Below are 833,576 nucleotides of genomic sequence, written 5' to 3' on the forward strand. Positions count from 1 at the left end.
GTGTCTCTTTTGCTGTCTTGCATACAGGGTTATCATTACCATCTTTCTAAATTCCATATATATGCGTTAGTATACTGTATTGGTGTTTTTTTCTGGCTTACTTCACTCTGTATAATCGGCTCCAGTTTCATCCACCTCATTAGAAGTGATTCAAATGTATTCTTTTTAATGGCTGAGTAATACTCCATTGTGTATATGTACCCCAGCTTTCTTATCCATTCATCTGCTGATGGACATCTAGTATATCAATTATATAGGTTCTTTCCAAGAACAATATCTTTTCATTTGTCAGATCATGTGCTATGCCCTTCAATATGATTTTCCTTTTTTGTTAAATTTATTCTTAGTATTTTATAATTGTGAACAGGTAATACATTAATAAGGTTCAAAATTCAATTTAAAATTATAAAAAATAGTTAATTTACCCTTCCATTGCTGTTTCCTCTCTACCCAATTATTCTCTCTTCCAGAGTTACTTTATGTATATGTGAGCAAATACATATACCTATTTATTTCAACTGTTAATGGAATACTTTTGTTGTTGTTTCTAGTTGATTATTGCTGGAATAGAAAAAAGCTATTGATTTTTGTACATTTATCTTTTATTCAGACACTTACCAAATTTCCACATTAATGCTAATAGGTTTTACTTAGAGCCTCTTAGATTTCCTAAACACACAGTCACATATCAGCAAAACAATTTATTATTTTCCAATACATATACCAATTATTCACTTTTATTGCCTAATTATTTTCAACTGAATTTTCAAATCAATGTTGACTGTTATTTCAGACTTTAATATTTACTATTGGTTTTTGATGAACAGTTTCTTTTCCTTTTACTTGGAGGTTTATCAAATCACACTTAAAGCTGTAAAATTCTGTCAAATGCTTTTTCAGTACATACTGATTAAATGTTTCTCATTTAAAAAATTTCATTCTGAAATAATTTTAGACTTATAGAAAAGCTGCAGAAACAATACAAAGAATTCCTGTATACCCTTCACTGATTTCCTCAGTGAGAATACTTGTGTTTAATTGCTCTGTATTTTTTTTTATGAGTGTAGGTGGCTCTGTGGTAAAGAATCTGGCTGCCCATGCAGGACACTCGGGTTTGATCCTTGGGTCAGGAAGATCCCCTGGTGAAGGGAGTGGCAACCCATTCTAGTATTCTTGCCTGGAAAATTCCATGGATGGAAGAGCCTGGCAGGGGGTCACAAAGAGCTGAACACGACTGAACGACTTAGCACACACACTTGTATACATACATATGTGTATGTATATAATTTAGTTTCTTGAAACATTTGCCAATTGTCTTTATCTTTAAATATTTCAATGTGTATTTTCTAAAAACAAGGATATCTTCATAAGAAATATTATCAAAATAAGAAAATGTTAATCTACAGACATTTAAATAATATTCATGTTCTTGAGATTAATATATTAGTAATATTTCCTGATATAGAAGCTTGTATTACCTTATGTAATAATGTTAATAATGTTAAAATAAACCTTATGTAATCATGTTATAAAGTTCAACTTAATTTTATTTGGAATTTTTACACCTATAGTCATAGATGAGATTACACTATGGCATTCTTTTTTGGCAGTTTATCGGGTTTGAGTATTAATACTACACTGCACTTTAAAAATCAACTGAGCATCTTTTAATCTTTTCCAATGATCTGAAGCAGTTTATACAGTAATTAAAAATCACACTGATATATTTTTTGGGTTGGGTTATGGCTAGTGTTATTAACTTTGTGATAATTCACTGAATTGCATAACTGTGATTTGTATACTTTTCCATATAAATTTTAAATAAAAAGTTTAAAGAGGAATCTTTTAAAAGGGTAAAATTGCAATCACTTTTCCAATTTCTTCTTTTGGTAATTAATTGGCTTATTCAAACTATATCTTGGGTTAGTATTTGCTAGGAAATGATCTATCTGCTCTGTTTTCAAAATTGTGGCCACAAGACTTACCTTAAAATTATTTAAAACTCTTCCATATATATGATTATGTCTGATGTTGTCCCCCTCCACTTTTCCCCTTTATCAGACTGAGAAAATCTATTTTATTGGTGTTTTCAAAAAGAATCATTTTCTACTGATCCTTTTTTTTTTTTTTTTTTTGCATTTCTACTTAACTTCAGGTTTTATCTTTTCTCCTATGGTTTAAATGTTTTTTTTTTTCTAAATTCCTAAAACAATCACTAAGCACCTTTGAATTTTTCCTTTTGAACAATGAAGGTATTTTACTTCCAAGTCCAGCCTCATGTATTTCTAGATACTCAGTAAGGTGTCTGGGGTCTTACTTTGCCCTCTCCTCTCAAGTTCTGCTGCCTGGCCACAAGCACATGACAAATGTTCGCTCCACGAACATAGGATACTGTTGTGTCCTGGGCCTCACTGTGAAGATCCGTGCTTGCTGCAGGGCCTACCCATCCATCCAAACACCTGGAGCAGCCATCATGTGAAGGCTCTGTGCCAGCTTCTATGAACAGGACAGTCAGTAGAACTGGGTATCTGCCCTCGTGGATCTTACACTCTAATGACAAAGGCAAACACAGAACAAGTAATGCAACTGAGCTAAGTCCTGTCGAGGATGCTGTGAAAGTATAAGGCAGGCGTCCAACACCACCTACAAGGCCCAGCTGAGTCTCTAGAAGTGATATTCAAGCTTCTTAGAATCGGAGGTCTACTCTGTCCCTTATTCTCTTCTCAGAAAGGTAGTCATTGGGTTTTCCTGTATAAAAGCTATCTGGTTTTCAGTTGTATGTCTGCTGGTCCTGGCCACAGCTGACTGAACCAAGAGACGGACAGCTGGGCATAAGAACTTTATCCAACAGGAGTGCTCTACACAGGATGGTCACTGACTGACTTAATTAGAGCCTCTATGGGAGTCTGAACAGAAAACAGAATGAGAGAAGAAACAGAAATAGCAGGAGAGGAAGAAGCAGAGAATGAATCGTAAAGTGCTAATAATAACGGCAAGCCCTGTGGTGTGGGGTTAGACTTGTAGGCATCAATATGGACTCATGGTTTTTAATAATATACAGATGGACAGATTAGTAATAAATTCAGCTGTGTGTGACACATGTGTTAACATATACACATATATTTATTTCCTAGCTTTGTGTGCTGAAAAGGCCTAGAAGCAATGATACTCCAGGAGCAATGAATATACCACCTTGGTTTCTAAGTACCATTCTCAAATAAGAGGCATCAGGAGTTGCTTAGAGAAATGGCTGAAGTCAGGGCTGGGACAAGAAAAGTGTAAGTAACCTTGGAACACCTTGTGGTGCCAGAAAATAAGGTAATACTAAAAAAATGATGGGGCAACATTGAAACAACACAGGAGCCAACTCAAGAGCTCCCAATGGCCAAATCTAGGCCATATGAGCAATGAAATAAATTCTATTAGTACTATTAGTAGGCTACAACCCATAGACTAAAACAAGTATTCATTAGTTTTTACTTATAGGTAAATTATTGAATAAATAAATGGGAGAAAACAGACAGCTGTTCCTTACAGAAGAATACCAATTAATACATATAGATGGAATAAGAAAACAATGTCATCATTAGGCAAATATAATATTAATGTTTGTTAAAAGCAAGAGCCGGTTGGGAAAATCCCCTGGAGAAGGAAATGGCAACCCACTCCAGTATTCTTGCTTGGAGAATCCCAAGGACATAGGAGCCTGGCAGGCTACAGTCCATGGGGTCACAAAGAGTTGGACATGACTGAGTGACTAACGCGTTTACATTTACATGATGGATGCTAAAATCAACGGGCAAAATTCTATGGATAAATAAGACATCTGTACAGTTTCTATCTTTCCATGAGATTCTTATTCATTTCAAAGAGAAAATTAGTAATCTTACAGTGGAGAACTGGTATACACAACCTCAGCAGGTATCACCTGCTCTGAGTTATAAGGATGGGCACAGCATCACTTGAGGGCTAGTCTTGCCCAAAATGGAGACCCTCAATCTAGCATGTGAAAACAGCAGACAAACTCAGATTAAGGGACACTCTACAAATTTAACTGACCTGGAGGTTTCAAAAGTGTCAAGATCATAAAATGCAAAGAAGGATGGAGGAACTGTCACAGGTTGAAGGAGATAAAGGAAACGCAACAAGACGCAACACGGGATCCTCGACTGGATTCTGGACCAGGAAAAGGACATCAGTGGGAAAAACGGCAAAATCTGAGTGCCTAGAGATGAGCTAGTAGTACCATATCTTGTTAATTTCCTGGTTTTAATAATTATAATTTAATAATTTTTAACAGATGGTTGATGAAGGGTGCATGGAATTCTACTATTGTGTGGTAATTTCCTGTAAGTCTAAAATTATTTCAGAACAAGCAGTAAAACAACAACAAAAAAAACTGCTACTAATAAATAAACAAAGAGTGGCAGTCACTGAGGTACAAAGCGGCAGACAGCTCCTTGAGGGGCTGGATGGTGCCTGTTGCAGCATCTGCTGGAGCCCATGTTCCAGCTTCCGGCTGCCCCCCACCCGCCGTGTCATGATATTCCTCCACCACTCGGGGGACTGTGATTCCTGTCCCCATTTTCTGCTTCCTGGAAGAGACTTTCTGACACCAAAGGAGGGTTTCCAAAGTGGCCCTTCAGGGGAGGCTGATGGCATGGTCCTCAATGGTGGCTACTGCAGATGGTTCCCAAGGATGTACGTACCAAGCCTTGCTGTGCCCTGCTAATTAAGCTGAGGCCGAACACGCCTGGTGTGTGGAAAGCCTTGGGGGATGGTGTGCAGTCCTCTGCTTAGTGACTAGCATGCAGACTGCATGAGGGAGCTGTCTATCCCATGTTCACTTAGCTAGGACCACAGTATAGATGGGGCTGAGGCAGACTCCATGGCCATCTGGGTACAGCCCAACCCAAGGATCCCTCCCCTTACAGTTCTCCACTGTCTATGTTGTTGGTCTCCTGCAAGAGGCCCTGCAGAGTTAAGCTTGCTTGGTCATTTGGTGCTTCTGTCCAGGCCCCGTGTAGGGTAGGGTAGTACCCAGCCTTCTTCCTAAAGATGCCCAATGCTGGCCTAGTTCCAAGGCTGGAGAGACGTGGTCTGGTCTGACCCCTGAACGTGGGGCAGGGAGGAATAGTAGCTACGACAGAGCAGTGGAAGGGGGAAGGGTTCCGAGAGTCCCTTCCCCTTGGAATTCTAGGGCATGGGAAAGAGGAAGCAATGGCTTAAATGCAGAAGCTCTGTGTCTGGGCCTCTGACTTCTCTGCTCCCTGTGGAGACATTCTGGGGACTCAGTAGCATGAGAGCCAGCAGAGGGTAGCAGGTCACAGCCTGGTCCCTGTCTTCTTCCAGCCAGATCTGTTCTCAGCTGCCATACTTCTGAGCTTCCAGAAAACATGATAAAGTTCCAGAGGCTCTGGGACATGAGGATCACGCTGAAGGACAGGGATGAGGGAACTCCCTCTTCTCCCTGCCATAAAGCAGACAGAGGAGCAGCTCCCCTCCCAGAGACCTAGGAGCACATGTGGGCCCCACAATGAAGGGGCTAGGGTGGGGCTGAGAAGGCATCTTCCAGGGGCTGTGAGGAGGTAACAGGCCTTAGGCTAGATGCAGAGGGGTGAGAAGCAGGAGGGGAAGGTAGGTCGGTCACCATGCCACAGCCAAGGGGGCTTTATTAGGTGTTGAGGGCACGTATGGGCAGGTAGGTAGACGCTAGAGGGTGTGGCACACCTTCTCAGGGTGGAGTGGTGCCTGGATGTCCAATTTGTGGGTCTTGCTGTCCTTATCGATGATCTCCAGCCGCAGCTTGGGGGGACGCCTCTCGGCCTGGGATGAGGACAGTTCAGGACTCCTGAGCAGCTGCTTGTCCGAGTCCTCCACAGTGATGCGCAGGGTGCAGCCCCCCGGCAGCAGGTCCTGCTCATAGGCAGCCGCCAGCTGGTTCACCACTCGGCGCTCCACCTGCAGGCGGTAGGGGAAGCTGTCGTCACTGCCAAAGCCTGGAGGCCCAGCTCTGTTACTTGCTGCCTGGGCAAGAACTTACTCAAAGCTTCAGTTTTTTCATCTGCAAAGGGCTAACAACATGAGCTTGCAGGATAGTACTAACAAGTCAGTAGTCAGTTTCTGAGGTTCCTAGCCCCAGTTCCCTGACGCTGGTAGGAGTTCAAACTCATTTCCCCTCTTGGACAGGGGTTTTACTTGATTATATTGTTTTTGGTTCTGAAGGGGCATCTGCTCTGGGTAAGGACAACCCCAGGCTGGGAGCCCAGCGAATGGGTCTAGGAGCAACAGAGAGGGAGGTGTGGAGGTCCTCTCAGGACTCACCTCATGCTTGATGGAGCGGGCGCCATAGTGCACATTGTAGCCTTCGACCAACACGTCTGCCACCTCACGGTCCCAGAGCAGAGTGATGTTGTGCCTTTGCTTAGCCTGGGACAGGTCAGACAGCAGCATGTCTGCATGTGGCCCAGGGCTTTCTAGATGTTCCGCCCCCACCCATGGGCAGTCCCTGCTCTTACTCTTTTGGCCCAGAAATTCAACTCCTTGTTGACGAGCTGGATGAGCTCCGAGTGGCAGAAGGGGAGGAAGTAGACGATCTCATTGATTCGTCCCAGAAACTCATCTCTCCGGAAGTGAGCCTGCAGGGCCAGGTTAGGGATGTGAGCTTAGTGACCCAGAGTGGGTAACGGAATTAGTGGACCCTACTGGGGAAGATATGGATGGGAGGGCTTCCACATCTTCACGATGGCTAAGGTGATCCCCTCCAACTCGAGGCTCCAGCGGGAAGGACAAGGAACTCTTACTTTTAGGATGGGGCGAATCACGTTTTCCTTGAAGTTCTTTGAGATGGTGATCTTGTCACTGATCTGGACGTCCCCTGTGGAGACAGAAACATAAACTGCCTGCTCCCTACACCTGGGACCTTTGGGAGCTGTGCTGCACCTTGGCTCCATGACAAGAGCCTGCTCTTGCCCCTGACAGTCTGTATGATCCTGGTCAACATCTTGTGCCCTCTGGGCTTCAGCCTTCTCATCACCTGCACAATCAGAGGACTGGACTGCATACTTCCCAGGCCCTTCCAGTGCTCATGTGCAGTAGGAATTACATGAAGGAGCGGAGGGGAGAGGAGAAGAGTCAGGACTGAGACTTGAGTCCTGAGTTGTAAGAAGGGGGCTGGAGAGTTCAATCCTAGACAGAAGGCTGATAGAAGCAGTGTCCACCCTGACACACTCCCCTTTCCAGCACTTTCCAGGGCCCACCCGTGCCCACCTCCAGGTTTCTGATCTGCCAGCCCCTTGCTGCACCAAAGTGTCCCTCCCTGTTAAGTGCACATCTCTTTAGTCCCCTGAGACCCTGGCCCTCCTCCTGGCCCCACACCTTGGGGTGGCTCTGTCCCTGCCTCTGTCTGGAGCCCTCCTGTTACCCGAGAGGCCTGGGGCTTTCTTGAGGAAGTAGGGGCACTGTTTGTTGGCCTCCCTCCACTATCTAGTTGGGTGCTTGGTATCTAGTCAGGGCCAGTGAGGGAGAGATGCCAGCCACGACCTTCATCTGACCCTGGGACCCCGATTCCATCCTTCCCCCGGAGCAGCGTGGCAGCCGTGTCACTTGACTGTTTGCCAAGAAAACGTGGGCCACGTGCCATACCAAGGTTCTCGGCAATCCGGTTACGGCTCATCTCCAAAGCTTCCTGCCTCAGCTGCAGCGCATGCTGTGCTATCTCGTCACTGGCCACGTTTGAGGTCATGATGAAGATGGCGTCCTTGCAGTCGATGGTCTTGCCTTTTCCATCTGTCAGCCGGCCCTGGGAAGGAATAGCAACTGCGTGGTCAGGGAGTGGTAAGGCCGGGCACCGCTTCCAGGAGGTCTCTCCAGAACCCTCTCCCCCTGGCAGTTAGCGCTCCCTCCTCTGGGGTGTCTGAGCACTGTTCTCACACCTTGGTTTCAGTGCTCACCTGCTGGGAGAGCCACCAGCTGAGACTGCATCTGCTGCCTGGCATCTCTCAGGGCACCCAGAAGCCAGTCTGACTGTATAAGCAGCCATCCAACACACTCTCCTGGAGGCCTGCTGTGGGTGGAGCTCTGTGTTGGGGCACTGGGGACTCACTGAGCCTGACAGCTCCAGTCTAGAGGAGTGAGGCCAGGAAACAAGCAGTTAGAATTCAGTGGGTTAGGCATTATGATAAAGGGAAGGCCAGGCTGCTATAGGAGGTCACAGCGTATTCTACAGGGCCACTGTGCAGACCAGATAAATGAACTGAAACAGGTATCATCTCTGCATCTTCAGAGCCATCCTCTGGCCTAAGATAAAAAATAATGTTCTTCCTTTAATCAACATGGGAAGTTGCCTTGGAATCTTTCGTTTTTTTCTAGAAGTGACACAGAAGAAAGCATCTTTACTAGACGCAAATGCACCAAGGAAAGAGAAAAGGGGCAACAATAAAGGGAAGAGACAGAAGAACTAGAAAAGTGTAGTTGTCCGGGGCCGTTCAGCTTAAGAGCGAGGAACTCCGCCCACTCAGCAAACCTCAAGGCTCTCATGGTACAACAGCACTTTGCAGTCATTTGTAAAGAAGCACAGGGGCTTTCCTAGTGGCTCAGTGGTAAAGAATCCACCTGCCAACACAGGAGATGTGAGTTTGATCTGGGTTGGGAAGATTCCTTGGAAAGAAAATGGCAACCCACTCGAGTATTCTTGCCTGGGAAATCCCATGGACAGAGGAGCCTGGTGGGCCACAGTCCACAGGGTTGCCAAAGTGTTGGACACGACTTAGCAACTAAAGAACAACAATGACATATAAAAGCAATAATCAATGCCCTGCTGAGAGGAACTGGTGGAGTCTGCTGTGATGGGCACCCACAGCCACCCCCAGGGCCCTACTCGGTACCTCTGTGAGGGCAGGGGCTGGGTCTTGTTCTCACTGGGTCTTAGAACAGTGCCTGGCATAGAGCAGCCCTCAGCACTTGCTTGCAGACTGTTTGAATCCTCACCACCCCTACAAAGAAACTAAGGCTCCAAGAGCTTAGTTTGTACAAGGTCTCAGAGCTGGAACACAGTCCAGCTGAGACTCTACTGAACAGGCTCACCCCAGCACCCCTGTCTTTCACTGTACACCAGGCTCCTGGGGCCATACCAACAATGTGGGATAAAGGAGGCTTTGTGAAATTTTCTTTCCTAAATAAAAACTTCTCAGAGTTCTTCTAAATTCAGTTTGCATCCTTTGATCCTGACTGGAGAGAAGCTAAGCTACTGGGTCAGGTGTGGGGAGAGGTAGACCTTCTTAGGAATTCACTGGGGCTGCAGACAAAGCATAGCTCCTGCCAATTCTGAGAGCATGGCTCCAGGGAGAGGTCACTGACAGCCTGAGGGGCCCTGCCCCAGGCCAGTGATGCGGGGCCCTACCCCAGCCTCAGGCAACCATTCCTTCTTAAGTATGTTCCTTTCCCTGGCTGCGAGGGCCTCACTCACGGTCAGCCCTTGCTTCTAAAGCAGATGCAAAGGCAGACTAGCCCTAGCTCTCAGAGGTAAAAGAAGAAAGGCATGTGCATTAACTGAGCACCTACTGTGTACTGGGCATGGTACCAAGTGCTCTTCTGCCTCACTTTACGCTGGCCCGTGGCACAGGCCTCTCAGGAAGTGTTAGCTCCAAGGGCGTCTATTCAAAGGGGACCTTGAGATCCAGTCGTGGTCATTCCCCCGTCCCAGCCTTGAGTGGGAAGAGGAGAAGGAAGGGTACAAGCAGATGTCCCTGAGCTTGGCCATTAGCTCCCCACTTCACCCCCTGCCTACGAGTTACGACACGACAGATCCACTGAGGGCAGTTCTAGTTTTGGGGACCAGGTCTGCGTGTGCGTGGATGACCCCGCTGTGTTCACAGTGCTCGTCCCTGAGGACTGAGTGCACACACGGCTATACTGGCCAGAGCAATAACCCGCGGCCATTCCGTTCTGAGAGATCAAAGCTCTGCTCATAACGGGGCCTGGGGATGGGTCCCTGGCGGGCCAGGGGAGCAGGTGCAGTGCATGACTGGCCCAAGGGTGACTTTCAGTGTTTGTGCCTCCTCCTCAGAGTCCTTGGCAATAAAATGTGTCCCAAAGAGGGAGCTGTGGCTGACCCGCCTCCCAACTGGAGTGCACGCATGCGGGTGAGGTGTGAATGCTCACTGCAGGGTCACAGGGGCTGCTTCCCCACTGGCCCCCCATTTCTGTCCTCGAAGGGAGGCACAGAGAGTGGGCTTCCTGGGACTTGTGCCCTGTGCTGTAGGTCTGGGGTCAACTGGGAAGTGAGCTGCATTAGCTCTGCTTGGTGACAGCTTTGCTAGGGCTCCCACTTTTCTGGGCCTAAGCTTGGGGGATCTGGGATGGGTGGATCTGGGGTGGGGGGCGCGAGTCTCTATGCCCCTTAGTCCTACTGATCCTAGGGCAGCACTCACCACAGTGGCTGAACTGCTTTTTGCTGCCTGTCTCCCCCTCACTCCCGAGCACTGAGGCAGGGGCTGTGTCTGTTCTGCCTGTTTCCCCTCTGCCTGCCTGCACTAAACCACACTCTTCTAATTTGCCTCCTACTCTCTGGCAATTCCCTCTGGGTCTTTGCGGAGAGGTCGCAAGCCTCGTCTCTGCTTACCAGACTCTCACCAGGTGAGAGCGCTCGTCCATTCCTGTGGCTTGTGACTCTTTCTGTGCTGAAGCACTCCTGAGTCTATTCCAGCACAGACCTCTCTTGCACTCCAGACAAGCAACTTCCTGGACATCTCCATCTGGCTGTATCCCAGGTATTTCATTTTCAACACTTCTGAACCTTAGCTCCTCACCTTCCTCAATCTGTTGCTCACATCTCTGTGTTCCCTGCCTCTGATAGGGGCAGAACCCATGGGTCAGGCCAGAGACACTTCCACTGGTCACCCTTGTCACCTCCCTGTCTCCTCACTTGGGAGTTCTCTCCATCCAATGGCCCTGCTGTAGAGCACGTCTCCCCAGCCCTCACTAGGACTCTTCAACAGTCTCCTCGCTGGTCCCTCTTCTTCCTTCTAGTCCATTTACTCACTGCTGCCTACAGGAGCTTTATAAAAGGAAAATTCAATCATGCTTTTCCCTTGCCTCAAGTCTTTGAAAGCTTCTTACTCTCCAGCAAATAAATCCACGCTCCTTTGCCTGAGATTCTAATCTGCCCCTGTCTATCTCACCCATCTACCTCCACCATTCTGTTCTCACCTTCCCTCGCAGTCGGGCAATTACTGAAAGGCTGCAGTCCTCTGGATGAAGCAGGCTGCCTCACGCCTCTCTGTGCCTACACACAAGGTGTCTACTGCCAACCCTAACATACTGAATTAAGTTAGTTGACGGGGTGTTTCCCCTGGTGCTGGGGGCTCTGAGAATGCCTGGAAAGACTAGGTACCTGGGAGTTATTATTTAAGCTGTGGGTTCTAGGAACTGGAGTGCCTGGGTTCAAACCCTCGATTTTCTCTTCCCAGCTGTGTGACCATGGATGAATCAGTTATCTCACTGTATCTCAGTTTCTACATTTGCCACACTGAGGTAGTAATAATGACTATCTTCATATGGTTATCGGGAAGATTAAAGGAGTTCATAAAACAGTGCCTTGCACATAAAGTACAAAAATGCCAACTTGATCGCATCCCTTTTCTACCTGATAGGGCAGGTTTGGGTCTCGTCCATAAGCTGTGTACCTGAATCCTATTAACAGTCTAGAATGGAGTTGGGGGAGTATCAGAGCACAGGTGTTGGAAACAGAATATGTGACCCTTGAAGGACTGGCCTTCATTCCTCAGTAGGAGTTCTCAGGATAGGGAGCAGATAAGAGCCTAGGAGGAGGGCAATAAAACTGGGGCAGCCAAGGATGCTGGGCTCGGAGGGGAAGCCAGTGAGTGGGCAGCTGTGGGGACACTTGGATCTGGCTCTGGCTGGCTTGGTACCTGGTGTGCTATTTGGTCCAGGGGTATCCATTCCTGTATCTCATCAGCGAACCTGTGAGATTTTGAGAAGCAAACCCCTTTCCATTTTCCCAGGGCTGGATGGGGCTGAGTGGAAAGGCGGGCTGGACTCGGTCTGCCCATGTGCTGGCTAACACAGCCTCTGCATGGGAGCAGAAGGAAGGCCTCACCTGGAACAGGTGGATGTCAGCCCCTCCCCTGACAGTAAGCCCTCCCTCCCCTGCTCAAGATAAGGAGAGGTAGAGCGGGGAGACCTGGGCTCTGGGACCAGATGTATCTTGAGACCATTTATGGCTCCTCTGGCCTTGTGCTCTGTGGCCTTGTGCAAGTCATTTACAACCTCTTGAACTTGTTTCTACATCTGTTATAAAAGGTTACTACCTTGCCTGGCTATTGTGATGATTAGCAATAAAGTCTGTAACATCTTTAGCACAAGCCTACTGCATAGACTGCTGAATAAAAGGAAGCTGTTCTCATCTAGAGCTCACTCGGTCAGTTGAGAGGGAGACTGTTCTCGTTTGTGATGAGCCGGGAGCTGTTCAGAAGAAGAACACTCCATAAGCCAGGGCACCACCATTCCATCATCACTGCAATGGTCACAGACAGCAGTAACATTACTAACATTTTAAAGAACTGGTGAAGATGATGGAAGGAAGGAGCAGGAGCCGTCTGAGTGAGATTCTTGGAGCTTACTGGATCCAGCCTCCCTGTTTTTCACATGAGGTTCCTAGAGATGGAGCTGAGCTGGAACTAAAAATTCAGGTCTCACTCTCTCCTGGCACTTCTGCCCCATTCTCTCTTTAAAAGGGACCTGGGCAGCCACAACATTTCAACTTTTGGGCCCTGCTTGTTTTTCCTAGAGTGCCCAGTCTGGGCCCTGGTCCAGAGAAGGGGTGAAGCCACATCTGCTAACTGAGAAGCAGGAACTTGATGAACGACTGACTCCGGATCCACAGGTCCTGCTGCTCATAGCCCCCTCATACCTACAGGTGTCCCCCAGCCAAACCCAGCCCCATGACTCACCTCATCAAACAGCTGCAGCATGATGGTGAGCACATCTGGGTGGGCTTTGTCTACCTCATCAAAGAGCACCACGGCGTTGGGGCACTGCTTCAGCTTCTTGGTCAGCTGGCCACCCTCCTCGTGGCCAATGTAGCCTGGTGGGGACCCGATGAACTTGGCTACCTGGCGGAAGGAGAGAATTAAGTTAGGCAGGCCTTTCCATCCTTTCAGTTTCCAATACGGGGCATGCACGGTAAGCTGGCTTTGTATACTGTTAAGACTGCCTGTTTCAACAAGGTGAGGTTATCTCTTGGGGTGGAAGGAATCTTGCTGTGATAGGAGAGCAGTTGGATCTCTTCTATGTTTATTCTTCAGAGCAAATCCTATGCAAAACAGATGGACCCCATTGTGTACATATGTCCCCAAAGGACAAATTCCAAGGCTGCTGTAATTATCTCAGGCTTGAATGACAAGTCACATCAAAATACCCAGGCAGAGTCATGTTGACAGGCTTTCCAAACCAGACTTCCCCAAGGACTCTCACTCACCTCATGCCGCTCCTGGAACTCAGACATGTCTAGCCTGATGAAACCCTGTGTGGAAACAAGCACGAGTCCATTTGAAGGTAGGAAGGCAGAGGGAAGGGCGGAGGAGGAGAGCATCTCAAATATCTTCTGGGCTTTCAAGCCACACCAAGCCAAGATCTTCTATCACGTTCTCATGACAGTGTTTTCTGGCTCCTTGTCTCCTTTTCTGTCCACTCATCCCCTAAATGATTCCCTCACTCCCTACCTTAATAAATCCAAGTCACGTCCCTGCCCTTAAACTGGCCTGGAAAGTCTTTTTTTTCCAGGCTTCTACTAGGCCTGATCACCGCATCATCCACTTATCACACATTTCCTGAAGGCGTCCTGTGTGTGCTGAGCACTAGAGCTATGTATGTCTCTGTCCTCTAGGAGCACCGGAGTGGGACAGGCTGACATAGACAAAGTCAGCCACCACCAGCGTGGACCATGATGAGATGGAGGGGAGCAACAAACACCCAGACAGCTCCATGGTGTCCTCCACTCTGCAAGTCTACATAGGCACAAGTCCCTTTGCTTTAGTTTTCTTCTATTTTTCAAAGAGTATAGTTGATTTGCAAAGCTGTTAGTTTCAAGGGTACAGCAAAGTGACTCAGTTATACCCACACACAAAGACACACATATATTCTTTTTCAGATTCTTGTCCATTACAGGTTATTACAAGACATTGAATATGGTTCCCTGTGCTATACAGTAGGTCCTTATTGTTTATCTTTTTTATGCATAGTAGTGTGTATCTGTGGAGAAGGCAATGGCACCCCACTCCAGTACTCTTGCCTGGAAAATCCCATGGACGGAGGAGCCTGGTGGGTTACTGTCCATGGGGTCACGAAGAGTCGGACACGACTGAGTGGCTTCACTTTGACTTTTCACTTTCATGCATTTGAGAAGGAAATGGCAACCCACTCCAGTGTTCTTGCCTGGAGAATCCCAGGGACGGGGAAGCCTGATGGGCTGCCGTCTACGGGGTCGCACAGAGTTGGACACGACTGAAGCGACTTAGCAGCAGCAGCAGCAGTGTATATCTGTTAATTAACTGTTAATTTATCTGCTCCCCATTTCCCCTTTGGTAACTACAAGTTTGTTTTCTGCCTGTGAATCTATTTCTATTGTGTAAATAAGGTCATTTGTATCACTTTTTAGGCTGCACAGATAAATGATATCACATGATTTTTGTCTTTCTCTGACTTACTTTATATAGTTTGATAATTTCTAGGTCTATCCATGTTGCTGCAAATGGCATTATTTCATTCTTTTTGATGGCTTAATAATATTCCAACCTCCCTCCCCATCCATTCCTCCACTGATGGACATTTAGGTTGTTACCATGTCCTGGCTATTGTAAGTACTGCTGCTATGAACACTGGGGTACATGTATCTTTTTGAATTAGAATTTTCATCATCTTCAGATATATGCCCAAGAGTAGGACTGCTGGATTATATAACTCTAGCTTTTTTTAAAAAAAAGAATCACCATACTGTTTTCTAGAGTGGCTGCACCAATTTACATTCCCACCAACAATGAAGGAGGGTTCCCTTTTCTCTACACCCTAGTTTACTTTTCTTTTAAACTAATAAATCTGATTTATTTACATGTTTCCACGTCATTCAAGTGCTCTCCACAACACTGCTTGCAGCCCTTCTCTCTCCACGGTTGGGCCTAGGGGTGCTTTCCAAGGGAGGTGGCCTCCTGGGTGAGGCCCTACCATAATCAGGCCCAGGGATAGAATACTGTCTCGAGTGGGATTTGCGAGTTAACACAAGCAGAATGCCTTCTCCTTTTTATGAAGAGCTTAGGTTTTTTGAACCTAAGGGTTTTATGAACACCCTATAACTTAGGGTGTTATAAGGGGATTCAGAGGTACCCTGTCTCTCCACCCAGATAAGGGTTCCCCAGAGACTCCTCAGGTTCCTCTCCTACTGGCACCCACTGACTACACTTCTCTTGAGAGCTGAGGAACAGCGGGTGCCAAGACCTGAGAGGGAGGTATTAATGGCTATATCTGAAATGCAGGCCATACTGCAGTTCAGCTGCTGGTCAGAAATTCAGTCTGTGAAGTATTCTAGTTTTCTCTGTCCTGTCACTCTGTATCTGAGGTATAGGGCGGCAGAAAGAGCCCTGGACTCGGCTTCCAACCCCAGTTCTCCACTGTCTGTGGCCTTGACCAGGCTGCCTCCCCTTTTAGAGGTGCTGTTTCTTCACCCTACGTCCTCTCCCTGTTTCACCAGAGGCCTGAGGACAGGCCCTAACCCAAGAGGTGGGAAAGACCCCGGAGAAATTCTTAAGGCCATGTGGGGTGATCACTGCTATCAAGGATGAAGCATTAGCCAGTAAGCATCTTCACAGGGCCCCAGGCAGCTTGGCCAAGAGAGACATAGGCTTCAGGGAGGGTAGGAAGAGAGACATGCGGAAGCTGGGAGTGCTGGAAGCAATGGGCTGGAAGCCATGAGATGGGCATCTGATAACAGCTGAGACTCACTGAGTGCTTACTATGTGTTTGGCAATGTTCTAAGCAAGCTAGAACCCACGTTCTAAAGGGCTTAGAACATGAGTAAGTCTAAGAGATAAGTACTATTACCATCCCCACCTTATAGATGAGAAGACTGTCACGGATTAAAGTAATTTGCCCAGGGTCTCAAACAGACAATCTGGCTCCAAGTCTGTGCTCTTAGCCTCTATACTCTGTTGTTTCATATGTCCCACTCCCTCAATCAGCTGGGCTTTTGGCATCTTCATCTTAAGGGTTCTGAGTTTTGTGCCCAGAACCAGTGTCAATCAATGTCCTACGATAAGAGGGAGTATAGACTTCAGTGCTTACTTACTCTTATGTCAAGTTACTAAGTTCTTCTACTGATTTGCTAAATAACTCTGAACAAATCTCAGGGCTTGATTTTCTTAGCAGGAATAATTTTGGTTTCACATGATCTTAGCTTAGGGTTATCTAGAAGTGAGGCAACAATAATAACAACAGTGAAAGTGAAAGTGAAGTTGCTCAGTCCTGTCGAACTCTTTGCAACCCCATGGACTGTAGCCTACCAGGCTCCTAAGTCCATGGGATTTTCCAGGCAAGAATACTGGAGTGGGTTGTCATTTCCTTCTCCAGGGGATCTTTCAGACCCAGGGATCGAACCCGGGTCTCCAGCATTGCAGTCAGACGCTTTACCGTCTGAGCTACCAAGGAAGCCAGTAATAATAATGGTATCCAACATGTATTGATTGCTTACTAATGTGCCAAGAATAGTGTACAGCATTTTACATCATTATCTCACTTAACCTTCATGATAATTCACTGAGATAGGTACCATTATTGCACCCATTTTACAGATGAGGAAACTGATGTAAACAGAGATCTCAGCCAACTCCACAGAGTAGTTTAGAGCTGAACTCAGATCCCTGCTCTTGATCCCTTCATCATACTATAACTGTGGTCTTTAGAGCTCCACCACCCTATCTCAGGATGAAATCACAGGATGCAGTTAAGGTTTTTTTCTCAAGGATTATTAACTCTAATAATGGAAGTTAACAAAGCTGCTCAATTTGGGAAAAACAGTGGAGTTTAATAAGAGGAAAAACAAAAACAAAAAACTCATAGGAGGTCTGATAAAGAAATTATAAAAATGTGCAAACAGGGATTTCTCTGGCAGTCCAGTGGTTAAGACTTCATATATCCACTGCAGGGGGGCATGGGATCAATTCCTGGTTAGAGAACAAATATCCCATATGCTGTGTGGTGTTGCCGAAACAAGAAAAAAGTGCAAACAAGTCTTTGTGAGGTAGCCAAGTCTGGAGGTATCAGTGACTCTTTTCAAATGAGGAAACTAAGGTACAAGAAAGCCAGAGCTTGAATTCAAGTCCCTGACTCCCAGGCCAGTGCTTGTTCACTGAGTGAGCCCTCCTTTACACTGGGGCCTGTAGATGACACTCCCCACACATCAGTCCTTGGATCCTGGCAACATCAGGTATCCTGGTTAGACAAGCTTACAGTTCAGAACCCTCAGATTATAAAGGCATGTTTCAAACATGCCTGTTACATGGCCAGATAATGTCCGTGCTAAACACAGATGTTGTAATGAGTTGATCCACAGGGCTGGTCAAAGTAGGAGTTTTATAAAAGTACCAACTCTGATTTAAAAATATATGGATGATTATATTCTCACGCCCCTCGTCTCCCTATGTGACACAAGGACAAGAAGGACAGGTTTATAATCTAGTCTTCTCTTGCAGCAGAGAACAGTTTTGAGAGAATAGCTGACAGACTGGATTCTCATTTTACTTCTTCGCCTAATAGGAGCCCTTAACGTTGCAGGGTCTCAGTATTCTCATCTGAAAAGTGGTTCTAATTTGGCATTTAAGCTATTTTCCTTGTAAAATCAAATAAGACAGTAGATGGGAGTGCTGTGAAAGGATGGAGTGATGGATAAATATGAGACAAGGGATCAGGTACTTGATGGGTGTTAGAGCCTGAGCTCGCTGTGATTCACAGTATTTCACTTGATGCTCACAGTAATCTTAGACACAGGACTGATTAGCTTTATTTGAGGCAATAGCTGAAACTTGGAGGGGTAAAGCAACATGCCTAGGGCCAGCAGAACCTGCGCCAAGGAATGGCTGACTCCAGAGCCTGGATCACCCAGCCCACTATCTCCAAGGGGAGAGGGTGGTAGGCACTTCCGTCTCCTGGGTGAAGCATGCACTGAAGGATGCCATCGTCAGCTTTCAGGACACCCTTCACAAGTTGAAATCTGCCTCTCGTTTAGATGCTCCAACTGAAAAAAGACTTGCATCGTCCATCTTTTATCAAGCCCTTTCTCCTTTCTACACCAGCAAGTCAGCAGATACTTTCCTTCTACTTCCACTGTTTATGAAGACATATTAAGACAGCTTGGATAAGGAGATTATAATTTGTAATTAAATATTAACCTTTCTGACAGTATTAAAATTAAACCACTCAGAATTCTTCATCCCTAATCAGGTGGTTCCTGCCCGTAACTACATCTTCTCTAATAGTCTCACTAGTTTATGGCCCTTTCCAGAGTGCTAATTGTTTCAATCGCTGCCAACCTGATGAATTGGCCTAAAAAAGCCGTTTCAGTTGGAACATATTAGCATGCCGTGTGCTGCTTCTTGCCTGCCTGCCTGCCTGTCGAGTGGGTCTGCCCTGGCTTTGGGTGAGGCAGCTCATAGCTACTGGCACAGTCAGCAGAAGGGACCATGGACACAGCTCAGGAGGACACAGCCTCAGCTACCTTGTTTTCTGTGGCTGCCAGGCCCTCAGAGAGGTGGTGAAGGGGGAGCCAGGCCACAACAGGACAGGAGTTGGCCAGGACTCTGTTGCTGGCAGAGTTCTAGGCAGTTCCTTATTGCCTCAGCTAGGGAGGCTTTCCACAGAAATTAGGCAAGGGTACCCAGGGTTGTGGGCAACCTGCAACGCCTCCAGACTGGGAAGCTAGGAGGAAGAGAAATGTCTGGTTTTAAGTTGAAATGTTTCTACAGTCTCCAAGGACTGCTCTGACATTTTTCTCTGTGTGAAACAATTTCTTGTCAGCCTTAGTAAGTCAAACTGAGCAGGTCTCGGAAAGCCAGAGTCTGAACAAGGGGATGGACACTTTGCGAGCTCTCCATGGCCTGCCAATTGCGCCTAGTTCCAGCCCTTACCTTTTTGGCATCTTTGTGCATATATTTAGCTGTCTGCTTGGCCAGTTCTGTTTTTCCTAGTAGAAGGAAAAGAGAAGTATTGGGTTAGGAGATGACTATCTCCTGGAATGAAAGAATATTAGAAATATTAGAATATTAGAAATGCATGGATGCTGGAAATAATACATGTTATAGAAGGGAACAGAACAGAAAGGGTGACTCTCAAAGTCACCAAGGGAAAACTGATGGTAAATCTGGGACCAGAATCAGAGTCTGCATTGTATCTTGATTTTTCTGTTGGTGGGGACTGAAACTTTTTCTCTATGGTAGCATCTAAAAGTGGGAGGTTGTCTCATACAATCCAGAGCCATCTTGTCCTTCGAATCCCAGCACAAACCTTGCTTTCCCTAGAAGCACCTTGACTCCCTGGCTCATTGTACTGTCTCTCTCTGGACTTCCATGGTCCTGCCATCTAAGCTAGGCCCTGGAGCCACAAGGCCAAAGAGAGGCTGGGAGAGGATAGAAGCCACCCCTCCCTGGCTTTACAGCTTTATTTTGTAACATAAAGAAAGGATGACGATACCAAAGTGATGGCTCTGAAGGGCCATTTGGTATGATGGTCAAGTCTTTGGAAGTCACTGCCTGTCTAGTATGGCTCAAGGTCTATGGTATAGTGTGAAGTGATGGTAACCCTTTGGGACCCTACATCAGAGGCAGCATCCATGAAGATGCTGAGGGGGAAGAGGAAGCTACAAATGCATGTAATTCCCCATAAAGACAATGGGAGGGCAGCGATGTGGGACTGTGAGGGTGGAGAGTGAGAGGGTGAGAACACTTCAGATAATCCAGCCCAACTGGCTATAAAAATCCCCAACCAACTTCACTGCAACCAGTTCTGCTATGCACTTAACACTGTGCTGACCATCAGTGGCTTTCTTTAGCTTCCTAGAGGGTTCTGGCCCAGGCTACACTAGATAAGGCTGGTGCCCTGGGCAGTGGAGGTAGTTCAACTACTCCTACAGGGCAGCGTCTGGGGTTGCAGAGTGGCTGGACCAGGACTAACAGGCCCCCAAGGGCCTAGCCCTCCTGGTGAATCAGGCCCTGCACCACAGCTTCCAGAGGGAGAGGCATAATTCCAGCTGTTTCAACGTGACAGATGATCCTCTGCTGGCTCTGTAATTCGAAGGCAGTTGTTTTGGGAACTGGAGTTGAACTAGAAGAGGGTCGTGTGACTCTGGCCCATAGCAGCTGGGGCTCCCCCAGCTCTCTTCCCCACAGGCTGATCTACTCCCTGTTACCTATTCCAGATGATCCCAAGAAGAGGAAGACCAGGGGGTGTTCTTCGTCGTACCAGCCATTCTCCTTCCTCCGGATCGCTATGGCCAAACACACAAGACGGGAGGACAGGGAGGGAGGCAGATAAATCAATGACACAAAAGGCAGGATAATTATCACTAAGTATACAATATGTTTTACTGCTCTGCGCCCACTCAAAGTCCTCACTACCATTAGTGCTGCCTAATCTGATTAGCTGGCAAGGCCCCTAGAGACACCTAATCAGGTTAGCATGGATTTGGAAAGCTGCCCAGAGCAGATTTCGGATAAAGTTTTCCAGGATGAGCACTCAGCGTTGCCAGGGAAACTGAAAGGCTGGTGGATGGTGAATGGAGGTGAAGGGGGTGGGGGACTGACTGGTGAAGGAGAATTGGAGAGGAACTTTAGATTCCGGCTGGTAACCCATCTACTCACAACTGGTTGGCGGCTGAGCCTCCCCCTATGCAAATGGGAGAGGCAGAGGCCCATGGCAGGGCCTTGGGGACTGGGGTGTGAGCTCTGAACTCTTTCCCATTTGGGGGAAGTAAGGTCTGCTGTTAGGAAATATAGCCAAATGCACTTTCTGGAAGCCAGTCAAGGGTACTGTGGAGCTCAGGGCAAGGAAGGGTGAGCCACTTGCTAGCACCTCCACAACCATGGCCTCCAATGGACAGAGGTGCGGGAGGGGAACAGACATGTACCAAGTTTCTTGGGGCTCAGCTCTGTTACAGTAAGCGCTGACCTCTCCTCTCCAGGAGGAAATATATAATCAAGGGCTCTGCATGCCACACAGAGTGGGAGAACCAGGCTCAGAAGCATCACCCAAGTATAAGAGTAAGGAGCAGAATGAGGCAGAACCATCTGAAGAATTATTTATTTAATAAATGATTAAATAAATGTTATCTCCTAGGCCCAATGGAAAAATCGCCAACATTTTATTACTCAAGACCCATTCAGATAACCCTGAGTAGAAAATATTATTTTCAATTCCATCAGATTGAACAGGAAACTGAAACAAGAGATAAAGATATCTGCCCAAGTCACAACAACTAGTAGGTTACCAGCTGACTGGTGGAGATGGTAGAGTTGCATTGCTAAACCTGTCTTCTATTTTGGTCACATATGGTTATAAAAAGTGGATTAATTTGGGTTGCATAAATGGAAACACGCACTCAGAAGCAGGAAGGGGTAAGAGCACTGTGCAATGTCAAGGTTGGTCTGCAGATGGAACAACATCTATGGTCTGCTCCTCAGAGAGCTGAGGGGAGATGAGCAAAGGGATATATGTTGGAGGACAAGGCCTGGAAACCAAGTCAATGGAGGAGGAGTTGACAGTCTTAGGGAAGCGTCTTCAGTTCTGAGGTGCAAAGATCATCCATACTACACACTGTGTGGTATAATCTGTGTCTCTGGGTTTCATGGAAGTGGCTGGGGAGGTCAGGGAAGGCCTTCAGAAGAAGTGGAAATGATGACAGATCAGACTAGGCAGGATCTGAAGGGGAAGAAGTGGCAGTATGACAGAGGTTGTGGGGGGGACAGGAATGAACAGGAGTAGCTGTGGGTGGGATCAGACCACAGAGGTCTCGAATGCCTGTCTCAGGAGTACATGTCCACACTGTGGGCTTTCTCACCTCAATCTCTAATGCTTCTTCCTAAGATACTTTCTAGTTCTGGCCTCAGAAGAAACAGAAACTGTCCGTGGACACCGGACAAGCCACTCTGCTTGCCTGGATTCTCTCCCTGAGATTTCTGAGAGGAGTCTGAGAAACCACTCAGTCTAACCTCTCCCTTGGGTTAGGCTGAGATCATCTCTGAACTGACTGGCTTGGTCCTCTGGAAGAATGGCCACGAGGGGAACCCACAGGCCTCGCAGGTATCCGGAGGCTAGGCATGAAGACAAAGAAGCCCTAGCCTGGCGAGAGGGGAGGCCCCAGTGTTCTGACAGAAGCAACACCCTGTGGGTGAGGGTGTTTGGGAAGGTAGAGACCTATAAAAGGACAAAGGCTAGACTTCTGTGAATATATGTGTAGGATGTGTGCTGAGGTAAAGGTGAGAATGGGGGCTTATCTGAAAGGAGTCACACTTCTCCAAAAGTTGAATAAGTTGAGAATCTAGGTTTGAAAGAAGCTGAACATAAACTAGATTCAGGCTTCATGGGGGTATCTGGGGAGGCCAAAGTACCCAGGCATCACTCAAATGGGGAGCCCGGGGAGAAGAGTTCCCCAGGTGTTGTGAACCTTGGGTTCTGATCTTGACTTCTCTTTCACGAAGCTTCCCAGCCCACCAAGAGCTACATGCCTCTGGGCTAAACAGTTCAAAAACACCATGGAGAACATGGAATTGGATTACGCCTGGGGCCATCTTTCCCCCCTTCTTTTCTAATAATGCACCTGAGAGAGAGCTCTTTATAATGCCAAGCAGACTCCACTGCACAGCTGTCCCTGGTCAATTCTGCTGGACTCAGGGCATGAGTCTGGGGTGGGCTCAATCTGGGCCCCCCGTGAAACAGGCAAAATGCCAACCATTAAACAATTACAACTCTGGATATTTCTAATAATATCTGAAGAGAAAAACGGCCAAGCAGATGGTGTCCGACAGAATGAAAAATGGAAGTAGCTAGAAAAGACTGAAGAAGGCGGGCCCCCGGGTGTGTGGTTGGTAGGGCGGCTGAGGGCTAAGACTGGGAACCTTAGGGTCCTGTCAGGCTGGGGCAGAGGCTGGGACAGAGACCTGGCTGGGTCCACTTGGGATGTGGCCACAGATATTCGTGCTCTCACTGTGGACAAGCAAATGCAGCAACTTCCTCTGCTAGCACTTCAGAGCCTATAAAGAACTTCTGTAGACATAACTTCATTTGAGGCTGGTTACAAACCCATGAGGCAGGCAGGGCACGTAACTTGATTCCCATTTTACAGATGAGATCATACATATAAAGAAGTGAGGTGACCTGCTCAAGGTTACACAGGTAGATAAATGGACCTGGGCTTTACCCCTCGTGCTGGCCAGCTCTTGAACCTGAACTGGTGGTTCAGGAGTTTAGAGGGAGGAGCTGGCTGTTTCCCACACAGCACCCCCTCATTCCCTCACCTCACCTGGAAAGTTGCTCCTCTGTAGTCTTTCAGTCTGGCTGCCTCAGTCACTCCATACATGGTCTCAGGAGCCCCTGCCCCTGACCATCTCTTGACCAGTGCTCTCTGGTCTCAAGGTCCCCTGAGCAGGAAGCTCAGCCCATCTGGCCTGTCCCATCTCTGGGGCTCCAACAGGCTTGGCAGCCTCTCCATATGCTGGACCAGTGACAGGGTCCCCTTGCTGGGTCTTCTGGCCATGTGGACCACTACCACTCATCCTACATCTCTCCTGCAACAACTCTTCCAGCTGACTCCATATCACACCTGCCCCAATAACCCCCGTGTTCATCGACGGGGCGGTGCGGTAGGGAGGGCAGGAGCCACAGGATCTAGTTTGGGGTCCCGGCTCTGTCACTTATTAGCTGACTTTGAGCTCAACACTTACTCCTTTAGAAGCCTGGTTTCTTCATCTCTAAAATGGGACTAGCCATACGTGCTCAGTCGGCCCCTCATGAAGATTAAAATGAGTTAATGGTTATGAAAGTGATTTGTAAGTTGCAAAAAAAAAAAAAAAAAGAATAAGAATAAAAATAACAGTAGTCATAGCAGCAGTGGGGGCACAAGCCATTAGCCGTGCTATTTTACAGATAGCCCTTTCATCCTTACAATACTTCAGAGAAGTAAGGAGTATCTCTCCATGTTACAGAGGATGAGGCTGAGGTTCAGAGAGGGACAATGGGAAGGTTTCATCTGTGCACCCTCATATCAGGGGGAGGGTAAGTCCCGATTTGATTGTGTATTTCGTGGGTGCATGTCCTAGGCCTATTTCCTGAGGGACTTTTGCAAAACACTGGTATAATGTGTGCTGACTAAATGAATTAATTGTTGGTCTTCCTGGAATCACAAGGGGCAAAGAACAGATATTTCAGCTCCCATTTTACAGAGAAGAGTGATGCCTGGATCCAAGAGTCTCTTACAGCTCCAAGTGGTTACTACTACCCTTGGGTAAAGAAGGCTTCAATTCTCTTCTTAACTTCCCTCCAGGGAGTCTTATCCATTTGTTCAGCAAAAAAGTTCTGTGTCGAGTGCTGGGGCACCTACAAAGAAACCGAGAACAGGTCTGCACCTCTTGGCTGAACGCTGCTATGAAAACTGTGAGCGCCAAGTGGTATGGAGTACTATGAAAAGTGTGGGAAACGCTATCTGTTTCTGACTGTGACTTGGGGGCCAAAGCACAAGGGGGAGATGGCTAGGCAGCCTGGATATGATGGGACATTCCAGGAGGAAAGCTCTGGTGTGCAAAACCCAAGTGAGACAAAAGAACTGCCTCCTCCTCCCATGCCAGGCCTTTGCCTCCATCTAGCTCAAGGTTTGGGGGAGTCTGGGTAGGCTGACTCATCTCTCCTGATAAGTTCTATTGATGCAGCAGATTTTTTTTTAACCTAACCTGAAACAGTTTGCCCCATGCTTGTGCCACCTCCTAGGGGAACCTATCCTTCACAGGAATTCCACAGTTCAGTCACCTAAATGTCTATTAGTATCTTCTGTCTAAGCTTACAGGTTCAAGGGGCATAGCTCAACAAATGCCTGCTTCTGGTGCCCTGGGTTTGGTGGATGATGAGAGAAAAGCTCTTTCTAGTCTGTCAGGAGTATTCTTTCTGAAGGCAAACTATTGCTACCAAGGAGTTAACGTACTAAAATTGCAAATAGCTTTTGTTGAGCCCACCCACTGTGTGTGAAAGCCTCGCAGGCTATGGTTAGGTTAAGGTTAGGGACCCTATGGGTTAGGGACCACTGGAGGGAAGACTGACACCCTTCCAGAAAGAGGTTGAGATCAGAATCTGTGCTCAGGGGAGGCAGAACCTCAAGACGTGTTTAGACTTTGTTCATCTGAGTTTACTTGAGTTCAACAACCTTTTACATACCTGTGTGCCAACTCTGGGGAAACAGACCTGAAAGAGAGGTAGTTTCTGACTTTTGCAGGGAGAAAGACATACAAACTGATACTACGTGGTAAGCGCAACAAAAAAAAAAGTGTCCACAGGAAGTGCATAGAAAGGCCCTGCACCAGGTGGAGAGTTAAGGAAAGCTTCCTGGATAAGGCAAGGGTCAGGTCCTGGCAGGCGAGCAGAAGGGCAGAGCAGTCCAGACAATAAGAGCAGGGGCACAGGAGGGACTCCTGAAGTGGGGAGGTGGAACTTAAGAAGTTTTCTAAATTAATCACTACCTCTCTACAACTCAGCGACGATCTAGATGTATTTCTCAGATTACAAACAAGACTCCAAGGGAGGGTCCAGAAAGCTAGCTGCAGCACTCAGGAAGATTACATTTCTGGATTAGTCAAAGAGGGAGGTGGAGTATGAGATAGGATGGTGCACCTACTGTGCGTATATGGGTGATATTAAAGTTCTGAATTCGGGTCAGAGCCAGGCTTAGAAGAGAGGTCAAGGTGGTAGAGCTTCCCTGGGGAGTTCACAGGCTTCAGAGTCAATGGGGACCAGACGCAATGGGCTTCAGGCATAGGCCTCTGGTCAGAGGGAGCCACTGCGAAGCCTCCACGGGTGCAGGCTGCCCAGAAGAGGCTTCTTGGAGCAGGTCTGGGGAAAGGGATGTCACTTCAAAGGGTCAAAGGCTGACTAGTATGGGTGTTGTAAACAACGATTTTGCTACACTCACATTCTTAGTGTGCTTGTGAACAACTAGGAAGCAGGCTTAACAGCTTCTCTTCTTTCCTCAGAGCACATCACAGAGATGGACAAAGGGCCATAACCAAAGTAATTAATGTGACAAACTGCACTAAGCATCCACCTCGACTGGAGGGCTGCGCCAGGAACTGCGAAAACAAAAATGATTCAGTCAGGGTCTCTGCCCTCAGGAGTCTACAGTCTATTGCTCCTGAAATATAAAAACCAGCCCGAGGGTGGGAGACGGTCAGGGCTAGGGTGGGGAAGGGGCCAGAAGAAAGGAGTTTCAACCAGAGATGGCAGCATCAACAAATATAGGCAGGAGATCAACGCAGCATGTGCAGGGCGGCAGAAATAGCCATTGGGTGCAGTGGGGGAGGGGGGACAGCTGGGGAAGTGGGGGAGGGCAGCAGGGGTGGGCCCTAATGCCAGGCCAGGGCATTAGAAACTCAAGAATTTTACACAGGTTTTTTTTGTTTTGTTTTTACACTGTACAAAGCTGACTCCAGCTAGGGAGAAGTGGTTATAGGGGAAGAAAAGGAGGCAGAGAGACCAACAAGGAGACCACCACTAGGTTCAGACAGAAGACACTGAGGTCCTGAGCTGGAGGTCCTCAGTGGTATTAGGAATGGGGGGAGAGGCTAGGTGTGAGATCTATTTAAGAGGTAAAATGATAGAACCTGAAGGGCTTTAAGGGGAAGGAAGAGCCAAGGAAATATCTACACTTCTACTCAGGAGACCAGGGAATGGTGGGGCCTTTACTGAGACAGGAACATGGGAGGTGACCAGGTGGAGGAGGGGAGCAGAGTCTAGATCTGAACAGACAGCTGGCTGCCTTTCTGAGGATGGTGGGCACAGAGGTTCTGAGCTCCCACTAGAACAGGCATCCTCCCCTTCCCCATGATCAAGAACAGCTTGGGATTCTGGAAGAAGAACCTCACACTTGATGTCAGTGCTCTGGCTTGTGGTCTGCATGTTGGCCCTGCTTTGGCTCCAGTGACCCGAGAAGACCAGAGAGGCCATGGGGGCCTGGGCTGTGGGGTCGGTGCTTCATCTCCCCCATTTGTAAGATGGTAACTGTGCGCCAGCCTTGCTAGAAGCCCTGCAGCTGGGGATCACACTGATAAATTCACTGTATTACTTTGCACAAATCAATATCCCAGCACTTACCAGGGGTTGATGTGACCGAAATTGGTTTCAGCCAATTCGTGAGGGTAATAAATGGCCATTTATCAAATCAATTCATTCTGCGGCACTTCTTTGGCTGCCCACCCTCATGGTACCTCTGGGGTGCCAGGTTCCACCCAGCCAGCACACATCTGACACTAGCTGAGAGCACCCTAGCCTGCCCTCTAGATCCGCCCCACTCTCCTGCACCTGCTTCAGTGCTGAGGCCCTGCCACAGATTCCGACCCAGAGAGTGCCTCATGCTTCATGGGAGCTGGAAGCTGAACACACTCTGACTGTTATGAGTGTGATCCCTGGCTGCAGGGCTTCTAACAAGGTGGGCAAAAAGTTACCACCTTATAAATGGAAGGGAATGTACTAACCCCACAGCCCAGGCCCCCACACCCTCTGTGTCTTTTCCAGCAGCACTGGAGGCATAGCAGAGTCACCCTACACACCACAGGACAAGGAGGAAAGCGTTCCAGATCTGAGGCAGAGTGTGGGTGACAGATGGAGCTATGGGTAGGACAAGGCACTTGGCAGACATTCTGACAGCCCCTAGGAGGTGGGAAGTGGAACCATCTACTCCTGCTCTGGGCTGGCAGCAGGGAGAGACAAGGAGAAGGACCAGGGGAAGACGCCAGTCTGGGGCTGGGACTAGGGGTCAGTCTTGGATTGATGGAAACAACTGAGGGCCTGACCTATGGAGCACAGTGCCCAACGCTGGACAGTAAACATCTAGAGGAGGGGGACTGGGTTTTATTGAGAACTGTCTGGTACACACTGGAGATAGCATATGCTTTACAGTCCTATAGTCCTGAGTCTGGATCCCTGGTACAAAGGTGAGGAAACTGATGCTCAAAGAAACTGAGTGACCAGCCTGAGCTGCATAGCTGGTAAGTGGCCCACCTGCCATTTGAGCCCTGGCTGACTGAATTCTTTCCACTTTAATGTCCTCCTCCCTCCCCTAACTACTTCTGGAAGTCTCACAACTTATGGGCTTGAGAAGCTGGTGAGAAACAGGAGATCAGAGGAGTGGGCAACATGTGAAGAAACGGCTGTGTAAGAAGTGGAGGGTAAATACCATGATGGCATCTATAGTTCTGGCCCAAGTGGACATGAAACTCTAGTAGAACCTGCTTCTCACGTCTTGGCTCAGTCACTGGTCTCTCCAATGGGCTCCTCCTCCTCTCTTTGACCCAAGAGCTCCCAAGGTCTCCTCTCCTTTTACCTCAGACATGGCCTTGGCAAAGAAGTGGGGGGTTGCCACCTCCAAGCTGAGGGTGGCTGTCTGTATTCAGACCCAAAAGGGCAGCCTGATGAGGTTTGGGCCTGAGTAGTGGGGACCTGTGTCTTCACAGAAGCTTTCCCTGGCTCCTGGGTGTGCCTGCAGGTAGTCTCTGCCCTCCAGCTGCTGAGGCAGATCTGGTCTATGGGCTCCTTTTAACTGCTGATGGTCAGGTCATGACCTGATCATGAGTCCCACTGGTGTGTGAGGAGGATGGAGACGGGCTGGGCCCAGTGTGTCACAGGGATGACTGCCTTCACTGTGCACTGACTCCTCTGGGACTCCACAATTTCAGCTTCATGTCTCCTTTCACAAGTGAGAGAGTTTGGTGCTGGGCGTGGCGGCTGCTGGGCTGCATGTGGTAGGACTAGAGGCGGCACTGGATGCACCTGACCAAGACATCGCAGGGAAGAGGCTTTTAAAGCTGAGCTGAGCATTGGCTCACCGAAGGGCCCACAGGTCTGGGATCAGATCTACATTCTAACAAGTTCCCAGAGGATGCTGATGCTGCTGGTCCAGAGACCACTTTGAGAACCACTGCCTTGGGGGATACTCCCTTGTCTAAGTCAGAAATAGGGTTCCCTTGCCCTTGCCTCATCTGTCTTGAGGTTACCCTCAGGGAGCCATGCACCTCAGGAGAACAATGGTGAGGCCACCATCCTGAGCACAACCCCAGTTTTATCTCTCTCCACTGGAGATGCATGCACAGGAAGGTCAGGAGATGAGGGGTGATATCAGCAGACGGTCTAGATCCCAAGGTGGCATAAGCGCTTATGAGGTAGAGAAGAAGGCACTCAAGACTTGCACGGGATGTTTTCCATAGAATTGAGCCAGCCTCCAACAAATTATATTGAAGGATGGCACAGTCCCCGCCGGGAGACAGGAGACCAAAGCTCTAGTTCTGGCTCAGTTATGACAATACTAGTGATGGGAAAGCTCTTGTTCTTCTCTGGGTCTCAGTTTCTCCACCTGAAAAGCGGGGGTGGGGTGGGGTCAGTAGATCAGATGAACGTCAGAGTTAAATTCAAAGCACAGAAAGAAGCCTTGACCAAATTACTCAAGTGTTCTGCCTCAACTTCCTCATCTGTAACATGGGGATTCAATGGGACCAACCTCATAGGATTGTAAGGATTAAATGACGTGGCATATGCAAAGAGCTTAGAACACTGCCTGGTACACAGGAAGCACTTCACAAATGCTATGCTGTAACAATAACAGCCCCTTCTCCTCAGCTTGGAGATGGCAGGACCACACCTCACTGCAGCAGACCACAAACTTCTACGCCCTCTTCGGTGTGTGTGTACTCACCTGCGCCCACTGTGGCGATGGCGCTCTCCTGGCCAATGATGTGCTCCTTCAGCCGCTGCTCCAGGGGAAAGCGGCGCCGCTCCTCGGCCTCCCGCTTCCGCTGCTTCTCTTGGTACTGTGGAGAGAGACGAGATGGAAGGCGGCTCAGGAGCGCCGGACCCAGGAGGACCCTCGTTTCATTCTATCCCCCCAACCCAGGGGGAAAAAGCAGAGGGTCTGGGCCTCTGGGGGTTCTGATGGACAGCTCTGGCTCGTTCTTTTCCCAGCCCCTCGTCTGAGTCCTCACCTCATTTCCCTACCTTGGTGGCCACTGCTCAGGGGTCCTGGCTCACCCTGCTGGTAAAATAAGTACTGCTAGTATTGGATTGGCCAAACGATTCTTATGGTGTTCACATAAGATCTTATGAACTTTTTTGCCAACTCATTAGATTAACTCTTGAGTCTGGAGTCTGACAGAAGACTTGGTTTGAATCCCAGCTCTCTCACTTAATAAGATGTGATTACCTGGAGCAAGTTACTATGCTCAGTTTTCTCCTCTGCAAATTGGGGATTAAATATGATGTTGTATACAGAATGTGTCTAGTGCTATGGCTAGTAAGCACTAAGTGCTTACAAATAGATAGGTTCCTTTCATTTTCTGCTTACCCTCACCAGAGCTACGAACACCCTTCAAGTCAATGATACTGCATTTTTCAATTAAACACAACTATTCAGCAATTGCTAAATTCCTGGCACTGTGTATGCCATGATGGAAAGGTGGGGAAGGGGCAAAGAGGAAGACTGGCCCCTGGCAGGTTTAGATGATGCTGAGTGCCTGGCAGGTGTCTGGCCTCTGGCTTGGTCCATTTCAGAAAAGACAGAGGCAGGAGGCTTGAGCTTTGTCCCACTGAAAGGGAGGGGAGAAGAGCCAGGTCTTGCTTTCAAAGAGCTCTATCTAAGTCAGGCAGGGGAGGCGAGGCAGGGTGTGTACATGAATACTTCTCAGGCAGGATCAGCCGTTTCCCTTGTGGTTCTAAAGCATGTGTGCCTACACCTAGCCCTGTATCTATCACTGAAAAAAGCTACTTGAAAATGAGTTTGCTGCATATTTGTGATTGTGTCTTACAAATCAACTATGAGCCCCATTTTACTCACTGCTATTTCTGGCATGGGTCCTGGCACAGTGGACGCAGCTGGTGAAAGTTTACAAAAATGAAGCTGATGACAGATACAAAGAGGAATTAACAGCTAGATTGGGTGGTGTAGGAGTACAGAGAAGGGAAGGATACATAAAACATAAAACATTTCTGGGAGGTGAGAGACTTGAAGGAGCTGGAATATTGGGCTAGTTGGGAGCTGTGGCACTATCTGGAGACTGGGTTGGGGGGTGAGTGCATGGGTCTGATGATAAAGCATCGATGGAGGCCAGGCGCTGGGGGCAGGAAGCAGGCCTTAAAGTGAGACAGAAAGACCTGGGTCTTCCGGGGGCTTCTCTTCCCTAGGGCTCCTGTAACACTGACAGCTTTCTAGAAAGCGAGCTGCCAAGGTAAGGCCTTGTCACAAAAGTGGTGGCTGCAGATTGCTCTTGCGGGCAGAGTGGATGAAGAATACCTGCTACTTGGGCAGTGTTTTCCTGTTATGGTAGTGACCTTGACAGAAGTTAAAAAAAATAAATAGCAAACAATCCAATTTTGGCTGTTGCTATCAGTCTGTAACTGAAAGCTCCCATCAGTCCTGGGGTTTCATATGGAGCAATAATTCGGCACCAATCCCAGCGGAGCAACGCTTGCCGGTTGGAATCCAGCACGTCACTGTGCAGCTCCCTCAGGCACCACATACATCACCTGGCTCTGCCGACTCCAGCCATATATCTGCCTCCTCCTCCTCCCTATCCACCTAGCCCCTCTCAGCACTTGGGTCCACTGGGCTGAAAGGCTCTGATGGAGAGATGCACACATACAGGCCGGTACAGCACCAGCCAGTGGCCTGGCCCGCTTGCAGTCAGGCAGGATGCAGAAGGAACCTGGCCTCCGAGAGTTTGTGAGGTCTGTCTGTTAGGTCACTTCCCCTCAGGGATGGGTATTCCCACCTCTGGGCCTTTTGTCCACACTGCTCCCTCAGCACATAAGTCTTCTCTATTCCCACCCATCTCTAAGTGATCTTAGCTTAAATACCAAATTGTCTAAAGAGCCTGTTGCCCTGGCACCTCCAGAGCACTTGTTTAACTGCCTGTTTCTATCTCTTTACTCCACACATGAGGAAGTAGTGACAAAGACCATGCTCTATTCATCCCTGTAACTCCAGCACCTAGCACAGGGCCTGGATCACAGAAGGATTCAATTTGTGCTGCCAAGTGAATGAGGTGACTGCCGTCTGTGAGATGGCTGCTGTGTGCCGGGCATGGTAATCCGAACTTTCTGTGTAGTGTCTTACTGACTTCTTACAGCAGTCCCCATATGAAGTTTGATACCTTTCTGGCTCATAGTGAGGCACATCGTGTGGCACAAAGAAGCCAGCTTTGCCCCAGAAAGACCTGAATTTAAACCTCACCTAATCTACTTGGGCTTCCCAGGTGGCTTAGTGGTAAAGAATCCACCTGCCAATGCAGGAGACATGGGTTTGATCCCTGGGTAGGGAAGATCCTCTGGAGAAGGGAATGGCAACCCTCTCCAGTGTTCTTGCCTGGGAAATCCCATGGACAGAGGAGCCTGGGGGGCTACAGTCCATGGGGTCAAAAAAGATTGGACACGACTTAGTGACTAAACAACAACAACAAATCTACTTAACAGTAAGCTCACCTTGGGGAGTTAATTCAACTCCCTGAATTTCAGTTCCTCATCTCTAGCATGGCAATGGTACTCATTGTGGGATGCTGGTGAGAATTAAGTGAGATGATGCATATGAAGCACTGGGCAGGTCTCTGGCACACAGCGAATGTATATGCAGAAGTAGCTGTGTGAGAGACTCAGTGGCCAACACAGTATCTGGCCTGTGCAGGCCTTTGATAAACTTTGCTAACTACTTCTTTACTGCATTTTGATAACTAATTTTCTAACCCAGTGCCTTTGTTTTTATTTTGGTGCTAGAACTAATTTAATCTGCATGGAGCCCCACAGATAAGAGGAAGAAGTGCTCTGGCTTAAGCAGAAGCCAGGAGTTAGGTCCATTAGGATGCCCCCATGGACCCAGTGTGGCTCCTGAGACTTCTCCCAGGAACCCTGAGTCTGCTGGGCAGTCTCAACACCAACTGAGCTCTCAGGACACCTCCACTGCCTGGGGTGTCTCAGCTGTGCCTGTCAATTTCCCTTACATGGTAGAGAACTCCTCCTCTAGGTGCTTTCCATCCACTGGTTTGTGGGGCCTCACAAAACACACCTTTTTTTCCTTTGCTGCAAGCAAAGCTTAACAGGAGTTTCCCCACCACTCTGTTGGTTTGGGTACCACCATCATGGCCTCCCTGAGCCTTCTCCAGGGCAACATTTCTACCTTTTGCAACTCTTCTTCAGTGTCATGATTTTAGGTTATCTTAGTATTGTTATTTTCTTAAGCAATGGGAAAGGGTTCTGGACTTCTATGGGGGTGAGTGTCAGGTTTCTCAGGAGCTCTCTAAATAGTACTGGGAAAGAGTCAACCTATGGCCTAAATTTGAGCACACCCTGATTCGAGTACAATCCCCTCTACGCCTGGAGCCGTATACAGCTCTTCAGAGAAACTTCTGAAACTGGACCAGACTTTTTGATAAAAATGTACAGGACAATGGGATTAAACCACGTATGAGGTTATTACTTCATGCTCTTTCCCAAATGCTTAGCACAGAGCTTATATTAAAAAAATGTTGAGGACTTCCCTGGTGGTCCAGTGGTTAAGAATCTGCCTGCCAATGCAGGGATTTGATCCCTGGTCTGGGAAGATTCCACATGCCAAGGGAAGCCCGTGCACCCCAACAAGAGAAGCCACCACAGTGAGAAGCCCACACAAGCAATGAAGAGTAGCTCCCACTCGCTGCAACTAGAGAAAGCTCACACGCAGCAGTGAAGACTCAGGCAGCCAAAATTTTAAAAAAAAATGGTGAATGAATGAATGACTTTTTAATAGTGTGAGCTATGAGTTCAGGCTTGTGGAGAGCTAACCAGTGGAAGAACCTAGGGAAGGAAACTACTTGGTCTGTATGTATTTTCTTTGGGAGGAAAGAGAAGGCCCCTGGTAAGGGTCCATGAATGTGGGCTATTGTTGTTCCTGGCTTCTGAGGAAATGGGGAAGAAGACTACAGGGAATGAGGTCAAGGCTCTGCTTCAACAGGGTTCCAGTAGAGGAGGGGACAGGGTAGGTGACCCAGCTTGCAGAAGCAGAGGACACTGGGTGGAGATGCAATAGAAGGAAGCCACCAGGAGAGCAGGAGAGGGAGAGTGATCATCTTCTTAATAAAAGCCACATGCAATTAGTTTCAGAAGCCCTCACCTGGAGCCAGCAGCAACCAGCTTCCTATGCTGCATCTCGGCTGGATAATCGCAGCCACTGGTTTTCATCATTCTTGATTTAATATGGCACCCCTCCTGGCTCTGAGTGCATTTACAGGAAAGGGCTGGGAGGCCGAGGCGAAGCCTAGCTGGGCTCTTGTTAGGAGGTGGGTGGCTGGGCAGAGCAGCTCTGTGGGTGAGAGTTACAGGGAGAAGGGTATGGCAGCACCCCTGCTGCTGGGCATCACTCAGGGAACAAATCTGATAATAAACCTAGCGATGTGTTTACTGAGAGGGGGGCTGGGGCAGGGGTGGTCGGCAGGAGACCCTGGGGAAAAAACAGGAAAAGTGTGGCAGAGGGAAGAAAAGAGAGTCCAAGATGCAGCTTGCCTTTAGAGGGAAGTCAGGGCACACAGCCCCCTGGTTTCTCACAGACTCAGATATGCCCCATCCTCCTGACTTCCTAGATCCACCCCAACTCACATCATAGTCAGGGCTTCTACCATGTCCTGAAGCTGGGGGAGGCAGAGAGGCCTGGGTGGGGAGGTCAACAAAGTGGGCAGAAGATGAGACTCAGGGGGCAGGTGTGGGACGATGGGAGAGTCCTGAGAAGAGGGAGTGATGACAAGAGGAGCACAGGGGGTCCAACAAAGGAGGCTGGGAAACGTCGAGCAGACAGGAGGGGAGGATGGGGGATGAGAGGGGCACCTAAGGGACTTCAAAGTCTCCTGAACTAGCTCAGAGTCCACATCCGTATTGAGGAAAGCTGGGTACAGTGCCAGCATCAGTCCCATGAAGACTTGGTGACCGCTATGTCAGCATCCCAGGGTCCATTCTTTCCTCCACCTGATCCTCCTTTTGCCGCCAGATCAGTATTTTTAACATGTTAACTGGATCACGTTGCTCCTCTGCAAATAGCTGGGTTGCCCCAGAGACAAGAATGGCAAGACGGTTAAGAGGGGCAAAGAGGGGCTGAGGTGAGAAAATGGGTTGTATGCTCCTCAGTGTGTCACATCAGGAGGTACGTGATGATGATGTACCTGTGACTGGGGATGTTAGTTTTGATCATCTGATTAAGGTGGGCTGTGCCAAGTTTCTCCACCATCATCTTCCCCTTATGTAATTAACACGTGTCTTGTAGGGTGGGACTTAGAGATTACATAAATACCCTGTTACTCCTCAAACTTCCACTCCTTAGTCTGAGTATGAACTGATGAATCTTGCCTGATTTGGGACCAGCTGTTCTACCCTCACAGCCCTAAGGAGGTCAGAGGATCTCCTCCCTCATCATCCAGAGAGGAAGTAATTAAAGCAGGGCCCCACTGGTAGCAAGTAATAAAGGCAGAACACTAACTCCTGCAGTCTGACTCCAGTGCCTGCACCTTCCACCCTGGAGATAAGAAAAGACCCGTTCTTGCCTTTAGGGAGTTCAGAGCCTATTTAGGGAAAGGAGATTTAAAACACAAATTTCATATTCCTACTTTTAGCATGGGGATACCTAATGAATTTATTGAAAATAAACACCAGAGGGTGTTCTTGCCAGAAATGCACAGCCTGAATTGAATCATAAAGAAACATTAGACAAACCCAAATTGAGGACAGTCTACAAAATAGCCAGCCTGTACTTGTTAGAATGTCAAGAAAGACTGAGGAACTGTTTCAGATTAAAGGAGACTAAATAGACGTGACAACTGAATCCAACTTTGGATCCAAAATTTTTTTTCCTTGTAAAACGAACTATTGGGACAACTGGTGAGATGTGAATAACATCTGTAGATTAGTTAATATTAATGCTCTGATTCTGAGAATTGTATTGAGGTTATATAGAAAATGTCCTTTATTTTTTAGGACCTTCATACAAGTATTTGGGGGTAAAGGGGATCATGTATATACAACTCGCAAATAGTTCAGAAAAATTATATATCTTTATATTATTCATCTCTACATAATAAAGCAAGTATGATAAAATGTTAACAACCAGTAATATAGGTGGAAGTTTATGGGAATTTGCTGTACTATTTTTGAAGTTTTGTAAAAATAAAAGTGAAATAAATCAGGACAATGCTTACCCTTGAGGGACAGATAGTGACTGGAAGGGAGTATGATACAAATGAATGCTTGTAATAGTCTACTTCTTGATTAGGTATATTCAGTTTGTGAAATTAACAGTGAGCTGTATAGTTATGAGTACGTTATACAAATATATTTCAACAAACGATTTTTTAAAAGTTAAAAGAGAAAGAATGCAAAGGTGTATCCCCATAAAGCATGGAGTGCTCTGTCTGGCCCATGGAGAACCTATAACGAAGGTCAGATGGTGTTGTCTGGGCCAAGCACAGAGCCAGGCATGCAGCACACCAGCACTTGAAATGAGATGCAAAGCAGGGAGCAGGCTCGGTGAGGCAGGGAAGGGGGTTTCTCTTCATCCTAAGCCAGGCGGAACATAACCCTCTACGTTCCTGTATACCTCACCCCTTCTCTCCTGATGGCTTCCTCCAGATCTGATGGGAGCACCCAGGCGTGCAGCCTGGAATGCGGGGCCCAGGGGAGCCCTGCATCCCCAGCTACCCCTGCAGCAAATGAAAAAATACACAGACAGGAAATGTGCTTGTGATTCTGTCACTGGGATATGCAAATAAAATATATATGATAGACCTATCTGCCTAATATTCCTGCCAATTCATTCTCTGGGTGTGATTAAAATGAGCAATAAATTCCTCGTGAGTCTCGGTGGAGTGAGGATCTGGGAGTGGAGATGCGGGCTGCCACCAGCACGTCCCCCTCAGCTGAATATTCATCATGGAATAGCTTCCCATATTTTTGTTTTATCTGCCATCATGTGCGCAGAGATATATTTCCACCTCTCTGTTGTCTCTTAGTTAAGATGTGAAAATGGTCTAAGCTTTAAGTATTAAACCCTTCAGCTTGTGAAATCCTTCAAAGTGAGATCACAGGTTACCTTCTCTGTGAAGCCTGCCCTGCTCATTCTGCCTGGAGGTGATCCATGCTTTCTTAGAACCCCCACAAGCTCTGTGTGGACCCCTCCTAAGGCACAAGTCAGCCTGTGAGTATCAGAGCTAAGAGTGCCTGCATCTCCCCATCTTCCTCTCCTGATACCCAGCTCAGGAGACAGGAGCTGGGCTTCATCCACCTCTCGATCTTAGGGGGCCTAGGAGGCTTCCACACACACAGACTGCTGAGAGAACTAAGCAAATAAGCCATGAGAAACAAATCATTTAGGCCACTTAAAGTGACAGAGATTCTTAGATAAGTGACATATTTTAAAAGGCAGAATAAAATTAAAAATTAGGCTTATGGATAATTCTAAAATGGGAAAACCATGAAGAAATAATAAGTGAAAAAACATAGATTCCAAACATGGAACTAGGGTCATAACTCAAATACCTTCAGGACCAAGAAGGAAATATAAATGCCTGACAGGTAAGCACATAACACGATAGGAAACAGATACCTGTGGCTGGAGAGTCCACATTACAACCTCTAAGGCATTACACTCACATTTAAAAAAAACTCTGAACTGGCAAAATAAAAGGTGGCTGCCAGTTTGAGGCCCATGGTTTATACAGTAGGCTATCAACCAGGCTAAGAAAAAAACCCACTTATGTATAGATATGGTCCAGAAAAGGTAAATGTAGTATCATAAGAGGAATGGTCTGATTCGTATCTCAATAGCTGCTTATAATAGCCTGATTTTCAAAAGTCACGTTTTATTTTACCTTCAGTTTTCTCACCTATAAAAGGGGGGGAAATAAGAGCTACCTCATAGCTTTGTTACAGCATTAGAAAAATTATATATTCGAGACCTGGCAGAGTGCCTAGATGCACTTGATAAATGGTACCTACTATGACTATAAATAATTAAAAACATTAATAATAGTTATGTACAGATAGTAGGGCTAAAATGCTTTTAAGTGAGAGTCAGTTCAGTTGACATCTCTTTCAGGTAGCCTTCCTTGATCTCCTAGGCAGGATTAGAAGCCACCATGGGTTGCCACAGTCCCTGGGCTTCCCTGGGACTGATGACTCAGTGATGTCACACTTTACTTGTCTGTTTCCTCACCAGACTGTGAGCTCCTTGAGGGGTTCACCCAGATATCTTCTTCCCACCTAGCCCAGAACCTGGCATACAGATGTCATTTATAAATATGCACTGACTTATTTAATTATCTTCATTTTATACTGTCCAGATTTTCCATAATGGGAAAGATGACTTTTATAATTACAGATTTTCTATAAAGAGTACATATTTGACTATAGAGAGGCAAGTAAAGGCGGAAGAGGCTGAGCTGGATGGCAGGGAGATGCCGGATGGACAGAAGGGGAGGAAGATAAGATCAGAGTGGTGGTAATCCGTGTCTAGACAAAGAGCCAGGACATGAGGTCTGAGGCTGGAGCCTCAGCACCCTCCAGGCCTGAATCATTATGTCACTGACATAGGGCCTGAACTCGAGAGCTGAGCAGCTGATACTTACTTCCTGGCAGAGGGTGACATAACCCAATCTAAAGCAGTGTTTCCCCCCTGAAACTCTTCCTCACAGTTTTGAAGAGGTAGTTTTTTTTGCAACCTGGAGAAAAAGAGCAGAGCAGAAAGAATGGGAGACCATGGAGATGCTGAGCAACTGAGAGAAAGACAATGCTGCTGATGTCCAGGGAGAGCTGAGGGTGGTTCACGTGGGTAGAATCTGAGGGGACCCCAGAGCAATCAGGTGGAGGTGCTCAGCAGACAGCTGAACATTACAGAAGAGGAAATCCAGCCTGTGTAAAGGGATCAAATGCAGAGAGGTGATGACAGAGAAAGAGTCTTCATGTTGAGAGGTGACAAAACCCCTGGCTGGCTCTGAGTGGTCTTCTAGCCTCAAAAGGCAGCCCCTGCCCTGGCTCACAGCTCTGTGAGGGGGCTCCTTCTGGAAGCAGCCACCCATTAAGCCTGGCTCTGTCCTAGCCCTGGCACTGAATCCATTTCCTCTCTCCCCTCCTCCTCACAGCCGTCTCTGTGCCCACGTGCTGTCTCTCCTTTCCCGGCCAGATGCCCCACTGCCTTCAGCCTTTTCTCATGGCACAGTTCTGCTTGCCTGCCTGCTGCCCACCTCTGCACAGATTCTGAGAGCTCACTCTACTCAGAAGGTAGCCCTCTGTGGTCTAGAAGGATCTGACTGGCACAGAGGCAGCAACTGCCACTTACTCATTTGGGACACTGACTTTGTATTGATATGGCTGACATCAAGACATTTCCTGGGCAGCCAAATTTCATTAGGGTCCCTCAGCAGCCCTAACCCTTCCATCCCTGCTGATATGAAGAGGTCTGTTCTCCTGCTTTACGTGACCAGACCAGTGCTGGCCCTATGTCACACGACCTGACAAAACAGGAGTAATTTTGGCCAAGGGCAGCGCTGGCTCTCAGGGGACAGTGGCTTGGCCTCAAAGGGGAGATAATGACAGGGATGCAGTCCCTGAGGTGATGTGAAACAGTCCTCAGAGATTTCCTTAGAGAATAGGGGAAGCAGACCCAACTCTAGGGCAGGAACATGGGATTAGCTGTGTCCAATAAGTTGTGAGTGGAAGTAAAGGGTCCTACTTCCAGGCTGAGCATGTAGCTGCCAGTGGGAGGCCCTCCAGGGTACTCTCTTCCAGAGGGCGGCTGCTCTGCAGTGAGGTCCCTCAGCATCGCGGATGAGCAGAGCCCACCTCTGCTGACCCATGATGGATGATGGACGTGTAGCATGAGGTAAAAATGAATCTTTGTTGTTTTAAGCCACTGAAATTTGGGGTTGTTACAAGAGCATGACCTAGTTTATCCTGATGCTACACAGACCAGCGGTATATTGAATGGAACCACAGAAACCATTCAGTCACAGTGTTTTCATTTCACAGAGGTAAACTGAGCTTCAGGAGCAGAAGCCCTTGCCCGAGGTCAGTCAGTCAGTGAGGGGGTGAGATCACAACCCCAGCTGAGTGCTCAGTCAGGTGACCTAACCTAAGTGCTCTTACTCAAGACACACAGAGTGTCTGCCACTAGGTGGGACCTGCCACTCTTAATCATCTCAAAGTACTGCAGCCAATTTGCCAGAGAAAGATTCCACGAAGCTGGAAAAAGCCCAAGACTGACAGTCAGAAACCAAGCTTCCAGTTCCTGTCCTGCCAGTGAACCTACCACGGGATCTTAGTAACAGTTTTGATGTTAACTCGCTCTGGGACCAAGAGCAAGTCACAACACACCCCTGGGCTCCAGTTTCCCCAGGAAGAAAAGAAATCATTTGATCGAGGTTTCAGAGATTTAAAATGTGTGCCCCATAGCACAGCTTCCATGGAGGCTACCCAGGGGGGAAGGATAGGCTCTCCTTCAACCAGAACAGCTCTATTTTCCTCTGACTTATTTATTTTACTTTGATAAGATTTCCCATCTACTGGACTTGATGGTTTCTCAGGTCCCAGCTCTGACATTTGTGACTCTAGTTCTTAGATTCTGCCAAGTACTTTCTAAGTTATAGCTGGGTGGCTGAGAGGAACAGAAGGCAGCCTGTTTTTAGAAGGTTCAAAGTCTGGATGAGAAAATCAAATTAAGATGAAGATTGTTTTGCCTCATACTCTACATAAGGATCTCTGGAGTGTATATGGAGGGAAGGGCTGAGGGAAAAGTTCTAGAAGGAGAGATGATGGAAAAGAGTTACTTGATGAGGCTGCAGAGTGCATGAGACCTGAGGAAATAGTACTGAGGCGAAGATTTTGTCCTGCTATCCCCTCTCCTTCATGGAAGGAGCTGGAAGGCTCACTACCTCAGAAACTGAATTTAAAAGTTAGTCCTCAGAAGCCAGAAGTGGCCCAGGCTGCTTCTTGGTCAGTAAAGGGGATGCCTCCTATTCTTGATAAGAGGAGGCTGGATTTGTATTTAAATAGACAATAATCCTCTAAGGAGAAGTGGCCTTTGGTGTAGAGTCTGACATAATTTAATGAGTGAAAGATGAAATGAAGCATGGAGTGCCCACAGGCCTTCTCCTTTCTTTGAGACTTACCTTGGTCTCAGAAGTCCTTAAAAGCTTCATCACCTCCCCTTCTCGGGCATAATCCAAGGGTGTGTGTCCCATTTCATTCCTCTGCAAGGGATTGGCTCCTGACAGGAGGAGAAGGAGAAACAGAGCCTCTGTGAGTGATCAGTGGACCCTCAGCCTTCCCTGGGAGGTGGCATAGGCCTTGACTTCAGTGTAAGGAATACTCACAGAAATATGGAGCAACAAAACCTAAGAGATTGAAACACATGTCAAGTTACTCTGAGAGAGGAGCTCTAGGTCTTCTCTGACACAGAAGTAAGGGTATTAAGGCTCCTACATGTGCATGCATACATGCAAAAACTCACTACCCACAGAGAGTTGCCACACACACAGATGTGCTATACACACACATAGGTGTGCTGTGCCCACAAAAATATACACAGCTGAACATGCTAACAAATATACCAATACACAGATTAATACACCCCAACTCCAATGCATTCTTCATTAAAATGGCTGCATTATCAAATTTGTTTGTATACAGATGAATATTCATTCACAAAAATCATATAGAAATCTAAAGCACAGAGTATCCCAGGTAATGACAAGGCCCCTTCTTTCTGCTCTCTGCCTCTCCCTCTGCTTAATGCTTCTTTTCCCTGCTCACTTCCTGCCTGCTAGAGTCAGCTGAGCTCTGGCCATCATCAGCAACCCCACTGTGCCAGCCCTCACCTGTGCTACTTGTTGCTGCGTGTGCACTCAGGCAGGCATCTCCTCCAGTCATTGGTTCCCATGATTCAAAGACAAAGAACTTGAAGTATAACAAAAAGAAGAGGCTTACTTGGGGCCATGTATCTACCTTCTCTCACTTATAAGTGCCGGCAGCTAGGCAGCTGATGAGCCTGTGTAAAGTGTCTGCTTGGTGTAGAGCTTTGACAGTCATGGAAGATAGGCTACTTTAACCCCCACACTGTCAGAATCTCCTCCCCAAAGCCCAGATCTGGGCACCTCACTCTTCTCTTCGAAAACTGACCATTCCATTCAATCTGTCCAACCCTGAATGAGCTGGGACTCAGGACATGGAAGAATCAGATCTGGTCCTGGCCCAAAGCACCCCTCTCAAGAACTATGTGTTAAATGGAACATTAAAGTAACAAACAAACAAATACTCCTTGACCTTTATTGCTAAGGAAGTGCGTTGTCTATACTTCAATAAGGGTTAAGACACAGTCCCTGCCATGAGGATGTAGTAAGTTGGCCAGGGACACTAAACGCACAGGAAAGGCTGCGTCACCATGAGGCCTGGCTCAGAGGGGATATTCAGGCACTGTTTGCTGATGGACAGTAAAAATCAGTGTTTCTCAATCCCAGGCTGAGGCAGCATTCATATCACGATATAAAACCATTCCAATTGAAACTCTCTGCTTCTTTAAGGACTATAAACTCATCAACGATGATAGTCATTTATTAAGCATTTACATATGGCTGTCTGCCGTGGCTGCAGAGGAAGAAGCATGGGAGGAGGAGGGGAAAGGAGCAGAGAGCGTGAAGCATGACCCAGACCAAGGAAGCTTATTATCAGTAAGAAAAATTAATACTTTTTTACATGATTCTATTTTCTAATAGGAAGCTAGTACAAAATAAAATATTTAGATAACTTTTAATCACAATTCACATACCTTTCAAGGTACACAATTCAGTAGTTTTAAATACACTTCCATCATCATGTAAGCCTCACCAGTATCTAATTCCAGATCATTTTAATCATCTTGAAAAGAAACCCCATCACCATTATCAGAGACACTCGCCACTTCCCCCAACCCCAGAAACCATTAGTCTGCTTTTTGTCCCTATATGTGCCTACGCTTGACATTTCACATAAATGGTGTGGTCTTTTGCATCTGGCTTAATTTACCATGTTTTCAAGGTTCATCCATGATGTAGCACATGTCATTCATGCCACAACATGAATGTAGGAATATAGCATGTACTTCATTCTTTTATGGCTGAATAATAGTGCATCCTGTGGACATACCTTATTTTGTTATTCATCAAGCTCATATGCATTTGATTTGCTTTCCCCTTTTGGCTATTATGAATATGCTATGAATATTTGTGTACAAGTCTGTCTGAGTGGATGTATTTTTCTATGTCTCTTGAGTATGTATCTAGAAGTGGTGATGATAAAAATAATAGCCACTAGTGTTTACTATGTACTCTGTATTTTATATATATTATCAACCATCCTGAGGGGTAGAAATTAAAATTCCTGTGCTATAGATGTGGAAACTCAAAGGAGATAACTAGCCCAAGGTCACAAAGCTGGTGATTTGCTTGGCTCAGGAGTCAAACCTACTCCAGGTTTTTTTAACTACAATTCTTCACACTTCAACCAGGGCAGCCACAATACACCCCTGGTGAAAAATCATTCCATGGTTTTCACTGCTTATAGGATAAAATGCAACCTCCCTAATGAGAAGAGTGTCTTCCTAACTAGCAGGCAAGTCCTCAAAGCTCAATTGGAGCCTTATTCTTTCTTTCAATTCTGTTGGTGCTTGCTTACTGGGCACTGTGTATCAGGGCCCTGTACATAGGGAGATGGGAGACTGCCAAAGCCAATGAATAGTTTTTGGGTTTTTTTTTTAATATTTCTTGATCACTCTGCAGCAACCAATACCTTGGCCACTCTCTCCTTTGAGTTATATAAACCACTTTTCAGGTTTTCCTCACACCCCTGAGACCATTCCTTCTCTGTCTCTTCTGCAGGCTCCTGGTCCCATCTTTTAGATTAGGTGCTATCTAGAGTCTAGGCACAGTTCCAGCTCTCCAGAAGCTAAAAGGGACGAGAGACGACCATGCAACAACAACTCAGGCCGAGAGTGATCAGTGTGCCGAAGGAGGGACAGCGGGCCTGTAGAGAGAGGTGCAAGAAGACCACAGTGCTAAGGGGCTTGTTCACCTGACCCAGTTTCCCAGCCAGCCCTGTTCTGTCTGGCGCTCAGCACTCAAGGCTTGAGAGGCAGGGGCAGACAGCATCGTCCCTTTCCTCAAAGCTCCTGGACCACAGCTAGGGCTGGAAGAGAGCTACAATCACTCAGTGGAAAGGCCTCTCCTCTCTGAGGCAGCCTCAAGGGGAGCTCTGTCACTGAATATGGGCTAGAGTGGCAGGAGGGTGTGGGAGAGACCTCTGGAAGGGAAAGAAAAGAAGAGCAAAGAGAAGAAGAGAACTGGGTAAGAGAGGAAAAAATAGGAGAGAGAAGGGGAGGGGGAGAAGGAGAGAGGTGAGAGAGGAAGACAGTGGAAGAAAGAACAGAGGGTGAGATTAGCTGCTTCAAACAAGTGCTGTCAGTGATCTATATTTGCTTACAGAATGAAAAATGTGTGCCATAAACATTGGCCACTGAGTAATTTCTAGTAGGAGTTGTGTCACTTCTCATAAAGGATGGGATGGGACAGGTAGGACATTTCTGCACTGGGCCAGCCAGCACAGGGATGCCGTTTAAAGCAGTGCTCGGTCTGTCTCCAGCCCAAGAGCTCTCACCCAGATTCACCCCAGCCACCCCGAGGCGGGAAGCCAGCCAGGCTCCCCAAGGTTCTGGAGCCTCGGGTCAGCATGTCTGCTCCCAGTTTAGGAAAGCTGAGGCTGGGGCGCCATGGGTAATGTCCATCTAATATTAGTCCCTCAGCCCCCGAACCCTTGCTCTGATGTTCTGACTTGACTAATTGCTGTAATAATTGATAGAACCTGACTTCTACAACTGATCGATTTCACCTCCACGACCAACGGCCACAAACCATTACACTCCAATAAATAACCACGTTGGGCCTCACCCGGCTGTCCTCTCCAGGGGCATCAGGATGGCCCATGCCCTGGCCTGACCTCACCATGCCTCCCACCCAGGGCCCCTCCGGGCCAAGCAGCTGGTCTAGAGGGTCAGGCTCCTGGGAGTAAGTCAGAGGGCTGGGCGGAGGTGGGGAGAGCTAATCGCAGGCCATCCGTCACCTCCCACTGGCTGTCTGGGGCTGGGGCCAACACCTGGAGCACCCCAGGCAGTATAGTGCAGGACTCCTCCCCTGCTCCAGATTAGTGTGTCTCAGCTTATAATATTTGATAAATAGCAGACTGGCTTCTTGGCAGCACTGCTGCGGCTGCGCCTGCCCGCTACAGCTGTGGAAGGTCACTCATTGGGGAAATATGTTTCTGTCAGTGGTATTGAAAAAAGTTCAGTGGAGTGACAGGCCTCAATTTTTCAAATTTTATTAACTCCATCCTCTTAACCATTTGTCTTGAATTCCTTCAGATTCTGGGGGATCTGTCAATAGGGCTCGGGCCAGGAAAGTAGGATGGGGGTGGATGGTCATGGACAGGTCCTGGCTGGTGCCAGTGACAGGCTGGGGTCTCAACAAGGCAGGGTAAGGGAGTGGAGCTGGTGTTGACGGGAGAGAGGGCCTGGCCCACGGGGGCCCAGGGAGCCTGCTACTCTTCTTTGGTACAGCACCTGCCTTAGGTTTGACAGCCTTATAGGCTTTCTGAGGCAAAATAGACCTTAATGGTGAGTTCTTCCAATTCCCTAAGAAGTGACCCGCCTCGACTACATTCGGAACAGGTGAGTCACCCTGACTTCCTCAAGCATGTCCAGAGCCCCATTCCAAGCTCATTGCCTGCCAAGGGGTTTCCCGCACTAAACTGAGGGCAGATTCTTTTTGCATGAGCCCCAACCTCTCTCTCTAACCCCACTCTCACCTTGGACTTCTTATAAATACCCATTCATCTTTTAAGACTCAGTTCAGGCTTCTTCTCCAGGAAACCTTCCTTATTTCCCTCTCACCCCAGATTTGGTGCGATCCTTTGTGCTCCATGAGCCTTTCTGCTTCTTTCCTACTACATTGTTCACTATGTTATAACAGTCTGTCTCCATACAGGACTGAGAACTCTCAGAAGTCAGGGTCCATGGCTGATCCACTGCTATATCCTGACTACCTAGCACAGGGGCCAACACAGAACACATGTTCAGTAAGATTTACCAAATGAATGGACTTCTTTCCAGGTGTTATCTTCCAGAGCCACACACAACATGGCCATTCTTCCTGCCCCAGAAAGGCCCTTCTCATAGCAAGTGAAGTATGTGACCATGTTCCTTATCCCAGTGGACCAAAGTCCTCAGTCTCTTTGTTAGTTCTAAACCTCTTCGTCTAGGTGGCAGGTCAGGTCAAGACCCAACACTCTCTATCTATCTCTGTGGTGGGAAGTGGGGAGGAAGTGGTTGCAGAGAGAGGCCCACTTGCCCTTCCTGGGGAGAGTGTGGAACCAGAGTGAGAGATGGGATTCAGGTCTCCTGACAGCAAGGGGCTGACAGCAAGTCTGGGGTGGCAGAGGCGAAAAGGCACATTACTCCCTCCTCCCTTGACACCACTCTGTTCTGACTTTCTGCTACCTCTGTGAATATCAAAGACAAGACAATGATGCAAAATGCAAAGAAGAAAGCTTAAAAAAAAAACAAAACCAAAAAAACCAAACCCAGTAACTGCCCTAAACAAATGTGTGAGCCTATATTATCAATAATATTGACAGGCTCCCCCACTCCCTCCCACCCCTGCAGTCCTATTGGCCATCCTGGCCTTTGAGGGATCCGGATCTACCACACCTGGTTTTCATGACTTGCCCTTTTCTCCACCTGCAGCTACCTCCCTGTCCCCGAAGAGTACACAGCCTGGAAGCCAGCACGGACGGGGGTTACTGCTCCCTGGTTGTGACTAGGGTCTTGCTTCACTTCTCTGGTGGTCATGAGCACAGCCCTGCCTACCTCAAGGGGTTCTATTTGGACTGAATAAGATGTGTAAAAAGTGTAAAAAGATAAAAAGCTGGGGGGAGAAAAGACTGTACAAACTGTACAATGTTTGTAATAACTTATACATTCATTCTTCCAAATATTTCCATGTTTTTTTTGAACCACACCACTCAGTTTGTGGATCCCCAACCGAGGAAGCACAGTCTCAACCACTGGACCACCAGAGAAGTCCCATTTTTACTGCTGACTCCTTTAGCACCTTCATCCTAATTTTTACTATTTCAACAGTCTGTTTACTATCTCCAATTAGAAGTTACTATTGAATAAGGGAAATTTCCCCCATGATCAGAGGTATCAGTGTGGAGTGATTCATTCTCTTTGGCTGTGAGCTCCCCATCAAGGACACATTCTGAGATGGGGTGGCCACACGAGAGAAGCCATGCGCCTGCCCCGTCTCCATACTCACCTTCACTCACCTCCACACTACTGTCCGGGCAACTCCTCAGGCCTAGTACCCTGGTCCCTCGTCTCCCTGACTATCCAGACCCTACCCCTTCTTCAGGGCCCCTTCTCCGGGGAGCCTCTCCACCCCTCCAACTCTCAGTGCTTATCATCCATGGGCTCCTATTATCTTCCCACTCCTCCCATTTCTAGGAGTCCACCTGTCTAGTCTTCCCAGGTAATCTGTGTGTAGCTCCTCAGGTCAGAGATGCACTGATTCTCTGTGTGTTCCCAGAGGTTGAAGGTAAAAGAGAGGAGCCCTGTCCAGGATGCTGCAGGAAGCACAGCAGTACTGGGAATAGAGCTGTGGTTCCTGAACTTTTCCCTTAGACCACACTAACCATTTCCAACAGAATCTGTATACATACGTACATGCGCACCTGAAGATATGCCTCCCAGGTAACCAAGAACTTTTACTAAGCACTGACTATATGCCATACACAGTGCTGACTACTTCCTCCTATTTAATTCTTAACAAGAATTTGATATGGCTTTCCTGGTGGCTCAGATGGTAAAGAATCTGCCTGCAATGCAGGAAACTCAGGTTTGATCCCTGGGTTGGGAATATCCCCTGGAAAAGGAAATGGCAACCCACTCCAGTGTTCTTGCCTGAAAAATCCCATGGAGAGAGGAGCCTAGCAGGGCTATAGTCCATGGGGTTGCAAAGAGTCGGACACAACTGAGCGTCTAACACACAAGAATTTGATGAAGAAAGTAGGAGAGGTATTATTTTTTCCATTTTACAAATGATTTAACTGAGTGTGGTAGAAGAGCAAGGTGAAAGACAAGCTAACATGTGTTGGGTGTTAAGGCCTTTATATGCAGTTATTCACCATACAAAGACTCCTAAGAAAATAGAGGCTTAGAGAGCTAAAATAATTTGCCCATGGTCATTCAGCAGATAAACAGTAAATCTGGGACTTATTATACTATTCTCTTTTTGAGAGAAATATATGTTTGAAATTTTACATAATAAAATGTTGATTTCTTTTTTTAAAAGAAGCCATCTGGTTTTTCCACCACATTGTGCTACTTTCCAAAGGTCCGATGACTCAAAAAGAGGGACAAATCATCTTTCCTCTTCCCTACCAACATGCTCAGATGCTCCAAAGCCAAGTTTGGGGGGTGTTTCCAGAGGCAGGTTTGGGGTAGACAGTTTTGTTGAAAGGGTACAAAATGGAACTCCTTTTCTTCCGAGTCAGGACGCCCCTCTCCAGGGTGAATGATGATCCACATAAGTTGGTCCCCAGGTCATTTGGAAGTCTGAACCCTCTGACACACACTCTGGTGGATCCCTTGTCTTCAGGGAGGTGGATTTCTGAAGTTCATGGAAGAGAGCTTTTGCCTCCTGGCTGGACCCAGCCCTCATTAATCACTGATTACTGACTTTGAGGCAGGAATGGCCACACACAGCGGAATCTGACTGGTTCTTGTCCAGAGGGAGAACCCAGATTGGTAGGAGACAGATAGGGACAGAAACAATGACAATATAGTATGGTGTCAGGGGGACAAGGAGAAAAGGATGATGAATCCCCTCCCCCATTACAAGGGAGACGTATCCTGGGGTGTCTCGGGACAATCCTGAGCACACAATGGAGAAATGTGGGCCGACTGCCATTCCGTGTGGAGGGTTCGTGAGTGACAGTGGACTAACCAGACCCACAGGGCAGGGCGGAGCGACGGACAGATCAGAGGTCACAGAAGAAAGTTTCCAATGGCAGCAAAAAGGCTTGGTCCTGGTTCAGTATGTTCACCCCTGATATGGGGATGGCCTAGTCACCAAATCTATCTAGACTTCAGATTTGCGTGGGAAGAGGTCCAAATACATGTAGAAGACGGACATTAAGAGCTAAACAAACGAGATGAAAATGAATGGCAATAAATGGGAAGTCATGGATTTGGAATGACAAAGTAGAGATTGTTCTGGAAGAGTGACTGAGATAGGAAATGGTTTAGAAGCCACGTGGAAAAACGTGGTTTAAGGAACTGGAGGTTTAGGCTAGAGGCAAGATAGCTCAGGAAAACATGCCTGCATTTTCAGGTATTTGAAGGGCCATCATGTGCAACAGGGACTAGATTTATTCTACATGGACCCAACAGTAAAACTTTAAGACCCTTGCAAGCAAATTTTGGCTCAATATTTGAAACTGCTAAGCATCAGAAAATCCAAAGATAGAATGTGAGCAACCTCAGGAACAAATGCGATTCCCCCTGCACTGGAAGTGTTCAAGCACTGAATGGATGACTGTGTGGCAGGTCTACTATTTACACATCCGTTTACAGAGGTTTTATCAAGATTGTTAATTTGTGTTTCTGCATTCATTCAGAGATACTTCTGGAGAGCGCTCTATGTGTCTGGCCCAGTGCCAGGTGCTGGGGACACAAAAGTGAATAAGATGACCCTGTCCTTGCCCTCAGGGAGTTCCTGGTTCTGTTGAGAGCAGATGGACAAGTTTATTCCAACAGTAACTTGTGTTCTGATTACAGGCCTCAGCATAGGGGAGGCTGGCTTTGGCTTAGGTTAAATCAAAGAGTTTCTGTGGAAATTCAAACACGTTTGGTTACCAAAGGCCATGGTTTTATCAAGGTCAAATCACTTCTGTAAACCTACTATTGGCTGTGGAAACAGAAGTATACACTGAAGCACAGTCTGTGAAGTTTTGTGCCCGATGTCTTGCTCTCAAGAGCCCCAAATAAGTCGCTTCACATGTCTGACTCTGTGTGACCCCATGGACTGTAGCCTGCCAGGCCCCTCTGTCCATGGGATTCTCCAGGAAAGAATGCTGGAGTGGAGTGGGTTGGCATGCCCTCCTCCAGGGGATCTTTCCGACACAGGGATGGAACCCATGTCTCTTATGTCTCCTGCACTAGCAGGCAGGTTCTTCAGCACTAGCGCCACCTGGGAAGCCCAAAATTTGGTTTTTGGCTGGGACTGTTTATGTGCCTACAGATTGTCTTACAAGTGGCTGTGGTGTCAGGGTGAAGTGATTTAGTCAGAGGCCTACCCAACTCTCCATTTCTTACCCACCCTATGGGGACTGCTTCAGCACAGACATAAACATGCTCCTGCCGTTACCTTATTGCACTCGTCACATGGGGAGGCTAGAAGGCTTGATTCAGGGATATGATTGGATTTTAAATCCCAGTCTCCCAGGATTTTAATTACTGGTCTGGGGCAGCAGGGCTAGGCGCTGGCTGCCTTTGGATGGAGGAGGTCGATACGCCACTCCACAACATATTGAGCCACAATGCCTGCAGACTCTATTGCTCTATTTAATCATCTTTTGCAAAATTTACAGTGGAACAGGAGGGATCAATACAGAATTTATCACATTCTCTTGTAAATATGAGCTGGGAAAGAGTTCCAGGCAGTTTGTTACTGAGTGGGAGGGAACATGTCTGTGTACAGCTGGGCATTAGGAGATGAGACAAAATCCATACTTCTTGGCATAAGCTACAGATGCTCAGCCAGTCTCTCTGAAGCCTGAAGACAAGCTCAATGGGAAGAATACTGATTCATTCACTCATGTGATCAACCAACCAACATTCCAGAGCACCTATTTCATGCTGAATCCTGTATAAGGTCGAGGAACACAAATGGAGTTCTGCTCTTGAGATCAAAATCACAGATTCCACAGTGGCTCTGCCACTTACTAGTGGTGGAATATGGAATATGGAATAAACAACAAGTTACTTAACAGCCTAATGCCTCTGTGCATGCATATGGAAAACATAGGTAATAAGAGTGTTAAACTTGCAAAGATATTTTAAGTATTGAAAGAGATAAAGCCTTAGTTCAGAGCTTGGTACAAAGTTAGAACTCAATAAATTACAGCTATTGTTATTTTTACTACAATTATCATTATTAAGTACCCCTTCCTATAAAGTGTCTCACTAATGGTATATGTGCAGAGATGGAGGTGTTGAGCAGGGGGCCAGCCCCCCTTTCTCTTTAGTAGACAGAAGGGAGACTGAGTGGCCTTCCATAGGTTAGAGACCTAGTTAGGGCTCTACTGGCAGCAGAATCAGAAGAACAGAGGGAAGAGAGAATAAGAGGAGACGCATGCTAAGCTCTGTTTTTTGAAACTTCAGTTGTAATCTCTAAAACAATAAAATAGCTTCCGAGGGAATTTCCTCGTGGTCCAGTGGTTTGGGTTCCACACTTCCACTGCAGGGGGCATGGGTTCCATCACTGGTGGGAGAACTATGATCTCACATGCTGCACAGTATGGCCAGAAAAGAAAAAAAGGCTTCCTAAAACTGCTGTGGGGTAACAGCATGAGAAGCGATTCACTTTACGTGAGCAAACCAGGAAAAGCGACAAGAAGAGACATAAATGAGTTGGTTCTTGAAGGCTAAGTGGGGGTTTGATAGGTGGAGAAGTGGGGAAAGGGCATTCCAGTGACAGAAAAGTAAGCAAGCAAAGGTCTGGAGGCAGGAAAGACTCCCTTCAGGGAATGAGGAGCTGACTGGGCCTATGGCAGAGACAGCTCCTGTGTGCCCAGGCCCACCTGGCTGCAGACAGGGCCCTGGTTAGCCTATCAAGTGCTGGTCCCAATCCTGAAGCAATCATCCCCAGCTGCTCTTGGAGATAGGGTGGAAGAAGATTCCCAGTGGACCGCAGAGAGATGTGCATGCTAAATTAGACATCTGAGCGTTATCTCACAAGCATAAGAAATTACTGCAGGTTTCCAAACAGTGCAGTAGTGGGGTTTTGCAGGGTAAAGGTTGGTTTGGAAAGGAGCCTAGAGGTAGGGAGACCAAGAAGTCTTTTCCAACAGTCTAGGTGAGAGGGACAAAGTCTGAACCAGAGTATGGGGACAGAGGGGAGAAGATGCACTTGAGAGAAAACTCTAAGAAAGATGAGTGTGGTAAAAAGTGAGGGCAAAGTCATCAGACACTTTAAAATCCTTTTTTGTTTGGGTGACAGGTATTGATGATGCCATTCACCAACTAGGAAATATGGAAGAAAGTCTGGGGGACAGGGCTGGGTTTGGTTCATTGAGTATGAGAGGTCTACAGAATATGAAGCATCACAAACTAGTAGAGACACAAAAATGCCTGATTTGTTCTATGGCAAATGTGTAGGCTGGTCTGGTTAGAAAACAGGTGGTACAAAAACATGGAGATGAACATTCAAATGTATTTCACATATGGAGTTAGGTGAGCAAAAGGGCAAAAAGCAAAAACTCCTGCCAAGAATTTCTGCTCAAGGCAACCCTAAGGCAAGCGTTTTCTAGATGAGGGATAAAGAAGGCTGAGCGCTGAAGAATTGATGCTTTCACTGTGGTGTTGGAGAAGACTCTTGAGAGGACCTTGGACTGCAAGAAGATCAAACCAGTCAATCCTAAAGGAAATCAATCCTAAAAAGCCATTGGAAGGACTGATGCTGAAGCGCCAAACTCTGGCCACCTGATGCGAAGAGCCAACTCATTAGAAAAGACCCAGATGCTGGGAAAGCTTGAAGGCAGGAGGGGAAGGGAACAGAGGACGAGATGGTTGGATGGTATCACCAACTCAATGGACATGAGTTTCAGCAAGCTCTGGGAGACAGTGAAGGACAAGGAAGCCTGGCATGCTGCAGTCCATGGGGTCACAAAAAGCTGGACACGACTGAGCAATTGGAACAACAAGAGATGAATAGCACGTGATGTAAGTGTTGGAAGTAGGGGGATCCTTAGCTCATTTTCATTTGGGGTGAGTTTCCTGGAAGTTGTGGGCTTTCAGGAGGTCAGCCTCATTTCCCACTCTCCCCATAATCCAGCACAGACTATCCTCAGAGGTGGCAGGAGGTTCTGTGACCAGAAAGCAGCTGGGAGCAATTGTCAGTAGGGAGGGAAAGACTCTGGATAAAGCCGAGTTCAAAGTGGACTATAATAAGAGCTCGGGTCCCCAGGCTTCAGCACCCCTCCTCCCCCTTCTGCAAAGACAGCTGAGACCAAGGCAGCCGAGCCTGGGGTCTGGGCTGAATTTAGCAGTCATAATTATACTGCTGACGTCTGGGGCACAGCCACAGTCTCTGCAGAAGGCAGCAGCTTTTGTTCATGCGCTAAAAACACACCATCCTCAAACATGCTAATCGCATGTCTGCTTCCATCTAACAGCATTGAAGGGAGGCTGAGGAAAGGGCACACAATGCCCACACATCTGGCTAATTCAGTTATGAGGCCAATCAATCTTGATGGGTTGTCTATAAAACACCAACCACCCCAAAGGACTGAACTGACCAGATGTTTAAGCTTCTGTTGACCAATCCCAGCCTAATGTCCATAGCAGGGAAGAGGGGTTATCAAGAGATGGCTTATGCTTCCACTCACAGGTCTATTGCCAAAGCTAAGTAAAGCCTCTGCTTGAATGAGAAGCATTAGTACATCAGAGCGGTGGTTGAGCCAGGCTCACTGGCATGAAATACACTCAAATATACAGACCTTTACTCTAACCTTAAGGAAAACAGGAGGCCTTATTTACAGTTGGCTTTGAGAACAACCACAGAAACAGAAACTGATGAAACAGTCTGCTAACTGCACTTCCCAGCAGGAAGAGAATCAGGAGTACAGAGGCAAGTACCTTTAACTATGACATTAAACATCACAGGTTGCAGTTCTGGGCACAGGAACTGTGTGTTCATCACTGATGTCTGCTTTTCACCACCACCACCACCACCCCGGCATCAAGTTTGATAGGAATTACTTATCTCCCTCATAAAATTGTTGCTTGGAAAAAAAAAAATCAGAAGCCACTGCCAAAAGGAGTCTTCCAGTTAATATTATGCCCAACCACAGTCACCAGGCAACAATCACCAAAAATAAAAGTGGAAGGGTAGTGGGGAGATTAGGAAAAGGAGAAGACAGGGAATAGACTTGAAATCTATACCAAGAAAACCATTTCAACCCAGAGCTTCTTGCTGGTGCTAATGATTCCATTTTTTCTCAAAGGGGCTTTTCCCTAATCAATTCTAAGGACTTGACCAAATCTGTCTCAGAGTCTAGGCTTTATGGCAAACCAGATGGATGAACATAGGTAAAGGAAACTTACAACTTTTTTTAGAAAGTGATGAGAGAAGCACAAATTAAAAATGAGGATTTGTTATGATAGCCCATGACCAGAACAGCACTTGGCATCCAGTAGGAGTTTAATAAATATTTTCTGATTGAATAACTGTAACAGTTATGATAAACCTTTGTCTCCTTTGCAGGTTCCTAGTCACTCTTCTGTCCCGTCATGGGTGACACTCAAGGTTGAGTACTCAGCCCTTGTCCCTTTCTGTCTGCATCCATTCTCTTTTAGAAAAAAAATTGTTCCAATCTTTACAAACTATCCCAGTGGTTCTCAATCCTGGCTGTACATTTAGGATTATATGAGAAGCATTAAAACTGTATCAATACAAAACTGAAGAAAATATTTGTAACATATATCAGAAAAATAGCTAATATCCTTAACTTGCAAAGAACTTTTAAAAATCAAGAGAAAAACAAAACCCAAAAGTCCTAGAAAAAAATAGGCAAAAGACATTTTGGCAGACAATTGAAAAAAGGAGAAAAATGATTCTTAAACATTTGAAATGGTGCCCATTTCACTCGCAGTAAGAGAATCAAACTAAAACTATACCAGAGTACTCTATTTCACCTATTAGATTGGTAAAAGTTCAAAAGGTTGGCAATATACAATGCTGGCAAGGCTGTGAGAACACAGCCACTTTCACACAATATAAGTAGAAATGCAAAAGGCACAACTTTTATGGAGGAGAAATTTGCAATACCTAACCAAGGGCATACATTTACCCTTTGACCTAGCAATAGCGCTTGTAGAACTCTGCTGTAGAGACGCACCTCCCATTATTCCAAAATGTACCTGTCAGATGCTATTCACTTAGCATTATTTGTAACTACCAAAGCACAGCATATATAGTCCATACACACAATGGATTACTATGTGACTACAAAAAATAAGGACGATCTCTGTGAAATGATTACCGAGTGACTTCTAGAAAATATGGTTAAGTGAAAACAAGCAACTGCAAAGAGCATGTATAATACATTATCTTTTATGTAGGAAAAAGGAGAAATAAGAAAACATATATATATTGGCTTAGACAACGAAATACAGGAAGGACAAACTAGAAAACAATCAAAATTGGTTATCTATTACACAAGGGGTCAGGGCTTACTGAGGAGAGCAGGAAAAGGTTGAAAGCAACACACAGGAGGGAGTTTTACTTCTCTGACTATACCTTTTTGTACAGTTTTTAGAAAAAGATTAATGGTCTATATATTCAAACAACAAAACTAAAACAAGGAAAGGTAGAGGAGAAAAACCCTAAAACTGAAAGCGCATTGAAAAAATTAACCCAACTGCATTTCAAATTAACAACATAAACACCCTGAAAGGAAAAACACCCACCTAAATAACCAAGGAACTAGTATTTGACTATATACCCTCAGCCTTGGATGGAGTAGCTGGGCCAACTATAAACATATCCTGACCTGAACTCTTTTAGTAGTTCGTTTTCTATAGTGGTTTGGCTGAAGAAGGTCTGAAGACTTTTTGGATATATTATAGGATTAAACAAATGAGTTGTGTATCAGTGCTATTTGGAGTCAGAATTCTCACTACAGAAGAAGGGACACAGAAATGTGAAATGTGTGAGGACAAGGAAGAACCCTGTAATGATGGACTGGAATGGGAGGTATTGGTATTCTCAGGACTTCTAAAATAGGTACGTGCATATGCATATAATATGCATATACATAATAGTGTGTATATGCATATGCGTGTGTGTAATAAGTACACCTAGTACTCATGTTTTGGTCTCCAATACAATTGCCCACTAAAAAAGTCTTAGGACTCTCAGAGAAATGGCTGATTCCAGGGCAATGGCAAGGTGGATATAAGGTAAGATCGAAACATCTAGTTATGCAAGAAAATATGGAAATTAAAAAAAAAAAAAAAAGATGCAGGTATGGCACTCTGGCCAAATCTGAGATAATTTTAGCACCAATATAACCACTAAGGGCAGTAATACATTATAGAACCCTAAAGCAATAGTATCCATAAGCACACATAACAATAAATAAATAAGTGAGAGAGAAGGAATTCTTGTTGATCACAGAAATGCCAGTTGCTGGTCAATTGTGGAGTGAGCGCTCACCCTTTTGAATTTTGTACTGTGTACAAATTAACTATTCAAAAACAGGAAGAAAAATAAAACATTTATAAAATATCTCTGACAGTGCAGCAGGCAGAATAATGACCTCTAATGATGTCCATGTTTGAATCCCTGGAACCTGAGAATATATTAGTTCCTCAGCAAAAGGGAATTAAGGTTTTTCATCAGCTGACTTTGAGATGCAAAGATTACCCTGGATTATCTAGGTGGGCTCAACATAATCACAAGAGTCCTTACAAGTAAACGAAGAAGGCAGAAGAGTCAGTGTCAGAGTAGTGGAACGTGGGAAAGACTTGAGGGATTGTGCTAGCTTGGGGATGGAAGGGGCCAAGATAAGGAATGTCTGAGACAAGGCAGCCTTGAGAAGCAGCAAATGGCAATAAAACAGATACTCCCTGAGTCTCCAAAAAGGAACACAACTCTGATGACACTTTGATTTTTGTCCAATGAGACCATTTTAGACTTATCCCCAGAACCATAAGTTACTAAATTTGGGTGGCTTTAAGCTGCTAAGTTTGTGATCATCTGTTTGCCGCAGCAATAGGGAGGCTACCTAAGGAAAGCTACAGTGGCTGCTTCTGAGGGGGACCAGGGGTGTGGAATGGAGATTTCCTTTTCACTACACATCCCCTGGTACTGCTTGAAATGTTGATTTTTTTCCCCCCACATTTTTTAAAGTAAAAATCACTGCAGCGCTAAACAAGCCAACAATAGACAATCACTTCAGGGACTCTCTACTGGCTTCAGAGTTGAGCACAAGTCCTCAGGCTCACCCCAAGGTCCTCCATGCTCCGGCCTTCCCCTACTCACCATCTGACAGGTGGCCAGTTTCCTCCAGGTCTCAAACATGCAAGGCTCATTTCTGCTCCTCCCACACCTGAAAAGCTTCCCTCCTCCCTCTGCTGATCTATTCTGCCTGTCCTTCAGGATCTGCCTCCAGGCCCTCTCCTCCACGAAGCCTTCTACAATGCTAACACTGATCTTCCCCTCCTCACCTCATTTATTACATTCACTGGTTTTTTTGCTTCCTGGCCTTTGTTTATTAGAGTTTCATTACCTACTGTCATGGTGTTCTCAGTGTGCTTTGTGTTTGGGCCTTTTCACTGAACCAGCGCTCTACAGTGTGCAGTCTGAAGGAAGGGCCTGTATCTTTCTTTCTACTCCTGCAACGCCTGGTGCGCATTTATAAATAAACTCAGTCAGCAAACATTCACTGAGCATCTATCATGTGCTAAGGATAGTGCAAGGTGCTAGGGATATAAGTCCTGCAGATCCAGACCCTAACCTGTGTAATGAAGGCAAGATCTATTAATCAGATAACTGAATAGCTATTTGCTGTGTTAAGAGTGATAAAGAAATTATACAGGCTGCTTTAAGAGCAGAGTAACCTTTCTAGGAACCTCTTCTAAGGGATGCTGGTGGTCAGCTGCAGGAAATTAATTAATAGCTGCTGAATAAATGTGAATATTTAGATTTGCAATTAAATCAGAGGGCAATTATTCATTCAGAATTACAAAATACGAAAATTAAAAGGAGCTTTGAGACTGCAATCCAACTAACTTTATAGGTGGGGAAAACGAAGCCCAGTGAGGAGGAAGGGACTTACTCAAGGTTCCATCCACTGCAAGGCCAAGTTAGTGTAGGTCACATTAGTGCTGCATAGGGTTCATTACTAAGGGAGTTTCTGAAGGATTCCTGAAGTGGCAGACTCCTTTCTTTGGCTGCACTTAAAAGAATTTTTCATTTCCAAAATGATGTTCAGGCAGAAGACTGTGGGATCAGCCTACAGAGAGCATTTCTGCTGTGTTCTCCGTGGGACGCTGCTAGGCCTCTGTGTAACACAGCAGAGTATATGAAAGCTAGATGTGAACTCGTTTTGGGAAGGGAACTTTGGTTCTGACCCATCTTACCCTGGGATGGACCTCCGCTGCTATTTTGCAGGTCCTGACCTCTATGGACTAAGGTTCTCCTTCTTAAAACCCGTGCTGCCCTTTCTCTCTGCATTCTACCCAAGAGCACACTCACTGGATGGGCACGAGTGGGCTGACAAAGGGCAGCCAACCCTGCCATGGGAAACTGGAATCCTACTCAGATGTTTCCAGGCCCAGTGCAGGTGGAGGAGAACACAGAACAGACCTGGCCCAACAAACGCTGACCTCTCCCTCACCCAAGGGAGGCTTGGCCTCCAGCTGCCACTCTTGGTGATGAGCTCATGCCGGATACCAGCCAGGCTCATCTGAGGACTGCCTGGAGCCGATTAAAGCCTTGATGAAATGCGGGTGCCTGGTGGCGGGTGGCTCTGGAGAGCTGGGGCTCTGGCGCCCAGGCACTCTCATCTCTAACTCAACTAAAGCAGCGACTCCTCTACGTCCACAGATCTGGGATACAGAAACACCCTTCCCTAGGGACAGCTCATCATTCTGCACTGCCCAGGCCAAAGGCAGAGGACAGGCCTTGGGGTCACTAAGGACCCTCTTTAGCCCTGACCTACTATGTGAACTGCAATGGCATCACTACAGAATCCCTCCGTTCCCCACTGTGCCCCTGACTGGACGGCTGCGTCTCTCTGGATGACTAATGGCTGTCACTCTCCACAGGCTTTCCTCAAGTTAAGTGACCGGTTGACATCTACACTTCAGGTTTCCATGTTTATACCATTTGCTCAGGGAAGACCTCCCTCATCTGCTTCAGACTAGCTTAGGCCTCCATTACACTCCTACCACTTTCTACTTTTCCTTAATACTACTTCTCTCAGTGGTAATTAGCTAATAATTTTGTGATTATTTGCCTAGATGTCTATACCCTGCCAGACTAAGCTTCATTAAGAATGAATAATTTGGGAATTCCCTGGTGGTCCAGTGGCTAGTTAGGATTCCATGCTTTTTCACTGCAAGGGTGTGGGTTCAATCCGTGGTTGGGGAACTAAGATCCCGCAAGCCGTGTGCCTCAGCCAAAAAAAAAAAGAATGGGGTGTGCTATACTTGTTAAATTAGTAACTGGAAACCGATAAAAATACCAGTATGGGTAAGAGAAAGTTTTTCAGGTAACTTTTTAATAGTATTCTTTAAAAAGAAACTTTTCTTTCAGAGGGTCCCCTCCTATACAGCACATTAGCTATGGGACCAACTAGTCCAAGGCTACAACCAGGCACCATCCAAGCCAATCTTTTCTGGTTTTGAGTAGCACAGAGGATTTTATCACTTTCCTTTTTTTTTTAATAGCTTTACATACCATAAAGTTCACCCATTTAAAGTATACAGTTTAATGGTTTTTTTTTAAGTATATTTACAGAGTTGTATAACCATAATCTAATTTTAGAATACTTTTATCATCCCCCAAAGAAACCTAGCACCCATTAGAAGTCACTCTCTATCCCTCCACAGAAAATTGCTGGCATGGAGGGTTTTTAGTTCTGTATCCAAAATAACCAGAAGAAAACTTTAGCATCCAGTAATCTGATATGATTTCTTCATCATACAGATGAAAAAAGTGATTCCACAGAGAGGCTGTGATCTGCTGGAGGTCCTCCTGGGATGAGATGGTGGCAGAGCTGGGGCAGACCACGGTCTCCAGTTCCTGCATCCTAATGGTACTGCTTTGATCTCTCTACCACGTAATGTGTCTGTGTATCCCAAACTGCTTACCCCTCTGGACTTTAAGCAACTTGAGGGCAGAGGCTATATTCAGCTCATCCGTCTTCCCCTCTTGCCCAGGAGTACCGTTAGAGCAATGATGCTTGAAGTGCAGTCCACATATTGGTGCTGGTCTGTGAACTTTGTTACCAGTCATCGATGAGATAAGCACAGTAAGTACGAGTAAGTGTCCAGAAACTTTTATACCAACTTATGAGTAATTTCGCCTGTTGAACCTGATGACAAATTTGGGCCTGTATTTTGTATGCCCTTTAAAATATAATTTTTCTAAAATGTTTAAAAAAAATAAAACTTGCAGAAGACAGGTTTTTCAGATAGTTGGAGCATCACTGCAACCCCTCCCCAACTCTCTTTTCCTTCTCCTTTCTCCCGTTTCCTTGAATCTCCTGCACTGACTCCTCTTCTTATGTGCTCACACCTGAAATGTAGGCTCTCTCAGTTGTGTTCTTGGGCCTCTTTAGCTCTACAACTCTTCACGGACAACTCAGTGTCCACCACCCTCAAGAGACTGACAACTCTCAAATCTTCATATTTAACTTATAGTCCTTTCTCTCCTGAGCTTCAGACTCATTTGTCCAACTGCCCACTACACATCTCTACAAGTGTGTCCCACAGGTCCCCCAGCTGGTCAACAGCTATTTGTAACTCACATACCATCTGCCAGCTGTGAGGTTTTTTCCTTAAGAACTGTGAATATGGCAGTAAAATAAAGAGACAAGGTCTCTGTGATGGTAAGGCTTTCATCCTAGTAGGGGGGAGAGACCGATGATAAACATACAAACAAACATGATCACTTCAGGGACTGATAAGTACCACAAAGAATATAAAATAAGGTAATAACGATGCAAAGTAACTGGAGGAGCTACTTTACTATGGTGGCCAAGAAGGTCTCTGAGGAAGGGAATTTGAGTTGAGACCTGAATTCCCAAGGGGAGAGTGTTCCCATCACTGGGAGAGATTGGTACAGAGACCCCGAGATGGGAAGGAGCTCAGTGTGGCTGAGGGATGAAAGAAGGCCTGTGTCACTGGAGAGGAGTGAACACCGTGGGTGAGGGAGTGACTAGAGATGAGGTCACAGAAGGCAGGAAGGGTCTAGACTACGTAGAGCCTTGCAGGCTATGGTAAGGAATTTGGATTTTATGCTGGTTTCACTGGTATGCCAACGGAAGATTTTAAACACAGAAAGACAGGGTTTACGTTTTAAAAAGATTCTCCTGGCAGTTATGTGGAAAATGGATTCAGGGAGACAAAAGTGGAAATGGTGAGACTAGTTAGGAAACTGTGGTGATTATCCAGGAGAACTGGATCGTCCTGCACTGGGACTAGAGTTACAGCAATGGGAATGGCAGAAAGGGGATGGTTCCAGATTACTTTAGAGGCACAGATGACAAGACTTACTGAACAACTTGACAGGTACTGTAAATGAGAAAGAGAACTCAAACATGACTAAAATTTGTGGCCTGAAAACTAGATAGATGATTATATCATTTACTGGGATGGGGAAGACTTGGGGAATATCAATTTTGGGGGAAAAAACAGAAGTATATTTTGGCCATGGTGACACTGAGACTGAGGAAAGAACTGGAGCCAGGCAAGTGAATTCAGTGGTTAGCAATAATTTTTTTTGAGGACTTTTAACTGTGAAGGGATGCAGAGAAGTGAGGCAGCAGATGGAGGTAGATATGGGGGTCAAGGAAGTTTTTAGTTTGCTTTGTTGTTTAAGATGGGTGATATTAAGGCATGTTTTCATGATGATGGGAATGAGCCAGCAGAGAGGAGAAAACAGACAATGCAGGAAAGATGGGATCATTGGAGGAACGAAGTAATTGAGAAAGCAAGTGGAAATAGAAGCCTGAGCAGAAAGCAGAGCTGAAATTGGGAACATCTTCCATTGTAGAGGTAGGATGGCAACACACGGGAGTACAGAGGCAGGGAGGCTGGTGAAGTGATGGTGGGATGGTAAGGTAGTTCTCTTATGACTGCAATTCATTTTCTCTATGAAGTGTGAGGTGAGATCATTAGTTTGGGAGTCAGGGAAGGAGACTGCTGGACGTCTGAGGAGAAAGAAGGTATATGAAAGTTGTCTCGGTCCAGAACAAGACTGTGATTTTACTCAAGAAGTATAGTGGGGTGGTTGGCAGTATTGAGTGTCTGAAATTCATGAACATAAATGTAAAGTGAGTCCAGTTAGCATGGTTTATGATTTTTTTTTTTTCCTGAAGCAATATTCAGCTCTTCAGATACAGAATGAAGTAAAAAGAAATTGGGTTTAAGTAGGGTTAGTGTTTCATCAAGTTGAGTACAAAGAAGGAAGAAAGAAGCAAAGGAATAGTTAGAACACTGGACCGTGGAATCTGAAAGTGTGAGGGAGGGAGGAGGAAAATGTTCAAAGCAGAACTAGTCACTCCTCTGCACCTCAATTCCACCCATACCTCCTTCTAGTATTCATTACCTCAGCACAGGCACATACCATCTACCGGCCATCTGGTCCAGAATCTGGACCAATCTTGACCGCTCCTTTTCTCTCACCATCTGATCCAACTGATGCTACTCCTAAATCTTTCTGGGACCAGTCCTCCTCTCCCACTGCAACTGCCTTGCTTCAGGCTCCACCTAGACAATTAAAATAGCTTAAAAAAAAATCACTCTATTTATTTGGCTGTGCCAGGTCCCAGCATGGTCCATCTTTAGTTATGGCATATGAACACTTAGTTGCAACATGTGGGTTCAAGTTCCCTGGCCAGGGATCAAACCTGGGCCCCCTGCATTGGGAGCATGGGGTCTTAGCCACTGGACCACCAAGGAAGTCCCTAATACAGCTTTCAAATGAAATCATTTTCCTTTCTTCAACCCTGCTCCTCCTAATCAATTTCTTCCCCTATTTTTCTCTAACCTTTCTTTCAAGTCTAATGTATATACACAAAAGTATAAAAAGTGCATAAGGATACAGGTCAAAGAATTTTCCCAAGGTGGAAGTATAACCAGTATCTAGATAAAGAGGCAGAACATTAAACACTTCTGAAGTCCCTGTGTGTCCTTCCCCAGTCACTATCTGCCCTCTTGAGGGTAACTGCCATATTGACTTCTTACACGCGATGGTTTGTCTATTTTGAACTTTCCCATTGGAGGAAAAGTTCTATTTTCTTAGCATATCTTATGTTACAGGCCTTCATTACTGGCTCTTGCTTTCCATTCTTCAATCCACACCCTACAAATTCAGCTCTTCTGAATTCAGCATGCTGCTTCCTACTCCATACCTCTGAACATGCTGGTCCCTCTGCACCTTTCTCCCTCTACCTGGTAAACTCACACTCATCCTTTAAGACTTCATGTAAACTCCATCTCCTATAGCATGCTCTCCCTGCTCTCTTCAGAGATTTAAATGGTCTTTTGTGTTCCACTAGTACCTTCTATACACCTCCATTAATACACCAGATGAAAAAAAAAAAAAAAGAAAAAAAAAAATACACCAGATGGCAATTTTTGGCTAAAATGTCTGATTTCCTCACCGACCTATGAGCTCTTTAAGGGCAAAGACCATGTCTGGATCATCTTTACTTCCCAGGTGCTGAGGGTGAGTCGTGACAGGAGAGATGCTCAGTTAAGTGTTTGAAAAATGAACGAGAAGACTCACCCAGGGAGCTGGAAGAGGTCCTTGTAATCAGCTACCCTAATCTCTCTATTTTACTATGGAGGAGAAAGGACTTGCCTAAAGGAGAGAGGGTTTGCTGGTGGCAGAGCCAGAACATCTGATCTTCACCCAGGGCTCATTCCCCTTCCCTGTACTGCTGGCAAGAATCAGAGGATGACATTTCCAGAGAGCACAGCCTGAGGCAAAACCAATCCCTTCCACATCGGGCAACGCAGCCAGATGGGCAGACACTGAAGTGGAACAAGAAACAGAGCTTTAAGTTTTTAGCCCCAACAACAAACTAACAGGCTGTTAAAGGGAAGATACCAGCACTGGAAAGGTTCCTTGCCTCAGGCAGTGATGGTGGGAATTTAAGGACGGCTGGTTAACACTAACAACTGAGCCCTATACTTGGACAGAGGGACGAGGAAGAGCCAAGAAAGTAAGTAGGAAAGAGGCTAAGGAAGCACTGGGGAAGGTATCATTAGGTGTCAGAAAGCCCGGCATTTCTGAGGTGATGCACACTGGTGGCTGAAAAGGCAGGGGAGGGGCACTGTGACTAAGACAGCTTCATACGTGAAGCTCTAGAAAGTCAGATATATTATGACACTAAAGCAAGTGGCCCAGGAATCAAAGACACCACATCTCCAGTGGTATCCAATCTACAGTGGCTTTGGAGGTTCTGGCGCATCCAAATAGGTATTGAACTATGGGCGGGGCACTGTGGCAAAGAAGGCAGGGAAAGTAACACACAGTCTTCGTCCTCAATCAACCTCAGTGCAGTAGAGGGGGGCTGGGCCCAAATCCCAGGGAACAGGGCAGACCTTAGAAGGCAGGCAGCATGAGAGGTGGGTACTGGCTGGTAGAAACCATTCTGCTAGGCTGAGAAACAAAGTCTTGAAGGGAAAGAAGAGGCAGAAAGACCTGCAAGGGTAAAGGCACTGAGGTGGGAACACGGAACAGACATTATAATGGTGTAACTGGAGCCATTAGGGCAGCAGTGGGAAAAAAGTTAAGTGAGGGTCAGACTGCTGCTGCTGCTGCTGCTAAGTCGCTTCAGTCGTGTCTGACTCTGTGCGACCCCATAGATGGCAGCCCACCAGGCTCCACCATCCCTGGGATTCTCCAGGCAAGAACACTGGAGTGGGTTGCCATTTCCTTCTCCAATGCATGAAAGTGAAAAGTGAAAGTGAAGTTGCTTAGTCGAGTACGACTCTTAGCGACCCTATGGACTGCAGCCTACCAGGATTCTCCATCCACGGGATTTTCCAGGCAAGTAGAACAACTCTAAAACCAGGTTAACAAATTAGGATGGGTAGGATTCCCTTTAAAAAAAATATGTAAGTGCTGGGTGTTTTGAAGTTAGTAACACATTGTATGTAGAGTGCCTACTCTGCGGAACCTACACATGCCCAATCCTGACAAAACCTTAAAGGGTAGGTGGCACACTCTTATTCCAGATGAGGAAAGAGGACTTCAGAGTGGTCACAGCTTCCCCAGGACAGATGGCTATTAAGTGGCAGGGCTGTATTCAGATCCTGACTCCACAGTTTATGCTCCTTCCTTGCAGCCTTTCTCATCTGGGGCTTCTCCTCTGAACCACAACTGGGAAATTATTTGAGTAATGATTTTTTCAATTCTCCCAGGAATAGCACATAACTTGTACCACTTCAGATAGGAGAGAAATTAATAACCCTGTGTATAACAGATGCCTGAGAGCATTAGAGTTTAATTTTCCAGAGGAACCCTGGATGAGAAAGGCTGCATGGTAAGAGATACGTTTTAGGAAAATGGATCTGTGAAAGTAGGATCACATTCCTGGGACGAAAAAGCTGTGAAAGCACCTTAACGGCCTTGGAACCACAGGGATGAGTCAGCTCCAGGGGCTTGAGGAAGGAGGCTCCCCACCTTCTCAAATAACTCGTCTTTTCAGCAGTCCTGCCTTTCCTTCCTTCCTCTAACCTTTTCCTGTATGTGGCAGTCAAGTGCTGAAAACAGGCCTTTCTGCTCATAAGACAGCGACCCACGAAGAAGCAGCATTTTTCAAGAGGAAAACCACAGAAGCCAGTGGATCCACTTTTCTGTGGAGGCTGGGGGTATAAAGCTGGCACCGGACTCAGAACTCTTGCACACAAATCCATCTGGCAAACTCTCACTGCCCTCCCCGACAAGGCTGAAGCAAGCCATCCTCTGAGAAGCGTTCTGTAACTGACCCTACCTCCTTGCTCACCAGGCAGAAGCAGGTATTTCCTCCTTGGTCTCCCCAGAGCCCTTTGTCCAGAACCCTGCTGGGGCACGCGCCTGCCGTCACTGCCTGTTTCCATATCTGTCTCCTCCACCAGTCTGCGCCTCTCTCAGGACAGTTTGCCAGATCCACCTTAGATGCCCTGAGGTCAAAGGTGACAACTGGTTTACCCAGAGTCACACTAAAGAGCTGAGATTTAAACCCAAGTCTGTCTGATCCCCAATTTTGTGTTCTTCTCACTATGTTATGGGGCCTCCTGAAGATGAAGTGGCCTTTCTGTGCTAAGCACCCATTGCGACAGTGAAATGTTCAGAGGCAGCACTGTCAGAGCAGACCAGACCACCTGGAGAGGCTTCCTTAGAGGATCTAAGCTGAGAAGAGAGGGAGTATGATGGTGTTTTGGGCAGGGTGGAGAAGCTGTAGGCAGAAACAGAATTAAGAAGTCTTAGATAGGAGTACAGATTTCATGGGGAAGGAATGGGATTATAGCTGCCAGGGTGAGCATTTGATTTCTTTACACAATCATGGAGAATCTATCTGTACTTGGGACCTTTACAGACGTCATCACTAATCCTCATGCCCACTAATCCCTGTGATGCTTCCCAGATGTTATTTACTCATTTGGCTGTGGTGGGTCTTCACTACTGCATGCAGGCTTTCTCTAACTGTGGTGGGCAGGGGCTACTCTTTGTTGCAGTGTGGGGGCTTCTCACCACAGTGGCTTCTCTCATAGAGCACGGGCTCTAGGTGTGTGGGCTTCAGTAGTTGCAGTTCAGGGGCTCTAGAGTGCTGGTTAAGCAGCTGTGGTGCATGGGCTTAGTTGCTCCACAGTACATGGGATCTTCCTGACCCAGGGATCAAACCCATGTCCTCTGCATTGCAAGGTGGATTCTTAACCACTGGACCCCAGGAAAGCCCCTCCCAGCTGTTATTTTACAGACAAGAAAACTGAGGCTTAGAGAGATAAGGTAATATGTCTAAGCCAACAGAGCTAGTAGGTGGGGGAGCTGGGATTCAAACTCAGGCTGGCCTGACTCTAAAGCCCTGTTTATTACTCCATGCTGCCTCTTAAGGGGTCAGAGAACCTCCCACATTACCAGACTGCTGCTGCTGCCTGGACCTCCCCCAGCTCTCATGTGGGGACTGCTGATCAGAGGGCGAGTGCGGCTGCCCCCTCTAGCTCCAACCCTCTAAGATCTGGGGGCCCTAAATCCTTGTGGACTGAGCAATTTTAAGGACAAGAGTTGTGTGTGGATCCCACGAGCACAGGCTGGCCCCATGTCTAGGCCTGCTTTGGGTCTCACAGAGAAAGTCTCTAAGGTGCTGCAGCAAAGCCAGTGGCAAATATAGGCTGAAAAAGCTGGACGGTCAGGAAATCAGGGGCTGCCCTCCCTGAAACCTTCTGGAGGTCAGCTGAGGTCAGAAACTTTGGAAATGTTACTGGCAAGAGCCCCTAGGACAAGGGAACAGGATCCTGCCTCTCGGTTGGCTGGTCACACACACAAGCAGACCAAGAGAGGTCAAGGGGGGAGGGAGGTCAGAAGTTGGCAAGCCTGCAGGCCCTGAGGGATGGCCACTTGTTCAGGTCGGAAAGGGAGAAATCAGTGGGTTAATGGTTTTGGCCCTTGAGGCTGGGAGGCTAGGGCAGGGGGTGTAAATGGATTCTGGGTAAAAAGGCAGGTGGGTGAAGTGTAAAGATGGGGGCTAAGGGCATCTGTTCCAAGTCAACAGGCAGGAACCATGCCCCTGGAACGGCTCAAATGGCCAGCCTTGGCCTGGGGGGTAAGGGTGGGGTGTTTCATAAAAGGCCCGTGCTTCTTCATTTTAAAGGTGTTCAATCTGCAAGGCTGGGGAGAGGGACTCTTTTTAAAATGAGTTTCTTGTCCATTTAGGGGCTGATGGGAAGTGGGGAATGTAAACCACTGGACAATAGCTGGGGGTATTGATTGATTTTAAGGCATGGCAGAGAGAAGCCCCATAGTGAACGTTCTAATTCTTAGCTACAAATGTCTCTCTTTGGAGAGCTTTCCAAAGGACAAAGTGAGTAGCATGTTACTTGGGGACGTTTTCTAAGTCTCTGCTCCTGTAAACAGTGAGTTCTTGCTCCAAAAGCACCAGTCATCCTAGATGCTGTCACCATATCCGTGAGCAGTGCTGCCCCTCGCAGTGTTCATTCCCAGACCAAGGTGCACACTGGCTGCACTGGGGCAGGTCCCTTGTAGGCTGTGGCTATGGGCCAGGCCTGGGTCTTAAGTCAGTGTGACTGTGGTGGATGGAAGGTGGTAGGACTTGAGGATTACTGGGAAACCCTTCCAGTCCAATCACAAACACTAGAAGATGATATGGGGACACTGGGCTAGAGAGGCGAAGATTCTAGGGCTGAAAGTACTTTATTTGAAGATGGGGTTTTGAAACAGTGATTGACTGCAGAGGACAGCTGGCAGAAGATACTAAGAAAATCATACCTACTTAAAAGAATCTATTTAAACCAGTCACAGCAGAATTAAAATGGAATGGGCTCCCAGGGAAGAAGGAGGGTTCCCTCAGTCTCTGAGAGACTTCAAAGAAAGACCAGCCAGCTAGCTGCTGGAGAGGTTTCTGCCAGGAGGTGAGAGGGCGGGCAATCAGGTAGACTGGAGGACTTCCAAAGATCCTTCGAGCTCCCAGGTTCTATGAAGAATGACCACTGACAAGGAATGCCTTGGTGTCCAGGCCCAAGAGAGGGTCCCTAAACCTTCAAAAAGTGCAGTGAAGGCATAAAACAGGAAGTCAGTGCCATAGTGCCATACCAACTCAGGGGCCTGGGCACCATGCATCCTGGCAGGATGCTTTCCTCACTCTCCAAAGGAGAGGCTGGAGTAAGATAAGGGCAAGTGACTGCCTGGGAGGCCTCTGGCAGGTACCAGATCTGGACAGGACCAGACCAGCCTGAGTATGGGGATGGTATGTATTATCCCTCCAATACATCAGTGCTCTCCAAAAGAAGGGTAGTCAAACATTTGATAAAGATTTATTGAGTGTTTACTGTGTGTTAGGTACTATGTCAGGTGCTAGAATGAATCAGCCATAGTTCTCGCCCTCAGAGAGCTCAGAGTCAAGTTAGGGAGAAGGCTACTGAACAAACACACAAAATTCAAGATTGCAACAAGTGCAACCATGGAAAAAGAATAGGGTGCAATGAACCAGAGTGATGGAAGAGGCCTGATTTAGACTGGGGTGGGGCAGGGGGATCAAGGTGGATGTCTTTTGAGTCTGAGGTTAGTAGAGATTTGAAGGCTCTCCCCCCTTGGTCCACCAGTCCTGCTCTGGAGGACACAGGGTAGAAGAGAGGATACTTTTGGGGAACGCAACAAGCAAAACTCAGAGCATGAACGTTCAGGAAGGATGGCATGGTACACCACACAACCGTAGGCAAAGAACACACTCCAGCCACATGAGGGTGAATCCCGCATGCACGTGGCCACTGTCACAGAGTACAGGCAGCTTTGAGGCTTTCCAGTCTGGGAGGGCAACACAGCTTTGGGGAAGCTTGGCATTCCTGGAGGAGAGAGGCAGCTAAGTCCACACTTCCTGCCGACTAAGCCCTCCGCCCCACTCACCCATGCTCTCACCTCCATCAAGCAGCTCCTTGACGGTCCGGTAGTCATCAGCGAGGACAGCGTAGTGTAGGGCTGTGCAACCCTTGAAGCTGGCGCGGTTGTTCAGCCGGTTGTTGAAGTCATCCTCTCGGGTGACCAGGACTAGGGGGACAGCAACACAAACCCTTTCATTAGCAACAAATGCCAAGAGCCACCAATTTCACTTTCTTCCTCTTGGCATTTTTATTCCCTCATTCACTCATCTACTTCCTTAATAAACAAATAATGGCACCTACTATGTGCCTGGCCATCTGTGCTGGGAAAGAGGAAGTAAAACAGAGCCCGGTTAATTCCACATAGGTTTACTGACATCTATTATGTGATAAGATTCGTTTGGGGACATAGAAATGAATCAGATATGGTCCCTAACCTAACCTGACAAAGGAGGCAGACAATAAACTGATGTTTACAGTATTGCCTGAGATAAATGCTATTATATAACAGGATGATATAAAAAGCCAGAAGGGAGCTTAGCTCAATTTGGGCATAAAGAAAGGATCTCAAAAGATGAGAGTCTTGAAGGGTGAAGAAAAGCAGGCAAGGGCAAGACAGAGGGCAAGTCAGGAGGCAGACAGAGGGTGTTCTTAGCAGAACAGTAACATGCCTCCTCTGTGCTCTGAAGATGTTTACAATCTAATATTTAATATTTTGTAAAGGATTTTTAAACTTATAAAAGCCATTAAGAATTTGAAACTACAGGAAAGTATAAAGGAGAAAAAGCATGATTATCTCAGCAATTTGAGAAATGGCATTTAATATTCTGGTATATGTCCTCTGATATCTATATCGATATTGATATGGACATTAGTAGATAGAAGATACCTGCATATATATCCTACATGTATATCTTACAAATTTGGAATTAATATATTGCAATTTTGTAATCTGCCTTTTTTCCCTTAATAAAATGTACTATGAGCATTTTTTAAAGGCAGAAAGAACAAGTATTGCATGTGTCAAAGAACCAAAAACCCCTAGGCTCACTCAAGTGTTTTTATTAGTGACTCTCTCTCTCTAAATTGATACAAAAGAACCTAAAATCAGTTTCATCACTTTACAGGACCCTCTGGGTTACTGATCACACATGTGCCTGTTCATCGGGATAGTCACGACTTATGCTTGCTGTCCTCAACAGTCCCAGTATGGACAATATTTGGAAGGCTACTTAAATTCTGGGGCCTTTCCTTGGGAACTAAGACCCTACAGAACAATATCTATCCTGTGAAGGTGATGGGGTTTCTTTCTGCCTCATGTAGAAATTATCAGTGTACTTGCCGTATGTTCCTTCCTGAGCTTAGTTCACTGGAGGTGGAATTTGGGTCCTACCTACTTGTACCTGCTCCTCCCTGAGTCCACGGCACAGGGCCTGCAGAGGGCAGGCTCCTCCTACTTCCTACTGGATAAAGGCATGTAATTCAGTCAAGAGAGAACCTTGCCTGTGTAGTCAAAAGCACCAGACAATTCTTAAGCCATTCTTTTCCAAGATGTCTTGGAACGGAGTTTATGCATTTCCCCCTCCTACAAAACTGAACTTCTATTGAAAAGCCAGCAGACTGTCACGCTTCTTCCTAAACCTAACAGAGATTTCACCTAGATCACTTCATGGCAAATAGATGGGAAACAATGGAAACAGTGACAATTTTCTTGGGCTCCAAAATCACTGCAGATGGTGACCACAGCCATGAAATTAAAAGATGCTTGCTCCTTGGAAGAAAAGCAACAACAAACCTAGACAGTGTATTAAAAAGCAGAGACATTATTTCACCAACAAAGGTCCATCTAGTTAAAGCTATGATTTTTCCAGTAGTCACATATGGATATGAGTTGGACCATAAAGAAGGCTGAGTGCCAAGGAATTGATGCTTTTGAACCGTGGTGTTGGAGAAGACTCCTGAGAATCTCTTGGACTGCAAAGAGATCAAACCAGTCAATCCTAAAGGAAATCAATCCCGCATATTCATTGGAAGGATTGATGCTGAAGCTCTAATACTTTGGTCACCTGATGCAAAGAGCTGACTCGTTAGAAAAGACACTGATGCTGGGAAAAATTGAAGGCAGGAGGAGAAGGGGATGACAGAGGATGAGATGGTTGGATGGCATCACCGATTTAATAGACAGGAGTTTGAGCAAGCTCCAGAAGATGGTGAAGGACAGAGAAATCTGGCGTGCTGCAGTCCAGGGTGTCGCAAAGAGCTGGACACAAATGAACAACTGAAGAACAACAACTGACCTTCTCTGCTCTTTGGCTGACATGGTCATTTCACACAATCTATGTAATTCCCCTAACTACTTTATATAGTGCTTGTTGCTTAGCCGCTCAATCATGTTTGATTCCTTATGACCCCATGGATGTAGCCCGCCAGGCTCCTCTGTCCATGGGATTCTCCAGAGAAGAATACTGGAGTGGGTTGCCATTTTCTTCTCCAGGGGATCTTCCCAATCCAGGGATTGAACCTTGGTCTCCTGCATTGCAGGCAGATTCTTTACTGACTGAGCCACCAGGGAAACAGGCATTATAATTCTCGTTTTATAAATGAGAAAGCTAAAGTACAGAGGTTATACAGTTAATAAGTGGTTGCATGAGGATTAGAGCCCAGGTCTAATCTGAGTCCTCACGCTATTTCCCCATCACATCATGCTTTCACCCTCATTTTGCAAATGAAGGAATCAGAGCCCAGATGTTCTGGTCCTAGCCTTGGCTTACACTCTCTCTTCTTTCCCTGCTCAAGTGAAGGTGCCAGCATACTCTCTATGGAACCTGCCCTAACAGAGATCGGCCTGAGGTTTGTAGATAACACCCAGGTAAAATGGCTTAGGTGGTAGTATTTCAAATGTTTGGTCAAAATGAAGTTGTTGGAGTATGTAACTGGAGAACAGACCATACTTCCTTATGGTCTGGTGAATGAGTGGTCCATCAGCTCTTCTGCACCAGAGGCTCTCCCAACTGATGACCCCCACCCCTGGAGTGTTATCTGACCTTTCCTGGAGTAGGGTAAACAGGAAGAAGGCCTCTGATTAGCTAATATATATGTCCAATGTACAATGGTATCTGCATGTTTCTCATGCAGGACCTAACTTTAGGACCTAACTCAAAGATTAACTCAAACTCTTAGTTGAGAACAGTCTTATCAAATCATGGCAAGGGATTTTGTTTCCAGCCTACTGCAGATTAGACGAAGCAAACTAGAAGGCTGGGAAGAAGTTTTCAGAATCAAGTATGTGGATCACAGTCCAGAGCTCACCAGGCGGGGAGGGAAAATAACAGTACAACAAAAACCTGAAAGAGGAAGCCAGAGAGTACAGTACCTCAAGAGCCAGTAGGGCACCACTGAATTGCCACACAGGACATTAACTGCTAGATACAGTGATGAACATGAGGAAAAGGGATAGTTGGTTCAAGAAAGCAGGAAGGGTATAACCCATTTTACAAAGAAAAGATATCATCCATTCAAATTGTATTCTTAATGAACACCATGCATGGTGGAAGCTTCTGGAGATATACTAATGAACAAGACACCCTTCTTGACTCTAAGAAGTTAACATCTGATGCAAGAATCAGACCACTGAACGGACAAATCATAAGTGTGAGACAGAGTTATACATGGGATGCTTACCATAAAAAGCACAAGAACTCAAGGGGCACAGCTGGGCTATTTGGTTCAGGGACAAACATCAGCATAGTGGCAGTGTCACAGCCCAGCTAATAAGGAATGTCTATGAAGAGAGTCCTTGCTCCCCTCTGAGGTCTCATCTCACCATCTCCTTCCTAATGCTCTTTCTAGCCTCTGAGCTTTTGCAAATACTATTCCACTGCCTGGAACATTTCCCTCTCTCTCACGCCATCAATTGACTAACTTCAATTCACTTTTAGGCCTCTGATTAAAAGTCACTTCCTCCAGTGATTCTTGCTAAGTTTGAGGTAGTTATTCCTCCCAAGAGCTTCCCTAGCACTTCAGGCATCTCCCAATTACAGTATATATTACCCATTCCATTGCAATCACCTGATTACCTGACTATGTTACCCACTAAACCAAAAGCACAATGAGGAAAGGAAGTGTGACTGTCTTCCCCACAGTTATACCCCCAGTGTCTGGCCATAAATATATGCTTGACAAACACTTGTTGAATCAGCAAATGCATACATAATACATAATTAAGGCCCTACTATTACCTTGTTTTGGAATAATAATAATACCACCAGCCAACAGTATTTAATGGAGGAAGGAGAGTATAGCTGTTAAATAAGTGAGCTCTGGAGCCAGATCACTTGTGTTTGGGTCCCAGTTCTCACTTTACTGACTGTGTAATCTTGGGTAACTTACTTAACCTCTCTGTGCCAAGTTTCTTTACCTGTAAGTAGAGATGATTAACATGTTCTCTCATGGGATATCATAAGGATTAAATGAGACACTGTGAGTAAAGGGGCTTGGAACAGGACCTAAGAGTACGTCTTAGCCACTGTCAGTTATTATCCCTACTGTCTAGTCTTATGCTTCCAAAAGTGTACTCTCTCTACAATAAAAGGTCTGGGAATTTCTGCATACACTTTTCCCCTCCAAGAGGCACAGTTCTGAGTAAGAACCATCTATTTAATTTGATGGTGGTGTTTAGTTGCTATGTCTTTTGTGACCACATGGATTGTAGCCCACCAGGCTCCTCTGTCCATGGGATTTTCCCAGGCAAGAACATTAGAGTGGGATACCATTTCCTTCTCTAGGGGGTCTTCCTGACCCAGGGATCGAACCCACATCTCCTGCATTGGCAGGTCTATTCTTTACCACTGAGCCACCAGAGAAGCCCTAATTTGGTTATTACTCAGCAGTTTTATGTTTGGCAGCCTCTCCACCCACCCCGTTAAAATCCTGCAGCACTGGTGTTCCATGGAACACTCTGGAACTGAACAGTGCGTAACAACATATAAAGCATTCCCTTTACTTATTTACTTCAGAACGACCCTGTGAGGTGGAAGTTCACTCTCCCCATTTTACAGATGGGGAAGCTGAAATAGAGCCAGGTGCACAGCCAGTCAGTGGTGGAACTAGGACCCTGTCCAGGTTGGCTAGACCCATTTTGTGTTCTTAGCAGTAAGCTCTTTTCCCCTTGTCACCCAGCTTTAGAAGCCCTGTCCCAGGAGATCTTACTGAAACCCCCAGATCATTAGATCTCTATCAGAAAAAAAAAGTGTCTAAAGGTGGGAAAGAGGAGGTGTGTGCAGCATACGCCCTCACATTCTTACTTGCTCTTGTGGAGAAAGAGGAAGCAAACCCACAGAAGCTAAAGTGACTCATTCAGGGCCAGCTCACCAGCTGGCCACCACGGTGGTCTTTTGAGGCCCAGTGTGTACAGCTGGTCCTCAGCCAGTGAACCATCCCCTTCCCAACAAAGACATCCACCAGCCCATCTCCAGCACAGGGGGAGATGGGCTCAAGCTCCTGCTTCCCCTCCAGGCCAGCCATCCCTGTCCCTTCACCCCTGTGGCCACAGAGAGAATGACACAGTATTACTTTGTCATCCTTCTGTTCCCACCTCTGCCTTTTGAGGTGCAAAGTCTATGCTGGGGTGCTGTGGCCAGGGTCAGCCTGGGGGCCTTGGCAGGTGTGCAGCTGATGTACACACAGCAGGATTTCCTGCACTCAGCAGTGTCAAGGAGTCAGGAGAGGTGAAAGGGGTCCCCAAAGCCCTCCCTATAGCTTGACCACTAGCTGCTGCTGCTGCTGCTGCTGCTAAGTCGCTTCAGTCGTGTCCGACTCTGTGTGACCCCATAGACGGCAGCCCACCAGGCTCCCCCGTCCCTGGGATTCTCCAGGCAAGAACACTGGAGTGGGCTAGCACTGCTGAAACTGCAAAACAAAACAAGACAACGCCCCTCTGCCCCCAAATCACTGCCTCACATGATGAGAAACAGTAATCAAAGGTAAAGGACTCACACAGTCCTGAAATCTTAGATCTGCTACTTACTAAGGTCTTCTACCTGTAAAATGGGCATGACAAGCAATAATTTGAATATTAAATGAGAATCAAATCTGATAACAGATTTTAAAAAATATTACAAACATGTAGTAATGCTGCTTCCTCCCCCGGGGTCAGCACTGGGGATACAAAAGTGAATCACACATGGTTCTTGTCCTCACATTGCTAAGTCTATTGGAGGAGACTTTGAAAAAAGCTAAGTGAGGCAAAATGAGTGGTCTCCCAGTAACAAAAGCTTTACTATCATTGCCTTGTGAGGAGGAAAGGCAACGTGCCACACCCAGGAACTCATGTCATCTACTGCCATGGAGTGCCTTTAAAAATAGGAGCATATCTCCATGAGGGGGAACCTTTACGACTAACCTGATGAACATGAGGAGAACCCTTACATTTGTGCAGCACTTAAGGGTTTAGAGAGCACTTCAAGGCAATTGTCCCCTCACCCCAGGTCAGCCTAAGACAGACAGGTCAAGTACTATTCTATTGAACAGAGGAGGAGACAGAAGTAAAGAGGCTGGGTGGCCTGCCCAACTCAGATGGCTAATCGGTCCTGAGCCGGCCTGGCTCCATCTTCCATATTGCACAGCTTCTGCCAGTGCCCACAGGCTCAATCCTCACATACCCCAGCATCAGCCCACCTGGCATGAAGCTCAGGGACTAAGCTAAGTTCTTATTGAGAGTCTCCAGGAGGAAGCCTCTGGGCTCTCAGCTTCCTTCCCATGAGGTGTTCTGTATCTACTACCTTGCCAAATCCTCACTCCTAGTGTATCACCAAGCTGCCTCCTCAGCTTCTGCGGGCACTGTTGTGCTTGTTTTTAGCCAGGGGATGGGTCAAGAGGGGGACTCCTTGCACTGGATCACTGTTCCTGGGGCAGGAAAGGCTTTTCATTCCCTTGCCCAGCCTGGATGGCTCTCCTTCCTCTCTAAGCCCTCCCTGTTCTTCAAAGTCCAATTCAAGGCCTTATCTTCCAGGAGGTCCTGTCCCCCCAGCTCTGCTCTGGAAGCCTGTCATGCTGATCGCGTGTATCTATTTACTACTTTACTACTTGTTTGTTTATTGTCTACAACACTTTGTGTAATACCTTTTTGTGTTATAATTTCCCTTCTGACTCCCCAGTTTCCTCATGGATGACAGAAACTAGTTCATAACATTTTTTATATGTATCCCACCCAGCATCACTTCAGTATTTCATGCAGCTTCAGCCATGAGCACAGAGGAGCCCTCATTCACCCCCTGCCCTGGAGCATGCCACCACTGAGCACCTCAGCACAGTGAATGTTATGAGAGTCATGTGTGCACACGGTCTGGTGGCAGCAAAGACGGACACATGTCAGGCGGCTTGGGGAGGAATCTCCCCAGGCAGAAACTGTCTGGAGGACGAGGTAGAGAAGAGCATTCCAGGAAAGGAAGTGGTGTTTGCAAATGACAGTGGATGAAATTGCATTACCTGTCTGTACAAGAAACTGGTTCTCCAATGAACCTGGAATGCTGAATGAAGGCGGGTGGAGCAATGGGCGCAGATGAGGTTGCCCAGGCAGACAGAGGCCTGATCCTGAAAGGGGTTTGGACTCTGTTCTGAAAGCTATAGGCAGGCAACAGTTTTTGTTGACAAATTAAGCAGCATGGGGAACAGTAAGAACAAAAGACCAGGAGAAAAGTGAATTGGATTTAAAAATGGTTTCCACTAAACTTGCTATGTATTTCAATCCTTCCATGTCCCAGATTCCTTATGTTTAAAGTGAGGAGTGTTTCTCACATCCATGGTTCATAAACTTTAGTGGCATGAGAATCATGTGGGTAACTTGTAAGAAGCACTGGACTAGTCTCTGAGGGCCCTTCGCATTCTAACTCTCAGGGATGGCAGCCGGGAGGAGCTACCCCACGCCCGAGGCCCGGGGCAGCGGCTGGGAGGAGCAACCCCACGCCCGAGGCCAGGGGCAGCAGCTGGGAGGAGCAACCCCACGTCCAAGAAGCGGAGGGCCGAGAGGAGCTACTCCACATTCAAGGTCAGGAGGGGCGGCGGTGAGGAGATACCCCTCGTCCAAGGTAAGGAGCAGCGGCTGCGCTTTGCTGGAGCAGCCATGAAGAGATACCCCAAGTCCAAGGAAAGAGAAACCCAAGTAAGACTGTAGGTGTTGCGAGAGGGCATCAGAGGGCAGACACACTGAAACCATAATCACAAAAAAGATGCAAGGCTGGCCAAACCCATCCCATTTCCAAATGCCTGATTCCACTCTAGGGAAGCCAAGGATGTCTGGGCACCAGAATGTTCTTCCCAAATCCCATGTGTAGAAAGTTAAAGCAAAGCCCCCTAAGACACCAAGTCTTGGGATACTGGAGACCTCTAATGTCTCACTCAAACTGCCTCTCCCTGCCAAAATCCAACTTAAATTAGGTCTTCCTGTACCATATATTCTAGTCTGTTTCCTTGTTTATCCAGCAAAGTATTGCATACTTTCCATGGGCTGGGCCATGGCAATAAAGAGGCCCTGCCCTGAAGAGCTTACAAATGCTGCAAGTAACACTGAAAGAATCTTTTACGAAGTATCACTGAAAGGGAAGAGCTCAGAATACTGAGGTGGAAAGACCTGGATTCTAAACTTTGGTGATGCTGGAAAATTATTCCAGACCTCTGAGCTTCAAATTTCTCCCTGATAAAATGGGAGCACTAATATCTATAGATTGTATTGCTGTGAACATTGAAATGATGTGATACAGTGAAGGGTGCAGGAAGTGACTATACCTAGGAAACGGTACAAACTAACATGTAATTTTCAAACTAAAATATCCTCCCCTGTTCTGTAACCTGTAATATATCCACATTCCCCTGTTGACTTTCAGAGGCTCTCCTACCTGGTCCTAATGTCTCTAAATAAACTGTTAACTCCTCCCTTCCTGCTAGTGAGAACTCCCCACCACCATGAAAGGATCCTACCAGGGATCCTCAGTAGGCAGCACTATGTATCAGAAAGAGCATAAAGGTCAGAGTCAGTCAGACTGGTAAGCAAAACTCACTGTACAACTTTGATCAGATTAACATCTTTGAGAATCTGTTTTCTCATCTGCAAGATAGATATCATCACCCTACCTCACAAGACTGAACAGCAAAACCAATTTAAAAATGGAAAAAGAATCTGAGAAAGTATTTCTCCAAAGAAGATATACAAATGGCCTAAAAGCACATGAAAAGATGCTCAACATCATCAGTCATCAGGGAAATGCAAATCAAAACCATGAGATACCACATCACATCCACTAGAATGGTTAAAGTAAAAAAGACAGGAAGTAACAAGTGCTGCTGAGGATGTTGAGAACCTGGACCCCTCACGCATGACTGATGGAAATGTAAATGGTGCTGTCACTTTGGAAAACAGTCTTGTAGTTCTTCAAAAGGCTAAGTACTGAGTTACTATATGAGCCAGCAACCCTAGATATACACCCAAGAAAATAAAAAACACTATGTTCACACAAAAATTGGTACAAAAACATTCACAGCAGCATTATTCATGATAGTCAAAAGTCAAAACAACCAAAATGTCTCTCAATTGATAACTGGATAAACTAAATGTGGTATAGCCATCAATAGAATATTATTCAGCTATGAAGAGGAATGAAGTATTGATACATGCTACAACACGGACGAACCCTGAAAACAAGTCAAAAAGAATTCAGCTACAAAAGATCACATATTGCATGATTCCATTTATATGAATTGTAAATCTATGGAAACAGAAAGTAGATTACTGGTTGTGTAGAGCTAGAGAGCGTTAAGAGAAGTGCAGAATGACTGATAACGGGTATGAGGTTTCTTTATGGGGCGATGAAAATGTTCTAAAATTGTGGTAAGAGCAGCACAATTCTTGTGAATATACTATAAACCACAAAATTACACACTTTAAATGAGTAAACTATGTGGTATGTAAATTACTCAATAAAGCTGTTCTATTAAAAAGTGTAAGGAACTGAGCACATTGCCTGGCATGTACTGTGTGTGTGTATGAAGTCGCTCAGTCCTGTCCGACTCTTTGCGACCCCATGGACTGTACCCCGCCAGACTCCTTCTGTCCATGGGATTCTCCAGGCAAGAATACTGGAATGGGTTGCCATTTTAAGGTGCAATACATGGTAATAAATTTATTCTTGTGCCCTTTCCTCTTCTTTTTAAAAAATTTATGTATTTACCATATTTATTTTTGGTTACACTAGGCCTTTGTTGCTGTGTGTGGGCTTTCTCTAGTTGCAGCGAGCAGTGGCTATTCCTCCTTGTAGTGCTCAGGCTTCTCTCTGTGGCAGCCTCTCTTGCTGCAGGGCACAGGCTCTAGGGTATATGGGCTTCAGCAGTTGTAGCTCGTGTGCTCAGCAGGTGCAGCTCACAGGCTCTAGAGCAGGGGCTCAGCAGTTGTGGCGCACAGGCTTAGCTGTTCCACGGCGTGTAGGATCTTCTCAGAACAGGATCGAACCCATGTCTCCTGCACTGGCAGGTGGATTCTTAACTACTGTACCACCAATGCGGTCCCCCTCTCCTCTTTCTGATGCCACTCTAACCACGGCCAGAACCACCTCTTATGGTAACACTGTAGGATAGGTAAGGCTCATTGCAGAGAGCCCATTTTATACTTAGTGGAGGGTCACAGGTGAGTTCTGAAGGCTAATATCCCAGGACTAAGAGTCGTGTGTGTGTGTGTTTAAAACTCGGAGTAATAAGAAAATAATGGCCTCCATTTACTGAGCACTTACTATGTGCCAGGTACTGTGTGAGGAACTTTACAACTATTTTCCTTGAAAGAATCACACTAGGCTGTCATCATTCTTATTTAGTAAAAGAAGTTGGCACTTAGAGAGGTTATGTAGCTTATTTCTGGTCATGGTGGCAGTCAATAACCAAGCTAGTTTGTTTACCTCCAAGGCTGTTACTTTGTTCTCTATACCACAGCTTCACTATTTCTTCCTTTTGTTTATCTACAAAAGGAGATAAATGTTTTACCCATTCTTTACAACTCAAGAAGTCTGATTTTCACTGATCTCCCTCTCCTCTCTGCCTTCTAGTATTGTGCAGTCCACATCAAATTGGTTAACATTTTCTCTTACATAATCTTTTGTATTTTCAGACTGTTTCATGCATACACTCTTGAGCATTGCAGGTGTTCCATAAATACGTCTCTCCAAGTAGAAAAGAGGATCTTGAAAGACCCTGTGTCTTACAGGTCTCTTTGCCCTTCATCTAGAGAATGGTCATCTAGGCTGGTCTGTGGCTGGAGGGTTAGACCCCACTTAAAAATGGTTCTCACAAACACCATGCTCCCTGCCCACAGACTAGAAGATTTCTCCTTAAGAACAGGACCCTGTTTACCTCATTATACCTAATCATAGTGTAACATGAGACCCAACACATAGCAGAAGGTCAGAAAGGTTTGATGAATTAAAGAGAAGACTGAGCTAGCATTTACTCTACTGGAGACACGTCAAGGGCAGCCTTCCCATAGAGGGACCCCCAAGCCCATCTTCTCTCATCCCAAGGAAGAGAAGGGGGAGAGCAGGAAGGTCAGCCTGGAACCTTAAGATGAAAGGTTGCTGACTCTGCCTGTGACCCCAGACAGTCAGTGTGGCATCTTCTCTGGCCTACGACATTCATCTGACCACAGACTCAGGTAGAGCTTTCCAGAGCCCACGTCTCACCTGCACATAACCAAAATCTAAACATGGGCAAACTCTTAGGAATCTGTTACTGTTATCTGTTATACTGTTAGCTAGAGACCCACCATGGAGAAGGAAATGGCAACCCACTCTGGTGTTCTAGCCTAGAGAATCCCAGGGACGGGGGAGTGTGGGGGGCTGCCATCTCTGGGGTCACACAGAGTCAGACATGACTGAAGCGACTTAACAGCAGCAGCAGCAAAGACCCACCAACATTTCCACCACTTCCCATCTCTCCTAATCCTCCCTGGTATCCAGAGCCCTGTGATTTGTCCTATAATTACCCTGGGCTCACCATCTCCCATCCCCCTGCTCCTACGCTGATCCTGACCAAAGCAGGGTTCTTCCAGGTCTGGGGCTCCTCTGGGCAGGGCCACAATACGAGGAAGGAGCCTGTCCTCTTTGCCAGCTGTGCTACTCAGTTGGCCAAACTTGGTCCCTGTGTGCTCCTCATTTCTACACCTGCTTGCCTCTCTTCTGCCTTTTCTTCAAGATGCTAAAAACTTGCAATAAAAAACAAATACAAAATGCTGTAATTAATAGCCAATTCCAAGCCAACCCAGCATCTCTACTAATAAACCTCAACATTTGCAAAAAGAACAATAAATTCTGCATCTCTCTGGTTCTGGGGTGGTCTCTTATATACACTCGGTGTGTGTGTATGTATGTGGGTAAGTGTGTCTACATATATATTTATTTCCCTTTATTTCCCATCCAGGGAGGGGCAGAATAATGAACTGCGTGCGTCAGGGAAGATGAATCTGAGATACTAGGGAGCAGTGCAGTAAAAAGATTAAAGTGTTATTATTGTTGGTTTTTTTTCCCCCATGGTCCATTGTGACAGCTCGACCGTCATCTGTAAAAAATGTCTCAGCGAGAGATAATCATCGGAAACTCAATAAAGCGTCAGGGGGAGCCTCAGCCCCCATCAATCACTGGGTGCCTGGAAAATTTCAGCTCTCTGTCTCCCTTCCTGCTATCCATATAAATGTCTCTAATATATTTTGCGTGGTGTGTGGGACCCACCCCTGATTTGGAACTTTTGATGAAAAAACATTTATATACAAAATATGTAAATCAGTTAAAAATCACAAGACTATAGTTCTTTGCCACCCCATCCCATTTTTGCCTTATTTTTATAAATGCATCAAATTTATTATTTTTAATAAAACATGTCAACTAGTCTATCTCCTCCTAGTCAAACATATATATAGATGTGGAGGGCTAAAAGGATGGAAACAATTAACCTAACTAGCTGCTATACTTAATCCTGAAGTTGGCCAAAAGGCCTAAAGGATAGATAGTGCATTGTCCATTTGAGTGACTCTACGGGGGCTGACACTGCTGAGAAATGACATGTAGAACCACTGGTGCTGAAGGTGTGACAAGGCTCTGACAATGATGAGGAAGAGGCAGGGACGTTATTAAAAATAATAACTTGCCCAAATAGCTTTTGGCCTGGCAGATTCCCAAATTTTCCAAGACTTTGGACAAATCAGAGGTTTTGAGCCAAGTGTGGGGCACATATTGGCTGACGTTGGTGCTGGGTTCTCTAGAGAGCATGAGATGGTTCTGCTGGCATTTGACATCATCTCTCTGCCTCAGTTTCCCTCAGTGCCTACGTCACAGGGTTGCTGTGAGCATGCAATAAATTAAGTACCAATAAATGTAACCTGCTGCTGCAGCTATTATCATCACATCTTATTACCATCACTTTCCCCCTGCTTCTCCACTGTGGAAGGAGTCAGTTCCTGTAGTACCCTCTTCTCTAGGACCTGCAAGGCTCCTCTCTGCCTAAGAGGTTAACTCCAAGCATCTGGATCTGGCCCCAGCCTACTCACTTTAAAGCAGCACCTTTACTGCTCATTACCCTCTAAAATGAATCTTCTGCTGTATGGATGCTTCACCCTAACAAATTTACTTGCTGCCCCGAAATATATTTTTTCCATTTCCCACCTCTGAAAATTCTGGACATAACATAGGCCCTTCTCTGAAAAAGTGAAAGTGAAAGTCGCTCAGTCATGTCCGACTCTTTGCGACCCCGTGGACTATACAGTCCACAGAATTCTCCAGGCCAGAATACTGGAGTGGGGTAGCTGTTCCCTTCTCCAGGGGATCTTCCCAAGCCAGAGATTGAACCCAGGTTTCCCACACTGCAGTGGATTCTTTACTAGCTGAGCCATCAGGGAAGCTCACACACTTCTCTGATTATACACAATTTATACTCAGTTGCTATAAAACTCAGTTGCTCTATAAAACCTTCTTATACTTCAAGGCTCAAATACCATTTTATTTCCTGAAGCTTCAGACAGATTCTCTTCTTTGAGCTCTGATAGTCCTTGTTATCAGCATCTCTGACTGGACCCTTGTCAAACATAATCTTGGTCATGTCATCAATCTTTATTATTATTATTGCCAGCACCTTATATGTGTATGATACCTTGTATTTTCTCAAGTATTTAGTAAGTATTTTAATTTGATCTTCGTAATAAGCCTATGGTATAGAATATATTATTCTCTACAGAAGAGACAATCAAGGCTCAGAGAGATAAAGAGAATTGCCCAAGGTCACACCGGTGATGGCCAAGCCATCCCTTGAACTCGAAGATAATGTTTAGCTCTTCACAGATAACAGTTTGCTACCGCTGAAGGCTGTGGTAGAGATACTGAAGCACTGGAAGACTGTGTCAGAGACACTGAATGAAGTTTTATAAGAGTATGATGACGATAATGATGATGATATAAAAACAGAAATTTACATTAATGGAATTCCTTCTATGTTCTAGGTTTTAGGCTAAGGATAAACATACTACTTCTAACTCTCCCACTAATGTTTATTTTACATATAAGGAGACAGAGCCTCTAAGAGGTACAGAAAATTGCCCTAGGTGTCACAGCTATTAAGTGTTCTGTACACCCATAATACCATGCTTAAGCACACAGACTCTCTAAGAATGAAACTTCAAGTGAAAAAAAGAGTCTCTTCCAGGGAGAAGGTCCAGATGAATTTTTTTAAAGCAGTTCAAGCATAAATAGCCTAGATCACCTACTCAAAGAGTGCGAGCCTGTTAGAAATGCAAAATTTCAGGTCCAACCCCAGACACACTGAATTAAAATCTCAGGATCTGGGAATGGGGCAGGAATCTGTTTTTGACACACTACATCTAGGGTGTAAAAAATCTTATTCTCTATAGATGAGAAAATCAGGGCTCAGAGATATAGAGAATTGCCCAAGGTCACACAGGTGATGGCCAAGCCACTCTTTGGACTCTGAGACAGGTGATTCTTATGTCCTTACTGCTAAGTCACTTCAGTCGTGTCCGACTCTTAGTGACCCCATGGACTGCAGCCTACCAGGCTCCTCCGTCCATGGGATTTTCCAGGCAGGAGTACTGGAGTGGGGTGCCACTGCCTTCTCCGTTATGTCCTTGGAACCATTATTATTCCCATTTCAATTTGTCTCCAAGGGCACAGATTCTCTCTGCTGTGCCTGGGTAGGGCTGGGCATGCAGTGGGTGCTGGGTGTTAACTTATATTGAATAGATGAGCTAAGGTAAGACTACTCCTTAGCAATGTTCTGGGGAGAGGGAAAAATATTATAGAGAGCAGTTCCATTACCGCCAGTGGGGACTCCTAGCCATCTCCTGAACTCCAGGGCACTTGTCCACTGGTTTGTGATGTGCCAGCTTGCATCGTCCTGTCCCCCATCTGAAGACACAGAGATGGGGAGGTCAGCTGGAGCAGGCCAGGACCTGCAGCCCTTGGAGCTATGGGAAGAGAGCCACCCGGGCTGGGGGTGGGGTTAGGGTTGGCCTTGGCAGGTCCAGCGGGGCAAAGCAGGCCCCTATCCCAGGAAGGGCCCTGTGCCAACCCAGCTTCTGCACAACTCATCTTTATTTAGCCGCCACTTGGAGCTGAGAAGAGAAGCTGATTTACAGCCTGCTCTGGCTACGTTTCTGCCGTGTTTTATTGTTTTAATTGTGTATATGAGAGGCGCTCAGAGTGCTCGCGTGCATTTTTGACAGCCCCAGACACCCAAGGTTTATAACAGTTACTTACAAGCAGCCAGGGGCATCCCTGACTGGGTGACTTGTTTACTGTTACCACTAATTTACTGCCTCCTCCACCTGAGGATTGGGGCCCACACCCAGCAGCCAGCTACAAGTGGGACTCTCCTAGAGTGGGGCTCAAGGCACCGCATAGAATGTGGTCAGAATCAGGGGATGAAGTGGTAGAGAAGTAGCTGTGATCTCCAAGCTCCCCTTCATGTGTCCCCTCTGTGCCTTTGCTCAAGCGTGATCCCTGCTTAGAATATCTTTTCTTTTTTTCTCCTCTCTCCACTATCCAAAGCCTGGCTCAAATCCTACTTCAAAGTACATTACTTGCTCTGAAGATAAGCCTAAAGTTTCCAGAACCTTGGAAATCACATGGCTGACAGGAACCTGGAAGCAATATAATCTAATGACCCTTTACAGAATCCCTGATGGGCAGCCAGCCAGCCAGCCTCTGTCAGTACCCCATGAGTGGTGAGTTGCTCAGTACCTCTATGGCAAATTTCCTGCCTTTCATTGAGCAAAGACCCAACTCCACAGAGAAGTTCTTCATCATATGCTACTGTGCTTTACATGTGATTATTTCTAGTCATTCAAATGACTCTTTAGGATGGGTATTGTCATCCCTATGTTATAGATGAGAAAACCAAAATTCAAGTGGCTTAAGGTCCCATGACTGGTTGCAGAGCTTAAGTGAACCATAACTTCCTGGCTCTGAAGCCTCACTGTGCCTCTGAAGATGACATTCCGAGAGCTGAAGAGAACAGAACAGTCAGCCAATGAGGCCAACAGCCTTATTGCACTAACACCTGCACCAACAGCCCTGCTCTCTACCCTGAAACACCAACACTGACAAGAGTGGAAGACACTGTAACATGCCAGCTGAGCAGGCTTCTTGCTAGAGAAATACCAAACAGGAGAAGCAGTTCACCAGGAATGGTGAAGGAGGCAGCTGATAGCAAAGCCTCAGCAACAAAGAGGTTTCTTTTCTCTCTAGGCTCTGCCCATTCTGAGCAGGCAGGACAGACACAGAGCACCTCTCTGAGAGAAGAAAACCACGCAACTTCTCCAATACCTTTCAGTCTCCTTGCCTGGATCCTCGTTCCTCCTCCCAACACCTTAAATGCTGGTATCCTGAATGAGGGACTTGTCCTCCTATCCCTTTGCTTTAACCCCTTTCCTCAAGCAGTTTCAGTCACATTCATTATTTTAACTACCAAGCAAATGCTGCCAGATGTCTTTGAACTGCAGACCCACTCATCCAATGGTTCATCCAAAGCAGAAACCAAGGTGACAGGTGCCTCCTTTTCCATCAATTCCCACATTCCATGGAGTACTCAATATCCTCCTTTTTCAAATATCTATTTCTCTCCACTCCCAAATATTTCTTTTAGAAATCCCCAGAAGTGAGAAGTGCATTTTGAGGGAGAGGACCATGGTTTCTCAACCAGTTCTCAAAGGGATCAAAACATTAAGAACCATTGCTAACCTCTCCTCTCCAATTCATTCCCATCTCATAAGAATGGTCCATCTAAACTGCTAATGTAAACTGAGCATTCCTCTACTTGAAATCCTTCAGTGGCCTTTAGAAAACACTATGAGCTCCCTAGAATTGCCTTACAGGGTCCTTCCCACGTAGAACCCTGCCTCCCCCTATGGTCTTACTTCTAGCTGTTCTAAGTACTGTGGCAGATGATTCTACCTGCTATCACTTAGCCCTTATCTCTGCATGTGTTGTTCCTTCTGCCTGGAAAGTCCATCCTGGTTAGCCTGCCTGGCAGTCTCTGACTCAACCTTAAGACTCAATTCAAAGTCACTTACCCTGTGACACTTCCCAGACACCAGTCTGCCCTCAGGAAGAGGGCATCACTACCTATACAAGTGCTACCTATATCCTTTGTACATCCATCTACCTTTGCATTTATCAGTCTGCACTGGGATGCCTGTTCATAGGTCTGTCTTATTACTTGACTGAGAGAGCAGATCATATATATTGAGGGACTAGATCATATATATTCCTTTTAATTTATTCCCAGCATCTGGCAGAGTGCCTGGCACTCAGGAAGTACATGCTCAATTATAAATGAACCAAATTAATAAGCAGTTGTAACTGTAGAATACTTTATGATTCACACATCACATCTCTTCAACTTCATAATAATACTGAAAAAGTAGACAAGGGATATATTACAGGGGTTTAGGGAGGTCTTGCCAAAGTCAAACTGTAACTCAACACTTCCCTTCAGTACTGACCACAGGCTGAGCCCCACAGAAATATCTATTAGAAATTTAGTGAACTAGATGGCACTGACTCTATGTTCCAATACTGAAGAACTTTCCTATGAATTCGCCTGCACACACTCTGGGCAAGGGGCTTGTAACTCTTCTCCTTAACCTCCTCACATATCCCCAGGTCAGGTAGTTTCCCATGAAAAAGTCAATCCAATAAAAAAAAAAAAACCCAAAAACCAAGACTCTTGTTTTTGTCTACTTCCTCAGTGAAAATGACCCTGAGCTGGGTACAGTGACTTGCATACAGTAGGCAATCAATAAATACTGGTTGAATGGATGAATGAATGAGATATTTCTAAATGGGAAAAGGAAAGAAAAGTATGTTTATCAAGGAGCTAAAGGCTTAGGCTAGTAAGGAGAGGAGAACTCTGAGATGATTATAAAGGACCGTCACTCTCCAGGTTCCGAGTCAGAAAGCAGAGCACATGAAGTCCAAGTGCAGAGTACATCCACACTGACACACCAGGGAAATCAGAGGAACTGCCAGAAAACCACAGCCAGCAAAGGCAGCCTGGAATTCAAAATGGAGAAAAAGCTATGAGTTAGATCTTTCAAGCCACAGAGCAGTGAACTTATGAATGATTGTTGATAGTTATTGCTTAAATCTAGAATTTATTTATATTTAATGGTTCTGAAACACTTAGGTGATTACTGGGCACCAGTGTGGGTTTGCTAGGGATAATACAAAACCATGCCAGAATAACCTAACATCTTGCTGGGCAAGGATTCCTATGCAACAAATTAAGACAAATGTTAAACATGTCTTTATTTCAGCAATAAATCTGAGAGAATCTCCTACAATTTTGTGGACAAGATGGGAGAAATGGAGGCTAGAAAAGAAAGAAGTTTGGAGGATTTACAATTCTGACTGTTGAATAATGCTTCTAAATTGTCCTGATCATGAATGAGTTCCAGGGCTCTGTACTTAATAGAGTCCTTATAAACACTGTAATCAAAGACTGGCACATGAAGTGCATGATGGCAGGGACCTTGCTTGTCTTACAGTGCTGAGACCAGTCCCTGCTAGATAGGAAAATAATCAATTAAATTTTTAAAATTACTTTTGAATAAGTAAATGAGTCCATAGAAAGCCTATTCACTAAATTTGCAGATCATATAAATTAAGAGATAGTTAATATTTCAGTCTGCATTTCATGAGAGATATATTAGTCTGTTCCAATATTTCTGTTGCCTACCTACCTAGAATGTAGGCTGGCTAGCACAAGAGTTAAAAAAATTCAAAGGAGGTTGATTAAAAAGGCAAAGAAAGAGAAGGAAGCAAGGAAGGGAGGGAAGGAGGGAGGAAGGATAGGAGAGAGGATGGGAGGGAGGGAGGGAGGGAGGAAAAGAGAAAGGAAGGAGAGAAAAAAGAAAATATCTAAAACAAAGTTGGCAAACTACAGCCTATGGGCCAAATCCAGCCTGCTGCCAACTTTTGTAAATAAAGTTTTATTGGAACACATCCATGTACACTCATTTGTGTATTATGTTCTATGCTACAATGGCCAAGCTAAATAGCCACAACTGAGACCAACTGGCCCACAAAGCTTTAAAATGGTTACTATCTGGCACTTGTCAGAAAAAGTGTGCTGCCACTGATCTAGAATGCTGAACATGAGCATCATCCTGGAAAGCTGAACACCAAGGTGCATGCATGCTCAGCTGCTTCAGTCGTGTCCGACTCTTGTGATTTATGGACTGCAGCCTGCCAGGCTCCTCTGTCCATGGCATTCTCCAGGCAAGAATACTGGAGCAGGTTGCTATGCCCTTCCTTCAGGGGATCTTCCTGACCCAGGGATCGAACTCACGTCTCTCGCAACTCCTGCACTGTAGGTAGATTCTTTATCCACTGAGCCACCTGGGAAGCCCCAGAACATAAAGGTTCAAAACTTGAAATGCAGGGGTGGGGACCGGTGTGACAGCAGAGGCAGGACTAGATGGCTTCACAGTACTGAGATTCTGTGAAATCAAAAATGCTTACTGGGCGGTGTTTGGATCCCAAGAGCAGATGAGAAGGCCCCTGAATAGTTCCTTCCCTTCTACCTGGCCCTGCCCCTCAGCAAATGCTCCTCCTTGCTTTTTGGTGAAAGCACCGGAACAGAAGATAGAGCTGAAGGTAGCAATGCTGCATCTGAGTGAATGGTAGACAGCCTTTAAGCTGAGTTCCCACACATCAGGCTGCAAATATAGGGCAAGTCTGGCACTCATGAAATTCTCCTCGACTGCAAACAAAATGAATATAAGTCCCCCAGCTCAGTGAGGAATCCAAGGTGGCATAGGTCACAGCCTGCACATAGAACTGTCAGCTCACGAGGAAAGAAAAGACATATGAGCAGATCAGAGTTCAAATAACCATATAAAGGGCTAAGATTTAGAGAACATTCAAAGGAGCAGCAGAGGACAGGTTGCAGAGAAGGCTCTGTGGAGGATCGGGCTACAGCAAGGGAGCTTGACAGAGAAGGAGCAGGTTCAGAGGTGGAGAGGCAGGGGAGGGCAACTTCACATTTCACCTGGGTAGCAATGCTCTGCTGCTTTTGACATTTTTCTCATGCTACTGATATGAGAAACTTTGCTGGGGCAGCAATGACACTTCCGCCCTAGGCTACCACACACCCACGTCAGTCTGGCAGCCGTGCTGACGGTTCTGAGGGCTGAGCATACTTCTCCCCTCTGCTGAACCTCCCCTCAGGTCAATGTTCTGACCCTCGAACAGTCAGCAAGGCTGTCTCTCCTGGCATCATTGAAAACTCTAAAGCAGCCTCAGCTTAGCTGTCCTGTTGCGGGAAAGTGAGGGGAATCTCAGGCTCTGTGAGTAAGCCAGGATAATGGGTGGGCGGCGGAGTCAATCTGGACAAGCAAAGCTCAAACGTAAAATATTCATCTCTGTCTGCAGTCAGATCAACCTGCCCTCTTCTCAATTCCACTTTCGAAAAACTACTCACCAGAGGCAATTCAGACTAACTTGCCCACGTACCTTCCAACAGATGTGACCAAGCCCTGATAAATGTGCACATTGGCTCCTTCCTCTGGAGAAGTCCAAGCAATCACCCACACAATACCCCACCACGGCAATGATGACCACTCCATTTTACAAGCACAGACATCAAGGTACAGAGGAGGTCCACTCTTTGTCCTGGATCACTGAGTAAGTCGAGGGGCCAGTGCTAGAGAGAGGACTATATTCCACATACAGGAGGGGGAGAAAAAATAGTATTCAGGGTAGTGTGGAGGGACTTGTGAGGCTAAGGGAACCAGTAAAGCTGGTTTCTAGTCCTGGGGCAGGGCTAGGGAAGGCTAAGTCCGCAGGAAGTAGAGAAAGAATGAATCCACATTCCACACAGTTGCCTTAATTATCTTACGGAAACCTGCTTCATTGTCCACTCATCTGAGACGCCACAGGTTGAGGCACTTTTGGCAGAACACCAGTTAAAAGGTTTTCCTACTCCTCTCCTCAGTTACGAAATCAGGCCTCTATTTTATTCCTTAAGACGTGAAGTGACATAAATTACAGAGCTAGAGGGGGCTGTGAAGGGGATCTGCCCCAAGCCTTTGGGTTATCCATAAGTCCCCAGAGGATGAGCGACTTGCAGGCTCTCACCTGAGTTGCTGGTAGAACTGGCACGGAGAACGGCTGCTAGAAGCCGAAGGGGGGAGGGCCCGCAGAACAGCACAGTAGTCCACACTTACCTTCTAAAGAATGGATTCCCTGATCCTTGGCGGTCTTGTATACACTGCTAAAATCGTCCCCAAGGTTTGGGTCAGCACCAGCAGCAAGCAGGACCTGCACCACACTGGAAGAAATCAGACAGACATAAGTGTCACAAACAGGAAAGGTCCAGGAAGTAAAGACTGTAATTCTGAGGCATGTTTAGGGACTGGCTCTGCCTCTGTTCACCTGAGTGGTACAGTGGAAAGAACAGGAACTTTACAAGTATCGAACACAAGGGTAGCAAAGTTGGCTCTGATATGTTACTGGCTGAGAGGCTCTGGACAAGTTATCTAACACCTCCCTAAGGCTCAGGATCCACAACTATAAAATATGAAGTGTTTTTATTCAACTACTTATCAAATGCTTACTATGTTCAAGTCACTGTTCTAGGTACTAGGGTCCATGACCTCAGGGAGCTTACAGTCTCTTCAGAGAAGGACAACATTTACCATAACATTCTAGCAAAGTGTGATGGAGGCTATGATGGGAAAAGTACCATGTATGGTAGGAAACCAAGGGAGGGGATCAAGAAAGGCATCCCAGGGAATGTGATATTAAAGACGTGAAATGCTGAATAACCAGATCCAGGTTGGTGAAGTGGGAGGACCCAATGCATTCACAAATCCTGGGAGGCAAAAAAGCACGAAGTTTCATCTGAAGAAAGTGAACCTGGAGCAGAGGGTGTAAGTGGAAGAGAAGTGGGAGATGAGGTAAGCCACTGAAGGGCTGGGGAAGTGACATGGCAACACAAGCTCTTCCTCCCCACTTACATATGTATGCACACACACACACACAGTACAAATCATACTGAAATACTAAATTGAAAAATGAAAGTCTCTTATAGCCATCTCCTCAATCTAAATTCCAGGAGTAATTACTATTTATAGTTTGGTGTGTTCTCTTCTAAATCTTTGCTATTAGAAGAATCACTCCTATAGCCGTGTGAGAATGGACTGAAGGGAGATGACGACAGGCAGGAGGCTCCACAGTGAGATCAGATTAGGTGAATTTATAAAGCACCAACCACAGTGCTTGACCCAGGAAGTGCTCTTTATATGTTAGCTTCCCTTGTCTTATGTGATGTTCCTGCTAATAATTCCCCCCACTTTTTTTTCTAACAAAAAAGGTTCATGTTCACTATAAGAAATTTAGAAAATATAGCTAGTCAAAAAAAACTGTTTTAGAATATATAACATCTTTCCAGTTTTTTCCAACATATGCACATTTTTATTTACCAAAAAAAATGGGGTCAAATATAAGTTCTCCCTAAATATATACATACCTCTTCCATTTATTATATATTTGTCTATGACATTGTTTTTAATGACTGCACAGTATTCTACCATAAGGCTTGTCTATACTTCATGGAGAAGGAAATGGCAACCCACTCCAGTGTTCTTGCCTGGAGAATCCCAGGGACAGGGGAGCCTGGTGGGCTGCCATCTATGGGGTCGCACAGAGTCAGACATGACTGAAGCGACTTAGTAGCAGCATACTTCATTTAGCCAATCTCCAACTATAAAATAATTATTTTTAATATTTCTATAACAATTTCCTTTGAATAAATTCCTAAGAAATGAATTTCTAGATCAAACCTATAAACATTTTTAAGGTTTTTGATAAACGTTACTAAATTGCCTTTCAGAAAGAATGTGATTTTTATTTCTACTATCAAAAGAAGAAGGATGAGAGTAACTATTGTGCCTTCCTTTCATCATAATGTGAGTGAGTGACTGAAGGTCACTCAGTCGTGTCTGATTCTTTGCAATAGTCCATGAAATTCTCCAGGCCAGAATGTGGGTAGCTTTTCCCTTCTCCAAGGGATCTTCCCAACCCAGGAATTGAACCCAGGTCTCCACATTGCAGGTGGATTATTTACCAAATGAAGCCACAAGGGGAGCCCAAGAATACTGGAGTGGGTAGCCTATCCATTCTCTAGCAGATCTTCCCGACCCAGGAATCAAACCAGGGCAGCCTGCAATGCAGGCGAATTCTTTACTAACTGAGTTATGAGGGGAGCCCTTTCATCAAATAGGGCATTTTTTTCTTTTTAATAGTGTGTTAATCTGGACACAGAAAATGTGTTAGACAGAAAATGGAATCACATCACTGTTTCAGTTTGCATTTCTTTGATTACTAGTGAAGCTGGACTTTAAAAAAATCTTTAGCAATCAGTTGTGTTTCTTTTTTCATGAATTATAATAATCAATTGTTTTTATTCTCATGAATAATGTCCTTTGCCTATTTTTCTTTTAGTATGTTCATCTTTTGCTCACTGGACTTCAAAACTATTAATGCTTTTGAAGGCATAAATTGCAAGCATTAAAAAAAATTATGCTAGGGAATTTCCTGGTGATCCACTGGTTAGGATTTGGTACTTTCACTACCAGGGTCTGGGTTTAATCCCTGGTCAGAGAACTAAGATCCTACAAGTCATGTGGTGACATGTAGCCAAAAATAAATAAATAAAAATTTAAAAATTACTCTAATTATTGTAACTATTAAAAAGCCAAACTGTAATTTTAGATTCTCTCTGTTGTTAAGTTTTTCAGTATCTGTAGTCAGTAGTGTTGTTGGTTTTCCCTGTATTAACTGGTTTGAATTTCATAACCTTCAACAGGCACAGGACCTGGCCCAATTATCTGCTGAATGGATGAATGAATTTCAGTAACTCCCATGCACACACACACACACACATACACACAGTCCTCATAGATAAGTAACATGGTCAAGTCAGTCTCCTGACTCTAATACCCCTCACCTAAAAAGATTTTAAGAATTATCTTTTATAGGCAATTTATCCAGGCTATGAATTATGATCCTAAAGAGAAATGAGACGGGTCTCTAAGCAGCTAAAATTCACATCTAAAAGTCAGATATGTAATTCACAGCAGACACTGTCAGGTTTTTAGTTGGAGACTATTTGCCTATCAGTTCAGTTCAGTTGCTCAGTCGTGTCCCACTCTCTGCGACCCCATGGACTGCAGCACACCAGGCTTCCCTGTCCATCACCAACTCCCGGAGCTTACTCAAACTAAAGTTCATCAAGTCGGTGATGCCATCCAACCATCTCATCCTCTGTTGTCCCCTTCTCCTCCTGCCTTCAACCTTTCCTAGCATCAGGGTCTTTTCAAATGAGTCAGTTCTTCCCATCAAGTGGCCAAAGTACTGGAGTTTCAGCTTCAGCATCAGTCCTTCCAATGAATATTCAGGACTGATCTCCTTTAGAATGGACTGGTTGGATCTCCTTGCAGTCCAAGGACTCTCAAGAGTCTTCTCCAACACCACAGTTCAAAAGCGTCAATTCTTCGGTGCTCAGCTTTCTTTACAATCCAACTCTCACATCCATACATGACTACTGGGAAAACCATAGCTTTGACTAGATAGACCTTTGTTGGCAAAGTAATGTCTCTGCATTTTAATTTGCTGTCTAGGTTGGTCATAGCTTTTCTTCCAAGGAGCAACGATCTTTCAATTTTACGGCTGCAGTCACCATCTGCAGTGATTTTGGAGGCCAAGAAAATAATATCTGTCATTGTTTCTATTGTTTCCCAGTCTATTTGACATGAAGTGATGGGACTGGATGCCATGATCTTAGTTTTCTGAATGTTGAGTTTTAAGCCAACTTTTTCACTCTGCTTTTCACTTTCATTAAGAGGCTCTTTAGTTCTTCTTCGCTTTCTGCCATTAGTGTGGTGTTATCTGCATATCTGAGGTTATTGATATTTCTCCCAGCAATCTTGATTCCAGCTTGTGCTTCATCCAGCTCTGCATTTCACATGATATACTCTGCATATAAGTTAAATATGCAGGGTGACAATATACAGCCTTGATGTACTCCTTTCCCGATTTGGAACCAGTCTGCTGTTCCATGTCCAGTTCTAACTGTTGCTTCTTGACCTGAATACAGATTTCTCAGGAGCCAAGTGCGGTAGTCTGGTATTCCCATCTCTTTCAGAATTTTCCAGTTTGTTGTGATCCACACAATTAAAGGCTTTGGTGTAATCAATAAAGCAGAAGCAGATTTTTTCTGGAACTCTCTTGCTTTTTTGATGATCCAGCGGATGTTGGCAATTTGATCTCTGGTTCCTCTGCCTTTTCTAAATCCAGCTTGAATATCTGGAAGTTCTTAGTTCACATACTGTTGAAGCCTAGCTTGGAGAATTTTGAGCATTACTTTACTAGCGTGTGAGATGACTACAACTGTGTGGCATTCTTTGGCATTGCCTTTCTTTGGGATTGGAATGAAAATTGACCTTTTCCAGTCCTGTGGCCACTGCTGAGTTTTCCATATTTGCTGACATATTGAGTGCAGCACTTTCACAGCATCATCTTTTAGGATTTAAAATAGCTCAACTGGAATTCCATCACCTCTACTAGCTTTGTTCATAGTGATACTTCCTAAGGTCCATTTGACTTTGCATTCCAGGATGTCTGGCTCTAGGTGAGTAATCACACCATCGTGGTTATCTGGGTCATGAAGATCTTTTTTGTATAGTTCTTCTGTGTATTCTTACTACCTCTTCTTAATATTTTCTGCTTCTGTTAGGTCCTTACCATTTCTATCTTTTATTGTAATTTACTTATATAGTTTACAAATAATTTGGAAAGGACTGTCATTAGTCTTCCTGTTTCCCAGAAGATGAAAAGTTAAGAGGGTTCAAAAAGGCTGTTAGAGATGGGCAAACTAACTGCAGGCAGTAAGAAAAATATCTCATGGCAAAGGATGCAGTATGGCACAGTGGTTATAATGTTGGCTTTAAAATCTGAGACCATGGTACAGATGGGCTTCTCTGGGGAAAATGGAGAAGAATCTGCTCGCCAATGCAGGGGACATTGGTTCGATCCCTGGTCTCAGAAGATTCCACATGCCTCGGAGCAACTGAAGCCTGTGTGCCACAACTACGAGCCCACTTGCTGAGATTACTGAGACCAAATTCTACAACTACCAAAGCCTGCGCATCTAGAGCCCGTGCTCCACAATAAGAGAAACCACTGCAAAGAGAAACCTGTGCACAGCAATGCAACGCAATGAAGAGCAGCCCCTGCTCACTGCATCTAGAGAAAGCCCACGCAGAGCAACAAAGACCCAGTGCAACCAAAAATAAATCAATAAATAAATTTAAAAAACTCTGAGTCAATATGAACATCAACATGAATAATGACATTAACGGACTATCACCCATTGCACACTAAGATTCCAAGAGTCCACATAGTCAATGGGTGAGGGGGAAGGGAAAGCTTTATTTTTACTGTAGAATGACAACTAATAAATGTAGAACAAATGATGAAATGAGAAAATCACTCTGTATCATAATTATCAGATATTAAGAATATCTAGCTCATATGACTCTTAGTGCATAAAATGTGCTTTCATAGTATATGACACACAATAAGTGCTCAACAGACATTAGTTATTATAACTGTGTACCTGACCCTATGGTTGGGCTGTAGGCAAGTCAAGAGACTTATGAACTGACACACAAATAGGGAAGATGGTGTGACATTTTATAACAAGTAGATTTTATAACATAGTACACTATCACTTACTAACTGTGATCTTGGACAAATTATTACACTTCTGAAACTCTATTTCCTTACTAGAATAATAGGGATTATGATGCCTCCCCCTTGTAAGTTATGAGATAAAAACTCTACAGTGCCTGGCACATCAAAGGAGATTCACAAATATGAGCTCTCTTCTCTGTGTCCATATAATCTTAGTGATAATTACATAGGCTGAAGTGGGCTCCAAATCTATACCCAGCACTTGTGCTGCCATAGCACTGTGTTAAGAAGGCAGCTCTTCTATATTCTACTCAAGTTGGCTTGTTTTAAAATTTAAGTGAGGAGGGTTTGTCGATCTAAACTCAAATGGACATAATTTGGTTAATGCTCAGCTGCTATGTCCAATCACCATTCAATCACAACCCCTCCCAGGGCAGGCTGTCCCTCTAGGCATTTAGTGTCACTAACTGTGCTACCTGGGCCTCTCCAGGTTCCTGAGTATTGATTCCATCTGTCCAATTTGCAGGCTGCAAGACGTGTCCAAGCAACCAAGTATGCTACCCTTGGCCCCAGGGGGCAGACAGTGGTTTGGCAGGATGGGGAGAGAAAAGTGATGAGGCTAGGCCCTGGGGCTGCTAACCCAATCAAAAGGAATGGGCAATTCACTTCACAAACTTGGAGGACAAGGAGGGTAAGCATCCAAGCGAGTGACTCATTCTGCAACCTTGGAGAAGATTCCTTTCACTTTTCATAAATGCAAAAGGCAGCAGCCCCACGGTGGGGTAGAGCTAGGACTAAAAGAACCATGGCTGTTCTGTGGTCCAGAGTGGCACCAAACAACTTATCAGACAGCAATAAGCTTTTTGTCCAGGAGCCATCTCATACTTGAAAAGCATTTGACCCAGAGTTCCATGGGGATCAGGTCTTTTTTGGAGAAGTCAGTCCAGATCAGCCTAAAGGACTACATGACTATAGTTAGCTTTGAAGACAAAAAAGAACTTTGTGGACCTGTGATATGCAGCAGGGCAGAAACAGGGTAAGAGGCCAGCCGGGTAAGAGAAACCTAGGGCAAGGCTGGTGAGAACAGGTTTAGCAGCATGTCAGGCCCAGGGAGTGCCAAGAAGTTCATAGTCAAAACAGAGCCAAGGGCCAGAGACCAGGCAGCAGAGATGTGAGGCAGAGAGCCAAAAGCCAGGTCATATGTTAAGGACTAGAGACAGAGGGAAACAGCAGACACAAAACAAGTCAACAACCAGAAACCAAGAAACACACTAGTATGAGGCCAAGGGAAGGCAAAAGAAGCAGACACCAGGAGCAGCAATGAGGAGACTTCGGAAATGAAGAGATTTCTGTCTCTGACGTTGTTTTTGCTGAAGCCAAAACAAACCCCCAATTCAGAAATGTATCTGGGAGAAGGTGACATGTAAGGGATGGTGAGTTGGCCCACCTGCCTGACAAGGGGATTACCGGATCTGATGGTACAAAGGCAGGCAGGCACTGCTATTCAAGGTGATCCACAAAAGGATAACTGCAGCCGACTCTGTTCTGGCGCCGGCATGATGGTTGTCACTCGTGAGGTTTCGGTTTAGGTATCACTACCTTAAACGTCAACAGCTGGTGCCAAATCGGCAGTACCTAGTTCGGGCTAGGTCTTCATGCTTTTAATAGCTGGATTAAAGGGGGCAGGGTACACCATTCCACTCACTCATGTTTTTCTGTAACACACTCAAAGGAACTATGCTGACTACTCCACAGGTTCTCACTGGGCAAAGGCTTACAAACATCAGCAATTCTCCCAGCCAGCTCAGAACTTGGCCTCTGGTAGTCTGTGGAAAGACATGCCTACCAATGTCAGTATCAACTTCAAAGGCTAGAGATAATCTCCAGATACCCTACTTCCAATACTAACCCGGAAAGTCAGAGAATGTATGCAGCCCAAGAGGATGGAGGTTTAGAGTTGGCCTTTAGTGACTTGGCTCTGGTAGCAGTACATGCCTTCCTGTGTGTCCATCACAATCTATTCTGGTCTTATCTGTGCCCAAGTGAGCTGACTTACCAAAAAGACTGAGCTGTGTGAATACTGAAGGTGAAGATTGTGAGGGATAGTATCCAGCTGACAGGCTGGGAGAGGAAGAGCAACAGGACTGAGCTAGCCAGGCTGGGGGGCTGGCGGGTACTGCAGGCCTGGAAATCTGACTAGTCAGAAATGGTCAGGTATTGAAGACTGGCCTCAGGTAGGGAGGAAAACGCAGGTCCAGAACCCAAGACCTGGGTAAGAGTTATACAAGTGAGTAGGAGTAGTGAGCTCTGAGTCTAGGCTGAGAGCTGTTTTCTTTCTACTTTCTCTTACTGCCTGCTGGTATAAGTATTCAATTTCTCAAGGGTACAGTAGAGCTAAGTAGGAAGAAGACAGCGGTCTAATAATAAGAGCTAGCATCTGTATATACTTCCTACCCACCAGGCACTATTTTAAATATTAATACTTTATATATACTAACATTTAATCCTCACAACAACGCTATGAGGGAGGTTAAACAGAAACCAAGGGGTAAGTAACCTGCCCAAGGTCACTCAGTTGTAAGCTGCACAGGTAGGATTCAAACCAGGGCAGTCTGGCTACCAAGTCCATGTTCTTATCATTCAGCTATATTGCCTCTTACTTCCCTTTATGGATTCCCAGGTAGCTAACAGTCTGGAGGACTTGCCTCAATTCAAGTTTTAGCAACAAGGCAAGGATCAGGAAGTCCCACAGAAAAATGAGGCAAAAACACCCAGAAGAGGAAACAAACAAGATGATTAAGTATATGAAGAAATTCTCAAGCTCATTTGTGATTAGAGAAATGAAAAATTTTTTTAAATAAGCTAGCACTTTATTGGGAATTTGGGGTTGATATGCATACACTGCTGTATTTAAAACAGATAACCAACAAGGACTTGCTTTAAAAATAATTTAAAAATGAGATAGCACTTTAAATTCAACATACTGACAAAAGTGAGAAAGCTGAAAAATACCCAGTGTTGGTGAAGGCATGAGGATCTTGGATTCTTCAGGCACTGCCTGGGGACAGACTGATGCAGCCATTCCAGATGTCATCTTGTAATATTTGTCACACTCAAGTACCTGACCCAATAACCCAGCACTTTGCTCCTGAGTATATGTATCTCAGAGAAATTCTTACACAGGTCCAAACATGGGAGATGTCCCCACACCTTTTGTGGCAGTGGGGAGTTGCAGGCACTCAAGTGTCCATCACTGAGGAAACGAGTGAGTTAAATGTGGTCTATAAAACATGATGCAGCAGTTAGAAGCAACAGGCTGGACACAAGAATAGATGATTTTTATTTTATTTATTATTTTTTTTTTTACATGTTTTAATAATTTTTATTGGGAAACATGCTATAATAAAACTAGAAACATGTATTTTTCATACAATACAAATGAAATTATTCTTCTTATAGTTAAATTAGGAACAATTGCCTATTTCAACAAATATAAAGAAATTGAAAAAAAATCTGTTTAGTCAGAGCCATTTCTGCACACAAACAAATGGAAAGAATCACTAGTAGCACTTACTAAATCTGTAGTTCATGAGCCACAGGCTCTAAAAATTTCTTTCTGATAGAGACAACAAAAACTCTTAAGCATGTATCCAAGGATTGTAATTCAATCTCTGCTGCTGCTGCTGCTGCTAAGTCGCTTCAGTCGTGTCCGACTCTGTGCGACCCCATAGACAGCAGCCCACCAGGCTCCGCCATCCCTGGGATTCTCCAGGCAAGAACACTGGAATGGGCTGCCATTTCCTTCTCCAATGCAGGAAGGTGAAAAGTGAAAGTGAAGGTGCTCAGTCGTGTCCGACTCTTAGCGACCCCATGGACTGCAGCCTACCAGGCTCCTCCATCCATGGATTTTCCAGGCAAGAGTACTGGAGTGGGGTGCCATTGCCTTCTCCATAGATGATTTTTAAAAAAGAGTTGAGGGGTTTCCCTGGTGGCTCAGTGGTAGGTAAAAAGAATGTCTGCCAGTGCAGAAGACATGGGTTTGATCCCTGATCTGGGAAGATCCCACATGACACAGAGCAACTAAAGCCCGTGCACCACAACTACTGAGCCTGTGCTCTGGAGCCCATGAGCTGAAACCATTGAAATCTGGGTGCCTTAGAGCCTGTACTCCACAAGAAAAGAAGCCACTGCAATGAGGAGCTAAGACACCATAACTAGAGAAAAGCCTGTGCAGCAGTGAAGACCCAGCACAGCCAAAAATAAATAAAATTACTAAAAAAACTTAAAAGGGTCGGATTTCCTGCCCTCATTTCTTCTAAAAGTTTATTCCTTCAGGGAGTCTCTCAACTGCCGAACTTCTAATTCCTATGTTGATCTAGTGATCTTGGGGGCTGAAAAATTAAGGGCCCAGTGAAATCAATGAAGTCCCTGAAGTACACCAAAGATCATCAAATATATCCCTCCTGCTAGGAGTCCCCCCCACCGCCCCACTTTCCGTTCTACTGGTTAGTGCTCACTCACCTTCAGGGCTCCTCAGTGACATAGTCATAACTCAACTGAGGCCTCTCTGACTCTCAGCCCAGGTGCACGCCCTTCCTGCTTGCACAGAACCCAATTCTCACTCAAGTGGAAGGTGCCGCTCACCATATCATATCGTGATTGCCTGTCTATTTTTATTTACCTTTCCCAGTAGACCACAGGGCAAGGGCCATGTCTCAACCTTTCCTAGCTTCTTGCCCAATGCCTATATCACAATAAGTGGTCAACAGATGCTTTCTGAATGACTGTATGAATAAATGAAATAATTCATTTGGTGAGAAACAAGGGAGAAAGGTGGAAGGCAACTGTCTTAGCCCTTCCCAGCCTTCTCCCACCTGAGGGTCCAAACTGGGTTGCAGGCAGCTTAGCTGTGGAAAACGTCCCCATCTTCCTCTCCTGAGCACCAGACCCTTCCCGACTTACACCAGGCAGTTCCCAAACAAAGATGAGGAAATGAACTGGAGGGTGGTCTCTAAGTTGCAGCTCCTGAGACTCACAGAAGTCCCTGTGGAGCAAAAGCCCCCACGAGGCATGTTTTAATTAGCTGATTAGGCTGTAATTAGATTAGAGGTGGACACACCCTTAGGAAGTTGGCTCATATGGACCTAGATGAGCTCCCATTTTCAAGACTTTTCACAAAGCTTGAGAGGGCAGTTGCATTGATTGGCTTTCTGCTCTCAGTGGCCGGAGGGGCTTTGGGTCATCACACTGTTTAGGAAAGAGGGAGGAAACCTGTGGTGTGAGCTCAGACCTAGGCTGGGCCAGGCACGTGTCAGAGACGGCTGGTGAGCAGCTGGAGCTGGTGAAGCAAGAAGGGCAGTGATCCCAGCTCCAGGTCGGCCCCACACAATGTGGAGCTTCTGGAGAGGCTCCTCTGACTCCCCCTCCCCTTTACCCCCCACATCCAAGCACAGGGTCACTGTGTCCCAAGGAGAAGACAAAGAGTTGACCTATTCTCAACTCAGCGCACACCTCAGTGAGGGGAGGAAGCAAAGAGGTCACAGTTCAGGAGGTTTGCTGGAAGTCAAATGAGCTGTGGCTCATTCAGTCTACTGGCCAGTCTATGGGAGGTCAGGAAAGCAGGGTGGCCGACCAAAGGCACGTGTTGAATCTAGAGATCCTGTGGTGGGGGGCCATGAGCTTGGGGCAGGGGCGGGTAGTGGGGAAATAGGAGGGCGGTTTTCTTTTCTTCTTTTTTGGGAGGATGGGGTGCAGTCTTCTTTTTAAAGCCAGCTTCCTTGGGAAACAAACTAAAGATTAGGTAGGAAGCTAGGTACCTGTATAGAAAATGTGTCCCAGTTTTCTTGAATGAGGATGATATTTTATTTACTTCCCTTGAAAGGCAAAGATCAATAATCATAATAAAACAGCCATAGAGGGTTGAGCACTTTACATTTACTTTTACATTTACTATTCCAGATCATTATAACCACTCGCAATGAGGTACCAGTCAATTTTATAAATGAATAAACTGAGGCTCAGCAAGATAACATGAGCTGTCCAAGTGTACATGTTTAATAAACACAGGAACCAAGATTCAAATTCATTACTATCTGGTGCACATTCCCCTAAACAACACTGGTTCTCACCCACCTGACCATCCATTAGTCTGTCCTAACATCCCATAGTTGCTGGGCCCTCACTATGCACCAGGGACAGTGATATTTTCAGACAGTCGTAAAGCTAGCTGGGTTAATAAGAGGGAATCTGATTTAGATAGACAAGGGTCAAAAATCAATAGTGGGCCCAGACAAGGTTAGATAATTTGGGCAAAGCTCAAGGAAGGCATGACATGTTAAGTGGGCCACCAAACCAAGATTATCCATTACAGGGTTTCCAGGACAATTGCAATTTCACACTCTTCACCTAGTTCCAAACACAGGTCCATACCTTTCAATCTGTGGTTCATAATACTCAGTCGCCAAACCAATGGGCCAGAGTGGTCAGGCCCTGGTTATTAGGGATTCTTTCCACAGTATGGGCTAGACCAGGCTCTCCATAGGCAAATCATCCATAAGAGCATGTTGGGGCTCCTACACTTACTATGCACTAGGCTGTCTTAAGTGCATTTTAATCTTTGCAACCACATGATGCTGAGGCAGGTGCCATTATTGTTCCTACTTTGCCGATGAGGAAACAGTTGGTAAGAGGTAGAGCTAGATTTTAAACTCAGGTCCTTTTTCCGGAGCCCTTGGCCCTCACTACTCTGTCACACACATCTAGACTGTGCTCCCTAAAGTAAGGACTGTGCCTGGCCATCTGTTCCTTTGCACACAGGGCAGAGTACAAGCCAGTAAATATTTATCAATTCACTTCTGAGGCCTTAACACTGCACTGCTGGTGCACACACTGAGGCTGCAGTCAGCTCCTGGGCTTTACTTGCCAGAACTGCTAAATTGGGTTGCCCTGGGTGTTACCATTGGTTTTGGTTTTAACTGCAGACTGAAACACTCATCCCCCCTATTAATTTTTATCACCACAGATTTAACCATTGCTCTCTCCCATTGAGTTCTTTTTTCACATTCCCAATTCTTTCACACAACATATCAGCTTTATTTAATTTGCCAATTTGTTTGTCATTTATAACTGGTCTCATTAGAATCAGTGATATGACTAGTGAATAGGACAGAACCCTGTGGTTCATAAGCACAGTCTGCTTTCTAGCCTGATATCCATTCATATATGAACAATGAACCAGATCACTCACCATTCATTAGTTTTGGCTAAACTATTTGCTACATCATATTTTATTCACGCAGATAGCATGAGAGACAGACAAAACCTTGCTGCATCCCAGGCACACTCACCGTATTTACTGATATTTACTGTGTATCCCCGAGCCACCAGCCTGGCAGCCCTAATGAGCACAGTTCATGGCACAGAGTGGGTCTGAGGTCTTTAGAGAGGAGGTGCAGGAGCGCACCACATCACAGTCCCTAGAAATGGAACACTCCTCCCCAGGCTGCTGAAGGGGATGAACACGGGGTGCTCTTTTTGTCCCAACCGATCCTCTCTGTGAAGACAGCCCTGAACACAGAACCCCAGGATGGGATACAGCGGAGGAAAAGTGGGTGGGTACCCTGAGACTGTCAGGTTAGGCAAATGAGCTGGCATCGCTTTCCCAGGAGCAGTGCCTGGGTGGCCTGAGGTCAAGGCATGCGTCTGCCAAACTAGAAACGGGTGCATGCTGGAATTGGAATATCATTACTATGAAACAGGATTATCTTGGGCAATGATTCTAAATGGGATTAGAAATGACTCTTTGTTACTCAGAGATAATCAGCCACAGCAGCAGTGGTGGGAGAGACATCAAGCACGGCACACTTTTCTTGGGGCATAGTGCTGGCATTCTGGGCACCTGGCCAGCACCCTCAGCCACCTTTCCTTGCTGGGAAATACTGGGAACTGTTCTTCACCAGGCAGGTGGCCACCTGGGACAATAGCCAGCTTCACGTCAAAATGCTCTGGTCTGGGGTCCCATGTTCTAGGCATGGCTTCTGAGATGAAAAGGAGTAGAAAAAGGATTTCCAAAGCCCTACTGCTTCTGCATCACACAAAAGAGATACTGGTGAGAGGCAAGTAATAGCGCCACCTCCCTCAAAGACAGGTCTACTTGCAGGAAATTTACTAACTTCATGAGGTCACCCACAATCAGCTGCAGCAGAGTTAGTCATAATAATAATTAAGACACTACCACTACTACTACACTGCTGCTGCTGCTGCTAAGTCGCTTCAGTCGTGTCCGACTCTGTGCGACCCCATAGACGGCAGCCCACCAGGCTCCCCCGTCCCTGGGATTCTCCAGGCAAGAACACTGGAGTGGGTTGCCATTTCCTTCTCCAATGCATGAAAGTGAAAAGTCAAAGTGAAGTCGCTCAGTCATGTCTGACTCTTAGCAACCCCATGGGCTGTAGTATACCAGGCTCCTCTGTCCATGGGATTTTCCTGGCAAGAGTACTGGAGTGGGTTGCCATTGCCTTCTACTATTAACTAAAGTAGCAAACTCTTCTCCAGTGCTTATTATGTGGCAGGCATCATTCTAAACACTTTTACATATATTTATAAACTTAAAGTAGCTCACCTTGTTATCTCTGTATCACGGTTGAGGAAACAATCACAGGTAAGTGAAAGAATTTGTCAAGATCAATAGGAGGAAGAGCCTGGATGTGAACCCCAATCTTTCAGCTCTCGAGCTCACAACTCCATCACATGCTGGATGGACAGTCTCAGCCTGAGAGGACAGTGGCCTGTGCTGGATAAGGCTTTCCTGTAAGCTCACTGGTCTCCAGATCCTGCCAGTGCCTCCTATCAACTCTGGTACATCTCTACTTTCTTACCTTTAGGAGCCTATCCTCACAATGGTCCTTATTCCAAAAATGCTGTCTTTCTACTCTCCACCTCTACCCATCAAAATCCTGTCCATCTTTCAAGGCCCACCTCATGTGAAAGGGCCTCCTTTCATGATCGCCCCCTCCCCAGCACTCTAGGCTGGTCTTCTCTGGGGTACTGACCATACTTTGCCTCATTCTACAGTTATAGGGGGCTTGTTTTATTTCTTCTCTGAGGACAAGGAGAGTAGTTTGTTGGTATTTAAATTTCTCAAAATCATCCAGCACATAGTGGGTCATCAAGAAACCTTGCCTGAGTTGACTTGACACCTGGTCCTGACATGGCTTTGATCCTGAATCTTCCCTAGGCAGTGCAGTCTAGTGGACAGAAAAAGGGTTTGGGGTTCGGAGGGACCTGGCTTCAAATCCTGGCTCCCCCTTTCACCAGTGGACAAGCTTGAGCACCTCTGAACTTCATTTTCTCTATATGTAAAACAGGGATAATAATCCATCCCTTTTAGGGTTGCAGTGAGGATCACAGCCAATACTGGAAGTATTTGACATGGGCCTGGCACACAGAAGACACCACAACCATCATCATCACTATGGTCAGGAGATGAGACAGCACAAAGCCAGCCTCTTTAGGCCAAAGGAAGCACCGTTGTGCAGCAAGCAGCCAGGCTGAGAACAGGCTAGGGATCTTGGGAAGAGGCTGGAAGCCTCCAAGACAGGCTAGACCTCCACGCTGTCAGGCCTCCTAAGGACCTAAGCTGAAGCATGGGTCCAAAGTGCTCTACCTGCTCAGCCTCTGGCCAGCCAGCAAAGAAGAGCTTCCCAAGGAGGCTGCCCTGGTCCAGCTGCAAGAGCAGCATCAGTTCTATGCTCAGAGAACACCTGCAGAGTTGTCAGCCACACAGAGAGGGCTATAAAACCTCTCCTGAGGGTCAGCAATCTGGCTTGTGCTGCTGGGTTCTTAAAGATAGGGTATAATGTCCCCCTCCCTTTAGTAAGATGGAGGGAAAATAAGCCAATGCTAAAAATAAGTGACTGCTATGAGAGGGAATTAAATGGTCTTTGGCCAAGGATGGCGGCATTTTAAAATTAACAAAGCCCAGGTACCACATCCAGGAAGGCCTTGGCAAATGCGTGTTATCCACTCATTAGCTCAGCTCCTCAGGGACCCCAGCCAAGTAGGGAAGGCAGTGCCGGGAAGCGGTCCTTCCGATGCTGATGAAATGCACTCCGGGAGAAAAAGCAGGAGGGAGGGAGACTCTTGTGGGGAATTTCAAACAGTTCTGCTGGAGCTTCCTTCTCTGTTTGGTGGACTCACCTTCTCTGAGGCAGGGGCTTTCAAAGCAACCAGCAAGCCCAAGCGGGCTCAAATCTCAATCGCCCCACCACTGCCCCACCCTTTCAGGATCCCTGGTTCCTGAAGCACCCCAATGGCCATACTATTTAGGCGGTCCTCCCTGGACAGCAGTCGAGGAACAAAGAACCCAAGAATAATATGGGATGAGGCAAGTTCCCAGTCCTGAGCCCTGCTCTTTCTCCTTGCTATGAAGAAGAACCCTATGACACTTTGTGAGCCTGCCGTATACCACTCACAAAGTGAACTGATCACTATTCATTGGTCATGTGACTCCATAAGTCTTTACTCTTCACAATTAGAACATACAGTATTGCAATGTAAGATACCACCAGCAATAAGGATTCAAAACATTCTAGGTGACCACAAACAGTATGGATTTTTTTCATTTTAACACTACAATCATGAATTCTCAGTACACCAAAGGTCACAATTAACAGTGAAAATATAGAGAAAGATGGTGGCATTTGAAAAACTTTTTTAATGTCAGCTTATTGAAGCATCTTTTACGCATAGTAAAATGCATCCTTTTAAGATGTACAATTTGATGAGTTGTATGGCCACCACCAGAATTAAGAATTAACACTCTAAAGTATTTCTGTCACCCGAAAAGTTCCTTTGTGTCCTTCCCTAAACTCCTAAATGCTACCAGCCACTAACTTGAGTTCTGTCCCTATAATATTGCCTCTTCCAGACTGTCACGTAAATGGAATTATACAGAAGGTAGCTTTTATTGTCTGGCTTTAACTTAGCATAAGACTTTCAAGATTTGACCATGTTGTTACCTGTACAAGAAGTTAGTCTTTTTTTCCCCCCCCAGTGCTGAGAGGTCCACTGTATGGATGTACTATAATTTGTCCTTTCATCAGATTATGGACATTTGGGTGATTTTGAGTTTTTGGTGATTATGAATAAAGCTACTATAAATATTTGCATACAGGTCTCTTGGTAAGATATATGTTTTTATTTTTCATGGACAAATACCTAGGAGTTGGTATTGCTGGGCTGTATGATAAATGTACATTTTACCTTTACAAGAAATTGCTAAAATATTTTCCAAAGAGGCTACTTCATTACACATTCACATCAGCAGTTATGACAATTGTTCTGCATCACTGTCATCACTTGGTACTGTCAGTTTTTAAAAATTTTGGTCATTGGAATAGGTGTTTGGTCAAATGGAATAGCATTTCACTATGATTTTAACTTGCATTTCCCTAAATGCTGAGTATTTTTCACGTACTTATTTCCCATCGATCTCTTCTGTGGTAAAGTATCTGCTCAAGTCTTTTGCCTATTTTTTAAAAACTGGGCTATCTTTTTACTACTGTTGTGTCCAAGAGTTCTTCATACTTTCTGGATAATTTTGTCATCAGACGTGTTTTCACAGCTTCTTTTTTGAGGAATCAGAAATCGTACCATTTCAATTCCAAACCACTATCCCCTGAACATACATGTTGATCAAGAAAACAGAAAAGACAAACTTTGAGTTTACAACTACCTTAGGGCCACTGGGCAAAGGGCCAAGCAGTACTCAGTACCTGTTAGAACTCACAAGATGGTCTGCACCTCCGCGATGAGCACCTGACCACCACTGGGCTTTAAAGAAAGCTACATCTGGAGAAACGGCTGTCCTATAAGGCCCCCCAGGCTCGGCACCTCCCAAAGCCCTGTTCTGGTCCGGCAGGCTCCTGGAATGGTCAACAGTTGTCACACTCCATTGCTGGCCATTGTCCACTGGGAAAGGTAGGAGGCTCCCAACCCACCCCTCAGTGAAAGAGCAAACAGTGGGGCCTGTGGCTGCCTGGACATCAAAGTAGAGCAAACAGGCCTGGCAGGCCCTGCCTCTCCGCCTACACATCCTGCAAATGCCATCTGAAGGAGCGTCCCTGAGGGGGTCATGACTTCCAGCTTGTCACCGCGCACATCAAAGTTTGCACCACACACGAACTCGGTGCATGGGTTCGAATCAAGTTGCCCAAGAGCGGATACTCTGCCATTGTGTCCAGTTTTAATCCCGTGTTTTCCCAAGTAATTAAGCCTTCTTGCTTATGAACTTGTGACTAAGTAAAGCATCACTGAGAAGTTGTAACATCAAAGTGCCTTCCACCGTCTGTCCATGTTTAGTAAAATTGGATTTCTTTCCGTTCTTAAAGAAAAACTAATTGAATTTAGCTGAAGGCTGGGTATATTTGCACGAGCCAGTAGAGGCTGTGCTAAGTTACAGTGGTCATCCTTGGACCCTGTGGCTTAGCCTTTAGCTGGGCTGGGTCAGAGTGCAACATGGAATGAGGCACCCAGATTTAGGCTAAACAAGTGCCTCTGGCATGAGGCTTATGGAGAAGGGGCCCGCCCCTGCCGACGACTCAAGGCAATACTACACCCAAGCTGTTACTAGGCTGGTGAAAGGACTGTCCTAGCAGAATGTTGGTAAATCTTTGGCAGGACGGCTACTGAAGACAATGGCCATCACAATGCTCAAGTCCTTGATGTTAGCAGTCCAAGTAAGCTTCTTAAGGCAAAGGCTGGGATGCTTACTTAGTATCTGAAGGCCCTCTAGCCCAGCACATCAGCACCTGACACAGTATAGTTTTTTTTTTAAGTTGCTGGATGCCTAACATGATAATAAAAAGGTACATCAGAACCAAGTTTCTTTCTCCTGCTGTGAAGTCACTTCAGTCATGTCCGACTCTGTGTGACCCCACAGACATCAGACCACCAGGCTCTCCTGCCCCTGGGATTCTCCAGGCAAGAAGAACCAAAATTCTCTGTATCCTTTTTTGCCTGGTCAGGAAACTTCAAACTAAATTTATACTCTATTCCACAAGTTACATGACTTACACAGAGTACATCCGGGTCCCATTTATGTAAAATTAGACACACGCAGATATAGATATATAGTGACTGGTTTCTAGACAGAGGAAATTCACCTGATGGCTCCTTGCTTCTCTATATTATTTTTACAAAAACAACAAACCTATTTCTGGAAAAGAAAATCTCAAGTTCAATCCTGATAGAATTATCTTTCCTTTTACCAATATGATTTCTGATCTTGATCCAGTTTTAACTCTCCTGTGTACATCTATGTTTGTATTTTAATTTAAGTCACCTCAAACCCTTTTTGGAAATAAACGGAGGGGCTAAATGATTTTCTTTGTTCTATAGCACTATATTTTCTATTCAAAACTAAATAACACTTTCTCCATTCTAAATTAAATAAAATAATACATACATATACATATATATGTATGTATGTATGTATATATAAAAGTTCACAAGAAGTTATCTCCTTAAGGATAGAGACTATCGTGTTCATATCCCCAAGGACTTAACACATTAAGCAGCCAGGCACTAAAGGCAGTGGAGGGTGAAACGCCTGGGCTCTTCTCAGGATATCTCCCTTGAGCTTGTGGGCTGCCAACACTGGAAAGGAGGTAAAGGCTCTCTGTTTTCTGCCTTGAATCCCAGGTTGCTGCCCCTCTACTCTTCCTTGATACAAACCCAGTTCAAAGGTAGTGGCATTTCAGGCCTCGTCAGTATGATTCCAGACAGGTTTGGTGACTGATAAGATGAGGATCAGCACACTTCTAATATGGAAAAACACCGGCAGATTGTGCTGGGATGGACACAATAATCCTTCAAGACTCCCACAGCACCTTAGGAATGTGGCCTATCCACCCTGAGCAGTATATTCCTGGCATACCAGATTCTACTTCTACTTTTTTTCCACTAGCACTTCTTATCTCCTAACATATATAGCTTGCTTGTGCACTGTATTTACTGTTTATTGTTTGTTCTGCCTCTTTCTACCCAAGGACCAGCACTTGTATAGAAATAAGCTCTTTGAGGACAGGGATATTTGTCTATCAAGAACAGTGCCTGGTAAAAAGAAGGTACCAAACAATTTTTGTGATATGAATAAATAAATCTAACCTGAGAGTATGCTGTTTTCTGTAAAAATCTGTCCTCGCTGGGTATTGGAAGGAAGAGGAGGGCACAAAATAGAAGCTTAAAACACCAATAATTAGTCCCAGGAACCAAGTAAATACAAGCCAACACTCTCACTTTGCTCAATGAGCATCACTGATTTGCTAATGGTCCTGGATAAAGACAGAGCAATCAGTTAAACCAACAACTCATTAGATTGAGAGAGAAGTGTCCTCAAAGCACATCTACTAGCTGTCTGCTCAATGATTGGCATTACTTTTAGTGTTATTTCCTATCCTGTATCAGTGCTGAAAATACCACACATAGAAGGGCTCACACCCACTCCCCTTTCTCCATCCTTGGTTATCTCTTGCAGATAGAGACACCTGCAAGCTGGGAAAGACTGGTGGAGTCTTTCTCCACTGGGGGTGGAGGCAGGAGAAGCAGGTTATCAGTGGTAGAACAAACACCACTGTGATTGTGTGTGGACAGGTCTAGCAGCAGAGAATAACTTCTCACCATTTGTAACCTGTAGCACATACATTATCTCATCTGACTCTCACAAGAATACAGTGAGAATCTATCTGCTCCACTGTCAGATTCAGTCCCCTCACGCCCTCTGCTTTGATAAAATCCTGTCCACACTGCTCTGACATCATTGATTACACTATACTCTGCTTCTCTACCTGCCTGTCTTTTCCACATAAGACTATGAGCTCCCAAGGCCTCTGATTCCGCAGTGATTAACACAGAGCCTGGCTCAGAGGAGTTATATACCAAATGTTTGCAGAAATAGTTGCTTTCAGGTGAAGAAACAAGGAATAGAATTTTGAAATTCAACCAAGGGTCGGAGCCAGGACTGGACTCTAGGCTCTGACTTGTAGAGCCAATTTACATCAAATTTTTCTTTTAAAGACTATGTGCTTGGAGCTAAAGAGGCAAATAAGGAGACAGAGTGCTGAGATCAAGTTCATGACAGAGGAGCAGAGAAGAGAGAACTAGGTCATTACAGCTAAGTCTCTCAGCCAGTCTGAGGCAGTGCCACCTCGACATGATAAAGTCCCAGTTTGGTTGATTTCTACCACCTTTATGACTCTCACAAAGGTGGTCGGTGCTGGCAGATAAAAGCCTTAAAGATCTGCTTGAAGGGAAAATGAAAATTGGCACCTCCCACGATCAATATCTGCGGCTGCTACTGAAGTGCCCAGTCTGCCTTCTTTGAAAGCATCTTTTTCTGCTTTTTCAGTCAGTTCTTTTGCACAATCACAACTAGAGACTCAAAGCATCCAGCCTGAGCCTGGGATCTGGCAGAGGGAGGCAGCATTGAGTTACAGTAAAACATAAACTCTGCAGGAAGCCAGACGAGGTTCTAAATGCTATCTGTGTGACCTCAGACAAATCACTCTGCCTCTCTGGGCTTCAGTTGTCTCAGCGGCAAAATTAATACATATCATGTGGATGGCTGTGAGTAGTAGAGCTCACTCTCTGTGCAAAGTAGACTATTTCAACCTTAACCCAACAGCTGCATGCTGGGGCACTAGGGGAGTGGGCAGGAAAATAGCAGAGCCTGCAATGAGAGGGCAGAACACCCCACCTTCCCTAATTTCTATCAGAACTTCCAAAGGAACAGCCCAAAGAAGTCCTTGCTGGGGACAGTGACTGCGGACTGCTCAACATGAAAAGACACGATGGCAGAATCATGATGATAACTTAAACATGTATACTTAACCCCTAACAACAGGCTTCTCAAACATTTTGTTGCTTTGGTAAAGCAAACAACTTGCCTAAGGTCACAATGTCAGTGAATGATGGAGCTGGGATCCAGAGCTAGAGCTTCCCACTCCACATCTCCTGAAAGTTCCATTGCACCAGGTGAAGAACAGTCCTTTAGGCTGAGGCCATTTCCCTGCCTCTGGAGAAGACAGCAGAGGGACAGGCCAAGGGTAGGAGAAGGTTCAGGATCATGGTCTGCAGATTCTGGCAAAGGGAGGGTGGAAGGAGATCTCTCACCTGTCGTTTCGGTTGATGGCTGCCACCATTAGTGCTGTCCAGCCAAGTCTGTGCCTTGCATTGACATCTGCACCTTCCGACAATAGTCTAGAGAGAGACAGAAATATTTTCAGCATATGGTTTATCATGGACATAAGAGTGGAAGACATGAAAAATCAACAGGGAGGCTAGATAGATTTGGAAATAGTTATGGACCTCTGAGAACCAAATACCCATCCCAGCTCCTCTGGTCACTATCCTCTGACCCCACGCTTCCTCTTCCTCTCTCTCTCCCCTTAAATGAGTCAGCCTCCACTCTTATCCTTCCAGCCTTCTGAGGAAAGAATGTGTCTTCCCTCCATCCAGAATGCTCTCTCTCTGACTCTCTGCCTATTTTAATCTACTTTCATGGGAAGTACAAAGTACAATCCTGGCTTGGGGGACTCTCCCCCAACAAGGCTCTCCTGACTCATCCAGTCCACAGATCTCTGTCCTTAGAATTCCTCCGTGCTTAGCACCAAATGTCCAAAGACACTTCTCATCTATGTAGCTACCAGTTTATAGAAGGATCCCATTTCTCAAGTTTATCTGTATGGTGGCTGTTTGGAATTGGAACTCTTTGAACCCAAGGAAAGATGGAAAGAGTGTTAGAAATGCTAGATTAGGTTTCTAGGAAAGTCCATGTGAACCTACTTGACTCTACATGCCAGTGCCTAGCATGTGGTAGGAGCTCAGCAGCTGTTGGATAAATGAACAAGCATGAGGTTTTAACCATACCCCTAAAAGCCTGGAGTATTTTAGGTCCTGGTAGCAGGAGACCCTATAATGTGGGGGTAGACAGAGAGAAGGGGAGTAAAGAGAACCAGCTCTTACTGAGCACCTCCCACAAGCAGGAACTGCCTGGGAACTTTGCACACATTCTCTCGTTCACGCTTCACACATGTTTAAGAAGCTGATATTAATCTCCTCTTTTCATGGATGAGGTAACAGGCTCAGTGAGGTGAAATGACTCGATAAAGGTCACAAAGCTAGGTAAGGGGCAATACTGTGACTGGAACCCAAGTCAACATGGCTCTGAAGCCTGAACCCTTCTCACCTCACCACCCCTCCTCTACATTGAACCTGGCTCCATGTAACATGGAAGACAAAAGACTAAATGGACTCCAACAAGTCAGCGTGATATGCACTTGGTCCTGTGCTGATTTCTGGAATAGGGGTGTGAGAAGACAGGGGGTTTGCCCTCGGGAATTTAGTTGTGGAGGGAAGACTCAGGATAATAGGAAACCAAAGCCTGTAGTGTGTGGTCTCCCACCAGAAGTGTTGAAGGAGGCCAGGAAAGGAGGAGACCAGCAGTCAAGAGCGTTTCACCAACAAGGCAGGAGCTGCGTACTGGGAATGGGTGTTTGGGGGAACTGGGAGGCTGCCTACTCATCAATGGGTTCCAGACAAAAGGGCACTGGCAGGGAGTCCAGATGCTTGGGGTTGAGTCCTAGCTCCATTCTTACGCCATAAACTGTAGTAGCTGCCCCTCTGGACCAAGCCAAGTCTAATGTCTGTGCTGTTGAAGTAAGCAGGTGATGAAGGCTTGGAAGGATGAACAGACACAACATGTACTCATTTATTCACTCAGCCTGCGAACTCATTTGTTCCCTGCCTTTGCAGGCAATGAGACAGGCAGGTAAAGCCTGAGGGGAGACAGACCAGCAAGCACATCACCACACATCTGACGAGTGCTTGGATGGGGGCTGCAGGTTACAAGTGTACAACCAGGGAACCTAACCAAGTCTTAATGACCCATCAGGCCTCTCAGAGGAAGTGATGAGAACTGTTAGCCAGACAAAAGAGGGCAAGGGAGGGGAGGAATGTTTCAGGCAGAGGTAAACCCTCTCGATCAGAGTAGAAGGCAGCATGGGGGATAAGAGGCCCTGAAAGAGGTCTTACAGAACTGAGGCCGAAGTGTGAGGGTAAAGTGTTGAGATAGGAGGCTGGGAAACCCTCTTCTCTCACCTCTAGTTTGAAAGGTTTCTTCTGGGCAAAATCCTTGGCCTCTTACCTTACCACTTACTGTTAAGCATCTTTTATGCAGAAACAAGTGTCCACAGTCAAAAATGTTAAAGAGGCTAAGAACCTTGGGGGTAATTTTCTGAGACAAAAATCTCTTTTTGGACAAAACCTTCCCTTGTATAGCAGGTCAAGTGGTGCCGTGGAGAGCGCAAGGTTCTGAGAACTGAGAGACTGGAGTTCTGATTTTAACTGTGATTCTGGCTGGCAGGCTTCATGTTTCTGGCCCTGTCCACAAGACTAGAAAATCAGGAAGGGCTGAAGCAAATCAGAGGTTTCTGAGGGAAAGACATGAACTCTGTCTTGAAGAACAGGAACAATTTAGGGGAGGAGGAGGAAATGCATGCCAGTCACGGCAAAAGACATAAGATACTGTTCAGAAGCAGGGGAAGCAATGAGAAGGTATACTCAAAGAGACCACCAGGCAGATCCATCCATGTGACAGTTAACAGCACAGGAACAGGCAGCTGCCAAGATATGCAGGGCCTAACAGAGGGTCTCAAAAGCCAAGCTAGGAGGACAAGGCAGTGGGCATAAACCTTTTCCAGCCATGGACTCCTCTGAGAATATGACCAAAGCTGATGATCCTTTCCAGAAAAGTGCATAGGTACACATACACTCAAAAAAAAAAACCCACAAAACTTTCTTTACATACAACATCCAGAGGTTCATAGGTCCTCAGAAAATCAATAGTGGACCCGACATTAAAAACTCAATCTAAAGGGTTGACAAACGCCTGGCATGTGGTCCTGGGCTCCTGCATCTGAGTCAGAATTCGCAAATCTCTCTTAACAGCTCTTTCCTATGGAGCCCTTGAAAGAGCCTCCGCAACACTGGCTCCAATTAGCCACCATCAATAAAAGGAAACCTATTTGCCATTCTTTAGAGGCTCACCACAGGCAAGTGTGGTTGTCACTGAAGTTTGGGGTAAAAGAAATTACAGAATTAACCTAATAGCTTAAGCAAGCTGAGTCTAAAAGAAGACAGAGTAGAAAATGGGGACAAGGAGACCACTTTGGAAGCTGCTATAACATAGACCAAGGGAGATGAGCTAACACAGGAGTTTGGACAGAAGAAACTCAATGAAGCCAGAACCCTTTATGCCTTAATTGGGTCAGTGACCCGCATTTCCCTGCCTGGGCCCTGATAATTCTGGAAGCAGCACTCTTCTGGAGGCTGCTGCTGGTGTTAAGTCACTTCAGTCGTGTCCGACTCTATGCGACCCCATAGATGGCAGCCCACCAGGCTCCCCCGTCCCTGGGATTCTCAGGCAAGAACACTGGAGTGGGTTGCCATTTCCTTCTCCAATGAGTGAAAAGTCAAAGTGAAGTCGCTCAGTCGTGCCCAACTCTTAGCGACCTCATGGACTGCAGCCTACCAGGCTCCTCTGTCCATGGGGTTCTCCAGGTAAGAGTACTGGAGTGGGGTGCCATTACCTTGTGCTGAAGAAAAAAGATTGAGATACTTCCTCTTCCTGCCCCTTAAGGGCTGAGTGTAGTGTAATAAAAAGATGAATAGAAGGCTCTGGAGTAAGTCAGACCTGGATTCAAATTCTAGTCCAGCTAGATAATGCTGAACAAATAAATTCTGAGTCTCAATTTCCTCACCTATCAAGTAGGGACAATAATCTCTGACTTGCAGGGATCCCAGCCCAGTACCTGGCATATAGCAGGTACTCATTACAGAGTGGTTTTTGCCTGCCACCCTAACCTGTTTTCATCTCTGTGATGGAACAAAGCGATCTGGCCTCAAGTTGGTAGTGGCAAATTGGCAAGTACCCAGGAATTCTAAGACAGGGTCACATAGGATGACCTGGGTAGTTTGGCCAGGCCAGCGCCAGGCACTCTTTTGTTCATTTATTCAACAAACAGGCACACACTTACTCTGTGCCTGGCTGACGCTGGCTACTGAGAAGACAAGACAGAAATCCTTTTTTTCCCAAGACCTAAGCCAAGTAGGCTTTTCTTTTTTTAATGTGCATGTGTGTATTTATTACTTTTTCCCACAAATAACTGCATTTTAAAATATGTTCACATTGCTAAGTATATAACAATTCCATTTTAAGTTGTAACTTAATTCTCCACAGCACATCCATCAGAGATATTCCCTCTCTGCTCTCCCAGGCATACCAACCCAGGTAACATCCATCTCTTGGTCATCAAAAGCAACACTCAAAGTTTAACATCCTGTTGCATATGCCCTTTTGGACCTGTGTGAGTCTTTTCTCAGGGCATGTACTCAGAGTGTGATCCCTGGGTTATGGGGTTTACACCACTTAATCTGACTAAATAGCACCAGAGTCCTCCTCAGGACAGCTGCTCCATCTACCCTCTCACCAGCAGGACAGGGGTGTTCCTGTGTATCGTGGACACTTGGCAGCAGCCAACTTCCTAATCACTGTAAGTGCAATAAGTATAAAGGGATTTCATGTTATCCTTTTAATCTGCATGTCTCTGATTAGCAACAATTTGGAGCTACTTGTTGTATGCATATTAGCATGCTGAGGTTTCCTTTTTCTGTATACTGCAGGGTTTTCTTTTAAGAGGAGGAAATGCCAGGAGAGAAGGCTTCTCCAAACTTGCTATCCTTTCAATGAACAGAGTAGAAAGAGCACAGGGCAGAAGATCTGGATTCAAGTTCTAGTTCTGCCACCTCCTGACACCCCAGGAAAGGTATATTATCCTCTAAGCCTCAGTCTCTTTACAGGCCCACTCCATGGAGAGAGCAGCCTGGTGGGCTACAGTCCACAGGGCTGCACAGGTCCAGACACAACTGAGTGCACACACACACACTCACACACACAAGTACTGCAATCTGAGGGAAAGGGTTCTGTAAACCCGAGGGATCATTCCTAGGATGTAAATTTTACTGTAACGGTCCTGGAGTCCAAAGGCTGGAGTTCAGATTCTGGTTCTGTCACTTATTAGCTGTGACACCGGGGCTATTGATCCCTACTGTGCAAGGTGGCTGTAAGGATTAAAACAGATACCACAAGGCAGAACTCCACAAGGAGTGGGGGCACCTGGTGAATCAAGGAAGGACCAGAACAAACAAAACCACAAGTGACCCCAACTCCAAACAACTTTTCCCCTTTTCAGAGCTGAGTGGGCCCCTCCCCTACTTCCCCCAGGGTGCAGGGCAGCCCCAAAAGTTAGGATTTCACAAACCCAGGTCTCCTCCATTTCATTTTGTTGCTTTGCAAGTGAATGCCCAGCGGGCAGTCATTTCAAAGTCCTGGGACAGCTGGGCGGGTGGATGCCTGCTGAGAGCAGCTGAAAGGGCCTCTGAGGCCTGAGAAAGCCACCCTTGCTCTCCCCTGTGATTTTCACCAACGGACAAAGTGCGGCAAGTGAATTAATCTCTTTTAAAAAGAGCAATGCTTGTGACAGAGCACGGTGTCTCCGAAAAGGTTAGGATTCCATCATCCCTGAGATGATGAGTGGAATGCTTAATGCAGGTTGCCACTCAGGACAGAGCAGCCTGTGGCCGGGGGCTGAGGAGTGGGGGTGGGCACCGCAGGCCTTTCTGGACGCACTCCAGACTTGTGGAAGGCCTTCCCTAATGAACTAGGTCTCCTGCTTGGCAGGGCAGTGGTGGGTGACACTAATTGGGGGTGACCCAGGGGAGATGATGGAGAGGAAACCACACACTAGCAGTCCAGAGCTGAATTCAAGCTCGTGTACAACTCCCAGGCAGCAGCGCAGGGCATGAAAATAAATGAGAGACCCCTCGGTTCACACGCAGGCTGTGGCATTTATCTTCCTGCCCCGCGCTACTGCCTGGAAGCTGTACATGAGCTGGAATTCATGGTGGGCAGCCGTGGACGAACGAGTGACTTAGCTTCTCTGAATCTCGTTTGGTCTCATCTGAGTAACAGCTCATGCTCTCTGAGCCTGTTCCACAACTGCTAAAAAAGGGAGAGGACACCACCAGCCCTTCTCCGTATGTCACGCAGGGGCACCATGAAGAAACGAGACAAAAATATATAAAAGCACTTGGTATGCAATAAAGCATTATATAAATGGAAGAACCTATTTTATTGTTATCATCATTTTCTAATGAGTATCTACCCCATTTTATGGAAGTAACAGTAAACTAGGATGATATATCCAAGGCGCACACAGAACTCAGAATATAAGTTCTCCAAATTTTCTGTGGATTTCTAGGATGGTCTCAAATTCCCAGGCAAGGGCAATGGTAGAATAAAGGTTTCCTGCTTCTTGGCAGGACAAACCTAGACAGTGTGTTGAAAAGCAGAAACATTCTGCCAATAAAGGTCCGTAGAGTCAAGGCTATGGTCTTCCCAGTGGTCATGTACAATGGTGAGAGCTGAACCATAAAGAACGCAGAACACCAAAGAATTGATGCCTTCAAACTGTGGTGCTGGAGAAGACTCTTGAGAGTCCCTTGGACAGCAAAGATATCAAACCAGTCAATCTTAAGGGAAATCAACACTGAATATTCACTGGAAGAACTGATGCTGAAGCTGAAGCTCCAGTATTTTGGTCATCTGATGTGAACTGCTGACTCATTGGAAAAGTCCCTGATGATGGGAATGATTAAGGGCAGAAGGAGAAGAGGGCATCAGAGGATGAGATGGCTGGATGGCATCACTGATGCAATGAACATGAACTTGGGCAAACTCTGGGAGATGGTGAGGGACGGGGAGGCTTGTCGTGCTGCAGTCCATGGGGTCACAAAGAGTCAGACATGACTAGGCGACTGAACATCAACAGCAGCCCCAAAGCTGATGATTTCCACAGGAGAGTAACAAATCATGAGGGGATAAAAAAGCAGCAGCTATCCCATCTATCTTCAGGAGAGTCCAGAGGCTCTGGACCAAACAGGCAGCAGCGGTTACCTCAGGTGCGGAAGGGAGTCAAACTTTCACTTCCTACTGTGAATGCTTCTCTATTGTTAGAAGTTTTGTTGCTGTATTTTTTATAACAATGAACATATTATTACTCCTTAAAAAAAAAAAAAAAAAACAACTTTCTTAGGAAAAGAAAAACTTTGGACCTAGAGACTGTTATACTGAGTGAAGCAAGTCAGACACAGAAAGATAAATATGTAATATCACTTACATGTGGGATCTAAAAAAAAAAAAAAAAGATATAAATTAACCTTTTTACAAAGCAGAAATCAGGGGCTTCCCTGGGGGCTCAGTGGTAAAAAATCCACCTGCCAATGCAGGAGACAAGGGTTTGATCCCTGGTCCGGGAAGATCCCACCTGCTTCGTGACTACTAAGTCTGTACACTACAACTACCAAGCCTGCACTCTAGAGCCCGAGAGCTGGAACCATGGACTCCCACGCTGCAGGGTGGCAACGACTGAAACCCGCACACCTAGAGCCTGTGCCTCGCAGCAGGACTAGCCACTGCTACGACAAGGCACCCCAACAAAGAGCAGCCCCTGCTCACTGCGACTAAAGAAACCAGCCTCGCATCAATAAGGACCCAGCACAACCGAAAATAGATTAAAAAAAAAAAAAAAAATAGAAATCAAGTCACAGATGTAGAAAACAAACTATGGTTACCACGGGGGAAAGGCAGTAGGGGAGGACTAAATTGGGAGCTTGAGATTGACAAACACACACTATATACAAAATAGATAACTAATAAGAGCCTATCGCATAGCACGGGGAACACTATTCAATACTTTATAGTGGCCTGTAGGGAAAGCAATCTGAAAAAATATGTATATGTACATCTGACTCACTTCGCTATACAGCAGAAACTAACACATTGTAAACCAACTACATTCCAATAAAAAAATCATTTGAAAAAAGAAATCACTTTAAAAAAGAAAAAGAAAGACTTGCCCCTTCTTCTTCCCAGAAAGCCTTGTTGGCTTATGCTAGCCCGTATCTACAGCTGTCAGTTTCCCTGTCCCACATTCCCAGTAGTCAGCATGACCCCCTAGAAATGCCTTGTTTCTTGACTCCTGGTGCTGGCACAGTGGCTCAGGGGCTGGACAAAATGCCTGTGGCATTCTACAAAGTGTCTACACAGATCTCTCCCCTATACTCATATGCCTGTCAGTTCCCAAGAACTCAGGTTCCTGATACATGTGGAAGGTATAGGTGTGGCTTCTCACTCTCAGGGCTGAGGATACTTAGACACAGGCTGGAGGCCATGGGTTTTAGTCATGGCTCTCTCAACAACTAGCTGTGTGACCTAGACAAATCTGTCTCTTTGGGCCTCACTTTTCTCTGTGGTAAAATAAAGGGAACTGAATTAAATGATTTCTCAAGTCCCTGCCAGAACTAAAATCTTAGATTTAAAATACGCACAGCATCAAAGAAGTTGAGAAGTGAACTCCTAGCAGTCAGGGGCACCAGCGTGACTTCCAAAGAAGAGAGAACTCCTCAGGTTTGCTGTCTATTGGCGGGAGTGAGGGAGTCCCAGACAGGGATACAGGGCATTTTGAGTCATTCTGGCTTGATCAGCTCTTCTACTCAGGGGAGGGAGGTACCACTTGGTTTTTCTTCCTTCCTTATGACCAATCAATACAAAGCAGCCACTGAACTTCAATCGTGCATTGTTCCATCTGGTTTCCGGACCCTTCACATGACCTGCCCTCAGCTGCAGCTGGGGAGGGGCTTGAAGGGTGGTGAGCCCTATCCCACCTGCACCAGAGGCCTGGAAGCAGTGAGCCATGCAGACGCAATCATGATTGCTATCTGGGCTACAGGGCCCTGGCTGGAGCCTCACAGAAGGTCCTGTTTACAGTAATAACAGCACCAGGCCCTGCTGTCTGAGCAGAGGCAAGGTGCCTGGGGCTAGAATCCTCCATCTGTGCCTTATCTACCCGGTAGCCGTGGGCCGGGAAGGGTGGGGCGAGGGAGGAAAGGCTGCTCTCAGAACCCGGTCGAGGTTAGGTAATTCCAGGCAGGTCCCAGGGCTACAACTCCACAGACACGGGGCCTCTCTGGCATCTTTTGCTATCAGTCCTTCAACTGAACACTCTCTTTCAAGGGCACCTCAGGGCCTTGCCCCTAGGAATCTCTCCAGATGCTCTCATTCCTGGTGAGGCGGCCCATCCCAGCACTGCCATACCTGGACTACTCCAGAGGGCAGTGGGTGGGCAGTGAGACGGGAGCACTGGCACGCAGCACTGACAACAAGGAAGGTGCACTGCGTAACGTACCTGCATGCTTCATAACCAGTTAACTTCCAATCGCATAAAGTTTTTCAGTTTCTGAATGTAAAGAAGGATGTGCTGAGATCAGTCTACCCAATCCTTTCTTTTTATAGATACACATACAGAGGCTCAGAAAGCACCAGCCTTGGAACAGCCCGATATGGACATAAGCCCACACCTGTCTCTTCCAGACTGTGTGACTGTGGGCAGGTCATGCTAACCTCTGAACCTCGGCCGTCCTACCTTATCAGTCTGGTAACCGAGGTAACCAAAAATGTACGTGCACTTCTAGTGTTAGCTATCATCATTACCACTGTTCTATGTGTTCAAAGGCACACAGCGGAGGAGCTGTATCAGAACTTCACTGAATACTGCTGGATTAAAAAAATAAAAGCCAAAGCTGGGGGGGACCATACTTTGTCCTATCTTTCTTATAGTTTCTAGCAGGAACTTGGCACATATTAAAGTGCATAGATTATTTTTTTTTAACTTTTTATTTTGAAATTATTTCAAACTCACACAGCACTTAAAAAATAGCATGCACACACACACACAAAACTCAGGTATATCCTTCACTCAGATTCTCATTACATTTTGCCTCACTCCTTTTCTGTTTTTTCCTAGACCACGTGAGAATTCATTTCAGACATCATACCCCTTTATTCCCAAATATTTCAGCACGTATTTCCTAGTATGAGGACATTCTCTTACAAAGCACTAACCAGTAATGATTAAATTTGGTACATTTTAACACTGACAAAATATTTTTATCTAATATACAACCCGTACAAATTTTCTCAATTATCCAAACAATATGCTTTAGAGCAATCCACCCTTCACCCCAGACTCAGATATAAGCCAGGATCAAAACTGGAATCACACACTGCCTGTGCCTTCAGTTTTCTTTCATCTAGAACAGTCCCTCAAACTTTCTTTGATATATATTCATGATACACACATTTTTGCAGAATAAGGCTAGTTTGTCTGTAGACTTCTTCACTTGGGATAACAATTTATTGAGGAACCACTTCCTATTATTCACCTATTCACTGCACAAACTTTTCACGAGACTGGTTATTACAGGACTGTAAGCAGGATACCGAGGACTCTGATGAATTCTACAGTGTTCTTATCTTCAAGGTATTCACTGCATAGTTATTGGCAAACAGCTAAATTACAAGCAAGCACCTTGTGAGTGTAGTGCAGAGCAAGGGCCACAGGCATGACTTCTTGGAGGCAGAGGCATGAGCCATGCCAGAAAGGATGCGCAGAAGCACAGATTCCCTTAATGCACTCCTGGGATCTTCTATGGGAGACAGCTCTGCTTCCCCAAGCAGTGTGTGCCACGGTGGGGGCTCAATAAAACACAAATCCAACAATACAAGGCCAGAAAGGGGAGGGAGTGGTCCAGGGCACCCCTATCTGGGTACCTCTATTCAGGGCTCTAAGTTAAGTCCCACTCAGCAGCTGCCGTGGTGACAAGAAGGCAAGGACTGTCTAGGCAGCTGAACTGTGGGAAAGGGCCATGAGTGCCACCTACTGGCACCACAGCAGGCCTGTAGGCTGCCACAGAGGGCAGCTGGGTGTTGCCAGGAAGCCTGTTATCCTATGGCAGTGAGACACAGAAGTAGCCCAAATTTCTAAAATTGGGTTGGCACTTGAGCTACTACTGCTAAGCTCCAGAACCCTATGAGATTTTCAGTAAAAAAATGGACTGTGCAAAGCCAACCACAGTATCTGGCCCTCTAGATAGGAACAAAATTTGGCCTTCATTAATTCAGGTTTGTCCCAGTAACAAAGTAGGCTCTTCTCCAAGTCAGGCTCTGTGTTGAGCATTGAGGGTACAGATGAATCAGACATGGATCTTGCCACAAGGAGCTCCTGGTCTGAACTGGTGGTGGGGAAATGGAACACAAATAAGTGTTTTAAGGATCACAGGTGCTCTGAAAGCTGTTTGTAGAGGGTCAGTGACCACACATCATGCTTAGCTCTTCCGGTCTTTCAAAACTCTTAAACTGTGGTGTTCAAAAGAGTCTGTGTTTCTAGAGCAGCCTACTACGCACCAGGCACTTGACATTTATAATCTTATCTGGTCCTGTGATTAGAGAAGGAGTCATAAAGAGAGAGGATAACTGACTTGCTTAAGATCAAATAGTCAGTAAGTGGCAGCCTGGGCTGGAACCCACCCTCTCTCTATGGAACCACACTGCCTTCCAGGGTATATATCCCAACTTCTTCTCTTTTTCCACACATTTAGCCTGGGATCAGCACAAATATCTGTGGGGCCGAATCAGCTGACCCTGGTGAAAAGACCCTGACGCTGGGAAAGACTGAAGGCAGGAGGGGATGACAGAGGATGAGATGGTTGAATGGCATCACCGACTCGATGGACATGAGTTTGAGCAAGCTCCAGGAGATGGTGAAGGACAAGGAAGCCTGGCATGCTGCAGTCCATGAGGTCACAAAGAGTTGGACATGACTGAGCGACTGAACAACAATCAGCTGACAGAAAATGATAAAAAAAAATAAAAAAGGAAAAGCCTTACATAGAAAGGAAGTTAAATGATGAATGGAGATACTCTGATTAGTTCTGCTGTCTAGAACCTTCTCCCTTGGAAGGGACCCCTTCTCTTAGACTGAAGATGAGAAAGGCCAGATCCCTTCATGGTAGTCTCCATAGTACCACCACTACTTTCACAGCTGCATGGCAATATAACACTGTAAAGTGGTCTTGACTTTAGGTTAAAACAACCTTGGCAAACAAACCTAATCAATAGGTCTTAGAAGTATAGGAAGTCCTAGTTCTCTGCAGACAAGCTTAACAGACTCTCAGAGTATAATGCATCTGCCGAGAAAGCTAATGCAAACTCAGGCCATGTTAACAGCCTCATAAAATCTCTAAAAAGTGGATCACTGCCCTGCTCTACACAATGATAGTCACGCCACACCAGAATTCAAATAGGGCACCAAAAACTTTGTGGCCATTTCATTACAAAATCATTAGGATGAGAGAAGAATTGAAACCACAGTTTGGAGAACCAAGGTTTATTTGGCTTGGAGCTATTAACATTCAAAAGTCTGGAACAGGGAAAGGGAGCTGTGTAGTCTTAGAGGACAGAACAAGGACCAAAGAGGCAAGCTGTAGAGAGAGCTAACTACGTAACAGCAGCCCACCAGGTGTCAAGCGCTATGCCAGGTGCTTTCATAATATTACCTTGGAATTCATCACAACATAAAGCATTTTTCTAATAACAAAGTGCTGTGTGTGCTCAGTTACTCAGTCATGTCCAACACTTTGCAACCCCAGATAGCCTGCCAGGCTCCTCTGTCCATGGAATTTTTCAGGCAAGAACACTGGAGAGGGTTGCCATTTCATCCTCCATACAGAGTGCTTATGCTTACATTACTCCAACTGCCCAGAATGTCTTTCTACCCAGCTCCTTATATCCAAATACTAACATCTCCAGGCCCAGACTGAATGCCCCTCTTGTCTATAGAGACTTAACTTTTTGTATGTACTAATTACAATTCTCTTACCAATGTTCTTTGAAAGGCAAAGGTCATCACGATACATCACGATTCAATGCTGAATGGGGCATACTGCTTATAATGGGCCTTAAGAATAAATAAATACCAAATAAAATGTACAAATGACCAAAAAAAAAACTCATGAAAAGATGTTCAACATCATTAGCCATCAAGGAAATACAAACCAAAACCACCAAGAGGTATCACTTCACACAACGGCTCTAATAAAAAGACAGTAAGAGGTGCTGGCAAAGGTGTGGAGAAATCAGAAGCCTCACATTTTATATTGCTGGTGAGAATGTTAAAATGGTATAGCTACTTTGGAAAACAGTCTGACCATTTCTCAAAATGTTAAACACAGAGTTACCACATGGAGCAGTTCTACTCCTAGGTATCTGGCCAAGATATATAAAAACATACATTCACACAAAAATTTGTACACACATGTTCATAGCAGTGTTATTCATAACGGCTGAAAAATGAAAACACAAATGTTCATCAACTGATGAATGTGTAAATAAAATGTAATATATCTATACATGGAATACTGTTCAGTCACAAAAAGGAACAAAGTACTGTACATGCTACAACAGAGGTGAACCTCGAAAACATAATAAGTGAAAGAAGCCAGTCATCAGAGGACAAATATTGTATGAGTCCATTTATATGAAATACCCGTACAGGGAAATCCAGGGGAAAAGAAAGTCAGTTAGTAGTTGCCAGAGGCCGGGAGAGCGGGGAATGGGGAGCGAATGCTGATGGGACTGGGTTTTGGTGGGGGAGGGGGGAGGTAGTGATGAAAATGTTCTGGAATTAAGACACAGAGATGGTTGCATAATCTCATGTCTATATTAAAAAGCCACTGCACTGTATCCTTTAAAAAGATGAATTTTATGATGTGTGAATTATATCTCAAAAGGAAAAAGAATAAGTGAATGAGTAAATGTTTACTCAGAGTAAGCTTATTACTCAGGAGATAGAGTATCCCTCACACCTAGAGGAGCCCAACTGCGGACTGGATGGTGCCCATCAGAGAGCCTGAACAGGAGACAAGAACACTGGAGCGGAAGTGAGGCTGAAGACAACAGTGCCCTGGGTTCTGCCTGACCCATCAGGGGCTGTACCTGAGTCCCAGTGGCCCTGGGAAGGATACTGTTCTGCCTGCTGGACTCTGACCCGTGGGGATTCCATGGGGCTCCTCCAACTATGTGTGCTTTACATTTGGTCCTGCTCACTATCTGCAAAGGCTGGTCAAATACACAGATTTCCCAGGAGGCCTGGGCGCTATCCCCACAAACAAAAGGGCATTGAGATGGAAGCCTGAGCTCAGCCTCAGAGAGGAATTCTTATGCAGCCTTCCTGGGCCTCCCATCCACATGAATGGAGGATCATGGAGACCAGTCAGTCTGCCCAGCTGCTGGACCCTGCTGGGGAAACTCTGGAGAATAAACAAGGTTTCATTCAATCAGTCAATCAACTGGTCAGACTCCATCTGTACTGTGTGCTTTCTGAGTGCCCAATCAGCCTTGTGTGAGTAGCCATGGTGGAGGCAGGAAGAGATGCTGTCCACCTGGCTGGGACAGCATGGCCTGGGTGAGGAGACACAGGCATGAAGCAACTGTGGAAAAAGACAAGGAGGTGAAGACTCAACATGATACCATCTGGCTCAGACTTTGAGGCTTTGGGAATTTTGATAAGTTAACTGCAATGAGAAAAGCATACATTTTGCATTCATGTGGAACTTGGTTTAAATCACAGCTCTAGTCCTTATCAGCTGCAGGGTATTAAACGCACAGTTGTGTCCGACTCTTTGTGACCCCATGGACTGTAGCCCGTCAAGCTCCTCTCTCCATGGGATTCTTCAGGCAAGGATACTGGAGTGGTTTGCCATTCCCTTCTTCAGGGGATCATTCCGAGCCCAGGGATTGAACCTGGGTCTCCTGCACTGCAGGCAGATTCTTTACCGTCTGAGCCACCAAGGAAGCCCATGTGGAAAATGGTCACAGCACAATCTGTTTTGCAAAACTGCAGCAAGAACTGAAGATAATACATATACAGTATCTGGTACTCTGCCTCGTGCACATACACAGAATGGGTATCTAATAAACAGCAGCTATTACTACTAGGGAAGGTGAGCTTTCTGGAAGAGAAAGGGCTTGAAGGGGGCAATAAAATATGAATTGGATCTAAATAAAAGAACATGGGTGGAGTTGGAAGCACTACAAAAGCTAACAGGTAGGAAGAAGTAAGCTGCATGTTTAGGACCAGAGAAGCCAACTCTGACTGGAATGGGGGTTCCTGGGATGGAGGGGAGTCGGGCTTGGCTGGCAGGAATGCAGGGCGGGGAAGAGGGGAGGGGCGCTGTCAATGAAGAGCAGAGTTGAGAGCAGGAGAGATTAGGGATCTAGATTTGACATTCATCTTCAGGAACCTTGTACAGTCCTAGTAAGGCAGATTGAAATGGTTCTCCCTTGAGCTACAAAACATCTCCCTAAGCCTGGAAGCTTACTCCTTGGAAGAAAAGTTATGACCAACCTAGATATAGGAAAAGGAGTACGTCAAGGCTGTATATTGTCACCCTGCTTATTTAACTTATATGCACAGTACATCATGAGAAATGCTGGGCTGGAAGAAGCACAAGCTGGAATCAAGATTGCCGGGAGAAATATCAATAACCTCCGATATGCAGATGACACCACCCTTATGGCAGAAAGTGAAGAGGAACTAAAAAGCCTCTTGATGAAAGTCTAAGTGGAGAGTGAAAAAGTTGGCTTAAAGCTCAACATTCAGAAAACAAAGATCATGGCATCTGGTCCCATCACTTCATGGGAAATAGATGGGGAAGCAGTGGAAACAGTGTCAGACTTTATTTTTCTGGGCTCCAAAATCACTGCAGATGGTGACTGCAGCCATGAAATTAAAAGATGCTTACTCCTTGGAAGGAAAGTTATGACCAACCTAGATAGCATATTCAAAAGCAGAGACATTACTTTGCCAACAAAGGTCCGTCTAGTCAAGGCTATGGTTTTTCCAGTGGTCATGTACGGATGTGAGAGTTGGACTGTGAAAAAGGCTGAGTGCCGAAGAATTGATGCTTTTGAACTGTGGTGTTGGAGAAGACTCTTGAGAGTCCCTTGGACTGCAAGGAGATCCAACCAGTCCATTCTGAAGGAGATCAGCCCTGGGATTTCTTTGGAAGGAATGATGCTAAAGCTGAAACTCCAGTCCTTTGGCCACCTCATGCGAAGAGTTGACTCATTGGAAAAGACTCTGATGCTGGGAGGGATTGGGGGCAGGAGGAGAAGGGGACAACAGAGGATGAGATGGCTGGATGGCATCACTGACTCGATGGACTTGAGTCTGGGTGAACTCCGGGAGTTGGTGATGGATAGGGAGGCCTGGCATGCTGCAATTCATGGGGTTGCAAAGAGTCGGACACGACTGAGCGACTGAACTGAACTGAACTGAGATAGCATATTCAAAAGCAGAGATACTACTTTGCCAACAAAGGTCAGTCTAGTCAAGGCTATGGTTTTTCCAGTAGTCATGTATGGATGTGAGAGTTGGACTGTGAAGAAAGCTGAGCACTGAAGAATTGATGCTTTTGAACTGTGGTGTTGGAGAAGACTCTTGAGAGTCCCTTGGACTGTAAGGAGATCCAACCAGTCCATTCTAAAGGAGATCAGTCCTGGGTGTTCTTTGGAAGGAACGATGCTAAAGCTGAAACTCCAGTACTTTGGCCACCTCATGTGAAGTGTTGACTCACTGGAAAAGACTCTGATGCTGGGAGGGATTGGGGGCAGGAGGAGAAGGGGACAACAGAGGATGAGATGGCTGGATGGCATCCCTGACTCGATGGACGTGACTGTGAGTGAATTCCAGGAGTTGGTGATGGACAGGGACGCCTGGCGTGCTGCAATTCATGAAGTCGCAAAGAGCTGGACACGACTGAGCGACTGAACTGAACTGAACTGAAACCTGGAAAAGCACTGGGAGGAAACTGTGACCCAGGCAAGCTCCATTCTCCTTCAGGCCTCACAGCATCCTCATCTATAAAATGAAGTGCTAGGATACTTCTAAGGGGGGCAACTTTAGTAAATTACTCAAGCAATCCAAATTTCTGTTTTATCATCTGTGAAATGGGGCTATACTACTTTCACAGTTGTTAAGGATTTAGTAATTTAAGTCTCATGTAATGCCTATTTTAAAAAAAGGCATTTAATAAACACCAGCCACTATTAGTAATAGTTAATGTTATTAAAACATTACTATTTTATGTATTTTAATATACACATACAAAGAATACATGTTAAAAATATACAAAATTATACTGTTAAAGTAATATGCTAGAAACATTAAATGAAACTCTGACTAAATGTGGGTTCTTAAAAAAAGTAATAAAACTAAGGTGATAGGTTGGGTGTTTTTTTGCTCCACCTTAATTCATTTACCTTGTGTTCATTAGTTCGGGTCTTTCTGAATGATCACACTAGGAGCTTAATAAAACTGTAGAGGGTAAAAACTGAATATCCAGAGAATTCTATCCATTATCTTATTTTGCTAGTTCAGGGGAAAAAACCTGGTATAATTAACAACACTCAAAAACAACCCTTACTAAGCACTGAGCACCTAGTAAATATTAGGCATAGCACTCGCTGGTTTTTCTCATTTAATTTTCTCACTGAATACTCACAGCAATGGTGTGAGGTAGGTCAATCACCATCCCACTCTGCAGATGAAGAATCTCGGGCTAGAATCTTAGCCTACTTTCCCAAGGCCACAGAAAGCTAACGAATGGCACAGCTGGGATCCAAACCCTGTCTTCTGAGACTCACCACTGGGAATCAAAGCTTGTTTCCTCAGACTCTGAATTCCTTACTGCCAGGATTCCTGCATCACTATGAACAAAGCTAGTGGAGGTGACGGAATTCCAGTTGAGCTATTCCAAATCCTGAAAGATGACACTGTGAAAGTGCTGCACTCAATATGCCAGCAAATTTGGAAAAGTTAGCAATGGCCACAGGACTGGAAAAGGTCAGTTTTCATTCCGATCCCAAAGAAAGGCAATGCCAAAGAATGTTCAAACTACCGCACAATTGCACTCATCTCACATGCTAGTAAAGTAATGCTCAAAATTCTCCAAGCCAGGCTTCAGCAATATGTGAACCGTGAACTTCCAGATGTTCAAGCTAGTTTTAGAAAAGGCAGAGGAACCAGAGATCAAATTGCCAACATCCGCTGGATCATGGAAAAAGCAAGAGAGTTCCAGAAAAACATCTACTTCTGCTTTATTGACTATGCCAAAGCCTTTGACTATGTGGATCACAATAAACTGTGGAAAATTCTGAAAGAGATGGGAATACCAGACCAACTGACCTGCCTCTTGAGAAATTTGTATGCAGGTCAGGAAGCAACAGTTAGAACTGGACATGGAACAACAGACTGGTTCCAAATAGGAAAAGGAGTACATCAAGGATGTATATTGTCACCCTGCTTATTTAACTTACATGCAGAGTACATCATGAGAAACGCTGGGCTGGAAGAAGCACAAACTGGAATCAAGATTGCCGGGAGAAATATCAATAACCTCAGATATGCAGATGACACCACCCTTATGGCAGAAAGTGAAGAGGAACTAAAAAGCCTCTTGATGAAAGTCTAAGTGGAGAGTGAAAAAGTTGGCTTAAAGCTCAACATTCAGAAAACAAAGATCATGGCATCTGGTCCCATCACTTCATGGGAAATAGATGGGGAAGCAGTGGAAACAGTGTCAGACTTTATTTTTCTGGGCTCCAAAATCACTGCAGATGGTGACTGCAGCCATGAAATTAAAAGATGCTTACTCCTTGGAAGGAAAGTTATGACCAACCTAGATGGCATATTCCAAATCAGAGACATTACTTTGCCAACAAAGGTCCGTCTAGTCAAGGCTATGGTTTTTCCAGTAGTCATGTATGGATGTGAGAGTTGACTGTGAAGAAAGCTGAACGCAAAAGAATTGATGCTTTTGAACTGTGGTGTTGGAGAAGACTCTTGAGAGTCCCTTGGACTGCAAGGAGATCCAAACAGTCCATTCTGAAGGAGATCAGCCCTGGGATTTCTTTGGAAGGAATGATGCTAAAGCTGAAACTCCAGTCCTTTGGCCACCTCATGCGAACAGTTGACTCATTGGAAAAGACTCTGATGCTGGGAGGGATTGGGGGCAGGAGGAGAAGGGGACAACAGAGGATGAGATGGCTGGATGGCATCACTGACTCGATGGACGTGAGTCTGAGTGAACTCCGGGAATTGGTGATGGACAGGGAGGCCTGGCGTACTGCGATTCATGGGGTTGCAAAAAGTCGAGCGACTGAAATGAACTGAACTGAACTGAGGATTCCTGCTAATGATATGAAAACCTCTCAGGCAGACCCACTGACAGAGGCACAAGAAGAGAACCACTTTACATGCCTTAGTAGGACTTTGGGCCTGGGACCCTTTTCCAAAAGGAGGAGAGGGAAGGAACCAGGATGTAGACAAGTTTAAGTTCAAAAGTAAGATTTTCTGAGACAGCAGAACTGTGAGGCAAACTGCTAAACTGAATACGGTAAACCCATAACATATCAGTTTGACTAATTTCAATATTCTTACATTTCTCTGTTCCTCACTGGTAGGATTTGTGTTATGGCCATGACTGAGCCGGGCCTTTGGAGAAGCAGCACTTGGGCCATAACAATGGTGGCTGGGAGACTGAGCCAGACAGCTGCCCCTGCTGGGGAGCCCTGAGGGACTGCAGTTTTGCGTCCTCACTGCCTCCGTGGCTAGATCAGTGCCCAAGAAGATGCTGACACACACAGCTGGTAGGCACTCAGAGTGGTTCCCAATGTTTCTCAGCAATCAGAATTGATGTGCAATCCCCTCCCAACCACACCAACTCAGCTGCCGCTGCTTCACACTTGCTTTGTTGTTCCTCCCGCCATGGGGCCTCTATAAACAAAAGTTTCCTCTGCCAGGAAAGCTCTTCTTGTCTTTTCACCTAAGTTAACTCCTTCACTTCCTTTGGGAATTTTTCCCTGGCCAGAGGAAATCTCTCAGAGACACTTGAGATTCTCTATATCATTCCTTTGCAGCATTTGTGACAGCTGTAATTTCATATTTACATGATTAATGTCTGACTAAGCTTTAAGCTTCATGAGACAAGGTCTGCACATTTTTGGCCTATCACGGATCCATCAGGGCTTAGCACAGTGTCAACACACTGTAGGCGTTATTTGTTGAATAAATAAATGATTGAATTAAATCACCATTTTAATTTTCTTTTTCCCTAGGGGGATGTCAATTCTTTTGTTTACAAGTTTATTATGACTGTAAATAACTACTAACATTTGCCTAACTCCTACCATTTACAAAACACTTTAAAAATACTCAATAAATATTTGTTAACTATTTACGTGAACAGTGATAAACAACACAGCAATGGTCTGCCACCTCCAAAACTCACAGTAGCGTGTGTGTGTGTGTGTGTGTGTGTGTGTGTGAAAAAGAGAGAGCGAGAGAGAGAAAGAGAGAGAAGGAAACAGATGATCCATCCCAAAAGAGGGTGATAAGTGCTATCACAGAGGAAGTATAAAAGTACTTGGAGGGCTAGGGACGGCTTCCTGGAAGACGTGACACTGATGACCCAAAGGATGAATAATTCTCTAGACCACAGGAGTTCACCCTCCTGGAATTTTCATGAGTTCCTGGGAGGGTGGCCTGGCAAGTATCTTACAGTCAGGGTTACTGAGGAAGTTAAGGGACTACCAGCTCAAGACCACACAGCCAAGAAGCAGTGGGGCCAGCACTGGAGGCTCCACCGCAGGGCTGGGCTTCCCTTCAGGGCATCCCTCCTTGCCGCAAGCCACTGCAGTAGGCCCTGGCTGTTCTTTGCTCCTGGGCTTGGCCAACAACCTGATCCTTCGGGGGTTCTCAGCAGCTGACTGGCTGTTTCCACAACTCACCTACTCATAAAGTTCTGAAAAAGCTGCTAACCCAATCTTCCCCAGTAGTTTTCTATCACCAGGGAGCAAGCAAACAGATTCTGTTTAAGTTCACACCTCAGAAAACATGCCAGACCATGGACCACTCTGCAAAATTGCTAGGCTGGTAAAGGCCCACTTGAGTAAGCCCTGGAGTTTCAGTGCATGATCTGGACCCTCCCCAAAGGGCTCAGTTTTCTCTGTAGAGTTTAACACTGAGAACTATATTTCAAAGTTCTCAGTGGGGACCTCATTAACAAGATGTTGAAACAAAGATTCGAAAAGGGAAGGTCTGTGATTTATTAAAGGCTTCTCTGGTGGCTCAAATGGTAAAGAATCTGACTGCAGTGTATGACAACTGGGTTCAATCCCCGGGTCGGGAAGATCTCCTGGAGAAGGAAATGGCTACCCACTCCAGTATTCTTGACTGGAGAACTCCATGGACACAGGAGCCTGGTGGGCTATAGTCCATAGGGTCACAAAGAGTCGAACATGACTGAGCGACTAACACTTTAATTTTTTTCATGATCTATTAAGAGTCCCAAAGACAGTAACTGTGACAGAAGTGGCACTTAGGTCTTCTAATTCTAAAATCCTTGTACTTTTTTTTTTTTTTGGTAACAGTATGCTGCCTTCCAACATCCCAGCATTCAAAAAGAAACCTGTGTAGGTTATACCCTAGCATTCAAGAAACACTCATAAGCTTCAAATTACAAGAGTGATGCCAGTGCGGCCTTGACCTTCAGTCTAAAATAAAGCTTTTGTTTCAACCTACTGCAAGCCACAAGAACATTTACATATTTACTGGTTAAGAGAGTTGGATGTTTTGGTTGCTCTCATGCCATCATTAATATTTTCCCATCCAGCCAAAGTGATACAACAATCGATAAATAGCCTCTCAGAGGCCCCGAGACAGCCAAATGTATTTACCAGCCAGGGTTTTTGTTAATTAGATAAAATCCTTGGATCAATGTGCAGAACATTTACCTATATTGGAGCTAAGTACATTCTGGACACCTTAATCCTGGCACAATGACAGCAAGTGCCTCAAGCCCCAAGCTGGGGCATCCGGGGACAAAAACCAAACCAAGCCATCAATGCAAAGCTAGAATAAATGTGTTTGGCCTCCAACAAAACTCAACCCTTTCTTCTTTCCTGTGTTGCAAATCAAATCAGACTTTTTTCCAAAGGTATCTAATAAACAAGTTTTAGCTGGTATGAAGTACTTTAATGTCTAAAACCATCAAACCAGAAATCAAAACAAGATGTCAAAACAATCTTTAGACTGATCTTTGAGGCAGCATAGCATGTACAGCAGGAAAAGTCAGAAGGTTCCATTCAACTGTCTACTTGACATCACCACTTGAATTTCTCACTGAAATGTTAAATTCAACATGTTCAAAACTGAACTCAATCTTTTCCTCCCAACCCAGTCCTCCTCCCCCAGCAGCTTCATCTCAGAGAACGGCAACAGCATCTCCACCGCTGATCAAGCCAGAAAACAGAAATTCATTCTTAACACCTTCTTCTCCCTCATCAACTATATGCAAATTCATTCATTCAAGATTCACTTACTGAGTACCTCCTACATACCAGGCACTGATACTGTTCTAAACATCACCAAGTCCTGTCTAACTTACCTCCTCCATCTCTGCTACTGACACCTTACTCCAAGTCACCACCTGCAATCATCCTTTCTGGTCTGGACTACTTCAGTCACTATCAACTGGTTTTCTTGCATCCACCACAGCTCCCTATCAATCTATTCTCCATGGAGCAGCCAGAGTGATCTTTTAAAATTACAGATCTAGATCATGTCACCACATGTCTCTCTCTCTCTTTCTATCACATACACACACCTTAAAATTCTTCAATGGCTGCCCACTGTTCTTAGTAAAAATAAAAACCATTACCATGGCCAACAGATCCAGTGTGATATGGTCCTTGCTTAACTCCCCAACCTTATTTCATGCCCTCTCCCACTTACAGTCCAGTCATTCTGGACTTCCCTCAATTCTTTTCCATCTTTTCTTGACTCAGGGCCTACTGTCCTTTTAACTCAATATTCTTCTAGCTTTCTCGTCATCCTTCAGAGTTCACTTTAACCTCACTCAGATGCTTTAGCTTACTGATAACATACCCCCACCCTCCACCCCTCTCATACTCAAGGTTAGACTCCCAAGTGTCTTGTGCTTCACTTTTTAACAAAGTTTTACTGAGATATAATTCACACACCATAAAAGACATCTATTAAAAGTGCACAACTTGTTTTTAGTAGATTCAGAGTTCTGTGATCTTGACTACCAACCCCAGAACATTTTCATTAGCCCCCCCCAAAAAAACTCAACCCATTAGCAGTCATTCCCTATTCCCTCCCAAACCCAGCCTCTCCAGTCCTTGGCAATCACCAATCTACTTTCTGTCTCTATAGATTTGTCTATTCTGGACATTTTATATAAACTGAATCATTTAATATGTGGTCTCTTGTGTCTGGCTTCTTTCACTTAGCATAATGATTTCAAGGTTCTTTAATGTAGCACACAGGCAATATTCATATTGATTAATATTCCACTGTATGCCTATATCGTACTTTTATTTACCCACTGATCAGTTAATGGACTTTGGGGCTGTTTCCCTCTTTAGGCTATTATGAATAATGCTGCTATTAACATTCTTGTACCAAGTACATCCATGTACGTTTTCATTTTTTCTGGAGTACACACCCAGGAGTAGACTTGCTGGGTCATATGTTTAATATTTTGAAGAATTGCCAATTGCTTTCCAAAGCAATTACACCATTTCACATCCCCACCAGCAATATTTAAGGGTTCCAACTTTTCCACATCCTTACCAACATTTGCTATTATTTGTCTTTCTGATTACAGTCATCCTAATGTGTGAGAAGTGGTATCTCATTGTGGCTTTGATTAGTAGTAAATATCCCCAGAGAAGGGAATAGTTGCCCACCCCAGTATTCTTGTCTGGAGAATCTCATGGACAGAAGAGCCTGGTGGGCTACAGCACATGGGGTCTCAAAGAGTCAGATATGATGGAGTGACTAAGCACAAGCACCCTAATACTAATGATGTTGAGCATCTTTTCATGTGCTTATTGGTCAATTTGAATATCTTCTTTGAAGAAACGTCTATTTGGATCCTTTGTCCACTTTTAAGTTGGGCTATCTTTTTTTGTTGTTGAGTTTCTGTATTCTTAATACAAATCTCTTACTAATTTGCAAATATTTTCTCCCTTTCTGTGGGAGAGACTTTTCACCTTCTTGAAAGTGTTCTTTGAACACAAACATTTTTACTTTTGAAGTCCAATTTATCTCATTTTCTCTCTGATTTCCTGTGCTTTTGGTGCCATATCTAAGAAGGCTTGTCTAGCCCACAGTCACAAAGATTTACTCCTATGTTTTCTTCTAAGAGTTTTATAGTTTTAATTCTTACATTTAAATCTATGATCCATTTTAAGTTAATTTTTGTGTACAGATGAGGTAGGGCTACAGTTGTATTTTTTTTACACGGCAGTATCCAGTTGTCCCAGCACCATTTGTTCAAAGGGCAAATTGTACTTCATTTTAAAGTACGTAACTGTAACTGCATAGTCCCTGGCTCCCAGTTGGACTGTAAGTATCAGGAGGGCAGGAACTGTGCCCATCCTGTTCACCACTGTATCTCCACACTCAATCCAATACCTATCTCCTAATAAGCACTCAGATATTTTGGCTGAACATAATACATTTATTATTAACAATAAACACAAACAACTCTATTATGAGTTATAGGTATTATCATTTCCACATCACTTAGGCTTACAGAAGTTGGGCAACCTGTGCCTTGTTCTGCTGGTTCTCAATTTTTGACTTAAGTATTCCCTCCTCACCTGAGAAGCGGATTAGTGAGCTCCTCAGAGCAAGGACTGCTTCTCCTTCCTCATTTTGTTGCCACCAACACAAATTCAGCTCAGGGCTAGGCAGAAGAGGCAGGCTGGACAGATGAGTGACTGAGGGACAAAGGGACAATGCTCTCCATAACCAGGTCCCTACTCATCTCCAGTGTCTCCTGGCCTCAGACCCTGATCCAGCAACACCGAACAGTGTAACAGTATACAGCTTCCCCTCCTCACCACACACGTAGGCTGTTTCTTGCCTCAGCCTCAGTGCTATCACTTACACTGTTCCTTTTGCCTAGAATGCCTTTGCCTTCTATTTGCTAAACACTCCTAATATTTTAAGACTCTGATCAGGCGTCATTTCCTCTGGGACATTTTCTCTGGTCCACCCAGTAGATGAGGGCCATATGCTGGGCTCCTGTCTCAGCACTATGAGTGGAGACAGACTAAGGACCTGCATAGTTACTGGAGAGCATGGTGTCTGTCCATGAATCCTCCAGGCAAGAACACTGGAGTGGGTAGCCATTCCCTTCTCCAGAGGATCTTCCCGACCAGGAATTGAACCTGGGTCTCCTGCACGGCAGGTGGACTCTTCATCATAAGAGCCACCAAGGAAGCCCTCCTGTCTCAGCACAGATCATGCTGCGTTACCAGTCTTCCCCAGACTCCTTAATTGAGGGCAGGAAGTGTGTCTGGTCAGTTGTCCCCGATGCCAGGTAAACCACCCAGCATGTGGCAGGTGCTCAGTAAGCTTTCATCAAACAAACAAATGAATCCTGGAGAGAAAGGGCAGGAAGTCTGAAGTTCAAGACTGATACCACCATATTTCCTTCATTTAAAAAATGTTTGTGCTGATGGAAACAACTGAGTTAAGCACTCAGCAGAGCCCTAGCTCCCTGCTGGGAAAAGGGAAGTGGGCAGGGGTATAGTCTTTCACCCAGATTTGTTCGAAAAGAAATGTGATCTCTGCGGCAAGAATAGGAGGCCTCACTACTCCCAGCCCTGACAGCTCCTCACTCGGCTCTGTCCGATCCTGGACAGATGTGCCTTCAGACTGCCCTGGGCCCTAGGTTTTGGTTGAGTGGTTCCTGAGTCCAGGAGCCAGGCGTGGGGTGGGCTGAGCCCAGGAGCAGGGCCACCTGCTCACGCTGCCGACAGGTGGGATGGGGCCTCAGGACCGGGCTCCCACTCCTGAAGAGCCACAGCTGGACCTGCAAACGATGTTTAAGTGCCTTGGGGGAAGAAGGAAACAGCTGCCACACAAAGAGAAAGGAGAGGAGGACGGGAAGGAAAAGAGATCCAGTCTCCTTCTGATATAGCCAGCTGGAGTTTGAAAATAAGACTCTGGACTGTCTGCTTCCGGTTTGCTAGAAAGTCAGTAAAAAGTAGCTTTCCCCAACTTTCACTGTACTGGAAAAGAGGATAAGACACGTGTGGAACCAGACCTTGTCCCTGCCATGGGGAGGCACACAATCCAGTGTTTAAGGTGAAGGCCAGTCCAAAGTTCCTTAATATAAAGAAGAACATGGTGAGTGGCAGAACCTTCCCTGTGGCTTTAGCCAGGCAGGCCCACACCACGAATGGTTAGCCAGCTCCACGTAAAACAGGTAACAGTGCCCACACTTCAGAGCTGTTGGTTTGATCATCTCACGCTGCCTGAGGATCCCTCATCTGTTCCTGATTTGGGCAGTGTGTGAACCACACTGGTTTTCCTGTTCATGGGCTGAGTGCCTCCTCAGTCCTGATGTTCAGCCCAGCTTCTCCCACCTGACCTCCAACTTCTCTACTAGTAAAGCAGTCTTCTCCTGCACGGCTGGCACGGCCCTTCCTAGATGACCTGACCATCAACCCCCCTCCACCCCCGCCCCCGCCCCCACGCCAGGCCAGCAGAAGGTGCAGGGCAATGGGCAGATCACACTCAGCTGGGAGGACTCTGAAGTACTTGAGCGAAGGCTGGGAGGCTTTAAGCAAAGGTGTAAGGAGCACAGTGTACACACAGCGGTCTGTGTGGAGGGCCCACACCTAGAACCCAGAAACTGCAGATTCCAGAGTATGCGTCTAGAAGATGATGAAACTCCCCACCTCCGAACAGAAGAGCTTTGGATTGCTTCCCTTCACTAGCAAGAGCTCTCCCAAGGCTCTGGGAAGGTAGGGGATCATCAAGGCAGAGGCACACACAGCCCATAACCCAGAGGGGGACAGGAGAAAAGGGAGGAAGAGACAGCATTACTCCAGGTCTGAGTTTTATTCCAAATACTGATTTGACCACACAGATCATACACGTGGTGACCCAACTGTGTATAAACTATGAGTAAATATTTTTAAAAATTGAGAATGGAATTCTATCCTGGTATTAGCAGCTCTGTTGGGTAGAGCTAAAGGCCAGGACACAGATAGGAAGAAATTAATGGTAGTGTTAAGCACCTGTGCAGAGTCTGGAATGTAAAAAGGCTAAATAAACAAGGACCTGTGGTAGGAATTCAAGGAAGTTTCCTTCAAGCAAGGGTGGTCAGGCTCCCACTTCATGTAGGTCCAGCTCTCTGAGCAGGAAGAGCTGTGATTGGCAGGTCACATGTTTGTTTCCTTGAGACCACATGATGAAGGTGAAGGGAGACTGTCAGTTCTGAGGGGCCGGGTCTGTGCCTTGCTCATCTCTGCCTCCCTCACAAGGGGTGAAGGGAGATTCTGACTGAGTCTTCATGATCAACAGGGATAGGACAAGAGGAGGCAGGAGAAAAACACACAAGAGACTGTATGTTTTTAGAGACTGGGGACATACAGGGAAATCCTTGCAGACACTAGCCACATAGGCAAGAACAAATGTTCTGAACCACACACATATCATAAATTCAATCACTTTCTGTAATTTGAGGGTGGGAGGTTTAATCGTTATTAAGAAAAATGTGTATTTGAAAGAGCTAAATCAATCAGCCCTTGGGGGTTAAGTGAAACAGGAAGGAATACGTCAAGGCTGTATATTGTCCCCCTGCTTATTTAATTTCTATGCAGAGTACATACATCATGCAAAATGCCAGGCTGGATGAAGCACAAGCTGGAATCAAGATTGCAGGAAGAAATATCAGTAACCTCAGATATGCAGATAACACCACCCTTATGGCAGAAAGTGAAGAAGAACTAAAGAGCCGCTTGACGAAGGTGAAAGAAGAGACTGAAAAAGTTGCCTTAAAATTCAACATTCAAAAAATGAAGATCATGGCATCCGGTGCCCACTTCAAACAGATGAGAAAACAATGGAAACAGTGATGGACTTTATTTTCTTGGGCTCCAAAATCCCCGCGGCTGGTGACCACAGCCATGAAATTAAAAGACGCTTGCTCCTTGGAAGAAAAGCTATGACAAATCTAGACAGCATACAGAGACATTACTTTGCTGACAAAGGTGCGTACAATCAAAGGTATGATTGGTTCTTCCAGTAGTAATATACAGATGTGAGAGTTGGACCATAAAGAAGGCTGAGCGCCGAAGAATTAATGCTTTTAAATTGCAGTGCCGGAAAAGACTCTTCAGAGTCCCTTAGACTGCAAGGAGATCAAACCACTCAATCCTAAAGGAAATCAACCCTGAATATTCATTGGAAGGACTGATGCTGAAGCTGAAGCTCCAATACTTTGGCCACCTGATGAGAAGAGCTGACTTGATGGAAAAGACCCTGAGGCTGAGAAAGACTGAAGGCAGGAAGAGAAGGGGATGACAGAGGATGAGATGGTTGGATGGCATCACCGACTCAATGGACATGAGTTTGAGCAAACTCCGGGAGATACCGGACGACAGGAAACCTGGTGTGCTGCAGTCCATGGGTTCACAAAGAGTCAGACACGACTGAGGGACTGACCAAAACAGCCTCCCCTGGTGAGAACAGATGCTTTCACAGCCCTGCTGCTCTGCACATGCATGGCCTGTCCTGGCTTGCCAGAGGAAAGCAGCAGCCTGGCAGCAGTCACCTAGCGGTCATCAACAGGTGACTAAAGGGTCAGCAAAGGCCTTAAATGAGGGGCACAGCCAGCTGCCACCCATCGTGCCACCATACTGCAGCAGAAGGAAACGATGCTCATCTGTTTCTGAGGGAATGAATATGCCAAACACTGCCTGCAATTATGAATGGCTCTTATAACAGCAAGCTGACATCTGTGCTTGGTTTTTAAGATGCATCATCGCATGTTTATTAAACTACTGCTCCATCATATTTATTTGGCTACGAAACAACTCCCAGCCCATACTTCCAAAAGTGGTTTATTAAAAACTAAGCCTTGAACATGAATACTCAAAAGCACCCTCGAGAGTCAATAGTAATATGGCAGATAAAATGAAAGGGAATCAAAGCAGTAAGTCTTGATGGGGGCTGTGGCTGCCTTTCAACACTTTCTTTCACGTTCAGGCAGTTGGAGTGGGGAGGAGCACCATGGGTGTGCGGCGCTGGGTGCGGTGATAGCCACTCCAATCACCTAATTTCCTGTCTAAAATGTGGACATGGCGGCAGGGAAGGGAGGGTGTCCCACGGCCACCTAGCTCTACACAAAAGGCAGTGGAAAAAAAAAGGCCAAAGTTCAGTAATGCCGGGCACCAAGTTTCACCAAGAATGAAGCCTATGCCCCTAACGAACAGCCCCACGTTGATGCCCCATGTCAGAGCATCCATCCAGGACAGACTCTATTCTGCCCTGGCACCTGGCTGAGGCCTGGGTCAAGTCCTGTCCCTGCGCAGGAACAAGCCTCCGATCTAACTGGCCGCTAGTGGTCGCTAGGGGAACAGATGAGCTAGGTAAGCTGGAGAAATGCAGTCAGCCCTCAGACAGGCACCCAGCACAGGCACCCAGCCCCGCAGGCAGGTGGCTCTGGCAGAAAGATCTCTTCCAGCTCCCTCCCAAACCTCCAAGTGTCTCCACTGTTGCCCACCCGCACTCCATCTGGTCAATAAGCAATTACCCGTGGCCAATCCCACAGAAACAAGAACAAAGAGGAAGATTCACCGAGGAACCCACAAGATGTAGGAGGGATCCCAAACCACGCCCTCAGAAGAACAGAACAACTGAGGGATCGGGGCTGTTTGGGGCCAGAAAAAATGACACAGGGGCTGACTCTCTACCTTAAGATACCTAAGGGCGGGGGCCAAAGGAGCCCAAGTGACTCACTGACTACAAGGAAGTGAGTTTGGTTCCCAGCTCAGTGTGAGGATTTCCTCCAAGGCATCACCACCAGAGCAAGGGCCCCACCCCACTCAGGCCTCCTGCATGGGAGGGCAAGGCCTGGGGTTCGATACTCACCTGCTGACTTCTTGGACATTGTTGGCTCGAGCAGCTTCCATCAGGGCTGCATCTGAAGAGAGAGGGGGCACCAATCAGATCCCTAGCCAACCCTCAGAGCTTCCTGGAGGGCCCAGAAAGACAGTGGAAGGGAAGGCACTTCAGATACATGGGCTTTAACAAGTAAAAAGATGCCAAGATACACAAAGAGAAAGCTAGTCCTCCCCTGTCCATGTGAAAGCCTCTGTTAACAACCTGTCTTCCACATCTTTCCATTAGAGCCCAGACTCAGAACTCTCATCACACAGGTGATCCAAGGAATGTGTTAGTACCACGTGTGGCCAACAGTAAACGTGTGTGAACGCCTTCGCCCTTCATTAGCTATAAAGCTCTGCAGGTTTATGTAACTATCATACATTATTAATCATCCCCCTACCTTGCCCCACTTTCTCTTCCAACTTCAGTTTACCAGCCTAGTTTTGAATCTTGATGTTACAGGTCACAAACCTAGGAGGAGGACAGAATAGGGAGGAGCAGGCAGGGGTGTGGACCCCTCCGAGAGTGGAGAGACCCTTGAGCAGGAGCCAGGCTCCACCACAGCCCGTCCACTGTTCACCCTGTTCTGTGGCGGCCTTTCCCCCCTCAACGCCAGCTTCCCCAACTATAAAGCAGGGGCACTAATCCCTGCCCTGCAGCCTTACAAGGATGCTAAAGAAATAATGGTTGAAAAGCCTGCAGACATCCCAGTGCCAAACCCAACGAAGGGAGAGCCAAAGTAGAGGATTCCAATCCATCCCTTAGGAGTCACCAGGCCTGGTAGAAAGGCAATGGCAAGCTTGGCCTGGCCTGGGCAGCGTGTGGGCTGCTGGCACCACCTTGTGGCCATGAGGAAAAGCTGCCAACAGCAGAGGCACATTCTCTCTCCCAGGAGGCTGCAACACTGAGCTCAGCTGGTCCTGAGCTCCCACTGATGGGCACCAGACAGACTCAGACCCAGCCTTGTCTCAGGGAGCTCTCAATCCAGCCAAGAGAATCACCAAGTGAAAGAGAGGACGCACTGGGGCAGGGTGGAAGAGCAGACCTGGGTCTAGTCTTAACTCTGCCACTTACTTGCTGTATGACCTGGCTCACTCACCTAACCTCCTGTGTACAATACCCACCTTATCAGACATATGCAAACCAGTCCTGTGGTTCAGACCGATGCATAGGCCTCCATGCCACCTCCTGCTCTAGGCTCCAGGGCCAGGTCTTCCTCGGTTCCCCAGCTGCTCCCCCAGCATACACCTAGGCATGCTTGGGCAGCCCCCAGCTGGAAGGGGAACAAGCCTTCCTCAGATACTGCAGTATTCTCTCTCCCCTCACTCTTTAAAAAAAACAGTAGCTTCTGCAAGGTCCCAGAGGGAATGAGGAATGAACTGAGATTAGAACCGGGGTCCCCTGGCTCCTAAAGGGCAGTACTGATTATGCTGCACTGAGGGCCTTGGCTCACAACTCTCAAGTCAGGAGACAAGGGAACTGGCAAGTCAGAAGCGTTGGGACTGGTCATGGTTTGGTAAACGTCATATATTTTGGTAAAAAAAAAAACCCCAGTGTCTTTTGCTGGGGTTCATATGCCACAGAGTCCAATCTGGAGCCCCCCAAAAGCTCTGAGGCAAGACCTTGGACACTTTCTCCCCATCTGTCTAAACCTGCTGGACTTGGGACATTCCCTGCTCATCAATTTTCCATGGCTTTCCATCACCTAAAGAATTTCAAACCTTCCAAACCCTCATGCCTGATATCCAGACCCTACCCCATCTGCTCTCACCTCATTTGAAAGACTTCCTCTCCTCCAACCAGGCTGGACAAACTGCTAGCCTCTAAACGTACTATGCTGACCTGAGCTTTGTTCCTGGAAACATCTGCATAGAATACAAACCATCTTGTGGAACATTTACTAAGTACCTACACTAAATACCAGGGACTATGATGGACAATGCAAAAGTATTAAGGAAAGGAACTGGCATCAACCTGAAAATATCAAGACGCACTCCCTGCTCTCAAGGAGCTCACAGTATCACTCTCCTTTTCATCTCTTGCCTTATCCTTCAGAACTCAAATTCAAATTCCCCATCCTCAAGGAAGGTCTCCAATCATTCAGGAAGGCTTTCCTGACCATGCTGGCCTTCTGATCCCCCAAAACACACTGTCAGATGACTCACCAGATGCACAGGTCTAATGGCCCGCTGCTGCTGCTGCTGCTAAGTCGCTTCAGTCGTGTCTGACTCTGTGTGACCCCATAGATGGCAGCCCACCAGGCTCCCCCGTCCCTGGGATTCTCCAGGCAAGAACACTGGAGTGGGTTGCCATTTCCTTCTCCAATGCATGAAAGTGAAAGTGAAGTCGCTCAGTCGTATCTGACTCCTAACGACCCCATGGACTACAGCCTACCAGTCTCCTCCATCCATGGGATTTTCCAGGCAAGAGTACTGGAGTGGGTTGCCATTGCCTTCTCCGATAAAGGCCCGCACCGTCCCCTTAACTGGCATTGTGTTAAGTCAGGAGTTCCACATCAAGCTTTAAAGTAGGCGCACAGAGGGTATTCATACCTCTGTGGGTGTGGAAGTAACAGAATCATAGTGTGGCTAAGCTAGAAGAACCGTTAGGAGCTCTGTTTCAACACCCTCATTTTATAGATGAGGAAACAGGACCATGAGAAAGAGCAGAAGTCCAAAGTCATGTGGCAATTAAAGGTAGACCAAAACAAGACCCCAGGTGACCTTACTCCCTGCTGAGGCTCTTCCTATACAGCTGGCCACATCCTGCTGAATAAACAAATGAATATCAAGGGCGTCCCTCCTCTTGGTCCAAAGTCTCAGAGCTTGAGATGCATGGAATCTTGAAACACCATGCCTCACTCTTCTCTCTGAGGAAGAGCTGAGAACCTGAGTAGCTGGATTCATGTAGGCTAGAAGTCTAGCTCTCTGCCTGATCTCCCATTCCCTGCTAGGCTCCATGCACCTAGGGGTGATGCCAACCTGGGTCAGCCAGCCCCCGTGGTTGCTCTGGTTCTCTAGAGAGCCACCTCCCTGTATTCCTTGTCCTGCCAACTTCCCCACATAGCAAGATCACCTCATGCCTGAGACCAGGCACAGCAGAACCCTAGGAGTCTCCCTGATGAACACACCCACACTGCCGAACTTCAAAAGGAATCAGAATAACAGCACTGTAAGAGACCTGAGAAATCACCCTTCACCTGTGGGGAAACAATCTAGAGAGCAGAGCCAAAGTTGGCACTGAAACCAAGTCTCTTCCCTTCTTAGGCCATGGACCCCAAGGACTGTAGCGTGCCAGGCTCTTCTGTCCATGGAATTTTTCAGGCAAGAATACAGAAGCTGGTTGCCATTCTCTACTCCAGGGGATCTTCCCAGACCAGGGATCAAACCCACGTCTCTTGCATCTCCTGCATTGGCAGGTGGATTCTTTACCACTGCACCACATGGGAAGCCAAACAGGTTCCCTGGAGACCTCTTAAAGGAGGAACTGAACCAGGTAGAATGGTAGAGAAATAGGCCACATGCTAATTTCAGATGTTTCGTCCAATGCTCCCATTGTACAGATGGATAAGGTGATACTCCAAGAAGAGAGGCTGACCTTTAATAACTGTATTATTACAATACAATAGTTATTATTATGGGCTTCCTAGGTGGCGCCAGTGGTAAAGAACCCACCTGCCAATGCAGGAGACACAGAAGACGCAGGTTTGATCCCTGGGTAGGGAAGATCCCCTAGAGGAGGGCATGGCAACCCACTCCAGTAGTCTTGCATGGAGAATCCCATGGACAGAGGAGCCTGGCAGGCTACTGTCCACAGGGTCCCAAACAGTAGGACACGACTGAAGCGACTAGGCACGCATGCAATTATTATTCTAATACAGTAACAGTTGCATAATTTGAGAAATTACACAACTCGGAGGCACTGAACTCCTCAGCCAAATTATGTCTGGGTCCTACCAGGACTGAAGCTCTAGTGGTCTAAATCTATAAGCAACTCCCACCTTCCAACCACATGGACTCAGGACCCACCTCCCGCCTCTCACTTGCACAAAACCAGACTGTCCCGATAATCACCCTTGCTGGACGGGCTCTTGCTGTAACAATGAACCACCAGCGCCGTGGCCAGGGCCCACACGCCCAAGCCGGCTCTGCTGAGGACTCCATTCCAGCTGTCCTGCCCAGGGAGTGTGTCTTCGGGGCTAGGAAGACGTCCCCACGTGGCAGCTGCAAGGCAGGGGGTCTCGGTACGTCCTCTCTGGCGCCCTCCAGTGGCTGCCCCTCCTCCGGTGAGTAGGGCCGGCGACGTTCCATGGCGCCCCCCGACGGCCGCCCTCAGCCACTGAGGCTCCCCGCGACCCCCGGTGGTCACACTCTGGCCGGTGGCACTTTCGTGGCTCCGGAGCGATGGGGACCTAAGCAGCTGAAGAAGGAGCCGCGGCGCCGGCGCTGTTCTCTTCGACACCAGGGACCCCAGCATCGTGACAGCTGCTTCGATAACCCTCTGGTGCCGGCCCCTGTGCTGACCACTTCCAACATGGCTGCCGCGGCGCGTTCGAAGACGCCGCGGAGTGGAATTACGCACTACCTCACGGGAGTGGTAGTCCCTAACCGCAGACCTTGACGTAGCGGGGGGAGAAATAAACTACACTGCCCAGAAGGCTGTAGAACTTGCGTCATAATGACTGCAGACTTACAGCATCCTGGGGCGTATTGGGAAATGGAGTTTGGACATGGGGGCGTGGCAAGAAGGGAAACACCTAGCAGGGCCCGGGCATTAGAGTTAAGGTGGGAGTCCCAGAGTCGTCTTCCAAGTTTAGCTAAAACATGCGATGCAATTTCTGAGTATTGTAAATTAAACGGGACTCTTCAGCAGAGGCCAGTCATGAAACTTGTGCTTCTTTTAGCCTGTATCTCTTTTTAGCCTGGGACTGCTTTTCACAAAGATAGCTAGGGTAACGGATGCACCTGAAATAGGAACTCCTTTTCTTTTCTCTCTTTTTGTTTTTTGTACACAGACATCCTTTCTGTTAAAAAGTTGATGCCTAATCTTGCTTTCCCACTTACCTAAAATATTTAAGGTGGCAGCTGAATAAGGGAAGCTGGGCTAGGACTATTATTACTGTGTACAGGGAAGGGAATTTAGGCTCAAAAATAGAAGAATTTGTCAATAAATCAATACGTAAAGCTCAAGCCTTCAACTCCAAGCCATCGCCTCTTTGATACTTGCACCCTCATCCTGCCCTCATTTCCCCTGATTGAACCCATGAGCAGGCGAAAGATGAGGTGCTTTTTTTTCTAGGTGAGAAGTGGATTTATTTAAAGAGAAGCACACTCCACAGAGCTCCAGCCTTCTCAGAAGGAAGAGCAGCCTTGGGAGAAACACACTCCACAAACTAGAATGTGGGCTGTTGCAGAGGGCATGAGTAGTCTTGAAATGCAGTATGGTTAGTTTTTATAGGCTGGGTTATTTTTCACAGGCTAATGAGAAAAGCTGTAATAAACCTAGACGGCGTATTAAAAACCAGAGACATCACTTTGCCGACAAAGATACAAATTGTCAAAGCTATGGTTTTTCCTGTAGTCATGTATGGATGTGAGAGCTGGACTATAAAGAAGGCTGAGCGCTGAAAAATTGATGCTTTCAAAGTGTGGTGTTGGAGAAGGCTCTTGAGAGTCCCCTGAACTGCAAGGAGATCAAACCAGTCAATCCTAAAAGACACAAATCCTGAATATTCAGGGAAGGACTGACGCTGGAGCTAAAGCTCCAGTACTTTGGCCACCTGATGTGAAGAACTGACTCACTGGAAAAGATCTTGATGCTGGGAAAGATTGAAGGCAGAAGGAGAAGGGGAACTGAGGACAAGATGGCTAGATGGCCTCACCGACTCAATGGACATGAGTTTGAGCAACTTCGGGAGATGATGAAGGACAGGGAAACCCGGCGTGTTGCAGAGCAACTGAACAACAGCAAGGGAGGATTATTCCCTAACTATTTTGGTGAGGGGGTAGGAGTGATTTCCAGGAATTGAGCCACTGCCCACTTTTTGGTCTTTGATTGTTGGCTTTGGGAACTGTCAAGGCACCTCTAGGTGTGTCATTTACCTTGCTGATGTACTACAATGAGTATATACTGAGGATCAAGGTCTAGTCTAAGTTGACTTATCTGCCATCTTAGGCCCATTTGATTCTAATCAGTTTATGTTGTGTCCTCGGGCTATGTCATTCTTTCAAAGATTGTGCCCTGCCTCCTTCCCTCCTGTTTCATTTGACCCTCAGATTTTACTCCATATTCTTATGGGAAGCAGAAGGGCAATGGTCTATCTTCTGTAACTGAGAAGGTTCTTTTTTATATCAGTTCTAGATCCTGTTCCTGCACTTACTTCAAAGTATCTGAACCTTCCCAGATGACTCTATTTAAATAAGCTATCTTCCTTTCCACATCTTTCTTATCCTGCCTGCTGCTGCTGCTGCTGCTGCTAAGTTGCTTCAGTCGTGTCCGACTCTGTGCGACCCCAGACACGGCAGCCCACCAGGCTCCCCCGTCCCTGGGATTCTCCAGGCAAGAACACTGGAGTGGGTTGCCATTTCCTTCTCCAATGCATGAAAGTGAAAAGTGAAAGTGAAGTCGCTCAGTCATGTCCAACTCTGAGTGACCCCATGGACTGCAGCCCACCAGGCTCCCCCGTCCATGGGATTTTTCAGGCAAGAGTACTGGAGTGGGGTGCCATTGCCTTCTCTGTTATCCTGCCTACTTGTCTTCATATCATGAAGCACTTGACATGTTGTTGTTGTTTAGTTGCTAAGTCATGTCTGACTCTTTTGTGACCCCATAGACTGTTGCCCGAAAACTCCTCTGTCCATGGGATCTACCAGACAAGAATACTGGTGTCAACTAAAAAAGATGCACAGCTTGAGAGCTTCGAGTTAAGTTTTATTTGGGGCAAAATGAGGACTGCAGCCCAGGAGGCAGCACCTCAGATAGCTCTGAGAGATAGCTCCAAAGAGGCAATCAGTTCAGTTCAGTTCAATTCAGTTGCTCAGTCACATCCAATTCTTTGCGACCCCATGGACTGCAGCATGCCAGGCCTCCCTGTCCATCACCAAGTCCCGGAGCTTACTCAAACGCATGTCCATTGAGTTGGTGATGCCAGCTAACCATCTCATCCTCTGTCGTCCCCTTCTCCTCCCACCTTAAATCTTTCCCAGCATCAGTCTCTTTTCCAATAAGTCAGCTCTTCACATCAGGTGGCCCAGGTACTGGAGTTTCAGCTTCAGCATCAGCCCTTCCAGTGAATATTCAGGACTGATTTCCTTTAGGGTGGACTGGTTGGATCTCCTTGCAGTCCAAGGGCCTCTCAAGAGTCTTCTCCAACACCACAGTTCAAAAGCATCAATTCTTCAGCTCTCAGCTTGCTTTATAGTCTAACTCTCACAGCCATACATGACTATTGGAAAACCATAGCCTTGACTAGATGGACCTTTGTTGGCAAAGTAATGTCACTGCTTTTTAATATGCTGTCTAGGTTGGTCATAACTTTTCTTCCAAGGAGTAAGTGTCTTTTAATTTCATGGCGGCACTCACCATCTGCAGTGATTTTGGAGCCCCCAAAAATAAAGTCTGCCACTGTTTCCACTGTTTCTCCACCTATTTGCCATGAAGTGATGGGAAAAGGCAGTCGGGGAAGGTCAATATATAAGATTTCAGTGAAGGGGGAAATCAATGCAATCAAGCGGTTACTTTACAAGAGGTTTTCTACTAGTCACAAGGATCTGATGTCATCATGAAGGGATTTAGTGCTTTTCTAGATATGAGGAGATGCAAGGATTGGAATCATGAAATAAGTTCTTGAAAAATATCCAACTATCTAGAGACCTGTCCCATCAGATAGATTCCCTGGAGCACAGAGTACCTCACTCCACCCTGAACTCCCTCAGAGGGTGTTAAAGGTCAACAGCTGCAGCAGCATGAGGTTCAATCTCCACAGAAAGTGAAAGTCGCTCTGCTGCTGCTGCTGCTGCTAAGTCACTTCAGTCGTGTCCGACTCTGTGCGACCCCATAGATGGCAGCCCACCAGGCTCCCCTGTCCCTGGGATTCTCCAGGCAAGAACACTGGAGTGGGAAGTCGCTCAGTCATGTCCAACTCTTTGAGAATCCATTCACTATACAGTGCATGGAATTCTCCAGGCCAGAATACTGGATTTTGTAGCCTTTCCCTTCTCCAGGGGATCTTCCCAACCCAGGAATCAAACTGGGCTCTCCTGCATTACAGGCAGATCCTTTACCAACTGAGCTATCAGGGAAGACACAGTTTCCACAGAGGCAAATGCCCCTGTTGTTTGGTTGCTGGTAATGCTCTTGTCGAGTATCAATTTGTAGTTGACACTGGAATGGGTAGCCATTTCCTTGTCCAGGGGATATTCCCGGCTCGGGAATCAAACCAAAGTCTCCTGCATTGGCTGGTGAATTCTTTACCATTGAGCCACCAGGGAAGGGCCACCTGATATACTAAATATTTGTTTTGTTTATTGTCTTTCTCCAGTAGAAGTTAGTCCCACAAGACAGGACTTTTAACATAATTGTTTTATTTTTACTGCACTGCATCTTCATTGTGGTGTGCTGGCTTCTCTTGTTGTGAAGCATGGGCTCTAGAGTGTGGAGCCCTGTACCAAAGTCAGGACAAAAATCTCTGAAACTGACTGAGCCCCATAGCAACTGTTGCTGTGAGCCTGTGGATCTAAACCGCCAGTTCCCTGGCCCTAATTAGGTAAATACTCACCCTATTAACCACCCTATAGCAGCCTAGCCAATCACCTAATGCCACCATTCTAGTAGGAATTTTCTGTTTTGAGGTTATAAAAATTGGCTACTAGCTCATGAAAGGGTAGGCTCTCTCTTGAGCTGGCCCACTGTTAGAATAGCATCTCCCACTATAATAAATTTTATTCTCCTTTCATTTTGCCTCATGTCTGGAAATTCTTTTCTAGCCTGTGCACAGGCCATGGCATAGAGCTCAAGGTTTCCATTGCCCTGAAGCATGTGGGATCCTACTTACCCAACTAGGGATCAAACCCAAGTCCCCTCCATTGCAAGGTGGATTCGTAACCACTGAACCACCAGGGAAAGAGGGGACTTTTCTTTTTTTCACTTTCACATCACTAGAACAATGTCTGGAACAAAGAGGTACTCAATACGTATTCATTCACTGAATAGCTTACTCTCACTATATTAGCATGGTCATATTAGAATATGACCTTTAGACTGAAGGCAGGCAGACCCGAATTTCAATTATGACTCTTGTGTTTACTACATGTGTAACTTTGGACAAATTTCTTTTCCTCTCTGATTTTTTTTACCTATAAATTTATTTATTTTAATTGGAGGCTAATTACTTTACAATATTGTATTGGTTTTGCCATACATCAACATGAATCTGCCACGGGTGTACACACGTTCCCCATCCTGAACCCCCCTCCCACCTCCTTCCCCATACCATCCCTCTGCGTCATCCCAGTGCACCAGCCCCAAGCATCCTGTATCATGCATCGAACCTGGACTGGCCATTCATTTCATATATGATATTATACCTGTTTCAATGCCATTTTCCCAAATCATCCCACCCTCTCCCTCACCCACAGAGTCCAAAAGACTGTTCTATACATCTGTGTCTCTTTTGCTGTCTCGCATACAGGGTTATTGTTACCATCTTTCTAAATTCCATATATATGCATTAGTATACTGTATTCAGAGAAGGCAATGGCACCCCACTCCAGTACTCTTGCCTGGAAAAATCCCATGGACAGGGGAGCCTGGTGGGCTGCAGTCCATGGGTTCAATATGAGTCGGACACAACTGAGTGACTTCACTTTCACTTTTCACTTTCATGCATTGGAGAAGGAAATGGCAACCCACTCCAGTGTTCTTGCCTGGAGAATCCCAGGGACGGGGGAGCCTGGTGGGCTGCCGTGTCTGGGGTCGCACAGAGTCGGACACGACTGAAGCGACTTAGCAGCAGCAGCATACTGTATTGGTGTTTTTCTTTCTGGCTTACTTCACTCTGTATAATAGGCTCCAGTTTCATCCACCTCATTAGAACTGATTCAAATGTATTCTTTTTAATGGCTGCGTAATACTCCATTGTGTATATGTACCACAGCTTTCTTATCCATTCATCTACTGATGGACATCTAGGTTGCTTCCATGTCCTGGCTATTATAAACAGTGCTGCAATGAACACTGGGGTATACGTGTCTCTTTCAACTCTGGTTTCCTCAGTGTGTATGCCCAGCAGTGGGATTGCTGGGTCATAATGCAGTTCTATTTCCAGTTTTTTAAGGAATCTCCACACTGTTCTCCATAGTGGTTGTGTTAGTTTGCATTCCCACCAACAGTGTAAGAGGGTTCCCTTTTCTCCACATCCTCTCCAGCATTTATTGCTTGTAGACTTTTGGATAGCAGCCATTCTGACTGGTGTGAAATGGTACCTCATTGTGGTTTTGATTTGCATTTCTCTGATAATGAGTGATGTTGAGCATCTTTTCATGTGTTTGTTAGCCATCTGTATGTCTTCTCTCTCTGATTATTAACTTCCTCATTATCATCAAAGATAATACCTACCTTCAAGGCAATTAGTTGTATTAAATGAAATAATATGTAGACCACTAATATTCCTGGCTCACAGTAAATCTTCAAGAAATGGCAGCTGTTTTATTCCCCGCTCTAGGGGTTTACTGGATCTCCTACTGTAAACTGCTTGTGGGAAGAAATGGAGTTCCTCATTTCCTCATCCCTTAGTGAAGGCACTCAGTAAATAACTGTTGAATGAATGAATATTTTAAAAGTACGCAATAGATGAAGCATTTTGACTTTCCTATTTTAAGAGATTCCCATGTTATCTGTCTTTTTAGCCACTCTATTCACTATCGCAGCTTCACCTTCCCTGTATTCTTAGAGTATCTCTGCCTCCCAGCTTAGGGTTGGTCGCAACAGGGAAAGCAGTCTCTGAATTCCATTACCAGGTGGGTCACAGAGTGAGTGTGCAGTGTTCAACTCCTCTGCTGCAGACACATTCCAAGGTCCTTCAGTTTACTTACAATTGCCTAACTTTCCAAGCACACATCCAGTTATTCTCTCATACGGTTTTCACAAATAACATCTTTGAAAGAGCAAGGCAGGGTTGAATCACTATTAGCATTTGGTAGGGAGTACTGAGAGGTTAAATGATCAATGTCTGGCTGAATGAGAAGTAGTGGAGCAGCATGGGGGAATCACCCATTAAAATCAGCCAGGACTCAGTGAATTCTAATTCTTCAACAAACAATTCAAAATCCCCTAGGTCACATTAATAACATTTAAAAAGATCTTCAGTTCAGGGACTTCCCTGGTGGTACAATGGATAGGAATCTGCCTGCCAATGCAGGGGACATGGCTTCGATCCCTGGTGCAGGAAGATTCCACATGTCTCAGAGCAGCCAAAGCCTGTGCACTACAATTACTGAGCCTGGATACTGCAACTGAAGCCCACGCATTTAGAGCCCGTGCTCTACAACAAGAGAAGCCACCACAGTAAGAAGCCCATGCACCCGACAGAGGAGGCCCAGCTCACAGCAACTAGAGAGAAAGCCTGGACACAGCAACGAAGACCTAGCACAACCTAAAATAAATAAATAATATATATTTTTTAAAAAGATCATCAGTTCATGATGACTTCCTTTTGGTCTGCTCAGAATGCAAGAATTTATTGTATCAGGTTGTACTTACCCTACCTGGGCTTCTAGCTCTTGGGTTGGAGCACAGATAACTCATTTCATTTAGTTTGCGGTGAGGTGACTAGAGATATTGGGGTTCAAGAGGAGGCAGAAAGTGGAGGATCAGTGCCATTGCTGTGGTCACTTTCCACTAGGATAAAGTTGGAAGCCATTCTGCAGGCTTCTAAGGAAAACACTTTTCCTGAAAAACAGCAACACACTCATTTTTAAACAAAATAATTAGATATGTAGGAGATAATTAAAGCTGGGTTTTTCACTGTTAGAGAAAGAAGCTATAAGTAAGAAAGAGAGAAAGCCAAAATGAACCTTGTGGCATTGGATTGGAATTAGGGGTATTCAGTATAAACTCATGGTTTTAAAATATATACAGATATATTCATAGAGAAATATCGATATGTAAGTATATATGGGTTCAGTTCAGTTCAGTCGCTCAGTCGTGTCTGACTCTTTGCAACCCCATGAATCGCAGCACGCCAGGCCTCCCTGCCCATCACCAACTCCCGGAGTTCACCGAGACTCACGTCCATCGAGTCGGTGATGCCATCCAGCCATCTCATCCTCTGTCGTCCCCTTCTCCTCCTGCCCCCAATCCCTCCCAGCATCAGAGTCTTTTCCAATGAGACAACTCTTCACATGAGGTGGCCAAAGTACTGGAGTTTCAGCTTTAGCATCATTCCTTCCCAAAGAAATCCCAGGGCTAATCTCCTTCAGAATGGACTGGTTGGATCTCCTTGCAGTCCAAGGGACTCTCAAGAGTCTTCTCCAACACCACAGTTCAAAAGCATCAATTCTTCGGTGCTCAGCCTTCTTCACAGTCCAACTCTCACATCCATACATGACCACAGGAAAAACCATAGCCTTGACTAGATGGACCTTTGTTGGCAAAGTAATGTCTCTACTTTTGAATATGCTATCTAGGTTGGTCATAACTTTCCTTCCAAGGAGTAAGCGTCTTTTAATTTCATGGCTACAATCACCATCTACAGTGATTTTGGAGCCCAAAAAAATAAAGTCTGACACTGTTTCCACCGTTTCCCCATCTATTTTCCATGAAGTGATGGGACCGGATGCCATGATCTTCATTTTCTGAATGTTTCTGAATTTTCTGAATGTTCATTTTCACTCTCCACTTTCACTTTCATCAAGAGGCTTTTGAGTTCCTCTTCACTTTCTGCCATAAGGGTGGTGTCATCTGCATATCTGAGGTTATTGATATTTCTCCCGGCAATCTTGATTCCAGCTTGTGCTTCCTCCAGCCCAGCGTTTCTCATGACGTACTCTGCATATAAGTTAAATAAGCAGGGTGACAATATACAGCCTTGACGTACTCCTTTTCCTATTTGGAACCAGTCTGTTGTTCCATGTGCAGTTCTAATTGTTGCTTCCTGACCTGCATAAAAATTTCTCAAGAAGCAGATCAGGTAGTCTGGTATTCCCACCTCTTTCAGAATTTTGCACAGTTTATTGTGATCCACACAGTCAAAGGCTTTGGCATAGTCAATAAAGCAGAAATAGATGTTTTTCTGGAACTCTCTTGCTTTTTCCATGATCCAGCGATGTTGGCAATTTGATGTATGGGTTAGTATATTCCATATATGACCTCTCTCTGTCTCCTGAGAGAGTATAGAAGCAATGACATCTTAAACACTGAATACACCACTACCCAGATCCAAACACTATCCTCCAATTAAAGGAAACAGTTCTCCTTGGAGAAATGGTTCTCTTCAGAACTGGGGTAGGAAAAATACAAAATGACACAGGACTATGTTGTGTGCCAGAAAGGAAAGAAAAACCAGATACATGCTGATCAAAAGAACACAGGAGCCAACTTGAAGGACTTACTGATGACCCAAACCAGAACACTCAGGCAAAAAATAATGACAGTATGGGTTTTTTACCCAGAGAGTAAAACAAATATCCACAAGGTCATACTGATACATATAATCAAATAAATAAATAGATAGATTGGGGGAGGAATGAGGTAAAGAGACAGCTTTTTCTTACAATAGAGACTGAATTAATATAGATAGAAGGAAGAAGGAAATAGAGATCATCATTATGCAGATATCACAGTTATAAACATTTCAGACAAAATCCTCAAACCATGCTAAAATTAGTGGGTCAAAGTTTGAGGACAAACAGGATTTGTAAAAAGACATAGTAAAACTTCCCTGGTGGTCCAGTGGTTAACAATCAACCTGCCAACGCAGGGGACATGGGTTCAATCCCTGGCACAGAACTAGGACCCCACATGCCACAGGCAACTAAGCCCATGTTCTACAACAAGACAAGCCACCCCAGTGAGAAGCTCACACTCCACAACTAGAGGGTGACCCCCTCTCACCACAAGAGACGTGTAGCAACAATGACCCAGCACAACCAAAAAAAAAAAAAAAGGAAAAAAGATATAGACATCATTAATCCTTTGATACTGGGAACACAATATCATTTTTGTGGCATTCTTGCCAAGCACATATAACCCCACTCCAGTCGTGAGGCAACATCAGACAAATCTAAATTGAGAGACAGTCTATAAATAACTGATCAATATCTGTATTAGTTTTTATTGCTATACAACAAATCACCTTACATTTAGCAGCTTGAAACAATACCTACTTAATATCACAGTTTCTGTCAGCCAGGAGTGTGGCATATTTTAACTGTGTCCTTTTTTTCAAGGCCTCACAAAAACTGAAGTCAAGGTGTTGGTCAGCAATAGCAGCATTTGTAAGTTCAACTAGAGAAAAGCACAATTCCAATCTCCTCCAGGCTGTTGGCAGAAATCATTTTCTAGCAGCTGTGGGACTAACGTTCCCATTGTCATGATGGCTCTTGTCAGATGAGGACCTCTCAGGTCTCTGCCATGTGACCACCACTTGAGACCCACTCTTATTTGCAATCTCTCTGACCTCAGAAAGGACCCTGTCATTTCTAAGGCCTCAAGTGATTAGGTCAGGTCCACCCAAGTAATCTCTCTCTTGATAAATCCATGTTAAATTATAAGAAATATAATCACAGGAGTGATAGTTCATTGAATACCTTGTGTGAACATGGATAGGATTTGGGGACCAAAAAAAAGATGTTAGTGGGAAATTGGTGAATTTCAAGTATATGCTATAGTTAATAATATTGTACAAATGTTGACTTCCTGTTCTTGATCACTGTACCATGGCTATTTAAGATGTTAAAGCTGAGAAAGTGGGATGGGGACTATAAGGAAACTCTTTGTACTATTTTTGCAATTTTTCTGTAAATCTAAAATTAATTCTTTCCCATTCTGTTGTTTTCCTCTATTCCTTTACATTGATCACTGAGGAAGGCTTTCTTATCTCTCCTTGGTATTCTTTGGAACTCTGCATTCAAATGGTTGTACCTTTCCTTTTCTCCTTTGCCTTTAGTTTCTCTTCTTTTCATAGCTGTTTGTAAGGTCTCCTCAGACAACCAATTTGCCTTTTTGCATTTCTTTTTCAGGGGGATGGTTTTGATCACTGCCTCCTGTACAATGTCATGAACCTCCATCCATAGTTCTTCAGGCACTCTGTCTATCAGATCTAATCCCTTGAATCTATTTGTCACCTCCACTGTATAGTTGTAAGGGATTTTATTTAGGTCATACCTGAATGGTCTAGTGCTTTTCCCTACTTTCTTCAATTTAAGTCTGAATTTGGTAATAAGGAGTTCATGATCTGAGCCACAGTCAGCTCTCGGTCTTGTTTTTGTTGACTGTACAGAGCTTCTCCATCTTTGGCTGCAAAGAATATAATCAATCTGATTTTGGTATTGACCATCAGGTGATGTCCATATATAGAGTCTTCTCTTGTGTTGTTGGAAGAGGGTATTTGCTATGACCAGTGCGTTCTCTTGGCAAAACTCTGTTAGCCTTTGCCCTGCTTCATTCTGTACTCAAAGGCCAAATTTGTCTGTTACTCCAGGTATTTCTTGACTTCCTACTTTTGCATTCCAGTCCCCTATAATGAAAAGGACATCTTTTTTGGGTGTTAGCTCTAGAAGGTCTTGTAGGTCTTCATAGAATGGTTAAAATTCAGCTTCTTCAGCATTATTGTTCGGGACATAGACTTGGATTACTGTGATACTGAATGGTTTGCCTTGGAAACAAACAGAGATCATTCTGTCGTTTTTGAGATTGCATCCAAGTACTGCATTTCGGACTCTTTTGTTGACTATGATGGCTACTCAATTTCTTCTAAGGGATTCTTGCCCACAGTAGTAGATATAATGGTCATCTGAGTTAAAGTCACCCATTCCAGTCCATTTTAGTTTGCTGATTCCTAAAATGTTGATGTTCATTCTTGCCATCTCCTGTTTGACCACTTCCAATTTGCCTTGTTTCATGGACCTAACATTCCAGGTTCCTATGCAATATTGCTCTTTACAGCATTGGACTTTACTTCCATCACCAGTCACATCCACAACTGGGTGTTGTTTTTGCTTTGGCTCCATCCTTTCATTCTTTCTGGAGGTATTTCTCCACTGATCTCCAGTAGCATATTGGGCACCTACTGACCTGGGGAGTTCCTCTTTCAGTGTCCTATCTTATTTTTGGGGGGGCTCCAAAATCACTGCAGATGGTGAGTGCAGCCATGAAGTTAAAAGATGCTTGCTCCTTGGAAGAAAAGCTATGACCAACCTAGACAGCTTATTAAAAAGCAGAGACATTACTTTGCCAACAAAGATCCATCTAGTCAAAGCTATGGTTTTTCCAGTACTCATGTATAGATATGAGAGATGGACTATAAAGAAAGCTGAGTGCCAAAGAAGTGATGCTTTTGAACTGTGGTGTTTGAGGAGACTCTTGAGAGTCCCTTGGACTGCAAGGAGATCCAACCAGTCCATCCTAAAGGAAATCAATCCTGAGTATTCATTGGAAGGACTGATGCTGAAGCTGAAACTCCAATACTTTGGCCACCTGATGTGAAGAACTGACTCATTGGAAAAGACCCTGATGCTGGGAAAGATTGAAGGCAGGAGGAGAAGAGGACGACAGAGGATGAGATGGCTGGATGGCATCACCAACTCAATGGACATGCGTTTGAGTAAACTCCAGGAGCTGGTGATGGACAGGGAGACCTGGCATGCTACAGTCCATAGGGTTGCAAAGAGTCAGACATGACTGAGCAACTGAACTGAACTGAACATTAATTCAAAATAAAATGTTTTTTAAAGGGGAAATGTACTCTAGTCTAATTTCAAATCAGTTGGCACTTGGGATAGGCAGGGGAAATGAAGAAGAAACTGACATGTATTAAGAGTTTACTATTAATTTATTAGTCCTTTAAACAAAATATCTGTTGAGTACCCACTCAACTCCTTGAGGATAGGGTCCATGTCTTATTTATATATCCCAAGCACATTGCACTGTGACTGGCACACAGAAGGCATGAATGTTCTTATTTAATTCTGACAATAAGTATGAAGTGGGATTCCCCATTTCATAGATGGAGAAACAGATTCAATGACTCGTCCATGTCATAAACTAGTGAGTGATGGCTCTAGGATGAGAGTCCTCTTCCTAGTGATTCCAAAGTCTCCTTCCACCACATCATGCTCCTTTCCATTTTGGGTAGGCATCATTCGGTTCAAAAAGCATTCTATGGTATGAATTCAAATACACCATTTACATGATTTGGGGCGGTGGAGATAAAATACATGAGTTCTCAAAGAAACTTCAGGCTTACATGGATAATGGTGGCTACAGTCCCAGATCCTCTTATGGTGTTCCAGTGGAAACCTTTGAAAACAATTCTTTTTCTACAAGTTATATGGTCAGTTAACAGTAGCAGAACATAAAATTTTAAAATAAGGTATTCTTTCAAATATCAAATGTGGCTGACAAATAGTTTATTTTGGTTAGCTTATTTTGGTTAGTTTCATGAGTCAAAGATCTTTTAGTTTCATGAGTCAAAGGTACAGAGCTACAGAATTAGCTCTGTACCTAGGGGTTGATGAATAGGGTCTGGAAACAATTAATTTCCTGTGGATCTTGCTGGATACTGTCATACCTCTAACTCGGTGCACACTCTCCCACAGTTCTTCTTTGAATAAGTGGATGAACAGATTTTCTAGTAATCAGTTCAGTTCAGTTCAGTTGCTCAGTCATGTCTGACTCTGCAACCCCATGAATTGCAGCATGCCAAGCCTCCCTGTCCATCACCATCTCCCAGAATTCACTCAAACTCACATCCATCGAGTCGGTGACGCCATCCAGCCATCTCATCCTCTGTCGTCCCCTTCTCCTCCCGCCCCTAATCCCTCCCAGCATCAGAGTCTTTTCCAATGAGACAACTCTTCGCATGAGGTGGCCAAAGTACTGGAGTTTCTCAGCTTTAGCATCATTCCTTCCAATGAACGCCCAGGGCTGATCTCCTTTAGAATGGACTGGTTGGATCTCCTTGCAGTCCAAGGGACTCTCAAGAGTCTTCTCCAGCACCACAGTTCAAAAGCATCAATTCTTTGGCGCTCAGCTTTCTTCACAGTCCAATTCTCGCATCCATACATGACCACTGGAAAAACCATAGCCTTGACTAGATGGACCTTTGTTGGCAAAGTAATGTCTCTGCTTTTCAATATGCTGTCTAGGTTGGTCATAACTTTTCTTCCAAGGAGTAAGCGTCTTTTAATTTCATGGCTGCAATCACCATCTGCAGTGATTTTGGAGCCCCCAAAAATAAAGTCTGACACTGTTTCCACCGTTTCCCCATCTATTTGCCATGATGTGATGGGACCAGATGCCATGATCTTCATTTTCTGAATGTTGAGCTTTAAGCCAACTTTTTCACTCTCCTCTTTCACTTTCATCAAGAGGCTTTTGAGTTCCTCTTCACTTTCTGCCATAAGGGTGGTGTCATCTGCATATCTGAGGTTATTGATACAGCACCTAAATTTTATTAAGTATTTTCTATGTTCCAACCATTGTGCCAAATAACCCACCTGCACCTGTTATTTATATAAATACTCAGATAAGTTTCCCCCAGGTTTTGCTGAGTATGTTTGTTTTTCTTTCATGCTATCTCTCTAGTCAATTAAGGCACATTACCCCAACAACAACCTGTAAGCCACATCTGAGAAATTCTGGAGAAACATATCTAAGCATTTTCCAAAAACAGAAGAAGTTAATGTGTACTGAATGCTGAGATTTATTCTGAACCCTGAGCTAATAAACACTTTATATGAGCAAATTCTCTTAATCGCTACTTTAACCCTAGAAGTTAGATACTATTAAAATTCCGAGATCTGTCTGACTCAGAGCCCAAACTTTTAGCCATTACACAGCATGCTTTCCTGAGGAACAAAATGTGTGTGTGTGTATTGTGTCTATGTGTGTAAGCATATGTGCAAAAAATGTTCTGGATTATTCTTTTCCTCAAATACATTGCCCACTTTCCTGTATTAACAAATAGAAGGTAGTGAATATAACTTAATCTTTTTCTGATGGTTGAGGTTATTGCTATCACAACAGATTTTTTTTTAATGTACCATGTTGTAAATGTAGAGATCATGAGCATTAACCACGCATGGGAAATATTTTGCAGAATAAATCTCTTATATCACCTCCTTTTCTTCTCATCTGCCTCTTTCTCATGGACTCAAAGTGAAGTATGTAGCCTCTGGGCAGAGTAACATGGTTACTTTTTACACTAAGGATGAGAAATTTGTTTATGAAAACTCTGTAGGTGAATTATTTAGTAAATGGTGTTGGGACAACTAGGGAGCCAATTGGGAAAAAAAATTGGATTTCAATCTTAACCCTTCCACCAAAATAAATGCCTACTGAATCAAAATGTTGAAATGTGAAAAAAGAAACCATAAAAATGCTAGAATACACACTATATGGTTTTTAAAATGACTTTGAAATTGAGAAGCTTTCTAAGTATGACACAAAATTCAGAACCCACAGTAGAAAAGACTGGTATATTTGACTCTATGAAATATAATTATGATGGAAAAATACCATAAACAGTGAAAAACATAAATGACAGTCTGGGAAAAATATATTCGTACCATAGTGATGAAGGGCTAAGTAATAAAAGAATGCCTATAAAATATGAAAAGACCTGCAAGAAAAGAAATAAATGGGCAGGAGAGATGCCTGTGTTAGTTTATACTACACCTTGTGCACAGTGGAGGCAGGGTCTTCCTGGGGATGAACTAGGGAAAAGGGTTCAGCAAGTCCTGTGCTGCCAGATTTCTGCTTCCACCTTTTCTATTGGCTTAGGCTTTTGAGCTGCACGTGAACTGCATATCCAATCACAGTAGCCTGGAACAAAGGACTCGACTAAAGAGCTCAGAAGAAAGAAAATTATATTTAAATACAAAAACATGCTCAACAACACCTGTGATAAGAAACGTACGAATCAAAACTATAATGATCCATATCCTGTACCATATACAAAAATGATCTCAAAATGGGTCATAGACCCAAAGGTAAAACCTAAATTCTAAAAGCTCTAGAAGAAAACAGAGAAAATCTTTGTGGCTTTGAGTAAGGCTAAGATTTCTTACATACAACACCAAAAAATTCATTAAAAAAGAGAGAGATAAATTAGACTTCATCAAAACTGAAAACTTGTACTCTGCAAAAGCCGCTGTTGAGGTTCATGCATACTCAGTCATGTCCGACTCTTTGTGATCCCATGGACTGTAGCCTGCCAGGCTCTTCTGTCCATGGAGATTCTCCAGGCAAGAATACTGGAGTGGGTTGCCATTTCTTCCTCCAGGGAATCTTCCCCACCCAGGGATTGAACCCGTGTCTCGTGCATTGGCAGGCGGATTCTTTACCACTAAACCACCTGGGAAGCCCATCATCAAGGTATCAGGATATAAAGAGAGATGGCTCAAGACACAATTGTACATTAACTGGGAGTTATATTTGGTGAGAAAGGGAAAAAACCCTAACCACTGACTATCAAAATGTTTAACTAGGGTTTCCCTGGTGTCTCAGTGGTATAGAATGTATTTGCCAATGCAGGAGACCCCAGTCCCACCCCTTATCTGGGAAAATTCCACATGCCTCAGAGCAACTAAGCCCAGACACCCTAGAGCCTTCTCTTGTTGCTCAGCAGCAAGAGAAGCCACCACAGCGAGAAACCTGCACACCACAACCACCCTGCTGGCTGCAAATAGGGAAAAACCTGCCCAGCAACGAAGACCCAGCCCAGCCAAAAAAAAAAAGTTCAACTTACAAGGAGCCAGTGCCACTCTATACTGAATTTACACGAGTTCTATAGCTGATTTCTGCAAGATCCAATGAGATAAATGAATACTGTAAATACTTTTTGTAAACTTTTTCAACTTGGTACCTCAATATCCCCACCCGTAGAACAAAAGTCTGACTTATCTACTGAGGATTATGTAATAATAATATAGGCAATTAATCAAAAGTCTTTTTAAAAGCCACAAAAGGGGAAAAATATATGAAAATCATATATTCAATAAAAGACATGTACTAGTACATACAAAGAACTCTGAAGTCTCAATAAGAAAACAACCCAATTTTAAAAAGAGAAAATATGTTGAATATTTCACACTTCATCAGAGTGAAATAAGCACATGAAAAGACCCTCAATATTATTACTCATTAGGAAAATGAAAATTAAAACCAGAATGAATTACTGTAACACTTCTGTTAGAGTGTCTAAAATTAAAAATGCTGACCCCACATATTGGTGAGAATGAAGAGCAACCAAACACTCATTCACTGCTGATAGGAATGTAAGATGGTACAATCACTTTAGAAAATAGTTTGGCAGTTTCTTTAAAAGTTCAACATACACCTATCACGTGATTCAGTCATTCCACTTCCAGGTATTTACTCAAGTAAAATAGAAACATAAATGACTTCTAAGTCACTGTCTTATTTGTGATAGTTATAAACTGGAAACAATCTAAATGTTCATCAGTATAAGAATGGATAAGCAAATTGTGGTGTATCTACACAATGGATGGATATGTCAGGCGAGTGTATGCGCCTCAGTTCTGTCTCATCACAACAAAGATTTGGAGTGACGGACATTAAAGCCCTTGGAGGGTCACAGCTCTCAGGTCTTGGACAGACCGTGTTATAACGCTCAGGTCTCGAACAGACTGTGTTATAGCTCTTGGACAAATCAGTGTTACAGCTCTATTTTATTTAGAAAATGGCGTGAGAATTCATCCTCCAGGCGTGAGGGCATGCTGACCCAAAGACGCGAAGAGAAGAACGCCCCAGTGCATGGAGGCGGGGTGGGGGTGGGTGGGAGTGGTGGGCAGGGGAGATAGAGAGAAAGAGCCCATGCACACAGGAGAGAGAGAGAAAGCACTTTGGCTCTTCCTTTTATGTTTTTTCCTCCCCCTGGGCCTGCCCTATGCAAATTGGGCTTAGCCAAGAGTGCTGTTTGTTCTACTTGAGGTCTTCACTCCGGTCCTCGGACCTTCCTTTGACCTTCCTTTGTTCTATTTTCTCGGGCTTTTCCCTTCCTTGTCTTTTAGCCACCGCCATTTTGGACTCCTTTTCCCTATTCTAACTACCTAACAGATACAACTCAGTGATAAGAAGGAATGACAGCTGCTGCTGCTAAGTCGCTTCAGTCGTGTCCGACTCTGTGAGACCCCATAGATGGCAGCCCACCAGGCTCCCCCGTCCCTGGGATTCTCCAGGCAAGAATACTGGAGTGGGTTGCCATTTCCTTCTCCAATGCATAAAAGTGAAAGTGAAGTCGCTCAGTCCTTTCCTACCCTTAGCGACCTCATGGACTGCAGCCTACCAGGCTCCTCTGTCCATGGGATTTTCCAGGCAACAGTACTGGAGTGGGGTGCCAGTGCCTTCTCCAAGGAATGACAGAGGTGCATTTAAAAATAATTATGCTGAATGAAAATCAGATTTAAAAAGTCTACATACTATATTATTCTGTTTATATAAGATCCTAGGAAATAAAAACTATAGTAACATAAAGCACTATGGTGGATGCATGGGGAGGGGGAAGAAATGTTGGTGGGAGGAAGGGATTGAAAGGATCACAAGGAAACCTTTGAGGGTGATGAGGTATGTTTATTATCTTGGTCGTGGTGATGGTTTCACATGCTAAACAGGTCAACACTAAATTTATATGCAGTTTACTGTATGTCAGTAAACAAACTTGTAGTCGAGTAAACGGTTTTTTAAAACTGTAATGAGATATGGTTCATCTATCAGATTGGCAAATATATATTTTACAGTAAATATGTTGCTGCTGCTGCTGCTAAGTCACTTTAGTCACGTCCGACTCTGTGCGACCCCATAGACGGCAGCCCACCAGGCTCCCCTGTCCCTAGGATTCTCCAGGCAAGAACACTGGAGTGGGTTGCCATTTCCTTCTCCAATGCATGAAAGTGAAAAGTGAAAGGGAAGTCGCTCAGTCATGTCCGACTCTTCACGACCCCATGGACTGCAGCCTACCAAGCTCCTCTGTCCATGGGATTTTCCAGACAAGAGTACTGGAGTGGGGTGCCGTCTATTAGGAACAGCTAAAAATATTATTATTTCCTAATAGGGTAATCTTATCTCTTTTAATGTGAATACTCTGAGTCATTTTAAGTGGAGAAAAATCAAGGCACAGAACACTTGTATACAATCACTGACGTTATTTGGGGAAAAAAAAATTTATGATTACATACTTAGGATATCTCTGGAAGGATAATAAAAATAGTTGCCCTTGAGGTAGACAAAATGGCTGGGGTGGTGGGGGGCGGTGGTGCTTAGGAAAGGAAGCAGGGAGGGAGGAAGAATTTACTTTTCACCATCAGTTCATTTCAGTTCAGTCGCTCAGTTGTGTCCGACTCTTTGCGACCCCATGAATTGCAGCACACCAGGCTTCCTTGTCCATCACCAACTTCCAGAGTTCACTCAAACTCACGTCCATCGAGTCGGTGATGCCATCCAGCCATCTCACCCTCTGTCGTCCCCTTCTCCTCCTGCCCCCAATCCTTCCCAGCATCAGAGTCTTTTCCAATGAGTCAACTCTTTGCATGAGGTGGCCAAAGTATTGGAGTTTCAGCTTTAGCATCATTCCTTCCAAAGAACACCCAGGACTGATCTCCTTTAGAATGGACTGGTTGGATCTCCTTGCAGTCCAAGGGACTCTCAAGAGTCTTCTCCAACACCACAGTTCAAAAGCATCAATTCTTTGGCACTCAGCTTTCTTCACAGTCCAACTCATTTCACCATAGACATTTTGAATTTTGTGGCATGGGCATATATCGCCTATTCAGTTAAATCAATCAATCATCTGTATATCAATATTCACTTTAAATTAATTTCTGGCATCAGTGACAGTGCCTTTCATCTCAGACTATTGCATTCCTTTATCTCAGGTAGAAACACTGACATCTTGTGGACTTTAAAGATAATGTGGCTAAATATAATCAGTGAAAGAAAATGAAAGTGTTAGTCACTCAGTCATGTCCAACTCTTTGCAACTCCATGGACAATAGATGGCCAGACTCCTCTCCTCTGTCCATGGGATTTCTCAGGCAAGAATACTGGACTGGGTTGCCATTCGTTTCTCCAGGGGATCTTCCCAACCCAGGGATCGAATCCAAGTCTCCCACATTGCTGGCAGATTTTTACCCTCTAAGCCACCATTCTACTCAATTTCACTCCCTCACTCTGCTCTTCTCAACAAATATTTGTTGAATGCTTACCCTTTTGGGTAAGCTGACCCAACCAACCCTTTAAAGCTGACACAGTTCCAATAATATTCAACCTCACTTACTGAACAGCAGTGAGGCCCAAGGTACTGAAACAGCCATCAGGGTATGGAGCTCTGGATGGAGCCCACAGTCAACAGGAAACATCAGAGCAGCATGGTACATGCTCCAGCAGAGACAACTCCGGTATCTCTGGGAGCACACAGCAGGCTGAGTGGTCAGGGAAGTGACATTGGAGCTGAGCTCTGCAGGAAGAGCCAGAATTGGCCAGAAGAAAGGGACTGCAACAGCTAGGATGGGCCGAGGGTGCTGGGAGAACAGGTTACTTTAGGTAAAGGGAAAGCTACATGCAAATCTGCAGAGACAGTAGTTTTCTTGTGTGCAATGCATGTTTGAGACACAGCATGTTCAGTGTGGCTGAGCGTGGAACAGCAGGGGCTAAGAGGTGAGAAATGTGGGTTAACCAGAGAGGTTAAGCAATTTACTAGGTTCTCTCAGCAAGTACGTGGTATTCCAAGAATTTGAAAGAAAAAAAATGAAGTTGCTCAGTTGTGTCCAACTCTTTGCGACCCCATGGACTATAGCCTACCAGGCTCCTCTGTCCATGGAATTTTCCAGGCAAGAGTACTGGAGTGGGTTGCCATTTAACTCAGAATTAAATGACTCCAGTGCTTCCTCTCATTCTCACTATGAAGATTTTGCTCTGTGAGGCTTTCCTGGGCCTTCACCTAATGCTCTGCTCTCCCCAACCAGGCCCAAAGTTGGGCCTCCCTCTGTCCCTTCTTTCCTTCCTTCCTTCTCTCCCTCCCTCTTTCCCTCCTTCTTCCTTCCCTCCATCCCACCTTCTTTCCCTCCCTCCCTCCCTCCCTTTCCTTCCTTCTTTCCTTCCCCCTCTCTCCCCCTCCTTCCCTCTTTCCACACTGCTTGTCTGCTCCTGCCTTGGTGCTGAGGAGGATAGAGGGAAGGCTCTTTGGGTGCCAAGTTGCTAACTGGTCTCAGAGGAACTGTTACTCTGGTCATGTTGATGGATAAAACAAGTCAATGAGAATGACCCCTGCAGCAGAACCTCTCTCCATCCCTCCAGCTTCTCTGGTGCTCAGGGTGGAGTGGGGCAAGCCTTGAACTTGAAAGCTGTCTCTCAGTGGTAGCCCTATGTCTGACCCTGTACAAGTCATGGGTTTACTGAATGGTATTATGAGCAAGACTCTATTTTTAGTGTTATGTGTTATGTGTCTCTTTTTAGTGTTTAACTCCAACAGCCACTTTATGAAGATAATCACGATCTTATGTCCATTTTGCAGATAAGAAAACCAAAGCGTGGAAAGATTAAGTTGATCAGAGCCACCCAGGTTGTAAATGGCAAAACTGGGGCTCTAATTGTCTGAATCTAAAGCTCAGACTTCTAACTACTACAAAATATTGGCTGGTAGGAAAAAACAGATCTATATGAAATAGACACTTCTGCTACACTTCCAGTGACTCAGTATTATTGAGTTCAGCATAATGGGTGCAGGTCTGTAAAAGAGCACTCTGAGACTTCAGGATGAGAAAATAATTGAGAGTAGGAATCTCTCTCACACATCTTTGTAATTCCCTGAACCTGGTCTGGCATCTAGCACAGAGAAGGTGCCAGAGCAGTGACATCTGTACCAGTGAGTATTGAGCCAGAAATGCTTAACTACCACACATCTAAGGTCAGGACTCACTCTACTGCCCGGTGTAAGGCTAAACATGAAGATGGGGTGAGCCTGACTTTAGAGAAGGGCTGCAGAAGCTAGAAACCAGAAAGGCTTTTATGTCTCTGGGATGTGGAAGATGGCCAATGATTACTAACTATAGATAAGCATCTATAAACAGGATGCTTATAAAAATTTACTTGGGATAGTGAAAAACAAGTCACGGTACTAGAGGTACTAGAACATTATGTGGCAGTTAAAATGATGACTCTGTAAAAATTGCAAGTGCGTATTCATGAGGAGAAATGAAAAAGGAAGCGCAGATATTAAAATAGTTTCTTTGTAAAGGGATTTTAGATGAAATTTTAAGTTAATTTTCATAATGTTGTAAATTGTAACTTTAAACGGTTAAGAGGAAAAAAGAATCCACTGAACTTTTCCCATTGTACCTAGTCAGTGAGCAGATACCTACATTCAGAACTGCTACCCATTTCAGGTTTCACCACATGCTCTCAATGGGTGAACAGTTCGTGAGTGTTTCCTCTCAATATTTTGCCTCCTCCTTTTATATCCCTTTGAAGATGAAATGAAATGGACATTTGACATGTCAAGTTTAGACAAGGATCTTGTTCCAGTGTCTTGGTGGGGGATATTTGCAGGTCTCAGGAAGAGGTGGTGGTGGTTTTAGTCGCTAAGTCATGTCCTACATCGGGCTACAGTCCCTGAACTGTAGCCAGTCAGGCTCCTCTGCCCATGGGATTTCCCAGGCAAGTATATTAGAGTGAGTTGCCATTTCCCTCTCCAGGGGATCTTCCTGATTGAGGAATCAAACCCATGTGACCTGCATTGCAGCCATATTCTTTACCACTGGGGCGCCAGGGAAGCCTAGAGACATTTTCCTCTGTCTCTTCCCCAGTTGGTTCTGGACCACCTACTTTCTCCGTACTTTTAGTCACAAAATACATCAATTAATACAAACAGATACTTGGGGAACTGCTGCCAAGTTTACACACTGATTATCTGATCAAGCTCCACTGGACAGCTCTACTACATGTAAGTTCTGGCTGACTCTAGAGCAAAGGAACGATCATAGTAGGCGGGGCTGCCACAGTACTGTTGTCCAGTATGTGCACTGCCTAACAATGCCTGGCTGAGTTGGTGAGTGAAGGTTGCTAATTCGCAGTTCAACCCCTGACTACCCGCCAAGCTGTGTACGCTTGTAGGAGCTGCCTCAGCAGTAGCACCATTTTCTTTATAAAGACATTGTCCACTTGTCAAAGCTCTTGCCCGCAGGGGCTGGGGAGGTGGAGGGCACTTTGTTTCACTTCTCCAAGTAGGAGTCTCCTTCACTCATTCAAGGCATGTACCCTTAGCAGATACCCTGAGAGTGGGCTTGGGTTACTCAGAGAAAGCTTCTTGGGAGAGAAAGATTTCCAGACAATTCTGAAGAAAGAAAGGAAGTTGGTTTTTGGAGAGAAGCCTGGAGTGCACAGACTAATTTAGAGCAGGGACAAAATACAGCAGACACTCTCAGTGCCCAGCCTGTGTCTCCCTCAGACCTCACCATCTCTGTACCTGAGGGTTGCTCCAGAACCACGGAAAGCTGTCTTGCTCACCCACACTCAGCAGGCTGGATGTGTCGGGGAGATTAGCACTCCCAGCCCTCAGCCAAAGACTGATGCAATTTGGAGGAAAATACCCCAGGTTCCCTATCTCTCAGTGAGATAATCCTGAGGTATGCTTTGTACCCTTTTCCAGAATTCTCCTGTGGAATTAAGCTCCAGTTGGCCTTCAAGCTGCAGGGCTTAGTAACACACCCTTCACTGGCTGCCTTCCGGTGTCACTTCCCTAACTCCCCTGCAGATGGCCCCTTCTCCCTCTAAATAAACTACCTACATTAGCGTCTTGCAGTCAGATTCAGAGGGAATCCACAGTAAGACACGGGTTTAGCTGGCTGGAACAGAGTTTGCTCTGAGAGAAAGACGACATATGGGTTGGACTAGGGGGCAATGTGTTTAAGGACTCAGATACCAGACTGAGAGTTTTTAGACTTGGTTTAGGAGAACATTCATGCACTGAGTGGTACATGAATATTTTTCCTACAATTTATTATTTTCACATTTGACGAGCTAGGAATTCCTAGATTTCTACATATCTTGCATTTTCCACTGACTTCTGTCTAATAAAATCTTGCCTGAAGTCAGAGATGGTAGTCTTATCTGCTTGTTGCCAGTAAAGAGAAAGTCTGAAGAGAAAATGTTTTTAAGGTATAAGAGATGGAATTCAGAGCAATGAAGCCATTCTCAAGACCTTGTTAGAGAAAGATGAAGGCTGAGAATAGTCACAAGACTATATCTTTCATGAGAGGATTTTTATTTGTATCCATCCTGTTCAATATTTTATAGCCTTTTTAAAGAGCAACTTTGTAAGGTTATCTGAAAAGTCTCCTTAAAACATGGATCTTCAAAAATTTATTATTTCCTCTGGTAGGAAACTTTGAATCTCAAAGTACTGCATAATAATTGGTTGTCATGGGAAACTGCATGACTGTAACTGGTGCCTATAATTCCTGAAGGTAATATAAATAGCCTAAATCCCTTTGTTCTGTAGAATAGTCTCAAAATTCTACATCTTACTCTTCTTATTTAGGCCCAGGATAAAATTAATAAGCTCAGTGACTCTGGCAGGTTCTTTGTCCTAAGACAACACCTTTGAGAGATTTAAATTAGAAACTTGACAAATCTATTACGTTCTCTCTGCCTTGCAGACTTAGAAATCAAGAGTGATCTTTCATAGAGGTATTTCCCTCTGCTATGCAAGTTCAGAAACGTAGAATTATCTTTTATATGTGGACTTTAATTAACCAAACTCACAGAGAATGCCTATTAAAGGAAAGGACAGAATACCAATTTGCTAATTCATACTGGAATTCTTTCTGTTCATATTCTCTGGTCAAAGCCCTTTTGACTCATAGGCAGGCTACCCAAGGGGTCAAATGATAAACAGAAATTTGTCTAGTGTGCATGAGACCAGAACAAATGGAATTTGATCATCTGAGTGGTTAATGGCTTCAGATTAACTTAGGATGACTCTCCTGTCCTGCTCTCAGGACGAGAACATTTGATGGATTTTTTAACCAGAGTCCTCTCTTCCATTGATGATATTTGAAAGGACACTGATAGTGTGTATCTTATGAGCTTCCTTTTTCTATACTCATGTCTAACCAACAAATCTTCTTTAAAAAAAAAAAATGTGTTTATTTATTTGGCTACACTGGGTCTGCGTTGCAACATATGGGATCTAGTCCATGACCAGGGATTGAATCCAGGCCCCCTGCATTGGGAGTCCAGAGTCTTAACCACTGGACCACCAGGAAAGTCCCCAAAAATCTTCTGATGGACACTTTCTATTATTAGATGTTTTTAATACCTTGAGCCACTCCAGAAAGGTATGGGTTCTTAACTATGGGTTCATGAACAGGATAATGAGGGACTCGAGCACCTGAATATTGAATACATATTTTGTATCTATATACATTTTCTCTAGAGAGGATTCATAGCTTTTGTCAGATTTTCAAAGTGATCTGCTCTCTAATATAGGTTAGGAACCAGTTATATAAGCAAAGTCGAGTCCTACTAGCCTGGATACTACTCCTTAAAATGATTTTTTATGTTTCTAATTGGACGCATTATGTGTTGTTTCAAAGCACTAACTCTTCTGGAGGATCTTTATTGTCCTTATTTCCATATTTAAGTGGATAAAGCTCTTCAATATAACCATGCAATTTTTGATTGTGAGAAATGGAAGGATATTCTACAAGGACTGATAGATGTGAGCTGAAAGAGAAGTGTCCTGTCCAACAGGAATTTAGTTTTTTTCAAAATCCTAATATACTCTATGTTATTTTGAAAGTTCTAAAATTTATTTCTTTTCGTGGCTAGCCTGTATGTAGGTCAGAATGTGTAGAGACTGTTTCATTAAAGCTGGATATCATGGTGGAAGTAGATTCTAAGTACATTAGACTGAAGAGGATGAAATATAAGTTTGAATAGGCATCATATTAACATTGGGGGTGTATTTATATGGATTCAAGCAACAGAATTTAACTTGAGCACCCACAATTAGCTTTAACAGCTTCGTTGGCTAGTTTACTGAAGCTTGGACTCAGTGGTGGCCTACAGATAATAAGGTGTTGAAGGGCCAAAATTTCAGAGAGATAAGAATCTTGGAGTGGACCTAAATGTCCAGTTTCCCCAGCCACCCTATCCATACCCTGGGAAGGGCCAGAGGATGCTACATTCCCCATATGCATAGTAATGAAAGCACCAGTGAAAAGCATGGCCAAAGTGGTAGGGGGAGATCCCACCTTAGAACCGGGCTTTCCCATTTCACTGAGACTAACGGGATTCTGGATTGGCGGAGGCCAGGTGGTGGCTCTTTACTTCACAGTCAAGGTAGGTGAATTACCATAATAGGTTCCAGGGGTAGAAAGGCTGTGGACAGGCCTAGAGGCCCTTGACTGAAGGAAAGGCTGGGTCCCTTTAAGGAAGGACCCTGCAATACAGCCATCAGTTCAGTCAGTTCAGTCGCTCAGTCGTGTCCGACTCTTTGCGACCCCATGAATCGCAGCACACCAGGCCTCCCTGTCCATCACCAACTCCCGGAGTTCACTCAGACTCATGTCCATCAAGTCAGTAATGCCATCCAGCCGTCTCATCCTCTGTCATCCCCTTCTCCTCCTGCCCCCAATCCCTCCCAGCCCCAGGGTCTTTTCCAATGAGTCAACTCTTCGCATGAGGTGGCCAAAGTACTGGAGTTTCAGCTTAGCATCATTCCTTCCAAAGAAATCCCAGGGCTGATCTCCTTCAGAATGGACTGGTTGGATCTCCTTGCAGTCCAAGGGACTCTCAAGAGTCTTCTCCAACACCACAGTTCAAAGGCATCAATTCTTCGGCACTCAGCTTTCTTCACAGTCCAACTCTCACATCTATACATGACCACTGGAAAAACCAAAGCCTTGACTAGACGGACTTTTGTTGGCAAAGTAATGTCTCTGCTTTTGAATATGCTATCTAGGTTGGTCATAACTTTTCTTCCAAGGAGTAAGCGTCTTTTAATTTCATGGCTGCATTCACCATCTGCAGTGATTTTGGAGCCCCAGAAAAATAAAGTCTGACACTGTTTCCACTGTTCCCCATCTATTTCCCATGAAGTGATGGGACCAGATGCCATGATCTTTGTTTTCTGAATGTTGAGTTTTAAGCCAACTTTTTCACTCTCCACTTTCACTTTCATCAAGAGGCTTTTGAGTTCCTCTTCACTTTCTGTCATAAGGGTGGTATCATCTGCATATCTGAGGTTATTGATATTTCTCCCAGCAATCTTGATTCCAGCTTGTGCTTCTTCCAGCCCAGCGTTTCTCATGATGTACTCCGCATATAAGTTAAATAAGCAGGGGGACAATATACAGCCTTGACACACTCCTTTTCCTATTTGGAACGAGTCTGTTGTTCCATGTCCAGTTCTAACTGTTGCTTCCTGACCTGCATACAGGTTTCTCAAGAGTATATTATAAACTTCTCCTCTAAGCCTCCCCACAGAAAGACCTGAAGCCAATTACTAGAATAACCATGCATTGGAAAGGAGAATGTCCCACACTTTTGGGAGCTATTAGATACCTTAGATACTGAGTCTGAGTTGACGCTAACCACTGGACTGCAAAATGCCACCTTGGACTACTGGTTAGAATGAAAGCTTATGAAAGTCACATGACAAACGGAGCCTTGGCCTCAGCTGTCTGCTCAGTAGGAGAGTAGGAGCACAGAGTACAGAGAGGAAGTTTTTATAATAATCTGCAATTTTGATTCTCTATGAGCCAGTCTTCTTTGAAGCTTAGGTGATACCAGCTATTTTCCCTCTTGTCCTTCAGTTGACCCCTAGAGCAATGGTTCCCACTACAGCAGCATTGATTCAGGCATTATAGGGCTCTTGGGACAGAGCATAACCTTATCAAAATTTGACATTTAAATGAGCCCACAGAATTCTCTCAACATTCAAATATTAAAATCACTGAGAAATGTCAAAGTTTGCTTTGAAAAGACTGTCAGTAAAGCTCAATGTATGGATAAGCCAGAGCTGGCTAACTCTGCATTCCCCCTTATTTTACAAATGCTTTTAAAATAAAAAGAGGGAACTTCCCTCGTGGTCCAGTGGTTAACACTCTGCACTTTCAATGCAGGGGACATGGGTTCAATCCTTAGTCAGGAAACTAAGATCCCACATGCTGTGTGGTGTGGCCAAAAATTAAATAAAATGAAATTTAAAAAAATAAAAAGAAACCAACAGAGTATAGATCTATACTCTAGGCTCTTAAGAAGAAAATAAAAGCTATTTACCAAAATACTGCAATTAGCCAGATTCTTCTGGCTGAATCCAATGTATTTAAATGAAAGATTAGACAATTTCTTTTGTTACTGTACTTAAGTCTGCTCTCACAACCAAAGTACACCTAATAAGACTTAGGAAATTCTGTACAAGGGTGAAATTTTAGCATGGGTGGAAGAAGCATTTTCCAAATGAAGACTATTAATATCTAAGTTACTGGGGAACAAAAGAGGAAAAAACAGAGTCTGGTGAGCTTGGAACAGTGACTGTACTTTGCAGATGACAAGTAAGGAGCTGAGCTAATTATTATCCAGGAGGTGTCATTAAAATATTAGCTCATGAGATGTGATTATAGAGTGCAAGCCTACACAAAGCTCCATATTTTTCTACACATTGACTTGAAAAAATTTTTAAATATTAACCTTGAAATTTTTAAAAAATGACAACAATTTTAGCTGTTTCTCCAGTAGCTGTGTTCCAGGTGGAAGCAGTGGGGCCATGATGAAATAGAAGGGGTACTCTGCTATCAAAGCCACCAAAGCGGAGAACAATGGGGCCGCCAACCATCTGCAGAAGAAAGAGTGGGCTGGTATCCCAGAATAGAGAGCAGCTGAGACAGTTTCTAGTCCAGCCAAGCTCCCAACCTTTCTGCTGTGCAGAGGGTCAGAAAGACATGCTGGGCAGGAGTCATGGACAAAACTGGAATGTGCAGCAAAGGAAAGGGTCAGGGGAGTTGGAAGAGCTGGTCCAGGCAGAGTGGTGTGGCTGTCATAGTAATCTGGGAAAATATCCAGGTGGATGAACTGAGGCAGTAGCTGTGGAGATATAGGGAGATTGGGGAACTGGTGTTCTCCAAGAGGTTATGAAAAATCAAACAGAAATTCAATTAAATAGAGTTGGGAGGCCATAGCATGGCTTCCCAGGTGGCTCAGTGGTTAAGAATCTATCTACCAATGTATGGAGTCACAGGAGATGTGGGTTTGATCCCTGGGTCAGGAAAATCCACTGGAGGAGGAAATGGCAACTCACTCCGTTATTCTTGCCCGGAAAATCCCATGGACAGAGTAGCCTGGCAGGCTACAGAACATAGGATCACAAAAAGTTGGACACAGCTGAATGACTGAGAATGAGCATGAGAGGGAGGCCATAAAGGAGTCTTTCACACACTGTGACAGTGGCAGAGGCCCACAGGAAGGAGAAAGACCTGTCTTCTTTCCTAGTAAGGACTCAACCAACAAAAAGCCATGGACTATTTGTTTTTTATAGGCATACCAACTGCCTTTTTTGTCTCTATAAAAGAGTTCTTCCCTGGTCCTGCAGGACTTGCACATGGCTTGCCATGGTTGCACACACCAAATTGCTCTTCTTTGCTCATCCTAAATAAACCCACATTTGCCAGAGAATTACCTGGCAGTCTGTTTTAGGTCAACAAGGTGTACTAGGAGGAAGAAAATGAAAGATGGACAGACTAAGGGGTATGGTCAGAAACCAGTTTAGTGGACCCTGAGACTTTACAAGTGGAGAATTTTAAGTTCTGATTAGACTCTAGGATATTTCTATAGAAGTGTACTCTGAAATTTCTTTAGATAATAGAAGCATTCTAAAAACAGAAAACAGAAACTCGGGGAGTGAGTCCAGGGGAGCTTTGAGCCTTTGCAAGGAGTTTTTACAAGCTTTTAAAATTCACATCAGGTCTTAATGGAGACCTGATAAATGGGGCGGCCGAGAAAAGATGCTACCCAGTTGGTTAGATCAAATGATTACCACCAGACACTGGTAACGAAGCCAGATTTCAACAAGAGTCAGAAAAACAATTAACATGTGAGTATAACAAATATTTCACAAAGTCCTATTGGGCAGAGAAAGAATTTGTTGCAAATAATAGAATTTCCAGGAGGTCAGAATCTTTTAGGGGTAAAGAGAGACAAGCGCAGGGGGCCCCCACGATATCAGAGGTGCTCCAGGATCCATCAGAAAAGGGCTGTCTCACAGGGAGCAGCACCCAGGGTGCCCAGGTGGCTTGGAAATGAGGACTTGCAGCCTGAAACACTGAGACCTAGAAGTGGAAGGGACTAAGTTGCCCATCAGACGTAACAGCACAACACTGAGACTTTCTTGGGTTTGAATTTCCTGAGAACAAAAGGACAATGTCCCTGGGATCTTTCTGGGTGTCTCAGAAATTCCTGTTAGGTGAAAGGGGATTCCAGCTGTGAGTCAGGAGAAGTGGACCGAAGAGCCCCTCTGCTTGAATTTTTCACCGATGTGTGTGGCTGTAAAAATCTTGAGAGGCTGACATTCTGAAGCATTTCTCCCCTTTCTTTCCTGGTCTCCTGGTCCTGCTGCTTCCTGCTGAGCAGAAGCCCTCACCTGCTTCCTGATTTTACCCTTTCTTCAGTGGAGAACAGATGTAAAAGCAACAGATGGGGGGCTGACTACTTCCTTTGTTATGGCAAGAATTAGGAAGCATTAAAAGTGGAATCTTTTCCTTAGTTCCTTGTTACTGCTTTTGTTATCCACATAGAAATTCAAATCTCCTAATTGAACTAGAAGATTATATAATCCTTTGAGAATTTCTAGCTAATCTGATGTATATTCTGTGTTTAAGTCCTTTGATGTGATTAATAACTGTATATACTGTTAGGACCAGCATTAAAGATATATGTTGGGATCACTAATAGTGTAAGTTGAAGAAATAAATGATCTATTATAATGTTTCCTCTTCTGTGATTTTAGATCACAGAAGCCTGTGATGTGTACAGGCTGTGTTAGGTCCTGGGTAGGGTTTTCCTCAGACTTAGCCGAGCCTTGAGTTTTACACAGTACTGAGATCTCACGTGGCAGGTTTTTCTCAGCTTTTCTTGATGCCCTGAATGCCCTGGTAGGACTCTGAGAATCATCCTAAACTAGCATATTTCTACTGACACTTAGGCTTAGATAATTCTTTATTGTCAGGGGGCTGTCTTAGGCACTGAATTTAGTAGCAGCCCTGGTATCTACTCACTAGATGCAGTGACACCCCCTCTACCAAGTAGTGAACAGCCAAAAATGTCTCCAGACATTGCCAGATGTCCTCTGTTGGGGGAAATCACCCTAGCTGAGAATCACTGTCTTAGTAGGTGGACATTTCCCTCCCCCACTGGACATCTAATTGGTCATAAAGTCTTGTTGGACATACCTTCTGGAATTATCTCCCAAATCTATTTCTTCTGCTCTGTTTCCAGTGTTCCTGGTCTCCCAAGGAAATGCACAGAGGTGTTTTTAAAGTTTGGATGGAACCAGGAAGGATAACCCTGGAGTAGGGGAAGATCCAAGGCTGAGGCTGCAGTAGCTGATAGTGACCAGGGGGTGGTGTCTGAGAAGTACCAACTCTGGAACTTAGGAGAGCACCTAGGGCCAGGACTGATCTAGGAGAAACTGGGCAGAACGTGGCCCAGGCCAAGTGAGTAACACTAGACAGCATCTATCTAGGAATACCCACTAGATATACACCGCAGAAGGTGCTTTACTCATGGCAGTAATAATCGTTTGTTGTCATTCAGTCACTCAATCGTGTCCGACTCTTTGTGACCCCATGAACTGCAGCACACCAGACTTCCCTGTCCTTCACCATCTCCCAGAGTCTGCTCAAACTTATGTCCATTAAGTCAGTGATGTTATCCAAACATCTCATCCTCAGTCTCGCTCTTCTCCTCCTACCCTCAATCTTTCCCAGCATCAGGGTCTTTTCCAATGAGTCGGCTCTTCGCATCAGGTGACCAAAGTATTGGAGCTTCAGCTTCAGCTTCAGCATCAGTCCTTCCAGTGAATAGTTTAGGGTTGATTTCTTATAGGATTGACGGGTTTGATCTCCTTGCAGTCCAAGGGACTCTCAAGATTCTTCTCTAAAAGCACAGTTCAGCCTTCTTTAATCATCATAATAATCATAGTTAACCATTATTGAGCATTTGCTCTATGCCAGACACTGGGTTCTGTGCAGTGCGTGAATTATCTCCTTGAATTCTCACAATAATTCCAGCAGATAGATGAGATCTCATGTTACAGACTTCATGTTATAGGTTATAAAACAGAGGTACAGAAAAGTAAAAATTAACTTTTAATTCTTCCCAAAACACTCAAGTAACTCATCTAACTATTGAGTACCTACTACGCGTCAGGCACTCTTGTATGTGTGAGCTAATATTATCAACCCAACGTCATAGGAGAGAAAGCAGATCTCAGAATGTGAGAGTCCTAGTCCAACTTTGTACAGCCTGCTGAGTCAATATTTTAACTCAGGGCATCTGTATGATTCTAGCACCTTCATTGCATCCACATTAGAATCCACAGACAGAGGGGTCTCCAGGCTGTGCCGCCTCCTGATGGGTCTGCTACATGACAAGTCTCACGCACACCTACTGTGGGTCAGGAGTTGTTCTGGGCACCTGAAGGTGAACAAGACAGGCTTCCAATAGAGGGGAAGAGGGATGGCAAGGAAGACAGCTGCTTAAAAAACTTATTCCAGAAGTCACTAAGTACATGCTGGGTACTGAAGAGGAGAAGCATAAGACTGGAAGTTGCGAAATCTTTGTAGAGGAAGCCAGCCTTGTGTAGGAAGTCAGGGCAGGCTTCACGGGGAAGGAACATTTGGGCTGACAGTTAAAGACTGAATAGCAATTAATCGAGTGGTGAGTATGGAGAAACTGTCGATTGGACTGAAAAGGACTGGAGGCTGAAAAGAACTTGGCCCTAATATCAGGAAAACACATAGTGGTGAGCAAGGAATAAATAAGGTAGTAACTCACAGAGGTAATATAACGGGTTCTAACCATTTTTGGTTACTAGCATGGACTCCGGAACCAGAGAACTTGGGTTCGAATTCTAGCTCCACTCTGTATCGACTGTGTGGCACTGGACAAGTTCCACCTTCCCTGTGCCTCTGTTTCATCTTCTGTAAAGTGGGAGTAAAAGTTTGTGTCTATCCTTTAAGGTTGTTACAGGGATTCACAAATGTAAAACACTTAGAAGAGCACTTAAGAGGTGCATGGCAAGTGCTGTTAGTTATTATCATCACTGTTATTATTGTTTGGTACATAAACATTTAAATTCTACTCTGTTCACTTTACAAGTAAACATGTCCTCATGTGATTAAAATTTTGTAACTGCACACTGTGTACGAGCACGTATGTTTGTAAGAGCTGGAAGAAAGATAAATGCCTCCCAGACCAATGATGTGGTGGTTACCTCAGAGGGGGAGGTGGCGAGACTATTCATTCTTCCTTCATACAGCTTTTTATTGCTCCTCTGGGAAAAACAGCAACAACAAAAACAGAACAAATCAACCAAAAGAATTGAATAGAAAATCCAGAAATAGACTCACACATATATTTATGTGTGGGGTTTATGACAAAGGCTCCACTCAAATTTACCAAAGGTCTTGTAAATAAATGGGTTTATTGAAAAACCAAGTTGAAAAAAATGAACTTTGACTTTTTCTTCACAACATTCAAAAATTAATTTGGGAGAAATCACAGACTTAAATGTGGATTTTAAAACAAAGCAGTAAGATTTCTAGAGGAAAATATAGATGGAAAAGCTTTCTTATTTAAAAAAAGATTGACATATTGGATTTCATTAAAATGAATAACTTTGGTTCATCAAAAGATACAATTAAGAGAGTAGAAAGGCAAGCTATACATTGGGAACAAATATTTGCAATACTTATATCTGACAAAGGAATCATATAGGATATTTAAAGAATATATATGTATATAAATATATGAAACATTAAACAATCGGGAGAACTAATCAACTACTGATATACGAAAAACAGGGATGAATCTCAAAGACATGAGGTTAAGTGAAATAAGCCAGTCATATAAAAAGATCATATTATATGATCCCATGTGTATGACATTCAAAAACTGGCAAAATGAAAGTATGGTTATGGGATCTGAAAACTGGTTACTGTAGGTGTAGGTACTGATTGGGAAGAGGTGCAAGGAGTCTTTGGGGATGCTAGAAATATTCTATATCTCGATCTGGGTGATAGTTCCACACATATACACATAAGTAAGAATTCAGTGAGCTTAAGATTTGTGCACTTTACTGATATAGTTACATTTTAATAGAAAACCCTTTTAAAGTTTAACAAATACAATTCAAAGGAAAACAATTGACTCACAGTGAAAAATAATTAACTACACACAAAAATAAGGTACCATGGACAAGAGCCTGCAGAAATGACAGCAGAAATAGATGCATAAGAAATTCCAAATGTAGAATTATCAGAGTTTATATAATACCATATTCTATAAACTTAAATGAACAGCAGAAAGTCTTTTAAACTATGTATAGGAAATAAGAAACTATAAAGAATTATAAAGCATGCATGAATAAGAAAAAAATAGACTTTCTAGAAATAAAGTCATAAAATAATTGAAATTAAAAATTCAATATATGGGAATTCCACTTCCAGGAATTTGGAGTAAGGTGTACTTTCCCCTAGTCTTTCTGTTAACTACAACTAAAACCTCTAGAAGCTATATATAAAGCAAACATAAGACTTTGAAAGATGGAAGGAAGAAGTCAGACCAGATAGGGACTTTGGGACTTAAGGAATAACACGAAGAGTTCCGTACATTTTTTTTGCCTTATATATCTCAAACTAGGAGCTGAAGAGTCCAGCAATTTAGAAATGCCAGCAGATACAGTCAAAATGACAATCCCAACAAAAGTCTATTCTTTCTAGTCAAGGGACCAGGAAAGGAACAGCATAGAAAGAGAAAACTTTTTTACAATTACAGTTGCTGCTGCTGCTGCTGCTGCTAAGTCGCTTCAGTCGTGTCTGACTCTGTGCAACCCCACAGACAGCAGCCCACCAGGCTCCCCTGTCTCTGGGATTCTCCAGGCAAGAGCACTGGAGTGGGTTGCCATTTCCTTCTCCAATGCATGAAAGTGAAAAGTGAAAGTGAAGTCACTCAGTCATGTCCGACTCTTTGCAACCCCATGGACTGCAGCCCAGCAGGCTCCTCCACCTATGGGATTTTCCAGGCAAGAGTACTGGAGTGGGGTGCCGTTGCCTTCTCCGACAATAACAGTTACACCTAGCCAAACACCAAAGAAGAAACTGTGACCTCCCACCACCACCCATGCCAGCAAAGCCTGAGTGAGGAGCGTAGATTTCTACTCTCACTTGTAGTGAGACACCCCAATCCTTCCTGCCAGGGTAATATCAAAGAAGACTGAGTAGGAAGCTGGGATTTTCATCTTGCTGGGAGATAGTAAGGCTGCCTCCCCCACTGTGATATCAGTGAAAACTGCATGGGGTCCACTCCCACCCTGTAGTAATGAGGAGCCCCCAACCTCATGTGTCAATAGAGACTGGATGGGGAACTTCCACTTCTATCCCTACCTGGCAGTAATCCCTCCCCTATTCTTGCTAGAACAGTGTCACACACACACACACACACACACACACACACACACACACACTTAACCCAGCTTAACAGAAGATTTAAATGAGATCCTGAATCTCATAACACAATACTCAAATTTTCTAGGTTTAAATAGAAAATCACTATTCATATTATACTAGTCTACTTAGGGTTTGATAACAAAACACCATAGACTGGGTGGCTTAAACAACCAGAATTTATTTCTCAAAGTGCTAGAAGCTGGGAAGTTCAAGATCAAGGTGCCAGTCAGTTCAGTTCCTAATGAGAGCCCTCTTTCTGGCTTGCACTGTACCTTCTGTGTCCTCACATAACAATATGGACAAGTTGAAAGTAAAAAGATAGAAAAAGATATATCATACAAATATTCATCAAAAGCAAGCAGAAATAACTATAATAATACCAGATAAAGTATTCTCAGAGCAAAGAAAATTGCCAGAGACGGAGGAGGAAAGGGACATCCTACAACATAGCTGACCAGTACTCTTCAAAAATATCAAGGCAATTAAAAACAAGGGCAGTCTGAGAAAGTGTCATAGCCAGTGGGATTCTGAGGAGATACAACAACCAAATGTATTGTGACATCCTGGATGGGATCCTGACTGGGAAGTCATTAGGGAAAAAATTAAAGAAATCTGAATAAATTATGGATTTCAGGTAATAATAATATATTGATATTGATGCATTAATTATAAACATGTACTGTACTAAAGTTAATAGGAGAAATTTTGTGCAGAGCATATATGAGAATTTCTGTATTATCTGCTTAATTTTTCTGTAAATTGAAACTGTTCTAAAAAGTAAAGACTATTAATTTTTAAAAAGTAACAAGTGATCTCTTGCATATTAAGAAAACTGACAGCAAACATAAAAGCAATCAATAGAAAATGTCAAAATATTATCTTTAGTTCATCAAATGGAATGTTCTTGTACCTTAAGACAAAGCAATCATATTCCTAGGTATTTGCCAGGATTCAGCTACAAGAATATGGAGAAGGAAACAACAACCCACTCCAGTTCTCTTGCCTGGAGAATCCTATGGACAGAAGAGCCTGGCAGGCTATAGTTTAAAGGGTCACAGGGAATTGGACACAACTGAGTGTCAGCACACACACATACAGGTTACAAGAATGCTTACAGCAGCAAAATTCTGGAAGTAAACAGATACCCAAAGGAGAATGGATGAATAGATATGGTATACCAATCAACAAAGACACTTCAAGAGTGGAGAATTATAAACCTGTTCCATTCATGAATACAGATGAAAAATTTTTTAATATTAGCAAATCTAATGTAAGAGTGTGTGAGAACCAATCACAACATTACTCAATTGAATTTAACTCATGTATGCCAACCTAGTTTAATAGTAGAAAATCCACAAATACAAATAATCATATTAACTAATTAAAATGAAAAAACATACCATGTCAATTGATACATAAAAAATCTTTTTATGATAAACTCCATCTCTCAGTCTTGATAAATACAGCAAAATGAGAATAAAGGAGAGAAAATCCTTGGGACTTCCCTGGTGGTCCAGTGGTCATGACGCCACACTCCCAATGCAGGGGGGCCTGGGTTCGATTCCTGGTCAGGGAACTAGATCCCACATGCTGCAACTAAAGATCTCGCATGCCGCAACTAAGACCCAGTGCACCCAAATAAATAAATTTTTTTTTTAAAAAGAGAAAATCCTCAATCTAATAAAGACTACATGCTTTATAAAAATACCTAGAGAAATCTCATCCAAAATGGGGAAACTCTGGAAACGTTCCTCTGAAATCAATAAAAAATATACAAGAAAATCCACTATCAATAATTTTATTCAATATGGTATTGGAGATTCTAGCCAATACAACAAAGAAAAAAGGACATTGAGGTACAAGGATTGGAACAAAAGACAGAAAAATACCATTGCTTGAAAACAACAAACTCAAATGGATATACATACAAATTGTTAGAAATTATTATAGCTAGTTATAAATATAAGATTACCAGTCACTTGAATTTCTATATACCAGCAGCAAACAACTATAAAATATAAATTTTCTAAAATACATTTTTTTCAGAGAAAATAAAGTCTCTAAGAGTAAATATACTGAAAGATCTTCAAAACCCCTTTAGAGAATGTTATAAAGAAATCTGTTCTTCTCAAATTGATCTGCAAATTCATTGTGATTCCAATAAATATCTCAACAGAGTTTGCATGGAACATGATAAAATGCTTCTGAAATGTATATGGAAGAGTAAAGGGCCAAGAATGGCCAGAACATCTCTGTAGCTGAAAGAAGAGATGGGTGATGCCTGGGGGAGAGAGAGAAGGGGAAGAACCAAGGATCCAGTGTCCATTCCAAGTCACCTGAGGAACTTCTCCTGTCAACTGACCAAGCTAGCAGACTTCTGGGTAGAAACAATGATAGTATTTCTCTTTATGTGGTGGAACCATTAAATAATAATTTTACTTTATACTAATTATACTTAATAATAATTTTACCCAACTAAGAAGTTGGGGAAAGAAAGAAAGAAGTCAGAAAAAAATACCATTCTACCCACAGTTCAGAGGATGCAGGCAAACCTCAGACAAGCCCAAACAACCTGCTTGTGCTTTCTGTTCTGCTGTTCTGGAGTTAAGATTTTCTGGCTGTCTATCTGTCAAAAGATTTGTGCAAGTGTGGGAGAGAGATAAAGGCTAAATCTTCAGTATTTATAACAGAAACAGCTTAGAATGTCATAAAAAAGAAACTAATTTAAATTTCGCTCTTAAGCTCAAGTATCCTATCTCAGAAACTATTTTTATTTCTTCATATTTCTTTACCGTCTTTAGATAGGCATGCAGTTTTTTGCAGAGTCATCATTTTAAAGACTTCATAATAGTTGTCTGCTCATGATTCCCCCAGCTTTAGACATTCATGTTGTTCCTGAATTTTTCACTCTTATAAATAATGCTCTATAAATATTTTGTGCAGCTACATGCTCCATCATTTCAGAAAAGGTCAGAGAGATGAGAAGTATGCAGCATTTCTAGTAATTATCTTTTCTTTCTTCCATTCAGCAAGAGGCTCTAGCCATTTCTCAGTCTCTATAGATATGATCTCTCTACTATTTATCTAATATTATCTGCATAATTAAGGACAACTCCAGTCTCTGGAATGAATCTTGGCCATTAAAGTGAAAGTGGAAAAAAAAAAAGTGAAAGTGAAACTGAAGTCGCTCAGTCGTGTCCGATTCTTTGTGGCCCCGTGGACTGTAGCCCACCGGGCTCCTCCATCTATGGATTTCTCCAGGCAAGAGTAACGGAGTGGGTTGCCATTTCCTTCTCCAGGGGATCTTCCCGACCCAGGGATCGAACCCGGGTCTCCCGCATTGTAGGCACTTTACCGTCTGAGCCACCAGGGAAGTCCAGTAGTCTGGAGATGAAACAAGCATTTATTGAGCATCGCTCATGTGATGAATGGAATACTTAAGAGGGCCCTTCCCAGGTGGATCTCTGAGTTACTTAAGGTAGAAAATATTTCCTAAACTTCTGTCTGTGATTATGTGCATTAAACTAATGATAGATTCCTTATCCCTGAAACTAAGTATGGGAGAAATAAGCCAAAGACTGATAAGCCACTCTACTGATGGAATGGCTTTGAGAGAGCAAGACCAAGGTAAATATTCTTCTTCAATGGATAAGAGTAGGGAGAGTGGAGGGTGTTATAAAGGATCCCCCCAAATATCTGAGCCCTGGTCACCTGCTGGACTGACGATACATCTATCCTACTTAAAGTCACTCTTTGATCCAATCCTTCTTCTCTAGTTCTTTTTAAGGGCCTCAAGGGAAGTTGAGGCCCATGCAACTGAGCCAGGATCAAGGATAGCCATTAACATGTGCTGACCATAGTGGAAAGATGACTGCATTTGGCCACATCAAGGTGAAGAGTAAATAAATAAGAACAGTGCATGCACCCAAAGCTCCAAGTCTTTATGGCTTTACTCTTAAATGTAAACCAATAACAAAGATAACCAGACATTTGAAGTAAGCTTGAAAAATAAAAGAGGATGACCAATATAAAATGAGAAGAGGTTGTTTTTATTTGTTTGTTAGTTTGTTTTAAGGAACAATCAGAAGCCAATAGTGAAGTCTTGGAAACTGAAAATATTTGCCAAATCTTTGAGTTCAATGGAAGAGTAGAAGATAAATTCATGTGAATCTCTCAAGGGGTAGAACAAAAATAAGAAATCATAAACTATGGAAGATAATAGAAATGAGATTAATCTAGGAGGTACAACTTCTAATTAAAAAAAAAACAAAAACCTCCTAAAGGGAAAACCAGGGACTTCCCTGGCATTCCAGTGGTTACGACTTTTACTGTAAGGTCAAGGATTCCATCCCTGGCTGGGGAACTATGATCCTGCATGCCTTCTGGTGTGGCCAAAAAAAAAAAAAAAGGAGAGAGAGAGAGGAAATCAAAGGTAAGAAATCATTGAAGAATAAAAATGAGACATTTTCCTGGATATTAAAGACTGTTGATATAAAAGATGCACAACTTGAGAGTTTCAAGTTAAGTTTTATTTAGGGCAAAATGAGGACTGCAGCCCAGGAGGCAGCATCTCAGATAGCTCTGGGAGACTGCTCCAAAGCAGCAGTGGGCGAAGATCAATATATAAGGTTTCAGTGAAGGGAGTTCAATACCATTAAGCACTCATTTTACAAAAGGTTTTTTGTTAGTCATGAGGATCTGATGTCACCATGAAGGGATTTAGTGCTTCTCTAGATATGAGGAGATGCAAGGATTGAGATCATAAAATCTGTTCTTAAAAACATCTAGCGTTCCACTAGATTCCCTGGAGCACAGAGTGCCTCCCTCCCTCTACCCTGAACTCCCTCAGGGGTTGTTGAAGGTCAACAGCTATAGCAGCATGGGGTTCAATCTCCATAGAGGCAGATGGCAAATGCCTTTGCTGTTCAGTTGTTGACAATGCTCTTGGTAAGTGCCAATTTGTAGTTGAAAGACCAAGTTTGCAGATTAAAAAGTCTTACCAAATTTTAGAGGAGAGGGTGAGTGGGGAAAATAGATGCCCTCCAAATGATGTAAATCAGACTGGCTTCAGGTTTAGATTGCTCATTAACAGTACTGGAAATTAAAGGAAAACTACATAGCAGTTCCCTCAAAGTCCTGAGGGGAAATTACTTTAAATCCATGATTTTACATCCAGCCAAACAAAATCAAGTGTGGGGTAAAATAGAAACATTTTCATACATGCAAGGAATTATGTCTCTCATGCCTCTCCTATTAGAAAACTATTTGAGAATATGCTTAAATGAAACAAATGAATTGTTCAGCCTAGGCTTCCTGAAGGCAAAGCTTGAAGTAAGGGTTTATAGATAAACTGGGAGTGCAATCCAAGGGGGCAGAAGTGAGTGACAGATAAAATGCAAAAAGGGAAACAGGAAAACCAAGGCAGGATTGCATTATTTATTTTTTTAATTGAAGTATAGTTGATTTACAATATTATCTTATTAATACTTTCTGGTGTACAGCAAAGCTTTTCAGATATATGTATGTGTGTGTGTGTGTATATATATATATTATATATATAATTCTTTTCCATTATGATTTATTACAGGATATTGAATATTGTTCCCTGTACTATACAGTAGAACCTTGCTGTTTATCTACTTAATATATAGTAGTTTGCGTCTGCTAATCCCAAATTTCTAATTTATCCTCTGCACCCCTTTGGTAACCAGTTTGTTTTCTATGTCTGTGGGTCTGTTTTATACATACATTCGTCTGTGTCATGTTTTAGATCCCACCCATAAGTGATATCATGTGATATTTGCCTTTCTCTAACTTACTTCACTTACATGACAGTCTCTAGGTCCATCCATGTTGCTACAAATGACAGTGGTCCATTCTTTCTTATGGCCCAGTAGTATTCCCTATTGTGCGTGAGTGTGTGTGCGTCATTGAGGTGGCAGCCATAAGTGCCTAGTTACTGTATCCCATGTAGAGAAACCTGATGAAATACAAATAAATTGTCGAAAGAAGAGGGAAAGAGAAAGAGGAAGAAAGGAAAGAAAGAAAGGCAATTATCTACTGAATCTTCTCTTCAATTGGTCAAAAATTCTTCCATGGAGCATAACCTTCCTTGCTCTTCTGCTTATCACATTGAGTCAGCATATGGGTTCACACAGCATGATATCAAGCCATGTATTAGACAGGAATTCAGATCATGAGCTGGAGGTGAGGTGCTGTCAGCTTTCAACTACACAAAGTCAATCAGAGTCCACAGCAGAGGCTACAGAAAGAGATGAGAACTAGAATATTGGAAAGAGTATATAAAATTTCATTGAACACTTCCAATATAGCCCTTTGAGTCTTCTCATACTTTCTGTTAACAGCAGTCCATCACAGGGTCTTTGCAGCTGCCATCTCTGCAAAGACAAGCTGCAAGAGGATTACAGAAAGAGCTACAGTTCCTGGTGCTGTAGTTGGTCCCTGAGCCATAATTGATAACCATCACCTCCCTTTAATATCCAATAATACAGTGTTATAACATTGTTTTATATAATCTGATGATAGCTTTTAGAGATGTTAAAGAAGAGAATTATAATGGCTACCCACTCCAGTACTCTTGCTTGGAAACTCCCATGGACAGAGGAGCCTGGTAGGCTGCAGTCCATGGGGTCGCAAAGAGTCGGACACGGGACATGACTGAGCGACCTCCCTTTCACTTTTCACTTTCATGCATTGGAGAAGGAAATGGCAACCCATTCCAGTGTTCTTGCCTGGAGAATCCCAGGGATGGGGGAGCCTGGTGGGCTACCGTCTGTGGGGTCGCACAGAGTCGGACACGACTGAAGCGACTTAGCAGCAGCAGCAGTCTTTTTTATTAAGCTACATGTTTACCATTTCTGATATGGGCATACTTCATTTTATTTGTGCTTTGTTTTATTGCACTCCACAGATTATGAGTTTTGTTTTGTTTTGTTTTTACAAATTTGTGCCACAGGTTTGTGGCAACTCTGGGTGGAATAAGTCTATTGGCACAATTTTCCCCACAGCATCTGCTCATTTTGTGTCTCTGTCACATTTCACTAATTCTCACCATATTTCCAACCTTTTCATCAGTATTTTATTTGTTATGGTGATCTGTAATCAGTGATCTTTGATGTTACTATTGTAATTGTTTTAGGGTGCCACACACTGTGTATTCCAACTGGTCTACTGACTAGCATGCCCCATGTCTCTCCCTCTCCTGCTGCTGCTGCTAAGTCACTTCAGTCATGCCGACTCTGTGCGACCCCATAGACGGCAGCCTACCAGGCTCCCCGGTCCCTGGGATTCTCCAGGCAAGAACACTGGAGTGGGTTGCCATTTCTCCCTATTCCTTGAGACACAATATTGAAATTAGGCCAGTTAATAACCCTACACTGGCCTCTAAGTGTTCAAGTGAGAGGAACATTTGAAAGTCTCTCGCTTTAAATCAAAAGCTAGAAATGATTATGTTTAGTGAGAAAGGTGTGTCAAAAGCTGAGACAGGCTGAAAACTAGGTCTCCTGAGTCAAACATTTAGCCATTGTGAATACAAAAGAATAGTTCTTGAAGGAAATTAAAGGTGCTGCTCCAGTGAACTCATGCATGATAAAAATACCTTATTGAGATTTGGAGAAGGCTTTAGTGGCCTGGACAGAAGAACAAACCAGCCACAACATTCTCTTAAGCCAAAGTCTAAATCAGACCCAGGCCCTGTGAAAGTGAAAGTCGCTCAGTCGTGTCTGACTCTTTGTGACCCCATGGAGTGTACAGTCCATGGAATTCTCCAGGCCAGAATACTGGAGTGGGTAGCCTTTTCCTTCTCCAGGGGATCTTCCCGACCCAGAAATTGAACCAGGGTCTCCTGCATTGCAGGCAGATTCTTTACCAACTGAGCTATAACGAAAGCCCCCTAACTCTCTTCAATTCCACAAAAGCTGGGAAAGGTGAAGAAGCTGCAGAACAAAAGTTTGAAGCTGACATAGGTTGGTTGACGGGGTTTAAGGAAAGTAGTCATTTCTATAACCCAAAAGTGCAAAGTGAAGCAGCAGATGCTAATGTAGAAGCTGCAGCAATTTATCCAGAAGATCTGGCTAAGATAATAAATGAAGGTGGTCACACTAAACAGTTTTCGATGTAGCTGCCTTATATTGGAAGAAGATGCCCCCCTAGAACTTAAATAGATAAAGAGGAGAAGTCAATGTCTGGCTTCAAAGCTTCAAAGGATAGGCTGGCTCTTGTGGTGTTAATCCTGCTGGTGACTTGAAGTTGAATCCAAAGAACATTTACCATTTCAGAAATCCTAGGCCCTTTCTGAATGCTAAATCTACTCTGCCTTGCTCTCTAAATGGAGCAACAAAGCCTGGAAGACAGCACATCTGTTTACCACATGGTTTACTGAATATTTTAAGCCCACAAGTGATATCTATTGCTCCAAAAATGATTCCTTTCAAAATATTATTGCTTGCTGAAAGTGCACCTGTCACCCAAGATCTCTGATGGAGACATACAATTAGATTAATGTTGTTTTCATACCTGCTAATACAACATCCATCCTATAACTTGTGGATCAAGGAGTAATTTTGACTTTCAACTTTTATGATTTAAGAGGGACATTTCATAAGGTTATACAGCTGCCTTACATAGTGATTCCTCTAGTGGATCTGGGCCAATTCAATTGAAAACCTTCTGGAAAGGATTCACCATTCTAAATGCCTTTAAGGACATTCCTGATTTATGAGGAAAAATCAAAATACAACATTAACAGGAGTTTGGAAGAAGTTGATTCCAACCCCTGTGGACTTGGATGAATTCAAGGTTTTAGTGGAGGAAGTAACTGCAGATGTGGTGAAAATAGCAAAAGAACTAGAATTAGAAGTGGAGCCTGAAGATATGACTGAATTGCTGTAACCTTATGATAAATCTTTAACAGATTAAGAGTTATTTCTTTTGGATGAGTAAAGAAAATGGCTCCTTGAGATGGAATCTACTTCTGGTCAAGCTGTAAAGATTGTTAAAATGACAACAAAGGATTTAGAAGAGTACTTGAACTTAGTTGATAAGGCAGGGTTTGAGAGAGTTGACTCCTCCAATTTCAAAAGAAGTTCTACTGTGAGTAAAAGGCTATCTAACAGCAGAGCAGGCTACAGAGAAATAGTCTGTGAAAGAGTCTAATGCAGTGAACTTCATCTTATTTTTTTTAATTGCCATGGCTACCCCAACCTCCTGCAACCTCCACCCTGATCACCCAGTAACCATCAATACTGAGCAAGGCAAGACCCTCTACCAGCAAAAGATATAACTCACTGAAGGCTCAGACGATGGTTAGCATTTTTTAGCAATAAAGTATTTTTATTTAAGGTATGTACATTATTTTCCAAGGCAAAATGCTATTTCACAATTAACAGACCACAGTAAAGCATAAACATAACTTTTATATGGAGCTTCCCAGGCGGCACTAGTGGTAAAGAATCCATCTGCCAATACAGGAGATGCAAAATATGTGGGTTCGATCCCTGAGTCGGGAAGATCCCCTGAAGTAGAAATTGTAACCCACTCCAGTATTCTTGCCATGGACAGAAGAATCAGGAGGGCTACAGTTCATGGGGCTGGAAAGAGTTGGACGTGACTGAGTGACTGAGCACACACAACATTCATATATATTGGAAAACCAAAAAATTCATGTGACTTGCTTTATCACAACATTCACTGTATCACAGTGTTCCAGAACCAAACCCAAATCCGCTTCCACTAATTTAACCAATATTCAGAGTATTTTTAAAAATTAAATGCTTCTCAATTTGTTGTATGCTCTTTGACCAATTTAAACAGTTTTTTGTTTGTTTATTGTTTTGTTCAATTTTGTCACTGTGTTTTGGGAAAAGAATTTGCACAGCTCCTCACCCAGCCATCCCAGAATACGAAAAAATATTTTCATAAAATAAGTAAGGGAAAGATGGAAAAATGAACAAATTTTTAAAAAGAATCTAAATTTTTATAAAACATTTGATAAAATTTTCAAGTAACTGCACACATAAGGCAAAAACCAATTCAAGATGAACAATTCTCTGCAAAATGTAAGGTCAGGGGAAAATCAGATAAATCAGCTAAACCCCAAGTAATATCTGCAAAATAAAATTGAGACATTCTCATCCGGCAATTACTAATGTTGACCACAGAAGCATAATATGGTGTATATTTATTTAAAACCTCTCACCACAGGAATATAATGTTGTCTAGGCCCCTAAATTATAATTTATATCATAATAATGGGATAGGGGAAGGGTCTGAATGATGGATCTAATGCAATCTGGGGATTGATCACACTGTAAAGACTATCCAGAGAGAGGTACTGGGCAGGAGCCCAGGTGGAACCAAGAAAGAAGACAAAAGAATAAGAACTTGACATTGTGTGTATAATTTCAATTTGTGGTCTTGAGAAATTCTTAGGTATGGGAATGCCTGCCCTTTCTCATGGCACAAAACTGACAATGCCAATAAACCAATGTAAGTAAATTTTTGGTATCTTGCCTATTTCCTATATCAGCATTATATCATGGACAGGTCCATGATCCAGACATGGAAAACCTCATTCTTTCAAAGTGCCTCTAAACTGAATTCAGAATATAGTGTATATGAAAGCATCTCCCTGTCTCTTAGTTCTGCCAAGCAGAGTGAGAAGGGTTTTAAAGATTAGTTATGGTTCAGTGGGAAATTGTGACTACAACTAACCTAATCTTATTGTTAAATCCTCCTGAACACAGTAATTTGTTCTTGAGAACACATGTCCAAAGAGAAATCACTGTTCTTTTATGAATACATTACTTTCAAATTGTGTTTCTAGTTGAGACACTAAACTGTGTCAGTATCATCTGGAGGTGCTACCGCTCGTGTTCTAAGGTTGCTTGGGAAAAGCTCTTTTGCAGTAGGAGAAAATAAAATCAATATGCAAAATTAAGTGAAACCAAGAGACGGCAATAAAGCACTGAGTGATATTTGTGTTTCTGGACCAGACATTCCTGAAGCCAAATAACCAAAGATCAGAGAAGTAGAAATAACAACAACAATATTACTTCATTTTTGCCCAGATTTTCTAAATTTGAAAATACCAGAAACACCCAGTACAGGAAAAATGTGAGGAAACTCACACTATAAGGGTCAGATTGGTACAACTTTAGTGGAAAGCTATTTAGCAGTAGATACAAAATTCTAAATACAAGATAACTTGACCTATCACTTACACTCCTATGAATTTATTCCACTGGAAAACACTTCTCATAAATGCAAATATATAAGCATTTTCATTAAGATATTATCTATAAAAAGGAGAATCAGAAGCAATCTGTTTATGAATACGTAGAAACAGAAGATTACACGCCTCATACTACATTTCCTTAAGTCTCTTTTGTCCTTTTCCTTTCCTTTACTGTTAAGTTTTAAGACTCTCAAGTCCCACCTTTTCTGTGGGCGCTAACCTCTAATAATAATATTTAGTTCTTTAAAATGGTGACCTTTCTTTTAACTGTTATGGCACCCCACTCCAGTACTCTTGCCTGGAAAATCCCATAGACAGAGAAGCCTGGTAGGCTGCAGTCCATGGGGTCACTAAGAGTCAGACATGATTGAGCGACTTCACTTTCACTTTTCACTTTCATGCATTGGAGAAGGAAATGGACACCCACTCCAGTGTTCTTGCCTGGAGAATCCCAGGGATGGGGGAGCCTGGTGGGCTGCCATCCATGGGGTCACACAGAGTTGGACACGACTGAAGTGACTTAGCAGCAGCAGCAGCAGTAAAAATAAATCTCAGAAAATTAAGGGGGAAATGTCCCTTCTTTCTATAAAAAATTAATAAACAGAAACCTCAATTAAAATAAAGTCAGAAGGTCAGAGAGGGAGTGCTCATGCCCTACAATGGTAACAGAGCCCAAGAGGAAGAACAAAAATTTCCTCTTCTTTCTTGGCAAGAGTTCAGCCAATGAGAGACTGTCACAACTCAGCCAATGAACAGCTATCGACTCTTTCTTCAAAAGAGAAAAAAGCCTCCCCAACTTCCTTATTTCCTTTATAAACAGTTCTTCTCTTCACTTCTGCTAGGAGCTTGCACTTGGCTTAACATGGTTGCAGACTTTGAATTGCAGTTCTTTCTTGATCCCAAATAAACTCATTATTTTTGCTAGAGAAATAACTGGCAGTTATTAGTTAACAAATAACTTTTGATTTAGGTACATGTCTTATAGCTACAGAAAATCAGATACTGTTCTACATCACAAAGTCAGTTTTGATAAGGTTGGAATCATTTATCAGACTATCTGTCTTACTCTCCATTGCTGTGAAGAGACATATTTTTCAGTATTTAACTGAAACTATCCCTTTCTGTTTATTGTTTAACAAATGAGTTTTCTTTTAAGATATATGGATTTAAAAGAGTGAGGTAATTCCTATAAAGCATACTTTTAATCTCAAAAGTCTTCAATCCTGGAAGTTCCCTCGTAGTCTAATGGTTAGGACTTGGTGCTATTGCTGCTGGGGCCTGGGTTCAATCCCTGGTCAGGGAACCAAGATCCCACAAGCTGTGTGGTACAGCCAAAAAAAGAAAAATGTAAGAAAAAATTGGAATCTCATAAGGCACATGCACTGAGCAGTCAGATCAGACTGCTGCTGTAAACAGTAATGCCATAGTGGCACACAGAAGGGAGGACTAGCCTTGCAATTTCTTATTAAATTTATTGCCCTCATACTGGATTGGATACTAACGTACCTCTAGAAATACAAATATTTGTGGAGGATCTTTGTTAAGTCGTAGAAGGAAAACGGACTTTCCCTTATCCCCATCGATTCCCAAAATTATATGGCTGATACATTTCTGATTTAAACTAGGAATTTTAATAAGTCTATCTCACATGCATCAAAACATTTTTAAAAGACTAATTTTTTAGAGTAGTTTTAAATTCACAGCAAAATTATAAAGAAGGTAGAGATTTCCACAGACCCTTTCCTTCCACACGTGTACAGCCTCCTCCATTATGAACACCTCCCAATAGAGTGATACATTTCTTACAATTAGTGAACCTACACTGACATAATTATCACTTCAAGTCCATACTTTACATTAGACTTCACTCTTGGTGTTGTACATTCTATGGGTTTGGATAAATGTATAATAATATGTGTCCATTATAGTATTATACAGAATATTTTTTCACAGCTTTAAAATCCTCTGTGTTCTGCCTATTCATCTCTCCTCCCATCTACCCCCAATCCCTTGCAACTGCTAATCTTTTCAACATCTCCACAGTTTTGCTTTTTCCAGAATGTCATATAGTTGGAATCATACAGTATAAATGTTTTTCACATTGACTGCTTTTACTTAATGAGAAATGGAATATTTCCTGCCGTATCAGTAAACAAGGATGTCACAGTCATCAGCCATTGTGGCCCTCCAATGTGTGCTGCTGAACCCTAAGGGCACTCAGGAAAGAGAAGAATATCTGTGATCTAGTAGCCATTAGACCACAGCTATTCCCTATGGTGAGCCCCAAGGGAGCTCAGGATGTGAAAAACACAGAATACTGGACCTGGATAGCTGAAGTGCGTATGAAAGGAATGATTTCAGTAAGCCTACACTCCTGCATCTTCCCATACATAGAAAAGCACTAAATTCCTTAACTTGGGAGACCTGGTTTTCTTTAATTAACAGTTCTATATAACCTGGCTCCTCCCTGTACCTCCTTCTCAGAGCAGTTCCCTCAGGGTTACCTGAGATGCTGAGACCCAGATGGGTCTCCTGGGCGTGAAGTCCAAAATTTCCCATTGAATAAAACATAACTCTCAACTTTTAGGTTGTGAATATTTTTAAAGTTGACACTAGTAATATGTATCTAAGGTTCCTCCATGTCTTTTCATGACTTGGTGGCTTATTTAAGGCTAAATAGATTCCACTGTCTGGATGCACCATAGTTTATTTGTCCATTTGTCTACTGAAGGACATCTTGGTTGCGTCCAAGTTTTTGCAATTATGAGCAAAACTGCTATAAACATCTGTGTGCAGGTTTTTATGGGGTTATAAGTTTTCCATCGGAGAAGGCAATGGCAACCCACTCCAGTACTCTTGCCTGGAAAATCCCATGGACGGAGGAGCCTGGTAGGCTGCAATCCATGGGGTCGCTAAGAGTCGGACACCACTGAGCGACTTCACTTTCACTTTTCACTTTCATACATTGGAGAAGGAAATGGCAACCCACTCCAGTGTTCTTGCCTGGAGAACCCAGGGACGGGGGAGCCTGGTGGGCTGCCGTCTATGGGGTCGCACAGAGTCGGACACGACTGAAGCGACTTAGCAGCAGCAGCAGCAGCAAGTTTTCCATTCCTTTGGGTAAATACCATGCAGTGTAGTCACTGCTTCTCAGTCTCTTTCTTCCTCTTAGGTGGGATACAATGGCTGTAGGGTGGTCTGGGGTTGAATATTTCCCTTCCCCCAGGTAGGTTTAAGCTCTGATTAATTTCTCTTGAGGGCAGGACTTGTCAAGAGGAATAGACTGTTCTATTTCCTTTTTTTTTTTCTCTAACCCAGAAGCAGGGGTGGGGATAGTTGTTTATCCAATATTTAGGATAAGAACCTAGTTGAGCTCCTGTAGATAAATCTCACAGTATTATGGTCCCCCCACCCCATCCCACCCTGCCCCACCAATGACTGGGTCCTGCTTGAATTTTTCACTCTTAGACTTGTCCACACTGAGTCCCCAGAAATTCATTAATTAAAATTCAGGTTTTCCTACCCTAGCACTTGTTTCCAAGGAGGTTCTTGCTTGTGAGTCTCTGCTCTGGTAAGCCAAAAATTCCCGTATTCACCTGTCTGACTCCGTAATCTTCAGGGCAGTGGTTGCCCGTGTTCTCCCCTCTCTTACAGATCCAGAACTGTTGATTTTTCAGTCTGTTCAGCTTTTTACTTTTTGTTGGGATGGAGTGGCTCCTTACATGTGGAACCAGAAATAGAAAGTGAGTCAAAATATCTTTAACAATTGGTTTTTCATTTTAACTTTCTCTACTTGGATAGGCATATGTAAAAAGGCAAAAGGAATTCTGCCTTTGGACTTGAACTGAAATTCTTCTCTGAGTCTCAGCCTATAGGTCTATATTTTGGACTGGCCAACCCTCCATAAACAAGTGAGCCAAATCTCAGTTTACATATATACCCATCTGGGTGGTTCTTTTTCTCTGGAGTGTGTGTATGTTCAGTCATGTCCAACTCTTTGTGACCCTATGGACTCTAGCCCGCCAGTCTGCTCTCTCCATGGAATTTTCCAGGCAGGAATACTGGAGTGGGTTGCCATTTCCTACTCTAGGACTGATACTTTATGAAAATGCAATAAGAACAAGTTTCTAGGAAAACAACCATATGCTTAAATATTGTGGAAATGTCAAATTGTTATAAAAGTTTCTAAATGCTTGCTTTCAATTTCCATATTTAGCTTATCTGATTGGTAGCTCCATGTTTAACTTGTCTGATTGGAAAATGTACAGGACTGAGTTCTCTGTGGAACACACACACACACACACACACACACACACGCATGCGTGCACACAAATGGAAGAAATTTGCACATTCAGGGCTCCCCCAGGTGGCGCTAGTGATAAAGAACCCACCTACCAATGCAGGAAACACAGGAGAGGTGTGTTTGATCCCTGGGTCGGGAAGATCCCCTGGAGAAAGGAATGGCACACCCCTCCAGTATTCTTGCCTGGAAAATTTCATGGGCAGAGGAGCCTGTTGGGCTACAATCCATGGGTCCACAGTCGGACATGACTGAACAACAGCATACACACAGCACACACACACACTAATTATTTCTGTTGACACAAACAAAAGCAAAATTTGATCTAACGTTGTTTCTCAAAAGAAGTTCCAGATGGTTCCAGAGATTAGCCCATTAACCTTCTTGCTAAGTAAAACCATTATTACTTAAGATTAGTTCATTAATCTTAGTGCTAAGTAAAAAAAAAAACTTATTGCTAAGTAAGAACTAATTATCACCCTGCTTATTTAACTCACATGCAGAGTTCAGTTCCGTTCAGTTCAGTTCAGTCGCTCAGTCGTGTCTGACTCTTTGCAACCCCATGAATCGCAGCACGCCAGGCCTCCCTGTCCATCACCAACTCCCGGAGTTCACCCAGACTCACGTCCATCGAGTCAGTGATGCCATCCAGCTGTCTCATCCTCTGTCGTCCCCTTCATGCAAAATACAAGGCTGCATGAAGCACAAGCTGGAATCAAGGTTGCTGGGAGAAATATTAATAACCTCAGATATGCAGATGATACCACCCTTATGGCAGAAAGCAAAGAACTAAAGAGCCTCTTGATGAAAGTGGAAGAGGAGAGTGAAAAAGTTGGCTTAAAATTCAACATTCAGAAAATTAAGATCATGGCATCTGGTCCCATCACTTCATGGCAATTAGATGGGGAACCAAAGGGAACAGTGAGAGACTTTATTTCAGGGCTCTCCAAAATCACTGCAGATGGTGACTGCAGCCATGAAGTTAAAAGATGCTTGGTCCTTGGAAGAAAAGCTATGACCAACCTAGACAGTGTGTAAAAAAGCAGAGACATTACTTTGCCAACAAAGGTCCATCTACTTAAAGCTATGATTTTTCCAGGAGTTATGTATGGATGTGAGAGTTGGACTATAAAGAAAGCTGAGCACTGAAGAATTGATGCATTTGAACTGTGGTATTGGATAAGACTCGTGAGAGTCCCTTGGACTACAAGGAGATCCAACCAGTCAATCGTAAAGGAAATCAGTTCTGAATATGCATTGGAAGGACTGATGCTGAAGCTGAAACTCCAATACTTTGGCCACCTGATGCGAAGAACTGACTCATTGGAAAAGACCCTGATGCTGGGAAAGATTGAAGGTGGGAGGAGAAGGGGATGACAGAGGATGAGATGGTTGGCTGGCATCACCAACTCAATGGACATGAGTTTGAGTAAGCTCTGGGAGTTGGTAATGGACAGGGAAGCCTGGCGTGCTGCAGTCCGTGGGGCTGCAAAGAGTCAGACATGACTGAGCAACTCAACTGAAGTAAAACCATGAATATATAGAAGAAAACAAGTGTGAATTCCTCCATAACCAAGGGGTGGAGAAAACTTTTCTAATTATGACTCAAAATCTAGAAGCAGTAAGCAACAAGGGAAAAAAGCCAAAATCCTGATATATAAAGTAAGAGACAGATGACAAACTGAGTGAAATATTTGCAAGTTACATCATAGAATTGATTTTCCTAAAACATAGAAGGCATCTAAAAATTGAAAAAGAAAAAAAAATAGCAATCCTATGGAAAAATGGGCAATAGATGCACAGTCAATTCTCAGAAGAATTACAAGTAGCCCTTAAACACATTAAAAGTCATTTAACCTTGCTATTATTTCCCCCAAACATTGGCAAAAATCCATCCCAGACATTGCAGTTCCAGTTCTAGAAGTTCAATTTGGGCCTCTTTAATAACTCTCACATTACTATTTAATGTGATTGATCCTTCCTGTAGTGTTCTGAACTTAAGAAATATAGTCATAATAACTATTTTCATGTCTTTGCTATTCTGTGTCAGTCCAACTGATTGATTTTTCTCAGCATTATGGGACATTTTTTTTCTGCTTTTTTTCATGCCAATCTTTAGTTTGATTCCAGACACTGTGATTTTTTTTTTTAACCTTATTGGATATTAGATATTTTTGTTTTCCTGCAAGTATTCTTGAGCTTTGTTCTGGAACACAGTTAAATTGTTTGAAAACAGCTTGGTTTTTCTGGGTTTTGTTTTCAGGATTTGTGAGGTGAGACCGAAGTAGCCTTTGACCCAGCACTAATTATTCTCCTCTACTGAGACAAACCTTTCTGATTCTTCTGCTGCATCAAGAAGCCGGGGCTAGGGAATTTCATTGAGAATATGCAGGTGACTGCCTGCTGATCAGACACAAGCCACCACATGGAGGTGGTAGATTGCTCCTTGGGCTTATGAGCTCTGACTCTGGGAAAGTGAAAACGCTGCAGCCCTTTTGATGGAAGCTGTAGTTTCAAAACACTCCCACAAAGGAAGTTGAGTCGCAAGATTTACAACTCTACCCTCAGGTCTTTGTCTAAGTGTCCAGGTTCTGGGAGTGAGCAGGATTATCATACCATAAAATGCCTAGGCAGCAACTGAGAAAAGCATGTTGTTTTCCTCAAAAGTTGCTTTTCTCATCACAATAGACTCTGTGATGCCTAGGCATTAATCTTTAAGGATAATTATACACACTGTCTGGACAGCAGAGCTATATCAAGCCAACTAGCAGGGTTTTAGTCACTGAGTACATGAAATATAGGAGCAACACAAAAATGCCAATCAACAGTATCATCAATAGACAAACGATAGCTTGAAATCCATTTGTTGTGGTTCAGTCAAAAAATAATCAGAGTCCTTAGATAAAGCCAACATTTTTGATTAGGTGAGATTACAGAACTCTTGTCCCCCCTAGGGCCACCTTCTATAAATTTGTCTGAACTTGTCCAGAATTTTTAATATACATGCGAAAGGCGGTGCTCTTTAAAGCGCTCATACCTCCTTTTTTGGTCAGTGAGTAATCTAAAGCTAAACAGTCATCCAAAGCCATCTGCACTACAGAATCACGTTGGGGGACTTTCCTGGTGGTCCAGTGGCTAAGACTCCACACTACCAATGCAGGGGGCCTGAGTTCCATCTCTGGTTGGAGGATTAAGATCCTGCATGCCAGGACTGTGGAGCCGAAAGTGAAAAAGAAAAAAGTCATCCCCACAGGCCACTAACTTGGGAAATAGCCTTTGTGGAGCCACGTAACATGCTCAACAATTGCAGCAACCCAAAAAATGAGCCCTGATTTCTGCCCTACCGAAGGGCTTGAAATGGATGATCGTGGAGCCCTGGGTGGTGACTGTGGGGAAGGATCCCCTCGAGTGCTGGAGGGAGGTGACCCTGTGGCTGTTGTGCTGGTGGGTGGGGGGAAGGGCGGTGACGCTGTGGTGTTGGCAGCATCCACAGCCACAGAAGGGTTCCTCCTAACAGATATTTAAACTCACTCACTCTCAGGAGGACCCATAATGTGGAATCTAATGGGTGTGTTGAAGGCAAGCAACTAAGTCAAGTGTTTAGGAGCCCCCATAGGTTGTGAGACTAGACATGTGCACGGTGGGGAGCAGCCCGTCAGTCAGAGTACTGCCTTACCCTGAGCAGCAAGCAAGGGGGCTCCGGGGTAAACACCAAGTTAAATCTGCAAAATGCCGCTCAAGGGAGTCGGCAGCAGGAAATTTAAATAAGCAGTCAAGTGCCAGGCAGTACTCACAGTCTTCATTGCCATGTCTTCCTTGATGTCATCTCTGCTATTGTGGAAGCCTCCAGAGGAAGTAGTCAGGGCTGGGCCCATGAGGGAAACACCTTGCCAATGATTGGGTGGGGCTCTTCTCCAAAACACGGGTGGCTTCCTCCACACCCAGTAAAGGTTGGAAGCCCATGGGTAGCCTCGGTTTAGAGAAAATTTAGTTATATGCTCGCAACAATTCAACGCTTGGCCCTGTATTGCCAGAGATGAGTCTGAACTGCATAAGCCTATTAGCCAATTAGAGATGAAATTGGGGCACTGAAATGGCCAGTGGCTGCAGGTCAGGACGTCGAGTGACCATTTGGGCAGGGACAGTGGCCTTTACACATATGTGCCCCTTAAGATAGAGGACTTAAATCCCTTAGCTAGTGTCTGCACCTGGTGGCGTTCTGGGCGCAGCCCCTCTATAGCTATCATCCCCCATTCTAGGGTGCCATGTTGTCCTGGTAAAGCTGGCTCCCCAAGTCCAACCCTTGGCACAGAGGGCCCAGCAGCTCGCCTCCGCAACCAGCACAAATCTAGAGGAACTCTGCTTGGCTCCGAGTGAGACAGGCTGGGACCTGAGATCTCTGCCAGAGTGCCTGCACCTGGACAAACGTCTCCTTAAGCAACAGGATACAAAACAGCCACAAGGCACAGGTGATTAAACACCTGCTCGCATGCGCCACTGGGGCAATTTTGACCGTTCTCCTACCTTCCTGGGGCAGCAGTAATGAGCTTATCCACCATGTTTGATGTGACAGGTGCAGAGATGAAGGACTGTGTATGACCCTTGCAGACGGCCCTCCACAAAGGGCGGATCCTTGCACCAGGCACCCTCAGAGGGCTGGAGAGCCCACCCAAACTACACCTCCAACCAAGCTCCCACGCCTACCCTCACCCTATTTAAGGGACCAGCTAGCTCTCTGGAGAAAAAGAGCAAGAGCACCTGCTTCCTATTGCTGCCTCCGTGTGCTGTAGCTTAAGCCCTAGCAAGTCCTTGCCCGAAATCCATGTGGCCTCATCAATTTCTATTGATTAAAGGGTCCAAGCGTCCAGGTCCGTAACACTAGGACCTGAGCCCTCGCCCTGGTCTCTGCCTGGAGGAAAAAGGCAGAGCCCTTCCATCCTGGTTAGCTCACCTTGCCAAAACATGAGGGATTTTCACATGTGACCGTAGCCCATCACCTCCAGAACTGATACCCAGGAGGGTCTCCTTTAGAGAATAATTGGAAACACACCCATCTCAGACTGGGGCCTTTAGTTGGCAACTGAGTCTCTGTAGGGAGCATCTGACCTTTTACAGCACTGATGATTTAGGGTAGGGATTTCCAGCAACCAGCAGCAACATTACTGTTAGCACTGGTTTCTTCCCACAGAGACTGAGTAGTATGGAGAGAAAGTTAGTATGCCATTCACAGCTCCAAGACATTGAATAGGGATGCAAATTGTTCCCACCATCCTATCCTCCTTGTCGCCAATTGTGTTGAGAAGAACACACTGGTATATTGAATTAAGAATGCTATGCTATGCTATGCTGAGTCACTTCAGTCGTGTCCGACTCTGTGCGACCCCATAGATGGCAGCCCACCAGGCTCCCCCGTCCCTGGGGTTCTCCAGGCAAGAACACTGGAGTGGGTTGCCATTTCCTTCTCCAATGCATGAAAGTGAAAAGTGAAAGTGAAGTTGCTCAGTCGTGTCCGACTCTTAGCGACCCCATGGATTGCAGCCTAACAGGCTCCTCCGTCCACGGGATTTTCCAAGCAAGAGTACTGGAGTGGGGTGCCATTGCCCTCTCCGTGAATTAAGAATAGGCAGATTATAACCCTGACCTGCTCAATAAGGAGGCACAAGCCATCTGCACGTGAGTGGCAGGTGGCTCCCTCAGCAACCCAGCTGTCACCTTCGGGAATTTAAACCCATGGGGGTTTGTTTGGATTGAAAACCAAGTTTCAATACACTCACGCAAAGAGGGTTGTGGTTGTTGTCTCTAATTACGTCTGACTCTTTGTGACCCATGGAGTGCAGCATGCCAGGACAAGCATTCCATGTCCTTTATTATCTCCCATTTGAGTTTGAGTTTGCTCAAACTCATGTCCACTGAGTCAGTGATGCCATCCAACCATCTCATCCTCTGTCACCCGCTTCTCCTCCTGCATTCAATCTTTCCCAGCATCAGGATCTTTTCCAATGAGTCAGTTCTTCGCATCAGGTGGCCAAAGTATTGGAGTTTCAGCTTCAGCATCAGTCCTTTCAATGAATATTCAGAACTGATATCCTTTACCATTTGACTGGTTGGATCTCCTTGCAGTCCAAGGGACTCTCAAGAGTCTTCTCCAACATCACAGTTCAAATGCATCAATTCTTTGATACTCAGCTTTCTTTATGGTCCAACTCTCACATCTACACATGACTTCTGGAAAAACCATAGGTTTGACTAGATGACTATTTTGTCAGCAAAATAATGTCTCTGCTTTTTAATATGCTGTCTAGGTTGGTCATGGGCTTCCCTTGTGGCTTAGCTGGTAAAGAATCCACCTGCAATGCGGGAGACCTGGGTTTGATCACTGGGTTGGGAAGATCCCCTGGAGAAGGGAAAGGCTACCCACTCCACTATTCTGGCCTGGAGAATTCCATGGACTGAATAGTCCATTGTGTCAAAAAGAGTCAGACACGACTGAGCGACTTTCACTTTCAGGTTGGTCATAGCTTTTCTTCTGAGGAGCAAGTGTCTTTTAATTTCATGGCTGCAATCACCATCTGCAATGATTTTGGAGCCCAAGAAAATAAAGTCTGTCACTGTTTTCATTGTTTCCCCATCTATTTGCCATGAAGTGATGGGACTGGATGCCATGATCTTAGTTTTCTTAGTTGAGTTTTAAGCCAACTTTTCCTTTCACTCTTCCACTTTCATCAAGAGGCTCCTTAGTTCCCACTATGCCAAGTTGGCTTCCTAAGCAACCTACCTCTTTTTTTTTTTTTTTTTAATTGAAGTATAGTTAGTTTGAAACTGCTAGGTGGTGTTCTGGGGGCTCTGAGGAGCTCTGGTTCTTTGTGTTTCAGCTCAGAAAGAATTCAACAAGAGGCAAAGAGATAGGCAAGAAATGATTTATTAGAATAGGATGATTTTGAGGCTTGCAAGCAGGAGGGTGAGAGGGTACTACACCCCCAAGAACTTAGTGGGCTACAGTTTACAATCAAAGAAAAAGTGGGGAGGGGGAAAAGACCACGTTCTTTCTCGCTCTTGAATGAATGCCATGCTTCCATCACAGCTTCTCCTCCATGTCAGGTGGGGAATTTTCTTGTCTGTATATGGTCAAGACAGGACTGTATTGGCACAATGGAAATGAGCCAAAAGTGGTAACATATATGCTTTGGCATATATTTCAAGTTTCAGTATAACATCACCCTTTCCTTATGTTTTTGTTTTTAATGTGTCCAGAGGAGCATGTCCTAGGAATCCTTAATTTACTGAGTTTCCTGGACAGGATGTGGGTCTCATGCCACCATTGTTTTATTGTTTGGGAGCACGTCTCACACTTCTGTTGTGTGGTTTTGTTACTAAGTAAGCCTGCTTGGCTTTGCAATTAAACAAACCCGCTTTCTTTAGTGATCATTAACTTACAGGGGTCTCCCATACTTTTTCTTTACTTACATCCCTTAGTGTGATTAACTATTTAATTAACTACTTTGTCCCTTTACTCTGTCCCTATCAGAAGTCAAAGACAAATATATCACTTATATGTGGAATTTTAAAAATTATACAAATAAACAATTACAAAACAGAAATGGACAACTCTTTTATTCAGAGAGGACTTAAAGTTACTTCTGCTTCAGGGAAAGACCACTGAATCACTCTAAATGGATCACTGTAAATGAAATTCTCAGGTTGGAGTTGGTTTTTTTTTTTTTTTGGTCATTCAAATAGCATGAAGAGGTTGTTTGGCAAGGGGTCTTCCCTGGTGTTCCAGTGGTTAAGAATCTGCCTTCCAATTCAGGGAACATTTGTTCTGTTCCTGGTTGGAGAACTAGGATCCCACATGGCTCAGAACAACTAAGTCCAAGCACCACAACTACTGAGCCGAGACGCCCCACTACTGAGCTCACATGCCACAACTAGAGAGAAGCCTGAGCATTGCAATAAAAGGTGCCAACTAAGACTGACACAGTAAAAAACAAATTAGTTTTTTTTTTAAAAAGTAGCTTTGCTTCCAAATTCTTTTTTCTTTTCTTTTTAAAAAACGCTTCCAAATTCTTGGTGGCAATGTCCTCTCCCTCCCACAGCCACAAAGGTTCAATTTTCCCTCGCTGAGGGTGCAGCCCAGCTTTCTGCAGAGAGGCTCTCCTGCAGTCTTCACTACAGGAGGCCCTCATCTCTTTTTTCCCCACAAACCATGAAGTGTGGAAACAGAGGCTCCCATTCACCTGGCCCAGCAAAAGCTTTCAGAGTGAAAGCTAGTTCCAGCACTCCACTTACCTATCTGGCTGTGTTCCCTAGACTGAGAATTCCTTTTTTTTTTTTGCCAGACGCCCAATGTTTGTAATGAAGGTACGGTTTTTTGTTTGTTTTGTCTTGTTTTTTGGTTTCTTTAAACAAATATTACCCAGGATTGATAGTTGTTGTCAGTGGATGAGTTGATCCAGGTCGTAGTCTACTATGTTCCCAAAACAGAAGTACTCACTACATTTTTCAAGAGTAAACAGTTTAGAAAAACAATGAGATTTGGAATTTTTTTCACTGAAAATAAAAAGGATGGTTGGTTTAAACCTTCCTTGTTTGTTTGTTCCAGAACAGGAACTATTCTCATTAATCAAGGTCTACAGTTACAACTCAAACACATATTTCTTTGGAAAATGCTTACCCAAACAGACAATTGTTTTGGAACTCTGAAATCCCTGAACACCATTTGAAATTAAATAACTTTATAGTTGTATAAATCACCAAAAGAAAGATACCATTGGTCAAATTGAGTTGAACTGAGTTTTTTGAACTGTGGTGTTGGAGAAGACTCTTGAGAGTCCCTTGGACTGCAAGGAGATCCAACCAGTCCATTCTGAAGGAGATCAGCCCTGGGATTTCTTTGGAAGGAATGATGCTAAAGCTGAAACTCCAGTACTTTGGCCACCTCATGTGAAGAGTTAACTCATTCGAAAAGACTCTGATGCTGTGAGGGATTGGGGGCAGGAGGGAAGGGGATGACAGAGGATGAGACGGCTGGATGGCATCACTGACTCGATGGACTTGAGTCTGAGTGAACTCCGGGAGTTGGTGATGGACAGGAAGGCCTGGCGTGCTGCGATTAATGGGGTCACAAAGAGTCGCATATGACTGAGCGACTGAGCTGAACTGAACTGAACTGATGTACCTTTCTAGGAGGATGGCATGGTATGGGGAATGAATGTGTGGGCTGAGGTGCCAGACTACATGGGTTCAAATCCCAAACCTGCCACTTACCAGCTCTGTGATTGGGGAAATTACTTAACTCTGGGTCTCAGTTTCCTCATCTCTAAAATGGAGATAATAATAATGCCTATCCTATAGGATTGTATTGAGGATTGTGTGATTTAATGTTTGTAAAGCTTTTTTTTTTTTTTTTGGTTGTGCTATGTGGTATGTGGGTGGGGTCTTAGTTCCCTGACCAGGGATCAAACCCATGACCCCTGCAGTGGAAGCTTGGAGTCTTAACCACTGGACCACCAGGGAAATCCCTTGTAGAGGATTTATATTAGTGTCTGACCCAAGATAAGCTCCACATATGCATAAAAAAAAATCCCCTATAAGGACTTCCCAATACAGGGGACCTGGGTTCTATCCCTGGTCTGAGAACTAGATCCTACATGCTGCAACTAAGACCAGGTGCAGTCAAAAAAAAAAAAAAAAATATATATATATATATATATATATATATATTAGATCTCCTATATATAAAAACAGACTAAGAGCCATGAAATTAAGAGATGCTTACTCCTTGGAAGAAAAGTTATGACCAACTTAGATAGCATATTTAAAAGCAGAGACATTACTTTGCCAACAAAGGTCCGTCTAGTCAAGGCTATGGTTTTTCCAGTGATCATGTATGAATGCGAGAGTTGGACTGTGAAGAAAGCTGAGCGCCGAAGAATTGATGCTTTTGAACTGTGGTATTGGAGAAGACTCTTGAGAGTCCCTTGGACTGCAAGGAGATCCAAACAGTCCATTCTGGAGGAAGTCAGCCCTGGGTGTTCTTTGGAAGGAATGATGCTAAAGATGAAACTCCAGTACTTTGACCACCTCATGTGAAGAGTTGACTCATTGGAAAAGACTCTGATGCTGGGAGGGATTGGGGGCAGGAGAAGGGGATGACAGAGAATGAGATGGCTGGATGGCATCACCAACTCGATGGACGTGAGTCTGAGTGAACTCCGGGAGATGGTGATGGACAGGGAGGCCTGGTGCTCTGCGATTCATGGGGTGACAGAGTTGGACATGATTGAGCAACTGAACTGAACTGAACTGAACTGAAGATTCTTTAAACAAATGATTTCTCTGTCCTTTGGTCTTCTACATCCTAGGTTTTCTGCAAGGGAATAATATCTCCATTTTGATAAGTTTCTAGTTTAAAATGCCTTACTTTTATGAGGCAAACAAAATTCTTTTGTCTCTGAATATTCTTTACTAAATGCAAAATATGTTTTATTTCTTTTGTATAGCCCATCCTCTATGCCACATTGATATAAGTATTTTGTGTAATTGTACACACACACTAAAGACTGCTTTGAAACTAATTTCCTTAAACAAAAATTATGACAATTATTTTATTATGAAATTTAATCATTCTTTTCTATCCTGAGTTAACCTGAGCAATGCATGGGTTTCACCAAGGTGTAGACTACATCTATTCCAAGGTGTAGACTTTATTTTCCTATCTAGATACATGGTTTATATCTAAAAATGAGAGCAAAAGATGGTGGAATTTCTTCAAGAACAAGTTGATTGGGTCAAAAGATAATGACACTGATAGATATTCTAAATCTATTTTGTTTTAAAGTTTGTATCCTACATGCTCATGGGTTCTGGTTATGATTTGAGAGCTTCCTATACAGAGACATTATGATCAAAGAGTTCTCAGCATTCCTAGGTGTGAAACTGAGACATAGAACAAGGTGGTTTAAAGTCATTTCAAGAGCAGTGGAAGAGAAAAAACTCGACTGGCCAGGAGATGCTTGCAGATTGTCAGGGTAGACAGATTGAGATAGTCTTAGAAGCCTGTGTTTGAAAGAGGCAGTGAGGAATGAACAATCAAAGGTTATCATGGGAATATAAATGTACAATCATTACTGTTCTCTGTAATGAACAGTATGGAGGATCCTTAAAAAAGCAAAATAAAAAGGAATGAATTTGAGTCAGCTGCACTGAAGTGGATGAATCTAGAGCCTGTTAGTACAGAGTGAAGCAAGTTAGAAAGAGAAAAACAAATGTTGTATATTAACTTGTATATATAGAAACTAGAAAAATGGTACTGATGAATCTACTTGCAGGGCAGAAAAAAAGATGCAGACATAGAGAATGGACTTGTGGACATAGTGGAGGATGGAGAGGGTGGAGTGGATTGAAAGAGAAGCACTGAAATAGATACATTACCATGTGTAAAACAGATGGCTAGTGAGCAGTTACTGTATAACACAGAGAACTCAGCTTGGTGCTCTGTAACGACCTAGAAGCGTGGGATGGGTTAGAGGCAGGAGGAACATTCAAGAAGGAGGCAATATATGTATACTTATGGCTGATTCACATTGTTGTACAGCAGAAACCAACAGAACATTGTAAAGCAATTATCTTCTAACTAAAAATAAATGAAAAAAAAGTATTGCAAAAATTACTGATAAAAATCCAGAGTTATCAGTAAATCAAACTGACAACTCTCTTATCAGAGTCACTGGTAAATCAAACTATGTTGTTGGTTCTGCATAATTTTGGAGAGTTTCCCAAAATCTCAGAATTGTGACATTTTAGAAGAAAAGGCAATCCAGTCTGTTTTACAGATGAAGAAATGGAGACCCACAGAAATGGACTGGCAGACTAGCACATTAACTCCATAGTTAGCAAGGATCTGCTCTGCCATTTCCTAAACAGTATGATTTGGGCCAAATACATAGCCATTTTGTTTAAACATTTATTTATTTATTCAGCTGCCTTGGGTCTTAGTCGATGCATGCGGATCTTTGTTGCATCATGTGGGATCTTTGCTGAGGCTCACGAACTCTCTAGTTGTGGCTTGTGGGCTTAGCTGCTCCACAGCCTGGGGGATCTTAGTTCCCTGACCAGGGATTGATTGCAAGGCAAATTCTTAACCACTGAACCACCAGGGAAATCTGGTATATAGCTTTTTTAGATCCAAGTTACTAATATGTGAAATGGGGCTGGAATGGTAAGTATTAATTGGTAGAACACATGTGAAATGTTTAGCAAAATGCCTAACATATATTACATACTATTATCATCATTGCAGGTGGCTGCGAGGAGATCCAACCAGTCCATTCTGAAGGAGATCAGCCCTGGGATTTCTTTGGAAGGAATGATGCTAAAGCTGAAACTCCAATACTTTGGCCACCTCATGTGAAGAGTTGACTCATTGGAAAAGACTCTGATGCTGGGAGGGATTGAGGGCAGGAGGAGAAGGGGATGACAGAGGATGAGATGGCTGGATGGCATCACTGACTCGATGGACGTGAGTCTGAGTGAACTCCGGGGGTTGGTGATGGACAGGGAGGCCTGGCATGCTGCGATTCATGGGGTCGCAAAGAGTCGGACACGACTGAGTGACTGATCTGATCTGATCTGATATGATTATCATCATTATTAGTACAGGACTAAAATCTGGCTTTATAATGACTTCTAATCTGGAATAGGCTTCCCAGGTGGCACTAGTGGTAAATAATTCGCCTACCAATGCTGGAGATATAACAGACGTGTGTTCAATCCCTGGGTCAGGAAGATTCCCTTGAGGAAGTTACAGCAACCCACTCCAGTATTCTTGCCTAGAAAATTCCACGGACAGAGGATCCTGGCGGGCTCTTTGTGATCTGTGGGGTCACAAAGAGTAGGACATGACTGAAGTGACTTCACCAGCGCAAGTGAGCACGTGCATGTGCACGTGTGCACACACACACACACACACACACACACACACATACACAATCTGGGATAATGAATAAGAAGACTCTAGATATTACTGAAGTTGAAGGAAATTTTATCTCATGCTTATGATCAACTTTTAAACTTGCATATAGTAGAGATAGCAGTACAGAATATTTTTCCTAATATTTTCCTCAAAGATAAATGTCTTCTTGCTAAAAGCCTTCTGTTATAGCAACGTTCAGGGAAATTCCCCAGTAAATATAATAACTACTTAAAAGACATGAAATTTGTTTCCCTATAAGTTCATAATAAATATTTATTTACCCTGGAAAATTCAGATATATTTGGTGATGTCAATCCCCTGCTTTAAAAGAAAATAAACCCAATAAAAACAAATGAAATAAAGAAAAAAAAACCCTAAAAATAGAATCATCATGTGATCTAGAGTCCTACTCCTGAGCATATATCCGGACAAAATCATAGTCCAAAAAGATACATGCACCCCATTGTTCATAGCAGCACTATTTACAACAGCCAAGACAAGGAAGCAACCTAAAGGTCTGTCAACAGATGAATAGATAAAGAAGATGTGGTACTTATATGCCATGGACTATTACTCAGTCATAAACATAATGAAATAATGCCATTTGCAACAGTATGTACGGACCTAGAGGTTATCATACTAAATAAAGTAAGTCAGACAGAAAAACAAATATCATGTAATATCACTTATATGTGGAATCTAAAAAAAAAAAATGATACAAATGAAGTTACTTAATCCTCTGGAGAAGGGCATGGCTACCCATGCCAGTGTTCTTGCCTGGAGAATTCTGTGGACAGAAGAATCTGGTGAACTACAGTGTATGGGGTCACAAAAAAAAAAAAAAAAGGAGAAACAATGTCACAGATGTAGAAAACAAATTTGGTTACGGGGTTGGGGGCAAAGGGGAAGGGAGGGATAAATTGGGAGATTGGGATTGACATATACACACTACTATGTATGAAATAGGTAACTAATAAGAACCTGCTGTACAGCACAGGGAACTCTAGTCAATACTCTGTAATATCCTATATGAGAAAGAATCTAAAAAAGAGGGGATGTGTGTGTGTGTGTGTGTGTGTGTGTAACATTCACTTCGCTGCATAGCAGAAACTAACACAACTTTGTAAATCAACTATATTTCAATAAAATTTTTTTTAAAAAAGGATATTGTAAAAGACTTCAATTTGAGTTCTTTTTTTTATTGAGGTCCTTAATGTGGTTGTTTGTGTTTTTTTTTTTTTTTACCTTTCTTAGGTACTTATGTGGGTGGCAGTCAAGGATTTGGCCTTCCTTTTATAAATGAGGGGAAACAGACTATGCTTTCCCAAAATAATTGCTCTTTGGCATAAGGATTATTTTGAGCTGATTATTTTTAAGAAACAGCAGGCACAGAGTGGAAGTTGTCGCATTGTCAGGGATGAAAATTATGACAATTACATTTATAAAGGAAATCTCCATTCGCCAACTGTCTCCCTCTCTGTACCAGGAAGACAAAGATGACTCTCAATCATGAAAGGACACACAGTGAGCCCAAACAAGCCAGAACGTTGGAGTTCGGAACAGAGGAGGCGATGGCAGGACCATGCAAGGAGACTTGGCTCAGACTCTAAAAAGCTCCCCGAAGGTTTTCAGCAAAGCAGTTTTCGGCAGGGGTGATGGCGGGGGGAGGTGGAGGAGGAGGGCAGGGGTGCGGGGCGGCGGGAGAGACAGGTAGTAGGGCACGTGGCACAGCATGTTGGATCCTAGTCCCTGACCAGGTATTGAACCAGCACCCCCTGCATTGGAAGACCGTAGTCTTAACCACTGGACCACCAGAGAAGTCCCTAGCAAAGCATTTTAAAAAGCCAGATGAGGGTGGGATGGCAGTGATGGTGTTGCAGTTCATGCACAGTTATCTGACTGGCTGATGGTGAAGTAACAGGGTGGTGTCACAGGGGTTAACATTACTAGTTCTTAGGTTCCAGGAGGCCTGGGGCTAGGTACTCAAGGTCATCATGTAATTAACATCTTCCACTGGGGGTGGGGGAGTTTACATCCGTAAAACAACTCAGGAAATGTATATTAGATACTGTTGTCTAGGTACCTCAGAGAGGTGCTAACGCAGAAGATATGGGGAAAAGGCCTGTCCTGGGAAGGCCTTGGAGAAGAAAATGGCAACCCATTCCAGTATTCTTGTCAAGAGAATCCCATGGACAGAGGAGCCTGGTGGGCTGCTGTCCATAGGGTCGCACAGAGTCGGACACGACTGAAGCAACTTAGCATGCATGCATGAATGGGAAGGTCTCATAGGGTCCTGCTCAGTTACACAGCCAGATGGAGAGACACTGGGTGATGTGGTCCAGAGGGTCCCAAGTCCAGTAACTTCTGTCCTGTGGAGCTGGAGTATACCATCTTCCTGTGACCCAGATGAGGACACCAACCTGGAAACTCTCTAAGTCTCTTTGTTCAGAGTTTTGTAACCCAAACTCTACCTTCACCTCTACCACATCATCTCTGGAGGGCAAGGAATGGGGCTGAAACTTTCATCCCACTAATCAATTAGTCTTTCTTAGCTACATCCTAAGGGACTTCATCCTTAGTTACCTCATAATTGTGATTGAAAGAGGCTTGTTATGAATAACAAAGACACTCTTATCATTCAGGAAATTCCAAGGGTTTTAGGAGCTGTTGGGTGGGAGGGTTGGGAAGGGGAAGGGAAGAATAAACACGTTTCTTATGTTATCCATGAGAAGGAAGCCACAGGGCAAATTCCAATTTTGACCCCAGTTTCATATTTTATACCAATTCCATTATCCTAAACAAATTTTAAACACCAGGGACCACAGTTGCCTTACATATATTGAGCAGAGTTAAGACTTGTCAATTGAAAGAAAAAATGCACAATGTAAGAGTTAAGTTTTATTCAGGGCCTTACTGAGGACTATAGCCCAGGAGACAGTTTTCAGCAGCACTGAGAAACTGCTCCAAAGGGATGGGGGGAGGTTAGCTTGTATATGATGTTTTGCTGGAAATACATGCAGTCAAGTATACATCTTGATAAAAGATTACTGCTAGTCACAAAGAACAGATATCTCAAGTTAATAATTTATAAAAGCACTATGCTTTTCTGTGTGTGTGGGGACATGCAAGAAGTTGGTTTCATTAAAATTCTTCCTGAGATACATCTAACTATCTATGAGGCCGCTTGCCCTAAGCACAGAGCATCCGGTTATCTTCTTCTACTTCTTTTGAAGCACAGAGTACTTCATCCTATAACACTGCTTTAATCTCTTCTGTCTGAAGCACAAAGTTGGTCAGTAATGGCAGTAGATTAGTCTCTGGTTAGCAAAATGCTATGGTGAGCAAAATGCTATTTGTTCTTCTTTTGTTTGCAGACTCCTCCCAATGTTGTTATGAGTTATATAGGAAAGATAAAATGTGGGGAGACTCAGTTTAAAATCCTTACAAGAAAAGGCAAAACTCTCCAAAATGAAGGTAAAGGAATAGTCCAACGAAATGGGAAGAACTGGAATTCAGGCAGCAGAAGAGTTGGTGTGTGTGCTTAACCCTTACACTGCACACCTCTCCACGAATCACAGGCTCTGTGCTCTTCCAGACTCCAACAAACAAACTAGATTGTTGTGGAAAATAAAAGATCACAGATAAAAGGTGAGAGTTAAAATCTGTTATTTGTTAAGAGGGACATGCAGGAAGGAATAAAGTCTGGGCTCACCAAGAAGAAGCTGGGTGGCTCTTGCTTCAAAGATCCTTGGCTCAACTTGCTAGGTATGTGGCCTGTGTTCTTAAAAAAGGAAAAATGAATTTAATTTAGGTGCAGTTAATCACAGGCAATTTGGGCCTGAGCAAGAGATTACAACATTGAAACATTTTCTGTGGTGTTGATGTAAAATCAAAGCCATATATTAGAAAATGCTGAGAACTGTTTGTCATGAAGACTAATAACTCACCTTTGAAAGGGGTCATGGTGTTTTTCTATGAGGAAAAAACGGAAAGTCTCAGTTTTGGATCCCTACTTGAAACAACAAAGCCTTTGGAATCAAAATCAGCTCCAAAACAGAGTTCCCTGTGGTAGTCCTACCCAACAGAGAGAAGAGGTAGGACCATTATATTAGCATTCCCTGCTGCCCCTGTCTTTCTCGAGTTCTGGTATGCTTCGTATTCTGCCAAGGCCAGGTCACATTTCTATGGAAAGAAACAAAACGTACTCACAATTAGGATCTTATTATTTACTAAGAGTTGGGTGAGGGAGGAAAATTCTCCTTTCTTCTCTTCTAGGTTCTTTGGCTGGCCCAATAATTAAATCGAGAAGACAGATTAACAAGGGAAAAACAAATTAAATTTTGCATGTATGGGAACCCATAAAAATATGAGACTCAGATAAGTGACCAAAGCAGGCAGTTATTAATACCTTTTAGACAAAGAAACAGTAAATTTGTAAAGAATTGGTAAGACAAGGAAGTTTGGGCTTGGGGTAGTAAAATAGTAAAGCACTGATAAGGTTTGTTTATACAGTCTTCTTGGCCATAAATTCCCTCTCTCTAGTGATAAGGATGTCTCTCTTTCTCCTGGTATAGGAAGCGTAACTTTTATTGCTCAGGGAGGCAAAGGAGGTCAGAGTGTCTTTCTTGCACTGGCTATTTCTTCAGGAAAAATAATTCAAAATAATTAATATACCTAAGTGGCATATTCTGTTCCCCTTCTGTTGCGTGAAGAAAGGACTGATGACTAACTCACCTTAACTGCTTGACTAGTCTTATTAAACATCTTTTTTTTTTATATAACCAGAAGAGGAGAGTGAAAAATAACGCCTTTGCTGGAGATATAATACATAATGAGGCAAGCTGGTCATGGTGAAAGCTTCTAACTCTAAGAAATATTTGGGGGCCCTAAATTAATCTGTGCCCTGGACTAGCAAATATCAAGAACTGCTTTTAAAGACAACTGATACCATACTTTTGAAAAGAGTCACAGTATTCATCTAAGGGGAGAAGATGAGGTTTTGGAGGGTCGATGAAATCTTATTTTTTCCTCTAACTGGTAGTCTGCGCAACAGAAAGCTGTCTGATTGGGAGGGTCACTTTTTTCATCAGGGGCCCTCTCTCAGGCTGCACCAAAGCCAGTTTCACCTAACTGGTGTGGGTAAGATTCAGACAATGGTTTCTAGGACATCAAGGTTAGTTGTTTAAGATGGAGGGGAAATTTAGGAGTCTGGAATACTACATCACAGATTTGAAATTAGGATTTGTTAGCACTAAAGAGGGGCTTCCCTGGTAGCTCAGATGGTAAAGAATCTGCCTATAATGCAGGAGACCCAGGTTCGATCCCTGGGTCAGGAAGATCAGCTGGAAAAGGGACTGGCAACCCACTATGTTGCCATTATTCTTAGTATTCTTAGTATGCCATTATTCAACCCCCTATTCATAGTATTCTTGCCTGGAGAATTCCATGGACAGACCATGGGGACAGAGATTCGGATACGACTGAGCGACTAACACAGCAACAACACTAAAGGGATTCAGGGACATATTTACAATAAAACTACATTTTCATACTTTACTTTCACAGTCTTATGTTTCTTTGCAGTCCCAACTGACCTTGAGGATGGCATCTGTTCTCGGTGCAGTGGTTCACTTTTTGATCCTAAGTTGGTGTCTAAAAGTACAGGTAACATTTCCTGCTCATGAGTCCTCATCTCTGCTGACACCTACTCTCTCATAGCAGGCCTCCAAGGATGGGCTCCATAAATTGGGCTTGTTAGAAATTGTGAATCTCAAGAATTATAAGATAAAACTGAGAAGCTAAATAAAAGCTTAAAGCTTAATTATTTCAGAATGTAATTAGTGTACAGCCATTGTGCACACATGAATGTATCATTCATGACATATGTGACCATGTCACGTGACTTGTACATCATCTGAGCAAGGAGTACATAAACTGGATAGTATGGAGTGCCAAGTACACGCCAGTTCCTCAGTCAATACGATGAGGGCATAGGGGCAGAAAATTTTTCTCTCTTCCCCTCTAGGTTCTTTGGCTGGTCTAATAATTAAACTGATATAAGACAGATTAACAGGAGAAAATCACATTTAACTATGTATATACAGTAGTCGACAAAGACATGAGACTCAAAGGAAAGTCACACAGTTGAGGCTTATATGCCATCCCAAGCTAAGAAATACGATAGGGGCCTGGGGCTTCAAAGGGGAGGAGAGTAATTCACAGGAAGATAAAAAAGAGCAGATATTCGATAATCAGTTGTTTGCCCTGGGACTTCCTTGGTGGTCCAGTGATGAGGACTTCATCTTCCAATGTAGGGAGTGTGAGTTCAACCCTTGGCTGGGGAGCTAAGATCCTACAATGCCTCAGTTCAGTTCAGTTCAGTCGCTCAGTCGTGTCCGACTCTTTGCGACCCCATGAATTGCAGCACGCCAGGCCTCCCTGTCCATCACCAACTCCCAGAGTTTACTCAAACTCATGTCCATCGAGTCGGTGATGTCATCCATCCATCTCATCCTCTGTCGTCCCCTTTTCCTCCTGTCCCCAATCCCTCCCAGCATCAGGGTCTTTTCCAATGAGTCAACTCTTCGCATGAGGTGGCCAAAGTATTGGAGTTTCAGTTTTAGCATCAGTCCTTCCAAAGAACACCCAGGACTGATCTCTAGAATGGGTTGGTCAGATCTCCTTGCAGTCCAAGGGACTCTCAAGAGTCTTCTCCAACACCACAGTTCAAAAGCATCAATTCTTCAGCACTCAGCTTTCTTCACAGTCCAACTCTCACATCTATACATAACCACTGGAAAAAGCATTGCCTTGACTAGACAGACCTTAGTTGGCAAAGTAATGTCTCTGCTTTTGAATATACTATCTAGGTTGGTCATAACTTTCCTTCCAAGGAGTAAACGTCTTTTAATTTCATGAAAATCCCAAAAAACAAAAAACAGAAGCAATATTGTAACAAATTTAATAGAGACTTTAAAAATGGTCCCCATCAAAATGTTTGCCGTGCATGTAGATGTAGGCTTTCAGATAAAAAATGTTATCTTTGGTAATAGTTCTTTCTCTGGTATAGGCCCCTTGTCTAAATTCTTTTAGGCAGTGAAGAGGGAGGTAAAATTTTTTCCTGAGTCTGCTGGTTGTTGATTGCCTTCACCTCAAAATAATCTGCATGCCAAAATGGCATGCTTGGGGGTGGCATATTCTGCTCCCCTACAGTGCCCAAGGACACTGTTCCTTCCTTATAGGTGTCTGACCAGGTTGACCTAGACATGGCTGACCATGCATTTGATGATCAGTATACGCGCTGTACTGAAGAAATGGAGGAAATGGCACCCCAGCTGCTAAAAGAACTGGAGGCAAACAAAGAATTTTCAATTGAATGGAAATGGGCATCAGAGACATGGAACGACATAAAGAACACAATGTTTCAAAGAAACTCAATGATTTTCATGGAACAGCTCTTGTAGCCTCTTCTAATGGGGACATTGTAAATTTTAATAGAGCCATAAGAGAATTCCACAGCAATTCAGACAATTTTCAATTCAAAGCCTTCCATTATTATTTGACAAGAGCTCTTCAACTTCTTAATCAAGGAGATTGTTATACAGTATATAAATGCTCTGTCCCCAGGTTTCATTACAATGGGACTGGAAATGTAAGCTTAGGGGGATTTATCGACTCAACTTTGTCTAAAAGAAGAGGTATAAGTCCTTTTATTTTGCAAAAACGGCAGTGGAACATGTTTAAAATCACCATTTGCTTGGGCGTTCCTATTAAAGAATATTCTTACTATCCACATGAAGTGGAAGTATGTTGTGTTAGTTCATTCTAGGGTATGAAGTATATCAGAAAGTAAATGTCACTGAAAAGGAAAAATACTTTGAAATTACACTTGAGAATCCCAAAAATGATAGGAGCAATTACAACTGCTTCTATCATAGCTTGAAAAATAATAGGAGTATGGACACAAACTACTCCTATAATTGGAATAGTCCGTGCCACTTCTATGAAATCTCTTCAGGTGAGTCAGGGTCTGTGCTTGAGATGGGAGTGGTGGGGCCATCGAGAGGGGAGAAGCTACCCAGAGCAGACACAGGGAGGCTTCCAGTCGACTGAGGAGCATGTGGTCCCTGAGCAGAGTACTAATGTTCTAAAACAGAAATCAAACCTCAGGCCTAGAGACCCATGGCAACTTCTAGTTTTGCTAAGTTCTCCATCTCCCTGCTGCATTAAAAGATCAGAAAGATCTGCTGGGCACCAGGGAACACGACTCATGTAAAGTACCAGAACGTGTGGTGGTGAAGTCAGGGGAGGTGGAGACCTAGTTCTAGGCAGAAATCCAGGCAAATATCCAGATGCCTGAACTGAGGCAGTGCCTATGGCGATCAAAGGAGGCCAGGGAATTGGTGTTTCTAGGAGGTGTTCCGGGAGAAAGAGGGTGAAAGCTGGACAGACAGAGGAGTGTGGTCAAAAACAAGGGTGAGGATGATGAATCTTGAGATTTCTAGTATGGAGAGTTTGCAGTTCCTGAGCAGGTTAGAAGACATTCCCAGCAAAGTAGCTGGCTAGGATGAAATGTAGGTGAATAGTGTTGGAGCTGAGATCAAAAATCTGAAAGGTTTTGCAGGAGTAGGGCCATGTAGGAGACCACACACAGGGATGGTGCCTGGCCTGATGAAGATTAGAGATAGGAAGACCAGAGGACACAAACCTCTGGGAAGGCATGTTAGGAATTGCTGGAAAGAGCAAGGGAGGGCATAGAGAAAGACTGCTGTGTCTCCATCCCCAAGATGGGTGAGAAGTGTCACCAGGATCAACCTCCAGCAACCTTCCCCAAGGGGTCCTGGCTCTCAGATTTCTGTGATTTACACTCATTGTTCCTTCTAGTCTGAAGTCTTTGATTTCATGTCATATTTCATCCAGTCTAAAACAGTATCATTTTAGTAACTGTCTTTTAAGACCTATCTCAAATATCACTTCCAATGTTGCTTTCCTTGATACTTTCAGGCAAAACTTGTGATCTATGCCACAGGTCTGGTGTCAAACAACCTCAGCGATAATTCAGGCTCAACCACCACTGGCTCTGTGACTTTGGCCAGGTTACCTTAATAACCTGTGTATCAACTGCTTCATTTACAAAATGAAGACACAAATAATAAATAGCAGATGGTAAAGAATCCACCAGCAATGTGGGAAACCTGGGTCCAATCCCTGAGTTGGGAAGATAACCTGGAGAAGGGAATGGCTACCCACACCAGTATTCTTGCCTGGAGAATTCCATGGACAGAGGAGCCTGGCAGGCTATATAGTCCATGGGGCTGCAAAGAGTCGCACATGACTGAGCTACTAAGCACAGCACAGCACAAAGTGTTTTTTAAAACTGTAATGCAATATGGTTCATCAGATTGGCAAATACCTTAAGTTATATATTACATCTACCTGCATTAGCAGGCAGGTTCTTTACCACTAGTACCACCTGGGAAGCCCCTCTGAAAAGCAAAAAAGAAAAAAGTCGAAAGTGAAGTTGCTCTGTTGTGTCCGACTCTTTGCGATCCCATGGACTGTAGTCTACCAGGCTTCTCTGTCCATGGGATTTTCCAGGCAAGAGTACTGGAGTGGGTTGCCATTTCCTTCTCCAGGGGATCTTCCTGATCCAGGGACTGAACCCAGGTCTCCTGTATTGCAGGCAGACGCTTTACCCTCTGAGCCACCAGGGAAGCCTGAAAGGCAAGAGGAGAGTCTAATTGCTGGCCAAGTATATGGATCCTCTAGAGCCTACCCCGGAGAAGGCAATGGCACCCCACTCCAGTACTCTTGCCTGGAAAATCCCATGGACGGAGGAGCCTGGTGGGCTGCAGTCCATGGGGTCGAGAAGAGTCGGACATGACTGAGCGACTTCACTTTCACTTTTCACTTTCATGCATTGGAGAAGGAAATGGCAACCCACTCCAGTATTCTTGCCTGGAGAATCCCAGGGACGGGGGAGCCTGGTGGGCTGCCATCTATGGGGTCACACAGAGTTGGACACGACTGAAGCGACTTAGCAGCAGCAGCAGCAGAGCCTACCCTCTTGGTTTTCTGAACATAATGTAAAGCTCAGGAAGCTTGAGAGGTCCACATCTTGAGCAACCCCATACGGAAACCTTTCCTTCTGTTCTGCCCCTCTGCAGGAATGAGAGAAAGTCCTAACTCCTGCTGCCACTGCCCGGCCTCCTGGTCCTGCTGCTCTTCCCTGCTGAGCTGGAATCCTCCCCTGCATGGGGCCTGGTTCTTCAGGGGTTTGTGAACAGGGCTGTTGGAGGAAGGCAGAAGGGCAGGGGGCTGACTGGCTTGCCAGCATCGGCAGTACTGTCGGACTTTTGCATCCACAGGTTCCACCAACCACGGGTTGAAAATACTGGAAAAAGAGTTCAGAAGTTCCAAAAATCAAAACTTGAATCTACCACAGATTCAGTAGCTATTTACATATAATTTACATGGTATTTACAACTATTTACATAGCATTTACATTGTATTGGGTATTATAAGGAATCTAGAGATGATTTAATGTATATGGGAGCATATGTATAGATTAAATGCAAATACTGTGTCATTTTATATAAGGGACTTGAGCATCCTTGAATTTCAGTACTCGCAGGTGATTCTGGAACAGTTTCCCCACAAATACCTTCAGACAACTGTACCGTATTAGGAAAGGTGGGACACAGGATCTTTTTCATGGCCCACGTTAGTTCTCATGTCCCCTAAGACATCTGAGGGGTCTGCTGGATCTGAGTGCAAAAGTGTGTGCTCCATCTTCAAATTTATTACCTGAAATAAATCTCAATTCTCTTGATACCTTGCTGTGATTAAAAAGCAATGTTTTTATGCACTGTCAGCAGTAACAGTCTTAAAAATGCAATTTCATTGTGATGAATGTTATAATCTAAAGAAATAAATCATTTATAATCACACCTTGCTTTTCTGTAACTGTGTATTTCTGCAGGCTGTATTATTTGCTCAAGAAATTCTCCCAAAGAATCAGACAGGATGCTGTTGAAGAGGTTGAAGAGGTTCATGTTTTATACTTGTCACAGATAGCCTTGCAGCCCTGATTGACTGAGCCAGAAATGTAAGCGCTGAGAATGGGCTATCCTCTATAGCTCAGGCTATAGGCAACTTAGTAGTTAACTTGTAGCAAAAGCGGTAGAATAGGAAGATTAAAATAAAAGAAACAGATCTAATACAGAGTCAGATTGTTCTTCCCTATTACAGGATGAGTCAATGAATGGTATTGGGATGACTGGCTCTACACATGAGAAAGATTAACAACAACAAAAAAAGAATGCCTACATTGCACCACACCTGAAAGTAATCACAAGGAAATTAAAGGTCTAAATATGAAAAATAAACCTCTAAAACTATCACCAAAGACATAGGAGTTTGTTTTTGTTTTGTTTTGTTTTAACTCAGAGAAGGAAGATATTTCTTAAAAGCAAACAAAGAAAAGATTTACTTCTTGCTTAATTCAGGCCGTAACAGAGCTCTGCTCACAGTCACACAGGGAAGCAGGATTCTGGCTCTATCACAGAACACACTGCTGTAATAGGGGGACAGCTGGAGGCTGTTTGATGAAATAAGGTTGTGATATTCTTGAGCAAAGATGCTTGTGGGAGTTTGGCCCAGTTCGTGACAGAATCTTGCTGGTTGTTGTGGACTCACCAATGGTGGCCTAGAGAGCCAGGTGGGAGAGTGAGGATGCTTTAGGTACTTACTGCTACTACTGCTTCCCAGGATGGTGAGGTACAGACACAGCTTCTTATTTATCTAGGGACAAGGTGACATCATAGTCACAAGAGTCTTAATGTTAGGATGACCTAGGGTATTGGTTATAAATCCTGGTTCATGATGATCCAGCAGCAGGGTTAAGGGGGAGCTCCAGAATGGTGTGTTTTAATAGACCTCCTTCAGCAATATGTGAACCGTGAACTTCCTGATGTTCAAGCTGGTTTTAGAAAAGGCAGAGGAACAAGAGATCAAATTGCCAACATCTGCTGGATCATGGAAAAAGCAAGAGAGTGGCAGAAAAACATCTATTTATGCTTTATTGACTATGCCAAAGCCTTTGACTGTGTGGATCACAATAATCTGTGGAAAATTCTTCAAGAGATGGGAATACTGGACCACCTGATCTGCCTCTTGAGAAATTTGTATGCAGGTCAGGAAGCAACAATTAGAACTGGACATGGAACAACAGACTCGTTCCAAATAGGAAAAGGAGTTCGTCAAGGCTATATATTGTCACCCTGTTTATTTAACTTATATGCAGAGTACATCATGAGAAACGCTGGACTGGAAGAAACACAAACTGGAATCAAGATTGCCGGGAGAAATATCAATAACCTCAGATATGCAGATGACACCACCCTTATGGCAGAAAGTGAAGAGGAACTCAAAAGCCTCTTGATGAAAGTGAAAGTGGAGAGTGAAAAAGTTGGCTTAAAGCTCAACATTCAGAAAACGAAGATCATGGCATCCGGTCCCATCACTTTATGGGAAATAGATGGGGAAACAGTGGAAACAGTGTCAGACTTTATTTTTCTGGGCTCCAAAATCACTGCAGATGGTGATTGCAGCCATGAAATTAAAAGACGCTTACTCCTTGGAAGGAAAGTTATGACCAATCTAGATAGCATATTCAAAAGTAGAGACATTACTTTACCAACAAAGGTTCATCTAGTCAAGGCTATGGTTTTTCCAGTGGTCATGTATGGATGTGAGAGTTGGACTGTGAAGAAGGCTGAGCGCCGAAGAATTGATGCTTTTGAACTGTGGTGTTGGAGAAGACTCTTGAGAGTCCCTTGGACTGCAAGGAGATCCAACCAGTCCATTCTGAAGGAGATCAGCCCTGGGATTTCTTTGGAAGGAATGATGCTAAAGCTGAAACTCCAGTACTTTGGCCACCTCATGTGAAGAGTTGACTCATTGGAAAAGACTCTGATGCTGGGAGGGATTAGGGGCAGGAGGAGAAGGGGACGACAGAGGATGAGATGGCTGGATGGCATCACCGACTCGATGGACGTGAGTCTCAGTGAACTCCGGGAGTTGGTGATGGACAGGGAGGCCTGGTGTGCTGCAATTCATGGGGTCGCAAAGAGTCGGACACGACTGAGCGACTGATCTGATCTGATCTGACCCCTCTCTCATCCCAACATTCATAGCCTCACCACCACTTTCTTCCCCAAGTATCGTAAGGACCAATCTCATTTTGCCCTTGGCCCCTGTTTATGAAGCCCAGGTCTTTCGGGTCCTCCATACAAGGCTCCACACATTCTCTATCTCACACTTCTTTACCTTCTGAAATGCTTCCACTGTGCCCCTGGAACTCATGGTGAGTGGTTAGAAACAGGTCATCAATCTCTCTCTAAATGCGGCCTTCACCCTCTGGATCTAACTTAGACACAACCTCACAAGGACATGTCAGCCTCATTCTTCCAAAGCTCAGACTAAGAAACCAGGAGTTAGCCTTGACTCCTGTCTTTGCCTCACACCCCACATCTGGGCCATGAACAAAATGTACTGTGTCTACCTTTCAATTGTATACTGAATCCAGTGCAATCACCTCTTACCACTCCACCGCTACCACCTTGGTCTCAGTCCCCACTATTTCTCACCCAGATTGTTTCAGTGATCTCTGCTGTAGATAGTAATCAGACTGTCTTTCTTAACTGCCCCCCCCCGACGCCCCGCCCATTGCTCTCCTCACTCTTGGAGAGGTTGGAAAGTTAAAAGCCACATTTCCCAGAGCCCATTGTAATTTGTTGTTGTTGTTTTGTTCCTAAGTCGTGTCCAGCTATTTTTGGACCCCAAGGACTATAGTCCACCAGGCTCCTTTGTCTATGAGATTTCCCAGGCAAGAATATTGGAGTGGGTTGCCATTTCCTTCTCCAGGGGATCTTTCCAACCCAGGGATGGAACCTGAATTGGCAGGTGGATTCTTTACTACTGAGCCACCAGGGAAGCCCCCCATTGCAATTAAGGTCTATGTATTAGTTCCTGATAATAATCACACACACAAAATACAGAAGGTGGAAATGGAATCATCTCTTTGATGATGTGAATGCTGGCAAGCAAAGGGAAACAAATAGGACTATTTTGGTGACTGGATTCTGGATCCCTTTTCCTTCCAAGGTCTCTCCACCAGCTTCATGGGTGTGAGAGCCAGTTTGGAGTATAGCAATAATTGCAGCCATCAGAATCAGCTTTCTCACAATTGGGTTTCATCACAGTGGTGAGACTTTAAAGACCAATGCCAGTGAGGACACCTGACTTCTAGTCCTTCAGCTCTTCCAACAATTCTGTAAGCTCCAAATTTCCTATATTAAATCCCTTTCTGTTTAAAACACCTGAGCAGTTTCTTTCTTTCGCAGGACCCTGACTGATACAACCTCCTAACTGATCTTCCTCCTTCTACTCTAACCCACCAGAATGACTATGAACTTAAGCCTAAACATATTGTTTCTCTGCTCAAATCCTCGGATGGCTAACAGCCAAAGTCCTTACAGTGCCCTGAAAAGGCCATATCCAATCTGCTATCCCATAACATTGTGATCTCATCTCATCTGATCTTTTGCCTCCCTGTCACAAACACTCCATCTCTCTTTCTCCTATTCTGCTTTATGCTTCCACTTAGCACTTGTCACAATTTAAATTACTGTACATGTATTTTCAATGCCATTTCATATTGCATCCTGCCCCCTCCATACTCCTGGTTCTTCTTGTCCTTCTTAGTTTTCTTTTTGCATAACAAAAAGTTACTACCTACAATCATCCAGTATCATTTGTCCATGTGTTTGTTTATTGCCTCTTTCTCATTTCTAAAACTTAAGCTCCAAGAGGACAGGGATCTGTGTATGCTTATTTCACTGATCTATCCCAGGCATTGAGAATAATGCCTGCCATGTATTAGGACCTTAGGAAAATTTTACTTCCACTTAATTTAGATTTTGGGTTATGGGGATTAAGAAATTAAATTCAAAGTCTTGCAGGAACTAAAATACCACATTTGCATTTTCATTTCCCACTGTGGTAAGATCAAGGAGAAGACCTATAGTCATCTTTTAACAGAATTCACAGTATAATTTATTTTCTCAAAGGGTTTGCCTTGACAGAAAATATTAAGGGCGCATGTATTAGAATTTAATTTCCTGGTATTTATTTACTTTTCTGTTTTATGTCTGCTTGTTTGAGAACTTTGCCTGTAAAACTCACAGTTGATAAAGGCACATTGTTACAAAGTACCTGGGGGACCAATAAGGCAGAACTCCATCTGATAAAGGATGAACACGGGCAGGATTAGATGGCTGTTCCTTCCTACTTTTTTCTTTTTTCCCTCAACTCCAAATCACAAGCAGCAGCTGATGTCAAAGCCTAATCTGTTCCATCCAGCCCCATTCTGGCCGTGAGGGCTTCTGTTACACTTGACTAAGATGAATTCCCCAACTGAGAAGGATCATATATAACGCACATTCATACCCGGAACACATTTTTTTCTCTTAAAACACAAGGATTCTCAGGGATCCATGAGGATCACAAGTCCAAGATTTCAGATTCTGGCAAGACTCTTGGTCAAACAAAACTAACGTTCAGAGAACACTGCCTAACGGTGAGGGTATGAGTTGCTGGAACAGAAGCAGTAGTTGATCCACACCACTACTGGGCATTTTTTTTTCTAAGGAGAAGCCATGCATAAATTTAGAAAAATATATAGCTCTCAGTCTCTGCTATTATCCTCTTGCTATTATCTTTATCTTAGAGTATCTGTCCACAGGGAACAAACTCCAGTTGCTCAGCTTGGGGTTCACCTACCTCCTGCCTCACCAGGGTGTTCAGTTGAATGAGGAAAAGTGAAAGAGATCCAGCCCTTATCCAGTCACTTAGGAGCTCTTGCAGGTTCTGCTGGCAACAGAACTAGTTAATTAACATTTAATACAGTAACCTGCCACTATGGGTTTAAACCCTAGACATGTGCAGCCACCAGGGGGCGTGGTGTGTACATTTACTCTGTCTTTTCTCAACACCCAGAGCATCCAACACAAGTTTTTCAACATGGATCTGAAACTCTCAGGCAGGCTGGTAGATTGTTTCCCTTGACTGGAGGGGGAGAAAAAAGATGAGTCATCAACATAAATAAGGGGAAAACACCCTTGAAGAGACTAAAACTAAGAAGTTAAAGAACATTGTCAGTGATTTATGTACACATAGTCATTTACTGGTAATGTGCTCCAGATAACTGAACAAGGGACAAATTACTTTAGAAAATGGGAAACTCTGGAAAGGAAATGAGGGAGCTTGGGGGTTCCCAACAGGAGAATTCAAATGAAGACTATGCTGAATCTCTTTGTTTTCAGTAAAATATCAGCTGGGTGGTGGTGTCATCTGTGAAAGCAGCAAAAGGAAATCCCATGATTCCCAGCTGTGGGAGGACCTGGGCTGTGGCTGTGGACAGGCTGCTTGGCAGAGGGGATCAAGGGCCTCCTTATATTTATTTTACCGAGTAATGGAATTCTCAGAACCTACCTTATTAGAAATCTTAGTACTGAAGCAGTTCTTAAAACCTTTGTGACTACCCATTTTTGGCCTGGTGTGAATTTGCATATCACTGGTCCTGATCTGCATATTTATTTTGTAACTCAGCAGGAACCATGAAGCCTTTAAACCAAAGTTAGATTTTCCTGGTTCCCATCCAAAAACATTTTGAAGAAAAGGCTTAGGTTTGAAAACAGGAATAGTGTTTGAAGTTGTAATAATAACCTAGTTCATTTTCCAAGGTTATTTACACATATTCTGTTTTAATTCTTTAAGAATATAAAATTTACCTTTTACCTAAAGGTCTTAATACTCAGTTGAGTAGTTTCATTTTTTTCAATTGGAAGTCATTTTTCTAACTTAAAAACTGTTAAAAGACTCATTCTTTTGAAGACTAATTAATTTATTTACATGTATTAACATAAATTACAGAGTGCAATTTACAGCCTCTTTGTAAAAATGGTGTTCTGCAGTTTGGAAGGTTTTATTTTTCTTTCATCCTGGAGGGCTTTTCATAAAAAGCTAGCACATTTAAATTAATGGAGGTGTGGCTTGAGGCCTTAACCCCAGCCCAGACATTGAATCCCTTTATTTTAGTCTTAAATATGCACTCAGGGATCTCTTGAAACCAATACAAATAGTTAATTTGTATTAACTATTATAACCTCAGTGGAGGTTGAGAGATATTACAGAACTATTTTCTACAAATCTACAGAGGGGGCCTAATTTATTCAGAAATACTTTTGATATTAAACTTATTTTTGGGTCATCTGTGAAACGACAAGACCAGTCCTCCAGAAACAACCAAACTGAGCTATCTACTGGGGTTCCAACCCTTGGATTCCCCACCCCCAATCCTTCAATTCATACCAGTTCAAACACAACGCAGCTGGGCTTTTACAAGTGGAACCAATCTTTCACTGAAACAACAAAAGAAGTTATTAAATTACTGGACAACCTAAAGATTAAGCAATGGCATTTTTTCCTTCTAAGGAGGAGAGTTTAGTTCAGTCGCTCAGTTGTGTATGAGTCTTTGGGACCCCCACGGACTGCAGCACGCCAGGCTTCCCTGTCCATCACCAGCTCCCGGAGCTTACCGAAACTCAAGTGCATTGCATCGGTGAGGCCAGCCAACCATCTCATCCTCTGTCATCCCCTTCTCCTCCCACCTTCAATCTTTCCCAGCATCAGGGTCTTTTCCAATGAGTCAGTTCTTCGCATCAGGTGGCCAAAGTACTGGAGTTTCAACTTCAGTATCAGTCCTTCCAGTGAATATTCAGGACTGATTTCCTGTATGATTGACTGGTTGGATCTCCTTGCAGTCCAAGGGACTCTCAAGAGTCTTCTCCAACACCACAGTTCACAAGCATCAATTCTTCGGTGCTCAGCTTTCTTTATAGTCCAACCCCTAAGAAACCGTGCACAAATTCAGAAAAACTGCTGTCCCGAACTTCCCTGAACCAGCGTATACATGTTTATCCTCTAGGGGGCGGTAGTTCCTTGTTTCTGGGAGAAAACAACCTTCTCTACTCCAGAGTTTTGTCTCTTGGAGCCTCCAGGGAAAATTCACTTAGCCATGCCTTAATTCGAACAGAAAGAAATCACTCCAGCTTCGAAACAGATAAAATTCTAACCTAGAAACCAGAAACATTCATTCCAAGAGACAGAGGCACCAGAGCGCTTCCGTCTGCTCTGACTGCCGCAGACTGACAGATAAGAGTCCACCCGTATTCTCTGGATCATACCTGTGAACATCTGGTGAAAGCCACAAGACAATGATCCACAACGGCAGGAAACAGAAAATGCACTTTTTCACTTCCCGATGCTCTATAGATGTTCTCAGACAGCTGCAGCTTGATGTCCTTGTTTTGAACCAGTTAGAACAGGTCCCAGAGAATCGGGAAGCAGCACCCTACTCCCTGGCAGGACCCAGACCCAGAGGGTTGAGGAGCACAGCAAGGGGCTCACCCCTCCTCACCTGATCCCCCAACCTCCATGGGTGGAGTGGAAGCAGCAGCCCCACACCTGAAGGGAGGGGTAGACTGGGATGATGTGTGTCTCCATGGCAACAAGTGTAGTCTGGTGACTCACAGCTTTTGTACATGCTGGGGAATCAGGGGAAGGACTTGGGGATGAGGGGCCCTCCCAAAACCTTGGTGCTAGGAGAAGACCTGTTTGGGTAGGGATAGGGGAGCTTGGAGAATTGTGGCATGGAATAGTCACTGCTAAAATTAAGCTGCTTGGAAGAAAATAAAGGGATTTGATACTTATTCCAAAAAAAAAAAAAGAAAGAAGGAAGGAAAGCAATCTCAGAGACAGGCAGGTACCCCAAGGAGACCCAAATGGGTTGTCATTGCCTGGGTTCCCTCTGAAAACAGAGCCTGAGACAAGGACTTGCATGGAGAGGATTTATTTGGGAGGTGATCCCAGGATACAGGAGTGAGGAACTAGTGGAGTAACCAGCCATGCCTGTTTGCTCAAATCCCCTGTTTGAGGTGTTCCCGGAGATGGGAAATTTTCATTGCTAAAATCAAGAAAGTCCAGAGCACACTGGGACAAGTTGGTCACTATAGGAAACAGAGAGCTAGCCCCAGAGGAGGGGAAACCAGTACAAAGCTGAGCTGATGAGTTGGTTTGATCCCACTGGAACTTTTAAGACCATCTCAGAACTGGGAAGCATTTATCTGCCACTTCTCACCCCTAACTAGGTAAGCACTGCCTCTTGGAGTGTTAATTCCACCCACATTCAGGGATCATATGCATGAGGGCCTGTGAGTTCCCAAAGGCATTTTCCACTGCGGCTTCAAAGAAACCCTGAGCAGAAAGGGAGAGAAATAAAATGCAGCTGAGGCCCAGCAGGCTGGGTGATGCCTATACAGATCTGGTTGCAGCAGCAATTTGGCTGGAGTCAAAATTGGACTAACAGGGTGTGAGGTGGAGCACAAGAGTCCAATATGTGATGATTAATTTTGCTTCCCTTTGGTTGACTCATTTGAGCTCTGCATGGGGTCACCAAGCCCTGCTCTTAGCTTCTCAGAGTTTATTAATTCAAATGAGATAAAACTCTCAGACTCTTTGTTTAATTAAGAAGTTCTGCAGAGTGGTTTTATTTTACCTCATGTATAATATTGAGGAAGAGGGCATGCCCATGAACCCCTTCTGATGAAAAAGAATTCACAGGTAATTGTTGGACCCTCCAAAACAGAGATGACAATTTAAATGTCATCACCAGTATAAAACATTAAGTGAAGTCACTCAGTTGTGTCCAAAAAAAAAAAATTTCTAACTTCACTCAGATTCTTTGAGACCCCATGGACTGTAGCCTACCATGCTCCTCTGTCCATGGGATTTTCCAGACAAAAGTACTGGAGTGGATTGCCATTTCCTTCTCCAATAAAGCATTAAGACAACCAATCAAAATCATAGACTTTTTAAATTCCCTGGCGGTCCAGTGGTTAGGACTCTGCGCCTTCGCAGCTGTGGGCCCAGGATTCAGTCCCTGGTCAGGGAACTAAGATCCCATGCAAGCCATGTGGTGAAACCAAAAAAAAAAAAAAAAATCACAGACTTTTTAGAGGTTACAGCATGCTTATAAGACATAGCAACAACCTCTGAAGCCCAGATGTCTTGCCAAACTTTTTGGAAATCACAATCACAAGAATGATTTATATGTATTTTTTATTTCCATCATTCTTTTAAACTTTTTATTACCTAAAATTTTCAGAATCCCCTTGATATCATCAACAACCATCAACTTTTGGCCATTCTCTCTCTCTCTCTCTTCAGAGTACATGAAGCATCAGCAAACAGAAAAACCAACTATATGACCTTAAACAAATAGAAGCACTATTTGTCTCAGATAACAGAAAGTCCAGAGACAGGTAGTCCAGGCTGCTGTCAAACTGAATGGTGTCCCCCAGAATTCAGCTCCTTCTACTGCTTTGGCCCTCCATATTTAGAATGTGATTGAAAGACCAAGCCTGCCAAGCCTCCAGAAATCACATCCTTGTTCCAGGAAATAAAATTGAGGAAGAGCAAGAAGGAGCCTACGATACACCAACTACCTCAGATTTCCTTCAGAAACCTTTCCCGGAAGCTGTACTCAGTGTGGTCTCTACTTTCTGCAAGGGCGTATGGGAGGTGAGCAGTCTTAGCTGGAACACAGCCACCCTAAACAGGAACCAGGTCCTATTAGTCAGGAAGAAGGGGCCTCGTCCTTTTGCCCATGTTTTTCTCTCTGTTTCTAATGCCTTCCCCTCAGCCCCAGTCCCAACCCTTGACTACCCAGGTTATTCCTTTATTTAACAAATATTTATTTAATACTCGTTCCCTGCCAGTCCTAAGGCCAGGTCCTGGGGCTCTAAAGAGAATAAAAAATAGTGTTTGCTCTTGAACAAGCCCTAATGTAATCTATAGCAGAAAGCCAATACATATGATCTAAACTTGCTAAAAGCAGAGTCACACAAACACACACATTATTTAAAGATATGAAGGAAGCTCTCAAAAGATAGAAAACCAGAAATGATTCAAAGGGGCTGCCTCCAGAGGTCAGGCTGCGACAGGAAGATGAAGAGCTGGGGACTCTGATACTGTTATAAGCTCTTTTGTACAGTTAGGCTTTTTATTTTGCTTTTAAACCATGTGCCGACATAACTTTGATAAAATGTAAAAAGCAACTCTGAAAAATAATACCACAGTAGACATCTTTATGCATAAAAAAATGGTTGCCATTTTTGCTTATGTTTTCATGACATATTCTTAGAATTTCTGTGTTAGAGACTGCAGCTATAAATTTGTTTCCAGAAAGTATGAAAGATCATTGGGTTTAAATGGAGTGACATATGTAAGCTACCGAGTGCAGAGCAGGCCCTCAGTACACATTTGTTAGAAACAAATAAATCACCCAGCATTTTGTCTGGATTCCAGCCCTTCCCAACAGCTGCCGCAAAGCACAGCCCTCTTGATGATGCTCCTCTGGGTCCTTTGCAAAAACAAATAGTGTGGCAGTGAGTAATCTTGTGCCAATGTCAATTCAGGTCTCTGCCTGTGTGTATTTGGGATGGATTCCTAGAAATGGGTAAACGCACGTGTCTTTCTGCTGGGTGTTGCCATGTCCCCTCCAGAGGGGTCGCAGCATTTTCTGCTGCCCCTAATAATGTGCGAGTGTGTCTTTTCCTCACAGCCTCATCAAGAGAAATTGTTGTCCAACTGTGGGCTTTATTCTCATCTGATGGGTGAAAAAATGGTCTCTTGCTGTGGTGTGAATTTGCATTTCTGATACTTACCATTTCTCCCTGGTGCAGCCTGTACTAAATTTCCCTCACCGTCAGGCTGCTTGCCAGGCAGATGACCCAGACCTTTGTCCCTGAGGGATCTGAGCCCTTGGCGGCCTTGCCTTTGTCAGGCCCAGGATGCGTCAGTTGCCCAGGCAGTGTTACTACTGAGTGCTCAAGTCATGTGTCCTAGGGAATTTGAGCTCCAAACGCCTTCCTTTCTGCCCCACTAAGCACCAGCAACCCTTTCTCTTCATGGCAATCAGGGTTGATTACACCCTGCTGCCATCACAAACCCATTTTGCCTTCTGCACCACTGGTATAGAGATTCAAAAGCGATCAGGTGGCAGTGAGAGCTTCAGGCTCCATGGAACCCTCCTGTGCCCTTGTGACGAGCTCACCCCTCCCTGGGAACAGGGTCTTCTTTCTAGCAGATCGGAGAGTTGTAGGAACACAATGCAAAATGATTGCGAGTGAGCCGCTGGAAATGATGGTAAGAGGGGCCACTTCTTCTACCCTTGGTTTCTTGATGAAGAGAGCACCACATAATAGCCATTGGTTCAATCCACATCGTACAACCTCCAGGCCAGCACTCGACCCCACATGGAGTCACCCCTAGGCTAGTATCCTCATTAAGACTTCCAAACCAGGTACTTTCAGGATGAAACATTCCTTAGGAGACCCCGTGGATCCCATGGGAATGTGCCCCTTGACACACCTTCTCCATCATAAAATGGGGTGAGACATTAGGTGAGGCGGTTAGGGTGAGGCGGTGAGACAGAATGCTTTGTCAGGAAATCAGGCAGCCCTGTGTTGGCGCTGGCAGAGACTCTGTAGGCTGGGAAGGCAAACCCATACCCACAACTAGTTTAAGTCTCCATGAGGAAGAATCACTCCCCCTCCAGATTAGAAAGGATCTGATGCAATCAGCTTGCTTAAGCTTCTTGAGGGATGGAGCCGCACTGGGGACTCTGTGGGTGGCAAGTTAGATAATTGGCAGAGGCAGCAGGTAGAACAGCCTCAGTGAGTGGCAGCCCCATGCTACTGGGCCAGTGCAGAGCCCCCATCCCTGCCATAGTGACTGCTCCACTCAGGGGTCCATTGCTCTAGCACTGGGGCAGCTAAAGGCAGAGGCTGACCACCATCCGCGAAGGGAGGTCATCCTGTCCACCGGGCCACCAAGTGCATCCTGTAAGGAATATGCTTCCTGGTGAACACGGATGTGAGACGTAAACGTCTTCACACTGGTGCCCACCCCGTCAGCCCCTCCGCATGCCTCTTCCCTCATCTTCCTGTAGTGCTTCTTTCAGGCCCTTGACCAGCCAGCCAGTGATTCACTGCTGCTCAGAAGCATATATCTCCATCTTCGGCCACTTCTCACTCCATCAAATGCTCACAACTGAAATTCCTGCTCAGAGCTCTGCCCACCAGGAGGACTTTGCTTCTATACTGCATTTTAAGGCCACCACTGCCTAGGGCTTTAGTGTGGCTGCAGTCCACTTGCAGCTCACACCATCCTACCAGTGAGCTGATCCATTCGTGAAGCAGGCCAAGAGATGTTCTTTCTCCATCATCCATCACTGGGAAGTCCTCACAAGACCGGAAGTGTGAGCTGCAGGAGAGGCATCAGTACAACAGAATCCGTGACATGGGCCACCTCTGAGCCACCTGCTTGTGTGACCCATTTGTGCCCGCTGAACTTCCTCAGGCCTGAACGTACCATTTCCACCATGGGTCCACACGGTTCACTACGGTGCCTGCCTGACCTTGTTATGACTTGATGGACCTAACGATACCAGGCTCATGATAGGCGGCGCCTGTCTCACAATCACATGGTGCCTGTCCACTGGTCAGTGTCTACTGAAGCCCAGGAGTTGCTTTTTGAAGGAATAGTTCCTTCATGCAAAAGGCATGGCCTAGAGGACTGTACCATGCACCTCCTATCGGGGTTTGCCAGAGACTCTGCCCAATATCCCTGTCTCATGGGACATCTCTAACCCTACAGCCAAGTGGCAGAGCAACTTGTCCTGCAGTCTGGTGCTAAGGCAGAGGCCCCTCTTCCTCTGGGCCTCACTTGCAATTGTTAGACCCCTGACTGCTAAATAAATTGGCATAGTATTCTTAGTGTAGCATATACTTCCCAAATCCAAAGGACCCATCAAACATGTGTACCTTGCTTAGCAAGGAGGAGTATAAGGTACAATAACCTGTTCTTTACCTCAGAAGGAATGTGCCAGCATGCCTCAGACCTAGACTGATTTGCAGCATGCGAACTCTTAGCTGCCCCATGTGCGATCTGGTTTCTAGTTTCCCAGGGGTCGAATCCAGGCCTCCTGAATAGGGAGCACGGAGTCTCAGCCCGAGGACCACCAGGGAAGTCCCACGTATGTGCCTTATTAGGATATTCAGAGTAACACCATATTTCTGTTTACCAGGTCCAAGTAACGTGATGTCATCAACACAGTAGACCAAAGTGATGTTCTGCAGAAGGTCAGGATGATGAAGTCTTTGTAGACTACACTGTGATAGAGAGCAGGAGAGTTACCATCATCTCAAGGCATGACCATGAATATGGCTGCTCTCCCCACATACACCAGAAATGCTCTTGGTTCTCCTTACTAATGGGGATTGAAAAGAGCATATGGACAGACCTAACATGATCTAGCATGATCCAAATGGTTTCACAGATACTTAATACAGGCAGATTCAATGGGGGCTATAATGGGAGCCATCACCTCTGTATCCTTTAAGTCTTTCACAGAGACATTAACTTCTGAGCTCAAGTAAATTGCCAACCTACAGATTCAGGAACTAAATAAGCAGTTCTAGTTTTAAGCTACTAAATTTGGGACATGGTTGTCATGTAGCAAAAGCTGCACTGGATATGCAGGCTGGGAATATAAAGAGCGATCTGAACAGGGCATATAGATTTAGGAGACAGAAGATGGGAAGCGAAGTCAAGGCAGTGGGTGAGACTATCCTGAGAAGTCATGTAGAGAACAGCTTGAGACCCCCAGAGTCAACACTACCAAACTAAGTTCAGTGATTCCTACCTCAGAAAATGGCACCTTCGTGACTTCCCTGGTGGTCCAGTTGCTAAGACTCCAAGCTCCCAACACAAGGGGCTTGGGTTCAATCCCTGCTCAGCGAACTAAGATCCCTCAGGCCCTAACTAAGAGTTCCAGTGTCACCACTAAAGATCCCATATGCCGCAACTAAGATCTGGTGCAGCCAAATAAATAAATGTAAATATAAATAAATATTTTTAAAAAATAAAAGAAAATAGCACCATATACCCAGGCAGCAAGCTGGACGTCATGCCTTTCATGACCTGGCCCCACCAACGTCAGCTCTCTCCTGCAGGCACCTTACACTCCAGCAAAACAGACTGCCCGATGCTCTTCACATGTGCTATGCATGCTTTCCTCCCAGCACTGTGTGGCTCTGTCCACGCACTTTCTTCTATCAGGAATATTCTCGCTAGTCCCGTTCTCATATATTTACCTGCCATTTCACCCTCATAGGTCACGACTTCTGGGCAGCCTTCCCTGACAACCCCTGAGCAGAAGGTAGATTCTCCTCATCCCAAATCATGGAACACACATCACAGAGATGATTGCTTTATCTCTGCCAGCCCTTCACATCCTCCCCATCTGCCTCTGTGACCCTGAAGGGTGTGGACTGTGCCTTTTATGTTTATTTATAATCAAGAACAGAGTGTCTCTCTGGGAACAAATAAATCTAAACAGCGTTCTGCTTGGTGTGGGGAGAGTTCAGAATGGCCAGTCTGTGAGAATGACAAGTTTGATGATTTTTTTCCTCTCTTTTTTCTATAGAGTGAATAGCAATCACTGTTTATGGTTAATGTAACACTCATTCTCAAACCACTTTTCCTTTGTCTCGTTAAGTATAGAGGCTGGAAAACCTCAATTGTTTTCTCAGGCTCCTTTATATTTAGCATGGCTAATATGGTAAAGCAAAAGTCTACTAGAGGCTTCTGGGAAAGTTTTTGCTTTTCTGATCAAAAGGACACATGAGCTGGCTTCATTTCTACCACCCATCTTCTTGCTGAGAATACAATGGTGAAGCCTGAGACTTTGTCAGCCACCTTGCACCATGAGGCAACCAGCCAGCCCATTACGGTGGATGGAGTGAAAAGTTGCCATGAGTCTGAGCTTTTGATGGCATCTTAGAAGCGCTGGCCCCAGCTTTGGACTGCCTGCCTCCATACCTCTCCATATGAGAGACAATTAAGTAATCTGATTGCTTAAGACACAGCTTGTCGGGTGTTCTTGGTAGAGCAGAAAGCAGTCCTAACTGAGACAGAATACACAGAGCAGCAGGAACTAACTGCCAGAAGAGAGCTCCGAGTCAAGGTGGTGCTGGAACCAGTGTTAAAGATAAACCTATCAACCAAGGAATGCAGAGGGTGGTTGTTTTTCAGTTCAGCTCCTGGTTCTGTGGGGGAGTCTTGGAAACAAGAGATGTAGCCTCTGTTCTTAAAGTGTTTACAGTTAAGTGGGAGGCAGTGATGAAATACCACACTGAACAGCATGCAGTCAAGAGCCAGATCTTTATAAAGCTCAGAGGAGAGGAGGCTTACTGAAGGGGAAGTGGCTCAGAAGGGGAAGGTTTCCTGGAGGCTGAGGGCCTTGAACCTCAGAAGATCAGTGGGATTTGCTGACATCATTAGCCCGTCTGTGACCTGTGCCACCAGGAGTGAGGATGCTGTAGCGGGAAACATGATGACAAGGCCCCCTGCTCCCTGCCCCCCACCCCACCCCCAGCCTTCTGGTTCTCCATACAAGGGGTTTAGGAAGACGCTTTTCTCCCTCTCAGATTTATTTATTTAACACGTATTTATTGAGACTTTGGGCTTCCCTGGTAGCTCAGCTGGTAAAGAATTCGCCTGCAAAGTGAAGACCCTGGTTTGATTCCTGGTTCTGGAAGATCCCCGGAGAAGGAATAGGCTACCCACTCCAGTATTCTTGGGCTTCCCTGATAGTCAGTAAAGAATCCACCTGCAATGAGGGAGACCTGGCTTTCATCCTAGGTTGGGAAGATCCCCTGGAGGAGGGCACAGCAACCCACTCCAGTATTCTTGCCTGGAGAATCCGCATGGACAAAGGAGCCTGGCAGGCTACAGATCATGGGGTCACAACGAGTTGGACAAGACTGAGCGACTAGGCACTCTGAGCCTTTACCGTGGATGAGGAACAGTCTCGGGTGCTACGGAATCACCTGTGAGCAGCACACATACAGTACCGGACCCCAGAGAGTTTCTGTTCCAGTGAGGTAGGCGGGTGACAAATAGAAGGAAAACTCAGGGCTAGAGGGGCAGGCTGAACAAACTCAGTCCCTTTTTTTAGGCCTCTGCCTTTCCAGATTGGTTACACATCTGGTTCCTTGGCCCAAGTGACTCATTTGGCAACCCTACTTCCTGGAGGAAATACTGGCCAGGGAGCCCCGTGGGAGCTTCTGTGGGGCCTCTGTGCCCAGACCTCCCCTGTGTTGCTGCAGCCTGCAAGCCTCTGCCATCCCTTTACTTCTTTCTTTTCTTGCCAGAACTATCTTATTTATTATAAAGATACACCATGAAGAATAGACCTGACCATACACTGAAACCTGGAATGGTCCATGCCAGAATGTACAATACCATACATTAAAGTGCAATTCTTTTCTTCCAACCAAGCAAATCACCCTGCACCCCCACCACCACCTCCCTTTCTGGGGTTTTTCTTTGTTGGTTTGGTTTTTTGACCCTGTCACATGGCATCTGTTCCCTGCCGCCTGCATTGGAAGTGCAGAGTCTCAACCACTGGACTGCCAGGGAAGTCTCATTTTTTTGTTTTTGCTTTTTAGTTTTTTTGCCCACCTGTGATTCATGGGGTCTCAAAGAGTCGGACACGACTGAGCAACTGATCTGATCTGATCTTTCTACATCACATGTATATCATGTGCTGGAGCTCAGCTTCATACCCCCTCATTCTTCCTGCCAGGCTATGCCATCGCCCCAGCCAACACAGTCTGGCCACACCATCTTGCTCCCCAGGGAAAAGCAGTGATCCCTCCCCCAACCTAAGGGGCCCCTCACTTCCTCCTCTCCCTGGGAAGCCCTCCTACTCATCCAGAGCTGAGTGATCATACAGTTGATCATCCCAAACTGGGACACAGTGAAGAAAGGGGGCACCATGGGCAATCACATCAGACAACAGGCAGACCAAGGCCCGTGTGGACCTGTCCAGAGGAGGTCAGGTGCTCTGGACAGCCTCTTTGGGAAATGGTGAGGTAAAAGACAAACTGTTCTGTGGAAATCTGGGAGATATCAATAGAGTTTCACAAAAACAAAAAGAAGCTAAAAATTTCACATTGAAATGATTTTGAGAAACTCTGAGTTAACCCAAGATTAGTAGGTAGGAGTATTCTTGCCTGAAGAATTCCATGGACAGAGGAGCCTGGCAGGCTGTACAGTCCATGGGGTCACAGAGTCAGACACGACTGAGCGACTCACACTTTACACTTATGTATTGGTAAGAATGCAGCGTGCCAGTCTTCCAAGCTGATTTGACCATGGAATTCTTGTGCAGAGAGCATCTCATGGAAGTCACATACCTTCAGAAACATTGTCCTAGGCAAATGGAATTGTTCCCAGATTATGTCTTATCTCTGTCCTAGTATTTAGTATTAAGATAAGAAATCACCAGGATAGAGACCGGCTTATTCTCAGGTCTGCCTCTTTCCATCTGGGTAGTATTTTGCACCAGGATGATGTTGGCTGCAAGTATTGTCACCCTGCTTATTTAACTTCTATGCAGAGTACATAATGAGAAATGCTGGGCTGAAAGAAGCACAAGCTGGAATCAAGATTGCCAGGAGAAATATCAATAACCTCAGATATGCAGAGGACACCACCCTTATGGCAGAAAGTGAAGAGGAACTAAAAAGCCTCTTGATGAAAGTGAAAGAGGAGAGTGAAAAAGTTGGCTTAAAGCTCAACATTCAGAAAATGAAGATCATGGCATCTGGTCCCATCACTTCATGGGAAATGGATGGGGAAACAGTGGAAACAGTAGCAGACTTTATTTTGGGGGGCTCCAAAATCACTGCAGATGGTGATTGCAGCCATGAAATTAAAAGACGCTTCCTCCTTGGAAGGAAAGTTATGACCAACCTAGATAGCATATTCAAAAGCAGAGACATTACTTTGCCAACAAAGGTCTGTCTAGTCAAGGCTATGGTTTTTCCAGTGGTCATGTATGGATGTGAGAGTTGGACTGTGAAGAAAGCTGAGTGAGGAAGAATTGATGCTTTTGAACTGTGGTGTTGGAGAAGACTCCTGAGAGTCCCTTGGACTGCAAGGAGATCCAACCAGTCCATCCTAAAGGAGATCAGTCCTGGATGTTCATTGGAAGGACTGATGCTGAGGTTGAAACTCCAATACTTTGGCCACCTCATGCAAAGAGTTGACTCATTGGAAAAGACCCTGATGCTGGGAGGGATTGGGGGCAGGAGGAGAAGGGGATGACAGAGGATGAGATGGCTGGATGGCATCACTGACTCGATGGACATGAGTTTGGGTAAACTCTGGGAGTTGGTGATGGACAGGGAGGCCTGGCGTGCTGCAATTCATGGGGTCACAAAGAGTCAGACACGACTGAGCAACTGAACTGAACTGAACTGAACAGATATCAGTGGACATTGTAGTTTATCACTCTCATAGCAACAACTTCTGAGCTAAGCATTTCCAGCCCAGCAGCGTCCTCAAGGACCCAGGTGTTTTCCATGTCTTCTCCCTGCCATCTTCAGTTGTTGCTTATCTCCTCTAGTGGTCACAGGATGGCCACAGCAACCCCAAGCATAGCACATAGAAACAAAGACACCCAGCAAAGAAGGGCGTGTCCTCCCATATATGCCTTTAACATTTATTCTTAGCAAATAGAAGGTTTCCAGATGCCCCACCTCTCTCTCTCCCTCCCTCTCTTCGCACCCCTCCCCCACTCCCCCCCCAACACCTGTAGAAGTTTCTTCCTCAGGTCTCAGTGGCCAAGCAGGGTGACCAACCAACCCAGTCTGCCCAGGACTGATGTGTTTCCTGGGAATCAGCACTAATAATACTAAAACCAGAGCATTCCAGGGCAACTTGAAGGGAGTTCACACCTGGGTCGAAATGGACCCTGCTGCTGCTGCTGCTGCTGCTAAGTCGCTTCAGTCGTGTCCGACTCTGTGCGACCCCAAGGATGGCAGCCCACCAGGCTCCCCCATCCCTGGGATTCTCCAGGCAAGAACACTGGAGTGGTTTGCCATTTCCTTTTCCAATGAGTGAAAGTGAAAAGTGAAAGTGAAGTCACTCAGTCATGTCCGACTCTTTGCAACCCCATGGACTGCAGCCTACCAGGCTCCTCCGTCCATGGGATTTTCCAGGCAAGAGTACTGGAGTGGGGTGCCATTGCCTTCTCCAGAAATGGACCCTATGACTGCCTAAATCAATGATTGGATAGGGAAATGGACTTACAGGATTAGTTTGGACTAATCAGGATTTACACCCTGAAACAAGAGAGGAAGCCAGCTTTCCTGAGTGGAAAGATGAAACCTACTTCCTTATACTGATAATTCCCTTCTCATGATGCTGTAGGAAGGATTAGACAGAATGACATGATGACAGTGCCTTACACAGAGAACCAATAATAGCATCTTTTCATTAAGCACTTACTGTATGTCAAGCACTGTGCTAAAAGCATTACATGTGTTGTCATCACATCCATACAACTTTCTAGGAGATAGGGACATAAATCCCATTTTACAGAGGTTTCTGAGTCACCAAAGAATTTAAGTGATTTTCCCAAGATCATACAACTGACAAAGCTTACAGCCAGGTCTTGAAGCCAAATCTGTCTAACCTGATGGCCATCTTAATCTCTCCACCCCACCGCCTGGTAGAGCTGTGCACCAAATGCTAATTTCCTTCCCTTTAATCTCCAGCACCTGGCACAGGGCCCAGCATACAGCAAGAACATTAAATATTTTTTTAATAAGTAAATGGTAACAGCTGACATCCCTCAACCATAGAGGTTTACAAAGAACTTTTTCCTGAATTTAGGATTTTCTTCTTCAAATCCAGTCCTCTTGCAGAGATCCTCCTCCCAGCAAATGGCACCACCATCTATCCATTTGCACAACCAGAAGAGTAGAAGTCACCATCAATCCATGTCTCTCCATCCCACACATCAAATACAACCCATCTCCAAGGCTGTCTCTCAGACCTACGCATTTCTATCCATCCTCTGCTGGTGTCATGTTCTCACCTGAACTGCTGTCAGAGCTCCCTCACTGTTCTGCACTGAAGCTATCCTCTGGGCGTTTCCCCATGCCGCAGCCAGAGTGGGTGTCTCCATTTCCCACCAGGTCACCTGCCTGCTGAAAACCCTTAATGCCCATTCACTGGGCACAAAGCCCAAACTCCCTGACACAGCATGGCCTCTGCCTGCCTCCCTCATCTGGTCTTACATATGATCCCCTTCCCTCTCATAATCCCTCAGCCACCACCTCCATTGGCCTTGTTGAAGTCTCTCCTTCTTGTGTGTTTCCTCTAGCCATGGGATTTCCGCTCATGCTGCTCCCTCCCCTCTGTGGCTAGTTAACTGTTACTCACCTGAGGTCTGAGCCCAGCCTCCTTCTTTTTGTTAAGACCCCGCTGACCACCATGACCAGGTCAAACCCCACCCTACCCTCCCTTCAGAGCAGCATCTACTTTTCCTTAATGGCCCGGTTGACACTCTTACAGGTCTACATTTGCTTGTGAATTTGTTAGCAAATCAGGTCCTTGGACTCTTTAATCAGTAGAGTTGATGAGAGGCCAGATGAGGAATTCAAGCAAGGCTTGGTTGGGACCTGTGCGACAGCACAATGGATCAAAAATAAGTAACAGCTGCTCTTGCTCGCTCTCCAAGGAGTGAAGGCCTGTTCCTTAAATGGGGTGAGGGTAGGGGCAGGCTCAGGGGTGGGCCAAAGGAGTGACTTTTAGGTGGTCTGCCCACCCCCTTGGTGGTGTTGTGTGCAGGGATCATGGTGTAGTTCCTGCTTTAGCTCCTGGCACCTCCCAGCTGGCAGCTGGTTTGTGGCCTTTTTGTAGCTTGTTGTTCCTGATTGCCCCAACTGCACATGCTCGTAGTAGCTTTTAGTCCCTTATATTTTCTTTGCATTCTGTTGTTCAAGGAGAACTTTATCCAGGTGCAAGCACTCCAGTAAGGGGTCCCAGGCCCCAGCCTGTCTCAGTTTGATTGACTAGTCCTCTACAAGCTTGTTATCTGGTTCTGTTACTCCTTCTGCAGCCTTTCCAATGCCCAGCCAGGGATGGCACATAGTCTGTTTTGTGTGCTTATTTAATTAATTAGTTGATTAATCAACAAATTAATGTTTTACTCACCTTACTGTGAGATCCCTTAGGGAAGGGTCTTGTTGTAAATTCTCTGTCTCCCCTGCCCCCTAGCAGCCAGCACAGGGCTGGGCAAGTGTGTACCGAACACTCTGAGCAATCGTGACCACATGGCTTATAGGGACGGGAGTGCTTATCAGAAACAACCATAAGGGAGTGAGGCAAGGAGGACAGGAGAGGAGAAAGAACTGAGGACAGATGTGGCCTAGAGGGGCCCAAGCCTTGCCTGGTACAGAAGAAAGGGTCTGGAGCATAAATCATGGACTGTACTGAAGAGCTGTCCCACTTTGAGTGTCTTCAGTGATTTGGTGTCCTGTCAGGTGGCCCCAAGACACAAAAGCTGGAAAATGATGGTCAGCTATGTCCCCTCCTCCCTCCAGTCCACCTGCTCCCTGTGAGCTGAGGTACCGTGTCCCCTGCTTCATTCATTGTATCTTTTCCTTGGGCTGCCACAACAAAGTACCATAAATGAGGAGGCTTCAAACAAAAGAAATGTATTCTCTCATGATTCTAGAGGCTAGAAGTTGTAAAACACAGTGTTGGCAGGACCTTGCTCTCTCTAGAGGCTCTAGGGGGTGGACTTTCCTTGTCTCTCTCCTGGCTTCTGTGGTTGCTGGCAATCCTTGATGTTGCTCGGCTATGGCAGCATCACTCCAGTCTCTCTGCCTCTGTCTTTGCGTGGCCTTTCTCCTATGTGTCTCTGTGTCCAATTTCTTTGTTCTCATAAGAACCTCATCCTAACTTAATCTCATCCCCAAAGGCCCTCTATCCAAATAAGATCATATTCACAAGTACTGAGGGTTGGGAGTTGAATATATATTTGGGGGACACAATTCAATATACTAACCCTAAAGCCACAGTTACCTCTTTCAAACTCCTTTTTTTAAAGGAGTGTGTGCCAGCACACAGGACCTTAGTTGCAGTACGCAGGATCTAGTTCCCTAACCAAGGATCGAATCTGGGTCCCCTGCGTTGGGAGGGTGGAGTCTTAACCACTGGACCACCAGGGAAGTCCCACCTCTCTCAAACTCTTTTGAACCTGCTCTTTCTGGATCTGAGGCTGAAGTCTTCTGCTTGAGACCCTTCTGCTGACTGCTCAATTCAGTTCAGTTGCTCAGTCATGTCCGACTCTTTGCAACCCCATGGACTATGCAACACGCCAGGCTTCCCTGTCCATCACCAACTCCTGGAGCTTACTCAAACTCATGTCCATTGAGTCAGTGATGCCATCCAACCATCTCATCCTCTGTCATCCCCTTCTTCTTCCGTCTTCAATCTTTCCCACCATCAGGGTCTTTTCAAACAAGTCAGGTGGCCAAAGTATTGGAGTTTCAGCTTCAGCATCAGTCCTTCCAATGAATATTCAGAACTGATTTCCTTTATGATTGACTGGTTGGATCTCCTTGCAGTCCAAGGGACTCTCAAGAGTCTTCTCCAATACCACAGTTCCAAAGCATCAATGCTTCGGCGCTCGGTTTTCTTTATAGTCCAACTCTCACATCCATATATGTCTACTGGAAAAACCATAGCTTTGACTAGATGGACCTTGGTCGGCAAAGTAATGTGTCTGCTTTTTAATATGCTGTCTAGGTTGGTCATAACTTTTCTTCCAAGGAGCAAGGATCTTTTAATTTCATGGCTGCAGTCACCATCTGCAGTGATATTGGAGCATCCCAAAATAAAGTGCGTTACTGTTGCCATTGTTTCCCCATCTATTTCCCATGAAGTGATGGGACCAGATGCCATGATCTTAGTTTTCTGAATGTTGAGTTTTAAGCCAACCTTTTCACTCTCCTCTTTCACTTTTATCAAGAGGTTCTTTAGTTCATTTTCTGCCATAAGGGTGGTATCATCTGCATATCTGAGGTTATTGATATTTCTCCCGGCAATCTTGATTCCAGCGTGTGCTTCATCCAGCCCAGCATTTCTCATGATGTACTCTGCATAGAAGTACATGTACATTCTGCATGGCAATATACAGCCTTGACATACTCCTTTCCCTATATGGAACCAGTCTGCTGTTCCATGTCCAGTTCTAACTGTTGCTTCTTGACCTGCATACAGATTTCTCAGGAGGCAGGTCAGGTGGTCTGGTATTCCCATCTCTTGAAGAATTTTCCACAGTTTGTGGTGATCCACACAGTCAAAGGCTTTGGTGTAGTCAATAAGCAGAAGTAGATTTTTTCTGGAACTCTTTTGCTTTTTTGATGATCCAACAGATGTTGGCAATTTGATCTCTGGCTCCTCTGCCTTTTCTAAACCAGCTTGACTATCTGGAAGTTCATGGTTCATGTGCTATTGAAGCCTGGCTTGGAGAATTTTGAGCATTACTTTGCTAGTGTATGAGATGACTGCAATTGTACAGTAGTTTGAACATTCTTTGGCATTGTCTTTCTTTGGGATTGGAATGAAAATCGATCTTTTCCAGTCCTGTGGCCACACTGCTGAGTTTTCAGATTTGCTGGCATATTGAGTGCAGCACTTTCATAGCATCATCTTTTAGGATTTGAAATAGCTCAACTGGAATTCCATAACCTCCACTAGCTTTGTTTGTAGTGATGCTTCCTAAGGCCCACTTGACTTTGCATTCCAGGATGTCTGGCTCTAGGTGAGTGATCACACCATTGTGGTTATCTGGGTCATGAAGATCTTTTTTGTATAGTTCTTCTGTATATTCTTACCACCTCCTCTTAATATCTTCTGCTTCTTTTAGGTCCATACCATGTCTGTCCTTTATTGTGCCCATCTTTGCATGAAATGTTCCCTTGGTATCTCTAATTTTCTTGAAGAGATCTCTAGTCTTTCCCATTTTATTATTTTCCTTTATTTCTTTGCATTGATCACTGAGGAAGGCTTTCTTATCTCTCCTTGCTATCCTTTGGAACTCTGCATTCAAATGGGTATATCTTTCCTTTTCTCCTTTGCCTTTGCATCTTTTCTTTTCTCAGCTATTTGTAAGGCCTTGTCAGACAACCATTTTTCCTTTTTGCATTTCTTTTTCTTGGGGATGATCTTGATCAATGCCTCCTGTACAATGTCACAAACCTCCATCCATAGTTCTTCAGGCACTCTGCCAGATCTAATCCCTTGAATCTATTTGTCACTTCCACTGTATAATCATAAGGGATTTGATTTAGGTCATACCTGAATGGTCTAGTGGTTTTCCCTACTTTCTTCCATTTAAGTCTAAATTTGACAATAAGGAGTTCATGATCTGAGCCACAATCAGCTCATGGTCTTGTTTTTGCTGACTATATAGAGCTTCTCCATCTTTGGCTGCAAAGAATATAATCAACCTGATTTTGGTATTGACCATCTGGTGATGTCCATGTGTAGAGTCTTCTCTTGTGTTGTTAGAAGAGGGTGTTTGCTATGACCAGTGTGTTCTCTTGGCAAAACTTTATTAGCCTTTGACCTGCTTTGTTTTGTACTCCAAGGCCAAATTTGCCTGTGACTCCAGGTAGCTCTTGACTTCCTACTTTTGCATTCCAGTCCCCTATAATGAAAAGGACGTCTTTTTTGAGTGTTAGTTCTAGAAGGTCTTATAGGTCTTCATAGAACTGTTCAATTTCAGCTTGTTCAGTATTACTGGTCAGGGCATAGACTTGGATTACTATGATATTGAATGATTTGCCTTGGAAATGAACAGAGATCATTCTGTCGTTTTTGAGACTGCATCCAAGTACTACATTTTGGACTCTTTTGTTGACTATGATGGCTACTCCATTTCTTCTAAGGGATTCTTGCCCAGTAGATATGATGGTCATCTGAGTTAAATTCACCCATTCCAGTCCATTTTAGTTCACTGATTCCTAGAATGTCGACGTTCACTCTTGCCATCTCCTGTTTGACCACTTTCAATTTGCCTTGATTCATGGACCTAATATTCCAGGTTCCTATGCAATATTGCTCTTTATAGCATTGGACTTTACTTCCATCACCAGTCACATCCACAACTGCGTGTTGCTTTTGCTTTGGCTCTGTCTCTTCATTCTTTCTGGAGTTATTTCTCCACTGATCTCCAGTAGCATATTGGGCACCTACCAACCTGGGGAGTTCCTCTTTCAGTGTCATACTTTTTGCCTTTTCACACTGTTCATGGGGTTCTCAAGGCGAGAATACTGAAGTGGTTTGCCATTCTCTCCTCCAATACAGCACATTTTGTCAGAACTCTCTACCACGACCCATCCATCTTGGGTGGCCCTACACAGCATGGCTTATAGTTTCATTGAGTTAGACAAGGCTATGATCCATGTGATCAGATTGGTTAGTTTTTTGTGATTGTGGCTTTCATTCTGTCTGCCCTCTGATGGAGAAGGATAAGAGGCATATGGAAGCTTCCTGATGGGAAGCTTCCTGACTGCTCAGCTTTCGTCAAAGATGAATTCATGCTCCTCATTCCCAGAAATGCACCCTGATAGAGCCCTGCGGTCTCACAGCTGGCAGCTTTGACAGTGGCCAAAGTCTCTCCTGTCTTCTTTTCTCAGTTAATCCTCACGACAGTCTCAGGAAGGTTTACTCTTCTTCCCATTTTATAAATGAGGCCATTGAGACTCAGGGAAGGTAAGTGCCTTGCACAGTCTCACAGGAGGGAACCGACAGAGCAGAGACTTGGTCCAGGTCTGCCTGATGCCAGATACCACGTCCTGTACCACTGTGCTCTACCCTTGATGGTACTTCCCTTGCTTCCCTTGGTAGAACATCTGCCAGTCACTGAGAGGGTCCGGGTAATCCCACCCAGCAACTTAGAAGAGTTGTTAAGAGATAGAAAGTACATAAAACTAGGGGCCTGGCTTTGACTGTTAAGAGGACCTAGGGCTAAGAGGTCACAGGTCTCCTGAAGAGATGAAAACAAAGTACAGTTTATGGTGACATTTCTTTAGGAGGAAATTTTCCATTGGTGATAGTTTTAAATTGATTTGATGATGATATAATATAAATACAGTTATTTTTCTCTGTCTGACTTCTGTATGCTTATGCTTAGTGAATATTGTTTTGTGTCCTGGAACCTGCTGTTGTTGTAGAAGTCAGTTTGTTTTGATTGATGTTCAGCGCTGGTCACGCAAGCCTGACTTCACTATGAACATGATCTCCTCTTATGGGAAGTCTGACTGTTCGTCATGCTAGCATGGTTTTACTGAGAAGACTATATCCTTCAGTTGAATGTGGTAACTCTTACATGCCCATGATCACTACTGAGATACCCCTCAAGATATGCAGGTCAGCCCCAGACCTATTAGAGGATGCAGTCTCTCAGGTTGGATTTTTAATGCCTAACATTTCCTGGGTGGCTCAGTGGTAAAGAATCTGCCTGCTAATTGCAGAACACCTGGATTCGATCCCTGGGTCAGGAAGATGTCCTGGAGTAGGAAATGGCAACTCACTCTAGTATCGTTGCCTAGGAAATTCCATGGATAGAAAAGCCTGGCAGGCTATAATCCATGGGGTTGCAAAAGAGTCAAACATGACTTAGTGACTAAACAACATTTCACTTAAGCCATTGATAAATTTTGCTGAGTGCCTACTCTGTCTTAGGCTGTTAGGTACTAGTCACTCCCCTCAGAGAGCTCACTTTTTATTGGGGAAGATGGACAGCCAATGGGATCAGTGCTTCAAGAACCATTAGTTGAGGTTCTTATTTGTCTATACCATAAACCACACAGGATTAAGCAGAAGAGGAGAATTGGGTTCAGTGCTACACAGCATTAAAAGTCAGTGCCAATGCAGCCAGCCAAAATGCTCATCCCCATCAGGGGAATTTTCTAGTGAAAATATCACCATCTTGCCATATGTTGCTTGGCACCTACATGAGGTGCTAGCTGTTAAAAAACTCCTCCACAGATGTGCCTCAGACACCCAGACACCCGCATCACAGATGCTTTCCAGGTGATATTATCTACCTGCATGCAGCCATCAATGCCCGTAATTTCCTTCCACCTCCACATCTCATTGGGAACACCTTCATATAGGACCCAGGTTACAGGTGAGACCTATGTGGAGTGTGGGAAATGTTACTTTAGTTTTCCAGTCTCTATAACACAGGAAGGCTATCTAGAAGGGATTGGGCAATTGGATGTTTATATTTAGGGAAGATATATGGACCAGTGAGCTGGGTCAGCACACACAGGCTTTGCCCAGATGCAGATGAGCCGGTAGACACAGATACAAGAGTGAAGGTTGCTCCCTGAAGCTCCCCTACCTCCTCATACAGGTGTACTTGAAGCCTAATGGTCAAAGCAAGGAGTAAGAAACCTGCCAGGTCAGGGGAACCCCGGCTGCCCACTGGTTCTTCTCTATTCTGTTGGGCTGGAACTCATCTGTTAGGAATATACTTACTGTCATGGAGGGACTTCCTTCAGTGGTAAATCCAAACTCTTATTCTGATTTGCAGAAGTCCTAAACAATGAGATACTAAACTGTTCTGTATTAAAATGTCGGTATTGGGACATCTGGTGGTCCAGTGGTTAAGACTCCAGTTACAATGTAGGGGACACGGGTTCCATCCCTGGTCGGGGATCTAGATCCCACGTGCTGAGTGGCACTGCCAAAAAAAAAAAAAAAATTTTTTTTTTTAATGTGCTGACTGAGAGGCAAAATTTAGAGAGAAAAAGTTTTTCCTTCTCATCAGTCACCAGACAAATGGTGGAAAGTCTTGATTCCAGGTAGGGATGTTGGTCGGGACAGATCCTTGGTTACAGATCAGGAGCTAAGGAGAGAGACCACCACTGACCACCCTTCTCTCCTGATGAGGAGTGTGAATTTGAAGCCAGAGAAGAATCTAGTGGTTGATTAAAAATATTTTCCCCACCACTGCATCATTCTTTCTTTTTATTCCAGGATTTCAGTAAAATTTTCTAGAACCTTCTTAGCATGCATTGAATTATGAGAAATGACTTATCTACACTTGATGAGGATTGAACTGAAGAAAGGAAAAATCATCATGGATTCAAGACACATTACGAATCTCAAGTAGACTAAATATAAAGAAAACCATACCTAAGCACATTGCAGTAAAACTGCTGAAAAACAAAAACAAAGATAAAATCTAAAAAGCAGCCAGAGAAAGAGATGCATTACTTTCAAAGACACAATAAGACTGATAGCTGATCTGTCAGCTGTAACATTGTCAGAAATAACGAAAGTCAGAAAGAGAACAGAATGTGCTGAAAGAAAATACTACCTAACCTAGAATTCAATATCTTCAAAAACATCCTTCAAGGGAATTCCCTGGCTATCTAGTGGTTAGAATTCCACATGTTCACTGCTGAGGGTGTAGATTCAATCCCTGGTCAGGGAACTACAATCCCACAAAATGCACAGCAAGGCCAAGAAAGAAAGAAAAAAAAAATCCTCCAAGAATAAGGGGGGGAAAAAAAAGGAAAAATGAAGACATTGTTAAACTAACAAAAACCAGGAGAATTCATCTCAGCAGACCTACTCTAAAGGAAATAGAATGTTTTCACATAGAAAGGAATGGTCTCACTTGTGAAGTAGAAGCTATATATCAACAATAGAGGTAGACGAAGATATTCATATAATGGAATACTCAATATATACACATACACAAGAACAGTCATGGGATTCCTTTTTCTTTTTAATTTAATTATTTATATTGTCTGCACTGGGTCTTCCTTGCCGTGGGCAGGCCTTCTCTAGTTGCAGCGTGCAGGCTCCTCACTGCGGTGGCTTCTCTCGTTGTGGAGCACGGGCTCTAGGGCTTGCCGGCTCAGGCATTGTGGTCTCGGGCCCTAGAGCCTGGGCTCAGTAGCTGCAGCACATGGGCTCAGTTGCCCTGCCGCATGTTGAATCTTCCTGGACCAGGGATTAACCCTGTCTCCTCGTCATTGGCAGGCAGATTCTTAACCACTGCACCACCAGGGAAGTCCAGGACCAGTGTTTCTAATTGCCAAGACATTCATATCCAAATGTCTGTCAAGGGACTTCCCTGGTGGTCCAGTGGTTAATACTCAGAGCTTCCAATACAGGGGGCCCGGGTTTGATCCTTGGGCAGGAAACTAAGATTCCACCTGCCGTGTGGTACTGCCAATAATAATAATGATGTCTGTCAACATTCCTACATGGTGTACTACAGTGCAATGAAAGTTAAAAAACAGACTTACACTCCCATCAAAGATGGACTAATAAAGACTAGATTTAGCTTCCTGCCTGAAATAACAACAAAACTGGACACAATGTTTGAAAGAAAGGTTTTCAAGGCATTGGTTATCAGATAATGATTGGGATCCTAAGGAGCAGAAGACACATGTAAACACTACCACTGCCCACACCGCCTGGAGAGGCCACCATGCAGGCAGGATGAACCCTGGAAGTCCCCTTAACTTAAGGAGATGGAGCTGTGACTCTGAAGAGGCTGGTTGGCAAGAGTTTACGGGGTGGAGTACCAGAGATGAAAGAGATGCAGAGAGATAATTCTAGAGAATTTCAGAGGGCCTCCCTCATTGTTCAGCTGAGTTTTGATTAATACATGCATTGGAATCCTGACTGCCGCTGTCAGTCAACACACCTGTTTTGAGCTCCTGTGTGTACTCAGTCCCTCAGTCAGGTCCGCTCTTTGTGACCCCATGGACTGTAGACTGCCAGGCTCCTCTGTCCATGGAATTTCCCAGGCAAGGATACCTTGCTGCTGCTGCTAAGTCGCTTCAGTCATGTCTGACTCTGTGCGATCCCATAGACAGCAGCCCACCAGGCTCCCCCGTCCCTGGGATTCTCCAGGCAAGAACACTGGAGTAGGTTGCCATTTCCTTCTCCAATGCATGAAAGTGAAAAGTGAAAGTGAAGTCGCTCAGTCGTGTCCGACTCTTAGTGACCCCATGGCCTGCAGCCTACCAGGCTCCTCCGTCCATGGGATTTTCCAGGCAAGAGTACTGGAGTGGGTTGCCATACCTTAGTGGGTTGCTATTTCCTAATTCAGGGGTCTTCCCAACCCAGAGAGGGAACCCACATCTCTCGAGTCTCCTGCATTGACAGGCAGATTCTTTTCCACTGTGCCGCCTGGGACGCCTACACTGAGGAGGGATGTGGGAAATCAAAGCTGAGGCAGATGTGTTCCTGCCCTTACCAGGCTTCCTAACTGAGGAGAGAAGCCACACGCACCCAGCAGGCACACACTGCCCGGGAAGTCTCAGCTGAGAGCCAGAGGAATGGTTCAGGCGGCAGATGTGGAGAGAAAAGAGGGTCAGCGATTTTAACCCGCACATCCCCTCCCGCACCCTGTCCCCAGCACAGGGCCGAGGCGGGGGCAGTGATGTGCGAGACACAGACCAGCTCTCCAGGTCTGGTCTGAAACGTGAGTTCTAGGTGGGACCTGAAGAAGCAGAGACTGCCATCCCTGGGAAAGGTGGTGGGGAGCCCTGAGCCAGAAATTGGGAGCTGGTGCCCATCCCTACGCTACCTCTGGATCTCTGTGTGGACTTAAAGGTCCCTGCCATTTCCTGGTCCCAGCCTCCTCATCTGACCCTGGATCTGATTTTACTCTGAGGGAGGCTCCTATCAGCTGAGCTTCTGGCCTCAGTTTCTCTTGCCCACAAAGGGGACAATAATCCTGTCCATCCTTGGGAGAGCCCCCCAGTCAAGCGATGGTTCTTTTCCTCCAGCTACTCTCAAGAGAAGATGAAGAAGCCCTAGGAGTTTGTGTAGAAGCGAGCGGACAGGCAACGGTTGACTGTCCAAGGCAACAGGCCTGAGGCACGTGCTTTCTGCCAACCCAGCTCCTCACTTTTACCTCTCCCCAACTCCCACCCCACTGCACCCCAGACTATTTTTTGTTAGTTCCCAGGATTCCATGCTTCCCGCTTCCTACCCAGTCCTATGGTTTCTCCAGGGATGATTTAGGAATGGAGGGTGGCAGCCATCTTGTCAGGGAGTAGCAACACCTTCTTTCTCGGGTCTACCCCGCCAGTCTTCAAACTTGAGGGTGTACTTCCCGTCTGGTAGGGACCCATCCTAGTACGCCCTCAGAGAACAATCTGGCTGTGCCGTCTATAAGCATATTTTACTCACACAACATACCCTCCTGTACCCCGAAGGCCTCCAGCGAACTCATCACCCCAGTCAGTGAGCGCGGGGACAGGAGTGAGGTTAGCCCCCATCACACACCTGCCACCTGCCCTTCTCAGACCTCCGGGGAGGTGAGGCCAGCGGGGGCTCGGCGCCACCTGGTGGCCATAAGCAGCGCTACACGCCACCAGCCTCTTCACGCCCTTTCATGTGCCCCACCCGCTCCCCGCAACACACAGGCACACAGCGCTGATCCCAAACCCTTCTCAGGGGCCCCAGTCCACTTGCTCACCACTCCTTCCTGCCACAGTCCTGAGGAGGCAGACGGAGACCCTGCGCTCCTGAATCTCCTTCCTCTATCCCAGAGAAGAGCCCTTGGAGAGGAGTCAGGCTCACATCCCAACCTTGGCTGATTACTTAACCTCCTGGACTTCACCTTTCTAGTCTGCAGAACGAGATAATATTGTCTACGCCCAGAATCGTGGTTTCCTGTAAAATGAAACCATTAAGTTGGAGGGCAGGGCAGTTACCAGGAGCCCTGGGGGGCCTAGGCCTGTATTCTCCAACCAGATGAGAGCTGCCTGCAGGCTCTGCAGAAGCAGGGTCCTCCTCCCATCTTCCTCCGGCCCCCACCCCTGGCAGCCCCCAAACAGCTGCCCCACCCATCTTCCCTGGGGACTCACCTCCTGCCAGAGACTCCACCCAGCACCTGGTGGCCCGGGTGGGTGGCACCTGAGCAGCTGCCCAGGGCTGTTCAAGAGCAGGTTCCTTTTCCAGGGCACTTGCCAATCCCGCCTCCGCCCCCATCCAATTGAGCACAAGTTGTGTGAGTGCAAAGTGTCTTCAACTCCTCCTTGGCCCAGCCTAGGCCACTGAGCATCCACTTTAGGATGATCCCCTCCCAACTGCTCTCCTGCAGTCCTTGCTTCATCTTCTTGCAGGACCTTCTAAAATGCACGCCTGAGCCCCCATTTCCTCGTGCCCACAGTCAAGCTGAACTCCGCAATCTGGCATTCATGGCCCTCCCTGATCTGGCCTTAGCTCTCTCCATTCTCGTGTGTCAGCCACTCTCCTTCTCTGAGCAGCAGCGTTTGTAGGAGCAGTTCCTTCTCCCAGGAGTGCCTTGCCCCCTTTGCCCGCAGGAAAACCCCTGCTCATCTTCCAAACCTCGCTGTGGTTTTCTCAGGCCCCTGCCTGGGGCCATAGGTATCATGGCCTGTGTCTCCCCTGCCAGGCTGTTAGACCCTCCAGACCAGGGTCGAGGATGAATTTAGCTCTGGGCCTCAGCATAGGGTCCTGCAGTGCAGGAGAAGATATCTGTGAGTTGTTTAATTCGGAGGAAAGGAGGGATGTGTCATAGCATGGGCCTTGAACAGAATTAAATGTCCACGAGGGAGGGCAGGCACAGGGGGAAGGAGAGGAAGGCTCAGGGGTGGGTACCTAGGTTGAGCTTCCACTTTGCCCAAAGGCCTGTGGAAGAGGACACACACACACACACACACACACACACTCTCTCTCTCTCTCTCTCTCTCTCTCAGGGTCGAGGGTCACAGGCACCTGTGTTAGCCCACACCAACGCTGGTGTCAGCTGGGCACAATTAGAGTAATCCTCTTCTGTCAGCCTGGAGCCAGGAAGTGACTCACCCCCACCTGGGGGCCCACTGACTGGCCTGGGGTCTGTGCTATGAGAGGACAGACTCAGGGGGCCCAAAGCAGGGGCTGAGCAGGGGAGGGGCCTGGACCCCACAGCCCCACGGGCAGGCTAGAAGCCCTGGGACCGTTCAGCCAGAGAAACAGATTCCAAACCAGAATAAACTGCCAGGCATGAGATGCAGACAAGCTCTATGGTCCTGGACACCCTGACGTGTCAACCGACAAGGCCGATACCCTGAGGCCATTGTGGGCAAACACAGGACCATTGCCTCCCAACCCTCCCCCACCAGGAAAGGAGAGCCTAGTGCCCAGCCCCTTAACATGCCAACCTTTACTCATCTGGGAGAAATGAAGAGGGAGAGAAGTTGGGAGGGCTCCAGGCAAGGTGGGCGTGGGGTCTGGAGACTGCCAATCAGAGCTTCCTCCTGGTCACCAGTCTGGAGTCTGCCCCTCTGTCTGTGCAGAAGCAAACCTCACAGCCAGGAGAGCAGGGAAATCAACCCCACAGACACAACCCAGGGCTGTATTTGATACACAGTCAGACTCAGGGCTACCCCTTTGGCTGGATTTACAGGGACACAGACAGGTATCCCTGTGGCTAGGAGAGGGTTCAGAGGCTCAGGCCTTGTCTGTAAGGGCATGCATGACTAAGGTAGACCAGCAGACAGAGGGTCTAGAAGGAGCGCCAGGTCACCTCCTGCAGGCAGCCTCCTTGATTGCTTCAGTCTCTCATTTCTCCATTTCCAGTCCACAAACAACTGCCTCATGCTCAGGCCTCTGCATCTGCCATCTCCACCTCAGTACCCAGAATCTGGCACAGGACTGGTCTGGGGGTAGCCCGACAGATCCAGGACTCCCACAGAAGAGGGGCTAGGCAGCAGGGATGGGAGTTCCAGTAGCCTGGGAGTTCTTAAAGGCATCTGCCTTCCCTGATGCTGTTTCCCCACCACCAACAACCTCATGCACAAAGCCTGCAGACAGCCCCGTGGCGGAGGGTTGGTAGAAAGAAATAGATTTATTCTCATGTACAAAGCGGTCAGCCCACGGAACCATATACAACAGTTGCACAGAGTCCTAGAAAAAACGCATCTCTCTAAAGGCAACTCAGAATAGGTAAGGCAGGTGGCCCCCCTCCCCCCACCCCACAACACATACAGAACAAAACAGAGAAAGGAGAAGCCAGTGGCCAGGATGACCCCAGAGCTCCGGCCCTAGGGGGTCTCCCAAGCCCCGGGGCACAGGTGGATATGGCCTTGAAGAGGAGAGAGGCCCTGCCAGGCTGAGGCCAGGTCCCCCTCTGGCTGTAGGAATGGGGAAGGGGCTCCGGCTAAGGGGGTATACTCAGGGGGCCACTGAGGGACTCAGTGTCAGCTCTGTGCCCAAGGGGGCCAGGGACCCTCGGTGGCCTCTCCTGGGACTCCACAGAACTATGGGGACTTGGATCTAAAAGGGGTCTTAGAGAATGGATTGTCTCACCCTACTGTTTCGCAGAGAGGGGAAGGGACTTGCCCAGGGTCACACAGCCAGGAGGAAGCATGGCTGACCCATGCTGGGCCTGCCTCCCAACCCAGGGATCCTTCCTTCTCACTGTTCTTATCCTCCTCTCTTCCTGAGCCCCCTCTCCCCAGAGCACTGCACTGGCCCCCTGGCAGTGTCCTCCTGGGACCCTTATATCCCCAGGTCCCAGTCCCCACCATAAGTACAAAGGCAGTCCTCTGGGCCACAGGTGGTCCCATGGCTACTTCTAGTCCTCCAGCCAGGCTGATAACTGTCTCTAAGACCCACCCTTTGCCCACTCAGATGTCTCATGTTCTTGCCTGAGGATCCTGGGAGCCAGTGAGGGTGCCCCCACAGGAAAGGGCACAGGTCTGGTAGGGCAGGAATGGGGCCCAGAAGAAACCATCCGGCTGCCTCAGAGAAGGAGTGGCCTGGAGGGTGGGGACTTGCCAAGATGCGGTCAGAGGTGCAGAGCAGGGTCCACTGCTCATTGGTTACCCCTGTGCTCTCAGAGGACAAGTGACAAAGTCTCAGTGAGGCTGAAGTCTTCCATTATACAGACAAGAAAGCTGAGGCCCGGGAAGGTCAGACCTCGCCCGGGTCACATGGGAAGTCCTGGCCTAGAATCCAGGACCCTTGGCTCTGGTCCCAGGGCGTGCGGCCAGGCCCGTGGAGGCTTGTGGGAGGAGGCCTGGACAGGGAGGGGTCCCAGGAGGGACTCACTCAGCATCAAGGCTGCAACAGCCATTGATGGGAGCCCTAGCGCCATCCAGGTCAGGCACCTCATACTCCTCGTCCAGGAAGTCCAACGAGTTGTTGCTCGGGAGGCCTCGGATGGTGAACTTGTGTGACACCTTGGTCCAGTGCTCACGATTAGAGGCCACGCGTTCGTACAACTCGGCCGCCTTGGGGAACAGGTCTTGCAGCAGCCTGGGGGTGGATAGGGGCAGGTTTAGAGGTCAGAAGGCAGACTGGGAGCAGCAAGAAATATCAGGGCTGGACCACAGGTAGAACTTCCACAAGAGCATGAGGCATAAGATTGGAAGCTCAAGGAGAGCTTGAGCATCTCTTTCCATAAGGGACCAAGGATAAAGCAAACGGTACATTTAGGGGCAAAGCAAGAGACGGCTGTGCTCGGAGACAAGGAGAGGATGAGGTGGAGCAGGGCCAGGCCAGCGCAGCGCTTGTGTCTGCTGTGATGGCCACAGCCAGCCCCGTCCCACTCCCACACCATCCCTGGGCAGTGTCCCCAGCAGGCCCCTGAGCTCACTCACTTGTAGATGGGCATTGCGATGTGCTCCATGAAGCTGATCTGCAGCTCGGGGATGTAGGCCTTCTCACGGTCCATCATCTCCATCGGCCTGTTGCCCATGGCCTTCTCCTGCAGGCATCAAGTCGTCAGGCCTGTCTGGCCCTCTCCATGCTCCAGAAACATCTAGGGCTAGGAACCCTCCCCCAACCTGGGCACCCTGAGGTCGCACCCCACATACCAAGTCTCCCTGGGAGAAGAACTCTTTGTAGATCAGCTCCTGAAAGGTCAACACTCTCATTACTTCCTATGAGTGTGATCCACCCGCCCACGCTCCTCCATAGCCCATTCCCAAGGGGGCAAACTGCGGCACTGGGACCTCAGGACCCGTCCTCACCATCCCTGGCCTGGGAGGAGGACGGTGGCTGGGTTCTGGCCCGTCTTCCACCAGCCACTCACTGATTTGCTGGGTGACCCCCCCGGTGAGTCCAGTCCCCTCCCTCAATCTCTCCACTGTCACCTGAGGTGGTCTGGGTTTCTGTCTTCCCCACAGGCTGAGCTCAGCACTGGGAGGGCGTGCAGGCTGCAGGAGCCACACAGAGCCAGGCAGGGTGTACAGCCTGCACCTTCCCAAGGAGTGGCACTTACCGCGATCTTCCTCGTGGTCTTCCAGCCCTTGGTCTGGTCAGAGAGGTCACAGGAGGTCATAAGGAGGCAGAGAAGGAGGCTGTGGTGCTGCTTGTTGGTTCGATCATAGCCCACTGTCGGGGAGAGAACAGGGTCAAGGAGAGGAACCCAGCATCCTGGGTCCCTGAGAGCAAGGCCCCAGGGCCCATCCCAAAGTGGCACAGGGAATTCAGCACCCTGGATGGGAGCCAGGGATGCAGAGCTGGGTCTGCCTGGTGGGCTGATGTTGGAAGGGATGGGTCTGAACCCTGGGGGTGCCCTCCAGGCGAGTTCCCCTCTTGGTGGTCCTTCCCCGATCTAGAGACCCAGGCTAGAGGCAGGCACCTTCGGCCATCTTTTGGAGGTCCTTGAAGATGCGGAGGTGGTGGGCCAGATCTGTGGCCAAGATGATGTCCCGCATCAGGTCCAACATGCGCTGATAATCCTGGGTGGGGGTGGGGGTACAGGGTCAAGGCCCAGACACCCCATCCCCTACTCCCCTAAACCTCAGGAACCTCCACCCCTCGGGTCTACCTCTCCCACATCAGGCCAGCTCCCAGCTCCCACTCCCTGCCCCCCACCCCCAGCCCCATCACCTTCCGGGAGAAGTGGTCAAAGATGTTGCAGCCGTGGGTGTTGAGGATGGCAATGGCCTGAGCGAAGTGGTGCCTCTGTGGGGAGAGGCGTGGTAGGGGCCCAGCTGGGGTGGGGGTGCTCCTCCTCACTGACCCCAAGGGAGGAAGCAAGCCAGCCTAGCCCTGGCCCCCAAACTGAGCAGAGCAGGCAGAACTGGGGAGTCGAGGGCTGGGGGCCAGTTCCCTTTCTGTGCTCTGTTTCGACCCTCCATATGACCCTGGGCAAGTCCCTGGCCATGTCTGAGCCTCAGATTCCTCAGCTGTCAGTCGGACAGACACGATAAGGTGAGCTCTGAGGGCCTCTCAAGCTGGAATGAATCTGAAATGATCCCTTGGAGTCTTCGACACTAATTCATGCAGGAAACATTTGTATGCTGACAGGGAAGGGCAGTGATGAGGCGAGGGCAAGACCCCTGTCTTCTGACGCTGAAGGGCTGTCACTCAGAGGAGGAGCCGACTCAGCCCAGGGCGTGGAGGGCAGGAGACAGGCTGCCACCAGGCCTCCCAGGAGGAAGCGAGCCCCTTGTCTCTGGGGGCATGCAAGCAGGAGCAGTTCCAGAGGGGTGTTGTTGGGGGCAGAGTGGGCCAAGGCAACCTTGAAAGTTTGGTTTCCACTCATGCCAAGCCCTGTGCCAGATGCAGGGAACTCAGAGATGTCTCCGATTTTGTTTCTGCCTCCAGGAGCTCCATTGGGGGTGGGCAGACACAAATCAGTCTCAGGCAAAACTGAGCATGACGGGACAAGGAGCCCATGCCAAGCTGGGAGCAGAGGGGGTTTCACAGGGTGTCCTTAGACATGCAAAGAGAAACAGGCTAACTACAAGGCCTCCCTGGGCAAACCTGGGCTCGGGCAGAACCTGCAGCCTGACTGGCACCCCCAGCCACATGGGTACCCTTCCAAGCTCATCGGGAACAAGAGTCAGACGTGCCCTGGGGGTGCTGCAGCTCTCCCAGTCTGGGTGGAAAGCAGGGCTTGGCATGGGGAGGAGCCGGGCCACAGTCTAGCTTCATGTTAATAAGTCGTTGGCCTTAAAGGGACAATGGGGATGGGGATACTGGGCAGAATGGTGGTACCTCCATGACAGAGCCTTCCGAGCTGTAGAGCGCGGCCAGCACAGATTTCTGGAAAAACCAAAGAAAACTCCATCACTCCTGACATCCAGAGGCATATTAGGCACAGAACAGCCCAGCTCCTCCCACCCCCTCAGCACTCCTGCATCTCCCATAGCCTGGGAGAGCCTCCTCCTGTCTCTCAACCGGCTCCTGGTCTCACGAGCTCCCGCCACCCCTCAGGCTGGAGGGGTGAGGCTCCCAGACACCCTGGGGAGGGTGCCCACTGTGAGGAGGGCAGGGTCTCACCGAGGCCACCTGGAAGGAGTTGTTTGTGCCTCTGTGGTCCAGGTCGTGACACATGCAGGAAATAAACAAGGCAAAGATCTCCATGTCCCTGGTTGGGAGGAGACAGAGGACACGGAGGTGAGCCACAGCTCCCTCCTCCACAGGAGGGCCAGCTGGAGGAGATGGCTATAAGAAGAGGAACTGCTCCGTGGTCAGTGATTGAGCTCTTGACCACACATGTCCGGGAACCACCTGCACAGGGGCTCAGGAACCTGCGTCCCCATCTTGGAAAGAGGCCTTGTACCTTTCACACTGGGCTGTTAAGAGGATCCTGTGAGGCAATGCATGGAAAGTCTGCCGCACAGGAGGTACGGTTCTGTGTCCAGGAAGGGGACCCCAGCAGCTGCCAGATGGGCACAGGGGCAGCCACTCACTCGAGGTAGTTGGTGAGCTCCAGGTTCTTGTAGAGCAGGTAGCAGAAGTGGGAGACAGAAAAGGCGTGCATCCAGTTGTGGTAGGGGGGATCCCGGTAGCCCTTCTTCACCATCAAACAGAACCTGGGGGTGGGGAGAGGGCAGCACATGGGCCTCAGGCTCTCCTCCTCCAGCAAGCCCTCCAGGCTCTGTCCTGCCCCATTCCCTCTCTTTTCTCAAGGTTCTGTGAATTGCCTCTCACTGGTGGATCCTCCCACCATTACAAGTCTGGGCCTCCCCTAGACATCCTCAGAGGTCCTTCCCAGAGCACAGGGAGCAATGGATGTGAGAGCAGAGGGCAAAGGGAGGCAGAGACGGGGCTGCTGGCACACAGAGCGGAGGGCTGGGCGTACACACCGGGCCAGTGTCGGGCAGTCAATTTTGTAGTTATTGATGAAATTCATGTCCTGCAGCATGCTCAGGATGGCCTGGACAGAGCAGAAGGAGGGATCAGAGAGACTGTCAGTTTCAAGATGCACCCCACTCCCCTTACCTTGGCCCTTCTTGAAGCCTCCAAAATGTTGGAGTCTTAGAACTTTTAAACTTGAGAACCAAAAAATGGTACAGCCAAGCATTCTTGGAGCCATGAACTTAGAAACAGGAGATCTAAGAACTCTTGGAACCAAGTTCCCACAAAGTCTTAGAAAAACAGGGAGGGAGATGCCAATCCTGAGGCCATCGTTGGTTCCAGTCCAGCCCCTTGGCAGGCCCTGTGGCCCACGCTGGCAGACCACATGCCCCCTCCATCTCTTGATGACTCGGTCCTGCCAGGAATTTCCTATGCACATCTAACTTCCATCTCTGGCTGTCCGTCCTCCACAGTCAGGCGGGGTGAGCCGGCTCACCATGGAAGTGTCATCCTCGGGCAGAGAGCGAGGAGTGTATGTGAAACTGGCAAAGTTGGAGTCGATGGCAGCCACAGGCTGGATCCCGTCATGGAGAAGTTTGGTGTACTCGTCATCAGAGACCTGGAGGGGACCAGCCAGGGCATCAGAAGACAGCCTCCACCCCATCCAACATCTTCAACCTCAAATGCCCACAGTGGCGGGGACCTCCCACTAGAATGCACCCCAGTTGGGTCTTCCATGGGTTGTCACTGGGCAGGAGAACACCATCCTCCCCTCGCCATCCTGCAGCCAACCTACTGCGCCTCCTTGCCTGGGCCCACCCTCATCTGTAACCGCCTCTCCTTGTCAAAGGGTGTTCTCTGCCTTTGTTGACACCTGCCTTTCTTGACACCATGGCGGCCTTCCACAGACAATAACTCAAAGATTCCTTCTTTGGGGAGGACCATCCCAGAGCCAATCCTTCCTGTTACAGTTTTGACCCCAGCCACAAAGTCTGGGGCCATTTGGTTTGGACACAGAGGAGACGAAATGTTCAAATGAACAATGACCATCACATACTCTGAACTAAAGTTCCAGACAGCTTGTCCTGCACAGGGTCTGGGGATGGGACTGCCTAGGACTGCAGGACCACTGTACATAAGGGAGCTGCAGGAGGATCCTGAGTGGGCTTCCCAGCTGTCAGCAGTTCCCAGGATGGGAATTATCCCTGGACATGGGGAACACCGGTGTGAACCATGCTCTCCGCTGGGCTGAGTCTTGCTGCCAGCTTTGGGGCTGAACCAGAAATTGCTTTGCAGAGAGGCTGCCCCGAAGGAGAACAGGAGAGCAAAAGCCCAGGCACTGCTCTTATCTTCAAGAGAGGGTGATCTGAAAGCCCAGCCTGATCCTGGGCACCAGAGGATTCATGGAGCTAGGGGAGGAACAGGGGGACTACAGGGGACCCTGGGGGCCTGAGAAGGAGGGTAGAAGCTCTGTGCAGGGCTCACCTTCATGTGGTACATCATCATCTCATTGGCAAGGTGGCTGCGATACTGCGCCTCATTCACTTTCTTGTATAGGAGGGACTTGTGGGGGAGAGAGGGAAAGACAGGGCTCAAGCAAGGTGGCTGTGAAATACCCAGGACCAGGACAAAGGGATCAGATAGAACCTCCCCCAACTCTTGTCCCATGCTGGGCCTAGTCTGAGCCTTCAAGGTCCAGCCCAGAGTAAGGAGCCCTCTCCAACTTTCATCCAGACCTGCCCTCACTCCTCCTCCCCAGGGCCTCTTAGCACTTGATCTAGCACTTTGCATGCTCTCCTGAGCCTGCCCCAGCTTCAGTGATGGAGCCTGAGGCCCCTAATGGAGAAAAAGAAGCAAGGAGGGGGGATAGCGTTAAGGATCTAGGGGTCAGATTCCCGGGTCAGAGCTGCCAGTTATGGACAATGAGACCCAACAATCCCCACAAGAAGCTAAACAGGGGCTCAGGTTGAGGTTGCTTTCGGAAAAGGGGGAAATAAAACATAGTCCTAGGAGGCTAACTGGACAGGATTGGAAATAGTATCCCCAATTTTCTGATGGGAAACTGAGGCCAGAAGTGACCAGTAGGTACTGAAGACTGCACAGCAACCCAGCAGCAGGGCTCTGAGCCCCAGGGGCAGGCGCAAACCCATCTGGACAGAGCAAGGAGGGCCATTGTGGAGAGAACAGAGGGTCCTGCATGGGCCTGCCCCTGTCCCGCTCACATGGGCAATGCTGATGCCACAGTAGATGGAGAAGGCTGTAGCCAGGTCTTCATCAAACTTGCTGAACCATGGTCCATTGATCTTGTTCACCAGCTCGGCCACACCGATGACCTCTGGGGACCAAAGAGGAGCTAAGATGAGCCAGTGGACGTGTCTGATGATCTGTCCTCCCAGGGTATCCTCAAGGGACATCACAGGCTTGGGAAACCCCATCCCTTCGGCCCGGGGATGCTAGGGTGGTAGAGACGGCTTGTGGACCTTCTGCTCGGCTCCGCCCCATCCTTTCAGGCCCCGCCCCAGCCCTCTTCCGGAGCCACCACAACCCGCACCCTGGTTCTCGTTCTTGATGGGGAAGCAGAGGATGTTGCGCGTCCGGAAGCCGGTGCTGTCGTCCACGCCTCGGTAGAAAAGCGGATGTGCGTAAGCATCTGGGATGTTTAGGATCTGGCCGGTGGTCGCCACATGACCCGCGATGCCCTGGTCAGCGGGAATGCGGATCTCATAGCTCTGCCGGGGCAGGAATGGAGTTGAGAGAAGGGTTAGTGGCCGGTCACAGAGCGGACGATCAAACGTAGGGCCTGCTCCCCCGAGGACTCCTGGCCCCCAGGACCACGGCCACACCCTCCCCCACACAGCCCTGCCTCACCTCATCTTCCACCACACCCCCATCGAACACCTTGGCCACCAGCTCGTTCTGATCCAGCAGGAACACAGAGCAGCTGTGGAGAGATGGCATTGGTCCACAGGGCCCTGACACCCCTCTGTGACCACCCCTCAAATCTCAGGACTTGAGGTGAAGCCTAGATTTCTGAGGCCGGGAGGGAGTGACCTATGGTGAGACTCTCCTCAGGGCTAGCCGACTCCAGACATTAGTTAAGATGGATAATTTTTTTTTTTTTTTGCTAGCACCTACCATGTACCAGCTTCTGCTGCTGCTAAGTCACTTCAGTCATGTCCGACTCTGTGTGACCCCATAGATGACAGCCCACCAGGCTCCCTCGTCCCTGGGATTCTCCAGGCAAAAACACTGGAGTGGGTTGCCATTTCCTTCTCCAATGCATGAAAGTGAAAAGTGAAAGTGAAGTCGCTCAGTCAGACACTGTATTAAGAGCTGAGGACCCACGGCCTGCAAAGCAAGCAGCGTGCCTGCTGTCATCGGATGTTACAATCTAGTGAGGGACACAAGCATGAAATAAAAAATCACGCAAGACATGGGTCCCACAGGAAGGCAATGGAGGGGACGTCCCTGGTGGTTCAGTGGTTAAGACGACATGCTTCCAATGTAGGGAGCGTGGGTTCAGTCCCTGCTCGGGGAACTAAGATCCCCCATGCTGTGCAAGCCAAATAAATTACGATGACAACAGAGGGGGGAATAAAGAGGGGAGGAAAAGAGAGGTGATGACTGAGGGCCAGGGTCTCTCTCTCTCTCTCTCCCTACTCCTGGGTGGATTCACTCACATCTCAGCATTGCTGAGGTTCCTGGCCTCTGTGATGATCTCCTGGAGCAGCACGGAGACGTCATCTGCGGGAGGGAGAAGCATGGGGGACTGTGGTGAGACCAGGCTGGAGTGCTGACAAGCCTGCCTGCCTCCCCTCCTCGAAACACCAGTCCCCCGACTCCCACCCCATAGCCAGGCATGGAGGAGGGCAGTGCACTCACCCAGATGAGTGAAGAGGTTCTTCGCCACTTGGAGAAGAGCCTGGAATGGAGAAAAAGGAGATCACAGGGAATCAGGTTGCAGGGGTTCACCCTCTCCAGCCCCCTGCCTCCGTCAGCCTGAGGGTCTTCTCATTCTTTCCCTAGGGCTCGCGGGACAAGCCGGAGACTGAGAGAGTCTAATTGTATCATTTGGCTCTAAGGGAAGGAGTGGGAGTTCTAGTCACAGGGAGGGTGAGCAGGAAACCTGAGCATCCCGTGTTCGGTCCCCTTGGACTCTAGCCATCCAGATGTTGTTGTGATGCCCAATCCGAACACTAGAGGGCGATCGCATACTGGGCCTGCAGCCAGAGGTGCCATCCTGAAGAGCTCCAGTTCTCCTCTTTAAGAGACTTCCAGGGGCCTAGGTAGTCTCCCCACCACTGGCCCCAAAACCCATGGGCTTTTCCCTTGTGGATGACTCTCTGGGGCTGAGAGCTGGGGGAATTGGCCCCCGAGAGCAGTCAAGGCAGGCCACGCACCTGGCACTCACACTTGAGCTTCTGCTCCTTCTGGAAGGCCAGGGTGCTGGTGAGCACTGTGCTGGTGTAGTGGAAGCAGTGCTGGATCACGTGCTCGTCCTGGTCTGTGAACCTGCCAGGGTCGGGTGGTGGGGGTCGCCGCAGAGGGACAGACCACAGACTGCTCTCCCCACTCCGCCTCACCTCCGTCCCTCCAGAAAGCCCACCCAGAAACCCACCAGCTCACCTCACCCTCCTCTGCTGGGGCCGCTCACCACCCAGGCGGCTTGGGCCAGCTTCCGCCTCAGAGTTGGGGGGCTTCTAGGGAGTGGGCTCTAATCCTCCTCTGCCCCAAATGTGTTTTCCTCCTCAGACTATTGCTTCTCAAAGCCAGAAACTTCTCAAAGTCTCCCTCCTCTGACTTCAGATTTACCCAGACTGAGGCTGAGTCTTTCCCCTCAGACTGGAGACTCGCCCAACCGCAGGCAATGTGTTCTCCTGCCCCTCTCCCCCAACCTCAGGGAGGGGCGGTGGCACTGCCCTGTCTCATCCAGCTCCTACACTGTCCTCCATTCCCTGGAACCTGCAGGCCCCGATTTGGTGCCTCCACAAGTCCTGAGGTGGTTGTGGGCAGGGCAGTGCCCATATCATATTCATGGAGCTGGCGGGCATCAGACAAGATGGGCCTGAAGTCCTGAGGAGGTCATTCAATCTGGCCACCCAATGATTTATCACCAGGGAGCTTTGTGGGACTTGGGCTGGGGCGGGACCTGGGCTGTGGACGTGGGTAAGCCTCTCTGGATGGGGATCACAGGGAGATGGAGTATTCCTCAGAGACTCTGACCATTTCTCAGCCCCAGATTTCCCTGCCAAGACCCCTCCCCATTTGGGGGCTACCTGCAGCACTCCTCTCTGCTGGGGTATCCCCCACTCATGCTTGCCATCCAGTGATTCGGGTCTAGACCCCAATCCCCACGGTGCTGTGTCTGTCTCCCCACCTTCCTTCCCACTCCATTTCAGGCCCCTTCATTTGGTCCCACCCACCTCTCTCCCCTATTCTATGGGCATCTCAGCCTCAGCCACAGTAAGATGCTCATCATTCTGAGAAAACCTCAGGCTCTTTCATACCTTCATGCTTTTTCTCACACTGTTCGCTCTGCCTAGAATACCTTTCCCACCGTCCCCGCTCTGTGCCCTAAAAATAAACATCAAGTCTTGAAGCCAGTCTTGAACTCTGACTGTATCACCCCCTATCCAATGCAGAGCCTGGTACGGGGGAGATGTTTGCAAAGTGTCTGCTAAAGTCTTAAATGTACCTCTTCCTCTGCCACCAGCCTCATCGCACTCCCAGATGAAGGGATGTTCTCAGGCTTCCAGGATGCTTCTCTACAGTGCCTGCTCTGAGCTGAGCACCACCTTGGCTCATGCAATTATTCAGCACTTACTCCCTGAAAGATGTGGAACCTAGAGATGACCTTGTCTCTGCCCTGAGCCTCAAGGCTGTCACCCAGTTCCCATCTCATTTCCCTTCTATTTCCTCTCCTCCAGGTCCAGGACCATCTCAGAACCCAGGCTGGCAGCCAGAGGCCACAACCCTTGCTGGACTTCCCACTCTGCACTCTCCCTCCCAAAAGGCCTACCCAAGGCCATCCAGCCAGCACAGGGTCAGACACACTAGGTATTCAATGTGTGCTCACTGAGTGGCACAAATACTCCCACACCAGGATGCTCACCATTCCCCATGACACAGACCCCCATCCTCCCTGCCTCAATTAGTCCTGCCTTGTTCCTGTCTTCATTTCCCCAGGCCTCCAGGCTGGCAGGTCCTGCTACTCAGACCTGACTCCCAGATCTCTGCTCCACCCCTGCAGACACTATCCTTGGGCTTCTGACCCCTCTCTAGTCCCAACATCTCCAGTCTCCACTTCCTGCAGGAGCTCTGAGGCCTCAAACCCAGCTTGCCAATTTGGGCCCCAGGGGCCAAGCATCTTGTCAGCATCTCTCTGTGCCAGGCGCCAGAGTGAGGAACTCCACCCGTGGCAAAGGTCATGAGGAAGGAGGCTTGGCATACGCAAAGGCGGGATTGAGCCTCAGGAGTCCCCCTGGAAATTCTAGAGCATCTACCCCCAAAACCAGAGTCTGCCTACTTTACTGCTTTGTGCTCTCACCTACACCTCTGACTTTACAGGGGGCTGTCCCCCACCACCTCTCTCTGAAATAAGAGTTAACTTACAGCTCCAATTAATAAAGTTCCTGTGTGTGACAAGTGTTTCAACCCACAAACTCCTTTGGAGGTCCTCTAGCCTGCCTGAACAGGTTCTTCCAGCCACATGTGATTGTTCACAGCCTCCCAACTGTGAGAGGCATGAGATGTTCAAAATGCCTAAATACAGATTCCTTTGAGCAGTTAAAAGATTGATTAGAAATTGTATTGGTGAAAGGTTTTTCACTTGTTGGGCCAATGTTTCTGCTAAGTTTCCATATCCCTTACCTACTGTGTCCCTGGGAGTGTACTGATTAATATAATTGGTGTATAGGAATGTAAGTAGTAGCTTTAATGTTTATAACCTTGGACCCTTGAGTTAATTCTTTTCTTGTTATAGCCCACCACACCTTTGCCCTGTTGGAATGCAACTTTATCTAATGCTTTTGGAGGGTGGCGCCTGACTTTAGAATAATCACCTTTAGAGAAAAATAAGTTTTCTGAAGAAAGGATCATAAAATGTTAACAGTCCTCCTGGCCAGAAGATGATGTAAATCACCTAAACTTTTGCATATGATAAGTTTGCAGGAAGAAAGCCTGGCTTACTGCTGACTCTACCCCTTCCCCCATTATCCTCTATGCACAACTTAAGGTATAAAAACTACTTTGGAAAATAAAGTGCGGGCCTTGTTCACCGAAGCTTTGGTCTCCCCATGTCGTTCTTTCTCTCACCTTCTGGCTGAATTCCCATCTGGAGCGTGGAGGCTCGTCAAGCCTACTAATTTTGCCTGGGCTTCTAAGATCTGACCAGGGAGGCCTTAGTGTCTCCTCTCCTTCGGGAGACTGGGAGGACGCCTGCAGCCTACGTAGGTGATGCAAATTCCTTGTCTTGGAATTTTATTGGCTTTCCAGGTAAACCAAGTTATTCAGCCTCTTTTCTCCACTGAATTTTCTCACTGAGCTATCCTTATTTAACCACTTTTTATATCTTTAATTCTATCGTATCCTGATTGCCGAAGCTGTCTCCCCTTTGAATTCCCTGGATCCTGCCGGGGCTGGACCCCGGCATCTCTGCATCCTGGAATCAGAATGCAACCCCTCACCTGCCCACTACTCCCTACTGCTGGGCATGCTGGACCAAGTGTGGCAGCATTCACATCCTGAATGTGCCCCCAGGACAGATGTGGCTAATCACAGCACTGTTTCTCACTAAACTAATACAATGCTTCAGGCAGCAATTAATGAGTTGGTGCAGGAACATGAAATCTGTGATACCACTTCCATACCCCAAATCTGACCTCAGTTCTTGAGACATACTTCCTGACTAAGCCTGTGTACCTGACTCTTGTCCTGCCCACCCTTCTGTTTCACATGATTCTTACAGCTGCCTATCAATGCCTCTGAAGAGCCTCAGCTTAGCCCCACCCTCATGCCTATTCCCTTGAGCCACTGTCCACAACGTCAGTGATGTTCTGGGGGTCCCAGAGAGTTCACCCATCCTAGAGCACATCGCTCCTCCATCAGTTACCAGCAGAAATGCTAATACAGGGATGGCAAGTCGGGGGAAGGCCAGTACCAAAACATGGATAATCCAAACTGTAGGAAGTAGAAACGAGAAGGGGAACTTGTTTGGACCTCAGCATGATTTTACAAAGCCCAGTGGAGCAGCAATAAGGGTCTATTGCTCTCATAATCTCAATCTCTTACACAGACAAACCATTCAACCCACCACTGCTAGAATATCACCCCCTGCCCAGTACCCTTCCTACACTGTTACCCGAGTCAAGTCCCGCCCAGCCTCTCAGCTCCATCTCCTGACCCACATCCCTTCACCCAGACTCACAAGTCTCCTCCGAGCTTGTTGAAGGCACAGGCCAGGGCCACGACCTGGTCAGTGGCCCGGCTGATGACAGGGACACAGAGCATGGCCTGCACCTCACAGCCCAACATGCTTTGCAGCTGTTGCATATCCTCCTGCAAAGGAGAAGCAAGAGGGGAGGCAAGTCAGGGCAGGGAAGGAAGAACATGCTTCCCTCCCACGCCCTCCACCACACTCTGCAACAGGAGGGTCTGAAGGGCTCAGGCAGGGTGGGAAGTGCTATGACACAGGGTGGGCTAGGAGAAAGTTCCCGGGTCTTGTCTCCCCTATTCCTAGGTTGCCCAGGCCCAGAGAACCTGGCCCTGGGGACTGGGCAGAGGGCTCTCCCCTGTCTCCTCCCCTGGTCCAGCCAGGCCATGGCTTACGGAGGTGAGATCTTTCAGCTGGATAGACTTCTTGTCTTCCACCACTTGGCCCAGGCGTCCTGTGGTCAACTGAGGGAGTACGGAGAGCCAGTCAGGGCCCAACTCTTCCCAAGATCAGGCCATGTGAGACCTCTCCCCTCATCAAGTCTGGAAGTTTCAACTACCTCTTCAGTCAGTCCAAATCGTGGATGGAGTCAACATTGAAGAGTGGGGGTAGGGGGTGGGGGGAGTAGGCTCTAGACCAGAATCCCCTATGAAGGACTTAAGGGTCTTCCCTAACTAGGAGAGAAAAAAGCAGAATCCAAGGATTCTCACTGATCCTAATGGATTCTAAGAGAGCCAAGCCCAGAGATACTTCAACAGAAGTGACCTGGCCCCAAGTAAACCTTTCTGTAGATTGTGAGTGATTTCTCTTAAGGGATCCTGATCATGAGAGGTTGTGATCTCTCATAACGTTTCTAAGTAGATCTGAAGGTCCAGATAATTCCATCAGATTCCAAGAGATTCTAGTAGATTCCAGTCTCAATGGGCAGATCCCAGGAATACCTGGTCCACTTTAACTGCTTCTGCAGACTCCAACACAGGGGACAGACACAGGACTCACCGGAAAGCTGATCTCTTCCTCCAGTACTTTATCTCCAATGACCTGATGGGCAGAACGACGTGGGCTGGTTAAAGGACAGACAAGGTTTTTCCTCTCAGAGACCCAGGTCCCTCTCCCTGCCCCACAGTGGCTCTGGGCCCTCACCTTGCAGGAGAGCTGAAGATTGTCCTCGGATACCAGCAGCAGGCAGCAGCGGGATGCCTGGGTCTCCTGTTGCAGCTGAGAGGGAGGGACACAGCGAGGGGCTGACCTCGCATCTGGGAGATCCCCACTCCCCACCCTTTGCCTTTCTGAGGCTCGCAGGTAAGTGGAGAAGAGAGGACATCTGAATCTGTACTGAGATGGAAGCTCAAGAGGACTTCCGTTCCGGGAGGAACACAGTGGTAGGGGCACAGGGACTCACATATTGGAGGACTTTGAGCTGCAGGGAAGATGCATCCAGGTCGTAGAGCTCCCCTGCGATGGCGGGGCAGGAGTCAGACAGAGGGCCCACAGATTTCCCCCAAGGGCGTGCACCCTCCAATTCCACCTCCCACCCAGTTCAGGATCTCTTCTTCAGTTGCTGTGCCAGCCAGCCCCCGGCCGCGCCCCAGCCGCAGGCCCCGCCCACCCACGGACCTTCCCACCCGTGGCTCCGCCTTCACAGGTTCGCGCCCCGCCCCTCCCCGCAGCGGCCAGGTCCTCACCGCAAAGCTGCAGGATCTTTCGGTCTTGGTCTGTGTATGCGACCCCACCCTTCTGGTCTCCCGCTGCCTCCTCCGGAGGATTCTGGGTCGCTTCCGGGGCCACGCTGGACTCGCGCTGCTGCAAGGCCTGCACCCTTTTCAGGGCCACCAGGGTCTGGGGCGGGCGGAGCGGTCAGCAAGCCACACCCCCCACCTTTATCGCCCTCGCCACCTTGGGACTCTAGCCTTGGTTTGAGCTGTTCCCTCTGCCTGCGGTGCCATCGCCCTCCACCCCCACACTCCAGTGGGCTCCCTCTTTCCCCGGAGAGTCCCTCGGTCCATGATCAGATAAATACTGGGTTTGTCTCCACCCCTAGCCCCCAGACTCTTCCAAGGCAAGAACAGGGTCAGATTGCTCTGTCTCTAGAACCCATGGGGAGTCGTTGTCGTTGAGTTCTTGTTAAAGTCACAAAATCATAATCTCAAGGAAGAGCCTCAGTATCATTATGTAGATATTCCTTCTTCGGTTCAGTTGAGTCGCTCAGTCGTGTTCGACTCTCCTCAACCCCATGAACCACATCATGCCAGGCCTCCCTGTCCATCACCAACTCCCAGAGTTTACTCAAACTCATGTCCATTGAATCGGTGATGCCATCCAACTATCTGATCCTCTGTCGTCCCCTTCTCCTGCCTTCAATCGTTCCCAGTATCAGGGTCTTTTCAAATGAGTCAGGTGGCAAAGTATCTGACTCGCCTAATATCACTAGTACTCTAAGTAGGTCAGTGCTATCCTTATCCTGATTCTCAGATGTAAAACTGTGGCTCAGAGAGCTTAAGTGACTTGCTCAAGGTCACACAGCCCAAAAGTGCGACCCTGGAACCCAGCTCTGTCCATCTCCCTGGCCAGATCATCTTCCCATCAGCTGTGATGAGGGTCTTCAGCAGCCCCCATCCCCTATCCTACCCCAGCCCTACCCCCACTTACATGCTTCTCCACAGCTTGCAGGCTCCACTCCTCATTGTCACTCAGCTGACCACAGTGCACCTGGAGGGGAGAGAGAGGGGAACCAGCTGTGACCTCCCCTAGCCTCTTGTCTCTACCAGAGCGCCCTCCCTATGCCTGACACACACCTGTCCCCACCAACACATACACACTCCAGTCTGTGGCCTCAATGATAAGTCCATCCTCGGACCAAGCAGATGGCTGGGAAATCCCCTCCTCCAGGAAGCTTTTAAGGGCTAATCCAAAGAAGTGGAACTTTTCTGATCTCTGACTTTTCAGCCACTGTCCCATCTATAGCACAAGCCAGGTGTATAGTGAGGGACAGGGGGTGACCTTGGACCCCCTCTCCATCTCTCAGTCTATGGAGCTTTTCAGGCCCTGATGATAGAATCAGTATTATTAACTTCAGCCTCCCAGCTCCATCCTTTCTGAGTTGGGATTTGAGCCAACCCTAAGTCTGGGATAGGGGAAGAAGCCCACCATGTACAATACATCTGTTGTGCCTAAGGAACTCGGGAAAATGGATGGATAAATGAAGGAATGAATCAATGGAGTGACAAGGTACTTTGCCTTGCATGTGATTCTCACCAGCCTGTAAGTCAAGCTTCCATCTTTCAGACGGAAGGCCCAGAAAGGTTGAGTGACTTGCCCAAGGTCACAGAGCAGAAAATGGCAAAGTTGGGATAGCACTGCCCATTCCCTCCCCTTCTCTGCCCACATCTTCCCCTCTCCAGATCCATCTTCATCACCCCACCCCTTGTCCTGTCCCTCTCCAACTTCTCTGTGTCAGCCACCTGGAGTCCCCTCCGCCCATCTTTCATCCTCTGTGAAGTCTCTTCTCCCACCTCTGCTTGGGTGCTTGGTGAAGAAAATGGTGGGGGCGGTGGTTTGCACTGCAGGCCCTGACAGCAAAGCTCCCCACCTGCGTCACCAGCTTCCGGACACCTACTCAGAGCTGCTCACCACCTGCGGGACTTCCCACAGTGCTTGCACTGGGGTCCCCTCCTTCATCCCCCCCACTACTCAGCAGCCCCTGCCTGCCTGCCTCTGTTCTAGGTCCCCTGCCAGGAGCAGATGGAGAGGAGGAGACCAGCAGGTTCTCAGGAAGCTCACAGCCTGGCTGGGGGGGTGGGGGGGATGGAGGAGGGCGATATGATGGAGGGGGGTATAGAACTTCATACCTGGGGAAGAAGAGGGCAGACTGACTGGGTGGGAACTTAAAGGCTGTGGGAGCTCAGAGGGGGAGGGCACCTGGGGAGCTTCCAAAACTGGCACTGAAGTCTGGGAAGACAAGCAGAGCCCAGAGAGGATGCTGCAGGCAGGAGGCTGCTGGGTAGTAGGTGGTATGAGGAGCTGAGGACCCAGGCAGGGGTGCCGTCCGTGGTACAGGGGGAGAGCAAGGCTAAGGAATTGGACTTTAACTTGGTTGTACTGGGGATTCAGGGCAGACTTTAGCATCTGCAGACCATGGTCTACGAGGTAGGGAGAACTGGACAGAGCAATACTCGAGGCAGGAAGACCCGGAAGAGGCCTGGGCCACCAATGGTGTGGAAGGTTAGGCTCCAGATGAGGCTCCATCTATGATTCCCATAAGACAGGTTGTTGAAAGGGGCTGGGAGCATGGCTCATTTGCATATGGTTTATAGAAACATGTTGGCATTTTACTATTAGTAGATGGGGGAGGACATCCTTCTTGTTCCTGCCACCTGGACTCATCTCTCAGAAAAAGGGAAGGTTGGGACCCCTCTAGGGCTGTGGGGTTGGCAAAATAGCCTGGTCCCAGGTCAGAGCTGGGAGGTTGAACGAGCCTCAGAGGGCTGGAGGGAAGGAAGGAATCATTGAGTCCTCTCCACCTGCTGGGCTTGCCCCTCCCTGCATGCCTCGTGGGCTGCCTCCGCCCATCCCAGCCACCACGTGCACAAACACAGGGCACACTTTCATGGAGACCCTCAGTGCCCCCCAACACACACACACACACACACACACACACACACACTGTCCCATAGAGATATCAGGCATGTGCATACCTGCACACATACACAGTGCAAAGACATCCACACACTCACAGTGACTACCATGCACACGTGCTCATTCACACCTGTACACAGGATACTTGAGTTCACATACTGGAGAGCCATGCACACGCTTCTGCCCATCCCTGCCCCCTCCCGATAAGCAAACATAATCAGCACACACACACGCACGCACACACACACACACACACACACACGGCTCCTTGCCCACCAACAGAACGCACAATTGTACCTACTCTTGCTAACTAGGGGGCGGGTCTACGACCCAGTGGGAGCTCTCAGGAGTAGGGACCAGGGCGGCAGAGAAGGTTGAAAGCCCAGCAAAGGCCCACCCCCTCACCAAGTTCAACAGAGCTAAAGGACACCCCTTCCCCCAAGTAAGGAACTGGTACAGCTGGCACAGCTCAGAGAAAGAGTGGGCACAAATCACACATCAAATGCCAGAGACCAAAGGCTCCCTGCTCCTCAATGGGACTTATTATCCCAGAATCGAAGAGCAGAGCCAAAGACTCTGCAAAGAATCTGCAATCAAGTCACCCAAGCTGCGAGCTGCAGGAGCCCAGAGCTCTGCGCAGGACGGCATGTCCCTCAGAGAGCCCTCTGCTGACCCCATCTCTATCAGGCCCCAATATTCCTTGCAGGGCTCCCAGGTTTCCTTGCTGTCACTTGCCATCATTTGCAGTTCTCTCTTTGTTTTGCTCATTTGTTTAATGTCCGGTGCCCTCACCCCTCCAGACTGTGTAGTCTGTGAAGGCAGGGCCCGTCTGGTCTGTCTCGGTCACTGCTGCTATGTTCGCATAGCACAGTGCCTGGCGGTGCTCAAGAAATATGCCTTCAATTGATGGATGGGTGAGTGGATGGATGGAGGGATGATGAATACAAGAGCAGAGACCCAGAGAGGGGAATGGGGCTTGTTAAGGGAGGAGCTGGTGAGTCAGCCCTCCCAAGTGATCTGCCCTGGGTACTCCCTTTACCCTCTAGAACCTTAGTCCTTGGGATCTGGCAGCAGTGGCGAGGTCTGGGGATGCCTATGCTGTCTCTCAGAGGATGTGAGATCCTGTGGCCCCAGGAGCATAGGGCAGGGAGGGGCATGGAGCAGCCAGACAGGATCAGCCAGACAGGATGTGTCAGACCTGTATGCTCTGGGGAGGGGATGTCCTGGAGAAGAACATTTCCACTTGAGTAGGAAGGGCCAGGCTTGGAGGAGAGGAAGATTGCAAATAATCCAAATACTTTTCAAGAGCTCCTCACTGCCCAGGGTGTTTGAGGAGGTGAGCAGACAGCAGTCAGGAACTCCTGGCAGCCACAGGTAGCATCCTGCTCACCAGCACGCACCCCACTCCTCAGCCTTGCTGTGTCACACTCTTCCCCTCCACACTCCATCACCCTGACTCAGCTCATGCTGGTCCTAGAATATCCTATCCCTTCTTCTCTGCCTGTTCCCCGCCTGCCACGTCCCAAAGTCTCCACTGTGAGGCACCCCTTGGCCCTCCAGCATTATTTCATTTGGCCAGTAGTGGTCTGAGGGTGGCCCTGCCTTCCCCGGGACTGAGGTTCTAGAAGGCAGGAATGAGTCCGACTCCTCTCTCTGCCTCAGCACCTGTCCTGGGGCAGGCAGGGCCCAGAGCAGAGTTTTGCTTGGGTGCCATAAATTTAAGTGATCTGACCAATCCCCGTTGCCAACACACAGAGCCTTTCCTACCCCCAGGAGAAGGCTGAAGCCTGAACTCCTGGTCAGACATGAGCCACGGTGAACAGCGCTCACAGCAATCATCCTTCTTCCCGTCCACAAGACAACAACCTTCCAAGCATCTTGCCATTGTAGGAGCTGCTTCCTTACTAGCCCAGCCCTCACAGCCCCCGACACAGGAAGTCCTTCTAGGAACTTGGCACCCCAGACCCCTTTCCCTCAACAGAGGTGGGCGACCAAGCCATCGCCTCCCACGCCCCACCTCTGCACAGCGTGCCTAACCCAGGTCCTCCTCCAAGCGACCAGCTCTGGGACAGATGGGGACCAGAGGAGGGAAGCAAGCGGCGCTGAGAGCTGGGTGCCAACGGCAGATCCTTTCCCTGCGGGAACAGGAGCTGGGGGTGGCGGAGCAGCTTGCGGGAGAAACCAAGGGGGCCGCCTCCCCCTCCATCAGGCAGATGGGGCTCCGAGAAGACCAAGCCAAGTGTCCCTTCCTTCCTCTCCCCGTGGCCGCCCCCCGCGCCCATCGCCCTCCCCCGCCAGCAGCTCGGGAAAGGTCAGGCGCCTCGGAAACCTTTAATTTCGTTTTAATGAGCTCGGGAGGAGTCCCCCGGCGGGCGCTCCGAGACCGGCTCATTTATCTGTCCGCGCCCTTAAACCGAGGCGGTGGTCCCCTCCGCGGAAGTCGAGCCCTAATAACGGCGATTTGAGGGCGCTAACCCTTCGGTTCTAAGGACTGGACACAGATTTTGAGGGTGCACTTCCCCACGGACCCTCAAAACCTGTGTCCAGTCCTAAGAGATTGGAGGAAACACAGAGCCGGGACCCCGCAAAGCTCACCCAACCCCACAGGGGGAGCCGAAAGCGGGGAGCTCCGCGAGGGGGCAGCAGAGAGCAGGAGGGGCCCTGGCTCTGGGTGCCGCCGGCTCAACTCCCTCCACCCAGCAGCGACCCTCCTTCCAGCTGAGGCCCCCTCCCCTCCAGTCACCCGCCCCAGGAAGCCCGCCCTGTTGCTTGGCATCTGTCCCAGCCTCGGATGTGGGTCTGGCTGGGGCTGGACGCCTTCCCAGGCAGCCCTGCTCCAGGGGCCTCCTCTCCTCAAGCCTCCCAGCTCCAGTCACCCCCATCTCTGACTGGCTTTCCCACATTTCTCAGTCCGGTCGGTGGTGTCTGCACATCCCTCCTCAGTGTCACTCGGTCCTTTCCCACTTGGCTGCATGCATGGCCTCTTGGGACACTGCCCCCAACCCGTCTTGAAGGATGTCTTGGTCAGAGCTGTGTCAAGGCTCCACCAGGTAAGAGTCCAGATGGGGCTTGCACATCCCTCCACAAGTTGCTGATGGGCAGGCAGCTTCATCCTGCCCATTCAAGGTAGGGCAGAGGGCTCCTCCCAGACTCCTCCCAGACCTGCGTTTCCCCCATCTCCACCCCAACTTGCTGTTCAACACACACATACACACACACACACACACACACACACACACACCCCAGCTCCGTCCAGTGCTCCCCCCCTTTCTTCCTCCCCTATTCTCTTCCCCATCCCACCCACAACTGCTCTTACCAAGATGACAGCTGCCACAGCCCCGGCCTCCTTGTCCACCAGCGGTATGACCAGCACTGAGGGGGAGAGGGCAATGAGGTGGTCCCGTGGGGCCAGTGAGGCTCAGAGGTACTGAGCCAGGACCCAGGGAGGGAGACGAAGACACAGACAGGGAGAGGCTGGGACAGAGACACAGAGAGACCCAGAGACCCAGAGAGACAGAGAGATGGGTCCTGAGGCAGTGACAAAAATGACCACAGCAACAACCCCTGCGTAGAAGGAAACCCCCGCTCTTGGCAACCTTCTCATGATCCTCCCAGCAACCCTGGGATGGAGGGAGGCAGGTTAAGGCTGAGCACCCCTATTTTACAGATGGGAAACTGAGGTCCAGAAAGGGGAAGTGACTTGCCCAAGATCACACAGCAAGTCAGGTCTCCTGACTCCCAGTCTTGTGCACTTTCCACCTCGAGACAGAGGACAGAGACCTAGAGAGACTGAGACACGAAGCAGAGAGACATGCGGACAGGGGGCATGGAGAGGAAAAGAAAGAAAAACAGAGAGTGACAGAGAGCGTGACAACTTCAGCCCATCTAACCACCAGCACAAGCAACACCCCCTCAAGGCAGGTTCTGTTGTTCCCATTTTACAGATCAGGAAACTGAGGCTCAGAGAGGTTAGTAGCACAATAGGGAGAGAATTAGATGATGGGTTTGCTGGAAACACAGAGCAAGAGAAAGAAGGAGACAGAGAGATGGAGACAGGGATAGAAGACAGGTATGGTCTGGGGAGCAGGGGCCACAGTCCCTCCCTGCCCCTGCCCAGCTCCCAGCCCTTACCTTGGGTGTCAGGAGCCAGTGGAGCCACCAGCCTTGCCAAGGGCTTCCCAGGCAGGTCTGAGGGGCCCAGTCCATTGCAGCCCAGCCGCTTCCGGGAGATCACAGCCTCTCTGAAAAGAGGATACGATTCTACCTCTCAGTCTCTGGGCTTCCCAGGTGGTGCTAATGGTAAAGAATTCGCCTGCCAAGCAGGGAACACAAGAGATGAGGGTTCAACCCCTGGGTTAGGAAGATCCCATGGAGAAGGCCCTGCAACCCACTCCAGTATTCTCGGCTGGAGAATCCCATGGACAGAGGGGCCTGGAGGGCTATGGTCCATAGGGTTGCAAAGCATCGGACACTACTGAAGCGACTTAGCATGCACACTCAGTCTCTGGATCAAAGAGGAACAGGCCCCAGCCTGGGGACACACAGCGGGCTGGACCCTGCACATCTGTGAGAGTCTGGACAAGCTGAGCTGCTGCACGGTGGATATGACGAAGGCAAAAATCAGAGTCTCAGGAGAAAAGGGAACCCTCCTGCACTGTTGGTGGGAATGTAAATTGATACAGCCACTATGGAAGACGGTATGGAGATTCCTTAAAAAACCACAAACAAAACCACCACATGACCCAGCAATCCCACTCCTGGGCATATACCCTGAGGAAACCAAAACTGAAAAGACACATGTACCCCACTGTTCATTGCAGCACTATTTACAATAGCTAGAACATGAAAGCAACCTAGATGTCCATTGACAGATGAATGGACAAAAAAGTTGTGGTTCATATACACAATGGAATATTACTCAGCCATAAAAAGGAACACATTTGAGTCAGTTCTAATGTGGTGGATGAAAGTAGAGCCTATGATACAGAGTGAAGTAAGTCAGAAAGAGAAAGATAAATATTATATACTAACACATATATATGGAATCTAGAAAGATGGTAGTGAAGAATTCATTTGCAGGGCAGCAATGGAGAAACAGACATAGAGGACAGACTTATGCGCACGGGGAGAGGGGAGGAGGGTGAGATGTATGCAGAGAGTAACACGGAAACTAACATTACCATATGCAAAACAGAGAGCCAATGGGAATTTGTTGTATGTTTCAGGCAACTCAAACAGAGGCTCTGTATCAACCTAGAGGGGTGGGGTGGGGAGGGAGATGGGGAGGAGGTTCAAGAGGGAGGGGACATATGTATACCTATGGCTAATTCATATTGAGGTCTGGCAGAAAACAACAAAATTCTGTAAAGCAATTATCCTTCAATTAAAAAAAAAAACAAAAAAAAACCAGAGTCTCAGACCCTGACTCTGCCCTCCCCATGCAGAGGAGCAAGCAGCTACAGTCTGGCCTCTGGTGCCTCCTGCTGGTAGATATAGGAAAGGGTACAGCACAAATCCCACAGAGCAAGTAAAAGCCAGGGCTCAGAGCTAGGCTGTCTCGGTTAAAGCCTACCATAGCTACCACTTGATTTGGGGCAAGTGACCTAACCTCTCTGAGCTTTCCAGGGAGATCTGGGGTGGAGAGTAGAAATCGAAACATCAGAATCTACAGAAAATCATCTGGAGCAACTTTTGGTGCTAAGCACAGGAGGGGGACTCCAGAAGTTAATTACGCATCCCTATGTGCATATTCCGGAGAAGGCAATGGCACCCCACTCCAGTACTCTTGCCTGGAAAATCCCATGGATGAGGAGCCTGGAAGGCTGCAGTCCATGGGGTCGATGAGGGTCGGACACTTTCACTTTTCACTTTCATGCATTGGAGAAGGAAATGGCAACCCACTCCAGTGTTCTTGCCTGGAGAATCCCAGGGACGGGGGAGCCTGGTGGGCTGCCATCTATGGGGTCGCACAGAGCCGGACACGATTGAAATGACTTAGCAGCATGTGCATATTTGGAGAAGTCAATGGCACCCCACTCCAGTACTCTTGCCTGGAAAATCCCATGGATGGAGGAGCCTGGAAGGCTGCAGTCCATGGGGTCGATAAGAGTTGGACATGACTGAGCAACTAACTTCACTTTCACTTTTCACTTTCATGCACTGGAGAAGGAAATGGCACTCCAGTGTTCTTGCCTGGAGAATCCCAGGGACGGGGGAGCCTGGTGGGCTGCTGTCTCTGGGGTCACAAAGAATCCGACACGACTGAAGCGACTTAGCAGCAGCAGCAGCATGTGCATATTAAAAAGCAGAGACATTACTTTGCCAACAAAGGTCTGTCTAGTCAAAGCTATGGTTTTCCAGTAGTCATGTATGGATGTGAGAGTTGGACTATAAAGAAAGCTGAGCGCCGAAGAATTTATGCTTTTGAACTATGGTGTTGGAGAAGACTCTTGAGAGTCCCTTGGACTGCAAGGAGATCCAACCAGTCCATCCTAAAGGAGATCAGTCCTGGGTGTTTATTGGAAGGACTGATGTTGAAGCTGAAACTCCAATACTTTGGCCACCTGATGCGAAGAGCTGACTCATTGGAAAAGACCCTGATGCTGGGAAAGATTGAGGGCAGGAGGAGAAAGGGACAACAGAGGATGAGATGGTTGGATGGCATCACCAACTCGATGGACATGAGTTTGAGTAAACTCTGGGGGTTGGTGATGGACAGGAAGGCCTGGCATGCTGCACTGCATGGGGTTGCCAAGAGTCGGACATGACTGAGCAACTGAACTGAACTGAACTGATGTGCCCACGAAGTCCAGTCAACCTACATAGATGAATTCCCAATGATCCCATAGATTAAATACCATTGTATTTTCCATTTTTCAGGTGGAGAAACTAGTGTGCTGAGAGGTTAAGTAACTTGTCCAAAGTCCCACAGCTAGCAAGAGGTAGAGCCTGGACTCGAACCCAGGCATTTGGCACCAGAGCCCATACTGCTAACCAGCACGCTTGAGTCTTCCTAAAGACTGGAGGGGACTGAGGCTCCAATGGGGACTGATGTGAATGTCAAGGAGGCATAGGGCATCGGTGTGATGGGGGCAGGGGTAGGAACTGAGACCGGGTAGCCTGTGGTAGGAAGAACGAGCTTCTCTCTGCCTTCACCACACATTCCCACCCCCACCCCCCAGCCTCTGGCTCTTCCTGCTTAATAAAGCGCCTGAGTTTTCACCAAATGTCACTCCCTGATGATTAATTGTCCTGGGTTCTTCATCCCTCATGCTGCCTCCACTTAATTGTGTTTGTAGGAACTGCCTGGCCTGGAGAGAAGAGACGATTGCAGGGCTGGGACTCTGATGTGTGCATGTGGAGTCACTCATGGGAGCCCAGCAAAGGTCAGGTGAGGAAACGAGAGGGGTAGTCTGCGAGTCCTCAGACCAGGTCACAGCAGCTAGAGAAATTAAGGACCAAAGAGACTGAATGCCTCAATCAGGGTTATGCAACATTCTGAATCCAACCCATTCACTCCTGGTTCCTTGGTTCACATTCTACGATGACCGCTGGTGTCTCCCACCTTCCAGCCCTCACACCTGGACTTTAGGTTTCTGGAGGGCCTAATTCCAGTTTTGAGCTGTCCAACTGTGCCAGTCACCCCAGGAAGGAACAGGGATCTAGGGTGGCAGGAGGCAATGGCAGCCACGTTTCCAAGTGACTAAGTTGATAAAGGCTGGGGCTTCGTGGAAACAGGAATTGGCCTTGTTGACCCTCAGCCAGACCCCTTGTAGCGGACCCCACCCAATCACTTGGCCTCAGGTAAGCTAGTTATCGGTCAGCCACCAGGTGGCGCTGGTCCCTGCACTGCTGGTCAGTAAGCGCTGCCGCTTCATCTCAAGGACCCCTGACTCCTCTCTTCCCAACCCCCAGACTGTGGGCTGCCCTGGCTTCTCTCCTCCTACCTCCCCACTCTGCCCTCAAGCCAGGACCCTGATGAAGGAATTGCCCCGAGCTTTTCTTCTCTTCTGCACAAGACTCCCCTTCTGTGCTCATGGTCTCATGACTCTCCAGCCCCCAATCTCTTAAGCTCCAGGACTCAAAGTCCGGCTGAAGGCCTGCCCTGGGTGCCCCTGAAATAGTCAGACATCCCCCCAGTCCTGATTGGAACTTATTCTCTCCACCGCTTCCCTGGAAGTAGCACAACCATCCACCAGGTCCCCTGCAGCTTATCCTCAAACTGTCCTGGATGTCTCCCTCTTCTCACCTCCGCATCCAATGGGTGAGTCACTGCCCCTGCATCCCCACGGCTCTCCCCTGCTCTCCATTCCCAAGCCACTGCCCAGCTCAAATAGACACCTCTCCCCTAGACCTGCAGCAGCCTCTCTCCTCGCCTCCTGCCTCCTGTCAGGTCCCTTAAATCCAGCCAGAGTCAGGGCAGATGTCCTAACTATGGGGACATTCTGCTTAAAGCCATTCCACAGAGTATTTGTTAATTTCACAGAGTCCCTCTGGGTCAAGTTTGGTACCGAGCACCAAGAGAAGAAGAGGAGTCATGGTGTCGTCCAGCAAATGAAGTACAGACTCAGGCCTGAGAGCAGAGATAGGAGCCCTGACAAAGGAAGGAAGAGCAGGCCCCCGCTGACCCAGGTGCAGGACAGAAGTGGGATCAGAGAAGGAGAAGGCTTCCTGGAGGAGGAGATGCCTGAGTTGAGGCTTAGAGGACACACAGACGTTATCAAGGCAGACAGGAAAGGAAGTGCAGGTGGAGAGAACTGCATGGCAAAGGCTCAGAGGAAAGAAAGAATGTGTGTCCACCGGCCTGGCGGCTGCAGAGAGTCACAACCCTGAGAAACTAGGCTTGATCCTGAGGACATTGGGAGCCCAGGGACTTGAACAGGACAACGTGAAGGTCAGGTTCAATTTCAGGCTGATCATGCTGGCTGCTGAGTAAAACTCTCACTAGAGAGGGAGAATCTGAGAGACAGAAACTGGGTCTCGGTGAGGGCCTGCAGTCTCAGAGGTCCCTGGAACAGCAAAAGGGAGGCTGCGCTGGGGCAGGTCAGCCTTGACTGGGTCCAGATCTTCCACCAGGCACTGGGCCTTCCAAGGATATTCCACCCTCAGGAGTCCCCCCCCACACCTTGGAACTTTGCTCTGTAACCCACCCTCTCCTGGCCGGCCACATCCCAGAGCCCTGGGCAGGGCTGTGCCAGGCCATGCCCACCTCAACCCACCCTGCTATGAGCCCTTTTCTGCTGCCTCACCCTTTCCAGAACTGCTGACCCCCTAGAGGTTTCAAAGATGCTGAAAGTGGGTAGGGGACTCCAAGGCTGTGTCTCCTCCACCCAGTCAGGGCTGGGGCTTCATCTACTGCTCACATCGCCTCCTCATGTCTGCCTGCCTGCCTGCCTGCTAAGTCACTCAGTCATGTCCAACTCTCTGAGACCCTATGGATTATAGCCAGCCAGCCTCCTCTACCCATGGGATTCTCCAGGCAAGAATACTGCAGTGGGTTGCCGTGCCCTCCTCCAGGGGATTTTTCTGACCCAGGGATCCAACCCGTGTCTACTGCGGCTCTTGCATTGCAGGCGGATTCTTTACCGCTGAGCCACCGGGGAAGCCCCCCATCCCCTATGATGTCCCCTCAACTCAGCACCCCAACCCTGCCTCCTCTCCCCTCCTGACTGCCTCCTCCAACCAGGATGATGTTGGAGGGGAGGGAACGCCACAGCCCCGGGGCCAGCTGTCCAGATTGAAGGCTAATGACTCAGCCCTGGTGCCTGGGTGGTCATGGGCTGCCCCAGTGAAGATAAAGACAGATGGACACAGAGTCAGGAGAGGAACGGGCGTGGACTTTATGACGGTTCCGTCCCTTTAACAACTATTTGCTTAGCGGAGGGTAGAGGAAAAGGCTCTCTGTCAGTGGGGTCAATGGCCTGGAAAGAGCACCAGGCCCTCTTCCACTCCTCTGAGCCCCTTCTTAGGTCAGGCCGCCCTCCCCTGACAGAGCCCCCACCTCCAGGGGCCTCATCTTCACTCTCATCTTTCATCCCTCTTGGAGACAAATTATGATTCAGGCCAAGACCCCAACCCTCCTTTCTGTCTCCCTCTCCCTCCCCCAGAAAGTGAGACTCCACAGAGATGGAACAGACTGTTCTCTGTGTCCCTTGAGATCAATCAGAGGGACAGACGGAGTCTGCAGTGAGTGGGGACCCAGTCAACTCTGAGGAAGAAATGTCTCTCAGGGTTGGGCCCCTGGGCCCCCCCAGATGGTGGCAGAGGGAGACAGCCAGCTGGGACTGGGGTGGGCGGTGTCTCCGCTTTAGTCAGAAAGGCTTTCACTGTACTCAGCAGGGAGTAATCAGAGGCTTTAAGATGGCAGGAGACACAATGAGGAGAGGACTGAAATAGGCTGATTGAGATAGAGGCGGGGCACAGAGAAGAGAGAGGAGAAGGCTTCCAGGAAGCCTCTCACCCAGGCAGCCCTCCAGGATTCTCCCTCCCCAGCCCTGAAGCACCCCCGCTGCAGCCTCAGGATTCCGAGCGGCAGCCCTCAGACGTCACAGTGCCCCAGCTTATCAGCGCGCAGAAGCATGGACTGAGGCCCGGGGAGACAGCAAGAGCTTGTGACGGCAGCCATGCTGTCCTGGCTCCCAGCCCAGGGTTCTTCTCGTGGACAGACCCAGCCCCTAGGGAGGCTTCCAAGGCCCAGACACCTTTTTTTGAAAACTGAATCCTCCTTAGTGCTGGGGGTCTATGGAGTAGGCTTCCTAGCAGCCCTCAGCCTGGGCCCTGGCAGAGAAGGGAAATGGGCTGGTCAGGGTGGAGATGGTACATGGAAGGACTTCACGGGGGAGGAGACAGCACAGCAAGCACAAGGAGGCAGGGAGCCCAGGACACACGAGGGGATGAAACGGCATCTGTGAGCCCGCGGAGGGGTGCAGGGCATCACGGGAAGGGCTGGGTAGCTGGTGGGGCCGCCTCACTCCCCCCTGGCCCATCTCCACCCTGCCTCCCCACACCACTCTGGGCCCTTATCTGTCTTTATGATCCGTCTTCACTTCACACCTGCTGCTGTTTGCCAGCCCTGCCGGCCCTCCATGGTTTCCTGGAGGAACACCCCCTCCACTGGGCATGGCCAGCACTCAGGCTCCACCTTGGGCTGGGGCTGGTGCCTGGTCTCCCGACGGCGCACCAGAGGGCCCTTCAGAGAGCCACAGAGGGCACCTTCAGAAGGGAAGGTAGAAGGGAAGTAATTTTCTCAAAGTCACCCAATGAGTAAATACATTGGGACTTGGGGGTGGGGGGCAATCAGCAATCATTAACCTCCTACTGTGTGCTGGCCCTAGGCTAAGCCCTGGCATCTATGATCTCAGTAAGCCCATAGGCAGGGTCCACTGTTATCTTCATTCTGTAGGTGAGAAAACAGGTTTGGAAGGGGCCCCATTGAGGCAGGGATGGGGCGGGGCTCGAATCCAGGCCTGTCTGATTCCCATTTGAGTGCCCTTGCTCTTGCCTCTTCCAAAAACCTCTGTCTCTCAGTCCAAGCCGAGGAGGTGGGCTCACCACTACACAGTGAGTGGTTGAGTGGGCAGAGCACAGATTTCAAAAGAGGGGACTGGCCTGAACCTTCATCCCCATACTTGCTGGTGGGACGCCCCACCAGCCTCACCAGCCTTGTCTCCTCGGCCTCCTAGGATTTCTGAGCCTCGTGTCCCAGCAGTCTTCCCCCCTCCACTCAACTCTGGGCTAACTGCATTGGAACATTTACTTTTAATTGCTTTTTTTTTTTAGTACCTTTTCCAAAGGCATTACTGAATCTGAAGTGGCCGGAGGTGGGGCTACTGAAAGGGCTTCTGATGCTGCAGAGGATCTGAGCCCCTCAAAGATGCCTGGACTGCAGTCCCCCCGCCCCACTCCAGCTTACACAGGCTCAGAAGGAGCAGTGCAGACCCTGAAGGATGCTCCCCTCTTGCTGTCTGAGTCTACGATCCAGCATCCCTCTCTCAGGAGAGCCTTCCCAGGCTGCCTTGAGGAAACTTACTGGATCGGATAACCTCACATTAAATAAAGTTCTTGAGGATTAGGGGTAGGGGTACAGGCTCAGAGGAGAAGAGGGGACATTATAGCATTTTTTCCCTTAAGATTCTGAAGACCTCCCAAGCCTATCCTGCCATCTTACAGATGGGACACTAGAAGCCAGAGAAGAGCATGGCTGCCTTAGTCCACACAGTCCTCGAGAGGAGAAGTTGTCAAACGACGCTAAAGGGGACAGTGTCACCTACCTGCCCACCCTGTGGGAAAATCAAATGGGAGAAAAGGAGGTGGGAAGGCTCAGAGCTATTGGAGAGGCACCATCCCCTTCCATGGGGAAGTGCCAGAGGATAGAACAGCATCAAAGAAGCCAGGATTCCACGTGCCGGGGGAGGTGGTCTCAGGACCACCAGCACCCCCAGTATTAGGACCTCTGGCATCCCCCAAAAGCAGCTCTTTCCATGGCCTCTGTGACAGGTGTCTTGCCAACCTCAGCTACTACCTGAAAAAGCCACATCCCTGACTAGTTGACCTGTTGGAGCGGAGCGCTGCCTCCAGGTAACACCCCCCACTGGTGTCCACTCCCCTTATAGCTCCCAACCCAGTGCTCCCTGGGTCCATGACGCCTCTGCACCACCCAGAAGGCAGTGCTCATATCCTCCTTGGCCTGTCCTCCTCTGGACCAGAGTTCCTGCCCATCCACATTTTCTCATCAGACAAGCTCTATTTCCCTTCTCTCTCCCCTGGACAGCCAGAAGCTAGGATACCGTGTCCCAGACCTGGCTGTGCCTCACACCAAGTATGTGGCATTGGACACGTCTCACGATGTCTACTCATCTGGAAAACAGGGAGGCTAAATTCAATAGGCTCAGAGGTGTCAAGGGACAAGAGGGCACTGAGCCCGTGTTCCTGAAGTCAGTGATTCCAGTGTTCTACCATAATGAAAATAAAAACAGACATTTAGCACTCATTATGGATACAGTTTTAAGGGCATTACATGTGTTAAGCATTTAATCCTTCCAAGAATCCTCCCATAATAGTACTACAAGATGAGCACTATTATTATCGCCAGTTTACAAGCAAGAAAACTGGGGCACAGAGAGGCTGAGTCCCTTGCCCTGGATAGTAAACTGGAGCTGGGGTTTGAACCCAAGCAGCTGGGCTCCAGAACCCACAGCGGGACGTGGTCTGTGATCTCCCCGTTCTCAGAGTTGACACCATGAGGTCCGACATTCTATGACTCCGAGTTCTGTGATTCTGTGAGAACCTGCAGGCAGTTCTCGTAACCTACTGGGGTTCTAGCTGACCAACTGTAGCCCTGACCTTTTGAGACTCAAGCTAAGGAGGCTGCAGTGGTTTAGAATAGCTCTCCAGGAGGAAATCTAGCAGTTGGCACTTTCCCTGTGTCATCCACTCCCCAAACACAACAGAAGACAGTGCTTCTCCCCTCTATACTGCAGTCGGTGAGCTGGCCAGGGAACCCCAGCTGGCAGGGAGGCTGAGGTCAAGGTCAGATGGGGAGGGTGAGACCAGATCTTGTGGTCTCCCTTGACCATGTGAGAGGGCAATGGGTGGAGAGCAGCTCACCGCACTTTCCCCTCCTGGGGCAGCTCGTGGGGGGGCTCCTCACACACCAGCCGGGATTCCCCATCCAGCAGGTAGGTGTAGACCGTCTCCTAGAACAGAAGGCACTCATGAGATCCAGAGGAAAGGCCCTCCCACCACCCACTTCCAGTCTGACACAGGTCTGGGTGCCAAGGTCGTGGGCATCTGTTTGTCCGTCATTACTCCCCAGGTGATTCTAAGTGCAGCCAGGGTAGGAAAACTCCCTTGTGATCTCAGCACTTCACTCTCTCCTGGGGAGGGTCTGATGGGCTGAAGGAACAGACCACAACCCGCCAATACCCTACAACCCTGAGATATTTCCCTGCAAAGACTGCAGCCTCAACAAACAATAACTGAGCGTCCACTCAGGGCCATACTGCAGAAGAGGCTCTGAACACCCTGGAATCTTCCCACCTACCTCAGATACACAACCAAGAAAGCACACACTGTGAGCCAAGCCAGGAGGACTTCTTGGAGGGAGTGACTTTAAAGTTGTAACTGACATGGGAATTAGACATATTCAGGCAGTGGGTTGGAGATGGAGATGGTAGAGGACAGGGAATCCTGGTGTGCTGCAGTCCATGGGGTCACAAAAGAGTCGGACACGAATGAGCAACTGAACAACGAAAGGAAGTGGGTGAGAATGGCTTCTGGGCCAAGTATTAATAATAGGTAGGTAGGTGTACAGAGTCCAAAGCATTGATGGAACCGACAGTGGTGGGGCCAGGGAGGGGGCACAGGAGGTGGGTTTGGGATCAGCGGTGCTGAGTGGGAAGGGAGCTTGGGGAGGATTTTGTTGAGGAGAGGGACTGCTACTGGGGAGGGAGGAGCTGGTGAGCCCTGTGACATAGGAGCTGATTTGTATTTTGGAATGACCATTCCCTGGAGTGAGATCAAAGCTCTGGTTGAAGCATATCAAGTCTGCAGCTTGTCAATCCTCCCTCCAAGGACCCAGAGCCGTCCTTTTTTGGGGGTGTAGGGGCATGCCACTCAGCGTGCAGGATTTTAGTTCCCTGACCAGGGACTGAACCCACACCCTCGGCAGTGAAAGCACAGAGCCCCAGCCACTGGACTGTCAGGAACTACCCCCCAGAGAAGTCTTGGTTTCAGTTACAGACCACATCTTGGCAGAAGCAGTTGCCCTCACTGACCCACAAGAGAAAATCCACATTCCCTCCAAGCAGGACTGGCCACTCTTAGAGACCCACAGCCAACCCGTCTGCAGAGTGTCTCCACTGCTGGAGTTGCATGTGATGAGGGAGACCCGGGTGCTCAGCAGAGCCTACACCTCATCGAGGGGGTACCCACGTGCCTGGCTCAGTATCCTGAGAGGTGTTGTTTTCTCAGTGGGAGAATGGAGAGCTCTCCTCTCTGCTGACTGTATCAGGGAGGGCTTCTGGAGGAGGTGACACTGAAGCTCCATGTTAAAGTAAGTAAGCATGGAGTCCTTCTCAGAAGCCATTGGCTTTCACAGCTGTGAGAGTCCACAACCCACAAAAGTCACACACTCTTGTTGCCCTTGGCTGTCCCCAGCCAGCCCCCACCTTCTCCCAACCCCCAGGAGATGCCCCAGTCCTGCCTCCAGAGAACCTGAGCCAAGCTCAGAAGTGGCATGGGCCAGAAATGGCAGGGCCTGAGGAGAGTGAGCGGGGCAGACACAGGAAGACCCAGGCCCCTTTGTCCTCCCGGGGGAGGGTCTAGTAGGGAAGTTTGGGGATGAAGAAATCAGTGGGAAGGAGGCCCTCATGCATCATCTACATTCAGCCTCTTCCTGTCAACCAACCCTTTATGCAGCCTGGGAGGGGCCTGTAGGATTTGACCCCCAAAGAGGTTAAGATGCTACCTAGTACCCAGAGTCCTGTCCTGGCAGAGAGAGGGGTGGGCAATCCGAGAGTGGGGAGCAGGCAGGCACGCAGATCCTCACTTCACTTCCGGGTGTCCATCTGCCTCCACCCCCTCACTTGCAGCCCTCTGGGTTAAAATTAGCTGAGTTTACTGGAGAGAAGGAGGAATCATTTCAGACACATCAGTCCCATCTGCATTTGCGGCTGCCTGCCACAATGGGTGCTGATGAGGGAGCCAGGTGCCAGCAGCTCCCCTCCCTGGCATCTCCCCACCCCTCCCTAGAGGCAGAGCAGGCCTGCCGTCTCCCCACCCCTCTTTGGAGAGCTGAGCTCCTCCATGCAGTCAAGACAGGGTTCCCTCCCCAAAGTCAGGGCTTCCCTAGCTCATGCAGGTCTTTGGGGTGGACCAAGACAAACATTTCCCACTGTCCCAGGGATTAGTCACCTGGACCGGAGCTGTCTTCCCGGTACCCTGCTTTGGGGATACAATTAATCCGTACAAGGGCATCTATGCTGGCATCACCAGCATCCTGCCTGTGAAGACCCTCCTCCTCCCCACTCCCAGGGCAGCCTCGTGGATGCTGACCTGCCAACCTCCCTGCCTCTTCTTTTCCAGATGTTTCTCCACCCCAGGCCAGATGTTGCCTCAATCCCATCTCCGGGAGGACTTATTTTGGGAGCTAACACACCACCCACTTCCTACCAATTTCACGCTCAATAAAGCTCACTCATTAGTCTTCCTCCTGGGCTCTGAACTTCCAGGAGGTTTTGAAAAGACAGAGCTGAGGAAAGCGAATGGGGATGCTTAGGTGCCAAGCCCCATTTGTTCCTGTCATGCTGTGTGACCTTGGGGGAAGTGTCCTCCCTCTCTGGGCCTTGGGTGGATCATTCATCCAGCAGATTCAGACACAGTGGGCTCTGCTGGTGGCTGGTGTCCAGGGTACAGGAGGGAACACCCCAGGCTATGGGGACTCAGTCTAGGCATCTCCTCTTCTGGTAAGTCTCGCCTGCCTCTTATGGTGTCAGAGTCCCCCTCCTCAGACTGACAGTCCCCTGCTCCCTGCTATCTGGCACAACTGATACACTTCTGCTTTGTGTCTTGAGAGCCAGTTCATCCATCCTACTGCATAAGGGATGCATAGTGACCACTGGAGCTGAGTTGAGGAGTGGCCTGGGGCAACTGAAGAGGAGTACAGTCTCCTCATCCAGGCACTCCAGGCCCAGGAAACCATGCTGACCCCGTGACCAGGGGCCCAAGCAGCCACCCTGCACCTGTTCCCGGTGTGCAACCTCATCTATGGTGTTGGGATGGGTCAGAGAGAAGCTTAAAGGCTTCTAGAGGCTTCTAGAGGACATCTTATCCAGGCTCCTGACTAGACAGGACACCTGAACTCAGCACAGATCTATTCATCAAGGCCAAGCCCCATTCCAGCACACGGCTGGTGCCAAGGAAGTTCTTCTGCATGTCTACTCAATCCTTCCTGCTATACGTATTCCAAATCTCACGTGACTCACTAGGTCCTACCTAGTGAACCCATTAGGTTATTATCCTAAGTGAATCCATTCCATAATCTGCGACATGATCTTTCCAATTACACTCTAATGCCCCTTCTGTCCCAGACATTCCAGAATTCCTATATCAGTTCATTCACTGGGGCTTAGTTTTAGTCCTCCTCTTCCTCCTCTTAAACACTCACCCAAACCCTTCACTTCCCCATGAGAGTCCTCTGGGCAAAGACCCTGCTTCTTCTTTCTTTCTCAACCCTGTTTAAGAGGAGTGGAGCAAAGGCTTAAGGGGCAGGAAAGTATGGGGCAAGGCACGTACCACTTTGGGAAGCACAGCCGACAGGGCCTCCTTGACAGCCTGTTGCAAGCCTGCAACGTCGATGACGGAGCCCAGGCTCAGCAAAGCATCCTGGAAGAGAGGAAAGGGCAGTGAGGGCCTCTCTGCCAGGCAGGCCAGGACAGCGCCCCTCCCCAGGGGGCTGGGAATACAAACTCTCAGCTTAAACTGGGGCCTAAGGCTAGCAGACACTTGAGTCCCAGGATCTTAGGAACTCAGAATCCAATCAGTCTTTTTTCCACCCCCCAACCAATCTATTTTTATTTCCCCAACCAGTCTTAAGGCCTTAAAATGTCCAAGTCCCTTCATCTTACAATGAGGGGTCTGGGGCTTAGAGAAGGGTCAGGGACTTAGCAAAGAACTCACAGTAAGTCAAGAGGTCAAGTCTTGTCTAGACCCTAGGTCTCTTGTCTTTCAGCCAAGGACAACTCAGGCATAGCAGGGAAAGTACAAGCTTCCTTATTAACATAAAACAAAACAAGTAAACAAAAAGTTCCAAATTTGAATTCTAGCTCCTCTATTTATAAGCAGTGTGAATCTTGGTCAAGTCACTGAGCCTCAGTCTTCTATCTGTAAACTGGGGGCAACTAAGGCTATCTCCCCCTACAGGCTGATATGGTGATGAAATCAAACTGAGTGCCCACACACATAGGTGCTCAGCGAAACATCTGCTGAATCTGGGTCCCACTCAGTTTCCCAAGGAGGGAGGTGGTCTCGCATAGTCTCATTTTTTAGCCTAGTGAGGGGCTGGGAGTAGCGAGAGTCCACAAGGTACATGAGCCCACAAGAGTCAAGAAACACAGTGAGGCCAGCCCCTGGTGAGACAGAAGGGGAAGGAGAAATCAGCCTTGACTGCCTCACAGCCTTCCTGTCCCAGGAACAGGCCTCGTCCTTGGAGAGCCGGAACCAAGACAAGAAAGGTCCCTGCTTCTCGCTCTATTAACTTGGCCCAAACCATGGGGATCAAAGAGAAAGGTAACAGAACAGAGGATCCAGGGCCAAAGCAGGACTGTGACTCATACCATCCACTCAGCCAGGCCCTCCCCGCTAGCCCCTGCAAGTTTTTTTCTGATGTCTTCCTTGTGGATGGCTCAGTCTGTGTTCATAGAGCCAAGTGATTAATTGTAGGATGGAAGACACATGGCGTGGCCCCCATTCCTGTAAGCGACGTGAGCTTGAGGCTCTTATTGGGCCATAAGCTCAGTATGAGCCCACAGCATAAATGTGGCAGGTAATATATTAAAATGATGAGATTGCAGGGCATATTAATAAAGATCTGTTACCCTAACTAGGGAAGATGAGAATTGCTCCACGTCCATGGGCTGACTAGATCATCCCCAGTGCACTATGTCCCAGGTAAGGACAAGAAGAGACTCATTCAGAGGAAGTGACGTATGTAAAGAGAGAATAAGAAAGCAAGTCCTGAATGGAGAACCTGGAGATGCCTTGCCTGCAGCAGAACAGATCCAGGAGTTTCAGTATTTGACTCCAATATCTCAGGCTTTCCTGGGCAGGGCGACTGGACTCTGTGGCCCCAGAGACAGCCTGGAGACTCCCAGGATTTCACAGGAGGCTGACTTTGGCCCAGGGGAGTGAAAGATCTTCTTCCAGGTAGAACCAAGACAAGAAAGGTCCCTGCTTCTCGCTCATAGGCAGAGGCCTCTAGAAGAGAGGTGAGGAACTGAGCTCCCCATACTTGGAGGTTTGCAAAAATTGGCTAGATGCCCATTTTTCAGAGAGGTTACAGAGAGGAGTCCTGCACTGGGGTCCAGATGAAGCCTGTGGTCTGGGCTTTGGCTCCAGATTTCACCTTGCATCTTCTTGGCTTCAGTTTCCTTCCCTACCCTGACTCCCATTCCCACCCAGTCCTGTGTTCCAGGTTGAGGGAGCAGTGGTGGGCTTTCTCTTCAAATGGCATTGTTTTCTCCAACCCCCAACCTCCCTTTGATCCCTTCTACTGCTCAAGTGAAGACACATTTCAGTCATGAAGATGTGTCTCCATCCTAGGACACCAGGAGCTGCTGACTCCACAATAAATTCCCCAAATTGGATCAACTGTCCTTTGATCCTGAGGCTCTCCTCATCACAGCTCACACACTCTCAGCACCACACATACCTGGCTACCCAGTCACAGACCCTCATATTCTCACAGAAACATCCCAGCCTGCCCTCAGACACCTTCCAGGTACACATATAGGTTCACACAGGTGCAGATACTTCCTAATGGACTCACAGGTCCAGGGCTCAGCAACATGTTGGCCACTGTGGCCTTTCTAGGTCAATTCTGCAGACTAAAGAGGTGAGGAAGAGCTGATGTCCTAGATAATCCTGAAATAAAGTCTGCCAACCCAGGCTCCTCAGACAGTGGTTCCAAGGGCTTGGCCCCAGAAGGTAGTGCTGGTTTAGGTCTGTTCCTGCCTGGAGGCAGTGGGGAAGGATAAGCTAAGTCGGGGGCCCTGCCCTCTAATGGAGTTTGTGTGTGTGGTGTGGAAGTTGGAGAAGAGGGGCCAAGGTGACAGAGTGAGTTCTGATGTCCAGGGAGACTTGTCTCAAAGCCACAGGCTTAGGACAGCTAAGTCTCCCCATTTGACAGATGAGGAAACTGAGGCTCAAAAAAAAAAGCAATGCCCCATCTGTGGTCAGCCAGCCAGTCAGGACAGAGGGTCCAGAACCCACCTCTCTGGATCTCCAGCCTCTGTCTTGTTCCTCCTCTGGACTGACCCCCAGCTCCCTTCCCAGGGTCCTTAGAGAGAATAGTCTGTCCTTTGTTCTGATTGGTGGCTCTTCGACCTGCCCTTTACTCAGATTGGGGAATGCCCTGACCTGTCCTTTACTGAGATTGGTGGATACCTCTCTGGCCTTTGCTTGGATTGGTCAGTTTTCTGTGACTCCTCAGGCTAAGGGCAAGATAATGGCACAAGAAGGGAATTGGTAAGGAAACTTAAAGACAGTTGGAGCGGCAGAGAGGGGGCCCAGTGGGCGGGATGGAAGCACGGCGATGAACCCCTGGGTGGCCTCTGCCTGATATCCTTCTGTCCACCCACCTCCTGGCCCTGCCCTGCCTGCCTGCCCCAAGTTGGCGGGTGTTGAGTGTAGGAAACACAGCTGGGAAGCGCCACTTCACACTTGGCCTTCAAGATTTGCTCTCATGCTGCCTTCTTGAATCTTGCCAAGAGCCCAAAGCAATTTCACCTTCTGCATCAACTCAGGGAGGAAATAGTTCACATTCCACAGAGCATGAGGTGAGGCTCAGAGGTCAGAGTGGCTGCCCCAGTGAAGGGAGAAGAGTCAATGGTACTGAGGCTCAAGTCAAAGAGTTTTAAACCCCAGAAATCTTAAACAGCTGAGGAGAGGAAAAGTACAGACAGAGCCATACCTGCTCTCACGCACATCTACACATGTCACACATACACATATTCCCATGTACACACCAGCACACAAACTCACACACATGGATAAAAATGCAACCCTATAGAAATGGCCACCCACTCCAATATTCTTGCCTGGAAAATTTCATGGACAGAGGAGCCTGGCAGGCATTATTTAGTTCATGGGGTCAAAAAGAGTTGGACAGGACTGAGCACACATGCATGCAATATACAATGCACACATAAACATACACTTAAGCATGTACACACATGCAAAAATAAACACACTCAAACACACTCAGCCAAGCTAAGGGTGGGGTGAAAGAGGTCACATTTCCTGCCCTTGCAGCTTTTGTGAACAAACATCAGTGTAAATATCAGCATGACAACCAGCAATTTCCCAGACTCCAGAGGAGAATCTGTGGGGTATAGTGAAGAGCAGCTGTTTCCAGTGTGTCCCAGATTGACTATGGAAATTCTGTGTGGCCTTAGTAGGCTCTTTCCTCTTCTGAGTTTGTTTCCTCACTACTAAAAATGGGTCCTTCCAGCTAACAACACATAGTTCTACCATTTTGTGTTTTAATTCAGTGAGAATGGGTGAATGGATATGTCAAGGCTGCATATTGTCACCCTGCTTGTTTAACTTATATGCAGAGTACATCATGCGAAATGGCGGGCTGGATGAAGCACAAGCTGGAATCAATATTGCCGGGAGAAATATCAATAACCTCAGATATGCAGATGACACCACCCTTATGGCAGAAAGTGAAGAGGAACTAAAGAGCCTCTGGATGAAAGTGAAAAAGGAGAGTGAAAAAGTTGACTTAAAACTCAACATTCAAAAAACTAAGATCATGGCATCTGGTCCCATCACTCCATGGCAAATAGATGGAGAAACAATGGAAACAGTGACAGACTGTATTTTCTTGGGCTCCAAAATCACTGCAGATGGTGACTGCAGCCATGAAATGAAAAGACGCTTGCTCCTTGGAAGAAAAGCTATGACCAACCTAGACAGCATATTAAAAACCAGAGACGTTACTTTGCCAACCAAGGTCCATCTAGTCAAAACTATGGTTTTTCCAGTAGTCATGTATGGATGTGAAAGTTGGACTGTGAAGAAGGCTGAGTGCCGAAGAATTGATGCTTTTGAACTGTGGTGTTGGAGAAGACTCTTGAGAGTCCCTTGGACTGAAAGGAGATCCAACCAGTCAATCGTAAAGGAAATCAGTCCTGAATATTCACTGGAAGGACTGATGCTGAAGTTGAAACTCCCATACTTTGGCCACCTGATGCGAAGAACTGATTCATTGGAAAAGATCCTGATCCTGGGAAAGATTGAAAGCAGGAGGAGAAGGGGATGACAGAGGATGAGATGGTTGGATGGCATCACCGACTCAATGGACATGAGTTTGAGTAAACTCTGGGAGTTGGTGATGGACAGGGAAACCTGGCATGCTGCACTCTATGGGGTTGCAAAGAGTCAGACATGATTGAGCGACTGAACTGAACTGAACTGAATGGACACGTGAATGGATAGATGAATGGATGAGTGGATGGGTAGATGGGTAGAAGGATGGATAGATGGATGGATGGAGCCTTCATACTTTCCCCAGCTCCCTACCTGTAGCCCTATGGTTGGAGGTAGGTCCACTCAGCACTGTAGATGGTACCACTCCCCACACACTCTAGAAAGTACCCCAGGTACCAAAAAAATGGAGCCTGTTTGGAGCAATCGGTCTCCTCTGGAACCAGCAGTGGGACTGGATCAGCCTTTCTACACTCATTTGGGTAGGAAGAGAGTCTGGACAAAATGACTTCTAACTCATTAATGGATTATATGAAGCCAGAGACCTTGGTTTTATCCTTTCTGGAGCCACCAGCAGAGGCACTGATGGCCTTCTTGAAGGTCAAGGTCAGTGTCACATGCTGCTCTCCTGTCTTGTCTCTGTGAGTCTCATTGTCTCTTGTGACCTCCATCAACCATCTATTGCTTTCCCTACTGCTGGGAACCTACAGCCTACCCCTTGGTCTCCAGAGGGAAGCCTCCTTGTGCCCCCAGAGTGACCTAAAAGAAGGCAATAACACCAAACCCAATGGCAAGGTACCTCCTAAGGCAAGCTGTGTTACTGCGACTGATTTATACATGCTGATTTATCCACCTCTGCCTGAGCTAGGTCCCCTGGGTGGCCTGGGGTTGGGGAACCTCCTCTTTCTCTGGGCTTTGGTGTCCCTTTCTCTAAAATGGGGACTTCCAAGGACCTTGGAGCCCCTCTCACTCTATTCCTCTTTCCTTCCCTCTGGACCTGTGTCTCTCTCTCAGGCTGTCTCCCCGATCTCTTCGAGTGGGTCTCTCCCTCTTGCCATGCCTCCCTCGGTCCATGTCTGTCACAGGCTGCTCTCGTGTCTCACCTCTGAGTCTCAATGTCTTTTCCCATCTCCAATCCTCTCTCCTCTCAGATGGCTTCTGCCCTCTCTCTCTTGTACACTCCTGCTCCCTGCCCCCAACTCCTGTCTCTCCTGCCCACTCCTTCCCTAACTCTCCAGGTGGTCTTCTTGAGAACTTGTGGTGAAAGTGTCTGACCCAAGATTGGCACCCCCAGAATAAGGGTACCCAGCAAGGTGGTCATGATGGGAGAAACCAGGGGTGCCAGGGCAGATGCCATCTATTCTTCCACTTCCTGCCTCCTGTTCTGGTGGGCATCACACACATATTCTCCTCTTCCCAGAGAACAGGGCCTTCAGGGACAAAAGAGCCCATCTGTCTCTGCACCCAGCGTGCGCCTGGCACTTGCAAGCCCATCTGCTCCACCAGCAGGAGTGGCAGAGCTCCCCCAAAGGAGGCTTCCCGGGGGCTCAGGCCAGAGAAGCCCCTGGGGACTGGGCCTCAGACCCCAGCCAAGCCCAAGGGCCCGGAACTTACTCTGTGACTCTCATAGCCCTTGCAGCGTGGCTCACCCCATAGAGTCAGGAGATAGCCAGGAAGCAGGAGGGGCGGCCCTTCCTCCTCTCTCCCCTCCTGCCCACCCAGACCTGCTGTGTACCCAAAGAGCTGCCTTGAATGGATCTGGCACCTTAAACACACAGAGGACAGCTGCCCAGGAGTGCTAAGATCTTGCAGCCCCAGACCTCCCCTCAACAAAGCTGAGCTGGACCGGGGTCAAGAAAATAGAAGAAAGAGGCTTGGTGATCCCTGGGAGACCTGATCTGAGGAAGTGGCAGGAGAGAGGCCCAGGCCTCAGTTGGACAAGTTCACATGTCAGAGTCCTACTTCTGCAGGGAAGAAAAAGCACCTACTGTGTGCTAGGGGCATCCATCAGTGGTTCTCAAACCTGTGCACCAGAACCCCTGTAGGGCTTGTTAGCATCCAGGTTGCTGGCCCTACCCCCAGAGTTTCTGATGCAGTAGGTCTGGGATGAGGCTAAGAGTTTGCATTTCCAACACACTCTCAGCTACTGGCCCAGGGACCACACTTGGAGACCCAGCAACACACACTCTCTCTAGTCCTCCCATGAACCCTGGGAGGTGCTTGTATTGACCATCCTGTTTCATAGGTGAGGAGACTATGGATCAGAAAGGAGGGGCCTTGCTCAGGTAAGAATGACCCATCTTCTGGCAAGTCCATGCCACTTACACATATGAGGGGGACTCCTCAGAGAAGGTCCCCAGGCAGGGAGAGGCAGAGGTCCTGGAAGGAGAGTGAGGTGGGGCAGGGAGTGACAAGAGACCAGGGTGTGTGGAAGGGGCCCCTCAGAGTTCAGGGGCCCAGGCCTAAAGGAAGGGCCTGCCCTCTCCCCCCTCTCTTGCTCCTTCCTCCCTCCTCTGGGTCCCCCTCTCTCCCCACCAACCCCTTCTCCGCCCCTCACCTGCCCTTCGCAGACTCTGGCTTCAGTTGTTACTCCAACAGGGCCGCGTCTCCAGCCTCCGAGCCACACTGGAGACACGTGCACTGTAGAGTACACCTGAGCCCGGTCCCGGAGACCCCCCACCACATCTCCCCACCTCCCTGATGAGCTCAGCCCCTCCTGTGGGCTCCTTGCCTCCGACATTCATAACCAGCCCCTCCCGAGCCCCTCACCCATTCCAAGCCAATCTCAGCCAGGTAGGAATCGTATGGCCAGTCAGCTCTCTGTGTTCTTGACTCTCTGGCCCCCTCAGCCCCTAGCACAGGGTCTGGGGTGAGGAAAGGATGGGATGAGGGAACAGCAGAGTGGGCAGAGGGAGGGAGGCCAGAGCCAAGTGGGGGAGGCAAAAGATGGCCTGCGGTGGGGGGTGGGGGCTCAGGATAGGCTCATGCCTAGGCATGCCGCCCATGCCCCTCTGCCTCATTCTCATGGTAGAGCCGACAGCGACCTCCACCCTCATTGCTCACGTTCTCCTCAGCGTCACAGCCTTCCTCCCAAGCACACCAGCAGCAGCCCCTCATCACTGCTATCCCCAACACCTGATGCCTCTACTGTTCTTGACTCCTGGCCAAGGCCCCGTGCGGGCAAGGTGGGGCATGGCCTGGGAGTCCCAAGGAGCCGGCCATGACTCAGTCATACCACTAAAGAGAAGCCTGGGACCGAGGAGGTGCGCTGCCTGCCCCCAGTGGTGTGTAGGCAAGGACAGGGCCCTGCCAGGGAGTCTGTGCCCCAACAAAGGACTGGGTGAACCCGGCTGGCCTTCAGGTCTGGGTCCCATGACCCTTAATGTCTTTGAACCCTTCTCAGCCTCACCCTCTCCCTTCAGGGTGGGTTGGGGGCTGAACAAAGCAAGTCCAGGAGCCTCTGAGAGGCAGACACAGTGGCCCAAGCAGGAGAGAAGGATGGAGCTGTGTGACCCGCTGGGACCAGCGTCAGAGACGAATTAATGTCTCTCAGGAAACAACAGTCGAAGGAACAATTGGACCCATGGATGATTGAATAAATGAGCGACTGGCCTCCCTTCTCTGGGCCTCCCTCCAGGAACATTTTGTCTTTGCTCCCTCCCTCAGGCCAGTCTGAGTCTCCCACCCAGGGCTCTTACAGCCTGTGCTCCCCATAATGGCGTGGCATGCAGAGTTCCCACTACAGTCCACCTGGCTCCCCCATCAGACCGGGGGCTCTTAGAGGGCAGAGGTTTTATCCTCTTCCTCCTCGGGACCCCAGTATCATGCAGCCCCCATCACGGCTGTCAGGAGGTATTCACTGAGCTATCAAATGATCAGCTAGACTCCCAAGTGCCCAGGGCTGTTGGGCTGTGAAGGGTATATGCCATTACCAAGCCAGAGGGGTGGACCTAATGACTTCTGGAGACCCCTGGCCCAGGAAGACAGCTAAGTCCTCTCAAAGTCTTCCAAGTCTAGCACAGTTACTGTCTTAGAGGAGCCTAAGGAAGGAGAATGCCTTGTACAGAGGACTTTGGCAACATTTCCAAGACATCTCTGCAGGCTGAGGGGTCCTTCTGCCTCAGGATCACCTCCCCGTGCAGAGAGGGCAGGGGATAGATGGTATGTCAGGAGGGAAGGGCCCTTCCCCTGGAGCACTAACATTATCACCTTCTTTCATAAGTGAGTTTACCTCCTCCAGGCAGCCCTCCTGGGTGGGTCATTTGTGCTCCTCTCAGCCCTCCTGAGAATTCACACAGGACCAGAGTCTACAAGGGCCTCAGGCCTATGGAACCTAGTCCCCAGCTTGACTAGGGGAGGCTAAGACCAGGAGAGGCAGGAAAGGACTTGCCCAGTTCTCACCCAGAGTCAGGCTTCCCAAGTGGCACTAGTGGTAAAGAACCCACCTACCAATGCAGGAGACTTAAGAGACACGGGTTTGATCCCTGGGTCAGGAAGATCCCCTGGAGCGGGGCATGGCAATCCACTCCAATATTCTCTCCTGGAGAATCCTATCGACAGAGGAGCCTAGCGGGCTACAGTCCATTGAGTCACAAAGAGCTGGACACGACTGAGCAATTAAGCATGTGCGCACCTGGAGTCAGGAGGCTTTGCTCCGGCCACAGGCCTTCGGGACACACTAGGCTCCCTCCCTGCTGAGCACTGTCATCTTAGAGGCCCCTCAGGTTCCGTCTTGGCTGGTGGATGGATTGAGACCCTCTCAGATGTAGGGAGGGGCTGGGTGCCTTCCTCCAAGTCAGGGACAGGGCCTCTGGTCTCTCCCTGAGCCAGACATGGTGCCCACATTGGGAAGTCAGTAACGGATGGCACTGGCCTGGCACAGGGTTAGTGTGGGCCTGCAGAGGGCAGGGAGGAAGGGCCGGCCTGGGGAGGGGCTGCTGGGGGTGAAGGGGGCTGGCCGGGCAGGGCGTCCCCTCCAGAGCAAGGCCGACAGCAGGCCGCAGAGGGGACTTTCCCGGCTCTGACCTGAACTCTGTTTCCCTCCCGGCCTTCCTGGATTCTCCACGTCTGTCTCTCTCTCTCAGTCTGTTCTTCTCTGGCATGCGTCTCTCCCACAGCCTCACTGCTGGGTCCCATGACTGTATTTGGCTCTGTCTTCAGGGTCTGGTCCATCTCAGCTGTTCCCCAATTCCCGGCGCATGGACTAGGGGTGGGGAGGGAGGGTGAGTATGAGAAAGAGACTGGGACAGAGATAAGGACCGATTCAGAAGCTGAGGAACAAAAGAAGAGCCAGGAGGGGACCTTGGGGCTGGGGCCAGGGAGGCAGGGCTGGCCAGGGTCCTCAAACCTCGCTGGCCCTGAGGACGAAGCCCGAATTGGAGGGAGGGGCAGGGTCCACCCTTTCCCTCTGCACTGGCTCCCGGCCCCCCTTCCTTCTCCCTGCCCCTGCAGGAATGTGTGAGCATCTCATTGTTCCTAAAAATAGTCCCACTGTATTGGGGGTTGGAATGAGAAATCTGGGCAGGGTTCATCTCAGGCATGCCCCTGCCTCTGAGCTTCCAACGATTTTGTTCCCCAGAGCGGGGCCCTTTCTGAGCCACCCCCCACACACACACACCTGCCATGGCTCCCGGGGCCCCAGAATAGGCTCTGAGCTCTGGGACTTGTTGGAACTGTTTGTGAAGCACCCCAGACGAGGCCACTGCTATTCTTACTGATGCCCGAGTCCAGGCACACTCCAGCCTCTTCCCAACTCTCCAACCTTCTCCCGACTACCCCATCATCCTCCCACCTCCAGGCCCTGGCTCCTCCATTTCCATTTCCTCACTTCTCCCCTCCTGTCCTTCCAGGTCCAGCCCAGGTCTGCTCTGGTGCCCCACCCCTGCTGTGCTCTCTGGCTCCCCATCCAGTCCTTCAGGATTCAGGGGAGTCTCAGCCCCACCTTGCCTCCTCTGCTCCCCTTGGCAGATCACCTCGGGCTGGGCCTCCCTCCCCCTCCACTCCCTGAGTAAAGCTCTGAGGCACTGCCCTTCTCCAGGGAAGGGGTCGTTGGTGGGGAGACGCTGCAGGCTCTGGGCTCCCACACCCTCCCCTGACCCCAGCATCTCCCCACCAGCTTTGGTTTTCTCTTTTGCACCCTGGGCCTGGAATGTCTCTTGATTTCAGTCTCGAGGGGAAGGCCCATCCAGTCTCACCTCCTCTCTGCCTCCATTTTTCAGATGGGGGAACCGAGCCCCAGAGAGGGGAGGTGATGGGCCCCCGAGTCCACGGGAAGCTGGCCATGGGCCTCGGTCACGCTGCATCGTTATGCAGGGTCCCCCTGTCTGTGGGGCTCCAGAGGCAGGCTCCTCACACAACCCACCACCCCACCCACCCTGCCCAGGCAGGCAGGCTGGCATCCAAAAGTATTTGCCTTTGGAGGGCCCAGGAAGCCACAGAACAAACATCCGGAGTCTCTGGAACTTCTCCTACTTTCCCTCCTTATATCCCAAGAATCCGGGAGCCACTAAGCGCATGTGTACACACACACACACACACACACAGAGCTCAGGGCCATGTAAACACATGAGCTCAGGAGATCTCGTGCTATTGCTGTGCCTGTGAGAATCTATCTGTGCAGTTCCTTTAGAGGCCCCAAAACCCTAAAAAGATGAGACTGTCCCCCAACCTCACCAGTGTGTGTGTTAGTCGCTCAGTCATGTCTGACTCTTTGAGACCTCATGGACTGTGGCCGCCAGGCTCCTCTGCCCATGATATTCTCCACACAAGATACTGGAGCGGGCTGCCATGCCCTCCTCCAGACCTTCTCAATTTTGTCTTGGAAATGAACGCTAGAATTGCTTTTGCATTAACTTTTCTGACTGCAAAATTCCAGATACAATCATCCCACCTGACTTTTCCCCCCACTTTATGGGGAGCTCCTCCCCTTCAGCTGGTGACCTGAGCACATGTGTGGCCTGTCCCTCAGCTGTCCATAATGCATGTCCCTATAGACCATCATATGACCACAGCAGAATATGACCCTCAGGTCATTAGGAGGATGTCTGTGTGAAAGCATGTGAGTCTGGGACTCTGGGAGTGTGAGCACACCCCTGAGGCCATGTCTGTGCGTGAGCCATCTGTGCATGCGGGGGCCTGTGTGGGTGTGATGTGGGTTGGTGATGTCTACGTGGGTCTGGGTGTACACAGCAAGTGTGTAATTGTCTGTGGAACTGTGAGTGCATCGGCGGCTGGTTTTGTCTCTGAACGAATGACTGAGTTTATGGCTAAGTGCTGGCATCTGTGCCTGTGGGGGGTTTGATTCATCTGCCCTGCCCTGAGCACCCCATCACCTCCTCCATCACCTCTGGCAGACCTGGGCTCACAAGTCTTCCCTGCCACACGTCATCTGTGTGGCACTGGACAAGCCTTTCATCTCCCTGGGCTCAGTTTTCTGAAATGGTGACTTCTCCCAGAGCCGCTGAGAAGACTCAAGAGGAATCTTGCGGTCCTGCCTAAGTGGCTCCCAGCCAGGGGGCTAGGGCACTTCTGTGCAAGCTACAAAGAAGTGAGCCCAACCCTCTGGGCAAATGCAGCCTGAGGGACAAGGGTTGACGGGGGGCAGGGGCGAGTGTAAGCTGGGTTTCAGTGCTGTTGGAACCCTGTGTGAGTAAAGTTCAACCTGTGAGGTTAGAAGCTGTGGCCCTGCAGGTGACCAGAAACAGAAGCTCCCTTTCTTCCTGCTCCCACTCCAGGTGTGCAGCCTGGAACTAGAGGATCTCTGGCTCTGGACAGAGATAAAGCTCTGAGGACTCCCACTCCCACCAAACTCCCCCTGGGGTTCTTTCCCCTTCACCCACCCTCTACCCTGCCTTCTCCAAAGTCCAAGAGAAGGCCCTACGGAAGCCATGAGAGGGACTGACCAGATCAGGGATGCAGAGATGAACTAGGCCAGCCAGAGGATCAGAGACCACCCCTGCCCCCACCTCCACCCCCACCAATGACAACTCTCCTTGTCCGATGGGGAGACTGAGACAGAGAGAGAACCAGAGACTCTCCATGGACACAATGAACCTAATCATTGCAAGCTTCTGTCTCAAGATCTCTGTACCTGGAGCTGGGGAGATCCAAGCTCTGGACTCTGTGGGCTCCGAAATGGAGCCCAAGGGAGTGGGTGGGGTTCCAAGAGAAAGGCCCTTCCAGACCTGAGCCCTCAGCTGTGAGTGTGGGTCTTCTACCCACCAGCCCCGCTGCCTCCCTGCAACCCTGGCCAGATCCCCCACTGGTGTGATAACCACATTATGGCATTTTTTCTTGAGCAAATTGCATCGGCCTAATTGAATGAGGCTGCAGGAGCCTGGGCTGGAGGCTGACAGCGGGTAAGGATGGCAGGAGCCATGGAGAGGAGGGTGTGGGAGCAATATGGGATGGGGAGGTCCTGACGACGCTGAGCAGAGGACAGAAGGGATGGGAGAGGGAAAGTGGAGGGCTGTGAACATCAAACACAGCATTCATTCCCTTCAGCCCCTCTGCACACCCACTGGTGCTCACATCACACCAGGTGCCTGGACACACTGGGATGCAAGAGATGGTCTCCCCAGGGGACCACTGAGCATTCACTCAGTGCCAGGCACTGTGTTCTTTTAAAAGCACCATTTCACATAATCCTCCCACCGGCCCCATTTTATTCTTGAGAGAATTGAGGCCTAAGAGATGAAATGACCTGCTACATGTCAGAGCCAGATACCATAGCCCTTGCTCTTACTGGGTACCTGCAGCATCCCAGTACCGCGCTCCCACCCTGCCTCCAGGAAGCCTTCCTGGGGAGCTCAGTGAAAGGAGGAGGCCTCACGCCAGCTCATACTTGGGCCCAGACACCATTTCTGTCCCCGCTGAGTGCTCCTGCTCGCCCACTCTGTGATGTCTGTCCTCTGTCTGATGGTCAGCAGCCGAGGCTGGGGCTGATCCCACACAATCACACACCCCCATCACTCACAACACACCCGTGACCCCTCTCATCCCATGCAGCATCCACTCTGTGTGTCAGACTCATTGGCTCAGGGTGACAACAGGGAGGACACGATCGCTGCCGTCACATGGCATGTCCCACACACTCAGTGACACACAATCATTACATGGTATCCACAGTGTCACACACCACTGAGTGTCACAGGGCCACACACAGTGAAACTATCCCTTTGGTCCTCACTCAGGGTGAGGCCCACGGGCAGTGTCAGTCACACACCGCGCTCCCAAGGTCCTCAACACACCCTCACACAGACTCACACACACACAGTTCCAAGCTGGCTCTGGGCTGCACTGTCTCATGTCATCCAGGACCTTAAAAATATCCACCTTTGATGAAATGACGTCATTTCTGAGATTTGCATTAAAATACTTCAGCAAAAGAGCCTACAAAATGGGAGAAAATATTTGCGAATCCTATGTCTGATAAGGGGTTGGTATCCAGAATATACAAAGAAGCCCTACGGCTCAACCACAAAATAAACACCCTGATTTTTAAATGGGCAAAGACCTTGAATAGACATTTCTCTAAAGAAGATGTACAAATGGCTGACAAACACGTGAAAAGATGTTCGACATCACTGATCATCAGGGCACACAAATCAAAACCACAGGGAGATACCACCTCACATTCATTGAAATGGCCACTATTAAAAAAAGAAAAAAACAGAAAATAAGTGTTGGTGAGGATGTAGAGAAACTGGACCTCTGGTACACCGTCAATGGGAATGTAAAATTGTGTGGCTGCTGTGGAAAATAGTACATGGTTCCTCAAAATTAAAGATTAAATTATCATGTGATCCAGCAATTCCCCTTCAGGGTATGTATCTAAAAAACTGAAATCAGGATCTTAAATTTGTACTTCCATGTTCACAGCATCATTATTCATAAAAAGGTGAAGCAACCAAAGTGTACATCAAGGGATGAACTGATAAACAAAATGGTTTATATACAATAGAATATTATTTATCCTCAAAAAGGAAGGAAATTCTGACATATGTTATGACATGGCCTGGATTAAAATTGAGAACATTATGTTGAATGAAATGAGAATCACAAAAAGACAAATACTATATGATTCCACTCATATGAGATACTTAGGATAGTCAGATTCATAGAGACAGAAAACAGAATAGTGGTTACCTGGGGCTAGAGGGAGAGGGAGTTGTTTAATGGGTATAAGTTTCAGTTTTGCAAAATGAAAAATGTTCTGGAAAATGGTTGCACATCCCTGCAAATGTACTTAACACCACTGAACTCTCTATTTAAAAATAATTAAGATGGTCACTTTTATATTATGCATATTTTACCACAATTCAAAATATTTCAAGAAAGGAAAATGAAAATAAAAAGGAGGGATCGATGAACTAAATATGTCTAAATCTTAATGACCGTTATATTTGGGTGATGGGTATATGACCAGCTCATTGTATTATTCTCCCAAGCATTGTGTGTTTAAAATATTCCATAATAAGAAAAAATTGTACTCTCCCTTGACCTCACACCCCTTTGGAGCAACCACACGTCCTCTTTGCATCCCTTCACAGCCAAAGGTCTCCAGAGGACTGACTACGCTCTGTCTTCACCGCCACTCACCACCTGCCCAGGCCATCTGGCTTCTGGCCCCACCCTGTCACTGACAGGGTTCTTGTCTGGCTCAGTTGAGCACGTGGCCCAGCCCAGCACGATCTCCCTGTTCCCACCTTGCCTGACGGCTTGGCAGCATGTCACCCTGTTGAACCTCTCCCGCTCCCTGACTTTCAGCTTCACCCCATCTGGTCCCCTCCACCTCCCTGGCTGCTCCTGCTCTGTCTCGCTGCGGCTCTTCACCTCAGGGTTCAGTCCTCAGTCCTCACCTCTTTTCTTACTGTCTCTCCCTAGGTCATCCCAGCCAGGTCTGTGGTTTAATAAATCAGCCCTACCCACTGGCTCGCAAACATATCCCCAGTCTGGCCTCAGCTGCCCATCACCTGGATGTTTGACTTGCATCCAAACAGGTCTGTCAATCTCGGTCTCCTTGTCCTCTCCCACCCCATGCCTTTCCCAGTAACATCGCCACCAGCTATCCCTTGGTTCTTCAAATCAGAAACCTGGGAGCCGTTCTCCTTTTTCCTTCTGGTTCATCCTCTGATTCATCAGCAAGTTCTGTCATTTCTACCTGCAAATATCTCCAAAGTTTGTTCATTTCTCTCCAACTCTTCTGCCCTCCCCTTAGCCCAGGCACCACCATCTCCAGCCTGGGTGGCTACAATGGCCTTCAATTCTCTGCCTACCTCCTCTCAGCCCCTCCAGCTGGTTCCCCACCATACACTCTGCAACAAGAGTATAGACTCTTTCAAAATCATAAATTAGACCATGTCACTTCCCTGCTTGAACCCATCGGGGTCTTCCCATGACAGTATTTTACACAGGGTTGTGTGCTAACAGCTCACACTGTCACAAGCATTACAGGATTGCACAGTATCACACGCTGGTTTTCACACACGATGTCACTCTGTGTTACACCCTTGGTTGCACACTCAGCCTCCCTATATGCCTGGGGCCCACACTGACAATTCAGTGTCAGACACTTGAGCCCCCAAACTCAGAACCACACTTGTTACTGCACAGCGTCACTCATCCGTGTTTACCTATTTGATCCTCACAGTGTCACACCCTCAGTGTCACACTTGGTATCACTCAGCATCACACAATCAATATCACAGGGTCACACCATCAGTAGCATGTCCACTGTCTCACACAGTCTTGGACAAGTGGTGTCACACATCTGGAATCACTATTTTGGTGTCACACATTTGGTGTGTGTCATTTGGTGTCACACTCAGTGATTCGCCCACTCTCCACACAGTATCCCATGATTTCACAAACTCGGTGTCACACAGCAGAGCCCCCGCTGCCCCATTGTCAATGTCTCAGTGTCACCCTGGGCATCCCCTGGGCCCCACAAGCTGCCCCCACCCCCACCCCACCGGGTCCCGTCGCCAGAGCTGCTGCCCCATGTCAAGGCTGCTTCCTGTTGTTGTGCTCAGAGTCCTCAGCCACTGCCTGTTCCTTCAAGGATTTCCTGTTGTCAGGGCCCCCGTCAGAGATACACAGCCTAAAGCCCAAGAGTTGCCCCCACCCCCCGGCAGGGACCTGGGGCTCCTCTACCTGCCCTTGCTGGGCCCATGTGGGATTCCCCCGCACCCCGTTCAATCAGCCTGGCTCCCCCTCGTGCCTGGGCTTGTCCTGAATCACTGAAAGGTGACCTCTGGGCCCTGCCTCACCCCCAGGGGGCCCAGACCTGTGTTTCCCAGGAAGGGGACTCTTGGGTAGCCTGAACATAGCTGTCTGGACTGAGCGGCTTGGAACAAGACCTTCACAGATCTGTGGGGCTCAGTCTGAAGCTGCTGGGAGCCAGGGCAAAAGGACAGGCTCCTGGGTAGGGAGGACAAAGGGTTAGGGGGTTCGGGAGTCAGGGAAGACTTTCCAGAGGAAGCCAGCTGAGAGCTGGGACATACAAGCAAGTGGAAGAAACGGCATCCCAGGTGGGGGCAGCAGACAGGAGCAGAGGCTTGGAGGCAGGAACCGGCGGAGACGGGTGACAGGGATGAAAATAGGAACATGACAGAGGCAAGGTTATGCGGCGGCTTCTCTCCTATCAGCTGCCTCCTCTCCCCGCGCGTGCCGGCATTCAGACTCCAGCTCTGGTGGGAGCCACAGGGCACACCCTTCCTGGCTCAGCCTTCGGGAGCCCCACAGATTGCCCCCCAAGGCCACCAAGCCCCCTCACCTCCTGCCCCAGGCCAGCCCGCAGGAAGGACAGGCGGAGGCCAGCGCACGCTCCCCACACGGCCTGAGATAAATATTTCCCGGGAAACGGAACTTGTTCTCTCTGTGTTTACAGCCAAGGGCCAGGCAGGGTGGTGGGGGAGGGGCCAGCCAGAGGCGCCTCATCCAGCCCTGGGGCCACAGCATCTGGCCCAGCATCAGCCTTGACCTGCTGTCTGCCTCGGAGCCAGTCCCCACCTCCTCTGAGCCTCCATTTCAAGCGCTTGAGGGGACCACCCGGGGCCTTGGTGGGGTGGGGGGGTGTGGGGCGGGGGGCGGGGTGCCACAAGTCTGGTCCAGGCTCAGTGTGTCTTCCCTGGGTGTAAATGCCTGGTGCTTGATGTCTGCCCCTGCAGACTAGGCTTCTCCAACAGCAGGACTTGCGTCTGCCCATCTCTGCCTCGTCCTTGGTCAGTCAGGGATGTGGACAGATGGATGGACAGACAGACAGACAGGCTGGGGTGGCAGCTGAGATCGCCTCCCTGGCCCAGGTCCCTGCACACCCTGGGCCTGTGCAGCCTGACAGGTGGGCGCAGACAGATGGCAGGGCCGGGGGACCCCGTGGACACCAGATGCTACAGCCAACTTGTTGGCAGCAGCTCCCTGCAGGCCGTGGGGCAGCTTTGAGGCCACTTGCTCCTGATGTGCGGAATCCAGGAGGAGGCTGGCAGGTCTCCCAGCTCGGAGCAGTCACTTGAGAATCTTAAAAACGAGCATGGGAAGAGCTGCCTGCAGCAGCCCCTCCAGCCTCACCCCAACGCTTCCGGCACAGTAACCTGGGCTCCACTGACACGCTGGCCTTCTCCCGTGCAGACCCAGGGACATCCTACCCACATGCCTTTGCACAAGCTGCTCTTCTCAACCCTGAAGCCTTTCTCAACCCCCAGAGCAATCCTACCCAACAGCACCACCCTGGCTCCTGCTGCTCCCTATGGCTAGCCCACCTCGGGGGCCCACTTATTCACCATTGCTGGCCTCAGCCTCGCTCTAGACTCGGAGATCAAACATTCCTCAGACCAGGACCCAAGGGCGAAGAGGTTTTTGAAGCTGGGTTCTCAACACAGAGCCAGCCTCCTGCAGCCCCCTCTAAGTCCTTGCTCCAGGCTTCTCTGTATGCCTGGTCCCTGTCCCGTTGCCCTCAGAGGGTCCTCTCAGAAGCCAGCCACATGGACCTCCCTGACTATCCAGCTGATCTCTGGTCTCATTAGTCACTGACTTTAACCCTCCTCATCCTTCAAGGTTCCAAGGTGCCCCCTCCAGGAAGTCTCCAAGCCTGCACCCAATACAGCAATATAGTTCTTAGAACTACTTCACCCTCATCTCATAGCCATTCTCATTCGATCAAGAAGCATTTATTGGGCACCTATACCAGGCCTATGCCAGGCCCCACATGAGCCCAGGAGAGACTAAGAAGACTCAGCCTTGGTTCCTACCAGCCAGACACTTACAACTACATGGGAAAGGATATATAACCACATGGTGTAACAAGATGTCTGACTGTAAGTTCAGGGAAGCTTGGAGGTATGAGTGCCCAGGAGGTGGGGGAGGCCAACTTGACCTGAGGTGGAGGGAGCAATCTGAGAGGACTTCACAAAGGAGGTGGCATCTAGTCTGGGGCTTGAAAAAGGAGCACGTGTGTGCCTGTGTGCTAAGTCGCCTCAGTCCTGTTCACCTCTTTGCGACCCGTGGGCTGTAGCCCACCAGGCTCCACTGTCCATGGGATTCTCCAGGCAAGAATACTGGAGTGGGCTGCCATGCTCTCCTCCAGGTGGTCTTCTCGACCCAGAGATCAAACCTGAGTCTCATGTCTCCTGCATTGGCAGGCGGATTCTTTACCACTAGCACCAAAAGGAGTAGGTAGAGGAACAAAGGAAAGGCATTCCAAACAGAGGTGCCAGTGTGAACAAAGTCAGGGAGGTCGGGAAGAGCAGGTGTCCCAGAAGTGAGCACTGCCATGTCTGGGGGCAAGGGGTGGGCAGGAGGGGGTCCAGCAGGTACAGCTGTCAATGCCATGGCAAAGGTGTGGTCTTCCCTTATCCAGTGGGAAGCCACAGAGGAGCCAGTGCTGGGAGAGCACTAGGGTGCTTGATGTGGATACCCGTGCACTTGTTCATGGCTGCCTCTTCCCAGCCCCTGCCCCAGCTGGGTTTCCTAACCCTCGTCTGGGCCCTGAGAGCCAGCACAGAGACAGCATTCACCCAGAGTGTTCAACTCACTGCTTGCACTGCCTCAGCCCTGACATCCAGAGAGAGTAATGGCCCTGGCATTGAAGGAGGATTCCAGATGGTGACTGAAGAGCCCCTCCTCCAAGCCGGCCAGCTGGCACAGGGGCCAGGAAGCCATCCGAAGAAGGTGTGCTGAACAGACACCTGTTGGGAGGGCGTGGGAGCCGGCAGTCCTGCTCTCGTGGCTGTTGTGCTGCCAGCGGCAGGAGAATGAGCTGTGCTCACCCAGCCCCGTGGGGCACCTGGTCTCATAAAGCAGAGCCATCTAGACCTGGCTCCAAGGATCTCATCCTTGAGGGAAGCAGGGAGGCTGCCAACTCCCTCCGAGGACTCTCTGCGGGCCAGGCCTGGGGCAGGCGCCTCACACATACTATCTTTGTAACTTCTCCCAACAGGCCTGCCATGATTATTACGTCCAAAAATAGTGATTATGTCCAATGATGGTGAAGCTTCTTATCCCCTTTTGACAGGTGAGGGAACTGATGCTCAGGTTGGTTAAGGGACTGGCCCAATGTCACACCCCTAGGAAGTGGTGAAGCTAAGACTTGAACTCATGCCCACCTGACCCCATGGTCTGTCCACTGGATGAGTGCATTCATCTCCCCAGGCTCCACCTTCACAGGAGGCTCCCCATCCCTCTTTACCTCCAGGTGTCCCAATAGTTTGAGCCACACCCTAGGGTTCCTACTCTCTCCAGTCCTAGCCTTTCTGTGTTAGGGGATCCCCAGGGGCAGCAACCTCTTTCCAGCAGGGCTGAGCATGGGCCCGGGCACCCGGAACGGGGTGCTAAGTGAACCCAGAAACACAGCAGGCGCTGCTCAGAAGCCAGGCAGACACCTGCCATCTCCGTGATGGGTGTGGGACTGGGGGGAAAGAAATGAGACCCAGGGGGGCTCATAGCCCATATCTTTGGGCTGAGAGAGGGGGCAGTGGGACCCCGGCGAAGGAAAGGCAGCAGGAACAAATAGGGATGATCTGGGGAAGCCTCGTGGGGAGGGTGAGGAAGGAGGCAGAACTTGAACTTGCAGGGAGCAGGGCCAAGGGAAAGGGGGCTGTGCACAGAGAAAGAAACGAGAAGCCTGGGCCCGGCTCCTGCTCTTGCAGCCCCGCTCCCATCTCTCAAGATGGGCTCAGTTTCTCCAAAGCCCTCTCCCCTCTCAGCTTCCTGGGAGGATGACAAATCCAGTCTTTCCTGGCGGGTAGCAGCGGCTGCCGAGACACTGCTGGCTCCCAGGAACACCATCTGTCCCAGCTCCCGGGGGAGCCCCCGCCCCACGGGGAATGCCACGGCCAGAAATAAATTAATAATGACTCTCCAGGTCCCCCCTCTCTCCCTCGCCTAGCACCCAGCTGCAGGCACATCCTCAGGGCTGGGCTCTGTGTCCCAGCAGTGAGCCCATGCTGACCCCACTGGGCACCAGGCCCCGAATGGGCATCTTCGGCCTTCTCACCCGAGGACAGGGAGAGAGCCAGGGTTGAATATGTGACATAGGTCCACTTTCAACTCTGCCTCCGATTCACTCACTCCCTGTGTGATCCTGCTGGGCCTCAGCTTCCCCTAAGTAGAAGAATCACAGCCCCTGCCTTCCAGGGAGGTCGTGGGGATTAAACAAGGAAGTGGATCTAGAGCTCCTGGCCCAGAGGAGGGGCTGATACAGCCACAGTCTTCCCTTCCTCTCAGCCAGGAACCCAGGGCACAGGGAAGGTTCATCAAAGGCTCTCTGATCTCACACACACCCCTCCTCTGTGCCAACCTTCACCAACCCCAGCCCACCCCACTGTGACTCAGGATCCCAGGGACACTTGACAGTTCCTATGAGGCCCCCCCAAAGGCATGGTCAGGGACTGAGATGGCACCCCTCATCTCAAAGGAAAGGTGCTTGCTGAGCCCTCCTCAGGCACCTTTTGGAGGGTGGTGGGAGACTCAGGAATGAACAAGACACATCCCTAGGCTCAGGGTGCTCACAGTTCAGAGCGGGAGACAACCCAGTCACAAGGTGGAGAAAATAGGGTGCTAATGGCACAGGCAGCAGAATGTGCCAGCGGCTGACGGCCAAAGCAGGAGAGCTCAGAGGAGGGAGCGTGAAAGGCAGGGAGGGCTTCCTGGAGGAGGCGAGGCTAGAGCTGAGCCCAGAAGGATTTGGGAAGCTGAAGGGAGAGGAGGCCAGCCGAAGTGGTGCTAGGGAGGCAGGAGCGAATGAAGGGGGAACTGTGAGCTGGCTGGGGCTGCAGAGGGAGCAGGGGGAGGGGGAGCATAGAGAATTTTTAAGCTGAAAAGTGACAAATTCAGGTTTGTGTGTTAGAAGGATGTTTCTGGCAGTCACTTGGAGAAGGGGGGCAACTGAGAGGAGACAGCCAGTGAGCCATCCAGGGGAAAGGTAGCCCGTCCCAGACCAGGGCAGGCAGTGGGAGACCTAGAGAGGAGTTCACCAGATACTCAGGGCAGAGAATCAACAGGGAGTTGTTGGGTGAGGGTGGGGAGGATGAGGGAGGATCCCTAGTGACACCCAGGTGACTCCAGAGGCGAATCCTCATGGGGAGGGAACTCTGGGCAGGAATAGGGAGGGAGAGGTGGTCTTGGTCTGGGGTGACCCTAAGCCGGAGGGGGTGGGGCTGGGATTCAGCTCCAGCCTCCCAGTCCTCCCAGGGGTGGGGGTAGCGCTCAGACTGGCCCCCAGCCTGCGCCCCCCCACCTCCACCCCAAAGCCCACCCCAGGCCTCCCTCTCTGTGCTGAGCTCTCACCTGCAATGCGCCGTCTCCACTCCCTGGGGGCACTGGCTCCTGTGCAAAGAGGTCCCGGCTGGCTGCAGAGACAAGAAAGCCAGGGGCTGAGGCCGGCCAGGCCCTCCCCTGTCTCCCCAGGCTGCCCCTCCACCAGCCCCCAGCAGACTCGGGACCTCCTGTCTCCCACAGGTGGCCTTGTCCAGGGAGCCTTGCCTGATGGCCCGGCTCCCCATGGGCGCGTCTGGCTCTGGAATAGAGCCAAACTCTTTCCTTCAGCCTGGGGCTCCTCAGGGGTGGACATGACCACACTGTTACCCCTCCTGAGGTCCCCTCCGCTTCTGCTTCTCTCCCTTCACTCTGCTGTCTGAGCCTCAGCTTCCTGTCTATAAAATGGGGTTTGTATTGTCCAGCTCACAGCCACTGGGTTGGGCTCCCAGCTGGGGATGCTGGGAAGTGAATGGGATCATACATGTGAGTCCTCAAGCCCAGCCCAGTGCCCAGATGTCTGGGCTCCAATCGGACCCCCAACCTGCATCCTATCAGCTCTATTCCACAGCTCCTCATGGGCTGGAAGACACACCAGGACCTGCTTACTCGTTCATGGGAGCCCACCACCCAGGGGGGCATCCAGAATGGGATCCATTCTGGGAGGCGCTGCCCAGAGGCCGGCTGTCCCTCCCCACCCCCACCCACAAGCACACCCAGGCATCGGACAGGCACAGGCGGTGGGATATTCTGAGCCTGGCTTCGTTCCCGTCAGCTGCTGGCCGCCATGCCCGCCTGGCGCGAGCGCAGGGGCTGATTTGATTTGGCAGCTTGGCAAGAGTGTGGTGGGGAGGGGGAGCGGGTGGAGATGAGACACCCATCCCTGCTAGGAAATAAACAGCCTCAGGCACTCAGCGAGCTGGTGGGGAGGGCACAAGTCAGCGTGGGGTGGGAGCGGGGGGCAGTTCTGGGTTCCCTGCCTGGAGCTCCTTTCATCTCACTCAGGCTCTGGACACCTGCTGGAATCTGCGGTTCTCCTTGGGTCACCCTCGGGGTGACAGTAGCTGCACCTGGTGTGTGCACGCTTGTGGTGGGGGGGGGCTCTGGCAGAGTGTCTGCTTGTCCCACATGTCCCTGTGTCCTGTGAGGTCTCCCTCTTCAGCAGTGCCTTCAGCTGGGCCCAAGTGCTGCCAAGGATGCCTGGGTCTAGGGGCTGCGGGGGTGATGGTCTAGACAGTGCCATCTCCCAGGGTGACTGTGGCTCCATGGCTGGGCCTCAGTGGGGGACTGACTGCAGCCCAGGGCGTGACAAGGTCGCCCATGTGCCTGAGTCTACTGCAGGGCCTTATGTGCATTGGCTCGGCCTGTTCCTTCCCTCTGTGTGATGACCCCGCTAACCCAGCCATGTCCGGCAGAGGAAATGACGCGGGCCAAGATAAGTGTCTGACCTAAGGGCCTATCCCTTTGTCCACAAGCCTAAGCCTTCTTTTCCACCCTGGCCTCTGATGGTCCACCCACCGCCACCACTGAGTTGCCCTGGGAGAGCCTCCTCCCCGACCTGAGAAGAGGTGCTTGTTTCACTCAATTCTAACTGTACCCGGGTTCTCCACCACTCCCTGGAGAGGCTCCTGCCCCATGACCTCTAGTTCCCCGTCACCCAGCTCCAGCACAGGGAAGGTGGACAGGAATGGGGGTGGGAGTCTCAGCTAGGCATTCACAGTGCCTCCATAATCCCACCCCAAACTTCATGTTTATCACCTTCCTACTCAGAGCAGTCCAGCTCACCCCTACCAGAAGCCCCAGGAGTCTACACCATCCTGTTAATATGCTGCTGCCACCTCGGGGACCAGGACTCCACAGCTTTCCAATTAGAGAGCTGCTGCTGGGTCAGGAGCTCTGATGCTGTGACCTCTGCACTGAGAGGGAGGGGGAGGGGGACAGTCAGACCAGGACCCTAATCCTAAGGGATCCACAGGCCAGGGCTATGACCCAGACACCAGCCAGGAGGTCAGGGTAGGGTGGAGCCTACTTTGGGAAAGACGCAATGTCTCATCTGTCACCGCCTCCCCATTGTCCCACTGTCCTCTGGGGACCTCAGGACTCTCCCCACCCAGCCACAGGAAGCCGAGCCCCTCCTGGAGACAGAAGGAGGGAACACTGAAGGAGGGGCTCCAGGGCCAGAGGGAGACTCAGCTGTGCCCTTGGGGTCACAGAGGAGGAACCTAGGCTCAACAGAACTCAGTTATCACAAAGGGACTGGTGGGAAAGGGACTCTGCAGAAAAGTCCCCGGGGGCTTCCTGGAAGAGGTGTGCAGTGTCTCACAGGAAGAGAAACTAGGGTCCAGGACAGCCTCCTAACTACATAATAGGGGTTTGCACCTGGGACTTATATACAGTTGCAAGCATCTGTGTGTCCATGTGTGCATGGATGTGCACTCCAGTCATAGAGTCCTAGGCTCTGGTCTGTGTCCCATGGGCAGTGTCTGCCCAAGGTAGGGGTCAGCCAGGCAGCAGAGAAGCGGGCAAAGGAAAAGAAGGGAGAACAGCTCAGACCTGAGGAGAGAAGCCTGTCAGGTTAGCCATGACACAGGCAGTCCTGAAACCCTAGATGCCTGACACCAAGACTGTGCCTCCATGACCTGGGCTCCACTGTAGCCTACTGTGCAACCTCGGACAGGACCCTCCCCTCTCTGAGCTACCGTCCTCACCTGAGGAATAAAAGGGGTGGACCTGATGATCTCCTAGGGCCCTTCCAAGTCTAACAATTTTATGGAGAGCCTGACATACAAAAATGGCCAGAGACAGAAACTTATAGGGATGGGGAGAGATCCCAAGGAGAAGCAGAGGAGAGTGAGGGGTGCGGCAGCAGGAGGACAAGGGAGGAGAACCCCAGGGAGGCCACCTGTGGGTCGGGCAGCTGGGGAGGGATTCCCTGCTGGGGACCCTAGCCTCAGGGCCAAGACAGGCTGTGGTAGACCATGTAGCCTCATAGATGACAGCGAGCAATTATCGCCACTCCACCTGTCTCCTGGCCTGTGAGAGGAAGAAGATGGCAGGTGACAAAGGCACTCTCCCCCTGACCCACATCCTGCCTGTACTTTCAGGCCCTGCTGTGTGATGGGTCTGGGTCCCAGCCTCTGTCACGGGATCCAGAATCCAACAGGCTGGGTCTCGGACAGTGGTACTGAGCTCTGAGGGACCTGGCCGGGGTGGGCTGTCTAGAGGGCTGAGATCTTTCTCCCCTACCTAGAGGTTCTTTCCCCACCTCTGGTGTGGGTGCTAAGACAGTGCACAACCCAAGAGCCAACGAACTGCTGGACCAATGAGCTGGCCTTGTGCTGGGCTGGTGACCTGAACCCCCATCAGTCATTAGCCCTTCAGGCCCTCTAGCCTGGGACCTCCCTTCCTTAAGTCCTTCTCACAGCCACCCCCAGGGTCCTCCCTCCTTGGCCTGTCCTCAAGGGGTGCTAATGGCCCCTAACCAATGCCCACACTGCCCCTCTAGCTGCTTGGCCTCTGCCCCAGTCGGAGGCCCTTTGTACTTGAGCCTCACAGGCAGAGCTTCGTGCATTCCCATGCCTATGTCCAGGAAGTGTTCATGTCCTGTTTTCCCCCTCAGGCCGGGGCTGCCAGGGAAGGAGGGGGTGGGGGTGAGCAGGCCTCTCCTTCCTCCACTGTGTACATTTCTCCCACAGGCTTTAGGGATTGGGAGGAAAGAGCACTCCCCTCTCTGCCATAGTCTGAAATGATTAGGGACAGAGGGATGAAGGAAATGATCCCTTACCCTGCAAGCTTAGGGGGTGGTGGATCTCGCGTGTGCAGGTACTCCAGTTCTGCTGGTGTAGGAGAAATGGTCTGTGCAACCCAGACTGAGAGGGTCTCCTTCCCCACTAACTGCCAACCCAGCCCCTCTTCCACTCCCTCCCCCAGGGTGGAGGCCGCCCCTGGCCCCAAGCTGTCTCCATTGCTTCTTGCTATGTTTTTAATAACTGAACATCAATGTTAACGAGGCAGGTGGTTGCAGCTCTTCCCAGAAACCCCATTTAGAATCATTGAATCATCAAATCCTAGAATCTTAGAATCACAGAAAGTCTGCTTCTTCGGCTCCTAGAGTCTCAGCATCTTAAAGTCACAGAATGTCAGAACCACCCAGCCAGGCATCCACACAGCCCTGGCTGGGAGCTGAGAGCCATGAAAAGCTGGAACCCCACAAACTGACAATGCCAGATGCTCCTGAGAGCTCATCTCACCCAACTTCCTCTTTTTACAGGTGAGAAAATGCAGCCTAAAAAGTGGTGCTATGCAAGATCACCGGACAGTAGGAGCCAAGCAGTGCCCAATCCTGAGATTGTAAGATGGGACCTCAACATCTGGTCTTCCAGAAATGGTGCAACTTTTACATTAGGAAATACAGATATTTAAGTTGGAATAATGCTGTTCTTTTAGCTTTGCTCACATCTCCTGCCTCCCAGCCCCCACCCCCCCAGCCCTGTCCCATCCCACTTCCCCCTGCAATTTCCCACCCTACCCCTACTGGGTCCTTAAGTGGGCACCTCTTCTCTCCGACCCCTCACCCTCGGTTCTTGAAACACCCTCACCATCCACCCTCCCCAAAATGGGTGAAGTTCAAGGGGTCAAGTCCCTCAAGGTAAGGGACAGAAAAAGCAAAATGCCTGCTGCCTGCCTGCCACAGGAAACCGCCAGCCAGAGAGCAGGCCTCCTCCTCTTTCTGAGGAGGTGCCTCCACCTCCCAGCGGAGGTCCCCTGAACAAGAGGCCAGAAGGTCGTAGACCACCCCCTACCCCACCCCAGGGCAGGTGTCTGGCCACATCGGAGCAGTGGCTTCAGGGGAGCCGGATCCAAAGGGGTGGGCAGCAGTGAAGGTACAGTTGATATTAACCCTCAAGGATGTATGCTTAGCATTTTCATAAATTTACATTTTAACTCATTTTCGAATGTACTCATATATTTTTGAATTTGAATTTTATTAAATATTACATTTTACAGATTGTTTTAATTTTTGAATGCTGAATACTCTTTGCCCAGGGCAGATCCCAAGTCCCCACACTACAGACAAGGATGTGGCAACCCCCAGTGGAATCCAGGTCTCCTGGTCTCTGTTTAGCCTCAAAACTCCTAACCTGGGAAGCCATCCTGAGACCTTCTGCTCCACAGAGGGCCCTGACCCAGGCCCAGGCATGTGCTCTCAAACCCTGTCTTCTCTCACTTGGCCACCCAGACCCCAGGGTGGCTCTCTCTTCTTCTCTTCTACAGCTGACCAGCTTCCTCCTCCACCTCTGCTCCTCTGTCCCCTCCCTTCCAACTCAGGCTTTTCCCTGTTCAGTTTCATCATCCCACATCTGAAGGAACTGCCCCAGCCTCTCACCTCACCCCTTCTATGAGCTCCACACCCCTGGCCCAGGGAGCTTCGGAACACCTAGGTCTGAGCAGTCACTGTTCTGCTTTCAACTCTTCTCCTAGTGCCCAGTTCCCTCTGGAGAAAGTCCAAATTCCTTGACATGGCACAAAAGTCCTGCACGATTTGGCCCATGCCAGCCTCACCAGCCTCATCTCCTGACGCTTTGGCACCACCCCTCCCCCCCAGCCATCCCATCACTCAGCGGCTCTGGCAGTCCAGCACCCAGCTCCAAAGAACGCTTCCCTCCCTCTGTCTGTCACCAGCAAGCCTTCACATTCGCGATTCTCTCCTTCTCTCTGTCCAGAACTCTCTCCTGGCTCATCCCTCAGCTCCCGCTTTAGCTATACTTCCTCCTGGAAGCTCCCCAACTTGCCTTCCCTGCAACTTTGAGCTGAATTAGGGGCCTCTGCCCCGTCCCACCACGGCCCCCAAGTTTCTCTCCAGCGTTGCCCTCCCCACACAGTCTATCAGCATCCATCTGTGTCTGTGCCCCTCCATCACCCCATCACCTGACCATCATTGGCCCTGGTACGTGGGTCTGTCCACCTGCCTTGTTGCTCAGACCTGGGGCAATGTGTAGCTGAAGTTTAAGGTCTGCACTGTGTTCTCTCTGCCTACCATCTCTGTTGGGCTCATAGTAGGTGCTCGCTCATAAAGGCCTGTCAGTACAAAGTTGTGGCACGGACAGGGAGCACTGGGATAGTCAGAGGAAGTGAGAGTCCCTGGGCTGGGCTGGGGACTTCCTGGAGGAAGCATCTGGGACAATACTCCACGTGTCAGTCCTTAGACCGAAAATTGAGGACAGGCCACACAGGAAGTCACCAGCCCAGCCTTAGGACCATCAGAGCAAACCATCAGAGTGAGACCAGAGTCTGCAATGAGGGAGATTCAGTGGCCAGAGCCCAGGACAAGGCCACTGGAAGAAGGGGATGGTGGTGCATTCAGGGAAGACTTCCTGGAGGAGAGGATACTTTCGGCTGGTTTGGGGCAAGGGAGAAGGTGGAGATGAGGCAAATTGGAGACAGAGATGTGAAAGAGAAAGCTCTGGTCCATCTTGTCCTTTATCCTTTAGAGGAAAGGGAGGTGGGAGTCAGATGGGCAGGAAGACAGACAGAAGGCCAAGGCGGCATAGTGATAACATCAATGCTGACCCATGGCCAGGGCAGGTATGGATGGCTGGGGCTGGCAGGGAGCAGGTCCCCAGCTGTGGTCGGGAAACGTTTCCTGTCTCCTTGCCAGGGGGGTCATTAATAATCATTTACCCGCCACAGGCAGCCCGGAGGCCAGCCAGGGAGCAGCATGGTGCTGGGGCCGGAGCCCAGCCTGGCAGCCAGAGAGCTGTATTCTGGGACCAGCCCCGCCACCTTGCTGTGAAACCTTCACAAGTCACCTGACCTCTCTTGGTCTCTGGCAACACTGGGCAAAGGAGGGTCTTAAGAGGAGGGTCCCTAAAGACCTCCCCACTCTAGGCCTCAGTTTCCCTAGATGGCAGCAGGGCTGCCAACCCTACAGGGGGTTGGGACCTCTGATAATCAGTATGAGCATCTGGACTACGCTAAGCCCAGGTCAGGACACATGGGATGGGCAGACCCTGCCCAGCCTCTGAAGAGCTCATGTTCTAGTGGGAGCCAGACCCCTACACCATGGGGTGCCTGCCTGCAGCACATCAAGTGCACATCAGGCTGCCGGAAAACACATACAGAGGGCCATCTGCCCAGGGTTGGAGGGGCTGACAGTGTGGATGGGCCACAAAGATGGGGTTCCTTAGACACAGAAAGTGGGAGCCCCATGAGGCCTGTTTGGTCACTGCTATACCCCCCAGCACTTAACACCGTGCCTGCCTGTGGCCTAGCAGGTGCTCAGTAAATGCTTTCAGATACAATGGAATGAGCTCATCTGTTAAAGGAGACATTTGTGAAAGGAGCTTGGAATCTGGAAAGAGCTGCCTAAAGCTGACGATGAAGATAATGACAATGATGATTCTGGCCAAAGACAATCGGAATGGGCCAGACGTGAAAACTTGAGAAGGGAGGAGGCCCAGAGATGGCCACCTGAAGTCAGACAGTATTGCCTGGGAATATTCAACAGCCTTCAAGATCCCTTTCTTCCAACTGGGCCAGAATCTTCCTCAGCCTTAGGCTATATTTCTCTACATCCCCTCCAGGGCTCAGCTCAAGCTCACTCACTTCAGAGAACCTTCTGGAATGTGGTGCTGAGGCAGTGGCCCTGAGCCCCTTCCCCTGACTGATTCTGATGGTCTCTGTGGCTCCCAACCATCAGGAGTCCTGTCTTTTCGTGCTCTCAAGTCCCTTTTGGAAAGCTGCCCACTAAGGTCTCCCCATAGCTTTCTCTGGAGAGTATGACCTGGACCCTCCTACTGGGTCCATCAAACGAGAAGGTCCCAAAAGGTGTGATCAGGCCTCCTTTTTTAGATTAAAGCCCTGGGCAGACAGAAACTATCCCCCCATTAGATGTGGGGTCAATATGAGTGGAGATTGGTTGAGGTCTTCCTGGTTGTCTCCCAGCCCAGGAACCCTCTCCGGGCACCACACAGAGAAGGGAAGAGGACCAGCCAGCCTACAGAAGAGGGAACAGGGCTGCTCAGCACCCTGGAGATGACGTGAGCAGGAAGGGCACTGGGCCACGCTTGGGACTAAGACCTCACGGTTGGCAAACCCGTCCAACTCCAAGCCCAGTCCCAGCTGCTCTTGTGTCAAGAAGGTGCCACGGGGATACCACCCAGGCCTCAGTACCTGTGCCTGGACCCCCACCCTCGGCAGAAGACTGTGAGCTGGTAGCAAAGCACAGTGACCCCGAGACACGTGCATCCTCTCTCCACCCCTGCCAACCCCGGCCCCAAACACGAGACAGGCTAAGAGGAAAAGAACAAAGGTTCCCGGCCCTCGACATCACCCGCCGCCCGCCTGTCCAGCGCCTGCTCGACCGGAAACCCAAGACAAAGGCCCTGGTGAAAGCGAGGAGGATGAAGGGCAAAGGGCAGAGGCAGCCTGGCTTGGGCATCTCTGGGGACCTAACTGGGAGGAAAGCAAGGACAGGATGGCAGTCAAGCCCTCCTCACACACACACATTTTGGGGACACCTGCTGTATTCTGCACACTTGAACATCACACACCTCGTTCTTCACCCCAAACACCTTATACACACACTCCCTCATCCCCTGCAGCACCCTCCACAGGCCTCCGCACTGCCTCACCCCCACACATACCCTTGCTCCCTGGACACCCTTCATACATAAACAGCTCACAGGGAGAAAAGATCACATAATCCACATCACACGGAAAAGTCATCCAGCTCACACACCCACGCTTCACACCACACTCACACTCAACCTCCCACACACACCTCTCACGCCCTATACTCACCTCTCCAAGCACACACACATCCAATTAAATTCAATACACACACACTACCAGACACAGACACACCTGCATAAATAATGTGCACACCTAATGTCACATCAAAATATCACATGTTTATGGGCACACACAGCTCCTTAGCACAGACAGTCGGGCCTGCCCACTGCCTCCTCCCCATACACACTTGTGTGTGCACATACACACATACACTTAGTCAACAAGTCTTTGCCTTGGACCCCTGGGCCCTGGCCACTGCACTCTTTCCTACCCAGAGCTGTACCAACAGCCATCACATAGACATATGACACTCAAACACCAACACATATGTCCCCATATATTTCCTGACCAACTCCAGGATGTAACTTGGTGACTCGAAGCCAGTCACCTTGGCTGCAAATACACTCACACATTCAGTGACCCTCTCTCCACCCCCTTCAAGTAAGACATCCAGTAAAACCTTTCACTGGGGCCCAGCAGTGGCTTTTCCTGGTTACATACAACAGTTTATAACATATATATACACACAGTCCCCTGTGTAAGCCCCTACAACTACTCCACCCCATGAAGACAGACAGGTACCATGTAGACATAAGTTCCCCACACACGCAACAGTCATATGAACGGCTACCACTCCACACTCACAACTCAGCCTCCCCAGCTGCACGTGCCATGCAATGCCATATACTCATCGTTCCTCATGTGAACCCCAGTGCCCTACTGCATGATCCCCACCCGCCTTAAATCCCTGGGCACCGCCCAAGGGCTGCGTGCTCCATGTTTAGCCCCTTCTACCAGCACCCACACCACGACAACATGGGTAGGGGTGGAGGCTCCGGGGACACTGGCCTGGCATTCTGAGCCAGTCCCCTCACCACCCAAAATCAGAGGCTGACATAAGGGGAAGGATGACCACATGGAAAGGCCCTAGAACAAAGATAGAAACCTGGAGAAATTGGAGGAGTGATGGGCAGACCAAGAGAGGTGGGCACATGGGCAAGAGAGACCAAACAGGAGAGAAACAGAGGGGCAGAGAGAGACAGGATGCCCAGAAAGACTCGGAGAAGCCAGAAAAAAAAAACAGAGAATAAATTGGAGCCAACATACCCAGAGAGAAACAAGAGGAGAGGGTGAGACAAGCCAGAAAAGACTAAGATCTCTTACACAGGAGGGAGGAGGGAAAGCAGGAACAGAGTGGGAGGGGGATCCTGCAGAGAAGGAGAGAAACCAAGATGGAAAGGGCATTTAGACTCAGGGGTGGGGTCCCGTGTGAGGACTGAGTCCAGATGTTTGAGTGGGAACCTGGATGGGGGCATAGATAAGGCTGTGGAGTAGGGGCTCAGGGGCATGAGGTGAGGTTCCAGCTCTGAGGTGGGGTCCTGGCTGAGAGTTGGGATTCAGGTGTTCTGGGTGTATCTGGAATCTGAAAATGTACTGGGGGTCCCGAGGGATGGGCAGGGGTCCTCTACTATTATGGGAGTCCGAGGGTTCCAGGCTCCGGCAGAATTCTTGGGTGTACCAGGGGGTCCCACTGTGGATTGGGAGTTCTGTGCTTGGGGTGGAGTCCCAGATCTGAAACAGGTTCAGAGTCTGGCATGAGGTTTTGAACTGTGAGCTGGGCATTCAAGGTCTCTGGGTATGGGCTGCAGTCCCAGCACAGAAGTGGGACTCACAACTGGGGCGGAGGGGTGGGGTTGGGGGTTTCATCACCCTAGGAGGGTTGAGGAGCAGGGTGGACCATGGGGCCGGCGACAGCACGCTCAGCGGAGGACCCGGCCGGGCGCTCACCCAGCACCCGGTTCCCCTCGTGCCCAGAGCGGGCCCCCGCTCCCTACCTGCAGGCTGTCGGCGCATGGCTGCGGCGGCGGCGGCGGCTCGTCCGGCTTGAGGAAGACCTGCTGGCCCCGCCTGAAGAATTGGACAACAGCGATGAGGATGTGGTGCAGCACCAGGACCATGCTCGCAGCCGCCCGCCCGCCCGCCGGCCCGGCCGCTGCGCCTCGGTCGGCGCGTCCGCGACAGCTTCGCCGGGTCCGCGCTAGTGTCCGCCCCGGCCCCGCCCCGAACCGCCCACTTCCCGCCCCTCGACCGCCGGGCCCCGCCCCGAACCGCCCACGTCCCCGCCCCTCGACCGCCCGGGCCCCGCCCACATCCGCGCATCCGTGGACAGCACCTCTCAGCTTGTCCGATCTTTGGACACCCATCAGAGCCCCCCACCAGCTGTCACTTCTCTTATCTCTCCGCTCTCAAGATTCTTCCAGCTGGTCCGCTACTGGGATCCCCCGCCAGGTAGCCGGCTTACCGCCTTCGCTCCCTTCTCCTGCTCCTCCGCCACTCCTTTCACTATCTCTCAGGGGTCGCCTCTTTGAGGCCCTCTCCTGTATGATCACATCCTCTCCCCCACCACTTACTTATAAAGTCCTGGAGTCGGGCCACAGCCCCAAGGCAGAGAGACCAGTGCAGTGAGGGAGTGGAGGGCGGTCCGCAAGGGGAGATAGAAGTGAAGGGACCACTGGCACGACACACGGAATCCTGGGCTTGCTCTTCTTCCAGGAAAAAGAGTGGAATGAGGGAAAATTTTAGAGGTCGCTCAGAGTCGGACAGGCTCTGAGAACAGTAGCAAATCTGGGAGGGAGACACGTGCGCACCGACACGCGAGCGCACAAATAGGCGCATCATTTCTGAATCGAGGGTAGGGGCACTGGGCCCCCAGCACTGGTCAGGTAGGTCTGCGTGGGAGTCCCCGCAAGCCGGAGAGGATGCAGGCCCCAGGGCCACACAGTCCACGGTTCCGCGGTGGGACTTGCGAGCTCGGAGCGCAGTTCTCTGCAGAGCGGCCTCTGCTCAGGCGCCTGCGGCAGCCGTGACGCTCCTGCGCCCTCTGCTGTCCCATCGCGGCGGCGCGGCCCGGCCCGATTTGCCATCTGCGCGGGGTGTGGGGGGGTTTCGAGGGGGAAGGGGTCACCTGGGCCAACTCCCTGCCTGGACCCACCCCATTCCTAACCTCCGCTTGGCACGAGGACGGCTGAGGCGGTGGGACGTGTCTGGACTGGAGGGTGCTCTTGGGTCTCTTTTCGCCTTTGCCAGCTAGCTGCTTACTGCATGACCTTGGTCAGATCCCCTCCCCGGTTGGTTTCTGGGCTTCAGTTTTCCCATCTCTTTCACAAGACTGCCAGGAAAATCAACCCCACAATGGTGGGAAGGCAGCCAGAGTCCCCTGACAGCCCTCGCTGTGGTCTGACCTGAATCCTTCCCACTGCACTGCAGTCCCCTCTTTCTGCAACTCTCCCCTCATCCCCCATCCCCCTTGGCCCCTCTTGGAGGGTGACTCAGTGAACCCCCAGCTTTCCAGTTCCCCACCTTACTGGGCTGATTCATCTGGGTCCTTTCTCCCTGGGGAGTGATTTCCTCAAGGTTGAGTCACTGAACCTAGTCCTGGACACAGTCCAGGCACCAGGCACACAGGCTGGGCAGAGCCCCGGCTGTGCCACCAGCTCAGGGGGAGACAAGAGTTCTCCCACCTCTATTTCTGTGGTCCAGCTGTGGACATGCCTCTTTCCCTGCTCACACACCTTCAGTGACTCCCTGCTGGCAGCACAGTAAAGCCCAAACCCTCAGTATGACATGGCAGACCCTCTATAACTTACAGCCAACTTGTTTCGGCTTTGACCCCCTCACCACCATTCCTTAAATTTATACTGCCTTCTCTATTCAGCTGGGTGACTGACTCATTCTCACTTTCGGGCCTTCACTCAACCACCCCAACCCTAATGCCCTCTGGGCCTGCTTAACTTTCAGGGGCCAGTCGGATGCCACCTCCTCCAGTAGGCCTTCCCTGGATGCTACCTTAGTCCTCTGGGTCCCCCTTCTTGCATCTTTACTAGGAGTCATGTCTAGGGGCACAGGGAGGGATGGGAAACTCCTTTGTCACCAAGTAATCCAAGCCAAGTCAGTGTTTGTTACTGCATCTTCAGACTGGGGGCAACTTGTCCTACTTATTAATGCTGTAGAAAATATTACACGGGCTAAGACGTGCAAAGGTTCTGACCAAAAAGGGAAGGCCTCCATTCTCTTTTTTTGGCCTCAGCTTCTTACTCTGTTAAGAGGGTAACCAATGTAAGGGCTATTATAAGGACTGAGTCTGAAACCAGTACACAAATCTCTTGGTAAATCCTGAGCATCTATTATCAACTCAATCCTGGGCTCCAGACAGTGCAGGTAGGACAAGGTATCCAGGAGACATCTGTTACAGCCGCAGGCCAGAGCTATTTGTTCTTCAGGAGAGGATATCTCAGACTCCAGAGTCAAGGGCCAACCCTGGCCTGGCACAGCCAGCACCTCTTGGGCTTTAAGATTTGCTGAGCACTCACTCTGAGCCTCATAGTTTGTCTTCTCAACAGTACTAGAAGGCAGGACCCATTATTAGTCATATTTAACAGATAAGGAAAACTGAGGCACAGAGAGACTAAGTAATTTGCCCACAGTCACAGAGTTAATAAGTAGCAGAGCCAAAAGTCAAACCTAGGCCATCTGGCTCCAATCTGTGCTTTATATTCATGCTGTCTCTTAAGGAATGGCATGAGAGAAAATCCAATTTTCCCAGCTCTCCTGTTGTCCCCAAGAATGCAGTCAGGGTCCTGTACTCCCAGGCCCTGAGCCCTGTGCCCACCTCTGCCATGAGGAAGCTCAGTTTTAGGGGTGCCTAACCCAGACCCACAGCCACCTCTTTTCATCTCTCCACCTTACAGGTCACACTAAGCTATCCAGGGGCCCAGCTACTTCAGACTGGGCATTTTAGGACAAGGTTTCTCAGCTGAGAGCCTGTCAGTCTGAGTACTGGGCCTCTCAACCTCGGGCCCTGTCCAAGAACCAGCCCGTCTCTGTTCCTAATAATGACCCCTCTCTGGACACAGTACTTACAAAGCACTTCCTCCCCCGGGTCTGAAGAGCAGACTTTCCTACTTGCCATCTCTCCATTTCAGGGTGTGATGCCAGCAGACCCTCAAGAGACCCCAAATCTGCTCCCATCCCCCATGACCATGTGTCCGGCTCCCAGGAGCCCATCTGTACACCTGACATGCATCTATCCTCTGGTTGCTGAGTGTGGTCAGACTCCTGGAAGCCCCAGGTTCAAGCTGAGCCCTGTCCAAAGTGCTGGGTGACCTCAGGCAGGGTTCTGGCCCTGTGAAGTTTGGCCTGGTTCTGAGGACTCGGGCATTCAGGTGGAGAAAGGCAGTGTTCAGAGAGGCCTAGCCAGCAGAAGGCAGCTCTCTGGGGCAGGCAAGCCTGCCTGGTCATGCTAGGCCCGAGGACTGTGAGCAAGGGCCAGATCCCAACATGGGGGCTTCTCAGGAGGCAGTGTGTGAGGCTCAGTCTCTCTATGACTGGAGGTGGAGCCCATGGACTTAAAGGGAGCTCCACCCCAGGGGCCCTGCCAGGGGACAATCCGAGAGGCATCTTGGAGGAACAGACATCCCTGCTGGTTGTGCATCCGGCTACAGCCTGCCCTCAGTGCTTCAGCCCAGAGAGGGCATACCCTGGTGAGCCACCCTTGGTTAGCCCTGGTGTGTGCACACAATGCGTGCGTGCACACAGGCTTTGAGCATGATGTGGGTGAGGGCAGAAGAGGCAGAGTACAGGTTTGTAACTTTGTATCTGTAAGGATGTGCAGCGCTTCCATGGTAGAGCCCAACTCGTGTATGTGTATAGAGATGTGTGTCTACAGAGATATGCATATATGTGTGTGCAGACAGGTATGTGTGCACAGGTATGATTGTGTATGAACACATGCAAGTATACATGTACAGTTGTGTGTGTGCACAAGTGTCCATATATGGCCCATAGATGCATTCATGTATAAATGTATGTGCAAATGTGTGAGTCTGTGTGTACTCAAAGTCACAGTTAACAGAGGTGCTGCTCATGTCTACTAGCCCAGGTCAGCTGTGAGTGTCCACAGGCACTGGCCCCAGATGTGGGGGTGACCCTTACAGAGAAAGGATCTGGCCACAGGCAGGTGCTGGGGACAATGTGGATCTGGGTTCAGAGTGGGCAGGGCCGGCTCCCAGAGCCCCCACAGCAGCTCTGAGTGGGAAAGAACACAGGCTGAGTGAACTCAGGCTCAAGGGACAAGGGGTTGGGGGGGTGGTCAACCACAGGTCTCATCCATCCCCATGTTACTTGCATACACATTTGTCTTCTCTGCAGCAGATGGCCAGCTCCATGACCTTAGAGGGGGAAGAATTCTAGTCTAGACTAGTCCAGGACCTGCCAACTCACATATGGGCTGAGGTCCAGGGGACTCGGGCCTTGGCACACCTTGGTATCTGCCCCCTATTTTCTACAAACCCCAAGAGTCTTCTGCTACACAAAGCTATCACAGGAGACACACAATCATCTATACAATTTACTATCTTTTTATAGATACGCATACACACTCCCATCACTCCTACACACACACACACACTCCTATATACAGACTCATCCCTTTACACATGCTCACATGGCTCTGGCACATGGAACACTAATGGGCACAGCTGCCCTAGTGCCTCCTTTGGGGGCCACTGTGTCGTCTTCTCACCGATGTCCATATCTGCTGGAGTGATCTTTTCGTCCCTCAAGTCTGACTCTCCACAGCCACATGGCTCCCCACTGCCCCAACTGGATAAAGTTGGAGTTCTGGTCCTGGCCTTCGGCCTTCATCCTCCTTAACCCCGCCTCCAAACCATCCTCTCATTCTCCACCCACACTGTCTCCTGGCCACACCCCTCACCACTCACCACTCCTCCAACCAGCACCTCTGTACTTTTGCCAGGCACTATGCTGTCAGCTCCAGGGGACAGGGCTCACTTTCTGTTTTGCTCATTGCTGTGGCTCCACATCTAGAACAAGGCTTGACCCAGAGAAATTGCTCAAAAAGACATCTGTGGACTGCAGGAATCAGTGGTAGAAACTTCCACCCAAACTGATCTGCCACTGTTGAAGGACTTGCCCATCTCTATTTGTTTCCTTAAGTGCCTCTCCCACCAGACCCGAAAGAGACTGGGGTCTAATTCAGCTCCACGTGTCTGTGTCCATGTCTGTTTCTGGCACAGGGCCAGGCACACAAAGCAGGAGCAGGGGATGGGGGCAGATGGTGACCCCACCTTAACGAAGCACAGGGATGTCTAGAAGGGGTGGTCCCCTGGGCCAGTCATACAAAGCCCACCTTTCCCCACTTAAGCTCCTTTCTGAAGTTACCCTGAGGCAATCCAGAGGCTGGCAATCCAGCCTCTGCTTGCATGCTCCCAGGGGCGGGGAGCTCGCTTTCCTGGCAGCAGACTCCTACCCATGTGGGATGGCTCTGCCTGACGCTGACTCCTCCCACAGCACCATCCCATCAAACCCTGATCATCCTGAGCCATGATTCCCATGGAAACTGGGAAGGAAGACGAGCAAAAGAAAACCAGATTCCAGCTTTCTCAACAGCTCCACCAGCCTTTCCAGCTTTGGGCAGAGGTGGGAAAAGGAGCTTGTTCCTCTGAGACTACCCCAGGCTACTATTGGCAGGTGGGTTCAGGGTGCTTAGGCTCCCCCAACCCAAATCACTATCCCCAGGAGCCTGGGACAGTGCACAGAGAGTGCAGTGCTGAGAATCACTACTATAGACTCCACTGGGCACTATCCCCCGACTGAGCCCACTCTTTCTCTCATCCCCCAAGCTCCCACATACCCCATTTCTTCCCCTCACAGGTGCCTCCTGTCCTCTAGGCTGCAGGGCCCCAAGGAGCTGCCATAACTCCAACCCTAGGATGTCCCATGGGATGCTTCCTCCTGAGACCTGTTGGGCAGGCTGGGTGGATGAAGGCAAGCAGGTCCTCAGCCAAGGGTGGCTTCCAGAGACCCACCCAGCACCACCTGGACAGCTGCAGCACATGAGCTGCCTAACTTTCCTTCACCAGCTATTCCTGAGCCGGCCCTTCTCCAGAGGTGCCTCGGGCTGCAGTTGGTCACGGACCCCAGTGCCCCATGCACATGGGCACACACACACACACACACACACCAGGACTGCTCAGAGCTGAGCCCATGAGGGGTGCCAAGGCACAAGAAATTCTAAGCAACAGGGACCCAAAGCCCCATGCTCTGAAAACTCTCTGCCTGTTCAGACACAGTCATAGAGGGAGACCCAGTTTGCGGCTTCCAGGTTCCAAGAACTCCCAGAGCTTTGTGATCTAAGAAAATCAGAGTTTCCATTGTAAATCCCTTTATTAGAAAAATCTGTGCTTTTTACAGCCTATGAATGTGAGAGCCTGGAGCCCTGAAAATGTCGGAGCCCAAGATCCTAACACTCTATTATCCTAACTGCCTATAACACCGAGACTCTAGGACTCCAGCTCCAGGGTTTCTACAGCCCTCAGAGCTTGCTGGTCTGTGGGCTGCATCTCATGTTTCTGTGAATACTGGTGAGGAGAGGGCCCCTGTGAGCCCCCACACTTGCCTTCCAGCCTCCACCTTTTGTTCACACCACTATCCATGCCTAAAGTTCCATCGCCCTCATCTCTGCTAATTAAATCTGAGACAACTTTGAAGGGGCAGGAACGACAATGCTGTCAGGGACTACCTACTAAGTGCCAGGCCCACACATCTTATTTAATCATCATTATATTATTAGTCCAACTTTACAGTTGATAAAACCGCAGTCCCAGGACAGGAGGTCATTTGTCTAAAGTCACACAGCTAGAAATAGTAGAACAGTGACCCAAACCCAGCCCCTTGCAAACGCATGCCTCTGAGAAGAGCCCAGAGGGGAGAGGGCTCCCTCTTTGACTTCAGGACCACACTGGAGCAGGTCCTCTCACGCCAGTGGCTCCCCAAGTTCCAGAAGGCAGAGACTGTGGTCTCCTCTTCTCGCCTCTTCAAGCTGGAGGCAGCCCAGAGATGGCCACGTTTCCTGTCCTGATTGATTGAAAGGAGCTGGATCCGCCAAGACTCCATGTGGGACCGGCAGACATGGCATTTTGTTTCTAGGCACCCGTCGCTATGGAAGCCAGGTGCTGCCAGCCCAAGGCCTAGCAACGAGGCCCTGAGTGGTGCAGGGCGGAGGGCAATTGTCAGGGGCCTCAAAGGCAACCAGCAAGAGAGAGAGGGAGGGTGGACCACTCCGCTTTCCAGGCTGGAGGGCTGTACCCGCTGCTCTGGCTGGGCTTGCGAGGGGAGGAAGGGAGGCAGAGAAGACAGGACCAGGCAGGTCCTAAGAGACAGAGACCCAGAGACAAAGCCAAAGAAAGACTTACAGAGACAGACTAAGGGGGATCAGAGACAGCAAAAGACAGAGACACCGTCAGAGAGAGGGAGATTCAGGAAAGCGGAGGAAGACAAGAGCTGAGACTCAGAGACCACTGAGTCACGCAAGTGGTAGAGAGGAACAGACTCTCAGACAAGCCCAACTCCTGCGGTGGGGAAAGGGTGTGCCAGGGAGCAGGAGGCAGCCACAGGGGAATGACAGAGATGGATGGAAGTGCGAAAGAAGGAGATAAGCCCAAGGCAGGAGGCAATACAGAGACATAATAAAGGAAGAGAGGACTAGGAATGGAGGAGCAGGTTGGGGGGTGGGGGGCAACGGGCCTGGGGGCAGAGCAGACAGTGGCAGGGGTGGTATGGGGACAAAAGGTGCCGGGACCACAGGAGTCCTAGGCAGGCCCCAGTCCCGAGCCCCTCCTCCTCTACAGGCCTGCCCATCTGTGGCATGGAGGTCACCAGCCTTGTACCACCACCTCACCACCCAGCCGCTCCCCCAGAACACAGAATCATCCAGGTACACACCCTCAGAAGAGAGGCTGGTCAGAGAGGTTCCGTGTCTCTCTTACCCCACCCCCTAGGACAGGTCTTGCCCAAGCTCGTACAGTAAGGCAGTGTCCAGAACAGTAGGAAGTCAGGCCCTGGGAATCCCAGTCCTGAGCCCGGTGCCAACACCCATCGGAGTCAGACCGGGCCTTGGTGACCCATGGAGTCACCGTCAGTACAGAGAGGTCCACTGTCCTCCCACTCTTCTCCCCACAGTGAGAGAGATGACGGAGCCTGTGATGCGATCCCCTGCCTACTTCTTCCTCAACAACAGGCTCTGAGTCAGGACAGTGGGGACCCAAGGTGGAGCGGATGGCGTCCAGGGTAGAGATGGACCACAGCTGTCACTCTTGGGGCTGTGAACAGGGAAGGCAGGCTCTGGGGAACCCAGGGGGCACGGCCCTTTGTGGGCAGGGAAATGGCAGGCACTGGACACGTGACATCTCATTTAATCCTCTTGGGGACTTGCCACAGATGAGAAGACAGAGGCCCTCAGAGAGGACTGCCACAGAGAAGACAGGTGGAAAGTGACTTGCCCTAACCAGCACCAGCCAGCAGGTGCCTGAACCAGGACTTGAACCCAGGTCTCTTGGGGACCAGTGCAAGTTGGAGGGCCTTTTGGAGGTCCCTCTGCCAGAATGGAAGCAGATCCAGGAAGGGGGCAACACAGACCTGTTCAGGGGCCCTTCCCAGTAGGAGGGCGGGGAAGGTTCCCAGCCACTCCTCCCAGCACCAGCTGTTCCCCTCCCTGTGTCAGAAAGATGATAATTCTTGGCTAGACTCTGACACTTGTCAGGTACTAATCTCTCTCCCTCTTTCTTTTTCAGAGCTAAATCGTTCCTGCCATTGTTAACACTGTCAGTGGCACCCAACAGTCCCTCTGGGAGCTCAGGTGCCCTCAGAGGCACCCCATCCACCCCCATCAGCCTCACTCTCTGCAGACTCCTGAGGGAGGAACCAGCAAAGACTAAGCTCCTATTGCATGCCCTGGTGGTACGAAGCACTTTACATTCATTATCTTATTAAATTGGCCACAAAGGTCTATGAAGGCTCACTCCCACCCCCTGCAACTCCTGGCCCCTGGCCTCCCTGCCTGACCTCTCCTCACCTTGAAGCAGCAACCCTAGGATCAGCCTCTGGAGCACAGTAATCCCACAGGAGTGGGTGCACATGGCGTCTGGGAACAGGTAGCTTGATTCCCAGCTGCAGTGCCCATGGTAGGGGGCAGCGGGAAGAGCAGGGGGAAGGTGTAGGGTCGGCAAAGTAGGGGGAAGGGGGCAGGCAGGGGACCTATGCCAGCCTCACTCCACATACACACCCCCAGCATGTGGAACCTGGGCTGCATCCCAGATGATCGACCCATGGCGCCACACTCCCCTGGGCCCAGGTTCCTGGAAGGCAGTGCTGCAGGGGTAATCAATCGATTGACTGCCTCTCAGCCTCCTCTTCCTACTAACTGGAGGCTGCCTCCTCCATGCAGCCTCCATGGCTGATCAGTGTCACTGTCAGGGTGAGAGTCTGGGGGCAGCCTGGGGGACAATAAGTAGTGACCCCTCGTCTCTTCCTCAGCCCAGCACTCTCTACTCCTTAGGAACCAGGTCCAGGGAGACAGGCGGGGCAGGGGTCCACACGGAGGCTGGTGTTTGTGCATGCATGTGTGCATGTGCTCATGTGTGTGTGTGCACTTGTGTGCATGCGTAAGTCAGTAGAACAGAGAAGTGGCAAATACAAAAGTGAGCCAATATGACCTGAGTTCAAATCCCAGTTCCTCCATCTTCTGGATATGTGACTCTGTGCAAGTTACTTAACCTCTCTGAGCCTCAGTTTCCTTATCTGTACATTGGGGTTATCAACAGTAATCAACTAGCTGAATGAGATCATACTTGCAGAGCTCTGGCACAATGCTTGGCATACAGTAATTTTTTTGATACATGAAAGCTTTTAATACTGTTTTTGTGAGCAAGTGTTTGTGCTCACATGTGTGTATGCACATGTATGCATGTATGACTTCCCTTGGAAGTTCTCGTGGGGATTTCTGGCCCTCTAGCAACGGGGTGTAAACAGCTTCCTGACCCCTGACTCCCCTGGAGTAGGGCCTGCAGCCACACTTTCAGCTTGGCCTTAGAGAAGGGGGACCTGCTGAACCCCAAAAAACCCACCTGCGCTGGGTGAGGTTTTTTGGAGAGATGGATGGCTTGGCGAACCACAGGCAGGACTGGTGATTAGGAGGCTAACAGCCCAGCACCCGGAAAGGAATGGAAGGGAGGCTGAGATGTGGGGCCATCCATCAAAGCTGGCAGGCCCAGCAAGGCTGCACAGCGGGATGAAGAGAAGCAAGGGACAGCTTTGGGTGGGGGAAGTGTGGACAAGCTAAGGGCCAGGCAGTCAGGCCCAGTCTGGTTCTGACCTGTTACTGAGTGAGTCACTGTTACCTTGGGACCTCAGTGTCTTCATCAGAACAATGGAGCTAAATGTCTCCTCTCAGCCTAGATGAGTTCCAGCCTCAGCAGACGCCAGGACCAGGAAGAACCCTTAGGGGAGAATGAGGGGCTCAGAGAGGCCTTTACCTCTTATATCAGTGCCCAACTCAGTCGAAGATCCCTGAAGGTGTAAAGTAAGGGGACGTGGCACTGTGTGGGGCTGGGAGCCCAGAGACCCAAGCTTGATTCAATTTCTAAGTCTAATTTCTTGCTGACCTTAGCCAAGCCCCTGAATTCCTCCAGGGCCTTACCTGGATGCCCTCCCCCACTACCCTCCCACTCACACCCAATCCTTCCAAGGCAGGAAGGGCCATAAGCACAACCCATGCCTATGCAAATTTCCTTATATCTGAGGGCAAAGTCGCCCACGGGCCTCCCCATCCAGTGGAGGTAGTGGTTACCTGGGAAAATTCACATCAGCAAGTCTGGGGCAAGAAGCCCTAGCTGGGGTCTAGTGGACCCTAGCAGAGCCCATAGTCTCAGGCTGTCCCTGAGGACCTCCTTGAACTGAATGCAGTCACTTTCCCTCTCTGGGCCTCAGTTTCCCCATCCCTAAAATGGGAGGAACAAGCACCAACAACAACATTCTTCGGGGCTCCTCTTCCCCTGTGAGACAAACTGCAAACTCCTCACTGCATCCACTCCTTCCCAATCCTTCCCCAGGCTCCATTCCTCCTGTGCTCCCTACGGCCGACCCCACACTTACGCTGTTCTGGACTTTCATCAATCCCTCATCCCTCTTTATGTTTCACCTATGGACTTACACCTCATGGTTTAACCAGTTCACCTCTGGACCTGTCTCTCTCTCCTCTTTGTTCCTGAGTGGTGTGACTTGCAGAATGGGAACTAAGGGTCCTGAGTGAAAGCACTGAGTCCTAACCATTGCCAGGGACTGCCAGGGAATTCCCTGGACCTCTGTCTCTCCATTGGAAAAATCCCCTCCTCAATCAACAGGGCTGGAAGAGTTATCACCCCCTCTGCAAAGCCATTTGCACAGACCCTGGCAGGGCTAAGCCAGGACCACCCCCTCCACAGAGCCACCAGCAGCCAACACACCTTCTCTGGAGCCTAGACCAGGAAGTGTCTATGTCCCCATCTCACTCTGAGCTCCCACGGGTGAGGGTCAGGCTGGGCCTCATTCCCCAACTGAAGGGTGTGTGTGAAGGTGGTGGGCAGCTCAGGACCTTGGACAGAGAAGGGTCTTAGGGATATGGAAGGAAGCAACGAGGGAGGGAGGAATGAAAAGAAAGAGATGAGGAAGGAAGGAGAGAGAAACAGCTGTCTCCAAGGTCCCTGTGGAGCTAACAATCTGAATGAACTCCAGTCCTCTCCAGATGGAGCCCCCGTGTCTGGTCCTGCCCCGCCCTCTCTCCCCTTTGGCCCCTGTCACACACACACACACCAGTCCCAAGGCCCAGAGTCAAAGGGGTCTCTGGCCTCTGCCACTGCACTCTGACTGGAGGCTAAGGACATGCCTGGTCGTCATAGTGATGCTGAGATGCTGTCATCACTAATTCATCGCCTGAGCCCTGGAAGGCCAGCGAGGTGTGAAGAGAGCTGGTCAGAACTGATCAGAGTGGTCACTGGGGGCAGGAGCCCTGGGGCTCTGGGCCTGGAGGAGGGTCATCGGTGACCTTCTCTCAGCTTCCCAATGCTCCGGTAGGAAAAAAGAGGGCAGACCTTTCCCCGGGCTGTCCTTTGCACCTACTGTGTGCCTATCTCAGCCCAGCCTCAGAGGTGGGGGTCAGTGGAGGCCGGAAGAGGAAGTTCCCACACTGGGGCCTGTGAGCAGATGTCCAGGCCCTCAACAGAGCAGGGGGATGTTCCTCCTCATGCCACAGGGGCTGAGAAGGGGTGGAGGGAAGTGAACCCATGTTGTGCCCTCTCCAGGCAGTCATGTGCCAGGCATTCCTAAGAAGTAACTCATTTAATCTCCCCAGGACACCTACAGAGTCAGAATTGCTATCACATTTTGCAGACGCCTGGCTGTTCAGGATGCCCCACCCTGCCTCCTCCCCTGAACTCCCAGTGATGGTGGGTGAAGGTCCTGGTCTCCCCAGTCAGACTGGACTGCTGGCTCCTCCTCCCACTATGGTTGTGGAGGGCACATATGGTGGACCCTTTCATCCCAGCAAGTCTCCTGGCCACATGGGAGACGCAGTTTGGGGCTGTCCGTGGTCCTGAACCCTCCCACGCCTCTCCCCAGAAGTCTGCCTCTTTTCTGTTGGAAGTCACCTGTTCTTCTCTGCCTGAGAGAGAAAGGCCAAATGTGAGGTACCCCTGCCCTCTACTCACCAAGTTCCTTTATTCACAAAACCTCAAAACAAGGAGCCCATATGGATCTGGAGAATGGAAATGAAACTAACATCTATTCACTCAATAAGCATTTATTGAACGTCTACTATGTGTGGCCCTGTGAATGGAGCTTGGGATACATTACACAAAACAGACTTAATTCCTGCCCTTTTGGAGGTTTGGGTCCTGTAAAGTCAGTACTGGGGTTTGCTTCACATGTCACAGTAATCCATTTGATTCTTACAATATATACAAAGGGGGATATTATTATGCCCATTTTTACAGTGAAGAAAATAGAAGCTTGGGGGTGATAAAGGAACTGCCTAAGGCCACACAGCTAGTACCCAGTAAGGTGGGATTCAAACCAAGACTTGTCTGACCCCAAGTGTGTTAAGTCACTCAGTCGTGTCGAACTGAGTGACCCCATGGACTGTAGCCCACCAGGTTCCTCTGTCCATGGGATTTTCCAGGCAAGAATACTGGAGTAGGTTGCCATTTCTTACTCCAGGGGATCTTCCTGACGCAAGGATTGAACCTGCATCTCTTGCATCTCCTGCATTGGCAGGTGGCTTCTTTACCACTGCACCACCTGGGAATCCCTGTGTGACCCCAAGTCTCATTCTTATTCTGTTCCTGGGTGGAGAGGGGCTCACAGACATAGTATCTGCCCTCAGAGAGCTCAAAATCTAGTTTACCTGTCCCAGCTCTTTAAGGAGCACCACTGGGAAGTGTTCCTTGAGTCTCAACTGAATCCCTGCTGCTGCAGCTCTGACTTGCCCTCTCTTTGTTGGGACCTTAGTGGGCAGAGGATCAGCTTTCATCTCCTTGCAGACACCTGGGGTCCTCCTATAAGCTCCCAGTCTTTTCTCCACCCCCACCTTGCTCAGAGGCCTCCCTCCACAGGAGGGAGTGAGGTGTGTGTGCTAAAAATACCTTAATCTCTCCCTGCTTGTGCTCTAATTAAGCTGAGTGAGTCACTACTTTAAGTAATTTATTGCTAGTTACATAATTGCTTTAATATTTGGTTCTGAGAGTGGGGAACAAAAGAGCCCCCTTCTTTTAGGGGAATCTCTAGTCCCTAGAGGGGTTTATGGCCCCTGGCGGGGGGAGATAAGAAGTGGAATCATGTTGCACAAGCCCCTGCTTGAACAATATGTGGCCATTTCCACCTTGGCCACGGGGCACATCTGATTCCAGGACAGGCAGGTTTGGGGAACACCAACTCCCTAATCTCTGTCATCCACACTGTGGATTTCTGAGGCCACCACTTCCAGCTGACCCAGCCCTTAGACCCAGGGCCGACCCTCAGGATGCTGTGGCCTGAGCATCCCTCCCCTCCCCTGGCCTCTGGCTCCTCACCAGTCCACAAGAACCAAGGCTGAGAGCGCAAGCCATTCCTCGGTGCCTCCCAGCATGCAAAAGCTCTGTGCCCAGGTTATCAGCTCAAGGAAAACCCAGCACCTCTCACAGCCCTGGAAGACATCACCCTCAAGGGGCACCGACTGCAGATGGCACAAGGAAAGTCTCAGGAGATGATAAAAATAATCTTTTTGTGATTGAAATAATGATGGTTATATGACTGTATAGATTCACCAAAACTCATCGAATCATACAGTTTAAATTGGTGATTTTACTGTATGTAAATTATGCCTCAATAAAATGGATGTGAAGAATTTTTTAAAGAGGTCACACCCCCACCTTCTGCGCCATAGTATAAAAGCCATGCAGAATTGGCAGCCGTGTGGAAACTGAGGCAGAGAGGTGCAGAAAACCAGCCACGGGAGGTGCACAGTAGGTGCTCACACCACAGATGCCGGTTTCATTCAGTCCCTATCAGCAAGGACTCACTAGGCACCTCCTGGGTACACTTGGCTTGATCTCATTGGCTCCCCTGCTCTCACACGGGCCCCGGGGAGGGAGCTGAACTGAGCACAGGTGCATCACACAATTTGTCTCAGTTCATCCTCACAGCAGCCCTAATGAGGTGGGCTCTGTTATCGTCCCCTTTTTACAGAAGAGGGAACAAAGGTGGCAGAACTCAGCACAGGTCCTGCAGCTAAGAAGTGAGGAGTTGAGAGCTGAACCAGGAGGCGGTGCCCAAGGCTCGGGCTCATCATCCTTCGTCTCCGCCACCTCCCTTTCCCACACTAAGTGGCGGGGGTTAGGAAGCTGTACACAGAGGATGTGCCTCTGACCCAAGGCCTTCATTAATGAGGTTTTCACGAGGCTTAGAAGTGGAGGTGGAGCACACGCAAGTGAAGATGGCAAATGAGCCTGTGAGTGAGCTCAGAGACGTGGCAAGAGGCTGAGCCGGCCTTGGGAAGGAGGGAACTGGGTCAGGCAACAAGCCTGGAAGAAAGGCAAAAGGAATCAGAATCTGAAAAATGAGGCAGAGGGCATCTAGCTATGCTGGCTGGTATGTTAAATGCCTGTTCAGGCCCTGAGTAGCCAGGGCTCCTCACAGCTATTCCTGACTCACTCTTCCTAAAGTTTCTTGGCCCTAATCACCCACTCGGAATTAAGTCATCACCTCACCCAGCACAGGCAAAAAGCCTTCATCCCCAAACTTGTAAAGACTGGTTGGAAAACCATCAGTGATGCTATGTGGCTGGGGAGTATGGAAGGGCCACCAAGACCTGGAGAATGATAGGAGTTAGCCATGAAGGGAGGGGCTGTTGAGGAAAGGTGTTCCAGGCAAAAGGAACAGCATATGCAACAGCCCAGAGTGAGAGATGCTGGACAGGTGGGGAACCCAAGGGAGCTCGACCTGGCCACCTGATGGGCATTCTGTGTTTATGCGGAGTACAAGTGTTTCTGTGTGCGTGTGCTGAATCCACATCTGTGTCGCGTGTCTGCCTCTGTATACCTGGGTTGTATGCAAGGGCACTGCAGTTCACTCTGTTCCTTCTGCGTTCAGGTCAAACTGCAGATGGACCCTGTGTCTGTTTCCTGGTGTATTTTGATGTTTCTGTGTGGGGCTCTCCATGCCTGTGGGCCGTGCTCTGCTTCTTCTTGTGTTGCTTTTCTCTTTGCTTGCACTTGTTTCCCCCAGGCCTGGAGCGGTGTGTCTGCAGCCAGGGCACTTGGTACTGGAGGAGCAGCCTGGGGCTGGGGGTGGCAATGCAGCCTCTCACAATAGCACCTAATGACTGTCAAGCACTTAGTGGGGTGGAAGGCTGCCCTGGAGATGCTAATTATCACTGATACTGAGTCAGTGGCCTGAGGCCCAGCAGAGGCTGAGAGTGGGTCCCCATTGGCACAGGGCACTCAGATGAGCTGGCTAGGCCAAGGCCCCTCACCACCCCAGCACCAGGAGGGGGCATCTCACTGACTCATCTCCCAGGGAGGCCCAAGGACTGGACTCTAAACAAGCAAGAAGGATTGAGATCAAACTCCAGCAGGAAGGTCTCAAATGGGAGGACTTTAATCCGATTTGGCAGTGGACAGATCATGTTATTAAGAGATGAGGCAGCGGTGACATAGCTTTGTTCCTGGGGGGCCATAGTCTGAGGGGGTGGCTTATGAGTGCCATGGATGGGTGCCGTGGAGTGTGGAAGCCCCAGGCGGGACGAATCAGGGAGGAGAGCTCCTGGAGGGGGATCTCGAGTTGTCACACATCCCTGCGTAGGTGGGCAGACAACGGAACTAGGGCCCTAGCTCAGGCAGATGAGGTGGGGGTGGGCACTGTCACTCCTCCCCTGACCTGTCAATGCCACTCATGTGTCCAGCCATCCCTGATGCAGCCTTCTTGCCCCTCGCTTGGGTCTCCACACCAGCCTCCTCACTGGCTCCTCCAACTCTCCTTTCAGTTCAGTTCAGTTCAGTTCAGTTGCTCAGTCGTGTCTGACTCTTGGTGACCCCATGAACTGCAGCACGCCAGGCCTCCCTGTCCTTCACCAACTCCCAGAGTTTACCTAAACTCATGCCCATTGAGTCGGTGATGCCATCCAACCATCTCATCCTCTGTCGTCCCCTTCTCCTCCTGCCCTCAATCTTTCCTAGCATCAGGGTCTTTTCCAATAAGTCAGCTCTTCGCATCAGGTGGCCAAAGTATTGGAGTTTCAGCTTCAACATCAGTCCCTCTGATGAACACCCAGGACTGATCTCCTTTAGGATGGACTGGTTGGATCTCCTTGAAGTCCAAGGGACTCTCAAGAGTCTTCTCCAACACCACAGTTCAAAAGCATCAATTCTTCGGCATTCAGCTTTCTTCACAGTCCAACTCTCACATCCATACATGACCACTGGAAAAACCATAGCCTTGACTAGATGGACCTTTGTTGGCAAAGTAATGTCTCTGTTTTTTAATATGCTGTCTAGGTTGGTCATAACTTTCCTTCCGAGGAGTAAGCGTCTTTTCATTCCATGGCTGCAATCACCATCTGCAGTGATTTTGGAGCCCCCAAAAATAAAGTCAGCCATTGTTTCCACTGTTTCCCCATCTATTTGCCATGAAGTGATGGGACAGATGCCGTGATCTTAGTTTTCTGAATGTTGACCTTTAAGCCAACTTTTTCACTCTCCTCTTTCACTTTCATCAACAGGCTCTTTAGTTCTCCCTTCACTTAGGACTTCCTAAACCCAAAGTTCACCATAGCCTGGATGACACTCTTCAGCAGTTCCAGTGCTGCTCAGACAGGGAAGCGGCTCAAGCCCAAGAGCAGATAACTAGGTTACTCACCGTGCCCCACTGGACATGACAAAGTAGGTGTTCAGAGGCAGGGCCTGGCTTCTGGCTCCAGCTGTGAGACCTACTGGCTGTGTGACCTTGGGCAAGTGGGCATACTCTCTGGGTTTCAGTTTCCCATCATCCATTTGTCCCTCCAACTCTCCATCATTTCCTGCCCTTTTCTGTGCCCCAAGGCTGATGTCCAGTGCTGCTTCAACAGGCTCCCTTATTCTCTGGCTTCCAATCTGGTTCTGCCAGTGAGGGTGGGAGGGGGTGGTGAGAAGGAAGAGGACCCAGGGTATTGACACCCTCACCCACCCCACCTCCTCTGATGGCCTCTGTAGGGCAGCCCTCATCCAGAACCCCAGCTAGGGTCTGGAGCACTCTCCTTGCTCCTCGGGTCTCTCAGATGCAAGTCTTAAGTGCCTCCACATGCCCTGTTGGTTCTCTTAATCCTACCCCACCTCTGTAATCATTGCTTCATCAAACTGCCTTCAATTAAACCACCTGAGTGTGTCATCTGTTTCCCCGACACAAAACAGTGCTAGCTCCTTGAAGGGTAGTTGAGGTGATTAAAGGTGATTTAAATCTACAGTTGGCCCTCCGTATCTGCAGGTTCTGCATCCATGCATTCAACCAACCATGGATCGGAAATATTTGAAAAAAAAAAAAAATCCAGAAAGTTCCACAAGGCAAAACTTGAATTTGCCACTTGCTGCAACCATTTACGTAGTATTTACATTGTATTTACAACTACTTACAGAGCATTTGCATTATATTAGGTACTGTAAATGATTACTAACAGAGGATTTAAAGTAAATACATGGGAGGTTATATGCAAATACTATGACATTTTCTATAAGGGACTTGTATCATTGACTTGACGGACATGAGCTTGAGCGAGCTCCGGGAGCCGGTGATGGACAGGAAAACCTGGCATGCTGCAGTCCATGGGGTCGCAAAGAGTCGGACACAACTGAGCAACTGAAATGATAAGGGACTTGAGCTTTCTTGGAGTTTGGTGTCCACAGAGGATCCTGCAACCATCCCCCCACCAGAATACAAAGGGCACTCTGTAAACATTAGTTCTCTCCTTCTAGCCCCCAAGCCCCATACCACTTGAAGTTTTAAGATAGCTCTGCATTCTCTCTGGCTTTGGAAGGATGCAATACTGGACTGCCTGCTCCTCTCCTCTGCTACCCTAATTCCTGCCCAGCCCCTAGCCCTAGGAAGCCTCCACATTGCCTCACTCAGAGTCAAAGTCTGAGCCCCCAGCCAGCAGCATCCCACCCTAGACTCCCCACGACTCAGCACAAAGGAAGCTGCCTCCTGTGTGCCCACCTGCTGTCTGCTCCCTCCCCACCAGTGCTGAACCAGCAAAACCTTGGCAGAGTGGCCCAGCCCTAGCCATTGCACTCCCATCTCCACCAGAGCATCCTCACGGCCAGTTCCCCTGCCTCCAACCCCAAATCTCCAGGAAGACAGATTTCTCTCACATTCCCCTAAGGAAGGGGAGCTCTCTGCCTCCAGCTGGATGGTCTCATCTCACACCTTCCCGCTGCCCAGGCCGCCAGGGGGAGCACCCTGGAGTTCAAAAACCTCCCCTTGCTTGATGGCAGGGGCAAAGGCATGTCCTTCTCTGGCCTCTCCATGGCAGCTACAGACTGAACAAACTTCAGAGACTTTGCCACCAACTTCCCTGCTAGGACAGGAGTCTCACTGGCTGTCTCCCTAACCAGGCTGCTCAGCCCCTGCTCATACCTGCCCGCCCCATGGACAGGCAGCTCATCCTTCCTTCCCCAGGGCAGACCCTCCCGCTATGGGGCTGCCCTGCCCACCCCTGACATTGAGCCAAGCTGGGCCTCCAGGACTCCCTCAGAGCCCAGCACTGTCTCAGTACTAAGAGCCCATGGAGAGATTTTAGGGAAAGCCTAGAATGTTAGACCACTCGAAACCTAAAAAGGTGTCTGATGAAAAGATGAGGACACCGAGGCTTCTTAGAGGAGGCCCCTCCCTGGTCCTGCCCCACTGCTGGACTCTCCCATGCTCTGCGGAGAGACAGAATTCATAGGTTCCCGGGAGGACTCTCACAGCAGGCAGAAGCTCTGGTAGAAACTTCAGAGGCAGCATCTGAGGCCTGGGAGGGGTGGAAATGCCCAGGCACAGGGGTGGCCTCCTGCCACAGACTTGACTCTCTACCCCAAGCTCTCCTCCTGCTCCAGGCTAGAGGGAGGGAGGTCTCCCAGCCAGACATAACCCCTCTTTCTGCTCCAAGCCCTGCCACCCTATCTGGATCCTGCAGTGTAAAGTGAAAGTGAAGTCGCTCAGTCGTGTCCGACTCTTTGCGACCCCGTGGACTATAGCCCACCAGGTTCCTCTGTCCACGGGATTCTCCAGGCAAGAATACTGGAGTGGGTTGCCATTTCCTGGATCCTGCAGTGTACTCTTGGGTTAATCACTAGCCTCTCTCTGGGCTTATATTTTTGCATTTATATAATGAGAAGATTGGGCTGAGAGTCCCTGAAACTTTCTAATAGGGCACAGGTGTGGCCATTAAGAGTTCCCAGGAGAATGGAAGCTAGACACCTCTCAGCTATGTCCAGCATTTCAATATGATGGCTCAATATCCTGGCTGGCCCTACCTGAGTCTGAATATAGAGACAATCTGCTCCTTCCAGGGCCTTCACTGACTAGGAGCAGGCCAGAGTCCCCAAAGGGAAGCCCAGTCCCACACATGACAGCCCATTCAGCCTAAGTCTACACACATCTTTTCTCTTTCTTTAGACAGGTGGTACCCAGGAGACAAAGTGTTGTCGCACAGAGTTGGACACAACTGAAGCGACTTAGCAGCAGCAGCAGCAGCTATACTTGGGGTGTGGCCTTGCTGTCAGCAGAGCAGGTATTTGAGCCTTCACACATACCCACTCATCTGTGCTCTCCTGCTTGGACATGGACACCCACATACACAGACACAGACATATACACACAGTTTTACAGAACAATGTGCATAACACTCTATACACAGGTACACATACACACAAGCCACACCAGCAGGCATATACCCATCTAACAATACATCGGGCATAAGAATGGACAGTCACATATTCATGCATACAAATATGCCCACACTTCTATACAAACACTGATCCAAACGCTCTCACCTTCTCACATACAACTGGAAGGTCACATTAACACACACAGAAACACAAAGAAACCAACCAACCTCACCCTCACCTCAGTATCAGGGAAATCGCCATCCAGTAGAAATCCAGACACTATCTATAATTTCAATCTAAATCCATTTCCAAATCTAAACCTGCCCCAGAACTGTGAGGAACAAATTTCTTGCCTCCAGGCTCAGCCCCTCCAGTGTGTCTGTCCTTGTTGCGTGGGGTCCAGCCTCTCTTCAGCATCCCTATCTCTCTAGGTTACTTCAGCAGGACCCTCTTACCTTCCAGCACAAGGCAAGTGGAGAACAATGGGTTCTGCTCTCCCTACTCTTCATTTCTACTCCTTATCCTTCAAATTTGAAGACCCAGGCTAGAATGGACTTATGTGATAGCACCCCTGCTGGAGATCTGTGGCATTACAGCACAGCTCTAAGATAACCTGGTCATCACTCCCCAGGCTGTAGTGGAGGGCAACTGTTAGAAGGGAGAGAAAGAAGAGGACGTGGGGGGCTGTCGGGGGTGGGGGTGGTGGTGGGGGCGGGGGAAGGAGAGGTTGCGAAGAAGTGTACCAGAGGAAGAGGAGCAAAATTCTGGGAGCACCAGGAGTGGAGTTCAGAAGCCTCAGGCCATCTCGGGCTTCTCCACTTCTATCCAATGAGTCCAAGCCTCCCCAAGACCAGTTCTAATCAGTCCTGCCTCTGCTCAGAACCCTTCGGTAAATCCTGGTGAGCCACAGCAAGAAGTCCAAACTCAGTCTAGAGCTAGGCCTCTGGGGTTGACCAATCCATCTCTTAGTCTCATATCCCAAGGAACCCAACCCTGGCCTTCTCACCTTTGAGCCAGGTCTTTGCTCAGCTGTTCCTCTGCTGAGATGTCTAATTGTCCATATCTTGTCTGTCCTTTGAAGCCTGGCCTCTGCCATCTGGGACAATAATTCATGGAAAGGGCAGGAGCTTTAGGGGCAGACAGAGCTGTGCATCACCAACACAATGGACATGAACTTGAGCAAACTCCAGGACATAGTGGAGGACAGGGAAGCCTGATGTGCTGCAGTCCACGGGGTCACAAACAAACAGTTGTACACGACTTAGCAACTGAACAACACTGACAGGTCTGTGCTCTAGGGATTAGCTGAATACCTCTGGGCCAGTTATTTCCCCTCTCAGATCCTCTGTCTCTTCATCTAGAAGACAGCAGTCTCTTGGGTTTGTGGTGAGGATTAAATGAGATCATAGATGTGCAAACAGTGCTCTGGAAGCTGTAAATTTCTCTGTGAACGTGTGAAGAGTCATAATTATGGCTTAATCCTTTTATCCCTGCCCCCTGCACCTGCCAACACTCAGCAGGCTGAGTGATCCCTGAGGGAAGGGATGCAGGCTGCTTCACCTTTGGGGCCTCGAATGTTCCAGCATTCACCAGGGCCTGCCCCAGCCAACCTCAGCAGCAGGGCATGGATTTGGATCCAAGGTGGCAGTACAAAATGTACTCACTGCAAGTTCACTCGAGACTACAACTCCCAGAATGACTCACAGACTGTCATGGGCGTGGCCACAGACTTGAGCCCTCATCAAGCCCTTTCCGCCATTGTTTTCCCTGGGGATTAATCTCAGCCCAGACCAAGCAGCCTGGGGAGGTGGTTACATGTCTCTAAGGCCCCTCAGCTCCTCCCACAGAGCATCCACACTTCTCACCATTCCCACCACGACGGCTCCATTTCAGACTTCTTGTCTCACCCACAGGATGACAGCTTCTGGGCTCTCTAGCTCTGGTCTCTCCCGCTCCAGCCCCTCACTGAATCTTTCTAAAAGTGTAGGTGAGAGTGGGTGTTTCATAATGGCAGCAGCTAACCTTTATGAGCACCTGCTGCATGCCTGGTGCTAAGTGCTCCACTTCCAGATTCTTCAGTCACCCTGCCAGGAAAGTACTGTTATTCCCACTCCATTATTCACATGGGGTTCAGAGAAAGAAGTCACCCAGGATGACACAGAATAAAGTTACTGAAACTGGAAACTATATCTGTCTGCCACCTTCTCAATCCTGTTTTCAAAGCCCCCTCTGAACCCAAGATAGCCATCCAAAGAGTGGGAGCCTGGAAGCCCCAGGGTTCTCATATCTCAGCAACCACACTGTTGGGAAGTCCTCCCGGTTGTCTAACTTAAATCCCTCCTGCTGCACCAAGCCCCCACTGCTCCCTGTTTTTCAGGGTAGGCAGTGAGAAGGGTGACTTCAGGGACTTAAAGAAGTGGGTCACATCCCCTGGGACCTGGCCTTTCCCAGGGAACGGGCAGCTGAACAATGGGAGATAAATGTGTTGAAAACATCCCTGTTACTAAATATATCTACTTCCCTGAGAGGATGGGGGTGCTGACAGGGACCCCACGGCCCCCACCCTAGAGGCCACAGTCCTGTGGTTCAGGCATGCTGGAGTGTTCAGAGCAGCAGACCAGGCTACTCTGGCTGTCCCGGGGGCTGGGGCAGAAGGGGTGGGAGGCCAGCATGGAAGGGGGTGATGTCTCATCCTCCCAGCCAAAACTGCCAAGCTTGGGCTGGTTTATTTGCATATTGCTTTGCATTCATTTGCATGCCACTTTCTGGAAGGGGCTCACATTCTTCAGCCGCTGCTCCTCCCTTACTTCCAGAGTCTCCATTCTCAAAGGAGGAGGAGACCCTCCGCAGGCCCTGCTGGGGGCACTGGGAGAGACCGAGAAGTTGCATAGGGCCTACATGTCAAAGCTGCTGGAGGACCCTTTGGTGGCAGAAAGTGCCTGTCTTCTAACTTCCATTCCCTTACTTCTCTCCTGCTCCATCTCTGCCCAGTCCTCCGCCCCCTGCCCTTGAACTTCACACTTAGGCCACTTCGAACGTTGATAGTCCTCACATAAACAAAACCGTGTTTGCGCTCACCTCAAGGTCTTTGCATGTGGCATTCCCTCTTCCTGGAGCTCTCTCTCAGCTCTGTCTGGAGAAGTGACTCTTCCTTTTAAGGCCAGCCCAAGGCCCCTCCTCCTAAATGTCTTCGTCTGACACTGGCAGAGGTAGGAAAGACCACAGGCTTCCCTCCAAGTGGTCACTGGCTCTGTCCCTCTCCCCGCAGGGCTGCCATGTTTGGTTGGGCAGCAATCCATTGAATGGCTGCTGAACGAAGGAAGGAATGAATGAATCCTGACCCCTCTCCTCTGTATGTCTGAGCCCCTCCAGTCCCCTCTCCCTGAGGACATCACTCAACTGCAGGAAAAACACAGCTAAGTTGTGCCTCTGCCTCCAACTCCCCCTCCGGTCCTGGAAACGCCCTTCTTCATGCCCACAGTCTGCTCTTGTGAAGCCAGGTGATTCTATAGCCCCTCTGTGCTGGTAGGAAGTTCTCCTCATTGTCTACCCTCACTCCCTACTCTGGCCATGCCTGCTTCTTTATTCTTGGAGAGGGCTCAGGGACTGCTCTATCTCAGTTTTACCATCTATAGTTGGAATAAAGGCTGCTAATCTCTCCCCTCTCTCTGCCCAAGGCGTGTTCCTAGCACTACTGAACTGCCATGCCCCAGCCTGGCCCTGCTTAGAAAGGAGAGTGACCCTGGATCAAGAAATGATGCAAGGCCAGGCAGCCTGGAGTAGCTGAGCCCACAAGGGAAGGGCTGCCCAAGAGGGAAGGAATGAGCATCCTGACCCTGGGGGCATGTAAGCAGAGCTGGACAGATCTGAGGGCAAGCTATAGAGAGGAGTGGAGTAAATGCTGGACAGTGGCCCAGATGCTCTTTATGTCCTCCCCCAACCTGGGAAGCTGCACTGTGCTGGGTGCCAAACCCCGTGCTGTGAGTGAGGTGGAGAAGCACAAGGAGGTGGTCTTGCCTTTGAGGAATTCCTTGGCTTGCTGGATAAGGAGCTCACACAGGGGACATCACAGGGGAAGGCTAAGTTGGGGCTGCATTTAAAAAATATATATTTATTTAGTACTTATTTGGCTGTGCCAGGTCTTAGTCGCAGCATACAGGATCTAGTTCCCCAACCAGGGATGGAACCCAGGCTCCCTGCACCAGGAGAGTGGCGTCCCAGCCACTGGACCACCAGGGAAGTCCCATGGTGCTTGATCCTGCACCATCAGGGAGAAAGACTTCAGGGTGGGTCATGGGGTCAGAGGCAAGAGGGAACCAAGGAGGGCTTCCTAGGGGAGGTCTCCTATTCAGAAACCTTTCCCTAGCTCCCTAATTTTAAGAGGAAAAGTCTAAGCCTCTATAAGCCCCTTAGCCTGGCAGTTGAGACCCAATGGAATCTGACCCCTCTGTCTCTCTCTTCCTCTTTTCATCTCCCTTCTCACTTCTGCCAATCCAAACTCTGTCCATTGAACACACTGCACTTTCTCACATCCACCCACTTTTATAGGCTTTTTTCTCTGCCCTTCCCTGCCCGGGAAATTCTTATCCATCCCTCAAGATCCAGCTCAAATGTCTCTTCCTCGGCCACCCTGACTTGGTGTGGGTCCCCCATTCCCAAGACTTCTCTCTGCCCAGCACTATTCCCTGGAGGGTTGTAAGTTTCCACTTCTGCCTCCCTCATCAGACTGGGCACTCCCTGAGAGCAAGGTCTGGGTCAGTGTGCTCTCTGTGTCTTCAGAGGCCAGCCCGCTGGGCACCAAGCAGGCACTGGGGGATCTCTGTTGAATAAAGGAATGAAGACATGAATGACTGAATGCAGGAATGGACGCAGGCCCAGTGGGTGGAAAGGCCGGAGCAGCAGAAGCCTGAGGAGTGCAGGCTGGACCCAACAGCAGCACGGCTGAGGGTGAGACTCCCAGTCCATTAAGGCTGAAGGAGGGTATTGCTGGGAGTCCTGCCTCCCCCATTTGGCTAGATCCCAGCCAAGCCATCAGTAATCCCCAGGGACAAGAAGCTGGAGTGGGAGGCAGGAAGAGTAGCAGGAGGAGTGCTTGGTGGGCAGCGGGAACTGGGAGGTGCAGGAGTGTAAAGGCAGTTAACCCTCACAGAGCCATCTAGCTCAGGCAACCAAGAGGTGCTGAGCAGGCCTGAAGAGGAAGGGACCTGAGGCTCCAGGTCCAGCCTGGCAGCCAGAGGAGAGAGTCAAAGCAACAGTTTCGCTTTCTCTGTCCGGGAAGAGATGGCTCCAGTATCTCCAACTCTCTGCCCGGCTATAAACCCTACCAGGTCCCTCCACTACCTTCCTTGTCTCAGCCTTCCAAGAGCTCTTCCTTTCCCACATGTATACCCTCTGAGGTCCTGCCACTGCACCCCCAACTCTAGCCCAAGCCTGAGCCACCTCCACGCTCCCTTGCCCCTATCCTCTCTTCCAAGCGCCCAGAACTCTCCCTTCAGAAAGCCCCTGGTCTCATCTGCCTCTCGGTCCAATAGGCCCCAGATGTCCCTGATACCACAGTGGTTTAGCCTTCACACTGGTCTCCTGGCCGCCACCCTTCCCTTCCAGTTCAACCTTGACAGTTCCATTGAGGCAACTTTCTAAATCCCAAAACTGATTATACCCCGTGTTGTACAAAACCTTTCTGGACTCCCCAGGGGCCTTAGGATAAAGCCCAAGAGGCCTGGAGGTCAAAGTCCTGTAGGATATGGTCCCTGCCCAGCCCTCCAGCCTCCTCATGGCTCCAGGCACATGCCCAATCCTAACCCAGGGCCTTTGCTTATACTATGCCCACCACCCCCACCTGTTAGCTTGTTCTTGGTCTTTACTGCTTAATTGTGTTCAAGCTATTTTATGTTAGGAAGCTTAAGAGGCCCCAGAGAGCAGAGCCATTATTGCCTATTTGTTTTCTCCATCTCCCCGCAGGGTGTAGAATGAATTGTCCTGAGCTCATGGAGGTGGTCACACATTTAGCCACCCCCGCCCAGCCTTGGTGGGCCACAGTGTCCCAGCTGTGTCCCCAACCACCAGGGAAGGAAACAACCACCCACACACACTCAGATGAACACACACATATAGACACACACACATACCAGCCACACAAGCACCAACATACACACTCATGCACACTACGACCCATGATCACACACCCACACAAGAACACTTAAGCTAACATAGACACCTACATAACACACACACACACACACACACACACACACAGTAGCACTAATATTCAGACACCAATAAGCATACACACAAACATGAATACACATAGAATCAAATGACATGCTCAATATTGAGTCATTTTATTTTGCAGACACAGCACACATATTAACATGCATGCCAATACACAAATTCAAGTGTGTGCACACACACACACACACACACACTCTTACCTAAACTCTCAAGAGTCACACTGGGATGCTCACACACCCTGCTGCATAACCAACCACCAAGGATCCCTACATGCCCTTTGATACCCTACATGTTCCCTTACACCCCAACATTTATACACAAACACACACACACCCCCTCACATAGCCTGGCTCGGACCTGCACTATCACTGACTTGGAGACACATGTCACTTGCCTGCTACCTCGGCAGCCCTCAGATGATGGAGGGGCACCTCCACGGAGCCCCTTCTGCTCACCTGCATATGTGTCTCCCTGCACGTGGGTGCTCACGAGGTTGGTGCACAGGAGTCTCATTCCAACCAGCCCCATGGTTCTCTCTGGGACAGGGGCTTTGGGGACAAACTTGCCTAGACTGGTGACTCTGAATCCCAATCCCCATTCCATGGAGGGCAGTTCCCCCAGACCTTCTCCTGCTCCAGGGCCACTCTTATTCATAATTCATGTTCTCTCTCTCCACACACACACACACATACACACACACCCTGGTCTGGGACATCATCCCTCTCCAGGGTCCTGAATCAGTCTATCAGACTCTGGAGCTCCTTGGAAATACCCTCAACGCCCACCCCCCACCCCAACACACACACTCCCCACAGAACTCCCCCACCCCCCAGCCTCTGAAGGGATGGTTCACGTTCATCACCAACCCCTCTCCTAGCCACCAGCCCCTTCTATGGGACCCCAGCCGCAACACATCCTAGACTTATGTCAGGCACCCCCGCCCTACACAGAGATCCCACCCCCTCCCCCCCTGCCGCCCCCGCCATGCTACGGTCCAGCAACCGGGCACCCTGGAGCAGGATCGATGTTCCCACGTGGCTCAGCTCCACACCAACCCCAGCTCCTTGGAGGGACTCCCAGGACCCAGTCCACAGCACCTCCTGAGCCACTCACCCAGACCCCAGCCCCTCAACAGTACTCACGGCTCAGCCGGTCGCGCAGCCGGGTACTGCTGGCTCCTGCAGAGGATGGAGTGGCCGCATGCCTGCCCCATCGCTCCTCATCGTCTGCCTCCCCAACCAGACTAAAGTGGCACCTCACCCTGTCCACCCTGCCCGGGGCTCCAGGCAGGGCGCCTGGCCCAGCAGGCACGGGGACCAAGAACAGTGGCCTGTCCCCGACTCAGCCTGGACTCAACACCCCAATCCAGCCCTGCTGCCCTGGCAGTTCCCGCTTCTCCCGCTGTCACCGCCTCTGCCGCTAGGCTGGCTCTGGCAGGAGGTTGGAGCAGGTCTGATAATGCAGAAGGGGGAGGGAGGAGGGAGGAGGAACCGAGAGACCCAGACGGAGAGGGAGAGGAGGGAGGGGTAGAGAGACTGGCTGGGAGGGAGGAAAAGAAAGACACACACAGAAGGAGAGACTGAGAGAGAGAGAGACAGGGAGGCACAGAGAAACACACCAAGGAGAGGAGACAGCGATCAGAGCCTCATAGAAATCAAGATGGAAATACAAAGAGATCAGAGAGGCATAGGGAAAAACACACACAGAGGAACACAGACCAGGGAAAAAAGCAGAGATGGAAATGGAGACACAGAGAGAGAAGCTGACAGAGGAGCCCAGAGAGACAGGTGTGAGGAAGAGGGATTTTGAGGCATGTGCAGTTCTTGTGGGCCAGGATGGGATCTGGGGATGAGGGTCAGGTGAATAACTGGAAAGAAAGCTCTACAACTGGAGGCAGGAGATAGGGGTTCAAGTCCTGGTTCCACCACTAATTTCCTCATTTATTCACAAACCCCTACCACTGGCCAATCTCATCAGATATGATTCAGATTGTGCTTTGCCTTGGAGAAGCACCCAGGCAAGGGGAAGGGGGTACTTGGATGTATGACAGAGAGGAAGGTCTGTGGTGCCTAGGGGGAGCCCAGCAGTTGGCAAGCATTTCCAAAAGAGAGGACATCAGCTGGATTTTAAAAAAATATTTATTTGGCTGTACCAGGTCTTAGTTTCAATCTTTGATCTTAGTTGTGGCATGTGGGATCTAGATCCCTGACCGGGGATCGAACCCAGGCCCCCTGCATTGGGAGCAGAGTCTTAGCCACTGGGCCACCAGGGAAGTCTCTCAGCTGAGTTTTTTTTAAGGCAAGGAGAGGGCCCCAGGAAAAGGGGGTGTATTCCAAGATAGAGGAGCTATATGTAACCCTCAACAGTAACCCTTCCTCTCTGAGCTGTGGGGGGAGTAACTCCTGCTGCACATACCAAGCTCCAGGCAGAAAAATCCATGAGGCTGAGTGGAAACCTGACCCTGCTGAGGGGCATGGGGGTGCACAGTAGTGGGGGGTGGACAGGAATGACTGGGCTTGTGCAGGAGGCCTGCCCAGGCTGAGTGCTACAGAGGGCAGTTGTCTGTGGCTTAGGAAGTGTTAGGAAAGAAAATGTGAGGGAGTTTTTGCTTCACATTGTGGCCTCAGAAGGTGGAATTTTAGATCTCTGAAAGCTGTGGGCAAACTGCGTCCTCAGCCAGGCCCATCCCTAGGGCCTTGCTCCTCCACACCTGCCAGCCAGGAAGGCATTCTATGGGCTCAGAAAGCCAAGGCCCTGGACTATGTCCAGTCCTGGCCTCTCACAGCTCTCCTTCACGCCCTGAGGATCCTGGCAGGAAGAAGCTGAGTCAGAGGAGTTCAAAGGAGGGTGCCTCCCGGAGGGGTGCAGGTGCACTGAGGCCTCACTTGGCCCTCAGCCTTCTTTCTGTTCTCTTGCTCTGGAAACGATGGTGGAGTCCTCATCCTCAAAAGTCTCCTGGGATTATGCTCGCGCAGGTCAGGTGGCAGGGAGGGTCTCCTCCCCATCCCACTACCACACCAGCCTCCACAGCTGTCCCACAAGTAAGGAGTCTGTAGTAATGAGGTGCAAGATTCAGGACCATGGGCCCTCCAAGGCTTAGAGCCAGGCAGGCGGGAATTCAAACCCCAGCACTGCCATGTGCCCTGGGCAAGTTCACCTCTCTGAATTTCACTTTAGTTTTCTCATCTGAATGATGAGTGACTCAAAGAGTTATGAGGTTTGGGGAGTGTCCATCGAGTTTCCGGTACATAGTTCCCTCCGCTTCCCTCTCCTAAAGAGGTTGAATTGATGGGGCCAAGGGAGTAACAGCAGCAAATGTTGGGGTAGGGGTTGCTGCAAGGCAGTGTTGGGAGCGGGGAAGTGAGGAAAAGGGAGAAGCCCTGAGACTGTCCGGGCCTGCACTTCTCTCCTCCACCTAGAACCGGCTTTCTAGACCAGCCAGGGCAGGAACCAATGACCCAGCGCAATTACGGCGAAGCCCCGCCCCACAGCAGGCCCCGCCCCCGCCTTTCTCCATGGTGCTGATCGGCGCGTGTCGCGTTCACAGGCTCTGGCCCGTAGTGTGCCAGCATACACCATTTTGGGGGGCTTGTTGCGGGGCTGGAGAAAGGTGAGGGGAAGCAGGACGCTCCTGAGAGGCGGGGGGCCGCCCAAAGCGATGGGAGGATACAGCCTCTGGGATTCGGCCTCCGCCCCGCGCCCACCGCCTCGGAAGGACTGCAGGCTCCAAAGGCTCCAGCTACCTCCTCATTGCCTAAGAAAGCCGTTTCTTCTGTGTCCTCCCCGGCCCCTCCCCTGTGGCTGTTTCCCTCCCACCTTCCAGCCGGCCTCTCCTTTGTCTCACTAACTGATTTTTCCTATTTTTCACCCCCTCACTGGAGCACTGGACCCTGTTTCCCCTCATTCTCCACCCCACCCCCACGGAGCATGAAGTCCACCCCAATACACCAACCCCTGAGTGCCAGCCTTCTCTCTGGAGCTCCAGATGTCCAGTACAGGCTACCTCCTGGAAAGCAGCTATGCTCACCATTATACCATCAGCGTGGCTACCCACTGAATGCATCTGGGAACATCTCATTAGGGCCCTAACACTCACAATACTCTATATCCAATATTGACATCTTTTGTCTCTATCAAAGGCATCAGTAAATGTCTAATCCCCGGTCTGGAAACTTCAAAGTCGCTTTGCCTCTTCCCTCTCTCTCCTTCACTTCCTCTGTCAAATCTCCCTCTCTTCCATCTACCCCTCCTTGCCCCGAGCCCCAGCTTACTTCCCCCCTTCCCTATCATTCTCCAGCCCCTTATTCCAACTCAACCCCTTTATTCCACCTTCACCCAGCGTCAAAAGCACTGACTTTCTAAGACATCCAGCTGGTCATATGACTCTTCCTCAAAACGCTTGCTTGGTTCTTAGTGCTTTCAGGATAAATGTCAAGCTCCTCAGCCTGACATTTGAGGGCTCTCATGATCGACCCTGGCTGACCCCTCCATCATCTGCTCCAAGTGGAGAAGGATCTGGTCCCTAAGGACACGCTGGTCCTTTCTTCCTCCTTGATTTGGTACAGTCTGTCTCCCTTCCTAGGTTGACTTCCCTTTCTCTCACCTTCCTTTTCTCTGCCCATGCAAAATCCTGGCCCAGCCTTTCTGAGCAAGTTCAACACACACCTACCCCCACTCACAGTGGATGATAGGCAGGAGGGATCCCTGGATTCTGGGCAGGGCAGGCTTGGCTGACTCACCCCCCTGACTTGCCACCTGTCCCAACATCTCATTCCTCTGCTCAGGTTCACCTCCTTTCTCCCACTGGATCTCATCTTCCTCAAGGACAGGCAGCAGTCCTTTTCACCCTGGCACTGGGCCCCTGCCTTCGAATGGCCTCACCAGGTACTATTGAAAAATGTTAATGGAGTAAAGTAGGAAGGCGACACAAAGAGAGTGTGGAAATATGATGGGGCACTTCGGAGCTCGGTCCAGGACACACTGGAGCCTCAAAAAGAGGCTGCAGGTGGATGTGGGGACACAGGTGGTGTGTGTTTGGAGAGGGTGCTTACTGACCTGCTCTGTTGGAATCCACCCTCCCTGCCGGGGAAGACTGAGGCTGTGGAGTGTGAAACAGATCACTTCACTCCAGAGTAAGGCTGGTAATTGGTGGAACATGGATTTCACGGAGGGTTGGCCTGAAAACCCCTGGGTGACTCCCTCTGGCTGGGAGCCAGGATGTCCACATCTGGGTCTTGGCAACAGGAGCCCATCAGGGGAGTGGGGGAGCCCTCACAGAGAAACATCTCATGGTGCTTCTCCTCCTCAGTCGGAAGCTGCCACCTGTGGCTCCAAGGACAATGGTGAGAGGTGCACCATGTCCTTGGCAACAGCCTGACATAGTTCCCTGCATTGTCACATTAAGCACAGACCCCACCACATAGTGGTGACAAGGCCTTTGCATAAACGAACAAAATCCACCACTGCTTCTGGAATGGCTTCTTCCACATTTCAGGAAGGTGGCTTTGGGGATGCAGGAATGAGGGCTGAGGCACTGTGGGCCTACTTCAGGTTCCCGGAGCAGCCAGAGGTGCCCTATGGGGGAAGGAGTGACCTCAGGAGGGGGGCAGTAAGCTCTCCATGTCTGCTGGGCAGGGGGATAAAGCGGTGGAACAGACAGAAAGTTTAGAGAAGGGAGAGGCAGCCCCTCTCAGAAGCCTCCCTTCCTACCTAGACCGCCCATGGATGGGGCGGGAGTGCTGAACTGGTCCAGGGAAGATGGGCAGATTTAGGGTGGGCAGAGAAAAGGCAGAGCAGGAAGTCAGCCTGGCATGGGGCTGAACCAGACACTTGGCAGTGCCTTCTGCCTAAGATTGAGGTCACCTCCTGGGATGTGGATCAGGCAGCTCAAGATGCTAGAGGCAGCAGAGGCCAATCCCTCATTGTACAGATGGGGAAACAGGTGAGGGAGGGCAGAAACAGGTCCAGGTCGCAGGGAGTAAAGGAGAGGGCTGGGCCTAGGATCAAGGACTCCTGGTCACTGCCCCACCAGACTAGCTCCTCCTCTTGTAATCTTCCTTCTCCCGCTTTCAGCCAGACTGAGGGCTGGGAGGGAAGTCTGCAGATACAGCTTATAACTCAGGAAAGGGATCCCCAGGAACACGTCATTTCAGCAGACACAGGTCAGAGCAGAAATGACTGTGGCTTCAAACTCTGGAACTGCTGGGGCCCTGGCCCAGCTCCCTCACTTCCACCACCCTCCAACCCAGCACACTAGGATTGTCCTTGCCAGGAGGCCCTGAGCCACCCACTCAGCCCTGATCTACCTCTTTCCCCTTAACTCCCTGCACCTGAGTTGGGGGGGAGGAGGGGGTGTGACTCAGTGGGATAAAGGCAGCTGCTATATTTGAATGATTACATAAGCTAAGAGGGAAGCAGCTGCAACGTGACTCCATCAAGGTTGGGAGAGAAGTTGAGTCTGGACCCAGGAGGCAGGGTCTCCTTCCTGCATTCTGAGGTTCCAAGCTGGGTTTAGACAGGACTCTAAAAGGACCGGAGAAGGCAATGGCAACCCACTCCAGTACTCTTGCCTGGAAAATCCCATGGACGGAGGGGCCTGGTAGGCTGCAGTCCATGGGGTCACTACGAGTCAGACACGACTGAGCGACTTCACTTTCACTTTTCACTTTCATGCACTGGAGAAGGAAATGGCAACCCACTCCAGTGTTCTTGCCTGGAGAATCCCAGGGACAGGGAGCCTGGTGGGCTGCCGTCTATGGGGTCGCAGAGTCGGATACGACTGAAGCGACTTAGCAGCTTAGCGACTTAGACCTGGAGACTGCAAGCTAGTTTATGCATTGCTGTACTGCGAGAGGTTTTCTCTAGGGCGTGCGAGGAAGGCTCTGTTCCCTCTCCATCACCTAAGAAGCCTCCTGACGTGTAAAGACCCTAAGGCCAGACCTAGACTAAACCCTAGATCTTCCCCCAGGAACTCTTTACAGAAGGAAAGACAGAACTGAAACATAGCTTGTCACTGATTTGGAAAAGAGTGCCTGCTGGGGAGGGCACAAGGCATGAAGCCTTGGCTCACCGCCCAGCTGGAGAGGACCTGTGTTCCCGTCCCAGCCCTACCGCTCACCAGTCACCTGACACTGCTGAGTCTATGTCCGTCTCTTCACCGATATAATGAGAACAAGAGGTATCTTTTCCATATGGTTCGTTACAAGGATTACATAAAATGACACACGCAAACCCTTAGCCCAGGAGTGGTGGGTGCTTCATAAAGGCTTATCAGCACCATTATTTACATCATTCTTACTGCCAATGCTAAGGACTGGCTGGAGACCTCCCCGGTGGCTGAAATGACCCTTTTGCCCCAGTAACAGCTGATCTGAGTGGAAGGTGGGAGGCCAGAGAGAACTGAGATCTGAGACAGGAGCTTGGCGGACGACCTGTGTGCCCCTGGGCAAGCCCCTGCCCTCTCTGGCCCTTAGTCTATAAATGAGCCCACAAGATCCCCAGGTCTGGAGTTCATATTTGCAAAAAGACTTTACTCCACTGGGATTAGTGGCTTGTGGCACTGGAAGCTGCAGTGGAAGTAGAGTTGGTCAGGATGCCGGTGATCTGGGGGTGGTGTGAGCTGGAGGCGGGCTCGGCAGCCAGCACTGGGCACCAGTACAAGGCCCACCTCCTTGGGGCCTCTTGGCAGCTCCTCCTGGGGTCTCCGCAGGACCCTGGAGGAGGAAGGCTGCGCCCACCTGGGCTGTGTTGCCATGACGCTGGTCTCCATGGTGCTAGGCACACAATCCTCCCTTCACCCAGGAGGAGGAACTGGAAGTGACAGGAGCTGAGGCAGCTTAGGCCCTGGGGCCTGCGAGCCTGGCTCTCTCTCCATCAGTGCCACAAGCCACTCAGGACAGAGGGCAGGGAGGAAGAACACCTTCCAGCTCAGAGGGTCAGAGGAGTGACAGAGAGGGACTCTGACCGAGTGGAGGAAGACACACAAAGGAACGGCAGAGATGGGGGAAGGTAGGGAGAGCCGGAGACTAGGCGAAGGGTGGGGTGGTGGGGAAGAACTCACTGCAGTCACGAAGGGGGAAGTGCCTCCCAAGCTGGCAAGCGGTGGGAGGCGCCATCCAGCCCATCTCTTTGGTCTCAGCGTTTTGAGGTGGGTGGTGGTGGGAGGACAGAGTGGAGGAGGAGGAAGGGCAGGAGGGAGGGGGGCAATTTTCCTAGAGAGCTTTGTGTGGGGGGGTGCTCACACACGTGCAGTCTGTGTGCGCGTGTGTGTGTGTCTGGAAGTTCAGGAGGAGGTGTGCAGGCAGTGTGTGTGTGTGTGCTGTGTGCGCCCGTGCCACTGTGTCTCCAGGGTGATAAATACAGCAGTAGGAGCTATAACCAGGGCAGAGAAAATGAGGAAATTTCCATAGGCTGAAAGAGGCGTGGGAGAGGGGAACATCCTAGGGCTGAACCAACTTGGGCTGACCAGGAAACCCTGTCCCTGACAGCTCTTCCCTGGCCAATCTCTAGCTGGATTCCAGCAGTCTGGGTGCATACACACACCCTAAGTGCGCACAGTGCAATATGATGGAGGTGCAATCCAGGACAGCTTCCTGAAGGAGGTGTCATACTGGAGGAGAGGTTGGAGGTTCATGCCAGCTACACTTATGAGTATGATACAGACTCTCCTCAGATCAAAGACTGGGTCACTTAAGTCACAGAGTGAAGGGAAGCTGGTTGGGGAAGATCCCAACACCAGAGGCCAGGGGCACAGGTCCCAGAGTGCCCGTGGTGCACTAGGCTCCACTCAAAACAGATGGCTCACTGTGGGGCCACATCACCTTGCCTGTGGCTCATGCCAATCCCTCTCCCAGAAATATCTCCCTCTCAACTCCACCTGCAGAAACAGCACCTGTCCCTCCAAGCTCCTCAGAGTCTTCCTGATTAGTTTCCCCCAACCAGAAGAGCTCTTCCTTCCCCCACCCCACCTGTTCACCTGCTCCAGCTTTTTGGTGTTCTGTGAAGCCCTGCATGCACAGTAAGTGTTCAAGAAAAGCTTGTGGAATGAAAACATGCTGGTCCTGGCAAGGACTCTGGGTGCCATGATGTCTCTCCAGATGTATCTGGGAGGGGATTATTGAGGGACAGTGCTAGGGACTTCACACTTATTAGCTCATTTAGTCTTCCCCTTAGTGGGTGCTATTAATATCTCCAAAGTACAGAACAGAACACTGAGGACCCAAGATCTTGGGAACTTAGCCAAAATTAGTGTGTAGACGGGAGTGTTGGCATCTTCCCAGTTGGCATCCACACCCATGCTTTTATTATTATCTATCTGGCTGTGCCAGGTTGTGGCATGTGGGATCTAGTTCCCTGATCAGGGATCGAACCCAGGCCCCCTGCATTGAGAGTGCGAGGTCTTAGCCACTGGACTACCAGAGAAGTCCTGCACCCATGCTTTTCAAAACCACCAGTTGTGGGCAGGGGGCTTGGGAGCAAGAGCATGGGGCCGGGAAAGAAGGCCTCAGCTCCAGACCCCCCTTCTAATCCCTGGGCTCAGGGGGAAGCAAGGAGGAGGCATAGTCCACCTTCCCCTCCCCCACCCCATTGATTTCTTGTGGAGCCCAGGGGTCTCCTGAGGCCTGGAGGCCCTTGACAGCTGGATGGCTGCTGAACACTTTGCAGGGTGGACAGGTTGAGCAGGAAGGAGGCAAAAGAGAGACCGACACTCTACCCCACCTCCCAGCCCTCCCCCAGCTCAGCCTCCTCTCCATCTACAATGCCTTCACCCCAGAAACCTGACATGCCACAGCCTTCTCTCCCAGGGCTCTGCATGGTTTCCTGCCGTTAGGCTCAGACTTGGGTTGACCCCAAAGGCCTGTCCCCCTCCCCCATCCCAACTTGCACCCCCTCCTTACTATGTGTACCCAGCAAGGCTTCTGGTCTTCAGTGCCAACTTAGGGGCACCTCCTCCTCCAGCAAGCCTCCTCCCTCTCCAAGAGCTGCTGCCCACACCTTGGCAGGTCTGGCTCCAGGTTCCTTATATTCATCTCCCTCAATCCAACTTCAAATAATATGTGAACAAACCATCTAAGGTCCCAAGGGGCCCCATTTCTAGAAATCTTTGTGACAAAGACCAGCAGAGCCTCCTGCCCTAATCCACGCAATACTGCTGTCTTTGCCATGTTTCATCAAGTTGAGGCCCCGGAGGCTCCTATTGGGATGTCATCCCTGATCCCTAGGAAAAGTACTTTAAGCTGTCATTAACTCTACACAGTTCAGATCCCCTTCCCCAGGAGACAAATGGGGCCACTTATGAGAAGGGACAGCAGAGTCAGAATCAGGAGTGGAGGAAGGAGAATCTCCCAAAGTGGGGCGGTAGAAATGAATCACAACCCTGATTCAGGAGAGCTGTGTGACCTCGCACAAGTCGCTTCCCTTCTCTGGGCCTTTCTTCCTCTGCCAGGATAGCGCCTACACAGGCATTGACCCGCAAAGGCCTTTCCTCCCTCCTTCGGACTCCAAAAGCCTGGGAGTCCAAAGCACTTCCTCCATTGTGCTGCCTTCCAGAATATCACCAGCACTAGGGTCAAAAGCAGGGCCAGGTCCCACCCAACACTCCAACAGACGACAGCCACAAGAGGGCCTTCCAGAGTCTGTGCTGGGTGGAACCAGCAGTGTTGAGTTGTCCATGGCTGCCCTCTGGTGGCCCAGTGCAGTCACTGCAGCCTGTCTGTCCCTGAGTTGGGGTAAATGACACTTGGCAGCCTAGCAGGGGAGTACCTCCAGTCTCACCCACCCTTTCTCTGGGGCACAGGGCTAGCTGGTCAGTCCAAGGTCAGATCCAGGGAAGAATTCCAGCCCCAAAGCACTTGGACAAGAGTCTTATCTTAGGTGCAGGTAGGATGGCCAGCTTGGTCTGGAGCAGCCCACCTAAGACAAAAGTTGCCAAAGAATCTATTTCAGTCTGGCATCCACTTTCCCTTCCCAAGAGACAGGAACAAGAAGCCTGGAGTCCAGGTCCCCAAGACCCCCCTCCACACCAAGGCCTCCCCACTGAACCGGATCAGTCAGAAGTCATGTGATTGACCCACCCCAACCCACTTTGCCCAGCCCCAGTGGCTTAGGCTGGGAGGTCAGCCTGTCTGCCCGCTGGTCCCCGGAGAGAGGCTGGTAATGAGGCTTTAGGCAGAGGCAGCAATGTGGTGTCTGGCACCTTCCCAGGGAGTCCCAAATTCGTCTCTGCACCCCACTTGCCAGGGCCTTGTCTTCTTGGAGGAGACGGTCAGGCAGTGCCCAGTGAGGGCAGCTTCCTGGCCCAAGGCAGGGCACCTCTGGAGGGGTATGCACAGAAGCCCAGGGTAACCTGAGGCCCTTCTTCCTAATATAGCTCTGGTGCCTCTGTGACCTTGTGTCTCTAGAGGGGCTGACAAGCTACCCTGAATCACTCATATGCCACACACCCAGCCCCTGGCTCAGAATCAGGCTGCACAGCAGGGCAAGTCCAGCTGGGGTCTGTCCTGGCCAGAGTCAGGACCCGCAATTCCCAGCCTGGCTGCACAGAAGTACAATGAGGGTGGCCCGGAGCCCAGCCGGGGCTCTGCCTGGGGCAGGCGGAGAGTGTCTGAACAGGGGAGAGCCTAGAGGGAGCAGGGCCAGGTCCCCAGCTTCGGGGCACAAGGCATTCACCTCTGGACCTCCTGGCCCCTCTTACCCTGGGATACTGGAAACCCCCAACCAATTACAGACCTCAGCACCAGGGGATAAAATATACAGATATATTTATATTATCAAAACGTCCCCAAAGTGGGGAAGGGGCACCGGGCAGCCTAGGCCCTCCCAGTAAGCCCAGACCAGAAGAGGGGCAGAAGTCCCCTAAGTCCAGTTCTCAGCCCTGTACACATTTACCCAGAGCTCCCTCCCCACCCCAGCTGAGTGTTCCTTCAGAGCATCCACTTTCGGCTGTTCTGGAGTTTGTGGCCAAAGGGTGGGCTCCCTTCCAGCGGGGGCCTCGGGACCTCGAGCCTCTGAAAGGACAGCAGCCTGCCAGGGTTTCTGACAGATGCCCATCTTTCCAACCCCTCCAAAGTCAGGGTGGGTGACCCTATGGGAGAGCAGGCCAGGAGGGCTGAGCACCTGGACAGAGCAGGTAAGGGATTCCTCCTCAGGCAGACCCTGCTGCCTGCCCTGCCATGTCCTGGCCAGGAAACCCCAGGCTGCAGTCAGGATGAGGGGCGTGGAGATGTGGCTTCCTCAGGCGCCCCCTGCTGGCTCATGCCAGGCACGCAGGGCATGAGGGCGTCTGCCCAGGAAGGCTTCACGGCGGCGGTGGCATGGCAGAGTCCCAACAGGGCTCAGACGTTTCGGAGAAGCTGTGGGAAGGCAGAGAAGCCCAGATTCCATGAACACATTTGTGAAGACTCACAGGGAGTAGGGGGCCAGGGACCAGCAATAAAGGGGGCTCCCGTGAACCTGGTGAACCCAAGGGACCTGTCAGGGCTCCCAATGAGGACGGACAGATGGGGCCGGAGGGCACTCAGAGAGGAGGAACAAAGGTAATTCAGGGAGAAGCTGGGTCCCCAGACACTGCACACAGGGATGGAGAGCCACTCACAGAAAGGGGGTCCGCAGAAAAGGCGGCCACACTCCGGCGCATCTCATTCTCACTGCCTCGCAGGGGGATCAATGAAATGCTGCCCAGCCGGACCTCAGGCGCTGCCCGGGACACGCGTGAGGGCTCCGAGGGCCACACCAGGCCGTCGTGCTGGGCAGCAGGGGAGAGGAGGGGCGCTGGGCCTGGGCTCGGCTTCCGCTGGGCCCGGGCTCGGCTCTGGATCCACCCACCCTTCCCAGAAATGCCTCGGCTATGATCTGAGGTGAAACCTTCTGCTTTGATCCGAGCCGATATGAGAAGCAGCTGCTAGAGAACATGACTGTGTCTCCGGCAAAGCCCAGGCAATTATATTACTCAACAACTCTCATTTCCAGGCCCACAAGCAAACCACTCCAAGAATGCAGCGCCAAGAAAACAGTTCTACAGGAACAAGCCTGCTTCCTTTCACCAGAAACCCAGAAAGCTACAGAATCCACTCTGATTCCCTTTAGACGCTGACTACCAGGAAGCTCAGGGCTACAAGAGCTCAACCCGAGGCCCTGGTACAGTCCTGTCTCCCTTTTCCCCAAACGATTCTGAGTTCTCATTTAAAAAACCTGTTTGGGGACTTCCCTGGTGGCCCAGTGGAGTCTGTGCTCCCAATGTAGGGTTTGATCCCTGCTCAGGGAATCAAGTGGAGAAGGCAATGGCACCCCACTCCAGTACTCTTGCCTGGAAAATCCCATGGATGGAGGAGCCTGGTAGGCACCAGTCCATGGGGTCGCACACAGTCAGACACGACTGAAGTGACTTAGCAGCAGTAGCAGCAGCAGGGAACGAAGATCCCACATGCCGTGAGGCCAAAACAAAAACAAAAACACACCTGTTTTCCAGCCCACCCCTCTAGCCCTGTTCTGGCTTCAAGTCCTCTCCAACCCGCTCCCACATAGCCCCCTGCAGCAGCCACCTCACGGGACCCCTCACCTCCAGGCTCAGCCCTCAGTCCATCCTTCCCTACAAGCCGCACCCACAATAAACCCTCTCAGACGCAAACCTGCACACCACTCTTGCATAAAAAGTCTCCCTTAGAACTGCCGACTGACAAGTTCAGCTTTCTTGGCGTGGCCTTCAAGACTGAGATTTGACTCCCAGCAACCTCTCAGTACCAGTGTCTAGCACTCCCAGGCTTCTCCCTTTATGCCCTCTTGGACAGTCCTGCCATGCCTGTGAGCAAACTGTTTCCTTGGCCTAGAATCCCCCCTGCCCCTACCTTTGCTTGGGGACCACTCCTTGATCCCCACAGATTCCACTTCCATGATACCCTCTCCTGCTGCCTTCCCCACCCTGCCACCACCTCCACGAGGTAGTGTCCCTGGCTTCCCTGTCACCCAAGCGCTCGGCTCTAACAGGCCCCTTCTGGATCTGTTTTCCTTTCCACGTGGGGAGTGAGTGCCCGAGGGCAGGGGCCTGCACCCTATGTCTCTAGCATGCCTGGCTCCAGGCTGGACCACAGCAGGTGCCAGGAAGGGTTTATAAGAGAACGAACATACAAATGCCTTAAAAGCAATTCAAAATCCTGAAGCAATCAGTGGCCTGAACAGTGAAGAAGCACACACACACACATGCTCTGTAATGGAGACCTTCTGGGACCCCACCCCCGCCCTGCACCCCGCGCCTGGTACCTGCACGAAGAGGAAGGTGGCGAGCCACTCCCGGAGCTCCATCTGTGTCTCACAGCACAGGTACCTGCAGGGTGGGGCACAGATCTGGACACCATCAGGGCCGGCCCGGCTGAGCAGGGACACCCTGCCCTGCTCCCTTGCCCAGGGTCTCAGGGGCAGGGCCCAGACCTGGACAGTGAGGGGACCCAGTCTAGGGGGACGTGCTACCACCTCTCCTCGGCCTGGGACCCTCGCTCACCACTGCTGCTTCTCGTGTTTCTCCGTCTCGTGTATCACCGTGAAGCCCCAGCTGCAGAGAAGGAGCAGGTGGGGTCACTTGACAACCCGGACAGGCCTCACAGCCCAGCAGCCTGGGCCAGGGCTGGGGGCAGAGTTCAGGGCCTTCAGCAGGCACAGCACATCCCAGCCTCTGTCTCCTCCTCTCACAGCTCCCCCCGCCCCGCCAGCCTCCCAGGGCCTTGGCTGCCTACCCAACGAGCCCTATCCCCCAGAGACAAGCAGGCACAGCCAGGGGCTAAGAGGAGAATGCCAGAAACCCAAGTCGAGTGACTGTAATTAGTAACAATGGTAGTGGCTGTGCATCGCTTTTCAACATTTGAAACATACAAACATCTCAACTATATTTCAATTTAAAAAAAGAAGAAGAAACACAACCACCTTTTGGAACAGGTGTGCCATTATTTTTCCCATTCTACAGATGTGGGAAGGGAGGCACACAGAGGTCCCAGAGTTACTCAGTGACTAACTGGATTTCCATCCAGGCCAAAGGTTCTTAGACATGAGCAAGCATCAGAGTTCCCAAGATGGCTTGTACCAGCCCAGACTGCTGCCCCCACCCCCAGAATCCATCATTTAGCACAGCTGGCATGGTGCCCGAGAATCTGGGTTTCTAACACGTTTCCAGGTGATGCTGATACTGCTGGTCTGGGAGACCACAACTTTAGAACTACTGAAAATTGTCAAGTTCACAGCCCTCAGCCACGTCTCCCCTGTCAGTTCTGAGCGCCACAGACCCACTTCCCCAGCTCACCAGGTGGGCGGCCGGAGTTTCTTCTTCACTCCCAGGTAGACTTTGAGACTCCTGACAGGCCACTCCTTCTCAGGCCGGTGACTCTGGGTTGGGGAGGGCAGAGGGAGCGGGCACTTCAGCCAGTCGGGGTGGGCCCTGGGGCAGGTCTTCCAACTGGGTGCCTCCCTCCCCCTTCTCCCAGCCCCTCCATATCCCAGCACAGGGGCCCTCCTCTGGGAAGCCTTCCTGACAAAGCCCTCCCTGATCATAATCCAGCCCAACAGAGCCCCCAGGCCTCTCTCCCTGCAGCAGCATCACACAGTCAACCCTCAGTCCCGGGCAGCTGTCCACAGCAGCGCCCCCGGTCCCTGCCTGCTGCCCTGCCGATGAGAACTGACGCGCAGCAGCAGCTGATCCAGCTCATCTGTGGAGGGACACATCTGCGCGCGGCACATCGCCCTCTGGCACTGATCTAAATGGGCGTGTGCAAGCTGAGCACCTCGGCTGGCTGCTTGTGTCTGTCTGTCTCAGGTCGTTTATTCCTCACCCCTCCCTGCCCTGCGGAGGCTCCAGGGTTGACTGTGTGAACAGAAGGCTTGTGGGGTGAGCAGTTACCGATTCTTTGATTCCACAAAGTGAAGACTAATGACTCAAGCTGAAGCAGAATGGCTGTTCGGTAGACCACAGGAAGAACTTCCCAATGGTCTAGGTCAGGAAGCAGCAGACCAATGTACTGGGGAGGGGCACCAGATCACTGACGTGCTCACCTCTGGTCCCCGCCTCTGCATATGGGTCTGGGCTTGGAAGAAGCAGGCTGGCTCGGAGGCAGGGGAATGGGAGCAATGACCTCCAGGGAAGCAGTTAGTTAGAGGTCAAGCTGATGAGCCTTCCTCCTGCTCTGGGAGCCACTTGCTTGAAGCCCTGCCCCCACCAGGCAACCCTGGTACCAGCAGGGACACCAGGGTGGATGGCAGGGGAGGGGGGACTCACTTACAACCGAAACTGGGGGTCAAAAGTTGAGCCACCTCTGCTCTGTTCCCCACCATTGCTCCCAGCCACCCCCAGGCATGGCTCCTCAGCAGGAACAAAAAGAGGGGACCTAGGGGATGGGCAGGAAGCGGGAGCGTTTGGGAACTGGTGGACTTCCTTGTGAGGTCGCAATAGGATGGGCTGACTGGGGATCAGTGGAGACTCTGGCACTGTCACAGGCTTGTGGTTTAGGAGGGGCTTATTAGGAACCTTCATCATGCTTTCACCCCTAGTTCCCCTAACGACCAGGCCTCTGGTTGGGGAGCCCTATATCTCCTGTATGTAGCAGGACAATGGTGCCCAAGAGGGCCAGGAACAAGCGGGGCTGCGGGCAGGGAGGAAACTGAACTGGGCGGAGGGAAGGGAAATCAGGCTGTGGATACGAGAGGAACAAGGTGTGAGAATACAGCAGGGGAGATGCCTATGTGCAAGCAGGGAAGACACAAGGCTGGGAGCACTAACGAAACCAGACTGAGGTTGGAAGAAACCAGGCAGCGGGAATGGAAAGACGGAGACAGAGGTCATAAGAGAACGTAGGCTGTCGGCGTGGAAAACGTCCGGCTCCGGGCATGACTGGAGAAAGGATGCGGGGGAGGCTGGGCTGCAGGCACAGACGGAAACAGGCTGGGAATGAAAGCAGGCAGCGGGCTTCAAGAAGTCAGGCAGCGGGCTTCAAGAAGTCAGGCTTCGGGTGTGAAGGGATGAGGACTAAAAGAAAGGAGCAAGGTGAACCGAGAGTGGGTGGAGCAGGGCGAGGAGAAAACTGTGGGAATGAAGGCGTTCACGCCAGGCTGTGGCTCTGTGAGCATCAGAAAAGCACCGCCCTCAAGCCCCAGGGGCTGGTGAGTGTGGCGTATGCGTGGCAGGTGTGTGACATGAGCGTGGCCAAGACCGGGAGGCTGAGGGGGTTCTGGGGGGCAAGGGGCGCGTCAGTCAATGTAACCTTCTGATCAAGCAGCTTATCTTCCCAGCATTTCCGAGGTATAAGGTCACTGACAGGGAACGAAGCTCAAAGACCTCTGCGAGAACCCAGATCTTTCTAGAATGTGCCTTTCCAGGTGCCTCAGGGTCTTTAACAATGGGAGACCCCAGGATGAGGCGTGGGTTTTCACCTATCCTGAACTGCCAGGGGTTGTTCCAAATTCAAGTCTTCCTTCCTGTTGCCCCACACACTAGCGAATTCCAGGATTACAAGCAGCTCACTACTGGCTCCTATGAGACTGGTGCTGGCTGCCCCGGGACTGCACCGCCAGGGCCCACACTGACCAGCCCTCGCTGCCGAGGCCTTTGCCCCTGTACTTGAGGGGGTAAAAAGCTGGAGCTCTGAGGCTTACAAATCTGGATTTGAAACCCAGTCTACCGCCTAGAGATGGCCTTGGACAAAGCACTTAAAGCCTGCTTTCTCCCTGTGAAGTGGGGACAATGCCCCTCCCCAGAGGACAGCAGAGAGATTGCATGTCCCAGTATGGGAAAGGCCGGACACAAAGCCTGGCTCCACAGACATGAGATCTGCTTCCTCCTTCTAGTTCTCCCGCCTTCCCTCCTCCAAGTCAAGGGATCAGCAGACGCTGATGCTCTTTCAGGTGGCCCAGCCATCCTCCCTTCTCTCTGTCAACACACAAATAGTCCCTAGAGGGAGGGAGCCAGGAAAAAGGCATCCCAGAAGCAAGGAGGACTGACTAGAGGGCTAAGGCACAGAAGTAAGGAAGTGATAACGATGATGGAGGCAAAGGAGCAAAGAGGAGGCCTTACCCACAAGGGTCAGCAGGAGCCCAGGCTGCATTAACAGAGATACAGTGAGCAAACAGAGGGAGGCGAAGGTCCTGCTCTATCTGCTCTGCTCCCTCCATGGCAGCCAGGCCTCTTCAGATGTCCTTAGGAGACACTGGTAGGAGCTCAGGCTGAACCCCTGGGCGTAGAAACATGTTTCTGCTGACCATCTGCACAGAGCATCTGCACTCTGTGGTACCCAAGGCACAGCTGGGGTCCACAGGGGTATTGTGGGAGGCAGGTCTCAGCTGAACCTGAGCAAGGTCTTTCTCCCAGACAGGAGTATCATTCTAGAGATAGGGAAGCCCCCCGAGAGGAGAGGTTGAGCTTCCCTCTCTCAGGGTATGTAAACACAGGCTGGCAACCAGCTGCCAGTGGGGAATATACCACAAGCTTCTGTAGTCCTGCTCTCCTGTTTTAGGATAAGGAAAGTAACAATGATGTTCTAATAGCACTGGAACTCTCTCCGGGGTTGGAAAGAGGGTGGTTCCTACGGGCCTCCACTAACTGGTTCCACAGCTGAGTCCTTTGGAGAACTCGAAAGCACTGATGGGGACCCTGGCGAAGGACTCTGGGACAGGGCTGGTGATGAGAAGGGCAGGAGCCTAGGCCACAGACCCCAGGTAGAGGCCAAGAAACCATGCCTGGAGATGGCCAGGAGTTCTGGCTGTGACCCTGTGCTCCCACCAGGCTCATTTGGCCCCCAGGCGGTGTAAGGCAGCTGGCAGTTGACCCGGAGCTACTCACGGTCTCAGGGGCCCCGCTCCATGGCCTCTGGCTCTGTTTGATAGAGGATCAGGGTTACGGACGAAGGAGGCCCAGGGCTAGGACGGTGTGTGTTGTGGTGCGTGGCGGGATGTGGCTCGTATGTGCAAAAGATGAGGGGGAGGCACTGGGATGGAGATGGTGTCTGGTCAGGGAGGACATCTGACATGTGGACAGCGTGGGCACAGAGTGGGTCGGCAGTGGGTATGGCCTATGAAGCAACAAGGCATGCACAGGCCACAACGTGGGGCTGTCACCTCAGCAGGTTCTTTTGGGTAACATGACCAGGCACGGGGGGATAGCACATGCCTGATGTAATGGCATTCAGGTACCAGGGCCTGGGAGGGCCCCAGGGCAAAGCCAGAGCCACAGCAGGAGGGTCTCTGAGAGTCCACAGCTCCCCACAACCAGTGCTGTGCTGTATCAAGACCCCACGATGGGGATGCTCCCGCCATCAGGCCCAGGGGGACACTGGAGCCTGGGTGACCGAGCACGCGTGGGTGCGGGTGCCCACTGCAGGCCAGGACCTGGCAGGATCACGTACCCGGACCTCCTTATAGAGCCGCAGGCAGCTGCTGTTGAGGATGAAGTAGCGATCGTGGAAGCCGCCCGTGGGCAGGCCCAGGCCCAGGAGGCTGCGGTCCTCTCGGAACTTCATCATGCCGTGCTTGGTCTCACCCACGTGGCTGGCTGGGGGAGGAGTGGAGTGGGCACAAGCTGTGCCCACCCGTGGACACAGACACCCGGGGCGGGGTCCCCCAATGAAGGAAACTGCCCTGTCCTGCTCCAGCCTCTGAAGAGGCCTGCCCCCCTGGTACTTGCTGCCTGAGCCTCTCCTGCCTGGCTCCACCATATCCTGCTCCAGGTCTAGATGGAGGGACCCCCCCCCAACCAGGCTTCCCAGCCCCGCAGGCACCGCCCACCCAGGGACACCACCTACCTAGGTACAGCAGCATGGCCTCCATGGACTGGTGCTTCTTCACCACCAGGTAGCTGTCTGTGCCCAGCCCGTGCAGGATGGGAAGCACCTTCTCCGCAAAGTGCAGGGGGCGCTCTGGGGAGGGGACACTTGGTCACTGGGGCCACAAGGCCAGACAGCACTGAGAGCTGGCCCACAGACACCCATCACCAACGTGGCGAACGGCACTGCCCACCGCCTCTGCCTCCTACTGCCACACGGCTCCCCTGACCACTCCTGACACATCTGGGCAGGACCAAATCTGTTCCAACCTGCCACGTTCAAAACCAAGCTGGTGATCTTTCCTGTGCGTCCTCATCAGGGCAAAGAGCACCGCCCACCAGGCTACTCAAGCCGGAAATAAACTCTCCTCCCTCTCAGTCTGCAATGTGTCGAATCTCTCTGCTTCTTTCCAGCTCCTGGCAGCCAACCTGGCGCGTGATACCATCTTCCTGGACCAATGGTGTGGCCTCTGAAGCAGTCCCTGCCATGGGCGCTCATCCCCTCTCTCCGTGTCCCTCTACCCAGCAGTAAGGAGGAATCTTTTCCAGCTCCCAACCACTAACTTTTCAATGGCCTTGTGTTGTTGTCAGGCCATGAGAGTGGCCTCTGCCTCCATCTTCAGCCCCACCCTGTGCCACACACCTCACTGCCCTTATCTCAAGCTCCTTGAAAGTACAGAGCCCCTGGCCACCACAGGGCCTTTGTCCACGCTGTCCCCACTGCCTGGAAGTACGTTCCTCTCTTCTTCGCCAAGTAACCCCTACTCTTCCTTAACCTCCTAGTCCAGGGGCTCCAAAGCCAGAGACCTTGTTATAAGCTTTGGTGGCATTATGGCCCTTTCTTTCACAGAAGTTAACACAGCTGTAGTTGTGTGTTTATGGGTGTGATCACAGGATCAGAATCTCTATTCCATACTAGAGTAACCCCTGTGAGGGAAGGGACTATGTGCCCAACTCTCCTGCTGACTGCCTGGCACTCAACAAACAACAGTAAAACAAATGAACAGACACACCCTCAACCTCCACTGCCACTGAGACCATCCTTCACCCTAAAATGCCTTATCACCCCCCTTTACCACCGTGGCCCCTTAACAGCACCAGCACTGCACCCCGTTTCTCCAGCATGCTTCTCACCACCCATGCTGTCACTCACAACCCCATTATCAAATTCAGCATCTCCACCATTGCAAGCAACACCAATCTCATTAACACTAGAGAAAGTGCCATAGCTGACACGATCCACTCCTTTACCATCCCTCCCATCAGCCATGTTACAGCTGCCACCTGAACCCCCGCCAGCACGCTTTCACCACCATCACTGAGGTCACAACTCGACAGCCACATCCATCACCTAAAACACCCCCTTGCCACCGGTATCGCCAAACTGGGATAGAGGACGACAGACTAGGGCTGCCCCATTTCCTGCACCAGTCCTGGTGGTCACGCACCTGCCTCCTCCCTCTCGTTGACCTCGAAGCAGGTCCAATAGTCCTTCTCCCTGATGCCCACATTCCTGCGATCCAGGATCTCCAAGGTAAGCTCCTCTGCAGTCATGGATGCTGGGATCTGTGTGGACCCAGGAGGAGGAGGAGGAGGAGATCAGCCTACCCAACCCCCAGCCCTCACTCTGTCACAACCTTGCTGTGTGGTTGTGAGCCCACCCCTCTCAGTGTCCTCTGGAGTACTGGGATGCAGGAGGCTGTCTCTGAGTGGTCCTGATGGGTCAGAGGGGAAAGAGACAGGCTCTGGCACTGGCCAGATACAGGTCCCAAACCAGGGCTCCCCTGGGGGTGGAAGCCATGCTCCCTGGTCATCGGAGCCTGTGCCTGGTCCAGCCTGACTCTCCTAGCCCCTTGGCCTCTCGGTCCCTGGTCCCCACCTTGACGTGTTGCTCTGCCTCCGCCTTCTTCTCCTCTAGGTACACGGTACAGATGAAGTCACCGGCGTGCTGTAGGGAAACAGGGCTCAGCGGGAGGCCTGGGGAGTGGGTGCAGGTGCCTGGCCTGAGCCCCCCACCCCAGGCCCTGCCCTTCACCTGGGTCCCGCTAGCAGTGCCAGCCACACGCATCTTCACGATGGCAGTGACCTCCTCCCGCTGCTTCCTCAGCTCCTCCTCATCCACCTGTAAAGGGGGAAGGGACAGGGACAGACGGTCACTGCTGCCCATGAGGCTGAATGCTGCCCACCGCTGCCCGCCTGCTGGGGAACGCACACTGAATACCACCACATAGTGGCTGATGAGGTCTTCCACCACACGGCCGGCCTTGTAGTCCTGCCCATCTGTCTGGAAGAGCGTGGGCCCAAACACAATAGCCAGGTTGTGCGTGTTCATCTGGTTCGTGTCTGAGAAGCACTGGACACTGGACACAGAAGGACGGAAGCCTTGAATGAGGGGTCTAACCCAGGACTTCCCTACCTCACCTTCCTAATTCCTGCCCGGTCCATGAATGGCTCCTGGAGTGAGGCCATGGTAGGTCCCAGTCAGAGAGGACCACTAGTTAAGAGGAAGAGGGGACAGTCTTTCTGACCAAGTTTTGGGTCCCAGGGAGAAGTAAGGCTGGGAACCTGAGAGATGTGGCTGCTAGCTGAAACCTCCTCTACTCTCCCACCCTGAAGGAAGCAAGCTGGGAGCCAAAGTGTCCAAGACCAGGGCACATCATAAGGCAACACTCAGTTCCCAGACCCACCTGGTTCCCAGGGGAGAAGAGTCAGCCAGGTTGGGAGTAGAAGAGTCTTTTCCACCCCAGCCCCCCAGGAGTGCTGCTCCTCACCAGTACAAGTGGCTGATAAGAGCCTTCACTGTGGCCCGGTTGACTGGGGGCAGACGTGCCAGAAGCTCTCGGTACCTGGACACCTTCTCCTCCTCATCCTCAATCTCTGGGTAGGGAGAGATGGATCAGGTCAGGAATCCCCCCCAGTAACCACCTTCCCTGTCCCACCCCTCGGGCTACTCTGCCTCCCATCCTAGGTGATATCACTCTCTACCCCGCTCTAAGTCAAATAAGGCCAGCCATGTAACAAAAGGAAAAAATTCTCCAACTCCAAGGGATGCCAGCTCTGCATAGAGTGACAATGGGAATGAGAGGCAAGGAGGAAGGGGCGCTAGAGTCCACCGCTGGGGCATGCTTAGCCCCAAGCGCATGATGGGGAGGGCAGGGAAAACTGAGATCAGAGTGTACAAGTCAGCAGCACTGGCCTGGGTCTCAGACTGGGCATGGGCTGCAGGGCCCACCTGAGGCCTCCAGCCAGGCTAGGCGCTGGACTCGAGTGAAGAGCCCATCGGGCAGATCTCGCAAGAAGCGCTTGAGTGCGGAGGAGACGTCGTCCACGTGCTGCTCGCCCTCCTTGAGGCGCACAGAGCGAGCGTCCAACCGTAGGCTCTCCAGCAGCCGTAGTGTTTTTGACGTCTGCCCACACTTGCGGTAGATGCCCTCCGAGGTCAGGCCTGGAGAAGGGTGGGGCTCAGCTGGGGGCGTGGCCGAGCCGGGGCGTGGCCAAACATGAGGGACTATGGGCATTGGGCAAGGGGCGGGCCTCGAGGCTTTCAGGGAGATCTCAGGAAGGCGAGGCTCGGCCTCTGCGGCAGGAGGTGAGTCTCTCTAGGAGGGGCGGGGCGGGCCCTGTGCATGGAGGCGGAGCTCACCGTACTGCGTGATGTAGTCCACACAGCGGTACACAATCACGGGGATATCCGAATCTCCCAGCTGCTGCTCTGACAATGTGTCCCCGGAGCTGGCCGCTGCTTTCTGGATGGCCCCTAGCCAGCCCATGAAATCCAGCCGCCGCTCCCCCTGGATGTACAGCGTCCTGGGCCGGGAAGTCAGTCACTTGGGGGACCCACCACCTGTCCCACCTCTCCCAGGCCTGTCAGACTGCCCAGGCTTCTCAGAGCCCCTTCAGGAAGCCAAGGCTCACCTCCGTCGCTCCACCAGCACCAGCACCTGGTTCTCGCTGTCCCCCTGGACGGCTGTGGAGAAGCCAGTTGAGGTGAGGTCCAGGCCTCGTTGATGGTTCCTAACCTGCTCCCTCCCAAAGCTCTCTGGGTCCACGCACCCCTGGGACCCACCCACCAATCCATGGGGTGGCTGAGATGCATCCCAAGGACAGGAGAGGACATGAGCAGGCAGGCTGCTCCTTCTGGCTGGGTTAGGGTAGAGTTCAGACTTAAGGAGAGGGGCTGGGGCCTGGGAGCCCAGGATAGGGTGCCCTGGAGATTGGGGCCCAGGTCCAGGCGTACGCACAAAGCTCCTGTAATTTCCGAAGTTGCAGTGGCTCCTCACAGGGGCCTTCTGGGAAGACAGCGTAGAGCTCGGAGCCGGTGAGGGCAAACCAGCCCTCCTGCGCCTGCTGTAGGCTCAGGCCAGCTTTGTAGGGAAGGCGTCCAAGCCTCTCAAAGTCCCGAGCCAGCAGATCCTCAGCCAGGGGAGGCACGAACGCCTGGTGGGGAGGCCAGGGACAGTGGAGATGGCCAGGGAGACTGCATCAGCCAACAGCACTGCCCACCTGGGATATCCCAGCTGTTTGGCTTGTGGGCATGTACCGATTTTCCATGCAGTGCAGTGAACCAACGTGGGTATCATGCCCCATTTCATACCATTCAGATATGCCCTCCTCTGGTATGCCTTCCCAGACACCATTAGGGATGTCCCTTCCCTGGGGCACCAAGGCATTCTTGCCCTCTGTTGTAGTACCAATTACAGTTTCTGCTGTTTGACCCATCTGTCTCCTCTACCAGCCTGGGAGCCACTGAGGAGCTGGGACCATGACTGGTTCATCCAGGTCCCCAGGGCTCTGAGGACTGACCCTCAGGAGGCCCCCAGATGATTGACCAATGAACCAGAGAAAGAGTCACAGGCCCTCAAAACACAGGGACCCTAGAGGGTGCCTGATTCTAGCCCCCAGGGCAGAGCTCTCCTCTGCAGCCTCCCTGCCTCCTTCCTCCAGGACAAGGCGCTCGCTCCCCCAGCAGCAGCACTATCCATCTCAGGATGGCTCTGCCTTTCATTAGTAAACATATACTGAGCACCTAGGGAGCTCAGGCTCACGGCCCTGCTTCACAGAGTTGAGCTAGGTCTCCTGACTGCCCCCTTCCCCTGACCCCCGGAGGGCTGCAAATTACATCTGGCCCTGGGTCCTGTGTCTTCTGCCTTCCATCCAGCCCTGATCCATAATGCGGGAAAGCCGGGGGTCCTACCCAGCACCCCAACAGACTCCCCCCACACCAGCCTGCTTAACCCAGGCCCACCTTGGCAATGCACTTGATCCACTCACGAGCCTGCTCTGCGGTCTCCAGCCCAAACAGGTATAGCCGCTCTCCTTCTGTGTACACCTCAAAGGTGTGCTCAAAACTGTTGATACACAGGCCAGGATTCAGGCCCACTCTGCCAAGCACTGGCCCACCTCCACCCACTGTCCCTGTGACTACCCTTCCCTGGTCCCGTAAGAGGTTAGGGCCGTAGGAGACCTGGTTTAGTCCTTGCATAGCACCAGCTTGCTGTGTGACTCCAGGGAGATCCCACCCATCTCTGGGCCTGTTTCCCAATCTCCCCAGTGGAGGGCTGGACCTTACATCAATAACAGTCTGTGATTCTGCCCAGGGGTGCTCACCCATGGGTGTCAGGAGTGGGCACTGCCAGACACACAATCTCACTGGCCCGAATCTCCCCGTTGGGGGTCACTGCCCGCTCATTCTCATAGTAGCTCAGGACCCCGTCGCTAAGCACACACCAGCGTCGGCTGAACTCTGGGGAGAAGACAGGCAGGGGAACCGTAAGGGAGCCCTCCACCTTCACCTGAACATTACCACTGCATCCTCCCTGGGCCTCCACTCCCATCTGACTCATGTCCTCTTCACTCTAATTCACAAGCTTCCCCCAAACCTATCTTCCTCCCTGTAGCCCCAGCAAGCCAGCCCCACCCACCTCTCCAGCCACCTCTCTGACCACTCTGGATACACATCCCACACTCCCTGCTTTTGCTCGCCCTATTTCCTTTACCCACACCCTCCCACCCTCCAAGGCCAGCCCAAATGCCCAGGAAGACTTCTGTAACGTAACCCCCGTGCCCCACCCTCCTCTGCCAGCAGGACCTACTGCTCTGTACTCTGCTTCCTCCTATAATGGATCTAAGGAGACTGACACGATCCCATAAAGGAACAGAAATGGGAGTCTGGACCAGGAAAGCAGGAAAAAATACAGACTGTCAAGGTCACGCAGGCTCGTAGAATTCATAGCACTGAGCATCACATAGGCTCAGAGCTTCCTGGCATCCACGGCAAAAAAAAAAAAGGATGAGTCAGGCAGTTACATAAATGATATTGCCGAGCAGAGGGAAATAGACTAGGGGCAGTGCCCCAGAGGCAGTGAGGTGGTGAGCTGCACAGAGTTCTCAAGAAATCTGTTTGGGAGTTGGAGAGCTTCCTCTGGGGGTGCTGAGGGATGCAGTGAGCAACGGCCTCAACAGTGCTCACACAGCAGAGTCTCTCATCCTGTCTAGGAGGACATGACATTTGCCCTCTGAGGGCGGTGTGCCCCAGAGGCTGCCTCTCAGGCTGAGCTTCCTTCAGTCCTTCCCGCCCTGCCTCAGTCATTCCTCATCCTGTGGCCCTGCAGCACACAGGCCCACAGAGAACCATAAACAGACTCAGAAATAGACAAATTAAGGTCAGGTAAGTAGTGTGCAAGTAGGGTAAGAAGGGCTTGCTATTTTGGATTAAGTGGCTGGGAATAAAGTCTTCACGGAGTGACACTGAAAGAGGTCTCTTTTTAAGTAAGGGACTAACCATGCAGATATTTAGGGAAACACACTTTGGGCAGAGGGAACCACAAGTACAAAGGGTCTGGTGAGTGTGTGTGTTTAAGAAGCAGCAAGGAGGCCAGTAAAGCTGGAGAGGAGTCAGCAAGTTAATGGGGTGGGGCAGCCGATGTGCGCATCCTTGCAGGCATTGGTAATAAGGACTGTACTCAGAATGTACTCAGAGATGGGAGCAAACGGAAGGCTAAGGAGAGAGATGACAGACCTTTAAGCTCAGTCTTTAAACTTCCCAACATCCAAGTACTCCAAATACCAGCTGCCCCAGCACAGGGCCCACACCTGGTAGGTGCTCAATAAAGGGCTTCTTTGAGCTCAAGGAAACTCTGGAAGTGACTCACTCTGCAGTGCCATGCTCCACTCTCACCGGATCAGCCCATTTATTAAGCACTCACTGTATACCCAAGACCACACCCAGGACACCCTGCAGGGTGACTAGACCAGAGTGCACTCGGCACCCTCAGGGGGTCCCCCAGCCTGGCCAGCTCTGGCTTCTCTGGCTCTGCCACCATGCCAGAATGCCATGGCCAGGGCGGGGTCCTGGCACCCACCTTCCCGAGCCCGGCGGTCCTGCAGCAGCTTCCCTGCAGAAGCAGTCTTGTAGACGAAGCTGCTGTGGCTCACAGTTGGCAGGATAACCGAGTAGTGCTTTTCCAGGGGCCTCACTGAATCCAGCCGAGGTGCCTCTTTGGGGAAGGGAGGGAAAGAGTGGCTGGTCACTATCCAAGGGAGTCCCCTCTCACCCCCACCTGGACTGGGTATTTAAGCTGGCACTCAACTCACCCACCCCTGCTCCCTAGCACTGCTCCCTGACTAGCACCCTTGGGCTCCTACTGCCGCATTCCGGATTTTGCCTAAACCTTTCTCCACCTTTCCCACTTTGTGTAAATTCCGTCCCACTCACAAGGCCTGGGTCCAGTACCTCTCCTTCCAGGGAGCTTCCCTGACTCTCCAGCCCAGCTCTTCCTGTTGGAAGCACAGGGCCAGCACACTAGAATGAGGGGGGCCTGGAGCAAACTCTCTAACAATCCCCAGAGGGAGCTTGTCTCAGACAATGCAAAGCCTAAGGAAGCAGCCTGGCTCCAGCCCTGCTCCCAGCGGTCCCAAAGCCCAAGCCAGCTGGGTGGTCTCCTGTGCCTTCCCGGACACCTGGGCTCCCTCCAGCCCAGTGCGCCCCACCCACCCATGGCCCTGAGCCCAGTCCTGGCCGCCGGGCTCCACCCTTGGTCCTACGATGTAGCCCCAGAGGCTAGTACTGGGCCATGACCAGCGACGCTCACCCCCACCACCCGCTTCTCAGCTACCCCGAGACTGGGAGCCAAATGGGACCCAACCCAACTGCAACAGAGCCCCACCCAGAGAGCGGCAGACAGGGCTGCCCGGGTGAGTCCCTCTGCACACAGGAAATGCAGTACACCCCCCACATACACAGCAACACAGACACGCTCTGCACACACACACACACAAACCCTGAGGCCCTCAACACCCCCAGGTGCAAGGAAGCAAAGCCACAGCAGCTCAGAGACACACAGACCCGGGCTCATGGACGCTGCCCAGAGGTCCCACACTGTGGGCCAGGGAGGGATCCACAAACACATAAAGAGAGATGCAGAGACAGAAACACAAAGAGACACGTGTATGAAGGGGAAGCCAGAGGCACAAATGCCCAAAAGTCATGTAAATGTCATACACACACTGTTGCACCAGGACCCCTGGAAAAGCTGCAGTGACAGCTCAAGTTGGGCGATACCCCTCCACTGGCACCCAACAACCAGCATCCATCCCCTCCCAAGGGCCTGAGCCTGGCAGCAGGGAGGTGCCATCCCTTGAGGTGAACAGTCCCACTCACCTGTGGTCCGGTTGTTCCGAAGGAATTCCATCTGCAGTGTCTGTCCCGCCTGCTCGGCAAGAGCCAGGGGCGTGGGGGCCTTGGGGTCCCCTGAGAAGCAGTTGACCCCAGCCCCACAGCCCAGGAGTGCCTGGGTCTCAGCCAGGTCTGAGGTGGTGACTGCGGCACACAGGGCCTGGAAGAAGGGCGGGGGGGAGGGTCAGGCCGAGCCGGAGCGAGGGGCCAGTGGGACAGTGTCATGCAGGGGCGAGGGAGGAAGAGGAAGGAGCCACCCAGGTCAAGGGCCCACCCTCAGAGTGAAAGAGAAGCAAGGGAGGAAGACTGACAAGAGGAGAAAAGAAAGGGCAAAGGGAGCGAGCGGGGAGGGGCATCCCCTTAGGGGTTCTAGCCATCCAGGCCTCACCCTGCCGACAGCCCCCTGGGACCGTCAGCCACCAGGCCTGTTCTCTAGAGGATCTCAAGCTCCCTCTGCCTTGAGGAAGGGCAGGGGGGGTGCTTTGTAGCGCATTCCTCCCACATTTGAATTCCTCACCGCCTGCCCATCCCTCCCAACCAATGGGAGTTGCCGCCCCTCCTGGCTGGCGGCTAGACTGGGCTGGGCTGGGGGCTGAACGCCTGGGTTCCTGGGAGGTGGAGGCCTGGCTCCCACTGGGCTTCTAACCGGACTCAGCCTGACTGGGTGGGGCTACTTGGGGGAAGGGCTGAAGGTTGACCAGAGGTCACAAGTGGCACCCCCCTGCTTCAGAGGCGGTTACCTCCCACTCAGGCCAAGCCAGACCAGGGACAGGGCTTGGCTCCCGGTCTGCTGGAGCTTGGGGGCCCATGAGGGGCCTCATCTTGAGTGGGGTGTGGATGGGGGGGCGGGTCGGAGCAGCCAGCTGTTTTTCATGAGCCTGACAGGAAATAGCATCCCCATCAAGTTCACTCCTTTTGGCAGGATTCAGAAGGAGCAGGATGGGGTGCGGAGACAGAGGAATCGGGGGGAGGGAGGCAGACAGATGCTGAGGACGTGGCCTTGGCCCAAGGGTCAGGCCTGGCTCCTCCTTGCTTTGGCCCAACTGTCCCTGTGGCTTAGGCAGTGTCCTTCTGCCGTCTGGGCGTCAGTTTCCCTACAGGACCGCTCCTCACTCTGAGCTAGTGGGAAAGCTGGGCTGAGACAGAGTGAGGAATGATGGGGGCATGAGTAACGCGGGTGGTTTCAGGGGGCCTCACGGGCCCAGTGCCCTGACCTTGTCCAGCTCCTCCTGGTTGCCAAAGAGTGGGTGGTAACGGCGGTACTTGCCCTCGCGGTATTTGGCTTCGAGGTGGCACCGCCGGGCACTGGGGCTGCTGTTGGGCTGCAGGGCCTCACTGGGGGGCACGTTGGCTGCCCAGAAGTGGTTCCCGGCAGCATTGCCCAGCTGTAAGAAGAGCTGTGGGTGCAGGAAAGAGGTCAGAAGGGCAACGTACAGCTGGGGCCCATGCCTAGCAAAGCCTTGGTTTTGAGGTTGTTAAGTGAGGGGCTGGAAGAGCCAGGCCATCCGCCCACTCTCCCATCAGGGAAGCTGAGGGGACAGCCTGGCCTGCTGGTGGCCCTGGGTGCTCCCTCACTAACGCTGGGCCTGAGCCCAGCCCCTCAGCTCAGTTATGGGACCAGAGACAGACAGTCTAACAGGTGGAGGCCCAGGTTGGGTGCCTGGTTGGGTGCCTTGCTATCTCCCCACCTAGTCCCACATCTGGAACTCTGCGTTCCTAAGACTATCACAGCTGGTGGGGGCCTAGCCTGTCAGCCAACTGGGTGGACAGGGATTATGGAAACATCTCCTGTCCCTGACATTCCTCTCTGGGCTCAGAGGAAGAGGGGTAAGGGCAGATTTCGCAGGGCTCCGACACTCAGGGTATGCATTCTTTCACTGTGCTCATCGCTTGTGCCACAGCTATTTCCTGGGGCCCCCAGCTTGCCTGCTTGCCAGGTGCTGCGTGGGGTGCTGGAGTCAGAGCAGAGAACAAAGCAGAAGCAGTCCCAGCCACTGACTCACATTGTGATTCCGGGAAAGTCATTTTCTCTCCCTGTGTCTCAGTATCCTCTGTAAACTGGGGTTCTAACCCTAAGTCACAGGGGATATGACACCCAAACTGCTCTGGAGTCTGCAGCTTGGCTGGGGCAGTAAGGAGGGTGGTGTGTGGTCGGGCCCTGGCCCAGCCTCCTTTTGCAGGTTTTCCCCTGTGACTATCATACATATCAGTACCTGGCAACCCCAAGCACACAGGCACAAATGTACATGTGTGAGTATCCCCCAAAAGGACAGACTCAGACCCACTGGCACACGTGAGTAGAGATAAAATGAAGTAAATATTTTAGGCTTTGCAGGATAGTCTCTGTGACATATTCTTTTTCTTCTTCTTCTTCTTTTTTAGCAACCTTTAAAATTGTAAAAACATTCTTAGCTCACCAACCAGTTTGCTAACTTTGCCAAAAATCAACTTGCTCCAAACTCCACCTACTAGATGATCCCAAAGGTCTCTTTAGCTCCAAGGCACTGGGGCTGGTGAGGTGGGGGGAAATGGGTGGGAGACCCAGGCAACAGCCAAGGGGGGCAGACCCCAAACACAGCTGGCTCCCCACCTCGATGAGTGTTTCCGTCCACACCTTCCTGTCCATCTTCAGGCTCCGCACCTTGGAGATACCAGCGCCCAGGCCACGGTGCTCTCCTGCAGCAGAAGGCCAGACACATGGTCATCGGGGGGCCCTCTGCTTTACAGGAGCAGCCCCCTTCCCCCACCACACCTCAGGGCTCATGGGGGCAGTCAGGGAGAGGCCTTGGGCAGGACCCCAGGGCTAGGCCTGCAGTTCGCACACAGTTCCATCCCCCTGTGGATGAAAACACTAGCTTCCGCCTCTGCCTGCAAAGCCCTGCCTGACCTAGCCTACTTCCGCTCCTCTGATGTGACTGGGGTGCTGGATTCCAACAGGCCTGGGCTCAAATCCAGACTCACTTACTTGCCAGGGGACCCTGAAGAAGCCCTTTTCCTTTTCTGTGCCTCAGAGTCCCCATGGTACATGAGAAGCTGAATCCCTGCCATGCAGGTTAATCATGGTGGGAAAGGCTCTACACATAAGCGCCACTTCATCAATGATGCTCTCTGACACTGCCTTCGCTCCAGCCCCTCCAGCCAGACAGACCACCTGCCTTCTGGACACCCCAGCCCTGTCTTGCCCTGGCCTGGCACCCTGCTCGCTTCATACCTGCACAGCGCTTACAGATGACAACACAGAGATTGATGGAGGCCCAGTCAGGCTGGGCAGCCCCGCAGTCAGCACAGAACCTGTTGGGGGCCATGGCCCAGATGCGCTCGGCCACCTCCGAGGTGGACAGGGCCTCGGCGATGGCTCCCTGCATGGCCTCCAGCCACTGCTCCTTCTCCAGCTCCGATTCGGCTGAGAAGCTGGGGACACAGGAGTGGGGTGGGGGACTGGTTGGGAAAGGGGCCCAGCGAGATTGGGGGCAGCCTGAGGGGGCACAGCATGAAGTGGTGGTAACCATGCATTGAGAGCTGACAGTCAGAAGAGGGAGGTGCCCAGGGCCCCTGGGGAGGATAGGCATGGACAGCAACAGGGACCCCACAACCTCGGCCCCACCCAGGGAGTAGAAAGTGATGCTGGGAAGAAATGGGGCCTAAGACCTGACAGATGAGAGGGGTGGTGAGGTGAAGAGGTGGAAAGGTGTTCAAGACAGAGGGAACAGCACGTGCAAAGGGACATGAGGGTACACAGGGCATTCCAGTGGGCGTACTGGCAGAAAAGAAGCTGACAGACAGAGCGGGCTGCAGAGGAGGTCAAAGTGCACCCGGAGGACAACACAGAAGCAGCAGCAGGTTTCAGGGGGTACAGAGATCTTTTCCCTCTGCTCCTTCCCTATTGCCACCAAGTCTCACGTGTGCACTCAAGATTCAGTTCACCCGTAACCCACTGCCATGGCCAAGGCAGGTACTGCTGCTGGAGATGGAATAGATGCCAACACGTCAACACGAGAGGTGTGAAGACCACCCTCATCCATTAAATCCTAGTGTACTGAATCTGCAAAATGCCAAGGCTTTAGCCAAGTGCTAAGCCCATCTCTGTGTACTTACATCTGACTGTGAGCCCACGTGTGTCAGGCTGGTGGAGGCCCTTGGTGCTGAATACCAAATCAACTGAATTAAAGTTCATGACAACAAGGAACTAGAGAAATGGGCAAGGCTCTGTAAAACTGACAGGAAAGGAAAACTCCAGAGGAAGTGTCCACTAGTCACGTGGCGGTTAAGGAGGATGGCAAAGAATCTCTGGCCACAGATGTCAACCAAAGATGACTACGAATGTAAGAAATGAACAAATGCAAACTTGGCTTTCAAAAAAGAAAAAGAACCCTCTGGTGGTCACAGATAGACAGCCAAAGGGTGAGGAAGCAGGAGCCAGGCCAGAAGGCCCACAGGCCTAGGGCCTGCAGGAGAGGGGCCACACAGAGGTGAAACGTGATGGAAGGAAGGGAGGGGTGATGACAGGTCTGCCCAGCAGTGAGCAGGAGAGGCAGGGTCCCCGTGGGTGGAGACGGGGGCCAGGGAGGAGCAGTGAGCTGAGGAGGGACTAAGCGGGGAATGTCCACAGAACTATTAGACATGCAGATCTAGAGTTCAGGAGAAAGAGCCACCGGAGGCAGCGAAGATCTGACTAAGGACAAAAAAGACAATGTGGAGGGATGGTGATGCTGTGTCAATAATGGCTTTACAGAGACGGCCGTGATCCTGCTCACAGAGAAGGAAACTGAGGCACAGAGTGGTCACATGATGTGTCCAGGTCACACAGTGACCCAGTGATGGGCCCAGGATATTATACTGATTGTGTCCCCTGAAGTTCAGAGGTTGAAGCCTCAAACCTCAGTGTGACTGCATCTGGAAATAGGGCCACTAAGGGAGGTAATTAAGGTTAAGTGACGTTGTAAGAGCAGGGCTCTGAGCCGACAAGACTGGCTACTTTATAAAGAGAGGAAGAGACACCAGACATCCCTCTCTCTATGTGCACAGAGGAAAGGCCTTTGAGGACCCAGGGAGGAGGAGGAAGCCACCTATAAGCCAGGAAGAGAGGCCTCGCCAGAAACTAACCCTGACAGCATCTTGACCTTGGACTTCCAGCCTCCAGAACTGTGAGAAAATGAACCTGTTGTTTAAGATCTGGGGTTTGTGGTATTCTATCACGGCAGCTGAGCTGACTGATACAAAGCATTTGAATCCAGGCACGGCACAGAACCTCAGAGGAGGTGACTGAAGGTCTGTGAGTGGGCAATTTTCTCCAGGGAGAGGATGGAGAACAGAGACAGATCACTGATGGGCAGCTGAGATCAGAGGAAACCAAGCTGGTAGAGTCTTGGAGGCTCAGGGAGCAGCACACAGGATGGGCACGAGACAGGGAATGAGGAGCAGCCTTGGATCTCAAGCCACTGTCAGTGACAGACAAGCACCTGTGAGGGGAGCAGGGCAGGCTGCTGGGGACAGCAGGGTGAGTGGGCGGCGCAGAAGTCCATACACGAGCAGTGTGGCAGGGAAGGGGAGACAGTGATGGACTGGGGGCGGGGGGGTGGATGTGAGACTTCTTGGAAGGGATCAGAGCAGGTCAGCAAGGGAAGGGCAAGGCCCAGCAAGGTGCGCAGGGCTGGGAAGAGAGGGGAGAAAAGGAACCCAGAAGCACGGGCAGCTTCCTCCACATGCAAGAAGAACATACGATCAGGGAGTGAGGATGCAGGTGAGCAAGGGGTGGGAGGCTCACCTGAAGATGCGGTAGGGGGTGGTGAGGTCGAAGCTGCGCCGGTCGGCCGCTTCCTTCACGTTGCCCACACTCATGTCAATGAAGGTGATGCCGATGCCCAGGCGGTACTCCTGGTAGTAGGTGGGAAAGGGTGAGGGCAAGGCTGGGGGGTGGGGCGCAAGACCCAGGGACAGGGGAGAGAGGAAGGGGAAGTGGGACTTTAGGGACTAGAAAGTGCCCAGGAAGGAGGTAAGGGAGGGCTCAGGAATCTGGGCATGAGTAAACAGACCTTGATCAGAGGCCATGTTGCAATAAATAGGCAGTACAAGAGCCAGGGTGGTGATGGGAGGGTAACGCTCAGGGACCAGGTGGGAGAAGGGGTCAGAACAAGCGGCAGGATGAGGCGGCAGGCAAAGGGCTGAGTCAGGAGAAGAGGGAAAGGGCAAGGGGAGAGCTGAGGACCAAGTAGGTGGGCCTGAGGGACCAGGGCGGAGGGCTGTGGCTGAAGGACCGGGTGGGTGAAAGGCGCGACTAAGGGACTTGGTGGGCAGGGGACAAGGGAAAGGTTCAGCAGCCTGGCAGACCAGTCACACCTCCAGATTCTTGTAAAGCTCAACTTTGTCCCCGACCACGGCCACATAGAGTTTATTCTTGAAGCCACGTAGCTCCAGGCTGCCAGCATGGTCATGGGGCTCTGAGCCTTGAACACCCAATGGGTAAGCACTAGACACGCGGGCCCGGGCACGCTGCTCAGCCACCGCCTGCTGCAGGGCCTGCATCCACTCCTTCCGCTCCGCTGCGGGCAAAAGGAAGCCTGAGCTCACACAGGCAGGGGTTTCCTCGGGGTTCCCCACTCCAAGCTCCTCAGGCAACACAACTGCCAGAAAGCCCACCCAGACCAGCCCTCCTGTCTCTGTTCATCTCCAAGTTCTCTGATGTGGACCAGCTCAGGCTCCGATCCCAGCTGTGCCACTGAGGGTGGGCAAGGCCCTTGGCCTCTCCGAGCCTGTATCCCCTGAAATGGGGATGTGTGGTGCTGAGGACTCAGTGGTGTCTCAAGCACAAAGCTGGTCAGAGAGGGCCCTCCCCTCCTCTACTTCATAGAGGGTTGACTCCTCTCTGGGTCTGATATGGGGGGAGCAGATGTTCCCTGGTTCTCCTCCCCAACTTCTCAGGCCAAACTGCCAGTCTTCTCTCCACCCCACTCCCTACCATCACTCTCTGCCCGGAAGGCAAAGGTCCGGTTGTTCGTGATCACTTCGAACTTTTGGTCCCCAATGGCAGCCACTCTGGAGATGCAGGCCACGGGGACAAAGCGCTTTGAGTAGGCATCCTAGGGGAGAGAGAGGAGCCAGACTGGGGGGGTGAGGACCACAGAGGCCCAGCCCCTCTGTGACCCCCTCAACCTCTGCTGAAATGAAGGTAGCAGTCCCATCTCCCACAGGTGGTCAGTGACAGTCGCTATACCAACCCGGGCCAAGGCCACGGCTGGTCAATGGGCCAGGAGAACACAGTCCATGGAGTCGGAGTAGAGCTCTGGTGAGGACTCATCTAGGCAGGGACTCTGGTAGGTATCATGGTTCAGGCTGGAGCAGGGTCACGTCAGGGACTAACAGGCCTCACCTTGTTACTATCAAAGTATCGCAGGTGATTGGCATCCAGTCTCACCCATCGCTTCTGATAGATGTAAGATCTGGAGAGGGAGACACAGAACAACAACAGAGCAAAGGACTGGGAATTAGGGAGCAGTTCCAAGATCACCCTAGCCCCCTGTGGCAGTCACATACAAAGTTAGAAACAGCCAGATCGAAGGCAGGAAGGATCCCAAATGATCATGGAGAAGAAAATGGACTTTACCTATAGCAAGAGTGAATGAAATCGGACTCAAAGTAGGACTTCTCGGAGTTTTTCTTGTTTTGTTTTTGGCCATGCCATGCAGCCTGGGGGATTCTTAAGTTCCCTGACCATGGGTTGAACCTGTCCCCACTGCTTTAGGAGCACAGAGTTTTGCCCACTGGACCACCAGGAAAAGGACTTCCCAGTTTTAAGGGTAATAATACATGAATCTGGTGGGGATGATAGGCAGTTACAGTCTACCTAGAGGGAGACCTGCTCAAATAACCTTGTCCCTTCTGGTTTTCCGACCCGTGATACTAAATATACTAGACTAAGCCCATCCCATGCAGAGCACCAGCACGACCCAACAGGCCTCACTCACCCCTGCGGGGGGTTCTTGTCCAGCCAGCCAGCCTTGATGACCAGTGGGGTGGGTGTGGGGCCCACGGGCAGCCCGTCCATGGGGTGCGGGGGAAGCTCAGGGGTCAGGAGGCTGCTGGGCAAAGATGAGCTCAGGCTGCTGGTGTGCCAGTCACCACTGTGGGGAGAAGAGAGGGGATGAGGGGGCCAGAGTGGGGACTCCCACAGGGCTGGGGCGGAGATGGAGAGAACAGGCTGGGCGTGGGGAAGGAGGGTGGCGAGTTGGGAGAACAACCCTAGAGGAGTGGACACTTACTTGGGGACACGCTCGTAGGCATAGTCATCCTCATCTTCATCCCCTTGGTCATCTCCAGACAGGTCCTCCCCTTCGCTCAGCAGACTGGCCACACGCACGGCCCGTGGGACTTGACTCGCAGGGGGCTCCTCCTGCCCCCCAGACCCACTCAGTGTCACGCTCTCCTTCAAGCCCGAGATCACACCACCAAGGGCTGCCACACCCCCCTCTTGTCCAGGCCCAGTGCCCACACAACTCGGCACTTCTGTTTCCTCACCCACCTCTCCTCCCCAGCCCCCGGCAGACTACCCAGGGACCCAAGGAGATGGGGTCACATAGACAGAGAAAACCAGTGCAGGCAGAGGCCCAGGTCAGAGACAAAGACAAAAAGATAAAGAGATAAAGACATGGATGGAAAGTTAAGACACTCAAGAGAGACAGGGACACAGAAAGTGAAACAGACAAACACAGGGACAGATACCCCAAAAGAGAGGGAAAGAGGGGGTCACACAGCCATCCAAGATGTAGCTTAAGACTAGATCAGGAGCCACAAACCAGAGTCCCCAGTCCCTTGCACAGCTGGACAGAGAAGAGGAAGGGAACTCTCCAGGGAGTCGGCTGCCCACTCTCTATCAGGTGGTCCCCAGGGTCGGAAAGGCAGCGGGTGGCCCACCCTCCATGCTGACAGGCAGACAGCCTAAACCCTAACCACCGCCTGCCCTACCTTCTTGGTCATCACGGCAGCTGGGGCCCTCGGCCCCTCCTCTGGGACCTCATCGTAGTCAGAGTCATCTGGGGAGGTAGACGGGTGGGAGAGACTCAGAGGCAAGGAAACCAGGCCTCCCCCAGCCCATGAGTGACCCCTGCCCCGACTCTGGCTTGGCTTTCAAAACAAGACACAAGGGACAGGAAGTGCTATTTATACTCTCGAGGCTTCACAGGACAGAATTAGGGGGTTGCCGAAGGAGAGGCCAGGCCGCCACAGGGAGGTCTAACTAGGCAGTAAGCTCGGGGGTCAGGGCAGGGACTCTCCTAAAAAGGTTAAAAAAAAAAAACAACACAAAACCAAGAATCGAGACTCAAGAAAAGTGGACAAGCCAAGGAAAAGCAAACTGCCCATGACCATGGAAAATAGTCCTAGACTTTAAACCATGAGTAACTCAAGAAGTCTGCCATCTGTCCCCACCTAACAGCCAGTCGGTTAGAGAGCTGGGTGCTGTCTCCATTCAGAGGCTGAAGGGAAGGATGCTTACCTGTCCAGGGCCACACAGCGGGTCAGAGGCAGGGCCCAGGACAAAGGGGAGTGTGATCCTTGCATCCTTATAGACTCTTCAGCCCTGAACCCAGGCTACCCGCCCCAAGTCCCATGCTGCATTACAGCACTTACCAAACTCCGGGGGCAGGCGGTGGGGCTTCGGAGGGACCTCTGGGGGGCTGCAAGGTGCAGACAGGGGCTGAGGAGGCCCCCTGGGGAAAGTGGCCAGGGGCTCCGCAGGCTCCAGTTGGGGAGGGGGCGGTGATGGTGGTGATAGTACCTCCTCTTCCTTGGAGGGAAGGCTGGGAACAGACCAAAAGTTGGGCATCAACCTCAGTGTGGCTGAGTCACTGAGTCAGCAACACTGCAACAGGGCCAGGACTAAAACTCATCGAGCCCCAAGCTCCCCTGAGCTGCGGCACAACTCATTCATTCCACACACTCAGAGATAAGCCTGCCTTGCCTCACTCTCCTGCCCAAACCCTCCAGGCTCCCCAAAGCAGGTGCCTTCCTTGGCTTCATGAGCTAGCCCTGCACTGCTGGGCAGGGTCAACTGGCCCCGAAGTGCTAACCTTTAGCCACACGTACCTACTGGGTCTCCACTCTAAAAGAGGGCTGAAGACTAGAAGGGGGTGGGAGGCAGTTTGCTTCCCAGCCTAGGGAATCAGGGAAGGTTGGACCTGAGCTTTTATGAAGAAGGCGTTTGTCTGAGAATGGACGAGACAAGACTGAAATGGGCATCGAGGCCAAGGGCACAGACCAGAGCCTCAGAAACCAAGTCCTGAGGCAACAAGTCGTGGATCTCTGGCTCACGACCACCTTCTTTCTTGTCTTGGATATTCATCGTCCTCTAGGTCCCTCAGATCCCTCAAACTCATCTGAACCCACCACACTCCCTGCTTCTTATCTCTGCTACCCCTGCCCCAGGAAGCCCTCCAGACTCCAAGACCTGGGCTCCCAAAGCCACTAGGCTCCTGTCTGTCTGTCTGTCTCAGCACAGATCACACTGCTCCCTGCAGGCTGAGTGTCTCCAAAGGGCTTCAGCATCAGAGACATGGGTTTGAGCCTTGCCTCGGTCTCAGTTCCTGTGTGCCCTGAGGCAAGCACCTAGCTTTTCTGAGCCTCAGTTTCTTCTCTGGTGAACTGAGGACTACCAAACCATTGTGGCAGAGACCACCAGCCGGATCAGTTGCCTGAGCCCTGGAAGCCTGGCACCAACTGCCATCTCTGCCAGCGTCCAGCAGGGGCTGAGAAGGAGCACCCGAGCAGTGGGCCACTTTCCCCACCGCTGACCTCAGCCTCTCTACTGCCCAGTGTCCCTGGCAGTGGCTGAGAGTGTGTGACCACCAAGAAAGCAAGGAAGGGCTGGGCATGAACACAATGTCAGGCCTTGGCTCCTGCTCTTGCTTCCTCCAGGAATACCTTGCTCCCTGGTCTCTGATCAGAGATCTCAGTTCAGTTCAGTTGCTCAGTCATGTCCAACTCTTTGAGACCCCATGGACTGCAGCATGCCAGGCCTCCCTATCCAACACCAACTCCCAGAGTTTACTCAAACTCATGTCCATTGAGTCGGTGATGCCATCCAACCATCTCATCCTCTGTCATCCCCTTCTCCTCCTGCCTTCAATCTTTCCCAGCATCAGGGTCTTTTCAAATGAGTCAGTTCTTCGCATCAGGTGGACAAAGTACTGGAGTTTCAGCTTTAGCATCAGTTCTTCCAATGAATATTCAGGACTAATTTCCTTTAGGATGGACTGGTTTGATCTCCTTTCAGTCCAAGGGGCAGTCCAAGGGGCTCTCAAGAGTCTTATTCAACACCACAGTTCAAAAGCATCAATTCTTCGGCGCTCAGCTTTCTTTATAGTTCAACTCTCACATCCACACATGACTACTGGAAAAACCACAGCTTTGACTAGACGGACCTTTGTTGGCAAAGTAATGTCTCTGCTTTTTAACATGCTGTCTAGGTTGGTCATAACTTTTCTTCCAAGGAGTGTCTTTTTAATTTCATGGCTGTAGTCACCATCTGCAGTGATTTTGGAGCCCCCAAAAATAAAGGCTATCACTGTTTCCCCATCTATTTGCCATGAAGTGATGGGACCAGATGCCATGATCTTTGTTTCCTGAATGTTGAGTTTTAAGCCAACTTTTTCACTCTCCTCTTTCACTTTCATCAAGAGGCTCTTTAGTTCTTCTTTGCTTTCTGCTATAAGGGTGGTGTCATCTGCACATGAGGTTACTGATATTTCTCCCAGCAATCTTGATTCCAGCTTGTGCTTCTTCCAGCCCAGTGTTTCTCATGATGCACTCTACATATAAGTTAAATAAGCAGGGTGACAATATACAGCTTGATGTACTCCTTTACCAATTTGGAACCAGTCTGTTCTTCCATGTCTAATTCTAACTGTTGCTTCCTGACCTGCATACAGATTTCTCAGGAGGCAGGTCAGGTGGTCTGGTTTTCCCATCTCTTTAAGAATCTTCCACAGTTTGTTGTGATCCACACAGTCAAAGGCTTTGGCATAGTCAACAAAGCAGAAATAGATGTTTTTCTGGACCTCTCTTGCTTTTTCGATGATCCAACAGATGTTGGCAATTTGATCTCTGGTTCCTCTGCCTTCTCGAAAACCAGCTTGAACATCTGGACGTTCACGGTTCACGTACTGTTGAAGCCTGGCCTGGAGGATTTTGAGCATTATTTTACTAACAATTGAGATGAGTGCAATTGTGCGGTAGTTTGAACATTCTTTGGCATTGCCTTTCTTTGGGATTGGAACGAAAGCTGACCTTTTCCAGTCCTGTGGCCATTGCTAACTTTTCCAAATTTGCTGGCATATTGAGTGCAGCAGTTTCACAACATCATCTTTTAAGATTTGAAGTAGCTCAACTGGAATCCCATCACCTCCGCTAGCTTTGTTCGTAGTGATGCTTCCTAAGGCCCATTTGACTTTGCATTCCAGGATGTATGGCTCCAGGTAAGTGATCATACCATCGTGATTATCTGGGTGGTGAAGACATTTTTTGTACAGTTCTTCTGTGTATTCTTGCCACCTCTTCCTAATATCTTCTTCTGTTAGGTCCATATCATTTCTGTCCTTTATTGTGCCCATCTTTGCATGAAATGTTTCCTTGGTATCTCTAATTTTTGAAGAGATCTCTAGTCTTTCCCATTGTATTGTTTTCCTCTATTTCTTTGCACTGAGATCTACTCATCCTTTAACTTCTCACTCAATGCCCCTTTTCTCAAAGTCTTTCCTGACCCCTCCTTCCTGCTCCCCTAGGCCCTGCGCATGTTATCCTCTGTGATGAGCTTTTAGGTGAATTATTCCAAGTAACCCGATTTGTAGTAACGCCTTCCTTTGTGCCAGGTACTGTGCTAGCATCTAAGCCAGACCTGAACTCTGATGCCAGAGTCTGGATGCTTCTTAGGACGCGCAGTGGCTACTTCTACATCACCCTGAACCCTATCGTCTTCTTCTCCGTAGGTAAAGAATGGACAAAACTCTTTCTCCCTAGAAACCTGGTAAAGGTGGTATGTCAGCCACGCTCCCAGGGGACACTATCTTTGGCAAGAGTGGCTTGAGTGCCGAACTGCACCTGGACTGGGAGAAACTCTAAGTGATCTCTTGATCTGGGGGAGAAGCTGAAGCTCTGGGCTTCCCAGAGTGTGGTGGCTTGTTACTGGGCACAGCCTGTGCAAAGGACCTGAAGCCACACTTGCTAGGTTGCTAGAAGACATATTGGCTCCTTGGAGCAAGAGGTCTCCAAGCCAGGGTGGCTCCCACACTTGTCCACTGTGAGTCTCATCCCCCACCCCCAAGCTGCCCCCTGGAAGACCACAGAGAATGGCTCCCAGACAGCTGTGTGGACGGCGGCAGTGACTGCCAGGAAGACCCTCCAGCAGAGGTAGACCCACTGCTGTCCTGGTGGCCAGGTCTTCCCTCTCTATGCTTCTCAGAGAATCTGATGCCAAGTGGGCCTAGGCTAGGAGTTTAGCTGGACCTGTGAAGACTCCCCCTACAATGAGCACTGTACTAGGCTGTCTCCCCCGTGTGACCGTGAATCTCTTTAGGGCAAGGGCAGCCTTGATCTTGACTCTTTATCCCCACAGCCCACCTAGTACAGGGCCTGGCTGAGATAGCAACAAGAGCACGTTGGATGGGCGGGTGGGTGGATAGGCAGGTGGACAGGTTGGCCAATAGGGTCAAGAGGGAAGCAAATAAAAGGCAGGCCCGAGGGCATGGGCAGACGATCACACACAGTCTCCCAGACTCTACTAGGAAGGGGCCCTTGGAGGCCTGGCCTGTGATCAGCTGAGAGCAGAGCTCTTAGACGTTGGGTCAGGATCAATCAGACGTGCTCAGAGCAGGGGGGACAGCCTCTGCCCTTCCAATGCCAAGCAGGGCTATGTCGGCCTGGCTCCCTGCCTCCCCCAGGAATGAGAGCCAGCACTGAGGCAAAGCTGATGGCAACAGAGCATCCTCAGAACCCAGGCAGCATCAGCCCTCTCATCTCTGGCCTCTAGTCCTTCCCCACCACCATCCTGATCACCTGTGAGGGACCTGCCCTTCCTGAGGCCGGCTCCCCAGAATGTGGCTTCCTTAAGAGAAGTGCCATACCCTCCTTCTTCACTACTGTGTGCCCAGCACTCAGCAGATTAATAAATGAAGACCTGGATTACTTAATTCTTATTAAGTATGTGTGTGTATGTATATTTTCCCAGGAGCTTTAAGTGGATTCATTCATTTACTCATCACAAGGGTTCCCTAAGGCAGGGCTTCTTGCTATCCCCACTTTACAGATGAGGAAACTGAGACACAGAGACAGGAAGTAATTTGTTCTTGGTCCCACAGCTAGGATGTTCACCCAGGAAGTACAGCACCACAGTGGCAAACTCAACCACCAGGAGCAAACGAGGCCACAGCCGGGATCCCAGGGCTTCTCTGAGATCTGCCTCCTCACACTGGCTACAACTCAGGATCCAGACAGCTCTGAGTTGATGTTCCATCCAAAAGGAAATGTGATCACATTTCTGATGGCCCTGTTACCATAGTGATAAGGGAGAGAAGAACAGATGCTAAGGGCTCCTTTCCCAGCAAAGTGTTTGTAGGAAAAGGGTTGTATGCCAAGAAAGCGGAGCAAGGGGACCCCATGGGCCTCCCAATCTCATTCTAGACATCTCTTCCAGGAAGCCTCCTAGCTGATCCCCCTCTCTGCCTGCCACGGGGGACCAGGGCCATGCTGAGTCAGGGCCAAGCCCAGGAAAGGAGAAGTGGCATCCGGAAGGCACAGATGTTGGAAATTCCGGGGGACGGGGCAGTGCCCACAGAGTGACCGAAAACCAGCGAGTCCTGACCACTCAGTGCCTGTACAGCTTAGAGCAGCCCCAGCTCCAATCTGTAGCTGAAGCCCATCTGGGATGCTGCCACTGACCTCTGACCCTACAAGACCAGAAGATCAGTCCCAGGCCTGGGCATGGACTCAGCAGCCCTGCCTCCAAGCCTCTGCTCACACCACTTCTTCCTGCTTACATCTCCCGGCCCTCTCCCTACATCTCAGCTTGTGGAAAACCTGTCTGTACCTCCGAACATGGCTCAATAGGCCTCCTCTGGGCAGCCTCCGAGACTCCCACGCAGAGCTGCTCTCCTCCTGCCCCTCATTCCTGGCCCCTCTGCTCCTTCAGCCCCTTTCTTCTCTATCCAAGTGGCATAAGGACCTATCTGCTCTCCACATTATGCCCAGAGCAAGGCTAGGCACTCTAGGGCAGGGGCCACCCCAGCCTGGGCCCTTAGCCTAAGGAGATTTGTTTTACTGGGTTACAGCAAATATACACAGCCAACCTTACATATCTATGGGTTAGGGGACATGTGAGGCTCCCAAGACAGAATGGGTAAGAACAGAGGAGTAGGGTGACCATGTAATTAATCATATAAACGATAACATTTCCAAGAGTTAAAAGAGGCACTTTTTTTTTTTTGCAGCATGTGGGATCTTAGTTCCCTGACCAGAGATCAAACCTGTGCCCCCTGCATTGTGGACAAGTGTAGAATCTCACCCACTTGACCACCAGGAAGTCCCCAAAGAGGCACTATTAATAACTATGTCAGGGCACAGGTGCAAGTGGGCCTATCCTGGACGAAACAAGACACGTGGTCACATGTGGTAGGTAAGAGGCAGAGCTTGGCAGCCAGGCAGCCCTGGGCCTCCAATCCAGCTAAACCACTCATTGGTCTGTGTCCTTACAAAGCATATCACTTCACCTCTAAGCCTCACGTTCCCCTCTGATCTGCTTCCTGGCTTGCTGACAACCAGTAGAGAGCCATGGTCACAAGTTATTAACACAATTTTCTCACCCTGGCTGTGGCTGGGTGAGGCCACAGGGCCACCCTGCAGGAGGCCCCAGCTGCACAGGCTGAACCAGGAACCTGCTTCATGGCCCCTCCTCCAGGGTGGCCCTGGATCTCAGTCACCCCACAGGCAGATGGGCCGGCATGCAGGACGGGGCAGTTTGAATATCTCAGGCTGGCCTGGAGCTCATCCCTCACCCACACTCCAGCCATCCTGAGCTGAGCTGCTTTCCATAAATGCGGACTTGCAGGCTTTTGTCCACACTGTTCCTTCCACCAGGAACACAGCTCCCTGCCCGGCCACCTCCTACTTTTCCTTCCAAAGGTGCAAGTCATACATCCTTCCCCTCCTCTTTGTGCCTCCCTTCGTACCCCTGGCTGGGTTGGGGTCTCCTTGAGGCTTCTCTAGCCTTCAGACTTCTGAGCACTCATATAGTTTTATCTGTCATTGTCTGCTTCACTGTGCTGACCTCGGAGGACCAAGGACCCAGGTCTACACCCAGTCCTGAGTCAGGACCTTCTCCCTAAAGGGTCACACAGGCCTTGGAGGGACCCAGCCCAAACCAGCCCCTGGACTTGCACCAGCAGCGCCAAGAGGTAGGGTCAGACCACGGTTTGGACACGTCGGCCTCCTCTCCTGACCTCCTCTACCCACGAGGGCAGACTTTCCCAACTGCCCACTTCCTCATCCTCCTCGGGGCCCAGGCCTTAGCCCTATGCTTTTTTCTGCCTCCAAGGCTGCCCTTGTCCTTCCTTCTCCATCATGAGGCCCAAAGCTCAGCTCCTCTAGCACTTTCCGGGTTCTGTTCTATTTACTTCTGCCCAAGCCACAGCGGAGAAAGTCCTTCCCAGGGTCTCACTCCTTAGATGTGATGTCTGCTGGACGCCTCTCAGCTTTTGCATAAGCTGTGAGTCCTCTCAGGCCAAGCCCTCTCCATGCCACAGCATCACCCAACACAGAGGGGGTTTTGGTGACTGCGTTTTGAGTGAATGAATGACCATCACCCCACTCACATACGGACTACTGGAGGTCAGCAGCTCTCCATCCCTCCATAGAGCAGTGCCCAACTGACCTGGCACCCACCTTTAAAACCAAGGTTTCACCCAGCTCTTTGCACATCTCCTTGGCACAATATAACTACCACTGGCTAAGTATCCCCTTTGTGCCAGGCATTCTCCTGGAAGTCTTTTTTTTTTTTCATTTAATCCTCATGATGACCCAAATCATCAACTCTGTGCTCAAGACACGCCTCCTCCTTCAGGAAGTCCACCCAACTGCTCCCTCCTCTAAGCTCACAGTTGGGCACCCTGCTGTCGTGGGCAGCAAAGGGCTGAGGCCTAGGTCTCCCATAGCAGCTCTTCACACCTCCCAGGCCTGACCCAGTGCTGGCTTGTGAAGGCAGTGGGGGGAGGAAGTTCACCCTTCAGAGAGTGCACGACTGTACTAGCCCCTCTCCCCCATCCCTGGGCTGGCCTGGCCAGAGGAGAAGGTGCAGGTGTTTGCTGGGCCCTGTGGAAAGATGAGCCGAGGGTGCAGGGGTGGGCCAGGCACACAGACAGAATCTGCTTAGAGGAATCTCTTTGCCCCTAGTGGCCCAAGTACAGGGTTACTGAGTTCATTGGGGGTTACAGCAACTGGGGAGATCCCCCCAGTAACAAAGGCACACCCACCACACCAGCAGGCCTGGAAGAAGGGGTAGGAAGACATCAACTAAGGGTCAGCCCTTGGCAGGTTTCCCTATTGCCTGGAAGGGGAGAGGGCAAGAGGGCTTGGATAGGCGAGCTTCCAGAGCTACAACACCCTTGAACTTAACCCTGAGATAAGTCACCTAAGCCTCCAAAGGGAATTCTCAGCGGGGTGCAAGGAGCCAGAAGTGAGATCAGTACCAGATCGCTTTAGGGCAGAGACCCCACAGAGAAGCAGTCCATGCAGCCCAGAAGACAGGCTCCGGAGGCTACCAACAAACCCAGGAGAGACACTTAGGGGGAGATGGAGATGTGGAAAGCCCAGGGCAGAAGCGGGGAAGAGAGAGGGAAGAAAAGGAAAGAAAGGGCAGGAGAAAAACAGAAAATATAGAGAAAGTGAAAGAAGAGAGGGAAGTCTGAGAGTAAAAAAGGGAGGGGGAGGAGAGCAGCACAGAAAACCTAACCTGTGGAGAGGTGACAGACAGACAGACAGTCTGGGATTCCTGCCCTCCCAGGCCCATAGGAGGAGACTGCCCCCTTCCCTCAGCCGACAGCCCAGCCCACGGCGGCCCCTTGCTCACCCTCAGACGCCCTCTGGATCCAGGGCCCAAGAGCTCCCGTGGTTCCGGCCAGCTGGGCCCAGTGTGCGCCGTGTACCTAACTGTTCAGCCTGTGTCCGACCCGGGCTGGTCTTGCAGACAGCCTGGCCCCACTCCCTGGGTGTGCCTGAGGCCACGTCTGGTTCCAGGTATGGCTCGGCTCTGCACTCCTGTGATTTGTGTCGGAGTGTTTGTGATCACTTGTCTGAGTGTGTGTTTCTGTGTGTAACTGTGAGTCTGTCTGGAAGAGTGAGTGTGTGTACGTGTACGTGCATGTCTGTGTCTGAATCCAGCTTTGGTCTCCTCTAGCTTCCTGCTCTCCGCCTCCCTCCGCCCCCTGCAGCCCTGGCCAACGCACACACTTCCTGAAAACACGACTGAGACAGAGAAAAGTCACCCAGAATCCCCTGGGGCAGACACTTCCTTTCCGCCCCCAGGCTGGCTCTCCCCTCTAGGCTGAAGTGGGTGGACAAACTACCCCAGTGACATGGAGCAGGGCCTTCCAGAGTGGATATTCTGGCTGGCCCCTCCCCACTCACACAAGAAGGCCCAGAGAAGCTAGGAAAGAGGCTCTCTGAAGAGAGCAAGTTCTGCCCTAGCAACAAGTGATCAGTCTTCAAGAAGCCCAGGGATTGGCTGGGCTGCAGAGGGTCGAGGGCACAGGTGGGAGGCCTTGCGAGGTGATTCCAACTGGCTGCTGCCCATTCTGGGCAAATCCTCCCTCTTCTCCAGGTTTCTCCAGACATCCAGGTATCGAAGTAGAACACAGAGGCCCAGAGCAGGCTACGGGAGGCTCTGCAGAGTGACCCTGGGTCAGAAATGACCTCTCTGCCACGCTCAGGGAAGCGGGCCCAGAGGGTTCACATCTATGACACTTTAAGCTGAGTAGACAGTCCCAGGCCAACAGGCAGGGTTTGAACACTGCCTTCTCCTGTGCTGGGTTGTGTGACTTTGAACAAGTTTCTCAGTGTCTCTGGACTTGTCAGTTACCTATTACAGGCTTAAGTGATGGTGGGGGTACAGACCCTTTGGGGGTGAAATAGAGTCCTCCTAGGCCAGGCAAACAGCGAACCTGCTTCTGAGAGTTCTGACCCAGCTGGGGCAGAGGGGAAGAGACCCCATCCTCGCTCATTTTCTGCCTGCCTCCCCTAAAGGTCTCTCCCTTTCCAAGATGCCTGGGGTGACAGAGGTCAGGCAGTGGGAAGGGATTTGGGGTATTCTGTAACCCTACTGTCTAACCCTAACCCTAACCCTAACCCTACTGTCCAGGGTCCAGTGTGTGTGGAGGGCACTCACAGGGTGCTGAGTCAGCATGGGCAGCACACAAGTTCAGTGCCTGGTGGTACAGAAGCTCATGCAGGTCTCATCTATTTACTCACACAACAAACACTTTCTGAGTGCCTGTCAGGCAGCTGGCATTGTTTCAATGTTGGGGACGCGGCAGTAAACGAAACTGACAAGGACCTGAGCCCTAATGAAGCTGACATTCTAGGCGGCTTGGCCTCTTGGAAGCACATGCAAACACAGCACAAGTACACACTGGCTCACACCTGACCGTACACAAAAAACAACTCACCACCCACAACACACGCACTCACAAATGCACTCATGTTCTTGGAGCCCCCAAAGTACAGAACACTTGGGCACATGTCTGTGTACACACAGGCCTTGATAAATTTGTACACACACTATAGCACGTAACCACTGAAATCGTATAAATCCCCACCTGTGTATAATTATTACACATTTCCTCCCTTAGAACATGTGCGGATGCAGAAATACACAGACATGCTACTACCCTGCTAGATGCACACCTACAGGCGCACACAAACTGGCCCGCCATGCCCTCACATGGAGTTACTCCGTCCTAAGTACACACACGCACACACAGTAATCAATCACAAATTCCACTGGGGAGCCCAGTGATGGACCGGAGCCAGGGAAAAACGCTCCCTCAGCCACCACATGATCTGGTGTAAGAGGCCCTACGATTGAGAGAGTAAGACCTACGTCACTAGAGGGTGCAAGCAAGGACAGGAAGGCCAGGGCAGGAAGTGGGGACTCCTGCAACGGAGGCAGGGGCCGGCCAGGCTGGGCCGTCTTCCACTGTGTAGCACAGAGCCTGGGGTCACAGGGTTGTGAGGGGACGGGGAAGCCAGTCAGGGTCCAAAACCTGCCCAGCCTTTACCTGTTACCCACACGTGGCCCAGCCTTTGTCTGTTACCCACACGTGAGGCTCTCTCTGCCCTTAGAGTTTTTCTATCTCTGGACTGTAAAGACTTTGTACACCCTGGAAGCCCAGGAGGCTAGGACTGCAGATGCCCACAATTCCAAGTGTCAAAGACCCCAGGATACAGAAGCCAGGCTTGGCAGCACACCTGCCACTCTACTGCAAGGAACAGCCCCACATTGCAAGGAATAATTGCCTACGAAGTCTCTCAGCCTGGAATGAATTTTGGGTTCTCTAGCTACAAGGGGCCAGATTCCTGACCATGGGAATCTGGCTTCTCACAGAGGTTGGCTAAGTTCAGAACGAGGATCTGAGAGCGCGGTCTGGCACCCTAGGGCAAAGACAGGACCCTTGCTCTACCCAGAAAGTCTCCTGAATTCAGGAGGGCCATGGAGAGCCAAGGAGGATACCTGATGGGGAAAAAGGCCCAGAGGAGCAGCTTTCCCTAGTCAGAATCACGCCGCCAGCTGGACCTGCTCAGGTACCTCGTCTTCTAAGCAGGAACCCAGGCGTACACTTCTTGGCTAGCGTTTTTGCCTCCTCAGCCCTCATGAACGTTCTATGGACAGGGCCCTGCCTCCTGCCCTTGTTCACCTATTCCCAAGCCTCAGAGACAGGTGTGCATGCACACACATCTCATTCTAAAGATGGAGTTAAATAAAAATTACTTCTGCATGCAGGAGGGTGGCCACTAGAGGGTGCAGTGGCGCCAGCAAACTCCAATCTGGTCTCCAAGCCAAGCTCCTGCGGCTGCTGCTGCTAAGTCACTTCAGTCGTGTCAGACTCTGTGCGACCCCATAGACAGCAGCCCGTCCCTGGGATTCTCTGGGCAAGAACACTGGAGTGGGTTGCCATTTCCTTCTCCAATGCATGAAAGTGGAAAGTGAAAAGTGAAAGTGAAGTCGCTCAGTCGTATCCGACTCGTAGCGACCCCATGGACTGCAGCCTACCAGGCTCCTCCGTCCATGGGATTTTCCAGGCAAGAGTACTGGAGTGGGGTGCCATTGCCTTCTCCGAGCCAAGCTCCTAGGGGGAATCCCATTACTGCTCCCAGTGTGTGAACCTATGAAAGGCACAATAAACTCTTTTTGTGCTCTTATCAATCAAACCTCAAAACACCACAGCCCTGGCTTGGCCTCAGAAGGCCCTTTAATGCCCCTCTCCTCTAAGGGGGAAAACCTCCCAGGTCCTCCCCACAGGGGCTCCCTCGGCATGTACTAGGCATGGATCCAGCCAGTGCTCCCCTCTCTTCTCTGACCCTTAGTTTCTCTACTTGAAATAGGACACAAATGCCCCAGAGGACCTGAGCAGGGATCGAACAAGGTTATGTAAGTTAAGCACCAAGCACAGTGCCCAACAATAACAGAGACCAGGGGATCTCTCTCTGCACGTCTGTTCCTCCTCCAAGAAGCCTTCCCAGATTAGGCTGACTTGGCCCAAGTGCTACAATAAAGCCCCATTATACCCTTCATTACATACACAGCCACACCTGAGGATCTCCCCTAAGCTGGGCACCCCAGCAAGTTGCAGGAAGGGAGGGCATTTGTAAAGGAGGTTAAATGCAATGTCCACAGAAGTAGGCGGAAACTCAGGAAAACAAGAAGGGGACTTCCCTGGTGGCCCAGTGATTTAGACTCCATGCTCCCAATGCAGAAATCACGGGTTCAGTCCCTGGTCAGGGAACTAAGATCTCACATGCCACATGCAGCGGTGCCCCCACCCCCCAAAATAAAAACATACTGAAAAAGAAAGAAAGGAAACAGGAGTACCAGGAGCTAGGAGGGGGGAAAATGGTTCTGGGGAGGAGAGAGGGTGAGCAGGATGTGGCCTGAGAACTGACATTTGGCAGGAGCCATGTGAAAGGGGAAGACAGGAGCCCCAGCACCAAGCCCTGGGCCGTTGCTGCGACCTCCAGGACAAGTTCTTCATTCCAGACTCCCCATTTCCTCCACATGTTACCTCCCGTCTGCAGATATAGGTGCCAGTTTCCCAGTATCTAATACTCGCCAAGCCCCAAATGAACCCAACCTCCTCCCAAACTCCCCTCTGTGCTCAGATCACAGATCAAGGACGGACCATCAAGATGGAAACCTGGATGCCATGTGCTTCCTCATGCCCTCTCTGCTCATGCCCGGCCCAGCCCCAAGCCCTGTCCACCCTGGGGCCAAGCTCTCACTCCAGTCTGCCCACTCCTCTCCAGTCTCATGTGTACAGCCTTAGTGGGGGCCTCACAGGTGGCCCTGTGCCTCTCACTGGTCTCCCAGCCTCCTCCACCAACGTTACCAGCAGCCAGGGTCATTCTTTCGTACTCAGCAATTGATTGCTCTGCTGAAAACTCTCCCGGCTCCCCACCTGGCCTTCACGGCATGTCCCACCAGTGCCATCCACAAGTCTCACCATCACTCACACTGCATTGTCTGTTCAGAGCCACGAGGACTGCACTTCCCACCTCTGAGCTTTGCGCATGTTGTTCCTGCCACCAAGGTGCCTTTCTTACCCCAGTGTCAAAGGCCACAACCTTCCCTCCTGCTCCCTCCCCATAGTGACCCTCTAGATCCTCTGCCCATGTCCCTCCCACCCTGCACGCATCCACTCACCTCACCAGTGGGCGGGGGTGCCCAGTGCGGGGGGGCACGGGCGGAAGGCTGAGCTCTGTCAAATGCCGCTTGGCGGGCAATGGGGGCACCACAGGGTCTGGGGCCACTGTGGACGGGGCGGAGAAGCAGGTGGGCGGAAGGCAGCTCTTCCGGGGCGGGATGGGTGGGGCGGTGGGCAGCCCCTCGTCCTCTCCAGCCGCAGGCAGTGGCTCCGGGGGAGTGGTGGGCGTGGGTGGTGAGCGGAAGACATGACGCTTCATGGGCACGGGCCGTGGGGCCAGGCGGGGTGCAGGGGCTGGGGGTGTGTGGGCACGGAGCAGGCCAGCCAGGATGCGACGGCGGTGGCCAGGGAGCACCATGCCCATGTCTACCAGGCGGGTGTCGCTGAGGCCTTGGCAGTCTGTGGCCCACACCAGGCCGTGCTGCTCGAAGAGCCTCGTGTACTGCTCCAGGTGCAGCGCTCGCAGCCACTCAGCCACTGAGAGCGCCCCGTCCCCGGCCTCCGCCATGGTTCCTACCAGCAGAGGCCAGCCAGCAGGGCTCTGTCCAGACCTGGAATAGACACACCGGGCACAGGTCAGAGGCAAGCTGTCCAGGTACAGGTCTCCAATCAACAATTCTCTGTGGCTTTTCCATACCATGGGCTAAGCTCTGTGTTTGAGCTTTCTCCCCTGCATCCCACGTGCCAGGCAAGGTGAGGTACTGCCTGGACTCTGAACACACAGGCTTCTCCTAATGCCTGAAACCTTCCACCTCCTCCCCCAGCCCACCTCTGTGGCCTCCTAGCATCCAGCTCCTCCAGGAAGTCCTCCAGGACCTTCAGAGTTGGTGCTGTCTTAATCCCCATCCACGGCCTTGGCCACTGCTGTGGCTGTGTCTGCACCCATGCCCCTCCCACGCTCTGCAAGACCCAGGCAAGGACACAATTCCTTCTCAGGCACCAGTTTTCAGCAGAGGCCCAGGCCCCAGGGATACTAGCAAGTACAGGTGGGATTGAGGGGTACCACTGCTGCACCTTTATAGGCCCAGTCTGTGGGGTAAGCCTTACCCCCACCTCCATGCCCCTGAAGGGAACAGATTACTCCAGGAGGTGCGTCAACACAGCACCACACAGTTTGATGTCCTGGGCCTGTGGGTGAGTAACCCCTTCCCACCACTTAGGAGGGAAAGGTGGGAATGGATAGGATAAGCCATTCATTCATTCTTTCAAAACAGCCTTGTACTGGGCAATGGGTACTGAGGTCCCCTACTGATATTCAAGAACTCCTGATCTGGCAGGAGTCAAGGAACAGATGATGCCAAGCAGTGATTAACAGATCAAAAGAAAATGCTTATCTGCTCATCTCCACAGATACTAAAGAGGCATATGATAAAACTCAATATCCAGTACACTTAAACAAAAATTTTAGTAGAACAGAAACAGATCGACACTTTCTTAAAATAAAACCAGCACTTTGCTTAACAGAAAAACAAGAGAAAAACTTCCATCATTATTAATACTACTCTAAAAGTTCAACAAAAATACACCATTGGTATAAAAACTGGGAAAGAAAAGTTAATCCATTACTTTAACATGAGTTCTGAATTGGAAAACCCGAAAAGTTCAGCTGAGAAAGTATTACAAACAGTAAAAGAATTTAGTAAGATAGCCAGGTTCAAAATTAATAGAATCAATATTTATAAGCAATAACAAAGTAGAAACCAGGATGAAAGACCTCATTTACAAACAGCATCACAAAATAAAAACCACCAAGAATAAACTTAAAAAGAAATGCATAGAATCTATAGGGAGAAAAATGTGGACTGATATTAAGGTGCAAAAAGAAGTTCTAGATACACAGAAAGACATTGTATGTTCCTGGATAGAGAGCATCATACAGATATTAACCCTAAGTTAATTTATAAATATGTACTATCCTCCTAAACATACACATAGAACTTTTTGGAGGGATGGGTGGTGGTGGCTAGACAAGCTGATTTGAAAGTTCATGTGGAAAAAACAAACAAGCAGGAAAATTCTGGAAGTGAAGGAGTGGGCAAAGGAAGGGTAGAGTGAGAATCAGCCTCACCATATATTAAAACATATAAATTAATTAATAATTAAAACAGCACAGGTTAGGGACTTCCCTGGTGGTCTAAGGGTTAAGATTTCACCTTCCAAAGCAGGGGGTGCGGTTCAATGCTTGGTCAGGGAACTAGATCCTAGATACCACAATTAAAGATCCCTTGCTGCTGCTGCTGCTGCTAAATCACTCCAGTCGTGTCCGACTCTGTACGACCCCATGGACTGCAGCCTACCAGGCTTCTCCGTCCATGGGATTCTCCAGGCAAGAACAAGGGAGTGGGTTGCCATTTCCTTCTCCAATGCATGAAAGTGGAAAGTGAAAGTGAAGTCACTCAGTCGTGTCCAACTCTTCGAGACCCCATGGACTGTAGCCTACCAGGCTCCTCCATCCATGGGATTTTCCGGGCAACAGTACTGGAGTGGGGTGCCATTGCCTTCTCCCAAAGATCCCTTAGGCAGTCAAATAAACAACTAATAAAAATTTTTAAAAAAAGACCCAAATACATTTAAGAATTTAGTAATACAACAAAAGTAACATCTCAGACTAGTAGGGAAAAGATGGATTATTAAATTGTTAGTGCAACTGTGTAGTGAGCTACAAAGCTGGACCCCTATACCTTACAACAGGATAAGTTACAATAAATCACGAAAGGATATGGAAAATCTTTGTCTCAGAGAGGCAAAGGCCTTTTGGAAATGATACAAATCCAGAAGGATAAAGAAAAGACTAAAATATTCAACTGTAGACAAAACATTCCTGCACAATTAAAAAAAAAAAAAAAAGACACCGTAAGCAAGGCCAAGGGGGATAAATGACAAACTAGGGGTATCACTCCTACCCCAAGCACAGGCTAATTTTCCTAGGCAGTTAAAAACACCTAGAAATAAGAAACAGACCAATAATCTGACAGATAAATGGGCAAAGCAGATGAACTGACAGAAAGAGAAGTATAAATGGTTCTAACACAGGACATGGAACATGGAACTCACCCTCCTTACACTGAGTGGTGACAAGGTGAGGCATTCCCCTCCCAGGATGGGGCAGTGCTGCTGGGAAGGGCAGCGCCACCAGAGCTGCGAAAACCTCAGTGCTCTGGGCCTTCTCACCTAGCCGCCCGTGGCTAGTTCCCTCGCAGTCTTCCTGGTGCGCGTCCAAAAGGACGGACGTAGGGTACTGGCTACCGCATTGTGTACAACGACAAAAGGTATGAAGTAATCAAAATATGCATAGACTGGAGAATGGTTAACTGAATTACAGTGTAATCACACAGGAGAACACTGAGCCATAGAAAATGAGGAAACTCCTTACACAGTAGTGTGGGGTGACCTCCTAAAGGAGTTGCTAAATGACTAAAGAAAAATGAAGAAACTCCATAAAGAAGGAAGGAACTCTACGTGCTCATGAGGATGACCTTCGATATGTATCAACTGACTAAAGAAAGGTTCAAAACACCATACAGAACATGCTGCCTTTCGCGTGAAAAAAAAACAATAATAAACAAAAGGAGAGGATAGATCAGTGTGTGTCCACGGCTAAATGCAGATCTCTGAAATGATACAGAGGATACAGGCGATGCTGGCTGCCTCTAAGGAGGAATGCTGAGGGCTGAGGGGGATGGGAGGGTTTGTTAAAAATTTACCAAAAAACAACCACATGCACACACTGCCCGGGCCCTCGCTGGGCCCCATCAGCTTCCCTGGAAACCCAGCTCCAAGTGGAGGTAAACTTTTCACTTTACATCTTTTTCTATTACCCAAATTTTGAACTATGTGAATTTTTCTAAAAGGCTCCTGAGGGTCCCAAAGGAAGACACAAACAAACAGAAATACATTTGATGTTCTTTGATAAGGGGCTCTCGACATTATAAAGACAGCAGTTCTTCCCAGGTTAAGTTAAAGCTAACACAATCCCAATTAAAATTACCCACAGGCAGATTCTGAAGTTCATATTCAGGGAATTCCCTGGCAGTTCAGTGGGTAAGACTGTGCTTTCAATGCAAGGGATGCAGGTTCAACCCCTGGTCAGGGAACTAAGGATCCCCTACGCCACGAGGCACAGCCAAAAAACAAGGTACGGCCAAAAAATAAAGTTCATATTCATGGATATTAAAGATCTATTGTTGGATGGGAAAGCAAGATGCAGAACAGTGTTTTATCATATAAAAATCTAGGGTAAAGAAAAAGAAAATATATACATGTACATACACACACACATATACATAAAACACTTGGATACGTATACAGGACACTGCTGTTGAAGAGGAGACTCCCAGCTGGAGGACAAGAAAGGGAGGGTTACCTTTCACTGTATCCTCTTTATCTTTTTAATTTTATACCATTTTCCAACAAATTACAATTTAGACGATAACAGGATCATCTGGAATTAAGAATAAGACCATAATGCACCAGGCATGGAAGGAAATCAAGTCATCAGGTACACACCCCACCTGCCTCACTGATCCCTGCCTGACTCCATCCTTCAAAACCCTCCTAAGAAGTTCTTCGCAAGATCTCTGGCTTCACCCTTTCTCTCTGCCTCTTAACCTCAGTTTTTCAAAATGGAAAACAGGGGCTTCCCCAGTGGTCCAATGGTCAGGACTCTGCCTTGCCATGCAGGGGACACCAGCTTGATCCCTGGTCCGGAAGATGCTCCGTGCCACGGGGCAACTAAGGCCATGCAGCACAGCTACTTAGCCTGTGCTCAAGAGCCCAAGGCCCACAGCTACCGAAGCCCACACACCACAGAGCCCGCACTCTGCAACAAGAGAGAAGCCACTGCAACGAGAAGCCCACTCAAGGCAGCTGGAGAGTAGTGCCCGCTCTCCACAAGTAGAGAAAGCCCATGTGCAGCAACGAAGACCCCATGCAGCCAAAAATACACAAATAAATGGAAAACAGGACGCTGGGTCTCACCTTCATGAGGCCTTGGTGGAGGCTTAGCCTACAACACCCAGCCCAGCTCCCCAGTTCCCCCTGACTCACCAGTGGGGCTGCCCAGGATGCCGGGGTCCCCCAGAGGCAGCAGCTACTCTGAATGGCTCCTCATCTTGGCCTGAGGTGGAAGCTGCAAGGACAAGGGTAAACGAGAAAGTCTAAGAGGCAAGGTCACTGTGAGTGGCTGGATGCCAGGAAGAAGAAGGAGGAAAGGGGAAGGGGTGGGGGGAAAGACGGGGAAAAGGAAAGAGAAGTAAGAAAGCGAGAAGGGGAAGAGGACCGAGGAAGAGAAGGGAGGGCTCAGGGAGCCGAAAGAAAGCAGGCGATGGTTAAAGGGAGGAGGGCCTTCCCGTGGGGCTGACTGACAAGGGGGTGAGAAGCAAACCCAACAGGCCTGCCTGGAGGTGGAGACCACACCATGGAAGAGGGGGGCCAGGACCCCCTGTTCTCTGGCCCTCCCCCAGGACCAGTGGCCTGGCCAGGAGGCTGGACTGCCCCCCAAGAAGACATGGGAAAGTGGTAGATGCAGCTCCACGATGGAGGCAGGGTCCCCACAATGCAGAGTCTGCTAGAAAGAGAAGGGGAACCTGCGGAGATCCAAGGAGACAAGGCTGTAAGCCCGGGAGCTGGCGGGGTGGAGGGGTGAGGCAGGGCCACGAGACCCCAGGGGCCCTGCTCCTAAATGTGCATGGGGACCAAAAGAAGGTGTTTCCAGGCAGGAGAAAGAAGTGGCCATCCCAAAGGTCAGGCCACCAGCAAGGCCAGGAGGCCGGGGCTCTGCTCAGGAGGGTGGGTGGAAGGGGCAGGTCTTGGGCAGAGCCACGCTTCCTGCCACTAGCGCAGGGTCAACCGCAAACTGCTGGTCTCTGCAGGGTGACTTTAGGGGGTACAGGTTTTAAAAGTGAGTATTTTTAAATAAATCTTAAGTAATTAGTACTTCATAAAAGTTTGGGAAAAAAAAAAAAAAAAAACGGCAGTACTACTCAAATGATGTTTTTTTTAAAAAAGAATTTAATAACACAATGTAGTCTTTGAGTTTCCCAGGTGGCTCGGTGGTAAAGAATCTACCTGCCAAGCAGGAAATGCAGGTTTGATCCCTGGGTCAGAAAGATTCTCTGGAGAAGCAAACAGCAACCTGCTCCAGTATTCTTGCCTGGATAATCTCATGGAAGAGGAGCCTGGCAGGCTACAGTCCATGGAGTTGCAAAGAGTTGGACACGACTGAGCAACTAAATGGCAGCAGCAAATAGTCTTTACTATCAATATACACCAGACAACTAAAGCACTTTTTATTAACTTGTTTAATTCTCATAGCAACCCTAGGAGGTACATACTTCACAATTTAAGATGAAGCAACTGAGGCACAGAGAGGTTAAGTAACTTGCCCAAAGTCACACAGCTGGGAAGGGGTAATTTAAATATAGTCTAGACCTGCAATACAATAACTTCTAGAAGCCACATACAGGTACTGAAACTCCAGATGCGACCATATAGTGAAGTGTGCTCTATACAACACACACTGGATTCTGAAGACTTAGTAAAAAAAATAAGAACATGAAATATCTCAATAACTTTGTATTACATAATGAAATTATAGCATTTTGGATATTTGGATTAACTATGGTATTAAAATTAATTTCACCTGTTCATTTTTAATGTGGCTACTAGAAAACTTTAAATTGCATTTGTGGCTTGCATCACATTGCTACCGGACAGTGCAGCTCCAGACTCTTAACCACTCTACACACTGCCTTTCAAAAACGACAAGCTCTGACTGAGCAGCTGCTGCAGGCCAGGCACTGTTCTCAGGATTCAACATGGATTGATGCATGACAGCCCAACCAGGCTACTGGAATGACCAGGGCTGGGAAACAGGAAACTACCTCTCCTCCCTGAGAAGGGCCCAGCCCCCTCCAGGGCCTCTCTCTAGTTCCTATTCCTGCACTAAGGGCTTCAGGCCAAGATCAGACTCAGGGACTCCGCACTGACACTCCTCTAGGACAGCCTCATTCAAGGCATTGAAAGCATGAGCCAGACCAACCTCAACCCACCCTTCAGGAATCTCAGGCTTGACGGCATCAGATACCACCCAGCCAGCGAAAAACAGCCCACAGGGCCCTCACCAGGCTGGGGGTCGGGGAAGGCTTCCTGAAGGAAGCAGTCCTTTGAAAAAAGAAGTATGGAGCAGTGCGCTGCTGAACCATGCTAGGGCCTAAAAAGACAAAAAAATCTGCAGTACTAAACCTCTTTATTTAAATTTTGGATATTTTGCTTATCTTGGATTTTTTTCATTAATTTTCATTTAAAAAAAATATTGCTGAAAAATATTTACCTGGATTACCTTGAGCTTTTTGGTCTCCCGCTCCCCCTTATTTTGCACTCACTTATTCTGCCTCACTTGCTCCACGCTAATTCTGGTCTGGAGTCTGGAGGTTTAAGCCCTTCCCCTGCTATGACACATCACTGAATCTCCACTGCAGGGAAGCAGGGACCAGCAGAGGAGAGTATCATCCCGTTGCGACAGCCTGGCCACAAGTTTGGGGGTTTCCCTCCCCAACACCCCAAGGGCCCAGCTCAGGCTTTAGCATCTCACCAGCCCACCCTGCTCCTGCTGTTACCCTGGCTCCCTCCAGCAACTCTGCTGGGCCAACCTGGGTCCCACTCTGGCTCAAAACCTGTCCCACGATTCTCAGTGTCCTCAAGTACACCTCCTTGGACCATCGTTCGACCGGCTCCAGCCCTGCCGTTTACAGATGAAGAAACAAACACCCACAGGGAGGAAGTGACTTGCTCAAGTTGTCGAGACGTGCCCCAAGCCCCAACCAAGCTCAGTTGGCCCACTACTCCCTCCGTTTCATTTTTGGCACCAGCTTAACACATGGAAGCCCCCCAGGTGGTCTGCTGACAATGAGCAAATGAACCACATCCTCCCACCTTCGGGTGCTGACTCGGCTGCCTCCTCCAGAAAGTCCTCCCTGACCGCCCCCTGGGCTCCTAAGCCTCAGATGCTGAGTCATGCAGCTCAGTGCTGCTCCTGCTCGGTTCCTGGCTGTCCCATTTGTGAGGGGGGTCTACCCAACCTCTACCCAACCTCCATCCTGGCCTGAGAGCCTGTACCTTTTTGTTCCCCCTGCCCTCCACAATAGAGCCCAGGACCTGACTGGGCTCACAAGGACACTTACTTAGTCCAGGAGTAAGTAAGGGTCGTTTGGAGTCTCTACCCATGGCAACTAGTCCTTCTTTAGGTCTAGTCTGAGTCCCTCTTGCTGGAGCCAAAGCTGTTACACTTCTGTCTTTTAACTACCATTCCAACCCCAAGGGCAGAGTTTAAATCTCATCGCCCCCTTCTCTGCCCCAGCCCAGCATCTCTCTCAAGCATCCCTGCTCACTCCTGACTGAGGACCCCAACAATGCCAGTCCAGTAGAAAGGCAGCCCTGAGCCTCAGCTAAGGACAAGCACACTCCCACTTCCTTGATTTCCTAAATACCTGCCGCATGTCCAGCCCCCACAAGATTTCCACCTTCACCTGAATCATCACCATAAAAAAGGCCCAAGCCTGGGTTTTTTATCCCATTTCAATGGAGGCTGTGTGAGGTGCTGGGTCACTTGTAGAGCCAAGAGGCGGCCTTCAAAGGATGTGACTGTCTGTCTGGCGGAGGCAGAGAAGCTTCCAGGGGGTACTCATGAGCTGGGCCTTGAAGGATAAGCAGGAAACTGCACTTCTAAGCCAAGGGAACTCAAGTGTGCAGGGCCCAGGGATGGGAAAGGACCTGGCAGATGCAGAGATGGGGAGAGCTCAGTGGGGCAGGGACAGGAGACACAAAGGACACCCAGGGAGGTGGAGGGGTCTGCCCTTGGTGGCCCAGGTGGGCGTGAGCCTCCTTCGCATTCTGATTTGTATGAACGAGTCCAGCCTGGATCTGGAGGCCTTGCTGATCCTAACTCCTTCCCCACTCAGTTCTGGAGTCCTCTCAGTGAGGACCCTTCCCAACTGTATTTTCAAAGCCCGCCCCCGGCCCCCCACACAGAGCTGTGCTCCAGATTCAAGAGCAGGCCCAATGGTGGAGGGAGTGGAAGGGGACGAAGGCAGGCCTAGAGCTTCAGAGCTGGGGCCTGTATCTCTCCACCCTCCAACCCCTCCTCCCCCTCACAGCACCCCACTCAAGGCAGGCTGGGCAGGGACCCCAGCGCCCAGACCTCAGGAAAGCCCTCAGGCCCTCCACACAGGAACTAACAGCAGTACACATCCAGCTAGGCCTGGGTCTACTAACCACAGCCCACTCGTACCACAAACTGCACACCTCACACAGCCTCCAGGGATACACACCTTCCACCCCACCTAGCACCCACACGGCCCACCTGACCCCACCACACACAGCCTTCAGTCCCCACACTCACTACCAACAGTCTGACTGTGGCCAACTGCCAGAGCCCCACACTGCCCACACCCCCCGCCCAAGCACCAGGTCATACCTGTGGGCAGGGTCACCCTCAGCTGCTCCCCTCCTGGCGTTCTCAGGGTTCCGTTGACATAGACAAGAGGACTTGGAGACACTTCCCTCAAATATGAGGAACTAGGTGGGGGCTGGGTTCCCAGCCCAGAGTGTGCAGAAGTGGCCCCCGCCCTCTGCAGATCTCTGCCAGCTCTCTCGGGCCCTGCCAGGCAAGGTAGCAGGTGCAGCGCTCAGGCAGGCAGCTGACGAACCCCTGAACCAAGAAGCCTGTTTTCTGTTTCTCAGGGACTGATGGCCACACGGGCTCCGAGGAGGCATACTGGGGTCTCCTGCCCCAACCCCAGCCCCAGATCTCTGGCCCTTCACCGGCCCACTGTATTTCTGCCCCCACCCTGTCTTTGACGTAGCCTGTCCTCCTGGGTCCCAGGAATGATGGCGGCTGACAAGGTACAGCCCATAGAGCAGTGAGGACTGACTGAGTCCAGGCCCCAGGGCTTGCCTCGGCCATCTATCTGGTGGGGAGCTGGGGGCCACTAGCTCTAGCCCAGAACCCATCCCCCCAAGGACGCCAGGCAAGATCAGGTTCTGGTTCTGGCTCCATCACTTTTCACCTGAAACCCTGGGCAAGTCACGTCACATTCTGAGCCTCAGTTTCCCCTTCCACAGAACAGAGCTGTCACCCAGATGACCGTGACACATGACCATGTGTGTACTAGAGGCCACACTCACTCAGCATCTGTTTACTCCTCCGCTGCTTAGATAGACACTTCCTGTTCTGAGCCCCAAGGCCTTGGCTGGGCCTGTCCAGAAGGGTCCTTGGTGCTGGCCCTGGAGCCAGACTCTAGTCTAGACACCAACACCCTGGAATTCTCAGTTTCCCAGATACCAATGACTCCTGCACCCTGCCTCCAGCCATGTCCCTCTATAGGGCTCCAGACTGGATATCCCACTGTCTCCTGGATCTTCTTCTAGAGGAACCCCAGATACAGTGCATTCTCCACCCCACAGCGAACCCACCCACTCCCCTCTCCTGGGGAAAGCAGGTGAGGCCGTTGAGCAAATTAGACAAAATACCTCTTGCTAAAAAAGCCCCATAGGAGGGCATACAGCTCAGCAAAGAAAACAGGCTGAGTTTCAATCCCCCTCTCCCAACCCTCCCCCAGCCAGGTACCCTTGGGCAGTGCACATCTAAACCCAGTGGACCAGGTGAGAGGCAGGATATTTTAACAACCTCCTTAGAGCAGTCCCTTGAGCATCACCCTAATAAATATAAAACTAGTCCTATTAATGATCGATGCACATTTAAGGGACAGTGAACTTTCCCGACCTAAATTTCAGACCTACTCCTAACTCCTACCCCAATCTTGAAAGATTAATCACTTTCTACAACCTCCACATCTGGACTGTTTAAAGTTTTCACAGTTGCATTATCACTTTCATAATTAGAATAAAAAACGATAAAAGTATTTTCAGTCTATTAGAATTGAGTTTGTCCCAGTTTCTCCCCTAAAACCATCATTATAAAGTACCTTTTTTATTTTAAATATAATATGCAGAGAATTCCAAGAGAACTATAGTAAACGGAACTGATTTTCTGGGCCGTCTGGACTGGAAGACGCAAAACTTAGCTGCAAAGCTTACCTCCTCCCTCACTGTCTTATCCACCCAAAGTTCTCAGACATAGTTTATCAAATAACAACCTCCCCCCTCCACTGCCAGCCACCAACCAGAGGTCCAGAGGCCAATCACAGACTAAAGCCCACGAACTTTCAAATGTGAAGTGGACTGAGTCCATTATGAACAGGAGACTCCAGGGTTCCTGTGGTTTGCCTCTAGACAGCATCTGACCCCACCCTATCACTGCCCCTCACCCACATTCCCCCAAACCTTCCCACTCTTACGCCCAAGCCCCTCTCTACTCTGGAGAGGACGAAGTGTGAATGTCTGAAGTACCTCACTCACGGTAAATGAAGTGGAAAGTTAAAAGGCTTGATTTTCAGGCCTTGTCATAAGCCCATGACAGACAAACAACAAGATTCTACTGTACAGCACAGGGCACTGTATTTAATATCTTGTGATAAACCATAATGAAAAAGTATAAAAAGGAATCTATATGTACTGTATAACTGAATCACTTTGCTGTACAGCAGAAATTAATCCAACATTCATTATACATCAATTATGATTCAATTAAAAAAAAAAGTCTATGACATACTAGCCTCCTTGGCCTTACCAGTACCCGCCCCCCAAGCGGATCACCCTGGACCACTCCCTCCCGTTGCCCCGTCTCCCCACTGCCATGTTTCTAACTCACCCCTCTTCTCCATCTGCCCCTCCCCAGCCGGCCTGATCCCGGGGCCCTCCTCCCTACCTCCTGCCCTTCTGCTACCTTTAATCAGAGCATCCTCCACCTGCTCCTGTAACCACCCTCCTTCAAGACAGAGCTCCTCCAAACCCCACAGCCCTGAGCCACATCCATCCACCTTCCCTAGACCCCCAACCCTTTACTCTTCAGGTCCCACCCTTCTTGCCTTGAAGGGTGGCCCAGCCAGCCGCCCTGCACCTGGAGAGACCCGGGGCCCTCTCATCAGGAAAGCACGGGCTCTGGCCTGGCCCCCTGGCGCCTCAGTCACAGACACACCCTCCTGGGCTGGGAACGCCCTAGGCAGGACAGGAAGCCCACCCCCACCAAAGGTGCTGAGGTATACCACAGCACGACTCCAGGACGATCCTCTTCTGTGACCACTGCCCCCCAGGAGGGAGTTGGGGGGGCTCTTAACACTGCAAACAAGGCAGAAACAGGAAGAAACAGGGCTAACCACATGGAGGATGAGAGTGCACACAGCTGACGAGGGGCTCCCAAGCAGCAGGAGTGGACAGAAGCAGACAGGTTCGTCAGACCCTCACTTCATGCCAGAGGGACGGAGGACAGCCCTGGCTTGACAGGGGGTGTAGGGGCAGGGGGGAAGGCAGCTTGACTCCACCCCCTCTGAGGCAACCAGGTACCTAACACGCCTGCCACCCGGGAGGAGAGCCTGGGGCTCCTCTGCACCCAGAAGCAACCTCCCAGAACAGGACCTGACCCTGTCCTCTCCCTAGGTGGGTCCCTGGAAGTGACAAGCCAGATGATCAGCAGGGCCCTTGCTGCTGGCACCTGAAAGAGGAAGCTCCTGTTTCGGTGCATGGAGGTAACCAGATGGGCAGGGCAGGGGCTGGAAGGGAGAGAGGGAGATGGGGGGCGGGGGCAGGGGGACCAGCCCCACAGGCTCTGGTCTCCAGTCTGTTGTGGGACCTCAGCTGCCCCCCACTCTATAGTCAGATAAGAGGCAGGAAAAACTCTCCTCTCTCACTCACAGGGGACATTCTAACCCACTTATCTGACCCAGCCATCCCTGCCTAAAAAGACAAAAGGCCACAGTTATGGAGCGCTTCCCACCTCCAGGCGCTGGGCCAACCCTGCTACGTGGATAGCTTCATATAATTTTCATGACAATCTAAAAACTGGACGGTTTTAGCCCAACTTTACAGACGAGGAAGAAAATTGAGTCTCAGAGAGGTTAAGCAACTTGCCCAACATCACACTGGAGCCCCTCCTTCCACTCCACGTCCTCCGAGGAGAGAGTGTGGAGATCAGGAGCAAGGAGGTCAGGTGGGAGAGGGAAGGCAGCATGAGTGCAGTCTGAGAAGGGCCTTGAAGACCACTCAGCCTGACTGTCCAGACAACAGGGAGCCATGAAGGGCTGCAGGGTGCACGGGGCCACGGGCAGGCGGGTGGCCATGGGTCCTACTGCTGTGAGACTTGGGAATTCACTTAACTTCTCTGAGTCTTGGTTTCACCATCTGTACACTGGGCTTGTAGGAATAAATATAAGCCTTCAAAACAGAGCCCAGCCTACCCATTCTCCCTCCCCAGTGACTTCCCACCTCCCTCAGAGTAAAAGCCAAAGTCCACCAGGCCTGCATTGTCTGTCCCTGCCTCGATATCATCCCAACCTACTCCGAGTGCTCTCGCCTCAGGGCTGGGCCTTGGAGCCCCCTCTGCCTGAAATGCTCTTCCAGACACCGGTGCAACTCACTCTTAGGCTTTTTCCAGCAGACACTGGATTACATATTTATTTGTTCATTTGTTAGTCTCCTCAGCTGGAGGATGAAGCACTGTCTCCTTCATGGCTCTATCCCCAGTGGTTACAAGTGTCTGGCCTGGGGCGGGGGTGGAGAGGGGTGGTGGATGAACGGACATCTACAGAGGCCTGACTTACCCTGGTCAGGAACTTGGGGCAGGAGCCCGTGACATGGGTAGGGTAAGGGATGGCTGGAGGAGGCAGGTGTCGAGGTTCAAGGTTCGAGTCCGGAGCTCAAGGAGTGAAAGATTTAACTCTGAGATGCCTTGGCACTCTCCGTGGCTGGGCCTGCCCTTTCTCTCCACCTTTGAGGTTGCTCTAGCCACTTCCTACTGGGCCGGCCAGAAAAACACTGCTGAGGGGCCCTCACCCACACAGGGGAAGTCCTGACTCTCAGACACCACTGACGGTTCCCTGGAGCAGGTCTGAACAGCCCTAGACTTCCAGAAGTCTCTGAGCTCAACACCTGCCTCTCCTGCCTGCCTGCCTGCTCCTTCCATGGCTCCCCATTTCCCCCCACCCTCTGGCTCCCGCCCCTCACTCCTCCCTTCCAATCCCTTCCCTTCACTCTCACCTCTGGACACTAGATCTCCAGGAGTTTGCTCATCATGTTCCCTCTACCTCACCCTTCAAGTGTCACCTTCTCCAGGCAGCAGTTTCCAACCCCCATGGTCACAGCCTGGGTCACACAGAGATGTCACTATCATTGTGTCACATCTCACCCCAGCTTTGGCTGGGTGCCCCCTGAAGGCAGGACCAGGGTCTGATTTCCCTGCATCCTCAGCTACCAGCCTAAGGTTGGCAGACAGGGAATATCTACTGCTTGAATGAAATCTCCTGATTTTACAAGTGGAGAGCTAGGATCCCAGGCAAGTGATGATGTGCCCAAGGTCACACTGCTATCAGTGGCTAGAACCTGGCCCTCAGGCCGCCAGACCAGATGCCTCCCATTCTGCTCACACCCACCAGTTGCAGCTCCAGCTCCTGCCTGTCAGATCCCAGTCCTGTCTTTTCCTGGCCCCACATCCCCAAGCACCTGCTCCTGAGCCATTTAGGAACCTCCTAACCCAATCCTCCCCACCTCCAGAAGGGGAAAGTCAGCCCCAGAAAGGAACAAGAACCTAACCAGGGCCACACAAGTCAGGACAGGACCCAGACCACCCAGCCTGAACTGGAAAGAACTATTCCCAAGAAAAGAAGTATCAGGGGGAGGTGACCTCAGAGACACTGGACTAACCCCCCATCTCCAAGTGGCTGGGCCAGTCCCACACTAAGAAATGTGGATTTTCAAGTCACAGGCAGTAGAGGCAGATGACTGTTTGGGTTCACATCCTGGAACAGAGCCCTTAGAACCATTAGACACTCCCTGCATCTCTGGCCTCCCTAGACTCAGCTATCCGTCTTTACAGCAAGGAGACACCAGGAGGAACAGCCCCAATCTGAGGAAAAGGCATCACTGACTTAATGGACATGAGTTTGAGTCAACTCCGGGAGTTGGTGATGGACAGGGAGGCCTGGCGTGCTGCAGTCCATGGGGTCACAAAGAGTCAGACATGACTGAGCGACTGAACTGAACTGAACTGAGGGACAAGGCAGGACCTGAGTTGGGCCTCCAGGACCCCTTTACCAAGCAAGAGATTCCAGCCCAAAGCTGTCTTACTGTCCTCTGGCAAAGCTCAGTCCCCAACCTGCCCCTTGGGGAGGCCCTGTCTCCCTAACATGCTAGAGCCTCTGGAAACACAGAACCACACAGGACGTGACTGGGTGAAGGTCCCCATTCAAATGGACAAAAGGTTCACCCAGCTCACATATCAAGGGGTGCAGAGCCAGGGACATGGAATGCTGATGGCACCCACGCAAAGGCAAAAGCACAGTCCTCCAAGGAAGAACCTGGGTTTGAGAACACACCCATGCACACACAGGAACACGCAGCAGAAAGGGGCTCACCCAGGCAGGAAGTCTTGCACTTCCCTCATGGGGTGGGAACAGCTCTCCACCCCATGGGGCAGCTCCTGCCTCCATGCCCAGGTCTCTTTGAGGGCAACTGCGGTGCCCACAGACCCACATGGGCACTGGGAGGAGATGGGGGAGGCACTGTGAACTACCTGAAGGCTCTCAGCCAAGGCCCAGTCTCCCTGTCTCCTGAGGAGGCTCAGGGCCTCCCGGGCCCAGGCCTCTGTCCACCATCCCATCAGAGCCCTTGAGCCTGGCTCTGACACTTCAGAGCTGAACCTGGGCCTGCTAAGCCACATTCCACACGTCCTGAGAGGGCCTGGTGCACCAGCAGTGTGACCAGGCATTGCCTGGGAGTCGAGCTGGGCCCCTCTCAATCCTAGTCCGGTGTCCAAGAGCACAGCCCCACCCACCCCCAGGGAGTAAAGAGGAGGCCTGGCCGCTGTCTGTCTTCTCCCCCACCCCCATTAAGATGGCTATCTCTTCAGCTACCACCTAGTCCATTCCAGGGCCTGGTTTTCAGATTTTTTGAGAGGTGTGTGCCTCCTGGGTGTGTCTGCTGGGAGCAGTGGGTACAAAGGGCACACAGGGCCTGGAGGTGGCTGGGCCTCTGTCTCCCCCCTGCCCCACCCCCACCCCAGGCAGCCCTGAGAAACTTTCCAGGCCTTGTCCATCTGGCACCAGATGGCCAGAGTGTGGCACAGGGCTTAGCCTCAACTCAGGATCCACTCAGCCCATCTCGAGGCTCTGTAGACTCTTGGACTCTCCAATCTAAGAAAACTGGAAGCTGGGATCACCAACACATAAAACCCCTGAATCCCAATGCCTACAATCTCAAGACTCCTAAAATCCCAGCTGCCCAATGTGGGGAGAGGGAGTGCAGGAATGGAGAAGCCCACCCCAACCCCCTGTCTGTGCTGTTTGGTTTCTGTCCTGAGCTGTCTGAACCTGGGAGCCTGGGAAGTCCCAGGTACTGCTTTTTTTTTTTAGAATTGAGTATTTTAAGGATTTACCTTTTCTTCTGTTCTATAGCAGCTCCTATTGATCATATTCATAAATCAACAGGAGATATTTGGGTTGCCATATCTTAGCATATTTCTATAAATACAGATATTTTTAAAACGGTGCTGTTGCTTCTTGCTCCTTCCCTGAAGTTCCAGGAAAGTTGAGTCCATGACCAGCCAAAGGTCTCTCACTGAACCAGAGGCCAGGGACAGACCGGCCAAGCACCTGACTCTAGGCCTGACTACAGGCAGAGCCCTGGCCCAGCATTATGGTGGGAAAAAGAAGGAGGGGAGGGAAGGAGAGAAGGGGATGCCCAAAGGCAGGACAGTGCCCCCAGCGGGGGGAGCGAAGGCCACAGAGGAGACCCAGGCACCTGGGAGAGGGGACAATCTGCACTGGTACATAGTCAGCCCGGTTCCTGCTCCCCTGTCCTTCAGTCTGACCCACCCCAGCACTGGCCTGGCCAGGAGGGAGGGCAGCGCTGGGAAGGAGGGCTAGGCTCTGCCAAAGGCCCTGGGCAGCTGAGATTCCAGGTGTGACCTCAGATTCCCTGCCCTGAAAATAGGGACAGAGGGGTAGCTGTGAGAGGTCAGGGTCCTGCTTGTCCTCACAACAATGAGGAGGAGGAAGATTTTGCCACATCCTCCTCCCAGGGTGGGGCAGGTGTGCTCTCTGATCCCTGAATTCTCCTCTAGATCCCACTGGCCATGGGCATCACACTCTTGACCACAGCTGGTCTCTGCTTCTCGGCCTCTTAGCTCTGGAACCACGTTCCCCAGGTTTGTTCATTCAGTCTCAGATATCCCGCAGGTACCAGGCCCCAGGTACCTTGATAGGAATCCATTCCGGTGTGAAATGAAGTATTTCCTTGCATGTTCCCATACACAGAAAAGCGCTAAATTCCTTAATTTGAGATATCTGATTCTCCTTAATTAACAATAATCTTTTGATGTTCAAACTACCTGCCCCTTGCAGCAAGCTTCCGTGACTCCTCCCCCAGACTCCTGGGAATAGGTCTCTCGGGGTCACTGGAGATGCTGTTTCTGAGGCCTGAAGTCCTAAAAATTGCCACGAAATAAAACAGAACTCTCAACTGCTAGGTTGTGACTATTTTTTCCATTGACACTGGTTTGGTCAGAGAGGAAGACTTGGACTCTGTGACAAGGCAGGTGAGCAGTACTTGAAGGAAGCTCAGAGCTTCAGAGGCCCAGAAGGCCCTGACTAGGCGGAGAGGTGGAGTGCCTCCGAGTCCCAGTTCTCCCTTTCCTCAGCTGAAAGATTCTAGGCACATCACTTAACATCTACTGACTTCAGTTTTCTCATCAGTAAAAAGGAGAACCACTGTACTCAACCACTGCCCTTTCCTGTCCAGTTTATATAGGAGAACCACTGTCCAAACTGGACGGGACAAGAGCAGTGAGCAGGAGTTCCCTCATCCTAGGGCGACGGCACCTAGTACAGCCTGCAAGCTGGCATCCCATTCCCACAGCACATCACCAGGAAAGTCACCTGCCCGGGCGGCCCTCTAGTCCCTGCCTGCCTCCCCAACCAGGAGTTTCCAGGGAAGGATGGGGTTTGGCTCTTGTCTGCCTGCAGTATCTCCTAGTGCTCAGGGTTCTCACTGTGAAGTTTCAGAAATTCAGACTCCCAGCTCTTCCATATAATAAACGATCTCAGGAAAATTACATAACTTCTCAAGGCCTCAGTTTCTTCATTTGTAAAATGGGAACAGTGCCTAATCCATAAAACTATTGCTGAGGATTAAATGAAATCACTACATAAAATGTTTAGCATGGTGATTGAAACATAATAAGCTTCCAAGAAACAGTAGCTACTGCTACTAGTATTACTATCAAAAAATAATTTTGTTATTGAATTGGTCACTTAACTCCACACCTCCTCCCAGCAACTCTGACTGTCCCAATGGTCTGGGACAGACGTCCTGTTTATGGGACAGAATCTTTCTTCCCCTTCTGAACTATGTTCTAAAGGATGAGACAGCGAGAAATTCCACAGGAAGGTCACGTGGAAGACCAGCTATGCACTGCCCTCCCTCCCTCCACCTCTGGCCTTCCCTGAACCTGGGGTCATCTGCCTTCAGGGGCTGGGACTGTCCTCTCCAGAACCCTGGTTAGAATCTACAGGTCAGGGGGCCTGACAGTGGGGTGAGGGGGAGTCTAAGTGGACAAGATGTCCTCTCTGATCAGGGCTGGGGTATTGGTGTTAAGTCCCCGAACTTTGTTGGGAATGTACTTGTAGGGAATCTCTGACGGCCTCCTCATATCCTCCAGCTGTTCAAATCCTTGGTGCAGAATCTCTTCCTGAAACAAGAAATGCCCCGCCACACGGGGCTGTGGAGGGGGAAAAGAGTCCAGCCTGACTGAGACGTGGGACAGGGGCAGCCCAAGGAACTGGATTCTGCTCCTAAGGGAGGGACTGGATTCTGCTCCTAAGGGAGGGCCAGGTCTGCTTGGCTGGGGTCACACTCTGTGCTAGAGGCTGCGTTGGCCACTACCCAGGAGAAAGCCCCTCACTGAGAGGAACCCTGGATGGAGCTCAAGGAGTGAGCTCAAGGAGTGATGTCAGGCTGGGGGAGGGGAAATCAGATCACAAGAGGCAAACCAACGCCTGGGTCCTGACCCTGCCTCTACCACTTATTTGCTGTGATCTTGGGCAAGTTATCTAACGTCTCTGTGCCTCAGTTTCTTTATCTGTAGAACGGTACTTGACTTCTTAGCTTGTTGGGAGGACGAAACCAGTTAACATATGTAATAGTGCCCACAGAGGTGCTGTGTGCTTTGCCGAGGTCATTCTCACTGAAGCTATTACTCAGCTCTCTCTGAGGCTGTTTCTTCCTCTATGTTACTAGAAGATGACCCTTGTCTCACGGAATGATGTCAAGTTAAATAAAGTAACAAATTTGCGGTGTCAGGCACACGGTAGGTATTCAAATCAAGTAGAGCTCTCTCCATTTCCCTTTCCTCTCCCCAAGAGGGCCCAGACGAGAAGTTGGGTCACTTTGGACACCCCCTCCCGCCCCACCTCAGCCCAGGGCTTGCTGTGTGATCCTGGTCTGATCTCTGGCCCCTGACCTCGGTCTCCTTATCTATGAAAAAAGCTTCTGGGCCAAGTGATTCCTAACTGTCCGTGGCCTCCTTCCCATCTCCATTCCGTCCTTGCTTCTCCATTTCCAATTCATGTCCTACTGCACCCACTCCTTCAGCAACAGAACCCTGGGAACCCTAAAGTGGGGTGGAGAGGACAGCTGGTGGGCAAGAGGTACCCGCCTACAAGCAGCCCAGTACCCACCCCAGGTTCCCAAGGGTTAAGATCCAGAGTGAAGGGCGGGGGGCCAGGGTCAGTGCTGGACAGACGGGCCTGCAGCCCAGGGCCTGCCTCCCCTCCCCCTATCCTAGGAACAGAGGCCACTTGTTTGAGCATCAGCTGGCTGGCTTTGAGCTCAGCCAAAGGAAGAGTGGGGTGGGGAAGGGAAAGGGCCCCTGGAGAGTGGAGGGGACTCCCTTCTCTCCTAGGGCTTTGTACTAAGCTAGTCCACACCTAGCCCCTTGGACTCTCAGAGGCCCCTTACCCCTCTGAAGTGACTCCTTCCCCCCAGGTTCTCCCTGGGGGTGAGTGTTCTCCTTGTGGGTCAGTGAGTATTCTCCCAAACACTCTTGGTGGAGGTGTGGGGGTGGATTTAGACTCAGACAGGCTCAAATCTTGCTCCAGCAGTCTCTCTCTTTGGAGCTTGGAACCAGGTCTTATTACTCAACCCTGCAGACAGGGAAATGGAGAAGTCTGGGAATGTGCAGAGTCACACAGAGTTTGGTGGCTGCACAGAGACTGTCCCAGGTCCCAGTCAGTCCTGGGCTCTGCAGTCCCCTTTATCACAGAGTTCCAAGGAGATCCAGGAGGTTTGATGGGGAGAAAACTTCCCCAGGCGGGAGGGGGCGGGGGGCAGACGGGTAGTGGAGAAGACAAGCAACCTGCACAAACAGCTGAGGCTTGACACGTGGAAAGGCATGACTGGAGTCCGAGAGATGGTGGGGGTGAGGCTAGGGTTGACTGGGGAGGCCTGAATGCCCCAACGAAGCCTGGGAGAAATCTGTCCACTTCCACTTCACAGTTGTTAGGACTCTTGCCTGGGAACATCCCCTCCTGCCCTACTCCAGTGAGCAAGCAGCAAACGGGGAGAGGGGATCTCCAAGGCAGGGTCTGGACCATCCTCAGCCAACCATGGGTCTGGGGGGACCGGTTCTCTCTACACCCTACCTCTGCCACCCATTCCAGCCACTTCCATCTCTTTGTCATTCCTCAAACACACCACGCAAGTTCCTGCCTTTGCACAAGCTTTGCCTTCCTCTGAGAGTCCTTATCCTTGTGAATTACCACTTAACTGCCAAGGCCAATTCCAATCATCTCCTCTCTGAGCCTCCAAGAGTCTCAGTGTCTGATTCCACCCCAGTACCTGTCTGCACCTGTATTTGGACGCTGCTGGGCTCCTTCTACCCTGTAATGAGCTTGCTGGGAGGTCTCTCCCAGCCTAGACACACTGCTCTCTGAGCACAGGTATTCTGGGTGTCTCTGTCTGGACCTTGCTGCACAGTCAAATCCTTCCCTGAGTACCTCCGTACATCTGTCCAACCCTATAGCGCTCCCGCCACCAAACCTGGGGATCAAAGCAGGCTCCCCAGGACAGGAGCCTTGGGGGAGTGGGGTGCATATACCAGATGCCGACCAGAGCTCCCCAGCACTAAAAATCGGCCCTGGAGATCTGGGACCAGACACCCACCACACACCCTCAGACCGCATTCAGAGTTTGCTTCCTCCAGTCCCAATAACCCACTCCCGGCTTGACCCCGTTCAGTGAACACACACACCTCCTTTTTCCAGCAACTGGGCCAAGTAGGGGCTCTTGGGAGGCCATGCCCCCATTTACTGATGGGGAATTGGGGCGCAAAGACCGGAAGTCGTCTGCCCAAGATCACTAGAGCCCCAGGTCCAGTGCATAAGGTCATATGAACCAGCAGACCTGTAAGGGTCTCCGCAGTCAACGAAGTGGGAGCCTTCATTTCACAGATGAAAAAATCAAGGCGCCCGAAAGCGGGTTAGCTCTGGAACCTGGGAGGCTTCACGCCAAAGGGCTAAGGGCTGGAAGCCCCCTTTCCCGCCGGTTCGCCCTTCTCCCTACCGTCTCTGGTCCGACCGCATATCCTCAGGAGGCGACTGCATCCCCGCCGCCAGTCAGAAGACGTGACCTAGAGAAACTCCCGCGGAAGTAGGTGCCGGGCGCAGAGTTGCCGCGCAGCCTCGGCTTTCCCTTCCGCGGAATGGGGAAACTCCGGGCCACACCTGGCCAAGGGGCGGCGGACAGGGAAGCCCTGGCTGCCGTACTGACCTGTTCTGATCCAAGACTCCACGCGCGTAGCCGGGGCCCCGGCGCCACCAACTGCACCGTTGTAGTCAACTCGCGGCCGCAGGCCGGGCGCGCCCACCCTGCCGGGCGCTTCCGCCCGCCCCACGTGACGCCCCGGGGAGGGGAAGGCGGGGAAGGGGGCAAGGACCCGCCCCCTTCCCGGCCACGCCCAGTCACGGTCCTGGAGTTCGCCGGCCTTGGGGACACGTTGATCTGTGCGTCTCCCCTGTCCATCTCGCTGCTCACAGATCCGTCTACGTCTCCTGAAGCTGAGGTCTGCCTCCCCTATCCCCGCCCTCTGAGTCTCCCATCTCCTCCTGAGCCTCTCCGCCTCCTGCCACCCCTCTCCCTGGGAGGGACAAGTCACAAACCGCCCCACCCCCAGAGCGGTAAGGGGCAGTGGGAAGCTGGAAAACCCAAGTTCCCGACCTCTTCCTCCAGAAGTCCTTACCCACTTCATTCTTCGAGAATATCCTACTTCTGTCCCTGGGCCCACATCTCTCAGGAGCAAGATGGTGGGGAAGATGCAAGTCAGAGTGTCCAAGGATCCCTTGGTTAAAGGCTGCAGCCTGAGATCCCGGCGGCCAGGCAGCTTCCCCGGCCTAGAGAATGGGAGATTTCCACTCATCCTACCCGCATACACAGCAGATGAGGGTCTGGGGTTTGACAGGCATTCCCAGGTCCTGTGTCCAGGGCTGAGATTGGGTGTCATTAATTTGAGCACCTACTACATGCCAAGCCCAGGGCTGGGCAACTTATTTCTTCTGTCTCAATCTGCCTGAAGGTAAAAACTATTACCCCAGGTTATAGATTAGGAAACGAGACTCCAAAGAAGCTCCAGGGCTTGCCCAAAGTTACAAAGCCAGTATTGGGTAAACCAGCCAAGTCTTAGTGAGTTACAGAATCTCCTGCCTACCCCTACTGGATATTCACCCTGCCCTTCCAAGAAAAAGTGGACTCCAAGTGTCTTCCTGACAAGGCAAAGGTAGGTTGTTTCCCGGGAGCGTGGAGGGCCAGACCTTGGGGAGAACTTAAACACTGGAGAGGGGTGGAGCACAGGGCCCTCCTCCAGACCTGAGAGCAGAGGTGACCCTCAAGCAGCAGAGGGCACCTGTGGGCTACAGAGAAAAGGAGAGGCCCAAGCATCCCTCTAGACTTCAAAGCTGCTGTGGGGAACACAGGACCAGGGAACTGGCATCTTGGCAAGGGGTTGGAGGCCCCACCTTTTCTGTTAGCACAGGCCTGAAGTAGAAAGAACTCAATTCACAGGGCCTGGTCCCTTCACTACACTGGAGTCTGATGACATTCCCCTCAACCCCCAAACTTCCTCCAGAGAATGCTGCCCCAACCTAAGCTCTGGGCCTACAGCCCTGTGGTCTGAGAGCCAAGGTGCTCTCTGCCCCTCCTTCTGTCACAACAGGCACGTGTCAGACCCCCAGCCCATAGGTTGGACCCAGGGAGTCTTAGGCTGCAGGTCTTACAATAGAACCCCATTCTCTGACCCTGACCAGACCTGCTTCTTCTCTTAGAGCAGTGAAAGTTAGCCTAAGAGCCTGAGTGAATAGCAGGATGAACACACAACAAGGACAGGTGGATGAATGAAGAGTAAACTAATGAATGAACACACCACGGACAGGAGGGTTGACAACCACCCCCGCTTCACATGGAGAAACGAGGGGATGTCTAAAGGAGCAAAAGCCCGTGATCAGTAATAAAATTAACAAAATGAACTGTAGAACAAAGGGACCGAGGGCGGTGCCCGTGCCCCGAGCAAGTGGGAAGGAGGCACAGTGATGAGCCAGATGAGGCTGTGGGATCATTTATTGGGGCTGTGTCCAGCCAGGCCGCAGCGCCAGCCTGGGCCCGAGCCCAGCGTCCCCAGGAGGCGCAGGAGGTGGGAGAGAGGAGAAAGCGGGGGAGGATCCGCCGCCTCTGGGCTCCGCCCCGTCGTATCGCCGTCCCTGCCATGGTGCAGCGCTCAGGTGAGCGAAGTGTCGTCATCGCTGCCCTCGCCGCCGGCGCTGCCTGTGCGATCCTCCCGGCTCTCTGCCACCGCGCTCTCGTCGATGTTCTCCAGCGAGTCCGCATGTTGCACCGACAGCTCCGACAGCGCCAGGCTGGGCAACGAGCTCTGCTCCGGGTGTAGCCACGGTTTGAAGTGTGGTTGATGCTTCTGCTTCCACTCAGGGTATTTGACGCACGCCTTGTACATCTTCTTCATGGCCTGAGGACCGGTTGTACCGCCGGATAAGGGGTGAGCTGGGAGCGGGACTAGGCCTTCACCACGCCCGCTCCCACGCCCTCCAGCGGCTCAGACCGCTGTTCCCAGGATCCTGACTCCTGCTCGGGTTTCGTAACCCCGCCCCTCAGCCCTGGCCCCGCCCCCTGACTCCCATTCCCGGACTCCATCCCTGTATCCCAGAACGCTCTCCCCGAAACCTCCACACCCGCCAAGTCCCATGGTCACTCACCTTGGGAGCCAGGAACTGAGAAGATTTATTCACCACCCATTTGGGTAAGGAGCCTATGAGGGCAGGAAAGGGTAGTGAGAAGAAAAAGGAAGCAGCAGCCGTAGGGATTCAAGGATCCAGCCCCCCACAAACACACACACCAGCTCCCTTACTCCAACCTGGGGTTTCCAGGTAGAACACACTCTTCTCCATAGGGAGGGGGCAGAGTGAGGCAAGTCCTGTAAGATGTCATCGACTTCACTCCCTCTTTCCACCTCAGACCAAGGTCCTCAGGCTCAACTCTCCACCTCTACCACCCTCCACCTCTACCACCCGACTGCCTCTGCCCTCTGCTGAGTCCAAGGGCTGCATGAAGGAAGACCACAGGGTCCAAGGTGATCACAGGCCACACATGAGTTAAAATCCTGCCAATCAAGCTTCTGCCTGCTGCCTCCCCTCAACTCACACTTACCCCCCTTTTCTCATACCCAGTCCCACTATCTTGAATGGCCCTGATGCTCATCCCCTGCTCTGCCTATCCTTTTAAGCCCCCTGCTGCATGACCTCTTCAGCCTGGCCTGACCTGGAATCCGTGGCCCGATTCTCCACCCGCCTCATCCCCAAGTGTCTGCTCTGCCTCTGACACCCAAAAAACTCACTCAGTGAGGTGCTGGGGAGCTCTGGGCCTGGGCCAGTGGACCCTCAGTGATGCTGGGGGGATACCCAGGCAAAGATGCTCAAGAGCCTACCCCTCCTCTAGTCATTCATTCATTCCCTCACTCACTCCACAGTCACTCAGTGACACCCACCCTGGACCAGCCCTGGGGACCCAGAGAGGAACTCACTGTCTGGGGGAGCCCGACAGTGTGCCAAGTGCTCTGCTAGAGGGGGATGGGCCCACAGGGCAGGGAGCCAGCAGCTCCTCTGGGTATCAGGGATAGAGGAGGTGAAGCAGCCCTGGAGGGATAAGTAAGGGCAGAGAGGTGTTTTAGGCTGAGGGAAAGGGTTGCTTAGACAAGTAGGAAGGTATAGCTCTGAGAAGGGACTGGGAAACCTAGGGAGGGGGGCTTAGACTTCACTGTGAGGACAATAGAAAAACCACAAAAGGATTTTAAGCAGAAGAGAGTCACAAGGAAATAAGTCCTTTGGAAAAAATCTGTATGGACAGACAGGGTGGCTGAGTGTGGAAAGAAATGACAGATTCAGGAGCTATTTAGGAGGTAGAATCAATACTAATTAACGATTTGGGAGCTGACATGAGGGGACCCCCCACAACCACCATGTTTTGGGCATGAGTGACTAGAGGGAAGAGACTCAGGAGAAGGGACAAGTTAGGGAGGGAGACAGTTCAGCATTGGACACATCGAGCCTCAGGTCCTAAGAGACATCCTGAGGGACACATTGAGGAGGCCAATGGCCACCGGGACCTGGATCTCAGCAGAGAGATATGTGGTCACCTAGCCACAGAAGCCTGGGGAGTGGCTGAGCCCTCCCAAGGGAAAAAGGACTGGGGTCTGGGAAACCCAGACCTCCAGGATAGAAGCCAACAAGACAGAGGGGGAGTAGCCAGTGAGAGGGGAGCAAGTCAGAGCATGGGGGCATAGGAGCCCAGGAAGAGAGCTGTAAGCTTCATCTTGGGGCAGTGACTACCACCTTGATCCTTGCTTTTCAAAACACTATAAAGTCTCAAACTTTGGCTCAAAGAATGTTTTGGGTACAGATGCCCCAAAATACAAAACCCCTCTTAACAGAGGCCCTTCTGGATCCCAGTAGATCAACTAGATCAAGTCCCATCGCCGTGGTATAGGGAAGGATCCCATGATGGGATTCCAGGGCCAAGCCCTCACCTTTGGGGTCCACCTGGGCCAGGTAGGTGATGACGCAGCTCTTGGGCCCCGTGCTCTGGATGAGGTAGCCCGTCTGGATGGACACAGCTCGGACCAAGTCTTTCCGAGGTGGGTATTTCTGGGGATGGAAGGCACAGGGAGGTGAGACTCAAGGTGTGGGAAAAGGTGGTGTCTTTGTGAGTACTAAATACACACACAGAATTGGTTCACATGCCCTGGCATTGACTCCAGGCCAGGCCTGATATCAGGGTAAGAAGAAAGAGAGGAGTCAGACTAGGTCATCATTATCCCTCTAAATTTCCTCTGTTCCCCTCCAGAAAGACCCCAGTCTGGGGTGAGGGTTTATAAGTACACACATGGGTGTGTGCATACACACACACACACACATACACACACTCATCCTTTCCCAGGCCACCTGCACTTGCCTGTCCTGCCTGCCATGGAAATCAAAACACAGCCTCAGGGAGGGCCAGGGGACCCTACCTCTCACTCCTGTTCCCTTTTTCCCAGCCAGCCCCTCCCACCCACTTGTCCAGAGTGATGGTCCACACTCGTCTGCTTAAAAGCCCCAGCAGGGAGACGAGCCATTATTCTCACTGTGTAGGTAGGAAACAGGGATAGGAGGCTTTGTGTCTGGACTGAAGTCACAGGGAAGTCTTGGTGGCAGCCAGGGGCCTCTCCCTGGGCTAGGCCTGCTGGCCTAGCCCTACCTGGTACCTTCCCCTGCCCACCCAGCAGGGAAGGCAGGTTGACTCACAGGATGTTTGACTGAGTAGTTCATAATGATGTAATCAGTGCCCATGGGCAGCCAGGAACGGAGGGTGATGACATCACGATTCTTCAGGGGCTTTGGACACCTCCCTGTGGAGGGCAAGGGACAGTTCAGCCAGACTACTAGCCTGCCTGCCTGAAAGGGGGTGGCAAAGCCCAGAGACACAGGGATGCTTGGTTAACTGCCGACTCCCCCTGATGTAAACAGGGACCCCAGACCTAATTTCTGGAGCTAGGAAGGAGACAGAACAGCCCCTCTCCCTTCCTGCATCCAGCTTCCCCTGCTCCTCACCACCTCACAGAGCCCTTACCTTGCTGGCCTGATCAGTTTGTGTATGTGAATGTGAGTGTAGGAGAAAACAGTGGTATTATTGTGTCTCCCTGAAGTGTGGGTAGGTGGGTGAGTAGGTGGCATGTGGCTGTGGGTTTTATACATGACTCCGTGCAAGTGTGTTTGTCTGGAATGTGCATGCATGAACATGGGAGTGTATGTGTGTTTGTAAGTACTCGTTTCTATATGCTCAAGTATATGGGAGCGGACAAGGATTCAGGGAAGGCAGCCCTACATCTCTACACTCAGGTCTCTGAGCAGCCTGGCCCCGGGAGTGACTGTGAGGAGGGAAGCAGGTAGGAAGAGGCTGGGCTGGAGGCCTGGGTAGAGGTGGAGGGGGCTGGGATTGGTGTGCTTGCATCTGCTCACAAGAATAATAGCCCACATCAGCGTTGACTGTCAAGCGAGCAATGTCGAAAGTTTCAATGACGTTGCTGTCCCACTTCTTGCGGTATTCAATGTCATGTAGGACATCGTAGAGTGTCTCTGCTGGCACATCGCGGCACTCCATCCGACACTGCAGATAGACACATGGGTTGTCAGGGTCACACAGGGCTCAAAGCGCTAATCAGGATAGGAAGGCATGCAGGCAAAGGGGGCGGGGGTAGGAGGAGAAGGAGGACAGGGAGGAACAGAGACCTCTGAAGCCAACATGGACTCACCTCTTGCCATGAGCCCCATCCAGCCCTCCCAGAAGCCACGTGTGCCAGACAAAGTTAGCCTCTGCATCTAGACACTATCTCCCCCATCTCAGCCCCCACCCAACCTCCCCATTCGTCCCGGTCTCCTCCTCCAGGAAGTCTTCCTGAATTACCCAGCCAACCTTCTGGACTCCTATACACTGTGCTCTCCTCCTCTTTATCTGTGCTCTCCAGGCCCCTGAATTTCATGGGCAGAGGCTCAGTCGATTCAGTACAGGGCCTGGCATGAGTACATGTTAAATGAAAGCATGAATGAATGAATGCCTAAATGGATGTCTTTCCCCCATGGTACTTATCACTGGCCATACCATTTGCCCTCCTTTCTTTTTTTACACCATCTTTTTGTTTTGTTTTTGACCCCATCATGCGGTATGTGGGATCTTAGTTCCCCTACCACAGGTCAAACCCATGCCCCCACTTCAGTGGAACACAGAGTCCTCACCACTGGACCACCAAGGAATTCCCCCAACAAACATCTTTGAATTCTTATTACTTATTAGCCTTGTTCTCAAAGAGCTTTCCAGCTAGAGAGAAAAGAGCAGAGGAAACCTTAAAAAAAAAAAAAAAAATTTAACCCACACAATAACTCTGCCAGATAAGAAATCCAAAGAGGCACTTAAGGCTCAGAAAGGTTAAGGAACTTGCTCACAGTCACCCAGTTGATAAGCAGCAAAGCTGGGGTTGGGACTTCCCTGGTGGTCCAGTGGTTAAGACTCCACCTTCCAGTACAAGGGGCACGAATTCTATCCCTGGTGGGGAACTAAGATCCCACATGCCACAGGGTGTGGCCAAAAAGTAAAAAAAAAAAGCTGGGACTTCACCTAGATCACACGTCCAGAAAGCAAATAAAAACAGAACCAGGTTTCATTAGATTTACACTCGGCAAGATGAAACTCAGTCTATATCCTGTTCTGTGATTTTTCTTTTCACCCGAAAGCCCAAACCCCAGGATCAAGTTCCCCTCGGCAAATGGATGAATTCTATTGTGTAGCTTAAAAAAGTTTCCGAGAACTGGGTGTTTAGACATACTGCTGCTGTTGCTGCTCCTGCTGCTGAGTTGCTTCAGTCGTGTCCGACTCTGTGCAACCCCATAGACGGCCTCCTACTAGGCTCCTCTGTCCCTGGGATTCTCCAGGCAAGAACACTGGAGTGGGTTGCCATTTCCTTCTCCAGTGCATGAAAGTGAAAAGTGAAAGTGAAGTCGCTCAGTCGTGTCCAACTCAGCGACCTCATGGACTGCAGCCTACCAGGCTCCTCTGTCCATGGGATTTTCCAGGCAGGAGTACTGGAGTGGGGTGCCATTGCCTTCTCCGTTAGACATACTACTTTCTACTAAAAAGTAAATACATGCAACCATATGAGGGAGGGGTCACATCGCCTTCCCCCTAATCTTGTTAGGCCTTGGCCCCACTAATGGTGATGAAAGGACAAGGAAGGACACTACCCATTGAGCATTCTAGGCACCAGTGAGCTCACCAAGCCCTGGATATGCCTCACTTAACAAAAATACAATGGACAGAGGAACAAGTTAAGTGTCACCACAAGAATACAAGACAAAGCCAGATGATGAGACATTCTGCAGGGCTGCTGGTGCAGCATCTACACGTCGATGTCATAAAGAAGGGACTGAGATTTATAGGACAAATAACCAGATAGAAAGTGCAGTCCTGGATTGCATACTGGCTTGGACACAACAGCAGAAAGGACACATTTGGGACAACTGGAGAAATGTGAACATGATCTGAGTATTAATTAGATGTGCTGAAAATTTACTGAAACAAAATTGTGGATACTGCTGCCTGAAGAAAAAGCAAGTTACAGAATGGATGCATGATATAATCCCATTTTGGGGGTCAGGGGTGGGGGTGGAAATCTATGCACAGAAAAGGCCTGGGAAGCTAAGGTATTAACAGCGGCAATCTCTAAATGATGAGCATATGATAGTTTTATTTTCTTTTTGCTGTCTATATTTCTAATTTTCTAAAATATATAGCACTGCCTCTTCAATAATGAAAAAAAATTATATAAAAAGATTCCCCAGAGATCCTGAGAGGTGTGCTCACCACCTGCCAGGTACTATCCTAAGTGCTTTCTACACACTATCACTTTGAGGTGAGGCCTCATTTTAGTCATGAACACTGAAGTTTGGGACTTCCCTGGTGGTCCAGGGGTTAAGAATCTGTGCTCCCAATGCAGAGGGGCCTCGGTTTGATCCCTGGTCAAGGAACTAGATCCCACGTGCCAAAATGAAGACGGAAGAGCCGGCATGCCACGACTAAGACCCAGCACAGCCAAATAAATAAATAAGGGGAAAAAAAAGAAAACTGAAATTGAAGAACAGCTTCATACTGAAAAGACTCACTCCTTCCCCACCCTCTGTCTGCTTTTCTACTCCACAAGAAGGTATGACTAGATTCAGTCACTTCACCAGCTTCAGCTCCGTGCAGAGCACAGAAGAGTCAGAGATGAATCTGAGGCCTGTCCTTCAGAGGCTTCCAGTTGAGAGAGGAGACTAGTGTGGAAATGGGGAGGTGCCCAGACCATCCAAGGGGACATAGAGGAGGTGGTCAGCTGTGTGGGGTGAGACGCGGGGCATCAGGCTTCCAGAGAAGCTCAGTGTGTAAAGTAGGCGTCCAGCAAGAGGCCGCGACAGAGAGGACAGAGTGGCCTGTAGGCCAGCTGAATGAGCTCCATCTGCTCCAGTGCCCAGGGTGTGCTGCAGCCTAATACTCAAAAGGTCCTGCTTCCAGGTCTTGTTGGAGAAATGTGTGATCCTGGGACTGGGTGGGAGTACGTACAGGAGGAGCCTGCAACGTCTTACTGTGCCAGAGAGTAAAGACAGTGTATTCACAAAATGATAGGGACCTTGCCTAGCAGACACAGGAGCAGGTGTGAAGGGCTCCCCACTGGTTCCATAAGCAACTCATCAGGGTTTGCCAGTTTAGCACTGAAAGTTCTTATCCCAGGAAACTGCTCAGTCCCAGGCAAACTAAGACAGTTGGTCCCCTACCATGGGCGAAAGCTGGGCCAACTCATGTATTAAGGTAAATAATGATAGTAACAGATTATATTCCACTGATTAAAATAGGAAACCAAAGTATATATAGGTATGAATAAATAAATACATTGAATGTTTAATGAGGAATAGGGTATTTGCAGAGTTTCAAAGTACCTTCCCATCAAATCAGTAACTTCACTTTGCCTGGCAGATACCACCTTAATCAAGTAATCAAAGGGAACGTCATTAGTGACAGGGCAAGTTGCGACTCAGATGCTTCCTGGCAGAATGCAATGAAAGATGCATGATCTAAATCTCATCATGAGGAGGACCGGACAAACCCTACATGAGGGGCTTTTACAAAATATCTGGCCTCTAAGGGTCACGAAAGTCAAGGAAAGACTCAGGAACTATATCAGACTAGGAGAGACGAATGGAACACAAGTGAGTGAATAAATGAGTGAGTAAACAGAGCGATGAGAGGGATGCGATGGAGAAGATGGCAGAGGCTGCATCTGCATCCTCAGGAGCACCCAGGCAAGTGTCCGCTGTGTGGCGACACACAGGTCCAGGTGCTGCACCGGATGGTCAACACACACACCCACCCTTCACCCCCAACTTCTCCACTGTGCTGCGAAACAGAAAGCCGAGGCTCAGGAGAGGAAGCAACCTGCCCAAATCATAGAGCAAGAAAGCAGCAAAACTTAAAAACCGGATCTTCCGATACTCTTAACCCTCAAGGAGCACTCACGTGTGACTTCTCAGGAAACCAGAACTTCTCTAAACCAAGTTTGGAAGCTGGTTTGGCTTTGCAAGTCCTCAAACGTGTAGTCTCAGGCTGTGAGTGTATGAAGAGGGAGTGACAACAGAATTGTGCTTTGTAGGTTAGCATCCACCCGGGAAGTCCTCCTCCCTCAGGCCAGCCTCAGTGCCCCCAGGGCCTGCTGCGCCCACGGCTGGGTGCACACTGAGAGAGGCCCTCTTGTCCCTCTGGACTGCTGTCGTTCAGGACCTGGGGCCTCGCTCTGAGACAGCAGGCAGCGGGAGGAGCACGCAGAGCACAAGACAGAACAGGCACCAAGCTGAGCATAAAGTCTGTGTGATATTTTATCTTTAAGATAAAGAAGGAAACTTCAAAAGTTTCCCATGCTCATGGTACGTTCCTCGGGAGGAAGGTCGGCTGCGGGGCCTGCTGGGAAGGTGAGAACCCAGGCTGCGGTGGTGGCACTGCAGGTAAGGAGACTGAGGCAGTCCAGGTGACCAGCCTGGCTCTGGGCCTGCCTCTTTCCACAGCCCCCAGGAGGCTGCAGGGCTGAGCCAAGAGAGGTCAGTTACATCCAGCGTCGTTCCTGTGTGCAGCTGCAGCCGCCACATGGGCAAAGTAATTCTAAGAGGCTTCTGGAGGGCTGGGTGGGGGCAGAGGTGAGTCATCAGAGAGCACCTGGTGGGCAGGGCTGTGACCAGAATCCATAGCCAGTGGGCCCTGGGCAAGTCAGTCACTTTGGCTGGACACCTGGGAGCTCCTCCTGGAAACCATAACTGAACCGGAGGCAGTGCCAGAGCTGCTCAGCCAGGGAGCAAGCCATGCTTGGCTGCAAAGCTCTTACGGCCTGGTTTACTGCAGGAAGTCTCACATGCAATCATTTTACAGCTGAGAAAACTGAGGCCCAGAGGGAGCAGGTGACACCAGAGAAATTTTTAGACTCTGTACCCGCTACACTCCACCAGACTCCTTGATGTAGAAAATTGAGATTGCCCAGAACCCCCACAGAACCACGGTCAGAGGGAATGGACAAGCAAGGAAGGCCATCAGGGTGACACCTGCACACTTTGAGTCTGGTAATCCCAGGTTCCAATTTCTACTCCTCTCCTTAGGCATGAGATTTAGTTCGTTTGAGTCTTTGTTGCCTTGTATGAAAAATGGGGATAATAAAAATACCTACCTCATGGGGATGTTGTGGTCAAATTAAATGAGATAATATATGAGACAAAAATGAGCTCCCTGGTAGCTCAAACAGTAGAGAATCTATCTGCGATGCAGGAGACCAGGGTTCAAGCCCTGGGTTGGGAAGATCCCCTGGAGAAGCAAATGGCAACCATTTGCTTTCCAGTATTCTTTCCCACAGAATTTCATGGACAAAGGAGACCAGCAGGCTACAGTCCATGGGGTTGCAGAGAGTCGGACACAACTGAGCAACTGACACTTTCATTTCAACGTATGTAATATGCCTGGCACGTGGGAGATCCCCCAAACCAGTAGCTGTTATTACTTAAGCAGGCTTCCACAAGCAGCCAGGCACCCTTCCATAAGGCCAGGACCACAGACACGTGCATGCATCTCTTTATATTCTGGGCCCCAGGTGCTCTCTGGCCTCACCTGGCCCTGCCCTTCCATCCATCCATTCACTACCTTCTGGAGTATTCTGCTGCATGCCAGGCCTACAACTGGGCAGCAGGGATGGGTAAGTAAACCACACGTGGGCCTTGCCCCAAAGAGGGCCCATCAAGTGGCAAGTGGGAGAGACGGGGACATAAAACCCCAGTGGAGAATGAACTTGGCAGGGGGTATGGGAACTGTGGGATCAGAGGGCAACTGAACCTAAACAGAGCTGAATTGCTGAAAGAGGAGAGAGGGCATTTCCAGCAGCAAGACTGGTGGGTGCAAAGGCCTGGAGGCTTGAATAAATCAGTACAGAGCAAGATCCAGGGCCATCCCGGTGTCTCACTCTCCTCTCCTCCTCTCTCCCACCTCTTGCCCTGTGCTTCTCTGGCAGATGGTCCAGTAGAGGAGGGAAGTGTAGGGGGGAGGGACTGCAGTATCTCCCAGGACCCAGGGAGATGGCTGACCAAAGACAGAAGAAAAGAAGTCAGGTCATGTCCACGGGGCCGTGGTGTGACCTTGAGGGTCAATGGCCAGGGCAGGAACAAGGAAACTGAGACGTGGGCAAATGGATCCCAGTCTGGCTCAGACACTGAGACCTCACACAGCAGGTCTCCAATATGCTTGCCTGTGGAATAGATGGGCATACAGATTATCCCAGAGTCCTGGGAACTCCAGAGATAACCTCTTCCACTATTCCTCTTCAGTTTACCACCAGGGGAGCTGAGGCCCAGAGAAGGGGAAGCAGTCCTTTGGGCTCCGAAACCTCCCTCAGGCTGTGCTGACTTCCCACCGTGTTGCATTTGAGCAGTTTTGTTGAAGAACAACTATTAAGCACATAAGCCTCTCCCAAAAGAACCATATTAAACACAGAAGCAGCACTCCTGACCAGGGTGGAGCACTAACTATCAAATCAATCACAGCCCCAAGTAATAGAGCTCAACAACCACTATCGAGTGCTCCAAATCACCAGTTCATTATCCCACAAAGGAGACGGCAGCACCAGACCGTGGACCCCACAGGGGCTGAAATTTAGGTCAGACCACCTCTGTCAGCTGTCAAGGGTGCCAAGGTGCATCCTGTGCAGACACTGTCTCTTACCCTCCCAACACTCTGATGGATATTATCAAACCCCATTTTACTGATGGAGAAAGTGAGGCTCAGAGAGGTACAATGACCGACCACAGCCACAAAGCTAACAGTGGTGGAGCAAACCAGAGCCTGGGGAGCCCGACCCGAAAGCATCAGGACTTTATGCTCCCCTCCTCAAGAGGCAGGACTGAGCCAGCAAAAGCAAACATGCTGGCAACTGGAAACTGCCTTAGTTAATTGGTGGTTATTATGAAGTGCTCACTGTATTCAGAAGGACTTGCTGACCAAGGAGGGCAAAGCTCAGCGATTCTTCCCCTGAACCAAATTCCTGACTCCATCCTCGGCTCTCACTGGGCTGAAAGGCAGGGCCATGCTTTTTCTGAAGCCCAGCCCTGGAGCTCTGCACTTGGAAGTCTCCTCTGAGAAGACTGGAGCATTGCATTTCCCTCCCAGGCTCACACTCACAGCAATTCCAGGCTGTCTGGTCAGACAGGCCTCTGCCCTGCCACTGCCTCCTGTGTGGCCTTGGCCTGGGCAAAGGACTTCAGTTCTGAGTCCCAGTATCTTCATCTGTCAAACAGGGATAATCCTCCCCTCAGAGTAAAGCTGTGAGGATTAAAGGAGACTTACACACCAAGCCCCCGGTGGCAGCTGCCCTGCCTCCAGCCTTAGGCCCCCACAGTTTTCCCTGACTTTGCAGGCCCTGCCTGCTAACACCAAAAGGCAGGATAAAGGAATAGGAAGAAAGCTGAAAACAACAAGAATACCCCAGATCCCTCCACAGGCTGGATGGACAGGGAGAGGGTGGGAGGACCCTACCCAAGCCCACAGGTTCCACCCTCACAGCCCACCACCAGGCACTGCCCTCACCGTGTCAGTCCAGGTGCTGAAGGACGCAGAGACTGGCCCAGGGCACACGGCACAGGAGAGGCTCCGTGCTAGCAGCCCCTCTGCCTTGGCTGTTTCTGCTCCCAGTCCTCCTCCCCGGGGCCGCTCACCGCCTGCTCGCTGGCTTCGGGGCCTTCCACTGCCCCTCCCAGAGGCCCCACAGGGCCAACATGAAGCCCAGCTGCTAGAGCACCCGCCCTTGCCTCTGGGTTTCTGGGGCCTCAGAATGGAGACCGTGAGGCCTTCTCATGGCCGCCCCAAATCTCAAGAGCAGCCCCAGGGCACTGACACAAGGGACCAGGGAAGCAGAGGTGGAGGTGTGCAGGAGGAGAGAGGTCCGCTGAGGCCTGCTTTCCCAAGACGGCCACTCGCTGGTTTTTCGCTATGTTGTCCTCACACTTGAGCCTGGCTGTGCCCTGCCCACGCAGCCCACCCTGTCCCTGCACTCTGCAGGTTGGTCTTGGGGCCTGCTCCTCCGCCCACTGGCTCCCTTCATCAGCAGCGCTGTGATGCACTGATTAATCTTGGCCCCTTGTTCGTCTCGGTGTCCCCAGTGCCTGGCGTAGTTTAGTAAAGAAACATTGCCTGAATGGAAAGAGGGACAGGTGAGCCACCAAAGATGCCAAGCCCGTGTGAGCTTCTCGACTTTTAGAGCTCTGGGCCACGACTGGTGGCCCTCAGTGCTCTGTGGAGAAAGAAGGAAGGGTCGTTGTGAAGACCTCCTGGACGCTCATCAAACTCTCTGTGGCATGTGAGGCTGATTTCTACTTCTACCCTCATCCTCTTATAAAATGGAGTGTAAGTGGGGAGAGGGGGCAGAGACTAGTTAAGGGAGGTTCTGGGACTTTCTGTAAGACCTTTAATAACTCTGATTTTAAAAAAGGGTAAATTAAATCTGTACTGAAACATCAATTTACCCTGAGTAAATTAGCAAAAATATACAAAATACCCACTGCCCATGAGGATATGGTAAAACTGTTACCCAGTTGGTGACAGCAAAAGCTGGTTCCACTATTCTAAAAATCAATTTGGCAAATATTTTTAAAATCATAAAAATGTATCTCTTAACTCAGTTTCTGAACCTCTAGGAACTGAAAATTTTACTTGGGGGGTGGGGGTGGGATAATACAAAATAAGAAAAAAAGTTCTGTTACAATATTCATGACAGTAATATTGCATTTGTAATTAGCAGAATATATTGGAGGGCAGCCTGGAACACCACCAACAGCAGGGCCTGGTTAAGAATGATTCATCACCTTGAATATTATCGCCCCACTGCTGAGGAAGGACAGTAGGGTCCCTCTGGACAGGGGCAGGGGCAGGGGCCCCTCCAAACCCAGAAGAGGCCTGGCAGGCAGCAGCTGCCAGTAATGTTCCTGAATTAATAATTCTGTAGCAATGCAAGAAATTTCCACAGATGCAGTGTTAAATGAACAAAAGAGGACACAAACTTGTATCTGTGCCACAGGCTCGATTGTATATAAATTATCTACATCCTCGAATGAGAGCTGGAAGGAAACAGGGAAAAGTTTTACTCAGGAATTGAGGCTGGCTGTGCCTCACTTTGGGGTTCTTGTTATTGTCGGTACAATAGAGTTTATACAAGATAAAGAAACTATATATTTTTTCTCTAGGTTAATAGCGTTGGTCCAGAATCCCAAGGGCCTTGTTCCCTGGACCTGGGAGCCTGGATTCAGCTGAGATGGGCCTGACGTTGCCCAGGATGATGCTGAGCTGCCTTGGAAATGCTCTGTGTAGTACAGCCATGCTGAGAGTGGAGCCAGAGGGGACTCAGAGTCCTTCCATTCTCAGCCAGGACACAGGCACATGCCCTGGGGGCTCAGGGCAGGGACAGAGAAAAGTAGGGGTACACAGGTACAGGGAGGGGCACCCTGAAGCAGGATCTTATAGGATGTATAGCAGATGGCACCCTCGTGTAAGGATAGGGAAGAGGCTCCTGGTAGAGCTGCTGGACTGGAAAGGGCCTGGACTGGCTGGGGGAAGGACAGAGCTCATGCGGTTCCACAAGGTAACCCGAGTGAAGAAGGATGGAAGCGGGAGGAAATGGAGCTGTCCCTTGGGCACCTCAGACTGTTCATTCATTCATCCATTCAGCAAACGTTAACAGCGTGCCAGCTCTATGCCCGGTGCTGTGCTGGGGCCTTGCAAATTCTCCTAATTCCATCCTCTCAACTACCCAGGAGGAGGGAAGATTAGGCCCACTTGTAAATGGTGGCTGAGAAAAGTGAAGAACCATTCAGGAGCCCAGTGTGACCCAAAGTCGACTGCTAAAGTTGTTCTTTAAGATTTAGGCTCTGCTCTGTCAAGGACTCAAGGAATCCCAGGTGGGCCAGCACTTGGCCAGATAAGGCCTGTCCCAGGGGATCCCCGCTAGGGACTGGGCTATGGAGGCAGCCTACAGTGAGGGGAGCTGGAAGCATGCAGCAGGTTTGGTGTGGGCCCCTCACAGGGTTTCCTTTCCCCAGCTTCTGGCTCAGAGTTCTCATCTGCAAAATGACTAGACAAGCCTCTTCTGAAGGGAAGAGCATCTGGCACCAGACAACCTCAACCCATCTCTATGAAAGTGTGGCCCTCCTGAGACTGGTGGGAGGTGGTACTGCATGTCTATCCGAAACACAGCTCCCAGAGGCTGCTCAGGCAGGCCGAGCTAGGGCCCTCTGCTGCTCTCCACCAGGGCTGAGTGACTCAGCCCTACTGTGGCTCCATCCCCCTGCCCTCCCCCTAGTCTCCAGCAGCCTCCCTGGACCCTCACCCCTGCCCCCCAGGCCTCCTCTGAGGCACACCCTGCTCTGACCTCTGAGAAGCTGACCTCCTGGTCTGGAGCTCCTGCCACTTTGTTCCAGCCCTGGGGGAGGTGGGGGAGCCTGACAGAGGAGGGAGGCCTGGGAAAGAACAGAGTGGGTGGGCCTGCAAGAAAATAAAGACCGTTGGGGAGATGAGTGAGACAAGACAGGGGCCAGGGCCGACACACAGACAAGCAGACAGAGACAAACTGGATAAACACTTCCCAGGGCTTCAGGGGCCGCTAGCAGCCTCCCGCGCCCAGAGCTCTCTAGCAAGCTCTGGACTGCATCTTCAACAGCTTCCTGGGCACCACCCCCTGCACAGCCCACAAAGCTCACCCTGACCATGTTCACTTTTGCTGTATTACCCAACCCCAATGCCCACCCGCCTCTGCTCCCCTCCTGCGCCTGGAACCTGGGATTCCGCTTGGCCATGACCTTCCCAACAACCTCCCTTTGCCAGACTCAGGCAGGCCTGACCATCCTTGCTTGGACCACACTGCAGCCGCACCTTCAACACTGGTTTCCTGACTTCCAGGTCGAGCTGTCACCTGCGGCCAGGAGCTTCTAAAACCCAGTGATGGGAATTCCCTGGTGGTCCAGTGGGTTAGGACTCTGTGCTTTCACTGCTAAGGCCCTAGGCTCGATCCCTGGTCAGGGAACTAAGATCCCACAAGCCATGTGGCACAGCCAAATAAAATAAAAAATAAAACCCAGTGATGATGGCACTGCCCAGCCTGAAAGCCTCTGCTGCTTCTCCCGGACTTCAAGATCAAACCCTAAAACGTCCTCCCCACTCTGGCTCAGCCTCCTCTCCTTCCTCACCCTGAGTCCGCACCCACCAAGACCTGCTCAGCCTGCCACCTAACTGCTGTTGGGCCCCCCAGGTCTTACCCAGATACTACTGCCCTCCACCATGCTGTCACCCACATCTCCCTTGGCCTGAGGAGTCACGGAAGGCTGTCACCATCTCCATCAGTCTCCCCACTAGGACTTCAGAGCAGGACTCAGGTGTGATCCATCCCCAGACCCCAAGCACCAGCACAGAGGCTGGTAGAGTGGGTGGAGGCATGAGAAGAGGTTTGCTGAACAAATAAATGACTGAGACAGGAAAAAAAAAAGGTGGGGGGGAGAAAAGGGCAAGTAGAGACATACAGGCAGAGGTAGTAACCATCACAGACAGGGATAGAGTCACCCTAACGGGAGACTTGGAGACCCAGAGCCAGGCCCAGAGGCAAAGACAGGAGGCTGCAGGGAAGCAGGCAGGGGAAGACCGAGGCAGAGCCAGAGCTGAGCTGGGGGGGCGGAAGCCGCTGGGAGACAGCTGAGGAGACATAATTGGATCAGAGACAACTCTGCTGCAGTGAGGGGGTGTGACTCACACACACAGAGTAATGCCAGACACAGAAACACACACAGTCTCACACTCAGAGGCACAGACACACGCAACCTCAGGTGCATGTACAGACACACACACACATTCAATATGGATTGAATGACCCTTATCAGGAGCCCTGCCCCTGAGGGGCTCACAGTCTACCCAACCAAGGACCAGATCATACACACAGGCACCCTCAGTCCAGCTCCACACACACAAGGCCCAAATATAGAAGGCCAGACAACTCCCATCACATCATCCTGTCTTCATAACACACAAACACCATCTGGTATCTTATGCTTGTCTCCCCCTCAGGATGTAAACTCATGACAACAGGGTCTGATCTGTTTGGTTTGCCACTGAATTCCTGGATATACTTGGTGTATAGTATGTTCACCATATAGTATGTTGAATGAATGGAGACACACAAGGGAACTCCATCTGCTCTGGTTGTCAGGCCTCTGCCTTCAGACTTAACACTTCTCTGGTCCAGTACCAGGCCCAAGGCAATCTAGAAGAGTCCAAAACTAGGAAGGGGGCATCAAGGAGAGGCTGGAGGGGATTCTCAGAAAGCCAGGGTTAGATGACAGGAAACTCAAAGAATGAGATTAAATGGCCCAGGCGATGCAGAGGACACCAAAGGTGGGATTTACCCCTACTTCCCATGGAGGAGGAAAACTTGCAGGCATTGTTCAACTGCCCCAAGACAGAAGGATTCTAGACACAGGTCGGAAGCAACAAGCAGCTGCCTTTGGGGAGCCAGGCTGAGAGATAGGGAGGCAGTTGTTATACTAAAGCCCCAGAGAACAGCTCCAGCTGCCCAGTGCCACCTGCCCAGCCTCTCTTTAACGACAAGTGAGAGGGGTCTGTATTTGGTGTGGGACCCACCACTAAGTTCTGGGCCTGATACTTTCCTCCACGGCCTGTGTTTCTGCAGCTCCAGGGGTCCTGGAGCATTGAGGCCAGACCAAATATGCTTGAGAAGACAAAGTGAAGCACGGGGGCCCAGGCACCTCAAGCCCAGTGCCTGGTCTGAGCACCTTTCCTCTCAACCTGTTGAGGGGGCGGGTGGGGGTGATGCTCACCTGCCCAGGTAAGGGGTAAAGGTAAGAGAGCAGGGAGGGAATAGAGTCTCTAACTCCATTGGTGGTTGCTGGTCCCTCATTAACAGACTGGAGAGGTCCAGCTGAGGTCCAAGATCCCTAAAGAGTGCCAGGCCTCTGGGGTCATGGCACCCACAGCCCTGGCTCCAGGTGCCTCTACCAGGCACAGAGACACAGGGGAAGAAAGAAAACCCATCTGTGTCCAGGACTGCCTCCTTTCTCTCATCTCCTGAAACTTTAAAGACTCTCGGCTGGAAACTGAGCTGGGGTTCGTTAAAGTTTAAAAGCCAGAGGCTGGGGAGCTGGTCGTGGAGGCACAGAGCCAGCCTGTGGGCCTGAGGGCTCTTCTGCGCCCAGTGTGGACTGACTGAAGGCACCCCCCCACACCAGCTCCTTGCTCCCGGGGGCTGCACAGTTTATCCTATCTCACATCCCAGCCTGCACAAGAGTTATGCTGTAACCACCATGTTGTCCCTTATCCCTCCTAAATCTTTCTGGAGGCAATCCCGTGCTCCACTCCCCACAGGCCCTACTTTAGTGCAGGCCTTGGCATGTCTGTGCAGACAAATAGAGCGGCATCTTCCTCCTACCACCCACCTTGTCTAAAACCCTCCCCAGTAGCCTAGAACCTTCGGGACCCAAATTCAAGAGCCTTGATCTAGTTGTCTAATCCCCTCCACCCCTCTGAGTTCCAAACCCCACAATACACCACCTGCAGTTCTAACATTGCCCTGTTTCCTTCCTCGGGGGCCTTTACATAGCTCTTCCTTTGTATGAAATGTTCCCAGTGCTGTCAAACCTGTACTCCTCATTCTCAACCCAATTCCAAACCGATCACCTGAGCATTCCTCCTCTGAGAAGCCTTCCCTGGTCTCCAGGGATGGCTCAGAGGCCCCCTCCAGGTCTCTGCAGCTCCTGTGACAAGTGTCTGTTCCAGCATCCTGATTTCCCTCTTTGTCTCCAACCTGAATGAAGGGCCCAAAGATAGGCAGGCCAGCACAGCTGCTCGCATGTGACAGATGAGGAAGCTAAAGCTGGGGCAGGGGCAGCAATCTGCCCAAGGCCACATGGCCAGGACCCTGAACCCTGTTCTCTCCCCCTGTAGGAAGGACCTCCAGGAATACCTCCCTAAAGCCTCCAGCCAGCTCTGACCTTTCCTGTCTCTGATTTCTTCCACCTGAAGATCCAGACCCCGACTTTGGGGGGCAGCTCTCTGGGAGCCCTGTTTCTTAAGGACAGGTCTGGACAACTTCCTCCAGCTGCCCCCAACACCAAGTCAGAGCTAGAACCATCCAGGAATCCAGGCCAGGGGTTATCAGGACCTCAGCCTGGACTCGGAAGCCCCATCTGGGGACCTCTCAGACAGCACAGACCAGCAAGGCTTTAGCTCTCCATCCTTACCCTGTGTCCAGTACTGCAGACACCCTCACCATGGCCTAAGGCCAGGCTCTACAAACCACCTGCCCAGCATCTTTCTAGAGAAATAGGGAAACTGAGCCCCCGAGGGGGCAGAAGCCCAGCCTAAACTTGAGCTCACCAATCCAAACCCCTAAAACCTGCCTCTGCCACCACAGATAAGAAGACTGACCCAGAAAGGTAAAGTGAACCCCGAGGTTACACAGTAAGGACTGGGCTCTTGCTTGGCTGGGACCCCTCCAGGGTGCCCTCTCACAATGACACAGCACAGGGAGAACTAAGGCAGGAGAGAGGGGTGGGTTCTGAGCGACAGGGTCCAGGAGATCGAAGGGCCCAGTGGTGCTAATGAGCAGGCCCGAGACACTGAAGTTATCCTGGCCTTGGAGTCTCAAGGACCTGGGTTCTGATCCTGCCTCAGCCGCCTTCAAGCTGTTTGACTGCACAAGTGAATTCCTGCCCTGAACCTCAGCTTCCACATCTGTTCAATGGAGTTCGTAAGACACTTGTGAAGATTCAGTGGAAAGACATGAAGAAAATCCCTGGCCCTGTGACTGTCTCCACCATCCCCATGACCCTTTTGAGTCCCATAGACCATTAAGAGTAAGAAGGGTCCTTGGAGATCCCTGAGATGATCCCAAATTTCACAGGGGAAGAAAAAGAGGTGCTGAGAGAGGACAGGGCTGAGCACTAGCCTAAGAGCTTGGAACCCAGGAGGCTGTGGTATGGAAGCAGGTGGACAGTGAGACAGGTCAGAGAGGGTCACCAAGCTTTCTCCAAAGGGGAAGAGGAGCAGTCGTAGGACAGGAAGTCAGAAGAGATAGGTCCCCACTGCTCAGCTTCCTGTGGCAAGAGGAACCTCAGGTTCTCAGCCATGCTCCCCCAGGAGACTTCATACCCCTGCTCCAGCCAAGGCCCTCAAGGCCCCTACTCACTGGGACCCACTCCTGCCTCAGTCACTTGCCTGTGAATATCTGCCTCACGCAGTGGGCAGGGAGCCATCTGGAATTGTCAGTCTCTCTCCACCCTCTGGAGGTCTGGCCACCCTCTGCCTCTCAGGTGGCTAGGTGCACAGCAGGATCAGAGAGTACGTGAGCATCAGGACAGGACCAGGCCTGCCATGCCATGCCATCCCCGGCTTTCTGTCCCCTGTGCCTCATCCCTGTCCATGGGACCCAGCACAGGTACTGAGTCTAGAGGCTCTTGGAGCCAGGAGAGCCCCATGGCACAGATGGAGAAAGAGCCCAGAGAGGGCAGGGATGTGCCCACAGTCACACACAGAGCAAAAGAACACCATAACCAGGACTGGACCTCAGCCCCTTCTCCAGCTGGCCCTGCTTAAATAAATGACAGCCCCCTGGTTTCCCAATTCTCTCCTCTACAGCAGCTCTGAGGAAGCCTGGCCCGGGCACTGAGAGACCTGCATTCAGGTGCCCAGGAGCCCCCTGCCCTGGGCCCAGGATCCATGTTCAGCATCAGCCTTTGGGACATGGCCTGACCTCACAGGAGGCGGTATCTGCCTCCTATTTGGTGCTCAGAGCACTATGCAGGCGTGGGACCAGGCCAGACCAGAGGGAGGGAAAGGGCAGAGGTGGCCTCCAGCAGCTCTGTCCCTTTCTTCTGGCTCCAAATGCTGGGCCAGAGCCACAGTGACTTCCAGGAACCTCTGGACACAGGGGTAGGGAGAAGATAAGTCTGGGGGAAGGGGGGTGAGGTAGAGGAAATCAATCAGGTAGGCAGCTAGGTGGCTCCTCCCCCATGCTAGATTCACGTGCACAGGGCATGTCCAGCGGGCAGCTGGCTTTCCCAGCTCAGGGGGCAGACCAAGAACCGGCTGCAGGGAGCAGGGAGCTCAACAAATACCTGTGGTTGAGTCCCAGTCTCCTGGAGTGACCCTGGGAACTCTGGCTTCAGACCTGCCGTGTGACCTTGGCAAGCCACTCCTCTTTCTGGGACTCAGCTTTTTCATTTATCAACAGGAATGGGATAATGAGAACACCATGTCCTTCAGAGAGTTACCAATGGGGTCAAATGCCAAAATGTTGACAAGATGTGAGCCCAAGTGGAGAGAGGCAGCGGCTCTGGAGCCAGGCTGCCCTGGGTTCCACTCCTGCCTCAGCTACTGTGTGACCTCAGGCAAGTGACCTCACCTCTCTCAGCCTCAGTTTCTTTGTAGCTTGGAGATAAGCCTACTACTGCCCCGGACTGGTCTGAAGGTCAATCAGGCAATGGAGACAAATGCTCGATTCAGAGCAGGGGTTCTTATCGGAAACAAGATTCCTGGAGTCTTGGGGATGGGGGAGCTTGGAGACCTCTGCCTGTCCCCCAAAGCTCCACGTGGCTGTGCTGAGGGGATCCGAGATCTCGAGATCACCTCCCTTCCCTGAGCCAAGGCCCAGCACCCTCCTTAGGCCCCAGCTCTGCTCACCTCCTGGCCCCAGCCCCCTTCACTGTGGGGAGCACAAAAGAGAGAACTAGGCAAGGAGGCTAGAGATCTGGGTTCCAAGCCTGGCTTGGCTGGGGCTTGGCTGTGTGAGCCTGGGCTAGCCCCTGCTCCTCTCTGGACTTGCACTCCAGTAAGGAGTGAATTTGAAAGGGGGATTGCAAAGGCACCTCCAACCTCTGCTCAGTCTGATAGGGAAGGAAGGTCAAGTGTACGCCCTAACTATAAGCCAATAACACCACAGTTTTCCCAATCCCCTCTACTCTCAAGGAAGAACACCTGACAAATCTGATATGGCCACAAGGGGTCTATTGTGGAGGTCTGGCTTCCAGACTCACCAATTCCAGTCCTGGACTGGGCTGGGTTTATTCATTAACCAAGCCAGATGGAGGAGGCAGCTCCACTCTGTTGACACAGAGGGTGGGAGTCCCAGGCTCAGTTCAGACTTTCCCCTACCCTTCCTTCTGGAGAGTCAGCTTGATGGGGAGATTATGCTTCCCTACCCCATGGCACAGGCCAGCCTAAGTCTTTCCCAGGTTACAGGCAGGAAAACAACCTTTTTCTCACAACAACTTTGCTCACTTTATATTCAATTTGTTCCTTCATTTGTTCCTTCTTTCCATCTTTCATTTAACCAACATCCCTGCTGGGCCTGTGTTGGAGGCTGAGGACTCAAAGGATAGGATGTGTCCCTGTCCCTGGAGAGCACTAAGCTGGAACATGCCAGTGGCCCTGCCCTTCCCCGCTCCTCAGGCTTAGACACAGGTCCAGCTCTGGGGAAGCCCCCAGCCCAGGGTCCTCAGGCCCGGGTAGAGAGTCCCGGAAAGGGAGAAAAGGAGACAGACGTGGGAACTGGGAGAGAAAAACACAGATAGCCAGGGTGCAGACAGAGAGTCAAGAAGGGAGCAGGGAAGGCAGAATGGGTGAGCCAGGTGCCTACGTGGGGACAGAGGGACAAAGCTCTAAATGACTAAGACAAAGTGAGACAGAAAGGCCCAGGGTCAGGTAGGGAAGGTCAGACATCTCTGGCCCTGTTATGAGGCCCTGATGCCAGAGCTAAATCCGAATCCAAGAGCAGGTCCCAGGCAGGAGGGGCTGGAGAGGGGGAGGGCAGGCGTGCTCTCCAAGTCCACTGCTCTGCTCCCACCTCTGCCGGCTTCCACCACAGAAATACACTTCTCCATGTGTTTGAGAAGGAGAGCGGGAAGGCTGAGGCAAGACAGAGGGGAGGGCACAGTCTACTGCCAGGAGCCGCGGAAGGGAGATCTGCTGCCTTGAAAAGTGGTACTCACAGCAATGCCAGATGTGTTGTGTTGGAGGCAGTCACTGAGGCCTCTCATCAGAGTCTTCACTAGCCTATCCCCCATCTAGTCCCCCAGGGGAGGTGGGCTCACAGGGTCCCAAGCCCCAAGCCGGCCCTCCTTCGACAAAGAGAAGAAAATCATGGGGTTGTGAGGAGTGGAGTGGATGGCTGTGAGAGAGGCCAGCTATGCCTGCATCTTCCCTGCCTCTGCTGGCCTACACCCTGGTCCCTCCTCCCCCAGCCTGCCGGCCCAGCCTGGCCCTGTGTGAGGCAGGGACATCTAAGCCCTGCTTTCAGGATCTGCCATCCAGGATCCTGAGTCCCTGCAGGAGAGACTCAGGGGACAGCCAGGAGGGAAGAGGGAAGAGCAGGGCATCAGGCAGGAAGAAGTGCAGAGAGTGTGGAATGAGACCCAGTTCAGGCTGAGAGAATCAGGAATTCGGGACTGAAGGGCTCAGTCTCCCACCTGAGATGACTCAAGTCAGGACCTGATAAAGGCTTCAAGGGCAGAGGGCTCCTTGAGCAAGACCATTCTCCTAGGTGGGCTTGGCAGCGGTCCACCTCCCTGAGCAGGCAGGGGCTGAGTGAGTCACACCCCCTGTCTCCAGGCCTCAGCTGGCCCATCTGTGAGCTGGGGGCTTGGCCAGCAAACTGTGCCTCCTGGGTTCTCGCAGGAGACTCTGAGGTGCACAGCCAGGTGTCTGTACCCCTGCTGGAGGACCGGGAGACTCCCAGTCAGAGGGAGTCAGGGCGCAGTGCCGGCTGCACCTGCTGCGGGGCCACCCTACCTTGATCTTGTGCAGGGTACGATCCATCTCCACAGCCTGCACCCACACAGACACACCAGCTTTGCTGTAGGTCAGGTTCCAGCCCGCCTCGGCCTCACACTCTGACCGGAAGCTGCGGAAGTCCTGGTCGTCGGGCACCTGGACGCTGTCGCGACCCAGGACTGGCCGAGGCCCCGGGGGCTCTGGGGAGACAGCTGACTGCTCCATGGGGAGGCCCAGGGCCCTGGTCCTGGTCCGGCTCTCCTGGGTCCTCCGCGGAGGCTCCGACAACGTCGACGCGGCTGCAGATGCTGACGCCACCTTCCAGGGACCTGCAAGACCGGTTTGGGAACCGGAGTCAGAACGCTGCGGGCGCGCGTGCGGCTGTCCGGGGTCCTGGCAGGTAGCGAGTTCGAGAGAGGCAGGGGCTGGCCCCCTGGCCAGAGCGTACCGCCGCCACTGGGCAGTACGCCCCTCTCTCTCTCCGCAAAAGCGCGACCTCAGACCGCCGGGGATGGGAGCCGGAGTGGGGGCTGCGTATCGGGGTGCAGGGGAAGCCCGTCGGGACCCGGGGGAGGCCGGGACCCGAGGTGACGAACGGTCCGGTGGGGTCCGCGCAGCGCTGGCCGGACTGGTTCAACTAACTCGGCAGCGGCGCCGGCGCGGGAAGCGCGCGGGGCCGGTGGTGGGGGCGGGGTGGGGCGCCCACGGGGCCCGCAGGCTCACCTGTGCCCGCTACTCGCCGGGGCCAGCCGGGGCCAGGGGTGCGAGCGCCTCTGCCGCCGCTGCCGCCGCCGCTGCCCGGGCGACCGGGGCCGCGCGGGGGTTCTAGGGGGAGGAGCAGTGGGTCCCGCCGCCCGGCCCCGCCCCGCGTCCCCCTGCCCCGCGGACGCCCCCCCCCTCCACCTTCCTCCCTCCCCAGGGGCTAGGCTGGGGGCTTCGGGGGCTCCGCTCGCCTGCGCTTGGTATTTTCCAGGCTGCGGAGATACAGCTGACGGGGCTTGGAGCCCCGCCCCACCCCGCCCAGCCGGGTCCTAGCGCCCGCCCCCATCGCCCCCGAAGAGGACCTGGGGACCAGTCCTCAGGCAGGGGTTGAGGAGGGGTCCAAGATGATAGGGCTCTGAGAGGAAGAGCGAGGAGGTGCTAGAAGAGGGATCCTGGAAGTTAATTGTGAACGCTTTATCTCCAACACCTTCCCACACTCACAGGTACACACCTCTGCAACAGCCTACTTAAGACACACAAGCAGCTGTCCCTAGAACCACCCAGAGACATCCCCACACCACACCCCTCAGAACCAAAGATGGGCACACTCCCACCACAATCAAGAGCCCACAGCTTGCCTCCCCTACCAACCACTGGCCTCAAGGTTCTCAAGGTGGCTAGACTTGGGCAAAATCTCCACTCCCATCGCACTCCCAGCTGGGAGCTTTAATCCTCCTCCAGTCCCGGACTCTGGTCCTTGTCCACCCCTAGTCCTCCTGCGCACCCCTGTACACACCTCCCATGGATTAGACTAGGCTTTCCAGAGCATCTGGCTCCAGAGCTCTGGGGCTCCCTGGCCCTCCCCAGGCAGAGCTGGCCAGAGCTCCACAGCCACAGGGGAGATATGTCCACCAGCACTCCAGCCACCCCTTCCAGCCAGAGAGACTGCTACCTGCCCCCTGGGTCCTAGTGCTAGCTCTGTCTCCAGCTGCTCTGTGTTAACTGAGGCCAATAGCTCAATTTTTCTGAGGCCAGGCCAATATGAGTGTGGCAACAGGCCCAAGGCTGAGCATTCACTACCCTAGTGACTAGGGAGGGCTCATCGTGAGCTCCCCTGGATGGGCAGCTAATAGGGCACAAGTGCCCCATCACTTGCCCAGTGTCATCAGTGAGTACATGGCCAACCTGCCAAGATCCCAGATCTCAGCCTCCTCCCACCCCAGGGTTCCCTTGGCTCTGGCTGCCCCATCTCTCTGGGCCTGAGTTTCCCATCTGTAGAATGTGAGCATCAGAATGTATAACCTCCTAGCCTCACCATCCTCGAGCTCTAGGATGGAACAGCTTTTCTTAAAGGTGCTAGAGAAAGATGAGGAGTTGTCACGGTGGATTCACAAATAGAGGTGTTTCTTCCTCAAGTGCTTAGGGCTCTGAGACATTTGTGAATCAGGCCCAATTTTAAAAGTCAAGGGGGTGAGGAGGGAACTGTGATGGCAAGTCACCCCAAGGGGTATTCTGCAAAGTAAGTCTTGTAAAATGAGTTGCAGGTCCCCATGTTACCCTGGATCTCCAGTGTGAGCAGCACAGTCAGATAATCATCCTTGGCTCTTCTAACCCACATTCTTTAAGTGTGTGGTACTGGGTGGCCTGGGGGTGGGGTGGGTGGGGGTGGGCTCTGGGTTCAAGAGGCCAGGGCTCTGGCTCCCTGCTATACACATCCTCTGCCTTCACCACAGCCGTAGGCAGTTCACTGCCCCTCCCCTGGCTTCAGTGGTTTTATCTGACAGCCTCATACCCAGGCTGATGAGAGACTCAAAAGAGGGGTGTACAGAGCCTGTTTTGTGAACTGTAGCCTCTGGGGTCTGCCATGAGGAAAAGGGAGAGGAGCACTGGCCTGGTGGCTTCTGCCTTTTTAGGGCCCCAGTGACACCCATCAGCTGACAGCCAGGCACCAGGACTATACACCTCTCGTCCCCATCGCCTAGTACTGGGAGGAAGAGATAAGGCTGAAGTGACAGCAGGAGATAGCAGTGAGGACAGGCTCACAGGGCTTCTCCACCCCCGAGAGCACTGCCAGTCTGAGACACACAAATTCAGGGAGGTAGTGATGGCAGAAATCAAATCAGCACTCAAATCCAAATATAGATTAACCAAGAATGAATCTTTTGGGTCTTGGGTCAGAAAAGGTGGGTGACCTGGTACCCCTGGGCTCAGGTGGCCATGCCCTGGGCTCAACCCTGCCTGGAGGTTTAGGCCAGGCTGGCTGGAGCATAAGTCCTCCTTCATCAACAATTTGCCCTTGCAGGCCCTCCCAGTCCCCCAGGAATTTAGGTATCTCTGGCTCAAGGGTTCATAACAACCGCCCGAACATGCCTGGATCAAAGCAGATTCATATCCCATCTCAAACACCCCTGAGCAGCAGACAGAAGGCTAGGAGGGCTGGGATGCGTGACCTGGGGGAGGAGCCTGGAAAGGAGTCCTAGGATTTGGTGATAATGGCACCCCACTCCAGTACTCTTGCCTGGAAAATCCCACGGGCGGAGGAGCCTGGTAGGCTGCAGTCCATGGGGTCGCTACGAGTTGGACACAACTGAAGCAACTTAGCAGCAGCAGCTTCCCACAGCCTGGAAGTGCATAGTGGCTGCTACTGTTAAGTCACTTCAGTTGTGTCCGACTCTGTGCGACCCCATAGACGGCAGCCCATCTGGCTCCCCCGTCCCTGGGATTCTCCAGGTAAGAACACTGGAGTGGGTTGCCATTTCCTTCTCCAATGCATGAAAGTGAAAAGTGAAAGTGAAGTCGCTCAGTCGTGTCCAACTCTTAGCGACCCCATGGACTGCAGCCTACCAGGCTCCTCCATCCATGGGATTTTCCAGGCAAGAGTACTGAGTGGGGTGCCATTGCCTTCTCCGGTGCAAAGTGGACCTGGGTTCAAATCCTGTTGATACCATTTCCTAAACGTGTGACCAAGAGCAGGTGACATGTCCTGTCTGAGTTTCAGTTTCTTCATCTAGAATAATAATACCTACTCTCTGAGAATTATTGCAAGGAAAAGAGTTGTATACATGTTGGTTTCATGCCCAAATTACTAAAAAGAAGGGGAAAGGTAGGGAGGAATAAATACACTGTTCAAAAACGGCATAATTCCTACAAAAAGTGTTAAGGAAATACCTTGATAGGATGGTTGTTAAGGTTCTCATGAAAGAGTAAACAGTGGAAAATGTTGGCAAAGCATGACCCTGTCTGCCCCTGCAGCCCCTGTCCCAGTCACAGGGGTCAATAGAAAGTGGATTGGGTGGAGGTGCCCTTCCGGGCCCCAGCCCCAGGATGGGGACAACACCAAGCAGGACTCAGAGTCGGGTGGAAGGCGGGAGCATGTAGGAGAAAGAGAAGGTGCTTAGCAAGCTGAGAGGCATCATAAGAATGCGAGGAATCATGGCCCAGGGCGCTGAGCAAGTGTGGGTTTTACAAGTGCCCCTCACAGAGAGAAGCTGAGGTGTGGGAGGCATAGGGACGCCCCTAAATTAAAGTAAGACAGAAGCCATCTGGGGACCACAAGTACCCGGTAGGACTCCCGGAATGGGGTGGGGGGTTGTTTGGAGATATTCACACCAGTTCTTGCTCACTGACCCCTGCCAGCTGTTGGAACAGAGTCAGGACACCTGCCTGGAGCCATCCATGACCTGGTCCATAACACTGCTCTCTCAACTCCCCTCACTGAGCTCCCATCAAGACTAAAGACCTGCAGACTAACATCACCTGGCCACAGCCCCTAACTGTACAGATGAAGAAACAAAGGCCCAAGCAGCAGGGTCAGAGCACAGATAAGATCTTAGGTCTCCCAGCTCCTAACCCAAGGCTCTGTCCGTGCTCCCCACTTATATGCCACCTCTTTCACTACCCTAGGGGTGACCTTGGGGGCAGTCACCACCTTCTTCAAGATTCCTCCCCTGCCCAAGTGTCCTAGACAATGAAGGGCTTCCATGTCCTGACTTGCTCCTGGTGCTCCCTCCTACTCACCATCTAGTCAGACAGATGGAGGGCTGCCTCGATCTCCCCTCTGGGAGATGAGGAGAAGGCCCCCCTGACCCCTTCTTCCCCAAGCTCCTCTCCTCTGGGGTAACCAGCCTTGCCAGTTTGGGTGAGAAAATTCCCAGGTTGCCTAGGGGAACGAGGCTGTATCCTGGGGGCACCGTTCTAGAAGACTGAGCAATGACCTGTGTGATGTCACCAGGAAGCAGCAGAGAGGGGATTCCAGAGGCCCCCCTGGAACGGCTGAGGACAGAGCACTCTGAGGCCCCCAGGGCTGGCATGGCCTTGAGGGATGTGTCCTTTACAGTTTGATGGCAGGCAGCAACAGGTTCAGCACCCTAGTCCCACCTGGAGCCGGATCTGAGTGTTTGCCCAGGGTGGGTCTCCTACCCCTGCTGGGCCTCACTGAGTAAACAGCTCAAACACTGCCCTGAATGAGCTGCTAGAGCCTCAGGGAAACACAGAGCACACAGTCAGAGTTACCCACATCCCCTCTCCTGCTGGTGACGCTGACACAGCCAAGTGCTGTGATACGAACAGAATCAGTCAGTTCAATTCAGTCGCTCAGTCGTGTCCGACTCTTTGCGACCCCATGAATCGCAGCACGCCAGGCCTCCCTGTCCATCACCATCTCCTGGAGTCCACCCAAACTCACGTCCATTGAGTCAGTGATGCCAGCCAGCCATCTCATCCTCTGTCATCCCCTTCTCCTCCTGCCCCCAATCCCTCCCAGCATCAGTCTTTTCCAAAGAGTCAACTCTTCTCATGAGGTGGCCAAATTACTGGAGTTTCAGCTTCAGCATCATTCCTTCCAAAGAACACCCAGGGCTGATCTCCTGGGTGACAGAATAGAGGGACAAAAATAAGTGATTAAATAGTTAATCCCACTAGGGGATTATAAGTAGAAAAATATGGGAAACTCCTGTAAATTAATGATTACTTGAAAAAGCAGGTTTGCTTAACCACAAAACTAAGCAGGCTTGCTTAGCAATAAAACCATGCAACAGAGCACAGAACATGCCCCCAAACAATAAAACAGTGGTGGCATGAGACCCACATCCAGACCAGTGAGCTCAGTAAGTTAATGACCCCCAAAGCAGGCTCTGTGCACACATAAAAAAAACCCCATCATTTATGGGAAGGTGACTTTTCAAAATGAAAGACCCTCACTGTACTGAGACCTGAAGAAATTTTTCGAAAGTCCTATGACAGTCCTGGCCTAACCATACAGGGAGGGACAAGTAAACTTCCCTGCCCTGTCTGCGGAGGAGCTGCTGATGGAAACGTCACGTCTACTCAAGAGAGACAAAGAAGGTCTTCTCCCCCTCCCCACTTTTCCTTTGATTATAAAACAGCAGCCCACTAAGTTCTGGGGGCACTTCCCACCCATCTGCTTGTAAGCCTCACAAGGGTTTTATTCTCATAAATCATTTCTTATCTACTACTTTGCTCTCGCTGGATTCTTCTCCACGCTGACATGAAGGACTATGGTATCGAAGCTTTTCGGAGCCCCGCTGAAACGACCCCAGTTGATCACACCCATCTCCTGCCTCAGTCCACACAGCCACATACCATCTCAGTCTCACGCGGGGGAATCCACCAGGGGCACGCTGGCTTGAGCACGCCAGGTCACCCAAGTAGGCTTGCCAGATAAAACACAGGACACATCTTGAAACTTGATTTTCAGATAAGGAAAATCACTGTTAGCATGTTTCAAGTATTTGCTAAGTCTGGCAACCTTACACCTGGGGCCCTGTCGTACCCACATCACACAGCCTCAAAGAGCTACACACCAGTCCCCTCACAGACCTCAGTCTCTTGCCTGCCCTGGGAATGAGGTCAGCACCTGGGTTACAGCTGTTGCACACACACACACACACACAAATGGCCTGGCACATCCCTCTCTGTGAAGAGGTCCTGGGGCAGAGTAAGAGTCTACCACACTCATTTTGTCTAACCTTCACAATAACCTTAGGTGGAAGGTCATGCTGGGACTCTTAGCCCCATTTGAAAAATGAGGAAAATAAGGCCCAGCAAGAAACAACCTATTTGTGGTATCCCCACATGTGATCTCCGGCAGGGGGTAGAAGGGGTGTAAGGGAAGTCTTATTACACCTGGGCCAGGCTGTGTCCCTGGCAGGTCTGAGCTCCTCAAGCAGGCCTCTCAAAAGAGCCTCTTCCCACCAGGAACAATAGCCTAGGGGTTTAGGGGTGGGCCCTCTGACCCTTCCCCCATTCAAGGGTGATACTAATAGCTCCCCAAGAGGCCCCTCTAGTTCCAGGAGGTGGAAACTGTTCTGTCAGGGCACTGCGGGCTCAGCTTTGAGATGAAAAAATATGAAGAAACCAGAAGAAGGAAGGTGTGGGGGGGCGCTTCCAGAAAAGAAAGCGTCATCCCAGGGCTGGAGCTCTTGCCCTGGTAAAAGGGCCAGACAACCTAGTCCTCCCCAAAGACACACAAAGACACCTCCACCCCCACTGCCATCCAGCCTGAGCACAGAGCTGAAGGCAGGGCCTGGGGTCAGGCAGATGGATCAAGAGCCTCTGACAGAAAACTCCAGGGCTTTCAGAAGGTTGCATCGACCCAGCAATCGAACTGGGTTCCTGCAGGCGGCAGTGCCTAACAGACATTAGCAGGAGGAGGACCGAGCCTGCAGAGTGGGTGCTAGCCATCTGGGTCTGGGGCCCTCCCAAAGAGGAAGTCCCCATGGTTCTACTCTGGGCCCCACCGACTGTGGGCAAGGCCTGGCACCTTTCTGGTCTGTTTTCCTGCTGAGGTGCTTAAGATGCCTCTCTCCTGGCCTGGGGCAGCTGGGTGGGCTCTGTAAACTGTGGAGTCCTGCATGGTGGGGGGTGCATGCAGTAGAGCTCTTCTTTCCTCCAAGCCTAGGAGCACCCTGGGCATCAAGACCCTGCAAGGCCCAGAGAGAAGCTCCCAGTTCCTGGAGGACTGGGAGGGAAGGACAGGAGAGGAGGCAGCACAGATGGGGTAAAATACCCTGCTCAGCAGTCTAGCATAATGGCTAAGAGCCTGAGCTAGGGAGCTAGGCCGTCTAGGTTAGAACCTCTTACTGTGTGATCTAGAATAAGTTACTTAACCTCTCTGTCTTGGTACTCCCACACCTATGAACAAGTAGGCTAATAGAACTTAGATCATTGCCTCCAGGATGAAGTGAGTTCATGCACGTGGAGAGCTTAGCACAGTGCCTGGCAAGCAACAAGCGCTCAATAAACGCCACTGCTGCTGCTGCTAAGTCACTTCAGTCGTGTCCGACTCTGTGTGACCCCATAGACGGCAGCCCACCAGGCTCCCCTGTCCCTGGGATTCTCCAGGCAAGAGCACTGGAGTGGGTTGCCATTTCCTTCTCCAACGCATGAAAGTGAAAAGTGAAAGTGAAGTCGCTCAGTTGTGTCCGACCCTCAGCGACCCCATGGACTACAGCCTTCCAGGCTCCTCCGTCCATGGGATTTTCCAGGCAGGAGTACTGGAGTGGGGTGCCATTGCCTTCTCCGCAATAAACGCCACAGCTACTATCAATTCTTGTCTCCTAAGCTCCCTTACCCCAGGTCTGGCAGCTGTCCCCAAGGCATAGCCTCTTTTCTAAGTCTCTGCTCCTTGACCTGGAGGCAGTGCCTCCCTCTTCTGACCTGGAGAAAAAGAAACAATCTAAGTTCACCTGGAACCTGGAGGGCTGAGAATAAAGCAGAAGTGGCCATTATAACATCTTGCCCCCCTCCCTCACCCCAATTCCCAACAGAGCTACAAAGGCCTGGATGGGTCCCCTTTGGGAGGCCTTCACTCAACGACATGAGCTCCTTGCATCCACACAGCCCCCTTCTCAGTGTCTGACAACAGGGCACCAGGACAGCAGCAGGCCCCAGGGAGCCTGGCTGTGCCCAGCCAGCAGGCAGGACAGTACTGAGATGTCCACGCCCCCGGGGCTGGTTTCTAGGACCCTTTGAAGGGCTCATGTGGGGAAGGCTTGCTAGGAGCTCTGTCAGTGAGTGGGGCTGAAGACTGGGTCTGGGTTCATTTTGAGGTCCAAAATTCGTACCTGGGGCAGGCCTAGAAGAAGCCCAGCTTTCCTGGGCATTGCTGTGTTGGGGACTCCTGCCAACCACTGCCCTCTGCCCTCAGGCACTGGTACCCCTGCTTAGTGGGCATCTCCAGGGTGCTTCCCCGGGGGCGGCTGCCTCCTTCAGCACCTTCTAAATTTAGGGCTTGGGCTCTGTGACTCATTACTGAATCTGCTTTGCTACCCTCCTCCAGGAGTGTGCTCCCACGGTATTTTTATCTCCTGCTGCCTCAGACTGATTAATAAGGCCCTAGAATCCTGCAGCAGCCACACACACACCACTGAGAGCTCCCCAGTCCACCCACCCCAGCTCGGCTCTGGACTGCTCTCTGACCAGGTCCTGCACTCCCCTTCCCTTTACCTGTCTGTGCACCCACCCCCACCCTGCTGTGCCCCAACCCACAACCCACCCAGGTGTCCACATCTGGCTCCAAGTGTGACTGCAGTGGCAGGGGGAAAAGAGAGATGGAGCCAAGGCCTGCCCCCTCCCAACCAGCTGCCAGGCAGAGCCCTGGCCAAACACCACGATACCTGAGTTCTGGCCTAGACTCACCCCCACCTTACTGTGGGGCTCTGGGTGAGCTCGGTGGTCATCTCTTTCCTTCTCTATAAATAAGGGGTTTGAACCAGACCTCCACTAGGGTGGCCTGGACCAGAGCTGAAAGTACCAATGGACCAGACCACCACCTTCAAACGGGGTGAGCTGGGGGGAGGGTATCTGATATTGGGCCCTGTCTTCCACCCAGGGGCCTCTCTGCCCCCAGCTCCTGCTCTGTTCAGGGAACACACACAGGTCAAGACCCTGCTGTCAGCCTTTTGGGACATCTGCCCTGCAGGGAGGAAGGGTCATGGTTCTGGTCTCACTGCCCAGGGCTGTACTGTACAGCTGTACTGGGCAAGAATCACCTTAACTCTGGACCCAGGTCATCAGGAACATGAATCATATGTGTGTGGAGGTGTAAAATGCTCCCCGCCAGGTTCCTAGTGCCAGAGGGAGAAATGGGGATGCAAGTGTCCCCCGCCTCAACTTTCATAAACACAGGCTGCCTGGGCGCAGAGTGGAGGTATCTGGGAGGCAGACAGACCAGGGGTGGTGGCATCTCCGCCCCTGCTGGACTCTGGGAGAACCCTATCTCCAGCTGGCCTCCACCTATGTTCATGAGTAACAAAGAGCGGCTTAGTTACTGAGCGGGTACCATGGGCCTAGTGCTGTTATATGCACTTAACAGTTCTTAACTCATTTAATTCATAGTTACACTTCAGACAGCCCTGGATACGGCTTACCACTCCCACTCTAGAGACAGTGAGGCTCAGAGTAGGGTAGTGACTCACCAAGGATCACAGCATTAAGTCACTGGGAGGGCAAGTTAAAAGCTGAGTCTGACTGCAATCCTGGCTTCTGTTTGTACCCTAAAGTAGCTCTTCTCAGCGTATACATTAGACACTCAATAAATGTTTGATGAAGATGTTTGATCGCTGCCATGTCATGGAAAGATCCCTATCCTAGTCCAGTTTTACGCCAGCTCCTTGTGTGTCCTGAAGAGAATGTTTTCTTCCATTAGCCTCAGTTTCCCCTGCTGAAAACAGAGACAAGTGAAGGCCCAGAGAATGAGACAGTTAGAGGTGGGGAAGATCTTGAATTTCTATTTCTACAAACACCTTCCTTTCGTGACTTGCCTGAGGAGGCCCCATTTGCAACCGGACCTTAGCGGCTCCAAGCCCCTCCCACACCTATGTCCAGAACTTCTAAGAGCACTCCAGAGAGACAACTGGGCACAGCCCCGCTCCAAGGGACAGAGAGGTCAGTATCTTGGTTGGTGGTATGCTTTGCCCACGATGCCACCTGACAGCTCCACCTGGTGGGCGAGTGGCTCCTAAAGCCTCTCAGCTCAACCTGCATCACCTCCTCTCAGCATCCAAGCCAGCACAGGTACCACCTCCAGCTGTCATGGGCAGCTGTCAGAGCCCCAGATGGAATCATCTGAGCACCCAATTCCTCTCAGGTTCAGAAATAGAGACCACCCTTTTCCATTCAGGGTCGGTCCCCTTAACATTAGCCCCTCATCTGTCACATCTGATCTCCTTCCCTTACCTGGGCCACTCTTCTGAGAAGTAGGATCTGTACAGCTTCTGCCACACTGTCCTCTGTCTCCAGGATTCTCCAGTTCCTCCTTAATTTCATGCCTTTGGTAGTCATCTCAACAGAGCAGGATCTTCCTCCACTAGGCCCAGCAGGTAGGAGGATTAGTAATAAGGGCTTCTCTAGACTCTGGGCACAGTCTGTCTCTCTAAGCCTGTATGCAAAAAAGACACTAATCCAGGAGGTGCAGGGAAGGGCTCCAAGCCCAAACGCTGGCAGCCTAGGTTTTAGCCCTTGCTCACAGACTGCTGAGACCTGGAGCAAGCTCCTGCCCCTGTAGGGGCCCCTGAGTTTTGCAATTTGTAGTATGATGAAATAGTTCCTCAATCTGCAATCCCCCGATTATAATAATCTGCCCTTATAGATTGCTCGGCAACTTAGTTTCATTTCTGCATCTTATTTGATCCTTCCAATATCCTATTTCCATTTTCAAATCAGAAAGCGTAGGTCCTCAGGGGAACAGAACTACCAAGGTCACACAGCAACTCAAAGACAGAGTCTAGAGTCCTTGCATCCTGAACCATCGTTGGTCGCTCACACGCAAAGATGCTAGGACTCTCGCTGTATCACTTTCTCTGACCCGCTGTCCCACTGGTAAAATGAGTGCTCAATGAAGGGAGCTGTGCTTAGCAAACCATTTAAAAAAGGGGGGGGGGGGCAGAAAAATAACGGGACCGTTACGTTACTGTTTATTACTGTTATCTTTGCTAAGGCGCCCCCGCGTGTCCATCCCCAGGCGCTCCGTTCGCGCAGGCGCTCTTCGGTGTTTACAGAAGCCCTGAGGCCCGGCATTTGCGCGTGCGCTTCCCGTCAGGGATCGCCCCACCGATCGCCGTCGGACGCTGCTTTCAAGTCCCCTAGTGGTTGTGGCTGGAGTGTAACTACGGTTCCCTGGGGCCCGGTCGGCTCCGCCTTGGGTTGAGGCGTCTCTGCAACTCCGGAGCGGCGGAGATCTAAGCAGTGGCAGGGAGAGGCACAGCACTGTCCCTCCAGACTCCTGCATCTCAAGTCACCGTTGCGCTAAGACTCTGGTGCAGACTTTCGGGCCCCTCATGGCACACTTGGCGGCCGCGGTGAATTGCAGTGGAACTGACCACGCACTGCCTCATGGGAGCCTTAGTTCGTGGCTAGAACCTTCCCGGAGTTGGAACTCTGCTTAAACTACATTTCCCAGAAGTCCAAGAGGCGAGCGTCTCAGAAGACGGGCCTGGGGCTTGCTGGGAGATAGAGTGTGGCGATGGTAGTTTGTGCAGGAAGGGAATCGTGAAGAAGCGGTGGAGCCTCCGGCTTTTAGCCTTGGTCGTGGTTCAAGCTACAGTTACACGGTAGCTGTCAAACGAAAAGAATAACTCTGCTGGGCTGAGTGTTGGGGTGATACTACACTCCCAGGGGTCACCATCGCCTGTGACTCTCAGTTCTCTTACTGCTTGTAACGATGGAGATTTTCTACAGCTGCACTGTCCAATTGGAGACGGCAATGGCCACCTACTCCAGTACTCTTGCTTGGAAAATCCCATGGACGGAGGAGCCTGGTAGGCTGCAGCCCATGGGGTCGCAAAGAGTCAGACACGACTGAGCGAATTCACTTTCACTTTTCACTTTCATGCATTGGAGAAGGAAATGGCAACCCACTCCAGTGTTCTTGCCTGGAGAATCCCAGGGACAGAGGAGCCTAGTGGGCTGCCGTCTATGGGGTCGCACAGAGTCGGACACGACTGAAGTGACTTAGCAGCAGCACTGTCCAATAGGGTAGAGACTAGCCTGTGGCTACTGAACATTTGACATGAGGTTAAGTGCCATGAAGAAAGAAAAAGATTTGAATTTATTTAAAAATTAAAACCAATTAATTACTTTTAGTTAAATTTAAATAGCCACCTATGGGCTCAGCTCAGTCGCTCAGTTGCTTCCGACTCTGTGCGACCCCATGGACTGCAGCCTGCCAGGCTTCCCTGTTCATTACCAACTCCTGGAGCCTACTCAAACTCATGTCCATTGAGTCGGTGATGCCATCCAACCATCTCATCCTCTATCGTCCTCTTCTCCTCCTGCCTTCGATCTTTCCCAGCATCAGGGTCTTTTCCAGTGAGTTAGTTCTTTGCATCAGGTGGCCAAAGTACTGGAGTTTCCGCTATGGCTAGTGGCCACCTTATTCCACAGTGCACAGTGTTCATAATCAGCAATCATCTTCCTGGTTTGTGAGACCTAAGACTTTATAGTTTTCTTTCTACTCTGGACTGAAAAAAAGTACCACGTAAAAGTTGAGAACTACGTTTTATTTGTAGCCTTACTGAGGACTATAATTTGGGATGGCAGCCTCTCAGATAGCTCTGAAGGACTGTTCAAAAGAGGTAAGGGAGGAGCAAGGAATTTTTCCTGAAAAAAAAAAAAATGTATAGTGAACATCCAAAGATTATTGCTATTCATACACAAGAAACCAGACGTCACAAATTAACTCTTAGTGCCCTTTTATGTATGGGAAAATGCAAGAGTCTAGGCTCACTGAAATTATTCCTTTGGGATGCTTTTGAACTGTGGTGTTGGAGAAGACTCTTGACAGTCCCTTGGACAGCAAGGAGATCCAACTAGTCCATCCTAAAGGAAATCACTCCTGAATATTCATCAGAAGAACTGATGCTGAAGCTGAAACTCCAATACTTTGGCTACCTGATGTGAAGAACTGACTCATTGGAAAAGACCCTGATGCTGGGAAAGATTGAAGGCAGGAGAAGTAGACGACAGAGGATGAGATGGTTGGATGGCATCACTGACTCAATGGACATGAGCTTGAGTAAACTCCAGGAGTTGGCGATGGACAGGGAGGCCTGGTGTGCTGTAGTCCACGGGGTCACAAAGAGTTGGACATGACTGAGCAACTGAACTGAACTGATGCATCTTAAACTATCTAGGGTTAGTATACTGTTTTTCTCCATCCAGAACTCCCCCTCAGGGTGCGCCCATTGTAGGGGGTAACTGCAGGGGCTGATGACTTGACAGCAGGAAACATTTTTGTTTACTTACTTGACAGGCAACATTTTTTTTTGTCCACATTGCCTACTCAGTCTTTGCAGATTCCACCTCCTTTGTGTGTCCCTTGAAAATCTAAAAATTAGTTCAGGCTGTAAAAACCTGCTGTGGTATTCATCAGGCTGGAATAACAGACAGAGAGAAAGCCAGCCGCAAAATTAATAAGAAACAAAATTTTTCCCAGGGACATACTGCAGCTATAAAATACCGTAACAACCCTCTTCGTGGAGTGACTATTTCTTTCTTACTCACTGAGCAATTTTGTTTTCTAAAATCATAGAATATCAGAAATTTTGCTTTTAGAATAGGAATGCAACTCTTGCCTGGAAGAGCTAAATCACTAAGAGGACAGGGTTTAAAACCCAGGTGTGGAGAGATTCAGAAAAGGGACTTCTAAACATGTATTCCACATGAGCCTTAACTTTATTGTTTCCAAGGAAACAAGACCCTGAGTCCACTGAGCAGTCCAGACCTGATGTAGGCTACTTTACACACAGCTTTGGTTTGCTTTGAGCTATTAACTACTGCCTGATTTACATTTCACCTAATTCCACCTCTCTCAGATCCTATAAGAACTCTTTTTCTGTTTGGTAGGACACTCCATGATTCCTCTGATGTGCTGTCTTCCTCATAGCAATGGGTCAATAAACCTGACTCCACTGGACTATGGATTGTCCCCGGTGGTCTTTGACTGGGTTAGAACACCCTGAAATACTGGTGTCCTCCAGGTTCCCTCACAGGCCCTCTCTTCACTGCATACTCTCTTTGGATGACCTCATTCACTTCCATCCCTAAGCTGATGATCCCACAATTTATGGCTTAGGTCTCTCTTTGGCCTCTGAGACATCTACTTCTGGTTGACTCAGGTTCCTTAAACTCCGTGAATTTAACACTGAATCTTTTTTTGGAGGGGAGGGGCAGCCACTTTTCACTGCTGTGCTTCAAGTAAGAACTATGCACTGACCACCTCTGACCATGATGTGGGTAGGGACACTCCTCACCTGGGTCAGATACCTCCTCGCACACTGTCCTCAAACTGCAGCACGCTGGATCAGCTGCTTTTCACATAGGTCAGCAGCCCAAACCTTAGAAAGCTGGGGGGGGGGCGGTGCGGGGGTTGGGGGCTGCAAGTGGAAGTGGGTCTCAATTACTCTGCCCCTTTCCCCTGATCCCTCAGTAATAGCCGGGCCCTCAAGAAAGAGACTGCAGAGGCAATCCCACCTGTTTCCCCTCCTCATCTCTCATGGTTCCCTCCCTGGAAGCTTTTCCAGTGGTGTCTCCAGCTCATCCAGTCTTAGACCCTACTAGTACCTTGGAAATTTCATAGCCAACTGTTTTCACTGAGCCTGGTGGCTAGGCAGAAGGGTGAGGTGTGGCCTGCCTGCTGCCTGGAGGGAGGGTGAACGCTGTGGGAAGAAGCTTCATCTTGGGCTGTGTTTGGTTTTCTCTTAAACACAGCTAAAAGCAAATATACTTCAACATCTTGAGGATTTAACTTCCATGTGAAGGACCCTCTAGCCATTTCTATTCCACTTCACCTCTGCCACGTCTCATCTACCAAAGATGTTTGTATTCCTCTTATTCATGTAACTTTGACCTAACTTTTTGGAAAATGAAAAGGGGTCATCTTTCCCATCCATTTCAAAGCACTGTTTACATTTACCCATATTGACTGATGCCCAAATCACAAGTTTCTCTCCTTGGTGGATATAGCTTCAGTATCCCATTCCAAACATTGTTTTCCCTTTAAAGTAATAGTCAACAGTGTGTTCATGTGGTTTGTGAGGAAGGTTGGGGGTCCTAGGACCCCATCAGCTACAGATGATCTTGTTTCCCTCAAACCCTGAGCGTTTTGACCTCTTCATGCTTCTAAACCATTTACTTTTTAGTTCTATATTGTTTAATTCATAATCTTTGGTGGACCATTGATTATAGACATAAACAACTATTTAAAGAGAAGCATAAAAATAAACCTGTAAATCTGTCTAAAGATGCTTGTTACCAGATTCTTGCATTCATCCAATCAAAATTTATATACAGCATATCCAGATGTCACAGAGACTACAAAGCCACAGCTAGAAGAAAGAGAAAAAAAGCAGACATGATGGCTTTTTGTGTATGGAGAATAAAGCCAGTCTACTCTCATAGGTGTCATTTGTGAAAACTGCTTGCAAACAACAGTCTGAACCTTTAATCTCATCATTTAGAGACAAAACATAAACATTAGAAACAAAAAAATAAACCTGTTGGATTTTAAAAAGTATTATGAAGTATTTCAGACATATACTTCCAATGTTAGGACACACAGATCCAGTTTCTTCTTTGGGTTGTACTGAATTCCATCTTTTGAGTATACCATATATAACCATGCATCTTGTCATATATTGGAGTGCAACTACTGGGACCAAGGGTGTGTTTGAATGATTCTGTGTGTGTGTGTGTGTGTGTGACTATGATGTAGCCAAAGTGCCCACCCAAGAGGTTAGGTCTGTTTACACTCCCACCAGCAGGAATGATGGTTCCATTTCCCACACCCTCACCAACTCTAAATATTAATAAATTTCTTAATTTTTACCGATCTGATGACTGTAACATGACCTCTCATTCATACTTTAACTTACATTTCACTAGTTGTGCATAATTTTTGTGTGTGGACCATTTGGTTTTGTTCTTCGATAAAAATCATTGCCCATTTTTATATTAGGTTTTCTGCTCTTCAGCTGACTTGTGGAAGTTCTTTACATCCTTTGGATTTTTACTAATTTGTTATACATGTTGCAAACATTTTCTCCTCATCTACCTCTCTATTTGCCTCTCTTTTTACTTTGTACATAGTGTCTTTTTTTGATAAAAAAAAATATATAACGTAAAATTACTATTTTAAGGACTTCCCTGGTCCAGTGGTTAAGACTCCACACTTCAACAGCAGGGAGTACAGGTCCTATCCCTAGTCAGGGAACTAAGATCACAGGGAGCAGCCTAAAAATATATACATATATTACCATTTTAATCATTTTTAAGTGTACAATAGTTCAGTGGCATTAATTACATTCATCATGTTGTAAAACCATTACCACTATTTCTAAAACTGTTTCATCATCTCAAACAGAAATTCTGCAAACATTAAGTAATAACTACCCATTTCCTCCACATGCCTCTGTAACCTTTAATCTACATTCTGTTTTCATGAATTTACTATTCTATACATTTTATATAAGTGGTCACAAAATATTTGTCCTTTTGTGTCTGACATTTCATGTGGTATAAATTTTCAAGGTTCATAGAAGTTATAGCATGTATCAGAACTTCATTGCTTTTTATGGCTGAATAACATTTCACTGTATGTATAAACCGCATTTTGCTTATTTATTCACCTGTTAATGGACACGAGTTGTTTCCACTTTTTTGTGTGTGTGAATAATATTATTATGACCCTGTGCCTGTGCTCGTGCATGCATGCTAAGTCGCTTCAGTCATCTCCGACTCTTTGCAATTGCACAGACTGTAGCCCGCCAGGCTTCTTTGTCCATGGGGTTCTCCAGGCAAGAATTCTGGAGTAGGTTGCCATTACCTCCTCCAGAGGATCCTCCTGATGCAGGGATCGAACCTGAGTCTCCTATGTCTCCTCCGTTGCAGGCGGATTCTTTACTTGCTGAGCCACTGGGGAAGCCCCATTATGAACAAGATTATACAAATATCTGTTTCCACTGTTTCCCCATCTATTTCCCATGAAGTGATGGGTCCAGAAGCCATGATCTTCATTTTCTGAATGTTGAGCTTTAAGCCAACTTTTTCACTCTCCACTTTCACTTTCATCAAGAGGCTTTTGATTTCCTCTTCACTTTTTGCCATAAGGGTGGTGTCATCTGCATATCTGAGGTTATTGATATGTCTCCTGGCAATCTTGATTCCAGCTTGTGCTTCTTCCAGTCCAGCGTTTCTCATGATGTACTCTGTATATAAGTTAAATAAGCAGGGTGACAATATACAACCTTGATGTACTCCTTTTCCTATTTGGAACCAGTCTGTTGTTCCATGTCCAGTTCTAACTGTTGCTTCCTGACCTGCATACAGATTTCTCAAAAGGCAGGTCAGGTGGTCTGGTATTCCCATCTCTTTCAGAATTTCCCACAGTTTATTGTGATCCACACAGTCAAAGGCTTTGCCATAGTCAAGAAAGCAGAAAGAGATGTTTTTCTGGAACTCTCTTGCTTTTTCCATGATCCAGCAGATGTTGGCAATTTGATCTCTGGTTCCTCTGCCTTTTCTAAAACCAGCTTGAACATCAGGAATTTCATGGTTCACGTATTGCTGAAGCCTGGCTTGGAGAATTTTGAGCATTACTTTACTAGCATGGGGAATAGATGGGAAATAGATGGGGAAAGAGTGGAAACAGTGTCAGACTTTATTTTTTTGAGCTCCAAAATCACTGCAGATGGTGACTGCAGCCATGAAATTAAAAGACGCTTACTCCTTGGAAGGAAAGTTATGACCAACCTAGATAGCATATTCAAAAGCAGAGACATTACTTTGCCAACAAAGGTCCGTCTAGTCAAGGCTACGGTTTTTCCTGTGGTCATGTATGGATGTGAGAGTTGGACTGTGAAGAAAGCTGAGCACTGAAGAATTGATGCTTTTGAACTGTGGTGTTGGAGAAGACTCTTGAGAGTCCCTTGGACTGCAAGGCGATCCAACCAGTCCATTCTGAAGGAAATCAGCCCTGAGATTTCTTTGGAAGGAATGATGCTAGAGCTGAAACTCTAGGACTTTGGCTACCTCATGCAAAGAGTTGATTCATTGGAAAAGCCTCTGATGCTGTGAGGGATTGGGGGCAGGAGGAGAAGGGGACGACAGAGGATGAGATGACTAGATGGCATCACTGACTCGATGGATGTGAGTCTGAGTGAACTCTGGGATTTGGTGATGGATAGGGAGGCCTGGCGTGCTGCGATTCATGGGGTCGCAAAGAGTCGGACACGACTGAGTGACTGAACTGAACTGAACTGAATGAATAACAACACTGAGCACTCTTTCATGTGTTTATTGGTCTTTTGTATATCTTCTTTGAAGAAATGTCTATTCAAATTATTTGCTCATTTTTTGAATTGGGTTATTTTTGTTGTTGTTCAGTCACTAGGTTGTATCTGACTTTTTGTGACCCCATGGACTGTAGCATGCCTGGCTCCCCTGTCCTTCACTGTCTCCCAGAGTTTGTTCAGATTCATGTCCACTGAGTCTCGGTGATGTTATCTAACCATTTCCTCTTCTGCCCCAACTCCTTTTTCCTTTTGCCTTCAGTCTTTCCCAGCATCAGGGTCTTTTTCAAAGAGTCAGCTCTTCACATCAGGTGGCCAGAGTATTGGAGTTTCAGCTTCAGCATCAGTCCTTCCAGTGAATATTCAGGACTAATTCCTTTAGGATTGACTTTTAATCTCCTTGCAGTCCAAGGGACTCTCAAGAGTCTTGTCCAGGACCACAATTCGAAAGGATCAATTCTTTGGTGCTCAACCTTCTTTTATGATCCAACACTATATTTGTACATGACTACTAGAAAAACCATAGCTTTGCCTATTGGACCTCTGTCGGCAAAGTGATGTCTCTGCTTTTTAATATGCTTTCTAGGTTTGTCATAGTTTTCCTCCCAAGGAGCAAACCTCTTAATTTCATGGTTGCAGTCACTGTCTGCAGTGATGGAGCCGAAGAAAATAAAATCTGTCACTGCTTCCACTTTTTCCCCCTTCTATTTGTCATGAAGTGATGGGACCAGATGCCATGATCTTAGTTTTTCGAATATTGAATTTAAAGCCAGCTTTTTCACTCTCCTCTCTCACTCTCATCAAGAGGGTGTTGAGTTTTAGGAATTCTTTATTTTTTCTGGATACTAGACCCTTATCAGAGATATATCTGCAAATAATTTCTCCTATTCTGTAGGTTGTCTTCTCACTTTCTTGATCATCTCCTTTGATGCACAAAAGCTCTTTTCTTCCTTTATTGCCTGTGCTTTTGGTATCTGGAAAAGGCAATGGCACCCCACTCCAGTACTCCTGCCTGGAAAATCCCATGGACGGAGGAGCCTGGTAGGCTGCAGTCCATGGGGTCGCTAAGAGTTGGACATGACTGAGCGACTTCACTTTCACTTTTCACTTTCATGCATTGGAGAAGGAAATGGCAACCCACTCCAGTGTTCTTGCCTGGAGAATCCCAGGGACGGGGGAGCCTGGTGGGCTGCCGTCTATGGGGTCGCACAGAGTCGGACACGACTGATGCAACTTAGCAGCAGCAGCAGCTTTTGCTTTCATATTCATAAAATTATAGTCATAAAGATTTTCCCTAATGCTTGTTCAAAGACTTTTGAAATAGTTTTAGCTCTTAAGTTTAGGTCCATTTTGAGTTAGCTGTCTTGTATATGACATGAGGTAAGGGTCTGATTTTATTCTTTTGCATATGCAGATCCAGTTGTCTCAGCCATTTTTTGAAGAAAAAAATATTTCTCTATTGAATTGAGTTGGCATTCTTGTCAAAAAGCAATTGGCCATTGATGTATGGATTTACTCCTGGATCTCAATTTTATTCTAATGGTCCTTGTGTCTATCTTGATGCCATTACAAACCCTCCCCCGCTTTTTTTTTACTGTTGTAGCTTTGTAGTATATCTTGAAGGGTAAAGTCCTTCAAATATATCCTTTTTCAAGATTATTTTGGCTATTCAGGATCCCTTGTAATTCCATATGAATTTTAGGATTGGCATTTCCATTTCTGCATGAAAGACTTGTAATTTTGATAGGGCATGATGTGTTTTATTGTCCAGAAATTTTTTATTTTGATATGGTTAAATTATCTATCTTTTCCCTTATGACTTTTGTGTTATGCATGTTGTTTAGGAAGGTCTTCCCTATCCCAAGGTTATCAATAAATTATTCTACTTGTTTCTGATATCTTTATCATTTTATAAGTCATAATGTAATATAATCCATCTGGAATTTACTTTTGCATATGGTGTGAAGAAAAAAATTAATTATAACTATATACTTTTGCTAACTGGATAACTAATTGTCCTTACATAAATTATTGAAAAGATTTCTTTTTTCTATATATTTGAAATGCTACCTTCATCTTATATTAAATTCCTACATGGGAGGATCTATTTTTGTTCTCTATTCTATTATTATCTTGCCTATTTTTGAACAAGCAGCACACAATTTTCATTATATTAGTCTTTCCTCAGTCTTAAAAATATTTTTGTGGTATTCTTTTTGAGATGAGTTTTAGAAACAACTTGTCAAATTCCATAACAATGAAATCCTATTGGAATATAATAGGAATATATTGACTTCATAATTTGTGTAAATTACATTTTTATTTTTAGTCTTTCCAACTCCAAACATTTATATTTTTTCTTTCATTTAGATATTCTTGTATGTTCTTCAGTTAATTTAATTGATTCCATTAAGATACATTAAATATATAATTGATATGACCGAATTAATTTATGTTGTTCATTTTCAGCTAGTACATTTTTTCTTGTTATACTTCTAAATATATTTGTTTTTGTTGCTGTCATGAATGACTTTATTTTTACTACATTTTCTAACTGGACATTACTGGGATGCATAATAACTTCTGAATATATTTTCTGTATATTACTTATAGAAACCTTCCTACAGGTTTGCTAACAGAGTTAAGCAGAGATCTATATACAAGGTTGTTCAGTGTAGCACCGTAAAAGCAAATAATCAGAAATAATCTAAATATTTATCATTATGATATTGATTTATATATGTAATACATCTAAACAATGAAATACTTTGAAGCTTTATTTTATTTATTTTTGACCATGCCCCCTGGCTTGTGGGATCTTTGTTCTCCGACAAGGGATTGAACCCGGGGCCCTCAACAGTGAAAGTGCAGAGACCTAAGCACTGCCTGCCAGGGAATACCCTATTTTGCAGCTTTAAAAGGAATGACCTATGGGAGGTTGCTGTGTAACACAAGAAGCTCAACTCGGTGCTCAGTGACAGCCTAGAGGGGTGGGAAGGGATGGGGGTGGGAGGGAGGTTCAGGAGGGAGGGGGCATATGTATATTTATGGGTGATTCATGTTGTATGGCAGAAACCAACATAACATTGTAAAGCAATTATATTTCAATTTTAAAAAAGAGAAAATAAAATTCTGGGCAAATAAAAAAAGGTTAATACCATATTATAAATCAATGTGTACAAAATAAATTTGGTGGTCTTCTTCAAGTGAAAAAAAAAGGAATGAAGTAGATCTATGTAGTCTGATATGAGAAGTTCTTTAAGATATAGCGAAAATATATTGTTACATAAAGAAGCAACATGTAGAACAGTGTGCAAATGCTACATTTGTGTTTTTATATTCTTGTATATACCATGAGGTCACAAAGAATCAGACATGGCTGAGTGACTTTTACTTCCACTTTGACATATATAAATATTTCTGAAAGGATGGGTACACACTAAATTGTTAATGGTGTTAATTGTTAATGGTGATGCTTCTAGAGAAGGAGACTGGGAACACATCCATAAAATGATGTGTTCACGCCCATTTTTCTCTTCCAGGGAGCAGGGGAACACTGTGTTTCCTAACCTTCCTAGGAGATGTGATCTCACCAGTGAGGATGTGGGCAAAGAGTGTGTCACTTCAGGTCTAAGGCAATTAATTATCAGTGTGAATGTCCACCCCCTTCTCCCCCCACCACAACCTTTTTCCCATCTGAACAGTTGGGATCAAAGTACTTTGTGATGATGGAGATGCTGGTGGAAGCAGCTTGGATCTGAGTCACTGCTGAAGGAGAATAGTACACCAACATGGTCTACCCGGCACTGGAATATGAGGGAGACAAATGTTTGTTTTAAACCACTGAGATCTGAAGGCTTATTCTGAAAGCTGGGGTCTTTGTCCCGGAATCTGGGCTCGACTAGGACTGCTCTGGCCAACAAAACACAGAGGAAGTAAGGCTGTGCTAGTGTCCAGTCTCGAACCTTAATAGACTAGCAGCATTCTTGCTGTCTGCTGGAATGTTTGTTTTGGGATGTATCCTTTCAGAGCCTAGCCACCGTGTTTGGAGAAACCTGAGCTGTGTGAGGGGCCACATGCAGGGCTTTCATTTTAGGTTTTCGGCTAGGATTCACCTTCCAGTCAATAGCCAGCATCTCCTGCTGGTTAAATAAGTGAGCCATTATCAGCAACCAGCCCCGCTGAGTCTTCATATGACCCCAGTGGTTGTGACTACAACTATGTAAGAGACTCAAAGCAAGAATCACCAGAGCTCAGCCAACACTCAGAATCGCGAGAGCTCTTAAGAAACAGTTGTATTAAGTAAAAAATAATCAAGAGACCTGGAGGAGGAAATGGCAACCCACTCCAGCATTCTTGCCTGGGAAATCCCATAGACAGAGGAGCCTGGCAGGCTGAACACACATACACACACCAAACCAAGAGACCACTGAACAGTCTGTCCTATGCTAGCCAATAGAAACATGTGAAGCAAAGAGACTCTCTCTTATACTATTTGAATTTTTGACTATGTACATGTTATTTTTCAATTAAAAATATTTACAATTTTGAATTCCAAACTTCTGTGCACTGGGTCATGAGAATTGTTTCTGCATGTTTTTAATGAGAGCAACAGGGGTAAATATTTACTGATCACCTAGTCAGTTGACGCCAGGCCCTGTTCTAGGTGCTTGAAGACAGAGCTGGGATCAAGGCTGAACTGGTCCTGGCTTTCCTGAAGCTTCCAGCCTGGTAGGAGAGATAGGTCATAAACAACAAAACAAACAACACAGAAACATGATCCTTTCTGAGAGTGATAAATGCTCTGAAAGGAACAACTGGATGATCTCCAGACACTGATTAGGATAGAAGCTATTTCATTCAGATTGGGTCTTCTGAAATCTGACTTGTAGGCAAGAGTCAGCCCATAAAAGTTTAGGAAGAAGAGCACCAGAAACAGGGGACAGCCAGGGCAAAGGTTCCACAGTGGGAGTTTGCCTGTGATTTATTTTTCTTTTTTTAGAAAAATTGATTTATTTTTGGCTCTACTGAGTTTTTGTTGCTGCGCAGGTTTTTCTCTACTTGCAGTGAGTGGGGACTACTCTAATTGCAGTGGCTTCTCTTGTTGCCAAGCACAAGCTCTAGGGCTTCAGTAGTTGCGGCTCCCAGGCTCTGGAGTACAGGCTGTAGTTATGGTGCACAGGCCGAGCTGCCCCTCAGTTTGTGGGATCTTCCCGGACCAGGGATAGAATCCCTGTCTTCTGCATTGGCAGGCAGATTCTTTACCACTGATCCACCGGGGAAGTCTTAGCAGTTATTTCAGTGTTGTGAATAAGGTTTCATCCAACAGTAGAAGAGGTAAAGTCAGAGATGTGGGCAGGAGCCAGACTAAGCAGGGCCTTGAAAGCAACAGAAAGGATTTAGGGATTTGAGTTGAATATGCAGGAAAAGCTTTAGGAGGGTTTTAAGTAGAGTAACAGGAACTGATTTAGGTTTTAATAATCACTGGCTGCTGGGAGATGCCTAATCCAGGAGCAAGTTTCAAACTGCACTCTAAAGTACATTAGGTCTCTAAATCATGATATAACCACTTTTTATATTTATTGGTCATCACATCATGGCTTTCTAACATAATCAAAGATATATTAAGCAGCATGTTAAATGTGAAGCATAAATAATTTGTCTATATATTATGAATATCATCTAAAAATTTAAGTGAACTTTATAGTACAACTTTTCATATTCTAAAGATAAAAATATTTTTAGTCAAAATCAGATACTTCTTTATCCTATACTATTCAAACATGACAAAATTATTTTAAATTTCCTAGATTCGGAAATCCTGACCACAATATGACTCTCCAACTGAGAGAAATAATACCTCTCTGCCTCACAGTAAGGCAGAGCCTTGACAATATGCCCTTCAATATACAATAGCCTCAGTTCCTTTGATGGCGTCCCCAGGCACCTGCAAGTCACTCACTTCTAAGAGGGAATTTAATTGTTGCCAATTGGCCCTGAGCCTCCATGGGTACCATTTCCTTCTCCTGGGCACACCTTCTAGTTAATGTTAACACCCACCACCCATTCCTTCAAGGGACAAGGCTAGGCTTGGGCTGCGGCCGAGTTTAGGGAAGGCTTAACTGAAGTGCAGGCTCAACAAAGCTTTCCTGGAAGAGGTGACTTATGAGTAGGAGTCAGGCCCACTAGAGGGAAAGGTGTTGCACACAACACGCATGGCATGTTCAAAGGAAATGAGGGTCAAAGACAATGGCACAGGAGGACTGAGCGCAATTCATTGTGGTTTCAAAGCACAGCAGCTTTCACGCTCCTGCGGGGGTCTCCAGCAGTTACAGCTTTCCAAGACCTGCCACCCATTCCCATTTGCATTTCAACAGACCTGTCACCTCTACGACCTGCAGGGCTCCACTGAATCACTCCTTTCATACTTCACAGCAGCCTGTTTGCAGAGCTCTGGACTGGGGTCTCGCTGGAGACAGTTTTATCACAGTTCCTGCAAGCTGAGGACTCAAGTGAGTGTACCAGCAAGAAATGCCGCCGCTCTTCCAGAGCCGCCCACATGGAGTGATAGGTGCAGCCCCGAGTCAGGATACTGCTGGCCGGCTCAGCCATCCCCTCTCGTGCAGTCTCAGGAAAGCCTTTTTTTTCCCTCTGGGCCAGGGGTTTGCTCGATGAAATCAGCTGCATTCCTTTACTCTCAAGGTCGTAAATTTTCTGCGATTAACTGGAGCCTAAAACCTTGCTTCGGACAAGGGCAGTTCTGCCTCCAGTCCTTTCAGGCCAGAATCTACTGGAAGTTTTTATATCCACAAAGCTCTGCGTTTGTTCTTCTCGCTCGCTGCCTGGTATCCGTTTCTCTCGGCGAATTCCTATTTCATTCCTCATGATCCAGATCAGTGCCATCACCTCCGCAAAGCAGGGCCTCGTCCCTCAGTCCCTTCCTCTTCCGTACTTTCGTATCTCGCTATTTCACACTGTCTGCCTTGTCTGTGTCGCCTCCCCTCACAGATCTTGAGCGCCTCGAGAGGAGGGTCCGGGTGTGAGGGGATCTCCAGGTCCCCAGTTTAGTGTACTGCCTGGTCCAGAGTGTCTGTTATTGTTGACTTCGGTCCGGGAGCGGTGGGGTTAAGGAAATAGGCCCCGCCCCCCCAGAAGCCCCGCCTGCGGAGCGCGCCAACAGGAGAGGGAAGCCGTCTCAGAGGCTCCGATCTCGGTCCTCGCTCACAGCTCCGACTGCCATAGGAGCCCCCAGAGAGGTGAGACTTTTTGTGGACTCCTGGTGGTCTAGACCCCGTCGGCGGTTCCCTGCCGGTTTCGTTCCGTTCTCCCCCCAGGACCGCACTTGGTACAATCCGGGGATTCCCCGCCGCGGCCCGCCCCCTGACGTCACGGAGTCCCCTCGGGGCCCCGCCCCTGCTCGGCCGCGCCTCCCTAGACTAGAACCGCGCGCGGTGCTGGCCGGAGAGGGCGGCCATGGAGGGGCCCGGCGTCCTCGGCGCCCCCGCCGCCCGCTGGAAGCGCCACATCGTGCGGCAGCTTCGACAGCGGGATCGAACGCAAAAGGCCCTATTCCTGGAGCTGGTGCCGGCCTGTGAGTGCACTGCGCCCGGGGACCGTCGAGGGGATGGGGCTCCGGCCCGGGGAGAGGGTTTGGCTGGCTCTTCCGGTTGTGACTCAAGTGCACCGATGCCTGGTCGCCTCCGAAGCCTGGGGCCTTCTGGCCCCTCTATCTGTTACGCCCCATCTCCGACTAGCCAGCGTTCCTACCTTTTCCGATCCAGGCTCTGCGGCGAACCCCCCTCTCCTGGACCGAGCTCCCTCCTGGTTCTCCCCCTCTTTCTCGCCCCTCAGGGCCTGGGATGGGCTGGGCTTCCTATGCACGGGTTCATAAGCGAGTGTTGGATTTTTAGGGTCTCTTAGCCTTCCCCTTCCTGGGAAGTCCCCAGGACCTATCAGCCCATTTGGTCCCTATAAGCATAGTGAAAGATCTCGGGACTGGCCAGAACAGCTACTTCTAAACTCTGAATCTCTAGAGAGGGAGCTCAGAGTCCGAGGTTTCACCACAGACAGGTGATCCTCGTTCAGGTTTTTGGAGCATCTCGGTGCCCAACCAACCCCAGCCTGAGGGGGAAGTAGGGGCTCCAGGCTGCAGAGGGAGGTGGCTGAGCCTGGGGAAGTCAGATTCTGAGAATTGTTTCTGGGGAGCTGGTCAGGAAGGGGTGTGGCAGTTCAAGCCAGGATGAGCAAGTGTGCATCTGTGTGTGCACCTCTGGTTATCTGAGATTGTATGTCTGAGGTTCAAAGTCTAACCACAGTCCCTCCAGCTCCAACACTGGTCCTAATCTTGGCTGCTGCTTAACCATCTCCCCCAGCCTCACAACTGAACTTATTGCTCTTGTCCTGGGACACTTCTTTGCAACCTTCCAAGCTGTTGATCCTCTCTGGGGATGTGAGGCCAGCCCTCTACCTGTAGGCAGCCTCACTTCTCCACTGCTCTAATGGACAATGGAACCCTCCAATATGAGAGAGGAGTCACCCCCACCGACCCACTGGGAGCTGCAAATCTGTGGGAGTGGAGTGATCCTGGAGGGCTGAACTCAGAGACATTGCAGGTCCAGTCTTCTTTGTGGTCTTGGACAAATCTTAACCCTAAACCTCAGATTTCTCACTCATAAAGTGGGCAAAATGGCATCCTCTTTAGATTTGCTAGGGGGGCCAGAACAGTGCCCTGGGGCTTGGGGTGGGGTTTTGTGTGAGAACAAGGCCGGCAACTTAGGTGATCCAGCAACCTAGGTGATTGACCTAGGTGACCAGTAGGGAACAGGGAGAGGGAAAGGGGCTGAGGAGTCAGGCCTGGGCCTCACCTCTACCCCACCCTGAAACTGATGAGAAAAGAGGAAATGACCAGGGATGGGGTGGAGGGGCTGTATTCCAGGGTCTGTAACAGAAACTACCAAACTCAAGAACTTTCTGTTCTGGCCTGAGGGGAAACTTACAACAACCCAGGGGAAGTCAGGACTGTTTTTTAGTACTGCTACAGAAAGTTAGAGCTCCTGGAAGGGAAGTATCTTGCCAAAGGCCACAGGCTAGTGGAGCTTAGTTTGTTTCATCACTCTAGGGCCAGGCCCTGTCTTGGGGGAGGTTGAATCAATCCCTGGCCCCTTCCTTCCCTTGAGACCCTCAGCAGGCGTTGGCCAGCTATCTCCTTTCCCCTAATGGGTGTCCTTCTCTGTCCCTGGGAGAGCAGGTCTTCTCCTGGGAGGGTCTGGGGGTTATGCTCTTAGGAGGCTGTGCAAGGGCTGGAGGTCCTGATGGAGCTACACTCATCCCCTGCAGGCAAGGCAGAGCCCAGCCTGCCAGTGGCTCCCCCTTCTGCATCACTGGACTCCTGCAGCCCTCCCAGCCAGAGAGGTAGCTTGTCTGCCTGGGGTCTGCTGGAAAGTGTCCATCTTTGCTCCAGGCTCACCCTTTTGCACCCCTAGATAACCGCCTCCTGGAGAAAGCTGAGCTGCTGGCCCGATTCTCAGAGGAGCTGCAGCCAGAGCCAGACGATGTCACTCTCTCTGTCCACCAGGGTCCCTGGTGAGTGTTTGTGTCTGTGGTCACAATGGGCTTCCTGTGCCCCGGCCCTGCCCCCACCACCTCTGCTGGGTTCATTCTCTCCCTGGCACCTCATTGGCCCTTGGCTGCTACCCAGGGGAGGGGGAGGCAGGCTCTTGAGCCTTCCCCCAGGCCAGCTGCTTAGAATGTCCTTCTCAGTTCATCTCTCTGCCTTTATCCCACCCCTCCCCCTCAGCCCCTCTGCACATCTGTCTTTCTGTTTGCCTGCTTCTCACCTGATGCCTACAGAAAGTACATGATGCCACCTATTTCAAAGAAGGAGTGAAAATGAGAACCAGGGATGGGCTGGGGCTCAGAGTTGGGAGATGCTTCTTGAGAGGGGTCCTGGCAGGGGAACTCTGGGGCAAGCCCAGAGCAGAGGAGTCATGGGCAGCTCCAGTTCCTGGAGATTTGATCTTTCATCTGCTGACTTTTGGGCTCCCACCTTCCTCAGGAGAAAATGCATAGCTCTGGCTTCAGACTTTTCACACGCATCCTCTGGATGAACGGTGGGAAAACGAACACCGCTCTGATTGGTTTGCAGGGAGAAGGAGTCACACCAAGGCCTATCACCAGCAGCTCTGAGGGTGAAGTGGCAAGAGGAGGTGGAGGGGCTCCGGCTGGTGTGTGGAGAGGTAGGCGGGGCAGGGGTCTGAGAGAGAATGGGGTGGGCCCAGGATCCAGAACTTTGAGGCTGGGAGATGTGGTCCAAGGGAGCCAGCAAGTGAGGGAGATTCCCCAAGTCCAATGCCTTGAGACCAGACAGGGCTCAGAGTGCTCTCGAGCTTGGCCCTGGCAGCCTAGGATGAAGTGGGCTCCAACAGCAGCTGGAGGAAGTGAGGTGAGAGCTCGGGGAGGAGTGTGAGGTGTGCAGGAAACAGGCAGCCTCTGTTCCCCTTGGATGGTTCAGCCTGCTCTGCTCATCACTTGCCCTGCAAACCCTGGGGCCCAGCACCAGCTGACGCTCAATACACATTTGCAGACTGAAAATAAGGTGGTCCACCTCCATGGCGGGGTGTGCTACCTCTACCTGATACTGACCACCCCCCCCCCCCCACCTCTCCTGCTGCCATGGTGTCTCTTGGCTTTTGTTGCTTCTGAACTTCCTTTTTGGGAAGCTACTTTCCCTCCTCTTTATCCCCCTCCCTGTAGATGTGGGTGTTCTTTAGAACTTGGGTGGGTTCACTGACTCCCGTGGACTTTCTGTGTTTGCTAACTCCCAGATCCATCTGTAGCTCAGGTTTCTCTTAGGAGCTCCAGACTCTTTCTCAGCTGCTTTTTGGACTTCATATCTAAAACCAGACTCATCGTCGCCCCTGTAATAATATGGTCAACACCACATTGATGATACTGGGTTAAGTGTTACTTCAGCTAATCCTCTACTTTATGGTTTCAGAGGAAGCAGAGGCTTTGAGAGGTAGAGCCAGGATCTGAACTCCCTCCTACACGAATCTGCTTTCTTTGATCTCCATTTATTCTGTCAACAAATATTTATTGACAAGTACTATATTCAAGGCACAGTCAGTGCAGCAGTAAACAAGACCTGGCCCCATGAACCTTCTAGTCCACTGGAGGAGGCTGAGGAGCCATTAAATACCTACCTAGATGTTGTTGTTCAGTCACTAAGCTGTGTCCAACTCTTTGCAACCCCATGGACTGCAGCACACTAGGCTTCCCTGTCCTTTGCTATCTCCCAGCTTTTGCTCAAACTCAAGTCCATTGAGTTATTGATACCATCCAACTATCTCATCTTCTGTCATCCTCTTCTCCTGCCCTCAGTCTTTCCCAGCATCAGGGACTTTTCCAATGAGTCAGCTCTTTGCATTAGGTAACCGAAGTATTGGAGTGTCAGCTTCAGCATCAGTCCTTCCAATGAATATTTAGGGTTTTTTTTTTTTTCCTTTGGATCAACTGGTTTGATCTCCTTTCAGTCCAAGGGACTCTCAAGAGTCTTCTCCAACACTACAATTCAAAAGCATCAATTCTTTGGTGCCCAGCCTTCTTTATGGTCCAAATTTTACATCCATACATGACTACTAGAAAAACCATAGCTTTGCCTATATGGACTTTCATTGGCAAAGTGATGTCTCTGCATTTTTTTTTTTTACTTAAAAAAAGTATTTATTTTTAATTGATGGATAATTGCTTTACATTTTGTGTTAGTTTCTGCCATACATCAACAGATGTCTGCTTTTTAATACACTGTCTAGGTTTGTCATAGCTTTCCTTCCAGCAAGCAAGCATCTTTTAATTTCATGGCTGCAGTCACCATCTGCAGTGATTTTGGAGCCCAAGAAAATAAAATCTGTCATTGTTTCCATTGTTTCCCCATGAAGTGATGGGACCAGATGCCATGATCTTCATTTTTTGAATGTTGAGTTTTAAGCCAGCCTTTTCACTTTCCTCTTTCACCTTCATCAAGAAGCTCTTTAGTTCCTCTTCACTTTCTGCCTTTAGGGAGGTATCATCTGCATATCTCAAGTTGTTGATATTTCTCCTGGCAATTTACGATTCCATCTTGTGCTTCATCGAGCCTGGCATTTCACATGATGTACTCTGCATAAAAGTTAAGTAAGCAGGGTGACAATATACAGTTTTCACATACCTGTTTCCCAATTTGTAACCAGTCCATTATTCCATATCTGGTTCTAACTGTTGCTTCTTGACCCACATACAGGTTTTCTCAGGAGGCAGGTAAGGTGGTCTGGTATTCCCATCTCTTTAAGAATTTTCCACAGTTTGTTGTGATCCATGCAATCAAAGGCTTTAGGGTAGTCAATGAAGCAGAGATAGATGTCTTTATGGAATTTCCTTGCTTTCTCTATGATCCAGTGAATGTTGGCAATTTGATCTCTGGTTCCTCCGTCTTTTCTAAACTGAGCTTATAGATGTGGAAGTTCTTGGTTCACATACTGCTGAAGCCTAGCTTGAAGGATTGCCAGGTCACTTGCTCAACTAATGTCCAGCTGGGACTATGAACCCAGGGAGAGCCCCTCCCTCAGAGCCCCTACTGTAGTTGCAGCCACATTTGAGAGGTGATTCTCAAACATCTGAGCTCCTTTCTGGGCTGTGAGCACCCCAAGGATTGAGCTATCTTTGCTTTGTCCATTATATCTCTGGGGCCTGTCTCCACAGTCCATGCTGATGAATATTTATAGACTAGGTGATAAATGTGGAGAAGGCAATGGCACCCCACTCCAGTACTCTTGCCTGGAAAATCCCATGGACGGAGGAGCCTGGTAGGCTGCAGTCCATGGGGTCACTAAGAGTTGGACACAACTGAACGACTTCACTTTCACTTTTCACTTTCATGCATTGGAGAAGGCAATGGCAACCCACTCCAGTATTCTTGCCTGGAGAATCCCAGGGACAGGGGAGCCTGGTGGGCTGCCGTCCATGGGGTCACACAGAGTCGGACACGACTAAAGCGACTTAGCAGCAGCAGCAGCAGGTGATAAATGAGGTAGATACTTTGGCCATCTGATGCAAAGAGCCAACTCACTGGGAAAGACCCTGATACTGGGAAAGATTGAGGGCAAGAGAAGAAGGGGGTGACAGAGGATGAGATGGTTGGATGGCATCACTGACTCAGTGGACATGAGTTTGAGCAAACTCAGGGAGATAATGAAGGACAGAGAAGCCTGTCGTGCTGCAGTTCATGTGGTCACAAAGAGTCGGACATGACTTAGTGACTGAACAACAATTGTTCAGTCAACAATTGGGACTTCCCTGGTGGTCCAGTGGCTAAAACTCCACTCTCCCAATGCAAGGGGCCTGGGTTTGATCCCTGGTCAGGGAATTAGATCCCACATGCCACAACAAAGACACACCTAAATAGTTTTTTTTTTTTTAAAAGGATACTTAAGAAAACGAGGTAGATCATTCCCCCCTCCATTGGTAGTTATCAGTCAGGAAACCCAGGGTCACCACTGCCCTTCCATCCATTGCAACCTTCCATCCATCCTGAGCTAGTCACCAGCTCATGGATCCTGCCTCCAAATCCATCAACTTCTACTTCCTGTACCCCATCTGACCTGGTCCAAGTTATTCTCATTACTCTCTGGATAACTCCTCTTTTGGCACCCTGTCCTTTCTCCATTCAGTACTCAGAGTGATATATTTTTTATAATAAACAATGATCTCTATTAAAAAAGACAAGTAATACACAAATACATGCTTGTTGTGAACATTTCAAGAGAACAGAAGTCCATAGAGTAAAAAAGTAAAAGCCCCTTTCGCCACTCTCCCCATTATCAGTTTGGTGCCTATTCTCCAAAGCTTAGCCTGGCTCCCCAGTTGGGTTCTCCAGCCTCAGGTTGCATTTCCTGCCCCTCTCTTGTCCTGAGCTCCTGGTCCCCTTGTCTGGGATACTTCCAGGCGCCCCTTGTCCTCAGCACTGCCTCCTCATGACATCCTCAGCCACAAACCAGTCAGTTCCCATTGGATATGCCAAGGGACAAGGAGAGACTTTTTCTTTAATTCTTAGTCCTGTTTCACATAGCACAACAAACATGTGTTATCATTTTAACTTTTTACTGAAATAATTTTAGATCCACCGGAAGTTGCAAAGACAGCACAGAGAGGTCCTGTGCAGCCATTTACCCAGTACCTCCCAGTGGTCACATCTTATGCCTGACTGTAGCACACACAGTCAGGGAGTAGATGTTAGGATGACGTGTATACAGTTCTTTGTCATTTTGCCACCTGTGTAGATCTGTGTGCCCATCAAGATATAGCACAAGTTCATGACCACCCTGTTTTAGTCACAACTCAGCCCTCTCCTCAGACAATGCCTAACTCCTAACCACTAATCTGTTTTCCACCTCTATTATTTGGATTTTGAAAAGCATCAAAAAATACTGAATCCCAAAACATCAATGAAAGTATATGATAGGTGAGGAAACAGAAGCGAGGGTCAGATTGTTTAATGGTGGAAGGAATTATAAATGTTATAAACTGGGCCAGGGGCTTCCCTGGTGGTCCAGTGGCTAAGACTCCATGCCTCCTAATGCAGGGGGTGCAGGTTCGATTCTTGTTCAGGGAACTAGATCCTGTATGCCGCAACTGAGATCTCATGTGCTGCAGCTAAGACCTGGCACATCTAAATAAATATTAAAAAAGAAAAAACCTGGGCCAGTTATAGACCCTGAATGTGCAAGGCCCCTACCCCAGCCCACACACAGGGAGTCAGTGCAGGCAGACACCAGCCTTGCTCCTCAGTCCATCTAGCACCAGGCCCACGCGAGGAAGAGCTCAGGGACGGGTTAGTAGCAAGAGCCCCCAGCTTCAGTGCTTTCATGTTCCTCTTGCCACTGCGCTGGGCACTGCTTCTCTAAGCATCTGTCTCTCTGACTGACCCTTCAGCTCTGTGCTTTCCCCAGCTCTTGGCTCTTGGATGGATGGTTCAGTAAGGCGGGGGACAGATGAGATGACCCTCCCCGGACTCTGGGGCTGGGGGGCAGCTCCAGTATTCAGTCTGGGCCCTGTGCTCGCACAGTCCATTCCTGTTCTTAGCCTGCGTGCCTCTGCTCAGAGCATCTTGTTGCTCTCTGGGACTTATGCTTGGTAAGCCAAGGCTTGGAGAGGTGGGGAACAGAACACACATCCCTTGAATACTTGCAGCCCTTTACTTGGAGCATGTTAGGTGGCCTGGGTTCAGATATCAGTTCTGCCACTTAGCTGTATGACTTTGGGCAAGACACTTAACTAGAGAAGTGTCAATGTCCTCATCTGTAAACTGGGGAGAATGGCAGTAACTACCAGATTATAAAAGAGTTGGTACTGTAGAGTGCTCAGAACAAGACCCAGCACATGTTAAGTGCTACATAACCAGTCACCATTATTTGAAATACTATTCCTTATAGTAATTCAGTGTTACCCTACGAGGTAAGCACTACTATTCACGTTGGACAGGTTCAGAGCGGTTAAATCACTACCGCGGGTCACAGAGAAAGTGGTGATGCAAGGAGTGAAACTCAGGTGTTAGGCTACAGAGCCTAAGGCCCTTCCGTTGATCCCTGAAACAGCCGTGTATTCCTGTGCTTCATGCCTTAGCTGTCTGCTTCTCAGCTTTCTGCTGAGGTAGGGGGCGGGTGGGAAGAGAGGCACACCCCGTCCTACCAGTCTCTCCCGCTGGAGAGGGGCCGGAGGCTCTGCCCAGAGGCGCCCATGCCTACCTGTCCCGCGCCTCCGCCGCTGCAGATGGCCTACCAGGTGGTGGAGAAGAGCGCGACCCTGGGCACTTTGGAGTCGCAGCTGGAGGAGCGGCAGAGCAGGTGAGGCGCGGGCGGGGCGCACCTCGGGGAGGCTCCAGGCCATCACTGCCGGGGTGGGGGGCGCGGGGTCACCCCGCGGGTCTCCAGAAGGGCCCGACAGCGTAACGCCCCCTAGGCCTGTGGCTGGTCGCAGAGGCCGGGAGCTGCAGGACTTCGAGGGAGACGTGGCTTAGCCTCCGCGCTGGCCGCGTGGCCAGGAGCAAGTCTGTCTCAGCTCTCAGACCGGTTCCCCCAGGGTGGTGACGGAGATGATCCCGGTCCTCTAGGCTGGCAGCTCTGAAGGCCCGCGTGGAGCAGCTGGAGGAGGTTCGCGCGAAGAAGGCCGGACAGGTGCACGCGCGGCGCGCGCTGAATGAGGAGCAGCGGGCGGCTTACGAGGCGCTGCGCGCGCGCGTTGGGCACCAGGAGGCGGCTCTGCGCAGGCTCGAGGAGGAGGCGCGCGACCTGCTGGAGAGGCTGGTGCAGCACAAGGCGCGCGCCGCCGCCGAGCGCAACCTACGCAATGAGCGCAGGGAAAGGTGAGAGCGCCCCGGGGGTCAGTCTGGGAGGCGAGCTGTCCTGGTAGGGAGGGGCCCGACCCCCTTGTCCCGACACGTGAACCACCCGACTCTGGAGGCTTTTCTATCCCAGGGCCAAGCAAGCGCGGGTGTCCCAGGAGCTGAAGAAGGCAGCCAAGCGGACAGTGAGCATAAGCGAGTAAGAACGGGGATGCGCCGGGGACCTGTCTGACGAGCCTCCGCTGGGGGCTCTGCAGTGCCCTTCCCACCCCCACCCCCCCGCCCCCAGCCCCGGGCCGCTGCTGTTCTACCCTGCCCCCACCTGCCTGCGGCCATCTGTGCACCCGACCACAAGTGTGCACAGTCACCGTGCCGAAGCCCCCAGGGAGACTGAGCCCAGGACACGTGCGGAAACAGGTGGTCATAGGAGCCAGCATCTGCGCCCACCACACATGCTCCCGCACTGACCCTCGTCTCTGGAGATGCCAGTCTTCACCGAGTAGGGCGCAGGGGCACGGAGCGGCTGGCCTGGTCCCTTAGTCGTCCTAAGATTCATTCTCTCTCCCAGGAGCCCAGACACACTAGGCGATGGGATCAGAGAGGAAGCAGAAACTCTGGTCGTGGCTGCTAAGCCAGGGTCCCTGGAGAGTGAGGCTGGTGAGAAATGGAAGCGGCCCTTCAGGTGAGGACTGTCCCAGCACTCTGAGCTGGCCCCCTCCAATCTTTCTAAGGTGAGGACTATCCCGAGCTCAGAGCTGGGCCCCTCCAGTCTTCCTAAAGGACCTTGGGCCAGCCTTTGGGTTGAGAGGGCTTTGCGGAGAGACTGGGGTACTCTTGGACCCCAGGGCAGCTGAAACTTCAGTACCTGGAGCCCCTTGGGGTCAGTGCCACGCCAGGGACTCCAACCTTTGTCCTCTCCTTTTTCCTCCTTCCTAAGACCAGAGCTCTGGGGTTGGGATGGCAGGTTGGTGAAAGACGGTGACAGGAGGGAGCTTGTGGGCAAGGCCCAAGGCTCAGCTGTCACAAGCATGCGTGTACACACATGGGGACATCAGAGCATGTATGTGTACAGACTTAGGTGAGCGTACCTGAATGCGTGTGAAGCATGTGTAGATGTGAACTCACATGGGTGGGACCTGATTGAGGCTTCAGTCCTTGGGTGCCCCTCCCTCCATCTCCCCCATCTATCTTGATTTGCCTGGCATTGAAACTGCCCCCCTCCTCTAGCCCTTTCTTGCAGGTGGCTGGTGTCCAGGCCTCAGGGTGGTGAAGGAACCCTGGGGAGGGGCATGAAATGCTGGTCCTCAAAGCCTTGGCAGCCCTGGTGGGCCGGGTCATCTCAGGACACATGCTTTCCTGGGTATTTCTGGGGTCTAGGTTTCCCCACACCCCTGTCCCCAGCCTTGTGCTATCTCAGGTTGAGGGCACCTCCATCCTACCCCACAGGTCCCAGCTCAGCCTCCCATGAATTTTGTTGGGGGGCACCTGGGTGGTGAGGCAGTTTTTACCTATCATGGTGAAACTGGGAGACTTCATTCCAAATCCCTGCCCTCCTCCACCTTCCTGGGACTGCCCTGGGTCACCGTGCTCTCCTGGCATTGGAGGAGTAAGTTCTTCTTCTGGCTCAAGAGTGTAGGGATGAGTGACTGCGGTCCACACACCCACCGGCCAGTCCCTTAAACATCTCTCTCAATTCTGCCCCAGGTCAGCCTCTGCCACCTCCCTGACGATGTCCCGCTGTGTGGATGTAGTGAAGGGGCTTCTGGAGTAAGTGTGTGTGCAGCGCCGTGTGTGTGAAGGTGTTGGGCGCCTTGGATGCCTGTGTCAGACTCCTGGAGCCCAGGCCTGGGCTGTGTATGAGTCCTGGTCTGTCCTTCCATACTCTGCCCAGCACTGTGTGTGTGTCTCTGCTGAGCCCGAGGCAGGAGCTGGGTGCATGGCCTCATTCCTAGCCCCTGCCTGGCTGTCTTCTGGGCTCTGTCCTTCATCCAGGGTCCTCACAGGGGACCAAGGGCTCCAAGGTGAGGTCAGACAGGAACTACCACTCATTTGGGAAACAGGCTCAGAAATGTCAGGGCTTCGTTCAGGGTCACAGTGTCAACCAAGCAGTGCTCCGAGGTTTCTCAGGGCCCACCAACCCCGTCCTGCCTCTGTACTTGTCTCAGTGCCGCTGGCCATGTTCTGCCGCCTTCTGTGTCTGCTTCCTGTTGCTGTTGCTTCAGGAGAGCTTGAAGGGCCTTCTCCTTCTCAGAAGGCCTTGCTGAATGCCCTCCTGACCCCCTCCCCCAGTTTCAAGAAGAGAAGAGGCCACTCAATCGGGGGAGCCCCTGAGCAGCGATACCAGAGCATCCCCGTGTATGTGACCACCCGACTTCCCACCCAAGCTCATGATGTGCTGGTAAGGAGGAGCTGGGCCAAGTGCATGGGGTACCATATGGGAGTGCCGGTCCCAGGAGCAGTCTCAGGAGGCTGGGGAAGCAAGGATAGGCCCTTCAGTGGGAGCAGTTTTCCTCCTACAGCTTGTGCTGGGAGCCCTTTGGCATTTTATAACGAGAGGGAGAGACAGGAGGCCAGGTAGGGGAGTACTGGGAACATGGGAGGAGGCGTGGGGCCAAGTTTGAAACTTGAGTTCAGAGAGAGACCTCATGTGTGCAAGGATGGTGACAGAGAGCTGGCTGTGAGTGTGCACAAAGAGGCGTGTGTGGCGAGGACCAGGAGCACTGACCTCCCTTTTTCCTCACAGGATGCCCACCTCTCCGAGGTCAGTGCTGTTCGTTTTGGCCCCAACAGCAGCCTCCTGGCTACCGGAGGGGCTGACCGCCTCATCCTCCTCTGGAATGTCGTGGGAGGTAAGGGTCGCTGCCCTCAGGCAAGCTCAGTTCTTTCTCTCCAGACCTCACTCTCAGCTTGCTCCTTGGGAAAGGTGTTGGGTCTCTTTGTGTTTCCTCACCCGGTCATCCTTGTGGGTAGTGGCCAGATGACCCCTTGGCAAGAGTTCTGGGCTCAGTGCTCCTAAGAAGGGCAGAGCCTCTCACCTCCTGGAGTCGAGGCCTGCACGGTGGGCAGGGCTCAGCTCAGATGGTCCCTGTTGGGGTGGTGAGGATACCATGTCAGGACATGCTACGGGGATAGACCCTTGAGCAGGTCTCTTGGGTCCACCAGGCCACCTAGCATCACTGAGCTCTCAGAACTCAGTTCTGAGACACGTGTTAGCTGTCTGCTCTGTGCTCTGAAGATGGGGGAGCACTGGGGAGCGAACGCTGGCTCCTAGAGGCTTCTTGGAGGAGGCAAGTCCCCAGCTGCCTGGCCTGGCTTGCTGTGTGACCTAGGGACAGTCCCTTCTCTCTAGTCCTCTCCGGACATCTGTGAGGTGACCTGCAGCCCCCTGCTGGCAGTTCAGGAAGGTGCAGCCTCTAGCTAGAGTCCCCCGACCCCCAAGAACAGACCCAGCAATTCTGTCCTCTAACTTGGGAGAGATTCATCTTCCCACTCACAGTACAGGCTCCTCCGTTTCATGAGATTAGTGACTTCATTTTGCTTGTTCCTTCCCCTGGTCCCCCCAGGGCACCTGAAGGCCAACCAGACTCTTGAAGGAGCTGGCGGCAGCATCACCAGTGTGGACTTTGACCCCTCGGTGAGAGGACCTGGGTGGCATGGGATGCCCCTCCCCGAGTCTCCACACCGGGCAGGTGGGGCTCTGGGGGAACATCATGGGTATCCTAGAGCCATGTGTCCTGAGAGGGTGCCTGGATAAATCCTTCTCCTGGGCCTTGATTCTCCTTTGCCTGCCTGGGTGACCTGGGCCAGGGGAAGCGCTGAGGCGGCCCGACTCCAGCTTTCTGGCCAGGCCCAGGATCTCTTCTTTCCTGTCCCTTCTCCCCAGGGCTCCCAGCTACTGGCAGCTACTTACAATAAGGCCGCCCAGCTCTGGAAAGTTGGGGAGGCACAGTCCAAGGTGAGGTCTGACTGCGGAGGCAGCCTGGGGGTCAGGGGTCATGCCTCGGGTGGAGGGGTTGCTGACAGGGTCTTGGCCATGCCCTTGACACTTCCCTGGGATGCACAGGAGACACTATCTGGACACACAGACAAGGTGACGGCTGCCAAATTCAAGCTGACGAGGCACCAGGCAGTGACCGGGAGCCGGGACCGAACAGTGAAGGAGTGGGACCTCTGCCGAGCCTACTGTGAGGCCCAGCCCTCCCCTTCTCCCCTCACCAGGACCCTTGCAGGCCGGGCCATGGGGGGCTGCAACCTGATCTCTGGGAGGGGCTCCAAGACTTACAGGCATTTGGGATGAAACCTCCTAAGGCTCCTCTTGCGTCCTCCATTGGTGACGCTTTTCCTGGTTTCTTGGTTACCTCAGGCTTTGGGCTGGAAAACAGGGGCCTGGGTTCTAGTTCTGGGAGGACACTGTACCTCTGGGGCTTCTGGGCTTCAGCATCTCCACACGTCCAGTGGGCTGGCTCATAATCCTTCTCTGAGTCCAGGGTTCTCTCTACTCCTTGGTTTAGGTTCCAGGACCATCAATGTCCTTTCCTACTGTAACGACGTGGTGTGTGGGGACCATATCATCATTAGTGGTCACAATGACCAGAAGATCCGGTTCTGGGACAGCAGGTGATAGGTGCAGGCTGTGGGCAGGGGAGGTGGGACAGGGCTCCTGTGTTCTCTTCCTTTTTCTGCCATGGAGCAGCTGAGGGTACCTTGGGGAAGTGAGGCTCTGGTGGCCTCTGTGCTAGGCTTGGTCCCTTGAAGGCTTTGTGGCCTCTGGAGAATTGTGCCTCCTTATTGACCCTTGATCCAACCACCATACTCTGCTGGGTCTTGCCAACCGAGTCCCATGTTCAGTTCAGTTCAGTCGCTCAGTCGTGTCCAACTCTTCGCGACCCCATGAACTGCAGCATGCCAGGCCTCCCTGTCCATCACCAACTCCCAGAGTTCACCCAAACCCATGTCCATTGCATTGGTGATGGCATCCAATCATCTCATCCTCTGTCGTCCCCTTCTCCTCCTGCCCTCAATCTTTCCCAGCATCAGGGTCTTTTCAAATGAGTCAGCTCTTCACATGAGGTGGCCAAAGTATTGGAGTTTCAGCTTCAGCATCAGTCCTTCCAGTGAACACCCAGGACTGAATTCCTTTGGATGGACTGGTTGGATCTCCTTGGAGTCCAAGGGACTCTCCAGAGTCTTCTCCAACACCACAGTTCCCACGCAGTCACCACTTTTTAGTCAAAAAGAACCCAAGAGCCCAGCGTCAGGCTTGAATGGTTTATAAAAATAGCTAAGGCTAGAACCAGAGCTAGAGCCAGCCCTGCCTCAGGCTGCTTCTTCCTCATCTGTAGCGATTGCCTTTGAAACCCTTTGCTCTACCTTTCACATATTTAAAGACAGACTTTCATTGCTTTCCCCCCAGTACTTCTTTTAGTGGCTCAAGGGTTTCAGGGGCTCTGGCTTCAAGTAAGTTCCTGCTGGAAGGCGCTGGCTGTGGTGGGAGATTAGTTGTCAGCCTTGGGGCCTGAGGGCTGGCTCTGGACTTTTGTTGGTCTGTCAGGAGCAGCCTTGTCAAGGTGATTGCTCCTCACCCTCGTCTCCTTTCCTGCTCCTCAGGGGGCCCCGCTGCACCCAGGTCATCCCTGTGCAAGGCCGGGTCACCTCCCTGAGCCTCAGCCATGACCAGCTGCATCTGCTCAGCTGTTCCCGAGATGACACACTCAAGGTCATTGACCTGCGTGTCAGCAACATCCGCCAGGTGTTCAGGTACCTGCCTTGTGTCCACCGGCCCTGTGGCTTTGACTGGGGCAGCTGGGCCTGTGAAAGGCCTGTTGGTGGGGGGCCCTCCGTGGAGGCCCCTCTGGACCAGGGCCTGCTGAGGTGCCGAAGCCCTTGACAGAGGGGAAGCTCGTTAAGTTTTGGGCTGAGGGCAGGAAGTGGCAGCCCCCTCCATCCTGACCTGTCTATTCTCAGGGCTGATGGTTTCAAGTGCGGTTCTGACTGGACCAAAGCCGTGTTCAGGTGTGTCCATGAGAGCACCCGTGCCTGAGTGTGTCCTGTCTGTCTGGGTGTCTGCATGTCCATGACCTTACCTCTGGTCTTTTCTCTCTTGCTCTGCTGTGGCTCCTGAAGCCCAGACAGAAGCTATGCCCTAGCAGGGTCCTGGGATGGAGCCCTTTACATCTGGAACGTGGACACTGGGAAACTAGAGAGTAGCCTTCGGGGACCCCACAGGTGAGCATGGCCACTGACCACCACCCCAGCCCCACGGCCAGTCCTGCTAAGCGGATCCCAGGTCCTGACATGCTTGGGCTCTGGAGCCCCCGGCCCGTGTCCCATGCCTTCCATCCCTGCCCCCAGAGCCCTTCACAGCTCAGTCTTGCCATGTGCGCCTGGGTCCACTCCCACCACAGCCCTTAGAGCCCACTTTACAGTGAGGCGATGGGCGCAGAGAGGCCCTCACACAGCCCAGGTCCAGTGAGGAGGGGCAGGGCCAGCTCCCGACGCTCCTGAATCCTGTCTCTCCCTCTCCTCAGCGCTGCTGTCAACGCCGTGGCCTGGTGCTACTCTGGGAACCACGTGGTGAGCGTGGACCAGGCCAGGAAGGTTGTGCTCTGGCACTAGCGCCACGACTTCCTTGCCTGAGCTGAGGCTCTAGTCCGAAGCCTGAAGCCGGAGAAGTTCCCCACTGCCCCAGACACTTCAGGGCTAGCAGCGGGGTGGGGGTGGCTCAGGGTGTTTAATGGGTAAGAAGGCCTGGCAGGACCTGGCCTGTTGGTTTAAAAACAAGGTGTGGGTTGGTGTGTGTGTGGGGGGAATCACAGTATTATTTTGTTTTTTTATCTATTTCTTCACTTTCCTGGCAAAAGTGGGGGGGAAAATGCATTTAAACTGGTATGTGCTTGCTTCTCTTCAGCATTTAGGGAATGGAGAAGCCTCTGGCTGGAGGCACATGGAGACCCAGGCTTGGTTCCAGTCCCTTCCATACAGAGCCGGGGCGGAGCGGTCTGATCAGGAGACAGCAGGAAGAAAGGCCCAGAGGCAGCAAAGGGCAGTGGTTTTGGAGCCGTGGACGTTTCTCCTGTGCTCCAAGATAGTCCTGGTTCTTGGGCCCTCTCTTCAGGTGCCCAGGGTAGACTGAGGCTGAGGAGGGACCATGTGAGTTCTGAGAGACGAGCAAGAGACAGCCTGGAGGGGGCCCTGTGGAAAGAAGCCTAAAAAACCAGAGTGACGTCAGGTACTCTGAACACCAGGCCTGCCTTTAGACAGGGCCATGTTCGTGTCCCAGAGGCAGACCCTGGAGTGGGTGGGGAATACCTTCCGCGTGTGTCAGGGAGGACAGCCATGGGCTGGGCCAGGGCCTTCACTTACTTTAACAGATTTAATCCACAGGACAAGCCTCTAGAGCAGACGTAGTAGGGTGGAACCTGGGCACCCCACTTTCTTCCCCAACCGAGGGCATGGAGGAGGGTCAGAAGGACAGCCACTGCTGGTCACCGGGTGTCGAAGGGGATGCCTATCTCTGAGTGATGGGGGCTGACCTCTGGGGGTCTGCCTAATTGAGAGTCAAAGGCTTTACTCTGCAACTCTTGGCCTCCTCTGTTTATTACCTTACAGAATCCTCCCTGGGGAGTCCTGCTGCCAGTCCCAGGGTTTTGGAAAACCATTTCCAGGATGGGCAGGAGAGAGCTATGAGCCTGGACTCTGCAGCTAGACTGTCTGGGTTTGAATCTCCGCTCTATTATTTAGTAGCTGAATGATTTTGAGCAAGTTACCTTCATGTCTTTGTGCCTTAGTTTCCTCCTCTGTAAAAGGGGCTAACAGTAATATCTACCTCAAAGATTGTTGTAAGGACTCAGTGTATTAGTATTTGTAAAGTCCCTGGCACACCGCATACCCAAATCTACACTCTGCTGATCCCAGCTCAACCCTGGGCTCTGGTGACATACCCAGCTGCCTCCTAGGCATCATCTCTTCCCCTCACACCCCACATCTTCTTGGCCACAAAGTCCTGAGGCTGTTGTGTCTAACTCTCCATTCCTGCTGCCACTGCAGGCCACCTTCTCCTAGACCTGCTATCTCTCCAACCTAGACCCCTTTTTGCCACAGCCAGAGTGACTTTCTGAGGATGCATGTTGGTCACACATCCGGCCCTTTGAAGTTCTCCACTGCCTGCAGAGAAACTCCTTACCCGCAGGATGTGGCCCTGCTGGCCTCAGCTGCATCTTCACCTCCTTGCTGCTCTGCAGTGTGTCTCACACAGGGTTTTCTCTCTGCCCAGAATGTTCTTCCTGCCCAGCCTCTAATTCAAATCTGTCCTTTAGGATCCCCTCACTGAGAGCCTTTCCTCACCTGCCAGGCCGGCTAGGAGCCTCCTCCGTCTCTGTGCCTCCCTGCTTTGGGTCTGCCTCCCTCTGTCTCGGTCAGGGAGCTCTTGAAGGAGGCCAGAATGGGAGCAAAGCACTCTCCTGGGATCAGGCCTCAGAGGCACAGAGAAAGCCTCAGGAGATGTTTATTAAATGATTAAATTCTCTTACTCGAGGACTCAGCAAGTCTGATAGTCGAAGTCTCTAGCGGCCACCAGGAGTCAGCAGCTGCCTAGGTCTGCCGAAGCCATTCTCCCACCTCCTGGGGTGGAAAGACCAATGCTTCCAGCAGCCGCCATTACTGAGCTGTCAGGCCCTGTGCCTTCTATCCAGTATCTTACTTGTTCTCCCAACCACCTTGTGATGTAGCTATCTTACAGATGAGAAGATCAAGGCTCAGCGAGTGTAAGTGATAGATATGAGGTCACCAGAGCTGGCACAGCTGGACTGTGGTCTTTAAACTATTAAATATCAGACAATCGGGCTCCCAGTTAAGCAGAGCTATAGGGCATTCCCTGCCATGCTCCAGCGGCGTGCCCACGGCCTCCACCACCAGGTGGGCGATTCTAGCTCCCTGGACTTCCCTGGTGGTCCAGTGGTTAGGAATCCACCAGCCAATGAAAGGGTCACAGGTTCGATCACTGCTCCACATGCTGCAGGGCAACTAAGCCCACGTGCCACATCTACTGAGCCTGTTCTCCAGAGCCTGCAAGCTGAAACTCCTGAAGCCTGCCTGCCTAGAGCCCGTGTTCCGCAACAAGAGAAATCACTGCAAGGAGACACCTGTCCACTGCAACTAGAGAGTAGCCCCCTCTCACTGCAACGAGAGCAAGCCTACATGTAGCAACGAAGATCCAGCACAGTCAAAAAAAAACAAAAACAAAACAAAATTACTGAAATCCCTCCCTGCATCTTCTCTTCTTCATTCTGGCTCTGGGAGCCTATGTCTGAGCCTGGAGGATTAGTATCCTTTGAACTGAGGGACATGCAGGGCTACAGGAGGGACATGAACTTGATCCTGGAAGGCTGTTACCAGTTCCACCATCTGGGGCAAGCACCTCCTGGGACTGCAGTGGAGACGGCTTAGAGGACACAGAAGCGGTCATCAGGAAATGCCCTGACTCAACTCCTGGCAGAGTGCCCTCCATTCCCCTCAAGCCTCCCTTTCTTCATGGGGCAGCACACGCTTGCCTCACCTCAGGGAGCACGTGCACACCTTAATTTACTTGGAAGGAATACTTCCTGAAGGAGCAAGTCTGGAGGGTCAGAAATGGGCCTAGGCATTCCAGGGGATGAGGCAAGTGTGAGGAGAAGGGTTGGTAATGCCATGCAGGGGAAGAGCTCGGAGGGGTGCCAGCTGGGCAGGCTGCACCTCTAGTCCTTGCGGTCCTGGGCAGGGCCAGAACCCTGTACGGAAGACTGCTCTGGGTTTCCGTTCTCCAGTCACTACTCAGGTGTTCAGTCGCTACTCAGCCTACTCTGAGGTTGCTGGCCTGAGTTTGTTCCCTAAAGTCCAAACTGTCACCTTTGGGACTTCCCTGGTGGTCCAGTCGTCTTTGCAAGGTAGGAGGCACAGGTTTGATCCTTGGTCAGGGAACTAAGATTCCACATGCTGCAGAGCAACTGAGCCCGTATGACGCAACTACTGAGCCCGTGTGCTCTGGAGTCAACCACACAAAGGAGTCTGAGCCACAGCAAAAGACCCCGCGTGATGCTACAGAGGTCCTGAGTGCCGCAACCGAGACCCGATGCAGCCAAATAAATAAATATAAAAAAAAAAAAAACCCTTCAAAACTGTTGTCCTTGCTGTCCATACGGATTGAGGTCCAGAGAGGAACCAGCAGAACCAGGATAAGAATCCAGGCTCCTGATTCACTCTTCTCAAAACTGGAACCTGGTTCTGCAGAGGTGCTGACCCATCTTCTGGAGGCCAGGTTCTAGGTTCCACTCCCAGTTGTCTTCCTGAGACCGTGGGCAAATCACAGTGGGTGGATTTTCCCCACCTGTGAGACCCTTCCTGCTGCATGGCTCTGGGCCTCACCAGTGGGGACCTGGCTCTTCCCCAGGTTGGTGTACAGACATGAGTACCGCCTCCTCTGCCAGCCTGAGGCTTGAGGGGGAGACATGACAGAGGTTCTTGTCCTGGGCTCTTACTGCCCCTGGTCATCTCCCTGTCCTGGGAGAGGCACCTTGGCTTCAAACTGCTGTTGCCAAGTCACCCCCACCAGACATAAGCCCTCTGGTGACAGGAATGGGAACTGAGCTATTTGTGTCTCCATGACCAGAACGTGGCCTGGGGCAGTAAGTTGCTGACTGGACAGTGATTGAGCAGAGGTGGTCTTGGACCTTAGTTCTGCTCTGGAGGAATCCTGGTGGCACGAGGTGTGGACCCATCTGTGATATGTGAAATGCCATGTCTGGTACACGCTGTTTTCTTTTTATAGATGCACATTTCACCAGTCAATAATATTTCAGCTTATCTCTGCATTATCTTACTCGATTCTCCTGGCTCTTATGAAACTCGTATTGTCTTCTCCTTCCCACTTTACAGATGATAAAAGCAAGGCCCAGAAGGGTGAAAGGATGAGTCTAAGGTTACAGCTAAGTGAGGAAGCCCAGGGACTTGAATACAGGTCTCTTAACCACTCCCCTGCTGTTCACAGGAGCAAGTGAGTGACAAGAAGCATGTGTATTTGTTTAGCACACAGTGTGGAAGAGGTGTTCCTTTCTGTTGTTTCAGGATAACATTCCAGTAAACTATTTCCAGACCAGGGCTCTCTGAAACAGACGAGACAGAAGTACTGTATTTATGTTTTCAGCCAGTGGGACCAGGGGAAAGTGGTTCAGGAATCAAACGCCCTCTGGAATTAATTCTTGACAGATCAAGCGGTAGGTAACAGCGTCTAAGAGGAAACTTACACTGGTTGTGTTAAGTTGTAGGATTTGGGGACAAATTACAACTCTCTCCTTATAAACCAAAATTTCTGTAACTTAGTTGTATTTTTGTCGTGAAAAACAGCTTCATAATGAGCAATTAAATGCAAAGATTCAGCCAGATTGTGTCATAAAGCCACTCAGAGGCCAAAGAAATAACTTGCCTCACTATAGAAAGCTTTGGCTGGGTTCCCTGGGCAGTGAGTGAAGGGTGCAGCACAGTGAGATTACAACCCAGAGGAAGGAGTTTGTTTTGTCCTGGTGGAGAGTCCAGTGGCTTGAATCTTCAACTTCTGGCCATCCCAAGAGGTCTGTTTTAGTAGAGTCTTCTCAAATACTGTGACTTTTTTGTGTGATGTTCTCATTGTGCATCTAGAAACTGAACTTATGTGGAACATAAAGGTTGGATGAGTCCTTGGAAATCATCTCATTCTGCTTCTTTTAAAGCTGGGGGGTGTGGCAGCCCAGTGGAAAGGGTATCCATCAAGCGGTGGCAGGGCTGAGGCTGCAGGATATCCTCCCACTCGCTTCTGCCTGCCTGTGGCTGTGGGCTGGGGTGGGCGGGGCGGGTTATAGAGGAAAGGGATTCAGGTGCTGTGCTGTGACTCTGGTTTGGCTGCCTCACGTTTAGTTCCTATGATGAAGGAGGCCCCGCTATAACTATGATACAGGGGTGGGGCAATCAACTTAATTCTGTCCCCTGGTCATAGACAAGGCCTCTGGTACCAACGGTAGTCTTAAATGTGAGCACCTTTCATTAGCAGGGGAAGACAGAAGATGGAGATGATATTAATGTGTACTGATAGCCCTTAACATATTTATGGTAAGGCACTTTCACACCCACTCCTTCCTTTGGGCCTTATGACAGCTCTGGAAGGACAGCAAGGCACAGCTCTGTAGGGGAGGTGCTGAAGGTGGGGCAGTGATGCTGAGGAAGACCACGCTGTGCTGCACACTTCACATGTCCTTCTTGAAGCCACGGCATTACTAGGTTTCTGATGGGGACACTGAAGCTGGTTCCCACAGCTTCAGTGGGACCCAGGATTTAACTCAGACCTTCTGAGTCCGAAGTCCACGTTGTCTTCTATGCTGATGGTGGGAGTGTCAACAGATAAAATCATTTTGGAGGCCAATTCGGCAACATCTGACAAAATCAAACCTATACATATTTTTTGTGGTGCTAGTGGTAAAGAACCTGCCTGCCAACACAGGAGATGTAAGAGATGCAAGTTCGATCCCTGGGTCAGGAAAATTCCCTGGAGGAGGGCATGGCAACTCACTCCAGTATTCTTGCCTGGAGAATCCTATGGACACAGGAGCCTGGTGGGCCACGGTCCACAGGGTTGCAAAGAGTTGGAGATGGCTGAAGCGACTTAGCATACAGCATGACAAAATGAAACACACACGTACATTTTTAACTCTTAAATTACACATTTAGGAATTTAGCTGATATTTTTACTGGAACAAATTTATAAACAATTAGGTAAAAAGGTATTAATTTCAGCTCTCTGATAGCAAATGAATGGATACAACCTCAACATCCATCACTATAGGAATGTTTAAATCATGCTATGCCCAAACAATGGAATATAATGCTGCCTTCAGAAAGAATGAGGTAAATCTAAATGTATTATATAATTTCACATATGAAAAGGCAATGTTGGCACATGTAAGTTCTATGCACAGAAGACGTCTGGAAGGTTACATATCACACTTGCCCAGCTCTGGAAGAGGGTTGTGGGGGCCCTCCTCAAACAGTGGTCCTCACTGGGGTGGCTGGTAGCCAGATGGACTCAGCTTTCTACCTGGAATCCTCCAGCCACCCCTGTAAAATCTCCTTCTCTTGGCTCATGACTCCTCAGGGTAGAGGTTTAGGAAAAGGACAGAGGACTACAGAGTGCCCACTGCTGGGAGTCAGCAGTCGCATCAGTCTGAGGGGACTCAGTGGCCTCCTCCTGGCCCTCGCAGCTGCAGATTTGGGGCTCCCTCAGTCACCTCAGCACATTCTCTGCTTCTCCTGTCCAGTACATATCATACAGTACTGTCCTCAGGTGTATACTGTTTTTTCTCTCCATGGAAAGAACCTTGATGGCCAAGGCCACAACTTACTTATTTTTATTTCTAGCATTCAGGGTATTACCCCTGGCAGGTGGGTGGCACCAAGGGCTGTTTGTTCCATGGATGGGTTAATTTACTTCCCTCTCTTTGTATCTGTTGTAAGATTTAAAGGAGGGCCTGAGAGTGTCTTTAAAAGAAGCACTGTCTATTTGGAAAAGCCTGTTTACCCAAATCTTGTAAGAAAAACTTAGAAAACGTAATTCCATTTTTTTTTATTATTCAACATTTTATACATAATAAATACAAAGTTTTTACAGCCACTGTAAAGAAAGCACTTCTGCACAGAGGTGCCTCCTCTGAGCCCAGCCCTGTGCACTGTGGCGCAGGGTTACATGTCCTGGAGGGACGGGTTCTTATTAAAAAGGAGGCATATTTTTACAACTTCGTTTTTTTAAAATAAAATTAGCAGCTCTTCCAAAAAATATTTAAAATATAACAAAAGATTTCAAATAACTCTCTGAGAATGTGGAAAACCCAGATTCAAGGACAATTTTGCTAGCTAAAGAGAGAATACAAGACTGGGTGGCAAGAACTGCCCAATTTCAGCACTTTGAAGATTTTTAAAGTGCTTTGAAGATTTTTAACTTGTCCACAAACCTTAAAATCCTAAAAAAAAAAAACCCACCCTTTTAATTTCTTTTGTAAACTTAAGAATAAGTTTGATAAACACAAAAAGACCTCAAATAGATCAAAAGGTTTTAAGAAATGCAAAAAAAAAATAAAAATCCTCAAATCAGAGAAGATTCATCAATGGATACTGTCATTAAAGTGATCAAATGACTATCTGAAAACTTCTTCAGTTTTATTTCTGGTCAAAAATCCCATGGGGACATTTGGCGAGCATTTCAAGTTTTTAGAGATTCTTAGGAGGGATGGCATTTTCAAAGCAAAAGACAACTTTTGGATTAAATTCTGAGAATTTTGATTTTTTAAAAAAAAGGAAAAAAAAAGCAACTGGCAAACATCCCTTAGTTCCTAAGTAATGCACTCCCTATCTTCCATTGGAGGTGGAGGGCCACCAGAGGCCTCTGGGAGCCACTGCTGTGGGTTTGTTAGTCTGCAGGGAAGGCTCCTCCTGGCTCTCCCTGTGACATGGAGAACTTGTCCTTTCCTTGTCAATTTGCACCGTGCAATCCTTTTGTCCTTCTTCATAGGAAGCTGGTTTACTCCTTGAGCCACAGATTCTTCCTCCCAAGGAAATGTCAGGTCAGTGGGACCTGGGAAGCTGCATTTCATGTGGTGGGTGGCTGCTGGTCTGGGCCAGCCACAACTTGGCTGCCTGGGCCAGTGGACTAGCTTGGGAATAAAATAATGCTAGGTGCCTCTCCAGTAGAGAAGCTTGACAAGGCAAGTATGTGTCCCCAGTTTTATCAAGACATTCAAATTCTAAGGATACTGGTCATGATAGTATATGCTGCAAAAATTAAGATGAAAAATACCCAAATATAAAAAGAACACTAAGTCGGCTCATTGCAGATCTGGAAGCTCCATTTCTGCTTTAGCCGCAGCCCCCTTTCTATTAGTCTATGTGATGGATGAGATTCGGCTACTAGTTCAGCCCCTTCATGTTAGCTCTGCTAATACTAAATGAATGGCATAAATATTAATACAAAGGACACTGTTAATTGTTTTAAATCTGTTAGCTGTGGAAGAGATGTGCATTATTGCAATCGGTGCTAAACTCAGGGCAGTCTACTTTTTTCCAATAAGGTTTCAGTTTCTCAGTTTGGGGACCAACTGCGGGGAGGAGCCAGCCTCTCCTGAAATCCCTCCTGCTGCTTTCCTTATGTAGCCAACATGATCTGATTAAACTCAATCAGATAAGCCAAAGCCACTTGAAGAAAGATGAGCATCTTTGCCACGTCCTCGTGGCCACAGTAATATACTGTACGAGTGCATATGATCAGCATCTCTGTGACTGTGCCCTGAACGAGGCCTGGTCTTGAGTCTCATACAAAAATGGGTCCCTGGTAGGCAAGAGGACTGTCCCCCTTCTCTGCTTCTAGGGCCCACTAGGATTTGTGCTGTGCTAGGAGAGATGACATAGAAAATGACAACAAAAAAAGGCACGAAATATTAAAAACGTGGGAGGTGTCAACCAGGCCACCCGGTCACATATAGTCCTCCTTGTTTTTGCTCTGTTCGAGTCATCATCATGCAAGCAAAGGTGCCTAAAAAACAAGACTGGCCAAACTCCAAGCCTGGCCTTGATTGTAGCAGTAACGGACAGGCAAACCCATCATCACACCAGTGTGATTTCCACATCCTCGATCTTCTCTGCGGGCCTTCGGTGGTTCTGCGTAGGAGGAGGGGGAGCTGCCCGGACCTGAGCAGGAAACCATCACATGGTCAGTCAGCTTCCTGATTCAGTGGCTGAAGCATCGAAATCTGACCAATCATTTATTCAAGGACATGGGCACTTGAGGGCTCTCAGAAATGTTCTAGGCATGTGCTTTCAACTTAATTTTCACAGCTTCTTACATTGAGAAGGACAGACTGCTCTGGATGAAATGTGAAACTCACGATTCAGGTTCTTCCCTGGGCTGAAAGCCTCATGGCCACAAGAGTCTTTGTAGTCCTGACAACCTTGGCCCAAGCAAAGGCCTAGAGTTGGAAGCGAGAGAGACCAATGCTTGGAGAACTGAAAAACCTTTAAACATGTCTTGGAAGGAGAGATGCAAGAGATGAGACTAGAGAGACAGGCTGGGGTAAGTCATGAAGGGCCTCATTAAGTCATATTTAAAAATCTGAGCTTTATTCTGTAGGCAAGGAAGAGTCTTTGGGGGATTTTAAGCAGTAATACCAGATGTGTGAAAAGATGACTCAGATAAAAAGTTTGAAGAAAACAGTGGTGGAGGGCAAGAATACAGGTTGACAGTTTTGGAGCCTCCTGTGGTCGTCTGAAAGAGAGCTGATGTTGGCTGGCACTGGGGGAATAGAGGGGGACAATCTGACAGTCATCTCTAGGTAACCCTGGCAGGCCCTGCGATGACTCTTCACGAAAGGCAGGGTCAGGGAGGTGTCACGAGTGATGCCAGAGCACTGGCAGGATAGGGGTACCACTCACCAGGATGGGAAATAAGGAAGAAGGATGACGTCTGAGAAGGAAGATAATTAGCCAGTTTTTTGCTGAGTTTTGGGGGTTTGTTATATATATATATACACTGAGATTTCCACAGATCTGAAGCTCAGAGAAGAGATTGGATAGGTAGTTATAAATCTTGGAGTTGTCAGTAAATAAATGGTTATCAAAGTCTTGGGAGTAAATGAGATAACTCAGGAGTAAGTTTAACGACTTTAAGAGCAGTAGCCCTGGGACTCCTCTGGTTGCTCAGTGGTGAAGAATTTGCCTTGCAATGCAGGGGACATGGGTTCAACCCCTAGTCATGGACCTAAGATCTCACATGCCATGGAACAACTGAGAGGCCGACCTGAATGCCCAACTACTGAACCTGCACACAGTGGCTACTGAAGCTGCGTGTGCTGCAGCCCACACTACAGAGTCCGTGCAGTGCATCGAAAAGATCCCACACGATACAACAAAGATTCCACTTGCTGCAACTAAAACCTGATGCAGTCAAACAAATTAAAAAAAAAAAAAAAAGAGGGAAGCGGTCAGTGGACGGAACCCTGAGAAGCATCAACAGAGTTGGATAAAGGCAGAGAATCCCTCAAAGGTCAATGAAAAAGAAAGCCAGGAAGTAGAAAGCAGACCAGGAAAGTGTGGTGGAACAAATGGGTCCACTTCTCTCCATTACTGCTCTTCCCCACTAGTTCACATTGCTGTCCTCTCTTGCTTGGACCATTGCTCCAGCCTCCTAATGACTCCCCATGTTCATTCTGTCACTTTCTACTCATTCTCCACCGAGCTGCCACAGTGTGTTTTTAAAAAGCTGGGATGTCCCTGGTGGTCTAGTGGTTAAAAATCTGTCTCTAAATTCAAGGGATGCAGGCTTGATCCTTGGTTGGGGAACTAAGATCCCACATGCTTCAAGGCAACTAAGCCCACTCACTCCAACTAAAGAGAAGCCCATGCCCAGTGACAAAAAGCCCACATGCTACAATTAAGACCAAGTGCAGCCAACATAAAATTATAAAAATTAGTAAGTAAAAATAATTTTTAAAAATGCACAATCAGTCATACCACTATCTGGCTTATAATCTTACAACAGCTTCCTATCACATTTAGGATCACGAACCAAGTCCTTAACAAGGCACTCAGTATCTGCTGAATGAACAAAGACAAAGGTTCTAAGTGGCTCAAAGAACTGTGTCAAATGCTGATAAGAGGGTCTAGGAAAATAAAACCGCAAATATAACTAGATTACCATGTGGAAGTTATGACCCTGGAAGAACTATTTCACAGTGAGGTAGAGGGATGGATTTGATGACAGCCGAGTGAGGGGTGGGTAGAGGTGATTATTTGTAAAGGACAGATTTTCTTTGAGAATAGAAGCTCTCAAACCTCAAAAGGGCATGTATCTTATATCATCTCACTGTCTGTCGAAGAGGAAAGTAGAGGCCTGGGAAAAAAGTTCTCAATAAATGCCTGCTGGAAAAAAAAAGCTTCTGTTTCACAATTAGACTGCTTTAATGCTCACAGAGCTTGTTATAATTTAAATATACTTTCCATAGTTGTCACCTGGCAATCTCACCATGGCTCAGTGAGGAAAGTGCCAGCGTAATAAGCTAGACCTCCCAAGATGTGTTGATTTCTATAGCCTTCCTTTTCCAGAGCTTTGTTTAATTTACCAAGTCCATCGCAACCTGGCATGGAAGAAATTAGCAACAACACAGGGGTCATGGAGCTCCATTAATTTCTAACTTTCAATCTGGAAGAACTATGCACTCTATTACTCTGCTAGATAAGAGACTTACAGGTCGCAGTTTCCCATATGAGGTCTCAGGAGTATGCCTGGATGCCTGCGAGAATCCTGGCGATTCGGCATGGAAGCTGTTTTCTAAGGGAGGGAATCAAAGAAGCTCAATTATTTGTGTTGCTGAGCAATATAGATGGTAATTCAGATCTGTTTACCCTTCAGATGAACACGTGGCTTTCTAAATTAAAGTGTATTTTGATACATGCCCAGGAGACCCCTTACCGTTTGCTGAAGGAGAACGGGAGAAGTACTGGGAGCCCCTCTTATCTGGGCTGGGGTAAGGGCTGCTGGGAGGCTGGTCGTACAGCGGCAGTGGAGGCAGGGAGCCGGGCGGTTTGGGGGAAGGAGAGACCTGCAGCAAAGGAAACAGAGGTTACATAGTGCTCACTTCAGGAAGGAGATCAGCTGGCTTCTCTGACTGCTCCTGGCAAATAACCTTTCTCTGGAGCTAAGTTATGATTGTTAACTGTTTTGACCAGCCTGCTGCTGCTGCTGCTGCTAAGTCGCTTCAGTTGTGTCTGACTCTGTGAGACCCCATAGACGGAAGCCCACCAGGCTCCCCAGTCCCTGGGATTCTCCAGGCAAGAACACTGGAGTGGGTTGCCATTTGAAGATGATCTCTCTTGGTAAATGCATGCATGCTAAGTCGCTTCAGTTGTGTCTGCCTCTTTGTGACCCCATGGATTGTAGCTCGCCATGCTCCTCTGTCTGTGGGAATTCTCCAGGCAAGAATACTGGAATGGATTGCCATGCCCTCCTCCAGGGGATCTTCCAGACCCAGGGATCGAACCCACGACTCCTGCGCTGGCAGGCAGGTTTTTTACCACTAGCACCACCTGGGAAGCCACACTTGAAAATATGTGGGTTAAAGTATCTTTTGATATTGATTTCTAACATAATTCCACAGTGCTAAGAGAAGAGACTCTGTATGATTTCAATACCTTTAGACCATGACATTTTTGCACCTTGTTTTATGTCCCTGTATATGTTCCAGTGTCTCCTAATTTACACTCTATGGGAACTTGAAGAGAATTTGTATCCTACTATTGTGTGAAAATTGTATAAATCTTAATTACATTGAATTGGTTCACAGTGCTTTTCAGGCCTACTATATCCTACTTCTCTGTATATTCATTCTACTAATGTTTGAGAGTTTGATATTGAAACTCCATCTAAAAGCCTTAATTTATCTACTTAAAAAATAATTGTAAAACATGGTAGAACTATATGCAACCTTGCTTTGTATTTTCCAAGTCTCCTGTGAATCTGTTATCATCCTTTCATAATTAAAAAAAAGTAAAATAAAAAAGCAAATGAGCCTGGAATAACCACACTACCACCAGTTTTGTGTTGCATTTAACTTTTTCCTTCCATAGATCTCATTATACTACTGATTTTAGTTTAAACAGTTACCAAGTCAAACCATTCTCTAGAGTTCTATTGAAAACATATCAAATTAGTCAATTCAATGAAGAACAAAAAAAAGAACAAGTTGTATTTTTCGGTGAAGATAAAATAACTGGCTGAGTTTCTGACTTCCCCAGGCTTTGTAATTGTCATGTTCAATGGTCATAATACTGTACAAGCAAGATGGGCAGACATATTCCTTATGGTCCTGGACCTGCCAAGCCTGTTGTGACATATCTGAATTAGGAGTGTCCCGTAAAGACAAGTTTTGCTATGATGAAGTAAGCCTCAGGCCACATGAGTCCATGGGGCTTTGGAAGTCTCATTAGTTCTCTGAAAAGGACTAGAAGGACCTGGGCTGGGCAGGGAGGTTCTGACAGTGAGGGAGAGAAAGAGGTTGCTAATATTTTTACTGTATACACTAACCACTAACCACAGAGACAGTATATTCCCTCTCCAGTTTCTTTCTTTCTCCTTGCCAAACCAGTCTTTTGTAGGTCATACACACTGTAGTATTTTGGTTCCTCAATTCAGAGAGCAGAATGTGGGAGACATGAAGTGTAATATAGCCATTACACAGAGCCTGACTGACAAGTCTCTGCTTCCCAGATTCAGTCTTGTGGAAACCTGGCAACCAAAAATTGGAGTGGTAAGGGCAAGGTTGAGACCACAGCCCACTTCTGTGTGGGTCAACAGACTCTTTGGGAGTTACTTTCTTTAAATATCTTTTACTTCCGCTTTCTTCCCCTGTTGTGCACCTGAATCTCTCGCATCCATGGAGTGTCACCATTTTCTGAGGTTGAAAGTTCTTCCACTAGCACCGATGGGAAAACTCCAATCCGCCCATTGAATTCTCCTTCCCAGAAGCCATCGTCATCCTGGTTTTCTTTGTTCAAGATTCGGATGATTGCTCCCTCAGGAAAAGATAATTCATCATCTGTCTGGCCCTCGTAGTCATAAAGTGCTTTCACGAAACAGACTAGGTAGCAAGAGAGAAAAAGGCAGTAAGAACACTGACAACCAGGTAACTCTTACAACCACCCCATGCACAAGTGACAACTAAAGAGTGTCGAATGGAATAAGAGCAGAGCTGTGATCTTGTACTCACTGAAGAGCAACTCTAGGGTTCTACTGTACATGATACACATGGCCAAATAAATACATTACAGAAAGGGAATAAACCCACGTTTTTAACCAACTGAAGGCTGACTCCAGGGTAATAGGGTTTATACCAAATGTGACCAAATAAAGAGTGCCTTGTTTCAGTCTTTACCACTGGCATCTCCGTTGAGGCTGCCTGAAACGAGTTCGGCCTCCGTGGAATTGCTGGATGTGTGTGACCGACTGTCCAAGGCAGCCAAGGACTGCAGCATGCTCAGCAGACTGTTCGAGGTGGGAAACTGTAGGTACTTTTCTGGCACATAACCCACTTGGCCGACTTTATTTCGAGCCTGAGTAAAAGACATGTGACAAAACAGGTTTGCACACACAATTTGGACAGGGTACAACAAGAACCAAAACAAACTCCTGAAAATGTCACAAGAAGGGGTGATATGAGCAAAGGAATATACCTTTACCCAGTCTTCCATATCTCCATCTTCAATCACTTCTAACACCTCATGTTCCTCAATGGTCAACTCATCTGGTTGAGAAGCCTGCAATGTAGGATGGTCATGGACAAAATTAAAAAGGTTAGATAAAGAGCAGATGTGAACTGATCATAACAGAAACTGGGGATCAAAATATTGAAATGATTTTGAAAAACGTATTGAACATAAAAATTTGAGTGTTGTAAAACTATCATAATGAGGTGAAGTTTTGCTGAAAAAAGTAAACAAAATAAAGCCACAACAAAAACTGGAGAAACGGAATCCTCAAGAGGCAGTCAGGCTCAGTGAACACAGCACTCTGCTGGAGTAGGGGACCTGGGTTCCAGCTCCAGCTTATGTATCTATTGGTAAGTTATTCAACTTCTTGATGTCTCCATTTCTTCAAAATGACAATCCCGCCATTCTCGGGAAGATGGGGGTGGTGGGGGGTGGGTGGAGTCAGTGTGGGATGAGTAAGCACAGAACCATGATGGTTTGGGAAGCACAGGCAAAGGAGAAAGCAGTGAACCAGAACTGCACCACAGGGCTACAGTGGAGGTGCAGGCGGTGAGAATGCAAAGAGCTATGTACATGGACTGAATGACAGCTTGAGCGGTGCCTGGAATTGGTCTCGAATCACCATAAAACAGTGGCCAAGAGAAGTAAGTTGTAGGAGAGAAATGATTGATATTGGTCAAGGCTTGGATTTAAGATGCTCCAACTTAACTGTAGACACTGGGCTGATCCATTTGGGTGCTTCTGCAGAAGTTGCTGTGACTTTTTTTATTTTTAAAGTAAATAAAAGCAGGAGTCCACTGGCATTGGACACCCAAATGCTGCCCGTGAGGCTGTAGAATCTGAGGGCAAACTCTCAGGGACTCTGCAGAGGGGTTAGAGGAAGAGACTTTGTTTCCTGAAGAGACCTGTCTGTTACATGTAACAGGAGGGATCTGCAGGCATCTTCTGGTTCTTAGTGAACAGTTGTAAAATCTTTCCCCAAGTCTCAAGATCAGTGAAAACTATCAGTTAAGACCATATAGCTTTTCAGATCTCACAGTCTCAAAGTATAAAAATATCTCCAAGTTACATAAGCAAAAATAAGGCAAGGCTCATTTCCCAAGACTCATTTCCCATTGCATGTACATTTCATCAAACCCAGATTCTGGACATTGCTATAACAGCTGCTTGAGATAGAAAAACAGTACTGAAAATGGCTGACTAATTACAGAACTACTACAGAATCAGAATTTTAAGCAGATTACCTCTGACCTAACAAAATAAGAGAAAAAAAGAGTCCACTGATTTCTAATGGCTTTTCCAGTGGAACTTCTTCACTAATCTGAAACCACACTATGCCTTGAATATACCAGGAAAAGGCACCTATATAACAAAGATGTTTTTCCTAATTCTGTGGCAAAACTTTTCAAAGGTTATCAATACAATCAGATTTCAATGTGTGTGAGAGCAAAGCAGGAGAGTTAAACACTTTGTTACATAAGCAGTGCTGTATATAGCATTGTTATACTAGCTTGATCATACCATACCTAAGCAGTGACCAATTCTTTCACTTGACAAGGTCAAGTTCTTCCCATGACACTCAAGACCCTGTGGTCTCCTGATGTTTTGGCCCCAGCAAACTAATCCCTAGTATCTGAATACACCATGTTATGTATTGTCTCTATGCCTTTCTTCCAAGAGGCCTTGATCCCTCTTTCCCATTTGGTAACTGGAATTAGATTACTGTGAGTTCAAGTCCAGCTTCAGTCTCTTTCTACAGGCAAGTGACTCTAAGACCTTTCAGAGTCTCAGTTTTCTTTTTTATTCCTATTACAACGCAAGCTCCATGAAGGCAGAGATTTCTGTCTGTGTTGATCAGTGCTGTATCTCAAAGCCTAGAAAAGAGCACAGCATGGTACATGGAAGGTACTCAAGTAATATTTGTTGAATTAATGGATTGGTTGATAATTTCTTCCTTATAGGATTATTGAAGGGATTAGAAATATATATATATATATATATATATATATATATATATATATATATATATTGATACTAGGCACACAGGAATTCATAAATGGTAGCTATCATTATTACCCATGATTTGATGCCTGGCTTATATGTATACCAAGACCACCCACAATGAGCTGGTTGCTTTTTCCTCCTTTTATTCTTATAAAGCTTTGAGCGTCCCTCTAACACTGACTATTGTGGCACTCAAGTTAGCTGTTTGCACTTGTGGGCTTTCTAACAGAATGACTTCTTTAAGGCAGGGAATGTAATTCTTCTCACTCATCCCAACCAAGGACAGCAAGTAGTGAGTAAATGGTTATTAAATAAACACATGGTCACACACTACTTCATGAAGTCTTGATACACAGTGACCGCCAGAACCCCAGAAGCAGCCATGCCCTCTGCTTCTACCACCACCTTTCTAAATTTCCTGTTTTCTGTTAAAACAATATGTTTTTTCCTGATCATAAAAGTAATAAATGTTCACTGTAGAAAAGCTAGAAATAGGTATAATCGAGATCTTAAGGTAATACAATTTGGCATCTTACTTTCTTGATGTATCATTTCTTCTTACAAAAAAAACCTCAAATGTAATTTTTCAATTATCCTCATAATATTGTTATGATTATATTATATGAATGGTTAATTTATTCAATTATTTCCTTATTGGACTGCTAACTTTGCTCTTATAAAGTAATACTATGATGAAAAAAAATTTTGTACCCAGAATATTTTTCTATACTGTGGGTCACTTGCTTAGGACAAGTGCTAGTAGGGTCAAAGTGACAAGCATTTTTAAGGCTTTTGAAACGAATCCTTAAATTTAGCTTTTCTTTGCTCTTGCTAGATTAATTTAGGCTTTCTTTGCTTGTCTGGACCATAGGAATCACAATTAGGCTTATAGTTAAGCCTCTCTCTACTCTAACCTACCCTCTCTGGAATATCTATACCATGAGCAGGGTTACCTTATTTTAAAGCCCAGTCTGATTTTAGGACACGTTATGGCTTCCTTCAGCCAGGATAGAAGCCAAACCTTGGTGTGATCTACAGGTCTATCTGACATCTTTACTTCCAGCTGCTCTGTTTCCCACGTTTGATGCTCACATACCTGTCATTTCCTGGACACTCTATTATCTCATCAAACTGTGTCTCTGCATCTGTTGTTTGCTTAGAAGGGTCTTTCCCTTCTCTACCTCATCATTGTGACTAGAAAGACCTTACTCCTGACCTCACTGAAATGCTACCTTATCTGCAAAATTCCTCAGATGCAATAATCAATCACTCAGATCCTTAGGACCCTCTCCATTTAAAGACCTTAAATTTAATTCTGGAACTTCAGAGTAAATATTACACTGAGACAGAAGACAGGGAAACAATCCCAAACTAGCTGTATAATATTTTAAAAACATTGTGTAAGTATTTTAAAGATGACTTCAAATTTTCAGAAGATTATCAAAACAGTTTACATTGGGGAGACAAATCCCAACTCTTTTAGAAAAGAAGAAGTACTGTTAAATATATAATAAAAGGATGTTAAATGAAAAGAAGTCTGGTAATCACCGATATTGAGGAGTAAATGATGTCAGTTTTTCACTCTCCAGGCATGGTGCTGGTGGGAGTGAGAGTATTCCACATATGCTTAAGATTCTCTCCACATACTTCCTCTGTTGTTGTTCCTCAAGCATGGCATTAACATGAAAGGGATTCATTAAAATGAAAGGGATTCATTCATTCAAGCTTCCCTCACATCATGCATTTATTCGTTCCACAATTATTACCTGAGGACCAACTATGTGCCAGGCACTGTCCTAGGTGCTGAAGACACATATGCAAGGCACACAAAGTTTCTGCCTTTAGGGAACTTCAGTGCAGAGTTAGATAAAGAAATGTGAAAATAAACAAGATTAAGTTTGGTTGGTGATAGTATCAATTAATAAATGAGGACAGAAGGGTTATTTTGGTTGGTGATAGGTTCTATATAGTATCAATTAATAAATGAGGACAGAAGGGCAATGGGATAGAGTAGTGACTGGAAAGTTGTGTATGTATTTAGGTGGTCGGGGAAACCTGAGGAGGCACTATTTGAGTTAAGCCTATATGAAGTGCACTGGGCAGCCAACCAAGAATTGGGAAAAGGCAGTTCTAGGTAAGGGAAAGCAAGTGCAAAGTTGTCAAGTCAGGAAGGAGCACAGTGCTTTTGAAGACTGAAAGGCAGCCAGAGTTGCTAACGTGTAGTGAGTAGGTTCAGTGGGTTGGTCTGACATGAAGCTAAGGAGACTGGAAGGGGCCAGATCAGTCTGGACATTACAGAGCCTAGTAAAGAGTTCATTTTTCTTTGTGTGATGGAAAGCTTAAAAAGAATTTTAGGCAGGGGAATAAAATAATCTCCTATATATGTTAAAGATAAGTTTGGCTGTGGGGTGGAAAGTGGACTCTTGGCAGACAAGTATGAAGAAGGGATACCAATCACTAATTTTTTTTTTTTACACTAATCAAAGTAATGGCCTAGACCAAGATGTGAAATGTGAATGGATTCCGAATATGTTTTGGAGGTGGAGTCAACAGGACTGGCCATTGACTGATGAAGGGAGTGAGAAAAGGGAAGAACTGGGAAAAGAAACTCAATCTACTTTGAGTAAAAAGTTAATGTGAAAGCAGGGCAGGGTAAGAGAGATTAAAAACTATTATACCAAATCAGCTTTGGAAGTTAGAAGAAAAATCTATTTATCCAGGCCCCTGCTTAACCTGGAAACAAGAGATGGTTATATTAATATTAGGATAGGCAAAGTTTAACAAAACTGTTTTTTCAAGCAATTTTACTTTAATACCAATTTTGAAAACTATCCCAATGGAGAGCCTTGTGCCAAGCAGGCAACTGATAAGGAAAGGAGTCTTATTTACAGAAAATTTACTAGATGCCAGGCCTTGTGCCAAGCAGGCAACTGATAAGGAAAGGAGTCTTATTTACAGAAAATTTACTAGATGCCAGGCACTGTGCTAAATGCTTTGCTATACAAGTGTTATCTCATTTAGTCTCCACATTAGCCCTATAGTATTATCCCCATAATATAGATAAGAAAACTGAGGCTCACAGTGACCAAGGGACTAGTGTGGTTATGTAGCTTGTAAGTGGCAGAGACAAGATTTTAACTGAGGCCGTCTGACATCAGAGCCTAGACTCTTCCCTGTTATGTTACATTGCCTCTAATATGAACAGAACACCAACATTATGGTAAGTACAGCATAAGAGGCTGGGTAGATACCATTACTTGTACCTTCAGAGTTGTCACAATTTAACATGAGAAATATGTTAGAGAAATACAAACCTTATAGGAATAAACAACTTTGCAGGTGAGTGGGTAATTTCTTAAGGTACCAGAAGGGCTGGAACTGCTGTCATCAAAAACATCCATGTTGTCCTCAAACTCTTCTCCTTCTTCTCTTTCAGTATCTGCATTAAGCTAGGAAAAATCAGAGGCCACTGGCTAGCTTAGTTACTTCAAGAAGATGCATGAAAGCAGCAAACAACCGGATTGTTTCAAAATGTTAATTTACTCATTCAACTGCACATAGGAAAGTGTTCTGTTCTCACTTGCATTTTTCATGTTATGAAAGGACTGACATTTTTCTTTCTTTTTAAAACCAAGAGTCAGTTAAATACTGACTAATGAAGGCCTCTTACCATTGAAAACTGATCATATTAGCAAACATTAAAAAGATTTCTAAATGCTACCAACGCCTTGGACTGCAAAGAGATTCAACCAGTCTATTCTGAAGATCAGTCCTGGGCGTTCATTGGAAGGACTGATGCTGAGGCTGAAACTCCAATACTTTGGCCACCTCATGCGAAGAGTTGACTCATTGGAAAAGACCCTGATACTGGGAGGGATTTGGGGGCAGGAGGAGAAGGGGACGACAGAGGATGAGATGGCTGAATGGCATTATCGACTCGATGCACATGAGTTTGGGTGAACTCCAGGAGTTGGTGATGGATAGGGAGGCCTGGAGTGCTGCGATTCATGGGGTCGCAAGGAGTCGGACACGAGTGAGTGACTAAACTGAATGAACTGAACCAACGATATAGAGAAATAGGTTTTCGTCTATGGCTGGTTTAAACGTAAACTGGTACCTCCTTGAAAAAAAAGCCTGCATAGCAATGAAGACCCAGCACAGCCCAAAACAATAAATAAATAAAATTACTTAAAAAAAATAGATACGGATAAATTAGAGCGTGTGTGCTCTGCTGGTAGGAATGTAAAATGGTATAGCTGCTTTGGAAAAATGCTATGCTGGTTCCTTAAAAAAGTTTAACATAGAATTACCGTATAATCCAGCAATTTCACTTCTGTACTCCCAATGCTCTTCAATTTTAATTTCTATTCTGTTCTTTCAATTATTTTTCCCAAAAGACTTTGAAAGCAGGGATGTGAATAGATATTTGTATACCAATGTTGACAGCAGCATTTATTCACAATAGCCACAAGGTGGAAGCAACCCAAGCATCCACTGACATGGCTGGATGAACAAACTGTGGTATATGACAGCAGAATATTACTTAGCTTTAAAAAGGAAGGCCATTCTGACACATGCTACAGTATGGGTGAACCCTAAGGGCATTAATATTAAATGAAATGTGCCAGTCACAAAGAAGACAAATACTGCATGATTCTACTTATATGAACTACCTAGAGTAGTCAAATTTATAGAGACAGAAAGTAGAATGCTGGTTGTCAGGGATTTTGGGCCTGGGGGAATGGGGAGCTACTCTTTAATTGGTATAGAGTTTCACTTTTTGCAAGATAAAAAGAGTTCTGGAGATGGATGATGGTTAATGGTTGCACAAAAAAATGTGAATGCACTTAATGCCACTGAACTTGGTATTTTAAAATGGTTTAAATGATGAAGTTTATGTTGCATATATTTTGCCACAGAAAAGGGCACAGTTTCTTTTGAAATGTAATTTCAAGGAAAATAAATGAAAATAAATCCAGTTTCAAGGTATATTACTGGCCATAGCTAAAAGGCATATATTAATTAAAATGGTATTAAGTGTAAAAATGTATTTATCTAGAGTACTGTCTATTACATTAAAATGCAAATAACACTTAAATGAGCATAAACATCTGACAGAGGTAGGCAGAGTAAGAAGGACTAAGACTGGGGAACATAGGAGATTGGCTTGTTCTATGTATCTCTGAACTATAAACAAAAAGTAAGTTTTACTTTTTAAATTAAAAATCCATCAATGAAGAAACAAAATAAGTTCAAAGGTTTCTTGGTTTCTAGCTACATACAAACACTTATTTGGCTACTTTTCCCAATGTTCAAACATACAAAGGCACTAAGATTTACACAGTAAGGACATAAGGGATGGGCAGTCAGAATTGGGCCTTATGGTAGAACAATTAATTAAAATATCAAACACCTACTTAATGCTGAACACTAAGCTAGGCTCTGAGATATGAAATGAAGGACACAGTCTGCTTTGCAGGAGTTCACAACCTAGAGTGGGAAGTCAGCATACCCAAACGCTGAGTGCACAGACGGCCCTGTGAGTGTGGACAGAGTGACTCGAGAAGAAGGTCAGAGCAGATTTCTGTCCATGGGATTCTCCAGGCAAGAATACTGGAGCAGGTGGGCATGCCCTTCTCCAGGGTATCTTCCGACCCAGGGACTGAACCCTCTTGGGGTTGGCAGGCAGGTTCTTTACAACTAGCGCCACCTGGGAAGCCCTCAAACTAACAAACATATTTACATATACTTGGAAGATGCCTTTATATTCTAGAAAAGGTTACAGACAACTGTGGGCACAAAAAGCAAAACAAAACACCCTTACATCCATGAAAAAATTAAAGCCAATGTGGGTAGAGCAAGTTTCCAAAAATACAGTGTAAGGAATGTTAATATGTACTGTGTTTGGCACTGGGAATCAGTTCAAAATGTTTCATCTTGGCAATGTTATCTGATACTAAACATTCTTTTTTTCTTCTTTATTTTGAATTCATTTTCTGATTCTCACAGAAGGGAATGGAAGGTTGCAGTGATGGCAGCAGGGGTCACTGCTACATGGTTTTGCACTGCTCTTGCAGTTTTCCAAAGTATGTCATCTCAGGACAGCTTCTTCCTTTTTCCTCTGCCACCTTCTGTACCTTAACTGTTGCAACGTTTCCTTTTTTTTTTTTTTTAACTGTTGCAATGTTTTCTTGACCTAGCATTTCTAAAAGCACATTCTTCCTGTTTCTTAACTGCTCACTTATCCCTTTTCCTTCCTGTCCCCTGACAGAATTTTAATCAAAACTATTCTTTTCAGTGGTACTAATAATTTTCCTTTCTGAGATGTTGTAAAATGCTTACTCTTATTGCAATGGCAGATAAGAAGAACCTTTCTGAGTTGGTTTTAGTAGCTGACCTCATACTCAGCAAATTACCTCTGACAGACTTGGGTCTGAATGCTGACTATGCCATTTATTTGCTGTATGACCTTGGGCAATTTGATTTCTCAACTTCAATTACCTCATCTCCATAATGAAGACAATTACTTCTTAACAAAGTTATCATGAGGATTAAGTGAGGCAACACTTAAACCCTTAATATATGCTTGGTACAAAGGTGACACTTAACACATAATTGTTGTTTTTATGAGGAAAGGAGAAGATAGATTAAAAAAAAAATATCTGGTGATATCCAGCTTAGAGGAAGACAGCTAGCAGAACCTCTGAATTCCATCTAGACAGAAAAGTGGTCACTGTGAACATCATTCCAAATACAACACAGGTATATTATAAAAGATGATGTTGAAAATATCAGCCAAATGGATTTCTGTTTCCAGGCAAGATGGAGTATCAGGGACCAGGTTTAAACCTTCCAGAAAAGGCTAAAAAACTGTTCAAAATTTATAAAAGAACCGCTTTCAAGACACTCGACATTATGTGATGAAGAACAGTGATCCTTGTGGGAAACAAACAATTTCCCCAACCTACTACCTGAAAAAAGTTTCCAAGATGACATACACCAGGAGGGAACCTAGAAGAGGTTGGTGATCTACTGGAATTGAAGACATGAAACTGGGACTTCAGGAAGGCCAAAGTGGCTAGGGCTTGCACAGTAATGAAGAAAAGAGAAATGCATAGAGAGAACTCGGGAAATCTGCAGAGGGTCCTCCTGAAGTCTTCAGCTAAGCACTGATCAGCACATGTACATCAAGAACGACTCGAAGCCACTGATAGAACCCCTCAAAGGATTAGAGGGAACCATCCTCAGCATTCACACGGGCCTGGGAACATTTCCTGTTCCCTCTTAACAGAGCAGAAAACCTCACAAGGCATAGGGCATCAGGTAGAGAAATTAGAAAATCAGTAAGGATGCGGAAGACTTGAACAACACTACAAACCAATTTAATTGACATTTATAAAAGATAACACCTAACAATAGCAGATTATATATTCTTTTCAAGTACACATGGAACATTTATTGAGATATACCATATAATGGGCCACAAAACAAGTCTTGATAAATTAAAAATGATTCAAGTGTGTTATCTGACCACAATGGAAATAAATTATGTCATTAACAGAAAGGTATCTGTAAAATTGCCAAATATTTGGAAACTCAATAACACTTCTAAACAATCCATGAAACAAAGAAGAAATTAACAGACCAATTAGAAAATATTTAAAATTGAATGGAAATAATAACACAATATATCTGAGTTTGTGTGGTGGTGCTTAAGCAACATGTAGTGGGAAATGTTTAGTATGACATGCCTATACTGAAAAAGAAGTAAAGTCTCACATCAGTGACCTCAGCTTCCATGTTAAAAATATTAGGAAACAGCAAATTAAGTCCAAATTAATCAGGAAAAGGAAATAATAAAAAACAAGAGCAGAAATCAATAAAATAAAAAAAACAAAACAATAGGGAAAAAAGTCAATGAAATCAAAAGCTGTTTTGTTTTTTGGTGACGATACATGAAATTTACAAACCTCTAGTAGGATGATCAAGGGGAAAAAAAAGGAGAAACAAATAACCAGCATCAAGGAGTAGGAGAAGTGATATCACTACAGATCCTCCTGACAATCAAATAATAAAAAATATTATGAACAACTTTATGCCAATAAATGTGGCAACTTACATGAAACAAACAAATTCTTTGAAAGACACAAATGATCAAAGTCTATTCAAGAAGACTAAGTTGAAGAACCCTATCTCAAGGAATTGAGTTTGTTGCTTAAAAAACTCCCACAAAACTCCCCTCCAGGTCCAGGCTCTGTTGAGTTCTACTAAACATATAAGGAAGAGAAAAATTCTACATAGGCTTCCAGAAAATTGAAGAGGAAGGGATTCAAATTATTTTATGAGACAAGCATTATTCCAAAATCATACAAAAACAGTTTAAGAAAACTATAGACTAATAAAGTATCTGCCATAATCAGACATATAAAATGCTAATCAAAATTTAAACAAATCAATTCTAATCAATATATAAAAAGGATAATAGTTCATCAGGAATGCAAAGTTGGTTTAATATGTGAAAAATCATCAGCGTACTTCACCATATTAACAAACTAATAAGAAAAATCATTTAATATTTAGGACTTTGCTGTAGCTCAAACAATCAAGAATCTGCCTGCAATAGGAGACTGGGGTTTGATCCCTGAGTCAGGAAGATCCTCTGGAGAAGGGAATGGCAATTCAGTCCAGCATTCTTGCCTGGAGAGTCCCACGGACAGAGAAGCCTAGCGGGCTACAGCCCGTGGGGTTGCAAGGAGTCAGACACGATTGAGCAACGAACACTTCACTTCAACATCCATTCCTATCAGTAAACTAAACAAAAAATGGAGGAAAGTTCCTTGACATGGGAAAGGGCATCTACAAAAATCCTACTGTGAACATCATACTTAATGGTGAAAGACTATGCTTTCTCCCTAAGTTTGGGAACAACGCAAGAACATCATGTTGGTTCTCACCACTTCTATTCAAGCAGTGTACTGGACACTGGAGCTGTTACAGTAAGGGGGGGGTGGGGGGGAAGTAAGCATAGAAGGAGATAAAAGGCATTTTGAATTGGAAAGGAAGAAGTAAAACTGTCTTTGTATAGAGGTTACATGATTATCTATATAGAAAATCTACATTAAAAAAAAACTAATGAATGAGTTTAGCAATGTTGTAGGATACAATATCGATATACAAAAATCAGTTGTATTTCTATATGTTAGTAATGAAAAATCAGAAGTTGGAATAAAAACTATTAGGACAGCATCAAAAACTATGAACTAGAGATAAGTCTGACAAAAGATGTACAACATCTACACACTGAAAACTATCAAACACTGCTTAGAGAAGTGAAAGACAATTGAAAGACTCAATATTGTTATGATATCAAGTATCTTCAAGCTGATCTACAAATTCACTGTAATCCTAATGAAAAAATTCTGGTAGGTTTTTCTGGTAGAAAACCAATTTTAAAATTTATATGAAAAAAAAAATAAAATTTATATGGAAAAGCAAAGGAATGAGAATATCCAAAACAATTTTGAAAAGGAAGAAAGGTGGAAGATTTTACCTGACTTCCGGACTTAAAAGTTACAATAATTAAGACACAGCAGCACTGTCATCAAGCTAGGCAAATAGATCAATGAAACAGAATAGGAGGTCCAAATACAGACCCATACATATATGGTTAGTTGATTTTTGACAAAGATGTAAAGGCATTTCAGTAGAGAAATGACAGTCTTTTCAACAACAACAAGAAAAAAGAATTGTACTCACTCCTCTTAACTCATACAATCACAAACTTAAATGTAAAACCTAAAATTATAAAACATACAAGAAAATCTTTATGACTTTGGGTTGGACAAAGGTTTACTGGTTATATCACAGCATGGTCTGTGAAAGAGAAAAAAAAGTAAGTTGGACTTCACCAAAAAACTTCTGCTCTTTGAAAGATACTGTTAAGAAAATGAAAAGACAAGGTACAGACTAGGAGAAAATTACATAAATCATCTATCTGATAAAAGATTTGTATCCAGAGTATAAAAAGAACTCTCAAAATACAATAAAAAGAGAACAAACAACCTAATGAAATATGCCTGAAAGATCTGAATGGATAGTTCACTGAAGAAGATATACATGTGGAAAACAAGCATGTGAAAAGATGCTCAACATTATTAGTGAAATGCAAATTAAAATGATAATGATACACTACTGCACATCTATTAAAATATCTAAAATTAAAAAGACTGACCATACTAGCTATTGGCAAGGTAGTGGAACAACCGGAACACTAGTACTCCATTGATAGGAATGTAAAATGGTACAACCACTTTGGAAAATAGCCTGAGAGTTACTTAAAATATTAAACATATAGCCACTATATGACCCAGCTAAAACAGACACACAGCAGTTTTACCTGAAAGAGCTCCAAACAACTCAAATGCCCATCATCAGAGTGAATGAATAAACAAATTTTGTGGTATATTCATACAACAGAATATAACTCAGCAATTAAAAGACTGACATGTAACAACATGGATGCTACTCAAAATAATTATGCTGTATGAAAGAGGTCAAAGTGTATGTTTTTAAATATGTGTTATCTATTGTATTTCAATTATACTTCAGTAAAACTGTTAAGAATAATAAAGCTTGGGAATTTTAATGACAACTGGTTGCACAGTACTTGAAGATGCTATAAGACCATTAATTACATCAAAATAGGGCAGTCGATAATTCACCAGATGCTTAAAACAAGAAATGAAAAAAGAAAAGATACAGCAATTGAAATGAATCACAAAAAAGGTTAGAGGAATAAAGAGTCATCCAAGGAGTGAGAAAAAAAAGCAGGGCTTTAGAGGCAGACATATTTGGGTTCTAATCCCAGCTCTCTCCACTTACTAGCTGTGTGCTGCTGGGCAAGATCGTTAATTCTTCTACCTTCTCATCTGTAAATACATTCAGGATGGTTGTGATCATTAATTAAAATAATATATGAATGTGCCTGACATGGTACCTGGTACAGAACAGACGATTTACCAAAGTGAATACCCTCTTTTCGGTAGTATTTTTAGCTTAGTTGGTAGAACTGGAATAAACTGCTTAAAGTTCAGACTAATATTTTTGAACATGTATCATGTGTTAGGACCTGTGTCAAGCACTTTACTTGTTATGGCTATGGAGAAAGTCAAAGAACATAAAACAGCTAGAGATACTTCTCTTAGAAGTGAAATGCTCTAGCTTTTCAATGCCCATCTTTGGTCTTGGCTGTCAGTATGTGACACTGGTTCTCTTGATCTGTGGACACCAACCCAACAGTCATTATATGCAGCTAGATAATTTCCAGCCCCTGGCAAAGGGTCTCATGAGCAGTGAAGGCTCAATACGTGCTTACTGAATTGAATTAAACTGATCCTACTGGGAACCTGAAATGTCAGTTTCATTAAAAGTGTGGACATTTTTAGTATGGAGTTTAGTCAAGTAAAAAGGTGAATGCCCATCTGGAAATACTGTAAATAAAAAAGCAACTGAAGATTTTTGTAGGTGTATTCCATTATTTTCTATAGTTTACATTTCTCTCATCATGAAAATCCATTGTTCATTTCCTTGGGATTTAGCTCAAGCCAACAAACAGGTTTCTGCGTTATAAAAACAAAGCCCATTGGATGCAAGGACTATAAGGCATTACTGAGGCAGATGGGAACCAAAGTAGCATCCTAAAGGTTTAAAATCTTTACTCTTGCCTTTCAAACACATACTGAGCATGATCTTCATAATGAACAGACCTAGAACTTATTTCTATGCAACTCTGTGAAATGCTCATATACTTAGGGATGCTTCCCAACAGAGTAGATGTCAGGATGCCTTGGCATAGTAGTTGGGGGAAGTGGTTGAAAACAAGGAAGTCATGTAAACACTGTCAGCTACAGTCTGAAAATCTAGAGGGGAAAAAACAACAGACAGAAAGAACAAAAATAAACCAACCTCAAACTAAGAATCTCTGACTCAGTAATTCTAAGATTCTAACTTACAGAAAAAAAATCCCCGGTATGGAAAAATGTGTAAAAATGTTTTAAAGAGTGTTATTTAGACTATGTGGAGGCAAGCCAAATACTAAACACAAAGAGTTAAGTAAATGCATTCCTGATGGGATATTACACAGACATTAAAAGGATGATTATGAAGGTCATCCATCAATAGGGAATGTTAGATAAAAATATCCAAAATTAACCTTATTATGATGCAGGTGTTCAAAAAAGGAATAGTAGAAAGAGGAAGGAATTCAATTAAGTTGCTAACAGTGTTGTTATAAGGATGGCGCTTTCTTTATTTTCTTCTCTGCCATACTTCCTAATTTTTTGTTATCTAGTTATATAATTTTTCTATTCTATAATTAATATAATTTCAAAATTAGGTTTTAAACTGGGTATGGGTTTCTGAGTAAGAGAAGGCAAGAAAATGAGAAGGGATAAGTGACAGAAGGGGTGACTGGGTCACTGGCAGCAATCCAATCATAGGAGACTGTAGGCAGGGTCTGATTAATCATCAACTGAACAGTTATACCAGTAGAATGCCCTCCATTAAAAAATGTTGCTATATTGTGATTTTTTCCCTTCCTATTCCTATATTCTGCACCACAGCATAATACAGAAGGCAAAGAGTTAATACTCAAGAAAGTATAGTCCCTTCCTTATTCTATAAGATAAACAATATACGCTTTTAAAAATATTTATCTCTATAGGGCACTTTACATTATTAATGTCTAATAGTACTATTAACTATGTTTTCCAGAAGAAAGGGAATTCTAAACCTGATGATTCATGCTTTTGCTGGCATCTGTAATGGAAGAAATCATTTGGCCCCCGAATGTGTATTTCTACTCTCTGTTCCTTTCCAGCTAGCTGTCAGCGTGAAGAGCTACAAATTCCTCCAAGTTATTTCAGGGTTGTCATTTAAAATCAGGTTAAATAAATATTGGGACTTCATTAAACTATTTTATGCTTACATCTTTCCCTTATTTATACTGATAGTAGAGCATCCACAAAATACATCCCTCAGCTGAAACTGAGAAAACACAGGTTCTGTAAGAGTGACTAGAGGGAAGAAAGAGTGGAATGGGATTGCAAAATGCTCCTTTCACAGAGGATACGACATGTCTCTAGATGAGCTGATGTTTCCGGACAGTTGTCAAAAATAATCGATTTATTCAACACTTATAGCCAGTCTGTACTACTTACTGCCAGATACTATACTAGGGACATCTCCTTCATTTCCTTCCTTCATACTCAGATGCCTTCCTTTATCTCTTGCTAAATTTCTTTAAAGACTATCCCAAATGGCATTTCCTTCTCTCCCATTTTTCGAGCTGGTATAAGCATACCTTGGAGATATTGTGGGTTTGGTTTCAGACCACCACAGTAAAGTCAGTTCAGTTCAGTCGCTTAGTCATCTATGACTTTTTGTGACACCATGGACAGCAGAACATCAGGCTTCCCTGTCCATCATCAACTCCTGGAGCTTGCTCAAACACATGTCCATCCAGTCAGTGATGCCATCCAACCAACTCATCCTCTGTCGTCTACTTCTCCTCCTGCCTTCAATCTTTCCCAGCATCAGGGTCTTTTCCGATGAGTCAGTTCTATGCATCAGGTGACCAAAGTATTGGAGCTTTAGCTCCAGCATCAGTCCTTCCAATGAATATTCAGGACTGATTTCCTTTAGGATTGACTGGTTTGATCTCTATGCACATAAATCTATGTTTACATTATACTGTAGTTATTAAGCATGCAATACTGTATGTCTAAAAAATTTATATGCCTTAATTAAGAAATACTTCATAGCCAAAAAATGCTATCATTTCAGTCTTCAGTGAGTCATAATCTTTTTGCTGGTAAAAAGGTCTTGCTTTGATGTTGATGGATACTGACTGCTCAAGGTGGTGGCTGCTGAAAGTTGGGGTGTCCATGGCAATTTCTTAAAATGGGATAACACTGAAGTTTGTGGCACTGATTGACTCTTCCTCTCATGAACTATTTCTCTGTAGCATGCAAAGCTATTTGATAGCATTTTACCCACGGTAAAACTTTCAAAACTGGAGGCAATCCTCTTAAACCCTGATTTATCAACTAAGGTCATGTAATAGTCTAAACCTTTTGTTGTTACATCAGCAGTCTTCACAACATCTTCCCCAGGAGTAAATTCCATCTCAAGAAACCACTTTCTTTGCTCATACATAAGAAGTAACTCTTAATCCATTGAAGTTTTATTACATGATTGCAGCAATCAGTCACATCTTGAAGCTCCACTTCTAGTTCTAGATCTCTTGCTATTACTACTACTCTTGCATTACTTCCTCCATTGAATTCTTGAATCCCTCAAAGTCATCCATGAGGGCTGGAATCAACTTCCAAAGTCCTGTTCATATTGATATTTTGACCTCTTCCCATGAATCATGAGTGTTCTAAGTGGCATCTAAAATGGTGAATCCTTTCCAAAAGGTTTTCAACTTACTCTGCCTAGAGGCATCAGAAGAATAACTATCTAAGGCAACTACAGACTTATGAAATGTATATCTTAAGTCATTAGACATGAACATCAAAATTACTCCTTGATCCATGGGCTACCAAAGGGATATTGTATTAGCAGGTATGAAAACAACATGAATCTCATTGAACATCTCCATCAGAGCTCTTGGGTGACCAGGTGCATTGCCAATGAACAGTAATATTTGCAAAGAAATCTTTTTTTCTGAGTAGTAATTCTTTTAAAATTAAAAAAAAAATTATTTATGTTTTTTTGGCTGTGCTGGGTCTTGGTTGCTGCATGGGCTTTTCTCTAGTTGTGGCAAGCAGGGGCTGCTCTCTAGCTGCAGTGGGAGGGCTTTGCATTGTGGTGGCTTCTCTTGTTGCAGAGCACAGGCTCCAGGGACGCAGGTTTCAGTAGCTGCAGCACATGGGCTCAGCAGTTGTGGCTCACGGGCTTAGTTGCTCTGCGGCATGTGGCATCTTCCCAAACTAAGGATCAAACCCCTGTCTCCTGCATTGGCAGGGCAGATTCTTTACCACTGAGCCACCAGGGAAGACTGCGTAGTAGATCTTAAACAGTGGGTATAAAATATTCATAAAGACATGTTGTAAAGTGATACACTGTCATCCAGGTTTTGTTCCATTTACAGAGCATAGCAGAGTAGACTTAGCATAATTCTTAAAGTCCCTGCTGCTGCTGCTAAGTCGCTTCAGTCGTGTCCGACTCTGTGTGACCCCATAGACGGCAGCCCACCAGGCTCCACCATCCCTGGGATTCTCCAGGCAAGAACACTGGAGTGGGTTGCCATTTCCTTCTCCAATGCAGGAAAGTGAAAAGTGAAAGGGAAGTCACTCAGTCGTGTCCAACTCTTCACAACCCCATGGACTGCAGCCTACCACGCTCCTCCGTCTGTGGGATTTTCCAAGAAAGAGTACTGGAGTGGGGTGCCATTGCCTTAAAGTCCCTAGAATTTTCAGAATGGTAAATGAGCACCAGCTTCAACTTAAAGTCACCAGCTTCCTTAGCCCCTAACAAAACAGTCAGCCTGTGCTTCGAAGCTTTGAAGCCAGGCATTGCCTTCGCTCTATCTCTGTAAGTCCTAGGTGACATCTTTTCCCATGGCAAAGCTATTCTGTCTACATTGAAAATCTATTTTTCAGTGTGACTACCTTCATTAATGATCTTAGCTAGATCTTCTGGATAACCTGCTGTAGCTTCCGCCATCAGCATTTGCTGCTTCACCTTGCACTTATATGTTACAAAGACAGTTTCTTTCCTTAAACTTCATGACCCAACCTCTGCTAGCTTCCAACTTTTCTTTTACAGCTTCCTTACTTCTTTCAGCCTTCATAGAATTGAAAACAGTTAGGGCCTTGCTCTGGATTAAGCTTTGGCTTAATGGAATGTTGTGGCTGGTTTGATCATCTATCTAGACCACTAAAACTTCCTTGCTACCAGTAATAAAGCTTTTTTTCTTTCTTATCACTCACATATTCACTGGAGTAGTACTTTTCATTTCCCTTAAGAACTTTTCATTTGCATCCATAACATGGCCAAACATTTGGCTCAAGAGGTCTAGCTTTTGGCCTATTGTTGGCTTTTGATGTTCCTTTCTCATTAAGCTCAATCATTTCTAGCTTTTGATTCAGACTGAGAGATGTGCAACTCTCCCTTTCACCTGACCACTCTATAGATTATTAATCAGCCTAATTTCAATATGGTTGCATCTCTAGGAATAGGGAGGCCAGAAGAGACAGAGAGAGACAGAGGAAAGTCTAGTCAGGGAAGCAGTCAAAACACACAAAAATTCATCAATTAACAGGTGGGATTTGTGGTGTCCCAAAATGTTACAGTGGTAACATCACAGATAGCTGATCACAGATCACCATAACAAATGTAAAATGAAAAAGGAAACCTTTACTTTGTTAAAAAATGCGATTGTTTGTGAGCACAATAAAGTGAAATGCAATAATAAGATATGTTAAGTTTTTCTGATACAATTTTACAAAACCATGAGATTTTGGAGCTGGAGGGTATCTTAGAATTTCTGAAATCCAGAGACTTTTTCCAATATGTGCTAAGGAGTTAGTAGTTATCAAGTTCAAGTTTGCTACACAATAGTTCAGTCATACACTTCCATGTATCATTAAGATCCATAGAAGTCTGTCTGCTCTACCAGTGTGTAAGCTTTTTGAGGAGAAACACCAAGTCTTGTTCATCTCCAATTTGCCCAGGAAGTGGGCACATAGGGATAAATGCCTGCCCAGTTGATAGAAAAGATGCTAGTCTGAGGAAAACCATGGGGTTGATAAGTTGCCAACAGTAAGTACTGTTGAAGAAGCCAAAAGCAAGAATGTATCTGGAATTTGTTATCATTGTAAGCTTTGTTAAACAGAATAACATGAATTAGATGGAAGTTGTGGCTTTTAAAAAGACGAAATGGGAAGAGACATTCCATGAGACAGAGCAACTCTGTTGTATTTGAAACAGGCTAAGTTCTTCTAACTCCAACGTCAAATAGGTGATATGTACTTATTTTCCCCAGCTGGATTACCATTAATATTGAAATAAAAATAAGCCTTCGGTAGATTGCTTTTCCTTAAAATGCACATACACTCACAATCTTCTTTAAATGTACAAGCGTATTCTCATTAGAAAGTCAGAATGCCATGTGAAAAAACTGACAAAACTTCCAGGAATGTTCTTAAACTATGGCCGCTTTCTCTAGCTCAATTCCTTTTATCTGAAGGGCACAAATATGAAGAGGCATTATGGATATAGTGGAAAGTCAGGAGATTAGAGTTTTAGTTTGCTGCTATGCCATCTGGGCTTCCCAGGTGGTGCAGAGGTAAGGAATCCACCTGCCAGTGCAGGAGACAAAGAGACACAGGTTTGATCCCTGAGTTGGGAAGATCCCCTGAAGTAAGAAATGGCAACCCACTCCAGTATTCTTGCTTGGAAAGTTCCATAGACAGAGAAGCCTGGTGGGCTACTCTAGGGGGCTAGTCTAGGGGGTTGCAAAGAGTCAGACATGACTGAGAGACTGAGCACACACACTATTCCATTTATCTGTTGATTCATTCACTTTGTACTGACATGTGCCAGACACTCTGCTGTGCAGAACAGTGAACCAGGTAGGCATGGAAATTGCATTTCAGGGAAGAAGATAGATGATAAATAAAATAAAACAAGAAGACAAACACAGATTGTAATAAATGCCATATGGAAATAAACTGGATGAGAGAGAATAATGGGTAGGGAGATAGCAGGAAAAAATAGTTTGACCAGCAAGGCATTATATATCCACCTATGTAATATCAGGCAAATCACTGAACTTTTCTGATACTCAGATTTCCAGGATGAAAAACCATAGTTGAACTGGATGACATCAGAGTGGAGAACACTCTTAACCTGAAGTAAGAAAACTTAAGCACGAGTTCTGGCCTTATTCATAAACCTATACCTGTAGCACTGTCTCGTTGATGAAAGAAAGAGACTGTGAGCAGAGTGTGACAGTCCTTGTGAACTGAACAGACTAAGTCATAGACTGTGTTCCTTTCCCTTCTTTAACACTGTTTACAATGCTCCGGATGTTTATTTTCATTTACACTGAAGAAGACCTCTGAAAACTCTGGAAACTTTCGACTAAAATTTTTATCCTGCTACCTCCGGATAAGAAATATACCTACTTTTATGAATGGGATAATGATAAATCTACTAGTGATAATATTTTGTCACTATATAATGCAGATTTTTAAAAAGTACTATTCTTTTCTTCTCTCTTTCTTTCCTACACTAAGTTTAACTCAATTAGTGATAGACTAAAGGAAAAAACCACAAACCATTAGAAAATCCATTACTTTTTCTTTAAAATTTTGGCTATTATCAAGTTTGGTTACACAGTCATAGGAGAGCATCCTTTAGTGGAGTTAGCCCATCATATTCAAGAGAAACTGTACCGAGTGTAAGGTTCCATTATTAGTCACTGCAGGAAGGCGGGCCCATCGCTCATTTTCCAGTTCTTCCATCACTTGGTTCATTGCACTCTTTAGCCATGTGTCGACAGAAACGCCAATCTGCTTTAGTAGGTCCAGTCGGGCTTCAGCTTTCAACTTAATTATCTAAGAGAACCAAGAAAATGGTCAGAAAGCAAAGCATTCTTTCCTCAAATTAATTGCTTTAAAGTTATTCCTGATTTAGTAATTAGGACAATCTTGATATTCACTAGTAATTCTTCCTTGGCATAGATGTTAATTTTTCACTTGATGAGAGAGAGAGAGAGTGGTAACCGGGAAGGAAAAGGAAGATGTTAATGCAACATAAAGTCTGCTTTCCTCTCCTGTTAATAAGGCTATGCCTCAGAACATTCTAAAGTTTAACATTTTCAACAGCCTTCTAAACCATTTCCTGGACTTTCTCTTCTCCTCTATAATCCACCTTTTACAAGTCTAGGAACGATCTCATCAGTCACCTCTCTACTTAAAAACCCCGTGATTCCTGACTGCCTACTGAGTAAAGATTTTAAATTAGATTCTAATGCAGCTATCAGAAACAGGAGATGTTGAGGAATAAAAGAAGTTTCTATGCTCCAAATTCAAGAAAAGGAAACACTGCCCATTCTTTAGCTCTTGTTCCAAGCCATAAGCAAGTAATCATAGAATTACTTCAAACCTGTCCCAATCAAACAGTAACTGCTTTGCCCAGTAGCCATGCCTCTAAGTCAGCCAATCAATGACAGTCCCTCGCTTCGGCAAGGCAGCCAGTCAACCACAGCCTCACTCCAGTAAGCATCAGCAGTCAAGCTTCCACTCCTGCTTCCAACAGTCCACCAATCTCTGTGTGCTAGTGCTTAGTCACTCAGTTGTGTCTGACTCTTTGAGACCCCATAGACTGTAGTCCGCCAGGCTCCTCTGTTTGTGGGGATTTTCCAGGGAAGAATAGTGGAGTGGGCTCTCATGCCCTCCTCCAGGGGATCTTCCCAACCCAGGGATCAAACCCAGGTCTCCTGCATTGCAGACGGATTCTTCACTGTCTAGGGAAGAATAGACCTCCTTCCCTACCAATTACTAGGGAAGTCCTATCTCTACACACCAGTTAAAAGTGGTGTGCAAGTATGTAGTACATTTCCAGTTTTGAAAATCTGCCAGTCCCTGAAACCCACACTTCTCAAAACCCTTTGCATCAGTTCTACTTTGTCAGAGAGATTATATTTTGTAAATATCATTCTTTTTTTGCTTTAGCAAGTAGTAAACTCAGCCTCACTGTTCTTCGTATTAAGAGTGGTGGTGTCTTCCTCAACATTTGAAGGCACCATTGAGATAATTTTGAGAACCTTCACTGGATGGCCTTCTATGGGACTCTTGGACAAACAAGTGTGCTCACTGAGCCCTTACAGTATACAATTTTGATCATTCTCTGGACTGTCTGCTAAGGGAGTTGGTATCAAAAAGAATCTGAGCTCTGACTTCTTTCACTGAGCTCTCATTGCTAAATTTACTTTGTATTTCTAAGTTTTGCACAGTGAGACTTCCCTGGCACTCCAGTGGTTAAGATTCCGCTCTTCCACTGCAGGGGGCACAAGTTTGATCCCTGGTTGGGAAACGAAGATTCTATATGCCACATGGGGCAGCCAAAGAAAAAAAAAAGAGAGAGAGAGATAAAAATTCATATTATATAAGATTAACCATATTAGTCACTTTAAAGTACACAATTCAGTGGTTTGGATATCACACAGACCTTAATATACAGTAATTAAAGATTCTGGCTTGTGGCACACTACTTGGTAAACAGACTTGCAAAAATCTGTTTCTTCTAATAATTTTTTCTTAGTAACAACTTTATTGAGATAAAGTGCACATATAATTTACTCATTTAAATTATATAATACACTTGACTTACAGCATATTCACAGATATATGCAATTATCACAACTTTCTTTTATTTATTTTTTAACTTTTTATTTTAAATTGGAGTACAGTTATTTAACAATGTGACAGTTTCAGGTATACAGCAAAGTGATTCAGATATACATATACATTATCTATTCTTTTTCAAATTACTATCCCATTTAGGTTGTTACATAATATTGAGCAGAGTTCCCTGTGCTAGTGCTATACAGTAGATCCTTGTTGGTTATCCATTTTAACTATAGCACTGTCACCACAGTTTTAGAACAGTTTAATCACCTCCAAACCTCCCCACATCCCTGCCATGTCCTTTAGCTATTGCTCCCCTATCCCTTATTCTCTGTAGCCTCTGGAACCACTAACCTACTGTCTTTTTCTATGAAAGAAAGTGAAAGTCATTCAGTCGTGTCGGATTCTTTGCGACCTCATAGATTGTACAGTTCACAGAATTCTCCAGGCCAGAATACTGGAGTGGGTGGCCTTTCCCATCTCCAGGGGATCTTCTCAACCCAGGTTTTAGATTTGCCTATTCTGAACATTTAATATAAATAGAACCATACAATATTTGCTGTCTGGCTTCTCTTACTTAGAATAATATTTCTAAAGTCCATCCATGTTGTAACATGTATAAGTATTTCATTCCTTTTTATGGATATTGCATGGATATAACACATTTTGTTTATCCATTTGTCAGTTGATGGGTTGTTTCAACTTTTCAGCTAATATGAAAATGTTGCTATGAACATTTGTATACAACTTATACATCAGTGTACAAGTTTTCCTGTAGACCTATGTTTTCATTTCTTGTAGATATATACCTAGGACTGGACGTACTTAGTTATAAAGTCACAGTATGTTTGACCATCTGGGGAAATTGTTTTTCAAAGCAGCTATCTCACTTAACGATCACACCAGCAGGGTATGAGGATTACCATTTCTTCACATCCTGGCAACACTTGCTAATGTTTGCCAGTTTTGACTCTAGCCATCGAAGTTGGTATGAAGTGGCATTTCACTCTGGTTTTGATTTGTTCCCTGATGACTAACGATGTCAAGCATCTTTTCATGTGCTTATTAATCATCTGTATATCTTCTTTGGAAAAATGTCTATTCAGAACTTTTGTCCATTTTAAAGTTGGGTTGTCTTTTTACTGTTTTTATTGTGTCTTTGTCTTTTTATTGTAAGCCTTTTGATGCATTTTAGATAAAAAGTCCCTTATTAGATATCGGATTTGCAAATCAGGTCAGTTCAGTAGCTCAGCGTGTCCAACTCTCTGTGACCCCACAGACTGCAGCACGCCAGGCCTCCCTGTACATCACTAACTCCTGGAGCTTGCTCAAACTCATGTCCATTGAGTCGGTGATGCCATCAAATCATCTCTTCCTCTGTTGTCCCCTTCTCCTCCTGCCTACAATCTTTCCCAGCTTCAGGGTCTTTTCCAATGAGTCAGCTCTTCACATCAGGTAGCCAAAGTATTGGAGTTTCAGCTTCAGCATCAGTCCTTTCAATGAATACTCAGGACTGATTTCCTTTAGGATGGACTGGTTTGATCTCCTAGCAGCCCCAGGGACTCTCCAGAGTCTTCTCCAACACCACAGTTTAAAAGCCTTAACTCTTCGGCACCCAGCTTTCTTTATGGTCCAGCTCTCACGTCCATATATGACTACTGGAAAAACCATAGCTTTGTCTAGATGGAACTTTGTCAGCAAAGTAATGTCTCTACTTTTTTATTTTCTGCTTTTTAATATGCTGTCTAGGTTTGTCATAGTTTTTCTTCCACGAAGCAAGCATCTTTTAATTTCATGGCTGCAGTCACCATCTGCAATGATTTGCAAATATTTTTCCCCATTCTATGGGTTGTCTTTCACTTCTTAACAGTGAAACATAAAAGCTAAAATTTTGATTAAGTCCAATTTATTTATTTTCTTTTGTAGCTTGGGTTTTTGGTGTCATATCGAAGAAATTAATTCAAGGTCACAAAGGTTAATCCCCATGTTTCTTATAAGAGTTTTATAGTTTTAACTGTTTCATGGGTATTTGATCATTCTGAGTTGAGTTTATTTTTGTATATGGTGTGAGGTCAGGGTCCAGCTTCATTCTTTTCCATGTGGATATCTGGTAGTCTCAGAACCATTCTAGTATGTATTTTAAACTAATATAGGCAATGAAATGTTTTTTAAAAATGAGTAAACTAACAAACCTCTTTTTGGAAATTATAACTGTAAGTCATTTAACTGCTAAAGCAGAGAAGCAAAGAAAATACAAAGAAAGAGAGGGAGAAAAAGACACATGTACACACACACATAAGAGAGATCAGTATATTCTATTTTCTCAAATCTAAGTAGTCTAGTTTTCATAAGATTTATTTTTGTCGGTACTTTGCCAAACAATTAAAGAACATGGTATTTGCAAACTTAGACTGCAGTTCCAGAATAAACTATGTTAGCCTTTCTTCAGAGTTCCAACTGTTTATATTTCAACAACTATTTAAAAGCAGAACTTTGCAGTGTTTTCAAGTGCATTTTGATGATCTGCCAATTGATTAAAATTCTGCAGAGCATCGCTCTCTGAAACTGGATGGCATTCCAAACACTGCTTGACCAAATCATCTTTAAAACTTGTAAAAAGATAGAGCTTTTTAAAATGATGTTTTAAAAAGTCAGATCTTTTAAGATATATAACCTTGGTGTATTAACACTGTCAATTAACCAACTTTAATGTAAAACTGAACATACACGTATCCAAGTGTCACACCATGGTTGAGTTTATGAAACTTTTTGACAGTTACAAAATCTGTAAACCTAATTTGGGCTTAATTAACTTATATTCAAAATATCATTTCTCTAAGGATAATAACTGTGTCTATTTGTAACCCTACTATTTACGTCAGTGCATACAGCAGGAAATGAATAGTGGTAGATAATACCATTTGCCACTCAATTACTTTTGGTATCTTAAACCCCTCCTCACCCCCAAACAACTTTTATCATATATACTAGGTACTATATAATTATACTATTTCATTTAATTCATACAACAAGCCTGAGAATGTATATCACAAACTCTACTGAATAGGTGAGAAAATGATTTAACCAAGGTCATATCAATTGTGGTAAAAGGTTACATCCAATGAAACGTGGGAGTCTCCATGCATCCCCTCCCACATTGACTGTGGCCTTGTCCATATGATTATCTTTTTGGCCAATGGAACATATACAAATCTGATAAAAGCAGAGGCTTGATAAGAGTGTTACTAGGACTTGATTTCTTGGTATATGCCTCCACTATGTGGGGAAGACCTGTTTAGCCTATTTGAGGATGGAGGGCCATATGGAAAAAAGACCTAGTCCTTTAGCTGTGTGCAGCTCTTTGAGTAATCATGGACAAATCATGGGAAGAACTACACAGACAAAACCCAGATGATGAAAGACAATAAATCATTGTTGTTTTTGCCATTAAGCTGGATTTTTTTCCCCCTAAGGGCAACAACAAATTACTGTACTTAAATAATTTAATTCCCAAATATCTGGGATATCTTTCTGTTACTGCTTTCTAATTTTATTCTGATGGGTCAGAGAACATACTCCACATAACATCCTTTAAGACTCAGTGACATGGGTTTGTGGTATAGTCTATGGTCTTGCTAAATATTCTCTATTTACTTTATTTATATTATTATTTTTTTTTTTGTCCAGGCCTCATGGGTTGTAGGAGCTTAGTTCCCTGACCAGGGATTGAACCCAGGCCCCCAGCAGTGAAAGCACAAAGTCTTAACCCCTAGACTACCAGGGAATTTCTCCATGTCTACTTTAAAAGAACATAATAGTATATTCTACTCCTGTGGAGTGGAGGGTTCTATAAATGTCTATTAGGTAAAGTTGGCTCATGTGTTATTTAAGTCTTCTATATATTTACTAATTTTCTAGCTCCTTGTTCTATCAACTACAGAATGGAAGGCTGAAGTCTCAAACTACGATTATAGATGTGTTTATTTTTCATTTTGTTGTCAGTTTTTACATGAACTATTCTGTAACTATTATTAGCTACAAACACATTTAGGATTGTTTTGATGAACTGTACTTCTTTTTCATCATTATGAATCATCATCTCTCTTAACATTTCTTATGCCACCTATTTTGTCTGATATTAATATAATCACTTCCATTTTCTAATGATTAGCATTGCTTCCCTGTGATGAACAACAGCTGAAATTTATGCTCATTTTTTTTGGGGGGGGTGGTGGGGGGGCCCTTCTAGCTGTTGTTTCTTGCCAAGTTCCTTGGAGTTTCTGTTCCACATGTCTATTTAGGTTTGGCCAAGGATTTGGATGGCTATTTATATGCAAATCTGAGAACTCCCTGACGTCCCAGCTCAAGCCAGTGAGGCTGAGGCTCTCTGCTTGAATCTTAGTTGTACAGCCCTTCAGGAAGAGCTGTAAAATGTAAATGCCACCAAGTATAGTCCCATTCTTTGAAGAGTCTATTCCTCTCAAGTTCTTATATGCTTTGGGGCATTTTCCAGTTCTACCAAATAGGTATTTTAAATATTTTTACCCTAGATTAGATTAGTAATTGTTATCTAAAAGAGGATATAAGCTAGTCCCTTATTATCAGAAGCAGACACCCTTGAAGAGATATAGCCTACATTCAAGAAGAATTCCAAGAGATCTTAAATGTCACTCTGTAGTATTATTAATATTTGCATTTAAATTTAGAAACTATTTAATACATATGTAGAATAAAGAAAATAAAATATCATGATAATATAGGAACTAAAAATCTCAATATAAAATAAAAGATATACACATAAAACCCAAAGAAGTTTAATAAAATCTTTCCAATTTTAAATTTTAACTGAAAATATCAGTACAAACTCACGATTCTAAAAAAATTCCTAGCTCTAAACCACAAAGAAAGGCCCAAGAAATAGATGACTCCCATTTATTTCTATACCACAAACCAGGTGCAATAAGCACCTTCACAGCCTAGACTTTGGTATCTAAATATTATTCTATATACTAAAAGAAATCAGGGCTTCTTGGAGAAAAGGTTAATTCTAAATATGGGCAGAGAGAATACAAAGCAAGCCTAAGATAGCTTTCACTCATTTCACATGCTAGCAAAGTAATTAATTCTCAAAATCCTCCAATCTATGCTTCAACAGTACCTGAACCAAGAACTTCCAGATGTTCAAGCTGTTATTTAGAAAAGACAGAGGAACCAGAGATCAATTGGCAACATCCACTGAATCATAGAAAAAGCAAGAGAATTCCAGAAAAACATCTACTTCTGCTTCACTGACCACACTAAAGCCTTTGACTATGTGGATCACAACAAACTGGAAAATTCTTCAAGAGACGGGAATACCAGACCACCTTACCTGCCTCTTGAGAAACCTGTATGCAGGTCAAGATCCAACAGTTAGAACTAGACAAGGAACAACAGACTGGTTCCAAATTGGGAAAGGAGTACATGAAGGCTGCATTGTCACCCTGTTTATTTAACTTCTATGCAGAGTTGTTGTCTAACATCATGCGAAATGCCAGGCTGGATGAAGCACAAGCTGGAACAAAACTGCCAGGAGAAATATCAATAACCTTAGATATGCAGATGACACCACCCTTATGGAAGAAAGTGAAGAGGAACTAAAGAGCCTTTTGATGAAAGTGAAAGAGGAGAGTGAAAAAGCTGGCTTAAAACTCAACATTCAAAAAATGATCATGGCATCCGGTCCCATCACTTCATGGCAAATAGATGGAGAAACAATGGAAACAGTGACAGACTTTATTTTCTTGGGCTCCAAAATCACTGCAGATGGTGACTGCAGCCATGAAATTAAAAGACACTTGCTCCTTGGAAGAAAAGCTATGACCAACCTAGACAGCAAATTAAAAAGCAGAGGTATTACTTTGCTGACAAAGGTCCGTCTAGTAAAGCTACGGTTTTTCCAGTAGTCATGTATGGATGTGAGAGTTGGACCATAAAGAAAGCTAAGCACCAAAGAATTGATGCTTTTGAACTGTGGTGTTTAAGAAGACTCTTGAGAGTCCCACGGACTGCAAGAAGATTAATATAGTCAATCCTAAAGGAAATCAATCTTGAATATTCATTGGAAGGACTGATGCTGAAGCTGAAGTTCCAATATGTTGGCCACCTGACACATTAGAAAAGACCCTGATGCTGGGAAAGACTGAAGGCAGGAGGAGAAGGGGATGACAGAGGGTGAGATTGGATGGCATCACCAACTCAATGGACATGAGTTTGAGCAAGCTCCAGAAGATGGTGAAGGACAGGGAAGCCTGGCATGCTGCAGTCCATGGGGCTGCAATGAGTTGGACATGACTGAGCAACTGAACAGCAGTAAGATAGCTTGCTGTGCTAGAAAGCAAATTAACGTTAAAAGACTAAGAAGAGTAATATGAAAAGGACACAGAAGTTAGCTTAAATGGACTCTCACTGGCCAAATTTAGACAATATGGGGCTTAAAGTAGGATAACTATAATATTAAAAATACATCAAACGAATAAAAATCCATAATAAATTGAAAGTACATAAAGTGGAACTCCATGAGGAGATACAAAGAATAAGTACTGTGGAAAGAATGTCTACCATGGAGCTGTGAACTGAAAAACTCCCAGAGATTGTATAGGGCTGAAAGATGTTGCAGTTCTATCCAGCCAGAGCTGAGAGACCAGAGACCTTGTTGGATTCTCAAGGCATAAGAAGAAATGGCAGAAAGGAGATCCATTAGTAATAAGGCTAAACTAGACCTACTGGAAAGGCTATTCTAAACCAATCTAAACAAAGCTTAAAAATAAGTCTTGAACAGATCTAACTGATCTGCAGATCAAACTGAGCTGGCTGCCCAAATAAAACTCAGCAGGCTTTAACAGAGGAAAAGAGAATCCAGACACTCACTCAATAGCCAAACGGTCACTATTTCTTATATTCAGTGAACAAAAAAAAGTACTAAGTATTTGAATAAGAGAAAAATACAAGCCACAACCAAAGGAAAAATCAGTCAGTAGAGAGTAAGAAATCACAGAATGAGTAGATGAGAACTTTAAAGTCACTTTTATAAATATACTTAAGGACTAAAAGGACATCATGAAAATAAACAAGGGTGAACTGGTAGATATAAGGAACCAAACCAAACTTATAGACCTAAAAATGTAATATATGAAATAAAAATTCACAGGATAGCCTTAATAGCAGGTTATAACTACAGAAGAAAAGATTCATGAACTTGAATACATAACAACTCATCAAACTGAGATTATGATAAAAAATAAGGCTGGTAAAAGTGTGTGAGGTGATCTTTATATGTGATGTGTAGGACAATATCAAGTGATGTATTATTCATGTTGTTGGAATTGAACTAACCTATCTGACATCAGATCATTTGTTGCCTGGTCACAAAAGAATTTTTGGGATGACAGAAATATTTTCTATCTTGGCTGTGGAGGTAGATATATAGGGGTATGCATTTGTCAAAGCACATCAAAATGTTTACTTGAAATGGTTACATTTTATGTATATTATACCTTAATAAAATTGATTTTTAAAATTCCAGGATGACATTGTAATGATACTTAAGAAAGGGAGAAAAAGACTCACTTGCAGCCACTGGAGGTGACTAATACTTGTTAATTGCAATGGAAAAAGAAAAAAGAACTTTAACAGTGGAAAGATTTGGTAGTACCACCTAAATTGAAAGTGACTATTCTTAGCATCAATTGTGAGAAAACTTGATAAAAACATACTATGATGAAAAACAGTATCATCTATAAAGTATTCTTGCCTAAAATAAGACTATGATCAGGCCTTTAAACTTGTAACTTATAGCACAGAAATACACTCATAAATTTTATACTGTAAAATATTAATAGTTGACTTAGCATGTTGAAAAATACTCATCTTTTTTGTACATTTGAAAAATTTTCACATTAAAAACTGAAGAAAGTGATTAGCTAAGACGTCTACCAACATGCTACATTATAAGAGTACAGTATCACCTTGCAATAAACAAATCTGAAGGTAATATAAATTTGGATATATATGATTGGAAATTTTGTTTTTATAGCAGGGTCACCCTTAGCATTTCATTAACCTTGTAGCAATGAGGACTGAGCAGCTTCCCAAGTGGCTCAGTGGTAAAGAATCCGCCTGCAATGCAGGAGACATGGGTTTGATCCCTGGTTCGGGAAGATCCCTGGGAGAAGGAAACGGCAACCCATCCCAATATTCTTGCCTGGGAAATCCCATGGACAGAGGAGCCTGGTAGGCTATAGCCCATGGGGTCACAAAAGAGTCGGACACAACTTAGTGACTAAACAACAATGAGACCTCACATTTTATGCAACTGAAGTTTGTATACTTCTCTTATAGCATTATGGCAAAGGTCTTACCATTTCCGTTTTTGAGTACAAAAGTGACACTGTAATTTTGAATTACTCAAGTACAAGAGAATTGTGTCCTGAAGAAACACAAGTCATGTACAGCTTCCCGAAAGGGCATTTAAAATTCCTAGTTTCTTGAAAAGCTATCTTAAAAATGGGTATGATATGGGTGGCTCAGCAGTAAAGAATTTGCCTGCAATGCAGAACACACAGGAGACACAGGTTTTATTCCTGGGTCAGAAGATCCCTTGGAGGAGGGCGTGGCAACCCACTGCAGTATTCTTGCCAGAAAAATCACAAGGACAGAGGAGCCTGGTGGGCTATGGTCCATAGGGTTGCAAAGAGTCGGACATGACCGATGTGACTGAGCACTAGCATGTCAGATTAAGAAATGTGTATCTGTATGACAAAAGACATTTCAAAAAATTCAAATACCTAAATACCAGATTAAGAAAACTCTTTAAATTTTAATTTGAGCAGCTGTTGCCTCATTTCGGTTCTTAAACTAGGGGCTACAAAGAGTAGCACAGCTAGCAGTCATAGAGATCATAACAATGTAACAATAATTTTGTTCATCAGTTTACGTCTAGTATATTCATCAGAATCTGGCACACAGCAGACACTCATTAATTGTTTGTTAAACTAATCAAGGAGTCCATCCTGAAATTAACCAGCCAATAATTATTTAATCATTACACAACCTCTATTATACTGTTCTTTGGAAATAGCAATCTATTCTTATTCTTTAGAAAAGCACAGGCCATTTACATTTTCAATTTCTTATGACTGGAAAATTTTTTTAATCTATTACTGAGTACCATAAAGGTTTCTATTCTAATTAGCAACACTAAATAGAAACACAATATAGAAAAGATTAGATAAAGCAGATTAACCAACAAGGGAGGGTAGGATTCAAGTTGTAGGAGTTAAACACCAAACATAAAGGATATAATGGATTTTTAACTAGTTTCTTCTCCCTTCTGTTTCAGTATTTATAATTAAGTAACTGTTGAATGGAAAGAGAAAATCCAATGCAAATGATATACAGGCAGAAGAAAGAAAAAGGAAATCTATTGAAACTATTACTGTCAATTCCTCTGAAGGCTCTAATGGTCCAGCCTATACAAAAATCGCATCATGACAATACTGCAAATAATCCCCTAATACTACCCTCATATTTGCCATCTAATTTAACTGGATTATTTTTTGTAACTGATAAGTGGAAATCAAGTCAGAGATCGTTTTATACAAGTGGTAGGATTAACTGCATTTCACAGATATTAAAAACAGATAATGATTCTGGCATTGTGGTTTTTAGAATATTTCATATTTCTGGTAAAAAAAAAAAAGTTATCTTTGAGAATACAGACTTACATACTAGTATTAGGAGAGATGAGACATTCTGTTGTGTGAATCTCACTTCATATTTTAAGCTTTACAAACACAGGGCAGTTTAGCACATTCATGGAAATAACAGGTCATTCAACCTAAATGCAGACTTTGTGTGACTGATACCTACTACTGCTATTACTGGAGGGCATGGTGGAAGTAGGGTACCAGATAGTGACACTACGGATAAAGTCTGGAAATGGAAAATACAAGAGAGAACACATCCTTCAGAAAACTTCTGAGACTTGTCCTGTCAAGACTCTGAAATTGACTTCACCCAGAGTTTGGAGAAACATCAAACAAGAAAAGCTCTTCTACACAAGCCCATGTTTCTCAGACTAGGCAAGAGCCTGCCAATATACTTGGCCAGCACTCTAGGGCAGCTGTTTAGCCATGACCTTGAATTCAGTGAGGAAAAGGGCTATTTATTGTTCACTCTGCTCTCTTTACTATGGAGGCTGTGGGTCATGTGCTAGGAATAAAGGCAAGCTGGGGTTACTGGGGCTTCTACAGGCCAGGTAGACAGCAAGCCTTGTCTGGTTCAGATCACTTCCATGGGTGGTATCACAAACACACTCATATTCCCTGTCTTTGCTGATGCTGCCTTTCCGCTCACTACCAACCCCTACTCCTTGCCCCACCTCAATCACTGAAATACTTCCTCAAATCTAGAGATCTGAGAGAGTGTTTGAAAATCACTAGTTTAGATTAATGCTCAATCCAACGCAAGAAATGCTTATACAGAATCTTCTTACACACTTACACTGCTGCACTAGATCCTGGGCAACTTATTCTGCCACTGGGTGTATCTGACTGTTAGAAAGTATTTCCCAGTAGCAAGCTCAAATCTGCCTTCTTCCTACCTTCTGCTTTTAGTTCTAGCTCTGCCTCTTAAGGTTGCAGGGCACAAAACTGTGCTATCCCTTTTCCATCTGTCAATGCCCATCGTAAGTTTTACCTCTTTGTATTACCTGCCCTAGTAACTTATCCCACAGCGATCCGTGTGCCCTTTGGTTTCCTTATGTGTAGACCACTACTTCTTGGCACTTATGCTTTAGAGTCTTAACTATCTTGGGCATTCTTTCAGCCTTTCTAATAAGAACGTGTTCTCACTGAGGGCTGCACACTCAGTCTTTTTTTTAAATGTCTACTTCCATATCCCTTTACTATGATGCATTGGATATGTAACTAAATACAAATGAGCAGGGGTCCTCCATGAACTGGTCTTAACCGTGATGACTTTCCTTACTTTGCACCACATTTTCTTACAAAAATCTTCTATCCTAATCAAATCCAACTGCCAACTATATCCTATATCTTTCTCCTTTGCAAATAACTTTTCTTTCCATCTCAACTTGTCCCTCTCTAGGTCACAGAATATTAGTGTATGGTACACGAACTTCTGAACACTACACATAAAATGTGTATTTTTCTGTGGTAGAGAGGGTTTTATACTGTCATATAATCCTCAAAGGATTCCATGACTCCCCGAAAGATTAAAATGCTTTAACTTTTTTTTTTGCCTTGTCTGCTTAATCAACTCTTGGCACTAAATTTACATGGATCAGTTTTTGTACTATTAATCTTTATTGTGGCCTAATTCTTTTGCTATTTAATATTTCATGATTGTAAACCCTTCATAGTGGGCTTAGTGTATTTTTGTTATGTGTACTACCTTGTATGAAACAGACATTTAAAAATAATACTCTGGACACAGATGGTGAATCACCCTTCAAATCAGTCAGTGTATAGAGACTGGATTCTAAAGGTCCACATCGCGGCTGTGACACTGCTGGAGCTGGGCTAAACGCCACAACTAGCTCCCACCTCACCTCTGCTTTACGAATATTTTCTTTAGCTTCATCTATTTTCTGTTCCAACTCTGCTCGGTTTTGTTCTGATACTGAAACTCCATGGCATTCCAGATCATCTAGAACCTATTAAAGAAAATAGGAAAATGATAATTGTTTTCTATTTTTCTCTTATTAAATGACTAGAACGTCTAGATAATTTTAAAGACTTTAGTGACAAGTTTCCATGATTCCCTTTTTAACCTTTGTTTCCATTTATTTATTTGAAAAAATTTTTAAAAAGCTCTGAAGTAATTACAGACTTACAAGAAGTTGCAAAAGTAGGACAGAGAGTCTCTTCACCCAGATTCCCCAACAGTAAAAACCTGTCTAACTACCGTATAAGATAAAATCCAGGAAACTGACATTGGCACAATCTATAAATTTTATTTGAATTGCATTTTTTTTATATGCACACCTTTAACTTAAAAATGACATGAATATAAAGCACTGCTTCCAAACAACAACTAATACAAAATGGCAGAAAGTCTATTGTAGCTTCATACCTTACCAGGTGTTCCCTACTTCAAGATAACCACTGTCCCATCAATTTACTTGCATTTTATCAAACCGTTTATTACATATTTCCTATAAACTTTGCCCAGTTTTAAAAAATAATAAGATCTATCAAATGTGTCTAAGAAACCTTTGTGTGTTTGTACAAATAGACATCATCCTCTAATCCACTGATTCAATAATTCAACTGTATCATACTTCACTTGCTCTTACTTTACTGCCATTTGAGTTTTCAAATTTCTCAATATTATAAATATTACTGTACTAACTACCTGGGCTTCCCAGGTGGCTCAGTGGTAAGGAATCTGCCTATAACACAGGAGATGCAGGTTTAATCCCTGGGTCAGGAAGATTCCCTGGAGAAGGAAATGGCAACCTACTCCAGTATTCTTGCCTGAAAGATCTCATGAACAAAGGATACTGGCAGGCTACTGTGCACGAGGTCACGAAAGAGTCAGACAAGACTTTGCAACTAAACAAAAACAACAACAACCTAGTCAATGACTCTTTGAACACATGAGGATATTTATCTAAGGCAAAAACATAAAAGTAGAAATTGTACATTTTTATAGACATTGCCAAATTGCTCACAAGAGGCTGTACCTATTTTTCTAGTAGTGTGTAAGAGCACATTTCTCTACATTTCACCAACACTGGATACCATCAATCTTTGAAATTTTAAAAAGATTATCTCATTGTTTCAATTTTTGTTTCTCTGTAATAGAGCATCATTTCATATCCTCTATTCATTTTTCTAATTTTTTTATTATTATTTAAATATATTTCCTTCTAGATATGAGTCCTTTTTCTGTTATTTATGTCATAAATATTTCCTCCCATTCTATTGCCTTTCTCTTAACTTTCAGAAAACCTGTTGTTTTACAGAAAGTTTTAGCTTTTATGTAGTCACATTCATCAATCATCTTACTGTATAGGTTCTGGGTTTTGTGTCTTACTTAAGAAACCATTTGTAATATGCCAAAAATATTCTTATTCTTTTTTTTTTTAGTTTTCAGTAGTCTTGTGTCTAGCACTCAGGTCTTTAATTCTTTTGAAATTTACCTTGCATATGGCAGAAGGGAGAAATCTAACTTTATATATTTTTCCAAATACACAAATAATTGTTATAATGCCATTTCCTGAGTAAATCCTTTACTCAAAGATTTGAAATGCCATTAACAAGTTTTTATTATGAAATATTTAAATACACTCAATAGACTAGTGTATTTTAAATACACTAAAATACAAAAATAGACTAGTATGATGAATTATTAAATATCAATCTCCAAGATTCAATAGTTAATGAAACTTCTCCACATTTGTTTTACCCATTCTTTATTTTTCTGTGCTAATGAAAAGCATTTTAAAGCAAATTCTAGACATCTTGTCATTTCATTCCTACATGCTTTAGTAAAAGTCTCTAAAAACTTAAAAAAAATACAACCATAATACTATTATCAGACTTCACAATAATCCCTTGGTCACCTTAATATACCGTTCATCATTAAAATTCCCTGCTTGTCGAAAAATGACTTTTTATAGTGTTTTTTCGAATCAATATCTAAAGGTCCATACATACACAGATCATTTTCTTTGATACATTTGTTAACTTCTGTATGATGCTACAGCTTTAAAACTACAAATATCTCATTATTATTATTACTGGCTATTGCTGTTTTGCTGTTTAGTCATTAAGTTGTGTCAGATTCTTTTGCGACCCCATGGCTATAGACCGCTAGGCTCCTCTGTCCATGGGATTCCTAGGCAAGAATACTGGAGTGGGTTGCCATGCCCTCCTCCAGAGGATCGTCCCAAGTCAGGAATCGAATTTGTTTCTCCTGCTAGGTAGGCAGATATTAGACATGTTTTAGGATCAGATGAAGTTCCTTTGAAAATATTTTTAAAGTTTCACTGAGATTTCACTGAAATTACAAATAAATTTAATTACAAATTTTTTTTTTTAAGTCAGAGAAAGACAAATACTATATGTTAGCACTTATATGTGGAATCTAAAATATAAAACAAACTAGTGAAAATAACAAAAAAGAAACAGATTCACAGATATAGAGAACAAACTAGTGGTTACCAGTGGAAAGAGAGAATGAGGTAGGGGCAAAATAGGGGCAGGGGATTAAGAGGTATAAACATGCATAAAGTTAAGAAGCTATAGGGATATATTGTACAGGTATTTAGTAGATAGTGGAAAACATTGCTGAGTGTTCAATTATAGGAAAAATATATATCAGATATTTTTCACACAATAAAATTCAACTCCTTAAACTGGTTTGATGTTTGACTTAAGTTAGATATAACCTCGGAGAAGGCAATGGCACCCCACTCCAGTACTCTTGCCTGGAAAATCCCATGGATGGAGGAGCCTGGTAGGCTGTAGTCCATGGGGTCGCTAAGAGTCAGACACGACTGAGCAACTTCCCTTTCACTTTTCACTTTCATGCATTGGAGAAGGAAATGGCAACCCACTTCAGTGTTCTTGCCTGGAGAATCCCAGGGACGGGCAAGCCTGGTGGGCTTCTGTCTATGGGGTTGCACAGAGTCGGACACGACTGAAGCGGTTTAACAGCAGCAGCAGATATAACCTACTTAAAGTTAGATGTAACCTACTATTGCACTTACCCGTTGTTGGTGAACAATAGTTTTGTGCTCCCGTGCCACACGTGTGGCCCATTTCCGAGCCTCTTTGTTTAAACTGTGCTCTTCTGTGGTCCCTGTTTCTGATTCTAGCTGTCGGCTCTACAACACAAGAGAGAACAGAGGGAAAAGTACTGTTATCCTTGTTGAAATCACTACCATTTTGTAGGTAGACCAGAGGGCCTTCATTTAATCAGCACTCAAAACAGGAGGCATGCTCCACTACTGTGGAAAGCAATGTCTCATGTCATAGGAGATTAGCAGAAGACAAAGAGGATGGTATAAAAACCATAAATGACCACAGATTTTTGTCTTCCACTGCTGAACATTAAAGCTTCATCTCTAATACTGTAGCTTGACCCATTTTGGGTGTGAAGAAAACTAAGCTAAGCAAAAAAGTATTCATGCCAACTTACTATGACACTAAAATAGCTGCATAGACAAAACAGAAACAATTTAATAATTTCAATGGGATTAAAGCAGGAATCATTGGATAGAAGTGAAAAGAAAAAAAAATAAAACAATACAATAATAGCAACACAACCTAACCATCCTCAAAAATACTGGGCTTTAGTTACAGGTCCATCACCAACTTACCACCAAACCTCAAGCTAGCTTTTGTCCTTCTTCTGGGCTTTACTTGTCATCTCAAAGACAGGGATGCTAGAGCAAATGATCACAAAGAACAAACTGCAAAATCTAACTAAACAACAGTTAATAGTTAACCCCTATTATGCAAGGTACTGTGGCAAGTGCTTCATGTAACTTTTATAATAATTTTATGAAATGGGTCACATGGTCATTTTATAGAAAAGGAAACTGAGGCTCAGAGATGTTAAATAAAATTTCCAGTGTCTACCAGATAGTAAATGTTACAACTTCTGATTCCAGAACTAGAGCTCTTAATCATTAAACTGTTTTAACTTCTTCTAAAGAATGAAGAATTCATAAAAAAACAATCTTTATTAAAATTGGATTAAAAATTTAATATTTTGGGGGGGGACTGTAAGCAAGGTTGAAAAACTTTTTCTCTATGCAGACATTTCAGCTAAAGCTAGATTATATAATGATAAAAGAATTGAAACATATCTAAATCTAACCAACTTTACATTTACATTTTATACTGATTCATTCTTTGGGCTATTAGGGAATTATATTTGGTTTGCAAAAGAATCTAGGCATTTAAATTCATCTCTGTACTCAGAAGCCAAGGTTTAAAATGTTAAACCCTGAATGCAGAATGGAAATGTAATCTATAGGATGTATGGTAGAAAGGTATACTCTGAAAAGCTCAGGTACAGATTTTTGAGCCAGAAAGATCCAGTTTTAATCTTCTCTATGCCATTTACTAGCTTTATGATCTTTTGGGTTGTTAATTAATCTGCGTTTTAGTTACAGTTGAAATTGGTGAAAATGCCATCTATCTCAAAGGGGTTATTTAGGACAAAATGAGGTCATATTTTAAACATTTTCTTATAGCATATGTGTAAGTATCCAATAGATGGTAATTGCTAAAGACCCAAAAGAAAATTACTTGAAACAAAAAAATTAGCATTATTGCTAATAAAAAAATCCAAATAATTCCCAGGTTCCTGATAGCCCAAATAATGAGTCAAAAACAAGGTGATATAATGAAAGATTGAGATCCAAAAAGAATAAAACTGTAGAGCACAGAGTAGATGAGAAAGGAGGCAGCTAACACAGAACTTTAATTTTTATTACTGAGGCACATTGTAGGAACTGGTAAACTGGTCTAAAATGTGTCTTGGCTGCATGGCCAACTTGCCTACACAGAATCAGTACCTTTTTACTGAGTATTATCTGTGCTTGAAAGCTGTGCTTTTTTCCCCTCATTCCCTATGGGTTTACTATTACTCAGAATGGAGTGCCGATGATCAGGACAGATCACAAATACCACTGACTGGGAGACGTGATTTTGGGAACTTCTGGGCAAGGAATGACATGTAACAAAAATTCAAGTAGATTGATTGCTTTCATGAATTCTGACATCAAGCCATGGAAAAACATGGCTAACTATAATACAGTTCTAGACAAATGAGAATTCCTTATAAGGAAAACACAGGCCAGGGTACTAAACAATACATAAAGAAATGTTCTAATGCCACTCCCACAAATAAAGGTCAACATAAATGAGAATCTAGTAAAGATCACTACCTTTTTAAGATGGTAGTATCAGTAGTGGTTGATTCCAGGAAAGGATCTGTTAGTGACTGCTTCTTTTTAAAATGGTGGCTAATTTAATCTTTAGTTCATACTTTTAATACTTTTCCTCTATTTCTTAAAAATATGTTAAAATATATAAAAGAACAGTAACATACATAGGCTATTCAGAAATAATTTAAAAAACACTGTTATTTTCCTAAAGCAGAATATGAGACTAAAAATTAAATACCACACAACACAGTAGATTAGCTCTGGAAAAGTTCACTTATTTAACTTGATTATTTTATAACAATTCTCTGCATAATAGACAAAAATAGTTCAAATTACAAACTGAAGAGAAATGCTATAAAAGGAATTTTCTATCAACTTTTAAATGTAGGTTAGGTAGTTTATTAGTCTGTCAGTTTGGATTATTTGATAACTCAGGTCAACTCACATGATTCTTGAAATTTTTGGAAACATCAGATTTCAGAAATCATACAAGCTTTAATAAAACATTCCAGAAGCAGACAGATCTTTTCCTGGAAAATAAATGTCAATCCAAACACAAGCCTATGCTTTTGAGTACTCTTCTTTCTGGTTGGAATAACTACCCTATCTTTTTTGGTCCACAGACAAATTCCCAGTTATTTTTCAAATCTCAGTTCAAGTCCACGTTCTCTGCAAAATCTTCCCTGATATTCCCAGACAGACTCAGGGATTCCTTCAGTTTAGACATATCTCCATTATATTAATTTATTCATTTGTAAGACATCTACTATGTGGCTGCTGTCAGGCTAACATAACGTTATACTGTGACTACTGCACATAAGTTTCTTCCTGTTTGTCTTCAGGCAATATGAGGCCCTAAAGGATTCATTCCTGGCATGTAGCACCATGCCTAACAGTACACAGAATGCCCTCAGTAAAGGCTGGTTAACAAATACAACCTAAAGTGAGGGCCAGGCCACCAGATTACTAGTATGGTGCCTTCAGAAGTGATGAGAATAACATACTGAATTGGAATCAGTTTCTAATGGATAAAGGAAAGTATTTTGTGTGGAGAAGAACAGGATGAACAGAGGAGAAAGAGGACTAATAGTAAATTAATGCCATGCATTTTAATCCAGATTCTCAAAGCTCATTTTAGGACTGAGATCCCTCTGCTCTTGTAAAATAAAAGATCTCTTTTCTCATGTTTAAATTCTCACTACAAAATCCATTCAAAATGGATGGCTAAGGAAGGAATTTTTTTTTTTTGATTCCCCAACTTAAGGAATCTTTATACATTTTATTTTATGAAATTTATTTGTTCTTTAAAAAGTAGCCATTGAATATGAAGTGCATTCACTCCTCAGAGAGGCCTGGGTATGTCACTCTGGCTCATATATTTAACTTCCTCTCTGGGCCGCAGCTTTCTCAACTGAAAATCTAGACATCTCTAGATGAGATGAAATCCCAGATCCTTACCAGTGCTGCAATTAAGAGAACAGGCTCACGCATTGGCTGTAATCAGAGGGAACAGTGTGTTTCTCTGTGTAAGAGACCCAGAAATTATGCTATTCTATTGCTACTGTTCTCTGCTCCAAATTTCTTCTTAGCATTATCTGAGATGATAGTCTCAAGAGCAGAAGGGCCTTTGTAAAGATTATTAAAATATTCTAAAAACCTATAAATTTACTTGGAATTTTTAATTCATGACATAATTTTAGGATGTATTGGAGATGAAAACCATAAAGACAAACCATGGAAGGTGCAGGATGTCAAATTTCTAAGATGGTTAGGGAGTACAGATAATGCAGATATTAAATATCCATGATGCACTATTGACTGAGAAAAAAATAGCTTAAATTCAAGTCTATTAATAATCTACTTATAAAAAAATCTACTTATAAAAAGTTGTGTGTCCATTATCTAGGTAAGTATATATCTGCAGAGAAATGTTCAGAAGGATATTGGCCAAAATGTTACCTGTGGTTACCTCTGAATAGTGAGGGTTTAGGTGAAAATTTTTTTAATGCTTTTTTATAATTAGAAAACTATACAGCTATTTTAATTTTTAAAAGGGTATCATTTATTGAATATTTAAGCTCTGTGCTTAAATGTGTGTTTTACATACATTTAGATCTCAAAACAATACTAATAGAGACTATTCTCAATTTATAGGTGTGGAAATCTAGGCTCAAAAAAGATATATGTCTCTCTAAAGCCTTTTAGCCAGTAAGAGCTAGATCCAGAGTTTGTGTTGAGACTTCTTGAGATTCCTGCTATCTTTTTATGACCATAGAGAGAGACAGAGAAAGTCACTCAGTCGTGTCAGATTCTTTGCGACCCCATGGACTATACAGTCCATGGAATTTTCCAGGTCAGAATAGTGGAGTGGGTAGTCTTGCCCTTTTCCAGAGGATATTCCCAACCCAGGAATCAAACCCAGGTCTCCCTCATTGCAGGCAGATTCTTTGCCAGCTGAGCCACAAGGGAAGCCCATACTTATATGACCATACTGTCTATTAATTGTTCTATTTATCTAACACTGATAACATAGAGTAATACTGAAAAAGACATTGCTAAAATACAAATTTCTTTTCAATGAAATTTTGGCTAAGCTTTTACTGAATGCTAAGACATCTTTAGGCTTAAACTAATATGTCAAGGATATTGGAAAGTGTGGGACTTCCCTGGTGGTCCAGTGGCTAGGACTTCACACTTACACTGCAGGAACACAAGTTCCATTTCTGGATGGAAACTAAGATCCTGTAAGCTGCACAGTGTAGCCAAAAAAAAAAAAAGAAGAAGAAGAAGATATTTTTTGATGTAATGTTGTTTTTAAAAAAACAAAAGTCAAACCATTTCAAGAGTTTAGGAAGGCTTTCAGAGCCTAGCAATGTTACTTTCAAAAATCACCAATCCAAAAAAAAAAAAAAAAAAATCACCCATCTTTTTAGAAAGTAATATTAAAATAAAGTCTTTTCAAAATTTATAGTTATTAAATAACTTTAAAGAACTACACTACAAAAAAAAATTTTTTTGGGGGGGTGGCTGGGGGTGGCTGCTCCTGTGGCTTGCGGGATCTTAATTCCCTGACCAGGGATTGAATGTAGGCCCTCAGCAGTAAAAGCAGGAGTCCTAACCAGTGGTCTGCCAGGGAATTCCCTTTCTGAATTTCCTTTCTGTCCTAAGGCTGAAGAACTTAAGACAGTCCTCTCTGAACACCTGACAGTAGACACTGCTCATTCTAGAAAGGGACACTCATGTCTATAATCAGAATCTTTCCATTTGGATATTATTGCCAGTATATGTACAGGAGGATGGTATCTATCTATTCATCAGGAGTATTTTCCATAAATTCTCTACCACAATGTGTTCATGTTGATGCTGCTGCTGCTGCTAAGTCACTTCAGTCGTGTCCGACTCTGTGCAACCCCAGAGACGGCAGCCCACCAGGCTCCCCCATCCCTGGGATTCTCCAGGCAAGAACACTGGAGTGGGTTGCCATTTCCTTCTCCAATGCATGAAAGTGAAAAGTGAAAGGGAAGTCGCTCAGTCGTGTCCGACTCTTAGCGACCCCATGGACTGCAGCCTACCAGGCTCCTCCAGCCATGAGATTTTCCAGGCAAGAGTACTGGAGTGGGGTGCCATCGCCTTCTCTGATGAGTCAATGCTAAATGTAATGTAAGATTCCCATCAACAGCAAGAGCCACTTGTAACAGTGAGAATTTTCAGGTAAATGCTTTGCATGATATATTGATCACATATAGATGTTTTTATAGACAAGGGCATTTAAAATATATTTATTTATTTGGCTGTGTTGGGTCTTAGTTGAGGCACATGGGATCTTTTAGTTGCGGCATGGTAGATCTAGTTCTCTGACTAGGGATGGAACCCAGGTCCCTTGCAGTGGGAGCACTAAGTCTTAGCCAATAGACCACCAGGGAAGTCCAGACAAGGACATTTTTGCTAATACTTATTTTTAAATAGATGCAAAAATTGCCCCACTTAAGTGAAACTTTAATATGCAAAATTCTAATTACAGCAAGCGGTTGTCTTATTTAATATAACTGTTAACCTATAGAAGGTGGAATTAAATGTCAGAAGTAGCATTTTAAATAATAGGAAAAGATCATATATTGGAAATTAATTGTCAGCTCTTTTCTTTTTTTCATCGTTTCTGTGAAGATTTTATTATTTGTAGTTCAGAGAAGGTAAACAGGAAAGGGTCCTCTCATCCCCACCAGGAAGTTCGAGGGAAATGTTCCCTTAAGGTTTTCCTGCTTGTGTGTGTGCTGTGTGTGCAGCTGCTTCAGCCATGTCTGACTCTTTGTGACCCCATGAACTGTGGCCTGACACGCTCCTTTGTCTATGGGATTTATCAGGCAAGAATACTGGAGTGATTTGCCATTTCCTACTCCGGGGGCTCTTCCCTACCCAGGAATTGAACCCGTATCTCCTGCGTTGCAGGCGGATTTTTTACCACTGAACCACTGCCTGCTTGTATAGATCATACTTATCTAAGTTTTGTGGACATGCATGTTTCTTGTATTCTTTCCCAGGTTAATTTTGTCCTTTGTCACAAGATGTGAGGAAATGCTCCCTAAGTGTACACAACACTAGTTCTGATAATGGAAGGGAGACACACTGAGATGTATGTAGGGCAGAGAGGTGCTAAGCAGAGCAAGTCATGTACTTTTAAGAGGAATAAGAATGGACAGTAACTATTAGCTACTTTTTATTCCAGACATATTGCCTCTTAGCCTTAAAAACTGCTGAGAGGTTGGTGAGTTATCCTTTGTAGAATAAAACAGGAGAGAAAATCCCAAGGAACTTCCAGTGATCAACTCAGTAAGGGAGTTGAAAACTGGAGGCCATGACTACAAAGTGTTATCATATTTCATTATCTTGGTAATGTCTTCTATATTTTATATTTAAGTATTTCCCATAGTAATTTGTGGCACAACCTAAAAAAAAAAAAAGAAAAGAAACATGCTTGTGTTGAGGATAGGAGAAAAAAGGCTGTTAACATTTATTTTCTATCTACTATGTGCCAGGCATTGAGTCAAATCTAATTTTCAAACTCAATAAAGTACAGTCATTTCATATAAGGAAGCTGAATCATAGAGGTTAAATATATATAAATATGTAAATAAATACAGCCAGCACATAGCATAGCTAGGATTTGACTCCAAAGCCCATGATTTCTCATTGTACAACACCTGCATGAATCTCTAACACAAAGTTATCACCCATGTGACAGCTGAATGACTTTAAACACAGAGATTCTGATAAATGTACTTGTAAAATCTCTCTCACAGAATTTACATTTATCCTTATTTTTTGGGGGGGGAATTTTAGGGTACATTTCATATCCTTCTTAGAACAATCTTATACTAAAAACTTTCATTTAAGTGAAGAAAGATGAACTTTATTATTTCTAGAAAGATTTTTGCCTTTCAGGTCATCTGATACCAGGAGATACAAAGAAGGGATACCTTGGAAATCAGCAATTCTATATGGAAACAGAGACATATAAATCTTTCAGTATTAACCATGAGCCAGCTACTAAATTACTACATCAGATGGAACTTGCCACTGATCACTGTCACTTATCATCATCTTAAGGTTAAACTAAGATTCCTAATTTAATTCTATGGCTGTATAGTATAGATCATTGTGACTTTAGAAAATAATTTTGGCCAGTTCCCTTTGGTATATCACTCTAAAACATGACTTAAAATAATCATATATTAAAATAAAATGAAAAGGAATTTTGATGTACTAGCAGATAAAAAAAGATTAAGCCAAAACAAAACAAAACACCAAAAAACAAAAAACAAGAAATGTAATACTTTCAACCCTTAACTAAATCCCAGTGGTTAATATTGTGACTGTTTTCAACTGTACATTTTTTGCTTTTGTAGGGAAAATATTGGAATCTGAAATAGTTTATATTAGAAACTTTTCAGAAGAAAATAAGTTACATTTAATCATGATGTTGACTTTAAAAGTCATATGGCTTTCCTAAATTTAACTTATCTAAATCAAATATTTATTGACTACTCTTCTCTATTTAAGGCAAGGGCATATACAAATTATATGCAATAAATATCTATTGGGTGAATAAAAATGAATGTGTTAAATCCATAAGGATTCAAAGTTCCTAACATAAATTACAAAATCCAAAGTAAAATAAAGGAACAATACTGTCCTGCAGAGGGAACTTGTTTGCAATTACCACATGGCTGTCATACGTGAAAAGATTCCATAGTTATCATATGTAAAACTCAAACACAAAATCTGGCTGCAACCTGCATTTACAGTGTTGTTCAACTCCTTCACCATACCAAACCTACTTGCTATTTCAAATACCGTAATGCATTTTCAAGCTTTTCTGGCTCTAATACTTATTAGCTGAGTGATCTTGAGCAAATTTCTTAAACACAGCTTCCTAAACTATGAAGATTAAAAAAAGCACCTAAAATATAGGATTGTTGAGAGGATTAAATGAGTTAATTCAAGGAATTCAATTAGAAAAATGTCTAACATGAAATAAACCTTCAGTGAATGTCACTTATTATTTTTATTATTTTCAATTATTATTTTCACTTCCCAGCATGTTTTTTTTCCCAATCCTGCAGAGTAAATTTCAATTCACCTTTAAGATCTAATCCATATTAAGAAGACACACAATCTGATAAAAAAAAAAAAAAAACTAAAGATCTGAACAGACATTTTATCAAAGTAAATATATGAATCACTAATAAGTCATAAGAAGATATTCAATATCATCAGTCATTAGGTTAATGCATATCAAAACTGCAATGAGATTCTATTTTATATCCTCTAGGATGACTATAAGCAAAGAGACAGATGATAACAAATGGCAGTGAAGATACAAAGAAACAAAACACACATACAATGGCAGGCAGAAACACAAAATGGTAGCCACTTTGGAAAAGTCTGGCAATTTCTTAAAAAGTTAAACATAAGTTACCATACGATTGATTCAGCAACTCAAGAGTAATGAAAACACATTCATACATTAACTTGTACACAAATGTTAATATTAGCATTACTGATGATAGCCAAAAGTGGGTAATAACCTAAATTTCTATCACTGATTAACAGATAAACAATATGTAGTGTGTGGAATACTATTCAGCAATAAAAAGGAACAAACTGTCGATACATTCTAAGACAAAGATGAACCTCAAAAACTTGCTAAGTGAAAGAAGCAAGACATAAGAGACCACGTATTGTATGGTTCAATTTATATGAAATGTCTAGAGAAGGTAAACCTATCAAGAAAGAAAATAGATTAGAGGTTGCCTGCACAGGGGATGGGAATATGGATTAACAGTAAATGGACATGAGGGATCTTACTGGGGTCATGAAAATGTTCTAAAACTTATTTGTGATGCTGGTTGTACAATTTGGTATATTTACTAAAAACCAGTGAATAATACACTTGAAATGGGTGAATTATACGATATGTAAATGTCTCTATAAATTTGTAAAAAAAAAAATTATACCACATCAGGATGCATTAACTGTACTCATCAACGGAAACCAAGAGCATTCTGTCAGGTACAGCACTTGCCTGATTATATTTTACTTATTTGTGTACATGTCAGTGAGCTTCTTGAGTTTGGGCTCTTCACATGTAGTAGCTATCCTCAGCATCTGTCTGAATGATTGGCACTCAGATAGATACAGTAGGAACTCAATGTCTGTTGCACTGAAATGTGCTCCAGAAGAGGATAGGAACAATAGCAATTTCAGAAACACAACAGAAGATAGTGGCAATTAGTCCTTCCTACATGCCCTACATTTACCCAACAGGAGAAGTAAATTGATGGGGCAGTGACTGGTGCTCTCCACTCTGTGACAGGCTTAGTGCTACCAACTCCAAGAGGAAACCAGAAAAGCAACGGAAACAATGGTTCCGTTCTCATATAAAAGAACAGTACTAGTCTATACTGGGTAAAAACAATTACTTGGGATTTTATTTTTTGTGGGCAATATGAATACTTAATCTAAAACAAAACAAAAAGTATATACAACAAATTTTACAGGTAAAAACATTTTCAAAATGATTATTCTAAAACTTTCAACAGTTGACAATCTGGGATGATTTTTATAAATGTGTGAGCATTTATCGTTTTCCATTATGAAAAGATTAATTGCTCCCCAAGTGCTGAACATTTCTTCCCTGAAAACACAGTAGCATTTAGAAAGAACATTAAACTGCAATTAGGATGTCAATGTGTCATTAATTCACTGTATGACTCTGGACAACTCTCTTTTCCTTTTTAGGCTTCAGTTTCCTCTTTAATAAAGGCAAGATTAGTTCTAAGGTTCTTTCCAGCACTCCTATTGAGGAAAACTAAGATGCTTCAGACAAGATGACAAATGAGAAGCTCAATCTTTTTACTATAAATAAGAAAAGAAATCCCTAATTTATAAGGGAAAAGGAAAAGCCCCAGCTTATTCATTCAGTAGCCCCTTACACATATATTTATAACTTTCATCCCAGTACCAGGTCCCACCCTTCTTTTAACATGCAAACCCACATATCCCATCCCTCCCACCCCTGACCCATACCCCCAAATACCTCAGCTATGGTCATTCTCAGAGCACTGACAGGGGAGAACTCAATATCCACCAGCTGGGCAGCTTTTAAACTCTGCCCAGTACAGATTGCACAAGGACAGAAAACAGCATAGAGTTAGAATTGTAAGGCAAACAGGGACACAGAGCTAAGAACATTTAGCACAGCGTTTAGAAACAAAGAAGGATTCAGGGTTGTCATGGGACTTCAGATGAGTGAGATCAGTCCCTATCAGCCTCATTTTCCTGAGGAAACTGGGAAAAGGTAAAATAATCTCAAATGGGTCACAATTTTAAGTCAAGCTTGACAAACTTGTCCATACCCGGTATCCTCAGGACAATGTCTCTGAGTCGTTAAGCAAAAGCTGATAGATTAAAAAAGGCACTACTAAGGGCAAGGGTTAATAATCTAGCGGGAAATCCTGATTTCCTACATTCCTTTATATAGCCACTAACAGGGCTTTAAATTTAGTAGGAAAAGTAATGAAGACACCTCCAGCAAAGGTTTCTATTAAACTGATACCATTAAACTCTGGTATCATAAACTCCCCTGGTCTTGATTCTAAGTTTACCAGAGACTTTACCAACATAACTTGATTTCCCTCTTGGCTTACCTGCATTGAGAGAATGTGGTAGATATGTGCTTTCTTACCTTACAGAAGTAAAATACCTTTGAAAAAAGTTATTAAATTAGTATTCTGGTTCTTTTTTTTTTTTAATTACAAAATGGCTATCATTTTTCATAGAGCAAACTCAAGGATAAAAGTATATGATTAATGTTTGCTTTTTATACATTGCCATTCGTGTTACATTGGCATTTGTGTTAATACTTCCATAGTCTAAGAAATCTGAAATCTGAAAGGGCCTATAATTTTTAAACAAACCCAGTAAAATATTTGTATACACATATTCATTATTCTATTTATTAATTCCATTCTAGTTAAAAACCATTGGTTTCTTCAGAAGAGTATACATGTGAAGAATTTCATAAATAGAAAGTATAAATTTACATCTGAATTGAAAAAAATTTATTGAATATTTTTCTCTTCTTCCCTCAGTTCAGTTTTCAGATTTCCAGTAACTTGTTCTATAATTTAACCCTACTAAGTAGAAAGTTGTTAGCATAAAGATGTTGGGTGTGTCAGTCATATTTTAGAAAGGAATGTCACAGTTTCTTGGCACCCTTACAGTTTTGTTATAAAATTGAGATATACTCAGTCTTTTTTGTCTGTCTATTCCAAAGAGAATAGTTATTGAAGCACAAACATAGCTTAAAAACAAATAAAATGAAAATCTGGAATTCCCTTACAGTATCACTGTCACAAGGCTGGAACTGGAAGGGCTGGGGTTTGTGAAACACAGCATTCTCTTGTAAAAACAGCTGAAGATTATAGTCTCGTACCACCTAAAGAGAAAATAAAATATCTTTAAGGTTAAAATGTTCAATAATTGCATTTTTTAAATTTAGGGTTTTTTCTGTAGTTTTCAAAAATGATAAGTCATCCAGTACTACGTGGTCAAAAAGAAATGATAATTACAATTTTTTTCATTTCATTTATTTTTAAAATTTTTATTTATTTATTTGGCTGCATCAGGTCTTAGTTGAGCATGTGGGATCCATTTCCCTGACCAGGGATTGAAACTGGGCCTCCTGCAATGGAAGTGTGGAGCCCCAGCCACCAGGGAAGCCCTTCATTTTGGATAACAGTTGTTATCCTTGTGCCCCATTTTCTCAAGAATCTAAATATGGAAAGTACTAGGTTAGAAACTAGCCCAGATTTGGGGACTAGACAATATGTACTATTTTAAGACTGCAGAAAGATGGCTATTACACAAGATGTTATTCTTTTGAATGGGGATAGGTAGATGCAAACAGGGAAGCACATCAGTTTTTTCTAAACCAGTTCTAAAGTTTTAAAGGCCTCTTAAAGTTTGCTTTATGGAGACTGCCATCTACTAGGAAACTGCCAGATAACCTTGTACACAACACAAAACAGTATTTTTCTAGTACTTCTCGCCACATTTCTAAGGAAGTTATATTCCAATTACCATCTTAAAGCATACCAAGAAGAACAGACTAGACAGTACTTTACAGAGAAGAGAAATTTTGATACACAGAAACTAGCAAAACAAATAGCACTGAAAGAGAGCCCTCTAAAAAAGAGTTCACTGCTATATTCCCTGGGAAAGAGTAGAAACCAACAACATTTGATTGTACAGAAATCCAGTTTCTTGTTTGCTACACTGCTTACCCTTGACTTGTCTTTCACCTGCTAAAGCTCATTAGACCTCTGCCAGAAGATGGGCAGAAGAAGGAAATAAAGTTTACAGCAGTCTTTGGCTATACTTTAGTAGACCTGGGAAAAGAATTCATTCAGGAGATGGAGAAAGTAGGAGGTATATTTTGTATTTTACTTACCAATACATCCCAATTCTCTATTGTTTCCCTCCCCTTCCTTCAACAACCATTTACTGAGAGAATTTACCAGGCCTAATATTAAACGCAGCAGAGAAGGGGTTATACACAGAGGAATAAATATGAATAAACAAAGTTAGTATCTTCAAGGAATTTATAATCTAGAAACTCGGACAATTAAACAGATTACACAATTAAAATACGCTAACAAAGTACATAGAAGGCACCAGGAGAGCGCAAGTGCTATTTAATTCAGACTCCAGGGTGGGGTGGAGGAAGGAGTGATTGGAAATACATGGTCAGGGAAGGCTGGCTGAATAAACATATTCTTAAAGGGAAATATGTTTTTTCTTTTCCTGGATTCCAGCTTTAAGCTAGAATAACTGAGAAAGCTCCTGATACAGTCCTGAGACACAGCCTCACTAGTCACCATGCAGAAAAAGCTAAGAGGATCATCCTCTGGTTGCTAAACCAAAACCCTGAAGCACAACAAATCCAACTTCCTTCCTTTCAAGAGGGAGGTATTAATCTTTTTAAAAATTTTAACTTTTTGGTATGGAATATTTTAAAAAGAAAACACTATAATGTGTCCCCACATACTATCAACCAACTTCCAAAACACACCAATTTTTGTTTCATCTAAAATCCACCTACCCCTTCCACCTTCTATTAAACTGAAGGAAGTCCTAGACATATTATGTTACCTATAAATATTTCAGTGTAACATCTAAAAGACAGACTTTAGAAAACGTATATTAAAATGTACAATGAACATTATAAAACAGTAACTGTTTAATTTTTTGTTCATATTTTTTAAAGTTTTTCACATTAGGATCACAATAAGGTTCCTACAGAGCATATGGATGATGTTGCTTAGGCTTCTTTTCATATATAGATTCTTGGGACTTCCTTGGCAATACAGTGGCTAAGAATCCATGCTACAGTGCAGAGGCTGCAGGTCTGATCCCTGATCAGGGAACTGAGATCCCACATGGCACATGGTGTGGCGCACCCTCCCCCCCAAAAAAAATCACATATGTTTCTTCCTCCATCTCCCTCACCCACCTCACTTGCAATTTACCCGCTGAAGAAACTGAGTTTTTGTTCTGTAGTTTCCCATAGTCTGAATTTTGCTCACTCCATCCTTGTAGTGTTCTATTTCTTGTGTGTCCTGTAAGTTGATGTTTCACTGCATTCACATTTATTGTTTTATTTTTTGGCAAGGTGGTGTTTATTTCTGTGAGGAGGCTTGCCTCTGACTTGCCTCTTTTTGCCGTTAACAGCTGTAGTGGGCTGAATGAATGGTGGCTCTCCAAAAGACAGACCCCTGCCCTTGGCACTGAACATGTCAATGCTACCTCATTTGGAAAAACGTCCATTGCAGATATAATTATTAAGGATTTTGAGACTAGGAAATATTCTGGATTCTGTGGTTGGTCTCTGAAAGTAATGATAAGTGATATTATAAAAGACAAACAGAAGGAAACACAGAAGAGGAGCCAGTGAGACAAGAGGCAGAGACTGGAGTGATGTGACCACAGACAAAAGTCTGAAGCTATCAGAAGCTGAAAGAGGTAAGAAACCGATTATCCTCTAAAGCCTTTGGTGGGAGTGCAGCCTTGTTGACACTTTCACTTCTGACTTCTGGCTTCCAGAACTGAGAGGGAATAAATGTCAGTCATTTTAAGTCATCCCCTATGGTAATTTGTATAGTAACCCTATGCTATGCTATGCTAAGTCACTTCAGTCGTGTCCAACTCTGTGTGACCCCATAGACAGTAGCCTACCAGGCTCCCCCGTCCCTGGGATTCTTCAGGCAAGAACACTGGAGTGGGTTGCCATTTCCTTCTCCAATGCAGGAAAGTGAAAAGTGAAAGTGAAGTTGCTCAGTCGTGTCCGACTTTTAGCGACCCCATGGACTGTAGCCTACCAGGCTCCTCCGTCCATGGGATTTTCCAGGCAAGAGTACTGGAGTGGAGTGCCATTGCCTTCTCCGATAGTAACCCTAGGAAATGAATAGAACAGACCTACGATGATAAATGCCTAGACATTAAGGGGCTGCAAGAACTAGAGAGTTTTCTATGTTTCTATCACTTTATCAAGGGTTCCATCATTCCTTTTTCATTTATTAGCTAGAATACTTCTATAAGAGAAACTTTCAAACTCAATTATTTAGTTACCTTGAGGCTGATTTCGTATAAGACAGGATAAACACTTGCCTCTTCCCTTGATTATCTAGTTTTCAAATTGGTCTGTTTCCCTAGTAACCTCAAATGAATGATCAATTATAGCTTTAATAAATTATTATAAAGTCATGGATTTAAAAATATTTGATTATTTCAATCTACTGCTATGATTATCAATGCTAAAATAATCCCATCTTTGGCTAACAAGATCATATCTTGAGTCCCTGGAGATGACCTAGTAGTTTTTGATAGTCTCCTTGCTTTCCATTATGACTAATTATTTAATGTTTACCTTAAATATTTTATGTCCCAGATCTAGAATCAGTGCTATTTTCCCAAGAAGCACTGTTTTGTTTTTTTATTTTTTTATTTTATTTTTTTGAATATTCTTTTTATTTTTATTTTTAAACTTTACAATATTGTATTGGTTTTGCCAAATATCGAAATGAATCCGCCACAGGTATACATGTGTTCCCCATCCTGAACCCTCCTCCCTCCTCCCTCCCCATACCATCCCTCTGGGTCGTCCCAGTGCACCAGCCCCAAGCATCCAGTATCATGCATCGAACCTGGACTGGCAACGCGTTCCATATATGATATTATATGTATTTCAATGCCATTCTCCCAAATCATCCCACCCTCTCCCTCTCCCACAGAGTCCAAAAGACTGTTCTATACATCAGTGTCTCTTTTGCTGTCTCGTATACAGGGTTATTGTTACCACCTTTCTAAATTCCATATAAATGTGTTAGTATACTGTATTGGTGTTTTTCTTTCTGGCTTACTTCATTCTGTATAATAGGCTCCAGTTTCATCCACCTCATTAGAACTGATTCAAATGTATTCTTTTTAATGGCTGAGTAATACTCCATTATGTATATGTACCACAGCTTTCTTATCCATTCATCTGCTGATGGACATCTAGGTTGCTTCCATGTCCTGGCTATTATAAACAGTGCTGCGATGAACACTGGGGTACACATGTCTCTTTCAATTCTGGTTTCCTCAGTGTGTATGCCCAGCAGTGGGATTGCTGGATCATAAGGCAGTTCTATTTCCAGTTTTTTAAGGAATCTCCACACTGGAGGAATCAACCTGCCTGACTTCAGGCTCTACTACAAAGCCACAGTCATCAAGGCAGTATGGTACTGGCACAAAGACAGAAATATAGATCAATGGAACAAAATAGAAAGCCCAGAGATAAATCCACGCACACATGGACACCTTATCTTTGACAAAGGAGGCAAGAATATACAATGGATTAAAGACAATCTCTTTAACAAGTGGTGCTGAGAAAACTGGTCAACCACTTGTAAAAGAATGAAACTAGAGCACTTTCTAACACCATACACAAAAATAAACTCAAAATGGATTAAAGATCTAAACATAAGATCAGAAACTATAAAACTCCTAGAGGATAACAGGCAAAACACTCTCCGACATACATCACAGCAGAATCCTCTATGACCCACCTCCCAGAATATTGGAAATAAAAGCAAAAATAAACAAATGGGACCTAATTAAACTTAAAAGCTTCTGCACAACAAAGGAAACTATAAGCAAGGTGAAAAGACAGCCTTCAGAATGGGAGAAAATAATAGCAAATAAAGCAACTGACAAACAACTAATTTCAAAAATATACAAGCAACTCCTACAGCTCAATTCCAGAAAAATAAATGACCCAATCAAAAAATGGGCCAAAGAACTAAATAGACATTTCTCCAAAGAAGACATACAGATGGCTAACAAACACATGAAAAGATGCTCAACATCACTCATTATCAGAGAAATGCAAATCAAAACCACTATGAGGTCCCATTTCACGCCAGTCAGAATGGCTGCAATCCAAAAGTCTATAAGCAATCAATGCTGGAGAGGGTGTGGAGAAAAGGGAACTCTCTTACACTGTTGGTGGGAATGCAAACTAGTACAGCCACTATGTTTTGTTTTTTTAAAGTGAGTAGGAGAAGTACATGGAAAACCAGACCTGTACAATAGAGTCACCGGGTTAGTAACTGGTCTCTCTCGAACAATTCATTTTGAAAGGAAGTTGCAAAGAGATCCTGTGCACCTCCCAGTGTTAGCATCTTGCATAAATACAGTAAATGTGAAAATCAGGAAATTGACACTGGTACAAAACATAAAGCTTATTTAGATGTCACCAGTTATATTAATATATGCACTCATTTGGGGATATGTGTGTGTAAAGGTTTCTACAATTTTATCACATGTATAACTTCATGCAACCACTATCCCAATCAAGATATTTAACTGAACCACCGCCACATGACTCCCTTGTCCTATTCCATAATACTTCCCTCTACTTTGTTTATTTAGTGACTAAGTCGCATCTGACTTTTTTGCCATCTCATGGACTGTAGCCTCCCAGGCTCCTCTGTCTATGGGATTTCCCAGGCAAGAATACTGGAGTGGGTTGTCATTTCCTTCTCCAGGGGATCTTCCTCATCCAGGGATTGAACTTGCATCTCCTGAACTTTAGATTCTTTACCATTGAACTACCTGGAAAGTCCCTTCCTTCTACTCTCCTCATCCCTGATTCCTGGCAACTGCTTATCTGTTCTCTATTTCTATAAATATACTATTTCACAAATATTACATAATGGAATCATGCACCATATACCTTTTGGTATATGTTTTTGGCTGCATGGCACAACATGAGGGATCTTAGTTCTTCAATCAGGGATCAAACCCATGCCCCTCGTAGTGGAAGTGTGGAATCTTAACCACTGGACCACTAGGGAAGTCTATTTTCATTCAGCATACTTTCCTTCAAGTTCATCCAATTTGTTGCATGTATCAAAAAGGAGTTCACTCCTTTTTATTGCTGAGTAGTACTTCATAGTATGGAAACACCACCATTTATTTTGGTCCTTCACTCACTGAAGGTCATTTAAGGAGCTTCCAGTTTTCAACTATTATGCCTAAAAGCTACTCTGAACATTTGTGTGTAAGCTTCTGTGTGAAAATAAATTTTCATTTTTTCTAGGATATATGGCCTATTTTTCTCTCTGTAAAAGTGTTACTGAAGTATAACTGACATACATACAATAATCTGTACATATTTAAAGTGTATATTTTGATAAATTTTAACTTTCCTATATATCTGTAAAAATCATCACAATCAAGATAATGGACATATCCCTCATTTTCAAAAGTTTCTTCATTCCCTTTGTAATCTTTCCCTTTCTGCTTCCTTCAGTCACTCCTTGTAACAACTGAGATCCAGCCTTCAATCTCGTTACTGATGTAACCTTCAGCAAATAGCACAATGACTTCTGTCTAAAGTAGTATTCAATAAACAGCTGTTAAAGAACACCTCCGTATCCACCATTGAGATTAAATAAAACATTACCATTACAGTAGAAATCTATACATCCTCTCCTTATTACATTCCCACCTTACTTCCTAAGGCATGTTCAACCCTTCCTTTTTTAAATTTTTTTTTAAGTTGAGGAATCTCTCCCATTCCCCAATCCAAGGACCCTTTTAAGACATTTTCCCCCTAGTTGCCCTCTTTGATTACATTTTAATATCACAAGTATATGTTATATATTTATGTACTGTGGTCCATTGTAACATATAAGATTCTTTTGGCAAACAACCCCTCAACATCCAGAAGCACTTTTTACTCCTTTGGGGGACTATCTGCCCCTCTATGAATGCATGCTCCTCTAGATATAACCACTTTACTAAATTTTACTGTGCTCTTCTTTTTAAATTTCCTTTTAACAGTGTTATTACATATGATATATCTCAAAATTATACTGTTTTCTTGGATGTTTCTGAATGCTGTATAAATGTGTGTGTATTCTTTGCAAGTTGCTTTTCTAAAACTTGAAGTTATCATTAATTTACAATGTTGTGTTAGTTCCAAGTGCTAAAGCAAAGTGATTTAGCTATACATACACATACACATTCTTTTTCAGATTCTTCTCCACTATAGGTTACTATACTGAGTACAGTTCCCTGTGCTATACAGTAGGTCCTTGTTTTGCAATTTGCTTAACATCATATTTGTGAATCTCATCCATATTAATGCATGTGCCTACAGAGCTTTCATTTTTATTGCTATATGGTATTCCATTATTCATCTTACTGGTGGTGGACAGTTATTTCTAGCTTTTTCTAATCTGACAAAGGAAGTTGCTATGAACAATATCTCAAAGTCTTCTGGTACCCACTCTGGGGCCAGAGTTTCTCTATGTTATATTCTAAGAAGTAGAACTACTGAGTCATAAGCTAAGTGCATCTTTAAATTGACTAGATAACGCCAAATGTGTTGAAATTGGATATATCAATCTGTACCCCTCAGGGCAGTATACAAGCTTCTGTTAATCCATATTCTCATCAACAATCATTCTTCTCAATTTTTGTCAATCTTATAAGTGTAAAATAGAATCTCATAGTGATTTTAATTTCCAATTCTTTGATTAATAGTAAATTTAAGCATCTGTACTAGTTTCCTAGGGCTTCCATGACAAAGGATCATAGAGGAGGTGGCTTAAACAAGGTAATTCTGTTTCCTCACAGTTCTGGAGGCTAGAAGCCCAAGATCAACGTGTTGGCAGGGGTGGTTTCTTCTGAGGGCCTCTTTCCTTGGCTTGCAGATGATCGTCTTTTCCTGGTGTCTTATGTGGACTTCCCTTTGTGCCTATTCGCACTCTAACCTTCTATGAACACCAGTCATATTGGATTAGAGCTCATCTGTATGACCTCATTTTACTTAACCTCTTTAAAGGCCTGATATCCAAGAACAGTCACATTCTGAGGTACCAGAGGTTAGGACTTCCACATATGAATTTTAGGGGATACAACTTAGCCCATAAAAGCATCTTTTTTATATGGTAATAGCTGTTTGTATTCTTTTATTCTGTGGGACATGTGTTATATGATATATCAGTAGTTCATTCCTTTTTATGAACAAATAATATTCCATAGTATGGATAAACTGTATTTTATTTATCTAATCACCAGTTGATTGACATTTAGGGTATTTACAATTTTGGCTATTATCTCCTGGAGAAGGAAATGGCAACCCACTCTAGTATTCTTGCCTGGAAAATCCCTTGGATGGAGGAGCCTCTTAGGCTACAGTCCATGGGGTTGCTAAGAGTCAGACACAACTGAATGACTTCACTATGAATAACACTGCTATGAACATTTTTGTACAATTTTTTTGTTTAAACATTTGTTTTCAAAAAAAGTGGAAGTGTCATATGGTAACTCTGTCTCACTTTTTGAGGAATTACTGAACTGTTTTCCACAGTGGCTACACCATTTTACATTCCTATAATGTACAAGGTTTATAATTTTACCACATCCCTGCCAACATTTACTATTATATGTGTGTTGTTTTAATTATTAAAGCTATCCTACTAGGTAGGAAGTGGTATTTCATTGTGCTTTTGCTTTTCATTTACATTTCTCCAATAACTAATGGAAGAACTGGACAAAAAAGATCTTCACGACCCAGATAATCACGATGGTGTGATCACTCACCTAGAGCCGGACATCCTGGAATGTGAAGTCAAGTGGGCCTTAGAAAGCATCAATATGAACAAAGCTAGTGGAGGTGATGGAATTCCCGTTGAGCTATTTCAAATCCTGAAAGATGATGCTGTGAAAGTGCTGCACTCAATATGCCAGCAAATTTGGAAAAGTTAGCAATGGCCATAGGACTGGAAAAGGTCAGTTTTCATTCCAATCCCAAAGAAAGGCAATGCCAAAGAATGCTCAAACTACTGCACAATTACACTCATCTCACACACTAGTAAAGTCATGCTCAAAATTCTCCAAGCCAGGCTTCAGCAATACGTGAACCCCGAACTTCCAGATGTTCAAGCTGGTTTTAGAAAAGGCAGAGGAACCAGAGATCAAATTGCCAACATCCGCTGGATCATGGAAAAAGCAAGAGAGTTCCAGAAAAACATCTATTTCTGCTTTCTTGACTATGCCAAAGTCTTTGACTGTGTGGATCACAATAAACTGTGGAAAATTCTGAAAGAGATGGGAATACCAGACCACCTGACCTGCTCCTTGAGAAACCTGTATGCAGGTCAGGAAGCAACAGTCAGAACTGGACATGGAACAACAGACTGGTTTCAAATAGGAAAAGGAGTATGTCAAGGCTGTATATGGTCACCCTGCTTATTCAACTTATACGCAGAGTACATCATGAGAAACGCTGTGCTGGAAGAAGCACAAGCTGGAATCAAGATTGCTGGGAGAAATATCAATAGCCTCAGATGTGCAAATGACACCACCCTTATGGCGGTGAAAGTGAAGAGGAACTCAAAAGCCTCTTGATGAAAGTGAAAGTGGAGAGTGAAAAAGTTGGCTTAAAGCTCAACATTCAGAAAACAAAGATCATGGCATCTGGTCCCATCACTTCATGGGAAATAGATGGGGAAACAGTGGAAACAGTGGCTGACTTTATTTTTTTGGGCTCCAAAATCACTGCAGATGGTGACTGTAGTCATGAAATTAAAAGACACTTACTCCTTGGAAGGCAAGTTATGACCAAACTAGATCGCATATTCAAAAGCAGAGACATTACTTTGCCAACAAAGGTTCGTCTAGTCAAGGCTATGGTTTTTCCAGTGGTCATGTATGGATGTGAGAGTTGGACTGTGAAGAAAGCTGATCATCGAAGAACTGATGCTTTTGAACTGTGGTGTTGGAGAAGACTCTTGAGAGTCCCTTGGACTGCAAGGAGATCCAACTAGTCCATTCTGAAGGAGATCAGCCCTGGGATTTCTTTGGAAGGAATGATGCTAAAGCTGAAACTCCAATACTTTGGCCACCTCATGTAAAGAGTTGACTCATTGGAAAAGACTCTGATGCTGGGTGAGATTGGGGGCAGGAGGAGAAGGGGATGACAGAGGATGAGATGGCTGGATGGCATCACTGACTCGATGGATGTGAGTCTGGGTGAACTCCAGGAGTTGGTGATGGACAGGGAGGTCTGGGCGTGCTGCGATTCATGGGGTCGCAAAGAGTCGGACACGACTGAGCGACTGACCTGAACTGAACTGAATAACAAATGGTGCTTAGGATCTTACAATGTGTACATTTTCCTTGGAAAAATATCTATTCAAGTCCTTTGCCCATTTTTAAATTGGGTCATTTGTCTTTTATGTGTTGAGTTGTAAAAGTTATTTATATATTTTGAATATTAAATTCCTAACAGGCACATGATTTATAAATATTTCTCCCATTCTATGGCCTTTTTCACATTTTCCACAATGTTCTTTGATGCACAAAAACTTGTAATTTGATGCTGCTGCTGCTGCTGCTAAGTCACTTCAGTCGTGTCCGACTCTGTACGACCCCACAGACGTCGGCCCACCAGGCTCCCCTGTCCCTGGGATTCTCCAGGCAAGAACACTGGATCGGGTTGCCATTTCCTTCTCCAATGCATGAAAGTGAAAAGTGAAAGTGAAGTCGCTCAGTCTCCGCGACCTCATGGACTGCAGCCCACCAGTTCAGTTATCTATCGTCTTTTGCTGCTGCGCTTTCATGTTAACTCTAAGAATAAACTGGCAAACCTGCAGTCACAAAGATTTACTTCTGTATTTTCTTCTATAATTTTACAGTTTTAGGTTGTTGGCCCATTTTGAGTTAATTTTTATATATGGAGTGAGGAAGGGGTTTAACTTTATTCTTTTGTATGTGGTTATGCTATTGTTTTATCACCTCTTATTGAAGAGACTATTCTTTCTCTATCAAATGGCCTTGACAACCTTGTGGAAATCAATTGGCCACAGATGTTTGAGCTTATTTCTGGACTCTCAATTCTTACATGTCTAGCCTTATGCTAGCACCACACTCTTAACTATTATAGCTTTGTAGTAAGTTTTAAAACTGGGATGTGTGAGTCCTCCAATTTTGTTTTTCCTTTTCAATGTTTCAGGATCCCTTGTAGTTCCACATGAATTTGAGGACTGGCTGTTCCATTTCTGCAAAAAAGGTCATTGGAATTTTGATTGGAATTGCACTGAATCTCGGAGAAGGCAATGGCACCCCACTCCAGTACTCTTACCTGGAAAATTCCATGGACAGAGGAGCCTGGTAGGCTGCAGTCCATGGGGTCATGAAGAGTTGGACACAACTGAAGTGACTTAGCAGCAGCAGCACTGAATCTATAAATTGCTTTGGGGAATACTGAAATATTAGAGATATGAAATCTTCTAATCCATAAACATTTATTATTTCCATTTATTTGGGTCTTCTTTAATTTCAGCAATGTTTTATAATTTTTCAATGTACAAGTCTTTTGTGTTTTGGTTAAATTTATTTCTAGGTATTTATTCTTCAAATACTATTGTAACTAGAATTATTTTCATAATTTTCTTTCAGTTAATTCACTGATGAAGTATAGAAACATAACAGATTTTTGTGTTTTGATTTTGTATTTACAACTTTTGCTGAGTTCATTTACTAGCTCCAGGACTTTTGTGGATTCTATAGGGTTTTTTAGAGAAGGCAATGGCACCCCACTCCAATACTCTTGCCTGGAAAATCCCATGGATGGAGGAGCCTGGTAGGCTGCAGTCCATGGGGTCGCTAAGAGTCGGGCACGACTGAGCAACTTCACTTTCACTTTTCACTTTGATACATTGGAGAAGGAAATGGCAATCCACTCCAGTGTTCTTGCCTGGAGAATCCCAGGGACAGGGGAGCCTGGTGGGCTGCCATCTCTGGGGTCTCACAGAGTCGGCCATGACTGAAGTGACTTAGTAGCAGTAGCAGCATAAGGTTTTTTATATATAATCATGTCATGTGCAAATATATCCTTTACTTCTTTCTTTCCATTTTGGTGCCTCCTATTTCTGTTTCCTGCCTAACTGCTCAGATCAGGACGTTCAGCACAATGGTGAATGAGTGAAAGTCACTTATTCCTGTCCAATTCTTTGCGACCCATATAGTCCATGGAATTCTCCAGGCCAGAATACTGGAGTGAGTAGCCTCGCCCTTCTCCAGGGGATCATTCCAACCCAGGGATTGAATCCAGGTCTCCCACACTGCAGGCGGATTCTTTACCAGCTGAGCCACAAGGGAGGCCCATTCACCACAGTGGTGAATAGTAGTGGTGAAAGCGGGCATCCTTGTCTGATCCTATCTTAGATAGGGAAAGCTTTCAGTCTTTCAACACTGAGTATGATATATGATGTAGGTTTTTTAAAAATGCCTTTTACCATGTTCAGGAAGTTTCCTTCTATTCCTAATTTGCTGAGCATTTTTATCATAAGAGAGTACTGAATTTTGTCATATGCTTTTCCTGTGTTTTTGAGGTGATCATGTGATTTTCCCCTTTATTTTATTAAGTTTTTTTTTTTTGGCACATCTTTAAGGTATTAAGAGTGACAATACTAGACAATTTAATTTCTGAAGAAATATAGAATAACCCTGCTATTTTTGAGTTGCTAAAAGAGCTACATTATTAATTGGTAGGAATTTCCTTATACAGACAGAAAGCAAGCATACATAAACAAATTGTAAGGCCAGTAGAACCACCTTTAGAATTACTATACTAGAGAAAATCTCTCTGACAGTATCTGCTTCAGTTACATGAACAATGCATTTCATAAAATATTAAGAAGAAAAGCAAGCTTTCATAAATAATTAAAATTAAACAGAAGTTCCTAGGGCCAGCTGTTTCCCTTTAGGGAATGAAACGTATAGAGGGCATTATAAAATTTACAATGTGTCTATGGATTACCCCCAAAATACAGGTACAGTTACAATTTAGATCTGTGGGAAAAAAAATGAACTTCCTCCAAAGACAAGCTAGTAATGGTGTAGAATAAAAATAAAAAAAATTTTAAACTTCTTTCTGGATTATCAGATCACTAGGTTGCTTTTAGCAGGATAACAAAAGTAGCAGAACAAGCTCTTTGTTAACAGAAAAGCACATGGCATAAAACTTCTAGGTGTGAGCTCTTCTGGTACTAGGAATAAAAGGGCACATCTCCTAGTTACGTCATTCTTATTAAATTTTTATTACTACCACTTTCAATCTAAACATAAGAGCATCTTATTTCTTCCTCATCCCTGGGGAGTAAGATACCCATATGAGTGAATGTAGAGGAAAATAAAGGCTTATCTCTTTATGTGTCCAATTCAGTTTATACATTTTTAATTCATTTTCTATGAAAACAATATAAGCTAAAGAGATAATATAGACATTAGTAGAGCATGGAAAACAGTATGTGTGTGTTTGTGACCTCAGGCAAATCACATAAACTTCCTGGGTCTGTTTTTCTTTCTACAGAATGAGCAAGATAATACCAACCTCATGGAGGTTGTATTAAAAACTAGAAAACTGTGAACTGCTATATAAAATAGTAGCACATTTTAAAGACTAAATGCTTATCTGTTTTATAAACTAAAGACAGTATGCTCAAACATTCTTGGAAAAATATTTCAAAAAAAATTTTGTCTAGGGACAATCTCTCTGACAAAATTAGGAATGAAAAATGTCACTCACTAAGTACTCCCTCCATTAAATGGAAACTGGAAAAACTTCTAAATAATTCATGGGTTAATGAGGGGGGAAAATGCAGATGCTATTTTAAAAAGCCCTATGTACCTATCACAGAATGCAATTACAGTAGAAAGAGAAATTTTTTAGGCTCAAGTGGATTTATTTGAAAAGGCTGAAAATAGAGAACCTAATAGAAAAAGAAGCCTACAAACATTAACTGTAATAAAGTAGAAAGAAATAATGACTATAAAGGTAGTAATTAAGGAGATAGGGAACAATAACACTGAGAAGTAGAACAAGAGTTGGCTTTTGGAAAAGATTAATAAAATAGATTGGCAAGTCCAATCAAAATAAGAGAGAAAGCACAAATAATATTAGAAATAAAAAGGGAGACGATTACAGAGGCAAACAAGTTTATATGCAAATTTATGCCTTCAAATTTGATAAATGAAATAGACAATTTGTCTAGGAAAGTGAAGTTACCAAAATACACTAAAAAAGATACAGAAAACCCGAATGGACCAGTACATATAAACAATCTGATTACTAGTTAAAAATCAACTTCTTCATAAAAGGAACAAACCAAGACATTTTTATAGACTTCTACCCCCAACATTCTCTTGTGGAAAATGTCAAATGTATACACATTAAAAAGAACTGTGCAGAAACACCTGTAAACCACCACCTAGACTCTTTAATTAACATTTTTTCTACATTTTCTTTCATAACTATCCATCTACCCATCCATTTATCCTCTCTATATGTTCATCCTTTTACATCTTTTATTGAATCCTAGGGGTAAAAATATAAGAATACAAAAATATGACAAGATTTCAAAGCACCAGACTAGTGATATTTGTATTTCCACGAGAACTTAGCATTTAAAATTTTTTTCTAAAAATAGAATTGGAGCTATGGTACACTGAAAATAATAAATACACATGGAGGCAATTCAGGAAAAGAAAAGGGACATAGACTGCGCCCTTTTCTTTCCTGTCTTTGGCCTCTGTCTTGTAATATGGATACCCTGATTCCTTTCCAAACAACTTTCTAAGGTATTGGCCAGTTCCCACTCCTCTGGCCAAAAATGAGAATTGAACTGGATCCTTTAAAATAATAGTCATAAAATGAATGTATTTTAATAAATGCATTCAGTCAGGAAACATTTACTATGCACTTAATTTATCAGAAAGAAAATAAGATTAATTAACCACAGGAACAATTTATCTTCCAAAGGATACTTTCTCTACTGTAAAAAATTTTAATCTGTCAGATCCTAAAGAAAAACAATTTGATTTATTTTCTATGTAAACAGTGTGACATGCTAGCAAACTTGAATGAAAAGATAACTATCAAAGAATGACAGCATATAGAAGGCAAGGTTAATTGTTTAAAGCAAGTTAATTATAACATTAATTTGTTTATCAATTATAAAATTTTAATTTTCCTTTTTGTGTCCCTTTATTATTCTTCGCATCGACACATGACTCTGTTGTTTTATGAACTGAATGCATTCAAAATTAATTTGAGTGGAAAATAAAGTTCTTAAAACTATTCTTTTCAAAAGCAACAGACATGCTAATAATGACTGCTGTCCTGAGACAGCCTGTATCATCACCTCCCTTTTTGACCTTCATCAAGAAGAACGAAACACCTTTCAACTTTGTTAGAAGGAATACTGTTTTCAAAAAATTTGTCCTTTAAAGCATTCTAATGTCATTGGTACATTCATTTTGTTTGTATCTAAAGACATTTTTGATTCTAAATGGATATATCGCATACTTCACTGAAGGTAACTTGCCTTGCTGGAGGTTTCTAATAAAAACTGGAATGTGTTCTGCACAGCTTGGCATGTCTCTAGCTCAGTCCGGCTGAAGGCAATTAAATAATCCTTAAGATGGTCATACACATTTCCATCAAGAGCCTATAAAAGAGTAAACAAAAGCAAAAAAATTATGAAAAAGCTCTGATATACAATGCTTGCTGTTTAAATGTTAAATTCAGTTTAAAATCTATTAATATAAAATAAAAGGTAAAGGTAGGTTGCTAAGTAAAGAATAAATATAAATCTTAAACAATCACTTGGAAAAACACTGAATTTTTCTAATAAGTAGGAACTCAAAAAAGGTAGAGCCCAATACTGGTAAAGATGTGGGGACAGTATAAAACTCGAGAGACAAAATGCTTGGTTTCTGATATTTGCTCATCTGCTTACTAGCTATGTCAACATTTCTAGTCCGTTTATAAGATTAGGCATGGGAGCTGAATGAAATAATAGATGAAAAGGATCCATATGCAGTGCCTGGAACAGAATGGACATTCTATAAACATTAATTTCCTCCATTTTCCCTCATCCATTATTGGTAGGATTCTAAATTCATATATTCTTACTATACAGCAATCAGAGAAAAACCACAATAGAAATAGTAAAATTTAAAAAAAGAGTCAGAAATTCTGTTTTGAGAAAGAAACATCAATACAATATCTACAAAGAAATTTAAACATTCTTATTTATTTAAGTATTTAGATCAGGACTCCTTAAAAATTGAAAAAAAGAGAAAACCACTAAACATTTGAGAAATGATTTAAGTTATGATATACATAGTGACTAAAATATGCACAGCCACCAAAACAAAAATCGTGGAAACTGTGTAGATGGTAAACAATGCATTGAACAATTTTCGGTTAAAAAAGCAGAACAAATAGAATACATACATATTAGCAACAATGATGGGAAAATATATCAATACATCAATAATAATAAAAATAAAGGTTCTTGCAAATCAACAGAGATCTTAAAACCAGGGAAAATTCATACATTTAAGTCACCATTGAACTATTTTAAAGTGTGCAATTCATTGACTTTCAGTACACTCACAATGTTGTACAACCATCACTACTATCTAATTCCAGGGCATCTGCATTGCTTCCAAAAGAAATCCCATACCCATTAAGTAGTCACATCCATTCCTACCTTTCTCTCCCTCTCTGGCAACCACTAATCTACTTTCTTCTTCTTTTAAGTTGAGGAAAATTGCTACAACATTATAAATGTTGTATTGGTTTCTGTCATACAACCACTCAAACCAGCCACAATTACATACATATACATATATCTATATCTATATCTCACCTGTCTCTTGGGTCTCCCTCCCCTCCCCCCACCCTACCCCTCTAGAACACCATAGAGTACCTTGCTGGGCTCCCTGTGTTATACAGCAACTTCTCACCAACTACCTGTTTTATACATGGTAGTGTATATAGAGCTATACTACTTTCTCCATTCATCCCACTCTCTCCTTCCCCCACTATGTTCACAAGTCTGTTCTCTGTATCTTCGACTAATCTACTTTCTAACTCAATGAATTTGCCTCTTCTGGACATTCCATATAAATGGAATCACATGATATGTGGTTTTTTGTGCCAGCCTCTGTCATTTAACATATTTTCAAGGTTCATCAGTGAATTAGTACATCATTTTATGGCTTCCCTGATAGCTCAGTTGGTAAGGAATCCGCCTGCAATGCCAGATCCCGGCTCGATTCCTGGGGTCCGGAAGATCCCCTGGAGAAGGGATAGGCTACCCACTCCAGTATTCTCGGGCTTCCCTTGTGGCTCAGCTGGTAAAGAATCCCCCTGCAATGCGGGAGACTTGGGTTCGATCCCTGGGTTGGGAAGATACCCTGGAGAAGAGAAAGGCTACCCACTCTAATATTCTGGCCTGGAGAATTCCATGGACTGTATGGTCCATGGGGTTGCAAAGAGTTGGACATGACTGAGCAACTTTCACTTTATGGCTAAAAAATATTACATTTTATGGATATGCCACATTTTGTTTATTTATTCATTAGTTGGTGAATCTTTGGGTTGTTTTCACTTTTTAGCTATTATGAATAATGCTCTGTGGACATCTGTGTACAAGTTTTTGTTTGAACACCTGTTTCCAATTCTCTTGGGTATATAATTAGTAGTGGAATTGCTGGGTCTCCTGACAGAAATTCTATGTCTAACTATTTAAGGAACAGACAATCTGTTTTCCACAGTGGCTGCACTGTTTTACATCCCCATCAGCAATATATAAACGTTCCAGTTTCTCTACAATCTCAACAACATCTGCCATTTTCTGTTTTGTTTTGTTTTTTAATTATTCAAGCTGCCCAAGTGGTATCTCATTGTGGTTTTGATTTTGCATTTTTCTAATGACTAATAGTGTTGAGTGTCTATTCAAGTGCTTACTGGCCATGTGTATATATTCTCTGAAGAAATGTCTGCTACTGCTACTGCTAAGTCACTTCAGTCATGTCCAACTCTGTGCGACCCCATAGATGGCAGCCCACCAATACACACTTTTTCAAAACTTTTCATCTTATGTTGGAGTACAGCCCATTAACAATGTTGTGATGGTTCCAGGTGGACAGCAAAGCGACTCAACCACACATATACATGTATCAATTCTCCCCTAGACTCCTCTCCCACCCAGGCTGCCACAAAACATTGCAGAGTGCCCTGTGCTATAGGATAGGCTCTTACTGGTTATCCATTTTAAATATAACAGTTTCCACTCATTTTTTAAATTGGTGTTGTTTGTCTTTTTGTTGTTGAGTTGTAAGAGTTCTTTATATATTTGGGTACTATTTATATATTTGGGCTTCCCAGGTGGCACTAGTGGTAAAGACCCTGCTTGTCAATGCAGGAGAAGTAAGAGACACGGCTTTGATCCCTGGGTGGGGAAAATCTCCTGGAGGAAGTCATGGCAACCCACTCCAGTATTCTTGATGGAAAATCCCATGGACAGAGGAGCCTGGTGGGCTACTGTCCATAGGGTTGCTAAGAGTTGAACATGACTAAAATTATTTAGCACATATTTATATATTTGGATACATATATATTACTAGATGGACTTCCCCGATGGCTCAGAGAGTAAAGAATCCATCTGTAATGCAGGAGACACAGGAGGCACAGGTTTGATCCCTGGGTCAGGAAGATTTCCTGGAGAAGGAAATGGCAACCCACTCCAGTATTCTTGCCTGACAAATTCCATGTACAGAGGAGCCTAGAGGGCTACAGTCCGAAGAGTTGCAAAGAGTCAGACAAAACTGAGCGACTAAGTACATCTTACTAGATATATGATTTTCAAATATATTCTCCCACTTTGTTGGGGTACCCTTTCACTCTATCAGTAGTGTCCTTTGATGTACAAAAGTTTTAAATTTTGTTGTGGCCTAATTTAACTATTTTTTTCGCTTGTGTTTTGTGCTATATCTAAGAATTCTCAATGGAGGTTTTATAGTAAGGAAAAATATTTTTTTCTTACTTTGGTTATTTAATTAAACATTCACTATAAAACTGACTTAAAACCACAAATTGTGTCCTCAAAGCAGTAATAAAACTGCAAATTCCATTGTGCTTAAACCACTAGATGGCACCAGCAAGCACTATAAATATAGACAGTGCAAATTCCTTAAGATTTCTTTCCATGAGGTTATGTAACATCCCCAGAGAGACTGCTGGTGTTAAGTCTGAATAATAATTCTTACCTTACGACTACTTTTCATGAACTTGTTAAAAAATGAACATGCAGCTGATATGAGGTTTTTGCTTTAGAAATGCTCTTGGTAGATAGTCATAACCTTGTGTTTGCAGGAAACCACTGGAGCGTCTTATTTAACATAGCAAATGGGAATACAGGCATCATGCGCTGCCATCCCCAAAGTTTCTGAGTAGATTGGGGGTGGGGCCTGAGAATTTGTATTTTCTAACAACTTGCTGCTGGTGGTCTGGGGACCATACTTTGACAACCACTGGACTAAATAGTCATTTTAGCTGATTAGGTTGAATATTTACATAGACTTAGATCCTGGTGACCCTGTGACTCCAGCACAGTGACTGGAGGTAGAAATCCATCGTGAATAGGGTCAATAGCACCAATATATCAAGTAGCCAAATGAGCAACTGAGAACCATGCTCTACTTCAGAGTTATAAAGGCAGCATGGGAAAGAACTTGAGTTCTGAAAATAAGCTGGATATGGGTTAGAATCTCAGAACCTTTACTTCATTATTTTGATGGTTCTCTCTTCTATAAATAGGGAAAGTGGGAATACCACATACTCCATGGGACACTGTAAAGATCAACTAATGTAAGGGAATGGCACAGTGTTAGTCACCTTTTTTGCTTTGCTTAAAAATCACCAATACAATATTGTAAAGTAATTAGCCTCCAATTAAAATAAATAAATTCAAATAAAAAAATGTCATAAAAAGTCTTCAATGGACTGGCTACATATTGATAATCATTAAAGCTGAGTAATGAATACATGGGGGTCATTATATTACTATTTTTACTTTGGTGTATATGGGAAATTTTCCATAAAAAAAGAAAATCTGAATATCAGACCAGAAAGAAAAAGTGGTGCTATCCCCCAAAATTTTAAGCTCCCACTATACATTTTGAAAAGTTAAAATTCTTTAGCTGGTATCTAAGATCCTTTATAATCTAGTCCCAAATTACCTCTCATCAGTATCATCTCTCATCACTGTTGTCTGTACTGTAATCATATCCCAACCACAATAAGTCATTCTGGAAAATGACATTTACTATCACGTTTCCAATTAAGTTATTCTCTTAGCCTGCAATGTCATTCCCCTTCTCTCACCTACTCAAATAGTAATAATGATGGCTAACAGGCAACTAATATTTATTAATGGCTTACTAATATTGCAAATGCTTTACAAAACTGATTTAACCAGTTCCTCCTTAGTGTTTCTATAATTTGTATATTGCATGGGTATTACTGCAAGTCATGGATTAAGTCTTTTTCAGGCACAGAGCCTGGCAGATAGCAGATGCTCAAAGACATTTACAGAATAAATGAAAGAATGCTTTACTCTACAGAGTTTACTATAGCAACAAAAATGCCCTGAATTAGCCAGCTTATAGGCACTCTGCGTGTGTGTGTCTGTGTGTGTATGTGTGTGCGCGCGTGGACGCACACATGTGCACCCACACGGAGTTGCTCACTTGTGTTCAACTCTTTGCAACCCTATGGACTATAGCCTGCCAGGCTCCTCTGTCCATGGAATTTTTTGGCACGAATACTGGAGTGGTTTGCCATTTCCTACTCCAGGGGATCTTCCCAACCCAGGGGTTGAACCTGAGTCTCTCGCGTCTCCTGCATTAGCACGCAAATTCTTTACCATTGTGCTTCCTCGGAAGCCCATAGGCAAGCTATTCTCACTGTATTCCAGTTAAGAGAAAAACGTATCATTAATCATGTACCAAACACAGTAAAGGCATCTCTTGGCTTCAGCAATTCAAACGAGGCTTAACGAATTTACATTAGGTAGGAGGTAGGTCAAGTGATTGGAAGTATCTTCTACCAGACAGAGATTAATTTTAAAATATTTCTTTCATCATATCATCACGTTCCCCAGAACATGATGAGAATATTAAGAATTCTGGGAACCCAACCAGAACTCCCCAAATTTTATAGGGTTACAGAATTCATTAACTTACCTATGTACCAATTTTTCTGGTTGATAAGAATAAGATAGCTGGAGGCCTTCCGGCCTAGGTGTATTATTGCTCATGTTCATAAAGTTAATGCAGGAGGTACAAAACTTAAGAAATGGTTAGAATTCAAAGCAAAAGAAGTGGATGATTACCCTATGACTGGCTCTACCCCTGCCTCAAGTTAACTACAGTTGTTTGAACCAGTGATGGTCTGAGAGATGAAGTTCAAAGCAATTTTGGGTAGTACTGTCTCAACCTGGTTTGTGTTTACTAGGTAGATTGCATATATGGACTTTGATAAAAATCCAATAATTAAAAAGAATTAGTTCCCTAAAACAATTAAATTACTGGGAAAAAAAGGACAGAGCTTGAAAATGCTTTATAAAAACTCTTCCATCACAGTACTTATCCTTATCACACAGAGTACTTTATCGCTATCTATCACAGTACTTAGTAACTATATCATTTGGATTATTGCTGCAATCTCCTATTGCTCGGCATACAGTTGTCCCTCCCACCAACTCATCTGCACACTGCAGATAGGAGGATGCTTCTAAATTGCCTACTGGAAGGGCTGATATAAGCTACAATTACCATCTATCACCCTTTAGTAAGGAGTCTCTTAACTGCAGATAACAAAGATTCAACTCAAAGTAACTTGCACAAAATGGGAGTTTGTTGGCTCAGGTAAACAAATCACAAGGACAAGATGATGCTTGCTCAGGAACTACCCAATTCAAGGACAGTCTCTGCCCCTCTCCTCTGCTCCTCACTCCCAGCTTTACTCTGCCAAGTTTCTCATCACTGCTTTTCCCTGTGAGTTGGTCTGAGTCTCCTAGTGGGAAGAATAGGCCATTTTCAACTTATCTTTCACCTTCCATCCCAGAGATCACCTAATTTAGGTCAAGTGCCAAAATCTGCTCAATAACCCTGAGGAAGAGGCAGGGGTGTGATGCTCTCTCTTGCATACCAGCTTGGCCTGTAAGTTTACCCCTGTGGTCAAGAGAATAGGATTTGAGGGAGAGAAGGGATGCAGAGTCATATATGTTTTATGTCTTGGGATTCCATATAAAAAATGCCACTACTAAAAAGGTTTGGAACTACTGCATTAGACAAAGTTTTGTGAAATTAATTTCTTTTCCAGCTTATACAAATTTTTACCAGTGTTATATAACATCATTAGGCTTACCTTTCTGATATGGGACTTGAGTATGGGCTCATTTTTCTTTTTTTTTTTTAGCATGTGAATTCTGACTGGCATATTATTTGTTTAACAGATACATATTAAATACTACCAGTATGTCAAACTCTGAACTCAGCACAGAAGACACAGGGGTAAACAGACAAGATCCTTCTCTTCACGGAACTTAACAAACCAAAAGGAAAGACAGACAAATAGGCATTGTAAATGCCTATTTTATGCTAAGATTTTATGCTATCATTAGGAGTTATAAAGCAAAAAGATAAGAGGGCTGTCCAGAATAGATAATGATTAAGTGAAAATCTTAATAAGCAAGAGTTAGCAAAACCAAGGAGGAGAGGGACAGATAGACGTCAACAAAGAGGAAAAGCCTTTGTGAAAACCTAGAGGCAAGAGAGGAATATTGGAAGAACTAAAAGATGTACATTGTTGGGATAACAGGGAAGAGAAATGGGGAGAATAAGTGAAGAATCAAGAGGTAAGTCCTGTCCAGATCATGCAGTCAGAAGATTTTTTGTTTTGCTTGTACTTTAATTTAAATGCAATGAGTCGTTAATGAACATAGTGTAGCAGTCAAGTAAAATACGTGGTTTGGAAGCATTCTCCTAGCTGCACTGTAGAAATGGGTTGGCAAGATACAGGGCAATAGGAGATTGCTGCAATAACCCAGATGAAACAGGATGTCTGGAAGGTAGTAGATAAGTAAGAAATGAAATCAACAAGATTTAGTGATTAACTAGATGTTGAAAGAAAGGCAGAGGGGAAAGTAAACCTTTACCTCCAAGTGTCTGATCTAGGCAGGTGAGTGGATATCATACATTGAGCCAAGAACACAAGAAGAAGCGCTTGGAGAAGACAATGGTTTAGCTCAAGAGACAGTATGATATATAAGTGTGAAGCTTAGAGAAGGGAAATAGTGACTGGTTAAAATTTAAGTCTGTAAATTACATGCTAAATGTTATTTTTTCATCAGAGTAAAGCCAACCCAATTAAGATAAAGTAAATGCCTGATTATATCTACTTCACTCTCAAAATAAATCTTCAGTGCCTCCCCTCTCTTATAATTGGGGCCTGCTTTTGCAGCTTCCACTCTTGTCACCCTTGATTCATACAGATCACTAGGTGCAAGTGATAATAATTCAACAGCTTGCCTTACTATTTCTGCTTCTTTTCAATTAAACAGATCCAAAAGCTTGAAATAGACAATTTTTATTTCAAAGCCGAATCAGATACAACCCAAAAGCTACATGTATTTCTTATAAATTTAAAGTAAGGTAAAAACTTCTAAAGCTTACAATAAAAGTGTCCCAACTATAAGTTTGACAAGGACATGCATGATAAAGATGCATCTGAGCCCTGTCTAGCATTTACATGACAAGGCACAAGAATGTTCTCTAAGTACGCTTGTTTGTTCAATTTCAAACCAGTAGATGTGCACAAACTTCTATCCCTATAGAGATCTGCATGCACAACCATAAATTTCATATTCATTGATACATTAGAATTCATATATATCCTCAGAAATGGCAGGATAAGCATTCTTTCAAGGTTTATACAAATATGAGTTAATCTGGCAGTATGAGATTCTCAGTGGTCTTCACCATGCAAAAATTTGGTAGGGAACTCACTCAAATGTAACTTTTAAACACAAATTTTGTTTCTGACTACTTCGTACCAATTGCTATGGGAAGAAGTCTATAATATCTAAATTGAGAAACCATGAGGCTTTTGTTTTAATCATTTTAATAGTCTGAAAAAGCTGAAAGGCTTCTGAATGCTTTTGAACATCCATATTCTTTTCAGATTCCTTATATATTACTTATATTATATATACATATATATATATATATATATGTTCCTTACATATTACAGTATTCCTTTATATATTACTTTTGCTTTCTTTATTCATTTGATCAACTTGATCTCTAAAATCAGTTGAGTTTGGAACCCAAACTCACAGTAGTAAATACTCAAAATAGTAAAGGAAAATTGGGATATCCTAAAGACAAATTCAGAGGCTTAGAATTATAGGGTGTTCCACTACACATTTATTTTATAGGAAAGTATAAATTCCTGGAACTTGTTTGAAGAGGGAAATTAATTAGGAGTTAGGAGAAAGAAAATGTGTCATTTTTCTAAGCATTTGATGCAATTTCCCCTAACGTAAGAACTTTAAACAGTGGCCTCCTTATATAGATCCAGGAAGGGCAGAGATTTTGTAGTAACAGAGCTATGCTGAAATCTCTTGAGTTTCCTTAATGAAGCCTAGAAAAAACAAACTCTTCTTTTTTCTGAGAGCAATGGGCATTCTAAATAGTCTTTGATAAAAGTCAAGAATATAAATATCAAGATGATGATAAATAAGAGCTGTCTTAAAATTAAATCATGAAATTCTAGTCCTCCTTTATTGATGCAAAACGATTGCCTGCCTGCATTTGTGTATCTTTCTGAGAAGACTTTAAGCTGCACTTAACTAGGATGCAAAGAGAAAGTAGATTTTTACAAATTTAAAGAGATCAAAGCAAGTTCTGGGTTAAATTTGCATCACTGTAAATATCTTTAATATATGGTTGAATTTGTCAATTGATATAAAGTAAAATTAGAAACATGTCACCTAAATTTTTACTTGGTTATTTTATTTAAAAGCACTGAGTTACTTCAGGTTCTATGAAAGAGGAAAACAAAGCTTCTATCTGTGAATTACAAAGCCAGGAAAGGAAAATTTAATACTGCTTTTCTGTAAAGTCTGTATCATCCTCTTTCAGTTACTTAGAAGCATGTGTCATCTAGTTGTGAATGTGCTAAAACCATCTCAATATTTGGGTTGCAACCTCAAAGCAGCATGGTCCAATAGAAAGCCTTGAACCACATACACCTGCATTCAAATCTCAGACCTACCACTTAACTAGCAACGACACTTTGGGGAAACACTGACCCCAATTTAAATTCCTGATCTGATAAGAGACTAGAGAGTATGGTACTTACAAAAGACGGTTATTAAAATAATAAAGCTTAAATATTTCTATATTCTACCCAAGAATTTCACCTATTTCCCATAGAGGACCTATAATACAGGATTTTGATGAAAGATTTGGTTTTGAGTCTTGATTCTATTATGTACTTAAGCTGTATAACCTCTCTAAGCCTCAGTTTCCTCATCTATAGAGAGATAAGAATAGTATCTCCTCATGAGGTCTGTAAAATAGTATACTGTTTTAAGTCCCTTGTTTCTTTTACTAGATCTTTTTAAGATTTTTGTAGTGGTTGCCTGAGGATTACAGTTAACACTTTAACATAAGCAAACTGGTTTGGATTAATGCAACCTTAATTTCAACAGAATACAAAAACTATGCCCCTTTATAGCTCTACTCTCTGTCTTCTGTGCTATTATTATCATAGAGATATATCTTCATACAGTATAAGCCCATCAAAACTTTATAATGTTTGCCTTAGGCACTATATTTTATTTTATTTATTTTTTTAAAAATATAATTTATTTATTTTAATTGGAGGTTAATTACTTTACACTATATTTTAAATCAGACTTAAATTATCTACTCCTTTTGCAGACTGGATCATCTCAACTGATCTTTAAGTTCATGGATTTTTTCTTTTGTTGGTTCAGCTTTACTGCCAAATCCTTCTCTGTGTTTTAGTTTTAGTTACTGCACTTTTCAACTTCAGAAATTTCTACTTGGTTTCCTTTTATAATTTCTGTCTCTTTGTTGATATTCTCTCTTTGGTAAAACATTGTTCTCATACTTTCTTTTATTTCTTTGGACGTGGTTTCATTTAGCTCTTTAATCATATTTATGATCTTCGTTCATAAAGAGGTGATTTAATAGAATCTTTGTCTAGTAAGTTCTAGTATGGGCTTCCTTGAGGTCAGTTTCTATTGGCCCCTTTTTGTTTCTGTGAATGGGTTATATCGTCTTGTTTCTTTATATGTCTGGTTTTTGGTTAAGAATAGGACATTTAAATATAATGTGGCAATTCTGTCCTGCACTAAGTTGCTTCAGTTGTGTCTGACTCTTTGTGACCCTGTGGGCTGTAGCCTGCCAGGCTCCTCTGTCCATGGGATTCTCCAGGGAAAGATACTCGAGTGGGTTGCCGTGCCCTTCTCCGGGGGTCTTCCTGACCCAGGGATGGAACCTGTGTCTCTTATGTCTCCTGCATTGGCAGGCAGGTTCTTTACCACTAGTGCCACCTGGGAAGCCCAGAAATCAGATTCCCCACTCCCTAGGATTTGTTGTTGCTGCTGCTATTTGTTTATTTAGTGATCATGTTTTATCTCTGCGCTCCGGGGAATCTCAGAACTTTGTAAGGAACTTCATGCACTCCACAAATACTTGATTTAAAAGCTTTAATGTATATCATTTCAACTGTCTTTTAAATATCCATGAATTTTAGTCCCTCAGACATTCATTATTTTCCATCTCACCCTTCTGCTAAACAATCTTCATTTTTAATAAACACAGCAGAATTACCAATCAAGTAAAATTATGTGACAAAGGTGAGTAAATTAAAGCAGCATACTTCAAGGGACTCACACCAAGACTATACTGGCCTGAGTATATACTTTAGGAAATCTCTTTTGCCCCATCCCAGTCTCAAATCTATTTTGTCACTCACATATATACTTGGAGGCAAAAATAATTAGAGTAGCTTTCCTTATAATGGAAGCTGGGGATATAATCACATAATTTTTGCCCTCCACAAATTATCTGTGAGAATTTACATTTTTTGCTTTCATTTTAATAAATCATTTTAAAGGATATAATTTAACCCAGGATTATACAGATGATCATCTTTTATTGGAGTATTGCCATGTGATTTCTGTGCCAATGCTTTTGTTTACAAACAGTGGGCCTAGCAGTTTTACTCCAGTGGTCCTAGGTTAAAGAGAATAGATTCTGAACTTAAAATGACGGTAAATTGAAAATGTCAATGACATACTTGAAACACAGTGAAGATAAAATGACATCAGTGGATGCTATACTAACAAAGCAAACAGGGTGGTGAGAGAACAGAGTCACTATAGGCATAAGGTAGTACAGGCACTGAGAACTCGACCCTGAAGAGAATATCATAACTTACATTTCGAGGAGCAATTTAGGGTCAATGGATCATTATCAGTTATTATATTTAATTAATTTTGTCAATTTGAATTTCACTGATTTTATAGATTTGCTTGGGATTAAATAACTGTTTTGGTTTTATACTTGTAGAAAAGCCAAAAGCATACATTTTTAACCCAGGCTTTTTTATACATATTTATATAACAATGTAATCAAAATAATCTAAGAGCCTGCCTACAGGAATTTTTGCCCATGAAAAACAGGGTCCTAAATTATTCAAAGGTAAAAAGTTTCATCATTCTTTCAGTTTTTACTCCACCACAGGGCATGCCTCCTGCTTAGTTAAATAGCAGAGTTTTGTTTACCAACTGTACCACTCCCATACTAAAATGGGGCTCTTCCTCGGCTGTGGTCCTGATGACCAACAGGAAGTGATGATATGGGTATAGTTTCATAGCTGGAAGCAAGAAGATGTGAAGAGACAAAAGACTGAAGGACACAGAAAGGAGAAAGTCTATTAACATGACTGAAACTCAGATCTTTAGGTATGTAAACCAGAAAAACATAAATGTCATTAAACAGGACTGTTGAAAATAGAAGAATTTTTGGCATTCCAACTTAGAATGGAATCTAGAATTTTCCCACATTCATCTTTTGATTGTGTTATTTAAATATCATCTTTTGAGTGCACTTTTGAGACTGAAGTATTGAAACGCCAAAAGTATTTAGCATGAAGAATATAAAGCCTTAGTTTTAATTCAGGAAGCATTATTCCAGATATAGGCAATCTGAAAGTTTCTCACACTGAAATTTCAGGGAAGAGTTAATACGCATTTCTTGGATATACAGAACCATTAATGGAAAGGAAATAGATTAGTGCTCTTCTGAACTACAACAAGTGGTTGTACTGAATGGGGTCTGATCTTTTATAGCTCAAAGATAGCCTCTGACAGGAACAATCTTAGATATATGGTACATTAATATATGATAGCTACATTTCTTTGCACCTGAATTTTCTATTAATTTGTACTATGATACAAGGACTTAATTCTATAGCAAAGGGGAACTCTGCTCAATATTATGTTAATGGTCTAAACGGGGAAAGAATTTTTAAAAGGATGTATGTATATGTATATGTATAACTGAATCACTTTGCTGTACACCTGAAACTAACACAATATGGTTAATCAACTATACACCAATAAAAAAGAGTTAAAAAATAATTATTCAACAGTTCAGTTCAAAAAGTATTTCTTGAGGTTCTACACTGTGCCAAGAATGATGCTAAGGGTTGAGTCTGTGTTTATATGTGTGTATTTGAGTACATAACCATGAAGAATTTGGCCAAGTATTGGAGACAAGCATGTAATAGTATGATTTAATTATACAGGGTTCTAGTAGAGAGGCACTGGAACAAATGTGGAGGTTTAAGGAAGATTTTCTGGAGGAAATGATGCCTGAGCACATGTGAAAACCTTAAGAATTACATTGGTCACATTTTAAATTTTAAAAAGTGGCTCAATTCTTAGCAACTGATTTAGTATTTATCAATGCTTACCTAAGACTAACATCATTTTGATTATTTTTGTTTTCCTAATAAATCAATTCAGTAGGTTTTAAAATGGTTTTTAAGTTGTACTCTAAAGCTGATTTAAGATTACAAATGTTTTCTAAAAAATACAGTAAGGATAAGAACCACAGACACTTTGGTCTTAAAAGCGGGCTCTGAGTTAAACATGTAAAGCAAAATGTTTTCATATTTTAATAGAGTAGTCAAGTATAAGGGGGGTTGCAGTGGGAGGCATATCGTTACTCAGTGTATCAAAGCTTTCAAGTGTAGAGTCCATGGAAAATAATTTGGCTTTTCTTATTATAAACATTCACATGTCCATACTGAAGTCAGTTCCAGCAACAAGCTCTGCTGTGCTCAGCAGTAATCGAACACAGAAAAAGCATTAGCTCAGGACATTCAAAAAAGAAGGAAGGAAGGTCAAGAAAGACAGGATCCATTTTTCAGCAAGAACAATGATTCCGCTTCTAAAAGTTATAACTAAGCATTTTTGTACCCACTAAGTAAGACTGCAGGTGTAACAGACTGTGCCTTAAATATCTTTTTAAGTAATGGTTTAAAATTATCAGACAAAAATTAAGTTTCTGTTTTTTATTCCAAAGTTCCATACATGGTACCTATAATAGATTTCTTTAAAGAGATACAGAGGTTTATTCTGATTTTAAACGCTGCCTATTTGGTAAAAACATTCCAGTTTTTCTCTGTTAGATTTTGATCTCTTAGAGAAAACTATCTGGTTTACAGGAAATCTATGAAGATGGTGAGTGAATCTTCCTGTAATCAAGAAGTAAAATTCAGGGAGCTTCTTCAACAACATCTGACTGTTTTTCCAGTCTCCTCTGGCAAGAGCCATTAGAGTTTTATGCAACAGTGCTAATAGCCTCTATGTAGAAGGTGCAATCAAAGCCAAACTAAAAAGGCATTTATGATTATTCTTAGCTCTAATTTCATAGAAGCAGGACAAATAAATTTTAGCCCTAAGTGGGAATCAGCTTCCTTAGCCTTTTAAACTCATAACTACCAATAGCTTGAAGACTGAAAGTGTTACAACATTTAAATAGAATGAGGCTTTGTGTGTATGTGTGTGTGTGTTCATTCTAGGCTTATCACAAAAGCACCACACTTTTAATACCTAAAGGCCTTTTAAAAAGCAAGTTAGTATTTTATTTGATATGAATGGGTTTGATCAGACACATGCAAGTCTACAAAATGCAGTTTCCAAATATTAGTTTAATATCAAAGAAAATAATGTATGTAATGAGGTTAGTATCAATATGAGTGGAAAATAATAAGTAGTCAATGAATAAGACTATTTTGATATTTTTATTCTCCTTTAAGGGGCCAGAGGTCATCTGGATCTTGTTAAATGTTGTATCTCCAACAAAAGGCACACAGAAGGCACTGAGTAAATATCTGTTAAATTATCAATGAATGAATGCCCTGCAATGAAAATGTGAGCTAACCGTACTATATCTTCCATATGTAAAGTAGTATGTAAGAGAATATAAGTACTTAGTAAAAATATGTTGGCTGTCAGTTTGTTTGGTATAAAATATGAACTCCAACTCTATTAATGTATTATCACTATCTTTAGCATTAACTATCTTATCCATCTAATGATCCATTCTTTTCTTCAACTTTTAACTGTTCTGAAGAGTTGTTTACATAGCACAAAATAAAAACGTGCAATTTACCAGTAGGAAAAAATTAAAATAATATTAAATTAAGAGTATTACATTCATCCAAACTGTTGCTCTTATAGGTATATTTATTTAATTTTAAAACACAGTTTTGATAACATCAGGAATAGGTACTTTTGCACACAGTTTTTTTTGTGGAAGGTAATGAGTCTATACAAAAAATATTAACAAATCTTTGTTTTTGACCAGGGAACACATTTCTTAAAGGCTGTCTTAAGGAAGTTATCAAAGAGGTATACAAAAATTAGTATTAAAAAATTGTCACTACAGATTTATATAAACAGACAAAGTGAAGTGAAGTCGCTCAGTTGTGTCCGACTGTTTGTGACCCCATGGACTGTAGCCTACCAGGCTCCTCCATCCATGGGATTCTCCAGGCAAGAGTACTGGAGTGGGTTGCCATTTCCCTCTCCAGGGGATGTTCCCGACCCAGGGATTGAACCTGGGTCTCCTGAATTCCAGGTAGATGCTTTAACCTCTGAGCCACCAGAGAAGCCCAAAAAGGGACATGAAAATCTATGGCATGTTAATATAATAAAATACTATGCAGTCATTAAAATCACATTTTCAAGTAATATTTAAAGGCAAGAATATTTCAAAATGCATTTTATATGAAAAAAGTACTTGTGAAAACAAAATGATACCAATTTTGAAGCATGTATATACAATATATGCATAGAAAAAATTAGAAGGTATCAGGATAATGCTACCCTCATAGAATGAGTCAGGAAGTTCTCCCTCTGTTTTTTTGGAAGAATTTGGTAATTCTTCAAATATGTGGGAGAATTCACCTATGAAGCCATCTGGTACTACATTTTTCTATAGTGGAATTTTTTTACTATGATTCAATCACTTTACTTATTATAAAATCGTTTACATTTTTCTATTTCTTCTTCAGTTAGTTTTGAGTTTGTGTTTTTAGGAATTTGTCCATTTTGTCTAGGTTATTTATTGGCATCTGTTTTTTATAGTATTCTCTTGTAATCCTGATTTCTGTAATACTGGTAATAATATCACACTTCCATTCCATTTTAGTAATTTAAATCTTTTTTTTTTGGGGGGGGGGTGGGACGAGGGGAGGTATCAGTGTAGTGGATTGAATGGTGGCCCATAAAAGATATATCCATGTCTTGTGACTTCCCTGGAGCTTCAGTGGGTAGGAATCTGTCTTTTCACTGTTTCACTGTCAAGGGTGGTGGTTCAATCTCTGGTTGGGCAACTAAAATCCTCTAAGCCCTGTGCAGTCAAAAAAAAAAAAGGAAAAGATATATCCATGTCTTAACTCCTCAAACCTATGAAACTGATCTTATTTGGAAAAAGGGGCTTTACATGTGTAATTAAGACTCTCATCCGTTCTTTTGTAAGAGACAGTAGAAAAAGAGACAGGGGAAAAAGTAAGATGAAAACAAAAGCAGAGTGATGCCAGTCTACATGCCAAGGGACTGCTAGGGATTACCAGCAACCACAAGAAACTTGCGGAAGTATGGAATGGATTCTCTTCCCTCAGAACCTCCACAAAGAACCAATCGTGTTGACAGCTTGATTTTAGACTTCGGGCTTCCAGAGTTGTGACAGAAATAAATTTTTGTTGCTCTAAGCCATCATATTTGTGATAATTTGTTATGGCAGGCGTAGGAGAGAAATATAGTCAGTCTATCTAAAGTCTGTCAATTTTGTTGACCTTTTCAGAGAACCAACTTCTGGTTTTGCTAATTCTATTGTTTTTTTATTTCTTAACCTCATTTATCTCTGCTCTAATGTTTATTATTTCCTTCCTTCTCCTTGCTTTGGTTTAGTTTCCTCTCATTTTTCTAGTTCCTAAGATGGAAGGTTAGGTTAGTGATTTGAGATTTTTCTTCTTTTTTAATGTATGTGTTTACACCTATTACACTTCTCTGATAGCTCAGTTGGTAAAGAATCCGCCTACAATGCAGGAGACCCCAGTTCGATTCCTGGGCTGGGAAGATCCCCTGGAGAAGGGATAGGCTACCCACTCCGGTATTCTTGGGCTTCTCTTGTGGCTCAGCTGGTAAAGTATCCATCTGTAATGCCGGAGACCTGGGTTCGAAGAACCCCTGAAGAAAGGAAAGGCTACCCACTCCAGTATTCTGGCCTCGAGAATTCCATGGACTGTACAGTCCATGGGCTTGCAAAGAGTTGGATATGACTGAGCAGCTTTCACTTAAACCTATTACAGGCTCTGGAAATCAACCAAAAGCAAACAATATATTGAAAAACTGTTGACCTCTGGGTAAGAATACTGGCAAGGTGAGGCATTTTTGCCTAGGGTTGGTCCCATCTCCATTCAGTTACGTAATAGTTCTATTAGGATAATGGTGGCAATGAAAACCAGCAGGTTCACTGCCAGAGAGACTAACTTGATTTGGAGCAAAGGGTTAAAAAACTCATGTCCAGAGGGTTTTGTTTCGTTTTAAGATAGGCAAGAAGTAGATTTATTCAGAGAGAAACACACTCCACAAAGTATGGGCCATCATAGAGGGTGAGTACCCTGTCTAGAGATATTTAACAAAAGTAGTAATCTTGGTAGGAAGTGCATCAGGAAAACCAGTAGCTCTGCTAGTCTGAGACTATGGTCCTAGTCTCATCTGAGGTGATCATCTGAGCAGATTAGCCATAAATTTAACATAAAGATCCTGGAAATGAAATAGCAGAAACTTACCATGTATCCCTAACTGATAGTGAAGCATGAGGTAGATGCCAACCCATGACCCCCACCTCCCACCATAAAGCAATTGGAGATTCATTCTCTATTGACCGAGACTCCAAGACAAGAGTAACAGGACAATTAAGCGAGGAGGCTGGGCCCTGCCCAGACCACATATCTCTTGTTCCTGAAGTCCCAAAACCTCCCTGACCACATATGCACAGAAAAGCTACTTGCAGGCCAAAGAGGGGAGCAATGTCAAGGGATGAGCTACCCGTACGCCTCTTCGGTAGGATCCATCCTGGCTAAGAAATGTGTGCACCACAGGAAGGATCCTAAGAATACCAAATATGGACTGTGAATAAGGCAAAGCAAAATGACTGCCCAAAGGAGAACCAGAAGAAATGCCCATATAAATGATTTAAACTGCCAAGAGGGCATGACTCAGAGACTCTTCCTCTGAGTTTGCCTGTGTGTCTATCCACACATACCGTACTCTTTTTTTCCTCTTAATAAATACTTTACTTGCTTCACTACTTTCTGTCTTTCTGGAAATTCTTTTCTGGACAAAGGACCAGGGCCCTTGTCACTGATCACTGGTCTAGTGGCTAGGATCTGGTGCTTTTACTGCTGTAACATGGTCTCAATCTCTGGCTGGGAATCCAAATCCCATTCCAAGCCTTTGTAGGCTGAGGCCACACAAGATTAACAGGAAGGCTATTTGTACATCCAGATGAGACCTTCGAAGACACAGGAGGAAAAAAAGCAAGGTAAGAAGGACTAGACTTTGAATACACTCCCCAGCAAAAATCACATTTACCCAAAGGGTAAAAGCCTTACTGGTTTGAGATATTTGAGTGCAATTTCTGACCAATCACAGACTGACTACCAAACTATGCAGACTCAGGGATGAATCACCGAGATCCAGGCTTAAAAATAAGAATAAAAAAGAAACTGAGCAAAGAGACCAGTAGCAGCATACAGCAGAATAGACAGATTCTGCAGAATTAGTCTGGGCACACAATGACCCAATCAACTACCCAACTCAACAAAAATAACCCTTAGCGGGTAGGATGGGGTAAAGAACCCAGATCTTTCAGAATTGTAATTTCAGAAGTCCAATTTTCAACAAAATATTATGAGACATGCAAAGAAACGTTAAAATGTCTGCCATACTCAGAGGAAAAAAAAAGGCAATAAATATTGCCTGAGAGGCCAATATATTTGATTTAGTAGAAGCAGACCTTAAAGCAAGTTTTATAAAATGTTCAAAGGTAAGACTTCCCTGGTGGCCCAGTGGTTAACACTCTATGTTCCCAATGTAGGCAGCCTGGTTCGATCCCTGGCCAGGGAACTAGATCCCACATACTGCAAGTAAGATCCACTGCAGCCAAATAAGTAAATAATTAGAAAAAAAAAATGTTCAAAGGAAATTTTGCTCAAAGAATTAAAAGGAAAATATAAGAACCACTTAATGAATAAGGAATCTCCATAGCTGGATATCCATGCATTGAGAAATAAAAGCAATAGATGACACAAAGCCTTGCACATGAATGAACTGCTGGTACATGGTACAAAGTTGATGAAATCTCAAAAAATACCATGCTAAGTAAAAGAAGCCAAACACAAAAAGCCACAAATTGTATGATTCCATTTATATAAAATCTACAGAAAAAGCAACCCACAGACACATAAAACAGACTGGTGGTTGTCTGGGGCTGACAGTGGGAGCTGGCATTAGCCGCAAACAGGTATAAAGGAACTTTTAGGGGTGACAGAAGTTTTCTAAAATAAAATTATAAATTTTATAAATTTTCTTGACTGAATTGTGTATTTATCATGGGTGAATTTTATGGTATGAAAATTATCTTAATAAAGCTGTCTTAAAAAACTGTCAATATATTAATAAAGTTACATTCATATGCATTATGAATGAAATATGTAAGGAATATAAGGCAAATATATCCAAAAAAGCAACAGACACTATATAATAGAAAAAAAAAGATGTTCCACATCAGCAGGAAGAAAATTATAAACATTAACTGAATGATGTAAGAAAAAAATCCTAAAAATATAGGTATCTACCACTTTCTGATGGAGAAGGCAATGGCACCCCACTCCAGTACTCTTGCCTGGAAAATCCCATGGATGGAGGAGCCTGGTAGGCTGCAGTCCATGGGGTCACTAAGAGTCGGACACGACTGAGCGACTTCACTTTCACTTTTCACTTTCATGCATTGGAGAAGGAAATGGAAACCCACTCCAGTGTTCTTGCCTGGAGAATCCCAGGGACGGGGGAGCCTGGTGGGTTGCCGTCTATGGGGTCGCACAGAGTCGGACACGACTGAAGTGACTTAGCAGCAGCAACCACTTTCTGAAAGCTTGCTCGATGCTATTTCACTTTTATGAAAGGCTTACATTAGTATATATTTTTTGCTAACTGAAAGAAATCTAAAGAGGATTTTCACTTTAAAAAATAAAGAGAGAGAGAGCAAAAATAGCATTCAGCATTTGTTTTGGGGTGAGTTGTTACAGAGGTAGTGCGCATCCCAAGCTGCGAGACTGGCACTGCCAAGTCCTTCCCCAGAAACTACACTCAGCCTCTCAGCACCAAGCCACCGGAGCTTTGAACTGTGCCTGTTAGCAGCTGTGTTTTATTTACTCTGTGCATTTGTTGGCAAGATGTGTCCTAAGGTAATTGCTCCTTTGTTTTATGCCACTTTGGCTTATAAAAGGTTTCATAGAAACACTCTACTTTCAGTTGACAGAGGAAACCGGTGCTGAGATGAGAAGACTCAAGATTAAAATACATCATCCAAGTAATCTATAAATTAAATGTAATCCCAATTAAACTACACACAGAGCAATAAGCTGATTCTAAAGGTAACAGAGAAGGACCATTACAAATCAATATAATTTTGAAGAACAGACAGTGTGATATTGGACAGGAACAGACAAAAAGACCAATGAAACAATCCCAAAACCAAGAAATAAATGTGCATGTATAAGGGAACTGATTCATAAAAGAGGTCAGTCCAAATCAGATTGTCCAACAGATTTATAATAGAGATGAGTCCAAATTTGACTGTTCAACAAATGGTATTAGGACAAGTGGTTATCTAGAAAGAGGAAATATAGAATTCCTATCTTAAACCATACATACAGGTAAATTACAAAAGGATTAAAGGCTAAGTCTATAAAAAAAAAATTCAGAACATCTAGAAGAAAACACAGATTAATAACCATATGATATCTAGGCAGAAGCATAAAAAATACAATAATGGAAAAGAATGATAATTTATGATTACATAAAAATTCAAATCTTCTGTTCATAGATATAAATTTAAAAGCATTAGGCTTTGTTACTTTTGTAGGGGCGGGGGGTGGCCTGCGCTGCACAGCATGGAGGATCTTAAGTTGTCCAACCAGGAATGGAACCCACTAAGATCCTTGCAGTGGCAGCATCACTGAACTATGGGGGAACTTCCTGGACTTTGTTACCTTTAATATATAACAAACAATTAGTATCCATAACATAAAAAGAATTCCTACAAATCAATAAGGAAAATATAACAGGACATCCCTCATGGTCCAGTGGTTAAGAATCTGCCTGCCAATCCAGGAGACATGGGTTTGATTCCTCATCTGGGAAGATTCCACATGCTGTGGAGCAACTAAGCCCATGTGCCACAATTACTGAAGCTGGCACACCCTAGAGCCAGTGCTCCACAACAGAAACCACTGCAATTAGAAACTTGCATACTGCAACTAGAGAGCAGCTCCTGCTCACCACAACTAGAGAAATCCTCATGTGCAGCAACAAAGACTCAGCATAGCCAAAAATAAATAAAATAAAATTTTAAAAACATTAAAAAAAAAAAAGAAAAATGATGAAGGATATGAGTAAGCAATTCACAGCAGAAAAAACAGGAATGATGAACAATGCTCAACTTCACTAGTGATAAGGGAAATGAAAATAGAAAATACCATTTAAAACGCAACAACTGGTAAAAATTAAAATATCTGCAATATTATGCCCTAAGGAGGATGTGGGAAAATGGGTACACCTATACAGTACTGGAGACAGTATGCAGTGGTGCAGTTCTTTGGGTAGTACTAGACTATCGGAGAAGGCCATGGCACCCCACTCCAGTACTTTTGCCTAGAAAATCCCATGGACGGAGGAGCCTGGTAGGCTGCAGTCCATGGGGTTGCTAGAGTCGGACATGACTGAGCGACTTCACTTTCACTTTTCACTTTCATGCATTGGAGAAGGAAATGGCAACCCACTCCAGTGTTCTTGCCTGGAGAATCCCAGGGACAGGGAAGCCTGGTGGGCTGCTGTCTATGGGGTCGCACAGAGTCGGACATGACTGAAGCAACTTAGCAGCAGCAGCAGACTATGTATATACTCTGTGGTTTAGTAATTTCCGGTGCAGATGTATGTGTATATGAAAATATGTACAAGAATATTCACAGGAGCATCATTTTAATAGTAAACTATTAGAAATCACTCAAATACTTTCAATAGCATATGTAAATCAAATGCAGTTTATAAAAAGGCATTTAATACAGATGCTAAAATGAATGAGTTATATATATTTAGATAAGTTTCAAAACCATAATGTTAATTAAAAATATTAAGTTGCAGAATAAGCACAATGCCACTGTATACAGTTTCTTTAAAGGCACACAGCAATTTTTAAAATTGCTTATGAATATATACTTTGTGAATTTGTAAAAAGTATTGAAAACATGGTTAGAATAAAAGATGGTAACCTCAGAATAGTGGCTGTCCCTAGGGTAGAAACAAGGGAACAAGGAAAGAAGAAATGGAAGAGATGAGTCACAAAGGGATTTAAAATATATCTGTATCTGATTTCCTTAAAAAAATTTTATCTAAATCTAGTTTGCTAACTTTAGTAATGGACACATGAACATTTATATTATTTTTATATTTTTCTATATGTTTGAAATATTTATAATTTGTTGATGTTGAAATAGGAAATTTGTTTACTACTGAACAAAAGTCCAAGATGCCTGACAGAAAGGTTTGAGAGAGAAAGTTATTAGTGGGAGATTGTATCAGGACAAAGTCAGCACAGAATGGCATGGTATATACTGGTATGGTAGAGCACAGATGTTCAGGAAGACTCAAGTCTTGGTTGGGACTTAAAATTCTGTAGAAAACAAATCTACAGCTAATTTAGGGGTTTTGAAAGAAATCTCTTCTGCTTCTTCACTTTCTCTAATTTCACTACTCATTAAGGTTTCTACCTTTGATTACAGAAAGGCAGGAGAGGTAAAATTCACACACTTTTGTTAGTTATTAACAGCTGTAATTAAAGGGGAGAAAATGGAAGAGAATTATTGATGAGGTTTATAGATGAACAACCGGAGAAGGCAATGGCACCCCACTCCAGTACTCCTGCCTGGAAAATCCCATGGACGGAGGAGCCTGGTAGGCTACAGTCCATGGGGTCGCTGAGGGTCGGACACAACTGAGCGACTTCACTTTCACTTTTCACTTTCATGCACTGGAGAAGGAAATGGCAACCCACTCCAGTGTTCTTGCCTGGAGAATCCCAGGGACAGGGAAGCCTGGTTGGCTGCCGTCTATGGGGTTGCACAGAGTCGGACACGACTGAGGTGACTTAGCAGATAGATGAACAACAGAAATACATTAATTCACCTTTCACTTACACTGATAATTGATTTTGATTTATAATTTGGGCAGCTATCTTCTGGTCAGCTTTACCCCCATGACTTAACATATACACTAATGACACTCTCACTCTATTGTGTACTTCATTGTGTCTGTGAATAGAAAATAGGTAAACTGCTATGGAATAGTATTTCACTTATTGCTTAGCATTATATAGGTTAAAACTATAAATTATATTAAAGTATATAATGTAAAAACAATATACATAATAAAAAACGTATGTAATATATACAGTTAAATTCAAATCAAATGGGCAGAAGTAACCAGAGTGTCATCTAAAATATGCTTCTAAGGGAAACATTATAGCTTAGTCACTCCTGTGTGGTAGAGTAGTATATAAAACACAAATGTCAGTCTATTCAAGAGACAGCATCAGAAACTAACATGGAATTTGAAAACTGTACACTATATACAAAGAGCAGCTAGAACAGAGGGAACAGAATTTTATGGGGTTGGAGGAATATATGGGAAATCATTCTGTACAAAAATCATAATCTATCTAGAAATAATCACTTCTAAATATTTTGATGACTATCCTATCTGGACATGTATTTATACAATAGACTTTAAAAATAAATTTAAGGCTATATATTATATATTATTTATGAGCTATTTAAAGTTAGTATAGTGTTATTTTCCATGTCATTAAATAATCTTCTACAACATAAGTTAAAGAGGAATTATAACATACAACAACTAGGTATATCTTAATCATTGCTTATATTTTATATTACATATTTATATTGTACAAATTAATGTTATATATAACATTCTATTTGTTATTAAATAATTATATTTTAAAGTATATTACTTCAAATTATTATTTTATTTTTAAACATTTTAGTTCCTTTTAATTTTTCACCTCATTGTAATCTCATGCATGTCTATTTAGTTTCTCTGTCCATTTTTCACCTGAGATTTTTAGGGGCTTGGTTTTTGATTTTTGCTATTGAATTGCATGATTTCTTTATATAATGTAGATGTGAACCCCTTATCTATGATTTGCAAATATTTTCTCCCATTCCACAGGTTGCCTTCTCATTTTGTGGATAGTTTCTTCAGCTGTTCAGAAGCTTTTGTTTGATGTTTATTTAAATGTCTTTGCTTCTGTTACTTGTGCTTTTGGTGTCATATCTAAAAAAATCTGCCAAGACCAATGTGAAACAGCTTTTTCCCTATGTTTTCTTCTAGGAGTTTTATGATATCAGGTCTTATGCTTAAGTCTTTAATCCATTTTGAGTTAATTTTTGTATATGGTATAAAGTAGGGGGTCCAATTTCTTCTGTATATATACAGTTAAATCCAGTTTCCCCAAAACCATTTATTGAAGTGGCTATCCTTTTCCCCTTGAATATTTTTGGCTCCTTTGTAAAAAATTAGTTAAACTTATATATGAAAGTATTATCTCCTTTTTTAAAAACTCGGTTTGTAATTTTTTCTTATTTCTTTTAGGATGTTTTAATTTTTCTTACTGATTTATAAGAACCTTTTCACTTCTACATTGTCATCTACCTTATCAGATATTTAGAAACAGCACAGATAGTGGCTGTGGTAGAAACTATCTACTATCCACCAAAATCTGTTCTCCCTTTTTTCCTGGGAATGTGGTGGGATTATACTTCCTGGCTTTCCCCGCTGTTAGGTGTGGGCCTTGGAGCCAACACAAACGTGAACAGGAGTAATATATGCCACTTTCAGCACTACATCTTAAGATCTAGTACCTCTTTGCTCTCCAGAGAAAGGTTCTCTTTCCTGTACTCTTTAGCTAGAAGGCAAATAAGTCAAGATCCAGGTTTGGCCAAACAGGTGATTTGAGAAAGTGGTAGAGTCATCTTGCTACCTGGGTACTTGAATAATTTGCTGAGGCAGAACCTGTCTACCCTGAACTATGGGATGAGAAATAATTAACATCTATTGTGTTTGAGCCATTACATTTTGAGTCTCTCTATTTCTGTAGGTTAACCTGTATCCTAATTAATGCAGAACTAGTATCTTGTAGTGGAATGCTCTTATAACAATAACAACCACCACCAAAAAGCTAGTATAGGTGACATCTGCTAAGCAGCGTAGTAGAGAAAACATGCTGCAGATTGGAAAGCTGGAAATACTTGTTATACTATGGCAAAACATCAGATGATACTGCTGCCTGTATAACATGGTCAGTAGACCAGAGTTATAGATTGTTTACTTCTAAGACAGAGTTTCTCAATCTTGGCACTGTGGTTTACATGTGAAGCACTTACTACAAGCCTTGGCACTTAGCTCAATAAAAGTTACTTATTGTGGTTATTATCGTTGTTGCATTACACATTTTAAAATTCTGGGATTGTCAAATTTATCACCATATTCCCATATAGTGTCCACTTTTGCCAGAATACTTAAAAATCTCCTCCTCACACTGCCTCTGCTAAGTCGGTTCAGTCGTGTCCGACTGTGCGACCCCACAGACGGCAGCCCACCAGGCTCCCCCGTCCCTGGGATTCTCCAGGCAGGAACACTGGAGTGGGTTGCCATTTCCTTCTCCAATGCATGAAAGTGAAAAGTGAAAGTGAAGTCGCTCAGCTGTGTCTGACTCTTAGCGACCCCACGGACTGCAGCCCACCAGGCTTCTCTGTCCATGGGATTTTCCAGGCAAGAGTACTAAGATCAGCTAAATTTTCACCTATGTTTTTCTCTGTTATGTTTATCTTTAACAAATCTAAAATCTGGTATGTATAGGGATCAGAATTTTCCTTTCTCTAGAGAGCCTCACCATCATTACCTTTATAATCAACTTTCCCACTCATTTGAAATCTACCTTTTCAAAGTTTGTTTATAAGCTCTTAATATCTAACTGAGATCAATCATGCTTGCTGAGGAAATGAGGCTAGAGTTGAGTGAAGCAGATAAAGGTGCTATTCATAACGCTGAGAGAATATTCTAACTGACAAGAATACTATAAAAAACACATTCTTTCACTTAAAAGATAACTTTCTGAATCCACACGCTGTTAGCACTCTCAATAGGCACATTTTAGAGCATTTTATTTTTGGTAAGAACCAAAAAAATCCCTACATCATATTATGCCTGCACATGTTTTACCAAAGGAAGATAAAGTTAAGAAGGAAGAGTGCCACGAGTCTAATGCTTGGAAACTCCCTACATACTTTCATTTATATAGGTTTTGCTTGGTTACTCAGGTGAAGTCACTTTCTCTTCTCTATTTTAATGCCAGAAAGATATATAAGGTCTGTAAGGGAAAACACTAATCTACTATTAGCCTTCAGTATTTTTAGAGCAAAAAACAGTTCCATATACTTACTTTTCTGTTTACTTGTGTTCACCAACTTTAGCTATCCTGGTAAGAAAATTTGGTTAGATACAAAGGAGTTTATTAATATAGCTAAAATGCTGATGGCATCACCAACTCAATGGACATGAGTCTGAGTAAACTCCGGGAGTTGGTGATGGACAGGGAGGCCTGGAGTGCTGTAGTCCATGGGGTTGCAAAGAATCGGACACGACTGAGCAACTGAACTGGACTGAACTGAAAATGCTGTTATGTTGATTAATAGAAGATCACAGAAGGTGGAAAGAGAAACTGAATACTCAAAGAACACTTACTACGTGCCAATCACTTATACACGTTTGAAAGTGAAGTCCCTCAGTCGTGTCCGATTCTTTGCAACCCCATGAACTGTAGCCCACCAGGCTCCTCCATCCATGGAATTTTCTAGGCAAGAGTACTGGAGTGGGTTGCCATTTCCTTCTCCAGAGGATTTTCCCAACCCAGGGATCGAACCTGGGTCTCCTGCATTGTAGGCAGACGCTTTACCGTCTGAGCCATGAAGGAAGTCCCTACATACATTTACAACTCATGAAAAGGATACTGTTAGCCCTTTTTGACTGATGAAGAAACAGGATTGCACAGGTCAAGAGATATAAGGCAATGAAAACCTACTCTTGGAGGAAGACTTTCATGATAAAATTATCTTTTTCTTAATGCCAGTCGTTTAACCTCAATGCTGTATAGCAATTATACTTCAATAATAACTCCCCTCAAGTGAAAAAAACAGTTCACCTTCTCAAGAACCTCAGGCTACCCTGAAGCAAAAAGAGCTATTTCTCTACTGGCTCTAAATCAAATTTCAAAAAATTTTATTACTGGAAGTGGAAAGAATAAAATAAATGTGTGAAGTTACTGTATTCCAATAGAAAATAAAATAAATATGATATTAAATATTAAACAAGATAAAATATGCCAGAAAAAAAATGAGATGCCTAACAGTCTTGGATCAGAAAGAAAGATTAAACTTCAGGAAGAATATTCTGAGAAATGGTCTTAAGAGGGTTTGCCAAGCATCAGAAACTAAGGCAGAAAAGTAAAATCCAGGTCTTGGAAACTTATAACTGGTGATGCCAATTCTGTTAACAGGGTCTTTGTCAAAATATCCCTAATCTCTAATTCTATATTCTGATTTACAGTTTGAAAGTTAACTGACACTAAAAGCCAGGTTACTTGATACTTATTAGCTTATTGACACTAATTCTCCTCATAAAAAATGTAAAATACATAATTTACAGCTATATAAACAGACATCACTAATGTGTCACCCAAACCATTTTTATCCCCCCAAATTTATTAAATGTGAATACGCAAAAAGTCATTCAACAAATATTTATTGAGAGTCTACTACTTGTCATACATTACTCTAAGGTGGTGGCGATATTGTGTGGAAAGAAAAACCAGACCAAATCCCTGTTCTTAATTATTATGACTGGTTATAACAAGTACAATAAAGAAGAACAAAGTAAAGGATTAGACAGTGAAGAAAAGGATGCTATCTTACATTGAGTAATCAGAAAAGCCTCACTAGTAAAGTCACATTCAAACCAAGACCTAAAGTGAATAAACAGTAAGTTATATGGATATCTGGGGGATACTTGCTAAGGAAATCGCAAGGGCAAAGGTCCTGAGGTGAGAGAATGATTGTTGATAGTGAGAAGGCCAATATGGTTGAATTACAGTGATGGAAAAGTGGTAGATGACATAGGACTTAATAGTTTTGACTTTTAAAATGAGTGAGAAGAGAAGCTACCAGAAGGTTTTGAGCAAAGGAATGACTTCTGACTTAGGTTTTTTTATTTTCTGGGGTAGGGCACTGTGAGGCATGCGGGTTCCCCAGCCAGGAATTGAAACTGTGCTGCCGGCACTGGAAGCACAGAGTCTTAACCACTGAACTGCCAGCGAAGTCTTGACTTGGGTTTTAAAAGGATTGCTTTGGCTGTTGCATGAAGAACAGTCACTGAAGGGAGGGGTAGAAGCAGAGAGTCAAATAGATTTGCTAAGGTACATGCAAGAGATAATAACAGTGGCTCAGTTTAGAATAATAATAGCAGTGGGGATGGGGAAAAAATGGTCCTATTTATAGGTACAGCTGAAGGCACCTACTGGTGGGACAGATACAGGATTTGGAGAGGGGCAACAAGTGTGACACTGGCCCGAGCAATTGCAAGGACATAGCTGCAATTACTGAGATTAGGAAAATTCAAGAGTGGCAAGTTTGGGAGGGGAAAATCCAAGTTTAGCAGGTGACCAGAGTGGTCATGAGATGAGTAATATACAAAGAGACCGAGCTTCAGTAAATATATTGAGGATAACAGGAGCCTAACTTCTGTCAAAGAAAGCATTTGCATACAAATACAGATAAGGGGAAACTTAGATGGAATTCTGAGGTAGTAAGATTGGAACTGGACATCTCAAGGTGAATTTATGTTTACACACTCATGGACAGATACAGAAACAGGTATAGCTGTGCATATGTCTATACATCCTAGCCCTGGTCACTGAAAGGGACTAGAAGCAATAATTCCCAGAAGCAATGAGCATACTGATTACTAAGAATTTAGCTTCTAAATATTATCTTCTACTAGGAAACAGTTTATTCCAGAATCAGGACAAAGATAGTAAATGATAAGCCTGGAGTATCTTTCACCAGAAAGGAAACACTAAGAGAATAATAGGCACATGTGTGAAGGACAGGAGCCAACTTGACGAGATTCCTATTGATCAAGCATGGAGCAATTTAAGCACAACAATAAATAAAAAAAGCAACAAACTGCAATCCACTGAATAAAATAGAAATCCATGACTATGATATGAATACATAGGTAGACAGATAAGAACAGAAACTTCTTCCTTATGGTAGAGTGACAACTAACAAATGTAGAAGAAATGATGAAAATATTTCATCATTCGGCAACCATCAGAGAAGTGGTTGACTCAGGAAGGTTTCATCAAAGTATGCTAAGACTGTGGGTAGTGGTTTGATGAACAACAGGATGTTGGCACACTTTTCCCCTAAAATACTTAACACTGTATAGGAAAGAATAGTGACTTTATAGTGCAAAACAACCAATCAGATAACAAACCAACTGATTAACATCACCAGTGGTAGGAGAGGTTGACATCATGTGTCTCTTGATATGATAAGAAGAGCACAGGATCATTTCTGAGGTCTTTTTGTCAAGAATGTACGGCCTGACATTGGACATGTAGCAATGCTGGACAAACCCAGCCTGATGAGGGACAACCTACAGAATCAAAGGCCTATACTCTTTAAACTGCAAAGATCATGAAATGCAGGAAAAAACAGAGGAACTCTTCCAGAATGAAGAAGACTAAAGAGACATGATAGCTAAATGGAACCAGTACAATGGTATTGGATTGAATTTCACATTAGAAAAAAAAAAAAAAAAAAGATATTGTTGGAACACTGGTAAAATTTGTATTGTGTTTATGGACTGGATGGTAGTGCTATATTAATACTGATTTCCTGATATGGATGGTTTAAGGTTTGGATAGTTAGGTAGAAGAGTAGCTTTATTTGGGGTAAAAAACATTCTAGAGCATTTAGAAGTGGCAGGGCATTATGTCTGCAATTTGCTCTCAAATGGATTGGAAAAAGAATAATGACAATGGATACACTTACAAACACATACATACATATATATTACATGTTAAATGGAGAAGAAGAAAATGAATAAAACATCAATGGAGGAATGCAGGTAAATGGGATTTCTCATTTTTTACTGTTCTTGCAATTTTTCTATAGGGTGGGAATGATACAAACATAAATTATTTAAAATAACAATTAACATAAAAATTAACCTTTTAAAAATTGAGTGATAACTATATGCACCGGTACATGAATGCTAAGTCACTTCAGTAGTGTTCAACTCTTTGCGATCCTATGGACTGCAGCCCACTAGGCTCTTCCTCCATGGGGATACTCCGGGCAAGAATACTGGAGTAGTGGGCTTCCCAGGGGGTGCTAATGGTAAAAGACCCGCCTGCCAATGCAAGAGACCAGAGTTCGATCCCTCATCTGGGACGACTGCACAGGTGGTGGAGCAGCTAAGTCCATGTGCTACAACTATTAAGCCTGTGCTCTAGAGTCTGGGAAGCGCAATTACTGAGCCCACGTGTCACAACTACTGAAACCGGTGCGTCCTAGAGCCTGTGCTCTGCAACAAGAGAACCCATTGCAATGAGAAGCCTGGACACCGTAACTGGAGAGTAGTCCCCACTCACCACAACTTGAGAAAAGCCCGCGTATTCTCCAGGCAAGAACACTGGAGTGGGTTGCCATTTCCTTCTCCAATGCATGAAAGTGAAAAGTGAAAGTGAAGTCGCTCAGTCGTGTCCGACTCGTCGAGACCCCATGGACTGCAGCCCACCAGGCTCCTCCACCCACGGGATTTTCCAGGCAAGAGTACTGGAGTGGGGTGCCATTGCCTTCTCCAATGAAGACCCAGCAAAGCCAAAATAAATAAATAAATAACATTATTTAAAAAGAAAAAGAATGCTGGAGTGGGTTGCCATGCTCTCCTCCAGGTAATCTTCCCAACCCACGGACTGAATGCATGTCTCTTATGTCTCCCACATTGGCAGGTGAGTTCTTTACCCCTATGGCCACATGGGAAGTCCAATAACTGTATACATACATACATATGTGAAAACACACACACACATGTACACACGATCATGTTTTTACCACTTAACTACTTCACTCTGCTTTAATCTTTAAGATTTTGACTTTATTTCACCTGCAAACTTAAGCAGTATTTTACAAAGTGAAAAATGCCTTGCTTTAAGTCAAATCGCAGGTGAACCTTTGGAACTAAGGAGCAGAATACAAAAACAGAATGAAATGGTCTAAAACAGTCATTGGATTTCAAGTAAATAAACACTGTGGGACAAAATCTACTAACTGGATTTTCTTTATAGAAAAGTACTTTCCCACATTGATCAATCAGTTTCTACCCAAGTTCACCAATTCTATATTCTCCTTTTATTAAAAACCACATTCAGAGAAAGGTCTCATCTTCTTAATTCTTATTGGTAATCACTTAAAACTTATCAGATTTAGGAAAAAGAGTCTACCTTAACCAAATACTCCTAAGAAGTAATTTTTTAAAGCTGAAAACAAAACTCCAGAATCTTGTTTCAGAATAGAACTTTCTAGTCTACCAAAATGCCTAACCTGTTTCCATCTTTGGAACTAGCACTGGACTAGATCAGTCTCTCAATTGCTTTTCTTCCCCTGACACACCTAAAGAATATGATACATGTTCACCAGAAATACTTAGGGTGTGCATATGCCATCCTCTATCTGGAGGGTGAGCTGGTGGGTTAAAATGATTTGCAAGCCTGGATGTTTCTAAGTTTCTGTCAGTACTCCACCAATTTCAGAAACTTTAATCCTGGTTTAACGGTCATCTTTCTCTTCTACTTCATATAGTCTACAGTCTTTGTTCAACAGAAAGGCTTGGTCTGTTTTGAGATTAACAATCTGGACTGTCAATTTAAGATCTGCTCCTATAGTTGGTCAAGTGTCACACTAAATGACAAGTCCCCACAAAGGGTGGGCCTGATTTCAATAAATCGCAAAGATAGCCATTTCTCAGCTCTGCTCCCAATAGCTTTCTGTGTTTTTTGAAAGGAGCAATAAAAGTATTTAATATTGCATGTCAGACACTGGGTCAATTATAAGTAAGTCACATACTGAATGGTAGAGGTAGAACTACAATTCAAGTTCCTCTAAGTTTCTGGGGGTGTTTTTTGTTTTGTTTTGTTTTTGCTGTCATTAAGATACCTCAGATATTTAATGCACTGACCTAAGTCTGAGTTTGAGGAAGATATTTTAAAAAGGACAGATATATAGAAAAAATCTACATACTTCAAATACATATTAATTTGGCATATGTATGTTTTAATCTGCTGTTCCTATAGATCTAAATGAATCCAAAGCAGAGATTTACTAGGTTGGGGACATCGAATATGGGGCCCATGTGCTAGCATTTGCTCCTCTCACACTCACAACAGAAACTGCTAATGGATCATGGCCTTTGAGCCTAGCAGTCTCAGAATACTTCTTGGCCCAGCATTCCAAACAGCCACTAATTTATTACAATTGGGACATACACCAAAACTCACTTGCCTTTCCCATTTCTTCTAGATTTGCCAAGATTTTTAGCAAATAGTATCTCTTCTGTAAGCCACCAAAAAGTTGTCTCTGCTTGGATAATGTTGGGGGTGGAGGGAAGGTATAGGATAGGGAGAGAGTAATAATCTTACGGCTTAAAGGATGCCAAGTAAAGAAAGGCTGTGACAAAAAGAATTCCCAGATGTTAAGAAAGCTGAGCCAGAAATTTAGGGATGAGGCTACAGAGAGTAAATTATTCTTGGGGAGACAAGCACACTTATTCACCATGCTTTCCTACTTTCAATCTGAGATACTACTGGTTGGTTGCAAAGTGGGGTTATCTATGATGACGTAGGGATGGGAAGGTATTGTACATGTGAGGCTACATGTGAGGCTCCTTAGCAATGCTTACATCAAACGCCTTCCAATTTTAATATTGCAACTTTTAGCCTTGCTTTTCTTTTTTAATGCTCAGTTAAAAAAAGTATGTTCTCTGCCTGCCCTAATTGTTAGCTGCTCTACAAGTACGCTTACTGCTTGGAAGGAAAGTTATGACCAACCTAGACAGCATATTGGAGAAGGCAATGGCATCCCACTCCAGTACTCTTGCCTGGCAAATCCCATGGATGGAGAAGCCTGGTGGGCTGCAGTCCATGGGGTCGCTAGGAGTCGGACACGACTGGGCGACTTCACTTTCACTTTTCACTTTCATGCATTGGAGAAGGAAATGGCAACCCACTCCAGTGTTCTTGCCTGGCAAATCCCATGGACGGAGGAGCCTGGTGGGCTGCCATCTCTGGGGTTGCACAGAGTCAGACACGACTGAAGCGACTTAGCAGCAGCAGACAGCATATTAAAAAGCAGAGACATTACTTTGTCCACAAAGGTCTGTCTAGTCAAGGCTATGGTTTTTCCAGAGGTCATGTATGGATGTGAGAATTGGACTATAAAGAAAGCTGAGTGCCAAAGAATTGATGCTTTTGAACTGTGGTGTTGGAGAAGACTCTTTAGAGTCCCTTGGACTGTGAGCAGATCCAACCAGTCTATCCTAAAGGAGATCAGTCCTGGGTGTTCATTGGTAGGACTGATGTTGAAGCTGCAACTCCAATACTTTGGCCACCCGATGAGAAGAGCTGACTTGTTTGAAAAGACCCTGATGCTGGAAAGATCGAGGGCAGGAGGAGAAGGGGAAGACAGAGGATGAGATGGTTGGATGGCATCACCGACTCAATGGACTTGGGTTTGGGTGGACTCTGGGAGTTGGTGATGGACAGTTGGTGATGCTGCAGTTCATGGGGTTGCAAAGAGTGGGACACGACTGAGCAACTGAACTGAACTGAACTACAAGTATATCAAATCGTGGTGCTTCCAGGCCATTTTGAATTGTGTTCCTCTGTATTTAGTGCTGCTTTAAATATGTGTAGTTTAGAAATGTGGGTTTGATTCCTGACTTGGGAAGATCCCCCAAGGAGGGCATGGCAACCCACTCTAGTATTCTTGTCTGGAAAATCCCATGGACAGACGAGCCTGGCGGGTTAAGTCCATGGGGTTGCCAAGAATCGAACACGACTGAAGCTACTGAGCATTCAAGCATGCACTTTTCCACCAAGTTGTGTGCCTGCTATATTCTGGGCAAAAGGAGACAGTACTTAATAAACATTTATCTCACAAAATATTCCTCAAATCAATATGGACACTTAGCAGCCTCATTTTACAGATGAGTTAACTGACAAAACGGAAATAATTTGCTCAAGGTCACAAAACTATCAAGTGATGGAGCCAAGAATCAAATCAGATTTTGCTCCAAAACTTCTCTCCTTTAACCATTACATTATACTTAATTATGAATAAAACTGAAAAAAGCTTGGATGAAAAAATTGAGTGTTAATAGCTAACAGGTTTCACAGCTGTTGAATTAACAGTGGCTAATTAAGAGACAGGTAAACTTGGAAGTAGATCTTTACTAACCTAGTAACCACAGAGTTCTATCCATTTCAATGATTTTATCTAATCCTGGGGGAATAAATAGAAGGAAAGCTTATCAAATGTACAAAGATGAAATATCAAGAATGAAAGAATCAAGATTCAAATGAATCTCCAGACTGGAATAATGGAACAGAAATCAAGAGGATTAATTTTAAAGGAACAAATGCAAAAAAATCAGTGGAATATGTACAGGATAAAGGATGACTGGTTGAAGGCTCTAACCACACTGATGTTCCAACCACACTGATGAGAAAAAACACTCTACTGGCCTTTGCACTGGTTCTTCTTTCTGCTTAAGATGCCTCTTACAGCTCTTCTTTGAACAGGAAAATCCCACCGTCTATCCTTCAAGGCCCAACACAAATGTCACTATCTCTGAGAAGTCTTCCTTACTCCCTGAGACCAGGTTGGTCATTCTTTCTACTCTGTGCTCTATCACACTGTGTCCATGTTCTAAAGGTACACATTTGTCCTTCTCATCCCTCAAGGACAAGTGCTATGTCATTCATTATCTTTTCATCTGGAGGCCAGCACAGTTCCTGACATATAGTAGGCACTCTATGTTAACTTTTATCATCATGATCAGCAGAATCCTCCTAGTAACTTCTGAATCAATCCTCTCATCCTTTTAAACTAAAGCCCCCCAGGTCAGGTGGTAATGGCCTTATTTTTATTCTTGCTTGTAGTATCCATCTTTCACACTGCTGCCATAGTCATCTTCCTAATGTGAAAATCTGATCATTTCACTTCTTGATTCAAAAGTCTCCAATGGCTCCCCACTGTCCACAGAATCTTCTCAGTAGGGCATCTAAGTCCAGTCATATGCTCTTCCTCCAGCCCGGTCCTATCTCTTGCTATGTGCTCCTACTGCACATTCTACTGTACAGATACCGTGCCTCTGTAGTCCGGCATCATAGTTGTCTCTATATTTAGAATGTTCTCAATTTGCCTGTTTTCTAGGAAAACTGGATTTGATTCAATTCTATAAATATTTACTGAGCACTATTCTATGGAATAAAACACAATAGTAAATAATACACAGTTCCTCCTTTCAAGGCCTTACATTCTATCAAGTGAGACAGAATAACTTGCATTAAAAAACACCTCTATGAAGCCTTTCCTGACTTTCTTCCTCCTTCCTCTGGTCTCATTATATTTGTACATAGTGCCATTATAGCATTATTTATTGCAAAATAACTGCTTACTTGCCTGCTTGGCTCTGCACTGTACACTTCATGTGGGCAGAGTGTTTCTCATTTTTATGCTCTTAATACTTGTAAACAGATTCATACATTAATATATTCAACAAATAATTATATGCTAGGTACTGTGTCAAGCTCCAGGGATACAATTTTGAGTATAAAACAGACACAACTTTGCCTTCATGAGGTAGAAAGTATACTGGGGGACAGGCAGGAAAGCAAGAGGGCAATATAATCAAGTATGCAATTACAAAGTAAGAGGAACATGATGAAGGAAAGAAATCTGCTGTTATGAGAACATATAATGAGGAATCTGATATAGTTTGGAGGAAGTTTCCCTAAAGAAACAAATTTGAACTGGGAAATGAACCATGATTAAGAATTAAAAAAGTGAATGGGGAGAGTGAGGAGAAGAATGGTTTTAGGCAGAGAGAAGAATATATGCAAATACCTTGATGAGAAAACTTGGTACTACTGAGGAACTAGAAGAGAATCATTTACTGAAGTGCAGAGTGAAGTAGGGAGATTCATGAAATGAGAATAAAGAGACAAAGGGTAAAAAAGTGAAATAACCCAAATGTCCATCAACTGATGAATGGATAAACAAGATATGGTATAGCCATGCAATGGAGTAGAGTTTCATCATAGAAAGAATAAAATGTTGATTCATGCTATAATATTCAGGAATTTTGAAAACATTATACTAAGTGAAAGAAGCCAGACACAAATGGCCACATATTGCATGATTCCATTTCTATGAAATATTAAGAACAAAGCAAATCCATGGAGATAGAAAGCAGTTTAGTCTGGCAGGAGCTAGTGGAGAGGGAAAACAGAGAGTGATTGTTAATGAGGTCTAATGTTTCTTCTTGGGAAGATGAACATACTCTAGACTAAGACAGATAGTAGGGTGTGAGTTGTAAAACCTTGTGAATATAGTAAAACCCACGACACCCTAAAATGGTGAATTTTATGGTAAGCAAATTACATCTAAATATCAAGAAATAAAGTTGGCAAAAGAACAGAGCAAGCAGTGTCTTTTAAATTATCTTGACTTCCTTTTGGTTTCCTTTGGAGGAATAAGAAGCCATGAGGTTTCTATGTAGGGTATGGAGTAGCACTTCCAAAATTACTTTCTGAACAAATAAATAGACTTCTTGATATACAACTCAATGCTCTTTATAACATGCAGAAATCTCTCTGTCTTCTGATTAAAACTTTTATAACACTTCTTGTCAAATAATCTTTATTTCCAACTATATTGATGGAGGATAAATTTTCATTTCCTAAATGAGCCTTTATTCTGATTTCCAAAATGATAGTGCTAAGATGGAATTCCAGAAAGTCTTAAAACTCACTACTGTTCTTGATGGCATTAAGGGCCATGAACTACTTGATAAACATAAGGCCTGCTCAGAGAAGTCAATGCTTCTGATCAGTCACCTTCACTCCAGGGATCCAGCGGTGCGTCTATGTATCTGAGATTCATTTTCTGACCAACACTTCTCCTTGGTGCTTTGATGGTTTTATAATAGTAATGTTAAAAGATGTTGCTACAAACTGGCAAAACAAAACAAAAACCAAGACCAGCTAGTTCCCTTCAAAAATTTATGGGTAATGACTTTAAGGTCTCATCCAAGGATTCATATCACATGAAAAACGATTTTTCTTACACACACACGTGCGTGTGCATGTATGTATTTGTGTGTGTATATACATTACCTTTTATCAGCTTTTCTTTAAGATCAATTTCAATAGTACACCTGGAACATCACTTAGCCTCAGTCTCACTTGTTAAAGTAAATACATAAACTCTGCTGCAGAATGTTAGATTCAATGCTAATTGTCTACTTATTCCCTTCAAAATCTTATGAGAGAATAAACTCCATCCCAGTGCTTCTTCGTCTACAGACTTACTCCTTCTTGGATCATATTACAATCATTTCATTTCATTTAGCTTTGAGCTATTTTTCTCAAGAATAAAAATCAGATTAATGAATTATGCAGAAAAGGTTACTAAGAATTTAGGCTGTACCACCTTGCATGGTCAGTTAACTTTTTTTTTTTGGTCAGTTAACTTTTAAAAGTACATCTGAGAGACAGAAACAAAAAGAGAGACAAAAAGAAAGAGACAAAGACCAGTCTTTGCCTTTATTTTTTGAGAGTATTTAATCACCTTTTTTTTTTTTACTTCTTCGTCTGTGCTTTGTACAAAGTAGAAATTTAGGAAAAATTATCTTCCTTTTTCTTTAAGAAATCACTAAATATAAGATGCACCGCTGATTTTAAAACATTAAAAGATTTTTAAAAACCCTGAATCTTAGAATCAAGGAAATATGGTATGTGTCAACTAACTGATTTAATAAGAAAACAAAATGACCTGACATGTGTTTAAGTTAGATATTATAAAATCATGTCTGAAACTGGAATTCAGCAAACTCTATGAGTTTGAGCACAGAGCAAAGTTTATGCTTGTTATTTGTGATAAAGAAATACAAAATTTAAGTGTAAATGCTTTCCTCAATGAAACTTCAAACCTACACATTGTCCACACTAGGTAAAACATCACCAAACGCACCAAGTGAGGCCTGATCCTCAATCATAGGAATAAGACACTCTGTTCAGAAAAACACCTGTCTGAAGGCAAAGACTGTTTTTAACTGTGACTAACTACCTCAGTGACAGAATATAATCTGTGTTATATTCTGTGACATCATTACATCAGCCTGAGACTCAGAAGCAAAAGCTACCAGAATATCAGAAAAATGAATACTATGTGCCTTTTCAAAATAGCTTGAAAAGGAAAAACAAAAGGGAAAGGTTTTGATAAATGACTGACAAACAAAGAAAACTTTCTAAAGCCAGAAATGGCTAAGAATGCTGAAGACTTTGTTCACATGTCACTTCCTTTCTTAGCCCCAAAGCTAACACCATCAATCTCCACTACTTCAAGTTTTTTAACCAACAGTAAATACATTACAGAATCTAGGAAGACCAACGAAAACCTAAATCTATATTTCCAGTGAGAAAAAATAATCTAATATTTCTAATATACAAAAGTGGCCTAACACAAAAAATAATCAAATTTAATGGAAAAAGATTAAACTTCATTGAAAACTGCATAAAAAGCTAGGATAATAAATGGTCTAATATTCACATCCTAATTTGCTCACATTATTTTTTTTTTTTAAAGCTACTTTAAAGGCATTTTAGAATTTTTTCCTCAAGGTCAAAATTTTTTCAGTTTCATTAAAAATCCCTATTGCAAGAACTCTCAGCTCTGCCAAAGCTCTCTCCTCACTCATACCTCTCCCCAAGATAGATGGAAGCAGTGATTTCTGCAATATGTCACTTTCAGCCCCCTGCTCATAGAGTGCATTCCTGTGAAATCATGTACTCTGCCACCATACATCCTACATCCCATATAAGGCCTGGCTAAGATGCTAACTATGAAGAAAGGCCCTCCACAAAGAAAGACCGACTGGAACCACTCCCTCCTCATTCATTCAATGTCAATTTTAGGTGCCAAGTATAAAACAGGGAACAAAACAAGAGAACCTACTCTCAGGAATCTTACATTCCAATGAGATCTGATTGCTATCTGTACCATTTGTATTCATAGTAATGCATAATTGGAAGGAAGTATTCATGTACATATAGAGTTGCCTTGAAGATTACATGAGATCATATGAATGTAAATCCTGTACAGAATAAAACCCCAATAAATAACAGCTATTACTATTACATGTTCTTAGAATGTAGTTATTTTTATGAAGGTCTTCATTCCACTTCTAATTTTAAAGGCCCCAGTAGCAAGCATTCACACTGCAAACATCTCACTTCTTCAGTAAAGAAGAATTACATGCTATACAGAATGAAGAAAATAAAAGTGCAGTCTTAAAAATGAATGAAATTCTGACACACTAATAACATCTATGCATGAGTGCTCAATTGCTTCAGGGTGTCTGACTGTCTGCAACCCTATGGACTAGAGCCCACTAGGTTCCTCTGTTCATGAGATTCTCTAGGCAAGATTATTGGAGTGGGTTGCCATGCTCTGCTCCAGAGCATCTTCCCAACCCAGGAATGGAACCCGAGTCTCCTGTGTCCCCTACATTGCTGGCGGATTCTTTACCCACTGAGCCACCTGGGAAGCCCACTTATAACATGAGTGAACCTTAAAGACATTATGCTAAGTGAAATAAAGCAAACACAGAGGAACAAATATTGTATGATTTCACTTACATGAGATACCTGCAGTAGTCATATTAATAGAGATAGAGAGTTGAAAAGTAGTTTCCAGGGGGCTAGAGAAGGGAATGGGGAGCTATTATTTAATGGGTACAGAGTTTCAGTTTGAGAAGATGAAAAAGGAGGGACAGTGGAGGTGGATAGTGGTGATGGCTGTACAACATGGTGCATGTACCTAACATCACCAAACTACACATATAAAAATGATTAAAATGGTAAATTTTATGTTATTTATATCTTACCAGAATAATTAAAAAGTTAGTTTTCTCACTTTCCTTTCCCCAAAAGATCTCAGAACAAGGCAAGCATGACCACTTTCAGCACTTCTATTCAACTGTACTAAGGATCTTAGCCAATGATATATGGCAAGAAATAAAAAGACTTATAGACTAGAAAGACTATCTTTATTCAATTTGACATGATCATGATCACTGAAAATTGTAAAGAATCCACAAAAAAGACAGCAGAATAAGTGAATTTAGGAAGACTGTAGGACACAAGGTCATGTGGCAAAAGTGCATTTGCAAAAAGAAAAAAAAAGCCACAGCAATATTTCTGGTGCACATGTTCTTCCATAAACTCTGCACCCCCTGTACTCTCACCCCATTGAGAGGTAGAATCTATGCTATCAATCCCTTTTGATGATGGGTACAACTTTGTAACTTTTTCAGTGAATGCAATGCAGAACACTCTATGACCTCTGAGACTATTTCATAAAAGGCAATACTGCCTGTGCCAGATTAGTCTCCCTCCCTCATAGAAGGCTTCCTTTTAGAAGGCTCGCCATTACCAGAGACGTTTGCAGGACGGATGGCCCCCTTTTACTTTATTTCCTCACCACCTCTCCCTCTCCATTCTGCTTTTTTAATTTTATTAATATTTCCTCACCTTCCCCCATCTCTGTTTTATAAAACAACCTGGCATTCAGACCCACAGAAGATGGTTATTTTGAGACATTAGTCTGCCATCTTCTTGGTCAGCTGGCTTTCCAAATAAAGTTTTACTCCTTGCCTCAAGACCCTGTCTCTTGCATTTACTGGCCTGCTGTGCAGGGAGCAGAACAAGCCTGGATTTGATAACATGTCTACCTGTGCCCAGAAAGCCAATCTAGTGACATCTGATAGTGGTGAAAGAAAGTGCAGTGCTTATCACAAGGCACCAATACAAGGAGAAAGGGTGGTTCATGCTCCAAAACCCCTGAACTACTGAAGAGTTTCAGCAAAGCATTTTCAAAGGCAAGGTGAAAGAGGCACACCAGAGTATGTGATCAGCTAATGCACAATTCTTTTTGATTGGCTGACGGTGAGGTAACAGGGAAGTATCACAGGGGTTAACATTACACTCCTCAATACCCATAGGTCTTGGGGCTACATGCTCATGATCATCATGTAGTTAACTTCTTCCATTTGGTGGTGGTTTTAGCATCTGGTATCTGGACTTACTGAGGCTCAGGTTCTTTGTGTCTCAGCACAGAAGGAATTCAGGGAGAGGCAAAGTGATAGGCAGGACATAGAATTATTAATATAGGATGCTTGTGAGAGATGCAAGTGGGTAGGCAAGGGAGCTCTGCTTACTTGTAGACTTTTTGATGACAGCCATTTTGACAGGTGTGAGGTGATATCTCATTATGGATTTGATTTGCATTTCTCTGATGATCAGCTATGTTGGGCATTTCTTCATATGTCTGTTGACCATCTGTATATCTTCCTTGGAAAAATGTCTATTCAGATTTTCTATCCATCTTTAAATCGGATTGTTTTTCTTTCTTTTTTTTTTTTTTAACATTAAGTTATATGAGCTGTGTACACATTTTGGATATTTATCCTCTATTGGTCATTCCATTTGCAAATATTTTCTCCCATTTAGTAGGCTTTCTGTTTTGTCCACAATTTCCTTTGCTATGCAAAGCTGTTATGTTTAATTAGATCATAGTTGTTTATTTTTGCTTTTGTTTCTTTTGCCTTAGTATAAACAGATCTAAAAAAAATAATCACTAGGATTTATGTGAAAGAGTATTCTGCCTATGTTCTCTTCTAGGAATTTTATGGTTTCAGGTCTTATATTTAGGTTTTTAATCCATTTGAGTTTTTTTTTAATAGTGTGAGAAAATGTTCTAATTTCATCCTTTTAATGTAGCTGCCTAGTTTTCCCAACACCACTTATAGAAGGAATTATCTTTTCTCCATTGTACATTTTTACCTTTATTGCTGTAGATTAAATGACTCTACGTGTGTCAGTTTATTTCTGGACTCTCTGTTCTACTCCACTGATCTATGCATCTGTTTTTGTACCAGGATCATGCTTTTTATTAATTACTGTAGCTTTGTAAAACAAAGATTTACAAAGTGAGGGGGCATGATACTCCAGCTTTGTTCTTTTTTCTCAAGATTGCCTTTGTCCATCAATTATTGTTGACTCTCCAGCCCAAGATACCCAATTAAGCTCTCAAGTAAGAATACTCAATTTCCTGTTGGCCCTGTCCAGTGGAGAATATGAACAGTACATTATCATGATCTGATTTACATTTTTAAGAGATTACTTTGAAAAAAAAAAAAGTAGCATGAGGATTAGCCAGCTAAAGCTTAGAATTCTATTTAAAACAAAACAAAACAAAACAAAACCCTGTCTTGGAACAGTTGTTTTCAAATCATATTTCAAGGAACTCTAGTATTCAGCATAATGTCTCAGGAACTAACAGAAAGAAGTAGAAGATGACATATGCATGTATGGGTAATGGGGCCCAACCAAAAGGGAAAAAAGCTCACAGCTTTAACCAAACAACTTCCCTTTTATCTGCTTTCTATATAAGGATTCCACGTAGGAGTTTGTAGCAGTTATTCAACTGTTATGTAGGAGCTTGTAACAATTATTCAACTGTTAAAAATATTTTAAAATCACTGCTTTAGAAGTTTGGTAAAAATCGGCAAGAAGCCTCCTAATTTTCTCTTTTTGTGTCACAGGGAGCCAGTCATAATATAAACAATAAAACAGCAGAAAGGATCTATAATCTCATATTCCATGTACTCTTTAGGGGCTGTTCTAGAGAATTATAACCTTCTTGTTTCTGTCTCACTACTTATATGGATCATGTCCAATTTATCTCCGTATCACCATGCCTATCACCAAATATACACTTAGATACTTGTTGAGTTTAAGATGACACACAAACAATGTTAAAAGATATAAGAAAAAGTGCTGTAATACAATATCGTCTCTTTGGTAAAGCTGCTAATACATACCACTCTATGTATATTTCCTTAAGAAATTCTTGCATAAATACACCAAGAGACACATACAAGAATGTTGATAGCAGTACTGTTTATAAAAGTAAAACAAAAACAACTAAAATTTCAGTTAAGAAAATGAGATGCAGTCACACGGGGAGCTTCCATTTTGCTAGTACTATTTCATTTCTGAAGCTGAGTGGTAAGCTAATGGGTAGTCATTTAATTTTTCTCTGAATGTATTTGTACATTTAGAAAATTTGATACATAGGTTTTAAAGTCCTATACCAAGGGTCAGAAACTATGGCCTGTGGGTCAAATCCAGCCTGATGTTTAGTTTTATAATAAAGTTTTACTGGAACACAGCCATTCATTTGCTTACATATTACCAATGACTATCCTACAGCATCAGAGTTGAATGCCTGTAACAGAGCAATCTAAAATACTTACTATTAGGCCCTTTACAGAAAATGCTGCTCACCTCTTTCTGTTCGATTTCAAGATATAGAATGCAAATGAAGAAGCAATTAATCCAAAATATATGAATACAATTATGGCTATGGTTACTGGGGACAATGATGACCAGGGTTATTGATAGTCAGATTAAGGAGGATGGGAGCAAAACAAAAACTAAGTAAGCTTTAGATCTCTGCTGTCCAATAGAACTTTCTGTGATGATGGTAATATTCTATATCTGTACTGTTCAATATGACAGCCACTACCCAAGTCACTTTTGAGTACCTAAAATGTGACTCTTGTTACTAAAGAACAGAATTAAAAATTTTACTTATGTTTAATTACTTTAAATAGTCACATGAACCTAAGGACTACCATATTTGATAGTACAGCTGCTGCTTCAGTTGTCACCTGAAATCTAGGAGGGGGTTCTTCAAGAAGAGTTGCCTCTAGTTTAGAAAGTTTCAGCCACTGATGGAAAGGCAAAAGTATGGATAATTTTTAAGGGCAAAGTTACAAATACATTTGAGAATCATACAATACTAAAAAAAAAAAACAGGCCAAATAATTACTCCCTCCAAGAAAAAGTATGTAAAGAGAAGCAGAGAGCCAGTCTTGACTCTTCTGTTGAAGTCAACCTCTTTGAGGTCTTCCATGTTAATTTATTAAGTGAATAAACATTACTAGGTGAATCAGAGGTATAACATCTAGAGCGATGGCAGGGAAACCAGAAGAGTTATGATTTAAAATCAAGAAGATGAGAGTTACAAATTCTACATGAGAATGAAGAAGACTTTTGGAATAATTAGTATTTTAGTCAGAAAAGCCTTAAAAATAAGAGGCCTGGATACCAATAATGACTTTCTCTTCATTTAACCAAGACAAATGTCTGTAAAAGATACACCATATTATCGTATTTTCTATATTTTGGTCACATATAAAGATGTTCACCTTTTGTTACTTTGCCTAATTATCAACTAGTCAGATATGTTTGGCATCCACTTAATATCTGTCTAGAAATAGGGTCCTGGTATTAAGTTCATCTGGTCAAGGCTGTGGTTTTTCCTGTGGTCATGTATGGATGTGAGAGTTGGACTGTGAAGAAGGCTGAGCGCCGAAGAATTGATGCTTTTGAACTGTGGTGTTGGAGAAGACTCTTGAGAGTCCCTTGGACTGCAAGGAGATCAACCAGTTCATTCTGAAGGAGATCAGCCCTGGGATTTCTTTGGAGGGAATGATGCTAAAGCTGAAACTCCAGTACTTTGGCCACCTCATGCGAAGAGTTGACTCATTGGAAAAGACTCTGATGCTGGGAGGGACTGGGGGCAAGAGGAGAAGGGGACGACAGAGGATGAGATGGCTGGATGGCATCACTGACTTGATGGACGTGAGTCTGGGTGAACTCCGGGAGTTGGTGATGGACAGGGAGGCCTGGCGTGCTGCAATTCATGAGGTCGCAAAGAGTCGGACACGACTCAGCGACTGATCCGATCTGATTAAGCTCTCAAAAAGTCTTTCATTAGATTGACACTTTGTTCTCTTTTCTACTAGGATGCATTATACTTCATTGTTCCTCATCCAAACCACTAAGAAAATATTTCGCAAGCTTCTAAAAGTAAAAATATCAGCTTATATATTGCACAAGAACACTACAAAAAAGGAGCATTTGAGGAACAAATTACAAGACGTCCTAGCAGTCAGCTGAACTGCTTTCCCATAGATTTGATGAAATCAGTTATCCAGTTTGCATGGCCAAGCAACAGCTCTTTTTTTGTTGTTGCTATTGTTGTTTTATTTTGGTGTTCAAAAAAACCCGCCTGACAATACGCAGACACTAGCAATATATTTAATGTCCACTCTAATCATAAAGTATACAAAGTATTCCTTGGGAAACCTGTCTAAATACTTTTATTTAGAAACTGACATGATCTTACTCTTTAGAATAATCATGACGGGGCAGAATTTGCAATTTTCAATTGTTAATTTTATTCTATAGTTCTCTCAGAATTTATGACATTCATGGTATGTTACTGCTTATTATACTAAATTTTACTATCAATAATATTGGAATGGTATGTAGAAAAGAACACAGCATGAAATCTAGGAAAGATATGGGTATGAAGTTACAGAAATCTTGATTTAAGTCCTAACTATTATATAGATCAGCTGAATCTCACTGTGCCTCCACCATCTGATTTGTAAAACAGGGAAAAACATAATATTTACTTCGAAAGATATTATGAAATAATGAAATTATGAAAAGCTAAATGAAATAATGTATTTTAAGCTACCTAGAGAAGAACCTAGCAATGTTAGACATCCAAACAGTTGCTCTATTCTCACTCCCAAGCATTCAAGGTCTCTTCTACGCTCTCCCCGTCCTTATCCTAAAAAAGTAAGATTTATTTAAAACAGAATAACAGAATTTATGTTATTTAATAGGATGATAATGACATGTATGCCAATTTTCAAAATTAACAAAACACTCTTCATTGTCTTATTCACTCCTGACAGAAATCAAAAGAGATACGATAGGGCAGGATTATTCCACAATTAACAAGGAAAGAGGAAATAAGTCTAATGAATGGGTATAATTTAAAGAGCTAATGGCACCAGCTCTGAAGGCAGAGAAACCTGCCAGAGTTGAATCCAGGCTTTGTCATAGTTTCCTCATTTGTAAAATGAGAATGATTCATTCTGCAAGGATAAAAATGAGAGTAATCGTTCATTCACTCTTCGATAAGTATTAATTTATAAACATTCACATGTATTAGGAATCAAACACTGTACTAGATAGCAAGGATGGAGCCTCAAGTGATACAGACAATAATTACTGTCCTCATGGAATGTATAATTAAGTGGAAGATAAGGCAGTTATCATATAAATCACATAAATACAGGTAAAACTACAACCATGTTTCAAAGTGCTTCAAAGATGTGATAAATCATTTTATGAGACCATCAGATTGGGTGGGAGTGTAACTGGGTTAAGGAGAACACAAGAAAAGAGATCTGAAGAAATGATGAAAAGAGCAAAGTAGTAGTTCTGATCAGCTCAAGAGGAGAGATATAAAGATACTGATATTCAGCTTCCCCTACAAACGGCCCACCAGAACACCATTTAGGGAAGCTCAAAGTTCATAAGTCCTACCCACAGACTAAAAGGGAGACCACGTACGGAAAAGAAAACTTCAAAATAAACTCTATCATTGAGACCATCAGAATTAAAAAGAGAAGATAAAGCACAGAAACCTGTTATATATAAAAAAAGGGATATTCAGGATATTAAAGGATCAAAATTTAGGATAATAAATGAATGAAAGAACAAAAGGATATTAAAACCATGCTGAAAATAATTAAAAACTTAACAAAAAACTATAAAGCTGAAGAGGTATCTCAGACAGTAGAGCATAATGAAAAAGGACAATAAAAGAAGAAAAAATAAATTTGCAGGACTAGACCTGGAGATCTAACATCTTAATAACAGGAGTTCCAGAAAGAGAAAAAAAAAAGGGAAAAACGAATTTAAGAATCAAAGGACATTCTAGAAATATTTCATAAGCTGAAAAGAAAAAACACTAGAGCAGATATGAAGGATGAAGAATCAGATGGTTCAGAGTTCTCAATATCTTTGTGACCCCATGGACTATACAAGACAACAGGAAACAAGATAACAATCGTCTTCAATATTTGAATAAAAAAGGCTTTTAACCTTTAATTCTACACCTAAGTATGAGCACAGAAAAATAACACCTTCATAACATAGTATGTTAAAAAACTTACCTCTCATGCCCACTCTCTCAAGAAAGTACTAGAGGATGTATTCCACCAAGGAGCAAAGTATACTAAGAACAAAGAAAATGCGATACAGGCAGTTGAGGACACTACACAGGAGACAGGCGAAGAGAGGTCCCAGAATAACCCCATTACAGGGCACACAGAGGGCAATTAAACCAGAACAGAGCAGTGTAACACAAAAGATAAACATAAAGAGGGCTGTCGTCTAAGATGCTATCAACTGTTAATCTAAGAATAGAACATCCCAGAAATATAAGGGAAAAAAACAGGAATAGTCAATTGTTTTAAATCCCTGAGAAGGTGCGAGGGAATGAGATACCATCCAAAGCTGAAGTGAAACGATCATCTTTAGAAAGGAGAAACAACTCTTGATATTAGACTTCTTGGAAGAGTCTTCAATACAGATGAAGCCTGTAATAGGACAGTAATGGAATTCCCTTTTAATGGTTTCTCTTTTCTCTAAAAATTAGCAAGAAAGACCACCTGCCAAGTGTGAAAGAGCTGGGATAAGTCTGAGATTTTAAGAAAAGGGAAAAAGTTGACAAAACTGTTGAAAATAGTAGAGAAAGTCAATCAGGGAAATACAGGAGGATATCTGAACAGTTTTGAGGATCCATTTGAAACTGGTTCCACGTTAATTTGGGCTTCCCTGGTAGCTCAGATGGTAAAGAATCCACCTGCAATGCATAGGACCTCGGTTCCATCCCTGGGTTGGGAAGATCCCCTGGAGGAGGACCTGGCAACCCACCCCAGTATTCTTGCCTGGAGAATCCCCATGGACAGAGGAGCCTGGTGGGATACAGTCCATGGGGTCACAAAGAGTTAGACATGACTTAGCAACTAAGCCCAGCACAGCCACATTAATTTATGATCATGAATCTGCTTTATTGAAAGATTTTCTTCGATAGGACTTGATTATTTAGATGCTGGTAAAGAGTGGTTCATCCAGAGTTGGGATTTCATTCATTTACAGGCTAGTGTGTTATTTAAATAATGAACTATACACACTAACCAGGTCAAAGAAGAAAATGAGAAAGGATAATATGCATAAAGTGATTAGAATTGCCTGGAGAATCCCAGGGACGGGGGAGCCTGGTGGGCTGCCATCTATGGGGTTGCACAGAGTCAGACATGACTGAAGCGACTTAGCAGCAGCAGCAGCAGCAGCAGCAGCAGGGTAATATCAAGTAATCAAAAAAAAAAAAAAGACAGTTATGATTACTACTATCCATGGTCCTTTTATGTGAATTCATTATTCTGATTTATCATTTCTAAATTATCTCTCTTTAACTAGTCTGAGCCCTTTAAGAATAAGAAGAGTGTCTTGTTTATTTTTGCTTCTTCCAAAGCCTAGCACAGTAGCTACCATACTATAGTGAAAGTGAAGTCACTCAGTAGTGTCGGACTCTTTGCGATCCCGTGGACTGTAGCCCACCAGGCTCCTGGGTCCATGGGATTCTCCAGGCAATACTGGAGTGGGTTGCCATTTCCTTCTCCAACCATACTATAAGTAACTATTAAATGTGTATCATTGTATGATAAAATCAATGACTTAAATTTCCTGCTTTCAAGCTATTCATATAAAACCTTTTTAATTAATTTTTTTTTGGAGTATAGTTACTTTACAATGTTGTGTTAGTTTCTACTGTAGAAGAAAGTGAATCAGTTATACGTATACATATATCCCCTCTTTTTTGGATTTCCTTCCCATTTAGGTCACCACAGAGCATATAATAGAATTCCCTGGGCTGTACAGCAGGTTCTCACTGGTTATCTATTTTGTACATATTATCAATAGTGTATATATGTCAATCCCAATCGCTCAATTCCTCCCACGTACCCACTATCCCCTTGATATTCATACATTTGTTCTCTACATCTGAGTCTCTACTTCTGCTTTGCACATAAGATCATCTATACCATCATAAAAATTTTGTTTAAAAGATTCCAGTTAAGCTATTAACAAAAGTCCAGAAACATTAACAAAAATCCAGAAAATAGACAGCCACTAAAGGGCCACTATCAATTCAATGATAGAAACTTACTAAGTAGCTAACAGTATAATTAATAGATATTATTCAATATTGCAGACTACAGAATTTGCATAACGAAGGAAATGAATTAGCACACACAATGTGAAATTTGAGAATACAATTTCCTGTTTCTAAAGGACAGGAGGGATTCCTGCCTTGATTTTTTATCATTCAATACCCTATAATGTTTCATGAAATGAGTAATCTGAAGCACATCTACCCAATGATGATCAAATACCTAGGTGTAAAAGGACTTCAAAGTGTATTCAAAGATACATAATCTGAGGTCCAGCTAGGGCCCATTAATCTCCTCTTTTTTTCTGGCAGGAAGCAGATCCCCAAATAATACTGTACCTTTGCTGGTATATAAAAGGTCATAGGATTTTAGGTAAGAAATCTTTTTTGACTGTGGATTCAATTAAAAAAATATATATTTTATTTTTGCTACTGTTTAAATTAATACAATGTTCATTTAAAAATATTCAAAGGGGAAAGTATATATTTGCCAAGTCTCCAGTTGGTCCTTGTAAGTCTGAAGCACATGCAACCCCTAATAACATGTCTAAACTTCTAGGTCAACTATTTCATGGGAAAATGTCTGAAGAGTTCTCGTCTGAGATGTCAAAATAATTCAGATCTCTCTCATCTCTTATATTCTAACCAGCAGAAGTCAGAATAGCACAGAAATCAGGAAAAGGGGTTTCACACAATAAATCAAAAGGAAATAAAAAAACTGCAATAGGATACTTCTTAGTTCAGTAGTACTCTCTCCATCCCTTCATTTTTCCTTAAAGGTTCCAGTATATGACCTGTCTCTATTTTCAAGGAAAGAACTTGTAGTTTCTGGACAGTTTATCTCTTTCTCAGAGCCATCATATCAAAAAAAAAAAAAAGGAAAAAACAATAACTTGCTGCACTCCCTTCTCAACATCTCTGATTTGTAGAGCAAGCAATTCAATCAAAGCAATGTGTTTGGACAGTCATTAAGAATAATGTATTTGAGAGGGATGGGTTGAAAATAAAAACAGAATAATCAAGTTTGGGCCCTTGAGAAGACAGAAGAAAAAGAGATACAATTTCAAAGCAGATCTTGTCTACCAGCCATGAGGGCAAAACTGGCAGCAGGTTAAAAAAAGTTTCTTCTCCACCCTTTGTCTTTTCCTTGAGTTAAAGTTAAAGATACATATAGATGTATAAATAGAGGAAAACCAAGATCGAATTTTGGTATATAAGTAACTGTAACCCATTCTAACATCCTCATATAACTACTAGTTATATTTTCTCTTGTTTTACCCCTAGGCACCTCAAAATCATAAAACATTAATGCACAAGCTTATCTATCAATTAAGTATAAAATGATTAAATTTTAAAAATCTAAGCCTCTGACTGTGTGTATCACAATAAATTGTGGAAAATTCTGAAAGAGATGGGCATACCAGACCACCTGATCTGCCTCTTGAGAAACCTGTACGCAGGTCAGGAAGCAACAGTTAGAACTGGACATGGAACAACAGACTGGTTCCAAATAGGAAAAGGAGTTCGTCAAGGCTGTATATTGTCACCCTGCTTATTTAACTTATATGCAGAGTACATCATGAGAAACGTTGGGCTGGATGAAGCACAAGCTGGAATCAAGATTGCCGGGAGAAGTATCAATAACCTCAGAAATGCAGATGACACCACCCTTATGGCAGAAAGTGAAGAGGAACTAAAAAGCCTCCTGATGAAAGTGAAAGAGGAGAGTGAAAAAGTTGGCTTAAAGCTCAACATTCAGAAAACGAAGATCATGGCACCCAGTCCCATCACTTCATGGCAGATAGATGGGGAAACAGTGGAAACAGTGGCTGACTTTATTTTTCTGGGCTCCAAAATCACTGCAGATGGTGACTGCAGCAATGAAATTAAAAGACGTTTACTCCTTGGAAGGAAAGTTATGACCAATCTAGACAGCATATTAAAAAGCAGAGACATTACTTTGCCAACAAAGGTCCAACTAGTCAAGGCTATGGTTTTTCCTGTGGTCATGTATGGATGTGAGAGTTGGACTATAAAGAAGGCTGAGTGCCGAAGAATTGATGCTTTTGAACTGTGGTGTTGGAGAAGACTCTTGAGAGTCCCTTGGACTGCAAGGAGATCCAACCAGTCCATCCTAAAGGAAATCAGTCCTGGGTGTTCATTGGAAGGACTGATGTTGAAGCTGAAACTCCAATACTTTGGCCACCTGATGCAAAGAGCTGACTCACTGGAAAAGACCCTGATGCTGGGAAAGATTGAGGGCAGGAGGAGAAGGGGACAACAGAGGATGAGATGGTTGGATGGCATCACCGACTTGATGGACATGGGTTTGGGTGAACTCCGGGAGTTGGTAATGGACAGGGAGGCCTGGTGTGCTACAGTTCACGGGGTCGCAAAAAGTCAGACGTGACTGAGTGACTGAACTGAACTGAACTGAAGCTTTTAAAAAATAATCATATATTAATAAACACTATACAGTAAATAAATGCTGCTGCTAGGGAATAATACAACCTTTTACTATGATTTTTCTTAAACATTTTCTTATACTAAAATTAATTCAGAATTATATGAAACAGAGGTTACATAGACAATACAAAGTATATTCCATATTCCAGCAAAAAGCAAGGTATTGCCTGCTATTCTATAGACTCAATCCCATACACCCAACAGTCAACTCAAACAAAATTACTGCAGATATTAAGGCTGTATTACCTTCATGATATTAACTAAATCTGTTTGATAGTAGCGATCCTGGTGTGCATTTGCTGCCGCTAATGTAAGAAGATAATCATTCCTTGCGTGGGTAGCTTTGGAATTACACTCAGATCGCCGGGCTTTTAACTAAAACATAGTAAGAGGAAAAAATAGTTAGTGCAAACCGACACAGCACTGAAAAACATACAAGGGCACTACCACTCTTAATCGGTTCCCCAATAAGAGTAAAGATGACCAGGTGAAGACACATTTATATGCATGTAAGAATTCTTCAGCACTACTGAAGAACTCAATAAACAGTGACTAGTACTTTGTCACACAGTAAGTTCAGTTCAGTTCAGTCACTCAGTTGTGTCCGACTCTTTGCGGCCCCATGAGCTGCAGCACGCCAGGCCTCACATAATAAGAGGGTTTTCAAATATTTATTATTTATACTTTATGTATTTTCAAAGCTCTTGAGAGAACTTCAAAATTGTATGCTCATTTTATTCTGATGGGACAATAATGATTCTCAAATTAAGTAAGTCTCTTATCTTCAAAGACATCAGTAAATCTGCTGGAGTTAGAAAATCATTTAAAAAAAAATCAACACCCTCTAATGTGGCAAAAGAAATGCATGCTAGAGGGGAGCTTAGCAGACAAAGGCAGGTCACTAAGTTTATTTATCAGGTATTCTACAGCTTGAGGATACCACAGGAAAAATTTACCTGCATCTGGCCTAGAATATTGTGCTTAGAGGTATAAACCTAAGTGAAATGGATTTTGTAAAGCTTTCTAAAGCCCAAAGACCAGTTAAAGTCTCTTGGACTAAGTGCTAAAGGCAACAGTCCTAAGCAGGTTAGGCACAGAAATTTACCTCTAAAGCAATCTTGAGAAGCAGGGAGTATCCAAAGGGCTGACACCTCGTTGAAAAACTCCATGAACTGGGAAAAAAGTTCTTCCCTAATGACTTTAAAATGCTTCTCTATATGGAAACTAGATGGAAATAATTTAACTGCACCTTCAAAAGGCCCAGTTCTTTTTTTTTTAAGCTAAGGTTTCTTGTGAAATAAAGTTTTCAAAAACTCACCTTTACGCTTGCCTTCTGTAAACTGATTCTTGATTGAAAAAGACTAAGTTTAGATCTATAATGAAAATAGAAAAGTATATTTAATAACTATCAAATTACATAATGATTATTATAATTAATAAATTTTTTAAAAAGTGACATTTTCCCATAACACCATTCTAAAAGAGAACTAGATAAATAGAAAACCAAACGCAATTATTATTTTCCTTTATTTTACTATAGGAAGAATTTAATATTATGGTGAAAAAGAAAATAGTGGGATTAATAAAATAAAAATATCCTGAATGAGAAAAATACAATTTGACAAATTTAGTATGTTGGTATTGCCTAATAAACAGAAGCCATCAAACTATAGGTTATTCCCAGTACCATATAGTTGCACATACTTTAGTACCTGCAAGGAAGCTTAAAGAAGCCCATGGACAACCAACCTATGGAGGCAAAGATTAGCAGGCTTCCCCGGCCTGTAACAATAGGCTGCAATAGGCTGTAACAATGCCAGGAAGGCAACCTACGGAATTGCCGGGGTCCTGCCCCGGCTGATCCAGGGTATTCGAAGCGGGGACGGCGTCGGCGACCTATTTATTTAAATATTTTATCAAAGATATAAAGAGTAATAGGATGAGGATAGCTCAGTAGGAAAATTCAGTGGAGAAAAGAGGCTGAGTAGCTTGGTTTACGCGGGGGACCAATAAAACTTCAAGACAAGAAGCTTGCACCACTTACGTAGGCCGCAGGCGTCCTTCCGTTCTCCCGAAGGAGAGGAGACACTGAGGCCTCCCCGGTCGGATCTTAGAAGCCCAGGCATAATTAGTAAGCATGGTGGGTTCCGCGCTCCAGATGGAGACTCAGCCAGAGTGAGAGAGAGAGCGACATGGGGAGACCAGTATTTCGAGAAACTGATCCCAATTCTTTATTTTCCATGGTCTACTTTTATACACTGAGATGTTATGCAAAAGTCACGCGGGGTCAGCAGTCCTGACTTTTATCAAAGTCAGGTGCTTCATACAAATGTATACAGAGGTCTTAGGGGTGTTACATCATCTTCTGGCCAGGGGGGCCTGCTGACAATTTACGACCCTCTCCTTGTGACAGTGGTCAGTCAATCAGGACACTTATTTCTCCAGGGCTGATTATTCTCAAAACAGACGCCACCCAAATAAAGTTACATTCCTACAGGGTGAGGGTGTAGTGGGTTTTAGTTAAGGAAAGAATTTACTTAGCCTAAGGTCTAACGTGATTAATATCAAAGGTTAATTCTATATATTCATTAATGTGTGTAAGGGCAGGGGATATGGAGACTTAGCAACAAACATTGGCTCAACAAATGAAAAACCCTTCACCAACACAATTTCTAATTAGCCCATTATACTTATACTAATAGTTTTCTAACTTTTCTAAGGAACCTGTTTTTAGAAGGTTTAAAGCATCTTGTGCCTCTCACGGTTGGGAGGCTGTGAGCGATCACATGTGGCCGGACAAGCCTGTCAGGCAGGCCAGAGAACCTTCAGAGGAGTTTGTAGGTTAAAACACTCTTATCACGCCCAGGAATTATTATAAACTGGAGCTCTAAGTTAACTCCTTCTCCAAAAGAGGTGGTGGGGGACAGCCCCCCGTAAAGTCAGAGGTGTAGGTGAGCACAAAGTAGTAAAGTAGGCAGGCTCTGGTTATGGGGGTAGATGCTCGAGGATTTCCAGGGGGACTCCTGAGGCTCGATCCCGCCTTTGCGTATGTCGAGCCTCCTTCCTCATGACCTTTGCCATGGGCGGAGTACCTCACTCTGGCCCCCAACACGGAATGATATTGACAGGCCCTACAAAGGCCTTAATTCCATCATGTCTCCCACTAACAGTTCTTGTTGGAGTGCTCCCTCCACTCTTAACATAGTACTCAGAACATAGTGATAAAGCCCTGCAACTTTCTACCCTGTATGATTTTACTCTGTTTAACCTTCTCTTTTCTGGGGTACTTATTTCTCTCAATCCCTCTCAGCTTGTGAGGGGAACCACAATTAAAATCAGTAATAAAAATATGGTGAAGTGAAGTGAAGTCGCTCAGTTGTGTCCGACTCTTTGCGACCACCAGGCTCATCCATCCATGGGATTCTCCAGGCAAGTATACTGGAGTAGGTTGCCATTTCGCTTTACCCAAACAACTAGAGGTAAAAGTAAGGAGAAAGTCAACAGACAAATGCTAAAGAACAACCAACATTCCCACGACCAGTGATTTTTGAAGCTGCAATGTTTGTCTTGACTACCGTGTCATGGTGATTGCCATGGGAAAAGTCAATGCATGTGCTGGACACTATGCCATAATATCAAGTAAAGTTGCAGGCTATTTGGTACTGGAAGACAGAGCAAGACAGTCTCTGATGAGCCAATGTGAAGAGGATAGCAACAGCTGTCTCTCAACTTTCTAAAAAGAGAAAAACACTCTCTTATTAGATGCACAAATATGCATCCCAACTGCTCCACTGTTTAAAAAAAATAGTTGGATCTAAAATACTCCTGTTATTTTTCTACTTTGTTATTATATTCATACTTGATGGGGGTTTTATTAGTCAGATTCCTATTCATTTTGATCTAGAAAAGCAAAGGCTACAGACTTTAAAATTGGAGTGCCTGTTCAGGGTTAAGAAAGACTGTGTTTGGGGTATACTCATTTCTACTTTTTTTGTAGCCATTATCTAAATAGTCTGAGTTGCATCTGGATTTTCTAATATAAGGATTTAAGTTTATGGTTTCTGCTTCATTTGCCAATCCTCACACAATCCTTGGGTGGCAATAAAGAAAATACTAGTAACAAGTAAAATAATAAAGTTTCTAACTTCAAAGATTATCATCTAGAACAAATAAAATATATATTGATACAAACAATGAACTATACTGCATACTCCCCCTTCCTCACCCACTTTCCAAATGTTAATGTTCCTTAGGTTTCCAAACTCAACTTCTCATCTCATTTTATATATGATGCCATCATTTTAACTATCATCTGATATGCAACTAACCCCCAAAGCAAGATCTTCAGGCCCAAATTCTCCTGTGAGAGTCAGATATATAACCTTCTACCAAATACATTAACTCCACGGTCCCACAGGTTTTTCAGAACCTATATATTTAAAGTGGAACTCATCCATCAAACTGTATACTTCCTTCTATGCTCTCTCCTAATGTACACATCTGAATGTACACATCCCATTACCTGTCAAATCATCTGTCAAAACTGTATATACCCCAGTTTTCACTTCCCCTTCCTGGTCTTTCTTCTCATCTCTACTTAGAAAAACCATTCTTCAGAACTGTGCCCAAATACCACTTCTTCTATAAAGGTTTCCTTTCTCATTAGGCAAAATTAATCTATCTTCTAGACTTATATAACAGTGTTTTCACATAACTACTAAAATAATTACTAGGTGACATTCGGCATTTACTTTCTTTGAGTTTACTGTGAATAAACAAACCATAAATTTACTTTAATACACATTTGTTTTTAATTCTAGGCTTTAGACATTTTGAGGGCAAAGCTTATCTTACTGATTTCTGGATCCATGGTACCCAGTATAGACTAATCATTCAAAAAAAAAAACTTAGCAAGTGAATAAAGAGATATTTCTTTCCCTGTTGTAGAATTAATTTTCATGAAAAGTTACAAGTGGAACTAAATGTCTGATCTGCTGTACCCTCTTTGAATCTGAACCATATTAGGAGGCAGTTTCTTGTGATCAGCATCTGTGCCAAATCCATTTGTGTGTGTGTTAGTCGCTCAGTCGTGTCCAACTCTTTGTGATCCCGCGGACTGTAGCCTGTCAGGCTTCTCTGTCCATGGAATTCTCCAGGCAAGAATACTAGAGGGGATTGCCATTCCCTTCTCCAGAGGAACTTCCCCACCCGGGAATCGAACCCTGATCTTCTGCATCCCAGGCAGATTCTTAACCGTTTGAGCTACAGGAAAGTCCCTGTGTCAAATCCATACCTCTCAAGAAAAGCCCCATAACTGTCCTCATTTTCACCCGTGGACCTTGGCTCAAGTAGGTATTTATATATGCTCTACAAAATCTGTCAATTCTCTGTTTTCAAATCTCTGAGAATTTAAAAAAACAAGTTCTTAAAAACCACCATGACAGGATATCCCTAATTGGAGAGAATCTAATCTAAAAACTTCAGATCTTACTGAGAAGATGGGTTCACCAACTCTTAAGAAAGTATAGGAAATATCTGTATGCTTATAAAAATAAAATAATTAAGAAAATAAACTAAGGGAAATGTTAAATATGTTTTCCAGTAACATTAAGCACATTATGAATATTCATTTACCATCCCTTGGTACAAAATACACTTTCCAGGAGCCCCTAAATTTTCACAACATTTGCCTATGAGATTGCTTAATTTCCTGCAGACAGAAAAATATATTAGAAAGATACCCCTGACTCCTTCCTAGTCTGCACAAGTGTTCAATTGTACAGACTTTCTGATTCCATGACTAGGAGTTCAAACTCCTACATTTTCCATCGGTGAACTGACTGAATGGGAGTCTTACCCTTCCTTATAGACATCTTCAGAATACCATTCAAAAACACAGGTGTCCTTATTCTTAAGAAATTTTCATCTTTCCTCAAGCTGTCATTGCAAAAATCTCTAACTGCTAGCTTTACATTTCTTTGTGTTATAAACTGCCAGTTCGTTCTTTTCCTAATTATTTTTAAATAAAGGACTTGTAATTCACATATACTGAAAGTGAAAATCACACACAGTTGCTAAAGCATACATTAAAAAGTGTATGTTAGAACTTCATATAAGAGAAAATTCTAGAGCAGGATTTCTACACTGAGGTCAGTGCTCTTGTTCACTTGATGTGTCCATCATCCTTCAGTGGCACACTGAGCATCAGGGATTTTTCAACTACAATTGATTTAGTCTGGCATGAGAAAAATGAGGCTCTAAAACCCTGATATTCAGACATCTAAGCAACTTAAGCAGACTCTTGCTAAGCTTCCAATACAATGTTCATTTGTCTTCTTTCTTTTTCAAAATTCAATTTAATGTGAAAACTGATCAAACATTCTCATTTTGCTAATATTAATGTAAATAAAATCAACCAATGTAAGAGAAAAATTTGATCTAAAGTATGTAACATTTACAGGTCTGATGAAATGCCCTGTACTAACAGAAAACAAAGTACTGGCAAAAATAACATTTATTTGCATAATTATTTTCAGAAATGCTAAAACACATACTTTGACTCGATGTCAGCTTTCTCTCGTACTGCATGAGCCATCTGTTCAGTCTCAAAGTACTTCTTCTTGCCTTTAGCTAAATCTTTTACTGTCTCTTGCAGTTCAGTTTGGATCTTTGTCAACTGGTCCACACACTGTAAAATACAAAGTGCAGTTATTATGATTTTAGTCTTTAGGCTTACAGAAAATGAGTCTGTCCTAAGAACTATGCACTATGCCCTCAGGATGGAAACCCAGGAGAAGAATCAGCACATTTAGAACCCTTCAAATTGCAAATTAAAACCCAGTGAACAGCTGGTACTCCCATTTCAAGTAATGTATGGAATAGTGTCACATTTTGCCTAATAACTCTGCTTTGAGAAATAACCTCTGAGTGCTGCTGATAACTGACTAGGGCATAAGAAGAGCAACAAAGAAAATGTTCTCAGTGTTGGAGCACAGCAATAAAGGCAAAAGATTAAAGCAATTCTGTAATCTTCATAATATTAATAAAGTCTCCTATCTATATGTTTGGGGAACTGACGGCACAAAGGATACTGAAGGATTCATGTCAGAAGTGAGTGAAGGAAGAGTGAAATCTGAGTTTAACATGGTAAGTCCAAGATGAAGGAGAAAACAAAGAAACCTGGGTACCACATAACAATTATTACTCAAAACTATCCCAAATTCAACTCTTTGGATACACATACAGATTCAAGGAGAAGGGACAGACATAATAACTCAAAGAAATATTTAATGAATAACTCTTATAACACAATGGGGCCCAAGTAACACTGCTTTGGGACCCTTCTGGATGTCCAAAGTGGAATTTTTTTCCCCGGTTGGAAACAGTTTGAGGCCAGTTTCCCCAGTTTGAGCTCAATTCAGCTCAAACCTCCATTGAAAAACTTCTGAGCGTGGAATAACACTGTCAATACATGGTGGAGACTGAAGAAATCAGCAAAGCAGGAAGAGACACTGGTTAAGAGACTACTGTGCCAGGATGAACAGTGTAGAGTAGAACAAGAACATCAGAAGAGCAAGGGTAAAGCACAAATAAATTGAAATTTAAACATTTGACATACAGGCTAGAGTTTCTCAGTAACTTAGGTGTTAAGAAAGGGACTACTCTACAGGAAGAGAGAGATCTGAAAGGTTCCCTATGGGTACATTTATTGAGCATGTAATAAGTGTCAGGCTATGAATAAAGGGTAGAACCAAACAAAAACACCTCTTTCCTCCTTCACGACAACCTAACACTCCCACAGAATAGTGCTAAACATCCCAATAATGCCAGGCTTGCATGTGTGAAGAGCTAAGAGAATGCTCCATGGCTACAATTAGATATTAATAGTCAGGTAGTGGAGCATAGCCTGAAAAAATACAGCTGTGTTTAATGGGCAAAAGGGATGGATTATTTAAAAGAGTCAGGTGTAAGGTATCTATATCCAAAATGTACATCCAAAACAATGAAACTTGGCCTCAGAAAAACTAATCAGTGAAGGGAAGCCCAAGAGTCCCATGGTGATACACAGCACTGAAAAGGTTGCTAATTTGAATATTTTGAGAGGAAATGAAACACAGTAGGTCAAAGGTTTTCCTGAGGATTGCAAGCCATGTGGGTAGAATCTTGGAATATTCACACAGAGTGAACACCATGGGTACATGTACATGAGCACATACACACAAGCACATGCATATACACACACACACACACAGAGCCACTCACTCCTTATATCCCTACCCTTTGAAGGAAAAGACATCTCTCCTTACTCCCAGGTTAAGCTAATAACTCATAAATATTAATTAATTTCCATCTATAAAAGGTTGTTAATTAAATTACATTCTATATGTGCCACAATATTAGATGAATTTTGTGTTATTCATATTTTTAAAAGCACTTCTCAAAAATCTCTTCATTAAACTCTAGTTGGGTCTATCCTACTTGCTTTTTCTCTTTACATAAGTTTCTAAGATAGTTTATCAAACAGTATTAGAGAGAGCCTGTGTGCACAATGAAGAGATCTCTTGTGACCTTCTTCCCTAGCATTCATTAAAATAACAACCAAGTGTTTTCCACCACCCAAGTGGATTCTTTCAAGTGACAGTAATTTGGGTTCTTCTTCAAAGGAAAATGCCTGCACACAGCAAAATATCAAAAATATTTATTAAATAAGTCATCAAACTTAATTTGCAAAGGAATAGGATTTCCTTTCCAATTTTTAAAATAAAATTTTTTTTTTCTGTAGAAATATAATTTTCGGAGGAGGATTAAGTTATATACTTAAAAAGAAGCTTAATAGTACCTAGGTTAAGAAAAGCCTTGATGTGATACATGTCCAACTTTTTCCTAAGAGGTATTAGCACTGAATAGAGACATGAATGTAAGTTTACATTAGAGCTAAGGGATCATACAAAATGAAAAACGTGGATATTATAATTCAGAATTCTACTGAAGAAATTAAAAGTATGATTCCTGAGTATGACACAGATACTAGGATAGATAGACCTGCTAACAACTTGAAGGTTCTCTGACCTGGTAATCATGTCCTGGAAGTTCATCCTAAGAAAATAACTTAAAAAAAATTGAATTCTTATTACCTTAGTGGTAATAAAACAGAGGAATGATTACATAAAGCAGAATAAATGAAAGATGTATTCAGAAGTAAAAAATAATAAACATAAAGCTTGTATAGAAACATTAACAATAAATTAGGAAATAGAGAACGCAAAAAAACAGAATACTCTAAAAATAATTATCCATGTATTAATTACAACTACTATAAAAACTAAGAAGGTAAAGGAGTAGGAAACATAAATAGTCTACTGAGGTGAAGAAGCTATTTTTCTGTAAAACTATTTAAACAATAAATAAAATTGACAAAATAGAGAAAATTTTAAAAAAGAACATGAACATTAAAATGTTACAGAGGGGTTAACATTCAAATATATAAACAGTTCAAACAATTTGATATTTAAAAAAACCTGATTAAAAAATGGGCAGAAGACCTGAATAGACAATTTTCCAAAGAAGATATGCAGATGGCCAACAGGCACATGAAAAGATGCTCAACATCACTAGTCATCAGAAAAATGCACATCAAAACTACAGTGAGGTATGACTTCACACCTATCAGTATGACTATCATCAAAAAGACCACAAATAACAAACGCTGGCAAGGATGTGGGAAAAAAGGGAACCTTGGTACTCTGTTGGTGGGAATAAAAATTGGGGCAGCCACTGTGGCAAACAGTATGAAGGTTCCTTAAAAAAACTTAGAACTACCATATGATCCAATAGTCTACTCCTGGCAATATATCCATAGAAAATGAAAACACTAATTTAAAAAGATACATGCACCTCAGTGTTCATAGCAGCATTATTTACAATTGCCAAGATTTGGAAGTAATCTAAGTGCCCATCAACAGATGAATAGGTAAAGAAGATATGGTATACATATAGCTCACACACGAAGGAATACTACTCAGTCATAAAAAAGAATGAAAATTTGCCATTTGCAACAACATGGATGGATTTGGAGGGTATTATGCTTAGTGAAATAAGTCAGAGAAAGCCAAACAGTGTACATTAATACTTATATGTGGAATTTAAAAAATAAAGTAGTGAATACAACAAAGAAGAAGCAGACTCATATATATAAAGAACAGACCAGTGGTTACCAGTGGAGTGAGATAAGGGGAGAGGGGCAAGAGATAAGATACATGAATATATTGTGCAGCACGAAGAATATATCCAGTACTATATAGTAACTATAAATGAAGTATAATCTATAAATATTTTAAACCATTATATTATTCAACTCAAAATAAATTAATACTATAAATCAACTATATTTCAATTAAAAAGATATTAGAGAATTTTAAGTCAAATTGGTTTTGATCATGAACAATTTGTTTTAGACTATCCTCTTCTACTCTATTAACTGTAAAAGTTAGACAACAGAGATTTTTAGAAATAGCCAGAATTAAAAAATAGCAATACACACTGGACTTAAGGGACTTGATATCTGGAAGAAGAGAAGCATAGCTAGGTAAGCTCTACATTCACCTTTACTTTTTCCCTTATGGCAATTTTTGAATCATGGTACAGAGAAGTACGGAGAAGGCAATGGCACCCCACTCCAGTACTCTTGCCTGGAGAATCCCATGGACGGAGGAGCCTGGTAGGCTGCAGTCCATGGGGTCGCTAAGAGTCAGACATGACTGAGCGACTTCACTTTCACTTTCACTTTCATGCACTGGAGGAGGACATGGCAACCCACTCCAGTGTTCTTGCTTGGAGAATCCCAGGGATGGGGGAGCCTGGTGGGCTGGTCTCTGGGGTCACACAGAGTCAGACACGACAGAAGCGACTTAGCAGCAGCAGCAGCAGCACAGAGAAGTAGAATATAAACAGAAAGTGGGTTTGTTTGGTTGGTTTTTTTTTTTTGCTCTTTTTAACTAGACTGTGGAAACAGAGGTTGGAGTTTGAGGGTGCCAAAAGAGTAGGAACTTGAGAGACTCAATCTTGGAAGTAGAGTACTACAGACAAGCAAGCCATAAAATCTGAATGCAATTTCCCCAAGTCATCAGTTGACTTCTAAATGGCATGTGTGGAATGAAGCTCCAAGAAATTCAGGAAAGAACAGTAGCTAAAAGGCTAATGAGCTGAGCAACGAACAGCTACATGAGCAGAGCAGCTACATGATGTTGAGAAGAAAAAGGCTGGAGTTCAAGTCTTGTCAAAACAGAAAGGCTTTGGTAAATATCCTATACTTTCAGGTAAGACCCCAGAAGTAAGGACAAAAGTGAAAAAGACAAGCCTAAAAAGTCTAACGCTAAATAGACCCTAACAGAATCAAAGTGATTAAATAGTATTCTATCTGCATGCTAAAAAACTTAACTCTCTTTGGAAACAGAAAACATCTTCCATAGCCTCTACAATTTTTATCCATAATATCCAGCACCATGAGGCTTACAAAAGCAGTAGACCCAAATAACTAAAAACAAACAAACAAAAAAACAGATAATGATAAAAAGAGACCTATAGTGTTCACATAGTGGAACTATGAAACAAAGATTAGGAGTAATACATTAAACAGGAGAAAGAAAAAACATGAAGAATTGCATCAGAAACATTGACTCCATTTTTTAAAAAATAAAAAATTCTAGAACTGAAGAATACACTAAGATTCCAAAAGATAAGTTTTAAAAGCAGATTAGAAATAGCAGAACAGCACAGGAGCACTATGCACAATAGTCAAGAAATGAAAACAACATTTGTAACGACCTATACAAAAACAGATTCTAAAAAAGAGTGGATATAAGTGTATATAACTACACTACAGCAGAAACTAAGACAACATTATAAATCAACGATACTCAAAAAAATTTAAAGATGTGGCATACACGATACACATACACACACTGGACTATTATTTAGGCATAAAAAGAGCAAAATTTTGCCATCTGCAGAAACATGGATGGACCTACAGAATATCATACTAAATGAAGACATAAGACAAAAACAAATATTATATGATAGCACTTATATGTGGAATCCAAAAAATACAAATGAATCTATATACAAACAGAAATAGACTCACAGACATATAAAACAAACATATTATCAAAGAGAAAAAGCAGGAGAGAAGGGATAAATTAGTATGGGGAGGCCTTACAAATAGCTGTGAAAAGAAGAGAAGCGAAAAGCAAAGGAGAAAAGGAAAGATATAAACATCTGAATGCAGAGTTCCAAAGAATAGCAAGAAGAGATAAGAAAGCCTTCTTCAGCGATCAATGCAAAGAAATAGAGGAAAACAACAGAATGAGAAAGACTAGGGATCTCTTCAAGAAAATCAGAGATACCAAAGGAACATTTCACACAAAGATGAGCTCGATAAAGGACAGAAATGGTATGGACCTAACAGAAGCAGAAGATACTAGGAGGTGGCCAAAATACACAGAAGAACTGTACAAAAATGATCTTCACGACCCAGATAATCACGATGGTGTGATCACTGACCTAGAGCCAGACATCCTGGAATGTGAAGTCAATTGGGCCTTAGAAAGCATCACTACGAACAAAGCTAGTGGAGGTGATGGAATTCCAGTTGAGCTATTCCAAATCCTGAAAGATGATGCTGTGAAAGTGCTGCACTCAATATGCCAGCACATTTGGAAAACTCAGCAGTGGCCACAGGACTGGAAAAGGTCAGTTTTCATTCCAATCCCAAAGAAAGGCAATGCCAAAGAATGCTCAAACTACTGCACAATTGCACTCATCTCACATGCTAGTAAAGTAATGCTCAAAATTCTCCAAGCCAGGCTTCAGCAATATGTGAACTGTGAACTTCCTGATGTTCAAGCTGGTTTTAGAAAAGGCAGAGGAATCAGAGATCAAATTGCCAACATCCGCTGGATCATGGAAAAAGCAAGAGAGTTCCAGAAAAACATCTATTTCTGCTTTACTGACTATGCCAAAGCCTTTGACTGTGTGGATCACAATAAACTGTGGAAAATTCTGAAAGAGATGGGAATACCAGAACACCTGATCTGCCTCTTGAGAAATTTTATGCAGGTCAGTAAGCAACAGTTAGAATTGGACATGGAACAACAGACTGGTTCCAAATAGGAAAAGGAGTTCGTCAAGGCTGTATATTGTCACCCTGTTTATTTAACTTATATGCAGAGTACATCATGAGAAATGCTGGACTGGAAGAAGCACAAGCTGGAATCAAGATTGCCGGGAGAAATATCAATAACCTCAGATACGCAGATGACACCACCCTTACGGCAAAAAGTGAAGAGGAACTCAAAAGCCTCTTGATGAAAGTGAAAGTGGAGAGTGAAAAAGTTGGCTTAAAGCTCAACATTCAGAAAACAAAGATCATGGCATCTGGTCCCATCACTTCATGGGAAATAGATGGGGAAACAGTGGAAACAGTGTCAGACTTTATTTTTCTGGGCTCCAAAATCACTGCAGATGGTGACTGCAGCCATGAAATGAAAAGACGCTTACTCCTTGGAAGGAAAGTTATGACCAACCTGGATAGCATATTCAAAAGCAGAGACATTACTTTGCCAACAAAGGTCCGTTGAGTCAAGGCTATGGTTTTTCCTGTGGTCATGTATGGATGTGAGAGTTGGACTGTGAAGAAGGCTGAGCGCCGAAGAATTGATGCTTTTGAACTGTGGTGTTGGAGAAGACTCTTGGGAGTCCCTTGGAGTGCAAGGAGATCCAATCAGTCCATTCTGAAGGAGATCAGCCCTGGGATTTCTTTGGAGGGAATGATGCTAAAGCTGAAACTCCAGTACTTTGGCCACCTCATGCGAAGAGTTGATTCATTGGAAAAGACCATGATGCTGGGAGGGATTGGGGGCAGGAGGAGAAGGGGACGACAGAGGATGAGATGACTGGATGGCATCACTGACTCGATGGATGTGAGTCTGAGTGAACTCCGGGAGTTGGTGATGGACAGGGAGGCCTGGCGTGCTTCGATTCATGGGGTCGCAAAGAGTCGGACACGACTGAGCAACTGATCTGATCTGAACAGATGCAAACTACTACGAATAAAACAGGTAAGTAACAAGGATTTACTCTATAGCAATAGGGACCTATATTTAATATCTTGAAATAACTTTTACTGGAAAATGATCTGAAAAATATATAAAACTGAATCACTTTACCGTACACCTGAAAATAACACAGTACTGTAAATTAACTCTACTTCAATCTGTAAAAACACACAGAAAGAAAAAGATAAATAGCAGAACAGAGTGTTAATCAACTAGAAGGTAACAGTTGAAAATTCAGACTGAAGTGCAGAGAAAAGCACATTAATAAAGAAAGCACAGAAAAAGTACAAAAGACATGGACAGAGACAAAAAGTCTAATAGCAAAGAAGTCCTAACAGGGAGGTAAATGGAATTATGTTATTAAAACATTTTTACATTGTTTAAGAGGTGACAAAATACTAATTCACAATAGACTTAAAGTTTGAAGAGCAGTAAAAGTATCAATTCATGGTAATTTACAGTACGTCAAAAAAGCACATTGCAATCTCTAAAGTAATTACTAAAAGAATAACAAAATTATAAAATTAAAAAGCTAATAGTGAAGGAAATTTTGATAATAAAATGTGTAAGATTGCTCAATGTCATTAATCACCAGGGAAACTACAAATCAAAACCACAATGAGATATCACCTCATACCTGTTAGGATGCTTATTACCAAAAAAACAAATGACAACAAGTATTGGCAAGGTTGGGGGGAAATTGGAACCCTTGTGCACTGTTGGTGAGAATGCAAAGTGGTGCAGCTCTTTATGGAAAAGAGTATAGTGATTCCTCAAAAAATTAAAACTACAACTACCACACATTATCCAGCAATCCAACTTCTAGGTATTTATCCAAAAGAAGTGAAATCAGGATCTCAAAGAATATTAGTATTCCCATGTTTACTGCAGCACTATTCACAAAAGTCAAAATATGGAAATAACCAAAATGTGGATAAATGCATGAATGTATTAAAAAATATGGTATATACATACAGTAGAATATTATTCAGCCTTAAAAAAGAAAGATATCCCATGCATGCATCCATGCAACAACATGGTTGAAACTAGAGGACATTATGCCAAGTGAAATAAGCCAGTCACAGAAGAACAAATACTGCATGATTCCACTTACATGAAATACATAAAATAATCAAACATAAAAAAATTCAGTTATACAAAATGAATAAGTTTTAGAGATTGTCTGCACAACATTGTGCTTATAGATAACAATACTGTATTGTACACTTCAAAAATCTGTTAACAGGGTAGATCTCATGTTAAGTGTTCTCATCACACTAAAAGAAAAAAGAAAAATACAAGATTAATCCAAAAGGAGGCTAAAGAAAAAAGAAAGTACGAAGAAAGGGTTGGAGTACAGAAGGAAAAATAGATGATTTTTGATCCTATGTGGAGTCAATTTGTTGTAAAGTTTGGGAAGTACAATGGAGAAGTCAATATTTGTGGCCATGTGCTGCTTTTCTTGCTCCATTGGGAATCCATCTCAATTTTTGTTTGGAGAATCATCTTTTCCCGTTTTTAATCCATGTAGTTTGCATGAGGACTGTAACCTCTGTAACTCAAGATAAGTCAATGAGCCTCAATTCTGATAATTTTGTTAGAACTTTGGGGAAAGTGGAAAATGTGGACTTGCTAGCTCTGATATTTGTAAATCCGGCAAGTTAGGGGCGGCACAATGTGGGGAGAGTTGCTATGCCATGGAGAGTTGCTGAAGAATGAAGCCACTGGGGAAAGTAGAGCTAATGGATGGGAAGAAACATGAATTCTAATGCCATCATTTGAGCTCCTGGATCCACTCCTGTCTGGATTCCATCCATGCTGAAATTTTTAGTTATACATTCTCTTCTTGGTTTAAAGTCAGTTTGAAGTAAGTTTCTGTCATCTGCAATTTCAGAGTCCTGATAGGTATGCTCAATATATGGTGTGTGTGTAACTCGCTTCAGTTGTTGTTCAACTCTTTGTGACCTATGAAGAGCCTGCCGGGCTCCTCTGTCCGTGGTATTCTCCAGGCAAGAACACTGGAGTGGGTTGCCATCCCCTCCTCGAATGCTCAAAATATATTTAGTGTTCAACAACTGCTTAGATAAAACATAAACACCATTATTACTGGCTATAATATAAGTTAATTCACAGATAAGTGGACTTGTCAAACCTCATTAAACATTCTTTGCCCAGGTATGTTAAGTGAAATTCAGATCATAGAAGAGCACAAATTGGTTAACTCTTTCAAAATATTCTGATATTAAGAAATGCAGAACTTCCAATAATTCAATTAGATTTGGTGAATGCACTGGCTATTTGAAACATCATATTTCCTCCCAGTTAGGAGGGAGCTGGATCAGTTCTCTACCTCTGTCTCCCACTCTCTCTCTGTGTGCGCTGACGGATACACACACACACACAAAACATTTTTTCTTCCAATCGAAAGCTTTGTTTGGTCAGTGGTCATGTACCGTTTTGAAAGAGAATTTTGAGCAGAGGCATTATTATAGAAATATGTTAAAACCCATTGATACTATGTAAATGCTTGAAAGAGATATATTTATTAATAACATTGATTTTGTGCTACTAAAATCATCTTTGGCAAACATGGAAGATTAGTTTATTTAGTTTTTGTTTGTAAAAATTAGTGAAAATCCAAAGGACAATTAGAATCAAAACAATGGCTTGTGAAATATTATTTCTTTAAATAATTACTTTAATAATTTTTAAAGTATTAATACTTCCATTATAGGCATCATGATAATCTCTAATTTTATAACTATTTCCTAAGAGGATATAATTCAATTACCTACTTTCAATCACAAGCTTTTAATAAAAATCATACTATTCTATGAATTTTAAAATTCTGTATAATCATTTAAAAACTTTTATGTAGTCCATATAATTAAACCTTAGAGTAACCCAAATTTGGTAATAACTTCACTTCACTTTCACTTTTCACTATATGTGGTTAAGATGTGTCAATTTCCTTTAAATTATGCAAAATGGATCAAACTGAAACTAAGATTTTCTCAAGACTTAGTGGGATTAATAACATTGTAATTGTTTTAACATACACCAACCTAAGTAGGTCTTCTTCCTTGAGTTAAATTGAAAAGTGCTATTTGTAAGAAATGTTTACTGAGCTTTCATATTCAAATCACACTCACCTTTGTCAATTAATAAAATACAGTAGCCAGAGGGAACATGTTGAAATCAGACAATCTATGTTAAAATCAGAAACATTTGGACCATAGAGAAAAACTCAAAGTGTAAAATGCAATTGAACATAATCTTGCAGATTATAAATGTAGTAATGAGATATTAAAGGAAAAGAACAAATAGAAACAATACCCGTTTTAGTTGCTGTTCTTTTAGGCTTCTCACTGTCCTTGCAGGCTCAGAAATGAAGTTTTTATAGTTTTCACATATATTGATCCGAGACTGGGCTACCTGCATTGTTCCCTCGAGAAAAGATTTCCAAACAGGATACATGCTCCTAAATTCAAAGAAGAACAGAAAAGTATTAGGCAGAGAAAAGGAAGAATAAGTTGCCTAACCTTTTGCTCTCTGGCTAGCACCGACAAACAGAATTAATACTTTCTTTATAGTTTAAAGTGTATTTATATTGGTTCATAGGTAGTAATGTTTTTAGCATACTTAACAAGTAGAAACATGGAATACGCTCTATTTCTCTATAGCCTGACAATGGGCTGTTTTGATTCATTAGCTATTCTTGATACTGGAGTAAAGTGATACAAGGCTTACAATTCTAGACAAAGCTAACACTATAAAAAATTAGTGAATAATTCAGACTTTTCAGGCCTTTCACTGTTTCAGGACTGTCATTATGAATACCAAATTTCATTATTCCATTAAGGTATTTTCCTGATTTTAGAGATGAGGTAACTGAGGCTCAGATTTAGAAGATCACCCTAGCTTACACAAGAATGTGGCAGTACTGAGATACAGACAAATACCTCTAAAGTACCTTTTCTTTCAACTATATTATATTGCTCTCTTACATAAATGGATGTGACTGGAAAAAAAAAAATCATGAACAATTGCTTGTGTTCTTGAGAAGTCTATTTGTTAGACAAAAGAAGTCTATGGTATTATTGCTCTACATCTGTTTCTCTGTTGTAATAACACTTAGCCAGCATCTCATTGCAGCTTGGAGTCATTCCAACCAAGTTCCATCACCTTTGCTTGATAAATGTGCTCTCATCAATTTTTTGATAATGTCAAAGAATTATTCATCCTTTGCTTTCCGTAGTCAATTTCCTTTTCAAACCTTCTCTTCTGCTTTCCTAAATGCCTTAGTCCCAACATGATCCTATACTAGTTATAAACATATTTTATAACTTATAAGAATGAGTTATACTTTGCTAAAAAGAGATATTGCATTGATATAATATTCATCTCCTAAGATTTCTCTTCTTGCGTCTATGGATTTCCTACTACAGCAATATAGAGGACCATGTGCTGTAGTAGGAAATCCATTAGACGCAAGAAGAGAAATCTTAGGAGATGAGGGGAATAGGGAAGAAAGAATTCCTTCATCCATGCTTGCCCCTTCTTCCTTTTACCTCTCCATCTAACTGACTGCTGCTCATCCTTCAAATCTCAGCTTAAATGGAACTTCCTCAGGGAAGTCTCCCTGGAGAAGGGAATGGCAACCCACTCCAGTATTCTTGCTGGAAAATTCCATGGACAGAGGAGCCTGGTGGGTTTCAGGCCATGGGGTGACAAAGAGTCGGACACGACTGAGTGACTGACACTTACAGGGAAGTCTCATGATCACCACCAAACCAGTACACAGACGCAATCAAACCCCTCACTATTCACATGGTTCACATGGTGCTAGCACTTTTCCTTCAATTATAAGTATCTATATGTAATTGTTAACGTTTGTCTGTCTCACTATGGAAAAAATTTCCTGAAGGCAGGGGTGTATGTCTTTCTCACAATTGTATTTCTATGGCCTAGCACATGGCCTAATAATTAGAAAGGTTATAATAAGTATGTATTGAATGAAAACAATGAATGGATGGATGAATGTATAAATCATAAGGACTGTAAAATAAAAAGAAAAATCCTTTCATTATAGAGTTTAAAAAGAGATCTTTAGAGATTAGCAAACAAATAAATAGCAGGCAAATATTTTCAACAATGGAACACCATGAATTGCCTGAAATTCGGTTACCAGTTAGTGAGAAGATCTGGGTTCCAGTTCTGGTTTAACCAATAAAATCTTCTGTAACACATCTCACTACACTTTGATTTCCTCTACTGGCAAATGGAAAAATAATAAAAATATCAGCACTATGCACCTCAAAGGGCTATTATAACAATTAAATACAAACGATGTGAAAATTCTTGCCATACAGATTCTTTTAAATGAATAAGTAGTAACAGTCACAGAATTGTAGAAGAAATACTACAGAAGTACCTTGTAGAAGTACTTCTTCTTAATATAATAGTCGTAGTTCCAATGACAGTGGTGTTTTTCATTTCAATTGAAAAAATAATAATGGGTTGTAGAGTGAGTTCCTAAAAGTTTCATTTCACTAGGCTTCATATATAAAATTTTGAAACATAAGGAAAGGTATCAAGCATTTACAGTATTTTACTATTCTGCTCAGTTAAGGAAAAAAGACTCAAAATTATAAAAGAAAGCAAGGACATTCTCTTAAGAACCTATCACATGCTAGGCACTATGGCGTGTATTTTACATGTACTACATCATTTAATCCTTAGGACAACTTTGTAACATAGGGCATTATCCCCATTCTGCAGAGGAGAAAAAGTAAGGCTTGAAGAAGCTGAGAAATTTTTCTGTGGCTATTCACCAGGAACTAGTACTCTCATGTTCATAACCTAGACTTTGCCATTATCAATAACTACCCCTCTACTCTAATACCAATTTAATCATCTAATCTCTGACCAACACCTCTTGCTTCTCCTCACTCCCTTTAGGATTCTCACTTCAACAATTACTCAACCCAATCAGAGCCCACAAACCATTTCACCTGCCTCCTTTCCACTGTCTTTTACTCCCTTCTCATAATCTCCAGTTACGGCTCTCTTTATCCAGACTAGATTTCCAATATTATCACTCTCTAATGTACACCCTAGTTACCTCTGCCTCACTCTCTTTCCATCATTATAATGTACAAATTCCAAACTTGTTTAAATCCAAAATTCTGTTTACACCATACCAATGTCTGTGCAACAGAACACTGCTGGAGAAAATAATCATGCTACCTATTCTCAGTTTAAATTGCAAATAAACCTTAGTGTTACCCTTCTCCAAGGGATCTTCCCAACCTAGGAATCGAACTGGGGTCTCCCACACTGCAGGTGGATTCTTTACCAACTGAGCTATCAGGGAAGCCCGTGTTACCCAGCAATCCTACTATATTCCCCTAATTTACTTATTTGCTTACTCTTATAGATAATTATTTCCTACATTTTCCTCTCATCTCAAACCTCTAATATGACCTCACTTTTCAGCTGATAATGAAGCATGAAGACAATGTCCACATGCTCCCTCCACATCTACCTTTCTCCCTGCTTTTGCACCCATATACTGTGTTTTCCTTCTTTTTACTCCAAAAATTACTTATGTTCTGAAGGCCAATTTTTCACATCTGTACATTATATAACCTCTGTCTGAGGAGGCCTTACAAATAGCTGTGAAAAGAAGAGAAGAAAAAAGCAAAGGAGAAAAGGAAAGATAAACCCATTTGAATGCAGAGTTCCAAAAAATAGCAAGGAGACATAAGAAAGCCTTCCTCAGTGATCAGTGCAAAGAAATAGAGGAAAACTATAGAATGGGAAAGACTAGAGATCTCTTCAAGAAAATTAGAGATACCAAGGAAACATTTCATGCAAAGATGGGCTCAATAAAGGACAGAAATGGTATGGACCTAACAGAAGCAGAAGATACTAAGAGGTGGCCAGAATACACAGAAGAACTGTACAAAAACGATCTTCACGACCCAGATAATCACGATGGTGTGATCACTCACCTGGAGCCAGACATCGTAGAATATGAAGTCAAGTGGGCCTTAGGAAGTATCACTACAAACAAAGCTAGTGGAGGTGACGGAATTCCAGTTGAGCTACTTCAAATCCTAAAAGATGATGCTGTGAGAGTGCTGCACTCGGTATGCCAGTAAATTTGGAAAAGTCAGCAGTGGCCACAGCACTGGAAAATGTCAGTTTTCATTCCAGTCCCTAAGAAAGGCTATGCCAAAGAATGCTCAAAGTCAAAGTGAAGTCGCTCAGTTGTGTCCGACTCTTTGCGATTCCATGGACTGTAGCCCACCAGGCTCCTTGATCCATGGAATTTTCTAGGCAAGAGTACTGGAGTGGGTTGCCATTTCCTTCTCCAGGGGATCTTCCCAACTCAGGGATCAAACCCAGGTCTCTGTGTTGCGGGCAGATGCTTTACTGTCTGAGCCCACCAGGTAATCCAAGAATGCTCAAACTACCGCACAATTGCACTCATCTCACATGTTAGTAAAGTAATGCTCAAAATTCTCCAAGCCAGGCTTCCACAGTACATGAACTGTGAACTTCCAGATGTTCAAGCTGGTTTTAGAAAAGGCAGAGAAACCTGAGATCAAATTGCCAACATCCGCTGGATCATGGAAAAAGCAAGAGAGTTCCAAAAAAACATCTATTTCTGCTTTATTGACTATGCCAAAGCTTTTGACTGTGGATCACAATAAACTATGGAAAATTCTGAAAGAGATGGGAATATCACACAACCTGACCTGCCTCTTGAGAAATCTGTATGCAGGTCAGGAAGTAACAGTTAGAACTGGACATGAAACAACAGACTGGTTCCAAATAGGAAAAGGAGTACGTCAAGACTGTATATTGTTTTGCTTATTTAACTTACATGCAAAGTACATCATGAGAAATGGTGGGCTGGATGAAGCACAAGCTGGAATCAAGATTGCCAGGAGAAATATCAATAACCTCAGATATGCATATGACACCACTCTTATGGAAGAAAGTGAAGAAGAACTCAAGAGCCTCTTGATGAAAGTGAAAGCAGAGAGTGAAAAAGTTGGCTTAAGCTCAACATTCAGAAAACTAAGATCATGGCATCCGGTCCCATCAGTTCATGGCAAATAGATGGGGAAGCAATGGAAAATGTGACAGACTTTATTTTTGGGGGCTCCAAAATTACCGCAGATGGTGACTACAGCCATGAAAGTAAAAGACGCTTACTCCTTGGAAGGAAAGTTATGACCAACCTAGACAGTATATTATAAAGCAGAGACATTACTCTGCCAACAAAGGTCCATCTAGTCAAAGCTATGGTTTTTCCAGTAGTCATGTATGGATGTGAGAGTTGGATGATAAAGAAAGCTGAGCATCAAAGAATTGATGCTTTTGAACTGTGGTGTTGGAGACTCTTCAGAGTCCCTTGGACTGCAAAGAGATCCAACCAGTCCATCCTTAAAGAAATAAGTCCTGAATATTCATTGGAAAGACTGATGCTGAAGCTGAAACTCCAATACTTTGGCCACCTTATGCGAAAAACTGACTCATTTGAAAAGACACTGATGCTGGGAAATATGGATGGCAGGAGGAGAAGGGATGACAGAAGATGAGATGGTTGGATTGCATCACCGACTCAATGGACATGAGTTTGAGTAAACTCTGGGGGTTGGTGATGGGAAGGGAGACCTGGCATGCTGTGGTTCATGGCATCACAAAGAGTCAGAGACGACTGAATGAACTAAACTGAACTCAAGAATAGCAATCCAGCAATTGTGCTTTTTCCTACAATATCAACTTTTTCCTTTCTACTGGATCATACATATAATATCTTCCATCTTAAAAATAAATAAATACATAAATCTTCCATCAACCCTTCCATTTCTCTCTAGCTATCACCCCAATGTCTGTTCCCTTTAACAGCAAAACTCCTCGAAAGAAATGCCTGAAATTACTGCTTCTGTTTCTCTTCCTAGTCACTCCTGATTCAATTCAAATAAGGCTTTAACATTCACCATTCTGAAATCACTTGTCAAAGTCATCAAAGATCTCCCTGTGGGCTAATCCAAATAGTCAATTCAAGTTTAGGCCTATTATTCAGCCTATCAGCAGTACTGATCTAATTTATCCTCCTTAAAATGTTTTCTTCACTTGGCTTCCAGATTATTACTCTCTCTTGGTCTACCTTTATCTCACTAGGCACAGATTAGTCTCCTTTGCTGGTTCCTTTCGATGTCTTTGCCCTGTAAATGCTGGAGTGTCCACACAGTCCGCTTCTTCTCTCCCACAACTTCTTCTCTCCCATAACCACACAGTCTCTTAGATAAGCTCATGCAGTGTCATGGCTTTAAATACTGTCAATATGCTGACTATTTCTGAATTTTTAATTCAGACATCTTCTGTAACCACTCAGTTGCCTGTTTAACATATCTGACCTGGATATTTAGTAAGTATCTTAAAACTTAATGTCTGAAACCAAATTCTTGATTTCCCTAAAATATTCTATTAATCTATTTCACCTCATTGACAGCTACTCAAAACTTCTAGGTGTTCAAGCCCAAACCACTAGAGTTATCACTGATTCTTTTTTTCCCTTCATATTCCACATCTGATCCATCAAGAAATACTGTTCACTAGATTTTTTAAATATAAAGGAAATGGATTACTGTCTATCTCTGTCTATCCACTGCTACTACCCTGGTTTTAGCCACCATTATCCCATACTTGGATTACTATAATAACCTAAATGACCTCTCTCTGATTCTGCTCTTATCTTCCTAAAGTCTATGGTCTACACAGTATAGCCACTGCAGTGCGCAGCACTTCTTAGTACTGTGTGTTCTTCTTACTATGCTTACTATATTTATCATAGAGTGACATAATGTTTAATTACTCATATGCTTATTGTCTTGTCTTTCATTAGAATGAAGGCTTTTATTTTTCAATTAGAATAGAATATGAATTGTAAGATATATATTTTTAATTTAAAAGTTGAGTCATTTTAACAAAAAAAGATAACAATGGCACAGGAGATATAAGGCACAAACTGTGTAAGATATACATGAAGAACTTAGGATACCCCTTTATTAGAGTGAAGACACTCTGATTTTATCTTTACTTTTACAAAGCAGAAGCTTTGTCTTATTCACTCTGGTATCCTCAGCACACAGAACAGGGTCTGGCACAGCAGGCACTCACTCAATATATATTTATGGGAGGAAGGAGAGGAGGGAATGATAGAGACCACATTCAAACCCAGGATCTGTCTGGCTTCCAAACCTCTGCTATTCTGTTGACATAAGATTGCTCCTGGTCCCAGCAATACTATTAAAGAATTTTTTAAAAGAGTCTTGGACTTCCCTGGTGGGGCAATGGATAGGAATCCAACTGCCGATGCAGGGGATATGGGTTCAATCCCTGGTCTGGAAAGATTCCACATACTACACAGAAACTAAGCCTGCAAGACACAACTACTGAAGGCCATGCACCTAAAGCCTGTGCTCCGCAACAAGAGAAGCCACTGCAACAAGAAACCTGCACACCACAACGAAGAGTAGGTCCTGCATGCTGCAGAGAGAGAAAGCCCATGCGAATCAATGAAGACCCAGTGCAACCAAAAATAAAATAAAAAGTAAAAAAAAAGGTGTCTTCACTCTAATAAAAAGGGTATCCTAAGTTCTTCATGTATATCTTACATAGTTTGTGCCTCATATCTCCTATATCATTGTTATCTTTTTTGTTAAAATGACTGATCTCTTAAATTAAGATATATGTATCTTACAATTCATATTCTACTATAATTAAAAAATAAAACTTGCCATAATAATCAAGTTATAATTAGTAGAATCCAAAAATATCGATCTAGGATTCCTCACTGGTCCAGTGGTTAAGACTCCATACTCCCTCTATTACAGGTTGAAGTAAGTCAGAAAGAGAAAGATAAATACTGTATATTAATGCATATATATGGAATTTAGAAAGACAGGACTGATGATCCTACATGCAGGGCAGCAAAGGCGACACAGATGTAAAGAACAGACTTTTGGACTCAGTGGGAGAAGGCAAAGATGGGATGATTTGAGAGAATAGCACTGAAACATGTACATCAGCATATGTAAAACAGATGACCAGTGCAAGTTCAGTGCATGAAGCAGGGCACCCGAAGTCAGCGCTCTGGGACAATCCAGAAGGATAGGGTGGGGATGGAGGTGGGAGGGGGATTCAGGATGGGGGGACACATGTATACCTGTGGCCAATTCATGTTGATATATGGCAAAAAAAAAAAAAAAATCACAATATTGTAAAGCAATTATCCTTCAATTCAAATAAAAAAAATTAATGGGAAAAAAAAGATCCCACACTCCCAAAGTAGGAGGCATGGCTTCGATTCCTATGGGGAACTAAGATTTTACATACTGCATGATGTGGCAAAAAAATTAAAAAAAAAAAAACTGATCATATACCACCTAAAATCATGCTGTAAACTATTTCTCATATAACTAATGCACTGGAAAACAGATCAAACCTTATCAGGAAAAATTTTTATTAGGAAACAAACCAACAAATTTATTTGACTGCAGCAGTGGTCACATAAATCTACATATGTGATAAAACACCACAGAACTTAATATGCATACACCTACATACACACAAATGAGTGCATATAAAACTGGTGAATTCTGAATTAGACTGGTGGATTGTATCAATATTGATGTCTTAATTGTGATGCTGTATTACAGTTATGCAAGATAATGCCACTGGGGAAACTGAGTGAAGATCGTAAGAGCGCTCTTTGTCTTATTTCTTAAAACTGCACATGAAACCATTATTACTCTTTTTAAGTAAAAACTAACAAACAAAATCACAGATCTTTTTTGACTTGGAAAACAACATCACACATCAAGAAGACTCTAGAAAACGCTGGCAAGTTAAATTCATAATCTAAGATTAACTTATATAGTGACTGATACAAGGAAAAAGTATGGTGCTTAATAAATAAGTGTCCACGTATTGTTGGTCTTGGTAGTACATAGGGAGACTACCCTCATCCTAGATAACAGAAGTAAAAGCGGGGAATGACTGATACTTAGTCCAGTCGAGGTGTAGTAAGAACTACAATACAGCTGCAGCTTAACGCTCCCAAGAGCTGGGGAACCAAGCATGAAACAAAGAGAACGGCCAGAAAGGAGGAAAGAAGGGTAATTTGGGGTCAAGATTCCTTGTGGCTTTGGATATCATAATTTTTAGAAAATTTCATACTATTAGAAGGGAGAAACAATAGAAAATTTTCAAGTAAGGGGTGAGAGTAGGCCTGTTTTACAAAGACATATATATGGTTGGTGGTACTGTGGCAAATGAAACTGTGAAAGCAGAGAAGCAGCTACTTAACATTCCTAAGAGAAAATGAGGTCTGCTCCCAAGCTGCAGAGTTCATAAAAACACAGATCATTACTAGTTTATAGGCAATATTTAAAGACAGGAAAATAGATAAGATTACTTAAAATAGTCACTAGAGAGCTGAGGGAACTCCAAGGAATATTTACATAGAAAAGACCTGCTATGGTCTGAATGTCTGTGTTCCCCCAGAATTCATATGTGGAAATCCTGTTCCTCAAAGGTGATAATGGTATTAGGAGGTGAGGCTTTGCAGAGGAAGGCAGAATGCTGCTGCTGCTGCTGCTAAGTCGCTTCAGTCGTGTCTGACTCTGTGCCACCCCATAGACAGCAGCCCACCAGGCTCCCCCGTCCCTGGGATTCTCCAGGCAAGAACACTGGAGTGGGTTGCCATTTCCTTCTCCAATGCATGAAAGTGGAAAGTGAAAGTGAAGTCGCTCAGTCGTGTCCAACCCTTAGCAACCCCATGGACTGTAGCCCTCCAGGCTCCTCTGTCCATGGAATTCTCCAGGCCAGAATACCGGAATGGGTAGCCATTCCCTTCTCCAGGGAATCTTGTTTTTGCTGACTATATAGAGCTTCTCCATCTGGCTGCAAAGAAAATAATCAATCTGATTTCGGTATTGACCATCTGGTGATGTCAACGTATAGAGTCTTCTCTTATGTTATCGGAAGAAGGTGTTTGCTATGATCAGTGCATTCTCTCGGCAAAACTCTATTAGCTTTTGCCCTGCTTCATTCTGTACTCAACTTCAACCGTTCAACTTCAGCTTCTTCAGCATTACTGGTTGGGGCAGACTTGGATTACTACAATTTTGAATGGTTTGCCTTGGAAACGAACAGGGATCATTCTGTCATTTTTGAGATTGCATCCAAGTATTACATTTTGGACTCTTTCATTGACTATGATGGCTACTCCATTTCTTCTAAGGGATTCTTGCCAACAGTAGTAGATATAATGGTCATCTGAGTTAAATTCACCCATTCCAGTCCATTTTAGTTCACTGATTCCTAAAATGTCGACCATCACTCTTGCCATCTCCTGCTTGACCACTTCTAATTTGCCTTGATTCATGGACCTGACATTCCAGGTTCCTATGCAATATTGCTCTTTACAGCATCGGACCTTGCTTCTGTCACCAGTCACATCCACCGCTGGGTATTCTTTTTGCTTTGGCTCCATCCCTTCATTCTTTCTGGAGTTATTTCTCCACTGACCTCCAGTAGCGTATTGGGCACCTACTGACCTGGGGAGTTCATCTTTCAGTGTCCTATCTTTTTGCCTTTTCATAGTATTCCTGAAGTTCTCAAAGCAAGAATACTGAAGTGGTTTGCCATTCCCTTTTCCAGTGGCTTACCATACTTTTAAAAGTTAGGTTGTATAAGTTAGCCTGGGGGCATAACCTTAGCCTTATTTCTTTGGCAGCCCACATCCTGAATTTCAAACAAACTTGGAATATAACCTATCTATAAGTTGGAGTTCTTCTCTACTGTTTAGCAAGCAACCTCTTTCTAGGTCAGGCTTTACTTACATCAGCAATACTGTTAAGGTTTCTTGTATATTCTTCAGTTTTCTAGCTCTGTTAAGAAATTATCTTATGATCCAGTAACCTGATAAATATTCAGATTCCAAACCACACATTTCAATACTGAGTTCTTAATTACCCTGGATTCTCTGCTATTGCTTCATGAGTAATAATTAGTCGTAACTTCAACCAGACTGCAAACTCTGAAACCCTGTCTTTGACATAGTTTCCCTCAACACTAAGGACAGTCTTGAGTACAAAACCTAATAAATACTTCCAAATTAACTGCAAAAAAAGACATCCAAGTCTAAACAAAATTATAAATACTTTAAAGATATCTGTATGGATTTGGAGAAAATATTTGCAAATGATGTGACCAACAAGGGATTAGTCTCCAAAATTTACAAAGAGCTCATGAGGTTTAACAGCATTAAAGCAAACAATCCTATCAACAAATGGGCAGAAGATGTAAGTAAACATCTCTCTGAAGGAAACATACAGATGGCCAAGAGGCACATGAAAAGATGTTCAACACTGCTAATTATTAGAGAAATGCAAATCAAAACTACAATGAGGTATCACCTCATACCAGTCAGAATGATGGATACATGCACCCCAATGTTCACTGTAGTACTACATGGAAGCAACCTGAATATCTATCAATAGAAGAATAGATAAAGAAGACGTGGTACATATATACAATGGAATCTGATTCAGTCATTAAAAAGAATGAAATAATGCCATTTGCAGCAACACAAATGGACCTAGAGATTGTCATACTGAGTGAACTAAGTCAGACAGAGAAGAAAAAATATCGTATGATATCTGTACACCTGGAATCGAAAAAGAAATGATACAAATGAACTTACTTAAAAACAGAGACTCACAGACTTAGAGAACAAATCAGTTTCTGGGGATAGTTAGGGAGTGTGGGATGAACATGTACATACTGCTATATTTATAATGGATAACCAACAAGGACCCACTGTATAGCACATGAAATTCTACTCAATGTTATGTGGCAATGTGGATGAGAGCAGGGTTTGGGAGAGAATGGATACATGTATATGTATGGCTGAGTTCCTTCACTGTTCACCTGAAACTGTCACAAAATTGTTAATCAGCTATAAAACGTCTGTATGATGACACAATTTATATTCCATTGTCACCTACCTTCTTTAAAATTTGTATGTGGATATTGACTAGTCAATTTCTGGATACCCTGGGTGTGTATAAAGTATACACACACACACACACACAAACTCTTTTTCCCTAGGCTCACACAATTCTATCTTTTCAAATGTAGAATTTGTTTCAGAAGTAAAGAATCAAGATCATGATAGAACATCATTATCCTGTTTCATTATTGCTATAAGAGTGTGTTTCATCTATAGGTCACTGAGGAAACAAGTTGTGTTCCATTGTCATCTACTTTAAATTCTTTATGAGAGTGTCCATCAATTTAACAGAACATAATCTAGACTTAAGATACATGAAAATGATCTACTGCATATAGATTATATATGTTGTATAACATTAACACTGTTTAATAATTTTGACATTATGTCTAAAAACACAGCAAAAGAAAGGAAGAAATTTTTTAAAATCCTGGAGTCTTTATATTATATATATGTGACATGGCTCTGTGTGAAACAAGTTTTAAAGAAAATGGGCAAGAATACTGATTAAGTTACCTGTAATCATTCCGATCATCAGCTTTTATTCCGGGCCAATCTCTCTTCAGATACTGACTAGCCAACTTCTGGATACCCTGTTAAAAAATACAAATGTAATATAAATTAAATTATAAAATAAATATTGTGCTATAAAGGAAGCTCTTTTCCTTAAAATATACTACTTAGCAAATCCCATCTTTCTATATGTAAATTTAATTCAGAAGTAAAGAATCAATGATAAATGGCAGAATACTATAACTGGTTTCATTATTTTCAAAGTCTTCTTTTGTTCTCATTTTTAGGAAAAAGGTAAGTATAAAGATGAGAAAATTGAAACTTAATTGAAATGCTTTTCATTTCACCAAACTATGTGACCAGCCATAGAAACAAACTACCCCTGGTATATCACAGGGAACACAGCTGTCCACCTCCAGAGCTCTGATGACTCAGTCTGACATCTCAATTTCCCATCTTTCCTCTGTTGCAGCATTTATTGCATTTCTGAATCCAAGGAGCCAAACTCATATACCAGAAAATAGTACAACACATTCAATTTGGAGCAGACAGATAAATACAGGCTTGAAAAATTAATGCACATACTCTGGTGCTATTCCATACTAGTAATTTTCAAGACAAGACTTCAGGGTTTGTTTTTTTTTTCTTCTTCTTCTTTTTAAATAACACCATGGCACAAATCACTTAAATGGGAAAAATTTGTTTCACAAAGAAATACCCAATTATTGTTATCCATACAAACATGAACCTAGACAAAACAGTATTTATTCGTAACACGTACAGTGGGTATCAGAATTTGAATAGAGAAGAAGATTTCATTGGCAAGAGAGGTTAAATTACTCAGAGTATAGAACATACTACTTTTAGAAGGAAACATATGTGGTCCCCTAATATTGTAACAGGGCCCAATGTAATGGATCAGAAATCGTTAAGTTTGGGGTATTCATCTCCATACATGCAACTTTAAAAAGAACAAATCAAGTGCTGAGATGAAGAACAATCACATTAATTGGCTGCCTACTTTCAGCACAAATTGCCCGAGTAAAATCGATGGTGCATTCTATACATGATACCTTTCTAGTAAGGTCTGATGCCAAATCAATTTGGCTTAATTAAATCCACTGTTGAATGCTTCTGTTGAATAAAATAATAATGTTTATTATTTTTTTAATGAGCCCAAGCAAGAATAATAGAGAAGCTCCTTTGAATCTCAATTCCTTTTGAACTTGGCAATAGTTTGGTTTCACTGTTTTCAGGTCCTATGTATTCTGAAAACTAACAAACAACTGCTTATCCACAACACTCTAATTTACATGCCTTGTACTTTAGGGAACACAATTATTAAAACTTCTCTGAATCTGGACAGATTTTTTTTCAATTTTGTACCTTTTTCAAAGCGTTATTTGTATGAAATATCTTCCCATCACTCTCATTCCTACTGGCTGAATTCTTGCTGCTCCTCCTTTAAACTGATTTTTAGATTTCCTAACACAAAATATTAAAATGTATATAAAGAAAAATGTAGAAAGTTTCACTGCCTGTTTGGTTTCATTTCATTAAAAGAGAACAGTTTATCATTCTTTATGCATTTGTTAGCTTGAATTCTTTTTTAAAGAAGTATCCCCTCATGGACTATTTGGGTATGCTAAGGTACAATTCTTATAGGAAAGGCAAGATAAATATTTGACTGCCTAGTTTTGGTCCAAAAGTGAAGAATGAATTTTTAAAGTAACATTATGCACTCACATATTTTGAATAATGGATGTGTTTCAATCTATTGCAGTCATTATTCTCTCAGTGCTCCAAATGCTACATCAGTGGTCAGTGGGAGTTCCTCCAAGTTGGTGCCCACATTATGACCCCAACATATTTAAATAATTTTGTTTTCTTTTACAGTTCCTATTCTAGATCTTCAGTAAGCTAGTTTTCCGAGGAATTCTGATTCCTTTCAGAGAGAAACCATATTCAGAGACCAGAATTCTAGGTACTTCCTTTTGGTCATACTTTGTATCTTCCTCTAAAAGGGCTTTTCTAATCACACTGTATACAAAGTAGCTCACCCTTCATTCAGCTGCTATCTCTCACACTACCCTCAGTTCAGTTCAGTTCAGTCGCTCAGTCGTGTCCGACTCTTTGCGACCCCATGAATCGCAGCATGCCAGGCCTCCCTGTCCATCACCAACCCCCGGAGTTCACTCAGACTCACGTCCATCGAGTCGGTGATGCCATCCAGCCATCTCATCCTCTGTCATCCCCTTCTCCTCCTGCCCCCAATCCCTCCCAGCATCAGAGTCTTTTCCAAAGAGTCAACTCTTTGCATGAGGTGGCCAAAGTATTGGAGCTTCAGCTTTAGCATCATTCCTTCCAGTGAACACACTACCCTACAGTATTCATAATCCTTATACACTGCTCATTGTTACTGTCTGGTTTCAACATGTTTTGTCTATTTGCTGACTATAAGCTCTTTCAGGTACCAATCTTGTCATTTTTTTAATCACTCTGTCTCCAGGCTATATATAGCAGAGCCTAGTATTCAGTTGATACCAATAATGTTCCCTGACTGCATAAATAAATGCCACCTACATAATTTCATTCCTAATATATAATACTCAAACTCCTTTTGTGTTTTTGTCATTTGAAGTTAGAAACCTTTAGACCAAAATTTCTCTGGCTCCTTAATTTTCATACACTCAAAGAAAAGAAACATATACCAGATTTCTAACATTATGACCAGATGGTTTTAATATGATAAATAAGCTCATTAATAAAATTACAGTCAAATTTGACCATCTTCATTATCAAAAGGGAACACACATGTAGATACCCAGGCAATGAAAAAAGTACATATTTTATGAAGATTCAAGTAAATTAAGATTCCTGAGTTTAAAGAAATTGTAATATGTAGACAGAGTAAGAAGCATTCAACATAAAATGGAAAGCAACAGATGGGTTACTGCCTTAAAAGTGGCAGTAAGTGATACAAGTACCCAGGAGGAAAAAATTATCTGATATTTTCCTAACAAATTAATTTAAATAATATTATAGTGACTTTTTCAGTTTAATCACTGCTAAAGTGGCTGCAGAACACTTCATACAGAACATGGGATGTGACAGTAGCCTCAGATTATGAGGACTAAGAGGCCAGAATGGCAGCACTATAAAGATACATAAAACAAGTGAACTCATTAACAAACATCTCAACACACTTATCTCTCATAATTCCATTAGTCCCTATTACAATACAGAAAAATTTCTGGACACTCAGAATACACAAATTCTACTTGAAGTTAAGTAGTTAACAAAACTAGTTAAGTTTGAATTAGAATCCCTAGTTATCATTCTAAATCTTCACCCTCAAAATCATTTTGAAGTAGATTTTATATAATTCTTTAAAATTTTTTTGAAATTATTTCAACTTGTTATCTTTTTTGTGCATTATGAGTTACAAAAGCAATTTCTAGAGATCTAAACTACAATGTTGAACTGTATTAAACTGAATGGAGCCCTTCAGAGATGAGATGAGGGATTCATGAAATAGACAAACAGCGAGAGATTTAGATGAAAGACTTTATTCAAGTTAGTTCACAGAAACAGGAATCATGACTCCTGTGTGTTCCATGCAGCTGTTCAAGATCTAATCTGCATGGACGCTCAAGAAATACTCCATGGCCATGATAGGAAAGGTCATAAATAACACTGCATGCTTCTGAAAGCATTATATACTTAACTGGTCTACCTTTTACATCATGCTTAAGGCTATATCTTATGTATAAAAGGTTTCTTTGTACAGAAAATAAACTCTACCATGAGTAAATGGCTAAGGAAAATAAACCTGTGGCTGGCAATTTTTTTTTTAGTTTTGTTTTTTTTTTTTTAATTTCTTCCCTAGCCCACAATATTACTATCTAAAACTGGTGCATTAGACACACAATATTTATTTATATTTACATTAGGATCATTAAAATATAATGCTGATTTGATTTCTAATACAGTTTACTCTGGAGCAGTGGTTTCCACAAAAATGTACTATCAGTATACTCTTTGGAACACCCAATAACATCCCATTTCAACTTTTAAAAAGCTATCAGTGTCTGATGTAAGACTTGCTTTGTTTCACCTCTCAATAACACTTGTTATATTGCTCTAACAAGTGAAGCAACACAAAGAAAGTCACTGTTTAATAGACACTGGGAAATGGACTGATGGCTTAACCTTTTGTCCATTTATCACAAGAAGCTGAGCAGAAGTGTGCTCTCTGGCTCTCACACAAGTTTTTCTGCATCCAATTTTGTCATGAAATTCCCAACATTGTGTAAATGATTGTTAAAAACTAAAGTCCACAGAATAAGTTGGATACTTCTCAAACTGATGTATATTATACAATGCCTTTCCTATTCTAAAATTATTTTAATAGTAATAAAGAACTTAACACCCTCTCCTTAAGGGAAGTTTTGAAATATTTTTCATTGTTTTGTACATCATATAATTTAAGTTAAAGAAAAAAAAATTATTTAAAATTACATAATAAATTGCCTTTACATATTTTTCTATTCATTCCATGATAAAATGAGGTATTAATCTGTTACATATTAAACATGTATTTACATATTTTAAGACTCTTCCTTTTATCAAAAATAAAGATTGTGTTTAAATGTAATTATATAAGAAAAAATGTAATTATTTAAGTTCTAATGACATATTAGGGGGCAGCAGAGGATGTGATGGTTAGACAGCATCACCAACTCAATGGACATGAATCTGAGCAAACTCCATAGATAGTGAGGGACAGGAAAGCCTGCCGTGCTGCAGTCCATGGAGTTGCAAAGAGTCAGACACGACTCAGCAACTGAACAACAATGACATATTAAATGACCTATTTGATTTTAGAACCGAACAGAATCAAAAAGAGAAAGAATTTAACACTCACCCATGATAAAAAAAACTCTCAAAAACTAGCAACAGAAGGAAACTTCCTTAACCTAATAAAAGGTATACACAAAAAGCCTACAGTTAACATACTTCTAGTAGAAAATGAATGCTTTCCCTGTGAGACTGAGAATAAGGCAAAGATGTGCTCTCTCACCATCCTTTACCACATTGTATGTGTAGTCCCTAGTGGCTCAACCAGTAAAGAAACTGCCTGCAATGCAGGAGACCCAAGTCCAACCCCTGGGTTGGGAAGATCTCCTGGAGAAGGGAATGGCAACCCACTCCAGGATTCTTGCCTGAAGAATGGACAGAGGAGCCTGGCGGGCTACAGTCCATGAGGTCACAAAGAGTTGGACACGACTGCGTGACTAACACTTTCACTTTCATGCGTAGTCCCACCAAGTACAAACAGGCAAACAAAGGAAGTTAAAAGAGATACAGACGGACAGGAAAAAATAAAACTACCTTTATTCAAAGATGAAATGATTGTCTATGTAGAAAACCCCAAATAATCTACAAAAAAACCTCCTGGAACTAATAATTAAGTTTAGCAGGTGGCAAGATACAAGGACAACATATAAAACTCAATTGTTCTCCTGTGCACCTGTAATGAACAAGTAGTATTTGAAACTTAAAAAAAAAAAAAAAAAAGGATAGCATTGTGGGCAAAACGACACTCAGGAATAAATCTAACAAACACTTTTTGGAAAAGTCCAAAACACTGATGAAAAAAATCAGAAAATCCCATGTTAATGGATTAGAAGAGTTCACATTATTAAGATGTCACTTATTCTGAATTTCACTTATTCATTCACGGCAATCCAAATAAAAATTCCAGAAAGCTAAATATCAAAAGACTGATTTTAAAATGTACATGGAAAGGTAAAGGTACCAGAAATAGCCAAACAATTCTGAAAATATGAACAAAGTCAGAGGACTCACATTATGAGTTCAAAGCTAGTTACAACACTACACTATAATGTTACAGTGTGGTACTGGCAAAAGAAAGGACACACAGATCAATGGAATAAAAGAGAGACAAGAAATAGATCCATACAAATACAGTAAACTGATTTTTCACAAAGCACAAATGCAATCAGATGAAGAAAGGATAGTCTATATGAATAAATGCTTGGAACAACTGGATAATCAAATGCCAAAAAATGAACATAAACACATATCTCATAACTTACACAAAAATTAATTCAAAATAGTTCATAAATATAAATGTAAAGCACATGTACAAAACATGTAGGGGAATACAAATCTCTTTTACCTCTGGCAAACAGCTTTTGCACATAATATCAAAAGTAACACATGACGGAAAAAATTAAAAATTGGACTTTATCACAATTAAACTTTCCTTTGGGAAAGACACTAGGAAAAATACATGCAAATAACATATCTGATAAAGGACTGCATCCAAAATGTATATAGAGCCCTTAAAACTCAACAGTAAGGAAAAAACCAACCCAGTTTTTTAGAAGAGCAAAAGATCTGAACACACACTTCATTAAGATGATGTAATGATAGTAAATAAGTATACGAAAAATACGGAACATCACTTGTCACTATGAAAATGCAGATTAAAACAATAAGGTACCACTACATACCTATTAGAATAGCTCAAATTTAAAAAAATACTACAATGTTAAATGTTAATGAGAATGCAGAGCCATAGGACATGCCTCTATTGGCAGAAATGTAAAATGGTACAACCACTCTGGAAAACAATTTGGAAACTTCCTATAAAATTAAAGACTTCCCATACAACTCAGCAATAGCACTCCTAGGTAGTCCACAAACTGATGAGAAAATTTATGTTCACACAAAACCCTGCACATGAATGTTTCAAGCGGCTTTATTCATGAAAGTGGAAGCAGCCAAGACGTCCCTCAATAGATGAACAAACTGTGGTACATCATTACAACAGAGTACCATGCAGTAATAAAAACTAATTAAAAATAAAAACTAATAAAAAAATTTGTACAACTTGAATAAGCCTTTTTTTCTTGTTAAAATTTATTTTTTAGTGAAGGATGATTGCTTTACAGAGTTTTGTTGTTTTCTGTCTAACCTCAACATTCATGTTGAAGTCTTTTCTTCTGGAAAATTTTTGGCCATGCTGCACAGCAGGCATGATCTTAGTTCTCCAGCCAGGGATTGAACCTGTATCCCCCACAGTGGAAGTGTAGAGTCTTGACCACTAGACTGCCAGGGAAGTCCTGGATAAATCTTAAATGCATTTTGCCAAGTGGAAAAAAACAAATAAAAAAGCTATAGATATACCTTGTGAAATAAAATACGTGTTGGTCTTTGTCCCTAGTTCCTGGTACAGAGCTCATAAAACTCTTGTAGATAGAGGTGCTAGGAGAATTTTGTTCTAACATTTAGCCTTTGAGCCCCAGTTCATGACACAGAGTTCCTAAGTCTCACTGATTTTCCTGGGTGATAGCAATGTCTTTTGTTCTATCGGGTGACTCGAGGTGGGCTCCTGGATGAGGGCTGGTCACCAGAAAGACCAAGCCATATTCCTGGAATTTCCAGCCCCATTTCTTAATCTCTAGAGAGGAGAAAGGGGCCAGAATGGAGTGAATAATTGATCATACTCACATGATGAAGCCTCCATAAACATCCCAACAGTATGGGGTAGAGAGTTTTCAGGTTGGTGAAAATGCATAGATGGTGGGAGAATGACATATGCAGGGAAGGCAAGGAAGCCCTACACCCCTCCCCACATACACTTGCCCTATGCAACTCTGGCAGAGATGATGAGAGTTCAAAATGTGGAGGAGACACTGGAGATCAAACCAGACTGATAAAGATATTTAGCAGGGAAAACTGACATGATAATGGTTGGTAATGGTCGGCTTCCCGGGCAGTTCAGTAGTAAAGAACTGGACTGCCAACTCGAGTTTGATCTGTGGGGTGGGAACCCTGGAGGAGGAAATGTCAACAGCTCCAGTATTGTGTTGGGAAAATTCCATGGACAGAGGAGCCTAGCAGGCTACATACAGTTCATATAGGGTTGCAAAGAATTGGACATGACTAAGCGAATGAGAAAGAAATGCAAAAAAGCAAAATGGCTGTCTGAAGAGGCCTTACAAATAGCTGTGAAAAGAAGAGAGGCAAAAGGCAAAGGAGAAAAGGAAAGATAAAAGCATCTGAATGCAGAGTTCCACAGAATAGCAAGGAGAGTGATCAGTGCAAAGAAATAGAGGAAAACAATAGAATGGGAAAGACTAGAGATCTCTTCAAGAAAATTAGAGATACCAAGGGAACATTTTATGCAAAGATGGGCTCAATAAAAGACAGAAATGGTATCGACCTATCAGAAGCAGAAGATATTAAGAAGAGGGAGCAAGAATACACAGAAGAACTGTACAAAAAAGATCTTCAGATAATCACAATGGTGTGATCACTCACCTAGAGCCAGACATCCTGGAATGTGAAGTCAAGTAGGCATTAGGAAACATCACTACGAACACAACTAGTAAGGTGATGGAATTCCAGTTAAGCTATTATTTCAAATCCTGGAAGATGATGCTGTGAAAGTGCTGCACTCAACATGCCAGAAAATTTGGAAAGCTCAGCAGTGGCCACAGGACTGGAAAAGGTCAGTTTTCATTCCACTCCCAAAGAAAGGCAATGCCAAAGAATGCTCAAGCTACACCACAATTGCACTCATCTCACATGCTAGTAAAGTAATGCTCAAAATTCTCCAAGCCAGGCTTCTGCAATGTGTGAACCATGAACTTCCAGGTGTTCAAGCTGGATTTAGAAAAGGGAGAGGAACCAGAGATCAAATTGCTGGATCATGGAAAAAGCAAGAGAGTTCTAGAAAAACATCTATTTCTGCTTTATATGACTGTGTGGATCACAATAAACTGTGGAAAATTCTGAAAGAGATGTGACTATCAGACCACCTGACCTGCCTCTTGAGAAACCTGTATGCAGGTCAGGAACCAACAGTTAGAACTGGACATGGAACAACAGACTGGTTCCAAATTGGGAAAGGAGTACGTCAAAGCTATATATTGTCACCCTGCTTACTTAACTTATATGCAGAGTACATCATGAGAAATGCTGTGCTGGGGTGAGGCACAAGTTGGAATCAAGATTGCTGGGAGAAATATCAATAACCTCAGATACGCAGATGACACCTCCCTTGTGGCAGAAAGCGAAGAACTAAAGAATCTCTTGATGAAAGTGAAAGAGGAGAGTGAAAAAGTTGGCTTAAGCTCAACATTCAGAAAACTAAGATCATGGCATCTGGTCCCATCACTTCATGGGAAATAGATGGGGAAACGGTAGAATCAGTGGCTGACTTTATTTTGGGGGGCTCCAAAATCACTGCAGATGGTGACTGCAGCCATGAAAAGAAAAGACGCTTACTCCTTGGAAGGAAAGTTATGACCAACCTAGATACCATATTTAAAAGCAGAGACATTACTTTACCAACAAAGGTCCGTCAGTCAAGGCTATGGTTTTTCCAGTAGTCAAGTATGGATGTGAGAGTTGGACTATAAAGAAAGCTGAGCACTGAAGAACTGATGCTTTTCAACTGTGGTGTTGGAGAAGACTCTTGAGAGTCCTTTGGACGGTGAAGAGATCCAACCAGTCCATCCTAAAGGAAATCAGTCCTGGGTGTTCATTGGAAGGACTGATGTTGAAGCTGGAACTTCAATACTTTGGCCACCTGATGTGAAAAGCTGACTCATTTGAAAAGACCCTGATGCTGGGAAAGATTGAAGGCAGAAGAAGGGGATGACAGAGGATGAGATGGTTGGGTGGCATCACCGACTCAATGGACATGAGTTTGGGTAGACTCCAGGAGTTAGTAGACCCTAACCCTAACCCTAACCCTAACCCTGGAGTTAGGACAGGGAGGCCTGGCGTGCTGCGGTTCATGGGGTCGCCAAGAGTCGGACACGACTGAGCGACTGAACTGAACTGAGCAGATGAACACACAAGAGGAAGAGATAAAAAGGAAGGAAACAACAAAGATGACTCTCTGTATTTTGGCTTTATACAAATGGACAGATAGTGGTATCTTCCCCAGGGATGAATACACAGGCAGGCTACTTAACTGCAGAAAGGGCTGCTGGATTATGATACAAATGATCCTAGATTTAGCAGAAGTATAAGAAAAGAGAAGTCACTAACTCTCCTAAAGTGAGAGATATCAGGAAAACCTATGTGAACTTAAGTACTCTGGAACTGGATCTGAAAAAGGCAAATATGAATTTGACCACCTGAGAAAGGAAGGCGGTGTTTCAGGTTTTGGCAAAACTTAGATGAAAAAAAAAAAACTGTGATATAAAAAATAATAAAGAAAATGCAGAGGAGTGTTGGTGGGGTAAATTTTTACTTCAAAGCAACCAACTTGTTCTTTAAAGCTTACATTTACACTTTATATAATGAACTCTTCTTTAGTATTTAGGAGATAACTACTCTCAAAGAAGTTTTCCATGAAGTTATTCCTGTACTTTAAGAAAGACCCTCCAATGTCTTTCTTTTACATAACTCAGAGTAAAAGCACTATTACTACCACTGTGCTTAAAATGCAATCATAAAAACACATTTTAAAAGATGTTTTCTTGAAGAGTTGTGGTCTTAATAATAACTAGGATACATCATTTTAAGTTAATTTACTGTGCTTATAAAGCTCAGTGTTTCCTTTAATATAAATAAGAGGTAGAAAATTATCTGCTTGAATTATGCTTAGCTATCCAATGAATGTTGCTATTACAACAATGAAGAGAAAGTATGTGCATAAATCCTGTTGGACTTAAATAGAGAAGGCATGTTAAATGTCCAGTTTATACAATGCTGTTGCCAATATAACTTGGCAGTTTGTCCAGTAAAAGGTTATCTTCCTTTTAGGAGGCAAAAGGCCAAATCTACCTGATATTAAATACTAAATGTCAGTTATCTGATCATTTTCAAGTTCACGTCACCCATCCCACTCCAGACAGTTTTGTTGACTCCTATAGAGTTCTTCCATTTATTCCCAAACAATTTATATACAAGTTTTAATCAAGAGAAAATCCTACTGACTAAAAGCACTGACTTAGCTTCTCTCTCTTACTTCAATAGTTTTTACTGCATTTTTCCATTTTTCAGTAGACTGTTTAACCACAAAATGATGATTATACTTTTATGAATTTTTTTTCTTCCCCCCACATTTTGAGAATTTTTCTTTTCACATTGCTAGAAGCCATTAGTAAGAAAAACAATAGTTTTCACTAAGTGTTACAGTCATATTCCAATAGAGATTTATATTATTTGCTGTCAAAAAATAAATTTAAGGGATTTATTTTATAATACCTAAAACATTACCAATTTGAAGACATAAATGATGACACATTTTTAGAGCAAAATATACTAACTTTGCCTTATTTAGAATGTTAAAGAGTCACTAGACATCATCAAAATTATGTTTTTTTCAATTGTTAAAATTAAAGTTAGATTTCAAGGCTTGGATTAGCTGATAGCTATTTGTAAGCTTCTGACTGAAGGGTCTTATTAAGGGGGAAAAACAAGGTAGGTGCTGTTGTTTTTAAATAATAACAAAAGTGTTATATTAGTCAACATAACTGAACTATCCACTTGATCTCAAAGACAGCTAAAAAAGCAGTTCCTTCTTCAAGCAGAAACTGGAATGTTTCAAATCAACAAGTAAATAATTTCATGAGCTGGACCCTTTGTTTTTTGTTGTTCAGTCGTTAACTCATGACTGACTCTTTGGATCCCATGGACTGCAACATGCCAGACTCCGCTATCCTTCACTAGCTCCCAGAGTTTGTTCAGATTCACATCCACTGAGTCAGTGATACTGTCTAGCCATTTCATCCTCTGCCACCCCCTTATCATTTTGCCTTCAATCTTTCCTAGCATCACGGTCTTTTCCAATGAGTTGGCTCTTCGCATCAGGTGGCAAAAGTATTGGAGTTTCAGTTTCAGCATCAGTCCCTCCAATGAATATTCAATTCTTCAGGATTGACTGCTTTCATCTCCCTTGCAGTACAAGGGACTCTCAAGAGTCTTTTTAACACCACAATTCAAAAGCATCAATTCTTTGCTGCTCAGCCTTCTTTATGGTTCAACTCTCATATCTGTACATGACTACTCAAAAAACTATAGCTTTGACTATATGGACTTTGGTTAGCAAAGTGATGTCTCTGCTTTTTAATATGCTGTCTAGGTTGGTTACAGTTTTCCTTCCAACCGAAGGAGGGAATAGCAAACCACTCCAGTATTCTTGTTGTAAGAACTCCATAAACAGTATGGAAAGCATCCTTAGTTATCTTAAAATAGAGGGGAGCAATCCAGAAGAGACAGACAAAATGTGACTGAATATTTAAGGCCAATGAAAGCCAATCTTCCTCATTTCTCTTGTAGGATAGAAAACATAATTAACCATTAAAGCTAACAGCTGAGTACTTAATGTTCACACTCAACTAATATTTAAAGTCAGGCTTCCCTGGTGGCTCAGTGGTGAAGGATCCACCTGCCATTACAGTTTCGATCCTTTCCTGGAGAAGGAAATGGCAACCCACTCTAATATTCTTGTCTGGAGAATCCAATGGACAGAGGAGGCTGGTGGGCTACAGTCCAGTTCAGTTCAATTCAGTTGCTCAGTCGTGTCTGACTCTTTGTGATCCCATGGACTGCAGCACGCCAGGCTTTCCTGTCCATCGCCAGCTCTCAGAGTTTGCTCAAGCTCATGTCCATCAGGTTGGTGATGCCATCCAATCATCTCATCCTCTGTCATCCCCTTCTTCTTCTGCCTTCAATCTTTCCCAGAATCAGGGTCTTTTCAAATGAGTCAGTTCTTCACATCAGGTGGCCAAAGTATTGGAGTTTCAGCTTCAGCATCAGTCCTTCCAATGACTATTCAGGACCGATTTCCTTTAGGATGGACTGGTTGGATCTCCTTGAAGTCCAAGGGACTCTCAAGAGTCTTCTCCAACACCACAGTTCAAAAGCATCAATTCTTTGGTGCTCAGCCTTCTTTATAGTCCAACTCTCACATCTATACATGACTACTGGAAAAACCATAGCATTGACTAGCATTACTTTGTTGGCAAAGTAATGTCTCTGCTTTTTAATATGCTGTCTAGGTTGGTCTCCAGTACTTTGGCCACCTCATGCGAATAGTTGACTCATTGGATAAGACTCTGATGCTGGGAGGGACTGGGGGCAGGAGGAGAAGGGGACGACAGAGGATGAGATGGCTGGATGGCATCACTGACTTGATGGACGTGAGTCTGAGTGAACTCCGGGAGTTGGTGATGGACAGGGAGGCCTGGCGTGCTGCGATTCATGGGGTCGCAAAGAGTCGGACACGACTAAGCGACTGATCTGATCTGATCTAGGTTGGTCATAACTTTTCTTCCAAGGAGTAGTTCAGTTCAGTTCAGTTCAGTTGCTCAGTCATGTCCCACTCTTTGCACCCCATGAATCGCAGCACGCCAGGCCTCCCTGTCCGTCACCAACTCCTGGAGTTCACTCAGACTCACGTCCATTGTGTCAGTGATGCCATCCAGCCATCTCATCCTCTGTCGTCCCCTTCTCCTCCTGCCCCCAATCCCTCCCAGCATCAGAGTCTTTTCCAATGAGTCAACTCTTTGCATGAGGTGGGCAAAGTACTGGAGTTTCAGCTTTAGCATCATTCCTTCCAAAGAAATCCCAGGCCTGTACTCCACAGGGTGTGGGCTATCACAGAGGGTGAGGGCGCTGGTCATGGAATCTGGTGTGGTTAGTTTTTATGAGCTAGGTGATTTCATATGGTAATGAGTGGGAGGATCACTCCAACAATTGGGGAACCACCCACTCCTCAGTCTTTTGACAGTGCCTTGGAACTGTCCTGGCACCTCTGTATCATTTTGCTTGCAGACTGGGGCTCAAGGTTTAGTTGAATTTGACTTGTCATCTTGGACCAATTTGATTTTAATTGGTTTATGTTATGCCCTTGGGCTATGTCATTCTTTGAAAAGTTGTGCCCTGACTCCTTCCCTCCTGTTTCATGCTCTTTTCCTGAGTCGCATCTGGGTCCACAATGTTGCCTCTACAATATTCTGGAGGGACAACCAGAAAACAGCTGGCCCTTGGGAGAGAAAAATGTACAATATCCAAGCCCTCTAGATAGTCAGCCCTTCATCTTCCATGTTTCCTACAACATGCAACAACAGCATCTCTCAGTGGGCCCGCCAGGGTGGGTGACGGACACACAATGCCTGCTAGAAGTCCATGTGTTGGTGGCATCCCTTCAAGGGCAACAGGGCTTCCAGGGATAATGTTTGCCACTCTGGGAGTTAGCCCTGCAGGCTGTTTGGGCCCAAACCCTTGCCACACTTCTCCTAAAGTTACAAACATAACTTTGGACCAAATCTCCACTCCACTTTTATGGAACATCTGGTCTGTTGCCTCTTACCAATTTGTTCTTAAGCCACTTACTAACTCTACAGTCAGGACCCTGCCCTCTTGTAGGCCACATTGCTCCACCCCACTTATTATTAAAATACTCTTAATGCCCCTAACAGGACCAAATAACCCACTCCTTTGTCATTACATCTGCTACTACCTAAAGTGGGTCTATGACAATGAAATGTTTACCATTGGAAACACCCTAAACTGCGCTTATGGAGGACTAGGGGAGGAAATCAGATGACTTACATTCCCTCAGAGCAATAAGATGATAAGGCTTATGACTGTTTCACCGGGTTTGCAGTCTCAGGACACAGGCTTGAATTATTTTACATCATGTTATCTATTCTCATCCACAGTGGACAAACCAGCAATGAGTTAAGATTACAACCCCTTAATTCTACCCAGCACTAGTCACATTGGAGACCTTGGGGATACCCAACTCCAGTCTGGGGGTCCCAGGAGGTAGACCTGCCTTGATCTGCCTAAGGATCTGGCCCTCGGAAGGCTGTCACGCCTCAACCTGCTTGGGGATCCGCCAGTCCATGGGTCCCAGGAGGTCGACATGCCTCTACCTACCCAGGGACCAATTCTTGGGAGGCCAACATGCCTTGACCTGCTGATCTCCAGGAAGCTGCCATGCCTCAACCTGCCTGGGGATCTGCACCCTGATCCAGGGATGCCCGGGCCTCAGGTTGCAACAGTACTGGGTAGGATAAGCTTCAGAAAGACTCATCCCTAAGGAAGTCCACCCATGGAAATAGAAAGAAGCCTAGCTGTGGTATTATGCCCAGTCTCAGCAATAACTCAGCAGCCCAACAAGAACCCCATTGCTTTTCTGGAAAGGTTAAAAGAGGCCCTCCAAAAGTTTACGAATCTGGACTTAAGACTCTTACGAGGGACAAGTGATTTTAAGGGACAAATTCCTGTTCCAATGTGCATCAGACATCAGGATAAAGATAAAACAGCTACACCAGCAGGACACTGCTGCCTCTTTGGATGAGATGGTCCAGAGAGCCACCAAAACCTTTTATAACAGAGAACAGGAGAGGGAGGCCATGGCCCAGGAAAGGGAGAAAAGGAAAGAGACAAGGCATGCCCAGATGCTGACCGCCCTCCAGGGAAGCCCTACGTCAAACCCCAAGTCTTAGGCACAAGGCAAATGCCTAATCTGTAGACAGGTGAGACACCGGACCAAAGAGTGTCCAAACCGTGACAAGTCTCCTAAAACTGCTTGCTACAAATGCCATCAACTGGGACCCTGGGTGACACTCTGCCCTCAGGACCCAAGAGCCTCAAGATCAAGCGCCAAGCCTTCCCTCATGATGGTTCAACAGGACTAAAGCAGCCCAATCCAGCCAGCCTGCCTGTTACAGACAACCATCAAGGGGCTGGAGCCAAGGGTGCAACTGGATGTGGCAAGTAGGTCCGAGAATTTCTTGGTTGACACAGGGGCTACCTACTCTGTCCTGACCTCCTGCTCCAGAGCCTTCTCCCCGCAAACGTGTACCATTTCGGGTGCTACAGGAAAAACAATTACAAAAATATTCATCTGAGCACTTCTTTGTTGCTGGGATGGATAAATATTTTCCCACCAGTTTCTGGTGGTCCCTGAGTGTCCCACTCCCTTATTAGGAAGAGATCTTTCCCTGCCTTTGAAATCTTGCAGCTATTGCAGTCCTGATAGAAGATGCTTTAAAACTCTCTCTTGGGGGCAAACTATTTTTACCAGCCACCAAGTGAAACAACTCCTGAATGGGAAAGGCCATTTATGGATGTCTGACCAAAGGATCTTCAGATATCAAGTATTGTTGATGGAAAATCCAGGCCTGACTATAACCTCTTGTCAGGTTCTTAACCCAGCTACCTTCCTGCCTACCCCCAAGGGCTCTCTCCCCTTTTACTCTTGCCTAGAAATTTTGGACCATTGGATAAAACCCCAAGAGGGATTTTAAGAAGATCCTCTGATCAATCCTGAGGAAATCTAGTACACTGATGGAAGCAGCTTTGTCTTGGATGGAAAAAGAAAAGTTGGATATGCAGTAGTCTCCAATTTTGAGACCATAAAGGCTGTAAACCTTTGCCACCAGGTACTTCAGCCCAATTAGCTGAGCTCATAGACCTGACTCAAGCTTTAGAGCTGGGAAAAGGAAAAAGAATAGCCATTTACTCTGACTCCAAATATGCCTTTCTGGTGCTACATGAACATGCTGCTATTTGGAAAGAAAGAGGCCACTTGACCACCCAAGGGTCCCCAGTCAAATATGGTGACCAAATCCTTAGGCTCTTAGAGGCAGTACATCTGCCCACCGAGGTTTCAGTTCCCACTGTAAAGGACACCAAAAAGGGAGCACAGAAGTGGCATGAAGGAACCAAGCAGCTGATAAGGCAGCTAAGAGAGAAGCATTACAGAACAATGATGTAATAGGGGTTGCCACCTTAGTTCCACAGACTAATTTGCCAGAAACTCCTTCAATATACTGAAGGTAAGACTCTTAAGGCTAAGAGTGAGGGCTTTCAAGAAGATCATATGGGGTGGTTCCAAAAGGAGGGACTCTTTTTTCTGCCTGGGAACCTCCAATGGAAGTTGGTTAACTCCTTACATGCCACCACTCATTTAAGGGAAAAGGCCCTCCAAAGATTATTAGAAAGGCCCTTCAGACGGACAGGCCTCCAAACAACTATAAGCCAAGTGGTCTCCTCTTGTCCCACTTGCCAATTAAACAATTCCCAAGGAGCTTGAAGACCCCAGCTGGCCCAGCCCGTTCAATGACATGGGACCTACACAGAAGAGGACTGGCAGATGGACTTCACCCAGATGCCAGTTTCTCAAGGGTATAAATACTTATTAGTCATGACAGATACATTCACAGGATGGACTGAAGGTTTTCCCACCCAGACTCAGAAGGTTGAGGAGGTGGTTAAAAAAAAAAAAAAACTGCTCCATGAAATCATTCTGAGATTTGGTCTGCCCAGGTCATTACAAAGCAACAATGGGACATCATTTATTTCTAAGGTCACCCAAGAGGTCTCTAGAGCATTGGGCATTACTTATTATCTCCACTGTGCCTGGAGGCCTCAGTCTTTAGGAAAAGTAGAAAGAGCCAATGAATTCTTATAATCAACGATAAAAAAGATAACCCAGGAGACCTCCCTGGGATGGAAGGAGGCTTTACCAATAGCTCTCCTCCACACCTGTATTGCCCCTAAGGAACAGGCTGGTCTTAGTCCTTAAGAGATGCTATATGGGAGACCTTTTGTTTATGTCAATGACCTCTTCCTAGATCCAGAGATTCAGACCCTCCAGTCTTATACCATGGCTTTGGGCAATCCCAATAGGATATATGCTTGGGGGTGTCAACCAGGACCCAAAAGATTCTAAAGCGCCACCACTATATGCTCCAGGGACTCAAGTCCTAATTAAAGTCTGGAAAGATGGGTCTCCAAAGGCTCAACTCCAGCCCACATGGAAGGGCCCCTACCCTGTAATACTTTCTACCCCCACAGCAGTCAAGGTACCAGGACATGATTCCTGGATTCACTACTCACTAGTCAAGCCATGGAAGAAAACAGAAGAGAACACTCAACACACCTGTGAGCTCCTGGGAGATCTCAGAAACCTATTTAGGACTACAAATGAGTGTCATTCTAATGAACACCCTCAAAACTAAGTTTTGGGGCATAAGATTTCTCAGGATAGTTCTACAGAGCCAACACTGCTTAACAGGGGTTGTACTTCAAAATAGACAGGAGATAGATCTCCTGATTCCTGAACAAGGAGGGACTTGAGTCATCTTGAATGAGACTTGTCGTTTCTGGGTAAATACCTCCAGCCAAGTTAAAGTCTCACAGTCTTCAAGAAAAACATTCAGACCCTACAGGATCTCAAAGAATGAGCTGGAGAGTTCTCAGGGTGGCTACAATCTCTCTTTGGGGGATCTTCCTGGCAATGGGAAATCTGGAGTTGGCTAATGCCCCTACTAGTCCCTGTCATCACCATATTGATGCTGCTTATGATTGCTCCACATATTACCAATTGTCTAACCTGTTTTGTCTCTGCCCAGGTCAACAAGCTACAATATGCAGTGCCAGTTCAACAAGAACATATAAAACTACAGCCAATCAGAGAAAATATCACTCACCCTTTGATGGACACCGCTATAAGGGCTCTGAGACCTGAGACTAGCAAGAGGGGAGGCCCAATGCCCCTCACCATCCCAGTTCAGCAGGAAGTAGCCAGAGAGACCTCAACACACTATTCCCAAAGAACTGGGCTTCACGTCTCTTAAAGGGGGAATGTTGGGTAGTTAGAATAAGAAAAAGGAGTCCAGAATGCTGGTGGCTAAAAGACAAAGAAGGGAAAAGCCCATGAAAACAGAACAAAGGAAGGTTCGAGGACCTGAGTGAGGACCTCAGATAAAACAAACAGCACTCCTGGCTAGCCCAATTTACATAGGGCAGGCCCAGGGGGAGGAGAAAAACATATAAACAGAGGAGCCAAAATTGGGCGGGGGGCAGGGGGGGAGCTTCTCTTTGCTGGGTTGGCCCGCCCTCATGCCTCGAGGATATATTCTCTTTTGCTTTCTAAATAAAACTGAGCTGTAACATGGAGCTATAACACTGGTCTGTATGAGGAAATTACACGTGGCTGTAACACTGGTCCGTCTGTAGCTTCAAATTTTTGTTGTGATGAGACAGAATCAAGGAAATTACACACTCCCCAGACAAAATCAAAACTAATTACCATTAAAAATATCTTAATATTGATCATAAATTTAAAAGTCTAAAAGCTTCACTACCCATTAGGGTGGCTACTATAAAAAAAAAAAAAAAACAAAAAACAGAAAACAACAAGTGTTGAGGATGCAGGAAACTAGAACTGTTGGTGGGAATGTAAAATGGTACAGCCACTAGGAAAAACAGTATGGAGGTTCCTTAAGAAATTAAGTATGGGGGCGAAGGGTTAATTCAGAGTTTTGGATTAACATAAACACAACTATAGATAAAATAGAACCAACAAGGACCTACTGCAGAGCACAGGGAACTCTATTCAGTATTCTGTAAAAACCTATATGGGAAAAGAATATGAAAAAGAAAGAAGACACATGTATGTGTAACTGAATCACTTTGCTGTACAGCTGAAACTAGCACATTTAAATCAACTATACTCAAATAAAAAAAATTTTTAAAGGGAATAAAAAAGAAACTAAGTATAGAATTATCATATGGTCCTGTTGGGTAGTTAGAACAGGAAAAAGGAGTCCAAAATGGCAGTGGCTAAAAGACAAAGAAAGGAAAAGCCTGTGAAAATGGAACAAAAGAAAATCCAAGGACCAGAGTGAGAGCCAGAATAAGAACATCAGGTGAAACAAACAGCCTTCCTGGCTAGCCCAGTTTACAAACAGCAGGCTCAGCAGGAGGAGAAAACCCATATAAAAAGAGGAGCCCAAATTGAGCCCCTCTCTTCTTTTGGGTCAGCCCACCATCATGCCTCGAGGATGTATTTTCCTTTGCTTCTCAAATAAAACTGAGCTGTAACCGAGCTATAACACTGCTTTCCCCAACCCCTGCCCCATTTCAAATCTTTGCTGCATTGAGACAGAACCAAGGAAATTACACACTCCCCTGACAGTCCAGCAATTCCATTTCTGGGTATATATTCAAAAGAATTAAAGGATGGACTCAAACAGATATTTATATACCCATAATCATAGCCTTCCCAAGTCGCACAGTGGTAAAGAATCTGCCTGCCAATGCGGGAGACACTGGAGATCTGAGTTCAATCCCTAGATCGGGAAAATCCCCTACAGGTGGAAATGGCAACCCACTCCAGTATTCTCCCCTAAAAAATTCCATGGACAGAGGAGCTTGACATGCTACAGTCTACGGGTCAAAAAGGCTTGGATATGATTGGGCACACACACATATTCATAGCAGCATTATTCATAATAGCCAAAAGATGTAAGCAACCGAAGCATCTACCAATGGATAAACAAACTGTGATATATACAAACAATTTCATATTATTCAGTTTTAAAAAGAAAAGAAATTCTGATGCACACCTATCATACAAATAAGCCTTGAGGACATAATGCTAAATGAAAGAAGGCAGACAAAGAAAGAAAAATACTATACAGTTTCCACTTAAATGAGGTAGATTCACCAGACAAAAAATAAAACAGTGGTTTTCACGGGCTGAAGGGAGATGAGAGCGGACACTAATTATTTAATGGATATAAAGCTTTAGTTTGACAGGATGAAAAACTTCTGGAGATTGTACAACAATGTCTAAACTGCATACTTAAAAGGTTAAGATGATAAACTGTATGTGTATTTTAACAGTAAAAAATAACACAGTAAAAAAATTTGAAATAAACAAAAAAAAAAAATCACACACAAACTAAGGAGAGAATCTGAGCTTTTCTTTCCATAAAGCATGAGGTCAGTCTCTGATACAATTTCATGTACTGTTGTTGTTCAGTCGCTAAGTTGTATTTGACTTCTTGCTAAATGACTGCAGCACCCCCAGGCTTCCCTGTTCTTCATTATCTCCCAGAGTTGCTCAAACTCATGTTCGTTGAATCAGTGATGCTATCCAACCAACTCATTCTTTGCAGTCCCCTTCTCCTCCTGCCCTCAATCTTTCCTAGCATGAAGGTCTTTTCCAAGGAGTCGGCTCTTCATGTCAGGTGGCCAAAGTATTAGAGCTTCAGCTCCAGTCCTTCCAATGAATATTCAGGATTGATTTCCTTTAGGATTGACTGGTTTGATCTCCTTGCTGTCCAAAGGACTCTCGAGTCTTCTCCAGTACCACAATTCAAAAGCATCAATTCTTCAGTGCTCAGACTTCTTTATGGTCTAAATCTCACATCTGAACATGACTACTGGAAAAACCATAGCTTTGACTAGATGGACTTTTGCTGGCAAAGTGATAGCTCTGCTTTTTAATATGCTGTCTAGGGTTTCTCATAGCTTTCCTTCCAAGGAGCAAGCATCTTTTAATATCATGGCTGCAGTCACCATCTGTAGTGATTTTGGACCCAAGAAGATAAAATCTGTCCCTGTTTTCCACTTTTTCCCCTTCTATCTGCCATGGTGTGATGGTACGAGATGCCATGATCTTAGTATTTTGAATGTTGAATTTTAAGCCAGCTTTTTCACTCTCCTCTCTCACCCTCATCAAGAGGCTTTTTAAATTCCTCTTCATGTATGAAAGTCAAAGTGTTAGATGCTAGTCATGTCCAACTCTTTGCAACCCCATGGACTGCAGCCCACCAGGTTTCTCTGTCCATGTAATTCTCCAGGCAAGAATACTAGAGTTGCCATTCCCTTTTCCAGGGGATCTTACCAACCCAGATATCAAACCCATGTCTCCTGCACTGCAGGTAGATTCTTTACCGTCTGAGCCACCAGGGAAGTTCCTGGATGGCAGGTGCTAAAGTATTCTCCAATACAGTTGCCTCCTTCAATCAAGGATAGCAACACATCACTCTCTCTCTCACACACACACACGCACATAAATATATATAAAGGGAAGGCAGAAATTTGATAAGAGGTGTGTTAAAGGGAAGGTTTTGTTTGTTAATTTAAAAATGGAAGAAAAACAGACTGAGAGAAGAAGCCAGTGTTAACAGGAATTGAAAACCAAGAGAAAACATTATTTGAGGAAGGCATGGCAACCTATTCCAGTATTCATGCCTGGAGAATCCCCACGGAGAGAGGAGCCTGGTAGGCTACAGTCCATGGGGTCACAAAGAGTTGGACATGACTGAGCAACTAAGCACAGCACATAAAAATAAGGTTAACATACCTGGAAAGGGTTAGGGTCAAGACGAAAGGTTGACTAGAAAGATGAACACTGTTTCAAACAAAGAAGGGAAGATAACGAGTATCCAGATAAACTTAAAAGGAGAGGAAGGTTACAATAAAATAGTTTACTTTTTTAATTATCATGAGATCTTTCAAAATGAACTAGTATAATTTAGAGTAGAGATCCCAAAGCTATTTCAATTGAATAATCTATCATTTAAAAAGTATATGTATATTTAGTTTTAAATAATAACCCCAATGCTTTGTATTTATGTATTATATTGACTAGAAAGCATAACAAAAACACAACTTTAAAGAGATGAGATAAATATTCGATAGTTAACTTTCCAATTTGATAGGCTCATATGTTATATGCCAATAAATACTATCTCAAGACAGTTACAAGTTTAAAGCTCCTCATTATAAAAGCGGTTCAAGAAAATTAGAGATACCAAGGGAATATAGCATGCAAAGATGGACACAATAAGGACAGAAACAGGAAGGACCAATCAAAAGCAGAAGAGATTAAGAAGAGGTGGCAAGAATACACAGAAGAATTATACAAAAAAGGTCTTAATGACTGAGATAACCACAATGGTGCGGTCACTCACCTAGAGCCAGACATCCTGAAGTATGAAGTCAAGTGGGCCTTAGGAAGCATTACTACGAACAAAGCTAGTAGAGGTGATGGAATTCCAGTTGAGCTATTCAACTTCTAGAAGATGGTCCTGTTGAAGTGTTACACTCAATATGCCAGCAAATTTGGAAAACTCAGTAGGGGCCACAGGACAGGGAAAGGTCAGTTTTCATTCCAACCTCAAAGAAGGGCAATGCCAAAGAATGTTCAAACTACCATACAACTGAGCTCATTTCACATGGTAGAAAGGTAATGCTCAAAAACCTTCAAGCAAAGCTTCAACAGTATGTGAATCGAGAACTTCCAGATGTACAAGTTGGATTTAGAAAAGGCAGAGGAACCAAAGATTAAACTGCCAACATTCACTGAACCATAGAGAAATCAAGAGAATTCCAGAAAAACATTTACTTCTGCTTCACTGACTACACTAAATATTTTGACTGTGTGGATCACAACAAACTGGAAAATTCTTAAAGAGATGGAAATACCAGACCACCTTACCTGCCCCTTGAGAAACCTGTATACAGGTCAAGAAGCAACAGTTAGAACTGGACATGGAACAACAGACTGGTTCCAAATTGGGAAAGGAGTACATCAAAGCTATCTATTGTCACCCTGCTTATTTAACTTATATACAGAGTACATCATGTGAAATGCTGAGCTGGATGAAGCACAAGCTGGAATCAAGATTGCCAGGAGAAATATCAATAACTTCAGATATGCCAATGATATCTCCCTAATGGCAGAAAGCAAACAGGAACTAAAAAGCCTCTTGAAGGTGAAAGAGCAGAGTAAAAAACTGTCTTAAAACTCAACATTCAAAAAACTAAGATCATGGCATCCAGTCCCACCTTCATGCCAAATACATGGGGGAAAAAATGAAAACAGTGACAGACTTTATTTTCTTGGGCTCCAAAATCTCTGGGTATGGTGACTGCAGTGACGAAATTAAAAAAAAGCTTGCTCCTTGGAAGAAAAGCTATGAAAAAAAGAAAAAAGAAAAGCTATGATGAACATAGCATATTAAAAAACAGAGACATCACTTTGTCAACAAAGGTCTGTACAGTGAAAGCTATGGTTTTTCCAGTAGTCATGTACAAATGTGAGAATGAAGGCTGAATGTTGAAGAAATGATGCTTTTGAACTGTGGTGCTGGAGAAGACTCTTGAAAGTCCCTTGGACTGCAAGGAGATCAAATCAGTCAATACTAAAGGAAATCAACCCTGAATATTCACTGAAAGGACTGATGTTGAAGCTGAAGCTCCAATATTTTGTCGACCTAATTGAAGAGCCGACTCATTGGAAAAGACCCTGATGCTGGGAAAGACTGAGAGTAGGAAGAGATGGGGGCAACAGAGGAGGAGATGACTGGATGGCATCACTGACTGAATGGATAGGAGCTTGAGCTAACTCTGGGAGATAGTAAAGGACGGAGAAGCCTGGTGTGCTGCAGTCCATAGGGTCACAAAGATTCGGACACGACTTAGTGACTGAACAACCATAAAAGTGGTTCAGTTCAGTCACTCAGTCGTGTCCAACTCTTTGTAACCCCATGAATCGCAGCACGCCAGGCCTCCCTGTCCATCACCAACTCCCGGAGTTCACCCAAACTCATGTCCATTGAGTCAGTGATGCCATCCAGCCATCTCATCCTCTGTCGTCCCCTTCTCCTCCTGCCCCCAATCCCTCCCAGCATCAGAGTCTTTTCCAATGAGTCAACTCTTCGCATGAGGTGGCCAAAGTACTGGAGTTTCAGCTTTAGCATCAGTCCTTTCAATGAACACCCAGGACTGATCTTCTTTAGGATGGACCGGTTGGATCTCCTTGCAGTCCAAGGGACTCTCAAGAGTCTTCTCCAACACCACAGTTCAAAAGCATCAATTCTTCGGTGCTCAGCCTTCTTCACAGTCCAACTCTCACATCCATACGTGACCACTGGAAAAACCACAGCCTTGACTAGATGGATCTTTGTTGGCAAAGTAATGTCTCTGCTTTAACATCACTGTTAACATCACTGAAGTGGTTTGCCATTCTCTTCTCCAGTGGACCACATTCTGTCAGACCTCTCCACCATGACCCACCCATCTTGGGTGGCCCCACACGGCGTGGCTTAGTTTCACTGAGTTAGACAAGGCTGTAGTCCATGTGATTAGATTGACTAGTTTTCTGTGATTATGGTTTGTGTGTCTGCCCTCTGATGCCTCTCACAACACCTACCGAGCATTCAAAGGAAATAAGCTCTCAAAAGAAAAAACACAGAAGAACCTTAGATATCATAATGGGAAAGAAGGCAAGCTGAAAGGCTATATTCTGTGCGATTTCAACCATATGACATTCTAGAAAAAGAAAGACTATGGAACAGTAAAAAGATCAGAGGTTTCCATGAGTTAGGAGGGATAAAAGGGAAACAGGTGGAGCACAGATGATTTTTAGCTCATTGAAATTATTTTGTGTGATAGTATGAAATTAAAAGACGCTTACTCCTTGGAAGGAAAGTTATGACCAATCTAGATAGCATATTGAAAAGCAGAGACATTACTTTGCCAACAAAGGTTCGTCTAGTTAAGGCTATGGTTTTTCCAGTGGTCGTGTATGGATGTGAGAATTGGACTGTGAAGAAGGCTGAGTGCCGAAGAATTGATGCTTTTGAACTGTGGTGTTGGAGAAGACTCTTGAGAGTCCCTTGGACTGCAAGGAGATCCAACAAGTCTGATTCTGAAGATCAGCCCTGGGATTTCTTTGGAAGGAATGATGCTAAAGCTGAAACTCCAGTACTCTGGCCACCTCATGCGAAGAGTTGACTCATTGGAAAAGACTCTGATGCTGGGAGGGATTGGGGGCAGGAGGAGAAGGGGACGACAGAGGATGAGATGGCTGGATGGCATCACTGACTCGATGGACGTGAGTCTCAGTGAACTCTGAGAGTTGCTGATGGACAGGGAGGCCTGGCGTGCTGCGATTCATGGGGTCGCAAAGAGTTGGACATGACTGAGTGACTGATCTGATCTGATCTGATGATGCTGGATACATGTCACCAAACATTTATCAAAATCCATAGACTGTATAACATGAAGAGTTAACCCTAATGTAAACTATGGACTTCAGGTGATGATAATGTTAATGGAGGTTCATTGGCTGTAACAAATGTATCATTCTGGTGTAGAATGTTAATAGGGAAGTCACATGCCCACATGCCCCATGCATGTGCAGGGGCAGAGGGTATGTGGGAATTCTAAACTTACTGCTCAAAATTACTGGAAACCTAAAACTCCTAAAACTTAAAGTCTATTAAAAAATAAGAATACCATCTACCTCAAAAAATAGACTTGCATTAAACAAATGAAACAGCACACTAAAAAAGTACCTGATGTGTATACTATAGGTATTTAATAATGTCTCTTGGCAGTATTCAATCTTTAATTCATTCAATAAATATTTAATGAGAACTATGAGAAGTGACTGTCACAACCATATAAATGTTGTCCTCAAATAACTCTGGCATGTAATTTTTTTAAAAAATGCTTACTAAGTCACTGATCACTTCTTTGATTTTTATACTTCCCTTACATAGTATGATTATAGGGTCAATCAATTATAGGTTAATTTTAACATAAAAATTTAATTCAGTTGGTTATTATGTATAAGAAATATCAACATTATGTCATATGTAAGTGTAAAAAAACAACAAAAATTTCCCATCATAGACTGAATATAGATGACTAGTAAAATTAGTTAAAACAGCAATGTGTGCACTATTATGACAGAGACTTCCTAAATGAGTTATGGGATTAATTATCAAGGAAAGTGAATGAAGTAGGACTGGTTAGCATTGCAAGACCTTAGATATTTCTTCTTCTTTTGCTGACTTCAAATGTTTAACTATTCCACATAAGTGAAATGGACTCATACAAAACATTAGACAATACTTAATTTATAATTTATAGAAGAATGAATACAAATCATTTTGAAGTTTCCTTTTAAATTCTCACATCCCTAATTAATATTCATGAGGATAATTTCACAAAGGCAGTTACAAAACTATGCCGGGGGGGCATGGAAATATATAGTTGTGCCAGTGGAAGAGACAGGAAATTTCTCTCTCCCCCAAAATGGAAGAATTAAGTTCAACATTTCCTAATGGTTTCATAATATTTTAATCAAAGTATTCATCACTCAGAAATAACACTATAAAGAAATAGATAATAATGTTGCACAAAAGCCAAGTTCTGGACAGGTGGCCAGTCTGCAGCTCTGTGTCAGCAGTCCAAACGCACCCACAATAGCCCTAAAGACGATTATGCAAATGCCAGCCAACCCAGCTATTTTCCCAGGAACAGGAGAAGGGCTCCTAGTAGAAGCTATAATTGTTCGGCAGTCATGTGGAAAAACAAGCAGGTTTTTTTTTTTTTCCTTGGTGTAGGCAAAGTGCTTTCATTAAGGCTACCACCACAATATGTGTAAGATCTAAAAACACACATACACAAACACATGTAATGAAAAGACACGGAAGAGTCTTGAGTGCATATAACCAAGTGAAAGACGCCAATGTGAAAAGGCTGTATACTGTATGTATTCGGGGGCAGGGGTGGCAATCAGGAGGGTTGTGTATGTGTCCTTGTGTTTGATGTCTATTTCTCAGATGGCATACACAGCTTATTCCACCCTCTTCCTTAAGTGCTCCTTGCTGCGAAACTCTGCTCTGCTTTCTTAACAATACCAAGTCTCTTCTATAGGTTATACCTTCACTTATCAATAAGATATATACAGAAATAGATTAACTTTTGACCACCGCATCTATAGGCATAAGATAAATGTTGTCTGGCAAAGTGGAAATAAGAACTATTCTTATTCTATATGCTTAAACAGAGTGCCTAAAGAACTACGGACAGAAGTTCGTGACATTGTATAGAAGGCAGTGATGAAGACTGTCCCTAAGAAAAAGAAATGCAAAAAGGCAAAATGGTTGTCTGAGGAGGCCTTACAAATAGCTGAGAAAAGAAAAGAAGCTGAAGATAAAGGAGAAAAAAAAAGATATATCCATCTGAATGCAGAGTTCCAAAGAATAGTAAGGAGAGGTAAGAAAGCCTTTCTTAGTAATCATGTAAAGAAATACAAGAAAACATTAGAATGAGAAAGACTTAAGACTAGAGGTCTCATTAAGAAATGAGAGATACCAAGGGAAGATAGCATGCAAAGATGGGCACAATAAAGGACAGAAATGGTACAGACCTAACAGAAGCAGAAGATATTAAGAAGAGGAGACTAGAATACACAGAAGAACCATACAAAAAAGATTTTAATGACCCAGATAATCACGATGGTGTGATCACTTACCTAGAGCCAGACATCCTGGAATGTGAAGTCAAGTGGGCCTTAGGGAGCATCATTACGAACAAAGCTAGTGGAGGTGATGGAATTCCAGTTGAGCTATTTCAAATCTTAAAAGATGATGCTGTGAAAGTGTTGCACTCAATATGCCAGCAAATCTAGAAAACTCAGCAGTGGCCACAGGACTGGAAAGGTCACTTTTCACTCCAATACCAAAGAAAGGCAATGCCAAACAATGTTCAAACTACCACACAATTGCACTCATCAGTGGCAACCCACTCCAGTACTCTTGCCTGGAAAATCCCATGGACGGAGGAGCCTGGTAGGCTGCAGTCCATGAGGTCGCAAAGAGTCGGACATGACTGAGTAACTTCACTTTCACTTTTCACTTTCATGCACTGGAGAAGGAAATGGCAACCCACTCCAGTGTTCTTGCCTGGAGAATCCCAGGGACGGGGGAGCCTGGTGGGCTGCTGTCTGTGGGGTCGCAGAGTCGGACACGACTGAAGCGACTTAGCAGCAGCAGCACACGCTAGTAAAGTAATGCTCAAAATTCTCCAAGTGAGGCTTCAACAGTTCAAGAACTTCCAGATGTTCAAGTTGGATTTAGAAAAGGCAGAACCAGAGATCAAACTGCCAACTTCCATTGGATCACAGAAGCAAGAGAGTTCCAGAAAAACATCTACTTCTGCTTTATTGACTAATGCCAAAGCCTTGGACTGTGTGGATCACAACAAACTGTGGAGAATTCTTAAAGAGATGAGGATACCAGACTACTTTACCTGCCTCCTGAGAAATCTCTGTGCAGGTCAAGAAGCAATAGTTAGAACTGGACCTGGAAAAACAGACTGGTTCCAAACTGGGAAAGGAGTACGTCAAGGCTGTATATTGTCACCCTGCTTATTTAACTTATACAGAGTACATCATGAGAAATGCCAGGCTGGATGAAGCACAAGCTGGAATCAAGACTGCCAGGAGAAAGATCAATAACCTCAGATATGTAGATGATACCACCCTTATGGCAGAAAGCAAAGAAGAATTAAAAAGCCTCTTGATGAAAGTGAAAGAGGAGTGAAAAGGCTGGCTTAAAACTCAACATTCAAAAAACTAAGATCATGGAATCTGGTCCCATCACTTCATGGCAAATAGATGGGGTCGCACAGAGTCAGACACGACTGAAGCGACTTAGCAGCAGCAGCAGCAGTATAGTACAAACTCTAGGGCAAATGATAAAAAATTTTAAAAAGAAATATAACTAATATGCTAAGAAAGGACAAAAATGGAATAATATAAAAGGCCCAGTCAAAACCACAAAAAGCAGGAGAAAAAGTGGAAAACTAAAAAAGGAACAAAGAACAACAGCAATAGAATATAGTAACCAATATGGTAGATATAAATTTGACAATATCAATAACTACTCTGAATACCAGTGGTTTAAATGCATCAAGTAAAACACAGACACTGTCAGAGTAGATCAATAAATAAGATGCAATGATATGTTGTATACAAGAAACCCACTTTTGATATAAAGACATTTATAGATTAAAAGTAAGTGGATGGAGAAAAATACATTATGCTAACAGTAATCAAAAGGAAGCAAGAGTAGCTACACGAATTTCACACAGAGCAGACTTCAAAGCAAGGAAAGTTATCAGGTATAAGTAAGGGCATTAATAAGAGGGCCAGTTCTTCATAAAGACATAACAATGCTTAATATGCATATGACTAACAACAGAGCACTAAACCACGTGAGACAAAAACTAGTAGAACTGTAAGAAGAGGTTCAGGATGGTGGGACACAGGTACACCCATGGCTGATGCATGTCGATGTATGGCAAAACCCACCACAACATTATAAAGTAATTCAGTTCAGTTCAGTCGCTCAGTCATGTCCAACTCTTTGCAACTCCATGGACGCCAGGCCTCCCCATCCATCACGAACTCCCAGAGTTTACCCAAACTCATGTCCATTGAGTCGGTGATGCCATCCAACCATCTCGTCCTCTGTCGTTCCCTTCTCCTCCTGCCCCCAATCCCTCCCAGCATCAGGGTCTTTTCAAATGAGTCAGCTCTTTGCATAAGGTGGCCAAAGCACTGGAGTTTCAGCTTCAACATCAGTCCTTCCAATGAACACCCAGGGCTGATCTCCTTCAGAATGGACTAGTTGGATCTCCTTGCAGTCCAAGGGACTCTCAAGAGTCTTCTCCAACACCACAGTTCAAAAGTATCAATTCTTCGGTGCTCAGCTTTCTTTATAGTCCAACTCTCACATCCATACATGACTACTGGAAAAACCATAGCCTTGACTAGATGGACCTTTGTTGGCAAAATAATGTCTCTGCTTTTTAGCCTCTATTAAAATAAATAAAATTTTTAGATACATCCACTATCATATTTGGAGACCCCAGCACCCCTCTGCTGGAAATGGACAGATCCAGCAGGCAGAATATCAAGAAGGACACAGTGGAACTCAATAACACCATCAACCAAATAACTGACATCTACAAACTATTTCATACAAGAATAGTAGAATACACATTCTTCTCATTTTCACATGGAAGATTCACCAAGACAGACCACACAATAGACCATAAAACACAAGTTATAATATTTTAAAGACCAGAAATCATACAATGACTGCTTTCAGACCACAGTGAAAATATGTTATGCATTTAATATTATAAATACCCCTTTAAACTCTGGTATCATTGTATCCCACAAATTTCGATAAGTTGTTTACATTTTCATTTAGTTTAACATATTTTAACATTTCTCTTGAGATTTCTCCTGAGGTTCTTCTTTGACCCATGTATTATCTAGAAGTGTGTTATTTAATTTCCATATGTTTTAGGATGGATCTAGAGAATACCATACTGAGTTAAGTCAGAAAAAGAAAAAATATCATATGACATCATTTATATGTGGAATCTAAAATATGACACAGGTGAATTTACCTATGAAACAAAAGATTCACAGACACAGAGAACAGACTTCTGGTTCCTGGGGTGGGGGTGGGGGTTGAAGGGATGAATTGTGAATTTGGGATTAGCAGATGCAAACTATTATATATAGTATGAACAAACAACAAGGTCCTACTATATATATCACAGTGAACTATATTCAATATCCTGTCATAAACCATCATGGAAAAATAGGAAAAAGAATGTATATATATGTATAACTGAATCACTCTGTTGTACAGCAGAAATTAACACAACACTGTCAAGTCAAATAAATCAATTATTTTATTTCAATTAAATAAAAAGAATATCTAAAATCAATAATCTAAGTTTCACCTCAGAAAACTAAGGGGAAAAAATAGTAAATTAAATTCAAAGGAAGTACAAGAAAATAAATAATAATAAGACTTAGAAAAGAAATCAGTGAAATTGAAAACAGGAAGCCAACAGAGAATATCAATAAAACAAAAAGCTGGTTCTTTGAAAAAAATCAATTAAATTGATAAGCTCCTAGCCAGGCTAAGAAAAAAAGAGACAGGATATAAACTACTTATATAGGATGTGAAAGATGGGAGTATCACTACAGATCCTATGGACATAAAAAGGATAATAAAAGAATACTATGAGTAATTCTATGCCCATAAATTCAATAACCTAGAAGAAACACACTAATCCCTTGAATGACACAATTTGGCCCAAAACTCACACAAGAAGAAATAGACAATACAAACAGGCCTCCCCTGAACACACACACAGACACACACACACATATATACACAAACATATATATAAAATACATTTGTTGTCAACAACATATTGTTGGGTATTATTTATTGATCCAGTCTTTTAATTAGTACATTTAAATAATTGATGTTCAAGTGATTAAAGATGCTGAATCAATAATAACTTTCCAAAAAAGAAAGCACCAGGTCCAAATGGGTTCACTGGTCAATTCCACCAAACACTTAAGGAAGAAATTATATCAGTTCAGTTCAGTCAGTCAGTCATGTCCGACTCTTTGCAACCCCATGAACCACAGCACACCAGGCCTCCCTGTCCATCACCAACTCCTGGAGTTCAACCAAACCCATGTCCATGGAGTCGGTGATGCCATTCAACCATCTCATCCTCTGTCGTCCCCTTCTCCTCCTGCCCTCAATATTTCCCAGCATCAGGGTCTTTTCAAATGAATCAGCTCTTCACATCAGGTGGACAAAGTATTGGAGTTTCAGCTTCAACATCAGTCCTTCCAATGAACATCCAGGACTGATCTCCTTTAGAATGGACTGGTTGGATTTCCTTGCAGTCCAAGGGACTCTCAAGAGTCTTCTCCAAACCACAGTTCAAAAGCATCAATTCTTTGGTGCTCACCTGTCTTTATAGTCCAACTCTCACATCCATACATGCCCACTGGAAAAACCATAGCCTTGACTAGATGGACCTTTGTTGACAAAGTAACGTCTCTGCTTTTTAATATGCTGTCTAGGTTGGTCATAACTTTCCTTCCAAGGGGTAAGCGTCTTTTAATTTCATGGCTGCAATCATCATCTGCAGTGATTTTGGAGCCCAGAAAAATTAAGTCAGCCACTGTTTCCACTGTTTCCCCATCTATTTGCCATGAAGTGATGGGACTGGATGCCATAATCTTAGTTTTCTGAATGTTGAGCTTTATCCTCTAGAATCTCTTTCAGAGGACAGAGCAGAATGGATAGTTCCTAACTTACTCCATGAGGCCAGCATTACCCTAATACCAAAACTAGACAAAGACATTACAAGAAAACTACAGATTTAAACTTATGAGTGTAGATGCAAAAACTCTCAATAAAATACTAACAAATGGAACCCAATGATGTATAAAATATGCCATGACCAAGTGAAATTTATCCCAGGGTATGGTTTTTCCTGTGGTCATGTATGGATGTGAGAGTTGGACTGTGAAGGAGGCTGAGCGCCGAAGAGTTGATGCTTTCGAACTGTGGTGTTGGAGAAGACTCTTGAGAGTCCCTTGGACTGCAAGGAGATCCAACCAGTCCATTCTGAAGGAGATCAGCCCTGGGATTTCTTTGGAAGGAATGATGTTAAAGCTGAAACTCCAGTACTTTGGCCACCTCATGCGAAGAGTTGACTCATTGGAAAAGACTCTGATGCTGGGAGGGATTGGGGGCAGGAGGAGAAGGGGACGACAGAGGATGAGATGGCTGGATGGCATCATTGACTCTATGGACGTGAGTCTCAGTGAACTCTGGGAGTTGGTGATGGACAGGGAGGCCTGGCATGCTGCGATTCATGGGGTCGCAAAGAGTCGGACACAACTGAGCGACTGATCTGATCTGATGCAAGGTTGATTCAACATTTGAAAATCAATTAATGTAATCCATCACATCAACAGGCCAAAAATAAGAAAGTCACATTATCATATTAACAGATGCAGAAAAGCATCTGACAAAACCTAATACCCACTTAGGATAAAACTCTCAGTAAACTAGGAATCAGGCTTCCCAGGTGGCTCAGTGGGTAAAGAATCCACTTGCAGTGCAGGAGATACAGGAGACATGGGTTTGATCCCTGGGTCAAGAAGATCCCCTGGAGGAGGGCAAGGCAACCCTCTCCAGTATTCTTGTCTGCAGAATCCCATTGACAGAGGAGCCTGGCAGACTACAGTTCATAGGGTTTAAGAGTTAGACACAACTAAAGTGACTGAGCATACATGCATGCAAACCAGGAATAAAGAGGAACTCTCTCAACTTGATAAATACTAGTATTATACTTAGTGGTGGGTGATTTGAAGCTTTCCTGATAAGATAACAAGGCAAGGGTGTCCCTTCTCACCACTCCTTTTTGACATCATACTGGAAATACTAGCTAATGTAATAAGACAAGGAGAAGAAATAAAAGATATACAGATTGGAAAGGAAGAAATAAAATTGCCTTTTGTTTGCAGATGACATGATTGTCTATGCAGAAAATCCTAAAGTATCAACAACAAAAAAACCCTCCAGAACTAATGACATAATTGCAGTAAGGTTGCAGGATACAAAGTTAATACACAAGAGTCACTTACTGTCTTACAAACGAGCAGTGAAAAGTGGAACTTAAAATCATAATACCATTTACATAATCATTTAAAAAATGAAATACTCAGTTATATATGTAATGAAATATACACAAGATTTCTATTAGGTATAGGACAAAACTCTTTGCATCATAGATTAAATCATTAAAAGCCTCTATTAAGTAGTGAATGCAAATATTATTAGCTTTCATAGACAAATATTTATCACTCTCCACCTACTTTTCTGGGCAACCTGCCAAGAATTTAAAATATATCACTTAAAATTTCTATTTCTTTAATTGTTCCTTCCTATTTGGGTTACCAGACCCATTGACCATTTGTGTAACTAAAGGAATTAATCAATTAAATTACATACAATTATTATTGTTCTCTTAAAACCTGACTCAGCAGTATACAGTATAGATAAAATAGTATTTTCAGAATAAAAAAATATTTCTGAATTTTAAAATCAAACATATAGCAGAGACTGCTAGCTTTACTGGTATCCATGTTTTCCCCTCCTTCAAGGCATACACACAGATGAGATTTTTCCAGCCTCCTCTTAAATTAGATTTGACCGTGTGACTAAGTTTCAGCAAATGGAAAGTGGGAAGAAATAATGCAAGCCACATTCAGGTCTGGCCTATCAATACTTCCCCTGTGCAAGGAAAAGACTCATGCCAAACAAAAGGAGGTGAATTTGAAAAGAAACTAAAGAAGACAATTGATTTTAGTGTATGTACCTCTGTAATATGTGAATTCTTAAAATTACAACTAATTTTTAAATTAAAACAAAAGGATTCCTATGAACTAGTCAAAATGTCTGATACATGCCCAAATAATAGAAGAGAAAAGTTGTTAGCCTCATTGTTTTCACTGTATCTTATCCAAGGTTATATGAAAAGAATATGATCATTCATAATATTCAGTGGCATGATATATACTTGAATTTATATTCTGAATAAATGTAAACTAGAAGAGGGAACAGAGCATAAACAATCTTATTATATTCTGTCTTGGATTCATATAGATAGAACTATATGAATAAAAAGTAACTATATGAATAAAGATAGAACTATATGAATAAAGGCAGTTTTATTTCTTAATATCTGTTCTTCAGATAGAACAAAAAATACCACCTATTGGTATAGTGGATAAGAATCTGCCTGACAACACAGGGAACGTGGGCTCGATCCCTGGTCGGGAAGATTCCACATGCTGCGGAGCATGCACCACAACCACTAAAACCTGTGCCTAGAGCCTCTGTCAGAGAAGGCAACGGCACCCCAGTCCAGTACTCTCGCCTGGAAAATCCCATGGACGGAGGAGCCTGGTAGGCTGCAGTCCATGGGGTCGCACAGAGTCGGACACGACTGAAGCAACTTAGCAGCAGCAGCAGAGCCTCTGGACTACAACAAGAGAAGCCACTACAATGAGAAGCCCGAGCATAGCAATGAAGAGTAGCCCCCGCTCGCCACAACTAGAGAAAGCCTGCACACAGCAATGAAGACACAGCACAGCCAAAATTTAAAAAAAAAATAATAAAACAAAAACAAGACAACAGCTATTGACAATACCTATTCACTTTCAAGGATACTGTAAAAAGTCCTGAAATAAAGTATTAAGCTATGATGTAACACAAAACACATCTATAAAACTGTTCCATGATTTCCAGCAGCAAATATTTATCTTCTTTATTTCACAGATAGAAGTTAAATTCTTTTTTCTTTTCATTTGGCATCAATATGATACCAACAAGTACTTTCTAGGACTGTGATTATCAAAATGCCATAAAATGCATTGATTTTTTTATAATGTGCAAAGCACTGTATTCCTCAGAGTTCACTCAATAAGTATTTCCTAAACGACTATATACAAATGATGCTGAGCCAATGACTCTGTCATTTCATTTCAGCTTAGCAGCAACTGTGAGTTATTTATTAACCCCACTATGAAAAGGAGGAAATGGTGTAAGTAACTTATTTGGAGTGGTTGTGTTAACAAATGATAGAGCCAGAACTAGAACTCCAGTGGTCTTATTCTGTTATTTCTTTACATACTACTTATAGTCTGTGAAAACATATACTATTTCCAAAAGTGATAAAACGTCACAGAACATGAGGAGGAATAGGAAAACAGAATAGATAAAAGTAGAAAAACCGAACAATGGTAGTAAATCAAACTGCAAAGAAGTAAGGAAATGACCCAAAGCATTTGAGGCACAAGCCAGAGCAGTAGCATATATCTGTGTATCCTGTATAATTTAGTAATTATAGTTCCTTTCCTCAGAGGATCTCTTATCTTCTGCCATGGACATGCATCTTAGCACAAAATTTACCTCTGATCTCCTTTCACCCAGGGTTCAAGATGGTCTAGTATCACTTTGCTATTTACAAGTAATAGGCATTTCAGAGACGATTCCCTACAAACAGAATGGCTTGCTTAACCGTATAAGGATCAGCTATTGGTGAACTAATGCTGCATAACAAACAACTCCAAAAATGCCAATGGCTTACAGTATTAAATACAAATTTGTTATGAACTCAGATTTGGCTGGAGTATCTCTTCTTTAGGTTTGTGAATCAAGTTCAGTGCTCCTTCACTTATCTTTTATTTTGGAACCCAATCCAAAGGGGCAGTAATTAACTGAGGCAATCTTTTTTTTCTTGTAGGAAATGGGTGAAGTACAAGAGAGCTAAAAGAAACTTTGCAGGGCTCTTAAAGCCTCATCTTAGAAACTGCCTGCTGCCACTTCCATCTCCATTCTATTGGCTCAAGGAAGCCATATGATCAAGTCCAAAGTCAGTGAGTCAGAGATGAGTATATCAGCCCAAGGAAAAGGATGGGAGAGGATTATTTGCTGAGAAATTATTCACTTTACCACAAGTTCTAAGAGAAACTCCCACAAAAATTTCACTTGTGTTCAATGATTGTGCACATGTAGCATGGTGATGATGAAGTAAGTACTATTAAATTCTCACAGGACAACTAAGAAAAATAGAAAACATAAGAATGACAGACTCAAGATGCAAAAACTTCTCAATAAAACTGGCAAAGTCAGCTATGTCGATACAGTGGACTCTCACAAAGGTAAAAGTTCTGCTGCGGGTTCAGAAAAGAATGGAGAAGATCTGCTATAACAATAAGATACATAAAAGACTTAGTGGTTCTGAATTTAAGTTCAATAAAAGCCACTAATATAATATAGCTACCTGTAAGGATAATGCATCTTAGTCCATATTAACAGTAATAACATCACTGGGTGAACAGTACATAAGAAATGCATAGTAAAACTTAATAAAAATTAAAATATAGAAGAAACAGACTGCTCTGAGCCATAGGATTAACAAACTGGATTTTGATCTGAGTATCAATGTCTGAGGAATAATGATAGGAAACAAGATAGGTGAAAGGTTTAAAATTGAGTTACATAGGTCATTCAAGTGTGAACTGAATAAACCACACAATTTTACGACTGGGAAGACTAGGAGTGGTGCACAGACTTGCAGAAAGAGATGAGAGCAAGCATACAAGTAGTCTTCAAATTCCCAAAAGACTGTCATGCATCCAAGAAGATTAACTGGAAAAGAAGATTTTTGCTCAACATAAATAGGATAGAAGATAAATGCCTTGATTGACAAAATCACTATCAGTGAATCAGAAAGAAGTTCCATGGCCTCTGTATGAGTGGCTGCAGGTTTTTTCTGTAAAGGGAGGAGAGTAAACACTCTCGGCTTTGCAGGCCATATGATCCCTGTGTCACCTCTGCCAGTGCACCAAGAAAGCAGCCAGAGATAACACTAACAAATGAGCACTGACTATGGTCCAATAAAACTTTACTTACAAAAGCAGGTGTCAAGCCAGATGGCTGTAGCTTGCCAACCTGTCTTTTATATTAAAAAGGGAGAATGGGACTTCTTCCTTGGTGTATAGTGGATAAGAATTGCCTGCCAATGTAGGGGACATGGATTCCATCCCTGGTCTGGGAAGATCCCACATTCTGTAGACCAACTAAGTCCATGCGCCACAACTACTGAGCCCACATGCTGAAACTACTGAGCCTGAGTGACGCAACTGCTGAAACCCACACACACCTAGATCTGTGCTCCGCAGAAGAGAAGCCACTGCAATGCGACACCCATGCACCCCACAAAGAGTAGCCCCTGCCGGCGGCACCTAGAGAAAGACCACGCAGAGCAATGAAGATCCAGTGCAGTCATAACAAAAATAATACAAATAAAATAAAGCAAATAAATAGAAAATAAAAAGTTTTAAAACATCAGTGCGCACTGAAATAAAAAAGGGGAAAAATAGATCTTTCAAAAACAAAGCTTAGTTGAGGAATTTAGAGGGAAGAGTCCTGATGTCTGCATTTACTTTGAAACACATCAAAAATAAAATGGAATACTAAATGAAAGAAAGACCAATATATGGATAGATATGTGATAAAGCAAGTATACTAAATGGTAGGTGGGTATATGGGTGTTAACTGTTATATTCTTCAACTTTGCTGCATGTTTAGATGTATTAATAATAAAAGGGAATAAAATTAAGCATATTACCATTTTAACATCCTTTCAATATGACAATAGTTGAAAAATTTAGTTACTACAATATACTTGGCTGCAAAGAAAGAATTTGGAAGGAAGCACAAGTACAAATTAAATTTGTACTTGCTTCACAAGTACAAATTAAATTATTTGAATTAAAAACAGAAATAGAGAACTAGTTAACAGCACACAATGGAAAATTAAATAGAAGAAAAGGGGGGGTCTCATTCAGTTTGTACTGATCATTTTTAAGGAGTCAGAGAAAATATTTTAAAAATCAGAGAAGGTACTTAGGTAACTACCATCCAGGCTTTAGATCGCTCAGAATTCTAGCACTGTTTCTGACCTAAACATCAATGTTCTCTATAAAAAAGCAAAAAGCAGTTGCTCTCTTCCTGAAACTTGGGATATATTAAAAATCCTAGATTGCTCTAAAATGCTCATCAAAGCTACGGTTTTTCCAATAGTCATGTACAAATGTGAGAGCTAGACCATAAAGAAGGCTGAGTGCCAAAGAATTGATGCTTTCAAACTGCGGTGCTGGAGAAGACTCCTAAGAGTTTCATGGACAGCAAGGAGATCAAATCAGTCAATCATAAAGGAAATCAACCATGAATATTCATTGGAAGGACTGAAAAGCTGAAGCTCCAATATTTTGGCCATCTGATGTGAAGAACTGACTCATTGGAGAAGACCCTAATATTGGGAAAGATTGAGGGCAGGAGAAGGGGACAACAGAGGACGAGATGATTGGATGGCATCACCGACTCAATGGATGTGAGTTTGAACAAACTCTGGGAGATAGTGAAGCCTGGTGCACTGCAGTCCATGGGATCGCAAAGAGCCGGACATGACCAAGCAACTGAACAACAACAGTAACAAAAATGCTCAGTTTCCCTGCCCTTATTTTAAGTATAGTTATAATCTCACTTCACTACAATTGGATTCTTAATCCATGTGAGTGTGTGCATGCACACACATAGATTCACATGTGTTGTTACCTTGTTTATCTTAGACTCTCCAGTCATTTATTCTGCTATGAAGTGTCTATCCATGAGAATGCATATTCTAATAAGAAATAAAGACAAATGACTACTCTATTCTATTCTACTCTATATGGCACCCCACTCCAGTACTCTTGCCTGGAAAATCCCATGGACGGAGGAGCCTGGTAGGCCGCAGTCCATGGGGTCGCTAGAGTCGGACACGACTGAGCAACTTCACTTTCACTTTTCACTTTCATGCATTGGAGAAGGAAATGGCAAACCACTCCAGTGTTCTTGCCTGGAGAATCCCAGAGACGGGGGAGCCTGGTGGGCTGCTGTCTATGGGGTCGCACAGAGTCGGATACGACTGAAGCAAGTTAGCAGCAGCACTCTATATGGTATTATTATTATCATCATCATACTATTTTTATAGATTGGTTATCTGAAGCACAGAGTGATTAAGTAAACCACCCAATGTTATACAGCTAGTAAATGACAGACTTAGGATTCACACCATATTCTTAACCATCACGTTATATTCTTCATTTAGAAAATTCTTATTCTCTAGAGAACCATATTTAGCAAATAGTCAAGATGCCTAATTCCCCAAATCTAAAAGCATTGAAAATGGGCCCCAGTGTTTAAGAACTGAGCCAAACTGGACAAAGAGAGCCTCAGTTTAAGAACTGGCATATCTTATTCCAAAAGTAATTGACAGTCAATGCCTTATCCACAGTCTTCTCTTATCATTCACTATTATATGTATTGTTTCTGTTTATAATCTTGCTAAATACAAGATTTTAGAATCTACTAAATCACTACTAAGTAGTGGTTTAGAAACTACTAAATTAGTACTTTTTACTTAGTAGTGATTTAGAAACTACTTGATTTTGCCTTCTACTATTTATTCTTTATGCCTTATACTATATATTCATTCTCATATCTGCTTTATCCTACATGACTAAATCCTCTGAGGATAAAGAATCAAGTTTTTATTTATCTTTGTAGAGACCCTGAAAAAAATGATTTAAGAAACCACTTGCTTATATTTCCTAACTCATCGAGTTCTAATGTTTAAGTCACTAAAAAATATTTGGAGACTTCCCTGGTGGTCCAGAGGTTAAGAATATGCCGTCCAATGCAGGGAACACAGGTTCAATCCCTGGTCAGGGAACTAAGATCCCACACGCTGCAGGGCAACTGAGCCTGTGCACCGCAACTACTATACACCTCAATTTCTAAGTCTACACACTCTGGAGTTCAAGCACCACAACGAAAAGCCCACACCACAGTGAAAGACCCCACATGCTGAAACTAAGACCCATTGCAGTTATAAATAAATAAATAAAATTATTTTAATATATGCTCATTAAAATTAGTTAACAACATTAATAGCAGTTCAATACAAATGAATAATCCTTGAATCAATGTTTAGTTTACATTTATTAGTTTGTGAAGACTAAGAGTATAATTCTGCTAAATTATATACATATAATATTTTAAAAACTGAATGCAAATGTCTTTAAGTGGATGTAAGAGTTTAATCCTACTATGAGTGTTGAGGGCCAGAGTGAGGCACTCGGCCCATGGCAAAGGTCATGAGGAAGGAGGCCTGACATACGCAAAGGCGGAATAAGCCTCAGGAGTCCCCCTGGAAATCCTCGAGCATCTACCCCCATAACCAGAGCCTGCCTACTTTACTATTTTGTGCTTTCACCTACACCTCTGACTTTACGGGGGGCTGTCCCCCACCACCTCTTTTGGAGAAGGAGTTAACTTAGAGCTCCAGTTAATAAAAACTCCTGGGCATGACAAGAGTGTTTTAACCTACAAACTCCTCTGAAGGTTCTCTGGCCTGCCTGACAGGCTTGTCCGGCCACATGTGATTGCTCACAGCCTCCCAACCATGAGAGGCATGAGACGCTTTAAACCTTCTAAAAACAGGTTCCTTAGAAAAGTTAGAAAACCATTAGTATAAGTATAGTGGGCTGACTAGAAATTGTATTGGTGAAGGGTTTTTCATTTGTTGAGCCAATGTTTGTTGCTAAGTCTCCACATCCCCTGCCCTTACACACATTAATGAATATATAGAAGAAATTAGTATTAACCTTTGATATTAATCACGTTAGACCTTAGGCTAAGTAAATTCTTTACTTAACTAAAACCCACTACACCCTCACCCTATAGGAATGTAACTTTATTTGGGTGGTGTCTGTTTCAAGAATAATCACCCCTGGAGAAATAAGTGTCCTGGTTGACTGACTGCTGTCACAAGGAGAGGGTCATAAATTGTCAGCAGGCCCCCTGGCCAAAAGATGATGTAACACCCCTAAGACCTCTGTATACATTTGTATGAAGCACCTGACTTTGATAAAAGTCAGGACTGCTGAGCCCCGCATGACTTTTGCATAACATCTCAGTGTATAAACGTAGACCACGGAAAATAAAGAATTGGGATCAGTTCCTCGAAAGACTGGTCTCCCCATGTCTCTCTCTCTCTCAAGTTCTGGCTGAGTCTCCATCTGGAGCACGGAACCCGCCATGCTTACTAATTATGCCTGGGCTTCTAAGATCCGACCGGGGAGGCCTCAGTGTCTCCTCTCCTTCGGGAGAACGGAAGGATGCCTGCGGCCTACGTAAGTGGTGCAAGCTTCTTGTCTTGAAGTTTTATTGGTCTCCCGCGTAAACCAAGCTACTCAGCCTCTTTTCTCCACTGATTTTTCCTACTGAGCTATCCTCATTCTATTATTCTTTATATCTCTAATTAATACCTAATTGAAGCTATTGTATCCTGATCCTCGCTGACGCCGTCCCCGCTTTGAACTCCCTGGATCAGCTGGGGCCGGACCCCAGCATATGAGAAATAAAGTTTCTGCAAACTATTTAAATATAAACTTCATTAAATGATTGATTTCTGAGAATATAAAGGATAAATTTACATTACACAAGCCACCTGTGGCTATCAATTAATGGTCAAAAGATATGCTTTTATTTCTTTCTAGCAATATCACCTTTTTGGCTTAAGAATAACATTTTATTGATTCCTATTCTGAGTTGGAATTTTCATAGCAGACATGAAAAAAGCATTCTTCATTTCACCCATCAAATGTTATTTAAGCATTTATGGTGTGCCAGATATTGTACTAAGTACTAGACATAAATCACGAGGGAAATATAATCCTGTATTAAAGGACTCTCTAGGTGGGGAAGTGAGGGGTGAGTATTTCCTGGGCAGTGTTATGGTTTCTTCTTTTAAAGCAAAAGCATTAGGTCATTTCCTGCTTTCTCAGAAAATCCATAAAGCAAACCAACTTAGAGAATTAGAAAGAGCAACAATTTATGTTAGAGTGCTGCTGCTGCTGCTAAGTCGCTTCAGTCGTGCCAACTCTGTGCGACCCCAGAGACGGCAGCCCACCCTTCCCGGGGGTTCTAGAGGCAAGAACACTGGAGTGGGTTGCCATTTCCTTCTCCAATGCATGAAAGTGAAAAGTGAAAGTGAAGTCACTCAGTCATGTCCGACTCTTAGCGACCCCATGGACTGCAGCCTACCAGGCTCCTCCGTCCATGTGATTTTCCAGGCAGGAGTACTGGAGTGGGGTGCCATTGCCTTCTCCGTATGTTAGAGTAACAGCAGTTTAAACTAAATTTAAACTTAAATTAAAATCAAATTTCTGCTCATTATTTTTACTCATACATTATATTAAAAGGTTGGATGGAGTTTCACCCATTTTTACATTCTTTGAGACCAGCTGATTTAAAATAAGGCTATGCTGCTTACCCAGAAGTCACTCTGCAGGTTATGTAAAGAATTCATCAAAGAGACAGTTCTACTTACCACAGAACAACTAATGTTCAGATACAAAAAACAAGAGACCTATGTGATCGCTGATCATAAAAGACATAACATGTACATTAAGAGAAAAGATAAAAACTGATTTCAGATATGAATTTCAAATTCAAACTCAACTGAACTGGTGATTTAAAGTGCAAAATCTTTCTCTCACGTGGGCAATACTTTGAAGCAGTGCTCTACTGAGGAGCACTCAATTCACTTCAGTCGCTCAGTCACGTCCAACTCTACAACCCCATGAAACGCAGCACTCCAGGCCTCCCTGTCCATCACCAACTCCCGGAGTCCACCAAAACCCATGTCCATTGAGTCAGTGATGCTAGCCAACCAATTTATCCTCTGTCGTCCCCTTCTCCTCCAGCCCTCAATCTTTCCCAGCATCAGGGTTTTTTCATATGAGTTGGCTCTTTGCATCAGGTGCCCAAAGTACTGGAATTTCAGCTTCAACATCAGTCCTTCCAATGAACATCCAGGACAGATCTCCTTTAGGATGGACTGGTTGGATCTCCTTGCAGTCCAAGGGACTCTCAAGAGTCTTCTCCAACACCACAGTTCAAAAGCATCAATTTCTTCGGCGCTCAGCTTTCTTTATAGTCTAACTCTCACATCCACACATGACTACTGGAAAAACCATAGCCTTGACTATTTGGACCTTTGTTGACAAAGTAATATCTCTGCTTTTTAGTACGCTGTCTAGGTTGGTCATAACTTTCCTTCCAAGGGATAAGCATCTTTTCTTCTCATGGCTACAGTCACAATCTGCATGATTTTTAGAGCCCAGAAAAATAAAGTCAGCCACCATTTCCACTGTTTCCCCATCTATTTGCCATGAAGTGATGGGACCAGATGCCATGGTCTTAGTTTTCTGAATGTTGAGCTTTAAGCCAACTTTTTCACTCTCTTCTTTCACTTTCATCAAGAGGCTGTTTAGTTCTTCTTCACTTTCTGCCATAAGGGTGGTGTCATCTGCATCTCTGAGGTTATTGATATTTCTCCCGGCAATCTTGATTCCAGCTTGTGCTTCTTCCAGCCCAGCACTTCTCATGATGTACTCTGCATATAAGTTAAATAAGCAGGGTTACAATACACAGCCTTGACGTACTCCTTTTCCTATTTGGAACCAGCCTGTTTTTCCATGTCTGGTTCTAACCGTTGCTTCCTGACCTGCAATACTGGTTTCTCAGGAGGCAGGTCAGGTGGTCTGATAGTCACATCTCTTTCAGAATTTTCCACAGTTTATTGTGATCCACACAGTCAAAGGCTTTGGCATAGTCAGTAAAGCAGAAACAGATATTTTTCTGGAACTCTCTTGCTTTTTCGATGATCCAGCGGATGTTGGCAATTTGATCTCTGGTTCCTCTGCCTTTTCTAAATCCAGCTTGAACATCTGGAAGTTCATGGTTCACATATTGCTGAAGCCTGGCTTGGAGAATTTTGAGCATTACTTTACTAGCATGTGAAATGAGTGCAATTGTGCGGTAGTTTGAGCATTCTTTGGCATTGCCTTTCTTTGGGACTGGAATGAAAACTGACCTTTTCCAGTCCTGTAGCCACTTCCAAATTTGCTGGCATATTGAGCGCAGCACTTTCACAGCATCATCGTTCAGGATTTGAAATAGCTCAACGGGAATTCCATCACCTCCACTAGGTTTGTTCATCGTGATGCTTCCTAGACATGCATTTATTTAACAATGGATAATGATTCTCTTACACAAAATTAGATGAGCTAGTTTCGTTTGTTTATGGATCTATTTCTCCATTAGATTAAGATTTAACTCAAAGACAGTAAGCACGTCCTTTTTACTTTTATGAAGAATGTAACAATTCAATTCCATCACAAAGAAACAGTGCTATATGATTCCTGCTAATAACTACAAATTAATAAAAATATTTTATTTTACAGAGACTGCTTCTCTTCTTTCAGATTTTTAATATCCTAGAATGCATGCTCCTCCTTTATTACTAAAGCTTAAACTATATATAATATCAAATTCAGTTCAGTTCAGTTGCTCAGTCGTATTCGACTCTTTGCGACCCCATGAATTGCAGCACACCAGGCCTCCCTGTCCATCACCAACTCCCGGAGTTCACTCAAACTCACGTCCATCGAGTCAGCGATGCTATCCAGCCATCTCATCCTCTGTCATCCCCTTCTCCTCCTGCCCCCAATCCCTCCCAGCATCAGGGTCTTTTCCAATGAGTCAACTCTTCGCATGAGGTGGTCAAAGTATTGGAGTTTCAGCTTCAGCATCAGTCCTTCCAATAAACACCCAGGACTGATCTCCTTTAGGATGGACTGGTTGGATCTCCTTGCAGTCCAAGGGACTCTCAAGAGTCTTCTCCAACACCACACTTCAAAAGCATCAATTCTTCAGTGCTCAGCTTTCTTCACAGTCCAACTCTCACATCTATACATGACCACTGGAAAAACCATAGCCTTGACTAGACGGACCTTTGTTGGCAAAGTAATATCTCTGCTTTTGAATATACTATCTAGGTTGGTCATAACTTTCCTTCCAAGGAGTAAGCGTCTTTTAATTTCAAGGCTGCAGCCACCATCTACAGTGATTTTGGAGCCCAAAAAATTAAAGTCTGACACTGTTTCCACTGTTTCCCCATCTATTTCCCATGACGTGATGGGACCAGATACCATGATCAAATTAACTACCTATATATACTACTTTTAAAAACTCTACTTGTATATTTGCAAAGTTCTAGTGAAGGACAGTCAATGGGTCACAAAGAATCAGGCACGACTTAGCAACTGAAGAACAACAAGGCCAATTAAAATGTTATTTTCCATTACCCATACAAATTTTTCACTTCACTTCGGAAAGGAAATATTCTAATGTTATTAAGGACATTCTTACCACCTAAGAACAGCCGCCACATGGTAGGTCTTCAATGTTAGCCAAACTACACTGTTAATAAATACTATTTGCAAAGGGATTGAATTAAGAAGCTGCACAAATATGCATTTGATCCCTGCAGTGTTTCAATATTTATCCAGCAGTGTCACAAGTCCCCCTCCAAAAACATCTGTCGTCAAACATGAACACAAAACCATCATGTTCAAGACCGTGTCATCATCTTCCACTAAAGATACTTTAAAGGTTTGATTTTCTCTATAACCAGTCATCATAAATGGGATAGATGATACTGTATCAATTACATTCATCTTTATTAGCAGTCACTCCATTTGGGGGGCTCTCTTAAATAAAAATCAATCACTAGCCATTTGTTCTGAATGATCTACTTTAAGCTGCTAATAAACAAGAATGGATATTGTAATCATTCTGATTCTCTAGAGGTAACTCTAAAGTTTTCGGAACTTCCATGAGAAATTTTTGGTACTTAATGGTTTTAGTTATTTGATGATCCCAGATGAACAGAATAATATAATTTATTTCTATATTCTGGCCTTTGGCTGAAAATAAAAAATGCAAGAAAATACTAAAATTATATAGAACTCAGAACTTTAGGAAAAGGCACATTTAAGAGACCATCTTTCTTTATCTGTGTAGATTATACAAACGTAAATTGTGAGTTAAAGAAGAAAATCTATAAATACTAGCTACTGCCACCAACAGAAACTGGCCTCTGTTAGTACATAAAGAAACAGTGAGAGAGGAAAGAAAACATAGGCTTTTGGTCAGACACCAACATTCAGACTGTGTAAGGGTTCCCCTTTCTGAGTCTTGGTGACTTACTTTTAAAGTACAAGATATAATAGTATCTTATAGTGTTTAAGAATTTAAATAAAATAATGATGTCTAGCAAATACTTAGTATTTCAAAAACTATGGTTACCATAAGTCAGGAGGGAAAATATCCTCTTTTCAATCATATTTATACATGTAACTACATCAAGAGTCTCAAATTAATACCAGAATAAGAAAATTATTGTCGGTTACTATACTAGTTTCCAAGAGCTGCTGTAATAAAGTATCATAAACTAGGTGGCTTAAAAGAGAAATAGGGCTTCCCTGGTGGCTCAGTGGTAAAGAATCCTCCTGCCAATACCAAAGACATGGACCAGTTTGATCCCTGGTCCAGAAAGATCCCACACAACACAGGACAACTAAGCCCATGCACCATAACTACTAAGCCTGTAATCTAACGCCCGGGACCTGAAACTATTGAAGCCCAAATGCTCTCGAGCCCGTGCTCTGCAAGAAGAGAAGCCACGCAGTGAGAAGCCCATGCATCACAACTAGAGAGTAGTCCCTGCTCGCCACAACTAGAGAAAGCCCAAACAACAAAGACCCAGCACAGTCAAATAAATAAATACATTTTTAAAAAAGAAATGTATTCTCCCAGAATTCTGCTGACTAGAAGTCTGAAATAAAGGTGTCAGCAGCCTTGTTTCTTTTTGAGGCTCTAAAGGAGAATATGTTCCTTATCTACTAGCTCTAAATCAGAGCTTCCCACGTAATGTATTGCACCCCCACAGTAATACCAGGAATGAGAATACCTCAGCCTTTCAGTGAACTAAGAGAGGCATGAGGCACTGAGCTGCCAGGACTGCCAATTCTGCATTCTTTAAAAGTTCTACAACACTTTTCTAAAAGTCATGAAACCAGTCAGGCTTATGCTATAGCAACTTGGCATTAAGATCTGAGGTTATTACTGCACAAATGACTCTGAAAATCAGGCATTACATAGTAATATGTAAACATACATATATTACATATGCCAATATTCTATTTTAAATAGACAATCTCAGATGTAACATATTAATGTAACATTGTTATAACTAGATATCATCACAATTTGCCCATCAATCACCTAAAAATTAACTGACTAGATTCCTGACTTTAAAACTTACTAGTCCAAAACATGATTAAAAAGTTATATACACAACTTACATAAGGTGCCCACTCTTGCCACTTCTATTCAACATAATGCTGGAAGTACTAGCAAGAGCAATCAGACAATAAAAAATAAAGAAAAAGCATCCAAATCAGAAAGGAAAAAGCAAAATTATCTGTTTACAAATACATAATCCCATATGCAGAAAATGCTAAAGACTCTATTTAAAAAAAAAAACTATCAGAATAAATGAATTTATTAAAGTTGAAGAAAACAAAAATCAACATACTAAAATTAGTTGTGCTTCTTTATATCAACAACCTATATAAAAAGAAAACTAAGAAAACAATCTCATTTATGATAACATCAAAAAATATTCCTATTTAACAATGCAAATAGTGTATTGTCCTGCTATATCCACTATCCTTATTTAAAAGTTCTTTTAAAAAAAAAACTAAGCAGAATATACCCTGTTCAAACATGATATAACACCACTCAAAGCCTAGTTCTAACCTTTTCTCTTCTCCTTCTGGGACTCCTACAATGTATAATTAGTCTGTTTGACAGTATCACACAGTTTCTTTAGGCTCTGTTTTCTTTTCTTCAATTCTTTTTCTTTCTCGTTCTCAGACTTAATAGTTTTCCCTCCTGTCATTTTTCACTTTTTCCCTTTAAGGAGCCAGCCATTAAAGAAAAGAGAACCCTTCTACATGGTTGGTGGGAATGTAAATTGTTGTAGCCACTATGAAAAACAGTATGGAGGTTCCTCAAGAAACTAAAGATAGAACTACCACATGATCCAACAATTCCACTCCTGGATCTGTATGAGGAAAAAATGAAAACACTAATTTGAAAAGATATATGCATCTCAATGTTCACAGCAGCACCATTTACAACAGCCATGATAACATGGAAGCAACCCAAGTGCCCATCAAGGAACAACTGGGTTAAGAAGATATGAGATACACACATGTGGCACATGCACTGGAATATGAACTCAACCATAAAGAAGAATGAAATACCTCCATTTGCAGCACTGTAGACACACCTAGAGAACATAACGCTTCGTAAGTAAGTCACACAGAGAAAGAAAATACAGTATAATACCACTGATATGTGGAATCTAAAAATACAAATCAAGGTATAGGCAAAACAAAAAGAGACTCGAAGACATAGAAAACAAACTTGTGGTTACAAAAGGGAAGAGGAAAGGAGGAAGGAACAAATTAGGGGTATAAAATTAACAAACTACTATACATAAGATAGATCAGCAATAAGGATTTACTGTACAGCACAGGGAATTATACCTAATTTCTTATAATAACGTATAATGGAATATAATATGCAAGAAACTCAATCACTATACTGTATGTACACTGGGAAACTAATAAAATATTGTAAATTGATTATACTTCAATGAAAAAATAAAAAATAAAATTTTAAAGTATATCCTGCATATAAATCCTCAATTATATGTGTGATCAGAGCTAAATAAGTTCTTAAAATTAAAACAAATAAACAAGCAAGATAATAAAACTAAATATAACAAAGTTTCTTAAAAAAATACTAAACTATAATAGCAAATCTACATGCCAAAGAATACTAATGTTTACTCAGATCTACCACTGTTTCTCCTAATAGTTCTTAAAACTTTAAAAATCAAACTATGTATATCAAGAATTTCGAGGAAAAAAATCTGTCTGCTTTTCTCCCAAAATTTATTTCTAATTATTGTTGCATAAGTTAAGGAGTTCAAAAGTAAAATAATTTTAAAACATAAGTATCAACATGAACACAGAAAATAATCCTCAACTTTTTCTCAAGATAGTTATCTTTATTGCTCTACAGGACAAAGCTAGCAAAATAGAAAACTCCAAGTATATAGTCCAGTGTTTTAAATAACTTTACCAATGATTCTTTAAGAGCAATGGCCAGAAAGCTAACTGTACACAGCTAGATTAAGTTACATTTGAAACTTTTACTGTGAGCAAATTCACCAAAACAGAACCCTGCCACACACACAGGATAGTGGGTAGTATGCCCAACTCTTCATAAATTTCTTTCTTAAAAGAATAAAAATAGCAAAAAGTTGCACTTGAGGTGTGACTGTATGATACCACAGGCTTTTTGACAGGGTGTCCGTATTTGCTCTGTGTTTGTCCTCAGACAAGGAGCCGCCCTTAAAGCCCACAAACTTTTCCTGCTCTTTCTCTCCAGCCACAGTAACCTTTTGTATCCTTCCTTCACTACCAGCATTCTGCCAAAGACTACAGGAAGTATATTAATACACAGAACTCGCCTTTAGCAACTTCAGTTTGAGTATTCCAAATAATTTTACCAATACCTCAGTGGTTAGCTAACTGTAGTCAAAAGCCAGACTAAATTTTACCCTAATACTTAATGCTGTTTAATGACTCACATTGCTTCTCTGTTTTTAGAAATTCATTTGCTCTATTTGTATAAATAGATATGCCATACATCTATTATTTCTGGAGAATTACAAAATGAATTTCACAAACCGTGCTTAAAAATAAAACATTAATGTTCTTATAGGAAATTGAAAGTAGCAAGAAACCTGAAAAAATTTAGGGCTCAAATTCCTTCAAGTGTAAATAAGGATATACAGTATTGTTTTCTTTCTTTCTTCTAACATTCCCCTAAAAACATATTACAAGTTTAGTCTGTATGTACTTGCTGCTGCTGCTGCTGCTGCTGCTGCTAAGTCACTTCAGTTGTGTCCAACTCTGTGCGACCCCATAGACGGCAGACCACCAGGCTCCCCCATCCCTGGGATTCTCCAGGCAAGAACACTGGAGTGGGTTGCATGTACTCAAGGTACTATTTTTAAAGTTGCTGTCATCTGATCAATCCCACTTAAATTCTTTTCCTTCATATTTTTTTTATTGGAACAGCTCATCTGTATGATCTCTAAATCTCACAAATAATACTCAAACTTTTTGGCGCATTAATTCTTTGTGTAGACGATGACAACATATACCATAAGTAATAACTTCTATGAATAACTTCATTCTTTTCAATTGACTATAATGCCACATCAGTTGTTTTGAAGAGAATTTTTTTTATTTTTTATTTTTAAATTTTATTATTATTCTTTTTGGCAGCACTTCACAGCCTATGGAATTTTAGTTCTCCAAACAGGAATCAAACCCTTGACAGAGTGCAGAGTCCTAACCACTGGACCACCAGGGAACTCCCTGAAGAGAATGAATTTAATACATTTAATTGGAAGCTAATACACAACCATAGAAGTTCTGTAAGTACTAGGACTTTTCTTCTTCTTTTTTTGGCACGCATATCCACAAAAGCTGGAAGAGTGCTCAAAATATTTTCTCAACACATGAAAAGTGGTATATCTTTAAATAAACTAATTTTGAAATAATACTTTTATAAGAAAATTAGAGTAATTCCTTATAGAGCATAGATTCCCCATTCACCTACAGTTCAACTAAGGAAATTATCAATATTCATAAGACTTAGCTCCTGACAGAGATGAACCAAAATATTAAATACTTAAAAGAATATTAAATACACTGCTATAAATGGATAACCAACAAAGACCTATTATATAGCACATGGAAAAAAAGAATATTAAATACAAGAAAGAAACAAAAAACACAACTACCATATTTTAAAAGACTGCTTTAAAATTGGTAAAATTGATAAAGAAAACTAAAAATTCAAAGAAGTTGTTCATATAAATTATGATCCCATTTCTTAAATATATTTAAATAGTCTTGATTGTTTAGATGATGTACCAACAACAAACAGCCAAAACTATGGAATGTCCCAGAAAGGAAGTGTCATTATCAAATATTATCCATTAGATAGGTGGCAGCATAAACGTTCCACATACTTTCAATTTAACAACAAGCAGACTCTCTAAAGGAAATTTCCACAGCAAGAGATAAATGTTCTGATTTTCAGTGGATTTTTAAATGTGTATAAATGAAAGCTAAGAATACACCAACTTTGACATTTTAAAAAATTTAATAATTTAAACTGAAATGTGTAAGTTAAAATTAAAACATTCTCAGATGTTTAATTTTTAATTATGCCTTGCAAATGTTTTTAACATAACAAATATTCATTTTTTTTAGCGCAAAAAAAAAAACAAAAAACAGAAAAGGCATGAAAACTGATCTTGAAAACTGATAAATGATAAAATGGTCTGCTATCACTGTTAAAGATTCAATCAGGCTAGAAAATTGGCAATATCAGGGATGTGTTCTAGTTTATCTGTCACAACAAACCAAAAAACCTCATTAGGCTCAACATCACCTGTGCAGTATTTTTGTTAAAAATTTAACCTAAATCTAATCATGAAGAAAAAAACCTGGATTATTCGAAAAAGCTTTTTATGAGACAAGTAACCAGGTAAGTAAAACAGGTGAGAGAAATCAAATGGAGCAAACTTTCAGTTACAAAATAAATGAGTCGTAGGGATGAAATGTACGGTTGTGAATATATATACTTGTAAAATCTATTCACTATTATTTATACTTGTAAATACTTCAGAATATTGTGAATATTATTTTCTCACAGAATGTTCATAAACTTCTTTGTAGTAAGAAGCAACTCAGTTCCTCATCTGAAGATTCAAATGGAGTAAAAGGAGGGAAAAAGTGAGAGAGCCAAAGAAGAGGAGAACGCAGGGATACCAATGCTTCTCTCCAACAACCATATCTGCCCGTAAGCCAAAGAAGGATGAGAGGATGGGGACCTCCTCTTGCCAGCTTACCTGTGCATACTCTCTTTCAATAGCAGCCTTCTTCTGACTGAATGTCCTAAAAACACAAATAAAAGTAAAAATTCGTTACCGAAAAAATAATAATAATTTTATGCAAAGTTATCAACATACCCTCAAACACTGTTTCATAAGCTGTGTTGAGGGAAGGCACAATATGTCAATGATCTATGTATCTAAGAATACCACTGACACCATAGACTGGAGTTAAGACAATCTTAGGACATTCAAATCCTAGCTCCACCACTTATTAGCTGTATGACCTTGGTCAAGTCACTTGATTTCTCTGTGCCTCAGGTTTCTATTTGGTAAAATGGGTATAGTATCTACCTCATAGGGATAATGTAAAATTTAGTAAATGACAATATATAAAGTGCTCAAAATAGTGTCTAGCACAGAGTAAAAGACAGGTGTGGATATATGTGTGTGTGTGCACGTTAGCTACTGTCATCAGTATGGCTAGTGCATAGTAGGTATAAAAATGTTTACTGAATATAATAACATAGAGGGAACCACAGAAAACAAGACAAAAATCAAGTTTTGATCAGCTTCTCAACATGAAATAGTCAAATAATTTCCTTCATTCTAGTCTTTTATAAGAGTCAACAAAGTACAAGGGGACCACATGTTATAGTATGATGAGAGCCTTTTTCACACATGTATTATATTTCATAGATTTTACAGTAAACAATTTTGACAAGTTCCTCTGTCCATGGGATTCTCCAGGCATGAATACTAGAGTGGGTTGCCATGCCCTTCTCCAAGGGATCTTCCCAACCCAGGAATCGAACCCACATCTCTTGCATCTCCTGGATTGGCAGGTAAATTCTTTACCACTAGCACCACCAGGGAAGCCCCATTTTATGATATTATTATTCATTTTTTAAGTAATTAGCAGTATTTTCTTCTATCTTAACAGTACATGAAATACCAGTGGACCTTACAAACCACCGCTAGTGGTAAAGAATCTGCCTGCAATGCAGGAGACCCAGGTTCAATCCCTGGGTCAGGAAGATCCCCTGGAGAAGGGAATGGCTACCCATTCCAGTGTTCTTGCCTGGAGAATTCCATGGACAGAGAGGATCCTGGTGGGCTGCTACAGTCCATGGGGTTGCAAAGAGTCCAACTCGACTCAGCAACTTTTCACTTTCACTTTTTACAAACCACAGGCAAGGTAGAGTCAATGAAACATGATAACATTAACAATTTACCTTGAATATATTGAGTTTAACTGGAGGACGGCATGGCAACCCACTCCAGTATTCTTCCCTGGAGAATCCCATAGACAGAAGACCCTGGTGGGCTACAGTGCATCAGATCACAAAGAGTTGGACATGACTGAAGCAACTTAGCACACATGCATGCATATTGGGTTTAAAGGCTTTTCTCTGAGGTGTCAGGTATCTGTGTTCTTAAAAACACTTCAATAAGGCAGAGATATCAAAGTGAAAAGTGAAAAATATACAGAAAAGAGCTGGAATAGAAAAAAAGCAATAAAACAAAACTCATTTTAATAATTATTTAAATTTACCAACATAACTATTCATCTCATATAAAAACTGAAAGTATTTAAGATTTTGCTACATTTGTTTTGGATGAATAACTATTATTTAAATTTAAAAAGGAAGGAAATTCTGACATACACAACAACACAAATGAACTGTGAGATCTCTGAGATCATTATGCTGAGTGAAATAAATCAGTCACAAGAAGACAAATACTGTATGTTATCATTTATGTAAGATTTGACTTAGAGCAGTCAAAATCACATGGACACAAAGTAGAATGGTAGTTTCCAGGAGCTAAGAAGAGGGGATAAAGTAGTTATTACTTAAGAAGCACAGAGTTTCAGTTTTGCAAGATGCAGAGAGTCCTGAAGATGGATGGTCGTGGCAGTGGAACAAAATGAATGTACTTAACAGCACTAAACTCTACACTTATAAACAGTTAAGATAGCAAATTTTTTTATGGATTTTACCATAGGGGAAACAGTGGAAACAGTGGCTGACTTTATTTTTTGGGGCTCCAAAATCATTGCTGATGGTGATTGCAGCCATGAAATTAAAAGATGCTTACTACTTGGAAGGAAAGTTATGACCAACCTAGACCGCATATTAAAAAGCAGAGACATTACTTTGCCAACAAAGGTCTGTCTAGTCAAGGCTATGGTTTTTCCAGTGGTCGTGTGTGGATGTGAGAGTTGGACTATAAAGAAAGCTGAGCACAGAAGAATTGATGCTTTTGAACTGTGGTGTTGGAGAAGACTCTTGAGAGTCCCCTGGACTGCAAGAAGATCCAACCAGTCCATCCTAAAGAAGATCAGTCCTGGGTGTTCATTGGAAGGACTGATGTTGAAGCTGAAGCTCCAATACTTTGGCCACCTCGTGCGAATAGCTGACTCATTGGAAAAGACCCTAATGCTGGGATGGATTAGAGGCAGGAGGAGAAGGGGAGGACAGAGGATGAGATAGCTGGATGGCATCACCGACTTGATGGACATGAGTTTGGGTAGACTCCAGGAGTTGGTGATGGACAGGGAGGCCTGGTGTGCTGCGATTCATGGGGTCGAGAGAGTCAGACATGACTGAATGACTGAACTGAACTGAACTGATAGCAAGAGAATAGAGCAAAAAATCTTCTGATAATCTTCATATAAGACGTAAAGGCATTTGTTAATAGTCAACATCAGTTTCTCATAAAATCTCTTTTAAAATATTAATGGCTGCTATTACTAAAAGATGAACAAAAACAAGTGCCAACAAGGACCTAGAGAACTGAAAACTCTCATACAGTGCTTACAGCAATGTAACATGGGACACCTGTTTTAGAAAATAGTCTGTTAAGTGAGGAGGTCTTAGGAGGCCTCCAGATCTGCAATTGGTATCAGGAGTGAGAGTTGTCTAGGGACTCCCTAACTCTGTAATTCATCACCAGGATAAGCAGAACACCTAAGAACATCCAATTTATTAATGGTGGTAGTAGAGATGGGACATCAAAACCATAATGATGAATATTAAAAATAAACACACCCACCACAATGGCTAAAATTAAAAAGACTGATAAGTATCATAAAACGCAATGAAACTCTACATGTTGTTTGTGGGAATATAAAATGGTACAACCATTTTGAGGGAAAAGAAAAAAATATATTCTTATGTAACTAAACATCCATCTTGACATATTTCTAATGCTAGAAATTTACCAAGAGAAATGATAACAAATGTCCACAAAAACACTTAACAAAAATATTTATAGCACTTTTATTCATAAATAGCCCTAAACAGGAAATTATACCAGTGGGACAGTAGGCCAACAAACAGTGATACATTCTTACAGTGGAATAAAACTGAGCAAGAAAAACAAATGAACTGTAAGATGATCACCACATTTCTACTACTCTGAGTTAGTTGACCTCTTATTTTACAAATAACAAAGTTGAACAATAACATCAGAATAAAAAATCATTCATTAGCACAGATAGCAAACTGGGGTAAGGGAACTACTAGTTATTTATCAGGACACTGGTGACTCTTTCATAAAGAAAACTTTACAGTTTTGTCCTGGAATATAGCACCTGTTTTTAGAGATATTATTACCAAAAATATGGCAATAGCATTAAAATGATGACATGAGAATACAAAAAAAAAAGTTTATTTTGAACAAGGCAAGTAGAATGAACAACTGAAGTTATACAAATCTGACAGAGAGAAAATTATTTTGCTCCTAATAAAAAATATTAATTCACCAACAACATTCATTGAGCATCTTCTGAATTTCAGGTATTCTACTAAATATGCACTGGGTGTGTAAAAATGAATGAGACATGGACTCTGCTCTCAAGGTATTTATCAGTATAAGATAAACAAATGATGCCAAGATCCACAAATACTATAGGCATAGAGTGAAAAGTAGAAAGCATTTTTATTTCTTATTAATTAGGCAACCTTGGGCAAGTTAATTTTCCTGATCATGTTTCAGTTTCCTATCATGAAATAGGAATAAAAAGAACATCTATCTCATATAGGATTATTATGAGGATTAAATGAGTACATATTGGTAAAGCACTTAGACTTGGTACACAGCAAACACTAGAAAAGTATTTACTAAGTGAAAATATCACACCCATAGTTTATAATTATGAAATTTAATCCAGTTAAAATATTAAATATGCAAAGCACTACCAAAAAATATATTTAAAGTACTTCTGGTCTTAAATAATAAAGTCAGAATCTCCCTTCTCCTCTCAGAAATTACCCAAAAGCAACAAATAGAATAAAAAACAAAATGCAAACATGATCTCCAATAAAACTAGGAAACATGAAATGTAAGTGGAAGAGAGGCCTGAGGAGAGACAATTAAATTGGAGAAAGAGGGTAAAATATAAGGCATGAGGTTACAAAACTCAAAAAGATGTGGGGAGTACATTTCTTCAACTGCACTTACTGAGGTATAAAATTTAAACCACATTCCCAACAACAAGAACAAGGGACATAGGCTGGTGGAGGAAGCTTTGCTGTTTAGTTTGAAGAAATAGAGGAGAAAGTATTAAATTAGAAATCACACAAACAATTTACACTGGTAGAAATTAGATTGCTGGTGTAGTAGGAAAAAAATATGAGAGAGCCTGTACTATGCATGGTCCTGCAGTAGCCAACCTTCTCCGGCTGAGGAGAAATAAAACAACTCATACACTCAACCCTGGTACAACAAAAATGACTGTAAATGTGAAAGACTGTAACTTCCCTAAAAAGTTGGTATTCTAAAAAGTTTGGTATCCTAGAAAGTTGTACAGGAAAAACCCTGTTCATTCAAAAATAACCCCAAAGGGAGCAAGAATAGATCTATGCAAATATAAAATTTTAAGAAGAAAAAAAGGCACAAGAAAAAGAGTAGCTGAGAAACATTCATGAGAAAAGTGCTGCCAGAGAGCAGATGAATTTTTAAAACTTAAAAAACAAACCAAAAACCCCAGTGAGGCAAACACTGCTTCCAGATATGCTTATAGAGTGTCAAAAAGTCACAAGAGAGAAGCAGTGGTGAGAGTGGGCTGCCAGGCTTGTCCCTTTAGGAGGAAAGCTTTTTAGCCTTTCACCACTGAGTATAATGTTACTTGTGGGTTTTTCATATGTGCCCTTTATCATATTAAGGAAGCTTCCTTCAATTCCTAGTTTACTGAGTGTTTTTACCATGAAAGGGTACTGAATTTTGTCAAATGCTTTTTCTGCCTCTACTGAAATGTTCATGTGATTTTTTTTCTCCTTTCATTCTATTCCTTGATTTTTTTATGTTGAACTTTTGCATTCCTGAATCAATTTTTCTTTGTCATAGTGTATAACCCTTCTAATGTGTTGTTGGACTCAGTTTGCTAGTATTTGTTAAGGATTTTTACATCAATGTTCATATGGGATACTGATCTGTAGTTTTTTGTGGTATCTTTGACTGGTTATCAAGGTAATAAGGACATCATAGAGTTAGGCGTGTTCCCTCATTTTCTGTTTTTTTGAAGATTCTGAAAAGGACTGATGTTCTTTAACCAGTTCTTCTTTAACCATAAGGTAAAATTCAAGCATGAATTTTAGTCCTCTCACTCACATCAGAACATGAGTACTAGAAAAACCTAATGATACCAAAAATTGAATGTAAGTAACTTCCTAAGGCCCGCTGACTAATACCATCACATTAGTATGGGTTAAGATTTCAGCAAGTGCTCTAACAGTGACAAGGGGGATATATGGATACATAAGAGCTGGTTCACTTCATGGTACAGCAGAAACTAACATAAGATTGTGAAGCAACTATAGCCAAATTTAGAAAAATGTATTGACAGAATTTGTTGAGATAAAAGTAAAGATATTACATGTGAGCCTCGCTCCGAAGAAGAGGGACAAGATTCCTCCCCATCGGTTACAGCTTCCTCGGGAAACTGAAATATGAGTGATGTACGCAGAGTCCTCATACCATGCAGTGGTCCCATAGTGAAACCCACTCATTAAGACTTGCTCTCACCTGGGGTGGAGGGTGGACAGGTCATGAAGAATTGGCCATTCAGTGATCTGAATATCCACAGTGGTCTCAGACTAACAAAGGAGAAACTGAGCCACTTAAGAGGGCTGAAATGACTCGAGGGTGACTCCTAGAGGAATTAAACTCACAAGTAGCACACTGATTTTTGTTTGAAACATTATTAGTTTTAAATCTGTTTTCCAGATATAAGGAAATCCCTCCCCTCAAGCTAATTATGACTTACAGAAATTTGGCAATTATACCTTTGTAAGCAGAATTGAAACATTTATCTTTTTCCTCTACCTGATCCTCCCAGAAGCTGAAAACGCTCAAGTTACCAGCAGTTTTATCAGATAAATTAGGAAGGCCATCTCCTAACAGGGGCAAGAATCTCAAGGTATTTCAGTTCAGTTCAGTCGCTCGGTCATGTCTGACTCTCTGTGACCCCATGAATCGCAGCACGCCAGGCCTCCCTGTCCGTCACCAACTCCTGGAGTCTACCCAAACTCATGTCCATCAAGTCGGTGATGCCATCCAGCTATCTCATCCTCTGTCCTCCCCTTCTCCTCCTGCCTCTAATCCATCCCAGCATTAGGGTCTTTTCCAATGAGTCAACTCTTTGCATGAGGTGGCCAAAGTATTGGAGTTTCAGCTTCAACATCAGTCCTTCCAATGAACACCCAGGACTGATCTTCTTTAGGATGGACTGGTTGGATCTCCTTGCAGTCCAAGGGACTCTCAAGAGTCTTCTCCAACACCACAGTTCAAAAGCATCAATTCTTCGGCACTCAGCTTTCTTCACAGCTTTCTCACATCCGTGCATGACTACTGGAAAAACCATAGCCTTGACTAGATGGACCTTTGTTGGCAAAGTAATGTCTCTGCTTTTAAATATGCTATCTAGGTTGGTCATAACTTTCCTTCCAAGGAGTAAGCGTCTTTTAATTTCATGGCTGCAGTGACCATCTGCAGTGATTTCGGAGCCCAAAAAAATAAAATCTGACACTGTTTCCACTGTTTCCCCATCTATTTCCCATGAAGTGATGGAACCAGATGCCAAGATCTTAGTTTTCTGAATGTTGAGCTTTAAGCCAACTTTTTCACTCTCCTCCTTCACTTTCATCAAGAGGCTTTTTAGTTCCTCTTCACTTTCTGCCATAAGGGTGGTACCATCTGCATATCTGAGGTTATTGATATTTCTCCCGGCAATCTTGATTCCAGCTTGTGCTTCTTCCAGTCCAGCGTTTCTCATGATGTACTCTGCATAGAAGTTAAATAAGCAGGATGACAATATACAGCCTTGACGTACTCCTTTTCCTATTTGGAATCAGTCTGTTTTTCCAGCAGGTCCAGTTCTAACTGTTGCTCCCTGACCTGCATACAGGTTTCTCAAGAGACAGGTCAGATGGTCTGGTATTGCCATCTCTTTAAGAATTTTCCACAGTTTATTGTGATCCACACGCACTTGGGGGACTTCAAAAAGGGAGGAATTCACCTAGATCTGAAGGTGAAATATGTGACAGGCCTTTGGCATGGCTTTCCTGGATCTAAGTGGCCAGAAAAGCTGGCTTCTTTTACTTTTAAAAAGTTTAATCTGAAATTCCTTATAAAAAGTTCCAGCAAAGCCAATTTTTAAAAACCCCATGTGATCAATTATATAAATCATCAGGCCAAGTTTATTGAAACCAGATTTATTTTGCAAACAAATTAGTCTTAATTTGGCTATATTCAGTAGAAACGAGGGTAATTTTGAGAGAGAAAAGTATTATGTTTCAGTGGATATTAAACTCTAGGTTTGTTAATTGAGGTCTGTATTTACTACCTAAGACTTACTTCTCCGACAGCTCCTTGCTGTTATGTTTTATTATTGTAAAAAATAAAGTCTATTAAAAGTTTAATTGAATTATTAAAATTTTGTTTGTTTCTAAAGCTTATCTAAATAATCTTTGGATGAAAATCAGATGCCCATGACCTGAAACCACGGTATTGTGTATACTAGAAGAGACATAATTTAAAGAGCAATCTCTCACCTAGATGGAGGACACATCAAATACTCTTAACTACCTCCTGCACAGCAAAACTGAAGGGAACAGACTCTTGAATTAATATTTACACTTAGAACAAGTCCCTGCATGGATTGGCCTATAGAGAGGGTAGCTGACCTTAAAACAAGGCCCAAACAGAGAAGACACTACCAAGCCAGGATGAGAAGATGACAACATCTGAAGTAGACAGGTGATCCAAGATGCAAGACCAGGCCTGTATACCAATTACTTTGGTAACTGCTCACATCTTTGCTTGCTAACTAAATGCATTTCACAACCTTATACACAGTTAAAGTTAATCTAATTGTTAGCTTTATGGTCAATTACCTGTATCCAGTACTTTCGGGCTACCCTGGTGGATTTCTCCACTCCAAGGCTCTAACTGAATAGCCCTTAGGAAATTTGCTCTAGAAAAAAGATATAATTCTGTTCAGGCAACTAGCCGATGTTATTAGGTGGGATACCCTCACCTGGCCAATTAATAATACCTGCTGTGTATGACCCTGGCCATAAACACAAATTTGTTTTCAGGGTCACTCAAACTCAATCAGAACAACAAGCAAAATTTCAGCCAAAGAATATAACCTCCCTCAATTGTGGAATGGATTTATGTGGTTAACACCAGGCTGCAGTCATTTAGATTTAAGATTCCCCTCATGTTGGGAATCAAGAAACCATATTAATAATACTAGGAAATTGGACTGGGTGCCTATGAATAATACCAAAATATAATCTCCCCAAAGATAAGGATTGGTACAGAACAGGCTAAGTAAAATGATCTGAGAATACATTAGGCAACACCTAGCAGAAGTTCTTGGCTTAAATTCTTATGACCTTACTAACACTACTAGCTATATTATTTGTATTTTGCCTGTTTTGCAAAATTATTCTTTCTTGCATTACCAAATGTGTGCATGAGCCTCTGATAAAATGACTACTAGGTGACTTGAAGCAGCTGACTAAATAGTTCTATATAAGGTCAATGATTGTAACAGTTTACATATGGGAAGAAGCAACAGAGGGAATCATTTCCTGGACCATACCAGGTGGTGTGACAGGTGGTCCAGAGACTTCAGCTACTATTAACAGGACCTAGTCCAGTAAATGGAGAAGGCGATGGCACCCCACTCCAGTACTCTTGCCTGGAAAATCCCACGGACGGAGGAGCCTGGTAGGCTGCAGTCCATGGGGTCGCTGGGAGTCGGATGCGACTGAGCTACTTCACTTTCACTTTTCACTTTCATGCATTGGAGAAGGAAATGGCAACCCACTCCAGTGTTCTTGCCTGGAGAATCCCAGGGACGGGGGAGCCTGGTGTGGGCTGCCGTCTATGGGGTCGCACAGAGTTGGACACGACTGAAGTGACTTAGCAGCAGCAGCAGCAGTCCAGTAAAAGCGCATTTTGTGACTATCAACAAAATCCCTGCCTCACCTAGGAATGAGCATTCCTAGCACCATGGGACAAAACAGAAATGGTCATGAAGTGCCTCCCAAACCAAAGTAGAATTTATGACAATGAGGGGACTGAGCTAACCAAAAATTGTCCCTTACCATCTGCCTCTACAAGGATTAGGTCACTGCCAACACAGCTGCTAAACTTCAAACAGCCTGAAAGGAGTTCAAGGTGGAGATAAGGAATCAGGCACTCTGTTCTCTGGAAAAAACTGGCAGAACAGGACTTCTAAAGTCCTGTTAGTTAGATATCTTCAGGAGAAGATTTTATGAGCCCGATTTCTTACATTTTCTCCCATCTAGAAAAGCACTAAAATCATTAACAGAGACATCTGCTTCTTGTGACTAGTAGCAACCTTCTTGTGACTAGCAGCAACCTTCTACCAAAATGTATGCTTAATTGCACATATCGCCCTTCACCAAAATCACATACAGCTGATCTTTCCTCTTACCTCCTCAGAGCGGTTCCTTGGGGCTATCTGAGAGGCTATCTTCCAAACTATAATCCTCATTTTGCCCCCAAACTGTACTTCTAACAAGTTCCTAGTCGGTACAGATACTACTAATCTAGGAAACACACTTTGAGAATCAGAGAATTAAAATTATAAAACTACTCATCCTTCCTTGTTTCACCAAAAACAAAATAATTAAGTCATTATAGATATAGTTTTAAAAATCATGTACACATGAAAGGAAGAAAAACAATAACAAAGGAGACCAGCACCTTCTTACTAATCTAACAAGGTTTTGTTAAAAGTAAAATAAACTTGAAAAGTCACACATTATTTCGCTGACATGTTCTCTTTTTTCGCCTGCACCATGTGGCATGTGGGATCTCAATTCCCCGACCAGGGACTGAACCTGCATCCTTTGCAGTAAAAGCATAGCGTCTTAACCACTGGACTGCCAGGGAAGTCCTTTGTGGACATTTTCAACCTACAAATAATCTATTCAGGACTGACTGTCCAACTGATAATTCTAAACATCTTAGAAATCCACCTCTCCTATAGCATCTCTTAGCCAAGGGAATATTTCCTGGAATGCCTAAGGTCAGGAAGAAGATCTGAAATGTGTATTAGGCAACTCCTATAACACCAGTTCTCATCTTTATTTACAAATATGAATAATCTGTGATGCCTTTAAATACATATATGCCCAGATCTCTCCCCCAAATCAACCAACTGTGATTCTTAAGAGTATGTGTGTTAGTTGCTCAGTTGTGTCTGACTCTCTGCAATCCCGTGGACTGTGGCTCGCCAGGCCCCTCCATCCATGGGACCCTCCAGGCAAGAAAACTAGAGTGGGTCACCATTTCCTATTCCATCTTAAGAGTAGGGCCAATCATTTGTAACGTACACAGGTGATTCTTCCTTATACAATGCATTGTTAGCACCTATATCTGAATAACCTATGTTTAATTCAGAGAATTCAAAACTATTTCAAAGAAGGCAATGTCATCAAATTGTGATGGCAATATTCAAAAATCTGGAAAAACTCTATGATATTCCTCATCACATAACTATCTTTCCTCCTTTCCCTGCCCCCTACTTCCAAACACAAGAGCTGGGGAACATAACTTCTCAGAGTGATTAAATGCAGCCTAAAATAGAGCTGCTTTTTCTCTAGTTACATGTGTTGATCAACTGACATATTAATTGGGCATCTTTAAATTTCTTTGCCTTTAAGCTGTTGATGTACTTTGTCTCTTTATGTATAAATAAAGAGAACTAATGTCAAAATTAATTACCTGAAAACAGATAATTTTATCACAAAGAAATGGAAACCAAGCTTGTCATGAATAGGCCCTAAGGGGAAAAAAAAGGACTTCCTTGGTGGTCCAGTGGCTAAAACTCCAAGCTCCTAATGCAAGGGTCTGGGGTTCGATTCCTGGTTAGGGAACTAGAGCCCATATGCTGCAACCAAGATCCAGTGAAGCCTAATAAATAAGTTAAAAAAAAAAAATAGGCCCTAAGATGAGACAGTCACAAGAATTCTTCCAATGCATTTTATCATAACATCCTTTAAATAGCATCAGTTCAGTTCAGTAAAAGTTGCATGATAACAGATTACTATGTCCTCTCATTTTTCAAAATGTTGATCTCATGGCACATGTGCACACTCACACAAAAGACCTGAATGAAAGTATTAAAAAATCCCACCTAAAACTGCATTTTTAAGTTAGAAAAAAAAAGTTACTGTTCATTAAGATTTATCAATATTAACCAAGTTGCCAAATCATTTTGTCAGGAGATCCATAATCAAGTTCACCATTGAATACTATGACTCTAAATGTTTCCATTTATGATATATCGTGTTTAAGATCCAATTTAAGATGCCAAGTCTTCTTTGCCAGGAAACGAGTGGGAAACATTCATTAGTCAGATAATCTTTTATTGAAATGGAACACACATTCTTTTGAGATCATGGCAAAGAACAAATATCAAACAATTTAATTAAATGAAAATTTTTATTTCTAAAGGATGCAAATTAAAGCAAACAATCTCCTACTATTTGTCTTTAAATATCATTAGTGCAAGATATATCTTATTCCTCACACTTGAATTACACTGTACATTTAAAAGATAGTACATCATAAATTTTTCACAGCTTTCAGCCTGACAGTTACTCATAAAATTAAACAGTGACGTCTTTTTCCTCGCTTTCTCCTTCCTTAAAACAACACTGATATATAACATATAGGAGGTGTGAAGACTTAAATTTTAGTACATGTGCTAATATATCAAGACTAGACCAAATGTCAAAAGATGCTATATTAACAAAAAAGGCCATCGTCAAAGCCATTTTTTAAGCCTTAACAAAGTTTTACAATTTGCTACTATTATTCTTCTATATTTTTTATAAAGTATGAAATGAAACTTTGAAAATATGATTATTTTCCTAAAAGTAAATATACAACTATTCTTTCCTCAGGAAAGTATTTGTCCTCATGCATATAAAATGAAACAATGTAATTGGCTAATAAGCACCTATTTCCTAAATAAAAAGCATTTCAATACTTTCATAACATTAGCTTCAAACATTTAAATAGTAATCTTTTATTAAAGTGAATTTACTAATATAAAGTATCATGAGAATATACACATTTCTACCACCCAGTATGAGCTGATTCTAAGCTATTTGTGGAATATATTTTATTTTAGGTACATTGGCAGAAGGTTAAAAATAAACATCATTAGGTGGCCAGAAAAAATCTTGGTATATAGCAGGACTTTAGCTCTATTCAGAAATGGTATCCTTCACCCTGTGACCACAAAACATCCTGGTCTTAACTTATAAAACAACCCAAAAAAAGGGCATTTTTGACTATGGAAGTATTTCAAAATATAACCTAACCTAGATATCATTATTGGAAGAGCCAAGAGATCTTTAAAACTCCATTTTTTCACATAGTACTTCTATAATCCTGGATCAGAAAAACCATGAAATTCCACCCAGTGGACCTTCTTCCATCCTGTACTAATTAGCCAGACTGAAAGATTTGCAAGGCACTGAATCTTACACTTCTTCTTTGGTATCTATTCTAAGTAGTAACTCTTGAAACAAAGACACTCCCTCCCAAATATCTAGACAGGTAGGCACTAAAAATGCTGTGCCCCATTTATTTAAAATAATCCTGAAAGATGTCTGCCTTCTACTTTTAAGAGAACTGAGTACAACTATCAAAACTAGGGAAACCATGTTCCTATATTCACTGGATTTCTGCCCAAATCTAATAAAGACTGAGAAAATATCTACATAGGTGCTGTCACTGCTCGGAAACACTATGAAATTTCACTTGATTTCAAACAATATATACCAGTAATTTTCAATGAAACACAGAACTTAAATTTTAAAATCAGGCATACACACAGGTTCAAACCCAGATATTTCATCACTCAGTACTCTGATCTTGGGCAAGTCACTTAACCAATCTGACACTCAGTCTCCTTCTCTATAAACTGGGGGTGATGATGATGACAACAATGATGACAGAATTTATTGTTGCTGGGAGGCTCTGAGATATAACTAATGTACAATCTCACACACTAGTAAAGTAATGCTCAAAATTCTCCAAGCCAGGCTTCAGCAATACGTGAACCGTGAACTTCCTGATGTTCAAGCTGGTTTTAGAAAAGGCAGAGGAACCAGAGATCAAATTGCCAACATCCGCTGGATCACCAAAAAAACAAGACAGTTCCAGAAAAACATCTATTTCTGCTTTATTGACTATGCCAAAGCCTTTGACTGCGTGGATCACCACAAACTGTGGAAAATTCTGAAAGAGATGGGCATACCAGACCACCTGACCTGCCTCTTGAGAAATACGTATGCAGGTCAGGAAGCAACAGTTAGAACTGGACATGGAACAACACACTGGTTCCAAACTGGGAGAGGAGTACGTCAAGGCTATATATATATATTGTCACCCTGCTTACTTAACTTATATGCAGAGTACATCATGAGAAACGCTGTACTGGGGTGAGGCACAAGCTGGAATCAAGATTGCCGGGAGAAATATCAATAACCTCAGATACGCAGATGACACGGCCCTTATGGCAGAAAGTGAAGAACTCAAGAGCCTCTTGATGAAAGTGAAAAAGGAGAGTGAAAAAGTTGGCTTAAAGCTCAACATTCAGAAAACGAAGATCATGGCATCCGGTCCCATCACTTCATGGCAAATAGATGGGAAACAGTGGAAACAGTGGCTGTCTTTATTTTTGGGGGCTCCAAAATCACTGCAGATGGTGACTACAACCATGAAATTAAAAGACGCTTACTCCTTGGAAGGAAAGTTATGACCAACCTAGACAGCAGAGACACTACTTTGCCAACAAAGGTCTGTCTCGTCAAGGCTACGGTTTTTGCAGTAGTCATGTATGGATGTGAGAGTTGGACTATTAAGAAGGCTGAGCACAGAAGAATTGATGCTTTTGAACTGTGGTGTTGGAGAAGACTCTTGAGAGTCCCTTGGACAGCAAGGAGGTCCAACCAGTCCATCCTTAAGGGAATCAGTCCTGAATATTCATTGGAAGGACTGATGCTGAAGCGGAAACTCCAATACTTTGGCCACCTGATGCAAAGAGCTGACTCATTTGAGAAGACCCTGATGCTGGGAAAGATTGAAGGCAGGAGGAGAAGGGGACAACAGAGGATGAGATGGTTGGGTGGCATCACCAACTCAATGGAGATGAGTTTGAGTAGACTCCAGGAGTTGGTGATGGACAGGGAGGCCTGGTGTGCTGTGGTCCATGGCATCACGAAGAGTCAGACACAACTGAGTGACTAAACTGAACTGACAACAACTAGTGTTGACAAGAACATGGAGAAATTAGAAAAATATATCGTTGTAGGAATATAAAATGGTATAGTCCCTGTTTGGTAAACAGTCTGGAAGTTCCTTGAACATTTAGAGAAAAAAGGGACTTCCCTAACTGTCTAGTAGTTAAGACCCTGTGCTTCCACTGCAGGGGGAACAGGTTTGATCCCTGGTCAGAGAACTAAAATCCTGCATGCCATGCAGCCAAATAAATAAATAAAAATACAGACAGAATAAAAAAATATCACCAAGTAAGTCCACAAGTAGGTATATTTTCAAAAGAAATGAAAATAGGACTTCCCTCGTAGTCCAGTGATTAAGAATCTGCCTGCCAATTCAGGGGACACGGGTTCAACTCCTGGTCCAGGAAGATTTCACATGTAGTGTGGCAGGTTAAGCCTATGTTCCATAACTACTGAGCCTGCAGTACTGAAGTCCATGCACCTAAAGCCTGTGCTTTACAATAAGAGAGGCCCACAGTGAGAAGCCCACATACCACAACAAAGAGTAGCCATAACTCACCACAATTAGAGAAGACTCAGCACAGCCAAAAATAAACAAATTAAAAAATCAATCTATTCAAAGTGCCTTGCTGTTAAAAAAAAAAAAAAAAAAAAGTAAAGACACACGTATATGGGAAAAACATGTACATGAATGTTCCCAGAAAGCTTATTCATAATAGCCAAAAGTGAAACAACCCAAACATCCATCAACTAATGAATGGATAAATGAAATGTGGTATATCCTAGAAATAAAAGCAAAAATAAACAAAGGGGATCTAAACAAACTCACAAGCTTTTGCACAGCAAAGGAAATGTATTCAAAATGAAAGACCACCTACAGAATGGTGAGAAATATTTCCCAGAGAGAAAATATCTGCAAATGCTGTGACAAAAAAGGGTTTAATTTCTGAAATATACAAATAGATCAAACAGCTCAATATCAAAAAAGCAAAAAAATCAAAAATTGGGCAGAAGACTTAAACAGACATTTCTCCAAAGAAGACATACAGATGGCCAACAAGCATATGGAAAGATGCTCAACAATGTTGACTATTAGAGAAATACAAATCAAAACTACAATGAGGTATCACTTCACACTGGTCAGAATGGCTATCATCAAAAGCCTACAAATAATAATGCTGGAGAGGATGTGGAGAAAAGGGAACACTTCAGAGCACTTCAAACTGTTGGTGGAAATGTAAATTGATACAGCTGCTATGGAAAGCAGTATGGCGGTTCCACAAAAAACTAAAAGCAGAGCTACCATACGACCTGGCAATCCCACCTGCAAGCAAACATCCAGGGAAAACTCTTAATTTGAAAAGATACATGCACCTCAATGTTCACAGCAGCACTATTTACAGTACGTATGAAAACAACCTAAATGCCCATCAACAAATGAATGGATAAAGCAGATATGGCATATAAATAAAATGGAATATCTTTCAGTCATAAAAAAGAATGAAAAATGCCATTTGCAGCAGCATGGATGGACTTGAAGATTATTATACTAAGTAAAATCCGACAGAGAAAGGCAAATATCCTATGATATCACTTATATAAGAAATCTAAAAAATGATACAAATGAACTTATTTAAAAAACATAAACAGACGACACAGAAAACAGAGTTACCAAAGGGAAAAAAAGGGCTGAGAGCGATAAATTAGGAGTGTTAACAAGTACTCACTACTATATATAAAATAGATAAACGGGACTTCCCTGGTGGTCCAGTGGTTAAGAATCCACCCTGTAATGAAGGAGACCAGGGTTCAATCTCTGGTCAGGGAACTATGATCCCAAATGCTGCAGAGCAACTAAGCCCATGCACCACAACTACTGAGCCCAAAAGCTCTGGAGCCTGCTCAACACAACTAGAGAGCCTGTGTCCTGCAACTACTGAGCCCTCAAGCCACAACTAAAGAGTCCATGCACCACAACAAAAGATCACACATGGTGCAACAAAAACCCCACGTGCAGCCAGTAAAACTTGATGCAGCCAAATAAGTAAAATTATAAAAAATAAAGTAGATAAACAACAAGGTCCTACTATATAGCAAAGGGAACTATGTTCAACATCCTACGATGGAAAATGATCTGAAAAGACTACACACACACATACATATGTATATGTGTGTGTGTGTGTGTGTGTGTGTATATATATATATATATATAAAACTGAATCACTTTGCTATACAGTACAACATTGTAAAGCAACTACACTTCAATTTTAATAAAGTGTCAAGCCAGCAATCGCTACCCAGCAACTATACCCTCAAAATGACTATATGATGAAATTTTCACATAAAACAAAACTAAATTGTCACTAGCAGACCTGAACTTCAAGATACACTAAATGGAAATGCAATTTAAACCACAATGAGATATTACATTACACTTTGTATTAGACTGGTGCAAAAGTAATTGCAGTTTTACACTGCTGAACTTTGCCATTTGATATTGGAATACATTCTTAAATAAATGTGGTTATGTTATATATCATTTTAATGTGCATTTCTTGCTTTATGTCATTTGCTAATGAATTATTACTTGCTGTTTATTTTATATGCATTTTAGACTATGGAAATGATGTTAAACAAAAAGCAAATTTGAGTGATTTTCATATTCAAGTTCAAAATGGGTCATAAAACAACGGAGACAACGCACAACATCAATACATTTGGCCCAGGAACTGCTAACGAACATACAGTGCAGTGGTGGTTCAAGAAGTTTTGCAAAGGAAATGAGAGCCTTGAAGATGAGGAGAGTAGTGGCGGAGCACCAAAAGCTGACAACAATCAGCTGATTACTGATCACTGAAGCTGATCCTCTTATAGCTACACAAGAAGTTGCCCATGAACTTAATGTCGACCATTCTATGGTCATTTGGCATTGGAAGCAAATTGGAAAGATGAAAAAGCTAGATAAGTAGGTACCTCGTGAGCTAACTGCAGATAAAAAAAAAATCATTGTTTTGAAGTGTCATCTTCTCTTATTCTATGCAACAACAATGAACCATTTCTCAATCGGTGGTTATTTGTGACAAAAAGTGGATTTTTATGTGACAACCAGCTCAGTGAATGGACCGAGAAGAGGCTCCAAAGAACTTCCAAAAAAAAAAAAAGGTCATGGTCACTGGTGGTCTGCTGCCAGTCTGATCCACTACAGCTCTCTGAATCCTGGTGAAACCATTACATCGGAAAAGTATGCTCAGCAAATAGATGAGATGCACCGAAAACTGCAACGCCTGTAGCCGGCATTGGTCAACAGAAAGGGCCCCATTCTCCACAATGCCCGACTGCACGTGGCACAACCAACACTTAAGTTGAACAAACTGGGCTACGAAGTATTGCCTCATCTGCCACATTCACCTGACCTCTCTCCAACCGACTACCACTTCTTTAAGCATCTCAACAACTTTTTGCAAGCAAAATGCTTCCACAACCAGCAGGAGGCAGAAAATGCTTTCCAAGAGTTCACTGAATCCCAAGGCATGGATTTTTAAGCTACAGGCATAAATAGACTTATTTCTCGTTGGCAAAAATGTGTTGATTGTAATGGTTCCTATTTTGATTAATAAAGATATGTCTGCATCTAGTTATAATGATTTAAAATTCATGGTCCGAAACCACAATTACTTTTCACCAATCTAGTATTATTAACTCAAGATAAACAATGATAGATTAAAAACTCATGGTGTAACACCTAAAACCACCACCTGAAAAAAAGACAGGTATAGCTAAAATTGCAAGAGAAGAAAACGGAATACCAAAAATATTCACTTAGGTCAATAGAGCTGAGAAAACTAGTATATAACATACCTCTACAGTAAAACAGACGAAAAGAATTCCCCAACGAGAAAGTTGGCTAATAATGCAAAATACATTTTACCATAGAAACAATATGTTAAATGATGACTATGATATAAAACCTCTGAATAAAGTTAACTAAAATAAAATTTGAGCCTGGACATGATCTAATCACCCAATGTTTGCTTGTTTCAAGACAAAACAATTAAAAAACACAGAAAGAAAGGAACAGAGTAGTACACAAAGCCTGTTTCTCTCAACTCTGAATTATAACCTGCTTGAGATCAGTCGTTTTACAAACAGAAGTCTGTGAATCAAGTGTTCTTAATATTTGGCATATATTAGAAATAAACTGTAAAGTCTATTAATGATGAAAATAACTTCACTAAATACTAATTAAAGGCCAAAACTGAAAACATAAAATAAAAATAAAGAAAGCCACAAATGACATTTTATCATCAACTGGCTCCTCTGTCCATGGGATTCTCCAGGCAAGAATACTGGAGTGGGTTGTCATTTCCTTCTCTAGGGGATCTTCCCAACCCAGGGATCGAATCCGGGTCTCCTGCATTGCAGGCAGATGCTTTATCCTCTGAGCCACCAGGGAAGCCCCCAATATAAACTCTTACAGTTTATTATCTCTAACAGACATGCAATAAAATATTTACCAATACTGGACTTCCCTGGTGGTACAGTAGATAGAAATCCATCAGCCAAGACAAGGGACACAGGTTCAATCCCTGGCCTGGGAAGATTCCACATGCTGAGGAACTAGGCCCATGTGCCACAACTACTGAGCCTGAATGCTGCAAATACTGAAGCCCATGCACCCACAGCCTGTGCTCTGCAACAAGAGAAACCACCGCAATGAGAAGCTCGTGCCCTGCAATGAAGAGGAGCCCCCACTCGTCACAATTAGAGAAAGCCCAGGACTAGCAACGAAGATGCAGTGCAACCAAAAAAATAAATAAATAAATAAATGCTACATTGACACTTAATAGTAGAGCTTAAAAAAAATTTTGTTTTACCAATACTGAATCATTTAGTTTTAGTTTTAAGAGTATATAATATTTACATAGTTTCAAATTCAAAGTTACACAAAAAGGCATACAATAAAAAGTCTAAGGGACTTCCCTGATCGTCCAGACTTGGCCTCACAATGCAGGGGGCACTGGTTCAATCCCATCGGAGAACTAAGGTCCCACATGTTGTGGGGTATAGCCAAAAATATTTATTTTTAAAAGTCTCTGCCTCTCATCTCCTTCTCCAGCCACCAGTGGAGGGTAAACAACACTAAAATATAATCAAGGGGTATACATTCCCAGTTGTTTCCTGTAGGACCACAGATGTTCTAACACATTTCTTTAACACCAGAAATAACATTTTCTTTTTGAATTGGGATTACTCACAAAACAGAAAACAACCAGATGACAAGATACTCGCACATGAATGCCGAAAATGAAATCAAATGGAATGTAAAGTATAACCAAGACTACTATGAAGAAACAATAAAATGAAATAAAAATAACAGCTAATATTCTATTAAGTTAGTCCTGACCAACACAAGACAGGGAATCTGCAGCAATGGAACGAAGGAGATGGTTGCAAGTTTCTGTGCCTACTTCCCAAACTAGTCACTCAAGAGTCAACAGCACAAACCAGACTTACAAACTAACTCCTGCTTATGCATCAGATCATTCCTCAAGAATGATACCAACAAACAGCATCTGTGAGATTCAAACGGGCATTCAAAGAATTTACAAAGACAAACATCAACTGAGCACCACAGGCCTCCTCAGGTAAAAGGTTTCATACTTTATACATTCAAGACTGAATTGCCAATCCTCAATTATTAGGGTAAATTACTCAGCTAGGAGTAATTCAAGCTCATATTTGTCCTTCCCAGCTTTCAGTTTAGCCACTTTACTACTTATTAATGCTTTCACCTAAAAAGTAAAAGGACTTTAGCAAAAATGGTACTATCTGGAGGGTCCTTAGACCATGATTTCCCCAAATTATCAGAAGGCCCAAAGTGGCAAGATCATTAACCACTCCTGTGTTTTTAAGAGGAGACTCCTAAGAGGCTACTGGCTTACTGGCCCATTTTTTAAGGTAAATGCAAAAACCTGCTCCTGGCCTAAGTCAGTGAACTTCAAAGGAATCGAAAGGAGATACAAATGGTTTCTAAAGAATCTCTTATTCCTAATCTTCTTGGAACAACTGGAATTCTAGCTATATTTTTCATAATCTAACATCAACATATGTTTTACACTTTTATGGGAACTACTAGGAGTAAACTAGAAATGGGTCCCTGTGGCAAACAGGGCAATAAGTAACGTGGAAAAGCTGTATTAGTGCCACCAATATCTGTTTCTTACTGGCAATTACCACTTCTCCAAGAAGGTAATCACATTCCCAGCCTCCTCTGCAGCTAGGCTGCAAGGGCATATGAAGCAAACTCAAGCAACAAGATACAAGGGAAAGTCTTTTGGGAAAATTTCTGGTAGAAACTGTCTTCCCTCGTAAAAGGAAAGGAGGGAAGGTAAGGAGAGAAATTTTGCATAAGGAAAAATTGCACTTCCTCTTTTTCCACCTAATGTTGCATGAGATTAGCATCTTAGAATTGCATATGCCATCTGCAATCACAAGGGGAGTCATTATCAACACATAGAAAGATGGAAGGTACCTAGGACTGCTGAACTTGATGGAGGAAATTCTTCAGCATTACTGAACAGTTTATCCTTGAGGTTCATTACAGTTTTTAATTCACAGGTTAACTCTTTACAGGATGAGTAAGTCAAAGACCATGATTTCTGAACTGATGTTCTTAATTACTTAACAAAATTACATTCCACATGCATCTGTTGAGCATCTACTATGTTCCATGCACTAAGCAAGAAAGCTTTTATGTGAGCTACTTTAATTATCAAAATAACCCCCTAAGGTATTAAAAGTATCATTGATGATAAGAAACATGAGGCTCAGAGAAGTTTAAGTGACTTGTGCCCAAAGTCACATAATTAATAAAGATTAACAACTAGGATTCATATTCATGTTGTATATCTCTAAGCTAGGGCTCATTCTAGTAGCTGTGATCAGCTACCCTACCACTCAGATCACCTTTACAATCTCCATACTCACATAACTGTGGCTAAAAAGACCAAATCAAGGAAAATCGCACATAAAAATTCTTCAGCACTTCTGTTCTTAACCCAAGTGGTGGGTAACTTTCATTATTAGTCCTTAGTTTAATTCTACCTAACTCTGTTTAAAAAAAATTCTCCCTCTCATGATTTACTTCATCTTTAAATTCTAATTTGAAAGAATACTAGATTGAGAAACAATAATATTTGCTGAATGAACAAAAAAGACCAGGGTCCAGAACCTGACTTGCGACTTCCAATTTTCATTATCTAAAACTCCACTGATTACAAGTCACACTGTGTTACACTAAGAAAAAATGCTCCCATTTAAATTGATACAATGCTGTATCACAACTTTACTTATTAAAAGAGCTCTTTTAAACTTCATTAAAATTTTAGCATACATTGCTCCTGTGCATAATTTTTAAAAGGTAAAAGAAATAAATTGGTGAATAAATTGGTCACACTCAGGCTCAAATTCTTCTGAATCACTTTTTTAAATCAGTCATTACTGTTTTTCCACACAATATCATCTTCTGTGCCATGAAATCCCTGGGTGATCCAGCATTTGTATTCAAACCATATCTCTGAGATTTTCTTCCAAGCCTGCTGAAAACTACTCTGCAAGTTCTGTGCATGAAGAGACAACCACCACATCACAAACAAAAGCAACTATAAGATGGATCCAGATTTTAGAAATCTAAGAATGTAAAAATATATGCTTATGAGAATTAATAAAACACAATAAATATAGATAGCCAGTGGGAATCTGCTGTATGACTCAGGGAGCTCAAACTGGTGTTCTATTACAACCTAGAGAAGTGGGATGGGGTGGGACATTCAAGAGGGAAGGGACACATGTATACCTATGGCTGATTCATACTGATGTATGGCAGAAACCACAACACTGAAAAGAAACTATCCTCCAATTAAAAATAAATTAAAACTAAATTTAAAAAAAACACAATAACTTACTTTGTTATCTTGCATGTCCTGAAGCTACCAACGGTGAACATCTACCATACTTGGCGTTTTACCTATCTTGTTTAACTCTTTACAGAGCAGCAAAAAGTTAGGCATTAACCTTATTTTATATACACGAAATATGAAGCTCAGAGAACTTAGTAATTTGTCCTAGATGATCCAGCTAATAAGTGGCAGAGCTGGGTTTCAATCTCTGGTCTATCTTCAAAGTTCTTACTCTTTTTTACCACTGGAGTGGTTCTCAAAATTTAGAGCACATAAGAATCACCTCAGAGTGGGAAAAATACTGCATATATTTGCAAATCATATAGCTGATAAGATAAATGTATAAAGAACGTTTATGGGACTTCCCTGATGGCCCAGTGGCTAAGAATCTGCCTTCCAATGCAGGGAACATGGGTTCGATACCTGGTTGAGGAACTAAGATCCCACATGCCATGGGGCAACTAAGCCTTCATGCCATTACTAAAGAGCCCCCGTGCCACAACTAGAGAAGCACACATGACAATTAAGACCCAGCAGAGCCAAAAAAGGAACTCTTACAACTCAACAGGAAAAAGACAATCCAATTTAAAAATGGGCAAAGGATTTGAATAGACATTTCTCCAAAGTAGATATGCAAACAGCCAATAAGCACGCACAAAAGTGCTCAACATCATAAGCTATTAGGGAAATGCAAATCAAAGCCACAATATGATACCACTTCACACCTAATAAAGGCTTCCCAGGTGGTTCTGTGGTAAAGAATAGGCCTGCCAAGCAGGAGACTTGGGTTAGACTGATCCCTGGAGAAGGAAAGGCCAAACCACTCCAGTATTCTTGCCTGAAAACTTCCACGGACAGAGGAGCCTGACGGGCTATAGTTCATGGGGCCACAAAGAGTCAGACATAATTTAGCAACTAAGCAACAACAATCACGCCTACTAGAATGGCTATAATCAAAAGCCATTTTGATTTGATGTTTGTTATAATCAATAACAAACATTATAAATAACAAAAATGTATAGAAACTGGAACCTTCATACATTAGAGCTAGCAGGAATATAAAATGGTATAGCCACTTCAGAAAACAATTTCAAAACAATTTCAAAGTTCCTCAAAAAGTTTATACAGAGTTACCTCATGACTCAGCAATGACACGACTGAAGCAACATAGCGGCAGCATGACTCAGCAATTCCACTACTAGGTATATACCCAAGAGAAATGAAAACATAAGTCCACAGAAAAATTTGCTCAAAGGAACATTATTCATAATAGCAAAAAAGTCCATCAACTGATGAACAGATTAAAAGAATGCAATATATCCACACGATGGAATATTATCCTGCCATAAAAAAGGAATGAAGTACTGATGCCATAACATGGATGAACCTTGAAAATATTACGCTAAGTAAAAGCTGAAGACCATATGTTGTATGATTCCATTTATATAGATTTTACTTCCACAGAGAAAGAACGTAATTGCTTAAGGCTGGATAAGGTGATGGGAAGTGACTGCTAATAAGCACTTTCTTGAAAGGAGACCAAAAATGTTCTGAAGTATAATGATGGTTGTATAACCCTATGAATATACCCCCCCCCAAAAAAAAACTCACTCTGAATGGGTTAATTGTATGGCAAGTGAATTAGATCTCAATAAATCTGTTTTGTAAAAACCCTCTAGAGATTTCTCTGGACATCCAGAGGTTAAGACTCTGCCTTCCAGTGGAGGGGGCACAGGCTTGATCCCTGTTTGGGGAACTAAGGGCCCACATGCCTCGGGGTGTGGCTAAAAGTTAAAAACCAAACAACTGTCAGAAGAATTATCATAAATAATATTAGGTGACAGAAGACAATAAGCTTCAAAAACAATTCTGCAGAAGCCGGGAGGACCCCATGCCCGAAGGGTAGCGGCCAAGAGGAGTTACCCCACGTCCAAGGTCAGGGGCAGCAGCCACGAGGAGATACCCAGTGTCCGAGGTCAGGGGGGCTGACGAGAGGAGTTACCCCATGTTCGAGGTCAGGGGCGGCAACGAGAGGAGTTACCCTGCGTCCGAGGTCAGGGGCAGCGGCCGGGAGGAGATACCCCACGCCCCAAGCCTGAGGCCAGGGGTGACGGGCGGGAGGAGCTCCCCCACGACCGAGGCCAGGGGCGGTGGCCGGGAGGACCAACCCCACATCCAAGGGCCGTGGCTGCGCGGGTGCAGGAGGGCCTAGAGGAGCTATCCCACGTTGAAGGTCAGGAAGGGCTGCGGTGAGGAGATACCCCTCATCCAAGTAAGGAGCAATGGCTGCGCTTTGCTGGAGCAGCCGTGAAGAGATACCCCACGCCCAAGGTAAGAGAAACCCAAGTAAGACGGTAGGTGTTGCAAGAGGGCATCAGAGGGCAAACACACTGAAACCATACTCACAGAAAACTAGTCAATCTAATCACACTAGGACCACAGCCTTGTCTAACTCAATAAAACTAAGCCATGCCCGAGGGGCAACCCAAGACGGGTGGGTCATGGTGGAGAGATTTGACAGAATGTGGTCCACTGGAGAAGGGAATGGCAAACCACTTCAGTATTCTTGCCTTGAGAACCCCATGAACAGTATGAAAAGGCAAAATGATAGGATACTGAAAGAGGAACTCCCCAGGTCAGTAGGTGCCCAATATGCTACTGGAGATCAGTGGAGAAATAACTCCAGAAAGAATGAAGGGATGGAGCCAAAACAAAAAGAATACCCAGCTGTGGATGTGACTGGTGACAGGAGCAAGGTCTGATGCTGTAAAGAGCAATATTGCATAGGAACCTGGGATTTCACGTCCATGAATCAAGGCAAATTGGAAGTGGTCAAACAAGAGATGACAAGAGTGAATGTCGACATTCTAGGAATCAACGAACTGAAATGGACTGGAATGGGTGAATTTAACTCAGATGACCATTATATCTACTACTGTGGGCAGGAATCCCTCAGAAGAAATGGAGTGGCCATCATGGTCAACAAAAGAGTCCAAAATGCAGTACTTGGATGCAATCTCAAAAACGACAGAATGATCTCTGTTCATTTCCAAGGCAAACCATTCAATATCACAGTAATCCAAGTCTATGCCCCAAGCAGTAACGCTGAAGAAGCTGAAGTTGAACAGTTCTATGAAGACCCACAAGACCTTTTAGAACCAACACCCAAAAAAGATGTCCTTTTCATTATAGGGGACTGGAATGCAAAAGTAGGAAGTCAAGAAACACCTGGAGTAACAGGCAAATTTGGCCTTGAATACGGAATGAAGCAAGGCAAAGACTAATAGAGTTTTGCCAAGAAAATGCACTGCTCATAACAAACACCCTCTTCCAACAACACAAGAGAAGACTCTACACGTGGACATCACCAGATGGTCAACAATGAAATCAGATTGATTATATTCTTTGCAGCCAAAGATGGAGAAGCTCTATATGGTCAGCAAAAACAAGACCAGGAGCTGACTGTGGCTCAGACCATGAACTCCTTATTGCCAAATTCAGACTGAAATTGAAGAAAGTAGGGAAAACCACTAGACCATTCAGGTATGACCTAAATCAAATCCCTTATGATTATACAGTGGAAGTGAGAAATAGATTTAAGGGCCTAGATCTGATAGATAGAGTGCCTGATAAACTATGGAATGAGGTTCGTGACACTACAGGAGACAGGGATCAAGACCATTCCCATAGAAAAGAAATGCAAAAAAGCAAAATGGCTGTCTGGGGAGGCCTTACAAATAGCTGTGAAAAGAAGAGAAGTGAAAAGCAAAGGAGAAAAGGAAAGATATAAACATCTGAATGCAGAGTTCCAAAGAATAGCAAGAAGACATAAGAAAGCCTTCTTCAGTGATCAGTGCAAAGAAATAGAGGAAAACAACAGAATGGGAAAGACTAGGGATCTCTTCAAGAAAATCAGAGATACCAAAGGAACATTTCATGCAAAGATAGGCACAATAAAGGACAGAAATGGTATGGACCTAACAGAAGCAGAAGATATTAAGAAGAAATGGCAAGAATACACAGAAGAACTGTACAAAAAAGATCTTCACGACCCAGAAAATCACGATGGTGTGATCAATGACCTAGAGCCAGACATCCTGGAATGTGAAGTCAAGTGGGCCTTAGAAAGCATCACTACGAACAAAGCTAGTGGAGGTGATGGAATTCCAGCTGAGTTATTCCAAATCCTGAAAGATGATGCTGTGAAAGTGCTGCACTCAATATGCCAGCAAATTTGGAAAACTGAGCAATGGCCACAGGACTGGAAAAGGTCAGTTTTCATTCCAATCCCAAAGAAAGGCAATGCCAAAGAATGCTCAAACTACCGCACAATTGCACTCATCTCACATGCTAGTAAAGTCATGCTCAAAATTCTCCAAGCCAGGCTTCAGCAATATGTGAACCGTGAACTTCCTGATGTTCAAGCTGGTTTTAGAAAAGGCAGAGGAACCAGAGATCAAATTGCCAACATCCGCTGGATCATGGAAAAAGCAAGAGAGTTCCAGAAAAACATCTATTTCTGCTTTACTGACTATGCCAAAGCCTTTGACTGTGTGGATCACAATAAACTGTGGAAAATTCTGAAAGAGATGGGAATACCAGAACACCTGATCTGCCTCTTGAGAAATGTGTATGCAGGTCAGGAAGCAACAGTTAGAACTGGACATGGAACAACAGACTGGTTCCAAATAGGAAAAGGAGTACGTCAAGGCTGTATATTGTCACCCTGTTTATTTAACTTATATGCAGAGTACATCATGAGAAACGCTGGACTGGAAGAAACACAAACTGGAATCAAGATTGCCGGGAGAAATATCAATAACCTCAGATATGCAGATAACACCACCCTTATGGCAGAAAGTGAAGAGGAACTCAAAAGCCTCTTGATGAAAGTGAAAGTGGAGAGTGAAAAAGTTGGCTTAAAGCTCAACATTCAGAAAACAAAGATCATGGTATCCGGTTCCATCACTTCATGGGAAATAGATGGGGAAACGGTAGAATCAGTGGCTGACTTTATTTTTCTGGGCTCCAAAATCACTGCAGATGGTGACTGCAGCCATGAAATTAAAAGACGCTTACTCCTTGGAAGGAAAGTTATGACCAACCTAGATACAATATTCAAAAGCAGAGACATTACCTTGCCAACAAAGGTTCATCTAGTCAAGGATATGGTTTTTCCTGTGGTCATGTATGGATGTGAGAGTTGGACTGTGAAGAAAGCTGAGCACCGAAGAATTGATGCTTTTGAACTGTGGTGTTGGAGAAGACTCTTGAGAGTCCCTTGGACTGCAAGGAGATCCAACCAGTCCATTCTGAAGGAGATCAGTCCTGGGCGTTCTTTGGAAGGAATGATGCTAAAGCTGAAACTCCTGTACTTTGGCCACCTCATGCGAAGAGTTGACTCATTGGAAAAGACTCTGATGCTGGGAGGGATTGGGGGCAGGAGGAGAAGGGGACGACAGAGGATGAGATGGCTGGATGGCCTCACTGACTCGATGGACAGGAGTCTGAGTGAACTCAGGGAGTTGGTGATGGACAGGGAGGCCTGGCGTGCTGCGATTCATGGGGTCGCAAAGAGTCGGACCCGACTGAGCGACTGATTTGATCTGACCCTTCTTAACTTATATGCAGAGTACATCACGTGAAATGCCAGGCTGGATGAAACACAAGCTGGAATCAAGATTGCCAGGAGAAATATCAATAACCTGAGATATGCAGATAACACCACCCTTACGGCAAAAAGCGAAGAGGAACTAAAGAGTCTCTTGATGAAGGTGAAAGAGGAGAGTGAAAAAGCTGGCTTGAAACTCAACATTCAAAAAACTAAGATCATGGTATCTGGTCCCATCACTTCATGGCAAATAGATGGGGAAAAATTAGAAAACGATAGACTTTATCTTCTTGGGCTCCAAAATCACTGCAGACAGTAAGTGTAACCATGAAATTAAAAGATGCTCCCTCATTAGAAGGAAAGCTATAACAAACCTAGACAGTGTATTAAAAAGCAGACATTACTTTAATGACAAAGGTCCATCTAGTCAAAGTTATGGTTTTTCCAGTAGTCATGTACTAATGTGAGACTTGGACCATAAAGAAGGCTGATTGTCAAAGAGTTGATGCTTTTGAACTGTGGTGCTGGAGAAGACTCCTGGGAGTCCCTCGGACTGCAAGGAGATCAAACCAATCAACCCTAAATGAAATCAATTCTGAGTATTTATTGGGAGGACTGATTTTGAAGCTCCAATACTTTGGCCACGTGATGTAAAGAGCTAACTCATTAGAAAAGATCCTGATGCTGGGAAAGATTGAAGGCAGGAGGAGAAGGGGGAAAAGGATGAGATGGTTGGATAGCATCACCAACTCTATGGACATGAGTTTGAGCAAGCTCCAGAAGACAGTGAGGCACAGAGAAGCCTGGCATGCTGCAGTCCATGGAGTCCCAAAGAGTCGGAAACAAATGAGCATATGAACAACAAACAAGACCAGATTACTTCTGTGTGCTAAGCCAACTCAGCCGTATCCGACTCTGTACGACCCTATGGACTGTAGCCCGCCAGGCTCCTCTACCCATGGGATTCTCCAGGCAAGAATACTGGAGTGGGTTGCCATGCCCTCCTCCAGGGGATCCTCCTGACCCAGGGATCAAACCTGAGTCTCTTAGGTCTCCTGCACTGGCTGGTTCTTTACCGCTAGGAACCCTTGGGAAGCCAGATTACCTGTAAGTTTCCCTTTTATATATAAAGGTATCTGAGACAATGAAAAAAAAGTCTTAGAGCTCACATCAACAGACTTCAGAATCCAATCCCCAGTGACCCCCATGAACCAATAGTTTAGAGAAGGTAACATATAGCACAGCAATTCCTCACTTGAGGTCACTAGACCTGCAGATGTCTACAGTGAAAAGACAAGTGCTTCTTGAGCCAGTTTAAATTTTTCAGAACATCTGTAAGAAATCATACATACACTTAGCCCTCTCTGAGGTAAAGTTTACGTATCTTTGCCTTTGGTTGTACTCGTGTTACTAGCTTTAAAATACTGACTCAAAGCTGACTCACAGCTCAGTATATGAAAAATAAAAAGACCACAAATTATTTGTTAAATGTATTCTGATAGGCAAATGTTTCCAAATATGGGAGCCATTATGAGTTCCTTGGTTAAAAGCTTGGGAAATACAGATACGGGAAAGTAAACAAGTCTAGTAAAGTGAAAGTCACTCAGTCATGTCCAACTCTTTGTGACTCTGTGAACTATCCAGTCCATGGAATTCTCCAGGCCAGAATACTGGAGTGGGTAGAGTCCACCTCAATATGATTCACTTCCTCTCAACTGTGCCTTGGTTTCCATTTTCATCTATAAAATCAACAAATACCATAGTATCCACCTGACTCTAAAATTCTAAGATTTTTAAAATATTATATAACAACCTAAAAATGTCTGCTAAGAAGGCAGTTCTTTATATTCTGGGTCCCTTCAAAGAACTTTCTTTATTGACTGGAGTTAGCACGTCATTAGAATAAACAAGAAATACATTATATTAATAAACAACACATAGGCTGTAGGATTCAGAAACTTACTTATACATGGCCTTAGAAAGCAAAGAGAGAATAAACTAATAATAAACTAAAAAGAAAGTAAAGTGTGCTTGTCTACTGCTGACAGCAAAAGTCAACAGGAAACTCTTCAGTATAAAATCTCCCCAAAGCATGGAATGTCCCTGATTAACAACAAATGAGTTATCTTTCCTTCTCATACTTCACTCCCAATACACCAGCTTCCACATGCACCCCTAGAACAAATAAACTGAAGAAGGGGAGGAGAGCAATGGGAAAAAAACACAATACCATAATCGGCCTCCTTTCAAAATTCCACAAGGTGAGAGGGAGTGGGGAACTAGCCATGGTTGGTGGTAATAGTGGTTTAGTCACTAAGTTGTGTCTGACTCTCTATGACCCCATGGACTGTAGTCCACCAGGCTCCTCTATCCATGGGATTTCCCCAGGCAAGAATACTGGAGTGGGTTGTCATTTCCTTCTCCAGGGGATCTTCCACACCCAGGGATCAAACACGCAGACCCCCATCCCCTTTAGTAATCAATAAGTTTGTTTTTTAGGTCTGTGAATCTATTTCTGTTTTGTAAATAAGTTCATTTATATAATTTTTTAAGATCCATCTTCATAATTTTTGCTTTTTCCAGAATGTTGTATGCTAAGTCACTTCAGTCATGTCCGACTCTGTGCGACCCATAGACGGCAGCCCACCAGGCTGCCCCGTCCCTGGGATTCTCCAGGCAAGAACACTGGAGTGGGTTGCCATTTCCTTCTCCAATGCATGAAAGTGAAAAATGAAAGTGAAAGTGAAGTCGTGTCCAACTCTTAGTGACCCCATGGACTGCAGCCTACCAGGCTCCTCCATCCATGGGATTTTCCAGGCAAAAGTACTGGAGTGGGGTGCCATTGCCTTCTCCAAGGGAAGCTATAACCCAGAATAAAATTTTCCTATTTACAGTTTAATGTGTTGTGGACTTTTTTTTTTTTTTAACCTTTTTTAAAGTCACAAAAATTTTTTCTCTGTCTACTTCTTTATGTTAAAAATCAAAGTTATCTGAATTTGGGGAGAGTAAATTCATAGTAATTTAAACTGAGTATAACACTGGTGGGGGATGCATCAGTGAGAAGGAGAGCTATTTATGGGATTTTAGGGAGGAAGGTGGTGGTGAGAGCCTCAAAAAAGGAAAAGCAGGCAAGATCCTTTACAACAAAATACATATAAAAATCCAAGCTCAGAGATTTCTAATGAATTTTTAAAAGGTCATTCCACTTGCTAAGACAGACCAGAAAAGCCAGACCACCTTCTCCTCAAGCAATAATAGTTATGACTATTGAGAATAGACAATTTTAAACTTCCAATTCTGCATTACCATTAGGGAGAAAAAAGCAAATCAGAAATCTAAAGTTATGTTTTAGAAGGTAATATAGTATTCTGCTCACAACTATATAAGACTGAAGGGATTCATCTCATTTATTTAATACAAAGAAGAAAACACTCCTTTAAAATATAAAGAATCCCATTAATCCTTGGCGCACCAACATTCACTGTATTTACATATTATACATAAATACATAAATACTCTGGCTTCCTAGGTGGCTCAGTAGTAAAGAATTCTCCTGCCAATGCAGGAGACTCTGGTTCAATCCCTGGGTCAGGAAGATTCCCTGGAGGACATGGCAACCCACTCTAGTATTCTTACCGGGAAAATCCCATGGACAGAGGAACCTGGTGGGTTACAGTCCATGGGGGTCACAAAGAGCATGCACATACACAGATATACTCAACATCAAATAGCCAAAGTACAACTTAAAGTGCCTACATGAGTCAAATTAAAACACAAGCTCAATGACACCACCTATTGTTGTTAGTCACTAAGTTGTGTCCAACTCCTTTTCGACCCCATGGACTGTAGCCCATCAGGCTCCTCTATGCATGGGATTTCCCAGGCAAGAATACTGGAGTGGGTTGTCATTCCCTTCTCCAGGGGATCTTCCTGACCCAGGAACTGAACACGCTTCTCCTGCATTGACAAGCAGATTATTTACCACTGAACCACCCAAGAAGACCCAACACCACCTACAGCTCCCTGTAAATAGAGCTTATAAAATATATCACCTAAAAACTAATAAACTGCACTTAAATAATCCACTTAACAGTTACATCCACTTAACAATTCTGCCAGCTTAAACAAAAAGTACAAAGATACAAACCCGAGTAAGACTTAGCCTATGACTTCAAGGAATTCATATGATGGGGGAAGACAGAAGCATGTGCAAATCAAAATCATTTGAGATCACAGAGAAGAGCAAACTCACAAACTTAAATGGCAACCAGAATTTGCCAGATGAAAACCGGGAGGGTGCAAACAAAGGCATGAATGTAGAGAACACAATTAGATAACCAGAAGTCCTGAATGGCCAAGCCAGAGGATTAAGAAGGAAGGATAAATGGGCATGAAATGGTAGTAACTAAGCCAGGAAAACGGAGCTTGTAGCTTGCAACTGGGTTGCAAAGGGCTACATATGCTATATCAAAGTGTTTGGTCTTTATTCAGAAGACCACAGAGAACCTCATATGTAACAGTGATTAGAGAGTTAACTGATGACAATGTGGAAAACAGATTTAAACGGAGATTGGGAGAAGATTAGAAGATACGAGAACACTAAAGCAATAATTAGGATATTACCACAACAATGCAAGTGAAATGTAATTAAGTCAGGAATAATACAAACAACTAAACAGTAGCAGCGGGAGCAACAACCTACGCCAACTTGGCAGCAACTGTGTGTCCATCTAGTTGACCATAAGTCAAGGAAGAGGCAACAGGGGAAACAGAGAAAAGAATGCAAACAAGAAGTCTTTAGAATATAATCAAAAGGACAATGACTACTGACTATTCATACCCCACAGAGGAACTTTACTTACAAACTGAGTCTGCCTTCCTAAACTGCTAAAATATAAAATGCCTTAGTTCACTTAATAGTTGTTACAAACTTAATTTTAACCATATGAAAAATTTTGGGTATCTTGCACAGGAATTATTTAAGTCTAAAAACATCCCTGTGGACACAAGAAAAGCAAAGAAACAAATACAGAACTAAAATAGAGTAGTTTTCACCTGAAACTAACACAACATTGTTACTCACCTATACGCCAAAGTAAAAATAAAAGTTAAAAAAAAAAAGTACTTTCCAGTCAGAAAACAATGATCTTGGTTTATCCAAGTTTGGATGAGTCTAATTAATATGCCTTAGTTAGAAACCCTGAAAAGGTACGTAAATAGTAGAAATAGTCATAAACGCTACCTAAATTAAATATGGGAGGGGGAAAAAAAAGAACTATCAAATAAAAATCTTTGGGCTATGAACAATTCAGCTAACTGAACACATAAATATGACAACATATAGTTGGTATTTTTCATGAAATCAACATGAGGTTTTGTGCAGCACAGCAAAAAATCTGATGAGGCTTACAGACCCAATTTCAATTTAATAAGTACATTAATATAGGGAAATAAGAATGGCAGCTACTCTGTTTCAACATGCAAATCAACCTTTACAAAAATATGTTTGCTGAACTGTCAGTTTGTATTATAGAACTGCTAAAACAGTGGTGTTTCTTTCAATAAACTGAGTCATGATTACCTCTATAAAGAAAGTTACTGACTTTCCCAATGCTGGCAAGATGTCTTACCTTTTAAATTCAAAGTTAGCTGATTGTGGATACAGGTTAAGTTTAACAATAAAATCTGATAAACACATGTCCCACTAAATTTAATGTTCAAACTTACATTTGTCATGTTCTAATAATCACCTGAGGTTGACTGGCTCACCCCCAGATATTAATCATTAACCAGGTGTCAGTTTAAAATTCCATGTGAAATCGTTTAGGTCAATAAATGCAGAAAGGTCAGTTTAGTAGAAGGATTAAATAAGAATTTCCATTTCACTGTTTATATAATTTGATAAATTTGTAAGAACTTTTTTTTTTCATAAAAATAAGTGAAAGTTATAGGTTTCTCCACTGAAGGAAAAAAGTTTGTATTGTGTTAGTTCCAGTTAAAATTTCTAGCTGAGTTAAAGCTCTAACAGCCTTAAGGCAGGAAATCCAAAAGGAAATTCCATCATCAGTTCCTGGGGCTTGGTAACTCAAAGGTTCTTTGAAACAGAGATATAGAAGTTCTCCAACTATTTACTATAACCTTACCTCATATCTTCAAGCAAATCACATTCTGCTTGATGTTTGGCTTGAAGTTTTGTCATCTGTTCAACTTGAATGTTTTTCAGTTCCTGTGTAACTTTCACCTGAAATATACCATATATTTATAAGGGCTTACCGCAACTTTAAAAAATTATTTAAGGAAAATATGTAATACTTGTCAGAATATATAACTGTTACTTGCCTCTCCTCTGAGGACCACAATCCTGTTATTAGCCACCTAATTTTGTTTACTGCAGATACTTAATTTTAACAACTAGCCAAAATCACCTGAAGCAGAAGCTAAATGAAAGTACATGAGTATAAAAATTACAGATTAAAGAGGTGCAAAATAAACTGCCAGTCGTTTCATTTCATGTACAATACCTATCTAGGTCTTCTTAGAGCTTTAAAAGAGTCTGTCTTCTATTTCTTCCAAACAGGATTCAAATGTCTTAACCATAAGGAGAGGTGAGCAGAGCATAGATGGGAGAAGGGGATATAAGAATGCCTAATATCTAATGACTGAAATTTACACAATCATGAAATTATATGCATCCATCAACTACAAAAAGTATTTTATAATGGCTAGGAGAAGCACACTCGCAGGATGCCGCCCTTGCTGACAGCACATCAAATCACAATCTCTTGTTCACGAAGAAGAAAGCAAAAGTGACCTTCCAGCATAGGCAGTGCTTTTAAGCCACCCCAGCAAGCCGGTTCCCGTGGCATTTCCACTTCAAACAGCACAGTAAATGCAAATTGGCCAGTGCCTCACCCGCCAGGCCAGGATTCAGGTTACAGTGGGCCTGGAACCCTCGCCGCCACCGGAGCAGGGCTACCGGAGGGCTACGTGTGAAAAGAAAAAGACTCACTTGGAGAACCCGGTGAAAAACAGAAAAGAAGAGGGAGCAGACACGAGTGAGTTAGGCGTTCACCAAATGTTTGCCCACAAGGGGAGGACAGAACAGCCTCCTCCACCCAGCACCCTGAGTAGACAGTAACCATCTGCAAGATTGAAACGACAAGGACACAGCCTCGGTCCCTGGGGAAAAAAAAAAACTGGGGAAGAGGACACTGAAACAGTTCTGGAAGGGTTGAAGCTGCTGACAAGCCCGGAGCACTCGTCACTCCCACTCCAAGCCCAGATCGCGGCGAACACGCCACGCACCGCCAGGTTCTCGCTCTCCTGGGAAGAGAATCACCACCTTCCTCTCCCCCTTGTCGGAGGGGCGGGGCAGGAACCGGGAAGAGAAAGGCAGGACCGTTCAATGCTTAATTTGTTGTTTTCCCCTGGGGTGGGGTGGCTATTGCGACTTCTTTTCGGTCGCCCGGTGGGGAAAGCGGGCCAAATCTTAAGGCCAGGCTGGTAACAAATGTTCTGTAAATTGGCAAATGCGCGAGGGTGGCAACAAGCGAGAGGGGGGCTCAAACCTGGTGCAGACTAAACAATCACTCAAACACAAGGCTCTGCAAAGCTGCAAGGGCTCCCCCACCTCCCCTCGGTGCAGCCCCGGAGAAAGCACTTTGCAGAGAGTAGCACTGCCATGCGCGCTCGCTCACACACACACACACACACACACACGCACGCACACTCGAAACTCTTGTGAAATGTCTAGGGTTGGGGGGTGGTCTCCTGTGCGGTGGAGGGGACGAGCCACGGCCGCCCCTCCGCCGCGAAGGCACCAAACACGCGCGCCCCCCTCCAGGAACCGGCGGCAAGTGAGTGACAAGCCCGAGACGACGGCGGTCACGGCCCCCTGCGCAAAGGGGGAGGGGGCGCCGCGGTGCCCCAGCCGCGTTCCTTGTACGCATCCCCGCCCAAAACCTCAAAGACCCCCAGCTGCATCCTCACCTTCCTCGGCGGCGGCTGCATGATGCTGAAGGGACATCAATCCTCCTCCCACGGCAGCGTAAGTGAGGAGGGGAAAAGGAGGGTCGAGAGGAGAGGGCCGCCCCGGGAGCCGGCGTGTGCTTGTGTGTGTGTGTGTAAGGAGAGCCTGAGAACGAAGACTCGCCCGGGAAGCTGCAAGGCCGGCGGGTGGCAGGAGAACCCGGGTCGGAGGGTGAGTGTGAAGAGAAGGAGGAGGAGCCCCGGGAAGGCCTGGGCTCTGGCGGCCCGGGGGGTGTGTGAGGCAAGGAGGCGGAGACCGCGAGGGGGCGGGGGCCCGGCTGCGGGGGCGCAGGGTCTCCCAGCGCCTCTGGAGCAGCAACCCTGTCGTCTCGTCCCCTGCCCTCCGCGCCTCCCCACCCGCCACCGGCTCCGCAGTTCCTCACACGCGGCCCTCCCACCCCCACTAAGGCAGCCCGACCCTCTCTGCCGGGACCCGGGAGGTGGTAGGCGGCGCCGCGCTCTGTGCTTCGGTTCCTCCACTCAGGCCGCGGGAATTTCCGGCCCCAACGTGCGGCGCAGCGCCCCACTCCGGCGGCGGAGGGGACAGCTTAGGCCACAGCCGGGCTCGAGGGGCCGGGCCAGGCTTCTGGGAGGGAGCGCGGCCGCAGCTCGGGGCTCCGTATGGCGGCGGGGAACGGAGGGAGCTAACGGATCGGTCGGCGAATGAGAGGGGTAACAACGCTATCGCAGCACGGAAATCCCCCCCGTTCTCTACGAGAATGGCACGTTCCAAACGCCTCCTGTCCTCCCTCCCCCACAGCCGGAGCCAACCGGGGGCTTCCCGCGCGCTTTCCCGCCTGCCCGCCGCGGTGCGCGCCTACGGCGGGGGCGCGCACGTGGGCGGGAGAGGGCTCTGCGCCGACGCACGCGCGTAAGCCTCCGTCTTCTCCTGACGCCCACTCGTGTGTGTGAGTGTGTGTTAGTTACAGTGTGGCGGGAGGGGGGTCAGGCAGTACGCCTAGTTGTTTGAGGGAGTAGCAGAGTGCCTTTTTTGCTTCATGGTCCTCCAACACCCCTACCCTCTCGTGCAGATGAGCCTGGCGGTCCAAGGCACCTAGGAGCGAGCGCGGAGAAATCCTTTCGCAGCGGCGCTGAATGCCTGGCTTGGGTGAGGGCGAGGGCGACTAGTTGCCCTGCAAAGGAAAAATCGGTCGTCTGCTACAGGGCGTCCAAGTCAAAGAGCATGAGGTCGTTAAGGCCAGGACCCACCCCATCCCGCATTTCACAGATGGAAGGCCAGAGGAGTGGAGACTTCATGAAGGTTACACAGCAGTGCTAGAATCTCTGGGTAACGGAGTGTTCTTGAGGGTACAGAGAAACAGGTGCAGATGATAATCAAGAGGAAAAGTAAAGGAGGCTCCAGGGGCAGTGGAGGAAGCTCTTGAATGAGAGTCAGGACCTCTAGGTGCCATCCCACTCTGGGTGCCAGTCCACTCTGCCTGCGCCTAGCTATTTGGGTGAGCTCAAGCTTCCTCATCTCCCAACGAGGATGCTCTGGTCTGCTTCCCGGACTCCGTCTTCCTCCTCTATCCAGACCATCTGGGTGTAGGGATATCAGCCTCCCTTGAAGTCCTTAGAAAAATGAAAAACACCTCTTCCAGAGCCATAGGGATGTGTGGAGGGTGAATTAGAATGCCCCAGTTAATCAGAAGTTGGGGTCTCAAACACCTGTTCTCAGAAGCGGGGTCAGGCAAAAGAGGAAAGTGAGTGAAGCCTGGAGAGACCCAAGTAACTTGACCAAATCCTCTTGGCCAGCTATTAGGACGATGGAACAACCTAGATTGTTTACATTGTTAGCCTAGATTCTTGAATAGGAAGTTGATAGAATCAGAGCTATGCTTGAGGCAGATTAACCTGTATAGGAATTGGAAGACTAGGCTTGCTATTTCTGGTTTCCTTGAGGCCACTCAAAGTGAACCCTTTATCAGAGTCCTCAATTAGTATCTGGGAAAGCCTGGGGCAAGGGAACAAGTGGGTGGAGGCCCAGCTCCCTGACCTCTGTGGGGCTGGCAGCTAGTGCCTAGGGTGGAGGTAGCCAGGCTGGGCTCAGTTCTACCAGCAGTTCATTGTGAGGCCTTGACCTAATCAGTTCATCTCTTTCAACCTATATTTCCTCACCTGTAAAATGGGCATCTAAAACCAGCCTCACAGGCTCGTTATATTAAATAAAATTTCTCCTACCACAGGGCCTCTCGTATAGTGCTTAATACATGCTGGCTGATTCATCATTTATCCAAAAAGTATTTTCTAAGGTCCTGCTTTGTGCCAAGCCTTGGATCAGACACTGGGGACACAAGGGTGAACAAGGAACAATCAGCCTGGGCCTTCACCGTGGCTGAGTTCCAGGCTAACCATTCCATGAATGACACTGGGCTAGTGGAGAGGAAGGGGTAACTGCTTGCCCAGATGCAGTGTCCTGCAGAAAAAGATTACAACTAGCCTGGTCCAGAAATTACCCTCCCTTCACCTCTCTTTATTGGAAGTGAGCACTAGGCATATAAAGGTGCTGGATGTTGGGAAATTTGGGATCCAGTCTCTATCATTGATCTGCTAAGGCTTCTCTAGGCCTTGATCCACAATTGCAGAATAAGGTAAGTGAATGAGCCTGGAACCTAGTAAGCTCTTCACAGCTGAAGTCAAACCCTGGGACTTGACTTTATGGATTGAGGAGGGTACCCTCCACCTGATTTGCCCTTATTTTGAAGCCAGGAATGGCACTGACTTTCTGGAATGATTTCCTTTACAGGTGTTGTAAGAAGCTAAGAGGCAACATCAGATGGGCTTACTTGCTAACTGCTTTCTCAAAAATGTGGTTTCTTTTAAAATGTGTTTAATATTTACCAAGTGCCTTTTCCCAACCCCAAACTTTTGTATTACTTTTCCAAACTAATCTTCACTATCATCCTATGAGGGAGTGTTGTTTTCTTCATTTTACAAATGAGGAACCAGAGGCTCGGTGAAGATAAGTGACTTGCCCTGAAGTGATGGATTTGGGACCAGAACTCAGTTCTCCTGTTTGCCTCTATGTGTGCTCAGCCACTCAGTCATGTCCGACTCCCTGTGACCCTATGGACTGTAGCCCGCCAGGCTCTTCTGTCCGTGGGATTTCCCAGGCAGGAATACTGGAGTGGGTAGCCATTTCCTCCTCCAGATGATCTTCCTGACCCAGGCATCAAACTCCCATCTCATGCGTTGGCAGGTGGATTCTTTACCACTGCACCACCTGAGGTTGCCTCTATGAGAAGTGTTCAAAGGAACTGGGAGAGTTCACCCAGGGAAAAAAGCAGATTTGGGAGGGTACAATCCATATGTTCCAGACTCCACAGGGATAGAGAAAGAGATTTCTATATAATGTAAGCCTGACTAAAATGTCCCCTTTGAACCAGGCTGGGGACTTCCAGAGCCTTGCTCCTGCGATGCAGGCAAGCACTCTTTTACAGTCAGACCTCTTGAGATTCTTTGGGGGAAATGCCATAATACATTCCTGTGGCCCTGGAGACCGAACTGGTACAGGTCTCAGCTGCATCTCAAGAAGGAGGTTTTCCAGGCAGAGTGGCCCCTGGAGGGAGTGAGCTCCTCCATCCCTGTGACTGTGCAACCAGGTGCTGGCTCCCTTCCATCGAGGAGGCCACAGATGGGATTCTTACCCTGGGAAGGAATTAATAATAGCCACCATTTATTTCACCTCTTCCATGTTTCAAGCTCTGAACTAAGCATATTATTTTCATTGCTTCTAACCCTCACCACAAACCCTAGCAGTACATATGACCCATTTCACAGATTTCACAATCTGAGGCCCAGAAGTAAAATGACCTACCCAAGGTCACACAGTTAGGACAGGAGAGCGAAGCCTAGCCCCTGACTACCTCTGGCTCTGAAGCTGTGCTCTCCCTTCAGCATGCCTGCAGCTATATAGTCTCCTGGAAGGAATGTGATTCTAAGTTTAAGTCAGAGCCAGGACTGAACGTTGACCTGGTACAGATGTAAGAGTGGGCATTGAAAGACAAGCTATTCTCATATTCCACAGGACTCCCAGGAGAAACCTCAGGTAAAGTATGCACCAGCACTTGAGCATGGCTAACATGGAACAGCACCCCACCTCACCCACTCCAGCACCCCAGAATGGACACCCACGACAGGTTAGTACTCCATTCAAAGCTTTCTCCAGAGAAGGTGGCCAGCATCCCATCTGCCCATTGTGCACCAAGGCACCCCTTGCTGTAGTGGGGATTCAAAACCTCCTCTACTCCCTTCCTTGCTTTGTCATTATCTCCCACTCACACTGTTGCAGACTGCTCGGGACTACCTGTCTCCCCATCCAGATGCCAGCTATCTCCTGCCTGAGCCCCGCACCCCACCCCTGCAAGCCAACCTGGGGATGCTGCTGCAGACAATGCAGTCTGTGAACCCCACCCCCATTCACCTCCCTTCTACCCTAGTCACCTTTCCCCTTGTATCTCCAGCTCACACACACACACACACACACACACATACACACACTGGGTTTTGCTCCTGCCTGAGGTATCTCTCACACAGGCCTCTGTTAAGCCTGATGTAGAAATGAGCCTGTCTCCTCCACAGCTCTCAGACAGAGAATCACAGCCCACTGGAGTGAAGCTTCAAAATCAGCCACAAGAAGAGGGCAGAGCTCTTCCTAGGGCACAAAGTGGGTCTGTGGCAGAACTAGATCTTAGATTCTATCCAGCATCAACAAGCCCCTTATTCTGGGCTCATTTGTAAGCAGCTATCTGGGGTATACTCCAGGCCCTGTACTCCAGCAGCCCACAATCTCAACACATGAACCAAAGGTATGCAGTAAGGTCAGGACATGCAGGTCAGCCCAGGAGAGTCAGGTAGCAGGGATCTAAGGCCAGAGGTGAGTCCCTGAGAGACAGGCACTGGGGTAGGGAATTACATGCTCTGTCGGTGCCCCTGTCAAGGAGTATTACAGCTCGGGGTGGAGGTAAGGGGACAGTCCCAAGGCTATAATAGGAGCTAACCATCACATGATTTTGACATCAAGAGGCAGGAAGCCACAGATCTAGTCCTATCTCTACCAGGCACTTGCTGAGTGTGACCTTTGGCACATTGCAGATTCTGTCCTTTGTTCCTCCTAGGTGGGTGGGTGCAGGTCCAATGAAATAACAGGTACATGATCTGTAAAGGGCTGGGGGGCTATGTAAGCCAGTGACTACCCAACCTGGGATACGTTAAGGAAGGCTGAATGACTGCCATGTGGGATGCTGACCAGGGCTTCCCACTGGGAGCTGCACTGTGATTACAACTCTATGAAGCTGGACCAATGGGTACAGCTGGACCAATGGGGAAAACAGGTTTGGGTGGACAGCACAGGGATTTGGGGTCAGCAAACCTGGGTCAGATGTCCAGCTCCTCTGCCTAGCTTTGGATTCTTGACCAAGTCCTAAAACCTCTTTTAAACCAGGTTCCCTTGTCCATAAAAGGAGAATAATGATTTTTTGCAGGGTTGTGACGGGAATTAAATGGGAATGTTTATATAAAATGCCTACAACATACTGGCCTACAAATATGAGTTTCCTCTGTGTGTGCATGTGTTTTCCTTCAGCTTCCCTGCATTTTCATTCTGGTTTTGTTTGCAAGTTTAAAAAAATAATAAAACACAAAAAGAGGAATTCCCTTGGGAGGAGGTTGAGCCCAGCTACAGTCTTGGTTTTGTCCTGACTCACTCTGAGGACCCGGGAAGTCCCTGCCCTCCCTCAGCCTTCGTTTCCTCTTCTGGGACACTGGGGCTTCCCAGCCTGGAAGGCATGGGATGCTACCCATCTGGGAGCCTCTTCCACGGAGAAGACCCTCCAGGCTGAGCTGGGAGTTGGGGGGTTAGGCAGGGAGCAGGGGAGAGAATTGTTGCCGGGGAGGGACCGCTCTATAACCACAGTGCACTGGCCTGTGGAGGGAGCAGACCCTATTCAGCTTAGGAAGCCTGCTGCTTACTTTCCCACAGCTTGCCTAGTTAATGCCAAAACAGAACATGCTTGCCTGCTCCCTGCTGGGGGGTCTGTAGGCCAAAATGAGTGTCCTGGAGGGCTGGCAGAGGCCCTGAGCATCCTGCCTTCTCCCTGGGCACCCACCCTTTGCCTGTCTGCAACACATCCATCCACACACCAGCGTACTGTGGCATGGGTGAGCTGAGCACCACTCTCAACCATAGTTGGCCCAGTGTGTGGAGAGAAGCTTCCCCAGGACCTGTACTCCCTCTCTGATTTTCAGCCCTCCTAAACGGACAGCTCCAATCCCTAAACCCACCTGTCTTCCCGGTCCAGCCTTGGCCCCACGATGGGATCTAATTCCTGCCATGTTGCTGTGGGCAGTGCACGTGGCATCAGAATGCTGGGAGCTTCTGTCACTTGCTATGAGAGGGAATTCCCTGGCTCAGGAAAGCTCTTCCAGCGGAAGGGAGCAGGTGGTGAGTCTCCCTGAAGAGACAGACACCGCCAACACTGTAGGCAGAGCCAATCCTGGGGTAAGAAGCGTCAAATCCACCACCCCTGCCTTCTCTGATGCTTATCTACAGTGGGCACAGTAATAATAACTCACACTTTATAATAGCTACTATGTGTCAGCACGTCACATAAATAATTTAATTCTCACAACAACTTTGAAGTAGGTAATACTATTGGCCACATTTTACCCTGCAGTCGCTAAGGGTAATGCAAACTAAGATTTGTACCCAATTAATCAAGGCTCCAGGGTCTGTGCTCTTAACTAATGTGCAAATCTGCCACCAGAAGATGGTATTTCCTATCAAACCCAGTTCCAAATTTGGAATCTGGCCAGATGCTTGCCCTAGTATCCTGGAATCTAAGTGTTTTTTGCAGACTTGCCTCAGCTGAGAATCACCTAAGGGTGCTTGTTTAAAACACAGTACCTTCATCCCCTCCCTGAGGATTCAGAAATCTTTGTGTGGGAAGAGAGGCAGTGCCTGACATGTGGTAATTGCCCATAAATATTTGTTAGATGAATGAATGCCCCTGCCTTGTCTGAGCCTATGCCCATCTCTAAAATGAGGTTACAGTTACCCACCCAGCCTCATCTTCAAAGTGTGCCTGTGTGTTGAGCCTCTCTGTGTATCTGCACAAGCTTTGCTTGGGTGTGAGGAGTTGTTTACACATTGGTCTGACCCCTCATGATAGCTGTAATAATAATAGCTAAAATTTCTTATACGCGGATGGAGTACCAGGCACAGCCTGGTACTTTGGGCTTTGACTATATTAACTCATTGATTCTCACAACACCAGTTATCCTGACTTTAAGGATGGGAAGGGCTTCCCTGATAGCTCAGTTGGTAAAGAGTCCACCTGCAATGTGGGAGACCTGGGTTCGAACCCTGGGTTGGGAAGATCCCCTGGAGAAGGGAAAGGCTACCCACTACAGTATTGTGGCCTGGAGAATTCCATGGACTGTATAGTCCATGGGGTCGCAAAGAGTCGTACATGACTGAGTGACTTTCACTTCACTAAGGATGGGAAAACAGAAGTCAGAGAGGTTAAATAACTTCCCTGTGATCACACAGTTAGAAGCAGGATTGCAACTCCAGTATCCAGACGATTAACGACTCTGTCATAGTTTCTGGCCTCATGCAACCTCTTCTCTCAAAAACTGGGCTGCCAAACTGTCAAACTTTTAGAGCAAATGTAGTATTCAAGGAGGAGAAAATGAAAAGTTGAATTAACAGGAGCTACAGATGGAGAAACAAGATCTAGAATTGCTTCACTATTGTTCCAGCATGAGTAAGAAATTCCAAAGCTAGCTGTGCTAGCTCCAAGTGGGGAAGCTGCCTCTGTCTAAAAGAGGGGACTCGGAAGGCTGAACCGGAAGTGGGCTTTGATGCATGGGAGGTGGACATTCCCAGGAGAGGAACAGTGAGAGAGAGCAAAAACCACAGGCTGGATGGGCCTGAGCCATGTTTAGGAGCAGCCTGAGTAGTGAATCCTAGGAAATCAGCCTGCAGAGGTAAACTGTGGTCTTCCATGGGTGTCCCACTTTGATGTTTGCTCTAAATGTTGAAAAGTGTTGGGCTTCCCTGGTGGTCCAGTGGTTAGGAATCTGCCTGCCAATGCAGGGACACGAGTTCAATCCCGTCCAGTAAGATCCATGCCGTGAGGCAACTAAGCCACCCTCTAGTGCCCACGAGCCACCACTACTGAGCCTGCATGCTGTAACTAGTGAAGCCCGCACACCTAGAGTCCATGCTCTGCAACTAGAGAAGCCACTGCAACGAGAAGACAACATACCGCAACGAAGACCCAGCCCAGCCAAAAATAAATAAAATTTAAAATGATTTTTTTGGGAAAAGTGATACCCCTTTAGGGTGTTTCTCACACTTTGTAATAAGCATGTGCATTCCTCTCACCCATCCTATCAGTGCTCCCCGTCCCCATAGACCTCTGGGAGGAGGTTTTATTTGTCACTATGTTCCCAGCACTTAGGACAAGGGATCCTGGATGGATGGATGGATGGATTGGAAAGCCCGAAGAACCTGAGGCTTACCAGCAGTGGAGTGTTAAGTGTGGGCAGCCAGATAATAGAATAGAAGGCCCAGTACAGCTCCTTAAGGGAGGGTGTTGCCTGAGGGCCTATTCAGGCCTGTCGTCTGTTTTTGTTGAGCCCTCTGTCCTCACAAGGTACACTGGGTAGTGACTTCACTGCTTCTCCCCACAGTGGGAGGCTTGTGAGTGCACGGACCACCAAGGGGACAGTGGGTAGGTCTGAAGGACAATGCACCTTGTGCTGGGTCACACTAACTCCATTGCCTTTCCTCCCTGTACACTGGGCATTCAGCTTGGGGTCATGGCTAAGAGCTTGGGTTAAGTTCTAAGTCAGACTGTGCTGTGCTTAGCCACTCAGTTATGTCCGACACTTAGCAACCCCATGGACTGTGGCCCACCAGGCTCCTCTGTCCAAAATTCAAACAAGTCAGACTAACTGGTTTGAATTGTGGCTCTACTGCTTTCTAGCTATGTGGCCCTTCACTGTATAATCTGGATACTGTTTATCTCACATTGGCCCAGCTCTCTCTGTCTCTCAGGTACTATGTATGTTGGCGTGGTATTAGGGAATCACTGTGGATGGTGACTGCAGCCATGAAATTAAAAGACTTGCTTGCTTCCTCCCTGGAAGAAAAGCAATGACAAACCTAAACAGCGTGTTAAAAAACAGAGACATTATTTTACCTACAAATGTCCATATAGTCAAAGTTATAGTTTTTCCAGTAGTCATGTATGGACATGAGAGCTGGACAAAAAAAAGGCTAAGCACAAGAGAATCCATGCCTTCGAACTGTGGTGCTACAGAAGACTCTTGAGATTCCCTTGGACTGCAAGGAGATCAAATCAATCAGTCCTAAAGGAAATCAACCCTGAATGTTCATTAGAAGGACTGATGCTGAAGCTGGAACTCTAATATTTTGGCTACCTGATGCAAAGAACCGACTCATTGGAAAAGCTCCTGATGCTAGGAAAGATCAAAGGCAGGAAGAGAAGGGGACAACAGAAGATGAGATGGTTGGGTGGCATTGCCGACTCAATGGACATGAGTTTGAGCAAACTCTGGGAGATGGTGATGGACAGGGAAGCTTGGCATGCTGTAGTCCATGGGGTTGCAAAGAGTCAGACACAACTGAGTGACTGAACAACAAAAATCTTGTTTAGGCTTCAGAGACTGAGGAAGCAGCGCAGGCCTCTGACCTTGCTTCTGACCTGCCTGGACACTGTCCTGACTACCTGCCTGCTGTGAGTACAAGCCACCTGGCACCACAGATTAGATAGGGGACAGATCTTGGAATTGTTGAGCCCCTGGAGGGGGTCTGGCCACCCATGCTGGGCTTAACAACATTCCAAGATTTGCAAAACAAAACAAATAGCACTATAAAAAAGATTAAACCAGAGCTGCAGTTTGCTCTGATGATGCTATCAGTTCACAGCCTGGGATTATAAGGGGAACCCCCAAACTACAATTTTGAAGTCTCACTCATGGAGTAGACGCGCTGCCCGGGACTTTTCCTGAACTGGGACTCCAGATTGCTGTTACACGGGACTTCTCAGCGCTGTTTGAATATGCATGTTGGTCAAAACCCAATTTGGTGATGTATGTACTATTACTCTCCTTTCGTATTCTATTTCTCTTTCCTTTTAATGACTGTTTATTGGAAGTAAAATAGATAATTCTCTATTATATATTGATTCTCTTTTTTTTAATGATTGTATACTGAAAGTAAGATAGATAATTCTCTATTAAATATTGGAATTGTTTACTTATAACAAGTGGTTTCTTTTGTTAACAAATCCTTTGAACCTGAAATGAAAGTTAAAACTTTCAGCAAAACACATGGTTACCCTTGAGACCCTTGTGGCTCTGTTATTCTCCAAGTCCCCAGACAGTGCTTTCTAGATGATAGCAATAGGAAGGTAAATGTGAAGTTTGGTCCTTTCTTTCTAGGGCAGTAAGGAAAGCCTTCTCCACCCCAGCACTGATCACAGAGAAATGACTGGGTCAAAGCCATAGGCATCATCCAGATATTCATCTGGGTGACAAATTTTCAGGCATATCTGGAGATGGTTATCCTCTATTTGCACCCCGACCCAGACCCTCAGCCCTGCAAGAGGTTGATCCCTGTGGGCTGCATCACAAGGCACCCTTGCTAACTGGCTTCTACTTGGGTTTTGATGATGAGAAATGACAGGAGACCAGAGGATGAGAGAAGAGAGACATTGGGCTTTCTCCCTTTGCTCCCTCCCTGCTTTGCTGCCTCCCCTCCGACCTCCTTGATCCCATTTCTTCTTGGCAGGCCCACCTCTCACTGGGCTCCAGTGATGGGACTCCTGTCCCTCCTTTCAGCCCTAGTCTCTGAGTGGGTCCCTCACCATTTTTCATTTGTTCCATTCGCCAGCCCACATCTCAATACAGCAGTCCCTTCATTAAGCCCCTTCTATCGAACCCTTAGAGGTGAATTGCTTCCTGCTAGCCTCCTGACTACTATACTAAATGTAATAAATCAGACAAAGACAAATACCAAATGATATCACGTATATGTGGAAACTAGAATCTAGAAAATATAACAAACTCGTAAAAATAACAGAAAAGGAACAGACTCACAGATATACAGAGCAAACCAGTGGGGAGGGGGAAGAGGAGGGGGAGGGGTAATATATGGATGGATAGGCATAATACAAACTATTATGTATAAAATAAGTTACAAGGTTGGAATATAGCCAATATTTTATAATAACTATAAATGGAATGTAACCTTTAAAACTGTGAATCACTATATTGTATACCTGTAACTTACATCATATTGTGTATCAACTATGCTGCTGCTGCTGCTAAGTCGCTTCAGTCGTGTCCGACTCTGTGCGACCGCATAGACGGCAGCCCACCAGTCTCCCCCGTCCCTGGGACTCTCCAGGCAAGAACATTGGAGTGGGTTGCCATTTCCTTCTCCAATATCAACTATACTTCAATTAAAAGAAAAAAAAGAGAGAGAGAGACTATAAAAAAGAATACGGGACCCTCCACCTAGACCTGCCTGTTTGACTCATGTCAGGTCGAGATTTTCTCCAGAACAAAGACCCAACCAGCGTGGCCTATGAACAGCCCTCCCATGCACCTGCTCTAGGACAAACAAGTGCAGTGTGGCTTCTTTGAGGGCCCCAGGGTCTGATTATGACTGTCCTCTCTAAATGCACTCTTGTGGGAAGAGTCAGATGAGAGAGGGGCTCTTGCTGCAAGGTAACAGTGACTGGAGTAGTGAACCAAGACCACAGAACAAGACCTGCCTCAAGGCAGGGCATGGCCAGGCCTCCACTCAGGCAGGGTGGGAAGTCAGGAACCTGCTCTGCCCAGAGAAGGCTCCCTGGAGCGCTGGGCAGGGCCTGATGGGGAATCACAGGGTGCTGGAAAGGCAGAGAGGAGAGGGACAAAAAGCTTATCTCAAGAGACATCTGAGCAAAGGCTTGGCAGAAGGAAGTGAGATCTCTGAGGGGCAGGGACCTAGAGGGCGGCACAGTGGCAGTGGCAGGTGCCTCTCTGCCTCCTGGGACGTGGCACCTAACGCTGCCTTAGCCTGCAACAGGGCTCTCACCCCAGAACAAGTCTCCCACATTCCCTCCCAAGCTCTCTCACCTTCCTCAGGTTTGGGCTGCCAGTCAGCCAAATGCTTTCACTTCCCTTGCTAAGCACACCTGCCCAGACCGCAGCCGCAACAGGGCCCAGGTTTCAGTTCCCATTTCCTCCATGCCTCTGTAGTCTCCTAAAAAGTTTCAATTTCTCAACAGGGGTTGGGTCTGACAGTGACCTAATACTCTCAATCTTCTGTCACTGCCTCCTTGCCAACATTCCTGTCTCTCCCCCAACCCAGCTTTCTTCTATCCTCTGCCCTCCTATGGCTCAAGACTCTTCTGAGGCTCCTCCATCCTCCAGATGAAGCCCAGGCTTCTTAATGTGAGTTTCTAGGCTTTTCACCACATGACCCCTGCTAACCTACTGGGCCTCACCTCTCAGTCTCACCATTTTAGGTGCCTTTTGTTCCAAACACAACATTTATACACACCTCTCCAGACCTCATCAGGTTCTTTTAGCAGCTTGACATTTCTGAACTTGCTGTTCCCTCCACCTTCACCCTTTCCCTCCTCTTCTCTGCCTGATAAACTCATATTCATCCTCCAAACTTCTACTCAAAATCCCTGCTCCTGGAAAACCTTCCTCCTTCTCCCAGATCAGAATTAATCTTCCTGCCTCTAGGTCTCCATGGCCATGTTAAGATCTGGATGCCAGCACTAAGCGCAAGCTGACTAGATTTCTATTTAGTTGTGTCTTTTTCTGAACTCCTCTTCCTTTCAAGTCTCTGGTGCAGTGGGACTGCTTTTTAGCTCTGTGACCTTGGGCAGGTTCTCTGTCACTTAACCCACTCTGGAGCTCTCCCTGAGCCCCAGGCTAGATTGGGTGCTCTCTGTTGACAGGTTTTCAGCACCCATATGTACACTGATAATCACAGTCAATCCATGATTCTTTTAACTATCTTCCACTAGGCTGTGAATATCTCCCTATTCTCCAGGGACTTCTGTCTCCCAGCCACCCCCACCAGCATGGGCCCCAGCTCTGGACCAGAGAACACACTTATGCTCTCACCTGTTGCTGTCCCATGGGCTTTCAGGGTGGAAGCTGCAAGGTGCCCAGACAGTTTTACTTCCTTCTTGGCTGCAGAACGCTGAGAGCAACTGTCAGACCTCAGGCACTTCCGTTTCACTCAGAGTCAGGCTTCCTTTTCACCCCTTCCCTAGGCAGCAAGCTGACCATGGGCTACGGGCTGTATGCCAGCTCCTGGGAGTTTTCTTTTTTCTGGGGGCCCAGCCCAGATAGGTTTGGTGGTGGACTCCCGCTAAGGACAGTCTCCACACTTGGGGATTTGTGGCAGGAAAGCCTGATTACCCAAAATCCCAGAGATTGGAGTCTTGACCTCATTTGACCTGTATAGCTGTGAAGTGAACAGCCTCACATGAGGGAACTCTTGCAGAATTATTAACACTCAGAGCCCTTGATGGAGCCTGTCTGTTTTACAGGTGGGAAGTGTGCAAGCGTTCTAAGTTGCTCCAGTCGTGTCCGACTCTTTGGAGCCTCTCCAGGCAAGAATACTGGAATGGTATCCATCCCTTCTAGGGGATCAAACCTGCAACTCTTATGTCTCCTGCATTGCAGGCAAGTTCTTTACCACTAGCGCCACCTGGGAAGCCTCCACGAGACTGAGGTTCAAAAAGGGATTTCCCCAGAACAGAAGCAGTGACGTACCCAGGGCATTGATTTTAGGGAGGCCTGACCTGAACTAAAAGGGCTTCCCAGGTGGTACTAGTGGTAAAGAACCCCCTTGCCAATGCAGGAGACTTAAGGGACACGAGTTTGATCCCTGGGTTGGGAAGATCCCCTGGAGAAGGAAAGGACAATCCACCCCAGTGTTCTTTCCTGGAGAATCCTATGGACAGAGGAGCCTGGCGGGCTACAGTTCACAGGTTTGCAAACAGTCAGACATGACTGAGCGACTTAGCCCAACCTGAACTAAATAGTCCCAATCTGTGTTGCTCGTAAGTGTTTTTGCCTGTCTAATGTTTTGTTCTTCTGTCTGCCTTTCACTGCCCCCATCCGACAGTGTTGCTTCTCTGCTGCCTTGGTAAGTGCCCACCTACTTGACTGCAACAGCAACTTCTCACCCCTAAGCTGGCTGCCAATTAATCTTTAAACGGTCTACAACCAGATCACCAAGGGTGTAAAATTAATGTGTAAGATGCAAGTAAACAGGCTCAGATCAAGGGCTTGAGAAACATCTTTGGTTTATTCAGGGATCTTTTATACTTAAGAGTCTGGCTTTTACAGCCTTCCCTCAGCAGAGAAAAGTCCAAGCTCAAAAATGGGGTTTGGGAATATATTCTTACAACTCTTTACCAGTCCTCGCTGGTCATACTTAAATTAACCCTCCTGTGCCTCTCGAAGGAAGACAACCACTTGGTAACTTAGTTTCATCCCCAAGGCTGGTGGTGGTGGTTTATTCGCTAAGTTGTGTCCCACTCTTGCGACCCCATGGACTATAGCCTGCCAGGCTCCTCTGTCCATGGGATTTCCCAGGCAAGAATACTGGACTGGGTTGCCATTTCCTTCTCCAGGGGATCTTCCCAACCCAGGAATTGAACCTGGGTCTCCTGCACTGCAGGCAGATTCTTTACCAGCTGAGCCACAAGCACTAGATCCAGTGTAAGTACAGAAAAGGTTGTGGAGAGAAAAAAATAGATGGAGACAATGATTTCTGAATCTGACATGGGGTTGAATCTCCATTTTTCTGGCCTGGAGAATTCCATGGACTGTATAGTCTGCAAAGAGTCAGACACGACTTTCACTTTCACCTTCATAATGAGATCCAACAAGGTCTTGTCTTCAGGGGACTCAGCACATTGTGAGGAGAGAGACAAACATGTAAAGAGTTCTACAGTGGAGTGCATCATGTGCCCAGATGACTAGCTTTCTCAGGGAAGAAATTGCTTCTCAGGGATCTTCATAGATAAACTCGCCAATCAGAGAAGTGAAAGCAGGGCTGCAAGCAGCTTTCTGTATTCCTACCTACCATTCTTGTCTGCTCTCAAAGCCCTTCCAAAATCAGACTCCCAGACTTCTACATGACCCTTTGCCTTTCCCCCAGGCTTTATTCACACGTTGTTGGTCAACAAGCTTCCCATGATCTTCATTTGTGAAGACTCTGTATTAGGCCCTGGGGACTTATGGCCTTGAGGAGCCCCCAGTCTGGTGGGGGATGGATGCATGGAGAGACAATGACCACACAGTGTGGACATGGTTTGAGGGAGGGAGGCAGAACCAGGGAGCCAGCAAAGGCACCTGAGCCATTCTGACAGGTCAGGGAAGACATTCTGCAGGTGGAATCTCCTTTGATTCTCCTAACATTCCTCTAACATATCTCCATTGTACAGGTGATAAAACAGACACCCAGAAAAGCTCAATGCTCTGCCTAAGTTCATGCAGTTAGTAGGTAGGGGGATGGGGCGGGTGTGTTCACTCCTGGGTACCCAACTGCAGAGTCAGAGGGTGGCATCTCTGGAAGAGTGGGGTCTAGGGGTAGGGGTGGGACCAGAGGTGGGATGTTCAGAGATACCCAGGGATGAGTAGAAGCTGAGAACCTAGAGCTGGATGGAACCAGCCAGATATGCCATCTCTCCCCACACACAGTGGAGCAAAGAAGACAGGAATACCTAACGGACCATCAGTTCATGGCTTTGGGACAGCAGAGCTGGCTCAGACCCTGGACACCATCTCCTCCAGAGCCCATTAATTGGAGGCTCATTCAGAGCAATTAACGAGGACATACAGCATCACAATAGAATGGGAAAGACTAGAGAGCTCTTCAAGAAAATTAGAGATACCAAGGGAACATTTCATGGAAAGATGGGCTCAATAAAGGAAGAAATGGTATGGACCTAACAGAAGCAGAAGATACTAAGAAAAGGTGGCAAGAATACACAGAAGAACTATACAAAAAAGATCTTCATGACCCCGATAATCACGATGGTATGATCACTCACCTAGAGCCAGACATCCTGGAATGTGAAGTCAAGTGGGCCTTAGAAAGCATCACTATGAACTAGTGGAGGCAATGGAATTCCAGTTGAGCTATTTCAAATCCTAAAAGATGATGCTGTGAAAGTGCTGTACTCTATATGCCAGCAAATTTGGAAAAGTCAGCAGTGGCCACAGGACTGTAAAAGGTCAGTTTTCATTCCAATCCCAAAGAAAGGCAATGCCAAAGAATGCTCAAACTACCGCACAATTGCACTCATCTCACATGCTAATAAAGTAATGCTCAAAATTCTCCAAGCCAGGCTTCAACAGTATGTGAACTGTGAACGTCCAGATGTTCAAGCTGGTTTTAGAAAAGGCAGAGGAACCAGAGATCAAATTGCCAACATCCATTGGATCATAGAAAAAGAAGGAGAGTTCCAGAAAAACATCTACTTCTGCTTTATTGACTATGCCAAAGCCTTTTACTATGTGGATCACCACAAACTGTGGAAAATTCTGAGAGATGGGAATACCAGACCACCTTACCTGCCTCCTGAAAAATCTGTATGCAGGTCAAGAAGCAACAGTTAGATCTGGACATGGACAGGAATACATCAAGGCTGTATATCGTCACCCTGCTTATTTAACTTATATGCAGAGTACATCACGAGAAATGCTGGGTTGGATGAAGCACAGGCTGGAATCAAGATTGCCGGGAGAAATGTCAATAACCTTAGATATGCAGATGACACCATCCTTATGGCAAAAAGTGAAGAAGAACACAAAGAGCCTCTTGAAAGTGAAAGAGGAGAGTGAAAAAGTTGGCTTAAAGTTCAACGTTCAGAAAACGAAGATCATGGCATCCAGTCCCATCACTTCATGGCAAATAAATGGGAAAACAGTGGAAACAGTGGCTGACTTTATTTTTTGGGGTTCAAAAAATCACTGAGGATGCTGACTGCAGCCATGAAATTAAAAGATGCTAACTCCTTGGAAGAAAAGTTATGACCAACCTAGACAGCATATTAAAAAGCAGAGACAATACTTTGCCAACAAAGGTCCATCTAGTCAAAGCTGTGGTTTTTCCAGTGGTCATGTATGGATGTGAGAGTTGGACTATAAAGAAAGCTGAGCACAAAAGAATAGATGCTTTTGAACTGTGGTGTTGGAGAAGACTCTTGAGAGTCCCTTGGACTGCAAGGAGATCCAACCAGTCTATCCCTAAAGGAAATCAGTCCTGAATATTCATTGGAAGGACTGCTGCTGAAGCTGAAACTCCAATACTTGGCCACCTGATGTGAAGAACTGACTCATTTGAAAAGACCCTGATTCTGGGAAAGATTGAAGGCAGGAGGAGAAGGTGACAACAGAGGATGAGATGGTTGGGTGGCATTACCGCCTAAATGGACATGGGTCTAAGTAAACACTGGGAGTTGGTGATGGACAGGGAAGCCTGGCATGCTGTAGTCCATCTGGTCACAAAAAGTCAGACACAACTGAGCAACTGAACTGAACTGAACAGCATCACAGGGGCTGACCCTGGATTAGAACCCAGAGGCTCTAGGCCCTGGTCCAGGGCTCTGCGCACAGCCCTAGCTGCCACTATGGCATTTAATCCCATCTACATTTATTGACATGTGCACCAGATTGGAGACTCTTCCAGGCACCATGGAGATCACAGAGATCCTCCCCATTGCTGCTGTCAGGAGCCTACAGCTGAAGTGGGGAAGTCAGATCTGGCTTTCAGACCTGGACCCCAGACAGCAAGTGGCAAGTGGGCAGCAGGCATGAATAGGGTGCTGGTGTTGTGATACACAATACTCTAAGATAGTGACTAGAATCATGACTGATAACATTTTAGCAGGACATGTCAGAATTTTAGGAACTCCATATAACTTATAGAATATTTATATTAGTGATATTTACCATATAATATAACCTAAGAAGATTCATTACTCATTTGATAATACTTCCCACATAATTTAACCTACCAGATGAACCTAATTATTTTAATATCTCTCTTTGAGTTGTTTCAGGGGCCTCTGAAGCATCCTAAAGTTAGCCAGAGTGTAGTATCAACACCCAGACAGCCAAGATTTTGGCGGCACTGGGGAGTGGACTGGGGAGGACCTTATTGCTCCAAAGAGCCCTGGGCAAGTCCTCAGACCTCAGGTCTCCTGTCTGTTCTCAGAAGGGACTGGAGTCAACAATCTGAGCTCTCTCCGTTCAGGCCATCAGGCCTCTACCCTTGCCTGCCTTTCAAGGGTTGGGAGGAGGGGCTGGGCTAAGCTTCTGGTAGACTGGGTGGTGGGAGGCACAGGAAGTGGCTTGAGCCAGCCCAATTGCCCATGTCAGGACTGACCTATTACCAGCAGGGAAATCACAGAGTCAGCGCTCAGACATCTGGGAGGCGTTGGGCAGCCGGGGTATTTTTAGAAGGCTACAGGCAGACATGCCCGGAATCCTGGGCGTTCCTGAGCCAAAGAAGCTGGGAGGCCCACAGAGGGTGAAAAAAAGAGGTGGCCCTAGTCCTGGCTCTTAACTTCACTGAGGTCAGCTGGACTTCCGTTTCTCCAGGACCAGGCCTATTGTGCTTGAGCTCTGGGTCCCCTGACTTCACACTGATTCGCTTCCTTCTCCCACCCCCTGGAAGCATGGAGTCCTAACCACTGAACTACCAGGGAAATCCTGCTATAACAATTTGAGATCACTTCGGGGGAACTTGGAGGGATCTGTTGATTTTCCAGGGCTGACACAAGGAACCTCCAGTTGAGGGACAAACTGGATTATAACCAAAGGATGATTATCAGTTTTTTCTAGAGCCATGCCTTTCCCTCTTGGATTGTTTCTGAAAGACAACGTCTCAGAATTGGAGCAAAGGGTAAGATGATCTTTTTAGCTCTGGACCTATCTCAACTACCAGAAAAGCTGCCCAGTTTTCAGCAGCAGCTCTAACAAACAGATGCTCCTGCTTCCTTCCCCCTACCCTTTCCCCACCAATCCCTTCACTTCATTGAATTACAGGCGGAGGTTGAAGCCCAGAAAAGGGCATGTCCAGCCCAGGATCCCTCATCAAGGAAGGACTCTGACTTCTGTTGGGAACCTGCAGATTCTCATGTGGTCAAACCACAGGAAGGACACTCCCAGGACTGCCTGTCACAGGGCGAAGGCTGAGGGACTGGGGCGTGGGGCAGAGGGCAGGAGTCCAGCCCCACACTGTGCCCTATCACAAGGACTCTGCAGTGTAGATCTGTCTGCTCACCTCTCCAGGATTATCTGTCATTCCAGCTCATTTCTCAAACCGGGTTTCTAGCCTCAGTCATGAGTGTCTGCAAAATCACTACCTGAATTTCAGAATGTTATACATTCACTTTAATTAATGGACTAAACAAGGACTTCCCTGGTGATCCAGTGGGTAAAAATTCACCATGCAGTGCACAGGACTTGAGTTCAATCCCTGGCTGGGGAACTAAGATCCCATGTGCCACAGGGCGACTAAGCCTGAGCACAGCAACTGCTGAGTCTGCAGGCCACAACTAGAGAGTCCGTGCACCACAACGAAAGATCCCGAATGACACAACAAAGATCCTGTGTCACAACTAAAATGCATGCATGTGTGCTACGTTGCTTCAGTTGTGTTCGACTCTTTGCAACCCTATGGACCATAGACCACCAGGCTTCTCTGTCCATGGGATTCTCCAAGCAAGAACACTGGAGTGGGTTACCATGCCCTCCTCCACGGGATCTTCCCAACCCAGGCATCAAACACACATCTCTTACATCTCCTACATTGGGAGGTGGGTTCTTTACTACCACTAGCGCCACTTGGGAAACCCACAACTAAGATGCAGCCAAATAAATAAATATTTTTTAAAATAATAATAATCTAAACAAATTGATTGGCTTCCCAGATGGCTCAGTGATAAAAAATTTACCTGCAACCCAGGAGACCTGTGTTCAACCCCGGGGTCAGGAAGACCCCCTGGAGAAGGAAATGACAACTTGCTCCAGTATTCTTGCCTGGGAAATCCCATGGAAAGAGGAGCCTGGCAGGCTACAGTCCATGGAGTTGTGAAAGGGTTGGATATGGCTTAGCAACTAAACAACAACAAACAAATTGACAGGAGAATATCCTGGCATGGCTGGAATGCAGAACATCTAATAAAACAGGCATCAGTCTCCTGCCCTGAGAAAGAAAAACTGAGTGGAGGAATCAGGTTCCCTGACTTCAGACTATCCTACAAAGCTAGTCATCAGAACAGTATGGTGTATGTGTCAATCACTCAGTCAGGTCTGACTCTTTGTGACCCTTTGGACTATAATATAGCTCGCCAGGCTCCTCTGCCTCTGTCCATGGGGATTCTCCAAGCAAGAATACTGGAGTGGGTTGCCATGCCCTTTTCTATCAAACAGTATGGTACTGGCACAAAAATAGACATACAGATCGATGGAAGAGGATAGAAAACCTAGAAATAAGTCCATGCACCCATGGCCAATGAATCTATGACAAAAGAGACAAGATCACACAATGTTGTTAAGGCAATCTCTTCAATAATGATGCTGGGAAAACTGGACAGCTACATGTAAAAAAAAAAAATGAAATTAGATCATTCTTTAACTACAGTCACAAAAATAAGCTCAAAATGGATTAAAGATCTAAATGTGAGACTGAACACTATGAAACTCCTAGAGGAAAACACAAGCAGAACACTCTGACATAAATTGCAGCAATATGTTTTCTATCCATTTCTCAGAATAGTGGAAATAAAAACAAAAACAAACAAATGGGACCTACTTAAGCTCAAAAGGTTTTGCACAGCAAAGGAAACAACAAAATGAAAAGACACACAGAGTGGGAGAAAATATTTGCAAATGATGTGATCAATATGGGATTAATCTCCAAAATTTATAAACAGCTCATGATGCTTAACGGCATCAAAACAACTCACTCAAAAAGTGGGCAGAAGACCTAAATAGACATCTCTTCAAAGAAGACATACAAATGGCTAATAGGCACATGAAAAGATGTTCAACATCGCTAATTATTCAGTTCAGTTCAGTTCAGTTGCTCAGCTGTGTCTGACTCTTTGAGACCCCATGAATAGCAGCATGCCAGGCCTCCCTATCCATCACCAACTCCCGGAGTTCACCCAGACCCATGTCCATTAGTCAGTGATGCCATCCAGCCATCTCATCCTCTGTCATCCCCTTCTCCTCCTGCCCCCAATCCCTCCCAGCATCAGAGTCTTTTCCAATGAGTCAACTCTTTGCATGAGGTGGCTAAAGTACTGGAGTTTCAGCTTTAGCATCATTCCTTCCAAAGAAAGCCCAGGGCTGATCTCCTTCAGAATGGACTGGTTGGATCTCCTTGCAGTCCAAGGGACTCTCAAGAGTCCTCCAACACCACAGTTCAAAAGCATCAATTCTTCGGCGCTCAGCTTTCTTCACAGTCCAACTCTCACATCCATACATGACCACTGGGAAAACCATAACCTTGACTAGACGAACCTTTGTTGGCAAAGTAATGTCTCTGCTTTTGAATATGCTATCTAGGTTGGTCATAACTTTCCTTCCAAGGAGTAAGCGTCTTTTAATTTCATGGCTGCAGTCACCATCTGCGGTGATTTTGGAGCCCAAAAAAATAAAGTCTGACACTGTTTCCACATCCTGGAATGTGAAGTCAAGTGGGCCTTAGAAAGCATCACTACAAACAAAGCTAATGGAGGTGATGGAATTCCAGCTGAGCTATTTCAAATCCTGAAAGATGATGCTGTGAAAGTGCTGCACTCAATATGCCAGCAAATTTGGAAAACTCAGCAGTGGCCACAGGACTGGAAAAGGTCAGTTTTCATTCCAATCCCAAAGAATCGCAAAGCCAAAGAATGCTCAAAGTACTGCACAATTGCACTCATCTCACATGCTAGTAAAGTAATGCTCAAAATTCTCCAAGCCAGGCTTCAGCAATACATGAACTGGGAACTTCCTGATGTTCAAGCTAGTTTTAGAAAAGGCAGAGGAACCAGAGATCAAATTGCCAACATCCGCTGGATCATGGAAAAAGCAAGAGAATTCTAGAAAAACATCTATTTCTGCTTTCTTGACTATGCCAAAGCCTTTGACTGTGTGGATCACAATAAACTGTGGAAAATTCTGAAAGAGATGGGAATACCAGACCACCTGACCTGCCTCTTGAGAAGTCTGTATGCAGGTCAGGAAGCAACAGTTAGAACCAGACATGGAAAAACAGACTGGTTCCAAATAGGAAAAGGAGTACGTCAAGGCTGTATATTGTCACCCTGCTTATTTAACTTATATGCAGAGTACATCATGAGAAATGCTGGACTGGAGGTTCCTTTAGAAAACTAAAAATAGAGCCACCATATACCCTGCAATCCCACTCCTGAGCATTTATCCAGAAAAAACCATGATCTGAAAAGACACATGCACACCAGTATTCATTGCAGCACTGTTAACAGCCAAGACATGGAAGTAACCTAAATGTCCATCAAAAGAGGAGTGGATAAAGAAGATGTGGTACATATATACAATGGAATATTACTCCATTATATATGTACTCCAATAATACTCCATAAAATAATGGAATATTTTAATATTACCATTAAAAAGAGTGAGATAATGCCATTTGCAGCAACATGAATGAACCTAGACAGTGTTATACTGAGTGAAGTAAGTCAGACAGAGAAGTATCATAAGTCAGACATGGCATCCTTTACATGTGGAATCTAAAAAGAAATGATACAAATGAACTTATTTACAAAGCAGAAACAGACTCAAAGACTTCCAGAATAAACTATAGTTGCTTGTACACTGCTATAGTTAAAATGGATAATCAATAAAGACCTACTGTATACCACATGGAACTCTGCTCAGTGTTATATGGCAGCCTGGATAAGAGAGCCGTTTGGGGGAGAGTGGATACCTGTATGTATGGCTGAGTCCCTTTGCTATTCACCTGAAAGTATTAACAATATTCTTTGTTAATCAGCTATGAAAGTGTAAGTGTTAGTAGCTCAGTCGTGTCTAACTCTGCGATCCCATGGATCCCCACCAGGTTCCTCTGTCCATGGAATATTCCAGGCAAAAACATTAGAGTGGATAGTCATTCTCTTCTCCAGGAGATCTTCCTGACCCAGGAATCAAAGCCACAGACCCACGTCTCCTGCACTGCAAGCAGATTCTTTACTGTCTGAGCCACAAGGGAAGCCCTGATCAATTGTACCCTAACACAAAATAAAAAGTTTAAAAAATAATAATAAAATAAACTAAGCAGCAAAAATAAGGCATCAGTCCCCATGTCTGGGTTTATCAGCAAACTGGCTCCAAAGAATCCCGCAAGGCCACACTGAACTTCAGTACAGTGTCTCGAACTGACATAAGGTTGAGACTCACTGCTCTAGCTACAAGGCTTATTTCCTTCCTGCAGGATTCTGGGCAGAGAAAGAAGGTGCTCAGTAGGATTCAGAAGACCCAGGTTCTAATCCTGTTTCTGTTCCTAGCTCACTGAATAACTCTGGACAACTCCTTCCCCACATCGAGGTCTAGGTCTAGGCTTCTTCGTTAATCAAATAGTTAATTTGTGTTAGACAATTCCCATGTCCCCTTCTGGCTGATGTGATAGGGTTCCAAATAATAATGAACTGCAATCTTATCCCCACCCCCCCTTCACCCCCCACCCCACACAGGTCATCCCAAACCCATCTCTGAGGCCAGTGCTGCACCAGGCTGATAGGTGGAAACAGAGGCAGAGAAGAGGAGCCTGGGGTAGGGGGAGAGAGGGTTATCAGATGGAGATAAAGCAAACATCCTGAGGGAGTTTGGAAGTTGTCAGGTAGAAAGCCACCAGGCCAAATAGAGCTCTCACAATCAGCCAGGCTGTCAGCTAAGACCCACCCTGGAAGGCCTGGAGGCTCCTCCCAGGGTGGTGGGATTCCATATCCTGGGCTCCTGAGAGGTCTGGGCACCTTGCCCTCACTTGTGTAAGACTCTCCTCTAAAAAGCTGGCTTAAAACTCAACATTCAGAAAACTAAGATCATGGCATCCAATCCCATCACTTCATGGCAAATAGATGGGAAACAATGGAAACAGTGACAGACTTTATTTTCTTGGGCTCCAAAATCATTGAAGATGGTGACTTCAGCCATGAAATTAAAAAACACTTGCTCTTTGGAAGAAGAGCTATGACCAACCTAGAAAGCATATTAAAAAGCAGAGACATTACTTTGCCAACAAAGGTCCATCTAGTCAAAGCTGTGGTTTTTCCAGTAGTCATGTATGGATGTGAAAATCGGACCATAAAGAAAGCTGAGCACCAAAGAACTGATGCTTTCAAACTGTTGTGCTGGAGAAGACTCTTGAGAGTCCCTTGGACCGCAAGGAGATCAAACCAGTCCGTCCTAAAGGAAATCAGTCCTGAATATTCACTGAAAGGACTGATGCTGAAACTGAAGCTCCAGTGCTTTGACCACCTGATTCAGAGAACTGACTCTTTGAAAAGGACCCTGATTCTGGGAAAGACTAAAGGCAGGAGGAGAAGGGGACGACAGAGAATGAGATGGTTGGATGGCATCACCAACTCAATGGACGAGTTTGAACAAGCTCCAGGAGTTGGTGATAAGACAGGGAAGCCTGGCATGCTGCAAAGACTCAGACACAACTGAGTGACTGAACTAAACTGAACTGAAGGTTCCTAAACAGGCCATCCCCTACCGTCCCTCCCCATCCCTCCGTGCAAGGACCCAGAACCATCCTCTCCTATACCCTCCCCCCATCCCAGCTCACACTGGGTCTTCAGGACACAGAGGCCCCGATGGCAGTGTGAGAGCTACCTCCTTATGACTAGACCACCTCCCTCTAATTCTTACCCCTTGGGCTTGCCCAACTTTCATAGATTGCTTGGATTTCAAATTGGGGGTCCCTTACGTCAGGAAGCGCTCCAAGATTTCCCCACAGGTCAGGGCCTTGCTGTTTGACCTCTGAGGCTGGGAATGGGTTCCATTAAAACTTTCTCACTTTGCTGGGAAATTAAGGCCAGGGAATTTTAGGCCTGCAAGAGCAGCTAGAGTAGGAGGAGATGTCTGTCCTCTAGGCCCCTGACCTTGGCCCCAGACACCCTGCTCTCCAAATCAAAGTTCCCCAGCACCTCAGGCAGCCTCTTGGTGACAGTTGGTTGACTGGATAAACTCCTCTGGGCAACCTACTGTCTGAGCTATCAGTTTGTCTTGCCTTGTCATCCTGTGCCTGAAGGGGTCTCCTGAGGACATAGGCTGGAAAAATGATTAAGGACACTGTGAGTTGGGAGAAATCATGATGGAGGGGGCATGGCTGGAGGAGGAAGTATATGGGCAGGGAAGTGCTTGGGGGTAGGGACGACACTACCACATCTAGAAGGAAGTGGCTGCCTCTGCACCTAGGTGTGGGACCACCCTAGTTTGCTTTTTTTTTTTTTTCAAACTTTCAATTTTTATTTTGCATTGAAATAGAGCAGATTAACAATGTGATAGATTTGGGTGGACAGCAAAGGGACTCAGCCATACATATACATGTATCCATTCTCCCCCAAACTCCCTTCCTATCCAGGCTGCCACATAACATTGAGCAGAGTTCCCTGGGGACCATCCTAGTTTTGATTCCTAGTGACTTGGGCCCCACCATGGCCCAGATGAAGAGGCTTCTAGAGCCAGGAAGCCACAGATTATCACCTCCCAGAGAGACACTGCCATCCCCAGCGTGGTCTGTTCTCAGCATCCCAGCCCAGGAGAGAGCACTGGGCAGTGAGTTATGAAAGTGTGTCACTTTGGGCAGGGCATGCCTCCTCTCTGGGTGGCTTCATGAAGTCTAGGTGAGGAGCTGGCAGTGACTGACTGGAGACAAGAAGGGCTGGTGACGTGTTGGGGTGGGGTGCTCATGTGTGAGGATACTTTCTTTCGGTCTCTCCTTCCCTGTCTCCTTCCCTGTCCCCCACCTAGAGGTCCCTGAAGTCTTTCTAAGGAACTTGGTGGCACAGTGTAAAATTGAAACAGGAAGGAAATGGGCAAGACATAACCCTTAAAAGAATGACATAACCCAAGGATGTGACATAAACTAATTAGAATCAAATAGGTCCAAGATCAAACCAGTCAATCCCAAAAGAAATCAACCCTGAATATTCATTAGAAGGACTGATGCTGAAGCTGAAGTTCCAATACTTTGGCCATCTGATTCGAAGAGCCAACTCATTGGAAAAGACCCTGATGCTGAGAAAGACTGAAGGCGGGAGGAGAAGGGGATGACAGAGGATAAGATGGTTAGATAGCATCACTGACTCAATGAACATGAATCTGAGCAAACTTTGGGAGAGAGTGAAAAACAGGGAAGCCCGACATGCTGCAGTCCATGGGGTCATAAAGAGTCAGACACGACTTAGCAGCTGAACAATAACAGCATAAAAAATGACAACCCCATACCCTAGTACCTGTCTCGCCTTCTGAGGTGGACTACACTTTGTCTGTGGAGTGTGTTTTTCTCTAAATAAATCCACTTCTTACCTATCATTTTGTCTCTCACTGAATTCTTTCTGCAATGAGACATCAAGAACCAGAGCTTCATTAAGTCCTGAAGCCAGGTGTGTGATCTCAGTTAAATGACTGTGGGTTCCAGCCCCAACTGGATTCCATCGTTTCAAAATGTCCCTGACTCACGGCCACTTCTCTTCTACAGTGCTAAGTGGAGGAGGCTGGGTGTAACAGGAGGAAGTTTCTTGTTCTTTGTCCTTGAGGAAGGACTTAGCCAGCCAGCTTGGAGGAGGCCCTCTCTGTTTTAGCAGCCACTTTAGGTTATCAGATGTAAACAGCCCCTGGCAGAACAAAACAGAATGCTTGTGGCCTGACAAAGGCTATCTCTCACAAGATCCAATGGGATGCAGAGTTGGGGAGGAAGGCAACACATTTGCAGGGGACAAAGGAGCTTCCAAAGCAGAGCAAAGGCTAATAGAGTTTTCCCATAGCAAAACTGGCAAACTGGTCATAGCAAACACCCTCTTCCAACAACACAAGAGAAGACTCTACACATGGACATCACCAGATGGCCAACACTGAAATCAGATTGATTATATTCTTTGCAGCCAAAGATGGAGAAGCTCTATATAGTCAGCAAAAACAAGACTGAGAGCTGAGTGTGGCTCAGATCATGAACTCCTTACTGCCAAATTCAGATTTAAATTGAAGAAAGTAGGGAAAACCACTAGACCATTCAGGTATGACCTAAATCAAATCCCTTATACAGTAGAAGTGAGAAATAGATTCAAGGGGTAAGATCTGATAGAGTGTCTGAAGAACTATGGACAGAGGTTCATGACATTGTATAAGGAGGCAGGGAGCAAGACCATCCCCAAGAAAAAGAAATGCAAAAAAGTAAAATTGCTATTTGAGGAGGCCTTACAAGTAGCTGAGAAAGGAGAGAAGTGAAAAACAAAGAAGGAAAGGAAAGATACACCCATGTGAATGCAGAGTTCCAAAAAATAGCAAGGAGAAATAAGAAAGCCTTCCTCAGTGATCAGTGCAAAGAAATAGAGGAAAACAGTAAAATGGGAAAGACTAGAGATCTCTTCAAGAAAATTAGAGATACCAAGGGAACGTTTCATGCAAAGATGGGCACAATAAAGGACAGAAATAGTATGGACCTAAAAGAAGCAGAAGATACTAAGAAGGGGTGGCAAGAAAACACAGAAGAACTATACAAAAGAGATCTTCATGACCCCGATAATCATGATGGTGTAATCACTCACCTAGAGCCAGACATCCTAGAATGTGAAGTCAAGTGGGCCTTAGAAAGCATCACTACAAACAAAGCTAGTGGAGGTGATGGAATTCCAGCTGAGCTATTTCAAATCCTAAATTATACTTTGAAAGTGCTGTACTCAACATGCCAGCAAATTTGGAAAAGTCAGCAGTGGCCACAGGACTGGAAAAAGTCAGTTTTCATTCCAATCCCAAAGAAAGGCAATGCCAAAGAATGCTCAAACTACCACACAATTGCACTCATCTCACACACTAGTAAAGTAATGCTCAAAATTCTCCAAGCCAGGCTTCAACAGTACATGAACCATGAACTTCCAGATGTTCAAGCTGGATTTAGAAAAGGCAGAAGAATCAAATTGCCAAACATCTGTTGGATCATTGAAAAAGTAAGAAAGTTACAGAAAAACATCTATTTCTGCTTTATTGACTACACCAAAGCTTTTGACTGTGTGGATCACAACAAACTGTGGAAAATTCTGAAGGAGATGGGAATACCAGACCACCTGACCTGTCTCTTGAGAAATCTGTATGCAGGTCAGAAAGCAACAGTTAGAACTGGACATGGAAAAACAGACTGGTTCCAAATAGGGAAAGGAGTATGTCAAGGCTATATATTGTCACTCTGCTTATTTAATTTATATGCAGAGTACATCATGAGAAACGCTGGGCTGGAAGAAGCACAAGCTGGAATCAAGATTGCTGGGAGAAATATCAATAATCTCAGATACGCAGATGATACCACTCTTATGGCAGAAAGCAAAGAAGAACTAAAGAGTCTCTTGATGAAAGTAAAAGAGAATTAAAAAGTTGGCTTAAAACTCAACATTCAGAAAATTAAGATCATGGTATCCAGTCCCATCACTTCATGGCAAATAGATGGGGAAACAGTGACAGACTTTATTTTGGGGGGCTCCAAAATCACTGCAGAAGGTGACTGATGCCATGTAATTAAAAGACGCTTGCTCCTTTGGAGAAAAGTTATGACCAACCTAGACAGCATATTAAAAAGCAGAGACATTACTTTGCCAACAAAGATCCGGCTAGTCAAGCCTATGGTTTTTCTAGTAGTTATGTATGGATGTGAGAGTTGAACTATAAAGTGCCGGGAGCCAGTGTGAGGAACTCTGCCCGTGGCAAAGGTCATGAGGAAGGAGGCTTGGCATACGCAAAGGCGGGATTGAGCCTCAGGAGTCCCCCTGGAAATTCTCGAGCATCTACCCCCAAAACCAGAATCTGCCTACTTTACTGCTTTGTGCTCTCACTTACACCTCTTACTTTACGGGGGGCTGTCCCCCACCACCTCTCTCTGAAAAAGAGTTAACTTACAGCTCCAGTTAATAAAGTTCCTGGGCGTGACAAGAGTGTTTCAAACTACAAACTCCTTTGGAAGTCCTCTAGCCTGCCTGAATAGGTTCTTCTGGCCACATGTGATTGTTCAGATCAGATCAGATCAGTCGCTCAGTCATGTCCAACTCTTTGCGACCCCATGAATCGCAGCACGCCAGGCCTCCCTGTCCATCACCAACTCCCAGAGTTCACTCAGACTCACGTCCATCGAGTCGGTGATGCCATCCAGCCATCTCATCCTCTGTCGTCCCCTTCTCCTCTTGCCCCAATCCCTCCCAGCATCAGAGTCTTTTCCAATGAGTCAACTCTTCACATGAAGTGGCCAAAACACTGGAGTTTCAGCTTTAGCATCATTCCTTCCAAAGAACACCCAGGGCTGATCTCCTTCAGAATGGACTGGTTGGATCTCCTTGCAGTCCAAGGGACTCTCAAGAGTCTTCTCCAACACCACAGTTCAAAAGCATCAATTCTTCAGCGCTCAGCCTTCTTCACAGTCCAACTCTCACATCCATACATGACCACAGGAAAAACCATAGCCTTGACTAGACGAACCTTTGTTGGCAAAGTAATGTCTCTGCTTTTGAATATGCTATTTAGGTTGGTCATAACTTGCCTTCCAAGGAGTAAGCGTCTTTTAATTTCATGGCTGCAGTCACCACCTGCAGTGATTTTGGAGCCCAGAAATATAAAGTGTGACACTGTTTCCACTGTTTCCCCATCTATTTCCCATGAAGTGATGGGACCAGATGCCATGATCTTCGTTTTCTGAATGTTGAGCTTTAAGCCAACTTTTTCACTCTCCTCTTTCACTTTCATCAAGAGGCTTTTGAGTTCCTCTTCACTTTCTGCCATAAGGTTGGTGTCATCTGCATCTCTGAGGTTATTGATATTTCTCCTGGCAATCTTGATTCCAGCTTGTGTTTCTTCCAGTCCAGCGTTTCTCATAATGTACTCTGCATAGAAGTTAAATAAATAAGGTGACAATATACAGCCTTGACGTACTCCTTTTCCTATTTGGAACCAGTCTGTTGTTCCATGTCCAGTTCTAACTGTTGCTTCCTGACCTGCATACACATTTCTCAAGAGGCAGATCAAGTGGTCTGGTATTCCCATCTCTTTCAGAATTTTCCACAGTTTATTGTGATCCACACAGTCAAAGGCTTTGGCATAGTCAAGAAAGCAGAAATAGATGCTTTTCTGGAACTCTCTTGCTTTTTCCATGATCCAGCGGATGTTGGCAATTTGATCTCCGATTCCTCTGCCTTTTCTAAAACCAGCTTGAACATCAGGAAGTTCACGGTTCACATATTGTTGAAGCCTGGCTTGGAGAATTTTGAGCATGACTTTACTAGCATGTGAGATGAGTGCAATTGTGCGGTAGTTTGAGCGTTCTTTGGCATTGCCTTTCTTTGGGATTGGAATGAAAACTGACCTTTTCCAGTCCTGTGGCCACTGCTGAGTTTTCCAAATTTGCTGGCATATTGAGTGCAGCACTTTCACAGCATCATCTTTCAGGATTTGGAATAGCTCAGCTGGAATTCCATCACCTCCACTAGCTTTGTTCGTAGTGGTGTTTTCTAAGGCCCACTTGACTTCACATTCCAGGATGTCTGGCTCTAGGTGAGTAATCACACCATCGTGATTATCTGGGTCGTGAAGATCGTTTTTGTACAGTTCTTCCGTGTATTCTTGCCATCTCTTCTTAATATCTTCTGCTTCTGTTAGGTCCATACCATTTCTGTCCTTTATCGAGCCCATCTTTGCATGAAATATTCCTTTGGTATCTCTGATTTTCTTGAAGAGATCCCTAGTCTTTCCCATTCTGTTGTTTTCCTCTATTTCTTTGCATTGATCGTTGAAGAAGGCTTTCTTATGTCTTCTTGCTATTCTTTGGAACTCTGCATTCAGATGTTTATATCTTTCCTTTTCTCCTTTGCTTTTCACTTCTCTTCTTTTCACAGCTATTTGTAAGGCCTCCCCAGACAGCCATTTTGCTTTTTTGCATTTCTTTTCCATGGGGATGTGGTTGTTCAGGTTGTTTGTGATTGTTCAGAGCCTCCCAACTGTGAGAGCCATGAGATGTTCTAAACTATCTAAATACAGATTCCTTTGAGCAGTTAAAAGATTGATTAGAAATTGTATTGGTGAAGGGTTTTTCACTTGTTGGGCTAATGTTTGCTGCTAAGTTTCCATATCCCTTACCTACTGTGTCCCTGGAAGTGTATTGATTAATATAATTGGTGTATAGGAATGTAAGTAGAAGCTTTAATGTTTGTAACTTTGGACCCTTGAGTTAATTCTTTTCTTGTTATAGCCCACCACACCTTTGCCCTATAGGAATGCAACTTTATCTAATGTTTTCGGAGGGTGGCGCCTCACTTTAGAATAATCACCTTTAGAGAAAAATAAGTTTTCTGAAAAAAGGATCTAAAAATGTTGACAGGCCTCCGGGCCAAAAGATGATGTAAATCACCTAAACTTTTGCATATGATAAGTTTGCAGGAAGAAAGCCTGGCTTACTGCTGACTCTACCCCTTCCCCCATTATCCTCTATGCACAACTTAAGATATAAAAACTACTTTGGAAAATAAAGTGCGGGCCTTGTTCACCGAAACTTGGTCTCCCCATGTCGTTCTTTCTCTCACCTTCCGGCTGAATTCCCATCTGGGGCGTGGAGGCTCGTCAAGCCTACTAATTTTCCCTGGGCTTCTAAGATCTTACCGGGGAGGCCTTAGTGTCTCCTCTCCTTTGGGAGAACGGGAGGATGCCTGTGGCCTATGTAGGTGATGTAAATTCCTTATTTTGGAATTTTATTAGCTTTCCACATAAACCAAGTTATTCAGCCTCTTTTCTCCACTGAATTTTCTCACTGAGCTATCCTTATTTCACCACTTTTTATATCCTTAATTAACGTTTAATTAAGCAATTTTTTCCTGATCCTCACCGACGCCATCCCCACTTCGAATTCCCTGGATCCACCGGGGCTGGACCCCGGCAATAAAGAAAGCTGAGCACGCAAGAATTGATGCTTTTGAACTGTGGTGTTGGAGAAGACTCTTGAGCGTCCCTTGGACTGCAAGGAGATCCAATCAGTCCATCCTAAAGGAAATCAGTCCTGAATATTCATCAGAAGGACTGCTGCTGAAGATGAAACTCCAATACTTGGCCACCTGATGTGAAGAACTGACTCATTTGAAAAGACCCTGATTCTGGGAAAGATTGAAGGCAGGAGGAGAAGGGGATGACAGAGGATGAGATGGTTGGATGGCATCAGCGATACAATGGACATGAGTTTAAGTAAGCTCCGGGAGCTGGTGATGGACAGGGAGGCCTGGCATGCTGCAGTCCATGTGGTGTCAGAGTCGTTATGACTGAATGACTGAGCTGAACTGAAGGAGCTTCCAGAATGCTGGTGGAAGAAGGCCCAGCCCCTTCCCTTGTGAGGTTCAAAAGTATTCAACTCTGTCCCAAGACAGCTATCCCCAATAAGCTCCACTGCTCAGAGGGGTAAGGACCCCTGGGTCTCCCAGGGGAACTCAGTGGTATGGGAGAGGGGACTTGTGCTGGTGGTTGTGTGTTCCTAGCTGCTGGGCTTCTGAGCAGTGGGTGGAACAAGCCTGGAGCTCAGCACTAACCTTGTTTGAAATCAGTTAATCCCTGAGGTGTGTGAGCAGTCTGATGAGGTGGGAGAAGCAGCCTCCAGAGGGACAGTCTTACAAATAAAACCTGCTATTAATAAGATCTTGTGGGAGTCTAGGTGATTATTGGGGTGGGGTGGGGGAATGTGATTATAATTTGTATCCTAAGCTGATGGAGTAATCATACCAGTTCCACGTAGTTCTCAACTTCCTGAGGCAGGGTGAGGGGGAACAGACAAGTGTATTATCCCTCTGCACCCAAGTCAGCTCAAGACAACCCTGGGAAATGGGAGGGAAAGCCAACTCTGGGCCTCTTTCCGCACTTCACTTCCTGCAGGTCCTTCTCGGGTACCCTTCCAGAGCTCCCAGCTGCTCTTCTTCAAGGTTCCACTATGCCCCCTCCCCCAGGTCTACACCCCAGGATTGTACTCAGGTGTTTGGGTTGTCTCTCTCTATCAGACTTATCCAGCCTGTGTCCAGATCCCTCTGAACCACACTGGGGACAGACCAAAGCAACTTAAGGAGTTGATGGCGCTAGTAGGTTAATCTACCCACTAGAGTTTCACATACATCCCTTCCCTGATTCCATTCACATTTTACCAGGGCTCTTACTTCAAAAGGCAATCATCTGAGCAATAGGTTGTTGGAATGTACCACCTCGACAGTCTTTCAGCTCTGTTGTGCAAAGAAGGTGTGATTCTGTACTGCTGGAATTTTAGGAACCTTGAAACAAATGTTTGGGAAGATATTTTCTTTTTATATATATAAATCAAATTTTGTTTGCACTGGCTCTTTATTGCTTCACATGGGCTTTCTCTAGTTGTGTGGTGTGCAGGCTTCTCATTGTGATGGCTTCTCTTGTCATGGAGCATGAGTTCTAGGCATGCAGATTTCAGTAGCTATGGCGCATGGGCTCAGTAGTTGCAGCTCGAGGGCTCTAGAGCCCTGGGCCAGTAGTTATGGTGCACAGGCTCAGTTGTCTCACGGCTTGTGGGATCTTTCCAGAGGAAGGATGGAACCCATGTCCCCTGCATTGGCATGTGGATTTTTATCCTTTGTACCACCAGGGAAACCCTGGGAAGATATTTTCTTGTCAAATAGGCACCCTATGCTAACCCACAAATATAGCATTTTTCTGCCTACACATGAGCCAGCCCAGATGAGGCCCAGCCCCAGCTCTGACCTTCAGTTCCCCTGGCAAGATGCTAAATTCAGATCTCTCATCAGTCATGAAGCAGGTTAGATCAGTCACCATAGGCACATGCCTGGGCAACTAAATTTGCCAACAATGAAATCCTGATTATGGAAGAGGAATCTTTAGCCTGCAATGTTTTCCATACCCAGCACAAAAATGAAAACATTTCTTCAAGACTACACTAGGAAGAAAAAGAGAGACAAGCAGGATAAAGGATACGATAAGTGAATACAGCAGGAACCAAGGAACTGAATCAAACCTTCATTTAACCAGCCTGATTATCTATGCCCTGTATTTGTTAATTCATTCTTGCAACAAAGCAATCAATCTTCATTCAGCTAATCAATGAATGAACCAGTCTTTATTCAAGCATCTTACATTTATTGGAACAACCAGTTAATTTAAATCTTTCACTTTCTTTCTGATTTCACAAATCAACCTGCATTTAGCAAACAAAGTACTAAGTAGTCATTCAGTCTTTATTTATTCCAAGGCAACATACAAAATATCAAAGCTCAGGACTGGAAGAGCCCTCACAGAGTACCTGGTTCAGCCAATTTAATCTCATAGGAACCCTCTCCATTGGAGCTTTGCCAGATAGTCACCTGGACTTTACCCAGTTCTTCTAACAATAGAGCGCTCACTGTCGTCAGAGGTCGCCTGGACTGTTGTGGCACAGCTCTGGCTGTAAGAACATATTTCTCAGCCCCCTTGTAATGTTCACATGTGCTTCTGGTGCTCCTTCCAGGCCACCTAGGACAACTCTGCTCCTGTGCTAGGAGAGCTGTCAGTAGGTACAGATGGAGACCATGTCCTTTGGGCTCCCTCCTTCCCACACCAGGCCCTTGTAGGTGATGTTCCCTCTCGGTTCCCTCTTTGTCTGTCTCTTCTGGTCACCCAGGCCTCAGTCAGTCCAGGGCTCTCTCCTGGATTGGGAATTGGATTCAGAGGCCACAACCCAGGTGTGATGTGACCAGCTCTGAGGTAAAGGGACGGTCACCTCCAGTTCTGAACGACCAAACCCCAGAGTGTTTGCTATGCTTGCTGTTTTGTGAAGGAGTCTCCCCTCCTCCTGTTCTATATGCTCCCCCGCCCCCTCCCTTAGCTAAGGCTGAGCATCCCAACAGCAGCTGGTTTACAAACTTGCTGGAGGCTGCAGAGATGGCCAGGCCCAGAGCTCTTCCCAAGTTGGGGCAACAAGGCTTAGGTGGGCCCAGCATTCCTCATCCTCCTTCTGAGGAAGGAGCCAAGCCATTAGCAGCAGGAGATGAAGCAGGAAGACAGAGAGAAGGACTTGAGTCAGAATAGGAGCAAGCAGAGGCTAAGGAAAAGAAGAAAGCCACTGCATCAGTTGGGCTGTGGGAACCAGTGACAGAAACAAACTGACCAATTTAAGCAGAAGAATAATTTCTTAAAAAGACTCCAGGTAACTTGCAGAAATTTCAGTTAGAGGGTGATTTAGTATAGAGGTATATCTTTGATTCTAAAGAATTAAAACATATGGCAGGAATATATATACACACATATATAAACATATATGTGTGTGTATATATATATGTGTGTGTGTGTGTGTATATATATATATATATATATATATATATTTGTTTCAGACAATTTAAAACCTCCCTTCCTCCCATGCCTTCTCAGGAAGCTATAACAAGGTAGTTCGAGGGTTTCTGGTTTGCTGAGAACAAAGTCTAATTCAGGGTGCTGGCCTTTCCAACACTAGATCACAGCCTTATATCATGGGTAAGGAAGAAAAGCCCAGAGCAAACTGTGCTTCAAAAAAAGGAGGCAAGAAAAGAGGGCATGGGAAACCCTGGAAAAGAGAAAGGCTTGGGATAACTTGAGGGGAGAGAGTCATCTGATGTAAACCCTACTCCATCTCTAAACAGCAGTCTTCAATATGACGGCAATTTCTCACTAAGGCCTCGTGGTGAAGAGTTCATGCTTGTGCTCAGTCACTAAGTCATGTCTGACTCTTTGCGACCCCATGGACTATAGCCCAGCAGGCTTCTCTGTCCATGGTTCTCTAGGCAAGAATACTGGCGTGAGTAGCCATTTCCTTCTCCAGGGGGTCTTTCCCACCCAGGGATCCAACCCATGTCCTACACTGGAAGGCAGATTCTTTACCACTGAGCCACCTGGGAAGCCCAGTGAAGATCTGTTTTAGGATAATTGAGAGGAGTATTGAGTCTTGCTTGCTCCTTGGTGAGGTCCATGAGTAGAGGCTGTGGTGGGAGGGCAGACACACCTGCAGTGCAATTTTGGACCCTGCCCGGGGCTTTTTTTTTTTTTTTTACTTTATTTATTTACTTTTGGCTGTGCTGGGTCTTCATTGCTGCCAGGGCTACTGTTCAGATGTGGAGTGCAGGCTTCTCACTGAGGTGGCTTCTCTTGTTTCAGAGCATGGGCTTTAGGGTAGGCAGGCTTCAGTAGTTGTGGCACGTGGTCTCAGTAGCTGCCTGCCTGGGGCTTTTGATAGGAAGTTAAATTTTCAACTTAATATGGGTTTCGATCATTACCCTAAGTAAAGAGCCAAACATACAACATTGTACCTACAGTTAACGTTACTCTATTGTGGACTTAGGAGAGGGTAAATCTCACGTTGAGTGTTCTTTTTTTTTTTTTTTGAGTGTTCTTGAGTTCAGTTTAGTTCAGTTGCTCAGTCGTGTCGGACTCTTCGAGACCCCATGAATCACAGCATGCCAGGCCTCCCTGTCCATCACCAACTCCCGGAGTCCACCCAAATTCATGTCCATCGAGTCAGTGATGCCATCCAGCCATCTTATCCTCTGTCGTCCCCTTCTTCTCCTGCCCCCAATCCCTCCCAGCATCAGGGTCTTTTCCAATGAGTCAACTCTTTGCATGAGGTGGCCAAAGTATTGGAGTTTCAGCCTCAGCAATAGTCCTTCCAATGAACACCCAGGACTGGTCTCCTTTAGGATGGACTGGTTGGATCTCCTTGCAGTCCTAGGAACTCTCAAAAGTCTTCTCCAACACCACAGTTCAAAAGCATCAATTCTTCGGTGCTCAGCTTTCTTCACAGTCTAACTCTCATATCCATACATGACCACTGGTAAAACCATAGCCTTGAGTAGATGGACCTTTGTTGGCAAAGTAATATCTCTGCTTTTTAATATGCTATCTAGGTTGGTCATAACTTGCCTTCCAAGGAGTAAGCGTCTTTTAATTTCATGGCTGCAATCACCATCTGCAGTTCTTAGCAGTATAAAAATTAAAAAGTCAACATGCTTCTCCCTCCCTACTGGTGCAAAAGTGCCAGTGTGGGCTGATTCAGCCCAAGTAGAGATGACCCTAGACTATTACCTCATTGCCAAAGGGAAGTTGTGTCTATGAGGTCAGCATTCTGGCCTGATCAAGAATGGAGTTTTCAAAAAGGTGTGGAGACAAAGGAACCCTCTTACACTGTTGGTGGGAATGTGACTTAGTGCAGCCACTATTGAGAACAGTATGGGCTTTCCTGAAAAAACTAAAAATAGAGTTGTTATATGATCTAGGAATCCCACTCCTGGGCACATATCTGGAGAAAACTATAATTCAAAAAGATACATACACCCCAATGTTCATAGCAGCACTATTCACAATAGCCAAGACATGGAAGCAACCTAAATGTCTATCAACAGGTGAATGGATAAAAACGATGTCGTATATATATGTAATGGAACATTACTCAGCCATAAAAAAGAATGAAATAATGCAGCGTTGTGAATGGACTTAGAGATTATCTCATTTTTGGCTGTACTGGGTCTTAGTTGAGGCAGCCAGGATCTTCTTTGTGGCATGTGCGATCTAGTTCCCTAAACAAGGATTGAACCTGGGCCCCCTGCATTGGAAGCACAGGGTGTTAGCCACTGAGCCACTAGGGAAGTCCCAACACTATCATCTTAAGTGAAATAAGTCAGGCAGAGAACAAAAAATATCATACGATATTGTTTATACGTGGAATGTAAAAAGAAAATGATACCGATGAACTCATTTACAAGAAAGAAATAGACTCACAGACATAGCAAACAAACTTACAGTTACCAAAGGGGGTAGCAAGGGTTCTTGTTGTCGTTCAGCCACTAAGTCACGTCTGGCTCATGGACTGTAGCATGCCAGGCTCCACTGTCCTCCATTAACTCCCAGAGTTTGCTCAGATTCACATCCACTGAGTAAGTGATGCTATCTAATCATCTTATCCTCTGTTGCCTCTTTCTCCTTTGCCCTTCAATCTTTCCAATCATCAGGCTCTTTTCCAACAAGTCAGCTCTTTACATCAGGTAGCCAGATTATCGAGGCACAGGTTCCCTCGTCCCTGGGATTCTCCAGGCAAGAACACTGGAGTGGGTTGCCATTTCCTTCTCCAATGCATGAAAGTGAAAGTGAAGTCGCTCAGTCATGTCCAACTCTTAGCGACCCCATGGACTGCAGCCCACCAGGCTCCTCCATCCATGGGATTTTCCAGGCAAGAGTACTGGAGTGGGGTGCCACTGTCTTCTCTGAATATGTTATAATAACCTATAATGAAAAAGAATCTGAAGAATATATATATTCTTTTGAATCACTTTACACACTTGAAACTAATACAACCTTATAAATTAACTATAATTCAATTTTAAAAAGTGGATTGTTCAGAAGGTATATTAATCATGATCCTTTTGGTTGCAAATTACAGAAGTTCAACTCTAATGTGTTAATCAAATCAAGTAAAGAAAACCCAAAAACATAAAAGGAGAGGGTGGAATTATTGGCTTACAAAAATGTGAAAGCCAGGAATAGGGCTAGCTTCAGGAGTGGCTAGATCCAGGCTCCAAGAATTTGTCTCCATCTCACCACTCTGCCTTCTTTTGTGTTGGCTTCTCTCTCAGTTTATGTCCCCCCATGAGATGGCAAGATGATGCCCTGAAGTACAATCAGGATATCATCAACACTACTAGAAAGAGCTTACTGTCCTGAGTTCTGTGGAAAGTACCAGGGTTGAGTCTTATGGGCCTGCTGAGTTACTTCTCCAACCCTGGAGCTAGGAGGATGGGGTGAGCCACACAAGAAATCCTTGAATTGAGAGCACAGGCAGGGAAATCTCCCAAAGGAAATCAAGGTGCTGATACCAGAAATGGGAATAGGAAAAATAGCAGTCCGTGAAAAACAGAGATGTGTACCCTTATGAAATGAGCTCAGAAGATTGATGTCAAACCCCCTGCCCCAAACTTCCTTGTGTGACCCCAGGCTGTTTAATCGAACCTTGAAGAACACATGACTTATTAAGAAGCCGGAGTATCTCCAGGAAGGGGTGAGGGAGACTGGGGGAGATACCCTTGGCTGACTTGCCCCCCCCCTACTCCCTCCCATCTCAGCCTTAGCTTCAGAGACAGGATTTCCTGGAGCTGGAGCTGCTTCTATGGAGCTGACTCCTAGACAAGCACTGAAAACCTCTGGTCAAGGCTACATGCTACCAGAAAGGAGAGATATTTGCAGGGATCGTAGCTCCTGGGACAAGAGAGGAGGATGCTGAGTCGTGGTTAGAGCTTCCCAATGAAATGTTACAGGATGGTGGTGGGACGGAAGGAGAAAATTGGCAAAAATTAAGAGGTTTTAGGCTCTGGCTGGAAAAGTGCATGGCAACCCACTTCAATATTCTTGCCTGGAGAATCCCACGGACAGTGGAGCCTGGCAGGCTACAATCCATAGGATCCCAAAGAGTCAGACACAACTTAAGTGACTTAGCAGGCAGGCAGGCAGAGGCTCTGGCAGTAGGAACCAAACATGGATTCAAAGCTGCAATTCAATGCCTTCAACTCTGTGCAAGAATGACCAGTGCCATTTAAAGTGGTATGCAGTGATAAGGAGAGGTGCCAGGATTCGTTTATCTTAAAGACAACAGAAAGGAGACAAGTGCTCCCCACGTGTGTTAAGACTGAAAAGATTTGTTCTGTGAGCCGTGAGCTGTAGGACAAGATGTACTTGGAGAATCTGGCCTGGCTAGAACAGATAACCATGGGTACAGCGATAGGGAAGCTTTACTGAAAAAGGTACAAACTCCCCAGATGCTGGATTGCCTATGCTGGATATTTTCCATTCTCTAGCCTTCCCTACTCTGCTCTCTGCCCCAGAAGGCTGACCTGGGTGGACTTAGTTAACAGAAGTCCTTGCTTCTGGCTTCAGGCTGGGCTTGGCCAATGGAGATCCCAGGAAGGGAGGAGAGTGAGGGCAGGGTAATTTACTCCCTTGGCTCCCTTCTTGTGGCAGTGACGGGTTGGCTCTGTCCCTCAACTAAAGGTCACTGCTCCTCTCAAAGAGGCTGACTCTATGTGACTCTCTCATTCCAGGTTCTAGTAACTGCTCCTCACCCGCCTCGGCCATTCAGGCCATTCTGTTACTACTAGCTCCAGGTTATTGCACTTCAGGTTCCCCTATACTCAGACTTCCCTGGTGGGCCAGTGGTTAAGACTCCTCGCTTCCACTGCAGGGGGCACGGGTTCCATCCCTGGTCCCTGGTTGGGGAAGTTTCACATGTTGCACAGTGCAGCCAAAAAGAAAAACAAATTTTTAATGAAAGAAAGAAAAGAAACATCCTCCATTTTCCATTGAGTGGGCCATCTGGGCCTTGCTGGGCCCCTAAATGATGCTATCTCTGAAATTCTCCCTGTTAACTGAGTGGGAGGAAGAAGAAGGGGAGGTGAGTTGGGCAGTCCTCAGAGAATAAGAAAGAGCAGCAGAGTTCTGGCTGCAGGAGCCAGTGCCAACTGGGGAGGCAGAAGGGATGCTGATATACCCAGCCTCCTGAGTCTGCTTTCCTGGCAGGAGACATGGGCTGATGCAGGCAGGAGGCTAGCAACCAATAGACAGTTTTACAGAGCCAGTCTGAAGCTCAGGCTAAAGCCCTGGGCATCCTTTCTTCCACTGAGGAGAGTCTGGTACCCAGGAGGATTGGCACTTGCTGGCCCCTACTTGCTAATCAGATTGAAGGGCAAACTAATGAATGCGAAGGACTTAGGAATTTGAAACACTCCAGCACTTATTTTCACTGTGATCAGGAAAGCCATCTTGTGGTAGATGTACCTCTGAGCTAGTTCAGCTAAGTACGTCATTTTTCCCCTTTATAGGAGATGGAGAGCTCAGAGCTGAGGCAGGCAGGGGCCTACTTAGTGCTGGAGAAAGGCGGGGATCAAAGATGTGGGCATAGGGCTCATCTTTGAAGTGAGAGAGAAGATCCTGGCTGAAAATTCCACTGCGGCTTTCCAGGCCCCTTTTAATGCTAATTCTTCCACATTTCAACCAATAGAGGTTCTAAATCTCCCGGATTTCTCTTCCCCTTCAAAGCTAAGAAGTGCATATGGAAGGCAGAGGAGAGAGAATAGAGACATCCAAGAGCTTCCTTGAAGAGACTGGGGTGCCTGCACAGGGGGGAGAGGCTTCTGCCTCTGGATACTCTCTCTGAGCTAGAACCCTGAAGGCTCATGCTGGTGCTGCTGCCTGAATAAAGTGTAGGGAGAAAGCCGGGCTGTGGGCAGGGAGGACCCAGGCTGTGTTCCCGTGAGACAGGGGTTGTTTGTGAACACAGATAGTGGATTAGAGCATTCTGGAGATAAGCTCATGGAAGGGCCTATGTCAGCAAGCTTGTCAAAACCAGGATATGGTGGAGGAAAATAGGGCCACCCCTCCCAGTTCCTCATACTTCCCATGGCTCCTTATGAAAGAGTGTGAGGGTCAGAGGAGGTACAGGAACCAGATGGCCAATCAGCAGGCACAAGGCCAAGCAGTAGGACCCCTGATCCAAGGGACAGGCTGGGGACTAGCCAATGGTAGGGACAAAGGGAGGCCAGGTGGCCCCTATCTGTGGGGATCCTTGGCAAAGAGGGGGCCAATGTAGAGCTAAACAGCACCCAAGAAACCACACACATCCCCTCTGTGGAGACCACCATATCACAGAGGCCAAGGCCAGAAGGACCCAGAGCAAGACCAGGGAACCCTCTCTACTGCAGGTTGAAGTTGGGCTGGCAGGAGATCTTGTCAAGCTTCCTCCCCAGCCCCAGGAGTTAGTGACCAGCAAAGAGCAGAGTGTGTCACTGGCACATCATGGTCCATTCCCATGCTAAGCCCCTCTAGTCACAATTCTAGGCTGGATAGCGTAAAAGAATCGCTATGAATTGGATAGGAGACTGAAGTTTTAAACTTTGCTGGTCTGAGTTTAAATAACTGAATGAGACCAGAAAGTTATAAAAACTCTATCCATGATGTTAAAAAAAAAAAAAAAAAAAAAGAGGAAAGAGGAAAGGGAGTAATTAGGAAGAAAAAAAGACCCAGAATTGCTTCATGTTGTCCACCTCAACAGGTTGAATGAAACTCCTTGACAATCACTTGCGATAACAAAATGGCCACTGACCTCTCACCTCCAAAGGATGCATCCCAACCCCCCACCCCCACCCCACCCCAAGCAAAACAGACAACTTGTGAAACAGGGTGCCTGCAAAAGTCCCAAGTTTCACTCTGGCTGGTCACCTCGGGTGACAAGCCTCTCCTGAACCAATCACTGTGGCCAAGAGATGGAATGTACTGACTGGTCTACCTTAGGTCTTATTTCCACCCCTTGAGCTGCCTTCCCTGGGACCACAGGGTTCCCTAAAGGGAAGTGTGAACTGCAGAAAAGAAGAAAGGGAGGATGAACTGGGGGGGGGGATTTTGTGTTGGTGATTCTCCCCATTCATTCCTCTGAGAGCAAAACGTTTCTGCCCCAAGAAGAGAGTCGAAGTAGAACTAAAATTTCAGCTGTTTCGTAATTCCCATTATAAAGGCCATTGGCATTCTTAAAGACGATGTGGCATGGTGGGTTGCAGCAGCAGGGCAGAATTAAATATCCCTGCAGTAAGAAAAAGGAGGGAAAGGGAGAATGATATGGGCATGAGCTCTTTGGGGCATCCAGGGGCCTGAAAGCTGGGAGGGGCATCACAGTGAAGGAGTGGACTGCTCCTGTGAGAAGAGTCACGGATCACGGGGATTTTCTAAAGTGAAATTGTGAAAGTGAAAGTGAAGCAAGCCACGATAAAATCACTCTTGTTTTCCATGTGAAATCATCAGTTAAAAAGTCAGTCTCTAGGGAGCTCAGCTTGTTACTCTGATGGCCTAGAGCGGGGCGGGGGGTGGGGGTGGGAATGGGGAGAGGCTAAAGAGAGAGAGGCGATTTATGTATATGTATAGCTGAGTCACATTGTTGTACAGCAGAAACTAACACAACATTGTAAAGCAATTATCCTCCAGTTAAAAAAAAAAATCAGTCTCTTTTACTACAGACCAGAGTGGGAGGCTCAGCGACTAAATGCAATGTGGTATCCTGGATTGGATCCTGGAAGAAAAGAGGACATTGCTGGAAAAACTGGTGAGATCCAATTAAAGTCTGGATTGTAGTTAATAGTCACTAGCAATGTTAATTTCTTTTTTGTGTGTGTTTGTGTGTTTTTTTTTGTGTGTGTGTGTTAATTTCTTAGACATTAAAATGTGCCTGCCCTCTCCCCTTGAACTCCCATGTCCCCAGACCACTCCTCCCTGTGCCTGGGAGGTGAGGTGAGGTGAGGTGTTCAGTGATTTAACAGAGCTTTGCCACTGGGCTGAGAACCCCAGCCCAGAGACCCCTGAATCTTTGGTGCAGGTTGGCTACACCTTACCTTCTGCCATGTGTGTAGACAAGTGCCACGACCCTGGGCTGTGTTCTGACCTGACTAATTTCATTTAATCCTTATATCAGCCTGGAAGGGTAGGGATCACTGTCCCCATCTTACAGATGGGGAATTGAGGCTGCAGAGGCTGCTATTTGCTTTCTCTCAGAGCACCTTCCTGAGACAGATTAAAAAAAACAGCAACAACAGCTCTGGGGCCAGGTGAGTTGATAAGCAGAAAAAACCGAGAGAATGTGGAGAGGAAAGGTCATTTCTGTGTGCCACAGTTAGTAGACTCTGGAGCCAGGAGGATTTCCAGGGAAAAGGGGATGAAGAAAGCATTCAAGAGGAGGAAGTAGTGAGAGACCCGGCCCTGAGATGGAACACCTAGAAATGTGGCAGTTCACAGGCAGCACGTCTGGCTGGGCTGGAATCAGGATGTAAGCAGACAGCGGGCTGAGACCAAAGCGGAGGGACTGGCGGGACCCCACAGCGCCCTTCATATCTCATTCACAAACCCTGCTTTCCCTTCACGATCTGCTTCGAGGCTAACGTTAGCATTCCATCATTTGTAGCTTAGGACGGCCCACTCCAATGGCTCTTTGTTTCTGTTGGAAGAAGGTCCCTGCTAGGGCCTTTATGGGTCAGTGCTGGGAGGACTCAAAACAGGGCATAGATGGGAGAAACAATTTAGTATCTATTTTTTGCTAAGCCCTAACATGGGCCATGGAGATCAAGATGACTCAATCCCCTTTCCCCAGAGAACTCGAGCTGGGGAGTATGCTGACTGCCATGCACAATGTGGTCAGCTAGTCCATGGGAAACAGGGCTCAGGACTGTGGAGGCCCCCAGCCTCAGAGTGTGAGGGAGGGGAACAGGTGTGTTTAGAAATACTGGCTAGACCTCACTAACTTGGTAGCAGGGCAGCCAATAAGGCCAGCAATTCCACAGGGAAGGAGGACCTCAAGTTCTATCTCTGGTAACCTCTTCATGAGGAAATCAGATGAAGATCGTGGTGGAGCTGGCAGGGTGGACCCGGCCTCTGCACCTGGGCAGCCCTCTTCCTGCAGGTGGGGCGGTACCTGGGCAGGGCCCCCGTGGTGACACTGAGCAGGGGCGGGGCTCCCAGCAGCCGTGATGGCCTCTCACCATTCCAGATGCCCTCTAGAGCCCTCACAGTGGGTGTGAGGCTGTGAACTTGCCATTTGCCAGCTGTCTGGAACCGGATCAACACAGCAACCGCCTCTCACCTCACATGCCAGGGCTCGTGACGCCAAAGTGCAGGGCTCTCTCAAGTGCTCTGGATGCCTCTCCAAGGACGTGCAAAGTGTAAAGTCCTCTGGGCCTATAGCCCAACCTGAGGCATGCGTTTCTGCAGAGCTTCAGGAAAAAGGATGCCTCTGCTATGGTGGGGATGTAGGCAATGTGCTCAGAAGTGCAGCCATCATTACATGAAGGCTTTTCCACAAGCAAGCATTCCTTCTGTTCTTGTGAGATGAGTGGGAGGGGGTCAAGATGATTCCCTACTGGGGAAAATCCTGATTTCAGGGAAGAAGGACCTAGACAGAGCCAGTGGCTCATGGGACACTGAACACTGAGAAGGGAAAGGTGGAGTAAGAGTTCCAGTAGCTCTCAGGGTCTTAGAGAAGATGGTGAAGGAAAGACCATGAGGCTGGATATAGGGTGGACTCTGCCACAGAGAATGCGATACTTGAGATTATTGCTATAGGTGGGGAGGCGGATGGGAGTGTCCATGGACAGGGGACCTGCCCGACCCATGGGGGTCACTGGATCCTGGATCATCAGAGCCAAAGGGGCTACAGAGCCCATGACATCCATTCCATTACACTACAGGAAAGACCAAGGTCCAGAGGAGAAAAAAGTATGTCCTTGGTCACCTGTGGGTCAGGACAGGGTCTAGCCTCATACCAGAGGGCTGCCTCCCGGTCAGAGCGTTTCCCAGCCATGCTCAGGAAAGTCAGTGTTCTTTCTGCATCTGGGCAAAGGAAAGGACCCCTAGAGAGATGGTCTGGTGCCCCTGATTTGTTTCTCAGATGATGAAGCAGTGTCAGAGAAGGCCAGAGACTTGCCTGAGGCCAGGCAGCCAGTGAACAACAAAACCTACAGACCAGACTCAGAACGTCCTGACTCCCAGTCTAGATTTTCTTACTGCTCCAAAGTCTTCCAAGGAGAAGAAAGGGCAAGGAGAAAGGAGCCCACACTTCCTGGGCTTCTGTATGTGCCAGATCCTTAACACATATTCTTTCTAATCCCCACAACTTTCAAAGCAGACATTCTTGACCATGTTTAACAAGTCATGGAAAGAACAGAGGTTCAGAGAGGCAAAGCCCCTTGCCTAAGACCACCCAGCTGGTAGATGGTAGTGCAGAAACTCAAGCCTGAGTTTGTTTACTTCCAAAGCTTGTTTTCTTGTCCCTAGGTTTGGGATCCAGGGCTGACAATGCAAGGAAGTAGGGGGAGGAGGAAGCCAAGGGCCAACTCCAAACACCGCCGAGGCTCCTAGCTACCCGGTTGTGACAGCGACAAAGATCAACAGAAACGACCTTGGGACAGCAGGATCTTGCCTCCTGTTGGCATTTTTTTTAAAGGTATATTGGTCCACACCCTGCAACAAAGCCACACAAAGCAAACAGAGGTGATGGCATGGCTTCTGGTGTTGCTGAGATACCCACTCCCAGTGGTTTCGGGCCAAGGCGCCATTGGCTTCAGAAGCTCAGATTCTTAGCACGATCCAGGAGCTTAGACTCTCTCAAAGCTCTAGCATGGACAGGGTCTCCTAAGCTTTCAGTCCACCCCACCAGAAGAGGGCTCCGCTTCACAGACTCCCCAGCTGGGTTCATCCAAACCCCACTCTCACACCCTCACTGCTTATCCCTAGAAGAAGCTCCTTCTGCTGAAGGACTGCCTTTCTCACTCTGAGCTGAGACCAGCCTCCTAGGATCTCCCCAAGTCTCCTTTGGGGCACAAAGTCAGCTGCCCTATGGCCCCAAGTGGCCCTATCAAGCTGGGAGGACAGTGACTCTGCATCTTCTCTGCTCCTGGTCTAAAACCACCTGGGCAGGGGCATCAGTGCCAAAGTCATTCCTGAGACATGGGCACAAAACTACCCAGAAGAGCTGGTTGGCCACCTCCCACATTCTAGGCTTTAAGCCTCTGCTAATGCATCCAGATAGCAAATCCACCTTTGTGCTGGTCACGTTCCACTGTTTTCCTCTCATCTTAGACCCCAAGGCTTTATAAATTTGATCTAAGTACAAGGTCTTCTTAAAATTTCCGTCTTGTAAATATTAGCAATTCATAGAGGTATATACAGTTTATGTACAGCTTCTTCTGCATCATCTCCTTTCATGCTTAGTGCAGTTTACTGGACCTCACAGAGATGGCTGATGTGAAGTGCTCCCTGGTGAGCCTGATCATGTCAGGGGGCCCAGCAACAGCTGCTGAGATGACCATGAGCATTAGGTGGACAGGATCCTCTGCTCCAAGCAGTGATGGATATAAGACCATGGGAGCCCCCCAAAATGAGACCGTGTAGCCTACATGAGGGTCCAGAGGGGTTCCTGAGGGCTGCCTCAAAGGCAGGGTTCTAAGGGTGAGTCTGATTGGGAGCCCGCAGAAGGGGAGAATGAGTGGAGACTGTCTGGTTTAGGTGGAGTCCTTCCTGAGGCAGAGAGGGAGCCAGATTCATTGAAAGTCCCCCCACCAGCATTTGGGTCCCCTCAAATGAGGATTACCACCCCTCCTTCCTTCTCATTAGCAGAGGAGAAAATGAAGGCTCAGCCAAGGCTAGAGCTGAGATCTCCCAGATGGGCCCCCTAACCAGGAATCTTTGTCAAACTTGAACCAGGCAGGCTCTGGAGTCTATCCTGAGCTCCCTTTGGCCAGAGGAGTAGGCCCACCCCTGCCCTCTTGGGGCTCCTCTTGGGGAGATGGACTTTTTCATTTTGTGTGAGGTCATTCAGGCAAGCAGATTCCAGGAAGACAGATGGTGGAAATTCAGGCACAGGCAGCGAGCCTGTGGGCATCAGTCTGGAGCTGGACTGGGATCCCAGTCTCTGGGCATGGGATGAGTTGCTTGGAAGCTGGGTCTGGCTGCAGATCAGAAAACTGGACCCACCCCATCCCAGGCCAGGCCCGCGGGTGGGTCCAAGCTAAACCTCCACACAAGGGTCCATTGTGGCCACTCAGCCTAGCCCTGGGCTCCGCCAGCCCTTCCGGTTCCCGGAAAATGCTTCCCGTCTGGCAGCTCCAGGAGCAGCCTGTCCTTGGCCAAGGCACTGGCCCCACACCCAGGCCTCCCTTGCCCAGAGGTATCCTGACGCCAGCTGCTCAGAACCCTTGGATCTGGCTCCCATTTCACAGCCAGTGTCCTTGAGGCTCAGGGATTGGGCACTGGCCAGAACAGTACCCCTGCACCAGAATCCAGCACTCTGGCCATTTTTTCAGCTCTCACTGCCCACAGGAGGCAGTAGGATTTCGACTCAAAGAGAGGAGATGGCTATCCCGTCATATAGCTGATAGTGGCAGAGTCTGGGTGAAATGACTGTGCCCAGGTGTTTGCCCACGCTGGACCTCTCAGGAGACACGGGCACTCTTGGTTCAGTTGTGTGGCCTTGCAAGGATCGCTGTTCCTGTGTATCTGGGCACTGGGAGGATCACCACTGTCAGTCTAGGCCTGACATCCTGAGCTTTTAAATTAGATATGACACACTGAATAGGATGAGAAGCAGCTCTGGAATTTAAGGGTTTGACAGCCTTGCACCATCTCTGTGTGCCAGGCTGCACCAGGGCCAGAGGCTCCACAGCTTGAGGGTTCCCAGCTCTTGCCTTGGCTGATAGCGCCACCTGGGGCCCAATCGGCAGGACCTGAGTCCAACCGGAGCTGCCACTGCCAGCCTTTGCTCATTGAAGGATCTCTGTGCCTCCCTGTGGTAGGTACTAGAATAATGAAGGAATTCTGGCGCCAGACATGGGGGAGGAGGTCCCCTGAGAGTGACCACTGGGGATGAGGGGCTGGAACACGAGGCAGTCCAGCAGTGATGAAGAGGAATTACCATCATCCCACCCCTGCCCCCCAACACTCCTCTGCCAGGTCCTGGGGACTCTCAAGGAGTCAATTATGATCTCATAGATAGGGATGAGCTAGAGGTGGGAGCCCAGAGCCAGACACTTGGAGCTGAGTCTTAGAGAACGACAGTAATTTGCCTGTGAACACAACTGAAGCAACTTAGCATGCACTCAAAGGGCATTCCAGGCTTAGGGAACAGCTTGTGCAAAGGCACGGAAGGGTGAGTCTATGTGTGTAAGCTTGAGAGCGACAGGATAAGGGAGAAGAGGAAGTGCCAGGATATGAGGTCAGAAAGGTCACAGCCCTGGGTACCTGGGCCATCACAGCTTCCCGCAGTTCCCTGTCTCCCCCACTCACCTCCTGGCTTGACCCCTGATGCTGGCAGGTACACAGTCCCTGCCTCGAACTCCAGCCCCATCCCCTCTGGGTCAGGTTGTTGTTGTTGTTGTATCGTTGCTAAGTCGTGTCCAAGTCTTTTGTGATCCCGTGGACTGCAGCCTGCCAGGCTCCTCTGTCCATGGGATTTCCCAGGCAAGAATACTGGAATGGGTTGCCATTTCTTTCTTTAGGCGATCTTCCCGACTGAGGGATCAAACCCAAGTCTCTGGCATTGGCAGGCGGATTCTTTACCACTGAGCCACCAGAAGCCCCTGGTTAGGTTCAGTTCAGTTCAGTTGCTCAGTCATGTCCAACTCTTTGCAACACCATGGACACCAGGCTTTGCGCACCTTTGCCTGTTCATCACTAACTCCCATAGTTTACGCAAACCCATGTCCATTGAGTCGGTGATGCCATCCAACCATCTCATCCTCTGTTGTCTACTTCTCTTCCTGTCTTAAATCTTTCCCAGCATCAGGGTCTTTTCCAATGAGTCAGTTTTTCACATCAGGTGGCCAAAGTATAGGAGTTTCAGTTTCTGCATCAGTCCTTCCAATGAATATTCAGGACTGATTTCCTTTAGGATTGACTGGTTGGATCTCCTTGCAGTCCAAGGGACTCTCAAGAGTCTTCTCCAACACCACAGCTCAAAAGCATCAGTTCTTTGGTGCTCAGCTCAGCTTTTATGGTCCAGCTTTCATATCCATACATGACTACTGGAAAAACCATAGCTTTGACTATACAGACCTGTGTCAGTAAAATAATGTCTCTGCTTTCTAATATGCTGTCTAGGTTGGTCATAGCTCTTCTTCCAAGGAGCAAGTGTCTTTTAATTTCATGGCTGCAGTCACCATCTGCAGTGATTTCGGAGCCCAGAAAAATTAAGTCTGTCACTGTTTCCATTGTTTCCCTATCTATTTGCCATGAAGCGATGGAACCAGATTGCATGATCTTCGCTTTTTGAATGTGAGTTTTAGGCCAACTTTTTCACTCTCCTCTTTCACTTTTATCAAGAGGCTCTTTAGTTCTTCTTTGCTTTCTGCCATAAGGGTGGTGTCATCTGCCTATCTGAGGTTATTGATATTTCTCCCAGCAATCATGATTCCAGCTTATGCTTCATCCAGCCCAGCATTTCACATGATGCACTCTGCATAGAAGTTGAATAAGCAGGATGACAGTAGACAGACTTGATGTACTCCTTTCCCAATTTGGAACCAGTCTGTTGCTCCATGTCTGGTTCTAACTGTTGTTTCTTGACCTGTATACAGATTTCTCAGGAGGCAGGTCAGGTGGTCTTGTATTTATTCCCATCTCTTTAAGAATTTTCCACAGTTTGTTGTGTGGGTAATGTTACCCGGCATCAAAGGTCCTGATTCCTGGAGCCTGTCCTCTTTCCAAAGGCCAGGAGCTAGGTCAGGCTTCTCACAGGTTGATTATAGGGGACACAGTCTTGTGATTTCTCTGGCCTCCAGGGAGCCCAGCACAGTCCTTGGATTAGGAGAAGAATCTTCAAACAGTTGTTGAATTCTGGCCTCAGGTTCCTCAATTGTAAATTAGGCATAATCATAGCGCCTATATCATGGGGATGTGGTCAGGATTAAATGAGAAAATGCCTCTAAAGTCACTCATTAGCACCTTGCTGGCATGGGTTGATGTCAGAGGCTTTTCCCCATTGCCCATCCCTCTGGGCATATTCATTCCAGAAAGGGAAGCTGAAGGGCTTCAAATCTTGGCCCCTGGGCTGCTTATCCCCAGCCTTGGTTCTCTTTCTGCCTTCCTGAACCCAGAGAGGCTGTATTGTACACCCAGCAGGGCAATTTGCTTTTTGTGCTCCTCTGTATGTTTTGTTTTTTTTTTTTTTTTTAAGAAAATACTCAAAAGCAAAGGGGGAAAAAGGGTACAGTGAGCATCCATATGCTCCCCTAGATTCAGCAATTAATGATCTGCCTTGCTTGCCTCATTGCTTTCTCTTTTAAAAAATCTGAATCATTTGAAAGTGAGTTTCAGATACCATGTCGCTAGATGACACCCATACCTGAGCATAAAGCTTCTAAGATTAAGAACACTTTCTTAATCACAATCCTGAGGAAAGGATGAATAATTCCATACTATCACCTAATATCCAGTTCATATTCACATTTCTCCCAATTTTCCCCAAATATATTTTAAAATTATTTTTTCAAAGTAATGGCACCATTTCACATTCCAACCAGCAGTCTATGAGGATTCTGACTTCTACACATCCTAACCAATATTTATTATTCTATGATTTTTAAAATTATGGTTATCCTTGTGGGTATGATGTGATATCCCATAGCAGTTTTGATTTGCATTTCCTTGATCACTAATGATGGCAGGAATCTATTCTTGTGCTTATGGCCCACTTTTCTATTTGTTTAGCTGTCTATCTTATTTAGAAAAATGTCTAGTTAGATCTCTGCCCATTTTAAATTTGATTTGTTTTTTATTATTTAACTAATAGTTTTTATATAGTCTGCTGCTGCTGCTGCAAAGTAGCTTCAGTCGTGTTCAACTCTGTGGGACCCCATAGACGACAGCCCACCAGGCTCCCTTGTCCCTGGAATTCTCCAGACAAGAACACTGGAGTGGGTTGCCATTTCCTTCTCCAATGCACGAAAGTGAAAAGTGAAAGTGAAATCGCTCAGTCGTGTCCGACTCTTAGTGACCCCATGGACTGCAGCCTACCAGGCTCCTCTGTCCATGGGATTTTCCAGGCAGGAGTACTGGAGTGGGGTGCCATTGCCTTCTCCATTATATAGTCTAGATTCTATATTTATCTGATATATGATTTATAAATATTTCTCTCCATTCTATAGATTGTTTTTTCATTTTTTGGATGGTGTCCTTTAAAGCAAAAATATTTTTAATTTTGACAAATTTCAATTTGTAAAAAACATGTTTTTTTCACTTTGTTAGTTGTGCTTTTGTTACCATATCTAAGAAACCACTGACAAATTCAAGTTCCTGAAGATTTACTGTTTTAAGCATTTTATGCTTTTAGCTCTTAAGTTTCTGTATTTCATCATTTAAAATTAATTTTTGTATACAGTGTGAAGGAAGCAGAAGACTGCATTCTTTTGCATGTGGCACCAATTGTCCCAGCAACACAGAGCTGAGAGAATGAGAAATGCTGACAGCCTGTTCCTCCCAGGAATATACCACAGCCCTGGACGATAGCCCTGGTCTGGAACCTGGGAAAAGCAGGAGCTCTGTGTTCTTACCTTCACCTGTCTACAGGGGGGCTTCCATATGTTGAGCTGGTAGGGGCAAGGAAAGAATGAGTCATGGCCCAAATGCTCCAGACTCTTACTATCCTTGCCAAGATTTAATAGATTTTTTAAAATATTTATTTTTATTTATTTGACTGTGTCAGGTCTTAGTTGCAGGTTATGGGGTCTAGTTTTCTGATCAGGGATTGAACCCAGGCCCCCTGCATTGGGAGTACAGTCTCAGCCACTGGACCACCAGGGAAGTCCCTAGATTTTATTGAATAAACATCCCCTCATTTGCTATGTGCTGTGAGGGCAATTTCCAGAGAATGACACACACACACATATATATATGACTTTGTAATATATATATGACTTTGTAATATATATATAGTTATGGTTGTTCCACTGAGAAGAGGGTCTGCAGGGCTCCTCACACCACCATTGTACAGGTTGTCCATCGGCTCATTACTTTTTATTGCTGAATAGGATTCCATTGTATGTATGGGCCACAATTTGTTTATTCACTTATCCATTGATGAACATTTGGGTCATCTCCAGTTTGAGGCTGTTACAAACAAAGATGCTTTGATTAATTGTATACAAGACTTTGTTTTGACATATGCTTTCATTTCTCTTGAGTTCATTCTCTCTTCATTTCATTCCACCTAGAAATGGAATGACTGGGTTATATAGGAGACTTATGTTTAAAATTTTAAGAAATTACTAAACTGTGTTCCAAAGTGGTGGTACTGTATTACATCCCCACTGACGGTGTATGAGAGTTCTAGTTGTTCCATATCCTCATCAACACTTGATACGGTCAATCTTTTTAATTTTAGCCATTCTAATACAGGCTTCCCCGGTAGCTCAGACAGTTAAGAATCTGCCTGCAATGCAGGAGGCCCAGGTTGGATCCCTGGGTCAGGAAGATCCCGTGGAGAAGGGACCGGCAACCCACTCCAGTATTCTTGTCTAGAGAATTTCATGGACAGAGGAGCCTGGGGGGCTGTAGTTCCATGGGTCACAAAGAGTCAGACAAAGCTAAGTGACTATCACTTAATGACTTCACTTAATAGGTATGTAGTCGTGAAGAGTCAGACACGACTGAGCGACTTCACTTTCACTTTTCACTTTCCTGCATTGGAGAAGGAAATGGCAACCCACTCCAGTGTTCTTGCCTGGAGAATCCCAGGGCCAGGGGAGCCTGGTGGGCTGCCGTCTATGGTGTCGCACAGAGTCGGACACGACTGAAGCAACTTAGCAGCAGCAGCAATGACTAATAATGTGTTTGAGCATCTTGCATCTATGTTAATGAGAGGTAATGATCTATAAGTTTTCTTTTTTTCTAATGTCTTTGGTTTTGGTATCAGGGTAGTATTGGCCTCACAGAGTGAGTTAGGAAGTATTCCTTCTGCTTCTAACCTCTGAAAGACATGTAGAGAATTGGTATAATTTCTTCTTACATATTTGGTGGAATTCACAAGTGAACCCATCGGGGTCTGCTGCTTTCTGTTTTGAAAGTTTATCAAATTATTGATTCAATTTCTTTAACAGATATAAGCCTATTCAGATTGTTTATTTCTTCTTGTATGAGTCTTTGCAGATTGTTTCTTTCAAAGAATTGGTCCATTTCATCTAGGTTATCAAATTTGTGGGCATAGTTCTTCATAATATTCCTTTATTATCATTTTAGTGTCCATAGGATTTGTAGTGATTGTTCCCTTTCATTTTTTGTTATTAAACTTTTTATTTTGCATTGGGGTATAACTGATCAGTAATTTATATCCTCTCTTTTTTTTTTAAAGCAGTTAGCCTCCTAGAGGTGTATCAGTTTTATCAGTCTTTTCAGAGAATCAGGTTTGGTTTCATTGCTTTATCTCTGTTGATTTTCTGTTTTCAGTTTCACCTCTAAATCTTTTTATTTCTTTTATTCTCCTCCCTTTGGATTTAATTTGCTCTTTTTCTAGTTTCCTAAAATGAAACAGATTATTGATTTTGATGTTTCTTCCTTTCTATTAATATTACATGCATTCAATGCTATAAATGTCCCTCTAAGCAATTCTTTCACTGCTTCAAATTTTGATATTTAATTTTTATTTAGTTTAAAATATTACTTACACATTTCTCTTGAGATTTCTTCTTTGACCCATACGTTATTTGGAAGTGTCTTATTTAATTTCCATGTGTCTGGGGATTTTCCGATTATCTTTCTGTTATTGATTTCTAATTTAATTTTTTTGTGGTCTGAGAGCCAAAATTACATGATTTCTATTCTTTTAAATTTGGTTAGGTGTTCTATTACCCACAGTGTGGTCTATCTTGCTGAATGTTCCATTTGAGCTTGAAATGAGTGTATATTTTGCTGTTGTTAGATGAATTAGTCTATAGATATCAGTCATACCCAGTTGATTGGTGGAACTACATCCTTACTGATTTTCTGGATGCTAGATCCACTTCTTTATTTAAAAATTTTTTTCTTTTATTTTGTATTGGAGCATAGCCGATAAACAATGTTGTGATCATTTCAGGTGAACAGCAAAGGGGCTCAACCATACATATACATATATCCATTCTCCCCCAAAGCTAGGTTCACTTCTAACAGGGCTGCTGAAGTCTCCAACTACAATAGCAGATTCATTTATTTCTCTCTGTACTTCTACTAATTTTTGTCTTTTGAGCATCTTTCCATGTGCTTATTTCCATCATATACCTTCTTGGTGGAATATCTGTTCATATCTATTGTCCATTTTTGATTGGGTGGTTTGTTTTCTTATTACTGAGTTTTCACAGTAATTTTGTTTTTTGCTTTGGCCTTTTATAGTTGTTCTGGATAGAACTCCTTCTATGGATACTGATTTTGATAGCTTCTGCCAAACAGTGGCTTGTCTTTCCATTTTCCTAATTGTGTCTTTCAAAGATAAAGACATTGATAAAGTCCTATTTATCAATATTTTTCATTTGCAGATCATGTTTCTGATATTGTATCTATGAATACTTTGACTAACTGGAGATCAGAAAGATTGTTTCTTTGGTCTTCCTTCTTTCTAATTTTTGGTTCACATTGTATGTAGTTGTATATGTTGCATTTTTTCCCCAAAAAACTTAAAACTTTTTTGTTTTTAGTCTATGGGAAAGTTTAAAGAATAGTATTGTGCCCTTCATCTGTAGTTCATTGTTAACATTTTGCTACATTTACTCTATCTCCCTGGATGTGTTTCTCCTCCCAGAAACATTTGACAATAAGTTGCAAGATTCTGTAACACTGAGTTTTTGCAAAGTCTAAGCTAGTTGTCCTGAAAATATCCAGCAACAGCCACTTGTGTCATTTACTAAGGGACAAAGGCAGCACTAGCCCAGAGCGAAGGGCTTCAAAATCACAGGAGTGAAGAAGAAAATAAAACTGCCTCTTCCCTTTATTTCAACTCCACGATCCCAGGGAGAGCCACTTGTCTGAGAAGTGGATGGGAAGCACACACAGGGCTCAGAAGCAAGTCCCTGAGTCCCACTGCAATCTGCAGTCCTGGGGCCACTTCCTGCAGAAAAGCCCGAACCTGGGGCACCCCAGCCTCCCTGTGTGACCTCGAGCCTCTCTGGGCTAGCTGGTAAAAGTAGATAAGGTGACTGCTTGGCTGCCCTGCCAGGAGAATATTTGTATCTCTCTCGCTCTCTCTTTTTTTAAATAAAGCAATTTCACTTTAAAAAGTTATTTATTTATTTGGCTATGTTGGGTCTTAGTTGGCATTGTGGGATCTATAGTTGCAACATGTGAACTCTCAGTTGGGGCAGGTGGGACCTAGTTCCCTTACCAGGGACTGAACCCGAGCGTGCCCAGTCACATCCAACTCTTTGCAACTTCATGGACTTCAGCCTGCTTGGCTCCTCTGTGCAAGGAATTTTCCAGGCAAGAATACTGGAGTGGATTACCATTTCCTTCTCCAGGGTATCTTCCTGACCCAGGGATTGAACCTATGTCTCCTGCATTGCAAGCAGATTCTTTACCACTGAGCCACCTGAAAATCCCAGGCCCCCTGAATTGGCAGCATAGAGTCTTAGCCACTGGTCCATTAGGAAAGTCTCTTGTATCTTTGCTGTAGTAACTTCTCTATTGTCAGAAAGCAAGGTGCCCCATCCTCCAATATCTTACTCCCAGTTGGCCTGTCCTTTGACCTTTTTCCTCTTGCTGGGGACTCTGGATCCTGGCTGCTTTTATCTGGAATGTCAGTCCCCTCCTCCACCAATCCTTCATCCTTCAAGGTCCAGGTAAGTGTCCCTCGCCTCGATCTCCTCCTACATCATTCCATTCTTTAAGTCAAGTTTGCACCTCCCTCTTTCCTTGAAGTAAATCCCTTACTTGCTGTGGGTCAGGCTTGTGCCAGAGACTGCTTCACATTCCTATCTCATTCAGCGCTATGACAACACTTAAGGAAGTTTATTACAGCCATTTCAGAGATTAGGAAACTCATCCTCAGCATATTGGGCAAGGTCAGTTACCCCAAATTAGGGCAGAGCGAGATTGGCTCAGGTCACCAGCTCTCCTACAGAGACACTGGAGCTCTCGTCTGCAACCCCAGCAGTCTGTGCACACAGAGGTCAGGCCTATGTCTGATATACCTGCAATCTGTAATCTGTCCCCTCACTTCATCTCCATGAGTCTAAATTGGCCTCTTGCTCACAGTCCATATAGCTGCAGGGTTGCCTCCTCCGTGAAGCTTTCCCTAATTCCTACTGAAAGTGATGCTCCTTTTCTGTACACCCCTGCAGCCTAAAATTAGTGGCCCGACTCGTCTGCTTTTTCCATCTCTACTCAGACCTCATCTCCAAGTGCCCAAGGTCCTACATACTGGCACTTAATCAGCTTTATTCAATACATTTTTAATAGTTTAATTTATTTGCATTGTCTTTCTAATATGTACTGATTTTTAATCTTCTTTTGACGTTTTCCCCCCATCAAAGCATGTTTAAACTGTCAAAGAAATTAGGAAAAAATAAAAACCATGCAAAATTGTCCACAGATAACCAAATCAACATTTTAGTAGATTATTTTTTAGTCTGATTTCTGTAAACACATATAGAGTTGAGATTATACTGTATAAACAGTTCTAAGTCTATTTCTAAAAGAATCTAACATTACACTAAAGACGTTTTCCATGTCATTAAAAATTACATGGGTCACACCCAGTAGGATGGCTAGACTGAAAGAAGGACAGATCATAACAAATGTGGCAAGGATGTGGAGAAATCGATCCGAACACTCGTACAATGCTGGTGAGAATGTAGAATGATGGAGCTTTTGGAAAACAGTCTGGCAGTTCTTCAGTTAATTAAACATAGAGTTCATATATTTTTAAAATTAAATTTTATGACTTTGGCTGCATCGTGTGGCATGTGGGAATCTCAGTTCTCTGACCAGGGATTGAAGCAGCGCCCTTTGCATTGGGAGCACAGAGTCTTAACCACTGGACCTCCAGGGAAGTCCTGCATAGAGTTAATATATGATCCAGCCATTTTACTCCAGCAGTGTACATTCAAGAGAAGTGAAAACATATATCCACACAAACACTTGTACATAAATGTTATTAACTGCATTATTCATATAGCCCCAAAGCAGAAACAACCTAAATATCCATCAACTAATGAATGGATGGAGAAGGCCATGGCACCCCACTCCAGTACTCTTGCCTGGAAAATCCCACGGACGGAGGAGCCTGGTAGGCTGCAGTCCATGGGTTCGCTAAGATTCGGACACGACTGAGCGACTTCACTTTCACTTTTCACTTTCATGCATTGGAGAAGGAAATGGCAACCCACTCCAGTGTTCTTGCCTGGAGAATCCCAAGGACGGGGGAGCCTGGTGGGCTGCCGTCTATGGGGTCGCACAGAGTTGGACATGACTGAAGTGACTTAGCAGCAGCAATGAATGGATACATTTTTGTGCATCCTCAATGAAATACCAATGCATGCTACAACTTCAATGAACCTTGAAAACATTGTGCTGTGTTTAAAAAAAAAAAGAGTCAAATACAGAGGACCACACGTTACGTGATTTCATTTTCATTAAATGTCCAGAATAAGCAAATCTACAGGGACAGAAAGTAGATTTGTCGGCTGCGTTGAGGGGTGGGAGAGACTTGGGGGCATATGAGAAGTGACTGCTAACAGATAGAAGGTTTTGTTGGGGGCTTGTCAAAAATGTTTCAAAATCGATTGCAGTGATGGTTGTAAAATTTCCTGAATATGCTAAAAACCACTGTATACTTTAAGTCCATAAATTGTATGTTATGTGAATTATAGATCAATAAAGCTGTTATAATTAAAAACAAAAAAACTCCATGACAGCATTTTTAATGTCTCTAAACACTATTCCTTTGCACAACTGCATCATAATTTATTTAGATTTCTATCGTTAGGCCTTTATGGTTTCCATTAATTCTTTTGTTTCAAAACATTTCAAACACACACTAAAAAGAATTGAATATTGTAACAGACCCTTGTACCTATCACCCACTTCAACAATACATCAACGCAATTTTTGCTTTTACGGACATGGATTTGGTGAACAGTCTTGTGCATAATCTTTGTCCACATTCCACACTGTTTCCTTCCATTTACACTGAATTCCATTCAGTTCAAACCACTTCCTCAAAGCTTCCTAGGGTATCCAAGGGATGTGATAGATCAGATCCCACCGTGCTCCTGGGGTGCTCCCAGTCTGGTGTGGGAGATAGATATTGAATTGGGGGGACTAGTTGGGGCTGAGGCTGTGTAATTGGAGACAGTCCTCGCCCTGTACCCAGGAAGGGTGCCCCTCACGCACTGGAGTCACTCAACCCTAGGAACTTTTTTCCAAATCTTAGCTCAGTCCTGTCTTTCTTCTATTCAGCCACATGGGGGCGCCAAACTCCAGAGTCTTTCACAGCCTCATCTGGGAAGGTGGCTGGGGTGGGCTCTGTGCCCCTTTTCCTGGTGACCTGGCCTGGTGATGGTCCTCTTTTGGCCTTAGGATCCTCACGTGGCAAATTTTGGAAGCGAGCCATGTGGCATCACCAGTGCAATATTTCAGTCTCACACCTTTAACGAGCTCTCATCAGCAGTGTATCCTGGACTCTCTTTCCCAGCACCTGCTTCTGGTAGTCAGGAGATCCAACTGAGTTCCCCTCCACTCTGGATCCCAGGAGAGATTAATGCCTACCAAGGCGACTTCCCACTTTTTTGCAGAGGCCTACAAGAAGCAGTTTACTCCTTTAGGAGTGACTTGGGCAGCAAACTTGCTGGCAATGCATGGCTGGTAGGTAAGGGGTCTACCCACTGATGCCCCACAACAATTCATGCTGGGAGCCACCCAGCTCCGGCCGTGAGGTTAGGGTGTGGGAGGAGGAAGAGAAAATGAGTCATCACAGACTTACAAAACCCCGACCTAACAGACGTCCGGCCCAGCCCAGGGGAGACTTGGCCCCCAATGGGCACGGTCTCTAGAGGACCACGAAGACTGATGTCTGACATAGCTAAGGGCTGAGTCAAAGGAGAGGGTGTTTCTTTCCTAAGAGGGCTTATCCTGAGTTGAAGGGGTCTCCAGCTTTGCAGTTCTGTCTCAGCCAACGCAAGCCAGGCTCTAAGCTCTGTAGGGATGTCTGTCTCCCTCTGGGGGGCTCTCTCAGCTGTGATCCCAGCACCTCTCTATTGGCTTTGCCCTGGCTTGTCCCTGACCCTTCCCAGGATGCCTCTTTTATCCAATGAGTTGGCAGCAACCATCAGGTCAGAAGCCACTCCCCAGATTGCCAAGAAGTTCACCCACAGAGGGTGGGGCAGGGGGAGAGAAAAGGCTAGCTCACACATCCTGAGCACCTACTCTGTGTTGGGCTGGCCCTGGCCTCTTTGTACATGTTATCACATTTCTTTCTCAAAATGGCAGCCTCACAAGACAACTTTTATATATTCACTTCACAGAGGAGAAAGTTGAAACTCAGCTGGGCAGTGTGAAGACTCAAGCCCAGGCTGGGCTGGTTTGGGCCTAGGTCTCCTTCCTCCTCCCCACCTGCCTTCTGCACCTGCTCTGATTGCCCCCCTGCCTTCTGCATGTGCTCTGATTGATCTGCACTGACTCCAACCTCCCTGCCTCTTGGAGCTACTTCACTCCTGCACTCGCCCAGGCCTACCTTCTGCATGTGCTCTGATTGATCTGCACTGACTCCAACCTCCCTGCCTCTTGGAGCTACTTCACTCTTGCACTCGCCCAGGCCTACCCAGCTGCACAAATATGCTCCCAAGCTCACCTGCACCAGGGTGCAGCCCATCCCTGACAGCAGCCGGCTGCCTCTTAACAGTCATGTGACCTTGAGCAAGTCATCTAACCTCTGTGAGCCTCAATTTTCTCATCTGAGAATAGGACCATAACTCATAAGAGTTGTTATGAGACTTAGGACATTATATGTAATCTTGTTAGTACCTGACTAAAAGTTGACTGTTTTTTAAAATGTTAGCGATGTGTGCTATTATTGTACACCTGCATCTTTGTACACTCTATAAGTGTAAAAAGTCACAAGCTGGATACACAGAGGCACCAGGACTGCCATGAGCATCTACATACCCACATAGGAACACAAAATAAAACAGTCAGCTACCTGCTGCATCATGTGCCCACGTACCTGAGCCAGGCTCTACTGGGGTTGGTTGAGGAATACCTATGAAACCAAAGAAAGGAAGTCTGGCCTTGGGGTCCACCCAGACTGGCTGGGAAAGTAAGATCTGTGATCAGAGTAGTCTGCAGACCAACCTGGGACCTTGTTAGAATCTTGAATAATTTCACGTGCCACCCCAGACCTTTGGAATTAGAATCTGCAAGTTCCTCAGAACACAAGGCAGAGAGGAGGGAAGTGGATCCAGCTGCTGTTCCTAAGCAGGAGGAGCTGACTTTAGACCTAGTACTGGGGATCTGCAACCTACCCCCACAGCAGGCTGGTAGACCTCTGGCTCCTCCTCTGTGGTTGGGAGCTGATGTTAGGTGTGAGGCCATCCAATTCAGCCTTGGGAAGACAGACAGGCTGCCTCAACCTGTTCTAGAAGAATATAAATAGCAAGGTCCTTCCCTGGACCCTCCCAGGTTCTGATGGGCTGGGAGACGGGAGCTACATCAGGGCCCAAGCAATTGGCAGAGGGTGCCTGCCCTTCAAATCCCCTCCTGAAATGTGCCTATGCTCATCTGTGACTCTCCAGCCAACATCATGGTAGGGCCGCTGGCAGAACCCTGGCTGACCTCTCCAGCCTTCAGTGGAGTGTGGGCTCAGTCCCTCGGGGACGTTGGAGCCTGAAGCCCGGGCCAGAGCTCTCTCCCTATCCCTGTTGAAGCTAATTTTAGGGCTGCCTTGACAGCTGCCTCAGCTCAACCTGGGTCAATTCCCAGCCACTCAGTTTTGGGGTCAGTGGGGGTCAGCTGGGGAGTGGGCCAGGCCAGCCCCAGCTTTGGCTGCAACAGATAAAACTAGAATCTGTAACCCCTGACCCTGGCAACCATTCCCACTGCCTGGAGGGCCCCCTCAGGGCTGACCAGCAGGGCAGGATGGGAACTGATCCTGTTCTCAGCCTGGCACACACTCTGCAGACAAACCAAACCCAGGGAAATCTGGGAGTCACGGAGATCAGAGAATCAGGACCTCGAACACCCTCTAGCTCAGCATCTTGACTGCAGAAGGCAAAGGGCAGAGGGCTGAGGTCTCGGCCAGAGTCAGGAAGCCAGGGCTGGCAGCGCTGGTGCTGCAGCCTGAGCTTCCTGGTGCCTGACCAGGTCCTGTGCCCTGAGCACCAGGGCTGGATAGATGCAGAGGGGCTGAGCGACTGAAGTAGCCCATGAAGGTTGAAAGTGAAAATGCAAGTTGCTCAGTCATGTCCGACTCTTTGCGACCCCATGGACTATATAGTCCATGGGACTCTCCAGGCCAGAACACTGGAGTGGATAGCCTTTTGCTTCTCCAGGGGATCTTCCCAACCCAGGGTTCAAAGCCAGGCCTCCCGCATTGCTGGCGGATTTTTTACCAGCTGAGCCACAAGGGAAGCCCAAGAATATTGGTGTGGGTAGTGTATCCCTTCTCCAGCAGATCTTCCTGACCCAGGATTTGAACTGGGGTCTCCTGCATTGCAGGCGGGTTCTTTACCAACTGAGCTATCAGGGAAGCCCATAAAGGTTAAGCCCAGGTATTGGCCTAGAGGCTGCAGAGAGGGGACCCTTCTCAGGAATCCATCCTCTCTGATGCTAACCCAACTTATATTTCTTAAGCTCCCTATGCTGTGCCCAGAGGATTCAGGAGCAGATGGCCCCTAGGATAGTTGACAGAAGAAATATTTTAGCCTCTGAAGATAGACGGATGGAGTCCTTGCTCTGTCACCCACATTCTGGTCTTTGGTTTCCTCTCTGATGAAATGGATGCGGTGATACACAGTCACAGACTGGCTGGGAGGATGAAGGGTGGATGGCTAGTGTGCTGGCAACTTCAGCGTGCTGTGACCACAGGGCAGCTCATTGACTGGGGACAGGCTCCCTCCTGTGGGTAATCTGGACCCTGAGGGGCTCTCACAATCTCAGTCCCCACTACGTTCATCCCCACCCTGTCCCCCACGGGGCAATGTTGCAAGAAGAAAGGGGAACAGATCTTGAAGACGACCTGGGCGAAAGGGAAAGGAAACACAAGCAGGGGCCCCAGAAGGAAGCGGTGGTTCTCCCCATCCCCCACTCACAACTTTTGCTCCTTCTGTTCCCGCTGTTCCCATCTCCTGTCAAGCCCTTCTCACTGTTCCATCCCTCCCACCTCCCCCTTCCTGGTTCCTCTGAGTTCCCTCACCCTTGCACCCTGAGCCCCTGCCCTAGAAGTTCTCCAGTCTCCGGTCTGCCAGAGGGAGTGTGGATGCAGATGCAGCGTGCATGGAGTTGTGTGGCGCACGGCTGCCACTCAGTAAATATGTAATGGCCCACCTCAGATCCTTCTAGAAACAAGCCTATGTGTACATGAATAAATAGACAAATGTTTACTGACTCTAAACACAGACACATACACCCTGAGAAAAGCCTTGTTTACCCACCCTCCCTGGAAAACAAGTTGATTCCCGCAGTGGACTCTCCCGATGATTGAAGATGAAGGAATCTACCAGTTAGGAAGGAAGGAGCATTCCAGGTGGAGGGATCGTCTTGAAGCAAGGCTGGGAGCTGCATAAAGCTTAGCAGTCCGTGGAACAGCAGAGTGAGGTGAGCTGGTGAGGCTGGCAGGGTCCAGATCATGAAGAACCTCAACTATCAGGCCAAGGAGCTGATTTTATCCTGAGGGCAATGGGGAGGTGTGGAGAGGTTTTGAGCAGGAGAACGATGAGCTTGGATGTGCTGCCAGTAGGATCACTCCCTGCTGCTGCAGGGAGCTTGGGACTGAGGGCAGAGATCAAAGGAGCTCACTGCTTCAAGGTTCAGGTGAGAGAAGATGAAGCAAAAATGAAGGTGAGGCGAAGGAAGGTGAGACGTGGACTCTCCCCAGGATATCACACACGGATGGCCAGGACTGAGCGAAATGGAGGAGGGCAGGAAGGGGGCAAGAGGAGGCTCCATGATTCTCAGGTTCTGCCCACATGGCCAGCTGGCTGGAGGTGCCCTCACTCAGGTTGAGACAGGAACAGGCTTGGGAAGAGATGCAGAGCTCACCTTTGGACATACCAGGGAGATCATATAACTAGAGGTGGAGGTATCTAGACTGGGCAGAGGCTGGGGGCCGGACAAATCTGGACAGACCTCTCGGAGTGACATTCTCTGGATGCCTATGAAGTGTTCCAAGTGTCCCCAAGACAGCCCATGAGGCCCCAACCACCCATGGTCTCCAACACAGATAAGACCTGGATGTGAGCCTCAGAGAAGGAGGGGGAATAGGGTCTGCGAAGGGTCTGTCAGGGATAGAGGGGAGGCTGGGGCCTAAAGGTAAGGGACACCCCTAGGGTAGAGGCTGGCACAGTGTACACCCCCGCGGTATAATACGTAATCAGAGGTGATTGTTGGCAAAGGTGCCTACAGGATAAACCTGGAGAAGAATGTGACACCAAGGTTTTGTTTCTTCAAGGTTTTGAGATTACCCAGGGGAGCTCTGCTGCTGACAGTGAAACAGGCCATAGACATTATTAGAGGAACAAAAGGTGTGTTTGTGACAAATGTCAAAGCGATAACCAAAGAGGGGAACAGAGCACATTACTCATTGTGGCAAGCACATTCCCATCAGCACACACACCATTACTGCCATTAGAGGGCGCCATGATTTTATTGACAGCTTACTATTTATCCATACATTAAAAGGGATGTCTTTGGTACAACTCTGTCGTGAGAACATAGCTATTGGCTCAGACTAGATGTTGCCCTTCTAGGCCCCAGAGAGTGCGCTCTAGCTTAACACTTGGAAATGAGTGTCGGAGGAGACACGCTCGCTGACAAAGCAAGAGACTTTCTTGGGAAGGGGCACCTGAGTGGAGAGCAGCAGGGTAAGGGAACCCAGGAGAACTGCTCTGCCGTGAGGCTCACAGTCCTGGGTTTTGTGGTTTTATGGTTAGTTTCTAGGTTGTCTCTGGCCAATCACTCTGACCCAGGGTCTTTCCTGGTGACGTGCACATCACCCAGCCAAGACGGATTTCAGCGAGAATAATTCTGGGAGATTGGTAGGACATAGGGACTGGGGTCTCCTCTCTCCTTTTGATCTTTCTTAAATTCTTCCTGTTGGTGGTAGTTTGTTAGAGAGAAGAGCCTGTAGGGCTACAGTCCATGAGGTCACAGAAGAGTCTGAAACTGCTTAGTGACTGTGTGCAAGCTAAGTCACTTCAGTCATGTCCCACTCTTTGTGATCCCATGGGATGTTGCCCGACAGGCTCCTCTGTCCATGGGATTTTCCAGGCAAGAGTACTGCAGTGGGTTCCATTTCCTTCCCCAGGGGATCTTCCTGACCCAGGGAGCGAACCAGCATGACTCTGGAATTGAGTACCCTGGCCATTCTCAGGTGTTGTGTGGTCCAGAGGGTGCTCTGGGACAGACAGGTGAGAGCCTGGCCCCTAAGCTCACAGTCAGTCCATCTCGTCCCTGTGCTGTTACTCTCTCAGTTCCCAGACCCAGGAGGGGCTGTGACTAGAGGAGGGAGCCCTGGGCCTCGGGGGCCCCCAGACCCACAGAAAACCACACTCCTAGCAGAGGCTGTACTGCATACCTGCGGCTGGGGGACTGCCGCATCATGCCGTGTGTGCCACACAAGGTGAGATGTAACAGGGGCAGTTTCTTTCAACAAAGGCTTATTCGGCACCTGCTCAGTGCCAGGCACTGTTCTGGGGTCTCCAGAGAGTGCACAGGATTTGTGTTTTAACTGGAAACTGATAATAGACAATGTAGCATCAAGGAGGGAAAAATGAGATGAAGAAACACAGAGCAGGAAGAGGGGTGGGCAATTTCAGTAGGGAGAGTGGAATGACAATTTGATAGAAAAACCCTAGCCTGTGGGTCTGACTGGCTGGGTGATTTTGGTTAAGTCCCTGCCTCTATGGGTGTTGAAGAATTGATGCTTTTGAACTGTGGTATTGGAGAAGACCCTTGAAAGTCCCTTGGACAGCAAGGAGATAGAATCAGTCACTCCTAAGGAAAATCAATCCTAAATATTCATTGGAAGGACTGAGGCTGAAGCTGAAGCTCCAATTCTTTGGCCACCTGATGCAAAGAGCTGCCTCATCAGAAAAGATCCTGCTGCTGGGAAAGACTGAAGGCAGGAGGAGAAGGGGATGACAGAGGATGAGATGGTTGGATGGCATCACCGACTCAGTGGACATGAGTTTGAGCAAGCTCCAGGAAATGGTGAAGGACAGGGAATCTTGTCGTCGCAAAAAGTCGGATACAACTGAGTGACTGAACAACAACTGAGTCCATTCCCAGCTCCCCTCACCTCAATTTCCTCCTTGGGAGTTAAACTGAGTCATCTCTGAAGTGCCTGAGTGGCTGCCCAGTCCTCTCACATGAAATCCAGCCCCACCCACTTGCTCCTGCCCAAGAGACACCCCCTTCCAGCCACCCCACCCCCAGTTGCTCTGGGCAGCAAGCCCAGCAGGAGCTGAGAAGCCCAGGGACTCGGAACTGCCCTAGATGCAATCTGGCAGGTGGTGACTCACCTGGGGTTGTCAGATCCGGGAAACTGCCTGGGGGTGGGCTAACCTGGAGCCTTCCTGCCCTGCCTTACCCAGGAGGGCCCTGGCCTTTCCTAAACCCCTTCCCCAAGGGTCCTTCTGCTCCCCAGGAGGCCCAAGTTACAGGCAAGGAGTTGCAGGGGCCCAAGGGCTTGCCAATGCCTGTCCCCTCTGGGCCTCAGTCTCCTGGTCCATGTATGGGGGGTGGTATGAGACTAAATGGGCTTCCCAGGTGGCATTAGTGTTTAAAAAAAAATACCTGCTTGCCAATGCAGGAGGCATAGGAGACACAGGTTCGATCCCTGGGTTGGTAAAATCCCCTGGAGAAGGAAATAGCAACCCACTCCAGTATTCTTGCCTGGAGAATTCCATAGACAGAGGAGCCTGGTTGGCTACAGTCCATGGGGTCGCAAAGAGTTGGACAGTACTGAAGTGACTTAGCACGCACACACACATGAGACTAAATAATCTTCAGTATCGCTTTCATCTAAATTGTGGCTTTGTTGAGGATGCTGTTGGAGGCCCAAGACTTCTCTGATGGCTCCCTGGAGGCTCAAGCAGGGGCAAGTGGCAGGTTCTGAAATGGGGGTGAGGAAAGGGTTACCATGTTTAGCTAATAAAAATTGAAATTTCAGAGAAGCAAGGAAGAACTTTTTAGTATAGGCATGTCTCCAGTGTTATTTATTCTAAGTAATTATTCACTGTATGTCTGAAACTCAGATTTATTGGGTGTCTGGTATTTTATCTGGCAGCTCCACACGGGGAAGGTGACTGGAGCTGGGATTTCAACAAAGGAAGGTCCTATACTCTCAGATGACCAGAGGTCTGATCACCTACCTTGCTGTTCTTTGAGTTCCTTATCCATGGACTTCTTGATGCCCTGTTAGAAGGTGGGGCGGGGGGTGGGGGGTGGGATTTCCCTGGTGGCTCAGGGAATACAATACAGGAGACACAGTATTGATTCCTGGTCCAAGAAGATCCCATATGCCGAGGAGCAACTAAGCCCGTGCACAATAACTATTCAGTACTCTAGAGCCCATGAGCCGCAACCACTGAAGCTGCCACTCCTAGAGCCCTCGCACTGCAATGAAGACCTAGCACGGCCAAATTAATAAATAGATACATTTTTCAAAGAAGAAGGTAGGGGGATTAGGGAGGGAGAACCAGAAGCTGGGGAAGACCAAGAGCTGTGTATAGAGGCAGAGAGGCCCCAGGAGGCAGCACCTGGATTCCTCCTGCCCCATATCCAGCCAATGTCACCAGTCCTCCTCCCAATAAGGCAGACTGGTCCCGCCATCGTCTCTGGCACAACCCAGACTCATTCCCACCTCCACATCCCTGCTGTATTCCTGCCCGCTGCCCTCGTATACAAACTCCACCCACCGCAGGAACCTCCCTCAGCTGTTCTTCACCATCAGGACCTTTTCCTCTGAGCACTGTCAGACTCACGGTCACAGAGCCATTCAGCCAACCAGGTAGCCAAAACCATAGCAGTGATCAGGACAGACACAGCTCCTGCTGCCATGGAGCTCACCATCTAGTGGGAAGACAGACACGTGACAATCACCAAACGGGGGAATAATCGTCCTTTCACAGGACAGATGAATCCATGTGACCGGGGGCTTCGTGCCTGTGGGGCCCTACCTGTTTTATTTGGGCCCTACTACAGAACAGGTTTCTGTATTAGTGGAAAAAATTAAAGTGCTGAGGGAGAAGAGCAGAAGGAAGGCCTCCCAGGAAACCTGCCCCCTCACACTTGGAAAAGGGGCCTTCGAGGTGAAGGTCAGGTGTGTGCAATGAACTAAGGGGGAGAGAAGGTGACTGATGTGGAGAATCAGCACAGATGAGGCTGAGAGCCTGCCAAGCGCTCCAGCGCTGTGATCCCATGACCTGGGGACCACATGGCATCATGACATGTCATTGCTCAGAGGGTGGCCTGTCCTCTGAGAGTACATTTCCAGAGGGCAGGGGCTGGGTCTTTCTCTTCTCTCGTGCTCTCTAGAACTGGGCTGAGAACCCCAAACAGAAGATGGTTTGATAGAGAACCGAGGAAGGGGACGGCTGCTCCCAGCTGGCTCGGAGGACCAGTCACACTCAGGGCATCAGGTGTTGTGGGGCCAATTTTAGTAGGTGAAAACAGTTGCTCAGCAATATTAGATAAGGCAAGTGGCTTTCTGCCCTACATGGAGGCCCCTGTTGCTTTCAGCATCTGTTTATCCAGGCTGCTTCACACCATGGTGTGGAGCAGTGCGGTGACAGTGACGGGCAGTGTCTAACTTCTAGGCGTGCGTGCTTAGTCGCTTCAGTCGCGTCCAGCTTTTTGGGACCCATGGACTACAGCCTGCCAGGCTTCCCGTCCGTGGCATTTTCCCAAAAGAATACTGGAGTGGGTTGCCATGCCCTACTCCAGGGGATCTTCCCGACCCAGAGATCAAACCTGCATCTCTTGTGTCTCCTGCATTGCAGGTGGATTCTCTATCACTGAGCCACTGGGGAAGTCTTACCCACCAGACACTAAGCTCCAACTCAATGAACCAGGCCCCTTACAGATATAATCTCCAAAGCCCAAATTAAAGAAGCAGGAAGTTCGGTGCTAGGAGTTTAGGCTAAACCAGGATTTTAACACAACTTTATCCAGTGCTGAGGGTCAAGCTTCTATTTTACTGAGGCGCCCTTATTTTTCAAGTATACTGTGAGATGTTGCCTATTCTCTGCACTGAGAAGCTCACTCCAGCTTTATCCCTTTCTGATCTTTGCTATTTATGCTGCTGCTGCTGCTAAGTCGCTTCAGTCGTGTCCAACTCTGTGCAACCCCATAGACGGCAGCCCACCAGGCTCTGCCATCCCTGGGATTCTCCAGGCAAGAAAACTGCAGTGGGTTGCCATTTCTTTCTCCAATGTGTGAAAGTGAAAAGTGAAAGTGAAGTCGCTCAGCCGTGTCCGACTCATAGCAACCCCATGGACTGCAGCCCACCAGGCTCCTCTGTCCATGGGATTTTCCAGGCAAGAGTACTGGAGTGGGATGCCATTGCCTTCTCCGACTTATGCTGCAGATGCTGGTAAAGCTGTTGCTTGTGAGCTCTGCAGCGGCCTTTGCCTAGAAACAATAAGGGAGAGAAGGAATCAGGAAGGTAGAGGTGAGGCCGGCTCCTCCTGGGGTTCATTGGTGTTTTCCCAGGGTGCCCCACCCTTCCTCCAGCCCACAGCCCTACCTACCCTGAGTCATGTGCTCCCCAGCAATGTTGGGGCAGCTGGGGCCCTTGCACAGGCACAGCCTTCTTCCTCTGTGGCCCAGGCTGGCACCGTCCTACTATGCATTGCCCTGCAAGTGCTTTGCTCCCTCAAGGTATTCAGTGGCCACGATTCAGGATTACTTCTGGGCAAGATACCTCATGGATTTGTGGTATACCATGTCTCCCCTGCCAGACTGTGAAGGACTTGAGGAGAGGGACATTCTATTCTCTCATCTGTGTGCTCAGTAAGCACCTACTGTGTGCCAGGCAGTGTTAGGCACCAGGGTGTGACTGAGGCTGAAATGCCCAGAGACTTCCGACTGTTCTGCCACCCTGGCTGCCCCTGGGTGTACTACACAGGCCTCCTTGCAGTCCTTCAATTAAAGGTGTCTGGCTCACCAGGGGTATTCTTGGAGCTCAAGTCACATCGACCCACGTCTTGGACCTCCTGGACTTTGCAGTCCTCTCCAGGTATATGCCTGGTGCAGGGCAAGTCCTCACGGAAGGGTGGGGTGGAGTGGTTTTCACAGTGATTCACTTGATGATGGCCCTGGAGAATATAAAGTACTGTTGGACATGGACATGCCCAAGACCTCAAGAGCCATTCTGTGCCAGCCTCCTCACCAGTAACCCTTGGAGTCAAGTTTATCTGTGGGTAGATCCTTTGCTACCCATTCCTCTTCTCCCTCTGGCTCCAGTATCCAGCCAGTCCTCTCTCTCTCTATTCTGGCTTCTGTATCACTCATGGATTGGTGGTCTTGGCAGCATGTGCCACTTCCCTGGAGCCTGTGGGCTTCTCAGCTCCATCCAAGAACCTTGACAGGAACCTGAGACCTTATATCAGGCTTTGTGCTAAGCACATTACATGAATTCTCTCTTCCTCCAACAATCCTATAAAATAGATATTATTAATCTTTATTTTACAGTTGTGGAAACTGAGGATCATAGGGTTTAAATAAATTAATAAGTGATGGAATCAGGGTTTGAATCCAGGGTTGTGTGTTCCTCTTAAGCTCTCCAGTGCCCCGCCCTGCATTCATATTTGAGAAAGGCCCTGTTCAAAGGCATCCATGGTGTCATCATGTACCAAATGGAGGAATGTTTGCTCAGTGGAGGAGGAAATAATCCCTGATTAATGGGTGGGAGTATCTGTGGATACTGTGTACGATTGAGATATCATTCTACTGTTGATTTAGAACATAACCATCAGGCCTTGAGACTACACCTGTGAAAAGGCAGTGAGGCATCTCATCTAAAGTTCTTCCTGGTTTAAGTCCCCCTGGGGAAGATGAGTGGACCAGGGCCTGGAAAGCAGACCTGCTATGAGGTCTTTGATTTGGAAGTGAAACCCTGACTCAGTCTGAATTTTTTTCTCTCTTTTTTATTTTTTATATTATGAAAGTATGATAATACATTTATTGGAGACTTGGAACAGAGCAAAGTTACATATAGCTCTACTATATATGACAATTATTTAAGTGGATAAATTAAGATTTTTAGTCGCAGTTTCAATATCAAACTCTCAAAATTTAATAGAATGAATATACAGAAAAGTAGAAGGATACAGTAGATCTGAAAAGCCCTATGAACCAATTCGACATAATTAAGAATTATACAGTTTTCACACAACAGCAGGTACAAATTCTATTCAAGTTCCCATAGACTATATAAACTAGGAGACACTGGAACATATTAAGGGACATAAAGCAAGGTACAAAAACTTCATGGTCTAAAGGTATTGAAATCATACAGAGTCTGTTCTCTTATCACTGTGGAATTATGTTAGAAATCAATATCAAAAGACATTTGAAAATAACCCACATATTTTCAAGTGCAGTGTGATGTTTACCAAGAGATGTTTGTTAGTCTAGATATTTAAAGGTACTGGTGTCTACAAGGGGACTTCCAAGTCAGGAAGAGGCTGGTAAGGGACTTGGAAAGTAGCTGCTGCTGCTGGTTCTAAGTCGCTTCAGTTGTGTCCGACTCTATGCAACCCCATAGACGGCAGCCCACCAGGCTCCCCCGTCCCTGGGATTCTCCAGGCAAGAAAACTGGAGTGGGCTGCCATTTCCTTCTCCAAAGCATGAAAGTGAAAAGTGAAAGGGAAGTCGCTCAGTCGTGTCCAACTCTTAGCGACCCCATGGACTGCAGCGCACCAGGCTCCTCCGTCCATGGGATTTTCCAGGCAAGAGTACTGGAGTGGGGTGCCATCACCTTCTCTGTTGGAAAGTAGGGTAAGCCCTTATTTTTCTTCCTGGGGTCAATTCGCACTTGAGAATATCTGTTACACCAAACTAGTAGGTCACACTCCACTCTGTTCATTTCTTCATTGCCATTTCTATCTGAACAGCCTTGTTATAGCCCTTGTAAGGATTTTTAAAGCATACATTTTAAAGACAATCTTTTAAAATCAAGCTTTTAAAAGAATAGTTTTTTGTTTTTGTTTTTTTCTTTTGCGGCATGGCATGTAGGATCTTTGTTCCCCAACCAGAGATCGAACCTGTGCCCTCTGAAGTGGAAGTGTTAACCACTGGATCACCAAGGAAGTCCCAAGAATAGTTTTATATTTACAGAAAAGTTGCAAAGATTGTTCAGAGGACTCTCATACACCCCTACCTGATTTCCTCTATTGGACCATCTTATATTTGTCACAACTAATGAACAAATACTGGTACATTATTAACTAACCAGAGTCCATACTTTATTTGAATTTCCTTAGCTTTTACCTAATGTCCTTTTTCTGTCCCAGGATGCTTCCTCACGTTTAGTTATCATGCCTCCCTACACTCTTTCTGGTCTGGACAGTTGCTTAGACGTCACTTGTTTTTGATGACCTTGACAGTTTTGAGGTGTATTGGTCAAGAATTTTGTAGACTGTCTCTCATTTTGAGTTTTCCTGATGTTCTTCTCATGATTAAACTGGAGTTCAGAGTTCTCTGGAGTAAGACCTCATAGATAAAGTGCTGTTCTCATCACATCAGATCAAGGTACATTCGATCAACATGACTCATTACTGTGGTTGTTAAACTTTATCACATGGCCAAGGTTATGTCTGCCAGGTTTCCCACTTCAAAGTCACTAAGAGGACGCGTTTTGTGTTGAACCAGCCCAGCTCACTAAGATGGGGTAGGGGGGCAGCACCCCTGGAAGTCTGCCTGGCAGTGATAGTAGTAACCAATGAGAGAACCCACAGAGAGGGAGGTGAATCTCAGCGGGGTGGCAACCTGGTGGCGTCAAAGGCCGAAAAGCCCAGTTACCAGCTTTAACAGAGAGCAGGTCTCACCCATCTCAGCTGCCCCAATACTTGGCACAGGCTGGCTGTTGAATGCATTGGATTTTTTTCTTTTGCAGATGCTTTGTTTGCAGATGCGTTTTTTAGATTGTGGTGAAAATCACGTTACATAAAATTAACCACTTTAAATTGCATAATTCAGTGGCATTTATATATTCATAGTGTTGTACAACACCCCCCCATCTAGCTCCAAAATGTTTTCATCACCCCCAAAAGAAACCCCCGAGCCACTAAACAGTCACTTCCTGTTTGCCTCTCTCCTCAGCCCCCACAGTGATGGTGGATATTTCATATAAATGGAATCATATAATATGTGACCTTTTGGGTTTGAGTCCTTCCACACAGAATAATGTTTTCAAGGTTCATTTGTGCGATAGAATGTGTCAGAACTTCATTCCTTTTATGGCTGAGGAATATTCCATCATATGTATATACCACATTTTGTTGATCCGTTCATCCATCGCTGGACATCTGGGCTGTTTCCAGCTTTTGGTTGTTGTGAATAGTGCTACTGTGAACACTCACGTATTTGTTTTTGTACCTGTTTTAGTTCTTCTGTGTACAGCTATGCATGATTGGACTTTTAAAGAAGGTGATATATCTTCCCAAGTTTTCAGGAAGCTAGTCAAACTTACATAGCAGCTCTGGTTATGGACAAGGGCCTGCGGGAAAGGGGGTTTCTGCCTTGGGCCCAGTTCAGGTTATCATCTTATCAGTAGGTTTTGATAAAGATAGCACACGTGTATCAAATTCACTTACAAGAAGCCAAGAGGGAGATTTAAAAAATCACAATTCAAGTATCTTAAGAGAGCAAAAAAAAAAAAAAAGTCTTTTTTTGGTTTCTTCAAACGATTATCCAGGAATAGGATGTGGGTGAACTGGTTTATCAACAATAACGAAAAAATGAGCTGAGTCTGAGCTGACAACTCAACGTGAGCCAAGGCAACAGATACCAAATGAGCAAATGAAGATAGCATTAACACAGTGAGAATTCCCTGGCGGTCAAGTGGTTAAGATGCCGCACTTCCAGTGCCGGGGGTGTGGGTTCAGCCCTGGTCAGGGAACTAAGATCCCAATGGCAGAGCCAAAAAACAGACAAAAAAAAGAGAGAGAGATAGCACTCAGAGAGAGATAACTGCCCTACTCTGCTGCACACCAGCCAGACCCCCTGGAGCTCTAAATCCTCTCAGACATGCGGCATGTGCTCTGGGTCAGGAGAAGGTGACTGGACTACAGAGGCCTGGAAACCAGGTCACGTGACAAGAGGGCAGGGAGGCTGGAGCAGAGTCTTTTTTGCCCAGGGTCTGCAGGACTGGGGCCCAGAAAAAGGAGGCTTTTTACCCATCAGAAAGTGAGTTCCCTTCCTTTCAGGAAAGGATATACGGAATGAACAGGGGAAAGATTCAGAAGGACATCTGCTGCTGCTGCTAAGTCGGCTTCAGTCGTGTTCAACTCTGTGCGACCCCATAGACGGCAGCCCACCAGGCTCCCCCGTCCCTGGGATTCTCCAGGCAAGAACACTGGAGTGGGTTGCCATTTCCTTCTCCAATGCATGAAAGTGAAAAGTGAAAGTGAAGTCGTTCAGTCGTGTCCGACTCTTAGTGACCCCATGGACTGCAGCCTTCCAGGCTCCTCCGTCCATGGGATTTTCCAGGCAAGAGTACTGGAGTGGGGTGCCATTGCCCAAATAACTCAGGGGCGTTGGGGGAGGGGGTGGTTTCAATACTTAGAAACAGATATAGCCTGAGGGGGAGAGAGGAGCAAGAAGAATGAACCGCCAGAGGGGTTGATTTCATTAGTTGTAGGGAGAAAGCAATGGCACCCCACTCCAGTACTTTTGCCTGGAAAATCCCATGGATGGAGGAGCCTGGTGGGCTGCAGTCCATGGGGTCGCTAGGAGTCAGCCACGACTGAGTGACTTCACTTTCACTTTTCACTTTCATGCATTGGAGAAGGAAATGGCAACCCACTCCAGTGTTCTTGCCTGGAGAATCCCAGGGACGGGGGAGCCTGGTGGGCTGCTGTCTCTGGGGTTGCACAGTCAGACACGACTGAAGCGACTTAGCTGCAGCAGTAGCAGCAGGGAGGTTGTAGGGAGTTCCCTGGCAGTCCGGTGTTTAGGACTGTGTGCTCTCACCGCTAAGGGCATGGATTCGATCCCTGGTTGGGGAACTAAGATCCCATAAACCGTGCAGTGCAGGAACAAAACAAAACACCAAACTGACTAGACGGTAAAATTCCAGGAAAATATATTTTATGCCATTATGGTGAATTTTTTAAAAAAGCAAAGGATACAGTTATACATGCATTATGACTATTGCAATGCATAGAAAACTCTGATACAAAACACACCAAAATCTTAATGTCAATTATATGTGGACCTCCCCCAAACAGGGCACAGTTCCTAGGCTGGCATACAGTACCATCCAGGCACTTGGAAAACTTCAATAAACACATGATGTTTTGTTTGAAGAGTGAAAGAAATAAGTGACTCAAGAACAGGAAGGAGAGCCTTAGCCCATGCTCAGGTAGAAAGGACCTGAGGGGCAGGGAGACCCCAAGACTGGCACAGCACTGCCCAACAGCCCTGGGCAATGGCCAGGATGGAGCAACCTCTCTTTTCCCTGTGGCACTGCAGTCAGCCATCAGCCTGGAGAGACTCTGAGTCCTGGGGAGCCAGGGGTGGTGTATGCATGAGGCAGTGTGTGCAGCTCACGTGGTCCCCAGATATCACTGTGTGAGAGCCTGGATTCACTGAATGCCTCCATAGTGCTGGACTGGGCTAATTCTTTGCATACGTTCATTTAATCCACACAGCAAGCCCACCAGGTCAGTGTTCCATTTTATCTACAGGAAAACTAAGGTCAGAAAGATTAAGCACCAGGTTATACAGCTCGTACATAAGAGAGGTGTTTTTAACCACAATTACACACAACCTCAAAATAGCCTACAACACTTCAGCTTTCTGCTTGATAGGGTGGCCTGTCTCTTGTCCTTCTTGGCCTTGATGCAGCTGCATTGATGGTTTGGTTACTGCATGTAATGATACTTTAACTGTGGCCTTGGAGAAAGGAACTCCTGCTCACTTCCTCATCTCTCAGGGGTGGCAGAGAGCTGGAGATAAGTGTTGCAGAGACCCCACTCCCATCCCCAGCACTGGCTCTGGTGGGTTGTTCTGGAACCTGCAGGCAGGTGGGGTCTGTGTGGCCTTAAAGACAGAGAGGAGACCCTCAAAGAAATCAGAAAGGCAGGTCTCAGGTCCTAGGTTGGGGTGAGTTCCTATTGCCAAGGGCACTGTGATCAGAGCCTGGACAGGACAGTTGAGATTTCACAAAAGGGTAGTTGGAGGTCATGACCGCAGAGGGCCTTTCTGTCCTTCAGATTCTAAGATTCCACAATTCTAAGACTCAGATATTGACAGGGTCAGGGAAGGAGTGATGGGGCAGTAGGTGGTACCTTTTCCTACCTGGTCAGATGCTTTCAGAACCTCAGCCTACCCACTCAGGAACATAACCTTGCCACATGCCAAGAATGGGACTGGTGTTTGTGTGGCTGCTGGTGGGACTTCTCCTGAGGGTCAAGGAGACTAACCCCTGGAGATCAAGGAATAGCTCTCTGAACTAACTCAGGACACATGTTCCATCACGTGCTAGGGAGAACGGGGTGTCTGGGCTGGGTGCTGGGGATACAGAGAGTGATCAGCCAATCCCTGCCCTTCAATGGAGGCAGACAGACCCAGAATTGGGAGCTTGATGCTGAGACAGAGGGCACACAGGGGATGTGGGAGACAGAGGAAGGGCCTCTAACTCTGCTGACACATACCCAAGGACTTTGCAAGGCCGGTCCTCTCCTCCCTCATTTCCTCTAACAACCTGTGGGGCCCAGGCTGGTGGCCTCAAAATAACTAAGGGGTATGCAGAGTCTGCCTGCTGCCCAGGCCCCAAGTACACTGAGTCAAGGCAGCCCGGCTCTGGTTGATAGACATCAGGGGAGTCACAGCTGCCACATGTGGCCTGTTGGGAAACTGAAAAGAGTTAGTGGTTTGTGGGCGTTGAGTAACCACTGGGCTTCTTGAAACTTCAAGTTTCTTTCTGTACTACTCCCCATCTTCCTCTTCCAGGGTCAGACTGGGGGCTGGGGAGGATCCTCAAGCCCTCATTTATTTATTCATTCACTAGTCATTTGCTCACCACCTCCCCTATTCTTGCCTGTCCTGGGCTTGGGGGACTCAGAGAGACATCCACAGGGTTCTGCCTTCCTGGGGTTCCCTGGCTCAGCTAATGATGCCACCACCCAAGGCAGAAATCCAGGCATCAGTTTCGACTCCTCCCTCATTCCCTTCAGGTCCCCCTCTTCTGTTTTTCTGTAGTGTCCTGTACTTCCCCTGTCACATCATTTATTACCTTTTATGTAAAAACTCCAGTTATCTATCTCTTCCTTCTGGACTGAATGAAGGCAGGGACTTGTTTTCTGGCGTATTCCTGGCACCTGGCAAAGTGCCTGCACTTAGTAGTTGCTCATTAAACACTATTGACTGAATTAGTAAATCCCTTTAATTTCATTCCTTTAATATTCCTTGAATCCATACCCTTCTCCCTTTCCCCAGCCACAACTTTTGTTCAGATCTCATTTTCCACCTGAACTACTGAAAAGTCTTCTCATTGCACTGCCTGCTTCAACTCCCCTATTCAATTTATTTCCCACACTACAGCCAGAGTTCTCATTCTAAAGTGCCTGTCTTCCTCCTCAGAACCCTTCCTGGCCCTCCATCCCTCACAGGAACAAGGCTACATTTCTCGGATGAAAAAAAAAATTAGGGTAGATATGACTGATCATTCCACTATCTTCTCCCTCCGAAGGTGATCAGGAAGATAAGCAAAAATACAAAAATTTGCTGTGATACTATATAAAGAGAAGATCACACACAAAGTATGAGGGAGGAATTGCAGTAACTAGATGGTAGACAGGAACAGATTGAGAAACACATTCTTGGGTGACACATCACTGGCTTCTCCCTCTAAAACAGAATAGCATGTGTCATACTGTGCCATTAACTGACCATGTGCTTCCCACTTCCCTTTGCTGAAAGCTCCTTAAGGACAAGAACCATGTCTAGAATTTATCCTGGTGTCTCTGGCACTTGGCACAAGGCTTGACATGTAAGAGACATTTAATATATATTTGTTGAATGAATGAATGATAGGATTTTAACAAATTAATGAATGAAGACCCAATAGTTCTTTTTTCTAAGTAAATAAACAGACTAATTCCTACTACCTGCTCTTCTCTCAGGGACCCAGGGGCAGCACTGCCTAGATGGACCTTTGGCCATAACCTCCAGCCATACAGGATTATCTTCTAAGCCAGTCAGAGTGATTGATAGCATGGATTCCAGGGCCAGAAAGTCATGGTAGAGTACTGGCTCCATCAGTTACTAGCTGTGTGAGCTTGGGCAAGTAATCCAACCTCTCTGTGCATCATAAACATCATACAGCCAGAGTTCTCATTCTAAAGTGCCCGTCTTCCTCCTCAGAACCCTTTACAGATGACATCAACCTTTGTCATCTGTAAAATGGGAATAGTAATAATGCCAATCTTGGTTGTTGTGAGAACTAAATTTATCAGTGTGTGTGTGTGTAAATTTAGTGTATATATATATATATTTAGCATATATGTATACACACATATATATAAATAAATATATATTGTACCATAATATATATTATATAATATATATTGTACTATATGTGGTATGGGCTTCCCTGGTGGGTCAGCTGGTAAAGAATCCACCTGCAATGAAGGAGACCTGGGTTCAATCCCTGGGTTGGGAAGATCCCCTGGAGAAGGAAACAGCTACCCATTCCAGTATTCTGCCCTGGAGAACTCCATGGACTGTATAGTCCATGGGGTCACAAAGAGTTGGACATGACTGAGCAACTTTCACTCACTATGGTATATGTAATATATAATCTGTATCTAGATATGGATATAAATATAGTGATATTTAAATTCCAGCTATTGTTGATGACAGTGGTGATAATTCCCTAATAAACTCCATCAGTTTCTCTATTTTTGTGTCTACAATGTCTGTTTCATAGTGGGATTGAGACCGCCACCATTACTGAGCGATGCAACATCAAGCTGAAGGGGCAGGAGGCAGTGCCTGGCCTGGCGTTTTCTCTGCCTAGTGCAGCAAGAGTGAACAAAAATAGTTAACACGAGGCTTGTGAAAACGTCCTACGCGGGAGGAAGAAAATTGTTCTGAAGATTCAGATAAAGAACTTATGATCCCTGAAATGATTTTCTGTAAGAAACAGAATAAACCTCTGAAAGTCATCTGCTTGGTATTCTCAAAACAAACACACCCCAGGAAGCTCTGATACAGTAGTTATTTTCTGGGTGCCTCCCAAGTGGGCAAAGAATGTGAACAGTTTATAGAAATGAAAATGCCTTGAAAACATCAAATGATGCTTATTTCTCTCATAAGAGAAATGCAAACCGAAACTACAGGAAACATGATTTTTTTCACTTATCAGACTGGCATCGGAGAAGGCGATGGCACCCCACTCCAGTACTCTTGCCTGGAAAATCCCATGGACTGAGGAGCCTGGTAGGCTGCAGTCCATGAGGTCGCCAAGGGTCGGACATGACTGAAACAAACGACTTAGACTTCGCAGACTGGCATAAATCCAAGAGTTTGATAACACAGGATTGTGAAGCCCTTGTGAAGTACACTGTGAGAATTTTAAATCTTTGGGGGATTTGAAGAATTCACTCCTCCCTCCTTTTCAGCCGTGTCGTTTTAAGTGAGATATCTTCCACTCTAGCTCCAGGGGTGGGCCTGATGGCCTGAAGCCTACTAAATTTTGCATCATCCAGAGGAGATCATCAAAAATTAGGCAGGCTAACACCAAACTCCAGGTCATAACAAAGACCTTTAACTCTTACTAAACTTTTCATCCCTTACTTTTTAGTCCTAGAGTATCTTCCCGTTGGATTAATTTTATCTCTTTAAGCAGAATGCAAGCTTTGTAAGAAGATCCTGTTACACTTTTTATCCCCTAGTATCACTAACCTGATGGATGTGAGTCTGAGTGAACTCCGGGAGTTGGTGATGGACAGGGAGGCCTGGTGTGCTGCGATTCATGAAGTCGCAAAGAGTCGGACACGACTGAGCGACTGAACTGAACTGACTGAACTGAGTACTGGACATGTGACAAGCACTCAACCTTTAAAAAAAAAAAAATTGGGCAGGCTGCTTGAGCACTCTTAGCTTTTGTTTTCTTGTCTGTAAAATGCAGAGAATAGGAGAGACCTATTGGGACTTCCCTAGTGGTCCAGTGGTTAAGACTCCAGATTTGCAGTGCAGAGGACACAGGTTTGATCCCTGGTCAGGGAACTAAGATCCCACATTTTGCAGTATGGCCAAAAAAAAAAAAATAGAGACCCTTGGAAATCAGCCAGCACGGTGTGTAGCACATAATCAACAAATGCTATCTTCCCAACTCAGGGATCGAACTTGAAATTGACTTTAGTAGCCTGGAAAACCCCATGGACGGAGGAGCCTGGTAGGCTGTAGTCCATGGGGTTGCTAAGAGTCAGACACGACTAAGTGACTTCACTTTCACTTTTCACTTTCATGCATTGGAGAAGGAAATGGCAACCCACTCCAGTGTTCTTGCCTGGAGAATCCCAGGGAGCCTGGTGGGCTGTCGACTATGGGGTCGCACAGAGTCGGACACGACTGAAGTGGCTTAGCAGCAGCTGGATACATACAAGTTTAAACATATGTGCTCAACAATCCAAAATCTTATAAAATTACGAACTGGAGCTCCATTTTCTAAATCATTATAAAAGATAAAAACAAGAAAAACCCAGAATGTACAACAAAGAACAAAAAACAAAGCAGTAAGGAAACACAAATATAAAGAAGTAAAGTGAGACTACATCAGTTATGAAATAGATATAAATAAATTACGCCATGCTCGGCAAAGATTGTCACAGTCTCAAGTTAAAAAATAAAATTCAGCTAGACTATATTCTGCTTATAAGAAATACTTCAAATACACAGAATGTCCAGGTGTAGTAAAGATGTACATGTGAAAAATAAGACATGAGTATTAAAAGAAAACATGGGGAAATGATCTTGGAGTAGGAAATGTGGTGACCCAAGGACTAAAGAACAGATAAAACCAAGGAGGGTCTTGGAATGCAGGAATGGAAAAACCAGACCTATATCATCCTTCTCTCCCCATGTTGTAACTATTAACAGATTTCAGGTGCTCCTAAGCAGTATAACCTGTTTCCTCTCCTATCCCACAGGGAGACGGTACTTGCCTTACTCTTCCCCCACCCAGTATAGGTTCCTCATGCAATCAGCAAAGGACCCCCAAGACCCCTATCCCACTCCTTGTACCGTGAGTAAAAAAGTGGACTAAGGACTCCTGTTCAAAGGTCGGTTCACCCTTGAGCTGGCCCGCTGTTCTAACAGTGTCTCCCATTCTGCTGCTGCTGCTAAGTCACTTCAGTCGTGTCCGACTCTGTGCGACCCCAAAGACGGCAGCCCATCAGGCTCCACCGTCCCTGGGATTCCCCAGGCAAGAACACTGGAGTGGGTTGCCATTTCCTTCTCCAATGTATGAAAAGTGAAAAGTGAAAGTGAAGTCGCTCAGTCTTGTCCGACTCTTAGCAACCCCACGGACTGCAGCCTACCAGGCTCCTCTGTCCATGGGATTTTCCAGGCAAGAGTACTGGAGTGAGGTGCCATTGCCTTTTCCAGTCTCCCATTCTAATAACCTTTATTTCCCTCTCATTCTGTCTCATGTCTGGAAATTCTTTTCCAACCCATGTCCAGACCATGACAGGAAAGTGTTTTCTAATTAAGGCTCAAAAGCCATAGGAGAAAAATATTGATCAATTCAACCATGGAAAAATAAAAACAGGAAAACCTAAGTAAATTCAAAAGACAAATGATAAATTGGAAAAAATTATTCTTAATTCAGATAGCACAGAGATAGACAATCTTCCTAAAATACAAAAAGCTAATAGGAATTGTGAAATGAAAATATCTCCTGCCATATCAATAAACAAGAAAAGTCACAGCCATCAGCAATTTCTGGCCTCCAAATGTAAACAAAGTCTCCCAAAACTGTGATCCAGCAGATGCTGCCACCCCCCACGGTGACTGCTGAGGAGCTGGGGAAATGCAAGAAGCAGCCATCTGCCACTCCTTAAGGTGAATGAGGAAACAGGATTTGGCCCCAGATAGCCTAATAGTCAATGGCAACCCACTCCAGTACTCTTGCCTGGAAAATCCTGTGGACCGAGAAGCCTGGTAGGCTGCAGTCCATGGGGTCGCTAAGAGTCGGGCACGACTGAGCGACTTCACTTTCACTTTTCACTTTCATGCACTGGGGAAGGAAATGGCAACCCACTCCAGTATTCTTGCCTGGAGAATCCCAGGGACAGAGGAACCTAATGGGCTGCCGTCTGTTGCAGAGTCAGACACGACTGAAGCGACTTAGCATCTTAGTAGCAGCCTACTGGTCATGTACGGATATGAGAGCTGGGCCATAAAGAAGGCTGAGTGCTGAAGAATTGATGCTTTTGAATTGCGGTGCTAGAGAAGACTCTTGAGAGTCCCTTGGACTGCAAGGAGATCAAACCCGCCAATCCTAAAGGAAATCAACCCTGAAAATTCATTGGAAGGACTGATACTGAAGCTAAAACTCCAATACTTTGGCCACCTGATGCAAAGACCTGACTCATTAGAAAAGATCCTGATGCTGGGAAAGATTGAGGGCAGGAAGAGAAGGGAGAAACTAACAATGAGATAGTTGGACGGTATCATCGACTGAATGGACATGAGTTTGAGCCGACTCCGAGAAATAGTGAAGGACAGGGAAGCCTGGTGTGCTGTAGTCCATGGGGTGCTGGACTCTGCTCACAAAGAGTGAGACATAACTGAGTGACTGAACAACAACAAAGCTGGGGTGCAAATGAAAGAAATGGATTCAGTGAGCCCAGAGGCTTGCATCTTCCCATACACAGAACACTGAGTTCCTTAACTTGATATCTGATATGTTTTGACTACCTGCTCCCTTTGTTGCAAATTTGTATATATATAGCTTGACTCTCTCTTCTGCTTCCTTGGAGCAGTTTTCTCAGAACTACTGAGATGCTGTTTCCCGGGCTCAAAGTCCTAAACATTCCCATCAAATAAAATAACTCTCTACTTTCAGGTTGTAACTATATTTTTCAGTTGACAGAATCAATAAGCCCAACAATCTTAAGAGAAAAATGGCTAAAGGATGTAATAGAAAAAGAAATGTAATAGATCTTAAATGGCTCTTTTGTTATGAAAAGCCAGGCTCAAAATAATAGAAATGCAAATTCAAGTTCCCAGAGATACGATTTTTCACCTATCAGATTGGCAAAACTCAAAGTTTGGTATCACAGTGTTCGTGAGACTATGAAGGAGTAAGGTCTTTCATACAGTGCTGGTGGGAGGGTAGATTGGGACAATCCCAAAAGCATGCAATTTGGCAGTAGTTATCAAATTTACAAACACACAGTCCTGTTGATTAGTAACAGTATTTCTGTGAAACTTTCCTATGCACACAGTTATTCATTGCAGCATTGCTTGCACCAGCAAAAATTGGAAACAATCCAAACGTCTACCAACAGAAGATTAATAAGTACATTCTGGTACCTTGATATAATGGACTATTCTGTAGTGCCTAGAAAGAATGAGGAAACTGGCAATGTGCTAGTTGAGAAAAATCCCCCAGCTACAACTGAATGATGATATGCAAGATTATGTGTATATATATGTTTTGTGCTTTTTTTAAAAAGGAAAATAAGCAGCAATATATGTATTTGCTGGGAGACTCAAGGATACACACACAAAAAAATAATAAAACCACTTTCCGGTTTAGGGGTGAAGGGAGGAGTAGGACCTGGATTGATAAATAATGGAGAATGGAGGGAGATTTTTCTCTGAATATCTTTTTTTCCTGTATTTTTAATTTTTAATTGTCTAAACATGTAAATACATTACTCATTCAAAATTTGAAGTAGAAAGTTAAACGACAAAATTTACATTAAAAACCACAGACAAAGCTATGTTAGGTAAATGCAAAGTAGGGAATAGTAACAGTGATATAAAAACTAATGCAAAGTGAGGCTAAAAGCATTACATGGGCTAAAAGGGGGATACTTTTGTCAGCTACCAATTTTCACTTGCCTTGGGCACTTGCCATTGAACTCTACAAGGATTAAATCATGTGCTGCTGCAGCTGCTGATTTTCAACACCCCCCTGAAAGGCATTCAGGGTGGTGAGCAGAAATGAGGCATTCTGCGCTCTGCGAAAAACTGGCAGGACAGGTCTTCAGATAGTTAGATATTTTCAGGAGCCGATTTTAGGAGCCCAATTCTCATAGCTCTTTATATCTGTGTGTGCATGCTAAATTGCTTCAGTCATGTCTAACTCTGCAACCCTATGGACTATAGCCTGCCAGGCTCCTTTGTCCATGGGATTCTCCAGGCAAGATTACTGGAGTGGGTTGCCATGCCCCAGGAATAGAACCTGCGTCTCCTGTGTCTCCTACATTGGCAGACAGGTTCTTAACCACTAGCACCACCTTCATATCTAGATAAGCACTTAAATCCTTCTTGGTGACACCTATTCCTTGTGACTAGCATAAAGCTTCTGGAAAAATATGTGCTTGATTGCATGTATTCCCCCTTTACCAAAATCACAGATGTACAGACACTCCCCACTGCCTTTTTGGAGCAGTTTCTCAGAGCTGTCTGAAGTGCTATTCCCAGGACCGCAGTCCTCACTTTGCCCCAAATAAAATGTTAATATAAATAAAGTATTGGGATATATCATTAGCAGTCTATAATAGAATCATAAATGCAAATAGATCTTAAATGGCTCTTTTGTTAGGAAAGGTTTCATACTTAAGTTCACGCTTGCTTAGTTGCTTCTGAGCAAGCAACTGTCTGATTCTTTGCAACCCCATAGGTTATAACCCACTAGGCTCCTGTGTTTGATTCTTTACCACTTGAGCCACCTGGGAAGCCTGTTTCAAACATTACATAGGCTAAAATAAATACAGATATACTTTATTTTAAAATATGTGTGTATCTATGTGTATAATACAACTAGACTAATAACATCTCAAAACACGGATCCTATAAAAAGTGACACATGGACTTCCCTAGTGGCTCAGTGGTAAAAAATCCGTCTGCCAACGCAGGAGACACGGGTTCGATCCCTGACTTGGGAAGATCCCACATACCATGGAGCAACTAAGCCTGAGCTCCACAACTACTGAGCCTATGCTCTAGGGCCCAGGAACCACAACTATTGAGCCCAAGTGCCTTAACTACTGAAGCCCAAGAGCCCTAGAGCCACTGCTCCCCAACAATAGAAGTCACTGCAATGAGAAGCCCAAGCAGCACCTAAAGAGTAGCCCTCACTCACTGAAATTGAGAAAAGTCCCTGTAGCAACGAACACCCAGAACAGCCAAAAATAAATAAGAAACAATTCCTAAGTCTAAATATTCTCCTAAAAAGACTCTTATTGGGTCAAAGAGAAATAAAAAAATTCAATTACCAACTATTTTAAAACAATGATAAAGATAACTTTACATATCAAAATGTACAATGTACAGCAAAAGCTGCATTTTCCCAATTCAGTGGGAAAACATAGCTTTATATGTTTATGTTATTTAAAAAGAATGATAATAAACAAAACAGGCATTCACTTGAATAAGCTTGTAGAAAACGAGCAGAAAAGCTACCCCAAGGTAATTAAAGAAAACAATAAAGATAAAAGCAGAATTAGTTTGTAAACCATAGTACTGAGAAATACATTCAGGTGCATTTTAAATGCGCAAACAGTCTGTAGTATGTCATATAAAACCCGTTATGACTTGATGCTTGCAATTTATCTTACCCTTTGATATGGGACCCCACATTCATCTCCTGCCATTCTGAACTATTGGAGAAGGAAATGGCAACCCACTTCAGTGTTCTTGCCTAGAGAATCCCCATGGACAGAGGAGCCTGGCGGGCTACAATCTATGGGGTCACAAAGAGTTGGACACAACTGAGCAACTAAGCACATTCTGAACTATGGACCCCTTGCTATCTGAACCAAATACGTTGAATTACATATAATGTTTGAGAGAACACTGGTTCTGAGAGCTCTTGTCTGTTGCTTACCATTGCTGTCCACCAGTCAAGTCCACCTGCCCTTTAAGGCCCAGCTCAAATGTCTTCTCCTCCAGGCAGGCTCTGAAGATCCAAACTATGGCTCAAGCCAGACCGGGATAAGCTCTGCAAGAGAATGGGGTGAATCCAACTTTTGGGGCAGATTGGAGGTTAAATCCAACTGTCATGGGCTGGGGAAAGCTGCCTGGTAGAGGGGGACCTTGAACTGGCCAGTTCAAGGAGAAAGGATTTCAGCCAGCAGTGAGCATGGGGAACGAGCTTTGCAGGAAGAAGGAAGAGCACGGGCAAAGGCAGGGCTGTGTGAAAGGACCGAATGGTTAGGAGAACTGTGGCATGTCCCATATGACTAGGCTGAGGAGGGTTGATAGAGCGTGGGGACAGGGGAGTGTGGATCGGTAAACGGGGCAGGTCACAAAGGCCTTGAATGACATGTGAGGGCTTATGCTTCCTTCCTCTGTAGGTGATAGACAGTAGCCAAAAGTTTCTGAGCAGGATTGTGAGCTTGGAATTGTTGGATGGCCAGCTACCTAACTGAGCCCTACTCTCACTGGTGCTGGGTGGTATGCGGGGCAGGGGGTGGGGAATTCCTGAAGCTGGCAGGCTGCCCAGGAGAAGCTGGGGAGAGCCAGGGTGGTTAGCTCTGGGGGCCTGGGCCTGGGGCTGGGTAAAGGGTCTGGCTGTGAGTCTGTTTCTCCTCCTTGACCTGTTTCTTCGGTTCTGTTTGCTACCTCCCCGCCCCCATCAATGCAGGACCAGGGAGAGGCTGGGAGGCAGCTCCCGGCAGCTCCCCAGTCACCATGGGGCTTTTCTACCCACTCATTGGGCCCAGCCCCCACAGGGGCCTCTGTGGTCAGGTCTTTGTGTCTGCACAGTGGCCCTCTTTGTCCTGAGCAGCACCCTCCCTCTCTCTTCCCAACCACCCCCTCTCCTGTGTTACAGAAAGCACCCGTTTTGCAGAGAGACTGGCCAGGACTCTGATCTTGGCTTCCCTTACTGAGTCTGTGTGTGAACCTGACCAAGTCATTTTGCCTGAGCCTTAGTTTTCAGTTCATGAAAAGGAGCTGTGTGAGGAATCTAATTCCTGAGGAGAATTAGTCCGCTGCCTCGTGCTGAGAGGTGAACAGCACGTGGTGTCCACACAGCCCCCCACCCAAGCTCATGCTGGTCACTGAACCTCCTACTTATATCTCCCACCTCATCCTCACCACTGCCTGACCAGGTGGCCATCATTTCCTGTTTGACAGATGAAGAAACCAAAGGTCTGAGGACGGGGCTGGCTTCATAGGTCTACGACCCATGCTTCAAAGGTCCCCATACTTTGATTTAACGCTCTGCTATACCATCTTGAGAATCTTACTAGCTTTGCAACAAGGGGTCTGCATTTTCATTTTCATTTTGCCATGGATCCCTCAAATTATGTAGCCTGTTTTGCTGGCAGGGAGGCAGAACAGAGGCTTGCTTTGGCCTGGACCAGGCTTCCTGCCTCCCGGGCTGCCTCCCCTGGGTGCTTGCATCCTGGCACGTCAACAGCCAGAGCTTCCAAGCTGCATTTCACATCGGAGGCCTGGCCCCTGCCGGAGAAATCTGAGGAGCACAGTTCCCGGTCGGTGAGGGAGGCAGGGGATGGTCCAGAGCAATGCAGCAGTCCAGAGAGCAAGCAAGACAAGCCTTCTGGAGCCAGTCCAGCCCTCCGTAACCGGAGTCGCAGTGTGGATGCCAGCGCCATGGCTCAGCCATCACTCTGGGAATGCCACACCGCCTTCCTCCCTGCCTTGCAATTTCAGGGCCAGGGGACCTACTGCAGACTCACTGTTGATTTAGACATTCACTTCTGATTTCTGAACTGCAATTTCTCTATATGTAAAGTGATAATGATCTACCTCTTAGGGTGCTGGTGAAGATCAAATGAGATATTTTCAGACAATGACTAACACAAGAATGTGATCGGTAGAGTTCTTATTCACTCACATAACAAATATTCATGGAGGTTGTCTGGGTGACAGGGACAGTGCTAGGTGCTGGACATTTAACTGTGAATAAGATGAACTCTAGCCCTGCCCTCAAATAGATCCCCATAAGAGGGGGAGATAGATATCGACAGTAATCAGATTGTGATGAGTGGTGTGACAGAGGGACCTGGTGGGGCGCCTGGGCTGGGACTTAGAGGAGTGATGGTGGGGAGTCAGGAGAAAGGGCCAAGGGTGGAGAAGCATCAAGGGGCATTGCAGGCAGAGGGAGCAGCAAGTGCCAGGCAGGAGGTGGGAGATGGCCCAGTGCAGCAGCATGGCTGGAGCAGAGGCAGGAGGTGAGGTAGGGGGAGGAAGGCCCTGGCCTGGCAGGCTATAGAGCCAGGCTTTTCATGAGGGTGGTGGGGACACTGGAGGGTGGAGGCAGGCAAGGCTAGGAGGGGTAACGGAGTCACCACCCTAACCTGTGAAGGAGGGCTTGGAGGTGTCATGTCGCAGCTGAACGACAAGGCCCGAGCCAGGGCAGGGGCTCCAGCCCCAGCACAGATTCTCAGAGCTGGCTTCCTCAGGGGAGACGAGAGCAGTCAGAGAAGGAAGATGAGAAGGCTTGAGAGAGCCAAACACCTCCTCAGAGCTGGAGATGCAGGAAGCCTCCCAATGCCTGGGGAGAAGTGCTGCTGGGGTTGCCCTCCCCATCCTAACCTGCTGCTGCTAATGGAACCCTGCTCCCTGCCTCCTCTCCTGGTGCCCTCTCCTCATGGGGACCATGACGTGTCTGGGCCTTCTCCATCAGCCTGCCTTGGCTGTGTGGTTACAGGAAGCCTCCCTCCATGCTCTTTCTTTACTTATTCATAATGGGGACTTGGGTGGGGTTTGCTATGGAACTCACGGGGCCTCAGTTCCTGGTCAGATCAATGGTTCATCAAACTCTTGCAAGGAAACGTAAGTAAATACAAAGATAAAAGCAAAGGAGCTCAGGTTGAAGAGGGATGGTGGCTCCTTAGGCTGTAAATAGAGAAGACTTAGCTAGGGGATTTGGAACCTGGTGGACTTGATGATCTCCAAAGCCCAGTGAGGAGAAAGTCAGGGGAAGAAATCAGGAGACCTTGACTTCCAGCCCCTCAACAGAAGGGTGTCCTAACCCCTCACACCTAGGCCACTGGGGATGATGGGCAAAACCCTGAAACAAGAACCTCAGATAAGCCACTGAGAAAGGAATCATTACTGCCACTTTGCAGAAGGGAAACTGAGGCTCAGAGAAGCTTCAAAGGATGTGAGGCAAGAAGGGGACCTGAGCTGGTTGTGGGGTTTGAGGGCAAATCCCTTTTGTCTGTGCCTCAGGCCCAAGTTACCTGTTGTGGTAGCTTAGACACCGTGGGTCTCAGGGATGCAGGTTTTTCTGCTGTAAAGTGAGCAAGTTGAACCAGAGCAGGAGCAGAGCCCTGGGCTGGCCACCCTCCAGTAAGCTGGAACCTGAGGCAGAGCCCTGGGTCCTCATACTGATACCAAAGGAATTTTTCTCTGGGCCAAAATAGCATTTACAGTAGTCATCTGATGGGAGAGGCGAGAAGAGGGTTGGCTGAGGTCTCCAGTGTCCAGGGGGCTTTCCCCACAATGAGACCCCCAAGGCCTGGACTCCTCAAGTAGGGGCCCCAGGGATTCCTAGCCCCTTAGAAGCTGCATGGATCCACTTGGACAATAGATGGAGGAGGCTGGACAAGAAGCCTTTGTGTCTCCTGGGTGAAGGTCCCTGGGGCACTGCCGAGGCGGCCCAGCCACACAGAGCTGTGTGTCCACCCTATTCCCACTCCTGGC

The 833,576-nt window shown here is 45.6% G+C and overlaps 6 protein-coding genes, 2 long non-coding RNA genes and 1 other non-coding gene across 26 annotated transcripts; 2 read left to right on the forward strand and 7 right to left on the reverse strand.

The window, feature by feature from the left end:
- Positions 1-5,643: 5,643 nt before the first annotated feature.
- CLPB (caseinolytic mitochondrial matrix peptidase chaperone subunit B) lies at positions 5,644-147,895 on the reverse strand. Of its 2 annotated transcripts, XM_005216185.5 has the most exons (17): positions 147,434-147,895; positions 143,346-143,397; positions 113,461-113,547; positions 91,761-91,864; positions 85,348-85,437; positions 70,038-70,166; positions 41,466-41,563; positions 29,999-30,113; positions 20,468-20,545; positions 19,191-19,246; positions 13,499-13,543; positions 12,972-13,133; positions 7,645-7,801; positions 6,804-6,877; positions 6,519-6,638; positions 6,325-6,429; positions 5,647-5,961 (listed from the first exon to the last, which is right to left on the reverse strand). In XM_005216185.5, the coding sequence occupies exons 1-17, from the start codon at positions 147,834-147,836 to the stop codon at positions 5,713-5,715; spliced, it is 2,124 nt and encodes a 707-aa protein (XP_005216242.1). In that variant the 5' UTR covers positions 147,837-147,895; the 3' UTR covers positions 5,647-5,712.
- Positions 147,896-205,705: 57,810 nt separating this feature from the next.
- LOC132342339 (uncharacterized) lies at positions 205,706-230,435 on the reverse strand. The gene is made up of 4 exons (XR_009490675.1): positions 229,504-230,435; positions 215,556-215,624; positions 211,610-211,745; positions 205,706-205,988 (listed from the first exon to the last, which is right to left on the reverse strand). It is a non-coding gene; the product is annotated as an uncharacterized lncRNA (long non-coding RNA).
- A 26,342-nt stretch (positions 230,436-256,777) lies between these two features.
- On the reverse strand, positions 256,778-354,685 carry PDE2A (phosphodiesterase 2A). Of its 5 annotated transcripts, XM_024975017.2 has the most exons (34): positions 353,218-354,685; positions 348,923-349,153; positions 325,418-325,490; positions 314,823-314,884; positions 302,067-302,244; positions 292,347-292,436; positions 288,660-288,748; positions 279,186-279,295; positions 278,371-278,426; positions 273,069-273,128; positions 272,105-272,258; positions 271,822-271,874; positions 271,563-271,637; positions 271,419-271,460; positions 270,815-270,883; positions 270,414-270,544; positions 266,389-266,500; positions 265,871-265,910; positions 265,669-265,732; positions 264,857-264,929; positions 264,540-264,717; positions 264,211-264,323; positions 263,474-263,551; positions 262,485-262,607; positions 261,997-262,067; positions 261,601-261,723; positions 261,188-261,275; positions 260,903-260,950; positions 259,790-259,864; positions 259,539-259,638; positions 259,176-259,288; positions 258,769-258,807; positions 258,553-258,659; positions 256,778-258,208 (listed from the first exon to the last, which is right to left on the reverse strand). In XM_024975017.2, exons 1-34 carry the CDS (start codon positions 353,286-353,288, stop codon positions 257,998-258,000), a joined length of 3,300 nt encoding a protein of 1,099 aa, XP_024830785.2. In that variant the 5' UTR covers positions 353,289-354,685; the 3' UTR covers positions 256,778-257,997.
- Positions 299,627-299,694, reverse strand: MIR139 (microRNA mir-139). Its single transcript, NR_031366.1, has one exon. It is a non-coding gene; the product is annotated as a microRNA mir-139 (primary transcript).
- A 5,126-nt stretch (positions 354,686-359,811) lies between the features above and the next one.
- Positions 359,812-365,275, forward strand: LOC132342340 (uncharacterized). Its single transcript, XR_009490676.1, has 2 exons — positions 359,812-360,082; positions 365,042-365,275. It is a non-coding gene; the product is annotated as an uncharacterized lncRNA (long non-coding RNA).
- On the reverse strand, positions 363,818-425,540 carry ARAP1 (ArfGAP with RhoGAP domain, ankyrin repeat and PH domain 1). 8 transcript variants are annotated; one of them, XM_015474774.3, is made up of 35 exons: positions 425,415-425,540; positions 408,531-408,612; positions 403,484-404,035; positions 390,157-390,326; positions 389,494-389,561; positions 388,791-388,921; positions 388,497-388,652; positions 387,902-387,971; positions 387,491-387,611; positions 386,872-387,074; positions 386,300-386,409; positions 383,747-383,946; positions 383,126-383,211; positions 381,750-381,932; positions 380,521-380,695; positions 379,223-379,357; positions 377,469-377,604; positions 377,107-377,209; positions 376,103-376,298; positions 375,777-375,828; positions 375,505-375,668; positions 375,094-375,306; positions 374,633-374,738; positions 374,074-374,221; positions 373,897-373,983; positions 373,741-373,809; positions 373,310-373,427; positions 371,842-371,955; positions 371,446-371,591; positions 370,884-370,916; positions 367,359-367,441; positions 366,567-366,617; positions 366,329-366,392; positions 364,668-364,817; positions 363,818-364,425 (listed from the first exon to the last, which is right to left on the reverse strand). In XM_015474774.3, the coding sequence occupies exons 3-35, from the start codon at positions 403,990-403,992 to the stop codon at positions 364,408-364,410; spliced, it is 4,368 nt and encodes a 1,455-aa protein (XP_015330260.2). In that variant the 5' UTR covers positions 403,993-404,035; positions 408,531-408,612; positions 425,415-425,540; the 3' UTR covers positions 363,818-364,407. The 8 variants fall into 8 exon arrangements, with proteins under 8 accessions (XP_015330260.2, XP_024831633.1, XP_024831632.1 ...); XM_024975865.2 differs by lacking the exon at positions 425,415-425,540 and adding an exon at positions 425,208-425,369; XM_024975864.2 differs by lacking the exon at positions 425,415-425,540 and adding an exon at positions 412,957-413,020.
- Positions 425,541-427,232: 1,692 nt separating this feature from the next.
- On the reverse strand, positions 427,233-461,693 carry STARD10 (StAR related lipid transfer domain containing 10). 5 transcript variants are annotated; one of them, NM_001192379.1, is made up of 7 exons: positions 454,824-454,922; positions 450,123-450,433; positions 431,201-431,348; positions 430,487-430,590; positions 429,730-429,847; positions 427,904-427,956; positions 427,233-427,656 (listed from the first exon to the last, which is right to left on the reverse strand). In NM_001192379.1, exons 2-7 carry the CDS (start codon positions 450,327-450,329, stop codon positions 427,411-427,413), a joined length of 876 nt encoding a protein of 291 aa, NP_001179308.1. In that variant the 5' UTR covers positions 450,330-450,433; positions 454,824-454,922; the 3' UTR covers positions 427,233-427,410. The 5 variants fall into 5 exon arrangements, with proteins under 5 accessions (NP_001179308.1, XP_005216235.1, XP_024830997.1 ...); XM_005216178.5 differs by lacking the exon at positions 454,824-454,922 and adding an exon at positions 461,004-461,693 and having other exon boundaries at positions 427,236-427,656; XM_024975229.2 differs by lacking the exon at positions 454,824-454,922 and adding an exon at positions 451,603-451,681 and having other exon boundaries at positions 427,236-427,656.
- Positions 461,694-476,544: 14,851 nt separating this feature from the next.
- On the forward strand, positions 476,545-497,196 carry ATG16L2 (autophagy related 16 like 2). Of its 2 annotated transcripts, NM_001192280.1 has the most exons (18): positions 476,572-476,702; positions 478,594-478,693; positions 479,256-479,346; positions 484,913-484,986; positions 485,253-485,504; positions 485,617-485,682; positions 486,052-486,165; positions 487,188-487,250; positions 487,773-487,881; positions 488,227-488,332; positions 489,047-489,117; positions 489,367-489,438; positions 489,547-489,667; positions 489,995-490,100; positions 491,091-491,240; positions 491,448-491,495; positions 491,607-491,708; positions 492,011-492,098. In NM_001192280.1, exons 1-18 carry the CDS (start codon positions 476,585-476,587, stop codon positions 492,096-492,098), a joined length of 1,851 nt encoding a protein of 616 aa, NP_001179209.1. In that variant the 5' UTR covers positions 476,572-476,584. The 2 variants fall into 2 exon arrangements, with proteins under 2 accessions (XP_059730635.1, NP_001179209.1); XM_059874652.1 differs by lacking the exon at positions 487,188-487,250 and having other exon boundaries at positions 476,545-476,702; positions 492,011-497,196.
- A 1,893-nt stretch (positions 497,197-499,089) lies between these two features.
- On the reverse strand, positions 499,090-743,624 carry FCHSD2 (FCH and double SH3 domains 2). Its single transcript, XM_002693439.7, has 20 exons — positions 743,400-743,624; positions 741,554-741,651; positions 707,056-707,101; positions 653,956-654,032; positions 641,676-641,820; positions 630,783-630,916; positions 625,547-625,601; positions 624,475-624,603; positions 571,682-571,804; positions 556,081-556,176; positions 543,990-544,106; positions 540,822-540,926; positions 527,255-527,416; positions 512,105-512,239; positions 506,751-506,834; positions 506,453-506,630; positions 505,938-506,158; positions 503,995-504,124; positions 503,771-503,853; positions 499,090-501,218 (listed from the first exon to the last, which is right to left on the reverse strand). Exons 1-20 carry the CDS (start codon positions 743,418-743,420, stop codon positions 501,135-501,137), a joined length of 2,223 nt encoding a protein of 740 aa, XP_002693485.1. The 5' UTR covers positions 743,421-743,624; the 3' UTR covers positions 499,090-501,134.
- Between the last annotated feature and the right edge of the window lie 89,952 nt (positions 743,625-833,576).

The sequence above is a fragment of the Bos taurus genome, chromosome 15 (assembly GCF_002263795.3).
Source record: "Bos taurus isolate L1 Dominette 01449 registration number 42190680 breed Hereford chromosome 15, ARS-UCD2.0, whole genome shotgun sequence".
NCBI lineage: Eukaryota > Metazoa > Chordata > Mammalia > Artiodactyla > Bovidae > Bos > Bos taurus.

Coding starts and splice junctions, on each gene's coding strand:
- PDE2A (XM_024975017.2), bottom strand. CDS start 353,288: ATGGGGCAGGCATGCGGCCACTCCATCCTCTGCAGGAGCCAGCAGTAC. Junction 272,259..273,068: donor TGCAAGCTGTGGAGAAGCAT/GTAAGTGGGGGT, acceptor CGCCCGCCCCAG/ACCCTGGTGGCCCTGAAAAG. Junction 264,718..264,856: donor GGGGTGTGGTGGAAGATGAG/GTGAGGCAGGGC, acceptor CTGCCCCGGCAG/AGCTATGAGATCCGCATTCC.
- CLPB (XM_005216185.5), bottom strand. CDS start 147,836: ATGCTGGGGTCCCTGGTGTCGAAGAGAACAGCGCCGGCGCCGCGGCTC. Junction 19,247..20,467: donor CTTGGGATCATCTGGAATAG/GTAACAGGGAGT, acceptor TCCTTCTACTAG/GAAAAACAGAACTGGCCAAG. Junction 6,430..6,518: donor TGAATTTCTGGGCCAAAAGA/GTAAGAGCAGGG, acceptor GACCTGTCCCAG/GCTAAGCAAAGGCACAACAT.
- ATG16L2 (NM_001192280.1), top strand. CDS start 476,585: ATGGAGGGGCCCGGCGTCCTCGGCGCCCCCGCCGCCCGCTGGAAGCGC. Junction 484,987..485,252: donor CTGGAGGAGCGGCAGAGCAG/GTGAGGCGCGGG, acceptor CCGGTCCTCTAG/GCTGGCAGCTCTGAAGGCCC. Junction 487,251..487,772: donor GTAGTGAAGGGGCTTCTGGA/GTAAGTGTGTGT, acceptor CCCCTCCCCCAG/TTTCAAGAAGAGAAGAGGCC.
- ARAP1 (XM_024975866.2), bottom strand. CDS start 403,992: ATGGCGGAGGCCGGGGACGGGGCGCTCTCAGTGGCTGAGTGGCTGCGA. Junction 373,810..373,896: donor GCACTGCTAGCGGGACCCAG/GTGAAGGGCAGG, acceptor GTTTCCCTACAG/CACGCCGGTGACTTCATCTG. Junction 366,618..367,358: donor AAACTCCGGCCGCCCACCTG/GTGAGCTGGGGA, acceptor CCTTCTCTGCAG/CTGGGGCTTCACGGTGATAC.
- STARD10 (XM_024975229.2), bottom strand. Junction 431,349..450,122: donor GTACCCTGCACAAGATCAAG/GTAGGGTGGCCC, acceptor GTCTATCTGCAG/TGTCGGATGGAGTGCCGCGA. Junction 430,591..431,200: donor TGATGTGGGCTATTATTCTT/GTGAGCAGATGC, acceptor TGCCCTCCACAG/GGAGGTGTCCAAAGCCCCTG.
- FCHSD2 (XM_002693439.7), bottom strand. CDS start 743,420: ATGCAGCCGCCGCCGAGGAAG. Junction 741,652..743,399: donor TGCAGCCGCCGCCGAGGAAG/GTGAGGATGCAG, acceptor GGTATATTTCAG/GTGAAAGTTACACAGGAACT. Junction 556,177..571,681: donor TATTAGAAACCTCCAGCAAG/GCAAGTTACCTT, acceptor TTTTCTCTTTAG/GTGGTACGAGACTATAATCT.